This window comes from Lissotriton helveticus, chromosome 2_2 (assembly GCF_964261635.1).
Source record: "Lissotriton helveticus chromosome 2_2, aLisHel1.1, whole genome shotgun sequence".
NCBI lineage: Eukaryota > Metazoa > Chordata > Amphibia > Caudata > Salamandridae > Lissotriton > Lissotriton helveticus.
Genome location: NC_136060.1, coordinates 295,278,616 through 296,432,048, shown reverse-complemented (window position 1 = coordinate 296,432,048; position 1,153,433 = coordinate 295,278,616). Strand labels below are relative to the sequence as shown.

The following is a 1,153,433-nucleotide window of genomic DNA, read 5'->3' as shown; positions in this document are numbered from 1 at the left end:
CATGTACTCAGCCATCCTGGAGCGGAGACCAAGTACATAGTCCACAATATCTTGTTTAGGGGGGTTGAGAGGTAACTCCCATCCCTCTTTCACCAGACAAAGTGGTCCTCTGACAGGGTGCCCAAACAGAAGTTCTAATGGGCTGTAGCCAACCCCCTTCTGAAGAACCTCCCTGTATGCAAACAAAAGACAGGGTAGCAGTATGTCCCATCTCCACCTGAGCTTTTCTGAGAGACCCTTAATCATACCCTTTAAGGTTTTGTTGAACCTTCCAATTAAACCATTGCACTGTGGATGATAGGGTGTGGTGAACTTATAGTTTACTCCACATTCCTTCCACATTGCAGTCAAGTAGCTAGACATAAAGTGTGCACCTCTGTCAGATACTACCTCCTTAGGAAACCCCACTCTTGCAAACACTCCCAAGAGGGCTCTTGCGACAACAGGTGCTGTTGTGGTCCTAAGGGGAATAGCTTCGGGGTACCTAGTGGCATGATCCACAACCACTAGGATAAACCTGTGCCCAGATGCTGTCTGAGGATCCATTGGTCTAACAATGTCAATCCCCACTCTTTCAAAGGGAACCCCTATCACAGGTAGTGGTATCAAGGGGGCCTTTGTAGTGCCACCTGCCTTACCACTGGCTTGACAGTTTACACATGAGCGACAAAACTCCTTTGTGGCTTCAGACATGTGGGGCCAGTGACAGTGAGGGACAATTCTTTCCCAAGTCTTGCTCTGGCCTGGTTGTCCTGCTAGGGGAATATCATGGGCTAGTGTCAGTAGGAAGCCCCTGAATTTCAAAGGTATGACTAACCGCCTGGCTGCACCAGGCTTGGGGTCTCTACTCTCTGAATACAGGAGTCCATCATCCCAATAAATTGTATGGGTGCCACTAGCATTCCCAGCAGCCTCAGCAGCATCTTGCTGTCTGAGGGGTTCCGGAGAAGGGCAACTCAGCTGCTCCTGACTCAGATCTGCCCTGGCAGGGCCCCCTGTCCCCATGAACTCAACCTGATCAAGCTCAAGCTCCTCTGGGTCAGTTCCTTCTTCAGGCTCACAATCATCTTCCTCAAAAGACTGATCATCTCTCTCAGTCAAGGGGGAAGGCACTGCCTTAACCCTACTGCTCCTTTTCTTGGAAGGCACCTGGTCCATTATCCCAGGGCCTGTCCAGTGGTAGACTTTCTGACCTGTGACCTAGTCACAGCAAACACATGTGCAGGGATCCCCAGCATTGCTGCATGGGTCCTCAACTCCACTTCAGACCAGGCTGAAGTCTCTAAGTCGTTTCCAAGAAAGCATTCTACAGGGAGGTCTGCACTTATCACTACCTTCTTAAGGCCAATTACCCCTCCCCAGGAGAAATGATCAACTGCCAGGGCATGAGTGGTCCTGACATTGCTATCATTGATCACTTGGTAAGTCTCACCAAGAATGACTTGTCCAGGGTGCACACAGTCTAGTGTCACCATTGTGACACTTGCCCCTGTGTCCCTGTAGGCCTCTGCCCTTTTCCCATTTATCAAAGGCTGTAGTCTGTACTTGCCCCAGTTATTGGGACTCATAAAGGAGGTCATATCCCTGACCCCATCACAGACTAACACAGCCTGAGTTGGTTCTCTGACTAGGCCATATTTCATCTCAGTTCCCAGGGTTAACCCTACTACACCATCCTGCTGAAAACCGCCACTTGTAGCTGAACTATGGGGAACAATTGCCTTAGGTGCAATGGTGGCTGGAGTTGTCTCCTTTTTGGTGCAGGCACTGGTCCAGTGACTATTCTGCTTACAGACTTTGCACCATGGTTTTCTTTGACCTTCTTTCTTTTTGGAAGACTGGAAATTCCCACCATTAGAAGCTTTTTGGGGACCTTGTGAAGACTTCTGGTCTTTACCCTTCTCCCCACCTTTTTGATCTTGCTTCTTCTGGTCACCACCTTGGTTCTGTACCTTCTGCTTCACCCTGGTTCTGACCCATTTGTCTGCCTTCCTTCCCAATTCTTGGGGAGAGGTCAGATCAGAGTCTACCAGGTGCTGATGCATCAGCTGATTTTGACAGTTATTAAGGATCTGCTCCCTCATGATCAGATTATAGAATCCTGGGGTACCTTCTGTATTTTACAGGCCCTCTCCAGTGCAGTAATCCATTTGTGGATGTCATCCCCATTCTGATGGGGAGGGACAATCTTGTTAAGGTTTCTATGGTCATAAGACCTTTCCCTACCACTAGGGACATTGCTGCCACCATGGGGCTCTAACCCCATCTTTTTTCTTGCTCTTTCAAGCTCTAGAGTCTCCTTCTCTAAGGCTATTTCTTGTCTCCTTATTCTCAGTTGGGCTTCTTTCATCCTCACCTGATGCTCTCTCTTCTCCTGGGAGGTACACCTCCTATGAGAAGAGACAGAGGACCCTATAGACGTGTCAGAATGATTAGATTCCAGTGAAGGAGATCTTGGTCTTCTGGGCACAACACCAACTCTTCCTGGAAGGACAAAGATAGGCCATCTTGGCCCTCCCCATCTCCAGTAGGAGCTGGGTTCCCCAGGTCTAGGTCATTTTCACTTGCCTGGTTTTCATCAGAGTCAGAGTCCCGGCAGGGTAACCCACCAGGAGTCTCCTCCTCCGATGTATTCACCCCATTGCCTACCTTATCAGGATCTGATGCCTTTTTAAAGTAATCAAGCAATAACACCTCTATAAGGCGTTGGGTATTAGGATTCTGTCCTGGCTTCAATTTTCTCATGGCACACAGAGCCCTTAACTCTTGGAAAGGGAATGTGTCATACTTAGATGTCTGTACTTAACTGCCACCTGGAAGAGACCCACTAGGGCCTTCCCTTGAAGTCATGACTAGTGAGGTGTGGTGTGTGCACCTACCTACACTATTTGTTTCCTACTAAACCTCTCTTGAGTTGTAGAAAGGGTGTGCTAAGCCCTTGACACACAACTCTAAGTTCAGTAGTACTTACTCTATTATAAGCTTGTATTATATGTACCTATGGTACCTTTAGTGGTTTTTCAAATGATCAATATTCGAGATTATCTGGTAAAACAATGCAAGATGGAATCCCACACGCTGCACACCAATGTGAGAAGTTGGCCTGGCATATGATGTCCACTATTCTAGTGGTCACCTTGCACCAGTCCAAACGATCCTTATTGATGGTAGGTTTAAAGACAACCTTTATAGAATGCTATCCTAGTGGTAGCTGTGGAGAGCAGCCTTCAGGCTAAGTCTTGAAGGAATATAAAGCAGCTTGTATTACCAGTCTATAATCTCTCGAATGAACAATTGAAAGCAGAACCGCACCAGGTATATATATAAAATATATGTATTTATTCTAAACACGCACATCTAGCCTCTATGAGACTAGAGGCAAAAGTACAATACAATTACTTAAATAGCACAAGAAGATGCCAGCCGATGTTTGGTGATTTGAGGTGAAGCTTGACTCTTCAGCCACGAGATCCAGGAGGCGTCGACGACAACCAAGAGCTAGATTTGAGCTGTCCCACGTTGGATGTCAAGTGCTGCAGCGTCGGTATCCGTATTGGACCCAACAAGCCTTTGCAACAGCAACCCATGCAAGATGACAAGATTGGCTTCGGTGCAGACCAGCAAGGACTGATAGACTCACCCTTTGGAAGGGAGTCAGGGCACGTCTGGAGCAACCAGGGAAACCCAAAAACATAGAAGATTCCTTCGTGGGAACCCACCAGTTGCCGGACCAGGGATTGCAAAGGGGCTCGAGCAGAAATGCAGGAAGCGGGCCCACGGAACACTCATGGAGTGTAGGCCCACAAACTTCGGTGCAAAAGGTGGGAAAGCTCAGGAATTTGATACACTCGCAAATTTACTGAATGTCCAGGAGTTCCGATCCCACGTCTCTCGTGATGGCTGCAGGTCTCAGCTTTGCTAGGGACTCGTGTTGGCCTCGGAGATGTCAGGAAGTCTGTGTCCTGTGTCGCAGATTGTTCAGGATCCGGCGGGAGCCTCGAAAATGCAGACCGTCAAGATGCTTCTTTGGTGCCTGTTTCAACAGGGAGGTCACTCCTTGACCCCAAGGGAGATTTCTTCCATCTTCCAGTTGATATGGAATGTCGAAGGTCCAAGATTTATGTTACAGAGTTTCGTCCAATGTAATCTAAAGTCCTGGGGACTGGGGTCCTATACTTATATTACGTTTAGTTTTTTTTTTCTTGTTTATTTTACGTTTATTCGGACCGTTGGTCCAAAAACAATACATGTCGATAAAAGGTTCATCCAACAATAAAACAAAGCATTTCATTAACACACATAAAACCTCCTAAACATATTTAGTCTAAAAACCTACAATTATCTGATCTGAAAATTACTATTTATTAAAACTCGTTAAAAAGATATAAAACTGCCTTCACTTTTTGCATATATTTCCCCATAGCCACAGCAATATCTAAGTGGGCCATTTCTGTTATAAGTGTCACAGCCTGGGTCCTAGTTTAAATATCATATTTCATTAAAAAAATGGTTTTAAAAATGTCATACGTAAGTCCAAAATTTTCAGGCAATCAAATAAGATGTGCAGCATATCACATTTGGACCCCAAAGAGCAAAAGCAGATTCCCTCCTCATTGATCATAGCCCGCTTTACAGAATTGTTCATGTAACAAGGGTTTACCCCAATTCTTACCCTCCGAACCTCATTCCGTAATTTGCGGTCCGGTAACTTATCAGTGTAGGGGAAACATTTATCATTATTCCATGCGTTAATCATAAAACAGATCGAAGTTTTACTAGCGAGATAGTTTTTGTCCTGTGCATGCGATAGTTCTTTTCCCGCTGACCTAAGTAACTTTTTATCAATATTAGCCACGGCGACAGTAGGGCCTACATTAACATAACTTTGTTAATTTCCCCCTGAACTCTCTTGCCCACTTTAGTTCATTATCCTGAATTTCTCTTTTGCACCTTTGTGAAATTTTGGTAATTGCGCCTATTTCTAGTCGTTGCCAAAATCGCAAGAGAGCCATACCAACTTGCTTACCCCATGAAGTCAGGCCTAGTTCCAATCTTACTGCCTGAACCATTGCTGACCGGGGGAGCATAAATACCTTTTTTAGGTTTTTACCTTCTTCCACATCCCAATTTTCCTTACCACTTAGGAACAGCAATTCAGCACCATACAAAAATTGCGGAGGTACAATAGAAGCGTAAGCTTTTAGCACTGGATTGTCGGTCATAGCACCATAGGTTTTGTTAAACAATATCAGACCGCTAATCGAGGCAGAGGTTCTTAATTTAGCTGCCTCTAAGTGGGTATTCCATTTCAGATTCTGCTCGAACCATAACCCCAGGTATCTATACTCTGTTACTGATTCCACTTTTTGTGACATGATCCACCATGAGAACTCAGTTTTCCTCCGACCAAAGCTCAATGTTTTAGTCTTGTCCATATTTATCACAAGTTTTTTCCTTAAACAGTAGTCGTTAAATACATTTAGTTTCCTTTGCAAGCCAACCTCGGTCTGGTCCATAATCACCAGATCATCAGCATAGAGTAAACATGCTATCTGCTTGCCATTTTGTTTCGGGATTGCCCCAGTTGTATTTCCCAACATTAATGGTAGGTCAGCTAGGAACAGGGAGAACAACAGGGGAGCTAATACGCATCCCTGACGCAGGCCATTTTCAATTTCTATTTTCCCTGATAGACTACCATCCAAGTCCAAAATTATCTGTGCCCAGTTTTTAGTATGGAGCATTTGTAGCAGCCGCAGTATATCATTAGGAATTCTCTGACTAATTAAGGCCTCCCATAGCAGCTCCCGGTCCACTGGATCGAAAGCTGCACGGAAGTCAACAAAACAACAGAATAACCTACCCCGAGATTCCATTGACTTCCGTGCTATGGCCCAAAGGGCAAAGCAGTGATCGATTGTAGAGTGGCCGGATTTAAACCCACCCTGTTCCGGGGGAATGATTTGGTTTTCCTCTGCCCAATCTTTTCATAAGATTAATATTATTTTTGCAAAGACTTTTTCCCCAATATCCAGGAGGTTTATCAGCCTATAGTTTTTTGGTAATTTATGGCTGCCCTTTTTATGAATAGGCCTTATAATTGCGCCCTTCCAACTTTCTGGAATAATTCCTGTGTCCAGGATTACCAGAAACATCTTAGCAAAAAACTCTGCCCACCATTCTGGACTTGTTTTAATTATCACTGCCGGGAGGTTGTCTGGTCCTGCAGCGCGGGTAAGTTTCAAGCTAGCTATAATCTCCGTTATATATCTTGGGGTAAAGTAGTGCTTTATATCGTCCCTCACCCGTGACCAAGCTAAGGTTCTTGGTATTGATTGTGTCGGCCATCTTCCATAGATTTCTTCCAGATAGCCAACCCAATCATCTTCAGGGACCATACAGGCCATGGAACCAGATTTCCCGCCCACACTCTCTTGGACTAATTTCCGGAAACCTCTTGCATCCTTGGTTTCAATCACCTCCAACATTTTTTCCCAACATTTTTCTTCATACCTTCTTTTTTTGTTCCGAATTAATGTTTTATACTTTAACCTTAATTTCTGAAGTGTTTGGTATAGATCCACTTTGAACATGGCCCTTACTCTTCTCTCCTTCTGTCTTATCAGTGCCTTAGCAGCCCTGCATTCTTCGTCAAACCAGGGTTTCCTATTTGTATTATCAACAAAGCTACCCATTCCTGACTTTTTTTACTTGAATTCCTTCTTGAGGGAATTTGCCAGCTTACCTATGGTTAATTCAAACCATGGGATTCCTGCATTAGGATGAATACCTTCAGTTGGATTTGACCTTTGAATTTGCTTAAGCTTTTCTATCTGTTCATCTGATATGCAGGTTGTTAATCGTTTCGGGTAGTCCACATTGACCTGTAGGGCCCTATCTCTGCTTTTACGTTTCGGCATAAGTATTTCTAGCTTCAAAGGGAAGTGGTCGCTACCTGTCATATTCACCACCTCGAAATGTCTTATTTTGTCAAAACACCAGGCCTGACAAAACATGTAGTCAATTGGGCACAGTTGCTGGCCCCCCATAAAAGTTCTTCCCGCTGGCCGGTCTTGCTGAAATCTTCCATTTGCATATACCATGCCCAAGGACCCCATTAGCTGACTATATGACTCATCCTGCTGTGAGAGTTCCCCCCTTGGAAAGAGTGCTACTTCGATATTGTGGGCTTCTAACAGTTCTTTGTGCCAACTATCAATCTTTCTGGGGTCTAATCTATGGTTAAAATCGCCTACTACTAGTACTAAATCCTTCTGATACTTAACGCTAGTTTACTCCAGATCTTCTTTCAGTTTACCCAGATTCTCCTTATAATCATGAGCTTTTCCCTTCTGTATATACATATTTATAATGCATATTCCTTCATATCGGGGATCTACCTTCTGCAATAAGATTCTGCAACCTAGTGCCCACTCACAAAGTAAAGTTAGCATTTCAACCCGTCTGACTATCTGTGTCGAGATTAGCGTTAATTGACCCCCTGATGGCCTCCCCATATTATTTTTCTTTGCTGCTTTAGAATATTGGGCAAATCCTTCTGTAACTAAGGATTTTAGGGTATTGTCACACAGCCATGTCTCCTGAAGGCACACAATATCGTTATTCTTTATAATTTTGTCAAACTCTGTCTGTGCCGAAATTTTCTTATAACCATTTATGTTCCATGATAGGACTGAAAGGCTGTGTGACGACCCAGGCTCCTAATCGATTTCACTAAGGAATCCCTCCTTGTCATACTCCCTTGGATCTGGGGATGCTAGGGCTTCATATCTATTTCTACTTAATACACCTTCTCCATACCCTGCAGCTTCACAGTTGGTTACAGTAATTGCAATATCCTCCTTATTATTCCAGTTCGAGTTAATTAGCCTTATCTGCCGTACCCCTAAGTCAGCGTGGTTCATCAGGAAATACTGTCCCTGTATTTCCTCCTTCCTTACCAGTCTGACGCCCTCATTTAGTAGCTCATTTTTCGCTTTTTCCACCGCTTCTTTCACCCAAGTAGAGTGAAATAGGACCTTTGTCACCTCCCCTCCTGTACTACATTCAACAAACCCTACTTCTCTGAGGTCCTTTGTCCCAATACTCCTAAGACTTGCACATTTTCCCATTATAAATAAAAGTTGAGATCGATTTAATGGGTTTAGTTTCCTAGCTTTTTCCCCCCTTTGCCACCATTTTCGGGTTTTAGAAAAATCCATAGGTCATTAGTGGTTGTTTGCCTGGCCCCATATGTAACCCCCTTTGAGCTAGCTTCCCTGATCATTGATATTTGATCTCTCATGTCATCTTCCATCGCCCCCCTACTACACCTTGGTTTTCCTCGAAATCGCAATTTTTACCGAATTCCAAATAAATAGCGAATTCCTAACTGCATTTTCGCAATCCCCATTGATTCCTATGGGCCAAAAGGCCCATAGGAGTCAATGGGAAGGCATTTCAAAATTCGCAATTTGTTCATGCATTCCATGGGTGCAGGGGGGGGGGGTCCAAAGGACCCCCCCCTGCACCCCTGAAATGTATTTTTAAGTGGATGTTTCACACACACATGTCCTAAGGACATGTGTGTCTGTAACATGCAAATTTAAAAAATGCATTTTTTTGCTTTTTTAAACATTTTCGCAAATTAACACGAGGGTCAACCTCGTGTTAATTTTCACTTCCAATTTCCAAATTCGCAATTTTTAAAAAAATGATGCATGCATTTAAGGAATCGCACAAATGCGATTCCTTAAATGCATTCGCATTTTTTTAGAAATGCTAAAAAATGCGAATTGTGCACAAAAGTTTGATGCATCCCAAAAATGGTTTTTGCATTTGCAAACGGCCGATTTTTCCGATTCGCACCGTTTGTGAATGCAAAAACCAATGATGCATGTGCCCCTATGTATATATATATATGTTTATATTACCTACTGGCGGTCGCCAGTAGGTATATATAGTTAGGATTTTTTCTCTATGGGTTTTTTGAAAATTCTATGTCTAATAACTTTGGCGTTTGTGGACGGAATTGGCTGAAATTTTCAGGAAAATGGCACATTTTGTTTCTGAGCAGCCCTTGAAAATTTGGGGGGGGTTCGTCCAGTGGGGGCCGAGAAAAAAGGGGGGTCCCAAAACGTGTTTTTAACATTGAGTTTTCCATAGGGCGGTTGGCCTCACTTTTAGCCCGAACGGCTGAATGGATTTGCACAAAACTTGGCAAAATTGTAGGGACTGGTAGCCCGATGTGCCTTTTGTAGGTCTCAATATATGTGCTCCAGTGGATTTTGAGAAATTAACGTTTAAAAAAAGATATATATCTGTAACAGCGGACCGGTTAGCGCTCTGGTTCGCGGACTTTTCGCGCAACGGAGCTTTGTGAAGCGAAGCTGATTGGTTCTCCGGCGTCTGTCAACATTCCAAACAGTCCGTAGCGGCCGCCATCTTGTCTCTCGGTAGGATCGAGAGACAAGAGGAGGTCAAAACAAAGGGGGAAATAACTATAAGGGGGCATAGTAGATCCTCGCTGACCCCCTAGGTTTGATGTGGAGGTTTTAAAAGGGCCCCGCGGGGCAAAAAAAAATAATAAAAATAATAATTGAACGGCTGAATGGATTTGCACGAAACTTGGCAAAATATTAGGGACTGGTAGCCCGATGTGCCTTTGCTAGGTCTCAATATATGTGCTCCAGTGGATTTTGAGAAATTAACGTTCAAAAAAAGATATATATCTGTAACAGCGCTCCGCTTCGCGTAACGGAGGTTTGCGAAGCTGATTGGTCATTCTGTCACTGGGCTATAGTTGGGCTACATCTGGCTGATATTTGGGCTACATTTGTTTTTTTGTGTCTCTGGCGGCCATCTTTGGGCTACATTGGGCTACATTGGGCTTCATTGGAGTTAGGATTTTTTCTCTATGGGTTTTTTGAAAATTCTATGTCTAATAACTTTGGCGTTTGTGGACGGAATTGGCTGAAATTTTCAGGAAAATGGCACATTTTGTTTCTGAGCAGCCTTTGAAAATTTGGGGGGGGTTCGTCCAGTGGGGGCCGAGAAAAAAGGGGGGTCCCAAAACGTGTTTTTAACATTGAGTTTTCCATAGGGCGGTTGGCCTCACTTTTAGCCCGAACGGCTGAATGGATTTGCACGAAACTTGGCAAAATTGTAGGGACTGGTAGCCCGATGTGCCTTTTGTAGGTCTCAATATATGTGCTCCAGTGGATTTTGAGAAATTAACGTTTAAAAAAAGATATATATCTGTAACAGCGGACCGGTTAGCGCTCTGGTTCGCGGACTTTTCGCGCAACGGAGCTTTGTGAAGCGAAGCTGATTGGTTCTCCGGCGTCTGTCAACATTCCAAACAGTCCGTAGCGGCCGCCATCTTGTCTCTCGGTAGGATCGAGAGACAAGAGGAGGTCAAAACAAAGGGGGAAATAACTATAAGGGGGCATAGTAGATCCTCGCTGACCCCCTAGGTTTGATGTGGAGGTTTTAAAAGGGCCCCGCGGGGCAAAAAAAAATAATAAAAATAATAATTGAACGGCTGAATGGATTTGCACGAAACTTGGCAAAATATTAGGGACTGGTAGCCCGATGTGCCTTTGCTAGGTCTCAATATATGTGCTCCAGTGGATTTTGAGAAATTAACGTTCAAAAAAAGATATATATCTGTAACAGCGCTCCGCTTCGCGTAACGGAGGTTTGCGAAGCTGATTGGTCATTCTGTCACTGGGCTATAGTTGGGCTACATCTGGCTGATATTTGGGCTACATTTGTTTTTTTGTGTGTCTGGCGGCCATCTTTGGGCTACATTGGGCTACATTGGGCTTCATTGGGCTACATTCGGCTAATTAGCAAATAGCTCATCGCAAACTAGGAATGGTAAAGAATCGCTATTTATTCCTTAAAGTTCGCTATTTAGGAAATGCAAATAACTTTGATGATACATATGGCGGTTCATCTCTAACAAGATAAGAAGCATAGGGATAGATTTATGATGACTGGCGCATCACCAGGGATGTGATAGTCATTCTGTGCCGCTGTTCCGTCACCTATGGTGTGCTGCATTTACAATGCGGCGCATCATGGGGCAAAAACAGCACAGATGCGTGATGTATCTGTGCCGTAAAGGTGGCGCATTGCTGGAGTTGTATCGCAAGTGTGATGAAGCTCCAGCAAGGGTCGGGGGTGCCCCTGTCGCAGGGTTTCTGTTCTCACACAGAACTGTGGACAGAGGATTGGAACCTCGGCGAATTAGGGTGTCCCAAAACTCACGTTAGTAATCAAAAACTATTTAGCAAGCTAGGTACAGTGTCACATTGGATATAACAAACTCTCAATGTTTAGACAATCCAGAATATGAACTTATAGTACCTCAGGATACGTGGAACTCATGAACAGTCGGTCGTTATATATTTCTTAGAAACCAGAACATGGAGTTAAGAAGAACACATATGTATTTGAAATGTTTATTTACTAATGCCGTCTTCTCAGGCGTAGTACCTTAGATAATAAAAGTACACATATTATCAGTAGCAAAATTACCAGCATAGTTACTAGTACATAAAAAGTGAATGGTGATAGTATGTTAACATGCTGTAAATGAATAAGAGTTAGCAACACTTATAAGCAGCCGCGGGCCGTGGAGGGAGTTACGGTGAGGCAGGGAGGCGGGGAGGGGGAGAAGCAGGGTGGAGAATACAAGTACACATATTATCAGTAGCAAAATTACCAGCATAGTTACTAGTACATAAAAAGCGAATGGTGACAGTATGTTAACATGCTGTAAATGAATAAGAGTTAGCAACACTTATAAGCAGCCGCGGGCCGTGGAGGGAGTTACGGTGGGGCAGGGAGGCGGGGAGGGGGAGGGGCAAGGTAGAGAGGGCTCCACCCTGCTTCTCCCCCTCCCCGCCTCCCTGCCCCATCGTAACTCCCTCCACGGCCCGCGGCTGCTTATATCTCACCCTCCCTAATACACATATTATATTATTTGCTAAGAAGGTCTCTTTGTGTTGGTTTAGGGCGTGTCCATACTTTAGTGTCTTAGATTTGAAGGAATCACATCAGCATACACCAGCTCTCTCTTCATGTGAACCGCATCAACTGTTGTGTATGTGTGTTCGGCAAAGCAATATAAAACCCGCCTCATGCCCAGAATTGGCAGAAGTTGCACTTATGTTATGAGTATGAAGTCGTGGAGATCAGACCTCATAACAATTCTGTATCGTGTTGTTCTTGAAACTTTAGCACTCGCTGTACAGATATAGTTTAACAAGTAAAGCAGATAGTAGACCAATAACATATTATTCTCATGTAAACCACGATGAACTACTAGGTGAAAAGCTAAAGCAACAACTAAGTGTCGTGTGCAGAAGTTGCAAAAAAGGAAAAATGGCGTTTAAACCGGTAATGAGCCCATGCTAACTTAACACGGTGTAAAGATATCCAGGACCTAGATGACACCTCCTCATGATCCGGAAACGAACTGAATAAGATAATAGAAGTGCCATCTCATGAGAGCAGATTGCAAGTTTATATGTGGACGGTCCGCAAGGTAAAGCATTAAAAACTAGGAAAATTCAATGCTAAAGAAAAATAAAACAGCCAAGTACTTTATCGAGTCTTAAGCCAATAGGCAAGGTAAATAATAAAAACTTGACAAATAAGTCAATGAATTGTCAATGAAATGCTAGTACTCAGCATATCAAACATGAAAAAGGTCTATGACATAACTGTGTATGCAAAATAAGCTGCAACAGCCTCCAATAGGAAGTCACCGTCTTCATCCGAAAACAGTTCAGCCATCCAATTTAAAAGCGGAAAAGAACATACGTGCTCTCCCAGCACCGGATCCTCTATCACCATCAGAGGACAGCTCGGTGGGTTTTCAAGAAAGCTGTGTTCCAAGAAAGACTGTGCTGCCGCCAGTAAATTCCAGGGACCAAGTAGTCCATGCATCAATGCCACAGCCATAATCCTTTCGCCAGGACAAATCAACTCGTGAGTAATGATAGGAGTCATCAGCTGATTAAAGTCGACGTCAGGAGAAACCGGTCCGCAGAGACACAAATCAATGGCCCAATCGAAATCACAGGTCAGGCAGTGAAATACAGGCTGGACACAGGTGAAGTAGGAGAACCGAAAAGATAATCCATATGCCGTGCTTAATATCGCCAACGGCATTGTGCCATAATATTCTAGCATGCGATTGCGGAACAGTGTCAGCAGCTGCAGGGTCGGAGGTTGCATAGGAGGGACATCCATATTTAAAAATGTAAAAAAGCACAAGAGCGTCCGCTGGTAATGCAAGTAAAAATGCAATCCACGAACCAGAGTGGAGAAAATGGAATGAAAGGGAGCAGGGATGACTCCAAAGATTTTCTCAAATGAAGTCACGAGACCACTGGTAACAACTTTAAAAAAGTGTGCCAGGGATTTTGTGGAGGATGCGTTAAAGATAGTCGGAAACATGTTGCTGAAATTGAAAGGCAAACCTGTGTACGGGTGTTCGCTATGTGAAGTACGAAAGTTTCACGGGCCGAACTCAAGGCCACCTCTCTCTGAGACAAAAGAGCTCTTATTCTTGTCATGCCGTTGAAACGTGTCCCAAGGTTGGTATTTGTGGCCAGATTGAAAACTCCCTATGTTCATGTGTGGGAGGAAATAGAACATTTCTGCAGCAAATAACCCGTTCACTTACTGTTACGATAAAAGGAATACTTTTAATTAACTCAGAACAATCTTCATTATTGAGCATCAAATAACTACCATTTTCCAACAACTTGAACGTGGGGATGATAGCAGGAACTGGCGTGCCTTGCAACACGCAAGCCATATTTGGTCGGTGTTTGTTGCATGAATCGTGTAACTGTATGTGCCTACACATTAGTGAATGATCTGGCGTCTCAGTGCATTCCTCTCCATTCAGATAAACTTCTTGATCATCTTTGAAACATCTGTATGTGTATGGAAGCGACCAGACCTCATGAACAAAAGCACTACCTAAAGGTTCATAAAGACCTATTGGTATATATTTCATACAATTTGAAAACTTATATAAAGCAAAAGGCAGCGTTATTAAACCGTGGATAAGGCATGTTGCCAAAAAACCCGCAATCCTCTGCTGATGATGTCACTGAGCATGTCATGAATGATGTAATATGTGACATCATCAGTAGTGGATTATGGGTAATAGTATCTCTAGTTTACTCCCCTATAGCTGTCTTTCTTTTAACATAAGTGTGTGTTTCCTTCCCTTATACTTACTGTTTTTGGTTCGCTTCCAGTTCGCGTACCAGCGAGCGAACTAGGAAGCGAACTAAGAGAAATAGAGGTTGGCACAGTTCCAAATATTGTACCAATTTTTTAATAACGGGGAGGTAGTTCTGAAAAGAACTTTTTTTTTTATTTTTCTGAACATTTTTTTACTGTTTTTGAATTTTTCGGAACAGTTTTATATTTTTTTGGGTTTTTCTTGGAGGGGGCAATGAAAACAATTCATTGTAAAGGGCTCAACAGGAGCAACAAAACAAAAAAAAGAAGTATTTATTATTTTGGGCGTTTCGGACAAACTTGCATATGATAGTCAATAGCTCTGTTGATCAGAGTGATGCTTCTTTCTCCGTAGGAAATGAATCCATCGCAAAATACGCAGGTGTGTTTTACTTCACCAAATCTCATTTGTATATTTGGCACCATCTCCCTGCCCTCTGGTCCCGTTACTTCCGGTACAACAGATCTTCTGGCCATAATAGGGAGATTATCTAGGTCGTTCCGAAACTGTGCAGCACTGTAGTTGTTAGGATGCCACCTAGTCATATGGCGATGCATTGTGTAGTTTCCGAAACTGTATTTTTTGTCGGTCCCTCTGGACAGTCTATCTTGACATATAAGGCAAGTTACGTATCTTGCATTTACTTTTTTCTGACCTTTGGGAATTTTAAAAAATTGCCAAATGAAGTTTTCTTTCCGGTGAGACGTCTTGGGCTGCTCAGGCAAAAACTGCCTCTCTTCGTGCTCGTCCTCCTGTTCCTCTTCTTCTTCTTCTTGTTGAATTACAACTTGAGCAGGTGGTCCACTCTTCCTTGGATGTGGTGGAGGTGGTGGGGAAGCACCAGCTGAAGCTACTAAAGAAGCCATTGCTCAGTGATCACAAAGGGTCTTTCTCTCACAATGATGAAAGTCAGAGTGAGGAAAGAAGGAGGGATTTTCATCATTTGGGAAAAACAAGAGTTCTCAACCAATCAAAAGTGTTCATTTTAGATTATATGACCTAGTCTTACATCATTAGGAAACCAAAAGTGAAATGAACCAATGAAAAGTGTTATTACCAAGTCACATGACTTGCTGTGTTTACGTTAAGCGCTTTGCAGGGCCTCCCTGTTTGCTTCCAGAAACCTGCGCTTTGGCACTCGCTTCGCGTACCAGTTCGCTAACGTAGCACGTCATATGACGTATCAAGCGACAACGTGGAACGTCATGCGGACGGGAGGCGTCACGATGTTGTTTTCTAACGCGGCACTTGCGGTAAAGAAACGTTTACCGGCTCGCGGTCTATTTCGCGGCATCAAGGTCAGCTAACGGGAAGCTTCCCGATTCGCGAAGCGGGAACGAAGAAAAAAAAATATTTTAAAAAAAAATTATTCATAAACATATAAAATATATTTTTGGATTTAAAGAAGAATACATTTTACAGCTACAGATATTAGCTGTTAAAAAACCAATGAAATTCACAGAAAAAACCATAGGTTATAGACCATATATAGTTAGGAATTAGCATTTACAAAACCTTGAAAATTCACTGAAAAAACCATAGGTTATAGACCATATATAGTTAGGAAATAGCATTTAGAAAACCTTATTTTACTCACACAAAACCATTGAAATTCCATATATAGTTAGTTGCACTAACTATATATCGCGCACCTGCAATCCACTGCTGATGATGTCACATATTACATCATTCATGACATGGTCAGTGACATCACTGATGACATCACTGATGACATCTCAAATGACATCACTGATGACATCACTGATGACAACATCCAGTGACTGTATGCTTCTGTAAAGTTAAAATATGTCTTACATATTGAAGAATGAGTGGATGTACAAGTGTCTGGATGAAGGATTTAGTAGGTGCATGACTGACTGTATAAGTGAGTGATTAAATGTGTCTCACTGAGTGCATGGGTTAGTGACTAAACTGTTTTAAATTGTGCATCATTGTGTCTGTTGTTTTGTAATCTGATGCATGTGTTGATCATTAGCTATATGACTAACTATATGGGTTATTGATTAGTTGCCCAAGTATTTGTATGGGAGACTGAGTGTGTGTGTGGGTGTCTGGGAGGTGTATGACTCTGTGCATAGATGTGTGAGCAGTTGATTCACTAGATGTATGGGTTCAAAAGTGCATGTGGAAACATCTGTATGGGCGGTTGACTGTGTGCATGAGTGTATTGGTGAGTGAATGGATATCTCAGTGCTACATGTCAAAGTAAGTACATATGTAAAACACAGTACATGTGATAGTTGACATATATAAATAACTGTGCATAAGAGCCAGTGAATGTGTGAGTGGCTGTATGGATTATTGTGAACTTGTATCAGGGATTGTATAACAGAGTAAATATGTGTTATTATATGTTCCAATAAGTAAGGTGTGTATAACTATATAGTTGAGGAAATCGAGGTGTGATTGATTCTTTGCAAGACTGACTAGGTGTGTGAGTAACTCCATGGATGAGTGACAGTCTGTGAGTGTCTGTTTACACTGAGTGTATCTAAGGTTATATTAGAGTCTGAAGAGGTTCATTGTATCATCACATGAATGATGTCATCAGTGATGTGATCAGTAATGTCAAATGAGATGTCATCAGTGATGTCATCAGTGATGTCATTTGAGATGTCATCAGTGATGTCATCAGTGATGTCACTGACCATGTCATGAATGATGTAATATGTGACATCATCAGCAGTGGATTGCAGGTGCGCGATATATAGTTAGTGCAACTAACTATATATGGAATTTCAATGGTTTTGTGTGAGTAAAATAAGGTTTTCTAAATGCTATTTCCTAACTATATATGGTCTATAACCTATGGTTTTTTCAGTGAATATATATATAGGTATATCTACTATATCTAAGTAAAGGGTGCTTACACCGCTTTAGCCAGGCTGCAAGAGCAGACCTTTGGTGCTATTTTGGAAGGCTTCCCAAGGGTGACATAATATCTGCTTCAGCCCCTGGTAGGCCTCTAGGGTACCTATGCCCTTGGTACCTAAGGTACCATATACTATGGACTCACAAGGGTAAACCAGTAACCAATCTGGAGTGTACCTAATGTACATGCAATCAATTTAGAGAGGAAGCAGCTAGGCTGGGGTCCTGGTTAGCAGGGTCCCAGCCAGACTAAAGTCGCTAAATCAGTGAAACACCGCAAAAAGTGGTTGTAACCATAGTAAGCAGATCCTACTCTCCTACAGCATACATCTGAGTTTGTCGTTTTCATTGCATGAAGTGGTTGAGTCTATCCAGCGGGCTGTCAGTGAGAAGGCACCAGGGTCAGATGGAGTCCCTATAGACCTGCTAAAGTGCAAAAGTGATCCTTAGGCTTCGTTACTGACCAATGTCTTTAACAATTTTGCACGATCCTCTCCACCGAGTTCATAGTCTTCATTGGTCAGTGTCCCAATTTTTAAAAAAGGTAATTGATCCAAACCTAGCTGCTGTAGCCCTATCTCACTTATTGACACTGCTATAAAATATTAGGAAGGGCTATTCATAATTGAATTAAAGACATTGGTAAGAACCTGGCCACAGAAAAAAACTAACTTACATAGTTGTTAATATGGCTTTAGGAACCATTTGGGGATAATTGAACAATGTTTGAATTTAAATGTAATTATTGGGAAGCACACAAATGCTAGGCAATCGCAATTGTATCTTGCCATTATCGATCTCTGAACTGTGTTTGATTGCGTAAATCTTTTAGAGCTGTGAAAGTTCCTTTTTACTATGGGATTGGTTGAGATGCTTATGCAATTCAATTGAATTCATAAAGCTTTATTCGATGCATATAAAAATGACCATAAAAGCACATGAGAAACACATACATTAAGAAAATTGCAGAATGTAATGGAAAAATTCGTACATACAAGTTAAAACATCATACGTTTCCTGGCATTAATTGTTTTTTTTTTTTTTTGGTTCACCCTGCCACCCTCTGGTACAGCACTGTCACCCTCTGGTTCCCCACTGCCACCCTCTGGTTTACGACTGCCACTCTCTGGTTCATCACAGCACCTCTGGTTCTCCCATGCCACCCTCTGGTTCACCATTGCCACCCTCTGGTTCACCCCTGCCACCCCCTGGTTCACCACTGCCACCCTCTGGTTCATCACAGCACCCTCTGGTTCACCCTGGCATTAATGATTGGTTTAAAAAGGTAGCAGTAAAAAAACATATATCTACAGATTGCATATTAAAAATTAATTTAATTGCATCATTGATAGATCGTGTACCGTATTTAGGTTTTAAATAAGCAATACGAAAACTCATATAAAGTTTACTTGTCATAAGAAAGTGCAAGGTGCTCTGCTTAGATAGACCACCACATGGGCACGGTCCGGTTGGATAGTTTTTAAGGTGGGGAAATGCCGCCAGATGGTGTACCAACCCGAACCGAAGTCTGATGAGTACAAATCTACGAGATGGTCTGGTCACCTGGGATAAATATAGGGGATAACCTTCATTCACAATATGGCTTTTATAAAACAGGGAGGAAGACAATAACCCGTTCTTTATTAACCGTCTCCTCATTCTATGCAATAAGAATATTGACTTCAGTTCACTTTTGGGTATTGCGACAGCAGCACACGGGTCGGCCGTTATATTTATATCAAAAATTTCCAAAAAACAGTCGACAATATATTTGAACCAGGGAATTTTTAGGTAATTGTCTAAAGCAAGACAGTCCTCTATGACAGATCTATTAAAAGCTGTCTCCTCCTTTAACCAGATGGATCGCCAGACCATAAGGGGCCTTAGAGATAACAGATCTATCAAATAGTTAATCCCCAATTCTCTGTGGATCAACTCAGTTGGAGCAGAGGTAGGCAAACATAAAAGCTTTTTGAGGAAAGAATTTTCCTCCGTCTGCAAACTATTATCACAATGATACCCCCAAACTCACGCCCCGTATAGAGCAATTGACACACATCTGGCTTGGTAGATCTGGAGCATATCCCTGATACGTCTGTCTCCAATCTTAGCCGAAAATCTAAAAACCCCGTGAGCACTTTTGGCCATCTTATTGCGGACGTTTGTAAATTCATTAGACCATGTTCTATCTTTAGAAAAAGTTATTCCCAAATAACAGAATTTATCTACATGTAACACCTTTTGACCGTCTATAAAAAATGCATTAGGCAACTTCCTTTTAGTCCCACAGGTCATGGTATGAGTTTTCCCTTAGTTGATTACCAATTTCCTGTCCTTAATAAAGACAGAGAATCTGTCAATCAAACGTTGTAGACCAATGGGGGTTCTTGATAGTAGCACGCCTTCGTCTGCGTATAACAACACCGGCACTACAACCCCGTTAACCTGGGGGGCATCAGCTTTAATAGATTTTAAAACTACATCCATTTCATTAATAAACAAAGTAAAAATCAAGGGGGCAAGAACACAGCCTTGTCTGATGCCTCTACTTACACTAAATTTAGGGGTACACGCTCCTTTGACGCCATAGCGCACGCTTGTTTGTAGTTTTTCATAAAGCCTGGCCAAAAAGAAAATGATGCCCTCCCAGTGCCCCAAGAAGTAACTAGGTTGGCCAAAGTATGGAGAGGTCCACTAAATCAAAAGCGCTGCTTAGATCTGCAAAGCAGAGATAAAGTGAACCTTGTTTGGCCTGGGTATACTTCCCGATCAATAGATCTAAATTTACACATTGATCGAGTGTGCCCTGTCCTTTCCGAAAGCCATACTGGCTATTAGCCAAAATCCCTCTGGTCTCCAACCATTCTTCCAGCCTGGCCAACAAAACTCTACTCAAGATCTTAACTAAGGAGTCTAAAAGAGAGATAGGGCGGTAGTTTTTAGCATCTGACTTATCGCCCTTCTTATGTATCGGAATAATAATAGACTCCCCCAGATCATGGGGGCCTCGTTGCATACAGCTGCATTAAAAACGATTGCTAAAATGGGGCTCCACAACGCCGGAGCGGCTTTATAGACGTCAATAGGGACCCAATCTGGCCCCTGGGCCTTCCCCCCCTTTGCTGGCAAAAATGCCTAATTCCACCTTGGAAACAATAATGTCCAAAGGCACAGTAGGCCAATTACTGTGGTTGGTACCATAACAATTATCAGATTTAAAAATCATAGAAAAATGAGATACCCACCCCTCACTAGAAACATGCGAGTGAAGCTCAGTGATAGAATCCTCCTTAAGAAAAGGAGAATTGACCGTAGCCCAAAAGAGGGCACAATTAGATAATTCCGCGGCTTGGTTTAAATTATCCCAGGCCTGCTGTTGTATCTCTGTTTTCCTATGTTTCAGTGCGGTTTTGTAATCTAATCTCAACTTAATGATCGAATTTGTATCCCTGGGCCTTAGCGTCAATGCATGTTTTAATTCAGATAAGAGTGTGGTACAGGTATGATCGAACCAACCCTGCCTATGATTAGATTGCGTTCTATCAGGCCAAGTGAACATAGCATCTATGCGTTTGTTAATGCCATTAAAAATATCTAAAATGCGAACTGGGTCATTATTATTATTTAAGATAAGGGTAATTTCTACTGAACACCCTTTAACAATGAAGCTCAATAGTTCATCTGATTTTTCCCCTTTCGATCTCATTCTTACTCCATCAGGCCTATGTGGTTCAATATTCATGGCTATTCTCCCCGGGTGAACAGACCTGTCTCCCCAGATTGTAGTTTCTAGGATAATACAATTATGATCACTCAAAGAGGACATTTCTATCCTAGGAGCCAGGCAGTAGGGGACAATATTGGAGGAAAAAATTACATGATCTATAACAGAGCTGGTGTTCCGACTCTTGAACTTGGGGATAGACTGGCCATTTACATCTTTCGAATAGTTTAAAATTTCCAGGTCATGATCGCCCATACATTTATTAAGTATCTCTCCATAGATGTTATGACGGAAATGCATATCATCCAGACCAGCATTATTTTTGACCCCACAGTCCTTTTGGGTAGACATTTCACAGATCGGGATGTTAAAATCACCAACACAAATAAAATCAAAAAGGACATTTGATTCTGCAATCAGATTATCTATAACGACGGCCAATTCCTTTACAACTTGCCTCCGAGTATTTTCAAAGATATAATTATAAAAATTTAGAAGGAGTACATTGCGGCCATGTCTCTTGTGCAACCAAAGGATCTGTACATAAACACCCACTGTCAGGTGCCTTTTAACAATTATAGACTGACTAATAGAAACTAAAATCAAAAGGCCAGCTTTGGCTCTTCCAGACACAGAGCTCTGTGCTAATAAGTTATATGAAACAAAGTCCTCATAGTTAACAGAATCCGTGCACCACGTTTCTTGGAAACAAACTATGTCATGTGAATTGATTAAATTCATTCAGCCCAAGCTATCGCCCTTGGAATTCAGCCCGGCGATATTCCAGCTAACGACAGATATTACATTTTTACCACAGATCCCAGTCCTATCGGGGGAAGCACTTCTTGTTGAACAGCCTCTATATTATGTTCACCATTTTGCATATCCCTAACGGCTGCTTCCGTGTTTAAATTGGCCCTATATGGTGGTCCGGGTTCTACTGATTGTTCCCTTTCTTCATCAACCCGACAAGCTGAAATCACCTCGGGGTTGGTATAACAATCTAAATTGAGTCAGTCGTTAGCATCTCAGGTACTCAGGGCTTGATAACGATTTAACACTGGTACCTCAAACACAGGACATAAGTTAGTACGATTACTGGGGGCAGAAAGACCTCTTTTGTCTCTATCAATGGATTCATTAATAATGTGGCTATAAAAGAAACCAAGTGGGCGTAGACTTATACCTTTGTCAGAATATGGTAGCGAGGCCGCTCTTAACAGGGTGGTTGCAGCATGTTGAGGATATTTAAAATTAACAATGATACAGTCGCCTTCACTGCTATTTCGAGAGTTAACAATCCAATTAACCCTTCTGGTGCTAAGGATCTGATTGGAATAATTCATAGAGAACCCACATGGAGCCAGAACACTGTTTTATTTTTAAGAGAATCATGCGATTCCTGTTGGTTCGGGTTCGAAAGTTGTTTGAGGGGTGGCACAATTGTTATGACAACCACGTATGGGGCACAATCAGGAGGTAGATTAATAGTGTGGCTTCGCTTAACTTCATATAAACAAAATGGAATCCACCTAGAGAGTGGTAGTGATCCCTAAAGTGATGGGGAGCACACAGTGTTGGTTAAATGCCCCTCACACACCAACAGGCTGGTGTCATGCTTCATCATCGGGGCCTTCGCACCCCTCTACGGGATGCAGCGTGCTACGACTTCACGGATACGCAGGAGCACTTAGTAGTGACCTATGTGTACGTGTGTGAAGGAATGTGAGTGATAAGGTGAGGTGAAACGGTGAGAGATAAAAAAATACCTGGCTCGTAGGAGAAAGATATATTTATTGAATCCTCGGCTGGTATTATTAAAAAAGTGCAAAAGGTAAGGTTGATTAACATACGTATTAGGGTATGTCGAACTGTGAAAAGCTGCTTTGATGATGAAGCAGGACACCAAGGGGCCTGTTGGTGTATGAGGGGCATTTAACCAACACTGTGTGCTCCCCATCACTTTAGGGATCACTACCACTCTCTAGGTGGATTCCATTTTGTTTATACGAATTAGCAGGGGAGACTGAATCCACTATCTCTCCCTCCCCCCTCTTGTTATGTTTTTATTTGCTTAACTTCATTCAGCGTCGAGCCACTCTCATCTTCTACTACTGCCAGGTTCTTCTTTCCTCCTGTCGGCTGAGAATTGGGCTTACGTATAACTATCTTATTTATCTCCCCACTACGTTCGGCCGCAACGTTGGAGATACCTGGAGCAACGTTACTGACCCTATGTCCTTCCGCTTTGTCCCTAGGTCTTTCTACCAGTTCAATATAGGCAGATAATTGGTCTCCTAACCCAGAGACCTCTTTAGAAATACATTCAAGCTTTACTGTTAAAGGTTTAATTATATTTTCTATTTTGGCACCCATCATATTAACTAACTGCTCAAACTGACCAGAATTTAATGTAACTATACTAGGGTTATCCATTGACTCTTCTCCACCTTGTGTACCTGTTGGCGGTGTTTTAGCTCCCTTTTTGTTATTATTTCCTCCTCGTTTTGTTAGAGCTTTTCTACAGCCCCTTCTTGTTTTAGGGGCTGGAGACCTCTGAATAGAGGTATTAGAAATATCAACTAGTATAGTATGTGTTATTGGTATTTGGGCTAAGGCCTCTGGGGTTACACTAACTGAGTTATTTGGTTCCCTACTTACTGTGGGTGGGACTGCCGGTGGTTTCGAGGGTGTTGTTGGCAAACTACCCAAGCCCAGTGAAAGTCGCCGTTGTGTTTAATCTATTTCATTGTTTATTTTATTTACTGCTTTCACAAGGTAATTATCGAGCGTAGCACTAGCCAGCTCAAGGGGGGTCTTGTTACCTTTACGCTTCGACATACTTGCGTTAGATGACTATTTGTATGTTATTTACAATATGCAAAAGTTATTATGAATGAAATACTAAATAAACTCTACAATAAACTTCCTCATTGGATTAATGTTAAAAAGTGATAATAATAGTAAAAACACTACAGTAAGCTCATCGTCCCATTATATATCCATAGCTGGCACTTATGAGTCTTACTTCGTTGGTATCTGGAGTCCTGTTATTAAAAAACAATACCAAGAGGTTGGGCCAAAGCCCTGCCACGTCCAGCCATGTCCAGCCTCAGACGGTCCCGCCCTTGTCCCAGGCTTTTCCCGGCGCTGCCCGCGTGCGTCCCGTGATGCGGGGACTCTCGGTGATCTTTATGCGCCTCCGGGCGCGGGACAAGGCGTGCCGCGGCTTCCGGGCGCAGGGGATGATGGGAATTGAAGTCCCCCCCTCACTGCGGCCACGCCGTGGTTTGAAGAGGCTGCGGCGGCAGGGGGAGACCAGCGGCAAGGCGCGGTGCAAGGCGCCAACAGCAAGAAGCCAGGAGCCACCAGGAACCCCCGCGAGCACACAGGTCAGTTAGTTTAGGGCCCCGCTCCATCGGGACTCTCGGTGATCTTTATGCGCCTCCGGGCGCGGAACAAGGCGTGCGCGGCTTCCGGGAGGAGGTGATGATGGGAATTGAAGTCCCCCCCACACTGCCGCCACCCCGTGGTTTGAAGAGGCTGCGGCGGCAGGGGGAGACCAGCGACAAGGGTGCAGTGCCAGGCGCCAACAGCAAGAAGCCAGGAGCCACCAGGAACCCCTGCGAGCACACAGGTCAGTTAGTTTAGGGTCCCGCTCCACTGGGACTCTCGGTGATCCTTATGCGCCTGAGGGCGCGGGACAAGGCGTGAGCGGCTTCCGGGTGCAGGAGATGATGGGAATTGAAGTCCCCCCTCACTGCAGCCGGGCCGTGGTTTGAAGAGGCTGCGGCAGCAGGGGGAGACCAGCGGCAAGAGCGCGGTGCAAGGCGCAAACAGCAAGAAGCCAGGAGCCACCACGAACCCCCGCGAGCACACAGGTCAGTTAGTTTAGGGCCCCGCTCCACCGGGACTCTCGGTGATCTTTATGCGCCTCCGGGCGCGGGACAAGGCGTGCGCGGCTTCCGGTCGCAGGGGATGATGGGAATTGAAGTCCCCCCATCACTGAGGCCGCGCCGTGGTTTGAAGAGGCTGCGGCGGCAGGGGGAGACCAGCGACAAGGGGCGCGGTGCAAGGCGCCAACAGCAAGAAGCAAGGAGCCACCAGGAACCCCCACGAGCACACAGGTCAGTTAGTTTATGGCCCTGCTCCACCTGGACGCTCGGTGATCGTTATGCGCCTCTGGGCGCGGAACAAGGCGTGCGCGGCTTCCGGGCGCAGGGGATGATGGGAATTTAAGTCCCCCCCTCACTGCGGCCACGCCGTGGTTTGAAGAGGCTGCGGTGGCAGGGGGTGACCAGCGGCAAGGGCGCGGTGCAAGGCGCCAACAGCAAGAAGCCAGGAGCCACCAGGAACCCCCGCGAGCACACAAGTCAGTTAGTTTAGGGCCCAGGGTCAGTTCGTTTTTTAGCAACCCTGCATGAGAATGTAAGTGCTAGAATAAGATACAGGGTTAATGGCAAACTCTCATAGTGAGATTGAAATTCCCAGAGGCGTAAGGTGGGGTTGTGCCTTAACACTTCTACTTTTCATACTTTATATTATTCAGCTAATTCCTTAGTTATCCACTACCACCTCATGTTCCCAATCTGTATGGTGTACCAGTCCCCACACTGCTTTATGCTGATCACGCAGTGCTGATGGCCCACACCCCTAAACCCTTGGGTTTGTTGGTGGTTTCTTCTACCCAATTTATGAATGACTTAGATTTACTTACAAAATGTTCAAAGTCATATATTATGGTTTATGGCCCAAAACTAATTTGAGTTTCCACTCTCTTAGTCGGCACTAATCGCTTAGATAAAACAAACTTGTTCGTATCTTGGAATTGCTTTTGACTCCCCGAGGTTCATGGATAATTCTAAGGCTAAATCTATCTAGAGCAGTGGGCTCTCTTTTCAACCTTCCACCGCCTCCTAGCGGAGCGCACTTTTCCCGCTCCTGCAGATATATAAAGCTCAGTGGGGCATATTAACAAGGGCTTTATCTCTGCTTGTTTGGCTTTATAAGTTAAAAAAGCGGCGATAAAGCTATCGCCCTATTGGCAAGAGGGTGCTAACATGCATAATCGCATATCTGAAAGAAACAGGTTAGTATTAGATTCCTTACCTTAGAATATCCCCAGGCGTCAGTCTGGATCCGGAAACTTTTGCGTAGCAGTACCCCTGCGCGTCGGTAGGCGTCGTCTGCAGGCGTCCCCTGCGGCTCCGCGTCGTCGGCGTCGTGCGCCGTGATGACGTCGCTGGAGTATATAGACGCCGCCTCCGCGCGCTGACGTCAGTTCTTCTTTTTTCCGCGCCAGTTAGCGCAGATCCGAAGAGCAGTACTTCGGTCTTTGACCAAGTTTTTGTTATATCTAACTCTTCTTCAGGTGCCGGTAGGATGCCCGGTTTTAAAAGTTGCGACGGGTGCGACCGCCTGATGTCGGTCACCGACCACCATCGACTCTGCCTCCGGTGTCTGGGCCCGGACCCCGACGTGGAGTCCTGCGTCGACTGCCGGGCCTTGACGAGTAAGGCTAGGCGGGAGCGGTCCCGCAAGCTGCTCGAGCTCCGGGTGTCGGCCCCGCGTCGAGAGCGGTCCCGGTCCGGTCGGAGGTCGAGGGAGCGGTCGAAAGAACGATCGCGGAGCCGCCATGAGCGCTCCGGGAGTCGCCACCATTCCTCCGGTTCCTCAGGTAAGCGACACAAGAAGTCGGGGCGTCGTCATCGTACCCCCGACTCCCCCCGACGCCCGCGTGATGCGGCCGGGGGTTCGGGTGGCCCCACCCTCGCGGCCCCGCGTGGGTCGCCGACGCCGTCTGCCCCATACCCGTCGGTCCCTGGGGAAGGCGCGTTGCGCGAGGAGATTGAGGAGTTCCTCATGGCTATGAGGGCGATGTCTCCTCCGGCGGGGCCTACGGCGCCTGCGGGCCCGTCGGTCCCGTCTGGGGGCCCGAGCGGTTCGGGTGCTCCGGCCCCGACGCCGCCGGCGGCTCCGGCCCCGGCGCCGCTGGGCCCTTCAGGGTCGTCGCCGGCTGGTCAACCGGCCTCTCCGGCGCCGATTCCATCGGGGCAACCCGTGGTGCCGCCTCCGCGCGGCGCCGTGACTCCGCCGTCGGTTCCGGCCGGCGTCGGGGCTCCGGCGCCACGCGGCGCCACCCCCATTCCCTCTCTGACTCCTGACGCGGAGTCGGACCGGCATCGTCCGACGCCGAGTCCAGCGCCGTTGGGGCCCCTTGGCTCCGAGGAGCCGGTCTATATCGTTGACTCGAACTATGGCGATGATGACGATTATGGAGAGGGTTGGGAGGGGTCTGAGGACCCTTTGTCACGAGCATGCCAGTACGACGTGGACTGGGTAGGTGACTTAGGTGATGCCAGTGGTCTGGACGAGTCGCCTAACCCTGGGTTTGTCTCGCCTCCCACTGTGGCGTCGGAGGCTGGGGCTGCCTATTCGGTGGTACTGATGAGGGCTGCCAAGGCCTTGAGCCTTGAGCTCCCCGTCGCTAAGGTGAAGCCTAACATCCTCACCGAGGTATTCAAACCGCAGTCATGCCCACAGGAGCCTCTGCTGCTGTTTAATGACGCCCTGACGGATGTCATTTTGGGCACCTGGTCCGGCCCCGCTTCCGGTTCACCTGTTGACCGAAACGTTGCCAGGCGTCACCGTCCGTGTTCGGACGACCCTGCCTTCCTCTCCACCCATCCCTCCCCGGAGAGTCTGGTGATCCAAGCCTCCACTTCCCAGTCCGCATTCCCGACGGCCCCGCCCGATCGGGAATCTAAGCGATATGACCAATTTGGCAAGAAGGTCTTTTCGTCTTTGAGTGCAGGACTGCGGTCTTGCAATACCGCATGCCTCTTAGGCCGCTACACCCACTCTCTGTGGGATACGGTCGCGGAGTGTCTGCCGCAATGCCCACAGGAGGTGCGGGACAAGCTCAACCAGGCCTTGATTGAAGGCCGGAACGCGGCGAGGTATTCCATACGGTGTGGTCTTGACACGACCGACTCGCTGGGACGGGCTATGTCCACGACGGTGGCGATTCGTCGCCATGCTTGGCTGAGATCCGCCAACTTCTCGCCGGATGTCCAGAATGCCCTCATGGACATGCCTTTCGATGGCAGTCGCCTGTTCGGCGACAAAGCGGACAACGCGCTTGAGCGCTTCAAGGACTCCAGGGTCACGGCCAAGTCCTTGGGTCTTTCGACCCAGCGCCAGCAGGCGGGTTCGTTTCGCTCCTTTCGTGGCCACGGAAGGGGCGGTCCCACACGTGCTGCCAGCCACGCACCGCAGAACGCTCCTCAGCGCGGTGGCGGCCGTGGATTCCGCCGGGGTGGCGGTAGGGGACAGCGGCGAGGTCAGTCCACACCTCCCCCCGCAGCAGCCTCCAAATCTTCCTAGTCCAAGCTTTCGGGCCCATGTGACGCCAGTGGGTGGCAGGGTTCGCCATCACCACTCCCGCTGGCGCACGATCACGTCGGACAGGTGGGTGCTGCAGCTCGTCCGAAGGGGCTACTCCCTCCCCTTCGAGACCACTCCTCCAGCCATGCCACCGCAGAACCACCGTGTGTCGGGGGACCACATGACACTTCTGCAGGAGGAAGTTACGGCCCTCTTGGCCAAGGGGGCCATCGAGCGCGTTCCTGGGCCAGAAGTAGGGTGTGGTTGCTACTCCCACTACTTTCTGGTACCGAAGAAGGACAAAGGGGGCCTACGTCCTATCTTGGACCTACGGAACGTCAACGGCTTCCTCCGGAAGGAGAAGTTCAAGATGTTGACTTTGGCTCAGGTCTTGGCTGCTCTAGACCCACAAGACTGGATGGTAGCGTTGGACTTGCAGGATGCGTATTTTCACATCCCCGTCCTGCCGGCCCACCGGCGTTACCTGCGGTTCACGGTAGGCCACGAGCACTTTCAGTTTATCGTGCTCCCATTCGGCCTTACCAGCGCCCCACGGGTGTTCACGAAAGTGATGGCGGTGGTCGCAGCTCATCTGCGCCGGTTAGGGGTTTCAGTCTTCCCCTACCTCGACGACTGGTTGTTGAAGGCGGGCTCGCCCCAAACAGTCGTCCACCACCTTCAGATGACGGCAGACATCCTGCACGAGCTGGGGTTTTCCATCAATGTGCCGAAATCACACCTGTGTCCCTCTCAAAAGCTCCTTTTCATCGGAGCGGTTCTCGACTCGGCGCAGTTTCGGGTTTATCCTCCGGAACGGCGGGTCCGGGATATTCAGGCTCTGATTCCCATCTTTCAGCCGTTGTCCCGGGTTTCGGTCAGGTTGACGCTGCGGCTTCTGGGGCTGATGGCCTCCTGCATCCTTCTGGTGCATCACGCCAGATGGCGGATGCGGGCTCTGCAGTGGGACCTGAAGTTTCAGTGGGCCCAGCATCAGGGCAACCTGTCCGACCATGTCCTGATCTCGGAGGGCACTGCGGGACAGTTGCAGTGGTGGCTTACGGACCGCGATTGGGTCAGGGGCAGATCCCTCTCCCTTCCCCAACCGGAGCACGTAGTTGTGACGGACGCGTCCCTCCAGGGCTGGGGAGGCCACTTGGGAGAGGCGGAGATCAGAGGCATCTGGTCTCCGGCGGAGTCCCGGCTCCATATCAACATGTTGGAGCTGCGGGCGATTCGCCTAGCACTGAAGGCATTCCTCCCCTTTGTCAACGGGAGTGTAGTGCAGGTGTTCACGGACAACACCACCGCCATGTGGTACTGCAACAAACAGGGCGGTGTGGGGTCGTGGACCCTTTGCCAGGAGGCTCTGCGCCTCTGGCAATGGCTGGAACGTCAGGGCGTGACTCTGACGGTTCAACACCTGGCAGGTTCTCTGAACGCCAGGGCGGACGAACTCAGCCGTCGGTGCTCGGTGGATCACGAATGGCGTCTGAACTCGGACGTGGCGAACGGCCTCTTTCAGCAATGGGGAGAGCCTTGGTTAGATCTATTCGCCACAGAAGAGAACGCGCAATGTCATCAGTTCTGCGCGTTGGAGTTTCCAAGACGGCACTCGCTCGGCGACGCCTTTCGGCGCGAGTGGAGTTGCGGTCTGTTGTACGCCTTTCCGCCTATACCACTTCTGCCCAGAGTGCTGAAGAAGATCAGGCGCGACCGGGCCCAAGTTATCCTTGTGGCTCCGGACTGGGCTAGAAGATACTGGTATCCCGAGCTACTCAGCATGTCAGTCGGTCCCTCGATCCGCCTGCCCCTTCAGGAGGACCTTCTGTCGCAGCAGCAGGGGACGGTCCTCCACCCGAACCTGTCCAGCCTCCATCTCCATGCGTGGAGATTGAGCGGCGACAGTTGAGGCCATTCGACTTGCCTCCTGAAGTCTGTGATGTGATTCTGGCAGCCAGGCGTCCCTCCACAAAGTCGGTATACGCCTGCCGGTGGAACAGATTTGTGGCATGGTGCACAGCAAAGGCTGTGGATCCCCTTTCTGCCCCTCTTTCCGAGGTTCTCCTCTTCCTTCTTTCTCTTGCCCAGCAGGGCTCTGCTCTGGGCACTATCAAGGGCTACCTTTCTGCCCTTTCCGCCTTCTTAAGGCTTCCTGATCAGCCATCCTTATTCAAGTCCCCTATTGTACTGAGATTCTTGAAAGGCATCACGCACATGTATCGACCTGTTCCGTTCGTGATGCCTCAGTGGGACTTGAACCTGGTTCTGACATTCTTGATGTGTGCTCCCTTTGAGCCGCTTCATTCCTGTCCTCTCCGTCTTCTCACTTTAAAGACGGCCTTCCTGGTTGCCATCACCTCTGCCAGGAGAGTGAGTGAGCTCCAGGCTCTTTCTGTTAAACCTCCTTTCTTGTCCGTTCATCCTGACAAGGTGGTTCTTAGAACTAGACCTTCTTTCCTGCCCAAAGTAGTTTCTGCTTTTCACATCGGGCAGTCCATCACCTTACCCTCCTTCTTTCCGCCTCCGCATCCTTCAAAAGATGAAGAGCGGCTCCATCGTCTGGACCCAAAACGTGCGCTTTCATTTTATATGGATCGCACACGCCAGTTCCGGGTGGATGACCAACTGTTTGTTGGCTACGTGGGTGAGAAGAAGGGAAGGGCGGTACAGAAACGAACCATCTCTCGATGGGTCGTCCTGTGCATCAAAGCATGCTACTCTTTGGCTCGGAAGGAGCCTCCTGTTGGGCTGAGGGCCCATTCCACTCGGGCCACGGCGGCTACTACTGCCCTGGGCCGGGGAGTCCCTTTGCAGGACATTTGCCAGGCGGCTATGTGGGCCTCGCTGCACACCTTTGCGAGGCATTACTGCCTGGACAGTCAAGTCCGGAGGGACGGCTTCTTTGGCCGTTCGGTCCTCCAGGATTTTCTGGTGTAGGATTGTATTGGTTCGCAGACCCACCACCGGGGTTGGTATTGCTGGGGTATCTATTCTAAGGTAAGGAATCTAATACTAACCTGTTTCTTTCAGATGAACAAGTTACTTACCTTCAGTAAAGATATATCTGTAAGAAACGGTAGTTAGTATTAGATTCCTTACCGCCCCACCCATCCTCCCCGTTCTGCGAACTGATACCTAGGGTTAAGGACATCCCTTTCAGGGCCCTAGTTTCATATGGCACCAGTGTTAGTTCTCACATGGCTCTGCGTGTTCTGGCGCGGAAAAGCTGTGTGCAAAGAACTGACGTCAGCGCGCGGAGGCGGCGTCTATATACTCCAGCGACGTCATCACGGCGCACGACGCCGACGACGCGGAGCCGCAGGGGACGCCTGCAGACGACGCCTACCGACGCGCAGGGGTACTGCTACGCAAAAGTTTCCGGATCCAGACTGACGCCTGGGGATATTCTAAGGTAAGGAATCTAATACTAACTACCGTTTCTTACAGATATATCGTTACCGAAGGTTAGTAACTTGTTCGTTAGCACCCTATTTCCCTAAACCTCCCTTTGCATCTCTAATGAGATGCAAAGTGGGCGTTCCACACCGAAATAACGTGAGAAATGTCGCTAACCAACATTTCTCCAATTAACAAGCTGCACGCTAAACAGCATGGCGATAAGAAAAGTAGCGCTAACCTCGGTTATCGCTACTTTCATTATGCCTGCTTTCAGTCTGACTTAGCCATTATATCCAATGGAAGGTGGATATAATGGCGAAGTATGCCCTGCCCTATCATCAAGCTATCTATCACCAAACGTTGTGCGATTACAGCTGGATTTCCAGCGATAATCGCACTTTTGGCAGCTTGCGCTTGAAATTATATCGCTTTTGAGATAAGCATTGCTGATAGCACGTTATCTCAGCGATACAATCCAGCGTTAGCCGGCGATAATTATCCTTGCACTAGGAGTGCTGAGCGATAATTATCGTCAACCATTGCTGATATGCCCCAGAGTGTGCCCGTGGCAACCTATGGAGCTGAGATTGGGGCATCACTCATAGTGCAGATATTCAGGTGGAGGAAAACCGATTTTGCAGAAAGGTTCTGTCAGTCTCGCCATCCATCTCTCATTATATATGCCATGAGCAACTGAGTATGAGTTAGGAAGAGGATTGTTTTAGAGCTAGGCCCCTACTTTTGGAGTTGTCTGTATGGCAAACCAAGGAGGCAGCTTTGAATCAAGCTATTATTAAAGATTGTCTAGCATGTGACAAGAGCCTTAGAAACTCGTGGTTATCATGTGTGAAAAACACCTTTGCTTAGGTAGGGCTGTCTCAAATTTGCACTGAGCACTGTTCTAGCGGAGGATAGGAAAAAAGACAGTGAGCGCGTTGTTGCTAAATCATGTTCACTCACAAAAGTTAACAACAGAATGCAAAAAACCCTCAATCTTAGTTTATTATATTTGACCCTTCAAATGATCTGGGACAATATTCATTTAGTGCTCGATGTCGCTGGGAACGACCCCTACTATTCCGCTGTAGGGTTATGCTGTTATCTATTTACTTTTTTATTTAATGGGTTAGCAAATACATTTTAGTGCGTGTCTTTGTCCCTATGATGGAAGATCCTCCCAATCAATGCTGCACTTATTTTCTTATTGTAGTTTTCACAGAAAATACACCAAATTTTTTTTAACTCCACTTATTAAGTCACATAATTTTCGTCAGTGTAGGGCTATTTGACTGTATTTTGCAATGCTGCTGTGAACCTTGTCTCTGGCACACATTGCATAATATAATTAAGGCACCATCCGATCCTCTCCATTCTGGGCTCGCCACTGAGCAGTAAAAGTCCCCATTGAAGGGCTAATGATTGTTAGGAGGTGAGTGCTGAGCAGAACTCGTTTAATTACTGCTAACCCTTCCAGGCAGCATACCACAGGAATTAATGAAGTCGCCTTTGAACTATATTAAGCAATACCTTTACCTACAATAAACCTACAACAATAAACTAGGTGTTCTATAAATATTAGAACAGTACTTCAATAATCCTTGTAGCATTTTCCTAGCCTAACAGATGGAAAACGTAACTGTTAAAAAATAATTAAGCATTTCAATAGAAAAGGCTGCGGCGGCATTCACAGTGAATTAAATCTTCAGCAGTTAATACTTTTGCTTCCATAGAAGACAAAGAGGATGTCTACCTCTGCTTCAATGACGTTGTTCTTTTTCATTTGATGCCTGGTACTGTTTGGGACATGGTGTCCTCTTCCTTCTTGCTCAGACCCTATCAGTGCCGTTTCTGCATCTTCACTTTATGCCTGTTATGAATATTATGCACGTGTATTATGCACATCCGAGTGATGTTCAAGTGCTTTAATATATGTGTACATGTAACCTCTGCGAGGTTTAAGGTTACGTCATTGGCTTGTGGATAGTACTTAGCAGAGGTGAGACAGTGGTATTGAACATAGTATTATTGTTTTATCTGTGTCTAAGTGTATTTTCAGAGCTGATTGTACTTCTGTTGGAGAGGGTTCATCTTGAACTTCTGTTTGAGAGTAAACATTCTGGGGCAGATTTACAAGAAACTGGCACATCTGTGTAGATGAGTTAGTTTCCTTGTGCCAGCATCAAATGTCCTTGCACCACCATGGATTCACTGTATTTATAAAACAGTACTTCATGGCCCAATGATTAACAGTTGCATCAGAAATTCTGACGCATTTGTTGGCCTTAAAGTCACGCATTGCTGGAGCTGTGTCGCAAGCATGGCGCAACTCCAGCAATGTATTTTGACGCCTATACTTACTGTACTGCGTCACTCCTTACGCCTTCTTCAAGCAGGCGTAAGGTTTTGACGCAGCATAAACGTAAAAGTGACTCTGTGAAATCTTGTAGATTTCACTGCGTCACTTTTACAAGGCCTTCCTGCGTGGGAACACCCACCCATTATACATTATACCTGACGCAGGTATAATGTGACGCAGGACTTTACAATGTGATGCATCTCCCTAGATGTGTCATGTTATAAATAGGCCACCTGGGGTCGTGGTCTCGTGCTTCCAGAAGATGGCGGCTCGTCTTTAAGCTCCGCTCGACCGCGGAACTTATTTACTGCTGGGGCGTGGTCTCGCGCCGCAAGAAGATGGCGGCTCGTCTTTAAGCTCTGCTCGACCGCGGAACTTATTTACTGATTACAGCCTACTTTTTGCCTTCTGCAGGGATCAGAATGACGGAATCTGACGCATGAAGGGTCTGAGTGGCGATTGAAACTGCTCTGACCGCTTTTTCTGCATTCTCCGAACCAGCAGCTGCGGCGGTGTTATCTCCACAACGAAATGCGAGCGGCGGCCGCCATTTTGTATCGCCCGCTCGCCTCACACAACTTAAAGGTAAACCAGCGTTTCTTTCATTAATGCACGGCAATGTTTTTTTTCCTCTCTCTACATGGAATACTACCATAAGACTTTCAAATCTTCAGAAGCATTGTAAATGCTGACTATATTATGCCCTTTCAACGTACTGAACCAACTTGTGGTCATATGCATTTATTTCTTTTCACGCTAAATTTTAACACCCATATCTATCTCTATTTTTACAATGCATAGTTATTACTCAGAATGGTGCCGCTATCTGCATTTTTTGAACCTCTTACTTTTATGTTTACAAGTGCCTCCTTTAACCTTTTTACTACACTCTGGTCACACCTTCTAGCCTCTTGATAACTTGCCATTTGTCGTAATAAATGCTACTTCGTTTTCTCTTGTTTACCTGTTAACTAATATTAGAGTGCTGACGGAGGGTGATGCAATTTTTTTTTTGTTTCTCCGAAACACGTTCTCTTTTTGTTATCTTTTTTTCTGAAGCCTCATTGATTAGTGATGTGTCTTCTCTAGGCATATGGGCAGATTAAAATCTTTATTAAAAATCACTTGTCGCCATCCACATCATTTCAAGATGGCTAATGAAGCTCTAATTTCGGTCAGAGCCTCGTCTTCAGGTACCAAACCCAAGAGAGCCAAAAATGACCCTCCCTCACCCATCTTATCCTCTCAAAACCCTGTTCTTGACATCATTCTGGATGAGGTGAGGGGTATTAAGTCCTTTATGGCCACAACCAACAAGAAACTTCAGCAAATAGAGGATAGATGGATTAATATGGAAGCTAAGGGGTTAGAAATAGAGCAACGCATCAGTGATATATATGATGTATTTACTAAAATTCCTATTTTGGAACAGGAAATTCAGTGCCTCAAGCTTCACACTGAGGACCTTGAAAATCGCAATAGACACAACAACCTATGTCTTTATGGTTTGCCAGAAAATCTTGAAGGTCCAGATATGCTTGTCTTCCTAAAGAAATTCTTGTCAGAACTTTTAGACCTTCCACCAGAACCTTCATTAAATATTTAACGAGCACATCGACTTGGACGTCTTCAACCTCATGCTTCCAAACCTTGAGGAATCATTATGTTGTTTCTGGAATTTACTGATTTATTGTGAGTCCTTTCTGCAGTTAAAGCAAAACGTCATCTCGAATGGTCTGGTCACAATATCTTCTTATCACAAGATCTGTCTAACGCTACTAATGCAAGAAGAAAATAATTTTGCGCTGTTCAACCTCAAATGAGACAATTGAATATTTGATATGGTATCCTTCATCCTTGTCTGTGTAAAATTACTCACTATGGCTCCACCAGTTCTTTTGATGATCCTCCTAAACTGAGGTCTTTACTCCAGAACCTTTCTACAAATTCTGCAACTGGTTCTTCTTATCGTCCTTAATGTTCCTGCTTCTTTTCTCTATCTTATTCAATATGGCTGTTCATAACTCTACTATTTGTATCTCTCTCTCTTTCGTTTCATCTCTCATAAGTGGTGTTGCGCCCCTTGCATCAGTTATTGTTGCTTTCTCTGAGATCTGGATATCTTTCCTTGATCTATCTTCTCTCTCTTCTGTTCCTATTCCCTTTTTCTTTTTCCTCTTTTTCATTTTTTCTTTTTATCTGTTCCTTCTAGTTGATGATGTTCCATTGGTTGCATGTGTCCATTAGTGCTGTTTGTTGTTCCATAACATATTTCCTCTATTCATATGTGGTGTTTTTTTCTTTTTAGCTGTATCCCTGAAGTGTATCAACTCTTTACATGTATTACCCCCATCCCTCCATCATGTGTAATATTGTCACGTGGAATGATCGTGGTCTTGGAAACCCCATCAAAAGACAAAAGGTACTCTCTCATTTATCTAAATTAAATCCTCAGGTGTCTTTTATTCAAGAAACACATTGCAATGAAGCAGAGTCGCTAAAGTTAAACAGACCGTGGGTGGGTCAAGTTGTTTACTCTCCTTCCTCTAGTAAAAAAGGGGGTGTTGCTATATTGTTTCGTAAGTCATTGTCCGTACAAATGTTATCTACGCAAAACGATGCTGATGGACGATGGGTAATGGCCAAGGTTGTTATACAAAACAAAGAACTGGTTTTATTGAATATTTATGGCCCAGTCAAACCAGAGCCTGAATTTTGGAATGACATTAAGATTTTACTTTCCACCATTGAATGCCCTATTATTATTATTGCCGGTGATTTTAACCAATGGATAGACCCCTATTCTGACAGACAATGTAAGTGTAAATTTAATCCAGATAAATCCCAATCAGTCATTGCCTCTTGTTGATTATATGATGTTTGGAAGACTTGTAACACTGACTATCTCGAGTTTACTTTCAAACACGGTCCAGAATTGATTACATTTTGGTTAATAAATCCCAACTCCAATCTATTCAATCATCGGGGATTGGGTCTATTTTAATCTCCGACCACGCACCGGTCCTTACTGTTTTGGACCTTTCCTTAAGCTCTCCAAAATTCAGCCGCTGGAAGCTTAATAGCTTTTTATTATCGGATACTATTTTTATCACAGAAGCCACTGCTTTTATTATTGAGTTTTTCAAGTTCAATAATCCCTCAGACACTCTATTTCCAATAATTAGGATGCCTTTAAGGCCTCTTTCAGTGCCTTTACTATTTCATATGTTGCAAAAAAAAGAAACTTACTCAAAATAAGTATGCAGCTCTACTACAACAGCTTAAATTATTGAAACATAAGTATTTCACTTTCAAATTGTCTTCGGCCAAATCTGAACTTAACAAACTTGCGACAGTCGAAGCATGCAATATCCTCCATAAAATTAAATCTAAGTACGATGGAGGCCAAAATAAACCTGGTAAGATGTTAGCTAATTGCTTGAAAATTAAATCTGAACATAAAAATATTGGACCTATCTTAAATGAATCCACTTATAGCTTAGCGTCTTCAGATGAAGATATTGCTAATATATTTCATGAATATTATCAATCACTCTATTCTGATGACACAAATCCATCTAATAAAAATCTAGATACTTTCTTCACGGGCCTCCCCACACATCCTTCCCTGCCCGATGAATTTGACTCATTAGAGGGAGAGGTTACTGTCCAAGAGATGACTAATGCCATTAAATCTTTTAAAAAATCAAAAGCACAAGGGCCAGCTGGCCTCTCTGTTGAATTTTATTCTTATTTTTCATCCATTTTTCTTCACAAACTTTTGGCTCTTTTTAATTCCTTAATTGATGATGCTAAAGCCTCCGGGTTCTTTATGGATGCCTTAATAATTCTCATTCCTAAAACTGATAAAGACCATTCCCTTTGTAAAAACTACCACCCTATATAATTAATTAACTATGATTGTAAAATATTTGCTAAAGTTCTTGGTTCTTGTCTTGAAAGTATTATTCCATTCTTGGTTAAGACTGATCAAGTTGGATTTGTTAAGCAGATAATGCTCATAAATTAGCAAATATTATTTCTTATGGGAAAAATTCAGATCCCCTCTTGCAGAGCTGTCTCTTGACGCCGTAAAAGCTTTTGATCGTATTAATTGGCAATTTATGTTTAGAACTCTCCAATGGTTTGGTTTTCGTCCTACTTCCTATATTACATTTTTACATTCCTGCCCACGCGCCAGTATTTTTGTAAATATTCACTTCTCCAGATTTTTTTCTTTATCTAGAGGTACACGTCAGGGATGCCCCCTTTCTCCCTGTTCTTTGTTTTATGCCTCAAACCCTTCCTTGAACGCATCAGTGTTAATACTCATATTTCTGGTTTCACATAAAAATCCATAGAAACGAAAATATCAGCATATGCTGATGATATATTAATATATATGTCCAATCCTCACACTTCCCTTCCTCCAGTTTTGGATGAGGTTCGATTATATTCCAGTATTTCTGGATATAAGTTAAATCTCTCTAAAACAGAATTCTACCTCTGAACACTTTATGCTATCAATATATGTTTAATAACACTAATTTTACATGGTGCCCCACAAAAATTAAATACCTTGGTATTGGGTTTTCTGCTTTTTTGTCTACCACAATTAGATATATGTTCAATGCACTTATCACTAAAATTCAATCACTCCTTCTTACTTGGACCCGCCTTTATCTCTCCTGGTGGGGTAGGCTAGATACTATAAAAATGATGATTGTACCACATGTCCTTTATACACTATCTATGTTGCCTATTCGAATTCCCATTTCATATTTTTCACAAATTAATTCCATCTGTACAAAATTTTAATGGAATAGGAAGCACCCGCGAATTGCCCTTACAAAACCTAAATGCCCTTAATCTGAAGGTGGCGAGGTTTTCCCGATTTTAAAGCTTATCACTCTGCATTTTTGATAAAACAATCCTTTGCTTTATTTTATGAATTTGCTGATATCCCTAAACCCAGATGGATTGTTTTTGCACGCTCCTCATTAAAGGATTTTTCTTTTCATAATGAAATATATATGTCTAATTGTACTTTCATATCCAATAACCCTATTTTAAAATATTCCCAAAATGTACTGTATAATATATTCACCAATGGTCTAACTCCATTTCAATGTTTTTAAATCCTCTACTATCTGGTATAATACATTTCTCAAATATAAAGGTAAAATCATTCCATTACAAACACTGGAAGGAGAAGGGAATTATTTTTGTGCATCAATTCATTCACCAAAACTCTGTTATTCCCTTCCTTGAATTACAATCACGCTGTCATTTACCTAACACATCTCTTAATGAATACATGTTAATTTCAGTTGCTTTACAATCACAACCATGACCTTACCAATGTCATACTCTCTCTTACTTCACCAACACCATTATACAGTTTATTTCAGGTGCACAGACCTAAAGCCACTCTTGTCTGTAAACTATTGTCGTTACATGTTACTGAAAGACCTAAATCTCTTATTGAAATTGCATGGGAAACAGACTTGTCCTTTTCATTCTCTATCTCTGTTTGGGACAAATTTATAGTCTAAGTCAGTGTTTCCCAAACTGGGGTCCGCGGACCCCCAGGGGTCCGTGACAGATTCCCAGGGGGTCCATAGGCAACAGTTTTAAAAGCACAGAAAAGTTTCTTGTATAATTAGCAGCTTTCCAGCAACAATAAAAGTGTCAAGGTAATGCCAGTGATTAATGTACCTGCTGGAGTGAGAGGAGAGTTTTGATCAGTGGCAGCTTTGACTTTACTAGTGTAGCGCAGAGGGTTAATGTGCCTACTGCAAATAATATGTAACATGCATTGGAAAAAGCAGTATTTTATGTGCATAGGTTCTTGGTTACTGCTTTCGTCACAGAGATTCTTGCGTTACTGTGCACTTTATAAGTGACAATCAAAATGTAGCAGAGGGACCAATAAACTGTCATCAAAGAGCAGCTTGCAAACTGCATGGTACCAGTTAGTAATTTATGTTTTTTCCCAGTTATTCATTATCCTGATGCTGCTAAAGATTTATTTGGGTGGAAATACATTTTTGTTAAATTCAGTGCTAGCCACTGTGTTATGTTCGAATCCTGAGTTTGTGCTTTTCCAGACCAAATACTCTTTAAACATTTTATATACACACTGATTTACATGTATGATTCAATGTCTCTATATGTGTGTGATGTAAAGTGCTCTGACACCCTACAATGGTATGAGAGATGCTGTAAAACAAATGAAATACATGTGACAGAGGGGCTATTACTTCAATATAAAATACTAAGGGCCAGATGTACAATCCGTTTTTATATGCGCGAACGGGTTTGTGAACCCGTTTGTGCATGCAAAAACCTATTGAGCCATGTACATTGCCTATTTCGCGAGTCGCAATTTGTTTGCGACTCGCTAAATAGGTTTTGCAACTTGCTATTTGGAAGGGGCATTCTCTGGTCTCGGAGCACTAATCCATTCACAGCAACGGATAGTTCATCTCTTATGTGCTTGAACGCCCTCAGTTCTTGTCTCTCACTCGGGTCTCTTGGTTCATCTTCATCTGCATGCCACCAGGTGTTTGTTCGGATGCGATGTTTGACTTGCTGCAACACGGCATCTTGACCAGTGGCATCGCGAATAGCCTCCAGCGGGACGGCAGGTGGTCTGGCTTGGTCAACTACAAAATGAATGTATTCTTCAGCTATAGAGGGTCCTGATGAGATTGTGGCTTTAGGGTGTCTCGACATATAATCAGCAGGATTGGCAGCCTTCCCGGGTTTGTGTATGATGGTGTAAGTGTATTCTTGAAGGCGGAGGCCCTATCTTTCTATCCTAGGAGGCATCTTGGCTCGTGGATTGCCAAAGATGGTGACCAAGGCCTGGTGGTCCGTGACTAAAGGGAAGTGCTTACCATACACAAAAATGTGGAAATGTTCGCAGGCCCATACAACGGCTAGGCTCTCCTTCTCGGGCTGAGAATAAGCCCTTTCGGTGTCTGTGCGGCTCCTGCTGGCATACGCGGCGATGTGACGTTGATCAGTGTCATGATCAAACTGGGCCAAGATGGCTCCCAGACCCCTGGGGCTGGCATCCACAGTAATTTCTGTTTTCCTCTTAGGATGAAAGAATGCCATGTTGTCTGCCGACTCGACTGCCCTCTTGATCTCTTGAAAGACTTGGTCACATTGGGGTGTCCAATTGAATGGCTGTCCTTGTTTGGTGAGATTGCGCAGTGAGTAGCTGATGGTGGCATAATCTTTTATATACCTGGCACAATAGCTCGCCATTCCTAGGAAGGATCTCACATCTCCCACATCCTGAGGGTTCTTCGTGTTGTTCAAAGATGCTACTTTCTCAGGGTCTGGCTTCATCCCGGCTCCTGAGAATATATGTCCAAAGAATTTCAACGTGGACTTGTGAAATTCACACTTTTCTTTGTTCAGCGTGAGATTAGCATCCAAAAGGGCATGACAAACTCTATCTAGCGCCGTGTCATGTTCCTGCGCTGTCGCACCATAGACTAGAATGTCGTCGCTATAATTTAGGGCATTTGCAATGTGGCGGATTGTCTTCCTTATCGCTTCTTGAAAGATCTCCGCAGCCGACAAGACTCCAAAGCTGAGCCGTTTATATCTGAAAAGTCCAAGATGAGAAGCAAATGTAATGATGTATCGTAATCTTTCATGCAACTCAAGTTGGTGATATCCTTTGTTGAGGTCCAACTTGGAGAAGACTTGGGCTTCGTTGAGGGACACGATCATATCACTCAGGTGCGGCCCCGGATGTCGCTCACGCTCAATGGCGGTATTAGGTACCCTCATGTCAACACAGAGGCGCACTTTGTCTGGGGTGCCCTTTTTTTGCACAATCACAACCGGCCAAACCCATGGAGTGGGTCTATCAGTTCTCTCAATAATGTCAGCTTGTAATAACTCCTGTAGTTCCTCTTCCACAGCCTTTTGGAGGTGAAAAGGGACCCTTCGATGGTGCTGAGCTACGGGAGTCACTTGCTCGTTGATGTGTAAGCGTACTTGACAGCGAGCCATTTTCCCGAGCCCGTTGAACAGTTTGGGAAACTTGTGGATGATGTCTGCGTTGTCACTTACACAATAAAGGATCTCTACCAGCTGGAGTTGTTCAGCTGTGGGGAGGCTGAGGAGACAGTCTGCTTCCGGTCCTTTAATCACATGTATATGAGCGGGCACAGTGTGATCTTTGTGAGTGAGGGTAGTTGCAAATTTTCCTAAACATGGAAGGGGTTTCTTGGACATCCACGTGTAGACCCTTACGTGTGCTGGGCTTAATGGAGGAGTTGGATTCGTTCTACGATATTCGGTCACTGGAATGTAGTTCAGAGATGCGCCACAGTCAAGCACAAATTTGGCCGCGTGTTCATCCACACGGATGTGGAGACGTGGGTACTTCTTAAGCTGGTCAGGATCTGCCACAATGCAGATGTATTCATCACTATCCTGTGACACAGGCGATGGTGATCTTGATCCTTGAGATGGTGACCTCCTTGACCAGTACGATTTGTGTGACGCCCCACTTGATTGTGAGGAGCCAGTGGACGATCTTCGGCGATCTCGGACTGCCTTGGCGTGATGGCATGTAGTCGTTGGGCGAGATGACCTACCCTGGGCCCTCTGTTTGTCTTTTCGGTATTCTCCACAGACGTTTTCAAAATGATTGTCTCCTCCACATTTTCAGGATTTTTGCCCCAGGGCCGGGCATGCGTCTGCTGAGGAAAGTTGTACCCATATCGGTAAAATCTTGAGCTGGCGCACTCGGCTCTTGTCCGTTTTGCTTGGACTGGGACGTCTGTGTCCTATTTTATGGTGATGATTCTTTGGTCTAGACGATCTTGATTTGCTATGCGGGGACTTACGTATGGCGTGAGATTGAAGTCGGAAGGCTTATTCTCGCTTTTCCGTCTGTCCCGCCTCCATTTTCTTGGCATGTTCTTCCGCCTGATCATTAACTCTGGTCATTTCTTCTATCTCGTCTAGTGTGTAACTATTCTTTAGAAGACGCCTTCTTAGTGACTCCGACTGACATCCTTCTATAATGCGCAACCTCAGAGCGTCTTCAGTGGAGAATGCGTCAAATTCACAGTATCGAGCGAGCCGTCGAAGCCCTGTGATGATGGTGCTTATGGGCTCCTCTTTTTCTTGGGAGGCTAAGTTGAAAGTATACCTTTCCTAGTCAACGTTTCTCTTGTGTAGAAATTTCCTGTTCAGTGCGTCGCGCACTTTAGCATATGTCCCAGCATCTCCAGCGGGCAGTTCTTTTATGAATTGACCAACCTCATTTCCTATGAGATTGTGTAGGGTGATTAATTTCTGATCTTCTTCCGTCACGTGAGACCCTTGCATGAAGTCCTCAAAATCCTCGAGCGATTCTTACCACCGAGGACCCATATCTCCTCCAGCCACAAGGGCGAGTGGTTCGCGTGGACGTAGAAAGGACACGCCCATCATGACAGGTCGACTGGCATCAGCTGGAGCTTGAGCTCTATGTGATGGTGATCCCGACATCTTTGGAAAATAAATGTGCTGTGTGTAGGTATTCTCCAAATGCCACTTGCAGAGGACTCACTCTCTTCGACGCACTCACTTGCGAGCGTCGCCGTCCCTCGCACTGTATGTGGCCACTGGCCTGTGAAATGTCTATTTTCTGGATCCTTTGCGCACTCCCATAACCTGTGTGCGAACTCGTGGTGTCAAAATGCAATTTTCCAGCTTGCATTAGCCAGCGCTTGTTGGGGAGTCACGGCCGCCTGACCCCAAGATGGCCACCGGCTATCCCTGACAGGGGATAGGAGCAGATGCCTGACCTCAAGATGGCCGCCGCCATCAAAATCTCGTTTCCCACGAGATTTGACCGAATTCTCATACCCGGGGCCTCGACCTCCACATGCAGGCACTCACCGGGCAGGCGGTCTCGGAGAGCAACGCGGCAGTCCAGTGTGAGCTCCCGGCGTCACAACACCACCTTCTGGGCGCCAGGTAAGACCGGGGTGGGCTCCCGGCAGCAGGCAGCAGTCTCCGGCTTCAGTGCACGAGGCTGGGGTGGGTACCCAGACTTCGGAGCGCGTCCACGCTTACAGGCGCTGTTCCACTCCGCGTGTGGAACGGGTCACAGGGACACAGCAGGCACTTCTTGGTGCGGTCCGGTCAGCTGGGGAAGGCACCCCAGGGACCACGCTGGCAGCGACCGCAACGCTAGGCATTCAGCGCTATAGGGACAGGTCTGCAACATGTAGGTGGTGGCACGTTTAGTCCATGCGCTCGCATCCCACCCTCGTCGCCAGATGTAGAGTCATTATACCTAAATAAAACTCGTACTCAGTGGTTGTATTTAGAAGCTTTATTGCTGCGACCAATCCCTATCAGTCCCAGCTCTACTCTGCCACTTTCCTGTATTCCCGCTCCGCCCTTCCTGTCCCTCCCACATCTCCATCCCCGACTACTAGAATGTCAACAGGCTTCATTACAGAAGCTCAAGTTTATCATATTAGTATATATCAATGGAAATAACAAAGGCTAAGGATAAGTTAACGTTAGGAAAACGTTATTCTTTCTATGCAAACCCTACTCAAACTATACCAACACTAGCAGCCCGTCGCGACGTTGTCCAGGTATGAAATAGAATGTGTGTAATGTGTGTATTTGGCAAGGGCAATTTATTTTAAAATCTCGCGCTAGACAACATTTTTTGTTTCATTAGAATAGGGACGGAGAAGGCCCAGATGCAGCCCTGGTTGATGTTAGTAGGCGCGTGTAATTGGTGAAGTGATCCGCCGCCTGAGCCCGGCTACAGCCCTGGTTGATGTTAGCAGGCACATGTAATGTCGTTGAATGAGAGAGTTATCAGCCGTGGGTAAATCCGTTTAATGAGATAGTTGAGCGACAGCGAGTAGGAGAGGCTAATTGTCCCCGCAGACACGCTCATTTGCGTGTTCCCCCGCTTGAGGCCCAGATGCAGGCCTGTTTGATGTTAGCAGGCGCGTGTTCCCCCACTTGAGGCCCAGCTGCAGCCCTAGTTGATGTTATCAGGCGCGTGTAATTAGTGTATTGATCCGCCGCCTGAGCCCGGCGAGAGCCCTGGTTGATGGTAGTAGGCGCGTGTACTTTCGTTGAACGAGAGAGTTCAGTAACAGCGCGCAGGAGAGGCTGCAGTAACGTTACTTACCAGGCCTCCAGGTGAACGTGCTTGTCACGCCCCCAGCACACGGCCACAGCAGACGATCTTCTGATTAATGTACGACCCACATGGCATGAAGGGCGGAACATAGCACACGCCCTCAGCGTTTCTCACGCCCCAGCATGCCCCTTGATGCGGCGCAATTGCGTTCATATGGCATGAAGGCCGGACACAGGCCCCCAGAGTTTCTCACGCCCCCAGCATGTCACGCCCCCAGCGTGCCCCTTGATGTTGCGCAGCAACGTAATTGGCGCTTGTATGTACGGTGTACAGTCTTAATATCGAGTCATTTATTTCGAATGGACATAATATCGACTACAGAATATCGAGATGGCATTAATATCGAGGTAAGTAATATCGATGTAATTTTTATCGATTGTTATGTATGTAAAAAAATATCGATAGATAAAATATCGAGTAAGTAATATCGTTAGTAAAAAATATCGATTTGTTTATTAGTTTAAAAATATCGAAAGTTGTGTTATCGACTGTCATGATTTCGACTGTCATGATATCGACTCTTAATATGGATATATATAATATTTAATAGTTAAATGTACACTGTTTTAATGTTTAATAAAAACATTTTTTGTTAAAATATATTATTTTTATTTATTTATATAGAATTAATTTAAAAAATAATTAATAATTTAAAAAAATTATTAAATTACTATAATAATTTCTAGGAGCGGGTAGTGGGTTTTTAGGGGAATAGGGTGGGAAGTATTTTAAATATAATTAATTAAATATGTAAATATATTAATTGGTATTAATATTTAATTAATTGTTAAATTACAATGTAATTAAATATATAATATTTAATTGGTAAATATTTTAATTTAATAGATTATTTGATAATTATGCTTATTTAAATAATTTATGTCATGTAGCGGGTTGTGGGATTATAGGGGAATAGGGTGGGAAGTAATTTAATTATAAGTAATTAAATATGTTAATTAATTAATTGGTATTAATAATTAAATAATTGTTAATTAAATAAAATATGTTAATTATATAATTTAATTGGTAATTTATTTTAATAAATTGAATAATTGTTCATAATGTAAAATGTAATGTTTTATGTCATGTAGCGGGTTGTGGGTTTATAGGGGAATAGGGTGGGAAGTAATTTAATTATAAGTAATTAAATATGTTAATTAATTAATTGGTATTAATAATTAAATAATTGTTAATTAAATAAAATATGTTAATTATATATATATAATTATATATAATTAATATTATTATAATTATATATATAATTATATATATTATATATAATTATATAATTATATATATATATATAATTATATATATAATTATATATATAATTATATATATATATATATATATATATATATATATATATATATGTATATATTTGGGTAAAGGGGTCGTTTTAGTGTTCAGGGTTAGTTTTCAGTTTGGGTATTAAGGGGTATATGTTGTGTGCAGGGTCAGTTGTCAGTTTTTTGGTAAAGGGGTAATTTTAGGGTTCAGGGTCAGTTTTCAGTTTGTGGGTAAAGGGGTATTTTTATGGTTCAGGGTCAGTTTTCAGTTTGTGGGTAAAGGGGTATTTTTAGGTTTCAGGGTCAGTTTTCTGTTTGTGGGTAAAGGGGTATTTTTTGGGGTCAGGGTCAGTTTTCAGTATTTTGGTAAAGGGGTATTTTTTGGTTTCAGGGTCAGTTTTCAGTTTGTGGATAAAGGGTTATTTTTTGGGTTCAGGGTCAGTTTTCAGTTTTTGGGTAAAGGGGTAATTTTAGGGTTCAGGGTCAGTTTTCTGTTTGTGGGTAAAGGGGTATTTTTAGGGGTCAGGGTCAGTTTTCAGTTAGTGGGTAAAGGGGAATTTGTAGGTTTCAGGGTCAGTTTTGTGTTTGTGGGTAAAGGGGTATTTTTAGGGGTCAGGGTCAGTTTTCAGTTAGTGGGTAAATGGGTATTTGTAGGGTTCAGGGTCAGTTTTCAGTATTTGGGTAAAGGGCTATTTTTTTGGTTTCAGGGTCAGTTTTCAGTTTGTGGATAAAGGGGTATTTTTAGGGGTTAGGGTCAGTTTTCAGTTTTTGGGTAAAGGGGTATTTTTAGGGGTCAGGGTCAGTTTTTAGTTTGTGGGTAAAGGGGTATTTTTTGGGTTCAGGGTCAGTTTTCAGTTTTTGGGTAAAGGGGTATTTTTAGGTTTCAGGGTCAGTTTTCTGTTTGTGGGTAAAGGGGTATTTTTAGGGGTCAGGGTCAGTTTTCAGTTAGTGGGTAAAGGGGTATTTTTAGGGTTCAGGGTCAGTTTTCAGTATTTGGGTAAAGGGCTATTTTTTGGTTTCAGGGTCAGTTTTCAGTTTGTGGATAAAGGGGTATTTTTAGGGGTTAGGGTCAGTTTTCAGTTTTTGGGTAAAGGGGTATTTTTAGGGGTCAGGGTCAGTTTTCAGTTTGTGGGTAAAGGGGTATTTTTAGGGGTCTGGGTCAGTTTTCAGTTTGTCGTTAAAGGGGTAATTTTAGGGTTCAGGGTCAGTTTTGAGTTTGTGGCTAAAGGGGTATTTTGTGGGTTCTGGGTCAGTTTTCAGTTTGTGGGTAAAGGGGTGTTTTTAGGGTTCTGGGTCAGTTTGGGGTTTTAGGTTAGAGGGGTATAGGGTACAAATAAGGTAAATTTAAATGTCTATTAAATTAGTTAATTTTTAATACATTTTATATAAAATATTTCTATTAATATACATTAAACACAATATTATATAATTATAAATAGTTATGTTGTAATGTTATGCGTTGTAAAGGTATTTATTTTGTAAAAATATTTGTTGTAAATTAATGTGGTGTAATGGTATTTGCTTTGTTAAAGTTTCGTTGTAAAGGTACGCGTTGTAAAAGTATGTGTTAAAAGTTAATACATGTTTTATTTAATTGTATTAAATAGAAAAAAATTGAAAAATAATTTTTCAATTATCTCATAAATTATTGGTAATTAGTTGTAAATTATTATTAATAGGAAAGTAAGATAAATAATGATAGTTATTTAGTATTTTTAAAATATTAAGTATTATGTTAAATTTAATTGTTAATCATTTATTAAAAATATTATATATATATATGATTTTTTCATTAATTTATTAATATATGAAGTATTTACTTTCCCTACTCATGCACCCACTGGAGTGGGAATAGTAATTAGTATGGGTTCAGTGTCCGTAACCTTCCATGACTTTACAATTGGTGAAATGGGAATAGTAATTTGTATGGTTTTAATGTGTAGTATGGTTTTGTGAGTTTATAATTGGTGCAGTGGAAATAAGAAAACAATTTTTAAATAAATACTTATTATTGGTAGGATAATATAATAAAGTTTTTACATTACATAGAACTTTTATTTTCTCATTATAATTATTGTTATTGTAGTACTTAAAATATTAATACATTTTTAAAAATATTAAAATTTATAAGGCATTTTTAAATAGAATATTTCATATGCAATTAATATTTATATACAATAATAAAGAAGGAAACATACACAGGGTTAAATGCAATAAATGAAAAACTGTTTATTAACATATAAAAAAATAATTGTAAGTAGAGATTAATTTTTTATTTATATTGAAATTTTTTAATACACAGTTTTTATTATCCTAAAAAATATATGAAGTACATATATATGTTTTTAACACATAAATGATATTAACATAATTTTATGTTTTTTTACATATATTCACATTTAAATAGTTTAAGAAACAAATTGGTAATATGTACTTTTTATTTAATAACAAAAATTTTATTCAGATACACATTGAATATATTGTCATTGAAAAATATGTACATTTATTTTGTAACAGTAACATTTTTGTTTTTTTGTTTTTTACCAAGTCATGTTATATTTTTTTAAATTATTATTATGAATATTGAACATATTTATAATATTAATTTTTACATAGATAAACACCCCAAATTTTTTTTATATACATACATAATGTTTAAAATAATATTTCCAATTTTTAATAACAATTTATTTGTAACAAAGTTATATATGCAATTTTTTTTACATATACATTATTTGCTAAATGTATTTATAAATCATAAAATATTATTTAAAGTATCACATAACAGTTGAATAATTATTTCAAAGTAATGAATATTTATGAAATAATTTTATAAAATTTAAATAATTATTTACACTTAATATAATACTCTGTGTATTTTTTTAAGTGTTGGAATATAGAAATTAAAGAGGATTTTGCTGTATACAGGGACTACTTTTTAACCGCGTAATGTTACTTAGGCTTATTTGGTGCTACAACAGATCGCGGTTGGATGCTGCTTCGCGTTAGAGAGGGTAAGTTTGTTTTAATTGTTTTTTACAAGTTAATTAAGTTATTGTTAGTGTATGTGTGTTGTGTTTAGGTTTATGTAGGTAGAGTTACTAAGAGAAGATTGTGTGTTCGGTGTTAGGTAGAGTGTACGATATTTGATTTTTACCGCGTTTTTGTTGTAGGTGTGTGAGGTGAGGTAATATGTTTAAATGTTACTAAGATAATATGTTTGATGTACAAATATGTGTATTTATATATGTATGGGTGTTTTTGTGTGGGTGGGTGGGTATGTATTTTATTTTTTCTAGGTTATCGTCGCGTTTCGCTGTTTTGGAGGACTTCCTTCTTTTTTGATCAGAGCTGTGTGACGAGTATTATATACTCTTATTTTTGCACACAAATTTTTGGGATTTCAAGTTTTCCTGGAGCGTTTTTTTTTCTGCATTACTGTTTTTCGGGTTTTCTATCGTATCTCGTGTCTATTAAAGTGGAAAGGAGTCGCTATGGATTTGCTTGTATTTTTGCATTTTTTTTTGGGCTTCCATGGATTGTATGGGTTTTTGCAATGGTGTCGTATGGATTGCTTGGAATTGGATTACGTTTGAAGCTGCAACAGAAATGTAAGTATTTTCAGAACATTTAATGGGTGGGGAAACTGTTTTAAATTTTGCTTTACTTACGTTGTATGTAACATTTTGTAAATACATTATCTAAATACATTTTATATATGTTAATATTATGTATTTGATAATTTAATTGCAAATTGTTACATGTTATAATCAAGGATTTTAGGAAAAAAATGTTTAATTTGACGTGTATAGTTATGTAATGTTTTAAAGAATTGTTTTTGCTATCATTGATAGATATTCTAGTCCTTTGCTAGTTGGATAGAGGGTAACTTGACTTTGGAGTGTGTTATACATTTTTTTAGTTTCTTTGGTGAGTTTAGGTCCGATCAAAGTTACTGATTGCTCCATTCGGAGCTCCTGGTAACTCTGTTCTTTTTGTAAGGATTGTATTAATTTGTGAAGGGTAGGCGTTCCTCGGCCTGTAGTTGCTTGGAAGGCATTGTGCCATCCTTCAACTGCATTGTTTGTTTTTGCTTCCTTATTTAGTGTGCTAAGGTAGACATTCCACCAAGCTATTTGGTATTTGGGTTGTCTTCTATGGCCTGATCTGTGTAGCCTTCCTACCCATGTGTCTTCGAAGTAGTCAAGCATAGGGCTTAGTTTATCTTCGTTTCTTTTATAGTAGGGGCTGTCTATTAATAAGTTATAGTGCTCAGTTACATCTGTTAGTGGAACATAGGCTAGGGCGATGAGTTTTTTGATTTGATAAGCAAATGTGCTATCAGTGGCGTATTGGATACTCAAGGTTGATTTTTGTAGATGTCGCCAGATACATTGATTAAAGTGGTAATAGCAACCTTGTATTGCTGTGTGTGGGTATGTTTTAAGGATGCTGTTTATCATTGCTTTTTCAAAGTCAATGATAATTTTTTGTGGAAAATAGTTCTTAGTATGTTGAATGACTTCAGTTAGTATTTCTTGATAGGTAGCTTGCTGTTTGTTTGGTAGAAGGGCATAAAGGAATGGAATATTTGCATTTTGGAAATTACCATGGATGGTGTATAATTGATAAAAAGGTTTGGGGCATACAGAAAAAGTACCGTCCATCATCCAAGTTTGGCATTGGGTAAGTTTAGTCATGTTGTTTGCTGTGGCAAACAGTATAATTCTTTTATCTTTTGATTTGTTGTCATAGAGTATAACATTTTCTTTATTGTGAGTTACAGAGAGTTCAGTGGGAATTTGGACTTCTTCTAAAGTTTTTGGTGTGGGAGGAGTAGTGCATGTTGCTCTTTTTTGTCTAGCTACAGTTCTTTTAAGGGATTCGATAGATGGTAATTGGCTAGAAGCATTTTGGGGAAGTACACTTAAATGGTGTTTCAGAATAGCAGTTGTTGGTTGATCAGTTCTAGTACTAGCTTCTTTAAGGGAATCTAGCATTTGTCTAATCTCTATTTCTGTTACATTGGGTGGGTGATTATGTTCTTTAGTATAAGTAACAGTAGTTTCCTGAGTTATAGCTCTACCATAACATTTGTTGGCATAATATTTCGTACACTTCCAAAACACTTTCAAATCTTTTTGTTTCTCTTGAGTGTAGACATATCCCATGTAACAAAGAAGCATTTTCCCTTTTTGTGAATAAATGAATTTAGCTCCTTCAGTCATGATTGTATTGTAGTGCTAGGAGGTAATTAAAAGAGAATGTCATTACATTTATAGAAAAAATAATGTTCTAATCACATTATACAGTTTAATACATTTTTATTTTACCTGTAAATGTTTTGATGATTTCAAGTCGTTATTTCCAGGTGTTGATGTTCTTCAAACTGTTATTTTCTGTGTATATCTTTTTGTACCTGTGGCAGTTGAGAAAATGTGTACAAATATTTTATTACTATTTATGATATTTTGATAGACGTTTTTAGCTACTTTCTATTTAGTTACCTATCTATTAAATGTCGAATTTACATTTCTAATATATACTTACTTATTTATATGTAACTTTTGATGTCCAGGTGTTGTGTAGGTCTTCTGTTTTTTCTTTTTGTCTGTAGGATGAGTGGTAAAAAAAAATACATATATTTGAGGTATTTGGCTTTTAAACATAGGTGTGAGGTTTGAGAGTTACATTTTCGCTGACTAATAATGTAGTAGTACTTACTTTAGATATGTGTAGCTCTCTTTCTGTTGAAGTCAATCAGTTTTCTTTCTGAAATCCTGCAGAGTTTCGTCTTCCTTTAGTTAGGAGATGTATACTGCATTTTTAGTTTGCTGTGATCTCGTTTATATAGTATTAGTTTAATTGTTTCAGAAATAGGATTGGTTGTTTAAATTGATAGTCTGTTTTTATTTGTGGATTTGAATTTTTTTCTCTGTCATGCTAATTGCTTTCCTTATATGGGTGACGCCAATTAACGTTTATTGAATGTGTAAGGCCTTATTTAGTATAGGTAATGTTATCTTGATATTTGTAAAGTGGAGGAATATATATAATTAGCTGTAAGAAATGTGTAGTGGTTCGAAACATTGTTTATGTATTATAAAATGTATGTTTGTATTTATTGTGTGTTGTAAATGTTATGAAAATATATAATATATTTTATCTATTTATATTAACAATATCTGAATAATTATGATTAGTATGACTCAATTTATAAATAATAAAGTCATTTATTCTAGGATGTATTAATGGCGATATTTTTAAAAATCGATACATTTGCTATCTATATTTTTGTAATCGATATTTTGACTGTTTTTATATAAATATGTAATAATCGATGTTTTAGAAATCGATAATGTCAGTCGATATTGTTGTAGTCGTTGTTTTTAGTAGTCGATATTTTGGAAACGATATTTTTGAGGTTTGTTGTTTAAGTATAGTCAATCGATAATTTTGTTGTCGATAATTAGTCATCGATATTTTGTCCAGTCGATATTCGGTCTGTCGAGGTTATGTCAGTGATCCGTATGTACGACTCACATGGCATGAAGGGCGGACACATGCCCCCAGCGTTTGTCATGCCCCCAGCGTTTGTCACGCCCCCAGCACATGCCCACAGCCCACGATGTGATGGCCGTAACACACGCCCCCAGCGTTAGTCACGCCCCCTGCCCACACCCACAGCACAACGCAGACACGCCCACAAGGGACTACTTTGCTGGCACGGTTCTTTTACCTTTTAAATGTATAGAGGAGTTGGCCTAACGGCTAAGGCGCTCGACCTCGGACCTGGGGATCTGGGTTCGAGTCTTGGTAATGACGCCAAACATTCTGTGATTCTGGGCAAATCACGTAATCTCCTAGTGCCTAACAAAAATGAATGTGTGTCCTCATGTAACGTAACTGGTGCTATGTAAAGCGCTCTGATATCTGATTCAGTTCGGGTTAAGTTCACGCTATATAAAACTCTGCAAAAAAAATAATAATAAAAATATGGTGGCCGTCTGCATAGCCTATGTCCTGCTGCTGCAACTGCCCTTTCCAACGCTGTATTGGGTTTTGTGATTTGTGCTGTGGTTACTGAGATTACCTGCCTCAAAGGTTTGGGCTCTCTCTTTATAATATTAGTATGGATTAGTAATTCTAAAGTTATAGTTATAACTTAAATTTATAAAGTACGCAACACCAGTTATAACTTAAATTTATAATTTTCGAATAACCTTCAATTTACTATATACGTCGCATACCTCCTTACATAGTCTTGTCAACTCACTCGCCACACAACATTAACTATAACTCACCATTTCTCCATGCACTGGTTATACCTAGGCACATCATATGACTTATAGAATGTGAAATTTTAGCATTGAAATGAAATGAAATGAAATGAAATGAAATGAAAAATTGCATTTGTATAGCGCATAACTGCCCTAGGGCCTCGCAGCGCTTGAAGATAAAATGGTTTAGCGCAGGCTCGGGGCAGATCAGCAGGATTTAGCAAACAAATGCGTTTTCAAGGCCTTTCTGAATGAGAGGAGGTTGCTATTTCCTCGGATGGCAAAGGGGAGGGCATTCCAAAGTCTGGTCGCCGAATGGGAAAAAGAGCGGCCACCCCAACGGGCTTTGTTAATTTTAGAGGAGGTGGCCAGCTGCAAGGTACCAGACCGAAGGGGGCGTGCTGGGACATAAGGCGTGACCAAAGGGTGCAGAATCGCTGGGCCTACACGGTGAAAGGATTTGTGCATAATGCACAAAGCTTTAAACTGCACTCTGGCAGCCATTGGGAGCCAGTGGAGGTCTTTCAGAGCCTTCCTCGCCGACTGCCGACGGGAGAGATTGAACAGTAGGCGGGCCGCACTGTTTTGTGTGACCTGAAGCCTCTGCAGTACCGAAGCCGGTGCTCCTAGGTAGAGAGCATTCCCATAATCCAGGCGAGAGAGAATCAGGGCCTGGACCATGGTCCTCCTCGCCTGGAAAGGGAGCACCCGCCGGAGCATCCTCATTAGTCCAAAGCAAGTGGCGGCAGTCTTAGTAGCCTGGACCGAGAAATCAAGGGCGGTGTCAAGCCAGATCCCGAGGCTCTTTATCTGGGACTTGGGGGCAGGAGGAGCGCCAAGACATGGTGGCCAGACGGGTGCAAGAGCAGACGGGGAGGGATTTCCGAGTAGAATGATGTCTGTCTTCTCCCCGTTAAGCTTCAAACAGGAGGCTTGCATCCATCTGGCAACAGCCTCTAGACAGGGGCCTAAGGTGTCGGATGATCCATCTGCGTGGTCTAACGAGACCACAAGCTGCGTGTCATCCGCGTAGGTGACTATACGCACACCAAAGGGATGGACTATCCTGTCCAGAGGTTCCATGTAGGCGTTAAAGAGGGTCGGGCTCAGGGAGGAGCCCTGAGGGACCCCACACCTGAGAGGGTGTTTGGGAGAGACTATCTCACCCTCGAAGACCTGGAAAAAGCGCTCACTCAGAAAGGAGGCAAGCCAGTCTAGAGCCGCGCCCGACACGCCCATGCCCGCCAGTCGGTGTAATAGCGTGGCATGGTTCACCGTGTCGAACGCGGCGCTAAGGTCTAACAGGATAATGGCCACCTTTCCTCCCCGATCCAAAGTCGTTCTTGCTTCCTCTGTAACCGCTAACATAGCGGTTTCTGTGCCATGTTGAGGGCGAAAACCTGTCTGGGAGGCACGCAACAGACAGTTGGACTCCAAATAGTCTGTTAAGATATTGTTGGCGTGCCTCTCCAGCAGTTTACTCAGCCAGGGGAGCAACGAAATGGGGCGATAGTTGGACAAGTTGCTCTGGTCCAGGGAGGGCTTCTTGAGAAGCGCCCTCACCATGGCGCACTTCCAGGGGAGTGGGACCGACCTGGCCACGATGGAGGTGTTTAAGGCTTCCAGGATGACAGGACGAATAACGTCCAGTGCCTTGACAAGGATCCGGGGGGGTGCCGGGTCATTGGGAGACCCGGAAGAAACTTTAGAAATTAATCTATCCAGGCTGCCGGCATCAAGAAGCGGAATTATATCCAGTTTGCAGAGAGCCGGAGAATCAGCTGGCTTAGATGGGACGGAGGGGGCGTTGACCGTAGGATTACTAAAAGAAGAGTATATGGTCGAAATTTTCTTGGAGAAGAAGGCAGCTAGCTCATTACAGCGGTCTTGTGCCCCTTCAGCAGTAGGACGCTCAGCCGGGGGTGAAATAAGGGACTTGGCTATCCTAAAGATTTCCCTAGGCGCGTTGGCTGCAGCACTAATTTTCCCTTCGTAGAAGGAGGTTTGCGCCAATTTAATCTCTGATTTATAGAGCCTTATAGCATTCATAACAACATTCATGACATCTTAAATGACATAATTTCTAAGAACACAGTGCATGGTAGAAAATGTAGTGTGGTGAGTGAGGTGATAAGACTGTGTGTGACGTGGTAAATTGAAGGTGGTCCGAAAGTTATAATGTTACGCTATAACTGCTGGTGCATAAATTTAAGTTGTAGCTATAACTTTAGAATTTAGAAATATGTTTGTACAGTTTAAAATGGGTTTGTATATAAAGAATAAATAAAGTTTTCCTAACTATAAGTTATCCTTAACCTTTGTTTTTTTAATTGAATTTCAAATGTAATTTTATTTTTGATAAGCATGTGTTCCAAATTGTCATGGAGTGTCGTTATGTGGAGTGTCACACAGTACAGTGGAGGAGAGGGCCATGCAGTTGAGTGTCCTACAGCATAACGTCATACAATTGAGTTAGAGTGGGTTGGAGTACAGTGGTGTGCTATAGAGTGGAGTATTGTGAGGTAGAGTGGAGGAGTGTAGAGTGTAGAGTGTTGTTGAGTGGAGTGCAGTGTAGTAGAGCGGAATAGAGTGGAGTGATGTGTAGTGGAGTTAGGTAGAGTGGAGTGGCGTACATTGTAATAGCGTAGAGTGTAGCGGAATAAAGTTCGGGTACGTACAATGGAATAGCGTAAAGTGAAGTGGTGTACAGTGGTGTGCCATGTCATGGACTGTTGGACAGGCATAGTGTAGTAGACAGTTGTAGACTGTTGTGTCATAAAGTACAGTGTTGTAGCGTGTAGCTTAGTGTAGTGGTATAGAATGGTGTAGAATCGAATTGGCATACAGTGGCATACAGTGGAATTGCATAAAGTGGAGTAATGTAGAGTGTAGTGGTGTAGACAGGAGTGTCTTACAGTTGACAGGGGTGCAGTGTAATTGCTTAGAGTGGAATGGTGTAGAGTGGCGTGGCATAGAGTGGAATAGAGCAGAGTCAAGTGGCACATAGTGGAATAGCATAGAGTGGAGTGGCGTGCAGTGGAGTAGCATAGAGTGCAGTAGCGTACAGAGGAGTGGCGTACATTGGAGAAGCCTAGACTAGAGTGGCATACAGTGGAGTCGGTTAGAGTGGAATAGCATACTGGGGATTGTTGTAGAGTGGAGTAGCGTAGAGTGGATTGGTATACAGTTCAATAGCACAGAGTAGAGTGGCATGTGGTGGAATAGCGTAGAGTCGGATAGTGTACATTGAAGTGGCTTATAGTGGAGTGGCGTAGACTGTAGCCGGGTCTGGTGGCTCAGTGGACTAAAGCAGCCACTGCAGGGGCCTGTGATCGACCTTATAGTCACAGGTTCAAATCTCGGCGGGTCCACTCAGCCTTTCATCCATTTAAGGTCGATAAAATGAGTACCACTTGAGTTGGGTAACAATAAACATCTGTTATTCAGCACCAGGAGACCTTCGGGTAATCGTGAGCTTTACACATACACCTGTTATATTATATTCAGTGGAGCAGGGTTGATTGGAATAGCATAGGGTGGAGTGGCATAGAGTGGAGTTGCTTATAGTAGAATAGCAGAAAGTGGAGTAGTGTACAATGGAGTGGCGAACAGAGGAGTGACATACAGTGGAGTGACATACAGTGGAGTTGTGTATAGTGGAATAGTGTACAGTGGAGTAGCATAGAGCAGAGTATCATAGAGTGGAGTGGCATAGAGTGGAAAAGCAAAAAGTGGAGTGTCGTAGACTTGAGTGGCATACAGTGGAACAGCAGAGTGTAGTTGTATACAGTGGAGTGTCATAGAGCGGAATAGCTTAGAGTAGAGTAGCATAGAGTGTAGTGGCATACAATGGAATTGCGTCCAGTGGAGTGGCATAGAGTGGAATAGTCTATAATGGAGTAGCGTGGAGTGGTGTAAAATGTAGTCATGTACAGTGTAATGGTGTATAGTGGATTGTCGTAGAGTGGAGTGGGGTATAGTGGAGTGGCGTACAATGGAGTGGCATACAGTGGAATGGAGTACAGTGGAATAGCATACAGTGGAGTGGTGTACAGTGGATTGACACACACTGGAGTGTGGTACAGTTAGGTGGGATAGAATGGAATAGTGTAGAGTGTAGTGTTGTAGAGTTGAGTTTGGTACAGTGGAATAGAGTAGAGTGGAGTAACGTAGAGTGGAGGGGTCTAGACTAGAGTAGCATAAACTGGAGTGGCATAAAGTATTGTAGCATATAGTGGAATGGTGTAGAGTAGATTGGTTTACAGTGGAGTGGAGTGGAGTGACGTACAGTGGATTAGCGTAGAGTGGAGTGGCACATAGCGTAGTGACCCAGAATGGAGTGGTGTAGAGTGGAGTGTGGTACTTGAAACAGATGTAGCATGAACATGAGTGAAGGGATGTAGATGTAATGTGCCAGGAATATAGATTATGAGGTGAAAATGCTAGTTTTTGGTAGTAATTGTAAATAGTGTAAGTAGTATTAAAGTTAGTGTTAAGATACTTAGTAGTATATTGTGCTGCTGTATACCGCGGTAACTTCACAGTATACCGCAGTACATGCCAATAAGAAGGCAGCATCTGATTGGCTAATGGCTGTATTTAGAAAACATAATAGGCAGCCATGTAGTTTTCAGCACACCACTTTCATTGTGTTCTGTTATGGGGCCTCATATATAGGTAAGCATTAGGTTTTATATTTGTTGCCTACCTATTACCACTTTATAAAAGTGCTAATAGTTAGAGAACTGTATTTATAATTTTCTATATATTTTCCTGCAGTTATGGGAGATCTGCGCTTTTTAAAGAAAAATCTTTAAGTAGCCTGGTCATTTTTAGATATTACGACTTTTTTGTGACGATTTAAACATGATAAAAATGTAAAAGAAAATACACTGTTGTAAAATATATTTGTAAAATATAGTGTAGTACCGTGTATTTAGAATTTTTCGACATATTTATTTTTATAAATATTTTTTAAGCACCGCTGTACTCCTGAGGCATTACGACAGTACCCCGCATATTAAAAAAAATTATATATAATAACTTATAAATATTTTTCATTTACTATCACCACTTTCATAAAGTGGTAATAGGTAGAGGAAAAATATCAAACCTAATACTTGCCTATATCTAAGGGCAAAATGCAGAATACAGCCAAAGTGTTCCAAAAACATCATGACTGCCTTTAACTTCTGTAAAAGCATTTGCCAATCACATAATGCCTTTTCTTTGCTATGTACTGTGGCACAACAGCAGAATACCACAAAATTTCACACAAATACTCCAACAGAAATCACTAAGTTAAAATGGTTAATAACTTTGAAAATACCTACCCGTTGGATAAAAAAGATCATCTGCAAGCCTTTATGTGTAATCCTGCCAAAATTATATAGCAATCCAATGCTTAAGTATAAAGTCAATGGCAAAATAGATTGGTGCCTAAACGTGTTTTGATACCCCCTTTTATGTTAGCTCCTCCTAGACCAATCATACACACACACACACTTGGGACCTACCCAGAGTTCTCTGCTTCTTTTTTGCATGATTTATGCAGCACTCTAAGGGGTCCATTAGGATGTCGGGCGGTGGCACCACCGCGGCGATGGCGGGGCGGAAAAACAACTTTTTCCGCCCGCGAGCAGTGGAACTCACGTCCGCCACATTAGGATAGGTAAACACAGGTCATTTCCCGTCCGCCGCGGAGCGCCGCGCTCCGCCATCAAGGTGCGCCCGCCACCGCGGCGCATGCAGCCAATCGAGACCCGCGGCCGATGACGTCCGCCCCGCTCGACAAATTAGGATGGCCCAAACAAGCAGACGCACGGCAGCGGAGACACCGCACAGCGCTAGCAGGCATAAAGTCGACAGCGGAGCACGCACGCCGAGACCCGACATGAACCCCATGGACCCAGCCCTCCACATGCATCCGGTCATGTACCTGCAGCAACACTATCGCCAGATGGGCCGCCGCGGACGCCGTCGCAGGTACGCCACTACACATATGCACCACACATCTCACATGCTGACACAGGGCCCAAACAAAACACTGGCATCCTGCTGGGGGGCACAACACATCCACATGGGCACCCACACATCACCCACCTCACAACAAGGCACCCCACGGCATCCGGAACACACAACGTCAGCCAACCTGCAGCAACGTCACGGAAACGTCACCGCCGCGGTCAACACATGCGCACTATGCAGAAGGCAGGGCAACACCAAGGCATGGGCAGGTCCCAAACATCACAGTGACACACCACCCCGACCAACACTGCACCCCACCCAAGCTAGTCATAGGCCAGGTGCCTATCCGGTGCACCCCCATGCACATCAACAAGCACTGTAACAACAAGCACAATACACACACACTGCGACACACAACCAGGGACACAGGCACTGCAGGATTGGCTGACAACGAACAAACAACACCAGTGCACTCCCCACAGCCAACACAATTGCATACAATCATCCACACAGGGCAAGACAAAACAAACAACAGGCATACAACTCCTGGCTGACACATGTGTGTCTCACACCATACAGGGGCACACATACATACACTACAAACTAACGCCCTTCACACTGCATACCTCTGCCACACCCAACACCACACATGCCATGTAAGCCATGCCACCAGGACTAAGGGCCAACACAAGACGACCATATACATACACGCCTGGGCACACAGAAAGGAAAACACACACACCTCATCACATCATAGACATCGACTAAACCACAGCACAGCTGCACACCCTGTGCTGTCAGTGTCCCCCAAGGTGACCTGTGAACAGTGTATGCAGCAATAGCAATTCACCAACACGAAAACTGCATGGCCTGTAAAATAGCCATCACAGAGTACAACATCAGCAGGGCCTGAATGGACTGAAGACCCTGTCCCCCCTGTCTAAAAATCATATGGCCACATAGAGCCTTGCAATGGTGATGTACAAAATAGACCATGGAACTCAGTCAAGCATATGCAAACAAGAAAAGGACTTTAATCAGTATGGAGACAGAGAAAACACACCATAAGTTACTGTATTTATTCACATATTGCACAGATGTAGCTACACAACATTAGTAGACACCAGTAAGTCACAAAATCGTGTACAAATGGCACAGACTATGCACTGGTCAAACACAATAGGGAAGTGCAGAGTACTTGCCAGAGCAGGGGAGAACACATCAGACCAACAGGCCCAGAGTCCTTGGCAGGGCAGGGTACAGCACATCAGAGCAACAGGCCCAGAGTACTTGCCAGAGCAGGGGAGAGCACATCAGAGCAACAGGCCCAGAGTCCTTGGCAGGGCAGGGGAGAGCACATCAGAGCAACAGGCCCAGAGCCCTTGGCAGGGCAGGGTACAGTACATCAGAGCAACAGGCCCAGAGTCCTTGGCAGGGCAGGGTACAGCACATCAGAGCAACAGGCCCAGAGTCCTTGGCAGGGCAGGGTAGAGCACATCAGAGCAACAGGCCCAGAGTCCTTGGCAGGGCAGGGTACAGCACATCAGAGCAACAGGCCCAGAGCCCTTGGCAGGGCAGGGTACAGTACATCAGAGCAACAGGCCCAGAGTCCTTGGCAGGGCAGGGTACAGCACATAAGAGCAACAGGCCCAGAGTACTTGGCAGGGCAGGGTACAGCACATCAGAGCAACAGGCCCAGAGCCCTTGGCAGGGCAGGGTACAGTACATCAGAGCAACAGGCCCAGAGTCCTTTGCAGGGCAGGGTACAGCACATAAGAGCAACAGGCCCAGAGTCCTTGGCAGGGCAGGGTACAGTACATCAGAGCAACAGGCCCAGAGTCCTTGGCAGGGCAGGGTACAGTACATCAGAGCAACAGGCCCAGAATCCTTGGCAGGGCAGGGTACAGCACATCAGAGCAACAGGCCCAGAGTCCTTGGCAGGGCAGGGTACAGCACATCAGAGCAACAGGCCCAGAGTACTTGCCAGAGCAGGGGAGAGCACATCAGAGCAACAGGCCCAGAGTCCTTGGCAGGGCAGGGTACAGCACATCAGAGCAACAGGCCCAGAGTACTTGCCAGAGCAGGGGAGAGCACATCAGAGCAACAGGCCCAGAGTACTTGGCAGGGCAGGGTACAGCACATCAGAGCAACAGGCCCAGAGTCCTTGGCAGGGCAGGGTACAGCACATCAGAGCAACAGGCCCAGAGTACTTGCCAGAGCAGGGGAGAGCACATCAGAGCAACAGGCCCAGAGTCCTTGGCAGGGCAGGGGAGAGCACATCAGAGCAACAGGCCCAGAGTACTTGCCAGAGCAGGGGAGAGCACATCAGAGCAACAGGCCCAGAGTCCTTGGCAGGGCAGGGTACAGCACATCAGAGCAACAGGCCCAGAGTACTTGCCAGAGCAGGGGCGAGCACATCGGAGCAACAGGCCCAGAGTCCTTGGCAGGGCAGGGTACAGCACATCAGAGCAACAGGCCCAGAGTACTTGCCAGAGCAGGGAAGAGCACATCAGAGCAACAGGCCCAGAGTCCTTGGCAGGGCAGGGTACAGCACATCAGAGCAACAGGCCCAGAGTACTTGGCAGGGCAGGGTACAGCACATCAGAGCAACAGGCCCAGAGTACTTGCCAGAGCAGGGGAGAGCACATCATAGCAACAGGCCCAGAGTCCTTGGCAGGGCAGGGGAGAGCACATCAGAGCAACAGGCCCAGAGCCCTTGGCAGGGCAGGGTACAGTACATCAGAGCAACAGGCCCAGAGTCCTTGGCAGGGCAGGGTACAGCACATCAGAGCAACAGGCCGAGAGTCCTTGGCAGGGCAGGGTACAGCACATCAGAGCAACAGGCCCAGAGTACTTGGCAGGGCAGGGTACAGCACATCAGAGCAACAGGCCCAGAGTACTTGGCAGGGCAGGGTACAGCACATCAGAGCAACAGGCCCAGAGTACTTTGCCAGAGCACATCATAGCAACAGGCCCAGCGTCCTTGGCAGGGCAGAGTAGAGCACATCAGAGCAACAGGCCCAGAGCCCTTAGCAGGGCAGGGTACAGTACATCAGAGCAACAGGCCCAGAGCCCTTGGCAGGGCAGGGTACAGTACATCAGAGCAACAGGCCCAGAGTCCTTGGCAGGGCAGGGTACAGCACATCAGAGCAACAGGCCCAGAGTACTTGGCAGGGCAGGGTACAGCACATCAGAGCAACAGGCCCAGAGTACTTGCCAGAGCAGGGGAGAGCACTTCATAGCAACAGGCCCAGAGTCCTTGGCAGGGCAGGGTACAGTACATCAGAGCAACAGGCCCAGGGTCCTTGGCAGGTCAGGGTACAGCACATCAGAGCAACAGGCCCAGAGTCCTTGGCAGGGCAGGGTACAGCACATCAGAGCAACAGGGCCAGAGTCCTTGGCAGGGCAGGGTACAGTACATCAGAGCAACAGGCCCAGAGTCCTTGTCAGGGAAGGGTACAGCACATCAGAGCAACAGGCCCAGAGTCCGTGGCAGGGCAGGATAAAGCACATCAGAGCAACAGGCCCAGAGTACTTGCCAGAGCAGGGGAGAGCACATCAGAGCAACAGGGCCAGAGTCCTTGGCAGGGCAGGGTACAGCACATCAGAGCAACAGGCCCAGAGTACTTGGCAGGGAAGGGTACAGCACATCAGAGCAACAGGCCCAGAGTACTTGCCAGAGCAGGGGAGAGCACATCAGAGCAACAGGCCCAGAGTCCTTGGCAGGGCAGGGTACAGCACATCAGAGCAACAGGCCCAGAGTACTTGCCAGAGCAGGGGAGAGCACATCAGAGCAACAGGCCCAGAGTACTTGGCAGGGCAGGGTACAGCACATCAGAGCAACAGGCCCAGAGTCCTTGGCAGGGCAGGGTACAGCACATCAGAGCAACAGGCCCAAAGTACTTGCCAGAGCAGGGGAGAGCACATCAGAGCAACAGGCCCAGAGTCCTTGGCAGGGCAGGGGAGAGCACATCAGAGCAACAGGCCCAGAGTACTTGCCAGAGCAGGGGAGAGCACATCAGAGCAACAGGCCCAGAGTCCTTGGCAGGGCAGGGTACAGCACATCAGAGCAACAGGCCCAGAGTACTTGCCAGAGCAGGGGCGAGCACATCGGAGCAACAGGCCCAGAGTCCTTGGCAGGGCAGGGTACAGCACATCAGAGCAACAGGCCCAGAGTACTTGCCAGAGCAGGGAAGAGCACATCAGAGCAACAGGCCCAGAGTCCTTGGCAGGGGAGGGTACAGCACATCAGAGCAACAGGCCCAGAGTACTTGGCAGGGCAGGGTACAGCACATCAGAGCAACAGGCCCAGAGTACTTGCCAGAGCAGGGGAGAGCACATCATAGCAACAGGCCCAGAGTCCTTGGCAGGGCAGGGGAGAGCACATCAGAGCAACAGGCCCAGAGCCCTTGGCAGGGCAGGGTACAGTACATCAGAGCAACAGGCCCAGAGTCCTTGGCAGGGCAGGGTACAGCACATCAGAGCAACAGGCCCAGAGTCCTTGGCAGGGCAGGGTACAGCACATCAGAGCAACAGGCCCAGAGTACTTGGCAGGGCAGGGTACAGCACATCAGAGCAACAGGCCCAGAGTACTTGGCAGGGCAGGGTACAGCACATCAGAGCAACAGGCCCAGAGTACTTGCCAGAGCACATCATAGCAACAGGCCCAGCGTCCTTGGCAGGGCAGGGGAGAGCACATCAGAGCAACAGGCCCAGAGCCCTTGGCAGGGCAGGGTACAGTACATCAGAGCAACAGGCCCAGAGCCCTTGGCAGGGCAGGGTACAGTACATCAGAGCAACAGGCCCAGAGTCCTTGGCTGGGCAGGGTACAGCACATCAGAGCAACAGGCCCAGAGTCCTTGGCTGGGCAGGGTACAGCACATCAGAGCAACAGGCCCAGAGTACTTGGCAGGGCAGGGTACAGCACATCAGAGCAACAGGCCCAGAGTACTTGCCAGAGCAGGGGAGAGCACATCATAGCAACAGGCCCAGAGTCCTTGGCAGGGCAGGGTACAGTACATCAGAGCAACAGGCCCAGGGTCCTTGGCAGGGCAGGGTACAGCACATCAGAGCAACAGGCCCAGAGTCCTTGGCAGGGCAGGGTACAGCACATCAGAGCAACAGGGCCAGAGTCCTTGGCAGGGCAGGGTACAGTACATCAGAGCAACAGGCCCAGAGTCCTTGGCAGGGCAGGGTACAGCACATCAGAGCAACAGGCCCAGAGTCCTTGGCAGGGCAGGATACAGCACATCAGAGCAACAGGCCCAGAGTACTTGCCAGAGCAGGGGAGAGCACATCAGAGCAACAGGGCCAGAGTCCTTGGCAGGGCAGGGTACAGCACATCAGAGCAACAGGCCCAGAGTACTTGGCAGGGAAGGGTACAGCACATCAGAGCAACAGGCCCTGAGTACTTGGCAGGGCAGGGTACAGCACATCAGAGCAACAGGCCCAGAGTCCTTGGCAGGGCAGGGTACAGCACATCAGAGCAACAGGCCCAGAGTACTTGCCAGAGCAGGGGAGAGCACACCAGAGCAACAGGCCCAGAGTACTTGGCAGGGCATGGTACAGCACATCAGAGCAACAGGCCCAGAGCCCTTGGCAGGGCAGGGTATAGTACATCAGAGCAACAGGCCCTGAAGCCTTGGCAGGGCAGGGTACAGCACATCAGAGCAACAGGCCCCGAGTCCTTGGCAGGGCAGGGTACAGTACATCAGAGCAACAAGCCCAGAGTCCTTGGCAGGGCAGGGCAGGGTACAGTACATCAGAGCAACAGGCCCAGAGTCCTTGGCAGGGCAGGGTACAGCACATCAGAGCAACAGGCCCAGAGTCCTTGGCAGGGCAGGGTACAGCACATCAGAGCAACAAGCCCAGAGTGCTTGGCAGGGCAGGGTACAGCACATCAGAGCAACAAGCCCAGAGTGCTTGGCAGGGCAGGGTACAGCACATCAGAGCAACAGGCCCAGAGTACTTGCCAGAGCAGGGGAGAGCACATCAGAGCAACAGGCCCAGAGTCCTTGGCAGGGCAGGGGCGAGCACACCAGAGCAACAGGCCCAGAGCCCTTGGCAGGGCAGGGTACAGTACATCAGAGCAACAGGCCCAGAGTCCTTGGCAGGGTACAGCACATCAGAGCAACAGGCCCAGAGTCCTTGGCAGGGCAGGGTACAGTACATCAGAGCAACAGGCCCAGAGTCCTTGGCAGGGCAGGGTACAGCACATCAGAGCAACAAGCCCAGAGTGCTTGGCAGGGTACAGCACATCAGAGCAACAGGCCCAGAGTACTTGCCAGAGCAGGGGAGAGCACATCAGAGCAACAGGCCCAGAGTCCTTGGCAGGGCAGGGGCGAGCACACCAGAGCAATAGGCCCAGAGCCCTTGGCAGGGCAGGGTACAGTACATCAGAGCAACAGGCCCAGAGTCCTTGGCAGGGTACAGCACATCAGAGCAACAGGCCCAGAGTCCTTGGCAGGGCAGGGTACAGTACATCAGAGCAACAGGCCCAGAGTCCTTGGCAGGGCAGGGTACAGTACATCAGAGCAACAGGCCCAGAGTCCTTGGCCGGGCAGGGTACAGCACATCAGAGCACCAGGCCCAGAGTCCTTGGCAGGGTACAGTACATCAGAGCAACAGGCCCAGAGTCCTTGGCAGGGCAAGGTACAGCACCTCAGAGCAACAGGCCCAGCGTCCTTGGCAGGGCAGGGTACAGCACATCAGAGCAACAGGCCCAGAGTACTTGCCAGAGCAGGGGAGAGCACATCAGAGCAACAGGCCCAGAGTCCTTGGCAGGGCAGGGTACTGCACATCAGAGCAACAGGCCCAGAGTACTTGCCAGAGCAGGGGTGAGCACATCGGAGCAACAGGCCCAGAGTCCTTGGCAGGGCAGGGTACAGCACATCAGAGCAACAGGCCCAGAGTACTTGCCAGAGCAGGGAAGAGCACATCAGAGCAACAGGCCCAGAGTACTTGGCAGGGCAGGGTACAGCACATCAGAGCAACAGGCCCAGAGTACTTGGCAGGGCAGGGTACAGCACATCAGAGCAACAGGCCCAGAGTACTTGCCAGAGCAGGGGAGAGCACATCATAGCAACAGGCCCAGAGTCCTTGGCAGGGCAGGGGAGAGCACATCAGAGCAACAGGCCCAGAGCCCTTGGCAGGGCAGGGTACAGTACATCAGAGCAACAGGCCCAGAGTCCTTGGCAGGGCAGGGTACAGCACATCAGAGCAACAGGCCCAGAGCCCTTGGCAGGGCAGGGTACAGTACATCAGAGCAACAGGCCCAGAGCCCTTGGCAGGGCAGGGTACAGTACATCAGAGCAACAGGCCCAGAGTCCTTGTCAGGGCAGGGTACAGCACATCAGAGCAACAGGCCCAGAGTACTTGGCAGGGCAGGGTACAGCACATCAGAGCAACAGGCCCAGAGTACTTGCCAGAGCAGGGGAGAGCACATCATAGCAACAGGCCCAGAGTCCTTGGCAGGGCAGGGTACAGTACATCAGAGCAACAGGCCCAGAGTCCTTGGCAGGGCAGGGTACAGCACATCAGAGCAACAGGCCCAGAGTCCTTGGCAGGGCAGGGTACAGCACATCAGAGCAACAGGGCCAGAGTCCTTGGCAGGGCAGGGTACAGCACATCATAGCAACAGGGCCAGAGTCCTTGGCAGGGCAGGGGAGAGCACATCAGAGCAACAGGCCCAGAGCCCTTGGCAGGGCAGGATACAGTACATCAGAGCAACAGGCCCAGAGTCCTTGGCAGGGCAGGGTACAGCACATCAGAGCAACAGGCCCAGAGTCCTTGGCAGGGCAGGGTACAGCACATCAGAGCAACAGGCCCAGAGTACTTGGCAGGGCAGGGTACAGCACATCAGAGCAACAGGCCCAGAGTACTTGGCAGGGCAGGGTACAGCACATCAGAGCAACAGGCCCAGAGTACTTGCCAGAGCAGGGGGGAGCACATCATAGCAACAGGCCCAGCGTCCTTGGCAGGGCAGGGGAGAGCACTTCAGAGCAACAGGCCCAGAGCCCTTGGCAGGGCAGGGTACAGTACATCAGAGCAACAGGCCCAGAGCCCTTGGCAGGGCAGGGTACAGTACATCAGAGCAACAGGCCCAGAGTCCTTGTCAGGGCAGGGTACAGCACATCAGAGCAACAGGCTCAGAGTACTTGGCAGGGCAGGGTACAGCACACCAGAGCAACAGGCCCAGAGTACTTGCCAGAGCAGGGGACAGCACATCATAGCAACAGGCCCAGAGTCCTTGGCAGGGCAGGGTACAGTACATCAGAGCAACAGGCCCAGAGTCCTTGGCAGGGCAGGGTACAGCACATCAGAGCAACAGGCCCAGAGTACTTGCCAGAGCAGGGGAGAGCACATCAGAGCAACAGGGCCAGAGTCCTTGGCAGGGCAGGGTACAGTACATCAGAGCAACAGGCCCAGAGTCCTTGGCAGGGCAGGGTACAGCACATCAGAGCAACAGGGCCAGAGTCCTTGGCAGGGCAGGGTACAGCACATCAGAGCAACAGGGCCAGAGTCCTTGGCAGGGCAGGATACAGCACATCAGAGCAACAGGCCCAGAGTACTTGCCAGAGCAGGGGAGAGCACATCAGAGCAAGAGGGCCAGAGTCCTTGGCAGGGCAGGGTACAGCACATCAGAGCAACAGGCCCAGAGTACTTGGCAGGGCTTGGTACAGCACATCAGAGCAACAGGCCCAGAGTACTTGGCAGGGCAGGGTACAGCACATCAGAGCAACAGACCCAGAGTCCTTGGCAGGGCAGGGTACAGCACACCAGAGCAACAGGCCCAGAGTACTTGGCAGGGCAGGGTACAGCACATCAGAGCAACAGGCCCAGAGCCCTTGGCAGGGCAGGGTACAGTACATCAGAGCAACAGGCCCAGAGTCCTTGGCAGGGCAGGGTACAGCACATCAGAGCAACAGGCCCAGAGTCCTTGGCAGGGCAGGGTACAGTACATCAGAGCAACAGGCCCAGAGTCCGTGGCAGGGCAGGGCAGGGTACAGTACATCAGAGCAACAGGCCCAGAGTCCTTGGCAGGGCAGGGTACAGCACATCAGAGCAACAGGCCCAGAGTCCTTGGCAGGGCAGGGTACAGCACATCAGAGCAACAGGCCCAGAGTACTTGCCAGAGCAGGGGAGAGCACATCAGAGCAACAGGCCCAGAGACCTTAGCAGGGCAGGGTACAGCACATCAGAGCAACAGGCCCAGAGTACTTGCCAGAGCAGGGGAGAGCACATCAGAGCAATAGGCCCCGAGTCCTTGGCAGGGCAGGGTACAGCACATCAGAGCAACAGGCCCAGAGTACTTGGCAGGGCAGGGTACAGCACATCAGAGCAACAGGCCCAGAGTACTTGCCAGAGCAGGGGAGAGCACATCAGAGCAACAGGCCCAGAGTCCTTGGCAGGGCAGGGGAGAGCACATCATAGCAACAGGCCCAGAGCCCTTGGCAGGGCAGGGTACAGTACATCAGAGCAACAGGCCCAGAGTCCTTGGCAGGGTACAACACATCAGAGCAACAGGCCCAGAGTCCTTGGCAGGGCAGGGTACAGTACATCAGAGCAAGAGGCCCAGAGTCCTTGGCAGGGCAGGGTACAGTACATCAGAGCAACAGGCCCAGAGTCCTTGGCAGGGTAGGGTACAGCACATCAGAGCACCAGGCCCAGAGTCCTTGGCAGGGCAGGGTACAGTACATCAGAGCAACAGGCCCAGAGTCCTTGGCAGGGCAGGGTACAGCACCTCAGAGCAACAGGCCCAGAGTCCTTGGCAGGGCAGGGTACAGCACATCAGAGCAACAGGCCCAGAGTACTTGGCAGGGCAGGGTACAGCACATCAGAGCAACAGGCCCAGAGTACTTGCCAGAGCAGGGGAGAGCACATCAGAGCAACAGGCCCAGAGTCCTTGGCAGGGCAGGGCAGGGGAGAGCACATCAGAGTAACAGGCCCAGAGCCCTTGGCAGGGCAGGGTACAGTACATCAGAGCAACAGGCCCAGAGTCCTTGGCAGGGCAGGGTACAGCACATCAGAGCAACAGGCCCAGAGTCCTTGGCAGGGAAGGGGAGAGCACATCAGAGCAACAGGCCCAGAGCCCTTTGCAGGGCAGGGTACAGTACATCAGAGCAACAGGCCCAGAGTCCTTGGCAGGGCAGGGTACAGCACGTCAGAGCAACAGGCCCAGAGTCATTGGCAGGGCAGGGTACAGCACATCAGAGCAACAGGCCCAGAGTACTTGGCAGGGCAGGGTACAGCACATCAGAGCAACAGGCCCAGAGTACTTGCCAGAGCAGGGGAGAGCACATCAGAGCAACAGGCCCAGAGTCCTTGGCAGGGCAGGGCAGGGTACAGTACATCAGAGCAACAGGCCCAGAGTCCTTGGCAGGGCAGGGTACAGCACATCAGAGCAACAGGCCCAGAGTCCTTGGCAGGGCAGGGTACAGCACATCAGAGCAACAGGCCCAGAGTACTTGCCAGAGCAGGGGAGAGCACATCAGAGCAACAGGGCCAGAGTCCTTGGCAGGGCAGGGTACAGCACATCAGAGCAACAGGCCCAGAGTACTTGGCAGGGCAGGGTACAGCACATCAGAGCAACAGGCCCAGAGTACTTGCCAGAGCAGGGGAGAGCACATCATAGCAACAGGCCCAGAGTCCTTGGCAGGGCAGGGTACAGTACATCAGAGCAACAGGCCCAGGGTCCTTGGCAGGGCAGGGTACAGCACATCAGAGCAACAGGCCCAGAGTCCTTGGCAGGGCAGGGTACAGCACATCAGAGCAACAGGGCCAGAGTCCTTGGCAGGGCAGGGTACAGTACATCAGAGCAACAGGCCCAGAGTCCTTGGCAGGGCAGGGTACAGCACATCAGAGCAACAGGCCCAGAGTCCTTGGCAGGGCAGGATACAGCACATCAGAGCAACAGGCCCAGAGTACTTGCCAGAGCAGGGGAGAGCACATCAGAGCAACAGGGCCAGAGTCCTTGGCAGGGCAGGGTACAGCACATCAGAGCAACAGGCCCAGAGTACTTGGCAGGGAAGGGTACAGCACATCAGAGCAACAGGCCCTGAGTACTTGGCAGGGCAGGGTACAGCACATCAGAGCAACAGGCCCAGAGTCCTTGGCAGGGCAGGGTACAGCACATCAGAGCAACAGGCCCAGAGTACTTGCCAGAGCAGGGGAGAGCACACCAGAGCAACAGGCCCAGAGTGCTTGGCAGGGCATGGTACAGCACATCAGAGCAACAGGCCCAGAGCCCTTGGCAGGGCAGGGTATAATACATCAGAGCAACAGGCCCTGAAGCCTTGGCAGGGCAGGGTACAGCACATCAGACCAACAGGCCCCGAGTCCTTGGCAGGGCAGGGTACAGTACATCAGAGCAACAGGCCCAGAGTCCTTGGCAGGGCAGGGCAGGGTACAGTACATCAGAGCAACAGGCCTAGAGTCCTTGGCAGGGCAGGGTACAGCACATCAGAGCAACAGGCCCAGAGTCCTTGGCAGGGCAGGGTACAGCACATCAGAGCAACAAGCCCAGAGTGCTTGGCAGGGCAGGGTACAGCACATCAGAGCAACAAGCCCAGAGTGCTTGGCAGGGCAGGGTACAGCACATCAGAGCAACAGGCCCAGAGTACTTGCCAGAGCAGGGGAGAGCACATCAGAGCAACAGGCCCAGAGTCCTTGGCAGGGCAGGGGCGAGCACACCAGAGCAACAGGCCCAGAGCCCTTGGCAGGGCAGGGTACAGTACATCAGAGCAACAGGCCCAGAGTCCTTGGCAGGGTACAGCACATCAGAGCAACAAGCCCAGAGTCCTTGGCAGGGCAGGGTACAGTACATCAGAGCAACAGGCCCAGAGTCCTTGGCAGGGCAGGGTACAGCACATCAGAGCAACAAGCCCAGAGTGCTTGGCAGGGCAGGGTACAGCACATCAGAGCAACAGGCCCAGAGTACTTGCCAGAGCAGGGGAGAGCACATCAGAGCAACAGGCCCAGAGTCCTTGGCAGGGCAGGGGCGAGCACACCAGAGCAACAGGCCCAGAGCCCTTGGCAGGGTACAGTACATCAGAGCAACAGGCCCAGAGTCCTTGGCAGGGTACAGCACATCAGAGCAACAGGCCCAGAGTCCTTGGCAGGGCAGGGTACAGTACATCAGAGCAACAGGCCCAGAGTCCTTGGCAGGGCAGGGTACAGTACATCAGAGCAACAGGCCCAGAGTCCTTGGCCGGGCAGGGTACAGCACATCAGAGCACCAGGCCCAGAGTCCTTGGCAGGGTACAGTACATCAGAGCAACAGGCCCAGAGTCCTTGGCAGGGTACAGCACCTCAGAGCAACAGGCCCAGAGTCCTTGGCAGGGCAGGGTACAGCACATCAGAGCAACAGGCCCAGAGTACTTGCCAGAGCAGGGGAGAGCACATCAGAGCAACAGGCCCAGAGTCCTTGGCAGGGCAGGGTGCTGCACATCAGAGCAACAGGCCCAGAGTACTTGCCAGAGCAGGGGTGAGCACATCGGAGCAACAGGCCCAGAGTCCTTGGCAGGGCAGGGTACAGCACATCAGAGCAACAGGCCCAGAGTACTTGCCAGAGCAGGGAAGAGCACATCAGAGCAACAGGCCCAGAGTACTTGGCAGGGCAGGGTACAGCACATCAGAGCAACAGGCCCAGAGTACTTGGCAGGGCAGGGTACAGCACATCAGAGCAACAGGCCCAGAGTACTTGCCAGAGCAGGGGAGAGCACATCATAGCAACAGGCCCAGAGTCCTTGGCAGGGCAGGGGAGAGCACATCAGAGCAACAGGCCCAGAGCCCTTGGCAGGGCAGGGTACAGTACATCAGAGCAACAGGCCCAGAGTCCTTGGCAGGGCAGGGTACAGCACATCAGAGCAACAGGCCCAGAGTACTTGGCAGGGCAGGGTACAGCACATCAGAGCAACAGGCCCAGAGTACTTGGCAGGGCAGGGTACAGCACATCAGAGCAACAGGCCCAGAGTACTTGCCAGAGCAGGGGAGAGCACATCATAGCAACAGGCCCAGCGTCCTTGGCAGGGCAGGGGAGAGCACTTCAGAGCAACAGGCCCGGAGCCCTTGGCAGGGCAGGGTACAGTACATCAGAGCAACAGGCCCAGAGCCCTTGGCAGGGCAGGGTACAGTACATCGGAGCAACAGGCCCAGAGTCCTTGTCAGGGCAGGGTACAGCACATCAGAGCAACAGGCCCAGAGTACTTGGCAGGGCAGGGTACAGCACATCAGAGCAACAGGCCCAGAGTACTTGCCAGAGCAGGGGAGAGCACATCATAGCAACAGGCCCAGAGTCCTTGGCAGGGCAGGGTACAGTACATCAGAGCAACAGGCCCAGAGTCCTTGGCAGGGCAGGGTACAGCACATCAGAGCAACAGGCCCAGAGTCCTTGGCAGGGCAGGGTACAGCACATCAGAGCAACAGGGCCAGAGTCCTTGGCAGGGCAGGGTACAGTACATCAGAGCAACAGGCCCAGAGTCCTTGGCAGGGCAGGGTACAGCACATCAGAGCAACAGGCCCAGAGTCCTTGGCAGGGCAGGATACAGCACATCAGAGCAACAGGCCCAGAGTACTTGCCAGAGCAGGGGAGAGCACATCAGAGCAAGAGGGCCAGAGTCCTTGGCAGGGCAGGGTACAGCACATCAGAGCAACAGGCCCAGAGTACTTGGCAGGGCAGGGTACAGCACATCAGAGCAACAGGCCCAGAGTACTTGGCAGGGCAGGGTACAGCACATCAGAGCAACAGGCCCAGAGTCCTTGGCAGGGCAGGGTACAGCACACCAGAGCAACAGGCCCAGAGTACTTGGCAGGGCAGGGTACAGCACATCAGAGCAACAGGCCCAGAGCCCTTGGCAGGGCAGGGTACAGTACATCAGAGCAACAGGCCCAGAGTCCTTGGCAGGGCAGGGTACAGCACATCAGAGCAACAGGCCCAGAGTCCTTGGCAGGGCAGGGTACAGTACATCAGAGCAACAGGCCCAGAGTCCTTGGCAGGGCAGGGCAGGGTACAGTACATCAGAGCAACAGGCCCAGAGTCCTTGGCAGGGCAGGGTACAGCACATCAGAGCAACAGGCCCAGAGTCCTTGGCAGGGCAGGGTACAGCACATCAGAGCAACAGGCCCAGAGTACTTGCCAGAGCAGGGGAGAGCACATCAGAGCAACAGGCCCAGAGACCTTAGCAGGGCAGGGTACAGCACATCAGAGCAACAGGCCCAGAGTACTTGCCAGAGCAGGGGAGAGCGCATCAGAGCAATAGGCCCCGAGTCCTTGGCAGGGCAGGGTACAGCACATCAGAGCAACAGGCCCAGAGTACTTGGCAGGGCAGGGTACAGCACATCAGAGCAACAGGCCCAGAGTACTTGCCAGAGCAGGGGAGAGCACATCAGAGCAACAGGCCCAGAGTCCTTGGCAGGGCAGGGGAGAGCACATCATAGCAACAGGCCCAGAGCCCTTGGCAGGGCAGGGTACAGTACATCAGAGCAACAGGCCCAGAGTCCTTGGCAGGGTACAACACATCAGAGCAACAGGCCCAGAGTCCTTGGCAGGGCAGGGTACAGTACATCAGAGCAACAGGCCCAGAGTCCTTGGCAGGGCAGGGTACAGTACATCAGAGCAACAGGCCCAGAGTCCTTGGCAGGGCAGGGTACAGCACATCAGAGCACCAGGCCCAGAGTCCTTGGCAGGGCAGGGTACAGTACATCAGAGCAACAGGCCCAGAGTCCTTGGCAGGGCAGGGTACAGCACCTCAGAGCAACAGGCCCAGAGTCCTTGGCAGGGCAGGGTACAGCACATCAGAGCAACAGGCCCAGAGTACTTGGCAGGGCAGGGTACAGCACATCAGAGCAACAGGCCCAGAGTACTTGCCAGAGCAGGGGAGAGCACATCAGAGCAACAGGCCCAGAGTCCTTGGCAGGGCAGGGCAGGGGAGAGCACATCAGAGTAACAGGCCCAGAGCCCTTGGCAGGGCAGGGTACAGTACATCAGAGCAACAGGCCCAGAGTCCTTGGCAGGGCAGGGTACAGCACATCAGAGCAACAGGCCCAGAGTCCTTGGCAGGGCAGGGGAGAGCACATCAGAGCAACAGGCCCAGAGCCCTTGGCGGGGCAGGGTACAGTACATCAGAGCAACAGGCCCAGAGTCCTTGGCAGGGCAGGGTACAGCACATCAGAGCAACAGGCCCAGAGTCCTTGGCAGGGCAGGGTACAGCACATCAGAGCAACAGGCCCAGAGTACTTGGCAGGGCAGGGTACAGCACATCAGAGCAACAGGCCCAGAGTACTTGCCAGAGCAGGGGAGAGCACATCAGAGCAACAGGCCCAGAGTCCTTGGCAGGGCAGGGCAGGGTACAGTACATCAGAGCAACAGGCCCAGAGTCCTTGGCAGGGCAGGGTACAGCACATCAGAGCAACAGGCCCAGAGTCCTTGGCAGGGCAGGGTACAGCACATCAGAGCAACAGGCCCAGAGTACTTGCCAGAGCAGGGGAGAGCACATCAGAGCAACAGGCCCAGAGACCTTAGCAGGGCAGGGTACAGCACATCAGAGCAACAGGCCCAGAGTACTTGCCAGAGCAGGGGAGAGCACATCAGAGCAACAGGCCCAGAGCCCTTGGCAGGGCAGGGTACAGTACATCAGAGCAACAGGCCCAGAGCCCTTGGCAGGGCAGGGTACAGTACATCAGAGCAACAGGCCCAGAGTCCTTGTCAGGGCAGGGTACAGCACATCAGAGCAACAGGCCCAGAGTACTTGGCAGGGCAGGGTACAGCACATCAGAGCAACAGGCCCAGAGTACTTGCCAGAGCAGGGGAGAGCACATCATAGCAACAGGCCCAGAGTCCTTGGCAGGGCAGGGTACAGTACATCAGAGCAACAGGCCCAGAGTCCTTGGCAGGGCAGGGTACAGCACATCAGAGCAGCAGGCCCAGAGTCCATGGCAGGGCAGGGTACAGCACATCAGAGCAACAGGGCCAGAGTCCTTGGCAGGGCAGGGTACAGTACATCAGAGCAACAGGCCCAGAGTCCTTGGCAGGGCAGGGTACAGCACATCAGAGCAACAGGCCCAGAGTCCTTGGCAGGGCAGGATACAGCACATCAGAGCAACAGGCCCAGAGTACTTGCCAGAGCAGGGGAGAGCACATCAGAGCAAGAGGGCCAGAGTCCTTGGCAGGGCAGGGTACAGCACATCAGAGCAACAGGCCCAGAGTACTTGGCAGGGCAGGGTACAGCACATCAGAGCAACAGGCCCAGAGTACTTGGCAGGGCAGGGTACAGCACATCAGAGCAACAGGCCCAGAGTACTTGCCAGAGCAGGGGAGAGCACATCAGAGCAAGAGGGCCAGAGTCCTTGGCAGGGCAGGGTACAGCACATCAGAGCAACAGGCCCAGAGTCCTTGGCAGGGCAGGGTACAGCACATCAGAGCAACAGGCCCAGAGTACTTGCCAGAGCAGGGGAGAGCACATCAGAGCAACAGGGCCAGAGTCCTTGGCAGGGTAGGGTACAGCACATCAGAGCAACAGGCCCAGAGTACTTGGCAGGGCAGGGTACAGCACATCAGAGCAACAGGCCCAGAGTACTTGCCAGAGCAGGGGAGAGCACATCATAGCAACAGGCCCAGAGTCCTTGGCAGGGCAGGGTACAGTACATCAGAGCAACAGGCCCAGAGTCCTTGGCAGGGCAGGGTACAGCACATCAGAGCACCAACAGGCCCAGAGTCCTTGGCAGGGCAGGATACAGCACATCAGAGCAACAGGCCCAGAGTACTTGCCAGAGCAGGGGAGAGCACATCAGAGCAACAGGGCCAGAGTCCTTGGCAGGGCAGGGTACAGCACATCAGAGCAACAGGCCCAGAGTACTTGGCAGGGAAGGGTACAGCACATCAGAGCAACAGGCCCTGAGTACTTGGCAGGGCAGGGTACAGCACATCAGAGCAACAGGCCCAGAGTCCTTGGCAGGGCAGGGTACAGCACATCAGAGCAACAGGCCCAGAGTACTTGCCAGAGCAGGGGAGAGCACACCAGAGCAACAGGCCCAGAGTGCTTGGCAGGGCATGGTACAGCACATCAGAGCAACAGGCCCAGAGCCCTTGGCAGGGCAGGGTATAGTACATCAGAGCAACAGGCCCTGAAGCCTTGGCAGGGCAGGGTACAGCACATCAGACCAACAGGCCCCGAGTCCTTGGCAGGGCAGGGTACAGTACATCAGAGCAACAGGCCCAGAGTCCTTGGCAGGGCAGGGCAGGGTACAGTACATCAGAGCAACAGGCCCAGAGTCCTTGGCAGGGCAGGGTACAGCACATCAGAGCAACAGGCCCAGAGTCCTTGGCAGGGCAGGGTACAGCACATCAGAGCAACAAGCCCAGAGTGCTTGGCAGGGCAGGGTACAGCACATCAGAGCAACAAGCCCAGAGTGCTTGGCAGGGCAGGGTACAGCACATCAGAGCAACAGGCCCAGAGTACTTGCCAGAGCAGGGGAGAGCACATCAGAGCAACAGGCCCAGAGTCCTTGGCAGGGCAGGGGCGAGCACACCAGAGCAACAGGCCCAGAGCCCTTGGCAGGGCAGGGTACAGTACATCAGAGCAACAGGCCCAGAGTCCTTGGCAGGGTACAGCACATCAGAGCAACAGGCCCAGAGTCCTTGGCAGGGCAGGGTACAGTACATCAGAGCAACAGGCCCAGAGTCCTTGGCAGGGCAGGGTACAGCACATCAGAGCAACAAGCCCAGAGTGCTTGGCAGGGCAGGGTACAGCACATCAGAGCAACAGGCCCAGAGTACTTGCCAGAGCAGGGGAGAGCACATCAGAGCAACAGGCCCAGAGTCCTTGGCAGGGCAGGGGCGAGCACACCAGAGCAACAGGCCCAGAGCCCTTGGCAGGGCAGGGTACAGTACATCAGAGCAACAGGCCCAGAGTCCTTGGCAGGGTACAGCACATCAGAGCAACGGGCCCAGAGTCCTTGGCAGGGCAGGGTACAGTACATCAGAGCAACAGGCCCAAAGTCCTTGGCAGGGCAGGGTACAGTACATCAGAGCAACAGGCCCAGAGTCCTTGGCCGGGCAGGGTACAGCACATCAGAGCACCAGGCCCAGAGTCCTTGGCAGGGTACAGTACATCAGAGCAACAGGCCCAGAGTCCTTGGCAGGGTACAGCACCTCAGAGCAACAGGCCCAGAGTCCTTGGCAGGGCAGGGTACAGCACATCAGAGCAACAGGCCCAGAGTACTTGCCAGAGCAGGGGAGAGCACATCAGAGCAACAGGCCCAGAGTCCTTGGCAGGGCAGGGTACTGCACATCAGAGCAACAGGCCCAGAGTACTTGCCAGAGCAGGGGTGAGCACATCGGAGCAACAGGCCCAGAGTCCTTGGCAGGGCAGGGTACAGCACATCAGAGCAACAGGCCCAGAGTACTTGCCAGAGCAGGGAAGAGCACATCAGAGCAACAGGCCCAGAGTACTTGGCAGGGCAGGGTACAGCACATCAGAGCAACAGGCCCAGAGTACTTGGCAGGGCAGGGTACAGCACATCAGAGCAACAGGCCCAGAATACTTGCCAGAGCAGGGGAGAGCACATCATAGCAACAGGCCCAGAGTCCTTGGCAGGGCAGGGGAGAGCACATCAGAGCAACAGGCCCAGAGCCCTTGGCAGGGCAGGGTACAGTACATCAGAGCAACAGGCCCAGAGTCCTTGGCAGGGCAGGGTACAGCACATCAGAGCAACAGGCCCAGAGTACTTGGCAGGGCAGGGTACAGCACATCAGAGCAACAGGCCCAGAGTACTTGGCAGGGCAGGGTACAGCACATCAGAGCAACAGGCCCAGAGTACTTGCCAGAGCAGGGGAGAGCACATCATAGCAACAGGCCCAGCGTCCTTGGCAGGGCAGGGGAGAGCACTTCAGAGCAACAGGCCCAGAGCCCTTGGCAGGGCAGGGTACAGCACATCAGAGCAACAGGCCCAGAGTACTTGGCAGGGCAGGGTACAGTACATCAGAGCAACAGGCCCAGAGTCCTTGGCAGGGCAGGGTACAGTACATCAGAGCAACAGGCCCAGAGTCCTTGGCAGGGCAGGGTACAGCACATCAGAGCAACAGGCCCAGAGTCCTTGGCAGGGCAGGGTACAGCACATCAGAGCAACAGGCCCAGAGTACTTGCCAGAGCAGGGGAGAGCACATCAGAGCAACAGGCCCAGAGACCTTAGCAGGGCAGGGTACAGCACATCAGAGCAACAGGCCCAGAGTACTTGCCAGAGCAGGGGAGAGCACATCAGAGCAATAGGCCCCGAGTCCTTGGCAGGGCAGGGTACAGCACATCAGAGCAACAGGCCCAGAGTACTTGGCAGGGCAGGGTACAGCACATCAGAGCAACAGGCCCAGAGTACTTGCCAGAGCAGGGGAGAGCACATCAGAGCAACAGGCCCAGAGTCCTTGGCAGGGCAGGGGAGAGCACGTCATAGCAACAGGCCCAGAGCCCTTGGCAGGGCAGGGTACAGTACATCAGAGCAACAGGCCCAGAGTCCTTGGCAGGGTACAACACATCAGAGCAACAGGCCCAGAGTCCTTGGCAGGGCAGGGTACAGTACATCAGAGCAACAGGCCCAGAGTCCTTGGCAGGGCAGGGTACAGTATATCAGAGCAACAGGCCCAGAGTCCTTGGCAGGGCAGGGTACAGCACATCAGAGCACCAGGCCCAGAGTCCTTGGCAGGGCAGGGTACAGTACATCAGAGCAACAGGCCCAGAGTCCTTGGCAGGGCAGGGTACAGCACCTCAGAGCAACAGGCCCAGAGTCCTTGGCAGGGCAGGGTACAGCACATCAGAGCAACAGGCCCAGAGTACTTGGCAGGGCAGGGTACAGCACATCAGAGCAACAGGCCCAGAGTACTTGCCAGAGCAGGGGAGAGCACATCAGAGCAACAGGCCCAGAGTCCTTGGCAGGGCAGGGCAGGGGAGAGCACATCAGAGTAACAGGCCCAGAGCCCTTGGCAGGGTACAGTACATCAGAGCAACAGGCCCAGAGTCCTTGGCAGGGCAGGGTACAGCACATCAGAGCAACAGGCCCAGAGTCCTTGGCAGGGCAGGGGAGAGCACATCAGAGCAACAGGCCCAGAGCCCTTGGCAGGGCAGGGTACAGTACATCAGAGCAACAGGCCCAGAGTCCTTGGCAGGGCAGGGTACAGCACATCAGAGCAACAGGCCCAGAGTCCTTGGCAGGGCAGGGTACAGCACATCAGAGCAACAGGCCCAGAGTACTTGGCAGGGCAGGGTACAGCACATCAGAGCAACAGGCCCAGAGTACTTGCCAGAGCAGGGGAGAGCACATCAGAGCAACAGGCCCAGAGTCCTTGGCAGGGCAGGGCAGGGTACAGTACATCAGAGCAACAGGCCCAGAGTCCTTGGCAGGGCAGGGTACAGCACATCAGAGCAACAGGCCCAGAGTCCTTGGCAGGGCAGGGTACAGCACATCAGAGCAACAGGCCCAGAGTACTTGCCAGAGCAGGGGAGAGCACATCAGAGCAACAGGCCCAGAGACCTTAGCAGGGCAGGGTACAGCACATCAGAGCAACAGGCCCAGAGTACTTGCCAGAGCAGGGGAGAGCACATCAGAGCAACAGGCCCAGAGCCCTTGGCAGGGCAGGGTACAGTACATCAGAGCAACAGGCCCAGAGCCCTTGGCAGGGCAGGGTACAGTACATCAGAGCAACAGGCCCAGAGTCCTTGTCAGGGCAGGGTACAGCACATCAGAGCAACAGGCCCAGAGTACTTGGCAGGGCAGGGTACAGCACATCAGAGCAACAGGCCCAGAGTACTTGCCAGAGCAGGGGAGAGCACATCATAGCAACAGGCCCAGAGTCCTTGGCAGGGCAGGGTACAGTACATCAGAGCAACAGGCCCAGAGTCCTTGGCAGGGCAGGGTACAGCACATCAGAGCAACAGGCCCAGAGTCCTTGGCAGGGCAGGGTACAGCACATCAGAGCAACAGGGCCAGAGTCCTTGGCAGGGCAGGGTACAGTACATCAGAGCAACAGGCCCAGAGTCCTTGGCAGGGCAGGGTACAGCACATCAGAGCAACAGGCCCAGAGTACTTGGCAGGGCAGGATACAGCACATCAGAGCAACAGGCCCAGAGTACTTGCCAGAGCAGGGGAGAGCACATCAGAGCAAGAGGGCCAGAGTCCTTGGCAGGGCAGGGTACAGCACATCAGAGCAACAGGCCCAGAGTACTTGGCAGGGCAGGGTACAGCACATCAGAGCAACAGGCCCAGAGTACTTGGCAGGGCAGGGTACAGCACATCAGAGCAACAGGCCCAGAGTCCTTGGCAGGGCAGGGTACAGCACACCAGAGCAACAGGCCCAGAGTACTTGGCAGGGCAGGGTACAGCACATCAGAGCAACAGGCCCAGAGCCCTTGGCAGGGCAGGGTACAGTACATCAGAGCAACAGGCCCAGAGTCCTTGGCAGGGCAGGGTACAGCACATCAGAGCAACAGGCCCAGAGTCCTTGGCAGGGCAAGGTACAGTACATCAGAGCAACAGGCCCAGAGTCCTTGGCAGGGCAGGGCAGGGTACAGTACATCAGAGCAACAGGCCCAGAGTCCTTGGCAGGGCAGGGTACAGCACATCAGAGCAACAGGCCCAGAGTCCTTGGCAGGGCAGGGTACAGCACATCAGAGCAACAGGCCCAGAGTACTTGCCAGAGCAGGGGAGAGCACATCAGAGCAACAGGCCCAGAGACCTTAGCAGGGCAGGGTACAGCACATCAGAGCAACAGGCCCAGAGTACTTGCCAGAGCAGGGGAGAGCACATCAGAGCAATAGGCCCCGAGTCCTTGGCAGGGCAGGGTACAGCACATCAGAGCAACAGGCCCAGAGTACTTGGCAGGGCAGGGTACAGCACATCAGAGCAACAGGCCCAGAGTACTTGCCAGAGCAGGGGAGAGCACATCAGAGCAACAGGCCCAGAGTCCTTGGCAGGGCAGGGGAGAGCACATCATAGCAACAGGCCCAGAGCCCTTGGCAGGGCAGGGTACAGTACATCAGAGCAACAGGCCCAGAGTCCTTGGCAGGGTACAACACATCAGAGCAACAGGCCCAGAGTCCTTGGCAGGGCAGGGTACAGTACATCAGAGCAACAGGCCCAGAGTCCTTGGCAGGGCAGGGTACAGTACATCAGAGCAACAGGCCCAGAGTCCTTGGCAGGGCAGGGTACAGCACATCAGAGCACCAGGCCCAGAGTCCTTGGCAGGGCAGGGTACAGTACATCAGAGCAACAGGCCCAGAGTCCTTGGCAGGGCAGGGTACAGCACCTCAGAGCAACAGGCCCAGAGTCCTTGGCAGGGCAGGGCAGGGTACAGCACATCAGAGCAACAGGCCCAGAGTACTTGGCAGGGCAGGGTACAGCACATCAGAGCAACAGGCCCAGAGTACTTGCCAGAGCAGGGGAGAGCACATCAGAGCAACAGGCCCAGAGTCCTTGGCAGGGCAGGGCAGGGGAGAGCACAATAGAGTAACAGGCCCAGAGCCCTTGGCAGGGCAGGGTACAGTACATCAGAGCAACAGGCCCAGAGTCCTTGGCAGGGCAGGGTACAGCACATCAGAGCAACAGGCCCAGAGTCCTTGGCAGGGAAGGGGAGAGCACATCAGAGCAACAGGCCCAGAGCCCTTGGCAGGGCAGGGTACAGTACATCAGAGCAACAGGCCCAGAGTCCTTGGCAGGGCAGGGTACAGCACGTCAGAGCAACAGGCCCAGAGTCCTTGGCAGGGCAGGGTACAGCACATCAGAGCAACAGGCCCAGAGTACTTGGCAGGGCAGGGTACAGCACATCAGAGCAACAGGCCCAGAGTACTTGCCAGAGCAGGGGAGAGCACATCAGAGCAACAGGCCCAGAGTCCTTGGCAGGGCAGGGCAGGGTACAGTACATCAGAGCAACAGGCCCAGAGTCCTTGGCAGGGCAGGGTACAGCACATCAGAGCAACAGGCCCAGAGTCCTTGGCAGGGCAGGGTACAGCACATCAGAGCAACAGGCCCAGAGTACTTGCCAGAGCAGGGGAGAGCACATCAGAGCAACAGGGCCAGAGTCCTTGGCAGGGCAGGGTACAGCACATCAGAGCAACAGGCCCAGAGTACTTGGCAGGGCAGGGTACAGCACATCAGAGCAACAGGCCCAGAGTACTTGCCAGAGCAGGGGAGAGCACATCATAGCAACAGGCCCAGAGTCCTTGGCAGGGCAGGGTACAGTACATCAGAGCAACAGGCCCAGGGTCCTTGGCAGGGCAGGGTACAGCACATCAGAGCAACAGGCCCAGAGTCCTTGGCAGGGCAGGGTACAGCACATCAGAGCAACAGGGCCAGAGTCCTTGGCAGGGCAGGGTACAGTACATCAGAGCAACAGGCCCAGAGTCCTTGGCAGGGCAGGGTACAGCACATCAGAGCAACAGGCCCAGAGTCCTTGGCAGGGCAGGATACAGCACATCAGAGCAACAGGCCCAGAGTACTTGCCAGAGCAGGGGAGAGCACATCAGAGCAACAGGGCCAGAGTCCTTGGCAGGGCAGGGTACAGCACATCAGAGCAACAGGCCCAGAGTACATGGCAGGGAAGGGTACAGCACATCAGAGCAACAGGCCCTGAGTACTTGGCAGGGCAGGGTACAGCACATCAGAGCAACAGGCCCAGAGTCCTTGGCAGGGCAGGGTACAGCGCAACAGGCCCAGAGTACTTGCCAGAGCAGGGGAGAGCACACCAGAGCAACAGGCCCAGAGTGCTTGGCAGGGCATGGTACAGCACATCAGAGCAACAGGCCCAGAGCCCTTGGCAGGGCAGGGTATAGTACATCAGAGCAACAGGCCCTGAAGCCTTGGCAGGGCTGGGTACAGCACATCAGACCAACAGGCCCGAGTCCTTGGCAGGGCAGGGTACAGTACATCAGAGCAACAGGCCCAGAGTCCTTGGCAGGGCAGGGCAGGGTACAGTACATCAGAGCAACAGGCCCAGAGTCCTTGGCAGGGCAGGGTACAGCACATCAGAGCAACAGGCCCAGAGTCCTTGGCAGGGCAGGGTAGAGCACATCAGAGCAACAAGCCCAGAGTGCTTGGCAGGGCAGGGTACAGCACATCAGAGCAACAAGCCCAGAGTGCTTGGCAGGGCAGGGTACAGCACATCAGAGCAACAGGCCCAGAGTACTTGCCAGAGCAGGGGAGAGCACATCAGAGCAACAGGCCCAGAGTCCTTGGCAGGGCAGGGGCGAGCACACCAGAGCAACAGGCCCAGAGCCCTTGGCAGGGCAGGGTACAGTACATCAGAGCAACAGGCCCAGAGTCCTTGGCAGGGTACAGCACATCAGAGCAACAGGCCCAGAGTCCTTGGCAGGGCAGGGTACAGTACATCAGAGCAACAGGCCCAGAGTCCTTGGCAGGGCAGGGTACAGCACATCAGAGCAACAAGCCCAGAGTGCTTGGCAGGGCAGGGTACAGCACATCAGAGCAACAGGCCCAGAGTACTTGCCAGAGCAGGGGAGAGCACATCAGAGCAACAGGCCCAGAGTCCTTGGCAGGGCAGGGGCGAGCACACCAGAGCAACAGGCCCAGAGCCCTTGGCAGGGCAGGGTACAGTACATCAGAGCAACAGGCCCAGAGTCCTTGGCAGGGTACAGCACATCAGAGCAACAGGCCCAGAGTCCTTGGCAGGGCAGGGTACAGTACATCAGAGCAACAGGCCCAGAGTCCTTGGCAGGGCAGGGTACAGTACATCAGAGCAACAGGCCCAGAGTCCTTGGCCGGGCAGGGTACAGCACATCAGAGCACCAGGCCCAGAGTCCTTGGCAGGGTACAGTACATCAGAGCAACAGGCCCAGAGTCCTTGGCAGGGTACAGCACCTCAGAGCAACAGGCCCAGAGTCCTTGGCAGGGCAGGGTACAGCACATCAGAGCAACAGGCCCAGAGTACTTGCCAGAGCAGGGGAGAGCACATCAGAGCAACAGGCCCAGAGTCCTTGGCAGGGCAGGGTACTGCACATCAGAGCAACAGGCCCAGAGTACTTGCCAGAGCAGGGGTGAGCACATCGGAGCAACAGGCCCAGAGTCCTTGGCAGGGCAGGGTACAGCACATCAGAGCAACAGGCCCAGAGTACTTGCCAGAGCAGGGAAGAGCACATCAGAGCAACAGGCCCAGAGTACTTGGCAGGGCAGGGTACAGCACATCAGAGCAACAGGCCCAGAGTACTTGGCAGGGCAGGGTACAGCACATCAGAGCAACAGGCCCAGAGTACTTGCCAGAGCAGGGGAGAGCACATCATAGCAACAGGCCCAGAGTCCTTGGCAGGGCAGGGGAGAGCACATCAGAGCAACAGGCCCAGAGCCCTTGGCAGGGCAGGGTACAGTACATCAGAGCAACAGGCCCAGAGTCCTTGGCAGGGCAGGGTACAGCACATCAGAGCAACAGGCCCAGAGTCCTTGGCAGGGCAGGGTACAGCACATCAGAGCAACAGGCCCAGAGTACTTGGCAGGGCAGGGTACAGCACATCAGAGCAACAGGCCCAGAGTACTTGGCAGGGCAGGGTACAGCACATCAGAGCAACAGGCCCAGAGTACTTGCCAGAGCAGGGGAGAGCACATCATAGCAACAGGCCCAGCGTCCTTGGCAGGGCAGGGGAGAGCACTTCAGAGCAACAGGCCCAGAGCCCTTGGCAGGGCAGGGTACAGTACATCAGAGCAACAGGCCCAGAGCCCTTGACAGGGCAGGGTACAGTACATCAGAGCAACAGGCCCAGAGTCCTTGTCAGGGCAGGGTACAGCACATCAGAGCAACAGGCCCAGAGTACTTGGCAGGGCAGGGTACAGCACATCAGAGCACCAGGCCCAGAGTACTTGCCAGAGCAGGGGAGAGCACATCATAGCAACAGGCCCAGAGTCCTTGGCAGGGCAGGGTACAGTACATCAGAGCAACAGGCCCAGAGTCCTTGGCAGGGCAGGGTACAGCACATCAGAGCAACAGGCCCAGAGTCCTTGGCAGGGCAGGGTACAGCACATCAGAGCAACAGGGCCAGAGTCCTTGGCAGGGCAGGGTACAGTACATCAGAGCAACAGGCCCAGAGTCCTTGGCAGGGCAGGGTACAGCACATCAGAGCAACAGGCCCAGAGTCCTTGGCAGGGCAGGATACAGCACATCAGAGCAACAGGCCCAGAGTACTTGCCAGAGCAGGGGAGAGCACATCAGAGCAAGAGGGCCAGAGTCCTTGGCAGGGCAGGGTACAGCACATCAGAGCAACAGGCCCAGAGTACTTGGCAGGGCCGGGTACAGCACATCAGAGCAACAGGCCCAGAGTACTTGGCAGGGCAGGGTACAGCACATCAGAGCAACAGGCCCAGAGTCCTTGGCAGGGCAGGGTACAGCACACCAGAGCAACAGGCCCAGAGTCCTTGGCAGGGCAGGGTACAGCACCTCAGAGCAACAGGCCCAGAGTCCTTGGCAGGGCAGGGTACAGCACATCAGAGCAACAGGCCCAGAGTACTTGGCAGGGCAGGGTACAGCACATCAGAGCAACAGGCCCAGAGTACTTGCCAGAGCAGGGGAGAGCACATCAGAGCAACAGGCCCAGAGTCCTTGGCAGGGCAGGGCAGGGGAGAGCACATCAGAGTAACAGGCCCAGAGCCCTTGGCAGGGCAGGGTACAGTACATCAGAGCAACAGGCCCAGAGTCCTTGGCAGGGCAGGGTACAGCACATCAGAGCAACAGGCCCAGAGTCCTTGGCAGGGCAGGGGAGAGCACATCAGAGCAACAGGCCCAGAGCCCTTGGCAGGGCAGGGTACAGTACATCAGAGCAACAGGCCCAGAGTCCTTGGCAGGGCAGGGTACAGCACATCAGAGCAACAGGCCCAGAGTCCTTGGCAGGGCAGGGTACAGCGCATCAGAGCAACAGGCCCAGAGTACTTGGCAGGGCAGGGTACAGCACATCAGAGCAACAGGCCCAGAGTACTTGCCAGAGCAGGGGAGAGCACATCAGAGCAACAGGCCCAGAGTCCTTGGCAGGGCAGGGCAGGGTACAGTACATCAGAGCAACAGGCCCAGAGTCCTTGGCAGGGCAGGGTACAGCACATCAGAGCAACAGGCCCAGAGTCCTTGGCAGGGCAGGGTACAGCACATCAGAGCAACAGGCCCAGAGTACTTGCCAGAGCAGGGGAGAGCACATCAGAGCAACAGGCCCAGAGACCTTAGCAGGGCAGGGTACAGCACATCAGAGCAACAGGCCCAGAGTACTTGCCAGAGCAGGGGAGAGCACATCAGAGCAACAGGCCCAGAGCCCTTGGCAGGGCAGGGTACAGTACATCAGAGCAACAGGCCCAGAGCCCTTGGCAGGGCAGGGTACAGTACATCAGAGCAACAGGCCCAGAGTCCTTGTCAGGGCAGGGTACAGCACATCAGAGCAACAGGCCCAGAGTACTTGGCAGGGCAGGGTACAGCACATCAGAGCAACAGGCCCAGAGTACTTGCCAGAGCAGGGGAGAGCACATCATAGCAACAGGCCCAGAGTCCTTGGCAGGGCAGGGTACAGTACATCAGAGCAACAGGCCCAGAGTCCTTGGCAGGGCAGGGTACAGCACATCAGAGCAACAGGCCCAGAGTCCTTGGCAGGGCAGGGTACAGCACATCAGAGCAACAGGGCCAGAGTCCTTGGCAGGGCAGGGTACAGCACATCAGAGCAACAGGCCCAGAGTACTTGGCAGGGCAGGATACAGCACATCAGAGCAACAGGCCCAGAGTACTTGCCAGAGCAGGGGAGAGCACATCAGAGCAAGAGGGCCAGAGTCCTTGGCAGGGCAGGGTACAGCACATCAGAGCAACAGGCCCAGAGTACTTGGCAGGGCAGGGTACAGCACATCAGAGCAACAGGCCCAGAGTACTTGGCAGGGCAGGGTACAGCACATCAGAGCAACAGGCCCAGAGTCCTTGGCAGGGCAGGGTACAGCACACCAGAGCAACAGGCCCAGAGTACTTGGCAGGGCAGGGTACAGCACATCAGAGCAACAGGCCCAGAGCCCTTGGCAGGGCAGGGTACAGTACATCAGAGCAACAGGCCCAGAGTCCTTGGCAGGGCAGGGTACAGCACATCAGAGCAACAGGCCCAGAGTCCTTGGCAGGGCAAGGTACAGTACATCAGAGCAACAGGCCCAGAGTCCTTGGCAGGGCAGGGCAGGGTACAGTACATCAGAGCAACAGGCCCAGAGTCCTTGGCAGGGCAGGGTACAGCACATCAGAGCAACAGGCCCAGAGTCCTTGGCAGGGCAGGGTACAGCACATCAGAGCAACAGGCCCAGAGTCCTTGGCAGGGCAGGGTACAGCACATCAGAGCAACAGGCCCAGAGTCCTTGGCAGGGCAGGGTACAGCACATCAGAGCAACAGGCCCAGAGTACTTGGCAGGGCAGGATACAGCACATCAGAGCAACAGGCCCAGAGTACTTGCCAGAGGAGGGGAGAGCACATCAGAGCAAGAGGGCCAGAGTCCTTGGCAGGGCAGGGTACAGCACATCAGAGCAACAGGCCCAGAGTACTTGGCAGGGCAGGGTACAGCACATCAGAGCAACAGGCCCAGAGTACTTGGCAGGGCAGGGTACAGCACATCAGAGCAACAGGCCCAGAGTCCTTGGCAGGGCAGGGTACAGCACACCAGAGCAACAGGCCCAGAGTACTTGGCAGGGCAGGGTACAGCACATCAGAGCAACAGGCCCAGAGCCCTTGGCAGGGCAGGGTACAGTACATCAGAGCAACAGGGCCAGAGTCCTTGGCAGGGCAGGGTACAGCACATCAGAGCAACAGGCCCAGAGTCCTTGGCAGGGCAAGGTACAGTACATCAGAGCAACAGGCCCAGAGTCCTTGGCAGGGCAGGGCAGGGTACAGTACATCAGAGCAACAGGCCCAGAGTCCTTGGCAGGGCAGGGTACAGCACATCAGAGCAACAGGCCCAGAGTCCTTGGCAGGGCAGGGTACAGCACATCAGAGCAACAGGCCCAGAGTACTTGCCAGAGCAGGGGAGAGCACATCAGAGCAACAGGCCCAGAGACCTTAGCAGGGCAGGGTACAGCACATCAGAGCAACAGGCCCAGAGTACTTGCCAGAGCAGGGGAGAGCACATCAGAGCAATAGGCCCCGAGTCCTTGGCAGGGCAGGGTACAGCACATCAGAGCAACAGGCCCAGAGACCTTAGCAGGGCAGGGTACAGCACATCAGAGCAACAGGCCCAGAGTACTTGCCAGAGCAGGGGAGAGCACATCAGAGCAATAGGCCCCGAGTCCTTGGCAGGGCAGGGTACAGCACATCAGAGCAACAGGCCCAGAGTACTTGGCAGGGCAGGGTACAGCACATCAGAGCAACAGGCCCAGAGTACTTGCCAGAGCAGGGGAGAGCACATCAGAGCAACAGGCCCAGAGTCCTTGGCAGGGCAGGGGAGAGCACATCATAGCAACAGGCCCAGAGCCCTTGGCAGGGCAGGGTACAGTACATCAGAGCAACAGGCCCAGAGTCCTTGGCAGGGTACAACACATCAGAGCAACAGGCCCAGAGTCCTTGGCAGGGCAGGGTACAGTACATCAGAGCAACAGGCCCAGAGTCCTTGGCAGGGCAGGGTACAGTACATCAGAGCAACAGGCCCAGAGTCCTTGGCAGGGCAGGGTACAGCACATCAGAGCACCAGGCCCAGAGTCCTTGGCAGGGCAGGGTACAGTACATCAGAGCAACAGGCCCAGAGTCCTTGGCAGGGCAGGGTACAGCACCTCAGAGCAACAGGCCCAGAGTCCTTGGCAGGGCAGGGCAGGGTACAGCACATCAGAGCAACAGGCCCAGAGTACTTGGCAGGGCAGGGTACAGCACATCAGAGCAACAGGCCCAGAGTACTTGCCAGAGCAGGGGAGAGCACATCAGAGCAACAGGCCCAGAGTCCTTGGCAGGGCAGGGCAGGGGAGAGCACAATAGAGTAACAGGCCCAGAGCCCTTGGCAGGGCAGGGTACAGTACATCAGAGCAACAGGCCCAGAGTCCTTGGCAGGGCAGGGTACAGCACATCAGAGCAACAGGCCCAGAGTCCTTGGCAGGGAAGGGGAGAGCACATCAGAGCAACAGGCCCAGAGCCCTTGGCAGGGCAGGGTACAGTACATCAGAGCAACAGGCCCAGAGTCCTTGGCAGGGCAGGGTACAGCACGTCAGAGCAACAGGCCCAGAGTCCTTGGCAGGGCAGGGTACAGCACATCAGAGCAACAGGCCCAGAGTACTTGGCAGGGCAGGGTACAGCACATCAGAGCAACAGGCCCAGAGTACTTGCCAGAGCAGGGGAGAGCACATCAGAGCAACAGGCCCAGAGTCCTTGGCAGGGCAGGGCAGGGTACAGTACATCAGAGCAACAGGCCCAGAGTCCTTGGCAGGGCAGGGTACAGCACATCAGAGCAACAGGCCCAGAGTCCTTGGCAGGGCAGGGTACAGCACATCAGAGCAACAGGCCCAGAGTACTTGCCAGAGCAGGGGAGAGCACATCAGAGCAACAGGGCCAGAGTCCTTGGCAGGGCAGGGTACAGCACATCAGAGCAACAGGCCCAGAGTACTTGGCAGGGCAGGGTACAGCACATCAGAGCAACAGGCCCAGAGTACTTGCCAGAGCAGGGGAGAGCACATCATAGCAACAGGCCCAGAGTCCTTGGCAGGGCAGGGTACAGTACATCAGAGCAACAGGCCCAGGGTCCTTGGCAGGGCAGGGTACAGCACATCAGAGCAACAGGCCCAGAGTCCTTGGCAGGGCAGGGTACAGCACATCAGAGCAACAGGGCCAGAGTCCTTGGCAGGGCAGGGTACAGTACATCAGAGCAACAGGCCCAGAGTCCTTGGCAGGGCAGGGTACAGCACATCAGAGCAACAGGCCCAGAGTCCTTGGCAGGGCAGGATACAGCACATCAGAGCAACAGGCCCAGAGTACTTGCCAGAGCAGGGGAGAGCACATCAGAGCAACAGGGCCAGAGTCCTTGGCAGGGCAGGGTACAGCACATCAGAGCAACAGGCCCAGAGTACATGGCAGGGAAGGGTACAGCACATCAGAGCAACAGGCCCTGAGTACTTGGCAGGGCAGGGTACAGCACATCAGAGCAACAGGCCCAGAGTCCTTGGCAGGGCAGGGTACAGCGCAACAGGCCCAGAGTACTTGCCAGAGCAGGGGAGAGCACACCAGAGCAACAGGCCCAGAGTGCTTGGCAGGGCATGGTACAGCACATCAGAGCAACAGGCCCAGAGCCCTTGGCAGGGCAGGGTATAGTACATCAGAGCAACAGGCCCTGAAGCCTTGGCAGGGCTGGGTACAGCACATCAGACCAACAGGCCCGAGTCCTTGGCAGGGCAGGGTACAGTACATCAGAGCAACAGGCCCAGAGTCCTTGGCAGGGCAGGGCAGGGTACAGTACATCAGAGCAACAGGCCCAGAGTCCTTGGCAGGGCAGGGTACAGCACATCAGAGCAACAGGCCCAGAGTCCTTGGCAGGGCAGGGTAGAGCACATCAGAGCAACAAGCCCAGAGTGCTTGGCAGGGCAGGGTACAGCACATCAGAGCAACAAGCCCAGAGTGCTTGGCAGGGCAGGGTACAGCACATCAGAGCAACAGGCCCAGAGTACTTGCCAGAGCAGGGGAGAGCACATCAGAGCAACAGGCCCAGAGTCCTTGGCAGGGCAGGGGCGAGCACACCAGAGCAACAGGCCCAGAGCCCTTGGCAGGGCAGGGTACAGTACATCAGAGCAACAGGCCCAGAGTCCTTGGCAGGGTACAGCACATCAGAGCAACAGGCCCAGAGTCCTTGGCAGGGCAGGGTACAGTACATCAGAGCAACAGGCCCAGAGTCCTTGGCAGGGCAGGGTACAGCACATCAGAGCAACAAGCCCAGAGTGCTTGGCAGGGCAGGGTACAGCACATCAGAGCAACAGGCCCAGAGTACTTGCCAGAGCAGGGGAGAGCACATCAGAGCAACAGGCCCAGAGTCCTTGGCAGGGCAGGGGCGAGCACACCAGAGCAACAGGCCCAGAGCCCTTGGCAGGGCAGGGTACAGTACATCAGAGCAACAGGCCCAGAGTCCTTGGCAGGGTACAGCACATCAGAGCAACAGGCCCAGAGTCCTTGGCAGGGCAGGGTACAGTACATCAGAGCAACAGGCCCAGAGTCCTTGGCAGGGCAGGGTACAGTACATCAGAGCAACAGGCCCAGAGTCCTTGGCCGGGCAGGGTACAGCACATCAGAGCACCAGGCCCAGAGTCCTTGGCAGGGTACAGTACATCAGAGCAACAGGCCCAGAGTCCTTGGCAGGGTACAGCACCTCAGAGCAACAGGCCCAGAGTCCTTGGCAGGGCAGGGTACAGCACATCAGAGCAACAGGCCCAGAGTACTTGCCAGAGCAGGGGAGAGCACATCAGAGCAACAGGCCCAGAGTCCTTGGCAGGGCAGGGTACTGCACATCAGAGCAACAGGCCCAGAGTACTTGCCAGAGCAGGGGTGAGCACATCGGAGCAACAGGCCCAGAGTCCTTGGCAGGGCAGGGTACAGCACATCAGAGCAACAGGCCCAGAGTACTTGCCAGAGCAGGGAAGAGCACATCAGAGCAACAGGCCCAGAGTACTTGGCAGGGCAGGGTACAGCACATCAGAGCAACAGGCCCAGAGTACTTGGCAGGGCAGGGTACAGCACATCAGAGCAACAGGCCCAGAGTACTTGCCAGAGCAGGGGAGAGCACATCATAGCAACAGGCCCAGAGTCCTTGGCAGGGCAGGGGAGAGCACATCAGAGCAACAGGCCCAGAGCCCTTGGCAGGGCAGGGTACAGTACATCAGAGCAACAGGCCCAGAGTCCTTGGCAGGGCAGGGTACAGCACATCAGAGCAACAGGCCCAGAGTCCTTGGCAGGGCAGGGTACAGCACATCAGAGCAACAGGCCCAGAGTACTTGGCAGGGCAGGGTACAGCACATCAGAGCAACAGGCCCAGAGTACTTGGCAGGGCAGGGTACAGCACATCAGAGCAACAGGCCCAGAGTACTTGCCAGAGCAGGGGAGAGCACATCATAGCAACAGGCCCAGCGTCCTTGGCAGGGCAGGGGAGAGCACTTCAGAGCAACAGGCCCAGAGCCCTTGGCAGGGCAGGGTACAGTACATCAGAGCAACAGGCCCAGAGCCCTTGACAGGGCAGGGTACAGTACATCAGAGCAACAGGCCCAGAGTCCTTGTCAGGGCAGGGTACAGCACATCAGAGCAACAGGCCCAGAGTACTTGGCAGGGCAGGGTACAGCACATCAGAGCACCAGGCCCAGAGTACTTGCCAGAGCAGGGGAGAGCACATCATAGCAACAGGCCCAGAGTCCTTGGCAGGGCAGGGTACAGTACATCAGAGCAACAGGCCCAGAGTCCTTGGCAGGGCAGGGTACAGCACATCAGAGCAACAGGCCCAGAGTCCTTGGCAGGGCAGGGTACAGCACATCAGAGCAACAGGGCCAGAGTCCTTGGCAGGGCAGGGTACAGTACATCAGAGCAACAGGCCCAGAGTCCTTGGCAGGGCAGGGTACAGCACATCAGAGCAACAGGCCCAGAGTCCTTGGCAGGGCAGGATACAGCACATCAGAGCAACAGGCCCAGAGTACTTGCCAGAGCAGGGGAGAGCACATCAGAGCAAGAGGGCCAGAGTCCTTGGCAGGGCAGGGTACAGCACATCAGAGCAACAGGCCCAGAGTACTTGGCAGGGCCGGGTACAGCACATCAGAGCAACAGGCCCAGAGTACTTGGCAGGGCAGGGTACAGCACATCAGAGCAACAGGCCCAGAGTCCTTGGCAGGGCAGGGTACAGCACACCAGAGCAACAGGCCCAGAGTCCTTGGCAGGGCAGGGTACAGCACCTCAGAGCAACAGGCCCAGAGTCCTTGGCAGGGCAGGGTACAGCACATCAGAGCAACAGGCCCAGAGTACTTGGCAGGGCAGGGTACAGCACATCAGAGCAACAGGCCCAGAGTACTTGCCAGAGCAGGGGAGAGCACATCAGAGCAACAGGCCCAGAGTCCTTGGCAGGGCAGGGCAGGGGAGAGCACATCAGAGTAACAGGCCCAGAGCCCTTGGCAGGGCAGGGTACAGTACATCAGAGCAACAGGCCCAGAGTCCTTGGCAGGGCAGGGTACAGCACATCAGAGCAACAGGCCCAGAGTCCTTGGCAGGGCAGGGGAGAGCACATCAGAGCAACAGGCCCAGAGCCCTTGGCAGGGCAGGGTACAGTACATCAGAGCAACAGGCCCAGAGTCCTTGGCAGGGCAGGGTACAGCACATCAGAGCAACAGGCCCAGAGTCCTTGGCAGGGCAGGGTACAGCGCATCAGAGCAACAGGCCCAGAGTACTTGGCAGGGCAGGGTACAGCACATCAGAGCAACAGGCCCAGAGTACTTGCCAGAGCAGGGGAGAGCACATCAGAGCAACAGGCCCAGAGTCCTTGGCAGGGCAGGGCAGGGTACAGTACATCAGAGCAACAGGCCCAGAGTCCTTGGCAGGGCAGGGTACAGCACATCAGAGCAACAGGCCCAGAGTCCTTGGCAGGGCAGGGTACAGCACATCAGAGCAACAGGCCCAGAGTACTTGCCAGAGCAGGGGAGAGCACATCAGAGCAACAGGCCCAGAGACCTTAGCAGGGCAGGGTACAGCACATCAGAGCAACAGGCCCAGAGTACTTGCCAGAGCAGGGGAGAGCACATCAGAGCAACAGGCCCAGAGCCCTTGGCAGGGCAGGGTACAGTACATCAGAGCAACAGGCCCAGAGCCCTTGGCAGGGCAGGGTACAGTACATCAGAGCAACAGGCCCAGAGTCCTTGTCAGGGCAGGGTACAGCACATCAGAGCAACAGGCCCAGAGTACTTGGCAGGGCAGGGTACAGCACATCAGAGCAACAGGCCCAGAGTACTTGCCAGAGCAGGGGAGAGCACATCATAGCAACAGGCCCAGAGTCCTTGGCAGGGCAGGGTACAGTACATCAGAGCAACAGGCCCAGAGTCCTTGGCAGGGCAGGGTACAGCACATCAGAGCAACAGGCCCAGAGTCCTTGGCAGGGCAGGGTACAGCACATCAGAGCAACAGGGCCAGAGTCCTTGGCAGGGCAGGGTACAGCACATCAGAGCAACAGGCCCAGAGTACTTGGCAGGGCAGGATACAGCACATCAGAGCAACAGGCCCAGAGTACTTGCCAGAGCAGGGGAGAGCACATCAGAGCAAGAGGGCCAGAGTCCTTGGCAGGGCAGGGTACAGCACATCAGAGCAACAGGCCCAGAGTACTTGGCAGGGCAGGGTACAGCACATCAGAGCAACAGGCCCAGAGTACTTGGCAGGGCAGGGTACAGCACATCAGAGCAACAGGCCCAGAGTCCTTGGCAGGGCAGGGTACAGCACACCAGAGCAACAGGCCCAGAGTACTTGGCAGGGCAGGGTACAGCACATCAGAGCAACAGGCCCAGAGCCCTTGGCAGGGCAGGGTACAGTACATCAGAGCAACAGGCCCAGAGTCCTTGGCAGGGCAGGGTACAGCACATCAGAGCAACAGGCCCAGAGTCCTTGGCAGGGCAAGGTACAGTACATCAGAGCAACAGGCCCAGAGTCCTTGGCAGGGCAGGGCAGGGTACAGTACATCAGAGCAACAGGCCCAGAGTCCTTGGCAGGGCAGGGTACAGCACATCAGAGCAACAGGCCCAGAGTCCTTGGCAGGGCAGGGTACAGCACATCAGAGCAACAGGCCCAGAGTCCTTGGCAGGGCAGGGTACAGCACATCAGAGCAACAGGCCCAGAGTCCTTGGCAGGGCAGGGTACAGCACATCAGAGCAACAGGCCCAGAGTACTTGGCAGGGCAGGATACAGCACATCAGAGCAACAGGCCCAGAGTACTTGCCAGAGGAGGGGAGAGCACATCAGAGCAAGAGGGCCAGAGTCCTTGGCAGGGCAGGGTACAGCACATCAGAGCAACAGGCCCAGAGTACTTGGCAGGGCAGGGTACAGCACATCAGAGCAACAGGCCCAGAGTACTTGGCAGGGCAGGGTACAGCACATCAGAGCAACAGGCCCAGAGTCCTTGGCAGGGCAGGGTACAGCACACCAGAGCAACAGGCCCAGAGTACTTGGCAGGGCAGGGTACAGCACATCAGAGCAACAGGCCCAGAGCCCTTGGCAGGGCAGGGTACAGTACATCAGAGCAACAGGGCCAGAGTCCTTGGCAGGGCAGGGTACAGCACATCAGAGCAACAGGCCCAGAGTCCTTGGCAGGGCAAGGTACAGTACATCAGAGCAACAGGCCCAGAGTCCTTGGCAGGGCAGGGCAGGGTACAGTACATCAGAGCAACAGGCCCAGAGTCCTTGGCAGGGCAGGGTACAGCACATCAGAGCAACAGGCCCAGAGTCCTTGGCAGGGCAGGGTACAGCACATCAGAGCAACAGGCCCAGAGTACTTGCCAGAGCAGGGGAGAGCACATCAGAGCAACAGGCCCAGAGACCTTAGCAGGGCAGGGTACAGCACATCAGAGCAACAGGCCCAGAGTACTTGCCAGAGCAGGGGAGAGCACATCAGAGCAATAGGCCCCGAGTCCTTGGCAGGGCAGGGTACAGCACATCAGAGCAACAGGCCCAGAGTACTTGGCAGGGCAGGGTACAGCACATCAGAGCAACAGGCCCAGAGTACTTGCCAGAGCAGGGGAGAGCACATCAGAGCAACAGGCCCAGAGTCCTTGGCAGGGCAGGGGAGAGCACATCATAGCAACAGGCCCAGAGCCCTTGGCAGGGCAGGGTACAGTACATCAGAGCAACAGGCCCAGAGTCCTTGGCAGGGTACAACACATCAGAGCAACAGGCCCAGAGTCCTTGGCAGGGCAGGGTACAGTACATCAGAGCAACAGGCCCAGAGTCCTTGGCAGGGCAGGGTACAGTACATCAGAGCAACAGGCCCAGAGTCCTTGGCAGGGCAGGGTACAGCACATCAGAGCAACAGGCCCAGAGTACTTGGCAGGGCAGGGTACAGTACATCAGAGCAACAGGCCCAGAGCCCTTGGCAGGGCAGGGTACAGTACATCAGAGCAACAGGCCCAGAGTCCTTGTCAGGGCAGGGTACAGCACATCAGAGCAACAGGCCCAGAGTACTTGGCAGGGCAGGGTACAGCACATCAGAGCAACAGGCCCAGAGTACTTGCCAGAGCAGGGGAGAGCACATCATAGCAACAGGCCCAGAGTCCTTGGCAGGGCAGGGTACAGTACATCAGAGCAACAGGCCCAGAGTCCTTGGCAGGGCAGGGTACAGCACATCAGAGCAACAGGCCCAGAGTCCTTGGCAGGGCAGGGTACAGCACATCAGAGCAACAGGGCCAGAGTCCTTGGCAGGGCAGGGTACAGTACATCAGAGCAACAGGCCCAGAGTCCTTGGCAGGGCAGGGTACAGCACATCAGAGCAACAGGCCCAGAGTCCTTGGCAGGGCAGGATACAGCACATCAGAGCAACAGGCCCAGAGTACTTGCCAGAGCAGGGGAGAGCACATCAGAGCAAGAGGGCCAGAGTCCTTGGCAGGGCAGGGTACAGCACATCAGAGCAACAGGCCCAGAGTACTTGGCAGGGCCGGGTACAGCACATCAGAGCAACAGGCCCAGAGTACTTGGCAGGGCAGGGTACAGCACATCAGAGCAACAGGCCCAGAGTCCTTGGCAGGGCAGGGTACAGCACACCAGAGCAACAGGCCCAGAGTCCTTGGCAGGGCAGGGTACAGCACCTCAGAGCAACAGGCCCAGAGTCCTTGGCAGGGCAGGGTACAGCACATCAGAGCAACAGGCCCAGAGTACTTGGCAGGGCAGGGTACAGCACATCAGAGCAACAGGCCCAGAGTACTTGCCAGAGCAGGGGAGAGCACATCAGAGCAACAGGCCCAGAGTCCTTGGCAGGGCAGGGCAGGGGAGAGCACATCAGAGTAACAGGCCCAGAGCCCTTGGCAGGGCAGGGTACAGTACATCAGAGCAACAGGCCCAGAGTCCTTGGCAGGGCAGGGTACAGCACATCAGAGCAACAGGCCCAGAGTCCTTGGCAGGGCAGGGGAGAGCACATCAGAGCAACAGGCCCAGAGCCCTTGGCAGGGCAGGGTACAGTACATCAGAGCAACAGGCCCAGAGTCCTTGGCAGGGCAGGGTACAGCACATCAGAGCAACAGGCCCAGAGTCCTTGGCAGGGCAGGGTACAGCGCATCAGAGCAACAGGCCCAGAGTACTTGGCAGGGCAGGGTACAGCACATCAGAGCAACAGGCCCAGAGTACTTGCCAGAGCAGGGGAGAGCACATCAGAGCAACAGGCCCAGAGTCCTTGGCAGGGCAGGGCAGGGTACAGTACATCAGAGCAACAGGCCCAGAGTCCTTGGCAGGGCAGGGTACAGCACATCAGAGCAACAGGCCCAGAGTCCTTGGCAGGGCAGGGTACAGCACATCAGAGCAACAGGCCCAGAGTACTTGCCAGAGCAGGGGAGAGCACATCAGAGCAACAGGCCCAGAGACCTTAGCAGGGCAGGATACAGCACATCAGAGCAACAGGCCCAGAGTACTTGCCAGAGCAGGGGAGAGCACATCAGAGCAACAGGCCCAGAGCCCTTGGCAGGGCAGGGTACAGTACATCAGAGCAACAGGCCCAGAGCCCTTGGCAGGGCAGGGTACAGTACATCAGAGCAACAGGCCCAGAGTCCTTGTCAGGGCAGGGTACAGCACATCAGAGCAACAGGCCCAGAGTACTTGGCAGGGCAGGGTACAGCACATCAGAGCAACAGGCCCAGAGTACTTGCCAGAGCAGGGGAGAGCACATCATAGCAACAGGCCCAGAGTCCTTGGCAGGGCAGGGTACAGTACATCAGAGCAACAGGCCCAGAGTCCTTGGCAGGGCAGGGTACAGCACATCAGAGCAACAGGCCCAGAGTCCTTGGCAGGGCAGGGTACAGCACATCAGAGCAACAGGGCCAGAGTCCTTGGCAGGGCAGGGTACAGCACATCAGAGCAACAGGCCCAGAGTACTTGGCAGGGCAGGATACAGCACATCAGAGCAACAGGCCCAGAGTACTTGCCAGAGCAGGGGAGAGCACATCAGAGCAAGAGGGCCAGAGTCCTTGGCAGGGCAGGGTACAGCACATCAGAGCAACAGGCCCAGAGTACTTGGCAGGGCAGGGTACAGCACATCAGAGCAACAGGCCCAGAGTACTTGGCAGGGCAGGGTACAGCACATCAGAGCAACAGGCCCAGAGTCCTTGGCAGGGCAGGGTACAGCACACCAGAGCAACAGGCCCAGAGTACTTGGCAGGGCAGGGTACAGCACATCAGAGCAACAGGCCCAGAGCCCTTGGCAGGGCAGGGTACAGTACATCAGAGCAACAGGCCCAGAGTCCTTGGCAGGGCAGGGTACAGCACATCAGAGCAACAGGCCCAGAGTCCTTGGCAGGGCAAGGTACAGTACATCAGAGCAACAGGCCCAGAGTCCTTGGCAGGGCAGGGCAGGGTACAGTACATCAGAGCAACAGGCCCAGAGTCCTTGGCAGGGCAGGGTACAGCACATCAGAGCAACAGGCCCAGAGTCCTTGGCAGGGCAGGGTACAGCACATCAGAGCAACAGGCCCAGAGTCCTTGGCAGGGCAGGGTACAGCACATCAGAGCAACAGGCCCAGAGTCCTTGGCAGGGCAGGGTACAGCACATCAGAGCAACAGGCCCAGAGTACTTGGCAGGGCAGGATACAGCACATCAGAGCAACAGGCCCAGAGTACTTGCCAGAGCAGGGGAGAGCACATCAGAGCAAGAGGGCCAGAGTCCTTGGCAGGGCAGGGTACAGCACATCAGAGCAACAGGCCCAGAGTACTTGGCAGGGCAGGGTACAGCACATCAGAGCAACAGGCCCAGAGTACTTGGCAGGGCAGGGTACAGCACATCAGAGCAACAGGCCCAGAGTCCTTGGCAGGGCAGGGTACAGCACACCAGAGCAACAGGCCCAGAGTACTTGGCAGGGCAGGGTACAGCACATCAGAGCAACAGGCCCAGAGCCCTTGGCAGGGCAGGGTACAGTACATCAGAGCAACAGGCCCAGAGTCCTTGGCAGGGCAGGGTACAGCACATCAGAGCAACAGGCCCAGAGCCCTTGGCAGGGCAGGGTACAGTACATCAGAGCAACAGGCCCAGAGTCCTTGGCAGGGCAGGGTACAGCACATCAGAGCAACAGGCCCAGAGTCCTTGGCAGGGCAGGGCAGGGTACAGTACATCAGAGCAACAGGCCCAGAGTCCTTGGCAGGGCAGGGTACAGCACATCAGAGCAACAGGCCCAGAGTCCTTGGCAGGGCAGGGTACAGCACATCAGAGCAACAGGCCCAGAGTACTTGCCAGAGCAGGGGAGAGCACATCAGAGCAACAGGCCCAGAGACCTTAGCAGGGCAGGGTACAGCACATCAGAGCAACAGGCCCAGAGTACTTGCCAGAGCAGGGGAGAGCACATCAGAGCAATAGGCCCCGAGTCCTTGGCAGGGCAGGGTACAGCACATCAGAGCAACAGGCCCAGAGTACTTGGCAGGGCAGGGTACAGCACATCAGAGCAACAGGCCCAGAGTACTTGCCAGAGCAGGGGAGAGCACATCAGAGCAACAGGCCCAGAGTCCTTGGCAGGGCAGGGGAGAGCACATCATAGCAACAGGCCCAGAGCCCTTGGCAGGGCAGGGTACAGTACATCAGAGCAACAGGCCCAGAGTCCTTGGCAGGGTACAACACATCAGAGCAACAGGCCCAGAGTCCTTGGCAGGGCAGGGTACAGTACATCAGAGCAACAGGCCCAGAGTCCTTGGCAGGGCAGGGTACAGTACATCAGAGCAACAGGCCCAGAGTCCTTGGCAGGGCAGGGTACAGCACATCAGAGCACCAGGCCCAGAGTCCTTGGCAGGGCAGGGTACAGTACATCAGAGCAACAGGCCCAGAGTCCTTGGCAGGGCAGGGTACAGCACCTCAGAGCAACAGGCCCAGAGTCCTTGGCAGGGCAGGGCAGGGCACAGCACATCAGAGCAACAGGCCCAGAGTACTTGGCAGGGCAGGGTACAGCACATCAGAGCAACAGGCCCAGAGTACTTGCCAGAGCAGGGGAGAGCACATCAGAGCAACAGGCCCAGAGTCCTTGGCAGGGCAGGGCAGGGGAGAGCACATCAGAGTAACAGGCCCAGAGCCCTTGGCAGGGCAGGGTACAGTACATCAGAGCAACAGGCCCAGAGTCCTTGGCAGGGCAGGGTACAGCACATCAGAGCAACAGGCCCAGAGTCCTTGGCAGGGAAGGGGAGAGCACATCAGAGCAACAGGCCCAGAGCCCTTGGCAGGGCAGGGTACAGTACATCAGAGCAACAGGCCCAGAGTCCTTGGCAGGGCAGGGTACAGCACGTCAGAGCAACAGGCCCAGAGTCCTTGGCAGGGCAGGGTACAGCACATCAGAGCAACAGGCCCAGAGTACTTGGCAGGGCAGGGTACAGCACATCAGAGCAACAGGCCCAGAGTACTTGCCAGAGCAGGGGAGAGCACATCAGAGCAACAGGCCCAGAGTCCTTGGCAGGGCAGGGCAGGGTACAGTACATCAGAGCAACAGGCCCAGAGTCCTTGGCAGGGCAGGGTACAGCACATCAGAGCAACAGGCCCAGAGTCCTTGGCAGGGCAGGGTACAGCACATCAGAGCAACAGGCCCAGAGTACTTGCCAGAGCAGGGGAGAGCACATCAGAGCAACAGGGCCAGAGTCCTTGGCAGGGCAGGGTACAGCACATCAGAGCAACAGGCCCAGAGTACTTGGCAGGGCAGGGTACAGCACATCAGAGCAACAGGCCCAGAGTACTTGCCAGAGCAGGGGAGAGCACATCATAGCAACAGGCCCAGAGTCCTTGGCAGGGCAGGGTACAGTACATCAGAGCAACAGGCCCAGGGTCCTTGGCAGGGCAGGGTACAGCACATCAGAGCAACAGGCCCAGAGTCCTTGGCAGGGCAGGGTACAGTACATCAGAGCAACAGGCCCAGAGTCCTTGGCAGGGCAGGGCAGGGTACAGTACATCAGAGCAACAGGCCCAGAGTCCTTGGCAGGGCAGGGTACAGCACATCAGAGCAACAGGCCCAGAGTCCTTGGCAGGGCAGGGTACAGCACATCAGAGCAACAGGCCCAGAGTACTTGCCAGAGCAGGGGAGAGCACATCAGAGCAACAGGCCCAGAGTCCTTAGCAGGGCAAGGTACAGCACATCAGAGCAACAGGCCCAGAGTACTTGCCAGAGCAGGGGAGAGCACATCAGAGCAACAGGCCCCGAGCCCTTGGCAGGGCAGGGTACAGCACATCAGAGCAACAGGCCCAGAGTCCTTGGCAGGGCAGGGTACAGCACATCAGAGCAACAGGCCCAGAGTCCTTGGCAGGGAAGGGGAGAGCACATCAGAGCAACAGGCCCAGAGCCCTTGGCAGGGCAGGGTACAGCACATCAGAGCAACAGGGCCAGAGTCCTTGGCAGGGCAGGGTACAGCACATCAGAGCAACAGGGCCAGAGTCCTTGGCAGGGCAGGGTACAGTACATCAGAGCAACAGGCCCAGAGTCCTTGGCAGGGCAGGGTACAGCACATCAGAGCAACAGGCCCAGAGTCCTTGGCAGGGCAGGATACAGCACATCAGAGCAACAGGCCCAGAGTACTTGCCAGAGCAGGGGAGAGCACATCAGAGCAACAGGGCCAGAGTCCTTGGCAGGGCAGGGTACAGCACATCAGAGCAACAGGCCCAGAGTACATGGCAGGGAAGGGTACAGCACATCAGAGCAACAGGCCCTGAGTACTTGGCAGGGCAGGGTACAGCACATCAGAGCAACAGGCCCAGAGTCCTTGGCAGGGCAGGGTACAGCACATCAGAGCAACAGGCCCAGAGTACTTGCCAGAGCAGGGGAGAGCACACCAGAGCAACAGGCCCAGAGTGCTTGGCAGGGCATGGTACAGCACATCAGAGCAACAGGCCCAGAGCCCTTGGCAGGGCAGGGTATAGTACATCAGAGCAACAGGCCCTGAAGCCTTGGCAGGGCTGGGTACAGCACATCAGACCAACAGGCCCGAGTCCTTGGCAGGGCAGGGTACAGTACATCAGAGCAACAGGCCCAGAGTCCTTGGCAGGGCAGGGCAGGGTACAGTACATCAGAGCAACAGGCCCAGAGTCCTTGGCAGGGCAGGGTACAGCACATCAGAGCAACAGGCCCAGAGTCCTTGGCAGGGCAGGGTAGAGCACATCAGAGCAACAAGCCCAGAGTGCTTGGCAGGGCAGGGTACAGCACATCAGAGCAACAAGCCCAGAGTGCTTGGCAGGGCAGGGTACAGCACATCAGAGCAACAGGCCCAGAGTACTTGCCAGAGCAGGGGAGAGCACATCAGAGCAACAGGCCCAGAGTCCTTGGCAGGGCAGGGGCGAGCACACCAGAGCAACAGGCCCAGAGCCCTTGGCAGGGCAGGGTACAGTACATCAGAGCAACAGGCCCAGAGTCCTTGGCAGGGTACAGCACATCAGAGCAACAGGCCCAGAGTCCTTGGCAGGGCAGGGTACAGTACATCAGAGCAACAGGCCCAGAGTCCTTGGCAGGCCAGGGTACAGCACATCAGAGCAACAAGCCCAGAGTGCTTGGCAGGGCAGGGTACAGCACATCAGAGCAACAGGCCCAGAGTACTTGCCAGAGCAGGGGAGAGCACATCAGAGCAACAGGCCCAGAGTCCTTGGCAGGGCAGGGGCGAGCACACCAGAGCAACAGGCCCAGAGCCCTTGGCAGGGCAGGGTACAGTACATCAGAGCAACAGGCCCAGAGTCCTTGGCAGGGTACAGCACATCAGAGCAACAGGCCCAGAGTCCTTGGCAGGGCAGGGTACAGTACATCAGAGCAACAGGCCCAGAGTCCTTGGCAGGGCAGGGTACAGTACATCAGAGCAACAGGCCCAGAGTCCTTGGCCGGGCAGGGTACAGCACATCAGAGCACCAGGCCCAGAGTCCTTGGCAGGGTACAGTACATCAGAGCAACAGGCCCAGAGTCCTTGGCAGGGTACAGCACCTCAGAGCAACAGGCCCAGAGTCCTTGGCAGGGCAGGGTACAGCACATCAGAGCAACAGGCCCAGAGTACTTGCCAGAGCAGGGGAGAGCACATCAGAGCAACAGGCCCAGAGTCCTTGGCAGGGCAGGGTACTGCACATCGGAGCAACAGGCCCAGAGTACTTGCCAGAGCAGGGGTGAGCACATCGGAGCAACAGGCCCAGAGTCCTTGGCAGGGCAGGGTACAGCACATCAGAGCAACAGGCCCAGAGTACTTGCCAGAGCAGGGAAGAGCACATCAGAGCAACAGGCCCAGAGTACTTGGCAGGGCAGGGTACAGCACATCAGAGCAACAGGCCCAGAGTACTTGGCAGGGCAGGGTACAGCACATCAGAGCAACAGGCCCAGAGTACTTGCCAGAGCAGGGGAGAGCACATCATAGCAACAGGCCCAGAGTCCTTGGCAGGGCAGGGGAGAGCACATCAGAGCAACAGGCCCAGAGCCCTTGGCAGGGCAGGGTACAGTACATCAGAGCAACAGGCCCAGAGTCCTTGGCAGGGCAGGGTACAGCACATCAGAGCAACAGGCCCAGAGTCCTTGGCAGGGCAGGGTACAGCACATCAGAGCAACAGGCCCAGAGTACTTGGCAGGGCAGGGTACAGCACATCAGAGCAACAGGCCCAGAGTACTTGGCAGGGCAGGGTACAGCACATCAGAGCAACAGGCCCAGAGTACTTGCCAGAGCAGGGGAGAGCACATCATAGCAACAGGCCCAGCGTCCTTGGCAGGGCAGGGGAGAGCACTTCAGAGCAACAGGCCCAGAGCCCTTGGCAGGGCAGGGTACAGTACATCAGAGCAACAGGCCCAGAGCCCTTGGCAGGGCAGGGTACAGTACATCAGAGCAACAGGCCCAGAGTCCTTGTCAGGGCAGGGTACAGCACATCAGAGCAACAGGCCCAGAGTACTTGGCAGGGCAGGGTACAGCACATCAGAGCAACAGGCCCAGAGTACTTGCCAGAGCAGGGGAGAGCACATCATAGCAACAGGCCCAGAGTCCTTGGCAGGGCAGGGTACAGTACATCAGAGCAACAGGCCCAGAGTCCTTGGCAGGGCAGGGTACAGCACATCAGAGCAACAGGCCCAGAGTCCTTGGCAGGGCAGGGTACAGCACATCAGAGCAACAGGGCCAGAGTCCTTGGCAGGGCAGGGTACAGTACATCAGAGCAACAGGCCCAGAGTCCTTGGCAGGGCAGGGTACAGCACATCAGAGCAACAGGCCCAGAGTCCTTGGCAGGGCAGGATACAGCACATCAGAGCAACAGGCCCAGAGTACTTGCCAGAGCAGGGGCGAGCACATCAGAGCAAGAGGGCCAGAGTCCTTGGCAGGGCAGGGTACAGCACATCAGAGCAACAGGCCCAGAGTACTTGGCAGGGCCGGGTACAGCACATCAGAGCAACAGGCCCAGAGTACTTGGCAGGGCAGGGTACAGCACATCAGAGCAACAGGCCCAGAGTCCTTGGCAGGGCAGGGTACAGCACACCAGAGCAACAGGCCCAGAGTACTTGGCAGGGCAGGGTACAGCACATCAGAGCAACAGGCCCAGAGCCCTTGGCAGGGCAGGGTACAGTACATCAGAGCAACAGGCCCAGAGTCCTTGGCAGGGCAGGGTACAGCACATCAGAGCAACAGGCCCAGAGTCCTTGGCAGGGCAGGGTACAGTACATCAGAGCAACAGGCCCAGAGTCCTTGGCAGGGCAGGGCAGGGTACAGTACATCAGAGCAACAGGCCCAGAGTCCTTGGCAGGGCAGGGTACAGCACATCAGAGCAACAGGCCCAGAGTCCTTGGCAGGGCAGGGTACAGCACATCAGAGCAACAGGCCCAGAGTACTTGCCAGAGCAGGGGAGAGCACATCAGAGCAACAGGCCCAGAGACCTTAGCAGGGCAGGGTACAGCACATCAGAGCAACAGGCCCAGAGTACTTGCCAGAGCAGGGGAGAGCACATCAGAGCAATAGGCCCCGAGTCCTTGGCAGGGCAGGGTACAGCACATCAGAGCAACAGGCCCAGAGTACTTGGCAGGGCAGGGTACAGCACATCAGAGCAACAGGCCCAGAGTACTTGCCAGAGCAGGGGAGAGCACATCAGAGCAACAGGCCCAGAGTCCTTGGCAGGGCAGGGGAGAGCACATCATAGCAACAGGCCCAGAGCCCTTGGCAGGGCAGGGTACAGTACATCAGAGCAACAGGCCCAGAGTCCTTGGCAGGGTACAACACATCAGAGCAACAGGCCCAGAGTCCTTGGCAGGGCAGGGTACAGTACATCAGAGCAACAGGCCCAGAGTCCTTGGCAGGGCAGGGTACAGTACATCAGAGCAACAGGCCCAGAGTCCTTGGCAGGGCAGGGTACAGCACATCAGAGCACCAGGCCCAGAGTCCTTGGCAGGGCAGGGTACAGTACATCAGAGCAACAGGCCCAGAGTCCTTGGCAGGGCAGGGTACAGCACCTCAGAGCAACAGGCCCAGAGTCCTTGGCAGGGCAGGGTACAGCACATCAGAGCAACAGGCCCAGAGTACTTGGCAGGGCAGGGTACAGCACATCAGAGCAACAGGCCCAGAGTACTTGCCAGAGCAGGGGAGAGCACATCAGAGCAACAGGCCCAGAGTCCTTGGCAGGGCAGGGCAGGGGAGAGCACATCAGAGTAACAGGCCCAGAGCCCTTGGCAGGGCAGGGTACAGTACATCAGAGCAACAGGCCCAGAGTCCTTGGCAGGGCAGGGTACAGCACATCAGAGCAACAGGCCCAGAGTCCTTGGCAGGGCAGGGGAGAGCACATCAGAGCAACAGGCCCAGAGCCCTCGGCAGGGCAGGGTACAGTACATCAGAGCAACAGGCCCAGAGTCCTTGGCAGGGCAGGGTACAGCACATCAGAGCAACAGGCCCAGAGTCCTTGGCAGGGCAGGGTACAGCACATCAGAGCAACAGGCCCAGAGTACTTGGCAGGGCAGGGTACAGCACATCAGAGCAACAGGCCCAGAGTACTTGCCAGAGCAGGGGAGAGCACATCAGAGCAACAGGCCCAGAGTCCTTGGCAGGGCAGGGCAGGGTACAGTACATCAGAGCAACAGGCCCAGAGTCCTTGGCAGGGCAGGGTACAGCACATCAGAGCAACAGGCCCAGAGTCCTTGGCAGGGCAGGGTACAGCACATCAGAGCAACAGGCCCAGAGTACTTGCCAGAGCAGGGGAGAGCACATCAGAGCAACAGGCCCAGAGACCTTAGCAGGGCAGGGTACAGCACATCAGAGCAACTGGCCCAGAGTACTTGCCAGAGCAGGGGAGAGCACATCAGAGCAACAGGCCCAGAGTACTTGGCAGGGCAGGGTACAGCACATCAGAGCAAAAGGCCCAGAGTACTTGGCAGGGCAGGGTACAGCACATCAGAGCAACAGGCCCAGAGTACTTGCCAGAGCAGGGGAGAGCACATCATAGCAACAGGCCCAGCGTCCTTGGCAGGGCAGGGTACAGCACATCAGAGCAACAGGCCCAGAGTACTTGCCAGAGCAGGGGAGAGCACATCATAGCAACAGGCCCAGCGTCCTTAGCAGGGCAGGGTACAGCACATCAGAGCAACAGGCCCAGAGTACTTGCCAGAGCAGGGGAGAGCACATCAGAGCAACAGGCCCAGAGTCCTTGGCAGGGCAGGGGAGAGCACATCATAGCAACAGGCCCAGAGCCCTTGGCAGGGCAGGGTACAGTACATCAGAGCAACAGGCCCAGAGTCCTTGGCAGGGTACAACACATCAGAGCAACAGGCCCAGAGTCCTTGGCAGGGCAGGGTACAGTACATCAGAGCAACAGGCCCAGAGTCCTTGGCAGGGCAGGGTACAGTACATCAGAGCAACAGGCCCAGAGTCCTTGGCAGGGCAGGGTACAGCACATCAGAGCACCAGGCCCAGAGTCCTTGGCAGGGCAGGGTACAGTACATCAGAGCAACAGGCCCAGAGTCCTTGGCAGGGCAGGGTACAGCACCTCAGAGCAACAGGCCCAGAGTCCTTGGCAGGGCAGGGTACAGCACATCAGAGCAACAGTCCCAGAGTACTTGGCAGGGCAGGGTACAGCACATCGGAGCAACAGGCCCAGAGTTCTTGCCAGAGCAGGGGAGAGCACATCAGAGCAACAGGCCCAGAGTCCTTGGCAGGGCAGGGGAGAGCACATCAGAGCAACAGGCCCAGAGCCCTTGGCAGGGCAGGGTACAGTACATCAGAGCAACAGGCCCAGAGTCCTTGGCAGGGCAGGGTACAGCACATCAGAGCAACAGGCCCAGAGTCCTTGGCAGGGCAGGGGAGAGCACATCAGAGCAACAGGCCCAGAGCCCTTGGCAGGGCAGGGTACAGTACATCAGAGCAACAGGCCCAGAGTCCTTGGCAGGGCAGGGTACAGCACATCAGAGCAACAGGCCCAGAGTCCTTGGCAGGGCAGGGTACAGCACATCAGAGCAACAGGCCCAGAGTACTTGGCAGGGCAGGGTACAGCACATCAGAGCAAAAGGCCCAGAGTACTTGGCAGGGCAGGGTACAGCACATCAGAGCAACAGGCCCAGAGTACTTGCCAGAGCAGGGGAGAGCACATCATAGCAACAGGCCCAGCGTCCTTGGCAGGGCAGGGGAGAGCACATCAGAGCAACAGGCCCAGAGCCCTTGGCAGGGCAGGGTACAGTACATCAGAGCAACAGGCCCAGAGCCCTTGGCAGGGCAGGGTACAGTACATCAGAGCAACAGGCCCAGAGTCCTTGTCAGGGCAGGGTACAGCACATCAGAGCAACAGGCCCAGAGTACTTGGCAGGGCAGGGTACAGCACATCAGAGCAACAGGCCCAGAGTACTTGCCAGAGCAGGGGAGAGCACATCATAGCAACAGGCCCAGAGTCCTTGGCAGGGCAGGGTACAGTACATCAGAGCAACAGGCCCAGAGTCCTTGGCAGAGCAGGGTACAGCACATCAGAGCAACAGGCCCAGAGTCCTTGGCAGGGCAGGGTACAGCACATCAGAGCAACAGGGCCAGAGTCCTTGGCAGGGCAGGGTACAGTACATCAGAGCAACAGGCCCAGAGTCCTTGGCAGGGCAGGGTACAGCACATCAGAGCAACAGGCCCAGAGTCCTTGGCAGGGCAGGATACAGCACATCAGAGCAACAGGCCCAGAGTACTTGCCAGAGCAGGGGAGAGCACATCAGAGCAAGAGGGCCAGAGTCCTTGGCAGGGCAGGGTACAGCACATCAGAGCAACAGGCCCAGAGTACTTGGCAGGGCAGGGTACAGCACATCAGAGCAACAGGCCCAGAGTACTTGGCAGGGCAGGGTACAGCACATCAGAGCAACAGGCCCAGAGTACTTGCCAGAGCAGGGGAGAGCACATCAGAGCAACAGGCCCAGAGTTCTTGGCAGGGGAGGGCAGGGTACAGCACATCAGAGCAACAGGCCCAGAGTCCTTGGCAGGGCAGGGTACAGCACATCAGAGCAACAGGCCCAGAGTCCTTGGCAGGGCAGGGTACAGCACATCAGAGCAACAGGCCCAGAGTACTTGCCAGAGCAGGGGAGAGCACATCAGAGCAACAGGCCCAGAGACCTTAGCAGGGCAGGGTACAGCACATCAGAGCAACAGGCCCAGAGTACTTGCCAGAGCAGGGGAGAGCACATCAGAGCAACAGGCCCCGAGTCCTTGGCAGGGCAGGGTACAGCACATCAGAGCAACAGGCCCAGAGTACTTGGCAGGGCAGGGTAAAGCACATCAGAGCAACAGGCCCAGAGTACTTGCCAGAGCAGGGGAGAGCACATCAGAGCAACAGGCCCAGAGTCCTTGGCAGGGCAGGGGAGAGCACATCATAGCAACAGGCCCAGAGCCCTTGGCAGGGCAGGGTACAGTACATCAGAGCAACAGGCCCAGAGTCCTTGGCAGGGTACAACACATCAGAGCAACAGGCCCAGAGTCCTTGGCAGGGCAGGGTACAGTACATCAGAGCAACAGGCCCAGAGTCCTTGGCAGGGCAGGGTACAGTACATCAGAGCAACAGGCCCAGAGTCCTTGGCAGGGCAGGGTACAGCACATCAGAGCACCAGGCCCAGAGTCCTTGGCAGGGCAGGGTACAGTACATCAGAGCAACAGACCCAGAGTCCTTGGCAGGGCAGGGTACAGCACCTCAGAGCAACAGGCCCAGAGTCCTTGGCAGGGCAGGGTACAGCACATCAGAGCAACAGGCCCAGAGTACTTGGCAGGGCAGGGTACAGCACATCAGAGCAACAGGCCCAGAGTACTTGCCAGAGCAGGGGAGAGCACATCAGAGCAACAGGCCCAGAGTCCTTGGCAGGGCAGGGCAGGGGAGAGCACATCAGAGCAACAGGCCCAGAGCCCTTGGCAGGGCAGGGTACAGTACATCAGAGCAACAGGCCCAGAGTCCTTGGCAGGGCAGGGTACAGCACATCAGAGCAACAGGCCCAGAGTCCTTGGCAGGGCAGGGGAGAGCACATCAGAGCAACAGGCCCAGAGCCCTTGGCAGGGCAGGGTACAGTACATCAGAGCAACAGGCCCAGAGTCCTTGGCAGGGCAGGGTACAGCACATCAGAGCAACAGGGCCAGAGTCCTTGGCAGGGCAGGGTACAGCACATCAGAGCAACAGGCCCAGAGTACTTGGCAGGGCAGGATACAGCACATCAGAGCAACAGGCCCAGAGTACTTGCCAGAGCAGGGGAGAGCACATCAGAGCAAGAGGGCCAGAGTCCTTGGCAGGGCAGGGTACAGCACATCAGAGCAACAGGCCCAGAGTACTTGGCAGGGCAGGGTACAGCACATCAGAGCAACAGGCCCAGAGTACTTGGCAGGGCAGGGTACAGCACATCAGAGCAACAGGCCCAGAGTCCTTGGCAGGGCAGGGTACAGCACACCAGAGCAACAGGCCCAGAGTACTTGGCAGGGCAGGGTACAGCACATCAGAGCAACAGGCCCAGAGCCCTTGGCAGGGCAGGGTACAGTACATCAGAGCAACAGGCCCAGAGTCCTTGGCAGGGCAGGGTACAGCACATCAGAGCAACAGGCCCAGAGTCCTTGGCAGGGCAAGGTACAGTACATCAGAGCAACAGGCCCAGAGTCCTTGGCAGGGCAGGGCAGGGTACAGTACATCAGAGCAACAGGCCCAGAGTCCTTGGCAGGGCAGGGTACAGCACATCAGAGCAACAGGCCCAGAGTCCTTGGCAGGGCAGGGTACAGCACATCAGAGCAACAGGCCCAGAGTCCTTGGCAGGGCAGGGTACAGCACATCAGAGCAACAGGCCCAGAGTCCTTGGCAGGGCAGGGTACAGCACATCAGAGCAACAGGCCCAGAGTACTTGGCAGGGCAGGATACAGCACATCAGAGCAACAGGCCCAGAGTACTTGCCAGAGCAGGGGAGAGCACATCAGAGCAAGAGGGCCAGAGTCCTTGGCAGGGCAGGGTACAGCACATCAGAGCAACAGGCCCAGAGTACTTGGCAGGGCAGGGTACAGCACATCAGAGCAACAGGCCCAGAGTACTTGGCAGGGCAGGGTACAGCACATCAGAGCAACAGGCCCAGAGTCCTTGGCAGGGCAGGGTACAGCACACCAGAGCAACAGGCCCAGAGTACTTGGCAGGGCAGGGTACAGCACATCAGAGCAACAGGCCCAGAGCCCTTGGCAGGGCAGGGTACAGTACATCAGAGCAACAGGCCCAGAGTCCTTGGCAGGGCAGGGTACAGCACATCAGAGCAACAGGCCCAGAGTCCTTGGCAGGGCAAGGTACAGTACATCAGAGCAACAGGCCCAGAGTCCTTGGCAGGGCAGGGCAGGGTACAGTACATCAGAGCAACAGGCCCAGAGTCCTTGGCAGGGCAGGGTACAGCACATCAGAGCAACAGGCCCAGAGTCCTTGGCAGGGCAGGGTACAGCACATCAGAGCAACAGGCCCAGAGTACTTGCCAGAGCAGGGGAGAGCACATCAGAGCAACAGGCCCAGAGACCTTAGCAGGGCAGGGTACAGCACATCAGAGCAACAGGCCCAGAGTACTTGCCAGAGCAGGGGAGAGCACATCAGAGCAATAGGCCCCGAGTCCTTGGCAGGGCAGGGTACAGCACATCAGAGCAACAGGCCCAGAGTACTTGGCAGGGCAGGGTACAGCACATCAGAGCAACAGGCCCAGAGTACTTGCCAGAGCAGGGGAGAGCACATCAGAGCAACAGGCCCAGAGTCCTTGGCAGGGCAGGGGAGAGCACATCATAGCAACAGGCCCAGAGCCCTTGGCAGGGCAGGGTACAGTACATCAGAGCAACAGGCCCAGAGTCCTTGGCAGGGTACAACACATCAGAGCAACAGGCCCAGAGTCCTTGGCAGGGCAGGGTACAGTACATCAGAGCAACAGGCCCAGAGTCCTTGGCAGGGCAGGGTACAGTACATCAGAGCAACAGGCCCAGAGTCCTTGGCAGGGCAGGGTACAGCACATCAGAGCACCAGGCCCAGAGTCCTTGGCAGGGCAGGGTACAGTACATCAGAGCAACAGGCCCAGAGTCCTTGGCAGGGCAGGGTACAGCACCTCAGAGCAACAGGCCCAGAGTCCTTGGCAGGGCAGGGCAGGGCACAGCACATCAGAGCAACAGGCCCAGAGTACTTGGCAGGGCAGGGTACAGCACATCAGAGCAACAGGCCCAGAGTACTTGCCAGAGCAGGGGAGAGCACATCAGAGCAACAGGCCCAGAGTCCTTGGCAGGGCAGGGCAGGGGAGAGCACATCAGAGTAACAGGCCCAGAGCCCTTGGCAGGGCAGGGTACAGTACATCAGAGCAACAGGCCCAGAGTCCTTAGGCAGGGCAGGGTACAGCACATCAGAGCAACAGGCCCAGAGTCCTTGGCAGGGAAGGGGAGAGCACATCAGAGCAACAGGCCCAGAGCCCTTGGCAGGGCAGGGTACAGTACATCAGAGCAACAGGCCCAGAGTCCTTGGCAGGGCAGGGTACAGCACGTCAGAGCAACAGGCCCAGAGTCCTTGGCAGGGCAGGGTACAGCACATCAGAGCAACAGGCCCAGAGTACTTGGCAGGGCAGGGTACAGCACATCAGAGCAACAGGCCCAGAGTACTTGCCAGAGCAGGGGAGAGCACATCAGAGCAACAGGCCCAGAGTCCTTGGCAGGGCAGGGCAGGGTACAGTACATCAGAGCAACAGGCCCAGAGTCCTTGGCAGGGCAGGGTACAGCACATCAGAGCAACAGGCCCAGAGTCCTTGGCAGGGCAGGGTACAGCACATCAGAGCAACAGGCCCAGAGTACTTGCCAGAGCAGGGGAGAGCACATCAGAGCAACAGGGCCAGAGTCCTTGGCAGGGCAGGGTACAGCACATCAGAGCAACAGGCCCAGAGTACTTGGCAGGGCAGGGTACAGCACATCAGAGCAACAGGCCCAGAGTCCTTGGCAGGGCAGGGTACAGTACATCAGAGCAACAGGCCCAGGGTCCTTGGCAGGGCAGGGTACAGCACATCAGAGCAACAGGCCCAGAGTCCTTGGCAGGGCAGGGTACAGTACATCAGAGCAACAGGCCCAGAGTCCTTGGCAGGGCAGGGCAGGGTACAGTACATCAGAGCAACAGGCCCAGAGTCCTTGGCAGGGCAGGGTACAGCACATCAGAGCAACAGGCCCAGAGTCCTTGGCAGGGCAGGGTACAGCACATCAGAGCAACAGGCCCAGAGTACTTGCCAGAGCAGGGGAGAGCACATCAGAGCAACAGGCCCAGAGTCCTTAGCAGGGCAAGGTACAGCACATCAGAGCAACAGGCCCAGAGTACTTGCCAGAGCAGGGGAGAGCACGTCAGAGCAACAGGCCCCGAGCCCTTGGCAGGGCAGGGTACAGCACATCAGAGCAACAGGCCCAGAGTCCTTGGCAGGGCAGGGTACAGCACATCAGAGCAACAGGCCCAGAGTCCTTGGCAGGGAAGGGGAGAGCACATCAGAGCAACAGGCCCAGAGCCCTTGGCAGGGCAGGGTACAGCACATCAGAGCAACAGGGCCAGAGTCCTTGGCAGGGCAGGGTACAGCACATCAGAGCAACAGGGCCAGAGTCCTTGGCAGGGCAGGGTACAGTACATCAGAGCAACAGGCCCAGAGTCCTTGGCAGGGCAGGGTACAGCACATCAGAGCAACAGGCCCAGAGTCCTTGGCAGGGCAGGATACAGCACATCAGAGCAACAGGCCCAGAGTACTTGCCAGAGCAGGGGAGAGCACATCAGAGCAACAGGGCCAGAGTCCTTGGCAGGGCAGGGTACAGCACATCAGAGCAACAGGCCCAGAGTACATGGCAGGGAAGGGTACAGCACATCAGAGCAACAGGCCCTGAGTACTTGGCAGGGCAGGGTACAGCACATCAGAGCAACAGGCCCAGAGTCCTTGGCAGGGCAGGGTACAGCACATCAGAGCAACAGGCCCAGAGTACTTGCCAGAGCAGGGGAGAGCACACCAGAGCAACAGGCCCAGAGTGCTTGGCAGGGCATGGTACAGCACATCAGAGCAACAGGCCCAGAGCCCTTGGCAGGGCAGGGTATAGTACATCAGAGCAACAGGCCCTGAAGCCTTGGCAGGGCTGGGTACAGCACATCAGACCAACAGGCCCGAGTCCTTGGCAGGGCAGGGTACAGTACATCAGAGCAACAGGCCCAGAGTCCTTGGCAGGGCAGGGCAGGGTACAGTACATCAGAGCAACAGGCCCAGAGTCCTTGGCAGGGCAGGGTACAGCACATCAGAGCAACAGGCCCAGAGTCCTTGGCAGGGCAGGGTAGAGCACATCAGAGCAACAAGCCCAGAGTGCTTGGCAGGGCAGGGTACAGCACATCAGAGCAACAAGCCCAGAGTGCTTGGCAGGGCAGGGTACAGCACATCAGAGCAACAGGCCCAGAGTACTTGCCAGAGCAGGGGAGAGCACATCAGAGCAACAGGCCCAGAGTCCTTGGCAGGGCAGGGGCGAGCACACCAGAGCAACAGGCCCAGAGCCCTTGGCAGGGCAGGGTACAGTACATCAGAGCAACAGGCCCAGAGTCCTTGGCAGGGTACAGCACATCAGAGCAACAGGCCCAGAGTCCTTGGCAGGGCAGGGTACAGTACATCAGAGCAACAGGCCCAGAGTCCTTGGCAGGCCAGGGTACAGCACATCAGAGCAACAAGCCCAGAGTGCTTGGCAGGGCAGGGTACAGCACATCAGAGCAACAGGCCCAGAGTACTTGCCAGAGCAGGGGAGAGCACATCAGAGCAACAGGCCCAGAGTCCTTGGCAGGGCAGGGGCGAGCACACCAGAGCAACAGGCCCTGAGCCCTTGGCAGGGCAGGGTACAGTACATCAGAGCAACAGGCCCAGAGTCCTTGGCAGGGTACAGCACATCAGAGCAACAGGCCCAGAGTCCTTGGCAGGGCAGGGTACAGTACATCAGAGCAACAGGCCCAGAGTCCTTGGCAGGGCAGGGTACAGTACATCAGAGCAACAGGCCCAGAGTCCTTGGCCGGGCAGGGTACAGCACATCAGAGCACCAGGCCCAGAGTCCTTGGCAGGGTACAGTACATCAGAGCAACAGGCCCAGAGTCCTTGGCAGGGTACAGCACCTCAGAGCAACAGGCCCAGAGTCCTTGGCAGGGCAGGGTACAGCACATCAGAGCAACAGGCCCAGAGTACTTGCCAGAGCAGGGGAGAGCACATCAGAGCAACAGGCCCAGAGTCCTTGGCAGGGCAGGGTACTGCACATCGGAGCAACAGGCCCAGAGTACTTGCCAGAGCAGGGGTGAGCACATCGGAGCAACAGGCCCAGAGTCCTTGGCAGGGCAGGGTACAGCACATCAGAGCAACAGGCCCAGAGTACTTGCCAGAGCAGGGAAGAGCACATCAGAGCAACAGGCCCAGAGTACTTGGCAGGGCAGGGTACAGCACATCAGAGCAACAGGCCCAGAGTACTTGGCAGGGCAGGGTACAGCACATCAGAGCAACAGGCCCAGAGTACTTGCCAGAGCAGGGGAGAGCACATCATAGCAACAGGCCCAGAGTCCTTGGCAGGGCAGGGGAGAGCACATCAGAGCAACAGGCCCAGAGCCCTTGGCAGGGCAGGGTACAGTACATCAGAGCAACAGGCCCAGAGTCCTTGGCAGGGCAGGGTACAGCACATCAGAGCAACAGGCCCAGAGTCCTTGGCAGGGCAGGGTACAGCACATCAGAGCAACAGGCCCAGAGTACTTGGCAGGGCAGGGTACAGCACATCAGAGCAACAGGCCCAGAGTACTTGGCAGGGCAGGGTACAGCACATCAGAGCAACAGGCCCAGAGTACTTGCCAGAGCAGGGGAGAGCACATCATAGCAACAGGCCCAGCGTCCTTGGCAGGGCAGGGGAGAGCACTTCAGAGCAACAGGCCCAGAGCCCTTGGCAGGGCAGGGTACAGTACATCAGAGCAACAGGCCCAGAGCCCTTGGCAGGGCAGGGTACAGTACATCAGAGCAACAGGCCCAGAGTCCTTGTCAGGGCAGGGTACAGCACATCAGAGCAACAGGCCCAGAGTACTTGGCAGGGCAGGGTACAGCACATCAGAGCAACAGGCCCAGAGTACTTGCCAGAGCAGGGGAGAGCACATCATAGCAACAGGCCCAGAGTCCTTGGCAGGGCAGGGTACAGTACATCAGAGCAACAGGCCCAGAGTCCTTGGCAGGGCAGGGTACAGCACATCAGAGCAACAGGCCCAGAGTCCTTGGCAGGGCAGGGTACAGCACATCAGAGCAACAGGGCCAGAGTCCTTGGCAGGGCAGGGTACAGTACATCAGAGCAACAGGCCCAGAGTCCTTGGCAGGGCAGGGTACAGCACATCAGAGCAACAGGCCCAGAGTCCTTGGCAGGGCAGGATACAGCACATCAGAGCAACAGGCCCAGAGTACTTGCCAGAGCAGGGGCGAGCACATCAGAGCAAGAGGGCCAGAGTCCTTGGCAGGGCAGGGTACAGCACATCAGAGCAACAGGCCCAGAGTACTTGGCAGGGCCGGGTACAGCACATCAGAGCAACAGGCCCAGAGTACTTGGCAGGGCAGGGTACAGCACATCAGAGCAACAGGCCCAGAGTCCTTGGCAGGGCAGGGTACAGCACACCAGAGCAACAGGCCCAGAGTACTTGGCAGGGCAGGGTACAGCACATCAGAGCAACAGGCCCAGAGCCCTTGGCAGGGCAGGGTACAGTACATCAGAGCAACAGGCTCAGAGTCCTTGGCAGGGCAGGGTACAGCACATCAGAGCAACAGGCCCAGAGTCCTTGGCAGGGCAGGGTACAGTACATCAGAGCAACAGGCCCAGAGTCCTTGGCAGGGCAGGGCAGGGTACAGTACATCAGAGCAACAGGCCCAGAGTCCTTGGCAGGGCAGGGTACAGCACATCAGAGCAACAGGCCCAGAGTCCTTGGCAGGGCAGGGTACAGCACATCAGAGCAACAGGCCCAGAGTACTTGCCAGAGCAGGGGAGAGCACATCAGAGCAACAGGCCCAGAGACCTTAGCAGGGCAGGGTACAGCACATCAGAGCAACAGGCCCAGAGTACTTGCCAGAGCAGGGGAGAGCACATCAGAGCAATAGGCCCCGAGTCCTTGGCAGGGCAGGGTACAGCACATCAGAGCAACAGGCCCAGAGTACTTGGCAGGGCAGGGTACAGCACATCAGAGCAACAGGCCCAGAGTACTTGCCAGAGCAGGGGAGAGCACATCAGAGCAACAGGCCCAGAGTCCTTGGCAGGGCAGGGGAGAGCACATCATAGCAACAGGCCCAGAGCCCTTGGCAGGGCAGGGTACAGTACATCAGAGCAACAGGCCCAGAGTCCTTGGCAGGGTACAACACATCAGAGCAACAGGCCCAGAGTCCTTGGCAGGGCAGGGTACAGTACATCAGAGCAACAGGCCCAGAGTCCTTGGCAGGGCAGGGTACAGTACATCAGAGCAACAGGCCCAGAGTCCTTGGCAGGGCAGGGTACAGCACATCAGAGCACCAGGCCCAGAGTCCTTGGCAGGGTACAGTACATCAGAGCAACAGGCCCAGAGTCCTTGGCAGGGCAGGGTACAGCACCTCAGAGCAACAGGCCCAGAGTCCTTGGCAGGGCAGGGTACAGCACATCAGAGCAACAGGCCCAGAGTACTTGGCAGGGCAGGGTACAGCACATCAGAGCAACAGGCCCAGAGTACTTGCCAGAGCAGGGGAGAGCACATCAGAGCAACAGGCCCAGAGTCCTTGGCAGGGCAGGGCAGGGGAGAGCACATCAGAGTAACAGGCCCAGAGCCCTTGGCAGGGCAGGGTACAGTACATCAGAGCAACAGGCCCAGAGTCCTTGGCAGGGCAGGGTACAGCACATCAGAGCAACAGGCCCAGAGTCCTTGGCAGGGCAGGGGAGAGCACATCAGAGCAACAGGCCCAGAGCCCTTGGCAGGGCAGGGTACAGTACATCAGAGCAACAGGCCCAGAGTCCTTGGCAGGGCAGGGTACAGCACATCAGAGCAACAGGCCCAGAGTCCTTGGCAGGGCAGGGTACAGCACATCAGAGCAACAGGCCCAGAGTACTTGGCAGGGCAGGGTACAGCACATCAGAGCAACAGGCCCAGAGTACTTGCCAGAGCAGGGGAGAGCACATCAGAGCAACAGGCCCAGAGTCCTTGGCAGGGCAGGGCAGGGTACAGTACATCAGAGCAACAGGCCCAGAGTCCTTGGCAGGGCAGGGTACAGCACATCAGAGCAACAGGCCCAGAGTCCTTGGCAGGGCAGGGTACAGCACATCAGAGCAACAGGCCCGGAGTACTTGCCAGAGCAGGGGAGAGCACATCAGAGCAACAGGCCCAGAGACCTTAGCAGGGCAGGGTACAGCACATCAGAGCAACTGGCCCAGAGTACTTGCCAGAGCAGGGGAGAGCACATCAGAGCAACAGGCCCAGAGTACTTGGCAGGGCAGGGTACAGCACATCAGAGCAAAAGGCCCAGAGTACTTGGCAGGGCAGGGTACAGCACATCAGAGCAACAGGCCCAGAGTACTTGCCAGAGCAGGGGAGAGCACATCATAGCAACAGGCCCAGCGTCATTGGCAGGGCAGGGTACAGCACATCAGAGCAACAGGCCCAGAGTACTTGCCAGAGCAGGGGAGAGCACATCATAGCAACAGGCCCAGCGTCCTTAGCAGGGCAGGGTACAGCACATCAGAGCAACAGGCCCAGAGTACTTGCCAGAGCAGGGGAGAGCACATCAGAGCAACAGGCCCAGAGTCCTTGGCAGGGCAGGGGAGAGCACATCATAGCAACAGGCCCAGAGCCCTTGGCAGGGCAGGGTACAGTACATCAGAGCAACAGGCCCAGAGTCCTTGGCAGGGTACAACACATCAGAGCAACAGGCCCAGAGTCCTTGGCAGGGCAGGGTACAGTACATCAGAGCAACAGGCCCAGAGTCCTTGGCAGGGCAGGGTACAGTACATCAGAGCAACAGGCCCAGAGTCCTTGGCAGGGCAGGGTACAGCACATCAGAGCACCAGGCCCAGAGTCCTTGGCAGGGCAGGGTACAGTACATCAGAGCAACAGGCCCAGAGTCCTTGGCAGGGCAGGGTACAGCACCTCAGAGCAACAGGCCCAGAGTCCTTGGCAGGGCAGGGTACAGCACATCAGAGCAACAGTCCCAGAGTACTTGGCAGGGCAGGGTACAGCACATCGGAGCAACAGGCCCAGAGTTCTTGCCAGAGCAGGGGAGAGCACATCAGAGCAACAGGCCCAGAGTCCTTGGCAGGGCAGGGCAGGGGAGAGCACATCAGAGCAACAGGCCCAGAGCCCTTGGCAGGGCAGGGTACAGTACATCAGAGCAACAGGCCCAGAGTCCTTGGCAGGGCAGGGTACAGCACATCAGAGCAACAGGCCCAGAGTCCTTGGCAGGGCAGGGGAGAGCACATCAGAGCAACAGGCCCAGAGCCCTTGGCAGGGCAGGGTACAGTACATCAGAGCAACAGGCCCAGAGTCCTTGGCAGGGCAGGGTACAGCACATCAGAGCAACAGGCCCAGAGTCCTTGGCAGGGCAGGGTACAGCACATCAGAGCAACAGGCCCAGAGTACTTGGCAGGGCAGGGTACAGCACATCAGAGCAAAAGGCCCAGAGTACTTGGCAGGGCAGGGTACAGCACATCAGAGCAACAGGCCCAGAGTACTTGCCAGAGCAGGGGAGAGCACATCATAGCAACAGGCCCAGCGTCCTTGGCAGGGCAGGGGAGAGCACATCAGAGCAACAGGCCCAGAGCCCTTGGCAGGGCAGGGTACAGTACATCAGAGCAACAGGCCCAGAGCCCTTGGCAGGGCAGGGTACAGTACATCAGAGCAACAGGCCCAGAGTCCTTGTCAGGGCAGGGTACAGCACATCAGAGCAACAGGCCCAGAGTACTTGGCAGGGCAGGGTACAGCACATCAGAGCAACAGGCCCAGAGTACTTGCCAGAGCAGGGGAGAGCACATCATAGCAACAGGCCCAGAGTCCTTGGCAGGGCAGGGTACAGTACATCAGAGCAACAGGCCCAGAGTCCTTGGCAGAGCAGGGTACAGCACATCAGAGCAACAGGCCCAGAGTCCTTGGCAGGGCAGGGTACAGCACATCAGAGCAACAGGGCCAGAGTCCTTGGCAGGGCAGGGTACAGTACATCAGAGCAACAGGCCCAGAGTCCTTGGCAGGGCAGGGTACAGCACATCAGAGCAACAGGCCCAGAGTCCTTGGCAGGGCAGGATACAGCACATCAGAGCAACAGGCCCAGAGTACTTGCCAGAGCAGGGGAGAGCACATCAGAGCAAGAGGGCCAGAGTCCTTGGCAGGGCAGGGTACAGCACATCAGAGCAACAGGCCCAGAGTACTTGGCAGGGCAGGGTACAGCACATCAGAGCAACAGGCCCAGAGTACTTGGCAGGGCAGGGTACAGCACATCAGAGCAACAGGCCCAGAGTACTTGCCAGAGCAGGGGAGAGCACATCAGAGCAACAGGCCCAGAGTTCTTGGCAGGGGAGGGCAGGGTACAGTACATCAGAGCAACAGGCCCAGAGTCCTTGGCAGGGCAGGGTACAGCACATCAGAGCAACAGGCCCAGAGTCCTTGGCAGGGCAGGGTACAGCACATCAGAGCAACAGGCCCAGAGTACTTGCCAGAGCAGGGGAGAGCACATCAGAGCAACAGGCCCAGAGACCTTAGCAGGGCAGGGTACAGCACATCAGAGCAACAGGCCCAGAGTACTTGCCAGAGCAGGGGAGAGCACATCAGAGCAACAGGCCCCGAGTCCTTGGCAGGGCAGGGTACAGCACATCAGAGCAACAGGCCCAGAGTACTTGGCAGGGCAGGGTAAAGCACATCAGAGCAACAGGCCCAGAGTACTTGCCAGAGCAGGGGAGAGCACATCAGAGCAACAGGCCCAGAGTCCTTGGCAGGGCAGGGGAGAGCACATCATAGCAACAGGCCCAGAGCCCTTGGCAGGGCAGGGTACAGTACATCAGAGCAACAGGCCCAGAGTCCTTGGCAGGGTACAACACATCAGAGCAACAGGCCCAGAGTCCTTGGCAGGGCAGGGTACAGTACATCAGAGCAACAGGCCCAGAGTCCTTGGCAGGGCAGGGTACAGTACATCAGAGCAACAGGCCCAGAGTCCTTGGCAGGGCAGGGTACAGCACATCAGAGCACCAGGCCCAGAGTCCTTGGCAGGGCAGGGTACAGTACATCAGAGCAACAGACCCAGAGTCCTTGGCAGGGCAGGGTACAGCACCTCAGAGCAACAGGCCCAGAGTCCTTGGCAGGGCAGGGTACAGCACATCAGAGCAACAGGCCCAGAGTACTTGGCAGGGCAGGGTACAGCACATCAGAGCAACAGGCCCAGAGTACTTGCCAGAGCAGGGGAGAGCACATCAGAGCAACAGGCCCAGAGTCCTTGGCAGGGCAGGGCAGGGGAGAGCACATCAGAGCAACAGGCCCAGAGCCCTTGGCAGGGCAGGGTACAGTACATCAGAGCAACAGGCCCAGAGTCCTTGGCAGGGCAGGGTACAGCACATCAGAGCAACAGGCCCAGAGTCCTTGGCAGGGCAGGGGAGAGCACATCAGAGCAACAGGCCCAGAGCCCTTGGCAGGGCAGGGTACAGTACATCAGAGCAACAGGCCCAGAGTCCTTGGCAGGGCAGGGTACAGCACATCAGAGCAACAGGCCCAGAGTCCTTGGCAGGGCAGGGTACAGCACATCAGAGCAACAGGCCCAGAGTACTTGGCAGGGCAGGGTAAAGCACATCAGAGCAACAGGCCCAGAGTACTTGGCAGGGCAGGGTACAGCACATCAGAGCAACAGGCCCAGAGTACTTGCCAGAGCAGGGGAGAGCACATCATAGCAACAGGCCCAGCGTCCTTGGCAGGGCAGGGGAGAGCACATCAGAGCAACAGGCCCAGAGCCCTTGGCAGGGCAGGGTACAGTACATCAGAGCAACAGGCCCAGAGCCCTTGGCAGGGCAGGGTACAGTACATCAGAGTAACAGGCCCAGAGTCCTTGTCAGGGCAGGGTACAGCACATCAGAGCAACAGGCCCAGAGTACTTGGCAGGGCAGGGTACAGCACATCAGAGCAACAGGCCCAGAGTACTTGCCAGAGCAGGGGAGAGCACATCATAGCAACAGGCCCAGAGTCCTTGGCAGGGCAGGGTACAGTACATCAGAGCAACAGGCCCAGAGTCCTTGGCAGAGCAGGGTACAGCACATCAGAGCAACAGGCCCAGAGTCCTTGGCAGGGCAGGGTACAGCACATCAGAGCAACAGGGCCAGAGTCCTTGGCAGGGCAGGGTACAGTACATCAGAGCAACAGGCCCAGAGTCCTTGGCAGGGCAGGGTACAGCACATCAGAGCAACAGGCCCAGAGTCCTTGGCAGGGCAGGATACAGCACATCAGAGCAACAGGCCCAGAGTACTTGCCAGAGCAGGGGAGAGCACATCAGAGCAAGAGGGCCAGAGTCCTTGGCAGGGCAGGGTACAGCACATCAGAGCAACAGGCCCAGAGTACTTGGCAGGGCAGGGTACAGCACATCAGAGCAACAGGCCCAGAGTACTTGGCAGGGCAGGGTACAGCACATCAGAGCAACAGGCCCAGAGTCCTTGGCAGGGCAGGGTACAGCACACCAGAGCAACAGGCCCAGAGTACTTGGCAGGGCAGGGTACAGCACATCAGAGCAACAGGCCCAGAGCCCTTGGCAGGGCAGGGTACAGTACATCAGAGCAACAGGCCCAGAGTCCTTGGCAGGGCAGGGTACAGCACATCAGAGCAACAGGCCCAGAGTCCTTGGCAGGGCAGGGTACAGTACATCAGAGCAACAGGCCCAGAGTCCTTGGCAGGGCAGGGCAGGGTACAGTACATCAGAGCAACAGGCCCAGAGTCCTTGGCAGGGCAGGGTACAGCACATCAGAGCAACAGGCCCAGAGTCCTTGGCAGGGCAGGGTACAGCACATCAGAGCAACAGGCCCAGAGTACTTGCCAGAGCAGGGGAGAGCACATCAGAGCAACAGGCCCAGAGTCCTTAGCAGGGCAAGGTACAGCACATCAGAGCAACAGGCCCAGAGTACTTGCCAGAGCAGGGGAGAGCACATCAGAGCAACAGGCCCCGAGTCCTTGGCAGGGCACGGTACAGCACATCAGAGCAACAGGCCCAGAGTACTTGGCAGGGCAGGGTACAGCACATCAGAGCAACAGGCCCAGAGTACTTGCCAGAGCAGGGGAGAGCACATCAGAGCAACAGGCCCAGAGTCCTTGGCAGGGCAGGGGAGAGCACATCAGAGCAACAGGCCCAGAGCCCTTGGCAGGGCAGGGTACAGTACATCAGAGCAACAGGCCCAGAGTCCTTGGCAGGGTACAACACATCAGAGCAACAGGCCCAGAGTCCTTGGCAGGGCAGGGTACAGTACATCAGAGCAACAGTCCCAGAGTCCTTGGCAGGGCAGGGTACAGTACATCAGAGCAACAGGCCCAGTGTCCTTGGCAGGGCAGGGTACAGCACATCAGAGCAACAGGCCCAGAGTCCTTGGCAGGGCAGGGTACAGCACATCAGAGCAACAGGCCCAGAGTCCTTGGCAGGGCAGGGTACAGCACATCAGAGCAACAGGCCCAGAGTACTTGCCAGAGGAGGGGAGAGCACATCAGAGCAACAGGCCCAGAGTCCTTGGCAGGGCAGGGGAGAGCACATCAGAGCAACAGGCCCAGAGTAGTTGCCAGAGCAGGGGAGAGCACATCAGAGCAACAGGCCCAGAGTCCTTGGCAGGGCAGGGTACAGCACATCAGAGCAAGAGGCTCAGAGTACTTGCCAGAGCAGGGGAGAGCACATCAGAGCAAGAGGCCCAGAGTACTTGGCAGGGCAGGGTACAGCACATCAGAGCAACAGGCCCAGAGCCCTTGGCAGGGCAGGGTACAGTACATCAGAGCAACAGGCCCAGAGTCCTTGGCAGGGCAGGGTACAGCACATCAGAGCAACAGGCCCAGAGTCCTTGGCAGGGCAGGGTACAGCACATCAGAGCAACAGGCCCAGAGTCCTTGGCAGGGCAGGGTACAGCACATCAGAGCAACAGGCCCAGAGTACTTGCCAGAGCAGGGGAGAGCACATCAGAGCAACAGGCCCAGAGTCCTTGGCAGGGCAGGGTACAGCACATCAGAGCAACAGGCCCAGAGTACTTGCCAGAGCAGGGGAGAGCACATCAGAGCAACAGGCCCAGAGTCCTTGGCAGGGCAGGGTACAGCACATCAGAGCAACAGGCCCAGAGTACTTGGCAGGGCAGGGTACAGCACATCAGAGCAACAGGCCCAGAGTACTTGCCAGAGCAGGGGAGAGCACATCAGAGCAACAGGCCCAGAGCCCTTGGCAGGGCAGGGTACAGTACATCAGAGCAACAGGCCCAGAGTCCTTGGCAGGGCAGGGTACAGCACATCAGAGCAACAGGCCCAGAGTCCTTGGCAGGGCAGGGTACAGTACATCAGAGCAACAGGCCCAGAGTCCTTGGCAGGGCAGGGTACAGTACATCAGAGCAACAGGCCCAGAGTCCTTGGCAGGGCAGGGTACATCACATCAGAGCAACATGCCCAGAGTCCTTGGCAGGGCAGGGTACAGTACATCAGAGCAACAGGCCCAGAGTCCTTGGCAGGGCAGGGTACAGTACATCAGAGCAACAGGCCCAGAGTACTTGGCAGGGCAGGGTACAGCACATCAGAGCAACAGGCCCAGAGTACTTGGCAGGGCAGGGTACAGCACATCAGAGCAACAGGCCCAGAGTCCTTGGCAGGGCAGGTGAAAAAGGGTAGCTCTTGACCCTTTCGTTCAGTGGTCACCACCTCAGGTGTGGACACAAATCACCAACACAGCATTCCGCTGAGAGACAAGGAATAACGGATGTAAAATACCAGAATTTCAAGTTTGGAGTGGCACATTTTATTAATAGTTTACAAGCAGAAAGATAAACGTATATTAATTCTGGCTCTAAGGCAAGTTCCTACAAAGGATCCAGACTTCACTCCGTCTGGGGTAAATGCTAGATGACAAATGCTCAAAATATCTCAAGGCAAGACTGGAATAAAATGTATACAAATGAACATGAGCACAGCTGATCAAAGATCCTATGCTACTGAGCACATTGATGTAGATTTCTAGTGCATTCAGGCAAAATACTTAAGACAGATCTATACTTATTAGGTTAAACATTTCTATCAGGACCCCGAATGGATCAAGGCTAGGAAGGCACAATTTAGAATTAGCTCAGAATAGGACATTTTGCTATTAATTCAGAGTCAGGTGGTTTCTAGAAATGAGACCAGTCCCATAATGACTAGGAGAGAGAGAGATAGCTAAAAGGTTATATCAAAGATATAGAGGAGCAGAAGGGGTCTCTGCCCTGGGAGATCAACAACCTGAGAGAGAGGCGCCGGTGTCCCAGGTCAGAGAGTCGGCTAGCCGGAGGACAAAACCACGCTCAATGGCAGGCATCTGCAGGAAAGTCCTGTCTTAGAATTTGACAGTTGGGTCCGATATACCTGAAATTGAGGAACCAAGGTTCCATGGTGACGCACGGGCCAACGCCCATTCTGTGCAGGCAGTTTAACCACATGTGTCCTAGGACACCGGACGGATGTCTCTAAGGAACATCTTGTTACGGACATTTTGAAATAGAACAGGTTGTACATTTCTGAAAAAAGAACATCTTTGTCACGTACATTTATTATTGCGAGAGGTTGCTGTTTTTTCTTTGTGCAAGCTATGTTACAAAATATTACTCTAGCAAGGTTTTCAGGAAGCTGTACCAACGTGCACTGGTCTGTGTACGTGTGGGTGGGTGTTAGACTTTGTGGAAAATTACTACTCCACATTAAGCTAATTTGCCATGTTATTTTCAGTGCAGCAGAGAAATGTTTTATTAACATTTTTGTGGCCTATTGTATTTTGTTAGGCCAAGACAGGTCTTCTGGGCCTCAGCCTTGGGTCTATAACCCCAGGATTCAAGGAGTTAGCGGGATTAAATATGTTAATCATGCCTATCAAAAATTGAGGGTTTTTAAGCATATTTCAGGTTCTCTGTGGCAGGGCCCTAGGTGACATTTCGCTATTAAGACAGCTATGAGATGCTCTTCCTGGTGATCAGATGGTAGAACGTGATTTTAACCCTTCATCATCACTCCCGTCTTGTTCATTTATGAACACACTCTTTACTGAATATCTTGGCGACCCTACATCCAGTGGGGGTATCCAGGGCATGTCGTTAACATAACACTTAAAGCTACCTTGAACCTGATCTTCCTTCTTTGGTGTTTTTCCGTCTGACCTAAGGAGTATGTTGACATATTCTGTATCTCGGTCATTAAGCAGACGCTCATACTGGGCGGTTGTAGGGCTCTTGTTCAGGGTGTCCCTGCCTGGGGGAAGTGGGGGAGCAGTGGGTATGTCATAGTGGGTGCCAGGCTCTGTTATCTTGCCCATTTCTAATTGTACTCCCGTCCCATCCCCAGGAACCCTATCCATGGCTTCATACTTTGCTATCTGGTAGATCCCTGTGCTAGCATAATTCATCCCAACGGCCTTGGAACCTAATCTTTTAATGCAATGGCTCCCAATCTGAAAAGCGCAACACAGTATTATAAGAATCCCAACAATCGGTATCAGCAATTTTAAAATTCCTGTGAGCCATGAAGGCATCCAGTCAAAATGTAACCAGTCTGTTGGAATAACGCCCACGGGGGCACCTCCTTCATCGACCATTTCTTTTCCCAAGTTGGTCAATTCCTCAATGGCTCTTGCTATGGATCCGTTGTCCTCGTCATTTCCTGGTATGAACGTGCAGCAAGACTTCCCTATTTGGTGACACAAACCACCGTCTTTGGCAGTCAGCATGTCCAGGAAGTAGCGATGTTCCAGAACTATTAGTCTCAATGGGCGCAGTTCTTCCCTAATGGCATTTAGTCCGTCTCTGGTGCTGTTGATGGCTTTCATGACCTCATAGCGCCTCACTTCCAGCCAGCGAGCATTAGCCTGAGTTTGGAACATTGGGACTGCTCCTCCAAAGAAAAGTTGGGCGGAATTCTTCTGGAACTTTACCCAGAGCTTCGCCTGCAAAGTACTCCGCTGTTCGCCGGTGGCGGTGAAGGAATGTCACGTCGCCTGACATGGGGTGTGTCAGTATGTTAGAGGCATTTGATGCCGGCACAACCAGATGTACTTCATGCAAAGTCACCAGAGAGCACAGTCCAAGCCACTGAGGAGGTAGGTGGAGATAGAGGCGTTCTCCACAAGCCCAGTAGTAGTCCATTAATGCGGAGGTGCCAAACTGCATATCGAAGTTGAAGACCGTCTGTTACAGTCTGTGTTACGCCCAACAGAGGTGGAGCCATTGCCTAGAAAAAAAAGAGAAGGGTTTTTTAGTTTAAATGCTTTTTTACTTTCGGACATTCCTTCCCCATCCCAGGTGTATCTTTTCCCTTCCTTATTCCAAATATCCTCGCAGCCTTCCTCAACATCCCAGTCGATGTCTCCCACCCAGTCTGTTTTGCCAGCCCAAGGGGGGCCTAAGGAAACTGCCCTTCAGAGTAGAGTATGGACATGGACCCATTTATTTTTGACATAGAGCTGTGCTCGCATGTTCAGCACAGTTCTATTGTTGCACGGACAGGAACTTTCATCGTGTGGTACAGATGCATCGCACTCGGCTGGGGGTGCCGTCACTGCAGTAAACCCTTGTTTTCTAATTACTGACTCATGAAAGTGTGCGTTTCTGTGTTTTCTTCGATACAAGTTTTTTATCTCTTTAGTTAGGGGCGATGGTCCCGGTGATAACCTTGTATATGATGGGGGTGTAGTCCCATATTGTGGTATTTACAATGTCTGTATCTAGTTCTACCGTATTGACCTGTATCTGACCTTCTACGCGGCACAGATACAAGTGCAGAAGGCACATGGCGATGTGTGGGGGGACCTCTCTGGGAAATAGTAGTCTGTCAGCCCCTACTGCATGGGGAATGTATGAACATACATAACAGGACTCATTTGTAATCCCCTTCCCTACGGCTGTCATATCTCTGTACCAGGAGTTGTCTACCAGGGAAGAATGGACTGAATGATCTCTCACTGATAGCTGTAGGCCTAGTATGGGCCCTAAGCCCTCTTGTATTTCCACAAGATGATCGAATGTTTTGTGCCCTGCCTTCTGGTTATTTGCATTCTTGCGGGGGACGAGGGGTTTTGTTCTGTAAGGGGCAATAGCAAATCGGCGTGATCTGTGGTGATGGGAAAGGCGTTGGAGGGACACTGGTTGTCTTTCTGTGATGTTGGCAGACCTATCCCATGACCTATTTCTTTCCCCTGGGGTGAGGAGTGGGTATTCAGGATGCACACCGATGGGTGTGCTGCTGGCTGTACTATTTTCGGGGAGTTCGGGACCTATTGTGTGTTGTGTTGTTGTCTGCTGTTTGAGTGTGACCGTTGGCACAGTTGCTGGAACAGTGTATTGTAAGGCATTTCTATTACCTATCTCATTAAAGCTCTTTACAGCAAAGAAATAGACGCACCAATTAAAAGTTATTAGTGCCACTCCAACAATGATACAAAACATAAATGTGATAAGAGTACATAACTTCGCATCGTGGCTGCTGTATCCCTGGATCAGCACGGGTGTGCCTTCTTCTTCTTCTTGTTCTTCTTCTTCTTCTTCTTCGGCAGTGGACGGGAAACCGCTGTCCTCATTCAGGGGGACCATGGGCATGTCTCTTTCCTCTCTTAGTTCATTGTCTATTGCTGCGGAGGCACAGGAGCGAGCCGAACGTCTCGCCGGTGTATCCATGCTTTTCGTTCAGCTATCCGGACGGCAGTTGGAGATGAATCAGTCACTGCAAAGGGGCCGTCGAATTTGGGGTCTTTCCACTTCCTGACGTACCTCCGGATAAAGATCAAAGTCCCAGGACGGATAGGTGGGAGCTCAGGATCGATGGGGCCCTTCTCCTTCCTTCTGGATACCTGGACAGAGAGGAACTGCGCAGCGCGGGTTAGTGTGCACAAGAAGTCATAAAGCTCAGCCTTAACAATCTCAGAGGATGATTCAGTATCTGTTTTGGGCCTGCTGGGAGGGACCGCTACATTTATGGATCGTCCGGTGACAAGCTGGTGGGGCGTGAGGTGGTGATCCGAGCTTGGGGAATTTCTTAATGAGAAGAGGGCCAGCGGGAGACAGTAGAGCCACTTTTTGCCAATGGTGGCGTTAATTTTGCTTATTTTGTTTTTGAGCAGGCCATTGAGGCGCTCACAAATGCCATTGCTTTGAGGGTGGTAAGCGGATGTCAGCTTGTGTCTGATGCCTAGCATGGTGGTGAGAGAGGAGAAGATGGCCTTTGAAAAATGGCTTCCGTTGTCTGTTCTGATGGCGGAAGGAATTCCAAAGCGGGAGATGACCTCACGCAGGAGGAATGTGGCTGCTGCTTTTGCATCGCAGTGGACGCAGGGTCCAGCTTCGATCCAACGTGAGAATGGGCATACTACTACGATGAGATATCAGTAGTTTTGGCATCGATCAATCATATCGACATAGTCAAGGTGGAGTTCTTTGAATGGGCCAGAAGGTTTAGGAATAGTGGAGGCAACTGTTTTGAGAGTTGGGTTTGGTGAATACTGTTGGCAGATGAGGCATTTATTAACAAAGAGCTGTATTAGTTCATAAGCATTGGGAATGAACCAGTCTGCTTGCAGTGTGGTGGACATGTTATCTCGGGAGACATGTGCGGGAAGGTGAAGTTGGTCCAGTGCCACCTGCAGTAAGGCGTGTGGCATGACAGGTTTTCCTGACATTGTCTGTCTATAGATAAAATCAGCAGTGTCCTGCTGTACTCCCCTCTTCTTCCATAGCTCTTTCTCTTGTGGTGGTGCACTTTCTTGTACTTCCCTGAGATGTAGTTGGGCAATGTGATCGTATTGTTGTGTGTCATCGATAGTGCATAAACCAGGTGCGTCAGAATGGTCAGTATTTGTGTTGGAGTGCTGGGCTGGAGCTACACTATCGTCCTGCTTTTGTACTTGTTCCGTTAGTGTTATTGTTTGTTCTGTCTGTTCTGACGGAGCAATAGCCTTAGCAAGTAGGATAGGGTGATATGGTGCAGGTACGGGTAAGGGGCCCCTGGCCGCAGCTTTAGCTGCCCAATCTGCCAGGGCGTTTCCTCTGGAAACAAAGTCCTGTCCATTAGTGTGCGCTGCGCATTTAACAACGGCTACCTCAGTTGGAAGTGTGAGTGCTTCAATCAAGTCTTCCAGCAAATCTTTGTGGCACACGGGTGTTCCATCTGATTTGAGGAACCCGCGCCTTTTCCAGCGCAGGATGCTTGAGTGTGTCGTTGTTGTGACATATGCAGAGTCTGAGTAGACTGTGATGCGGTCATCGGCTCCACAGTTTAGAGCAGCAATTAGTGCCACTAATTCAGCAGCTTGAGCTGAGTAATGTGGTGGTAATGTAATGTGCCGTACAATGTCAAAGCAATCGGAGGACTCGTGCTGTTGGGCTCTAACCACTGCGGCTCCTGTGTACCTGATCCCTGTCTCCTGGCCAATGGTGGAGGAACCGTCAACAAAGTATACTGTGCTGTCAGTCAGGGGGTCCTCTTTTGCTGCTCCTGATTCATCTGGGGAGTATGTGGCACAGTCATGAGTGTCGTCATCTGATGCTACAATGGGATGGGCAAAGAAGGTGGCAGGATTGACTGTGTGACATTTGACAACCTTCAGGGAGGGCAGTGACAGGATGACTTCGTAACCGGACACTCTCTGTGTGGTCAATGTCGTTTTGGCTTTCTGAATTATAGCAAAGACAGCGTGCTCGATGTACAGTGTCAGCGAGGATCCCATGACAATGGGGGTGCTTTTCTCCACAGCAAAGGCTGCAGCAGCCAGGGCTTGTTCGCAGGGATAATGACCTTTCATGACTGAGTCTAGCATGCCGCTGAAGTAGGCAATGGGCTTATGGCCCATGGGGTATTTCTGAGTAAGGACTGCAGTCATGACCTGACCATTGCAGTGTGTGAACAGGTAAAATTCCTTTGTGTAATCAGGTGTGCCTAATACTGGTGCGTTTGTGATCTCATCTTTGAGTTTTCTGAAGGAAGCTGTCATTTCAGGTGTCCAATCTAGTTTATTTCGCCTGTCTTTTGCTGCTTTGACTGCCTTCAACAAAGGGGCAGTTATTGTGGAGAAGTCAAAGACCCACTGGCGGACATAGTTCACTAATCCTAGGAACTTCTGCATGTCTTTGACAGTTTGGGGCTCTGGTGTCATTTTTATGGCTTCGACTCTGTCTGGCGTGACTCGTCTCCCTGATGCTGAGAGTATCTGGCCCAGATATTGTACCTCTCTTTGACAGTACTGGAGTTTGTTTTTGTCCACTTTATAGCCTCTGTGGGCTAGCGTGGTGAGCAGGGAGACTGTATCAGTTCTGCACTCTTGTTCTGTAGTGCTGCAGAGCAAAATGTCATCGACATATTGCAGCAAGGTGCTGTGACATTGGAAGTTCGATAGATCCTCTTTGACGACTCTGTTAAAGACGCTGGGAGACTCGCAGTACCCTTGTGGGAGTCTTCTGTAAGTCTAATGCACCCCATTGAACGAAAAAGCCAATAGGTACTGACTGTCTGGGTGAAAGGGGACGCTGAAAAACGCATTTTTCAGGTCAATCACGGAAAAGTATTGCGCGTTCAGGGGAACGTTGGTGAGGATGACAGAAGGGTCTGGGACGATGGGAAACTCTGGTACCACTATGTTGTTGATGGAGCGCAAATCATGAACTAGGCGCCACTGATTGGTTTTGGCCTTACGCACAGGAAAAAGGCACGTGTTAACTGGGGATACACAGGGGTATATGACTCCTTGATCTAGCAGGGCTTGTATTGTTGGGGCAATGCCTTCCACTGCTTCCTTAGAAAGTGGGTACTGTTTAACTCTTGGTAGAATAGCGCCATTTTTCAGTGTTATTTTAAAAGGAGTGGCTGAACGGATGAGGCCTACATCATTTGGACCAGTGGTCCACAGATGTGGCGGGACTTGGGCCAAGTCTGCCTCACGCACTGAATCGAATTTTGGGGGGGCAGCGGGTGTTCTGTTTTCCACTGTCACTGAGAGAGGTACCTCGTATTGATATATTATCTCTGTTATGGGGTATTTGTCAGGATCACCAAAGAGCTGGTCGTCTGTAATGTCTCTTACTTGGTGTTCGGGTTCGATGAAAATTACACATGCCCAGGAGCGCATATCATCGTCTCCGGCTATGAATGCCCCGTAAGTAGGTGTAATGTGAAGAGCGAGTATGCCTATGATCATGCTTTTGTTTGATATTTGGTAGTGCGGGGACTGTGGGCGAAAGAGAAATTCCTTTGGGAGCTGGACAGTGCGCTGGTGTAATTCAGGGGTGTTAGCTATAACAATGTGCACCGCAGTGGAGAAAGTTTGTTCATCTACAGGGCGTGCCCTCATTTGATCTGACCGCCGTGAGTGCCATCATCCGTGCCAGGGGTGTACCTGGCATAGAACACACCATTGTACCGTTCTCATGGAAGTGAATTGTCATATTTAATTTTGCCATGAGATCTTTCCATAACAAGTTGACTGGAGAGTGTGGTGAATAATGCAGTCGTTACTCCAGCACCCGGTCTCCTATTTGTAGCGGTACTGGCTTTGTAAAGGGGACCCTTGCTATCGCCCCAGAGAATCCCTGTGTGTCCGCTACTTGATCAGAAATAGGCAGGTGTCCGCCTGTAATGCAGGAGTACGTGGCGCCTGTGTCAATGAGGAAGCTATATTTTTTGTTGTTTATCGTGACCAGGACGGTGGGGTCGGGGGGACGGTGGGGTCATCTTCACCGCTCATGATACATGATAAAACTGGGCACACAAGAGTTGTCTGTGGGCGGTCCTAGTGAGTGTATCCTCCAGCTTGGTACCGCTGGATTGTGCCCTGTGTGAAGGAGTTGTTGGGAGTCATCACCATTCCTCCTTGAGGTGTTGTATTTTGGGCTTGGGACATCATTTGGTACGTGGATACTTGCTGTTGCGGCTGTATGGGAGCTTGCATTTGCTGGGGCTGCATGGGGACTTGCATCTGCTGTGGCTGCATGGGGACTTGCATCTGCTGTGGGGCCGGCTGGGCATAAGCATACAACATCTGGGGCTGTTGTGAAAACGTCTGTTGTTGCTGTAATTGTGGAACTATTTGTTGGATGGGGACTTGGTGGATGGGGCCCATGAGTTGCTGACCTTGCTCTTGAAGCCTAGACCGGCAATCTCTTTGCATGTGGCCCACTTTGTGACAATAGAAGCAAGTGCGTGGGCCTGACTGTTGCTGGGCCCTTTGCTGTCCCATTCCATTGCCTCTTCCCTGCATCCCAGTGTTTCTATTGGTGTTGTAATACTGGTGTTGGCCATTACCGTAGGCGGGTTGTGGTGATACGTACTGCACCGGGGGCTGCTGTTGGATGTACTGCACTGTGGGCTGCTGTTGGGCTTGCACATACTGTACTGTAGGCTGTGGCGGGGCCTGCATGTACTGTATGGCGGGCTGTGGTTGCTGTTGTGTCTGTGCTTGCACATATTGCATGGCAGGCTGTATGGGCGGCTGCTGCACTTGTTGAGGGACTGGGCATTAACAGTAAGTGCATTTTGAGCGGCCTGTGGAAAGGTGGTAACTGCTGTCATTTGGCTGACAGGTGCAGCCAGCATGACTGTGTCTAGGGCGTCCTTCTTCTTAAGCTTCTGCTGCACCAGTTTGGCAGCTGCATTTTCTATAGCTAGCTGTCTAGCTTTCTCCTGTTCTATTTTCTTTTTACAGAAATGTATAATGTGGTCTTGTATTTCAGGCCAGGGTTTTCCTTCCATAGCTACTACTCCATCTAATCTCTCCTGCACGTCGTCTGGCAATCCTCTTTTGACCATGTGGTAAAAGAGTCTGCTATTTCCTCCAGTTGTATTCCAGGAGTCACCCAACTCCTGGTGCCACTTTTCCTTCATCCTGGAAATGAAGTTAATCGGGTCTTCATTTGTTTGCATTGTTATTGACATGAGAGACCCAATATCTGGAACATCAGGATATTTTAATCGCAATTTAGTCCAGACTGCTGCCCTAATTTTATCAAATGGTTCCCCATCGTATGTTGTGTCGTTCATAGTTATCAGTCCTCTACTGATACTTGTGAACATTTCTTCTGCTTCCCCTCCCATTAAGGAAATTAACAAGCTTTTCATATCGCCAACCCCTGGTTTGGTGCCTGTAGTATTTTTCTCTAGGGCCACTATCCATTTGCTGGCTCCCTCCGTGAGGGGCGGGAGGTTCTTTTTAATGGCTTCCTTCTCCGCATAAGACCAACAGTTATATATGGGGGGGCTTTTTGCTGTTTTGTATATTAGCGGCATCTGGCGGCTAATCCCTACACCTAGGAGCTTCGGTCTTGTGGTGTCATATCGTATAGCATTTTTCTGCCAAATTTTGAGACTGGCTTCCATATAATCATAGTCCCAATCTTCATCCCCTACACCCTGTTGTATACATTCCACTGCGGTGGCCATATGTTGAGGGTCGAAAGACCCTTCTCTTGGCCAGGGGATCATCTGTGGGGCCAGGGATTCTGTCCATCCTGCCAAATTGTCCGTGAAGGGAATGACCGCGTAATCTGAATTTTCCCCTATTTCCACTATCTCGTTGGGAGTTAAGTCCTTGTCCCGCAGGGCACATGGCTTGCTGAGGAACATGCCATAAGCTGGTCTAGTTCGAGTGTTCCGCATGGAGGCGGTGCCAGTGACCTGATAGTTAATGTGGGCGTCAGTTCCAGGGACATCGTATACGATGCCCTCAGGTCGGCCGTGTGTTCCCAATACTGTTAGTCTCTCTACCTCTGTTTTTCTCTTATTCTTCCTGTTCCCCCCCACAACCCCCGAGTTTTGGAATTCCTGGTGTTGGTAGAACGGGTTTGTTAATGTGTTAGTCCCATTGATGGCGTGTGGCTGGCCGGAGGAATTGGTCATAGCTGTGGCGGATGGTGGGGCAAACGGGTCTGTTACAGGTGCGGGGCGCCGTGGGGGTATACCTGGGGGTGTAGGCTGGAGCTGAGCTGTTCCAGCCGTCGTATGTGTGTTGTCTGGTGTAGCTGTCTGGCGGCAAGGGGAGGGGGACCTAGAGTACTGCACTTCCGGTCGTCCTTCATAATCTCTTATGTCCCGAGAGGGACCCGCTCTTGGCAAAGGTGTGGATGGAAAATGATCTGTTTGCTGTTTACTATTGCCTTGTTCCCCAGCCCCTCCCGTGCTTTCGAAGATGTCTGCCTGTTCGGTGGGTTGTCGCGATGTGTTCGTTGTTGCTTGGGTATTTGGTGCGTAAAAGTGGTCAAACTTGAGGGTGTCGGACAACCTTTCACTTATCTGTTCTAATTTTAATGAGGCGCGTCGGACTACCGTGGTTATATCGTCGCGTTCAGGGCTGTGTGGCCTTTCTCGGAGGAACATGTCAGGTCGTGCATTTCCATTGGGACTGCATTCTAAGCTTTTATTGAGTTCTGTAGCTGCTCTCCAGTTGTCATAATGGACTAGATATGGTGCTGGCGGGCCCTGTGCTTCTCTAGCCTTATCCTGTTGGACAGTGGCGAATGTGATCAGTGGTTCGCCCGTGTGTGGACCGCAGAATGGCATGTGATCTTGTGAGGTGGCCTCCTGCTCCGGAAGTTGTGGAGCATTGGTGCCACGGAGGCTGTTCAGATCGGGGTAGTGGGAGAGTGGTTGGCCAGGCGAGTCGGATGAGTGGTGAGATGACGTGTGTGAGTTGTTTGGTGAGGTGACGGACACATTGTTGGTCGCCTCCTCTCCCTCCTCAATAGGCAGGGCTGAGACAGAAGTGCGGTTCAGTTGTAGCGAAAACTGCGCATTTATTTGCCCTGGTAACACTGGCACCGTGGCGTGCAAAGTTGGACTGCCACTGGTTACAGGTGTACCAGGTAGGGGGCTAGCTGGGGCCGGAGCTGGCACTGTAACTGGTATTGCTGGGTTACTGCTAGTGCCGGGTTGTGTAAATGGGGCAGCACTATCGTCAGTGGCAGGTGGAGTATGTTCGAGTGTGTTTAGGAGATCACTTGGGAGTTTACTATACCCTATAGTTGCCATATCATTAGTTGTACACTGTAGGTCCAGTTCTTTATTTTCAGCGGATACTATTGCGGGGTACATGCCACTGGCTTGGTACGGTGGGGGCGCCGGAGGGGCCGTGGGCTGGGTGGCCGTGTGTTGTGGCGTATTGTCCTCTTTAAAAATACGCCAGAGAGCTAAGGTGTCCTTCCTTTTCTGTAATTTTGAGCCGGAGTATTTGGTGTTTAGGAAGGTGGTGGCGTGCTCAAGGATAGTTACGTCAAAACTCCCTTCTGAGGGCCATGGATAAGTCATATTTTTAGTTAACTTGTGAAGTTCTCTACAATGTTTGAGTATGCGTTGTTCCTGGCCACTAAACATTTTCAGGACATGTTGGAGTGGTGTTGCCATAATGAAATATTTGTGTGGAAGCAAATTAGGCTCTGCAATGGGGGCGATGCGGCCTGTGCGGTCCTAGAGGTCACGTATGAGTTCACCTGCTACTGCCTCAAGGATGCAGTCATATATGGTGCTTTGTAATTCAATATTCTGGAAGGGAGTGCACCCGGGGAAAAGAAGTTGGCCTCCAAAGCAAGCGTCAGCTATTTTAGATTGGTGTGGGTGTCTGGGGAAAACGCTAGATAGGATGGTCGGTCCTTCCCAACTTGCAAGGCGCAAAATAAAATATATATAATAGCCCGTGGGTGTCTTATACACAGTGGAATTCACTATCCTATTCATAAAATTACTCAATGCATGTGCTGATGCTGGGCACCACTGTGTGGGGTACAGGTGGAGGTTGGAACGGAGGGACAGTCAAATCCTGCCTGGGTGTTTTCAGGGCTACAGACGTGAGGATGCAGATCTCTGATAAGTTCCTCTCCTATTTCATTACAGACAATATTATAGAGTATGTATCTTAAATCTAATTCGTCTGGTCCTCTGTATCTCCCCTCTGGGGAGAAGTCAGGGAACTCAAGATTATGACGGGCAAAGGTATAGCGAACTTTGCTTTGCAGTGGGTTCCGTGGCCAGGAGGACTCGAATACTGTGGGTAGCTCTAAGCCTGGGGATAGTAGGCGTATCCGTATGTATATCCACTCTGGTGTTTTATGCACAGAAGTACCGAATATTCTCTTCTCATATACTGCCTGAAGAGCCTGCATGGGGCTTGTCTCCTGTGAGCGGCACGCGGGTGGTGCACGGGTGGGGTAAGAATTGTTATGAGGTCTTACTGTGGCCTAGGTGGGGCGTGAAAATTTCTGTGTGGGAGAGCCTTTACTGTAGGTTCTGCGGGGCGTGAAAATGCTGGTGCTAGAGATAGGGTGACTTGGCGGGGGTTGGCGTAGTCAATATTGAGTGCCTGAAATATTGTGAGAAGGACAGAACTCATAAGAGGGGTGACGTGGATGAAACAAGCTGGTTGGCCATCAGAAATGCCTACAACGTTATTGTTTATCAGGAATATCGTGATATGGTCAGTGGTATTATTACTCATTCCTTTATGTGAAGTTGGGATGATGGGATGGGTTCTGCAGGTGGGGCAGAGCGCAGGGCCCACAGTATGTTATGGGTACTCGGACAGTAGTGCTCTTAAAAGGGGTGATGTATCGTTTTGAAACTGTGGGTGATAGGAGTAGGAGTTAGAGACGGAGGCCGGGGGTAAATTTGGGCCTGTCCCTTCTGGCAGTGGGATGAACGCTACTTCAGATGTAGCACCTGACTGTATGGAATCTAGGGAAGACTCGTCGTCAGTGATGAGAATGGGTGTGTTAGCCGGGTGGTTTGGATAGCCTGGGTATTCAACGGGGAGAGAGTGGGGGGCAGACAGAGTTGACAAATCAGAGGCCTCTACTGTATACAGCTGCTGAGGGTCGATAGTGTCTGGAGATGGTGGGGTAAGAAATATGTCTGGGCAGATGTCAAGGGATTGGGTAGATATGGTAAGCTGGGTGCCTGGCGTAGGCGTAATTCCTAAGAGTGACCAGGCGTCTGTGAGTATTTTGCGGCGTTTGTCGTCAAGGGAAGTGAATACGTTGGTGGCGGTATTGTGAATTAATTCAGGCCTGTCGTGAAGGAACTGAATAGTGCAATGAAGAATACGTGGGGGGGTGGTGGTCATTACGGAAATAAGGAGGTGTAAGGCATTTGACGTGTAGGCGAGGGAGAGAGGGAGGCAGGGGAAGAGGGGTAATAGTTCCCCCCTTTGGCAATCAGTCGCTGAAGCGAATGATTGTCAACAAGTAAAAAGTGCAATGGGGAGGGGTGGGCGAAAAGTGAGCGCAATGGAGGGTGGTGGTTGAGCAAATTGTTTGGTACCAGGAATGTTGTACACTGAGGTGAGGGGCAAAAGCAGGCAGTCCGTATCGCAGAGGACCGCGGGGACAGGGGGCACTAGGAAGGGCACTTGGAAGGGATGGAACTTAGGGAGTGGAGACCTGGGGGAATCACAAAGCACAGCATCTGCTAGTGACACAAAGCAAGCACATGGATCCAAAAGCACAGCGGACATGGAGCAGGGCAAATAAATAAAACATAAAAATAGACAAGATGAATAATCAACACGTTCAATAATCAACAAAACAGAAAGATAGTACAAGAAATAATGACAAAATAAAGAGGATGCATCCTGGATGAAAAGGAAACGAGGATCTAGATATTAAAATCTCACTAATGCCAGAGCACAGATGTCACAAGTATGTAGGTATTAAAATTTCAGTAATGCAAAAACACAGATGTCAGATGTCACAACTATGTAGGTATAAAAATCTCAGAAATGCAAGAACACAGACTGTCAGATGTCACAACTATGTAGGTATATAAATCTCAGAAATGCAAGAACACAGAAGTCAGAAGGGCCATAGACGCTGAACAAAGGCATGGCGCACGCGAAATATCTGTACAGGTCGTCAGAGTCTGTAAGGGGAACGTCAGAAATCAGAGACAGAAGGACACAGTGGAAAGTACTGTCAGTAGTGAAAGGTAAGAGAAAAGCCAGACCCCAGAGACCAGTGAAAGGCACAAGAGAAAGCGAGAGAGAGAGAGGAAGGAAAGAGCAAGAGAGAGAGGGAGAGAGAGAGCCAGTGAAAGGCACAGAGAGAGAGAGAGAGACACCGAGAGAGAGAGGAAGGAAAGAGCAAGAGAGAGAGAGAGAGAGAGAGAGAGAGAGAGAGAGAGAGAGCCAGTGAAAGGCACAAGAGAAAGAGAGAGAGAGAGAGAGAAAGGAAAGAGCAAGAGAGAGAGAGAGAGAGGAAGGAAAGAGCAAGAGAGAGAGAGAGAGAGAGAGAGAGCCAGTGAAAGGCACAAGAGAAAGAGAGAGAGAGAGAGAAAGGAAAGAGCAAGAGAGAGAGAGAGAGAGACACAGAGACAGAGAGGAAGGAAAGAGCAAGAGAGAGAGAGAGAGAGAGAGAGAGAGAGAGAGGTAGAGAGAGAGAGAGCCAGTGAAAGGCACAAGAGAAAGAGAGAGAGAGAGAGAGAGAGGAAGGAAAGAGCAAGAGAGAGAGAGAGAGAGAGCCAGTGAAAGGCACAGAGAGAGAGAGAGAGACGCAGAGAGAGAGAGAGGAAGGAAAGATCAAGAGAGAGAGAGAGAGACAGTGAAAGGCACAAGAGAAAGTGAGAGAGAGAGAGAGGAAGGAAAGAGCAAGAGAGAGAGAGAGAGAGAGAGACACAGAGAGAGAGAGGAAGGAAAGAGCAAGAGAGAGAGAGAGAGAGAGAGAGGAAGTGGAAGGGACAGAGAGAGAGAGAGAGAGAGAGAGAGAGACACAGTGTAAGGTAAGTTAGAGAAGAGGGATGCAAGGGATGCAAGGAAGAGAGATAGAAAAAGCGTGTAGAAAAAGAGAGACTGTGTGCTCGGGCTGGGCAGAAGGCGGTGCTGTGGGGCCAGGCAGCGCTGCGGAGCCAGGGCACCGTGTGGAGTGAGAGTTGGAAGGAGGGGTGGGTGCTCGGGGGAGCTGATCTCCGCGGCGCCAGGGCAGGAAGTGGCCCGGTGATGCAGAGAAAGTGCCACAGATAGCACACAGCATTTCCTCTTTCTTCGTGCGCGGAAGGCAGCCTTTCAGAGGATTGTTCACTGTCAGAGTCTTTTTGCAGAAGGGATGTAAGAGTGGAATGGAGATGCATAGTAATACAATGAGACCATGGGCGAAGAGATCGTGCGAAAAATCGAGGGAAGAAGGGGCCTTCATTGGAGGTCAGGGCGGGGCTGGCTCACAGACCAGAGCAGTGGGGGGGATAGTTGGGCGGTTATTGAGATGAAGAGCCAGCACTTAGGAGCAGTACTGTGCAGAGCCAGCACCGAGGAGGAGTAATGTGCTTAAGCAGATGTAGTTAACGAGAAGTGGGTGGTGCACAACGATGATGTATGTCAATTTTTAACAAGGTTCCCTTAGTTTTGGGTGCTCTCGTGGGTGGAGTTTCCGTCAGAAAACGCCGCTTAATAAGAGGTAGGTCGTGTATGCATGGATATGCTAATACATCCCCACTGGAGGCACACCTTGAATGCTCATGAAAAGAGTTCAACAGGTATAATTCAAATTAGTTTTATTCTTATTTTTTGAAATCTTCACGTTGAATTATTTTTCCAATGATATTAATAGCATATCATTCCATGGTTTGGTAATTCATCAATATTACACTTATGAACGCGAACTCCTCCAATGCATTTCGGGCTGTGCCCTTTGTCAAGGAGCGCTGAAAGGAAGAAAGGTCTGCGTAAGGGTCGTTGAACAGTGAAATGCGTATTACTAACGAAGGACTGTGGAGTAGGGGTGAGGAGCGCCGTGGCGGCCATGTTGGAGTGGGAAACGGTCAGGGAGATCGTGTGTCATGCAAAGAAAACAACAATGTGGCAGACAAAAGTATGACATAACCTAAGGGTAAAACACAGTAAGAGGCAAAGCAGTGCATATTTACAAGTAACAACTGTACTCAATTCGATCATTGAGGCCATGTGGTTTGAGAGTCTGCAAAAGATAAATCCATTCCAACTCTCGCTTCAAGAGTAATTTGTGGTTGTCAGTTCCTTCTCTTTTGGTGATGGTTTCTAGCACTATAAACTGGAGTTGTGCAATGGTGTGGCGAGCTTCAGCAAAGTGCATGGCAATGTTAGATTTTTCTAGTTTCAACCGTATGTTGGATTTATGTTCATTGAGACGCGTCTTGATTTTGCGCTCAGTCTTGCCAACATATAATTTGCCACATGGGCATTTCAGGGCGTAAATTAAGTTCATGGAGTCACAAGTGGCATCTACGTGGAGTTTAATGGTGTTGCCTTTCATGGGGTGCTTGATGTTGTTGCCTTTGATTATGCAATTGCAATGATTGCAATTCCTGCATGGTAGGGTTCCTTTGTGTTGTTTCGGTGTGGGTGTGGGTTGTGAGAGAATTTCCTTGAGGTTTTTACTTCTGGTGTAGGCGAATAGGGGGGGATTCTGGAAAATTCCCTGAAAATCAGGTTTGAATTGTAGAATCGGCCAGTGTTTCATTATGATGGTTTTGTATGTAGAGCTTGCAGATGAAAACTTAGAAACTAATACTATGCGGTCTTTCGCCTGCTTGGGAATCTTAGATAGACTCTCCTTTCTGGTTATTTTGTCAACTCGGGTGATGGCTTGGTTAAGAACCTGTTGAGGATAACCTCTGTCCAGGAAGCGGTTATGCATTTCACTGATGCGTGTTTGATAGGTTTGTTCATCAGACACTATGCGTTTGACACGCAGCATCTGAGAATACGGTAGATGATTCTTCAATGATGATTGGTGAAAGCTGGCAAAGTGAAGGGTGTTATTCCTGTCGGTGCTTTTCCTGTGTAAATCAGTTGTGAATCCATATTGGGTTTGTTTGATCTTGACGTCCAGAAATGTGATTTCAGTGTCACTGATGGTCCAAGTAAGTTGAATACGTTGGTCTTTGGTGTTGAGTTCATTTAGTGCTAGGTTGAGGGACTCTTTTGTGTCTTTCCAGAGGAGGAACAAGTCGTCGATGTATCTGACGTACATTTTAATTTTGTTTTGAAAAGTGGGGTTCTGGTATATGTGTAGATTTTCGAAGTTCGCCATGTAGATATTCGCATACGTGGGAGCGGCACAGTTTCCCATAGCCATTCCAGATAGCTGAAGGTACCATTGATTATCTTGTTGGAAATAGCTATGATATAAAGTGTAGATCATTAGTTCCATGAGAAAGGATTGCATTGGTTCATCAATGTCACTGTTCAAGAGCGCCGATTCAATGGCTTCAATACCTCCTTGGTGGGGTATGGAGGTGTAGAGAGAGCTGACGTCAGCAGTACATAGTATGAGGAGGTCATTGTCATTGGTGGAGATACTAGTAAGCTTGTTTAAGAAGTCTGTGGTGTCTTTAATGTAAATGGTGGTGCCAGTAACCAAGGGCTGTAAGTATTTATTTATGAACTTGCCGGTGGGTTCATGTATGGATCCCTTGGTTGACACGATAGGTCGGAACGGAGGATCATGAAGATTTTTGTGTATTTTTGGGCACATGTGTATGGTTGGACTCCTAGGGTGTTCTTGCAGTAGGTATTTTTTAGTACGTTCCTCAATGATTCCTGTTTGTTGTGCTGTTGTGACGATGTTAGTTAAGATCTTTAGGAACTCTTTGGTTGGGTTGTTGTCAAGTAACATATAGATGTTAGAATCCTGAATATGTTCGAATAATCGTTGCATTTACATTGTAGTGTTGAGGATTACCAGGGCCCCTCCTTTGTCTGCTTTGATGCAACGAATTCTGGGATTGTTAGCCAAAGTTTTGAGAGTGTCTCGGTCTTTGATGGTGAGATTCTGTTGTTTTCGTTTGTTTTTGAAGTTGATTTTGGAAAGGTCATTGCGTACCAAGTTTTCGAATAGGTAAATGCACTTATGACTGCTTGGAGCCTGATATGTGCTGGAAGGTCGAAGACCTCGAAGTTCATCTGGTTTGTCTTTAATGGTTGGTGGTGCAATGTTCTCAAAAAAGTGACGCAGTCTTAATTTTCTTGTGAATTTGAAAGTATTGACTTCGAGTTCAAGTAAGTTACTATGTGCCACTGGAATGAATGATGTGCCTTTCTCGAATAGATTGATTTGATGTTGTGGAATGATGGTATCCGAAATATTAATAACTAGGTGTTCTTTCTTGGTTTGGGGTCCTTCCTGAGGACGGTGCTCCGTGTGTTCGGCGGGCCTATTTCTTTTTCTTTTGTGATAGCTCCTCCGGAGTCTTCGATGGTAGTTGGGCCTGATTCTAAAAAATGAACCGCAGCTGGTTGGTCTTGCACAGTGGAAGAAGTGCTGGCTTGATCAAGATTTTGAGAGGATGTAGAGGTGGGTGTTTTTCGTGGTGGTCGGTAAGTGGAGTCGCTCCCGGAGGATGAGGTGTCAGTTTGAGTATTAGGTGGTCTATTACGTCGTCTTTGGGCATAAATGTCTGCCCAGGAATAAACTTCATCCAGTTTGTAATCGAGCGTGTCCCGACGGAATTTCCTGATTTTTCGTTCATTGATTTCTTTTTGATGTTTATCAAGCATAGTTTTCAGATCTTCAAGGGTGTGGTTAAGTTCCTCGGCGGTTAGCATGTCCTTAAGTTCACGGTCAATTTCTTTAATTTCTGATTCAAGTTCTTTGAGAATTCCAGCTAATTCTTCAACGATGAGTAAAATCAGGTCTAGACTACATTTATTTAATATTCCGTTCCATTTGTCCTTGAATGATTTGGAGTTTTTACATAAAGAGGGTTTCAGGGCTATCCGTAACCCGCGAGGGATTCTGAGCGCTCGGTGGTACTTGAGCAGTGTGCTCGCATGGAGTTTCTGATTGATATGGCGTTTGGATAGGTACAGGAGTTGCTTGATACATTGCTCTTTGTTACGTGTGGTGGTGGTGGGACTGATATCTTCCTCTATCAGCGAGTAAATTCGTTGACGTTCATCCTCAGTATATGCTACGGTGTGTGCATGTGCTTCAGTACTTTTGGTAATTTCATCAAACTGCATTGTGTGGCGTGCAAATCACCTGTTGACGGATTGCAAATAATGAATTAACGAGATGTGGGTGGTGCACAACGATGATGTATGTCAATTTTTAACAAGGTTCCATTAGTTTTGGGTGCTCTCGTGGGTGGAGTTTCCGTCAGAAAATGCCGCTTAATAAGAGGTAGGTCGTGTATGCATGGATATGCTAATACATCCCCACTGGAGGCACACCTTGAATGCTCATGAAAAGAGTTCAACAGGTATAATTCAAATTCGTTTTATTCTTATTTTTTTAAATCTTCACGTTGAATTATTTTTCAACGTCGTTGAACAGTGAAATGCGTATTACTGTAAATTGACATACATCATCGTTGTGCACCACCCACTTCTCGTTAATTCATTATTTGCAATCCGTCAACGGGTGATTTGCACGCCACACAATGCAGTTTGATGAAATTACCAAAAGCGCTCCTCACCCCTACTCCACAGTCCTTCATTAGTTTCACCCACCCGCCCGTATTTACCCAACAGATACCACAGCTCACTCCATGGACGCCCGCGACACCGCTGTAGTAGCGAGCCCCGCTACCGTCGATATGAAGTAAGACTCCAGTGTACCTCCCACTTCCCTTCACCCCTTGGTATCCCCCGGTTACCTTTTTCTCCTCCACCCTCGAGGATCACTGCACTCGTTTTCACGTCAAACGTCCCCTATCTAGATTTTGATTTCACTGATCGAATGCACTCTGCCCCATAGGCACGGTTCATACCTGACAACCCCCCCCCCTAGTAATACGCATTTCACTGTTCAACGACCCTTACGCAGACCTTTCTTCCTTTCAGCGCTCCTTGACAAAGGGCACAGCCCGAAATGCATTGGAGAAGTTCGCGTTCATAAGTGTAATATTGATGAATTACCAAACCATGGAATGATATGCTATTAATATCATTGGAAAAATAATTCAACGTGAAGATTTCAAAAAATAAGAATAAAACGAATTTGAATTATACCTGTTGAACTCTTTTCATGAGCATTCAAGGTGTGCCTCCAGTGGGGATGTATTAGCATATCCATGCATACACAACCTACCTCTTAAGCAGATGTAGAGCAGGAGCATAGATGAAGTAAGGGCACTAGCAAGAAGACCGCAGTATGTGGTGGCAAGCAGCATCAAAGGAAAAGAAGCATGTGTCCAAGACAACACAATCACGTGTCAACCATACCCCAAAGCCGAAAACCTGGACACACCCAGGGAACACCCAGCACCCCAGACTCGAACTGGGGTAGGGATTGCGAACCTCCCCACAAAAAAGGAGGCTGGGACTTGAACCAGATTCCGGACCTGCCGGAATACACCCAGCTCACAGACTTGAACTGTCGAGAGGGATCATGAACCTAGGGGTAGTTGACACCACAGGAAACCACACCGCAACTCGCTCCCTTCGTGCTCAAACCAGCAGGAAGGCGACAAGCCACAAGCCACACGTGGAACTGTAGCAGGGCACCTGACAAGGAAGCGTTCAAAACGGGACCACTGAGATACACAGAGGGTTCGTGAATCGTGACCATAATCAATGCTGAGGGGGGGGGGTCGGAGTCCTACCCAGAGCTAGCCACAAGGGGACCGCACACAGCCAAGTAGCCAACACCACGGAAGCTCAAGGGAAAAATAAAATGTTCCTTGACTCACCAATGGTATGCACGAGACTGCGACGGGGACCCCTCAAGGCAGCTCGTGGAAAGTCACCAGATCCACTGCAGGAATAGGCCAGGCACGATGGATGGTTGGGCGCCAGCTGAAAAAGCGTAGCTCTTGACCCTTTCGTTCAGTGGTCACCACCTCAGGTGTGGACACAAATCACCAACACAGCATTCCGCTGAGAGACAAGGAATAAAGGATGTAAAATACCAGAATTTAAAGTTTGGAGTGGCACATTTTATTAATAGTTTACAAGCAGAAAGATAAACGCATATTAATTCTGGCTCTAAGGCAAGTTCCTACAAAGGATCCAGACTTCACTCCGTCTGGGGTAAATGCTAGATGACAAATGCTCAAAATATCTCAAGGCAAGACTGGAATAAAATGTATACAAATGAACATGAGCACAGCTGATCAAAGATCCTATGCTACTGAGCACATTGATGTAGATTTCTAGTGCATTCAGGCAAAATACTTAAGACAGATCTATACTTATTAGGTTAAACATTTCTATCAGGACCCCGAATGGATCAAGGCTAGGAAGGCACAATTTAGAATTAGCTCAGAATAGGACATTTTGCTATTAATTCAGAGTCAGGTGGTTTCTAGAAATGAGACCAGTCCCATAATGACTAGGAGAGAGAGAGATAGCTAAAAGGTTATATCAAAGATATAGAGGATGTGGTAAATAAATAAAGAATACCCTATTTTTGACTAGACATATATCATAACAGATAGCTCAATAAATAAGAGTCAAGATTCGAGGTAGTAGGAGTTTGCAGGTTTAATACAGCATAAGGACAGGAACAGGACAACCTGCATAGGAACAGGGGCCCAGCAGCTGCTGGGGCTGGGTCTGGGATGAGCGCGCTAACTTTTGATAACTATACACGAGCATATATACATAGCGCGAACACATAGCATTACATTGCAGTAGGCGTAGCAGTGGGTGGAACAGAAGGCGTGACGCGTAGCAGTCGCGAAAGATAACAGAAAAAAGAGGTGTAACTGGGCGTATACATAGACATGTGGTGCAGACGTGACAGAATATGTCATGAATGGGCGGAAACATAGGAGGGGGCTACCTAAGGAGCCGGGACCTCTAACCTGGTGGTGCGCGCAAACTGGCAATGACGTGTTACGAGGAGAAGCTGGGGGCTATGAACTCTGTGCTAGGAGCAGAGACTAAAGTCTGGAGGGTCGGAGCGACATGTACCTAAACCCTATCTAGTATCTGATGTTTAGGGAACATGTTGATATAAACTAGAAGTCAAAAGGGGAAAGGCTAACTGACTCTAAGACTGGACCATGCATTATTCTACATGTAGTGCGTGATGAAGAATATTAAATGACCATTAAATACAGTATTTCTCTAACATGGAGCCCTGAAGGCTAGACAATGACGGAAACTATTGATGCAGTTCAGTAGCTTAGGAATGCAGAGAAGGAGGACTAAACTGATATCTGGAATCATAACATACTCTTGGCAGACTCAGAGGCAGAGCCAAGCTGCACCGGGCACTGCGAGGCAGGAAGTAAGTGAAAGGTCGAGGATACAGGTGGGGGCTGTATCGCTCCTCAGCGAGGCTTCAGGAGACAGGAGCTGAATCTGATGTCCAGGCCCTTTTGAGGCCTAGAAACGAGGACTTTATAATGGAATAACGTGCACACTGAGAAACGTGGCAACGTAGCTTTACATAGGCCTGATATCCGTAGTATTCACGAGGACTGGAAAATGGCATACTAGAGGTGGACACAACTATAATTGCGTCATTAATCGGACATGGGGAATAACATATGCATATTGGTCATGCACACATAACATATGATGGATGACACCTAGGGACACAGAACATGGCAAAATTTACTTTTCCACATTGAGCAGAAGGGGTCTCTCCCCTGGGAGATCAACAACCTGAGAGAGAGGCGCCGGTGTCCAAGGTCAGAGAGTCGGCTAGCCGGAGGACAAAACCACGCTCAATGCCAGGCATCTGCAGGAAAGTCCTGTCTTAGAATTTGACAGTTGGGTCTGATATACCTGAAATTGAGGAACCAAGGTTCCATGGTGACGCACGGGCCAACGCCCATTCTGTGCAGGCAGTTTAACCACATGTGTCCTAGGACACCGGACGGATGTCTCTAAGGAACATCTTGTTACGGACATTTTGAAATAGAACAGGTTGTACATTTCTGAAAAAAGAACATCTTTGTCACGTACATTTATTATTGCGAGAGGTTGCTGTTTTTTCTTTGTGCAAGCTATGTTACAAAATATTACTCTAGCAAGATTTTCAGGAAGCTGTACCAACGTGCACTGGTCTGTGTACGTGTGGGTGGGTGTTAGACTTTGTGGAAAATTACTACTCCACATTAAGCTAATTTTGTGGCCTATTGTATTTTGTTAGGCCAAGACAGGTCTTCTGGGCCTCAGCCTTGGGTTTATAACCCCAGGATTCAAGGAGTTAGCGGGATTAAATATGTTAATCATGCCTAGCAAAAATTGAGGGTTTTTAAGCATATTTCAGGTTCTCTGTGGCAGGGCCCTAGGTGACATTTCGCTATTAAGACAGCTATGAGATGCTCTTCCTGGTGATCAGATGGTAGAACGTGATTTTAACCCTTCATCACAGGGTACAGCACATCAGAGCAACAGGCCCAGAGTACTTGCCAGAGCAGGGGAGAGCACATCCGAGCAACAGGCCCAGAGTCCTTGGCAGGGCAGGGGAGAGCACATCAGAGCAACAGGCCCAGAGTCCTTGGCAGGGCAGGGGAGAGCACATCAGAGCAACAGGCCCAGAGTACTTGCCAGAGCAGGGGAGAGCACATCAGAGCAACAGGCCCAGGAACACACCCACATCGCTAATAATGGTCTAGAGTAGCACACCTCTGTGTGGCACAGGCGTCTGAGGGTGTTGACAACTCACTCCTGGCTGTCATGTGGAGTGGGACCTGGCTGTGTGTCAGGGACGGCAGGTCCACTTGACTGGTGTGACAGAGGGACATGTGATGTGGCAATAACAGAGGGCCTGCAAGGTGGAGGGCTGTGCGGACCAGGTGGCACGTGGAGGTGGAGTCATGCACGCCCTTGACACAGTGTGGGTGGGAGAGGTTGGAGGGGTGCCCTTCCACTTCTTTGGAATATGAATTTGCTTCCCTGTCATGGGGTTGATGGGAAGTGGCATTGACACCACCGGCACACCCCCCAACTGTCCCACATCAGGGGCAGACACTGGCACTCCCTCTGGAGAAGTGCTTGATCCTGCAGTACGCTTGGGCTGGCTACGCCTCCGGACCACCTTACCCTCTCTGGAAGGTGTACCCCCCACAGTGACCACCTTCCCACTTACCCCAGGGGTGGTGTCTACAGTGCCCTCCTGTCCCTTCTTGCCAGGGATGGCCACAACACTGCCCTCCTTTGCCACAATGACTGGGCTGGTCACAACAGGGGTCTCCTCTGCCACAATGACTGGGCTGGTCACAACAGGGCTTCCCTCAACCTGCCTCGATGTACTTTGTTCTGGGGTTGATGTGGTAGGTGGTTGTGTCCCTGTGCTCTCCCCAGGTGTGGCCATGACATCCCACACATCCTCTGTGGGCATAGCTGAGTCCATTTCTGGTGATGCCTCTGCAGCATGTGAGCCTGGTGTCTGACACAATGCTCTTCTGGCCTTGCTCTTCTGTGACTTCACCTTGTCTGTGCATATTGGTGGGGCCCTGCTCTTCTTTGGGGATGGAGTCTGTGGACGGGATTGTTTGCTTTGGGTCTGACCTGTGCTCCTAGTGTTGTATCGTTTAGTTGATGTATGTCCCAAGTGCTCACTGTCATCTGATGTGGCCACTGACTGGGTGGACGTCACAGGCACCTGAGCTGCAAAGGGGGCATGTGCTTGTTGGAGGGCTGACGTCACTGTACCTGACAATGACAGGAGTGTACGATGTAGGCCACCCACGTCAGAGTGTATGCCCTCCATGAATGCCAGAACCTGGCCTAATTTGTTATCGTGTGCACTGAAGGCATTGAGCAGGGCGGTCTGGCCCACGCAAAGTTGCCGCAGGAGCTCTATGGACTCTGCACTGAGGGCAGCAGGGGGGACAGGTGCAGGTGCAGCGGTGTCATGTGTGAATGTCACACGTCCCCTCTTAGTGACACGGATACGGCCAGCCCCAGAGGAAGTGGATGGGAGGGTGGGCAGTGGCCGCTGGTAGTCACATGCAGCAGCAGACTCCCCATCTCCTGTGGCTGCTAACAGGGACGCATCCCCCCTGCCCTCAGATGAAGTGGTACACTGTGTCTCAGCCACAGATTCCTCATGCATGCTCCTGTCACCCTCATTAGCGCTGGTGTGGTCAGTGTCACTTGGCTCCGTCTCACTCTGCTCTGCTGCCGCTGTCGTGCTGGTCTCGCCACCATTTTCAGGATCATGTTCCGCCGTGGTGTCTTGCAAATCTGCATTAGTGACAGAAACATGGTTGTATAAGTGTCATTGTCTGGTCACACGATATCAGATCAATGCAGCACATGAGAGGCCTAGAGCTACATGGTAACCACCACACCCTCAAACCAATGTGCAGCTACACACTATATAGACCACAACAGTGCCTGTCATGCGGACAAACAGGCAGGAGTGGACCAATGTCGATGACACACAGCACTACACCCTACCCATGGATGGTGTTCCCCCAGCCCACATTGACCTGCCCCATGGACATGATGTAGCCACAACAAACATCACCACTTACAGACCCAAAAGGGATCCAGAGGGGAATACACACACCTGTATTGTCTACACATGCCACATTGTCAAATAGGCCATTACAATCACCATGTGCCAATCTGGGTTCACATTGTCGTCAGATGTGTGGGCCACTACCATGAAGGTGCATACAAAGTAGACAGACATGGTGTCACACTCATTAAGTGGACACAGCTGTACGGCATAATAGGGACTCCACCCACCATCACAAAGAAGAGTGACCATGTGGACAACAAAATATCTGTCAAGGACTGAAAACTGCAGGCAGGAGCTGCACAGTAAGGCCATGGTGGGCCAATGCCTCATACAGACACACATCACAGTTGCCACTCACATCACATATCACAGTATGGCAGCACACGCACATCACATGTGTCACCGCTGGCACAGGCACTCTACACATGCATCCACTCCCAGGAAAACTCTCCCTCCCCGGATACTCACCATCTCTGTCTTGCTTCTGAAGCCCCTTCAGACGTGCATCCTGGTCTGGATAGGTCACTGCCAGTATGCGTCCCATCAGCGGAGTCATGGTTCGCCGTGCCACACGCCCTGTGCGTGGTACCATCCCCAAGTTCATCTCTGCCACTTGCTTAGCCAGCCGGCTGATGTCGTCCCACCTCTTGTGACAGTGTGTGTGTCGTCTGTTTGATACCCCCAGGGCTCGCACCTTTGCTGCTATGGCCCTCCTGACAGCCTTACGTTGGTGTACTTTGAGCTGCAGGTATGAGAGTAAAGAAGGCCAAATGAACATTTACACAATGTCATATGTCAGCATCTATCAGTACAGCAGCCAGACACTGATTCGGGTCTCACAGTGACCTCCCTCCCTCCAGAACTGGGGGTACCCTCACAAGGCCACTCTGCATGGCATAAACATTAGTGAATGCATGCACACATTGAGGTTCGTAGTCTCCATGATAATCACACTAAAGAATGATGCTTCAACACAAATGCATCGACAGCACTGTGTAATTCAGAAATTGTACAGGGCATTGATGGGGCATATCCACTAATCAGTGTGAAGCAACTGTAGCATGTAAGTTGGCTGATGGACAAAGTTTGGCTGTGCAGCCACTGAACCTACTCTGTGGGGCACACTGACTATGACTACAGGGGCACCCTGAAATTACATCACAAGCGGACACTGTCCAGGCAGCTACAAGGCAAACAACCGTTGGTTATGTCTGCCCCAAAAAGTAGCAAACCCCACTCACACATACAAGTATAGGCCTAGGACAGAGTCACAATGCAAAACACACACTCACACCACCTGGAAACATCTTGTCTGTCAGTGTTTGTCTGCACCCCACATCCAAAAGCACATACTGCAGCATCATGAATACACGTCTGACACCACCCTGCCCTACTGCTCCCTTCATGGTGACTTACCACGACATTGGGGCCACCAAACAGGCGTGGGTACTGTGCCATCACCTCGTTCACAAGGACATCCAGCTCCTCACTCGTGAATGGACTGGCACGGATCTTATCTGTTCTTGACATCCCTGTGGATATGGCAGACCTGTGGCGGTAGTGAGTTGTGAGGTGTCCCAGGCAGCAGGCTCTGTGAGCAGCAGGATAGGGTCCCAGGCAGCAGCAGGAGAGGGTCCCAGGCAGCAGGCTCTGTGAGCAGCAGGAGAGGTCCCAGGCAGCAGCAGGAGAGGGTCCCAGGCAGCTGCAGGAGAGGGTCCCAGGCAGCAGCAGGAGAGGGTCCCAGGCAGCAGCAGGAGAGGGTCCCAGGCAGCAGGCTCTGTGAGCAGCAGGAGAGGGTCCCAGGCAGCAGCAGGAGAGGGTCCCAGGAGGCAGCAGGAGAGGGTCCCAGGCAGCAGCAGGAGAGGGTCCCAGGCAGCAGCAGGAGAGGGTCCCAGGCAGCAGGCTCTGCGAGCAGTGGGAATGTGTGGCTCACTCCCACAGATTTATAGCCCCCTGGGGTCGGTAGGAAGCTAATAAGCTGCTACAATTGGTTGTCTGGGTCTGCCTTATTCAAAAGCATCCAATGACCGCCTCCGCGGTGGCGGAGCACCGCTTCCGCAATTTTCAAATATGCATCATGCCACAGAGAGCACCTGTGGTAAATAAATAAATAATACCTCTATTTTTGAATGGATAAATGAATAACAGATAGCTCAATAAATAAGAGTCAAGATTCGAGGTAGTAGGAGTTTTTGCAGGTTTAATACAGCATAAGGACAGGAACAGGACAACCTGCATAGGAATAGGATGGCAGCGCTGCCGGGGGCAGGATCGGAATCGGCGTAACATTTAATAACAGTGCACGATCATATATACTAAAACAGTTGCATTACAATACATACGATAGGCGGAGCAGTGGGTGGAGCAAAGGGTGTGACGCGTAGCAGTCGCGAAAGATAAGGGTGAAAGTAGGTGTAACAGGGCGTATACATAGACATGTGATGCAAACGTAACAGAATATGTCATGAATGGGGCGGAAACATGGAGGGGGCTACCTAAGGAGCCGGGACCTCTAACCTGATGGTGCGCGCAAGCTGGCAATGACGTATTACTAGGAGAAGCTGGGGGCTACGAACTCTGTGCTAGGAGCAGAGACTGAAGTCTGGAGAGTCAGGGCGACATGTACCTAAACAGTATCTAGTATCTGATGTTTAGAGAACATGTTGATAGAATCCAAAAGTTATCGGGGTAAAGGCGAACAGACTCTAAGACTGGAGCATGCATTATTCTACATGTAGTGCGTGATGAAGAATATTAAATGACCATTAAATACAGTATTTCTCTTACATGGAGACGTAAAGGCTAGACTATGACGGAAACTATTGATGCAGTTCAGTAGCTTTAGGAATGCAGAGAAGGAGGGCTGGACTGATAACTAGAATCATAACATACTCTTGGCAGACTCAGAGGCAGAGCCAGGCTGAACCGGGCACTGCAAGGCAGGAAATAAGTGAAGGGTCAGGGATACAGGTGGGGGCTGTATCGCTCCTCAGCGAGGGCTTCAGGAGACAGGAGCTGAATCTGGTGTCCGGGCCCTTTTGAGGCCTAGAAACGGGGACTTTACAATGGAATAACGTGCACACTGAGAAACGTGGCAACGTAGCTTTACATAGGCCTAATATTCGTAGTATTCACGGGAACTGGAAATAGGCATACTAGAGATGGACACAACTGTAATTGCGTCATTAATCGAACATGGGGAATACATATGCATATTAATCATGCACAGATAACATATGATGGAGGACGCGTAGGGACACAGAACATGGCAAAATTTACTTTTCCACATTCCCTCCTTGTCACTACGTTTCCATCAGGAAACATCAATATTCATGATACCATCTATCATTTCATACAGTATCATTTGCTCGTCTCGAATTTTCTTGGAACGGGTTTTAGAACGGGGCTTGGGACTAGGAATACAAGAGGTAGCACAAATGCCGCAAATCGCAGGGCCACATTGTATACAGAGGCAGCAGCTGAATACGATCGCTACTGCAATACCTAAAAAGGACAAGACTTTCCATCCCCAGGCGGAAATTATATTCCAGAACCAACCGGACCATGTCCAGGTGCCTGGATCTTGGTGTAACAGATGGGCAATTTTATGGAGTCTGGTTATAGCTGAATAAACAGACGGCGCGTTATTTGGAATGAAAATGCAGCAACTAGATCTGATGACTCTACAGGCCCCGCCCCTATCGGCCAGTATGACGTCAAGGACGAGACGATTTTGCAAAACGACAAATCTCATAGCAGATTGCTCTTCAGTTAAGTTACCTAGAGCAGAGGCAGTCTCATTTACTACTGCTTCAAGGGTTCTTGTTAACCTACGGATTAGCTTACTATTCTGGATAGGTCCTATAAAGAAGAAGAAACCTCTATTGAAATCTGTATACTGTTCTAGAGCAGTTTCAGTATAATCGACAATTGGGGACTCGATCTCCCTTCTATGTCTAATGTGTACTAGATGTGTCTATGATAATCAGATGGGGCTAGGAAAACTGGTGGCAGTAGGAAGGCAATATAACAGGTTCCCTCCCAATCGAGGGGCAGACGAACATATGCGGTTTGGCCACAAATAAAATAAGAATGACGTGAAGCTTTGAAAATAGATTTCCCACTGTCACTATATTTGACAATAGTAGTACAATCACTATGTCCTACATGTACGGAACCATTATTTCGGACACATAATTCACCTTTGACTGGTAGTACTGAAATAGCAGGTAAGTCTGGAGTAGTATCAGACTGAACATTCAGGACCATGAAATTCGAAGAATAATTACCTAAATTATAAACTTCATTCTCTAGATCTAACCCTGTTCTGTGGGGAAGACCTTGCTTGTCTGGGAAACATGTACTGTTAAGAAAAGACATATCTGTTGAGGATGACGTTAACGTGGACCATGCTCCACACGAACCATTATGTGAAAATGGATAAGGAAAGAGTGGCAGAACTCCCTTCGGTGTCTGAAAAGGGGGGAGTCGACCACACACCCAACAATTAGTGGCATTGCTGGTCTGGTGTGAATAATGTAACATGCGGATAAAAGAATTATTACGCATAGCGAGGCGGTAAGAGAGTTCATGAGGAGGCAGATCACTAAACGTGTGCTCTACTGTAACATTAGAAGACTTATTTACATGAGAAACTGGAAAATACAGGTAAAATGCATAACTGGTGCAGGAAATCATAATGCTGAGAAATAATATGAAACTTAGAAAAACGATACATCGGATTGAGTTTTGACTAACTCTCTCACTATGGGGGTCTATTTTATACATGTCAGTAACCGGTCTAACCGTTTCACCTAGGGGAGGACTTAGACAATCAAACTGGCTGACTTATTTTACTAGACCTTAATTTGAGCTTATACTCCTGTTGCGGAGTTGTCTCTAACAGGGAGGGTGCAGTAACATTGTCTTTTGCGGGACAGTCCTTAAGAATGGTACTTTGGCAGTCCTTTAAATCCTGGGAAATGTTCTTTGAGACTGGCTTCAATCCATAAAACTTCTTGATGTGCGAAAGATGCACCCAGCCTTTGCGTCCCTCCAACTTCACGGCTGTACGGGTGGCGAGGAGGACCTGTCGGGGCTCCTTCCAGCGAGGCTCCAGCGGACTTGAGCGATCGAAATTTCGCACTAGGACCATGGATCCGGGAACGATTTCATGCGGTGCCACCTCGGTATTGTCTGGAAATGCGGCGGCAACCTGTGAACGACAAGAGTTGAGGGCAGACATCAAGGAAGCTAGGTAATCTGTCAGCATATTACTTGAAACATCGGTAATACTTCGAGGTCTAGGTGTACCCCACATGTTAGGGGGGCGGCCGAAAACGACCTCATACGGGGACAGACCTGATCTGGAATGTGCGACCATGCGCATATAGAACAAAGCGACTGGCAGAGCTATTAGCCAGTCCACACCTTTCTCTTGACAAACTTTTGCAATGCGGATTTTCAGGGTCTGGTTATGTCTCTCTACGAGACCGGCTGCTTCAGGATGGCGTACACAATGGAACTTCCACTGGTACCCTAACAACAGGGAAACATGCTTCATGAGTTCAGATGAGAATGGCTGGCCGTTGTCAGAATACACGACTCTAGGGAGTCCATAACGGGGGAAGAACTCACGAACCAACTGCTTGGCAGTAGTCGCGGCTGTGTAATCTGGAACTGGATATGCTTCTGTCCACCTGGACAAAGCGCATACAACTACAAGGACATACTTGAAACCTCGACATCGCTCCATCTGAATGTAATCCATCTGGAGGACTTCAAAAGGGTGGTCAGGGGGCTGGAATCCACCTTGTTCCACCGGGACACTTTTACCTGGATTAAACTGACAACATATCATACAGGTACGGACTTTCTGCTTGGCTGCAGCTCGTAAATGCTTGTTGAACCAAATATTCTGGATACTGTCTAACATAGCTTTTTCTCCTAAATGTGCTGGACTATGTGCGGTATTAACAATAACTTGAACCATAGAGTCGGGGAGAAACCATGTGGCTCTACCCTTCGTTACCCATCCCTGATCTGTCTGGACCCCTCCTTGTTCGGACCATTTCTTGACTTCATCGGGAGTAGCATGTAACTGGATATCTATGACATCTTGAGTAGGGTCCTTAACTGTCATACATGTAGTCGGATCTGGAGTAAGTGTCGGTGTCTTATTAACTGGAATGTCTGGTGTCTGTGCTGTAAGCTTGGCTGTGCGATCTGCCAGATCATTACCCTGGGAAATGATGTCAGTAACTTTCGTATGTGCTTTGCATTTCATGATGGCAATGGATGTCGGTAAATGTATAGCATCTAACCGAGCTTGAATAAGGAGACCATGCTGAATCTTGGTTCCATGAGAAGTCATGAAACCTCTCTCCTGCCAGAGCACTCCGAAGTCGTGTACGACTCCAAATGCGTAACGTGAATCTGTGTAAACATTAACTTTCAGGTTCTTAGCGTGTATGCAGGCTTGCGTCAGAGCAACTAGCTCTGCTGCTTGAGCAGACAGGGTGTCAATACGGTGTGTTTCAATAACTTCAGTGTCAGTAGTCACTGCATACGCAGCTACTAGTTCTCCTGTACTAGTTCTCATGCATGAACCATCCACATAAAGTGTCAGGTCGGGATCTGGTAATGGAATATCTGTCAGATCTTGTCTTGGCTTGGTCATGATGTTAACTACTTCCACACAATCGTGTGTGGCAGAATTCAAAGTAACTGATGGTAACAGTGTAGCAGGATTTAAAACGTTGCAGCGTCTGATTTCTATGTGTGGCTGAAACAGTGTCAATTCATAACCTGTTAAACGTGCAATTGTCAAGTGCTGAGTTTGTGTTCGGTTTAAAAGAACTTCCACGGAGTGTGGGACTTGTACTGTCAGGGAGTGTCCTAAGACTATGGAATCACTTTGTCTGATAGCTAGTGCTGTGGCTGCAACTGACTTGAGGCACGCAGGCAGAGCCTGGGCTACAGGATCTAATGTGCTCGAAAAATAAGCACAAGGCTTGTATTGTCCTGCTTGATCTTGTGTGAGAACAGATAATGCTGTACCTTCACGTTCAGTGACAAAAAGTGTAAAAGGCTTACTGTAGTTCGGTGTAGCTAGAACTGGAGCTTGGCATAGGGCTTTCTTTAACTCATTAAAACTAAGTGTATGTTCAGATGTCCAAGGGAGAACAGTCGATACGGCTGCCTCCTGTGTCGTTAACTGTATCAGTGGCTTGGCTAGAAATGCATACTGAGGAATCCATTGTCTGCAATAAGAAGTAAGGCCGATAAAAGCACGTACCTCCTTCTGGGTCTTGGGCTGAGGAAGACTCGCTATTAACTGGATACGGTCTGGTGTCAACTGCCTACCCCTCTTGGACAGTAAGTGTCCTAAGTAGACCACTTGCTGGACACAGAATTGAAGCTTCGAAGGGGACACCTTGTGCCCCATCTCGGCTAGGAAATACAAGACTGTAAGGGATGCTTGCTCGCAAGCACGTTCAGAACGGGCTGTGATCAGTAGATCATCGACATACTGGAGCAGGGCAGTGTCAGTTGGCATGTGAATATTGTCTAGTTGTCTCTTAAGTGCTTGACTGTAAATACTAGGACTTTCTGTGAAACCTTGAGGAGCGCGTGTGAACATATAGCTCCTTCCATTTAAACAAAATCCGAAAAGAAACTGGCTGTCTGGATGAATGGGGACACTGAAAAACGCGTTCTTGAGGTCTATGACAGTGAAAAATGTGGCTTCGGAATCAATGGCTGTCAATAGGGAAGAAATATCTGGGACAACTGGGTACTGGGGAATAATACATTTATTAAGTTCTCGGAGGTCAATCACTAATCGATATACTGGGGGTGCATTTGGATCAGTACGTTTCATGACTGGAATGATCGGAGAATTACATACATTGGAGTCAGTTTCTACCACTACTCCTTGAGCCATGAGCTCGTCAATAATTTTGGATAAGGCTGCTACAGCCTCAAGTGGCAATCTGTACTGTCTGATTCGTGGTAACACTACACCTGGCTTGAGAGTCACACGATGGGGTGTGATTTGCATAAAACCAACATCAGTTGGACCTTGCGCCCATAGATGCTGCGGGACATTAGACAATCTTGGATCAAAATCTCGTAATACATAGTGACCCTTGAAGTCACGAAGAAACAATCGTATTCCCTCTGGGGAACAGCATATGACTGCACCTAACTCTTTCAGTGTTTTAATGCCTAATACATTTTCTGGACATGACTTAGTAAGTAACAGATCAGTAGTGCGGGACAATGGACCTACTTCTAGAGTAACTGGCTTTGATATTTCATTTACGATAGGCTTTCCTGAAAATCCAAGGGGAACATTTCTAGAGCCTGAGAGCGGAGCCCCTGGAACTTCGGCGTGACTTATAGTGGTCCTACTTGCCCCTGTATCAATCAGAAACTTTCTGTCTTTCCCTAGTACTTGACTATGAACATAGGGACCTTCTTGATCTACAGGTATCTCGATGAGAGGCAAGCCTACCTCCCTCTCTAGGCTGTTTCATGAATATGGCTGATACTCTGGATACTCGGACTGTGCATACTGATACATCTGCTGTGTAACATGCTGTGTTGCAGCAATAGGCTGCGGTACAGTAACTGTCTGTTGTGCATTCTGTGGCTGAGAAGTCTGTGAAACTTGTTCTTGTCTAGGCGGACGTGGTCTTTCTTTAGTCTTACCGGTAGCTATGTTGTGTTTCAGAACTGCACACTCGTTTATAAAATGACCTGGCTGTTTACAATAATTGCAGTTCCCTTTAACGGGAGCTGCAGGATGACTGGCTTGATTCGGACCCCTCTTCTGACTGTCTTGTGGAACAGATTGTGCGACTAGTACTTTCATTTTCGTGTCTTTCATACGTTTTCTCTCATGATCTTGCTCTTCTCTGATTCTATTCTGGTGATATTGAAGCATCTGTAACATCTGGGACGGGGTATTAGCTTGCCAGGTACTTTCGACTTTCAAAACTCGATTCTTAACTTGTGGACTTGAATTCTCGACTAATTTAGTAACAAAAAGATGAGGGTATGACTCACTACTTGTCTTGAGGCCACTGTTTATGATAAAACATTTTTCAAATCTAGAATAAAAATCACTAGTGTCTTCGTCTTGTTTCTGTTTACAGGCTGAGATTGCATCCCAGTCTTCCTTTTTAGTTGCTAATAGTCTGGGCAAAACTTGTATTAATAGTTCAGGTAATTCTTTACATTTATCTCCAAGACCGGTACCTGGTACTCGTATCTTATCTTCAGCTTCTAGAACTGCCCAATCGATCTTTTTCTCTCCCACCTCCCATTCTTTTTCTTTGAGTTTCTCATATACCCCTGCGGGCAACAGGACCTTTAACATTTTAATAATATCTGGATACGTGTATTCTCCCATACGGAGCATGTCTTTTAATTCTCGGTGGAACCCTGCTGGATCTTTATCATGACAGGGAATTAACTTTTTCATCTCTAAGAGTTCCATCTTTGTGATAGGGGTGTAAACAAACACTCGTTGCATTTCACCACCCTCTGTCTTAACTGGATGCACTTCTCGTAACGGATTCTGTCTGTCTATGTAAAAGGGTTTACTTTCTGGGGGTGAGACATGAACAAAATGCGGGTTCAAAAACATACTATATTTGTGGCGCTGTTCTAGAATGACACTAATTAAATCGGTACCTAAACCTTTCCATTTGTACTGGAGTAACTCGTTCAGGACATCGTGTAACGGACCTGGATCAGAATGTTGACCCTCATACAATGTAATGAGGTGCTGAATCATATACATACCCGCCAGTCGTTGCTCGGCTGGGGGCAATTTCAGAAACATTTGTGCCACTATTTCGTCTGGAAAAGTGGTAGAATCAGTAGTCCATCGGACTGCTGATCGGACTAGTTCTTGTTCATGCATGGTACTTAATTCACTGTAACCGATTCGTGATTTCAGAATGTGATCGGTAGCTTGAAATACTTGTTCTAGAGAACCTTGTTCTGGTGCTGGATGGTGAAAAACTGGCTTGTGTTCTAGACGTAAATGGCGATCTGGAAATCTAGATTTTCCTACATACGCTATTCTGTCGGGATTCTCGTCCTCTACCTCTTCTGTAGAAGAGTCATTTTCTTTCTCGCTTACTTGTGCTGCTTTACGTTGATCGTGTAACCTTATTATTTCTTTACGAATTTTCTTGTACATACTCTCTATACTACCGATAGTCTTATGCTTACCCTCGGCTATATTATCACTCCACTTTGTCAGGACTTTCATTTCGGCTCGATCTTTGGTCGGATAATCTTGTTCTCGTATTAAACAATTAATCAGAAACTTTAATAGCATGAGCTGGACTTCAACTTTTCTTTGGCACATGACGTCACTAATACTTTCTGGATCATTCCCTGTACGGATGAAACGATATATTCTGTCTAGATCCTCTTTCATATCTGGTAGGGTGACTAGATACTCGGTCACCTTTCTCACGCGTAATGAATATAATACCATATTATCCTCGCCTGGGACTGGATCATAGCCACATTCGTTAAGGGCTTTTCTTATTTCTGCAACAGACTGATATCTGGGCGTACGCTGTGACGCTTGTACATGTAATTCGGCTAACGTTAAACGTTTGTGTGGCGGCGGGGTCTGCGGAGGACCTCCTCCTGCGGCCCCTAAACTAGAGTCATCTACTGATGCTCTTCGTCCTGGCAGAGTGGGAAATGGAAATGCAGGCTGGACTTGTATGGCGGGCTGGACCGGGGGTACCGTAACAGGTACTCCGGTGTCTGGAGGAGCGGGAAGTGCCTGATTTACAGGGACTGGCGGAGCGGGATTTGCATATTCTGGGACTGTGTCGTCCAAATAGGACGAAATGAAAATATCAGCTGCGGTCGGTTTGTGACGTAGCTTGGTCGGAACTAGTGGTGGCGGAAAGTTACGGGATGCCTCCGGGGTCGCTTTTGGCAAGCCCTCGGCAAGAAGAGGATACATACCCTTAATAAGGGCATTCCTCTGTCTGTCTGACTGTTCGGTTTTAACTCGTTCACCTATCTCGATTAATTCTTTTTCTTGTGCTCGTTCTAAGGATTCTCTACTTAGTTCAGACTTTCTGATTTCTTTTTCGGTTCTTTTATGAGATTCTTTGCGCCATAACTCGATGGCATCTTTCTGTGACTGTCTGGCTTTCTTTTTCCATAATGCTTCTTCTACTCACATGATGCACTCGGCATCCCATGTGCCTGATACGGGCCATCTATACTTTTCCTCTAACTGTTTGGTATACTCTACCCATAAATCTAGATATAATATGGCGCTTATGCCATGCTTCTGATACATAAAATGACCTGGACTGTCCCTAGGCGGGACAGGAACTGCTGCTTCTAGCAGACCTTTTCTAGTTTTTAATTGACGCAGTTTTGAAAAGAGCGGCATGACTGAACTATAATCTGGACACAATACAATACACAATAAACACGATAATTACTTCACACTCATACCACGACATTAAAGTACATGAAGAACATTTAAAATAACAGTTCGAACAGAATACTACCTGGAATACGGAACACAGAATACATGAATTTTCTCGAGAACAGAACTGACTGGAACAGAAACTAGATGCACTGCTGAAACAGTACGAAACTCACCGGTCTCATAAAGAGACACGTCAGGACCCACATCCACCGAAGTGGACACTTCGTTTTGTGGGTCTGTGTACCACCAACCCACGGACCAGAGTCAATTAGATTGACCCTGTCTAGATACTACCCCAGTAATGGTACTCACCGGGCAGCAAGAACGGAAGGCCTCAGACTGGACGGGACTGCTTCGACGCCGGACGGACGAACTTCGGACTTCTGTTACGGGTGGGCCTCCGGATACCTCGGACCTTGGACTCTCGGCTTGGGCTCTGGTCGGGACTCGCCGCGTTCCTCCACCGTCTCGTCTGGATGCTGGACCGCCTCCTCCGTCTCCTCCGTGGGCCTGAGGGATACTTGAAGCAGAAATATCTGCCGGTGCGCAGAAGAGTTCCGTCACGACTGCAGAGGGTCAGGGGGTCGGCGTGGCTTCACCGACGCGTGGGGAAAGGGCAAGTCCCTGTTCGGGCGCCATTATGTGGTAAATAAATAAATAATACCTCTATTTTTGAATGGATAAATGAATAACAGATAGCTCAATAAATAAGAGTCAAGATTCGAGGTAGTAGGAGTTTTTGCAGGTTTAATACAGCATAAGGACAGGAACAGGACAACCTGCATAGGAATAGGATGGCAGCGCTGCCGGGGGCAGGATCGGAATCGGCGTAACATTTAATAACAGTGCACGATCATATATACTAAAACAGTTGCATTACAATACATACGATAGGCGGAGCAGTGGGTGGAGCAAAGGGTGTGACGCGTAGCAGTCGCGAAAGATAAGGGTGAAAGTAGGTGTAACAGGGCGTATACATAGACATGTGATGCAAACGTAACAGAATATGTCATGAATGGGGCGGAAACATGGAGGGGGCTACCTAAGGAGCCGGGACCTCTAACCTGATGGTGCGCGCAAGCTGGCAATGACGTATTACTAGGAGAAGCTGGGGGCTACGAACTCTGTGCTAGGAGCAGAGACTGAAGTCTGGAGAGTCAGGGCGACATGTACCTAAACAGTATCTAGTATCTGATGTTTAGAGAACATGTTGATAGAATCCAAAAGTTATCGGGGTAAAGGCGAACAGACTCTAAGACTGGAGCATGCATTATTCTACATGTAGTGCGTGATGAAGAATATTAAATGACCATTAAATACAGTATTTCTCTTACATGGAGACGTAAAGGCTAGACTATGATGGAAACTATTGATGCAGTTCAGTAGCTTTAGGAATGCAGAGAAGGAGGGCTGGACTGATAACTAGAATCATAACATACTCTTGGCAGACTCAGAGGCAGAGCCAGGCTGAACCGGGCACTGCAAGGCAGGAAATAAGTGAAGGGTCAGGGATACAGGTGGGGGCTGTATCGCTCCTCAGCGAGGGCTTCAGGAGACAGGAGCTGAATCTGGTGTCCGGGCCCTTTTGAGGCCTAGAAACGGGGACTTTACAATGGAATAACGTGCACACTGAGAAACGTGGCAACGTAGCTTTACATAGGCCTAATATTCGTAGTATTCACGGGAACTGGAAATAGGCATACTAGAGATGGACACAACTGTAATTGCGTCATTAATCGAACATGGGGAATACATATGCATATTAATCATGCACAGATAACATATGATGGAGGACGCGTAGGGACACAGAACATGGCAAAATTTACTTTTCCACACACCCATGCCATTGGCTGTATGCAATGCTCCACGGCGGTGACGCACCGCGGGTGTCCGGGGTGTGCTATTGCGATGGTGCATCATTCAAAAGCATCCAATGACCGCCTCCGCGGCGGCGGAGCACCGCTTCCGCAATTTTCAAATATGCATCATGCCACAGAGAACACCCATGCCATTGGCTGTATGCAATGCTCCACGGCGGTGACGCACCGCGGGTGTCCGGGGTGCGCTACCGCGATGGTGCATCATTCAAAAGCATCCAATGACCGCCTCCGCGGCGGCGGAGCACCACTTCCGCAATTTTCAAATATGCATCATGCCACAGAGAACACCCATGCCATTGGCTGTATGCAATGCTCCACGGCGGTGACGCACCGCCGGGGACCGGCGGTAGGTACCGAGACTCATGCGGCGGAGCATAGCCAGCGGCATGTACACAAGTCCATGTGCCAATGGCTACCTTGGCTGGGTAGATGGTGGTGCTGGGGTGATGCACCGTCAGGGACCGGCGGTAGGTTCTGGCATTTTCGTACACATTGCTGTGTATGTCAATCCTGGACAATGTATAAGTACCATGCAGCTACATGGTGTAGGGCACATCATTGTACATACGATGCCACACAGCCATTGCATCCACAGGAGGACGCACCGGGCTGGTGGCACTGCATTGTATCGTACCTGACTTGTGCATTCACAACTGATCATGCACACAACCAGAAGTGTCCCTGCTATTGTGATGATTGTGTTAATGAATGGTTGCAGAATGTACATGATGCATTGAGGTGTGGTAGGTACGGCAGATGGGTATGACAGACATGTTAAGTCACATTAGATTTGTGGCTCTAGTAGCTCCATGTCTGCGCATGTCACAAGTTCAATCATTATATCCACTTTCACATTACCCAATGTGTTACTGTCACTTGGGTATTGTCACTGGAGAGGCCTGCCCTCTGTGTGTAGCTATTGGCCAGCCATGTAACCAGATGTGCCATGCATCTCTCTGGCCCTTGTTGTTTTCCCATTACATGTAAATGTAAATGTAATTGAGCTTATATAGCGCACAGCTACCCGCAGTGGGTTTCCCGGCGCTTGCTTAGGGAACCCGTCCTGGTATTCCCCTGTGAGATAGCAGGGTATCCACAAGGTGAAAGTCAGGCATCCCGCCGCGAGGGGCCGTTGTGGAGATTAAGCAAGCTATTGCCCAGAGTCGCAGAGTGTGAACCCGTGAGTCGAGGAGGCACCGGGGCGAGAATTATCGAGTCCGTGGAATTTTTAGCCCGAAGACCCGCCGAGGCGGGGAATTGAACCCTGGTCCAGGACCGATCTCAGCTTCCGGGTCTGCTTCCTCTAACCCCTGAGCCACACTTCTCTGTTCATTGATGCTTTGTGCTATGGCCATCTCATGATGCTTGTCATTGACCTATTATTTTTAATCCTAAACTAGAAGGAGGCCAAATCTCCTACGTCAGTTGATTGTGCTTGAGGACATGGAGAATGAGGCAATCATCAGGAAATTCAGGCTGGACAGACCGACATTGAAAATCATGTGTGATCTATTGGAGCCCCACCTGCAGCCTCGCCGTCACTATCCTACGGCATTTACACCCACCTACAAGGTAATGGCAGCACTACACTTCTTTGTGACTGGTTCCTTCCAGGAGACCGTGGCTAACGCTGGCGGGATGTCGCAGCCCATGTTCAGCATGGTGCTGAGGGATGTACTTGAGGCCATGATGATATATCGCAATCGCTACATACATTTCCCCAGGGGACGTGAATTGGCTGCCGTTAAGGGGGACTTCTATCCACTTGGCCGCATCCCACATGTAGTCGGTGCCATAGATTGCACCCATGTGGCTCTGGTGGCACCGCAGGCGACGGAGCACATTTATCGGAACCGCAAACACTACCACTCCATGAATGTGCAGGTGGTGTGCCTTGCGGACATGACAATTTCACATGTATCCCGGTTCGGCCCATGACTCTTTCATTATGAGGAACAGCATGGTGCCACAGAGGATGGAAAATCTGCATCCCGAACGTGCCTGGATTGTGGGTGAGTTACACTACTGCTATCACGTGCTATGTGTCACTGGCTTTACTGTGGCCGTACAACATTGCTATGGGTGTTTTTCATTCACAGGGGACTCTGCATATCCCAGTAGGCCATGGCTGTTGAGCTCACTCCGGAATCCCCAGACACCAGCAGACATCCGCTACAATGAGGCCCATGGCAGGACACGACGGGTAATTGAACGGACTTTTGGGCTGCTGAAGTCAAGGTTCCGGTGCCTTGACAGGACTGGAGGCGCACTCACATACTCGCCTGGGAAGGTGTGCAAGATCGTTGTGGCATGCTGTATGCTACACAACCTGGCCATCCACAAGGGGGTCCACCTGCTCCTGGACGATGGTGAGGAACCAAGGCCACAACCTGCTCAGGGACCTGAATCCAGTGATGAGGACAGTGGAGAGGAGGAAGGAGTTGACCAACGCCAGCAGCTAATCCAACGCTACTTCACTTGAAGGTGTGTGACGAGTTACAACGTCTACATAGTCTAGTGTGGTAGCTTTTGTTGTGAATGGATATGCGCAGATGTTCCCAATAGCCACATGTTCTGTCACCTATGTATGGTATTGTTGGAATGGACGATACGTATGGAGATGTATTCTGGACCGTATTTGTGCATATCAGCCTGACAATGTGTAGTGTACCTGTGATAATTTGGATATTTGTGGAGCAGTGATCTGTGTGTGTTGGCACGATGAGAGCAGTGACTGTAGTTCTGTTGTGTCTCCCTAGGTGCTCCAGAGTGTTCCCGCCCTGCATACTGTACATCATGTTTACACATCATGGACATTATCATCAATGTAAATACTGCACTAAAGAATTCAATACACAAAATCTGGAGTGTCAGGTATTTTATTTACGGGGTGGACATGTGAATTGTGCGGGAATATTTACAGGAAGGTGGGGAATGAGCAGTGAGTTGACAGTCATGGTCGCAGAGATGCAAGAGTAGACACCACATGGATGTGGTGACCCAGTCCAACAGACAGGTGCTATTGCCAAGGCAATGTGGGGAAAGACAGTCCAAACAGTGAATGCAGTTGGAGAGAGGGTTGTCTTCACGGCTGGCTCCGTGACTGGCGTGTGGCAGGTGCTTTGCTTCCAGAGACTCCCAGGCTCTTCTTCGGACGCCCCCTAGATCTTTTTGGCGGTGGGGGGCCTGCTGAATGGCCAGCGGCGTCAGAGGACTCGCCCTCTCTGTTGGCGCAGGGGAGGATGGTGGACTGTCATCCTGCTGCACAACAGGAGGGGACGGCGGTGATGGTTGGGACACAGGCCTGTCCCTCTGCAACGCCACTTGCTGGCCCATGAGGTCCACCATCTGTCCCAGGCGGTTATCGATGGACCTCATCAGCAGGATGAGCTCCCTTAATAGTTCATCCGACCGGCCACTTTGTCCCTGGACCTCTTGGTAGGCCTCCACAACTCTGGTGAAGTGGTCCAGGGATGGTGTCCACTCCTCCCGAGGTCTGGTGTTGACCCTGGCCCTCCCACCTGCTCTGCTGCCACGGACCTCTTCCCTCGCCACTGGTGCGCCACGCACTGGCTCCCTGCCCTCCACAGTTGTAGGTGTGGGCTGGTCATCCCTAGGGACAGGGAGGGTGCTGCAGGTGGTACTGGTGGTAGTGGTGGTGTTGGTGGCAGTGGCTGCGGTGGTGGTTGCGGTGGAGGCAGAGGCCGTGACAGCAGGGGTCTGCTGCGTTGTTGTTGCAGCAGAGGTGGTGGTGGGGAGGATGGGGGCCTGGGACCTCTGTGTCTGTGGAACACCAGATGGGCCGGCCTGGAGCTCATCATCCAAACTGTCCTGGGAGTCTGCATCTGTGAGTCCATGTGCCGGAGGTGGAGACTGGCTCTGCTGGTCGTTGGTGTTGTCCCCAGCAGTGAGTTCTTCATCACCTGTGGAGTATATGGGGTGTGGTCAGTGTTTGTGTTATCTGCGTACCATCAGCTGTCTGTACACTAGTGCAATTTGCTGTCATCAGTTGTACAAATCATGGCAACACTGTGTTATATTACATAGTGAAGAGTTACATCATGGAGTCATAAAGGTTGATTGTCTATGCATTGCGTACAATAGTTATTTGATTACTACACACACACACTTCATGAAGATATACGGTAGTCACATACCTGTAAGGTGAGTGTGCAGGGTACAATGGCTGACATTTGCTCCTGGGTGGGGGAGGCCTCCATGCTGCTGGGCTGTGGGACAGGGGGGCATGCTGGGAGTAGTGAGACAGGCCTCCCTCCCTCCCTCACACCCACAAACAGCCTCCAAGTGAAGATGGCTACCAACCTGTAAGTTTGTTTGTTACACAGTGCAATGGCTGACACTTGCTCCTGGGTGGGGGAGGCCTCCATGCAGCTGGGCTGTGGGCCAGGGGGCATTCTGGGAGTAGTGGTACAGGCCTCCCATCACACTCCCTCCCAGTGAAGATGGCTACCAACCTGTAGGTCTGTTTGTTAAATGGTGCAATGGCTGACACTTGCTCCTGGGTGGGGGAGGCCTCCATGCTGCTGGGCTGTGGGACAGGGGCTATGGTGGGAGTTGTTTTACTGACATTCCAGTCCCATACAGGCCTCCTCAGCAGAATGGATGGCTACATGTTAGTTAGGGATGGACAGTGTATTGGTGGTTGGGTATTGCAAGGAGGTAAAACTCAATGTGGTGTTAAACATGTGTCTGTACTTACCAGCCTCCGCTCCCCCGGCTACTCCTGTGAGACTCTCAGGTAGCAGGATAGCAAGCACCTTCTCCTCCCATGGTGTGAATGTCTTCAGTGGGATGGGAGGGCCACTGCCAGTCACGTTTGCCAGAGTCCAGTTCTTGCTCTTCTTCTCCTTGACAACCCTCTTGCGATCATGCCACCGCTTCATGATCTCCTTCTTGGATCTTGGGGTGGCCCCAACTGCTTTCACCCTTTGGACTATCCTTTCCCACATATGTGTCCTGGTGGCTAATGGTGTCTGTTGGACTAGGTTACCAAATAGTTGTGGTTCTACTCTCACAATCTCGTTGACCATGACTGTCAACTCACTCTCTGTGAATTTTGGCATTTTTTGTGATGTCATGGTGTGGGGGGGTTGAGGTGTTTGTGGGTGCAAGGGTGTGTGGGTGCAGGGGTGTGGTGATGAGGTGTGTTGTGTGCTGGGGGTTTGTTTGTGATGGTGTGATGGTGGTGGTGGTGGTGGTGGTGGGGTGGGTGTAGTGTGCTATTTTGCCTCTCCTCTCAGATGTGGTGTGTGGCCTTCTGTTCTGGAAAGATGCAAAGGATTGTGGTGAGTGGAGGGGGTGGCTTTGTACTCAGCTGTGTGGGTGTGTCCAATTGGATTGTGGTTGTCAGGTGTGTTGTGGGTGTGGTTATGTTGTATTGTATATTTGTTTGTCTTTTCTGTATCTGTGTGTGTGTGTTGTATCTATTGGGGGCAGGGCTACTTTGTTTATGCAGTATTTGGCATCACTGCGGTGCTTTGACTTCGGCCGCCATGTATTTCATGTTCGTCCGCTGCGGTGATTTTGCTGGTGCTTGTCCGCCATTTCTCCCATGCAATCCTGCCTTCGACCGCGGTGGTCGGTGCCTGCGGTTCCGCCCGCGCCACCCTCGGGGATATCGTAATTTCCCGTGCGGTGTCTCCGCTTTCCCTGTGGGCGGTTTTGTATTTTCCGCTGCTTTTCCGACCGCCGCGGTCTTGAGTGGTAAAAAAGTTTTACCATTTTACAGTTCGGCGTGGATGGCACTGTCTAATCCTATGCTTTAAAACTTTTCTATATTGGAGTCTCTCAGGTGTTGCAGAGTACTCTATATAAGACCAAACGTTCGATAGTTGACACAATTTTGGCGTTGTTGTAGTTCATTAATTCAAGAAGCTTTATTCGAAATGTAAAAACAATTCATAAAAGCATGAGCAATGCAATCACAGAAACAGAGAATAATACATTTCAATTTGAGAATTATAAAAAAAATCATTAAAAAAAATAATAATAATAACAATACATAAGTATACACAACTACATCAGTACATTTCATTTCAGTAGCGTGCGTTAAAATAAGATTAAATCAATAGGATAAATCAGCTAATCAATGAAGAGCGAGAGAGTAGATCAGATTAATTGAACGTGGAGATATATTGACCGCTCGATACAAGCCCAGTTATGCCCATCCAGTGGTTGTTCTGTTCTTTTTGGCAATGTGACGAGACATATAATGTTCTAGGGTAAAATTTAGTTAGACTCCAAGTAGATATAGGCCCATCTCCTGTTTGTGGCTCCCAAGATTGAAGGTATGGGACGACATGTTTATTCTTAAATTTAACAAGTACCAAATCGCCCGCGATCTGGTTTGGGAGAGGTCCTAGCCAACCCACCCTTCTAACGCTTAGTATGGTGCCATCAATATTGGGTGGGAGAGGTCTATTTTTAGTTAGCCAGAACACTACCTTGTTTCTTAGTTCCTGATGGCTTTCGTGTTTCCCCTTTGGGAGTTCTGGTACACCTGAGAGGACGCACACAATAGGAGCGGCCTCTGGTGGCAAATTAAGATGATTGGTTTTATTTGACATATTATGGTAATTAACCGCTAATCCCTTTTGAAATGACATTTCTTTGTTTGGCCCAACTCTAGGGTAGGAACTCCGTAAAGTTGTGGCGGCCTTCGGGAGGTTTTCACTATGCGGGGTTACTGATTGATTACGGGTGGTCTTACTTAGTATGGTGGTATTGGGCATTTCTGTAGGGGCTGGACGCTGGACGCTGTGGCTGAGAGGGTCCTGCCATAGTTTTTAGAAATAGAGAATTAGCCTTAATTGCTTCCTCGACTCCCGTGAGCCTATCCCCTAAGCTAGTCATTTTAGCAATTGACGGGGAAATTACTGACTTCATCATATTTTCAAGCGAGGCCAGTAAGGAGGCCTGGGTAGATACTTTCGATGTTGCAGTGCTGGGAGTGTTGGTCAGTGGGGAATTTGAATTTAGTTTTTGTTGCTTGGCCCGCCTCCCCGTTTGTTTGACCCCATCTCTCTTCCTTTTAACAGAGGACACCTGGTTGGCAACTGCGGATTGCGAGTTTACTATTGGTCGTGTTGCGAGGGGAGTACCCTGTAGGATTTGGTTAAGTTGAAGTGAACAACTCAAACTGGCACTGGTCGTTGCTAACGGGGAAATAGGAGCACTAGTTTGGAGGTCTCCTGGTTCCACAGGAGTGTACGTGGATTTACACATTTTATTTAGTTCTTCCAGTAATGATATAGCTGGGGCTGCATCAACAGCCTGTGGAGGAGAACACATACTGGAGGAGCTATCCATGGCTGGGGAACGTTCTACTCTCTCTAATTCACAGGCAATGGGGAGTAATGCACTCTTAATATAATAATCCATCGTTCCCCTAAGCGAATTACTCTGGGTGGAAGGTTTTCTAGTGCCCCCCTTGCAAGTCATAGCGTAATAGCTTTTAAAAGTGGACACTGAATCAGTATCAACTCCCCAACAACAACAAATTGTTCACCGATACTACTATGATGACGGTTGGGAGGGACCTGTATGGAAGTTGAGATAGTCAAAAGGTATCTGTACCTTAAAACCTTTCCAATATTTTCTTAGTTCAGATCCAAGGAGGGTGCCCCGTCCCGGCCTCCTCTGGCCTATGATAGCCTTAGATGGTCCCGCCCTTGTCCCGGGCTTCTCCCGTGTGTGGTCCCGCGACGCGGAAGGAGCAGCGTCCTCTTGTGCGCCTCCGTGCGCGAAAATCAGGTGGTGGGCGGTGTCTCGGTCTGGCAAAGACTACTGGAAGTTGGAGTCCTGCTCTCCCCGCTCGGCAGCCGCGATGACCAGAGTGGTGGCGGGGGAGAGCAGCGGAGACTGTAGGGCTCAGGCGGGTAGTGTGCTGCGTTATTCTAGCCCCCAGGTGACAACAAGGAGCTCCCGCTCCACCGAAGTTGTAGTTCTTTCTTTTATTTGATGCTGTTTTCAGATTTTCATGTAGTGGAAATCTCAAACTAGAGGCTTTATTTCCAAACATTCATACATATCTAATGAGAGCACAAACTTGTATTTCGTCTAATGGTTTTTCAAACAGCGACTTCATCAGGGCATGTCATTGTTATTATAGGTAAGTCTTCTAAACCGGTTGCTGTATATCCTTAGTCTCAAGTAACAGAAAGTATTTAATGACCACCATGTAAAGTTTGCACTGCTTAACCAGTATAATCCACGTGCGTACATACATTCAGTATAGATTCCAGGAGTCTCTCTCTGTATTTCATTCAAGCTGCAATAGCTGAGCCGTATTGGCAGGGGGGGGTCCCAAAACGCATTTCCCCAATGTTAATTCCCATAGGGTTTTTGAACACGACTACAGCCATCTTGGGTCCCACAAAAAATTTTCAAAATATAGAAAAGGTGGCAAGGTAGGAATAACCTTACCCCTCGATGTGTTGGTTGGGGACCTTGCTTGGGGTTTTAAATAATTTTTGTTTTCAATTTTTCTGTGAAATCCGTGTGAATCTGCAGATCTATGTCAAAATTTTTTAAAAAACAAGCGCCATCTCCCGAGCTTGTTTTGAAATGAGCCCCGGGTGGCCCAGGTCTCTGGGGTATTTTTTGTTTAAAGGAGGGGGGCACACAGGGTCCCACTCTTAAGGCTCTTAGAGTCCTTGGGACCACCACCTCCCCAAGGGCTTATTTACATAATGGAGGGGAGCTGTGCGGCCCCCCTTCTGGGCTTTCTTGGAGACCCTGGGACCACCGCCTCCCCAGGGCTTTCATTTTAATTATGGAGGGGGCCGCGCGGACCCCCCTCCTGGGTTTATTACAAGCCCCAGGGACCACCACCTCCCTGCGGCTAAATATAAAAGGAAAGGGGGGCTACGTGAACCCCCCTGGCCCTGGGGACCACCACCTACCTGGGTCACTTAGAAAACTGGAAGGGGAGCCCATACACCTCCCCTCCCTGGCCATGTACGGCCCCTGGTACCATCACTTTTCCAGGCTGGCCTGTGCAGATCAAAGGAAGGGGGTTGCGCAGCCCCCCTCCTGGAGCCAATTATGGTCCTGGGGACTACCACAACCAAGGGCTAGCTTCTGTTATGTCCCGGGGTGCCAATCCCGGGAAATAGCTGTTATCTCTTACTTGGCTGGAGCTTTGGCAACTTCCGCCAAGTCAAAGTAAACACGAACTCTGCTCTCAGCAGTCAAGAGCTGTGAAACCGCTCCCGCTTGCTGAATTTTTCTCTGTTTCCCTGCCAGCTGTCAAGTGGGAAACAGACGCAAGGATTGCTCTCACAGACAAGGAGCTGCAGGTTTAGCAGCTCCCTGTGTTAAAGTAAGGGGCCTTGAGGCTCCCCCACAGTCCCGTGGTAAAGGAAACAAATTAGACAAAATTAAGGTCAGAAACAAGCACAAAGATGCATAATAAAGGTCATAAATGAGCAGGAAGAGGCAGAATAATGGTCTGCATCGAGCAGAAAGAGACAAGATAAAGGTGAGAAATGAGCAGAACGAGGCAAAATAAAGGTGAGAAACAAGCAGAATGAGGCAGAATAAAGGTCTGCAACGAGCAGAAAGAAGCAAAACAATGCTGAGAAATTAGCAGAAAAAGTCAGACTGAAGGTCAGCAGTGAGCAGAAAGAGGCAAAATAAAAAGTGAGGAACAAGCAGAAAGAGGCTGAATAAAGATCAGCAGCGAGCAGAAACAGGCAAAATAAAGGTGAGAAATGAGCAGGAACAGGCAAATTAAAGGTGTGAAATGAGCAGAAAGAAGCAAAATGAAGGTAAGAAATGAGGAGAAAGGCAGACTGGAGGTCTGTAAGGAGCAGGAAGGGCATGAGAAATGTGAAAAACAAGAAGAAAGGCAGAATAGAGGGTAGAAACTGGCAGAAAGAGGCAGAATAGAGGTCAGAAATAAGCAGTAAAATGATAAATAGATATCAGAAATTAGCAAAAAGAGGCAAAATAAAGCTCAGAAATAAGTAGAAAGAGGTCAAATAATGGACAGAAGCAAACCGCAAGAGACAAAATCAAGATCAGAAACTAGCAAAAAGAGGTAATGTAAAGGTCAGAAACTAGCACCAAGAGTCAAAATAAAGGTCAGAAATTAGCAGAAAGTGGCAAAATAGAAATCAGAAACGAGCAGAAAGAGGCAAAATAGAGTTCAGAAACTAGCAGAATGAGGCAAAATAAAGGTTAGAAATAAGCAGAAAGAGGCAACATATTGGTCAGAAATAAGCAGAAAGAGTTAAAATAAAGTTCAGCAAAGAGAAGAAAGAGGCAAAATAAAGGTCAGAAGTGAGCAGAAAAGGCATAAAACAAGCACATCTCACTCAGGCACTCATGCACACACTCACAGAACAAATCAGATACTCTCATAGACCTTCAGAGACCCATTCACTCATGCTCCCACTCACAGATGAACTCAGACATGTGCACCTACTCACAGACACAGTCAGAGACTCATGCGCCCACTTACAGAATCACTCATACTCTCTCTCACCCACTACCAGATCCACTCAGCGACTCACACACTGACTGACACACCCTATCAGAGACTCACACCCACTCACAGACCTATTCAGACACTCATATACCCACTTACAGCCTCACATATACTCTCTCACACCCACTTACAAACCTACTCAGGCACTCATACTCCCACTCAGACACGCATGCACTCATTCACACACTCAGGGGCTTATTTACAAGCCCCTTGCGCCGCCGGTGCATCACATTTTTCATGGGAAAAAGTGACTAACCTGCAGCACATGGGGCTTGTAAAAAAGCCTCTCAGTGCCAAAGGTTAGTGGTTACAGTTAGGAAATACAATTTAAAAAACCTTACAAATTCTTAGAAATTCACATTAAAACCCAAAGGTTACAGCCATGCTATGGTTAGGAAATAGAATTTTACTTAAAACCTTAGAAATTCATCCCAAAAAACAAAGGTTATAGGGACGTTATAGTTAGGCTCAGATTTCACTTATACAAAATGAGGTACATTCAGCATTTATAGGTATCTGAGCTAACTATAACGTATGCCCCGCAATGCACTACTTAAAACCTCACATATTACATCACTCATGACGTGGTCAGTGACATCACTGATGACATCTATTAGGACATCACTGATGACATCATCGACAGAACCACTCAAACCTCCACACAACCCCCATAGAGCCTCTCATATACACCCTCCCACTCCCAAACAATCCCTCACATACCCATTCACACCCATACCAGTATTCATATAACCACTCATCCAGAGAACCACTCACACATTTAGTCAATCACACTGCCACTCACACACCCACTAACTCAACCAAACAGTGGCTCATGCTTTCACTCACCAAACCAGGCACTCACAGATCCAGTCATACAGACATACAGATATTCATACCCCCTCATACACCCTTACAGCCATTTACATACCCACTTAATCACACATACAAAAACTCACTCACTCATACAGGTACTCACCCACCCACCCACACACACACTCACCCACCCATACAGCCACTCACCCTGCCACTCACTCACCAAAACAGCTACTCATCCGCACTCACTTACCATGCAGCCACTGACAGTCACTCACTCACCCATACAAGTACTCACACACCCACAGAACCACTTACATACCCATTCACATATCCATACAACCACTCATGTACCTAATCACTCTTACAGCCAATAATACATACAGTCACTCTCCAATACACCCACATACACACACTCATTTACCTATACAGACACTAAAACCAAATACTTACTCACCCATACAGCCACTCACACACCCAATCCCTCACCCACACAGCCACTCATACACTAACTCACTCTCCAATGCAGCCACTCACACGGATACTCACTTACCCATACAGCTACTCACATACCCACAAACACATCCATACAGCCACTCACACACCCATACAGCCACTCAGACATCCACTCACACACTGATTCAGACAGTCACACAGCCGCTCAGATGAGATATCTTAAAAATTGTATGACTAATAGCTAGAACAGAAAGAATAGTAATTTAACTTAAGCTGTAGCTTAGTATATAATATTAAGTCTCCCAAATGTTTACGAAACACACCCACAGGATGATGCCATCAGTGATGTCATTTGAGATGTCATGAGTGATGTCACTGACCATGTCATGAGTGATGTAATATGTGAGGGCATAAGCAATGCTTTGCAGGTGGTGTAAGTTATAATTAGCTCACTATAACTGCTGATTTTCACTGTTTTTGTACGTGTGAAATCTGAGCTAACCATAACGACCCTATAACCTTTGTTTTTTTCAGTGAACCTTTGGTTTTTTTCAGTGAATTTCTATGATTATTTTAATTCTATTTCCTAACTATAATGTCCCTGTAACTTATGTTTTTAAAGTGTATATATATATATATTTTTTTTTCCATTCGTTCAATTTTATGATCTTGACTATTGTTTACATTGCTGCAACTTCCATCCTATAGCTAATTTGCTGCGAAGCTTCATGCACTTGATAAAAATCTAGATTTAGTATTAGAAAAATGCTTTTATTTGATATGAAATTAACTCTTAAAGTGAACACACATCAAGGAACATCTGAAAAGAGTACCCAAACGCTACTCAGGTCACAGAATGATGTTTAAGCAGTTGGATTTAGCACAGGATCAGAGAGCTAAGATATAGAAAGCTTTGAAGGCAGAGAAGCCCCTTAAATAAAGGGGCAATGAACGGAGCATTGTTTAATTTTAGCTTACAGTTTCAAATTCCTTCACGTTTAGCGCGTTTAAAACTTTCAGTGTCCATTTTTTCTATTTATATTGCACTATATTAATCTGCTGATATTATTTAATTTAATAAACAGTCACAGACACAGGTTAAGAACCACTGAAAAGTCATCACAGTTGCTCTTGCGAATTGCCTCAGATTGATTGTTCTTGCATGGATAATTGTTTGTTACACTGTTAGAACAAGCATTGACACAGCCAATAGGTCTGGTATTGGCCACCAGCATTTTGGCAATTTTTGTTTTGTTTTGTCATGATTTTTTGCAAAACTTTATTGTTCTGGAAGTGTCTAGGCTGTCAATAAGTCTGAAAAAACAAACAAATCAATGATTAAAGGCAGAAGTGCTTTTCTGGTCTCAAAAAAGTACTTATCACCATGGTACACCCCTCACTAGAGGAAACAACCTTGCATGTGGATGTGCCCCCTGTGAAAGGGCAGCATGCCGTAACTCATAATGAAGTCAGTCAATGGTTGAAGTGGGGGGGGGCTACGACTGCAATGGAGGCAGACGTGTCTGGGTAGAGCTCTGTCGGAGGCTCCCCTAAACAGACCCTGCTCTCCGAATGTAGTCACCCAGAAAGGCTCTTACCGAACGCAACCTTGCCCAGACAATAGCCCGGAGCTCCACTGCTGATTTCACCCTGCCCGGGCCCCACTTTGCGGACTTCGTCTGGGAGGGTCGCCCGGTGCAGGATCCCTGTGTGGCCAGCTCCAACTAAGCGAGCTCGGGCTTAGCTCCGCCCACAAGGCCACGAAAGATGACGCAGCTGCAATGAATCGGCGGGGTTGGACTGTGGCTGCTCACCCTGCCGGAACCTAGCTGAACACTTGCCGATGGGCGGCGGAGTGGGTTCGGAGCCCCTGCTGTGTTGCCTGCTGGCTGCTGCGGCGAGAGGAAGTGGATCATGTGCGGTAACACTGCCCAGACCGCCTGCATTGCTATTGCCCTCACGCCTCAATTGAGGTATGTAAGCCCAGACGACACCTGCGGCTGTTCACCCTACGGCCGAATACATGTACATCGATAGGCGGCGGGCTGAGGCTGTGGCCCCTGTTGGACCGTCTGCACATCTCCACACGCGCTGTACACCCTGGATTGGCTGCTAGCCACTGCGGTGCATGAAGGAGGGTAGTGGGTGAGGACGCCGCCTGGAATGCCTGCGCTGCCATTGCCCTCAGGCGGGAGTGCGGTGGGGGAGCCCCACAAGCGGAAAAGAACTGCGGCTGCTCACCCTGCCGCCCTCCCAATAACTATCCACCGATGGTTGGTGGGGTGTGGCTGGGGCTCCTGCTGTCCCGCCTGCATGTCGCCGCTGCGTGAGACCCCCAGCCCAATTGCTGGCCATTGCTGAGGAAAGAGGAGGACAGCGGGTGCAGACGCTGCCTGAATTGCCTGCAGCACCGTTGCCCTTACGGCACATTTGAATAGGGTGAGCCCCCGCTGCGAAGCTGCCTGCTGTGAACCGCAGGTCCGTTCTTGGGACATTAATGCCCCCTATGATGCCAATTAAGACAGTGCTAGCTGCGACTGAGACATGCTGGGATACAACTATGGCAGTGTGATGTAGAGGGGACTGCTGGCGCCTCTGTGGGAGCTGAGTGGCTATATATACAGGAGAGATTTGAACCTGCCCCGCCTGATGCCTAAGAACTACGGCACTGGTGATCCCTTGAGCTGATGCTGTACGGGCACCTAGACGCCATTTTGGTGCACGAACCCCCAAAGTCTATGGCAGCAAAGAGACACACACTGTTACTCTGGCAATTGCTGTACTGTTGGCGCAGGCGCATCTCTGCTCTGGCGTGCCACACCTGAACAACTCCGTGCAGGTTGCCTGGGTGGTGTCCAGAGGTGGGCCTTGCTGGCGCCTGCGGACACTTACACTACCGACGCAAAACGTATCTGGTCCCTTACTGAGGCGAGGATATGCACCACTGCCCGGCATGACCTGAATGACTGTGAGGTGTGGATGGTGGCCACGCTGTGGAGAAGATACCTGTGAGTGGCGGAGGTGTCCTGCCGCTAAAAGCCTTGAGCTGTGAAGCAGTTCCTGATCGTGACCCACTAGTGTCGACGCGGGCCACGCTGTGAAGCTCGCGCCCTGGAGACATCGTCTTGGGGTCCTGCCATACACGAAACGGCATAGGCGTGCAAACTCTACGACTCATGTTGGGTGGCACCGGAGCGCGGACCGGCACGGGAGGAACACAGGCCCTACCACTGCTGTCCAAGCCTAAATTAGACACTGGAAACCACGCTTGCTGACATCAAACCACAGGTGACCCAGACGGACAAACATGTGCAGGATGTACTTAACCAAGTGGAGTTCCTGGAGGACAAAGCCGAGGATGCTGAAGGGCGAACACGATGAAACAATGTGTGCATAGTGGTTGTGCCGGAATGATGGTAAGGAAGGGAGCCCACCTTGCACAGGGAAAATTAGCTCAGAGACCTACTGCCTGAGGGGACCCTCTAATCTCACTTTGTCATAGAACGTGCACATAGAGACCCACTCCCACAGGATCAAACCCAAGGCCCATACTCCTCTGACTCCTCAATTACCGAGACCGGGACTCCATCCTACAGGAAACCAGAAAGCTGCAAGATAATCACATCGACAATCATAAAATTAAGTTTTTTCTGGACTATACCATCCAAGTGCAGAGGCAGAGATTCTCATTCATGGTGGTGAAAAAATGCCTTTGGCAAAACAGCCTGAAATATTCTCTCCTCTTCTTGGCACGCTTGCGGGTAGTTGCAAGTGACAAAACACATTTCTTTGCCACATCGGAGGAGATAGAGGACTGGCTACACCTTCACTGCTGCGGGACCTCAAGACACTGCCGCAAGACGACCCTGCTGAAACTAAGGGGCCCCTTCCGCCGCCGCCAGAGAGAGTGAAGATCGTCGGAGACGCGAGACGCCCTGCAGGCGGTGGGGAGATCAGCGGCTCTTTGGTGACTGAGGACGCATCCAACTCCGGCCAGCGTGACCTATCCAGTGATGACGAGTGAATCTATCGCCTGCAGAAATCACAAGATTCAACTGATCAGCCAGATGTCACCCCACAGACGACTGACATAATAATATGAACATTGAGAGACCCTTTCATTGATTGGACTGCGACATGAAATATTGTGGTTTATATGTGGGGGCATGCAGTCGTTAACCGTATAGCCATATGTGATAGACGCTGCTGTGATTCAGAGTATCTACACTAGGTCAAGGGTGACTTCATGATATGGGGAGGGAGGGTGGGACTTAATCGCACACTTTGCTGCTGCCCCGTGGGCGCCAGTACACATTGTTCGCCTGGCAGGTGTTCTTGAGCGGGTGTGCACAGACTGCCTTCTTTATATTGTATTTTGCCTGAAGACGGGGAGCCTCTGAGATACTGGACACACCAATTGTAAGTTTCCTGTGTTTCACGCACAGCACACCCCCCAGGTTGTTTTTTTACTGTTATCTCTAATGAGAGTTTGGACGATTGCTGGTTGCACTATCGCCCTTTTGGAATTGCTCATGATTATGTTCTTGTTTTGGTTTTATTGTGAGATATCCTTTATTGTATGCCGATTCACACAGCACAATATGCCACGAGTCAGTATGCTAGGGAAGTTGTGTATTGTCGGGTCATCTGCACCGTATATGTTTGTTGGGCTGCTACAGACACATGGCAACTTAGTACATTGTAAGCACTATGTCTGCACTTAAAGTTGGTACATGAAATGTGAGGGCATGCATTCACCATCACGTAGGTATCAGATATATTTGTACCTTAAACAGCATCACATACAAATAGCTCTTCTGCAAGAGACTCACCTGGCCAAAACAGAAAGCCAACGCTTGCACAACCACTGGCGTGGTCAATTGCATGCCACGGGATATTCGGCACTTGCGTGAGGCACGCTAATATGGGTGCGGCCAGGGGTCCCACTTAAAATCACACATTCGTTGGTAGACACGGAGGGCAGGTATGTTGTAGTTAAGGGCACATTAGATGGCCGGCAGGTTGTAATTGCATCACTATACACTCCCAACAAAGAGCAGACTGTTTTTCTTTACAATATGTTGTGTGTCCTAGCGCCATGGCATGATATCCCTATGTTCTTGGGGGGAGACTACAATAGCGTACTAAACATATCACTGGACCGCTCTTTTCCACCTCTTCCGTGCACAAACATACACAATGTCATGAAGGCGTTAACTAACTGGGCAATGCAATGGTGCCTGCGAGACGTCTGGAGACATCGCTACGCCCATGATAGGGTATATTCCTACAACTCAGGTGCTTATGATTTGTATGTGCAGTTAGACCACTACATGCTTTCGGAGGAGCTTCTCTCACATATATCTGCAGTCTACTATTTAGGTAGGACACATTCAGACCACAACCCACATATATTGGAGGTGTTGTGGGAACACCCTTGACCGCGAATTCCAAACTGACAGTTGAAATCAGATATGCCATTGGATGCACCCTTCCGAAACCTACTAGCCACTAATATCACCCAATACTTTGAAGAAAATGCTAATACAGCCACGACGCCTCAGGTAGAATGGGATGCGTTTAAGGTAGTGGTCAGGGGTGATTGCCTCTGTGCACAGGCGGGTATGCAGAGACAGTTGGAGGCTGAACTAACACGCCTTGAAAATTAACTGCTCCGAAGGTTGAGAGAAGCACTAGAGGGCAACGACGGGTCCTTGGAGTGAGATAGAGAGAAAAACTCCAGATTGCTAGACCGGCTCTGCAATTTGAACTATGCAGCACACTCGGCGCGCACCCACCATATGAGAGACGAGCCGGGCAAGTTGCTGTTGTGGCTGATACGGCAGGATGCAGTCACCACACCCGTGACATCCATACGGAACACACGAGGCGACACGGTGCATGCCCAGAGTGATATACACAATGCCTTTGTGGAATACTATTCCACGATGTACATGTCTTGTTTGCTAGCTATGGACACGGTCATACGGGAATTTCCTTCTGCCCTGACACTGCAGCAACTGGCAGAGCATCAACAAGAGGAACTGGATGCTCCTCTGCTACCGGAGGAAATAAGGGATAGTATTTTTTCCCTCTCGAATGGCAAATCTCCGGGTCCGGACGGACTACCGGCTGAATTTTACAAAGCCTACTCGGACATATTGATACCAGAATTGTTGCAGGTATATGCTGCAGCTCTAGATGACTCAGCCCTCACACCCTTGCAAAATGAGGCAACGCTGATCTCCCTCTTAAAGCCTGGCAGTGACCCTGAAGTCCTAGGCTCCTACCGTCCACTGGCTCTGTTGAACACAGACTATAAAATACTATATATTTATATTTTAACATCAACACCTCCGATTGCCCGAGATGCCGTCTTCTAGGCGCTGACCTACTTCATATGCTGTGGTCTTGTCCCCTGCTTCTGTCCTACTGGCGCACGATGACGGAGACACTTACAAAGAGTACTAGCACCGAGGTACCCAACACATAGGAGGTCTGTATCCTGGGATTTTACAAACGAACTAAAGCTAACAAAGTAAGTTCTAGATTTTGTGATCAAGGCCTAATAACCGAGAAACGACTGATAACCAGGAGGTGGAAACACAGGGACCCTCCAGAGGTACCCCACTGGTTAAAATCCATGGAGGTCTGGGCGCAGGAGGAGAGCACTATTCTTCATAGGGGAGAAACAGCGGGGTTGCGAAAGTATCCCATCACACAAGCCTGGGATCATATCCTTAAAGCCCTTACACACACTAATGCCACATTGCATACACCCCCCATGCAACAAGTGGGAGATAATGCCCAACATGTTGCCTGGGTGAAACAGATAAGCTGCACTCACAGGACACCTCAGCCATAGCTGTCGGGTTAGGCAATGACCCCATATTCCTTAATCACATTTCATAGACACGACTTCAGACACAAGATGCCCTAGTATCCACGCAACCGTACATAGTACTGGAAAAGCAGCTCACATCCACTACGAACGCGCAAGCCTAGGCACGACTGAACTTGAACGGCACTCTATATACTAGATCCATAATCCTTTAAGTATCTCCTTTTCTTTTGATTTTATTTTGTTTTCATTAGTTGTGGTTAAAATGTTAAAAATGAAGATATCTCGCAATCACTTATGGCATTCACTTTTTATTGCCCATGAAACATTGTGTATTGAGATCCCAAAGTTGAGCTGCGTATGGGCCATGCACCTCTTTTAACATCAATATACTTGCATATTGATAACCATGGTTGAGGAGAGGCGCATATGGTAGACAGTATGTGTGGGCTGTTGATGCCAATGTTATTTTACAAATGCACGCCAAATCCTGCGGTGCAGATGCAAACTAAGCTATGATTGTAAGATGGGAATACCTTGATCTGTGTATACAGTGGCATAGCATCAACAATCTTGTTATAAGTGCGACATGTACCGATGCTTAGTTTATCTGCATCAGGAAAATGACAAAATGCAATAAAGATATTAAAAAAAAGAATAATAATAAATTAAGTCAGTCAATGGCTGAAGTGAGCATATTGCCCCTTCATGCATGCTGGAAAACCAATGTAAGTAACTATGTTATACATGTGTTGAGTAAAATCTTGGCTAACACAGACCAAAAAAAACATTGGTCTGGCATTGGCTGATAGCCTTGCCTTTGAGAAAGAAGGCAAGGAAGAACAAAAGAAAGTACGGAAGGAATGCAGACAAAAAGGAAAGAAGGCAGGCATAAAAAGGAAAGAAGAAAGACAAAAAAGAAGAGAAAATGGCAAAAGAGGAAGGAAAAGAAAGGAAGCAATTGAGGGAGGCAAGAATGGTAGAGGGAAAAAAAGAAACGAAAGAAAGAAAGGAGGGATAGCAAAAAAGAAAAAAGAAAGAAGGAAAAAAGACAAAAAGAAAAGAAGGAACGAAAGCAGGAGTAAGAAAGAAAGAAAGAAAGAAAGAAAGAAGGTAAAAATAAACAAGGCAAAAGGAAAAAAGAAGGAAAGAAAAAGGAAAGAAAGAAAGAAGAAAAGAAAGCTGAAAAGAGAGTAGCAAAGAAGATAAGAACGGAGGAAGGAAAGAAATAAAGAAAGAATGTAAAAAGAAAAGTTCAGAAGGAAAGAAAGTACAAAATAAGAAACGAATGAAAGACATAAGGCAAAAAGACAGGAAAAGAAGGAAAAGAAAGAAAGAAGAAAAAAATGAAATTAGGACAGGAAATAAAGATGCAAAAACGAAAGGGAAAGGAGAGAAAGAGGAATTAAGGCAAAAAAAGAAATGAAAGAAGAAAAGAAAAAGAGAAGTAGGCAAAAAAGAAGGATAAAAAGTATGAAAAAAAATAAAAAAGAATTATTGAAAAAAGGGAAAGGGGAAAAGCAAGAATAAAGAAGGTATGAAGGAAAGAAAAAAGGAAAAAAGAAGGAAAAGAAGGAAAAGAAAAATTTAAAGAAGGGAAAATAGAACGAAAGAAGGGAAAAAGAAGGCATTAAAGAAAGAAGGGATAAAAATGGAAAGAAAGGATCAAAGAAAGACAATGAAAGACAGAAGGAAGGAGTCTTCACAGTATAAACTACTGGATACTAAAACCCACAGTACACCCCACCTATGTTTAAATAAAACTGTTACAGGTGTGCTGCAAATTAAACACCATACAGTTTGATGTTCTTCCTGGGAAACTTTTATCAAAGAACTATTGGTGAAACCAAGTCCAGGAAACCAATATGGTATGCTGTGAAATAGCAGCAGTCCACTTCAAAAGGAATTTACAACAGCCTTGGAAAAAGATATGAACTGATAAAGCTAGGATGTGCCCTGTACTCACTTCAGATGTGTCCTACTATCTCATCAGGAAAACCTTGAACTAAAGGATACTCCTTGGATGTGGATGTGCATCTTGTGAAAGAAAAAATACAGTCACTCAAAGTGACGTTAGCCCAAGGCTTAAGTAGTCTGACCCATTGCCCCATGCCGTATGCTGTAATGGGCGGAAGCAAAATGGAAATGACACACCAACAGACCAATGGGTGAAAAGAGGTGGCTGAAAGCCCCCTTTTAGTCTTTAATGAAGTTTATTTATTATACATGTTATTTTAGTAATATTAAAAGATCTTGGCGAACACCAAACCTAAAAATAAACATATTAAATTAATAGTACACACATTTGGGGTGCACCCAGGCACATTTGTATTGTATGGCATAAGCTACTGTACAACTTGTTGTTATAAAAGTAAACTAATTAAACTACTATGTTATAACCTTGATGTCTAAATCCACAGATTTTAAAGCCCACAGCACCTCCACGTGGCGATTGTATAATAAGGCTTTGAACAAAATGAATTCCATGCAGATTAAAAAATGTGTTGAATCGGTTCAAAGGTGCAGTTGCAACTATGCATTTCATATTTACTTCACTTTGGGACAGTATTATTGAAGTGTTACTCTTTCCTTTTCAGCATTTGCTTGATAGTGACCTTTGTTTTAGGCATTCACTGTGCGAAGGCTTACTTGTTTCAGCTCGTGTTAAGACAAATGGCTCCAGATTTACTATTGAACGGAGTTGGTACTCCCACAAAACGCGTAGTCGTGCAAATAGCAGCATTAACCAACTTTACGGACACAATTATTTTGTACAGCAAGTTCAAATGAGCACAGTACCAAAAATACGTTGGGGTCCGGAATGCCAACTCTTTATGATATTATATACAGGGTTGGACTGGCCTAAAGGGCTCTCAGGCAGTACGTGCTCCATGGTCAGGCCGTTGTTTTTGGCTATTTGTGGTCCTGTTTTATTCTCTTGTAGGCAAGGTTTTACTGCTGTTGTTCCTGGTAGTGCAACAAACAATGATTGCAGCGAGCACAAATACATTTGTTCCGACATACCTTACAAAGCATCTTTATAGCCGCGTGTCTTTTACACATGTGGGCCACTTTTTGCGATATCTGATTTTTTTTCTAATGGGGGCACTTTTATTCTGATGCCGGTGCCCATTTCCCGTAGGGTGACCAACTGGTATCGGTGCAAATTCAGGACGGTGAGTGTAAAAATTCAGGACAAAGGGTCAAAATTCAGGACACAAATTCAGGACAGGAGGTCAAAATTCAGGACAAAACTTCAGGACAATTGGATACGTTTTACAGACACATCAGAGGTTACGCAATAGTATATAAGTAAGCCCAGCCATATCCAAACATATTCATCATGTATCCTTCCATCTATCATTTCACTCATTCATCCTTTCACTCATCCATCCATTATCCATCCACCCTTTCACCCTATCCATCTGTAAACTCATCCATCCACTCTTCTACCCATCCATCCATTCACTCATCATTTCTCTCATCCATTTATCCTTTCACTCCTTCACTCATCTATTCATCCTTTTGTCCATCTACCCTCTCTTTCACTCACTCATCCATCCTTACATCCACCCTTTCACTCATCCGTTCATGCATTCACTCTTGCACTTATCAATTCATCAATCCATCCACCATTTCACTCATCCATCCACCCACTCACTCATCATCCACCTTTTCACTCATCCATCCTTTCACTCATCCATCTACCCAGCTACCCTTCCACCCATACATCCAGCTATTTACCTTTTCTTTCTTCCATCCTTCCACTCACTCATCAATCCATCCATCCTCTCTCCTTATCCATCTATTCAATCTTTCATTCATCCATTCACCCTTTCACTAATTTATCCAGCCATCCACCCATCCCTTCACTTACTCACTCGCCCACCGTTTCACATTAATTTTGAGCTGAGCCTTTTTGAGAAGAGGCCTGTCAAGAAAAAAATATATGTTCCTGGATATTCCTCGCTGCAGAAGCCATTCCAGGACTGGGACAGAAGCCTCCCAAGGCAGGGACAGGATACACCACAGGGGGGGGGGACAGGAGCCATCACAGGCGGGGGGGGGACAGGAGCCATCACAGGCGCGTGGGGACAGGAGCCACCACATGGGGGGGGACAGGAGCCATCACTGGGGGGGTGGAGGGGCAGGAGCCATCACAGGAGGGGGAACTGGATCCACCAAGGTGGGCACAGGGGAGGGCATGCAGGATTTTAGTATCATCTTGGTCTCTTCCAGGGTGGGGTAGGGCTCCTCACCTCCTCCTGGACAAGACAACGAGAAGATAGTCTCTCTCTCCAAAATGTTAGTTTTGCCATCCCCTACTGGATTGTACAGTACTTACAGGAGATACTCCAAGAGAACTGATTGTCCTCCATACTTTGTTAATCAATGTGGGTGCGATTGTGCCATTTCTTTATTTTATTACATTATAGACTGCATGTTTGAAGAATCGAGGTTTGTTTACAATTTAGTGACAGTAATTAAGCTCTGTGAAGAGAACCACGTGCTGCCTTGGTGTAATCAGGGCCGGTTCTAGGATGTTTGGGGCCCTGAGAAGAGGCGCTGACCCCCCGCTGGTGCCCTAAAAAGAGGTGCTGACCCCTCGCTGGAACCCTAAGAAGAGGCGCTGACCTCCTGCTGGTACCCTGAGAAGAGGTGCTGACTCCCGCTGGTGCCCTGAGAAGAGGCTCTGACCCCTGCTAGTACCCTGAGAAGATGCGCTGACCTCCCGCTGGTACCCTGAGAAGAGGTGCTGACCCCCGCTGGTGCCCTGAGAAGAGGCTCTGACCCTCGCTGGTGCCCTGAGAGGAGGCTGACCCCCCGCTGGTACCCTGAGCCCCCCGTTGGTGCCCTGAGAAGATGCGCTGACCTCCCGCTGGTACCCTGAGAAGAGGTGCTGACCCCCCGCTGGTGCCCTGAGAATAGGCACTGACCCTGACCTCCCGCTGGTGCCCTGAGAAGAGGCGCTGACCCCCGCTGGTGCCCTGAGAAGAGGCTCTGACCCTCGCTAGTGCCCTGAGAGGAGGCTGACCCCCCGCTGGTACCCTGAGCCCCCCGTTGGTGCCCTGAGAAGATGTGCTGACCTCCCGCTGGTACCCTGAGAAGAGGTGCTGACCCCCCGCTGGTGCCCTGAGAAGAGGTTCTGACCCCCCACTGGTGCCCTGAGAAGAGGCTCTGACCCTGACCTCCCGCTGGTGCCCTGAGAAGAGGTGCTGACCCCCACGGTGCCATGAGAAGAGGCACTGACCCCCCTGCTACTACCCTGAGAAGAGGCGCTGACCCCCGCTAGTACCCTGAGAAGAGGCACTGAACCCCCCTCTGGTGCTCTGAGAAGAGGCGCTGACCCCCACTGGTACCCTGAGAAGAGGCGCTGACCCCTGCTGGTGCCCTGAGAAGAGGTGCTGACCCCCCTTTTAGTACCCTGAGAAGAGGCGCTGACCCCCCTTCTAGTACCCTGAGAAGAGGCGCTGACCCCTGCTGGTGCCCTGAGAAGAGGTGCTGACCCCCCTGCTAGTACCCTGAGAAGAGGCGCTGACCTCCCGCTAGTACCCTAAGAAGAGGCGCTGACCCCCGCTGGTGCTCTGAGAAGAGGCTCTGACCCTCGCTGGTGCCTTGAGAGGAGGCTGACCCCCTGCTGGTACCCTGCGAAGAGGCACTGAGCCCCCCGTTGGTGCCCTGAAAAGATGCGCTGACCTCCCACTGGTACCCTGAGCCCCCCGTTGGTGCCCTGAGAAGATGAGCTGACCTCCCGCTGGTACCCTGAGAAGAGGTGCTGACCCCCGCTGGTGCCCTGAGAAGAGGCTCTGACCCCCGCAGGTGCCCTGAGAAGAGGCACTGACCCTGACCTCCCGCTGGTGCCCTGAGAAGAGGTGCTGACCCCCGCTGGTGCCCTGAGAAGAGGCTCTGACCCCCGCTGGTGCCCTGAGAAGAGGCTCTGACCCTCGCTGGTGCCCTGAGAAGAGGCTCTGACCCTCGCTGGTGCCCTGAGAGGAGGCTGACCCCCCGCTGGTACCCTGAGAAGAGGCGCTGACCCCCCTGCTAGTACCCTGAGAAGAGGCGCTGACCCCCCTGCTAGTACCCTGAGAAGAGGCGCTGACCCCCCGCTAGTACCCTGAGAAGAGGCGCTGACCCCCCGCTAGTACCCTGAGAAGAGGCTCTGACCCCCGCTGGTGCCCTGAGAAGAGGCACTGACCCCCCGTTGGTGCTCTGAGAAGAGGCACTGACCTCCCGCTGGTGCCCTGAGAAGAGGCGCTGACCCCCGCTAGTGCAATGAGAAGAGGCGCTGAACCACCCTCTGGTGCCCTGAGAAGAGGCGCGGACCCCCGCTGGTGCCCTGAGAAGAGGCGCTGACGCCCCTGCTAGTACCCTGAGAAGAGGCGCTGACCCCCCTGCTAGTACCCTGAGAAGAGGCGCTGACCTCCGCTAGTACCCTGAGAAGAGGCACTGACCCCCCTGCTAGTACCCTGAGAAGAGGCACTGACCCCCCGCTAGTACCCTGAGAAGAGGCGCTGACCCCCCTTCTAGTACCCTGAGAAGAGGCGCTGACCCCTGCTGGTGCCCTGAGAAGAGGTGCTGACCCCCCTGCTAGTACCCTGAGAAGAGGCGCTGACCTCCCGCTAGTACCCTAAGAAGAGGCGCTGACCCCCGCTGGTGCTCTGAGAAGAGGCTCTGACCCTCGCTGGTGCCTTGAGAGGAGGCTGACGCCCCTGCTAGTACCCTGAGAAGAGGCGCTGACCCCCCTGCTAGTACCCTGAGAAGAGGCGCTGACCTCCGCTAGTACCCTGAGAAGAGGCACTGACCCCCCTGCTAGTACCCTGAGAAGAGGCACTGACCCCCCGCTAGTACCCTGAGAAGAGGCACTGACCCCCCTTCTAGTACCCTGAGAAGAGGCGCTGACCCCTGCTGGTGCCCTGAGAAGAGGTGCTGACCCCCCTGCTAGTACCCTGAGAAGAGGCGCTGACCTCCCGCTAGTACCCTAAGAAGAGGCGCTGACCCCCGCTGGTGCTCTGAGAAGAGGCTCTGACCCTCGCTGGTGCCTTGAGAGGAGGCTGACCCCCTGCTGGTACCCTGCGAAGAGGCACTGAGCCCCCCGTTGGTGCCCTGAGAAGATGAGCTGACCTCCCGCTGGTACCCTGAGAAGAGGTGCTGACCCCCGCTGGTGCCCTGAGAAGAGGCTCTGACCCCCGCAGGTGCCCTGAGAAGAGGCACTGACCCTGACCTCCCGCTGGTGCCCTGAGAAGAGGTGCTGACCCCCGCTGGTGCCCTGAGAAGAGGCTCTGACCCCCGCTGGTGCCCTGAGAAGAGGCTCTGACCCCCGCTGGTGCCCTGAGAAGAGGCTCTGACCCTCGCTGGTGCCCTGAGAGGAGGCTGACCCCCCGCTGGTACCCTGAGAAGAGGCGCTGACCCCCCTGCTAGTACCCTGAGAAGAGGCGCTGACCCCCCTGCTAGTACCCTGAGAAGAGGCGCTGACCCCCCGCTAGTACCCTGAGAAGAGGCGCTGACCCCCCGCTAGTACCCTGAGAAGAGGCTCTGACCCCCGCTGGTGCCCTGAGAAGAGGCACTGACCCCCCGTTGGTGCTCTGAGAAGAGGCACTGACCTCCCGCTGGTGCCCTGAGAAGAGGCGCTGACCCCCGCTAGTGCAATGAGAAGAGGCGCTGAACCACCCTCTGGTGCCCTGAGAAGAGGCGCGGACCCCCGCTGGTGCCCTGAGAAGAGGCGCTGACGCCCCTGCTAGTACCCTGAGAAGAGGCGCTGACCCCCCTGCTAGTACCCTGAGAAGAGGCGCTGACCTCCGCTAGTACCCTGAGAAGAGGCACTGACCCCCCTGCTAGTACCCTGAGAAGAGGCACTGACCCCCCGCTAGTACCCTGAGAAGAGGCGCTGACCCCCCCGCTAGTACCCTGAGAAGAGGCACTGACCCCCCTGCTAGTACCCTGAGAAGAGGCGCTGACCCCCCGCTAGTACCCTGAGAAGAGGCGCTGACCGCCCGCTAGTACCCTGAGAAGAGGCGCTGACCCCCCTGCTAGTACCCTGAGAAGAGGCGCTGACCCCACTGCTAGTACCCTGAGAAGAGGCGCTGACCCCCCGCATGTACCCTGAGAAGAGCGCTGACCCCCCGCTAGTACCCTGAGAAGAGGCGCTGACCCCCCCTGCTAGTACCCTGAGATGAGGCACTGACCCCCCTGCACAGAGGAGATACGAACTCTGAGCCCAGGCTGAGCTGCAGAGTGAAAAGTTTGACTTTGATGTTTCTTTCTGTGATTCCCGTTTTTTGTGTACATCTGTACAGCTCAGATCAGTGAACAAAAAGAAACAAGCATTGGCAGGTCTGGCCATTTTTGTCTCACACAAACTGCAGAGACATGAAGCATTCAGGGCTGTTTGCATCTGAAGCTGCAGCCCCTCCCACGCAGCCACCTTCAAGCACCTCTTAACACCTCATCAAGGGCTGGAGGTGTGAAGGTTGACATCCCGCTGTGCCTCTCCGATGCTGCGGGGTATAGGAGCTTTGGAACAGCCTCGGAGTCAAGAAGGGAGGTGGGTGGAAGCTGTGCAGGCGTTAGGGTGGTGCGACCGGTGGCAGATTAAAATTACGGACAAATGGCGTCCGTTAAACAATCCTTCACGGACAACGGACAGACGGCCGAAATTACGGACTGTCCGTTAAATTTACGGACGGTTGGTCACCCTAATTTCCCGTTCCAGTCCGAACCTAGGTATACACAAACGGGGCACACAACTTGGCGTAAACAGTACAAACACATGTTAGAATCCATGCGTAACCCACAACTAGCATTACCTGAGTGTGTAAAATCCTAGCCCCAAATAAAACTAGGAACAAGCATTGGCTTTAAATAATATGGGGGTTATATATGCATCACTGACATGTAATTTCTGAAAAACTACACACTTTATCCAACTTACCCTTTGCTGGTTTTCATCACGTAAAACTTTGTACTAAACGCAGGAATACTCAAAGTAGGCCCGGGGCCCGCATGCGTCCCGCCTGACCTTTTTATACGGCCCCCTCTGTTTACGTCACGGAGAACGAACATTCATTCAGAAAGCTACAAAATAGGCAAGCAAAAGATGCCAAGAAGATATCCTGAACGCCCTATCGCTAGGAACCTCTTAATCAATTTAGTACATCAGATGAAATCACCGATTTGAGAGCCATTTATTAGAAGTGATCATTTCCAAACATGAACCTAAGAACACTTTATGCCTCCCCTTCTGGACAGTAATACCACAAGTCAACCAAGAGGCAAGTCATTTATCGGGAAACATCCTGTACAACGCAACTTTTACCACGCAGTGCCTTTATGACGCAACTATTACAACGCATGTCATTACAACGCATTGTGCTGGGGGCGCTCTAGGATAGGGAATGGATTTAATTTACTATCCAACACCTTCCCTACTATCCACGGGGACTGGAGTTGGAATAGTAAATTAAACTATTCATTCTCCAGCACCCCAAAGCGCTATGCGTTGTAACAGCATGCGTTGTAAAAACTGTGATGTAAAGGCATGCGTGGTAAAAGCATGCGTTGTAATGTCATACATCCCATTTATCAGTTGCACCCTCCATGAACCCAAGGTTGTTGTTTTTATTGGAACATTATCTTTTAATAAATCAAATACAAGAGAAGTTTTGCACAGCACACATCCTGATTTTATGCATTTGATGATGCTCTCATATGTGCTAACGAACGAAAAAGAGGCAAAGTAAAATAAAACAATTGCCTAGAATCACACAGTTTGGTCATGTGGGGAAGATGGGATTGATCCCAGGTCTTCTGGTTTCACACCGAGAAATCCAGCCACAAGCAGAGTATTGCTTTCCCTCCCACGTTTTACATCAAAAGCTAGTTCTTTGTCTTTATTTCGTGGCACATGAGGTAACAGTGTGGGTGGAAGACAGAAGCTACGTAAAAGCTTTCTGTGTTGACCAAACCATGTGCATGTTTCGCGACCCCCTATTTCCACCTTAAGGCATCCCAAACCCTCATTATGCTGGCATCAATGCGGCCCTCTGTCGTGCCACAGACCATACTTTTTGGCACCTGAGGAAATGTTGGCGAGTACCCATGTACTAGAGGGTCTACCTCAAGACACCCGAGTCACCGTTGTGCCACTGTGCCATGATGCAAGGCTTAGGCCCTCATTACAGTGGCATGTACATTTCGATGAGCGCTGTAAATGTTGTTAGCAGGCCGATTGCAATTATACACATTTCACACAGAGACTTCGACTGGTAAAAATATGTCTCTACCCAAAACATGTAATTCCTCTTATTTTCCCACAGCCAGAATTACACACACCCTCGGTAATTGTAATTCAGGGACTGGAAAATAACCGGAATTTTACCAGACCACTTGTAATTAGGGCTTTATTATGCTGCTAAAACAGCATTTTTTGCAAGAGTGTGGCTTATGACATTACAGGCACGTGACTCTTTGGAAATATGGTACTATTTAATGTAACTTCAGTTTTAAGCTCTGAAGTGCCGGGGCTGACTGTTTATCAGTGATGATCGTCACAGAGTGGGGTGGGGTCGGTAGTCTCACTGACACCATCCACTATGTGACAAGGGTCTTCTTCTGCCTCTCATTGGTGGGCCCACCACAAGGTCAATCAAATAGAGGCGACAGTCGCAATACTCAAGGAACCACTGAAGCTCCCTTCTGCCATCCAAGATCATTGCTGCAGCAGGTAAGGTTTTGTTTTTACTGTTAGGTGCATGCTTGTGTGTATGTATGTGTATTTGTGTATGCAAGGGGTGAACGGATGTGTGGGTGTGCTTATGCTTGTGAATAGTGAGTGTATGTGGGCGTGCTTATGAATGTATGGGTGTGATTGAGTGTGCATGTAGATGAGTGAGTGTGAGTATGTGTGTGCATCTGTAGCCTGCCCTCCCCTCTTGAACTACTGGCTGCCGCTGTCTGTGCTGTTCAACTAGAGTCATGGAGTATATACCTACAGGGTGGAGCTGATGTTGTCTGCCTGCTAATCATTGAAACCAAAACTAATGTAAAAAAACATAATAGAACCCAGAAATATGTGACAAAGTTTTCGTCTGGTATTTTCTGCCACAATTGCCAACTGTAAGAAAGTAGGATTTGCTTTCATGTTTACCCCCACTTTTTTGCTTGATCTCAGTATGTTTTCACCTAGTCTGAATGGGTTCCTACTAATCAGGACCCTTTCTCCCTAAATTGACCACAGTAAGTACTGTGGTACATCCCCAATTGGCAACTGGTTTACCCTTGTAAGTCCCTAGTGCATGGTACTAAGGTACCCAGGGCATATGTCCATCATGGGTTTCCATGGGCTGCAGCATGTATTGTACCACCCATGGGAGTCCACTTAAACTGTGACTACAAGCCTTCTATTGCAGCCTTTGTGAGTTAGTGCTTGCACCTCTCACAACAAATATAAGTTCCCTTATAGCTGAGGTCACTGCACTTAAAACCTATAAGGCACCCCTATGGCAGTCTCATCAGTAATGAGGGCAGTATGCTTCGTTATGAGTGCGATGGTGCCCCTGTATGAGCAGGACACCCCTACAAACCCCAAGTTTATTCTCCAGGCTTTGTAAGTGTGGTCAGCCATTTTAATACATATAGTGGACATCGGTCATTATGAGATGTCTAACTATATAGTGGCTGAACCGAACCCGGTGTTGTAATCAAACCCTAACACCAGTTCCAGTGTTGGAAGTATGATCCCATGTACTGGGGGCTCCCTTGGGGTACCCCCTGTGCTACCGGTAACAGCCTCTCAGGATCTGACAGAAAGCAAGTGCTGCTGCCGACCGCAGACACAATTCTGTCCTCCTGCTGTGGAGCTGGGAAGGTAGAACAATAGGTTTCCTGTCACAAGGAGGTGTCACCACCTCCCGGACAGGAGTTGATGTATTGGGCTGGGGTGGGGGTGCTTGCCAGCAGCCCCAGACTGCTTTGAAGGGCACATTTGGTGCCCTACTTGCATACTCCAGATTGAGCCAGTTCAGCGATCCCTGGCTCTCCCTCTGGTGCGAAACTGGACAAAGGACAAGAGAGTATCCTCCTCTCTGTCCAGCCCCTCCTCTGGGAGGGACCCCTGAGTCGTTTCAACCCTTTTTCCTAGGGTACCTAAGGGCTTACCTGTGGGAGGTTCCTTAGATCCGTCGTAAGACAAGATTCAAGCCTGAAACCACGTCACTCTTCGACCGTCTGGACACTTGGACTTCGCTGGATTTTGCCAGCAACCGAGACTGCAACAAAGAAGACTACTGCTGCTCCTGTTCTCGCTGTTCTGCAAGTCTGTGCCTATGCTTCTTCCAGGATCTTCAAAAGACCTGTGGGCATCAAGGACACCCAAAGTAATTTCCCTTGGAGTGAATAAGTCATTAACCTGCATCTGGAGGTACCGCAACGAAGATGACCGGTCTGCTGCTCCTGACGTTCCACAGACTTACAAAGGCTCAGCAACACAGGTTGTGGTTCTGCAACTCCCTCTACGCCTGACCTGTTCTATCCTTTGTTGGAACTTCTGGGACCGAAATCCTGTGGACCATGTCGACTTGCCATTGCCAAGCAAGGCTTGTTGGCTCTGCACTCCAGAGATCTCGCTGTTCTGCAAGTCTGTGCCTGTGCTTCTTCCAGGATCTTCAACAGACCTGTGGGAATCTTCAGAAAGTAATCAATTTGAATAGATTCCACAAAATAGCTTTGATCAGTAACATAAAAAATGTGCTACCTTCCCTTTGAATGCACAAGGCTTGGGATTCCACTATGCCTGAGCTTATCTTTCTTCTATAAAAAATAAAAATGTAAATGTTCGTTTGTTCAAAATTGCAAATTTCAGAAATTTCTTCACCGATTGCTTTGAAATTTTGACACAACGTTGGATTCGATTAAGCGCGTGTTTATATATACACAATGTTGGATTCGAATACGCACATGTCCAATACGTGCATGTTTTTAAATCGAAAGGCCGAACAGACCCTATCTATTTGGTTGCTGCGCAACAACTACAAGGGACACATAGAGACAATAGTCTACATATATTAGGATGGATAGTTGGTGTCAGGATGGCAGACCGGGAAGTGGGTGGAGGTAGGGGGAGGAGTTGGTTCACTTTGCAACATTAAGAAAGGACGCATAGAGACAATAGTCTAAGTATATTAGGATGGACAGTTGGTGTCAGGAAGGCAGACCGGGAAGTGGGTGGAGGAATGGCGGAGGAGTTGGTTCACTTTGCAACATTTGCGCGTGTTTATATATACACAACCTTGAACTCGAATACGTGCGTGTTTTTAATCGAAAGGCCGAACAGACCCTATCGTTTTGCTTGCTGCGCAACAACTAGAAGGGACGCATAGAGACAATAGTCACAAAAACATATTGTATACCCACAAGCATTGTGAAATTAAACATATTAGAAACATGCGCTTACTCTTTTCTTTCTCTTCCATTTAACCAAACTGAGCCACAGCAACACGTGGCCGGGAACAACTAGTTCCCTCATGAAATCAAATGTAGAAATGCTATTGAGAATGGGTAGCGCAGAATGAGGTCAAAACTGCATCCAGAGGGTCACTGACAAATGGATCTGTAGATTTTAATTCCAGCTAGTACATGTGAACAATACCTGGACAATATTACTATCCCAACGGATAGGAAGATCTACATCCAATTCAGGATTGGTTCTCTGCCCCTCAAAGCATTCACATCCAAATGGTCTGCAAATCCAACCACATCGATGCTATGTCCATGCTGTAAAGCTGTCAATGAAAGCACAGACATGTTCTATTTGCCTATGCAGCATATTTATGCCCGCGATCCAAGTGGATTAAGCTGGCTTGCAGACACATGGTTTCACAAAATCATGGAATTGCTTTTAGAATATTAAGATCTGCTCCCAGCCCTTTATTGGGTTTCGGCTAGAAACGCGCAAAGCGCGTTCTCGCCAGAGAACCATAGTCGTCGGCTCAGCCGACAAGACCCGACAAGGAGTGGAGACAAGAGCTGGCCACGCGCACAGCATTGTCTATGGAGGATGCGGATTCAGACGTGCGCCTTGGGATTGGGTCGCGCGCGTGAGCTTGTAACGTAGACAGCCACGGGCGCGACCCAATCCCAAGGCGCGCGCGGAATGTCGGGCAGGCACGGAGCTCACAAGCGCAGGGTTCACGGGGAGGACAGAGGGATCCCGGCAGACTCTGAAATTCAAAGACTGCTTCGTAAGCAAGTAGTAAATTACAACTTTTATAATCTACAAATTTACAAATGGAATGTTTCTTTTCTGATCTTACTAACCCAACTCAGGTTGACCTAGATGCTCAAAGCGAACATAAAAGTCATACAAAAACGGATATGATCCTTACATATTGGAAATCACCTGATAGATCTTATTACTTCAAAAACCTTCACGAAAGAAAGAAGCATAAGAAAAAAAGTGAGACTGCCTACCGCTAAGTTGGATAATAGCGCAATTGTTATTTACAGCGCTACAAACAGCAAAACTACAAACGCTTTATAAAACAAGAAGCTAGCAGTAGTCCAGCATACTAGACGTAGTTATTATTCACACAGCTCTGATGATGCACCTCAGGCAGGGGCTCACAGCTGTTATTATTTACACAGCTCTGATGATGAACCTCAGGCACGGGGCTGACGCAGTTATTATTCACACAGCTCTGAGGATGCACCTCAGGCACGGGCTGACGCAGTTATTATTCACACAGGTCTGATGATGCACCTCAGGCAGGGGCTCACAGCTGTTATTATTCACACAGCTCCGATGATGCACCTCAGGCACGGGACTGACGCAGTTTTTCACACAGCTCTGATGATGCACCTCAGGCAGGTGCTCACAGCTGTTATTATTCACACAACTCTGATGATGCACCTCAGGCACGGGCTGACACAGTTATTATTCACACAGCTCTGATGATGCATCTCAGGCAGGGGCTCACAGCTGTTATTATTCACACAGCTCTGCTGATGCACCTCAGGCAAGGGCTCACAGCTGTTATCATTCACACAGCTCTGATGATGCACCTCAGCCAAGGGCTCACAGCTGTTATTATTCACACAGCTCTGATGATGCACCTCAGGCACGGGCTCACAGCTGTTATTATTCACACAGCTCAGATGCGCTCTCTAATATTCTTTACTAATAACTCTCTCCTACTCACTATCAACTTCTCACTCTACTACTTACTCTGTGTGTGGGTGCTAATGCAATAGGTCTCGCTTATGCAAGCGATGAAGCTATTGGCAATGTAAATGACAACGCCATTTATTTATGATTTTAAAAAAAAAATCATGAGCAATGCCAATAGCTCTACCTTTAATGCTGCCGAGAACATTGCATTGTAAATGCTTGTATGTTCCTGCTGTCACCAAATTCCTGGATAGGACGTGGAGTGTAGGGAGAAAGGCCATTATTACTCAGGTGGAAAGTTAATCCAGTCGAGATTCTCCATATGCTTACTGAGTATTAAAGCGGATTCTTACCTTAGCATTAGGTCTTATGCTATTTGAACCTTGCACTTTAAGGCAGATGTAATGCAACTCTTTTTAAATGTGTTCTGCAAATGTTTAGATTGTTTAATATCTTGATGCTAAGAGATCGATATTTTTATTAAAATCAACTTGAGGGGCTTTGGGCCTCTGGCCTGTATTATTGCATCTTGAACTCTATGTTGAAGTTCATATCTAGTACTTCAGAATTAACAATGCAAATATAATAATATTTGATATATAATGAATGATGTGAACCTCTGACTAGCTATATATGATATCTACAGACTTTCCCATATCGGACCCTACAACGACTGGTGAGACTTTGGATTGTTTAATATTAGGACTTTATTATTGTATGTACGTCACTGTATATTGAATAAGCACCCCCAGTAGCACTTTTGGTTTGAGCTCAAATCATGTTGTTATATTTTATGCTATTATGGGCAACCTTTATGCCGTTTAACTCTCTAATATTGAAAAGGAAATTCTGTAATGATGATTGATTATAGGTGGATTTCTTACCATATGTTTTATGTGTCTATTTTATATTATGTATTTATTGTATTGCTTGTGCAAAACTTTTATTGTACTGGTTGCCGAAATAAAGTTATTTAATTCCTACTAAACGTTTTAGCAGTCAAAGACCTTGCGATTCACTAAATTTGTGGGTTTGTAACTGCAAAAAAGTTTACTACCATGTACTAACTCCATTTTAGGAGTCAGTTAAGATTTAGAAATACATTATGAATCACAATTTGGAAGTAGTGTATTGTGGGTATCCCATCCAAACAGTGATTCCTATCAATATGTATCAATGGTTTATAATAATAATTCATAACAGTGGTTACAAAACATTGAAAAGTTTAGACCACTTCCCCTACCTGAATTAGTGCAACAGTTTCAGGGGGAAAAGGTAGCGGCCCAAAAACCCACTGCTTACCCTCTCTGAAACTTTAATAAAATCTTTTTTTTAAATAGCCCCCTACTTCTTTAAGGACATTGGACTGCTTTCATAAAAAAAAGGTTTTCTTTATTTAAGGTGGTCTTTTGACTTCTACCTAACAAATATCAATTAGGTAAGTTGGAGTGTGACCAACTCAGATTCCTTTTGCTAGTTGATCTGTACATAGGTCTGTTCGCAAAATACGTTTGTGGTCACAAAAAGTAAATACTCATACTGTGAGCACTTTTTGCAACCAGAAAGATAGCACATCTGGCCCTTAATTTTTTAATTTCTGATTGGGCCATTTAGGATTGCATACAAATGTTTAAAGTATTAACAATTTTCTCTGGTACACTCAATCTGAAAAATACACCCCCCTGAACAATGTCATGTTTCTAGATCTGGCTCGATAGCTCAGTTGTCTGTGACTATTGTTACCAATTAATTTAAAAAGTGAGGTCCACCCAGTGCAAGGTACGTCTCTCCTCTAGATTTGCAGTTTGCTTTAGGGACTGCATGGATTATTATGTTTTAGAGAGGAGTTGCCTCTTCCTCCTGTACACATTGTGTATAGTTGTTAGCCTGGGCGAACACTCCCCTACTGTTTGTGATTTATTGCGATATTAAGGTCTGAGTCTCATTAATAGCTATGGTACTGTTGGAAATGGCTCTAGGGTGCTTTCCCTCTACGTTTTGCTTTTCTCCTTCTCAGTTTTCTGCTAATCTGGATGCTAGCTTTAGGGCTTTGACTGCGTTTGACATGGTCATTCAGTGCCAAAGCACTGTGCTTGTCATATACATACTGGTGATTTGTGTATGCATAATTGGCTGAATTGAGTTAGCTGTAAATCCCTTGTCAAGGGGTGAAGCATATACCCAGGGCTGTATCTTAAATGCTCCACTGTGGGCCTGAGCACAGGTTGTGCCATCCACGGAGGTAGGTCATCGATTATGCCACAGGTTTACCCTGGTGGGGCCTGTGTGCACACGTTACTGTTACTCAACTTTTACTCAACTTGACATTTACAAATCTACATGCCAAGGTTCTGCATGTCTCATGCTATATCGAAGTTACCCCTGGTGACAGGGTGCGGTGTTGGGAAGAGGTAGGGCATGTGCGTGTGTGTGTTGCATGCAAGGGTCATGAAGGGCACCGGATGCTGTATTCGGTACAACAGGGTCTGCTTCTCCCATTGGATTAGCATGGGGGAAATGTAGGAAAAGGCTATTGAGCAGTATTTCCTACGGGCAGAATGGTAGCAGTATAGTGTTTAGCATTGATGAGCTCGTAATGATGAATCCTCTCCGATGGGTCCAGTGAATTCGACATAACGGTGGTAGAAATGTCACTTTGGGAAAGTGGGCATTTAGGAGCTTGTGGCTCTTTGTGCCTATCGGCCTGTCTCCAATTCACATCTGAGTGCTAGGGGGACACCTACATCTGTGCATTCCTGATAGAAGATCATAAACTAGGTGCTCAAGGAAACTGAAGGCCTCTGACGCTGAGGGGCCTATCTGGGATGGTTACATGGGGTAAAATTATTAGCCTCTCCCCTCCAAGGGGCAGGGTCTTGGCCCCACTAAAGACAGTGATCAAACCTCCCAGTGTAGGATGGCAGACAGGACAAAATTTAGAAAGGGCCTGTGCATTTCAAAGGCAGCCTTTTGAACTGATCGATTCTTCGAAGGCCAAAGTGGGTATAACTACTGGGGCTTGGACCTCCGAAAGTAGAGACGCTTTTGGATTTTGAACCATACTATGCTGGTTCAAAGCTGGAATATTGACACAAGGAATCATTAGGGCAGAAGGTACTGCAACTGGACAATCTATAGACGTGTGGTGGCCTTGAGCTTGTCCTGCTCCGGGAAGGGGACTATCACTTGGTGGATTTTGCCAGGGCATTGCTGGCGTGGAGCTAAATGTCAACTGTCATGGCCAGGGTCCCTATGTACTCTCCAGGGGCCGGTTGGCTGGCCTTCTGCCTAGGGGTCCCAGGGACAAAAAGGACCTCCCAGTTTCCACAAGATCGTAAGGACCACACAGTGTGAGGTGGAAAGGGGTGGAAGTGATCATGCTTGGGACAAGAACCATCCTAACGTACACCATCATCACACTGTTAAGAAGAGTGTGCTCATAAAGATCATCAGCCACCTGAGGTGCCGGTATATGAGAAGTTCGAGGACTGTGAAGGAAGCATGCAGAGCCTGAGGGACCTGTGCTTGAAACCAAGGGCACCTGTTCTAGCTTGCAATCTGGGAGCTGAGACTGTCTTCGACCTCCAGATCGGGAGGATGTCAGTACCTGACATCGCGGTCTCTGCCGAGGTTGCTGGGTCCTTCTCCCTGGACCCACACTACAAGGTACCTTGTTGTGGAGAACATCGTGACGAGGCCCAAGGGGTTTAGTGTGCCTTGTGGGCATCTACAGCTGACTGTCAAGGCTACGGCAGTTAATACCTCTGCTTGAGGGTAAAATATTTCTCCAGACTTAGAAGCATTCCAGCTTCCTGGGTCACAACCTTTTGTCTACGGTGGAGGGGATATCGATCCCTCACTCGTACAGGTGCCGCAGGGTGCTTGGAGGTTTAACCCGGATGGACAAAACTAAGCAACTGTTTGTCTCTGTGTTAGGTGGTTCTGACTGTCTAGTCTATAGGGCGCCAGCAAGGGCAATGTCTATCATTGGCTGGTATAGTTGAGGGATTGGGTCATGAGGCATAGTCAAAGACCTCTGTCTGCTTGACCTTTCAGCTAATGGGGAAGTTCGACAATTGCATATAACTGTAAAGTGTAAATACATTGTGTATCTTGTTTTGATTTCAGTGTGGGTAATACAAAGACAAGTTTTTTTATACATATGGTGTGGAGTCTTTTGGTTGCCTACACAGTGTGTTGCGAAGGTGGTGTTGTGGCAGTACTTTACAATCCGCTTATGTGCTGAATGAATATGAACTGTCAGCTTTGAAGGGGGGCGCTAGAGAGCGCCGAGCAAGATGGCCGCACGAATGTGAGGCTCTGCCGGATCGAAACAATATCCTGCATAAATCCTACTGATTCAGCCCCGGTGCAGTGCCTGGTGTTGCGGTCCAACATAGAGCATAATTGGGCTCCTGATCGGTGCCGACGAACTGGCTGTTTGTGCCGTTTCAGCGGGAGATAGCGGCGAGTGAGCTGCCGCCAGGAGGCCCGCCACAGTGCAGAGCGGGAGAGAAGACGTTCCCAGGAGCTCGTAGCCAGGAGAGTCCCGGACGATTGTGGCTGAGGCGGCGGTTGCTACCTGAATGCTGTGCTGCTTCGTCGGACTCTCGGAAGGGGCGCGCAGCCTATGGTGGTATCGAGGAACAGCGGGGCTACGTCCGGCTTCCGCCGGTTGCGGTGAGTGGGGTTGCGGCCTGGGAAAGCCCGAGGCTGCAGGGGTGGTGTTGGGCCGCGCGAGCCGGGACTGGTGGGGGTGGGGCGGGTCTGAATGGGCCAGCGGGGGCTGCATTTGCCTGTTCACGTACTTGCGGACACCACTGGGAAGAAGGGTTCAGACGGATACACCTCTGAGGCGCTACAGTTAAATTCACCGGGGCTGGGCTGTGAGTGACGACCACATTGCCGGCGCGGGACCACGAAGGTCGGGCGGGAACTGCGTGGGCAAATTGCTGTGCCTGAGCTGTTGGCTTTACAGCGTGCACGTTGAGGGAAACAAACAGGCCCTGCTCGCACTAGTACCATCCTGGAGGTGCAGTATCTGAGCCTTGAAGGTGGTGATTTGACCATACACGTCTCCTCCATTTTGACGCTGGGGTACCGTGGGACCACAGTGATATCCCTACGTTGTTAGCTGCTGAGTGAATTGCGACATGGGCAGGACGGAGAGGAATCAGCCTAAGTTAGTATTCGAGGCAAAGAAGGCCACCATGTCCGCAGTACAGGAGCCACCGGTCACTGATGCTGCTGGTGCGACGGGTGGTACGCCGAACTTGGAAGTGGTCCTGGTGGCTATGCAGAAGACGCTGCAGTCGATTGAGGGCACTATGGAGGCGGTTAACCACAGGTTGGATCACATGGCGACTCAGTTTGACAGACAAAATGAGCGGATGGGTGAGGTGGAACAGAGGGTGTCGGCCACGGAGGAAGGATTGACCATAGTGACCACGAAAGTCTTCAACATGGAGCGCGTCCTGGCAGTCATACAGGCCAAGAGCGAGGAGTTGGAAGGGAGGTCCAGGCGCAATAACATCCGCGTCACGGGCCTTCCTGAATCCACGAATGTTGGTCGCATGGAAGATTTCATGGAGCGGCTGATCACCGACATATTTGGGACGGAACAACTGTCTAAAGTGTTCATCGTTGAACGAGCCCACCGCTCCCTGGCTAAGAAACCTGTATCTGGGGCACCACCGAGGCCAGTTATTGCACGCATATTGAATTATAAGGACAGAGATGTGATCCTTCGGCTGGCGCGTGAAAAAGGCACTATAGACTGGCAAGGCAGTAGATTGGAGTTTTACCCCGACTTTACTGTGGCGGTGCAAACTGCGAGGAAAGAATTTCAGACTGTGAAACAACTTCTTAGGGCTGAAGACATCCCGTACGCAATGTTGTACCCCGCCAGGCTCCGGATAGGATCGCCATCGGATAATAAGGTCTTCACCTCGTCACGGGCAGCTATGGAATATGCAAAAAAGCAGAAGAAAAGAAAGAGAGACGCTAATGCTGCGGGAGGCGGGGATGGAGATCTTCGGGAAGATGCTGAGTGAACGGTGCATTCTGGAGGACATGGTCGATGCCTGCTGTCTACTATATTGGCATGGGTTGGAACGTTTGATCTGATGGTTGCGGGCAGTTCTAACTCTAGAATAAGAGGACACTGATGACTGTTTATACAATGCTGGAGGGTGTATGGTCATGCGTATATGACTCATGTGTTCGCTTACGCTACTTGATGGTGATTGTCGGCTGTACTGCAGCTGGAGTAGGCAATTATAACTTCTCTGATAGAGATGTGGTATAGGACACTGATCACTGTTGGATATAGCGATGTTATGTTACTTGTTGGATGACGTATGATGGCTTTTGGGGTTGCACCTGCCATTATGGTTTGGACCCGGCATAACTGATGACGGGCAGCGATGCTGGGTAAACTGGGGTGGAAGTTTGACTGTGTATTCGATCCCTTCTTCCTACACATGTAGGAGGTAGTAGAGCACCTCTGCGCCCCCACTTATGGGAGTTCCCCACGGTGTGTTGCTAATAGGGGATCTGGTTGGGAGTTGGGAGGGATGGGGACAGCTTTGGCAGGTTCGGGGTGCTGAAGTGGGTGGGGGGTGGATGGGGGTAGGTTTATGGTTTCACTTGAATACGAGCATAAATAGATGTGTGCGCGAAAGGGAGGACTATGATTTCGCATTGTGGGCTGATGAAACGTAATAACTGCTGGTTGAAGATTGCAATTCCCTACCTGATGTGTGACCATTTTTACGGAGAGGAGGTGAGATATATTTACTGGTTGTTGGGATGTGCAGTGGGTGGACCTGATGGCTGAAAATGGGAAACTCAGCTGGATATCGTGGAATGTGCGCGGACTAAACAGGCCGCAGAAGTCTAGACAGATGCTGTCATTTCTCTCTAGGCATGAGGCACACGTGGTCTTTCTTCAGGAGACACATCTCCGGGGGAAAGCTGTTGATGCTGTGGCTCGGCAGTGGGCTGGGGTGCGAGTTGCAACGCACGTGGGGTGATGATATTAATCAAGAAAAATGTGCAATTTGAACTGCTACACAAAGAGGTGGAAGTTTTTTTATACATATGGTGTGGAGTCTTTTGGTTGCCTACACAGTGTGTTGCGAAGGTGGTGTTGTGGCAGTACTTTACAATCCGCTTATGTGCTGAATGAATATGAACTGTCAGCTTTGAAGGGGGGCGCTAGAGAGCGCCGAGCAAGATGGCCGCACGAATGTGAGGCTCTGCCGGATCGAAACAATATCCTGCATAAATCCTACTGATTCAGCCCCGGTGCAGTGCCTGGTGTTGCGGTCCAACATAGAGCATAATTGGGCTCCTGATCGGTGCCGACGAAGAAGGCAGGTATGTTATTCTGCAGGGGAAATTATATGGCACGCTACTAACCATGGTGAATGTATATGGTCCAAATGTGGATGATCTCGATTTCTATATTGCTCTATGGAACAAGGTGTATGCTCTTCCGCCGTCGGCTATTTTGTGTGGGGGAGATTGGAATGTAACGTTGGATGCTGCGTTGGATAAAAAGGATGAGAGGTTAAATGTGCACAGGAAAGCTGCTGATGTGGTCCGGGACGGGATGCGAGACTTTGGCTTGGTGGATGTGTGGAGGCTGGGACACCCGGGTGTTAGAGAGGGCACTTGCTACACTTCCGCGCATGACACTTGGTCAAGATTAGATTATTGGCTGGTTACCCGGGATGTCAGTGGGTGGGTCAAGCGCAGCGCTCATCTACCTAGGACCCTATCGGACCATGCGCCGGTGCTCTTGGAGGTGGGCTGGCCATCGCACACTCCGGCACCATTCTCATGGCGCTTGACTCCAGGCATGTTACACGACCTAGTGCTGCGGGAGGACTTGCAAACTTGTATTGAGGACTTTTTTGTTAGGAATGTGGGGTCGGTTGAAAGCATGTGCACGGTTTGGGAAGCGTTTAAGGTTACAGTTCGAGGCGCTTGTATCGGTATGCAGTCTGGGGTGCTCAAATCGCTGAGGAACTCGATGAGCAAATTGGAGGAAGAGTTGGCGGCATTAGAAAGGCAGCAGGAACAAGAATCTACACCTGTTAGGCTGGCTGAGATCAGAAGGAAAGTTACTGAATATAATGAGCTGGCTGATCAAGAGATACATTTTTTATCTAAACGCACTAGGGCGCGGTATTATGGCGAGGGAGGGAGAGCGGGGCGAGGTCTGGCAGATAGGATTCGAGAGCCATGGGCGAAGCACTGCGGGGTTCAGGAGATACTGCGGGAGGGTGACACAGTAACAGATGCTGCGGGTATTCTAGACTGCTTTGCGCAGTACTATGAGCGGATGTACAGACATGTGGACACGGCGGATGAAATGGACTTGGCAAAATACTTGGATGACGTTGCATTCGTTTGGCTGTCTAAAGGGCAACAAGATTTCTTGATGCACCATATCACGGAAGGGGAGCTCCGAGATGCGATTTCGGCTCTACCTAATGGCAAAGCGGCAGGCACAGACGGTTTGCCGTCAGAATTTTATAAGGAGTACGCTGATTTGTTGGTACCCCGACTGGCGGCTGTACTCGAAGACGCCATGGACCAGGGGCAACTGCCAGCCACTATGAGAGAAGCACTATTGGTGGCTCTACCGAAGCCGGGCAAGCCCCCCGATCTATGCGAGTCATATAGACCGTTGTCACTGATAAACACGGATATTAAAATTATTGCTAAAGTACTAGCGACACGGCTCCGACTGGTTCTACCGGTTATGGTGCTGCCGGATCAGTCTGGTTTTGTTCCTCTACGGTCCACTACTCACAATCTGAGGGCCTTGTTCGCGGTCTTGCATCTTCTCAAACCAGAGCTCTCTGCGGTGGCGTTTCTGTTGGATGCTGCCAAAGCTTTCGATTCGGTGGCTTGGCGATACATGCTAGCGGTGCTGCATCGAATGGGGGTGCCATATTTTTTCACATCACTGATTACTTTGTTGTACACTAAACCAATGGCCAGGGTAAGGATCAATGGCCATGTGTCTTCATCGTTCTGTATTCAAAGAGGTACCCGGCAGGGGTGCCCTCTTTCACCCCTGCTCTTTGCTCTTGTATTAGAACCATTGGCCTGCATTTTACGGCAAAGATACGCTGATGCAGTGCTGCGCTTCCCACTTAGGTCCTTCGCAGTGTCTATGTATGCTGACGACATGGTACTATACATTAGAGACCCAGCCACGCATTTGGAGAGAGTATTGAGGGAGTTCATAAAATTTGGGCACTATTCTGGTCTCTCCATCAATTGGAACAAATCCATACTCTTGCCACTTACTGATGCCACCAAACCGTTTCTGCTAGAATTCCCATTGGAATGGGCGACGGAACCGGTGCGCTATCTGGGAATCTGGGTCCATAGGGACTGTACCGAAGTTCTGAGAGCCAATTCCGGAGTGGCGATATCGAAATTGGAAGACCAGGTGGAAAAATGGAGAAGGTTACCGCTATCGTTTGCTGATAGGATTTCCATCATCAAAATGGTGGTGCTACCTAAATTTTTGTATTACTATGTCAATGTGCCCATTCTCCTAACATCGCACTTTTTTGCACAACTCCAATCGTTGCTCATCACGCTGGCCTGGGCCGGTAAGAAAGCATGGGTGAGTTGGGATGTGTTGACGAAGCCATACGAGCTGGGGGGCTTTGCGGTACCGGATATGAAACTGTATTATCTATGCGCACAGGCACACTTCGCTGCCTACTGGATATCGGCACCGCCATACACACCACATGTTGCGCTCGAAGCTAGTGCAGTGACACCACGACCATTGAAGGCCATGATAGCCAATAGGTACTCTGTATTCGAGAGGGGGGAAGTGGATACGGTGCGTAGCACACATCATGCTTGGCAAGAATTAGGCAAAAGATCGGATAAATTACCGCTGTATGCCCCGGATATGCCACTCTTGTATCATGACAAGATCTCGGTATCTAATGAAATAGGTGCGCTGCAACTCCTCCAAGGTGCTGGCATACAAAACATGGGGCATGTGTTCCCTGCTGCCACTTTTCTTCAGCTGCAGACTCTCCTAGATAATACAAATAACCCCACTATGGCCACATTCCTCTATGCTAGGCTGCGCGCGGCGCTGCGGGACTTATATCCATCTTTCCCGGATGAACCCCCTGTGTTGAATGCCTTACAGTTACTTTACACATCAACGACTGGTGTGAAACTGATCTCACGACTGTACCGGGCTTCGCAAGAAGACGAAGGTGGGGGTGGCAAGTTGGCAAGAGCACGATGGGATGCAGGTCTGCCTGAGCCATTGTCGGACGAAGAATGGAGTGAATGCTGCACTGGGACGGGTGGCTTTGCAGCTAATGGGAATTTCCGTCTGATACACTATAAATATCTACAACAATGGTACTACACCCCTGCGCGACTGTTGAGATATGGGCTACACACGCACTCCAGGTGTGTGAGATGCAATGAGGACAATGCTGATTTCATACATTTGGCGTGGGGCTGTGCTAAGATATATGAGTTCTGGACTGTAGTAACGAGAGCGCTGTCTGAAATGACTTCCACGGTGGTGCCTGCGGAGCCATGGTTGTGCTTGTTGGGGATAGCTTCGGGTGTATCTGTAAGTTATCGACGTTTGATAGTGCTGGCGTTGCAAGTGGCTAAGCGCAGAGTGGCTATGATGTGGGGAGGGAGGCAGGCACCAACTGTCGCATTATGGTTGCGAGACATGGCATACTGCCGTGACCAACTCACCTGTTACTATGAAGAATTACCGGAAACCTCAAGGCCTAGGGATATCTGGGGACCATACACACTGTACATGTTATCGAGAGAAGTGGAGGAGGGCAGTCCATAGATCGCACTAGATGAGACTGATATAATCAGATGAATGTAATTAGCATGTGGGTGACCTCTCCATGAAAGGGATAAGGGTGGGGATAAAAGACTGTTTATTGTTTCATCAATGCCCGTGGAATGTTGGTTACACGCGACTCAGATAGTGATTTGGGTACCTCACTGGATGCGCAATTGCACTTGAATCGTGCCGGACTTGGACCTGAAACCTGCATTGTTGGTTGGGGGGTTGTTTATGGTTCAGTACGGTTAAGTTACCTATGTAACACAAAAAAAACAGAAAGACTGATTATTGTATACGTTTGAATACTTGTGAGACTCAGCTTCCGCTTTTTGGTTTTTTTGACTACTCTTAATGCTTTCTCATATGGAGGTGATGATATGACTTTTACATGTGTTGCATTGTGGGAATACTTAGCGGCCGGCCCATAATTGGGTTGTAGGCCTCAAGCTGTGTTCTTGTACTTTACCCAATAAAAGTCTTTACTCAAAAAAAAAACAAAAAAAAACTGTCAGCTTTGAACAAAGGTCTAGGTTTCTGCCCTGTTAATTGTGGTAATTTTCCTGATTTGCATGTGGACTTGTTTGAATTCATGCAAAATTAAAATGTGTTTTTTATATGAATGATTACAATAAACCACCAGCACAAAAATATGTCCACGCTGTCTGAATTATCTGTATCCCAAATCAAGGATATATCCTTGTTGCTTTCACTTGATGATGACAATGCTCGCACTATGGAGGAGGTTATTGAAGATTTGTGCATCTTATTGTCAAGATTATATGATTGACAGTGGTTTAAATTTGCTTAGCAAATTCATCCCACAATTGGGATATAAGTTGATTGCTCATGCAGGGTTTACGTCTGGGTCTAGGGGGGCGGGTATCCTGGTCCGAAAGACATTCCCCTTGGTGATAGATTCCACGTGGGCGGATGACAGGCGACGATATGTTGGGATCTCGGGTAGATGGGAGGGGCATATTTTAACCCTTTTATCGGTCTATGTCCCCCCGGGTCTGCAATCTACCACCTTCTGTGATCTGGGGAAACTCTTGCTCTAACTACCGGGGGGATTGTTGATTATAGGTGGTGATTTTAATGCTGTGGTTTCTGGAAGGTTAGATAGGTACCCCCAGCAAGATGTGAGGAGTGCCCAGAGGTGGTTGCCTGATTTTATGGAGGCGGTGGGCTTGGATGATAGTTGGAGACTAATTCACCCAGATAAGATGCAATACACTTTTCACTCGGGTGTGCATAGTAGCCTCTCCCGGTTAGACTATTGTCTGGTCCCTGTGGTTCAGGCATCTTACATCAAAGAGGCAGTTCATCTTGAGAGGGGCAATTCTGATCATTCCCCACTTTGGCTTCGGTTTTGTATCACAACACACTTATAGCGGGTAGAATTGCCCCTGTTAACCCATGGTATATCCGAAATCCTAAGATTCGCAGGGACCTTATAAAGGCTCTAGACGATTACTTTGTAAATAATGAAGGATCGGTGTCATCTGCAGTGTCACTTTGGGAGGAGTTCAAACCGGTTATTAGGGGTCAAGCTTTATCATTAACTAGCAGCCCGTCCCGATGTTGTCCGGGTATGAATTGCTGCCGGCCAGTAGTATATTGTTTTGTAGGATTTCGTTTTGATAGCATGACAGGCCTGTGAAACGCTCCGATTCACAGTGCACTGCTGATGCACTTAAGAGTGCGTGTTCAGTAGTGTGTGAACTCGAGTTTCCCTACTTTATTTTTCCTTGCAATATTATATAGCGGGAACTCGACAACATGGCATGAGCACTATTTACATTACAGAAGAACACATTCATTTGTGGTAGGCACAGGGAGACAAGGCAATTTGCCTGGAATCACAGGATATTGAGGTGATGCCGAGATTCGAACGTAGCTCCCCAGCTCTATAGTTTGCAATTCTAGAACTTGTGGCTGGAGGTGTGTCTAAAAGTGTATGTCGGTGCTGGCCATCAATGAGAGAGACCTGTGCATTTTTCAAATCGGTGGTGAAAAAATATGAGTATGTTGCTGGAGATGTGGGCCGCCGTGCCACCAATGTACTTACCGTTGGCGGGTAAACACCCATTATTCCGCAACTTTCTTTCCGCATACCATCATGCTTTCGTTGTAAATGCATGAATGGTAAAAGCATGTTTTTTTTAATGTTAGGATAAGGTAAGTATGGGTATAGGGGTATATGTTTTGGGGTACTGAGGTATATGTTTTGGGGTGTTTGGGTATTTTAAGGGTTCAGATATAGTTTTGGGTTATGGGGTACAGGGGTAGTTTTAGGGTTTAGGGATAGGTATGGGTTTTGGGGTACAAGGGTATTTTTAGGGTTCAGGGCTAGGTTTGGGTTTTGGGGTATAGGGGTATTTTTAGGATTCAGGGCTAGGTTTGGGTTGTGGGGTACAGGGGTATTTTAGGGTTTGTGGGTAGGTTTGGGTTTTGGGGTACAGGGTTATTTTATGGTTCAGGGCTAGGTTTGGGTTTTGGGTACAGGGGTATTTTTAGGGTTCAGGGGTAGGTTTTGGTTTTGGGGTACAGGGGTATTTTAAAGGCTCAGGGCTAGGTTTGGGTTTTGGGGTACAGGGGTATTTTAGGGTTCAGGGGTAGGTTTGAGTTTTGAGGTACAGGGGTATTTATAGGGTTCAGGGCTAGGTTTGGGGGTACAGGGGTATTTTTAGGGTTTAGGGATAGGTTTGGGTTTTGGGGTTCAGGGTATATTTATAGGGTTAAGCTGGGTTAGTGTTTGAGGGTGTTGGGGTATTTTAAGGAGTAAGGGTGGGTTATAATTATGGGGTGCGAGAGTATTTAAAGGGAGCACGGTGGACACCCGGAGCTGGAATGTACAGAACCTGGGAAGAAAAAACAATGAAATATTGGGCACAACGCTCGCTTTTTTTCCCTGTAATCCCGTGCCCCGCACACGCCCACGCCCCCAGCACACGCCCACAGCACATGATATGAGACATGGCATGAAGGGCGGAACGTACCACACACCCCCAGCGTTTGTCACGCCCCCAGAACACGCCCACAGAACAACGCAGACACGCCCAGAAGGGACTACTTTGCTGGCACGGTTCTTTTACCTTTTAAATGTTTATGGTGGGCGTCTGCATAGCCTATGTCCTTCTGCTGCAACTGCCCTTTCCAACGCTGCATTGGGTGTTGTGATTGGTGCTGTGGTTCCTGAGATTACCCGCTTCAAAGGTTTGGGCTCTCTCTTTATTATATTAGTATAGATAGCTGGAGCCAAAAAGGAAAAGAATAAAGAAATTGTTGAGGCGGAAACTGAGATTGGGAGACTGGAGGAGGAATTGGAGCAAGGGGTGACACGAGCTGGCCTGCATGTTTTGAGCCTAAAACAGCATTAATATAACTCACTGGTAACTGATAGGGCCAGAGCACTTGACAGAGAACAGAAAGGGATACTATATGATCTCGGAGACAAGGCAGGGAAGCTAATTGCGTGGCTGGACAAGAAAGAAAGTGCCGGTCGAGTTGTCCCAGAATTACTTACGGACGAAGGAGAGTCGCTCTCAGACCCTCATAAGATAGTAGATAGCTTTGCAAACTATTTCCAAACTGTTTAAGCCTCGGAATCAGATCGACCGGAGGAAGACACCCATTTATTACTTCGTGATATACGGCTTCCTTGTTTGTCTAAGGAGGATATTGATTTTATGGATAGTCCTCTAACTGCTGATGAGATAGCTCTGGCTGTCCACTCGTTGAACTCAGGTAAGGCGCTGGGTCCTAACGGACTCCCTATCTTACTTTATAAACTTAGACCAGAGAAATTAGCCCATTACCTCAAAGGTATGTTTGAGGAGGCACAGGAGAAGGGAATCCTGCCTAAGGACCAGAGAGTGGTGTCGATGGTGGGCATCCATAAGGAGGGTAAGCCCAAAAATAAGTGTACCTCATATAGACCTAATTCTTTGTTTAACGTGGAACCCAAAATATTGGCTAAGACCCTTTCAATCAGATTGATAAAAGTGATTAGTGAGTTGATTCACCCGGACCAATCAGGATTTATCCCTCATTGAAACACTGCCCTGAATTTAAGAAGGTTACATGGTGTGATAGCCAGACTTATACTCTACAGGAACCAGCTGTCATCGCTTCTTTTGATGCAACCATGGCCTTTGATACCGTTGAATGGTCCTATATATTGGCGGCCCAGGCAAAATTTGGATTCAGGTCTAAATTTATTGGCTAGGTGCGTTTATTATACACTGAGCCGCTCGCCCAGGTAGTGGTTAATGGACGAGTCTATGCACCCTTTCATTTAGGACAGGGCACGAGTCAGGGTTGCCCCCTCTCTCCTCTCCTTTTCTCCCTAGCTTTGGAACCCCTGGCGGGTTGGATCCGCTGAGAATCATCAATTCGGGGAATAAGATTGTCCCCTGAGTGGGAGGATCGAATTTCCCTGTATGCGGATGATATTCTGCTCTATTTGACCTCCCCTTGGAAATCCCTCATGGTGGTATGCGATGTCCTGCTTCCTTCGGTAAAAATTCTGGACTTTCCATTAATTGGGGGAAGTCTTTGCTGTATGCCCTCAGTGGAAAGACCCCGGTCCCCCCATGGAATTGTCCCATCCAGATCAATACGAGTGGATTTCAATATCTTGGTATTTTTATCTCTTTGGACCCGGCAACCAGATACGCTGAAAATCTTCTTCCCCCTCTGCAGAGGCTTAGGAGTGACTCCGCGCATTGGCGAAGGCTTCCGATCTCTTTGTTGGGACGCGCAGCCCTCTTCAAGATGATGTCCCTGCCGCGTTTCCTTTATGCCCTTCAAAATACTTTAGACGTAGTGCCCATGAGTTATTTCTGCGAAATAGAGGGGCTGCAGCATAGTTTGCTATGGGAGGGGAGGAACCGTGTGGCCTTGACCAAGCTAATGCTCCCGTGGTATGACGGTGGTATTGCCCTCCCAGATATTAGGCGATTTTACTGGGCCTTGATGAAGCGAGATAGAAAATAAAATTTTGTTTAAACTCGTGAAGTCATACTTCCATAATATAAATTAATAATATTAATGATTTGTGATGTGTTATGCTAACTCAACTTAGATTAAACTTTACACACAGGGATATTAACATGTGTGCTCATAAACGTGCATTATTGTTGCATCTTTTGTTCGTGCAAAAATAATACATTAATTTTGTCGTTTTCATTTTTGTCATTACTAACTGCAGCTGATTTAAAAGTGGCATGTGCTTATTTTGCTTTCCTTGTCTATGTGATGTCATTTCCACTATTATAGGTGCATATAAGATTTCATGGATTCTTGAAGACTGGTAGATATAAAATGCTGCTTTATTTGTTTGCTTCTTGCTAGGTAACACTAGACTAATAGGGTGGGTTAATCAATTAGTAAACGAAGGGTGGAAACAGAATAAAATAATATTTCTTTCATTAACACTTTCCTTGTGTTTGTTTTATACTAGAAAAATAAGTTGCCTGCTTTTGGGCCTAGTTTGCTCGAGTTTGCTAAAAGATGAATTTAATTTCTGCAAGAAGCACGAGATGTCCATTCTAAAGTTTTCCATGAAAGTTACATTCACTTAACAATGAAGAAGCGCTGTCATTATTTTGTCGGACGTGGCCAAGGTCAGGAACCGGCAGAGAGAACATTTGATAACTTGGCATCTGAGGAAGTGAAATGAAATCAGTGAGAACTCTTGTTCAAATTTGTTGCAAACTAAGGAAGCTTTGGAATACGTACAATAAAGACAATGGTCTCAAAGAATATGACGAAATGGAAGTTTTGAAATATGGGGTGACATGTCACTTGTCACTTTCGGACCAATGGGACATCGACTTTTGCAGAAAATTTTCCTTTACTTAGATTAGCTAGCGTAGAAAGGTATAAAAAACCCATGCCTTATGGATGGGTCTCGCTGCTGCTTTTCAACTTTCGGATGAGGGTGTCGTGCTGACGGACTTTGCTTGGAGCATGTAAGAACCCTTAAAGACTTTACTTTATTTCCATTTATTTAGCTTAGCTAAGGACTTAGGATTTTAGAAATGCTAAACTTATAATTTCTTGCTTAATCTGTAATTTTCTATGATGTCTTCAAACATGCTTACTATGATTCTAATAAAATTGCATTTATAAAATTATATTCTCAACAATCTAAAATTAGTTAATAAAATCTTACTTTTGGAAACAAGCTGGTCTTGGTTATTCAGAAGTGCAGGTTACTATTAGCTAGATGCCATCGCCATGGTGGTCATTTATATAGTTAGGATTTGTTCAAATGATGTCATCTTTTACCGCGGTTGTATATAATTTGTGAATAAGTTGTATATAAGTTTAATTTGGCCACCTGATTCAGTAGGTCAAAATATGTCATATTTGATTAATGGGTCCATGAGTTAGAGTAGTGTTTTATGAAGTAGGTTATAGAGTTAGGTAGCATTGCTTATGACATATTTCCTATAGGCCGCTGGATCTATTCTTCTGGTAGCAGAGATTGATGGTTGATAAAGGTAACCAATGTGTTATGGTATGGATATAGGATCGATGTTTAACACATGTTGAGTTCGTTTTCGTGCTATATGTGAGTTGTACCGGTACAGATTGTGTGATGAGAAGGTAGTCACACAGGGCATTTGATCTGTTTCAGAGTAGTGATATCGCCGTGTATCACAAGTGTTGTGGCCGTGCAACACATTTTAGGGCTAGGTGTGAATGTTGTATAGTGAGGATTATCTAAGAAATTTGAACAGCATGAGTATAGGGACTGAGAGCCTGTTATAAAACTCACTGTGATAAAAGTATTAGTATATATTCGAGCTTGAGTGAAGGGTAGGGTAACGTCGGTGCATGATTATCTATAAACAGGTGAGAGTCCTGTAAGGGTACATGTTTTATATCTATAAACAGGTGAGAGTCCTGTACAGATAACGTCGTTATTCTACTAACGGTGCATGATTTCTATAAACAGGTGAGAGTCCTGTACGGATTTCATGTGTGTTTGAATTTAGGGACTTTTTCCGTGTGAAAGTGCGAGTTTGTTTTGTAAATTATGTTCAAGTGGAACTTTTGAACAGTCACTTGGTTGTGCGTTCTGAGGGAAATTAGTTCATAATTACTTGTTTGAAGGGTAGAGTAAAAAGATTACTGTACTTGCAAATGTATATTCTATGAGAATAGCGCCGTCTATTCCGAGCAGAGAATACTTGAATGATTGAAATTCTGTCACTTATTAGAGAAACAGACAGATGAGTCTTTATTGTCGTTGTTAAAATTAATTTTCACTGAAAAAGCGTTTTCAAAATGGCGCTGTGAAAAGATTTTCTAAAGGAGGGGTGAGCACGCTAAGAGTGAGAAGTGAGAAACCGCAGCTGCTGTGTACGTCACAGAGCCGCGCTGTGATTGGGTGATATACGTCACAAACTGTGTTCTGATTGGTTCTCAAATTTCTGACGAACTGTAAGTCGATTGGTTTTTCAGAAAATCTCTATTTCCATTGGTTGAGTAAAAAGGTGAAGTAGCTCAACTCTCATTGGCTTGTTTGTGTGTTTCGCGCACGGATTGGCTGGCTTTGCGGAACATCCCGGAAATATTTTACGAACAAATTTGTTAATTGAATTTAACTTTTAAAAATGAGTTATCATTTTAAACACGTTGAGAAAAAGCCAACGTTGTTTCAGAAACTTAAAATTTTTATCTCACCTGACAAGAAAATTGAGACGCGAGGTGGTAAATTACTTCATAAGTACAAAACACCTGCAGCGTATATGGAAGGTGAATATGGTTATCATACTGTTTTGTGGTTTGATATTTGGAAACACTACACTAAGGATGATGGTGTTTTGACTTGGCCTGATGATGGTTCATTTAATGTAAAGATTTTGAGAAATTTGAGAGAGAAAATGAATGCTCTTATTCCAAAACCGAGACCTACTCAATTTGAAGCTTTAGTTGAATGGGAGGATGAGATGTTTCAATTACAAAGAGAAGCAAGTGGAATTAAAAGACCTCCTAAAATTCCAAGTTATAGAAGGGAGACACATGAAGACAGGATGCGAATGTGGAGACAGGGAAGCATGAGTGAGGTACTCTATTTAATTAGAGAAATGGTTTTAGGTTCTCCTGGTGAAAAAAGAACTGAAAAGAAAAATAATGCCCCTATAGAGAGTGAAACTGAGAATGCAGTTTTAGAAGAAATTTACACTTCCAATAAAAGGAATGAGCCTTTGAGACCTCCTAGGTCATGGTCTACTCCGATGGTTTCTACAGAAATCACACCGAGTGCACCTCCAGTTAATGAAACTTCTAAAATGTACCCAAATAATTCTGAATCTTATGAAACTCCAAGAAAATCGGAAACTGAGACAAATGCAGATGTCTGTATTGGAGGTAGACATTTTTCATTAATTCCAAGAGAAAGGGAAGCTCCAAAAAATTATACAAGAGAAGTCAGAAATGTGGAAGTTGAGAATTCTTCTGAGTATTTACGATCAAAAGAAGAATTAATTCGACAAATAACAAAAAGCATGGAAGCTGTGACAGTTCCAGTAACGATTGGTCCTGTTCAACCTGTTTTTGAACAAAGAGAAGTTAATAAGCTAGGTTTGACTGTTCCTTTAAATGGAGAAATTCAAAAGGTTGCTGAAAAAGTATACTCAGATATATCTGGAATCAATTCTTCAAAAACGAGAATGCCTGATCTGGCTTGTAATGAGGACTCATTTCAAAATTCACCGATGGGTGCAGAATCTGATGCTGAGTTTTCTGAAGTCAGAGTGTCAAAACCTAAACTTGATGTTGCAAAATTAAAAGCAAATTTGGAGGAATTAATAATTGGTACGATTGGTTCTGACAGCTTAAAATTTTATCGAGATGATGAACTTCTGTTCATTTGCAAGAGTATTCAGTGGAAAACAAAAAACAAATATGATCAGTTGGATGAACTGGCAGTAGAACTTGAAATTGATTTGAGCAGGCAAAAGAATTTTGCAAAACATTACAGACTAGACTTTTCAGAAGATGACATTGAGAACTTGAACTCAATGGGAAGAATAATGCACATAAAAGATTTGATTGTTTACATCAAAAAACTGGGAGAGTTGAGTAAGTGGAGAGTGAAATGGACAAGAAAGAAGGAAGATGAAAAATTGGAAAAATTGTCAAAACAATTTCCAATGAGAGAGATTGCAGGTGGAGGATATGTTCATGTGCCTTGGTCAAGGCAGGACATATTACTGTTTACAAATGATTTTCCAAGACTGAGAGAGAAGCCTGTTGAGTGGTACAGACAGGTAGACAGGTTCATCAAAGTCTCAAAAGTTCTGTGGATTGATCTGGATGGATTTTTTGACATTGTTGTCCCATCAGATCTTTGGACAGAATGCAAAATAGCCATAAGTTGGCAAAAGGTAGAACCTGAGCGAATTAAAGAAACAGGTGATCCTAATCCAATTGTAATGGATTTTTATGAAAAAGTGATTTACTGGTTGAAAGACAAAATTCCACCAAAAGAGGTTGATTGGGTTAAAATAGAAAGAACAAACCAAGAAACAAAAGAATCAGTTCATTCATTTTACGAAAGGTTACTGTTGATTTTTAAACAATACAGTGGCTATGAAAAACTAGACGAAAAAGATATGAGTCATTTCGTCTACAGATTCGTTTATGGTCTGAAGCCAGAAATTGCAGACATGATCAGGAACAGCATTGTCGGATGGCAAGCACTTTCTGTTGATGACATTTTGAGAAAAGCAAAATACTGCAGTGATGAGTTAGAAGTGAGACAGAAGAAGCTCAAGGAAAAAGCAATGTGGACTCAAGTAAAAGTGGCTGAGCAACAGATTGCTAATCTGGGAAATAAAAACACTAATTTTGTTCAGACTACAAATTCAAATCAAGGTCAAGGAAAATTTAAAGGCAATAATATTATCAGAAAATGTAATCCTAAAATTGAAGAGTTAAAACAGAAATTACCTTGTTTTAATTGTGGCGAGATTGGACACTGGAGGGACGAATGTAAGAAACCACCAAGAAATTTAAAGAATCCATTGTTAAATCCACAGATGCAGAATGATGTTGATCTGCAGCGACAGCTACAGTTGCAACAGAATTTAAATGAATTAAGTCTTCAGCGACAGCTGCAGCAACAGGTGAATCACCATCAGAATCAATTGCCACAGCCTCCTTTTCCTAATTGTGGGGGAACTCAAAAATATAATTCTGGTGTGGGATTTTAAGGAGATGAACAGGTAATAAAATCACAAAGGCAAATTGTGCAAAATGCTTCACAACAGTTTTTGTTAACAGAAGAACAGGGGAGTGACTCTGATGATTACTTCTGACGGTGCCCGAGAGAGGGGGAAGAGTGTGTTATTGGAGCCACTCTTGAGGTTGACCAGTCTGGTCCATTTGTAAACGGGAAAGTTAATGATGTAGACATCACTTTTCTAGTGGACACTGGTGCTACCCGTTCTACTGTTAGATCAGTGGAAATTGAAAACCTACCTCTCTCTGGGGAAACCATCCAAGTTGTCGGAGTAAGCAATCAACAGATCAGAACTGATTTAACTGACCCAGTACCAGTCGAAATTGGAAATTTTAAAGACAAACACAGGTTTGTGGTTTGTAACAGTAGTCCAGTAAATCTATTGGGCAGAGATATATTGTGCAAAATGAATTGCAGAATATATTGTTCTCCTGAAGGAGTTGAATTGCAAACAATGGAAGAAGATGGGTTGTACAGGATGACAATGATGCTGATGGAATCAGAGGAGACAAAATTGTTTCCTGCATTTGAAAAAGAAAATCTGCCAGAAGAACTAAAGGAAACAGTGAAATCTGAAATTTGGGATTTGACTGGAAATGAGATGGGTCTGATGAAACATGTCGATCCAGTCAAAATTACACTGAAACAGGGAATAGAATTTCCAAATATTCCTCAGTACAAGATGAAAGCAGAGACAATCGAGGGAGTTATACCTGTGATTGAAAAATTCATTAAACAAGGTGTTTTAAAAGAAATTGAGAGTAGTCCTTGTAATTCACCGATCATGGGAATTAAAAAATCGAATGGAACGTACAGGATCGTTCAAGATTTGAGAAAAGTCAATCAGATTGTTGTTCCATGTTGTCCTGTGGTTCCAAACCCAGCAGTCATTTTGTATCAGATTCCACATGATGCAGAATGGTACACTGTCATTGATCTTTGCAATGCATTCTTTACTGTTCCTTTGCATCCAGAGAGTCAGGAAATTTTCGCTTTCAGATTCCAGAGTAGGACCCTCGCATGGTGTAGAATTCCTCAGGGGTATACAGAGAGTCCATCAATCTTTAATGAGCTGTTAGAAAGATCTTTGGAAAATTTAGATTTACCTGGCAGGTCAACGTTGGTGCAGTATATCGACGACTTGTTGATTGCTGCTAAAACAAGAGAAAATTGTGTGACAGACACAATAATACTTTTGAACCATCTTGCAGATGAGGGACATAAAGTGTCTCCAGCAAAATTGCAGTTTTGTAAACAAGAAGTGAAATATCTTGGTCACAGAATTGCTAAAGGAAAAAGACAGGTGACAGTTGAGAGAATAAAAATGATTCAAGCAATGCAACCACCAAGAACACAGAGACAGGTCAGGATGTTTCTGGGGATGGTTGGCTACTGTCGACAATGGATAAGTGGATTTTCAGTAATTGCAAAACCACTACAGAGATTGACAAAATCTGATGTAAAAGATCCAATTATTCTTAATGAAGCTGAGTTGGAATCTTTTGAAAACCTGAAAAAGAGCTTATGTCAAGCTCCTGCCTTAGGCATGCCAAATTATGAGAAAGGTTTTGAACTGTATTGCAGTGAAAGAGAAGGATGTGCATTGTCTGTGTTAATTCAGAGACATGGGAATCTGAAGAAACCGATTGCATACTTCTCTGCAGTTCTTGATCCTGTTGCAAAAGCCTTACCAGGTTGTTTGAAAGCAGTTGCAGCTACAAGTGTAAGTCTTGAGCAAAGCGAAGGAATCATAATGGGATTTCCTGTTAAAGTTTTTGTGCCTCATTCAGTTGAAATACTACTGACGAGAGGTAAAACTCAACATTTAACCAGCAGCAGGTGGACGAAGTATGAGAAAATCATACTAGGAGCAGACAATGTTTCCATTTCGAGATGCTTGAATTTGAATCCTTCCACATTATTACCTGATTCTGAAATTGTTAATGAAAATGAAGTGGAACATGAGTGTCTGGATGTCATGGAATTTTGCACCAAACCAAGGCAGGACATTAAAGATGTACCTTTGCCTGAATCAGATGTTGTCTACTTTGTGGATGTCTCCTGTCTGAGGACAGAGGGAGGTGTTTTGAAAGCAGCGTACTCAGTCTGTACAGTTGCAGATGTTGAAGAAGCATCATGTCTTGAAGGAATTCGTTCAGCACAAGTGGCTGAATTGATTGCTTTAATTCGTGCTTGTGAAATATCAAAAGATTTGAGAGTTACCATCATTACTGATAGTCAGTATGGATATGGAGTTGTGCATGATTATGGACAGCTCTGGTCTCAGAGAGGCTATTTAACTTCAGCAGGGTCACCAATTAAAAATGCAGTTTTTATCAAAAGACTAATTGATGCTATACAATTGCCAAAAGAGATTGCAATTGTGAAATGTGCTGCACATACAAAAGGAGTAGGTTATATTTCAAAAGGCAATCCCTATGCAGACGAAACAGCAAAATACTGTGCGAAAAATTGTCGTGCATATAATCGGGAAAAGAGTAAAGAATGTGATTCAAATTCATTAATGTTAACAACAGCAATAGAGACATGGCAGGAAATTAGGGACTTACAAAACGAAGCAGATGATGAGGAGAAAGATTTGTGGTTAAGAGCAGATTGTAGGCCACGTGATGAGGATGGAGTGTGGACTTACAAAGATGGCAGAATAGTCTTACCAAATTGTTTGATTGCTGACATGGCCAGATTGTATCATGGTCCAGCTCATCTTGGAAGAGATTCCATGATCAGACTTTTCCGAGAGACTTGGTTTAATACGAAATTCAGAACGATTGCAGAGTCTCTTTGTCAAAGGTGTTTGTCATGCCAACAAATGAACCCCAATAGAAAATCAGTTGTAGGTACAGGGGTAATTGGTCGAGAGGGTGGCCCCTTTACCAGGTTGCAGATGGATTTCATTGAAATGCCCCTACACAATTGTTTGAAGTATGTTCTTGTGATTGTTTGTTTGTTTTCAAGATGGGTGGAAGCATTTCCTACAAGACATTGTGATTCAGTTACAGTAGCAAAACTGCTGCCAGAGAAATTATTCCGAGGTACGGTTTTCCAGTCACTATTGAGAGTGATGGAGGAAGCCATTTTGATAACAAACTTATGAAATTGATATGTGAGGCATTTAACATTGAGCAGAAAATACATTGTGCATACAGACCAGAGGCATCTGGGGTGGTTGAACAGATTAATGGGACAATAAAAAACAGGATTGGAAAAATGTGTCTAGAAACAGGTGTAAAGTGGACAGATGCTCTTCCACTTGTCTTGATGTCATTGAGAAGTACACCTGATAAAAAGACAGGTTTGAGCCCACATGAAATTCTTATGGGCAGAGTCATGAGGCAAGCTTTTGTACCTGTAGGCAAATTGTTAAGCATAAATGACAGTGCTATTTTGGATTACTGTAAGAGGTTATCTGATATAGTAACTTCTGTGTCTAATCAGGTGGGAACTGAAGCACAATCAGATGAGAAAGTTCAGACACATGATTTGAGACCTGGTGATTGGGTCAGACCAAAAGTACATCGAAGAAGAAATTGTCTGGTTCCTAGGTGGCAGAAGCCTAGACAAATAATTCTGGTCACTACAAATGCAGTGAAATGCAGAGGATTTAAAAGGTGGATCCATCCTAGTCATACTATTCCAGTGCCTACTCCTGAAAATTCTGATGAGGAGAGTGATTCTACAGAAGATTCTGATTCTGAAGTAGAAAGTGAGAGGAATCCAGATTCTGAAGATGGACAGAGAAGTCGACATCTGGAACCTGTGCCTGTGAATGGAGAGTTGACAAGAAAGGATTAGGAAATTATTGAAATAGATTCTGGAGATGAAGAGAATCTGTTAGAAAGAAAAACAACTGAAGATTCAGTTAAGAAGAAAAGTGGAGTAAATTCTATTGAAACTTTTGAAGACAGAGAAGCTGAATCAATTGAAATTTCTGACCAGGAGAGTATCGAAAAGCAGAAGTCAAGCTCTGAAATAAGGAACAGAAAACCTGAAACTGGGAAGTTGGAGGTAATTGAAGAAGAGGAGGAAGACGAATTGCCGAGTACCAGTGATGGAAGACAAAGTATAGTTCCTGACGGAGTCAAACTGCCGAATAGAAAAATTCCTGAGTCAATCATTGAAGTTTCAGACTGCGATTCTGAAGAAAGTGACGTGGATGGTGAAAGTGGAAGTGCGAAGAAAAGATCCTGGATGTCAGAAACGAATGTTTCTGAACCAAAAAGAAAATTCTTGAGAAAAACAGATTTTTGGCCAGGTGGAAGATTGAGAGTCAGGTTAATTAAAAAACCAAAGGAGCAGGTGGAAGAAATCAGTAGTCAAAAGGATTCTGAAAAGAAAGCTGAAATTGGAAGGAAAATTGAAGTAGTGACTAGAAAAACAGAGAATTATAAAGCCAAATCAAAAATATAAATCTCCTGAGTGGACTTATCTAGTAATTCCACCTGTTATTGATATTTACGGTAGCAGTCAAGAGGAAGAAGAAAGTGAAGAGATTAGTGACAATGATTGAAGTACAGAAATTTTAATTGGGATTTTTGGTTTTTAATTTTGGCAAGAGGCCGAAGAAATCTTGTTAGGTGACACAAGGTCGAAGAAAATTTGTTTAGCTGAGAAAAATTATTTGTGACATAAGGTCGAAGAAACACTGTTGGGGTAAAGAAAGAAAAAAAAAATATTTTAAAAGGGGGGTGTAAATAATTAATTAAATCATTTTTAAAGTAATTTTTGTTTTCTTTTGAGGCAAAGCTAACAAAAGATGCCTTACGTCAAGGAACAGAGTACTTCAAGGTGTTCCATTTTCAAGAGATGCTGTAAGATGACTCTGGTGTGTGTGCTCATTTTGATTCTGCTCTGGTTAGTTTTAGCTGTTATTATTCCATTTGAAATTAACAAGAATTTTCACAAAGCCAACATGACAAGCAAAGCTTCAGTTAGTCAAAACAAACATAGTGCAACAGGCAAATTTATTGATCATCGACCTAACATTCATCAGGACAAATCTATTAGTGATTTTTCAAGCAATACATTTACACGGCTTTTGAGCGAGTATGTCAAGGTAATGGATGCTAAAGATTGCTATGTTTGCGTTAAATTACCTGCTTCTGTTTCTGAGGGAGTGACATACAATATGCTTCCTCTTACATATGGTGTGACATGCAGTGTGTTAGCTAGCCTGTTCTATCAAACTGGACGCTTAGAATATTATTATTCAGATTTTGACGAAATTTTTGCAAATTTAAAAATTGAGGGTGCTTTGAATAAGCATAAAAAAGCTAAACAGATGAGGGAATTTTTCCTTGTCACTAATGAACTTACTTACGAGTACGCTTACAAGAACAATCTAACCTGCAAATTAAGTGCTGAAGGAAAGAAATTTTTTAACCTAGTAGAGGAGAGGAGAGCAATTTACAAGAGAAATGAATTAGTCAAGCAGACTAAGTCTAGGTTCTGGCAAAAAGAGGATGAGAAGTTAAATGGCAAAACGCTTGATAATGTTGCAATTCACATAGACAAACCAATTAGTGGTAAGCTCTGCATTAGAAGAGACAATACACTTTTTGATAATTATTTTGTGGGTGCAAGCAATTGTGAAGATACATATCAGATCATGGGAGGTGGGGAGGTGGGGGATTCAAAGGTGGAAAAGATCCAATTTTCCCTGGGATTTATTTTATTTGTGGTGACAAAGCTTACTACAACCTTCCTGACCACTGGTATGGGACTTGTTATGTTGGGATTGTTTTTCCTAAAATCTTTCATGTTGACAGAAATACAGAAGGATTGGGAGATATTTTTGAAGCAGTGATACCTTTAGTAGGTATAACCCTGAGTGCAGGAAGAATCAGAAAATTATCCACAATTGTTGACAGATTGTCAACAGATACAGCTGATGGTTTCCAATTACTGAATGTTGAGGTCATTGCAATCATATCCATGGTGATTCAAGATCGCCTTGCTTTAGACATACTCCTAGCAAAAGAGGGAGGAGTCTGCGGCATTTTACATGTGCAACATTGTTGCACCTATATTCCCGATGAAAGTAAGAACATTGAGATGTACATTAAGAACATCACAGAAATGCATTCAGAGATAATTCCATTAGAAGAAGAAGATTTTTCAGAAAAACTTTCAAAAAGATTCCAAACAATAAAAAATTGGTTCCATGACATTGGAAGTTCAGTTCTTGGCAAGATTTTGGCACCTTTGATTGTGATAATATTCATATTTGTTCTGAAAAAAATTGGTTGTTTGTTGCATAAGAGAAAGAAACAAATGAAGGAAAAGAGAAGAATTTATAAAATCAAAAAAGAAGAAGAAAGGGAGATTGAGTTACAAGAATTACACAGAGCACAATATGACAATTGCAAGGATTTTGCAGAAACAAATTTGTAGAAATACTAACTCAAATGAATTTGAATCATTTTCTAAGAAGTCTAAATTTTCCAAATTTTGGGTTGTGGTGTGGTGATTTGTTAATCACCAGATGAGGGAGTTGATGAAGCGAGATAGAAAATAAAATTTTGTTTAAACTCGTGAAGTCATACTTCCATAATATAAATTAATAATATTAATGATTTGTGATGTGTTATGCTAACTCAACTTAGATTAAACTTTACACACAGGGATATTAACATGTGTGCTCATAAACGTGCATTATTGTTGCATCTTTTGTTCGTGCAAAAATAATAAATTAATTTTGTCGTTTTCATTTTTGTCATTACTAACTGCAGCTGATTTAAAAGTGGCATGTGCTTATTTTGCTTTCCTTGTCTATGTGATGTCATTTCCACTATTATAAGTGCATATAAGATTTCATGGATTCTTGAAGACTGGTAGATATAAAATGCTGCTTTATTTGTTTGCTTCTTGCTAGGTAACACTAGACTAATAGGGTGGGTTAATCAATTAGTAAACGAAGGGTGGAAACAGAATAAAATAATATTTCTTTCATTAACACTTTCCTTGTGTTTGTTTTATACTAGAAAAATAAGTTGCCTGCTTTTGGGCCTAGTTTGCTCGAGTTTGCTAAAAGATGAATTTAATTTCTGCAAGAAGCACGAGATGTCCATTCTAAAGTTTTCCATGAAAGTTACATTCACTTAACAATGAAGAAGCGCTGTCATTATTTTGTCGGACGTGGCCAAGGTCAGGAACCGGCAGAGAGAACATTTGATAACTTGGCATCTGAGGAAGTGAAATGAAACCAGTGAGAACTCTTGTTCAAATTTGTTGCAAACTAAGGAAGCTTTGGAACATGTACAATAAAGACAATGGTCTCAAAGAATATGACGAAATGGAAGTTTTGAAATATGGGGTGACATGTCACTTGTCACTTTCGGACCAATGGGACATCGACTTTTGCAGAAAATTTTCCTTTACTTAGATTAGCTAGCGTAGAAAGGTATAAAAAACCCATGCCTTATGGATGGGTCTCGCTGCTGCTTTTCAACTTTCGGATGAGGGTGTCGTGCTGACGGACTTTGCTTGGAGCACGTAAGAACCCTTAAAGACTTTACTTTATTTCCATTTATTTAGCTTAGCTAAGGATTTAGGATTTTAGAAATGCTAAACTTATAATTTCTTGCTTAATCTGTAATTTTCTATGATGTCTTCAAACATGCTTACTATGATTCTAATAAAATTGCATTTATAAAATTATATTCTCAACAATCTAAAATTAGTTAATAAAATCTTACTTTTGGAAACAAGCTGGTCTTGGTTATTCAGAAGTGCAGGTTACTATTAGCTAGATGCCATCGCCATGGTGGTCATTTATATAGTTAGGATTTGTTCAAATGATGTCATCTTTTACCGCGGTTGTATATAATTTGTGAATAAGTTGTATATAAGTTTAATTTGGCCACCTGATTCAGTAGGTCAAAATATGTCATATTTGATTAATGGGTCCATGAGTTAGAGTAGTGTTTTATGAAGTAGGTTATAGAGTTAGGTAGCATTGCTTATGACATATTTCCTATAGGCCGCTGGATCTATTGTTCTGGTAGCAGAGATTGATGGTTGCTAAAGGTAACCAATGTGTTATGGTATGGATATAGGATCGATGTTTAACACATGTTGAGTTCGTTTTCGTGCTATATGTGAGTTGTACCGGTACAGATTGTGTGATGAGAAGGTAGTCACACAGGGCATTTGATCTGTTTCAGAGTAGTGATATCGCCGTGTATCACAAGTGTTGTGGCCGTGCAACACATTTTAGGGCTAGGTGTGAATGTTGTATAGTGAGGATTATCTAAGAAATTTGAACAGCATGAGTATAGGGACTGAGAGCCTGTTATAAAACTCACTGTGATAAAAGTATTAGTATATATTCGAGCTTGAGTGAAGGGTAGGGTAACGTCGGTGCATGATTATCTATAAACAGGTGAGAGTCCTGTAAGGGTACATGTTTTATATCTATAAACAGGTGAGAGTCCTGTACAGATAACGTCGTTATTCTACTAACGGTGCATGATTTCTATAAACAGGTGAGAGTCCTGTACGGATTTCATGTGTGTTTGAATTTAGGGACTTTTTCCGTGTGAAAGTGCGAGTTTGTTTTGTAAATTATGTTCAAGTGGAACTTTTGAACAGTCACTTGGTTGTGCGTTTTGAGGGAAATTAGTTCATAATTACTTGTTTGAAGGGTAGAGTAAAAAGATTACTGTACTTGCAAATGTATATTCTATGAGAATAGCGCCGTCTATTCTGAGCAGAGAATACTTGAATGATAGAAATTCTGTCACTTATTAGAGAAACAGACGGATGAGTCTTTATTGTCGTTGTTAAAATTAATTTTCACTGAAAAAGCGTTTTCAAAATGGCGCTGTGAAAAGATTTTCTAAAGGAGGGGTGAGCGCGCTAAGAGTGAGAAGTGAGAAACCGCAGCTGCTGTGTACGTCACAGAGCCGCGCTGTGATTGGGTGATATACGTCACAAACTGTGTTCTGATTGGTTCTCAAATTTCTGACGAACTGTAAGTCGATTGGTTTTTCAGAAAATCTCTATTTCCATTGGTTGAGTAAAAAGGTGACGTAGCTCAACTCTCATTGGCTTGTTTGTGTGTTTCGCGCACGGATTGGCTGGCTTTGCGGAACATCCCGGAAATATTTTACGAACAAATTTGTTAATTGAATTTAACTTTTAAAAATGAGTTATCATTTTAAACACGTTGAGAAAAAGCCAACGTTGTTTCAGAAACTTAAAATTTTTATCTCACCTGACAAGAAAATTGAGACGCGAGGTGGTAAATTACTTCATAAGTACAAAACACCTGCAGCGTATATGGAAGGTGAATATGGTTATCATACTGTTTTGTGGTTTGATATTTGGAAACACTACACTAAGGATGATGGTGTTTTGACTTGGCCTGATGATGGTTCATTTAATGTAAAGATTTTGAGAAATTTGAGAGAGAAAATGAATGCTCTTATTCCAAAACCGAGACCTACTCAATTTGAAGCTTTAGTTGAATGGGAGGATGAAATGTTTCAATTACAAAGAGAAGCAAGTGGAATTAAAAGACCTCCTAAAATTCCAAGTTATAGAAGGGAGACACATGAAGACAGGATGCGAATGTGGAGACAGGGAAGCATGAGTGAGGTACTCTATTTAATTAGAGAAATGGTTTTAGGTTCTCCTGGTGAAAAAAGAATTGAAAAGAAAAATAATGCCCCTATAGAGAGTGAAACTGAGGATGCAGTTTTAGAAGAAATTTACACTTCCAATAAAAGGAATGAGCCTTTGAGACCTCCTAGGTCATGGTCTACTCCGATGGTTTCTACAGAAATCACACCGAGTGCACCTCCAGTTAATGAAACTTCTAAAATGTACCCAAATAATTCTGAATCTTATGAAACTCCAAGAAAATCGGAAACTGAGACAAATGCAGATGTCTGTATTGGAGGTAGACATTTTTCATTAATTCCAAGAGAAAGGGAAGCTCCAAAAAATTATACAAGAGAAGTCAGAAATGTGGAAGTTGAGAATTCTTCTGAGTATTTACGATCAAAAGAAGAATTAATTCGACAAATAACAAAAAGCATGGAAGCTGTGACAGTTCCAGTAACGATTGGTCCTGTTCAACCTGTTTTTGAACAAAGAGAAGTTAATAAGCTAGGTTTGACTGTTCCTTTAAATGGAGAAATTCAAAAGGTTGCTGAAAAAGTATACTCAGATATATCTGGAATCAATTCTTCAAAAACGAGAATGCCTGATCTGACTTGTAATGAGGACTCATTTCAAAATTCACCGATGGGTGCAGAATCTGATGCTGAGTTTTCTGAAGTCAGAGTGTCAAAACCTAAACTTGATGTTGCAAAATTAAAAGCAAATTTGGAGGAATTAATAATTGGTACGATTGGTTCTGACAGCTTAAAATTTTATCGAGATGATGAACTTCTGTTCATTTGCAAGAGTATTCAGTGGAAAACAAAAAACAAATATGATCAGTTGGATGAACTGGCAGCAGAACTTGAAATTGATTTGAGCAGGCAAAAGAATTTTGCAAAACATTACAGACTAGACTTTTCAGAAGATGACATTGAGAACTTGAACTCAATGGGAAGAATAATGCACATAAAAGATTTGATTGTTTACATCAAAAAACTGGGAGAGTTGAGTAAGTGGAGAGTGAAAAGGACAAGAAAGAAGGAAGATGAAAAATTGGAAAAATTGTCAAAACAATTTCCAATGAGAGAGATTGCAGGTGGAGGATATGTTCATGTGCCTTGGTCAAGGCAGGACATATTACTGTTTACAAATGATTTTCCAAGACTGAGAGAGAAGCCTGTTGAGTGGTACAGACAGGTAGACAGGTTCATCAAAGTCTCAAAAGTTCTGTGGATTGATCTGGATGGATTTTTTGACATTGTTGTCCCATCAGATCTTTGGACAGAATGCAAAATAGCCATAAGTTGGCCAAAGGTAGAACCTGAGCGAATTAAAGAAACAGGTGATCCTAATCCAATTGTAATGGATTTTTATGAAAAAGTGATTTACTGGTTGAAAGACAAAATTCCACCAAAAGAGGTTGATTGGGTTAAAATAGAAAGAACAAACCAAGAAACAAAAGAATCAGTTCATTCATTTTACGAAAGGTTACTGTTGATTTTTAAACAATACAGTGGCTATGAAAAACTAGACGAAAAAGATATGAGTCATTTCGTCTACAGATTCGTTTATGGTCTGAAGCCAGAAATTGCAGACATGATCAGGAACAGCATTGTCGGATGGCAAGCACTTTCTGTTGATGACATTTTGAGAAAAGCAAAATACTGCAGTGATGAGTTAGAAGTGAGACAGAAGAAGCTCAATGAAAAAGCAATGTGGACTCAAGTAAAAGTGGCTGAGCAACAGATTGCTAATCTGGGAAATAAAAACACTAATTTTGTTCAGACTACAAATTCAAATCAAGGTCAAGGAAAATTTAAAGGTAATAATATTATCAGAAAATGTAATCCTAAAATTGAAGAGTTAAAACAGAAATTACCTTGTTTTAATTGTGGCGAGATTGGACACTGGAGGGACGAATGTAAGAAACCACCAAGAAATTTAAAGAATCCATTGTTAAATCCACAGATGCAGAATGATGTTGATCTGCAGCGACAGCTACAGTTGCAACAGAATTTAAATGAATTAAGTCTTCAGCGACAGCTGCAGCAACAGGTGAATCACCATCAGAATCAATTGCCACAGCCTCCTTTTCCTAATTGTGGGGGAACTCAAAAATATAATTCTGGTGTGGGATTTTAAGGAGATGAACAGGTAATAAAATCACAAAGGCAAATTGTGCAAAATGCTTCACAACAGTTTTTGTTAACAGAAGAACAGGGGAGTGACTCTGATGATTACTTCTGACGGTGCCCGAGAGAGGGGGAAGAGTGTGTTATTGGAGCCACTCTTGAGGTTGACCAGTCTGGTCCATTTGTAAACGGGAAAGTTAATGATGTAGACATCACTTTTCTAGTGGACACTGGTGCTACCCGTTCTACTGTTAGATCAGTGGAAATTGAAAACCTACCTCTCTCTGGGGAAACCATCCAAGTTGTCGGAGTAAGCAATCAACAGATCAGAACTGATTTAACTGACCCAGTACCAGTCGAAATTGGAAATTTTAAAGACAAACACAGGTTTGTGGTTTGTAACAGTAGTCCAGTAAATCTATTGGGCAGAGATATATTGTGCAAAATGAATTGCAGAATATATTGTTCTCCTGAAGGAGTTGAATTGCAAACAATGGAAGAAGATGGGTTGTACAGGATGACAATGATGCTGATGGAATCAGAGGAGACAAAATTGTTTCCTGCATTTGAAAAAGAAAATCTGCCAGAAGAGCTCAAGGAAACAGTGAAATCTGAAATTTGGGATTTGACTGGAAATGAGATGGGTCTGATGAAACATGTCGATCCAGTCAAAATTACACTGAAACAGGGAATAGAATTTCCAAATATTCCTCAGTACAAGATGAAAGCAGAGACAATCGAGGGAGTTATACCTGTGATTGAAAAATTCATTAAACAAGGTGTTTTAAAGGAAATTGAGAGTAGTCCTTGTAATTCACCGATCATGGGAATTAAAAAATCGAATGGAACGTACAGGATCGTTCAAGATTTGAGAAAAGTCAATCAGATTGTTGTTCCATGTTGTCCTGTGGTTCCAAACCCAGCAGTCATTTTGTATCAGATTCCACATGATGCAGAATGGTACACTGTCATTGATCTTTGCAATGCATTCTTTACTGTTCCTTTGCATCCATAGAGTCAGGAAATTTTCGCTTTCAGATTCCAGAGTAGGACCCTCGCATGGTGTAGAATTCCTCAGGGGTATACAGAGAGTCCATCAATCTTTAATGAGCTGTTAGAAAGATCTTTGGAAAATTTAGATTTACCTGGCAGGTCAACGTTGGTGCAGTATATCGACGACTTGTTGATTGCTGCTAAAACAAGAGAAAATTGTGTGACAGACACAATAATACTTTTGAACCATCTTGCAGATGAGGGACATAAAGTGTCTACAGCAAAATTGCAGTTTTGTAAACAAGAAGTGAAATATCTTGGTCACAGAATTGCTAAAGGAAAAAGACAGGTGACAGAGGAGAGAATAAAAATGATTCAAGCAATGCAACCACCAAGAACACAGAGACAGGTAAGGATGTTTCTGGGAATGGTTGGCTACTGTCGACAATGGATAAGTGGATTTTCAGTAATTGCAAAACCACTACAGAGATTGACAAAATCTGATGTAAAAGATCCAATTATTCTTAATGAAGCTGAGTTGGAATCTTTTGAAAACCTGAAAAAGAGCTTATGTCAAGCTCCTGCCTTAGGCATGCCAAATTATGAGAAAGGTTTTGAACTGTATTGCAGTGAAAGAGAAGGATGTGCATTGTCTGTGTTAATTCAGAGACATGGGAATCTGAAGAAACCGATTGCATACTTCTCTGCAGTTCTTGATCCTGTTGCAAAAGCCTTACCAGGTTGTTTGAAAGCAGTTGCAGCTACAAGTGTAAGTCTTGAGCAAAGCGAAGGAATCATAATGGGATTTCCTGTTAAAGTTTTTGTGCCTCATTCAGTTGAAATACTACTGACGAGAGGTAAAACTCAACATTTAACCAGCAGCAGGTTGACGAAGTATGAGAAAATCATACTAGGAGCAGACAATGTTTCCATTTCGAGATGCTTGAATTTGAATCCTTCCACATTATTACCTGATTCTGAAATTGTTAATGAAAATGAAGTGGAACATGAGTGTCTGGATGTCATGGAATTTTGCACCAAACCAAGGCAGGACATTAAAGATGTACCTTTGCCTGAATCAGATGTTGTCTACTTTGTGGATGGCTCCTGTCTGAGGACAGAGGGAGGTGTTTTGAAAGCAGCGTACTCAGTCTGTACAGTTGCAGATGTTGAAGAAGCATCATGTCTTGAAGGAATTCGTTCAGCACAAGTGGCTGAATTGATTGCTTTAATTCGTGCTTGTGAAATATCAAAAGATTTTAAAGTTACCATCATTACTGATAGTCAGTATGGATATGGAGTTGTGCATGATTATGGACAGCTCTGGTCTCAGAGAGGCTATTTAACTTCAGCAGGGTCACCAATTAAAAATGCAGTTTTTATCAAAAGACTAATTGATGCTATACAATTGCCAAAAGAGATTGCAATTGTGAAATGTGCTGCACATACAAAAGGAGTAGGTTATATTTCAAAAGGCAATCCCTATGCAGACGAAACAGCAAAATACTGTGCGAAAAATTGTCGTGCATATAATCGGGAAAAGAGTAAAGAATGTGATTCAAATTCATTAATGTTAACAACAGCAATAGAGACATGGCAGGAAATTAGGGACTTACAAAACGAAGCAGATGATGAGGAGAAAGATTTGTGGTTAAGAGCAGATTGTAGGCCACGTGATGAGGATGGAGTGTGGACTTACAAAGATGGCAGAATAGTCTTACCAAATTGTTTGATTGCTGACATGGCCAGATTGTATCATGGTCCAGCTCATCTTGGAAGAGATTCCATGATCAGACTTTTCCGAGAGACTTGGTTTAATACGAAATTCAGAACGATTGCAGAGTCTCTTTGTCAAAGGTGTTTGTCATGCCAACAAATGAACCCCAATAGAAAATCAGTTGTAGGTACAGGGGTAATTGGTCGAGAGGGTGGCCCCTTTACCAGGTTGCAGATGGATTTCATTGAAATGCCCCTACACAATTGTTTGAAGTATGTTCTTGTGATTGTTTGTTTGTTTTCAAGATGGGTGGAAGCATTTCCTACAAGACATTGTGATTCAGTTACAGTAGCAAAACTGCTGCTCAGAGAAATTATTCCGAGGTACGGTTTTCCAGTCACTATTGAGAGTGATGGAGGAAGCCATTTTGATAACAAACTTATGAAATTGATATGTGAGGCATTGAACATTGAGCAGAAAATACATTGTGCATACAGACCAGAGGCATCTGGGGTGGTTGAACAGATTAATGGGACAATAAAAAACAGGATTGGAAAAATGTGTCTAGAAACAGGTGTAAAGTGGACAGATGCTCTTCCACTTGTCTTGATGTCATTGAGAAGTACACCTGATAAAAAGACAGGTTTGAGCCCACATGAAATTCTTATGGGCAGAGTCATGAGGCAAGCTTTTGTACCTGTAGGCAAATTGTTAAGCATAAATGACAGTGCTATTTTGGATTACTGTAAGAGGTTATCTGATATAGTAACTTCTGTGTCTAATCAGGTGGGAACTGAAGCACAATCAGATGAGAAAGTTCAGACACATGATTTAAGACCTGGTGATTGGGTCAGACCAAAAGTACATCGAAGAAGAAATTGTCTGGTTCCTAGGTGGCAGAAGCCTAGACAAATAATTCTGGTCACTACAAATGCAGTGAAATGCAGAGGATTGAAAAGGTGGATCCATCCTAGTCATACTATTCCAGTGCCTACTCCTGAAAATTCTGATGAGGAGAGTGATTCTACAGAACATTCTGATTCTGAAGTAGAAAGTGAGAGGAATCCAGATTCTGAAGATCGACAGAGAAGTCGACATCTGGAACCTGTGCCTGTGAATGGAGAGTTGACAAGAAAGGATTTGGAAATTATTGAAATAGATTCTGGAGATGAAGAGAATCTGTTAGAAAGAAAAACAACTGAAGATTCAGTTAAGAAGAAAAGTGGAGTAAATTCTATTGAAAATTTTGAAGACAGAGAAGCTGAATCAATTGAAATTTCTGACCAGGAGAGTATCGAAAAGCAGAAGTCAAGCTCTGAAATAAGGAACAGAAAACCTGAAACTGGGAAGTTGGAGGTAATTGAAGAAGAGGAGGAAGACGAATTGCCGAGTACCAGTGATGGAAGACAAAGTATAGTTCCTGACGGAGTCAAACTGCCGAATAGAAAAATTCCTGAGTCAATCATTGAAGTTTCAGACTGCGATTCTGAAGAAAGTGACGTGGATGGTGAAAGTGGAAGTGCGAAGAAAAGATCCTGGATGTCAGAAACGAATGTTTCTGAACCAAAAAGAAAATTCTTGAGAAAAACAGATTTTTGGCCAGGTGGAAGATTGAGAGTCAGATTAATTAAAAAACAAAAGGAGCAGGTGGAAGAAATCAGTAGTCAAAAGGATTCTGAAAAGAAAGCTGAAATTGGAAGGAAAATTGAAGTAGTGACTAGAAAAACAAAGAGAATTATAAAGCCAAATCAAAAATATAAATCTCCTGAGTGGACTTATCTAGTAATTCCACCTGTTATTGATATTTACGGTAGCAGTCAAGAGGAAGAAGAAAGTGAAGAGATTAGTGACAATGATTGAAGTACAGAAATTTTAATTGGGATTTTTGGTTTTTAATTTTGGCAAGAGGCCGAAGAAATCTTGTTAGGTGACACAAGGTCGAAGAAAATTTGTTTAGCTGAGAAAAATTATTTGTGACATAAGGTCGAAGAAACACTGTTGGGGTAAAGAAAGAAAAAAACATTCTTTTAAAAGGGGGGTGTTAATAATTAATTAAATCATTTTTAAAGTAATTTTTGTTTTCTTTTGAGGCAAAGCTAACAAAAGATGCCTTACGTCAAGGAACAGAGTACTTCAAGGTGTTCCATTTTCAAGAGATGCTGTAAGATGACTCTGGTGTGTGTGCTCATTTTGATTCTGCTCTGGTTAGTTTTAGCTGTTATTATTCCATTTGAAATTAACAAGAATTTTCACAAAGCCAACATGACAAGCAAAGCTTCAGTTAGTCAAAACAAACATAGTGCAACAGGCAAAGTTATTGATCATCGACCTAACATTCATCAGGACAAATCTATTAGTGATTTTTCAAGCAATACATTTACAAGGCTTTTGAGCGAGTATGTCAAGGTAATGGATGCTAAAGATTGCTATGTTTGCGTTAAATTACCTGCTTCTGTTTCTGAGGGAGTGACATACAATATGCTTCCTCTTACATATGGTGTGACATGCAGTGTGTTAGCTAGCCTGTTCTATCAAACTGGACGCTTAGAATATTATTATTCAGATTTTGACGAAATTTTTGCAAATTTAAAAATTGAGGGTGCTTTGAATAAGCATAAAAAAGCTAAACAGATGAGGGAATTTTTCCTTGTCACTAATGAACTTACTTATGAGTACGCTTACAAGAACAATCTAACCTGCAAATTAAGTGCTGAAGGAAAGACATTTTTTAACCTAGTAGAGGAGAGGAGAGCAATTTACAAGAGAAATGAATTAGTCAAGCAGACTAAGTCTAGGTTCTGGCAAAAAGAGGATGAGAAGTTAAATGGCAAAACGCTTGATAATGTTGCAATTCACATAGACAAAACAATTAGTGGTAAGCTCTGCATTAGAAGAGACAATACACTTTTTGATAATTATTTTGTGGGTGCAAGCAATTGGGAAGATACATATCAGATCATGGGAGGTGGGGGATTCAAAGGTGGAAAAGATCCAATTTTCCCTGGGATTTATTTTATTTGTGGTGACAAAGCTTACTACAACCTTCCTGACCACTGGTATGGGACTTGTTATGTTGGGATTGTTTTTCCTAAAATCTTTCATGTTGACAGAAATACAGAAGGATTGGGAGATATTTTTGAAGCAGTGATACCTTTAGTAGGTATAACCCTGAGTGCAGGAAGAATCAGAAAAGTATCCACAATTGTTGACAGATTGTCAACAGATACAGCTGATGGTTTCCAATTACTGAATGTTGAGGTCATTGCAATCATATCCATGGTGATTCAAGATCGCCTTGCTTTAGACATACTCCTAGCAAAAGAGGGAGGAGTCTGCGGCATTTTACATGTGCAACATTGTTGCACCTATATTCCCGATGAAAGTAAGAACATTGAGATGTACATTAAGAACATCACAGAAATGCATTCAGAGATAATTCCATTAGAAGAAGAAGATTTTTCAGAAAAACATTCAAAAAGATTCCAAACAATAAAAAATTGGTTCCATGACATTGGAAGTTCAGTTCTTGGCAAGATTTTGGCACCTTTGATTGTGATAATATTCATATTTGTTCTGAAAAAAATTGGTTGTTTGTTGCATAAGAGAAAGAAACAAATGAAGGAAAAGAGAAGAATTTATAAAAATCAAAAAAGAAGAAGAAAGGGAGATTGAGTTACAAGATTACACAGAGCACAATATGACAATTGCAAGGATTTTGCAGAAACAAATTTCTAGAAATACTAACTCAAATGAATTTGAATCATTTTCCAAGAAGTCTAAATTTTCCAAATTTTGGGTTGTGGTGTGGTGATTTGTTAATCACCAGATGAGGGAGTTCATGAAGCGAGATAGAAAATAAAATTTTGTTTAAACTCGTGAAGTCATACTTCCATAATATAAATTAATAATATTAATGATTTGTGATGTGTTATGCTAACTCAACTTAGATTAAACTTTACACACAGGGATATTAACATGTGTACTCATAAACGTGCATTATTGTTGCATCTTTTGTTCGTGCAAAAATAATAAATTAATTTTGTCGTTTTCATTTTTGTCATTACTAACTGCAGCTGATTTAAAAGTGGCATGTGCTTATTTTGCTTTCCTTGTCTATGTGATGTCATTTCCACTATTATAGGTGCATATAAGATTTCATGGATTCTTGAAGACTGGTAGATATAAAATGCTGCTTTATTTGTTTGCTTCTTGCTAGGTAACACTAGACTAATAGGGTGGGTTAATCAATTAGTAAACGAAGGGTGGAAACAGAATAAAATAATATTTCTTTCATTAACACTTTCCTTGTGTTTGTTTTATACTAGAAAAATAAGTTGCCTGCTTTTGGGCCTAGTTTGCTCGAGTTTGCTAAAAGATGAATTTAATTTCTGCAAGAAGCACGAGATGTCCATTCTAAAGTTTTCCATGAAAGTTACATTCACTTAACAATGAAGAAGCGCTGTCATTATTTTGTCGGACGTGGCCAAGGTCAGGAACCGGCAGAGAGAACATTTGATAACTTGGCATCTGAGGAAGTGAAATGAAACCAGTGAGAACTCTTGTTCAAATTTGTTGCAAACTAAGGAAGCTTTGGAACACGTACAATAAAGACAATGGTCTCAAAGAATATGACGAAATGGAAGTTTTGAAATATGGGGTGACATGTCACTTGTCACTTTCGGACCAATGGGACATCGACTTTTGCAGAAAATATTCCTTTACTTAGATTAGCTAGCGTAGAAAGGTATAAAAAACCCATGCCTTATGGATGGGTCTCGCTGCTGCTTTTCAACTTTCGGATGAGGGTGTCGTGCTGACGGACTTTGCTTGGAGCACGTAAGAACCCTTAAAGACTTTACTTTATTTCCATTTATTTAGCTTAGCTAAGGACTTAGGATTTTAGAAATGCTAAACTTATAATTTCTTGCTTAATCTGTAATTTTCTATGATGTCTTCAAACATGCTTACTATGATTCTAATAAAATTGCATTTATAAAATTATATTCTCAACAATCTAAAATTAGTTAATAAAATCTTACTTTTGGAAACAAGCTGGTCTTGGTTATTCAGAAGTGCAGGTTACTATTAGCTAGATGCCATCGCCATGGTGGTCATTTATATAGTTAGGATTTGTTCAAATGATGTCATCTTTTACCGCGGTTGTATATAATTTGTGAATAAGTTGTATATAAGTTTAATTTGGCCACCTGATTCAGTAGGTCAAAATATGTCATATTTGATTAATGGGTCCATAAGTTAGAGTAGTGTTTTATGAAGTAGGTTATAGAGTTAGGTAGCATTGCTTATGACATATTTCCTATAGGCCGCTGGATCAGCCTCCCAACTAGCCGCTATCAATCATGGTACATATGAGCCAGTTGATGATCCCGGATATGCTATGGACAAACTGCTTTTCCCGGGTGGCAGTTATAGCAGGGCATTGTATTCTAAACAGGCGAAGCTCGGTCTCACGGGACCGACGAAGCATGCAGTAAAAATCTGGCATGATGCCACGAGTTCGTTGGGGTGGAAAGACAAATTAACATTGGCTACCCCACTTTTTAACTCGAAGAGATTAGGTACGCTATGGAACACTAAGGGATTTGATAAATGGGAGTTGATAGGGATCTCGACTATTAAGGACATGTGGGGCAAGGGGCGGGTAAAATCATTCAAAGAAATGCAAGTCGAGTTTGAGCTATCAGACTCTGAATATTTCCGCTATTTACAGGCTCAACACTCATTAACGGCTGATCTTCCTACAGAGGAGGAGCTGCCGGAGGCCTCCCCTCTTGAGGACAGAATCTTAGATGGTCATCTCCCTGACAAAACGATCTCCCTGATATATAAGAAACTTATCAATAATAGGGCGGACTTACTTAAGGAACTGAGGGTTAAATGGAAGCAGGATGGCTTAGAATTGGATGATGAAGATTGGCAATTAGCTGTGTCCTCTCCTAAAGTAGTCGCTATTCCCGCAAGATTGCGAATGGTACAGTTTAAAACACTGCATAGGGTCTATGTTGTGGGTCCCCGACTTGTACAGATGGGGTTGTCGGAAGATGGTTTGTGTAGACGTGGTTGTGGCTCAGTTGGTACCTTTTTACATATATTTTGGGAGTGCCGCTATATGACCGAGTATTGGGGTAGGATTCAAAATATTATTCAGTAGGTCACTGGTGTCTCCCTGTTGCCGGAGGTCCGAAGGTGCCTTCTCAATATATGGGAACCTACTGATCTTAATAATGCACAGACACAGTGGACCACACTGAGCTATATGATTACGAAAAGAAATATCACCCAACAATGGGGGGCTGAGCTTCCTCCTACATTCGAGAACTGGAAGAAGGATTTGGACTGGAGTATGTTCCGAGAAAAAACTGTGTATATTGCGAGAGGGCGTCCCCGGAAGTGGGCTTCAATTTGGAATCAAGTATAGAGGAGAGATTTGTATACCACCTAGAAATTCAGTGTTTGATGTCCCCCCCATCTGCGTGATGCCTTCAATAAGTATGTATTTTGGTTTGCTCCCCTCTCTTCTCACTATTGTGCTACTGATTATACTGTGATTCATCTGTAATGTGTCTTTTTCTGGTTGATGCCTTGATTTAATAAAAAGAATTATATAAAAAAATATATATTATCCCACAAGGTGTCCTCCTGAATAACATTGATGTTTTCCTCCAACTAGTGACCACAGCTCTTTATGAGTTGGAGAACAAATTAGTGGCCTCACAAAAAAAGGTTAATCAGGGATAATCTCACCAAGGAGGAAAGAGTCTCTTTGTCAAATTTGAGTAACAACGATGAAATAATTATAAGAGAAGCGGACAAAGGGGGCAATATTGTCCTGATGAACAGGAAGGACTATGACTTGGTGGTACAGAGACAACTTGGTAGTGCTGTTTGCTACAGGAAAATGGACTCCAATCCATACCCTGTCACAGCACGCACTATTAATGAAAAGCTTTCACATTGGAAGGAAGTATAACTCCTATCGGAAGTAGAGTATAGATTTTTTCGGGTAGACCATCCCAGGTACCCATGCCTATACCTTTTGCCAAAGATCCATAAGAAAGAAAAATTTCATTACTTAACCGTTGGCACAATTTGTGGACTCCTTCCTTAAACCTATGGTTAGTAATCTCCAATCCTTCATCAGGGATACCACTGACCTGCTTAACAAGCTTGACGACCTAATATGGGAAGAATCTAAGTGGCTCATCACATTGGATGTTAAATCTCTTTATACCTGTATTAAGGAGAAATATGGGTGTAGGGCAGTAGACTTCTTTTTATCAGTATGCAGGGCCAGTTACTATGACCATAACATGATGATACTGGATAAGATACGTTTGATTTTGAATAACAACTTTTTTCTCTATGACGACTCCGGTATCAGCAACTTCAAGGGACCACCTTGGGGTTCAAATCTGCCCCTTCCTACGCTAACCTGTTCATGGGGTGGGTAGAACATGTATGTGCTTGGGCCCCACCTGCTGTAATGTGGACCAAGGATATTCATTTTTGAGGACATTACATAGACAATATTTTTATCATTTGATCAGGAACTGAGGCTCCCTTTAACTCTTATTTTTCTTATCTTAATACTAATCCATTTACTTTGAGACTCACAATGACAATGTCCAAAACCAAGATTCAATTCCTAGATCTGCTCCTGTATATGCGCAATAACAGCTTGCATAGCACAATGTTTAGAAAGGACACAGCGGTTAACATTTTCAAAGTGAGCATCCACTATGCACCAAACGGGCGATCCCATATGGGGAACTCACCCGTATCAGAAGGAATTGTAGTCAAGAGGCGCAGTACAGAGATCACAGAGATCACACTACCCAGCTAGTACAGCACCTTAGGTGCAGGGGCTACGAAGAACCCATACTTCAACAAGCGGTAGCCTGAGTGAGCAAACTAAAACTAACTTAAAAACTCCTACCCAAGAACAGGGCTGCTAGAGAGCGTCTTAGGTTTATCACAACAAACTCAACCCTCAACCAGGAGGTATTCGAGATTTTGAAAAAATATTGGCATCTGTTGAAAGGGGTGCCAGGGGTTACTCACTTACTTGAACAAAACCCAAGCATTGTCTACAGAAGATGTAGGACCATTAGAGAACTGGTCTGCCCCAGCTATACACGGCTAAGTAAGAAAGAACAGGACACCTTGTTTTAACGCTCCCTATTGGTTTTCACCCATATGGTGGGTGCAACATTTGTCATTTGGGACAGAAAACTAAGAATTTTGAGTACAATGTGAAGAGAACTTATAGTATCAGACATTACATAAACGGTCAAACATATTTTGCCGTATATGTCATTATATGTGTGTGGTAAAATATATTTTGGCAGTACGGTTTGTCCTCTCGAAACACACATTCAGGAACATAGGACAGCGTGCTTGAATGGGGATATGTCTTATGCACTGGTTTCTCATAACTCCAGCTCAACAAACAACATATCTAATTTCAAATCCTATACTATTGATCTAGCCCTGTAGTGTAGTTCCTATATTCCCAATAGGCTCTGCGCATTGGAATAATATACACTATAGATATGACATAGGCCTGAGGTCAGTCTGTCTCTATCGAGTATAATAAACTTAATTGTGTGTGCCAGCTAACTCAGAGGTCACTAGAAACTTTCCCGAATAAACAAGAAGGTATTAGTCTCTAACAACCGCATAAACATGACAACTTTGTTTCCCCAAGAACCGGAACAATATCTTCAGAGTCGTGGAAACAATAGATAAATATTTCACTCAGTCAATCGTGCATGCTTCGTTTCTACAGAGTTGCATAGAAATAGAGAGACGAGCGTTTCAATAAAAAGGGTTTATTGAACAGTCTTATTTCTCATGCAAGAGATTTGAAATACTACAATCGTTAGACAGAATGCAAAGTATAATGCGTACAGCGTAAACAGTAATATAAAATAATACTGTAATAGCATTGTCTGTTGCTATGACATATATAAAAATACATACATAAATAACACAGGCTAAAACACTCAACAGGGGCTTCTAAAATACGCCTACCCCAATGTACCTAACCTAGGTCTCGTACGAGGGAAGTATTAGGTGCTGTTTTAGCTTAAGTTTAGTTTTGCCAAGAATCTGCCAAAGGTTTCTCCCGGTTCTAATCAGCTCCATACCTCAACACCCCGCTAGGGGAGTCAGAAACACTGGAGCTGTATTCTCGGCAGGATGACAGATTCTGGTCAGTGCATCAGCTGGAGAGTTGACTTCCTTCAGGACTTGCTGTGGCGAGCTGCGTCGTGCAAGTAGGTAGTCGAACTGCACCGAACCACACCGTGCTTTACCATAGCAAGTGAAAGTATATTTAAACCTTGAAGGTGTTTAGGAATGCCAGTATTGACATAAAGTCGGGCATATGAACATCATGAATGAACCCCTAAGGAATGGATGTTCATACAAAATAAATGAGTTCTTGGAGGAATCAATATCCAAGCAAAGGGAAGTCCCTAAGAACTTAAGAGTCTTAGAACTCGTTGTGACGTAGATGAACGGATGGAAGTAGCCATGCCTGTATTTGGGTAGTGGACTATGCCTAAATAAGGACTGGATATCTATGCATATATAAGGGCAATGTAAAATGTACCTATTTAAGGGCATGAATCGGGAAATGCATACGAAATCTAAATCGACATACAACAGCGCCTTACACACAATTGGGTGGTAATAGAAAGCTGTTCCTACGACAGAAGCAACATTGATTTGTAGATTGAGATCAGTAAGCAAAGTGCTCTATCTTGACACTGAGCTACACTACTTTCTCTGAGGTTTATCTGTGCGTGGAAAATATATTGTGGCTTTGTCAGGGGTATTATTTGGCTCAACTAAACATACATATGTCAACTTATTCCATAGACAATTGTGTCATGAATAACATGTATTTTAAAGGTGTGAAAGTAGGGTATAGATGGACCATTATGCTGGGAATGTGTTTTGTGAAATCAGTTTGACTACAACATAACCCCTCACTAGTAAAATGGTTGGCCTTACCATGGGTTGTAAAATGACTACTTGTTTGGCTCTTGGGTATCTCAAAGGATTTGCCTTAAGACCTTCCAATACATCATGTGTTGTTGACACTTCTTTTTTTAAGCCTAAATAATATGGCTCGTCGGTTTTCCCAACGAGTTGTACTATTACCTTTTGTGACATCAATGTATTGTTGACACCTCTACTTTATGGAGCTCATTGTTAAGTCTGAGTAGTCTGATATAACTACTAGCTTGTTTGTGTTTTACGTGAGACAGATCCAACCTGCTGATGTATATATTACACACTATTCAATTCAATGGTTACAGAACAGATGCATGCGCGCAATTTAGTTGGACTTGCGTGCTGTGTGGATGGTCCAGACTACATGCGCTTCCTATGTCCAAATAATGTATCCATTATTAAAAAAAAATTATTACAACCAGCACCTTTTTTTGTGCCAGTCAGAATTGTGCGCTGTGTCGACGGTTCGGGTGTTATATGCTTTATGTGTGGAAATAGTGTGTCCGTTATTGTTGGACAATATAACGACACGCGTATGTGTGCTATTTTGGTGCTTGAACATTATTGACTGAAGGGGTTCCAAAACATCTGCCACATTGTGGCCACTTGTGTATTTAGCTGTTAATGAGTGTTTGCAGTCCAGATCACGGAATAGAAGGCGATGACAAGAGCTCGTTTGTAAGTTTATTAAACTATTGATGAATGAAGTGCTGTGTGTTATGCTCATCTTGATGTCACATTCTTCCAAGGCTCAGTGTAGTATTTTTTAAATATGTAAGTTCACGCCTTGTACTTAAGGCCCCAGCATTAAGTATGGCGGCTTGAAGGAATAGGGCAGCAAGCAGAACTCTGAGCTTCCGCCATGGCCGTACACGGGTAAGTGGCTGAGCCGGTCTGAAAATATTGTCGACCTTTGTAGTTTAGCTTGTAAATTAGTGAGACACTCTATATGTTAGTTCAGACCACACTGTACCTTTACCTTGATCTGGTTGAGTGCTATAAGTGATATTACGGGCACCTTTGAGTGGAGTAGTGTGGCTCACTGGTTAGAGGCGGCAGGCCTGAGAGCAGAAGTCAGCCCGGGACCAGGGTTTAATTCCCGACGCGGCAGGGTCGTCGACCTTGGTCAGCGGACTCGATAATTCTCGCTTCGGTGCTTACTCTAATCAGGGGTTCCACTCGGCAACTCTGGGCATTAGCTTGCCTAATCTCCACAACGGCCCCACCAATTCCGGGGATGCCTGGCTCCACCTTGGGGACTCCCAGCAAGGGACCATCCCACAGGGAAAGCCAGGACGGGTTCCCCAGAGTTATACAGCGCCGGGACGCCCCGTTGCTGGGGCAGCTGTGCGCTTTACAAGTATACTACATTTACATTTTGAGGTTTTCACAGAATGTTTGATGGTCCGACAAAATCTATACTAATATAATAAAGACAGAGCCCAAACCTTTGAGGCGGGTAATCTCAGGAACCACAGCACCAATCACAAAACTCAATACAGCGTTGGAAAGGGCAGTTGCGGCAGAAGGCCATAGGCTATGCAGACGCCCAACATATACATTTAAAAGGTAAAAGAACCGTGCCAGCAAAGTAGTCCCTTGTGGGCGTGTCTGCGTTGTACTGTGGGTGTGTGCTGTGGGCGTGACAAACGCTGGGGGCGTGTGGTACGTTCCGCCCATCATGCCATGTCTCATATTGTGTGCTAATCCCACCCTGCTCCCTTTAAATACACCTGCACCCCATAATCATAACCCACCCTTACTCCTTAAAATACCCCAACACCCTTAAACACTAACCCATCTTAACCCTATAAATATACCCTGTACCCCAAAACCCAAACCTATCCCTAAACCCTATAAATACCCCTGTACCTCAAAACCCAAACCTACCCCTGAACCCTACAAATACACCTGTACCCCAAAACCCAAACCTAGCCCTGAACCCTAAAAATACCACTGTACCCCAAAACCACCCCTGAACCCTAAAATACCCCTGTACCCCAAAACCCAAACCTAGCCCTGAACCCTTAAAATACCCCTGTACCCCAAAACCACCCCTGAACCCTAAAATACCCCTGAACCCAAAAACCCAAACCTAGCCCTGAACCCTTAAAATACCCCTGTACCCCAAAAACCAAACCTACCCCTGAACCCTAAAATACCCCTGTACCCCAAAACCCAAACCTAGCCCTGAACCCTAAAATTACTCCTGTACCCCAAAACCCAAACTTTGCCCTGAACCCTTAAAATACCCCTGTACCCCAAAACCCAAACCTACCCCTGAACCCTAAAAATACCCATATACCCCAAAACCCAAACCTAGCCCTGAACCCTAAAAATACCCCTGTACCCCAAAACCCATACCTATCCCTAAACCCTAAAACTACCCCTGTACCCCATAACCCAAAACTATATCTGAGCCCTTAAAATACCCAAACACCCCAAAACATATACCTCAGTATCCCAAAACATATACCCCTATACCCATACTTACCGTATCCAAACATTAAAAAAACATGCTTTTACTATTCATGCATTTACAACGAATTTCGTTGTAAATGTATGCGTGGTAAAAGCATATAAAATGTAATGCCATGCGTTATAATGGCATTGCAGAGTCATGGTACTTTCGTAATGAAAGTATGCGGAGTGTTGGTATGCGGAAAGAAAGTTGCGGAATAATGGGTGTTTACCCTCCCCCGGTAAGTACATTGGTGGCGCCGCGGCCCACATCTCCAGCAACATACTCATATTTTTTCACCACCCATTTGAAAAATGCACAGGTCTCTCTCATTGATGGCCAGCACCGACATACACTTTTAGACACACCTCCTGCCACAAGTTCTAGAATTGCGAACTTTAGAGCTGGGGAGCTACGTTCGAATCTCAGCATCAGCTCAACATCCTGTGATTCCAGGCAAATCGCTTTGTCTCCCCGTACCTACCACAAATGAATGTGTTCTTCTGTAATGTAAATTGTGCTCATACCATGTTGTTGAGTTCGCGCTACATAATATTGCAAGGAAAAATAAAGTAGAGAAACTCGAGTTCACACACTACTGAACGCGCACTCTTAAGTGCATCAGCAGTGCACTGTGAATTGGAGCGTTTCGCAGGCCTGTCACAGATAAGAAATGCTATCAAAACGAAATCCTACAAAACAATATACTACAGGACGGGCTGCTAGTTTGAAATAAAATTTGAAATAAAATGCAGAGTTAACACGCTGTGACTACTGTTAACACGCTGTGACTACCCTTCCCTTGGGGGAATATTTGTGGTGTTTCAAGTACTGAGATCTTATGGACATGGTATGGAGACACTACCATGTTTTTGACTATTTTACTACACTACTACCGGGAAGTAATTATGGTGGACATACGCGCCAGACTGACTTGTATGAGCTTTCTGATACGTGGCATTCTACATGATTAAGTTAATAATTCTGCAACTAATCTGTGATAGCGCTAGTGTTTTGTGAATGGGGTTAAAAAATTGTTCTCTGTTTTATTTCAGCCTCAGATGCGAGGCATAACACATGTGCTTTTTTGAGCTGGACTACTGAGTGAAGCCTTTAGCACACGACGTATATAACTAGCTAAGGTACCAATAGGCTTAAATTATGGTGTCTGTTTACACAGGTACGTTGAAGATGTTTTCTACGCATTCATTGGATCTGTGGTGCGTAGCATCGGGATACGATTAGGCACCCAATGCATGGGCTCTTCTCACATGGTCATGTTTCCTGTTGCACTCACCGGGTGTTCACTTGCATATGTTTAGTCAGGTTTTTTTTTTTTTTTGCAGAGTTTTATATAGCGCGAACTAGACCCGAACCGAATCAGGTATCAGAGCGCTTTACATATTTTCCAGTTACGTTACATGAGGACACACTTTCATTTTAGGCACGGAGAGATTACGTGATTTGCCCAGAATCACAGGAGGTTTTGGCGTCGTTACCGAGACTCGAACCGAGATCCCCAGGTCCGAGGTTGAGCGCCCTAGCCGTTAGGCCAACTCCTCTCCCCAAGTTTGGTGGAATGTGTTAGCGATCTGTATGGTGACGTTCTCTGACACTTTTTTGGTTTGTATGCACTATGCTTATATTGCACTTCCAAAATTGTGCACTCTGTACACAACTAATGGAACACATTGAGACATTGATTTGTTTTGTTTGATTTTGCTTGCGATTTCGCTTTATACGTGGAGGCACTGTCCTTGATGAATCAATATGCATCATTTTGAGGTTTGAACCAACTCTTGTGCGGAACACATCACGGCAAAATAATTGACCATTTGAGGGGACTAGCCAGCCCTACCACTGTGGGTTATAGTTTCAAAATTATATAATTGACATTGGTTCCTGTGTGTGTTATCTCACTTGATCTGTACTTACTCCCTAAAATGGGTCGTGTTCTAGGGACACTCTCTAAATATGATGTAGCCAATCCATTTTGCATCTACTTTCAGGAGGTACAAATTTGGTAATTACCAAACACGGCTTGCTGATGTATTAACCGCATCCGCGCTAGCGGTTTTCGCGCTGTGCGCTGAAGTTTTGTAAATACCGCGTTACATGACGAGCTAAGCTCGAGCTAAGCTCGAGCTAAGCTCGTCATGAGCGTACGAGAGGTGTACCTCATGACGAGCTGAGCTCGTCATCAGCGTGGAAGGGGTTAATATACTTGATAAACCCTTAGGGTGTATGATGGCCTATGTCCCCGTTTGCCATCATTTTGCATATGAACTAGGGACATAATGAAATGTCTTTCTAATTACATATAGGTTCTTCCTGTTTGAGGTTTTCCCTCTGAGCAGAAAATCAATATTTGCCCCATATATGTATCATATACACTGTTGGTGTGCATAAATGTTTTTTTTTAAATCTTGTACAATTGTAATGATCATTATTTAGTGTGCATTGGAGAATGTGTAACAAGGATTCTTTCATGTATGCCTTTGACTATGTTCATATGTATTGTGACGTGTAGATAGCTTCTTTCTCTATGATAGCTATTGTACTTACATGCATATAGAGATTTGAGACTGTGACAACACTGTTTTTATGTGTGTACAACATTGTTTTTATGTGGGTATGTTATTTTTGTGTGTTTTGCTAAATATGTTGATAGTTGTGTTTGTCATGTTTACAGCCCTGAAGAAGCCCGAAGTGTGGGCGAAACGCATTGGCTGTATAGAAATGTTCATGTTTTTTGGCAAGAAATGAATAAAAGAAGTAAAGAATATAAAAAGAACAAAGGCCTGTTGCATCGTAATCACGTTGTTTACTGGAATATTCAAAGTGTGAACACTGATTGAATATCTCTTGTTATGTGCCTCTCTAATTCTTGTACATATGTTGTTATATGAAGGGCCAATAAGGGTGGCTGACCTTTGGAGGTTAAACAGAGATTAAACATACTTATTTCTTTCTACACTCATAACACACGTAGTGGTGCGGCACACGGTCTCCCATGCTGCCATTATCTGTATAGGCGATACCTCATTTGTTTACTGCTTAGGCGTGTCGATGATCAACTTGGCACCCAGGGATGATACGTTGTGCATGGGTGGTGATGCATCGCTTCCAGTGAGGTGTCGGTTCCAATGACGGTACTGTGTGGAGTATTGAAAGTCAAGCCTCGATGCATTGATTCCACAGCATTGATGAACTTGCTGAGTCGGAGTGGTGCGTCACAGACTTTAGTGAAGTGATGCCCGAGGCTCACGCAGCAGTGGATCTTCAGACGCACTGCAGCACAAAGTCGGGGCTTGGGTCGAAAGGTGTGCTCATTGCATGGAGCGAGGACCACACTTCGGTGCAGACAGCGATGATGTGCCGAGTTTTACAGAAATGAGCCAGTTCCGAAGCGACGCTTGGAGTCGATGCGTTGATTTATTTTTGTTAAGCAGAAAACTCACTTCCCCAGGAACTGGATTTAGGACCACTTGGCAGAGTAGGGCTCTCATTAGAGGAGTCCAGGTGCTGCAGGTGAAGTCTTTGATGTCCCTGAGACTTTCAAAAGGAAGCAAGCTCAACTCAAGCTCTTGGAGAAACTTTAGAAAGCAGGATGTAGAGAGCAAAGTCCAGTCCTCTAACTCCCAGAACAGAAGCAGCAGGCATCAAGCCAGCAAAGCAAACAGCAAAGTAGCAGTCCCTCCTGGCAGCACAGCCGCTCTTCTTCCTGGGCAAATGTCCTCAGTCCAGATGTGTTCTAAGTATATGGTGTCAGAGGTCCAGTAATTATACCCATTTGAGCCTTTGAAGTAGGGAGACTTCAAAGAAAGGTCTTTGTAGTGCAGAAGACCCTGGCCTTCCTGTCCTGGCTCAAGGCACACTACTGGGCGGGGGGTGGAGACTGCTTTGTGTGGAAACAGCCACAGCCCTATTCAGGTGACAAGTCAACTTCTCCCACCACGATAGCTCAGGAAAGCTCATCAGCCTGGTGATGGGCCAGCAGGATATGCAGGTCACATCTCAGCTCCATTTGGGTGTGACTGTCGTGAGGGAATTCATAAAGCCCAACTGTCATCCAACCCAGACGTGTATCCTAGGGACAGGCAGAGACATGGATTGGTTAAGCAAGAAAATGCCAACTTTCTAAAAGTGGCATTTTCAGAATTGCAATTTAAAAACCAACTTCACTAAAAGAGGTGTTTTTAAATTGTGAGTCCAGAGACACTAAACTCTAATTTTCTATCTGTTCCCAATTGGAAGATACACTTGTAAGATGTTACAAGGCAGCTCAATGCTAACGTATGGAAGAGATAGGCCTTGCTATAGTGATAAACAAATCTAGCAGTGTTTCACTACTAGAATATGTCAAACTCACAGGTACATGTCCTACCTCTTAATGACACTGCACCCTGCCCCTGGGCTACCTATGACCTATCTTAGGGGTGCCTTACTTGTAACAAAAGGGAAGGTTTGAGCCTGGCAAGTAGGTGAGCTTGCCAGGTGGAAATGGCACTTTAAAACTGCACACTCAAGCTCTGCAGTGGAAGCCCTGAGACATGTTTGCAGGGCACACATGTGGGTGGCACAGTAAGTGATGAAGATCCACTAGTATCATTTGACTTACAGGCCCTGGGCACACACAGTGCACTGTACTAGGGACTTACTAGTAGATCAAATATGCCAATTATGGAGAAACCAAATACCATTATTTTCTACACAGAGCCCCTACACTTTACACTGATCAGCAGTGGCAAAGTGCCCAGAGTCCTAAAACCAGCAAAAGAAAGTTCAGCACACAGCCAAAAAACAGTAAGTCAGACGCAAAAAGACAGGTGGAAAGAACCTGGAAAGACCATCAGAGTTGGCGTGTTCTGTTTCAGGATGGTGTTACACAGTAAAGTCCCTTCCCTGTAGGGAGATGGACCACTTCAACAGTTTAGGATTCTCACCCCTCATCTGCATTAACCATCTGAAGGGCCTGTCGTCTGTCTGGGTCTGGGGATGCCTAAGAAATAATGGTATCAATCTTTGGTTGCAAGGGCTGCACCCTTGCCATCCCCAACTTGGTGACCCAAGTAAACCACTGAACCCTGCCCTATCTGGCAATTACTGGCCTTGATAGTGAGGCCTGCACTCTGCAGGGCCTTCAGCACTTCCTGAAGGTGGTACAAATGGTCCTCCCAACTGGAGCTGAAGACTGCAATGTCCTCATGGTAGGTGGCACTGAAATTCTCCAACCAAGCCAGGACCTGTCTGACCAACCTCTGGAACGTGGAAGGGAGCGTTCTTCAACTCAAAAGGCATGACACAGAACTGGAAGTGCCCTTCTGATGCTAAAGACGCTGACCTCTCTTGTACCCCCTCGGTCAAGGTAGTCTGCCAGTACCCAGATGTGAAATCAAATGTGCTGAGGTACTTGGCAGCTCCAAGCCGATCAATGAGCTCATCAGCTCTGGGAATGGGGTGTGCTTCTGTCTTAGTGTGCTTTGAGCCTACGGTAGTCTACAGAGAACCAGAGTTCGGGTATGACACCAGGTGGAGCAGCCTTGGAGACCAGTACCACTGGACTGGGCCATGGATTGCTTGAGGGCTCAAAAACCCCAAACTCCAACATCTTAGAGACCTCTTCTTTGATGCTGGCCCCCACTCTGTTAGACAACTTGTAAGTTGTGTGCTTAATAGGCAGGCTATCCCCAGTATCACTCTCATGAGGGCACCAATGGGTGACTCCTGGTGTGAGTGAAAACAGCGGAGCTAACTGTCCCAGCATCTGACAACATTCTCTCTGCTGCTCTGGGGTCAGTGTGGGGGAGAGCATCACACCCTCAACAGACCCATCCTGCTCTTTGGAGTATAGGAGGTCGCGGAAAGGTTCACTCTCCTCTTCCTCCCCATCAACCATGACCAAGGGCATTGTCAAATCTGACCTCTCCAAATGTGGCTTGAGGAGGTTCACGTATAGGTTCCTCAGAGGGTTCCCAGGAGTCTGCAAGTCTACCAGGCAAGTGGCGTCACTCTTGCGCCCCTTTGCATAAAAAGGGCCAGATCAGCAGTCTTGTAGAACACAGGGCTCTACATGCACCATCATCCACACTTTTTGACCAGGCTGAAACTGTACTAGAGTTCTATTCTGGTCTAGCTTCCAGATTCTCCTGGGCAAGTTTCCGGAAGTGGGATGTCTGGTTGCAGAAGGCCAGCATGTACATCTTGGGGTGGCTTCCTGGGTGCTTGCTCCCATCCCTCCTTCACCAAACAGAGAGGTCCTCTCACAGGGTGCCCATACAGCAGTTCAAAAGGGCTGAAACAAACCCCCTTCTGCAATACCTCCCTGTAGGCGAAAAAAATGCATGGCCAGAGGATGTCCCACTTATGCCTCACGAGTTCTGAGAGACACGTAATCATTCCCTTGAGGGTAGGGTTGAACCTTTCAACCAATCCATTGGTTTGGTTGTGGTAAAGAGTGCAGAACTTGTAGCTAACTCCACATGCCTTCCACATGGCCATCATGTACAAGAACAGGAAGTTTGTATCACGGTCAGATACCACCTCCTTGGGGAAACCCATGAAGGTAAAGAGCCCCATCAGTGCCCAGGCCACGGTGGGTGCAGTCACCGTACTCAGAGGAATAGCTTCTGGGTACTGGGTGGCATGGTCCACCAGAGACCAGAACAAACCTGTTGGTCATGGCTATCTTGGGATCCAGAAGCCCCACAATGTCAATGCCCATCCACTCAAAAGGGATGCTCACGTCAGGAAAGGGTTGCAGAGGAACTTTGCATCTCCCCCCAGTTTTTCCATTTGCCTGGCAGGTAGGACAGGACCTGCAGAACATATCTCAGGCCGTCCTTATTTGAGGCCAATAAAAGTGGGCAACAAGCCTATCAAAGGGCTTCTATTGTTCCAAATGACCTGCCAGATGCAAATGAGCAAGACTCAGTAGCGCTGGGGTACCACTAGCACACAGGCTGCACCAGGCTCAGCAACCTAAGGCTCTTTATACAAAAGATCATTCTCGCAATAGATCAGGTAAGTTCCAGAGGCATCACCAGCTGCCTGGGCCTCGGCCTGCTTTCGAAGACCCACAGGAGTAAGGCACTATTTCTATGCCACGCAAAACGCGTCCCTGGACGGACATCCTTCCTGCTGCCACTGAAACAGCTCAGGCAGGTTCCTCAGTTCGGCCACATCTTCCCCTGTAGGTTCCGGGGCGTCCCCTTCAGGTTTATCCTCCTCCCGGACCGTGGGAATCTCAGGAGCTATTTTCCAGTGCCCCATGCCCTTCCCCTTCCTGGTAGAGACATGGGCCACTCTTTCAGGCTTCAGATTTTTCTGACTACCCTCACCTGCCTCCATGGACCGTGTGGTCAGGCATACCCACTCAGGAAATCCCCACATCTCCAAATGTGACCTGACCACCTCCTTCCAGGTGGTACGCTGCAAGTCACTGCCTAGCAGACAATCTACAGGCATGGATGGACTCACAGCTACCCTTAAGGAACGTGAGCCTCAAACCCCCCCAATTCATAGGGAACCTGAGCCACCAAGCATTAGCACTCACTGTTATCTACAGCAACTACTTGGTGGTCCACATTAGGGACTACATGTTCTGAAGACACTAGATGACACCTGACAGTGGCCATGCTGGCTCCTGTGTCTCTCAGAGCCTCTACCCTCTGCCCATTGATGGTCACCCCCTGCCAGTACTTCCTACTATTGCCAGGTTTGAGGGTTCCCTGGCCCATCTCGCTATTACTAAGGGACACTAGGGTCATCTCAGCTGGCTCTCCACCATGAACTCCTCCCTATGTGCTACACTCACATCCCCAGTGACTGTCCACCGCGGGGGGGATCAATGCCCACTTGGGACACTTGAGATCCCCCTTTAAGTACCCTTCCAGATTACATGCAAAACACTTCACATGTCCCTTCCTTTCAGGCTTTCCTGAAGGAAACCAGCTCTTCTTCTCAACAGGGTGTTGGGAATCATTACCCTGGGAACTAGTTTTAGACCCTTTAGAGAACTACGTATTTTTATTCTTGTGCCCCCCTATTTCTTCTGTTGAGGACTCTGCCACCCTTGGCGGAGTCTCGAACATACAACTTCTTTTGGACCCTGGTGCTGAGCCAGAGGTCCGCCTCCTTAGCAAGCTACCTGGGATCAGTCAGCTTACTATCAATCAAGTGCTGGCACAGCTCTGGAAAACAAAGGCTAAACATGTGCTCATATCCAATCAAATTATACAACACTTGATAGTCTGTTACCTCACTGCCCCTTCACCCAACCATCAAGTGCTCTGCAGAAAGACTCAACACACTGTACCCATGTCTGAGGACCAAGTTTCTCACTTGCCCTAAACGTCTGCCTGTATTTCTCTGGGCGATACAGAAAAGGGGGTGGTGATGAACAGAGTGTCTGAATTAAGCAGACCACTCTTACCCAGTCCAAAGATCAGGGCTTGATCCATCACCGTTATTTATCTCACTGCCCCATCCCAGCTCAGAACCTGGCTATATGCAAATTAGTCTGTCCCTGGCCCAGTGCATCATGGGAACAGGGCAGACCAAACTACCAAGCCAATTCTTCACCAGAAAGGAGACAAGCTACCGGGGACCGGTTTCTGGCATTTCAGCCTCTTCGGCCCGGCTTGCTTGAATCCTGATGGAGCAGTGAGAAAGGGACTCATGTCTGAGTATACCCTGCCACACCTATAGTGGCCAAAAACGATACAGAAAAGGGGGTGGTGATGAACAGAGTGTCTGAATTAAGCAGACCACTCTTACCCAGTCCAAAGATCAGGGCTTGATCCATCACCGTTATTTATCTCACTGCCCCATCCCAGCTCAGAACCTGGCTATATGCAAATTAGTCTGTCCCTGGCCCAGTGCATCATGGGAACAGGGCAGACCAAACTACCAAGCCAATTCTTCACCAGAAAGGAGACAAGCTACCGGGGACCGGTTTCTGGCATTTCAGCCTCTTCGGCCCGGCTTGCTTGAATCCTGATGGAGCAGTGAGAAAGGGACTCATGTCTGAGTATACCTGCCACACCTATAGTGGCCAAAAACGATACAGAAAAGGGGGTGGTGATGAACAGAGTGTCTGAATTAAGCAGACCACTCTTACCCAGTCCAAAGATCAGGGCTTGATCCATCACCGTTATTTATCTCACTGCCCCATCCCAGCTCAGAACCTGGCTATATGCAAATTAGTCTGTCCCTGGCCCAGTGCATCATGGGAACAGGGCAGACCAAACTACCAAGCCAATTCTTCACCAGAAAGGAGACAAGCTACCGGGGACCGGTTTCTGGCATTTCAGCCTCTTCGGCCCGGCTTGCTTGAATCCTGATGGAGCAGTGAGAAAGGGACTCATGTCTGAGTATACCCTGCCACACCGGTGTTGGATTTAGCCCTGATCTCTTGACTGGGTGAGAGTATTCTGCTTAATTCAGAGACTCTGTCCATCACCACCCCTTGTTGTAAATATTTTTGTCCACCCTAAGCGTGGAAGGGTATGCTCAGATGTGAGTCCCTTGCTCATTGCACCATCAGGATTCAAGCAAGCCGGGCCGAAGACAGCTGAAATGCCAGAAACCGGTCCCCGGAAGCTTGTTTCCTTCCCAGTGTAAGAATTGGCTTTTGTAGTCTGGTCTGCCCTGTTCCCATGATGCACTGGGCCAGGGACAGACTAATTTGCATACAGCCAGGTTCTGAAACTGGGATGGTGCAATGAGCTAAAAAACGGTGTTGGATTTAGCCCTGATCTCTTGACTGGGTGAGAGTATTCTGCTTAATTCAGAGACTCTGTCCATCACCACCCCTTGTTGTAAATATTTTTGTCCACCCTAAGCGTGGAAGGGTATGCTCAGATGTGAGTCCCTTGCTCATTGCACCATCAGGATTCAAGCAAGCCGGGCCGAAGACGGCTGAAATGCCAGAAACCGGTCCCCGGAAGCTTGTTTCCTTCCCAGTGTAAGAATTGGCTTTTGTAGTCTGGTCTGCCCTGTTCCCATGATGCACTGGGCCAGGGACAGACTAATTTGCATACAGCCAGGTTCTGAAACTGGGATGGTGCAATGAGCTAAAAAACGGTGTTGGATTTAGCCCTGATCTCTTGACTGGGTGAGAGTATTCTGCTTAATTCAGAGACTCTGTCCATCACCACCCCTTGTTGTAAATATATGTATTTCTCTGGGGTCAGATCATATCTCCTAACCAGGGCCTCCTTCATGGCAATGTACCTTGTCTTGTCCTCTTCTCCAAGGTCCAGCAAGGTGTCCCTCCCCTCCACTGAGAAATGGTTCCACAACCCTGCTACCCATTCTCTCTCAGGGATTCTGTGCATTTGTAAGGCCATCTCATAGCCCTCAAACCACCCATCTATGTCACCCCCACTCCATAATCAGGTACCAGTTTTTTGGTGTACTCCTTTCCCTCTGAGTGTACTGAAGAAACACTGCCACCATATGTGCTGGATTCAGCCCTCTTTGCTTTCAAATTCAGCTCCTTCAGGAACAGCTCCTTAGCCAGAAGCATCTTTTCCTCCTCCATTGTCAATTTATCTTTTTCCAAATCCACTTTGTTTAGCAAGCTCCATCTTCAGCTTCCTTTCTTTCCACCGGTCTTAAAACTCGGCTGCAGACAGGCTTTTAGATGAAACACTACTGCTAGCTCTGGAGGGGGCTCTTCCACCATTCAGGCTGCCCCCCCCCCCGCCCCACAGGCAATGCTGGATCCTCCACCCATTCCAGATGCAATCTTGGTTGCTCATCCATAACAACATTCTCATCTTCTGGGTGCACAGTTGCATCCCTGGCTGCAAACCAGGCACTCAGCCTTTTGTAGCTCCTCATTTTTAGCGAGGCCTTTAAAAGAACATTTGAGCTCCCTGCAGAAACCTATGAGCTGGGACACCGCATAGGTATACATCTTCTCCTGATTTGACTCCACTGTTGCTGTTACCACTGCTGGCTCCCCAAATTGATACATGGTTGATGCAAACACCCAAAGAGGTTGCAAAAAACCGAAAATGCAAAACAGTATGCTATTACGTAGTGGTCTCAGATATGAAAGTGGTGTACACCAATTAACCCTGGGCGTAGTGCGCGTAGCAGCACTACGCGTAGCTACGCGAAGTGCACTTTGCACTACGAGAGCTACGCGTTGCTACGCGAACTGCATAGTGCACTGTGCAAAATGCTGTTCGCACTGATTGCACAGTGCCGGATGCTTGTCCCCACTGTGCCCGGTCGTTTTCTGCCGCTCGAGTAGATTTCTACTCGAGCGGCAGCTTTCTCAACGCGGACTGGTAGTTTCTCATCGCGAGCGGTCGCGAGCATACGCGACCACTGGCAATTAGAAACCTGACCTCCCCGCGTTGAGAATCTCGCCGAGTGGTTTATTTTCCACGCTCCACGCTCGCGATCGGCAACTTGATGTTGAGGACTGCAAGCAAGCAAAAAATGACAGCTACGCTACGCGTGTTTGCACTGTGCTACATGCAATCTGCGTAGTGCAAACTTTGCAAACTACGCGAGCGTAGCGTAGTACTTGGCCCAGGGTTAACACCAATCACAGTATACAATGCACAAATATAAGTCCTATACTCACAGCTGATCACCAATGTTAGAAATTGGGTTTCTGGTTGGCAGAGTATGTACCCTGACCAAGCAAGAACCACAATCCTAGTCAGGGTAAGTGTAGTACACACTATACATTTAACTGTGCTCACCCTCTGGTAGCTTGGCACAGAGCAGTCAGGCTAAACTAAAGAGGCAATGTGTAAAGTATTTGTGCATACACATACAGAGTAACACAGTGAAAATGCCACAAATGTACTCCACACCAGTTTAGAAAAATAGCCAATATTTATCTGTGTAAAACAAAAGCAGAACGACAAAAATCCAACATACACAGTTCAAGATCTTAATTTTTCAATATTAAAGAAAGTTATAGGGCTTAGAAGACAATACCTCCGCTTTCTGGTTGCGCTTGACCAGGGCAAATCCACAAGATCAGTCTGACTGAGATGGAGCTTGGGCCCGCTACGGGAGTCACGCAGACCCTGGTACAGTACCTTGGATGTGTCAAAAATCAAAAACAATGGGTGAAGCAGGGGAGGTGAGGAGTAGCTAAAGCAAATGATGCATTGGTTCTTTACTGCTATGCAGGTCATTGGCACATTGGCACTCAGGAGCAGTGTGTTGCGCAAAGTTGGCGAGGCGTCACTACAACAAGTGATTTCCGGAGGTGATGCAGGGTCGTTGAGCTGCTAACGCCCGGAGACGATGTGAGGCACAGGGGAGGTGATGCGTTGATTGCAGGTGCGATAATTTATTTACTTACTGCTGTGCAGTGTCGATGATGAACTCAGTGCCCAGAGATTATATGCTGTGCACGGAAGGTGATGAGTCAATTCTGGCTAGGTGTTGGTTCCAATGTCAGTGCTGCATCGATGAAGCGTCGAAAATCAAGCCGCAATGTGTCAATTCCAGGGCATTGATGCATGCACTCCGGAGTTGGAGCAGTGCGCCATAGATTTCGGTGTAGCGGTGCTCGACACTCACGCATGAGTGGTTCTTCTGAGGCACTGTAGCACAAAGTCACAGCTTGCATTGATAGTTGCGGTCATTGTGTCAAGTGAGGACCACGCTTCAGTGCATTACCTTTATTAACTTCTTCTCCACTCCTAGTAGTTTCCCTCGTCATATTAGTTTCCCTTGTCAAATTAGTATTCTCATTGGCTACCTCATCATCTGCCCATCACTCACACTCTTCTTCCTTTTCCATTAAAATGTACATGTGCTTTTTTGCAAACAGACAAAGCACTCCAATGTCGTACTTTCCCGTTGCTCAAAAATGCAGCATTGCAAAACATTTTGATCACTCAATGTGGTCTCATAAACCTGTTTTGCCCACTTCTTAACACTCCTGCCCTCTTAACTCTCACCATATCTCCCACCTGTAAATTAACAGATTTACAACTATGTTTCATGTCATAATACTCCTTGGATACTTGTTTAGCTTTACGTTCTTTCACCACAGCTTCCCAATTCACTCTTCTAGTACTTGGCATCCCTCCTATGTTGTCTTTCGTTAAACTGCATCCCGTTGAGGCACACAGCGCAATTCTGAATGCCCATATGGTCCGAAATAATTCAACTTGGCATTCTAATCCATTATTTTTAGCTAGTTGTATTGCACCTTAATCACTCTATTAAATCGTTCCACAGCACCATTTCCAACTGGGTGATAAAGTGAAGTGGTACAATGCTTCACTCTGTTATGTTTCAAAAACTTCTCAAATGCGTCAGCCACAAAGTGTACACCAATGTCAGTGATCACCGACTTAGGTAATCCTTCCCTCTGGAAAATTCTATCTAAATATTTTATAACGGTGCCAGCAACCAGATGTTCTACAACTCCCACCATAAGCCATTTTGAAAAATGGTTGACCACAACCACAAGATACTTCTGCACCAGTCCATCCCAGTCTTTGCCAACACCACATCCTCCTAGTAGGCCTAACCCCATTCTTCTGACGGAATACCACTTGCTTCCTCTCCTAAGCATACCACACTAAACTGTTTAATGTCTTCCCCATGTACATCCGGCACCGGAAGTGGAAACCTGCTCAAGAAATTTGCCATTCTTATTACGTACAAGAGGCATGTATTGCACACTGTACTTAAAAAATCAAAGAGCTTTACAGATAACCGCGCCAACCTGGGGGTAGCATTATATAAACCCTTAACAACACTTGGCCACCTCAAATGAATGTCTTGTAATTTTATAAGCCCCACACTCACACCAACGCTTCACACTCTATTACCAAATTCTTCTCTTTGGTGGGTGTAAGAGAACGCGACCCAAAAGCTACCACACATTCTTCTTCCTCATTTCTTTGGGTGAGTACAGCACCAATGCCTTTCCCACTCACATTAGCCATGACAATAGACTTCAAAGTGGGTCAACATTCTTGAAAAGGCATTGCAGCACATATCTCTTGTTTAATAGAAGTACATTTCTCCTGACATTTAGTTGACCACTCAAATTTACACTTGTTTTTTAGGAGCTGCCATATATTATGTGTTTTACTTGAGAAATTTTCAATGCCTCCAGCAATTCCTTTTTAGGCTTGATACCTTTGAGTGACACTTCGTGACCTAAATACGTCACGCTCTGCCAAACAAATTACATTAGTTAAATTCCGCTGTAAGCCAATTATCCTTCAATACATCCATCACCTTTCTCACTGTGTAATCGTGGTCCTCTTAGTTTTCCCAATTACCAATACGTTGTCCTGAAAGAACATAACATGTTTTACCTCTTTAAATAATTCAAACATGATTTGCTGGAACATCACTGCAGCAGAAGTCATTTCAAAAGGTACTCTCATGAACCTAAAACACCAAAAAGGCGTTATGAATTTGGTTAGGCTCCTACTCTTCTTGGGTAGAAGAACCTGGTGGTAAGCAGCAATGAGGTTTATTGTAGTGAACCTCTTTACTCCCTAACCAAGAGCATTTCCCTTATTCTTGGCAATGGAAACTGGTCCACAATTATATTTCTGCTACTGCCCTCATATCCACGCATTAACCTGAGTTTCCAATTTGCTGTCCTGGCAATTACCAATGGTGAAACCCACTCTGCTGCATTTACCTTCTCTATCACACCTCCAGCACACAACTTTTTTATCTTCTCCCTCGAGGCTAAATGAATATTTCTTTCTATTTTTGGGCACATGTGGTAATGCACCTTGTTTAAGAACACTCTTATGCTGGAACCCCTTTTATTTACCAATATCGCCTTTGAAAACTTCTGGATAATCTCTAAGAATTTCCTTTTCCAGCCCAGAGTGGTATTGTACTACCAACACCGGTTCCTGACTGTTGGGGCCTAGTATGATCCCCAAGTCTCCCTGATCTCCCCAGCCTAGGAAAGACGGTCCTGCTGTAGCCACATACAGCTTACACTTAGCCTCCGTGTCTTTAAACTTAAACTCCTATTCTCTCAACCCCATCATTTGGATGCCCCCGTGAACATCTTAGCACAGACTTCTGTGTATCCAGAGCATCACCTAGGACCGGAACAAACTTTTCTGTCCAAGCCTTCTCATTAACTATCGTATAGGGCGAGCCTGAGTCAGCTGTAACTGTGATAAGTACCCCACCTATAACGGTGCCACACTTAAGTCTTTTCCTTTGTTGCTCACCCACTTTAAGTACACCTTCACCAACATTCAACACACACGTTAACATTGTCTTCCTCAGATTCCTCAGAATCTGTTGTAGAAACCTGCATGAGTAGATTCACTCCCCTCACGCCCCCTTTCTGTCTTCTGCACACCTTCTGGAAGTGTCCAATAATACAACATCCTGAACACTTTTGGTTCATTGCAGGACACCTCTTATAATTTGCTAAATGCCCTTTGTTTCCGTACATAAAACACTTGCCTTTAAATGTTGAACTATCAAACTGTTCACCAGCTTTTTCTTCTTTCACGACCTTCTTTGGTTCATATTTAAATGTATTCTTCACTTTATTCTTCATCTGTACCTTTACCACCACTACCCTCTTAATTTCCTCAGCTACTATATCTCAGTTTTTGTGAAATAATAGCTTTCGTGCACCTCCCTGCTTTCTTCACCAGATCCTCCTGGAGTGATGATTCCCCCATAGACCACAATTTATCTTGAATGTTGGATTTCGCATAATTTGATCCAGCATCAACTCATCGTGTCAATTAGTAAATGTACATGTCATTACCAAATATTCCAGGGCAGCCACGCAATCTTCCACCAATCCCTCTCTCTCGTGCTTTCTACGAAATAATCTATAACGATCTACAGATACCCACACTGTGGTGTTAAAGTACTTACCCAAGTATTCCAGTAGATGCTTGTACACATTTCCTTGCCCCTGCGGTCTGACCTTCTTTTGTATGTGATTGTATATTTTCAGATCACCTACACCTAAACAATGTAACACATTTTTCTTTATCCATTCAGGTGTCAAATCCTCATCCTCTTCGACAGTGGAAATATAATTCTCAGAATACTCCTTCCACTTATTCCATTTTAACACAGGTTCCCCTTTCCCTTCTAGAAACGCCTCTTCACAACCAACTTGGGCAGGGGTGCGCGTCATAAAGAAATGACGCGTGCACAGAAATCTACTCCTACCATGTACATCCTATTCGCAGCTGATATCTAAACGGGAGCACGTAACAAAGAACTCACGTGTATAACCTTCTCCGCCTCCCGCATGCTGCTGCCTCACCCTTCGCCTCGCGCTTGAGCTGCTGTAACCTTTCAAATTGTGCGCTAGCCAACTATCTCAGATGGTTAAAAGGTAAATCAATGTCAATATTTTACCTTGTATGAGGGCTATGGAGGCACAATGTGCACCACAATGGTTGGCTGTTCCTTTAATCTTCAACCTGCTGTGTCTGAACAAATCAAAGGGCATGGGCTTGAAAACTAATTCTCCACTTCAAAACAATTGCCCGTGCGTAGTGTAGTTTTGCTGTACCCTGACAGCTCCTTGTCATTGCCAAATTCTGGAAGGATGAGCTGTAGTCGGACGTGTCTGAAAGGTACTTTATTACTCTTGTCCTGGTACAAACACAGCAGGTGCCTGCACTCCCAACCGGTATCAAGTCCTGACCTCACAACATTCTCACAACCTCATCCGCTGCCTAGTCCATTTGTGCATTCCACCCATACATACATGCATTCCAAAGGTCAGGCTAGGATCACAACAGGTTGGTTTGTTTTAACTTGGTATGTAATCCACCATTAGATAAAGGTGGAAAAGGGGTATCCTCCATGGATGCCATCTCAAAAAAATTGAAAGAGAGTTTAAAGGAGATGGGGCTTCGGGATGAATGGCGTGAATCTCACCCCTCGACAGGGATTATTTCTTTTTTAGGTCTCGGCCTGCGATGGCTGTGCACATGCACAGTCTCGCTGATGAGATTTAATGAGATAGAGTACTTTCACTAGCGAGGTTAAGCCCGCCCCTCTTTTCCTTTGGCTGGCGTCACCGTTCATGCTAAACGGTGGCCATCCATTGGAATAGAGGACCTAGTGATGTACTCTTTTCTCTTTTGAAGCCGTCCCACCTGGACTAGCTCCCTTGACTTACTGATGTAGTACAAGCTTTCTTATCTTTATGGGTCCAAACAGATGGCCCCATAATGAAGATAAGAAACCTTTTGCCAGCAGCAAGTCAGGCTGAGGCCGTCGAAGTGGGACTTCTCCAAAAGAGAAAAGTCTCTTTCTATTGGCTGTGATGGTTGTCTTTCAACAACATTGTGCATTTCGGCCTTAGCCCCGCCCCAAAGCACTACGTCAGAGTAATGGCTGCCTGAGGAAGCGCTCCCCTCGGTACAAGACTTGTCTTGCTTTTGGTTTTGCCCAGTTCTACTCATGGATACTTTATTCTCGGCGTGGGTATATTTTAGGTGACGCGCGCTGCGGCATATCTTCCCTCGGGGTTTGACCAGCCCCCTCCATTGATGAAATGTGGGCTCTGGACTGTGCTTCCCCCTGCCGTCCAGTCCCACTCCTACGTGTCGAGAGCGCACGGGGGGAGTGGTGAAGCCCGGCTCGGTCAGACTGCCTTCTCTCCTGTGCGGGCACTCGTCCTCTGTCATGGCATGTGCGCGGCTGACAGGCTGACACCTGGGGATGGTAAACCCGTCTGGCTGCGCACCCACACAAGCGACGCCTGCACGTCGGCCCTAGCCCTCCTCAGTGCCCCCGGGACGCCTTTGGAGCCGTCCGCGCTCGACTGAGGCCATTAATACATCTTGGTCCTCATCTATCCCGTGTACACTGCGGGGCAATAGCGAAATATGTGAAAGGTAAGATCCATTCTGTTAGATCAGCTTCGTTTTATTGGTGTGATGGCAAGATAAACACGCTTGCGCACGCAACCCTATACAAGCTAATAGCATGGACAGAAACCGTTCCATAATGAGGACTCTGCTCTGACTCCGTGTTCATTCCAAGTGCTGCCTGGTAATTCCACAGTATGCCAGATGCAGCTCGCTGCAGTCCTTCCTGACTGAAGGACGAGCTCTTGGAAAGCGTGGAGCCGCTGTCTTGGTTCTCCTCGTAAGGAGGGCAGGGTGCTGATGCATCGCTGCTGAGCCCAGGTGTATACACTATAGAGCAGTTCCAAAAAGAAACAGAAGTATTATGCCAATCCCATGTAGAGTGCGCATCATCTCTTTATATAACAGCAAGGATTTAGTGTCATTAGTACATATCACAACAATCGGCCTGGTAAGTTTATTTACATTCATTTGCATCTACCATTACTATCTGAATGCAAAATGTTGCTTGTTTTTGGTGTGTGGGTGTGTGGCTCTGTGTGTGTGGCTCTGTGTGTGTGTGGCTGTGTGTGTGTGTGTGTGTGGCTCTGTGTGTGTGTGGCTCTGTGTGTGTGTGTGGCTCTCTGTGTGGGTGGGTGTGGCTGTAGCTGTGTGTGTGTGTGTGTGTGTGTGTGGCTCTGTGTGTGTGTGGCTGTGTGTGTGTGACTGTGTGTGTGTCTGTGTGTGTGTTTGTGTGTGTGTTTGTGTGGCTCTGTGTGTCTGGGTGTTTGGCTCTGAGTGTGTGTGTGTGGGGCTGTGTGTATGTGTGTGTGTGTGTGTGTGTGTGTATGTGGCTCTCTGTGTGGCTCAGTTTGCGTGGCCAATTATTTTCTTTTTCGTAGCCGTAGTATGTGATGGAGCGAGATAGAAAACAAAATTTTGTTTAAACTCGCGAAGTCACATTTCCATAACATGAATAAAAATATTAATGATTTGTGATATGTCGTGCTAATACAACTTAGATTAAACTTTACACGTGGGGGGACTAACATGTGTGCTCATAAACGTGCATAAATGTTGCATCTTTTTGTTCGTGCAAAATAATAAAATAATTTATTGTTTTCGTTTTTGTCATTACTAACTGCTGCAAACTTAAAAGAAGCATGTGCTTGTTTTGCTTTTCCTTATCTGTGTGATGTCATTTCTACTATTCTAGGTGCATATGGGTCTCATGGAATAACGGAGACTGGTAGATATAAACGCTGCTTTATTTGTTTGCAATGGCTAGGTAACATTTTGATTAATCGGGTGGGTTAATTAATTAGTGAACTAAGGGGTGGATACAGAATCTACATTATTTCTTACATTAATACTTTTCTTGTGTTTGTTTTATATTAGAAATCATAAGTTGCCTGCTTTTGGGCCTAATCACTTGAGCCGCAGAAAAGAGCTGACATGTAATTCTGCAGAAAGTCACGAGACGCCCATTCTGAAATAAAGCGTTTGTCAAAAGCTGCGTTCACAAAGCAAAAACTAATGCTGTCATCATTCTGTCGGACATGGCCAAGGTCGAAAGTGAACATTTTGTCAGTCCTTAACTTGGCATCCGCGGAAGTATAATGAAAGTCAATGGACGCTGCGAGAATGACTTTATACATTTGTTGCAATATGAGGAAGCTTCTGGCTTTACGTGGAAGGAACAATGGTCTCTATGAAATATGATTTAGTGGAACTTTTTGAAAACTGGGTGACATGTCACTTGTCACTCTCAGCCAATGGGACGTCGAAGATTTCTGAAAACTTTCCTTTGCGTAGTTTAGTTAGCATAGAAAGGTATAAAAAGTCATGCCCTTAGGAATGGGCTGGCTGCTGCTTTCTGACTTTCCGATGAGGGTGATGTGCTGTTGGACTTTGCGTGGAGCACGTAAGAATCCTCAAAGAACTTTACTTTAATTTCTATCTATTTAGCTCAGTTAGGGAATTAGATTTTAGAAATGCTAAACTTTAAATATTCACTTTGAATTTGATTCACTTGCTTAAATTGTATTTTTCTCATATTTCTTTACAATCATGCTTGCTTTATTGCAAATAAAATTCATTTATAAAACTATCAACTTATATACCATAATTTAGTAAATAAAATCTTACTTTTGACAAACAAGCTGGTCTTGGTTATTCAGAAGTGTAGGTTACTATTAGCTAGATCACGTCGCCAATGGTGGTCATTTAAATGGTATAGTTTTATTCTAATGACAACATTCCTTTCGCAGATGTATAAAATGTATATAGTTTGTAGATAATGTGTATATAGATTTAATTTGACCACCTGATTCAGTAGGCACAAAATATGTCAGGTTTATGAATGGGTCCATATTTAGTATAGAATTTTGTTTATAGGTTATGAAGTTGGGTAGTGTAGTTTGATATATTTTCTATAGGCCGCTGGATCAATTCTCTGGTAGCAGAAATTGATGGTTGCTAAGGGGTAACCAAGGTAATATGTTGGTTGCTAAGGGTTACTAAAGTGTTATGGTATGGAAATAGGATCGATGTTTTAACACATGTTGAGTTCGTTTTTCGTGCTATCTGTAAGCTATACCGGTATAGATTGTGTGGCGAGAAATTAGTCACGCAAGCCATCTGTTCTGTTTGTAGTGATATCGCCGAGTATCACAAGAGGTATCGCCGTGTACCATAGTGTTGTCGCCGAGCAGCACAGTTTTAGGGCTAGGTCTGAATCTTGTATAGTAAGGATTTTCTAAGAAATTAGAGCAGCATGAGAATAGGGACAAAGCGCCTTCCATAAAACTCACTGTGATAAGAGTATTAGTTATATCCGAGCTTGAGTGAAGGGTAAATTAGCGTCGGTACATGATTATCTATAAACAGGTTAGAGTCCTGTACGGGTACATGTTTCATATCTATAAACAGGTGAGAGTCCTGTACGGATAACGTCGTTATTTTGCTAACGGTGCGTGATTTCTATAAACAGGTGAGAGTCCTGTACGGATTTCATGTGTGTTTGAAATTAGGGAAATTTCAGTGTGAAAGTGCGAGTTTGAATTGTATTTTATGTTCAAGTGGAACTCTTAGAACTTTCACTTCGCGGTGGGTTCAGAGCAAAGCGAGTTCATAATTATACGTGTTAGAAGGGTGGGGTAAGGTTACTCTACTGACAATTGAATATTATCCTTAGTGTGAATAGCGCCGTCTATTCCGAAGTGTGGATACTTGAATGTATGTAAACTATCCTAAATAGTGAAACGAACAGATGTTGTCTTTATAGTCATTGTTAAGAATTAATTTACACTGAAAAGTGTTCTTAAAATGGCGCTGTGAAAAGATTTTGTGAAGGAGGGGTAAGCGCCAGGAGTGAGAAACGAGAAACCGCAGCTGCTGTGTACGTCACAGAGCCGCGCTGGGATTGGGTGACCTACGTCACAAACTATATTCTGATTGGCTCTTGAGTCTCTGACGGTCTGTGAGCTGATTGGTCCTTCGGAAAAACTCTAAATTTATTGGTTGAGCAGAAAAGTGACGTAGCTCAACTGTCATTGGCTTGTTGGTGTGTTTCGCGCACGGATTGGTTGTTTTGCGGAACATCCCGGAAATATTTTACGAACGATCTTGTGAATTAGATTTAACTCTTAAAAATGAGTTATCATTTTAAACATGTTGAGAAAAAGACAACATTATTTCAGAAATTCAAGAATTTATTTTCACCTGACAAGAAAATCGAAACGCGAGGTGGTAAACTACTTCATAAGTATAAAACACCTGCAGCGTATATGGAAGGTGAATATGGATATCATACTGTCTTATGGTTCGACAGTTGGAAACGTTATACTAAAAATGACGGTGTTTTAACTTGGCCTGATGAAGGTTCATTTAATGTAAGAGTTTTAAGAAATTTACGAGAGAAAATGAATGCTCTTGTTCCAAAACCGAGACCAACTCAATTTGAAGCTTTAGTTGAGTGGGAAGACGAGATGTATCAATTACAAAGAGAAGCTAGTGGAATTAAAAGACCTTCTAAAAATCCATCTTGGAAAAGAGAAACTCATGAAGATAGGTTAAGAATGTGGAGACAGGGAAACATGAGTGAAGGATTGTATTTAATTCATGAAATGGTAATGGGTACTCCTACAGGGAAATCTATGGAAAGTGAATCTGAGGATGCAGTTATGGAAGAAATATATACAACTGCTAGAAAGAATCAGCCTAATCAGCCTTTGAGACCTCCTAGATCATGGTCTACTCCGGTGGTTTCTACTGAAACTTCACCGAGTGCACCTCCAATTAATGAAGCTCCTAAACTTTATCCAAATAATTGTGAAATCAATGAAACTCCTAAAAGACCAGAATTCGAGAATGCTCGAAATGAAGGTAGATATTTTACAATGACTCCAAGAGCAAGGGAACCTCCAAAAGATTATACGAGAGAGGCAAGAAATGTTGAAGATGTTGATTATAATGAATATATAAGATCAAAGGAAGAACTAATAAAAAGAATGACAAAAGGCATAGAAGCTGTGACAGTTCCAGTAACAATTGGTCCTGTTCAGCCTGTATTTGACCAAAGGGAAACAAACAAAACTGGATTAACTATTCCTTTAAATACAGAAATTCAAAAGGCTGCTGAAAAATTTTATTCAGATTTATCTGAAACAAACACTTCTAAATCAAGAATGCCTGATTTAACCTTTAATGAGGATTTATCTCCAAAAACACCAATGGGTGCTATATCAGATATAGGGAGTCCTGAAGTCAGGGTAACCACAACAAAACTAGATGTGGCCAAATTAAAAGCGAATATCGAAGAATTAATAATTGGAACAATTGGTCCAGATAGTTTAAATTACTATCGGGATGATGAACTACTGTTCATTTGCAAAAGCATTCAGTGGAAAACGAAAAATAAATATGATCAACTAGAGGATCTAGCAGCAGAACTTGAAATCGATGTGAGTAAACAAAAGAATTTTGCAAAGCATTACAGATTAGACTTTTCAGAAAGTGACATTGAGAGTTTAAACTCAATGGGAAGAATAGTTCACATTAAAGATTTGATTGTCTATATCAAAAAGCTAGGAGAACTGAATAAATGGAGAGTAAAATGGACGAAAAAGAAGGAAGATGAAAGATTGGATAAATTGTCAAAACAATTTCCAATGAGAGAAATTGCAGGTGGAGGATATGTTCATGTCCCTTGGTCGAGACAGGACATTCTGTTATTTACAAATGACTTTCCAAAATTGAGGGAAAAACCAGTTGAGTGGTACAGGCAAGTTGATAGATTTATCAAAGTGTCAAAAGTTCTGTGGATTGATTTAGATGGATTTTTTGACATTGTCGTTCCATCTGATCTTTGGACAGAATGCAAAATATCGATTAGTTGGCCAAAAGCAGAACCTGAGCGAATTAAAGAAACAGGTGCTCCAAATCCACTTGTAATGGATTTTTATGAGAAAGTAATTGTTTGGATGAAAAACAAAATTCCACCCAAAGAAGTCGATTGGGTTAAAATAGAAAGAACAGAACAGGAAACAAAAGAATCAGTTCACTCTTTTTATGAAAGACTACTGTTAATTTTTAAACAATACAGTGGTTATGAAAAATTAGATGAAAAAGACATGAGTCATTTTGTCTATAGATTTGTTTATGGACTAAAACCTGAAATTGGAGAAATGATCAGAACTAGTATTGTCGGATGGCAATCACTATCTGTAGATGATATTCTAAGAAAAGCAAAGTATTGTAGCGACGAAATAGAAGTAAAACAGAAGAAGCTGAAGGAGAAAGCCATGTGGGCTCAGGTAAAGGTGGCTGAGCAACAGATTGCCAGCATGGGTAATAAGAACACTAATTTTGTTCAAACTGGAAATACAAACCAGATACAAGGAAAGTTTAAAGGTAATAATTTCCCAAAGAAATTTAGCCCAAAGATTGAGGAGCTGAAGCAAAGATTACCTTGTTTTAATTGTGGCGAAATTGGACATTGGAGGGACGAGTGTCCTCATCCTCCTAAAAACTTAAAGAATCCCTTATTGAATCCACAGATGCAGAATGGTGTTGACCTGCAGCGACAGCTACAGATGCAACAGGGGTTAAACTAATTTAATATTCAGCGACAGTTACAGCAACAGCAACAACAACAGGTGAATAATCGTCAAGACCAATTGCCACAACCACCTTTTCCGAATTGTGGGGGAGTTCAAAAATATAATCCAAATGTGGGATTTCAGGGAAGTGAACAGGTAATAAAACCACAAAAACAGCAAAAGCAGCAAAGGGTTCAAATGCAAAATGTTTCACAACAATTTTTATTAGCAGAAAGTCAAGACAGCGATTCTGATGATTATTGCTGACGGTGCCCGAGAGAGGAGGAAGAGTGTGTTGTTGGAGCCACTCTTGAGGTTGACCAGTCTGGTCCTTTTGTAAACGGGAAAGTTAATGATGTAGACATCACTTTTCTAGTGGACACTGGTGCTACCCGTTCTACTGTTAGATCAGTGGAAATTGAAAACCTACCTCTCTCTGGGGATACCATCCAAGTTGTCGGAGTAAGTAATCAGCAAATTAAAACTGACTTAACAGATCCAGTACCAGTTGAAATTGGAAATTACAGAGACAAACACAGATTTGTGGTTTGTAATAGTAGTCCAGTGAATCTATTAGGTAGAGACATCCTATGTAAAATGAATTGTAGAATATATTGTTCTCCTGATGGAGTTGAGTTACAAACAATGGAGGAAGATGGTTTATACAGAATGACAATGATGATGATAGAAGCAGAAGAAACAAAATTGTTTCCTGCATTTGAAGAAAAAGATCTACCTGAAGAACTCAAAGAAACAGTGAAATCTGAAATATGGGATTTTAGTGGAAATGAGATGGGTCTGATGAAAAACGTAGATCCAGTAAAAATTACATTGAAACAGGGAATAGAATTTCCAAACACTCCACAATATAAAATGAAAACAGAAACAATTGAAGGTATTACACCTATAATTGAAAAATTAATAAAGCAAGGTGTATTAAAGGAAATGAAGAGTAGCTCTTGTAATTCACCAATTATGGGAGTTAAAAAGTCTAACGGAACATTTAGAATCGTACAAGATTTGAGAAAGGTTAATCAAATTGTCGTTCCATGTTGTCCTGTGGTTCCAAATCCAGCAGTAATTCTATTTCAGATTCCACATGATGCTGAATGGTATAGTCATCGACCTTTGCAATGCATTCTTTACTGTTCCATTACATCCAGACAGTTATGAAATATTTGCTTTCAGATTCCAAGGTAAGACCCTCGGATGGTCAAGAATCCCACAGGGCTATACAGAAAGTCCTTCAATCTTTAACGAACTGTTAAAAAGATCATTAGAAGACCTAGACTTACCTGGTAGGTCTACACTAGTGCAGTATATTGATGATTTGTTAATAGCTGCAAAGACAAGAGAAAATTGTGTAACAGACACAATAATCCTGTTAAATCGCCTTGCAGAAGAAGGACATAAAGTGTCCCCAGCGAAACTACAGTTTTGCAAACAAGAAGTAAAATATCTTGGTCACAGAATTGCAAAGGGAAAAAGACAAGTAACAATAGAGAGAATAAAAATGATTCAAGCAATGTTACCACCAAGAACACAAAGACAGGTAAGAATGTTCTTGGGAATGGTAGGTTACTGTCGACAATGGATAAGTGGATTTTCAGTAATTGCAAAACCACTACAAAGACTGACAAAGTCAGATGTAAAAGATCCAATTATTCTCAATGATGCTGAGATGGAATCTTTTGAGAACCTGAAAAAGAGCTTATGCCAAGCTCCTGCTTTAGGTATGCCAAATTATGAGAAAGATTTTGAACTGTATTGCAGTGAGAGAGAAGGATGTGCATTATCTGTGTTAATTCAGAGACATGGAAATTTAAAGAAACCTATTGCATACTTCTCTGCAGTTCTTGATCCAATTGCAAAAGCATTACCAGGTTGTTTGAAGGCAGTTGCAGCTACAAGTATCAGCCTTGAACAAAGTGAAGGAATCATTATGGGATTTCCTGTGAAAGTTTTTGTGCCTCATTCAGTTGAAATATTACTGACAAGAGGTAAGACTCAACATTTAACAAGTAGCAGATTGACAAAGTATGAGAAAATCATACTGGGAGCAGATAATGTTTCGATTTCAAGATGTTTGAATCTGAATCCTTCTACATTACTACCTGATTCTGAAATTGTTGATGACATTGAAACAGAACATGAATGTTTAGATGTCATGGAATTCTGCACTAAACCAAGAAAAGACATCAAAGACAGACCTTTGTCTGAATCGGATTTTGTCTACTTTGTAGATGGCTCATGCTTAAGATCCGAAGGAGGTGTCTTGAAAGCTTCATACTCAGTTTGTACAGTCGTAGATGTTGAAGAAGCATCATGTCTTGAAGGAGTTCGTTCAGCACAAGTGGCTGAATTGATTGCTTTAATTCGTGCATGTGAAATATCAAAGGATATAAGAGTTACCATCATTACTGATAGTCAGTATGGGTACGGAGTTGTGCATGATTATGGACAACTCTGGTCACAGAGAGGATACATGACATCAACAGGATCACCAATTAAAAATGCAGTTTTCATAAGGAGATTAATTGAAGCAATACAATTGCCAAAAGAAATTGCCATTGTTAAATGTGCAGCGCACACTAGAGGAACTGATTATATTTCCAAAGGAAATGCCTTCGCAGATGAAACAGCTAAATACTGCGCAAGGAAAAATTATTCATACAATCGGGAGAGGAGTAAAGAAACTGATTCAAATTCATTAATGCTAACAACTGTTGTAGAAACATGGCATGAGATTAGAGATTTACAAAATGAAGCAGAAGATGAAAAAGACTTGTGGTTAAGATCAGATTGTAGACCACGTGAAGAAGATGGAGTGTGGGTTTACAAAGATGGCAGAGTAGTCTTACCAAATTGTTTGATTGCTGACATGGCTAGATTATATCATGGTCCAGCACATCTAGGAAGAGATTCTATGGTCAGACTTTTCAGAGAAACATGGTTCAATACCAAGTTTAGAACTATTGCTGAATCTTTTTGTCAAAGGTGTTTGTCATGCCAACAAATGAATCCAAACAGAAAATCAGTGGTGGGGACAGGAATAATTGGTCGAGAAGGTGGTCCCTTTACCAGGTTACAAATGGATTTCATTGAAATGCCCTTACACAATTGTTTGAAATATGTGCTTGTAATTGTATGCTTATTTTCGAGATGGGTAGAGGCTTTTCCTACACGACATTGTGATTCAATTACAGTAGCAAAACTAATGCTCAGAGAAATCATCCCAAGGTACGGTTTTCCAGTCACTATTGAGAGTGATGGAGGAAGCCATTTTGATAACAAACTGATGAAGTTAATTTGCGAAGCTTTGAGCATTGAGCAGAAAATACACTGTGCATACAGACCAGAGGCATCAGGAGTAGTTGAACAAATAAATGGAACAATCAAAAACAGAATTGGAAAAATGTGTCTTGAAACAGGTATAAAGTGGACTGATGCTCTTCCACTTGTTTTGATGTCATTAAGAAGTACACCAGATAAAAAGACAGGTTTGAGTCCTCATGAAATTTTAATGGGAAGAGTTATGAGACAAGCATTTGTACCTGTAGGTAAACTGTTGAGCATAAATGACAGTGCAATTTTGGATTACTGTAAAAGGTTATCTGATATGGTAACTTCTGTGTCTAATCAGGTGGGAACTGAAGCTCAATCAAATGAAAAAGTTTTGACTCATGATCTGAGACCTGGCGATTGGGTCAGAACGAAAGTACATCGGAGAAGGAATTGTCTAGCTCCTAGATGGCAGAAACCTAGGCAGATAATTTTGATCACTACTAATGCTGTAAAGTGCAGAGGATTGAAACGTTGGATACATCCTAGTCATACTATTCCAGTACCAACTCCTGAGAGTTCTGATATTGAAAGTGATACCACAGATGATTCTGATTCTGAAGCAGAAGGCAAAACAGAAGGTGAAGTAATTCCAGATTCTGAAGATCGACAAGAAAGTCGACATCTGGAAACTGTGCCAGTGAATGGAAATCTGACAAGAAAAGACTTGGAAATAATTGAAATAGATTCTGAAGGTGAAGAGAATCTGTTAAAATGAAAGATAACTGAGGATTCGGTTGTCTCTATTGAAGACAAAGAAGCTGAACAAAAAGAAGTTTCAGATCAGGAAAGTATCGAAAGGCAGAGAACAAACTCTGAAGTAAGGAACAAAAATCCGAAATCTGGGAAGTTGGAGGTAATTGAGGAAGAGGAGGAGAACGAATTACCAAGTACCAGTGATGGAAGACAAAGTGAAGTTCCTGAAGGAGTGAAATTGCCGAATAGAGAAGTTCCTGAGTCAATTGAAATTTCAGACTACGAAACTGAAGAAAGTGACGTGGAAGGTGAAAGTGAAAACGGAAAGAAAAGGACTTGGAAGTCAGAATCAAATAATTCTGAACCAAAGAAGAAGTACGTGAGAAAAGCAGACTACTGGCCAGGTGGAAGATTGAGAGTCAGATTGATCAAAAAGCCAATAGAACAAGTTGAAGAAATCAGTAGTCAAAAGAGTCCTGGAAAAGAAGTTGGAGTTGGAAGGAAAATTGAAGTGATATCGAGAAAAGGGAAGAGAATAATAAGACCAAACCAAAAATACAAGTCTCCTGAGTGGACTTACTTAGTAATTCCACCTGTTATTGACATATATGATAGTAGTGAAGAAGAAAACGAAATCCAAGAAATTAGTGACAATGATTAAAGTACAGAATTATTAAATTGGCAAAAGGCTGAAGAAAAATTGTTAGTTGACAAAAGGTCGAAGAAAAACTGTTTAGTTGAAGAAAACTTATGTATGACATAAGGTCGAAGAAATCTTGTTTAGGGTTATAAAAGAAAAATATATTTTAAAAGGGGGGTGTATATAAATTTTAAAATTTATTTTTATTTTTGAGGCTAAAACTAACCAAAAATGCCTTATGTTAAGGAGAGCACTTCAAAGTGTTCTGTTTTTAAAAGATGCTGTAAGATGACTCTGGTATGTCTGCTCATTTTAGTTCTGCTCTGGTTGGTTCTAGCTGTGATTATCCCTTTAGAAATGAATAGAGAATTACACAAAGTTAATTTAACAAGCAAAGCTCTGGTTAGCCAAACTAAACATAGTGCGTCTGCAAAAGTTATTGATCATCAGCCTAACATTCATCAAGATAAATCCATAGGTGATTTTTCAAGTAATACATTCACAAAACTATTGAGTGAATATGTTAAGGTAATGGATGCAAAAGACTGCTATGTCTGTGTTAAATTACCTGCTTCTGTTTCTGAGGGAGTAACATATAACATGCTTCCTCTCACTTATGCTGTAACATGTAGTGTATTAACTAGTTTATTTTATCAAACTGGACGTTTAGAATATTACTATTCAAATTATGATGAGATTTTTGCTAATATTAAGATTGATAACGCTTTAAATAAGCATAAGAAAGCAAAACAAATGAGAGAATTTTTCCTTGTTACTAATGAACTCACTTATGAGTATGCTTACAAGAATAATCTAACATGTAAATTAAGTGCTGAAGGAAAGAAATTTTTGAATATGGTTGAGGAGAGAAGAGCAATTTATAAAAGAAATGAATTAGTCAAGCAGACTAAGTCAGCCTTCTGGCAGAAAGAGGATGAGAAATTAAATGGCAAAATGCTTGAAAATATTGCAATTCACATAGACAAACCAGTTAGTGGAAAACTTTGCATTAGAAGAGATAATACACTTTTTGATAATTATTTTGTAGGTGCAAGTAACTGTGAAGATACTTATCAGATTTTGGGAGGTTGGGGATTTAAAGGTGGAAAAGATCCTATCTTTCCTGGGATTTATTTTGTTTGTGGTGACAAAGCCTACTACAACCTTCCAGACCATTGGTATGGAACTTGTTATGTGGGAATTGTTTTTCCTAAAGTGTTTCATGTTGACAGAGATTCAGAAGGATTGTTTAAAATTCATAATTATGTAAATAGAGCTAAAAGAGAAACTTTTACTGAAGTTCTGGGAGATATTTTTCAAGCTGTAATACCTTTTGTTGGTATAACCCTAAATGCAGGGAGAATCAGAAAATTGTCCACTATAGTTGATAGATTATCAACTGACACAGCTGATGGGTTTCAATTAGTGAATGTTGAAGTTATTGCAATTAGATCTATGGTAATTCAAGACCGTCTTGCTTTAGACATACTCCTAGCAAAAGAGGGAGGAGTCTGTGGCATTTTACATGTTCAACATTGCTGTACATATATACCTGATGAAAGTAAGAATATTGAAATGTATATTAAGAAAATTACACAAATGCATTCAGAGATAATTCCTTTAGAAGAAGAAGATTTTACAGGGAAACTTTCAAAAAGGTTTCAAGCAATTAAAAACTGGTTTCATAATATCGGAAGTTCAATTCTTGGCAAGATTCTGGCACCTTTGATTATAATAGTATTCATTTTTATTTTGACCAAATTAGGTTGTTTGTTACATAAAAGAAAGAAACAGTTGAAAGAAAAGAAAAGAATCTATAAACTCAGAAAAGAAGAAGAAAGGGAGATCGAATTACAGGAGTTACATAGAGAGCGTCATGTTAATTGCAAAGATTATGCAGAAACAGACTTTTAGGTTTACTGATACAAATGAATTTGAATCGATTTCTTATAAATTTAATTTACCAAAATTTTGAGTGCTGGTGTGGTGATTTGTTAATCACCAGATGAGGGAGTTGATGGAGCGAGATAGAAAACAAAATTTTGTTTAAACTCGCGAAGTCACATTTCCATAACATGAATAAAAATATTAATGATTTGTGATATGTCGTGCTAATACAACTTAGATTTAACTTTACACGTGGGGGGACTAACATGTGTGCTCATAAACGTGCATAAATGTTGCATCTTTTTGTTCGTGCAAAATAATAAAATAATTTATTGTTTTCGTTTTTGTCATTACTAACTGCTGCAAACTTAAAAGAAGCATGTGCTTGTTTTGCTTTTCCTTATCTGTGTGATGTCATTTCTACTATTCTAGGTGCATATGGGTCTCATGGAATAACGGAGACTGGTAGATATAAACGCTGCTTTATTTGTTTGCAATGGCTAGGTAACATTTTGATTAATCGGGTGGGTTAATTAATTAGTGAACTAAGGGGTGGATACAGAATCTACATTATTTCTTACATTAATACTTTTCTTGTGTTTGTTTTATATTAGAAATCATAAGTTGCCTGCTTTTGGGCCTAATCACTTGAGCCGCAGAAAAGAGCTGACATGTAATTCTGCAGAAAGTCACGAGACGCCCATTCTGAAATAAAGCGTTTGTCAAAAGCTGCGTTCACAAAGCAAAAACTAATGCTGTCATCATTCTGTCGGACATGGCCAAGGTCGAAAGTGAACATTTTGTCAGTCCTTAACTTGGCATCCGCGGAAGTATAATGAAAGTCAATGGACGCTGCGAGAATGACTTTATACATTTGTTGCAATATGAGGAAGCTTCTGGCTTTACGTGGAAGGAACAATGGTCTCTATGAAATATGATTTAGTGGAACTTTTTGAAAACTGGGTGACATGTCACTTGTCACTCTCAGCCAATGGGACGTCGAAGATTTCTGAAAACTTTCCTTTGCGTAGTTTAGTTAGCATAGAAAGGTATAAAAAGTCATGCCCTTAGGAATGGGCTGGCTGCTGCTTTCTGACTTTCCGATGAGGGTGATGTGCTGTTGGACTTTGCGTGGAGCACGTAAGAATCCTCAAAGAACTTTACTTTAATTTCTATCTATTTAGCTCAGTTAGGGAATTAGATTTTAGAAATGCTAAACTTTAAATATTCACTTTGAATTTGATTCACTTGCTTAAATTGTATTTTTCTCATATTTCTTTACAATCATGCTTGCTTTATTGCAAATAAAATTCATTTATAAAACTATCAACTTATATACCATAATTTAGTAAATAAAATCTTACTTTTGACAAACAAGCTGGTCTTGGTTATTCAGAAGTGTAGGTTACTATTAGCTAGATCACGTCGCCAATGGTGGTCATTTAAATGGTATAGTTTTATTCTAATGACAACATTCCTTTCGCAGATGTATAAAATGTATATAGTTTGTAGATAATGTGTATATAGATTTAATTTGACCACCTGATTCAGTAGGCACAAAATATGTCAGGTTTATGAATGGGTCCATATTTAGTATAGAATTTTGTTTATAGGTTATGAAGTTGGGTAGTGTAGTTTATGATATATTTTCTATAGGCCGCTGGATCATATGCAAATGTGAATCATGTGCAAAATCTCAGTTTTTGAATTATCCGCTTTCTGCCTGCAGCGGACTAGAAAATTAATGAATTGTACACTGCATTTTTGCAGTGATCCATTGACTGCCACACAGTTACTGCCCAGGCATGCCAACTTGCAGATACATTTCACAATGGGGGGGAGGGGACTTGGGGGGAGGATCTTATAGGAGATGTGTCTATAAAGGGACAAAATCATAAGCCAATTGCGTTTACGAGACATGAAGTCACAAGGTCATGAAGAGTGGTCGGGGCTTTGGGCTGAGATCTGACCCCCAACTTCCCTCCCCCCAAAACAAAAGCTTCTGAAGCTACCACTAATGCCCTGGGGAGTATGTAAAAAAAAAATACCCATGAAACGCAGCAGCGCCCACCCTCCAGATATGAGCTAGAAACCCACATTCCACATCCGACAACCCACACCTGCAGTGTGAGAGACAGCAGTGTGTATGAGAGACAGCAGTGTGAGACAGCATTGTGTGTAAGAAAGACAGCAGTGTGTGAGAAACAGCAGTGTGTGTGAGAGAGACAGCAGTGTGAGAGACAGCAGTGTTTGTGTTCTAGGGAGAGACAGCATGTGAGAGAGACAGCAGTGTGAGAGGGACAGCAGTGCGAGAGACCTTTTATTTATGTTTTGGTTTTTGAAACATAAATAAAACGCATTGTTATTTGCAATGTCAATAGCTCAAACTCGCGTAAATACGCGACCGATTGCATTGCAAATGCAATATGTCTCGCATTTGCGAGAGATTAAGCTATTGGTATTGTAAATTACAATGCCATTTATTTATCTGTTTTCAAAACCAACACATAAATAAAAAGTGTGTCATGTACAATGCCAATAGCTCTAACTTTTCCAAAGGCGAGACCGTTGCATTGTAAATGCTTGTTTCACATGTGCAACACACATACTCTCAGATTGACTTTACAGTGGTTAATAAACCCCGCCTTGCCCTCACAAAGGGCAGAACAACAGGCACATGTGATTTGTCAGACCATGCCTGGATACTGATCCATTTACTCGCGCTGCCTTGTGTAAACTTCCTTTCAGGATCCAACGGGGCTCTGTGAGAACAGATTGAAGAATTCTTTGAGCTTAATGACACAGAGGGGGTTGGCCCGTTGGATCTTTTGAGGAGAATTAAAAGCTGTGGTACAAGCAATTTTTTTATTTTACAACCAAATCATAATTTGGTGACTAGGGTAATTACTCCCTGGACCACGATTAATTCTATCTTTTATTGGGAGATTGTCTGGGCTAGAGAGAGTTGCAGACGGGACCCCATAATTTTAAGCAATGTGGTTGAAATAAAAAGAAAATGTAAGACTAGTGCCTACAGTGACAAATGCTTCGAAATGGAGGAAAGAAAGGTTAAAAAACAAAAAGAATATCCAAAAGGACACTCAAGATTCCCCTGTGTTTCACTCAATATAATTTTCAAAGTGATACAATTTTCAGCATTCTAAGAAAACATTGGCATATTTTTCATGGATCCATGTTATTACAAGGGATTATACCAAAGAAACTCAAAACAGTCTGCAGAGGAGTCACCACTTTTAGAAAAATGCTAATCCCCAGTTACATTAGGACATGTGATTCGAATAGCAAGTTTTTTTAGATGTGGATCGTGCAGCATGTGTAACTGTACAGTAAGCAGGATAAAGCATTTTAGCTAAAATTGTAAAAGAAAATAAAGAGTGAAGTGAGTCACACAATGTTTACCTACTCTCGACTAACATGGTGAGGAAATAACACAAACATACTCGCAGTGCACAGTCAATTCTCATAAACTCAGCCTAATTTCTCTTTATCACCTTCGCTGCGGCGGCTATTCCGCCGCAGCGCTAAGGGGGCGGGGGGCCAAGCGGCGCTCACACGCTGGTGACGGAACCGCTCCGTCACCAGCCTCAGATGAGCTGTGCTGATGACGGAGCGGTTCCGTCATGGCCCCGCCCGCTCAATAGAACGCGCCGCACAGGCGCGAAATCAGCACCGCGCAGGCGCGTCGGGGCGGGCCATGACGGAACCGCCCCGTCATCAGCACAGCGCCACCGCGGCTGATGACGGAACGGTTCCGTCATCAGCGTTGAAGAGGTTATTAATCAGCTTCCCAGTCATGATTTCCAGACACACAAGATATACATGAACACTACACAGCAGATCGCTGTGCAATCTGTCCTGTAACACAAATCTATGGCTTTTAGCCAATTCAGGACATTGTAGGCACTAAACAGAGAAGTAAGTCACTTCCTATGTGTGTGCAGTATAAAATACAGTCGATGTTTTCTTTCTCCCCGCTGGCAAAATCGCAGAGGTCACTATTGTTGTTGCCCCATCCCTACTCCATCTAGCAGTGTTTGCTTTTAAAAGGAGTCCACAGATGGAACTTGACGTTCAACAGGTGCTGTACCTCAGGATAGATATTGTCTAAATAGGGTTCAAACCTAGGATTAGCTTTGCATTTTAAGAAACAGTATAGCATGGATCCACTCCTGCCAGTATAACAGTTGTTTTATGTTTTGTACTACCACCCAATAGAGTGCCAAAGATAACAGTGATTTTTAAGAACTTGTACTCGATTTTCTGTATTATAGAAATGTCTATATAACCCCAGATGTCTGCATCATATCTTACTGCTGACATTGCCTTAGCTTCATATACATGCAACAATGTGCTTAGGGACTACCCCTTGGCCCCCAGCATTTGCCTACATCTACTGCTACCACTACGTGTTTTAGTATCACTGCTGCCTTTTCCCTGTGGTGGTTCCAAGTCAGCTTAGTTGTGTAGTGTTTTCACTGTATGTGAAGCAGACCCCCTAGTAGCATTTAATTTACAGACCGTGGGAACATGTATTACTAGGCACTATTGAATAAATAAAAAAATATGCTAACTGGGTATAAGCCAATGTTACCATGTTTTGAGCAGAGAGCACAACTACTTTAGCACTGGTTAGCAATGGTAAAGTGTGCAGCCCCCTAAGGTCAGCAAAAACAGAAGGTATAAAGGCAAAAGGTTAGGGGGAAACCACTTCAAGAATGCCAGGTCTAACACAGTAACAGAGAGAATGAGGTAAGCACAGTTACGGAATTGGTTGATTCAACCTGAAACAAAGGAAGCAGCAAATAGAGACAAGAATCAGTTTGAGAAGATGATCAGCAAGCTCTTTCCATGAAGGGGGGAATCTTGAATATGTATAGATTGGTGACTCAGACAGAACAATGGGCATGTAGAGAGAGATGGGACAGACAGCTGACCGCTCAGATTGAACAGAGGCAGTGGGACCTACTCTGGAAGGGATGTATGACGTTACAACGCATGCTATTACAATGCATGCCTTTACGACGCAAGTTTTACAACGCAAGTTGTTACAACGACTTGCGTTGGGGGGCGCTGGATAGTGAATAGTTTAATTTACTATTCCAACTCCAGTACCCGTAGATAGTAGGGAAGGTGTTGGATAGTAAATTAAAACTATTCCCCGTCCTAGAGCGCCCCCCAGCGCAAGTCTTTGTAAAAGTTGCATTGTAATGGTTGCGTCGTAAAGGTACTTCTTTGTAACAGTTGCGTTGTAAAGGATGTTTCCCCTCTGGAAGGATATACACAAAAGCTCCATTAGCTTGCAAACAAAGAGATACAATATAAGCTAATATATGATTGGCAATATACCTCAGAGAAGATACATAGAATGTACCCTACAGTCTCAAACCTCTACTGGTGCAGATGCAGTATGCTTGGTACCACGCTACATATATGGTGGGTGTAAGAAAAGGATTATTGGCTGAGGGGGGGAAGCCCCACTCAGGCAGCAACTACGATCCTTATCAGGGTGAAGAACAAAAGTCACAAAATTAACCTGTGCCTAACCCTCTGGTAGCTTGATACAAAGGCAGTCGGGCTTAACTTAGAGGAAATGTGTAAAGTGGTTCTGCAGTACACAAAGTATTAAAGTAAAAGCACAACAGAAGAAACATCCCAAACCAATTTAGAAGACTAGGGTACATTTTATTAAATGAAATAACACCTAAACTAATTCAATCCAATCAATTGAACCGAAGCTATGAATTTTAAAAAAATTCCAGTGAAATCTACAGCTTAAAAGATAAAAGCTCCAATCATGGGTATCTGGTTGCGCGATACCGGGAAAAAATTAAGGCTAACAGCAATGGAATGCTTTCCGGAAGAAAGGAGTGGATTGGGATCCATCTTGTCTTACCTTCAGAATTTCAAGAAAAAAGTTCTGTTGAAGGTAGAGGCTCAGCAGACCAATGCAGCACACTTTAGCCGACATAATGTCGTCAGCAATTGATAGCCGCTGGGCAAAGTCTTGTTAAAGCTATTGATGATGGCAGGAAAAACTTGGAGTGGGAAAAGCTGGATTTTCTGGTTGAGGAGTTTATTGTTGTTGAAGGGGTGCTGGTAGTCATTAAGCCTGGTGAAGATTTTTATGCCTTTGGTCTTAGAAGTTTTTCTGGAGCTCGTATTCCTCCAGTGGTACCAGGCTGTAGACGAAAAGGGCTCCACCAGGCTGGATCATGCCACGGAGGGTCGTGCTGAAGAGGATTTCCTGCTGTGGAGAACAACAGAGTGGGAGCTGCGGCAAGGTCAGTCCCACCAGTGATGCACCTACTGCGGATCGGCTTGCAGGTAGGTCCTGATCACCTCTCGTTTCTCAGAGCAGCTTTTGGTGAAAAATGTGTACTCACCAAATTTTGCATTCCGGTAGAAGGCCACTCCAACAGCACACCATGGGTTCTGGACCTGAGGGGCATCATCCGGGGAGTTTGGACCCACTCCTGCAGTTGCCAGCAGCAGGGGGTTGAGGCCTCAGTAGCTTATTATGTCCCTGTAGCTCACACAGGAGTCCAGAACAACAAGCCCTTTGAGTCACTCTGGTGGTCTTGGGTTCAAGGAGGAGGTCCAGTCCTCCTCTTCAAACAGTAAAGCAGCAAGGCAGTCCTTTCAGCATTATGGAAGTCCATAAGACAGCATGGCAGCAGGGCAGTCCTTCTGAATGTTCCACAGGTCTAGGACTGTAATGAAGAATGGTTCTGAGGGTCCAGTATTTATGCCTGGTGCAAGACTTTTTATGCGGCTGGATATCCTGTCATATCCCCACACCTGGTTCTGGGGAGTTCTTCCCTTTCTCTGTCAAGGATCCAAATTGTCTGGGATGGCAAAAGGCTGACGTCAAGTTCCTTTGTGTCTGCTGGAGGCATGCCCTTTGACGTGTAAGTAGTGAAGGGCACAGCTCCATCAGCAGCCATCCTGACAGGATGGCCCATCCTGTCCACAGGTAGTCCCTTTTGTGTCACTGTCTGGGAGGAATAAACAAACCGCAACAGCAGATCCATTCACAGTAATGTGACCCAGAGCACTTGCGCACTTGCAGGAGCCACAAATGGTTAGGACAAGAAAAGGCCAACTTTCTAAAAGTGGTATTTTTTGAACTGCGACTTAAAATCCAGCTTTAGCATTGAAGAGGATTTAAAGTTACAATTCATTTGAGTCTAACCAGCATATCTCCATATGCCCCAGATCCAAAATTAGTACTTATTAAATGTGATAAGGTAACTCAGTGTTAGCTAATGGAATGGGATGGCTTTACAAAAGTGAAAAACAACTTTAGACTTTTTTCACCACCAGGCCATGTAAATTAAATCCACATGCCCTACTTTTTTGAATACCATGCATTGTGCCCTTTGAGCCTTTAGGGCCTATCTTAGGGAGGGCTTATAAGTATTAAAAAGGAAGATATAGGCCTACCATTGGGATTTTTTGCCATGTTGTGATGGCAGTTTAAAACTGTATGTCTGTGATGGCAGGCCTCGGACATGTTTTAAAGTGCTACTTTAATGGCTACCACAATAAGTGCTGCAGGTCCACTAGTAGCATCTAATTTACAGGCCATGTGTACATGTAGTACCATATGTACTAGGGACTTACAAGTAAATTAAATTGCCAATCTGGTGTAGACCATTTCTACATTATTTTAGGGAGAGAACACAAACACTTTAGCACCGGTTAGCAGTGGTGAAGTAGCAAGAATCCTATAGCCAATAAAAACAAATTCAGCCAAGCAGGAGGGGTGAAGGCAAAATGATTGGGGCAATATCACGCCAAGCATGTCGGGTCTAACAGTGGGATTGTCCAAACCTTGTGCCTTTCTGGACCGGTGAACCGGTCGTAGGTTGCTTGTGTCCCAGTTCAGGGAAGACCTGGCCTGGCAGTTCGGGCTGGACTGTTCCCATTGGAGCAGGGTCAAGGCTGATTTGCATATGTCTGGGTCCATACTGAGGGGGCATGGAGTGCAGAATAACGATGGACTGTGATGTGGCCCCAACTAATTACCTGTGGCTGTGATTAATTCAAGCATTCCAGCGATCACTTTTTGTATACTTCAGTGTTTCTGGCAAGGATAGGCACACACTCTGAAAACTATCTTAGGCATCCTTTTGCACAACAAAATGCTGTTAGGCTTGAGACCAGGGGCCAGATGTAGGTAGCCAAATACCGGTCGGTAACGGCCGATTTCGGCCGTTACCGACCGGTATTTGGCTTTTGAGATGTAGGGGGATTGCAACAGGCCATTTCGGTAATTTTACCGATTCGGTAAATATACGGTATTTTTACAGAATCGGTAAAATTGAGATGTAGGTGGGACTCTTCTGAGTCCCACAAGCCCTACAAATTCGGTATTTTACCATCAAATTCAATTTGATGGTAAAATACCGATTCAGGTGTGCATGCACATGTGTGCATGCACACCTGTGCCATATGACAGGCAGACCTGCCCTTAGGGCAGGTATGCCTGCCACATGGCCCCCGAACCTTTTTTGGGGGTGCTAGAGGGTGTCAAAGTGACACCCCTGCACCCTTGTCAAAATCGGTATTTACCGATTCGGTAAATACCGACCGGTAATGCCCATTCATTCCTATGGGCTTCAAAGCCCATAGGAATGAATGGAGCATTACCGGTCGGTATTTACCAAATCGGTAAATACAGATATTTACCGATTCGGTAAATGGAACATCTGGATGTTCCTACATACCCCCCCTTTTAATTTACCGATTCTTAATTACCGAATCGGTAAAATTCGGTAATTAAGAATCGGTAAATAAGTTCTACCTACATCTGGCCCCAGATGACTACATGTGTATGGTTAAAGTAAAGTGGTGTGTTGTACTGTAATGCTTGGGAGCAGCTAAATTGGCTATTGCGCAATTCTAGATAAAAGGGAAACCCTCCCATGTGAGAAAGTGCCTCTTTTGACATGGCTAGCCCTCACTTTTTGCCTCGAAAATGATGTGGTTTCAATTGGGGTGCACAGGGTCCCTGCAAATCATATCCACTGTGCCAGTGCTTCTTCCCTAAAAACTATTCCACAAGTGACCATTCAGGCTTTCTTTAAGTCCCTAGTAAATGGTACCTGGGTACCAAGGGCATTAGGACTGAAGAGAATCCCCTAGGGACCCCTCACACTGCCAGTGTGCCATGCCAACTAAAACTGCCTAAGATATATATGTCACCCCTCTAGCAGGCCTTATCAGCCCTAAGGCAGGGTGCACTATATCGCACGTGTGGGCATATCTGCATGAGCAGATATGCCCCTACAATATTAGAGTATATTATTTAATATTGTACGTGCCAGGAAGGCCATAGAGATTACATGTGCTGGAAACTCGACAGCTCGAGTTCCACAACACCATGATGGCTTCACTGAATACAGGAGTGTTTGGTACTAAACTACTCCTCTCAATAAGCCCACACTTATGCCAGTGTTGGATTTATAGTAACATACCCAGAGGGCACCTCATAGGTGCCCCCTGAAAATCCACCAACCCTGGTGTGGTCACAGACTGGCTGTAGGCTGCCTGCCACCACGAGGCACGTTACTGGGCCCTTGGGTCGAGAGCCTCTGCTCTCTAGGACCAGAAACAATGCACATCCTGGGTGGAGGTGTCACACCTCCTCCCCCAGGATGGGCACAGTGCTTGAGAGGGAAGCTTCAAAGGCCTGTCACCTTTGTAATGCTACCACCAACCTCTGCTGCTAGCTGCAGATGGCAGCCCCGGGTTTACACCCCCACTTTGGGCAGGAAAACTTAGGAGAACAGAAGGTGTGTCCACCTCTGCCAACTCCACATCTAAGGTGGTGGAGGTGTGGTGAAGTACATCTTTCAGTCTTCGCCATCTTGAAGGTGGGGAGACCCCTCCAATCAGGGCTAGGTCCATGCTTCCTCCCACAGGAGGGTGGCATAATTGAGGGTATAGTCACCCCAGGTAAGGTGCCCATTGGTCTTACCTGCTACTCCCCTAAAAAGCCCCTAAATTCAGTATTCAGGTGGCTCCCCAGACCTGGAAACTAAATCCCTGCTGACCTAAGAAGAAGGACGAAAAAGACGTCATGCAGCGAAACCGGAAGACGACTACTGACTTCGCTCCAGCCCTACCGAAGAGTCTCCAGCTTCAAAGACCCTGCGAAAAAGAATATGCCTGTCCTGCAGCCAATGACTTCCAGAACACGAGAAAGACTTCCTGCCCTTTGACAAAGACCAGAGACTCCCAAGGACAGCGATAAACCTACACAAAGGACTCTGGTGCCATCCGGAACTGCAAATCCTCACCACTTTGCACCTGATGCCTATGGCCCATGTTCAGGTGGCCCTACAACCCAGAACAGTTTCCAAAGCGATCCTGACCTGAAGTCCAGTGTTGGCTGTCCCCTCCTGGACCCTATGACGACTCCTGCAGCTTGACTTCAGAGGCTCCCCCTTTCCATGACTGGCCCTGGGAAGGAAAAATTTATGTCCAAGGACACCCCTGCACCCGAAGCACCTGGGGCTTGGGGAGATGAACCAACAGTGCCCCTACAACCTACTACATCCCAACATACCTCTGATGTCACTTGTTTCCTCCGAAGAGCCTCTGGTTCAACGCCCGCAGCCTGTTTGTGGAAAGCAAAGTCTACATTGAAAACCATTCGGCGCCCAACTCTGAAATTGCACCCTGCTACCCATGTGCCGCTGGTGGTGAATGTTTGGTGCTGCTTGGTGGCATCCCCCTGTGCTTCGCTAACCCACAAAGCTTGGCCTCTGCAACTGATTTACCTACCAGCAAGCAGTGTGGGTTCGAGCACCCCCAGTCTCCAATGAAACGCATTGGGCCGAACTCTAATTTTGACCTCCGCACCCGGCCGCACCGGTGCCACGGGTGGTGCCGTTTTGGTATTCACTTGACCCTTGCTGACCTTTGTTCCCAAAGACTGGAACTTTAAGTTGGATATTTACCTATATAACCGCATTATTGTTTTCATCTGTAGGATAACATTGAACTGTTTGAAAATTGCATTATTGCACTAAGTGACGACTTTTAAAAGTGAAAAGTATTTTTCCTGAAAAACGTACTTACCTTATTGCGAAGATCTTGGTCTTAAAATAAAACTTGAACAAACCTTACTTTTATCAAATTAGTGTGATCATCTTTTTTAGTTGTGTGTCCCTTATTGGTCAATGGTGTGCAATAAATGTATTACACTCCTCTGTGTTAGGCCTAAGACTGCTCATTCACACTACCACAAATAGAGCACTTTGGGTTTACATTGCGGCCTGTACACTTCTGGAAGAATCTCTGGACTTGGTGCACGGTATAACCACCAAGTGGTATACCATATATAGAGCCAGCTTCCTACTTCGGAATGATGGTATCAGAGGCAAAGGAGTACTCTTGCTATGGAGAATCTCATTAGCAACCTAGAAAATACTCACCTACAGTTTGATGCACAGTGAGGCACATTGCTAAACCACCTATTAGTGAGTACCCACACACCACTGCTGCCTCTACAGTGGAGGGCCTGTTCTCCTGAATAAGGGAGGAGAGGGAGGAATGGTCTAGTGGACAGGAAACGGAACCATGGGGTGTTGGGCAAGGTAGGAATCGACTAGTGGAAACCTGAACTGGCCTGTTTTACATAACACTGCCATAACGCTTTAGGGGAGGGAGGAAAGGTGGTAAGGGTGAATAATCTTGCCTATAGATAGGAATTAATATGAATATGAGTGTATGTACTACAACCAGAGGGAATCACAGGATCTGTAGTAAACTGTTTTGCATCTGTAACATGTACTATGAAAATATGCTCTATTTTAGTTTTTATTGGACAGAGTTCTCTCTCATATTACAAAGACAAAAAACTATCCTTGTCATTTAGCAAGAATTTCGGATTCACAAATTTGGATAGTAGTACCTTCAAAGATGTTTGCTTTCAGTGCGGCACACCAGTAATATTTGTAGATGTTGTACCAGCCTAGCCACAGTTTCATTTTGTGAGCTATGTATCAAATGTTTACAATATAATCATGAGGTTGAGAATGAGCCATCCCTTTTAGCTGCTTCACCTTTCAGCTGCTTTGGATACCGTGGACCATAAACTCCTGATTATCCACCTTCAAGCAAATGCAGGTCTGTCATCTTCCTTTGGCTCAGGTTCCCTGCTGATTATGATCTGCTTCACTGTAGATGTTCATATTGCTCCTTATTGGTACCTCTCAAGGTAAAAATGTGCTGCTAAATTGTTTTGTGCAGTCACCAGTGCTGTAGCTTCTTCCTCCAAGTCACCTTTTAAACAAACCAAGGGGGGAAGGAGCACACTGCCAGCCAATCAGTACCACCTCTGGTTCTAGTGTTGACTTGCTGACAATGTGCACTCCCCCGCCAATTGTTAGACTCCTCTAGATGACATTTGGTTGACAAACCATAGGACTTGACTTGGAGTAGGAATTTACCTGATTTGGTACAGGCAGCGTGTCAAGCGCCCCCAAGTCTACATTTTACTCTCTGCTGAAGATGGGCAAAAATCCAGAAATATGTCCAAACATGTTGCCATCACTGATGGCAAACACGTTTCTACTTTTGACTAATTCAAAAACACTAACAGCTAACTACATCTACCAGAATTCAGTGGGAGAACTGCTTGCTCGCAGTGTGCTCCCTCCCCTACCTTTTTACCAAATCCTGGTACTCCCAGGCCCCTATGTGCAATTCATGGTTGCAGAGTACAGGTCTGCATGAGGAACCTTGCTGCAGGCACTCAAAGCACGTCGTTCTGCTTTTGAGGTATCCTGCCGAGCTGCTCGTGGCTTCCAAGAATGAACCTGGGGGGGACACTAAATATAAAAAACAACGGATTGCTCTTTTACTAACCTCACAGACGATTGTATCATTTGTGAGGCCCTTCCTGCACTTTTGCGCCGCGGGAACATAACTTTTTAGACATTCCGGTGGCACAATGTGCCCCTGGCATATTTATAAGGCCATGTAAAGCCACGCTACATGGCTTTTCATGGGCTTATAACTATGTGCCCCTTTCACGCAGAAAACTGTGTGATAGGGGCGTTCCATGCGTGTTGCTGGGGTGTTCCCAGCAACATCCATGTCTTTTTGACACTGCCCCATATTTACGAGAAATTGTAAGTCTGTGGCACTGCCAAAAACGTATGCTTTCCCAGGGAGTGCCATAGACTTACAATTTCTCGTAAATCTGGGGCAGAGTCAGGCCAGGTCGCCCCGCCTCCTGCCGCACAGCACCACCTGCGAGCTCTGCCTCCCCCATCGCTGCCGCTCGCATCAGGAGTCCGACCCTGCGGTGCTCCCCTGTTCGTACCGTTCATCAGCCGTTCCCTGCAGCCTTGCTAATTGTGTATAGTATTTGTGCCCAGTTGTGCCAGTTAGCTAATTGTGCCGTGTTCATTTCTGCCTCTATTTTCTGCTTGTGCGCTCTACTGTGTTAATCTCTTCTTCACTCACTTCCTGCCCTCCCGCCCTTGCGTCCGCTCGCCTCCCCACCCCCCCTCCTTCTCTTCTGTACCCTGCCCAGTTGTACCAGTTGTAATTTGTGCTGTGTTCACTTCTGCCACTGTTTTCTACTTGTGCGCTTACTGTGTCTATTTCGTCCTCTTGCTCACTTTCCCGCCCTTGCGTCCACTCGCCCCCCCACCCCCCATATTCTCTTCTGTACTCTCTCCCGCCACTGCTCCCCTGTGGCCCCGCCCCCTCACCATCCACTCGCCGCCCCACTCCCGCCTCCCAGCTGCTCCTCCCTCCCTCCCCGCCTTAAATGGCGGCCGCGCCAGAGGTAAGCCCGTCTGCGCCCGGACCGCGCCCGAACCTCTGGTCCCCACGAACGCCACAACGCCAGACTACGATACAACGCCAGCACCCTCAACGCTGGCCGAGACAACTCCTGCTTCCAGGCCGCCCTGAAACGCACCCACGGACCCTTCTCCAGCCGCACTTGCAGCCTCACCTGTGACAGAACCACCAAACCTCCTAGGACCAAAACCAACCACCTCCGCTACATCCTGCTCAACACCCGCTCCGCACGCAAACACGCCGTCGAGCTCTGGGACCTGCTAGACACCGCCGCCCCAGACGTTGCCTTCCTGACCCGAGACCTGGTGGAACGACTCCTCGGCGCCCGACATCGCCATAGCCATCCCGGACGGCTACAAGATCACCCGCAGGGACCGCACCAACGGAATCGGAGGAGGAATAGCAATCATCCACAAGTCCACCCTCAAGGTATCCACTCCACACCGATCCCAACACCACCCTCAGAGGAACACTCGTCAACAGACCCCCCGGATCCCCGGCACCGTTCAGTGACTCCATCGCCGACCTCGCTAGCACCCACGCACTCGCCTCCACGGACTACATCCTCCTCGGGGACCTGAACTTCCACCTCGAGAACAACGACAACGCCAACTCCGCCACCCTGATCGACAACCCCGCCAACCTCGACCACAAACAGCTCGTCACCGCACCCACCCCCGCCGCCGGCCACACGCTGGATCCCTCCTTCTCCGCAAGCACCCACGTTACCTTCAACAACATCACTGAACTCCACTGGACCGACCACCACTGCATCCATTTCACCCTCAAGAAACCAACCACGCCCCACCGCACCCAACAGCTGCCCCGTCGCCGCTCGAGCAAAGTCACCGAAGATCAGCTGACCACCACCCTCGCCCTGAACCCACCAACCGACTCCACCGACCCAAACATCGCTGCCCGCAACCTCAGACAGTGGATCGACCACTGCGGCAACACCCTCGATCCGCTCAAGAAACCCTCCACAAACAACACCAGCAGAAAAGCCACCTGGTTTACTGACGAGCTCCAGACCTCCAAGCGCGCCTGCCGGAAACTGGAAAAGAAATGGCTCCACGAACGCAAACCAGACAGCCACGCAGCCCACAAGGACACCACCCGCAGACATCACCACCTCATCAGACTAGCCCAGAGATCCTCCTTCAAAGACCGCCTGGATAACAACGCGCACGACAGAAAAGAGCTCTTCAGCATCGTGAAGGAACTCTCCAACCCCAGCGCCAACGGCAACGACGTCCCGCCCTCACAAGAACTGTGCGACTCACTGGCTACCTTCTTCCACAGGAAAAATGCTGACATCCGCGACAGCTTCAACACCCCGACCACCCCGATCCCGCCAGACCCCATGCCTGAAAACTCCACCCGGACCAACCACCTGTCCTCCTGGACCAACGTCAACGTCGACGAGACATGCAAGGTCATGAACTCCATCCACTCAGGATCACCATCAGACCCATGGCCACACCACGTATTCAACAAAGCCGGCACAACCATCGCACCCCAACTACCGAAGGTCATTAACACCTCGTTCAAAACAGCGACATTCCCGGAAAGCTGGAAGCACTCCAAAATCAACGCCCTCCTCAAGAAGCCCAAGGCAGTCCCCAATGACCTCAAGAACTTCCGACCCATCTCCCTGCTCCCGTTCCGAGCAAAGGTCATTGAGAAAATCGTCAACACGCAACTGGCCCGCCACTTCGAAGACAACAACATCTTGGACCCGTCCCAGTCGGGATTCAGACAAAACCACAGCACCGAGACAGCCCTCATCGCCGCCACCGACGACATCAGGCGCCAACTAGACAACGGCGAAACATCAGTACCTCATCCTCCTGGACTTGTCAGCCCCCTTCGCCACTGTCTGCCACCGCACTCTAAAAGCACGCCTCCAAGAAGCCTGAATCCAAGAGAAGGTCCTCGACTGGACCACGTCCTTCCTCTCCGACAGAACCCAGAGAGTCCGCCTCCCACCCTTCCGATCCGAAGCCACCAACATCATCTGCGGCGTCCCCCAGGGCTCATCCCTCAGCCCGATACTATTCAACATCTACATGGCCCCCCTCGCACAAGTGGCCTGCCAGCACGACCTCAACATCATCTCCTACGCCGACGACACCCAGCTCATCCTCTCCCTCACCAAGGACCTGCACACCGCCAAAACCAACCTCCATGAGGGAATGAAGGCCGTCGCCGACTGGATGAGGAGCAGCAGCCTGAAACTGAACTCGGACAAGACGGAGGTCCTCATTCTCGGACCTACCCCCTCTGCCTGGGACAACTCGTGGTGGCCGACCACGCTGGGAACAGCATCGACAGCGACCTACCACGCACGCAACCTAGGATTTGTCCTCGACTCCTCCCTCTCCATGTCGAAGCAGGTCAACGACGTCTCCTCCTCCTGCTACACCCGCCGCATGCTCCGCAGGATCTACAAGTGGATCCCGACCGAAACAAGGAAAACAGTGACACAGGCCCTCGTCAGCAGCAGGCTAGACTACGAAAATGCACTCAATGCAGGAATCCCAGCCAAACACCTGCGTCGACTACAACGCATCCAAAATGCCTCCGCCCGACTGATCTTCAACATGCCCCGCCGCAGCCACACCACCCTCCTCCTGAGAGACCTGCACTGGCTCCCCGTTGGCAAGAGAATCAGCTTCAAGCTCCTCACCCACGAGCACAAGGCACTACACAATGCCCGGCCAGTCTATCTCAACAGCAGACTCAGCTTCTACACCCCCACCCGCCAGCTCCGCTCCGCCAGCCTCACCCTCGCCGTTGTCCACCGCATCCAACGAAAGACCTCCGGCGGCAGATCCTTCTCCTACCTCGCCACCAAGGCCTGGAACACCCTCCCGACCCACCTACAGCAGACCCAAGACCTACTCAGCTTCAGAAGACTTCTGAAGACCTGGCTCTTCGAGCAGTAGCAGCACCCCTCTCCCCTCAGCGCCTACATGGGTGTGTAGCACGCTTTATAAGTTCTTTGATTGATTGATTGATTGAAAGCCATGGATGTTGCTCGGCGACAGTCCTCAGGTAGTAGATGGAGGAATTTTCGTAAGCTTTTCAGTTTGGCAAAACAGGTCGATGACACCTGCATGAACTGAGCTGAAAGCGAGAGGTTCATCTCCCATTTGACCCCCAAATTTTTTGCAGAGTTTGCCAGGGTGGGAGGGGGACCCATTTCCTGCGGCCACCGTAGGTCCGCGGGCGGCGCTAGAGTATTTCCAAAAAATAGTACCTCCGTTTTCTCTGCATTAAGCTTCAATTTGTTATTGGTCATCCATAGGGAGATATCTGTCAAGCAGCACTTAAAACTCTTAAAGGCATTGGCCGCTTGTTCTTTAAAAGAAAACACCAACTGGGTGTCATCGGCGTAAGATATCGCCTTCACACCCCAATTGACTATGAGCTAAAACAGTGGGGCCAGATAGATATTAAAGAGGAGCGGGAAGAGTGCTGATCCCTGAGGGACTCCACACCAGATCTGCTTGCATTTGGATTTATGTGCAGCACACATAGAAAGAGGAAAAAGCCTCTTGTGATTGTTTTTGTGCAGGAAGGTTTCCCTTCTTGGACAAAAATAATCATCTCCGCAACGCAAGCTCCCTTGCACCACGGTGCAATGGTGCCTGGGTTGGCATACAGCAGCCCATTGTGCACCGGCGCAGAGGAAAAGGGCAGGAATGCGCCATAGCTAATAGATACGATGCTTTCCTGCCCTTTTCTTTTGCCTTATGGCAGCGCAGTAGCAAGGCCTGTTGCACTGCCCTACGGCAAAAAACCCATAAATGAGGCCCTAAGCATTTTAACTTTTAGAAACGCTCCAATTCAATGTTTGCGAATTTCTAAAAAAGTTGACTTTTTTTTATTGACATCACAGTTATGGTGGTCTGCTGACCCCAGCAGGCTACCATACCTGTGGTGATATCCATTTATAGTCACAATTTATGACCTACCTCATTAATACTGATGTATTACGTCGGATTGCAAGCCACAAATTATGCGAACTGACACATTTGTATATAGATTGGTACGCAAAATTCCTTCCCATTGGCAAAAAGCTGGTGCTCAATTTGCAACCACTTTTTGCAAATGGAAATTGTGTACATCAGGCCCATAATTCAATTAGTGAATCATGCAAGAAGAGGAGGAGACTGCTTAAGGCTGTCTCCACCAACCACTGCCATCAATGCCATGCCTTTATCATCCTAGCATAATTCACGAGCTCTCATGGAAGACAGGAATGACGGTTCCTTGGCCTATCCGACCACTTACTTAAATCCTTATTTAACTCTGACTCTATTTAGACTCAGAAGTAGAACATCTTTGGAATATTCCAGCTAAGCAAGCAAGTCAAGTCAAGTCAAGTCAAAGAATTTATATAGCGCACTACATACCCAGAGGGTCTCAAGGCGCTTAGGAAGGGGAGGAGGATTACTTGTCAAATATCCATGTTTTAAGTTGCTTTCTGAATGCTAGGTGGTTCTGGGTAAGGCGAAGGTAAGTGAGGAGTGAGTTCCATGTTCTAGCAGCCAGGTATGAGAAGGATCTGCCTCCCATGGTGGTCTTGTTGATGCGAGGTACAGTGGCGAGGGCTTGGCTGGAAGAACGTAGTTGGCGGGAGGGGGTGTAGAAGGACAGTCGAGAGTTGAGGCATTCTGGTCCGATGTCGTAGAGTGATTTGTGTGCGTGGGTTAGTAGTCGGAAAGTGATTCTCTTATTGACGGGTAGCCAGTGGAGGTCTTTCAGGTGACCAGAGATGTGTTCGTTGCGTGGGATGTCTAATATGATCCTGGCTGAGGCGTTTTGGATTCGTTGGAGTTTCTTCTGGAGTTTAGCGGTAGTGCCTGCGTAGAGGGTGTTTCCGTAGTCCAGTCGGCTCGTGACCAGAGCATGGGTGACAGTTTTCCTGGTTTCGGTGGGGATCCAGCGGAATGTTTTTTTGAGCATGCGAAGAATGTTGAAGCAGGATGAGGATACGGCGCTGACTTGTCTGTTCATTGAGAGTGAAGAATCCAGGATGACACCTAGGTTCCGTGCGTGGTCTGTCGGGATGGGTGCTTTTCCAAGGGCTTCCGGCCACCAAGAGTCATCCCATGCAGAGGGGGATGTACCTAAGATGAGGACTTCTGTTTTATCTGAGTTCAGTTTCAGACGGCTGTGTTTCATCCATTCGGCAACTTCTTTCATTCCTTCGTGTAGGTTAGTTTTGGCGGTGCTGGGGTCATTGGTGAGAGAAAGGATTAGTTGAGTGTCATCCGCGTAAGAGATGATGTTGAGGTTGTGTTGGCGGGCGATGGCCGCGAGGGGGCTCATGTATACGTTGAAGAGGGTGGGGCTGAGTGAGGACCCTTGGGGTACGCCACAGATGACTTCAGTGGCCTCGGACTTGAATGGTGGAAGGCGGACTCTCTGGGTTCTTCCGGTGAGGAACGAGGTGATCCATTCAAGTGCTTTTCCTTGTATTCCGATGTTACTGAGGCGTTGTAAAAGGGTGCTGTGGCAGACTGTGTCGAATGCTGCAGAGAGGTCGAGGAGGATGAGGGCGACTGTGTCTCCATTGTCCAGTAGAGTTCGAATGTCGTCTGTTGCAGCGAGGAGGGCGGTCTCAGTGCTGTGTTTTGCTCGGAAGCCAGATTGTGAGGAGTCGAGGGATTTGTTGGCTTCGAGGAAGGCGGCGAATTGGTGGTTGACAGCTTTCTCGATGACTTTGGCCGGGAATGGAAGGAGCGAAATGGGGCGGTAATTTTTGAGTTCGGTGGGGTCCGCTGTGGGTTTTTTCAGAAGGGCGGTGAGTTCAGCGTGTTTCCAGTTTTCCGGGAAGGTGGCGGAGTTGAAGGAGCAGTTGATGACGTCTCGGAGGTGCGGTGCTATGACGGAGTCTGCTTTGTTGAAGATGTGGTGAGGACATGGGTCTGTGGGGGATCCTGAGTGGATGGAGTTCATCAGGCGGATGGTGTCCTCAGTGGAGATTGGGTTCCAGTCATTAAGGGTGTTCTCGGGGGGAGAGTGTTCAGCAAATGGTTGGGTGGGTTGGTCTCCGGGTTGGTTGTCGAAGCTGTTGTGGATGTCTGCAATCTTGTTGTGGAAGAATGAGGCTAGGGAGTCGCAGAGGGCTTGAGAGGGGGTGATGTCGTTGGAGTTGGCCGAGGGATTGGAAAATTCCTTGACGATGTTGAAAAGTTCTTTGCTGTTGTGGGCGTTGTTGTCAAGTCGATCCTTGAATGCTGTTTTCTTGGCCTTTCGGATAAGTTGGTGGTGAGTGCGGGTGGCGTTTTTGAAGGCGTCCTTGGTGCTAGTGGTTGGGTCTTTTTTCCAGGCCTTTTCAAGGGAGCGGCAGAGTTTCTTGGACTTCTTAAGATCATCGTTGAACCATGAGGCCTTCTTGTTGCCAGGTTTGTTTTGACGTTTTTTCAGTGGTGCTAAGGTGTCGGCGGTGTTGGATAACCATAGGGTGAAGTTGGCGGCGGCTTGGTCTGGGTTAGAAGAGTGGGCTGGGGTGTTTAGAAGGAGCGATGAGGAGATCTGGTCGGTGGTGATTTTGTTCCAGTTTCTTTGCAGAGTTGGTTGGAGGTGGTTGATGGGTTTTGGCTTGTTGTAGGTGAAGTGAACGCAACTGTGGTCAGTCCAGAGGAGATCAGTAGTGTGGCTGAAGGAGACATGATTGCTGGAGGTGAAGATGGGGTCGAGTGTGTGACCTGCGATGTGGGTGGGGGAAGTGACCAGTTGTTTAAGTCCGAGGTTGGCGAGGTTGTCCAAGAGGGTGGTGGTGTTGCGGTCGTTGATCTTTTCGAGGTGAAAGTTGAGGTCTCCCAGAAGGATGTAGTCTTTGGAGGGGAGCGCGTGAGGAGTGATGAAGTCCGTGATGTCTTCACTAAATTTTGCGTGGGGTCCTGGTGGTCTGTAGAGGAGGGTGCCTCTGAGTGTGGTCTTGGGGTCGATGTGGATCTGGAAGTGAAGGTGTTCGGAGTTGGCGAGGTTGGCGTCAGAGCTGGCTGAGATGCGGATTGATTTCTTATGGACGATAGCGATTCCTCCTCCTGTGTGGCCGGTACGGTCCTTGCGTGTTATCTTATAGTCTTCAGGGATGGCAATGGTGATGTCTGGGGCGGAGGAAGCGTTCATCCATGTTTCTGTTAGGAAGGCGACGTCCGGAGAGATGGTGTCTAGGAGATTCCATAGGTCAATGGCGTGTCTGTGGACCGAGCGGGTGTTGAGAAGGATGCATTGTAGGTGGTTGGGGTCGGGGATCTGTGGTGTGGTTGTAGCGGAGATGTTGTCGGTGCCGATGAATTTGCAGGAGTAGCAGGAGAAAGGTCCATGGGTGTGTCCAGGAGCGGCTTGGACGCAGTTGGGGGCGCGACCGGGGTTAAGGGCTAGGAGGGTGGCGGCATCGTAGGTAATGCGGGAGGGCTGGATAGCGCGAGGGGCAGGGGGACTGGCACTGGACGCGGACCAGGCGCGGACGGGCGTAGACGGGCTTACCTTTGGCGCACCTTCGGCGCGGATTGGGCGCGGTCGCTGCGCGTAAACGCTGCGCGCGGGAACTCCTGTCATATATGGATAGTGGAGGGGGAGGGGCGAGGGCGGCTCAGCTGGGAGGCGGGGCGGGCTCCAGGGATCACAATAACAACAAAATGGAGGCGGAGGGGGGAGCACAGCGTCGCGCTAGTGAAAACGCGCACAAACAGTGAAAGCGGCTGATAGAATAATTAAAGTGCAAATAGATCAACTCGGCAAGCAGGCACACAGCAGGCAATTGAAATTAGGCAATTCTAAAGAGCAAAAGCAGCACAACGATACCGAGTGTCACGAGGGGACACTGGGGAGCGACCACTCAGCCTGAGGGACAGGAGCGAGTCACGGCGCTCTCAGGTACTGGAGCGCTGATCTGGTCAGTGGGAGGGCGGCTCAGCTGGGAGGCGGGGCGGGCTCCAGGGATCACAATAACAACAAAATGGAGGCGGAGGGGGGAGCACAGCGTCACGCTAGTGAAAACGCGCACAAACAGTGAAAGCGGCTGATAGAATAATTAAAGTGCAAATAGATCAACTCGGCAAGCAGGCACACAGCAGGCAATTGAAATTAGGCAGTTCTAAAGAGCAAAAGCAGCACAACGATACCGAGTGTCACTGGGGAGCGACCACTCAGCCTGAGGGACAGGAGCGAGTCAGAAACCTCATATTAAACTGTTAGCCCCTCCACACCTCTGTGCAGCGCTTCCCAAAAAATCCACGTTGATAAACTAATAATCAGCAGATTAGGAGAGATTTGATAATACAAAAATGTGCGCCTTCATCGAATTATCAACCTGTGAAATAATCCACAAACTATGTTATGAGGCCTCTGGCTAAATATTCGCAAAGGACGCCTTAACCTTAAACTGACTTGGTTAAGTATCGAAAATGTGTGTTTTCTGTGCCTCTGTGGGCGTGTTGTGCACTTCGCCTTCAGGCCCTCCAGGGTTGCCTGACTGCGCCTTCTCGACACCTGCCAGGGAGCGCTACTCCTGCCTGTCAAACGTGGCATGTTCCTTGCTAGGGCGCGCATTCCTCTCTTCGGTGCCATACCACCCCGGGCCAGGCTCCTGTTTAGTTATGAACTCCGATGACAGGGCGGTCAGTCTCAGGAATGGAAAGTGTGTTTCCCCTCGGTGAACAAATGCGCATTCACTGCTCTGCATTTACCTTCCGACCGCTGAGGCGTTTTATGAGGTGAACGAGGAATTCCGACCGCAAATGGACACGTTTTTCGTTACCCTGAAGAAGGCGCATTCATGTACACAGTCAGTATGGCTTTCTGGCGCAGTAAGGCGGGTTTTATTTTTGCTGACTTTTCCTCAGTAGCGTTAACGCACCTTCTGCTGAGGCAACGTGTACAAACGCGCTTTGTAGCTCCTCTGCAAGGTGGAGCAGCCTGGATACAAAGACCGGCTGCTTTCACAGGCGCTAACTACCCATTTCCGGCCAATGAATCTTACAGGTTGACGGATAAGGGAAGAGATGTGTTTGGAGTGTGTAGGATGCTTGCTGCCATACCTTGTTCACTTCAGGTGAAACAATGGATCACTTGACTTGTTCTGGGTCGAATGTTTTAACATAATGGGCCTGATTCTCAAACGGTAATTTGTCATATGTTTTGTAGTACTATAAAGTGCAATTCACAAACTGCATGCAGAGTTTACGCCTCCGCGTTACTTATACTTATGTGTGCGGAGTTCTCTGCCTGACTACCGAGTGTCTGCACACATAAGAATAGGTTTTAGTATTAGGGGCCATCGGGCACATGCATCAACCTATTTAGGAAGTGCAAACGGTGCGAATCGGTAAATTCGGCCGTTTGCGCTTCCTAAATACGTTTTTGGGATGCATGAAACAATGTTTCAAAATTCGCTTTTTTTTGCATTTCTTAAAAATGCGAATGCATCTAAGGAATCGCATTTGTGCGATTCCTTAAATGCAATGCATCAATTTTTAAAAAAATGCGAATTTTGAAATAGGAAGTGCAAATTAACACGAGGTTGACCCTCGTGTTAATTTGCGAAAATCTTTAAAAAAGCAAAAAAATTCATTTTTTAAACTTTCATGTTACAGACACACATGTCCTTAGGACATGTGTGTGTGAAACATGCACTTTAAAATAAATTTCAGGGGTGCGGGGGAGGGGTCCTTTGGACCCCCCTCTGCACCCTTGCAATGAATCAACAAATTGCGAGTTCAAAAAAAAAAAAAGCAAAACGGCATTGATTCCTATGGGCCTCTAGACCCATAGGAATCAATGTAATGCCATTCCTTAATTGCGATTCGCAATTAAGGAATCGCAAATTCCGAAAATTAAGAAATCCTAAAAAAAATTAGGATTTCTTGATGCATAGGATTTTGCATTTCCTAAATTGCGATTCCTTAATTTTCGCAATTTAGGAAATGCAAAATCCTACAATGATGCATGTGGGGGCGAATTTCGGCCTTTGCGAATGCTAATTAGCTAAATGGTATGTATGTAACATGTTTGATGGAAAATAAGGAATCGCAAAATTTGCTATTCCTTATTTTGCGATTGCACTTAAGGAATCGCAAATTTTGCGATTCCCTAAATGCAATGTATCAAAGAAAAAATATTCAAAAAATGCCCATAAGGATTCGCAAATTACCACCAACTTCTAGTTGGTGGTAAGTTGCGAATTCTTTTAAAAAAGCTTTTTACAAAAAACACAAAGGTGCCATATGACGCTCATACATGCCCTTAGGGCATGTATGTGCGCCATATGCCCCCACATGTCATTTTCAGGGGTGCAGCAGGGTGTTCTTGAGACACCCCTGCACCCTTGAAAAAATTCCTAATTTGCGATTAGCAAATTGCTAATCGCAAATTCCCCCTTCATTCCCATGGGCCTCCTGGCCCATAGAAATGAATGGGGAATTTGCGATTAGCAATTTGCTAATCGCTAATTAGGAATGGTAAGGAATCGCTATAAAAAAGCGATTTTGTACATACATACCGTTTTGCGAATTCTAAATAGCGATTCCTTAAAAATCGCTATTTATAATTCACAAAACGGAACTATGATACATATGGCCCTAAATGCGGGAGGGACGGGAGGAAGTGGGGGGTACAGGGGGCAGACTTACTACAAAAGGGAATGGGATTAGGGAGAGGGCTCTAGAGAGGCTCAGAGAGGCTTTTAGGGAGAGATGTCACCCACCCTTACAAGAGTAAGCCAATAGATTTACACAGGAGGTAGATACATATAACTTACACTTTTGTAGGAAATTTACACTTGGAGTTTTTAAATACCTAAAAGTAGTAAATTTACATCACAGTGTCAATTACTCAATAGGGGAAAGTGATTCGGGCCTGGACAGTATGCCATTTTGCATCTTGGCTTTCATTCCCTAGCCTTTTGCAGTACCGCCTTCACCCCTCAGCTGGCTGCAAAAAACACTTCATCCATGTCCAGATCTACCCTTGCTCACTCTGACTTCGAACAGCACCATCTCTGTCTCGGTTAGTCCTATCACTGCTACCTGTTGAGATACAGGGGTATGAAAGTCTTGGGCCCCAGAGGCCTTTACCATTGTGTCCCCCCCCCCCCCCCCCCCCATGAGAGTGCCTAAGGACTCGGCCTGTGGACCTGATTCCATTAGACACCAGTCTGACCCACACAGCAGCACAGCGTTCTGTCTCTTGTCAGTAAATCTCCCTCCATCTCATTCACCCAAGAGGCGTTTTGGAAACCAAAAAGCATACAGCCATCTTGCAACAGCTTCTTTTCCAGTGCTTATGGAATTGGTGAACAAGTGCAGTCCCCAGCCTTCAAAATCTTCCTCTTGGGGTAATACCTTGTCAATGTTACACTGTTTGTTCTATAGCTCAACATCTTCACTGTCTCACTAAACTGTACGTCAACGCCATTACCATTGACTCAAACGAATTAAATCATGGAAAGTAAGGGACATGGCAAGGATATTTTTATAGAGGGGGTAAGGATAAAGATAAACGTTTAAGAGTTAGTGTTATGGTAAGGACAAGGCAAATTCTATTTTTAGGGTTAGGTTGAAGGAAAGGGTAAGGACTAGTCATAGGTTTAGGGTTAGTATTAGCGTTAGGTTTATGATTTGGCTTAAAGTTAGGGGAACTGCATGAAGTATCGGTAACAATGTCATGGTACCAAGTATTACTGGTGTAGCATACAAGTCAATAGCATGCACTACCGAAGCGACAAGTTCCTGAATGACAAGATAATGCCATAGAGGGCAGTGATATACGGCTTAACATATTTTTTGACTTGCAGCAAAATGTAAGGTTGTGTACTATTGTTGTGAATTTTTTGCTCCTAGAACAGCTCCACTTTGGAAGAAGATAAACTGTGACAGCAGTTGAGCTATGCCACGGTGATAGCAAGAAACTGTAATCATTCAATGTGTGATTCCTGCAGCTAGGCCCTCCAAGTGGGTATCCATGACTAGAAATCAATTTACAAATGCCCCCCACCACCCATGTGTTGGGAATGTATTGGCGCGTTGGGCGCATGCGTAAGCATTTGTGTCTGAGCCTGCCATGGTTTCACTGGTTGTTCTGGGCGGAAGGACTGCTGTGGGTTTGAGCTTGACACAACAGCTTTTAATTCTGAGACATTTTTGATACGGTCTGCCTTCCCTCACACTTCAAATGAGGCAAGAGAATGCCGCAGTGGACATATTGTATTATTTTGGCGCTGTCCGATTACCAAATACCTCAAAATCATCCGCACAGATACCTTCTAATACACAAACTGTTTTGGATTACCCAGTTAGAAGCACGTAAACTTTCTTATTTATATTTTTATTAAAATGATGTAATTGCAATAATATAAAAAATTGGGAGTACACAGGATACATGTCATTAACATCAGATTTGCAACATAATGTGAAATTACAGTACAGCAAAGCTGAATAATCAATATGCTTTTAATAACATGATCTATTTCAAAGTATTGGTATTTAAATATTTGTAGCTAAAAATTAAGCTTAATGTTGCATGCACAGTACATGTTGTAACCTGATACTCAACTGAGTTAATGGTGTAGACTGCTCGGAGTATAATTCAAGAAAGGATCTGCATGTTACCATATATCAACACGCATACATGTGACTAGGATGATCTTCACTACTTTGTTGTACATTTGTAGGGTTTTCAAACCATGTTCCTCGAGATCCGGATTCAAGTCAGATTTCCTTACCTCTATGTATGCTTAATTTACTTACATGGAATATAAATAGTAATCATTTACATAGCCATATGGAACACCTATTTAGATCCGGCCCTTGTGAACCAACTATGGGAATCCCTTTGTAAATATAGACTGATGACGATCTCTGTATTAAAATGAACAGGGCTCAATATTTAACCATGTAAAATAAAAAAATAGCCACATTCAGTGATAATATCCACTTATGGTAAGCATTTTGTACTTTCAGAATTTATGGGTAGCATCCCTGGTCGAGCATGGGGCTTCTTGAGTCTGACGTCTAGTTGGTGGGTACATGCATTAGATAAATGTTTTTGGTGCATAACATGTCAGTGCTAGAGCGGTAGTGTTATTCTGTGTGCAGTAAGACTCTTGACGGACAGGGCCTCCTTGGCCAGGATGTTTACTTTGCCCTCGTTCTACCATCCCAACTGTCTCTGCTTTAATATCATCTAATAACATGTGTCAGTTAATTTTGTTGGTGGGCTGCTTGTTTCAGTTAGCTGTTAGTCAGAAAGAAATTCCCTTTGGGCAGATTTGCTCCTAATTCACGCGTCTCTCTCAGAGGCTGCTAGCCGGGAAGACGAAGAGAAGTACGCAGGACGTCCTCGATCAAGACGCTTAAGGGCTTACAAAGAGGAATCTCCTCGTACAGTGGGTATCCTCGGACTACAACTCCTGGAACCCTTGATGTGGCTAATTTATGAAAAAGCTTGATTAAAAGAGGCCGAAGTCGGAACAGAACATATCACTACTGCGTGCTTACGAACTAGCTTTTTAACTGTTTCTTCCAGTCATTTAGCTGGAGATCATCATGACTTTGAAAGACGTATTTACGCCTTATACCATTGACTTTTAAATAGTGTTTGTACATATAGAGGAAAATAATTCGCTGGACGAATATCTTGACTTGATGATAAGGAGGCTGAATACCCCTTATAATACATTTTAGACTTATCCCTCGTTCGAGAAATTATTTGGGAAACGTTATGTATATACTGTCCTGATGAAGGCGGATTAAATTGAATGCACCGCCGAAACGCGTCGACGCCTAAGGAGCAAATCTGGGAATACAAATTAAGGAGAAATTCAAAATTATTGTCTTCTGTTTGAGTTTTATCCTTTCTCCCTGTACACTCCTTTTTTACTTGAATGTTGTTTTTACTGATTATTGTACCGTCCTCATGTGTTTCCCAATTTTTAGTTTTTATTTGATGTAATGTATCTTTAATAAATTGTTTTAACAATTTGAAATAATTTTAGAGTGTTTTCACATATACTGTAAGTTTCACCTGTTTACATTGCTTCCGTGTGATATGTGGGCTGTTTGGTAGTTATTTGTATGTCTGTGAGTACTTATGTACTATTGTGAACCTGCCCAAAGGGAATTTCTTTCTGACTAACGTCATTTGTGGAACCCTGTCCCTTTGGTTTTGGGGTCCCTCTCTCTTTTATTAGAGAGTGTTTCAGTTAGCTGTACTGGCCGAGCTCCTAGTGTTTTTGAGTCACGCGAGCGGCACCAGAGTAAAATGCAAAGTGCTTAATTTGAGCTGGTAGTTTCCGGAGGGGGTCCGACTCTTACTTTAACGCATCAGGCATCAACCAAGAGCAAAAGAGGGCAAAAAACACACACAGCATTGACGAGGGAGGAGAAAGAGAAACTGTCATAAAGGGGAATAGGGGAAAGAATGTGACGTAACAGCCAAACCTGCCGACTTTGGAACTGGGGAACCAGGTTTTTTTTTTTTTTTTTTTTTTTTTTTTTTTTTTTTAAGCGCACAATCACCCGTAAGGGTCTCTAGGCGCTGGGGGGCCGTCGGGAAGATTAAGCGAGCTATTGCCCAGAGTCACGTGGTGGTGGGCTGACCTGCCGCCGGAGCCGGGGATCGAACCGTGGTCCCCAGATTCCAGCGTCAGTCGCCCTGGCCGCGGCGCCAGCGCTGCAAGTCACCTTGCTGTGCTGCCCTACGTCAAAGTGAAAGGGCAGGAATGAGTACAGTGCATTCCTGTCCTTTCCCCCTGCTCTGGCACAGTTTTGGCAGCATAGCTCCAATGCAGGCAGCCTTGCACCATGTGGCACCCTTGCACCAGGGTGCAAGGGTGCCTGTGGAGGCAGCAGAATTGTTTTTGTGCAGAAAAGGGCACCTTCCTGCACAAAAACAATCTGTGAGGCTCTTCCCGCTTTCTATCTGTGCCGCAGAATGTAGCACACATGGAAAGAGGATGAAGCAGTGCCTCCCCTGGGGAGCGCTAAGGTTTTGGCACATCCCCAGATTTATAGAAGGTTCTGTAACTCTGGGGAAGTGTCAAAATCCATGGGTGTTGCCTGGGAACATCCACTGCAATGCCCATGAAACGCCTCCCTAGTGCAGAGTAAGATCATTCAGAAGTTTGCGCTGCCTATCCTTACTCCATATCTATGAGGCCATTCAAGTGGCTTTGCATGACCTTATAAATACGATTTTGTAGTTTGTGCCGCCAGAGCATCACAAAAAGTGATGCTACGGCAGCAGATGGGGCTCATAAATATGTCCCTTGATTTCCCCATGCCTGCCAAAAATGGATGCGTCTTTGTGTAATGTACTGGTGTTTATGTAAAGCATTCAGATCCCTTTGGGTCAAGTTTGCGCTATATAAAAACTGCACACAAAAAAGCAGAAGCCAGAAAAAGTGAGCTAAATAGGCTGGGGGTCTGGCAGTGGACTAAAGAGGCAACAGGGCCCTGATTTATGGGGATTTGGCATAGGGCAGCACAGCAAGTCATCTTGCTGCTCTGCCCTACGCCAAAGTGAAAGGGTAGAAATGCACCGTATTTATACAAATATGGTGCATTCCTGTCATTCCTACCTGTGCTGGTGCCTTTTCAAATGCCCAGCATCAACAAAGGCACCCTTACACCATAGTGCAATGTGCCGGTGTTGTCGGCAAGATTGTTTTTGAGCAGGAAGGGGCATCTTTCCGCACAAAAACTATCATAAGAGGCAGTTTCCCCTTTCTATGTAAGCTACAGAATGTAGCACACATAGAAAGAGGAAAAAACAAGGAGAAATAAGATATTCCTCCTTGTTATGCCTCACCTCGGGAGGCGCACGGATTTGGTGCTTTCCCCTGATCTTGTAAATATGGACCAGCCCAAAATCCATGGGTGTTGCATGGGAAAACCCACTGCAATGCCCCTGGAACTCCCCTGGAGCGCCTTACTCCACATCTATGAGGCCATCCAAAGCCACGCATAGTGGCTTTGCGTGACCTCATAGATATAATTTCTTAATCTGTGCCACCGGATCATCACAAAAAGTAACACTCCAGTGGTGCAGGGGGCTTTTAAATAAACCCATAGGTGTTTTAAGACTACACAGCCTTGGTATTCCAAGGGCCAAATTTTAAGTGCACAGGCCTCGGCCTTGTGAGCACCAGCACTCATTATTTTACAAATTAAGCACTCGTACCCCATCATATATTATAAGAACATTGCAAGTGACTGAGGAATTCTGTGGTTATAATGAGGCATAAGGTGAGTGTCTTTATATGATATAGGGAATATCAGTCATTACTGCAAGACTTTAACAACAAGGTACATTAACATTGCATATAATACAACACGTTGACCTTAAGAACACATTGTGAAAAACATCACTGTACTGTTACCATTAAAAAATGCTGAGTATATATATATATATATATATATATATATATATATATATATATCTTCTTTCCACCAATATTTTATCAGTTATGTATATTTTTCCTCCTCCTTAAATGGGTAACATCTTTCACCCCCTTATAACAAAAGAGATATTATATCATTATAAATATATGTATATATTAATGTAAACCCATCTTTTAACAGTAAAAAAAATACTTTACAATCCTTAGCCCACCTATCCCTAAACCTATAAAACCCTTACCCCATCCATCCCTCAAAACTAACAATGGCTGTTTTTTTAACTGCTATAAGTTGTCATATAAATATGTGTTTGAGTATACGTTTATATGTACACATAAACGAGTGCTCATGTCATTTAAAAAACATCTTACCTTTGTGTTAAAGCACCCTAGTTCTAAAGTACTTGAAAATGGGCATTGTGGTACTTACTTGTGTTGTAAAGACTGTGTGGTAAACATAATGTGGTAGTGGTAAAGGTAACATACTACCAGATGAGGGAACTCTCATGTGACTTGTAGTATTCTTAGAATGTACTTTTGGAGGTGCTATAGTATCTCTAATATATGGCCAGATGCCTCACTGGCTGTCCTCTATACTCATGCCTCCCACGCGTTTGCAAGTGCATCTGTTATGTTAGACAACTTCAACCAGTCCTTTCTTTGTAGTTAAAAGCAATTAGTATGATGGGATGTTTTCAATGATAAATCTAAACCACAAGGCTCATAATGCATCTTGTTGGCAAAAACCCAGGACTTGATTAAGAGGCCACATTTCAAGTGAGCTCTCTTGTCAACTACGGAAACCAGTTTCCAAACAAAAGAGAAGGTGCCTTGTCTAAAGTTCAAAACTTGGCAATTGGGGATTTTTTTATAACAGTAACACAATATAAAAATACTAGTTTGGGAATGGATCCAAATCTTTTTTTATGAAGAAGAAGAAACTGGTGCCCAGGAGGAGTAAAAGAGGGTTTATTCTTTGCAGTTGTGACTCAGCTCGGTGTCCTTCAGCTTCATGCTTTAATGTGAGGTAGAGCTGAAGACCCCTCAGCCTTGCCTCACATTAACAGAATGAAGCAGTTACTGTGTAGAATGAGGTGCCAGGCAGACACATCCTCTCCAGTCAGGATGTACGATAGAGACAGTGTGCAGACACTGCAGGTCTGTCCCTGTGGTTCAGTTAGGCAATTGCATTTTTTCTCCTTTGTTCCCACACACAGGGGCCTATTTATGAGATTCTGACGCAGCGCTGCGCAACAAGTCGCTGTGCTGCGCCAAGCTGCACGAGGGGGAAAGAGCATTAATGTGCCATATTTAAACAATACAGCTCATTTCTGCCCTTTCCCCCTGTGCTGGTGCCACTTCAGTAGCCTTGTGCCAATTCAGGCACCATTGCACCATGGCGCAAGGCTAACTGTGTCGTAGGCAGGATTGTTTTTGTGAAGGAAGGGGCATCTTCTTGCACAAAAACAATGCATAGAGGCGTTTTTCTCTTTCGATGTATGCTACAGAATGCAGCACATGCAGAAAGAGGAAAAACGAGGATAAATAAAGATATTTCTCCTCGTTACGCCTCACCTGGAGAGGCGTGAGATTTTAGGGTATTCCCAGGTTGACAAGTCCTTGTAAATCTAGGAATGTGTCAAAAACCATGGGAGTTGCGTGGGAACACCCACCGCAATGCCCATGGAACACATCCCTTGCACAGAGTAAGGCAACACAGCAATTTATGCTGCATTGTCTTACTGCAGATTTTAGGAGCCATTCAAATCCACACATTGTGGCTTTGTGCGGCTTCATAAATCTGACTTAGAGGCTTGAATCATGCATGTACCACTTTGTACATGCATGATTCAAAATATAAATATGCCCACAGTTTTTTCGGCTGGTGCAAACCTTCTTCTGTCACAGAATTTGGGAGGACATGGCTGCTGCTTTGTACTGCAATGAAGGACAGAGCTGTGCCATCAGAACACACTAGTATTAAGAAAATAAATAATAGGAGACTGTAAGCAAATAACTCGCTCCTATATATGACATGTAAGATAAATTACTCCCAAATGAGCATTGCAAAGATATTGCAGAAGACAATCCTTGACCATAAAGAGACACAAGGCCCGATAACACTTTTACATACATCTGAACTTTGCTTGGTTGGGATTCACTTCATATGTAGCGAATACCAGGTAGATGCAAAGGGAAACCCCAAAACCCAGCAAGCGGCAGAGTTTGGACAGAGGCAAGGTGATGCTACTAATCGCCTGTAATAAATGATTACTACAGATGTGTTTTTCCGCAACAGCCCTATAGTCACACATCAAAACCTGAGGAGATTGCTCTATAACAAAATACAGTATGCAACAAAGTTAGGCACCAGTCCAAGAACATAAATTACTTTTATATACAGATGTGACATTAACCCATTGAGTGTCATATTGATACATACGCCATTGGCACGACACACAAATGTCAAAGGATGTGCTCCTTCAGTGTTTGCGCAATGCCTAAACAAACACGTCTATGGCATATAAGAGACACCCCAGCATTTAAAGGTTTAAGGGCTGGATCCCGAAAACATTTTTGCCTTGCACCATTACACCTCATTTGTGGTAAATACACCAATGCTTTATCAACGTATCATTCAAGTAGATTTTCGTAGGTGGTAATTTGTGACAAGAATACTTGTACATAATCGTTGAGTTTCATTTTGTTGTGGTCATGTGTTGTTTTTTTTAGCTGTTGTGTTATCTTATTGCATTTTGCTGTTGTGGTGTACTGTGGGTGTTGTGTTGTGTTGTGTTCTCTTTTGACTGTTTTGTTGTGCTGTGCCCAGTTATATTATGAAGTATTGCCATTTTCCTTTGTGCTATACTAATATGTTGTGTTCAGTAATTACTTTAGATAATGATTGGTAGACAATTTCCAGCCCAAGTTAGCACTTCAGGTAAAGATCCATTGATAAACAAGCATTGACCACTAAGTTAAAAATACACAGCTTCTCTTCCTATTTAAGACAACAACCAGACCAACAGAGACCGTGCCTTAAATTGGCACTTCCGCTTCTCACTTTATGTGATATGTCCTTATGGCTGTCTACATAGGGAGAGTAAATGCATTGACAAGACTTCCAATAGTTAAAAAATGTCTACGGTACCAGACAAATCATATTGTTCCATTTCATTCTGTATTGCAGATTTTTTGGTATATGAACCTTTTCAGGGCCTGTCTGCATGGCATTTTGTAGGCACTACACTGCATCCTTGAAGAGTACTTGTGTCGAGGAAGCTGATGATGTAAAATTAGGGATCATAGTCACGAATGAGCATTTCCCACTCACAGGGCGCCGGGGCATTTGCCACACACAGGGGTATAAGCGAATTCCATTCTTAACTTTTCATTTGACGATTCTTGTTGGAGGTGGGTTATGACTTCTAACATATGTGTTCCCCCGTGGGTGCTCATGAGAAGGGAATCGTCAATATTTACACAGAAACCAAACCACAGGGAAGGGAAACGTTCCCAAAACGGAAGGTTTGGAAATGGCTGCAAGGTATAGTGCTGTTCGTCACACGTCAGGCGGAGACATTCTGCAAAACAGAAAAATGTGAATTTATTTGCTGGTTTACCACATGCACATATACAGTACTTCTGTGCCATACGTGTATGACATATTTTGAAAAAAGGTCAATGTGCAATTCCTTCTTTCCTCTGGGAATGGTAATTGTTAACTTGAGTGTGGTTCAACTGATTTGAGTATTTACTTGTCCAACAAGTGCCTTCTTCACGTATGGTGTTCCAGAATCAGAAACATTTGACATTTAAAGATTGAATTTACTTACCATGCTTGGAATCGACAAGTGTGTCAGATTTTCTGTGTTGGGAGGGACAGTCGGCGGCCACCTATATTGTCTCTTTTCGGGTATGTACAAACCTTTCCAATGGTTTCTCACACCCAGTTTATGCACAGAACGGCCAAATAGGCGGACAAAAGTTTGCAAATTATGTGTGAAAAATCCACAGATACTCCCATGTTTATGTGGATGAAGGCACAAAGATTTATGAACATGGAAAGATAAAAGAAAGGCAAAAACCCATGTGCAAATGAACATACATTATCACACTACTTTATTCGGCTACAATGAGCCATAAAAGCGCATAGAAAAACAATAAGAATATAGTTATATAACCAATGGCGGAACACAAACAAAACATATTAAATAATACAAGCAAAAGAAAAAAATATGATCATTATTACACAGACATGAGTAGCAGGAGCCACATATTCAATGTATCAATATCTCATTGTAGCCTACATGACTATTATTATAAAAACATTCATTATGGCATAACACACCTCTAGGCTCCCTAGATATGATAAATATTCAGAAATCTCAAAATACTTTGTTTCAGCAGATTTGCCTTAAAACATGAGTATAAAAGACACATTAAAATCTTAAAATTCAAAATAAATAAGATATAAAACAATTTAGGGTTCCAGGATTACTAGAGGTGTGGGCGTGGTTATTGAGCCAGGTAATTAAAGCAACCTACATCAAGGTGTGCTTCGCCATTACCTAATTACAAAACCTGGATTTTTGGACAGCTGGACAGACTGGGAGACCTGACCTTGGACACACTTTATGCCTTATTTCGACTTAAACAATAAGGACCTCACTTATGAGAAGTGACGCATTGCTGCGTGAAGCAGCGATGTGTCACTTCTCAGTGCGCCCTCCTTGCGACATGATGGATGCATCATATTTACTGTACGATGCATCATGTCACAAGGAGTTACAGAAACGTCAGTATTTCGGACGTATCTGTCGGCGCAAAAGTGACGCATTGCTGAAGTGTGACACAAAAGTGACGCAACTCCAGCAATGTGTCCTTTAACATGGGGCAAGTCCCATGTGAATGTGCCTGCGTCAGTCTTACGCCTGCTATGAGGCAGGCATAAGATATTGACGCATTTGCGTCCTAGAAGTGACGCAGTAAAATCTCATAGATTTCACTACGTCACTTCTACAAGGCTTCTACTTGCGTCAGAACGCCCACCATGCATACATTTTACCTGGCACAGGTATAATGTGCAGCAGGGGTTTAAAAAGTGACTCATCTACCTAGATGCGTCACTTTGTAAATATGACGCAACATGGCACATTTTTACCCTGCTGGTGCGTCACAAAAAGTTACGCACCTGCAGAACAAAAGTGATGCAAGGGCTCATAAATAAGCCCCTAAATTTCGAGACACAGCAAAAGCTGAACTCGGTTTAGTGTCTGATTTTGAACAAACATAGAGCTTCAGCAAATTTCCTCACCCCCCAAGGTTGTGGCAAGTCGGTACAAGCCATTTTCTTCTACCTGTCTGATAGGCAGGTCAGAAGGACAAAGCATGGCCTTCAGTTTTCTCTCTGTTTAAATGAACATACAATTTGCTGGAGCAAGTATACAGAGTAGGGAGTACTTTCCTTGAACCTTACCTACCATTGCCTACATTTCCAGGTGCAATCCTGACCATTGTAGAGTGCCCAAATATGCACAAATTGTAGGGTAACGGTGCAATTCATAGATTTACACGTGTTTTTGTAAATCAGACTAGAATGTGCTGGTTTCTTGATATGGCTAACCTCTGATTTTTAGCCATTAATGTCAGTTTAGTAGAATTAAAGCATTTCCAAAGCAAAGTCTACACTGCGAATAGTCAATTGTAGCTATTTATAAATGAATTGGATTTCACCCCAGAATCAAAGCTGATAATGTGCAAAGTCTCACTGTTGAAATTCCTCTTCGTACTGCTTTAGAGTCCAAGCTCATCCTTTGGACAATTTCATAAGCTAAGATGTCGGGCCTGAATCACCCAGTTGGAAATGGCCACTATGATTTTAGTCCCTTCTTGGACAGATTGAAAACCTCTACCAACTAGAGAACCAATTTTTAACACATTCATTTAACATACTTTTGAAATGTCTGCGTTGTGGCATCCCCCCACCCCTCCTCCAGAATTACTCCTGCAGAAAATTGAGAAACCTTCCCCATACATCTCTGAAATCTGGTGGTGTTCCATACCCTGTACCATCCTCTGAACATACTTCCTTCTCCCGTAGGAGAGTTTACATGTGATTATAGGGGGAGAATGGCATGCAAAATGTCTGGATTTTGGGGTGTCCAAGCTGCGGCAGATGTCATTCCTTCCACCAAGCCCTAATTTTTAACGTTCAATTATGGAATCGTCTTCCAAAGGCAAGTTACATTTGCGGTTGAAAAAAATATAAAACGTTTCATCTGTGAATCTGTTTTTTTTTTGTTTACCGGTCGGTAATTAAATATTTTGACTACCAAAGTGACACTTAGGTGTGTAACACGATTTGAGAATTGTGTGCTAGGTCACTTAAATTGCACTTTGCAATTGTCAAACCTATCTGAAAGATGTTAATCACAAACTTATGCTGTAGAATTTGGTGCTCAGGGCTGGACAAGTGAAACAAATTATGCAAAAAGAAGACATTGGAATGAGCACAGTTAAAGTCACATTTTTCATTAAAAGGTGCACGCCTCGAGACATTACTGGAGCCCAACAACTGATAAAAGAATCTTTTAGAGAAATCTGTCTTTCGCTGGAGTAAGGCATGTGTAAAGGGACAATGCCTTTATGTGGACCCTGAAGCTAAAAAAAAGGGGATGTCCAAGTGTTCCTGTTCCTTGATTGTGAGTTGAAATGCATTCACAGGGGGTGGAGGGATGGAGTGGAGGTTCATTGTTGTTTGTTTCTATACGGGCAATGTGTATATTGACCTTAGCATTTGAATGTGGCGTAATACAAAATGAGGCCCCCGCACAGAATGTGATGAGGGGCACCTGAGTTTCCCGATTCACACAATTATTCATTGACCTTTGGCTCAATGGAGCCCCCTTAAAAGGCTAGAGGGCTCCCCACTTCCACCCCTGCACTGCAGGAGCCTGTGTTATGCCCCTGAATGTAGGGCCTTTTCCATGTTATCCAAGGTGTAAAAGGCAAATTCCTTTCAGGACATTGGTCTATATCAGGCTTCTTCAACCAGTAGCTAGCTCGTGAGCTACTGGTAGCTTTTTAACTACCTGTGAGTAACTCTTCTGTGTACAGCCCAGCATACCAAATTAGAAACTTTTGCTTGGTTGAAATAATATATGTATGCCAAAATTGAAAAGTGTGCACTTGAGGCGAAAATGTGTGTATTTTCAGAACCCATAATTTCTAACATATATTTAAAGCTGATATTTGAATGATAACTCATGCAGCATCTGGAGACTTATTACTAAAATGATTCCCTTTGTGCTAGGGGGCATTGCGGCTGTGGCTGTTCCGTATTATCCTTGTAGAGGTATTCCAAAAATGACTAAGGGCTAGATGTAGGTAAATCATTTTTACTGATTCTAAAATACAGAATTTTACCGATTCGGTATTTTAGAATCGGTAAATCTGATGTAGGTAAATATTCGGTATTTTTTACTGCATCCGTAAGATTCGGTAATTACCGAATCGGTATTTACCGATTCGGTAATTGACATTTATTCCTATGGGCCTTGAGGCCCATAGGAATGAATGTCAATTACCGAATTGGTAAATACTGATTCGGTAATTACCGAAAAATTCAAGGGTGGCAGGGTGTCACTTTGACACCCTGTTGCACCCCTGATTAGTGCTTGTGTGCCATGTGGCACACATACATGCCCTTATGGCATGTATGTGCCCTAAGGGCATACATGCCCTTAGGGCATGTATGTGTGCCACATGGCACAGGTGTAAATGCACATATGTGCATTTACATTGGAATTCGTTATTTTCCACCAACTAATAGTTGGTGGTAAATAACGAATCCTGAAAGCACTGTAGCACTCATTGCAGATTCGGAAATTTTACCGAATCGGTAAATTTACCGATTCGGTAAAATTAACGATTCAGTAAAATACTGATTCGGTAAAATTACAGAATCTGCATTTTCTTATGCCCCTACATCTCAGTATCCAAATACCGGTCGGTAACTGCCGAAAATCTGTATTTTCGGCCGTTACCGACCGGTATTTGGATACCTACATCTGGCCCTAAGCCTTTTTTACATTACTGCTGGCAATCCTGTACAGAGGTGATCATGGCTGATAATCATACATACGCTGGCCACAAAGCTCAGGATGATTTTCGTGGAATTAAAGTAGCCCTCATTAGTAAAAAGGTTGGAGACCCCTGGTCCATATATACCTAGAGGGAGGGGAACAAATTCTCATTAGGTAAAATATCAGTTGAAACCAATATTCGCTTTCAGACAGGAATCACCAGCCCCGTGATTCCATTGAAATATTCTTTAAAGTAATCCAGTGGGGGACTAAAATCCTTTATGTCAGATTCTGGCTCCAGTAGAACCATATGCGGACTGGGGCGCTGGAAATTCCACCAGCGTTTACTTGTCACTGTTTTGGGGTGAGAAATAGAAATGCTTAACTGCACCCCCAATTTGTTAAGAAGCGAAACAGCTATTCTGTTTTACTCGTTCAGAGTGCCTCGTGGCTAGGTGCACTTCCTCTGAAAGGCTTACTTGTATATCTGTGTTCCAAGGCCTTTTCTGGCGAATATGACACCCACACCTCAGGTATGGTGCTGCAGTTATTTGCTTTGAATGAGTGATATATCGAGTTGATAAGTGCCTGAATGAATGAATGCATGAAGGAATAAATAAACATATCATGTGGATCTGCAAGCTCAACCCAGTTGCTTCATCAAGACTCATGAAGTTTTCTCCGGAATAATTTGTGCTCTGTATACTGGTATTTATTTAATTTTAGTCAGACGCAGTAAACAATCGTTACCCCTCCCTTTCTCAAGGTTAAATAAAAGTCACCATACCTGAAACGAAACTTATCTTGTGAAGAAGCCAATGACGTAGGAGCAGAAGCCGTGCAGCGACTCCCAGCAGTGCTCCTCTGCAAGCTTCATGGCCTTGGCGTCGCTTGATGTCTCAGTTGGCTTGGCGGTAGAAGCTGTGGTTGGCTTGGGCTTGGCAGGTTTTTTCCCCTTCCCTGGCGGCGGTGGCGTTTTCTGAGCAGGCTTTGGCTGCTTGGCAGCATCTGCTGGCTGAGGAGCACTTGGGCTGGCAGCCACCTGCTTCATTTCAGCATCAGCCGGCGCTTTTGGGCACATGCTGGGCTTCAGAACCTTCGGCTCACATGCATTGGCGACCTTCTTTAGCTCGAGGCTAATCTGGGTCCAATAAAGCTTCGGGTTGTTGTTGAAATTCCGGCAAAAAGATGGCTTCCCAGTGTACTCGCACCAGTAGGTCTTGCCTTGACCTTTGCACTCAACGCGCAGCTTCATTTCCCCGTGGCCACTGGGCAGCAAAGTGCACGAGTCCTTGGCTTTGGTCTGAAATGGAATCTGTCCTTCGGCATTGCTCCTTTTCTTGGGCTTCACCTTCTGCCCTTCAGCTCCCAGGTAGCAAGCAGCAACCACGAGAAGCAAGGCTGCAGCCCTCATGACGCAGCTCGGACTCAAAGACTGTTCTCGAACGCTGGAAACAGGACGAAGGCAGCCTGCACTTGGCTGCTCGCGGTTTATATGCCGCTGGACAAAGAAGCCCTTCTCTGGGATGATGGAGCTTGGTGTGTTTGGAGTACTGTGGCCGGTGCAAGAACGCTCCTGTGATTTATAGCTCAAAGCTGCATTGTATAACTCCTGTAACCTCACAGTGAGGAACAAGACGCGTCTTGCTCCCTGCAGCAGCACAGCTGTATAACTCAGAGCACATTGATGCTCCGTACACATACATGTCATGGATTCAGATTTCCTGATATGAAATATTTTTCATTTCCACTCTGTCCTGCAGCTGTCTTCGTGCCAGGTCTTGTACGGACAAACTGTACAACTTTTTAGAAATACAATTCGGAGCAGAATTCATAAATGTCAAGAGCTGCTCTTGTTCTTTTCAGTATTTCAGGTCACATGGCCAGGATACCTTAGGTGTCAGTCATACAAATTATAGCATGTGATAAATTGTGATAAGTAAATTATCACGTTGCTATTCTTCTTTCTTTCATTTGCTAGTTTAAAACATAGGCTCTTGGATGTAATGCACAACATAAAAACACAAAGATCTGATATAGACTTATAGCAGCAAATTCCTTGCCTTACCTACCGTAGAATATTCCCCAGGGGTCGACTGGATCCGTAAAATCTTGAGCAGTACCGCTGTGCACTGGTAGGTGGCACCGATTGGCTCAGCGTAGGCGTCGTCAGCACTGGATGTGATATGCACAGTGCCTCTATAGGTGCCACTCCACTGTGCTGACATCAGTCCTTTTTGTGCCATCAATCCATATCCGGAGGAGCTACCTCAGTCATTTTTGGCTGCTTTTTTCGACTTTTTGTCAAACTTCTTTCAAGCAAATCGCTCCCAGTGTGCCTTATGGATGCCCTCTAAGAAAACTTTTTTTAGAGCCTGTGGAGCCTGCCTGATGTCTGTGGCAGACCCCCAGCTAGTTTGTTTATGGCACTTGGAGCTGGCCCACAAATTCAAGGCGTGCCTTTACTGCCATACGATGAACCTCAAAAGGGCACAAAAGGGGGCGTTGAAACTCTAAGACGCTGGGCACCAGATGACGCCACATTGTTGTAGGTACCGGTCATGTAGAAAGTCCCGTTCCCGCTTTCGGGGTCTTTCCAGTCAGTCATCTTCAAGCTCAAAATCTTTGTAAGTCCCAAAAGAAGAAGACCAAGAAGTCGAAACGTTCTCTACCGTGCCCATCCAAGTAATCGGACAATGCACTGGAACAATGCCACAAGCCCCACACTTGTATCGTGGGGCGTGAGCTTGGATCTACTCTGGGCCTCCGAGAATTTCTCAGAGAAGGAGCAACCCCCACAATATTGAAGAAATTCTATGAGACTATGCACCTCATATTTGGGCAAGCCAACCACTCTGGGTCACCTTGGGGCCTCATGGGTTCAGAAGGTGCCTGACTCGATTTCCACGACATCTGTCAGGCCCTTTGGATCCATTCCTGGGTCTGGACTGGCTCCTGGTGTAAATCCAAGACTTTCACCGGAGTACGGTCAAGTGTTGCTGTTCCTGACCCTGCCGTTGGCAGCACTGATGCCATGGTCATTCCTGACTCCGATACAGATCCAGTGTCAACTCCGGCCCGAACGGACCAAGACCCTCCTTGTCAGAGTCAGTGCCTCCATTTTCTGACAGTCCTTGTTTGAAGTGGATCTGAGGATCCTTATGATTATCTTGACCCCCTTGGGAAATCCTTGGCAGAGAATAACTGATATGATGACTTGGCTGATGCTAGTGGTCTGATCGCCTCGCCAGACACGTTCCTGGTCTCTCCTCCTAGTGTGGCTAGGGAGGAAGGGGCTTCTTTTGCAACAGTAGTCCTGAGGTCCTGGACCTTCCGCTGCCCTCGGTGGACATCAAGACTAATGTCCTGGCGGAGGTGCTTTAATCCAGGCTATTCCCTATGGAACAGCTCATCCTCTTCGATGAAGCCCTGACTGATGCCCTGCTCAGGACCTGGGCCAAACCCATCACAGGCGCATCTGTGTACAGGACGTTCTACTGCCTCCACCTCCCTGCATCTGGGGATTCAGCTTTTCTCACCTAGCATGCTCTGGGCACAGTTCTTGGCTATCTTTAGGCCATATGAGCTTTTTTTGCAGTTGCCAGATTAACCCTCACTGTTTAAGTCACATGTTGTGACATGTTTCCTAAAAGGTCTTTGTTGGACCTGGCCCTCTCTGCAGCATCATCCTCAAACATTTTGCCTTTCACCCTCCACTATCTGCTGAATTCGTTTTTGGTGGCCTTAGGACACTGTGCACTTTACCGCTGCTAACAAGAGCTAAAGTGCTTGGGCTCCCTCCCCTAAACATGGTAAGATTGGAAATACCCAATTTGCATAGTTAATTTACTTATAAGTCCCTAGTAAAGTGGCACTAAATGTACCCTGGGCCTGTAAAGTAAGTGCTACTAGTGGGTCTGCAGCACGATTGTGCCACCCACTTAAGTATACTTTTAAACATCTCAGGCCTGGCATTGCAGCCTATCCATTTTAACCTTGCCAATTTAACACTTTTGCCAGACTCAAACCTTCCTTTTTAATGCATATGTCACCTCAAGAGTAGGCCCTGGACAGCCCACAAGGCAGGGTGCATTGTATTTAAAAAGTTGGACATATACTTTTAAATTTTTCATGTCCTGGTAGTGAAAAACTCATAAATTATGTTTTCACTTCTGCAAGGTCTACCTCTCTCATGGGATAACATTTGAGTTACCTCATTACATTTCATTAATGTAATTTCCAAATGGGAATAAGTGTTTGGTGTCTGTGTGAATCACAATTTAAATTCCTAACTTAGGGTGGAGTCAGATTTCAAATTGTAATTTTGTAAATGCCATGTTTAGAAATTTGGCATTTTCCTGCCCGTAGCCTTTTCTGCCTGCAACCTGCCTTGAGCCACAGGAAATGAAATGAAATGAAAAGAAAATGTATAAAGCGCAGTAGCTGCCCAGAGGTGTCCTAGTGCTGAAAAGAAAGGAAAAAGAGGGCTTTTTTGTTGAGGCTACTAGCCCGGAGAGTTTAGTAAAACTTCTTAAAAAGAAAGGTTTTTAATTGTTTACGAAAAGGAGTAGATTCGAGTCAGATCATAGGTGAAAGGGAAGGAAATTCCACAATTTGGTCGCATTTTAAGAAAATGAACGACCTCCAGATCTTGCTCTCTTGATTGTAGGAACTGTGGCAAGGAAAGAATGAGTAGAACGAAGCTGTGTAGTGGGGTGATAGGGAGTAATTAGGGAATGGTTAATGGCCGAGCCCGTTTTCCAGAAGGCTTGGTGGGAAATGCAAAGAGTTTTAAAGTTAATTCTTTCCTTCACCGGAAGCCAATGCAGGCTTCTCAGGCCAGGTTTTGCCGAGTGGCTACGGGGAAGCTGAAGCAGCTTTCGGGCAGCACAGTTTTGTATTATCTGGAGCTTCTGCAAAGTATATTCCGGGGCTCCCAGATAGAGGGCGTTCCCATAATCAAGGCGGGACTGGATCAAACCTTGGACCACGATTTGTCTGGCTTCAAAGGGTAAAAGGGAAAGAATCTTCAGAAGAAGTCTAAGAAGACCAAAGCAGGTGGCTGATAGCTTGGTTGCCTGACTGTCAAAGCTGAGAGATTTGTCCAGCCAGACGCCAAGGCTTTTTATAGTGTCTTTGGGCATTGGGGGAGGACCAAGACAAGGCGGCTAGATAGAGTTGATCGTGGGAGAGATGGAACTGCCGAGGAGCATCAACTCCGTTTTGTCTCCATTAAGTTTGAGACATGAGGCGGTCATCCAATTATTTACTGCTTCTAGGCAGCCTCTCAGATTGGCCTTTGCTAGTTGGCTGTCTAGCTGATTAAGGGATACCACTAGTTGAATGCCGTCAGCATATGTAATGATTTTTATACCATATGGACGAACAACCTCAGCCAGAGGGCTCATATATACATTAAATAACGTAGGGCTCAGGGATGAGCCCTGCGGTACCCCACAGCCCAAGGGTTTACTAAGAGAGACGGTGTCGCTTTCAAAAATCTGGAATGACCGGTCGCTCAAAAAAGATTTGAGCCAAGTTACTGCTCTCCCTGACACTCCCAAACTAAGGAGTCGATGCAGTAGAATTCGATGGTTAACCGTATCGAAAGCAGCACTTAGATAGACAATGCATCAGCCGAATGAAGGGTTCTGGAAGGATGATAATGGGTGGGTTGCTTGGATAGATATTCAGGGGCAGATTTACAAGCCCCTTGCAAAACTTCTGCGCTGGTGTTGCATGACTCAGCAGTGGCATAAATAATGAGGCCATTTTACAACGTGGCACATCTAGGGAGATGCGTCAAGTTTCAAAGACCTGCTTCCATTTATACCTGTGTCAGGTATAATGTATGCAGGGTGGGCATTCCCTTGTAGAAGTGACACAGTGAAATCTACAAGATTTCCCTGCGCCACTTCTAGGATGCCACTGCATCAAAGCCTTATGCCTGCTTGAAGCAGGCGTAAGGAGTGACGCAGTACAATGAGTATAGGCCTCCCCATGCATTGCTGGAGTTGTGTCATGCTTGTGATGCGACTCCTGCAATGCGTGACTTTTGGGCCAACAGATGTATCAGATTTTCTGATGAATCTGTCAATCCTTGCGCCATGGTGTGCTCTATTGTAAATACAGCTCATCCATAGTGGCGCAAGGGTATCGCAGGCTGGGGTCGGGTAACTGAAGAACAGTCCTACAGTTGTGTAAGTTTCTTGTAAATCTGCCCCTTAGGGTCTATACCATAGAAAGCTCTACGGGCAAGCACCAATACCTTAAACTTCACTCTCGCCCATGTGGGAAGCAATGTAACTCCTTTAGATGGAGCTGAACAGAATCGTTCCTAGGAATGTTGAGCAAGAGCCTAGCTGCAGCATTCTGCACTATGACTGAGCTCAAAGAGTTTTGCCTGGAGAGGAAGCTGCCCACCAAAAGGAACTCTAGAAGGCATTGAGGGCACAGACAAAGACCCATCAGTCACCAGCAGATGTTGAGGAGGGAGAGGATGATGAGGAGGGATCAGAGCAGGACCTGATAGGTGGGTCTTAGAATACAACCTGTTAAGGAGGCGGCTAACCTACTCCCAGGATTGAAAACCCTCCCTGTGTAGGGAGCAGTGTATCTTCCAGGGGCATGACCCCAGAGGAGTTGGATGAAAGGAAGCTCAAGCTAGACCTGACCAAATTAAAGCTGGAGAAGGAGAAGAGGGCTGAGGCTGAAAGGGCCTTAGCCAGAGTAAAAGCCTTGGTTGAGGAGAAGACGATGGAGAGTGACTTGGCTGAGAAAAATCTACTGTTGGGGCATGGAAAGGGCATGAGGGAGCTGGAGCTAAAAGCAATTAAAAGAACAACATACAAGTGGGAACATATACAACCTGTGAAAGAAAAAGAACTCAGGCAATTGTCAGTCGTGGCCAGTGAAAAACATTCATGGCAATGTAAATTACTTCAAGGTTCTCAGGCACAGCATATTAAATGGTATAGGTTTGTGTCAGAGTACGAGAAGTCAACAATGTTTCGATCCTTTTAGTGAAATTCTAGGATCATCTTCAGGACAAGACAAGTAATGCCTAAGCCAAATGCCTAATAGAGTCTGAGAAAGGAAAGAAAGGAGGGAAGAGGAGAGGGAAATGACAAAAAGATATGTTATTTAGAATGAGCGAAATCCAAGCATGTTTCTTACAACTGAATAAAAGTGGAACCTCATTGAGATTTATCTGAGTGCACAGAATACTTCTAGTGTTCAGCATGCATTAAGAATGAGGCATGAAGCATTATAGTATCCGGGGCTGTTGCCTGTTCCCGCGATGAGGAGTAAAGAGAGGGTCTGCTTGATCATGCTGATTTATTTGGTGGGAAAAGTAATAGTGAAGCATGTATAAGCACATGGTTAGGGCAAGTCTCTCATCTAAAAAAACAACGTACACACTCAATGACCTCTGGGGCCTTACCTCTCTAACTGGCCACTCCAAATGTGGCATCTATGTTGCATGTCAGTTCACTATTGAAAGCAAGGAGTTTTTATTTGAGACCATCAGTATTTCTCTACAACAATTTTCTAATTGTCATAATTCCAATGGGATTTATGCAATTTTGTGCCCCTGTAATATGATTTACATTGGTCAAACCACACAAAAGTTAAGGATTTGCATCTGTCAACATCAAAGCTGGCTCCTTTGCAAAGTGCCAAATGCTCCGCTCGTGGATCATTTGTCTCTAAAATGACACACAGAGGACGACATCCGCTGGCAAGTCATCAGTATGGTTAAACCACCACCGAGAGGAGGAGATATAAAAAAAATCCTCAATAAGGAGGAACTCAAATGGATTTTCTGCACTAAAAGCTTATATACAGGTCTAAACTGGATGGTGGACTGGACTACTCATTTACATAATTTGTGCATTCTATACTTTGACTCATAAGTACCACTAAACAAGAATCTTGATTACAACATAAGTCTACTTGATCTAGCAGACCACTGCTATCGTGGCTGTTTCCCCACAGCCAACTTTGTCAACATCATGTTCTACTGCTCTTAATGTGGCAACACCCTAACTATTGTTTTCCTCTAGTGCCACATTATGTTTTGTCACATGGCCCTTGTGGGCATTGTCGTTTTCCCTATGTTAGCATGAGCATGTTGCTGACTGTCCACCGCTTTGCGCACGTTACTTCACAAGTTTATTTTGCTTGTGCCACGCGGAAACTTTCTCATAAAACTAACTGTTGTTTTTGCACTTTGTTCGTTCCTTGGATTTCGTCTGAACATTTTGAACAAGGTCGAACAACAATGCCCCTTGTTATTCTGTTTGGTCAGGCCCTCGCACCTACACAAAACATGCAGATGCAGCTGTTGTTTAGAAACAAGCACTTTGGTCATAAGAGGATACACAAATAGGTAGTGCACACTTGGAGAGGGACCTTTCCAGGGAGAAGAGCATGACATCACCTGTGATGTAGATCCACCATCTATAGACTGAGGTATGAGGTCCACTGATAATGCCCAGAGATCTTCTAATATATAATCATCTTGCTTCTAGACAAGGGGAGATAGGTTAGGCCAAACTGTCATTCATTATGACAGCTCCTTTTATGATTTATGGACTATTTGCTATGCTGACCGTATTTGTGTTAGGCATTTTTCTGCTGATTGTGGCACGTATACTGCATACTAGAGCATGTTAGTTAAAATAAATATTTTAAACTTGTTTGTGCCTCTGTCAGATCTTATTGTGGATGAATGCAAGAGCGTGAGCGAAAGGGTGTGTCTTGCAACCACGATTCCTGAGAGAGTCGGTAGTGTTGTGTTCGGGGGTGTCTAATCACTTGTTCCTCTGAGAGTGAGAAGGAGGGCAAGTGAGACACTATAGCTAGTCGGTCCCGTGCTCATGGGCACTAAGGTAGTAGGATGACTGAGTTCCTACATACTAAGGCCCCACATTCCCACACATAGTTCTGTGTTTGCGCAGAATCCCTAGAACAGTTTCTCTATCGTTCAAGCATTGCTGAAGTGCCTGATTTGTATCCATCTACTCTGATTTGCCAAACGCTATTTATTGTAATTTTCATATTACATATTAATTGCTTAGCAGTATGTTCCATTTTATTTTTACTGGCCCAAATAATGATTAACTATCATAGGCTCTTCCCTATGCACATACACTCTTTTTGTCACATTTCCCCATTCCAATATGGCTAAACGTCTCCACCACGTTTCAGGCAAACCTACAGGAATGCGGCTCTTGCGTCATTATCACCTGAATGTTGTTGCTACAACTAAACTATCGCACTCCTGAGCTGGGGTACCCACAGCGGCCGCTCGTGATTATTCACCATCCTAGGTAAGACTCACCGTGCACGCCGGCTTACTTTACAGTTTGAATTCTACATGCAATTTGTAACGCCCTTCACCCTCCTTTCTTCACAGTGGGTTATCGAGTAACTGGGGCATCGGCTGCCTCTCTGGTATTACTGGACCTATCCTTTATCATCACTATTCACCCATCATGTCATCACATCCAGGGTATGTACCCGACCTGTTCTTCAGCACCTGCAACATTCTAATTTTGAGTTATTTGAGCGTATATCTCTTCCTTCTCCCCCAGAGGCGACCACCTTTCATTTTCTGGCTACCATTATCTGTAGCAACCACACGGATCATCCCATTAACCGCAACAGCATCTCTGCTCGTGCCTGCTAGCCACCCAATCTCTACTGCTTTTTGGACCTTTTCTCCTCATTGGAGATATGTCCTTCCTGTCTTGAACGCCACTACAGGTGCTGGTAAATATTGAACTGTATTCACTCCCTTGCTGCCAACATTATTTCCATCACCTGACTATTTATTTATTTGCGTGTGCATGTGCTTATACATGCCTCACTATTAGTGCTCCCACCAAATAAATCAGCATGCTTTACTCCTCATCACGGGAACATGCAATAGCCCCAGATACTCTAATGCTTCATGCCTGATTTTTAATGCATGTTTAACACTAGGATCATTCTGCACACTCAGATAAATGCCAATGAGGTTGTGCTTTTATTCAGTTCTAAGAAACATTTTTGGATTTCCCTCATTCTAAATAACATATCTTTTTTGTCATTTCCCTCCCCATACATTCCTTCTTTAATTTCTCAGACTCTAACAGGCATTTGTCTCAGGCATTACTTGTATTGTCCTGAAGATGATCCTAGAATTGCTCTAAAAGGATCGAAACTTTGTCGACTTCTCGTACTCTGATACAAACCTATACCATTTATTATGCTATGCCTGAGTACCTTAATGTAATTTATGTTGGCCTAACTGATGTATTTTTTTGGCTATGATTATTCAATTGCCTGAGTTCTTTTTTTCCACAGGTTGTATATGTTCCCACTGGTATGTTTTTCTTTTAACTTCTTACATTAAATTATTATGTCCAGTTTGGCAGCTGCATATAGATATCATTGTATGTCTATATAAAAACTCCTTTGCCATTTATTTTTCGATAGGGACCAGTGTTCATGTAAAATACTATGTACCCAAGGTCCCTCACCATTAATTGGGTTCCCTTGCTCTTGTAAAACACAGAGATAAAAGCAAGGCAGCCTACAGGACCCAACAATGATTGTAGCAGCATTCAACAGTGTCTGCAAGAGAGGTGAGAGTCTGCATACTCCAGGAGCTGGTGCCTAAGTATCTGGTGGGCAATTGCTTATACAGTTACACTCAGGGTACACAATGTTACAGAACAGTACTGGGGGGCTAGCTGTGGAAACACTTGCTCACTGTGGGGAGGGATACATTTCTCATAAGGCTCTGGGCCAAGATCCTTGGTTTTTCTCACATCAGTGCTCTTGTCAGGAAGCCATTGCAGCTTGCACCACACATTGCCCCTGCTGTGCTGCCAATGCAAGTAGCAACACAACTACTAACCATAACACTCTTACAAGTGTGACAGTTCGAACTATTTCAGGCCACCAAAGCTATAAGATTGGCTTGGGGGGGCACGTAATAGTCCTTTTAAATGTATATTTGATTAATAATTAACTGTTGTGGTAATATCTAGACGAGCCAGACATCGCCACCTTGTGGCACACTGTCAAGCTCCAGTGTTGACAATTAAGTGCCAGTGCCGAGCACAGGAAACCACTGGCTCAAATTAAGCACTAGCTCCAAAATCAACCTTTTAGGCTCTTTGCCACCATGAACTGGCCCGTTCACACTGAGACTGCGCCGCTTGCCCCGAAAATCAGTGTGAGCCGCTGCTAGCATGCATCTTCACACAGCAGCATTGACAGCCCACAGGGGACCGCAAATACGAAGCTCTAGACACCCATCTGGGACCCTTGACCTGCTCTTTGTGCCATGCTGTCAAGTGCCCGTGACACTCTCCTTGCTTCCCATGACCCTCTCCAATGCAAACGAGACTCTTGGCACAAAACGTCTGTAGGTAAACCTTCCGCAGGACTAATCTGATACTGTATCCAGCCTGTCCTCCATCGCAGTCGGCCTGAACTTTTGACTTTGACCCAGTCCAGTGCGACCAGATAAACGTGTTTTGAACATTCTGCATTCAGGAGCTATTTTACAGTTTACTGTTAAAAAATTCCTAACTCCGGTTTTACTGATTTGATTTTTGTGGTTTTGGTCTTGTATTTATATCATTTTGCTTTATTTTTCTAGCCTGGTGTGAAATATTTTTGTGTGGTGTTTTCACTGTTTTACTGTTTGAAGTGTTGCACAAATACTTTACACATTGCCTTTGAGTTAAGCCTGACTGCTCTGTGTCAAACAATCTAGCAGCGGGTTGAGCACATGTTAATTTGGGGCTTGCTTGTACCTTGCTTGTACCTTGTACAAGGACTGTGGTTGCTGCTTGAATAGGGCTCACACCCCAGTCAACAAGTAACCCAATTTCTAAAGGTCTTCAATTCATGTTCCCTCCGCAGCCTTTTGTTATTTCCCAGTGGGACCTTAATTTGGTGTTGACCCACCTGATGTATTTCCCTTTCGAACCGATGCATAGTTGTCCTCTCTGACTCCTAACACTCTTGATGGCCATAACATTGACCAGGCAGGTCAGTGAGTTACAGTCTCCAACTACCAGCTTCTTCCCAGATAATCTGGTCCTTTGCACCTGTGCCTTCTTTTTAACCCGTTGCGTGCTCGTGACGGAACCGTTCCGTCACGAGCCTCGGGTGGGCTGTGCTGGTGACGGAACGGTTCCATCACGGCCCGCTCGCCACGCCTGCGCGGCGCGAATTCCGCGCCTTCGCTGAGCGTTCTGAAGAGCGGGCGGGGCCATGATGGAACCGTTCCGTCACAAGCACAGCTCACCCGAGGGCTGTGACGGAGTGGTTCCGTCACGAGTACGGGAGCGCCGCGCGGCCCCGCCTCCTCCTTAGCGCTGCGTCAGAATACCCGCCGCCGCTAAGGGGTTAATGAAGATTGTGATGCCTTTCCATGTCAGCCAAAGTATCTGACTCCTGCCATTCTTTCCTCCACCTCATCCCACCAAAGAGGAACAGAGAGTCCACAGGCTGGATCCAAAAAGAGTGTTGTCCTTCTACTTAATCGTATCAAAGAACATCAGGTAGACAAATCAGTTTTGTGGAGTTCACTGGCGTGACAAAAGGGAAACCAGTGCAGAAGTGGGCCATCTCCAGATGGATTGTTCTCTGCATTAGGATCTGCTATGCACTGGCCATGAAGCAGCTTCCTAAGGGCTTGTGGGCTTATTCTACCCGAGCTGAAGCTGTGACTACTGCGCTAGCTCGCGGAGTCCCAATCCTGGACATCTGTCAGGCTACTATGTGGGCATCCTTACACACATTAATCAAACAGGACTACCCTGACAGGCAGGTCCATCGTGATGGGCACTTTTCCCGTTTGATCCTCTAGGACACTTTGGGCAAAGCCAGTTCGCAGACCCACCTCCGAAGAGCCACAACAAGGTATTGCTTTGGTATCTATTCTTTTTTTTTTGTGTTCAGTAAGTTTTTATTGAATTTTTAAGAAGGAAGTAGTACATAAAGACATACAAAAAAGCGAAGAAAATTCATTAAAATACAAAGAAGCGAAAAAGAATAATCATAAAAATACAGTCATCAATAAAATGTATCGCAACATAACAAAATTTGTCATTCAAAGAAAAACAGAAGAAGGGAAAAGGAGAGGAAGGGAGGGGAAGGGAGAAGGGAATGGAAATATACAATTCATAGCATAAATACTTAAATAAGTAGAGTTACAAATACTACATGAGCAATACAACAACAATAATTAAACCTGTACATATGAATCTACAGGAGACCAAAAAGATTGAAAAGTCGAAGAATTATGATGAACACCTTGTAATGACAATTGTGCACCTCTTCTTGTAAAGACAATCCAGGACCACCAAGCATGGACTGAAAGAGAGGAAGCATCCTTCCAACAAAAGGTGATGGATTTTAACGCAGCGGATACAAGAAAATTAAATAATTTTGCTTCGATATCATCAAGGGGTACACTCAGAGCAACAGATTTACATATAACTAAATTATAAGAGGGTAAATCAGAAACAGGCAAAATTTTCTGTATCACGTTCCATACTTCAGACCAAAATTTCAAAATAGTCGGACAATCAAATAACATATGACGTAAGGAACCAGGATGTAAATTACAATGCCAGCATATATTGGATGGTAATAAGTGAGCTTTAAATAAACGCAATGGTGTCCATAAGGAGTTAAATAAAATATAAGCATTAGTTTGATAAATAGAGACTGGTAAACATCCAGAAATAGAAAGGGACCATATTGAAGACCAGGAATCATTTGGCAATGATAGGGATAACTCATTGTTCCAGAAATTAGAAATGGTATCAACATTGGAACCTAAGGATACGGTAAGTTTTTTATAAAATACAGACACCGCTTTAGAGGATAAAGAAACAGTATTAACATAAAGCAGTAAATCAGTTGTCATTTTTAAAGGGATGCCACTGGGAAAGGAATCTAAAATAGAATTACAGAGGTATTGATATTTTGACAGCTCGGACAAAGGCAGATTATATTTCTTTTGGAGTTGTATAAATGGAATAAATTCATCATCCTTGAAAACATCTCCAAGGTAAAAAATACCTTTAGCAATCCAGGAAGACCAAAAGGAAATATTTCTATTTAATTTGAGCAAGGCACTATGCCACAAGGACAAGTGTACTGTAGAAAGTAAGGGGGATTCAAAATTGGAATCTATATCATTAAAAATTAATCTTGATGATTTAATTATGGCAGAAGAATGTACAATTTTAGATACGGGGGACATGGTTAATAGGGATAATAAAGGAAAAGGTTTGACAAGGGAAGTCTCAATATGAAACCAGATAGGGGTAGTAAGCATAGGAGATATATTAAACCATAACGAACTTTGTTTAAGAATAAACGCTTTATGATACAGAAGAAAATCAGGTAGTGCAAAACCAATATGACATTTGGGGATTTTTAATTTTTTATAAGCAATACGTGGAGGTTTATTATTCCATAAAAATTTCGATAAGAGCTTGTCAATATCTTTATAAAATTTGAGTGGAAATTGAGTCGGAATCATTGCAAGAGAATAAAATATTTTAGGGGCGATAGTCATTTTAATAGATTCCATTCGCCCCCACCAAGAAAGGTGAAGGGAGGACCATTTGGATGTTTTTTGTTTAACATATTCTAGAAGGAAATCAGAATTCAATTTTAAAGTAGCAGGAAGGGACGATGAAAATAATATTCCAAGGTATTTCAATTTGCTCTTTTGCCAAACTATATCCGGTGAGGGTAGCATATCAGGAGTATACAGCATATTTAGTGGAAAAAATTCAGTTTTAGTAACATTTAACTTATAACCAGATACAGTAGAATACTTAGAAATAATATCAAGTAAAAAAGGAACAGAAGAAACCGGATTACTAATAAATAATAACACATCATCAGCATATGCTAAAGTCTTAACAGTAATGTCATTGATAGTAATTCCTTGAATATTATCACATTTCCGAATGTAATTAAGAAATGGCTCTATACCAAGTAAAAATAAAAGAGGGGAGAGGGGACAACCCTGACGAGTTCCTCTGAAAAGGGAAAATTGGTTAGTAATCTGGCCATTAATAAATAATCTAGCTGTGGGAGCATAGTATAAGGCAGAAATCATACGAATAAAGGAGGGGCCAAAATTAAAAGACAACAAAGTTTTAAATAGAAATTGCCAATGGATTTTATCAAAAGCTTTTTCAGCATCTAATGCCATAACACCAGCAGGGCTAAGGATAGAGGGGCTTTGCTCAATAACATGTAATAACGTTCTCGTGTTGTTAGCAGAGTATCGATTTTTCATAAAACCAGACTGGTCTGGGTGGATAATTGAGTGAAGGATAGGTGCTAACCTAGAAGCAATAATTTTAGCATATAATTTACAATCTTGATTAATCAATGAAATGGGCCGATAATTAGCAACTAGGGTAGGGTCTTTGTCAGGTTTGGGAAGTACAACAATTAAGGCCTCAGAGAAGGAACCAGAAATGGTACCTGATGAGGAAAAATGAGAAAAAATCTGAGCCAAAAAAGGTAAAAGATGATGTTGAAACTCTTTATAAAATTCGGCAGGGATACCATCAGGACCAGGGGATTTTTTCTTGGGAAGTGATTTAATGGCCAAAAGAATTTCTTCAGTGTTAATGGGTAAATCTAACTTAGTTTTATCAGAGGATGAAATGTGAGGCAAATCAGAATATTGTAAGAAGGACTCAATTAAAGAATCATCACAATAATCTGGTTTATTATATAAAGTGGAATAGAAATTCAAAAATTCATTAGCAATCTCATTATGGGAAAAAGCAATGTTACCTTGAGGGCATTTAATGGAAGTGATTTGAGTTTTATCTCGTTTAATACGTAAATAATTGGCTAAAAGTCTACCAGACTTATTAGAGTTAAAACGAAATTTAGCATTAGATTTAGAGAGTTGTATCCCTGCTCTAGAGCTGAGAATAGCATTGAATTCATACCTCAGCTTTTGCAATTTTTCTTTATATTGGGGATCATGAGAAGTAATAAATAAACGTTCAAAATGAGCTATTTGTTTCTCTAAGGATTTAACCTGTGAGTTAAATTTCTTATTTTCATGAGCCATGATAGAAATGGTGGTACCTCTAATATAGGCTTTAAATGCATCCCATCGAGTGATGATAGATGTAGACCCTTCTGGATTGAAAGTGAAATAATCCTGAATTGCCTGGAGTATTTTGGGCTTATGAGTGTCATTAAGGACAATGTCAGAATTCATACGCCATCTGGACTGTTTAGTAAATGAAGAGGATACATTTAAAACAAAAGAAATCATAGCGTGGTCTGAAATGTCGATAGTACCAATGGAGGGGTCAGTAGCAAATTGAATAAGGGAAGGGGAAAGGAAAAAATAGTCTATTCTGGAATGGGAATTATGAGGATTGGAGAAAAAGGAAAATTCTTTACCAGTTGGGTGGTGCAAGCGCCAAATGTCAGCTAACTTGGTGGTTTGAAGAAAAGTCTTAAAGGCATAAAAAGTTTTGGATGGTCGAAATCTAGATGTGGACAGTCTATCCAATAAGGGGTCCACAAACATATTGAAATCACCCCCAAAAATCAACGGAGCATTTCCCAACTTTAAAACTTCCGACGTAACAGTGGACCAAAAAACAGGATCCTCTGACGTAGGGCCATAAACATTAATCAAAAAGAAGACCGAGTCATGAATTTTAACTTTAGCTATAATATATCTTCCATCAGAGTCTGAGATTTTATGCAATACCTGACAATGCAACTTTTTGGCAAAGAAAATAGCGACCCCATTCTTTTTACCTGCAGCAGGTGAAGAGACAATAGAGTCCACCCATTTTTTGTTCATGTAACTCAAAACTTTATCATCAACATGTGTCTCTTGGACAAAACAAATGTCTGCCTTAGAATTACCTAAATAATCTAAAATTTTTAAACGTTTTACTGGATGTCTTAAACCTTTGACATTAAGAGAAACAATTTTAATATTATGAACATTAGCCATTAGGATAGAATAGAAAGAAAAGAGAGAGATGAGAACAAGAAGAAGGTGAGTGAAGACAGGTTAAGAGAGTAACTCTGACTGAAAAATAGGAAAGGGAGAAATAAAAAGGGGAGAGTAAAGCACAAACATACAACATAAATAAAGACATGGAAACGCACACCCGTTCTTCAAGCATGGCCAGTTACCGTTGGAGCCCATAAGGAGAATTAGTTAGGAACCTGCAACAAAAGGTCAGCGAGAAGCAGTCAAGAAGTAGGGTCCTGTGTATCCATTGCTGGAGGAACCTGCTGTTCGAGGAAGAGACGAAGGTCTTCTGGGCGCTGAAAAGATTTAGAGACATTGTCTTTCCAGACTCGCATTGTAGAGGGATCAAATAGGCCATATTTGAAGCCAAGGCTTCTCAGTTGAGGACGAAGAGAAGAGAACTCTTTACGGATAGCCACAGTTTCTTTAGCAAAATCCTGATGGATGAAGATTTTGGTTCCATTCACCAATAATGACGGTATTTCACGAACAGCTTTCCGAATAAGAACCAGATGATGGTGACGTAGGACCTTAAATATCATCTGCCTTGGTTTTGAATGACGAGGATTACGATGTGACGGAACTCTATGAGCCTTATCAATTTCAAATTTTTCTGCAAACTTAATATTTAGGAGACCAGGCAAAAGAGATTCAAGATAAAGCCGACAATTGGTCCCTTCAATTTCTTCAGGCAAATTAAAGATGCGCAGATTGTATTGCCGATTGCGATTCTCCAAGTCCAGCAGCTGGGAATGCATTGGAATAATTCTGGCCATTAAAGGTGTAAAAGCATCCAATTTATTCTTATTATCTTGGATTTTGATGGTATTATCTGACACCTTCATGGACATAGAAGCCATATCTTTACGCACATTTTTAACTTCTGAGGCAATGGAGTCAGTATTTAAACGCAAGGCTTTAATTTCCTCCAAAATCAGAGCCAAAGAAGGTTCCAACGATTCCACCACTTTAGATTTTGTGGGAGGAGGGGAAACCTGCTGCTTCCTTTTATTTGTAGGAGCATTTTTCAAATCCATTCTGAGGAGAATAAATGCTCTTTATTATGAATAAAACAGATTAATGCAAAAATTCCTCAAAAAATTATGAAGAATTGTTGTGAATATGGACCAATGCAGTAAAAAGCATCAAAAAGCCCAGGTGCAGCAGCTAAACACAGCTGTAGGCGGAGCTAGGCCCCAAGCCAGCCTCTGTCTTAATGAACTCTCCGCCCCCAGGTTCACTATCTCGGCAGGAAGTTAATGAGCAGAGTGGAGCAGGAGCATGGGGCATGAGGAGAAAAGTTCAATCGAGCCAAATCGCTGGAAAAAAGACTCACAGGTGAGGGAAGGCTTCAGCAGGCTAGCGCTGGCAATTTCGCCGTGATTTGTGCAGGAAATCGTCGTTTAATTGAGCTCAAAGCTCCTGGAAATTACGGAGCTCCGGTGGCGGCGGCCATCTTGATTGACGCGCTCGCGCGTCTCCTTGCTTTGGTATCTATTCTAAGGTAAGGAATCTGCAGCAAGAAGTCTATCAGATGAAAAAGTTACTTAGCTTTGTAAATGCCTTATCTGATAGAGACTCTATCAAGCTGCAGATTCAACCTTCCCATTTCTGCGAACTGGCCTTTTTACCTAAAAAGATCCCTGTAGGCCCTTAGTTTCTGCACACTGGTCAAGCAGCCTTCTGACGTGGCTCAATGCTTTTTTTGTGAAAAGAGTCACATAAAGAAGCTGTTGTTACATGCTTGCATTACGCCTATATAGGCACTATGCACATCACATCTTTCATTGCTGATGCGGAGCCAATCAGCTCTATTTACCGGCACGCATAGGTACTGCTCAACCTTTTCCAGATTCAGTCTGACGCCTGGGAAATATTCTAAGGTAAAGAAAGGAATCTGCACCTAGATAGAGGCCCTTATTTATGAGGCCTTGCATCACTTTTACGCCGCTAGTGAGTCACTTTTTGTGGGCATTCTGACGGAAGAAAGGGTCATAGAAGTGACGCAGTGAAATCTATAAATCTCAGTGCACCACTTCTAGGACGCAAATGTGTTAATATCTTATGCCTGCATCATGGCAGGCGTAAGACTGACGCAGGTACATTTCACATGAGATCTGCCCATGTGTAATGACCCATTGCGAGAGCTGCATCACTTTCGTGACACACTCCAGCAATGCGTCATTTTTGCGCCTACAGATACGTCAGAAATACTGACGTATCTGTAACTCCTTGCGACATGATGCATCATACTGTAAATAGGACGCATAATTGGTATCTCAGGGAAGGTGCATTGAAAAGTGATGCATCACTGTTTTCTCGCAGCGATGCATCACTTTTCATAAATGAGGCCCAGAGTCTCTACCAGATAAGATATTACTAAAGGTAAGTAACTTGTTCAATGTAGAAGAGCATTAGAAAGGAGGTAACAATTGTCATTTCTTTTGATTCAGTGCATTCCATAGAAAAGTGTCAAATGATGAAAGTGTTGGGTTACACTACATTAGGCACTCTATGCACTTCCTAGGTTTCTAGGTGTTGATGTGATCTTGGACAGCTAGTGCTTAGAGTGATATACATTTGTAATGTTATGTTATCTTCTCTTAGCAGCATTTGCAAATTGCACATGTGGCCCCTCCGTGCTATTCTAGATGTAAGTGGCCACAAAACCAGTTAAAACTAGACACAACTCAAGAGCAGTTAAAACTGTTCTGTCAAAACTTTGCCTAAATAGCCAGGTCTGAAGCTGGTAGTCAAACTGAAATACAGAAGATTCAGACCGTAAGTTGTAAGGAAGAGAATTCCAAAGTTTAGCTGCATTGATGAAAAAATATCGCCCACCCTTCCATCTTTGGCTATTCTCCCTTTGACATGGTCTGACCACTGAGCAGGACTCAGGGAAATTAGGTCTCCCTAAAGACTATAAAAAATTCTGCAGTATTTAGCGCCTGGCATAAGGGTCAGGCCCTTGAAATGATGTCTATCTGAGCTAGTTCTCAGCCTTATAAATCGGAAAAATTAAATCAGATGTCAGGGTGCTATGCAGACTGGTTAGAAGCTGCGCTCAACACACTTGCCCCCGCCAAAATCAAAATGCACACTAGAACCAAGTCTTCACAACTGTGATTTAATGAGACACTTAGGGCTGCCAAACAAGGGTGCTACAGGCAGGAATGTAAGTGGAGGAAAGCATATGATCTGAGACAAAAATAAAAATATAAACAGTGCATTGTGGAGTACAAAAGGCTTGCTCTGGCCACCAAATCAGCCTACTACACGGTTCAAATTCAATCTGCCAGTAATTCTGATAAAGCCTTTTTCAAACAGGACTCATGTTGATATCTACCAGTAATTTAACTGCTTGTAGCCAGGACTTTTGTTATTCTATAGCAAACGTTTTTCAGGAAAAAGTGGAGGTGATCTTCAACAACTTCTCCACAAATTGCTCCTACCCTAAGGATATCGCAATGCTCCCAGTTGGAAATCTCAGTAAGCATAGCTTCAACAAATTAAGTTCTCTCACTGTCAAACACCTAAAGGCTGGGATCATCAATACAAAATCAGGATCTCCTCAAGATCCACGTCCCCCTAGGATTATTCAACTTGTGCCCAAAGTGGTGGCCAGCCATCTTGCTAAAATCTTCAGTACAATGTTCAACATAGGGTACTTTCCTAAACAGTGGAAGTCGGTGTCTGTTCTCATTATTAAAAAATCTCAATCTAAATGTACTGGATCCCAAAAACTACCGGCTTATTTCCAAGCTTCCCTTTCCAGCCGAGGTGGTAGAGAATGCTATGAGCATGCAGTTAGCTGCCTTCATTGAAGCCAACCACCTGCTGGATGATACCCAATTCGGGTTCAGACAAGGTCATAGCACTGAGTCGGCGCTAATAGTAGTAATGGAGGAAATCAGGGTTACCTTAGATAAGGGGGGCAATGAAACCCTTATCTTACTCGACCTGTCTGCAGCATTCAAAACGGTCAATCATGACCCTCTGATTGGCCATCTTCAAAGTCTAGGGATCCTGTATGCAGCGTTGGTTCTTCTGCATTTGTTTCACACTGATTGGGTTTAATCAGTGTCCCTTAAAGAATTTACCATGGAGCCCTTCTCTCTGCCATGTAGGGTTCCCCAGGGCTCATCGTTGGGCCCGTTTTGTTTAACCGTTATGTCACACCGCTGTCTACCCTGAGCAAGTCCTTTGGTCTATTGTTGGTATCCTCTGCCGACGATACACAGATCGTGGTATCTTTCTCCAAGAACTGCAATAATTGGAGCCATTCCTTCCGAAACTGTATGAGTGCAGTTAGCAAATGGATGGATTGTAATTATTTTAAACTAAATTCATCCAAAACCAATGTTATTCTCTTTGGGTCCCCTTCTTGGTGGCCTGATGATATGGGTATTCGTTCTGCGCCGGTGAGAAAGGTTTGGAACCCTGGTGTCATGATGGACGGAAAACTCAATTTCAAAGATCAAGTTAGCAAGGTGACCTCTTCCTCCTTCTTTGCCCTTCGAACAAACAAAACAATTGCTACATTTGCTTCATTTGACCTCCTGAAGACTGTTGGTATGGCATTAGGCCTATAAAAACTAGACTATTGCAATTGACTAAACCAAACTGCCAAAAGGTTCTTCAAACAGACTTCAAACTCTACAAATTGCAGCAGCCCACATGCTTTTGAATGCCTTCAGATTACATTCTGCATCCTCAGCCATTTGCAGGCTTCATTGGCTGTCTATGAAGCAGTGTATAGTATTTAAAGCTTTATGGATTGCCTACAAGGCTCTTCATGAACAAAGCCTGTCTTTTTGAAGGAGAGATTAATATGGTAAAAGACTGTCATTCCAGCTCCACCAGTAATCTGGTTGTTCCTTCCTTTAAACGTTCCCCGTGGGGAGGCAGGAGCTTCGAAACCAGCATGGCCATGAACTGGAATCAACTGCCTCGGGATCTCAAAGCCACTACTTCCCTTTCAGGTTTTAGAAAATCTTGAAATACCTGGCTATTTAAACAATAGATGTTTTCTTGGCCTCATTGATCCTGCCATTTTTTTGCACCAAGACACCTCCAGGTATTTGTTGCACTTACCAAGTTATTTCATTCATTCATTCATTGTGATTTCCGATTTGATTTCATGTGTATTGGCATGTATCTGTTTACTGGGGTGGCAACATGAGCTCCTCATCCACTGCGAAGAAGGACAGACCTTTAGTTAATGTATAGGTCTGGGGAATTTGCTGAGATTACCTGAAAAAGTGTTTGAACTGTTTGTAATGTCTTCGGCACACATTATCTGGAATTATGCCTCCAGACCAGTGCATTACAAAAATAAACATAAAGAACTAGAAGAACCTCAAAAACAACCAATGTAAACACAAACGTTAGTAAAATAAATGTAGACTAGCATTCTTAAACATCCCTTAAACCTCAAACAATTTTCTTAACACCCAGTTCACGGTGCTGTTGTAGAAAGAACATGGGTCATAATAAATCTAAAGCTCTAGCGAGGGACCTGCTATCTTGCAATGACCCTCAAATGGAACCTTAAATCCACTAGATAGGACATCCTTGAGGGCGAGGCGTAAGTAGGTTCTCTTATTGGTAGCAGAAACCCTTTCTTCACTGCATGTGTGCCTTAGTTTGGAAGTAAGGACCTCTATAACCTCTGTGAGGGTCCGCACAGTAGACCCCAGGGAAAGAAAGCTTCACTGGCCTAAGTATTTTTCCTGCTGTTTTTAGCAGTCTATTATTTCCCTATTGACTGTAATTGACTCCCAAACATCTCAACAGCATAACATGGGGGATTATTTTCCTGTGTCAAATAGAACACCTGGGCACTGATGAGACTGATTATGCTGCAGATATTTCTGGGAACTGCTTCAGGGCAGTCCTTCAAGAGCCTGTGAGCGACTATTCCCACCTACTCCTTCAGAGTCATGTCTCCAGTTCTAACCTCTTTCAGACTGTTTCCCTTATGTATCAGACTTATACAATCCCTTTGAAATGATGACCAGTCACTTCTTGTGATGAACACCTGGGGATGCCCAGGTGGCTATGCTATGGGACAGAATCCTCCATCATAGCAACAAAGGGCAATAACAAGTCCCAAATAGATAAAAATGGAGCTGAAATGGTGCATCACCCAAATCTCCTTTAATGTATTTAGCCTATTGGGATCCAAAGTAAGCCCTTATACACCATCTTCTCATTCCTTTTCAACAACACACAATACCTGGTGTGCAACCTACCTTACTGAGCAACAAAATGGTTGTGTACCACAGGGTTATATGGCACCTCCTCTACTGTTCAACATTTAACTTGAGACACTGCCATGCCTCACAAATCATCTGGCAGAGCCAGCTATCACTCTGCTGACTACACTCCGATCCTGTTGAAAATGGTGAGCTGCCAACTGATGTGTACTCAGATCCTGGCTGTCTGCCATTCCAAGTGGCTAGCCAAAACATTTGAAATTGAACCCAGAAAAGACAAGAATACTCACAAGTGGATCACTGACCCCTTTGATGGCCAGAATCTGGAGGCCAATAGAATTTAGCACTCCCTCTTTTCCAGCACCCATAGTGAGGGGCATATTTATCATTCTTGACGCACCGCTGCATTGTGCAGCATTGAGTCATAAATATTTGTGCTGTGTGTGACCTTTTCCTGTGTCATGGATACGCCGCATTTATAATACGGCATACCATAGAGCAGTGTCCTGAGATGCATCCAAAATCATGACACAAAAATGTTGAGAATGGCGCAAAGTGCAGTAACACAACTACCACCCATGTGACTCAAAGTTGATTTGCGTATCGTAAAATGCCATTGCATGCCGCAAATCAACAATGTGTCACGCAGGAGTGCATTGTTTTGGGGGATTGTTTGAAAAAATAAACAGAGTAAGGCAGTGTACAAAACCAATATCTCCCAATACATAGAGGCATGGAAGGAGCTTCAGGAGGGCAGCTACTCCACCTCTGAAGACCTACCAACATCCAAGGGAAAAAGAAAGAGAAAGTCTAAATTCTCACAGGAGGAGAATCACATAGTTATCAGTGAGCTGACAAAGAATGAGCACCTATTATTTGTTATATAAAGAAATGCCATTAGTAAAGAAGGATGTGGTCTGGCAATCCATAGTGTACAAGATTAAGTGCATTGGTCAAACAAGCACAGTACTGGAGTGTAAGAAGGAATGGCATGACTACAAATTTAGGACCAAAGAAAAACTGGCACGGAACCTAAAGGCAGCCATGAGGACCAGAGGAGGACCTGATGTCCAGGAGTAGTTGGACCCACTGGAGGAGCAGGTGGCATCCCTCATTCCAAAAGAGTTGGTAGATGGAGTGGAATGTTAGGCAAGGGCCCATATTTCCCAAACTTTCATACAGCGCAACTCACTGCGTGAAAGGGAAAGGGCAGGAATCATCCATAGGTAACCTCATCCTTCACATAACTGTCCTTTCCTAGCAATCTTCACAGCCCAGTGCCACTGCAGGCTCCCATGCACCATGACCCAAGTGTTGGTGCTAGGCAGCCAAAAGTGTAATGTGATATAATGTAATTTAATGTAATGTGGCTTTGTAGAGGGTCAGCTTGTCACCCCAGAGTGTATTCAGGCACTGAGTAAGGAGCATGCCCTGCAAATAGGATCAGTTGAAGAGCTAGGTGTACAGTTTCTTGTCCAAATCCATACCAGTTGCAGCCGTCCTGATATGCTGGAGGAGGTTGTTCCAGGTGTAGCCTGCCATGTAAAAGAACACCCTATCTCCTGTCTTGCTTCTGTGGATATGGGGGTTGTGGGTGAGTGCTAGTGATGCAAAACGGAGGTTCATGATTGGTTGGCAGAAGTGTAGAGGATGGGTGAGCTAGGTGGAACCCTGGTAGTGCAGTGTTGTGTAGGTGTGGGTGAACATCTTGAACTGGCAGTGTTTCTGAAGGGGGAGGCATTGCATTTTTCTAAGGTGAGGTGAGGTGTGATGTGCGAGCGGTGACAAAGGTTGAGTACTGGTCTGGAGGTGGTGTTTGGAGGGTTGGCATCTTGTGGAGCAGGTGTGTCAGGAAGCTGTTTTAGAAAGCTGTACTGTAATCCAGTCTCCATGAGATGAGGGCCTGGGTGATGGTCTTACAGAAGTCAGGAGGGAGACATATGAATAATATTTGAGCATGCAAAATATGTGAAAGCAGGTGGAGTTGAAGGTGGTGATTTGATGTTTCATTGTGAGGTTGGTGTCCAGGATGATGGACAGATTTATATGGTAGTTGGAGGGTGAGAGGGTTGGACCTAGTTATGTGGGTAACCATGTGGAGTCCTAGGGTGAGTTAATGTTGCAGAATATCATCACTTATGTATTGTCAGGTTAAGTATGAGCTATTTATCTCATATAGAGTTAGCCATGTTGGTTAATAACAGATTGGACAAAAGTTTGCTGGTGTTGGGGTCTCCTGAGAGGTTTAGAATATTCTAGGTGTAATCGGTGTAAGAGATGATGTAGAGTCCCTGGGTCTGAATGATGCTTGCTCTAGGGGTCATGTATACATTGAAGAGAATGGGGTGAAGAGCCTTTCAGGACTCCACAGATTATATCAAGGGGTTCTGAGGTGAACAGAGGGAGCTTGCCCAGTTGCATTCTTATGATTATGAAGGAGGCTATCTACTTGAGAGTTGGCCCTTGAATTCTGGTATTGTGGAGTCTGGTGATGACTGTGTACGTGCTGGAAAACTACAGGATTCCCCTGAAAAAATGTGAAAGATGGTATATACATGCCCTTCCTCTTTCATGCTGTGCAACAAGGTGGCTTGCTATGCAGTGTTGTGTGCATGTTTGTAAAATATGATTCCAGGACGCTGAAATGCACAAATGGCATGAAAGACAGTACAGCAAGGCAGCTTTGTGTGCTGTGCTGCGCTGCATGAACGATAGAGTGCAGTAATGTGTGAGGTATAACAATATGGGGTGTCTTACATCTCTTGGCTAGTGCTGGTGCACAAACTGATGCCTAGCCCAGCTGCTGGCCCGTCTTTGTTAGGTCCACAAAATCATAGTTTGAATCTGAATACCCAACAGTCCACGGCACGCAGTACTTTAGAAAGAAACTTATCAGGACTGAGTTACATGCAAAATTTCTAACAGATTGCTTGAGTAATAACATCATACCCATTGGACTACAAGTCCGGAATTATCCAGCTATTTTTGTAGATGACGAAGACTATAAGATTGGCTTTAGCTTCGTCTCAAACAAATGCTCTAGGAGCTGGATGGTCCTGAGTATAGAAACGGCACTAAAACATATTGAAAAACTAAAACTAGAGATTGCTGAGGTAGAGAAACAAATTCGAGAGGATACAACTGTCACGGATACGGATGATTTTCTAAAGAAATTAGATGCGATCATTACTGATTTCCAAAGAAACAATATCCTAAAGAAAACTGAAAAATTACAGAAAGATTAAAAAAATTACAGTAGAGAACGTACATACCCCTATTTAAAAAAAGATTTTTCCTGCAAACTGAGAACCAATCGAATTGGGTACCCAAACATACCACCTTCTCAGATACTGGGTCCTCCAGTTCTGAGGATAGCCAGGATCGTGGTAGTGGCTCCACCTACAGAGGAGGCAGAGGACACAATTCACCTTCCCCTTTTTTAGCCAGGGGCCAACAACAACAGAGAGGATGCTCTCGGAACACCAGGAGAGGATGGTTCAGAAACCAACATACCCGGGGGTTCCGACAGACACGGAACAACTACTACGAATGGTAGAGTCTAGGACTCAAGTGAATGAGGAAATTGATCTAAACCTGACAGTTGTACCAATTTTCAACTTATCATCACACACACTCAGCACTAAAGAAATGGAGCTACGGACTGTCCTTTGTCCCTACTAATAGAAATGATGCATTTATGACCTGTGTAGAACTGCACAAATTTTTCCGTACTATATGTTTGAAATATTTCTTTGCAAATACTCCGGTGCCCCACACAACATACATCGTGGTCTGAAATGTCCTGCCACCTTCTTTCCCCCAACAAATTTGATGCCTAAAGACCTGATTACTTTTGAAAATGTAGTCCTTAATGAAATACAACAACTTTTTCAAGAAAGAAAGTACGTCAAGTTTCATTTTTCAAAAGAAGACAAATTAGTTCTCTAAACTCTATCGAATCAGGATGATCTCATTGTGAAACCCGCAGATAAGGGGGGAGGAATTATCTTACAGAACAGAACGGACTATGACAGTGAGGTTCTACGACAACTAAATAATGCTAGTCATTACAAAAAATTAAGAGGCGACCTGACAGCTAGAATACGTAAGGATATTCTATTACTGACGAGCAGAGTCCTAGAAGGACAGTGGCTAAGCAAGAAAGAGTTTGACTATATGAACAAAAGTGATTATACTATTCCAGCGTTTTTTACGCTACCGACAATTCATAAGCATAGTCAGTGCCCCCCAGGGAGACCAATTGTGGCTGGTTGTCAATCTATTCTACAACCATTAGCTGAATATGTAGATTTTTTCTTGAAACCTTTCGTGCCCCTCACAAAAGCCTACACTCAGGGTAGCAGAGATGTTATTGTCAAACTAGAAGGTAAACCATTTGATCCACAGTTTGACATTCTAGTCACTATGGATATTGTAAATCTATACACAAGCATTCCGCAAAATGATGCCCTTGTAATAATCAATAATATCCTAGAAACACCGACACGTCCTCACCAAGTTCCCACAGATTTCATAGTTCAATGTGCTAAGATCGCTCTCAATGAGAATTTCTTTATCTTTGGAACAGAATTTTATGGCCAACTCCAAGGAGTGGCCATGGGCGCAATTTTTGCGCCGAACATAGCCAATCTTTATGTGGCCGCTTTTGAGGATAGAGTAATATATAACAACAACCCGTTTGTTGACAATCTACGACATTATCTGAGGTATATCGATGATGTCTGTCTGATTTGGAATGGCACTGATGAGGAACTGGATAGTTTCTTTGCTTGGCTGAATCAACAGGATGTGAATTTACATTTCAGACTTGAAAGCAACAAAAATGAGATTAGCTTTCTGGACTTGTCCATATATAATGACAATAACACCTTGTCGATGCGCCTGTACACTAAACCCACGGCAAGGAACACGCTTCTGAAATATGACAGCCATCATCCGCGAAGCTTGCGTGATAACCTCCCTTTTGGACAGTTCTTACGTCTTCGACGTAACTGTACCAAGAGGGAGGATTATTTCCGGGAAGCGAAAGTTTTACAGTCTAAACTTGTGATGCGTGCTTATCCATACAGATTGGTAAAAAAAGCCATGAAACGCGCATGGTATTACGATCGGGATGCTCTACTTACTAAGAAAATGAATCTAGACACAGATGGTACCAACATAAATCTTCTGACCTGTGTAATGACTTTTGGCTCAGAATCGAATCAGATTAGATCGATCATCAAAAACAACTGGCATCTGATCAAAAAGGTTGAACCGCATCTAGCACAACCCCGTTTTGCATTTAAGAGAGGAAGAAATTTAAGAGATCACTTGGTAAAAGCTTACAAAGAACCACCATTAACAACATTGCAGTCACAGTGGGGTTTAGCTCCGATCACCGGGCATTATCCATGCGGTAATTGTGCAGCGTGTGAAACAATGAAAGTAATGAAAAGTTGTCAATTGAATGGTAAGGAAATTAAAATGTTTCATCATTCGAATTGCAATACAAAAAATTTCATCTAATGTATAGAATGCCCTTGTTCATTGCTGCATATATGCAAAACTACCCAAGAGGTAAAGAAACGTGTTTTACAACACCAATCCCTAATCAGGTGCAATGTGACCACTGCCCCACTTGTCGAACATTATCATCAAAAAGCACATTTACCTAATGAAATGTGCTAGTTTGTTATTGATGTTATCAAGTGTACGAAATGTTATCATAATGTGGATCGTCTTCTCACCCTAAGGGAGAATAAATGGATTTGGACATGCAACACGGTTGAGAAGGGGTTAAACTCTTTAATTGAATGGCATACTTACTGTGGCTACATTGTAAATATCTGTCTACAAATCGGTATCTCAGGCCAGTAAAGACTGTGTAACTCCCTTACTCGTTCTGGAGGAGGAATGGTTTTTTGATGAATGGCCCATCTTGGCACTTGTTTAGGTGCGGATTGAATTGGAGTAGCTGGCGTGCCAATACCTTCCCAAACTTTATAACCTGTTCCAAGATGGCCGCCGGGTTGTATATGGACAATTCTTTTGACATTAGTTTGCATTAGTTTGGTCTGGGTTAAATAAGATTCAGTAGCCACGGAGAATTAGGTGGCCAGTTTTTCAAAAAAAAATTCAAAAAACAAAAAATAAATTTTTTTTTTATAATTGTGAAAGACCATTTCTGAGACGGAGAGACAGTGAGTGCGTCGTACGTCATTACGCCGCAAAGGTCAGGGGTTATGTATACGACCAACCGGGACCGGCATTCCCACACCATCGTGTCGAGAGGAAGTAGAACGCTGTACCTTTCTCTTTCAAAGTAAGTGGAAGCCACGTGTTTTTTAACTGTAATGTGACCAGTGCTGTGGCTTTCTGAGCTTTTTTCTATGTACTAGCCGTCACTAATAAGTTGTTTGGTTCCAGGTGATTGATACGCTCGTGATTGACTCTGGATGTGAGTAGTCTGTTTATACACACCATGGGTTCTTGTTCTGCTTTACAGAGTGTTTTGAACAGGAGAGTGCAGTTGATTAAGGGTCAATTTCTGTTATTATATATTTTTCGATACAGAAATAAGTATATCTTTTACAAAATAATTGGATGGATTGACTGCAGCAGTCTGTAAGTACTGATTTTGGCTGTTACATTTCATATACAGATCGATTCTTGCATTTGCGCTAGTCTGACGTCGGTGTTCACTCTGGTTTTTAGATTTTTGGACAATATTGTCCGTTCAGGCCTTAAGACCTCCGGCTGGAGGTTTTTGGTAAGACCTTCTTAATTTTAATACACATAGGTCTAAGACCATTACACTGCACGGGTTTGTGGACTTTGATTGTGGTGTTAATTGTTTTTACCTGGTACACATTATTAGTTACACTTGGGTTGCATGTCTTGTGTTTGCTTTCCCTTTTGGGTGATTAGACGATACCTAGTATGCAAGGAATTCTATATTGATTTTTATGTCTATTTGTAGATGTATATGTGCAACTTGTCCTGATGATGGTCCTATGGATTTTCTTTAACCGGTCCTATGCATGTCTTGTGTTTGCTTTCCCTTTTGGGTGATTAGACGATACCTAGTATGCAAGGAATTCTATATTGATTTTTATGTCTATTTGTAGATGTATATGTGCAACTTGTCCTGATGATGGTCCTATGGATTTTCTTTAACCAGTGCTGTGTCTTTCTGAGCTTCTTTCTATGTACTAGCCGTCACTAATAAGTTGTTTGGTTCCAGGTGATTGATACGCTCCTGATTGACTCTGGATGTGAGTACTCTGTTTATACACACTATGGGTTCTGTTCTGCTTTACAGAGTGTTTTGAACAGGAGAGTGCAGTTGATTAAGGGTCAATTTCTGTTATTATATATTTTTCGATACAGAAATAAGTATATCTTTTACGAAATAATTGGATGGATTGACTGCAGCAGTCTGTAAGTACTGATTTTGGCTGTTACATTTCATATACAGATCGATTTTTGCATTTGCGCTAGTCTGACGTCGGTGTTCACTCTGGTTTGTAGATTTGTGGACAATATTGTCCGTTCAGGCCTTAAGACCTCCGGCTTGAGGTTTTTGGTAAGACCTTCTTAATTTTAATACACATAGGTCTAAGCCCATTACACTGCACGGGTTTGTGCACTTTGATTGTGGTGTTAATTGTTTTTACCTGGTACACATTATTAGTTACACTTGGGTTGCATGTCTTGTGTTTGCTTTCCCTTTTGGGTGATTAGACGATACCTAGTATGCAAGGAATTCTATATTGATTTTTATGTCTATTTGTAGATGTATATGAGCTCCTTCTCGCCAGGCTGTCTGCTATTGGCATAGGTGGAGGTGCCCTGGCCTGGTTGTCCTCATTTCTATCTGATAGGACACAACAGGTCTGGATGCCGCCCCACGCCTCCGAACCCAAGCCACTCCTCACCGGGGTCCCACAAGGATCTACCCTTAGTCCCCTACTGTTCAATATCTACATCACTCCCCTGGTTTGTCTAGCGGAACAGTACGGGGCTAAGGTTATAGGGTATGCCGACGCTACACAGCTGCTGTTTACCTGGCCAGATGATCATCTGGATACTACAACAGTTCAGCTGTGTTTGTCCTCAGTCTTTCGCTGGTTAACTTTGGCCCAGCTGAAATGCAATGAGGACAAATCCGAGGTGCTTTTCTTTGGTTCTTTCTCCCCCAATTTCAGGAATTCGTTGTGGCCCGCGAACATTCCCAGCCCCAAGTTGATGGGTGGCCCCGCGAAAAATCTTGGCATCTGGTTCGGAGAGGACCTACGATTTGAGGACCACATAAAGAAGCTATCGGGGACATGCTTTGCCACGTTGAGAATGTTACGCAGATTCTTTCCTCTGCTTCCTAGAGAAGCGAGGAAGACGGTTGCTCGCGCACTCATCCTGGCAAGGCTGGATTATGCGAACGCCCTGTTTAGCGGTATCCCAGCTTATTTGGTTGAACGCCTGTAGGTCATTCAGAATGCCGCGGTCCGTCTCATATTCAACGTCCCGAGATGGAAGAGTGTTCGCTCACATATGTGCAATCTTCACTGGCTGCCAGTATCACAACGCATCCTGTTTAAATCCTTAGTGCTCTCGTTTAGAGCAGTCCACGATCAAGGACCAGCTTATTTGAAGAAGAGATTCTCCTTTTATGCCCCCACACGAGCTCTTAGATCATCCACTTCGTTTAAAATGATCCATCCTCGCTTTAAGCGAACTAGACTTGGGGGCCAGTCAATAGCTGTAGTTGCTGCCCATGCCTGGAATGTTCTTCCTCTTCACTTGCGTTCCATGCAAGGTGTTGCCCAGTTTAAGAAAAATTTGAAAACCCACCTGTTCAGGAGTGTGACAAATTGTTTTTCTCGTCTGTTCTCCTCTGCTTCTTCCCAATCGCGCCAGGATACTCCCAAGTAACAGAGCGCGTTACAAAACGGTTTATACATACATACATACATACTTGTCCTGATGATGGTCCTATGGATTTTTTTTAACCGACGAGGGACCGAAACGTCGCCGCGTGACACCGCTGTGTTTTCATTTGTACCATTTTTTGTGATGTTACAATGAATGTAATATATTGAGATAAATTCCTCTCCACATGGTAGTTTGATTTTCCATGTAAATAACAAAAGGTGTTGAATACTACTATAAACTAAATTTGTACATTGAGTAGTATTTCTGTTGCCATTTCGTATATTTTTGATAAAGAAAATAACTTATGTGAATAAATAACAGTAAAAGACTGTATCTTCCTTGCTTTCATGTGAATGAGAGATCACTGTTGTGAGTAATCGAGAATTGATGAAAAGTATTGAAATAACTCCTACGGGGACAATTTGTAATTCTGTTATTAGCCCAAATGCAGGCACCCTTGGTACATGGTACAAGAGTCCCTGCATTGGTGCTAGGCAGCACATTTTGCATCAGTACAGGCATGCACTGTATAATGCTAAATATGGCCCATTCCTGCCCTCTCTCTTTCAGGCAGGGCAGTGCAGCAAAATTCTTAGCTGTGTTGCATTGTGTGAAAATAACAGAAAAAGGCCCCCTAGTAAATATTGAGGTATTGCGATCAATGTACATGTATTGCCATGTAAAAAGTAACACTACTACAACATGGGCATATTCACTTTACAAACATATGTTCCACATATCCCTGTGTATTTGTAGTGAAGAAAAATACTGTTCGAATGTAACAAAATCTCTTATGTCACATCCAATCATGGAATCTGTGTAGCATATCTCTATTTGTTTCCAGATGAACACACATCTCCTGGAGATCTACCTGTCTGTGATGGACAACCTGTTGATGATATCATCCTACCCCCATGGATGAAGGCATCTTTCAACAGCTCTTGAACACTTTTGAAGCATCTCCTCTGGTTTTGGCAAGGGAAGACAACGTTGCTGTGTCTCCAGATGAACCAATCCAGACTAGACATGGAGCATCAACCTATCATAAAACAAGTGAGGACTCGGAGGACCCCCAAGTTACATTTGAGCAGCGAGTGGTAGGAGTCCAGCAGCGAATGGCTGATGAAGTCAAATTGGGGATGGAGAGTCTTGTAGGAGTATGTATGTGTCTTAGCTCCAATAAGGGGTTGACAAAGGCAATCAAGACACCCAATCTAGGCTCCATGGACTTGGACTCCCTAGCTGACATTGCTAGTGTCATGATACAGACAGAAAAACAACACCATGCTTCAACATCTGACACCAGTGATGTTGTCATGCAGCTGTGAGCCATCAATTCAGGGGCGGAGGAGCATCGCCCCACTGCTTTCTCGCAGTACGAGAAGCAGAACATAAAATGGTATAAATACCATTTTATGTTTCTGCTTCTCGCACTGCGAGAAAGCAGAAGAAGGGTTTGGTTGGGGGCAGGCGGGTCGGGAAGGAGTGACTAGCCCAATGTTATGGGCACTGACTGTTTGGTTGGCCCCAGGGCCGACAAAACCAGTCATGAGCACTCTCCCGTCTTCTCCATGTAGGCCGCTAAGTATTTGTGAATGCCCCTGGCCAGTTTTACGTTCTGTCCTGTGTAAGATATCATGCTACCTTTTTTGGAACCCACTAAAATACTCTTTGGGGCTCATTTATGAGCCACTTACTCCGCTGGTGCAACACTTTTTGTGACGCACCGGTGGCATAAAGTATGTGTTACTTCAATAATCTAAGCAGATGCGTCACTTTGTATACCCCTGTGCAACATTATACCTGCGTCAGGTATAATGTATTCAGGGTGGGCGTTCCCCCGCAAAAAGGGTTGTAGAAGTGGTGCATTGAAATCTATTATATTTCACTATGCCACTTCTAAGACGCTACTGCGTCAAATCCTTACACCTGCCTCACAGCAGGTGTAAGACTGATGCAGGCATCTGTATTCAGTCACACTCCAGCAATGCACCAATGTTGCGCATACAGAGACGTCACAAATACTGACATATCTGTGAATCCTTGCGACATGGAGTGCTGTACAGTAAATAAGGCGCATCCACGGTGTCGCATGGATATATAAACAAGTATTGGCATACCCAATAGGTCTCGCCTTCGGGACGTTATAAGTGTTTAGCCATGCAACAGTTGATGTTGCACCAAGGATATTGTGCTGCATAATTAAATACTTCAAATTCAAATTCAAAAAAGCTTTATTCGATTTTCAGAATTAAAATCATGAAAGCATACATTAAAAAGTGCCGTAAACATTGATTATACGTTGTGCAATTGTAACATTCGCCGAGATTAAAAATCTTATTATACAGTACCTATCATATGTGAGTTCGTATACATTTTTAAAAGCCTGTTGTTCCAATAAAAACAGGAAAATCTAAAAATAGGGTTAATTCTCATGGTTATTACATTGAATTCCGGAACTTAATTGCTAGTTTTAAAAAGCTAGATACAGCATAGATGACAGAATCATTTTCTAGCTGTTGTAGCCTAATAAATGCTAGTCTGCAAGTGCGACTCCCCCACGCCCTTAAAATTGGTTTCAGAAAAGCCCCTCTTGGTACCAGGTAAAATGTGCAAAATAATATACAATGGATATCGGATTGAACAGAAATATCATCGCATGGGCATATTAGGTTTTCCCTTGACCAGTTGTTACAATCTGGAAAGGTGGTCAAGCGGAAAAATGTACCAAGCCAAGAAACGGGTCAGTAGCATGCAAGCGTAGCAGCTTGGTTGACTTAGAAGATACAGTTGAGGCGCTTCAGAGATGGTAATTTGCTGGTATCCGATAACTGTGGTTTTGGCTTTTTCCAAGCCCCACCTCTTGTTAGCTAGATGGTCAAGGGCCATCTTTTTTAGTGACTTTCTGGCCACCACTTCCATACTTAATGGCCTCGTGAAGTATTCTGGATGTCCAATCTCAGTTAGCATATTCTTTACATAAGTGAGCCATTTGATATTACTTGCTCCATCAAGTTTTAGGCAATCGGTGATTAAGTCTCTATTTAGTGATGTCTCAGGGGTAACCCATACCTTGTGCCACAGTAGTATGGGCACGATTTTTATGACGTCTGAGATATATGGTAGGCCTAGTTCGATGTGTGCGATGTAAGTGGCTGTTGATTTGGGGGCCCCTAATAAGTATCGAAGGTACTGGTTTTCGCTTTGTTGGATCAGTTGTGCATTTTCAATCCCCCAAAGACCTGAGCCATATATAGCTGTGGAGATGCATTTCGCCTTATAGATTAGAATCAGTTCTTTCACAGGTCTGCCCCCTAATTTGGCTGCAAAGTTATTCAGAGCGCCTATTGCCCGGGAAAAGGCTAAATGTCTGGCGCTCAGTGCTGCATGCCAGTTACCATTCCTGTTGAAATTTATTCCTAGGTAGGAAAATCGATTCGTGGTCTCAATCCTCCTACCATCAAGGAAAATTGGGCAGGGTGCCCTCTTTGTCCCGGGATCACATGCCATAGTGTATGTTTTTGTGGTATTAACTTTTAGCCCTTTATCTCTCATAAAGTTAGTAAATTTCCGAACAGCCCTCTGTAGGCCGACCCTGGTTCGAGACATAATAGCGGCATCATCAGCGTATAAGAATAATGGCGCTGATGTTCCCATGATAGTTGGATAGTCATACTGTGACTCCCTAAGGTGTTGGCCGATGGAGTTTATGTATAGGGTGAAGAGAAGGGGTGCTAATATGCAGCCCTGTCTCACACCCCTCCTAATGGGAAACTTGCCTGAGCACTCACCCATTCTGCCATAGCGTACCCTGGCGCCGGCATCCCTATATAATTCTTTAATAAATAGGAGGATTTGGCCATCTATACCCATATCAGTTATACTGATATGGGTATAGACTTATAAGGTCCCAAAGGCGAGACCTATTGGCTATGCAAATGCTTGTTACTTTATTTGGGCGTGTTGGGGGGGGGGGTTGTCGAAAGTGAGCCCAGCAGGGTAGCAAGAGCCCATTACATAGAACTGGGGATTACGTGTAACAGCCCGACTTTAAATTGCCCTGGTCTCAGACCCAATTATAATTTTTTTAAATGCGGACATTGAAACTGGTCCATATCTGGTCCTATATTCAAGTCCTTAACTGCAACGCGAAAACATTGATCGATTTCTGTACAGTGAACGGAAAAATACATTAAGGGAACCTATGTCAGCAATGTAGTTCCTGATATATTTCACATTTTACATAATCTTGCATTCCCTAGGAGTGTTAGCTATTTCCAGGATGTTGTGATCCTGTTTTTTTTCTGTGTAGCCTATTGCTCTTGTATAGTGCATTCTTTGACCTGAGTCTCCTCCAGGTGTTTACAATGGGCCACAGTGGAGCGCTTTGGAGTTGAGGCTGAAGGCAGTGCAAGTTTCTCACAGTGCCTGCCAGTGGGTCCGAGTGTTCAGAATACATGATCATTCAGTCGTTGGCTGCTTACAAAAGGCACAGAGCAGTGGTCACGTAATCTAGTTGCAATTGTAATTCTGTACAAACGGATGTGAGGGGGGTACACAGTTATCAAAATATTGGCAAGGCGAAAGGAAAGTACAAGCAAATGCCTTGCGTAGAGGCAAGTGGAAATCATGGACATTTCGTTTACATTTTAGTCAGACACTTAATTACATAGGCCACTCCACTTTTAAAAACAGCTCACTTTTTTATACCACTTAAAACCGTGTGGTGGGATCCAGCTTATAGAAACGACGAGGGTACATTGCATAGGCATATTATATTCCTCCCGTTTTATAAGTACGACGATAACTTGTTATATAATGGGTTCCAGTGGTCGAAGTGGGGGGAAAAAAGTAGGGGAATTGTGGGTGGAGGATCAGTGAGCGGAGCCAAAGGTATGGCCAGAATGCGCAAACATCTCAATTTCTAGTATCTGTTTGGCATTTCACTGCCCAGTTTAATCAACCAATGGATACACATGATTATTTAAGGTTAAAATGAGTTATTTAAATTAAAATACATTCACAAAGTGGGATATGCTTCTAATCACAGAATGTCCCAAATACGATAAAATGTGGAAGCACAAGAAATTTGTCTCCGAGCCATGGAGTTTCTGTCATCAGCACTTCTCCCTTTTTCCCCAACAGCAGTTCAAACATGAATGGCAAAATATCCTAGCTTGCAAATGTTTTCTATATAATTATGGCTCTACCATATTTGACTCATAATGCAAGGTCAGCTGCATGATCTGACCATTTAAACTAATAAATTGTTTGCAGCTCAAACGTATCAAAAGTTAATATAAAAATGTGACGTGTTGCTGCGGAGTGGAAGGTTGACTGATCACCATTCTCACTGCTGCATTTTTAATAGGGCAACATCTTTCCAGAGACTGTTAGCATGTGTACACAAGTCAAAATAATAAAAGATCAGAAAATATACTGCATTACGCTGCAGCCCTTTTTTTAATGCATAATTTAGTCAACACTGCGGCATAATTCTGTCCTCCTTTGCTACATAATTAATTCCAGTGGCCCCACGGCAGGTAGCACATGTTAAAAGTGCTTGTGAATGAAGTGTGCGTGCAAATCCTGCAATGCCAAACCCTGGTGAGTTGCAGCTACTACTGCTGAAACAAGGCCAATGGAGGTACCTATGGCTGAGGCAGACTGGCCTCAAGGGCAGGGCTGGTCTCAGCACTGTTGGTGCCCTGTGCATTAATGTTTGTTAGTGCCCTCGAAGGACCACCTCTGCCATGGATTCCCTCACTACCACGCTTTAACAGGGCCCCTCAAGTCTCCATAACCACACTCTCTCTCAGATGCATTTAATTGGATTTACAGCACCACTCTTACCATTGTAGGGTGTCAGAACACTTTACATCACACACATTACACAGAGACAATCAATATGTGTGTAAATCACTGTATAGAAAATGTTACATAAGACTAAGGACTGCAAGGTGTAGGAGTCACATGACAACCATACTAGTAGGCCGTATAGTTTAATAGTGATTGGTCTGGAGAAAGGCAAACTCAGAATTTAAAAAGTAATACCATGGTTGGGGGTTATCTTTAATAATCAGAATTGATATCTGTCCAAAAGAACACTTTTTGCAACATTAGGATAATCAAAGACTGGGGGGGGGGAAACGTAAAGCACTAATTTATACCTTGCAGTTTGTATGCAGCTCTTAGAAGACAGTTAATAGCTCACTGTTCTATGTTAGGATTTTAACTTATGCACTGCAAGTAACAAAAGGATCTCTCTGACAAAAGCAGTAGCCCACTGACCTATTTACATTATGTGCACTTTGTGATCTGCATGGTACATGTTCTTTGCAGCAGGCACATTAACCCTCTGACAAAATTCTGATCTCTCTCTAGGAAGAACATTAATCACCAGAGTCATCATGACATTTTTATTGTTGCCGAAAATTGCTGGAGGGAAGGAAGGAGTCATCAAGCACTTTTAAACTCATAATATACCTGCAAACATAATGCCTCCACACAAAATCAGCACCTGGTGTCGTCACACTGGTTGCACCTCCCTAGAGTTGGCCCGTCTCAAGGGTCCTGTGACCTCAGTGACAGAGTCACTGTTGTTCTATGGTGTGCTGCTTCATAGGCCTGCCCGCAAGAAAGACTGGAGGTGAACTTCAGTATGGATTGTGGTGGACATGCCTTAAAGGTTAACCTGCACATGTCATGCTAGGGTCCACCTGCTGGTGCTAAGACACCAGGGCTTCTAAGGTCTTGCGAAGCCCCAAAGGAATTTTGGAATATTCCTTTATTTAATATGTTTCATCCTCTAACTGCTATGGATGTAAATGATTAACTGAATCCAACTCCCCTACAAAAAAGACCTGTTCGGGATAAGCTGTCTACATTTCCTTCTTTGGTCAAGGAGGTTATGCCTGCCCCGGTGTCCCATCATGATTGTACTCAGTGGGACGATCTGGAGACAAGAATTAATAATAATAATGATGTAGAGGACCTTTGGGCTAGCAATACACTCCAAAATCCTTCTGACCAACATATTAATTCTGTAGCCATTGATGGAGATAGAGATGATGATACCCACCTGAATACGGGATCTATGGGCAAAGTAAATTTTAACTCTGTCTTAGATCAGTGGTATGGAGAAAATCCCTGTATGTCTAGAGGTACAAATTCCCTCTATGCTGATGTAATAACTAAAGGTATAGACGCAAGAGTAGGTGGGTGTGACTTAGTTCACCCTAAAGAGAAACTATTACAGGGAAAAGAGGGTAATCGGGCAGAGGTCAGCTGTTTTCGTTTAATTTCTTGGAATATAGCCGGCCTTGGGCGGAGACTAGAGGATCCTGTTTGGCTAGATTATATTGAATCCTTTGATATTGATATTGCCTGCCTCCAGGAGACATGGTGTACTGTGGATCAGAGCTTGGATGGTTTCCAAATGTTTAATGTTCTCGCAACGCCATCGCAAGCGGGGAGAGCAAAGGGTGGGCTTGTGACAGCTCTCTCTGTAAAGCATAATTTAAGACATGTGGTTCGAGTGGTGGAATCACCTTGGTACCAATTACTTATGATCAAGGACTTATTTCCAGTAACCCTTCTTCTTATAAATTGGTATTATAATATATTTGATCCCCATGTAACCGTGGTTATTGAAAACCTACAGGAGGAAATTACTAAGGTCACAAACAGGGTCTTCCCTCTTTTTATTATATGGTTAGGTGATTTTAATTGTGAGCTATGTAAATTCAGTGGATCTAGAGTATGCGGTCTGATGGATTTAACTTATCAACCTATGGCTCATTTTATTCACTCAAAACAGGGGGAGGCTCTAAATAGTATTGTTTTGAACAATGATTTATGTATCTTGGATATGCCTAGTTTTTCTGGTGCATTGAATATACCCACTTTCCAAGGTACAGGGGGCAGAATGAGTACACTCGATTTTGCCATGATATCTAAGGGTTTCTCTCATTTTCTAAAAGATTTTAAAATTGAGGTGAACCCAGCTAGTGACCACAACCCCCTAATTCTGAGCTTTAACCTGGTTTTTGAGAAGACACAGACTACGGAACAATCAATTGTATATAGTCAAAATCAGGGTGTCACCTTAAGGTGGGATAAAGTAGATGTGAGGCAACTGGAGGCGGATATCTTTAAGGAAAATAAGGACAAGATAGAAACTTGTCTGATGCCTATATCTGACCCATATTGTATAATTAAGAATTTTGAATTATTACTGGGAAACGTTGCTTCACACCTTGTAAAGTCAGGGGGGAGGAAACAAGATAGGGGGCCTAAATGGTTTGACGAGGAATGTTCTTCTGCTCAAACACGTCTATCAAAGGCTTTACGCCAAGTCCCGCGTGATATGGATTTGGTTAGATCAGCTAGGAAAAGGTATAGAGATGCAGTCAGTAAAAGGAAAAATGATTTGCGGACTAAGGCATGGGAAGACCTGGAAAAAGCGGTTGATCTAAGGGATAATAAGCTTTTTTGGGAGGTAATAAACCGGCCCTTTTTAAAAACAGGAGAAGAGAATACCATTCGAGTGCACATACCTGAAGACTCCTGGGTAGCTCATTATAGCAAAATCTTTAATCCAAATGAGATATTGCTGACTGCTACCACGGGAGTAGGTGATCTTAATATGGCCTCAGCAAAATCACTTAGTGATTCCTTAACGCTTTCAGAGGTAAAGATAGCCCTGACCAAGGGGGCTGCTTTAAAGGCCCCTGGTCCTGATGCAATACCTTTGGATCTTTTTAAACATAATTTGGATGTTTGGTCCCCATTACTTTTGAATGTTTTTAAGGCAATAATGCTGGGGCCCATTCCGATTTCTTGGAAAGAGGCAGTGGTAGTACCCATTTTTAAGAAGGGTGATAAGTCTGACCCATGTTGCTACAGGCCAATATCACTAATAGATGCGTCATGCAAATTAATGGGTAGGGTGATATTGGCTCGCCTTGAAACATGGGCGGAGTCAGTGGGGGTTATTGTGGACTCCCAATATGCATTTAGAAGAGGGAAAGGAACCACTGAGCAGTGCCTAAATTTAGCACTAATTATGGGCAAGTACATGGGTGCCAAGAATAGCTCTATTCACTTGGCATTCATGGACTTGTCCAGTGCTTTTGACACTGTATGTAGGGGAAAGCTATGGCGGATGATGGAGTCTATGGGGTTTGAGGAGCCTTTGGTTACCTTGCTTCGCAGGCTCCACACCGCCACTATGGTGAGAATCAGATATGGCCCTGGTGGGGAAAAGACTAGACCTATATTATCTACTGAAGGTGTCCGTCAGGGATGTATTTTAGCTCCCTTTTTATTTCTGGTCTATACTAATGGATTAGAAAGTTTTCTGTTAGAAACCAGTGCTGATTTTCCACAGATTAATGGCAAAAGAATTCCAATGTTGTCGTATGCAGATTTATTTATTTATTTATTTATTTATTCAAAGTTTTATATAGCGCGAACAAGATCCTTACAGATATCAGAGCGCTTCACAAAGACAGGGTAGGGGCAGTAGGAATGAAACAGAGGTAATGGGAGCAGTATAAAAGTCACTAACATGGTAGGATAATAATAACATACATAAAACATATCAATATACAATCAGGTAAACAAGTAATATAAGACGGCACAAGTCATTGAACCCACTACAGAGGTGTTCAGGTACACCTTGGGTGTGTGGATGGCTTATACCAATGTTTTAGTATAGAGAGAACACTGAGTGGGGGCATCGGGAGAGTGAATCAGTAGACCAACGTGTATCATATATTGGTCGGTAGTAAGGGAGTAGCGTAGTAGTGTCCCCATCAAGTAGAAGTATAGTGCCAAAGGACAAGGTGAACAGTGCTACAAAGCAATGCAGAGTCTCTGATTCAGCACCTATAGGTTCAGGAGATCTTGGCCAGAAGGATGGTTTTCACCTCTTTCTTGAAGAGTGCAGTGGAGGAGATAAGCCTGGTTTCAGGAGGGAGCGCATTCCAGATCCTGGGTGCCATTCCTTAGAAGGAGCGCTTGTATGTTTTCTCTTTCCGGAATCTACGAGGTTTCAGGAGTAGATTTTTTGTACTTCTATTGGATCTCGAACCTCCTGATATAGACAGCTTTTGAGCGAGGTAGTTGGGTGCATTGTGGTGCACGGCCGCGTGTGTCATAACTGCAATTTTTAGCTGTATTCTGGCTTCAAAAGGCAGCCATTTTAGAGATTTTAAGTCTGGGGATATATGCGAATGTTTTCTTGAGCCAGTAATGAGTCTCGCGGCAGCGTTCAGGGAGGCTCTTAAGGGTGCTGTTGTGGATAGCGGGAGTCCGCTGAGGGCCACAATTCCGTAGTCTATTCGAGGGATGACTAAAGCTTGTACAGCAGTTTAGAAGTCTTCGGCAGGGAGGAAGGGTTTAATTTTCCTCAGTGTGTTGATTTGGAAATTAGCTGCTTTTGTGGCTTTGCTAACGTGCTGCTGCATGTTGAGCTTGGCGTCGAGTGTGATGCCTAGGGATTTCGCCGAATCCACGATGGTAGGTTGGACATTGAGTGCTGTTAGGTTATTGAGCCAGGTTTGGGTGGTGGAAATTTTCGCCGGGGGTGAGATGAGTAGGAACTCAGTTTTCAGAGCATTTAGTTTGAGGTGATTATCGGCCAGCCATGATTGAGTGTTAATAAGTGTGGAGTTCAGATGTTTGATATCTTCCGGGGATTGTAGCTTTAGGTAAAGTTGTGTGTCGTCGGCGTACATATGGAATTGGACATTGGAGGCTTGGAGCAAGGTGGCGAGCGGTTCCATGACGAGGTTGAACAGTGTGGGGGAGAGGGAGGATCCTTGTGGAACACCTAGATCTGCAGGCACAGGTGTAGATAGCACATTGTCGATCTTGAACTTCTGAGACCGGTTGTGAAGGAAGGACGAGAACCATTTGAGAACAGTTCCCGAAAGACCCATTCTAGTGCTTAGCAGCTCCAGCAAGTTCTCATGTTTGACCGTGTCAAAAGCTGACGAGAGGTCAAGAAGGATGAGGAGGCAGGACTCATTGCGATCAAGAATTTGGAGGGCGTCATCAATTATGTGAGTCATAGCTGTTTCCGTGCTATGTTTCGCTCGGAAGCCTGATTTATGAGGGTTGAGGAGGTCAAATTGGTCAATGTGTTTTGTTAGTAGGAGTTGGACACATTTCTCCAGCAGTTTGGCCAGAGTGGGGATATTGGTGATGGGCCGGTAATTGTTTAGGTCAGACGGATCAGCTGTAGGTTTCTTGAGTATAGGCTTGACTTGCCCCACCTTGAGGGAGTCTGGAATGAGGCCTTGTTGCAGGGAGCTGTTGATGATTTTGGTCCAGAGAGGGAGGAGCAAGGGGATGAAGTATTTTACAGCATTAGCAGGTAGAGGGCCTGTGAGGTGATTAGAGGGCTTCAAGGTGCAGAGCAGTTTGTGTACTGCTTCTTCCGAGTAGGTTTCGAAGTACAGCCAAGATGCCTTGTTTTTAGGTTGAGTGTTAGCCATTCTGGTGTGGTTGGGGAATCGGCTTACATCCATGATGAGGTCATTTCTTATGTTGTCAGTCTTTAGCTTAAAGAAAGCAGAGAAGGCTTCACAGTGTGGGGTGTCGCTTGTTGTGCTGTTTGATTGTAAGGGTTGTGTCTTTGTTTGGGTCTTGATTAGTTCGAACAGCTTTCTTGGCCTGTTTTTTGCTTGGTCCAACTGGCGGCTAAAGAAGTCTGACTTTGTGCGCTTTATTTTTCTGAAGTAGGCATTTCTCTTGTTCTTAAGCCTTTTGAGGTGCAGTGCTGAAGGGTCCGATCTCCAGGTGCGCTCTGCCATTCGCATAGTATGCCTGTCGTCATTGCCCCGTTCAATCTCCAGGCATGAAGGTGTAATGTCTGGAGGTGGGGGTGTAGAACCTGCCCCTCCATACTGTTTTAATGACCCTTACTCCCAATAGCATGCAGATTTGCTTGAACGCCTTTGATATGTTTATGGGAAACTTAGATCTTGGGGTCAATTTCACTAAATCATTTGCTATGACTTGCGGTGCGAAAAGTGTCAAAACCCGCAGGTATATAGTGAGGGATTCAATTATAGAGAAAGTTAATAACTTTAATTATTTGGGTAACCTTTTTAACAAAAAACTGAATTGGGAACCCTTGATATTAGTTCGGGTCCAAAAGGTTACACAATCAATTGAAGCTCTTTTTCGTTTAGCCAGTAAATTAGGACAACGGCGAATAGCAGAAATAATATCCTTGTATAAAGCTAAGTGTGTCTCTGTTATAACTTTTGGCGCTGGAGTTTGGGGGTCACAAAATTGTGAAAAGTTGCAGATTATGGAGAATAAATTTATAAAACGTCTCCTATCTGTCCCTTTGGGTACGTCAAACAGTTTTTGCCATGGGGAGGTTGGTATGGAGTTTGTGAGTGACATCATACACGTAGCTCCATTACTATTATGGTCTAAAGTCTGGCAATCGGAGGAATTGAAATTAACAAAAGATATCTTACAAGATTGCCTTAAACTTGATCATTATAGGGAGATTCCATGGCTTCGATATGTTAGGGATACCCTTCATAAGATTGGATTAGGTAACATGTTTGAAAACCCTCGCATGATCAACAAGGATGCTAAGTTAACTATTAGAAATGCTTATGGTTCTAAATTGGGTACCTTAAGGAACAGTGAACATCCTCTTTGTGTAAGGGCCACTTGGTCCGATCTTTTTATTTGTCATATATCATCAACACGCAATGGCGTTTCTATTTGACAAGGTTTCGACTTGGAACACTACACTTCCTTTTTGCTTTTCCAAAGCAAGGGGGGTGGTGTGAGAAACTACCTTTTTGCCCCTGTAATGGTAAGGTTTCGCAAAATACTCTGCACCTTTTTCTTATTTGTGCTCTGTACAAGGTCCCAAGAAACACTTTTATCAGACCATTACTACTATCCTTTGGATCATGCTATTATAATGAGGGATATGAATATTTATTATCTTTGTCAACCCCAAATATTTGTAACGCTGTGCTTAGTTTTATTAGATCAGCTCTTGTTATTAGAAACCGATACTGAATGTATTGAAATCTAGAAATATGTAAATATGTACTGTGGTTTTACTGCAACTTGTGTTTTTATATTGATGTATACTTTTATGATTCCTTTGTGGAATCGAAATAAAGTTATTTGAACGAACGAGCGAAGCCTTCTAAGGTCTAGGGTGGGATTATGCTCTCTCAGGAGAGTGGTCTGGTGGACTGGTTATTAAGGTTGAACCTGGTTCCCCAGTTCCAAATTAAGCAGCTCTGGCCATTGTGCCACATCCTCTTCCACACTGAACACCAAACTGCCCCACTGAGAAAAACTCACACTGCCTTTAACTTCAACCCAATTGTTGCTGGCTATAAACACCTGGATGCGACTCAATTTAAATTACGCACAAGGTAAGAGCAATATGCGGCCTACAAAAAAAAAGTAACAACATCCTGGAAAAAGCAAACAATCATAGGGAATGCGAAATTTAGCAAACCATGTGAAATGTAAGCAGGAACAACATGGTTACCTTAACGCTTTTACACTCACTATTCATAAATCAGTGAGTGCTTTTGCCTGAAAAGTTAAGGACATGACTACAGGCCCCTGACTGGACCCATTTCAATGTCCATTGCTTATATCCTTTCAAAATGTAAGCAGTATGGTAAAAAGACCACATCCCTGGACGCAGAGCCGCGGTATATATTTTGCTTTCCATTCCACACATTGCAGTACCCCCAGGATTGTGCACTAGTTACAAGCCCAGGGAAAACAAAGACAAGAAAACAAAATTATTGCTTCACTGGCAAACTCTGTAAAAGTGGCGCTAATGTGTTTGGGTGCAAATAAAATCAATCTGGCCAGTTTGCTACCACTCTGTCTTACTTTATTTAATTCATTTTTCATATTTTTAACCTTTTATTACCGATGCTGTACTTTGGAATTAAAATGTCTGAAAAATACGACATGTCCTGCAAAAGTGTTTTTCGTTTTTGGATCCATTTCACAGGGAAGCAAATAAAAGAAAGGAGAAGAGTGAGAACCCCTTGTTGAAGTCACGGTTTTCAGTAAGGGAAGAACTGCTAGACATAAAGAGGGGGAAGAAGGGGAGAAGGAAAGAGTTGGGGGCAGCTGAAGCGGCAGAGCGGAAGTGGACACTGTCTTTGTCTTCTCTGGGCAAGAATAAAAGACAGTGTCCTGTTACTTCTCTGCCGCCCAGCCATTGCGAATGCCAGGAGCGCCGAGCTTTATTTATAGGCCGATGGCGGTTTCTTGCGTCCTGGGGCGCATGTTCAAAATAAACAAGCATTTACAATGCAATTGGTCTCGCATTAGGAAAGTTTGAGCTATTGGTATTGTAAATGACAAGTTTTGTATTTATGTGTTGGTTTTGAAAATAGCTAAATTAATAACTTTGTCATTTACAATTCCAATAGTTTTAACTTTCACAAATGTGACACCTATAGCATTTGTAATGCAATATGTGTTGTATTTACGTGACTTAGATGTATTGATATTACAAATAACAATGGCTTTTAATTTTCTTAAATAATTAATACTTAAATAAAAGTTATTGCAATTTATAATGGCAATAGCTTAAACTGTTGTAAATAACTTTTGTGAAGATTATGTTCATTGTATTTTATTGTGACGAAAATCCAAGAACAGAAGTGAAATATTAACATCTTTTTGTGACATTTGTAATAAAGCTTGAAAGGTTGAGAGAACATATTTGAACCTGTTGTTGTTGAATGGTTGCACAGATTGATGCTGTGGTGGCGCTGAGTGATGTTGTGGTGGTGACGAGTGATGCTGTGGCGTTCAGTGATGCTGTGGTAGCGCATAGTGATGTTGTTGTGCCCATGAGTGTTGCTGTGGTGGTGCTGAGTGGTGCTGTGGTGATGCGATAGAGTGAGTGCGATAGATAGATAGAGGGAGGGTGATAGATAGAGGGAGGGCGATAGATAGATAGATAGAGTAAGGGAGGGTGATAGATAGATAGAGTGAGGGCGATAGATAGAGTGAGGGCGATAGAGTGAGTGAGGGTGATAGAGTGAGTGAGGGTGGTAGAGTGGCAGAGTGAGGGCGGTAGAGTGGTATAGTGAGGGCGGTAGAGTGGTAGAGTGAGGGCGGTAGAGTGAGGGTGGTAGAGTGGTAGAGTGAGGGCGGTAGAGTTGTAGAGTGACACTTTTGCAAAGTTTCAGAGGGGCTGGGGCCATGCAGTGGTGTTAAACAGAGCTCCGGTGGGGCAGGGCGATACATGTGAGGAGCGTAGAACTGGGGTGCTATGTCGGGCACCGGTTGAAGCTGAGCAGCAAAAGAGACGAAAAAAGAATGCATGTGCCACTCTAGGTTTTAGTAAGACGTATTGGAAACCATAGAATGGCAGAGGAAAGGCAGCGCTGGGAGGGGGGCTGGGCAACCATACCAGCATTCCGATTCACAAGCAGATGGTCCTGTTAATGACCTGCGGAGCGCGTGAAGTGGCTGGTGGCAAATGGAATCAGAGCCACCGTGGTCGCTTTGATATTCTTGTATTGTCTTGCTTTGTGGGAGGGGTAGGGGTAGCGGATTCCTGTGCACGCGCTTGGCTCACATGAACTGTACGCGATCCGCAGTTGGGTAGACTTTTCGAAAGCCCTACTATAAATCTCGCCGACCATCCCTACGGGATGGAATAGACGAGACCTAAAAAGTGTTAAAATAAAATAGCAGCAGCAATAAAACAACAACAATAATAAAAACAATTATGCATTTATGGATAGCTATACAGTTGAAAACTACCTGTTTGGTAACAGGGTGTTGTGTATCATGAGATTGTTGAGAGAAGGTAGTAGATCATGCATATCAAGTGCGCATTTTCACATTTTAATTACATTATGTTTACAATTGTATCACATTCCACACATTTCAATTTTTAGCACGGGAGAGTACGTGGTCTGTCCAGAATCCCAACAAAAATTGTAATATTGTTAATCCCATGTAACACTGATAACTGTGTCCTCTTAAAGTGTTTGAAAGGTTCAAGCAGAGGTGTTTTAAGGCATGAGCAAAGTAGCCTTTCAGGGCGCCCCCTGATAGAGCCAGCATTGCTTTTGCTCTCATTCTGAACAGATTTTTTTAAATACATATTCCTTTAATTTATTTTCAGTGTGGGTGATGTATTGGCAGAGACATTTTTATTTTTCAACACCATGGGACAGCCATAGAAACAGTTTCTTTTAGACCAAAACAGGATCCTAAATATCAGAAATCGCAGGAGGTCTCAAAGATTATTAGCAATAATGTTAGTGTGCTGCTGCTAAGCTATAATATTGAAAGCAAAGGTCACCATCAATGAATATTTGAGGTAAACACATTTAGAATTTTGATGTGTACCTGTGCAGTCAGTGACCTGGCCAAGGACGGCATGAAAGTGCTGAAATTGTTTCATACATTTTAAAAACTGTCACAAACGGGGCCTCCCAAAATACGTGTGGCCCAATGCCCTCGAAATGCTGAAGACGTCCCTGGGTGCAATCGAACGTACGAGGTCCTGCTCAACACTGCTGAAGGAAAGTCTAGGCCGGTACTCACTGGTTGGTTGTCCTGCACCTGCTGTTCCCCAGCCATGGCCGAGTCCAGAGACAGGCCCCTCTTAGCTCAATAGTGACTGAAGAACATTATCATGGCGGAGTGCATGGGGTCTCCATGCAGGCAGACATGGACGGGCTCTTAAAAGGACTAAGGGCCAGATGTAGGAGCCCTAATACCGGTCGGTAACGGTCGAATTCGGCCGTTACCGACCGGTATTTGGGTTTTGCAATGTAGGGGGCTTAAAATTACAGAATCGGTAAAATTACGGATTCGGTAAATTACCGAATCAGAAAATATACCGATTCTATAATTCTAGATGTAACTAGCACTTCAAAGAGTGCCACAGGCCCTTAAGAGTCGGTATTTTACCACACAATCCTATTGTGTGGTAAAATACCGAATTCAGGTGTACATGCACATCTGTGCATGCACACCTGTGCCATGTGACACACAGACATGCCCTTTGGGCATGCATGTGTGCCACATGTCACACAAGCCTGTACTTGGGGTGCTAGAGGGTGTCAAAGTGACACCCCCTGCACCCTTGCAGGATTCGGTATTTACCGATTCGGTAAATACCGAATCGGTATTGCCCATTGATTCCTATGGGCTTCAAGGCCCATGGGAATCAATGGGCAATACCGATTCGGTATTTACCGAATCGGTAAATACCGAATCTTACAGATTTGGTATTCCTGTAATCGGAATTACCTACATCTGCCCCCTTCCCATTTACAGACTCTTAAATACCGAATCGGTAAAATTCGGTATTTAAGAGTCTGTAAATGGGAATTACCTACACCTAGCCCCAGATGCTTTGCCGGCGCCGGGAGTGATGGGAAGCGCCTCTCCTCGGCCGATATTTACGCGTGAGTCTTGGCACTGATGGAGTGCAGATAAACTGCAGTCAGTTGAGACATCTGATGTCTCATACGGGATTAAACTCCAGGAATGCACGTGTTTTGTAATGATTCACTGTGAACGTTTCCTGTACAATTTACTCGTTCTCGGGTGACATGCAAAATAAAGAGAAAGAACAAACCGGTGGAAATAAGGCTGACAGCAGGGTAAGAGGAGGAGCGTGTCTCCAATTGTTACTTCAATTAAAAAAAACATTCAATACGGAGACAAAAAATTATTAGAAGTTGAGAAAACGGAGAGGAGGAGGGACTAGGGAGAGGGAGGGGCAAAGACAACACGGACGAGTAGCGCGCGAAGCAGATTAAGATACCCATAAACGGAAAGAGAGCGGCAGTGGGCAAGCAAGAAACGGCGGGCCATGCCAATAATGAATGAGTGCGCCGATCAAAGGATATATTTTAAACCGGATAGTAAGGGCACATGTAACAGGAACAGTGAGTGGCCCCCAAAGTGAAAACACGCCCAAAGGTGGGACAAACAGCAGCGTGTCACCAATATAAGGAAAGCGGTTTTGAAAGGCACACAAATGTGTAAATGAAAAGTGCTGGGTTTGGCTCTACCACACAGAGGGATTACTGCATTTCTGTAGACTCGACCTAAAACCTACAATGTCTTATTTTTAGAATGTGCTTTGGTGAACTCTGTCAGAACTGATGTACTGATGATTATGTTTAAACTTTGCCCTTTTCGACATAAAGGTGGAATGTTGAGTTAGTTATATGACATAAAATCAGCGAATGTCAGCTGCCAAGAATTGCAACAAAAGTTGGAGAAATTAGAATATAAAATTGGGAACAAGTCATTTACCATAATAAACAGTATAAGATGGCATGCGCGATGACTAGGTTCATGCCCGCAAAATATAAGTTATGAGACGATTGGTCCGATTAAAGAAATAAAATCTGCGCGACATAACATGGTCTTCTTTACGATCAGGTTTATGCCTGAAAATAGTAGGTGTAAGGGTATGGTGGTTTAACTTTCAACAGAATGGTTGTTTTCTGTTCTGTTACCAGCATTAACCAATAAAGTTTCATTGAAATCTACACAACACGGCATGTATTTAGGACTCGCCTCACAGTCATTGACGTGGACAAGAGAGGTAGTACCTTTTTGCCCGCCGTCTTTTTTCTGCTTTAGTCATAATTTGACATGGAGCAGTTGGCTTGGTTAAAGGGAATATTCGAAGCTGAGTGTAACAAAAAAAAACGTGAGTTGTGCAGCTGGATTGGTTAAAGGGAATATTCGAAGCCGAGTGAAGGCGGCATTTGGCATGAGCAGCTGGACTGCTATCACCACGGTCAGCGTCCTCTAGAACAAGCATTGGCCGCACGACAGGGCAGCGAAATAAAATAATTTAAAACATTTTAAAATGCGAGTTGTGCGCACGCACGCGCGCGCGACAAAAAAAGTGCTGTGCAAGTCGCGCGCGTGCTTGTGCGCGTGCAGGTAAGTTGGTCGCCGCTTTGGAAGCACTTCCAAAAGCAGGCTTACTAAATGTCTCGCTGACAGCGCATGCGCGCTGGATCAGCGAAACCTAAAAAACTGTTGCATCGCTGGTTTCCCCCAGCGATGCAATACTTTTCATAAATGAGACCCTATGTTTGTGCAGTAGTTGATCTTGTCTACCTGCTAATGGCAATTTGTTCCGCCACACTTTTCTCATGTAACACAGGTAAATGTAAAGTCATATTTCTAGTTACATGTATTTGGAAGCACTAAACATTGTAATTTGGAACTATGTGTTGATTGTTAAAAAATATACTTCTCACATGATAAATGTGAGGATCTGAACCTGGTTAATATAAAAAACAACATTAAAAACCCTTTGCCAGGGTTCTATGGACGAATCTCAAAAGTCTTCATACATAATATAAAACAAAAACGCAAAAAAATCTTTCTACAACCTGAAGAAGAGGGACTTAAAGTTAATAGTACATGCTCTCTTTGTATGTGCATCTACAACAATGTCATCCATTTCAATTTTATAATCATCAATGTTTAGTATCCGTGTAGAATGAGAGGAGAGTCCTTGGCTTAATTTGTGTTGCAATACTCTGGAGTGCCTCCTGGCAGTTCAAAAATACATAACTGTGTCTGTTTTGCTCCTTTGCTATCCTGTCCATCCGATCTAATCTTTTGACAAGTGCCAAGAACATCTTGATGAATGTAGCACCTCCTTGTTTTTTCAGTGCTGTAGCTTGTGGCGGCTGTCCACCTGTGGGTTCAGGGGTAGACTGAGACCTGCTTTGCAGCTGAGTTGCCTCCTTAGCTGATGTCACTGGGGTGTCTTCTTGGCCGGTGACCTGGTTGATTTTTCCCATATGCTTGCTACCTTCTCCTTATCATAGACACAACCCATCTTACGGAATGCATGTCCAATTTTGCAGAGGCACCCATATCATGCCCTTTTCAAGGCTACAGTTTTAGCCATGTCTGCTGACATGCGAGTTAGGGAGAAAATTGTATTTCATATTAGGCCATGCTTTGTATGTACATCATGTATTACAAAATCTAACTAACATTGTTATGAAATTCTAAGTGGCAGTCCATACATGCACCTAATATTGGTATAGGTAAATGTTCACTATACCTTCATTACAATGACATTTCCAATTATAATATGTCAATCTAACTAGATTAAGATCGGTGTAGGTGTACAAAATTATCTTTAGTCACAATATACAGCCGTGTATTTTACTCATACCAGTGATCCCCACTCATACTGATGTTTCAAGTGAAAGCAGTGATGCGCCACTTCTCAGTGCGCCCTCCTTGCGACACCAATGATGTGTCATATTTACAATATGACGCATCGTGTCGCAAGGAAAGACAGATACGTCAGTATAACTGACGTATCTGTCAGTGCAAAAAGTGGCGCCTTGCTGGAGTTGTGTCGGAAGTCTGACGCAACTCCAGCAATGTTCCTTTCACGTGGGGCAAGCCCCATGTGAAAGGGCCTGCGTCACCCTTACGCCTGCCATGAGGCAGATGTAAGGTTTTGACGCATTGGCATCCTAGAAGTAGCACAGCGAAATCTCATAGATTTTGCTGCACCACTCCTTTGACCCTTTCTTGCGGGGGTACGCCCACCCTGCATACATTATACCTGGCGCAGGTATAATGTAGTGCAGGGGTTAACGAATGACGCATCTACCTAGATGCGTCACTTCGTAAATATTGCACAAGGTGCATTTTGTACGCCACCAGTGCGTCACAAAAAGTGACGCACTGGTGGTGCAAAAGTGACGCAGGTGCTCATAAATGAGCCCCTTTTTTATCGGCTTCCATGCATCAAGTCCACAGGTGAACCTAAACCAGGCGTAAGAATCCAATTTTGCATTTTTATGACCTCATTCTTCCTGTGCTGCATTCTGCAGCACACAAATAAAGATTAAAATACGCCTCCCAGCAGTGTGTTTGAGCAGGCAGGTGTCCCTACCTGCCCAAAACCTATTTTTCCCCATAATGTAGGTCCCCTTGGATCACGATGCAAGGGTATCTGCTTTGCTGCTAAGCAGGCAAAAGTACATCACTACTAGGAAAGGACAGGAATGTGCTGTATAAAGGAATCACTGTGCATTCCTGCCCTTTCACACAGTGCAGCAAGGTGGCTTGCTGCGTAGCACTGCATGAAAGCGTGAGATAAATGCCACATAGGGTAGATACTGCCTATGAGGCTGGCATTGATTTGGCAATTTGTGGGAAATCTAGTGCATATGGGGAAACAGCCTTTACAACAAGGATTTTACCTCATGCCATTACCACGCATTTATTAGCACACATATTTTAACCGCGAATATGCATTTACAACACATGCCAATACCACGAATTTAAGGTAAGTTGGCGGGGTGGAGGGTGTCTCCCCACAAATACATTGTTTTTAAGGCATACGTTTTAAATGCATATTCGCTGTAAAGACATTTGCGCTGAAAAATGCGTGGCTAAGTCATAGAACTTAATTGTCTGCGTTGTACCGTCGTACAACCGTGCATATGTCCTGCTGTCCAAACTAAGACCAATGATTTTGTAACCATGCTGTGGGGCCTATTTGGAGCATCATAGGTTTTTCAAAAATGATATTGCCACAATATGCTCTATCAGATGCATTAATAACTGACCTATGCAGGCTGCCCTCCATGGTACACCTGCTAGGCCACAGCACAAGTTCCATGCCCTGTGGACATGTACCCTCACAATGTGCATAAGACTGGCTGAGAGGTATTGCTTTGAAGCAAACTTTGAATTGATACATTAGCTGTCCTACATCCATGCAGCCTCCAGGTCATTAGCTTAATATGGCCACTGTCACTTCATTCTGCATGGGTCTGACATGGATAGCTCTGATGGAGGGTCAGACACCCTGAGAGAGAATTACAACAGGTGTACCTCAGGTAAGTGATAATAATGAGGGAACGTTTGAATGATACAAGAAATGTCTCACACCCCTGCGGCAACACATGGTGAAATGTCAATTGTACTTTTTAGGTCAAGCGTCAACCTGTTGTGTATCTCTATGGGCTGTTAGCACACCTCACAATTGCTATTAGTCATTATGTGTGGCAGTTAAAAAAAATGCTGGCTTGCTATAGGTGAATCTTTGGAAATGTCCCTCCTTTCGGTTCTGAGTTCCCTCCCTGGTGATTTCACTAAGCCAACAAAAACGTTCTCTTAGGCAAATCGCCAGGGAGGGAACTCAGTACAGAAAGGAGGGACATTTCCACTTATTCACCAATAACAAGCCAGTATTTCAACTTGGCCATTACATTGTACAGGTTGTGATGGCCTCTCCTCCCTCCTCCCGTCTGGTGTATTTATAGCTGGCTCTTGCCTGCACTCAGCGCAGTTGCCTGCATTCCTGAAATAACAGCAGCAACTGGGATGTCTGGCGTATGCGAGCGCCCTGCTTGTGTTTTTGGTGACCATCTGTTTTTTTGGGGGTTTTTTAAGTTTCCTGCTCATCGCCAGTAGCTATTTCACTTTTTTTTCTGCTTGTTTAAAGTAAATATCATAAAGACACTGGGCGATACTTTAACACTCGATATGTTGTGTATAAGATATGATATAATAGTAACTAATCGTAAAAATCGAAACTTTCCAAGTCAAGTCTCTTTGTTAAGCTGCTGTGTTTGTTCCATGTGCTAGTGTTACAGCGCAGAGACCACATGTATTTACAGATGCACAGCACCCTACTGCTATGAACTCTCTGCTCGCCAGCTCAAACTTAACGCAAAAAAACCCACGTTTCTTCTTATATCCCCACCCAAAACCAATCCAGACATCCAAGAATGGATCAAGGCCATCACAGCGCTAAACTGCTCCCCTACCATTGTGGACTCTGCTAAATCCCTGGGAATAACTCTACGCGGCAGCTTGAAAATGCGTGGCCATATCAATTCGATGGCCAAAGCTGCCAGATTTCACCTGAGCTACCTAAGAAACTTGAAACCCTTCCTCGACCCTCCCGACCTAAAAATGGCAACCCAGGCACTAGTCATCTCTAGACTAGAATACGGTTGCTCTACTCTTGCAGGTCTACCTAAGAACTCTCTGGCCCCACTGAAAGCCTGCCTCAACGCCGCCGCCAGACTCCTAACCGGTTCAAGGAAATTCGACCACATCTCTCCCCACCTGAAAACCCTGAATTGGCTTCCTCTCGAGGCCAGAATCCAACTTAAGATGGCCTGCTCTATACTCTAATTCCCCTGCATTTCTTGCCCAGAAACTCATGATATCTGGAGGGGCCAGAAACTTCCGGGACTGCCAGAGACCTTCTGCTCCAACCAGCTCATTTCCGGAAAAAGAAAACCTACAATATTGCCTTCTCTGGGGCCGCTCCAAAGATATGGAACTCTCTCCCGCCAACCATCAGAAGGCTATCATCTTTTGCATGCTTCAAAAAGGAGACCAAAATGTTCCTTATGGGCAAACTCCTTGTCTAACGACCGCATTACAATCTCCTCTATGACCTTGTACCACCCGCCATGAAGGCATTATCCTTGACTTTCCCGGATGATACCTCCCGGCCCTCTGGGCTTCCCACCTGGGAGCTGAGACTACCTACTCTCTTGTATAACGACTCTACGTGTTTTCATCTCAAATTTATCCGGAACTTGAGACTGCCTGTTTTTCCTACATAATGTACATAACCCTTGTATTCCTTTGATATCCTCCCCTCCTATGCTCTTTGTATACCACCCCTCAATCCTGTAAAGCGCTCTGATACCCTTACGGGTCTGGTTCGCGCTCTATCAATCAATCAATCATGCCATTTGTATAGCGCACTACTCACCCGGGAGGGTCTCAAGGCGCTGGGGGGAGGGGTATGCTACTGCTCGAACAGCCAGGTCTTGAGTTGTTTCCTGAAGGCGAGATGGTCCTGGGTCAGCCGAAGGTGGATGGGGAGGGAGTTCCAAGTCTTGGCAGCCAGGTAAGAGAAGGATCTTCCTCCGGCGGTGGCTCTTCGGATGCGTGGTACGGCTGCGAGGGCGAGGCTGGTGGACCGTAGCTGGCGGGTGGGCGTGTAAGCTCAAAAGCTCAAAGCTCAAAGCTCAAAGCTCAAAGCTCACTTTATTCGATTAGATAAAAATCATAAAAGTATGCTATACAAATACATAAAAACATCATACAAAGCTTTAAAAATACTGTACATTTTAAAATTAATTAACAATACGTATAGAATGACCTAGCACACAAGAATTACACTGTTATCAGGAAATAATTCATATTCCTTTTTTTAAAAATATATGTAAATTGGAGCAAAGCTTAGAAATTAATTCATACTACCAGGTATAGGGCAAACATTTACATTAACTCCATCTAGACTCGTATGGGATCTCTTCCGTCTAGCACGGATAGATGCAATCAAAAAATTGGCTACACAGAACATCACCCGATGATTTTCCATTAATTGTAAGAACAACAATGCTGGTTTCAGCTGTAAAAACCCCATTTCCCTCAAAAGAGGCTTAATATACTTTGCCCTGCCTTCAGAGAAGAAGGGACAAAAAAAGATAAAATGTGTCAAATCCTGATCGGAAAAATTATCACATTCACATGGAGCATTTTCCATTGGCATACACCAATTTTCATAATTACCCAACAGAAAGTGTGCCTGATTGAATCTAAATTTGGTTAGCAACCAACGATGATAAGGACGTGTAACAACAGTCAGATAAGGTTGGATTGACATTGAATTAATCAACAAAAAATGTGATCTTACTGTTGGTTTAGAGATTTCAATCGACTCTCGATCCATTTCTCGGGACCTAATGAAATTCTGTTTTACCCAGTTAATATCATCTTTACTCAAATTTTCCGGATTTGAGTATAATTCCGGGCGACCCATGAGTGCAGTAGATGTTTTGATGTATGCCAACCATTTGATATCAGCCACTCTATCCCGCCCCAAACAATCCTTAATAATTTTATGATTCAGTGTAAGTTTGGGGTTAAGCCAAGTTCTGATCCATAATAAAAGCGGTGCCATGTTTAACATGTCCACAATGTAGCCCATACCCAGCTCTGCATGGACCGCAAAAGATGAAGTGGATTGGGGAAGGCCCAGGAGAGATCGTAAAAATTTGTTTTCCTCTCTCTGAATCAAAGTTAGATCTTTATAACCCCAGATTGCTGCCCCATACCTGGCTATGGCCATAGTTTTGGCTCTGTAAATCGCCAAAATGGCCTCAGGAGGTTTCCCACCCAATCTTTTTGCAAAGCCAAGTATTGCGGCCGATGACTTTTTCACTGCTACTCTTTTATTTGCCACTTGGGGTGCCCAGCTGCCCAGGTCATCAAACACCACACCCAGGTATGTGAAGATTCTTACTTTTGATATTACTGAGCCATTGCACAAGAGTGTCTTGGTATTATTCCTCCCTTTCCCCACAAACATCACGTGCGACTTCTCCACATTAATTACAAGTTCCAGGTTTTGCATAAAATTCCCAAAGGAGTTTAAGAGGCGTTGCAAGCCTATGGGAGTCCTGGACAGCAGCACTGTATCGTCCGCATATAGTAATACTGGTAATTTAGTACCCCCCATACATGGGACGTCTGCAGATGCCGCCGCCAAATTAGCACTTAACGCATTAATATATAAAGAAAATAACATTGGGGCCAAAATACACCCCTGTCGTACTCCCCTCCCGGATTTAAAATCAGCCGTACACTTCCCATCTTGTGACATGCGTATAGCCGCTTTCAGGTCCCTATGCAAATCGGCCATGAAGTACACCAATGCCTGGTCTAGGCCCATATCCAGGAGCATGGTCCACAGCTTTAACCTATTAACTAGGTCAAAAGCTGTGGACAGGTCCATAAACGCTAGATAGATTGACCCCCCTGCAGCCACAGTGTATTTGCTGACTATTAGTTGTAGGTTGAGGCACTGGTCCTCAGTACCTCTACCAGATCTGAAACCATACTGTGCATCACACAAGATGTCATTGTTGGTTTCCCACGTTGCAATCTTATTTAGGATCACCTTCCCTAATATTTTAAAAGACGAATCCAACAATGATATCGGCCTATAACATCTTGCGTCCCCCCTCTGGCCCTTTTTGAAAATAGGGACTATTATAGACCGTGACCAGGTCGTAGGCAATCTTCTTTTGTCAATGCTGGCTGTATTAAAAATATTTGCAAGGGCAATAGACCATATGGAAGGGTTAGATTTATACATATCTGCAGGTACCCCATCTGGGCCCGGGGCCTTATGAGCAGTTGTATCTTCAATAGCCTTAAGAACTTCCTTAATGGTGAACCGCAAAGGTGACCCTGGTTGTTCACTTAGTGTTGGTGCAAATGGGTCTATCTGAAGATTACTCCCATATATTTTTTTGAAATGGAGCAACCAATCTTTTTCCGATATATTTAGTTCCAGCGGGGAGTTTTCCTTCTCGCTGAACAAGGGTGTATTTATGATTTCCCAAAATTTGGAACTATCCTTCAGGGTGGCCCTGTCATAGAGTGAGTCCCAAGCATTATTCTTAATCTCTTTCTTACGTATCTCTACAACAGATTTATAATTTTTCCTTAATCTAGCCACTACTTCGGTATCCCGGGGTGACTTTTTTAATGCTGTCAATAAATCTCTGTGGGCCTTTGAGCATTTTGCATCAAACCACCCATGCAGTTTTTGCTCCTTGTGTTTCGTCTTAGATGTTAAAATCAAGCTTACTTGTTTACAAATAATATCAAAGGAGGTAATAATGTCACCTCCAAACCTAAGAGGGTCCAGACAGGTGTTGATTTCATCTCCCACCTTCTCGGTAAGTTCACAGAAAAAATCCTCTGGGATAATTTTACCCCACTTAAGCCGCCTCCCCTGGTCTTGCACAGATAAATCCGAAGGTGGGGCGGTCTTTGTAAATGTAGCTAGTATCGCTAAATTTTTGTTACTTAATTCCATAACTACTAGGTTATGGTCGCTAAAAGTAGTTTGTACAGCATTATAAAAAATAACATTTTGTAACAAACCTGGGGACACAAATATAAAGTCAATAACAGAGTTCGAATCTCTTGCGCTATAAGTAGCTACCCGTTCATTAGGGTCGATAAACTCTGGCTCAGATAAATCAATATCAGACAGTAGTTCTTCTAACGCAACCCCCTTTATAGAGTGTTCAAAATGAGATTGAGGGAGACAATCCATATCTGTGTACACCCTGTACTGACAATTTTGCTGACACAAATGTATATTAAAATCCCCAAGCAAAATTAAATGAACAAAAGTGGTTTGACTATCCTTGTATGTGGTTAAATATTTTGCTAAGACGTTAATGTTTTCGTTACAGTGCATACCATGAGGCGCATTATAGAAGTTCACATAAAGTATCTTAACATTATTGGGTAAGGTTATTTCACAGGCTAAGAGATTATGGGATGTGGTGCTTACGATCTGCACAGCTCCCCTGTGTTTAACGGAGATAAGAAACATGAGCCCACCTCGATTTCTTCCTGAGCTGGAACTTTGGGCAGCTTTAAAATAAGAAGTATAGCCATCCAGCCAGAAGTTACAATCTCTATCCCAGGTCTCCTGAAGAGCCACCACCTCATAGCCCCTTAGTTGTTCCAACCATATAGCGTCATCTCTCTTGGCACGGAGACCGGCAATATTCCAACTTGCGATCTTGACGGTCTCCCCACCTTCCCTTTCAATAGTGGTAACAGATTGAGTCTGGTCTGTGTCAGCAACACAACCAGACAGTCAATCGTTCTCATCTAGATGAGACAAGGCAGTAAATCTATTTGTTAGAGTTAAGGTAGCCCGGTTAGTAGGTCTGATGGAGTCAGTATGACTGGGATTAAAGTTAGGTGTTTGCAAAGCCCATGATGACAGGCCAGAACTCCCTCTACTAGTACCATGCTGCTTTTCCTTGCCTAGGGGTAGTTTGGGAATAGGTGGCGGGGGGTAAAAATAACCAAGTGGTACAGCTCGGATCCTTCCCACCGTAACATCCGTTGCATCCCAAAAAAGGCGAGCAGCCTCATGGGGGCTATTAAAATTAACAATGATGCAATCGCCTGGAAGGTTTTTTGCTGTATACCCCAACCAGTCAACCCGCCTTCCCATAGTGATATGGGTGGATATATCCCTTGCCCCTGTGCAGTTTTCGTCACACCATGCTTTTACATTTGCTATCAAAGAACGCTGGGGCTCCTCCTCCCCTGGGTTCAAGTGTGGGATGTTTACCAGGACCGCAACAAAGGGGGTCGCCTCTGGTGGTAAGTGAGTACGGGGTTTCCCCCGTGGTCTTCTTCCCACCTGTGACTGTTCATCTTGGCGAGCTAAGGGATTTCCAGCAACATTAATCATCTTATCCCCAACTTGGGTCCTCACCAGGTGAGCAGTCGTCCCAGCCAAATTGGCGGCGCGGTTTGGGTATGATGGCACAGGGAGAGGTGGAGGGAGAATTGGGACAATTGGGGTAACACTCCCTATCCCCTCCATTGAAGTTTCATGTTGGTCATTTAAGGCTGGTATAGCCGTGGGAGAGGGGTTTGGGCATGCAGGTGCTTTAGGACATAACAACATATTTAACCTTTCACATTTCCCCACAATTTCCGAGACACAGTCTTTTAAAGTCTCCACAATATCGTTAGCGATTTGAACAAGGGTACTCTCAATTTTATCAGTAAACATTTTTTCCACCATGTCCCTTATGCTTTTTCCGAATCTCCTAGCCATATAACGGGATGTGACAACATGCTGCTTAGAGTTCCATTTTGTTCTCTTTAAGCCCCTTTTGGTACGCTTAACGACAGAGGGTTCAGGATCTTGAGGACAGCTATGGTCAACAGCAGCGCCCAACAAGTTAGGTTCATCAGGGATTACAGCAGTACATAGGGGTAATGATGCCCGGTCTTTAGCAGTAATGATCTGAACAAAGGGCTCCAGAGGTATAAATTGGGTCCCAGACAGAGGGGGCACCTGGTGATCTAGAAGAGGTGTATCTAACCCCAGTTCACGTTCGGTAGCTGCAATCTCCTGGTTCAGTTTCCCTACAGCAGTAGTTAAATAGGACATAATGCTGGCAGACGATGGGCCATTCCGTGGGACTTTTGATTTGCCCGCACCAGCAGTAATGGATGTTTGAAGTTTCCGCTTACCCATATTGTAGGTAGGGCGTTAGGGGGGTGACCGTCCCGTCCCTCGTCGTCCCCGGACGGCCACAGACGGCCCGCCCTCTGCCCGGGCTCCGTCCGGCGTCGCCCGCGCGCGTCCCGCGACGCGGGAGGAAGGGCTCGCTTTTCACCGCCTCCCTACGGGAGCCCCAGCAGTCAGTCGGCGTCCCCGCCCAGCAGGGGACGCTGGGAGATGTAGTTTTGCTCAAACGCCCCACTCGGCGGCCGCGTGTGTCCTGCGGCGGCGGAGGCGCTGGGAAACCCTGGTAAGCTGCCGGTGAGTGTCTTGCTGCTGTCTTGCTGCCGGTATGGCCCTGATGCAATTTGGACCCCCGCTCCACCGGAGGAAGGGCTCGCTTTTCACCGCCTCCCTACGGGAGCCCCAGCAGTCAGTCGGCGTCCCCGCCCAGCAGGGGACGCTGGGAGATGTAGTTTTGCTCAAACGCCCCACTCGGCGGCCGCGTGTGTCCTGCGGCGGCGGAGGCGCTGGGAAACCCTGGTAAGCTGCCGGTGAGTGTCTTGCTGCTGTCTTGCTGCCGGTATGGCCCTGATGCAATTTGGACCCCCGCTCCACCGGAGGAAGGGCTCGCTTTTCACCGCCTCCCTACGGGAGCCCCAGCAGTCAGTCGGCGTCCCCGCCCAGCAGGGGACGCTGGGAGATGTAGTTTTGCTCAAACGCCCCACTCGGCGGCCGCGTGTGTCCTGCGGCGGCGGAGGCGCTGGGAAACCCTGGTAAGCTGCCGGTGAGTGTCTTGCTGCTGTCTTGCTGCCGGTATGGCCCTGATGCAATTTGGACCCCCGCTCCACCGGAGGAAGGGCTCGCTTTTCACCGCCTCCCTACGGGAGCCCCAGCAGTCAGTCGGCGTCCCCGCCCAGCAGGGGACGCTGGGAGATGTAGTTTTGCTCAAACGCCCCACTCGGCGGCCGCGTGTGTCCTGCGGCGGCGGAGGCGCTGGGAAACCCTGGTAAGCTGCCGGTGAGTGTCTTGCTGCTGTCTTGCTGCCGGTATGGCCCTGATGCAATTTGGACCCCCGCTCCACCGGAGGAAGGGCTCGCTTTTCACCGCCTCCCTACGGGAGCCCCAGCAGTCAGTCGGTGTCCCCGCCCAGCAGGGGACGCTGGGAGATGTAGTTTTGCTCAAACGCCCCACTCGGCGGCCGCGTGTGTCCTGCGGCGGCGGAGGCGCTGGGAAACCCTGGTAAGCTGCCGGTGAGTGTCTTGCTGCTGTCTTGCTGCCGGTATGGCCCTGATGCAATTTGGACCCCCGCTCCACCGGAGGAAGGGCTCGCTTTTCACCGCCTCCCTACGGGAGCCCCAGCAGTCAGTCGGCGTCCCCGCCCAGCAGGGGACGCTGGGAGATGTAGTTTTGCTCAAACGCCCCACTCGGCGGCCCCGTGTGTCCTGCGGCGGCGGAGGCGCTGGGAAACCCTGGTAAGCTGCCGGTGAGTGTCTTGCTGCTGTCTTGCTGCCGGTATGGCCCTGATGCAATTTGGACCCCCGCTCCACCGGAGGAAGGGCTCGCTTTTCACCGCCTCCCTACGGGAGCCCCAGCAGTCAGTCGGCGTCCCCGCCCAGCAGGGGACGCTGGGAGATGTAGTTTTGCTCAAACGCCCCACTCGGCGGCCGCGTGTGTCCTGCGGCGGCGGAGGCGCTGGGAAACCCTGGTAAGCTGCCGGTGAGTGTCTTGCTGCTGTCTTGCTGCCGGTATGGCCCTGATGCAATTTGGACCCCGTGTAGAAGGTCAGGCGGTCGTCGAGGTACTTGGGGCCCAGGTCATTGAGAGACTTGTGTGCGTGGGTGAGGAGCCGGAACGTGATCCTCTTGTCAACGGGGAGCCAGTCCAGGTTCCTCAGGTGGCTGGAGATGTGGCTGCGTCGGGGGACATCCAGGATGAGTCGGGCGGAGGCATTCTGGATGCGCTGGATTATTTTCTGTAGCTTGGCTGTGGTTCCGGCGTAGAGGGCGTTTCCGTAGTCCAGTCGGCTGGTGACGAGTGCCTGGGTGACAGTCTTCCTGGTCTCGGTCGGGATCCAGCGGAAGATCTTGCGAAGCATACGCAGGGTGTTGAAGCATGATGAGGAGACGGCGTTGACTTGTCTGGTCATCGAGAGGGAGGGGTCCAGGATGAAGCCCAGGTTGCGTGTGTGGTCGGTTGGCTTGGGTGCGGTGCCCAGGGCTGGGGGCCACCAGGAGTCGTCCCAGGCGGAGGGCGAAGATCCCAGGATGAGGACTTCCATCTTGTCCGAGTTCAGTTTCAGGCGGCTGTCCTTCATCCACTCGGCGACGTCTTTCATCCCTTCGTGTAGGCAGGTTCTGGCGGTGTCGGGGTCTCTGGTGAGGGAGAGGATCAGCTGGGTGTCGTCGGCGTAAGAGATGATGTTGAGGTTGTGCTGGCGTGCGATGGCTGCGAGAGGTTTCATGTAGATGTTGAAGAGGGTGGGGCTGAGTGAAGATCCTTGCGGGACGCCGCAGATGACTTCGGTGGCCTCGGAACGAAACGGGGGGAGGCGGACTCTTTGTGTTCTTCCGGCGAGGAACGAGATGATCCACTCCAGTGCCTTCTCTTGGATACCGATGTTGCTGAGGCGCTGGACTAGGGTGCGGTGGCAGACCGTGTCGAACGCAGCGGAGAGGTCCAGGAGGATGAGGGCCACTGTTTCCCCCTTGTCGAGCAGGGTCCGGATGTCATCGGTGGCTGCGATGAGGGCAGTCTCTGTGCTGTGGTTGGCTCTGAAGCCGGACTGCGAGGGGTCGAGGGATCCGTTCGTCTCGAGGAAGGCGGTCAGCTGTCTGTTGACGATCTTCTCGATGACTTTAGCAGGAAAAGGGAGGAGCGAGATGGGGCGAAAGTTTTTGAGATCGGTGGGGTCCGCTGTAGGTTTCTTCAGGAGGGCGCTGATCTCGGCGTGCTTCCAGCTCTCCGGGAAGGTGGCGGTGTTGAAGGAGGCGTTGATGATGTTCCGGAGTTGGGGTGCGATGGTGCAGTCAGCCTTGTTGAAGACGTGGTGTGGGCAGGGGTCGGTCGGTGATCCGGAGTGGATGGTGTTCATCGTGCGGGCTGTGTCTTCGGTGCTCACCGTGGTCCAGGTGCGAAGGGTGGCGGTGGGGGGCATTGGTTTGACGGTTGGGTGCGTGTGTGGGGCGCCGAAGCTGTTGTGGATGTCGGCGATCTTGCGGTGGAAGAACGAGGCGAGGGAGTCGCAGAGGTCTTGTGACGGAGTGATGTCGTTGGTGCCGGTGCTGGGGTTGGAGAACTCCTTGACGATAGTGAAGAGCTCTTTGCTGTCGTGGGCGTTGTTGTCCAGTCGTTCCTTCAGGGATTTCTTCTTGGTGGTGCGGATGAGCTGGTGGTGCTTGCGGGTAGCGTGTTTGAGGGCGGTCATGTTGTTGGTGGTCCGGTCGAGGAACCAGGCTTTCTCGAGGGTGCGGCAGGTCTTCTTGGAGTCCTTGAGGTCGTCGGTGGACCAGGATGCCTTCTTGCTTCTGGGTCTGCTGGGAGGGTTCTTTAGTGGCGCGAGGTCGTCGGCGCAGGCGGTCAGCCACTGTGTGATGTTGCGGGCTGCTTCGTTGGGGTCCGTTGTGTTGGCGGGTGGGCTCTGGCTGAGGGAGGTGGTGAGCTGGTCTGCGGTGATCTTGCTCCAATTCCTGTGAGGTACCTGTTGCGGGTGGTGGTGGGTCGTGGCTCTATAAAACCTTAAAATAAAATAAAATAAATTAATCATTCGCCAATCCTCCTACAGAGCACTCAATGGCTCCAACAACTCACCCAGCTAATCAGAGTGCGCAGCTGTGACTCTAGCAAATTGTATTTGAAGTGATCACTTACAGATGCATTTAAATTGCAGGTAGGTTTATTGCAAGAAGAAAACAGCTTAACAGCCACTCCCGTCGGATGTCGCCCACAGGTCGCAACCGCCTCAAGGGGAACTTCAGTGGCGGAGAATGCCAGAAGCATTCTGAGACCACGTAACAACAAGAACACTACACCCCTTCCCCCTTAAAAAAACTTTAAAAAAACACACAAAAAAAATCTTTCATTTCTTTGTGAGTTTCTGATACAAGAACCTTTCCTTTACTTAACTAATAATCAAAATCGAACAAAGTTCTTTCATTTTAACAGGTGAGTTTCTGATGCGTGAACTTTTCTTTAGTACAACCACTTGTTTGTTTGATCAGGTGTACATTCTACAGGAACATTGCCATGGTTCATAATAGGAACATGGCTAGGCCCAACACTGGCATAATTGGAACATAAATCATGAACATTGAAATTAGAATCAAAACAACCTAGTGTGTCTAAAAAATTTAGAAAATCCTCCTCCTCAACATTAGAACTTTTTTCCGAAATTTGTGGAACCATCTGTGATTTTCCCTCCATGTCCTTAGATCTGCATATAGATATACGTCTGAAATTCCAAATCTGACCACCTTCTATTCTCACTGCCTTCCTAAATACTTCAATCACTTTAACTGGATCTGTCCATCTGTACCATCTTCTGTTAGTGTATCCTCCAAACTTAACACGCACCAAATCTCCCACTCGGACTTTAGGGTTAAAAGACTGATGTTTGGAACCACTTTTCCTCATTTTCTCCTGGTATCTTAGAACACGCTCCCTAACTTGAGAAAACTCCAAAACAGAATCATACGAATTACTTACTTTTAACCACCAAGGCATGAGCTTTGAACCAGGTTTTCTGCCTCTTAACATTTCGAACAAACAGTAACTGAATTAGGAGATGTGCGATAAGTGAGTAAAGTAGCTCGTAAAGCCTTTCTCCATTCAATGCCATTCTTGACAGCTAGTTGGATGGACTCTCTTATAACCCTATTAAAGCGCTCAACTTGACCATTTGCCTGGGGATCATAATTAGACACCCTTTTATGCACAATGCCACATTTGCTTAGAAATAATTCCAGTTCTTTACTTACGAATTGCGGACCATTTTCTGAAATGAGCTCTGCAGGTAAACCTTCACGACAGAAAATATTATCCAAAAATTCAATTTCTTGGGCTGAAGTAATTTTTTCTACAATCTTCAATTCAGGCCACTTAGAAAAGTAGTCCACTAGAACTAAAGCAAATACCTCTTTTGCAGAAGAAAGACACAAAGGGCCTATAATGTCAATGTCAAGTTTCTTCCATGGTCCTTGAGTATACTCGATGGGAGTTACAGCTACAGAAAAAGGCTTAACTGACTTCTTGAGCATGGTACATATTCTCTAACCCACCTATCGGTCATGCTATCGATACTGGGCCACAAATAAAACTCCCTCAAACGTCTCTTAGTACTGGGCATGCCCATATAACCCTCATGGGCCATAGCTATTAGCTTTTCCCTAATCTTATGTGGAGGAACTATCTTATCTCCTCTAGTAATAATACCTTGTGAACACATAAGTTCATCTTTGATTTTAAAAAAATGAACCTAACTCTCCACTCAACTTCCTCTCTTCCGGCCAACCTTTACGTAGATATTTCAAAACAGAAGACAAATCACAATCTTCAGACATGGCTTCTTTCCAAGTGTCTTGGGAAATAATTTCAAAATCTGTGTCTACACCGTAGTTGACATCATCAATAGTGTAGGCTACATCACACTCCTCATCATTGTTCGATTCAGGTACATTTGGCAAAGGTAATCGTGACATGCAATCGGCATGTACATTCAAAAGCCCAGGAATAAATTATACACTACATTGAAATTCTTGCAGCTTTGCAGCCAGTCTTGCCAGACGAGCAGTTAGAGTTCTGCCGCCCCCTGCTGCCAACATATTAATTAGAGGCTTGTGATCTGTTCTTAGCTGAAACTTGGTACCCCACAAAAATTGACGGAAATGTTGAGCAGCCCAAGTGCAAGCTAGCAATTCTCTCTCAATGGTGGAGTAATTATATTCCGCACCACGGGGTGACCTGGAGGCATAAGATACTATATATTCATCTTCACAGTTCTTTCGCATTAATACAGCTCCTAGACCTGTGCTGCTAGCATCTACAGCCACAATACATTCCTTCCTAATAACAAAGGGGCAGATTTATGAAGGCCTTGCGCCGCCGGTGCATCACTTTTTCCCATGTTAAAAATGACGCACCGGCAGCGCAAGGCCTTCATAAATATGCCCCAAAAGGTCTTAAAAAAGGAGCAGAAATGATCTCTTTTTTCAATATCTCAAAAGCTTTTTCATGGTCATAAACCCAAGTAAATTTGACATTTTTCTTTAATAACATTCGTAAAGAAAATACTTTGGAAGAATAATTTTGTACAAACTTACTGTAAAATTCTGTTAAACCTAAGAAAGGGATTGTTGTGGGTGCAGGAGCATTGGAAATGCTAACAACATTATCAAGTTTAGGTTTAATACCTTCACTGGATATTTCATGACCCAAAAATTCAACTTTTTTGTCTGAATTTGCATTTTGAAAATTTAAGTGTCAAACCTTTCTTCTGTATACTATTTAACACTGCTTTTAAGTTGCAATCATGTTCCTCAATATCTTTTCCAAAAATCAGGATATCTTCTTGAAAAGCAATTGCCCCAGAACAACCCTCTTAAACCTCTTTCATGAGTCATTGAAATACTGACGCAGCACTTGCTAAACCGAATGCCTTACGTGAAAATTGGAACATGCCTTCAGTTAAACATGTAGATTCGTCATGTAACATTATCTGGTGATAAGCACTGGCCAGTTCTACCATAGAAAAAACACAAGCTCCAGAAAGAGTAGGAATTAGTTCATGTATGTTTGGTAACGGTTGCCTATCAATCCAAATTTCTTTGTTTAGGCTACGGAGATCAACACATAAACGAAGATCCCCATTACTTTTGAGTGAAAGAACTACCAGAGAAACCCACGGAGAGGATTCTATAGGTTCAATAATATTTCATGCAATTAAATCCGCCAACATATCCTTTGGTACATTGCATACTCTGTGTCTAACAGGAACTGCGGTGTCTTTAAGAATGATTTTGTGTTTAAAATCAGCATATTTTCCAAGATTTTCATCAAATACACCAGGATACATATTTTTGATACTTGCATCAAATTCCTCATTGTTTGAGGAGACAATGTATACAGGTGGCGAGGCATTGGGATCTAATTTTATACCCATCTCTTGCTGATGAGGCCAGCCTAAAATGGATACCGCCTTGGTAGCTATGTACACTTTACCCCTGGTTCTTCTGCCTTTGAAGTCCAAATCAGCCCATACAAATCCTTCTAAATCAATCTTGTGCCCAGAATAACCACCAGGATTGATATCTGGTGGTAGTAATTCCTTAGTTCCCCATAATACAGCATATACATTTTTTCCAATAATAGTGTACCAAGCACAAGAATCAGCCATCATAAATACTTCTACACACACACAATGGAAAACCTTTACAATTGCTGTTACAAACACATGAAATAGAGTTAAATTCATTAAATTCTGCAGAGATCTCTTCTTCTGCACAGGTGACATAGTTGACTTTCTGGGTGGATCTGCACATTTTTCCAAAATGGCCTGCTTCCTTGCATTTGACGCAAAATTTATCCCACACTGAACATTCTTTGTAGTTTCCTACATGATCAAAACCACCACACCTGTAACAAATTATTTGGTTGCTTCTGCTGCCAAATTTATTGTCTTTTACTCCAAAATCTTTCTTATGGGAAAATGGAACTCTTTTAGAGGTGAATTGGTTTCTTACTAGAGATACCTCCCATACAGCATCCTGTATTTTTACAGTTTGGCTTTGGGGTTGACCCCTAATCTCATGGACACATTTTTCTGATTGCTCAATACCTTTGGAAATATTAACCACCGCACTTAAAGAGGATTCTGTGCCTAACCATAGTCTCTTGTATCTTTTTACTCTTGGTTTTCATCATAATCTGGTCTTTGAGTTCTTGTTCATAGTTGATAGTGTCAAACGCACAAGAGCCAGCCAGTGAACGTAAAGCAGATACATAGTTTTCTATTGATTCATCTTCTTTATGAGCACGTGAATAACATGTAAACCTCTCCATTACTATATTGATTTTCTTTCCAAACCCGGTGCTCAATTGCTTAATAGCAATTTCAAAGACATTAGTTTCCTCAGAACCTTCAATAGGAGGTATGTTTGCAAATTCTTTGATGGCTTGACCGCCTAAACAATGTCTTAGCAAATCAAATTTTCTCTTAGGGGAGCAGCCATCCTCCTCTAAAACTTCAACATAAGCCAAAAACATGGTATACCATAGAACCCACTCCATTTTTGCTTCACCAGCCACAGGTAGGAAATGTGGTGGTGCTAAAATGTTAGACATTGCAATGTTTAATAAAAATGTCAGTTTTAATGAATAAAATAAAGGAATTTAAGATTTAAATTTGATTAACTCTTGAATGGTGAATTAATCGTCACAAACAAAACATGCTTACTTGAAATAAGGTGTGCCAGTCACTCATGATGAAATCGCACTTCAAATGTTGACGTTTGAAACATCAAGGTTGCGTAGAATAAGTCCTCACACAGACTGGATGAAAAACAACACAAATCGGAAAATAACCTCACTAAAGACGGCCGCCACCATGCGTGTGACGTCAGGACGCTGCCACAATGCTTAGCGGCATACAAGACGTCTTGAAACTACTCACGGAACATCAGGCACAGAAGAGAATCAGAGTGTGACACAATCTGAATGGCGAATGGAACAAAAGTAATGCGTGAATGTTATCCTTTGAAAATTTACGACAACCACTGCTTGACTTGAGAGGTGCAGTAGTTCTATTCACAATAACATTAAAAAAAATTCTTCGAAATATTCGAGGTGTAAATGTTCATCTGAGCTGCCGCTGGTGCAATCAGAGGACAAAGGCAGTACAATGCCAGCCGCGGGTGCTATCAAAACACTAAAAAATTACCCCTTGACATCAGAAATGTTTCACCGTCAGGAATATCAAACATATCATGAGCTGTAAATGTTACTTTTTGCGCTTTAGTTCCCCCGTGGGTGCAATCAAGAGCACATTAAAATGTACAACAGCCGCTGGTGCATTCACGCACAATGGAAATAAAATAAACTGGATATCTTCAGATTTCTGTTTTGAAGAGTGAACACTGTCTTCCTTAACTCCCTCTCGTCGCCAAACGTGAAGTGATCACATACAGACACGTTTATACTGCAGGTTGGTTTATTGCAAGAAGAAAACAGCTTAACAGCCACTCCCGTCGGATGTCGCCCACAGGTCGCAACCACCTCAAGTGGAACTTCAGTGGCGGAGAATGCCAGAAGCATTCCGAGACCACATAACAACGAGAACACTACAGTATTGTTTTTTGTTCCGACGATTAGAATGTGTTTTTTAAGATTTAGAAATTAGCAGACCTCTAAAAAAACACGCTTTGTCATTTCAATTTAGCGGCAACATAAATCGAGGAGAACACCAACCAATCACGATGCATGTCCCTCTTCTGTGTCTCTGTCTGTCAACGTCTTAACCGTCTTGGGTTTCCTATTGTAAAGGAAACTTCTCCTTGCTTAGTTCCCATTATTCTTGGTGTTCGCAAGGAATGCTCGGGATATCCATGTTGAAGGTGAGAAATAGGTTTTTGTTGAGGGGCAAGGGATACGTTCAAAGAAAGTCACTCATCTCCGAGCACTGAGTGGGCTTGGTTTAAGTCTGTGGAGGTCAGGCCCATGAATAGTTTAAAAGAGTATATTCTACAGTGGTAGTCGGGTTCGGTCAGTAAAGCAGTGCCCATATTGAAATCAGACAAAGAAATATTCTTCAAAAACAATGTGATTCGCGTCTGGTTTGTTTTTGCAACAATTGGGTTCAGGGGGGGGAACGTTTTACATACTCATTGCCACCACACAGCTAAAAGCTGAGAAAGCAAACACAAGTGACAAGCTGAGTGACACTCCAGGGTATTTTTTTGATCGCATGTTGGTGCCCTGACATATCCAGCTGTGTCTGGAAGCTGCCAGGAGAGTTTCAAGATTCCATAGTGTGTTGCTGTCAGTTCCTTCTGCTGTAGAGTCGAGCAAGGACAAGTTGCTCCTCTTTGAAAAGAAGCGACCCCGCTGCAATACGGCAGCCAGACCATTTGACACCAATTTTCAAGGCACGCAGAACACATTAAAAAGAAAAGTTAGTAGCTGAACTGCAGTAGACTTTTCACACTGGCTATATAGGCAAATGTTGGCTCAGTTACATGTCCTTAGTTTCTATTGTAAATCTGAGGAGCACGGACTCGAAAATAGAAAGAGAACCTCAAACAATGATTGGTCAGAGACTTCGACATGCTAGAGAAAGGCTGTTCATTTTAAAGATGATACTAGTTTTGCTATTTTCAAATATTTCATTTAAAAGGGACTAGGGTAATAACAAGTTGGCTGTGCATTTGTTCTATAATAACACACTACTGAAACAGAGTCATTAGTGACATGTTTTTAACAACGCACTCCATTCTTTCAGGGCTTCCTAGAGAAATGGAGTGAGCAGTACTCCGATTAATTGTTCGATTCAAGTACACGCTTTCCAGCATGTGGTATCTCATTACTCCTTCCCTATCTCTGCACACCATGCTGCCGGGCGAGTTCCTATTTCATCACATTATACCCTCCCGACTAGTGGTGTAAAGGCGGGTAAACTTCACCTTGACGCCCACCACTACACTAACGCTCTTTCGAATTGAAGCAGTTACTTGTATATAATTTAGTGGTACAATTGACATTCTGTTAGCCCTCTTTTTATTTCCATTAAGATCCTGTGCCTGCCCAACCCCAGCTACAGCAATTAGCTAGGTGTAATACGCATGTGTGATCTTTCCACACCAAATTCGCCCTTTCTAGTATTAGGTGTATGTACCTTAGGGCTTACCTACATTGAACTGAATATAAAGTAGTCCTGCCATTTATCAAAATAAAAGAAGAATAGGGACAATAATTTGCCATAAGACTATTCACTCTTTCACACCCAGAATCAGACCCAGTCTGCAGTAATTGTTTAGCTCTTCAATCCCTGGTGGCAAAGAAAAGCACCCAGGAAAATGTGCTGCTTGGCTAAACACTTAAAAGGTCCAAAAGACGAGACCTATTGGCTATGCCAATGCTTGTTTTAGACTGTACTCAAGATATACCTAAATTTGGAATGTTACTGGCACATTTCCAGGATCTATCTGCTGTGCAATTATCACAATGTGATGCCTTACCTGGTGACACTGTAATGAATGTCTATGCAAAGTATAGTTCGGTATGACACACAGGTACTGTCATAGGTATAACATCCCCAAATTTCAAGTGGGGTTCAGCAGAAATACTTACCAACACCTATATTGACACTTCATTCACATTAACCCTATAAGAGCGGGTGTCAGCCAAAGGCTGACACCCGCAAACCCCACTCGGTGTGTCTGTCAGCCATTGGCCGACACTGGGGAGAGCTTAAAAGGATACTCCGGTGCAAGCACCAGAGGCTTCTATTTTGTATTCTAAAGGGTGGGAGAGACATGGAATCACCTCTGTGTCTCTCCCCACTCCTTCCTGCCCATCTGCGAAATCAGCATGCCACGAGGTACACTGACATCACACATTCTCCACCGGCATCGGAGAAGATGGAGGTAAAACCTTCCTCCACCGTCCACTGGTGTTTTGGGGTGCTGCTGTGACTCCCCAGGTGTTAAGGTTGCATCATTGCAAAAGGGAGAATTTTCCAACTATGCCTTCCTGGCATGTTTTTCTGGCTGTGGATCATGGCCACGCCATGATCCAAAGCCAGAAAACACCAGTAGGCCACCAGGGAAGCAAGAAAGGAAGTCAATCCTTGTGGCTTCCCCCTTCCCAGTGTGACAATTTTCATATAACATTTTTTAGCTCTTTTCCCCCTCAGTGGGTGGTGATCACTCTCTCCATGGGGAATATAAAATAAAGAAATAAACCAATGAAATCTGTACTGAAATTGTCCGGGTAGGCCCTATGGGTCCCAATTTGGATTTGAAAAAAAAATGTGTGGTTCCCCTGGGGGCTGCGATCAGCCCCAGGGAAACACATTTAAGAAATGCAATGCTGGGGGTAAAATCTCTGTCTTTCTATCTAAATAAATAAATATATATATATATATATATATATATAACTATATATATAAATATATATAGTTATATATATATATATATATATATATATACACACACACACACACACATATATATATATATATATATATATATATATATATATTCACCATTAAGAGTTTCCCCCTGCTTGAGAACACGCCAAAGGAAACAGCAGGACTCCGCGTTAATGTTTGCATTATCCTTTATTCCGCTAATCTGCAGCCAGCATCTCGCTCCAATTGTTTGCCCAACGCGTTTCGGAACTTCTTGTTCCTTGATCACAGGCTACGTGCAGACAGGCAAACAGGGTGAAGGTAAAAGTCAGTCCGCTTATTTAACTTCCTCTCGTGTGAAGCCCTGTGGTGGGTGTGACCTCCTCTGGTGGAAAGCCCTCTTGCTAAGCATTTTGGACCTTGTAGTGCCTGCAGCCGTACAGTTCTGACCCTCCGGTGGGTGTTTGCCATGTTTGCATCTATTTCTGTGAGTTTCTCGCTCTCCAGTGAGTGGCAAGGTGTCAGCTGCGGATTAAATTATGCCAAACTGTTCCTTCTGCCTGTAGTGCTTCGAGCTCAGTCTCTTTGCACAAGGCAGTCCACGTTCCTCATTTTTCTTTTTGTAGCGTCCCAGTTATCACGACCGTAGTGGCCGTTAATTAATTCACCATTAAGAGTTTCCCCCTGCTTGAGAACGCGCCAAAGGAAACAGGAGGACTCTGCGTTAATGTTTGCATTATCCTTTATTCCGCTAATCTGCAGCCAGCATCTCGCTCCAATTGTTTGCCCAACGCGTTTCGGAACTTCTTGTTCCTTGATCACGGGCTACGTGCAGACAGGCAAACAGGGTGAAGGTAAAAGTCAGTCCGCTTATTTAACTTCCTCTCATGTGAAGCCCTCTGGTGGGTGTGACCTCATCTGGTGGAAAGCCCTCTCGATAAGCATTATGGACCTTGTAGTGCCTGCATCCGTACAGTTCTGACCCTCCGGTGGGTGTTTGCCAGGTTTGCATCTATTTCTGTGAGTTTCTCGCTCTCCAGTGAGCGGCAAGGTGTCAGCTGCGGATTAAATTATGCCAAACTGTTCCTTCTGCCTGTAGTGCTTCGAGCCCAGTCTCTTTGCACAAGGCAGTCCACGTTCCTCATTTTTCTTTTTGTGGCGTCGCAGTTCTCACGACCGGAGCGGACGTTAATTAATTCACCATTAAGAGTTTCCCCCTGCTTGAGAACGCGCCAAAGGAAACAGCAGGACTCCGCGTTAATGTTTGCATTATCCTTTATTCAGGCTAATCTGCAGCCAGCATCTCGCTCCAATCGTTTGCCCAACGCGTTTCGGAACTTCTTGTTCCTTGATCACGGGCTACGTGCAGACAGGCAAACAGGGTGAAGGTAAAAGTCAGTCCGCTTATTTAACTTCCTCTCGTGTGAAGCACTCTGGTGGGTGTGACCTCCTCTGATGGAAAGCCCTCTCGCTAAGCATTATGGACCTTGTAGTGCCTGCATCCGTACAGTTCTGACCCTCCGGTGGGTGTTTGCCATGTTTACATCTTTTTCTGTGAGTTTCTCGCTCTCCAGTGAGCGGCAAGGTGTCAGCTGCGGATTAAATTATGCCAAACTGTTCCTTCTGCCTGTAGTGCTTCGAGCCCAGTCTCTTTGCACAAGGCAGTCCACGTTCCTCATTTTTCTTTTTGTGGCGTCGCAGTTCTCACGACCGGAGCGGCCTATAATTAATTCACCATTAAGAGTTTCCCCCTGCTTGGGAATGCGCCAAAGGAAACAGCAGGACTCCGCGTTAATGTTTGCATTATCCTTTATTCTGCTAATCTGCAGCCAGCATCTCGCTCCAATTGTTTGCCCAACGCGTTTCGGAACTTCTTGTTCCTTGATCACGGGCTACGTGCAGACAGGCAAACAGGGTGAAGGTAAAAGTCAGTCCGCTTATTTAACTTCCTCTCATGTGAAGCCCTCTGGTGGGTGTGACCTCATCTGGTGGAAAGCCCTCTCGATAAGCATTATGGACCTTGTAGTGCCTGCATCCGTACAGTTCTGACCCTCCGGTGGGTGTTTGCCAGGTTTGCATCTATTTCTGTGAGTTTCTCGCTCTCCAGTGAGCGGCAAGGTGTCAGCTGCGGATTAAATTATGCCAAACTGTTCCTTCTGCCTGTAGTGCTTCGAGCCCAGTCTCTTTGCACAAGGCAGTCCACGTTCCTCATTTTTCTTTTTGTGGCGTCGCAGTTCTCACGACCGGAGCGGACGTTAATTAATTCACCATTAAGAGTTTCCCCCTGCTTGAGAACGCGCCAAAGGAAACAGCAGGACTCCGCGTTAATGTTTGCATTATCCTTTATTCAGGCTAATCTGCAGCCAGCATCTCGCTCCAATCGTTTGCCCAACGCGTTTCGGAACTTCTTGTTCCTTGATCACGGGCTGCGTGCAGACAGGCAAACAGGGTGAAGGTAAAAGTCAGTCCGCTTATTTAACTTCCTCTCGTGTGAAGCACTCTGGTGGGTGTGACCTCCTCTGATGGAAAGCCCTCTCGCTAAGCATTATGGACCTTGTAGTGCCTGCATCCGTACAGTTCTGACCCTCCGGTGGGTGTTTGCCATGTTTACATCTATTTCTGTGAGTTTCTCGCTCTCCAGTGAGCGGCAAGGTGTCAGCTGCGGATTAAATTATGCCAAACTGTTCCTTCTGCCTGTAGTGCTTCGAGCCCAGTCTCTTTGCACAAGGCAGTCCACGTTCCTCATTTTTCTTTTTGTGGCGTCGCAGTTCTCACGACCGGAGCGGCCTATAATTAATTCACCATTAAGAGTTTCCCCCTGCTTGAGAACACGCCAAAGGAAACAGCAGGACTCCGCGTTAATGTTTGCATTATCCTTTATTCCGCTAATCTGCAGCCAGCATCTCGCTCCAATTGTTTGCCCAACGCGTTTCGGAACTTCTTGTTCCTTGATCACGGGCTACGTGCAGACAGGCAAACAGGGTGAAGGTAAAAGTCAGTCCGCTTATTTAACTTCCTCTCGTGTGAAGCCCTGTGGTGGGTGTGACCTCCTCTGGTGGAAAGCCCTCTTGCTAAGCATTTTGGACCTTGTAGTGCCTGCAGCCGTACAGTTCTGACCCTCCGGTGGGTGTTTGCCATGTTTGCATCTATTTCTGTGAGTTTCTCGCTCTCCAGTGAGTGGCAAGGTGTCAGCTGCGGATTAAATTATGCCAAACTGTTCCTTCTGCCTGTAGTGCTTCGAGCCCAGTCTCCTTGCACAAGGCAGTCCACGTTCCTCATTTTTCTTTTTGTGGCGTCCCAGTTCTCACGACCGTAGTGGCCGTTAATTAATTCACCATTAAGAGTTTCCCCCTGCTTGAGAACGCGCCAAAGGAAACAGGAGGACGCTGCATTATTGTTTGCATTATCCTTTATTCCGCTAATCTGCAGCCAGCATCTCGCTCCAATTGTTTGCCCAACGCGTTTCGGAACTTCTTGTTCCTTGATCACGGGCTACGTGCAGACAGGAAAACAGGGTGAAGGTAAAAGTCAGTCCGCTTATTTAACTTCCTCTCATGTGAAGCCCTCTGGTGGGTGTGACCTCATCTGGTGGAAAGCCCTCTCGATAAGCATTATGGACCTTGTAGTGCCTGCATCCGTACAGTTCTGACCCTCCGGTGGGTGTTTGCCAGGTTTGCATCTATTTCTGTGAGTTTCTCGCTCTCCAGTGAGCGGCAAGGTGTCAGCTGCGGATTAAATTATGCCAAACTGTTCCTTCTGCCTGTAGTGCTTCGAGCCCAGTCTCTTTGCACAAGGCAGTCCAAGTTCCTCATTTTTCTTTTTGTGGCGTCGCAGTTCTCACGACCGGAGCGGACGTTAATTAATTCACCATTAAGAGTTTCCCCCTGCTTGAGAACGCGCCAAAGGAAACAGCAGGACTCCGCGTTAATGTTTGCATTATCCTTTATTCAGGCTAATCTGCAGCCAGCATCTCGCTCCAATCGTTTGCCAAACGCGTTTCGGAACTTCTTGTTCCTTGATCACGGGCTACGTGCAGACAGGCAAACAGGGTGAAGGTAAAAGTCAGTCCGCTTATTTAACTTCCTCTCGTGTGAAGCACTCTGGTGGGTGTGACCTCCTCTGATGGAAAGCCCTCTCGCTAAGCATTATGGACCTTGTAGTGCCTGCATCCGTACAGTTCTGACCCTCCGGTGGGTGTTTGCCATGTTTACATCTATTTCTGTGAGTTTCTCGCTCTCCAGTGAGCGGCAAGGTGTCAGCTGCGGATTAAATTATGCCAAACTGTTCCTTCTGCCTGTAGTGCTTCGAGCCCAGTCTCTTTGCACAAGGCAGTCCACGTTCCTCATTTTTCTTTTTGTGGCGTCGCAGTTCTCACGACCGGAGCGGCCTATAATTAATTCACCATTAAGAGTTTCCCCCTGCTTGGGAATGCGCCAAAGGAAACAGCAGGACTCCGCGTTAATGTTTGCATTATCCTTTATTCTGCTAATCTGCAGCCAGCATCTCGCTCCAATTGTTTGCCCAACGCGTTTCGGAACTTCTTGTTCCTTGATCACGGGCTACGTGCAGACAGGCAAACAGGGTGAAGGTAAAAGTCAGTCCGCTTATTTAACTTCCTCTCGTGTGAAGCCCTCTGGTGGGTGTGACCTCCTCTGGTGGAAAGCCCTCTCGCTAAGCATTATGAACCTTGTAGTGCCTGCATCGGTACAGTTCTGACCTTCCGGTGGGTGTTTGCCATGTTTGCATCTATTTCTGTGAGTTTCTCGCTTTCCAGTGAGCGGCAAGGTGTCAGCTGCGGACAGAAATAGATGCAAACATGGCAAACACCCACCGGAGGGTCAGAACTGTATGGATGCAGGCACTACAAGGTCCATAATGCTTAGCGAGAGGGCTTTCCACCAGAGGAGGTCACACCCCCCAGAGGGCTTCACACGAGAGGAAGTTAAATAAGCGGACTGACTTTTACCTTCACCCTGTTTGCCTGTCTGCACGTAGCCCGTGATCAAGGAACAAGAAGTTCCGAAACGCGTTGGGCAAACAATTGGAGTGAGATGCTGGCTGCAGATTTGCGTAATAAAGGCTAATGCAAACATTAACGCGGAGTCCTGCTGTTTCCTTTGGCGCGTTCTCAAGCGGGGGAAACTCTTTATGGTGAATATATATATATATATATGTATCCCCGCTTAAGGAATAGGGCTCTGCATTGTTTTTTTATAACAGGAAACTAAGGAGTATATTATTGAGGTGTGCGACCTCGCCGTGAGCCCGCCTCTATTTTGGGCAGGAGAATTCTCAAAATTGTTTGGATTTATATATATATAATATCAGTTTCTTTAACTCTGTTGGCTTGTCTCTTTATTCATTATTCATCATTCTCTCTTTTTGGTTTTCTGCAGATTTATTCTTCCTCTAGATGTCTCTCTGAATCTTCTTGCCGCATAGGGACACGTGTTCATTATATACACACTTCATCTTTTTATCATGCCCGGATAGCTCAGATTCTTTTCTCCTCCATCACGTTCTGAGTTTTGAATTTCCGTGCCTCCGTCTGAGGTAATTTTGTTTGGCCCGATCTGTTTATTTCTCTTTCAGTCTCCCCTTCTACTATCCCTAAAGTCCATCTTTCATACTTTGTTCCTATTTTCTCCACCAGGCTGCCGTTCTACCAGTTGGATGCTCTCTAATTAATTAGGCACCCTTGCCAGCTACTGCGGGTGATCTTTGGAGCCCAATTCAGCGATCTGGTATTTGTTTATCCCTATTTCTACTTATCACCATTCAAGCACTCTAGAGTTCTCAGCTGACCCACCGGCCTACATATTGGCACATTATCCTTCTCTATCACCCAAATAGTCTTGTACGCTTGGTATCTCTGGGTATATCATATGATCCTTGTCAATGTTAGCGGTACCCTGCATGTTCTGCGCTTTCACTCTCTACGCTGTGCGTCTGGGTCTCTATTGGGTTACTAGGTGAATCTATCATGGCACCTTGACGACTAACTTTTTCCAACCCCTTTCTTTGTTCAACTCTGGGCAAGGTTCTTTCCCCTCACTTTCGCAGCCCCAGTGTGCACCTCTCCTTATTTATGGCCCATTTTGTTATCTTTTGTTCACTTAGGCATTTTATGCATTATTTCTAGATCCCCAAGATGAAGGTTGCCCCCTCATCGCATCAGAATAGCGCCCTGAAGGTGTGACTCTGGATTTTGGGGCCGTCACCGAAACGTGCGTCAGCGCATTTTTCCCTACATGACTGGGGCAACTCTCCTTCTTGATTGGATGCCACTATGAGCCTGTGGTGTCGTTTTGAAAATACATGTTTATCAATCGTATTTTATAACTCAATCGAGACAACTATAGCTAATGCTGATATTTTTACAGCACTGTACGGAAACTGCTTATATATAGAATCCTTTGTATTATATGTTCAAGTATTTATGTATGTACATCCATTGGGCTTCTGTGGAGCTGACCAGTCTTGTCTCTTGATCCCGTCCTGTCTATGTGTTCGAATGAGTGATTGTTTGAATGTGGTTTACATTTAATCACATAACTCTGCGGGGGTTTATGCGATGATTGTTGTCAATATGTGTTCATATATATTTGTGTTGGTATCTGTTTTATTAGCTATTCATGACCAATGTATGCATTTTGTCATATTATCTATTTGCACAGTGAATTTAGGAAATATATCTAAATAAAATGAAATAATTCTTATCTCCTAGTCATATACTTATGCCCTTTTCTTTGCACTCTGTGTATGCTCCCGAGTGAGGAGGTTACGCACTCCCCTCTACTTTTTATCAAGACGTTGTTTCTTTTAGTTTATTAAGAAATTTCAGGCAGTTGTGTTTGGTTTGTTGGCCAAACTGTTTTTGCATGAGGAGATATGTTTATGTCATTAGACGAATGATTTGACACTTTCTTGGTTCTTAGAAGGAGAAGGTCAGGCGACATTTGTGATAGTGCCAGATATGATAATAATACTGCAATATAAGCAGGAATATGGTGAATCCCTATACCTAAGATGGGGTCTCGGTCTGCCCAAAATGGAGTCAGACCTTATGGGTTTTAAGACACTACACGGACCTGTTTTGTTCTCTACTCACAGCCAGCATCAAAACTCACCAGTATGCCGATGATACTCAACTTTACTCGAAAGTCTACCCTGGTTCAGACATACAAGACCTCAGATACTGGCTGCAAATCATCCAGCGTACATCACCAGTGTCAACCCAATCAAGATAAAGTACGTGTTTTTTGCTAAGAAGAAAAAACATGAAACAGTACAAACCTGGCTCAGTGACTTGAAACTCAACTGCTTTGAACACCAACTTTCACCAAATGCTGTCACTTGGATTCACCCTGGATGCCAACATTACCCTCAAGCAACACATTACCAAAAAACAAAGATGGTCAGGTAGCAGCTCTCTCTTCTAAAGAATCTTGCTGCTGGATGGAGGTAATGCTCTGCTCCATGCCCCCCTAGACTCCATACTGGCCCCCCTTAAGGGCATCTTTCACGCTGCAGCATGTCTCATCCAGGGCCTGAAGAAATATGATCACATCACCTCCATCTTAATGGAACTTCATCAGAGCCACTTGCCTGCCTGCACCATTGTCAAAAAGAACTGCATCATTTACAAAGCCACACAACCAGCACCCCTGCTTATCATGCAGACAAGCTTACCATCTATTTTGATTTTTGGCAAACCCGCATCCAGGACACCATCATACTGCCGACTAGGATGTGTAAAAAAGTAAAAAAAACAAGGCAGCAGGTGTTTTCCATCAAGGCACCCAAGATGGGGAACAACATTCCTGTATCCATCGGCACCGCCCCAAAGCTGCTCCAATTTAGAAAAGAATGTACGCGTTTTTAAAGAACGTTACATCATTATGCATTTACCACCCATAGTCCAGCTACCTCTCTTACTAATTGTTGAATATATACTTATCACAGACTCTGTACAGCCCTTATCTGCCTTTTGGCTAGATCCGCACTATAGAAATACGATATACATGTAGACATTTATTTACTGGAGTTATAGGGAAAGCTTTCTTCATGGGGAAAATGTTTTGCCTGTGGAGTAAAAAATGAACATTTGCGTAGAAGGCTCCAATCCCTCTGTGCAGAGTTCTATCTGGCATAGAACTATGCACCCTTTTGTACTGTTTATAAAACTCCTTTTTCAATAGGGACTAGTTGTAATTCAATGTATACAGTCGCAGTAAAGCAAGTCAGAGTTTGACTCCATATATATATAGTGGATAAGCTTTACATTTCTCAATATCTCAAACAGTTGTGACCTAAAGAATAACCTTTAGAAGCGTTGGCCAACCCTTGAAAACATAGAGGTGCCTAATTTAAATAGTTTTCACGAATCAGGTTTGAAAATTGCTAAGATTGTTGCAAAAGGAACTAAAAAAGGTAATTTTGGAGCTAACGGCATGGAGGAAAAAAATGGTGACTGAATTCTAAATCGACCAGAAAATGCGTCATTGATTCATAATAGTATCTTTGTAGCATATAACTCTACCCAAAAATGTTTGCGGATTGATATTTTCTCAAACAAGTCAAGTGTAAACCACGTTAAACAGTTAGCAAATGTTCTCTCTGGCTTACTACAGATCTGCTTTAATGCATTTCATAAGCAATTCGCTAGAGGTGGGACAGAATGACTCAGCTAGTCAAAGTGTGGTTTTCTTCTGCCCCTGATTTTCAATTTGACACCTTCGTGTTTTATCCACACAACCTAGTGACACATGTCATGGAAAAATAAAACAGAACAAACATTTTAATGAATCGTATTTAGTTAGTGAATGAAAGAAGTATGTGACAAGCAGTAGGGAACTCGTGGCCAATATGCATTTACTATGAAATGCTCCACGAGAGCTCAGATCTATTCTCAAGTATTCACCTTTTTTGTAAGTGTCTATCCTGTTCAGTTCTTCATATAGATTGCAAAAGGAAATGCACCCCTCCCAGCAGCCTGCACTATCTAGCACTAAGAGAGCTCAGCATGCTAAGCTTTATCTGCAGTGTAGGAGCTGCAGAGCTAAGGTTCATTTCTCAGTGATATGACTTTACTGAGGTCTGTAAAATGTTTACAATTGAATTTGGTAGAAGTAATATCTATGCCTTTTTCTACAGCATTACGAATTCAACATTGTTCTAACAATAATTATATCAATGATACATATTTTTAATCATTATATTTATAGTTATTATTATTAAATACATTAATTGACTCTATAACACTCAGGGGCTTATTTACAAGCCCCTTGTGCCACCAGTGTGTCACTTTTTCTGACGCACAGCTGGTGCAACCTCCTGCCCCATATTTACAAGGACAGGTAGAGCCACCCTTTGTGGCTTTTTCTGTCCTTGTATATATGGCCCCTTCTCATGCAACTCTTTGCGTGACAGGGGTGTGGCATGGGTGTTGCTGTGGGTGTTCCCACACAGCACCCATGTATTCTGCTGCATTTCCAGATTTACGAGAATTCATGAATTTGGAAATGCGTCAGAATGCTATGCCACCTGCTGCACCATATACTAGGGACTTATAGTTACAACAGCCAATGTTCTCAGTCAGATTTGCTGCAATGTTCCTCCTATATCCCAGAGTACTCAATCCACGGACCCCACACTTGATAATGCTTCTCAGGGCATCCCCTTGATTTATACACAAAGGGCTCTGCTGTGGCACATGAAACCATGCCCTGTGCCCATTCCTCTCTTGAAGGGGCTCATTCCGACCTCCAGTTCCATGTAATATCTCTTTTGGGGATTAGGAAGCCCATTTCTACTAGCAGACTAGTGCTCCTCCTGCCTCCCCATTCATCCACCATCCCCAACAGCACTAGTGTGGGTTCTGGTATGATCTTCTTCCCCACCACCTGTGTTGAAACAGTGAAAATGTTATGCCAGTAGATGTATATTATGGGGCATTCCCATACGGTACAGAGGAACGTACCCATGGATGATTTGCATCTTTCACAGTGAGGGTCAAGGCTCTGTTACATTTCACTCAGTTGTGTGGGGCTGTAGTAAACTATGTGGAGGTATTTTAGCTGCATAAGTCTTAGCCGCATGGAAATTATTAGCGCTCCAGGAGCCATTTTTGCCTCCGCCTCTAATGTGCCTACATCGAGTACCCACTGCTTCTTCAATGCCTTCATGGGGTCTAATGTGTTTACCAGTGTACGGTAATTATGTTCAATTCCTTTCAGCGCTATCCTGGCTTGGGTAACCTGCACTTCTACAGGGATCCTTTGTGGGAGGGTCTGTGCGGGAGGTAGAGACGCCCCCAGAGCATGGTGTAGCTGTAAATACAGAAAGAATTGTGTAATGCATCTTGAAGACATCATTTAGTGCTGAACTCAGCACTTGGTTTTCCCAAGCCCAGATATCTCCAAGTTTAGAGATGCCTATAGCGTCCCAGGACCGGAACACTTCTAGCTTATTTCCCATGTCCTGGTCCACAGAGTGTTTTCTGCCTAATTATTTATTTATTTTGAAAGTTTTATAGAGCGCGAACAAGACTCTTGCAGAGTTCAGAGCGCTTTACAGTTAATAGAGTTCTTTATACATCAATAAAATGCAAGTCAGAGCACATGTACATAACATCTTGTAAAAGCAAAGTAGTAAGGTACCACAAAAATTATCCCGGTGAGTCGGGTCAAGGGTATATAAGGTCTAGGATGGTTAGATGGTCCCTTGTCATAATAAGAGTTAGTGGGGAGGGTGCGTTTGATCTAGAAATTTCTATAGACCATGCTCAGGTGAATTTGGCCATAAGAATCGATTTTTCTTCCTTTTTGAAAGATGCCGTAGAGGAGTTAAGTCTGGTTTCTGGGGGTAAGGCATTCTAGATTCTGGGCGCCATCCCTGAAAAGGTGTAGTTATATGTTTTTTTCTTGTTGAATCTTTGCAGTTTCAGTAGTAGGTTGTCCGCACTTCTTGAAGATCTGATCCCACCCGAGATCGTCAGTTTCTGTGCCAGATAGCTGGGTGCCTTGTGATGCATGGCTTTACGAGTCATACATGCTATTTTCAAATGAATTCTGGCTTCCAGAGGTAGCCAATTCAAGGATTTTAGGTCCGGGGAGATGTGGGATCTTCTTTTAGAACCGGTGATGAGTCTCGCTGCATCATTGATTGAGGCTCTGAGAGGTGCCGTTGTAGCTTTGGGCAGGCCACAAAGAGATACAGTTCCGTACTCCACTCTAGGGATGACTAGAGCTTGTACTGCCTGCTTGAAGTCATTGACTGGCAGGAAGGGTTTCAGCTTCCTCAGTGTGTTTATCTGGAAGTTTGCTCCCTTTGTTGCGTTGCTGATGTGTTATTGCATATTGAGGTTACTATCAAGAGTTATTCCCAGTGATTTTGCTGAATCCACAATGGTTGGCTGAACGTTGAGTGCCGTAATATGTTTGATTCAGTCTTGCATTATGGGGACTTGGGCGGGTGGAGCTATTAGGAGAAATTCGGTTTTTAGGGCGTTCAATTTGAGATGGTTTTCTACCAGCCATGTTGGGTATTCCCAAGAGTTGTGTTAAGCAATTTGATGTCTTCTAAGGTCTGGATCTTAAGGTATAGTTATGTGTCATCAGCGTACATGTGATATTGTACGTTAGACACGTGTAGAATTTCGGTGAGTGGCTCCATGAAAAGATTAAACAATGTTGGGGATAGTGATGATCTTTGCGGGACTCCCAAAGTTACTGGGCCGGGTTTGGACAGGGAGTTGTTGATCTTGAATTGTTGTGTACGGTTTTGGAGAAATGAGGTAAACCATTTTAGCACGGACTCTGATAATCCCATTCTATGTTTCAGAAGATCAATCAGGTTCTCATGTTTGACCTTATCAAAGGCTGAGGAGAGGTCCAGCAGGATGAGTAGGCAAGTTCCAGTCTTATCAAGCATTTGTAGTGCATCGTCAATTATATGTGTCATGGCTGATTCAGTGCTGTGACCTGCTAGAAAACCTTATTGGTATTTGTTAAGAAGGTCAAAGTGATAAATATGCCTTGTCAGCTGGAGGTGTACACATGTTTCCAATAGTTTGGCCAAGGTAGGAATATAGGTCGATAGTTGTTCCGTGGGTTTCTTTAGAATGGGTGATATCTGTCCGGCTTTGAGGGTGTCCGGGATGCAACCTTGTTGTAGTGTTCTGTGTATGATCATGGTCCAGAGGGGCAGAAGCAGTGGAGTTAGGTCTTTAACAGCATTTGTGGTGAGAGGATTGGTGAAGTGATTGGCAGGATTCAAGGCACTAAGTATTTTGCATATATCTTCTTCAGTGTAAATAGCAAAGGATGACCATGCTGCATAATTTTTTAGGTCAAACTTTGATGGAATTTGGTGTGGCATAATTGAAGTTGATGGGGAGGTTTTCAAGTGAGGTCCAGTGTTGTAAACGTATCTAGGACCCTATTTAAATATTCCCGATTTATGTCCTTATGTGGTTATAACAAATCATATCCTTATAAAGGCATAAGAATCATATCCATATTTAGTCATAGCCAATGCAGTCCAAATACGGCAAGGCTACTCCCATAGACTCCTAGAAAGCACAGCGCGTTCTTAAACAAACCAAGCCTCCATCAGCCCGGGAATTCCCCCTGCTTCTGTATTGATTTGTCCTAGAACTCCTGGAGTCCTAAAAAGAACTGCAAGTTCTTAGTGACGTCTTATGTCCAACCTTACGTCAAACTCTGCACCTTCCAGGTATAAATATACCAGCAGCTGCCCTAACAAAACACACAGTGGTTTGGAGCAGATCAGCTATCTACTTGCCTGACGCCGAGCTGTGGCAAGTGCCGAAGGAAGCCAACCCTCCCATTGACGCACTGAGAGAGACGCTGTCTTTTCTCCTGCCGAGAAATCCAGCTCCAGTGTTTCCAGTCACCCTTGCGGGTTGCTGGGAGATCGAGTCCTGAGAAAGAGATACAAGACCTCCTTCATTCTATAACCAAGGTACGGAGCTGATTAGATCCTTAGAGAATTCTTGATTCAGATTCTTGGCAAAAACGATCTTAACTTAAACTGCAGCTCACTTACTCCTTCCCACGTACTAGGCTTAGGTTAGGTACACCGGGGTAGGCGTATCTTAGAAGCACCAGTTGAGTAAGTTTAGTCATGGTTTTATATATGTATATATTTTATCTATTTTAAACACCGTATGGCTTAGAAACCATACCATGCTTCTACAGTATTATTTCATAATACTCCTTTTACTGTACGCACTTTACTTTATGACAAGTATTGCAATTGTGGCATTTCACTTCTCTTGCATGAAAAAGAAGACTGTTCAATAAATAACCTCTTTTATTGAAAACGCCCGTCTCTCTGTTTCTCTGCACTTCTGGTGAAACTAAGCATGCACGATTGACTGAGTAAAATAGTTATCTATTGTTTCCGCGACTCTGGAGATATACTCCTTATTCTGAAGGGAGCAAAGTTGTCATGTTTATGCGGTTGTCAGGAACTAATCCCTTCTTGTCTATTCAGGAAAGTTAACACCTTCTTGTTTACTCGAGAAAGTTTCTAGTGACCTCTGAGCTAGCTGGCATTCATAATTAAGTCTAACATATTCAATAGAGACCTAGTCGACCTCAGTCCTACGTCTAAACTATCGTTTATGTTATTCCAATGCGCAGAGCCTATTGGGAATATAGGAACTACACTACAGTGTGTAAGATTAGATCATTGAGGAGGTCCTTCTTAATATTGTCAGTCTTCTGAGTAAAGAAGGCAGAAAATTCTTCACAGTTGCGGGCAAGCTATGTCTTGCAGACGTTGAGGTGCATCCTTAGATTGGGGTTTTTTGGGCGATTTTTTGCTTGGTCTAGTTGGTAGCTGAAGAAGTCTGCTTTAGTGCGCTTGATCTTTCTGTAATATGTATTTCTCTTTTTCCTTAGAATCTTAAGGTGATTGGCGGATGGAACTGATCTCTATGTGCGTTCAGAAGCTCTGAGAGAACGTCTGATGAGTATTCCATTGTACCAGGGCTTAGAATCTTTTATGGAGACTCTCTTTAGTTGAAGGGGGGTTACCTCATTTATTACCGAGTTCATGGAATGAGGTAGTGATTGGTGAGATCATGGACTTCGGAAGTACCTGCAGGGGGCAAAAGTAGGTAGTAGCTGGAAGATGGTAATATGTTAGGGTTGATTTTTTTGAGGTCTCTTTTCCATACTTTTGGTCTTGTGGATTGAACCGCGTTAAGTTTGACTATTTCCTTGATAAAGAAGGTGATAATATGATGGTCTGACCAATCAGAGGGTTGAATCGACTCTAGTTGAATGGAATCTCTTTTAGAGATTATTATATCCAGGATTAAACCTTTATCGTGTGTAAGGCTGTTACAAATTTGGATGAGGTCTAGGTCATTGAGAGAGTTTTTGAGACTATTGACCACAGCATCATTGTGGTCATTCCAGTGGAGATTGAAGTCTCCAAGGAATACTTGGGTATTCTGACGCCGATTGTTCGATGAGACCATATCCATGAGGTGTTCGGTGGGTGATAGATGGTGTGTAAAGAGCATAACGGTTTGCCAATACTGGTGATGTCGAGGCATATGTATTTGCAATAAGAGAATACAGGGGATATGGATCTGTTTACTGAGATATTGCTATGGTGTATACAGGCGATACCTCCCACAGTCTCATCACTTCTGTCCAGTCTGATGATGTCGTAGTTTGGGGGTACTAGTATGTCAATGATTGGTGTGGAGGATTCCTTTAGCCAAGTTTCGGTTAACATTATCAGGTCTGGTTCTTGTGTGAGAATGAGGTCAGCTATGTCCGCTGCGTGTCTTGAGGCCGATCTACAGTTTAGGAGTATGCATTTAAAACGGGGCGTGATGAGGGATGAAATAGGTTCCTGAATGAAGGAGACACTCTTAGGTTATTGTTAATGACGCTTCTAATGTTGTGTTTAGTGGTCCTGTGAGGGTTGGGGGGATAGTTGGGATAGTCATTGAGGTGGGAGTGAGAGGGTTCGTGAGAGAGGGTTCATATGAGTGGAGTAGAGAAAGTAGATCGCTCTCCGAAAGCGTATTGGTGCTACCGATTGGGCGGGATAATTTATTACGGGAGGGAACTGATTTCCAGCTGGGTAGAGTAAGTTTCGAGGTGACTGTTAGGTGGTTCTGGTGCCTGCTAGATTTAGACTGTCTTGTAGCTCTGGTGAACCACGGTAGTCTAGCTATCAACTCATTCAAAGCTTGACGTTCTTCTTTGATTTGATGTAATGAGATCATGATCTCATCAAGTCTGGGGTCTGGTGCGGTTATGAGTTGGGTTGGAGGTTGTGTTATGGATGTGGATAGCTGCGTTGTGGTCTGGTCAAGTCTGGGGTCTAGTGCAGGTATGGTATGAGTAGGGTTGGAGTCTGTGTTATGGATATGGATAGGTGTGTTGTGGTCTGTCAGTTCTGGGGTCTTCTGCAGGTATGAGTAGGGTTGGATGCTGTGTTATGGATGTGGATTGCTGCGTTGTGGTCTGGTCACGTCTGGGGTCTGGTGCAGGTATGAGTAGAGATGGAAGCTGTGTTATTGATGTGGATGTGGATGGCTGAGTTGTGGTTGTGGATGGTTGTGGGAAGTATGCTTGGGTCCAATGTGTGATCAAAGTGCGGCGTGTCTTCTATGTGGTAAGGGAGTATCCTATTATGCTCCATTATGGATGTGGATGGATGAGTTGTGGATGTGGATGGCTGAGTTGTGGATGTGGATGGCTGTATTGTGACTGTGGGAAGTGTACTTGGGTTCAATGTGTGATGAAAGGACGACGTGTCTTCTATGTGGTAATGGAGTGTCCTATAATGTTCCAACACCTGAACTGGGAGGGGGTGGGCTAGAATGGGGGAATGTATGTGCTAGGAGTATCAGGGTGCAGCAAGGATGAAGTAGCAGGAGTGTTAGTAATGGAAGGGATGATGTTAACAAGAGGGGAGCTGTGATCTTAAACGGAGGGGATTCAATATCTGTTGGGGGTGCGTATGCTGCCGCAGTCGTGCAGGATGATTGTATTATGTGTGGGTCCGGCGGCATGGTAGTGGCATGTGTCTCCAATGTGAATAATGGTTGGTTTAAAAGAGGAACGTGGTTGGTGGGATGGTTTGGTGAAGTGATGTGATGTGTGTTGGTGGAGGGGGTAGTTTCGGTGGGAGTAGTGTAGGATTCGGATGCAAGTACTGGTCGGAATAGTAGTGGGGTGAGGTTGTCAGCAGCGATTGGCGATGTGATATCTTGTGTAGTGGTGGTGGGAGTAGCCTGGGTGGCAGTTTGGTGTTTAGACACTTGTTCTTTAATAATGGGGAAGATGGTATCCAGGAGATTTAAACTGCGATCTGTGGATTGCATGAGGATGGTTCCGTTATTGTAGATGGTAATGGATGCTGTCGCTTGGAAGAGTTGGGAGGGGGAGATATAAATAACTAGAACATGCGCGGTTCTCCTAGTGGAGAAGATCACAAATAAGGCTAGGAATGCTTTCCTCCATTGCGCTCTTCGTTTCGTGCGGAAAATGATATCTGTGGTTGTATGCCTGTTGTGTAATGAGAAGTAGGGATCAGCGATGGGTGTTTCTGGGTGAAGTTTTATAAAATTGTGCTTGGATCGTTTGGCTGATTTTCTTGAGAGGTTGGGGGGGTTGATAATGGTGTAGATATGCGTGCCTGTGAGCTCCATGATAGGACAAGCGCAGTGGGTGAGACGTCAAGGGGCGCAAAGTGTGTATGGGGCTCGTATGGGGGTCCGTAGTATGCGTTGTGATGGTCTTGGAGAGGTGGGTGGGTATGGAAGGGGAAGGAGCAACTGTGGTGGTGGCTAGATTTTGGGCTGGGGAAAAGGGGGTTGGTTCTAGTACCCAACTCAATGCACCTTGGGCATCAAAGTCAGGGGTAAGATGTTGGGCAGGCTAGGTAAAAAATAAGACCAAGAGGGATTGATATAGATAAAATCGAAAGAAGTTTACTGTGAAATTCTGACCTGCAATAAGTATGTAGAGAGGACGGTGGCCGTAGACTATGGGCTGTATCCCTGTGGTGGAGTTAGTCTAAGATGGCAGCCTCCTTTGGAAAGAGCCTCATAGGCAACCATGAAGTCCTATGTCTTTTTCCATTGACTGTATAACCCGGTGTAGTCTTGTTTCCCTTTCTATGAGTCAGTTGACGATTTAGTCCTTTTTCAGGTATTATGTTTAGGTTCCATAGAGGTTGCTGTTTCTCTCTACTTAGAGTGACCATTGGCTGGAGGTGGACCTCTTGCACTTGTTGTTTATGTGGTCGGCCATTTTGTGAATTTGCGAACCAAAGTTGTTGCCAACCAAGCTAGGACGAAGTCATACAAAAAGATAAAAGTCAAAATAAGAAGTAAAAGTAAATAAAGGTACCATTAAAGCATCCCCGATGTCGCCGCTGCAGTCGTTGCTCACCCAGTCAGATCGAGCTGCGAGCTACGTCAGCGCCTCCCTTTGATGAGCAGGGGTTCTGCTACCATGGTATCATGGTAGCTGTTATCTTATTCCTTTATCCCATTACTTCCATAAAAGAGATCACATGGACGCGCTATTGGCGTTGTTATGCGCCGATCCAGAGGGGGGCGGGACCAAGTATCGATTTCGTCTGCAAAGCCGAGAGTTCTTGCACGCAACCTGGCCCCCAATCCCTCGATCCGTGAGGAGATCGAGACCGTGATGTCCGCAATGTTGTGTGGAGATCTCCCCGCGTTGGAGATAGAAATCCGCCCTGTCCGGGGGTTGCAAGGGCCCGCTCCGTGTGTTTCAGGATCGGCTGGCCCCCTCCTTCTTCGATCAAGGGGGCAGAGCTCTTTAGGCTGTAATCGGGTCCATCATCCTCCCACAGCCGCTGATCCTCTGCAGCAATCTGGAGCTTGAGCTGTGCGGACGGAGGCAGGCGAGCCCGAACCTGTACAGAACGGAGGCGGGCGGTGCTGAGCTCAGGAGAGTCCGGTCATCTCTCCGCCACGGCGACAAGCACCCAGTTTCACAGATGGCAGCCAGTCACTCGCCTATTCCAAAGTCTGTCTCAAGGTGAGCGATGTTATTTGGCCCCGATCCTTGCAAGATTAGCTTCATATGATGCGTGCAATAATCCTGTTTCGCTTGTAAGTTCTGTTCAATTCGTTGACTGCCACTGACAGGGATATTCCAAGTAAGAAATCCAAAGCGCTTGGAGCTCCTTCATAGACCTCTTACCAGTCGGCGATTTTGCTTTGCTGTTGGCACGCAATGCCTGGTGGGAGTATGACATGGAGGTGTGGGTTGCAGGGAGGGGAGGAGATCAATGTCCAACCCGGGACCACAGAGTAGCTGTAGTATACCGCATTGCTCCAAGGCAGGCATCTCCACGTCTATTGCTGGGTCATTGTGGTCCACATGAAGTCAGTCATTTATAGGTACTTATAGTATCGCTCTAGTGACGTAACTGAAGTGACCGGGAATATAACATCATGCCCCAAGTCTAGGGGTGTGTGTGTATCCCCGCGGGCAGAGTGTTGCTTTGGGTTGACCGCACTATGTCGTACGAAATAAATAACGGCTACCCCAGCCGGGCGTAGTTAGTGGAAGAACCCGGCTGGAGAAGTATGCACCATGCTACTGGCTCAGTGTAATTCTTTGGCAGGTTCTAGGGTTACTCCTCTGGTTGTGGCCGCAGGAATCCAATGTATGGCTGCAACACAACACTGGCGACGAGCGGGTGTCGTCACGCCGCTTCTGGCATCGTGTGGCAGTTGCACACATGCTTGTAGTGTACGTAGTGCTCGTGCCACGTGGCCGATGCAGCTTTGAAAACCCCAAGCGTGCATGTATTGATCCTCAGAGGCTACCCACTCTCCTTGCAATGCAGGCAAGGCCTCGGTGTTGAAGCTCATACGCACGGATCGGAGGTTGGTTCAGATGCAGAGTGAACAGTGAGGCGCTTCTTCCCCCCTGCTGTTACATCAGGCAAGTTGAAGATAAAAGAGAAAATAATTAAAAATAATACAGAACACCATAGGGGGATCAGAAGACCAGCAAAGACTAAACAGGTCTACACAGGGGATGCGATGGGGAGGAAGTCCTGTCCTGTGCACGTGATCTGCCCCTGTAGCAGGGCGTTAAACTAATGTGAATGAGAAGGCTGCCCCCCACGACTGGAGCTGGAGAGCTGGTGGTCATGTTCTCTCAAGAACAGGAAAAGGGCAGCATTTATTTGACAGTCCAAAGCACATACCATCCACCTCAGCACCATGTAGAACATTCCAGCGGTGGATCCATTCGTAGTGGAAAGAGCCCTGTCAGTACAAGCTCCCAAATCTCCAAATCCATCAATGAAGCAGCCTCCAAGACGCACCTCACCTTCATAGCAGCTCTTACTGTCCATTTCAAATCAATGGTGAACCAGGACTATGAAAGATTCGTGTTTTGTCAGACGAGACAGCAGGCTGATGAATCAATTGATGTATTTTACACCATCCTAAAGGAATGGGACAGCACATGCAGCTTTAATGATGAAATTAAGGAAATAAGAGGACAGATCAATTAGGGATGTGCCTCAGCAAAGCCTCGTGACCGAATACTTGAGGAGTCTAGTAAATCTCTAGTGGACATCCTAACATTGGGCAGGACCAAGGAACTCTCCAGAGCCCGAGCTGCTCACATAGAAGCTACATTACAGAGCCCAGTGAAGACCGAACCATTCAATGTCATAACATCCAGCCCCACTGCCAAAAAAGCAGGAGAGAAGCTACCAAACCGCAAACCTGTGGATACACTGTGGAGGAACCAGTCATCTCCCCTCTGAATATCCAGCAAGAGGAAAGAAATGCGCAGGATGTGGAAAAATCATCACTTCATGAGAGTCTATCGCCCAGGAAAGGAGCGAGGGCAGGGTACCACTGTCAACGCTCTCCAAGTGTAAAGGAGAGAAGCAGAGACATGGATGATGACGAAACCGAGGAACATACCATCCATTCTGTGTTCACCATTGGTACTGCCGTTCAAACCACACATCGCCTACTACAATGCCAGATACGGGTCAGAGATCATCTCATCACTGCTGTGTTCGATACTGGGGCGACCATCAGCATCATGTCCGCTGAGATTTATGATACCACCGAAGTTACACCTGCCGACGATCAAGGTATTCGGCTATGGCCAGAACAAACCGCTTGTGATGCAAGGAAAATTCAAGGCTGCCATAACGTATGGTTCCCACATGGTGGACTCATATATATATGTTGCAGAGGAAGGCCATGGTATTTTCCTGGGCTGTAGTGTGGCCAAAGATCTAGGCATCATAACCTTCGTTTTCGGAATACACCAAGAAGCCATCACTCAAATTCTCAGCTAATTTTCTACAGTCTTTGAAGGAATAGGATGCCTGAAAGGAAAAGAGCAAATGCAAAAACAACAGTTGATGGACATAATGCAGAACAATGTCATACATTCACCCCAGTACAGAGATCTGGGCCTAAATCCATCGTTGGTGGATTAAACCCAGATCTGTTGACTGGGTGTGAGTGTTTGATTGGTTCAGATGCTCCGTCCATCACCACCCCCTTTTGTACCGCTTTGTTCGCCATAAGTTGGCAGGGTATGCTCAGACGTGAGTCCCTTGCTCACTTTGCCACTGGATTTAAGCAAGCCGGGCTGAAGACGGCTGTAATGCCAGAAACCGGTCCTCGGAAGCTTGTTTCCGGTCCAGGGAAGGCATGGTTTGGCAGTTCGGGCTGGACTGTTCCCATGAGGCACAGGCACTGATTTGCATATGGCCATGTCTGAACTGGGGTGGCTGAGTGAGCTAAAGAATGGTGATGGATTAAACCCAGATCAGGTGACTGGGGGTGAGTGTTTGATTAGCTCAAGCGCTCCGTCCATCATCCCCTTTTGTATCGCTTTGTTCGCCCTAAGTTGGCAGGGTATGCTCAGACGTGAGTCCCTTGCTCACTTGGCCACTGGATTCAAGATAGCCTGGCTGATCAATCAATCAATCAATCATGGACATTTGTATAGCGCGCTACTCACCCGGAAGGGTCTCAAGGTGCTGGGGGGGAGGGGTCCGTTACTGCTCGAAGAGCCAGGTCTTGAGGAGCTTCCTGAAGGAAAGGTTATCCTGGGTCAGTCGAAGGTGGATGGGGAGGGAGTTCCATGTCTTGGCTGCCAGGTAGGAGAAGGATATTCCTCCGGCGGTGGCTTTGGGGATGCGCGGTACGGTGGCGAGGGCGAGGCTGGTTGATAGTAGCTGGCGGGTGGGCGCGTAGAAGGTCAGGCGGTTGTTGAGGTACTTGGGGCCCAGGTCGTGGCGGGCCTTGTGTGCGTGGGTGAGGAGCCTGAACGTGATCCTCTTGCTGACAGGGAGCCAGTGCAGGTCTCTCAGGTGGCCGGAGATGTGGCTGTGTCGGGGGACGTCCAGGAGGAGTCGTGCGGAGGCATTCTGGATGCGCTGGAGTCTTTTCTGAAGTTTGGCTGTGGTTCCGGCATAGAGGGTGTTTCCGTAGTCCAGTCAGCTCGTGACGAGTGCCTGGGTGACCGTCTTCCTGATTTCGGTGGGGATCCATCGGAAGATCTTACGGAGCATGCGCAGGGTGTTGAAGCATGATGATGAGACGGCGTTGACTTGTCTGGTCATCGAGAGGGAGAAGTCCAGGACGAAGCCCAGGTTGCGTGCGTGGTCCGTTGGTTTGGGAGTGGTGCCCAGGGCAGGGGGCCACCAGCAGTCGTCCCAGGCGGAGGGTGATGATCCCAGGATGAGGACTTCCGTCTTGTCTGAGTTCAGTTTCAGGTGGCTGTTCTTCATCCACTCGGCGACGTCTTTTATCCCTTCGTGCAGGCTGGTTCTGGCGGTGGCGGGGTCGTTGGTGAGGGAGAGGATCAGCTGGGTGTCGTCGGCGTAGGAGATGATGTTGAGGTTGTGTTTGCGTGTGATGGCTGCGAGAGGGCTCATGTAGACGTTGAAGAGGGTTGGGCTGAGTGATGATCCTTGTGGTACGCCGCAGATGACTAGGGTGTCCTTGGAACTGAACGGGGGGAGGCGGACTCTCTGGGTTCTTCCGGCGAGGAACGAGATGATCCACTCCAGGGCTTTCTCTTGGACTCCGATGTTGCTGAGGCGTGCACTAGGGTGCGGTGGCAGACAGTGTTGAACGCTGCGGAGAGGTCCAGGTGGATGAGGGCCGCTGTTTCCCCGTTGTCGAGCAGAGATCTGATGTCGTCAGTGGCTGCGATGAGGGCGGTCTCGGTGCTGTGGTTGGCTCGGAAACCGGACTGCGAGGGGTCGAGGGATCCATTCGTCTCGAGGAAGGCGGCCAGCTGTCTGTTGACGGTCTTCTCGATGACTTTGGCAGGAAAAGGGAGGAGCGAGATGGGGCGGTAGTTCTTGAGGTCGGTGGGGTCTGCAGTAGGTTTCTTCAGGAGGGCGCTGAGCTCGGCGTGCTTCCAGGTCTCCGGGAAGGTGGCGGTGTTGAAGGAGGTGTTGATGACGTCCCGGAGTTGGGGTGCGATGATGGAGTCGGCCTTGTTGAAAACGTGGTGGGGGCAGGGGTCGGTTGGTGATCCGGAGTAGATGGTGTTCATCGTGCGGGTGGTGTCTTCGGTGCTGACCGGGGTCCAGGCGCAGAGGGTGGTGGTGGGGGACGTTGGTTCCGGGATTGGGTGCGTGGTTGGTGCGCCGAAGCTGTTGTGTATATCGGCGATCTTGCGGTGGAAGAACGAGGTGAGTGTGTCGCAGAGGTCTTGCGAGGGGGTGATGTCGTTGTTTCCGGCGCTGGGGTTGGAGAACTCTTTGACGATGCTGAAGAGTTCTTTGCTGTTGTGGGCGTTGTTGTCCAGTCGTTCTGTGAGTGCTGTCTTCTTGGTGGTGCGGATCACCTGGTGGTGTTTGCAGGTGGCGTGCTTGAGGGCAGTCATGTTGTCTGTGGTCTGGTCGTGGTGCCAGGCTTTCTCGAGGGTGCGGCAGTTCTTCTTGGAGTTCTTGAGTTCGTCGGTGAACCAGGTGGCTTTCCTGCTGCCGGGTCTGCTGGGAGGGGTTCTTCAGTGGTGCGAGGTCATTTGCGCAGTTGGTGAGCCACTGTGTGAGGTTGCTGGCTGCTTCGTTGGGGTCCGTTGTGCTGGCGGGAGGGTTCTGGCGGAAGGAGGTGGTGAGCTGCTCGGTGGTGATTTTGTTCCAGCTTCTGCGAGGAATCTGTTGCGGGTGGTGGTGGGTCCTTGTTCTTCTGAAGCTGAAGTGGACGAAGATGTGGTCAGTCCAGTGGAGTCCGGTGGAGTGGCTGAAGGAGATGTACTTGCTGGAGGAGAAGATGGGGTCAAGCGTGCGGCCGGCGTAGTGGGTGGGGGTGTTCACCAGTTGCTTGAGTCCGAGGTTGGCGAGGTTGTCCAGTAGGGTGGTGGTGTTGCTGTCCTTGTTGTTCTCCAGGTGGAAGTTGAGGTCTCCTAGGAGGATGTAGTCAGCGGAGGGGAGTGCGTACGGGCTGATGAAGTCTGCGATGTCTTCGCTGAATTGTGTGCGTGGTCCCGGGGGTCTGTAGATGAGGGTGCCTCTGAGGGTGGTCTTGGGATCGGTGTGTATCTGGAAGTGGAGGTGTTCGGCGGCGGTGAAGGTGTCGTCGGGGTTGGTCGTTGTTGGACCCGGTCCTTTGGGCAGGTTCACCCCGTGACTTTTTGCTTTTTCCTAGCCTGTTTTTGGAACCTGGATTGGTGATTTTAGGCCTCTGCGCACTTTTTCACTGTGGTACAGTGTAAAGTGCGTGTGCTCTCTGTGTATGGATGGTGAGTGACCTGCCCTCCCATAGGAATGAATGGGGAATATGTATGCCCATGGTAGATTCCTGATGCATGGGGAGTGCAGGGTCGAGTTTGATATGTGTAAACTCGTGAGAATGAATGCTGCAGAATGGTATATGCGGCATGGCTGTGTCTAGTCTAGAAGCGCTACTTTTAGAAGTTGGCATAATTGTGTAGTGAGTCTGCTGGCGCGTGATTGGCTGATGGGCCTGGCCCAGGCATGCCTGGGCCTGCTGGTAGATGGACTGTCCGGTGAGTAGGACGGGGTCTGCAGGGCCCCGGAGCAGGGGGTCTGAGTCAGCCGTAGATGAAAGGCCCCCATCTGCTGTCACGGATGGGAGGGAAGAGCTCTGGGGGTGCCAGGCTGTGCCTGTCAGCCCACCCTGCTGCCTCTCCCTCCGGATGGCCCCCTGTCACCTCTGACCTGAGGCTGACAGGAGAGGGAAACCAGATACACCCAGGGCTTAGGGCTCGCTTACACAAAGACTTCAAAAGACTTCAAAGCCTTTTCTGTGTATAAGAAGGGGCTGTGTTCCCTTCCAATTTGTTCATGTTTTTCTGACTTGAATCTGCCAGGGGCGTGCTGTTGCTTGGGCTCAGGGGATTCCCTGAGTCCTGCCCAGCCCCTGGACTCCTGATGGACTTGCCTGGATTCCTGGGGGACCCCTCTGCCCTGCCTGGGCGAGTGGGGGGACTTGGCTTTGCCCCCTGGGAAACTCTGGGGCCTTGGCAGCATGGAGAAGCTGCATTTCCCTGGGGAAGAGCGCTGGAGCTGTATTCCTAGCGCCTGGAGGCGCTGTGCTTCCCCCTGAGCGCCTGGGAGCGCTCTGCCTGTTGTCTAGCGCTTTGGAGCGCTTCATTTTCCCCAAGCGCTTGAGAGCGCTTTATCTGGACTGTTCCTAGCGCTTAGGAGCGCTTTATGTCCGCTTATAGCGCTGGACGCGCTAAGGCATCTGGCCCGTAGAAGGAATCAGCCCCCGCCTGCGTGCCTAAGGATCGGGCCGCCGCGCTGCCCGCGGTGACCCGGAAGTGACTGACCGGCCGGCCAATCCTGTCGCGGCCGGCCGGAAGTCCCGCCCCCGCAGTCGGCGGGAAGAGGAAAGGAAGGCGGGGGAGATGGCGATGGTGCGCGGGGCTCCTCTCGGTGGAGGGAGCCCCGAGGAGAAGATGGCGGCCGTTGCGGGGCTCCCGTGGTCGAGAGGGAGCCCCGAGTGAGCAGAGCGGAGGGGGCGCGAGGCACATGGTCGGTGCCGGCCCCCACCGCAGGCGGCGAGAGTGAGCCGCCGCCCAGCAGAGAAGCCGCCGCCCGGAGGAGCCCGCCCAAGAAAGCCCGGTGAGTCGGAAGGGCTGGGGAGGGCTCCGTGCAGCGGCTGCTGGTGCCGGAGAGCGGCACCTGGGCGGGAGCGGAGGTAGGGCGGCCCCAGCTGACAGTGGGCCGCCCCCAGGTTTCAACGGAGCCTGAGGCTCCAAAGCCCATGTTCATTTTGAGAGCGCCGGGAGGCGCAGGGGGGCATGTCGTAATCCTGAGTCCCCCGAGTGGGACTCCAACGGAGTGGGGGACGCCCCTACGAGCCCTGAGAGGCTCCAACGCAGGCCATATTTGTTTAAGGAGTCTAGATGGCTCCTGGGACACCTCGGGGCATAGTGTCGATGCCCGTCCCCTCCTGGGCTTGTGTAGTTCTGGTGCCAGTGAAAGCACCATGGTTGTTGTAAGAACCTGGGTGGCTCCAGCGTGGCGCAGTTTGCGCCGGAGGGCCAGTGAGGGCCCTGGCGTAGTTTTGATGATTCTCCAGCTGCCCAGCAATTAGTGGGCAGCTGCACCGTTTAGGCGCAATTTCAGGAGAGAGTCCCTGTGTGGGACAGCGAGGGCACTGTGGTGCCAGGCCTTCCCAGCTGCGTAGCACTTAGTGCCAGCTGCAACGTTTAGGCCCTTGTGAGTGTTCCCAGGGGCCCAGCAAGTAGTGGGCCCCTGCATCGTTTAGGCCCCTGACATTGAGACTCAGGGCGTGCTAGCCCCAACAAGGCCAGTTGGCCTAGGGACTGCCACAGGTGGTGGCTTATGTAGGTTTTGCGCAATTGTATGGTTCTTGCACCTCTGAATGTGATTTCTTGCATCATGTCTTATTCCTGCACCTCTGAATGTTTTTAGACATCATGTGACTATTGCGCTACTGTATTATTCTGGTACCTCTGAATGTAATTTTATTGCATCATGTGCTTTATTCTTAACACCGCTGAATGTGTAGGTTTATGCATTATGTGTTTTTCTTGACTACTCCTCTGAATGTATATTTATGCATCATGGGTAATGTGTCCTTTCTTAGACCCCTAAAACGCTGTGTGCTACTTAGGTGGTTTTCCTTTACTCTTCCTCTGAATGTGTTTCATACATCATGGGTAATGTGTTCTTTCTTAGACCCCTAAATGCTGTGTGATACTTAGGGGGTTGTTCTTTTTAGTACAGGTGGTCCTAGTGAGGTCCTGGTCCCCTGCGTGACAGTCTCCTAAGGGGTTTAGGGTTGCGTAGGTGGTACTTACCTGTTCCCAGTAGTTACTGGATGTGATCTATAACTGTTACTTTGTGTTACAGTGAAGTTTATATACTTTTATTCTAATTACTGACAAGTATTTCTATATCTGCAAAGTGTTGATTCAGACAGTGGCCCATGTGGCCCTGTCTTGTAAATAATCCCTTGTGAATATTGCCGTGCCAGTTGGCACAATGTACATGTGTAATTTCTATCTGATATGTTTTGACAATACAAAAGTTATTTTAATATAACCTTGTGTGGAGTCTCTTTTGTGGTGTACATAGTATGTTGTTGCTGTTGTGCGCTGACGCAAATGCTTTACACATCGCCTCCGAGTTTAGCCTAGACTGCTCGTGCCAAGCTACCTAGAGGGTGAGCAGGGGTTATCTTTGCTTGTGACTTCCTTGCCCTGACTGGAATGGTGGTTTCGGCCTGGCTTTGGCGTCAGCCTTAGCCTACCCGAAATAGCCGGTTTCCAACATTGGTGGCAGCGGTAGGATTTGGACTTGTATTTGCACAGTGCCATAGCAACAACTGGCTACATTACAAAAACTCTGCGTTTTTCAGATAGTCACATATTTGGGATTATTGTTTTTGATTTTGTTTTTCCTCAAGAGTGTCATTTTCAGATGGTGTTCCTGCGCTTTATGTTTAGTGGCTGGTGAGAGAAAATGACAGGGCGGGACGCCAGTAGAGAGGGGAGGTTCCCATAGATTAGGAATCGCTTGCTGGGTCCAGTGTCCAACTCCTATTCCTGTCCCTGTGTGGGTAGATGGAAGAGAGGGAGGGTGGAGGAGAAATTGCTTGCTCAGGAGGGTGGTTATTCCCTGAGTGTAGTGTGTGTGTCTGGATTCCCCCGTATGGTAGGATCCAGTGGTGGCAGCTTAAATGTGTTCCGTGCGTGTAGTCCCATTCCCAGTTCCCAGAGTATGGTGCCTGGTGCTCAGTAAGAGGGTGACAGGTTGAGAGTCAGAGGCAGTGAGGAACTGTCTCACCAGTCTGGAGGGGGAATGTGTGGATGAGTGGTGTCTTGAACTGGAGGAGTTCGTGTGAGTTTTTTTTGTAAGGAGCTTGCACGTGAGGTGTACCTCTGGTGGTGTGCAGGACGTCCTGCAGAGGCATTGGACAAGAAGGTGGATGTCTGGCGGTGCGCTGGATGTCTTACAGAGACATTAGGGAGTGATTCTAACAGTAGCGGCTTGTGTATCTGATGATCCTGTGTAGGTGAAGAGGTTCATGTGTAGCCCGGCTAAGTCCCATTAGGATGGTAGGGGTGTAGGGGCTCACGTCCTGTCTCAGTGGAGGCGGAGTGAGTGTGGGACGGTGTGTCCCACGTTGGCCCGAAACCCTGTCTCAGGGCCTGGAGGGTTCCCTAAGGTAACGCCAGGTCAGGGGCCTAGGCTGTACTTATAAGTCATTTGAGGAGGATCTTCCTGTGTCTAGAGGACGGGGAGTGTCTGTAATCAGAACTCCGGCGGTCCTGGTGTTGGTAGTACCGCTCCTAAGTGGAGGGTGCAGAAGTCCTGGTTCGCTGGGCATTTGTCCGTCTAGAGTGCTTGACCATTTGTGGGGCCTCTGGAGGTCTTTCCCCGAGGAGGGGGGAGGCCAGGTTCAGGTTCAGCCTGACCTGGAGGGAAGGGCATCGGTAATCAGTGTCCTGACCGGTTGTAGGCTTCCAGGGGTACCGCTCCAAGGTGGGAGGGTGCAGAACTCTGGAGGGGGGTGCAGAGGGATGGTGTCCTTACTTCTGACCCCGGTGGGAGGAAAGTGTGTTGCTGATACGCCGCTGGCGTGTGCTCTGTCCAGCCTGGAACATACTGAGAATCACCCTGTGATAGGGAGTCCTGGAGGAGAGTGTGTCGCTGCTACGCCGCTGGCGTGTGCTCTGTCTAGCCTGAGACATACTGTGCCTGTGATCATAGAACTGGAAGGGGGTGCAGAAGGACGGTGTACTTCTGACCCCGGTGCAACTTGAGGGTTTAAATCCTATGTTGGGAGATTAGGAAGCTTCCAGGTCAAGAGGAATCTCTACCCAAGTAGATCAGCTGAAGAGACTGAGGGGGCTGCCCTTGCTGTGTGTTCTGGGGCCCACCTGCAGTTTGTTGTTTCCACTAAGGTAGAGGAAAGGGGGCTTTGCTGTGTGCTGTGTCCCCCCCACCTGCTTGAAGAGGGACTGTGCTGTGTGCTTTGTACCTCAGAAGTGAAATAGTTTCCAGGTAGGTCCTGATCTGGTAGGAGAGTTGTGTTCTGGTGAGTGCTTCCCTGTGAGGGTTATTCCTTCACCCTGACTAGAAGCAAGGGTCCCTACTTGGTCTAAGGTACTTACCGCTGCGAACTAGAGACCCCCAGTTCTAACATTGGTAGAATAGAAGTAGGGTGGGGCATTCTTGCCGTGACCTCTGGTCAACCTGAGGGTGTGGTCCCTAGGTTGAAGGATCAGTGGTAGTGTAGCTACACTGAGAGAGAGAGTGGAGATTGGCTATTGTGTGCCAGGGGCTTCTGCCCCCACTCTGTGGATTGGTTAGGACCTGTGATATTTGGATGGCCTAGGGCCTGGTCCTGGCTGTGGATGACTAGTGTGTACCAGTGGGGTATCCTAGTTGTGTCAGAGAGCTTTTGTTGAGGGAAATCCCTGTGGGTTCAGAGTGGCGAAAAACTGTAAGGTGGCCCTGCCCTGCAGGCCCGTCTCCGTGGTTTTGTCGCCCAAAGCATGGAAGACCATCAGTGTAGTGATTGGTCTACCCTGCGTTTTGGCTGGAAGGGGGATGTGTTGGATCCGGTCCTTTGGGCAGGTTCACCCCGTGACTTTTTGCTTTTTCCTAGCCTGTTTTTGGAACCTGGATTGGTGATTTTAGGCCTCTGCGCACTTTTTCACTGTGGTACAGTGTAAAGTGCGTGTGCTCTCTGTGTATGGATGGTGAGTGACCTGCCCTCCCATAGGAATGAATGGGGAATATGTATGCCCATGGTAGATTCCTGATGCATGGGGAGTGCAGGGTCGAGTTTGATATGTGTAAACTCGTGAGAATGAATGCTGCAGAATGGTATATGCGGCATGGCTGTGTCTAGTCTAGAAGCGCTACTTTTAGAAGTTGGCATAATTGTGTAGTGAGTCTGCTGGCGCGTGATTGGCTGATGGGCCTGGCCCAGGCATGCCTGGGCCTGCTGGTAGATGGACTGTCCGGTGAGTAGGACGGGGTCTGCAGGGCCCCGGAGCAGGGGGTCTGAGTCAGCCGTAGATGAAAGGCCCCCATCTGCTGTCACGGATGGGAGGGAAGAGCTCTGGGGGTGCCAGGCTGTGCCTGTCAGCCCACCCTGCTGCCTCTCCCTCCGGATGGCCCCCTGTCACCTCTGACCTGAGGCTGACAGGAGAGGGAAACCAGATACACCCAGGGCTTAGGGCTCGCTTACACAAAGACTTCAAAAGACTTCAAAGCCTTTTCTGGGTATAAGAAGGGGCTGTGTTCCCTTCCAATTTGTTCTTGTTTTTCTGACTTGAATCTGCCAGGGGCGTGCTGTTGCTTGGGCTCAGGGGATTCCCTGAGTCCTGCCCAGCCCCTGGACTCCTGATGGACTTGCCTGGATTCCTGGGGGACTCCTCTGCCCTGCCTGGGCGAGTGGGGGGACTTGGCTTTGCCCCCTGGGAAACTCTGGGGCCTTGGCAGCATGGAGAAGCTGCATTTCCCTGGGGAAGAGCGCTGGAGCTGTATTCCTAGCGCCTGGAGGCGCTGTGCTTCCCCCTGAGCGCCTGGGAGCGCTCTGCCTGTTGTCTAGCGCTTTGGAGCGCTTCATTTTCCCCAAGTGCTTGAGAGCGCTTTATCTGGACTTTTCCTAGCGCTTAGGAGCGCTTTATGTCCGCTTATAGCGCTGGACGCGCTAAGGCATCTGGCCCGTAGAAGGAATCAGCCCCCGCCTGCCTGCCTAAGGATCGGGCCGCCGCGCTGCCCGCGGTGACCCAGAAGTGACTGACCGGCCGGCCAATCCTGTCGCGGCCGGCCGGAAGTCCCGCCCCCGCAGTCGGCGGGAAGAGGAAAGGAAGGCGGGGGAGATGGCGACGGTGTGCGGGGCTCCTCTCGGTGGAGGGAGCCCCGAGGAGAAGATGGCGGCCGTTGCGGGGCTCCCGTGGTCGAGAGGGAGCCCCGAGTGAGCAGAGCGGAGGGGGCGCGAGGCACATGGTCGGTGCCGGCCCCCACCGCAGGCGGCAAGAGTGAGCCGCCGCCCAGCAGAGAAGCTGCCGCCCGGAGGAGCCCGCCCAAGAAAGCCCGGTGAGTCGGAAGGGCTGGGGAGGGCTCCGTGCAGCGGCTGCTGGTGCCGGAGAGCGGCACCTGGGCGGGAGCGGAGGTAGGGCGGCCCCAGCTGACAGTGGGCCGCCCCCAGGTTTCAACGGAGCCTGGGGCTCCAAAGCCCATGTTCATTTTGAGAGCGCCGGGAGGCGCAGGGGGGCATGTCGTAATCCTGAGTCCCCCGAGTGGGACTCCAACGGAGTGGGGGACGCCCCTACGAGCCCTGAGAGGCTCCAACGCAGGCCATATTTGTTTAAGGAGTCTAGATGGCTCCTGGGACACCTCGGGGCATAGTGTCGATGCCCGTCCCCTCCTGGGCTTGTATAGTTCTGGTGCCAGTGAAAGCACCATGGTTGTTGTAAGAGCCTGGGTGGCTCCAGCGTGGCGCAGTTTGCGCCGGAGGGCCAGTGAGGGCCCTGGCGTAGTTTTGATGATTCTCCAGCTGCCCAGCAATTAGTGGGCAGCTGCACCGTTTAGGCGCAATTTCAGGAGAGAGTCCCTGTGTGGGACAGCGAGGGCACCGTGGTGCCAGGCCTTCCCAGCTGCGTAGCACTTAGTGCCAGCTGCAACGTTTAGGCCCTTGTGAGTGTTCCCAGGGGCCCAGCAAGTAGTGGGCCCCTGCATCGTTTAGGCCCCTGACATTGAGACTCAGGGCGTGCTAGCCCCAACAAGGCCAGTTGGCCTAGGGACTGCCACAGGTGGTGGCTTATGTAGGTTTTGCGCAATTGTATGGTTCTTGCACCTCTGAATGTGATTTCTTGCATCATGTCTTATTCCTGCACCTCTGAATGTTTTTAGACATCATGTGACTATTGCGCTACTGTATTATTCTGGTACCTCTGAATGTAATTTTATTGCATCATGTGCTTTATTCTTAACACCGCTGAATGTGTAGGTTTATGCATTATGTGTTTTTCTTGACTACTCCTCTGAATGTATATTTATGCATCATGGGTAATGTGTCCTTTCTTAGACCCCTAAAACGCTGTGTGCTACTTAGGTGGTTTTCCTTTACTACTCCTCTGAATGTGTTTCATACATCATGGGTAATGTGTTCTTTCTTAGACCCCTAAATGCTGTGTGATACTTAGGGGGTTGTTCTTTTTAGTACAGGTGGTCCTAGTGAGGTCCTGGTCCCCTGCGTGACAGTCTCCTAAGGGGTTTAGGGTTGCGTAGGTGGTACTTACCTGTTCCCAGTAGTTACTGGATGTGATCTATAACTGTTACTTTGTGTTACAGTGAAGTTTATATACTTTTATTCTAATTACTGACAAGTATTTCTATATCTGCAAAGTGTTGATTCAGACAGTGGCCCATGTGGCCCTGTCTTGTAAATAATCCCTTGTGAATATTGCCGTGCCAGTTGGCACAATGTACATGTGTAATTTCTATCTGATATGTTTTGACAATACAAAAGTTATTTTAATATAACCTTGTGTGGAGTCTCTTTTGTGGTGTACCTAGTATGTTGTTGCTGTTGTGCGCTGACGCAAATGCTTTACACATCGCCTCCGAGTTTAGCCTAGACTGCTCGTGCCAAGCTACCTAGAGGGTGAGCAGGGGTTATCTTGGCGTGTGACTTCCTTGCCCTGACTGGAATGGTGGTTTCGGCCTGGCTTTGGTGTCAGCCTTAGCCTACCCGAAATAGCCGGTTTCCAACAGTCGTGATGTGGATGGTGTTCTTGTGTACGATGGCGATGCCTCCTCCAGTCTGGTTGACGCGGTCCTTCCGGGTGATCTTGTATCCGTCCGGGATGGCTATGGCGACATCAGGCGCTGAGGAGGCGTTCATCCAGGTTTCTGTAAGGAAGGCGACGTCTGGTGATGTTGTGTCGAGCAGGTTCCAGAGTTCGACGGCGTGTCTGTGGACGGAGCGGATGTTGAGCAGGATGCACTTGAGGTGGTTGCTGCTGGTGCTTGGCTTGTCGGTTGCGGTGCAGGTCCCGGATGCAGGTGAACTTGCAGGCTTGGCAGGTGAAGGGTCCGTGGGTGCGTTTCGGGGTGGCCCGGTAGCAGGCGGGGTTCCGGCCAGGTTTGAGTGCGGTGAGGGTAGCGGCGTCATAGGTCCGTCGTGTGGGCTGGCGTCCTCGGGTGCCAGGGGTCCTGGCGCTGGGCACGGTCCAGGCGCGGACGGGCGCAGACGGGCTTGCCTTTGGCGCGCCTTCGGTGCACAATCGGCGCACCTGCTGTGCACCTGCTGCGCACGTCCGCTGCGCTCCCGTGCGGCGACCTCCATAAATGGCGAAGTGGGAGGGAGGAGCAGCTGGGAGGCGGGAGCGGGGTGTCCAATGGGCGGGATACAAAATGAAAAGTGGGCGGGCCGCAGGGGAGCAGCGGCGGGAGCGGGGAGGGGGAGAAGTGGCGGGAAGAAACACGGAGACAGCGAAAACAGAACAGTAGATTGGCAGAAACAGGGGCACAGGCTATGGCACACAGAAATACAAAAAACAAAATACTTTACTAAACACAGGGGCGCAGGCTAAAGATACTGGCAGCAGCAATCCAGGCACACGGCTGTAGCGAGGCAGCAGCGGAGGGGTCACTCACGGGGGGGAGCCGCGCAGTGTGTGGAGCGACTGGCCCTGCAGTCAGGGACAGGTCACAGCTCACCACCGTGCGGCGACCTCCATAAATGGCCAAGTGGGAGGGAGGAGCAGCTGGGAGGCGGGAGCGGGGTGTCCAATGGGCGGGATACAAAAAGAAAAGTGGGCGGGGCCGCAGGGGAGCAGCGGCGGAGAGCGGGGAGGGGGAGAAGCAGCGGGAAGAAACACGGAGACGGCGAAAACAGAACAGTAGATTGGCAGAAACAGGGGCACAGGCTATGGCACACAGAAATACAAAAAGCAAAATACTTTACTAAACACAGGGGCACAGGCTAAGGCGCAGGCTAAAGATACTGGCAGCAGCACTCCAGGCACACGGCTGTAGCGAGGCAGCAGCGGAGGGGTCACTCACGGGGGGGAGCCGAACGGTGAGGATTATGAATCCGAAACCGGTCCCAGGATGCTTGTTTCCGGTCCAGGGAAGACATGGGCTTGGCAGTTCGGGCTGGACTGTTCCCTTGAGGGACAGGGTCGGACTGATTTGCATATGGCCATGTCTGAACTGGTGTGGCTGAGTGAGCTAAAGAATGGTGATGGAGTAAACCCAGATCAGTTGACTGGGGGTGAGTGTTTGATTAGCTCAAGCGCCCCGGCCATCATCCCCTTTTGTATCGCTTTGAAAGGAAAAGAGATCCACTTACATATTGACCCGTCAGTGAGGCCAGTAGAGCTCATTGGACAAGCTTAAGTCTGCGTGCATCATTGAATAAGTGACAGGACCGACTCTCTGGGTATCGCCGATCATTGTGACACGAAAACCCAAGCAGCCTTGTGAGGTGAGAATATGAATAGATATGTGCATACCCAATGTCACGATAAAGAGGGAAAGACATGTAACACCCACCATGATTGACGACCTGATTGGTGAACTCAGTGGAGCCTGTTGGTTCTCGAAACTGGATTTGCATTCAGTTTATCACCAACTAGTCCTGGGCGAGGAGTCCTGCTACATGACCACGTTCTCAACTCATGTAGGGCTGCGGTTCTATGAGCGTTTGAGTTTCGGCATATCCAGCACTGCCGAAGTGTTTCAAAATACTATTCAGGAACTTTTGGCTGACCTCCCAGGCGTCGTTAATGTAAGTGATGGCATTTTGATCTATGCAAAGACTGTGCCGGATCACAATGTGAGGTTGAAGCAAGTGCTCCAAAGGATTCAGGAGTCCAGTCTCACTCTACATCGCAACAAATGTGAATTCTTACAACAAAAAATACACTTCTTTGGATACGTGTTTTTATCAGAAGGAGCCACTCTGAACCTCAACAGGGTGTGAGACTTCAAGGAGGTGCCTGCTCCTGCCACAGTGACCAAAGTACACAGTTTCTTAGGCATGGTCAATTATTGTGGCCATTTCATCAGAGACCTCACGACCCTGATGCAACCTCTCCAAGAGCTCAAAAAGATGTCAGTTCCGTGGTCCTGGGGTACCGAGCAGAAGGCTGCTTTTCAGGCAGCTAAAGACGCCCTATCTTCCAACACCACATTAGTGTATTTGGACCCTTGGAAGGACACTAACGTAGGTGTGGACGCTGGCCCTAAAGGATTGGGGGCAGTACTGATGCAACAATCCACTGAAGATCAAAAATAGGTTCCTGTGGCCTTTCCCAGTCACTCTCTAACAGGCACTGAACAGAGATATTCTCAAATTGAGAAGGAGGCAAAAGCCAACCACTGGCAGTGTCGCCATATTCACCTTTTTGTCTAGGATAATCTGTTCACAGTGACCACGGATCACAAACAGTTATTACCTCTATTCAAAGGTACTGCTACAAAACCACCTCCGCGGTTTGAAAAGTAGATGCTCCAACTCCAGGACTATAATTGCACCGTGGAGTACCAACCTGGATCTCACAACATGGCAGACTATTTGTCACAGCACCCTTGGACGGCCAATCCGGAGGAAGAAGCAAATGCTGATTAAACGGGGGATTATGTACAATATGTAACTGATCAATCACGTCTCATTCCACTCTCGATGGAGGTCCTACGCCAAGCTACCATCCAAGATGAGTGTCTTCAAAAGGCTCTTGAGACAGTGAACAACAACCGATGGCACACCTTCAAGAAAAATTTGTTCTCTACTCACCCCGGAGGCCGTGCAAATCCTGGAAAGCCTATGTCACATTCGTCAGGAGTTGAGTACTGACCCAAATGGGTGCCTGATGAGAGGCCATCGCCGAGTTATACCCACCGCCCTCACGGACAGGGTCTTTTAACTTGTCCATGTTGGACACCAGGGTGTGATTAAGACCAAGAACTGACTGCGAACATGTGTGGTTTCCTTTGATGGATGAAAAGGTGGAGGAAGTGTTCTGCTTGTCTCCCTGGTGTCAAGTAACTGGGGATGCCAGCCCCCCACCTCCAGTGGTGACCGAAAAGGGGCCACAACATCCACAGGTGTGTGCCAGTCTTGACTTTGGGAGTCTCCCAGATGGGCGCCATACTCTTGTGATGATCGGTGTCTACTCCAAATATCCAGAGGTAGAAATTATCTCATCTCTAAGTGCCGGTGAAGTAGTGTCCAAATTGGAGAAGATTCTGGCCACCCATGGTTTGATCGAGGAACTGCGCACTGACAACTGCCGGCCCTTGCAAGGTTGAGAGATGGCGTCTTATCTCAACTCTTTAGGGATAACGCAAAAAAGGATTACCATGAAGGGGACCCAGGCAAACAGGGAGGCTGAAAGGTTTATCAGAAACCTGAACAAAAGTATTTAGATTGCCTCGACGAGACAACAGTCTCTGGAAATTGCAATGTATTCATTCCTGCGAGACTATATTCTGACTGCCCATTCTACCACAGGTCGGGCTCCTGGGCACCTTTCCATGGGTCGAGTAGTCTTGGACACAATTCCTCACCATCCGGAACAGTTGCCGGATCCAGTCAATGATCACGGTGTATATAATTGACTGAAGAAGTGAAGTGATCAAGTCAGCCGTAGTCGAAGAGCTAAGGTATCTGATCTACAAGTGGGGGATGAGGTAATAATTCAAGACCGCTGTCGGGCAGCAAGTTTTGTTTACATTTTGAGCGACATCCGTGGTCCATCGTCTCACTGCAGGGCACCCACATCACTGCTTGATGGGGACAAGAGATTATCATGAGTAACTTTTCAGCATTCAAGTGTTTTCATCGGCCCAGTGACTGTTCTCGCTGGAGTGGCAGGGAGGCCCGTGCACTGGAGGATCCTATCCAGAGTGGGTATCATCAGAATCCAGCCCCATGGACATGGGGTTACAAGTGTGCTGGTCGTCTCCCCACAGCAACCCCTGCTCAGGTTTCTGATCTGCACCCCAGCTGCCATACCTGGAACCGGTATGGTCTTCAAAGCAATCCTGTGCTATCAAGTAGACTGAGCGACAATCTGGTGTCAGAGGAGTTTGTTTGAAGGCTGAATTCAGATAACCTTCATTTTCAGGTATGTGACTTCATTTTGTGGGTGCTACCAGAGGTACCTTTAAGCTGTGGGACTTCCGATACAGTGTTAACTGTAAAGTTGTGATGTCCTAATGTTGTTTGATTATAAAATGTTCTCATGTTGTATTTTGGGGAGTCACTCCAGTGATGTAACTGGGGTGACCGGGAATGTAACATTATGCCCCAAGACTGGAGATATGTGTGTGTGTGCCCCTGCGGGCAGAGTGTTGCTTTGGTTTGTCCGTACCACGTGGCACAGAATAAATAAAGGCTACCCATGCCTCGTTAGTGGAAGCAAACAAAAGGAGATGATGGACGGAGCACTGAAACTTTTCAGACACTCACCCCCAGTCACAGATCTGGGTTGAATCCATCATCGTTCTTTAGCTCACTTCGCCACCCCAGTTCAGACACAGCTATATGCAAATCAGTCTTGACCCTGTGCCTCAGGGGAACAGCCCAGCCCGAACTGCCAAGCCAGTGGACCAGAAACAATCATCCTGGGACCGGTTCGGGCTAACATCCCTCATCAGCCAGGCTAGCTTGAATCCAGTGGCAAAGTCAGCAAGGGACCCACGTCTGGGCATACCCTGCCAACTTAGGGCGAACAAAGCAAACAGAAGGAGATGATGGACGGAGCACGGAAAGTTTTCAGACACTCACCCCCAGTCACAGTTCTGGGTTGAATCCATCATCGTTCTTTGCGTGGTTAGTGGAAGACCCGGGCCGGGGAAGTATGCACCATGCTACTTTCTCAGTATAAAACTTTGGCAGGCCGCTGGGCCTAAAAAATCAGTCTGGCGTTACTCCTCTGGTTGCAGCTTCAGGAATCCAATGGACAGCCGCACCACAACAGTACTGTCTGGAGCTTTATGTCCACAATTCCCAGACCCCTGTCGTAGGGACATTTGCGGTAGGTGATGCATGTTTGACTTCCGCCCTGAGGAATTGAAAGCAGTAAAGTGGTATGGGATGGGGTAATTGTGCAATGTATATAAACGTCTTGGCAGAAAGATCATCTTGAATAAAGCACCTCTGCCCACATATCTAAAGGAAGATCCACCCATGTATCTATGTCGCAACGTGTCTGGGCAATTAGCAGGGCAATATTCAGGTCCCATGCCTGATGGTTTTTCAGGGCTTTGTGCATGCCTAAGTACTTGAAGTAATTACAAAAAGGGGGTGGTGATGGACAGAGTATCTGAGTTAATCAGAACACTCCTACCCAGTCAACAGATCAGGGCTTGATCCATCACCGTTTTTTAGCTCACTGCACCATCCCAGTTCAGAACCTGGCTATATGCAAATTAGTCTGTCCCTGGCCCAGTGCAGCATGGGAACAGGGCAGACCAAACTACCAAGCCAATTCTTCACTGGAAAGGAAACAAGCTTCCGGGGACCGGTTTCTGGCATTGCAGCCGTCTTCGGCCCGGCTTGCTTGAATCCTGATGGTGCAATGAGCAATGGACCACCCCCCCTTTTTTAATCGTTTTGGCCACCACAAGTGTGGAAGGGTATGCTCAGATGTGAGTCCCTTGCTCACTGCACCATCAGGATTCAAGCAAGCCGGGCCGAAGACGGCTGTAATGCCAGAAACCGGTCCCCGGAAGCTTGTTTCCTTTCCAGTAAAGAATTGGCTTGGTAGTTTGTTCATCTGATGGTCCTGTCAGTTCCCCTTTGGCCTTGGCTTTGTCCCTTTCTAATGTAAGTATTTTGCTGTGCCTATGGGGCTTGATATAGTCTCTCCTCTGAGGACTGCATTCAATGCGTCCCATAAGATCGTCAGATTCATGATTGTGCCTTTAATAATATCCAGGTAGTCTTTAATGTGTTGTATGAGAATTATTATTTATGCCCTAATTGACACTTTTGGAGACATGACGGGTCTCAGGGTGAATTTGAGTAAGTCCTGTATTTTCCTGTAGCACTGGATTGAACTGAAACATCGCACTGCACCACTGGAGGGAGTCTCCCCCAGAGTTATGAGACCTTTCGATACTTGAGTGTGAATGTCTATCACACAGACAAGGACTGAGTTGATGGGAATTATGGTAAGACCCTGATAGCGCAATGCCTATCTCTCAATTTTTGGACTAGATTACATCTCTCACCCATGGGCACAGCCTCAATAGTAAAGATGCTTATCCTCCAAGGCTTTTATATTTTTTCACTGCTCTGCCGGTAGTTCCCCGAGATCCTTTTGTGCTGCTTTACATAGTTTAGAACAGAGGTCTTCAAACATTTTGTCGGCTGAGCCCCCCCCATCTAAAACATTTTACACGCTGAGCCCCCCCAACATCACCACCACCTGACAAAAATGTTCTGGAAGCTGGTACTCTGCATCATTGATGGCCCTTCCCTCCTGCAGAGCTCAGGTCGCATAGGGCAAATAATATTAAATAAATTAAGAGTGTTTAGTAAACTGAAGTCTGCTTGCTGGTAGATGTCTGGAGGACCCATAGGACATCTTGAGTTCCCTACAGAGGGCTGCCTTTAGGGGGTGCACTGACAGTGCTGCGCCACCTTTTGTAGCGTCCTGATGGCTTCTTCGCATTTTTTAGCCAAGTCCATTTTATGGCACAGGTGGAGAGGCAAAGAGATTCACCCCCTGCAAATGAGGAACTGTGGACTTGAGATAGCGCTGATGTTACGTGTTCACCAGTATTACAGATGGGGTTGCACAAGTGTCTCTGTAAAATATGAGTATTCTCATTGCAGAGATTCCACCCGAGTGAGGAGACCGCCCCACGACTGCAGGGCCTCTGCCACGAGGGTGGAGGCCCTTTGTGAATCAATCCCATTGTGTATATGTGTTAGGTAGAGATCTCCAAGCTGCATCATGATTTGAAATCAGACTTCGTTGAGACATTTATGACTTGATCCATTCTCCGCAAGAAATGTTACATTGTGGGAAATGGTGAAGATCTGCACATTTTACGTAACACAAAATTAATTAATTTTACAAGAATACACTTAGATATAAGAAGTTTCACACAGTCCCACCCAGGACGCAGAGAATTTGATTCACAGATAACAAATTAATTGTAGACACACAATCGACCCTACGTGTATTCAGACCTCATAAAGATGCCAAATAAATGCTGGACAGGACCTTGAAGTCAGCATGAGCAACATTTCAACATTCAGAAGACAGGTACACCTCAGGCAGTCAGACATTCAATTACAAGACTGGTCTCTGCTGAAGCTTGACTGAGCCCCATTTCTTCTTGGCTGTAGTTTGTTTCCTTTCAAAGCTATTGCTCACACAATCATCTAAGAGCTTCTTTAGATCCTCACTCATGTAAAATCCATTATTTACAAGTTGTGCTCTAGACTCTTTTTGAGCTACTTTTTGAGCTTCTTGCTCTCCTTTCTGCACTTTCTTCATCTGGGTCCAAGCCTTATGAGGAAACACCCCACCTTACCAACCTTTAAATAAATTAGTAGAACCCAAGACATTTATTAAACTACATTTACCACACATTCGCTCTCACAGGGACATTATTCCACATCGTCGTGGAGGGGCGGGTGGTACCCCACACCCAGGGGTTACACAAAACAGCAGCAGGACGCCTTTCTGTTAAGAAGCGTACAGCCATGGACTGTAGGTCACTGGAGAGGTCACTTCCTATGGATAAAAGGAGGAGCACTTTCGTGTTCCTGAACCTGACAGAGTCTGCCTCTGCGCAGGGGCACCTATCTGGAGTCTGCTTCAAAGACCATCAGGCGACCTCTACTACAGACAAGACACTGCAGAACGGCACATCCGTAAGTCAGAGCACTGGGCCCTTCTCTTTGCAGCCCATACATACAGTCCTATGAGATAGGAAAGGGCACGCAGCATAAAGCACACTCGGCACCCTGACTTTTGCTTGTGCACTGTTTTGGGTATAAAATGGATCAGATCGCTGTACTCCACGCAGCTGCCACTGCAGCATCACCTGTATCCCATTTCATTATTGAAGTTTGCAGACATCAGCTCGCTTTCCCAAATTCCTGGGCAACTTTCTTGTGCGGTCTTACTCTACAATGATTTGATATAAGGCCCGCATGATGACGTCATAGCTTACCATAACTTTTCCAATACATTTTATTTCGGGTGACTTTCACACAGATGCAGTGCATTTCATAGAAATGTAGCTACCTAAACCTCCCCAGCAGCCTCAATATTAACATAGAAATAAACTACTTAAAAATGCAGAAACAGTTATTGCATGCATGAGATGGTCTGATTATAAAGTATTTTTAAACCTGACCACTGTAATAGAAGGTCCTGTGAGCTTGTGGCTTGTTTTGATGGAATTACAGTGATATATCAGAGTTTGCAGTTGACATCACTGGGAGCTGCCATTAAATAAAAACATAATCCCTCGTATAATCTCTGTGCGAGAGGTCACCGCTCCTTCATGCTACAGAAATGTTCTGCATTTTGGGAAAATACTTGTCTCATTAATACATCCACCGGGACCCTTTATTTATCTAGGTGAGTAAATTAGAGCATCCCCAGTGCTGTCGTTTAATTTCCCTCCCTCTTGATTTTCCTTTGGCTCTAAAGCAGAGGCCAGCTGCACCCGAGTACTTCACAGGTCGTTAAAAGACCATTCACGTGTGAACGAGGCTTTGTTATCTTTTTTCTCCTCTTAGCGCCTCTGCATCTCCACTCTGACTATAGCTGAGACACACAACCGGCGCCTGGAGGCAACAATGGAAGATGAAGTGGTGGGGGGAGTGCGCGCCCCCCCAGGGGGGCGCGCCCCACAGTTTGAAGACCAATGGTTTAGAATCTGACCTTGTCTGGGGATAAACTTGGAAGCGACTTTTGCTTCAATGATCAGCAACTGATGCTCGAAGACGGGCTCAGGGTTCTAGATCTGAAACTTTATTTCACTGAAGCTCAGTTACAGTGGCCTATGCGCTGGCTAGCTGGTGTAGAAGCTGAGGGGGGTAGACTTACACAAGCAGATATAGGAGAATTGAATGTGCTAGATTGGTTGTTGTCTCCGGGAGGTCCCGATAGGGGACTGGGCATGCTCTCACGTGTAGCCAAGTTGGTCTGGATTTGTTACAAGTGTCCTCGCCGTACGCCGGTCCCTTAAGCACCGCAACTACTCCTATGGAGCGTGCCAGCTCTTAAGGCCTTACTTGCGGTACACAACCCTTACCCTTGGTGGGAGGTGGGGATTGCTCAGCTGGGTGAGTATAAGGAAGGAGCTTTGTTCCATCTTCCAGGGCCTGAGGGAATTCTATGGAATGGGGCCAGGCCCCTTTCTTGCTAATAATGGACTAGTGGCCGCGATTGGGACAATATGGCCAACTAGGCAGACTGAACCTCCAGTACATTCTGTATTACAATGCTTCTTGATGCACAGCCTGGGCTGCCGGCGGTTTCAGCCCTGTAGGCTGCACTACACGCAGGCCGCGCTGACCTTCAGTTCTGAGACAAACATGGTGGTATTCGTATTTGGAGAACGCTTTAACGGCCAAACAATGGACCATGGCCTTGGAACGGATGAAACGTATTTCGTGCAATGCCCGTCTGAAGTTTACTCAATTGAATGACCTACATCAGACATATCTTACACCACACCACCTACATGGAAGGTTCCCCAGGGCATCACCAACCTTTCCGCGTTGTGGCATATGGACGCCACATTTCTGTAAATGGTGTGCAAGTGCCCCCCGCTACATCAGGTACAGGTATGGACCCAGATGATGAAACAAGTATAACTGGTGGTTGATACACAGATACTGCCGGGCCCACTGATATGCCTGCTGGGGATCACGAAATGCCCCAAGCGCAATCGGCACTATCTCAGGCCGATGGACCTGGCACTGGTCCTTTTTAAGCTCTTAATTGCTATGGCTTAGAAGGCTCTACAGCCACCCATACTCAAATCCTGGCTTCAAGTGACTCATAAATGGGCTCGGGCTGAGGCAGACTCACTGGTCTCTGATTGCCGATTGCGGGTAGGTGGTGGTGCTGCACCTCCCCGCACATATGTTCTCAAAATGTTTGACAACTTACATGAGCCCCCTGACTAGGCGATGACCTCTACACTGACAAGGGGAGTTACCACAGGAGCTTTAGGTACCAAAGATCTGCTAGAGCATGCATGGGTGCAGGGTGGTGCTATGCCCCGTGTGGGCCCTTGGAGAGGTCCTTGTAGAAATGTACTTTGCACTATCCTGAGCCATGTGTATCGCTCCATGTTCTGCTGCCTCTTAATGGCACTAGCCGAAGGGTTGTTGTTGATTGTTGAATTGTTTTTCGTTTATAACAGGCAATTTGATCATTTCTCTGTCAGATTAGATGCAATATGTTGCCAGACATTTTTCCTGATTATCTGAAGTACCTAATTTTCATATTTTCCTTCTATGATATGCTTAGAAGCTACTATCTATTAAACACAATGGGCCATGTTTGAGTACTCTCTTCTAGATGATGCTTTTGGTTGCACTTGCTCTAGTGAATGATGTATCAATATAAATGGCAATAAAGATGTCTAAAAAAGGTGGTTTTATAGGATGGTCTGTCATCACTATGGAACTACGGACACGGACACAGCTATGGCAAGTCTCTTAGCTAAAAATTAACTGTAGCTTGAACGTGATTGGTTCCACCCTATAGTTCAAGTCCTGCTCTGGTTCTGAATTCTGGTTAGGTGGATCTCAACTGGCCCTGTTTGTGAATTTGAACTACCCCTGTAAAACACATATTCACGTTCACTTTTTACTTGATGCTGAAGCTTTGTGTACCAGGCAAAGAAAGAATTGAAGGAGAGCGAGGAAAAAAAAGCTTCTCTGGCTTTGGTAATGCTGTTTTTGATGGAAACTATAGTTGCAGGTTTCTCACCCTGTGAATTTCCCCGAGTACTAAACTGAAGCCATAAAATATTTCAAAAGCTCCTGCAGACCAACAGGTGGCACTATTGGCCTGTGTCACAGCGATATTCCGCCTCAGATATGACGCCATCTCATGAAGGTGCCACCTTTCTTCACTGACATCAGTTTAATCATTACAACGTTCCTGGCCCAAGGATGTGGAATCAAGCCAACAGAATTGAATTTTACTGACTGTGAGAAAGCTAGCTTGGAACCTTACTAATTCCAGCAAGTCCATGCCACAGAACAAGGAGGAGGGTGGTTAGTGAGGAATTTGCAGTAAAGTAGTGTACCCAGCAGAAAGAGTGTAACCAAAGGTAATAAAGTTATCCTTATGATGGATACATCTAACCGTGGTTTCCTCGCCTTGTGAATCAATACCAAAGCAATGCCCCCTCCCAGGAGTTGAATATGAGTAGTGGACTCTGCACCAAAGAAGTCCTGCAGACTTAAGCAGCAAAATGGCCCTAACTAGGGACCTGAAATTGATGCCGAAATGCCTGGTGAAAGTATGGAATAATGTCCAAGTGGCCTCTTATCAGATGTCCAAAGTGTGCCCGTCCCTGTCCAGGACAGTAGTAGGAGCCTCTGGTTTTGTGGAATGGGCCCTATGGCTTTCAGGCAGCTCCTTCTTTGCTAGGGCATTAAACAATTTGATACACAGGACAATCCATTGGGATAAGGTGTGTTTCTAAATTACCTTTCCTTTCTTTGCACCAGTGAATCCAACAAAAAGCTAATCACCTACCCAGTCATTCTTAATTCTATCAATATTGAAACTATTGGGACTTTTTAGGTCCAACTGCTGGAACCCCTTCTCTGATTTAGATAGACGCGGTGCAAAAAAGAAAATGTAGAGCATTATGCGCTGCTCACCATGGAAACAGGGCACCAGGTTTGGAAGAAAAGATGTAAAAGTATGGAGTACCAGCTTGTAAGGGATAAAAGGTAGTAAATGTAGGCTGAACCAACTTGCCTGTAGCTCTCTGACATGGTGTGAAGACAAGATTACAATGAGATATGTCGTTTTCAAGAAAATATCCCCAGAGTCCAACTGCGAAGAAGCTTAAAAGGAAAGTAGCATCCATCAGAAAAGTTAAGACAAAAATAAGGTTCCACTGCAACATGATGAAGGATGGCAGGCAAAGTATATATGTGAATTGATATAAGAAACACACCTCATTGGATGATTTTAATAATAGTTGATTAGCCAAACAAAGAAAGGCTTACAATTATTAAACATTTGTTAAGCGCAACTGCAACCTCAAGGGTATCCTGGCATTGCGGGCCATAAGCCTGACCATACTGAGGGGAAACTACTGCCGGTATAGCCACATTTTTTGAGTTTTCTACATGACAAAATCCTGTTTTTCACTGGCAAGCAGTGGAATTAGTCAAGGGCTGTAGAGGTGGAGGAACTCCATTTTAGTCCAAGCGCCAGTTTGGCAGCTTGATTGTGGGAGAGACACTTTATTGTCTTCACTGGTCCACCAATGAAAAGGTCATTACAAAAATCAATCAGCCTATGGATGGTGTAGGAGTGCCAGCTGGTCGGAAGACATGAGAGGATTTTAGGTACAGCTCTCATAAAAGCAAATAGATTTTGGATATCTTTTTTGCATGGTCTACTATCGAGAGGGTGTAATCTAGTTGTGCCCTGAGATCTCGTACGGAGACTGTCCATACAGGTATTGATTCATCTCCTGTCTGTCAAAAATCATTTAGATGACGGACGCCTGCTCTCCCCCCTGGCAACAAATGGGCTTATCTTGCTAGCTTTAAACTACAGCAAGTTGTTTCTAAGCCAGTCGACTATTCTCTTCATGCACTGGTGAAGAGTCAAAGGACCTCACAGAGCCTGGGTTGAACGAGACCGTCAGCTGCGTGTCATCTGCATAATTAATGCAGTTAATTCCCAACCCACTTAATCAGAGGCTGGATGTATACAGTAAATAAGGTGGGACTAAGAGAGGAGCCCTGCTGAACTCCTGGCTTTAGAGCAACAGAGCTGGAGCGAAAAGCAGGGAGTTGTACTGCCTGTTCGCGGTCAGATAGGAGTCGCCTCAGTTCAAGACTTTCCTCACTATACCAACTTTTTCCAACCTCTTGAGCAGGATGGAGTCATTCTCAATAGAGAGTGCTGCGGACAGGTCCAGAAGTACCAGAACTCCTGTCCACACCAATCCGGATATCGTCATTGACCCCGATTAGAGCTGTCTCTGTCCCATGACGAGGACAATTACTGACCTCAATATACGTCAATAAAAGTATTGGAAAGAAATATCAATACAATTATATTGAAAAAGGCAACAGAGAAATGGGCCTAAAGTTAGCAAAATCTTTAGGGCTTGTGGATGATTTCTTTAGTAAGGCCTTAACTAATGCATGCGTCCAGGCATAAGCCAGAAAAACAGCCAACCCTTTTGGTGGATGATTGAAACCTCCCAGCTCTTTTCACTCAGTGTCCATGAAAAGAGGTGTAGCTTGTGAAGATTTGGCTTTAATATTCTGCCCTTTTGTTGGAACAGCAGATTTTCCTGAAGGTGCAGTCAAAGTGGAGGTAATATGCTTACAATCCAGCTGTTGGAGTACCAGATTCTCCGAGACCAGTGTGGAGCTATCGGAATGAGCTATGTTCTGTTCCGTCTGACCTTCTTCAGGACCTGTGGGATCAGTGGCAGAGGTAGAAATATGTATGGATATCGGAGTCCCACCAAAAGGGCAATGCTTCTCCTAGAGGACCCTACAAGAAGGCTGGAAAATCAGTATTTTTGGAGGCAGTGAATAGATTGACAGTGGGAGACACTTCTCTAGATGAAGGTACCCTGAACCATCTCTGGATCCAGACATAACTTGCGGTCAGCAAGATGACCCTGCTGAGGTTTTCTGCTCTGACCTTGAGGGATCCCATCCCTTTAGGAATATCTTGTGAAATGCCAGCAGCTTCTAAAGCAGAACAGAGTTCCAGACAGCGATTCCACTGTATCCTCATTGTTGCTGTACCACATGGCATGCATGCTGTCCATAAACACCTGTATTGTCTTGCTACTGGTGGACAGCTGAAAGGCCTTTAGGATCAGTCTAGGTGAAAGGCCTTTAGGACCAGTCTAATGGCTCTCAGTTTTAGAATACTTATATGATGGTGCTGCTCTAGCTGAGAGGATATATATGTCTCCAAGGTATTCTCTGATGGGGACAAGTAAAACAGCCAGCAGCACGGAAGTTGCCTTCCAACATTCAGTTCCTGTGCCATCTCATCAGAGATGTGGATTCCGTCTAAAAGCCATCACCATTGGCGGGCATACCGCAGCTACAGATTTCACTGAAGGATCTGTTTATGCCAAATGGTGTGAGGCATCGGCAGGAGTCATGATCTCAAGAGCCTAAGAAGCTTCAAACACTGGGAAGTCTTTAAAGGTGACCATGTTTAAAATGCTCTACATAGTTTGGAAATAGAAGTGGTCTTGTTGAGCGAGTGCCCCAAGTTGGACAGTACAATTGTCTGTAGATGGTCAGAGACAAGAATAACTGTGATGAGTACCTATTCAGCAGCCATTTGTCAAAGTTCATAAATGAGTGCATCCCCAACCTGAGAAGGTATACCGCAACCATCAGCGTGACCTTTGTTAGAGACTAAATGGCCTGGTGTACAGCTGAAGGGTATTATGGTGAAATGGAAGTAGTCTCACTTCACCCCAAAGTGGAGATACTTAATGAGGGACTGCAGGACAGAAACATGAAAATAAACATCCAGCAGATGCAGGGACATCATCCAGTACTCAGGGTTGAAGGCTAGCAGATCCTGAGCAGTTGTCAACTTTCTGAATTTCTCCTTTTCAAAGAAGGAGTTCATTAGCCTGAGATCTAAATTTGGTCACAGTCTCCCCATCCTGGGATCCAGGAAGTATTAAGAGTAATATCCCTGTCCCCTCTCTGTCTCTTGTCTCAGTTCGATCACCCCTTTCGTGAGTAGCATCACTTCTTTTTGACAGAATATTTATATAATCTGCTGAGGTATGTGAGGAAGGAGGAGGAATGTGGCGTCCAGAACAGAAAGGGCATAATCAACATGGATAATGTGAAGAACTCATAAGTCTGACGTGATGGAACCCCAATAACACAGGCTGTCCTGGATTCTGCAACTCACAAGCTTTAAAGTGAGGTCGCAAGGCAAACTAAAGAGTTTCGTCACAGTGCCAGAGGAGGACTGGGAAAGCTACTGTCGTTGCTGAACTGGACCTTTGCCACCAGTCATGCCACTAAAGTATACAAACAAGTAGTGGATGAAACTCAGCCATTGGTAAGTACTCGGGCAGCATCCCAATTCATCATTATTTTGCACAGCGTGCCACCTCAGTTTGGACCCAGCTATATGCAAATCAATCTGCACTCTGCTCCAATGGGAACAATCCAGCCAGAACTGCCAGCCCAGGTCCTCTCTCCCAGAGTGGTGCATCAGGTGCATACACTACCTTCATTCTCATTCTCTTTGGGCTTTGCTTCCAGCAGTGCTATGTTGTTGCATCAACCCTGGGTAAGTAGCTTTTCAACACTGACTGGCTGGAAAACTGAAAATGCAATACTCTTCGAGATTTGGCTGCATACATACCCAAAGAGGCAGGTACTGAGTGATTTGTGAAGTAAAAACAGTCACCTCCCAGAAGCCTGTATTTCTGACAGAGGCTCTTTTCCTAGAAATCACTTATTGCATTTAAAAACCTTAGCTAAAGGGCAAAAAGAAGAACAAGGACACTTAGCATAGGACCCTTTATGCAGCATGCCAGTGACATTAACATCCACATACTGTGTCACTTAAGTACCATGATTTAGAATCTAAAAAGCTAACTTAAAGGGGTCACTATTTATTCACTAGGTGTTGCTACCATGGGCCAGAACTGCAAAGCATTACATCATCCACTGACATAAGTGGTGTCACTGGGTGCACTAGCTGCATAAAATGTTTTCCTGGAATTTCGAAGATAAAGTATCTGCAGCCGGAAAAGTATTAATAAGAATGCATATTTTTCAAATTGGTTAAAAAATGTTCGGATAAACCTTTTTCTTGGCACCCTGATATTAGAGTATCTTTTGAATAGAAATGGGGGAACGCTGCTCTCCATGCAAGGAGAAGGCTGAGATGCCCAACCATGGATGAAAGGTGGATAAAACTGCAAACTTGTGATCTCTGTGAATCATGGAAGAATAAGAGATACAATGACAAAAAGAGACTTCTGCGTATAGGTTAAGAGACTGAAAGCTGGAATTACTTTGGACCTCAGTTGAACATGATCAAGATCAAAGAGAGAAAACCCAAAGTACAGAGTATATCTACATCATAAGCTATATGCACAGTATTAGGACCATGGTGGTGAATTGAATATAACCATGTAACATTCATCAATTACACGCCGTGAAGCTACTGTTTCCTCGGAGAAACTGTCTGAAACAATAATAGCGTTTGAGGAAAAAAGTATCTTAAGAGTCTTCACTATGTCTCTTCTAGATTATGTTTACTTTGAGCAAGCACCATTTGACCTTAAAGTCCTTACTTTTTCTCTTTGTCTTCTGTCTTCAATTAGGCATTCTGTATTTTGGGGTTTTGCCTGAAGAGCACGCATGCTCTGACAGCAAAATCTACTTCTTTTTTTAAAAAGCTTAAAAAGGGTCCATCACTTACCATTGGTTGGATTCCACGTAACTCCCGTTTCCTTGCTTCTTTTCTCATCCTGCTTTCTTCCCGGGGCTTCTGCCCAGGCCATGAAGCATGGACCTATCATAGCTGTCTCTTTGTGGCAAATGTCCTACCCTTGGCACGCGCTGCTCCAGGTACTTTTTAAAATTAATGTTCTTATACTTTAGAAGAGTGCATGGCACAGTATGGTCTCCCCACCACACCATACTCCAGCAGTCCGTTGTTGTTTCTCTATCCCCGTCCCCTGCATCTCCCTCTTGTTGACCAACACCCTGCTCCCTCTGTTGCTGTCCCTACCTCCTCCCGTGCACCTCCCTGGTGTTGCTCCTCCCTCCACCTGCTGTCCATTGTTTGTGTGTCCTCCCTCCTCCCATCCCCTCCAGGTGCTTTTTTAGACATGTTGCACGGCAGCAAGGCTTAAAGGTCGAAAAGCCATGATGCGGTCAACACTGGCTACGTTTTAGCGTTTTTTCTTTACTTTAAGCCATGATGCACAGCAGCCTATGCCACAATTCTGATCTATTTTTTTATAAACGTTACAACCAAGGTATTAGGCCTCATTTATTTATAATGAAGCACATATCTTTTAAGAGTGGATTGTTACTGGATTGTGTTACGGCTAGAGACATGTACTACCTTTGTTGGCAAGGACTTTGGTGCTGATTACCTCTCTGACAAACCATTGGAGGTAGAAGATGTTCACTGCAAAAATTCTTCCTAGAATCTCCCTCGCTCCACTTGAGCATGGGGCAATGAGTCAGCCACTTAAGACATTGGCTCTATTGCCCTAAGAGTGATGGCATTTTTCTTATAATGGGCAGATCCACATGATTATGAGTGTGTGTCAATGCCGGGAAAGGTGGACCAGTCCTTCAATTTTCAATTTTTTCCTCCTATTTCATTGCATCTGATCTTTTCATTGTCGTTATTTCTAGAGCATGCTCCAGCTACCCAGACGGTACATACAGTTGCTTGCTTGCTGGTTATTTAATCTGCAGTGCCCCACATTCTAGACTAGGCCAGCATCATGGAATTGTATTCTCCATAATGTCACTGTTTTAGCATTCCAACACATTGTTCTAAACCAGCAGCGACCTGCTCAGTTAAGCGCGGTGGAACTGGGCAGGGCGCGGGAAGGGGGAAGGCGGCAGGCCACGGAATATCTATTATTTATTTATTTAATTATACCTATTCTGTCATCTATCAGCTTCCCCCCTCCTACTGCTCCCTACCCCCGCCCCATCGCCCCACTGTGCTTACCGGAGCTGGCCGCCGCAGTTCTAAATGTGGTGGCCACGCTGGAACTTTAAAGCAACATAACACCACATACAATACCATTGCAAGATGGCAACCTGCTGATATCTAACTTTATTTGTTACTGCAAGCCCATGCCCGCCTTGTTTAGGTAGCAGTATGTTTTCTTTCTCTACTTGTATTCTTTTAATTTATCTTGCATATATTTTTGAGTTTGTGTCGGAATTTATTGTATTGGATAAGTCCATGAATGTAAGAATGAGTCAATGGGTTTATAAATGCACCCATGAGTGCTAAAATGAGTGACCTAGTGCATGTATCATGACTTATTGAATGTCTAAACACGTCTTTGACGGAAGAGGCACATTTACAAGCCAGATCTATTCGCATTGTTAATACCTGTTTGACTTTACCATTACCGCCCTCCACCACCACATCATGTTCCTAATCTCATTCTGACTCAATACCATAATTGGAGAGCAATTTATTGTAACCAAATATTTTTATTGTGGAACTTGGTACATTTTCTCAGAACACAGTAAAAATAGAAACCTTTTTGTAAAAACTACGGCTCATAACAGTATATACAAATATGCTACATCATATTCCTAAAGTGACAGAGAAGTGAAAGCTCTACTTGTAGTTGTCCAAACAGAAGAATAAAGCGTCTTTCATACGCTAACAAACTTTGATTTGACAGAAAAATAAAGATATTGGCAGACTGTAGCTGATTGCTGTACAATTCAAGTTTCTCTAACAGTAAACTAACGTTTCAATACAAGTGTTTGGGTGTGTGCAGCCCTTTGTCATTAAGAATTGTGTTACCATGGTTCATAATTGTATTAAAACATTTGAAAAGAGATTACTGTAAGACTTGAAAAACAATTTACAAAAGCATCTTATCAAGAATAAAACGAGATGCACAATGTACAGACCCATAGCTTGACTTAGTAGGTTTCCTGAAAATGGAAACTATTCTTTTGTTAATCTTATATGTGCTCAGATGCTCTATATCTTGTGTTTGGTCTGCTGTTATATGACGCTCTGCTCATTACTGTAGCATCAATTCAATACTGTAGAAAATCTTATATGTGATATGATTTGACAATACTGAATGTTGAATACCCTACGTGAAATTAACTTACAGCACATTTTTTATTAGTGGCTCAGTTTTGCACTTCATTTGGTAGCAACTTTAAACATAGGAGCTTTTATTTTTGCATTATGAGCGGAGTACACTTCAAAAACAAAAAATTATAACAGAACGTCAAAAACATCTTAGGTGTCTTTCTAATTTATCAGTTAATTACAATTTCCATCTTGTGCTTATGTCAAACCCATCATTAGATGAGAGCGTTTAGGTGGGTGCATTTTATATGTTTAGTATCAAATACTAGATTGATATTAATAAGCCTCCATGTATTGTTTTTTTTAATTTGAAGGTATACTTCAGTGAATGGCAGCATATAATTATATCATAGATACTAAGCAGATTTTAATTTAGAATCATTATAGGCTAACCATTTTAATTTTGGATCGCAATGATTGACAAAAAATCAGCAAAAATTGGAAAGATCAAAATTTCCATTATGGTAATGACATGACAGGACTGAAAACAGTGTGTATTGTGTGCATTTGTGGAGAGTCATGTCTTGCCATTGAAAACTAATTCATTTTAAATACTGCTGTAACAAAATACATATATATACATCTTATAAAATTTTGTTCATACAAAATATCTACCATTTTTTAAAACACTTAAATATATAACATATCTTCCATTATAAGGTAATCATACAGATGAATGGGTTTTGATGTTCGAATACTTTCAGGTCTCCAAACACTAGGTAAATGTAGCATATGCCAGTGACAAAGTGTAGTCGCTATAGACGGTGAATGGCTTCTCAAAACAGATTTCTGAATCAAGACAATGCTTTGCTGTCCATTTGAAATGCATAGGAAATGGCTCAGATCATTAAAAACAAACTTGGTTTCTCAGAACCTGGTTGTTGACGCCAAACATTTGTTTCATACTGAAAATTGACCTCTGTGGTTACCCTAAAACAAGAATCACAAGGTGAATTTAGAAACAGGTATCAAGAATACTGAGTAAAAGTAGGAAATTGGGGTCACAGAGGAAACGAAATGATGGATATAACTTTTTCCAAAAATGGTCACAAGCAATTGTCTAGTGCACAGGACACAAGACTGTCAGCTAACATCGAAATACGAAAACTACCATCCCAGAAAGTGAGGAAAATTAAGCATTTTCATTGGTGTGACATGATTATAGATATTGAGATGAGAGGTTTTACAAAAGAATCATGTTGGTATATTAATGACAATAAAATACTGTGGGACAGCATGGTAGCATGTTACATGCGATTCAGGAATTCTTTTAGGGGAGAGGTAGCAGTATTGGATAGTACATGGCAGCAATATGAGAGGAGAAGAGCAAGTTATTCGCCACAGTTCTGGATATCTATACTACGCCTCCATCATCACCATCCCTCTTAAGCATGGGAACGGTCAAATAACCAGTGGTGTAAGGATAACATATACATTTTTTTATCCTCCAAAGTAGATTAGGCAATTAGTAGTGTGAAAGATCTAGGATCCATAATTTTCCCCATGATCTACCATTTGATGTTATCCACTTATCAGAGGCCCCATAAATACAATAGAAGCAGAGGAGACCTTTATTTAATTGTAATATTGAGACAAACCACATTTCATCTGAATCTCTTCATCAATCACTTCTCGGAGAGATTACAGGTAAAATCTCCCTCTCTGTAAGTCACTACAGAAAAGATCTCTAGCAAAGTACCCCCGTGGAGGACAGTTGGGCATTGCAGCACTAGCCCAATGAGGAGCACAGCCAGATGATGAAGCATGCATCCACTGGTGGGTGAGGGCTTGTGCTCCTAAGAGGAGCTAACCGCTGATGACATATTGGATCCAAACCCTTACTATAGATTTTGGATCTCTTCTAACGGAACAGTACATCAATATTGGTTAGGTAATTCAGAAAGGGAGGACATGTGCTGGACTGAAATCCCTCTCTGCCCTATTTTGTGGCAGTACAGTGGATCTACTGCACATTCTACAGAAGCTGGATAGTTTGTTTTGGAATCTCTGGAATTTGCCTCTAATAGTACTAATCTGTCTATAGTGACTCACAGTAATGATTTCTAAATTGCTTCTAATGCATCAGGTTTGAGATTTGGAAGGAGATAACAAACATTTAGAACATATACATTTTGTTACCATTACAGCAGAGGCTTTGATATTGTGTGTAAGGTCTGGTCGAGTATATGACCTCTTTGTTGAGAATCATGATGCAGTGAATGACAAGTTGGGATTGATTGTGCAGCAGTTGTCAGCCCTGAAATCGTGTGTCAGTTGGTCCTTTGAATGGCAAATGTGTTCTATCCAAACCATGTCTTTTAATAAGCCAACTATGAGGCAGATGATATTGCCTAACAGGTCTTGAGAGCATAGTGTATTTCTACACGAGTGGGTGTTGATGAATCTCAGATTTTATGTGAGCACTTGGCTTCACTCTAGGCTTAACTGCAGATTTGTGCCCTTCTCGCTCCCTATGAGCACATTAGACAGTATGGCGTGGTTGCAAAAGTGGCAAGAGGCAGTGCACATAGAAGTGAAAGGCTAATGTCTGCTAATGGGGAGGTACTCAATTAGGTATTCAGCAAGTTATGATATGAGGAAGGCTTTATTTCCAATGGACTGACATAGTATTGGCCTGATACTTTAACTTGCTAACCTTTGGTGTAAATTGCTGTGACGTAATAGTGAACAGGCTGTGGCATTTCTTGGCAATTTGTTGCTAGGCTGGAGTGGAATTACGGTTAGTGGAAAAGGTTTGGCCCTTTTTAAGTATGTAAAAGGTCCCTTCATAGTCAGACAGCTTTTTGTTAATGGCCTATATCGTGACTGTTCAATTAATTGTAACTTTACTGAGGCTGAGGAGTTGCTTACAATGTAATTATGTAGCCTTGTTGTAATTCTGATATTTTGGTGTTGCAAGGTTTTTTTGGAGAATGTTGTGCTTCATTAAGAAATAGGATTTTGCAAGACATTTTCCAAAAGGAGAAGAGTAAACTTCATGCATCCACTCCTTCCTGATGTCTGATGCGACAAGGATGGGGTATCAGGCTCCAGTGATATGTTTCTTCACTGTCACCTGAATTACAATGGAGAATCACGTCTACCACAGGACTCCTGAATATGGAAAAGGAGTAAAAGCTCCACCACCAAGAAAAGAGGTGTATAGGCTGCATACAACCCGTTCTGCTGCAGCACCAGGCCACCTTTTATGCCTTTTTTCTATTTATTTTTTTAAAACTTTGTCTGCTTCACAAGTAACAGACCTGAAAAACCTTTTATAAATAATGCATAGAATTATGAGCCAGTAGTGTTTGCTATTTCCCACAGACCTAGTAAACAACTACAATGAGGGACGATGGAGAAAGTTTTGTGCTAACATTATTTGATTTTGTTTTGGCTGATGCAGTCTTTGGAGGCACTTTCAATCCAACCCTGATGGATGGCTAAGTATTTAAAGGGCCCAAAACTGGTCATATTTACTGGATGATGTTGGTGGTGGAAAAAGCTATTGATGTCTAATGTTTTGGTGTACAATAAAATGTTGGTTAAATATCTGAAAAAGGTGCATAGTTCAAGAACACACTTTATCACCAAGACCCATATCAGAGTCCACAACACCTCTGCACTCAAAAGAGTGAAGTGTTGTATTTTAAGTTACATTTGAAAAACATACTCTAGCTCTTTATGCCCTGTGCAATCTGCATATGAAAAAGATCCCAATGATGTTTAAAGATGTATTAGCCTATCCTTCCATACTGATAATTGAAATCTAACATGTGGTGTTGATTTAAATATAGTTGCGTGCAAAATAAGCCATTACATTTGCAAAGGAACTGTTAGACTTGGCATCCTTGGCGTGGTCGCCCCCTAACATTTTGCCTTCAACCCTCCTACTTTGCTGACTTTATTTTTGCTGGCTTCTTGAATCTCTGCACTTTACCACTGCTAACCAGTACTGTGCTGCTTGTGCTCTCTCCTTAAAGCATGGTAGAAATGGCGTACATCAAATTGGCACATTTAATTTACTTGCAATTCTCTCATGAAGTGGTACTACATGTACCCAGGGCCTGTAAAATGTAATGCTTCGAGTGGGCCTGCAGCATTGATTGTGCCACTCACTTAAGTAGCCCTTTCAAACATGTCTCAGACCTGCCATTGCAGCCTGTATGTGCAGTTTTAATCTGTCATTTCGACCTGGAAAAATAAACCTTTTGCCGGGCCCAAAGCTTCCTTTTTAATACATGCGTCACATCTAGGGTGTAGTGTATTTAAAAAGTTGTACCTGTACTTTTATGTTGTACATGTCCTGGTAGAGGAAAACTATTACATTCATTTTTTACTACTGCAAGGCCTACCTCTCTCATAGAATAACATTGGAGTCACCTTACTATATTTAATAAACTGTGACTTCCAAAAGGGCCCAGGTAAAGTGTTTGTGTTTGGTGTCTTTGGAATTGTAATGAAAAAGCCTCTCTTATGGTAAAGTTGGATTTTAAATTCCAATGTTGAAAATGTCATGTTTATTTTTAAGTCGTGAGCGGTGTTGGACTACCCTTTGCTTCACTTCCTGGTTTGTTTTGCCTAAGTACATTTTTGAACAAGAGCTAATTATTCCGTAAACCACGTTCTTTGTTGTTCAATTGGAGAATTCATTATGTCTCCATTGCACCTCGCCGTCCATGTAAGTGGAACCTTCAATTGTGGAGCTGCAGACCGTGCAATTGCCACATTTGTGATGACCTTCTACAGGTTTCAAATTCATTAGTGACAGTGTTAAAGTGTCAATTGCTATTTCCGCTGTGTATAATTATTTTCAAACAAAGGACTAGTCTAAGAATGGTCACTAATTACTGATTTAGTTTGGAGAAAACATTTTTTTTAGTTACGTCAAAATACGATTTTTTTTTAGTTATGTTCACAATTTAACAGAATTGATATGTATGCTATAAAAAATTTTTTTTAAAGGGTTGCCCTTTAAAGGCAAGTAGTAATAAGTCTTAAAAGTATTTAAGTGAATCATGAAGAAAATGTGAAATTAATCACAAGGGCTAGTGAAAATTAGGTTATTGGTCCTTTTCTTGTTTAGTCAGTATAATAATTTAGCAACTAGACTTTGTTAGGTATTCAATGTAAAGAGGCCCATTCTAGTTTGCCATTAAGAGCCCAACCCCTTTATTATATATGTTTAGAAAAATTGCAATGTCCTGCCTTAGCCATTTTGTGCCTACAGCCTGTCTCTGGGTCACATGACTGGGTGTAGCTGACAGTTGGGCTTTGTGCATTCCTCCTAGACAGCCACACACAATAGAGAGCTTAGGTGTGCCTGGATAGGCCATCACTGGGAGGATGGGAAGGCGGTGCTGGACACAGCTCTGCTAACACTTGAATATATTGGGTCCTGCCTCCACACAAAGGGCTGCATATCTCCTGTAGTTAGTCTGGAGCCAGGACAGGGGAGGCAAGAAACCCGTGCACTTCAAGGACAAACCTCTAGAAGCTTCTCCAGTGCAAAGAAGGCACCAGGTATAAATATTGGACCTCAGACATGAACTATTTAGTACACATCTGGACCAGTGGAGAGACTGCCAGCAAGAAGGACTGCTGTGTCACTGAAAGGACTGCTGTTCCGTTGCACTGTTGACCTGCTGGACTACTGCCTTGCTTGATAGCTAACATGCTGCCCTTCCTGCCAGAGTCAAAGGGACTGAACCTGAGCCTGAACCCAGGACTCCCAGAGTGACTCCAAGGGTTAGTCTGCTGGGCTCCTGTTCAGAGCCACAGCTACATAAATGGCTTCCGACCACCTGAACCAGCAACTAAATTCACCTAGAGCAAGCCCCTGATCCCCAGGTGGGACCTTCAGGTTCTGGGCTCTTCATATGTCCTCAGAGTGGCTGAATAGAAGTTTTTGGGTTCTTTGTGACAACAAACAGGTCAGTTGGTTCTGAAACCATGTAATTCGCATAGCCTTCCAACGTGAAGTTTCGTCAACTCAGGTTTGTGCTACTGTATCAGCCGCTTACGGGAAGAGCCACTTTGAATCTCCGGCCTACCATCGCACGACGCCAACAGGATCTTCGCGCAACAGCAATGAGTGCCTGCAATGGCAAGACTGCTCTGCATGCTATATGAATGGCCGTCCACGCTTCTCTACTCATCATGACTCCCTTCATCATGAATTTGAGTCTTTGAGCTGGACTGAGAAGGTAATTTTTCAGCCCGACTAACCTGGTCCCTACAGCCGACCCGCATTTTATCACGGCCGGCCAGAACTAGTGATTTTCTGGCAATTTGGGCTTTTTGGCACAATTTTCATTTAAATCTTTAAAATTGCATAACCCCGGTTCTACTCATTGAATTATTATCATTTTGGTATTTTTCTCTATGTTTCTAAATTGGTGTGGGACTTATCTTGTGTTGTGTTTTCACTTTATTACTGTTTGAAGTGCTGCATAAATACTCTAGAAGTTGCTCTAAGTTAGGTCTGACTGCTCTGTGCCAAGCTACCAGAGTTATGAGCACAAATTAATTTGGGGTTTGCTTGTGCCTCACCCTGCCAAGGATTGTGGCTACTGATTGAGCAGGGTTTCACCCACTCTCAACCAGTAACCCAATTTCTCACATTCTTGATAAGTGATGAGGAGTAGGACTTGTGTTTGTGCTGTGACATATGGTGATTTTGTGTTACACTGAAAATCCCAGAAAAATAATCTGAGACCAATTCGAGTTTTAAATTCACCTTGATTGACCTTTTTGCTTTTTTTCAAATCCATCCTTATCCTACCTCACTGTTGTGCTTGGGTCTTCACCAGCATAAATGGAATTTGAGCTCTTCAATCTGGAGAGCTAGACAGTGGCTGAGCTCTAGGAGTTTTGTAAGGAGATGCTGCTGTCTGCCAAAATGAGCACCACTAAGGTGGAGCTCCAAAAGGGTCTGAGGGCATGGGCGGAGGCCAGTCACAACAGCTGCCTAGGATGGAGAGGATGAAGTGAAGAAGCCAGAGCAGGGTCTCAATACCAGCTCTGGGATACAGTAGTTGGCTGAGGAGGATGACTTGACCCCTGAGTTGGAACTCGCTGCCACAGCAGAGAGCAGTGTGTTCTCTCAAGGCCAGTCCCCAGAGGAGACGGCAGACAGGAAGGCAGAGAGGGGATTAGGCTACAGATGACCCAGTTGAAAATTGAATCAGAGCAAAATAACCTAGTCATGGAGGCTGAGAGGGCCATGGAGGGAAAGAAACAGGCCATGAGGGAAAAGGCCATGGCCACTGGCCATGGATGCAGAGGAGAGGAAAATGGCTCAAAAGAGGAGCCTCAGAGAGCTGTGCCTAAGGGCTAGGAAAGCAGAATCCAGAAATATTGGTGGCAGTGTACATACAGAACCCTCTGCAGACAAGATGATCCACATCCCTATGAGTCTGGTGCCTGACAAGTGATTTGAAACTTATGAGGTAGTTTTACGGATGTATAAGTTCCGTGAGAAGAATTGGGTGTACAGCCTAAGGTAGCATATCCCTAATCTGGGGAGGGGCACCCTACTGGCCCAAGAGAAGGGGAACATGATGAGGTATCCTCCATGAAGAAAACCCGTGTCAAGGAATATGGCCTCATCCCTCTGATGTTCAGGTAGAAGGTAAGAGACTGTCAAAAATTTGACCATCAGTCATTGTGGATTGTGTGGATTAGTTTTGCAAAGAACGGGATGGTTGGATGAAGAGCAGTGAAGTAAAGTATTACCAGGGGCTGCACAATTTGATTGCTAGAGAACCCATGTTCAGTCTTTGTTTTGCAGATATGCGCCAACACCTTATTGATTGTATGATTACTTACCCCAGGGAGCTTGCTAAGGTGGCGGACCACTGGATCAGCACCAGGGTCCATCAGAAGGTATCTGGGAGCGTTCACTACAAGTGTAGGCAGGGTTCCCACCAGAAGGAGGTGGGAATACAAACATAAAAACAAGGAGGTCTCTAAAGCTCCACAAACGAATTCTAAGGGTTAGGACTCCCAGTCCCCACTTGAGCAGAAAAAGAAGTGGTTCCATGATAATAAGCCCTCGGGTAAGGCATCCCCCTAAGTGCTTGGAGTGCCAGCAGGTTGGCCACTACAAGGAAGATGCCTAGTGTCCTAAGCGGGCAAAGCACTCCACTGGTGGGCAGACACTGGGGCTGGCTAGAGTAGCACTTGAGGAGGAGAGTACCTCAGATAGTGTAGGAGACAGTGCAGAGGTTACCCTAGTGTCCCTGGGTGACGGAGTGATGCAAAGAGTTCACATGCCTAGTAATACAGACAGTGCGCCACTATCAATGGGCAGTGGGTGGAGGCTCTGAGAGACACTGGAGTCAGCATGACAACTGTCAGATGTCATCTGGTGACCTCAGAGTAGGTCATCCCTCATGCATTCCACCAGGTTATTTTAGCTGTCAACCTTAAACGTCACTATCCACTATCCAATGGCCCTAGTTCCCTTTTGAGTGGGAGGGGTGTCTCAGGTTCCTTGAGGGTAGCTGTGAGTCCATCCATGCCTTGACCTAGAACACACCATCTGGAAAGAGGTAGAGCTCAGGTCCGATCTGGAGATTTTAGGGTTGAGTGAGTGGGTGTGCCTGACCATACGGTCCATGGCCGCCTAAGAGGCTAATCAGGAAGACCTGGAGGAATGACCCAGGTGCCTGATAAAAAGAAGAAGAGCAAGGGGCACTGAAACTACCACAGTCTGGGAGGATGCTGAGTCTTAGGGCAACTCCCCGCAGCCTACAAGGGAGGGGCCTGCCACCCTAGGAAACCTACATGAACTGACCAACTGGCAGAAATAAAGAGGTGCCACCAGGTTAGGCATTTCTGCAAGGCACAGATTGAGTGCCTACTCGGGACAGCCTAAATGGCAGGCTGAGGCCCTAGGAGCTGGCAACACCTCTTGTGATCACCTGATCTATTGGGAGAATGGTCTTCTATATAGCAAGCCTAAGGCTCCTGACTCTGGTGCAACCCGTGGGTTGGTGGTCCTCCAGTGCTCCAGGGCCTTCCTACTGCAGCTGGCTCAAGATGTTCCCCTGAAAGGTCATCTAGGGCAGGACAAGACCTTTGAAAGTCTTGTCATCCACTTTTATTTGCCCTGGATGAGAATGGCCTCAGATGCTTTCTGTGGGTCATGCCCTACCTGCCAGGCCAGTGGCAAGTCAGACGGGAAGCACAGGGCTCCCCTGCAGCTATTCCCTGTCATTGGCACCCCCTTTGAAAGAGTGGGCATCGAAATTGTTGGGCCTCTAGTCCCCAAGTCCGCCCTAGGCAAAATGTTTATCCTGGTCCTGGTGGACCATGCCACCCGGTACCCAGAGGCTGTACCTCTGAGGTCAGTGCCTGCATCCGCAGTGGCCAGGGCACTAATTGAGATCTTTACTCATGAGAGATTCCCCAAGGAGGTAATATCAGACAATGGTACCATCTTCATGTCTACATACATGAAGTTCAAGTGGAAGGAGTGTGGATTGGCCGATAAGTTCTACACTCCCTACCATTCCCAAACCAATGAGCTTGTTGAGAGGTTCGACAAGACCACTAAAGGGCGTGATCAGGGCCTATTGGAGTGCTTACGGCTAAAGTGAGACGTCTTATTGCCATGCCTGTGGTTTGCATACAGTGAGATACCGCAGAAGTGGCCAGGTTTCAGCCTTTTTGCACTTCAGTAAAGGCAACTTGTGACAGGATCTCTCAGCCTGTTGGAGGGTTGGCAGTAAACTTTCACGAAGGCCCGTTAGGATGTGGACAGCTACATGAAATCAGCCAGGCAGTCATGAAATGGTGGTATAACCAGAAGGCCACTCTGGTTGAGTATCAACCTAGCCATAAAGAGTAGGTGATGGAGCTTGTGGAGTTCAGATTCCTACAAGACGCTGGTCTCGTCACTATGAGGTAAAAGAGCGAAAGAGGTAACCATGCTCCCGACCACAGATGATGGAGTGGAACAGGAGAGTGAACCTCTCCCCAACTTCCTTACTTCCAAGCAGCATGATGGGTCAGCGGGTCAGTGGAGGGTGTTAACATCTCCCCTACCCTGACCCTAGAGCAACAGAGGAACTACTTCCAGTTGCTGGGGCAGTTTGCCTCTCTCTTCCCCTTATCCCAATGCTCACTAAATAGTGCACCCATTATATTGATAATGGGGACTGTTTGTGAAGAGTAAAATCTACAGGCTTTCTGATAAAGTGACAGCCAGCACAAGGGTGGAAGCCTCCAAAACTCTGGAGCTATGGTTAATTGAGCCCTTAAACAGTTCTTGATCCAGCCCAGTGGTGTTGGTCCCCAAGGCTGCCCTTCCAAGAACAACCCCAGAACATAGGTTCTGGGTGCATTACTGGGGGCTCAATACGGTCACCAAGACTGATGCACACACCATCCCCTAAGCGAATTTGTTCATAGATCGGTTGGGAGCTGCCAAGTGCCTCGGCACGTTTGCTTTAATATCTGGGTACCGGCAGATTGCCTTATCCGAGGGGGCCAACGAGAGGTCCATGTTCTGTACCCCAGAAGGATACTTCCAGATCCTGGTAATGCCTTTTGGATTGAAGAACACCTCTGCACCTACCAGAGGTTAGTCAATCGGGTCTTGGAAAACATCAGTGCCGCCTATTTAGACAACACTGGGGTCTTCAGTTCTTGCTGAGAGGAACAACAGTGCCACCTCATGCAAGGGTTTCAGGCTCTGCAGAGGACAGACCTGACTATCAAGGCCAGTAAGAGTCAGATGGGGCAGGCTTCAGTGGTCTAATTGGGACTCCAAGTGGGAGGAGGCAAGGTGCAGGCCCTCCAAGCCAAAATCCAAAACATTCTTGCTTGTTAACCCCCAAGACCCAGACAGAGGTGAGAGCCTTCCTAGGCCTCACCGGATATTACAGCAGATTCGTCAAGCGGTATGGCACCATTGTTGCTCCCTTGACAGAGCTGAGTCTCTAAAGGTTTTTCGCCTTAGTGATAAGAACTCCCAGGGATTGGGTGGTTCGGCACACTTTTAGCTTAGAGGAACACATGCTAGACCTGGCATCATTAGTGTGGTTCTCCCTCTAAGTTTTTGCCTTCAACACTCCTGTTTTGTTGTCTTCATTTTTGTTGGGTTTTGGATGCTGCACACTTTACTACTGCTAACCAGTGCTAAGGCGCTTGTGCTACCCCCTTAAACCATGGTAGAATTGGAATACTACAGGTACCCAGGGCTTGTAAATTAAATGCTACTAGTGGGTCTGAAGCACTGATTATGCCACTACTTAAGTAGTCCTTTCAAACATGTCTCAGGCCGCCTTTGAGTGCAGTTTTGAACTGCCATTTCGACCTTTCAAAACAAACTGTTTGTCAGGCCAGATCTTCCTTTTTATTACATATAATCACCTCTAGGTTAGGCCATGGGCAGGGTGCATTGTATTTAAAAAGTTGGACATGTACCTCTAATTTTATATGCCCTGGTAGGGGAAAACTCTTGCATTCGTTTTTCACTAATGCAAGGCCTACCTCTCCCATAGGATAACAATGCAGTCTCCTTATCACATTTAATAATGTGTAACTTCCAAATTTGAACAGGGAACCAGTTCATGTTTGGTGTCTTTGGAATTGTAATGAAAAAGCCTCCCTTATAGTAACATTTGTTTCATACTGAAAATTGACCTCTGTGGTTACCCTAAAACAAGAATCACAAGGTGAATTTAGAAACAGGTATCAAGAATACTGAGTAAAAGTAGGAAATTGGGGTCACAGAGGAAACGAAATGATGGATATAACTTTTTCCAAAAATGGTCACAAGCAATTGTCTAGTGCACAGGACACAAGACTGTCAGCTAACATCAAGACACAAAAACTACCATCCCAGAAAGTGAGGAAAATTAAGCATTTTCATTGGTGTGACATGATTATAGATATTGAGATGAGAGGTTTTACAAAAGAATCATGTTGGTATATTAATGACAATAAAATACTGTGGGACAGCATGGTAGCATGTTACATGCGATTCAGGAATTCTTTTAGGGGAGAGGTAGCAGTATTGGATAGTACATGGCAGCAATATGAGAGGAGAAGAGCAAGTTATTCGCCACAGTTCTGGATATTTATACTATGCCTACATCATCACCATTCCTCTTAAGCATGGGAACGGTCAAATAACCAGTGGTGTAAGGATAACATATACATTTTTTTATCCTCCAAAGTAGATTAGGCAATTAGTAGTGTGAAAGATCTAGGATCCATAATTTTCCCCATGATCTACCATTTGATGTTATCCACTTATCAGAGGCCCCATAAATACAATAGAAGCAGAGGAGACCTTTATTTAATTGTAATATTGAGACAAACCACATTTCATCTGAATCTCTTCATCAATCACTTCTCGGAGAGATTACAGGTAAAATCTCCCTCTCTGTAAGTCACTACAGAAAAGATCTCTAGCAAAGTACCCCCGTGGAGGACAGTTGGGCATTGCAGCACTAGCCCAATGAGGAGCACAGCCAGATGATGAAGCATGCATCCACTGGTGGGTGAGGGCTTGTGCTCCTAAGAGGAGCTAACCTCTGATGACTTATTGGATCCAAACCCTTACTATAGATTTTGGATCTCTTCTAACGGAACAGTACATTAATATTGGTTAGGTAATTCAGAAAGGGAGGACATGTGCTGGACTGAAATCCCTCTCTGCCCTCATTTTGTGGCAGTACAGTGGATCTACTGCACATTCTACAGAAGCTGGATAGTTTGTTTTGGAATATCTGGAATTTGCCTCTAATAGTACTAATCTGTCTATAGTGACTCACAGTAATGATTTCTAAATTGCTTCTAATGCATCAGGTTTGAGATTTGGAAGGAGATAACAAACATTTAGAACAGATACATTTTGTTACCATTACAGCAGAGGCTTTGATATTGTGTGTAAGGTCTGGTCGAGTATATGACCTTTTTGTTGAGAATCATGATGCAGTGAATGACAAGTTGGGATTGATTGTGCAGCAGTTGTCAGCCCTGAAATCGTGTGTCAGTTGGTCCTTTGAATGGCAAATGTGTTCTATCCAAACCACCCCAACGATTATCTCTAACCCCCTCATGCACCAAAAGGATAACAACAGAGGCGCCGTCCCCAACAACCTCACAAATGTACCCCTTACTATAGAACCTTCCTCCACCCTCTGCACCCCTAGCCTCAAATGCATACTTCTCAATTGCAGATCGGCCCAAAGACATTCCGCGGAGGTCGCCGATCTCATCATTTCTCTGGAACCGGATCTAACCATTCTGACTGAAACATGGTTATCTGATTCGTCTACACCTATCATGGATATCCTAGTCCCACCCAACTACTGTATCATTAGACTTGACAGGACCAAAAAGACAGGCGGTGGAATTGCCTGTATCTACAGAAGCAACCTCTCAGTCATTAAAGCGTCCGCCCCCTCTCTTACTTCCTGTGAATACCTCTGCCTTGATGTCATCAGCGAAAGCAAACCGGTATGTTCACTACACATCATATACCACCCACCTGGGGACAAGCTCTCCTTCTTCCAACAACTCATGGACACAATTTCAACCAACTCAGGACGGCAAAACACCCAAATTTTCCTTGGCGACTACAATCTCCATTGGAATGACAGCAGTGACACAGTGGTAAATAGCCTCAAAAGCTTCCTCAACGCCCTTGATCTCACCCAAATATGCAATAGCTCGACCCATGAGAAAGGTTCTATCCTCGACCTTATCATCTCCAAAGAGGACGCTATTCAACTTGAGTCAATCCAACCTTGCGACTGGTCAGATCATCATATTGTCTCCTTCCTTATCAATGAAAAAATTAAATTTAACCCAGTTCAACCCTCTAAGCCCAAAGTTTGGAAAAGAGACATGAAGAAACTGAACCCAAACTCCTTAGCGCCTAACAGCTGCAATCTCCTACTTCCCCCTTTCGGCGCTACGGACGTTCAACTCCTGACTGACCACTATCTCAATGCTATGTCCACAATAATCAATGAGGCAGCACCCATGCAACTGAAAAGAGTTTCATCCAAGATCTCCAACCCATGGTATGACGGGAGCCTCAATGATGATAGACAGGCCATGCGAATGGCAGAGCGCACCTGGAGGTCAGCCCCCTCTGCACTGCACCTAAAAACCCTGAAGAAACAGAGAAACGCCTACTTCAGGAAAATAAAACACTCAAAAAGAGATTTCTTCAGCCTCCAGCTCGCCCAAGCAAAAAACCGCCCAAGAAAATTGTTTGAGCTAATCAGAACACAATCCAAAGAACAACCCCAGACACTCAGCACCTTGGGCGTTACACCTTCTTGTGAAGACTTCTCTGCTTTCTTTAACCAAAAAACCGACAACATAAGAAGAGATCTCCTCAATGACGCAATCCTTTACTCCAACCCCCAACACACAGCAGCATCTGAACCAAAGAACAATGCTACATGGTCTTCCTTTGGCACCTACTCCGAAGAAGAAATTGGCAGATTGCTCAGCACTCTGAAACCATCCAATCACCTCACTGACCCCCTTCCTGCTAACGCTGTAAAAGACTTCACCCCTTTTCTCCTCTCACTCTGGACTAAGATTATCAATAGCTCTCTTCAACAAGGATCCATCCCTAACGCCCTCAAAGTCGGACAAGTCACACCGCTACTGAAAAAACCAACAGCAGACCCCTCTGATCTAAACAATTACCGCCCTATTACAAATATTCCCACTCTCGCTAAACTGTTGGAAAAATGCGTACAGCTACAACTGACTAAACACATAGATAAGTTTGATCTCCTCAACGCTCAGCAATCAGGCTTCCGAGCAGGGCACAGTACCGAAACTGCCATGACTCACATAGTTGACGACGCCCTCCAAATCCTAGACCAAAACAATACCTGCCTCCCCATCCTTCTTGATCTCTCCTCAGCATTCGACACAGTTAAACATGAGAACCTACTCGAACTATTAAACACAAGAATGGGCATATCTGGGACTGTTCTCAAGTGGTTCACCTCCTTTCTACACAACCACTCACAAAGATTCAAAAGCAACAACCTGATGTCCTCTCCAGTACCTGTATCGCTAGGCGTCCCTCAAGGATCCTCCCTCTCCCCAACACTGTTCAACCTAGTTATGGAACCTCTCACTACTTTGCTACAAACATCCAATGTTCACTTTCACATGTATGCCGACGACACCCAACTTTATCTCAAAATACAATCTCCCAAGGACATCATGCTTCTGAACACCACGATCAGAAACACCCAATCCTGGCTTGCCGAGAATCACCTCAAACTCAATGCGCTGAAGACTGAGTTCCTCCTGATCTCACCTCCCGGAAAAATCTCTACGGCTCAAACATGGCTTAAGCACTTAACGGCTCTAAATGTACAACCTACCATAGTAGACTCAGCAAAATCTTTAGGCATAACACTTAACGCCAATCTCAACATGCAGCAGCACATCAGCAAGGCAACCAAAGGAGCGAACTTCCAAATCAATACCTTGAGAAAACTTAAACCCTTCCTTCCAGCCAAAGACTTCCAAACTGCAGTACAATCTATAGTCATCCCGCACATAGAATACGGTAGCACCGCCCTCTGCGAGCTCCCCCTAACTACAACGGCACCCCTAAGAGCGTCCCTTAACGCTGCAGCGAGACTCATCACTGGCTCAAAAAAACACTCGCATATTTCCCCTGACTTTAAATCCCTGAACTGGCTACCTTTTGAAGCCAGAATACATCTGAAAATCGCCTGCTTGACGCACAAGGCTGTACACATGAACTCACCCGCCTACCTCACTCAAAAGCTGACAATTTCTGGTGGCTCTAGAACTACTAGAAGCACAAACAATCTTCTGCTGAAGCCTCGAAGATTTCGGAAGGAAAAAACCTATAAACGCTCCTTTTCAGGAATGGCACCCAGGATCTGGAACTCACTCCCTAGTGAAACCAGGCTCATCTCCTCCAACAAACTTTTTAAGAAAGAAGTAAAAGCGATCCTCATGGCTAAATACACATGATCTATTATTCTGTATTTCTCATGAATCCGCTCTGTACTACCTGCCTGACCCCTTGGTCTATTTGTATTACTTGTATTATCGACTTATTTGATTGTATACGTTCCCTCTTTGTATATTTCTATATTGTTTGACGCACCTGTTTGACTTTGCACACTCTACCTACACCACCTCAACTATCCCTACTCTTGTACTACTGATGCACCTGTGTGACTATACACCCTGCACACACCTACCTCAACTATGCTTTTATGCTATCTCCAAAAGCATTTTAAGCACGCTTAAACAAGTATATGCTCCTTATTTTTGTACTTTTATACTATTGGCGCAACTGTTTGACTATGCTCCTTGTACCGACACTACCTCACCTGTGACCTACCTCTTGTATTTTGACCTACCTATGTAACTATGCACCTTGTACCTAACTACCTCAACTACTACTCTATCACCCCCTTGTACTTGTAAAGCGCTCTGATATCTGCAAAGATCTTGTTCGCGCTATATAAAACTTTCAAAATAAATAAATAAAAATAAAAAAGCCAACTATGAGGCAGATGATATTGCCTAACAGGTCTTGAGAGCATAGTGTATTTCTACACGAGTGGGTGTTGATGAATCTCAGATTTTATGTGAGCACTTGGCTTCACTCTAGGCTTAACTGCAGATTTGTGCCCTTCTCGCTCCCTATGAGCACATTAGACAGTATGGCGTGGTTGCAAAAGTGGCAAGAGGCAGGGCACATAGAAGTGAAAGGCTAATGTCTGCTAATGGGGAGGTACTCAATTAGGTATTCAGCAAGTTATGATATGAGGAAGGCTTTATTTCCAATGGACTGACATAGTATTGGCCTGATACTTTAACTTGCTAACCTTTGGTGTAAATTGCTGTGACGTAATAGTGAACAGGCTGTGGCATTTCTTGGCAATTTGTTGCTAGGCTGGAGTGGAATTACGGTTAGTGGAAAAGGTTTGGCCCTTTTTAAGTATGTAACAGGTCCCTTCATAGTCAGACAGCTTTTTGTTAATGGCCTATATCGTGACTGTTCAATTAATTGTAACTTTACTGAGGCTGAGGAGTTGCTTACAATGTAATTATGTAGCCTTGTTGTAATTCTGATATTTTGGTGTTGCAAGTTCTTTTGGAGAATGTTGTGCTTCATTAAGAAATAGGATTTTGCAAGACATTTTCCAAAAGGAGAAGAGTAAACTTCATGCATCCACTCCTGCCTGATGTCTGATGCGACAAGGATGGGGTATCAGGCTCCAGTGATATGTTTCTTCACTGTCACCTGAATTACAATGGAGAATCACGTCTACCACAGGACTCCTGAATATGGAAAAGGAGTAAAAGATCCACCACCAAGAAAAGAGGTGTATAGGCTGCATACAACCCGTTCTGCTGCAGCACCAGGCCACCTTTTATGCCTTTTTTCTATTTATTTTTTTAAAACTTTGTCTGCTTCACAAGTAACAGACCTGAAAAACCTTTTATAAATAATGCTTAGAATTATGAGCCAGTAGTGTTTGCTATTTCCCACAGACCTAGTAAACAACTACAATGAGGGACGATGGAGAAAGTTTTGTGCTAACATTATTTGATTTTGTTTTGGCTGATGCAGTCTTTGGAGGCAATTTCAATCCAACCCTGATGGATGGCTAAGTATTTAAAGGGCCCAAAACTGGTCATATTTACTGGATGATGTTGGTGGTGGAAAAAGCCATTGATGTCTAATGTTTTGGTGTACAATAAAATGTTGGTTAACTATCTGAAAATGGTGCATAGTTCAAGAACACACTTTATCACCAAGACCCATATCAGAGTCCACAACACCTCTGCACTCAAAAGAGTGAAGTGTTGTATTTTAAGTTACATTTGAAAAACATACCATAGCTCTTTATGCCCTGCGCAATCTGCATATGAAAAAGATCCCAATGATGTTTAAAGATGTATTAGCCTATCCTTCCATACTGATAATTGAAATCTAACATGTGGTGTTGATTTAAATATAGTTGCGTGCAAAATAAGCCATTACATTTGCAAAGGAACGGTTAGACTTGGCATCCTTGGCGTGGTCGCCCCCTAACATTTTGCCTTCAACCCTCCTACTTTGATGACTTTATTTTTGCTGGCTTCTTGAATCTCTGCACTTTACCACTGCTAACCAGTACTGTGCTGCTTGTGCTCTCTCCTTAAATCATGGTAGAATTGGCGTACATCAAATTGGCACATTTAATTTACTTGCAATTCTCTCATGAAGTGGTACTACATGTACCCAGGGCCTGTAAAATGAAATGCTTCGAGTGGGCCTGCAGCATTGATGGTGCCACTCACTTAAGTAGCCCTTTCAAACATGTCTCAGACCTGCCATTGCAGCCTGTATGTGCAGTTTTAATCTGTAATTTCGACCTGGAAAAATAAACCTTTTGCCGGGCCTAAAGCTTCCTTTTTAATAAATGCATCACATCTAGGGTGTAGTGTATTTAAAAAGTTGTACCTGTACTTTTATGTTGTACATGTCCTGGTAGAGGAAAACTATTACATTCATTTTTCACCACTGCAAGGCCTACCTCTCTCATAGAATAACATTGGAGTCACCTTACTATATTTAATAAACTGTGACTTCCAAAAGGGCCCAGGTAAAGTGTTTGTGTTTGGTGTCTTTGGAATTGTAATGAAAAAGCCTCTCTTATGGTAAAGTTGGATTTTAAATTCCAATGTTGAAAATGTCATGTTTATTTTTAAGTCGTGAGCGGTGTTGGACTACCCTTTGCTTCACTTCCTGGTTTGTTTTGCTTAAGTAAATTTTTGAACAAGAGCTAATTATTCCGTAAACCACGTTCTTTGTTGTTCAATTGGAGAATTCATTATGTCTCCATTGCACCTCGCCGTCCATGTAAGTGGAACCTTCAATTGTGGAGCTGCAGACCGTGCAATTGCCACATTTGCGATGACCTTCTACAGGTTTCAAATTCATTAGTGACAGTGTTAAAGTGTCAATTGCTATTTCCGCTGTGTATAATTATTTTCAAACAAAGGACTAGTCTAAGAATGGTCACTCTCATTACTGATTTAGTTTGGAGAAAACATTTTTTTTAGTTACGTCAAAATACGATTTTTTTTAGTTATGTTCACAATTTAACAGAATTGATATGTATGCTATACATTTTTTTTTTTAAAGGGTTGCCCTTTAAAGGCATGTAGTAATAAGTCTTAAAAGTATTTAAGTGAATCATGAAGAAAATGTGAAATTAATCACAATGGCTAGTGAAAATTAGGTTATTGGTCCTTTTCTTGTTTAGTCAGTATAATAATTCAGCAACTAGACTTTGTTAGGTATTCATTGTAAAGAGGCCCATTCTAGTTTGCCATTAAGAGCCCAACCCCTTTATTATACATGTTTAGAAAAATTGCAATGTCCTGCCTTAGCCATTTTGTGCCTACAGCCTGTCTCTGGGTCACATGACTGGGTGTAGCTGACAGTTGGGCTTTGTGCATTCCTCCTAGACAGCCACACACAATAGAGAGCTTAGGTGTGCCTGGATAGGCCATCACTGGGAGGATGGGAAGGCGGTGCTGGACACAGCTCTGCTAACACTTGAATATATTGGGTCCTGCCTCCACACAAAGGGCTGCATATCTCCTGTAGTTAGTCTGGAGCCAGGACAGGGGAGGCAAGAAACCCGTGCACTTCAAGGACAAACCTCTAGAAGCTTCTCCAGTGCAAAGAAGGCACCAGGTATAAATATTGGACCTCAGACATGAACTATTTAGTACACATCTGGACCAGTGGAGAGACTGCCAGCAAGAAGGACTGCTGTGTCACTGAAAGGACTGCTGTTCCGTTGCACTGTTGACCTGCTGGACTACTGCCTTGCTTGATAGCTAACATGCTGCCCTTCCTGCCAGAGTCAAAGGGACTGAACCTGAGCCTGAACCCAGGACTCCCAGAGTGACTCCAAGGGTTAGTCTGCTGGGCTCCTGTTCAGAGCCACAGCTACATAAATGGCTTCCGACCACCTGAACCAGCAACTAAATTCACCTAGAGCAAGCCCCTGATCCCCAGGTGGGACCTTCAGGTTCTGGGCTCTTCATATGTCCTCAGAGTGGCTGAATAGAAGTTTTTGGGTTCTTTGTGACAACAAACAGGTCAGTTGGTTCTGAAACCATGTAATTCGCATAGCCTTCCAACGTGAAGTTTCGTCAACTCAGGTTTGTGCTACTGTATCAGCCGCTTACGGGAAGAGCCACTTTGAATCTCCGGCCTATCATCGCACGACGCCAACAGGATCTTCGCGCAACAGCAATGAGTGCCTGCAATGGCAAGACTGCTCTGCGTGCTATATGAATGGCCGTCCACGCTTCTCTACTCATCATGACCCCCTTCATCATGAATTTGAGTCTTTGAGCTGGACTGAGAAGGTAATTTTTCAGCCCGACTAACCTGGTCCCTACAGCCGACCCGCATTTTATCACGGCCGGCCAGAACTAGTGACTTTCTGGCAATTTGGGCTTTTTGGCACAATTTTCATTTAAATCTTTAAAATTGCATAACCCCGGTTCTACTCATTGAATTATTGTCATTTTGGTATTTTTCTCTATGTTTCTAAATTGGTGTGGGACTTATCTTGTGTTGTGTTTTCACTTTATTACTGTTTGAAGTGCTGCATAAATACTCTAGAAGTTGCTCTAAGTTAAGTCTGACTGCTCTGTGCCAAGCTACCAGAGTTATGAGCACAAATTAATTTGGGGTTTGCTTGTGCCTCACCCTGCCAAGGATTGTGGCTACTGATTGAGCAGGGTTTCACCCACTCTCAACCTGTAACCCAATTTCTCACATTCTTGATAAGTGATGAGGAGTAGGACTTGTGTTTGTGCTGTGACATATGGTGATTTTGTGTTACACTGAAAATCCCAGAAAAATAATCTGAGACCAATTCGAGTTTTAAATTCTCCTTGATTGACCTTTTTGCTTTTTTTCAAATCCATCCTTATCCTACCTCACTGTTGTGCTTGGGTCTTCACCTGCATAAATGGAATTTGAGCTCCTCAATCCGGAGAGCTAGACAGTGGCCGAGCTCTAGGAGTTTTGTAAGGAGATGCTGTTGTCTGCCAAAATGAGCACCACTAAGGTGGAGCTCCAAAAGGGTCTGAGGGCATGGGCGGAGGCCAGTCACAACAGCTGCCTAGGATGGAGAGGATGAAGTGAAGAAGCCAGAGCAGGGTCTCAATACCAGCTCTGGGATACAGTAGTTGGCTGAGGAGGATGACTTGACCCCTGAGTTGGAACTCGCTGCCACAGCAGAGAGCAGTGTGTTCTCTCAAGGCCAGTCCCCAGAGGAGACGGCAGACAGGAAGGCAGAGAGGGGATTAGGCTACAGATGACCCAGTTGAAAATTGAATCAGAGCAAAATAACCTAGTCATGGAGGCTGAGAGGGCCATGGAGGGAAAGAAACAGGCCATGAGGGAAAAGGCCATGGCCACTGGCCATGGATGCAGAGGAGAGGAAAATGGTTCAAAAGAGGAGCCTCAGAGAGCTGTGCCTAAGGGCTAGGAAAGCAGAATCCAGAAATATTGGTGGCAGTGTACATACAGAACCCTCTGCAGACAAGATGATCCACATCCCTATGAGTCTGGTGCCTGACTTTGTTGTGGGAGACGACATTGACAAGTGATTTGAAACTTATGAGGTAGTTTTACGGATGTATAAGTTCCGTGAGAAGAATTGGGTGTACAGCCTAAGGTAGCATATCCCTAATCTGGGGAGGGGCACCCTACTGGCCCAAGAGAAGGGGAACATGATGAGGTATCCTCCATGAAGGAAACACTTGTCAAGGAATATGGCCTCATCCCTCTGATGTTCAGGTAGAAGGTAAGAGACTGTCAAAAACTTGACCATCAGTCATTGTGGATTGTGTGGATTAGTTTTGCAAAGAACGGGATGGTTGGATGAAGAGCAGTGAAGTAAAGTATTACCAGGGGCTGCACAATTTGATTGCTAGAGAGCCCATGTTCAGTCTTTGTTTTGCAGATATGCGCCAACACCTTATTGATTGTATGCTTACTTACCCCAGGGAGCTTGCTAAGGTGGCGGACCACTGGCTCAGCACCAGGGTCCATCAGAAGGTATCTGGGAGCGTTCACTACAAGTGTAGGCAGGGTTCCCACCAGAAGGAGGTGGGAATACAAACATAAAAACAAGGAGGTCTCTAAAGCTCCACAAACGAATTCTAAGGGTTAGGACTCCCAGTCCCCACCTGAGCAGAAAAAGAAGTGGTTCCATGATAATAAGCCCTCAGGAAAGGCATCCCCCTAAGTGCTTGGAGTGCCAGCAGGTTGGCCACTACAAGGAAGATGCCTAGTGTCCTAAGCGGGCAAAGCACTCCACTGGTGGGCAGACACTGGGGCTGGCTAGAGTAGCACTTGAGGAGGAGAGTACCTCAGATAGTGTAGGAGACAGTGTAGAGGTTACCCTAGTGTCCCTGGGTGACGGAGTGATGCAAAGAGTTCACATGCCTAGTAATACAGACAGTGCGCCACTTTCAATGGGCAGTGGGTGGAGGCTCTGAGAGACACTGGAGTCAGCATGATAACTGTCAGATGTCATCTGGTGACCTCAGAGTAGGTCGTCCCTCATGCATTCCACCAGGTTATTTTAGCTGTCAACCTTAAACGTCACTATCCACTATCCAATGGCCCTAGTTCCCTGTTGAGTGGGAGGGGTGTCTCAGGTTCCTTGAGGGTGGCTGTGAGTCCATCCATGCCATGACCTAGAACACACCATCTGGAAAGAGGTAGAGCTCAGGTCCAATCTGGAGATTTTAGGGTTGAGTGAGTGGGTGTGTCTGACCATACGGTCCATGGCCGCCTAAGAGGCTAGTCAGGAAGACCTGGAGGAATGACCCAGGTGCCTGATAAAAAGAGGAAGAGCAAGGGGCACGGGAAATCCCCTCCTGAAACTACCACAGTCTGGGAGGAGGCTGAGTCTTAGGGCAACTCCCCGCAGCCTACAATGGAGGGCCCTGCCACCCTTGGAAACCTACATGAACTGACCAACTGGCAGAAATAAAGGGGTGCCACCAGGTTAGGCATTTCTGCAAGGCACAGATTGAGTGCCTACTCGGGAGAGCCTAAATGGCAGGCTGAGGCCCTAGGAGCTGGCAACACCTCTTGTGATCACCTGATCTATTGGGAGAATGGTCTTCTATATAGCAAGCCTAAGGCTCCTGACTCTGGTGCAACCCGTGGGTTGGTGGTCCTCCAGTGCTCCAGGGCCTTCCTACAGCAGCTGGCTCAAGATGTTCTCCTGGAAGGTCATCTAGGGCAAGACAAGACCTTTGAAAGTCTTGTCATCCACTTTTATTTGCCCTGGATGAGAATGGCCTCAGATGCTTTCTGTGGGTCATGCCCTACCTGCCAGGCCAGTGGCAAGTCAGAAGGGAAGCACAGGGCTCCCCTGCAGCTATTCCCTGTCATTGGCACCCCCTTTGAAAGAGTGGGCATCGAAATTGTTGGGCCTTGTGATGTATTCCTATAGGTTCTGTATCGATCCCCCTATTCCTGACCCTGTTCTGGTTAATAATTAACTAGCAGCCATCCCACGGTACAAAAAACCGTTATCTGATTAAGCCACACCACGGCACAGGAACGCGTTATCTGATTAGGTCATAACGCTTGCCATCTAATTAGGCAAGCACTATTCCTCCAGCCCCTGATAAGGCATACGGAGTTCTCAAAACAAATCAAACCTATGACAACCTGGGAAAATCCCTGCGGCCATTGTTTTGATTTCACCGAGAACTTCAGCAAAAGAATGTGCGAACGAGCCCGTTCATATGACATCCTTATTGACGTATCCATGTCCATCCTTACGTCAATCTCGGCACCTTTCAGGTATAAATATTACCGACATTGCCTTAAGCAAACACACGCGGTGGTGACGAGATCGGAGCAGCGAGACTTGCCGAAGAGGCCAGCACACAGCGAAGCCCACTGGCGCTGCCCCGCCTTCCTGACGCGCTGAGAACGAGACGCTGCTTTTCTCCTTCCGAGAAATCCAGCTCCGGCGCTTCCAAGCAGCCCTCGCAGGCAGCTGGAATATCAAGACCAGAGACGAGAGATACCAGCCCTCAACCATTCTAGATCTCAGGTACAGAACTGAATAACCCCATTGCAGAGAATTCTTGAGTCAGTCACTTGGCAAAACAAACTTAACTTAAACTGCTACTTATCTACTCCCGCCCACGTATTAGGCTTAGGTCAGGTACACTGGGGTAGGCGTGGTTAGAAGCACCAGTTGAGTACGATTAGTCAAATGTATATATGAATGTATCTATTTTATCAGTTTTAAATATCATATGGCTTAGAAACCATATCAATGCTTTTACAGTATTATTTTATACTTCTGTTTTTATTGTATGCACTTTACTTAACCATAAGTATTACAATAATATCGATTCATTTCTCTTGTACGAGAAAAGAGACTGATCAATAAATAACATCTTTTATTGAACACGCCCGTCTCTTCCTTTTCTCTACAATCTGGTGAAACTAAGAATGCACTGAACTGACTGAGTAAAATAAGTTGTCTTTTGTTTTCACACGACTCTAGAGATACACTCTTGATTAGGGGAGAGCAAAGTTGTCATGTTCTATGGTTGTCAGAAACTAAATCCCTTCTTGTCTATCCAGGGAGGTTAAACTCTTCCTTGCCTATTCGAGAAAGTTTCTAGTGAACTCTGAGCTAGCTGGCAAACCCAAAACTTTAAGTCTAATATCGTCAGTAGAAGACCTAGTTAACCTCCGTCCTAGGTCTATACTATTGAAGGTATTATTCCAATGCGCAGAGCCTATTGGGATAATAGGAACTACACTACATGGCGCCCAACGTTTGGATAGGCGATAAAACTAACGCAAGACATTAGAGTAACTCAGTCGTGCTTTTTCACACAGAACCCCTTTTTTCCCATAATACTCCAAAGACGTCTGGAGTGGGTGAAAGGTCATATCCGCCAAACCTCGCAGGAGGAGACTCCTATGTATGGTTCTTGGTTTATTCAACGTTGAAGGATACACTGTTCCAAAATATTGTGCATCTAATCTTTGTTTCATAGAAACCTGATCTGCAAACAAACAGAATAACCTTCTTGACAATAGTATGCCAGAAACTGAAGAAGAAAGGGAGACAGTTAGACTAGCAGCTGAACTCCTAGAAGCAGACAATACTCTGCTGGAAAATGACCCAAATGCAATACTCATCCCGGTCAACATAAGGAAATCTATAACCTTAAAACTTATAGAAAATGGACTGACACCAAGAGGTGGTACAGTCATATTCGTAATTGAGGCACACGAATATCGGCAGACAGAGGTATTCTATTCATGGATAAACTTTCCAGCAGCAAACGCTGTAACAAAGGACTTCCACTATTACAAAATAAAGGAACCTCCTAGTGAGTACACTCCTTTCGAGGAAGTGGAAATACCACTCAAATTCCAAGAGCACCTGCTCTTGTTTCATGGCGCCCTAAAACATAATAATCACAACACCAGGCTCGGTCCACTAGGTAGACCAGGAGCAACGTGGCCGGTCCTAGCCGGATATACACCACATCCAGACATTGAAGAAATGCCTGCAGCAGAGCTTTTAATACAGCTAAAACAACTAATCAAAATACATAGACAATTAGTCCAATATGTAATGCGGACTTCAACAGTCCAACCAGCAGTTAAAATTCCACAGCTGAACCCTCATCAGGGTAACACAAATAAAATTACACCACAGAACATACAGTCCTGTCTGGGTAAAGTACCCGCAAAACGGGAACAAATTCCTTTCTGGCTAGCACAAAAAATCACTCAAATAGAGGCGGTGTTTCCAGACACCACCCCAGTAGAAAAACACAGGATTCTGACTATCTGTCTTCCAATGGGAATCGCACCACACGGGGAAGACTGTGACACTTGGGGAACAGTCTTTGCTTCCATTTACACAAAAACACATGGTGTACCATCCATGTCAGTAATACCAGATGTGCTAAAACAGATTCAAGATGAATACGGTCCAGAACCCGCTTTAACTCTCGGTATGAAATTACTGAAAGACTTCAAGCATGTCTCGGCAATATTATTAGCCAACATAAAGGGAGAAGCAGCAAATGTGGCGATTCGCCAGAGGTTAAAAGAGACAAATATAGCAGACCAACCATCTGAAATTGCCAGAATCATAGAAAAATCCTATGAAGAACTAGGAAGAGATAGTTTGGGTGGAATACCAGTGAAACCCCAACTAGTTGAAAGTCCTGAAAAGGTATTTATAAAAAATAATTTAAACACTCAAAAAAAGAGCTGGGATGGAAACAAACAATCCAATCCTAAAGAAAAAAGATTCCAGTCCAGAGGAAGGTCTCCTCGGCGGAGAGAAAGATCTCCGAACCAAGGACGCAGGTCTCCCCAAAGTGAGCCCTCTGGGAAAAAATACAACCTTAGAAATAGGGATAATATAAAGAAACCTGATAGATATCAAGATATTGATACACGTCCCTCTCAATCTTTTCAGACTTCCTCGCAGAAATCGGAAAGAAGAGGACGATCAGAACACAGGGAAGAGCACGTCAAGTCCAAAGACAAGGAACCTGCTCATCCAAATAAAAAGTTACAATTTCCAAAAAAGAAGGTAGCCAGTATTAAAGTAATCAAAGATGCCGAGAATACTGAGAACACAGCTGAAAAACGGAGAATGGGCTCAGACAATGCTAGACAGCGCAGCAGAAGTGAGCATAGCTCGCAAAGTCCTTATGAATCATCTGGAGACAGTGGACATGAATGAATACATTCAGGTGGAAACTGCGGACACCAGAGTTAGCAAACCTCATAAAATATATGAAATTACATTGCGTATAGAGGGGGATAAGACTAGAAAAATAAGGGGACTATTTTTTAATCTGTCCAAGGGCTATGACATCCTTCTAGCTGAACGAGACTGGCCACCAGAGATTGTCAGGGAGTGTCCTCATGGCGAAGAAATAATTATGCCTGCCTTCTCAAATCACATTCCAATTCATAAAAAATATACACTTGCTAGAAAGTGGGCAGTAGCTCAAGCTCCTGCTTTATATAAAAATCATGTAGGATGGGATGAGGACTCTCCTACCCACAAAATCCAGTTAAAATCACAACCTACTGCACAGAGGCAGTACCCAATTAAGCAAGAAGCTAAAAAACAGGTAAAAGAGATCCTAGATCAACTTGAATACCAGGGGGTGATTGAAACTTGCACCTCACAAATGAACAATCCTTTGTTTCCTGTCTCCAAACCAGACAACTCATATCTTCTAGTTTTGGATTACAGACACCTTAACTCATGTTGCAAAACCTTTGCAGTGCAAAACTCGCATAGTGCTGCATTAATGAATAACATAGTGCGCAAAAAATACAAAACAACATTAGACATCTCTAATGGGTTCTTTTGTCAAAATATAGCACCAGAGAGCAGATATTTAACTGCGTTCTCGGTAAATGGCTCGCAAAAAAGCTTCTGCCGTTTACCCCAGGGGCACAAGAACAGCCCAGGATTATTCTCAAAGAGAGTAACAGAATTACTACAAACATACGATGACGAGGCATTATCATATGTCGACGACATTTACCTAACAGATGATGACTTGGATACTCACTTGAAGAGAGTGAACACCATAATACTTGGGTTCGCAGCAGAGGGTTACAAATTCAACTTTAAAAAATCAAGAATTGCCCATCTAACAGTCCTGTTTTTAGGATATGAATTATCAAGTGAAGGCAAAAGCCTGGCTGACAATTTCCTAGAGAAATGTGCGGTACTCCAAGCTCCTAGAACACTAAAAAACTTACAATCAATTCTAGGCTTCCTAAATTTCGGAAGAACATACATTGCAAATTACGCAGAAAGGATCAAACTCCTTTATGATCTAATAAAACCAGATTTTAAAAGAATCAATTGGACTCAAAAACACACAGAAATGTTGAGATCTTTACAAACAGACATGTTAATTAAAACAAAATTAGAAACACGTGACAACACACGCAATCTTGTGATTCGAGTCATCCCAGGAAGATGCGGATTCACATACCTGACCTCTAATGAGGGAGAAAAGGTACCAATTGCATACAAATCACACTTGTACACAAAGGCTGAAATGAAATTTAGTCCAACGGAAAAAATTCTGACCGTGGTACAGACTGCTGTAGCAAAGGAGCAGGCCCTAGCACAAGGTAAACTTATAATCATCGTGACACCGATACCAGCCCTGGAGGCGGTAACAAAGGCAAGCATTCCGAATGCTAAAGCACTCCATCCAAGGTGGATACAGTGGGCTAATTCTCTTGCTGCAACAGACGTGGTATACGAATTTGATCCCAACTTAAAAACACAAGAATTTCTCCAATACGAATTTGAATGTCCTCCGCCAATCGAAATTCTGCCTCTAGAACATTACGGCTGTATAATATATACAGACGGATCAGCACAACCCGCAGTAGGGGGTAAACAAGCTTACAGTGCTGCGTGCGTGATTGTTAAAGGTCGCTGGCACGAAGGGAAATTTAAACCAGCGGTCACTAAAACACAATCTCTAGGAGATTGTACAGCTCAGCGAGCTGAACTACTGGCATTCAAGATGGCGCTTGAAAATACCGATCGAGAATTCCCCACACTCATAGTGTGCGATTCGTATTATTGCGTTCAGTCTTACAATGAATACTTGCAGATCTGGCTTCAGAATGGTTTTAAGGATGCAAAAGGAGGCACAATCAAGCACAAAATGCTTTGGGAACAAGTAGTTCATTTGCAAAAGGAACTACCAAAGACTCACGTGATACATACACTGAGTCATCAACGTGATGGCGTTCACGTTGCAGGGAATTCATTGGCTGATGAGGCCGCGAAGGCAGCTGTGCAAACGGCTTCCGTAGCTGCCATCACCCAGTCAAAAACAAAAATAGACAGCGACATATTGCAAGCTGTCAGCGCTACAGAAAAAGATTCGATAGAAACACTCCCGAAAGGCTTTCCAGTGAAGTATTCATATATAACTGATACAAACAATGTTCCGTTTGCTCGAATCCCTGGAGTGGGGGATAGGGCAATTCCAAACATGGAACATAGGTTAGGACTAATCATAGCGGCACACGAAGGACTTGCTTCTGTACATGCTGGCGTCTCAGCCACAGTATCGTTATTAAAACAGAGATACTGGTGGCCACAAATGAGAAGACAAACACGGAACTATGTTCTAGAATGTGAAATATGTCAAAAAATGAAAGTATCAACAGTGAGACGACCAGCGCAGACGCCCCTTCTAATCTCGGATAAACTATTAGCCTGTGTTTACCTGGACCACTGTGGTCCCTTACAAAGGGATGGTAACTATAAATATATCTTGGTTGCAGTGGATTCATGCACGAGATTCATATGGATGTGGCCCCAGCGATCGGCTGACGCCAGAACTGTTATAAAAGATTTGTGAGTCTTTATCGGCACATACGCAATTGGCATGCTGCATTCTGACCAGGGTCCTGCTTTTAGCTCTAGAGCTTATAAGGAGGTTATGACCAGCATGGGCATTGCATTGCGGTACTCTTGTCCATTTCATCCCGAGGGAAACGGAATCGTAGAAAGAAAAAACCGTGACATAAAACAATCTATAACAGCGAAGGTATTAGGTTCGGGAGCTGGGTGGGTCAAACATCTAATAAGTGTCCAACATAGTCTAAATAACCTGCCAAGAAATTCTCTGAGGGGATTCAGTCCGTATGAATTATTGTTTGGAACTAGAATGATGGTCTTAGATCTTGACAGCCAGACTTCAGTGGTTATAGAAAAAAGCTTTGATATCAAAGATCGTTTGGCTATTTTGCAGGACTTAAACGAAACAAGGAAAGACCTGAGCAACATAAAGTTGAAACAACAGCCAACGACCACTGAAGAAAAACCACCTGTCCCAGCAAGAACTGTCTGGATTCCAAAAGTCGGGGATCTAGTCAGAGAAAAGATCGCGGTAAAGAAGGAATTTGGGCCTTCTTACAGAAAAGCAGTTCCTGTCTTGTCTATCAACGGGACAAGTTCAGTAGTACTACCGCCCCTTGCTGGTAAAAAGGAGAACAGAGTTGTATCAATCGACCTGATAAAACCACAATCATGTGGCCGATAACGAACAGTAGGCCGAGTGGACTCCCGATAAGTAGTAGAACACCAACGTTTGCTACAAACACAGAGGTTCAATCTAAGAGGCTACTCACATTTGAAATGCCAACAGAACAACAACAAGGACTATGCAACAATGCTATGGAACTTAAACCTCTAAAAACCCAAATAAAAACATTTAGCAGAGACACACCAATCTACAATGAAGTAACAAATGACTATGCTGCTGCAACAAAACACAATAATAAAGCAAACAGCAATCCTGAAACAATAGGAACAATAGACAGAACGGCATCGGGTTACTTCATCAACTTCAATGATTCATCTGAAAACCTGAGTGAATCAAAGGAACAAACATCAACAAAAACCTTTAAAGACAAAGCTAAGGAACTTTTTCAACATCTGAAAGAAACCTATCTGATTTCTCCGTGGATTGAATTCTGGGTGGCCTTAGGTGCACTTATCCTCATACTTTGGCTCATCATGGTACTATGTTTGGGACACTTCATTGAGGGAAAATATGCTAAAATGGACACAGCAAGCCAGAAAATCAACTTGGTCCTCAAACCACACACGTCTTCACACGTCGAGAAAAGAGAACTTTCTTCAGTCAACTTCACAGCCAATCCTATACCCGGTGGGGTAGCATGGGACAATACTGATTATGAAATCTATGGTCCGGTTGAAATCCTGAAGTATCCACATCAAATCAAGATCTCATTGAGTGACTTTGTAAAACCAAGCTCAGTTGCTGATGATTGGGACGTTGAAAGCATTAATAATATGATGTCTGACCTAGTGATGTCTGCTAAATTTACAAAACGTGATTATTTGCAGGGTTCGTCTAATTATGATAAAATGTTCTGCTATAATCACTATAGTAATCATTATCTGCATAAATCTGCACAACCTAGAAATGTTTTAAATTATAATCAATGGGAACACTGTGCAACCCCTCCAAAAGGTAGCTCAAGAACGTTTTATGACAAATGGAGGAGTGTGGAGGAGTGTGGCTCAATGGTAGAGCGGCAGACCCTGATGCAGAGTTCTGGCCAGGGACCAGGGTTCGATTCCCGCCTCGGCGGGTCTTGGGCTCAATTTCCTCGGACCTGATAATTCTCGCCTCGGTGCCTATTCTAATCACGGGCCCCACGCTGCAACTCTGGGCAATAGCTTGCTTAGCCTCCACACCGGCCCCAACAGCGCTAAGGATGCCTGGCTTCACCCTGGGGGTGCCCAGGAGTGGACACTTCACAGGGAAAGCCAGGAGGGGTTCCACAGCGGTATGAGTATCAGCGCCAGGAAACCGCATAGGCGACACCGCAAGGTGACCGTCTGGTGACAGTGCGCTCTATAAGTACCATGACATTTACATTTACATTTAAATATTCATATTTTTCAGGGTTCAACACAAGTAATGCAGAAACATTTTATTTCAAATAAGACAGGTACAAAGACCATGCTTACAAACACTAAATTGATATATTCAGACTCATTTTTTGAGCAAATGAGTACATTTGGTTTTGATTACTGGGACAAAAATGTTGAAGTAAAAAGTGTTTGGGGTACAAAGGAATGGCAAGTACAAGGTATAGAATCATTGTTTAGAGCCTGCATGATCCCAGAACAAATTATATTTTTGAATGACACTGTTCAACAAACTACCTGTCTTGGCCTAGCCAAAATCAAAGACTTAAACAAACCGTCTATTCCAAAGCCATCAATGAACGGTAATATATCTCTAGATGAGGAGATAGACGTAAACCATATATTAAGCCAAAACAGAACACATCCTGATTGGAAACAGTGGTTGATCTGGCCCACAGATACTAATAACTGTCAAGACAGATTCCTGAACAAAATCCAGGGGTTCAAATTGACAAGGCCAGACCCTAGATATTCCCAAAGACAACACCCAGGGATAATTACCACGTACAGTGTGGGCAAGCTCTGCCTTCAATGGCTACAAACATCCACACTGGCAGAAATTAAGCAACACCTGACTTTACTTACTGATGGTGCTGACTTGCGTGATTTCATTATGGGACCGCGCAAACAGCGTCAAAAACGCTTCATAGCAGCCTCTGTATATGCAGCTTATAACGAAGCCTGGAAAATAACTCAAATTGAAACGTCAGAGAGAATACGGGAAATTGACCGTATTAATTTGGAAAAATCACTTTCTGTAGTGGACAATGGGTTAATGACTCTGTCCTCCAGAATATACTCTTTGGACAGCATTGTGTCTTCAGCAATCGACATAATATCGCAAGACTTACTGTTGTTACAACACGGTCAGTCCCAATTGCGTTCTATTGTACAACTTGGCTGGACGTTACAAAATCTGCGTTCAGGCTATGTGCCTTGGCGTTTAATCAACACAACGTCACTATTCAATATCTTTAACCTTACTGATAAACAAATCAGTATGGCACAGAAGGGTGCTGATTATACAATCCTGAGCATTGAGAAACTCGAGAGATTACCATTGACAATGTCAGAACGACCTGTCAGTGAATGGATAATACATGGAATAATTAATATTCCAATATCTACTTTCAGGTTTCAATACTGCCAAAAATATATACAGGCTGGCATGTACGAAAAATTGGGTAAAGGGTACATTAAGTCAACATGGAACTTGCCCTATTCACATGCTTGTGTCAGTAATAAAGGCCGGAAAGTGTTTCTTAGTGGCAATAATTGTGCTATGTCACTAAGCGGTACACTTCTGTGTAATGGTATTAGTTTACACGGAGCCTGTGAAGGGTCCTCGAATAACCTTTCATGTCACCAGCTAGGCACACCTGCGACACAAATAGAACCATTCTTTAGGAGACTATCGAACGGGAGTTACATTATAATTGTAGACCGCAGATGTTGTAGCTTGGTGCCCGGAATACCTTATCTCATATGTACGACTGGGAAGGTCATGTGCTGTGAACGAGTATTGTTCCCCAGCGCAATGCCAGACAGGGAGGCAAGGTTATGGCCGAATTTGAAAATTGCTTCCATTCGAGTTGATACTTTAAGCAGAATGAAAACAGTGCTCCTTCAGACGCCGACCAGGCTCACGTCATCAAAAGAAACGTATGATCTCCAAGTTGCAAGGACAACGGCAGAGATTCATTCATTGTTATCAACTAATTCCCCCATACATTTCGCAGAAATCCTGAACGAAATCTTAAATATTTCTGATACCAGTGGAGTCTCAAATGTATTTAAGACAGTGTTTTCGGGGGCTTTAACACCATTTAAAGCCATTCTGGGTATTTTTCCGGACTTTGTCCATTCCATCTTTGGTGGACTTCCTCTCCTTTTGGGACTAGTGGCAGGAATCCTATTTTTGATTCTGTTATTTCGCTATGGCAAACCGTGTCACAGACAAAACACCTGCGACAAGGGAAGAAACAATCCTAGCCATTGGATACCGGGACCGGATATCTAAAATCCTTGGACTGTCCCGGCTTAGAGACCTGAACATGACTTGGTTTCTTTCATTTAGACCAATGTGGCAAAGCTGTGTTTTACCTGTATTAAGGTGCTTGCTATGCGGAGAAGAATGCGTGTTGGACACCTGTCTGACGCTACAATCGGACGCGCCAATGGATGCAGAAACTTTGTTGGGTCCGGTCACGGCTCATGCATTGTGCTGTCCCCAGCGGCTACCAATCCTGATGACGGCATTCGTGGAGACTTCACCACTACGATTGAGGGGTAGTGAGGTTCAAGATGAAAGCAGCATCGATCAGGTACGACCTTCTGTCAGCTATGCTGATCGAAACATCAATGAAGGCAATCATGCTCATGAATGCATGGTAACATCTTTTTCCGAGTTAATGGAACTTTCACAGGAAGCTGTTGACAGCTTTTTCGAGAGTCTAAATGATATGATGTTCTCACCAGAGCAGAAATAATGGCTTTTGAGCAAGCTAGCACACGGCGTTCCCAACACCCTGAATTTGGCCTTCAACTTTGATAATAAAGTATTGTGAACAATTTTTCTCCAGTTTACGGACAGCGGAACATAATTTTTTCAGCGGCCCCAAAATATGTTGCAATTTTTCGGGACACTTATCTTCTGCTTAAAGTAGAAACTATTCTTAAGAGAACTAAAATTCTATTTTAGGAACTTTAGAGACATTAGCTGCCCTCTGACATGTTCAAATATATTTTATTTTGTGATGAAATGGTCTCGCATTTTTTTCATCTATCTTAAGAGCCATTTCATGTGTAATTTTCATATTTTATTAATAATAATGTATGAATATGTGTAATTTATTTAGCATTGTTATACTGCTTGAGTGCATATAATGCATATATGTATCTTTTCGTATATTTCATGTTTTCAAAATGCATATGGATGTATTTTGGGGTGGTACGGTATACACGTGCTCTACTAGTATATTTACTATGCCTAGATCTTGTAAATATGGACATAGTCTGCGTGGAGTGGGTGTGATGTATTCCTATAGGTTCTGTATCGATCCCCCTATTCCTGACCCTGTTCTGGTTAATAATTAACTAGCAGCCATCCCACGGTACAAAAAACCGTTATCTGATTAAGCCACACCACGGCACAGGAACGCGTTATCTGATTAGGTCATAACGCTTGCCATCTAATTAGGCAAGCACTATTCCTCCAGCCCCTGATAAGGCATACGGAGTTCTCAAAACAAATCAAACCTATGACAACCTGGGAAAATCCCTGCGGCCATTGTTTTGATTTCACCGAGAACTTCAGCAAAAGAATGTGCGAACGAGCCCGTTCATATGACATCCTTATTGACGTATCCATGTCCATCCTTACGTCAATCTCGGCACCTTTCAGGTATAAATATTACCGACATTGCCTTAAGCAAACACACGCGGTGGTGACGAGATCGGAGCAGCGAGACTTGCCGAAGAGGCCAGCACACAGCGAAGCCCACTGGCGCTGCCCCGCCTTCCTGACGCGCTGAGAACGAGACGCTGCTTTTCTCCTGCCGAGAAATCCAGCTCCGGCGCTTCCAAGCAGCCCTCGCAGGCAGCTGGAATATCAAGACCAGAGACGAGAGATACCAGCCCTCAACCATTCTAGATCTCAGGTACAGAACTGAATAACCCCTTGCAGAGAATTCTTGAGTCAGTCACTTGGCAAAACAAACTTAACTTAAACTGCTACTTATCTACTCCCGCCCACGTATTAGGCTTAGGTCAGGTACACTGGGGTAGGCGTGGTTAGAAGCACCAGTTGAGTACGATTAGTCAAATGTATATATGAATGTATCTATTTTATCAGTTTTAAATATCATATGGCTTAGAAACCATATCAATGCTTTTACAGTATTATTTTATACTTCTGCTTTTATTGTATGCACTTTACTTAACCATAAGTATTACAATAATATCGATTCATTTCTCTTGTACGAGAAAAGAGACTGATCAATAAATAGCATCTTTTATTGAACACGCCCGTCTCTTCCTTTTCTCTACAATCTGGTGAAACTAAGAATGCACTGAACTGACTGAGTAAAATAAGTTGTCTTTTGTTTTCACACGACTCTAGAGATACACTCTTGATTAGGGGAGAGCAAAGTTGTCATGTTCTATGGTTGTCAGAAACTAAATCCCTTCTTGTCTATCCAGGGAGGTTAAACTCTTCCTTGCCTATTCGAGAAAGTTTCGAGTGAACTCTGAGCTAGCTGGCAAACCCAAAACTTTAAGTCTAATATCGTCAGTAGAAGACCTAGTTAACCTCCGTCCTAGGTCTATACTATTGAAGGTATTATTCCAATGCGCAGAGCCTATTGGGATAATAGGAACTACACTACAGCCTCTAGTCCCCAAGTCCGTCCTAGGCAAAATGTTTATCCTGGTCCTGGTGGACCATGCCACCCGGTACCCAGAGGCTGTACCTCTGAGGTCAGTGCCTGCATCCGCAGTGGCCAGGGCACTAATTGAGATCTTTACTCATGAGAGATTCCCCAAGGAGTCAATATCAGACAATGGTACCATCTTCATGTCTACGTACATGAAGTTCAAGTGGAAGAAGTGTGGATTGGCCTATAAGTTCTACACTCCCTACCATTCCCAAACCAATGAGCTTGTTGAGAGGTTCGACAAGACCACTAAAGGGCGTGATCAGGGCCTATTGGAGTGCTTACGGCTAAAGTGAGACGTCTTATTGCCATGCCTGTTGTTTGCATACAGTGAGATACCGCAGAAGTGGCCAGGTTTCAGCCTTTTTGCACTTCAGTAAAGGCTCCTTGTGACAGGATCTCTCAGCCTGTTGGAGGGTTGGCAGTAAACTTTCACGAAGGCCCGTTAGGATGTGGACAGCTACATGAAATCAGCCAGGCTGTCATGAAATGGTGGTATAACCAGAAGGCCACTCTGGTCGAGTATCAACCTAGCCATAAAGAGTAGGTGATGGAGCTTGTGGAGTTCAGATTCCTACAAGACGCTGGTCTCGTTACTATGAGGTAAAAGAGCGAAAGAGGTAACCATGCTCCCGGCCACAGATGATGGAGTGGAACAGGAGAGTGAACCTCTCCCCAACTTCCTTACTTCCAAGCAGCATGATGGGTCAGCGGGTCAGTGGAGGGTGTTAACATCTCCCCTACCCTGACCCTAGAGCAACAGAGGAACTACTTCCAGTTGCTGGGGCAGTTTGCCTCTCTCTTCTCCCTTATCCCAGTGCTCACTAAATAGTGCACCCATTATATTGATAATGGGGACTGTTTGTGAACAGTAAAATCTACAGGCTTTCTGATAAAGTGACAGCCAGCACAAGGGAGGAAGCCTCCAAAACTCTGGAGCTATGGTTAGTTGAGCCCTTAAACAGTTCTTGATCCAGCCCAGTGGTGTTGGTCCCCAAGGCTGCCCTTCCAAGAACAACCCCAGAACATAGGTTCTGGGTGCATTACTGGGGGCTCAATGCGGTCACCAAGACTGATGCACACACCATCCCCTAAGCGAATTTGTTCATAGATCGGTTGGGAGCTGCCAAGTGCCTCAGCACGTTTGCTTTAATATCTGGGTACCGGCAGATTGCCTTATCCGAGGGGGCCAACGAGAGGTCCATGTTCTGTACCCCAGAAGGATACTTCCAGATCCTGGTAATGCCTTTTGGATTGAAGAGCACCTCTGCACCTACCAGAGGTTAGTCAATCGGGTCTTGGAAAACATCAGTGCCGCCTATTTAGACGACACTGGGGTCTTCAGTTCTTGCTGAGAGGAACACCAGTGCCACCTCATGCAAGGGTTTCAGGCTCTTCAGAGGACAGACCTGACTATCAAGGCCAGTAAGAGTCATATGGGGCAGGCTTCAGTGGTCTAATTGGGACTCCAAGTGGGAGGAGGCAAGGTGCAGGCCCTCCAAGCCAAAATCCAAAACATTCTTGCTTGTTAACCCCCAAGACCCAGACAGAGGTGAGAGCCTTCCTAGGCCTCACCGGATATTACAGCAGATTCGTCAAGCGGTATGGCACCATTGTTGCTCCCTTGACAGAGCTGAGTCTCTAAAGGTTTTTCGCCTTAGTGATAAGAACTCCCAGGGATTGGGTGGTTCGGCACACTTTTAGCTTAGAGGAACACATGCTAGACCTCCCTCTAAGTTGTTGCCTTCAACACTCCTGTTTTGTTGTCTTCATTTTTGTTGGGTTTTGGATGCTGCACACTTTACTACTGCTAACCAGTGCTAAGGTGCTTGTGCTATCCCCTTAAACCATGGTAGAATTGGAATACTACAGGTACCCAGGGCTTGTAAATTAAATGCTACTAGTGGGTCTGAAGCACTGATTATGCCACCTACTTAAGTAGTCCTTTCAAACATGTCTCAGGCCGCCTTTGAGTGCAGTTTTGAACTGCCATTTCGACCTTGCAAAACAAACTGTTTGTCAGACCAGATATTCCTTTTTATTACATATAATCACCTCTAGGGTAGGCCATGGGCAGGGTGCATTGTATTTAAAAAGTTGGACATGTACCTCTAATTTTATATGCCCTGGTAGGGGAAAACTCTTGCATTCGTTTTTCACTAATGCAAGGCCTACCTCTCCCATAGGATAACAATGCAGTCTCCTTATCACATTTAATAATGTGTAACTTCCAAATTTGAACAGGGAACCAGTTCATGTTTGGTGTCTTTGGAATTGTAATGAAAAAGCCTCCCTTATAGTAAAGTTGAAATTTAAATTGCAATCTTGAAAATGTCACTTTTAGAAAGTTGCAATTTAGTTCATGCAGCTTGTCTCTGAGTCACATGACTGGGTATAAATGACAGTTAGGCTTTGTATATTCCTCCTAGACAGCCACATACAATAAAGAGCTTAGGTGTGCCAAAATATACCCCAATGGTGTCAAATCATTTAACTTAACCAAGGACACATACGTTATGTTATGTTAATTTTGTTTTCTATAGCGCACGGCTACTCCAACGGAGTGTCCCGGCGCTTTATAGTGGCAGCTCATAAAAAAATAACAAATAAAGATATACAAAGACAACAGGACAGCACAACTAAAGGGTAAAAAGCCAAGTTTTTAGGCCTTTCCTAAAAGACAGCAGATTAGAGGTGCAGCGTAAGGCCAATGGCAGAGTGTTCCAAAGCTGGGGCACCCTCAGACTAAAAGAGCGCCCCCCAATCCGGGTCTTCCTAACTCGGGGAACCACCGCAAGAGACAAAGAATTAGAGCGCAATGCTCTGGTAGGACGATAAAAAACAAGCCTGCGTTGGAGATATTTAGCTCCCAGACCGAAGAGCGCTTTATGGGCCAGGGTCAGTGCTTTGAAAATTATCCGCTTCTGGATAGGCAGCCAATGGAGTGACTGTAAAAGACCGGACACTCTGGCTCGCCTGCGAAGGCCAAAAATGGCACGCGCCGCGGAATTCTGCACGACCTGTAATCGCTGCACTAGATAATCCGGGAGACCCAGATAAAGCACGTTGGCATAATCCAATCTGGAGCCAATCAAAGCTTGCACCGATACAGATTTCTTTGGAACGTTTATGCCACGTCAAAGCCAGATATGCTCATTATCTGCAATGAATCTTTATGTGAGAGGAACCCTTTTGGCCTTGTCACACTATATGATTTGAAACATTATCCACCGAGTGATATTAGTGATAGAGGATGGCCATCCTCAATGATAAAAAAAAACTGTGACTGAGACCTAACTCACCGCAGTGGCTGATGCTAAATCCCAAAGCGGTTTCTCATGTTAGGATAATGGTCTCTTGATTTATAGTAAATGTTTAACAACATTACGAAGGAGGAATTAGTGACGACCCAGTACAATTTTCCATTTATTAAAGGTTGGCACAGATTAGTAACCAAAAAGTCCCACCGAGAGAGCAAGAAAGAGCCAAAAGTTTTTATAGTGGCTCTATTGGCAGATGAAGAAGGCAATCTTCCAAGTTAAAGACTATAAATCAAAGAAAGACATAAGCTCAAAGGGTGCTTTGACAAACCGGTAAAGTTAATATGAAGTTTTCACTATGAATGCAATGTTTATGCAAGAGGGATCATATGGGGAGTTCAATAAAGTTCTTTTTCATAGCTTGATTGGATACGGAAAATGTAATTCCGTGCCTCTGCAAAATAAACTCTATAGGAATTAACTTGAACGTCTGTTTTATCTCAATGTGTATATAAAACATACCACCAAAAGGTTCAATGAGGGAGTTCATCGTTGTCCGTTTAGCAGAATGAAAAAAACACAAAATTATCTATTCTTGCAGTAAGATTTTCTTTGCGATCCTGAAGATGTTTATACAGGAAAAGAACGTCCGTACACAACAAGTGATAATGTATTCTGTCACAAAGGTTGTTCCTCCATTATCTGGTGCTCCAACTAGGCAGTCAGTTTTGTCATGGTTGTATATCTGAAAGCAGTGGAACAATGCTCTATGTTTTTATCACATGAAATGCCATATAAAAGCGCCTCTAGAAGATCACTTTTTAGGCAATATATAGTTAGGAAATGTACTGTAAACTATGCCTTATCTTTTTAATGCTATCTGGAACAGAACTTGCCCATATGAAAGCCCCCATTGGAATATCTGCTCTCACCTTACTGAGGTAGTTTGGTTGAAATGAAATCAGTGCAGTTTTAGACACTCAAACATGTACTGTGTATGCAAAAAATAAATATAATAAACTGCAGGGCCCTTCCTCTTGTCTGCATTCCTCGACTTAGCCATTTTAAGACACTTAGTGATGGCACTTATGTCTATTGGCAGAGGAAATCAACATGCAGTGGGATTCTGTTATAATAAATTTCCACTTGGTGGATGATGGAGTCTGTTGAATTCTTATGTTTACAGGTTCGAAATTCCCAAAGAATTCGAAGGCACGGGGATTCAAACTCTCTGACTGATATAGCCGGCTGATAGGACAGGGCAAATGTATCAATAATCTTGCTTTAGTTTCACAGTGCAGCTTTACCTTACAGGGTAAACTGCAGTGGCTTCAGGGCCATGTTTCCATCAACCCGGAAAGAACATGCAAGATTTATATACAAAGGGCCCGATTCACAGAACTAACTTAAGACAAAATCCTAAACGTACTACTATTTTGGTATTCACAGAAGGCCCTTACTCATTTTGGTATTCACAGAAGGCACTTACTCATTGATGAGTAAGTGCCTTCTGTGAATGCCAAAATGAGTAACTTACTTATTTTGAGTAACTTACTCATTTTGGTACTCACAGAAGGCACTTACTCATTGATGAGTAAGTGCCTTCTGTGAATGCCAAAATGAGTAAATTACTTATTTTGAGTAACTTATTCTTTTTGGTATTCACAGAAGGCACTTACTCATTAATCAGTAAGTGCCTTCTGTGAATACCAAAATAAGTAAGTGCCTTCTGTGCATACTAAAATGAGTAAGTGCCTTCTGTGAATACCAAAATAAGTAAGTGCCTTCTGTGCATACTAAAATGAGTAAGTGCCTTCTGTGAATACCAAAATGGTAGTACGCTTAGGATTTTGTCTTAAGTTAGTTATGTGAATCGGGCCCAAAGTTTGCAGCATCACTGTCTACTCAAATGTGATAATTGGGGTTATAGGAAGGTTGATAATGGGGACGTAAAACTGAAAGCTTCTCAGGACGTTTTTAAACTAGGCTAAAAATCACTGCTGCCAGTGCCAAATGAAGATGCATTTCAGTGGACTATGGTGGGGTTTATTCGTTGTCATTCACTGGCCTGGCAGAAAAGCAGTTCTAGCATGCATGATTCCATAACCAACAGTCCATTCCGATAGAGGAAGCACGAATTTCTCTTTGGCCTCACAATGTGTAATGATGAATATATCCTTATATCTAGGGTCAGTGTCGGACCGCTCTGGTGAGACAGCAGAAAGGCTCCAGGGTGACATAGTGTTTGGAGTCAGGGAAAGTCTGAGGGTTCAGTAACTATCAGCATCAGCCAGCATTGTAACATGCCAGAATATACTCAGAGGCATGGTCAATTCCTTTTACATACCGAGGCAATGTGAAAATCACCTGCCATATCAAGATGGAAACTGACCCTAGTAAAGGCAGCTTTTCAAACTGGAGGTAATTTATTTTATATAGTAAACTTTATATGTAAGCACATCATACCACTGTCAGGCTGTCTCAGACCATTGAAGGATATGGGATAGCCAAAGTTACGCAGGATTAGGACACATTTTAGTACAAAGGCGGCAGAATACATGGGTGATTGGACCTGCCTAAAATCTGCAGTCACCTTGTCGAGAAAATCATGTGTTTGTTGATTTAGTTGGTCAGCTTGTTGATGAGAGACCATTGCATCTATCACTCAAGGTGGTGACACATACGTTCTTCAGGGTGTTGCTGTTCGAGGAAGATAAGGTAGATAGAACCTGAAGGAAGCAGATAGGAGGACCTGATCCTAATTAAAAGTCGAGAAGTGGTAGGCCTTCAGATTACCCAATATTTAGTGAGCCTGACATTTCTGAGGTGACATCTACATTATATGGAACTCCTATGTTAAATCTGATAGCAATTGCAATTAAGAAAACCGTAGAGTTCATGTGGAAGGAACAATGCACTTACTACATGAATAGCCCAAAAGTGGGCCCCATTAAGTCTGGAATATGGCTGTTAGTAACATGTTAGAATGATTCAGTTCAGAAAAGAGAAATGTGAGGAAAATGATTTTTGCATACAGTGGTATGGGAAATGGCACGTTTTGGAAAAGTGGAGTAAATTTAAAAAGCTAGAAAAAGTAAAATGCATGAATTATCGCTGAGCTTGTGGGTTACACTCCAGGCTGGATGAATGTCCAGTCAAAACACTGAGTTGTCTTAAGTTAGTTGGCACAGAATATGATCAGTTGTTCACTCGCTCCAAACTCAAATGTTCATGGGTTACCTCAAATATGTTCAGCATCCTTTACCACTGCTCCATGCCACTAAAGAGAAAATGTGAAACAGAAAAATAATTATAATATACTCTCTTATAAATATATATTTTGACTGGATGCTATCCATAACTCACTTCTCTATTACAAAATTGTGCTTACCTACAAAAGATCATCTTTGGGAAAGTAGTACAGAGTAATACATTGCTACCACAGATCATACTTGATAAAGTAAATTAAAGTTCGCCTAGAGTCACAGCAGCTGAGTCATTGTGTTTACAGATTTGCACCAAACAATTTAACTTGTCTTTACCGCATACAATTTATCCATATATGGTTATATACCGGTATTTTATTAAAAAACGATTTCTAAATTGTTTTTAGAAACATGCCCTGAATAACACCGATATAAACCCACAAAGATCGCCTGAGTTATGTGATCTGCTCTACTAAGTGCCCAATGCACAAAACTGAAAAAAATTGGTTTTAGAGTTACTCTATTTCAAGAAAATGTCCAACATCTTGGGCGTTCAAAAACAAGTCCCCCAATATATAACTATATCGACAAGTGGAAATGCAGTAACTACAAAAGTGCACATTATTATTCAAAGTTTTTTTTTGTTTCTTCACTGCATACATATTATTCTACTTTTATAAACATCTTACACCCTAGCCACATCAATGTATAGGTTGATCATTCCCTGTTCCATTCTGAAAACACATTTACAGGAGCAACTTTTTCAGCCTGGGAAACTACGAGCAAGTGCTTGTGAATACAGACAAACCATAACTGGAATGTCGATTTCGTTGTGAGAAAAACATTTCAAGGATAAAATAAGACCATTCCTGGTTGTGAGGCAGGGGTCGGATTTTATTCACGGAGATGTATTTATTTGGGAACTTTTATTAAGATTAGGTTATTCAACAGAACTTTGTGACTCGGGCCTTAGGACACAATGTTTAGTCTTCGAAAAAGCTGTACTTTGTGGACTTTTTTGTGTCTGTTACAAATGGACAGAAAGGATAAATTAATTTCATTCCCTTCCCTCTTTGGACACCTTTTATGGTCTTGTTAAGGAAAAATACGCCAGGATAAGGCACTCTGATGAAACAGATTAAATCTAGTTATTGTAAATGACTACTTTTCTCTCCACAAAAGTGCATGAAATTAAAATGCCCTGCCTGGCTTCATCATGGCAGAAAAGTGGTGGTCATGTCTGCATTGATTGGGAAGACAGAGAGGTCAAATTCATTTGGTTTCCCAATCTCTACTAGTAAATCCTATCAGTAGTTTTTATGAGGTAAAATAATTTCTTCATCTCCTTATCCATTGACTTCCAAACAACAACAACAACAACCAACAAACACACATTCTATTTTTAAACTTACAAACAATGGTAGATGCTGAATGAGTCTATTTCATAAGCACACCTTGCAAAAGTGTTAAAACGTAAACATACTCCGTTAAGGAACCCAAACCCAATTTCACTCCTCCCAGGTTTCCTCAGCCCTTTGTCATTCTAAGCCTCTTTTCTTTACTGTGAGACATGGCGCCTGGTTGATCATTCCATGGCAATTTCCTGCAATATTTCCCAATTTCCTATTCATAATTTTGTTCTCCTCAAGAGGAGATTTCTTAATCTTTTTATGTATTCATCTTATTGCATCGGTCCTGTTTCTCTTTTTGAGTCTCATGCAGGTCCTATTGGAAATTAATTTGGTTCTTATTTTAAATTAGTTTAGGTGCCCCAGAAAGTAGCCTTTGCAGCTTTAAAATTATAAAAAATTCCACTGCTGTGCTGACGTGAAAGCACTTGTGTATTTTCTGCTCAACCTGATTTTTGCTTATGCTCTGGACTGGCATGCGTTTTTTTCCTGTTTAGAAAAGGGCAACTAGTATCCAGGAGGAAGCCGACGTTACCCTTCCCCTGCGACGGCAAAGCACAAAAACACTGTTCTTTATTACGGCCAATAACATTGCGCAACTTTAAAATCAAAATACATAGATGAGAATCTTGACCAAGCAATTGGAGTCATTAGTGACACTCTGGATACACCTGGATTAATCCGGATTCATTTAAGACTTGCAGATCTTTGATAACATCCACAAGGCGTGGCATCTTATTGAGAAAGTGCAAGGGAAAGAATTCCTGCAATACTGATCAGCCTCAATGCTGACAAGGCCTTCATGAGGGTAGATTGGAACTTTCTCAGTAGGTTTTCACCCAGTACAGCCATAGAGGAAAACACACTGAAATACAATGGGGTAAACATATCCACAGGAAGGGTCCTGGTCATTGGTACAACACCAGAAAAAGTTACCCTTCAAATAGGTATCGGAGTCCCCATTTATGTCACTTCTATTCTCTGCCAGCTAAGTCCATTCCGACACAGATCAGAGACAATTAGTGGATTTGAGAGGTGGACGTTTTTGGAAGGAAGATCACAACTGTTAAAAAAAATAATCAAAGATCGCACCTAAGGATAGGTATGTTTGGGAAGGAGAACTAGAGAGGAATGCCTTTACTCTTCACTTTCAGTATCAAATCCATTGCATATCACAATTTGGGGTGGAGTTGCATAAACTATTTCTGTTAGCTGACAATGCTTTGGAAATCCTGGTTGACCCGGAGAGCTCTCCAACTACACTAGCTAAATGATTTAATGTACTTCTAGAAGTATCAGGTCAAATGAATGTGGGGACATTTTAAATATTAAACTTGACATGCCCTAAAGAGGTGGAGGCCTCCTTGCTACAGCAATATCCCAGACACTGCAATAATTACTTGGGTGTGAAGATAGTTTTCGCTGTAGCTGACTTATTCAAAGCTGACTATCCTGTATTTAATACGGTGATGGATCAAGCCCTGATCTTTGGACTGGGTAAGAGTGGTCTGCTTAATTCAGACACTCTGTTCATCACCACCCCCTTTTCTGAATCGTTTTTGGCCACTATAGGTGTGGCAGGGTATACTCAGACATGAGTCCCTTGCTCACTGCTCCATCAGGATTCAAGCAAGCCGGGCCGACGAGGCTGAAATGCTAGAAACCGGTCCCCGGTAGCTTGTCTCCTTTCTGGTGAAGAATTGGCTTGGTAGTTTGGTCTGCCCTGTTCCCATGATGCACTGGGCCAGGGACAGACTAATTTGCATATAGCCAGGTTCTGAGCTGGGATGGGGCAGTGAGCTAAATAACGGTGATGGATCAAGCCCTGATCTTTGGACTGGGTAAGAGTGGTCTGCTTAATTCAGACACTCTGTTCATCACCACCCCCTTTTCTGAATCGTTTTTGGCCACTATAGGTGTGGCAGGGTATACTCAGACATGAGTCCCTTGCTCACTGCTCCATAAGGATTCAAGCAAGCCGGGCCGACGAGGCTGAAATGCCAGAAACCGGTCCCCGGTAGCTTGTCTCCTTTCTGGTGAAGAATTGGCTTGGTAGTTTGGTCTGCCCTGTTCCCATGATGCACTGGGCCAGGGACAGACTAATTTGCATATAGCCAGGTTCTGAGCTGGGATGGGGCAGTGAGCTAAATAACGGTGATGGATCAAGCCCTGATCTTTGGACTGGGTAAGAATGGTCTGCTTAATTCAGACACTCTGTTCATCACCACCCCCTTTTCTGAATCGTTTTTGGCCACTATAGGTGTGGCAGGGTATACTCAGACATGAGTCCCTTGCTCACTGCTCCATCAGGATTCAAGCAAGCCGGGCGGACGAGGCTGAAATGCCAGAAACCGGTCCCCGGTAGCTTGTCTCCTTTCTGGTGAAGAATTGGCTTGGTAGTTTGGTCTGCCCTGTTCCCATGATGCACTGGGCCAGGGACAGACTAATTTGCATATAGCCAGGTTCTGAGCTGGGATGGGGCAGTGAGCTAAATAACGGTGATGGATCAAGCCCTGATCTTTGGACTGGGTTAGAGTGGTCTGCTTAATTCAGACACTCTGTTCATCACCACCCCCTTTTCTGAATCGTTTTTGGCCACTATAGGTGTGGCAGGGTATACTCAGACATGAGTCCCTTGCTCACTGCTCCATCAGGATTCAAGCAAGCCGGGCCGACGAGGCTGAAATGCCAGAAACCGGTCCCCGGTAGCTTGTCTCCTTTCTGGTGAAGAATTGGCTTGGTAGTTTGGTCTGCCCTGTTCCCATGATGCACTGGGCCAGGGACAGACTAATTTGCATATAGCCAGGTTCTGAGCTGGGATGGGGCAGTGAGCTAAATAACGGTGATGGATCAAGCCCTGATCTTTGGACTGGGTAAGAGTGGTCTGCTTAATTCAGACACTCTGTTCATCACCACCCCCTTTTCTGAATCGTTTTTGGCCACTATAGGTGTGGCAGGGTATACTCAGACATGAGTCCCTTGCTCACTGCTCCATCAGGATTCAAGCAAGCCGGGCCGACGAGGCTGAAATGCCAGAAACCGGTCCCCGGTAGCTTGTCTCCTTTCTGGTGAAGAATTGGCTTGGTAGTTTGGTCTGCCCTGTTCCCATGATGCACTGGGCCAGGGACAGACTAATTTGCATATAGCCAGGTTCTGAGCTGGGATGGGGCAGTGAGCTAAATAACGGTGATGGATCAAGCCCTGATCTTTGGACTGGGTAAGAGTGGTCTGCTTAATTCAGACACTCTGTTCATCACCACCCCCTTTTCTGAATCCTGTATTTAATACAGACATACGACTGGGCCCTTTGTCCCCTTTCTTTGTCTCCTGGATAGACAGGATCAATGCCTTAAATATGGTCATTTTACCTCACGTACTATTTCTGTTTCAGACTTTGTCATTTAAAGTTGAACCTACCTTTTTTTACTCTCTGTATAGAGCAGTATACCAGTTTATATGTCACTTACCTCAACTCAAGGTGGTCTTGAAAATTATGCAAAGTGATATGATGGAAAGGGGGCTGGCAGTCCCAGGATTTCTACTTTACGATTTGGCTGTGCAATGGAAGTTATTGATTGAATGGGCCAACGTTTAAACAGACAAAATCTGGGCCAATATGAAGAAGACTCTCATGGGGCGGTCCTCTTAGGCAACTGCTTATCTAAGCATGCTGGTGTGCACCAAACTACAAGCCTGGAACATCATTACCGTAAGTTGAAGGTAATGCCTTTCCCCTCACTGTTCACTTGGATGTACTTCAACCAGCACTCCCCCCAGCCCGTTTTTACCGTCCCTTTAACAGATGGAGGGAAGTTGGGTGTAAAACTAGTATGCATATATTTCTCAAGGGTCAAATTAAATCCTCATGCAATGTGAACTAGACTGTGGGGTGAATGAGACAGAGAACGTCTTCATCATCTTCAAATATGACACTGGGTGATACTGCCCCCACATAGGTAGGTGGCAATAAGAGATAAAAGTATGTTTGAAAAACTCTTCACTTCACTTATGACCGCCAAGGGAGTCATATTCAATCTTTACAAGGACTTACTGGGCTCAAGGCCCTCATGCCAGAGCTCCTAGCATTGCAAATGGGTTGAGAACCTCAACAGATACCTTGGCGAAGGGTAATGGGAGTTGCTTTGGAGTGATGTACATGAGAGCACAGTGGATGTAGCAGATAAAAAAGTACATTATAAAGTGATCTATTACTGGCAATGCACATGTAGGCGAATATACCACGTTTCCTAGAATTAGCTCAAGGGGATGAAGAGAGTGTGGTTAGATAGGCGCCGATCTGCCTGTATTTTTGTTATGCCTGGCTCTTAGCCACTTTAGTCTGATGTGCTCAGTAAAATGACACAGGTGATTTTGGTCCAGTAAAATGACGCAGGTGAATGGACTCCCATTGCCAGCACACCCTGAGGCAGTAATGTTGGGATTTTGATGCAAGGAAGTGAGGGAGGTTGACCAGAACATATCAGCTGTTGCCACTGGGCAGCACCCTTCAACTATCAGAGAGACGTGCCTTCAGCACGAATCAACCAGAATCCTTATAGCGGATTGTATCTAAAATACCTGCTTAAAATTATGGACTACAAGTCCTCTTGTGAATCTGCAAGTTTCAGCCTTCTCTCCCAATTATTCTGTGAGCAACTGGCTATTTTTACACTACAGAAAACATAACACCACTATTAGGAAAAATGTAGCTTAGGAGTTTTGACCTTACTCCACAACATCACCGACTTCTAATTTTGCTGAAAGATATTAACTCCCACGTAGACATCTTGAACTCTTCTTTATCTTTAGGTCGTATGCAGTCTCTTTTTAAGGCTGATACAGTTCTCCTTGCCCTAAAGAAACTTTCTTTGGATCCTTGAAATATTCTTAATTACAGATCCAATTCTCTTCTATCTACAAACTGCTAAAACTTTAAATTTTAGTAGCATTTATAGCTGGTCATCTCTACACACTTCTAGGATTCAATAATATACAGCATGAGGCTGAAACCAGCTTCAGTCCCAATAGGGGCACAGAATCAATTACACTTGTACTTCTGGAGGTTCTAAACCTTGCTGTGAATGTCATCATCTTTATTCTTAAAGATCTTTCAGTCACATTTGACAAGGTTGACCACACTCTTCTTCTAAATGAACTTTGTTCAGCTGGTACTGAATGGACTGGGTTAAAGAAGTGTTTTTCCTTTTTTCCTGTAAGGACCCAAGCGAGTTGCCTTTGGTGCTCCTCTGTCCCCAATTAATCAGAGAATTTGTGATGTGAGGCAGGACATAACTCTGTCACCTTATTTATTTATTCCTTTTCTCAGAACCCTGTCTACCCATTCATATGACTTTTAACCATTTAAGTGGTCATTCCTCCAATAACCTCCAATAATCTCTCCCTTCAGCACTGTCTTTTAGATGGCAAAATCTAGATAGACCACCACTGGCTGAAACTGGACACTGACTAAACAGAAATATTGTTTACTTGTGGTATTTTTAGCCTCTGGCATCCATCTCTCCGGCCTCTTGACTTCAGACTTTGCTATAAGACTTTTGAATCTGTGAAGAGTCTTTCGATTAAAACTGACTCTAGTCTTCAAATGGACTGTCAAGTTGCCACAGTTGATCCTTCCTGTACCAATTTTTATAGGATTAATTTGCCCTTTTCTCCCACACCTTTCTGAAGAGGATTGTCGAGCTACCTTCATGGCATTTATCCGATCAAGAATGGACTGTAATGGGGCCCCTACATGTGCATTTAATCTGGTGTAATTCAGCACCTGCAGCCCACATCAAGCTGCTCATACGGTAAGCCTGGCATGCCTTGCTTTAGTTGATCAACTCCTATTCTAAAATCCTTGCAATGGCTGCCTATAAAAGCGAGCATCTCTTTCTAAGTTCTAGGAATTCTGCACTGTTCCTTCTATAGCGTGTCTCTTTTTGTTTTTTTCTACCTGCTTGGTCTACCAGCCAGCAGATTATTCCAATCTGCTAATCCACTTTTACTACTGTAACGTAGATTGCAGAAAGCTCAACTAGGGTACTGTTCCTTTTTAGTACTGGCCCCATGCTATGGAACTCTCTTTTGCTGTGTGTCAGATCGATAAGGCTCAGATCCATTTCAGGAAAGAGATAAAACACCCTTGTATTCAATAAATATCTTCTTTTCAGACACTGCTAGCAGTATACTCTTACTTTCAGCACCAAGAGACCCACTGCTTTCTAAAAATCACTAATTTTATAAGATAATAATGCACCATAGGTCTCGTTTAACTGTATTCTGAGGTGTCTAAATTCATAAACATCTTTGGGTTTGGATTTTGAAAAGGAGGTTGGTCTTTTCCAATCAGCAGATTAGCTCTTGTTGGAAGTTGGGAACAATAAATTTTTGTCCTTCTGGGCATTTACCCCTGGGTAGCAATGATGTCCTATGTGAAGCATGATCACTCTCATGTAAAGTCATACCAACTGAACTACCATCAGGTCTGTGGCTCTTGAAAACTACCACACTGTAGTTGTTATATAGCTTTTTTAGTGTGGTGTTTTTTTCTGTAGCACTACCATCAATGTGAGAGCATGGAAAGAATTTCCTAGAGATGCATTTCTAGAGAACCATAAAAATTGAAGGATTAAATTCCAAAGGAGTTTGCCTACTTGACATACAGACTCAGCCTGGTGAATACAGATGTTGGAAGTCTCATCTTAAATAGTCCTCTACTTCCAGATAGACTAGATGATTTTTAAGTCCCAGATGGCACGCTACTGCAAATATCGCGAGGGTGCAGGGTTGAAATGACTGTGACAATTTTTTTCTGATTGTTTATTCCTCCCTATACAAACTATAGACACTTTCTGCATAACTCCAATGAAAGGTTACTTCCTGGATGGCTCCAATGTAAGTAAGCACTTTAAAAAACTATAGCACATAGCCAGCTCTCTCAACAAAGGAAGAAAGGATGGATGACACGTATACAAGATAACCTTGTTGACCTTGCAAGAGGAACATGGTAAATTAATACATGTAGTCCCAGGATTATCACCTTAAGAACTAATAGTTTTCTATCTCTTCAAGCCATGGGTTCAAAAGAACTGGAGTTGAGGATATGAAAACAGAGGGGAGCATTGATGTGAATCCTTGACCAACTGTCTATCCACTTTTTATCGATGAGTGAGGAGAACAGAGGAGAAAGTAAATGTAAATCCTTGACTAACTACACACTCCTAAAATAATTATTCAATGCCAATATGCAGATCAGATTAAAAGAGGAAAAAGGCTGAGCACAAGATGGGAAGAGGCTGAGCACAGGATGGGCTTCTTGATTTGCTTTTCAGAGCTATAGCTTTTGCTTTTGATTTCTTCTCATTGTGTGGGTGGACATCCCATGTATAAGACAAATAGGATCTCCAAGGACATATATGAATGGCTTTTATAAGTATGATCTCCAGCTTGCTCCCAATATTTCAGGCTACTAACAGCTAGCTTCATTAAGTGGCATGAAAGAGTCCCCCTCCCAGTTCACTTGAAAGATGCCATAATGCTTGCCAGTTTGTAAAATACTTTGGGCCAGGTAACTTTAAAAATATAGTTTGCACTTTTTTAGACATACAGAAGGATCTATACACTTTTATAGATGAGTGAAGAGGAAAGGCAAGATAAACGAGAGGACTGTATCCAGGTAAGTCTCCAGGGGCTACTCTACAAGTGTAAGAATGAATACTGTAGATCCAGCATCTTGCATGTTTGTAGATTCTTTATAATACCATCCCCAGTCAACAGGTGTAAATCAGACACATGAATCGCTTAACTGAGATGAAGGAGCCTGCAAAATAAGCTATGTTGCACAGATGCATTCATCATAGCAATGGCTTATGTAATAAGTGTGATTTTTAAAAGTAAATAATGTGGGGCAGAGGCCACTCAATATCTAGATCACAAATCCTCTGACAATGCTTCAATCACCAGGAAGGCTTGCATTGCTGCTTTGTGCAGTGGGGCTAGCACTATCCATGATGACAGGTTATCCAGCATGACAGAAAGACAACTCTTTCTTAAATTGAAGGAGAGAAGGTAGACGATTCCAATCTGAAAGGGCTGTTACTTTTACATTTAGAGCTAAAGAAGCAACTCACAGTAAATTTATGAAACCAATCACTGCTCAGGTAGTACACCTTTTCCTAACATTTTATGTTTAGCTACTTGTTGCTGGGCAGGCCATCATTATAGTACATACATATATAAGGGAAGCTATTTAGTACAGCCCAGGCATAGTCGTGGAAATCAACCTCTAACAGGAGCTCTTTTCTCTGGTTAGGAAAGAAAAATTTAGACTTCACCACTTCAAAGTTTAAGCTTTAAGTACTAGTTACGAAGAAATCGCATTTTTCTTTGAATTGGAAACAGAACAATTATCAGGTGTACATTTTTCTCTTAGTGCTTCTTCAGTTTTGCGATCAAGCTGTACATGCAACTAGTATATCTTAGTTCTAACCATCCAGGAGGACATAGGGGCAGATTCAAGATTGACATGCTTTGCGGGTAGACATAGCAGTTCGGTAACCACAAACGTTCAAGAAAAATAACAGGCAATGCTGCTACAAAAAACTCCAAATAGTATGAAACTTTGCATTGGGCACCTACAAATTCCTTGGACGTAACACACACCATGTCTTGGCAAGTCTAGGGATGAAAGGTGCCATTACTTCTCCTCGCGTGAAGTTTAGTTAATGATTTAAGGTATTTCTGATCTTTTCAGCATAGAAAATTTGACAAAAATTTACAAAACCTGAATCAGGTGCTGAAATGAGGGTGGCCACTTCACTCCATATCAACATAAACACCATGCTTAAAATTTCAAGTCTTTTGTGTGACAGCCATATAAATGTTGGGTGTTATAACGTTAGTTTGGTTCAAATTATATAATTAAACCCAATAGCAATAATTTGTTACTGAAAAGGCCAGGACTGATCAGCTAGTTTGTGCAATGACATGGAGTGAGGTGCCACCCTACCCGAATATTACACAAGATAGTGGGTTCTTGGAACGAAGATCTTATTATCTCTGAGAAAAATGCCTTTAAAGTCTATTTGCATTATACATTTCAACAGAATGATTCTAACTTTGAAAATGTCTTTCTATGAACATTCAATGTTGCTGCATTGTAACTTTCTACAATAATACAAGAATTGTTAACATGCACATGCACTTTTCATTCTTAAACAAATGATTCTGCTAGTGGACTTGAAATCTGTAAATCATAAAGCAAAAGACCTTCAGTTAGTTGAAAGTTTATTGTACTGCTATATGTATTATGAAGTTAGAGAAATAAATAATAGAGATGCCATGCAATGCTGAAGGGCAAAATGGAAAATTATTGAAAATTTGGCATGCAGAAAAATGAGATAATTATTGAGCTAATCGATCACTACTGATATATATACCAGGGCATGCAGGCTTAACTGTTCCTTTACCTTGTCATAACAGGATTGTGAATACCATATAAATGCTCATTATGATAACTATTATTACCATTTTCCATACTGTAAAAAAATAATTACATGTAAAAATAAATACAGTACGTATTGACAAGCGATGTCACATAAAAACCAACTGTAATTACAGTGTGATCACAAAAAACAGATGGATTTGTGACTGCGTGCGCAAATACATGAGAATAAGAGATGCAAAGAAATATCATGCATATATTCTCTGTAGTATGTGACAAAATGGCCTAATATTCAAGCAAATGCCTTTATAATTAATTTTAATTAATTTCTCTATATAGTTATTACCTAATCAGATCTACTACCTGCACTAAAGGAGTGTGGCTTGTATTTCTCATCTTGAAAATAAATATGACCACAAATATACCACTTGTTACCATGCATTTAATGGGTGCATTTGGGGACAAATTACTTTCGGACATTTATAATAATTTATTACAATGTTCATTTCAATGTTACCAGTCTGGGAGTAATTCATCAAAAGTAACCACACACTCACTATTAGACTATGTATAGTGCCCTATGTAGTCTAAAAGTCTCAGACTCTCAGAGGCTAGATAATTTGATGATAAAAGGTACATATATATATCTTCACATGATGAAAGAAAATAAATAACCTAAGGAGGAGTCTGCATGCTGATGCATTGTGTGTTTAGGCTGTGTGACCATGAGTGCTTCCCGAAAGAACTCAACACCAGAAGACAGGACAGTGAAAGGAGTGTGATCTACAGCAACTCATGCTGCAAGCATGATTTTATTAATAGAGAACATTTAGGAAGGATTTTTTAAAACACACTGTCTGTTTCTGAGATCTAAGAGTAGAAAAAGGTAATGTTGTGCATAAAAATATATTTTCAAAGTTGAAATAACCCAGGAACATAAATATGTGCAACTGCACAGAACAATAAATGAGTACTCTATAAGGTTTCTAACTTGAGAATCCAAACTATGAGTAAATCTACAAAAATCATAGGCAAAAGCCAAAAATATAGCCAAAACGCAACTGCCAGGCGAACAACAGATCTTGACTACACACTGAGTGGCTGTCTACAATAGTATATAACAGACAGAAGATTTCAAAAGGTGATCTACTGAATCATCAGACAGACAAAAATAAACAAATCAAATCAAATCTCCAAATGGAGCTGCCTGAAAACCTGAATGAGGAATTAAAATCCATCTAATTCCTCGGAAGATAGTGAACGTTACGTTCTGAACAAATATTTAAGTATTCTGTACGGACATAATTCACATGCAGTAGAGACAAGAAAGAAGACACAGCAGAGAGTCATTCATGGGGGCTACGTGTGAATTGGAGAATTGTGGGATACCTAAGAATGAAACATCCTGAATGTGGGTTAACAGCTATCGAAAAGTCAAATGTGATCATGGATGGCGAAACATCTTTCAGGCCATTCAGTATGTACTACCAATATTCCAAGAACTAATTGAAGTGATGTATGGGTTTTGGGGTATACTACTGCCAGAAACGTACAATTTTCCATGACTTCAGAGGGAGTAATAAATGTTGCGATGGTGAAATGAAAAAGAGATGGCACATTTCATCTAATACTGAGAAGATATGACAACATTCTCATCCTTCATCATGTTTATAAGGCAAAAGGTAACGAAGATCACAGACATGCACTATAAACACGCAATATTATGGAAATGAAAAAAGCTAAGACTCATCCACCATGAAGTTATACGTACATTATTTTAATGGAACATCAATATTCAGTTCTATACTGATAATACCAAAGGGGAACACATTTTCAACTGAGCAAAATGAATTTAGATTTTATAATGTGATCATTACCATATCGGTGCTAATTTAACACTCCCTGAGAAGGTCAAAACAGAACACAAGAAGGACACAGTGCCAGTCAGGAATATTTAATATGGTTCCCTCTCACATTGGGAGGTGCAGACATTATTGACCTGAAGAAAAGGGTATAGAGAACAAAAGTGATGACATGAAAACCTGGCCAATAATGGAAAATGATTCTGTGGCACAAGAAGACTATGGAAAAATAACCAAGTAACATGCACTGAATGTTAGGATACGCTTTGCGAGCATTTGAGAAACAGAAAAGTCTATAAGGCTCCAACACACCAGAGAATAAAAAAGAGCTCAAAATATGGTAGGAATTAGAAATGTTAACAAACCAAAAGACTCCACAGAGATGTGGAGAGCAATGGCAAGTGGAGTAAACAACCTTGTGTAAAATACTAAAGCTATAAGCAGAAAAAGAACTGATCATATTTCTCCAGGCAGTTTTGAAGCTAGTAGCTGGAGAAGAAGTTGATATATATGTACATACAGATTTCGTTAGGCGGTATGTTAACTGTTGTGGGTGAGACAACATACTTAGCTGCCAGGAAATTGTGCACAGCATTGTGTAACACATTACTCTTCATCCTACGCTATCTAAATGTTTGACTTGTAGACTTGTTCAAATGGCTTTGGAGGTAAAAGCAGCATGTGTGTACAATTAGCAGCTACAAGATATTTGGGAAACATGCACATGCGTACAAGAAATCCTACATCGAATTGACAAGTGTTTTCAATAGTGAACACAGTTTTTTCAGATTTGGACACAGATACAAATAAAGATGTTTGAGAAAACCTTACCATCTTCATTTGGCACTATATGGTACAAATGTTGCCCATTCTATTCTTTCCACCTCACTTTGTAACAGGGTTCAGTATGCATAGTCATTTTTGCACTGGTGCTTTTTGTGCCAGCACTAAGAACACTGGCACAGGAACCACTGCCACACAAATCACCTTACTCAGAACATGGTTTGCACTACTGAACAAATGATGGGAAACTTACTTTGAACTGGTTATTAGCTCTATCAAAGGGTTTCACATGACCCTGAATACCTTCTCTGAAGAGAATGAGAAGGGAAGTAACACATGAAGGGAATGGGAGAAAACTATTCTGTAATAATGCTTGAAAGTTTTAGCTAATTCTGGACATAAACCAGCCAGAATTAGCCTACTAGCCTGCCTTTTCCTCTTATTATTCATCACTGTGGCAATATTGTGAGCATAGGGGTAAACAGAAGCATTAATATATAGTCAACACTGTATGTAAGATTGGTTTCACAGAATATGGACTGTATACCCAAATAAGCCTTACTAAAGGGCTTGCAGTTTTGTAATTATATTTATTATTTGATATGGTGGCATTTGCAGGTAAAGCCCAAATAGAATATTTGCTATAGTTGAACCACTTATTGATAGACAACCTCTAAGTCTAGTAGCGGTAACAATGTGTTGCCAGAAAGTCTATTTAATTCTTTGTTATTTTCAAGATGAGAAAATGCATTTGAGAGAAAAAATTGCAAAAACAAATGTAAAGAAACGAAAGGAACTGCTTCTATATTTAAAAAAAATATTTATAACCCCAACACCCAAGCCATATGAAAGTCTATAAATTACAGTAAAAAAATCTTACTTTTTCATGGGTACAATTTCAACACTACAAAATATAAAAAAGGAAATGGTTAATTTAAAATACTTAGTGATGCAGGAACAAGGCTTGCATGTCATGATGTCTATTTCAATGTTCATACACATGGCATTTCTAAAATTTATTTCATAAATATGGGTCCCAAAGAAAGGATTTAACCACACAATGGCATGTGAAATGATAAACACTGAAAGTATGATGTGCAAATTCGTAAATAAAAATGGTAATGAAAGTCAAAACATAGATCAACAAAATATAGTAAAAATAGTTATCATATAGTGAAATGCCAGGTTCCCGAGACGGAGGAACTGTAAGTGAAAAATTAGAAATTAGATTAAATAAAGGCTCAAAAAAACACAATAGCCAAAAGTGAATACGTCAATACAGAATAGATCAATGTAGCACAACTGTCTAATCAAGCAACAGTGTAAAAGAGAATGCGAACATGCAACAATTACACTCTCATTGTGGTTTCTCATTGTGGTTTTTGGTAGTTCCTTACAGGATATGGATTTCTAAACTGTTCTATTTGTTTCAGGGGTTGTATTATATACATAACGCTTTGCCCCAGGTTTCACGGTGGCACACACTTAAGTCTATTCGCCAAGGGCAGACTGGGAAACTACACTGTATCACAAAAGCGCTGTTCTCAGTGTAGGCACAAACACAGGCCTGCCCTGTGAACAGCACATTACTGCAAGACAGGCAGGCTGATTAAAGCCACCCATCTGTCTTTCACTGTGCAGGGAGCAATGCATCGTGCATTTGAGAGAGAAAGAGAGATCGCCCTGTAGACGGGTTCAGTGAGTAACGGTATCCGCCTGCAGTTAGGTGTCTTAATGGTCCATTGGACCCCTTTTCCCCCTCAAGAGGTGCTCTAATGTGTGGCTGTTAGTGCACCAACTCAATAAGGCTAACAATCAGTGCTCCCCCTGACAGCTGCTTTGCCTCTGTACCCATGTTTTACTTACAGCGCGGGTTCTGGGGCAAAGTCTCCAGGGAAATAAAATCCCACTGAAATCACGCTGATGCTCATTTAGCACCGACTCAATCTGTATTACAGTAGAGGCTGTGTAAGAGTCTGTGATCCCATCTGTAATACCAAAGTGCACGAGGGGTGCAGAAAGCCTGTTGCACCGCTGGGACAATTATTGTAGTTTGTGAGTGTTTGCTTTCATCTTCCTAGGAACTGATTAACCTAACATTACAAACACTACACTATGTTATGGTGCAAGCCAGTTGGTGTTTTACGTCACACAACTTTACCATCATATGGAGTAAAAGGATAAATCAATATTTAATGCAAAAGACACATGCAATATATAAAATCTGCTATTGAGATATTGAAAAAAGTGAACGTTTTGTTTGTGATCCATTAGCATATCCTGCACTGCCCTGTCAACTATTTCACATCGCCTCAAAACTAATGCAGTTTCTTAGGTAAAACATGCTTGGTTTTCAAGTAGAAATTATTTTGTTAAAGTGACTTTTTAGGCTTGACTTATTGTCTTACTATAGGATACTTACTCGTCATACACGTCTTCTGTGTCCATTCTGCGGTAGAATTTGGCCAGTTTTACAGCGAAAATGATGGCAGGAATTAAAAACATTGTTGCACCTCCCAAGCCAAACCAAAATGCATTCTAAAAATAAAGTAAAATTAATGAAAATGCATCCACAATTTTAGATTGTAAACGTATATAAAACAATTTCTCCTGAAATTAAGAGAATGACCCTGGAAACATATATTCATGAGATTGCACATGTATCTAAAAATATTTTGCATAAAGGTTTTATAGTGTGCATGCGCATGTCTATTTACTTACTAATTTATTAATTGAAAAGGTAGTAGCTCAAGAACGCATTGGTTTATTCTTTTTCAATTAAAAATGTCCTTGGCAATTTTAGAAAACATAAAACTTTACAGTCTACAAATGACGTAGATAGGTTACAGACCTTGATTAACTATTATATCGTCAGGTGTCCAAAGTGTTTAGACGTCTGTCCCTTTCAGGTGGGGCCGCAATATTGATTCCAGCCTCCCCATATTTGATTGTGCTTTTGGGGGTATCGTCTGCTTACATATATGGTTGGTTGTTATAGTCTCTAGTTGTCCATGGTAGTTTTCGCCTTGCTAGTGTTTGGGTCTTCTGGTTGCCTCCTGTTCTGTGCTATGTCTCGCTTTACCCGGGCAATCTCCAGACCCAGGAATGCTCCCTCGTATCTAGTGAGGCTCAGGTTTTCTAAAATACGAAATTGTGCCACCTGTGGTGTGATAGGAATATGTCTGTCAGGCACCTTAACCAATGTACGTCTAATCTCTTCACAGAGGCTTTAATGATACCACAGTCCCATACTGTACGGTAGAAGTCTTCCTCACCTAAACTACACTGAAGGTATCTTGAAGAGCAGTCCCTGTTCATGCACCATAATATTCACCCGTTGAAGTACACTTGGACAATGCATTTGAACTGTATAAAATGGAACCTGTGGAGCTAGTAATTCCCCCTGCTTCATAAGTGCCTCTCACCACTCTGCATATTCTAGGCTTTCTAAGCTAACCACATAGATTTGTCTGAGGATGTGACAGGTATGGGTATGAATGATCAATGACCGTATAAAGTACCAAAGAGTTCATTTTTGCCTCTTGTGGGTTAGACTCCAGTAGTTCATCTACTTCGGCAAGGCAGGGAGAGAGTGCATGCCTTGTCCAGAAGTATCAGTAAAACTGGTTTTCAAAGACGCCAAACTCCTTGTGGAGTTCATTTACAGATTCTGTGCCATTTCAGATCACTTCAGCGAGCATGTCAATATCCCCAATCTATCACACCCTTAGAAACCCTGAAAAAGCGTTTATCTTAGAAAGCTGGGTTCTAACCCCCTTCAGAGTCAGCTTCCTGTGCAACTTCAAGTTTGCCAGTATGCCTTTCTAAAGCTTGAACCCAATCTTGGCGGAGGGGAATCCAGCTCAAGAGAGGTACTTCATATAGTAAGTGTAGCAGAGATTTATCTCCCAAAGCACATTGTTCAATCATGTGGGTAGGGTCTCAGTCTGGCCATTAGAGCCAATAAATAATTACAATAAGGTGCACTGCCTGATAGTAAAGGGTAAGATCTGCCAACCCCAAATTTCCATCAAATGGGGACTTGCAACGTTTGGTTAGTAATATTCTGGCTATTCCATTTGTCACAGTAATGACTGCAAAATGGTCTCAGAGTGCTTGGAAAGACCTTTTTTTACATGGACTGGAGGCGACAGTGGCGGTGGGCCCCTTCTACATGCAGTGCTACTAAAGCGATATCACCTTCTCACAGCGTGGGATGCTAGCGCCATTCCAAGAAGGAGACTACCTCTCCCACAGTGCTTTGATAACCATGTTTCACCTGGAGTGAGGGGGTGGAGGCAGTGGGTCCTTCCTCCATGCTTGCTGCAGCACTGCTAAAGCATCATTATTCCAATGCAGTCAATAGCAGGCCCATCTGTGCATGGAACCAACCCTATTAACATTTGAACTCTCTATCTCGTTGACTAGCATCAATCTACTTTCCTGAAAGTCAAGTAATGAGTAAGAGGAACACACAGGCTAATGGTAAAACATGCACCCAGAGTAACACTTTGGCAAGGTTCCTCACACGTGCAATAGTAGGCGTAATTAACAAAGAAATAAGCACAACTGAGGCAAAAACTGAAGCCTCTACCCAAACAGCAAAGTCCATAGATTGTGCTAGCAAATCATGTACTGAGGAAATAGTTTGGCAATCACCTTCAAGGGGCAAAAAGAAGACCTACAGTGAAGCCTTGTGTTTCTATGGACTCTCAATTAATTGCATCTTCGCCTCCTTCTTCTCCCTTAAATGACAATTTACTGCCAGTGAAGAAAAGGAAGAAAGGCAACAGGGTTCCAGGTATGCAAACCCATCCCCCATCAGCTATTAAACAGTCTGACATGATCCTTGCAGATGTAATGAGGAAAGACCACCCGAGTGCAGCTTTATGGTACTGCAGGATGTTATTTGTTGGAAAATGTCCCTCTCTGAAGGGCCAACACAAACTTTTGCCCTACCTTTTCCTCTTTTTCTGACCTTGCTTTGTTCGTTTTAAGGCTCTGAGCACTTTACCACTGTAAACCAGTGCTAAAGTGCATGTGCTCTCTCCTCTAAAGGTGGTAAAATTGCCTCACACTTAATTGACTTATTTAATTTACTTATAAGTCCCTAATAAAGTGCACTACATGTGCCCAGTGACTATAAATTCAATGCTACTAGTGGGCCTGCATCACTGATTGTGCCACCCACTCAAGTGGCCCTTGAACGTCCCAGGAGGCAACCTCTGGGCATTTTCTTGGAGGTAGGTTCTGTGAGGAGTGTCACAATGGATCCATACCCCTTCACAAACCTCCTGTAATACATACCGAGTCAAGCCAAAGAATGCCCTGCCTTGGATATGGGTTGTTGGAGCCTCCCAGTCCATAAGAGCCTGGATCTTGAGCTGTTTGGGTTGCGCTTGGTCTCCACCAACTAGGTGGCCCACGTATTGAACTGTGCCCTGCCCTATCTGGCATTTGGATGCCTTGATAGTTCGGTCTACAGTTTGCAGGGCCTGTAAACCCTTAACCTCCCCAGGTGGATCAAGTGATCCTGCCAGGTGGAGCTAAAGACAGCAATATCTTTAAGATATGCAGCACTAAAGGTCTCCAATCCAGCAAGGAATGGATTCACCAGCCTTTGGAAGGTGGCAGGGGCATTCTTTAAACCAAAGGGCATAACAGTAAACTGATAATGCCCATCAGGTGTTGGGAATTTTGTTTTTTCTTTAGCTCCTAGGGCTATGCCAATCTGTCAGTGCCCTGCAGTTAGGTCAAAGGAACTAAGGAATTTGGCTGCACCCAATTTGTCACGCCAAGGTTTTGCTGGAGCAGGTCGAGGTAGGGAAAGGCCGGAAGGGCTGGGGCCAAGTCATTTGGTGTCTTCCAGCACGGCTCTTCGGTTCTTCTTCTTGCTTGTCTGGGGAGCAAGGCTCGGGGTTTCCCCTAAATACGAAATTTAGGGGTGTTTCAGGTAGGTACAGGTTGGGACCAATGGTTCCCTTCCTTGGGGTGGGTACACCCCCTATTACGCCCCCCCCCCTCGATGGAGGGGGGCATATGTCTCACTCTGGTTGGCTGGGTCCCCCTATCTTCAAGATGGCATGGTCAGAGAGTTGTTCTGCGCCGAGCCTCCCCCAACTGAGGGGTGGGGTTGGCAAAGGTGGGCACACCTCTTCTCCTATCTTGATTATCTTGCCGATTCTCCTGCTCAAAGTGGGGTTAGAACTAGTGGGGTAAAGGTACTGGAGCAGCAAATAGCTGGGTCAGCTCACAAAGGTGGCAAGCCTTTGACACTTCCCCTTTGTGGACCCTGCCCATCCTGGGGGAGGAACCTTGGCACCTCTGCCCAGGATTTGCTTTGTTTTAGGACCCTGAGAGCAGGAGGACCACTGCCCAGGGGTCCAAAAACATGTCTGGGGGTGGCAGCTGGCGAGCAGCCAGTCAGCAAGGACACTACAGTTAGTTCATTTTTTCAGAGGGCGTCTCTAAGATACCCTCAGAGTGCATTTGGCATTAAATCCCACACTAGCATCAGTGTGGGTTTAATGTGCTCAGAAGTTTGATTTCAAACTTCCCAGATTTCCTTAAAGCCATTATGGTGCTGTGAAGTTCGTAATGACAAACTCCCAGACCATATACTCTTCATGGCCTTACTGCACTAACAATGTCTAAGAATGGACTTAGACAATATAAGGGTACAGAGCTCATGCACCTGTACCCTCACCAGTGGAATAGTGCACCCAGCTAGAGGGGTGTCTTACCTATGCTATAGGCAGTAGGTAGTAGGAATGGCACACAGGAATGTGTGCCATGTCGACTCTTCACTTTGTTCTGCACCAAAACAGGCAGCCTGTAAGGGCAGTGTGTGTATGTGTGTTAAGGTACAGGGCCTCTAAGGGTGGCACAATATGTGCTGCAGTCCTTAGAGGTCTTCCCTGGTCACGGTGCCCTTGGTACCCATGGTATCTTTTACAAGGGACTTACATGTGGCCAGGGAGTTTCCAATTGGGTTTGCAACAGTACAGTTTTAAGGAAGGAACATAGGCCCTGGTTACCTAGTTGGCAGGAACCCAGGGCACACTTAGTCAAAGAGCATCAACATCAGGCAAAAAGTGGGGGGCAATGATGCAAAAAGGGGCACTTTCCTACACCTACCCATCAGGGACAGTGGGAATAGTTCCACTGACCAAGCCTCTCTTCAAGCTCTTCAGCATGGGAGAGATATTTTCAGCCCAGACCCTCACCCCATCAATGGCAACACACAGGGTCAAGTGTTTAAAACTAGAGTTTTACTTTGATGGGTGTGTGCATGGCCCAACTTTCAACCTCTGTCACCTCAGAATGGTAAATTAATCAGTCACTCAAGACCTGTTCTGCTTTCCGCCTGGATTGCTCAGGATGGCTAAAGTAAACAAGCAGGTCATCCATATCAAAACCTTATCTTCAAAGGTCAGAGACCAATAGAGTCCTAGGACCTCACATATCAAGGTGAAGCCATACCGCCAACAACTGAATCACCAGGGCAGAGAACTATGGTTGCAGTGGGCAGCCCTGTAGGGTGCCACATAAGATATGAATCCGGCCTGAATGGAGAAACATCACAAGCATGTGGGCCATGTGTTTAGTATATGAAATTCAAGAGATGAAGCGTGGGTCTAAATGCAGCTTGAATCTTAAAAGGAAGTAAAAGTTCCAGCGGATACTGTTGAAAGATTTTTGAAGTTGACAAGGACAGCCAAGGCGCCCTCAAGCCAATGTGTCAGATCCACTGCATTGCACAACCGTTATTTATTACGACTGGTGGACAAAGCCATTTTGATAACATTAACCAGGTAATATATTAGTGTTACGATTCAATCTGCAAATGTCTTGCCCAGAAAGCCACTGGAAAGGCAAATGATCCAGTGTTGGTTGTGAGGCATTATGCTATCCTTTTCCTTAGGGTGTCCCTGAATTAACTACTTGTGAACCACAAAGTCTTTAGAAACTACATTCTGTTTCCAGTTTAGTATTCAAAAGAGGCACGGCCTGACAGGCCCCAGCCATGGATTTGTGTGCTAGGGACAGCCCCTAAGACTGTTTTGGGAACAAAGAAATAATCAGTTAAGGAGAGATTTATGTGCCCCCTAAGAAGAAGGAATGCGGTTGTCACACTGTGTGGCGATGTCACACAGTGAGAAACGTCTATCTAGCAGTCAATGAGGAACCAAATGTATTTATAGTATTATCCAATAATCCAACCAATTACCTGCAAGTCTACTAGGGCTCGAAAGAGAACAGATGCAATTAATTACAAGAAGGTTGTTGAAACCTGCTGAGGGGTGTATACCATCAATATTGTTACCACTCTGCCATGTAGCATTCCTGACACCACAACATATCTGCTAAGCCAGTCAAATAAGGTGTGAGACTCTGGAACGGGGGCGTGACAACTGAGCAGTAATTTCATGACTAGCGCTTTGGGCAAAACCTACACTGTAGTTTATGCCAAAGCCATATTAACATACAAATTTATAACAGTTCTTTAATAGTTGTGTCCCATGGAGGAGCATCCCTTCAGACACATTCAGTTTGGCCGCTTTCATCACTCCACCTCTTCTAATTTTATCTAGAAAGTTGTTGACATTCCAGAAGGGATACAGAAAGTGAAAAGGGTCATCAGTTGCCTGCCTGGCATCATTTATCTAGCATTGAAATTGTTGAGGAAGATGCAGAGGATATTCTATTCACCATACTGTAATCATCAACATTTGAACCATTCCCAAATGATCCCCTCCAATACACTACTTTAACCGAAGCATATGCTGAACAACTTTAGGAGGCATAACCATTCCCTGGTACACATAACAGCTAGCTGGATTTCAAAACATCGACACAGAACAAATACCTTATACTTCAAAGACGTTTGCACCCAAAAGGATGTTAAGTTCATGCAGTTCGGTGCTCATAGTGGCAGTACATACGATTGCCTCTTAGAAAGTGACCTTTTTTATAAGGCAGAGGCAGTGCACAGCCACTCTTGTGTCCACAGTCTATTACTTGGCCATGTGTGCCCCTAGGTTAGCCATTTGCTTATTGAACACAATAGCAATGTCCTGAGGAAATTATTAATGTGCAGGTAAGTCTCCCCTTTCTTGTCCCTCTATCTTTGATGGCTCCCTCAGAAGTGCCTGCATGTCAGTTGCCTGTTTAAGTGATTTGGTGCCATGAGGGCACTTTACCCATGGTATTGAGTCAATAAAACAAGCTCATGTGGAACATATGGAGCTCAATTGCCTTTAAGTGGCTTTGTTGCTATCAAGACACTTTAGAGACAAGGGCAGAAGGGTCTTAAAGTGATTTGGAAAACATTTTGTTGCAGGAACTCAAAAGCACTTTATAACTGGGTACATAACATAACCACGGATGAAGAACCGAAAATGTCTCTTACCACAGAGTCCACGACATAGCTGCAAAGAAATACATCCAACGCCGTGTCTACCAGGTTAGAAACGGGTTTGCATCCTGCTACTTCGTAGGAAAGCTTATGGGGAAAAAGATAACCAAAAATACAGATTAGCACGTGACTACACCGACGATCAGCATCTTCACATAAAGGCTCTATATTGTTCACTGTCGGGGCACTCATTCACCCATATATCCGGCTCCAATGTCTCTTATTAGTATCCTGTCTCTATGGTTGGAATGAATAAACTCTCAGTAGTATTCTCATGTGTCACATAAACTGTGAAGTAAAGGCCATGTAATGAACAAGGACAGATGGATTTTGCATGGAAAGGGATGTAACAAGATATATACCAGTTCAGCTATATATAGGTGGTGGATGCTAATGGGGTGCAAACACCTAAATAGATCAACTATGGGAAAATGTTGGTAGGATTTACAAAAAGTTGGAACTTAGTGCATGCTGCACTCACTTAAAAGCAAGCATACACAAGACTGTGCAGCAATGTAGTTTAAAATCAGAGGATGGGTGGAAAAAGACAAGAAGATGTAATCAGCACAAATGTGTTGTTGCCTTCTAAACCCACCAACATGCATTGATTGTAAAGATGTAGCACAGTCATCTCTTAAATTGATAATTGGGGTGGCACATCAGGGGCCCCCAATAAAACTGGTGGGGCTGTTCAGAAAAGTGTGTGGACGCATAATATATTATATTGCATATCTCTCTCTATATATATAATATACATATATATATATAGGTAGATAGATAGATAGATAGATAGATAGATAGATAGATAGATAGATAGATAGATAGATAGATAGATAGATAGATAGAGCCACACGGTTTATTGAAGATGTGCCTATAACTTTAACCCTGTGAATGGAATTGCACACAATTTGGCCCAGCAGATTAGGGCAATTTCCAAGTTTCATGTAGAGCCATGGAAAACAATTTTATGAAGGTTGAAAATAGATGAGTAGCTCCCACAGAGAGTTTTGCTATAGCCTTCAGCACAACCTGTTGGACGAATTACACTAACATGAACACGGAAAAATAACTTTACTCCGAAAGAGTGCTTTTGTAGGGTTGATGTAAATACATTAATTCATTTTTGTAATAAGCATTTAAAAAGTTGCTGCTTGAGCTTTAAAGGGTAAAAACATTTCTCTATATGTGCTTTTTTGACAAATGTGAGTAGCTGGAGAAGGACTGTGAAATTCTTTTTGTCCACTATCCAGAATATTACAGATCAATTCTGATTTGTGAAATTTTGTATTATGGAAGAAAGATTTCCACACGCGATTGGGGACCACACTTAGAGGTGTGAAACCCCGAGGCAGCGCTGAAGGGTACCCAGAAAAGTGGAAAATTCAATTCCAGCACGAGAAAAAACATAGAAAATGGAACGGAATTCACAATCAAAAGCCTACAAGCAATTGTTTTAAGTGCCAGATTTGACTGGCCTTTTTTGAATGATTCGTAAATCGATAACGATTCATGACTTTTGTGTGGTGGAATGTAAAACGAAGGTTAGAGGCATTAAAAGCACAGGATGTTTGCTCAAGGCCGAGTTCAGCAGGGGCTGGCCGACAGCAAAGAGCTGTACGCAAAGCATGGCCACAAGCCAGGCCCTGCGCCCGACCCCCTGCTTTGCACGGCCTAAGGCTGTCCGCTGTGGGGTTTGGCCACCTGCATGGGCCTTGTCACAGGCCAAACCTAGTGACCGACCCACACTGTGCACAGCTGAAGGTCAAGGGTTGGAAATTCGGTACATCGTAAAAAAACGATGGCATTCACTGAAAAACTACAATTAAAACTGAGGTATGGTTGTGGCTCAAATATGGTACACCACTGAGCACCAATTTACAAGTTACAGAAACAATACAAAGATAACCACAAGGTGGGCTATTTATGGTATTTGTTTGGTAACTGTGTTTTTTTCCAGTGAGAAGGTAAAACAAAGTGCACAAAATCACAAAAGTCTCAAGGGCATATTTTGAACAAAGTCACCTTGCTGCGCTGCATGATGGGGAAAGTGCAAGAATGCAGCGCACACAGATAGAGAAAAAACAAGCAGAAACAAACATATTTCTCCCCTGGGGAGGCGTAGCATATTGATGCACCGTTTTTTGTTATATTTGGGAATGCGTTAAAATCCATGGGTGGATTTGTGGGAACACACATACTCCAGCCATAAAACACCTCCCTGGGCCAGAGTAGCGCAACGAAGCGATGGGAAAAAGCCATTACATGGCATGCGTTGATTGCAACGTGGTTGTTACAACGACTGCGTTGTTACATCGCAGAACCATTACAACGCAAGTCGTTACAACAACTTGCTGTAGGGGGCACCCTAAGCTAGGAATAGTATAATTTACTATTCCAACACCTTCCCTACTGTTGCACAGACTGGAGTTGGAATAGTAAATTATACTATTCCAACATCCTGCGCCCCCTACAGCAAGTCGTTGTAACGACTTGCATTGTAATGGTACTGCGATGTAACAACGCGATCGTTGTAACAACCGCTTTGTAATTGCATGCGTTGTAGTGGTATATAGTCCGCAGCGATTTGCACTGCACCTCGTTGCTTTACTCTGCATTTATCAAGCCATGCAGGGCTATGCATGGTTGCCTTGTGCGGCTTGCTAAATCCAACTTAGGCTCTTTGTCACCCTTGCGCCCCCATGCGTGGTGCAAGGGAAATGCAAACCCAACATAAATATGCCCCTCTGTGTAACTATATGCCATCCGAATAAACTATGTTTGACAATTATATTTTTTTCCAAATTAAATCTCTAGAATACATATTAGTTACTTACTGAGTCTTTCACCCATTGAATATACTGTACAAAGTATCCAATAATTGAATCAGCAAACCTTTTGGATTCCTAAAACAGGTGTAGAAAAGAATACCTTGGGTTATAAAAAGCATATTCCCAATTAAAGGAAAAACTTCCAACAGTCCGAAGAGAGTAATGAAAACCTTTACCTTGATGATGACTGTTGAAGCATTGTTGTTTATTAGAAACTGAGCTGCGTCAATTGATGCAATTACACTCGAGATTTTTCCCTGAGAAAGAAAACATATTTTTTTAGTTTGTTACATAGAGAATTTAACTTATGTGAGGCCTGCACCAAACAAATGCAACAACACAACAAACTACATTCTTGTATTTCTTCGTTCATTTTTCAGTTTCAGTTGGCTGCAATAAAGACATGGAGTTACCCTAATAAACACTCACTTTTGAATTAAAAACCATCAAGGATATGTCATTTGTAAGTGGAAAGCCTGCCTGGATTGCGTGCTCATATATTTGGAAGATGGGGCTTAGGCCTAGATATATCAAGCCTTTTGCAAATCGCAAAGGCCATAATTCGCAGAATTTCAGCCTTTGCGAATCGCAAACGGTCTATTTGCATGTTTTGGCATGCATCAAAAAATCGCAAATTAAGGAATAGCAAAAATTTGTGATTCCTTATTTTGGCATAGCATTTAAGGAATTGCATTTTTGCGATTCCTTAAATGCTATGTATGTAGCATTTTTTAATTGGTAATTTTGGTTTAGAAATCGCAAATTACCACCAACTTGTAGTTGATGGTAATTTGCGAAATCTTTTAAAAAAAGCACAATTTGGCATTTTTGAAGGTGGCATGTGACGCACACACATGCCCAAAGGGCATGTATGTGCGCCATATACACACACATGTACATTTCAGGGGTGCAGCAGGGTGTCCTTGAGACACCCCTGCACCCTTGAAATTATTCTCAATTTGCGATTAGCAAATTGCAAATCGCAAATTGAGATTAATTTCACAATCATTCCTATGGGCCTCCTGGCCCATAGGAATGAATGGGAAATTATTCCTTAATTGCGAATTCGCAAATTGCGATTTCGCAAATAAGGAAGATTAAGAAATCGCTAAAAAATAGCGATTTTTTACATTCATCCCATTTTGCGATTTCTAAATAGCGATTCCTTAAAAATCGCTATTTAGAAATCTCAAATGGGTATGTTGATACATCTACCCCTTAATTTTTATTGGAACGTGACCAACGCAAATTCTTGTTATTCCCAAATTTTGTGGACATGAAATGATGGTTCGCAATTATGATGCCAGCAGAAATAGTTAAAGAAAATAGGGGGCTGCCCTTTAGTCACTGCCATTCTAGGGCTAACATAATGTCCACAGAGAATGGGGAGCGCAGGAACAACATTGAATCGTAAGTAAATATATGCCAAACAACCAATATTTGTTTGTGCAGCACAACAATAGATTGTGACAAACTGAGTTACATTAACTCACTGGAACCACAAACCTTATTTCCTCAACCTTTGAAGTATTTATATTTTCTTCATAATGCTTTTGAGGGTGTTTCAGGAATGAAAATTACTAACTGATTAGCAGTGATAATTGCACCGAGTCCTACGGATAAAAATTACAAATTCAGCAAAAAGGTTGGGGGTGACTCTGCAGAAAGGGCCAGTACCAACAGAAACATCTGACTTAAAAAAGGAGTGTTTGTTCCAAAGTGAGCATTTCAAATTCTCTTACGCTTCGATGAGGATCTTAGTACTAATTTTGTGATACAAAATGTAAAAGCTGGTATGTCACAATTAAAGGTTTTTGAAGATAATAACATAGTGCAAAATAAGGGCAAATATCACTGTGAACCATGTTGGTCAGAAAATAGATTCACCGTGGGTCAGGAATAACGTCTTGGGACAGAGGCAGCAGGGTGGCTGTTGGCAGTAATGTTTGACTGGACCAAGGAGTGTTCCGCAGGCTGTAGCTCAATGTTGGTTCAATAGTGGGTGTTTTAAACCTGCTTCCTGTTCAGTGTTGATGTTGGTACCGAATTGACGATTCAAAAGGTAAAACCTGGTTTACTAAAAATCAAGTTTGTTGAAGATCAGAAGTTGCACCAAAATAGATCCAAATATCACTGTGGACCATGATGGTCAGAAAACCTGTTCCACAAGAAATTTCTTAAGTGTCAGTGGCCCAAGAAACAGATTTTCGAAAAGGGACTAACATGCCCATAATGGGTAACCTTAAATCAATCTGCCAAAATTTGCCACAAAACCAGGCCCAACTTTTACTTCCAACCAAAGTTCTCAAATGAGAAAACAAAAGGGAATGTGGCAACACGGCAAGTAGATGGATTTGTTCAATGCCTCAAATATCAGGAAACAAGGCATGTCACTGTTAAATCTCAACATCAGAAAACATTCTAGATTGCAACAGTTAAATCTGAACCTAATGAAGATGGTTTGTAGGCACAGCAAAATGCCACTGTAAAGGTTAATATTCAGAGAATGGTCGATGTACTTAATTAAAGTACTCTATTATAGAAATAATGTGAAAGTACAAAGCACTGTGTAACCTAAAAATTATAAAATTGTCATTTTTTCCTCTTCAGGTATAACTTTCAATTATAGATGATGCTCAAGGCAATCTGAGAATGCAGGATGTGCAATTATAGATGCTCCCATCCAAACTCAGTCAGTGGCTTTTAGGTTGCAGACTGATTTTCTGAGAAGTACCACTAAGTTGTTGTACTCAGCACATCTTATGCCATGTATGAATAATAGAACACAAGAGTCTAAAAAGATTCAGCTGTGGCATGTCACATGCATAAACACATACAGTAACCTAGGTATAGACACAATTGATGATTAAAATGTGTTATTCCAGGGAGATAAATTGTAATCACTGAGATTTGGTTGGCTGAAGTTGGAGTTGTCCCTCAGTATCCCCGAATCAAATTGAAGCCCACTTATAGGGCTTAAATGTAACAAGAGAGAAACCAAAGGCATCATAAAAGTGGACTCTGTATTTTTGAGTATACCTTTTCGCCAGAGTAATAACTTTCACCAAAACATACATAATACTGCTTTTTCACACTGGAACTCACCAAATTCAAGCCTAGGGGACTGATTTCACGTTTGGGGGATGGGCTACTCCATCACAATTGTGAGGGAGTACCCTGTCTGTCAAACCCTTGGTCCCCCCCACTTTATTCTGAGTTGGGTGGACCATCATTAGTCCAATGGTGGTGCCCACTCTGGCATTGTTGTACGAAAACTTACTCCATCAGCCCTACAGAGTAGCCTTTTTTTTCTGTCCCTCACTACTAGGGAAAACCGGGCAGTCACAGCCAGAAAATAAATGGTTATCACTGCTTTTGGTTTTTTTAAACACAACTCCCGCTTTGGGAATTGCTTTCTAAAATACAAAAAGGTTCAGTGCAGGAAAGTTCAGTGCATGGCTGCCTAAAAGACAGCAGCAGCGCACTAAACTTTCAAGTCTTCACAGGAGCTGCCATGGCAACGGCTCCACTGTACGCATACAAGCGACCGCTGGGCTGACAATGACCTCTAAATATGGTGGTCTTCTGTCCATCAGAGTGGTAGACCTAATGCCCTCCTCTACAACGACCGAGTAGAGACACTAAATCAGGCCATTAGCACGTGATACACATCTTGAAGCACTGCCTTATATTTTTTCGGCATTCGACACTGCTATTTACCCAGAGTAAGTTTAGAACAATCTCTTGAACGCTGTTCGAAAACAGATTTTTTTATGAAGTGAAACCAGGGACTAGAGAGAAACCCTGAATAAAATTAGTTTAAAAACATTATGATTAGTAGCATGTTTTAGTTTGCACTATTTGCAACGGCTGTAGAAGCCTGGAGGTCAGATAAATCGAATAGGAAATTTAAGCAAATTTTATCAGTTTCTCTGAGATATTCTTAGGTTATCACTACATCTCTAAAATATGGTGTTTGATACAGCAGTTTGAATGAATAAATAATAATTAATTGCCACAAGTATTTAAGGTGTCCCTACCAAAGGGAGAGCCAAAGGGAAACATGACCGGTCTAACCCACAGTAACCCAGCTACATTAAAGGTTCCAAAGAGCATTTGAAGATGCTGAAATGTACAGCCCTATGGAATATGCTTCTCAGGAAATTTCTGCTCGGACTCAAAGCATGCAGAATTATCTTATCAATGAGAGTCTGTTTGCAAGGTGTAGGATAAATAATAGTATAGCAAAATAAAAAGTCAAACATACCGCAAGCTCCTCTGCTGATCTTTGGAGAACCCTAATGCTCTGGTTTAAGGTTGTCTGGTGAAGAAAAAGGAAATCGATTAACCTTTACAATGCAAAAAGACATTTAGAATTCAGAGCTTAAGACAAAGAAGGGTTCAGGTATTTCACTTTTACCACTCAGACACAATGTACTACAGGGGGTCTTTATTTATTGTTTGTATTTTGTTATATAGTGCTGATCAGAACCCCCCCTCCCCAACCCCCCTTGGGGAACCACAATGCTACATGAGTGTAAGACAAATGACCAATACGTATAGAGGTGGGCGTACAGTTGTCATAAAAACTTTGACATTAGAGTACATACAATCTTTTTTAGTTAAATCATGTAAAAGTATTTAAAAAGTATGGAAGTAAAGTAACAAGGTCCCGAAGATGCTCAGCTTGTTCTAGAAATGGGGGCTGTGAAAGGTGAAACATTTGTAGGGGGCAAGGATGAAGATAGCATCATCAGGAGCGGGGGAAAGAGGGATACAGACCAAGCCCGTTCTTTATAGAAGTTTTTTTCCCATCGGCAATGTTATTTTTTTAATTAAATGTATTACTGATGTCCATAATGGTGTGTTGATTTGCTTTGCCATGTTGTTTCATACAGCAGTTTGAATTGGGGAATCACCATTATTTACCAAAAATATTACAGGTATCCAAACCAAAGGGAGATCCAAAGAGAAACGTGAGAGGACTAGTGAACTGTTAATGTTTTGTGGCTCTGCGTCACCGTTGTCCGAATAAAGAGGTAAATGGTTGGGGAGTTAGCAGCAGAGTTACTATCTTCCTCTATTATAAGATTTGACTTCCATACATAAAATAATGATTAGGATTAGAACAATTGAGGCTATTCCCTTGAAAAGGACGATGCATTGCATCCTTTGCGTGTCTTGTTAGCAATACAGTGTGTGGTTAGCACTTAGCAGAACTAAGGCCTAATTTTCTAAAATCTATAAATAAATGTTGTCCAAACCAGCATGGGGCCTTCAAAAACAGGAGTGCCGGGTAGATAATGCCTCTGTGTCCTTGACCCTCCTCTCTGCTGGGCCTTCAGCTAAGCCATAGGATTTGAAGGCAGGAGAATAGGAAGGTGCAGGGAAAGATTCTAGGGTAAGCTTGCAAATCAGTCATGGGGATTGGGAAGAGGGCGTAGAAGAGCTTTAGTAGTTCAAGTACAACTTCGTATTGGTGATCCCACTAAGGAGCTATAAAGCAGATGGAAAAGGCGGCTTCCTGATGGTGGAGACGTTCTAGAGCACCTAAGTAGATCCTCAGATTGAGAAGAACAGGCCAGATGGTGAACAGTGTGGAATGCAGCGGGATGCCAAAATGCCCGTTGTAGTGGAGTGGTAGATTAAACTGAACATGTAGAATCACACAGGAGCTACTGCAGGTTGTACAGCTCATGACTTACTAATTTGTTGCTTTGTTGTTTCACTAACCTAACCACACATACTAACTCTTGTTTGAGTTCAACTTCTCCATTGTGAAAGCTGGTAATTCTTAACTAAGTTGATGATACTTTCGAAAATAAATCTTTTAGCTTCATCCTATGACATTACTAGTATAAACCATGTACACTGTATCAATTTAGAACCAGTCAATAACATTGAACTACTGCTAGTTATGTATTTCTCCATCCGACTAAGTGGGCGGGAGTAATGAATTCTCATTTTTCCCATTGATCTGCACAGGTGATTGGCAGGCCACTTGTGCCTGAAACTAAAGCTTACTGCTTACAATTCCAGACCACTGTCAGGTGGCCTTGGTGGTAAGTTTGGCAAAGTAGGAGGAAGCAGCACACCAGTCCAGGACTGACAGGACCTCCTCTCTTGCTGTTTCTTCCCCGGTTGTATATTTCCACAAGGGAACCACCCTATCTGAATACATATTTAGGTTTTGAGGAAATAAGTGGCACACTGTGCCCTACTTGCTCTAAGTAGCAACACCAGTGAAAGCCTTAATCTTTCTACTCTTGTCACACTTTCCTGCTAATTCAGTTATGGGCTTCGCATTGGAACAGCATCATGGGACTGAGACCATGTCCTATAGTGCACCAACCACCTTTTCCTAAATCAGACATTGGAATAGACTTGGATAGGAGTAGATGGTAGCCTATCACTGATTATGCCCAAATCAGTTTCCGATATCACAAAGATATTTGACTCAGCTTGAAGTGGCGCACTGTGAGGCAGCTGAACAGAAGCCTTCTTTTCTTGGTGTGTTTTCTCAAAAATATTAAGATATTGCTGGCCAATTTGGCAATTAGCATCTACAGAGGACTATGGGTGTAATATCAATGCTACAATAGAACAATGCATTTTAAAAGCAATTCGTGCTACTTGTAAAGACATTCACCCCAAGTTTCCAAAGCCTCACCCGACACTGGCCGCCCTCGAGTTGGTCTACACCTCTAGCTTCCCTAGTAAGTTAGTCACTAGGCTCTACAGTATCTTGCTTGTCACCTCCCCCGCTAGCACTGACAGAGATCGTGCCGCGTGGGGTGAGGACCTTGGCAGGGACCTCCCTCAAGAAGTTTGGCTATATTGCTGCAATCAAATCAAGCGCTTGTCACCTAATTACAGATTGCGGTAGTACATTTTAAATATATGAATAGGGTATATCGCACTCCTGCTTCATTGCATAGAATTGGGCTCCTAGCCTGCGATAGTTGTGCACACTGCTCCGCCCCCGCTGCTGACTTCTTGCACCTTGCTCGGCTGTGCCCCAAGCTCTCTGCCAACTGGCAGGCCATATGCGCGACCATTGGCGACATCACCTCTGAGAAAATCAATCCCGATCCATTGGTATGTCTCTGTGGCTATGTCAAACAGATCTCTAACGCTAACCGCCAACTCACTGCCATACTCCTGGTCCTTGCCAAACGCAGGGTGTTGCTCCACTGGGGGCGTAAGCCAACGCCCACAGTTGCTGGTTAGCTAAACGACGCTGCCCACTGTCAAACATTATTGGGTGCATTTGGGGACCTGATGCCTGCAGCTAGTCACCCCCCCTGATATCTGGGCCCCCTAGTTTCTTACTTACATCGAACAACCAACGAGGCTAGCCCCTTGCCTGGCTCCCCATGCACCAACACACTGGCCCCTACTGAAAGCACTGCTTCTGTTCCACTCCCGCCCCCCCATCACTCCTCTACTCCCTGAGTAATATGTTCGAACTTCTACCTGGTTCCTCGTGCCTGAAATGTGTCCATTTTTGTACATGCTTTCTCTCCTTCAGTTATATGGTGAAGAAATAATGTAATGCCCGTTACCGGTGCCATTGCTATTATATACTGTACTGTGCCACCTTCTGCCTAATTTTTCTTTTTTTGTACTGTTTCTTTTGAAAATTGATAAATAAAATAATTTTTTAAAAAAAACAATTATGAAATGGCTCCTCAGTGGCCCACATTTAAAAGACATAACACGACTCAAGTCTGTCCTCTCAAATGTCAGCTAACCATGCCCAAGTGCATCCTGTCAATTTTTCAGATCAAATAATTTGCATCTCTGTTGATATTGTAAAACGCTGGCACATCAGTAATGCATGCGCTATGGAGCAACTAGATGGGTTATATTGTTTAACCTCCGGTAAGAGTTGACCCGCCCTCCACTAGAAAAGTGATAAAGTCATTTATCAGTTATCAGAAGAAACACACCAAAAGGCCTGTAAGCAGAAACACTGTTGTGAAAGTATATGCTTACCCTCGCTTTCACATATTTCTTGAGAGCAAGAATGTAAAGGAAAGAGAAAAAAAAGTTGAAAATATCCAATTGTTAATTAGAAAGGAAGCAGAGCAAGACTTGACAAAAGTAGAGAACACAGTTAAATAGATCAGAACAGCTTTGTGAGTTCAATATTCATAGCAACCTGAGTTCAGATTACACTTCACAGGAAAAAACTAATAACTGCTAGTGAGCCGCAGACACTGACTGTACATCATCATAAATTAAGGTAGAACCACATAAATGCACAACATACACACGTCTCTTTCTCGCAAAAGACTTCACACTTATCTCCATTTTAAAAATGTTTGGTGGCTATAGTATTGATGTATACTAAAAATTAGGTAGGAAATTGAAAATGGACTTTAGCAATATTCATGTTAGGCTTTCCTTGGCAGTGTAGCAATCAGCAAAATGTATTGTTACTCATTTTTTAAACTATGCATCAATTATTACTCTCTAAGCTTCTGAGAGAGTGTGCTTGATGTATCAAGTAAAGAACTCATGGGCGTTTTGTATTGCAATGCAAGAGGGACTATTTGATATCTGAAAATACAACTCAATCATCACAAATTCAATTCTATATCTCGCAAATAAATTGTATATGGAAAGCAATCTTTTTTTTAATTTTCTTTTCTGCAGTTTGCTTGTTTAAATGTTTTTCAGGACTCGAAGGCAATGTTGATGATAATGAAGGCAGTTTTGGTTCCGAGAACTTCTCCTTCTGTTAGAACAACAACACATTCCACTCAGCCCAGTTCCAGGAATGCTCTTCAGGAACAATGGGCAGGAGATTAAACGGAGGAATGTTAACATTGAGAAAGTCGATGCCAATATGAAGAACGATAGGCATGCTCCGAGACCTAGGCCTGAGGTAATTGATTGACAGGTCACAGGTGGGGCAGCACGTAGCCGGCAGGCAGACAAACGCACGAACAGGAAATCCCAGGTCAATCCCACAGATAAGCTCTACAACACCACAATGGTCATGGGGCCCCAATAAAGCACATACGGCCAGAAAGCTACACATGCTCCCAAAACACCATAAAGTCAGATGCCACATAAGTATATATATTTTATTGTTTGATTAATTAAATCATTACAATCCGCATGTAGAAAATCGAAACGTAGAAAAACGTTGAAAGAATTTGTTCACTAAGTTCCACTTGTCATTCTCAATAGAAATAAAACAATAAAATAGTTGAAATAAAGTTTCTTCTAATACAAGGTAACCATCGCTTATGGGAAACCACGTGGTAGCATAGTATCAGTTAAAAACAACTAATACAAAAATAGAGGTTACTTCTAAAAGCTACAGATAAAGCACCAACTTGTAGAAAAGTGTCCCAAAGTAAAGTACAGCTCAGAGTGACAACAGTCAATAATCAATAGTCACTGACAGGTCATTGAGTTCGCGTTCCGTATTGTGGCGGGGGCAGAATACACAGATTTTGCTAGGGAACCGCTTCAAAGGTATAGCGTTATTTTAGCCACCTAAGCATGTTCCTTGGTTTTAACACAGGGCTTGGAATTTGCTGGTTAAGCTTGCGTTGTGCAAGGTGGATAAAGAGTGTGAAGCTTATGTTTAAAGCAGTATTCCCAGGGTTCAGTGCCGCAATGATAGCCTGCCTGCAAGACCGGACTCCCAATCTATTCCACTCTGGTTTTAGTTTGAGCAAAGCCAGCAATGCTGAGCAGAGGCATACTATGTGCTCCAAAGACTCCACTAAGTCCCGCAGCCCCAACACAGAAGCTCATCTGATGGGTGACGCCAAAGTGGTAAATGTTTTAGGAAGACCATTTCCCCAATCTGAGTGCCATAAACTGCAATTTTAAATACAAAGGGTATGTGCAGGACAGGTATGGTGGAAAAGAGGCCAACTGATAAGAGTTGATTACTGCACATGCATGCTTGCGTTTGGCGAGCAACACTTTATCAGTAGAATAGGACCACATTCGGATGCGCTTCTTAATAGTTGTTTTAAAAATTGTATTGCTAGGGTTGAGGTTCCAGAGGTCGCTTGCTGATAATTGCTGTACACATTCGTGAAGGAACCGACTGTATGACCCACCAGGATTACTAGAGCTGATGTCTGACCATAACAGTGACTTGAGGGAACCACCTCCGGCCAGCCTTAGCTTGTGGCACATTTTTAAATAAGCACCTGCGCTTAGCATTTCTTAATTTAGAAGGCCCAGTTCTTCATCGGATCTTTGCAGCGGATGCAGATTTTGGCAGCTGAAAGACCCTTTGATAAATCTTGCTCACATGTTGTACTGAGTTTGCCCAGGGAAATTTCGAAGCCGTATGACAACGAGGGGCCTATTTTGGCTCTCATGATGTCCAATATTGGTATTAAAATCGTACCTGTCACTTTTTTTTCAAGTTTTGAGAGATTCACTTGAAGACCCATGGATTTCCTTGTGATGTTGCTGCGATGCTACATAAGTTGGGAACATATAGCCAATCAGGACTCAGCAGACACAGTACACGCAGTGATCACTCGCTCCCCATGTCAGACATCTGGACACGTTACCCACTGGCCACATGGTGTCCACGCAAGGTCGAGGCCCACCTAGATGCCCTATCAAATACATTAATTTACAACTGCAAAGGTAGCAACTCACATTTCTTACCATACAAGGGTCGCCGGAACAGTTTATGGCATTCAATTAATTGTATATAAACACATCGCAGATTGATTGTAAGTTGAGACAGTCCTCAGACTCTATGCCTGCAACTGTGCTCCCAGCCGCATTGTTAATTAAACAAACTGTTCCTGTTTTGCTAAATGCCTCTTGTCTCTTGCTTTTTCAAGGAATTACATGTTCAAGCAACATTATCAACAATTCCAGCCATAGAAGAGATGCTGTAGAGTCAATTCAGACCATTACAAGAGCTGAGTAGTTGCCTGTGAAATTGGGGGCAACAGTTGTTGGTTTAGAACGTAGGCAAGTGATTTGAACTCACTGGCAGAAACCAAGATAGATAAGAAACGTTTAGCTAAAATTATTTTGCACATTGACTCCTAAACCGAAGTGGTAGTCAATCTGAAATGAGGGACACTGGTATGGATTTTGGGTGTCCCTATTCAGATGGAATCTGGACTTGATGGAAGATATTGAAACTGTCTTGGCCCACTATGTGAAGCCCATAGCCATGGGGGGTTTCCCTTAATATAAAGAGCCTATATGCTCTTCAGGAGCCAGAAAAGATACTAGAGGCATACTCATGGTGGTGTTATGATACTCTGACCTGAAGATGCAGATTCTATCAGTCAATCAAGTAAAATCTTCCAGTTTCTGGACCTGATTATAGAGGGAAATGAAATTCCCCCTATCAAAATAGAACAGTATATTATCAAAGTGAGAGACTCTCACATAGGACGTGAGGTTGAAGGTGAACATACCCACGCTACACCAGCACCCACCAAGCCAAACTCCAGCAGCACCCACTTGAAGTGCATCCTGCTCAACACCCGCTCCGTCCACAGACACGCCATCGAGCTCTGGAACCTGCTCGACACCACAGCCCCAGACGTCGCCTTCCTCACGGAAACCTGGATGAACGCCTCCTCAGCGCCCAACATCGCCATCGCCATCCCGGACGGCTACAAGATCATCCGGAGGGACCGCATCAACCAGATAGGAGGAGGCATCTCCATCATCCACAGGAACACCATCCGCATCACGACCGACACCGACGATACCCTCGCACCCACCGAACACCTGCACTTCCAGATCCACGTCAACCCCAAGACCACCCTCAGAGGCACCCTCATCTACAGACCCCCGGGACCACGCACACAATTCAGCGAAGACATCGCCGACTTCATCAGCCCACACGCCCTCCCCTCCGCCGACTACATCCTCCTCGGGGACCTCAACTTCCACCTGGAGAACAACAACGACCGCAACACCACCACCCTGCTGGACAACCTCTCCAACCTCGGACTCAAGCAACTGGTGACCACCCCCACCCACTACGCCGGACACACACTCGACCCGGTCTTCTCTTCCAGCAAGGACATCGCCTTCAGCCACGCCACGGGACTCCACTGGACGGACCACAGCTGCGTCCACTTCAGCTTCAGAAGGACCACGTTCCACCATCACCAGCAACAGGTTCCCCGCAGAAGCTGGAACAAGATCACTGCAGACCAGCTCGCCACTTCCCTGAGCAAGAACCCTCCCACCAGCACAACGAACCCCAGCCAAGCGGCCACCAACCTCACGAAATGGATCAGCGACTGCGCAGACGACCTCGCCCCTCTGAAGACCCCGCCAAGCAGACCCGGCAGCAAGAAAGCCCCATGGTTCAACGACGAACTCAAGAGCTCCAAGAAGAACTGCAGAGCACTCGAGAAAACCTGGCGCAGAGACCCAACACAGGACAACATGACTGCCCTCAAGCTCGCTACCCGAAAACACCACCAACTGATCCACGCCACCAAGAAAACTGCATTCAAGGAACGACTGGACAATAACGCACACAACAGCAAGGAACTCTTCAACATCGTGAAAGAGCTCTCCAACCCCAACGCCGGGAACAACGACATCACCCCTTCGCAAGACCTCTGCAACTCCCTCGCCTCCTACTTCCACAACAAGATCGCGGACATACACAACAGCTTCAACACTCAACAGACGCACGCCACGACCGAACCTCCGCCCCCCACAACCACCCTCCACGCCTGGACCCTGATCAGCACCGAAGACACCGTCCACACGATGAACTCCATCCACTCCGGATCTCCGACAGACCCCTGCCCTCACCACGTCTTCAACAAGGCTGACGCTGTCATCGCACCCCACCTGCGGGACATCATCAACACCTCCTTCGACACCGCCACTTTCCCGGAGAGCTGGAAGCACGCCGAACTCAGCGCTCTACTTAAGAAACCATCAGCCGACCCCACCGACCTCAAGAACTACCGCCCCATCTCGCTGCTCCCGTTTCCGGCAAAAGTCATCGAGAAGACCGTCAACAAGCAACTGGCCACCTTCCTCGAGACGAACGGCTGCCTCGACCTCTCGCAGTCTGGCTTCCGGGCCAACCACAGCACCGAGACCGCCCTGATCGCAGCTACCGATGACATCCGAGCCCTGCTCGACAACGGAGAAACAGCGGCCCTCATCCTCCTGGACCTCTCCGCGGCCTTCGACACTGTCTGCCACCGTACCCTAGTACAGCACCTCAGCAACGTCGGAATCCAGGAGAAGGCACTGGAGTGGATCATCTCCTTACTCGCCGGAAGGACACAGAGAGTCCGCCTCCCCCCGTTCAGATCGGAGGCCACCGAAGTCATCTGCGGCGTTCCTCAAGGCTCCTCGCTCAGCCCAACACTCTTCAACGTCTACATGAGCCCCCTCGCAGCCATCGCACGCCAGCACAACCTCAACATCATCTCCTACGCCGACGACACCCAGCTGATCCTCTCCCTCACCAACGACCCCGCCACCGCCAGAGCCAACCTGCACGAAGGGATGACAGACGTAGCCAAATGGATGTCGAGCAGCCGCCTGAAGCTGAACTCAGACAAGACGGAAGTCCTCATCCTGGGATCTTCACCCTCCGCCTGGGACGACTCCTGGTGGCCCCCCACCCAAACCAACAGACCACGCACGCAACCTGGGCTTCATCCTGGACTCCTCCCTCTCCATGACCAGACAAGTCAACGCCGTCTCCTCGTCGTGCTTCAACATCCTGCGCATGCTACGTAAGATCTTCCGATGGATCCCCACCGAGACCAGGAAGACGGTCACCCAAGCCCTCGTCACCAGCCGTCTGGACTACGGCAACTCCCTCTACGCCGGAACCACCGCCAAACTCCAGAAGAGACTCCAGCGGATCCAGAACACCTCAGCACGACTCATCCTGGACATCCCCCGCCGCAGCCACATCTCCGGACACCTGAGAGACCTGCACTGGCTCCCGGTCAACAAGAGAATCACCTTCCGGCTCCTCACCCACGCACACAAAGCCCTACACAACCAAGGCCCAGGATACCTCAACAGCCGCCTCAACTTCTACGCTCCCAAACGCCAGCTTCGATCAACCAGCCACGCCCTCGCCGCCGTCCCCCGCATCCGAAGAGCCACCACAGGAGGAAGGTCCTTCTCCTACCTGGCTGCCAAGACTTGGAACTCCCTTCCGACCCACCTCCGCCTGACCCAAGACCACCTCGCCTTCAGGAAGCAGCTCAAGACCTGGCTGTTCGAGCAGTAGCGGACCCCCTCCCCCCAGCGCCTTGAGACCCTCCGGGTGAGTAGTGCGCTATACAAATGATTTGATTGATTGATTGATTGAACATATGTGAGAAAGAATACTCATTTAAGCAGCTGATTTTGTTGGCAGAGTAAAAATGTTACCTGAAATTACATATATAGGTGTGTATACACATACAAAATGCTATGTATCGCAATTGTGGAGAGGGTCATAACTCACAAGACGCAAAGTCTCAAGTGGGTCAGGATGCCCCTTCCCTCATCAACAATAGTAATAAATAGCACATTACTCTCTGCATATATGGTGTGTGTCATGCAGTTATGTTTTCATGTACACAGAATTAGAGAATACAGGGTTTAATCTGTAAAATAAATAGAATCACCATAACTACGCATTTTGGCCCAAGTGGTTTTCTGTTAACTGTTTTGGGAATTGACTCTGAGGCATTACTCTGTTGTTTTCTCAAGTCAGTTATCAAGTATTTTGGCAATAATATAGCATTCAACCTTTGTGCTGCAGTGGTAAATGTATGAATATGTTTATTAACACCCTTGTTGAAATATTCTGTGTTATTGGGTCACATTTATTACCGCTGGCCTGGTGTGTGTGTGTGTACATATTTACCCATAAATTATCTTTATTTTCTTGCACTTTCTGTAACATATATGTGAAGTGCGTTCAATAAATTGGCCAGAAATATATTGTTCAGTAAGTCAATTTAATATCATAGATGTTGCTTCTGTCTTTGTACAAAGGTATGGCATTATGGGCTGCACCGCAACGGTATAATAATTCTAAAGACTTCTAATGTGCTGCAGATTAAGCAACATATTTCATAATGTTGTGTTTTTCAGGTTTCTTACGATTTCATATACAGTGTGGTGCTCTCAAAACAGCATTAATAATACAAAACGAGCGATAGGCAAAAATGAATAAGACATTTCTTCAGAGACTAAACCAATATCAAATGGCATATTACATTCTCACTAAACTAACAAGTTTCAGTTTGAAAAACAACATTTAAAATGCTACCATAATTCCAATGTTAATCAACACAGTAAGTTAGGTTTCAAAAAGCTCCATGATGCTGAAATGATTGTTCTAAAGACAACAATGATTTCAGAATCATAGCGCTGATACAGTTTTAGATGCATGCAAAATAAAATATGACTTGCTCTAGTCTGAACAATTGCGAAGGCAGGTACACATTTCAATAACCGACAAACTGAAAAATAGTGACTATTAAATTTTTCTTACTCGAAAATTTGCCAGCATATGTAAATAGTGAAGAAATCTTGTAAAAACACTACTAGTACTTTTGTAAATGTTTTACCATTGACTGTTCTAGTGGAACAACTTGCTGGAGATGTATCGTCCGAATGCTGTTTGCATGGCCTTTCAAGGCGTTTCCGAGTGCTCCTTTCGGCTGCAAATAATATTTAACAATTCAGATTTTTTTTTAATGCAATTTTCAACATTATCATCATCCTCATCAAAATCTTTATTCGGTCTAGCGAGTAAAAGACCATAAAAGTACATAAGAAATATTGCACATAACTGTCAACACAAGTTAAAATTTGGAATGAAACGAATGTAAAAATACTTAAAATACTGTTAAAGGACATACAGTGTGCGAAACAAGACACGAAATCGGTCCGTCAAGTGTCCAGGGTGACATAAAATTAAGACCATGCAATTACATAAAAATATTGCACACGAAATGCATCAGGCATCAGAAATTTAAAAAGAACCTAGGGTATAAAAAACATATTCTGAATAAAGTGCACTATTATGGACTAAGGGGTGAGAACGAGGTTATAGCACCAAGAGCCAAGAAGAGAGAATGGAGAGAGGGCAAAGACCTCAAAAGGGTCCACCATGCGCTACTTCTACCCCCCGTTAATGGGAAAACTCCACTCACCTACCGAGATCAGTGTACTTTACCAAGCTACCCAAAACAGATTCTGTCGGATTAATCCAGCATAGTTTGTCTGGTTCTGAGTGCAGCTTTCAAGAAGGCACAGACGTGGAAAACTATTTCGGAGGAACTGAGAGATTGTAAGTGAAGGAGTGCAGGACCGCAGTGATGAAGACCTAACCTCCGTAATAAGGAAATTAGAAAGTGTTGACATGCTAATCTGTGCAAATTGCCAAAAAAACATAAAATGGAACAAAGATTGGCCAAAGTTGTTGTCACATGGGCACAGAGAGACTTTACTTCCCTCTAAATCTAAATAATGTAGACCAGTAGATATATGAACATTACTTTTCAAAGGAATAGTATTGAAACAGTCCGTATAAATGTATGGCCACATCAGTGATCAATAGCCCGTCATATTTTACTACAATCTAGATAGCACGAGGACGAGTTGCGACAAAGTGAATTAATACACCACTGTGCTTGCTTGACTTCTTATGCTTCAAGCAATTCCCATCCAGATCACATTGGAAAAAAACGCATTCGCCTACACTGCGTGCTAAATACGTGCTGACACAAGCCAGCGTGCATTACATAACCGATCCACATATCATTATAAAAACTGGCAGAGAGCCGGTGTGGAACAGGGCGTGTGCCTTTGATTGACAACTTGTCAGTCACATGAGTACATATCTTCAGTCACATGAAAACATATCAGGACTATATAATAGGCTGTAATGTAGTACTCTGAATCAACTTCTGAACCTGCCGAAGTCCATGTTGATCAAACCAATATTAACCGCCTGGAGCACAGAAGAGTCCAATAAGCCACTTGTAGAAGAAGATAATTCAGGTGTAAATATCCAAAATGAATACTTGATGCATTTTGTTTTCCTGCATGCTCAACTAATCATTAACGTACATTTAAAGTAGGGACTACAATAGCACTGGCAAAGGCAACACATCTCGCATTATGTGCTAACACTTGCAAAGAGAACAGAGAAGTTTTAAATGCATATATTTGCATGTGGTAACACATTTACAGCCAAATAATCTGTCTGTGCCAATGCTTGTTTTCTGAACTCATCATTCTTCCAAGCACACACTGGGCATGTGTATTGCTGTGGATGAGGTACGCAAAGATATATTCTGTATCTCTCGATCTCTAACCAGAGACCACTGCATAGGCTTTGAACCAGCAACTGCGTAGGTCCACCATAGTCATGTGTATGCAAAAAAGGCGTTTAACTTCAAATGTGACTCTCCTGCAATATACAAGGTTGCACACATACGTGTCGAGAGCCCAAAGAGTGTTTGACAACGTCCCCTACCCAAACACGAGGAGTAATGTGGTATTTATACCGAAACATGGGCACGATTGAGGAGTCATTGGGGATCGCTCTGTTGAAACGAGCATGAGGACAACCCTGGTTTTAGGGGAGGTGTAGCGAATGCTAAGGGGTCATTTCTGTTTGTCTTTCAATGGGTTATGTTTGTGATACAATGAAAGAATGCTGCTGGCCCAACGTGTTGGTAGACGTTACTGTTCCCAGGTGGTGACTGATGTTTGCATCTCAGTGAGCACTGCCAGTCACACAAGTCTAACTATCACTGCTGAGCAGCTCATTCCTGCAGATGAGAGTAATTAATATGATGGTGAATATAAAGTAAAAGGAAAGCTGGTTGATGGAAGGAGAAAGTGAGCGTACACTAAAGTGGTGAATTTTACCTGATCCGTTGCTACAGCCAATACTATATGGCAGAGATCTTCTCCATCTGAAGGTGCTGGAGAGCCCTGGTACAGTACTGTACAGAGATTAGGGGAAAGAGAAGGTGTGGGAAGGATGTGTTTCTAGTGGTTATTTTATTCCTTCCATTTGGCATACACCACGTAGTAGCTTAAACGGAGCCATTCGTTGGGATATCTCAGTGCATAATGGCAAGTGAAGACCTGTCAGATGAGGAGAGAGAGCACTGACTTGCCAAGAGAATAATGCTAATAATGAGTAATGCAAAACAAGACCATGTACACTTAAGCGGTTGCAAACCCTGTAAATCGGAATATTACAGGGATTGCAACAGCGTGATGGTTTTTCCCTAAGTATTGAACTCCTTTTGCAATTTAGGAATAGGCTATCTGAATTGCAAACACATTTTGTGAAGCATTCAGAACTGCAAGTAGTAGCGATTCGCAAAGAAATGTAGCAGTGCTATGTGGCTGCATTTGGGGTTGCAAATCATTGAAATGTTATCAGCACGTCAAAAGAGGTGGAAACTTATTCACAAAGGAAACTGTGTCAGGCAGCTGTTGGGGAAGTAGGCAGTGATCCACAGGACCAGTGCCTTTTTTCCTCTATATGTTTCCAAAAGAAACACACTTCCATATAGTGCAAAAAGGTAGCACAACGTCGGTTTACAACTTCCAAAACCACTGTTAGCAACCAGCCTCTTACTACATCTAGTAGTACAGAACAAAGCAGGCCAAAATGAGGTGAAAAAGGAAATGTAAAATTAGGTTAAGCGCAGTTCCCAAAATAAAGACTGCCTAGAAAAAAGGACAGCATTTAAATGGCGGCAAAAATAAATGTCACTAGACATAAATAAAAAAATTGCACAATGGGAAAAGTTCAGCTTTTCAGAATGAACACCACCTCCAGATCTTGGTAGTGGTGAAAATGACATATTTTAGTAACATATTGAAAAAGCATCAATGGCACAACAAGAAAGAAAGAAAAGACAGCTGTGTTCATTAATAACTGCTGCAGTATCACAACCTCCAGTCTCAGACTCATATTCTAGAAGGCAGAAACTGAAACACACTTTGTCAATCAATCAATCAATCAATCAATCAGCATTTGTAAACTGTGACACTGTCACCCCCTAGGGGTATCTGTGTACTTTGTCTCTGTGGAAAAGCAAGGTTTTTAGTCTCTTTCTGAAGTCTGCCAGAGAGGGGGCTGTACAGAGCTGGAGGGGAAGTACGTTCCAGGTCTTGGTAGCGATGTACGAGAAGGAGCGGCCGCCGCTGTGGCTGCAACAGATGTGGGGGGGCGAGGGTGAGTGAGGAGGAATGTAAGTATCTAGAGGGTTGGTGGAAGTTCAGTTGATGGCTGATGTATGCATCTCTTCTGGATGGGGAGCAAGTGGAGGTGTCTCAGGTGGGGGGCAATGTGGGTTCATTTGAGGAGGTCCAAGAGGAGTCTGACTGACATGTTCTGTATGTTCTGGAGTCTTTTGAGAAGCTGGGTAGAGATGCCGGTTTAGAGAGTGTTGCCGTAGTTGAGGTGGCTGGTAACAATGGCATGAGAGACGGTCTTTCTGGTGTTGGTTGGGAGCCATCTGAAGATTCTGCAGAGCATGCGAAGTGTGTGGAAGCAGGAGGAGGCGACTGCGTTGACTAGTCATTTCATGGTCAGCTGGCTGTTGAGGATGATGCAGAGGTTGTGTGCATGGTCTGCCAGTGTGGGTGTAGATCTGAATTCTGCAGGCCCCCAGCTGTGGTCCCATGCGGAGGCGTTCTTCCCAAAGATCTGTACTTCAGTTTCGTCTGAGTTGAGATGGAGGTAGTTGTCTCTCATCCATTTGGCTATATTGGTCATGGCGTTGCAGAAGTCGGTTTTGTTGTTGGAGGGGTCCTTGGTGAGTGAGAGGCTCAGTTGAGTGTTGTCGGCTTAGATTATGTTGAGTTTGTATGATCTGACGACATCTGCGTGGGAGATCATGTAGATGTTGAACAGGATGGGGCAGAGGGATGATTCTTGTAGTACGCTGTATATGTCTTTGGGGACAGAGGTGAAGGGAGGCAGTCAGAAGCTCTGTGTGCATCCTGTAAGGAAGGAGGCGATCCACTTGAGGTTGTCTTGCTGTATGCCTATGTTGCAGAGTCTGTTGATGAGGGTGTTGTGTGAGATGGTGTTGAATGCTGCAGAGAGGTCGAGGAGGATAGGGGCCACAATTTCTCTGCAATCAAGGAGTGTTCTGATGTCATCTGTGGCAGTAATCAGTGCGGTTTCAGTGCTGTGGTTGGCACAGAATCCTAAATGTGAGGCATCCAGCAGATAGTTTTGTTCCAGGAATTCAGTGAGCAGCTCGTTGATGGTCTTCTCGAGTACTTTGGCCGGGAAGGGTAGCAGGGTGTTCAGGTGATAATTTTTAAGATCGCTGGGGTTGGTGGAGGGTTTCTCTAGGTAGAGTCTGATGCCTGCATGTTTTTATCTGCCTGGGAAGGTTGCTGTGGAGAAGGAGGTGTTGAGGATGCTGGTGAGTTGCATGCTGATTGGGTTATTTTGCACCGTTGTAGAGAAAGTGGAGGCAGGGGTCCATGGATGGAAGACATGATGGCTGAGGTGGTCAGGGGGCTGCACGGGGACCAGGTGGTAATGGTTCGGCTGATATTTGTTGGTTGGTTGAGGTCGTTGGGGTTGAGGGTGTTGTGTTAGAAGCTGAAATTATTGTAGATGTTGGTGATCTTGCTGTGGAAGTACTCAGAGAGGGTATCACAGAGTTCTTGGGAGGGGTGGATGGTGTTCCCAATGGCTCTTGGGTTGGAGAATTATTTGATTATTTTGGGGAGTTCCTTTGTGTGGTTGGCCATGTAGTTGATTCTTGTGGTGATGACTGCTTCCTTGGCTTCCTTGATTTGCCAGTGATATTTGCTGTGGGCGGTTTTGTGATCTGCTCTTTAAGTTGGGTTCTTAATGGTGCACCATCATTTCTCCAGTTGGTGGCAGTAGCAGCTGGTATGTTTGGAGGTTCTGTAGCATTTTGTAGGCTTAAGTGGGACAACTCTGTCGGTGCTGTCGGGAATTCAGACTATACAGTTCAGGATGGCCTGGTCAAGGTCTGTTGAGGCATTGGGTGGGAGGTGGTGAGGGCCTGTGACCACTGAGTTTCAATGACCTTGCTGTAGGTACGGCGGGGGGTGGGGTATCTGATGCCTGGTGAAGGTGATGGTGCACTGTGGGTAGGCGCACTGTAAAATGCATACCTCAAATTGATAAGCTGTTAAATTTGGTAAATCGCATTTGTCACAGATCTTTGTGAAGGTTCCTACAGATGCTAGATGAATACTTAGAAAGCTGATGAGCCTCATAGACTCTGTGGGAGGCAACACTCCATGAATGTATTGTAACTTGCAACTCTGGGGTAACCCAATGCACACCAAAAACAGCTACCTCTAGGCCAAGGAACAACATCAAAGAGCATACATGCCAACACATTGAAGAAGCAATGAGGAGGATTATAAAAAAAAATTAGTGGAAGTTATTTTCTCCATTGGCTTATATGGAAGCAGTGGCAATTTTAGGTGTGAGACAGCTAAAATAAAGCTGTTTTAAGCTTAAAATCAGGAGACTCCTATGTGAATCCAGTCTATTGGCATGTATGAAAGAAGCACTCACTGTTGCCCAAAAGGAAGGCAAAGGGTGTTATACCTGAGCCAAGCACATATTGTTGGCCTGCATGGTATGCCGCAAGTATGCTGTAGATGATAGCACACACTGTGCTGCCTGGAGGCTAAATTTCATGAAGCATAGCTCGAGCTTAAATAAGCAACATGCACATTTTTAGCATGAATCAAAAAAAGAAGAGAAACTCGCATTGGTGTTTTTATCCATGTGCACCATGTGCTCTCCACTTAAGCACCTTGATAACATATGTATCTATGTGTCTCCATTTACAGGTACCATTTATCAGTCGCTTAGGTGAGCATAATACTCCCATCTCATGCTAATTAGAATTGGATTCTGGAGTGAAAAAGATTTACAGGTCGTCAACGAGGAAGTGACAGCATTTGGAACCCGTCCTGGCAAATACCCTGGGCCATTTTTGGCCAGAGAGTATGGCAGAAATATGTTGACACAAAGAGGGTCATTGAAGCATTATATCCTTCATTGTCCCTCTATACTTATTTTATACTGTGCCGACCCAGCCCACTAATAAAGGGATACCTGGGTGTGGAGGAGACATTTTTATTATACTTAATTTCCCTAATATTAAAAGAGCTTCCTGGAATACGGTCAAGCCCATCTTAGCTTTTAGGGGCCTGAATGACCCCAATGATGAAGCAGGGTGAGAATTATGCATAAAAAGACTCTTCGTTCGCAAAGCTAGTGTATATTCGTGAGGTGCACTCTAGTTTTCTTTAGGCAGAGGGATACCCTAATTTGTTTTGTATTATCAGCTGCTGCACCTGTTAGAAGCCAAGCAAGAATGCAAGTATGGCCAGAATGAACTCGGTACCAATGTATATTTCAGATGCTACCATGGTGTTGAGCAGATTAAATGCTGCTCAAAAGCTGCCCTACAAGTGCAGGTGGCTTGTTGCTGTCTCATTCCCAAATTAATACTCATCGGAGTTTATAAAAGAAAATCTACACCCAGTGCAACAATATTTTTGTAAATTACATTTAGGACACAGTATTTATGTCAGACGATATTTCTGATAATAGTATTCTAATAAGCAAACATGTAGTACCTGTAGGCATTATTCTAATAGGATCCATTTTTTAATGCAGTTCTACTGAAGTATGTGGCAGGGCTTTTATGATGATATAAGCATGTTACATACAAACATGGCCCAACTGCATGGCAAACATGAGTGCACTAACTCCTTAAAGTGTGAATGTGTGTGTGAAAGTCATAATGCCTAAACAACAAATGCCTTAAATGGTGGTAATATCTATATAGTGTGTCAAATAACCATATTATTTTGCAAGTGGGTTGACATTAGTTAAGCTAACAAAAATAACAGATATACAATTTCTATTCTGATGTGCAGGAAGCTACATGTAGAGAGTAACATTACAAGGCAATCTGACCTGGTGCGGAGTTAATCTGGAAGAAAGTGAGTTTTGATAAATTTGTTGAGCTTTCGGACGTGTCTATAACTAAGGCGTTGTTATTGCAATAATGCAGATACAAGAAACTGCAGGGCAATTCCCTCTCCCCTCTCCATAGAGAACCTCTGGGGAGAAAGATATAACAAGACCTACCAATGTTTGAGGGGCACTCATGAAGGCTGATTGGTTGGGGAAAATGCCAGAGAGCCGTTACCCGATTGCATGCTTGGGAGCTTTCTAGAGGTATGCAGGGACTGTACCTTTCTTGGCATAAAGAAGTAAGAGAAAATACTAGTTACTCTGTCAATAATATAAACATGCGGCTGCTTATAATATAGATATAGGCGCTTGGTAGATTTAAGACCCATTATTATAGATAGTAGGAATGTGCAATATAACATGCTTTAGGTTTTTCTAATGTTCATCTTGTTTTATATTATATCTGCTGAAATTACTGTAATATTTTCGATCATTCTGATACACAAGGGTTGTTTGTTAATTGTATGTAATAAATAACTTATTATTTTTTTTAAAAACTATTTAGATCTACTTCTGTCAGGGTGAGAGTCTACGCATCTACAAATAACCCCAGCAGATAGGAGATTCTCTGGCAGGGGTGTCATAGAGAAGAGTATGACACCAATCTGTTTTCCTACACTCCAAAGGGAGTGTGGCTAAACAAAATCTCCTTGGGACTAAGAGAATCATTCCAGGTGTGCCCTTTGATTGAGGGGTTCATGACTCTACTTCCAAGGAAATAAAAAGAAACAATTAAATTCAGACAGATTACATTAATACATGTCTAGATGCTATCAGAGAGGTTGTAGTTGTTTTGATAAATGTCTAATTAAGGATTGGTTAACAGAAACGCTACTTAGGTGGCATCGTCGTTGTTGTGGATTCTGATCCCAGTGACAATAGAAACTGATCATTTCATTATTTCAGGTCTTGTAAGGAAGGACTGAAAGAAGTAAAAGTCGTATTGAAAGAAAGGATTGCAAAGCGCACAAACTAGAAGGATTATTTTATCAAATATAAATATTATTATTGAGGACTCCGGTTCATGGCTATTCTCTGTAAGGTTGCACTCAATATTCTGTGTTTAGTTGCGCTCTTAGAAAAGAAAAACCTTTCAGGAGGAGATGAGACAGACAGAGATTAAAAGCACTAAATTACAAACTCCAATACCACCATACACTCCAGTTAGTGTAATCAGAGAACAATCTAGCATGGTGGATTCACTCCCCTAGAAAGCAGTGCACTAGGATAGGTTAATATCACTCAGATTCAGTGCTAAGTAGTGTCTTTAGGCAGCAGTGCAGTGTGGTAGGTTACTGTGCTTAGGATTCAGCATTCAGTGAGTGTGTGTCACTTGGATGCAGTGTGGCAGCTTGGTGTCAATATGGGGCAGTGCAGCAAAAACAAGGCAACTGATAGATTGCTTGAATTAATCTCAGCTGCTGGCAATCACTTTGGCCACATACCAATACAACATGGTACAGTCTGCTGGATTAGAGTCTCTAGTATGGAATGCAATTTTGTGTCTTAGTGTTTCTAGGATGGAGTGCACTGTGAGGTGCTTGCATCTCTAGTGTGCGCCGTAGTTCTTTAGTATACCTAGAACCCAATTAATGTGAGGCCTACATTTGCTAAAGTTTAGTGTAGGTGTTTACACGGTGCAAAGCAGCGCAAACGCTAACATCTATTTACTTACCATTGTAACGGCCCATATATGCAGCGCAGAATTATGTTGCATTGTGAGACTACCCTTCAAAAACGTGGGCATTAGAGTCACTACAATGCAATGGAAAGGGGTTATTGCCTCTACAGTGCAATGTTAATGTGGCATAGATGCAGTGCAGTGGATTCTTGCCAATATTATGCAGTGGATTCAGGTGAGTTAGTGTCTCTAGGATGTAACTGAGTGTACAAAGTTAGTCTCTAGAATTAAGTGACATGGTTGCTTAGTGTGCCTACGCTGCAGTACAGTGTGGCAGGGTTGTTTTCTAGGATGCACACATTATGGCACCCAAATGTCTCTAGGATTCAATACAGTATTATCTGTACAATCCAGTAAAGTGTAACATACTAGTGAACATTTGACAGTACTGGAGTGTGATGGGTTAGTGCCACTTGGGTGCAGTGGAGTGCAGAATGTTAAGTCCATAGATTGTAGTTCAGTTGGCTAATGTCCTTGAGAAGCAGTGCAAGTTATTGAGTTAAGAGCCCCTGGTGTACAGTGCAGTGGGATTGTGACCTCAAAATATAGAGAACTTGAAGGGTTAGAGTCCCTCAATTCAATGCAATGTGGTACGTTATTGCCGCCTATATGCAGTGTGCTGGTTTACTGACCAGGTTGCAATAGGATGGGTAAATGTCTCCTAGAAGCAGCAGTTGGTTGTTTATTGTTTTTTTTTTAATTGATTTCATTATTTGCATAAGAGGGTCAAATAAAGAACAAATATACAAAAAAGGGAAAATAGCCTAGTGTCCTCAGTTCAGGAAAGAAGGAGGTGGATTAAGTCTAGTTACATTTACAGCTCATGAAGATTCAAAATGGTTAGACATAGCTACCCGAAGAAACAAAAACAATAACAATTGGTTTAACCATAATTTCCATAATATAGGAGAAAGATGAGGAAAGTCTATCAAAATATATAATCTATGAAATCAATACAGGGGAATCAGAGGAGGGAGAAAACAAGGGAAGTGAGGGAGTAGTCGCATAAGCAGACAAGAAAAGTGTTTATTAAGGATGAGATTTTCAAAAACCTAAGCATTAATGGGAGGGGGTATGGCCCACCTATTGTAAGGAGCATGTGCGTGTGTTGCTCATAGAGCCTCCCATGGTAGTTTGTGAAAAAGGGGATGATAGAGCCTCGCCACGTGCAGATACTGATAATAGAGGAGCGATGTGGATTCATGTTGTAAGGTGTGCAGGTATGTACGATATATGTGCCAAAAATCCTTGGGTCGGAAGGTGGAGGCTGTACGGTAGAATAAATCTCAGTCTGCATAGCGCAGCATGCCATGTTGCGTAGCCAGGCATCTTTTGTGGGGCGTTGCTGGGCCCCCCAATGTATTGCAATTTCCCTTTTGGCTAACAGTAGTGCTATCGCTATAAACCTGCAGTAGGCAGAGACGTTGGAGACAATACTCAGTAGGGCCATCTTGGGGGGGGTCCTAAAAGATGTGGAGGTCATTGTCGATAGCATCTGGATTACCGAAGTCCAGAAGGCGGATATGACAGGGCATGTCCAGGTCACATGGACAAAGTAAGCATCAAATAAGTGGCATTTGGGGCATTGAGAAGATATGGAGCTGTCATATTTTGCCAGGTCTACAGGTGTAATACAGCATCTATGAAAAAAGTGTAGTAGTTTATGTCTGTGATTGGGAAAGACCCTCTTAATTTACTGGTAGCTACAGGCCCATTCTTTAGCAGTGAGTGGTTGTCCCAGGTCCTCCTCCCAGTGTCGCCGCTCCCCTCTGTCTCGCACCCGTTTGAATGACATAAAAGCACGGTATAGACTGGTGACTAGATGTGATCCATCGTGGTCCGTTATCAAAAACGTGAGAGGCGTAAATTCATCCAGGGGGAAGGGGAAGGACGGGATTGTAGTGCGCAGGGCACCAAGTAGTCTAGTTATGATAAATCTGCTCATGTGGGACATCTCAGCATGCGCAGAAAGGTTGGCAAGTGTTGTAATGCACCCATCTGGGAAGAGATCCCCAAATGTGTGTTGATGCAGTTTTCATCAGGTGCGTTGGACTATTTTCTCGATCGTTAATGGTATCTATGGGTTTTGGGATATTGGGAGTTTAGGTGAAGACAGAGACTCAGAGCCTAGAAGCAGGCCAAGTTTCCACCAGGCCCAACATGTAGTGGACAAAGTTTGTATGTCGTTGGGTCCAGCCAAATACCCTGAGGAAATGTTGGAATTTAGTGGGGAAGGGTCGGATAAGTCTTGGTTGGGTTTACTAAAAGGAATGCCTGCATCGGGATGGAACCAATCATATGCATACTGGGCCTGTGCGACCAAGTAGTATAAGTTTACGCCAGGGACCGCAAACCCACCGCGCTCGAAGGGGAAAGTAAGTGTGTCCCAGGCGATTTGTGGCCTACTGTCAGCCCAGACCAACCAGATCAGTTGACCATGCAACTGTGAAAAGAATGCCTTAGTGAGAGGAATGGAAATGTTTACAAATAAATATAAAAAAACGGAGGAGAACATTCATTTTGATGAGGGCAATGCGGCCAGCCATGGACAGCGGCAGGCAAATCCAATGGTCTACCTATGTGGCCAGCCTTTCCAACGCAGGCCCATAGTTCAGGCAAATGATTTGTTCTTTGCTCCTATGGAACATGAATCCTAGATATTTGATAGTGTCCTTAGCTCACCTAAGGGGGAAGGTACCCCCAGCAGAGAATGCCGCTTCTGTAAGGGGAAAAAGTTAGGACTTGTCCCAATTGACGAGTACACGCGACATGTCACCAAAGCGGCAAATCTCATCAATAAGGGGATGCAGATTTTCAGCGGGGCTTCTGACAAAAAGCAGTATATCATCTGTATACATGGATTGGAGCAGTGGACCAGGGCGGAACCAAAGTCCTCAATGCATATGTTTCTCCTGCAAATGTTCGACTAAGGGGTCCATGGCAACTATAAAGAGTCACAGCAACAGCGGAAAAGCCCTGTCGAGTGCTGTGTGAAATTAGAAAATGGTCAGATAAAGACCTGTTTCCTCTGAGCCTAGCCATGGAAGATAAGTATAGAAGGGAGATCAGTGCAATGAAGTTGTTGGGCATACCCAGTTTACAGAGTGTTGCGAAGAGAAATGGCCATTCCAAAGATTCGAAGGCCTTCTCGGCCTCTAAGAGCGTGACCGCTGCAGGTGTGGTGGAGAGATCCTGTTTAATACCGAAAAGACGGTCCTGAGGTTCAGTGCGGTTGACCTATATGGAATAAAACCGGATTGTACCGGGGGGGGGGGGGGGATAAGGGGGAATCTGATCTATCAGGAGCGAAAGCCTGTTTACGAGCACTTTGGCCAGAATTTTGTTATCGAAGTTTATCAAGGATAATGGTAGGTATGAGGGGCACACAGTGTGGTCCTTACTGGGTTTCATCAAGAGAGAGACTGCTGCCTCTCGCATTGCAGGAGGGGGGACACCATTGTCCAAGGATCAGGCGTGGACCTCATGCAAGTGAGGTGTCAAAATCTGTTTAGACGTCTTTAGAAGGTTTTGACAGGCCATTTTGGCCTGGCACCTTTGAGCCATCAAGCGAGTCTATTTCTTGGCTGACCTCTTCAGAGGTAAAAGGTTTGCTAAGGAATTGCGCCTGGCCGGTGGTGGGCCAAACCACAGCCACCTCCTACAGGTAGGCAATATGGTGAGAGAAGTCGGCTGGGAATTTTGTGGTATATAGGGATTTGAAGTACGTTACCAATTCCGTTAATATGTCAGCATTATCCATTACCATGGTGTCATCAGCTCGTTGTAGGGATGTGATGTGTCCAGCCCCCGAGGGGGCACACCAGGCGGGCAAGTGTCCTACCGGGGCGCTTCCCCTCTCCATATCTACGCGCGCTTAGTATTTGCCTAGTAATGTGGCCTCTCTGTCAACGTAGTCATTAAATTCCAGTAGGAGAGATTCCTGTTTAAGAGAGGCATCTGGAGTGTCGTGAGGATTATCTAGTTTGGGCCAGCTCAGTCTTGAGTTGAGCAAGACTACACAGAATCAAACGCAGCACCCTGGCTTGTTTCGAAATACAGATGCCGTGAATATAAGCCTTGAAGGCATCCCACAGTACTGCATATTGCATCACTGAGCCCGTGTTAAGAGTAAAGTATTCAAGGATCGAGTCGTGTAACTCTGATTTGAAAGGTTCATCTAATAGAGGTGAGGCTGGGAATGTCCATCTATGTTCCCAGCTGGTGGAGTAAGGGATTACAAGATGTAGGTACACAGGCGCCTGGTCTGAAAGCACACTGGGCAGTGTTTCTACACTGCGTATCCATTAATAGGTAGGGGCGTCTACGAACCAGCAGTAAGTAAGTAAGTAAGTAAGTAATGTGTTTATTGTACAGTTAATTAAAACCTTTACAAAAATTGGCCATCTCTTATAAACAGTAAAACATCAATTTAAAAGGCTGATAGCCACAGTTAAGAACACACATTAAAATTACAGATAATATCCACTCCCCCGGCCTTGGTGACCCATAGTCCTGTTTCTTCATTTTTGTTTGGGCAGGGTAGTAGCAGTTCATGAGATAGAGTTACCCACCTTGTCAGAGTCTTGGCTACAGAATGAGGGCAGGCAAATAGGTGCAAGTTTAAAGTGCATAGTGCGGCATCAACATTAATTGCTTTGTACAAAAATGTCCGAGGGTTAGCCTGTAGATGCTTTTCCTTTGGGCTTGAGTGTGCAAAAGCGCTTAATGCTTTGTGTGCAAAGCGCTGTTACTGTTGTTACTCAAAGAGTTAACAGGCCGGCTCCATACCAGTTCCAGTGCAACTTCTCTGATGATCTGGCGGTATCCGTTTCAATCGGGAATCAGCAGCAGTTAAATTTTTTACCAGGCAGCAGCTTAGTTGAATATCTTCACCAGAGAAGCTTGCAAGCACCCCTTGTCTGCACGACCGTATCTGTTTCCTGTTAAAGATAGGTCTAAGTAGTGACCGGCGCTCCTGCATCAGTTCCCGGCATATGGTTATAATGTGTCCTCTCCTTCCCTGCAAAGACGGCAAATTGCTGGCTTCGGAGGGCGTAGCCATGGGGGCAGATGGTATGCAGATGGTAATAAACCTAACCGGAGTTTCAGAAACTTCTCTTTGGTGAACCAGCAATTAATATGTGTCCATGTCGAGTGCGGTGCCAAGTGGAATGTGTCTCCGGGGTGTTGTATGCGCCATGCGTCATTGAGAGCCAATGATGCCAGAAGATCCTGGAAGGCCCGCAATGCCTGGGGCTTAAAGCCCTCTCCAGTTCCAGATGAGTTGAAGCTGGGATCCAGCCAAAGATTCAAGTCATCGCCAAGGATTGTGTCTGGTTCGTGACTGTCACGTAGTGAGAGTAGTTCAGAAAAGAAACTGGGGTTGTCAGTGTTAGGAGCGTATATGTTGTTCCTGCCCAGCAATGTCCCCGTTACTAATACATATCACCCGTGTTTGTCAGCAATGGTGGTATGGTGTGTGGAAGGGAGGCTATGATGTATCAGTATGCATACTCCGCAGGAATATGTGCTCTATCTAGCGAAGAATCAGTGAGGTCCCCAAAAGGAGGCATAAGGAAGGCAAGCCTGTGGGGGCAGGTGAGTTTCCTGCAAAAGATGCTATCCTAATGTGGTGTCTATGAAGGTAAGATAAAACTAGCTTGCATTTTCGGGGATTGTTGAGGTCACGTATATTCCAGAAAAATAATTGTGCTTCAAATTTTGTGCCAGGAGCTACCGTCATGAAGGTGCTGGTGTGTGAGCATATTGAATATGCATGTGGAGTGCGCTGTATGCGAGAGGAACAGTGGAGCACATGGAAGGGAGAAGGGGGAACCTAAGAGAAGACAAATACTAAACAGATCCCAATTAACCCACGTCCCACCCACACCAAGAAAAAACGACCAGGCAAATTCCCTATATCCAATTCTAGAAAAACAACGTCCCAGCATCAAACCAGTCAGAATTATCCGAGGGGGGCGGGCAAAGCTTTGGAAGCCCAATGCCCGGTCTATAATAATTGTCAGTAAAGTGGAGAGCTATTTGTAAAGAATAGAGGACCCTAAGCCTTCAAAAGGCCAGGATACATGGAAGTGTACATAGTAATGAAAATCCATTTTACGCAAAACAGTATCTGGATAATCTGATAGTAGCAGAAGAGAAAATGGAGCCATCGCTATTCCGAAGAGAAAAGTTCAGCACTGATCTGTGTGCCCTTTCCACCAGGAATACTTTGAAGAAGTGTTTGGGCCCAAACTGATCGGTGAGCAATATCTCTACCAAGAGTTCAGGGCGTCCAAAGTTGGTTGACTCTGCTAGACCCAGAATCCATTTGTTATTCCTCCTAGATCTGGCCTCCAAATCTTCATTCTTGATTGCCACTGCCTTGAGCAATCGTTCCGTCTTTTCCAGGTGGCGCGTTGTGTACTTTGCTTGATCGTCGTGTGCAGATATGCGCTCCTCGACCTCATCCAGCCGTGTGTTATGCCTGTCTAGGTGCTCTACCATTTTGTCAAGCAGCGTAGCAAGAGTATCAAACCGGGCATCAATAGCGCAGAAACCAGATTTTAGTTCTACCATAATAGCCTCTGTATCATCAGGATAGGGGGACGGAGGATTGCGCCGCAGAATCAGCCTCATCATCCATGCCCAGGTCCTGCCCTGGGCTGTCCGGTGCACCAGGCTTATCGAACCTCAGCCTGCGCTGTTTAGGATCGCTGCAGCCGATTGTGTCAAGTGTAGGAAAGATGTGGGCTCCGCCGGTGCCATCAGGGGGCGATACAGCACGGGTCGTATGCCTCACTTCCCTGCAGAGGAGAGTTGGCAACATTTAATGGTGGAGTCGCTGTGTGGATGGTGGGAGCTGAGTGGAGACAACAAGTGCCCAGTGAGGCGATTTTTCGGGGGTCCCACCAGCGTGGGCCCTCCTGCACTGCAGTGCTCAATATTGGTTCCCCCAGTTGTAGGCCGTAGACACAGAGAAGGCCGCCCAGCAGTAGGATTAATCCGGGCAGGGCCATCCATCACTGGAGCAGCCAAGGCCCCAGATGGATTTCACGGGGGCTCAGGTCCAGGGGTGGGGCAAACGGCTACACACTCCCACCACAGGGCAGCAATGGTCCGCCGGGGGGGATACAATGATCTAGCCCTGTCCTCACCGCAGCGAACCATGCACTTAAAGTGATGGCGGGTCAGGTCCAGTTCGCCCCAGCAGCAGCAACAGGCCGCACAGCCTTCAATGGGGTAGACCGGGCGAGAGTCTGGAAACCCCGGCTAGGTTGGGAAGGTGAGCCAGAGCAGCAATGAAGTGCTGGAGACGGGCGGTGTAGAGGCCGCAAACGAGCCCAAACCTCCACTTTCACCCGTGCCGGCCCGCATATGAAAGAGAGCCACAGCGGCTGTCCCAGTCACGCACCACAGGCAGCGATGCAGCTCCCCCCGATCAGCTCTAGCCAGACACAGAAATCCCCAGGCCTCAGCGGCGTTGCGCAGATGTGTGTGGAGTGGAGCGGGGGGCAGGTCCGGCAGGACACTGCAGCCCCGGCCTCAGACTCGCACACGACCCCAGTTGTTGCTGGGCTTTCAAGGCAGACCGGGCCGCCTCTCACTCCAATAAGGTTCCTCAGCAGCTCGGCGGCCTGAAGCCGGGACCAGACAAGCCTTCAGGACCCCCGCATTGGTGCAGGAGGCAGGCTTGTTGTATTTTGTATGGGGAAATGTGATGGGAATATTAAATCATCCTCAGGATTCGGACCAAGGGTACTGGAGCTTCAATGCCGTGCGGCCATCTTGATCGCCGGCCAGGCCACGCCCCAGCATTTGGTTGTTTATTAGCATCCCCTGTGTTCCGGGTCATTGATTAGTGTCATAAAATACATACAATGTGGTATGACTGTGTCTATGAACATGCAGTGAGTTAATGATGCAGTGCAACTGGTAAGTGTCCACTGAATGCACAGAAGGGCTGTTAGTGATTGTGTCCTTAAGATGCAAAGGAGTGTGGTGAGTTGGTATTCCTGGGGTGCAAGTGAGACAGGTTAGTGTCCCAATGAAGTAGTGTAATGTAGTACACAAGTATGTACTTATGCGTGTATGTATGCATGAATGCATATGCGAAGTTCTTGTATAGTAGGAAACTAGCCAAAAGGCAGTGGAAAACTAAGAAGCAGTCAATGAGTGAATGGAGGAATTCTGAGATTGGAACTGAACTTAACTGTTACTGCATTGAAATGCTGTGTTTGTTAAAGAGGGGTTTCTTCAGAAACTTCCTAAATTGGAGCAGGATTAGGCGGTCCTCATACATGCAGAGATGTTATTCTATATCCTGAGAGCATAGATAATAAATCAATCAATCAAATGCGATTTTTAGAGCGCTGCTGAGGGGATCCAGCCACTGGGGGTTTCTACTTCTGGGTGGTATCAGTTGAACAGCCAAGTCTTCAGTTTATTTTGGAAGTCCTGCAGGTGTACTGGGAGGCTATCTAGGTCTTTGTGGCTAGGTAAGAGAAAGAGCGACCTCCACTCTTGCTTCGGTGGATGTGTGGTGTCTGGAAGTGGTGTCTAGAGGGCTGGTCGAAGTTTATATGGTGGCCGATGAAGGCTGGTCACTGATTATGCAACGCTTTTTAGGCATGGGTCAGGATCTTGAATTGACACCTCTTGTAGACTGGTAGCCGGTGGAGTTTCGTGAGGTGTGGGGTGATCAGGGCTCATCTGAGGAGATCGAGGACGAGTCTGGTGGCTGAGTTCTGTATGGTCTGTAGCCTATTCAGTAGGTGCAAAGTGATTCCTACGTAGAGTGTGTTGCCGTAACCAGGCAGCTGGTGACGAGGGGCTGGGTGACGGTGAATCTGGTGCTGGCTGGAAGTCACTTGAAGACTTTCCGGAGCATACAGAGAGTTAGGAAGCTGGCTGAGGATAATGCGTTGATTTGATTTTTAATGGTGAATTTGTTGTCAAGTATGATGCCGATGTTCCTGGCGTGTTCTGTAAGTTTGAATGAGGGTACCAGGACTGTGGGCCACCAGGAGTTTTTCCACTGGGGATGTGTCCTTCGTGAAAATTAGCACCTCAGTTTTGTCGGTGTTAAGTTTAAGGTAGTTGTTTTGCACCATGTGGGCCAAGTTGGTCATGCACAAGTGGAAATTGGCCTTGGTCGTGAAGAGGACTGCGGAGAGAGAGAGGATAAGCTGGGCGTCATCTGCATATGATATGATGTTCAGTTCATCGGTCCAGACAATGTTGGCCAAAGGAGTCATCCATGCATTAAACAAGGTACGGCTGAGGGAGGATCCTTGAGGGATGATACAAATGATGTTCTAGGGGTATGAGGGACAGGGTGGGAGGCAGACACGCTGGGTTCTTCCGATGAGGAAGGATACGATCCATTTAAGGGTGTCCCCTTGAATCCTGATCTGATGGAGCCTTTCTATGAGGGTGTAATGGTGCACAGTGAGACGTCAAGGATCAGGGTGAAAGTCTAGGAGAGTCCTGATGTTGTCGGGCGCCTGCAGTCTTCTTTTGTCTCTTCTTTGCCGTCACTTTTATCCAGTCTGTTGGTGTCTTGGCTGTAGGTTGCTGAGAGTTACTGGAGCTTGTCTACCATATAGGAGGGAGTGGTGGTTATAATGTCATTGTAGATGATGCAGTTGGTTTTAAAGTTGATGTGGGCTGGCAAGGGATGCAAGTGATTTCCATCAGGATGGGCTCAATGTAGTCATATTTCTTCTGGCCCTTCTTGAGGTGTTATGTGGAGTGTAAGATGCCATAAGGGGCTAATGTGGAGTCTGGCAGGCCTTGGAGCAGGGCGCTGCCAATGTATGGAAGCAAGAGTATAAGGCCAAGAACAGAAGTTCTAAATTCGATTTCTGTGTAGAAAGGTTTTACTTTCTTAAGTGGATAGAGCTTATCTTGGTTTTCTTGACAATGTGTTTTCTGAGTGTGAGGATAGTTTTCAGTGTGAATCTGCCCATATTTATGCTATTGAGCAAGGTTTGGACTAGTTGTTTATAGTTCTTGGCAAATAGCATGGTAGGGTGTGGGCATCCATGTCTGGATGTGGTTCAGGCAGGGTTGGAGGCACTAGATGACCGCAGTGGAGGAGACTTGTATCTCTTTGTCATATATGTGCATTTTGACAGTTATCGCTCGAAAGGTGACAAGGATCTTCTGGGAGCGGACCTAGAGGTGCTCATGTGAACGAAGTGGTGCTAGTTGGTTAGGTAGGAGGAGAGCCAGTGAAGGACATTGCCAGTGAATCCCATTCAAGATTTCATGGTGTGGATGATTATGGGATAGTTGATGGCTCTCAAGGTAACAGACCATTTCAGCAATATCAGGAGGCAGGAGTCATTTTTTCAGTGGTCAGGAGAGCCTTGTTCATAATTTTTAAGGTTGCTCTCTCCATGCGGCAGCATGTTCTGGAACTAGATTCGTAGTTGTGCAGATGTTTGGCATTGATGTGATCTTAGAGTTGTGTGTAGACTGCTTTTTTAGTGATCTTGCTGATAAAGGGTAGGCAAGTGTTGGGCCGGTAGAAGACAGCTCATCATGGTTGAGTGTGGGTTTCTCAAAATGTGGAAGGATATGGCCTGTTTCGAGCCTTGAGATCCTTTGAGTTAGTTAACAATGGAGAAAAGGAGAGAGAGTTTCTTTCTGGAGGGGTTTCAGGATGAAGGACTAGGGTAAAACATCATCTTCGTAGGAAGCGGTTTTGTTGGATCTTCTGTATTTTTTCAACGAAGAATAGACTAATGGCACTGCACTTGGCTGTGGAGTTTCGCAGAAGTAGGTGGTTCATGCGGTGCTTCAGTGTCTTAAAGAATGTTCTGCTTCTGTTGGTAGCTTCATTGATGGAGTTAGTATAGTACTTTGGCTGAAGTGATGAGTTGTCTGAATATTGAACAAAGGAACTTCAAAAGCTTGAGGTGGTCATGGCACCTGTTTTTCTCCCATTTTCTTTCCTGTCCTTTGACAGAGTATTTGGTATCACCCAGATCTTTGGACTACCAGGGTGCTAAAGGATGGTTCATCATACACCTTCGTGGCTCCTTAAGCCAGGGGGGAACTATCAGGATCCCTCAGCATGCCAACTCCTTACGATGACTAAGGCCTAGATGTATCAAGCCGTTTGCGAATTGCAAAGGCCGAAATTCGCAGAATTTCGGCCTTTGCGAATCGCAAACGGTCTATTTGCATGTTTTGGCATGCATCAAAAATTCGCAAAATAAGAAATTGCAAAAAATTGCGATTCCTTATTTTGCCATAGCATTTAAGAAATCGCAATTTTGTGATTCCTTAAATGCTATGTATGTAACATTTTTCAATTGCGAATTTTGGTTAAGAACTCTCAAATTAACACCAACTTGTAGTTGATGTTAATTTGCAACTTCTTTTAAAAATGCACTATTTGGCATTTTTTAAGGTGGCATGTGACGCACACTCATGCCCATAGGGCATGTATGTGCGCCATATGCACACACATGTAAATTTCAGGGGTGCAGCAGGGTGTCTTTGAGACACCCCTGCACCCTTGAAATTATTCTCAAATTGCGAATTCGCAAAATGCGATTCGCAAATTGAGAAATATTTCGCAATCATTCCTATGAGCCTCCTGGCCCATAGGAATGCATGGGAAATTATTCCTTATTTGCGAATTCGCAAATAAGGAAGACTAAGAAATTGCTAAAAAATAGTGATTTTTTACATACATTCCATTTTGCGAATTCTAAATAGCGATTCCTTAAAAATCGCTATTAAGAAATCGCAAAATGGAATTTTGATACATCTACCCCTAACTCAGATGTTAAAAAATTATGCAAAGTCCTAGCTGCTAGACTGGCCCCTCATATGACTCACTTGTTACATGAGGGTCAATGTAGGTTCATACCAACCCGTGATATGGGCATGAATATAAGGAGGTTATCCCACATCCTGCACAAAGTTCGACAAAGAGACAAGGACCTTGCCCTAGTTCCTATAGATTTGGAAAACGCCTTCGTCTCTGTGGGTTGGGGGTATTTGTTGAAGGTGCTTAGGGTGGCTGGATCTGGCCCGCGTTTTAGACGATGGGTGCAGATCCTATACACGGCACCCAGCACTAGAGTATGTAGGACACAGCTGGTCAGGCGAGTGGAGGTTGGAGGGGGAGATACGACAGGGCTGCCCCCTTTCCCCATTACTGTTCGCCCTGGCAATAGAGCTGCTGGTGATCTGGGTGCGCAGGGACCTGGCCTGTTGGGGTATCAATGTTGGTGGGACATCCCAGATAATATGACTGTATGCAGATGACGCATTATTCTATGTCTCCTCACCTCAGGAAGCAGTTCAGAGACAGCTACGGGTGCTGAAGGAGTTTCGCGGATGCTCCGGGTTGCGCCTAAATAGGTTACAATCTTTGGTAATTTCCCCTGGCTCATTTGACTGGCCGCTGCGTGAAGTCTCTCCCCCAAATGGGCCTGAAATGGGAGACTGGGCACTTTAGGTACCTGGGCATACAGGTGGCAGGTGAGGATTCAAAAGTATTACAGCTCAATATTTATAAAATGATGGATGCATTAAGGGGCTCAGTCAGCTTTTGGAACACTCTTCCACTCTCCTTAGTGGGCAGGTTAGCGATAGCTAAAATCGTTATACACCTTCATTGCCTCTAAACGCTACAGAATGCATTGAGCCCCATACCTAGATGAATATTTAGGGCCCTGGACTCCATATTGATAGACCTCTACTGGGTGGGACGGCACAGCAAGGTGGAGTTTCCTACACTAAATCGTACGCATGAGGGGGGTGGACTTGAGGCTTCCAGAGTGGAGCTCTACTAATACGCCACTCAACTGCAACACGCCGCTAAGTGGTTTGCTGAGGGGGACAACTGGGAGAAATGGCTCCTTCAGGATAGAGAACCAGTCACTGACCTGCCGGCTTTATTCGTGGGGGGCACGGGTGCCTCAGATGCAGCATCGTATGTGGCTAGGCAGACAGCATGCATGTGGGCAGTCAGTTGTGGAGCGAATCCTGAGACATGCCCTGTTTCATTGGGAATTGTCGGTATGGGATTTGGCACTGGTCCGGAGAGTGATGGCTAACATGTCATTTCGGACATGGCAGGAGGGAAGGAGTAAATATTTTAACCTCTTGCGTGCTGATGACAATCATTTCAGTACGGTGGCGCTGTGCTGATGATGAGCTGAGCTCGTCATGACCTCCGCGGAACACCCATGCGGGGTTAATTACCCTGCTGTGCTGGGCGTTCCATTGAGCGGGCGTGGCCATGACGAGCCATGACGAGCTCAGCTCGTCATCAGCACAGCGCCATCGTGCTGCATGACGAGCCGAGCTCGTCATCAGCACCGCGGCGCAGCGCTCGGCCCCCCTCCCCTCCCCGCGCCACGTGGGAATTAGCCCCGCGGCGATGGGGTTAACAGTTTAACTCCTAGTTACAGAGTTTGGAGTGGGGGGGCTGTGGATGGGCCGATGTCTTGAAACACTACCACTGTACTACATGTACATGTAATTCCTTTGCTGGCTACTGAGTGCACACTCATGGTTCTGTTCATGTAAAACTTTAAATAAAGTTTATTAAAAAAATTAAATTTAAAAAAATCATGAACCTTTGTGTTTCGTTGGACTATGGGTCTTTCATGGTTCTCTGCTCCTAGGATGCAGTATGATAGCAAGGGGTATAATGTCCTGATACAGTCCAGTCCAACAGGTGATTGCCCAACTAAATCGGGAATGCAGTGGAGAGGGTAATAGTCCCTAGTATGCAAAGCACTTACACTGCAGTGTGTTCGCATCTAGGGTGTGCATAGAAGTGTATCATGGTCACAGAGACCCAAAGCAGTGAGATGCTTTAATGTCTTCTGAAATGGTTCTGAAAAAATGCTAATTATTATTTGGGGTGGGCAAGTGTCCATTGCAAAGGTGAAGACCACCACATGCTAGATCACACACAAATTAAATATAATAAACCTGTGCTCAGTTACTGGTAACCTGACACAAAGCAGTAAGGTATAAATCAAAGGAAATGTATAAAGTATTAAAACAGTGCACACACAGTATAAAACGACCAATTTTGAAATAAAGAGAAAAATAACAAAAATCCAATAAGGGGAAGCAGAGGTATGATTTTTAATCCTGTGAGTCATGGGGTACTCTTATGGGTGATTTCTTTAACTTACTTTTACAATTGAAATAATTTCTTTAAAACTTATTTTAAATCCGGTTTACCTACTTCTTAAAGTGTGATGTTAAGTGGTCTGTGTAGTAAGGTGGAATCTGCTGCTGCCAGACTACACAGGATAGGATTGAAGCCATGTTTTTAATGCCACAGTAGTAGGTGGCACTGGCAGCCATCTCATGAACATAACTGACTCACCTATGTTAGGGAGTTTTGCATAGCACTTGTGTACCTGAAGGTGTCTTGGAGCTTTAAAAGGAAGATCCGAGAGGCGAGCTGTGTACAAACAAATGTGGCCTCTGTGTGTTAAAAGAGTCATGTTTTCAGTGTTTTCCTAAAGTGTAAAAGGGACTGGGAATTTTTTTGTTCGAAGGGAAGGGAGTTCCACAGTCTAGTCGTACAGGTAGCAAAGCTTTTGATGTCCTATCGAGCTAGTTTGAACATAGGCACTTCGACATTCTTAACTCCTGAAGAGCGTGATGGTCTGGAAGGAGTGCACCAGCAGAAATACTGTCTGAGAGCCATTGGGTCAGTATTGGGAAGTGCCTTAAAGGCAGTGCATGAGGCCTTGAATACAATCCTTTTTAGGTCGAGCCTAAGCCATCCCGTTAGGGATGCTTGGCGAGATATAAAGTAAGGGCTCTGAAAAATGCACCCAAAGGCGGATTGCCTACAGTGCATGTGAGCCGGGCACGTGCACATCGCACACCATCGGCATCAGACTTCAAAGGATGCCGCTCCCCGCCCCCGCCACGCAATGCCGCTCCCCCGCCCCCACCACTCAATGCCGAGAGCTTGTTGTTTACAAGCAACACCCCAGCTGCTGTACCACCCCCTCTCTTCCTGTTGGCATTCCCCCCTCCCTTCTCGCCCAGTCCTTGCTTCCCGTCGCATATTTCCAGAATTGTTTTGAAGTAGTGAGCCACACTTACACATACAAATCGTAAGGTAATTTTCTTTAAACTCTGGATTTTTGCCTTGAATTGATTGGACCACGAGTTCTCACAGGCTCCTCTCCGCCCCCCTTCCTTTAATGGCCCTCCCCCTCCCCCAGCACAGAGTGTGCAAAAACAGGTTTCTCTCTACCTTATTTGTTGGCCTACATTTCACTGCAAGCTGTGGCAGTAATCAGGCTCCTCTGATTGCCGTAACCCTTCCCTTTTCCCCCTCCGTTCTGGTCAGCCTCGCTCTCCCAAGCGCCTCGCTTAGGCACATACATATCTTAGACCCTCGTTGTGTCTGGTATCACTCAGGCAAACATGGTGCCGAATAATATTTAACCAAAACGATAGCCGTGTATTTAAAAGAATCCCCCCCTCCCGTCCACCTTACTGGATGACTTGTCTCTCCCTGCCCCATAGTGCTCTTTGCTCAATGCCCCGAGGAATGCTAACATCCCAGATCTGAGAGAGTTAATTTGGTCAAAATGCACTCTAGCAATGTTTATGTTTCAGATAAAGGACCTACAATGTCGCTGCTTGCCCTTTTGACCTCCATTTCCTTGTTCATGAGCTGCTTGGCGAAAGTGATACTCAATTGCAAATCTTGACTTTTCTGAGCATGCAGAGTGAAATAGGATTTCATTTTAGCATTATTTCGGCTATAAACATCCTGTTAACGTTCCCTACCTCGGAGACTTCTTTGAGAATTAGGCGTGACAGACACCAGCTTGTCCACTAGCACACTTACAACAGGACAGGACATTTCTTACTTTTTGAGGTGCTTTAGTTCTTGTGTTGTGTATATTTCTCGGGGAGTGAGCACGTTTAAACGACAACTTGAAAACAGGTTTCTTTTATTCAAGTAATAGCTTTAACAACCCACTGCTGTGCGTTTTAGAAACACTGCGTACATCTTTCGCAAAAAAGAATAAACACCGGTTAGGTTGGCAGTCCTAGTTAGTGCTTCTTGCAGGTGATCATGGATGGAAAGAATCAGAATCTGCCTCAGAATCTGCAGAGGCAAATAAGTGTTGCGTTTTTGTTGTTGCAAAAACAAGACACATCTCTATTAAAAAAAATGCTTGCGACTTGTAACAGATCTAGTCTGTGTGCTCACACATCAATTGTATTTGTGTTTACTTTGCAGGTTTCTTACAATGAACCAAGAAATGTCTATCAAAAATTGTTTTCCCATTCTTTTTTCAAATCAAAAAGAGTGCTGATGTTCAGGGCCAGAATAACTTGACATGAAAGGGGCTAACACGGAAGAGTGTTTAGTGGTAGAACCCTTTGCACTCACTGCCGGATTAAACGCTGTGGAGACGCAGACAATCACAACCACACACACACAACCACACACACACAAACACACATGCAACCACAACACCACACACACAACAACAACCACACATACAACCACACACACAACCACACGCACACACAGACAACCACACAGACAACCGCACAGACAACCACACACAACCACACAGACAACCACACACACAATCACACACACAACCACACACACAACCACATACAACCACAACCACAACCACACACAACCACACACAACCAAAAGCACACACACACACACTCAACCACAACCACACACCCAACCACACACACACACAACCACAAGCACACACACAACCACACACACGCACACAACCACATACAACCACAACCACACACACAACCACACACTGAGCCCTCACACTACTTTAGGACACACACTCTGCCCCCTCACACACTCTGCACCCTCACACACTCTGCACCCTCACACACTGCACCATCACACACTGCACCCATGTTTCTTTACCACACTCATTATTACTTCACTCATAGCCCTCGTTTTTTAAGCAATAGCAAATGACACACAATTGGAAACACCTCTCTGCATTTTTCACTATTATTTATCACTAAAATGTCCTGTATTTGTTAGGGACATAAAATAGAACTAATACACAATACAATCACCAAACAAAGAAACAAACTGCTACATTCCTTTTAAAACATCAAGAGCATTCAGGCATAAACATCTATTTAACTGTGCCACAACACACACACTGCACCCTCACACTACTTTAGGCCACACACACTGCACCCTCATACTCTGCACCCTCACACACTCTGCACCCTCACACACTCTGCACCCTCACACACTCTGCACCCTCACACACACTGCACCCTCACACACACTGCACCCCTGTTTGTTTTCTGCACTTATTATTACTTCACTCATGCATAGCTTAACAAGCATTTGCAATGCAATAGGTCTCGCGCAGCTGTTCTCCAAACTCTATTTCCAGTTCTGAACAAACGTCTGCCACACTCTTTTGTGACCCTTTTGATGCACGGAGTGGGTGGAAAACATGAGCTTTTTATTGTTATTTTCGCGTTGTACGTTTTAACAGACACACTTCGAGGCTGTTCTAGGCATGATGTCGGTGTGCTCTCCTTTCAGCTTTCAAAAGTTATTATTTGGTGACTTTGCAAGGGAAGTTATATTATGAAAGCAATCTACAAATATATGTAATACAAGAAGTGTGCAAACTCTTTTATTATCGCACACACCCTTTGTAAGCATTAGTTTAATGATCTTTAACAGAGTTATAAGTATGGGCTCAGCCCCCCAACCACCCAAGCTAACAATCACAGGAGGATATGAAGTATATTTATTTATTGAATAGTAGTTTGGTACACGCACACTGCGCACTCCTAGCACTAATGTTGGAACCTACGCAACTTAAAGTTAATACAAGAAGTCTGCAAAAAAATGTTTTATCGCCCACACCCTTTGTAAGCACTGCTTTAATGATCTTTAAAACTGCAAATAAAAAAAATTAAAAAACGCACACTCCTTGAAAGCACTGCTTTTAGGAGTTTTAAAACTGCACAAATATCACTGAACGCCAACGCCATTTGATGCAGGATTATGTTGACATGAGTACAACACCCAGTGGCAATGGCAGTATATTTGAACCATTGTCACAATGAAAGTTGAGCTTTAGAGTACTCACCCTACCTGCAAATGCCTTGCATTAATGGCTGACTCACTCTCACTGACTATCACACTCTCACTGACACTCTCACAGACTCTCAGTCTCTTACTGACACTCTCACAGACTCTCACTCTCTCACTGACACTCACACTAACTCTCACTCACACTGACGCACTCACACTGACTCTCACTCACACTGACTCTCACTCACACTGACTCTCTAACTCTCACTGACAGACTCTCACACTCTCACTCTCTCACTAACTGACTCTCCCACTCTCTCACTCACTAACTCACTGTCACTAACAGACTCTCACTGACTGACTCGCCCACTCTCTCTCACTCACTGACTGACTCTCTCACTCACTGGCTGACTCTCCCACTCACTGACTCACTCACTCACTATCCAGACTCTCACTGACCGACTCACCCACTCTCTCTCACTCACTCACTCTCAACACATATTGCATTACAAATGCAATAGGTGTCACATTTGCGAAAGTATAAGCTATTGGCATTGTAAATGACAATGCTATTAATGTATCTATTTTCAAAACCAACACATAAATAAAAGATTTGTAATTTACAATGCCAATAGCTCAAACTTTCCTAATGCGAGACCTATTGCATTGCAAATGCTTGTTTTTATAGGCAGCCAGTGTAAGTTGTTCAGTGCTGCGGATGCAGATTGCCATTTAAAGAGGTTGGAAACAAGGTGGGTTGCAGCATTTTAAAGGGTCTGGAGTTTGGATAGCATTTTTTGTTGTAGGCCAATATATAGTACGTTACAATAGTCTAGTTTGGAAAGAATTAATACAGACATGACAGATTTTTGTGAATTAGGGGGAATACAAGGTAGGATTTTTCTCAGAGTTTTTAGAAGAAAAAAACCCAAAGATTCAGTTTGGTTGATGTGGTTTTTAAAAGTGAGTTTTTTGTCAAAGAGGACACCCAGATTCTTAACCTTTTCCACTGGGGATGGATTAGGGCCCATTTCTGGTGGCCACCATGACAGGAACCAAAGATCTGTGTTTTTTCCAAAGAGTAATATCTTGGTCTTGCCAGAGTTTAATCTCAGCCAGTATTCTGACATTCAGGTTGTGATTTGTTCCATACAGAGGCGGAACGATTTATGTGTTATCCGCATAGAAAACAACAGAGAAACCAAAGATCTTGATGAGTTTCAACAAATAAGGTAGGATTTTTCTCAGAGTTTTTAGAAGAAAAAAACCCAAAGATTCAGTTTGGTTGATCTGTTTTTTAAAAGTGAGTTTTTTGTCAAAGAGGACACCCAGCTTCTTAACCTTTTCCACTGGGGATGGATTAGGGCCCATTTCTGGTGGCCACCATGACAGGAACCAAAGATCTGTGTTTTTTCCAAAGAGTAATATCTTGGTCTTGCCAGAGTTTAATCTCAGCCAGTATTCTGACATTCAGGTTGCGATTTGTTCCATACAGAGGCGGAACGATTTATGTGTTATCCGCATAGAAAACAACAGAGAAACCAAAGATCTTGATGAGTTTCAACAAAGGGCCAATATAAAGATTAGATAAAGTAGGGCTCAATGATGCCCTTGGAGGGACCCCACAGGGAAAATTCCAAGAGTTGGATGAGAAGTTTTCTTGGGTGATGTATTGTTCTCTATCCGCAAAGAAGGATGTTAATTTGGAGAGGTCTTTATCTCTAATGCCAAGCTCAAAAAGGCGATTTAGCAAAATGTCATGATTGACAGTGTCAAATGCCGCTGAGAGATCCAACAGTATCAATGCCTCGAATGAATAGTATTTGGATCAATAAAATAGATCGCTAAATTGTCTTTCATTTTTTAACTATTTTTTACATACCAGTTTGTCTGCACTTGCTTCCAGCTCATTCGCAAATGCTAAAAGGTCCACTTTCGTTATGCTTTTGCTAGTCTGAAAAAGAATAAGTTCACATTTAGGATTAGTGATCAATTTGTGAGCCTATAATAGGTTAAGCACAAGAAAGGGGTGAAGACGAGCCAATCTGCATGCTTAAGAACTGCAAATATTTGTGGAATTGAAATACAAACCTTATGCAGTTATACATTGTGTATTTTATCAGGAGATAACTTTACTGCCAAATATTCTGAAGTTCATCTGCACATGTGCTCAGCGTGCCCTATGAGAAGATTGCATACCTTTTCCCTCAAGGTAACCATTTGTGCTGACTCCCATACTAGGCGTCTGCTGGCCTTAATTATCTCTGGGCCATACATGGTGGATGCCTCTGCAGTGTGATATGAGATTGTTTTACCCTGTTTAAGGAAGAACATGTGGGTGTTGGATTCCATGGAACTCCATAAGTGTTTGCCCTACACCAAAGTCCTAACCCAAAGAAATACCCATGTCTGGCCATTGGTTGGGTGGAAAGACCACTGAGCACCAAGCCAGCTCTGTGCCTATGTGCTGTACCATCCCATCCCACTCAACCATCTGCAAATTGCCTTTCATCAAGCAGAACAGTTTCTCATTGCAGGGCCGGTTATATGAGTACCATATGCTTATCACATACACATCACCCGTGCGCTACTCATAGAGTATGTGGCCACATTGATTTGTAGACTTTACTCCTTTCTCAGGGGATGGTGCTAAAAAGGAATTCTTGATTGTTAAAAAAAAAATGTGGATCTGAGTATCTTCTTCATATTTGGGGGCAATATATACCCCTGTGCATTTTCCTGCCACATCCTTCCTAGAGTCAGGGCATACTCGTCATGCTCTTTTATACCCAATAAAGAATTTTTAAAAAATCACAAAGTTCTTTCAACATTATGATTTGCGTTTAACATATATCAAAAAATAAACAATCACATGTAATATCTATAGCATATTATCTTTCGAAATAAATGTAACATACCTCTGACAAAAATGCATCAAAATCTATTTCTTCTATTCCTGTTGATCCAAAATTCAGAAGAGCTTGTTTTCCCGTATCATCCAGTAAGATAATATTGTCAAAATGCAGATTTATGTTCTCAAATTTGCCTTCAATGTCATCTATGTACTGTGAAAAAACAGTTAGTGTTTACACACAGGAGATTATATATCATTCATGAAAAACACGTCAGGGAGTGAAGAAGGATATTAGCCAAATAGGAAAACATACAAGGCAACAGCCTATTTAGGACCGGTGAAATTCAATAGCTCACACGTGATTCCAGGAGCCATGTGTCACAAACATGCTACATTCTGCGGATATTTAGGATAAAGCAGAGGTTGATTCACTGAAATAACTTGGTCAGTTTAGTTTTTAGGTTTTTTTTTTAAGAAAAGTGCTTTTTAATAAGTAATTTATTTTTCAATCTTCAGTAATTATCAATATTGCCATTATAGAAGTCGCTGCAGGGTTCAGAGGCAGAAACAGTGATGATGTTGGGACGTTTCAGGACACAGGAAATAGAGGGTCACAATGTTATTGTCAAGCATGGGATACAATAACTAGTGCTTGTTAGACCTGGGATTACCAGACTACATAGGGTAGCTTGGCTCAGAGTAGGAAGGCCTAACCCACAGGCATATGTGTAAAGCATGCGTCTCACCCTTCAGTAACACAGCGTCCATCCATTCAAAAATGACACTACACCTTAATTTTTATAAAAGTAGAAAAGCTTGTCTTTTCCTCTTTAAGTTTATTCTCAAAGTGCGTTTTTCCTACTGATTCTACACCTCACATTCCATTTCTCTTAACTCCTGTGGAAGAACGCAGCCTCAAATCATGTGTTACTAATGAGTCTTAGTTGTCATATTATCACCCCATGAATGGGTTGCTGAACAGTTGCTATTCCAGTATTTACCTCATTCACATACAACTTTGATGAGAGTTAAGACTTGAGTTATCTAACAGTAAGTCACTTTTAGTAATAACCAAGCAGTTCCTAAATCCTTTAGTATGCTGATACCAGAATTCAAGTTAGAAGCTCATTTCCTTTTACAGAATACACTCTGATTTCATGTGTACAGTTCTTACAACTTGGTAGCTTAATCATAAATCAAAATAAGGATTGGTCACTGAGCATGCATTGACACAAAAGGTTTACAAACATTACCACAATGAATAAGCTGCTTAAAGTCGGTTATTCTTCAATAATTCCTGGGATTAGGTTTAATAAAAGCAGTTCTGTAGTTAACCTCGAGTTCGATGACTCTCTGTGCAGACTAATGAAATCTCTACTGTTTGTCCTGCCAATCACAGTTTTCCTGTAGAGCCACACACTTTTCTTTGTTAAACCTGGGCAAGAAGACTTATAAACACCTGACTCAGCCGAAGGAGGTTGTATACCAATTTTCCCTCCCTGTCCCTGCAGCCAAAATCCTTGCTTACTTGTCTCCCCAAGCGCTGCTGGATCTCAATCAGCCGAGGCCAGCAATCTGAATAAACCCGTCGTCGATCCGGGCAAGTTGGGGGTTAACTCTGACCTGGGTTGGGAAGTCGGCCACTCCTTCGTCACTAGACTCTGAGGCACTGAAGCGCTTCGTCGTTTCTGCTCGCTTCCCTCTTCCCGCCTCTCGGAGGTTCGACTCCTCCCTTCCTGATCTTTCTCAATCCTGCCCACCCCTTCCGGGTCTAATTTCTCATACGGTGCCGGGTCAGCTTCCACAACTCGCTTCCCCCCTGCCCGGCAGGCGTTGCACAGACAGAGAACAGGTCGCGCCTGCTCCACCTTTCAGCCTGCTCTCAGTTACCTTGGCTGTGGCTATGGCGGGGTGGCGCTGCCGTTCACAGCTCTTCAGCGCTGCACCCCCACCTCACAGGAGTCCTGACGGCTCGGCCGAGATGCGCTGCTCTGGCTGCAGGGAAACAGCCACCGCGGGAAACACAGGCCAGTTCTGGTAAGTTACTGCCGCAGTGAGACGAAGAAGGAGAGGGGGGAAAGGGCCAGACTCCGATTAGGCTTGCAGTAGGGAAGTCTCAGTTCCCTGCCACTAGGAACCACCAGGAAGGGGATCGATTTCACGGGCGTTCTCTTGCGATTGCCCCAATAATAAGGTAGTCCCAGCCACACTTATTTGTTACCTTCACTTTAGTCTCGACCAGCGTTCCTTGCTGGGGGGAGGAAGGACACTCCTCTCAGGTACCTCAAAGATAACGTGAGAACTCAGCTCCGCCGGCATAGATCTGAGGATGCGGGGTGTATCAGCCAATAAAGAGAAAGCAGCCCCCAGAGGCTATCAGATCTTCTTCTATTGCGCGCCCTCCTCCTCACTCCTCAGCCTGGACTCCAGCTCGCTCTTGTTCTCAATGTCACCTTCCTCAGTTCTTCTCACACCAACACCTACAACCACCACCAAATGGCTGACCAACATTCCGCCTTTTATAGGCTGACCCCAGAGTGTCCAGAGGAGTCCAGAAGGTTCTGGAAACCCTCATTCTGTCCTATGGCCTTAAACCCTGAGGTGACAGTTATGGCAGTTGGAAGCCACCATTTTGTGGATCCTGTGGTTTTATTCAGGAAGGCACCTAGGACAGAAAACCATAGAGCCAAGGAGTACCTAACCCCTAGGACAACACCTAAAAATTCCAGTGGACATAAAAATAAAAGGATTGAGGGGCAAAAAGGGGACAAAAATAAATAAATAATAGGAGCGACCACCCAAAGGGCTGACAGGTCTAACACGCGTCCCCCCCTGCTGAAAGTGGGGAGAGCTACCCAACCCCTTGGGAGTCCTCAGCACTAAGGCGGAAATATCTAGAGAGACCGTCTGCATTGGCGTGGTCCACTCCAGGCCGATGTTCCACCCGGAAGTCCATTCCCTGTAGGGAGATAGACCATCTCAACAGCTTGGGATTCTCCCCCTTCATTTGCATCAGCTAACGAAGGGGTCGATGGTCGGTCTGAACCAGGAAGTGCGAGCCAAACAGGTATGGCCACAACTTCTTCAGAGCCCATACCACCGCAAAGGCTTCCCGCTCAATTGCACTCCACTTTTGTTCCCGGGGAAGCAGTCTCCTAGACAGGAAGACTACAGGCTGATCCAGACCCTCTTCATTGAGTTGCGATAACACTGCCCCAATGCCATGCTGTGATGCGTCTGTCTGGACAATGAACTCCTTGGAGAAATCTGGGGCCCTCAGGACCAGTGCTGCACACATTGCTTGCTTCAGCTTCTCAAAGGCTTGCTGACAAGCCTCTGTCCAGACTACCCGTCGAGGTTGTTTCTTAGATGTGAGCTCAGTGAGGGGCGCTACAATAGTGCCATACCCCTTCACAAAGTGGGGGTAGTAACCTGTGAGGCCCAGGAAAGCTCGGACCTCAGTTTGGGTCTTGGGGGGCTCCCAGGCCATGATTGCCTCAATCTTTGCCAGGAGGGGCCGCACCGCTCCCCTGCCCACCAAGTGGCCCAGGTACACAACCGACCCCTGCCCGATCTGACATTTACTGGCCTTGATTGTCAAGCCAGCCTGTTTCATGGCCTGGAGAACAGATTGCAAGTGACACAAATGGTCCTCCCAACTGCTGCTGAAGACGGCAATGTCATCCAGATAAGCAGCGGAGAAAGCCTCCATTCCAGAGAGGACCTGGTTCACCAGCCGCTGAAAAGTGGCAGGGGCGTTCTTGAGCCCAAAGGGCATTACACAGAACTGGTAGTGGCCCCCAGGCGTGGAGAAGGCTGACCTTTCCTTGGCTCCATCTGTAAGGGAGATCTGCCAGTACCCTGAAGTAAGGTCAAAGGTACTTAGGTATTGGGCAGCTCCCAGCCGATCAATCAGTTCATCCGCCCTAGGGGTCGGATGTGCATCAGTCTTGGTCACTGAGTTCAGTCCCCGGTAATCCACACAGAACCTTAGTTCTGGAGTGGTGCCCGGTGGGGCAGCTTTTGGTACCAGAACCACCGGACTGGACCAGGGGCTACTAGAAGGTTCAATGACTCCTAGCTCCAGCATCTTTGTAACTTCACTGTGGATTCTGGCCTTCACCTTGTCTGACAGCCGGTAGGTCTTAGACTTCACTGGTGGGCTGTCTCCTGTGTCCACATCATGAGTACACAGGTGGGTCCTTCCCGGGACAAGGGAGAACAGCGAGGAGTACTGCTCCAAGATCTGGCGGCAGTCCTCTCGCTGCTCAGGAGTTAGGGATGGGGAGAGAATTACTCCCTCCACCGGCCCATCCTTTTCCTGAGACAAAAAGAGATCAGGGAGAGGCTCGCTTTCCGCTTCCTCTGCTCCATCAGTCACCATCATCAAAAGGACCTCGGGCCTCTCATGGTGGGGTTTGAGACGATTGGCATGCAGCACCCGTAGGGGCTGTCGAGGGGTCTTAAGATCCACCAGGTAGGTGGCCTTACCCTTCTTCTCCATCACCTCAAAGGGGCCTGTCCAGCGATCCTGGAGGGCACTTCGCTCTCCAGGTTCCATCACCCACACTTTCTGGCCAGGCTCCAACTCCACAGGGTGAGCGTTGTGGTCATACCACTCTTTCATCACTGCTTGGCTGGCTTCCAAGTTGTCAGAAGCCACAACTTAGCCATTTGGCTCCGGAAAGCCAGCATGTAGCTCACCACATCCTGGGGAAGCTTCCTGGGAGACTTTTCCCATCTTTCACTAGGCTGAGATGTCCACGCACAGGGTGCCCATACAGACGCTCGAAGGGGCTGAAGCCCACTCCCTTCTGTGGCACTTCCCTGTAGGAAAACAACAAACAGGGGAGGAGGACGTCCCATTTCCTCCGCAGGCTCTCAGGCAGACTTCTTATCATGCCTTTCAAGTTCTTGTTGAACCTTTCCACTAGACCATTGGTCTGTGGGTGATAAGGAGTGGTAAACCGGTAGGTCACTCCACACTCCTTCCACATAGCCCGCATATATGCTGACATGAAGTTGGTCCCCCTGTCGGACACAACTTCCTTGGGGAAACCCACTCGGGTAAAGATCCCCATCAGGGCCCTAGCCACTACAGGTGCAGTGACAGTCCTCAGAGGAATTGCCTCTGGGTACCGCGTGGCGTGATCCACCAGAACCAGGATAAACCTGTGACCAGCTGTAGTTGGTGGATCCAATGGCCCCACAATGTCGATGCCCACCCTTTCGAAGGGGGTGCTAACGACAGGAAGTGGTTTCCAGGGGAGCTTTCAGCTTCACCCCTGTCTTCCCACTGGCTTGGCAGGATACACACGTCCGACAGTATGTGTCGGATGCCACTTTCATCTGAGGCCAGTAAAAGTGGGGGACAAGCCGGGCAAAGGTCTTGTCCTGTCCTAAGTGTCCTGCCAAGGGAATTTCATGAGCCAGTTCCAAAAGAAAGGCTTGGTGACGTTGAGGGACTACCAAGGCCCGTGATGAACCGGGCAAAGGTGCCTTAGGTTCACTGTAGAGGAGTCCGTCCTCCCAGTAAATATGGTAGTTCCCAGCAACGTTCCCTGCTGCCTGGGCTTCGGCCTGTCGCCTCAGTCCCTCAAGGGTAGGGCACTCCCTCTGGCCCTTACAAAACTCCTCCCTGGTAGGCCCTCCTTCCACATGCCGCTCAGCAGGGATAGGTAAGTCCTCCAGGGAGACTACTTCCCCCTCCACGGACTCCTGGTCCACCACTGCGGGTGGCCGATCTGTCTCATGGGGCGTGGAAGCCGAAGCAGGCTTCTCCTGTCCTCGGTTCTTTCCCTTTTTGGCAGCGGGCTGGGCCATTGTTCCAGGCTCCAGCCCAGGCGAACTTCCCCTCGAGGTAGTAGCGGACCTTGTGCTAGCACAGGCCCAGTCAGGTGTACCCAACATCTCCGAATGAGTTCGGTATTCCACCTCCTTCCACGCATTGTGCTCCATGTCATTACCCAACAGACAATCGACTGGCACGGCAGGGCTTACGGCAACTCGAAGTGAACCTGCAACCCCTTCCCACTCAAAGGGAACCTCGGCCACAGGGTAGTGGCCCAATCTGCCGTCAGCCATCGCGGCGGGGTGGAGTACATGTGGAATCACCTGCTATGGAGACACCAGTTGACTCCTTACCATAGTCATACTGGCTCCTGTGTCTCTCAGAGCCTCCCCTCTTTGGCCATTGATGGTGACCCACTGCCCATACTTTACAGTATTTGAGGGCACCTGGATCTTAGGAACCATCTCCCGATCTCCCAGGGACACTAAGGTGACACCCGCCCACTCACCCCCCTTATCTAAGGGCAACTCCTCCCCGAGCACATCACTAGCTACTCCCGGGGCTTTTCCTCCGGTGGGAGGGGGTGGTCTCTTTGGGCATTTGACATCTCCCTTATAATGTCCAACACCACCACACTCAAAGCAGTGGACAACCCTTGGCTGCTGACTTTGGCCAGGATGAGGGGTGAATCCTGTTCCCTTTCCCTGGAAACTGTTTTGGGGCCTTTTGAGAACTCCCTCTTTTTATCTCCCCCCTCTTTCTTCTGGGGGCGCCCTGTCCGGCCCTTTGGGAATCCCCTCCAGTCCCCTTTGAGGACACCCGGGTACTTGCCCAGATGTCCGCCTCCTCTGCAAGCTTCTGGGGGTTGGTCAGCTTGCTGTCCACCAGGTGTTGACGCAGCTCGGGAAAGCATGTCTCGAGTAGGAGCTCCTTGAGTTTAAGGTCATACAACCCCTCATAGTCCCTCACCTCGCTGCCTTGTACCCAACCCTCTAATGCCTTCTTTGCGTAGTCCAAGAAATCCACCCAATTCTGTGTACCTAATTTGTGACTACCCCTGAACTTCTGCCGATACTTCTCTGGGGTCAGTCCAAACTTCTTGATCAGCGCCACTTTCATGGTGGGGTAGTGGGTCTGCTCTTCCTGCTCTAGGGCCAAAAGTGTATCGCTTCCTGCAGGAGGCATGTATTCGTACAAGCCACCCCCCCCAGTGTTTCTCCAATATCCCATGGGCTCTTAAGGAGACCTCATAGGCGGCCAGCCACTTGGTGATGTCATCCCCTGTACTGTAGCTGGCGACTACGTCCTTAGGTAGATAAGGTATGGGTTCCCTGGTCACATCCTTAGATTCACTGCCATCATTTGGAGAACTGGGAGTCCCTGCCTGTAGGGCCTTGAGATCTAACTCTCTGAGTTTCAACTCGTGAGCCATCCTCTGCTCCTCCCACTCCTTTTCTAACCTGGCTAACTCCCACTTTAGCTGTCTTTTTTCCCTCCTGTCCGCTAGTTCGGCTTCAGTCAAGCTTCTCGCGGAGACACTGCTGCCCTCTCTTGAGAGTGTTCTGGGACCTGTCAGTAAGTTCTCCCTCTCAGATTGGTACAATACATCTACCCCGATGACAGTATCCCTGTCTACCTCCTCCTCCTCCTTCCCATCTGGGTGAGCTGCCACCCACGCCCTCAAGTTGGTTTGAAGTTCCCCCTTTTTAGCACCACGCTTGAAGAACACTCCCATATTTTGACACAATTCTCGGAGTTGAGCCACAGTATAGGTTTCTAACTCCTCCAGAACGAATTCCATTTTTGCCAAAGAGAGTCAAGGACAGCCACCTGGAAGGGATTAATTTAGAGGGTATTTAAAAGCTACCTGCACCCACCACCAGGAGTAAATTTGGAAAAACAAAATTAGAATTAAGGAGTCCGCCAGGAGAAAACTCCAGGTGTAGGTCTATGGAGTACACTAGGTTACTATAGACGCAAGCACAGTTCTCATCCCACCGCTGGATACCAATTATGTTAGACCTGAAATTACCAGACTACATAGGGTAGCGTGGCTCAGAGTAGGAAGGCCTAACCCACAGGCATATGTGTAAAGCTTGCGTCTCACCCTTCAGTAACACAGCTTCAATCCATTCAAAAATGACACTACACCGTAATTTTTATAAAAGTAGAAAAGCTTGTCTTTTCCTCTTTAAGTTTATTCTCAAAGTGCGTTTTTCCTACTGATTCTACACCTCACATTCCATTTCTCTTAACTCCTGTGGAAGAACGCAGCCTCAAATCATGGGTTACTAATGAGTCTTAGTTGTCATATTATCACCCCATGAATGGGTTGCTGAACAGTTGCTATTCCAGTATGTACCTCATTCACATACAACTTTGATGAGAGTTAAGACTTGAGTTATCTAACAGTAAGTCACTTTTAGTAATAACGAAGCAGTTCCTAAATCCTTTAGTATGCTAATACCAGAATTCAAGTTAGAAGCTCATTTCCTTTTACAGAATACACTCTGATTTCATTTGTACAGTTCTTACAACTTGGTAGCTTAATCATAAATCAAAATAAGGATTGGTCACTGAGCATGCATCGACACAAAAGGTTTACAAACTTTACCACAATGAATAAGCTGCTTAAAGTCGGTTATTCTTCAATAATTACTGGGATTAGGTTTAATAAAAGCAGTTCTGTAGTTAATCTCGAGTTCGATGACTCTCTGTGCAGACTAATGAAGTCTCTACTGTTTGTCATGCCAATCACAGTTTTCCTGTAGAGCCACACACTTTTCTTTGTTAAACCTGGGCAAGAAGACTTGTAAACACCTGACTCAGCCGAAGGAGGTTGTATACCAATTTTCCCTCCCTGTCCCTGCATCCAAAATCCTTGCTTACTTGTCTCCCCAAGCGCTGCTGGATCTAAATCAGCCGAGGCCAGCAATCTGAATAAACTCGGCGTCGATCCGGGGAAGTTGGGGGTTAACTCTGACCTGGGTTGGGAAGTCGGCCACTCCTTCGTCACTAGACTCTGAGGCACTGAAGCGCTTCGTCGTTTCTGCTCGCTTCCCTCTTCCCTTCCTGATCTTTCTCACTCCTGCCCACCCCTTCCGGGTCTAATTTCTCATACGGTGCCGGGTCAGCTTCCACAACTCGCTTCCCCCCTGCCCGGCAGGCGTTTCACAGACAGAGAACAGGTCGCGCCTGCTCCACCTTTCAGCCTGCTCTCAGTTACCTTGGCTGTGGCTATGGCGGGGTGGCACTGCCGTTCACAGCTCTTCAGCGCCGCACCCCCACCTCACAGGAGCCCTATCGGCTCGGCCGAGATGTGCTGCTCTGGCTGCAGGGAAACGGCCACCGCTGGAAACACAGGCCAGTTCTGGTAAGTTACTGCCGCAGTGAGACGGAGAAGGAGAGGGGGGAAAGGGCCAGACTCCGACTAGGCTTGCAGTAGGGAAGTCTCAGTGCCCTGCCACTAGGAACAACCAGGAAGGGGATCGATTTCATGGGCGTTCTCTTGCGATTGCCCCAATAATAAGGTAGTCCCAGCCACACTTATTTGTTACCTTCACTTAAGTCTCGACCAGCGTTCCTTGCTGGGGGGAGGAAGGACACTCCTCTCAGGTACCTCAAAGATAACGTGAGAACTCAGCTCCGCCGGGATAGATCTGAGGATGTGGGGGGTATCAGCCAATGAAGAGAAAGCAGCCCCCAGAGGCTATCAGATCTTCTTCTATTGCGCGCCCTCCTCCTCACTCCTCAGCCTGGACTCCAGCTCGCTCTTGTTCTCAATGTCACCTTCCTCAGTTCTTCTCACACCAACACCTACAACCACCACCAAATGGCTGACCAACATTCCGCCTTTTATAGGCTGACCCCAGAGTGTCCAGAGGAGTCCAGAAGGTTCTGGAAACCCTCATTCTGTCCTATGGCCTTAAACCCTGAGGTGACAGTTATGGCAGTTGGAAGCCACCATTTTGTGGATCCTGTGATTTTAGTCAGGAAGGCACCTAGGACAGAAAACCATAGAGTCAAGGAGTACTTAACCCCTAGGACAACACCTAAAAATTCCAGTGGACATAAAAATAAAAGGATTGGAGGGGCAAAAAGGGGACAAAAATAAATAAATAATAGGAGGGACCACCCAAAGGGCTGACAGGTCTAACAGGGCTCAAATAAGGTTTTTAGTGGATTTCGGTTTGAGCAACAAGTTTTATGCAGCAAAGAAAAGACATGAAATTGCCGGTAGGCCATGTAAGAACATTAAACTGCTCTCAAATAAGTAATAATAAAGCATAAACTTCCTTAACTAGAGTTCCCGGCTCACTTTTAAAATGCATGGGATTCCGTTTGCAGCAAAATCACACTTCTCTGTTTCCACTTTGTAAGCAGAAATGTAGTGCAAAATGTCCGAACTGCCAGGCCAGGTCCTCCCTGAATCGGTAACAAACATCATGAGACCTGGTTCAGGGTTTCACCCCTCATCAGCAACGCTAACTTGAATCCAGTTGCACCACAAGAAAGGGACCTTTGTCCGGGATATCCTTGGCCACTTAGGATGAACATAGCAAACACAACAAGATGATGGACGGAGTGCTGAAACTTTTTATTCACTCACCCTGTCACAAATCTGGGTCTAATCCATTGTTCTTTTGCTCTCTATGCCACCCCAGTTTGGAACCAGTGAAACAAGCATTCTGGGACTGGTTTCGGGGTTGCACCCGTTATCAGCCAGGCTAGCTTGAATCCAGTGCCACAGCGAGCAAAAGAACAATGGATTAAACCCAAATCTTTTGACTAGGGATGAGTGATTGAAATGTTTTAGCACTACGTCCATCATCTTGTTGTGTTTGCTATGTTCGCCCTAATGGCCAAGGGTATACCCATACATGGGTCTCTTGCACACGTTGCCACTGGAATCAAGCTAGCCTGGCTGATGGTGGATGATACCCCAAAACCGGTCCCAGGATGCTTGTTTCCAGTCCAGGGAGGACCTGGCATAGCAATTCAGGCTGGACTGTTCCCATGAGGAGCAGGGTCAAGACTGATTTGCATATGGCAAATTTCCCGTGTCGAGGCGGCTGGCATTGGAGGCTCTGCCCTTGCCTGGATCAGCTCATTTTTGAGCGATCGGTCACAGGCAGTCCTTCTGGCGAACTTTTCCTCCAAGGCCCACAAAGTGCGATGTGGCGTCCCTCAGGGATCTTCTCTTTCCCCCCTTCTTTTTAATTTATACATCTCTCCGCTTATTTTTGCCCTACAAAGGATGGAGGTCACAGTGTTTAATTACGCCGATGACCTCCAGCTCATTTTCAATCTCTCTGACTCCCCTGACTCTATTAACAACTTTCAGTCGGTGATGGTCTTTGTCAGGGATTGGATGAGCTTTAACCATCTTAAACTCAACCCAGACAAGACCGAGCTTCTCCTCACTGGCAGTAAACTTAACCCTTGGTCCCCCAGTTTTTGGCCCCCCTCCTTTGGCTCCCCTCCCTCTCCCTCTTCCTCTGTCAAGACATTGGGGATTACCCTCAATCAACAACTCACCCTACACTCTCAAATCAGCACGGTGGTTTCCTTTTGTTTCTTCACCTTACGCACCATCCGAAAAATGTCACGTTTTTTTTCTTTTTCAGCCCTTAAACTGATCCTGATGGCCATGGTTCTCTCCAGGCTAGATTACGGGAATGTCCTGTACACCGGGGACCCAGCATACGCCATTCGGCGGCTCCAATTGGTGCAGAACCAAGCTGCCCGCCTGGTCTACGGTCTACCCAAATCTCACCACTGTCCTCCCCTTCTTAGATCCCTCCATTGGCTCCCCATCAGAGAAAGGGCCCTCTTTAAGATGGGTTGCATTGTGTTTCAGGCCCTTGCGGGAACAGCCCCATCTTTCATCACTTCCAAAATCAGACCCTATACCCCCAGCAGACATCTGAGGTCTTCCTCTCAATCCCTTCCTGGTGGTGCCCAGGTTCAAGAAGAGTATAACGGGAGGCACAACGTTCTCCGTCCTTGCTCCACAATTTTGGAATTCTCTATCTTTCCAATTGAGATCAACATCATCCTACCTGGAGTTCCGCAGTACACTGAAAACATATTTGTTTGTACAGGCTTTCAAACCCTAAAAACTACACCCTTCCTTCAGGATTCACTCTCCTCTACAGCGCCATGGAACCGTCTGGTGTACGAGCGCTCAACAAATACCTTTAAATTCAAATTTAAATTCAAATATGGCATGTTCCAAACTGGGGTGACATAGTGAGCAAAAGAACAATGGATTCAACTCAGATCTCTGGACTGGGGGTGAGCAGTTAAAAGTTTTCAGCACTCCATCCATCATCTTGTTGTGTTTGCTAGGTTCACCCAAAGAGGCCAAAGGAATGCCTGAGACGTGGGTCCGGTGCTCTTCATGTCACTGGAGTCAAGCTAGCCTGGGTGATAAGGGGTGAAACCCCAAAACATGTCCCATGATGCTTGTTTCCAGTTCAGGGAGTACCTAGCCTGGTAGTTCGGGCTGGACTGTTCCCATGGGGAGCAGGGTGAAGACGGATTTGCATATGGCTGGGTTTAAAGTGGAATGACATAGGTAGCAAAAACACGATGGATGTAGGCCCAGATCTCTGTATTGAGGGGAATGTTTGACATTGTTCAGCATTCTGTCCACCAATTGTTCTTTTTGCCTGTGAGTCTTTCAGCACAGGTTTCTGCAGCCTGCTGCTGCCCTGTGTGAAGTAAAAGGCATTTTCCTATTGTATCAAACAAATGGAGGGCCAGGGAGATATCCAGGAAGACAGTATTTGAAATCTGGAGATGCCTAAGGAATGGAGAGCACAGGCCGTCTATACAAAGGTGCAAACTCTGTGGAAAATACCACTGCACTTATAACATCAACTCAGTAAAATAGTTAACAAGGCTTAATGGCACGGTACTAGAAGAAACCCTAACTAGTGCGAGTCACCAAAGCCTTTGTTCGATTTCAAAGCAGAGGGCAGTGGGTTGGTCTATTTTCCCCAGAAGACCTGGAGCCAACCAGGACTCTGTTGGGAGCTTATCTGACCTTCACAAACAACTGTTATCAAGTTGGCAACAGGATCAAGAAGTAATGATTTAACTAAGGATTGAACAACTGCCATGAGAAATTTGGCTAAATCGTGATCAAACCAAAGTCAGTCAGGACCAGACTCTGTTTTGCATTTGCCAGCAACCATCCCATGTATTAAATAGATGACCAGGAACAGTTACGTCTTTCCGCAGTTCTAGGGCTAAATGAATGGTAACGCAGCAAGGTATCTAATCCGAGGCAATGGTTTTATGGGGTGGCTTGTGATAACTTTTTTTCGTAGAGTACGGGGTACTTTATTCCTTGTTATAATGGTTGCACCACTCTTTCAACCCTCCGATAGCTTCCCTTACAAATCACTATCTTCTTTTGATGAAAGAAATTCTATGTTTGTTGATATGTACAGGAAATGTATGCATAAATGCATACTGTCTTAAATGGTTGCAAGTCATCTAATAAGTGATCATAGCAGAGAAAAATGAAAGGGCGATAAAACAAACCTAGTGTTTCCATTAAGGCTCTTATCTACACCTGGGTGAGCCATTGCAACTAGCGGTTCTCACTTTTAATTTAAGGGTGGCTGGATCATGTGGAATAATAGCAGAGAACAGACATTGGCTTAGCAGTGCAGGACCCATCCAAGTCGATGTCCCTGTTGCACCAGGTGGCCCTGCAGGACTGCTTGGTGCATAGAATGTAGGAAGGACACTCCCAAGAACGACAGCAATTTATTTCCCCCCCTGAAACCTACTGTGCATGTGTTTTGGGTCCTTAGGCTGTCTCTGTGCTCTTGTGCTCTGTGGAGGAGAACATGGCGGTTACTGGCAGCACTAAGCTGGTGGTTGCCTCTGCTACCCCACTGCCATCCATCCTTGCCGGCTGGCAAAGTTAGAATCCAGCAGCAAGTACCACTAGAATCTGACAAGACAGACGTTTTTTGGGCAGCCGGAAGTGTAAAGATCAGATCTCATTTTCTGATTTATGGTGTATCGACCTCGGCACCATCTTTTAATGGGTGGGCGAGTAGTGGGATAATTTTGTGGAGGTAGGGTACTACACCGCTCGGCCAATATATCGTACTGGCCTAAGCATATGCGTGGCAGTTTGTGTTGTGCTCAGGAAGCTGCTTTTCACATTGCAGGCTCTATCAGTATGCTTTGATAAAGCTCATTGTTACTAAATTATTGCACTTGCAAAACGATGTTATTTTCCGACATTAAAAGAAGTGAAGTCATGAGCAGACTGTCATATGTAATAGCATGTTTTTATATGGGAAACACCCTTTAATACGAAGCCGGAATCACACTGAGCCTTAACAGCACCGGCCACAGAACAAATGCAACGTTACCACGCATTTGTATAGCACGCAAGCCATTGCAATGATTTGCTTTAGGGGAGCGCATTGGTGGAGTGGTGTTCGATTTAAAGTCCAACACCTTCCCAACTGTTGCGCAGACTGGAGCTGCAATAGTAAATGATACTAATCCAAAGTTCAGTCCAACCTAAGGCAAGTCGTTGTGACGAATTGCGTGCAAAAGGAACGTGTCATAAAGACGCGTTCATTCTAATGCATGCGTTGAAAAAGCATGCATGCAAAACATGCGTGATTCTGTCATACAATCCTGAGTTGTCGGCCCTCCTAAACATTAATAGTGCTATCTGAAAGCAGTGGATTAAATATGCAACTTACCTTGCTGATGTTTAGGAGCTCATTTAGATGAAAAATATTTTCTATCTGGAGCGCAGAATAAATCCCTTTGTTCTCTTTACATTCACTGTAAAATCAATAATTATGAAGAGATAAATATTATATTTTCTGTGCAGCACATTAATTTAAAAAACTGAATGAAGCAGTGCAAAGATACAGATGCTAGTGCTCTACAGAATATGGGACGGGCCCAGAAATTCAAGCCACACGTTTGTACTTAAAGGTAGTTTAGCGCTGTTTGTATTACTTTTTCATAGTTTATGGCTCAACATTTAATAAAATTCATGCCACGGTTTGTACTGAAAGGTAGTTTAGCGCTATTTGTATTATTTTTTCATGGTTTATGGCTCTACATATAATAAAATGCATGGCACGGTTTGTACTGAAAGGTAGTTTAGCGCTGTTTGTATTACTTTTTCATAGTTTATGGCTCAACATTTAAAAAAAATTCATGCTCGGTTTGTACTGAAAGGTAGTTTAGCGCTATTTGTATTATTTTTTCATGGTTTATGGCTCCACATATAATAACATTCATGGCACGGTTTGTACTGAAAGGTAGTATAGCGCTGTTTCTTTTAACTTTTCTTTTTTTATGGCTCAAAATATAATAACATTCATGCCACAGTTTGTACAGGACAGTAGTTTAGCGCTGCTTGTATTAACTTTTCCTATTTTATGGTTCAAAATATAATGATATTGTAATCTCTAGCCTCGAGTATTGTCAATAAACACTTTCATAGTCTGGCACTTGCTGTTTAAATCAATCTCTTTCAGCCAAAGGGTAAATACTTTTAAAGACATATTTTACTTTGAAGCCTTTGAAAGCAGAGAGCAATGCTTCGAAAGCAAGCTCCTTGACAGATCCAATCAACAACAGGCACGAGCGCACGTTATCAGAGTATATTTTGAAAGGTATCACATGAAACAGTTCCTAGCAATGCTCTAAAAATACCAGTTAAAAAACCAAACAGGTCGTTTACAGACGTTTGGGGGATTTGTCGTAATACCACTAATTATGTAGAACTGTAAGCGCCACTTGTAATCATTACGTTACCAAGACTGGAGAAATTAATTGGCCAAAACGTGGTATCACCACATTTCTAATGAAATAATACAACTTCTAATTAAATGTTAAAATTGCGTGGAATGCATGAAGATACATCCTCAACACAATTATCATCTTTTTCCCACCTCCTGCCCGTCTCCAAATGATGCCTGAAAACGGTATATTAAAGAACATTAAACTTACTAATAAGGTTTATCATTCAACAATAATGACCAGTTAACAAAACAAAAGCATTGAATTTTGAATAATGTCATAAAATGTTCCTAAATAACATGGATGATTCCATTCCACGCAACAGAGAAAATTTAAAAGGGAAAACAATTCTTGACACACAACCATGAAGAACAAGGTTTGAAAAATATTTTTAAATTTCAATTGCATTTATAAGGAGAAAACACCAAGAATCTGTGATATACATGTATCTATTGACTGATTATTTATTCATATTTTTCCACAACCACTGTTTTGTAATGTTGAATGCCTCGGATGGATTTGTACGGGAAGGAGGGGGCGCTCAATCAAAATACAGGTGTGCTGTGTTACTTGGACGTAGTACTCTGTTCTCAGGTACTACAGTCATTGGTCGGTCATTTGAATGATGGGCATGAGCTGGCGTGGGTATCTCTGGTGCCCACTGGAAAACATGCAGGTAAGTATTTGGTAAGGTTGGATACGAACAATGGTTGCTGCTGTGTATGTGAGAGAAATGGTGATGCAATTATACGGGTGTATTTCTTACTTTTAGTGGGGAGGAAGTGAAGAAACAATCCTGCATCACAACTGGTTGCCATTGTTAAGGATGACTTAATGTCTCCTTGCTTTATGTTGTTTGGGTGAGGTAGAAGACCTATAGGTGACATCATCCATTCGACAAACAATGGATTGTATTTTTGTACAGGGTGGTATGATACCCTACATAAAAACTAAACTGCAACTTTTACCAAACACTTTTTTTAATTGGTTCACGCACAGGGTTTGTCTCCTATGTGAACCCAAGAAGATATTACTATTACCAGTAATTGTATAAGAACAGCACAACAGAAATACCACCAATCTGGTGCGGGAATAATACTCGGAACCATCTTCTCGGAAGATATCTTTATTTAAGCGAACCCAATATAGCTGCTATTGCCAGATCTCAACTGTTCAAATGGCTGAATAAATATAAACGAGGGAAGTCGGGAAGGCAGGATGGTGCTCATCTCGCCAACGCCCCAGAGTGCTGCTCTGCATCTATATATTTTGCTAGTTACATCAGGTATGTTAAAAGGGCTTCAGCAAAATTATCATATGGTCAGAGGATACAAGGTAGCAGTTGTCTGTACAAAATGCTGCATTGCAAAAATGCGAAAAAAACATCTGAGCATAGACTTCAAAGATGATGAAGGATTTGACAACCATTGCCGTAGTTTCTCCAAAACACACAATCAACTATAAAAGTGCTGTCATGGCTTTTGTAAAATGTTATTCTTGTGTGAGCTGCAAGGCCTTAGTCAATATTTAAAAAAATGGTTACAAGTAAAAAAAATATATATATATCACAAAAAATACAGGTTTTCATAATAATCTCTTGTAGTGAAGCATGTGTGTTAATGTGCTCCTAGCGAAAACGCTGAATGTCATCACTCAAAGTGAAGTTAGCTAAAGGTTAAAAAGTGGGCTGACCCATTGCCCCATGTGTATGTGCGTAAAAACAACCACGCACCAATAGATGAAGAGAGCTGTCTGGAAGCCGTATAAGTAAATATGTTATATATATACTTTTAGAAAAAACAAGATTTCTGATGCCAGACCCGTAAAAAGTGGCAGCAGACGGATAATTTGGGTATAAGTATAAATGAAGGGGAACGGCATTTAAACCCATATTGATTATCCAAAAAGGCCAATGGCTTAATATTGCTTCTGCCTTAACTAGCAACCTTCACATCCCACTTATCAGGTCCTGCAACCAGGCATTCATAATTATGAAACATATTGATATCTAAGAGTCAAGATTTCATCGCAGCTATATTTTTACCTGTACACATTTTGAAATGTAAGATTCACATTAGGGTTCTGGAATAAAAAACCAGATAAGTAGTTTCTCCATTGAGAATTTAATAAGTAGGGCGTGTCCAAAACCTGATCAAAAAGAAAAACATATAAAAGTTATTGATGTATATCATACCTCAACAAGTAGGTAACTGTTATTTCACATAATGTTAAATTACAATAATGTTAAATTACAAAAATAAAACAGACAACCTTAAATAACAATTATTTTAAAAGTGAAATTAACAAAAAAGATAAATGCAGAACATTTTTATTTCAATGTTGTATGGGTTTTCGCAGACAACATCTTGCACAATAGAAATTCACCTCTTTTTATTGATTAAATTCCCATTGAATAAGGCTTTGCATAAGAGATTTGAGAATATATCCTCAAGGGCTCACTAAAACCATGTTAAAGTTTCAGTATACTGTTTGCGTGTGTAAGATGTAAAAACATCATAAATTGTGCTAAATCCGACTTTACTCGAGTTACTTGTTTGCAAGGAGTCCACAACACTAAAATGAAGTTACCACTGAGGTAGGAAAAGATGGAGCTCCTAGTGTGCGCAGATCATAATCACAATTGGATGGGAATAAAGATGAGCTTTCTACTAGGCGTGGTCCAACTGGGTTCAACAGGTACGGGGGCATAATATCCCAAGTTCTCTTTTTATCAAATGAATAAATGTAGCTTACAGCATTCCCAAGGTTACATCTTTTAAGGCTGTCCTCAGCAACAAACTCCTGGCACCCGTGGGCAATAAGCATATGTAAGTATTAGAGATGGCTGAATGCTTACTTTCTGTTTATGCAAGTGGGGTTGCATACAGAAGACTTGCGTGCAGGTCTTCCCCCCCACAGCATGATCAATTTCAGAATACAGGAGCTCAGTGTTATCTCACCCTCATCGTAAAACCATGGTATGCATTTTGCTCCTATTTGATTAGTGACCAGAGATACGTATATCAGCCCATGTATATGCTAGAAACAATTTACACAATGTCTTGTTTGAGCCTTGGAAAAGGTTACCACATGTGCATGCAATATCTCTAGCACAAGCATGACTAGCAAAAGCCATGCAACATCAACCAAACTTTCAAATATGGGCCTAAACAAATGGCATAATTTTAGAAGATTGGATTGCATCCAACGAGTTATTTTATATAATGGGATAAACAGAGAAATATGAATAGGTAATTGAGGTATTCAGAACAGATTTAAGTGGGTTTGAGCTGCTTCAGAAGGTGCTGGTTGAAATTTTTTTGAAAAGACGGGAAGAAGTTACGTGGAATTGCAGGAGGATTTCAAAAAGGATTAGTAAACAGTCAAGGCAGAAGATGGACACATATTGTTTATTGGACAGAAAGTTTAGGAGAGGGGATAAGCAAGAGAGGGGCCACTGGGTGTAGGTAAAGAAGGGATGAGTTGGTGGGAAAAAGTGGAGCGAAGATGAAAGAGGGAAGAAGATATTAAGAGATGCCCTGATAATATGGATCTTCTCTGAGCAGAAGGCTGTAACGTTGCCTATTGTGACAACGTGGAGGGTGCTAAGGGTACAGGGACAAAAGTGCATTGGAGAGATAGGCTGAGTGAATGATGAAGAAGAAATGGGGTCAATGGTCGTAGAAGTCAGAGACAGAGAGAGCCTGTCAATGTTAAAATAGTTATCAAGACAGCAGGTTTTCCATTCTTGCGGAGATTGTCATGCAATGGGATCTCCCCATTGGTATTGAAGGTGACCTAAAATGCTGGGAAGGTTAAAATGTGGGTCATTGCAGTGGATAATCTCGTGGTAGGTAGGTTGAGGCAGGCTTTGAACATATCAACTGAAGGATGCTGAAAAGTAACCGTAAGTGCTCGTAGAGACAGATGATTGTCTAAAACGTGTAGTAGAGGAAAAGGTCATTCACAGTAGGGAGTGCCTGTGGTCAGCACAAGTACTTCTACTTGCAAAAGTAAGCGAGCATTTAAACCCACACACCAGAAATGGGAATATTGACACACGAGTAGGGAATAGACGTAGGCAGTGTGAATACGTTGAAGAGTGTGGTTGAATGAGCTGATGGAGTTGGGGGTGGGTGAGGCTGGGATTGCAGAGCGTAACAGATGGACGAAGTGTACATAAAGGGGGAGGTGTCATGCACCAAATAAGAAATCTGCAGCTCCATGCGACAATAATGCATTCTTGTGATCAGCCTATTTAAACCAACATATGCAATCCAACTGTACCTTGAATAGACTTCTATCTTCAAAGGGTTCACAGACCAGCTTTTCAACATTTCCTCCAGCTATGAAAGTGATGACTACGACGAACATCAGTAAGGAGGAGAAGATGAAACTGAAACCCACGCCACTAGTGAAAGATTAAAGCATACAATATGCAAATGTGAACATGCTCTGCAGTAATCAATTGTGTGCATTTTTATTTAACAATACTCATTTACAACAGACTCATAGAGGAGAAAAACAAATGGTTGAAAACTTTAATTACACTTGCCTGTAATAGCGAAACTGTAACCTGCTCTTCCACGTTTTCTTGCTCAGGATAACACTGCCTACAATAAGTGTCCGTGTCTAACTTTAAGGTGCTTTGGGCCATATGTACAAACATATTTTTCCACAGACACAGACTGGGTAAAACCCTCTGATACATCTGGCCCTTTGTGTTTTGGCTGTTGAGGCATCAAAATAATGAAGTAGTTTCTCAGCCAAAAACAATTTACCCTTTTAGTTACAAGTTAAGGTTCTCATGAGCCCGTCTAGGCACCTTCTAGTATTCTTTCTGAGGATCAGGGGCAGCCGGCATGGCTCTGGGGTGGGGGTTAAGGGGGCACGGTAGGGGGGCACAGGCAGTATTTAAAAAATAATAAATAATAAGACTTAAATTGCCGTCGCCGGGTCCTGTGTCTTCTCTACTGCTCGCCTGTATCCGACTCCAGGTCGGAACTGGAAACAGACAGCCAGGCTGTCACCCTAAGCCAATTACAATGCTGCAATGCAACGTTGTGATTGGTCTGAGAGCTGTGAAACAACGCTCAGCCAAGGGCTGGAGGGGGTGGGCATGTTCTCCATGCACACTGTTATGCAGCCGGCTTGGAGAACAGGGAAGTGCATGACTGTTTTGGGCAGCCCAGGAGTGTTCTACCACTCCTTCCCTGATCTGCAGCCACGTCTTGCCCCTTACATACGGACACAATAAAAAGATAATAACATTCTGTTATCATAATTAATTTTTTTCCTTTCTTTTGCTGGCAGTGGGGGGAGCCGCCGCTGCTGAAAATTCCATCACATGACCGCTCTAGTACTAGAAAGTTCAAGATGTTCAGGTACAAACGTGAGTCTCATCTTTCCTCGTTGAACTTATCTCTTTTGATTTCAGGGGCATTGTCTGTGATTCACAAACTATTTCTCTTTTGTCAATAAAACCTCCAAGCCTCTGAACTCTGCTACCTATGAGATTTCTGTGACAAAACCAATCAACATCGGGTCAGCGGACATTGTAAAATCAAACACTGTAAAATCATGCTGGCAATACAAGTACTAAGTACTGTCGCTGTTTGAAAATCTAGAAATGGTTCACGGTTGAACTGTTTTAATAAATATTGTTAATGAAAAAAGATAAACTGCCATGGCCGCATTCTGAATTCACTCATGTTTAAATTGGGCCGAAAAGTGAAAAACAATTTTTAATCACAGGCTCACACAAGTTGTACTCATGTTTTTCCAAGTATAAATTCCTCGAAGGGAACACATGGAGGAATTTATGTGGCAAATTAGTGCATCACGGTGATTGGCACTTAGAAAGCGTGAAACATTTAAAGCTGCAAGGATCCAGGCCCATCGGGTACCCGAAGGATTGTTGGATGATTTCTTTTAGCCTTTGATTCATTTTTCAGCTCATGGAAGTGCTTCTCTTTCCCTGCAGTATCAACTGAAGAGGGTTCACTGTAGGAGATGATCTGTTTCTCCGTAACAGCGGGAATGGGTATCCGGGGAGCTGATATCTTTTTAACGTTATGCCTCAACTTTGAAAGATATTGGCGAAGGTTAAGAGCATTAAAGCTATTTCCTGGGATCCTCATGTTGTTAATGTGAGTTCTGATTGCAAGTGATTTTCATTTGCCAAGAATTCTCCAGATAATATATAATTTGATGTTTTATCTTGTAATGCTGGGATCTCTCCAAGTAGACTTATGTTTCTTCTGTTGAGAATTTCCTGTTGTCCTTGAGCTATGTAATTTGGCTTGAATATGAGTTTTTTGTTCTTAGCTTCCTTGCTGAGAGAATATTCCTGCGAACGAGGAGATCTAGTGCTGTCTTTTTCATTTAGTGGGCCACTATGATTGCTTGCGATGTCATAATTGTTTCTCCTTTTTGCTTGGCCTGCTGTACTTCCATGGTGGGAGGCGTCTTTTAAGGTGCTATGTTTGTTCATTAACTGTTCTGTGGACTTTAATGTGACGATTCGATCACTCCCATTACTTTCAATTGACATGATGGCAGGAATTGATCAGTTGAATAATAGGGTTTGTTACCAGTGTGACACAGGTTGGTGGCTGTTTTGTATATTGTACCCTTTTTTCTGTGTTCTTCAGCTAAATTAGCCCTACTTTCCTCTCCCCTGTCCAGCGGTGCATTTGCTGGAGTACAGATAGTCCATGTTTTTAAACCTTTTGGTTGTGTCAATTCATTACTATGATTACAAATATTTCTCAATTGAATTCCTTCATATCCGTTTACTTGGGTTTTATCATTTTCATTCAGCTGCGATATTATCTCTAGGGACTCGTGCATCAATTTCCCAAGTTCTTGTGGCATCCAGATGAGAGAAAGATGTGTTACTGAGGGCTATTCATGTCCCATCTAGGTTTGTTTGTCATAAATATAGAGTAAACACTTTTGGGAATTGCTTCTTTTGTCTATTGTTTTTGTATCTCTCCTCCCTTGCTCATTTCCGCTGCATTTTGATTGGTCTAGGGGATGGAGCGCTTTTGTCAATCACAGTATTTGATTGCACCAGGTTAGAAGGTGGTGACTGGGAATTCGTGTGGTCTGGTCTGTTCACAAACTTCAACCAATCAAGTGGGGCCTCAGATGCTTCTGATTCTACTCCTGCCATTGTTGGTTCCTATTTTGGGGTCCTAGTTGCGGTTCGGGTCATAATGTATGTATTGTGCACTTATAGAGCGCAGTCTGCCACCCAAAGGGTATCCTGGTGCTTCTGACTCCACTGAACCGTTTACGCAGACACGTTTTAGCCAACTCTGGGAAAAAGATGAGTTTTTAAATTTTTCTTGAAGGATGAAAGGTCCTCCAAGCTCCTCAAGGATAGTGGGAGGGAGTTCCAGAGCTTGGCAGCTGTGTATCCAAAGGATCGGCCCCCCCATTCGAATCCTATTAATCCTTGGAACCACTACCAGGTATAATGAAGATGATCATAGCGGCCTCACTGCGTGGTACCAAGAAAAGAGGTTCCGTAACATTACTGGGCCCTGGTCATGTAGAGCCTTAAAGACCAGGCAGGAAGATTTAAAAAGAATTCTCTGTTGGACTGGCAGCCAATGCAGATCTATAAGTGCAAGGGATGAGGAGGCAGCACGAGGTCTAGCAAGGGCTAGTTTTGCAGCCATGTTTTGAACACGTTGCAACTTGGAGATCAGGTTACCAGGGGCCCCCAGAGGCAATGCGTTGCAATAATCTATCCTACTAAGGATAATGCCACGCACCACCTCTGGTCTGACCTGGAGTGGCAGCAGGGGGAGAATTTTCCGCAACATACGGAGTAACATCATGCAGTTAGAAATGGTTTTATCAACAAAACCATTCAGCTGGAGATTGGAATCAAACATCACTCCAAGGTTACGGGCAGAGTCCACCGCCACCACCTTGCCCAGGGAGGAAGAAGGCCAAAGATCAGACGGCAGAGCACGTGGAACGCGGTCCGATGAACCATGGAGAACCTCGGTCTTGGAGCTATTAAATTGAAGAGAGTTGTTCCTCAGCCAATCGGCCGTGGCCGTCATACAGTAAGGGAAGGTATCCGTGGACACCGCATGTTCTCCCTCCAAGGAGAAGATGAGCTGGGTGTCAACAGCATAATTGATCACTGAGATGCCAAAAGATTTGATCAATTTAACTAGAGGACACAGATATAGATTGAACAATATAGGGCTGATCGCGGACCCTTGCGGAACGCCTTGTCCCACTCTCCTAATACCTGAGCGAAAAGGTGGTAATGCCACCACCTGATGCCTGTTCTGAAGGTACGAGATCAGCCAATCCCTTGCTAAACCAGCTATCCAGGCCTCCTCCAGCCTGTTGACAAGAATGGGATGGCTGACCGTGTCGAACGCGGCCGACAGGTCGAGCAGCACTAGAAAGGCTGCTCGACCATTATCGACCCTAGCTCGAAGTTGGTCCAACACGACCACCAGTGCCGACTCCGTACCATGAGCTGGCCGGAAGCCGAACTGGGCCATCTCCAAATGGTTGTTACTTTCCAAGATGCCGGAGAGAGACCGGGTGACAAGTTTTTCCATGATCTTAACTGGAAAAGGGAGCAAGGAAATTGGCCGATAGTTCGACAAACAGGTGGGGTCTAGCGTTGGCTTTTTTAGGAGAGGGGAGACCACCGCCAACTTCCAGCTATCAGGGACCATAGCCGAATTAAAGGACTGAAGACAGATGGAATGCAACGGAGAAAAAAGTTCATCCTGGAAAAGTTTCCAGTATCTATGAGGCAGTGGGTCCAAAGGAGAACCCGAGTTCACTCCGTTTGCTAGCATACAAAACTCATCAAATGAGGGAAGGGTAAAATACTCCAGCCGCTGATGAGATATATGCTCATCCCGTTCAGCAGGGGCAGGAAGGGATACAGAGGCATCCGCAGATTGGGGGACACAAGTGCCTGAGGTAACAAGGGCATTTAAGATGTTTGCAATTTTATCCTCAAACGCTCTTGCTAAAGAGTCGCAGAGCGATTGTGAAGCTGGGATGTTATTCGCCGCACACTCGGGCTTAGAGAGGTCATTTACTATTTTAAATAAAGATTGCGATTTATTCGTTGCCTGTGTCAACGTGACCTCGAAATATTTCGCCTTGGCACATTTAATTTGGGCTTTGTATTCAAGCAGTGCAGTTTTATATAAGGACTTAGCACTCTCACAATATGACCTCCTCCACACCCTTTCCGCCTGCTTACACCGCAGTTTCAGTTGGAATAGGTCAGAAGAAAACCAGGGCTTTGCGGGTTGACGTTTGGCCTTAGGGTTCCGTATTGGAACTAATATGTCCAAAGATTTGGTAATTTGCTGGCACAAGCTAGAGTAGCTTGCTTCAGCATTTTCCATCAGGTAGAAGGTCCCCGAAAGGAGGGGTGGGTGGTTCGAGTAATGTGAGAGCTTTGACCACTGTCTCTTCGCTGCAGAGTTCACTCCATTCTTTCTGAGAGACTCTACAGGAAGGTGGAGAGAGAAACAAACTAGTGCGTGGTCTGTCCAGCATTGAAAGATTATTTCCCCGATTACCACCCGAGAGGCTTCTGCGAAGATCAAGTCCAGAACATGACCCTTCATATGGGTCTGGGACAGCACCAGCTGTTGCATCTGAAGGTTGCCACAGGCCTGGCACAGTTCTCTATATGCTGTACCCAGAGGCCCATCAGGCCATAGATTGAAATCCCCCAAAATAAAAAGACTCGCATGCGAGTTAGAAAGGTCATAAATTAGGTCCACCAGGTCTGGTAGTTTAGACGGCGCGGAGCCCGGTGGTCTGTAACAGAGCAACCCGGACTGTACAACCCCTTTATGTCCTTTGAGCGAAAAGCCCAAGAGTTCAAACCCCTGGACCGCTTTGACCTCGAATAGGGAGAGGGCCAAGGAGTCTCTAAAGATGAGTCCAATTCCTCCTCCTCTACTCCCCACCCTCGGGCAGTGCATGATTTTATAGCCCGCTGGACAAGCTAGTCCAAGTTCCACATTGCTGTCTGCTCGTGTCCATGTCTCAGTTAAAAAAAGCACATCCAAATCATAGGAGTCTATGAGGAGTGCTATTTCAACGTGGTGTTTACAAAGTTAGCGAACATTGAGCAGACCACAGGACAGCACGTCAGATTTACCAGAGTTGGTATTCAGCACTTGGCTTACCTGGGGACGTAACTGTATTAGCTCAGACCTGGAGTATGTAACTGGAGATGAAAGGACACGGGCAGCGTGACTGGCACTGGGCGCGACCGGTACGCGAACGCGCCTATGGCGCGCCCGCTGCGCGCCAACGCTGCGCGCTTGAGGGTGGCACATCTTATATGGCCGTGAAGCGCGGGATTCCTGCGAGGCCGACCTCTAGCCCCACACCCAAGATGGCGCCCGTTATTCGGCACCTCCTGGCTATCCACACCCAAGATGGCGGCGCGAACACCGCGATGCGCTTCCAGGGGATCCTGAGTTCTAAGTCCCGCAAAGTGCAAGTGGTGGCACAATTATAATGCAGGTAAGACCTGAAAATAACCCCAGGCGATTCCCAGCGCGAAGGGACAACTGCGTTCTAAATCACGCAGCGCAATAGTGCAAGTGCACGTGAAGCAAAGTGATTTTAAAATAAGGCGTTTAAAATGAGGCAGCAAGGGAGCAGCAGCAGCAGCTACGCGAGCGTGCAGTATCAAGTAGAATCTACCTGAACTGAAGAGGTATCCGCTTAAATAAGCTCTTCAGAGCGCGGGATTCCTGCGAGGCCGACCTCTGGCCCCACACCCAAGATGGCGCCCGTTATTCGGCACCTCCTGGCTATCCACACCCAAGATGGCGGCGCGAACACCGCGATGCGCTTCCAGGGGATCCTGAGTTCTAAGTCCCGCAAAGTGCGAGTGGTGGCACAATTATAATGCAGGTAAGACCTGAAAATAACCCCAGGCGATTCCCAGCGCGAAGGGACAACTGCGTTCTAAATCGCGCAGCGCAATAGTGCAAGTGCACGTGAAGCAAAGTGATTTTAAAATAAGGCGTTTAAAATGAGGCAGCATGGTTAAAATTGCTGTATCGGATCCTAACACTGCTTTTTCCGCTGTCAGAAAGATCAATAAAACTTTAGGAAGAGTAGACAATTTGTCTATTATTGGGCCACATGTGCATTTTGTCGATGACAGTGTGTAGATTACTTGTACCCGTGATATTAAAGAAGTATATAATTCCAGTTTTGAGTTGATGCCAGAGACGTGGGTGGACAGCAAATTCCTTAAATTAATCTGCACATCTAGTTTGTCTGACTGGAAATTAAGAACTTCTGTTGACCTTTTGAAGTGTTGTTAGTAACGGGATCTGAACATTTTTCAGACCATTTGTAGTGTAATTTTCTTTACCTCCGAAGGGACAACTGCGTTCTAAATCACGCAGCGCAATAGTGCAAGTGCACGTGAAGCAAAGTGATTTTAAAATAAGGCGTTTAAAATGAGGCAGCAAGGGAGCAGCAGCAGCAGCTACGCGAGCGTGCAGTATCAAGTAGAATCTACCTGAACTGAAGAGGTATCCGCTTAAATAAGCTCTTCAGAGCGCGGGATTCCTGCGAGGCCAACCTCTGGCCCCACACCCAAGATGGCGCCCGTTATTCGGCACCTCCTGGCTATCCACACCCAAGATGGCGGCGCGAACACCGCGATGCGCTTCCAGGGGATCCTGAGTTCTAAGTCCCGCAAAGTGCGAGTGATGGCACAATTATAATGAAGATAAGACCTGAAAATAACCCCAGGCGATTCCCAGCGCGAAGGGACAACTGCGTTCTAAATCGCGCAGCGCAATAGTGCAAGTGCACGTGAAGCAAAGTGATTTTAAAATAAGGCGTTTAAAATGAGGCAGCAAGGGAGCAGCAGCAGCAGCTACGCGAGCGTGCAGTATCAAGTAGAATCTACCTGAACCGAAGAGGTATCCGCTTAAATAAGCTCTTCAGAGCGCGGGATTCCTGCGAGGCCGACCTCTGGCCCCACACCCAAGATGGCGCCCGTTATTCGGCACCTCCTGGCTATCCACACCCAAGATGGCGGCGCGAACACCGCGATGCGCTTCCAGGGGATCTTGAGTTCTAAGTCCCGCAAAGTGCGAGTGGTGGCACAATTATAATGCAGGTAAGACCTGAAAATAACCCCAGGCGATTCCCAGCGCGAAGGGACAACTGCGTTCTAAATCGCGCAGCGCAATAGTGCAAGTGCACGTGAAGCAAAGTGATTTTAAAATAAGGCGTTTAAAATGAGGCAGCATGGTTAAAATTGCTGTATTGGATCCTAACACTGCTTTTTCCGCTGTCAGAAAGATCAATAAAACTTTAGGAAGAGTAGACAATTTGTCTATTATTGGGCCACATGTGCATTTTGTCGATGACAGTGTGTAGATTACTTGTACCCGTGATATTAAAGAAGTATATAATTCCAGTTTTGAGTTGATGCCAGAGACGTGGGTGGACAGCAAATTCCTTAAATTAATCTGCACATCTAGTTAGTCTGACTGGAAATTAAGAACTTCTGTTGACCTTTTGAAGTGTTGTTAGTAACGGGATCTGAACATTTTTCAGACCATTTGTAGTGTAATTTTCTTTACCTCCATAGCTACCTTGAAATATCTTAGGGACTAAACTTGATTTTGAGTGAGGAGTTAATATATTGTCCAGTAGGAATTGGGCCCTGTAGTTTTAGACTCAATAAATGCTGCATTCACACTGACATTTTGAAAGTAGAAATGTTTGCGTTTTAGTCTCTCTTGTTATGCTTACCATTTGTTTTTGCTCTGCTCCCAGGATGTTAAATGCATCTGTGCCTTTGGTGTGGGCCGGGCTACGGTTGTCATCTAGACTTAAGGTTCTTAATTCCAGAGCTTGCATCAGGTCTGTGTTAATTAAGATTGAAATTGAGCGTGCCCATGACCCATCCAACCTGACATTGTCAGCACTGGTTCCTTGAATGATATTGGTCTCCCTTGATTGAGGAGAGAGGTCTACCTTGGCGATGCACTGAGTTGCTTGTTAGGTGTTTGAGGCATAAACCTGTACTACTACATGGAAGGTTTTTTGATTGAAATTTAACTCTGACATAGCAGGCTTGCTGATGGTATCAACTGTTGCGGGCATGCAGTTTTGCGATGAGCTTACATGCATTTCCGTCATTAAGGCCAATTCCTCTGGCGGTTGAGATAAATGTTTTCGGTTCCTTTGTCCGATTTTTGGGGACTTATGGGACAAGGCTGCCCGGACGCTTCCTCAGGTATTGCAAAGACTGAATTATAGAGCCCTTTAAAAATGAGAATTTTTGATTAAGCTTTATTTTCTCGCAATAGGATAATATTGAAACTGGAGCTGGCTCTACCAGCGAATTTTCCTCAAGAGATTTTGTTTGATTCTGTTTATTCTCGGCCCTGTGCGGTGAGCGCTTCCGAGATTTATGGATTGGTTGCTGGTGAGATTTTGCTGACCTCATAATAAGCTACATTCTTCCCAATGATCTAGCCCGGGGCTTTGTCCTATCCTCTTATGAGATTGTGTTTAGTTCTTTGATTTGCTTGTTTAATGATTTTCAAAAAAGAAGTTAAAATTTGATAGTTCTTGCTGATTTGTCTAACACCGCCTTCTCACTATCCTACCTCAGGCCCCAAGAGGGACTGGATAGGTTTTGCTGTGAGGGTAGGAGCACAGTTATTTCTTGAGTTTCCTTTCCTATCCTTATAGTCTTTACTTTACTTTATTTCGCTTTATTTTCAATGCATAAAAACGAAATGGCTACTTACCAGTAGGAGTAGCTTTGCAGCTTGAAGAGTTTTCCGGATTCACATGGTGTGCATTATTCCGCCTTCTAGTGGTTGGGTCGGAAATATTCTTTTTTTTTTGTTTTGTTTCTTGCTTGGGATGTCATCGACCACCATTTGGTTCTAGGTTCATCCCTTGTGTAACGTCAGAGGGCACCCCGGAAGTTCCTGTGTGTGGTAGCCATCTTCGGACTTTCCTCCCTTTTTTCTCTAGGGTATGTCATAAATCCTGCTGTCTTTAGATGGTAGTTCTTTGGTTTCAGTCATCTTTTGTCCCACCGGTTAGCATTCGTCCTCTGAGGGGAGGTGGGTGGGTCGCATGTGAATCCAGGAAACTCTTCAAGCTGCAAACCTACTCGTACTGATAAGTAACTATTTTGTTTTGTAGCATGAATTCTCTTCTGGATTCACATGCTGTGCATTAGATTATGCAACAGTTTCCCCCTGTTTGGGGTGGTTGTGGTAAGATGAGGAAGAATTTGCCCTTGTACCTTTTGTCCCACTTGAGCCTCCTTAGTCATCTTAAATTCCACACAGTGATGTTTGATGAAGGTGTGTGGGGATGCCCATGTTGCCGCAGAACATATGGCGTCTATTGGTACGTTGACCATGAAGGCCAGGGTTGCCCCTTTTTTCCTTGTTTTTCACTGTGTATTTAGAGTTTTTCCTGCTGAGGCGTGGCGTACTTGAATTGCCTGTGCAATCCAACATGCAATTGTCCCCTTTGTTACGGGTGCTCCCTTCTTGGACTTTGAGTGAGAGACAAACAAATGATTTCCTTTACGGAGTTGTTTTGTCTCTTGTGGATAGTATAGAAAAGCCCATCTTAGGTCCATGGTATACAGGCTTCTTTTAGTTGTGTATGCGGGTTTTGAAAGAAAACTGCTAGCTGTATGCTTTGGTTTACATGGTGTTTGCTTACTACCTTAGGTAGGAATTGAGGGTTTGTCCTTAGGATAACTTTGTCTTTGCATGTGTGGTTCCTCAATCGTTAACGCTTGTATTTCACTTACATGTCAAAGAGATGTTACCGCTATTAAGAAGGCAGCCTTTATGGGGATGTATCTGAGTTCAGCTTTGTGCATGAATTTGAGTAGTCCTTTCATTAGTTGTGTTAGGACTGTGTTTAAGCTTTGCATTGGGGTTGAAGCCTTTCCTGGGGGTGCAATCCTCTTGGACCCCTCAAGGAATCTTTTGATAACAGGTGCTGTGAAGAAACTTTTACATGAATTTCCCCTGCTCTACGCTATAATTTCTGCCAGGTGCACCTTGAGGCTTAAGTAGTTGATGTTACTGTCAATCAAGTGTGTAAGATATATGTTTCCTGTGTGGAAATTGAGTTTAGGGTATTGTTTGTGCACCATATGGTGTACCATTTCCACTTAGCTGCATAGCATTGTCTTGTGATCTTTTTTCTTGCCTCCTTTAGTATTTCCATTGTTCTTTGCTGTAAGTTTAAATGTCTGAACTCTATGTATTTAGGCACTAGGCGTCTAGGCTGAGCATCGCTGGTTTTGGGTGAAAGATGTGCTCCCTTTTGCATTGTGAGGCGGTCCTTGCCTGCCTTGAACTTGATCATTTGTACCTTGGACAGTTTGAGTAGTCTTGAGTACCAGGGTTGTCTTGCCCATTGAGGGGCTATGAGTATTAGGTTTGTTCCTAGTTGTCTGGCTTTCCCCAGAGCCCCTTGTAATAGAGGAATTGGAGGAAAAGCGTACGCAAATGTCCCTGACCAGTTTAGAGACAGGGCTTTCCCTCTTGATAGGTGGTTTTGAAACCTGGATTGGCATTTTTTTGTTCTCCATTGTTGCGCATAAGTCTATTTCTAGAGTGCCTGTTGCAGGCTCCTTTATTTTATCTCCCACTCGTGCGAGCTCCACTTCTGTCTGCTGAGATGATCCGCTTTGGGTTTGTCCTTTCCTGCCAGTGAATTGTCTGGAGGCTGCTTTTCTTTGAATTGGCCCATTTCCATATTTCCTGAGTTAGTTTGCTTAGGGTGAATGATTTAGTTCCTACTTGTTTGTTGAGGTAAAAGATTGTCGTGGTATTGTCCGTTTGGATCAAAGCGGTCTTCTTTCCAATGTGGACTTGGAATGCCTTTAGTGCCAGGAACACCCTCTTCATCTCTAAAAAATTAATGTGCTTTATCGAGTCTGCATTGTTCCATTTACCCGTACCCTGAGGTTTCCTGAACGTGCTTTTCAACCCTTGTCCAATGTATCTGTTGTGATGGTCAATGAGGGAGTTGGGGTTTTGAAAGGTGTGCCTAGTGTTATGTTCTTGTATGCCCACCATTGCATCTCTGCCTGAACCTTTTCTGTTACAACCACTAGGATCTTCCCAACTCCCTATGGTTTGTGACCAACTGCTGCACAGTCACTCTTGCAGAGGGCGCATGTGGAGGCTTGCATGAGTGATGAGGGGAATGCATGATGCTATCATACACATGAGTTTCTTGACAGTCATCACTGTCAGAGACTGACCCTTTTGGTAAAAGTGAATTACTTGTTTAATAGCTTGTATTCTCCTTTGGGTCAGGTATGCCTGTGAAACCTTGAAGTTTAATCTTGCTCCCAAAAAGGTTTTTTTCTTGCTCTGGCTTTGTTGATGATTTTTTAGGTTTATTGAAAACCCCAACTTTTGCAGTGTTGTGATCACCTGGAAGTGTGTGTAACATCTTTGCTTTGAATGTACCTTCACCAGTCAGTTATCTAGGCAGGGATAGACATGAATTCCCTTTCCTTCTTAGGGATCCAGCAACCACTGCTAGGCACTTTGTGAAGAGTCTTGGTGCCTATTTTACCCCGAAAGGCAGGTCTTGGTAGTGAGCATTTTCGAAGAAGAACCTGGGGTATTTCTTGTGAGCTTGGTTCATGGGGATATGTAGATAGGCATCATTTAGTTCCCCTTTTTGTACTTGTGGGATTACATCCTGTAGTGTTGACATCTTGAAATGCTGTGTGTGAATTCATTTGTTTATGAATCTGAGGTCTTATATGAGTCTTAGGAAGAGATCTTGCGTTGGTACCAAGAATTTAGGTGAATAGTTTCCTCTGAAGTGTTCCTTTTTTGGTACCTTCTCTATTGCTTGTTTTTGTAGAAGTTCCTTTATTTGTTGCCTTAATTATAAAAGTCCTTTCCTTGGAACCTCTTGTTTTTTGGTGGTTTTGGTGGGGGGTAGTTTGTTAGTTATATACGGAATACCACATTAAAAAAACAACTGTCTATGGAGATGTCTTTCCATTGAAGTAGGTTGTGTGCTATTCTGCCTTCACTGCTGTTGTGTGGGGTCTTTTGTTGTGGGCAAGTCATTTAGAGTTTGCTCCTCCCCCACTCGATGGTTGTCCCCTGGCTCTTCCTCTGCCCCGGATGGGCTGCCTTCGTTGCTCTTGCAAAGTTTGGAATCTGAGACACAATCAAAAAACGGAACCACGGTCTGATAAGTATACGGGCTCATTTAGAGTCCCAGATTTGTACAATCAGTCAGAGGCTCACTAGAACAACAATAATAATAACATCAAAAGGCCACAGTAATATTAGAAAAAAGATTTCATTTTTATTTTGTTTTTCACACTATCAATTCAAACATCAGGTTACGAAAATCATTATATCTACATAATAAATAATCACCACATTCTAACAACGTCCCACACATCCCTTCAAGCAATCATACTAAACCACACATACATCAACAAAATTCATTCATCCTTCTCACAACACAATCAGATTGCCAACTGATGTAGATGACTCAGGTCCCATGGGGTCTCATACACAGTTGAGACCAGGTGAGACAGATATGGGACTATCTTGGAACGCCAACGCGCGTTTCGTTGTTCGGCCTGGACTTGGGCCACACCTTCATCAGGGCACAGTAGAGAAGGGGGGGGGGCAGCAGCACAACTCTAGATATCCAGAACGGAGAGTGTATTTAGAACTGAAGGTATCTGTGACAACTTTCCTCGAACCATGAGCATACTTTGGTGCAGGGGTTGCTCAGAAAGCTATTTGTAAGGAGAGTTACTCCCAGTTGGTTTGACCGGGAATTGCACATAGGTTCCAACGTAGTTCGTATCGCCCACCTGGCCCTAATAGTTACCTAAATTGTGCTCTGGACCTTTGTCTCCCTCAAAGTAACTATTACCCATGGTCCTCTGCCACCCACTGGGTTCCCTTGTTCTTTAGAAATTGTCCTAATAGTTAAAAGGGCTGTGCGATCAGAGCCCTTATAAATGGATATAAACCGGCAATGTCGTCGAATCGGCGAGGTGCCTTTAAATGGTACCAGAGACAGTTCTGTTCTGTTCTGTTCTTAACAGCGTGTATGCGAATGCAATGCTGCCGGGGCCACACAGGATAGTGCGCAGGCTCGAGGCTGATTAAATGCAGTTCAATGGCATAAGGGGCAGCTTCCCGACGTCTGACAGGATGGAACCTCCTCCCCCACTCGATGGTTGTCCCCTGTCTCTTCCTCTGCCCCGGATGGGCTGCCTTGGTTGCTCTTGCAAAGTTTGGAATCTGGACTGCTGGTTTGATTGTTGTCCACTGCCTTGAGTTTTTTGTTGTTGCTGGCCTGTTGAGAAGACTCCCCTTCGTCTGTGTCTTCTGAGGTTAAAACCTCCACTTTTGAAGGTGCCCCTCTGTAGTAGGGCGCCCATAGCCCTGGCCATCCCATTGTCCTTTTTTATTTGTTTAAGTGATTCATCTAGCTCACTTCCAAGCAGGGCAGCTCCTGTAAAGGGTCTGTTAATTATTGAGGTTAGTACCTCTTGTTTGAAGCCTGATATTGAAGCCTGATATTCTGAGCCAGGCATGCCTTCTCAACTTTGTGCCTGTGCACATGATACTGCTGGCAGTATCGACTGGGTCTGGGGCTGATATCGGGCAGGTTTCTGCTATATTCTTTCCCTCCTGAATGATGGATGTTGCCCTCTTTTTATCCTGTTCTGGGAGTTTGTTCATCAGTTCTTCGATGTCATCCCATTGTTGGTGGCCATACCGGTTGAGGAGAGCATTGTAGTTTCCAATGCGCCATTGCGCCATTGCGTTGCTGCTGCTTTCTCCATCTTTCTCCCTTCCATGTATATTTTTTTGCTTTCTCTCTCTGGAGGTGGGCCAGTGGATGAGTGGGCATTGCTCCTGCTTCTTGCCGTGGTGACAATGATGGAGTAGGTATTGTGTTTCCCTGAATGTATTTAGGGTCATTTGTGGAAGGTTTATATTTTTTCTCCACCCTTGGGCTAACCCCTTTTGCTAAGGCAGGCTCCTTGAAAGCCCCCTTGCCCTGGTACAGGATGCTTGGTAGCCTATGTGGATGGTGCCAAAGTCTCTAAGAGGAAGCAGGAGTCTCCTCTCTCCTCCTCTAAGGGGACCCTGAAGGTATCAGCTGCTCTCTTGAAGAGGCTGTTGTAGACGGCTATGTCATCTGGTGACAAAGCCTTCGAGGGCAAGCTACAGACATCTTCTTCTGGGCTTTCTGTGTCACGGTCATTACATTCTTCATCTAAAGTCACAGAGAATTCCTCCTCCTCTTCTGGATCGTCAAGCTCCTCTTCGATATTCTTTTTGTGCTGTTCGGAGGTTGCTAGATCTTTGAGGATATCTTCCTCTTCTACAGCATTTTAGGCGACGGCGGCGAGTTTCACGAGAATTTGGAATTCCAATTCGGCATTTGAGGCCGGGAATATCCTCTTCTTGGGTGTGGTGGTTTCTGGCACGAAGGGTGTGGTCTTTCCCTTCGCGGCCTCTCGTTCAGCACTTGCCTTCGTCGATTTCGACGATCTTCCCTCGTCAGTACCCTGGGGTGGGATCAGTGGATTTCTTTTAGTCATGGCTGACCCTCTTTTATTGTTTTCTTCGATGCCTTAGCTGCGTTTTGCGCTTTTTTTTTCGTGGTCCTTGGTTTCCGGCGGTTGACGGTTTCTTACCTTGTGCTTCTTCTTCTCTGTATCCTTTGTCACCTTCACGGTACACCTCTTTTCTGCGTCCCCTTCGAGGATCTCAATTCTGTGAGCACTTCCTAGTCATTCTAGTGGCTTGAGAGACCTAAGTCCCTCAGCGATGGTTGTTTCTGGCTATAGCGCATGGCTGCATATGGTCCTCTCTCTGTTTTTGGGGTACCTTGAGCGTCTTCGAGCAGAACTCCGCGCAGGCCTCGCAGTCTTTTTCCTTGTGATATCTCGGCAGGCAGAGGTTATAAATGTTGTGTGGATTGCCCTGTGCAAACCTGTGGTGGCACTTTGGGCAGAATTTGAAAGGGGTATTTTCCATGGCCTCACCCTTCGTTGATCCATCCGCATCATTGCTCCATCGGAGTACCCCGACGTAAAGGTGTCCGGAGGTCTTTCTCCTTCTTCGGTGTCTTTTCAGTCAATGATCAATGGTGTTTTTCACTAAAATTCCCCGATTCTTTCGGGGATTTCATCCAAACCTTCGGAGTGTCTCCCTTTGCTTCCAGACCCAATGGCGGAAAAAAGAATCTGAAGATGGCTCCCATGCACAGGAACTTCCGGGGCACCGTCTGACGTCACACAAGGGATGCACCTAGCACCAAATGGTGGTCGACGACGCACCAAGCAAGAAAAACAAGCATTGGCATAGCCAATAGGTCTCGCCTTTGGGAACACATAAGTGTTTAGCCATAGATATTAACTTTACCTATGTCTTTAAGCTGTGCTGTACAGAAGTTTGCAGCATGCTGAAAAGTTATAATAAACAAGTGTCAGAAGCATTTTTGTTACCTTAGATATGACCAAAAAAGCATTATGTATAACTAAACAACCATATTAGAAAAGTATTAAACATAATGTCTTGAGGTTTTTTTGTCCTTTCAATGCTGGCAACTTGTATCTGCCTGTCACAATGGTTGCTTGTTCTGTTTTTTTTTTGTTATGGGGGCATAAATAACAGGAGGGTGAAGGTCAGTCAGTCAGTCAGGGAGAGTGAGGGAGAGTCAGTCAGTCAGTGAGAGTGAGAGAGTTAATCAGTGAGAGACTGAGAATCAGTGAGAGAGTGAGAGTCAGCCAGGGAGAGTGAATGAGAGTGAGAGAGTGTCAGTCAATGAGTAAAAGCGAGTGAGTCAATGAGATAGCCAGTCAGTGAGAGTGAGTCAGTCTTTAAGCGAGAGTCAATCTTTAAGCAATAGTCAGTCTTTTAGCGAGAGTCAGTCTTTCAGCGAGAGTCAGTCAGTGAGAGAGAGTGTCAGTCAGTGAGAGAGAGCCAGTCAGTGAGAGAGAGTCAGTCTGTGAGAGAGAGTCAGTCGGTGAGAGAGAGTCAGTCAGTTAGAGAGAGTCAGTCAGTGAGAGTCCGTGAGAGAGAGTTTGTGAGAAAGAGTCCATGAGAGAGAGTACGTGGGAGAGTACGTGAGAGAGAGAGAGTCCGTGAGAGAGTGAGTCAGTCAGTGTGTAAAAGAGAGTGAGTCAGTGAGATAGTCAGTCAGTGAGAGTGAGTCAGTCTTTAAGCGAGAGTCAATCTTTAAGCGATAGTCAGTCTTTTAGCGAGAGTCAGTCTTTTAGCGAGAGTCAGTCTTTCAGCGAGAGTCAATCAGTCAGTGAGAGAGAGTGTCAGTCAGTGAGAGAGAGTCAGTCAGTGAGAGAGAGCCAGTCAATGAGAGAGAGTCAGTCAGTGAGAGAGAGTGAGTCAGTCAGTCAGTGAGAGTGAGTCACTCAGTGAGAGAGAGTGGGAGAGTGAGTGTGAGAGTGAGTGAGAGAGAGTCTGAGAGAGAGTCTGAGGAGTCAGAGAGAGTCTGTGAGAGAGAGTCTGAGTCTGTGAGAGTGTCTGTGAGAGAGTGTCTGTGAGAGAGTGTCTGTGAGTGAGTGTCTGTGAGTCTGTGATAGTGTCTGTGAGAGAGTGTCTGTGAGAGTGTCTATGAGAGAGTTTCTGTGAGAGTCTGTGAGAGAATGTCTGAGAATGTCTGTGAGAGTCTGTGAGAGAGTGTCTGTAAAAGAGTATCTGTGAGAGTGTCTGTGAGAGAAGTCTGTGAGAGAGAGTATGTGAGAGAGTCTGTGAGAGAGAGTATGTGAGTGTCTGTGAGAGAGTGTCTGTGAGAGAGTTCTGTGAGTGTCTGAGGGAGTCTGTGAGAGAGAGTCTGTGAGAGAGAGTCTGTGAGAGTGTCTGTGAGAGTGTCTGTGAGAGAGTTCTCTGAGTGTCTGCGAGTGAGTGTCTGTGAGTGTCTGAGGGAGTCTGTGAGAGAGAGTCTGTGAGAGAGAGTCTATGAGAGAGTGTCTGTGAGAGTGTCTGTGAGAGTGTCTGTGAGTGTCTGTGAGTGTCTATGAGAGTGTCTGTGAGAGAGTGTCTGTGACAGTGTCTGTGAGAGAGTGTCTGTGAGAGAGTGTCTGTGAGAGAGTGTCTGTGAGAGTCTGTGAGAGAGTGTCTGTTTGAGAGTGTCTGTGACAGTGTCTGTGAGAGTCTGTGTGAGAGAGTCTGAGAGAGTGTCTGTGAGAGAGTGTCTGTGAGAGAGAGTCTGTGAGAGAGTGTGAGTCTGTGAGAGAGTGTCTTTGAGAGTCTGTGAGAGAGTGCCTGTGAGAGTCTGTGAGAGTGTTTGTGAGAGTCTGTGAGAGCCTCTGAGAGAGTGTCTGTGAAAGTCTGTGAAAGTGTCTGTGAGAGAGTGCCTGTGAGAGTGTCTGTGAGTGTCTATGAGTGTCTATGCGTGTCTGATTTGATTTGATTTGATTTGATTTTTCTATTTATATAGCGCGCGAATGCCCGAGGGCGTCTTGGCGCTGAGACGTACCACTGGCTCTTGAAGATGTTGACTAGAGCTGTGCAGAGAAAAGCCATGTTTTAACTTCCTTTCTGAAGGATTTCAAGGATGGGCTGGTTTTTATGTCTAGTGGTAGTTGGTTCCAGATTCTTGCTGCGTGTACCAGGAAGCTTCTTCTGCCCCAGTTAGTTCTCCTAAATCTAGGGACCTTGATGAGCTTCATTTGGCTAGATCTGAGAAGCCTATTTGGCTCATATTGTTGTAAATGCGTCTTTAGAAATTGTGATCCAGTTCAGTTTATTGCTTTGTTTGCCAGGCACGGTGATTTAAATTGTATCCTATTTACAATTGGTAGCCAGTGCAAGTTTTTTAGTTTGTGGCTGACTGTTTCGAACTTTGGTATTCCTAGTATCAGCCTGGCTGCTGCGTTCTGCAGGCGTTGTAGCTTGAGTAGGATTTTCTTCCTTGCTCCGGCATATAGGCCGTTTCCGTAGTCCAGTCTGGACAATGCTAGTGCTGTCACTACTGTCTTGCGTGAATCATACGGTAAGTAAGGTAGAATTTTTTTGATCATTTTTAGGATGTACCAGAGTGATGATGCCAGTTTACTGGCTTGGGCGTCAAATGAGAGATTAGTGTCTAACGTGATCCCTAGGTTTTTCATCTTTTCTGACGACTCGGGGCATCTTCCCAGATCTTTTGGCCACCATGAGGGGGACCATATGTTTGTGTCCCCTCCTAATATTATGACCTCACTCTTGTCACCGTTCAGTTATAGGCAGTTCATTCTCATCCATTGGCTGATTTGTGCCATGCAGAGTTGGAATTTTTCTGCTGTGTCCTGTACATCCTTACTTATTGACACCACAATTTGGGTGTCGTCGGCGTAGGATATTGGGGTGAAGCCACTGTTCCTTATTATTTGTGCGAGGGGAGCTACATATAGATTAAAAAGAGTGGGGCTCATCGAAGAGCCCTGCGGGACTCCGCATGGTAGGTTGAATAGGTTGGATTTCGCTTCTCCTGATTCTACTGAGAAGGTTCTATTCTCTAAGTAAGAGGCTATAAGGGCACAAGCTGAGTCATGAATATTTGCTGTTTTTAGGCGCGTTATAAGGATCTCGTGGCTGACTGTATCGAAGGCCGCCGATAGGTCGAGTAATATCAAGGCGGCCTTCGATCCGTTGTCCAGTATTTGCCTAAGTTCCTCCACTGCTGTAATCAGGGCCGTCTCTGTTCCATGTCCCACACGGAAACCGAACTGAGAATGATCCAGCCAGTTCCCGTCCATCAGATATTGAGACAACTGTTTGTTTAACAGTTTCTCCAAGACCTTTGCGGCAAAAGGGATCCTGGCTATGGGTCTGTAATTATTGGGAGTTTCGCAGTCTAAGTTAGATTTTTTTAGCAGCGGCCTGATTGATATCATTTTCCAATCATCCGGGAATATATTGGTATTGATGATTTTGGAGAATAATTTTTCTAGCACTAGGCTCAGTTGCTGGGAACAGATGTGCATTATTTTGGGTGGACAAGGGTCCATTGGGCTACCTGAGTTAATGGTGTGGATCTCTTTCTGGATCTGTTCAGCTGTAGGGGATGTGAAGATGAATGATGTGGTTTGGACTGGTTGTATTACTGGGTTTAGTAAGTGTGGAGTATCTTTTTCTACTGTCTCCATGCTCTGATTTTTAAAAGAGTCGTAGACTGATGATACTTTGCTGACAAAGAAATCCCCTAGTATGTTGCAGAAGTCTGATGACAGTGCTTCTGAGTTGTTGTTCTCAAATCTTGATAACTTCTTGACTGTGTCAAAAAGGGTTTTGCTGGAGTTTTTAGACTTATTGATTTTCTGAATGAAGTAATTACTCTTTTCTGTTATTATTAATTTCTTGTAGCTGGCTAAAGTAGCTTTGTATTCTTGTCTGAGGTGGATATCGTAGTTGGTTCTCCACTTTTTCTCTGCTCTTCTGCACGTCTGTTTTTGTGTTTTTAGTGCTTCTGAGAACCATGGTTGTGAGGGGGTTTTTCTCTTAAGAGTAGCCTTTTTTTGTGGGACTGTCAGATTGACTGCATTATCTAACCATTCATTGAATTGTTTGCAGGCTATATTACAATTTTCGTCGAATGTGGGATGGGATGGTTGGAGTGTTTCTAGAAATGCCTGGTTGTCAATTTTAGACCATTCGAGATAGGTTACTTGTTTGATAAGTTCCACAGGTCTTCCAGTGTCCTGTTTAACTTCCAGCGTGAATCGGACTAGTTTATGGTCTGACCATGGGATCGTAAGTGTCTATGAGTGTCTATGAGTGTCTATGAGAGTGTCTATGAGAGTGCCTATGAGTGTCTATGAGAGTGTCTGTGACAGTGTGAGAGTGCCTGTGAGAGTCTGTGAGAGAGTCTGTGAGAGAGTGTCTGTGAGTGTGAGAGAGTGTCTGTGAGAGAGTGTCTTTGTGAGAGTGTCTGTGAGAGAGAGTCTGTGAGAGAATGTCTGTAAGAGTGTCTGTGAGAGTGTCTGTGAGAGAGTCTGTGAGAGTCTTTGAGAGAGTGTCTGTGAGAGAGTGTCTGTGAGAGAGTGTCTGTGAGAGAGGGTCTTTGAGAGAGTGTCTGTGAGAAAGTGTCTGTGAGAGAGTCTGTGAGAGAGAGTCTCTGAGACTGTTTGTGAGAGAGTCTGTTAGAGAGAGTCCGTGACAGTGTGAGAGTGCCTGTGAGAGTCTGTGAGAGAGTCTGTGAGAGAGTGTCTGTGAGTGTGAGAGTGTCTGTGAGAGAGTATCTTTGTGAGAGTGTCTGTGAGAGAGAGTCTATGAGAGAGAGTCTATGAGAGAGAGTCTATGAGAGAGAGTCTGTGAGAGAGAGTCTGTGAGAGAATGTCTGTAAGAGTGTCTGTGAGAGTGTCTGTGAGAGAGTCTGTGAGAGTCTTTGAGAGAGTGTCTGTGAGAGAGTGTCTGTGAGAGAGAGTCTGTGAGAGAGTGTCTGTGAGAGTGTTTGTGAGAGAGTCTGTTAGAGAGAGTCCGTGAGAGAAAGTCTGTGAGAGTATGTGAGAGGCTCTTTAGTGGCGAGTAGGGTCAGGATTTAATTAACAGTAATAGATGGAAAACCTACCCAATCTCTATCCCTCAACAGTCAGCCAAGGAGGATGCTTAAGTCCTGGTCTACCATAGCAATTGGCCGAGGTTGGATTTCAGCTCCCGTTGTTTTCTATTGCCATTTATTGACATGTTCTTAAAAATTCGTAACTGCTGATTCTAGTAGTAAAACGATTTTAAAAGTCTGGGTATTTCCACTTTCTTATTGTTGAAGTTTATTGCACATAATCACAAATTATACCTCGAATTTGAGCCCTAAGACACTTTCTAATGAACACACTTAACAAAACAGCATAATTTTTTTATTTTCAGATTCAAAGAGTAAGTCCCTGTACCTTCAGCAATTTATTACAAGGATTGATTTATAATTTGTTTATGCAATTTTAGATTAAACTACATCAATAGACTTGCTCTATTAGCAATAAAAGTACATGGCTATCACTAACATGAAAGGTAAGTCGCCCATATACAAGTTAAGGTGGTTTCCCCTTCTTCGTTTTGCACATTTCGCAGTCAATTATAGGTAACACTGCATACCACTTAGTGGAAACACAACCCAGTGTCCTAAGGGTGAGATGCCTCCATTTACCTTTGTAAGTCCCACCAGCATTTGTCAGTAATTACTTTAGTGAGTTAAAGTAACAGCAACCAATACAGTGCACCTCAAGCACATCAGTGCTGACTGTAAATTTAAATGGAGGAAGTTCATTGTTCCTGTTCTGCTGGGCCAGTAACATTATGTTGCACATATTTACATATGGTGCCTGTTTCAAAATATGTTGTGTAGAAATCAAGAAATAGCCCTCCGGGAGGAGGAGCCTAGCTCGCGGCTGTAATGGTCGCCCTTTAGCTCGGCTCCCGCAGCCCTCCGTCCTGATTGCCTATCCTGTCTTCTATCCTGTCCGGGGACGACACATTTTTGGGGCATTGGAAACATAACGGCTTGTTTGTACTTACCATCCGACCCCGGGGTCTCGGTGTGCAGTGGCTCCGGAGTTGTGGCCTCTGAGAGATCGGGCCTCTGCGAGACTTGGACCGGGACCTGGCCGGTGGGATCCGACGGCTCTCGGCCCCGGCCGAGAGCGAGACCCAGTGTTGGGAGCCGATGTGCGAAGATCCCGGCAATCCTGACCCGGGCCTGCCCTGGTGGCCGCGCGGCCGAAGTGGGTGAGAGGCCCGGGGACCTGAGTCTGTGAAGGGGTCTCTCCCCGCCGCTGCTTTGTCCGGCGGCCCTGGTCCTCGGGGCCCGGACTCCGCTTGATTGGGGCACCGGTGCTGGTGCTGGCGGAGACCCGTTTTGGGCAGACATCCTTTTGGCATCGAGGCCGCCCTTGCTGGGACCCCCGGAGCTTGTAAAGTCCTACATTTGAGAACTGTTCTTTCCGGGGGTCTGGTGGGCGGCGATTGGGCTGATTCACGAAATGGCGGCCGACCCTCTGACACGAGAATCACCCTGTGGCGGCGGGCCCGTGTTGCCTATTGGTGTGGGGAGCGGATCTGGTGGACGTGAGCCGACGGTCAGAGATATCCTGGAAGCCCTGAGATCCCTACACGCTTCCCTGGCCCTGGGCGTCTCGGTGGGTACGCCACGATCTGCCGCCATTTTGGGCGGCCATTTCTTCTTGTCGCCCTCTTGTTTCGAAGACTTCATTGCCTCGCCCCCCTCGATTGACTTGAGTGTCTCCGCCACTGATCGAAGATCGTGTAGTGTGTCGGTGACTTTGGGGTGCCCTGCTTTTCAAGGTTCGGACCCCGGGGACTTGGATGCTGTACTGCGACCCTGTTCGACATTGTTGCCTGAAACTATTGGTGGACTGCCTCCTGTGCCTGCTTCGATGACTTTGCCTGTGTCTATAATTGGGGCCACCTCGCCCGCTCCAGTGGCGCAACTGAACTCCTGTTTTTCATTGCTCGTGGTGCGATATTTGATGCATCGATACTTTCTGTTTGGACTACTGCTCCCTTGTGGATCTATCTACCCCCCACGTAACTATGTTAGCCGCCATTCCACTCGATTATATGCTGATTTCGTATTTAGTATGTGGTTTTACATTGCCATGTGGTGGGTGGGGTTTGTCGCTCGAAAGGGTTGGGGGTGAAATGTACGACTTCCGTTTGATTCCCGGTATTCGATTTAGTAGCATAATTGTTTTTTAATCGTGGACAGGTGGGAGGTCCCCTTCTCCTAATGGTTTGTGGCGCGTGATGGGGTGTCGTCCTGGTCTGTTTTTGACTGTGCTTGTCTGGTTGGGCGGAGGGCTGCGGCCGCCCGTTCGGATTATGGTTATTCTGCTCCTCCCTCCTGTCTTCTTTTCTCCGCTTTTGTTGCCTTTTTGTTTCTTTCTTCTTTCTTACTTCTCGCTATATTTCGGGTTCTGGTTTAGGGCGACAGGCACGCTGTTTGAAGGGTGGGCCATAGCCTTCTACAGGGGTGCAGGGTGGGACGGGTGGGTTGGGCTCTATTTTTTGTTTGTCTTCTGGTTCTATGGCCCTTTTGTATCTCTTTTTCGTGAGGCCGCGTCTGTCCCGACCTCCTACGGTGTGTTTCGGGTGGGGGGTGTGGCGTCGTTAATCCTCCTGCTATGTTTTGGCTGTCTTTCTCCCCGATCGCCATACCCCCACTTGGGCCGCTACTCCTTTTGTCTCCTGTCTTCACGCCATGGGGGGCCTGTGTCGGCGTGTCTTCTTCCTTTCGTTTTTCATATTTTCTTAATTTCTTTTTATTGTTTTATTTTGTCTTCCCTCCATTTTCCTTTCCCTTCCTCTTCCCCTTCCCCACTTCGTCCCCCCCCCTTTTGTTTCCTTCCTGTGTCCCAGAGGTTATTATGACGGGCTGGTTTTGATGTATTGTTTTTCCGATCCCTCTGTTCTGACTTGGTAGTGTCTTGGGTGGCGGGCATGTTACGAGGATAATGCTCAGGGGCTGATTGTGTTTCACGTATCCAGATTTTATTAAATGCATTGTATTGTCCCCCCGATATTTTGCCCCCATGCCCCCTTATTAATGTTGAGGTTGGTCTGGGATATCGGATGCCTCCGTATTGAAAGTGAGCCTGTCATATGTCTTCTCCCCATATTATAAAATTAAGCCTTATTTACTCCTGTGTTTTAGCCCTTTGGTTTCTGTATTTCTTCTCCCCTTCTGCGATTGTACGGCCTCTGCTTTGTATTGATTGATTATGTAATATTTGCCTGGTGACTCCTGATTATTTTGCACATTGCGGCCGGCCGGCTTGGTTGTAGGCCTCGACTTGTCTCTCCTTTTGATGTCAATAAAGGTTTTCAAAAAAAAAAAAAAAAAAGAAATAGCCCTCCGCTGCCACCCATTCCGACATTTTCATGACCCGCTCTTTTAAGCAGGGTGGACTTGCGGATTTCCAAACCACGCATAGCCCAGGTCTACGGATCTGAATTCCATTTTGAGACCCGAGGCCAAGACATTCAGTAGGACAGCTTCCACGCTGTCACACCTGTGCGGACATCCCTCACTGCCGGGTATGTTCGCGATTTATAATAAGGATGACCTTTTAATCTCTTTTTCTGATTTTTAGGCTCTTGAAGGCATGGATATTCAAGGGTTCAGTCGCTATCAACCTGTTAGAACATGTTGAAATTGTAAAACGAGCAAATTATAAAATTTTATTTACTTCAACAACCCTGACAATCAGGAGCACGTCGAAAGTGCAAACATCGAAATCCTATTTCAGAGAGATGATCATATAAGTACTGAATAAACCACTATAAGTATGTGTATTTGTAATTCGAACTAGTTAACTTTAAATCAGATTTTTATATTAGTTTCCCCTGATTATAACTTGGGTGGCACGGAATTAAGGCCTGCTTTTGGGCCATCTGATTATAAACTGTTTGTTTTTTTAACCAGTTGGAAGCGTCATATAAGACTCTGGCTGCAGCGGCATTGTATCCTTCCACATTTTGAAATAAGTGGAAAAGCAGTGCTTTTGGGAAAAACTTTCCCTTCTCTCCACTACCTTTCGCCATTTGCTTCCCCGCTCCCCCCACGAATACAAACCTATGGAAGGGCGAGTTCCGTGTGGTTTCTACTCGGAAATATCGCTCTGCGGCGATTTCACCAGACGGAAAACTGTAAAATTGCAATTTTACTGCTTAGTGAAATCTTCCCAGTACCGTGCACTCCTCTGCACTTCATGTACCAATGATACAAGGCCGTAGGGCCTTAATGTACACTGTGCACATGCACAGGGTTGAGTTCAGAGTGGCAGCTGCATTGGGGAAATTGTACTTTTTCCATTTCGTGATATAAGTATGACCTTCATGATAGGAGGCTATCAGAAATCAACTTCTTTAATTTCTTATTTCACAAATAGGATCTCATATAACCCGTGGATAAAGAGAGTGCATTCCACTTAACTGTTACATAGCTAGCAGTATTAATCTTGCTCCAGCGCCACGTAGTGCTGCACAGACACGCCTTGGACAGCTTGTAATCAAGCCCTCTCTCATCTCTCAAAACATGCTGCAGATGAATGACAGAAAACCAGCCCTATTTGCACTTTTCAACACTGTTTGGGGCATTTAGAATTAAGGAACTGTGAAATTCTAAACAAAAGAGCACGAGAGAAGTCATTAGAGAAATACTTCAACTACCACCACCTTCTAATTCTTACTGGGAAGCCACACAGCGTCAGCACCCAAAAATTCGCACTTAATCCTAGGCTGTTTCAGAAATCTGTTGCCTTCTGCTTGAAGCGCGTGTAAAAGCCTTTTAACATTAATATACATACTCAACACTGCACCCTGGTTGACGGAGAACTGAATTTCACTGGCAGGAGGCTAAAGTCCATCTGGACTGGTATCACCGACACTTTGCACTTTTACAACTTCCCCTTCTATATTAAATGACTTCCTACATGTGGGTATGTGATGTTTATGCAGTGAAAATCAAGCCAAAATGCAGGGGAGGGCTGTACAGGGTCCAGGAAGAGATACAGTCAACGGGTGATTGGAAAGGATAGCTGGTTCTGAGAGTGGAAGTGAACTGTTACTTCATCGTGATGTAGAGTTCTCTAAAGCACAACATTATGTCTTCGGCTTATTCTCAAACTGGAGCAGGGCTGGCGCAGTCCTGATGGCTAAGAGGATGGTATTCCAAATCATGGGTGGATAGATGGAAAATGCATGTTGCTTTCCTTTTTTCGTGTTTGCACCTCTTTGTTGCCATTCTGATGGAGGCCTGCCTGAGAGTCTGTGCTGAGAGCCATCAGAGTTGGTGAGCAGCAGGAGCACCCCGTGCAGGTAAGAACGGTGGGGCGGGGTAAGCGGTGGGACTTGACAGACGACGAGGGGAAATTGAAGATTTATTTATTTTTCCCTCAGGTTCATCTGTTGAGTCCTCCCCACCCGCCCCACCACACCACCACTCTTATCTAAACAGGCCACTTATGGTGAGCAGGTCAGCCAGACAGGCAGAGTTGCTGGTTGTCATAGCTTTATAGATTATGAAGGTGGTTTTGAAGATTGTGCAGGTCGGCAAGAGCAGAAAGTCGAGTTTCCTCAGTGAGCGGATGTAGTCATATTTCTTCAGAGCCTTAATGAAGCATGCTCTAGTGTGTACTGTCTCTTCGACAGACCCCCTCCTTGATGGACTGGAACCTGCAAAAAAACCCTACCCCAGCGCCTTGAGACTCTAACAGGTGAGTAGTAGCGGTTAATAACCATGTGATTGATTGATTGATAGGGTACGGTTTAGAGTCTGGGAGCTTATGGAGCAGAGCATTGCTATGTCCAGATGCAAGGGATCAAGGGTTGAATGGCAATTCTGAAGTCGCTATATGGGTGAAACACCCAGTAGCAGGCCATCATGGTTTTCTTGAAGAAGTGTTCCTGCAGGGTGAGGCTAATGTTGAGATGGAATCTGTGTGACTTGGTACTGGGCAAAAGTTGGGGTTAGAATCCATCCAATTTCAAGTCGTTGAGCCAAGTTTGACTAGTAGCTTGTCGCTCTTGAGGAATCGCAGGGATTCTGTTTTCATGGAGTTAAACTTCTGGATGAGGTAAAAGCAATGCTTGAGACAACATATGTCTGAAGCAGGGGAGATTTACAGGTAGAGGTATATGTCATAAGAATATTTGTGATTACACTCTTTTGCCATACACTAGAGGGACTCCTCAATCGGACTCTCTAAATCACTGACCTGACAGGAGGCCCCTTCCCCAGACGCTATTCATGACCTACTTAACTCTGCCCTGGACTCGCTCCTTCCTCTCCCTCCCCCACTTTGATATCTCCCCCCCTCCCCATTCTTTCTTACTTCCCCAAGTTATGTTGTTTAGTCATCACCAAAGAAACATTATGGAGTAGTGTGGCTCACTGGTTAGAGGCAGCAGGCCTGAGAGCAGAAGTCAGCCCGGGACCAGGGTTCAATTCCCAACGCGGCAGGGTCGTGGACCTTGGTCAGCGGACTTGATAATTCTCGCTTCGGTGCTTACTCTAATCAGGGGTTCCACTCGGCAACTCTGGGCATTAGCTTGCCTAATCTCCACAACGGCCCCACCAATTCCGGGGATGCCTGGCTCCACCTTGGGGACTCCCAGCAAGGGACCATCCCACAGGGAAAGCCAGGACGGGTTCCCCAGAGTTATACAGCGCCGGGACGCCCCGTTGCTGGGGCAGCTGTGCGCTTTACAAGTATACTACATTTACCAAAGAAACATTATCATCTGCTGCGAGAAATACACTTGTACCACTGGTGTAATGTTGAGCTCTCCATTCAAATATGCTTCAAGATGTATGATATCTATATATTGCCTACGTCACAGCTATTGTGTGAAGCCTCCTCCCAACTCAAATGTACCTTATGATGTATGATATCTACACACTGCTCATGTTATAGCTATAGTATGAAGCACTATAATCGCACAATGCTACTCCAGTGTTTTACACTGTTTATAATGATGTCTGTTTCCTCTTAAAACTTTAATGAACAGATTTGAAAGAAAGAATATTTGTGAATTATGCTGCTAGTATCAGTGAGTAGAGTCCAAACGGGCTTCATGAAGGAGTCGAAGATGATGTGAGACAGTATGTGACTCTGAGGACTCGACAAGAGATAGGGATCTTCTGGGAAAGGGTTATGTTATGTTATGTTAATTGGGTTCTTCTATAGCGCAACGGCTACTCGCAATGGAGTGTCCCGGCGCTTTGGCGAAGAGGACCTTTAATGGAAAGGAAACATAACTGAGGTTAAAAGACTTCACAGTTCATAAGTAAAAAGCCAGGTTTTTAATGCCTTCCTGAAAGACATCAGGCTGGGGGCTTGTCTAAGGGCAAAAGGCAATCTGTTCCACGCCTGTGGGGCCAAGTAGTGAAAAGAGCGCCCCCCTTGTCTAGTTCGTTTGATGGAAGGAACGGACATTAGAAGCAAGGAGGCAGAACGAAGAGCTCTGCTCGGTTTGTACAAAGCAAGACGCTTTTTGATGTACCCAGGGCCTAAGTCATGAAGAGCCTTGTAAGTTAACGTCAAGCTCTTAAACAGCACCCTTTTGGCTATAGGGAGCCAGTGCAATTCCCTCAGCAAGTTAGAGGCACTAGCTCTTCTCGGGAGACCATAGATAGCCCGAGCGGCTGAGTTTTGCACAACCTGAAGTCTCCTTACTAAGTATTTGGGGAGACCCAGATAAAGGACGTTAACATAGTCCATACGTGATCCTACCAATGCTTGGATGATGACCCTGCGATGATTCACGGAAATCAGAGGGAGGAATTTCCTGAGCATCCTCAGGATGCCAAAGCATTTCCCAGCAAGACAGGCTATTTGGGATCCAAAAGTCAACTCATTGTCGACAATGATGCCCAAATTTTTGGCCTTGGTGCTAGCGTTGGCAGGGGGAAACAGATCCTGAGGCCACCAATTCTTCCAGTTAGGTTCAGAGACACACCCGAAAAAAAGCAGCTCCGATTTGTCGGAGTTGCATTTCAGGCCGTGTCTCTTGAACCAATCAAAGACTGCTTCTAGGCAGCCTCTGATGCGAATCCCATCAAACATCTCGTTCCTGTTCTGAGTGAACAAGAGCTGGGTGTCATCAGCGTAAGACACGATCTGAGCGCCAAACGACTCCGCAACCTCTGCAAGGGGGGCCATAAAGATGTTGAAAAGCAGGGGACTAAGAATAGACCCCTGAGGGACCCCCACTTCCAGGGCTGACATAGCTGCGGAGTGAGGTGGCGCCCAGATCGTTTGCCGACGGCTGGCTAGAAATGACTTAAGCCAGTTCCACACCGTCAAACGCCGCCGACAAGTCTAACATAACCAACATGGCCTTGCCACCCGAGTCTAAGACCTCTCTAATGGCGGTGGTGACTTCCAGCAATGCGGTCTCTGTGCTGTAATTCGCACGGAACCCAGATTGCGTACTGTGCAACAGGTTGTTATTCTCGATAAAATCCGAGATAGATCGGTGCACATGTTTTTCCGCCACCTTCGCCAGAGCGGGGAGGAGAGAAATAGGCCTATAGTTGGCGTGTATGATGGGATCGAGATTAGGTTTTTTAATTAATGGAAGAATAAGGGCACTCTTCCAGGCCTGTGGAACAATGCCAGACGATAATGAAGAATTCAAAATGGAGTTTATGGGTCCATTTAGCACAGAGGCTATTTTATTAAGACAGGAGATCGGGCAAGGATCTAAAGGGGAGCCCGATTTCAAGCCTGTCAGATAGTCTAATGAAGCGGCAGGGCTTAACTGCGGAAATTCCCCAAGAATGGGGTTAACAGAAAAAAGAGCATTAGGGTCAACAACCCGAGGCTGTTTAGAGTAAATGGCAAGGTCAGCTTGGATACTAGTTATTTTGTCAACAAAATAGTGTGCAAGTTCATCAAGCCAAGGCTTGGAATGGCTCTGAACAGGAATGGCCAAAGATGGCGACGTAAAGTCTCTAACAATTTTAAAAATCTCCTTACATGAATTGTCCGATTCATCTATCCGACGTTCGAGATAAACTTTTTTTTCGCTCCAAATCAATTTATGATAGGATCTTGTCAAATCTTTAAGTTTTACTCTCTCATGAGGGTGATAGTCTTTCCTCCAAATTCTTTCTGCTCTCTTACAATGTTGACAAGCTTCTTTAAGCTTGGATGAAAACCAGGGAGCAGAAGCACGTTTGTTTCTAGCTTCAACGGCTTTCTCGGGCACGAGATCCGCCAGTGTGGTTGTGAGCCATTCCGTATAAGTGGGTAGGTCAGTTTCCACATTACCGGACAAGGTGCAAGGTTAACGTACCAAAGCCTGAAGTAACGTTTCCCTAGATAACAAATGGAAAGGCCTAAATGTACGTTTAGCCGGAGTCACAGAATTCAATCTGGCAGGAGAGATACTAGAGAGACTAAAAGTAATTAGGAAATGATCCGACCATAATACGGGTTGGGGGGCAAGTACATTAATCATAACCGTGGAAAAAACTTGGTCCAAAATATGGCCCTTATTATGAGTGGGATCGTGAACGAATGGAGTAAATCCTAAAGTTGCAGTAACCTCCATCAATTTTATTGTGTCGGGATTCACGACCGCGTCCATGTGTATGTTCAAATCGCCTAACAATAGGCAATGTTTAGATTTGAGACATGGCACCGATAACGCAACCTGTAACTCGTCCATAAAAGAGCCTACAGGACCAGGAGCACGATATACCAGAATACCAGTACAAGCATACTGAGGAGACAAATGAAGAGTAAAGCCAAGTGCCTCCGTATTCTGAATATTATCAACCGGGAAGGTATTGCAGCGCAATTGGTTGTTAACAATAATAGCTACACCACCCCCACGCCCAGATGTTCTGTCTCTCCTAATAATGGAGTAATTCGGTGGAATGGCGTTCGCTAGGTCTGGTGCAGAGGAGTCACTCAGCCAAGTCTCAGTAAGAAAAAGACAAGATATAACAGAATTCTCAAGTAAATTCCATATATCTAGAGCATGGCATCCAAGAGAACGAGTGTTAAGAAGTAAACAGGTGAGAGTGGTCTCTGGATAGGGGTGACTCGGTTTGTTATATAAAGGGGCTCGCCAGCCACAGACCTGACAGCCTTTTCTTAGTGTCCGATGGGCCGGGAAGACAGAATGGCAACGCCCAAGCGGCGGGCGAAGATCAGAAAGGGTCTCGGACGAATACGAATAACACATTAAAACAACTAAAAGTACAATAATACCTGTAAAATGACCAGGTCTGCCAGCCGTCCTGCCCCGTCTGCTACCGGAACGCTGACGGGCGCAGACGGGCAGGACTCTGGCACGACTCAGGCGCAGGGAAGGCGCCACCTTGCGCGTCACCGCTGCGCGTTGAAAAAGTGGAGCTTTAAGTAGGCCGGCGGAAGTAATGAAGACCAGTCGCCACGACCCGCACCAATATGGCGGCGTCTGGCTTCACTGGTTACACCAGTATGGCGCTCCCTCACCACCCCAGAACCGGACCCGCCAAACAGCGGTGGAAGGGTAAGTTTTAACGTGCAAGTGAGGGGCAAATAAGCGCTAAGGCACACAAGAAATAATAATACTAAAATCCAAATTTCAAAGTAAAGAATGCTAATTAGAAAATGCACGCTGTGCAAGTAGTTTAAAAAGCAACGCGTTAGCGCCGAATCGCGCAGTCCTTAAGCGCAGAGTACACCGCCTAACCTTTCAGGCACCTATTGCCAGGGAAGGATCGTCGGGCAAGTTCCGCCTTAAGTAGGCCGGCGGAAGTAATGAAGACCAGTCGCCACGACCCGCACCAATATGGCGGCGTCTGGCTTCACTGGTTACACCAGTATGGCGCTCCCTCACCACCCCAGAACCGGACCCGCCAAACAGCGGTGGAAGGGTAGGTTTTAACGTGCAAGTGAGGGGCAAATAAGCGCTAAGGCACACAAGAAATAATAATACTAAAATCCAAATTTCAAAGTAAAGAATGCTAATTAGAAAATGCACGCTGTGCAAGTAGTTTAAAAAGCAACGCGTTAGCGCCGAATCGCGCAGTCCTTAAGCGCAGAGTACACCGCCTAACCTTTCAGGCACCTATTGCCAGGGAAGGATCGTCGGGCAAGTTCCGCCTTAAGTAGGCCGGCGGAAGTAATGAAGACCAGTCGGGTGGTGTAAATGTGAGTGAAATACTGTTGACTGGATAGGAAGGTGGAAATTCAGCAAAGGGCTATCCCACGGAATCCTATGTGAGACTTCAAGGTGTGGAGGAGTGTGGGATGATCAATGGTGTTGAAGGCGGTTGAGAGGTCCAGCAGTGTCATGATGTAGGGGTCAACTTTAACTACATCAAGACCACATCATCCGTTTACTATAATAGAGTGTGAATGCATTATGCTGAGTAATCTTAAGCTGGACTGCTAGTCATGCAGGAGATGATGAACAACGATGTCATCTTGGAGCAGTGCTTAGACTTCTTTTTTCAACATTTTTGCTTACAAAGGGTAAGTGAATGATGGGACGCTAGATGGTGAGGTCATAGGTATTTAGTATGAATTTCTTCAAGAGTGGAAGGATCTGACCTGTCTTGAGCGCTACTGGGAAGATGCTTTGAGCATAAAAGGCACTGATGATGAAAAACTGGAGTGAAACAGCTTCTCCCAATTGGGCTTTGATGAAGGAGGAGGGTAATACACCATCTTCATGTGAGGTGGCCAGTTGAAAGTAGAGAATGTCAGCCAGCTCTGCGAGAGACAGAGGTTTGAAGAATGACCACTGTGAGATGCAGCATGGAAGGGTGGGTATCAGAGGAAAACAGACCTGTTGTTGATAAGCAGTTGGATTAGCATTTTTTTGTTGAAGAAGAGATTGTTGGCATTGTACCTGCCAATGAAGAGAGGGTCAGGCAGGAGGGTGATGTAGTACTTAATGGACTTAAAAATATTTTGTTTTGATTAGCAGCTTTACTGATGGTGTTGGTCTGGTACTCTGCTTCGCTGATGTGGTGAGTTGTCGGAATGTTGTGCTGAGATACTTTAATTGTGTGAGCTCATGGGGGTCCTTATTGGTTTCCATTTTCCTTCTTCTCTGTGGAAAAAACGTTTGTTGTCTACTAGGTATTTGAAGCGCCACTGTGCATAAGGTTTTAGTTTACATTTGTGTGGTTTAATGAATGGTTTTGATATCAGATGTGATGATAGCAGGGTGAGAGATGAGTTTGAGATTTGGGTTGTCAATGGAGAAAAACCTTAGAACAATGCAAATGTATTCACCAATCACAAAGTCACTAGCCATGTTGGTCTCACCCTTCCATGTGAACTTCATTAAAACCCAAAATAAACTTGCATCAGCGGCGTATGAAATGAGAGAACTGCCATAATAACTTAGATTTGTCAAGTCACGTGTAGCAAGGAGTGCTACCTATGGAAACAATATTATCCAGTTATCCTATCACTGCATAAGCCTAAGGTAGGCATTGTGTACATTAGGTATCAGTGTGATAACGGAAATGGGCATAAATAGTCATTCTCCGTAAATATTGTGCGAATACATTTGTTTTGAAAAGCTGGGCTATTTGCATAAGCTCTTTCAATGTTGTCTACGGTAACATAATCTTCAGCAAAATACACAACTTAGAAAAGGTCAAAATATACAAATAAAAATAAATGTATTGAGACGTGAACTTCACATGGATTTCAATGGAATGTACATGAATAACCAAAAAGTTGTAAACTAAGCACTTGCACAAGTATAAATTGCACATTGCTCAATTTAAAAGAGCAAAATCATATTGCCCCCCCAAATATTTTCTGCCTGCCATGACTCCTTGCCAACCCATATAGCTGAAACCATAGCTTACATTGAGTTGTTTGTTCAAAGCTTATTTTCTAGACTAAAAGATAATTTTCACCCTCTAATGAGCTAATTTTGATCGCTGAGGGGAACTTCCCCTTAGCCATAAGCTCAATCTATTAGTGGATGAAGCAGAATTGCCTCTGGTGACAGAGGGTTTTGTTGACAAATAATGCCCTGGTAGTTTTAGTCTAATTGGCTTAGACTCCCTCTTTGGGCTTGTGTCAACCACTTTGGATGTAAAAAACACAACATAAGAATTCCAGTAAATGCTTACTTATCTAAGCCAAAACCGGTTCCCACCATCACAAGTAGTTGCTTTTTTTCGTCAAGATACAACGTAACCATGGTTTTTTATTTAAAAATAAAAAAACTTTTCCTAAAAATGTTTTTCAAATTTGGCATCCACCACATTTTGAAGCTTAGCACCTAACTACAGGAGAAGGGTTTGCATTGAGTAATCAGTATGACTTGCAGGGAGGTGGTGGACTGGGTGATCATGAAAATACATACATATCAAATGCATCAGCTTTTCAGAAAAGCTTTTAAGCACTTTGATAAGAAAGGCCATTGAAATGTCACTTACATGTCCTGTGAAAACAAAACATGTCTTCAGTTGAATACCTTTTACATTACTTTATTCTCACTTATTCATCAACTGCTGGATTTTCAATATCCATTACCACTTCATTTTAAAACGATTTTTAAACATATAAAATAAAAACTTACGCCATGAGGAAATTGCCTCCAGTGTTTGAGATACAGCCTCGGGTTGTCGGGGTTGCTTGTCGGTCATAGCCACAAGATCCACAGAGTAGTCCAAGGCAGAAAAAGAGTAGAATGAGGATAAGCATACAGCACAAAGCTAAGGAACCTAGCCATCTGTGGAAGAAGATATGCCAAACAACAGATCAACAACATGTAGAAAACACACAACATGTATAAAAACACGAAAAGTCTCTTCTGATTATGTGATGTGCTTTGACACGTTTGAGTTGTAAATTAAAGAAACAACGAATGTCATGAAGCCAAATAACAGCGGTCTAAATCATACCAGAGCACAGTAGGAACAAGTGAGTCGTAATTACTGAGTCTGAATATCATTCACCATGAAATGTTCTCTCTGTGAACCAAAATTCCATTTGCTGCCCGTTGCTGACAGGACCCAGTGACTTGTTACAAAACAGGGAAAAATTAAAAGAACGTGCTTCACTTGCATGTACTGTACTTTGTTGAAGACCGTTATACGCAGAAAGCGTTGGGGCTAAACAGAATCAGGTCTCTTTACAAGGCCAGAGACAAGGATGCAGTAGTGGCTACAGGTTACACAAAGGTCTTGAAACTCTTCTCTGATGAGTTAATCATCTTGAAATTGTATATATCTTTTGCAGAGTGACACTGATATGCTTATGAATAATTTCCATTGAAAAATACAAAGTATGCATTTTTGCTTCATTTTAAGAAGTTATTTGTCTCATTACATTTTGGGGTGTATCTTTAAATGGCTATTTCCATGCAGAGGATTCCATTTTGATGCATAGTATCTTCACCTACTTTGTACAGTGTAGTAGACTTTGCCAGGAGCATCTCTCTATATGTTGTTTAGATTAGGCATTTTTTTTATTTCATGATCTCATGATATCTCTGGCACCTGGTGAAGCTATAGTAGAGAGCGGAGGAACTGACGATTGTGTGGTCAATCACTGAAGACTATATCACACATTGTTATTAAATCCCTGCTAGTAATGAACGTTGGCCGGACCACATCACCCAGAACTTGGACTAACATGGACTACATCTTTAACTATGACTTTTTGCCTTTGAAGCAATGGCGAGCAATATTCCAAATGCCTTAGGTAAGTCAGATGTTTGTCTTGTAGGGCTAATGTAGGGATGTGTTTTGGGATAACCAAATGATTTTGAGATGATATCTTTCTTTTGTTGAACAAGAAGAACTTGCAATCTTGTGCAAGAAGTAAGTGCTATATTATGACTACATTTTTAGCGAGGTAATTGCTTTTAAACAATGTTGCTGATATGGAAGTTTATAAGCGAGTATATTTTACTGTGCTTATTCTTATTTGTATGAAGATGCAAACAGATGAAAGCATTTTTTGTATTTTTATTTAATACGTGTTTGCATGGTTTGCATAGTTTTATTTAAACAACTAAAACACATAAGCAAAATAAAATTGAACTTCGAAGTAGACTACACAATTACTATTTTAGTTTATCTGGGACATCAACAGGTAGTGTAGCAGAACCTCTTGTAAATCAAATCTAAGCCCCTGGAATATGTATCAAATAACAAATTAGAACCTCTGTTGTCAATAACGCCAGATACTAAAATGAACTTAGCTGGTGAGCAGATTAAAATATACAATGGTTGCACTACAAGCAGTAGATATTTTGAAGGAAACACCCATCAAAAACAATTCAGGGTATTCATAAATAAAAAATGCCAAGGCACAAGGTTATTGTGCTCATGTACAAACTTAGCTGTAGGTTGGAGCCATTCTGTTTATGGTGTTATGCATATGGCTTGCTAATTTAAACAAATGAATTGAGAACGTGTGCATATATTGTAAAGTGGAGATATGAGGTCAGTACTGAATCTCAGTAAATAGGGAATACTCAGAGGCATCTCATAACATTCCAAAGGCATAAACCTTTGATGTCACTAATACTCAAGCAATACTATTTAATGGGAAGAACAATCCCAGGTAGTTATTTACCACGGTGGAGTCAGAGGTCCCAGGGCAAAGATGAGAGCACTACTCACCCCAATCAATAACAACCGGAGAGTGCCTTCTCCTTTGGATAATATTAGCATTATAAACCAAATTGTTATTCACAAGATTGTTTGTTAAATGGAGTGTTTTCATGGGACTATTTAGGGGGAAAGTTACAAGAAGCATTCTTGTTGCATTTATTTTGTTGAAAAGACTGCCATTTTTGTCTGATAGAAATGCATTGTAGTGAATGGCTGGTTCGGAGGTTCACAAAAAGAAGCATAAAGGAAGCTTAGAAACATATTTGAGTCCCAATGTCAATAACTTTAGTTAGTATCATATTACTTTTAGGAATTGTGGTGATTTCTATAGTAATTTTCTCCTGGTAAAATGATTTTGATCCTCTGTTGGGATTAGATGAACCATGTTAGAATGAAAATTGTTCTTTCGGAAAATGTGCAAGGTACTCCATAAAGACACAGTTTATATTAATCCACACATATCTTCCTCAGCCACATGAGAAAAACTAAGACATGATAGGTAAATGTGCTTTTAACAGCAGCAGTTGACTGCCAGTGGGTACACGGAGGTCTACTGCAGTTCTAATGAGAAACTTCAGCTGTTACATTCTATAGTGATGGCAAAGTGAGGGACTACTGAATGCAATGTTACTGAAATATGAACTTTTACATTTTAAGCCTTTTCTCTGGAGCAGGGTGAAGTAGATGAGCATTGAGATGTTAATGCTGATATGAAACGGGCTGGGTTAAAGAGTCTGTGTTGGTAAATATGTGTTTTTAGTTATTTATGGCACAATAAATGTTTAAGGGGCTAAAATAGTTAGAAGAAGGAATACATTCCTAAGTCTATTTTTTACTTGGCACATCTGTTTATTTAAGCTACCCATACACTCTTATCCCTTAATACCACCTTAATTTTACAATAGTGACGGTTTCATAGAATCAAATGTTTTTAATTTTCCATTTAAATGCATCGGAGTTCATTTGTTTTTTGAGGCGCAGGAAGATATCTAAAGGCAGATTTCATATTTAAAAATAACGGACTTATGTAATGGGTTGTGAGACCCTAAGAATGTGATGCTGTTTGGACACTTAATTTATTTATTTTTACTATTTCTCACTTACTCTTGTGAATCTATCTGCATGAATGTGCACTGGCTTCAAAATATTTTTATTGTGTGTTAAATATGAAGAAATTATAAGATGTGGTTAAGTGCTTAAGAGTGGAGGACGACCGGTTCATGTAAAAGGGTTGTCTTTAAAGATCGGAAACACTTTCTGCGCAAGAGACCGGGACACAAGCCGTGAGGGCAATGGCGCTCCCTACCTGTATTGCGGCCAGAGAAGGTCCAGTCACGCCGTGGGTGGAACAGCAGTCTTCATACTACATATCCCAGCAGCCTTGGGGGCCGCACATTCCGCCCACGCCACCAACGCGCCCAGAGGCGCTTAAAGCAGGAAAAGCGCCTGGAGCCCCGGGGGTCAGCGCAAGAGACCGGGACACAGGCCGTGAGGGCAACGGTGCTCCCTACCTGTATTGCGGCCATAGAAGGTCCGGTCACGCCGTGAGGGGAATGGCAGTCTTCATACTACATATCCCAGCAGCCTTGGGGGCCGCGCATTCCGCCCACACCACCAACGCGCCCGGAGGCGCTTAAAGCAGGAAAAGCGCCTGGAGCCCCGGGGGTCAGCGCAAGAGACCGGGACACAAGCCGTGAGGGCAACGGCGCTCCCTACCTGTATTGTGGCCAGAGAAGGTCCGGTCACGCCGTGAGGGGAACGGCAGTCTTCATACTACATATCCCAGCAGCCTTGTGGGCCGTGCATTCCACCAACGCCACCAACGCGCCCGTAGGCGCTTAAAGCAGGAAGAGCACCACTCGCCCCGCGAGTTGCGCGCGGGAGTGTCCCGGGAGAAGCCCGGGACAAGGGCGGGACAGTCTGTGGCAGTCCGGGCAGACCGAGGCAGGGCAGGGCCACCCCCATTGGTTGTGCCTACTGAGAAGTAAGCTCCTTGAGACATAATGATTATTGTATTATCTATATCCTTCTCACTGATTAGTTGGGTGCTTTATTTGTTTTCACACACATATAACAGTAGCAACTATTGTAAGAGCAGTGGCCCTGATGAAAGCCAAGGGACGTTTTGCCCGGTAGGCAGAAACATGTTGGCCCTATTCGCGACAGTCATTTGTTCCATACTGTCGTTTGCGCTGTTCCTGTTTTTTAATTAGGGGATGTGCCTCGTTTCTAATAAAAAGTTGTTTAGACACATCACCCTATTTTATATTCACCACTTTTTCTGTATGTTGCACTGTGTTCCTATCACTTTTCACCAACCATCATAAACTGGCCAACAATTGGAGGTTCATTTCACTGTGGACCGCACCCAGTATTCACGATCTACTGTGTGGCGTGGGGTCTAGATGATCTAGGGACCCGCCAGGCCACGGTGTGGACGGCCAAATGATAGGACGGATCACTTGGTTTGTTTGATGGTTATCCACAAAGTTTCTGTACTGGATTTGGTTGACCAGTCTGTGATCGTTTTTCTAGACACTATTTTTCTAGAGATTACTTTTCTTGTCTCCCACACTTGTTTCTCTTGTTCTCCTTTGTTTGACCTTCAGAATTTAGTATATGGTGACTGTAGCACCAACTGACATAGTGGAAGATTTGTCAGTATGGCCAGTACAATGTATGGCTCATAGACCTCCTGGTTTCAAGTCCTGGAGCAGGCATCAAGGGTTCAAATGGTAAGCTCACATGTATCTCTTCATCCAGCTACAGATTGTGACTGCAAGCGCCCACAGGCTCCCACAGCACGGGGGCGGGTGAGGGGTGAAGCAGTCTCACCTTCAATGACAATATGGAGCCTCCTCCCTTTTTCCCAATATTGATGTGCAGCGGGTTTCCTTTTCTTGAGCAGCTGTCTGCAGTCTCTTTGCGTTCCGAAGCACAAATAGACCCTCAAGACTTGAAGCTACAGCGTGTTCTCCGCTGGGATGGAATGCTGCCTGATAAACTGAAGCCCAGCTTGCTCCATCAGACTGGCAAATTCCTTTCACCAGTAATCCGTCATAAAGAGACCTTCTCAAGTTCAAACCCTATCCCCGAATCTGAAAGGAGAATGGCAATCCAACCACGATATTCAACTCCTGAATCTCGGCTTCCTTAATGACCCCTTGTGGGGGCCTTGTAAGAAAAGAAGAACAGCCTTAAACAACCGACTGGCCGATGAGGCTAGGCTTTGATAATTTCCTGTTTGACAGGCTAATTCAATCAGGGAGTCTGCTACTCTTGCATCCTAGTTGCCCATCCAATGCCTGGGAATGTTTCCTACATGTTCACTGTGTGATCATTATGTGTGAGGAGTGCTCCCTCCCAGTCTCTTGGTACCTGTCTCACCTGTTCTCCAGAGAGGAATTTTAATTACCTCCAGACAAGGAGGTCCTGACCATCACCCAGCAGAAATGGAGGGAGTCATCCCAGCAGTGGGAATTTTAGCTAAATACAGATAAGAGCTGGTTCCTACCCAAACCCACCAAGCCCCTACAAGGAATAGTGAGGGGCACAGGGAGCAGCAATGTCCTGAAGAACAGATACACAATCACATCAAAAACGCCATCCTCACCTAGTGAACCCACTGACTCTCAAAGCCATCTCACCTATGGCAAAGGTACCAGATAACGGAGACTGCACAGACTTTACCAGGTGGGAGCTGGTAACCCACTCCATCAAAATGGTACAGGGGTACAGGCAGCACTGAGTATAGAGTAATGCTGCCACCACTGTTAGTCTACTGAAGCCTAGGTAGAGAGGGCAGTATCCACTCCTTTTAAAAGACGGGTGTACTATGCACGTCCCCTCGACCTCATAGCCGAGCTCTACGGCCTCAATCCATGTAAACAGGAAGACCCTCAGCGGACATGCTTGCCTGACATGTTAAATGAGGAAGAGAGCATGAAAACCTACAGTACTTTCAAGTGACTTGACAGGGGATCATCATAGGATAGGGAAGCAAGCTCTCCAGAGCCATTCAGAAGACTTTATTTATTTTATTTATTTATTTTTTATTTTGAAAGTTTTATATAACGCGGACAAGATCCTTGTGGATATCAGAGCGCTTTACAAAGAGGAGTACCTGGGGACGCATAGTCAGACAGATAAATCAATAGGTCACATAGTAAAAAATGGTACAAATAGGTGGCTACAAGCCAACCTATGTACAAAATAGTACAAATAAATGGCACACATAAATGGCTACAAAGTTAAACATGTGGGAATCAGTCAATTAATAAAAATGATTAAGGTTGAGTGAGAGAGTTCGACGGAAGGATGGAGGACCCGTTGGGCGGGGAGGTGTAGTTGTGTGAGGTGTTGCAGGGGCGACGAGGGGGACGAGGGTATTTGCTGCGTCTAAGAGCGGGGATTGACGCCCGGTTTGGGGCGTGTTGAGTGAGTGAGTCAGCCGGGTGGGTAGGGACTTCTCGCCCCAACAGCTGGGCACAATGGGACAGAAAACATTGTGGGATCCACGGAGGACAGAACACCATGGACTTCCCTGGGTGCCTAATTTTCAAACATTTCTCAGTTTGGTAGGTTCAGGGGAGCCCATGGCCTAACTCTAAGGCTGCCCACATTGAGAAAAATAGGGTCAGTTATGAGAGGAAAAAAACGTAATATGTCTATGCTGCGTATTGGGGCATTTCCTGTTGCAGGTTCTGGGCCCACTTTCACAACTGGAGTAGCATTTGGACAAGTGTGGGAACACAGGATAAGAGGACATTTGTGTATCCTTGCAGGTTTTGAAAGTGCTCTCAGAGATATATGACTAATTTTTGATTTTTGTCAAAGTTTGAGGTTTCAAGAGCATCGTGGGTTAGAAAAGGTAGGGGAAACCAAGAAAGCCAGACTATCCTTGACTCCCTTAGGTTTCAATTTTTCAGAAATATATGGGTTTGGCAGGTTTCCCTAGCTGGCAGCCATGCTCAGGCTCAAAATCCACAATAACCAACATTGCAAAAAAAGGGTAGTTTTGAGTGGAAACATGTGATCCGTCCACGTTATGTTTTTGAGGTCTTTCTGGCACTGAGCCCATCAACACAACTGAGGTAGCCTTTTCATTGGGACAAGATGCAATGTCAGGTGGTAGACAATTTGTACAACCCTGCAGCTCTTCAAACTTGAGGGGTTTGCAAGGCCTCATAGGTAATACAAATGCTGTGATATTTACACGAGTCATACCATCCTGGACTCCCCTGAGTATCTGGTTTTCGCACCATCCTGAACTACCCGTTGTATCTAGTTTTCACGAATGTCTGGGTTTGGTAGGTTTCACTAGGTGGCGTCTGAGCTACGCCCCAAATTCCACCACTATCCACATTGTAAAATAAAGTGTTGTTTTTGCTGTGTGGATTATGATGTCTCCTGGTCATGTTCAGTGGTGTTTTGTGTTGTAGGTTCTAGGTTCAGCCACACAACTGGGGTACTGTTTTAATCTGGAGATGTCTGAGAACAAAGAATGGTAGAACATAAGTTATCACCAATTGGACTGATCTGCCTTTTGGCTTTGAAATGCCAGCCAGTGAAAGAATACATTTTGCAAATAAAAATCTATTGTGTTGACAAGAAGACGTGCACTCCGATGTTGCAGTTACTGTGCAATTAATGTATTCAGACAAGCAAACTACCCTATGCGTTTTTCCATACTGCCCTGCATACTACTACATATACTAGTGGTTCAACAATAGACTTCACATTAAATAAACAGTGCGACAAACACAGATGACGGTCAACACAACCTCAAGTCTAACAGTACTACATGGGCGCATATTGGTATGTCTTAAGTGTCAATATGGGTCAAACAAGATATCATCAAAAGCAATTATAATCAGAATAATAGCTCATACAAAGGGAAAACATTTTCAAAATAATGAAATTGTAGATCAACAGAAAACATCAGTTAACGCAAGGCATACTCCTATATAGCTCCCTGCCAATCCCCACATAAAACAGTAGTTGTTAAAGATACTGTCACCATCATGCCTACTAAAACCAACATAGAATGTAGTCAATATAAATAGGTGAGTTATCCTGTAATGACCAACACAGGCCACATTTTCTTGTCCATAATTGTAATTTCCAGCTCCTGTGTTACATTGTAGTTGCATACATGTACGAGCCTGTGTAAGCATCTTAAACCACATGATAAAGCTCAAGGTGGCATAATGCCAAAACGATACCATGCACAGTCCAGTCACGACATGTGTGTCCTTAATTGTATATCATATTTGACCTACATATCTTTTATGATTGGCTGTAGATAATATATGATGTCTCAAAAATGTATCCATAGTTGACATAATACCTTTCCACAGCTTCATATATAATCTTAAAGTCCCTATTACCTCCACCCACCCTAAACCTTAACATCACCCTTATCCCCCTTTACCTTTACCCACCTCTAAACCTGAAAAGTATCTTTATCCCTTTACCTCTACACCCCACCTAACCCTAAAATCACCCTTGCTCTCCTTTACCTCTGCCCACCATTATACCTTAAATTCACCTTTACCCTCCTTTACCTTTAATCACGCCTCAACCCAAACAAAACACTTATTTGGGGAGTAAAGGCATGTAGAGTAAGGCACATGTGGAGTAAGGTACATGTGGAGTAAAGGCTGAGGAGTAAAGGCTATGCGGACTAAAATCTGCAAAGAAAAGGTTAAATTCCCAGATTCAGAGGTGTACATATAACCACTATTCCCAAATTCAGTATTTTGTGCGCATTTCAAAAATACATAGTGTTGGACTCAGCGGTTTCCAGTTGACTGGGACGCATCAAAGTCAGTCAGAATCCACCGCTCTAGATAGGATGAATACTATATGCGTGTCCGATAACCTGTGCTCACCCGTGGGTAGCTTGGCACCTAGCAGTCAGGCTTATCCTCAGGGCCCAATTGTAAACTGTTGGCACAAAACCACCCTCGCAACACACTGTGTTCACCACAAAAAAGACTATTATATGTATAAAACACTGATCTTTGTATTACACACACACTGAAACAAAAACAAGATACATACTGTATATAAACTTTACAGTTATATGCAATAGACAAACTTTCTCCTTTGGGGGAAGGTCAAGCAGTCACAGGTCTTTGACTATGTCACGTGACCCAGTTCCTCAGTCATTCAACTACACCAGCCAACGGTGCACTTTGACCCTGCGGGCGCCCGGTGGCTAGACAGTCGGAACCACCAAACACATAAAGAGACAATTATGGATTAGAGCGGCGGCACCTGCAACCCCCCCCCCTGCCCGTAGAAAAAAGGTTGTGACCCAGGAAGCTTGTGCGCTTTCAAATGTGGAGAAATGTTTCCCCTCAGGCAGAGGTGCGAGCTGCCATAGCTCCTAACAGCCAACCGTAGTTGCCCACAAGGCACGACAAAACTCCTCAGGCCATGTCATGGGGTTCTCCACAACAAAGTACCTAGTGGCGTGGGTCAAGGGAGAGGGAGCCAGCGGCCTTGGATGGAGGCTGCGATCTCAGGCACTGTCGTCCTCCCGATCTGGAGGTCGAAAATAGTCTCAGCTCCCAGCTCAGATCCCCCAGCACAACTTGGACACCGCTTGCTCCTGAGTGCAACTAGCACAAGAACCATTGGTTGCAAGCATGGGTTCCCCAGACTCTGCAAACTTCCCCTGCACTCCTCCAACTCCTCACGACTTAGCACCTCAGGTGGGTGCTAATCTTTATGAACACACTCCACTGCGCAGTGTGATAACAGTTTACGTCAGGACGGTTCTTGTCCCAAAACGACAATCACTTCCACACGTTTCCGCCGCACCCCAGTGCGGTCCTTGCGATCTGGTGGAAATGGTGAGATCCTTTGTGTCCCTGGGATCTCATGGACAGGAGGCCAGCTAACAGACCCTTGGAGGGTACTAATGGGTCCCGAACCACGACAGTTGGCACTTAGCTGCAGGCCAGCAACGTCCAGGCAAAATCCACTAAGGGATAGTTTCCTTCCTGGAGAACGACAAGCTCCAGGCGACTACAAGCTTGGAGGTAATCAAGCTGCAGTCCCTCCTGCCCAAATAATTACTTGTGTTGATGTCAAAGCATTGCACCAGAGTACTCTGGTTGCAAATCCGAAAGCATCACTACTTTCGGGAGTCAGAGCCCCAGTAGTTATACCCACCATGGCCTTTGAAGATACGATCAGTTTAAAAGGCCAACTTTGAAATGCACAGGCCCTCTCTAAATGTTGTCCTGTCTGCCATCTTACACCGGGAGGTTTGATCACTAACAAGACCCTACCCCTTGGAATGCGGGTGACAATTCCACCCCCATGTCACCATCCCAGAAAGGCCACTCAGAGTCAGTAGTCCGCAGTTTGCCTTGAGCCCCGAGTTTATGGCCTTCAATCAGGACTGCATAGATGTAGCTGTCCCCCCAGCACCCAGATGTGAATTGGAGACAGCCACGAGCATCGAAATGCCCACACATGTAATGTCAGATCCACTCGCACTACCGGAGAGGATTCGCTATTACGAACTCATCGATATCAAATATGATACTGCTACTATTCTGCCCATAGGAAATACTGCTCAATAGCCTTCCTCAACATTCCACCATGCAAATCTAATGCGAGAAGCAGGCCCCATCGTATATAACACACCACCAGGTGCCATTCTCGAGCCTTTCATGGAACCTGCACATGCTCTAACACCGCACCCTGTCACAAGGGAGCACTCATTTAGGTATGTACTGAAGAACTAACACTAACAAGTCATCCATCTAGACAACTAGACCTTTAAACAAATCTCAGGCCTGCTACAGTAGAGCCTGTATATGCAATTTCACGGCTAGGCAGGGTTGAGATTCAAAACATGTTGCTAGTTGAGTTACGTGCTCACTTGCAGATCCACATGTCCAGTTATAGACCAACTCTCCTACCCATTCTACAACGCACATACTTTGTTTGTTGATATTCTTGGTGTGGTACCAGTAGTACAACATTGAATGCTTGGTACACAATGAAAAAATCATCATAATCTGCAGCTCATGTGTTGGCATCGGGGATGGTGTGTTTTTAGAAAACCTACAAATCCAATATACCCTTGCGACCACATGAGCCTGACTGACCTTGGTAAATTGCTTTTGCTAATTGGCCATTGTGATAAAAAGTAAGATAGCACAGCCCGGGTGGGGGGGAAGAGGGTTTGATTGAAAACCGGAGATCTCCAAGACAGCCTGTTTTTATTCGTATTTATATGGGAACCATAAGATGGGTAGCATTATTAGGGGTTTGGGGTAGCGTAAAATCGGTAGGGGATACCCCGTTCACCTCCTTTAGAGAGCCATTGATATTAATCCATTTCTAATACAGCACATGAAATATCCACTGCTTTTTGATAGAGGCCCTGCTTCTGCCTACCTCTAAGTAAGGTCCATATGTGATCTATTTTATAGAAAGTAAAATATAGCAGTACTGAACCGGACATTCTGCATTTACTTGGTGAATGGCTGTTTCCTATTTTGTTTTAGCTTTATTTTGTAGGCCCATAAATGGAATGACACTCATACAGAACTACAAAAGAAGTTCTGCAAATCAGAGTACTCCTCAGCCTCTCAAGTTGGGAACTAGACAATTAATTTCTGGGTTCTGGGCAGTGGTTCTGTAAGTGGCAGGCACACAAAGAACATTTTTGGAGGGCACAAAAACAATGGGCAGTAATCAGGACTGATTGAGGGATTCTCTCCCATATAGCCCCGAAGGTAGCCTCGGTGGAGCATCACAGTTTCCTTAAGGGAACACACGATTCAAACCTCCCTGTCACATCTATTGGTCTTAAGCCAATAGATTTGGAAATTGTTCTGTAAATAATCTGTCTTCATTTTTAGGTCTGGAGAAATATTTAGCTGTCTTAGTAAGCTCAGGTAATCAAATAAATAATACATAAACATATATACATATATGATTTCATATAGAAAGTTGGAGTCTGCCCTCTTTATCCATTGGCCTGCTCAACTGTTATTCACATTGTTCTTCTTCTCGACAAAGCATACACTATGTGGCAAAAGGTCAGCCGACTTTAATTATTGGCTCTCTAGCACCAGGCATTTGGACTGATCACATATGCTGAAAAATAACTGCACTCAGCGTGAGGGCTAGTGGGCACATCATTTACTTTGTGAAATCGTTATTCTTTCCATTCTTTTTCCTTGTTTTTAAAAGGAGAAAGCATGTATTTTGTTTCTTGTTTTTGTTGCACATGCTCGCAGTAAAAAAAGTAAACACACATCTATCAAACCAGCTTTATGGGGCAAATTCTTTAGCCTCCAGCTGGACCAAGCAAAAAACAGGCCAAAAAAACTGTTCGAACTAATCAAAACTCAAACCAAGACACAACCCTTACAATCAAACAGCACAACAAGCGATACCCCACACTGCGAAGACTTTTCTACTTTCTTTAAGTTAAAGACCGACAACATAAGAAGTGACCTCATCAATGACGTAAGCCGATACCCCAGCCACACCAGAATGTCTAACACTCAACCTAAGAATAACGCATCATGGTTGTCCTTCGACACCTACTCTGAAGAAGCATTACACAAAGTGCTCGGCACCTTGAAGCCCTCTAATCACCTCATAGACCCCCTACCTGCCAATGCTGTAAAAGACTTCATCCCCTTGCTCCTCCCACTTTGGGCCAAAATCATCAACAGCTCCCTCCAACAAGGTCTCATCCCAGACTCCCTCAAGGTGGGGCAAGTCACGCCTATACTCAAGAAACCTACAGCTGACCCGTCTGACCTGAACAATTACCGCCCTATCACCAATATCCCCACCCTGGCCAAACTGCTGGAAAAAGGTGTACAACTCCAGCTAACAAAACACATTGACCAGTTCGATCTCCTCAACCCTCATCAATCAGGCTTCCGAGCGAAACATAGCACGGAAACGGCCATGACGCACATAATTGATGACGCCCTCCAAATCCTTGATTGCAATGATTCCTGCCTCCTCATCCTTCTTGATCTCTCCTCAGCATTTGACACGGTCAAACACGAGAACCTACTGGAGTTGCTAAACACTAGAATGGGTCTATCTGGAACTGTTCTCAAATGGTTTACGTCCTTCCTACATAACCGGTCTCAGAGGTTCAAGATCAACAATGTGCTGTCTTCACCTGTGCCAGTCGATCTAGGCGTCCCACAAGTATCTTCCCTTTCCCCCACACTGTTCAACCTCGTCATGGAACCTCTCGCCACCTTGCTCCAAGCATCCAATGTACAATTCCATATGTATGCTGATGACACACAACTTTACCTAAAGCTACAATCCCCGGAAGATATCAAACTTCTGAACTCCACACTTAGAAACACTCAATCTTGGCTGGCCGTTAATCACCTCAAACTAAATGCTCTGAAAACTGAGTTCCTACTGATTTCACCTCCTGCGAAAATGACTACCACCCAAATCTGGCTTAATCACCTTACAGCACTCAATGTCCAACCCACCATCGTGGATTCTGCGAAATCCTTAGGCATCACTCTTGACGCCAAGCTCAACATGCAGCAGCACGTTAGCAAAGCAACGAAAGGAGCTAACTTCCAAATCAACACATTGAGGAAACTTAAACCCTTCCTCCCGGCCAAGGACTTCCAAACTGCTGTACAAGCACTAGTCATCCCCCGCATAGACTATGGAATTGTGGCCCTCAGCGGACTCCCGCTATCAACGACCGCACCCCTAAGAGCCTCCCTGAACGCTGCCGCGAGACTCATTACTGGCTCAAGAAAACACTCGCATATATCCCCAGACTTAAAATCCCTGAAATGGCTGCCTTTTGAAGCCAGAATACAGCTAAAAATTGCCGTTATGACACACTCGGCCATACACCACAAGGCACCCAACTACCTCGCTCGAAAGCTGTATATATCAGGAGGCTCGAGATCCAACAGAAGTGCAAAAAGTCTACTCCTGAAACCTCGTAGATTCCGGAAGGAAAAAACATACAAACGCTCCTTCTCAGGAATGGCACCCAGGATCTGGAGTGCGCTCCCTCCTGAAACCAGGCTTATCTCCTCCACTGCATTCTTCAAGAAAGAGGTGAAAACCATCCTTATGGCCAAGTTCACCTGAACTTTAAGGTTGTTGGATCAGAGACTCTGCATCGCTTTTTATCATTGGTTACCTGACTGTATATTGGCATTATATCCTTACTTGATTGCGAGCCTTTTATGCTACTCTCCTACTACCGACCACTATATGGTACACACTAGTTTGTTTACTCACCCTCATGATGCCCCCACCCCTTGTTCTCTTTAATTCTAAGAAAATGGTATAAGCCATCCCTACAGCCAAAGTTTACCTGAACCCTATTGTAGCTGGATCAATGACTTTGCGCCGTCCTATATTACTGGCTACCAGATTGTTTATTGGTATCTTATCTGTACATGACTGCTATCCTAATATGCTTCTGATTATTATATTGTTCCCATTAGTCTGTTTAGTCACCCTCCTGTTGCCCCTACCTCTGTGAAGCGCTCTGATATCTGTAAAGATCTTGTTCGCGCTATATAAAACTTTGAATAAATAAATAAATAAGACCTATTGCCTTTGCCAATGCTTGTTACAGATACCTCTAGGGTAGAAAAAACCCACACGCTCCAATGAAGTATGAGAGAATCAATGTGTGCAACATGTGATAGGTGCTAAAACAATTCCAGGGCTAGTTTTAACTCTTAGTTCACAAGTAGTGCCGGCGGAACAATATATTATTTACCAGGATGAGAACAAACTGACGGGGTATGGTGCTCAAGCCAATCACTGACTCAGGTCGGTATTTGAATCTTTGAAGTTAGCCTTAAAGGATTGTATCCATGTAGTTAGAGATGAAGGCCTCTACCAATCGATGTAAAAGCAAAAAAAGCTTTTACAATCAGGGATTGAGTTACAGCCTCACTGAAGAACTAACCTACTAAGCAAGTAACGTTTACGATACTGTACGTTAGCAAAGCATTACAATGGAAATGTTTGCTATAACAGATTCTCCTATATAATAGGTGGTAAAATCCAACAAAATCTACAATTTGAGGACACAGATAATGTACGTGACTGTCTAGAGTTATTTAGAAAAACGGTTGACCTGTTCTAGAAATAAGCATTGGCAAAGTCAATAGGTTTCACTCGTGACACTTACTGGCTTTGCCAAAGCCTGTTTTTTTCCACAGACGGCTGCCATGTGTGTACATAACCGCACAGTAGCCATCTTGGATGGTTGTTTTGTTTTAAGGCAAATTCATTCAAACAAAGTGGACTGATGCAGCAGCTACAGAAGAACATTGAATAGTATAACTTACTTTACAATTGGGATTACGTCCAATCAGGGAATCAAAAACAGTACTGATCTCCACAAGGGAGGGCCTTCTCATCACTGTGAAAACAACCCCACAGCACGGATGCTTAATAAATTCTTTATCGCTGATGCAAGGATACTATTGCTGAATGTGTAAATCACATATACTTCTGGAACAAAAGAAAACTATGTCTGTCTAAATGGTGCTGAATCAACAGACACTATGATAGAGACTGGGAAAAAAGACGGATCTCTGCCTTTCAAATGACCGCCACACATCATGAGATACTGAAAGTCTCCCTATCCTCGCTGAGGAAATAAAGACCTACTGCTTATTGTTTGCATTAGAAATGCATGAATTGGTCAAAAATATACACTGAAACTCTTTAACCTCAAAAAGAATCTTCTATTAATCAAATACCCACCAAGTTTAACTATTGAAAGTTCTAGCAAGGTTGTATTATTGCAATTGCAGCCAATGGGTTACGAAACAGGAACCTCGCATGAGAATTAGAACAAAAAATATAACAATGATGCAACAATACTGATGATCAGAAATTGAAAAAAAAAAAAAAAACATTTATTTGCCCTGGACAAGTCCCAACTATAAGCGGACCAAACACGTTGGCTGGGTAATGTTGGATATTACAGTCCTTTTGTATTATTCTCAATGAAAGAAGAATGTACTCTTCTTATTAACCGTGCACACAGTACAGGTAGCATTACATTGTAAAATATATTCAATAGAGCTAATCATCACAATCCACAGAATCTGCACACAAATTATGCACAAGTCAGATTATCTGTTTAGTCAGATTTAGTTATAAAATATTTAGACTCTTTTCTCCTTAACCAGGATTTCCAAATGTAGCTGGTAGGGCAACAGTAAACATTGACTTCACATGAAGCTTGTACTGGATTAATCTCGGAGCCATTGTACTTATCTGATTGGCTTTCTGAATGGAGATTACCACCTCAGCCGAAGATCTAAACAAAACTGGCAGGTAAATGCAAATTGAACTCTTAATAGGATATGATATGTTTCCTGGCTATCAAAATGTTGCACTGGCTTGAAATTAGCTTCACTTGATTTGAAACACAATAGTAAAAAAGAAATACATAGTAGGGTGTTGATGTAGACCTGCGGCTCTAGGGACTATTCCCCATGGAGCAAAGCAACTGAACAACCAAGATGACAACAGATTAGTCACAACAGCATGTCTCCACCAAATGATCACTAAGTTAGAACTGGTGAAACCAAGGGTAAAATAATATTTAATATTTTGTCACAAATGTGAACATTTTCTGATCATATAGAATGAAAATATTGCCTACCGGTAGAAATCATACTGTTCAACCACAGGGAAATACTCTCGAACATATGCTTCGCTCTTTGTGACAAGGGTGGTTGCGCTGGAGAGAATATGCTCGACTGGGCTCACTCTGGAGAAGTTGGATAGATTTCCGCCAATTGAATCCAAAACAGTTTGGACATCTACAAAAGGAAGAGGCACAATGTTGACACAAACAGAATCGTAGACAACTGCAATTGTGTGTTTACCATGGACAGATGACTCAAACACTTACATTGTAGAGAGAATGTGGTGATGCATGGCAGTAACAGAATAGTACCGTAAAGACAACACAGGCACCACGGTGAGCCGATTACTTTCCACACAACAGAGAAGGTTTTTTCACAACATTCAGCTTTGACACACATTTGCCGCAATGGTAATGAGTGCAGATATAAAGTCAGACATTCCTTCTTCCATAGATTTTTTTTCATATGGATGATGACAGTTTTCATCATGCTTCAGCCCTCCAGCAGCACTTGGAATTTGTGGCATTCTGTCCTGATCTGCCGATTTTCAAGTTGGAACAAAATACTTAAACTGCTGGTAGGCAATTAGAAGCTTAGCAGCTTCCCGAAACCTACTGCAGCACGAAACCCCAGCTTACCTACATCCGGGTTTCTAAATCTTGCTTTTTTAATCTTGATTTTCTGATAAAAAGGTAGAAAGGTCGAGTATCAACAGGTCTAGTAAATTATGCATGTGTAACACAAGATATCCTGATCACCCAATGAAAGGTGCTGCTTTACATTCTACAGTACAAGAAATATCTGACTTTTCTGACGTCTGGGACAAATGAAAAAAACAATATGCAACGGCGGTGTTCTACACACTGCGTACACCTTTGACAAACTTACAAGGAAGGGCTGCTTAGAATTGCAGTAGAGGTCCACAGACAAGGATAAAAAACATATAAAAGAACATTAGTCAGCACAGGGGATACCATTTACCACAACCTCTTAATGACAGTTTATTGAACAAATGCATAGAAATATTTTATACGACCAGTTGAACCCCACTACTAAACTCGAGGAACACCTGCATTGTTTCTGTATTCAGGTACACAGCCTTGGTTTTCATTGCTCATGCTGTGTGGGACTATATTAGTGATGCATTGACAAAAACCCTAGGTAAAAGCCTGCCAGGTGTTGTCACTTCTAATGTGCTGTTGCTTAAATTATGTGCAGGTGAGAGTGTTTTTATGTTCCAATCTCTTTAATTCAAGCAATGATATGCATCATATCATGTTTCCCGAGTGAACACTAATTCCTAATATCGAGGCATTGATTAATATACACAGAAAAAGGAAACTTCCCCAACAACCCCACCCCCCGAACTGAGTTCACATGACTCTCGTAGGTGTAAGATGACAATCAACACAGTGCTAAATTGTGTCTAGTTAGGTGCTAGAGTTAATTTCTGAAAATCTCAGGAGACAAAGATACTTTGAGCATGTTTTAATTCCCTGAAATCGTGAGACATGAGTGACAGATAAGGGTGCCAACATTTTCCAAAGGTTGTGTCTTGGTTAGTGAGCGTCAGAGAAATTCTCTCCAGCCCAAGGATGTTCCATAACCAGTGTAACCAACCTGTGTGTGTGAGCACTTGCGTTGAGCCCCAGTGTGTTAGAATGTTCTCTATCGATGCTCCTAGAGCTAGGCTTATCCGTCTGCCACGTCTGAGCGTAACAAAATATAAGTTGGGGATCTGGGTATTTGCGTTTTAAGGTGGGTGTTGATCTCATCAACAACTTGTGTCCAGTGTGACTAGAGCCGAGGGCAGTCACACAGTGGGTGTACTAAGGTCCCTTGGGCTCCACAGCCCCTCCAACACAAGGCACAATGGTCTGGGTTCATTCTATATAATCGGACTGGTGTAAGGTACCAATATGAAGCGATTTTTAAGAATGTTTCGGTGAGAGAGGTGTTGCGAGCGGTGTGATCGCCCTATAGTGTATATCTCTCCATTCCCTGTCACTCAACTGCTGGACCAAGTCTTGCTCTCACCTGTGTTGTCTGGCCTTATAGGTATGTTTGATACGCTGGTTCAGAAATATATATATCTCCGAAATGAGCTGTTTCCCCGAAGAGCGGGTTATTAGCCATTTCTCATATGGCGTGAGGTACCTCTGAATGTTGGGTCTGTTGCTTGGATGTAACAGCCAATGACGGTGTTGTAGGTAATGTAGTCTTGTAGGGAAAAGTCTGTGCTTAGTTGTTAGAAGGGGCTCACCCGTTCTTCGTCTAGCATATGCCCCATTGAGCAGCACTCAGAACATCTCCATAACTTAAACGCTCCCGGGTCAAGACCAGGGGTAAAATCTGGATTATCAAACAATGGTGTTATACGAGAGGGGAAGAAAGTCAGTCCGCATCTGATACCTGTGTGGTCCCATGCTTCCATCTTCACCTGTGTGAAAGTGAGGAGAGATAGCTTTACCGGTCTGTGTGCTTTTTTAGAAGGCAGCCTGCCAGAGAAAGGTACCCACTATCATCCTAAAAAAGGCAGCCTTCCAGAGAAAGGTACCCACTACCATCCCATCTTGGAAGAGCCAATGTTTCTCAGACTCAGGTTGGTGCCATTCCACCAGGTATGAGAGGCCTTGTAGTACATGTGGAGATCTGGTATGCCAAGGCCCCCTACTCAGGTGGGAGGTAGCTTAGCTCTTTCCTCATGCAAAGTTCATTCCCCATCCAGATACATTGGAGTAACTCTGTAATTTAGTGAGCATTCACCTTCAGTGGGGCAAGCAGTAGTGTTTGAAATAGATATCTTGGGGAGGATGGTCATTTTGACTGCCCATATCCGGCCCAGCCAAGATATCTGGTGATGTCTCCAGCAAGCTAGCTCGCTTCTGGCCTGTCGGTAGTGGGATTGGTAGTTTATAGAGGCGGTCAACTGAAGAGTGGGCGTCAGTTTGAACCCCAGGTAAGGAGTGCAGTGGTCTTTCACTGAATTGGGTGTTGCGTACTTAGGTGGGATGCTAATGCCAACGGTATAGAAAGGCCTAACACTTGCGATTTCTCTGCTTTGACCAAGAAACCCCACGCCAGGTTGAACGCCTCCAGGCCCGCAAAAATGCTGGCAAGGCTGCGGCAGGTTTATTTAAAGTCACCAAAACATCATCGGCATACAGGCTTACTGTAGGTTGCTCCCCTCCAAAGACGGCTCCTGTGATCTGAGGGAAGTCTTTTACCCTCTGGGCTAGGGGCTCCATGTATAGAGCAAATAAAAGGGTAAACATCCATTTGTATGCGGTCATTACACCACGTACCATTACTATGGAAGCGTTACTAAGCATGCACTGTAATAACTTGTAGCCATTTCTACGCATGTCATTACATCGCATGCACTGTAACAACGCATGCGTTGTAATGCAAACCACATCATTGTGAGGAAACTGAGGTGTTTCCTCACAACGATGTGCAACGGTCACTGCCCCTCTGATGATGCAGGAAGCAGAACAGAGTACACGAGGAGAGAGAGGTAAGAGGGGCTGTTTTTAAAGGTTTAGGGTCGGGGGGGTCGTGCTGGGGGTAGTCTTTTAGGATTAAGGGTAGTGTTGTGTATGAGTAGTGTTTAGGGGTTTAGGGTAGTGTTGGGGGGTCGTGCAGGGGAGTGTTTGGGTGTAGGGACAGGACTGGGGGTCGGGGAGGGTTGTGCAGGGGGTAGTGTTTTAGGGTTTAGTGTAGTGTTGTGGTGTTTGTGTAGTGTAGGGTAGAGTTTTGGGGTTTAGGGTAGTGTTGGGGTGTCGTGCAGGGTAGTGGTGTAGTATAGGGAGTGGACTGGGGGTCGAGGTAGGGTTGTGCAGGGGGAAGTGTTTTAGGTTTAGGGTAGTGTTGTGGTGTTAGTGTAGGGTAGTGGTTTAGGGTAGCGTCGGGGTGACGTGCAGGTTAGTTTTTGGGTGTAGGGACAGGACTGGGGTTCGGGGGAGGGTTTTGCAGGGGGTAGTGTTTTAGGGTAGTGTTGTGGTGGTGTGTAGTGTACATGAGGCCCTTTCTGTTATTTGTGTATACATCCCTGCATGCATGTTTGTATGTGGTGTTTCTATAGCACAAACCCAGCCAGAGAAAGCAGAGCGCAGTATAGGGTCAAAGAGAAACAAAGTCAGTGAGTGACAGGAGAGGTAGCTGGGCTATGGGCAGTTGATGAACTGTGATATAGAATTCTTTAAATAAGTTCATCTTCAATTCTTTTCTAAATTGGAGCAGTTTTGGGGCATACCTGATGGATACAGGGATGTTTTTCAAGTGCTGGGTGCATGGATAGAAAAAGCCTGCCGCCTTGTTCGTTTTCTTATTTACACTTATCAGTCTCCAGTCTGATAGTGCCCTGGCTGCTGGTGTGCTAAGAGTCACCAGTAATGGTGATCTTGTCTGCAAGATAAGCAGGGGTTATGTTGGCAGCAGGTTGTACGGTTTCTGTAAATGGTGCAGCTGGTATTGAAGAAGGTGTGGGCTAGCCACGGAAGCCAGTGGAGTTACATGTCTTTGTTTATGTGAAAAAGGGTAACCCTTGATAACGGCTATTCTCTCAGAGAATTTTTATTTTGCACTGGTAGACATAACATGTCTTATTCCAGGTGGTACAATCAGGCAGTGAATGAGGTGGGAATAACTGCAGAGAGGCTCCTTACTCCTGGCCTTTAGCTCATATATTAAATGTTATGCGGACCTAGCTCCAAAGACGGGTTGTCAATTTGAGAAGCATGGTGGTAAACCTTCAGACACGTTTTCTGATGTTATATGAAGTCTAAATTGTACAGCATGTTTTTCTTTTAGAAAGATCAAATGCTGAACCAAGTGCCACAAAAGAACTGGGAACATTATTACTGTGCACTAGGTAGCATACACCTTTTTTGAGTAGTCCCAAAAACAGATGTAATTTGTAGCTATAAGATATCCCACATCGCAAATGTCCCACTGACCAAGACAGGGGGGTGGGGGGGCAATGAAGAGCCCAGGATACAGATGCTCAAGATATGTGGATGTTGTGATAGCGTGAGAGATAAAGATACTTTCTGCACCACACAAACTTGGTGTAAACTTGAATCTCTGCTATGTCTACTGGGATGGATGTTTATTTTGAACTGGGGTTAAAATCCTAAATTAAGGAGTATATCAATAACAGTGAAGCAAAATTTGGCCCACAGGAATGACAGAGAAGGGTAATTTTGCATATCATAAAGGTTTATTAACAAACCAATAAAGTTACAGTGTCAATTCAGATAAATTAAGCATAAATCAGTAGTCATCCTAATACAGCATGCAATTCAGGCACTTTAAATCGGCAAATGCTAATACACGTTATTAAAGTAAACATATGAAAAGTGAGATAAAGATCCATTTCCAGAAAGAGAAACTCCTTAAGTCTAAGCTAACATCGTAGAGAAGTCCAAAAAATCGAAGCAGCTGGTATAAGCAAATGTAGCATCAAAAGGAGAACTAAATGAAGGTTCCAAACAAGAAATGAAAACCTTTACTTACTCTAGAAAGTAAATCTATGTTATGTTAAACAGATTTGGAGAGTGCACTGTCATCCAGGAGAGTATCCTTGCTTTGAGCAGACGTGAGTCTAGGTACACCTAGAGCAACTAGTCGAAAAGCCAGGCCTTTGGCTTCTTGTGGAATTCAAGAAGTGAGAAGGAAGCTCTTTTGTCTAGCAGCAGGTCATTCCACTATTTAGGAACACTATGAAGGAGAAGGCTCGACCACCGGATCTGTTTTGTGGAAGTTGGAGACCGGATGAGCTGATGTGTCCGGAAGGTTTGTGAAAGCAGATGCACTTGCTGAAGTATGCTGGGCCAGCATTATGTACTGCCTTAAAAGTGTGGGTATAGGAGTCTGAATTGTGCTTGTTTGTGACTGGGGAGCCGGTGGTGCTCTTTCAGATGTGGCGTGATGTGAGTGCAGCGTCAGAGCCTGAGAGTGATTCTGGTTGCTCAGTTCTGAATGGTCTGCAGATTTCTGGTCAGTGTTTTGTTTGTCTTGGCATAGAGTGTGTTCTCGTAGTCCAGCTTACTTGTAACCAGGGCGTGTGTGGCATAGGAGGCATTTGAAAATCTTCTTCAGCATATTCAATGCATGGAAGCATATGGCTGTGACAGCACTGACTAGGGAGGTCATGCCGAGTTTACAGTCAATGATGATCCTGAGGTTCTTGGCAAGGGTGGTTGTGGTAGGTATTGGTCTTAGATCTGTTGGCCACCAGGCGGCTGGATCGTGATGTTCTATTCCCAACTATCATGATTGCAGTCTTGTCGGTGTTTAGATTTAGACAGCTGATCTTCATCCACAGAGCGATTTCAGTCATGCAGCCATTAAACTCGATCTGGGTACTGAGCATCTTGTGCGTGGGGGAGAGAACAAGTTGTTTGTCATCAGCTTAGGAGAGAACGTTGAAGTTTTGGGAGCAGAGCAGAAAGTGCTGGCTAGAGGAATCATGTACGCATTGAAGAGAGTCGGGCTCAGTGAGGAACCTTGCGGAACTCTGCAGATGAGATCACAGGTGTTAAAGGTGTACAATGCCAGGCTGAATGACTGACTGGGTCCTTCATATGAGTAGAAATATAAGGAGCATTGGGTCTCAAGGGAGAGAAATGGATGCCTGCCTGCAAAGGTGGATGAGGCAAGTCTTGCATGACAGATTCATACACTTAAACGATGCATTGTATAGGTTCCCAACGAGTAAGACATTGAACCAATCAAAAGTCAGTGTTCCCGCTGTACTTGGTGTTGGCCTCCTTCTTGTGAATAATACAATGTCAGCTTCTTCAATCATAGCGGCCTTCACAATATCTCACATACGAGTATTCACCTCCTCTGCTTCTCATGCAATGCGTGTGCTGAGAATCATCGTTCAACCAATAAATTGCAACAAAACATATTAAGCTAGCACAAAATACATTTTAATGAGAACACAGTGACTATGGTGCCTGACACAAAAAGAGAGGTATCCACAGCAAGCAGAAATGCCATGTCTTTAAGGTGGAATCGGACACCTGTGTCCACTCATTTGTCCACTCATGTCAATGCTAAGATGCACATATTCTAACTATAGTTAATAGAAAATATATAAATCACACGTTTCACCAAATGTAAGAGTAAAATAAAGTGTGGACACAAATAAATAACGGTTAAGAGAGTCGCAGGAGAACGTTTTATTAAGAGCAAATAAATGATGGTGACACTGTCATCAGTTGCCTGTCTACGTGGAGCTGATTGTTGCTGATGGCTAGTCTTAGCTGCTCCACTGGAGGTCTGGTTCAATCCTTTACCTTTCATTTTAAGGAGGCATGAGGTAGAAAGGAAGTAAAATGTGTTTCGGGGATTCTAGATTTTCCAATTTGATAAATGTCACCTGCATATGTTTCTGTACATAACCTCATTAGGCTTGGACTTCACATATACAAAGCAAGGCTGCATTAACTGTTTTCCAAAACAACAGAAAGTCTAGCTTGCTAGTGCTGAAATGTAAGCAGCTGTCTTGCATTTGGTTGCATTCTAATACTTGCCATTATTTTCTCTCCTACATCCAGTACTTAAAATGCCTAAAAGCTAACACAAAGGTTTGATCTTTGACTCACGTCAGGCCTAATACCATATACCATAGAAACCTTAAACTGACAGGCTATGCCGATTCTTGATTGTATTTTGGACACAATGGAACAGCATTTGTTTCCTTGCTACCACCATCTTTACTTTCATCTCTACCTCCCTTCTATGAGATCACTTTTAACTCCCCTCATTCCAGCTCCTTCCTGTCCCACTCTCCATCCAGAGTGGGACAGGAACTTGTACTTTTTCTTTATTTATTTTTGTACATTTTATTTATTTATTTTTACGAGGGCCTTGCAGATGCAAAGTGCTGCGAAGGCTACTAACTTCCTTTTGCTTTGAGATCACCCACTTTTTGTTATTTTAATTAGTCATTCTAACATGGCCACCCACCAAATTACAATGGTAAATTAAAAAAGGCTACCATGCAGCATGACATAGGCATGCACATGTCACAAGTCATGCACAGGATTATTGTCACAATACATGCATCACGAGCCACACATGGGCACGCAACACAATGCCCGTGTATGCTTCGGTGAACACCTTGGAATGGGGATTCCTTAATATGAAACCCCTGCAAGATTGCCAGCTAAGTGTATGCATGAATGTGTGTGTTTGTATGCGATTGGGAAAAAGCACTGGCAAAGTCAATACTCAAGACGTTTGGAGACAGACCTACTGGTTTGGCCAATGCTTGTTCCACGTAATGTCATTATACTCATGTGTTTTTTTTTCCAAGATTTCCTACTGTAGCCTCTCCAAGTTTCCTACCTTTGAGTTAAAGTGGCTAATCATTAGGAGTATCTCTCTGATCCCATTCCCTTTCATAGCTAAGAGTTTTTGATTGCTTCCCAAGTAGTGTTTTAAGCAGACAAGTCGCCCTGAGATTTACAAAAACATAGACAATGTGTCCTTTTTCCAGCCAATTGTGTCCACTAGGGCTTCGGATTTTGCAATATTCTGTTCAACTGCCTCCTTGCAGTAAAGATTTGGAGGGCGCTTGAGTATCTTATCACTTTGCTTGAGTTTAATTCTTTTGTGAAGTTCTATTCTTCTATTCTATAAAGCTCTATCACTGCAGTTTATAACTCTGCGGTTCCCATGCCTCTGGGTTCTACTTTTCTCGAGGAATTATAGTCAATAATTGGTTGCCACAGCGGTGACTGTCAATCCATGTAATTTTAGGACAAACACATAGTACTGATTTTAACCCATTTAGGGTGAAGCACCAGACACTGCTTCAGAACATTTAATATAATGAGATACCAAAGAAGGTGTCAATAGGCGCAGAATGCACAACTTTAAATCTTAAACTTGTTGTGCCTAAATTAAAATCAGGTAACTTGCTGTCTTCTGCACAGCAGTTAAAATGTGAACTGTGACCCAGAACTCGAAGGCTCTGCATCTCCTTCATGGAATAAACCTGGTAGGAGTTTGCAGTGTCTTAGGAAAATGTATTTGCTCTTAAACTATCTAAATCCTTTTTCTATGAGTAACAACACTGGGCAGAGATAAAGCAATATGTAGTAATAGGGATCCAGTGGCATCACTAGTAATGACACCTTAGCCCTCTGGTGGTAGTTGCCACAAATTGTAATCCATCAGAGAAGATGTTCTGATAGCACACTGGATACTCACACCTCTGGGCCCTGCTACGGTTCATGCTGTACTGCCATCACTATTTATTTATTTTTTTAGTTATTTTTGCCATTTGTAAAGAACGCAGCTACCCATGGGTTTCCCGGCGCTAAGCACTACTGTAGCATGACTGAAGACACTACCATTAAAAGAGCCACGTTTTAAAGAGTTTTACGGAAAAGTAGTAAGGAGGTGCTGTTGTGTGGCATTTTAGGCTCCGAGTGAATTTTCCCGATTCATGCCCTTATGTAGGTACAATTCACATTGCCCTAATATATATGTAAATGTAAATGTAAATTGATACTTGTATAGCGCACTACTCATCCGCAAGGGTCTCAAGGCGCTTGTACGAATACCGCTGTGGAACCCATCCTGGCTTTCCCTGTGAGGTGTCCACTCCTGGGCACCCCCAAGGTGGAGGCCAGGCATCCTTAGCGTTGTGGTGGCCGTTGTGGAGATTAAGCAAGCTATTGCCCAGAGTTGCAGAGTGGGACTCCATGATTGGAATAGGCACCGAGGCGAGAATTATCAGGTCCGTGGAATTCTTTTTGAGCCCAAGACCCCCCGAGACCGGGAATTGAACCCTGGTCCCGGGCCAGACCTCTGCATCAGGGTCTGCCGCTCTAACCATTGAGCCACACTTCTCCAGGCATAGAAAGCAAGCCCTTATTTAGACATAGCCCATGCAGACCAAATACAGGCATGGCTACTTCCACCCGTACCAAACGTCACAACAATTTCTTGGAAAATCAGCCTAAACAGTTAGGGAACTTCCCCTTCCTTGAATATTGATTTGTCCAAGAACTCATGTACTTTGCAAAGAACGACTATTCCCTAGGGGTTCTTTCCTGACGTTATTATGCCCGACTTTATGTCAAACTATGGCATTCCTAGACACCTTCAAGGTATAAATATACCTTCACTTGCTCTAGCAAGACACGGTGGTTCGGAGCAGTTCGACTATCTACTTGCCTGACGCAGCTCGCTACAGCAAGTGCCGAAGGAAGCTGACCCTCCAGCTGACCCACTGATCAAGAGGCTGCCTTTCTCGCGTCGAGAATCCAGCTCCTGTGTTTCCAAGCTCCCCTTGCGGGGTGTTGGGAAATTGAGTCCCGAGACAGAGATACTAGACCTCCTTCATTCTAACTAAGGTATGGAGCTGATTAGAACCTAGAGAAATCTTAGATAGATTCTTGGCAAAAACAACAACTAAACCTATGCTACACGATACTTACTTCTTCCCGCGTACTAGACTTAGGTTAGGTACATTGGGGTAGGCGTATTTAGAAGCACCAGTTGAGTATTTTTAGTCATTGTTATTTATGTATGTATTTTTATATGGCTTAGAAACTATACAATGCTCTCACAGTATTATTTTATAATATTGTTCTCGCTGTACGCATTATACTTTGCAGTCTGCATTACGATTGTAGCAGTTCACTTTTCTTGCATGAGAAGGAAGACTGTTCAATAAACCTTTTATTGAAAACGCCCGTCTCTCTGTTTCTCTGCAACTCTGTAGAAACAAAGAGTGCACAATTGACTTAGTTAAATACTTATCTATTGTTTCCGCGACTCTAGAGATATATTTCTTATTCTAGGGAAACAAAGTTGTCATGTTTATGCGGTTGTCAGAAACTAATCCCTTCTTGTGAATTCGAGAAAGTTTCTAGTGACCTCTGAGCTAGCTGGCACTCCCTATTACGTGTAATATATTCAATAGAGACCTAGTCGACCTCAGTCCTACGTCTAATCTATAGGATATGTTATTCCAATGCGCAGAGCCTATTCGGAATATAGGAACTACACTACAGTGCAGTTCCTCATATACTGAGATAAAGTATTCCATATTTTTGGACCCAGGTAGGACAAAGAGTGCCCACCTGACGTACCTGATGTATTCTAGGTACACAATATTGTTCCTGGTTTTTCAGATCTCAAATTATGTGAGGGAATATACAAGGAGACTAACTCTTGAATGTATTCAGGGCCTAGCCCAGCCTTCGCTTTTAACATATAGCAAAAGGTTTTAAAATGTATTCTTTTTTCGATCGTTAGCTATGGCTGCTTGGGGATGCATAGACAGATCTCCATCAAGCCAAACACCCAAGCTTTTTACTTTTCGAGAAGCGGTGGGAGCAGTGCCTATGGAAGCCCGCCAAAATTTAGGACCCCATAGTTGAGGATTTTTTCCCCTTTCAATTTGAGAAGATTTGTCGTCCATCTATGTGGCGATCTGCTTGAGGCAGTAATTGATTGACCCAGCGTAGTGTTTCTGATGGGAAGTTTGTGAGAAAACTATTTGGGTGTCATTGGCATATGAGTACAATGTGATACCACACCTCTCCACCACATCTGCCAATGGACGGACATACAGGTTAAATAAGAAGGGACTTAGAACCCTGGGGACTCCTGACATGAGGGTCTGCATCTCTGACTTTTACATTTACATTTCTGATAGCATATGGGTACAAAGGTTGATGTTGTACTGCCATCAGTAGTTGCCATTTATGTTTCTCATAGCATCCTGGGTAGTGTCACCTCCAGGACCTGCAAAGGCTGATGTTGTATCACCATTGGTATTTGTCATATATGTTTCTGATAGGACACTGGATATTATTACCTCCAGGCTCTGATGCAGACAGTTCAATACAAGCGTCATGTTATCCAGCTCTTAACATAAATTAGTTCATATTTACTGCAGGTAAATGAAATATGATAACCACCTTTTCAGGGGTGTTGCATATCTGAATATCTGAAATATTTCAGTGCCCAACAAAAAATAACCATTCCAAATTAAGTGCACTTCATAGTTTACCAAGACAATTATTGTTAATATACCACAGGAAATTAAAATGTATTTATTAGATATCAGCCAATAAAAATGTGGTGCTGTTCGGTTTAGAGGAAAACATTTGTATAATGTAATATTTGGGATCTTTGTTGCCTCTGAAGCTTTACAATAAAAGCATGCAAGCTCAAGACAGCCGTGAAAAACAGACATTTAAATAAACTATTTACAACAGTTTCCAAACCACCATAAATGTCAGGCTTACAGAATAGAAATGTAGAGAATGTTCCAAAGGCAAGGTAACAGAACCTAGTATTCCGAGGGGTATAGGGAAATGTAATTAGACCCCATTTTGTTAATCTGTGTATCAGAGCAATTTAACTCAAAAATATTTAATTTTCTTACCTGATTCAATATTCTTTGTTTGGTTTTGCACTAGTTCGGGAGTATTGTTAAATGCTGCATATCCCTAAAATAAAAAAGATGTTGAAATGTTCATTGTTTGAAAAACTTTTGTACTTTTAAGAGCTGAAACAGTTTCAATAATTAACAGTCATTTACTTTTCCTGCAGTCACACAGAACAAAGAGTGAAGTTTGTAAAACAAACAAATGATTTATCTTAAATGAATTATATTAACATTACAGTAATGTATAGGCACGCAATTTCTATTTGGCGAAGAAAAGTATGTTTCTTCATATTTAGACTGGCTATAGTTAATGTAGGCCTGAATTTAAAATGGCTAACACTGGTTTCCACCTTTGCTTTGTAACACGTGAACATTTTATTTCTAAGCAGGCTGGAGTGCTAATTGTCCAACACTATTTTCCTTTTCCTTCTTTTTAATGTGAAGAAATGTTTTTTGTGCGATATAAATGACATTTTTTAATTAATAGGGCATTCAATAAGACAACTTCAGTGGGCAGCCTCCAAGTACATTATGTTATTACATTTAATGCAAGTTTGAAGGGCACAGAGAGAAGTTTGTTAGTGAGAACCTGATTGGATAGTCTTATGAGTTATGAGAATTGCATGTATGTGTAAATTATTCGTATTTTTTGTTTAATATATTGCATAACTGAATTGAGATTTTCTGACTCAGACTTTTTCTTAGATGATGAACAGAGCAGAGTAGGAGATTTAGATTACTTTCTTTCTTTCAGGCAACCCTAAATTGATTCGTCCTCTGCTTTATATGATTTTGATTTAATTGAAATGCATATTAATCGAAAGATACACATTTTTATTATAGATTGATGTTTACCTGATTTTTGTCTTCTGTAAACTATTAACTTTTAATAAACCTTGATAGTTTGAAACTAAAATATTTTCGGTCCTTTATGTGGAGTCTAATGTGCTTCAACTACTACTGAATGTATTTGATTTGTTGACCAGACACATGTCTGGAATCTGATCCATCCGATAGCTCTTCATGATCCCGAAATCATGCTTATAAAATAGCTCTACGAAATACACTTGCACTCTTTGATTGACTGCTAGATCACAAAATAATGTTGGCTGAGGGTATTTAATGACCTTGGTGGTGAGTAATGGAAAACCACAATGGTTGCAGAAAGAAATTCTACAAAGACTATTAATCAAACAAAAAGAAAAACAGGTAACCACAAAAGGAATTTGTCAAAATAGTATGAATTATTACTAGATTTTCAAAAAAGCCAACACACTACAGTACAATGACAAACAGTTTGTCCTCATTTGTTACACTAGACAAACTTATAAATACAATACACAGTGTAAACAAAAATAGTCCCAATGGCAGAGGGTTTCCAATGGAAGTGAAGTTGCCCGCATTACAGCAGAGACAGAACACAGTCAATGCTTTATCCCAATTGGCTAATGGTGCGTCTATAGTGTTTCAACTTGGTGAATCAAAGACCAAATACTCACACAAATGACCATTGGACTGGCCACGAATGGCGTCTCAAGATATCAAAGGCTCATGGGTTCACCTATGTCAAATTAAAGGACAGTTACTATTGTGTGTCCTTAGTGTTGCATTCAATAGATCCACTATCCAAGTAAGGAATTAGAACCACCACCAATACCGTGATCTAATCACCCATGTAATAAGTTAGGGACTCAAAACTCATGGAGTCCACTGTTACTGCAATGATAAACGGAAGACAGGATTAATGCTATCCCAACATAAAGGAAGTCACTGAGTGATGATTAACTATTGAAAAACTCACCAAATGCCGTTCAAACTTCGGCACACATCAAATTAAGAATTGTCTACAAAATATAATAGGGGATTAGATTATAATTAACTCACATGTAAAAGACTTCTATATCCGTGCTTGGCCTCATATGTAGCAAACGGAGCACTGAAACTTTTTCAGACACTCACCCCAGTCAGAGATTTGGGTTGAATCCACCATCGTTCTTTAGCTCACTTCGTCACCCTAGTTCAGACCCAGCCATATGCAAATCAGTCTTGACCCTGTGCCTAAGGAGAATAGTCCAGACTGAACTACCAAGCCAGGTCTTCCCTGGACCAGAAACAAGTATCCTGGAACTGGTTTTGGGGTAACACCCCTCATCAGCAAAGCTTGCTTGAATCCTGCTGGTGTGATGACTTTTCTCCAGTTGTGCTTTTGGGCTGTACAACACTGAGGCAACAGAGGAGATCAAAGTCTATTGACAGCAAACACAGGTTTTGCAGAACTGACAAATATCTGGGTTCATCAATCTCTCAGATGCTGGCAGCTAGGTTATTCCAAAGGTTCCCTAAGTAAGGTTCCATAAGAGAACCGAAAAAACTCTGCTGCAGGTAGGTCCCCCCCCTAGCCACCACGCGGTCCTCCCCGTGCTGTGCGCTGTTGCGCTGTTGAGACGCTCTGTCCACTACTCGCTCTGACCACGACTGCTCCTCCTGGTAACTTGTGCCGTTCTGCCTTATTGTCTATTTGCCTTCTGTATCCATTATTGTAACTTGTGCCGTTTTCTGTTGTTTTTTCCCCTCATTTGCCTTGTGTACATCTGTGCCTGCTCTCCCCTTCGCCGTCTGTACCCTCGGTCTGGTTCCCATTGTGTCCCTTTGCCTTCTGTTACCCTGTTGACCCTGTGAGTGTTGCTCCCTCGCTCCCCCTTTTCCTTCTGTGCCCCCCCGCTTCCCGCTTCGCCCTTGCTTTCTGCCACTGCTCCCTGCGGCCCCACCCCCCCCCGCCGTTCCCATTCGCTCCCCTCTCCCGCCTCCTAGCTGCTCCTCCTCCTCAGCCCCTCATATGGAGGCCGCCCGGTGGTAAAGGTAGCGACCATTGACCCTGCCTGCAGGTAGGTCGCCCCACTAGCCACCACGCGGTCCTCCCCGTGCTGTGCGCTGTTGAGACGCTCTGTCCACTACTCGCTCTGACCACGACTGCTCCTCCTGGTAACTTGTGCCTTTCTGCCTTATTGTCTATTTCCCTGCATTTGCCTTCTGTATCCATTATTGTAACTTGTGCCGTTTTCTGTTGTATTTTTCCCCTCATTTGCCTTGTGTACATCTGTGCCTGCTCTCCCCTTCGCCGTCTGTACCCTCGGTCTGGTTCCCATTGTGTCTCTTTGCCTTCTGTTACCCTGGTGACCCTGTGATTGTTGCCCCCTCGCTCCCCCTTTTCCTTCTGTGCCTTCCCGCTTCGTCCTTGCTTCCCGCCGCTGCTCCCTGCGGCCCCACCCCCCCCTGCCGTTCCCATTCGCTCCCCTCTCCCGCCTCCCAGCTGCTCCTCCCTCCCTCAGCCCCTCATATGGAGGCGGCCCGGCGAACGCGCAGCAGGAGCGCCGATTGTGCGCCAAAGGCAAGCCCGTCTACGCCCATCCGCGCCTGGACCGCGCCCAGCGCCAGGACCCTTGGCCCCCGCCGATGCAAGACTACCCGACGGACCTACGACGCCGCCACCCTCAACGCACTCAATACCGGCCGGAACCCTGCCTGCTACCGAGCCACCCCGAGACGCACCCACGGACCCTTCGCCTGCCAAGCCTGCCGATTCACCTGCCTCCGGACCTGCACCACCACCGCCAAGTCGAGCACCAGCAGCAACCACCTGAAGTGCATCCTGCTCAACACTCGCTCCGTCCACAGGCACGCCGTGGAACTCTGGGACCTGCTCGACGCGACAGCACCGGACGTCGCCTTCCTCACCGAAACCTGGATGAACGCCTCCTCAGCGCCCGACATCGCCATAGCCATCCCGGACGGATACAAGATCACCCGGAAGGACCGCGTCAACCAGACGGGAGGAGGCATCGCCATCATACACAAGAACACCATCCGCATTTCGACTAACTCCGACAAAACCTTCACCGCCGCCGAACACCTGCACTTCCAGATACACACCGACCCCAAGACCACCCTCCGAGGCACCCTCATCTACAGACCCCCGGGACCACGCACACAATTCAGCGAAGACATCGCAGACTTCATCAGCCCGCACGCCCTTCCCTCCGCCGACTACATCCTCCTAGGAGACCTCAACTTCCACCTGGAGAACAACAACGACAGAAACACCACCGCCCTGCTGGACAACCTCGCCAACCTCGGACTCAAGCAACTGGTGAACACCCCCACCCACCACGCCGGCCACACACTTGACCCCGTCTTCTCATCCAGCAAACACATCTCCTTCAGCCACGCCACAGGACTCCACTGGACCGACCACAGCTGCGTCCACTTCAGCTTCAGAAGAACTACGACCCACCACCACCCGCAACAGGTTCCCCGCCGGAGCTGGAGCAGATCACCGCCTAGCAGCACACCGCCTCCCTCAGCCAGAACACTCCCACCAGCACAACGGACCCCAACGAAGCAGCCAGCAACCTCACCAAGTGGCTGACCGCCTGCGCCGATGATCTCGCACCACTAAAGAACCCTCCCTGCAGACCCGGCAGCAAGAAAACCCCCTGGTTCACCGACGAACTCAAGGATTCCAGGAAGAACTGCGGCACCCTCGAGAAAGCCTGGCGGCTCGACCAGACCACAGACAACAGGACCGCCCTCAAGCACGCCACCCGCAAACACCATCAGCTGATCCGCGCCACCAAGAAGTCGGCACTCAAAGAACGACTGGACAACAACGCCCACGACAGCAAGGAACTCTTCAGCATCGTAAAAGAGTTCTCCAACCCCAGCTCCGAAAACAATGACATCACTCGCTCGCAAGACCTCTGCAACTCGCTCGCCTTGTTCTTCCACCGCAAGATCGCCGACATACACAACAGCTTCGACGCACAGACCACGCACCCTACCACCGAACCAACGCCCGCACCACCACCCTCTGCAACTGGACCCCGATCAGCACCGAAGACACCACCCGCACGATGAACTCCATCCACTCCGGATCACCAACCGACACCTGCCCACACCACGTCTTCAACAAAGCCGACGCCATCATCGTACCCCATCTCCGGGACATCATCAACTCCTCCTTCCGCACCGCCACCTTCCCGGAGAGCTGGAAGCACGCCGAGCTGACCGCCCTCCTGAAGAAACCATCGGCGGACCCCACTGACCTCAAGAACTACCGTCCCATCTCGCTCCTTCCTTTCCCGGCCAAAGTCATCGAGAAGACCGTCAACAGACAGCTTGCCGCCTTCCTCGAGACAAACGCATCCCTCGACCCCTCGCAGTCCGGGTTTCGGGCCAACCACAGCACCGACACCGCCCTAATAGCAGCCACCGACGACATCAGAACCCTGATTGACAACGGAGAAACAGCGGCCCTCATCCTCCTGGACCTCTCTGCGGCGTTCGACACTGTCTGCCACCGCACCCTAGTGAAGCGCCTCAGCAACGTCGGAATCCAAGAGAAAGCACTGGAGTGGATCATCTCGTTCCTCGCCGGAAGAACCCAGAGAGTCCGCCTCCCCCGTTCAGATCTGAGGCGACTGAAGTCATCTGCGGAGTACCAAAAGGATCTTCACTAAGTCCAACCCTCTTCAACGTCTACATGAGGCCCCTCGCAGCCATCGCACAACAACACAACCTCAACATCATCTCCTACGCCGATGACACCCAGCTGATCCTCTCCCTCACCAACGACCCCACCACCGCCAGAGCCAACCTACACGAAGGGATGAAGGACGTCGCCGTCTGGATGAGGAACAGCCGCCTTAAACTGAACTCTGACAAGACGGAAGTCCTCATCCTGGGATCATCCCTCTCCGTCCTAGACGACTCCTGGTGGCCCCCGGCCCTGGGCACCGCTCCCAAGCCAACGGACCACGCACGCAACCTGGGCTTCATCCTGGACTCCTCCCTGTCAATGACCAGACAAGTCAACGCCGTCTCATCCTCGTGCTTCAACACCCAGCGCATGCTCCGCAAAATCTTCAGATGGATCCCCATTGAAACCAGGAAGACCGTCACCCAGGCACTCGTCACCAGCCGACTGGACTACGGGAACACCCTCTACGCCGGAACCACAGCCAAACTTCAAAAAAGAGTCCAACGCATCCAGAACGCCTCCGAACGACTCATCCTAGACATCCCCCGACACAGCCACATCACCGGACACCTGAGAGACCTGCACTGGCTCCCCGTCAGCAAGAGAATCACGTTCAGACTCCTCACCCACGCACACAAGGCTCTCCACGACCTGGGCCCCAAGTAACTCAACGACCGCGTGACCTTCTACACGCCCACCCGCCAACTATGATCAACCAGCCACGCCCTCGCCACCGTACCACGCATCCGCAGAGCCACCGCCGGAGGAAGATCCTTCTCCTACCTGACTTGGAACTCCCTCCCCACCCACCGCCGGCGAACCCAAGACCATCTCTCCTTCAGGAAGCAGCTCAAGACCTGGCTGTTCGAGCAGTAACATACCCCTCTCCCCCAGCGTCTTGAGACCCTCCCGGGTGAGTAGCGCGCTTTACAAATGCCGTGATTGATTGATTGATTGAATAGTGCACTTCTTTGGCAAGTGAGGAATTGCCACCATGGGTCCCAGCTTCGGTGGGACTAACACTCAAGCCCCAGAAATAAGAAAGCTGATGGGCTTATGAAAACCTGTACTCTGCTTGGGGAACAGAGGTTCCAGCAGTGAGGATTTTTTTATCTTATAAATTCAGAACATGTTCGTCAGACAGCACGATTAAAGTGGCTGGGGATTGTGAGTAGTGCTGTGGTATAGGGACCACAACCCATGGGGGCTCTCATTCTGATGTGTTAAGATTACCCATGAGCACTGGAATTCTAATACTAGCACTGAAATATGACTTCTGCCCTTTCACCAATGTACTGATTAACCTATGATTGATTCCAAGAATAAAGGCCAAAAATCACACACTTTTTACATAGCTGCCAAGTGGTGCATGTTCATTTGTAACGCCTTTAGCCGTGCCTGTCTTTTCAAGCACCAGCATACAGTGTAAGGTTTTTAAGTTTGTTAGTAGATGTAAACAATTCCAACATGCAAAGAGTTGCTGGATAAAAATACAGGACTTCCTCAAGTAGTCATAAAAAACATAAGGTTACTTGGCAGCAATAGTTTAACATTTTACAGCAGTCTATTCTATATACCATAAGTACTTCTTTGGCCTGGAAAACCAAATATACACCCTGCTCGCCTATTTTATAGAAGTGTTCTATTTAATTTTCATTGTGCAAGAAAACAAGAGTGTTTACAATGCCATATGACTTGACTTAGGTACAGTGTTTAGTCAACATATTTTCACTAAGTATAATTAATATGCAACCACAGACAACATCAGTGCTAACTTTTCTAACACAGCATACGTTATTGGTACAGGTGGCTAGGGCTGGGTGAAATTTTATTTTTCATGCTGCAATAAAGGGATTGTAGCACAAATCTATTTGTCACAGAAGAAAAATATGGAGAAAGACAGAAAACGAACTGAAAACTGCCTGTGATGGGGACAGTGCAGGCATTTTGGGTATTATATTCAGCTTTTTTGGTTCTCCTTCAAACATTTTTTGCTGGCTGGGTAGAATGACACACATTGAATAATCTGTCCGAAATGAGACCCTTTCTAAAGCCTGATTTTTCTTTACAAGCAGATTTGGGTAAAAAATGTGCCTGCGACCCTGGAATACTGGATGTTATTCTTGGCTGATGGAATAGGACACCTATAGTATATGGTGGTGTTACCCATGCTAAATTACAATGTTAGAATTGTGGTCTCTAGTAGTAGAGGTATGCACCCTGTATACGTTGGTACCACCACTCTAATCAGGGTAAGCTAGATAGTCCAAGAGTAAGCACAAGATCTTCAGTGGCTAAAGAGTGAAAACCCAGTCTTTCACCAAGCCCTTACTGCCAAACCTTTGGATATGTCTGTGGTCCCACCCAGTACCCCTCACTACTCTGGTGATGCAAACAAACTGAAGGGTTTCTTGATTGTGTTCTTCGCTCTTTCTCCAGGCCAGTTTTTTCATGATCATATTAAGGTGGCATATCTTATTAGTGCCTTATCTAGGACAGCACTCACATGGACGACCCCTTTAACAGACACCAATGTCCAGTGTTTGTTGAATAATTTCAATTTTTTTAACATCTTTATATGAATGTTCCAAAGACCCGGCCTCAAGTTCTCAGCTGAAGACAATCTCTGTGACATTCAGCAAGGTGATCCATATGTATTGACTTATATAACCCAGTTCTGTCAACTAACAGCTGAGACCACTTGGGTAAAATAAACATTGATTACTCTTTTTCACAGGGGCCTAAAAGAGAAGATAAAGAACAAACTGGTGCACTCGTCCCAGACAGCATATTTTTACATCGCTAGTAGATCAGGCCTTAGTAATTGAGCATAACCTACAACAATGTAGAATCGAGACATGAAAGAGCTGCTCATCTCGACTGGGAGTTCTTGAATTCCTGCCCAAAGGACTGAACCTTCTACAGAGTTTGTCCAGTGAAGAACCCATACAAATTGGTGTGCCCAGTGAATTCCTTTTTGAGGTGGAGAGTGAACATTGTTAGAAGCATGGGTTATGCATATATTGAGGGTCCCCAGGACATTTAATCTGAGCCTGGCCAATGCATTCACAGAAATTGTTGGGAAAAACCAAGTCCCATCCTCTGGGAAGGGAGAAAGTATGGGAATACTGCAAGTCCCATTCATTGGCATTTCTAGTGATAACCTCATTCCGCTTTTTCAATTACTAGTCTTAGTTGGATTTCCCTATGGGAAGGAGGAAAGGATTCTGGCACTTCTTGACTGGGAAGCAAGTGGTTTAAATTTGAACGAAAACTGGACGAGAGAAAGAAACATTCCCCGAATAACTAAGGAGTATGCAGAGCAGGTACAGACAGTGGACTGTACACACTTGAAATCGTGTGCAGTTAAAGAAATAACAGCTCCCTTAAAGATAATTCTTGCCAAAAACAAAGCTGCCATCTCCTCTGACCTCATTGTCTAGCCTAATCATACAGTCATATTTGATCTTCCGTGGTTAGCACGACAAAACCCTTATTTCAATTGGGCGACCAGAACTATTCCTATGTGATCTCAGTTCTGTCATAAGGATTATGTTACTTACCCTGTAAGCATCTGTTCTTTGCATGTAGAGCTGTAGAGTCACATTCTTTGCATACTCCTGCCATCTAGTGTTGGGTCCGGATGTTTGCAAGTTGTTTTTCGTCAATTGAGTCTTTCCCAGTCATGATAGTGCAGTGCGCATGGGCATCAACTCCATTTTCAGAGAAGTAAGTGTAGTACAGAGATTTCCATGCGTATGTAATGTGGATAATAAGAACTGTAACAACCACAGGTGTCCAGGTAGAAGGTAGGGCGCATGTGAATCTACAGCTCTACATACCAAGAACAGATGCCTACAGGGTAAGTAACATAAACCGTTCGAGGTATGTGTGCTGTAGATACACATGCTTTTCATAGATTGTATAGTAGTATTTTCCCAAACAATGGATAGCCAGTGGGTGTTGCAGTTGTTTGAAAAAGTGTTTTTAACAGTGCTTGTCCTACACTAGCTTTTTGACGTGCTAACACATCCAGACAATAATGTTTGGTAAATGTGTGTGGTGTAGACCATGTAGCTGCCTTACATATGTTAGCTAAGGGAATGTTACCTAAAAAGGTCATGGATGCTCATATTTTGTGAGAAGAATGTGCTCTAGGAGGTATAGTTAAAGTTTTTTATCTTTAACATAGCAAGTTTGAATACATTTAATAATACATCTAGAAATTCCAGATTTAGAGCTAGGATTCCCTTTTTGAGGTGGAGCACATGCAATAAAAAGATGTTTTGTTTTGCGAAAATCTTTTGTTCTATCAATGTAATATAATAGTGCTCTATTGTCATCAAGTGCGTGTAGAGTCCTTTCTGCTACTGAATCAGGTTGAAGGAAGAACACAGGTAGCTCAACTGATTGGCTAATATGAAAAGCAGAAACTACTTTTAGAAGGAATTTTGGGTTTGTACGAAGAACCATCTTTATGAAGTTGACAGTGGCGGCTCGCGGAGGGAGTGCTGCGGGCGGTGGGGTTTGGTGTGGGAGGGGCAGGGTGGGTGTTTAGTGGAGTCAGACGTACAGCTAGGAGTAAAGCAAATAAATAAATTAATAAACTATTCACCTTCAGCTCGCTGCATCGCCAAGAATTGTTGTAGTCTTCCCCTGACAGGTGTAAAATGGTCGGGGGAATTGTAGGCAAGTCACTGTTTGTTGGCATATGGAGAGGTACGTGTGCCCTTACCTCAGCCTTTGAAGTCGTTTCCTCTGTACCCGCCTTTATAGAAACCTCTTGATGGCAAGTGTTAGACCTGGCATCCTTGGCGTGGTTTCCCCTGACTTTTTGCCTCTACCTCCTGTGCTGGATTTCGTTTTTGCTGGTTTAGATGCTTTGGGCACTTTGCCACTGCTGATCAGTGTCAAAGTGCAAGTGCTCCCTAGGTAAATTGCTAGTGTGATTGGTTATCCATGATTGGCATATTTGTGTAACCAGGAAGTCCCTAGTAAAGTGCACTGAGTGTGCCAGGGATGGTGATTCAAATGCTACTAGTGGGCCTGCAGCACGGATTGTGCCACCCACATGAGTAGCCCTAAAATAGTGTCTCAGGCCTGCCACCGCAGTGCCTGTGTGCAGTTGCTAACTGCTATGCTGACCTGACCACTGGCCAGGCCTAACCCTTCCTTTCTGTACACATTGGATACCCCTATAGAAGGCCCTAGGTAACCCCCTGGGCAGGGTACAGTGTAGGTGAAAGATAAAGTATTTATGAATTACAGCCATTTTGTTCGTTTTTCACTATTGAAAGGCTATCTTCCCCGTAGGCTATAATGGGGAATGCTGTGTATAATGTTTACCTACATATCTTCCCATAGGAGCAAAATAGAAAATAAAAGTCTGGTAACCCTGAAGTCAGAATTTAATAACACATCTTTTAGGAAGGATGGTTTTTAAATCCTGAAAAGTGGCTGTTTTCTTGTCTGACCTTTCTGTGTGCCTTGGCCTGTATGTGAATTGACTGTCTAGTGTGTGAGTAACAGGGGCTGGGGTGGCTCCCAGAGGCTGAGTGAGTCATCTCTGTGCTGAATAGCTCCATCTGCATCTTGAGTGGTGGGAGGGGATAGCACCTGGGCCTGAATAGGGCTGCGCATGGCTCCACCTCCTGCTGGGCGGCTGACGACCCTGCCCCTCTCTCTCAAAGGAAAGAAGAAGTCAAGTAAACAAAGTGCTCCAGGACTGACCAGAACTGGTTCTGACTAAGCCAAGGCCTCAGAGAACAAAGAGAATATTGGTATAAAAAGGGCTACCCAGACTTCAGAAAATTAGATCATCCTCTAATCAAGAAGGAACCTCTGCCAAGGAGAAAGCTGAAAGACTGAAGAGGAAGGAAGGAATGTCCTGCTGTGTGTTTGTGGGCTGACCTGCAGTTGCTTTGCTGCCAAGGAGAGGGGAAGGACTTTGCTGTTGTTGTGTCCCCTTGCTTGAAGAGATCTCCAAGGGTCTAGGAGAGCTGGCCTCCTGTTAAGAAGTCCCAAGAACAAAAGGACTTCACCCCCTGCTTCCCCCCTGAACTCTGCTGAGCGAGTCCTGCGCTTCCTAGAGTGCTTGATCCAATTGTGGGGCCTCTGAAAGTTGTGCCTGCTGTTTGGGGAGCTGGACAAGAAGAAAAGAAGAAGATCTGCAATTTTCACGCATCACTCGCTTGCGGAGCGCATCGTCGACAGTGCGAGAAAATTCCTGTTGCCGCGAAGATCGTCGCAGCGCCTGTTGCTGCTGCAAGAACCAACGCATCGTTCGCTTGCGGAGCGCATCGCCGCAGTGCGGGAAGATTCCTGTTGCTGCGAGTATCGTCGCCGAGCCTGTCGTCGCTAAGTGAGATCTTCGCACCGCTTGCTTGCGGAACGCATCACTTCGCTGCGAACATCGTCGCAGAGCTATCGCATCGAGGGGCCGCGAGAGGAGAAGATTGACGCTGCTCCGCGCATCGCCGCCGCACCTGAGATCGTCGCTGTCCCGAAGATCGTCGCATCGTGTCTGTGCGAGATGCTTCCTACCGAACCTGCGCACCGGAATCCATACAAGGTATCTCATCCCTCCCCATACACACCGGATTCGTCGTAACACGTCCACTGCATCCGGCGGGGCTGTCGCATCGCCTCTTCAGGGTCTCAGGAGTGACGCATCGCTTGTTTTTCAATGCTGCAGCTTCTATTTGGAACTTTTGTTGCATCTACAGGTACTTTGGGCTAAAAGTGATGCAACTGTGGATTATTTTGACGCAAACCCTAGAACTCTTTTAAAGTTATATTCTTGAATTGTGTATGTTGGATTTTTGTCGTTTTGGTCTTGTGTAGTTTAGATAAAGATACTATATTTTTATAAAACTGGTGTGGAGTACATTTGTGGTGTTTTCACTGTGTTACTGTGAGTGTTGGTACAAATACTTTACATATTGCCTTTGATAAGTCTGTCTGCTCGTGCCAAGCTACCAAGGGGGTGAGCAGGGTTTATCTAAAGAGTGTATCCCCCTTTACCTGACTAGAAGCAAGGGTCCCTATTTGGACATTGGTACCTACCTCTGCCAACTAGAGACCCCCAGATCTAACAGCGAGGATTGTGTGTTTGACCTTCATGAGGACACATTGGGATCAGAGCAATTACCTTTGGATCCTTCTCTATAAAGTGAGCAGTGAAAGGAGCCTCTATTGGATGGTGACTGAAGTGCTCCCACTGATTTCGCCAATTCTGTGTCCTTCTTCATTTTCTCAAGTGACTCATCTACTTGAGGTCCAAATAGATTCAGTTTGTCAAAGGGAGAGTTAAGAATAGTTTGTTGAAGCTCCGGTTTGAACCCAGACATTTCCAGCCATGCATGTCTTCTAAGAAAAATGCTGGCATTACTACCCCCTGCTGCAGTATCAGAAACATCTAGTGCATATCTGATAGAAGAATTAGAAATACATTTTCTCTCCCCCACTAATTCTTGTCCTTTTTTCCGGTGTTCTTCTGGGAGATGTTGAAGTAACTGCTCCATTTCATCCCAGGGGACCCTGTCATATCTTGCTAGTAGGCTTTGTGTGGTGGCTATACGCCAGGGATATGCCAATGTATCCCTGATGCATCTATTAATTTAGACTCTGTGTTTGGTGGTGGTGCATCTGCTGAATATTGAGAATGTATTTACTCTTTTCTGAGCAATGGACACAACTAAACGGAATTTAAAGGCAACTGTCCTCTAATAAAAATTGGATCAGTGGGAGGAGGTTAGTATGTTTTGTCAACCCTGGGTGTTAAAATGCGAGTCTTTAAAAGTATCCTCAGCATGTTGTATCATGCCTTTTAACATAGGTAAAGATTGTGCCGTCTTCTGTGATGTTCCAAAAGTTTCAAATTAAGAATCCTCCTCTAAAGATTCCTTATGCAGTGTGACCCCATAGTATGATGCTGCTCTGGAAATTAACTCCTGGTATGCTGTCTTGTCATCAGGAGGTGATGGCTTTGTAGGGAATAGGTCAGGATCATTATCCATTGGAGGATCAATGTTATAATCATTCCAAGCATGTGTGTGCGCAGAACCCTGTGGTGTAAGGTCTGAAGGGTTTGGGTCTAGTGGTGGTGAAGATAGTATAGAAGTTTGAGGAACAAGTTGTATAGGGCTTGTAGCCATGTCATTTTTCTTCTTTTGAGGAATTTTGTAACTTATATCCTCTGAAGGAATGTCCCTTTTGGAAGGTGTGACATTTTTAGCTAGTATGTATCCAGCTTCTGGATTAATGTAGATTTCTTTCTGCTTAGGATCCAGCTTTTTCAGCATAATCACCAGGACTGGTTCCGGAGGCTTTTGATGAGCATCCAATGTTTTCGGTGCTGACATTTTCGATGCCAAGCTGGACCTGTCTTTTTTATCCTTCGGAGCCGAAGGTTTCAGTGCCGATGGTAGTTTTTCTCGACTCGGTCTCCAGCCGGAAGGCTTGACTGGTTGTTTCGGTGCCGAGCCCAAGGGCGGGGCATTGGAAGTACTCTCTCGGTGCCAACCATGGCCAGAAGGTAGGGTGGCCCAGAAGCCTTTTGTTTGATGGAAGAAAGTTTGAGAGGCAAAGGGGCTTTGTTACTCAGGGCACCCAGTCCCGCTGGAACATCTATGAACATAAGATTTTAGATCAGGGAGGATCGGCCGCTATAATCCTCCTTGTTTTTAATGCCGCATTCGACACTGTAAACCATAATATCTTACTTCAGCGGCTCTCCAGCATAGGGGTCTCAGGGAAAGCTATTGCCTGGAACTTTTCTCTCTGATCGCTCTTTTCAAGTGTTTGAGGGCGACATTACTTCTCTGAGCAAGCCCCTCGACTGTGGTGTGCCCCAGGTCTCTTCCCTGAGCCCTACGTTATTTAATATATATATGAGCCCCTTAGCTGAGATAGGCCGTCCGTTTGGAAAAAAATCATCACTTATGCTGATGACACTCAGCTAGTGGTGGCTCTTAATCAATCACACACTGCGCCCAACGATCTTAGGGACTGCCTAGAGGAGGTCATCAAATTGATGACTTTGTCATGCCTCAAACTCAATGGCGAAAAAACTGAGCTTATGCTCTTAGGTAATTCCCCCCTCGCGCACGATCAAGCCACTGTGGCCCACCTGTCACGGCCCTGCCCCCATACCAAAGAACAGAATCAAGAGCCTGGGTATTTGGCTGAATAAATCTCTTAACTTTAATTTCCAAGCAGCCAAATTGTCAGCTATCTGCTTCGGCCCACTTAGTCTTTTGCAGAAGATTCTTCCCCTACTGCCCTTCCAAGCCAGGCAGATTATGGTCCAGGGGCTTGTTCTATCCCGGTTGGATTTTGGGAATGCCTTGTATCTGGGGGCCCCCCAAACCACTCTGAACAAGCTTCAGATCATACAAAATTGTGCGGCATGAACACTACTTCAAATTCCCCGCCGACTCTCTGTTAAATCTGGTTTGAAGAGCCTTCACTGGCTCCCTGTCAGAGAAAGAATTGAATTTAAGACCCTTTGCATTACTCATCGAGCATATTGGAAAACTGGTGCTGTCATCAATCACTCATTGATCACTCCTTACAACCCTACCAGACAGCTTAGATTGTTATCCTCTCGCCTGGTGACTGTACCCAGGATCAAGAGAGTCAGATGTGGAGGTCGGTCGTTCTCATATAATGCCTCAATACTCTGGAATTCCCTTCCTTATCATTTACAATCAGGGTCTAATTTACTCTCCTTTCGCAAACAAGTAAAAACCCTGCTCTTTAATAAAAACTGATTAATCTCTTATACTGCTTCCTGCCCGCACAGTCTGCAGCGCTAGGACGCCTCAGGGTAGCTATCGCGCTTTATAAATGGTCTTTTCATTTCATTCATTTCAAACACCTGCAGTTGCAAGAAGATGACAGCTTGGAGCATTCAATTTTCTTTCCCACTTTTTGCCTGATTCCAAAAAGAATTATTCTGTCCTGGAAAGGGAACTTTGGCCATGAAACTGGCCTGCTCTGAATTGAGACACTTTTTGATGGGGGCTCCTTTGAAACCTGCACAGATCATTGTAACTTACAGTGCTTTTAAAATTTACAATGTAGAAATAGCCGACAAACCCATTGGGCTTTTTTCCAAACAATACGATTTCTTCATCACCTCCATTCAGTTACTAATGACTAGACAGAAGATTTTGATAAATCTCCAACTAAGAAAAGAATGAATGAATGAATATATATATGCTGATGCCCATCGTAATTGGGCCTCCGATTACAAAGTGGAAGACAAGATTTGGTTGCCCTTTACATTTCTGCCGTCCCATCTCCGCTTTACCAAATTCAACCCTCCCAGTATATGGGCCTTTTAAGATTTCCCAAATCATTAATACTGTTGCCTTTAAGATGCAGCTGCCCGCTGAACTGAAAGGTTCATCCCGTATTCCATTCCTCCCAGTTAAAACGTGTTGAGCAGATCCTTTTCAATGTCTTTTTACTATGCTTATACCTGTTTCCTGTGAACAATGAACTTGAATTTGAAGTACAAGAAATATTTAAATCTCATATTTTTATGGGTAGACTATAGTTTTTGATTCTTTGGAAGGGAAATTCAACCTATGAATGATCTTGAAAGGATGATTCCTGAGTCCATCCCCAGGTACTGGTACAGTGCTTGTTTAAACAGCTTCCACCCAAGTCTGAAGTGTCAGGAGTGGGGCATACAGTATCTCTCCTGCCTCGACTTGCATCCTGTCTGGGCCCTTTTCCCGAATCTTACTTAAACGAGCAGATGCATCTTCGGTGGCTGTGGGAGGAGCCGACAGGCCACCATAATCAAAATGTACCCTATCGCGGCCAGGCCCCTATTACAATGTTGGGGCACGTCACTCCCCTCCATGGGGGAATAGCCTGCAGAGATGTCAGCAGTGTCTCCATCATGGATCCACTTCTTCCTGTCCCAAGGCATTCTGGGACTTACTTGTTCGAAGATGCCCACCTTGTAATTCATTTCTATGGTACTTCTCCCAATCTAAGATGGCAGCATGGATTCTTGATGTAACTTTCTGTTTTTCCCCTATAAAAAGAGAAATTCTACCTGCTGTTTTCATTGCAGCATTTCAAGTAGTAAATCTCATTATGTCCCTCGCATCTTGCTCTTTTTCTGGTGTCTTTTTCATCATAAAATCTTGGCAGTTTCTTCCTTTCTTGTTCCTCCCTGTGCTGCATCTGTAACTTTCAGCCACCCTTGTCTTTAATTCTTGCCCTGCAGTGTGCAAAGCACCGGGCCCAGTTTGTCTCCTCTAAAGCACTTTTAGTTCCACAGTCAACATATTTCAAGCATCCAGAAGCTCGTCACCGCAAACTACAGGTATTTTTTTGCCTCCTTGGCTTTTTCCCCCTGGGTGCTCCTTCCTGAAAGCATTACCTGCTTGACATACGCTTGCCGGGGGCAATGTGGTTTCTGGAAGGGTTTGCCCTTACCTCAAGAACGCAAAGTTTGTGGAGATCAGACTGTCCAGAACTGAAGGCAGTAACAAGAATCCATTCAGATGTTGCCCGAGTGACATTTATAGTCAAAATTGGGTCATGTGTCCTAGGTCTGATAAATACGTTTTTTAATCTGGCTCCCGTGATTACTATCGGTGCATCTGAGACTAACAGAAAGATTCGAACCAGCTGGTACATGCTTTGTCATAAACTTGGGATCTTGGAGACATGTAAGCAGTGGCTGCCTTGTGGTACTCTCTCCATGGTTAGATGATACAGGGCTTTGAATATGCAAGTGTTTCTCCTGCTCATTTTTATTGATTAGCTGAGGAACTGATCTTTGATGAGAATGACCATCAGCCTGCATCCACTGCATCAATACTGTAGATGATTTGCAATACATGAATGAATGAATGAGGTAGCACTTGTTGAGCGCCCGGTTACCCGAAGGCATCCCAGCGCTGAAGGCAGTGCAGATACCTGATTCAAGACATTTCAGGGAAAAAGGAAGGTTTTTACTGCTTAGTTCATGTGATTTAGTTGTGAATGAATATGGAGGGGGGTGTGATTCCAAGTTTTGGCCACGTTATATGAAAAAAGGCGACCTCCACTTCTCATTTGTTTAATTTTTAGAACTGTCATCAAGTGTTTACTTTCTGATCTTAAAGCTCTTTTGGGCTGGTAGGGATAGATCATCGCCTGAATCATCGGGGTTCCTTTTCCAGAAAGTGCTTTATGTGCAATGCACATAGCCTTAAACTGAATCCTCTCCTGGATTGGAAGCAAACACAGAGAGGCCAGAGCAGGTTTGGCTGAGGGCCATTTGGGACATTTAGGAGCAACCGGGCTGCACAATTTGAACTGTCTGTAGTATTTTGGTTGTAGAAAGTGGGGCTCCTAGGTATAGAGCGTTAGCATAATCGAGTCATGACAGGATCAGTGCTTTTCCTAGCAGCCTTCTGGCCAAGAGAGGCAATAAGGGAAGAATTTTCCTGATCATCCTCAGAAGGCCATATCAGGTGGCCGCTACTCTCTGGGTTTGTTCCTTAAAATCTAGGTTAGAGTCAAGCACGACTCCTAGGCTTTTTATATGCTTTTTCGGGACCGGAGGGGGGCCCAGACAGTTAGGCCAGAGGAATCTACATTGAGGGAAGCAGAGTTGCCGAGAAGCATAATCTCAGTTTTTGTCCCATTAAGTTTCAAATATGAGGTGTCCAGCCATCTGGACATTTTTTCTAGGCAGGAGGTTAGGGCCAGTCCAGAGTTGTCATTTTTTTTCAGGGAGATGACTAACTGAGTGTCGGCAGCATAAGTGACAAACTGCACAATAAAACGGAATGACTATATGCGCCAGGGAGCTCATGTAGACATTAAATAAAGTGGGACTTAATGCAGATCCATGAGGAACTCCACATATGAGAGGCACTTGTTTAGATTGAATTTCAAAGACTGACAAGACTCTGTTTTCTAAAAAAGACTGTAACAATGTTAGTGCTGTTACTGTCACTCCTACATCTTTGAGTCAAGAGTGGGTGGTTGACTGTGTCAAAGGCTGCGCTCAGGTCTAATAAAATAATTGCTGCACAGCCTCAGCCGTCAATAAGTTTTCTAGTTTCCTCCACTACCGACAGGAGAGCGGTCTCTGTACCCTGCTGTGATCTGAAACCTGTCTGTGAGGGATGATGCAGGTTGTTATTTTCCAGGAATCCCGAGAGGGATGAGTTCACATGCTTCTCAGCAATTTTACTTATACCTGGCAGCAGAGATATGGGTCGGTAGTTTGCACAGTCTTCCGGATCCAGATTAGGTTTTTTTAACAGAGCCTTGACCATCACCTATTTCCATAGTGGAGGCACAGTTTCTGTGCGTAGGGAGGCATTAATCAGGTCTAATATGATTGGAGATATGGTCTTATTAACCTTATATAAAATGGTAGGTGGAGCAGGACCTGTTGTTGAGCCAGATTCAAAATGATTCAAGATCTTTTTTAAGGAAGTTTGGTCCAATGGAGGGGAATTCCTCCAACAGGTCCTGTTCCTTTATTAAATCAGTTGAAGGTACCAACAGTTGGTCTCTTTGCAAAGGGAAGGATGTGTAAATGGTTTGTATTTTAGCAGAAACAATTTGTGCTAACTGGTTACATCAGAGTTAAGGATTATCTACAGTCTGTAAGGGGGCCAGAGAGGTCAAGAGTGATTTTGCAATATGGAAAATATTACGCGGAGGATTTGCAGCTGATGTAATTCTGTCTTGATAGTAGCAGCTTTGCACAGATTTTATTTCTGACTTGTAGTGTTTTATTGCTTCTCTGTATTTAACTTTGTTGCCGAGTGAGAAGTCCTTTCTCCTCTTTCTTTCCAATATTTTGCACTTTTGTTTAAGTTTCCGGAGTCCGGGGAGTACCAAGAGTTTCTATTAATTCCTGTTTTTATAGGTATCTCTTTTTTGGGGAGAATGGTGTTAAGTGAGGACTATAACCAACTATTAAATATATCATTTGCAGTGATGGGATTTGTGACTTCCAAATAGGTTTCCCATGAATCCCACGGAAGTTTAGACCAGGTACGGATGAGCTTTTTAGTTTCTCTCGCACTGGCATCCTGTATCCAGTATCTGCTGCGATGTGGCAAAGGATGGCTGGTTGTAAGCAGTGCATGCAGTGGGCAGCTTTTCTGTTATAGAATGGCTGGGACTCTATATGGCACTTCCATTACTCTCTGTTTGAGTCCATGCATATGACCAATGTACCCTAGACCCTGGGTGGACACCATGGGGCTTAGTCTGGCTGCCTGTTATAAGGGGATACTTGAGCTGACAATGTGCAAATACCTGCAGGAGCGGCCTGTGCAGGTAAGAGTAGTGGGGCCAGGTGGGCGGGGGTTTTCAAGTGGATGACTAGGGAAAACTAAATAAATAATTAATTTTCCCTCGTCATTGTCTGTCGAACCCTCCCCCCCCCCAATCCGGCCCCATCCCTCTTACCTGCGGGCGCTCTAGTATGCCATTTTCGGTTATGCCCCACACCCTCCTTCCCCTTGGAACCTCTTCCCTCCCATCCTCCTCAAATTTCCCTTTACACTTGATGTGCCTTTTGGTCCCCCAAGCGGATGTCCCTGGAGGAGCTCAGTCTTTCCCTGTGTGGGAAATTAAGCCACCATACACCACTTGATGGGAGGTCCTTAGCCTTCTGTGTTACATGCATTTGAGTCATTGTGAATTCTACTTGTGCAGGACTGTCTGGATGAACACTTTAAAGATCTTTGTGCAGCCTGCCTGCATTTCTGCCAGGGTGCATTGCTCTATGTTTTGTGTTTATTTTACTGGAAATGTGTTGTTTAAATCTCAATAAATAAAAGTTGCAGAAAAAAAGATTGATGCTCCCCATTGCTCTTGGATGTACTCTAGAATTACTATCCATGACTGCTGTATATAGTGCATGCCTGGAGATCTCGCCTGTCACTCCAGGGATTAATTTGAGCTGCCACAATTACTGATATCCAGTGCATGGCATGTGCTGGTGTCCAGTCACTTCTGCATGGACTCTATTGAGACAAGTTCATTATACAAAAAAAAACAGCTTAAAATCCCTGAATTCTAGATCTCACTCTCTTTTTTACTTTTACATGTATGAGAGATGCTACCTAAGACAAGATATAGAGAATCGATCTTATGCGCAACACCAAAATGTTTCCCACACAGACCACATTGCAATTCTACACTCTCCAAGCAAGCACTCACCCACACAGTATTCTGCTAACCCTGCAGTTTGGCACCTTATCATGGACATGATTTGTTTTATAATTATATACAGGTAAAATAGAATAAATTTTTTGAGAAAAGAAACAGTAGGCTGGCTAATTCTGTAAGGCTCTTTGGACAATATGCACTGTTTCGAATTTAAACATTCTGCTCATTTGGAGCCAGAGGAGCGAATGTATGCTATTTTCTTTCAAATCACAGCATGAGACGTCCTACTGAGATTTGTTTATGTTATTTCTAATTATGAGGAGACCTGGGTACAAAATGCCAACTCTTGATGACAGAACTACATTGACCATGGCCAACCAGTATACAATGTAAGGAGCAATTAAATTTAGGTTTCTGAGTTCATCTGCCTCTTGATCGGTGTTGACTATCAACACTAGTAGATGAACAAAGCTTGTGGGGATAAAAAAGACAGCAGAGGCTGAATTATATGTGTTGTGGAAGCAAGGTACTGGTATAAAATATTGTTTTTGCAGTAGTGTTTGTGTTCTCATGATCCTCACTAGGAGGCACACCTATGGGTCTTTTCAGTGTTTGAGTAAGATGCCTGACACTATGCTAATTTCTGTACTGTCATCCAGCCTTTTGGATGATATTCATTACTGAACATTATTTTCGGATCCATCTCGGGCATTGTAATAGCCAGAATGCTCTTCCTCCCGAAGACTGTGGGGCCATTACGATGTTTCCACTAGTCGGAAGCTTTCCAATTGTGGTCAGAGGCTTTCCGGTGGACACGGTCGGTTTGCGGTCCGACTGCCAAATTACGATGTCAGGGGTCGGAGCGTGAACCGGCCAGTCATTCCAACGTGGTTCCGCATGGCTCTCAGAGTCTTCCGGATGATTGGAACCACACCATAATCCTCTATTGACGGCGTGTCCGCCGTGTCAGGATTACGATGTCAGTTTCCCACAGCCTTTCCATGCCAGCCTTTCCAACATAGAAAGGCTGTCAGAAAGCAACTTTTGGGGCCCTTAGCAGGGCCCCCTTGCCTCGCGGCCTAAGGATGTTGGCCGAGGGGGTGCCCCCATGTAAATCCATGCAAGGTGGTGCAGGGTTTTACACACACACATTTCTTTGTCAGAGCCTGTATTAAGGCAGGTTTACGGCCATAACACAAGCTACCATAGAGAAATGTGAGTATCTGACTGAACAGTGTTCAATTGCATCGTAATCAGGCAGTAGGAACCGCCGACAGGAGGTTGCTCCGTCCCGAGACAGTATCGGTCGGAGGCAACTCCGACCAACATCATAATAAGCCCCGGTGTGTCCCAGAAGCCCATGACCTTGTGGCATGTTCCAATACTGATTTCCAACTCCTTTCATCAAAGATCCATGCCCAGTTTTGTGGCAACCCCTATGCTTTTCCTTCCAAAGAATGCTTCTATTAGCACCCCCCGCAGGCCAAGTATGGTTGCGTCATTGGGACAGCTGTGGCTGGCATATGCTACCTTAATGACACCTGAGTCATATGGTCAATAGTGGCTTCTTTTAAAACCTATGTTTGCTTCATTCTGGCACTGGACACTATCTTTTTACCTGAACTTGCACTATTTAGCAGTGTCACTGTTTCAAGACTAGCACTGCCTTGCAGTGAATCCTTGTTTCCTGTATCTACACAGCTTTGCAGTGTACTTGTGGCTCCACATCTAGGATTCTTCAGCAGTATTTCCTTGCCCTGTATCTTGAGCTAGTATTATTTCAATGCAACCTTATTTCAGTTGGTTCTTCTCTCCTGATGGTTCTTTCCGTTCTTTTCTGTCCTGTTTTTGGTGCATTACTAGTGCCAGGATGCCCCAGGAAACCAGTTCTACAAATAAATAAATAACTAAATAGAATATCTCTTAAATGTCTAGTACTTTCAACAGTTATTCTTTCCCCAACCCTTGTCTTTTTGTCCCTGTTGCTTTGGTTCACAGTGTGCAGCTTCCTATTCCAGCTAAGTTTGTTCCTGCTTTTCTGGCATAATATGTTTGCTTACTTTCTGACATGTTTTACCTACGTTTTCCATTTCTTCCTGTTGAGCACTCGACAGACAAGCTCCCTGTCCTGTCTCTGCATTAAGTTACATCATTTCTTAGAACATCGCCGAAGTTATAAGCTCCACAGACCCTGCTCTTGCATGTATGGCCTACATGTGGAATTTTGGGGGAGACAACAGGCCTGATTTAGAACTTGTCGGAAGGGATTCTCTGTCAGAAAAGTGACGGATATCAGGCCTGCCGTATTACAAGTGCATTATATCCTATTAGTATCCCATCAGGCCCAATATCTCTAACAGAGAGAAACTTACTGAGTTTAACTTTTGCTGTGTGGAGCTGCCAAATGCTTTGCCCCACATCCCCTGTAGAATTAAAGCGGTTAGCCGTACCTTTAGTACATCCTAGAAGTTAGTTATTCTGAACTGCCTTTTGAGTACCTGTCACAAGCCCCTGGCAGACTTTGACAGTAATCTGATTCAATGCTCTGGACAATCAGTGCAACCATCAGGGCAAAATTGGATTCTCCCTTCAAGAAAATTGAGATACGGACTTAAAATAAAGCCACAAACGGATATAAAATGAAGTCCAATAGGACAAATTATTAAAATGAATTTACTTTTTTAGTTAGTCAAAAGAAATACATATAATTTAATGTGAAACACAATTCAAAATAAAACATATTTATAATCCAATTATAAAATATTTTAACAACTTTTTGGGCATTTATATATTAATGTAACATTGATTTAATAAAATAATTAAATTACTTTTAATTAATTCTATATATCACTTTAAATCCTTATTAACACATTGTAAAAAATAAATGTATTACTTTTGATGAAGATTTAATTTTTAATTTAGCCTTTAGAAAATTATTTGTTATTTAAAATAATACATTTAAAGACTTAATTAAAGATTAGGTTAATAGGGGGGCGTGGCTTACGCGCCGGTCGGAGAAGACGCTCTTCCCGTGAGCTCCGTGACGGACTTTTCTCCCGGATGTCGTGAGAGCGGTGTATGTTGTTCTTCGATCTTCTCACACACTCCCTTTGACGGCAGAAGGCACAGCGATCCTGATGTTGCCGTCGGAGCGGATTTTCGAGCAGGGAGGACTCTAGAATTGATGCGGTAAACTTTTCTTCAGACGCATCGCGGGCGGCCGCCATTTTGTGCGCTGAGCCCGTGGTGCCGTTTTTCACTCCTGCTGCATCTCTCTTCTGCATAATGGGCGTTTTTCTTCAGCGATGCCCATATTTTCTACCACCATGACGTCTTTTATGCTGGTCAAGATCATTTTGGATGCCTCCTGGGTATACCTTTGACTACCGCTGTCCTCTCCCTCAGGAGCCTGCTGCCGCCATTTTCCTCATAGCGCATTAGTCTTGACTCTCTTTCCTCTTTCTATTATGCTCCGAGCTCTGTCGTTTTGGCCACATTGCGTTGCTCTCCTCATGGTCTACGCATTTTTTATTGCTTTTTATGAGGATGGTTATCTTTTTTGACCTTTAATGCTGTATTTGGATGCCATTTCCTCCTGCCTCAGTTCTACCATTCTTTCAGTGTACTGCGATTTTCATCTACCTGGCTTAGGGTATACGCTCCTACTCCTTGGCATTTTCCTGCGGTGCAGTATTTTCCTTGCTATTCAGTGTTGGCCATACCTCCTTCATTATGGCCAACGACTCTAAGTTGTCTCAAACTGGTACAAAACCAAAAAGGCCTAAAAATGACCCGCCTTCGCCTATTAAGTCCTCCTCTAATCCTGTTCTGGACTCAATCCTGGAAGAGGTTCGTGGCCTTCAACCATTTATGAGTGCTACCAATGATAGACTCAAACAGATTGAAGATCGTTGGGTTCTTATGGAGGGCAAGGTATTGAATTTGGAGCAAAGGGTCAGTGATATTCAAGATGCCTCTAATAAAATCCCTCTCCTGGAGCAAGAAATCCACAAACTTAAGCTGCACACTGAGGATTTGGAAAATCGCAATCGGAGAAATAACCTCCGCGTTTATGGTGTTCCGGAAAATTTGGAAGGCTCTGATATGGTGTCTTTTTTGCAAAAATTTCTACGAGATCTGTTGGATCTCCAACCTACGTCACACCCTCTGAACATTCAAAGAGCTCACCGCCTTGGCCGTCTCACATCTGCTTCAAATAAACCTCGTGGCATTATCATGCTTTTTCTAGAATTTACAGAGCTGATGTCTGTTTTAAAAGCTGCCAGGCTGAAACGTCGCCTTCAGTGGTCCGGCCATAATATTTTCATTTCCCAGGACCTCTCGACTGCGACTAATGCCAGACGTAAAGAGTTCTTGAATCTACGGCCTATGATGCGACAACTTAACATTCAATATGGTATTCTTCACCCTTGTTTCTGCAAGATAACTCACAATGGCCGCACTCGTTCCTTTGATGATCCTCAAAAACTCCAGGCCTACCTCCAATGCTGAGTCTTCGTCGACGATGGATACTGTGCCTTAATCATTTTTGCTTCTTTTCTTTTCTCAGTGTCCTTGCAAATTCCTTCCTGTTTCTCTTTTTCTATTAATGTGGCCTTCTCTCCGTTGTTTCTGTATGTACCTTTTTACGTTTATGTTTCATATTTAGTGCTCACTTCTATTATCCTATCATTCGCTCTTACAATTCTGTTTTCATAGTTTTCTTATGTCCTATCTCTCGGTTGCTCATGGGGTTGTCTCCTCTACTGGCATATCCTCACCCCTGATGCTTTTGCTATTTGCTTTCTTTCCGATCAGGCATTCGTGCCTTGATCTGTTTACTTTCTTCTACCTTTTCTCTGATCTCTTTTCTACCTTTCCACGTCTTTCTTCTTTCTCCTCTCCATTTTCTTCTTTCCCTTTCCTCTTCTTCACTGTTCCATGTATTTCGTTACCCTGGCAGTCTCTTTTCCGATTATTTTCCTTTGTGATGTACTTTGTTCTTATGACCGGATTTTACGTTTCTGTTCTGAGTTTATTGAGAGCTTTCATTACTTGTTCTTTCTGTTTATGTCACTGTTATCTCCTTTTTTGTAGTGCATCCCGTATCATGCGTTCTCTTCACGTGTCGCCCATCACCCCTCTCCTCAATGGTGTGTAATTTTGTCTCGTGGAATGTGCGAGGTCTTGGTCACCCTGTCAAGCGTCAAAAGGTATTGTCTCATTTATCCAAAATTGGCTCTCAAGTTGTTTTTCTTCAAGAAACGCATTGTTCTGATGTTGAATCTATCAAATTGAAGAGACAGTGGGTGGGTCAGGTTGTATTTTCTCCAGCCTGTCTCAAAAAGGGAGGGGTTGCTATTTTATTTCATAAGGCTTTGAATGTGCAGATTATATCATCTCAACATGATGATGAAGGACGTTGGGCAATGGCTAAGGTTGTTATCCACAATAAGACAATGGTTTTGCTTAATATTTATGGCCCGGTACGTCCTGACCCTAAGTTTTGGACTGCTATTAAAACCCTGATTTCTTTTATAGATTGCCCTGACTTTATCGTTGCAGGTGATTTGAACCAATGGTTGGATCCTTTTTCTGACCGATTATCCTCCAGTAAATTTCAGCCTGACAAGACCCATAAAAGTTTTCAGTCTGCCATTGCCACACGTCCTTTATATGATTCTTGGAAGCTATGTAATCCAGATGTGTTAGAATATACATCACACCCGATCTAGAATTGATTACATTTTGATTAGTAAATCCCTATTACCCTGTATTCAAAAGTCTACCATAGGTTCCATTTTTATCTCTGATCATGCCCCTGTCTCTACCTCACTTGATTTGTCCCTTATATCCTCTAAATTTAGTCGATGGAAATTTAATACCTTTCTTTTATCTGATGCTGTTTTTATGAGGGAAAGTGCTGAATTTTTCACAGAATTTTTTACCTTTAACGATCCATCTGATACCTCCATTCCCAATAACTGGGATGCTTTTAAAGCTGCGTTCCGAGCATTTACCATATCCTATGTTGCTAAAAAAAAGAAATTGCATAGAGATAAGTATGATGCCCAACTCCGTAAGATTAAACACCTGGAGCATTTATATCTTTCCTCTAAATCCCCCTCCTCCCTTCATGATTTGATTCTGGCCAAATCAGATCTCAATAAGATTGTTACCAATGAGGCTTGTAACACCCTTCTCAAAATAAAATCCAAATTTCATGGTGGCCAAAATAAGGCGGGGAAAATGTTAGCAAACTATTTGAAAATTAAATCTGAATGTAAGAATATTGGCCCCATTTTCAATGATTCTCTAAACAAATTGGTTACAGCTGATGAGGATATAGCTGATGTATTCCATTCTTATTATCACTCCCTATATACTGATGACACCCATCCCTCTGATGTAAATCTTTCTTCCTTTTTTGAGAGCCTTCCCCCTCCCCCATCCCTTCCCGAGGAGCTTGCACTCCTGGAAGAGGAAGTTTCAATACAGGAGATAACTCGAGCCATTCAATCCCTCAAACGCTCAAAAGCCCCTGGTCCAGATGGCCTTCCTGTAGAATTTTATTCTTCCTTTCATGCCTTTTTTGCTCCTAAACTCCTCCAACTCTTCAACTCCTTTATCAGTAGTGCGAAGGCTTCTGGGTCATTTTTGGATGCACTAATTATCATCATTCCCAAACCTGATAAAGATCACACCCAGTGCAAAAATTATCGCCCTATTTCTCTAATAAATTATGATTGCAAAATTTTTGCTAAAATACTTGCCTCTCGCCTTGATTCCCTTATCCCCCGCCTTATTAAGACGGACCAGGTGGGTTTTGTGAAGGGGAGGCTTGCTGCGGACAATGCTCGGTTATTCTCTAATGTCATTGCTCACAGCAAACATCTTAAGGTTCCTTTAGCAGCACTGTCCTTAGATGCTGAGAAGGCTTTTGACCGCATCAATTGGCAATATCTCATGTGCACCCTACATTGGTTTGGGTTTGGTCCTTCCTTTATTTCCATGGTTAAACTCCTTTATTCCTCTCCCCGTGCCAATATTTTTGTCAATAACCAATTCTCCAAATCATTCTCCTTATCTAGAGGTACTCGTCAGGGATGTCCCCTTTCTCCCCTATTATTTATTCTTTGTCTTGAGCCCTTCTTAGAGAGAATTCGCTCTAATCCTACCATCACTGGTTTTAAATTGGCTTCTACAGAACTTAAATTATCCGCCTATGCAGATGATGTGCTGGTGTACATGTCTAATCCTGAGACCTCCCTCCCTCCTTTCCTGGATGAGGTCCGTTTATATTCCTCTGTTTCGGGATATAAATTGAATCTATCCAAAACTGAAGTTCTCCCGCTTAATTCTCTTTGCTACCAATACATGTTTAATAACACTGATTTTGCTTGGTGCCCCTCTGAAATTAAATACCTTGGCATTTGGTTCGCTCCCTCCTTGAAGGATACTCTTAAATTTACATTTGATTCTCTTATAAAGAAAATCTCCTCCCTTCTTCTACTCTGGTCCCCATTATTTCTTTCCTGGTGGGGTAGACTAGACACGATTAAAATGATGATTACTCCTCATGTTTTATATACGGTGTCTATGCTTCCCTTCAAAATTCCTATGTCCTATTTTTCCCGTATAACCTCTATTTGTACTAAATTTTTGTGGAATGATAAGCATCCCCGTATAGCACTACGTAAATTGACTCGTCCCAAATCTGAAGGTGGAGTTCGATTTCCCAATTTTAAATTGTACCATTCTGCTTTCATGATTAAACAATCCTTTTCTTCAGCATATAATTTTGATGATACTCCTGTACCTACCTGGGTCCTTCTGGAACGTTCTCTATTGAAGGACCTTTCCTTTCAGCATGTTGTATTTATGTCGAACTGTTCTTTTTTGACTAAATACCCTATCTTAAAATTTTCCCAAACAGTTTTACACAACGTCTTCTCTTCTAATCTTTCCCCGTTGCAAAGCTTTCTATTATCTGCTGTATGGTATAACAAACATCTTCGCTATAAAGGTAAATCATTTTATTTTAAGCACTGGAAAGATAAGAATGTCGTGTTTATTCATCAATTTTTTGATAATAATTCTATCATTCCTTTTTTTAAATTACAAAGTTTGTTTGATTTGCCTTCATCATTTTTCTCTGAGTACACCATTATTACGACTGCCATTCAGTCGTATTTAGCCTCTCTTACAATTCCAGATGTCTTTCCTTCTGTAGTCCCTACCTCTACCCTTTATCCTTTATTTTCCTCCCACCAACCTAAGGCTGCTCTCGTTTATACTCTGTTACTGTCACCTAGTTCAGAACGTTCTAAATCAGCTGTTGAGATTGCATGGGAAACGGACCTTACTATGTCTCTCTCTATTTTGATGTGGGATCGTGTATGGTCCAAATTGTTTAAAGTTTCTCCTGCTGCTCGTATTACTCAATCGTTGTTGTTCATTTATCATAGAGTCCTTATTACTCCTGTAACTGTTCATAAATTCTCCCCTGCTTCCTCTTTGCTGTGTTGGTCCTGTTCTAAAGAAACTGGGTCCCTTAAACATTTACTGTTTGAATGTTCTCACGTTCTGTCATTTTGGCACAAAGTTTGGAAAACATGTATGCGAGTATTTAAATGTTCTACCCAGTTCTCTGTACAAACTCTTTTCCTAGGATCATTGTCATCTGATATAGATATTATCTCTTCTTCTGCGAAATTGTTGGACCTGTTTATTTCTCTTGCTTTTAAAGTTATCTTGTCATGTTGGAAAGATAATTCCAAAATGTCCACTCACACTTGGTGGAACTTTGTTTGTGATGAACATAGGATTGCTATCGCTTCATCCTATTCTGTCCCCTTGAAGATCAAATCTGATCTCCTCTGGCTTCCCTTTACCACTTATCTTTCCTCCACATCTCTTCTTGATTGATTCTCAGTTCTCCCACTTCTCTTTCTCTATTCCTTCTTCTCTCTTCCTTCTCCTTCTCTTGCCTCTTTCTTTCCTTTTGTTCTTTCCTCTATTCTCTCTTCTTTTCCTCTTCTCTCTCCCCTTTCTCCTTTCTTTCTTCTTTCTCAGTTCCTTTCATTCTTTATTTTATTACTCATTGCATATGTTTTAGTACTTCTTTTTTGATATTATCTTATTTCACCTTTCGTATGACATATGTATTGTATTTCTTCTAAAATGCTAATAAAAATTTCTTAAACAAAAAAAAAAAAGATTAGGTTAATAGTGATGTAGCCTTTTTTAATGTGTTCTACATCTAAAATAAATATATAAAATTAATTTACATTTATTTTTAACATAAATACATTTTTAGTCAATTATTGTTAGGTTTAAAAGTCTTTTTTACAGTAGTTTTCCTATTCTTTTCCATAGGGAAATCTCCACTATTCATGTGAGTATCCAGTGGTAAACTAAAGGGAAAAGTAAAAAAAAAGTACACATAGTTCTATGTAAAATATTAATGAAGATAATTTGATATATTTATTTTTAATGTAGACCAAAATAGAAAATGCTATTGCCACAGCATTCAACTTTTGGAATTAAATATTTAATTAACTTAAATATATAAAATGAACTAGAACAATTACTCAAGTTTAAATTAAAAAATAGTTTCCTACATAAAGTACAAAACAATTACTATCCCATAATAATGATTAAAAGCGATGTATATAATTAATTAAAAGTAATTTGATCATAGTGTAATAAAAATGTGTTACAATAAAAAAGTTGTTAAAATGTTGCAAACATAAATAATCCTTTTTATTTTTCAATTATTAACATTAAATTATATTTATTTATATTTTTAACTTTTTTGAATATTTTAATTTAATTGAACATTATTTCAAATTAGCTTTAGTTTTAAGTCCCTTAGGCCTTTATTCTTTATGAGAGGTCGGCCTGTTCCAGTACTAGTGGTTGGCCATGTGTGTGCTGGACTTACGCTAGCTCTGAGTTAGAGTAATTAAGTACTGTTTTGTGTCTTTTTTTGGCCACAGTAATTTTAGAATAGCTGTTTGTGAATAGCAATGAGCTTACACTTTTGGTGTGGGGTGCATGTCCTTTCCTAAACACCTCCCTTTGCCTCTTTGAACCACTCCTTATTCCTCCCTAAACCGCTTACATGTGTGAGGATCTCCCCTTGGTAAAGATATAAGATATAATATAAGAGGTATAAAATATAGGAGCTGGAAGTGGAGATATAAACTCATAGGTCTGTGAATAGCACTTTGTAATACTTTTATAGCACTACTGTAAAAATACTAAGGGCCATATGCATCAAGCCCTTTTTGCCTTCTCAAACGGATGATTCGCAGAATCGGCCATTTGCGAATGCAAAAAATGCCTTTCTGATGCGGAAAATCCTATTTTGCGATTCGGTAAAATGGGTGTGAGATTCGCTATTAGGAAGGGGCGTGTTTAAGGTGTCCCTTCGTAATACCGAATCGCATTGGTATGCATGAATGTTTTGCGACCAATATGTGGTCACAAAACATTCGCATTTTACCACCTACTTCAAGTAGGTGGTAACCAAGTCGCAAATGGAATGGGGTCCCCAAGGGACCCCTTCCCCTTTGTGAATGTCTGCAAAGGCATTTTCTAAGAGCAGTAGGTGGTCCCACGGACCACTGCCGGCTCTTAGAAAATGAAAGGAAAAGTTTATATTTTCTCTTTTGTAAAGCATCCCGTTTTTCCTTAAGAAAAACAGGATGTTTTACAAAAAAAAAGATTGCTTAATTTAAAAGCAATCAGGGACATGGTGTTCTACTGACCCCAGAAGGCCACCATCCCCCGTGATTTTTGCCATTCCTAGGGGGTTGTAAATTACGACCTACCTCATTAAAATTCATGAGGTAGGTCATTTGCGATCCCCTAGGAATCGCAGATAGTGTTAGGCACACTTTCATGCATTCTATTTTGAGATTTTCTAGTTGCGAATCGCAAGAATTCGCAATTAGATCGCAAATTGGATTGTTGATGCATCTGGCCCTAAATATACTACAAAACCCAATTTGCGAATGGGCCCCTTAGTGTTTAAGTGTTCCGCTTAAAAAATTATATATGTTTTAGATATGAACAATTTGCAATAAACAATGTTTTTGTTTTGAATGGGGATCCTCTGGCAGTGTTTCTTTTTAATTGTGATCTTTGTAGGAATCTTTTATGGGGATTGTTAGGGCCTGTAATCTAAACCAATACACTTACACAGCACCACGTATGGGGAGGATCATAAAGCAGAAATCCTGCGCTCTTTCAATCAATAGGGGCACTGAGCATGTATTGCCACAGTTGAGGAGATAGTTTTTAAAAAGTCAAGCTTTTAGCTAATGACATAAAATATTTACTTCTGGTAACAAAAACAATTTGGTTATTCATTTGCCCAACTTGTCTTCTCAATAGAAGAAACATGTTTACCTTTTGAACCAGGCTTGTAAGGTCTGTTTTCCGTATATCCTTTAGACGGTCAAGCTGTTCTGTTACATCAGGCAACTAGGAAAAGAAACACCATCAAGGTTTAGTTACATTTCAGGAAAAAATAAGATATTGAGGATGCTGTCATAGATAACAGTCAAATACGTCACAAAGCAAACTTTATAAAAGTGTATACTCTGCAATATAACATGTTTAATGTAGTACAGAGTGGCGGGTATTTTTTTGATTTGATATTACTGTGCTTCCCGTGGATGGATTTGAATGAAATTTATCCGTCGACCAGGGTAGACAGCTAAGGTGGAGCATGTCAAATGTAGTGTACTTACATACAGGGGGAAAAAAGTAAACACTTTGATTCCCATGGAAAAAATGTCTCATTCCTACAGGGAAACTTGCAGTATGGATTTACACAAAACTTAGTTGTGTGAGAAATCGTCTTTTTTGCATGGTTAGCCCTCACTTTTTGCCTGGTTTTGATGTGGTTTCGATTGTAGAGTACAGGGTCCATGCCAACCCGGACCCCTGTGCCGGTGCTTCTTCCCTAAAAAAAAACCGATTGCTACTTCTACTCACTGTAAGTCCCTAATAAATGGTACCCTCAGATCCTAGGGCCACCCACACTGGGACCATGCCACTGCCCTTGCAGCCTGCATGCCCTTGTAAGTGAGAAAACGACAAAGTTGACATTGCACCCTGCTTGGATGTTATGCCAGCCAGCACTGCCTGAAGGCATAGGTAAGTCACCCCTTTAGCAGGGCTCACAGTTCTAAGGCAGGGTGCCCTACACCACAGGTTATTGGGGTCAATGCCTTAATTCTGTAAGTGCCAGGGAAGCCATTGAGAGTACAGAGCTGGGAACTCGATAACTCGAGTCCTACCGCACCATGATGGCTTCACTGAACACAGGAGTGTTTGGTACAAACTACAACTTTCAATAACTCCACACTGATGCCATTGTAGAATTTATTGTACCATGTACCTAGAGGGCATCTCATAGGTGTCCCTGAAAACCGACCAACTCTGGTGTGGTCTCTAGCCAGTTGGAGGCAGTTAGCCACCAACAGACATGTTTCTGGACCCCTGGGTAGAGAGCCCCTGCTCTCTGGGACCAGAAACAATGCATATCCTGTGTGGAGGTGTCTCACCTCCTTTCCCAGGATGGGCCAGTGGTCAAATAGGGAAGCTTCAAAGGCCTGCCACCTTTGTAATGTAACCCCCAGCCTCTAATGCTAGCAGAAGATGTCTGCCCCTGGTTTAAACCCCCACTTTGGGTGGGAAAACCAACAGGAAAACTCATATAGCATAGATGTGTGCCCACCTCTGCCAACTCCACCCCTAGGGTGGGGGAGGTGTGGTGAAGCACATCTTTCAGTCCCCGCCGTCTTGAAGATGGGGGCACCCCTTCAATCAGGGCTAGGTCTATGCCCATCCCACAAGAGGGCGGCATAATAGAGGGTGTGGTCACCCATTGGCCCTACCTGCTAACCCCATAAAAACACCACTAATTCTAGTATTTATGTGCCTTCCCCAAACCTAGAAACCAGATCTGCGATGAGCTAAGAACAAGAAGACGACCCAGCAAAGAAGACTGAAGACAACGACTGCCTTGGCCCCAGTCCTACCAGCTTGTCTCCAGCTTCCGCAAACCTGTGTACAGTCTTGCGGACAGCGACCTCTGAAAACGCTGGGAGGGCGGTTGCCTTTGAAAAAGACTCCAATCTCCTGTGGACAGCGGACATGTCTAAGAAGAAACAAGCTACCCAGATCCAGGCAGATCCACGTCTCCTGCCCACTGTACATCCGACGACCATGGGCCGAGTCTGAGTGATTCACCTGTGCATTGATGTATCCCCAGTGATCCTGACCTCATGCCCAGCATTTGCTGACCTCTCCTGATCTCCACGGCAGCGCCTGCAGTGTGAATCCTGAGGCTCCGGTGAGGACTCTGACGTTGAAAGGCATCCCTGCCCCCGAAGACCCTGGGCCTTGGTGAGTTGAACCGCTGTTGGTCTTCCTCCTGCAACCTCTGGTGCCATGCCTGTAGTCTCTTTGCCGAAAGAAGAAACCCCATTGAAAAGCATTGGGTGCCTGACGTCAAAGTTGCACCCAGGGCCCTGTGCCGCTGATGGTGTATGTTTGGTGCTGCTTTGTGGCCCCCCCCCCACTCTTAACCTTGCCTCCAAAACTTCGCCCCTGCAACTGATCTACTTACCTGGAAGAAGTGTGCCTCCAAGCACCCCTAGTCTCCATTAAAAAACATTGGGCCACACTCCGATTTTGACCTCTGCACCCGGTCGACCCGGTGCCGCTTTAGGCAGGCCGGGTAGAGCCTTGCATATTTGATATTTCCCGCAATTTCCATTTCAGGGGAGCAAATCTCTGTCTCGCCTCTTGTACCTTCAGGGTGAAGTCCGGATACAGGGATAACTTGGAGCCCTCATATCGGAGTGTGTGTAATTCCCTTGCTTTGCGTAACGCTGCATCTCTATCCCTGTAATTCAGTATTCAGGCTATGAATGGGCGAGGGGGCGCTCCTTGCAGTGGTCGTGTAGCCAATGAATGATGCGCGCGCTCCACAACAAACATTGTTGAAAAGGTGTCTTGGCCCAGCAGCATTGTTAGTCGGTTTCCACAAACAATTCCATATTCCCTATTGATGTGGATTCCGGAAGGCCCAAATTGCGTACATTGCTCGGTCTAGAACACGCTTCCAGGTTCTCAGCTTTGGATTACAATGTGTCCAGCAGTTTACCTATTTGCTTCTGAGCTTTTGTGGTTTCTACCTTTTGGTCCTCCGCATCCGAAACTCTGCACTTCACCATATCAATTCTTTCCGCATGTTTATCTAAGTGTTCTGTCATGGGATCCATGCAGAATGAAAGAGGATCAATTTTCCCATCAATTGTGGAGAGGCTTTGCTGCATAGACTCCAGGTTTATACACAAGTCGTCCCGCCCCCCAGCTCCGATCCCAAGGCGCCCCGCTCCTCCAAATCTGACTCTAGAGGATTTGCGCTGTTGAAACTGCAAGTTGGATTGTGTCTTATCCAACTTCCCGATTCTGTCCTTTTTGCTATGCCTTTAATATTCCAGAGAGAACACGGCCTGCACCAATATCTAATGTATACCAGTCAGTGCTTTATACTAAGGAGCAGTACCTTCCCCTCCATGTGTTTGCCAGTATCCGTGTCTGCAGCAGTGGTGTTGAGTAAGCAATCAGCTACAAGGCATCCCCCACCGCACAGCCTGGATCAACGCCGGAATTAACTTGTGTGAGCTATGTGACTCACCAATCCCAAATTACGGAACCTGCTGACCTCTGCAGTCAGCAGTTAGTGCCAACTATCAGATGTGGGGTATACCGGCATGTTGTATGCTCAGTCTATTGTGCGAACTGGCACAGGTAGAAAAGCAAGCCTCTGCTGGGCATCCGCTTGCTTCTGAAACAGTTGCTGCCGTGTATTTAACTACAGGATCACTTCGGGGGAGGGACCAGCACCTCTGGATCCGCCCGCACGGTATGCGTGTGAAGGCTTAGGTGATACTATGTTTTAATGGCCTGCAGGTTTCTCTTGAGCGCTGGTCTGGGATGAATTTAACCAGCCCACTGCTTCTGCGGGACACACTGCTTTTTAGGTCTCGGACTGACGGCTGGCTTGCCAGCCGGAAGTCGGAGAATTAATGTCTTTCAGTGTGTGCTTTAAACCCGCCTCCCTCTTCGTCTCTCCTCCATTGGCTGGCTTCCTAAACGGAGGCCAGCCATTGGAGGAGAGAGGCGTCCCTCGAAAGAAGCTCCGACTCTTTCGGATTCGGGGGCGTGTTGGTGCTGTTCTTTCCACTTTTAAGCTCCGCCCCTTTTGGGACAGCCAAACACGACCCCGAATCCAAAAAATTTCGGAAGCTTGCGGCCGCCATTGTTTCCTGGAACAGCCTCGCTGCCACTCCAGGTAAGTTTGTCAGGTCTTTCACCGCTCTCTTTTTAATCTTCCTCGTATCACTCAAATCTGCGTGCAGTGATTACTGGTGGACCTGTATGCTTGCTTGAGTGTGTGTTGTGATGTTCCTTGTTTGCCGCCGCCCGGAGCAGCCTCGCTCTTTTCATCACTGATCAGCTGATCAGAGAGGCCGGGCTCGGGGCCTCCCCACCGCCCGGTAATTACTGCGGCTCCGCGTGGAAGAAGAAGCATGGCGCTCGTCAGGTCTTTCACCGCTCTCTTTTTAATCTTCCTCGTATCACTCAAATCTGCGTGCAGTGATTACTGGTGGACCTGTATGCTTGCTTGAGTGTGTGTTGTGATGTTCCTTGTGTGAAAACAGTTTGTGAGAGGCCTAGTGATGTCATAGGCAACCTTTCAGTGCCAGAATGCATGTCAGTGCTCCAGCGATAAGTGAGCTTGAATAATGAGTTTGAGGCAGCATTTGTCCTACCTACCTGTTCAATGAATATTTGTATAGTGTGCTATCCAGTATCTTCAGGTGTGGCTCATTACGACGACTTGGAAGTATTTTACGGGTATTGGGTTAGAAGTGCATTTTCGCAGAAGGGTATAGTTGTTTGGCTTCATATTGTCTGTATTCCAAGACTATGCGCAAACCCTCTGTATGGGCTTGAGCGGTGCATGGTGATATTTTTGGTGACAAAATCCTCCATCTTTCTGAACATCTATCGCATCGAGCCTGCAGATGGCATGGAGCCCTCCCTTGTGGTGTGAGGGGCAGACCAACTATGGCAGTTCGTCCCCATTAGTCTTACTGTCGTTTGGCTGTAAGAACACATTTTTAGAAAAGTCTTTCTTTCGTCTTCTGTGCAGTATTATCCTGTAGTCTTACATAAATACGATTATCCATTAACACTGGGTGTAGTTGATGACTTGCATACAATTCTGTCAGAAAAAGACGCTGCAGAGATGTAATGCCTTTATTTGCAGTTTTTTGTAAACAAAACTCCACACGATTATTCAAAACTGCTCAGACCTCTGTAGGAAACCTGCAGCGTTATTTAATCAGTGTGCAGAATTCCCAGAGGGGTGTGCGCTTCCGGAATTCACCCTCTCTGGAAGGTGATGCAGTATGTGCAGAGGGCGTTAATCAGTTTTTTTCTCATTTGTCAAACGCCTGCTCCAAGTCTGTGTGTGACGGGAGCTGCGGTTCTGGTGGGCCGTAGATGCAATGTAAATTTAGGGGTGTCAAGTCCATTGCACCAAGAGCTGCTCGTATGATGGCTGCTTTGTCTTTCTGACTGCTTGCTAACTAAGTAGCGTTTATCAGCGAATATTTCAATGTAAGCATTTGGATTTCTTTTATCCTGTTTGGCTTATCAGTGAAACTTTTAATGTGAGCATTTGGATCTCTTATCCTGCATGGCTAACAAATGGACTGGTGTGGTCTGCGATTGTGCACTTTAAGCAGACTTGTATTTGGCAAATTGCAACCTAAAAGGCTGTTTGTCATTAGGGTAAGTTGTGGCCCTACATGGCCAGACTCGCAAGGAATGCGAATGTGCATTTTAAGCAGACGTGTTTTGGGGAGATTGCAACCCTAAATGGCTGTTTGTCGTGTGTTATAGTAGGCTGGGACCCTGCATGGCCAGCGCTGTTCTGTAAAGGGTTAAGATATTGCATGATTTCCTAAATTCTGCAGTGGCAGTCGATGTGCTATGACTGTTCACAACCAATAAGCAGAGAAAATATCCCCTCGAGATAGAATCAAATGTGCTCAAGACCTTTTTTCACACATGCAAAAGGCTCTATACCCTCCCTTTCAAAATACTCAATATTACTCATCCATAAAACACTGTTTACTGGCATAAAAATTAAACCCCAAACTGAAATGTAGTGCTCGCACAATGTTTATTTATAAAAATAGAGCAAAACATGCCTCAATCCATACACAAGTAAAAAACTTTAAAACTTTCTCAAATACTTAATAAATACGCATGAAATAGTACATACAAATTAAAAATAGAGTCTTGAGTACATTTGATTCTATCTCCAGGGGATTTTTTTTATCTGCTTATTGGTCTTAAGAGCTCAGTTCCCTGGGCCATCTCTCTTGTTGTTTACCTAACTGTTCACAACCATGCATGATGGGTGGGCCTTCCACGACTGGCAGATCTACTAGGAAGGTTGCGCTCCTTCAGCAACAAATCCTGCAGCAACAGCTGCTGGCCGTAGAAGATTGTGGTCCAGTTTGCCCTGTTGTCTGACATATCGTGGAAGACCGTACATTGCCATGAGGTATGGCATGAAAGGCTGTGGGCAACACCTCTTGTAGATTGGCCTTGGTGGGCTCCAACCTGCATGCCTAGGTGGCATGCAGTGTTTGGTTGTTGTAGCGCTGGGCCACGTCAAATTCATACAGGAGATGAATGGCAGGCGAAAGAATACTATGCGAGTTGTGTATGTTCTTGCGTGTGTGTTGCTAAAAGCTGTTATCAGACTTAAATGCATTCCTGGAAAAAGGAGCAAGAAGTATATTTATACATTGGCTATTTGTACAAGACATGGTTGGTTCAAAGTGCTGCTGGAGGTAAGAACGATCTCCGCATTTGATACTTTGCGTCTCAACTAAGCTCTCAAAGTATCCAAAACATCTGAATGCCTTTTCAGGTAGTGCTGCACTGATTGGGGCATCAAACGTACAAAAGGTGATGGGAGGAATGCTTATTATAAGTCTAAAGATGAGCAATTTCTCGGAATAGCCTTCCAATCCATTGTTCTGTTGCTCACCACACCACCCCAATTTGGTCGTAGCCACATTCAAATCAGCCATGGCCCTGATCCAATAGGAACAGTCCAGCCCGAACTTCCAGGCCTGCCAGCTGACAAACACTGGGGGAAGAAGATTCCATAGGGCTAATCCGTGTTGGGTTCTTTTTTGAGGAACTGTGTTTTTTGTCGCCTGTGATTTTGTATACAATTGTATTTTATGACTGATAGTGACGTGAAGAAAAATGTTCTCAGTTACAGTAGTCCTGAGTTGGTTATGACAATCAACTGATTATTAAGTTAGTAGGCCTCATTAGTTCACTGCGAACGTTATGTCCGGTGCCAAAGGTCTAATTTAAATATTATGGACAGTTATGACGGGTGGCAGACCAACTTATTTATTGTGAAAAGCATGCGTTTAACGCAATAGGCTTACAATAACACAGTATGGCGGATTGTTATTTTACTGTTCAAGCCTCTAAATAGGATTTTTTAAAGCAATCTCCCAGCTTACCGGTGTGAACATGAGCTCATTCGGGAGCTCATTCCGAGGGCGCCAAGAGCTTATACGTCTCAGCAACAAACTTAAGCGACTTTTGGGAGCAAGCTCTCGCTTTGTAAAAAAGCTTTCACATCACTGCCTCTGCGCTCAATTGATTTGCTTTTTTCCTCCAGCGGTGATATACCTGCGTCCTGCTTTGCCCGCCTTTGCGCCCCACCGTGCCGTCATGTGTGAGCTCCCCTGCACTGACCCCCAATTGTACTGACCCACGCGCATCCCACTGTACCGTCTCCTTGTGGCCCTCCTGCACGGTTCTGGCATCTCCGGTTCCCCCCGACCCCCGTCCCTCTTCTCCCAGAAAGCATACCCTGAGATCAACATGTTCCAGAGAATGAGAAGTTTCTCTGGGAATAGGCGCTTCGGAGGAGGTGGCTTCAAACGTGGCCGAGGAAAAACAGCCAAAGTGTGGGACGGAGACAAAGTAAGTACACTCTGTGCCTTCTCCGCGCCCATTTTTTTTTTTTTTACTTGATGTAACAGATGGGCACTGTTGAACAGCTGCTGCCCATTGCTGTCCATACGCTCAAGTCTCTATCTCAGTGTTTCCCAAACTGGGGTCCGCGGGGTCCGTGACACATTCCCAGGGGGTCCGTAGACAGCAGTTTTAAAAATACAGAAACGTTTCTTGTGTAATTAGCAGCTTTCCAGCAACAATAAAAGTGTCAAGATAATGCCAGTGATTAATGTACCTGCTGGAGAGAGTTTTGTTCAGTGGCAGCTTTGACTTAACTAGTGTAGCACAGAGGGTTAATGTGCCTAGTGCAAAGAACGTGTAACATGCATTTTAGAAAAGCAGTATTTTATGTTCATAGGTTCGTGGTTACTGCTTTTGTCACAGAGATTATTTTGTTACTGTGCACTTCATTATAAGTGACAATCGTAATCTAGCAGAGGGACCTATAACCTGTCAAAGAGCTGCTTGCAAACTGCATGGTACCAGTTAGTAACTTATGTTTTTTCCCAGTTATTCATTATCCTGATGCTGCTAAAAAGATTTGTTTGGGCGGAAATATATTTTTTATGTTACTAGCCACTGTGTTATGTTCTGAATCCTGAGTTTGTGCTTTTCCAGACCAAGCACTCTTTAAAAATGTCTACCAGTATGAATGACATGTGAAGCTTGTAGTCCCCTTTACCTTATGTAACATTTTATATACACACTGATTTACATGTATGATTCAATGTCTCTATATGTGTGTGATGTAAAGTGCTCTGACATCCTACAATGGTATGAGAGATGCTATAAAACAAATGAAATACATGTGACAGAGGGGCTGTTCTTCAATATAAAATACTAAGGGCCAGATGCATGATCCGTTTTTATATGCGCGAATGGGTTCGTGAACCCATTTGCGCATGCAAAAACCTATTGGGCCATGTACATAGCCTATTTCGCAAGTCTCAATTTGTTTGTGACTCGCTAAATAGGTTTTGCAACTTGCTATTTGGAAGGGGCATTCCCTTCCATATAGCGAGTCTCAAAACCATGTACAAATGTTTTTCGGTCGCAAAACACTTGCAATTACCACCTACTTCATGTAGATGGTAATGCATTCGCAAATTGGAAGGGGTTCCCAGGGGACCCATTCCCCTTTGCAAATGCATGCAAAATTATTTTTTAAGGGCAGGCAGAGGTCCCAGGGACCTCTGCCTGCCCTTAAAAAATGAAACTAAAACGTTTCATTTTCTTTTTTTAAAAAAAATGCATGGTAAACTGGCTGCATTTTTTTAAAAGCTGCTTTATTTAAAAGCAGTCCCAGACATGGTGGCTTGCTGAGCCCAGCAGGCCACCATCCCTGGGAGGGCTGACAGTCCCAATGGGCTCGCAAATTGCAAGACCCTCATTAATATTAATGAGCCCCACAATTTGAGACCCCATTGGAAATCCCAAACAGTGTTAAACACACTGTTGTACATTTCATTTAGCGACTCGCAATTTGCAACTCGCATTGTGTCGCCAATTGCGAGGCGCTAAATGAATGGTCGTACATCTGGCACCAAAATCCTTAGTACTTTGAGTATTTGTTTTGTGTGCAAACGTGTTTTTTTTTTAAATTACTGTTTCAATATTTGAAATTTAACTCATACAAATTGCTTGGGGGTCCCCGGCTTCCAGTGGTGACTCAATGGGGGTCCTCAGGAGTCATAAGTTTGGGAACCACTGCTCTATCTGAAGGGATACAACATGTAACTTTTGCCCAGCACAGTGTCAGAGCGCTTCACAATAGGACAGAACTGAAACATGAGAACATTACAACATTACTAGTGAACAAATTACAAAAGCAAAAGTTACATTACATGAGGCAAAAGCGACAATCGTGAGCAAACTGTGCATTACAGGACGATAAATTGGCAAGTGTGCAGGTTACAAAAGCGAACAAAGTACACGTAGAGGTATAATACTGCAATAAATGGAGGACACTCAAACACCAGAACAAATGTTACGTTGGCAATGGTGGCACTTGTGCAAGTATCGAAAGCAAACAAAATGTAAGAGGTAGCAAACAGTGTGTTACATGTTGTCGGTTGTGCTGGAACACGTAGGTCTAGTGACGCAACAATCGAGGGACTAATATGTCCCACTGAGCCATTTTCAAGAGATTACTTTGATAACATAACCGTTCGGGCTATATTACATGTCACTTCTTGCAACCATAGAACAGATTTAGTAGTAGTAGTGGGGGCAATCATGCATTCCCTGTGACAAAAACAACTGTTGTATCTGGGCATATCAGGCATCCCCATGTGCAATAAGGGAATGTGTTCTGTGTGTGTGTGTGTGTGTGTGGCTCTGTGTGGATAGCTTTTTAGGTCTCGCGACCTATCAATGCGCGCAAGCGCATTGAGCGGAGCGAGAATTCATGTCTCGAAAATCCTCGTCAAACCAAGGGCTTCGTTCCTGCGGTTTTCTTGAAGTTCACGTGAATCACGTGACCAAACAAGCACGCGCATTCCCGGCCGCACAGCACATCAAAGGGCTTCTCCTCCCCTAATTATTCATGGCCGGCCGCAGGCCGGCCGTACTTTCAGTTTCCCGGCCGCTCTGCATTCCCGGCCGCACAGCACATCAAAGGGCTTCTCCTCCCCTAATTATTCATGGCCGGCCACAGGCCGGCCGTACTTTCAGTTTCCCGGACGCTCTGCATTATCAGGTACGTGTTGTTTTTCACTTGTGTTGTTTTTCACTTTGTCTCCGTACAATCTCTCTGTGTCTACCTCTTCCCTCCCCTCTTGTTGTAATTTCTGTATCTTTCTTGCTGTTACTTGGTGTCTATAATTTGTTTAACAAGTATTGTTGCATTTGTTTTGCTTTGTACGTTTCTTCTAGTCCAACCCAACTAGTTTTATCACTGAGGGCATTTCCAGAACTTTAAAGAAGGAACACTCGCTGCTTCGATCCCGTGCCTCGCAGTGTCTGCTCGGACTTTGGGTCCCACTCAAAACCTCTTCAACGTCCTGACATCTGCCCTTTGACCACCGTCTCTTCCAGCCTTTCACCCTTTGTATTTGCCCCTTCCAACCACTTACACTCCAGTGTGACTCTCGTGCCTCAGGTCGTTCATTCTCCGGCACCCCTTTTAAAATCTGCCCCTTCCGTCTCGTGCTCTTTGTTACCTGCCCGTTTGTCACATACCCTCTCGTGTCTGCCCCTCCACGAACCCCGTCTGATACCTGTGCCCCCCGCTCTTTCTTTACTCACACCTCTAGGGTACCGCTCGGCCTCATTTCTCTCTTGCCCCTGATATAAATACACCCGCCCCGCAGCCTTCGGGAATGTCGCGAATTTGCCCCTTCCAACCACTTACACTCCAGTGTGACACTCGCTGCCATCTCGTGCCTTAGGTCGTTCATTCTCCGGCTTCCCTTTTAAAATCTGCCCCTTCCGTCTCGTGCTCTTTGTTACCTTCCCGTTTGTCACATACCCTCTCGTGTCTGCCCCTCCACGAACCCCGTCTGATACCTATGCCCCCCGCTCTTTCTTTACTCACACCTCTAGGGTACCGCTCGGCCTCATTTCTCTCTTGCCCCTGATATAAATACACCCGCCCCGCAGCCTTCGGGAATGTCGCGAATTTGCCCCTTCCAACCACTGTGCGCGCGCAGCTGACTTGTTTGCCAAATTTATTTGCATTCCTCTTCACACTCTTTAGCTCACAGAGGCACGCGGTAAAAATTCACAACAATATCGGATGCTATCCCATGATAAATCCCCCGATTCGGCATCCACTAATCATCGTTTTGTCCTCCTCCGGGCGTTGGGAATGCTGCTCGGTTCTTCACTTGTGCCAACGACTGCATTTTCATGTACTAATTACTTTCTGTTAAAAAGAGGTCCTTTGTGTATTCGTATTTTTAAATTTGATCGTTTTTGTAGCCTTACAAATGATTTACAAATACCCATTCAGAGGCGTGAGCACAAATCTGCAGAGAAAAATTAAACAAACAGGACACATTTTTAAGGATAGACTGACTGGTTGCCAGAAGAACAATATGTATGACGCCTTTACGTTCCGACCACAAGAGACAAAGTTAGTGCTGCACTGTATGTTGAATAAATATTCTGGGTTGGATGCTTGGGGGTTATTGCATATACTTGTTTCTTTTGTTCCAGTTTTAGAAGCATGTCCATCAATACATAAAGAAGGGCAAGGGAGTGTAAGCCTAAATAGGAGCATAATTGCAGTCTGCTTCTGTGTCAGCCCCACTTACTTTGCTGCATTTTTATTATTTTGAATACTTTGTTGCTCAGCCATATGTTGCGCACAGAATGAAAAACTGGGCCATAACCACAACAAGCACTGGCGTTGCCAATAGGTTTCGCATTTGGAAAGTTGGAGATATTGGTTTTGTATATGACATTTTATATTTATATATTGTTATTGACAATGCCAATAACGATATATAAATATAAAATGTCATTTACAAAACCAATAGCTCCAACTTTCCTACTGCGAGACCTATTGGCAACGCCAGTGCTTGTTTTGTAGGTGGCTCTATGTGTGGGTGGCTCTGTCTGTGTGAGGGTTGCTCTTTGTAAGGGTGTAGCTATTGGCATTGTAAATGACAATGCCATTTATTTAACGATTAAGCTATTGGCAATGTAAATGACAATGCCATTTGTTTGTGATTTAAAAAAAAAAAATGTCATGAGCAATGCCAATAGCTCTACCTTTAATGATGCCGAGACCATTACATTGTAAATGCTTGTTCAGCCTTCCGCTGCAGCGCCGCGACCCAACTAATCTCCGTTGCTTTTCCGGGGGGGGTCCTCGATCTAACAGGCGTCACCAGCTGGAAAGGCCGCAAGACTGTCAGCAGTGCATCACCACATCGGAGTACCGGAAGGCATGACATAGCAACTCTCGACTATACCTGACTTCAGGGCGACCCAAGGGCACACTCTCTTCCCTCGGGGGCACCCAGTCCTCACGCCAGTTCCATAGCTGCCAAGGTTTTAGATTGCCACGTATGACATTGTCATAATTTCAGTGGAAAAATGAGTGACATTTCAACGACTATGAGTGACACTTTCTCGCAAGCAAAATCAAGCACTGAAAATGAGGGAAACATAAATATCAGAAAATGCACCCCTTTGAGCAAGGAGAAAGTCTAAGTTAACTGCTGAAAAGCGTAAGAAATAATTGTTAAATGGCTTTTATTTATCAGACTCTAGCCAAAATTCCAGAAAATAGATAAAACGGTCTGGAAGACGTTCATAAATTAATTATAATCAGCTGAGTGACTTGCAACTTTACTGGACTACCCTGAGCAACATGAGACGTAAGCACGGCTACATTGGAAAGCTGAAAGTGGGAGACACTCATTTAGGTAACAGCTATGCAGGCTTAAAGAAAAAAAAATTGAGTTGGATTATGATTTGAAAAGGTCTGTGCCACCTCAAACTGTGCGGTGGTCACAATCACTGCTATCCCTGCCAATAGACCAGCCTGAGGCAGAAGACTCCAGCTTTGTTTTAACTGCTTCCCACTTCCCTGCTGCTGGCCCCAGGCCAGGACAGCCCCTCTCCAACACCCAGGCCTGGCCTGACGGACTGTACCGTAATGGTATGGCCCTGTTTATGGGGCTGAGTCGCCACTGTGCTCCCGACTGTCCCAGCCCCACCGGCCTTACACAGATCCAGGACACCAAGGCTTTGGAGAGGAGTGGAGCGGTGCTGGACTTGGTATCATCTTTGCGATGCCTCACCCCAGCCTTGGGTGCACAGCTTCTTGCCCCTCTGTCAAAGCTGCCATGTATGGAGGGGTGCAGCTTCAACTGAGACAGTGAGCCATGGCCAAGGGGGCAAGCGCTGTACAGTGACTGCTTCCGTTGCAGACCACAATTCTGCCTTCGACAGGGAGCAGGTGACCTGCACGAAAACTGGATTATTTGCGTGCAGTCTCCCCGCAGCGCCCGGTCATCTTGCGGTGCCTGTGATCATGCCGCCTCGCGACCACAATGCTGCCTGTGCTGACTGACCCTGTCTGTGACTGTCTCAGCAGGTGAGGTCGCTGTGCCGGTGCGTCCCGCCACGGCCGGGTTTTAATATAAATTATTGCCCCTCCTGCAGTGCATAGGCAGCAGCGCACTATTTCTGACAGTCTAAGGTAGTAAGACTTACTGAGGGACGCCGCGCGGACTGACAGGACACAGCAAACTCCTCCAGCCAAGTCCCCCATTTCTGGTCACCGACCTCTCCTGCTCTAGGAGGACGTGAGGTCACAGATCCCAATCACAGTGTAACTGACAGCCGTGCGCCACACCCTGCGCGGCAGCAGTCGGGATTTTCAGGCAGCAGGGCAGATATTGTTACATTGTAGCAAGCACTTAGTCTGAGAGGCGCCGCGCAGCCAGAGCAAATCTTTAACTGTTGAGCTGCTGCTGACGGCATTGACTGAAGTTGTCTGCTGCCGCCCGGCGAGCGCTAGCACTAAAGTGGGCAGCCATGCGGTCAGTGGCAAAATGCGCGACAATGAATTTAAGTGCAGTGATGCAGGAACACCACACTAAAATGCTTTAGCGTCACGCCTCATGCGTGATACTTGGCAGGCCTGCAGTTTGATGGGCAGGCGAGGCGATCACCGCCTTCAGCAGAATAGCGGTACGCAGCCTCCGTCACCAGGTAGGCCGCGCCGTGAGATCGTGTTCTCCGGCATAGATTCGGGTATCTTTCTGTTGCGTATGCCAAGCACCGTTCAATACGCCTCCGTTGTGCTCCGTTTTAGCAAAGGATTGTGAAAGATTCCTGTAGGATTGTATCGACTGTTTCGGGAGCCTATAGTGCGGCCATCTTGAGGCCAGGCCAGGCCCCCGATTTCATTGTGTTATTAGTACTGAGTTCTGAGTTTCAAACCCACTTCACCTCCCAAAGGGAGCCTGGGACTGCTCTGCCACTGCGACATTGAAAGTAAAGTGCTGAAGGGGTATGCATGATTTTTTGTTCTAATTTCAGGGCAGCAATATTACGGGGACCCCTGGACCCTGGTGGTAAAAGACCTCAATTGATAAAGTTGAGACCCTATTACTTCTCAATTCCATTGGGCTCCCAACCAGTCCTCACAGTTGACATTTGTGGTCTTTTACTCTGTGTGTAATGTTATGGGAGTGTTGGGATGCTCTATTGGTCGAAGGGTGTCTGTCACTAGAACCCCAGGGGAAGGTTACCCGGAGGTACATTCAGGATATGACATCTGCCCACTGAATAAAAAGCCTGTCTGGCTCCGAGGTGGGTCAGTTACACTCTAGCCCAAGTATTCTGGGTGCTGTTAATGCTGCCGCTGCACGCTGGGCCACGAGGCCCTGCCCACACTACAATGTTTAATCCAATCAAACAACTCTTTTGAAAGTAACAATAGGGAGACATAAAAATATGCACATGCATTAAAGAACAGAAACAACAAAAAATGCACAAGGAAATTAATGGGCTAAGCACTGCATATCAAATGCACAAATATAACATACCCTTTACCATACCCTTTACCTTTAATAGCCCTTTCCACGATCACTTCAAGCCACATACAGCGAAAATAAATTGATACACAGCAAAAATAAATTGATATGTAGCAAAAATACTGTGTTAAGTAAAAGTAGGCAGCAATGCTGTCAGGTTCACTGAAGCCTCGTTGGTCTAGCACCATACACCTTTAAATCAAAGGAATGCGATAAATCACATCAAATATTCTGCACGTCCAATAAGCAACACAGAAACATGTTCTTACCCCGCTGAAGTTGGCGTTGGTGTTCAAATTATTTAATGAGTTTTTGATAGCATTGCATGTTGGGGCGGCCTGCGCCTGTGAGCACGCGGGATCAGCGAGCGTGTTGCTCAGGTTGGCTTTTGTATCTGTTAAATTAGCCTGGAGCCGTTCTGTCCTCTCCTTCAACACCTCCACCGAGACGCTGACGTTCTCTAGAGCTTCCTTGGTTTCTCTGATTGCTGTTGAGACAATACTTTTTATCATGGACTGTTTAACCCAAATATGCTTCAAACTATTTCTAACCCACTTATTTACCCCCACGACGCTTTAGACAAATACTGTAAATGTATGTAAAGTTCAACTTTGCACAACCTTAATCAAGCTGCATTGTTACAGGAACCAATAATAATGAACTTATGGGACAGAATAGGATGAATCTATCACTGTAGATTTACCGTCATAATCCATGTTTTAATAGGCAAACATTGGTTTTAGGCACTAGCATAGAATATATTGTAAGTGCTAACAGCTCAGACCATTTATTTAAGCACTTGTGCTTATAAGGAGGAAGGAACTGGGTGCATCGGGCGATGCACCAGGATTTCAGCTCTATTTCAAAAACAGGGCTCACTTATTTTAAGAAACCCTTCCCAGGTATCTGATTGGAACATGTTGGGGTCATTTGCATTATTGAATCTTGCTCATGTCAAGAACTCTCCATAAATTAAAATAAATCCAAATTACCTCAATGTCAATCCCAAACCCCTCATAAACATCACCTCAAAAGGCGCAAGGAAAAATGGAAACACATATCTTTCTAATGGTTATGAGAGTCTGACTCTCTGCATGGCACCTGTGTGGCTACCTGTTGCTGCACTTCTTTATGGGATCTCTGGTTCGCATCAAGTTTACAGTGGTTCAAAGTGTGGCTCCTACAAACAATGGTGATCCTACCCAAGACTCTGCTTCCCGATGGTCAGAGAAGGAATTAATTCTGCTGGGAAAGGCAGGCTGGCAAGGGTACATGGCAACGCTTCTCTGGCTTGGAAGTTTGGGGATGTTGTTTGCAGTGGGGGACAGTCATCGGGCAGCACTTAAACTCTTTCTTTTTTTATCTTGGAGTTTAGTAAGGCAACAAGAACACAGGCACCTTCAGCATACAGGTAATTCTGAAATGGTGTCCAGTTCTTCACATTACATACAGCAGACCCAAACCTGAGGTAGAAATAACTGTGCTTCAGTTCTTGGTTACCTCAGAGACTAACTGAGTTGATCCAATGAAAGTCTGCCTCCTGCTTAAGACCAACCCTGACTACAAAAGAAACTGAAATGTGTGCCTGGCAACTATTCTACTAATAGCCTTGAATTGCACAAAGTAGTCAACTGCAGCAAGTGACAGACCCTCTTTTCATGGTGTGGCACAGGTCTCCGAAGCATTATTTTTCCACTGCAGCAAACCCCTATTTACAGAATACATTCCTGTGCCTATCAGTAAATGTTGCATACTTCCTCAGCGCTGCTTCAGGCCTGTATGGTGGAATGATCCATCAGGCCAACCAGAATGAAAGCAGCCAGAAAACCTACTGCCCATCAGAAATTTTTACAGTAAGGATCACATGCTGCATTATTGGGCTGTCCACAATTTGCTTTATCAGCAACATTCTGGGCTACAAAGGGACCATGCAGGAGACATGCAGGAAATCTGTAAAACAAATATGTACATTATTCTTAGTGATTACTTGTAAGAAAAAAAAAACATGCCAGGGAATGTACAGAAGAAGATCTTTAAGGCGGCATGCTCTGCGATCAATGATGCCACTTCTCCAAGGAATATTCTCTGTGACCTTGGAAAATATCTCACCCCCTCACTCATGGGCAAATCAAAGTGCCCTTTGCTCTGCACTCGGTTGAGTCCCCCTCACTTCTGAGCCCCCGGCAAGCGCACTCAGTTGCACCATAAAGTACGCAGTCTCTGGATGGTGTACATGGTAGGTCAAGACGTCCCTCAAAGATATGCGCCACCGTTTTCCGAGATCTATCTAGGTCTGGGAATCTGCAACGTACATTTTGAGCTTGCCTGAACATTTTAATGCATCATTTGCATTATCAATGTACACGCATTATGGTACTGTTTACCAACTTTGTAAGTGCAATCTCTGGTCTATCGCGTCCCAATATGAACACAACATTTCAAGGGGAAAAAACAATGTGCTGGAAACCTGACGCATTCCATTGCTTAGAATGTATGCTTAGTTATGTTTAATCCCATCAAAACACTCTTTTAAATGTCCATTCCGACCCCCACATTAAAAAGTAACAGTACAGAGACATTAAAATATGGCACATGCATTAATGTACAGAAACAACAACTAAAAATGCACGAGGGAAGTAATGGGCTAAGCACTGCACACCACACGCACAATTACAACACATCCTTTACCTTTGATAGCCCTTTCCACTTTGACTTCAAGCCACATACAGCAAAAAAGAATAATGGTGATCGAGGATGAGAAAAACGTCATGGTGATCATGCAAATGAAAATGTTAAAGTGCAAAGCATAAATATCAAATTTGGTAAAAATGATCTATTCCTAAAATCTTAAAAGAAGTTATTTGTTCCACACGTTTCCTGTAATGGTACAAATTAAATTGACATAGTCATCCCAGTTATGTGGGGACAGTATTTGTGGTGATCATATGTGTCGAGTGCAGGGAGTTAGAGTGTCTCTCCCAGGGTACTAAAGCCTACAGGTTGATTATGAGGTCTGATATGTCTTAAGACATAAGCCTGCTTTAGGAGTCACGCCCAGTGCAACAAGGATTCTGCCATACAGATCTGCTCCATAACGGACAGCAGGTAACGATACAAGCACCCTAAGATTGACATGGGGATTTCTTTCAGTAGTATCTAACCAATGCTGCGTACTGATGGCCTCCTCTAATTTTATAACAATGACATTCTGGATTGTGGCCACACACTGAGATGATCAAGCAGAGCAGACACATGCAACAACCATTGTTCTAGTAGCGATTATCAAAGTCTTCAAACTGCAAAGTGATAGCATTTTCAATGTAATAACCATGGACCACTGAATGAACAATGGCTGTCTTTCAAAACCATCCTTCATACTTTCTTGCTGAAACATTAATCTCTGACAAATCAGTAACAGGTAAAACATTTTTATACAGTAACTGTGCACCTAGGGAGTTATTCTGTGCACTAGGTTTCTCTTTGAAGATGTAATCTGTGGAGATTCAGATATACTAGTTTGCCAGTATGTTTCTTGTATTATCAAATTAATTTGGTGTGCAGTATGAGTGTGCCATTTAGCAATAGCAGTTAGCGTTCTAGTGCTCTGTGTGCAGGGTCCCACTGTCAAGCATTGCTTTAATCTTACCAGGTGGTCAGTCAGTCATTCTAGCAGATTGAGGCTGTCTGTATTTCTCTCACTTGAGCAAGGAGTTGATCAGGGTTAGAGCCAAGCTACGTTGAAGAAAGAGCAGATAATCTGAACAGTTCATGAGTCCTAGGCATTTTGCTGGTGAAGATGTTCCTAAGAGGCCTCCTAATGTCACATTTTGCAGCGGCCCTTCGTAAAGTAGTCCTAGTTGCTACACGTTGCTCATTACATCAAGTGTCTTTAATGAATGGTGCCTTTTGTTTATCGACACTGTTGAGATATTGATGCCCATGCATTGAGAGAAGGCTTAATTTCCAGTATCAATTTATAAATGTTAGAAGGTGGTTCTGACACTAGGGCCGCCCGGATTTTTCGCTTTTTGAGCACCTAATTATGGAGCTTTTACTGTGGGGGAGCCTCATAATCTGGGACTCATCCACAGTGAACTCATAATCAAGGAGACTGCATGGAGATTTTACTGGTGTCCGCCTGGCTTGACTAGGCCGCTGCGCAGCAGCTGGAGTATGGGACACCGTGCTGGTTACATGCAGACACGGGTGTACATGCATGTGCATACGTGTTGGAGCTGCGCAGGGGAGATTCCTAGCGTGCGCAGTCCAGGAGCAGCTACAGAGTGAATGGTGTGGCAGGACTTATGCAGAATTGGGTGGTGACATGGAATAGGCTTTATACCCTGGGAAGGAATATGCTAGGGAAAGTCAGTGCGTTTTACGGTGTTTTCACTTCATTATTCCCCTATGGGGATGTGGGGCCCATGGCTAAAATGACTTCCACAAAGCTTACAGATTCACGACATGCACTAAAGTCCATTGTAGAGTAGGTGAAAATAAGTATTCTGCAGAGTCCAAAGTCATATTTGTACTGCTTTTGGGTCATTCAGAACTGTCATATTTCTCTGAGCCAGCCATGACCAGACCCAGGCTGAGGGTTGACCTCAGCTGGATGGAATGATAACCTTTCTTCCACAAGCTAGGGCCTCCTCTCCACAAAGAAGACAATGGGTGGGGCTACAGGCTCATCCATTAGCAGCTGTCACTGGGTGCCAGGCACCAGGCTGCACCAAGAAGGAAAGAGTTGGGTTTCAGAGGCCATGTGGCCAGAGACACTGCACGACTCCATTTTTAACAAACCAAGAGACTGGACAAGAAGGAGGGAGCAGGGGAAGGGAAGTGATGTGTTGCTGTTTGATAGGACCCACAGAGACTTTCTGCCAGCCCCCTACTCAACTTTTAAAAAGTACTTGCACAGGAAGAGAAGCTCTCTCTGGGGTGTGGTCTGCTGAGGTGGAAGGTGCTGGAGCCTGGCAATGAGCAGTTGGAAGGAGAGACCCCCTGACTGTCACCCAGGCCCCTAACAGCACCAGAAGAAGCGCCCAGGATCGGTGCGCAGAAGCAGGGGCCTCTGCGCAGGGAGACGAGAGGCGCCGGAGGAGAGCCAGGCGAAAGGTTGGTGCAGGGAGCCAGTGCAGACCTCTCCCTGCAGAGTGCACCCTCTTGGAGACCTGGAGAGTGAAGGAGAGTGCTCCCAGTGGCTGGGGTCGCCGTCAGGAGCAGGAAGATGTAAAAATTGGGCAGATCGGACCTCCAGGGGCTGAGATATGGCCCCCAGAAGTTGAGAGACCTTGGACCTGTGGCCCCCTGACGGCGAACCACGTGAGGTTCCGCCTCTGGTCCAGAAAAGGTCCCCGGGGTGGGGCAGGTCCCGGGGACTGCCCTCCAACGTGGAGAGCCTGCGGGGGGTCCCGGCTGGGACCGGGGCCCTGGACAAGGAAGGAGGAGCCAGGGGCCCGGGTGGGACCGGGCCCCCAACCAAAGCACGGAGTGGCCGGGTGTGGGCTCCCCGCGTCGCATACCCTTACCCGGGGGTCCGGGCCCCCCACCGAGGCCCCAGAAAGCGGCATGAGCTTGAAGCGCCACATGATGCCTTGCAAGGCATGAGGAATGGATTGTTTTGGGCGTTTTGGTGGCCCCCAGAGGAGAGGGGTCACCCTTGAGTGTGAAAAGGTGCTGGGGGGAGCTGCTGGAGCAGCGCAGTCTTGCCCCCAGCACAAAGCTAAGTCCCACCCTAAGTTTCTTGAGGATTTAAAAAGAATAACTCCTCAACTTTCAGCGAAGATTGCATTACCTACTAGGCTGGAACATTTGTTCTACAGCTGGGAGTTCATTGAGAAGTGCATCAAAGATTGAAGGGCTGAGTTGGAGATGTCTCAAGAAGGGCATCCCCTGGAGGTGAAATGGCGTAATTGCACTGAAATGCATTTATTAATGGTTATTTCTTTTAGAGGGACTGATGTTCAATGTGAAGTACTGGTGTAAGGTGATGTCACAAGCAAAGTGGATTTAAGTGGCTAGACACTCCTGCTAGGGTGTCTGACGGTATTTACAACTTAATCCTGTGATCATCTGTGATGCCTTTAGGGGCTGTAATTGCAATGCATTTTTAATGATATCCAAATGTGCGGAGTACTGTCATTCTAAAGTGTGCATAAACATGTAGTCTTGCTGCTGCGCTTAGGTGAAGACCCCAGACTGTTAGCCCTTAAGATGTGGAGGTGTATACTTTAGGGTCAGTAGGAGATGCTTGGTCAGGGTAATGTGTCACCAAGTCAGGTGTATCCCTGTTTAATGCTTGTTGAGGTAATGGGAGGGGGGACGCCACTGGGATGGTGCCAGTGCGCAGGGTCCTCGCTCCAGGATAGGTTCAACTAATTGCATTGGGGCAAGATGATGTGCATACATGGGAGTGGTGGTACTAGACCCCACCCCCCCTGCGGGAGGGGTGGGGATGTTATGCAATGTCACAAGGTAATTCCAACAGCTTATGTATATTTGTAAATTGGTGTATAGTATTGAGTGGTGTGTGTGTTTAATAATGAATATGCTACTTACCAGTATGCATCTGTTCTTGGCATGTAGGGCTGCTGACATTCATATCTATAGCATAGATCGCCGCCTAGTGTTGGGTCCGGATGATTGCACATTGTTGTCCTGGAAGAGTCTTCGAAGTATCACGAGATAGGTGGCTCCTCCCCTGGACTACAGTGCGTATGGGCATCGACTCCATCCCCAGATTGTTTTTAGCCATTGTGGCAAAGATGGAGTGTAATAGTGTAAGCGATGGCCATGCTAAGAGTAAGTGTTAAAAAGTCTGCAGCCGCTACAGGCGCCGGGGAGGAGGGCGGGCGATATGAATGTCAGCAGCCCTATATGCCAAGAACAGATGCATACTGGTAAGTAGCATATTCAGTTCGAGGCATGTGGGCTGCTGAATTCATATCTATAGCATAGAATACATAGCAGTCCCTCCATTAACGGCGGCCGCCTGTGCCAGCTGCAGAAGTCTGAAAAAGCGTTTTAAGAACAGGCTGCCCTACAGCTGCCTGCTGCTTGGAGTGCACATCTACACAGTAATGTTTAGTAAATGTGTGTGGTGTAGACCATGTGGCTGCTCTACAAATATCTTCCAAAGGAATATTACCAAGGAAAGCCATAGAGGCCCCCAACTTTCGGGTGGAGTGGGCTCTTGGAGGGACCCTTAAAGTGCGCTTAGCCTTGTGATAGCAAATTTGAATGCACTTAACGATCCACCTGGCTATACCTGCTTTGGAAATGGGGTTGCCTTTGTGCTGGGCTGAGAAGGCAACAAAGAGTTGTTGTGTTTTCCTAAAGTCTTTGGTCCTATCGATGTAGTACATCAAGGCTCGTTTGACATCAAGAGTGTGGAGCATTCTTTCGGCAACTGTTTCTGGGTTTTGAAAGAATGCGGGCAGTTCAATGGTCTGATTGACATGGAACTGCGAAACCACTTTAGGAAGAAATTTAGGGTTAGTGAGCAGCACCACCCTGTTGGAGTGAATTTGAATGAATGGCTCTTGTACAGTGAGCGCCTGTAGCTCACTAACGTCGCAAAGACATAATGGCAATGAGAAAAGCCACTTTCCATGTTAAGAACTGAATCTCACATGAATGTAGAGGCTCAAAAGGTGGGCCCATCAACCTGGTGAGGACCACATTGAGGTTCCATACAGGAGCTGGCGGGGTCCTGGGAGGGATGACCCGCTTTAGGCCTTCTAGGAAGGCTTTAATGGCAGGCACTCTGAAGACGGAGAGATGCTGCCAGTTCTGGAGATAAGCCGCTATGGCGGATAAGTGTATCCTGATGGAAGCGTATGCTAGATTGCATTTGTAAAGATGTAACAAATAGCAGATGATGTTGGGAGTGGATGCATCTAGCGGGTTGATGTTGTGTGTAGCACAGTAAATGACAAACCGCTTCCATTTTGCTGCATAGCAGGCTCTGGTGGTGTGCTTTCTTGCCTCCGGTATGATATCCATGCATTCAGGAGGCAAGTCAAGGTAGCCAAACTCTAAGACCTCAGGAGCCAGATCGCCAGGTTGAGCTGTTGCGGATCTGGGTGCTGAATGTCGCCATGGCTCTGCGTCAAAAGCTTGGGCATGAGGTGTAGCCTTTGATGCGGTACCACGGAGAGTTCCAGAAACGTGGTGTACCATGGTTGGCGTGCCCACGTTGGAGCAACCAGGATGAGAGTCATCAAGTGTTGCTTTAGCTTTCTTGCCACCAGCGGTATGAGAGGTGCTGGGGGAAAAGCGTACGCAAATCTGCCTGAACAGTTTGTCCATATCGCATTGCCTTGCGACTGTGGGTGAGGGAACCTGGCGGCAAAGCTTTGGCATTTTGCGTTTTCCCTTGTGGCGAACAGGTCTATCTGTGGATGACCCTACTTCTGGAAGTACGGGCGGAGTACTGATGGATGTATCTCCCACCGGTGCATCTGGTGGCTGTACCTGCTGAGCAGGTCCGCCATCTGATTTTCCGTGCCTGGGAGGTGTTCCGCCATGAGGAAGATGTTCCTTTGAATGGCCCACTTCCACATGCTCTGAGCCAGATGAGACAACTGTGGAGAGTGTGTACCTCCCTGCTTCTGGATGTAGTACATGGCTGTCATGTTGTCCGTCCGGATCAACACGACCTTGTTGCACAGATGTACTTTGAATGCTTTCAGTGCCATGAAGATTGCCATCAGTTCTAGGTAGTTGATGTGCATCTTCTTTTGCTGTATTGTCCATAGTCCCTGCACTGTGTAATGGAGTACATGAGCTCCCCATCCTTGGAGCGACGCGTCCGCTGTCAGGATGATCTGTGGGACAGGCTCTTGGAACGGTCGGCCCTTGCAAAGGTTGTGTGGATTCCACCAATGCAGAGAGTTGTATGCCCGACCGGTGACCAACACTAGGTCTTTCAACTGTCCCTGAGCCTGATTCCACTGATGCGCTAAGCATTCCTGGAGCGGACGCATATGTAACCTGGCGTGCGGGACTATGAAAATGCAGGAGGCCATCATGCCTATCAACTGCATGAACACTCTCGCAGGAAGCGAGTGTTTCGGTTGGAACTGTTGGATTAGCGACTGGATGTTGTTGATCCGCGCTGAAGTTGGCTGAGCCGTGGCTGCCAGAGTATTGATCGTTGCACCGAGATATTACCGCACATGGGCTGGCTGAAGGTGCGACTTTGGATAGTTCAGGGAGAACCCCAGACTGTGAAGAAGGTGAATGGTATGGGACATGTCGGCGGCGCACTGCTGGGCCGACTTTGCCTGAACCAGCCAGTCGTCCAGATAAGGGTAGACATGGATGTGTTGTCTCCTGAGGTGCGCCGCTACTGTCGCCAGACATTTGGTGAACACTCTGGGGTCTGTGGTCACTCCGAAAGGAAGGACCTTGAATTGATAATGCCGATTTTGAATGGTGAATCTGAGGTATTTTTTGTGTGATGGATGGAGTGGAATGTGGAAGTAAGCATCCTTGAGGTCCAAGGTTGCGAGGAAGTCTCCCTGAGTGAGGAGCGGAAGAACCTGTTGCAGCGTTAGCATGTGGAAGTGTTCTGAGAGAATGTACTGGTTGAGGGGCCTGAGGTCTAGAATAGGCCTGAGGGACCCGTCCTTCTTCGGGATTAAGAAGTACAGGGAGTACACCCCTGTGCCTTCCTCCTCCACTGGCACGAGCTCTATAGCGCCCTTTTGCAGCATGACGAGAACCTCTTGCTGCAATAAGTGCAAATGCTCTGTGGACATAGGACGGTGTTTTGGTGGTATGTTGGGTGGAGTGGATGTGAGCTCCAAACAATAGCCGTACTGGATAAGTTTCCTGACCCACCTGTCTGTGGTGATGGTTTTCCAGACTGGCAGGAACCGCTGGAGCCTCCCCCCGACAGGCGTGGAATGGTCGGGGGGCAGTGACAGGGCGTCGCTGTTTGTTGGAGGCAGAGGAACGGGAGTTGTTGTTGCCCTTGCCTCTGCCCTTGGCGTTGTTGCCTCGATAACCGCCTCTATTCTGTTTGGGGTAAGAGGATTGCGCCCCACCTTTATTGAATTGTGTTTGCTGGGACATCTGGCCTCTGGAAACACCCCTATTGCCTGAGCGATGAAAAGTGCTCCCCCGAAACTGTTGGGATTGGAGAGCTCCCATGGACTTGGCAGTCTCGGTATCCTTTTTTATTTTTTCCAAGGTGGTATCCACCTCTGGACCAAATAATCTGTCAGGGTTAACTGGCTGGTTGAGGATGGTAGTTTGGATCTCAGGCTTAAATCCAGAGATTCTGAGCCATGCCTGTCGTCTTAACATCACACTGGTGTTAATTGCCCTGGCTGCAGTATCGGCAACGTCCAGTGCACACTTTATTGAAGCGTTAGAGATGAGCTTCCCTTCCTGGATAAGCATCTCTGCAGCCTCCTTATATTGGTCTGGGAGATGTTGCAACAGGGTCTCTAGTGTATCGTAGTGTGCCCTGTCGTAGCGTGCCAAGAGTGCCTGCGTGTTAGAGATACGCCATATATTGGCCGCCTGAGCTGCTACTCTCTTTCCCGATGCTTCTAACACTTTGGACTCTTTGTCCGGGGGAGGAGCTTCACCAGTGGTTTGCGAATTCGCCCTCTTGCGTGCATTAGAAACGACCAGAGAGTCCAATGGCAACTGGCCCTTGATGTAAGTGGGATCGCCAGGTGCTGGTCGGTATTTCTTTTCAATTCTAGGGTTGACCACCCTTGCTCGTGTGGGCTCCTTGAAAATGTCCGCAGCATGTTTGAGGACCCCTTTGAGCATTGGGAGGGTTTTCACAGTTTTTTCAGCTGCTGAAAAAGTGTCAAAGAGGAAGTCCACCTCCACAGGGTCAGCATGGAGTTCGACGTCGTGGTTCTTAGCTGCCCTTTCATTCAAGGCATTGAATGCCGCAGAATCCTCAGTGGGAGACGTTTTGATATTGAATATCTGAGGGTCGAGAGTGGGTTTGCTGATCCCCCTGGTCACCCTGGTCACCTGTGTCCACCCATGCTTCCTGTTGTGCATCAGGATCAGCGTGGGTGGGGAAGCTGTATTCCTCATCTTGATCCCCAGCATCCTCGGCATCGGAATAAGTTGGCGAGGGCGTGGCAATTCTTTGAGTCTGAGGAGTCAATGGTTCGACCAAGAGTGGTGCATCAGAAGCAGGCTTTTTACGCTTTAAAGGAATGGTATACGACTCCAAAGGCGTCGTCGCCGTAATTTTTCGCATGTAAAGCGTAAGCTTCCCAGTGTCGGCATCGATGAAACGTTCCGACTGTTCCTCCAGTAATGGTGGTCGATGCGTCAAGCCCCCAGCCGGGAGAGTAGGCGTCGACCCCACAGCACTGTGCGTTTTCGCTTCGGGCGCCGCCCGTGGTGCGAAGGCCTTCGGTGCCACCTTTGGCGGCAACGTGAAGAGGAGTGGTGTCGATGACTTGGAGGTGGGAACCGACTGTTTCGGCGCGGAAGGCGGTGTGGGGTCTACCGCCGAGGCCTTGTCCCTGATACGCTTGAGGGAGTCCGAGACCTGCTTCGTGAATGAAGCGGATGGTTTTGCCGATACGACGGACGACCTCGGTCCAGCAACGTGGGAAGACTCGATCGTCGACTACTTTGGCTGGTCGGTCCGAGGCGTGCCCGTGATGGTGTCCTGGGCAACCACTTTAGGGGCACCAACCTTCGGCTCGATGCCCTTGCTGGTCTTCGGCTCGACGCCCTTTGCGGCCTTTGGTGCCGCGCCCTTGCTCGGCTTCGGTTCGATGCCCGATCCGGACTTCGGCTTGACGCCCTTGCTTGACGGAGTCTGGACGGCCTTTTTGTGCTTCAGCTCAACGCCTTTAGTCTGCTTTGGCTGGACTGATTTCACAGACTTTGCCGGGTCGACAGGCTTCTTCAGCTTGGGCTGTCCCGACACCTCGGAGGACGAGGGTGTCGACGGTGGATCAGAAGGTTTTGGTTACGATTGTGCCTGAACCACTTTAGGTTGTTCGGACACCGAAGCTTTCACTTTCGGTTTCGATTTCTTTAATGGCGGCTCCGTCGAAGTGTCCGTAGCCGGGCCAGGAGGCGGGGCCGTGGATTTTGGTAGAAGGTCTTGGGTAAGGCCGATAGGCGATCCCTCGACCTGAGCCTTCGTAAGTGTTCGAACGGGGCATAGCTCTTCCTCTGAGCTATCTTCCATGGCCCCATAGGCCTCATCCTCGTCTCCTAACTCGTCGACGACTTCTTCTACGGGTAGGTCTTCGACATCCACTTGAGGGTCGTAGTCGACTTCTTCCGCTGGAGGCGAAATTTGCAGGTGAACATCGTGTTCGTCTGCTTCATCGCTGTCGAAGATGTCCACCGGTGCCGGGGCCGACTGCCGGGCCTCCATGCGCGCCACGCGCCGAAGCCGAATCGTCTTCTTCGAACGAAACCTGGAACAAGCCATACAGTTGGCTTCATCGTGGTCCGGCAACAGGCACTTGTTGCACACCGGGTGGACGTCGATGTGTGGGTACTTCGTTCCGCACACGGGACACTTCTTGAACGGGCTCCGTTCCATGTCGCGTCGTCGAGGGTCTTGCTGCGTCGACTGGGCCTCGAGCTCCAAAGAGTTACGCGACTCCTTGGATGTTGAACTCGGAAGCGAGTCCGAACAGAACCGGGCACCGAACGCAAACAATACCGACGATAAAGAGAGAAAAAGGCCTTTTGGCCTCGATAAGTATGTCGATTCCGAACTGAGAGAACGAAAGTACATCCGAACCCAATGGCGGAAAAAAACAATCTGGGGATGGAGTCGATGCCCATGCGCACTGTAGTCCAGGGGAGGAGCCACCTATCTCGTGATACTTCGAAGACTCTTCCAGGACAACAATGTGCAATCATCCGGACCCAACACTAGGCGGTGATCTATGCTATAGATATGAATTCAGCAGCCCACATGCCTCGAACATGTACCCTTACTTTTATAAAGCAAAGTACAGACTGGACAATCAATTATTGAGTGTTATTTTTGCGCACCTGCAAATGGCGATTACTAGCCCACACCACCTCCCTTGAGTAAGCCTCAGACTGCTCTGCAATGCTACCCTCTGAGAGTCAGGCGCTGCCCTAGGGTGTTTGGTTCCCAGTGAAGGACAAATGTGTCATGTTATTTGTGCAGGCCTCACAGATGCTGCCTCGTTTTCCAACAATAAAGAGTGACAATAATTGGTCAAACTGAAAAGCTGGTAAGAATAGAGAAATAGTCAGTGTTTGTGAGAGCACAAGTGGCTCCACACTCAGAGGTATTGGAGACACAGACATTCATATGTAGAGGATTTAGGGTTTCTTGAGTACATGAAAAAAAAAGAATTCCTGATAACTTGAGTAGAATCATTAAGCTGTATAGAGAGTAACAGCTTTACTAGTAGCCACTTCACATAGTCACCAAATCCACAGGTCATGTTGCTTCATGTTAGTTAGCCACTCCTTTGAAGGGAGCGCTGAACTAAACCATTTAAATGATATCTGGAGATTGGATAAATCACCCTTGCCATAATGAAAGAAATATGGTAAGTAAAATATAGGTCTACTCTGACCGAATGACGTAAACACATCATTCGGTCAGTGAAGACCTATATGTGGCACTGAATGAACTTCTCTTTCGAAGAAGATTTAAATGATAAAGTTAATTCCTGACAACAGAATAGAAATTCTGTCCATGAAAGAAACAGATAATTTCCTAAGAATGTTATATTATGTTACTAGGATTTGTATGGCACATATAATCACCCATGTATTCAGGCACATGAGCAAGCGAGTAGACGTAGGACTACGGTGTCAACCCAACTGAGTTGGTTGGTGGTTGGAGATTCAGGTCTCCAGCTTCTTGAGGCATTTAAGAACTGAGGAGGAGTCCCTGTTGTGTTGATGGAGATCCTTCAAGATTTTGGGTGTAATGTAAGAGAATAGTTGGCCTACCATTTGACTTTTGTAGATGCAGGGAGGGGGGTGCGACTGAGAGTGAAGCTGAGTGCAGGTGTCTGATTGGTTGATGAAAGTGAAAGTGGTTGTTCAAGTATTCTGGTCTAATGTGGTGAAGTGCCCTGTATGTGTGTGTGAAAAGTTTGAATTTGTGCCTTTGTAGATGGGGAGCCAGTGGAGCTCTCTGAGGTGTGGTGAGAAGTGGGTGTGTTGTAGGAGGTTAAGGATGAGACTCTCTGTGGTATTCTGGATGGTTTATAGTCTGTATATGATGTGGTTGGAAATCCCTGCGTAGACTACTCCGCTTGTGATGAGGGCTAATGTGATGTGCGTCTGGTGCTTAGGGGTATCTATTTGAAATTCTTGCAGAGAATGTGGAAGCAGACGGAGCTGACCTTGTTGACCAAAGCTGTCACAGTGAGCTTGTCCTCCAGGTTGCATTCCAGATTTCTGACATGGGGTGAGTGGGGGTCCAAGTTCTGCTGGCCGCTAGGTGGAGTCCCATAGGAAGTTCTTGCTCCCGAAGAACAGCACAGCACTTCCGTCTTGTCGGAGTTGAGTTTCAGGTAGTTAGATCCCATTCAGTGTGGTACATGCAGTTAGAGAAGTTGGTTCTGATGGTGTTGGACTTGTCGGTCAGTCCATAGAGGCACGGCATCGCACGCGACTCCGCTGACGTCACTGACACTACAATAGGCCCACGCCGGCGTGATGACGTCAGTTCCGCCCTTTTTTCCGTGCCTTCGAGTCACACGGACGGACCAATGACAGTAGATATATACACAGTATACACAGTACACAAATGTCAAGATAACACACACAGTGTGAAGCAAAAGCAGGAATGCAATTGAAATAAAACATTTCCTTGACAATAAAAATATATACAATACAATAAACTCTGGAATAGAAGAGTGGACAACGGGGAGGCGGATGGGTCAGTGAGGAATCCACAGGCAGATACTGTATCTACCAGAAAAAGCGTTACCGAAGGTAAGTAACTTGTTCTTCTGATAGATACATCTGCCAGTGGATTCCTCACCTTGTGAATAGAGTCCCACAGCAGTCCCCACTCCCGCAGGAGGGTTTCCACTCTCCTATACCAGAAAATCCTGGAGGACAGAGCGCGCAAAGTGGCCGTCCCTTCTCACCTCGGTATCCAAGCAGTAATGCTTTGCGAAAGTGTGGAGGGAGGCCCAAGTCGCGGCTCTGCAAATATCCTCGACAAGTACACCTCTAGACAAAGCAGTAGATGATGACTTAGCTCTAGAAGAGTGAGCTCTAATACCCTCTGGAGGTTCCTTACCGGCCAAAGAGTAGCAGATCTTTATACAGAGGATGATCCATCTTGAAAGAGTGCGCTTGTGCACCGCTCTTCCTTTCTTGCAGCTAGCAAAACCAATGAAGAGCTGGTCATCCACTCGATAGTCTCTAGTCCTATCAAGGTAAAAGCTCACCGCCCTCTTAGGGTCCATACGGTGTAGTCTCTCCTCCTCCTTGGAAGGGTGAGGGGGAGGATAAAAGGTAGGAAGGGTAATAGATTGTACTAGATGGAAGGGAGTTACCACCTTAGGGAGAAAAGCAGCCCTGGTCCTAAGAACCATTCGATCAGCATGAATGGTCAAGAATGGGGACTTGGAACTAAGAGCTTGAAGCTCACTTACCCTCCTTGCCGAGGTGATCGCAACGAGAAAGACAGTCTTAAAAGACAAAAGCCTCATGGGACACTTGTGTAAGGGTTCGAAGGGAGAACCCATCAAGAAGGTTAAAACAAGATTTAAATCCCATTGAGGCACAATAAAGGGAGTAGGAGGGAACTTATTTGTGAGGCCCTTCAAAAATCTTAAAACCACAGGAGACTTGAAAAGAGACGGCTGATCCAGCAAACAGATAAATGCCGACAATGCCGAAAGATAGCCCTTGATCGTGGCAACAGCAAAACCCTGCTGTGCCAAAGAAAGAGCAAATTGTAAAATATCGGACAAACGAGCCCTCAAAGGCTCAACAGATTTCTCCAGGCACCAAGAGACAAATTTAGACCATCTGTATGAATAAATGGATTTAGTGGAGTCACGCCTAGCCGAAAGAATGACATCCACCACATCGTGCGGGAGAGAAAAGGAGTTCAGGTTGCCCCGTTCAATCTCCAGGCATGAAGGTGTAATGACTGGAGGTGGGAGTGTAGAACCTGCCCCTCCATCAGGGAGGGGAGATCTGCCCTGAACGGGAGACGGAGCGGCGGGTGAGAGGAGAGGTGGAGAAGATCCGTGTACCACACCCTTCTTGGCCAATCCGGGGCGATCAGAATAACTCGGGCCCGGTCTTGGCGAATCTTCCTCAGAACTCGAGGAATTAAAGGTATGAGAGTAAACGCGTAAAGGAGTTGACTTCCCCAACTCAACTGAAACGTGTCCCCCAAGTCTCCTTGCATTGGATACTGGAGACTGCAGAATGACGGGCAGTGAGCATTCACGCGAGTGGCAAACAGGTCCACACGAGGAGTCCCCCACATCTGAAAGACGTGCCGGACCACCTCCGGGTGACGCCTCCACTCGTGGTCGGCCGGGAACTGCTGACTGAGACTGTCTGCACGCACGTGCAGAACTCCGGCCAGATGATTTGCCAACAGACAAATCTGGTGGTCCTGAACCCAGGACCAGAGGCGCAGAGCCTCTCTGCAGAGACACTGCGACCCCACTCCTCCCTGCTTGTTGACATACCACATCGCGGTGGTATTGTCCGTCAGGACTTGAACCGACCGATCGCGAAGGGAAGGGAGGAAGGCCTTGAGTGCCAAACGTATGGCCCGCAACTCTAAAAGGTTGATGTGAAGCAACCTTTCCTCTGGAGACCAAAGACCCTTGACCTCCAGATCCCCCAGATGAGCACCCCACCCTGGGGTGGATGCATCCGTTATCACTGTGGCAACCGATGGAGGTAGTTGAAAAGGCTTTCCTTGTGACAGATTGCCTTCCACGCTCCACCAAGACAGATCTGCTGCAGTTTCTCTCGAGATCCTCACTGACTCCCTGAGATCTCTGCTGTGCTGATACCACTGCCTGCGGAGGCACCACTGGAGCGCCCTCATGTGCCAGCGTGCATGGTTGACCAACAGAATGGAAGAAGCCATCAGACCGAGCAGGCGAAGGACCTTCAGGACTGGAACTACCGCTCCATTGTAAAATAAAGGAATAATTTCCTGTATGTCGCAAATCCTTTGTGGAGGAGGGAATGCACGAAATACAGTTGTGTCCAGTACAGCACCTATGAACAAGAAACGCTGGGAAGGCACCAGGTGAGACTTGGGTATATTTATCGAAAAACCCAACCGGAACAACAACTGAGTTGTCTCCTGCAGATGTTGGAGCACTTTCTCTGGCGACTCTGCCTTGATCAGCCAGTCATCCAAATAGGGGAATACTGGAACCCCCGACCTTCTGAGATGTGCAGCCACCACCACCATCACCTTGGTGAAGACTCGAGGCACAGTAGTAATTCCAAAAGGAAGGACCGCAAACTGATAATGTTGCGATCCCACCGTAAAACGGAGATACTTCCTGTGCGACTTCAGGATTGAGATGTGAAAATACGTATCCTGCAAGTCGAGCAACACCATCCAGTCTTCTTCCAGCAGCGCTTGAAGAACATGCGCAAGAGTGAGCATCTTGAACTTCTCTTGTTTCAGATAAAGATTCAAGATCCTGAGATCGAGGATTGGACGAAGTCTGCCATCCTTCTTGGGAATCAGGAAATACCGGGAGTAGCATCCCTGACCCCTTTCCTGCTCTGGAACCACCTCTATCACACCCTTTCTTAATAGTGTCTGTACTTCCTCCTGCAGAAGTAAGAGGTATTCCTCCGTGCAAAAACCTTGGCAAGGAGGGTAATTGGGAGGAAATTCCCAAAAGGGAAGAGCATACCCATTTTCTACGAGATTGAGAACCCAAAGATCTGACGAAACCGATGCCCAATCCCGTAGAAAGTAGGTAAGCCGACCCCTCACCGGACCCACATGATCCTGAATGGCGGATCTAGGGCTGCTTTTCTGAGGCTGGGGGGTTGGAAGAGGTGGAGGAGGAGGAGGCCTGACGACCTCTAGGGCGAGCTCTCTGCTTACCCCTGTACGACTTGTACAAGGGATTCTGCTGCTGCTGCACCTGCTGCTGCTGCTGCTGCTGCTGCTGACCTTGCCGAAAGGAGCGAAAGGAAGAGTGTCCGAAGGCTGTATCAGCTTTTTTACCAAAGAGTCCAGCTCCATCAAACGGCAGATCTAACAAAGCAGCCTGAACATCTGCTGAAAAATCCGAAGATTTCAGCCAAGCTGATCTTCTTGTGGCAACCGCAGTACCCATGATGCGTGCCACCGAATCCGCAGTGTCCAGCCCACTTTGTATCACCTGACGAGCTGCTGCCTGTGCATCCGTTAACACTTCTTCAAAATCCTTCCTGCTGTCATCAGGGATCTTAGGTGCCAGAAGACGCAGTGAATCCATGAGGGCATGTACATATCTCCCCATAAGGCAAGTGGCATTGGTTGACTTTAATGCCGTACTCGCAGAAGAAAAGGTCTTTTTAGCAACCTGATCTTGTTTCTTTGCATCCTTATCCCCAGCCACTTGAGGAAATACACTCACAGTCTTTTTGGAACAGACCGCCTGGATTACTAAACTTTCAGGTGATGGATGAGAAGTCAGAAAAGCAGGGTCCTCAGGAACGACCCTGTACCTTCTTGCCACACTCCTGGAAACTGCCGGTGCTGTAAGTGGCTTTTTCCAAACTTCCATAATAGGCTCCGTTAGAGCTTCATTAAAGGGGAGTAACAGTTCCACCACAGAACTGGGTGAATGCAGAACCTCAGTTAGTAGATTGGACTTAAATTCTACTGTAGGAAGAGACAAATTCAAACGTTCCGCAGCCTTGCTCATAACCATGTGATAAGGCTGGACGTCTTTCGAAGGGGCATCAGACACAGAAGGTAACTCCCACTCGGGAGAAAACTCCAGGCCACTAGCCTCCACCAGTTTTTCAAAACAGTCATCCTCAAGCTCACCTTCTTCCATTTCAGCTTGAGCTTATGTATACCTCTGCTCTTCTATGAGGCGCTGAGCCTCTCTCCTGGACCTTTCCTTCACACGCCACGCCGTCGGATCCACCAACGACTCCGACGTCGGTATCGAATCCGATGGCAAAGTGACTTTGTCTCGAGGTCGACTCGGAGCAGACGACGTCGGTATCGGCGTCGACGACCTCGGCGGAGCCGGGTATTGCCACGGCGGAGTCTGAGCCGGCATGAATGCCAAAAAAGGTGCCGGAGCATAGGAGTGCGGAACACCTAAATTGAAGGCTAATAGACCCATGGAACCCGAAGGCGCACCACAGGGGTACCATGCCCTTTAAAATACACCATACATAGCGTTCAAAACGCTGATGGGTCTTAACCCGGGGCCGGAAATGGTGGATGTAGTGCCTCGGGCTGACCTTGAGGTGGTTCCGAATGTGGCTCTTCCACAGGCGCAGAATTCTCACCCATCGGAACTTCTTCCTCATCCTCACGGGCCTGGGACGGCGCCAGAGATTGTACCGGAGACGGAGCCGGAACCTGCGACTCCGAAGGCGAAGCCTCACCTTCCGGATCCACTTCCTCCTCCGGAGGAACCACCTTCGAACGTACCTTCTTGGGTGACTTTGACCTCGAGTCCGAGTCCCTACCGGAGTGACGTCAGGACTCATGTCTTCTTTTCCTATGCTTCTTCCTTGACTTCGAAGCATGATCTGATGACGACTTCGAAGACGACTCCTCTCGAGGCCTTGATCTCGAAGCCGATCTCGACCTCGCCCTTCTCGAACGAGACTTCGTAGACTTTTTTCCCTTGTCATCTCTCAGCTTCGCCGCCAGAAGTTTGGTCGCCCTCTCTCGCAGAGCGTTTGGGTTCATCTTCCGACATGAAGAGCATTCTCCAACATCATGATCAGAACTTAGACACCAGATGCAATCTTCGTGTGGGTCCTTGATCGACATCATTTTTCCACATCTCTGCAAGGCTTGAAGCCGGTCTTCTTCGTCGACATCGTAAAGGAAACAAAGAAACAAAAATATGAAGAAAATAGCAACAAAGTTACTAAGAGGCTACAGAGATTCACAGAAACCGTTACCGTCGATGACGCGGAAAAAAGGGAACTGACGTCATCACGCCGGCGTGGGCCTATTGTAGTGTCAGTGATGTCAGCGGAGTCGCGTGTGATGCCGTGCCTCTATGACATCGTCCACGTCGGCGCAAAGCTACAAAAAGAATTTCCGAATGTTGCTGACGCAAGGGGATATTCACAAGGTGAGGAATCCACTGGCAGATGTATCTATCAGAATGCGTCATTAGGTCAATTAACTTCCTGGGGCAAGATCCGCGATTCACTTTCCAGTATATCACTGATAAGTCCTGTGTAACATGATGAAGGGTTGCGTCACTATCATCCCCGGTTTTTCATTTCTTGATGTATCAATAGTTCGCGGAGCCAGAATTTCCACTTTGTGTTCGTTCCTTCTTTGAGTCTTATCTATTGTCCCCAAGACTTGTTTATAGAATAGTTTTCTCATAGGCTAATTCAGTATCATGTGGAGGAAGTGACCCAAACTTTGCAGTTCTGCCAACTTGTACTGGCATTATGAGCGCACTGAAAACTGAAGGGGAATCAGTGTACCGCAAACATTTGGTAAGAGATGTGGTTCCTCCCCCCCCCACCCCCGTCACGGCCCCACCGCTGTTACCTGCACAGACCATGGCTGGCCACAGGTGATACATTTATAGCTGCATTCAGTCTCAGTAACTATGATCACATTATGTAGGGTTTAAAGACATATTTGGAGGAAGATATGGTGATTTTTTCTACCATGATATTTTTTTTAATTCAGGGAAAAATTATACATTTGTAAGCACACTGTAAACACAAAGTAAGCATAGTGTTAGTAACATTATTCAAAACGTTTGATTTAAAGAATACTTTACAGTAATTATCTAATGTTTTCCCAATATGATTGTTTTGCATTTGTTAGAGCGTTAGGCCATAACAGTGGTCAAAACTTTGCATCATTTGGGTTACTTTACAGAGAGGACAAAAACCACTCGGCTACTGGTGGCTGACATGAAAATTATGCAAATTATTGTCCATGTATGTGTGTGCATCTGCATTTATTTTCTTACAAAGTTGGCAAAAAGTACCAGTGATGGAAAAACAGAAAGACCGAAAAACGGTGCAGCCAACTTGAATGGTGGAAACAGGAAGAGATGTACATTTTCACCCACAGATGGAACTTATGACTATGGAAAATCAGCAAGTATGTTGGACTTTCCATGGCCACAAATTTCGTGCTAGGGGTGGCAACAGGTAGAGGGTATGAGCTGGTGATTAAAGCACCTCCCAAATCATTTGTGAATGTTCACAAATCTTTGCAATAGTTTAGCACAGCCAATGTGCTTACCTAGGACTAGTGCTAAAAAAAAAGGCTGGTCTAAGTGTACAAACAAGGGGCCAGATTTACCAAGTCATGCTAGGCCACCTTGCATGGCCTTGCGTTGCTCGGTAAATCTGTACTAACGCAAAGCAACTCAGGTTGCTGTCTTGTGCCGTTACATGGATGAAGAGTGGGTGTCCCCACATATCCATCCATGTATTTTGGCACCAAAACAGGCAAACCTGGGAATGCATCAGAATGCTAAGCCTTTTAGATATAGGTGCAACAAAGAGAAATATCTTTCTTTCTCCTCCTTTTTTTCATCTTTCTAAATGTGCTGCAAAATGCAACACACTCAAAAAGAGGAAAACACCTCTAACAATTTTGTTTGTGCAGGAAGGTGTCCAGTCCTTCACAAAAGCAATCCTGCCTGCACTGCAGGCACCCTTGCACCATGAAACTGGGGTGCCTGCTTTGGCGCTAAGCTGCATTGAGTGAACCAGCACCGAGAGAAAGCAAGAATGCGACATATGTTAGTAAATATGGCACATTCCCCTTCTCTCCATTTGACGCAGCAAGTTGCCTTGCTGCGGTGTGCGGCGTCAAATGATAATAAATATGTCCCTGGGTGTGCAAATCTTTGAAACACCCTCATATATACTGAGGGGTTAAAGGGGACTTAAGAAAGCAAATGGAAAGAAATGGACTAAGTTAGGTATACGCACAGAAAACTGTGATTTTCATTTGTGCATAAACCTACAGATTTATGGAAAACCCCCAAAAAGTAGTCATTTTTTAAAAATCAAATGTGCAAGACTACTACTCTTAAAGTTGCTACTTTCTTTGTGAAATTGATCGATTTGCGTCACCTCCAGTGAAAACAGTGCAGGCCAAGCTCGTCATTGTCCAGCAGCAGCAGTTTCCATTATTTCTACCCAAACGAAATTCTTTAATTAAAGGTTACTTTTATTAAGTTTGAGAGCATTTTGAAATCATTAATTGATGCGTTACACCTTTAAGAAAATAGAGGTAGAAAACCAAGCCAGAAAAAATTGCACTAAAATGCGGGTCGGTCCTTTAAATTGAGAGGCATGTCTCGGTATCATTGGCAGAACAGTCCTAGCATTCTTTGTGGGTGCTGCAGAGCATTTGATACACCCTTAAGAATGTATGCAAGTTCTCTGGTTAAGGGCAGAGCTGTGACATTGCTAATTATTGCTTAGAATGGATATTTCTCTTAATGTAATGCTCTTCACGAATGCCTCATGTGATGGAAATCCTTCTCTTTTTAAACGTCAGAAAATGTTTATCTTAATGGAGCTGGTTGACTAAACTCTGGGCTTTTAATTTAGGAGGTTACACACAGGACTTGCTTGACAAAGTGGTTTGCATTATAAAACTGCATTAGAAGCACTAGAGGATTTATGATTGCAAGATAATCACAAAAGTTGCCCTTGCAATGGTTTATACTTTCCCACCGCACTGAACATAATTAATTATTCCACTGGAGTAAATCCCACACAAAGGTGGAAGGTGGCCATTTCAAGGCATACTAAGGCTTGAAACTCTGTGAATGCCCACAACATTTAATCTGTGGCCATTCATAAACTCTTCCCCGCCCCTTTCTCATCTTCAAAATGTCCAGAAATGTACTCCTGGCAAGAGTACGGCAAATTGATTTCCACTAAGAAATATACTCCAAATTTGGCAGAGGTGCACGGAAGGGGGTTTCTGCAGAGAAGAAGGTAAATGTGCCACTGCACAAAGGTTTTGACATTTCAACAGGCATAGCTGTTACTATGGACAATTATGTCAGAGGAACTATACAAGTGCCAAGGCAGAAAAAGGACTGGCTTCTCTCCCCAGTAATACATTGGAAATTGTGAAAAGTTGTGAATTATCACTTAAGCAGATTTACACTATGCTGTGAATTTCGCAATTGGCACACAGTCATGCTTTGAATACATTTCTACCTTTCATAGAATTCACAAAGTATTTCAGGAGTGCTGCTGGGAATCTGCAACGCTTGTAAACAGGCGTAACTATGTACGCATATCTGTATTTACAGAAATGCATTTCCGTGTGTGAAATTGTACCGCTGACGTGCATTTTCACTGCAGACATAAAATCAGGTCCTAAGAAAAGACTCCTTACCATACACCCCCATTAATATTTAGAGTCTTCCCTTCCCTACCTGCTAAACTTGTGAGTTTTCTCACATTTGTGACGCTGCTAGAAATGTTCATAACCTTGCCCGTGTCAGTAAATGTGTGTAAATGGAAATTCTGCCATGCTGGCAAAATGTACGGGTCAGAAGATCACATTTACGTGGGCAAAACACTTTTGCTAAATGACGGTATCTGTGCAACTAGGTTTCACTGATGTGTGAAAATAAGTTTGTGAATCGGATCAGTCTCCACCTGGTGGAGAAATCCCGCAAGCTACAGTAAGTTACTACTGTAGTCAACTAATTGTTAGCCTCTAATGAATTACATATAATTTTAAAGTTCACGTTTATTGAAAATTACTAACTGTGCTTCTCGGTTTAGACAAACAAGAATTCCATTTATTGTTTTTCGACAACACAAGGATTATCATTGTTGCTTACAATTAAAATCCAGTGTTCATGGAGTGACACTCACGTCTAAAGTCATTTGCAGTATCCAGTAGGCCCCAGTTCCAAAACACTCGAATAACTAAAAAGGAACTGGCTACAATTCTAAAATGTGTGCCAGGATTCTTCTAGTTTGTCCAAAAACAATAGTGATCAAACCAAGACAAAAAGAGACGTGCTGTACAGTACCTCCTGCCATGTTCAGAACTGCATCGAGGGCTGGGCGGACCTCCCTTGCCAACTGCTCCTGCACTCTGCCTCCCAACAGTGGGCCAACATCTGAAAACACAAAGACAATGCAAATGAGACAGATGCAACATGCAGTACTAAACAGCAACTCTTCATGCACCAGGTGGGCTCAAAAACTCCCACAGAATTCCAGTGCATGTTGTGTTACAGGGTTTAGGCTAAAATCAGAGCATAACACATAGGGCACCACCTGCCGAGCACGACCCCCTGTGGTCCCGATCCTGGAGGGGACCCTCAAACTCCGGCCATCTTCTCTGTGAACGTCTGGTTGGGTGTGTGGGGGTTGCCCCACATACTTTGCAGGGGTTCTCCTTAGGCTTCGTTGAAGCCCCTGACAAGTACGCCTACCAGAACAGTGCTTCCAAACTCTGGTGACAGTGAACCCAGTTCAGAGGGGTGGCAGATTTTACTCCGGGTGGCTCAGTACCAACAGTGAAATGTAAAAGCTCACTTACTATTCAGGTCTGAGAGAGCCTTGTTCTTTGTGGTGTTGTACTGGTTCACCAAATAGTCAATTTGCTGAAAAGAAAACAAAGAATTAGCAAATAATCAAAACAAGGAAAACATACGGTGCAACAACATATAAATGCTGCAGTTCACACACTGAATATTTTGAAACCGGACATAAATCCCAATTCTAGTAAAATGTAAAGAATGGAGAAAACACTGGCATCTGCCACGGCTGAGCCATTTACTGTAAAAGAAAGACTAAGGGCCTGATTATGAGTCCGGCAGTGTGGGAGCGGGTGGCATGCCATTGCCCGCTCCAAAGATGCCAAACTCCACCGCCAACCGCCCACCGGATTACAGATTGTAATCCGGGTAGGCGGTCTTGCGGCGGCTGGCACACAGAGCTGCCTTTCAAAGGCTCTGGGGAGAGCCTTAAAAAGGCAGTGCTGTGGAACTGCCACATTGTGTTCCAGCACGGCATGGACCATAAAGTCCATGCATGCAGGAACTGAGGACGCAGAAAGACAGGGGGCACACCATGTGCCCCCATGCATCGAGGCAGCATGGGGCACTACAAGGCCCCTTTTGTTTCTTCACATCCACCTTTTCATGGCAGGCTCACCGCCATGAAAAGGACGACAGCGAGGAAACTCCATATTATGCTTGGCAATGCAGCAGCTGCACCGCCAGCATATTGTGGCCTCAGACTGCTGCAAGACGTCTAGGGATCGCGGATCCCTGGCAGTAGCAGCGGTCCTATGGCAGTCCGACCCTTTAAATCATAACACAGCAGTTGGACCACCGATGTGGCGGTTGGCGCGCCACCAATGTGGTGGATTGCTAAACTCATAATTAGGTCCTAAGGCTTTGGCCTAACAACTGCTGCAAGACCTCTAGGGATCGCGGATCCCTGGCAGTAGCAGCGGTCCTATGGCAGTCCGACCCTTTAAATCATAACACAGCAGTTGGACCACCGATGTGGCGGTTGGCGCGCCACCACTGTGGTGGATTGCAAAACCCATAATTAGGTCCTAAGGCTTTGGCCTAACATTTTGGATTAACGTTTAAAATAGCAGTGATTTCAATCTTTAGCCTGAAAGTTGCCTCATTGTGTGATGGTGTTCACATGAGTCATTGCCGTCTTGAACTCTTCCCCCATCCAAGAAAGGGGTTCACTAGCAGAATTCTAGAATATAATCAGGTCGTTCCACCCCACACTCCTCCTATTTCCAGCTCTCCGTGGGTCTGTGAGAGTCATGCCATAGTCAACAATAGTTTGAAGGTCTGAACACAACCTAAAAAATGTGACCCTTAACACCACGACATAAAAAGAAATAGGCTTGAAAATGTTCGATGATAATTCACAGAAACAACAGGGTTCAGGGATTCAGCATTACCTGTTCATGTTACATGCCCATCCATATCATACTATTGGCCAATCAGGTTTTAACTGACTTGTTTATATCAAGAGTTGTTACTAAGTAAGGGATGGAGGTGGTCCTCTTATTCAGCAATGGAGCAAAGGTTCACCAAGTTGTAGTGTAGTGTACTTCCATCTCGCCTGCATTTACACACCTTCCACTCACCAAAGACAGGGTATGTACAGTCGTACTCCTAGACACTTGGTACTTCTGAACACCCTCCGCCTCCGTAATCAATGTGAGGTATGAAAGGGCCCCCGCGCATATGTGCTACACTGGACGCGATCAAATGCAAGCAGAGCACACTACTGAGCTGCAGGGTGAGATGCAACTATCTGTATCCCAGCTATGACTGATAGCCCTAGGGTAGGGGCATCTTTGGTTTGCCAGACGCTGCACGGACAGATAGATGATACAAAGATATGATTAATGAATATGAGGGCTGGACGGCTTACAATGTAGCTGGCTTTTGTTCACTGAAACTAAAACCAACCCATTTAAGAGATTAATACATTTTTTTTAGATGCACACCTCTTTTGTTTCCGACAACAGTGTTAGTGACTGATTTGTCTGCGGCTCACCAGTAAAGGTTCTGAATGTAAACAGGTTTTCAATACAATTAATTATTTGCATCTTCCAGTGTTGGTGTGATGACAGTCAAAATTACAGGTCATGTATTGTTTGGCAACCCCCAAGCAATTTCAGCAGTCGACTTCAGTGGAAGCATTTGAGATTTAGGGATGCCATTTGCAGTTTTACACCCCAGCAAGGTGTCCCATGCCTGCTCATATTTGTTGGTATTAATGGTATTTTGATGCTAAGGTTCACCGACTGCAAAACAGACACTTTGTGGCCACTTCTGTTTTGTGAATCAACATAGAATTCAAGGCAGTACAATGAGGCATCACAAGCTAGACAACCTTATTTTGCCCCTGAAAGCATGAATTGGGGCTCCATTAGTAGGTAGTGGGGAAGGGGGTGTCACTACATAGGAGGCCACCACTATATCTAACCTCGGCCCTGTCAACACTAAATCTAGAATTACAGTCAGAAATTCAGAAATAGATTTTTATTGGGGTAGACACCTCAGAAAAACCAAAATGAGCACAAGCGTTAAAAGCCACCTTAAAACAAGTACTGCTGAAAAATTGGTTTATATAATACAATCTAATATAAAGTTTTCATTTTAAATGGTATATCTCATACAATCTAAAAAGTTTTATAACACAGAGGTAATCAAACGCCTAAAAGCAAGACATGTTAGTGATATATAAACGTATATATGTATTTTTACTTCCAACTGAATACACAAACTTTTCCTCAAGTTCACACTTAAGAAAAAATAATACATTGGAGAGAAACGCCATCTGCTAGTCCAGTAAGCAGATTTACCTGCTGTGGATGAAGGTGCTCTTAAGGACCTGCATACATGCTAAATAGTAAAGATAAACCATATCTCATATTTACTACTAAAGTGGAAAGAATCAACCTCATTAGAAGATAAGGTTGTCTCTTTTGGTACTCTTATAAATCTGGTCATTTGTTCTTGGGAACATGAAGGGGGGGGGCCACATATATAGGTCAAGTAAGCGTTTATTCACTATGTATTCCCACACTACATAGGGTTACATACATTTCCTCAGTCTGATAGGTTTCAATAGCAAGCCTTGTGAGTTCACCACCACATCTCCTGTTGAAACTTGAGCTTGAAGTACTTAAAACTAATGTTATTCTAGTTTCAGTTGTCGGCCTATGAAGACCCAATCTTAATATGTTGTGACAAGTTCCAGCGTCTGGACCTCGAACAACTACTTACAGTTTCTGGATATTGCTATTGCTTGGCTCTTTTGAATTCTTTTATGCATATTTGTGCACTTCGCAGTGTGAAACGTCCATGAACTTCAGCAATAGGATGGGCTGGAACCGTAACAATGAAATGTCTAGTCGCAAAAAACGAATTTATCAATAGGTAATGTAAAGTAGGCGCCAGTGCACAACCTTGCTTTTCAGTCATCGTTACCATGAGGGTCGTGGTCCATTCCCGCGTTTGCTGAAACCGACCTGGGCAACGAAGAAGCCCAAGAAAGACATCAACTGAATTTCCCTCAGGTTTTGTCAAAACTTCCTATGATGGACTTTGGTCCACAGATACAAATCATCTCGGTTAGATAAAGACCACCCTTATTCAGCTTCATAAATGTTCGGGAAATTGCATAAACTTGCATGCACTGGTTTGAAGAGCTCTACTGCTCTCTCAAACCTCCCTGCCCGACTGAGATCCTATCCTTATAATAAAATATATGCTCTAGGAGCGCTGCACAAACGATTTTGACTGCTACATCCAACGAAGAACTGCAGTTTTCTGGCTGCATGCAAATGGTTACTGTCACCTCACGTTGCTGATTGCTGTGTTACACTTGGCGTCCAAAAAAAGCCTCGACCATTAATAGCCAGAACAAAATCTTGTTATTCACTGTAGTGCCGTCACAACAGGGGGTAAAAGTGCTGGCGTGTCACTAGAGGAAGAGCTTGCCTCCTCTTTGTTCGTCCACCGTGCCCGAATCTCCAGTGGTGACCCAAGTGCAGTGGTGGAATGGTGGTTAGCAGTACACACACCTTCTACCTCCCTTCGCAAGTCTCAACAGACGCAAGGGTCGATTGGAGAATGGGGATAACACTGTGCCTGCACCAGCTGCCTTCTCCCCTGCCAGCATGGGCCTCAGCAGACCTGTGCTGATGAACGACTCTTACAGATCCCTGTCAGCACGGTACTTTGCACTCAGCTTTCAATGTAGAGTGGAGAGCGCGGCTTTGGGCAAGAAGGGGGTGGGATGACGCAGTGGTTGGTAGGGGTGGTTGAGAGGATGGCACATATTTTTATATATTTGGATTTGGGTGGTGGTGAGCAAATTTCAGATGGTGGGAGGGCAGATAGCAGAAGGCTGTTTTTAGGCCTAACCTACTAGCAGCGCGCTTGCGCTGCTAGCTCTGCGAGGAATGCTGTATTGAACTATGTACTGGAAGCTCCTCCCACTCTCCACCCATATTTGTCATTGGCTTGAGTCATTGTCCTTTGTAAACGCTGGCTTCTGATTCGTAAATAGGCTTGTTAGTCCCTCCTTGGTACTGCATTGTCTGCATTTGTTTCCTCTCATAACGACTGGACCTTTTACTTGGCTTGCTACATGGTCTGCTTTATAAGTGGGTGAGCACTATTTTGTTTATTCACTAATGGAGACAATGGCTGCTTTTTTTGTATTTGCAGCTCGCCCACACAGGACAAAGGGGGCTGCTTTTCGTATAGAGCGCTATGCCTCTCTAACTTTAAAAGTGGCTGGCCCCTACTCCTACAGCACTCACGGCACAATGAAGACGGTCTTTCAATTTTCTTAAAGAAATGTGCATGCTGAGCGTGGCACTCGCTTTAGGGACACCACGTTCTGTTTGATTTAATGGTGAGTACAGTGTCCTTATTGTTTTACTTTATTGCTTAGCGCAGCGCCCGTTTCACAGACACCATGCTCTACAATATGCCTCCCTCCCTCACAGCGCTCTCCTAGCATGCATCTGTTTCACCCCTCACCCCTCACCACCATGCCTGCCTCTACCCCTCCTTACCTTTCTAACCAGCCTAACTTTCTACCTTCCTGTTATTCCTGGTAGTAAACCTTTTACTTGCTTTTGCCAATGTTTGGCGTATTGGTATTGTAAATGACATCTACAATGGCAATAGCTGAACATCTCATAATACATGTTATAATAGGTATGGCTTCCCCATTACTTCTCCACTCCTGTGTATATGTTGGAGGCAGGCCCAGCTGGTTTGAAGAGTCCAATAATAATATAATATTCTAGATGGCTAAAATGTGAATGAATAATGAGTTGGTTTTTAACTCAGGGTTCTGATTGACATCACAGAGAACTCGTGCTTTTCTCTTGATGTCTATTTAATGTCCGTTGGAACCCCTCGGTGAAAAACATCATAGTTATTCACAGTTACCCATCCATATGTCTGTATATTAATAGCATGTGATTCTGAATGTGGTACTATTAGCTTGGCCAGGTGATTGGTTTCACGATAACTGCTTCACTGTTAGTCCAATCGGCTGACTCCTTTATGAGTAGCTTTCACTATGGTTCCTTTATTAATAGACTCCACAGCTGGGTAATTTACCGACAGTCTGCACTAGTGACAGTCATGGGCATCCGCAGAAATATTTTCAGGGGGCCTAACCTGGCAAATGAAGAGGCGTGGCTAATGTTAATCAATAGGGGCGGGGCTACAATGGCAGGCAATCAGGATCAGGTAATACTCAGGCCAGGCTGAGAAAAACAAGCATTGGCATAGCCAATAGGTCTCGCCTTTGGGATATTATAAGTATTTAGTTATGCAGCAGGTCCCAAAAGCGAGTCCTATTGGCTATGCCAATGCTTGTTGTTATATCTGGGCATGTTGAGAGCCTAGGGGACTGGGTCTCGGTGTCGGGTTGGGAGCACAGCAATGACCTTCTCAATTTGAATGCGTAGCTAATACAACCGGAGGCGTGAAATAAAAGGTTTACTACTAGGAATAACAGGAAGGTAGAAAGTTAGGCTGGTTAGAAAGGTAAGGAGGGGTAGAGGCAGGCATGGTGATGAGGGGTGAAACAGATGCATGCTAGGAGAGCGCTGTGAGGGAGGGAGGCGAAACGGGAAGAGGCACTGAAAGGTGGGTCGGATAAAGACCATAGTGAGGCAAACAAAAGGGTAGCAAGGGGTGAAGGATAGACAAAGAAGTGAGGTGTAGAAGAAAAAGATTTAGTGCAGAGACAGGTAAATCAAAGATGGAGAGGGGAGAATAAGGCAGCCGTAGAACGAGAGAGTGCCAGGTAGAGAGGGAGAGGTGTGTCAGTGACAGGTAGAGACAGCGGAGGAAGAGGGAATAATAAAGACTGAGGTAGACAGGTGGGGTAGAGGGGTGCATTGATATAAAGGAAGTGCAGAGCTGTGTCAGAGAGCTGTTTGTTACTGAAGAGAAAAAGAAGTAGAGGTATTGAGAAAAGAGTAAGGTACTAAAAGTAGTAAGGGGTGAACAGAGGTAGAACGAGTGGAAGGGGAGAGAACACGTAGAAGATAAATGTCAGGGTAAAGTGAGCGATCAGGCAGTGAGTGTGAGGAGTGGGATAGAGAGGGATATGTGGCAGTGAGCGCGAGGTGTGGGGTACAGAGGAATATGTGGCAGTGAGCGCGAGGTGTGGGATACAGAGGGATATAAGGCAGGGAGCGCGAGGTGTGGGGTACAGAGGGATATGTGGCAGTGAGCGCGAGGTGTGGGGTATTTGGGGATATGTGGCAGTGAGCACGGGGAGTAGGGTACAGAGGGATATGTGGCAGTGAGTGTGAGGTGTGGGGTACAGAGGGATATGTTGTGTCAGTGAGCTCGAGGTGTGTGGTACAGAGGGATATAAGGCAGTGAGCGCGAGGTGTGGGGTATAGAGGGATATGTGTCAGTGAGCGCGGGGAGTGGGGTACAGAGGGATATGTGGCAGTGAGTGTGAGGTGTGGGGTACAGAGGGATATGTGTCAGTGAGCGCGGGGAGTGGGGTACAGAGGGATATGTGGCAGTGAGTGTGAGGTGTGGGGTACAGAGGGATATGTTGTGGCAGTGAGCGTGAGGTGTGGAGTACAGAGGAATATAAGTCAGTGAGCGCAAGGTGTGGGGTACAGAGGGATATGTTGTGGCAGTGAGCGCAAGGTGTGGGGTACAGAGGGATATGAGGCAGTGAGCGCTAGGTGTGGGGTACAGAGGGATATAAGGCAGTGAGCACGGGGAGTGGGGTACAGGGGGATATGAGGCAGTGAGCACGAGGTGTGGGGTACAGAGGGATATGTTGTGGCAGTGAGCGTGAGGTGTGGGGTACAGAGGAATATGTTGTGGCTCTGAGAGTGAGGTGTGGGGTACAGAGGAATATAAGTCAGTGAGCGCAGGGTGTGGGGTACAGAGGGATATAAGGCAGTGAGCGCAAGGTGTGGGGTACAGAGGGATATGTTGTGGCAGTGAGTGCAAGGTGTTGGGTACAGAGGGATATAAGGCAGTGAGCGCAAGGTGTGGGGTACTGAGGGATATAAGGCAGTGAGCTCGAGGTGTGGGGATACAGAGGGATATAAGGCAGTGCGCACGGGGAGTGGGGTACAGGGGGATATAAGGCAGTGAGCGCAAGGTGTGGGGTACAGAGGGATATAAGGCAGTGAGCGCAAGGTTTGGGGTACAGAGGGATATAAGTCAGTGAGCGCAAGGTGTGGGGTATAGAGGGATATAAGGCAGTGAGCGCAAGGTGTGGGGTACAGAGGGATATGTTGTGGCAGTGAGCACAAGGTGTTGGGTACAGAGGGATATAAGACAGTGAGCGCAAGGTGTGGGGTACAGAGGGATATAAGGCAGTGAGCTCGAGGTGTGGGGGTACAGAGGGATATAAGGCAGTGCGCACGGGGAGTGGGGTACAGGGGGATATAAGGCAGTGAGCGCAAGGTGTGGGGTACAGAGGGATATAAGGCAGTGAGCGTGAGGTGTGCTGTACAGAGGGATATAAGGCAGTGAGCACGGGGAGTGGGGTACAGGGGATATGAGGCAGTGAAACACAGGGTCGGGACGTCCTGCCAGACATGACAGGGTCCTTACTGGCAGATAGATATGTTATTGACACAAGTCTGTGTACGTTTTAGTGGGATCTGAAATACGGGCTATGCTGCAACCTCAATTTTTGACTTGGGAGGATAATGCATCGACTCCCCCCAGAACTTCATTCAGAAGACCCTTTGCTCTCAAGCTACACAGTGTTAAAAGGAGGTCTTGGTGTCCAGACCTAACCACTCGTGCTTGTGGCATGCAGCTCAAACTGGCCATTGTCAGTCTGTTTGTGATAATCAGCCACAGACAGAATGACAATGGGTGGGAGGTGCTGCGCGGAGGAGTGTGAGGCTCCCCATCAGGGAGTTGAGGCCTCTGGCAGGGTACAGCTCTGCTCCCTGCAGGGCCCGGAATTACGCACAAAAGGCGTCCGTAAAAGCATGGGCGGCTGCAGGGGGGGCAAGGAGGGGCCTCCTTGCCCCCCTGCGGACGCCCATGGTGACAGTGATACCTTTTAATCTCTAGTCAAGGCATGCATTATTTATTATTGGAACTCCACTAACTTTCCAGTGGCAGACGGACAACACCGTAATTCAGATTTAGGATCATTTACTGATAGCCTCCTAGTCTCTACTGTACACTTTAATACGTTCTTGATATTCAACCTCATTAAAATTTCAAAGAATACTTTTCCAAATGTTACATACTTGTTTGATGAAAGCAAAAACATTTGCCATAATCAACTGCAGAATATTAATGGCAGTCTCTATATGTAACTCAAACCTCAATATCAAAAAATGCATCCTTACCCCTGGAGCGTTGTTAATTAGCATCTTCAAGTCTTTAAAGTTGCTGTTCACCAATTTTTTAGTTCCTCGAACTTGGTTTGTAAGATGCTGGTTTGCAAAATAAGCACTCATGACACAGATGCTGTAAGAGAAACAGAAAAGATATCCCTCTGTTAAATGGATAAGTCATTGAGTATATATTTATACAGTATTTCTATCATGTGAACCCAGCCAAATGGCAGCAGAGTGCGGTACATGGTCAAGGGCAAGGAACAAAATCAATAAATAAGAAGAGATGTAGCTGAATTGAGGATGTTAATGCATTGCAATGCAGTGAGGTGAGCCTTCTACTCTTTCCTAAAGTGGAGCAGTGTTGGAGTGGTCCTGATGGATATGGGGGTGGTGTTCCAGATCCTGAGTGCATTGATGGACATTTCTTGATCTGCAGTCTGAGGGTGTCATGGCTGCAAGTGTGCCGAGATCCACCAGAGATAGTGAGCTTGTGTGCAGGATAAACAGGGATGCTGGATGTGAATTTGAAGATACTTAAATCACCAACATGTATTGAAATATTTTGAAATGCCACTGCCCCCACTACATTGATTCTCATTCCGAGGATATAGAAGTAGTTCCAACTCAAACCTAATCTAGCTAAACCTACTTAGTAGTAACACTGCGCTAAAGTGTAATGCTAAGAATTTAACGACCTGTAACTGCAGTTCTACAGCACTGAATATTTCCTAGATTCACATGCTTGAGTCATTCCCTGTTTTCATGATGAGAGTCATCAGAATTTAAAAATAGCAATACACAGCGCTAAATTGGCCCTTGGCCCATAAACAGAGTTTGGCTGCAGTTCAGAGCATTTCAAATTAGATGAATGTGAAACTAAACCAACACTTTTGCAGGGACCAAAGTCCAATGTAACACTTGTTTTGCTATTTTAAAGTACCATTGATTCCCAGCCTGATGACGAGGAATGGTTCAAGCATGTGAAGTGCCCGGAATTTCACTTCTCGCTCACATCTCGGGCTATTCCAACCCTACCATATATTAAGACCTACATTATATATGGGACGGCTGCAAATAAAATGTGCAAAGTATGAAACATTGGTGGGGTAACAGAGAACGAGAATCAGAGTAGGGAAAACTGTTCCACTAGATTGAACCCTTAGATAGAGAACAATCCAGAGCAGAGGCTTTTTACACACCAGAAGACTTCAGGATGCTCTATGAGACAAGCTATATCCAAGTCCATCAAACAGGTTTCCTAGATTATGATTTTTCATGCTGGGAAATTACAGACGAGAGCCCGTGCATGGCAGATAGAGATATAACATTCTGCTAACAGAAATACAACACAGCAGGAAAAGGCCTCTCCACAGCCTAAACCTTGTTTAAGAAGGGTAATTGTTGTATTGGTTATAAAGTGCCCTATATCAAAGTATTGGTATCATTGCTTTATAAATCTCAATGTGTGAGTCAAAGACAAAACAATAGGTCGCATTCTATTCTGGCTTTTAGGCTCTCTATAGGCCTGTACTTTCCTATCCCTCCAACCTGATTACACCTTATCAGTCAACTAGTTTTACAACATCATCCACTTAAAACAGTCTCCCAGGCTACACAATGAGCGACAACAGTTGTGGTGTTAGAACTTTCCACATACAAGGCTCTATAAGCTGGAATTCTATCCCATTTCTATTCACTTTCTATATTTTAGAGGCACGAACACCATCAAGACCCGCTCAGCCTTTTATCATTCTCAAGTTGGTGTACTCAGTGTTTAAAAAAAAGTACATTGTTTTACACTGAATGTGACTCTATGAAAGATCCAATGCTGGGGAAGTCAGAGAGCCAGCACAAAATGTCACTTCTCATTCAGATGAAGGGTCTCGACCATCACGAGCCTACTGTAGATTAAACAAAGTATATATGGGAAGACTACAAATAAAGAGTAGGCAGTATTAAACATTGGTTTCATGACACAGCAGCCCCAGCCTGCCAGTTCGACTCACAGCTGCAGCTAAACCATGAAGCTGAGATTCAAACCAACATAAAATGCTTAAAATATTCCAAAAATGAACACTTATGATGCAAAGCTCCACAGATTCTACCAGGTGAGTAATATACCGTTGTTGCTCAGGGTAACTGCTGCATCTGTCACTAAACTGTTTAGAAGCAGGCTTCAATATTTGTGAAGAAAAACACATTGTAGTATTGAGTCGGTCAGCAGACTCGTTTGGATTAAATATGTCACAAATGCGGTGCAGTTTATGCTGTTTACTAGACTCCTGTGATTGTAATTCATGAGAACCTTACATTTATGTTCTTCCATTATGTCGTAAGGCATTTATTGCAAGTAATAAGTAGAATGATGTAAACAACAGAAACCTAGAGTTGTTTCATTTTCTATTGATTGAGTGGTGGTAGATCCCTACTCATTTGACACAAATGCATCAGTCCTATGGCTTGCTTGTTGCACTGATGAAGTCCTTTGTATATTTGCCTTTTTAAGTCATTCACAGTGAGCTGAGAAAGTGCCCATTGGCCAGCTGCTCCCTGGGCTTTCCTAAGCCCCTTCTCCTTTTCCCTACCGAGTCAAAACGATCTAAAGCAACCAACCTTCTCCCTGCAGATCAATATAAAGGACTTTGGAGAGGACATTTAGACCAAGTCTAAAGCAGCATGAAGAAGGTGTCCCTTCACCAAAACTGAGCCTGTGAGCACTTATCACGATGAGCTTGTGATTTGGTGTTTCTCAAGAGGTGCGCCCACTCCAAGTGCTCGGAGCCTGTGTGTACTTATCACGATGAGCTTGTGATTTGGTGTTTCTCTAGAGGTCCGCCCTCTCCAAGTGCTCGGAGCCTGTGTGCACTTATCACGATGAGCTTGTGATTTGGTGTTTCTCTAGAGGTCCGCCCTCTCCAAGTGCTCGGAGCCTGTGTGCACTTATCACGATGAGCTTGTGATTTGGTGTTTCTCTAGAGGTCCGCCCTCTCCAAGTGCTCGGAGCCTGTGTGTACTTGTCACGATGAGCTTGTGATTTGGTGTTTCTCAAGAGGTCCGCCCTCTCCAAGTGCTCGGAGCCTGTGTGCACTTATCACGATGAGCTTGTGATTTGGTGTTTCTCAAGAGGTGCGCCCACTCCAAGTGCTCGGAGCCTGTGTGCACTTATCACGATGAGCTTGTGATTTGGTGTTTCTCTAGAGGTCCGCCCTCTCCATGTGCTCGGAGCCTGTGTGCACTTATCACGATGAGCTTGTGATTTGGTCTTTCTCAAGAGGTGCGCCCACTCCAAGTGCTCGGAGCCTGTGTGCACTTATCACGATGAGCTTGTGATTTGGTGTTTCTCTAGAGGTCCGCCCTCTCCAAGTGCTCGGAGCCTGTGTGCACTTATCACGATGAGCTTGTGATTTGGTGTTTCTCAAGAGGTGCGCCCACTCCAAGTGCTCGGAGCCTGTGTGCACTTATCACGATGAGCTTGTGATTTGGTGTTTCTCAAGAGGTCCGCCAACTCCAAGTGCTTGGAGCCTGTGTGTACTTATCACGATGAGCTTGTGATTTGGTGTTTCTCAAGAGGTCCGCCCTCTCCAAGTGCTCGGAGCCTGGGAGTACTTATCACGATGAGCTTGTGATTTGGTGTTTCTCAAGAGGTCCGCCCTCTCCAAGTGCTCAGAGCCTGTGTGCACTTATCACGATGAGCTTGTGATTTGGTGTTTCTCAAGAGGTCCGCCCTCTCCAAGTGCTCGGAGCCTGGGAGTACTTATCACGATGAGCTTGTGATTTGGTGTTTCTCAAGAGGTGCGCCCTCTCCAAGTGCTCGGAGCCTGTGTGCACTTATCACGATGAGCTTGTGATTTGGTGTTTCTCAAGAAGTCCGCCCACTCCAAGTGCTTGGAGCCTGTGTGCACTTATCACAATGAGCTTGTGATTTGGTGTTTGTCAAGAGGTCCGCCCACTCCAAGTGCTTGGAGCCTGTGTGCACTTATCATTATGAGTTTGTGATTTGGTGTTTCTCAAGAAGTGCGCCCACTCCAAGACTCGGAGCCTGTGTGCACTTATCATTATGAGTTTGTGATTTGGTGTTGCTCAAGAGGTCTGCCCACTCCAAGCGCTTGGAGCCTGTGCGCACGTACTACAATGAGCTTGTGATTTGTTATTTCTCAAGAGGTCCGCCCACTCCAAGTGCTCTGAGTCTGTGTGCACTTATCACAATGAGCTTGGTATTTGACCACCCCTGAAAACTCCGCCCACATCAACCACTCTATACTTGTTAGCACTTTTCATGTCTGATCTTGTGAGTTCCCTGTACCTTAGCTTGTGAACCACCCCTTCCTGAGTCCGCAGGCCACAAATGCTCGAGCATGAATCACTATTGGTGGAGACAGTGAGGCATCTTGTCCTACCTCCTGGGGCTAAGCAGAACGTGATATCCTTCTGAGGCTGTGTCCTCATTAACCACTCACTTCTGCATTGCACTGATGCATATTTAAATTACACTAGTCTCTACCAGCCCCAGAAGAGAAGGGTATTTGTTTTAGTCCCTTGGCACTCTGAGACTTCACTGTCCATTTAATTAAGATTTACAATAACGCACAACTATTTTGTGTGTGGTTTTCTAACCTACTTGTCTCCCTTTGCATTTCCGAAATATAATGCAATCCTTCGCTCATTGGACTATGCCCAGGAATCTCACTACAAACTTATAGTCAGGGCTGGACTGACAACCAAAAGCAGCCCTGGCAAATTTTGTCAGACCAGCCTCTTTATGGTGCATAGTGAACAAGCACAGCCAGTGAATCAGACAACAAGGGGGGCTTGGGCGGGTTCTCCTCACAAGAACATTTTTCGGATTGGCCAAAATGATGCATTCTACCACACATTTTTCATTATCTTTTCAATTGTATTAGCTTTTAAAGCATAGTAAATAATGATCTTACAGTGTACCATGACACACCAATCTGCGGCTCTTCAATGACTCCCTCACTATCACCCTCCAACAGTGCCTCTCATCACGCCATAGCTCCTTTCTCATATGTGTGTTATTTGTTTGTAGCGCCTTTCATACCAGTGTAGGGTGTCGGAGCACTTTGCATTAATACACACATCGTGAGACAATGAATCATACATGTGAATTCAATGTATAGAAAATGTTAACGAAGACAAAGATAACTATAAGATGTAGGATTCACATGTGATCCATACTGGTAGGCATTTTTAAAGAGTGCTTGGTCTGGAGAAGCACAAACTCAGTACTCAGAATGTAACACAGTCGTTATGGTTGGCTTTACTAATTAGAATGAATTTCTACCCATTTTCGCAACATTAGGGTAAGGAGGGCCTGGGAAAAACATACATTTCTAACCTGTGCCATGCAGGTTTAATGCAGCTCCTTGATGGCAGTTCATAGCTCAATGTTTGTTTGTTTATAAAGTTTTATATAGTGCAAACAAGATCCCGAGTGATATCAGAGCGCTTTATAAAGGAAGGAAGGAAGGACATAAATCCAGTATTGACAACAAGTAAGAAAATACAACAGGAATAATCACATATATCCCAGACAAATAAACGCATAGTTTCCAGACAAATGAAACCAGGAGAATAGTACAATAAACAAGTATGTAACAGTATAAGAAAGGGGGTACATAATGCGGAAAAAAGAGCATAAATCCCGTATGGACATCAGGTATGAATACATAACAGGAATACTTGCATGTTTACCAGACTGGTGAATCACGGAGAGTAATATGATAAACCTGAATATAACAGGCAACGAAGGGGGACACAGAATGCAGTAAAGACGAGCATCATCACATGAGGGTACAATACTTAACGGAACAGTGATTTCGAACAAGTGATCCAAGCCCAAATTAAGGTAAAAATGTATTCATTAGGAATATTTTTGCTTCATGTTTGAAAGCAGTCGTTGAAGAGATTCTGCATACTTCCGGTAGAAGAGAGTTCCAAATCCTTGGAGCAGCACCGGAGAAGGCTCGAGAGCGGTTCTCTTTTTAAGGATGGGTGGTTTCAGGAAGAGAGTGATAGCGCTTCTTGATGCTCTCCCACCACAGAATAATTCAAGCTTTTGCGCAAGGTACCCAGGAGTTTTGAAATGCAGGGCTTTGTGCTCTAGAACGGCAATCTTCAACTGAATTCGAGCTTCATAAGGCAACCATTTAAGAGATTTTAGGATTGGGGATATGTGCTCACTTCATTTGGTACCTGTGACCAGTCTGGCAGCAGCGTTCAGTGATGCCCTCAGTGGTGCCCGGGTGTATTTGGGCAGGCAGCAGAGCGTCGTGCTGCCATAGTACAGCCTTAGCAGGACCAGAGCTTGTACCACCTGCTTGAAGTTGTTTTGTGGAATGAAGGGTTTAATGTTTCTGAGTGTCCTCATCAAGTGATTAGCTACCTTACACACTTTGCTAATATGATTTTTCATACTCAGGTGTTTGTCCAGGGTGATTCCAAAATATTTGGCTGAATCTATGATGAGCAGCGTGCAATTGAAGGCAGTAAGGTGATTCAGCTAAGGGACTAGTTTAGGGATGTGTTTCGGAGGAGAGATAAAAAGGAATTCAGTTTTGAGGTGTTAAGAAGTAGATGGTTCTCCGCTAGCCAGTTTCGCGTAGCGTTTAGGGTAGTGTTGAGTGAGATGATATTGTCCGGGGATGAGATTTTCAAATAAAGTTGTGTGTCATCCGCATACATGTGGAAGAGAATGTTCGTGGAATTTAGAGAATTATCTAGTGGCTCCAAGAAAAGGTTGAAGAGGATAGGAGATAGGGTGGACCCTTGGCCGACACCCAGGAGTACAAGAGAGGGCAGGGAGAGGGAGTGGTTTGCCTTGATTCTTTGTGATCTATGGTGAAGGAAGGACGAAAACCATTGCAACACTCGACCTGAGAAACCCATCCTGTTCTTGAGAATGGATAGGAGGTTGACGTTATTCACTGTGTCGAAAGTGGAAGGCAGGTCCAGGAGGATTAGGAGTCATGAGTCACTTTGATCAAGCATTTTTAAGATGTCATCCATCACGTGCGTGAGAGACGATTCGGGTGACTGTGCCCCTTCCGGTAGCCGGATTGATGCTGGTCTAGGAGTTGGAAATTCTCTATGTGAGCACAGAGTTGGGATTGTATGCATTTTTGAAGTAGTTTGGCTAATGTGGGAATGTTGGAGATAGGGCGGAACTTATTGAAGTCAGAGTTATCTGTGTTAGGTGTTTTTAGTATAGGTGACACCTGCACTGCTTTTAGGCAGTCAGGGATCGTGCCATGTGAAAGAGAAGCATTTACAATCCTTGTCCAGGTGGGGATGAGTGCATTCTTGATTTCTTTGAAAATGGCCGGAGGCAGCGGGTCACTGAAATGGTTAGATGGATAGATGTTCTGACGAATCTTGTTGATGTCTTTTTCACTGAAAGGGGTAAAGGTGTCCCAAGTCACATTATTCTTGGTATACAGGCTGTTAGGTTTGCTCTTTACTGAGAGGTCAAGGGGTGGTGCGATCCCTGGGGATGGTAGGAGCGCCTTCTTGGTAGCGAGATCAATGGGGATGAGCCTTGATTTCTCAGTGAAGAAAGCAGCAAGATCATCGCAAGACGGTGGGCTGACTCCAGAGTCAGAGTTGTTTGGCCCTACAGTTGATTGCTGTTTGACCAACTCAAATAGTTTCTTGGTCCGGTTTGCAGCTTGATCCAGTTGATGTCTGAAGTAGTCTGCCTTGGCACTCTTGATTTGTTTGCTGTAAAAACATCTAACCTCTCTAAGGAGTTTTAGTTGTTCCAAGGAGAGATTGGATCGTTCAGCTGCCCTAAGGTTGCAGCGTTCCGTGTTTAAATTGTAGTTTTACCAAGGTTTGGATATTTTTGTTGAGACATTTTTTGTTGGAGCGGTGCAATGTCGTCCAAGACGTTGGAGATGGTCGAGTTGTAGGAGTCAGTGAGTAACTGAACATCGATCAAGCCCGCTTGGGAAAGAGGGTAGCTTTACAGTGGGCTACTAGATCAACTGAGTTTATTGATCTGAGGTCCCTTTTCAAGACCTTTGATTTCATTGGCTGAGTCTTCCTCAATGTCACCTCCCTTTTTATATAAAAACATGATGAAGTGGTGATCGGACCAGTCGCAAGGGGTAATGGTGCCAATGTGATGGTCTGCCCTTTCGAGATAATGAGGTCTAGAGTTTCACCTTTGTTGTGAGCTGGCTGGTCACAGTGCTGAATCAGTTATTGATCATTCAAGAATGTTTTCAGGCAAGTTACCGCTTGGTAATTGGAGTTAGACCAGCCAAGGTTGAAATCAACAAGGAAATTTGGGACACGGCTGAATCGATATTGTCAGAGATGACTTCCACTAATTGCTTGATGAAGGGGAGATTGTCTCCTGGGGGGTGATAAAAAGTGTGAAGTTTGTAAACCAGTAGGTTATTACTAGAGACACTGAGGCAAAGGTATTCATAGGACGAGGGTGAAGAGGACTCTAAGTGAGAAATCGAGAGTATGAATACACGATAGGCCACCCTCCCCCCCCCCCCCAACTTCCAGGCTCTGTCTAGCTAACTATGCCGTGAGTAGGAGGTACTAGTAAGTCTAGGAAAGGGTTGGAGCTGGGATTTAGCCATGTTTCAGTTTGGATGATAATGTCTAACTTTTTGTGTTGGATGAGATCAAAGATGTCGGAGGCGGGTTTAGTGGCTGACCTGCAATTTAGTAGTACACATTTAAGTCGTGGGGGATGAGTGTGTGAAGGAGACTGATTGACATTCACTCTCTTGAGGTTGGTTTTATTGATGACTCTAGGATTGTAAGAAGGTTCTCTGTACGGGTTGGAATGGATGGATTGTATTTTGTTCGGCGGGATCATGTTGGATTGGGACCTAGTAGAGGAAGAGTTGTGCAGGTCATTGAGTTCAATGGGTGCCAAGTAACTCTCACATCTTCTGGGGCGGGATGGTGCGTTAGCTAAGGGAATGGTTTGCGAGACGGGGGGCTAAGAACTGGCCCAAGCACTCACTCACACTAGGGGGGTCTCTTAGCAGGTTCGTAGAGGTGAGGAGGGAGCTGAACACTGGGAAAAGATCATGTGAGAGAGCTTTCAGGTCATGTACTTCAGTAGTGAAGAGGTGCAGCTGGAGAGATATAGCCTCCAGGCATGTGCTGCAGTCAGAAAGGGGCAATGGGTCTGTTGGGACTGGGAGAGGAGAAAGAGGGCCTTGGTGTAAGCCCTTGGGGTCTAAGGTGATGGAGAGTGGCTCCTGGGGAGGGAGTTGATCCAGTGGGACTAGCGGAGATACTTGAACTTTAGATAACAAGGTAGGGGCATTAGCGAGGGCGATATGACCATTGAGCTGAGGGTCAGATACGGTCCTGACAGGAAAGAGTGGGTTTGAACAATCATGGCTGATGGTGGGCGCCACCATAGTGAGAGGCATGGGGAGAGGGATGAGGGAAAAGGGATCAGTCGTTGAAGGCAATGATAGTTGATCACATGGGGATCTCTCCGAGCGAAAAACAGATAAAGTCGGATTGGTTGGCTGAGCGACTGGTGAACCCGGTATGTCTCTCACATTCTGAGTCGGGAGTCTAGAGGGTAGGGACACGTCAACAGGGGACAACGTCGTTCTGTGATCATCTAGAGGCGATGAGTGATTTAAAGAGAGTGAGGGCAAACTCCAAGTGATGGGGGAAGGACTAGGAGTGACCTGAGTGATGGACAGGTGAGAGTGGGTGTCAGTGTGTTTTGCCGAAACCGCGTTTTTGAGCCCAGGGAAGATAATGGCTTATCTTAATTAGATTGACATTGGAGACTTGGATAATGATGATTCCATTGTTATAGAGGGTGATGGTGGCATTGGTGTTGAGCATGGAAGAAGGCGCTATAGTACGTTTGAGACCATGAGGTGTTTTTCTGGTACCTGATATTCGTAGCATCGAGTAGAGGACTTTTCGCCAACAAGCTCTTTTCCTGGTGTAGAAAATAAGGTCATTGACTGCCTTTGTTTGTGCAAAAGTAGACGTCCAAGATTAAGGTTTCGGGCCTAGCCCTAAGAATATGATGCTTGTGGGTTTTGGCAGCATTTTTCGATAGGTTCGGTGGGTAGTTGATGATGAATGCGTTGGATCCTGAAGGATCAGGACTTAATTCCATTTTGAGAGTGTGTCAGATGATCTTAATGATATATCCATAGGAGAAGGAAGGTGTTAGGAGGGGAGATCATTACCCAAGAGAGTGGGATAATGACAAAGGGTCTACTCCATGATGGCTACACCAAAGCAGAGAGTGGAACCACCCCTTTTCTCTTTCAATGCCCAGACCTGGTGTGTGTGATAGTGACAGCGAGCCCACTCCACTAGGGCTGTCACAAGCAGAATAGGGCCAACCCTTTTCACTTTCAGTGCCCAGCCGAGCAGGGACCAGGGAGGGGGGGGCAACACACCATAAACACCAGTGACTATGGGACAAAATGGGTGCCCAAGATCAACAACAATGATAAGCATGAACAAAATAGGCGTCACTCAAAGTCAACAAACACAGATAGGGGTGACGTGCAAAGCACCTCGATCTAGGATTAACAACCCCATGGGAACAGAGATCACACACTAATTGTAATACAGAGGGGGTGATCTACCTTATCAGGGGCCCGTGTAACCTACTATACGTAGGGAAGACCTCACGAAAAGTAAAAACCCGCATCTGTGAGCATAGGAGCACCATCAGAAGAGCTATTACAGCGACCAGGCTGACAGCCCACTATGTCAAAAAACATCATAAGGACACTGATATCCGATGGACTGTAATTGAAAAAGTGAAGATAACCAACAACTTACAGAAAACACTATTGGAGAAAGAACAACGATGGGTTTACCGGTTAAAGACTCATGAAGTTGGATTAAATGATTCCATACCTTGGGGCCAGATAAAAAAGATGATTGTATCATAACAGTGTTACAACACAATCTGCATGGCAGTCCTAGCCATCACCATGATCACTTTTTGATGATGACCCATGACATCACATGACCAGCGTCATTATCAATTCCTTCTCCCCCCTTTTTTCAACTTTTTCAAAAAAATGTTTCTCTTTTTTTCGGTTTTTTCGATTTCATTAAAAATAGAGACCAATTACATCAAACTGTAAATGTAATCATGAATGACTGCACATGAGATTAACAATCCGTTTCTGTCATCACACTTATGCATAAAGTTACATGGTTCTTCAACAGCGTGATTGTGGAACTACCTATCCCATGAATCTTCACTTCAGAACCGGAAACTCAGGGTCAAACTATCATCAAATGCGCCGACCACATCCGGTTCACGCACTCTGACAGCGTCACTCCCGGAAGTGAACACACCTAGCAAATAGAACTTTTAAGTCCGATCTCCCGGTCATTCGTTTCTCGAAGAGCCGGGGACCGGGATATCGCTAGATGCAGCAGACTGGTGAGCCCTCTATCTGAGTAAGTCATCGTAACAATCCTTTTTCCCCCTGACATGAGCAAGGTTTGCCGGATGCCTACACTCACTCTGGCTTTCCTGCTCTTCCAACGGATCACCGTTTTAGCAATCTGGGTATACGATTATCGGCAATCATCCCTTGTAATTATCAAACTCTTAGGACCACACTGCCCATCCCGGCCCATTGAGACGCACAAAGCCCCCAAAGTTTGGGTAAGTGCCAATAACAGCACTAAAGTATGCATGGCTGCATGAATGTATTACTGACAGCATAGTTAATATTCGAGCGTGCACGTGGCATGTATGTATGAGAGCCCTGGTGTAAGTATAGTATTTCCTATACGCTAATTACAATGAATGTGTCTTTTTTGCAATTGAGACTGCGACCACTGGTTTTAATTCACGGTTTATTCACAAATCTCCAATTGATAGATACGATGTTACAATAGAACACAGAATATAATTTAATGAAAACATCGTTTTATTTGGAGCCTGACACAATCATGTATGGGTGACTGGCACTGAGTGGGGTCCAGCACTCCACCTTCATGGCATGCACACAGAATGTAGCATGCTCATACATGGGTCACGCGCCTATTCACTATCACCATGTGCATACATAATTTGTACCTTTGTATATTTTTTTGCCCTACAGATGGAGCCTGGCAATACCAAGACATTTTAATATTCATGAGGAGAAGCTACTCTTCCCTCCTAACACGAATAGGATAGGGACTCCTATCCTGTATTTTCCCACACATAAAGGGGGATCTTGTCAATTGCCCTGAAGAAAGTCCTGGACCTTTACGGCCCCCGTGGACTGAAACATGTCGGCACTAGGGTCTTAGGACCAATAAAATCCAGAAAAGACCCGTTTTATTTATTTTTTAACAACCGGATCTGACCCAAGAATAAAGGAAAACCAGGGGTCAGCTCTAGGTATTTTATCTTTAAGTTCCCCGCCCTTCATCTATCTAAAGAGCTACCCAACACTGTGGTTGAGCCCACCTCGACTTTTAGGAATCGTGGTGACCCGATGATGAAGCATGACACCACTAGGGTGCGTGAGGGTAACTAATAAGAACTAGTTGTTTTCCCCCTTAACAAACACGGTCATGATTAGCATGATCCACATACCTTAGGTAGGAAAGGGCGTGATCCATACCACTACTTACATCCCTTTCTTTAGAGTACGCACTATTTAGAAACACGCTATATCATAGTGCAATTGGAGTATCTTTTGTGTAAATAAAGAGGCATGGTTGTTAAATAAGGATGTATGATGGTACGACGCATGGTTTTACCACGCGTACCGTTACAACGCGGTTTTTACAACGCAAGTCGTTACCACGACTTGCGTTGTAGGGGTGCGGACTTCGGAATTTTTTTATTTACTATTCCAACACCAGCCTACGTACAGTAGGGAAGGTGTTGGATAGTAAATTAAATTATTCCTTGTCCTGTTGCGTCCTCCAGCGCAAGTCGTGGTTACGACTTGCGTTCCAAAAACCGCGTTGTAACGGTATGCGGAGTAAAATCCACGTGGTAAAGGCTGTTCCCCGTTAAATAACCTACAAACAAAGGTATACAAAACGTCTCTAAAGCTTCCAAAATCAGCTTCACCAGCACAGGTTCGTCTAGAATTTGGCCTGCTGAACCAGAAGTTTCGCAGCATGGGCACCTTCGTGAAACTTTGTTATAAAATACGTCTGTCAGAGGAAGGCTCTCTGGACAGCCTGTGTTGGAAAGAAATTGAAAACCAGCAGAAACAATCCACGTTAGGCAGTTGGGGAGTTTTGTTGACGCAATCCCTGAGGGATTTAGAAATTCAATCATCATGGGATTTAAACACAGATAGATCCAGCTTTGATAAAACAACAAATAATGCTGTCAAGTGTAAATCCTTCCTGGAAGATAAATCAACAATCTCGAAGCGACGACACGGGTGGACAGTGATAAATTCATACTCTGGGATAAAGCCGCAGCCTTATTTAGAAAGTCACTTTAACGTGTCACTAAAACAGACATATATAGAACATCGGTTGGGCTTACAGCTTTCGAAAGACATGTTGCCATCCTGGAAAGGTAGTTATACGGACCTTTATTGTCACCTATGCGGCTACCGAAATGAAACATTACCTCACCTGCTATGCGTTTGTCCAGCTCTCTTGGACCTAAGGAGACGACTTTTAAAAAATATTTTTAATAAACTGAACATTCGTACATGCAGGCAAGCTGTAATTCAATGGTTGGAGGGAACGTCTCCCATGTTGGCTTGTAGGGGGATTAAATTCATGATAAAAGTACAATCCCTCCTACGACAAGCGGAACTTGGGGAGACAATAGAAGTTGAAAATGGTAAACCAAACGCTTGACAGACAAAGTTCAGCATGGCCATAACAACCCATCAAAGTGCAGAGAAAGGGACTGTTTTGAGCTGACCAGTAAAAAAAGAAGAATACAATAGAAAATAATTTTAAAAAAAATAAACAAACAAATAATTTTTTGGACCAGTCAAATCCAATATTGTATAAATTAAGCATATTTTTAATGAATGAATTTTTTAATGTATTTTTGTAATAATTTTTAATAATTGGAAACAATACACCTTTTTGACTTTGTCAGTCACTAGTTAAGATTATTTGCCTTTATATAGCATTAATTTCTCCAAGTCTGTGATAGTTGACATACAATACACCTTTGTTCCTTTGTTAAAAAGTTCGTGATAAACCGACATTATCAGCAGCGCTCAATTGAAATGCTTCTCTCTTTCTGTCTTTTTATTCTTATTTCAATATGCTTTCAAAATAGTTGGGTAGTGGGAAAAGCATCTTCATGTTTCTCTGATCGACTTTCTGTCCAGAATCCATATCGAACCATCCATTCCCTCAGACACCAATGGATTTGCTCTTGCTGTCAGTTCCACACAAAATCCACTAGGGGGCAGTAGAGAATTAGAAATGCTCACTGGTGCGTTTCCTCTGAAATAAATGAAACTGGTTTGGCTGGTACTTACTAAGCGCCCTTGGCCACATAATTCACCTCGTTCAAGGTTTGTACCTATAGAATAGTAGTAGAAATATTTGAACACGATTAAAAGCTTCAGTTATATAAGAAAACGCACGTGTTTGCTTATTCTTGTGTTGTTGTGACCTCATATGAACAAGAATAACACCCGTTACCGCATATTGATGCCTTCTCCTACCTCTACCGCCATGATCGACGATGAATCTACTTTGAGTGCGAGTTAAAGTTGCTTTTCTGCTGATGGAATGCAGTGATATTCCAACTCACCGCAGCGCCAGCAATCAAAAGTCCCCTGGCAGACTAGGGCCCTGTGGTACAGGAGGAGCCCAAGCCGCGGTCGGTAGGGGAGTACCTGCCGGGGCAGTGACGTGGTGAGGGGGAGGGGCAGGGTGGGGGTTAGTAATGTATGGATAATGGAGGTTTGCAGGTAAGTAAACATTTAAATAAATCAAACGAATTTCGTTGCGCGCACTGCATTGCATTTGGGGATGCAGTGCGCGCAACGGTGATCGTCAGTGACCGCACAGACTTCAAGTAATACACCTGTACGTCTGCCAGATGTACAGGAGTATTACTTTGCATTAGTGGGGCAACGCCCCAGCGCCCCAATGGACGCACCGCCGCTGGGGGAGCCCCGAGCTCACCCGTCACAAGGGGGACACTGCTAACCCGATGAGACCACTCTACGTGAAATTGTAAGGTCCCTTACTAGATCCAGAAACAGAAAGAAAGAAAACACATTCGTTTTCTATGGTTGTTTACTTAAGTCGCTTAATTTTAACGCCACATGGATCCCAGGGAGGGAGCAGTGCATGTAGTCAAACAATCATCAAGCATTGCTGCACACCATCGTTACCTATTGCGGCCTGTTACCAGGAATCCCGAAGATGTTTCTTTTTCTTTCGCACCATAGCGTGTGTGCACTTTTTTCACCCTTAGACTGTGGACCTCACCCCAGTCTTCTTCACAATATTTTTGATCCTGACGAAAGCCAGCTAATGGAATCTACTGGATGAAACATGTAGACCTTTTTATTGGATACATGAGTTACACCCAAACTTGCAATGTATCCACTTCAACTTATTTGTTAACCCTGCCATAGGGCGGCATTATAAAATGTACTCCTTTTTTAGGGGGACCCTATAAACGGTTTAAAATCACAAATCACTAAACTTCCTTCACCACCAAAAAACCCCGCTCCGCTGTAGTTCAGGCATCGTAGCACACACAAGGTGCACTTGCCTCCTTGGGTGGGAACCCAGTGATGAAGCATGCCACCAACTAGGTTGGTGGGAGAGAGTTCTTTTAAAAAACCTAATGGTTTTCTTTGGACACAAACTGCTCATTCCTTTAAATGTCAGTCCTTGTTGATACATTAAATCACACAACAAACATCACCTAAAATATGATAAAAATGCAAAAAAAATATTCCTTCAAAATGTGAAAGCGTTGTGTGAAAGTCCAATTCAAGTGAGCACATGAATGTAGAGTATTCCAAAATAGGCTGGTTTATTGGATTATCACAAGTAGGAAGAAACTCCAGCCCGACTGAGGCTATAACTCAACAAACTGACTTATCATTGTTCCTTTGAATAAACACATTCTAATACAGAACACAAGTAACAGAAGATACCATATGCCTAACCAGGGAGGGAATACACATCACATGGGTCAAACCAATACATATATAACAAAAGAAGGAACAAGATCCCACACATCACCTTTTCTGAAACAGCTAAAGATTTCTTCTTTACATTTGATCAGACAATCCAACCACCACAATTCTATTGAAGTTCCAAATCCGACCATCGTTTATTCTGGCAGCACTACAGAACACTATGGTCACCTAGTACGGTGTAGTGAAATGAGAAACATCTCGTCTCCTTCTAGGTAATTTCATCTTGACCCAGTCACCTACCCGGACTGTTTTGGGTTTTACCGCCTTGCGCCGATCATCATTTTCTTTCCTACGCAACAGCACTCTCTCTACTTCAACGTGACACCTACCTGATCACAAACATTCTCCAAATCATTGATGTACCATCTTACCCATGGAGGATTCATGTGAGTGTTGGGAATATGTTCATAAAACAAAAGAAATGGAGTAGCCCTTTGACGTTGTGAGAAGTGAATACATACTCCTCCACTCTCTGTTCCACTACTTGCAACCAATCTTAGCCATTGGAATTGGCTGCTATTTGAATAGTCTCTTTCAATGTCCTGTTAAATCTCTCTACCGTTCCATTACTCTTGGGATGGTAGAGAGAATACTTTTTGTGCCTGATGCCCCTTTCACCTAGAAACTTTTCCATTTCCCTGGAAGTTAGATGCAGTCCTTTATCTTATAGTATACTGATTAGATTACCTTCTCTACTAAATAACACAGACAAAATTTTAATCACAGCCGAGATATTTATTTCAGATGTTACCGCAATCACCCATAAAACATGTTGAAAGCAAGTAATAGGAACTTGTTGACACCTTCTTTACGAATAGGTCCAAGAATGTCAAGACCCATCTCCTGCCAAGCATCACTTGTGATGTCTCTGCAAGTCATGGGAACATTTCTCACTTTCATGGTCTTATCATTATTATTACATGCTCCACTATCTCTCATACACAGTTCTGTCATAATGTCCATTCCTGGCCACCAATATGTACACCTTAACCTCTCCTTCGTTTTACATATTATTTGATGACTTACGTGTGCTATGGACACCAAATGCCCATGCAATTTAGTGGGAGGTAATATTGTTCCTCACACTGGAGTGCAAGGCACTCAAAATCAATGTGAAGACGGGCTGAAAGTGTGCAGAGAGCGAGCTGTAGAGATGAAATTAAATACACAGTAGAGCTTGTGATGCAGAGCTTGTGAGGAATTGCTCGTGGTGAAACGCTCAAAGTGCAAGGCTCATGGTGTTGGGCACACGGTGCAGAACTTGCAGTGCAGGGCTTGCAATACAGGACTCGTTAGAAACAGTACTTAAATAAAAGTCCAGCCCCAACATTAATAAGTGGAAATAGGAAATCTGGCAATGCGTGTAGAACAAAAAGCATGTAGAGAGCAAGGTATCCCAAAACTGAAGCAGATTACATGTACAAGGCTAGCAGTGTTAGCGTTTCTTCCACAAGGTAGGAAGCCAGTTGTCGCCAAATGTAAAAGTCCAATTCAAGTGAGCACAGGAATGTAAAGTATTCCATGTTACGTTGGTTTATTGGTTTAACACAAGTAGGAAGAAGGTTAACCAAGGGGATGATTAGTATAGTCTAGTGAAAATGGGGCTTCCCTTGTTCCCGGTCTATTCGTTCTCTAAATAAAGTATGTTATGGTGCTTAGGGAGGAGGTCATCATCCACAACCTAATCAATCAGATCTCAGCATGAAATCCTATACAATTTTAACAATATCCTAGCACACATAGTCAGATTTCATCATGCTTATCACAAAATATATAATATAGCAACAATTGTTCTTCTTCATCGTTTCAGTCTTTATTCCAGTTGATCCCGCCAACACGTGTTTCGTCGCTTATTGGGTAGGTCACCCGCGACTTCATCAGGGCTGGAAAGACATATATATATCGTGATGTAACAACATCACACGTTTGTTCTCCACATTAGTCAAAAGCTCATTTGTTAAGAGAGACCCGCAGTCCCAATGTTAAGACAAAAGTCAAACACCCAAGGATTGTGGGGGGGTTTGAGACATAAACAAATATGCATTTGACTCCTGGCAAAGTCTTAAATGGGACTGTTCGTTTTATTCTAGGGACATGGAAACCTTAGCAAGTATCTCTCATATAGTTATGACAAATGTAATACTGCAATGTGCTCCAAGTGCTAAGTGCCTATACGATTTAATGTTTGTAAAGAGTGTGAGTATCAGTGTACAGAGCGTATGCCCCAATCCCTGGCATCCCTGTGTCACTGGCGTGAGAAGAATCTAGCCTGTTGGTTATAAGAATGCTATGAGTATTCGGGCAATGGGTCAGAGACGCAACATATAAATTCTTATACTCTTTTGGAGGCTGTAAAGGGTGCATACCTTCCAGCCGGTTGTACTTCCGTCCCGGCCAATGTAGCGGCCTGGGTGGAGAAAATTCTAATGTTCTATTCTGTCAAAATTCAGTAATCTGTAATTCAAAATAATCACAGGTTTGCATACACATCCCAAAGGTGTTAGGGTCAAAATATATCACGTGATGACTAGTGCTGTTCTTCTTGTTCTAAATAAAAAATTGTGAGAATATAAACTATTAGTCAGAGTGTTCCGAGACTTTCCCTCGCTGTACCTAACGGACACTTCAACTGTCTTAAGCTATTGTTATACAATGTATGAATCTGGATGCTCGAATAAACTATGAGAATGCCTGAAAACCCAATGTACTACTACCATAAAAGAAACTTCAAACATACTCTGTAGTACAATGTTTCCTTTTGCTCGCTCCCTATGGGTGTAATATCCTGATAACCATGTACTCATTTAGAATGTATGGATGTCTTTGTTAGAAGTCCTATAAAAGCATGTGTACATTTTTATGTACAGGAGACCTTATCCCGCACCCTTAGAACGCGAATCTATATTGGATTTCATTTAGAACTGTGAACAGTTCTCTGTACTTATGATTTTTATGCTTTGTTACTAAATGTACTGATGGCATGTTCTATGTAATTTGCCTATTAATCATTTAAATAAAGCATTGAAACAACAACCCTTGTCTTCCATTTTTACAACAACGTATATCACCTGCTACTGAGCCTGATCGATTAAACAGAAGTGATAGCTCCAGTTGGGGAGCACCAATGTCTATATCAATTGGGATTACACTGATCCCCGTCCTAGCCACTGGCGTGGCCCATGAGTGGGATTTAGGATAAATTTGGGCTCCGACAGATCTGGTAGCAGAGGTGATGGTTCCAGCTGGAGTCGGCCCATGATTGACAAACTATTTAGCTGTAGAAACGAGTACTGACCCTTCATGGTTCAGATGGTTTCCCCCGAGATATAAATTGAACCAGTCCCAACCCGATCTTGGTGCCGGAGAGACGAGGTGGATGGGGAAGAAACTACATGAATATCAATAGGGATTGCATGCAAAATGCTGGAAAAGTAGTTGTGGAACAGTGCATGTTGGGAGTTGTAGTAGGCGTATGGTAGTGGATGGGTTTTGAGAGTAGCCATTAGGTGGCTTTGATTACTAAACTTGTGGGAATGATCATTATCATAATTTTGATGACATTCTTAAACTGTTGACAGTGATGAATGTTGGAGTCGTTAAACAAATTGTATAGAGTTGAAAAGAGCTACCTCAAGTTAGAGCACTGAATTGTTGAAATTACCTGCTAGGTGAGGTGTGCTGTGAGGTGCTATCAGTTACACCAAGAAAGAAGAATAACTTTCTTGTATGAGTGTACGAATTGAACTCAGTGGCGGTTCGTTTCTTAGTGCACGGAAATGGCGGCGCTGAGTATAGTGACTTTCGCAGGTTGACGGTTCACTGTTGGATGAAAGGAGGTAGTATTCTTACTGCAATAGAAACCTCTGTGTAGTCGAAGGCAAATGGTGAAAAAGTTGTAAATCAGTTCAGAAGTGGCCTGGTGGCACTGGAGCATTAAATCATCAAGTTGCCGAGCAGGGATTGGCTGGTAGACACCACAGCCGCACTGTGATAGGATACCATTTAACAGACTTGCACTTTTATTGGTGGACGGATTGCAAGCTTTTCAGTGTGGAATAAGCGAAGGGGTATACACATGCATGTGGCTCAGTCAATGGCACAAATATACGTCCAAAGAAGGGGAACTCCAATTCCCACTGAATGGTACTCTCCACATCCATTGAATCGAGAATTTGAGGAGAATGTACAATTTAAAATCATAGCCTAGGCATGCACAATTTGAAGCCTTAAATCTTTGGAAGCAAATGTCAAGTGAAAAGAATAGAAATAAATTTGAATGAAAAATCCACAGTAGGGCTCATTCATGGAGAAGTGTATAGGACAAGGACATGCAAGGAAAGTGCAGAGAGTAAGTCATTGAGACTGTTGAAGCCTATTTCTTAAAAGAGAGTGAGGACAAGGGAAAGAGAAATTGAATACAGAAACTGATAAGGATAGAGAGGAGAACACCTATATAGACTAACTCCTCAGTGTAACACGACCCCCCATACAATGTGACAGCTCCTGCTCTGAGAGCCACAGCCTCTGCAGTAACTGAGGCAAGAACAGCTGAATCCTCCACAGCAGTCAGCGCACCCCGAGTTATACTGAAACACTTGTTAGTAACATCCGAGCTAACCTATCCCAAGTATACCTCAGGACTCAGCACTGAGGCCTGGAGGGACACCATTAGTACCCCAAAAAGGAGAGAGTCTCACAATGAATAAAACCCAAGCTGAAAACAGAATTTGAAGAAATTATAAAAGGAAATTTTGGGATGGATTACCTAGTGCACTATGGGGATAACAAGTTGCTTTACATGAGTAAAGAGGCAGCGAGAGTGGCAAGAGAGGTGCCTGCAAGGATGTAAAAAGTGGGGGATGAATGTGGAATGGATATAGCCAAGCGAAATAATTTGCGAAAGAACCCAAGGATGTCAACGGGTGATAAGGAGCTAAGAATGTTAAAATTTAAGAGGTTGAGAACACATGTGATGGAACTGAATGAAAACGTTAGGGAATGGAGTGATACTGAAAGGTTCAGAGTGCTGTGGAGCTGTGGTCCAAGAAAGAGAAAGTTATGGTGAAGCAGTAGATAGAGGGATTAAGGGAAGATGAGGAGGGAGCTTCAGCAGGAGTGGCAAGGGAATATCCCTTCCGGGAAGTGCAGGTAAGTGCACACTCACCTAAACATCCAATGGTGGCAATCTGACCTTTTTTTATTTCATGAGCACCCTTCCAAAACACAGAGAAAATGCTGGCAAGTGGTATGCCCAGATGGAACAGATTTTGACCATCTCCCAAGTTTTTCAGCAGATTTAGATGCATTATTTGAGTTGGCAGTCCCATAGGATCTGTTGGGTACAAAAGAGCAGTTGATTGGGCAACCAAGGAACTGCCCCGGGTGGCAGGGACGAATGCCCCTTCACCCATCGTTAAAACCAAATATGACGGGGTCATAAAACAACTAAAGACGAAGGTTCCCCAAAAGGAGATGAATTGTCCCAAGATGTTCAGAAAATCCCAAGATCCAAAAGAGGTGATGAACGCTTACTTAGAGAGTCTGATGCAAGTGTATAGGGAGGACCGTGGGATGAATGACCCACTAGTAGATAGGAGGATTTCTTGCGTCCTTTATGTATGGACTAAGGCCAGAGATTAATAATCATATCACCCATGGTGCCCGTTCTTGGCAGAGCTTGCCGGCATTTAGAGGCTTAATTACTTTAAGGCTTTTCATTGTATCTGTCCTGATGATGGACCCTGAGATTTACTAGGGGTCCGAAACGCCGTCGACTTTAAATGCACTGTAACTGAACTGTGATTACTACTGGATGTCAAGTGCATGGTTGTAATACTCTGTACAATTGTATGGTTGATAGAGTAACTTGTTTTCGCCTTACAAAGCCCTTCTTTGCTGTCTACATCAACCCTTTGTACTCGCTCTGTTGGTACTGGACACAGGCTTGTGGTCCACACTGGTTGATTGGTGGAAGGTATTTCCATGTGATTTGAATACATGAATTCTGAGTAAAATCTCTGAAAGACCACTGTCCGGCTGGACATGCCTTTCTAAAAATATAGATTGACTCTGTCTATATTGTATTGTTGTGCTGAAATTTCTCAATGTTGGGGACCAACATTACAAACATAACACATTAGTTAACTGAGCTGAAAGAGTAAGGTGCCTGGGAAGGGATAGGATCTATATTTGGATCCATCGGAAAAAGATTAACTAAGGTAGGGGAACAACTTGGTGGCTTAGATGAAGAAATTCTGAAATTGCTTCTAACCCCTCTTCTGCTTATATTGTTATAGGAATTGTGAGTATAAGAAGCTGTCAGCAGCAAGAAGAAGAAAAAGAAAGAGGCTTGATGTAAATAAAGGTTGAAAAAATGCAATGTGAACTTTATGACACCTTTAAGGATCTGGGAGAAACCAAAAATAAAACCCGGCGTTAATGAATGATGTTCTGTAATAAAGAATTGAAATGATGATTTAAAAATCATCAGAGGGGGATTGACGGAGTTATTTTTCTTTCTGCTTGTGTCACAATATATCACAATGACTATTGCTATTCCTCTTGTTCTAAATAAAGAATTGTGAGAATCACACAAATAACCAGAGAGTGTTCCTAGAGACTTTCCCTCATTGCTTGCACCCTATCAAGGACACTTCAAATGCCCCGGGCTATCGTTATACAATGTATCAATCTGGATGCTTGAATAAACTGTGAGAATGCCTGCAAACCCAATGTACTACTACCATGAGAGAAATTTCAAATGTATTCTGTAATAAAATGTTTCCTTTTGCTCGTTCCCTATTTGTATATATCCTGAGGACCATGTACTCATGTAGAATTTATGAATGTCTTTGTTAGAAGTCCTATAAAAGGATGTGTAGCTTTGTATGTACAGGAGACCTTATCCTGCACCCTTTGAAGGTGAATCAATGTCGAATTCAATTTAGAACTGTAAACAGTTCTGTGTACTTATGATTTGTATGATTTTCTAGTCAATTTACTGATACCATGTTCTATGTATTTTGCATATTAATACCTCATATAAAGCATTGTAATGACAACCCTTGTCTGTCATTTTTACAAGAATGTTTCATCACCAACTACTAAGCTCTGATCAATTAGACAGAAGTGACGGCTCCAGCCGGGGACCACCAAAGCCCGTATCGGGACTACACCGCTCCCAGTTCTAGCCATTGGCATGCTCCATGAGTTGGATTTAGGATAAGTTTGTGCGCCGACACCACCATGGCATTTACTTGTTCGGTGAAGGTAGATGGGTTATGATCTAAGGAAGCTGTCACCTCGCCCGTGGTCCTTAATGACGAAGAATGAAATCTTTAAATTGTTAATGATGGCAAAACCTCATATTACTAGTACATTTCTTACTCAATTCTTGAATTGTTTTCAATGATATGTTGACTTGTATATGAAGTCCTTTTTTCTCTTTTTTTAACAAAACGAACTGTAATCCTATATACACAGTTATATCTATAATTGTTATCATTTTAAAGATTTTCTGTATTACGGACCTCAATTCACGTTAACATGAGGGATGGCCTAAGTGGTTTCACACATTAGTTGAGAGCCAGCAGTGTCATCACGTCATGACGCTTTGATCCCCTACCCTATTGGTCCTTCATCATCCTCTTGCTTTTTTTTTGCTTTTTTTCTTCCATATTTTATATAGCACGAACTCGACCCGAAGGTATTGGAGCACTTTACATGAGTGTCCGGATTTACATTACACATCCAGGCACGGGGAGATTAAGTGATTTGCCCAGAATCACAGGATGTGGACGCGACCTTGAGGTTCGAACCCTGGTTTCCAGCACCAGTTCTGGAAAAGGGCTATGGAAAAGGCAAGGAATTAAAGTAACAGAAAATAAACATCATTCTTACGAGCACTGCTTACTTTCTGTTCCTGCAGCTTGCGTGCAGTACTCGCTCGAAGGCCAGAGGTTGCAGGGCACTGAGCGGGTACTAAAAGGCAAGGCAGCCATCCCACAGTGACGCCACTTGCTGCCACCGTCATCCGAGCATCTTAAATAAACACTGCTGTTGTTAGGCTGGCAACGCTGCGATGACTTGGACCGGTGGGCGCCATATGCAAATACGACATCACTCGTCTACAGAAACAGGCCTGCACGAACACATTCCTGAAAAGGTTGGCGCTTTTCTTTGAGGTATCCACCTCACGCAGACGCGTAAATGTGTTTACCAGTGGGTCCATTCTTTGAGTCAGTAGAACCGTGAAGCGTCTGTTGGCAGGCGAGCAGCTTAAGGCCGCTGCCCCCAGAGAGTCATTTAGCCGTGAGAAAAGGAAGTCGGCCTGCCAGCATTTGAATGCTCTTATTCCAGTATTTTTCAGAATACTTAAGATCGGAGCTGAACACTGTGACCAATAGCTCTAAAATTACCTTCTGCGCCGCCCGCCTGTAATTGTGGATGCACTGAGCTGTGCAAATGGAAGGGATTTTCCAAATTCCCAAACCTGCTGACTGCACTTCTTAGTATCTCTCTTCCAAACACAAATCTATTCTTTTTCCAGGAAGTTTTCTGAACGTGCAGCCTGTACACCAAACACGCAGTATAATTGCAATCTTTATCCACAATCTATTAGTGTGCTTGGCTTCAGAGAGTCACCTTTGAAGCACGTTGCAAATGAACATAAGCCAAGAGGTCAGACTTTAAGGTGCTAAAGCATGCAGCATGAACATCCTGAATTGCGGGCACATTGGAGTGTCTGGTCTTAGCAAAGTGAGGTCAGTGAGTGCTTGAGTTCCTGGGTGGGTGTCCACCAGGTGAGTGAAATTTAAAATTGTATTTGCTAAACTTTAATAGTAATAAATAAAGAGGGTGCCCACCAGAAGCCAGCATCATCCACACTACCTTTGCAGCAACAGAGGGCCAGATTTACGAAGGGCTTGCATTTCCCTTCTGTGATATAAGTCATCACAAGTCCTTTAGTGGGATTTACACCTCGCGTGGCTCTGCATTGTATAGTAAATCCAAAGTAACTCAACGCAGCATATAGCACTGCCTTGCGTTACCTCCCTGCAGGTGGGCATTCCATGGGTGGAGTTTGGGTGTTCCACGCATCCCCCAATGGATGTTGGGGCGTATCCCAGACCCAGGGGTAACCAAGAGAAATACTGGTATTTCTCTTTGTTACTTCCTTTTTCTATGTGTGTTGCTTTGAGCATCACATAGAAAAATGAAAATACCCCCAAGGATGATTTGTATGCAGGAATATCTCCCTTCCTGCACAAAAACAATCCTCACTGTAACGCACGTACCCTTGCACTATGTTGCCTGCACTGGAACTAGGTAGCACACAGTGTGCAAGCACAAGGGAGCAGCAGCAATGTGCTATACCTTTGTAAATATGGCGCCTTGCTGAGCTGTGTTCCATGAAATGTTACTAAATCTGGCCCAGAGTTTTTGTGAAATGTTAGGTAAATCTGCCCAGGGTTTCCTCGACGGCCATGCAAGAAACAAAAAGGTGCAATAATTTAAAATTGACATAAACACCCACCAAGGAGAGATCTTCCTTATATGATGCTTTACATGCTGAGTCGGCCCAGTCAGGGTTTATAGAAGAAAATGGCAGAACATGTTACTCAACATGTGCCATGGGTTCAGGTCACGTTAAGGTATCGTCTCAATCTGTCTCAGAGAATCAAAACTTTTAATGGTCTAAAAAAAAGGATGTATACTGGCTCTATGTTTATTTAATCTTTTTATGGCAGATTTGTGCCAGCTCTTGGATAAGATCAATGATCATCCACCTAAATGTGCATACTGTCATATAAAATATTTACAATATGCAAACAATACAATCCTACTTAGTCAGACCCCTATAGGTCTACAGCGACTCATAGGATCTTTTGAAGACAATACAGCTATGAATTGTCTTGAATTAAATATAAAGAAAGCCAAGATAATGTTGATAGGCCCATCGATCGCCAAGTCTAGACTATGGCATGCTGAAGGAATGTCAATGGATGTGGTTAAGAGCTGTAAGTACTTGGGAATCCTAATTGATGATACAGTCTCTTTTAAAGGACATTTTAATATTTTAGGAGCTAAGACATTGTCCTCTATTTATGCTTTTAAATTATTATGAGACAAACTTAGATGCCAATCGCATGACTCTTTAGTGACAATTATGAAAGCCAAGCTGATTCCACCCTTAGATTATGGTTCAGTTCTTTTTAAATGAAAGGGTGCCAAATTACTGGACTTACTTCAGATCAAAGCATGTATATCGTTTTTTGATTCCAAATGAAATTGGTCAAGCTGGAGTTCACCTAGAGTTTGGTATCCAAAGCCAAGTCTTAGTAAGGCAGGCAGTGTTTCTTAAATGTATGTATTCCCTATCTCTATTTGATAAGAAACTTTGGTGAACATGCGTTGGCAGGAAATAAATCACTCAACGCATGCTGGTGTATGGAGACTGTATTTATCCAACTGTCTCCAGCCTTTTGAGCTGCAGTCTAAGCCCCAGTAAATTACTAGAGCCTCTCTTAAATTCTTCCTGAACCAGAAAACAAAAGTACTCTCTTTTACAGCTGATAAGGATGCTCTGGCAGCAAAGTAGCATTCTTGGGCAGTTATAAATTCATTTGATAGACTGGAAATCCAGCCTCATATGTCTGCATATTTTCCGCCACGCATGAAGGATACCTTTTTAAAATTACATCTTGGCATATATCCAACCATGGATGGAATACCAAATTGGATACAACAATGGACAACCAATTGCTGCAGACTTTATGGTTATAGACAAGAAATTTTATCACACATTAATTGTCTGTCAATTTTGTCTTGAGGCACGTCGTATTGTTTTAAAAGCCATTGTTTTTAAAAGCAGGAGGGAGAACGTCGTCAAGCAATTAAGCTTTGTTTGTTGGGGAAAATGTGTTGGTTTGTTCCATTTTTGGCATTGGTGGAAAGAAACTTTAAATCTTTATCCTAAACCGTTAGCATTGATATAATTCTTCTTTTGCTAAGTTATATCGTTTTAAACACTGTGCTTATATAAAGTAATTTTTTTATGTCATATTAATATATAATGAATTGACAATGGATTGATAAACAGTAGGCTCCTATGCACTTTACAATTAATATGCACAAACTGTTTTAATATCTCGGTTTTGCTATTGTATTAATTCTGATATTCTATATTTGCACAAAGTCAATGTCCACTGGAAAAATCTGGTTATTTTTTATCTTGTCCTATTTTGTGATGATTTTCATTAATCAGACAATAAATATTACATTACATCTGTCAGCTTCCAAACGTCGTGGTACAAAAGGGGGTGGTGATGGACGGAGCATCTGAATCAATCAAACACTCACACCCAGTCAAAAGATCTGGGTTTAATCCATCATCGTTCTTTAGCCCACTCTGCCACCCCAGTTCAGACATGGCTATATGCAAATCAGTCTGACCCTGTGCCTCATGGGAACAGTCCAGCCCGAACTGCCAAGCCATGTCTTCCCTGGACCGTAAACAAGCTTCCGAGGACCGGTTTCTGGCATTCCAGCCGTCTTCAGCCCGGCTTGCTTGAATCCAGTGGCAAAGTGAGCAAGGGACTTACGTCTGAGCATACCCTGCCACACTTATGGCGGCCAAAAGCGGTACAAAAGGGGGTGGTGATGGACGGAGCATCTGAATCAATCAAACACTCACATCCAGTCAAAAGATCTGGGTTTAATCCATCACCGTTCTTTAGCCCACTCTGCCACCCCAGTTCAGACATGGCTATATGCAAATCAGTCTGACCCTGAGCCTCATGGGAACAGTCAAGCCCGAACTGCCAAGCCATGTCTTCCCTGGACCGGAAACAAGCTTCCGAGGGCCGGTTTCTGGCATTCCAGCCGTCTTCAGCCCGGCTTGCTTGAATCCAGTGGCAAAGTGAGCAAGGGACTCACGTCTGAGCATACCCTGCCACACTTATGGCGGCCAAAAGCGGTACAAAAGGGGGTGGTGATGGACGGAGCATCTGAATCAATCAAACACTCACACCCAGTCAAAAGATCTGGGTTTAATCCATCACCGTTCTTTAGCCCACTCTGCCACCCCAGTTCAGACATGGCTATATGCAAATCAGTCTGACCCTGTGCCTCAGGGGACAGTCCAGCCCGAACTGCCAAGCCATGTCTTCCCTGGACCGGAAACAAGCTTCCAAGGACCGATTTCTGGCATTCCAGCCGTCTTCAGCCCAGCTTGCTTGAATCCAGTGGCAAAGTGAGCAAGGGACTCACGTCTGAGCATACCCTGCCACACTTATGGCGGCCAAAAGCGGTACAAAAGGGGGTGGTGATGGACGGAGCATCTGAATCAACCAAAAACACTCACACCCAGTCAAAAGATCTGGGTTTAATCCATCACCGTTCTTTAGCCCACTCTGCCACCCCAGTTCAGACATGGCTATATGCAAATCAGTCTGACCCTGTGCCTCATGGGAACAGTCCAGCCCGAACTGCCAAGCCATATTGATGCATCGGCAGGAAAGGAAACCACCCGACTGATCCGGGTCCTTTTATTGTCTACAACGCGATCGTATCCTAATTGACGCGTCCCCTCCTGGCACCCGTATCTGGGCAGCCCGATTCACCATCCCGCACCCCTGCTCGTACTCACGAGATCGCCAGGGTTCCGCCCCTAGGCAATAGAGGCTTACAATTATTAGGCTATATTCAATGTCCTGATGATGATCCCCATGATTACGTAGTGGGGTCGATACGCCGTCGACCTTTTTGTGCACCCTATACAGAACGTATACTATGTCATGTATATGTAAAGGTGCTTCTTTGAATGTTCTGTTTCATTATATACCACAGAAATTCGCAGCTTTTGCCTAATAGCCCTGTTCTGTTCCTTGTTTCCTCACTGCACAAATCTGTATGTGCTTGGGTGCAGGCTTGTGCCCACTACGTTGAATTGTTGAAGGAATCCTTGTTTTTTCATCTTTGTTCTTTCATTCCTGATTAAGTAAAGATTGAGAGTTCTGTCCGGCTGGACATGTCAAACTAATATAGTTCCATTATGTCTACATTCATTGTGGTTAAATATTCTTCTGAATGGCTTCTATGACTTAGGTGACATTTAACAAATTAATAAAAATATTCACTGTTAAAAAAAGAAATGTTTAACAAAGGAAGACACTGCAAACGTAAATGAGGATAGTATGAGTTGACTAGGGGGCTAATATTGCTAATTAGTATTTCCACAATAACTGCTTTAAAATTAGATGGTGTTAACATTTTGTTTTTTTTCTACAGTCCGTATACTACTACTAAACCTTTTAAAGCCTCCCTACAAACACCAGGCCAGGGTCAGGTTTATCCTTGTCTTTTTGCTCTTCCAACCACGGGTAGGTACTTTTGTGATTGTTACTGGAGCCTGCCTGCAGCAATCATCGAGTGCCCCTTTTCTAGTCTTCTAGGATTCTCTCTTGAGCATCCCTACCCTAACTGCCTATCCACCCACAGTGACAGTCCAGCACCCGAAGTTGACTGTGCGTGGCAACTAGTTACTTCAACACAGGTGTAAGTCTCCCTGGCTAAGCCCTGACACCAGTTAGAAACTACTCTTTGTGCCCTTATGTTTGTCTGTATTCTAATTGAATAACCAAGGCAGAGAATCTAGAGAAAAGAGAGCCTAAGCCCACTCTTCGATCTTCTTCCTGGTGTACAAACCATAGAACGTCTCCACCGACCTCATCAACGTAAAGAACCTGGGAATTGTATTCAACACCAATTCTCTTCAACTCAATTACAACACGCAACAAAGGCTATGAATTTGCAGCTCTCCATTTAACAAAAAATCCACTAGTACAAAATGAACACAGATTTCATCTGACCAGAGCCCTCATTCTCTCGCATCTAGAAAAGAGTAACAAAACCAGCTCTGGTCTACCCAATAAACACAATCCCAGACTGAAGTCTGAGCTAAGCATAACTAGGATTGTCTAGGTACAAGGGTCATGCTAAAGAATTCCAGGGGCCATATTATGAATATGGCTCACTTTCCTTGTTTGCCCCACGGCTCACCTTTCAAAAGGTGCACTGTGTGCCAACAAGGACATTGCACCATATTACAAAGAATGCATTGCCCCTAGAGTAGCCGCAAACACGTGCTGCCACAGGAGCAACACGTTCAAGTGAAACATGGAGCAGAGCAGTTGTGTAACAGCTGCTCTGTGTTTCACAGGGAAGCCGGTTATCCACCTGTACTTTCAAGGGGATTAGATATCCCTTTGCAGGTGGGTGAAGTGAGTGACTGCACCCACCTGCAGGGGATGTCTGTGGGGTCCACGCCCCTTCTGGTATACCATTGTGCTCCGGGGGCACACAACGTGGCAATCTGGTGTACATTGGGCAAATGAACTAAAAGGTTAAGTCCAGAATCTTCCAGCATAAAAGCAGGATCCGCTGCAGAGCAACCATGGCACATTTGGTTGAACATTTCCTCCAAAAAGGTCACACAGAGAATGACTTCACGTGACAAATAATTGATGTACTGGGACCCCAACCCAGAAGAGAAAACAGCCAACAAATACGGGAACAACTTGAATGCAAATGGATTTTCAAATGTGACTCCGAATAGAAAGGACTCAACACACAGGAAGAATGGAACAGAATTCTGTAAACAAAATCGGGGTAAAACCCATTCTGCCACTTTTTCATGTTGATTTTTCAGTTCGGAGTATTTCCGCAAGCTCTGAAAATTACTCAGTTTATTTATTGAGCTTTGTTAGCCATCTTCTCAATTCTATGTAATATTTCATATGTATACAGTACATTAATTTTTAATCAACTAAGGGGTACACCACACTTGTCTCTATCATGCAATGACAGGGCAAGTCCTGGGCACTGCCACCAACTACTCGATTAATGTATTGAGGCTTGTCAGTCTCCTGCATCAATGATTTGCAAAGTTTTATGTGTAATGAGTAATATGCATAACCTTTAGGCTGATACATTTCACTACACAGTGTCCATCAACACACAGAGTTAACTCTATCGGATCGGCCTTTGAGCACGCCCCTTCATTACATCCTGTCACGTTAATATCAGGTCAGTGATGCTCTAGACACACTTAAGCAGTTAGCGGTCTAGTTTATTTTCCTTGATGTAGCGTCTTTGCTCACACGCAAGAACTTTCGGTTGTTTTAACCTTAAGGCTTCAGCCCGCACTGGGAATGCCAGGACTCACGCCGGATCCCGGATTTTACTTCATGGCTGCGGCAATATTGGCTTCCGCCACAGCCCCAATTCAAGGTGAGTTAAGCTCTGGCGGGAGACACCCATAATTTTTGGGCATGTCCCTTTAACTGTGTTTTTATATTTTATTAGCGACATGCCCAGATTGTAAAATTGCTCTCCGGCATCCCTATGCAGCAACAGCGTTGCTTCATTCTTGACCTCCTGTGGATTCCTGGATTCTTGCTGGCTCCCGTGCTCCCTTTTCCCTGTTGCAAGTCACCAATTTGGTCAAATTAATTAGGATCACATCCTCGAGGTGAGTTAAGTGACTTCCGCCACACCTTTACTCTGCCCCATTTCAGAGTAGTTGTTTTTTCTCCAAGTAATACGCTGCCATTCCGGCGCTACAAATGGTAACTAAAGTTCAGTTTAAATATTGATTAAGGCTTTTCTTCACTGGCCTTGTGTTTAGCTCCCATATTCTTTTCACTGGGATTCCCGAATTAATTTATTTCGTGTGAACTTGCTGGTGGCTGTTGCAGTCCACCTTCAATGGACCAACACACTTGAGTCATTCTTTTTCACCAGGCAAGCTCGGATTATTTATATTTTCTATACCGGTCACAATTGTTCCAGACATATTTTTACATAGACACTCTATGTTAACGTCCAGATACGGGTGCTCTCGCTCCTGTCCTGATGATGATCTCACAGTTATAGAGGTCGAAACCTCCATATAAGACTCCAATAATAATGAAATAATTGTACTGTTGGACAGGCCACATGAAGGGCTCGCGCCCTCCCCGCAGGACAGGGCCCGGGCCACCGTCAGCACCATTGCCCGGCCCAGCCGCCATCTTGGACACAGCACCACGCGGCCGCGCGGCCTCAGCCCGACCCCAACCCTGGGCCTGGCCAGGCCCCGACATCCCGGCACCATCCTCCACCCAGGAGGTGAACGGACCACTTGGCAGGTCAATGGGAGTAAGAAGTGTCGATGGCTCTCCCCCGCCAGGTGCCGAGCACCCCCAGCCTCCTCGGGCGCTGGCTCCACCCCCCTGCTGGGTGTCTGGACTCCCTCATCCCAGACCTCCCGACCTCCAAGAGCGAGGGTCCGGACATCAAAGGGCGCCAGACCTATAACTGAGGCCGCCCCAGGACAGGAAGGCAGTTGTATCCTGGAGTCGAGAGACACCGCAACGAACTCATCCTTGACGGACTGCTGGCGCTGCCACAGCCCTGCCTTGTGAACTATTGTCCTGCCTGCTGGCGCTGCCGCGGCCCTCTGCAACCTTCATCCTCGTGGGACCTGCTGGCGCTGCCGCGGCCCTCTGCAACCTTCATCCTCGTTGGGACCTGCTGGCGCTGCCGCGGCCCGTAGTAACCTCCATCCTCGTGGGACCTGCTGGCGCTGCCGCGGCCCGTTGCAACCTGCATTCTCGTGGGACCTGCTGGCGCTGCCGCGGCCCGTTGTAAACCTTCATCCTCGTTGGGACCTGCTGGCGCTGCCGCGGCCCGTTGCCACCTACGACCTCTTCGGGACCTGCCGGCGCTGCCGCGGTCTGACCCATCCGAACACCGAGCTCGAGGATTGTGAGCTATCACCGTTACACCTCCGTACCCGTGGGTACCAAGACTGTCCCGCTACCCCCTTCCCTTACTAGAGACTAGAATTGAGAGGATCATCGTGTCCTGATCGCCTTGTATCGTACCACTCTACTACCAGAAGTGCCAATAAAAGGTGTTACCCTGATCTTTGTGTGGTGTCCATCTGTGGGGGGGAAGTTACCTGTCTGTGCGATCACTGTGCTCGGCCGACCCTCCAGGTCCCCGTCTAACATTGGTGGCTAGCGGCGCGATCCGAACCAACGCGTACCGTACAGACAGTAACTCACCCTACGACTAAAACCACAATGACGACCAAAGAGAGCGGATCGGCGGAGAAGTTCCAGATGGAAAAGCTGGAGGAATACAACCACCGAGAGCTCAAACAATTTTGCATGGACTTAGGCATTGCTACCACCGGGCTAAGCACAAAAGAAGACTTCAAAAACGCCCTAGAGGCCTGGACAGAGACAAATACCGCAACCCCCCGGGACCCCGCAGCCCCGGAAGTCAACACCACCCGGACGGAGGAACGGAGAACAGGCCCGTCCCGTGAAGAGATCCAAGAGCGGGAAAAAAATAGATTACACGAGTTAGACTTGGCACGACTCAGATTAGACGGAGAATTAAAACTGGCGGAACAAAAAATAAACTTAGAACACTTACGGCTCAGAGAAGAGCGAGAGGAAAAACAGAGACAGAGAGACCTCGAAGAAAAAAGACTGGCATACGAGCACGAGTGCAAACTAGCGGAGATAGAAATACGCAAACTGAACAAAAACCTAGGGGTGCCCGAGCAACCGCACTCCCCGGGTCCTACCGAGCAGAAGGTCCACATCCCCAAGGATGTGGTCCGAGAATATCACCGGAACGACGACATACAGCAGTGGTTCAAGGCCTATGAGATTGCCATGACCGCCCACCGGGTCGCTCGAAGTGACTGGGGAGCCGGCCTATGGGGGAGATTCGTCAACGAGGGTCGTGATGCCCTGCTGCAGCTTCCGGACCATCAAATGACGTCCTATGACCACATGAAGGCCGCCCTCCTCAGTCGATATGGACTTACACCCGAAATGTACCGCCAGAGGTTCCGCAACTGCACCCGGATCCCAGGTACGACGTGGTTGGAATACGTGAACTATTTCAGCCGAGCCTTCGAGGGGTGGATCAAGGGTAACAACGTAACCACTTACGAACAACTCTTCAATCTCATTGTGTGGGAGCACCTCTCCAACAACTGCTTCGTCGAGCTCCGGCAGCACCTCCTCGACAGTAAATTGACTGAACCCCGGCAGCTCGCCACCGAGGCTGACCGGTGGGAGAGCACCCGAGTGGCCCGGAGTGGGCCGAATGAGCAGAACAGAACGAACCAAGGTCATCATCGTCCACGAGGAGGAGGAGGAGGCCCGGGCCGGGGCAGAGACGCCGTCCCGGCCGCACCCACTAACGCCACCCCGGCCCCAGCAGGCCGGGGCAACCCCCCGATGCGCCCGGGGTTCCGAGCTAACGTGACGTGTCATCGATGCCAGCGAGTCGGCCACTATGCCAGTGACCCGACCTGCCCGAAGAACCAGGTCCCCGGGCCCCGCCAGATGGCGGCCGCCGCCCTGGGAGAAGAACAAGTCTCCGAAGACACGGAGACCTATGAGTCGGAGCAGTTCGAGTGGGAACCCGCCGCCATGACCCTGGCATGCCTAGGAGGAAGAGACATGGTCCCGCGGACTCCCCTGCCCGCCAACACTCGGAAGTACAGCCAATGGGTGAGCATCAATGGGCGCAAGGCCGAGGCCCTGCGTGACACCGGGGCCAGTGTGACGGCCGTCCGCTGTCACCTGGTGACCCCAGAACAAATCCTACCAAACGTACTTTGCCCCGTCCGATCGGCAGATAACTCGGAGAGCCTGTGTCGGATGGCCTGCGTCCCCTTCGAATGGGGAGGAGTGTCCGGCATGCTGAAAGTAACTGTCCGTGACGATGCCCCCGTAGACTGCCTCCTGGGGAACGATCTCGAGAGCTCCCCGTGGGCCGCTGTGGAAAGAAGAGAGCATCTGGGGATGTTGGGTCTCCCGGACTGGGCGTGCGTAACAACCCGGTCCATGGCCACCCGCACCATCCCTAGACCAGAAGAACCAGAATGGGCAGCACCTCCGCCCTCGATCACTCCAGAAGACGACTTCCTCCAGACCGACCACCCGGACCCCGCCCCAGAGGGGTCCCCACAGCCCCCCGAGCTTCCCGACCTGGCTCAGTGGCGTCAAGAAGGGGGGCCCACCCAGGAACAATTCCGGCAGGCGCAAAAGACCTGCCCCTCCCTCGAGGGATTGCGACAGCAAGCGCTCACCCAGAGCCAAGGAGACACCACCGGGGCCCACTGGGTTTATTGGGACAATGATCTCTTGTACAGCGAACAGAAAATCGCAGAACTGGGGGCCGGGCGAGTGCTGGTGGTGCCCCTCCACTTCAGAGACTTCCTGTTGAACCTAGCCCATGATGTCCCCCTGGCCGGGCACCTGGGCCAAGACAAGACCTACCACCGCCTGGTGACTCACTTTTTTTGGCCCAAAATGAGAAATGACGTCTCCAACCATTGCCGGTCCTGCCCGACCTGCCAGGCCAGCGGGAAGAGCGGCCGCAAACTCAAGGCACCCCTACAACCCTTCCCCGTGGTGACCACCCCGTTCGAAAGGGTGGGAATAGACATTGTGGGGCCCCTGGACCCCCGAACAGCACAGGGGCATCGCTTCATCCTGGTCCTGGTGGACCACGCTACCCGATATCCTGAGGCGGTCCCCCTTCGTACGATAACAGCCCCAGTAGTGGGTCGAGCCTTGATGGGGATCTTCTCTCGAGTGGGCTTCCCCCGGGAAGTCGTCAGCGACAGGGGTACGAACTTTATTTCAAAGTATATGAAATCCCTCTGGCAGCAGTGCGGAGTCACTTACCGCTTCACCACCCCCTATCACCCCCAGGGGAACGGACTAGTCGAGCGGTTCAACCGCACCCTCAAGGGGATGATCATGGGGCTAGAAGAACCCCTACGCCGCCAGTGGGACGTGCTACTACCGTGTCTCCTCTTCGCCTACCGAGAAGTCCCCCAGAAGTCCCTCGGCTTCAGCCCCTTCGAACTCCTGTACGGACACCCCGTTCGCGGGCCTCTCAGCCTAGTGAAGGAGGAATGGGAAATGGCCCCCCTAAAGACCCCTCCGGACGTCTACAAATACCTCCTGACCCTCCGCAATCAGACCCGGAAATTCAGGGAGATCGCTAAAGCCAATCTGGAGGCCAGTCAAGAGGACATGAAGAAGTGGTACGACCAACATGCCTCCTCCATCGAGTTTGAACCGGGTCAGCAGGTATGGGTGATGTCCCCCATCGAACCGTGTGCCTTGCAAGACAAATGGACGGGGCCCTTCAAGGTGATCGAGCGCAGGAGTCCCGTCACCTATCTCATCGACCTGGAGTCCCCCCGGAACCCCCTCCGGGTCCTCCACGCCAACAGGCTCAAACCCCACTTCATGCGCTCAGAACTCAGCCTGCTGATGGCGACCGACAGTGGCACAGAAGGAGACTCCGAGCCCCTCCCTGACCTACTGAGGACTCGGGAAAGAGATGGCTCGGTGGACGGGGTCCGACTCTCCGAGGCCCTGACCCCAGAGCAGCGTCAAGATTGCCGGGCCCTCCTGCTGCCGTTCGCAAACCTGTTCTCCCTAGCACCCGGAGTCACCTCCTGGTGCCTGCACGACGTGGACACGGGGGACAGTCCTCCTGTCCGACACCGGGCGTACCGGGTACCGGATCGGGTACGTACATGCATCCAAGAAGAAGTCTCCAAGATGCTCGCCCTCGGGGTCATCGAGCCTTCGGACAGTCCCTGGGCCAGCCCGGTCGTCCTGGTCCCCAAGGCCGCGGCACCGGGCACCACGCCGGAGCTCCGATTCTGCATCGACTATCGGGGGCTGAACGCGGTCACCCGAACCGACGCTCACCCTATCCCCCGAGCAGATGAACTAGTCGACCGCATGGGGGCAGCCCGCTACCTAAGCATCTTTGACCTGACAGCGGGCTACTGGCAGATCGGCCTCACCCCCAGGGCCCAAGAACGTTCCGCTTTCTCCACCCCGGACGGACACTACCATTTCAGAGTGATGCCCTTCGGCATGAAGAACGCTCCAGCCACCTTTCAAAGACTGGTGAACCAGGTATTGGCGGGCCTCGAAGAATTCAGCGCCGCCTACCTGGACGACATCGCGGTATACAGCCGCCACTGGGCCGACCACCTCCACCACCTCAGAGCGGTCCTGCAGGCACTCCAACAGGCCGGCCTCACCATAAAGGCCAGCAAGTGCCAAATCGGCCAGGGGTCCGTGACCTACCTCGGACACCAAGTGGGGAGCGGTCTGGTGGCCCCCCTCCAACTCAAGGTAGCTGCCATCCAGTCCTGGCAACCCCCCGAAACACAAACAGAGGTCCGAGCCTTCCTGGGGCTCACCGGATACTACCGGCGATTTGTGAGGGACTATGGCAGCATTGTGGGGCCCCTCACGGAACTCACGTCTAAGAACAACCCAAAACGAGTCAACTGGACTCCCGACTGTCACGCGGCCTTCGAGACGCTGAAGGCCGCCATGTGCACCGCTCCGGTGCTCCAGGCCCCCGACTACAGCCGCGAGTTCATTGTGCAGACCGATGCCTCCGACCATGGTATTGGGGCCGTCCTCTCCCAACTGAACCCCGAAGGAGTGGACCAACCCGTGGCCTTCATCAGCAGACGCCTACTGCCCCGAGAACAGCGCTGAAGCACCATTGAGCGAGAGGCCTTCGCAGTGGTATGGGCCCTCAAGAAGCTCCGGCCGTACCTCTTCGGAACCCATTTCCGGGTACAGACAGATCATCGGCCCCTGCAATGGCTCATGCAGATGCGGGGGGAGAACCCCAAACTATTGCGATGGTCCATCTCCCTGCAGGGGATGGACTTCACTGTGGAGCATCGTCCTGGCCAAGACCACGCCAACGCGGATGGCCTGTCCCGCTTTTTCCGCCTCGACGAGGAAAGTCCCCAAGAAGATGGGTGACTCTCCCCGCCTTCAGCTGGGGGGGACGCATGTTGGACAGGCCACATGAAGGGCTCGCGCCCTCCCCGCAGGACAGGGCCCGGGCCACCGTCAGCACCATTGCCCGGCCCAGCCGCCATCTTGGACACAGCACCACGCGGCCGCGCGGCCTCAGCCCGACCCCAACCCTGGGCCTGGCCAGGCCCCGACATCCCGGCACCACCCTCCACCCAGGAGGTGAACGGACCACTTGGCAGGTCAATGGGAGTAAGAAGTGTCGATGGCTCTCCCCCGCCAGGTGCCGAGCACCCCCAGCCTCCTCGGGCGCTGGCTCCACCCCCCTGCTGGGTGTCTGGACTCCCTCATCCCAGACCTCCCGACCTCCAAGAGCGAGGGTCCGGACATCAAAGGGCGCCAGACCTATAACTGAGGCCGCCCCAGGACAGGAAGGCAGTTGTATCCTGGAGTCGAGAGACACCGCGACGAACTCATCCTTGACGGACTGCTGGCGCTGCCACAGCCCTGCCTTGTGAACTATTGTCCTGCCTGCTGGCGCTGCCGCGGCCCTCTGCAACCTTCATCCTCGTGGGACCTGCTGGCGCTGCCGCGGCCCTCTGCAACCTTCATCCTCGTTGGGACCTGCTGGCGCTGCCGCGGCCCGTAGTAACCTCCATCCTCGTGGGACCTGCTGGCGCTGCCGCGGCCCGTTGCAACCTGCATTCTCGTGGGACCTGCTGGCGCTGCCGCGGCCCGTTGTAAACCTTCATCCTCGTTGGGACCTGCTGGCGCTGCCGCGGCCCGTTGCCACCTACGACCTCTTCGGGACCTGCCGGCGCTGCCGCGGTCTGACCCATCCGAACACCGAGCTCGAGGATTGTGAGCTATCACCGTTACACCTCCGTACCCGTGGGTACCAAGACTGTCCCGCTACCCCCTTCCCTTACTAGAGACTAGAATTGAGAGGATCATCGTGTCCTGATCGCCTTGTATCGTACCACTCTACTACCAGAAGTGCCTATAAAAGGTGTTACCCTGATCTTTGTGTGGTGTCCATCTGTGGGGGGGAAGTTACCTGTCTGTGCGATCACTGTGCTCGGCCGACCCTCCAGGTCCCCGTCTAACATGTACAGTCAGGAGTCCTATGTTTTTTAATTGTGATGCACGTTGTTTTGTTTCATCTAGCACTTTGTACTTCACCTTCCATGTCACTTATAGCATGAGCACCTGATCTCTCGTTTTGATGATACATATAATGTTTATACAAGATGCAAAAAATAACGCAAGATATTTCCACTCTTTTTTGGCCTTTTAAGTATATGTCTTGGTAAAAGGTAGTTATTTTGTTTTGCAGTCTTCATAACCCGGAAGACACTTTCACTTTGTTAAAAAGATTTATATCCTAGTGATTCAATGTTCTCTTTAAGCGCCCCCGGGGAACAACGTGTAATATGTCCCCACACGTGGTTACACACCAAGCCTGATTGGACACAAAAGTCCCTTTCCAACAATCGAGCTTTGTTTCCTACCTGCCTGGAAGCCGAAATAACCAAAAGGCAACATGTTGTGCTATATCACACTCCTCGATAATTAAATGATATATGCATTACTCGTCAGTTTCCTGGGATTGAGTAGTAGTATATCTGGGTGCCTTTGCCATTTGACACATTACACTTGTAAATAGATTATACCTAGTATTTCATACTCAGTGGAAACTGGGTCATCTACTGCTATTAAATTGTATTTGAAAATCTGTTTAACACATACATCAAACGTTATTCTTTTACAGGTGCTACAGTAGCAAGCAAACTAAACAATGAAGAATGTATTTAGTTACTTCAAAAAATTCACAAACATGCTTACAATATGGGTGCTAGAAAAACAATATATTTGGCTTTTTTCCCCCAAAGATGCACTGAACTCTACAAGTGGGTGTCGGTGACAGTTTAACCACAGAGATATCTAATCACTTATCTGTGCAAACATAGAACCAAGGAGGACAGTATTGTGAACTTGAAACTAACCACAGAACAAAACAGCTTGTTGCAATTCCGGTTCTGATGAGCAATAAAGAATTATGTCATGATATGACAAATTCGGATAAGAAAAACCTTCAAAGAGTTGCTTACTCCAATTCAAACACCAATCAAATCCTGGAGCTCGAGGACCCCCACTTTAGAATCTTGAGTGGAGGTGAGTGCCACTGGGTAGTATATGTGTAGAATAAACCTTTAGAAAGTTGTCTATTGTTCCTTTTGTAGTGACCCAGAGTCACAGTCAACAGTCTAGTGTTTTGTATGCCAGCACACTGAACACCCACTGTAATAAGTGAGGCAGTCCACAGTCTTCTTGCTTGAAAGAAGAAGTTTATTTCAAAGTAGTTCACCCCACGAGCCAGGAACACTCACATACATTTGAAGGAACACAAGTCATAAAGAGCACCTGGGATAATAATCACGAGCCCATCACGAGCAACTAATTACATAACAATCTACTACACCCACCCACCACTGATGTCACCGGTCAGGTGACACAGCTTTAATAAAAGGGGCCGAGCCCATGTGCTCTGGGCCAGTTGTACCATGTAGCCCACTGTGTCTGCGTCAGTCCTTTCGAGCATGAGGGCCCAGGGCCCCCAACATTACATTGGCGACGAGGAGGGCGGACGCTAGACACGCGTGCCGCTGTTTAAAGAAAATCCCCGGAAAGAAGAAGGGAAGTGCCCATGTGCAGGGCACCCTACCGGGGAAGCGGCGCCGGCCGCCGAGAGGCCTGCAGGGCGTAAGCCGAGCCCCGGGCCTGCCTGCAGACAAGAAGGTGACTGGGAGCCTACCCCACACCCTTTGAGCCAAGCCTGCACGGCCCCCTGCGTGGGGTGAAGAGGAGCGGACCGACCGGAGCCCACCCGCGTCGGCCGCGACTGAGCCCCCTGCCTGGGGAGAAGAGAGAGCCGTGCAGAGCCCACCTGCATCGGCCGCCACCGAGCCGAAACTGGATGCCCCACAGACGCTGCAACCACGGTGAAACCTCCGCGGAGCCCACCCGCGTGGAGGAGGAAGGCCCGTCGGCCGAAGGTGAGCCCGGATGCATGTGCAAACCAAAAGCGGAGCCCACCCGCTATGAACCACGAACATTTACTGTGCCCCCAACAGTGCGAGCACGCCAGTTACTGCCCCCAGTGAAGCGAGGCCAGCGGAGTCCACCCGCGGCCTGCCTGCAGCGACACAGCGTCGGCCGCTACATCCCGTAGTAAAGCAAGGCTCGCGGAGCCCACCCGCGGCCTGCATACAGCCACCCCTGCCCCGCCGCGCAGCAGGTAACCGAAGCTGCAGCGGCGGTGAGGAAGGGACCCCGCAGCGTGTGGAGAGCTGCCGGGCCCTAATTGAGGAAAGCGGAGCCCACCCGCTGTCAAACACGAACACCCCCCACCCCCGCGAAGCGTGTGTCTGCAGCGGTGGGGGGGAGAAAGAGTGGAAAAACCAGCGCCCGGCTCGCAGCCGGTAAAGGAAGCGTCAAGCCCCCTGCGCAGACTGACTAACTTATCCCCGGCGCAGAGAAGGAACAGACTCCCCGAGACGGGGAAAAGCAGGCCTCCAGCACCAGCGCTGACTCTCCCCCGCCCAGTGCAGCGTGTTGACTGTGAGACTGCTGCGGGCGGGGAGAGTAGCGGAAAATCATACACACTCAGCATCTAATGATAAGCCCCGCAGCGTGTGCCAAGCTGCCGGGCGTAGATGCACCAAACAGGAGCCCGGTGTCTTTGCCTCAATCTTTTCCCCCGCACCCGTGCCCCTACACAGCAAACAGTCTCTGGCAGCAGAGCCAGCCCTCCTCCGCCCCGTGCAGCATGAGAAATGTGAAGCTGCTGCGGGCGGAAAGCTCGAGGAGAGTAACAAACGGGGAAGATCACAGTACGACTAGCGCTGACCCCAAATGAATCGGAGTTGAGCCAGCCCTCAAAAATAAATAAAGACCTCTCCACTTGCCTGCCTCCTTGCTCCGGAGCCTGCTCCTCGCCTCCCGGCTGGGACGAGTAAAACCAGCATCAATCAGAGAGCTGCCTGGCCTGCAGAGCCATCTAGTGGCCAAACTGCATCACTGCGCCCACTGTAAGAAAAGAGGAACCAAACAAGCCCAGGACAACCCAAAAGCATACTGCAGCTTTGCCCTAGCAGCCCCAAATGCGCCAGAAGACAGCAGACTTCCCGCAGAGGACACCTGACAGAGAATCAGTATATACAAGCCCGCAACAAACCAAGGGAACAATGTCAGCAGCAAAGAAAGACACTTACCTACAGACACCCAAGGAGACTGACCAATCGCAGGTACACCCCAGGAAGCGCAAGAAGTGTTCAGGAGTCAGCGCAGGAACGCGCCAGAACACTCAGGAACACACCAGGAGATAGCGTAGGAACGCGCCAAAACCTTCAGGAACGCGCCAGTAGACAGCGCAGGAACGCGCTGGAAACTCCAGGGACACGCAAGGAGACAGCGCCGGGACGCGCCAGAAGCGAAGCATTGGGCAGGACAGCGCAAGGGGTGAAGGAACCCCACACCCGCACGACAGGACCGCGCAGTACTGCGCCGAAACGTGCAAGGAGCGCCAGAAATCAGGAGCGCCAGAGTGACGCTGCACAGCGACACGCCAATGCCACAGAACAGCACTGCGCACGAACGCGCAAGGAGTGAAGGAACTCCACACCTCAGGACCTAAAAAACACTGCGCAGGAACGCGCAAGGAGTGAAGGAACTCCACACCTCAGGACCGAACAGCACTGCGCAGGAATGCGCACGGAGTGAAGGAACTCCACGCCACCACGACCGAGTAACGCAGTAGGTCACAGTGAAGATGACTTGCCAGAAAGTCACCGCCAGACGCGGACCAGTCAGATGGTCGCCCGAAAAGAAAGGAAGAAGCTGACCAGGCAGATGGTCGCCCGAAAGGAAAGAAGACGCGGACCAGTCAGTTGGTCGCCCGAAAGGAAAGGAAGAAGCTGACCAGGCAGATGGTCACCCGGAAAGAAAAGGAGAAGATGACCAGTCAGATGGTCACCCGGAAAGAAAAGGAGAAGATGACCAGTCAGATGGTCGCCCGGAAAGAAAAGGAGAAGATGACCAGTCAGATGGTCACCCGGAAAGAAAAGGAGAAGATGACCAGTCAGATGGTCACCCGGAAAGAAAAGGAGAAGATGACCTGCCAGAAGGTCACGACTGTGAAGACATGCCAGAAGGTCAAAGGTAAAGTAACTGAATATTATGACATGAAGACCGACGTGGAGTTCAAGAAGAGGTCCATGGACGGGACCCAGAAGAGGTCTGATAACACCGACCCGAAGTAAAGGAGGAGCGGCAGGAAGAAAGGTGCGATGCCTGGTTTGGTCAACGGAAGAAGAGAAAGCGTGTCCTAGGGGTAGGACGCAACCAGGGAGACTCGTGTGGAGTGCACGCCACACGGAGATGGCCTGGATGGCTTAAGACAGGAAAAGGGACCGACCACGTCATGAAAGGAATGGAGGAGAAGAAGGGTAGTGAGTGCCACGGTGCCACTAGAAGATCACAAGAAGAGAAGAGGTGTGACCAGTCAACACACACACCAGAAGAAGAAGATGGTGACCTGCACTAGAACACCAGAGTGCATTGAAGAACAAGGCCTGGCAAGAACACCGGCGGCACAAGTCAAAGATAATCTGCCTACGAGCCATCCATCCACGTGGCGAACGCAGAAGAGGGCAAGTTTGGACTGTTGACAACAACCTACCTTTGGGGTTGAGCGGAAGATTGGATGGCGAGAGTGCTCACACATCCGGCTGAGGAACTGACCACTCCACACCAACCCGTGGCAGCCCAAGAAGCAAAGGCCTCAAGGGACTCAGGTGGCAGCAAGTCCCACAAGAGAGACAGGTCCACAACGGTGCGTCTGCAACACCCACGGAGAGGAAAGCTTCACGTGCAAGAAAAGAGTCAACAGCGTAACCTTCAGGTGGAACTAGGACACAACGGTGAAGATCGTGGAGTGCCCCGCTCACGGCCTGAAGGCTATGGTGGAGCAACATGACCGAAAACACCAGTCCAGTGAAAACCTGGCAAAGAGGTCCTCCCGGACATCTTGTGAGAGAGGAATACCGGCGAGAGAGGCATCCTAGTGAGAGGGATGTATGCACCTACTCCTTTCATCTGCCCAGAAATACTTTGAAGCCTGCCCAGAGACATCACCAAGGACCAGGACTGAAGAGGAGAACCGAGAAGACAAACAATACTCAGATCATGTCACCCTTCTCTCTAACTACCAACTGTCAACAGTGGTGCCAAGCTAAGGCAAGACCGAGAACAACGTCCAGGCGGCGCAGACAGAAGATAGGACCCACCGAAAAACGGCAAACCATGCCACAGTGACTCATGAGTCCTGGATGCAGCAACTACACCATCTGCGACCTGCAATCCACCAAAGAGACTCACTTCAAATCATAGAGTCCAGTGTTATATTGTATGTACATTTTCTTTCCCACAGGTTGAACTTTGTCGTGGGGTTTGCGAACTGCACTTTTTCTCCCACAGGCTGGACTTTCTTTTGTTTTCATTTTCCCCCAAGTTTGGGAGGGATGTAGTGACCCAGAGTCGCAGTCAGCAGTCTAGTGTTTTGTATGCCAGCACACTGAACACCCACCCACCACTGATGTCACCGGTCAGGTGACACAGCTTTAATAATAGGGGCCGAGCCCATGTGCTCTAGGCCAGTTGTACCATGTAGCCCACTGTGTCTGCGTCAGTCCTTTCGAGCATGAGGGCCCAGGGCCCCCAACATTACACTTTTGACATGCATCACTCGGGCCGCTAAACAAACGTTCAGAGAAACCGCTGCAAGACAATAGCATAACGGAGAGGGGGGCATGCAACAAGAGAGCATGAAACGAAAGACCGAGTGGAAGCAAGTAGGGAGGGACGGAGAAAAGGGTGGACCGAAAGACGGATGGAAGAATGAGTAGATTGAGGGATGGTCGAGGGACAGAGGGAGAGAAGAGTGAATGCATGGCGCTCAGGGTGGACAGACAGGTTAATGGAGAGATAGGTGGCTGGAAGGAAAGGTGATATAAGGGTGGATGGATTGATGGAGAGAAGTAATGATGGATAAGAGAAGTAGCAAAGAAGTTGCTGGAAAGATAGTTGGAGGGAAGAATGGATAAATGGATGTGTGGGTGAATAGTAATTAGGAAGAATGGGTGAAGAGAAGGAAGGAAAGGATGATGTCCAAAGTCATTGAAAACTGAGGTGTAAAATTCGCCATTAGGCCACATGGTTTTCAGAATTCCCTCAGGACAGCAACCGAACAAGTGCCCAGCTCTTGCTACTCACTGAGTCAGTACCAGGTGCCATTCAGGATGTGGTTCAAAATTAAGGGTACTGCCTTTTTCTGGCTACTCTCTCTCAAATCAACTGCATCTCTGCATTCAACAGACCCTCACAATCATTTTATGATAGCCTCTCTTCCTTTTTCAAGGCTGAAAAGTGACCCCCACAAGAGACAGTATTACCATGTTCCCTAAATAATTACACTGCTCAAAAAGCTTTCCCCAGCCAATTGTACACAGTGACCATCACTAGACGTAGGTTGGATCGTGACCTCTTATGTCCCTCACAAGTACCGCTCACCTCATCAAAAAGTGTGCCCTCTTCCGGTTCTATGTCTTATCCGATTCTATGTCAGAATACTGCGAAAACAGCAAAAAGTTTGTTTTGTGCAGTGAAAAGCACCATACGAAATTTAGACTAGAGTTTGCTATGGAACAATTCAGTTACATTTCACCACAAATGGACCATGTGAATCTACAGAAATCTTTTCGATATTTTGTTTAGAATATCTAGATATTTACTTCAAATGTCCAATTTAACTGAGCTAATGTTGAATAAAGAAAAATATATTTTTTAAAAAAAAAAGAATAACTAGATAACATCTTGTTGGCAGTAGATTTAAAAGCTAATTTGGGCCCAGCTAATGGTGTGGATTTGTCTATTTAAGATCAGCTACTGGGGGCCCAATGATAAAACATTTTGATGCTAATACATGTCCTTTGGGGTAAGTAAAATAGTTCTTGGTGCAGACACCTTTTAAAAGCAGGCTTGTGCAAGTGGTAATGTATATTTGTTGTGTTGTATTTTGTCGAAGCGATAATGTGTATTTTTTTGTTCTCTTGCGTTTTTGTGCTGTTTTGTTATATTGTGTTATTGTCGCCTGGTACTTCCGCTGTGGGTAGCTTTATGATTTGACAGTTTAATTGCGTTGTGTCCTGTTTTGTTGTAATGTTAGTTTGCTTTGTTTTATGTTATTGTGTTGTCTACTTTTGTTCTCTATAGTTATGATAGTAATGGAAAAATGTGTTTACATTTACAGCCAAACAAAGCATTTTTTAGGGTGAGTCTGGGCAGTGCATGTGCTGCTCTGGAAGGCATGCTGTATTCAGGTATGTACTTGAAGCCTCGCCCACTCTCCGCCCATATTTTAGGTGTAGTTCTGTGTACGCTCAAACGTAAGTAATTATATAACATTGTCTCTCACGCCGCGCAGTGGATTTTTTGGACATACGGTATGCTACCCGCAGAAGTTTGGTCTATAATGTAGTTGTGTTTTGGCTATATCCTTTCTGCCGCCCTGGTATTTACCAGTCATGCTGCAGGCTAAATGGTTGCTATCAGAGAAGGAATGCTTCACAAGAACCATGGCCTCATTTTAGCAGCAACCTCCTGCAGGGTTGAACTAGTGTGATCATTTTTGTCAGGGTTAATTTTGGTTTCTAGCCATACACGGGTTTTGGGTTCCGTATTTTTAGTCTGATGGACTTGTGCAGAACTTGATATATCTTTGTAAATGAGGTACCCTCCCTCCGCCAAAGATTACAACATAAGGTACAAACATTCAGTGACCCAAAAAAATTTGAATTCATTATTCAGGTTACTAGGAATGTATCCTCCCCTCTCGGATTTCAGGGATTGTGGTGGGATCTTTGACGTCTCAATCTTTGATTGGAATGGAGGAGGGAGTGGCCTAGAGTTGCCATCGAGAGGTGTGGAAGCAGTTGGTCGAGCGTGTCAAAGGGGGGAAGGGGCCTGCCTTCCCTTGTCGGCAGTTCCCTGGAAGATTCGGTGTGATCAGCGGGCCGTGCATTCGGGATGGTGCCTGTAAGGTAGAAGGGTGGTTGGACGTCTGTGGGGTCGAGTGAGAGTGGCTGTTCTGGACCTGGCTGCCCCCAGCGCTTGCCCAGGTATTGCTTCACTGGTAGGTGGACTGGTTTCTGTCTGGCTGCATCCAAAACAGGAAGTTGGTTCCTTACGGGTGGTGTCTCAGCGGGGGAGTCGGTCCGAGAGCTGGAGACGTGGAGGGAGGATCTGTGTTGGAGTCTATCTCTGGGGGAGAGTGTGGGTTCGGTCGGGCGCTGGGCCCGTGTGTGTGCTTGCCTTTCCTGCAGCGCTGGGTGGACTGATAGGGCGGACGCCGAGCGCGGTGTGTTCGGGAGGTTGAGGTGCTCGCGAGGGCGTGTAACGTGATCGTTGTCTCTGGTGCGAAGTGGTGTAGTCTTTCTTCGCTTACGGGATGTTTGGGTGTGCAGAGGTGCACAGGAGGGATTTTTTGGCAGATAAGTGGAAAGACGGTGGTTGGTGATGACTCGGGAGGCCCGAGAGTCATATGTTGGAAGGGGGAGTAATGTGAATTAATGAATAATAAGAATGGGGAGAGGATGTGGTCTAATGGCTAGGGCGGTAAACTTCAAATCTGGAGAACAAGGTTTGAGTCTCAACAAGGACGCTCAACATCCTGTGATTCTGGGCAAATCACTTAATCTCCCCGTGCCTAACAAAAATGAATGTGTCCTTGTATAACGCAACTGGTGCTCATGTAAAGCGTTCTGATACCTTCGGGTCAAGTTTGCCCTATATAAAACTCCGGAACAACAAAAACAGGTTCAGCTTTAACGCTAGTGGAGCTTCTTTATTGGCCACCCCCTTCAAACCACCCACCCCACTAATTTCCTCACTTCCATTTTTTTTAGCGCTACTCAGACCAGCAGTAGGGTATTGAAGAACTTTATATCTCATACACAGAACAAATGAATTATACGTGTGTAAAATCAGTCTATAGGAAAGATTTCATAAAACAATGAGGATTACAGGGTGTAGGATTCATGTTTCACCAATCCTAGGAGGTAAGAAAATATTTCTATCCAGATAAACCTTTTTTACCGACATTAGGCTAATGAAACACTGGATGAAACATAATGTTCTAACCTGCACCATGCAGTATGCATGCAGCTCTTTGATGACAGTTCATAGCTCACTGTGTATTATTAGTGTTATAACGTATGAACTGCAAGTACCACAGGCATTTGCAATGCAATAGGTCTCGCATTTACGAGAGTTGACATTGTAAATAACCATGCCTTTTTTATATCTGTTTTAAAAACAACACATAAAAAAAGGCATTGCCATTTACAATGCCAATAGCTCAAACTCTCGTAAATGTGAGACCTATTGTATTGCAAATGCTTGTCTATAAAGTTCCAGTGACAATCAACCATTTACCACTGTCAAATATGTACATTACTACTGATGCAACACTTCAGCTGCTTAAGACAGCACATTCAATAGCATTTCAGCATGATAACAGTGCACCTAAGCCCTACTGAGCCACTCTTGGAGAATGTAAGGGGCATATTTACAAGAACTGACACATTGGCATTGATATGTCAGATTTCTTGAGCCTGAAGCAAATGCCCTAAAAATACTATGGATGTGCTGTATTTACAATACATTACTCCATGGCGCAAGGATTCATGGATGCGTAAAACATTCTGACTCATCATTTGGCGCTAAAGTGACGCATTGCTGGAGTTGGTCGTAAGACTGATGCAACTCCAACAAAGCATCAGAACACAGAGGCGAGTCCTGTGTTAAAAGCCCTGCATCAATCATTATACATGGTTTGAGAAGGCATAGGGATTTTGACGCAGTCAAGTCGTAGCGTGACACAGCGAAAATAAGTAAATTTCCCTGCGTCAGTTCTTAGTGGCTTTTTACATGGGATCATCTACCTTGCATATATTATACCTGCCTCAGGTATAATGTGACGCAGACCACTACAAACTGACGCGTTCGGCCCAATGCGCCAGTTTGTAAATATGTAGCAGTGTGGAGCACTCATTGCATTGCAGCTGAGTCAATAAAAATGATTCATATGCCCCAAAGTGTTTAGTTTCATTATAAACAATGTTGAGAATAGATTTTAACCACAATTTAGGCAACTGTAGGGGAACCTGAAGCTCCTACATGTCATTTGCTAATCCCAGGATTCTGCCTCTGTGACCTTGTGGGACTTGTTATGACACATATTAGAAGGCCATATCTGTCTCAATATTGTTTCTCAAATATGTTCTCTTGAGTGTGCCCCTTGCAAATGTGACTACACATGGGATTATAAATCAGAAAATACAGTATGCAAGCATTTTTTACTTCCCTCTAGATTCCTTGCATAATCATGTTAAACTGTGGGTGTATCTTTTGCAATGTTTAGCAAAGTGGAGAAAGTGTAAAGATGGACTCACCATCACTTGAACGGCACTGTCACTTTAATGTATTTATGCTACAGATATAATGAAAAAACAATTTCCCTTGGAAACAAGCTCTGGCAAAGCCAATGATTCTGGAGTTAGAAGCCCACCTTTTGGCTTTGCCAGTGCTAGTTTCTCATGCGTTTTGCCAAATTTATTGTTGGGAAAGCTGCCTTGCACTCATAAATCTAGAAAAAATGTGTCTGAACTATTTTGTGTGTGTATGTGCTCCTTGTGAATGGGTAGAATGCTGTCTCAGTGAAGCTAGACAGTGGCTGATGTGGGCTGATAAGTGACCCCATGCTGCAGAAGAAAAATGTAAATGGCAACAACAAACCCATGTATGAATAGGACTGGCAGACAGCATAATTAAGTATATTATACATATAATTTTTGTAAACTCAAAAGGTCTTGGCTAACGCCAGACCTAAACTCAAATCACCCAAACAGATAATAATAGTTTTTATCTTGGAAATTTGACAGTATTCCTGACGGCTTGTCTGCAAACAAAAAAGGCTTAAGTTGAAAATAACACAAAGGAGAAATAAGATTAGTAAGGCAAACAATAGAAGGTAACAAAAGACGATATCTAAACACGTCACAAGTTTAACATAATGGAAAACAGCAAAAGCGAAATAAAATACTTGCCTCATAATTAAAGAAGAAGCAAAAAGAAATGTTGCAAAGCAGCCTCTCTTACAGTCGTTATTTTTCTTCTGACGCTGATGCATTTCCCCGCCACAGTTGTCGCAGCAGCGGCACATGCAAAAGCACAGCCCCACCAGCGGCATGAGCAGGACGAATATCAGCCCTATTGCAGCAGCGACAATGAAGCCAACCTCATAGTGCAGCGTCTGCAAGTCAAACAAAGACAACTGTAACAACCATTCATGAAGGCAACACAAGCAAACCCTAGGCACAAGGAAGAAGTAAGGGGCTCATAACTCCATGAAAAACCTACAGGCACTGAACAAATCTCAATGAAAGAAGTTTGTGAGTTTTAATTCAATGTCTGAATGCTCTGGACATCTAAGCATCTCCAATGTGCCTTACAAGAAGCATTATTAAATGCAGCACATGAAACTGCATGCCAAAAAATACTTTCACTCTTTAGGTAGAGCCTGGGCAGCGCATGCACCGCTCTGTGAGACATGCTGTATTCGAGAATGGAGTTGAAGCTCCACCCACTCTCTGCCCATATTTTTCATTGGCTTCTGTCATTGTCCTTTGTAAATGCTGGCTTCTGATTCGTTAATAGGCTTGTTAGTTCCAAGTTAGTACCGCCTTGTATTTATTTGTAACCTCCTATGAGGACTGGCCTTCTTTTTTTATTAACCCCTTCCATTTATTAACCCCTTCCATGCTGATGACGAGCTCAGCTCGTCATCAGCGTTACCTACCGTGTGCTGATGACGAGCTGAGCTCGTCATGTAACGCGGTAAATTTAAAAATGCCGCATACAGCGGGAAAAACGGCCGCACGCATGCGGTTAATGAGTTCCTCCTACTGCAGGCAGACATGCTTTCCTGCAACATTCAGCTCGCCATGCGCGCTTTCACTTTCCAAGCAGCCCGGGACAATAGCGGCCGCTTCCTTGAAATGAAATAGGTCTTGCATTTACAAGAGTTTCAGCTCTTGGCATTGTAAATGACAATGCCTTTTATTTGTGTGTAAATTATCAAATCATATAAATAAAAGGTATTGTCATTTACAATGCCAATAGCTTAAACTCTCGCAAATGCAGGACCTACTGCATTGCAAACGCTTGTTTACATAAGTTTTTGATATATTTAATCTCAGTCCTCTCTTATATAGTGTTTAAGCTATTTACGCAGGCCACAAAATCTGACTGTTCTTACGTGATTTGTGACTTTTAAATATAACTAAATAGGTGCTAAATTTGGATTCAAGGTCCCTCCAAACGGATTCCACTTCATTGGTGATTTTGCTTTTTTTTAAATTGGGCTTTGTGAGACAATGGAGTAATCACAATATGCTGCTGTGCCGAGACAACAGTCATCAAGTAACGTGCACGTAAGTACTAGCTGAAGGTGACTTATGTTTTGTGTTCTAAAGGACCTTTCACCAGAGGAGATTAATATGAATTAATCGTAATCGATCTTGGCATAAGCCTTAAGAGGAAGAAAACCCTAACAGGTTCTAAAGACCAACAGCTGCACACTGTGCACATAGTACTCAAGCCAGTGAGGCATAAGGGCAGAAGCATCAGCTGCCAACGAAAATAGGGGCCATGGAGAACCACGCATATAACATGGCACTGTTTCCAGTAGATGTGGTCCCTTGTGTAGTTGTAGTTGGATTGGTCCCTCTAATCTGCAAGTGAGTATGAAAAGGGGCAATCGGGATTGCACAACCTACCATAAACCACTGAAACCGAGATTGAAAGAGGACATAAACCAAACTCTCTAACTGCAGGGTGTGCGGTCAACCACTGCTCCAAGGTCTTGGGCAAGGCTAGGCATCTGTAGAGGATACAAACATAAGGAAGAGATCCTTCTGCTTTCTATGGTCTAGCGGACAGTTTGAGCGAGGGACGTAGGAGAAAGGACAGCCTGCAACTCTAGTGTCAAGGCATTCGCAACATTTGGCACAGCCCCAGTGGGCTATCTGCTTTTACAAAGAAGAGCTCACTGGGTCAGGAGCATCATGGAACATTCAAAAGACCCCTTTAAAAGGTCATAAATGCTACCCAGTTCAAAGAAGTGTGTGTACCCCAAAGCTGTGGAGAAGGTCGATATGAACATAGATGTGAAGAGTTGGATTTACCCCTGCATTGGACAACAGTTATCTGGAACTACAGTGGTATTTGGATCACATGGCAGATAATTAACATTTTCTCCCTTGCAAATACCAAGTAAATGTTATTTGTACAGTTGACGCAGAACCAAAAAAAACAGTCTTTTTTAGATTATTAGATCGTCTCAGGAGGTTAGCTCAATTGGATGTCTATTCAGTTCTGATACACATTAGTTAAAACAACTGATGTGTATATTTAGGACAAAAGTATTTTAGACGTTTCTCAAGTTTTGGTTCTTCGAAGTTTCAGGGCCTGTTTGTGATTACTGCTTTGATTAGATGCAAGGGTGACTAATGTAAATTCGTCATAGAGTTTAAGATAAAAAACAGGCTAATACATATCTCACTTGTTTCATAAAAAGAATTGCCATGAGCCTAAATTTACTAAATTCCACAAAATTAAACTCTGCACAAAAATCAGCTGCATTGCATGGTGCAAAGTGCATAATGTTATGCTCTGGCATGCTTGCGCTGTGTGGCAGAAACTCCATTGCCTACACAGATGCTAAGAAAATTAAGAAGCTCAATAGTTTATAGATTGTAGAAAAGTACAGAAAATCCAAGAGTCCGCTTGAGTTGTGTTGGGAAGGTACTGGTGAGAGTGGAAATTCCATAGGACACCCCAACATTTCTAATCTATATGACTAGGAGCAAGAGGTCAGCGCAGGAGTGAACCAGGAATCCCAGAATACAATACTGAAGGAAGGACGAGAAAAATCTAATTCAATTTGCAGGAGGTAGAAATTATCATGACCAATTAACAATTGAAATATTGCCCATGTTGCTGCCTATCTGTAAGAGTCATTGAAATCAGGACATGTCTAAAAGTGTATTCATCTACATATTATGTGCATACTATAACAGCACTATACATGTCTAGTTGTTCACCTTATGGCTATATCCTGCCCCATAAGGTGTCGGATGATGTGCACAACGATCAGACTGGCTGTGGATGAAATGGCAAAGATAAGTGCACCTACAAGGTCTATTCATGTCACTCTCCAACAGCACAAATACTTGCCTATACAGATGACCAAATATGAAGTGAATGTCCGATGGATCTCTCCCTGGGATAGCTGATGTACTGGAGTTAAATGTTTTCAAGCAACCTACCATTGAGTCTCATGTAGGTGAGGCACAACTTTATTAATTTTAACATTATCTTCCTCAGTGAATGGGCAGGCCACAGTAGATAGGCGAGAGCTCTGTATCACAGTCTGCCCCATTAACTGTCACTGTTCATGCAGAATGTATGGGTAATGAAAGTGAGAATGATTCCCTCTCTCCATCGGTTCATCCTGTGAGCCTGTGTCAGGTTTGGGGCCTGTACTGGCAGTGTCCTCATGAGATTGGCCATTGCTGTCTGGATATTCTTCAAGTGGTGTTGCGTCTCACACACATAGGTTGTGCAACGTCGAACAAACAACAATCCCACCGCAGACAAATTTTGCGTGACTAACCTCAGACAGGTAGAGGCCCCTGAACATCGAGAATGCCAAGGCATTGCTCTGTAACACCACATATCCTCCTGTGCGTTGTGTTGATGGCTTCTTCTGCTGGGGTCGAATTTGCAAAGGGTGTCATCTTAATTCACTTAAGGACGGGTAGTGAAAACACATTTCGCATGTTGCCTATGATCTGTCATCTACTGATAGATTTTGATACCTACTATCATAGCTTAGCCGTACACACCAGTTTCAATGTGTTGATTGACAGTAGAGTGCCTCAATATGTATGAATCAAGTTTACAACCTAGGTAACTGGCAGTGACATCGTTCAAGTAATATTTGCCATATTGTTTGTACACTGAGTGTTTGTCTTTTAGATTTCAGAAGCAAGGACCAATGTCACATCCTACAGTCAAGGGCACCCAGGACACATGGTAAGTTGGCAATAGCATAGAAGTCTGTCTCAACTTCTTTCTAATTAGGGCCTGCTAGGGGAAGACTCTGGGTCTATGGTGTGATAGGGCAGGATTACTTTGATGTGATGGAAAGAATTGCTTCTTAAATACGTGGCAGGATTTGAGACAGTGTGTATTGTGACTTCCAAGTCTCTCCAGGATATAGGCTCTGCAAAAAGCCTAATGCTACGGATGAAGTACTGCAAGTGAATTTTACCTGTGCAGGTGTTGCATTTGCAAGCAACCTTCATGTAGTTGGGTCAAGGAAGAGCTAATTTTGTAATATGAGCCTCAATATGATGTCACTGATCATCTCCTCATATCTCCCAATCAGAGTCACCCTTACTTTAGAGCTTGTTTTCCCTCCACACGCTTCTCCTAGATCATTCCTTACTAGCTGAAGTAATTACAGTGTCTGTCTGCGTATTACGACCTTCATTGGCACTTTTCAGGGGTGGGTGATTTCTGGTGTATTTCATGTTGTTAGGAAATTGCTCAAAATGTTTTCTCTTGCATAATTTTAGCAAGTCGGATAACCTTATTATCTGTGCACTGTCACCTAGATCAAAATGGCCACTCAGCATGGGTGTTCTTGCTTTTCTTGCAAATAGTTTTCCTGCTGTGCTTTGGTCAAATTTCAGTGCAAAACAGCATTTGCACATAAACGTTGAACGTGGCCACCTTTTGCACCACTTTGCATACTAGCGCTCTCACACATGCTTAATAAATCTAGGACTTGGTGTGATGAAGCACGTCTAGGTATTACAAGGGGTCAATTCCACACTAGAGCATTAAATAACTTCTCAAGCTTATCAACGAGGGTGGGAAGAAATCCCGGGGTTTATTTGGTCCGAATGAATATTTCCAGGCTTTTCTGCCAGATCTCCATGCACCCACTGGCTGTCTATACGGGCAAGAGGATAGTTGCTAACACAAATATCAAAAGTCTGTAAATGAAGAGAATCCTCAGTGTAATGGCAGCCATCATTTATTAACAGGGCCCGGTGCAAGATATTTAACACTTGAGGGAGCTAATGCCACACAGATCCTGGTGCCCCATGCAGGGTTAACTAATTAAACTGTGCCATTACATTTTGTGCATACAGATTACAGCAGCTGCAGCGTCCTGTACAAACATCCCAGACAGGAAAGCTTAAGCAAGATATGTCCCAGGCCGGGCAATCTGCCTAAAAAACTAAATGAATCAGCATCAGTTTCTTTCCATCCCATTAAAAAATAAATTTAAAAAAAGAGACATTTCATTTACGTGGCAGAGAAGGCTTTCTTGGGTAGTGTCCATGCTGCAGCATCTTTGTGCACCTGTAGGTCACAGATGTACATCTCAGCCAAGCATTAATACTGAAGTGTGTGATAAAACCAGCAGCTGATCCATCCCTATCTAACTCCAAGGTTGGGATAAGCAAATGGCATATATAACTCGTGTTATACATGCCATTTTCTATTCAATATCTGTCAGTGGAATGCAGAATTCGCCAAACTGTTCTGCCTAAAAGTGGCATGAGACATTACGGAGAGATATTGCATCCCAGTTGTTCTGAGCAGTTCTGAGCCCTTGTTCTGGTGGTGTGGTTGCTTGTTGCTATTGCTTTTTGAAATGTCTTTCACAAGTGCTGTAGGCCGCACAGATGGATCAACTGTCACACCAAAGATGGCGGGCTGCAGGCGACCAGAGGGCGATGAAAGTGTATGTTTGATAATTGACAGAATCCGAGCCGGAGGAGCCATGTTCTGTCAGGAAGGAGGGCAGTGAGGGAAACAGAAACACGATGCCTGGGAGGGGAGAGCTCTGCCTTACATAGAGCTTTGTGGAAGCATGTGTGGGGTCATGGAAGGACCTTTTTTACGCTGTGCCTGAGATGGTTCATCTGTGAATGGGGGGCCCCCAAAACCTCTCCACCTAAATTACAGTACTGATAAATTAACTTCAGATTCAAGAGGTAACCAGCATCCATCACAGTTACTATCATCATATTTTCAATTTCTATCTGTAAGTTGGATTGTTTGATGTCTACATGATCATCTTAAACAGAACAGTAAGCAGGGTATTGTGATAGTTTAGGCTTCAATAGGCACTCCAGGTATGTCTGGTAGGTGGAAAGTTAAAGTTGTCAACAAGACAATTGTAATTGATGAAATTCAAGGGATGTATGACGTTACAACGCAGGCTATTTCAACGCCTGCCTTTACAATGCGGTTTTTACATCGCATACCATTACAACGCATAGCGCTTTTGGGTGTTGGATAGTGAATAGTTTAATTTACTATTCCAACTCCAGTCCCCGTGGACACTAGGGAAGGTTATTGGATAGTAAATTAACCTATTCCCTATCCTAGAGCGCCCCCCAGCGCAATGCGTTGTAATAGTTTGCGTTGTAATGACCGTGTTGTAATGGTAGTGCGTTGTAAAAGTTTCGTTGTAAGTGATGTTTACCAAATTCAAGTTGCTTGCATTTACACATGCATGTATTGTTCAGTCATGGTCATGGACACAGCCAAGTATTTCTGGTTGGCTTTATATTGGTACGTGGCTCAAAGTGCTGAAACGGCTGCACTGTCGTTTGAGGGACTCTTGGTGCGAGGATGTGGAAATATGTTCCCTTCAATAATTTATGGGACTAAAGTCACCCATACGACCAACCCTCTTACCACTCCCTACATTTTGCCAGAGAAGGAGCATTATTATATTTGTATTTGTTTATCAAGTATTTGTAAAGCCCATCAACTGCCTCCAAGCAGACTGAAAGATGGGTACAAGGTAGGTTTTGGTAAACACAGAGTCTCTGGGATGTATGACGTTACATCGCGAACTTTTACAACGCACACCGTTACAACGCAATTTTTACAACGCAGATACATTTACAACGAATGTTTTTACAACGCATGCCATTACATAGCAGATGCTATTACAACGCATGCCATTACAACGTAAGTATATTGTATTGTATTGTATTGTATTGTAATTGCATTTATATAGCGCTTACTACCCCTGATGAGGCGTCGAAGCGCTTTTTTGGCGGGTAGCACGCTACTCCGGGACCCATAGAGGATTAGTGTTGAATTAGTATAGTGAAACATGCAAGTACATTTTAAGTGGTGGATAGGTTAGTCAGTTATTTGGATTTGGAATAATAGCAGAAGGATAGAGTAGGACAAAGGTTTGTATTTATTTATCGCTCGCTTGTTGACGCATGCTATTCAGGGAGCCTATAAAGGATTATTGGTGAATTAATATGGTGAAATATGAGGTAATTTCAGTGGTGGATATTAGTCTGTTACTTGGAGTGAGAAGGATAGCGGATGGATAGAAGGGGAAGAAAGATTTGCAGTCATACAGTACTTGTTACCCCTGATGAGTGTTGAAGCGCTTTTCTGGCGAGTAGCACGCCACTCCGGAGCCCATAAAGGATTAGTGTTGAAAATTAGTATAGTATAAATATGAAGTAATTTGAGTAGTAGATATGTTATTCAGTTATTTGGGCAGTATATTAGTATAGTTGAATATGGAATATGGAATTTGAGAAGTGAACATGTTAGTCTGTTAATTTTGATTGAAAAAGGATAGTGGAGGGACAAAAGAGTGAAGGATTTTTTTTTTTAAGTCTTAGCAGTAGGAAGAGGCTTTTGGATGAGTAAAAAGGAGTTTTGGAGGGAAGGAGTCAGAGGGGAGAGTTTAGAAATGTATGTTTCATGCACCTGATTTGGTTGTGTAGTAGTGTTTGTGAGAGGAGGTTGTGACGTAGAGGGGGTGGTGATGTGTTTATGTGTAAAGTGTATGTTGTGTGTAGGAGGGAATGAAGTAGCGGTGAGAGTGTTTATCTTAGACTGGTTTGTTTCAAGAGTTACAAAGTGTGGTGGTGTGCAGTGTGTGTGTTGTGTGTTAGTGTTATTATGGTAGAAGGGATAGGAGGGTGTTTGTTGGATAACTGATGGAAGGATCATTATATATTTGTTAGTGATAAAAGGTGGACTGTTAGGTGTAATTACAGCAGGGAGAGTGTGTCTGAGTGGGATGTAGTTATGTATGGTTTCGATTGGCGTTGTGTTAGTAATGAGTGTATTGGTTAGTGGTATAGGATAGAGTTGTGTACTGTTTGTGGGTGATGGTGGATATGTGTGGTAGTTGGGATAGTAGGGTGTGTAGATGTGGTTTGGTTGGGTTGATGGTGCATGCTGGTACATTATTCTGTGCATAGTGTTGTGCCTGGTGTATATTTGGTGTGAGTGTGTTGCTCTGTTTGTGGTTGTGGATGGTGTGGGCTGGGTATTGTTAAATGAGAAAAGGGACGTATTTCTGGCCCTAGTACCGACCAGTCTCGAACAGGCTCAAACAGGCAACTACCCTTGTCCTCTCTGCCCTTAACAAGCTCAAACAGGCAAATACCCTTGTCCTCTCCGCCCTTAGCCTCGACGCCCTACCACTAGTCCCAACCCAAGTCCAAGCAACCAATGGTACAGGTAGCCCTAGTCCCTACTTCCAATAGAAAGCCTAACCCTACTCTTAGTCCCACAACTGGTCCAACAACCAATCACACCAGAAGCCCTAAATAGCTACTTCCAATTAAAGGTCTAACCCTAGCCCTAGTCCCACCCTACAACCAATAACATAGGAAGCCCTAGTCCCTACTTCCAATAGAAATCCTAACCCTAACCCTAGCCCTAGTCCCAACCCTGCAATGATTGAATCACAGACCGAGAAACCAATCAGAACCCTCAAATCCTCAACCAATGAGGACATTAACCCTAACCCAATAGAAACACCAGATACAACCACCTATCAGTGTACACATGTGCCAACCACTAGCACACCATATAAGGTCCCAGCAACCTCAGACAGGTTTGCTGGCCAGGGAGTTGGAAGCTGCTTGCTCCTGTTCAGAATCTCCTAGGAGACAGACAGGCTCAATCCACAACTTTGGACTTCTGCAGGTAAAGGCTTCACTAACTCGAAATCTAACAATACTGTTTGAATAAAGCTTTACTCACCCTGCTGGCCAAAAAAACAAAGTGCACATGCCCTAGTAAATACAGTTTAAACAGCTCACAGAAGCACCCTCTGATGTAGAAAATCCATGTTGCTGGGCGGGGGGAGGCAGGGGGGCTGGCCTCACTGGCTTGTGAACACAAAATGGTGGCTGGTACATCAGTTGCCATAAACAGAGAATCAGTGCCATCATATTCTTGGATAGAGCAGGTACTCATGTTACCCCTTGACGGGCTGCTATTCTGCCATCCCCAGCCCTCTATACCTTCTCCACGGCAACCACACCTTTTCCCATGTCTTAACACACACCCTACTTTTGTACACTGTCTCCTCGGCCCTCTGGCACTAATCGAGATCTAGTTTACACTCCTCCACCTGCAGGGGTGCTGGTGCCCCCCAGCTTCTGTCAATATTGCGTTTTGCCACCCCGCCGACAAGGCCAGCCATAGACCCACATATCTGGACCAGTCTGCATCGCCACAAATCATTAATAAAAGCCATTATGGTTCTAATGGAACAGGCTCTCCCACAACCTCTGACATGACTTACCTGACTTTCATATGTAAGTATATTATTTAAAAAAAAATGTAATTTATTAAAATTTATTTAATTTAATAAATTAAATTATTTTTTTATAATTAATTTGTAAATATATATACTTTAAAAAATAGTTTATTTAAAAAAAACAATTATTATTAAAGAACTAATATTAAAAAATAATAAAATTATTAAAATTAATTATTTAAATTATTTAAAATTATTTATTTAAAAAATGAACCCTAAAAATACCCGTTACCCTGAACCCTTAAAATACCCATGTACCCCATAACCCATACCTAGCCCTGAAACCTAAAAATACCCCTGTACCCCAAAACCCATACCTAGCCCTTAAACCTAAAAATACCCCTGTACCCCAAAACCCAAATGTAGCCCTGAAACCTAAAAATACCCCTGTACCCCAAAACCGAAATCTAGCCCTGAAACCTAAAAATACCCCTGTACCCCAAAACCCAAATCTAGCCCTGAAACCTAAAAATACCCCTGTACCCCAAAACCCAAACCTAGCCCTGAAACCTAAAAATACCCCTGTACCCCAAAACCCAAACCTAGCCCTGAAACCTAAAAATACCCCTGTACCCCAAAACCCAAACCTAGCCCTGAAACCTAAAAATACCCTGGTACCCCAAAACCCAAACCTAGCCCTGAAACCTAAAAATACCCCTGTACCCCTAAACCCAAACCTAGCCCTGAAACCTAAAAATACCCCGTACCCCAAAACCCAAACCTAGCCCTGAAACCTAAAAATACCCCTGTACCCCAAAACCCAAACCTAGCCTTGAAACCTAAAAATATCCCTGTACCCCAAAACCCAAACCTAGCCCTGAAACCTAAAAATACCCCTGTACCCCAAAACCCAAACCTAACCCTGAAACCTAAAAATACCCCTGTACCCCAAAATCTATACCTAGCCCTGAAACCTAAAAATACCCCTGTACCCCAAAACCCATACCTAACCCTGAAACCTAAAAATACCCCTGTACCCCAAAACCCATACCTAGCTCTGAAACCTAAAAATACCCCTGTACCCCAAAACCCATACCTAGCCCTGAAACCTAAAAATACCCTTGTACCCCATAATCCAAAATTAAATATATACTATTACTTAAATTAATTTATTTAATTTACATTTAAAAAAAATGATTAAAAAAAATAACATACTTACCAATACTTACGTTGTAATGGCATGCGTTGTAATAGCATCTGCTATGTAATGTCATGCGTTGTAAAGGCATGCGTTGTAACGGATCCTGCGTTGTAATAGTGTGCGTTGTAACGGTGTGCGTTGTAATAGTTGCGTTGTAAGGGTTGTTTCCCAGTCTGTGATATGATTCTCACATGAAATACAGCCGTAAAGATCACATCATTGAGTTCAAACTCGTATAAAGTTCAGATTGTGTCGGTAGAGACACAAGTCCGAGAGAAGCAAGAGTGTGCATCATGACGTCCAATCAGATGAGTTACATTAAAAGTAGGCTAAAGTGTCGGACAACACTGGACACAAGGGAGTCAGGAATGAGAGCTGGCGATGATATTTTTAACAGGAGGGTGATGGGCAGAATATGGATGAAGAACAAATTCAGAAAATACAAGAAAGAAAATAGTATGAAGACGTTTAGGACTGGAAAAACAGAAGTTGTGTGATCAGTTAACAATAGCCAATGATGTAAAGAGAGAGAATGCGTTTTTGCAGAAATATGTAAAAGAAAAAGAAACAGGAATTAAATGGGTTTATGCTTTCATTGATAACAAGTTATTCTAGTTTCTCAAGCCTTTCACTGATGTGAACATGTTTTCAGTTCATTACCCAGGCTTGCCAGTCTCATGATTTTGCCAACTGTGTTTCCAACATTACCACTATGGTTATGATGGCTTACAAGTGGTTGATCTGGTCACCCACGTTAATCTCAACACCTGTTTCTGCATACCTCACTGGGCCATCACTTGGGCAGAAAGTAGCTGCATTAGTGTTGCATGAAATAATATGCATCGAAAGAGGATGTCAAAGTATGATTTATTTATTTATTTATTTTTAAAGTTTTATATAGCGCGAACAAGATCTTTGCAGATATCAGAGCGCTTTACAGAAACAGTAGGTAGGATAAACAAGACTCTTAAATCAATATGAGATTCCGTAGACAGTGAGATGCAAAAAATAGGGTATCAGTCATACAAGAGTATACAGAGTAATAACAATCAGGAAACAATAAAATGGAAGCAGTACAATGTCTAAACGGATAAGATTATAGCACCCCAGAGGGTGAGTAAACACAATGTTGAGAGCAAAGAAGTAGTCAGTAGTGGGTGCGTTGCAGGTTATTGAGGCACTCAAGTCCTTGTGTACAATCCAATAGACAAGTTGGAAATCAATAGTATAGCATCCGTGCAATGAATTAGATCCAGAAGCAGACAAAAATGGACTGACATAGATAAATATTCATCCAGCCGATAATGTGGGGGCCAAATACTGTCATTGTTCCAGTATCAATAGTGTTCAGGTGTATTTAGCCATAAGGATGGCCTTCACCTCTTTCTTGAAGAGTATAGTGGACGGGATAAGCCTGGTTTCTGGTGGGAGTGCATTCCAGATCCTAGGTGCCATTCCAGAGAAGGAGCGTTTGTATGTTTTTTCCTTCCGGAATCTCCGTGGTTTCAGGAGGAGAGTGTTTGTGCTTCTGTTGGATCTTGAGCCTCCTGATATGGTCAGCTTATGAGAGAGGTAGTTGGGTGCCTTGTGGTGTACGGCCGAGTGTGTCATACAGGCAATTTTCAACTGAATTCTGGCTTCAATAGGCAGCCAGTTCAGGGTTTTTAAGTCAGGGGATATATGCGAGTGTTTTCTTGAGCCAGTGATGAGTCTCGCGGCCGCGTTCAGGGAGGCTCTTAGGGGAGCCGTTGTTGTCAGGGAGAGCCCGCTTAGAGCCACAATTCCGTAGTCTATGCGAGGAATGACTAAGGCTTGTACCACAGTTTGGAAGTCCTTGGGTGGTAGGAAGGGTTTGAGTTTTCTCAGCGTGTTGATTTGGAAGTTGGCTCCTTTAGTTGCTATGGTAATATGCTGCTGCATGTCGAGATTGCAGTCCAGTGTGATGCCAAGGGATTTCGCTGAGTCCACGATGGTGGGTTGGACATTGAGTGCGGTTAGATGATTGAGCCATGTTTGGGTGATGGCCTTTTTCGCAGGAGGAGAGATCAGAAGGAACTCAGTTTTCAGAGCATTTAGTTTGAGGTGATTGTCGGCCAGCCAAGCTTGGGTGTTTCTTAGTGTGGCATTCAACAGTTTGATGTCTTCAGGGGATTGAAGCTTGAGGTAGAGCTGAGTGTCATCGGCGTACATATGGAAATGTACCTTAGAAGATTGAAGCAAGGTGGTGAGTGGTTCCATGACGAGGTTGAACAATGTGGGGGATAGGGAGGAACCTTGCGGGACGCCCAGTGTTACTGGCACAGGCGAGGACAGTGCGTTGTTGATCTTGAACCTCTGCGAACGGTTGTGCAGAAAGGACGTGAACCATTTGAGAACCGTCCCGGATATGCCCATTCTGGTATTTAGGAGCTCCAGTAGATTCTCGTGTTTGACCGTATCAAATGCTGAAGAGAGGTCAAGAAGGATGAGGAGGCAAGACTCATTGTGATCAAGGATTTGGAGGGCATCATCTATTATGTGTGTCATGGCCGTTTCCGTGCTATGCTTTGCTCTGAATCCGGATTGGTGGGAGTTGAGGAGGTCAAACTGCTCAATGTGTTTTGTCAGTTGGAGTTGTACGCATTTTTCTAACAGTTTTGCTAGAGTGGTGATATTGGTGATAGGACGATAGTTGTTTAGGTCGGCCGGGTCAGCTGTGGGTTTCTTGAGTATAGGCGTGACTTGCCCAATCTTGAGGGAATCTGGGATGAGCCCTTGTTGCAGGGAACAGTTGATGATTTTAGTCCAGAGTGGGAGGAACAGGGGGGTGAGGACTTTAACAGCATTGGCAGGTAGGGGGTCTGTGTGATGATTGGCGGGTTTCAAGGTGACCAGCAGCTTGTGAATTGATTCTTCGGAATAGGTGTCGAAGGACGTCCATGAAGCGTTGTTTTTAGCATGAGTGTTAGTTATGCATATGGAGCCGGCGAATCGACTTACATCCTTGATGAGATCGCTTCTTATAGTGTTGTTCTTTTGCTTGAAGAAAGCCGAGAAGTCTTCGCAACTTGGGATAGCCTTTGTTAAGTTGTTGGGTGAGTCTTAGTTCAAATGCCTTGAGTGTGCATGTCATGGTCTGGTGGCAAGGTTAGTCTTAACAGAACAAAACTGGTATGGAGCCGACCATCTATCACCCTGACTAGAACTTCTGATTGGTTCTTTGACTAATCCAATTTTGTGGCAAGGTGCTATTTAAAAAACAAATGATGATCGGGAACTGTGCTCCAGCCTAGATGCAGACGAAAGTTCCCATGCTTCTACTGCTCTCAACAAAGCTCTTGATGCATGTGCTGCAACATCACCCATACCAGAAACCCAATGGAAGAGCTCTGAAGTAAGATCATTCTGTGTATACTGCAGCACACAGGCATATTCCGAATTTGCATACGACGTAATAGATATCAGAACATAATGAAACACAGTAAGATACCATTGAGTACCTGAGAGTATGCAAGACATGAAATAAAAGCAACATATAATAACAGTGGCAAATTTCACTAGAACGCATTCACTAAGTGTGCCCCACCCCCTTACCAACATCACTACGAATGTGGAAATGCCCCGATAAGATTACCCCATGTCTGCAGACCTGGTGCATGTTTACAAGGGCATTGCGCCATAGGAACGTCACTTTTAATGACGTTCCTGTTGCGCAATGCCCTGCTCCATTTGTACAAAATGGCGTTAAGCCACTTTTTGGGCGGCTTAACGATGCTTTGTAAATATAGCACCCTTTCATGCACGTATCCGAGTAAAAAGAATGTGCAAGGGGTGTTGCTGTGGACGTTCCACCGCAACACCCATTGCTTTTTGACGTTGCCCCCGATTGACAAGGATGTGTAAATCTGAGGCAGCGCCAAAAACGAACGCCGTGCAAGTGCAGGAGTCATAATGGCGATATGAGGAGAAATACTTTTATTTCGCCTCGTTTTTGATTTTTCTATGTGTGCTGAAGAATGCAGCACATGTACAGCAAAACCCCATGGTATATTGTTTATGTGCAGGAAGATATACCTTCCTACACTTAAACAATCATTAAATAATAATAATTTGCTCATTCTATGTGTGCTGCATCTGTGTGCTGCATTCTGCAGCACAATTAGAAGTAACAAATCGCCATTATTAATTGTTTATGTGCAGGAAGGGACACCTTCCTGCACACACAAATAATTCCCATGCAATGCAGACACAGGTAATTTGAGCGCCAGCTTTGGGGAAAAGGGTGCGCGTATCGTTGTATATACGGCTCATCCCTGTGTTTTGGAAATGTCGGAGCGTGGCGCTGCCAGAGTTGGCACAGCTCCACGGTCCGACATTTCCTTGTACATATGCCCCCATGTTTTTATTTCGGTCCTGTTTAACAAACCAGTGAAGATACAAGCTGTAGTATTCAGTTGTTTCAATGAAACAAAATAAATAATGCATCTGATTTTCACTGTAAAGCCTGGGACTTCGAAATAGGGTATCTTGTCATACACAGATCTAGCAGCCAAGCACATTAAATAAAACACTAACATAACAAAGCATATAATATTGCTATCAAATGTTACGACAAAACTTTACCTGAAGAGTGAGCACAACATTCTCTGGCTGTGGGAGTGAAGCAGATGAAGAATGCATACAGAGGTGAAGCAGCAGCGTGCACAAAAGACAAATAGTGTGAGTAACCAGCAAGAACAATGAAACATTGAAAATCACAAGAGAGAACTGAAGCCATAAAGAAACAGAGCAAGAAGACACCTTGCCCAGTCTGAGCAACAAGCCACCAAGCACCAGCATTCGAAAGGCACCTCTCAACAGAACCCCACTGATATACAGTCCATCAATCAGACAGATGGGCACATACAGAAGGGGGAGTTCACTCAGCAACATACGCCTAGAAGCAATTTAGGGCTGCAAGGTGCATTGCAAGCAAAATATTTACAAAAATAAACATGCCTCCAGAGCAGAGATGTATTTGGGAACATACATACCCACAGCATGCATGTGTGGGGGAGGGATATGGAAAAGCTGGTGGGTGGCGGGTGGAAGGGACTGAGGGAATAGGTTCAAGGAAGCAACCGTGGTATAGCTTTACATCCTTCCACAGAAGCAAATTAAAAAATTAATCAGCCCTAGTTGACAGAATGTCCATAGCTATCTCTAAGGAAAGGATTAGTTAGGCCAATTTGTAAATATAGTGTGGCACACTCCGTCAAAAGCTTAAACAGCCTGCATACATTGCATGATTCATCAATTATCATTATCCTTTACACATCATGGCCAGGGTTGTCTCTAGTTAGGGATCTAATACAGGAAATATTTGTATCCCTAAATAGATACAGTAGGAACATGGTCAGGCAAAGGCAAGGAAAATTATAAAAGCAACAAAAATTATAAAATGTAAGTATTCAAAAGGTGATGGTTTATTTAAAGATTCAGGTCACTTTTATTTAACGTTTTTGTCATTGCCGTATTACATTCCCTCTTCAAACATTAGTTTGTAGAAGAAGTATTATAAATATCACTTAAGAAACGTTTCATCCATAAAAACAAAACCAACATCTAGTATTAAATGGACATTAAAACACTAACATAACAAAATAGAAAACAGTAAATAACACCCTGAAAATTATTTAGAGCAGGTTTAAAATTAAATCTTACTTACTGATTGTAAGAAAGAATAAAGCTACTCTCTGTGATTCCACATGCCTAATGTACAAAAGCCATTTTGAAGTCACAAAAGCCTTTGAGTCCCAAAATTACAGCGTTTGCGATGGCAAAATGGCTTTTTGTATGTAATAAACCCATTTTCCTAAAGCTAAATTGTTTTAGAAAGCCATATTGAATAGCTATTTGGAAAGGGCGAGATTCATAAGCTTGAATCATTCCCCGTCGTCGAGGTGGAAGTCCCAATGTACTTTCTAAAGCAGTAGAAACAGTATACATAACTTATTAAGGAAAAAGACATTGACTTAATTGATTATCTACATCATTTATAAAAAACTAAACTCCAGCCACTCTGGCGATAGTACCCTCTAGAACACTCCCTGCAGAGACATCTTACCTCAAGATTTTCTACCACACATTGTGTGAAAGGGAGCCTTTCTGAGCTCTGTTTAGTTCTTCAACTGTAACACTGATTTTGGTCGTCCAAAGTCAATTCTGCTGTTTCATCTATCAGAGCCTGGCACAAACATGTCGGAACAAGCATTTGCAATGCAATAGGTCTCAGGTTAATTATGTTTGAGCTATTGGCATTGCTAAATATTGCAACACCAACTGTAATATTCCATGCAGCACAAGAGCAGTGATGAATGTGTGAACAGGTGGCCGTGTTTGCCCGTGCATGTGTGTGTGTGACACATTGTGCACGGATCCATGTGTGCGCGTTTGGATGTGTGTGTTGGCTTCAGAGCCTGTATGCCTCGTGTGTGGATGGATCCACGTGGCATATCTAAACAAACTTTTACATGTTTCTGTGTGGCATTGAGTGTGCGTTTTTATGTAGCCGAATGGAACCATGTGCAATTGTCTGGGCTGCGTGAGTGCCTATATATGTGTGTATGCATCTGTGGGCTTATATTTGTGTTTGCTTGTGTACTTGCATGGCAATATAGAAATGTGTTATTGTGTAGGTGCTTGCATGTGTGTGCGGTCTTATATGTGCCCTGGTGTATTTGCATGTCTGTGCTTTTATGTGCGTGTGTTTCGATGTGCGTGCTTATATGTGCCCTGGTGTATTTGTGTGCATGTATGTGCTTGTGCTTCGATGTGTGCGTGCTTATATGGGCCCTGGTGTATTTGCGTGTCTGTGCTTTTATGTGCGTGTGTTTCGATGTGCGTGCTTATATGTGCCCTGGTGTATTTGTGTGCATGTATGTGCTTGTGCTTCGATGCGTGCGTGCTTATATGTGCCCTGGTGTATTTGCGTGTCTGTGCTTTTATGTGCTTGTGCTTCGATGTGTGCATGTGTCTTCATGCTTATATGTGCCCTGGTGTATTTGCGTGTCTGCGCTTTTATATGCTTGTGTTTCGATGTGTGTTCATGCTTATATGTGCCCTGGTGTATTTGCGTGTCTGTGCTTTTATGTGCTTGTGTTTCGATGTGTGTTCATGTTTATATGTGCCCTGGTGTATTTGCGTGTCTGTGCTTTTATGTGCTTGTGTTTCGATGTGTGCATGTGTGTTCATGCTTATATGTGCCCTGCAACAATGGTTATTTAGTCAACACGGTGGCCCCTGCCTAAATACTAACGCAGACCAAAAAAAAAATCAGAATGTAATCGAAAAAAAAAATTGCAAGGAACAGCAACAGATGTAAGCAAAGATGAGAGAAAGGGGAGAGCTTCGTGGAGTGGCTGCTAGGCTGCGTTAGACGATCCCTCTAAGTGCTCCGACGAGTATTATCTGCCAGGGCCCCTCCAGGGATCCATTCAATTGAAATCATCTGGAGTCAATCAAATCAACTTGAATATAATTGGAGGTTTAAGCACTGCAGGTGAATATAGAGATTATCCGACTGCCGTGTAATCAACACTCCCCCCACGCCCTCCGCCAGAAGACAGACTTGGCAGCCATATGCTCCAATGATGGTCGTCGATTCGTGAGCAAGGACCGCGAGACGCCTTGCTCTCCCCTGAAGACGCTCGTGCTCCTTATCCGCGGATGGAAAGCGGCGCGTGCGAACAGATGAGCAGCTGGCACTGCAGAACCCCGACACGTCCTGCAATGACTTAATACTGCCTGGTCGCCTTCCAGGCTAACTTATGCTCACACGCGTCAGGAGGGGAGGGCTCGCCTTTCTTCTGCTCTTGCGACTTCGCATCCGTTCCACACTGTTGGACGGCATCGGATTGCCCAGATTACTTGACCATCCGTGAGTAACCAATAAGGATTTCTAAATGGATTCCTTCATTGAAAAATAGTCAAGCACATTTTAGTGCTTAATAACCTTTGTTGTTAGCGTTTCATTTTTACTCTTTAAGCGGCAATACTTGTTCTCTGCTCACTTAAAAAGGTATTTGAAGTATTAAATAAACACTTCAACACTTTAAGACTACACGGTACAACCAACGCCGCATCTCTGGGCTGCCAGTATTTATTTGTCCTAGCTTAGAATATGCACTCGGTCTTGATTTTATGCTGAAACTAAGATACAGGTAGCAAATTTAGTCTCTGCATACCCACGAGGCACAGATGTTTTCTTATTTATCCAGAAAAATCCCTGTCACATTCCCATTTCTTTCGTCAAGGGCTATAATAAAATGTTTTACCCTCTAAAAGGAGATTTAGAAGCTGACAGCACTATAAGGCCTTTAAGACTGATTTTAAAATGTTTTACCCTCTTAAAGGAGATTTAGAAGCTGACAGCTCTATAAAGCCTTTAAGACTGATTTTTTTTATCCACGTTTTTAAATGTTTGGTGACCACAAAGAAGATGAGATGGCAAGCCACGCGTCGAGGCAAGCTGGCCGAGCCACTGCTGCAACCAGAAGTAAACTAACGTCTGCATGCACTCTGTCCTATCCAACACCAAAGGCAGCCAAGGTCAGCTCCCTTAAAAGCACCCAGGCGGGTAGTTTGTCCAGGGCCTAAGCACTACCACGGATACCTTTTCCAGGTGTTAGTAAACAAACAGCAAGATGGCTAAAAGTTACATAATTGTACATAAGCAGCAACATTTCTTTAGAGTGCGTGAGAGCTGCAAAAATCCCACGGAGAGAGAGCCCAAAGGACCACGCACTGGTAAACTCACAGCCGGTGAAGCACCACTTTCCTAAACTGAGCTCAATTCACACCATAGCCAGTGCCTTACACAGCTTTGAAGAGCAATGCAGAGAATTGTCAACTACCACAACCGTGTAAAATTTAAAAGTGCTCGCATTTACATTGCGCAAACCGGACCTGATGGCATTAAAGCGTTTTCTCAGTGCCTGCCTGTTTATCAGCGCCGTGCGCCTCTCTGCAGGCTCCCCCTGCATTCCAGAGAGGAGCGCGACGCGATCCGGTCAGCCCTGGAATGCTGTGGAGACAAGACCTGGCCGCGCGCACAACGTTATCCTATGGGGAAACGCTGCGCGCGGCCAGGTCTTGTCTCACTTCGGTGTTCTCAGACTGCTGAGACGCCGACAATAGTTCTCTGGCGAGAACGCGCTTTTCAGCGCGTTATAGCCGAGACCTAAAAAGGACTTTAAAGACCCTCTGGGACCTGTGGAAAGAAGAGGCTACACTTTGCAGATCCGAACCAGGAGCGTTTTTACTGCCTTCATCCTGCCCACAGGGTAAAGGACTGTAAAATCTGTTGGACCTTTCCATCTAAAACTCTCAAAGAAAGAAAGGGGAGGCTTTTGTTATGGCTACAAAAGCAAACATTGAAAATATCTATTCTTTCTGAGGAAAAGGACAGTGAATATTCGGCTATCTCACAGAAAAGGTTAAAAAAAAAAGGTAGTGGTCACGCTAGGGGTCACCAGAGGTGCAATCAAAAAGCCACGAAAAAGACTCAAGGAGTGTTTCTCACAGATAGAAAAGGAAGACAATCATCTTAGAGGCCACAAGGTCAGAGCCTACCACTCCCTCTTCAATCCTGGCTTTACATCCTGGAAAATCCTCCTCAGAGCCATCTATGATGAAATCCAAAGTGATGGTGAAGGTCTCGACAAGGAGACCACCGTCAAAAATACCAGTGTCAACGGTAGTGACAACAATGATGATGACAACCATGTTGACTACTACACCCCCGTTGACGACGAGACTGTCGACAACAGCACAACCAATGGCGAAACCACCATCAACAACGATAAAACCACCAATAAAGAAGCCGCTGGTATTACAATTGATGCCTGACCTGATGACAACATCACTGTCGACAACAGACAAACCAATGCATGAATTCATATGCCAGAACACACTTTGTCTAGGAAGGTGTCCCCCCTGCTGCCCAGTCACCTGTTGGATGTGGAAGACTCAGATGATGATGGCCCATTTGGTACAGCTCATAGTCCCTCAGAACATAATGTTAAGTACCAAGAAGACGATGAAGGGGACTACTATGAGCCTGTCTATGAAAGGCAACAATACACAGAGAAGCCCAGGCAACGTGTAGTATTTTCAGTGTTTTGCTCCAACTCAAGAGGGCATGGTTCAGGTTCCTGTAGCTCCAGTACAAGACCTTCAGGGTATTTTATAGGAATATTACAAATGCTTCCCTGAACCCGCAAAGTCAACCTCTCTGATGTGTCCACCAGCTCCAACAGAGAGATCATCCGATCCCATAACACCACCTGCAACTCCAAGAATGACCCCTGTGTCAAATTTGCAATGCCTTCTAGGGAAGATCTGTCCTCCTCGGATGAAGATAGAGAGGAAGGAGAAATACCCGATAATCAGTCTGTTCCCCACAAAAAGGATGATTATCTCAATGCGACACCTTCACCTCCAGGGCCACAACCGGTGGACTCCCCACCGGATGATATCTGCGGTTTCCATACTCTTATGGAGAGAGCTGGCAAACGTTTCCAGCTTCCACTAACAAACAATCAGACTGTTTTTTACATGAATTCAAGGAATCCACTAGAAAGACTGTCAGAGCAATTCCAGCAGTTGATTATATCTGGGATAAAGGATTGAAAATAATAAAAATCCTGCCACAGTATCAGCTGTCCTACCAAGGATCGATGAAAAAATTAGGATTCACCAGCATGACTGGTTGGACACCTGAAATCAGATTCTGTTGTAACACAGGCGGCTTGGCACTGGTCAAAGAATCCTTCCACACTGATATCAACCACCCCTGACAAAGAAGGCAGACAGCTTAATATTTATAATTGGGAAGAGGTTCTCAACCATGTCAGCAACAACAGTTCGATCAGCAAATTTGCTTGCAATACTGGGTAAGTATTACCGGCAGATGTAGACAGACATCACCAAATATATTAATCTTCTGCTGGAGGAAAAAAGAGCGGAAGCAAAAAAGATCTTGCAGGAGGAAGAGAGATCCTCATCTAAAATTATGCATTGTTCTATGGATATAGCTTCAATAGGATTTTGGTAGCTTGGGGGGTAAGCAGTCCTTAGGCGCTAGGGTTGGCTGAAGGCCACAATATTCAAGCCTAAGGTACAAACCAAGATTTGGACATGCCCTATGATGGAGAAGCTTTGTTTGGCATGCACGTGAATGCCGCCTTGCAAACAATAAGGTCGGACACGGATACCTAAAGGTACTTAGGCATCTTTCAATTTCGGAAAGTGCCTTTTAGAGGTGTAGGCGGAAGAGGAGTTTGCTCATATCAGGGTATCAAAATGATCAGCCCTTTCAGCAGCCCTTTAGACCATCTTACCAAGATCAACAACCATACAGAACGCCACCAGTAGCAGCCTACTCCAAACAACCACCAAGGAGAAAGCAGGCATCTCAGGCAAGAGACACTGGCAGAAAGCAGTGATAATGTTGTAGTGCTGGTTACATCCTTTACAGAACAGCGTCACGTGGGAGCAAAAATGTCAAAATGTTTCCTATCAATGGCGAAAAAGAATTTGAGCAGATGGGTATTGGATCTCATCAGATATGGCCATACGTTAGAGTTCACCCAGATTCTGCCCACCATCACAAGCGTGCCCACATCATCTCCATCTACTTCAGAAGGAAGTGCTAGCCATGTTAAGCAAATATTCTATGAGGGAAGTCACACATTCTCAAAAAGGAATGGGCTTCTATTCTCGTTTCTTTCTCATAACGAAGAAATCAGGGAAATGGCGACCCGTTTTGGACCTCAGAAAACTGGACAAATACCTAAAAAGGCTATCTTTTCATATGATAACCGTCCAAGACATCCTACATCTCCTCAATCACAGAGATTACATGGCAAGCATAGATCTAAAGGATGCTTATTTTCATATCCCTATTCAGCCTAAGCATCACAAATTTCTCAGATTCCTGGTAGCCGGAACTAACTATCAATTCAAAGTCCTCCCTTTGGGTCTCAAGTCAGCTCCTCACATTTTTACAAAGTGTCTAGCCCCAGTAGTAGCCCACCTATGAAAAAGAGCTCTCCAGCTAATGCCGTACCTCGAGGATTAGCTCATAAAAGTGCCACCTGCCCACCAAGCGTTGAAGGCTACAACGGCCTGTCTACAGATGTTCCAAGCTTTAGGCTTTTTAGTCAATTATTAAAAGTCTCTCCTCTGTCCCTCAATGAGGATAATATTTCTGAGAGCAGTTCTAGATACAATCCAAAACATGGCATTCCTATCAGAAGAAAGACAGGAGAAACTCATAACGTTAGCACAAAACTTATCGAAAAGAAAGTCAGTTTCTGGTCACCATCTCAAATCACTTCTAAGCATGATGTCATCAGCCATTTTACTAGTGCCTTGTGCCTGTCTAAGCTTCAGACCTTTACAGGAGGAAAAGACAGACAATGGAGTCAGATGGAAGGCTCATTCGATTATATCATCAAGATCACATCAACTATGAAAAAGGCTCTCCCTTGGCGGACAACTTCAACAATCTATCATCGCCTCTAAAGTTCTTGTCCCAAATTCCTGAATATGTAACTACTAAAGATGCTTCCCTGGAAGGTTAGGGGGTCCATTTGCAAATCAGCGGAAAATGGTCCCTGTCTCAAATAAAGATGCAAATACATTTCCTAGAGCTCAGAGCAATCTCACTTGCACTCCAAGCTTTCTTGCCCAAAAATAAAAGGATCTTCAGAGTTGATACAAATAGACAACACAACCAGTATGCACTACATGAACAAGCAGGGAGGTACAAGATCTCGGATCCTATCGAAGGAGGTGCACGAAATATGGAAATGGGCTTTAGCACATCAATTAACATTATGAGAGGAACATCTGCCAGGTATGAGCAACAGTTTCGTGGACACTTTGAGACGGACAGAAACACTTCAGTGGGGTTTTTAGAAATTCAGATCTCTCAAGCGCACTGCCTAGGATATACGTTACAGAGTGTTAATTGACAGGTAGACATGTAGTGCGTGAAGAGCAGGCGGAAAAACACCCTTAACCGTCTAAAAAGTCAAGGGACTAAACAATTATATACAAGTGTGCTCTCGCTACTACAACAGAGTATCACAAACAGTGCAATGACTGATAAGTATTTAAGGAAACAGAAGCAGAATCTTTGGTGTGTTCTTGATACAGCAAGAAGATGATTTATTCTCTCCAGACTCAAGAGATGTTATGCAAAGCCGACACGTGTTTCGTCGTGTACAGTACGGGAGGGGATCCGTCTGATACTTGGCTGGCTAGAGACGAGTACGGTTGCCGTCTCTCTGTACCAAGAGTACAGAGAGACGGCAACCGGGAACCACAGGAGGAGGGATTCCAAAACAGAGCGCACCGCCTTTTTAGAGACGTACTCGTCTCTAGCCAGCCAAGTATCAGACGGATCCCCTCCCGGCTACCTCCTGACACACCAGGAGTCAGAGTGGACAAATACGAAGATTTTTGACATTCTTGAATGCAGATTGCCAATTTACAAGTACTTTCTACGTGACTATCATAAAGGGACAGACCGTTTCTATGTAGTCACATTTAGAATTGTGTCTCTCTCCGGCGAGTACCGTCCAGTACACGGATATTAGCCCAGACCTAATGCCAAATACCACGAACATACCATTCCTCAAGCCCTGAAGAGTCGTGTTGACTCAACTGTACACGACGAAACACGTGTCGGCTTTGCATAACATCTCTTGAGTCTGGAGAGAATAAATCATCTTCTTGCTGTATCAAGAACACACCAAAGATTCTGCTTCTGTTTCCTTAAATACTTATCAGTCATTGCACTGTTTGTGATACTCTGTTGTAGTAGCGAGAGCACACTTGTATACTTTGAGACGGACAATACACAGCAGCCACAAATAGGAACGAAATCAATCCATTCTGAACAAAATCTTCCAGCAATAGGGTAAACCAACACTAGATTTCTTTGTATCTCAGGAGAACCAGGCGTGCCAATTGTACGAATGCTGGTACCCTGAAGAAGGGTAATGGGGAATGCGTTTTCGATCAGATGGTCAGGGATCTTTGCATACGCTTTCCCCTATCCCTCCCATACCTAGACTCCTCAGAAAGATGAGGAGGGAGCTGTGTCGAATGATTTTAATTACTGCATGGTGGCCCAGACAATAATGGTTCACCGAACTTCTAATGTCAGAGGAGAATCACATTTAGCTGGAACCTCAGAGGGCTATGCTACCAATGAGCCGCAAACAGGTGCTTCATCCGAACCCGATCTTTCTGTACTTATCTGTCTGGCTCCTGAATACCATGAGCTTCAAGATAAAGAAATCCCACAAGACTGCAGAGATATCCTTCCGAGAGCCACAGCAAATAATATTAACAAGAAATACTGATTAAAATGGAAGTGTTTCTGTTTATGGGGCCAAATGTAAAAAAATCACCCTATCTTGGCACCTCCAGAATAAATCTTGCCTCACTTGCTCTTGTTGGCTAGATCAGGCCTAGTTCATTATTCGGTTAAAGTACACAAAGATGAAAATTTCAAAATACAGATGGACATCTGGATCACCTTAGTTATGGTCTAGAAGACTTATTAGACAGTTTCTTAAAGGTTTATTCAGAGTCTTCCCTCCAATAAAATATCCTCTAACTTGGCAACTTAACACAGTACTAGCACAGTTAATAAAGAACCCTTTCGAACCTACTCATAAGGCAGAGATCAAATCCCTAACATGGAAAGTAGCGTTACTTCTAGCTGTGACATTGCTGGGTGTTTATTCCATGGACATTGTCATTTTCCCTATGTTAGCCTAACTGTGCACAATGTAGGCCGCTTCTGCTTTCCACACGTTCCCAAAGTACAATCTTGTTTTTTATGCCACATTATATTTTCACATGTAGGTAGCACAGGTTTTTTGTCATTTTCCTGGTTTTCAGAGCGTGATTATGAGTTTGGCAGTGTGGCAGCGGGCCGCCATGCCAGCGTCCCACTGCCACACCGCCTGCCAGATTTAGAGTTGCCTCCTGGTTTGGTGGGTGGTGCCTTGGCCATCCCATGGCAGTACCATGCTAAGGCTCATATGTGATCCTTAGCAAGGAATTGCCGTGGGATCGCCAAAGCATGTTCCTACATGGCATGGACTGCACCATGTTGTGCAGTCCATGCTGTGTAGGAACAGGGGATGAATACTGACACGGGGGCACAACATGTGCCCCCTGCATGCACCCCTAGGCCCTGAGGCAACAGGGGGCCCTGCAGGACCCGCTCAGCCTTCTGACCACCTCAATTTTCATGGCGTGCTCACTGCCATGAAAAATGTGGTGGTGAGGAAACTCGTAACATGCTTGGTGGTGCTGCAGTGGCATTGCCTGCATATTGCGGCTTCAGACCACGGAGGGATCACGGATTCCCAGTGGTAGCAGCTGTCCTATGGGGGTTCAACTGCCAAACTCATAATAGTGCGGTCGGACTGCTGGTGAGGTGGTAGCTGCTCTTCCACCACAGGTTTTGAGGCCCATTGGACCGCCAAACTCGTAATTAGGCCCTTAGTCTTCACAGGATAGACAAGTTCAAACAACTCTGCTTTTGGTTATTCTCCATGGTTGGACACTAGCACCTAGACATAATAGAGACACTTAGCGGCTGTTTTTGATAATATATGTTTTGTCATATAATCCGGGACATGTTCTAAACACATGGAGAGAGGAGACTTGCAGACAGTGCAAAGATCCTGAGACAAGAGAGCTGTGTCAACTGAGATGTAAAACAACTATCTATGAATACTAAGGTATGTGGTCCGCTGCAAAGCCCAGAGATCTATAATCATTTCGTTTTTGTAGTGAGGGTGGGGTTAGGCAAATCTGTCAGGTAATATGATAGGACTTTTTAGAATATACAGTCTTATAGCTATGCTAATGACAACACTGACCTGTATTTGTTTGCTAGTTGTTGTGCAACTAATGCACATTAGAGCACAATAGTTTAAATAAACATTATAAACTTTTCTTGTATCTCTTTTCTATTTATTGTGGACAAGCATGAGTGAGAGAGCGAAAGGGGGTGACCTGCTAGCGTGATCCTGAGAGGGTCGGGAGTGTTGTGTTCTGGGGTGCCAAATCACTTGTCTCTGGAATGTTTAGGAGGGCAAGTGAGACATTATGAGCTAGTCTGATTCGGGTCCATAGGTGCTGATGGGGTACGGTGACTCAGTCCCTACAGTCTGATGTTCTGTGGTCCCAAGCATAGTTCTGCTCCTGAGCAGAATCACTACAACATCAGTCAGAAGAGTGAGTGAGAAACAGGCGTTCTCTATCAAGGAACCTTTCTTATAGTTTAAGGATGACGCTATGATTCTAAGGATTAATCACAGGTTCATTCCAAAAGTTCTGAACAAACCTATTGTGCTAAAACATTCTTCCTGAATCTGCCTACAGCTGTGGAAAAAACACTGCATATGCAGGATGTAAAGAGATGCTTAAAGTTTTATTTGCATCGCAAAGTACAATTAGGGACTACAGATCAACTGGTAGTTTCATATGGATACCATAACAAAGATGGTCTGGTTTCCAACCAAGCATAGCTAGATGGATAGCTGCGACTATTCAATTCTGCCACTCTAAGGCTGGTAGGCCCTTGTAGAAAAAAGGCTAAGGCACACTCCACTTGGGTGGTCTCAAAAACAACAGCCCTGTTAGTTGGAGTGCCTATTGAAAGCATATGCCGTGCAGCAAACTGGAAAAACAGGCATACTTCACACAGCTTTACTGCCTGGACTTATTGCAGTGTAGTGATGTAGCTGTGGTACAAGCAGTGTCTTGCCATCTTTTTCAATTAGGTGAGCTTTGTATGATAGTACATGTATATATATCCACCATCCACTATTGTGATAATTTAGCATGATATTATAGTTAATTATATACCATATCATAACACCCACCCTCCTCCCCATTGAGGTTCCCCTCCTTCCTACTAGTGCTTAAAAATCTGAGGGAAGATGCCTCAGCAGGGAGTGTTGTAGAGGGTGCTATTGTCTAATTGGCTGGAGCTAGATTCTTCATAAATGATGTAGATAAGCTATTAAAGTCAATGTCATTTGCTATTATGAGCTATGTATACTGTTTACATTGCTTTAGAAAGTACCATGGGACTCCCACCTCGACGACGCAGATGATTCAAGCATTTGAATCTATGAAAGACACCAATACTGGAGAACTACAGTTACAGGTAAGAAACACATTTTATACACTCAAGCAGCACTCACTGCGAACACCTTGCATGTTTAAGAATGTTCTGCTTTATGTCATAATTGTTCATCTGTAATAATATACAGTAAAGAGGAAGACACATCTTTTATGAATCAACCCTCTTCATGCGCATTGTTTAGCTACAAAAAGACGTTTGTGGCTGACGAAAAGAATATTGCATGAACATTTTTAGATATAATTACCTTCTGGTATTCTCCCTGGAATTCTGCAAACTTCTGTTGTGCTATCTTTCTGGCAAGATCTAAAACAAAAAAGTGATGTTTAGTAAATTTAGCTTTTTCCTCTTTCCGTATCTGTATAATGCATTTGATAAAGCAGCAGCAGGGGTACACGTTTCTTCGCCAGAAACAAAAAAATAGATCTAAACTGGAACAGCGGCTATAGCTATAGTTCACAACACATACTGAAATGCTTCCCTGCACTTGGACAAAAGGTGTTACTAACAAACTCCATTTAGCTAATGTATTGCATTTTGTGTGTGAAAGTCTAAAGCAGCCCTGACAGATTTCAGCTCACTTATTTATATTATGAACTTTAAACTCAAACCACATCTAAAACCATTAATCCAGCTATCCGTGATCCAATGGACTTAAATAGCACATTAAAGATAAACTCGTCTATCGGCAGACCAATGTAATTAAAAGACACATACAGAATCACCCACAGAAGTCAATAAGACAAGTAAGTTACAGATCAGCTGTGAGCCCTCTTGGGATATAGAAGGAATGGCACACCAGTGTTAGCACTGTAAAAGGTCGCCGACTTACATCATGGAGTATTGCATACAAAATATTTGGTTCCCCTTTATATATTTGCACACTTTTTCATTTGACTGCTAGGGTGTGACTCAGGAGAGGCCACCCTTTCAGTAAAAAAAACTGCTTCTGTAGAATTACCCCTATAATTCGGGGCACAATCTTTCAGGATTTCGCTACATGTCCAAAGTCAAAGATTTCAGGGAGCACTCACAGTCGCCAGGTGTAAATGTAAACAAATAATGCATTTGCACATTTAACTTTTATTTTCTCCTCCATTAGAAAATATTTTACTCTATGGTGATGTCCATTATATATGGGGTCTTTCCTGCTAGAGAGAGAGACTGAATTTGTATATAACATATATGGAGAATACATAGCTGGTGACTGTGCAACATGAAGGTGTCTGATGACCTATATAAACCGCAAGGCTGAATGCAGAGTGATTTATAAATGTAATCCTGAAGCCCGAGATGGCAATGTAGAACCATATTACGTAAAGTGTAGGAAGCTATTTACGTAGTGCACCTAAAGGGTACACTATGCAAATAGTCCAGACGACCCTTATTAGTTTACAGGGGCTTTCTTTAAAAATCCCAAAGGCTCTCTTTGTGGTAATGTGGTAGAGTAGTGTAAGCTTATTAAAGGGGTGTGTTATGCATTTGCTGCACAGACACTCAATAAGGAAATCCGAGATTTTTTTAATTTAGACACCAAGATCTTTGGGACCAGGTAAGTACTTTTCGAGTTAGCGATTTCAGAAACGCAAAAAATACAGCTGTGGATTGAGGCATGAGCCTCGAGCACAGTAATGTTATCCTATGGGAGAAACATACACTGCATAGGTATACTTGCAATCGAGTTACAGGGTTGTTCTTCTGGACTTAAGGTAAGTGGGGGCCAAGGTCCTTAGAACCACCAGCAGTTTCGGATTACCTGCCCTGATGTGTCCGAGTGCAGAGGAGCTGGCCGCAAAGGTAGCCTCGAATGCTATGACTGAAGTCAATGTTGACACCTGTAACAAGAAAAAGGCTGCAGGTGGGGACTGAGGCACCAGTCCAGCAAAACCCAAAGGTGGGCTCGGCTCTTGAGGGTCTCTGGAGTAAGGGTGCACCATCTGTAGGCTCGGACTCGGGCTGTGGGGTTCGGGTGCAGGGGTGTTTTGACCGGCGTGTCGCTGGAGGCTCACACTTTTTAGGTCGACCTGTAGATGGGGTCAAAATAGCACAATATGGTCACTCTCGATGATGGCATTTCTGATGTGGATGTCTCACATCGGTAAGTCTTTCTTGGCGGTGTTGGTGTCTAGGCTGGATACTGAACATTCATTGGCTGCTTCAAGGGCTCCAGTTCCCTGGGAAGTGATGCTGGAGGGCTTCTGGAAGGTCTGGCGGCTCGAAACTCACTGGAGAGATGGGGCTGACCTCAGGGAGCTTTAGGAACCTTCTCCTGGGCTGCTGCTGCATTGGTAGACCCGGTGGTCAGCAGATAGGTGAGCTGGACTTTGCGGGCGGTGCCTGCAGGCTGTAGGGAAGTGGGGGCTTCTGCATACAGTTCAAGGGAGATGCTGGCTGGTTGGCGAAGTGCTGGCAGCTGGCCAAGGCTCTGGTAGGATGTACAGCTGCAGGACAATTGTTCAGATGGGAGCAAGCAAGGTTTGGCGCCAAAGTCCACAGCTAGTTAACAGTTCTCACATTTTTGGCTCTTCTTTGTCCTTTTAAACAGACAAATCTGAGTTGTTGGTGTGAGGGGACCACCTAAATACTGACTTTTGATGGCATTAAAGAGAGTCAAGGGTAGTAGCCAATGGGATACTTACCTTTGGGGTCATTACACCCCTTATATGACCACTACCTGTGGGGAATGGGCATAACCCTGGCCCAGAGTTCCTATTTCCACCAAACTCAAAAAGGTGGAATTCTTCTTTCATAATGCACCTTAGGGGTGTGACTAGCTAGTATGTGCAACACACCTACAGCATAGATAATTCCCTGCCTGTCCTGGTGCCAAATGGGCCTCAGGGTAGAGGGTGGCATTCTCCAGATCTGGAGGAAGCAGGGGTTGCATATCAAAGGCAGTAGAGGCTTTGAAGCCTCTGGCTTTGGTATGCAGATTCATTAGCCATCATGCCAGAAGAGGTGATAACACTTTCTCTGGAGCAGACATTGTTTCCAGACCTTAGAGAGCAAAGGCTGTCACCTACAGGGGGTCATACACTCGTCTGTGGTGGCAGGCTGAATGATACTCAGCCAGAACACTAGAGGACTAGTAGGTTTCACGCCTCTAAAGTGCCCTCTGGGAGGATGCCTTAATAAATCCAATACTGGAATCAGTATGCAGTTATTAAGATGAGGTGTTTGATACCAAACACCATTGCTTTCAGTGAATCCATCATGTAGCTGGGTAACTCATAATGACCAGTGTTAGGATATATACTTATGATGGCTTCCCTGATCACTTGTAATATACCGCAGTGGAAGTAGACATTACAGGGGCATATCTGCTCACTTAGATATGTCCTCACATGTAATATAATGCACCCTGACTTAGGGCTGTAAGGCTTACTGTGTGGGTGACTTACATATATTGCATCCAGTGTCTGTGGGCATGGCTCACAGGGTATGTGCCAGTTCGTGTTTTAAAAAATGTTATTCTGCAATGGCAGTCTGCATGTGCTTGTGTGGGTCTCTTAGGATGGCACGATACATGCTGCAGCCCTTAGAGACCCTCTTAATTTCCTACCAGTTACTAGGGACTTACAAGGGTGCCAAGGTCCTTGCCAATTGGTGGACAATTGAACATTTACCTTGATTTTGGTAAAGAACACTGGCACTGGGGACCATGTTACCAGTGACCCAGTGCACCTTCAGCCAAAAATGAATCTGTACCAGGCAAAAAGTGGGGATGACCATGTCAAAAAGAAGCACTTTCCTACACATATTATTTGTCATGTATTTGTTTTATGTTATTTGAATTATTAGTTGCTTTCATTTCTTTTTAGGAAGATTTCAGCATTTAGTATTCATTTTGGGATGGCAGATATCTGTCAATGATTTAAGAAATGTGTTTTTGTTGGGGATTGTGTGCTAATAATTAAACGTGTTTTAAGCTTCAATATGTATTATTTTAAGTCAAATGTTAAATGCAAAACGCATTGTAAGTGTGAGAAATTGAGTTACTGGTTGAGGGGTTAAAATGCTACTTAAGCAACAACCACAATTCGTCTCATGGCGAAACACAAGCAAACCCCAAATTAACATGTGCTTAATCCTCTGGTAGCATGGCACAAACACATTGAGGCTTAACTTAGAGGCAATGTGTAAAGTATTTATGCAGTACACAAACAGTAATAACGTGAAAACAAAACACAAGAAACCTAAACTAAAAATTGAATACATTATTTGACACCAAAATAACCAAAATTCAGTCAGTAGAACCAGAGATATGCAATTTTAAAGATTTAGGAAAAGCAGTGCCGTAAAAGCACAAACCTCTAACTGTGGTTATCTGTTTGTGCCGAACCAGTGCAAAGTTACAAGTTAAGGCCAACTACAATGAAGCATGGACCCAATACAGGGAACAAGTTAGTCCCACTATGAAATGTACCTTAAACCTTGGTTGCCTGCGTCGGGGATGCATCATGCAGTAGTGGTTCCGATGCCGCAGCTGGGCCCCACTTCTAAGGGCCCAGGCCTGGAGGGTACCCTTTTGGGGGTGTTAGGACTTACAGCAGGTAGAGTTCAGGTGCAAGATTCAATATGAAAGAGTCTTTTCTATCCCTGAGGCTCTGATCAGGAGGCCAGCCAATTAGCCCTTGGAGTCACTCTAGTGGTCCTGGATTCACGATGCTGATCCAGTTCTTCTCACTCAGGCAGCAGGGCAGTCCTTCTTGCGGCAGAGCCGTACAGCAGTTCATTTTCTGAGTCTTCCACAGATCCAGAAGTGTACTGAAAAGTGGATCTGAGGGTCAAATATTGATACCCGTTACCTAAATTTAGGTGGAGAAAACGTCTAGAGTCCTCCCCTTCAAGACGTGTTTGGAATTTCCAGCCTCCTAGCCCTGGCCCCAGCTTGTCTGGGGGCACAAAAGACAAGTGTGAAACCCTTTGCGAGTGTGCTGAGGCAATGTTATTTTGATGTGCAAATGGGGTAGGTAACAGCTCCTCCTCCTCATCCTGATAGAGAAAACCCATCCTGCCAACAGCGATTCCCCCTTCATTTTACTGTCTGGAAGCAATACACAAAGACCAGCTGCCAACTACACCTAGTCATTTGTTCCAGGATTCAAATGGTTAGAACAAGAAAATTCCAAGTAAATGGTTTAAAATTACAAATTATTTAGACTCAACTATTATACCTGCTCCCAATTGAAAGTTATCACTTATTAAATGAAATAAGGTGACCCAATGTTATACTATGGGAGAGGCAGGCCTCACAGTAGAGAAAAACAAATGTAGTTGTTTTATACTACCATGACATGTAAAAGCTGAAAAGTACATGTCCAACATTTAAGATACACTGCACCCTGCTCTATAGGCTGTTTAGGGGCATCCGTAGGGGTGACTTAAAACCATTAAAAATGAAGATTTGGGCCAGGCAAAAGATTGATTTGTCCAGGTCAGAAGGACAGTTTAAAACTGCACACACATACTGCAATGGCAGGCCTGAGATAGGTTTAAAGGGTTGCCCAAGTAGTGGCACAATCAGTGTTGCAGGACCACTGGTAGCATTTAATTTACAGGCTCTGGGTATATGTAGTACCAGTTTACTAGTGGCTTACAAGTAAAATAGATATGCCAATTGATTGTAAGCCAATTTCACCAGGTGTAAAGAAGACAACATAAACAGTTTAGGACTGGTTAGCAGTTGTAAAGTATGCAGGGTCCTAAGGCCAACAAAATTAATTCAGCAAACATAGGAGGAGTAAGGCAAAATGTTTGGGGGACAACCACTCTAAGACTGACAGGTCTAACATGTCCACCCAGCTGAAAGTGGGAAGAACTAGGAGGTCTCAAAACTAAGGCGGAAGAACCTAGAGAGACCATCAGCATAGGAAATGCTGAACCAGGGCCGTGTGCCTCACAGGGAAGTCCATTTCCTGTAGGAAGATGGACTACCTTACCAGCTTGGGATTTTCACCCCTCATTTGCATGAGCCATGTGAGGGCAATGTGATCTGTATGTACCTGGAAGTGAGTCCCAAACAGGTATGGTAGTTATCTGCCACTATGAGAACAATAAAATAAACTAGTCACTCGTTGGATGATGTCATCAATGAAGTCCTAAATGATGTTATTTCAGATGTCATCAGTGATGTCATAAGTGAGGTCACAGAACATGTCATGAGTGATGTAATATGTAAGGTCATAAGGTTTCATTTAAGTAACGGCCCTGAGGGATGGAGTCCACAGGGCATATGAAGGCTCAGGGAATGGGCTGTGTGCCCCCCCTCCCCTTATTAAATGCTTTGAGACCCGGGGCCTACAGCAGCTCAGAGAGGGGGGATGTGTGCCCCCTCCCCTCATCAAATAAATGAGCCCTGAAGGGATGGGGACCCTGTGGCCGAAAAAGGCCCGGATGGGGTCCCTGGAGTTGAATACGGCTCAGGGGTGGCCACGTGCACCGCTCCCCTTAACAAATGCTTTGACCCCCCCAGAGATGTGGTCCTGGGGGCTGAAAACATCTCAGGTGAATTCCTCCTCCACTTATTAAATATATTAGGCCTCAGGTGTAGCGTGCCCAGGGCCAAAAACAACCCAGGGAAGGGGACTGTGTGCCCCCTCCTCCTTTACTATAGATTAATTCTTTGGACAAACACAGCTCAGGGGTGCACTCCCCTCCAATAACATATGCCTTAGGTGTTCAGAATGGGGTCCCTGAGACCGAAAACGGCCATAGGAAGGAGGCCACGCACGCCTTTAATTAAAGAATGCAGCTCCGGGCCACCATTTTATTTTTGGGGTGTTTTTATCCTGCAGGAGCCTCACAGGATGGCCATTGGCATTTTGTTCTTCAATTTTGGGCCCAGGGGTGGTCCCTCTAGTCCCCACCCAAGGGGGCCTAGGGGGGCAGGGTATCCCTACCTTGTCCCAGAGTCATGTAATGGATGCCAGCAAGATGTTTTTCATGTTGCAGGCTGCCAATAAGAGAGCTCCCTCCTTCAGGAGTCTGATTCCAGCAGAAGTGAAATGGTCCAGGGTAAGAAAAGCCACCTGGGCCAATCAAAGCACTCTATTTTTAAAAATTGGGTTGGAAGGAGTCTCGAGAGAGTCCCTCCAACCCAAACGTCCAGATATACAAATATTTTTAACCTTCATTTCTCAAAAACTGATTTACACCAGATCACAAAAAGTACAATCTGCGTTCCAAGATCTAGCTTCCTGCCAAATTTGGTGTACTTCCGTTCAGCTGTTTTTGCTGTAGCCCTGCCTAAAGAAGTTAATGGAAAATCCATTGGAATTTTGCATTTTGGACTCCTTTTTTTCTCAGCCCCCATTTGACAGATCACTCCAAAACTTTCCAAGAACACACTAGTCAAAAAAGAGCAATTTTTTAGAACGTTTCTGGAAGATTTGTTGAAGATTTGTCAAACAGCTCTAAGTTATTAGCAACACAAAAAACGCATTTCCTATATGGAAACAGTGACCTATCTATATCTACTACTACCCAGTGGCGACAGCACTGGGTAAATAAATAAATATATATATATATATATATATATATATATATATATATATATATATATATATATATATATATATATATATATATATATATATATATATATATATATATATTACCTACTGGCAGTTGCCAGTAGGTATATATAGTTAGGATTTTTTTGAATAGGGATTTCTGAAAATTCTATGTTGAATAACTTTGGCGTTGATGGACGGAATTGGCTGAAATTTTCAGGATAATGGCACATTTTGTTTCTGAGCGTCCCCTGAAAGTTTTGGGGGGGGGGGTTTCGTCAAGCGGGGGCCGAGAAAAAAGGGGGGTCCCAAAACGTGTTTTTAACATTGAGTTTTCCATAGGGCGGTTGGACTCACTTTTAGCTCGAAAGGCTGAATGGATTTCCACAAAACTTGGCAAAATTGTAGGGACTGGTAGCCCGATGTGCCTTTGCTATGTCTCAAGATATATGCTCCAGTGGTTTTTACGAAAATTAACTTTGAAAAATATATATTGGGCTACATTGGGCTATATATATGTTAGAGCCCAAATGTAGCCCAATGTAGCCCAATGTAGCCCAATGTAGCCCAAAGATGGCCACCAGAGACAAAAAAAAACAAATGTAGTCCAAATATCAGCCAGATGTAGCCCAACTATAGCCCAGTGACAGAATGTCCCAGAGGGTTCTAAAGAACAACTAGAGCGCTAACAGTCTTACTTATGACAAAAGTATGGCACACCTGAAGTCATCTTGATTGGAATAAAGTGTTAACACTTAAAACATTTAATTTGCAAAGGAACAAAATGAGGGGGTTCGTTTAGCCATAGAAATTATGATTAGTGCTGAAGAAAGAAAAATTGGGGCACATTTTGAGTGACTTCTCAAATCCTCTTATATTTCATTAAAATTTTTTTGATATGCAGTCTCCCAAGATGGCCACCAGAGACAAAAGAGCCCAAATGTAGCCCAAATATCAGCCAGATGTAGCCCAACTATAGCCCAATGACAGAATGTCCCAGAGTGTTCTAAAGAACAACTAGAACGCTAACAGTCTTACTCATGACAAAAGTATGGCACACCTGAAGGCATCTTGATTGGAATAAAGTGGTAACACTTAATACATTTAATTTGAAAAGGAACAAAATGAGGGGTTTCATTTTGCCATAGAAATGTTATATATATATATATATATATATATATATATATATATATATATATATATATATATACTACCTACTGGCGGTCGCCAGTAGGTATATATAGTTAGGATTTTTTTGAATAGGGATTTCTGAGAATTCTATGTTGAATAACTTAGGCGTTGATGGACGGAATTGGCTGAAAATGGCACACTTTGTTTCTGAGCATCCCCTGAAAGTTTTGGGGGATTTCGTCAAGCGGGGGCCGAGAAAAAAGGGGGGTCCCAAAACGTGTTTTTAACATTGAGTTTTCCATAGGGCGGTTGGACTCACTTTTAGCTCGAACGGCTGAATGGATTTCTATGAAACTTGGCAAAATTGTAGAGACTGTTTGCCCGATGTGCCTTTGCTAGGTCTCAAGATATGTGCTCCAGTGGATTTTGAGAAATTAACGTTCAAAAAAATATATATATTTGTGACAGCGTCCCGGTTAGCGCCCCGGTTCGCGTACCAGAAGCGTAACGGAACTTCGCGAGGAGAAGCGGATTGGCTCTCCGGTGACTGTCAACATTCTAAACAGTCCGGAGCGGCCGCCATCTTGTCTCTCGGTAGGATCGAGAGACAAGAGGTGGAAATAAACAAAGGGGGAAATGAATGAAAGGGGGCAAGGTAGACCCCTCATGACCCCCTAGGATTGATGCGGGGGCTATTAAAGGGCCCCGCGGGGCAAAAAAATAAAATAATTTTTTTTTCGATTTTTCGCGGTGGAAGCGCTACCCGGTACGCGAACCGGGTAGCTCACCGGTAGCGTAACGGGAGTCCGCCATCTTGTGTTTCGGACGAATTTAGTCACAAGATGGAGGATAAACAATGTTGGGAATGGGTATAAGGGGGCACGGGAGACATATCCTGACCCTCTAGGTTTTCTGAGGCTGGCTGAGGAGGCCCGGGTAGCGTTCCGGAAAGCGTAACAAGGGGAAAACCAAGGGAAATATTAAAATAATATTTTAGAGTGCTTTGAGGTAGGGTAGCTCTGAATAGAGCTGTTGTGTTGTGTGGGTGATGTAAGTACCAACATGTAGGTACCAATGAAGAGTCTAAAATTCAATGTACACCGTCTCCTCTGTAGATATTTTGTATGTTCTAATATGGGTTATTTAAATGTAAATGTGTGGAAAAGCACTTCATGCTTTAAAGCAATTGTATTTTTGAACTGATTGTTCTTTCCTCTTAGTCCTCCTCTTTGGGTTTTTTCCCCCACACTCTTCTTCAGCGTGATAGTTGATAAATTCGTTCCCTCAAAAAATGTATATGCATAAAAAATTTATATTAAATACATATAAAATATATTTTTCCTTTAAAAGAAGAATACATTTTACAGCTTTTGATATTTGCTATTAAAAAACAATTGAAATTCACTTAAAAAACCATAGGTTATAGACCATATATAGTTAGGAATTAGCATTTACAAAACCTTGAAAATTCACTGAAAAAACCATAGGTTATAGACCATATATAGTTAGGAATTAGCATTTACAAAACCTTATTTTACTCACACAAAACCATTGAAATTCACATATATAGTTAGTTGCACTAACTATATATCGCACACCCGCAATCCACTGCTGATCATATATATATATATATATATATATAGTGTGCAAAATATTCCTTGCAGTGTAGAGCATCACATTCCAGTCTGTAAAAAGAGCAGTGGCCCTCAAAGACACTAACATGGCCTTGAGGTAATATGCTAATGCAAGTGCACTAAGTAAATCCTAGAGGGCAGATGGAACTAGCTTGTGACAGCAGGCATAAAAGGCATTAAGGCAATTTGCGGTGTATGGTGAGCCATTCTCTTTATCCGCACTTACTACATGTACTCTACTCAAAACCAAGGATTATAATATAAACGTACACATAGAACCGGAGGCTCACTAGCCTACTCTACCACTATCAATTTCAATTTGAGTGTTAAGTCTAAAACAGAGCACTGCCAGCAGGCTCACCAGGGGGCACCTGCCTGTTTTTTATATTTTTTTATCTCATGACATTATCTAAGCCCTGAGGCAAGAACTTTCTGTAGTCGCATCTTTGAATGAACCACGCTGTGCTGAGGTTTCGCCCTACTATTAGAAATAGGAGTGACGCAGTCCAGGGTGGACATGTTTTCTGCACCTCTGGTTCCATGTTGACCAGGTAGGAATGAAAAATCATCTTTTGTTATTTACTTCCTTAAAATCCAGTGACACAATGAAAGGCACTTGAATGAAAATAAGCATTACAAAATCCGTGTCTCTTAATAAAAGGTTTCCTAAGTCATTGGCCATTTCTTCATGTGACGTCTTCATATTTAAAAGAAGCATTAACTGCTTCAACAGTGGACACGATTAACAGAGATAAGTTTGCATATGTAGATCTACTTCCATGTAGATCTACTCCTACACCTGGGTGTAAAATCTCAAATATTTTGGTATTCATCATTTCCACGTTTAGATTTACAATTAGATGGTGACTTAAGAGTCCCCACCACCACCTCTAACAAGGGGGTAGGGGCCCCTATAATTTAATTTATGAGTGTAAAGCTACCATTAATAACTTTCTACCTGTATGTGGAGATCTCTGCCACTGGCGCAGGAAAATATATGCACATTTAGTAAAGCTTATTATTTCTAAAATAAAAAAATACAATTAATTTCATGTAAATTAAAATAAAATTGTAAAACAATTTTAAGTAACTCATATTAATCAAAAGTAAGATGTAGAGTTACTTGTAGTGTATTGTACATTGTTTCCTATGGGCTGTTATAGGCTGCCTCCATTGGTCTCTATTAGGTATGGGTGGTAAACTCTGCTCTTCCGGCAGAGTTTGTAGGGTTTTTCGGCAAAAACTCAGTAAACTGCAGCATGGCAGAGTTCTTCTTACGCGCGACGCGCGACTCGCCAAGGACAAGTTGGGGGACAAGACAACACAAGCACTAGATTTCTCAATACGGACGGTTGCGGAAGGTCAGCAAACACAGAGAAAACGAGGTATGAGGCAATGGTGATTGCATCTATCATCCAGTGGGGTTATAGTCGGTCCTATTCTTAGGGTGCTAGAGATCTGGGGCTCAATATCCCTAAGCCTCCTAGGATATAATATCCTACAAATTATAAAAACAATATGATCCAGCACTCTAAACAATGTCCATTAAATATAATATTAAGTGAAAAGAAGTATCAAGTTCATTCATCAGGTCTTGTTTCAGTTTTCTTTATTTAATGACCAGTTTATTCCCATAAAAAACTTCAAAACTAAGCGTAAGTCATCTGCCCCCTGGTTTAACGGGAATTTAAACGTTTTTAAAAAGAACTGTAAACTGACAGAGAAGAAATGGAGGACAGGCTATGATACAGCTGATAAAGAAGCGTTGAAGGTCACTTTGAATAGCTATAAAAATTAAATCTCTAAAGCAAAGGCGGAGTTTTTCACCAATTCTATTCTAATAAAACCTGCAGGGTCTTTAAAATAGTCGAAGAACTATGCAAACCTAACTGCCTAAAAAATAAAACTGTTGCAACTCACAAACTTTGCAACAGCTTAGCTATTTTTTTTTAGGATAAAATGTCTAAGATAATAACTGGGTTGTCAGTAAGTCAGGATAATTCTTGTGATTCGGTCTCTGAGACTTACGCTCAGCCATCAGCAGGTCAGATAGATGAAGGGGCTTGCGAGTATAGACCTATAACTCTAAGCCAGTTTGCCTTACCTACAGAAGAAGAGTTCTACAAACTTGCTATGAGCAACAAATCTGAATCCCCAATGGACCCTCTCCCTCACAAGGTCTGGAAGGAGTATGGCAGACAATTAATACCAGAGCTCCATCAGATCTGCGGTCAATCCTTGAGCAGCGGAACAGTCCTTCCCTGCTGGAAACAGACTTTAGTGACACCCCAGCTGAAGAAACCTACCCTTGACCCTCTGTGCCCAAACAATGATCGCCATATCTCCCTTCTCCCTTACCCTGTAAAAGTTTTCAAACGCCTGGTATATTGTCTATCCCTGTAAGGCTCTTAGTGTTGGCCTATCGCAATTTGTGTTTAGCATGAAAGTCCTCCCATCGTGCGGTCCATTCGATTTGACTGCATTGATAGACAATATACGTTTGATCCTGAACATATAGGGAGTAGGATCATTACTGTAAATCCGCGAAAGCATACAAGATTATACAGGAGGCTGTTCTGAGAGGAAGCATCTATCTTCATGTACTAATTCTGATGAATACAAAGAAAGGCTCTCTATATTGCATTTGCCCTGAAGAAGTCCTTAGGGACTAAACGCACTGGCTATGGTCGTTTTAAAAAAAAAAAAGAAAGAAAGAAAACTGAAACAAGACCTGCTGAATGGAATTGATACTTCTTTTCACTTATTATTATATTTGATGGACATTGTTTCGAGTGCTGAATTATATTGTTTTGCTGGTGCGGCAGGTAACTCCTGCTTGCGTTGAGAAAGTTGCTGCTTGTGTTGTGAAAGCTGCAGCTCAAGTAGAAAACCTACTAGAGTGCCAGAAAGAAGCAGCAATCGCTGGCATGCCACGTGCTGCTGTTCGCACTGATTTTACTGCGCAGGACAAGATCCCGGAGCAAAAAATCAGGATGACGGACCGGAATTCCTGCGCTCGCTTGAACTCCGTGGAATATTGCTGAGATTTTAGGTAACTCTGTGGAATTCTGCAAACTCACTGAGTTCCGCCCACCCCTAATTTCTATGGATGTGTGTGTTAGAGTACCAGTGTTTGACCATGTGTGGTTCTTGACCTACTCCTTGGCTGAGCTGGAGGACATTTAAGCCTGTTTTGTAATTATTTGGGCTGTAATAGAATTAGAAGTCTATTTTGATTATTGTTTGTTAACTATTTACTCTTATGCAGGTGTATCTTTCCTATTAGCGTGGTCCTCCCAAAATCCTCCTTAAATTTCCTTCAATTCCTTTCCCATATTGTGGTAATTATTTCCCTTTTTCCCACGAATTCCCTGTGTCCTTCCCACATTTCTTAATAAACCCTATACTCATGAATGTGCAGATCACTTCCACCGGGGCGGAGATCTCCATACAGAAAAAGTAAGAGAGATGGAAGTGGAGATCTCCAGCTGTAGGTTGTGAATTAAATTTTGTAGTAAATCAAGTAATAATACTGGAATACTACTTTGAATACTCTAAAATGCCTTATGTGAATCAGGCTCACCGTTTTTTTCAACAAGCCTTTGTGTATGTTTTTATTAGATCTCACCTACAGACAGTTTTCAGCTGTCTGTAAATGAAAGACCAATTCTGAACAATACTAATACAGTAGGCTTTGGGTCAAACATTTTTTTTTTATCAGCGGTTGGCTTTCTCTTCTATCGGATTTGCTTATTTCTTATTTGATGGCTTTCCTTCCACCACTTGTGTTGTCCCTCCTCTGGAGCAAAGGTTATTTACCATTGTTTTCGAGTAGATGATTTGCATCCTTCCACTACTTACATTCCGGTACCTAACATTTTTTTCTTTTGCTTTCAAACACTTCATGTTGTCCTCTCGCATGTGTTCTCTTGCTCTCTCTCTTATAAGGACTGCTTCACCCTTAACCCGTTTGATGCATTCGTCGGCCAACGGCCGTCGCGAGCACTACCTCCGCAGTGCTGCGCACGTCCATTGGCCGACGCGGCCCCGCCCATTCCGCTAAACCGCCAGATCGCGGCGGAATTGCCGGTGAGGTTAAGGGGTTAAGTCCACCATGTACTTTCTGTGATGATTCCCATCTCACTCCCAGCTCATCCGTTACTTCTCCAATTGGTTGCAGCTTCCTCATTACGCATGCATGCACATGCATGGTGAGATGCACATGCCTATTGACACATACATGCTGGCACTGGCTATATAGTGAAAAATAAGATGTCTGCAGCATTATGAGTTATACATGCACAAAGTGTTGACATGTGTGTGTGTGTGTATATAGTAATCCTGCCAAGGCTAGCCTTTTTTGTTTTTTTATTTGATTTTGCATTTGTAATTGATCATTGGCAAAGCAAAAACGTTAGTGAATGCCTTTTAAAAGGCATTTATGTAGTGCTGTCAATTACAGCATGCGTCAGTGCTAGGATCAAAATAGGACCGACTAAAACATATCCCTGCCTACTTTGGAGCACAATCAAAGGCTTATCTATAACTCTTGTGTTAAAACAAACAGTTCAGGTCTGATTTAAAAAGCTCTGTTCGTGACAAGGTGAAATATAGTGGATCAAAGGAAAGCAAGTCCCTTTTGTGCATGCTATTAGCAAAAACCTCCAGCAGTCTGCTGTGGAGTGCTTAATTTGTGCCGTGGTTTCTGGTGCTCAGTACTGGCACTTAAATGTTAACTTAACACTGTACTTATGACAAACTGCCACATGGTGGTACTGTTTGTGCAGTTTAGAAATGAGCAGAGCAACAGTTGCCCATTAATTCAAAATACATTAAAAAAGACTAATATCTGCCTCCCAAGCCTTTCTTATAGCTTTGGGGGCCTGAAATGTTCTGAATTGTGACACTTGTAGGAGTGTGATGGTTAGTAGATATGTAACTACTGTTTTGGCAGCACTGCCAGGGGCAACAAGTGGTGTAATCTGCAGTTACCTCCTGATAAGGGCTCTGGCACTTATTTTTGTACAAATTAAGCACTGCTGCCGTGTAGCCACTTTGGTCCTTCCGGTGACCTTGAACGAGATTCACTCCATTACTGCTACTTTGTCCGAGTGTGCTGGATTAACTTGCGTTCCCACAACAGCAGACGCAGGCACCTGAGCTTCCATTGAGTCTACTCTAGAGGACTCGAAGGGATGTTTGCACATGCTCAGAAGTAGGCAGCCCAGTCACAACTGCAAAGCAACCTTATATGTAACTGTCTACGCAAACATGCTTTGTGGATGTGGTGCATCCCCAGCTGGTCTAAGAAGAGTATGAGACCTTAATACCATTGCAAAGCTTCTACATCTTCAATTTGTCTTCGTGTCTCTTTTTTGTTAAAATCTGTTTTTATTGTTTTTTCAGATATTATTGAGCTCATATACGATATATATAACTTTAGCAATGGCTTTGTTAGTTTTGATAACATCGCAAATCACATACATGTACATTGTGTTACCTACTTTACCACAGCACAGAGTTTAACAGTAGAGTGCTGGTACATATGCAATAATTGTCATTGGTGAACACTGATAAATTCTCCATTTTACAGCATGCTTCGATCACAGAGCTTAACAATGTTGCTACAAAGCAACATTATACAACATACACTTTATATATGACTGCCAATAAAAATCATAATTGTCCAAGCAGTCAGTCACATCTCTCTATCATGTGCAATGCACATGCGCATGTGGGTAAGGATAGGCTCCCCAAACGGTGGTCCCAACTAATGAGCTAATCTTCTGTGGGTAGTTGAGTGCAACTTGGAAAGGTGTGCAAGTAGGGCACAAGTCCTATAAAGAGAAGTGGGGGGACTGACCAAGTAAGACAATATGCAAATGACCTCATGACATCACGACGTAGCGCTATAAAAGAAATAAAATAGTGCTATTTAAATTATTTGTGTAAATACTGGCACCGACTAACCCATTTGACAGTCTTACAGTGTCTGCATTTTTATACAGGGACAGAACAAAGGCAAAAGCATGCCTCTCTTAAGTACCTGTGAAGAGAAGGCAAGCTGTGTGCCTTTATTTCCCTCTGTGGCATTTACATTTAAATGTAAGGTTCCAGGCCCCCAGTCAACATATACAAACAAAAGGAGGCTGCATGGCCCCTTAACTTCGGCCCAGCTGGAGGTGAGAAAAGGCTCCCTCGCTGCCAGCACGTTGTTGCTGGGAATGGAAAGCAAAACACACAAGATGATGGATGGAATGTTGCACAATGGCAAAACATTCACCCCCAGTCAAAGATCTGGGTTTTTATTTTGCTCACCAAGCCACCCCAGATCAGACATGGCCATATGCAAATCAGTTTTAACCCTGTGCCTCATGGGGATAGTCCAGCCCAAACTGCCAAGCCATGTCTTCCCTGGACTGGAATCAAGCATCCTAGGACCGGTTTCTGGCTATCAGCCGTCTTCAGCCAGGATAGCTTGACTCCAGTGGTTTAGTGAGCACGGGACCCACGTCTGGGCATACCCTTCCCACATAGGGTGAACACCAAAACAAACAAGATGATGGACGGAATGTTGCACAATGGCAAAACATTCACCCCCAGTCACAGATCTGGGTTTAATCCATCGTTACTTTGCTCACCAAGCCACCCCAGTTCAGACATGGCCATATGCAAATCAGTCTTAATCCTGTGCCTCATGGGAACAGTCCAGCCCGTACTGGAAAGCAGGCAACGTGCAGGTGCTGCTGAACGCGTCCCGTTGTCTGAAAATTACACCGGGTCAAGTTCAATATAATGTTGTGGGGCCCAACTTCTTGGCAGGGGGGACGGCGTCCACCCTGTGAAAAGAGTGGGGGGGACGCCGTGTACCTGCATGTATCCCCGACTCGAACCCTGTGTGCAAGTGTCCATATTATGTATCTGAGGCGGGTATCGGCACTTCTCTTCCAGCTGCCATCTGCTGAGAGCTTGGAAGGGATATCCCCTCCTTCAAGTGGTGCTTTCTTCGTGTCTCTTGGTGTTTTGCCTCTACTGCGTGAGGTACTCCCCAGTCTCAATACACACACCTGACCAATAGGATCACCTTAAAGAAGATGCTAGGGGGAAGGGAAGATACACAACATAAAATTGTAGATAGTAAGAAATAACAAAGAGCTGTTTTGTAACTTGGAATTCAAGTTGGTGCTGTAGTTAACTAATGCTTAACTAATTCTTTGCTCTCATTTTCTGCAACTACTTGGAACATATCAATGAAAAACATCTTTCTGTTGGCAATAGTTCAAAAGGTTAGTGATCCAGGCCCTTGTAAATTTCATTTGCAACAATTTCTATTATGCTAAGCTGTATTTAAACTATTTGACTACTTTTATTTATGCAGTCACCTGAGAAATTGGCAAACAATGCAATTTAGAATTAGGACCACAAACTAAAAAGCAATTACGTTAATTTTTGGTGATTGAGCAGCACTTTGTCTAGTAATGACAAGGATACAGACGCTTATTTGACACACATTTGAGAAATCACATTTCGTGATGGAGAAGAACCTCAAACACATGCACCACAAGGCAAAAGCATTTACCTCTGCGGACCATCCAGTAAGAGAAGTAGTTAAATGTATAGGTTGACAACAGTGCATACAGAATACCATGTGGACAAGGAGAGAAACAAACCTCGACTGTTACCGCAATTAGGAGATGTTGCAGAACAGACACAAATGAATACATTCTCTCCCGGCTGCACTTACGTCATCTTTTCACTTTTGGAACATGCACAGCCTCGAGCACCAAAAAGCTTAAACTAATCGAAACAAGTTTCTTACATTGAAGTAAGAACTGCTAATCCCTTCCAAGCCCTGAGCAGATGGCAGCCCGAGGAGTGTGCAGATACCCGCCTCAGACTCCTAATACTCCCGGGATTCATTCAAGGCCGCGCCGCGGATTAGCTCGTCAGGCCTCGAGTGTACACAACACAACAGAGCCGAGGCTCGCGCCGCTCGGAAATGGCTTTCCTACGGCGACATCTTCCTAACGTCTGTGTCCACATACATCATCGTCTGTCTGCAAGCACCAAGGCGAGATCAAGGAAGACATTAGGCAGAGCTGATGGCGCAAAGTAAATAGGACCAACTGGTGACTAAAAGCTATCCAGCAGGGAGCGCGGCATCTAAATATAACAGGACTATGGTTCCTTTGAGGACACTGAGCCATGTTTACCTAAAAGAGGTGTTGCTAGGGCCAGAGGGATGCTAGGGCCACCGTCAATGCACACTTTAGAAAACGGGTTTGCTCTCTGGGACCCAAGTAGTAGCAGTCATTTATTAACATTACTTAGGATTTAGTGACGGACATCTCCTCCTCCGAAATAGAAATTCCATTATATCCAGACTGAATAGCTGTCACCGTTGTGACAGAGTAACCCGTCACACCCAGATTGAAAACAGGCCCCTAGTCTTGTTTATTGCTTCATCAATTCTGCCTGCTTCACAAATGCACTTTGTAGTATGTTTTGTAATAGGACAAAATATGCTACAAAGTGCTATTCACAAACCGAGGAGCAGATTTATAATTATTTCACGCAAGTGCAATGCAGCCAGACAACTTGTTGAGCTGTGTGAAAGGACAGGGCACTAATGTGCGGTATTTACCATTATACAGTGCATTCCTGTCCTTTCCTAGCACTGGCGCACTTTTAGCTGACTAGTGCCAACGCAGGTACCCTTATGTCAGAGGGCAAGGGTGCCAGCATTGTAGGCAGGATTGTTTTGGTGCAGGAAGGGGCACCTTCCTGCACCAAAACAATCCTGAGAGGCATTTCCCTCTTTCAATAAGTGCTGCAGAATGCAGCATGTAGAAAGAGGGAAAACGAGGAGAAATAGATTTCTCCTTGTTACGCCTAACCTGGGAGGCGTAGCATTGTGACGAATCCCCAGCTATGCCATTAATGGCAAATCTTGGAATGCGCCAAAATCCATGAGTGGATGCATGGGAACATCGAAGCTCCACCAATGGAATGCCTCCCTGTTGCAGAGCAACGCAAGGCAGTGATTTGCGCTGCCTTGCGTTACTCTAGATTTATCAAGCCACGCTCACCCATGCAAGGTGGCCTTCAGTGGCTCGATAAATCTCACTTAGGTTTTGATTCACCCTTGCGCCCCCTTGCGTGGTGTAAGGGCGATGCAAAATCTTGATCACTGTGGGGCCAAGTGTGGAGCTTATGCCTCTGTAATTGGCCATACTTATGTGGTTATACAAAGGAGAAAGCAGGCAATAAGGTTACCAGACCGTCACACTAGTACTTTTCTGCATTTTTAGTAATGTGAATATAGACGCTCAACTGATTGTGATCCTACTGCCAAAGAGTCACCAAAAAAAGGCCTAGATAGAACAGGTACGTCTGTTATCTGACCATATGATATTCTCAAGAGAAAGTATCAGATCATCATTATCAAATCTTTTCCTTATCAAATATTTCCATCATTGATGACATCAAAACCTCAAAATTGGTAACCACAATATCTGTAATCAGTCCAACCCAAATCACGGGAGTTGTCATTAATCATGCACAGGAGTCATGTGGTTTATGTTGAAAAACTTCTTGATTTATCTGTATTCTTTTTGCAGATACACATGACGTGACTCCTGTGCATGTCACCATTAGGAACATCTCCTTCTTGAGGAACGAGTTGACGACACCCAACTTTACTATAGGATCAAACCCCATGCTGAAATCCTTCATCTGAATGATACCCGGACTAAGATCCAACTTTGGTTCCATCAAAATCACCTCAAAATTAACCCTAAAAAAACTGAAATGATTCTATTCTCTCCCAAAAACAACCCTCTGCCCATTCATCACTGTATCTCTGACATCAAAGCCCTTAACTGCCCTCTCGCCATCTCTAACTTTGTCAAATCTCTCGGCATCAGCTTTGATCAGAACCTCAGCCTCACCCCCCACATAAAAAATTCAGCCAAAGGTGCTCTCTTCGTACTCCAGCACCTCAAAAAAATCAAACCCTTCATTCCAACCGATGACTTTAAATCGGTCGTGCAGTACCTGGTCCTATCAAGAATTGACTACGGTAATGCCACCCTCATAGGGACTCTCAAAGTCCACCTTGCCCCTATCAAAGCTGTCTTCAAACTTGCTGCCAGGTTTATTACTGGCTGCAAATGATTCAACCGCATCTCCCCCATCCTCAAGGACCTCAAATGGCTTCTGATTGAAGGCAGATCCGCCTTCAAAATTGCCTGCATCACCCACAAAGCCCTCCACCTAAATACCCCTTCTTACCTCACTGAAAAACTTCACAAAGCGGGCTGCACCAGAACACTGAGGAGCACCAACGTTCTTTCCCTTGTCCCTCCTCTACTAAAAAAGAAAACTACACAATCTTGATCTTTCTCGGGAAGTGCACCCTCTGTCTGGAACTCTCTCCCTAAAGAACTACGCTGCAATCCCTCTACATCTGCTTCAAAAAAGAACTCAAACTGCTTCTTCTTAACAAATACTGGAACTCTTAAGTACCTGGTCACCCCTCACTCTGCCTATGCAGCTACATCCTTTCCTTCCTCTACCACTCTATCCTCAATGATCTGTTATTTAATCCTTGATCTTACATGTTTAGTTCCATTTAATTTATGCACCACATGTGCCAATTATGTTTATTTTTTATTTTTTATTTAAAGGGGTTTATAAAGCGCCTGGTGACGCCATCCCGGCGTGTCCCCGCGCTGTGGAGAGAGCAGCAGGAGAGAGTGAAGGACCTAGAGGGTATACAGGTGGGTTTTTAAAAGTTTCCTAAATATTGTTTCAGTCTCTGCTAGTCTGATGTTCATTGGGAGGGAGTTCCAGTTGTTGGCTGCCATCACGTTTTGTCTCATTTGTACCTATGCGTTAATTCAATCTGAATCTTTAATTTAATATTGTAAAGCGCTCTGATACTCCTGGGTCCAGCCAGCGGTATATAAAACCTTTTAAATAAATAAAATATTCTGAGGTCCTCAACCTTGCAGGCCAGAATGTATGTGTATTAGTGAAGCACTAGGCTAGCCGATGAAAACTTTCTTGCCATAGTGCATATTTTTCCGTCAGGTGGAGCAGTTGGAAAAGAGTTTGGTTTGTAAAGCCTGTGCTATGAAACTATCAAGAGTAGGACTGGGATTCTGCGTCAGGAAAGTTGGATCATCTGTTGCAGGCCTGTTATCTGGTAATAGGCTGGCTGACTGGTGGGACTGAGCAAGGTTTAGATGAAGTCAGTCGAGGCTTCGATTTCAGTCAAAATGTAGCCTTTGTTCCCTCTATATGACACGCCACTCCACTCTACGATACTCTCCTCCACTATACTCTACGACCCTCTACTTGACGATACCCCACTCTGTGACACTCAACTTCATCCTACTCCACTCTAAAACACTATTCTGCACTCTTTGACAGTCTACAACACCCTACTCAACTTGCTGTTCCATTCTACAATACTTGACTCCACTATATGAGACATCATGCCACAACACTATATAACACATTCCTACACTGTACAATATGTTACTACACTCTTCCCTACTCCACTCTATTCCAATCTACAATACTTCGCTCTATGACAATAGACTTTACAACAATCTGCTTCACTGTACTGTACGACACTCCACATAACAACTCTCCACTAGTGATAATAGACTCAACGATTTGAAACACATTTGTATTACAAAAAAAATATTTAAATGAGATGAAAAAGCTAAAGGTTAAAGCTTAGCTACAGTTCAGAAAATTTATTTTACCTATACAAACCAAGTTTTAAACTTGGTTTGTATAGGTAAAATAAAATTTTGGTTTAACCACACAAACTTTAAAAATTCTGAAGGTATAGTTAAAACTTTCATTTACAATTTATCCACCACCTTCAAGCTAATCCAAGTAGCCATCCTAGTTACACACTCTTTTCAGCTCGCTAACCAGACAACACTACTTTAAACTCAAAATAGATATATTGTATGTTTTGCGTGACATTAGTGTCAACGATATTTTTTCAATAATTTTGTACATTCCATTATAAGTATAGGAACACAATATTGTGGTAAACTATATATTTTGAGATAATATTTTTGTCAGCAATATATTGTTTACCACAATATTGTATCAGTGATCCATATATATGGCTTTGTCAAAAAGGTATCCTACTGGTGTTTGTTACAGTTAGGATGTAGTTTCCATAGGGACAGCGTTTTATTTTTGATTTGCCAATTACTTTGGCGTCGTCTGACAAATCCTTGCAAATTGTTCTAAACTATTTAGACGCTCACTTCAGCTTCTTTCTTGAAAATTTCGGGTTGATCTGTAAAGCAGGGGCCAAGAGAAAGAGGGGGTCCCAAAACATGTTTTCTCATGTTAATTTCCATAGGAACTTTAGACAAGGCTACAGTGCAAACTGCTGAACGGAATTACACTAAATTTGGCAGAAAGGTAGCTGTTGGTCCAGAAAGCGACCTTTTTGTGAAATTGTGTAAATTTGTACAGTAACTTTGGAGTTGTTTAAAGAAAGTTCCAGTTGCATACATAGGGACGCTGTGGATCTGCGACCCCTCCCGATCTCGTGCTGAGATCTGATTGGCTGCTAACATTCCAAAAGAGGAAGTGTTGGTACTCCTCTTAAACAAGCATTTGCAATGCAATGGGTCTCGCATTAGGAAAGTTTGAGCTATTGGTATTGTAAATGGCAAAGTTTTTATTTATGTTTTTTTTTTTTAAATAGCTAAATTAATAGCTTTGTCATTTACAATGCCAATAGTTCTAACTTTCGCAAATGTGATACCTATAGCATTTGTAATGCAATATGTTTTGTATTTACATAACTTACATGGCATCCCAGAAGCGCAACCGCGCAACGCCGCCAGCCTGCGACCAGGAAGTCAGTCAGGCTGGGCGGGACAACCGGAAACAGGAAGTAGGAGGGCGGGAGCCTACCCCGCCTCCCACGGAAGAGCCGCGATTGTTTGCAGCACCGGAGCAGGCAGGAGCCTACCCTGCGCCCCGGTGCCAAAGAAGGGAGGAAGAGTCCTGCTGCCGGTGAGTGGGGCTTCGCTTTGTGGCTGGCCTGCGAGGGCGGGGGGGGCATGTGTGGGCGCGCGCGCGGCGGCGGGCTGTGTATGTGTGTGAGCGTGCGTGCGTGTGTCTTGGAGTCTGTGTGTATGCGTGTGTGACTGTGGGGGAGGAGGAGGGGGTTGCCTGTCTGGGTGCCTACGTGTCTGTGTAAGTGTAAGTGCGTGTGCGCGTGTGTGTGTGTGTGTCTGTGTGCATGCATGCGCGTTAGGCTGGGAGTATGGGAGGGCGGCGCAGGACGGAACGTGCGCGTTCGCGCACACGAATCCAGGAAGAAAAGCTCGTACACCCTCTTGTCCTCCTTCCCCCCAGACTGATCACTATACGTCTCCAGCTGGACACATGCATCCTTGCGGATGCATTGCCAGCGAGACCCAAAAAGGATCTGGAAGGTGTAGATTTTTTTTCGGATGAGAGGGTGGGTAGTAAGAGTTTATTTCAGCATTTCAGTTTCACGGATCCTTTTTGGAACGAAGTTGATTTCTGAGATATTTTTTTTCAAAACCGTGTTTATTAAGAGTTCAATCAAGAGTCAGGACAGCCCTCCACAGTCAGGAGGAGACTGTCAACAACACAGACAGAGAAAGGCATGGTAATGAACTCAGAGTTTTATGGAAACAAAAGGGGCACGCCCCTAAACCCCCCCAGCCCACCCATTCCCAACAGCATCCCCCAACTCCCCTTCCGACTACCCACCCCTTATCCCACCCTAACCCAGTGCACGTGATCGCTAGTCAGCAACAGGAGACGGAAGCAATGTCAGAGTTGGCTAGTAGCCTAGGGCCCGGGGTCCGCATCAAGGGCCAGCACATCATCAATGTCAGCTGGGGGATCGAGGTCCAGATCCCTGTAGTCCGCCCACCGCTTCCAGATCTTATAGTGTTTCCGGGGGCACCCCCTGGCCTCAAACACGGGTAATTCTAAACCCATCAGGTAGTCCAACCCTGCCTTCCACGCACTCAGGGGGGGGGCACGTTCGCACTTCCATGCTTGGGCCAGGTCACGCTTAGCCACCACGAGCCCCAACAGCAGTAGGTGGCGCTTGTAAATGTTACCCCCAACATTTTCCAGAATATGAAGGAGACCCAGCCTAGGGGTACGGGGAACACCCCACCCCAGCACTTCCGACAGGCAGTCCCACACACCCGCCCAGAATCGGGTCAGCCTCTCACAGGACCACACGGTATGGAAAAGTGTCCCCCTCTCAGCACCACACCTCAGACATTCAGGGGTAGCTATGAGGCCCGCACGCCACAGCCGCTCCCTAGTATAATAGGCCCTATGGAGGTATTTAAATTGAATGAACCGAAGACGGACGGCTATAGCTGCACACCGAGGAGATTCGAGGGCCTCCCGCCAATCGTCCTCATCCAAGGGGCCAACATCACTCTCCCAGGAGGCCTTCAAGGTCGAAAGGGAGGGGGAGCAGCTGACGACCAGGGAGCGGTATATCTGAGAGACTTTCTTGTCGCCCAGGTCGCCCATAAACAATTTAGCCTCAATGGGACTAAAGTCGGGGAGCTGTTCCAACCCCACTAGGCTGGGGCCAAGGGCATGCCGGAACTGAAGATAGCGAAAGAATTGGGACCTGGACAAATTATACTCGGAGCTAAGGTCCTGAAAGGACTTAAGCGTGGTTCCGTTGAGGACATTACCGAGGGACGAAATCCCGATCGCGTCCCAGCCGCCGAACCCGGACAAGGAGGCCAGCTCTGGTAGTAGACCGTTATGCCACAGTGGCGTCTCGCCCGTCAGCCTGCCCCACCACCCCATGCGGCGCAGAGCCTGCCGCCAGATCGCGAAGACCACCTGAGTGACCCTTGGCAAGGCCCTCCTCCGCCTGGCCGAGTACAGCAGAGTGTGGAGAGTGGCACCGCCCATCAAGGAGTGTTCCAGTGCATAGGCCGGATCGCTACGATCCCCATACCACCACTCGTTGAGCACTAGAAGATGGGAGGCCTGGTAATACGATAGCAGATCAGCGGACGCCAAGCCGCCACAGTAGGTAGAGAGGAAGCAGGTACGCAGTGCCACCCTAGAGGCACCCCCGGCCCACAGAAATCTGCCCAGCACCGAGTTGACACCACGGAACCACTGCGGGTCTATTTTATACGGGTGATTCTGTAGTTGGTAGAGGAGCCGAGGCAGGGCCACCATTTTGAAAATAGCCGACCGGCCATAGATATTGAGGGGCATACGCGTCCAGGTCTTAACATCAACCTGGACCCTGTCCCACACCGGCTGGATGTTACGATCCCATGCCACAGCAGGCGAGGCCGAGAGGTGTACGCCCAGGTACTTCATGCCGTCGACCGCCACCTGAAGAGACGCAGCCCACTGGCAACTCACCGAGGCACCCCCCAGAATCCACAGGGTAGACTTGCGAGGGTTAAGAAAGAGCCCCGACGCCTGGCCGAACTCCCGCATTATGTCAAGAACACGGGGTCCTGTATGGTGTAAATCGGTCATGAAAAAGAGCACGTCGTCCGCATATAGAGCAATGCGGTCCGAGTGGCCCGACCCCCACACAAAGCCCCGGTAAAGCGCGTCCTGGCGCACTCGGGCGGCCATGGGTTCCATGGCCAGCGCGAAGAGGTACGGGGAGAGGGGGCACCCCTGACGAGTGCCCCTGGCCACGGGGAATCGCGCGGAAATTGCCCCAGAGACGCGCACAGAAGCGGTGATATCGGTATAGAGTAGCTTTACATAGGAGACGAAAACCGGACCCAGGTTCAGAAGTGGCAGGAGGGTAAGGAGGTAGGCCCAGCTGACCGAGTCAAAGGCACTATCTATGTCAGCCAACAACAGCGCCGCCTGGTCCCCAGTCGTCCCAATCGCGTCAATCGCCGCCTGCGCCCGCCGAATGTTGTGTCGCGTCGCCCGGTGCGGCATGAATCCCGCCTGATCTGGGTGGACAAGGGCCGATATGTGGGGAAGCAGGCGATTCGCAAGCGCCTTGGCCAGGAGTTTGGCTTCAAAATTAATAAGGGAGATGGGTCGGTAGGACTCGCGGCGCTCGGGGGGTCTGCCCGGCTTTTGAAACACCACAATCTCGGCGTGGCGCCAGTCCGGGGGGAGGCTACCCCGCTCCCGAGCCAGTTCCAGAGCCCGCCTGTAATGCGGCCCAAGCTGCAGGTGGAATTTCCGGTAAAATTCACTGGGGAACCCACTAGGCCCAGGTGCTTTACCCGTATTGAGTTGACCCAGCGCGTCACCCAATTCCTCAGCTGTCAGGGGGAGATCCAGGGCATCGCGGACCTCGTCAGGTACCGCCTGCGGGCGAACCGCCGCGAGGTAAGCCTCAATGCCATCGGGGGAGAGGCTCTCACGAGGGGCATACTGACGCTCGTAGTAGCGCGCGAAGCTCGCAGCAAGGATCGAGGGGTCTGTTATTGCCACCCCCGCGCCGTCGACCAGCCCCGGTAAAGTGATCGGCTGAAAAGTCTGCTGACACAACCGGTGGAGCATGGTGCAGGACTTGTCGCCCCACTGGTACACCCTACTACGCGTAGCCAGCCACGCTTGGCGGGCCTCGTCCAACAAGACCGAGGAGTAAGACCGTTGTGCTTGTAACAGCAGCCGCAACGTCATATCATCGGCCGCCTCCCTGTGTCGTGCCTCACGCCTTTCCACACTCTCCGCCGCAGTGGCGATACTTTCCTGTCGGGTCCGGCGGGCAGATGCGCACCAGGCAATATCGACAGCCCTCATGGCGGGTTTCATGGCTTCCCACACTGTCACTGCATCAACTTCCTCCGTCAGATTGTCCCGCCAGTAGTGGGCAATCGCGCCGCGCAAGTGCCGAGAGTAGCCCGGTTGCTGCAGGTGCCATGTAGACATCCGCCACCTGAATGGTTGGCGCGCCTTGCAAAGGTCAATTTGAACCGCCACCGGGGAGTGGTCGGACAGCCCGCGAGGTCGGATCGCCGCCCCCTTTACTCTATCAAGGAAAGTCCCCGGTACAAATACACAGTCTAAGCGTGAAAGGGAGCCATGCAGAGCAGACACATAGGTGTATTCTCGTCTCTCTGCATGAAGGTGTCTCCACACATCCACCCATCCAAGGCCATCAATCATTGCACTCAGCTTCGTAGGCGAGGCCGCAGCCGCGACCCCCTGCCTCCTCTGCCTGTCCAGAGCCACATCCAACACGTCGTTCCAGTCGCCACCAATTACCGCCAGAGAACGGGGAAGTTCGGCCCACAGGGTAAACAGTCTCTCCGCAAGGGCCCACTGCAGCGGGGGAGGGGCATACACACTACCAAGGATTACGGGCTCCACACCAATCTTCCCTTGCACAAACACAAACCGGCCCTGCGGATCAAGCCACTGACGCTCATGGGTATAAGCTAGTCTTTTATGAACCAGGATGGCTACCCCCCTCGAGCCCCTGGCAAACCCTGCATGAAACACCTGGTGGAAGCCAAACCTCTGTAGGCTCAGAGCCTTCGTACCCAGCATGTGCGTTTCCTGGAGGAGGAGCACGTCAGCCAGGTCCCTTTTTGCCCAGCGGAGCACAGCCCCCCGTTTGATCTTGTCCAGGAGCCCCCGGACATTCCAACTCAGTACACGCATGAGAGCAGTAGGTGGCACAAGTCGTGGGGCGTCAGCCATTGTCCCAATGGGTCCGTGTCCACAATCCCCGCAACCCAACCCAAACTCCCAGCCCACCAGCCGCCGACTGCATACGAAACACGTGCATCCCACAGAACACATTCCCAACCCCCGCTACCCCACTAGTCCCAACCCAACCCCCCAACAACCAAACACCCCAGAGCCCCCCTCCCCCACCCCAACACCTCAATAAACAATGAAGCATCTGTCGCGGTATACGGTACTTCAGACCCAAAACACAGCGTCTAAAGCCAGTCATACCAATGGATCCCAACTAGACTCCCTTTAAAACCCTAACCAGGCACACTCCCAGAACCACCCCCCAACCCCATCCGGAGGAGGCAGCCCATAAAGTGCACCCCGAACCCACTCCAGGGAAACAGCAACATCAGTAGTAAGGCACCACAAACCAAGGGGTGTCGGACCGCAAGCGTCCACACCCCCACCAGGAAAGGAGTCAATACTGCACCAGTCAACGGCTGCTCCATCGGCCAGAGTTCAGCAGCCACGGGGTAGAGACATCGACGAGAGGCCGCCAGCAGGTAGCCCTGGCCTGCGACAATCCTGAGTCTTCGCCAGGCTATTCTGTGTCAGGTTGTGTGTCCCCCAGCAAGGGATCCCGGGACAGGGACCTCCGTCGGGAGCGGGATTTGCGATGGCGTTTCCCCTTGGCAGGCGGGTCGCTCCGGTCCGTCGAGGAGCCACGTGGCGACCCGGAGTGCAACCCCGGCTGGACGTGCGGGCGAATCCTGACAGTTTCATCAGTCCAAGTGAAGACGGCCTCTGGTGTATCGAAGAAGAGAGTCATTGAGTTGAAGACCACCCTGAGGCGAGCCGGATATAGTAGCGAATACTGGATCTTGAGACCTCGCAACTTGGCCTTCGCCTCCAGAAAGGAATGCCTCTGCTGGTGGACCAGTTTGGTGTAATCAGGGAATATCATAATCTTGTGGTTGTCATAGAGCAGCGTGTCCTTGAGCCGCGCTTCCCGGAGGATGACATCCCTGTCGTGAAAGTTAAGGAGCCTTGCAATGATCGGGCGAGGTCGCTCCCCAACTGGCGGTTTCTGCGTCAAGGTGCGATGCGCGCGCTCCACCACAAAGCAGCTCGACAGGGCGTCCGGGGGCAGCCAGCTCTCCAGCCACCGAGACAGGAAGACATCCATGGGCCCTTTCTCACAGTCCTCCGGAAAGCCAACAAAGCGCAGGTTGTTCCGTCGCGCCCGCCCCTCGGCATCTTCCACCCGCAGTGCCAGGCCTCGTTGAGTCTGTTCCATGTCGGCAATCTTCTTCCTAAGGACGCCAACATCCCCCTCAACTGTCGTGACTCTGGTCTCCGTCTCCGTTATGCGAGCGACCGCGTTGCGGAGGTCCTGGCGCAGAAGCATCACATCGGTTCCCACCGCTCCAATTTTCGCATCTAACATATCACGGGACTGATTGATGGCTGTCAGCAGTGCCGCGTTGTCTGGTCCAGTACTCTGACCCCCACTAGCCGCTCCAGCACTTCCACCGGGGCCGGTAAATTTGTCGATTGGCCCAGACTTTGTGGCGGCCGTGCCCCTGGTCATGGCGGCAGCGGCAGAGGCGACCCACCAGTAGCACGCACCTGTAGGGGGGTCGCACCGCTCGAGGGTCCCCCACTCAGGCCCCAGCCGGGGCGGCCGAAGCACACCAGTCCACTCAGGATCTCGCCGTCGCCGAGCCGTCGGTCACAGGGAGGGACTCAAGTCGTGCAGCCTCGCCAGATCCCAGCGCATGGAAGCCTCTCCCCAGGTGTCCGACTCCTCCGATCTATGCCAGTGGGACCAGCGAGCCCCAATGTCCACAGGGGCACAATGTCCTGCACTTGCTCCCGTGCAGTTCGGCAGTCCCCACAGCGGGCCGGCGCCCGGGCCACACCGATCTCACCGGCACCCCCGGCTCGTCACGGGCACTGGCCGCCCCCGCCCGACTCGGTCCACGAGGGCGGAGGGTGCAGCGCGCACCGACGGCCCGGCACCGCGGTCGGCCGCCGTGAAGAGCGCCGTGTCCGCCGGCAGCAGAATGCGCCAAAGGATGCAGGGCGCTGCAGGCGCCAACAGCGGAGGGTCCCAGGATCAAAGGGTCCACGAGGCGCGGGGGTCGCCAAACTCGAGGCCCCGGCTCCGCCGAAGCAGGAAGGCCGCAGCTCCACCAGGGCACCCACAGAGGCACGGGCCCCCACCGCTGGCAGTGTGGGGGGAGATAGGGCACTCCTCAATGGGCCGCCGGTAGTGGGTAGCCCTGGAGCGCCTTCTGGAAGCAGCGCCGTCCGCCCCGGGTCCGGCCCGGGCACGCCAAAATTGAGGCCCCGGCCTGTCCGGCGGGCACCAGGCCGCTCGCTTCACCCACTCGCCTCTTCGCGCCAGATGGACTCCGCGCTTCGTGTCAGGCACCGGACGGTTCCCAGCGATGTCCGCTCAGGTCTCCTCGGTCGTGGCACACTCCGTAGGGTTCAGGGACCAGGATAATGCCAGGATAAGTGTCGGGCCGGCGGGAGCTCTAGCAAGCCACGTCCGCCATGATCGCCCGCTAAGCCACGCCCCCCCGATTTCTGAGATATTTAGGAATAAGGTGGAGGACTTTGAAGGATAGGTCAAGTGTTTTGAAAGAATGCAGATTTGAAAGGCAACGAGTATATATAAAACCAATGTATATAAAATGCTATCAATTTGGGAGGGTGTAAGGAAATCTGGCCGTGACAGCTGGAATTTGCCCATTCATTGCTTGGGTGAATGGGACTGATCTGGCAAAGCATCAGTTAGAAAGGAAATGGATGCATGCAGTTACATCAAGTTATGGGCAAATAATAAGGGCTGGACCTCCCAAAGGTCTCGTCTTTGGGGCTTTTCTCGAAGCATATTTACCTTTTGTAAGGAGGATAACAGTACACCGTTCTTGAACTAGATCGGTTGCAAAATCCTCAAAACAGACATTTGGTAATCAGAAAAGCACACTTTATAATGCAATGCTCAAATGTCAAAATACAGCATATGCCAAACCACTTCTTCTACCATAATTGCTAAGTATGAACATGGCTGTGTGGAGCGATGATGTAGAATCAAGTAAGAACTTGTATTTGTATTTGTATTTGTATTTGGTATTTGTAGAGCGCAACTGTCGCTCCGGAAGGAGCATCCTGGCGCTAACTGGAAAATGAGTGAGAGGTCGAATGTAAGCAGGATTAGATGGCATGCAGCACATACTCGTCAGATAGGCTGTAGATCCATGTTTTTAGTTGTTTCCTGAAGTGGATTTCCTTGGTAAGGAATCTCAAATGCTGGGGCATAGAGTTCCATGCTTTGGAGGATAGGTGGGTAAGTGTTTTACCCCCTTTAGTTTTTAAGTTGAAGTTAGCTACTTTTAGTAGGTTATTGTTGGATGATCTCAGAATCCTCTGGGGGTTGTAGTGGGGGTAGCGTCTGATTAGGTATTTGGGGCCAGTGTGGTTAAATGCCCGGAATGCAACAATTAGGATCTTAAAAAAGATTCTTTTGTGCAAGGGCAACCAGTGGAGGTTTCTCAGAGCGGTAGAGGCTGAAGACCTCCTGGGAAGTTTGAGCACCAGCCTGGCAGCCGCATGCTGAACGCTCTGCAGTTTTTTGAGTGAGGCTTTTTTCACACCAGCCATTAGACTGTTACAGTAGTCTATGCGCGAAAGGATTAGTGCCACAGCTACCGCCTTTCTAGCTTCCGTTGGTAGGAAGTCGAAATTTTTTTTGAGGGATTTAATGATTCCGAAACAGCTTCCTGCCATCTTCCTGATGTGCAGGTCGAAGGAAAGATCAGTATCGAAGGTGACTCCAAGGTTGCGTGCGGTTGTGACGGTCTGAGGGGGGGCTGTGGAATCCTCTGGCCACCATAGATGAGGACTGAAGTTGACATTTTTCCCCATGGGGAGGATTTCTGTCTTACTTGAGTTACACTTGAGGTGGTTTGTTTCCATCCACAGAAAGACATCTTTCAGGCAGTTTTTTAGATTTTGTTCGGCAGTCGTAGAGTTATCCTCTAGCGGGACTATGAGTTGGGTATCGTCGGCGTATGATGTAACAGTGATGCCGAATGATTCGATCAGGGAGATCAGGGGAATAAGGTAGATATTGAAAAGCAAGGGGCTAAGAATGGCTCCTTGTGGGACGCCCGATCGAATCTTTTTCTCTGCAGAACTGAAAGGTCCTAGTGTGATGGTTTGGGATCTTTCTGTTAGGAACGATGTTATCCAGTCCAATGCCAGGTCGGAGATGCCGATGTCCCTAAGTCTGTCCAGGAGTATAAGGTGGGAGATGGTGTCGAACGCTGCTGTGAGGTCCAACAAGATCAATACGGCGTTCTTTCTTTGGTCCTGTAACAGTTTTATGGAGTCAGTCAGTTCGATCAAGGCTGTTTCAGTCGAGTGCTGGGGGCGGAAGCCTGATTGTTGGGGGTGGAGGATGTTGTTCGTTTCCAGATGGTTTTTGAGCTCCCTATAGACCATTGACTTGACGCAAACAGATTCATGAATTTGAGCCAATATTAAGGGTCAATGAAAGATGTACAGAGTACACTTCAAAATCTAGTACGCAGAGTTTAAAGATATTTATTCAACTTGGGCAGAATAATCCTTACTTGTGAGGAACAGGTAAGAGGCCTGGCAACCATACACTGATTGACAGAAATTGGAGTTCACATACAACAGCAGCATATTTTGAGTTCTTCAATTCTCTCCGTACAATACCTGCACTAACAGCACACCAGAGGCCTGTGACTACTGGCACACCCTCATTCACAGGAACATTTTCCAGATGTAACACATCAATGGCAAAACTGAACTGCATTCTTCATTTAAAAAGAGGACCCTCTTAATATTTTGTGAAGCAGAGAAATAAAAAAGCAAATAATTTTAAGTGAATAAATCTTTAATGATACATATATTTAAAAACCATATAAAGGTCTTTGAAACATTGTAACTTGAAAATATACCCTAACGACTAAACTTGATGGAAAGGGAAAAGACTCCTTCAGTCTTTTATGTAAAATGCTTGTGCATTTCAGAGAAAAAAATGTTGTGTGTACAAATGACTGTGTAAAATAATCAGATCTAGTCACCAATATAGAGGCTGAGGACCAAACCCACCCTCACTTAGCTATGATTTTTGGAAACATATTTTATTGTTTGCATTACGTTGGCAGTGTAAAAATACTGTGCAGTCAACAGTTACATAAACATAACTCTCCGAATCAATTACTAATTCCACCCCACCATACAAGCTCACATGCTGTAAAACGATGTATCATTTCCTCAATACTCACTTAGCTATGATGTAACATTTTAACGCATCACTCATCAGAATCCTGATAGAACCTTCTCTCATGCAGAACACAACTAAGCCACACATTTCATCAGTCAGCCTAAAAGGTCATCATACACGTCATATATGTGCAACATTCACAATATCCTTAGATGTCACACCTACATACTGCAGGGTTCTTCCAGCCTAATTTTTTTCAAATTTGAAAATTTCTAAACCATCACAAAAATGTTGGATTTAAAAATTCCCTCAAATTGAGTTTACGCAAAGTTGGTTAACTTCACACATTTCTACTGATCACCCAACAATGCAAACGGCTACAAAAAGATACCAAAGGTAACCTTCTTTAATATCGATAAGTGTATAAGTACTTTTTACGAATATTAAGTGGTGTAAAGAAATGAAGCGAAGAGACGACATTTTAAAGACATCACATATCAACAAGAAAATTACCTAATTACGTTTTTTTGTGTGTGTTTACATGTGCCTGGCTGTAGGACAGGATTAAAAAATGTTGCCCGATGAAGTAGTTCAGCTGTGAGAATTATAGTATATAAAACCTGACTGGAAGTAGATTATTGAAAACACAGCTTGGAAAATACACTAATACAATATCTAACATACATAATTCCCTTACAAACATTTCGCCATGCACCTTTCCCCCAAATATGCCAGGACTGATGTTAGAACATGAACTCAACCGATCCTGCAACAGAAGTGATGTGTTTGTACGAATTCAAAACACAAATTTTTAAAGGAATTTATGTGCATAGTAGTAATGGTTGTAGAGCCAATGTTTTAGCAGTTTATATTTTTGAAACAGCGTTTTGGAACAAAAAGAATCCTGCAGTGAAGTATTTCAAATCAAGGCATATAGGAACAGTGATTAGAGCTTAGTCTGATGGGGGAACAGAAAATGAATATTTCTCCCAACGAACATGTGACTTAGGATGTGAAGAATATTAAAACGAGTCTAAACAAACTATGCCAACATTTTTACCTAAGTCCTGGGTGGTAGATATGTCGAGCTGTTTATTAGATTGCTTAAAAGTGGGATTTTGCAGCAGAGTATTATAACATAGAAACAGTAATGCTGTATACAATAATTTAAAAACAATGTTATCTGCAAACGGAATATTTAATAAAGAAAAAATGGCACATGCATCATAAAATGAAACAAACACACAATGAAATGAAAGACATGCGGTGCTGGCTTAAGAATAAGGAGCACCTGTATGGCTGCAGCACATTAAGAAACCAGAAGCTCAACCGCGCAACGCCGCCGGCCTGCGACCAGGAAGTCAGGCAGGCCGGGCGGGACAACTGGAAACAGGAAGTAGGAGGGCGGGAGCCTACCCCGCCTCCCCCGCCTCCCACGGAAGAGCCGGAAGAGCGGCGATTGTTTGCAGCACCGGAGCAGGCAGGAGCCTACCCTGTGCCCCGGTGCCGAAGAAGGGAGGAAGAGTCCTGCTGCCGGTGAGTGGGGCTTCGCTTTGTGGCTGGCCTGCGAGGGCGGGGGGGCATGTGTGTGTGCGCGCGCGCGGCGGCGGGCTGTGTATGTGTGTGAGCGTGCGTGCGTCTTGCAGTCTGTGTGTATGCGTGTGTGACTGTGGGGGAGGAGGAGGGGGTTGCCTGTCTGGGTGCCTGCGTGTCTGTGTAAGTGCGTCTGTGTGTGTGTCTGTCTGTGTGCATGTATGCGCGTTAGGCTGGGAGTATGGGAGGGCGGCGCAGGACGGAACGTGCGCGTTCGCGCACACGAATCCAGCCTGAAAAAGCTTGTGCACCCTCTTGTCCTCCTTCCCCCCAGACTGATCGCTATACGTCTCCAGCTGGACACATGCATCCTTGCGGATGCATTTTGCCAGCGAGACCCAAAAAGGGACGGCACCGCAAATGGGGTCCCCAGGGCCTGAAAAGACTTGGGATTGGCCCGCATTCCCTTGTTTTTCTTATATTGGGACCCGGGTGATGAGATCCCCAGGGCCTACAAAGGCTTTGGGATGGGGAGGCATGTGGCCCTCTCCCCTTATTTATAATGGTTGGCCTGTGGGATGGGGACCCCAGAGCCTATTAAGGCTCTGAGAGGGAGCAGAATGCTTCCCTAACCTTAGATTTTGGCCTGAGGATTGGTTCCCTGGGCCAAAAGAGTCGTAATGAGGCCGCGCAGCCCCATCCCCTTTTGGTCCCTGGGATGGGGTCCCCAGGGGCCTATTAAGGCTCGGAGATGGGGGACGGGTACCCCCTCCCCTTAGAATTTTGACCGAGGGGACAGGGTCCCCAGGGCCTAAAAATACCCCAGGCGCATGCTGCACCCCCGCCCCTGTTTAATTGTATTTCACCCTTAGGGATGTGGGACCTGTGGCCATCCTTCCGCTGCGCAGGGCAGAAGGCTGTGTGCAGTGTCTGGTTGGTTGCCTGCCAGGGGGTTAGCTGCAGGGCCTGGCCTGCGGCCGACCTTGCAGCATGTCGTTGGCTGCCTGCGGAGGGTTAGAAGCAGAATCTGGCCATAGTCATGCGAGGAAGGGCTTGGCTTAACGTATGATAACAAAATATAAAATTCACTAAAGACCCCAAAGGTTAAAGTAACAATATAATTAGGTGAAACGTTCAGAAACAACTTAGAGCTTTAAACTTCAAAAACCACTGAAATTCACCAGCTATAGTTATCTCCAGTAACTATAACACATGCCCTAAGGTAAATATAAATTGTGCCATGGCCATGCACTACTAACTACCACACATATTACATCACTCATGACAACTTTTATGATATCATTGATAATATCACTGCAACATTTGCAAGAAATTATTAATGGGAAAACTGCTCCTGGCGGGCCACAAGTTATAGTTACCTTAGGGCATGAGTTATAGTTACTTGAGATAACTATAACTGGTTAATTTCAGTGTTCTGTTAAGTTTAAAATACTATGTTGTTACTGAACATTTCACCTAACTATAATGTTACTTTAACCTTTGCTTTTTTAGTGAAAATATATTTTATATATATATATATTACCTACTGGCGGTCGCCAGTAGGTATATATAGTTAGGATTTTTTCTCTATGGGATTTTTGAAAATTCTATGTCTAATAACTTTGGCGTTTGTGGACGGAATTGGCTGAAATTTTCAGGAAAATGGAACATTTTGTTTCTGAGCAGCAACTGAAAATTTGGGGGTGGGGGGGTTTGTCAAGGGGGGGCTGAGAAAAAAGGGGGGTCCCAAAACGTGTTTTTCCCATGTTAATTTCCATAGGGCGGTTGGCCTCACTTTTAGCCCGAATGGCTGAATGGATTTCCACGAAACTTGGCAAAATTGTAGATATTGTTTGCCCGATGTGCCTTTGCTAGGTCTCAAGATATGTGCTCCTGTGAATTTTGAGTAAATTAGGTTTAAAAAAAGATATATATCTAGAGCCGCGCCCCGGTGCGCGTACCTGGGAGCGCTCCGGGCGCGCCACGCGACTTGCGCACGGCAAGCTGATTGGTTCTCGGGTGTCTGTAAACATTCGAAACAGTCCGCAGCGGCCGCCATCTTGTGTCTCGGTAGGATTGAGACACAAGAGGTGGCAAAAATCAAAGGGGGAAATGAGCAAAAGGGGGCAGGGTACACCCCCCTGACCCCCTAGTTTTGATGTGGGGGCCATAAAAGGGTCCCGCGGGTAAAAAAAAAAATTTTTTACAAAATCGATTTTCGCGGGGGGAGCGCCAGGTAGGCGCACCGGGGAGCGTACGGGGGAGCGTACCATGGAGATAAAAAATGACACTTTTTTTTTTAAAAAAAAGAGCATTTTTTTATAAATTGGAGGTAGTTCTGAAAATAACTTTTTTTTTGGATTTTTATATTTTTTTAGACTTTTTAAAACGATGTTATATTTTTTTGGGATTTTTGTCAGGGGAAAAGCAAAAACTGCTCAACAGGAGCAAAAAAATGTGAAAATTTAGGGACTGGCAGGGCAGCGATGTTGCTGTTTCTTCATGGCAATGAGTTCAACACTCTGCTCCCCATAGCAGAGCAGTTCGTCACACTCTGTGCACAGAAATTTGATGCCTGCAAACACCGGCTGAATGTTAGGGACCATTCTTCCACGGGGTGGTCCCGAAGGTGTTGCTCCACCAGTGGAGGTGCTGCCGCCATCTGTGGGTAAATTCCGTGCCAGCTCTCTGACACTCTCCCTGGCAAAGTTGTTAGGGTGTCTTCTTTTCACATGCCTGATTAAATTAGCATTTCCAAAATTATATTTTTTCAGAGGATTGCCTTTGGATAAAGTACTACCACATATTTTGCAGGTTACTTTTGGAGCGTTGACTTTTTTTTGTCCTTCAGGGATGTCATAGAATTTCCAGATTAAATGTTTTTTTTTCTTCTGCTGAGGAGGGTCCTCATCTAAAAATCCGTCGGAATCACTGCTGGATGACTCTCTTGCAGCCATTGCTGTAGATCAGAAAAGTAGGAGATGAACACAGTACACAGAACAGCTCTTGCTCTCTCCAAGTACAAAGCAATAGTGAGAGAAATGGGTGGGTTTCACACAATTTGGAAAAAAAAAAGTTATGAACCAATGAAAAGTGTTATTTTAAAGTCACATGGTTTGACGCGCTTACGCTACGCGCCCCGGGGCGCGTCCCGGGGCGTGTTTCGTAAGCGCATCAGGGCGTTTACGTTGCGCGATCGTATGCGCTTCCGGGTGCGCTTACGCGGTGCGTCATAAGACGCACCTCGCGGCTACGCGATACGCGCTTATGACGCAAGGCGTGGCGGCTACGCAATACGTCACGATGTTGTTTTCGTTCGCGGCATTAGCGCTATCGGGACGCTCATCAGTACGCGCCCCGGGGCGCGCCGCAAGATTGCGCTTACCCGTGCGTTCACTGGTCCGCGCCCCGGGAGCGCACCAAAAAGAATTAAAAAAAAATAAAATAACATAATTATACAATATAAAATTCGATTTAAAATTTATTATTTTTAAAAACTATAAAAATTTGCTATTAAAAAACCTATGAAATTCACTGAAAAAACCATAGGTTATAGACCATATATAGTTAGGAATTAGCATTTACAAAACCTTGAAAATTCACTGAAAAAACCATAGGTTATAGACCATATATAGTTAGGAATTAGCATTTACAAAACCTTATTTTACTCACACAAAACCATTGAAATTCCATATATAGTTAGTTGCACTAACTATATATCGCGCACCCGCAATCCACTGCTGATGATGTCACATATTACATCATTCATGACATGGTCATTGACATCACTGATGACATCACTGATGACATCTCAAATGACATCACTGATGACATCACTGATGACAACATCCAGTGACTGTATGTTTCTGTAAAGTTTAAATATGTCTTACATATTGAAGAATGAGTGGATGTATAAGTGTCTGGATGAAGGATTTAGTAGGTGCATGACTGACTGTATAAGTGAGTGATTAAATGTGTCTCACTGAGTGCATGGGTTAGTGAGTAAACTGTTTTAAATTGTGCATCATTGTGTCTGTTGTTCTGTAATCTGATGCATGTGTTGATCACTAGCTATATGACTAACTATATGGGTTATTGATTGGTTGCCCAAGTATTTGTATGGGAGACTGTGTGTGTGGGTGTCTGGGAGGTGTATGACTCTGTGCATAGATGTGTGAGCAGTTGATTCACTAGATGTATGGGTGCAAAAGTGCATGTGGAAACAGCTGTATGGGCGGTTGACTGTGTGCATGAGTGTATTGGTGAGTGAATGGATATCTCAGTGCTACATGTCAAAGTAAGTACATATGTAAAACACAGTACATGTGAGAGTTGACATATATAAATAACTGTGCATAAGAGCCAGTGAATGTGTGAGTGGCTGTATGGATCATTGTGAACTTGTATCAGGGATTGTATAACAGAGTAAATATGTGTTATTATATGTTTCAATAAGTAAGGTGTGTATAACTATATAGTTGATGAAATGGAGGTGTGATTGATTCTTTGCATGACTGACTAGGTGTGTGAGTAACTCCATGGATGAGTGACAGTCTGTGAGTGTCTGTTTACACTGAGTGTATCTAAGGTTATATTAGAGTCTGAAGAGGTTCATCGTATCATCACATGAATGATGTTATCAGTGATGTGATCAGTAATGTCAAATGAGATGTCATCAGTGATGTCATCAGTGATGTCATTTGAGATGTCATCAGTGATGTCATCAGTGATGTCACTGACCATGTCATGAATGATGTAATATGTGACATCATCAGCAGTGGATTGCGGGCGCGCGATATATAGTTAGTGCAACTAACTATATATGGAATTTCAATGGTTTTGTGTGAGTAAAATAAGGTTTTGTAAATGCTAATTCCTAACTATATATGGTCTATAACCTATGGTTTTTTCAGTGAATATATATATATATATATATATATATATATATATATATATATATATATATATATATATATATATATTCCTGTACGTCGCTTCTTTCTCTTCAGGAGAATCAAATGAGGCACACACAAGGAGGTGATTTCAATTATTTATTCTGCAAAACAAATAGCCCGACAGACGGGTTTCGGCTACACGCCTTTGTCAATGTCGGGGAGGTAGTGGTTCCACACATTTTTATATGCAAATAAAGTTCATTACGTGAAAAAAGCAGCTTTTTAGGGCTCTACCTCTGCCAATGCGCTTGCGCATTGCAGATGTCGAGACATATTGGGGCTTAACCAGAACTTAACCAAATGGGCGATTTGATGCTGTGCCCGTGAAAAAAGCGCGTGCACAAAGCCACCAGCCTCCCTCCCACAAGCTTCCCCCAGCGTGCGCTCTGGCATTTCTCCTCCCCTAATTATTCACTGCCCACGGCCGGCCGGCACATCAAAGGCTGCTGCTCCCCGTGCGTCTCGTCACCCTTACTCTCCCCTATTCTACCCTAAACTATTTCTGCTTCTGCACAAATGCATCCTCAAGCCTTTGCTTTCAGGACAAGCTCATTTTACCGAGCTTCACATATAATTTCGGCTCAAACGTCTTAATCGAGGGAGACCGCAGAAAACATTAATATTCTTTCACAGTCTCATCAATCCAGAACGGAAGTATTGTCAATACTATATGCCACAAAGCGAATATTGTTGCTTATTTATCTTATGCAACTAACAGCCCTTGACAAAGCCAATAACGCTAGCTTGTTGTAGGTAAACTTACTTTTTGTATTATAAATCTAGATGCAATCACAGAGGTAGCAAAATGCCAGTCAGGCGGCACTCTATGATCTGCACAGGTTTTTAGCTGGGGTGTTTTAAGCCACACTCTTAACTGCATCGGCCACGCCCCTTTGAGAGACACCCCCTCCCCCCAGGTCTGATGGGGAGGGGAGCCCCTGAACTATCACAGCTCCGCTGGTACATCTTACCATGAATGAATGTTATTCATTAGTAATGTGTTCATCGGACGAATCTCACACTAGTGCTCAAAGGTGAAGTGGAAAGGAGGAGGGGCGAGTGAAAAAGCACTGCTTGCACCAGCAGTGGCAATTCAGATCATCTACTCTAGCCCAGGCGGTGATACCCTCAGCTGGTGAGCCGTGCACGGTCACAGCGTGCGCAGTGCATATGGGGCTGGTGTATGACGCCATGGCCCCAAGCGGCCTTTCACTCTCAACCTCGTGACTTTCCTTGTATGGGAGGCTTGTTTTATTCGTGTATCCAACAGCTCGGGGACCCCTTTACAGCCCCCTGAAGGCACTGCATGATTAGAACTCAGACTATCAGCTTTCGGTCGAAGGTTCATTGAAAAGACAGGCAGAGGCTGCGGTTTATCCACAGCGCTCAGACTCGAGTCACCCCAGCTGCAAACGTGACATATCCATGCGGAGGTTCAAGTATCTTTAAAGGCCGCAAAATAAATGACACTGCAAGATTAAAGACGCGAGATGGGGAGGCACCTCAACTCATGACTTGTCCGAGCCTGTTACTCCCGATTAAAGATCTGATTCACATAGAAAGATGAAAATATATAACATAAGAAATAAGTCTAATATTCTTATTGAATTCCATTTGGGGACTTCTAAAATAATAACACACGAAATCGAAATTTCATAGTCATACTGTGGGGGCCATCTTGTAGTGTGTAGAGAGTGAGGGGAAATCCCATGTTACTCTACAGTACATCATTAATTGTAAATGCACATGCACTAGTAAAAGCAGCTTATTGCACCAAAACCAAATCCGTTGTAAGGTCTATACTGTTGGCGGCTCATCAAACATTTACCATTAGCAAAACATGTCATCAATTACGTGCATCATGTTGTAATCCTTGATTGCTTCTTCAAGCCCTGGATGGGCACATATCAAAGACTCTATGTAAGCATCAAGGTAACCTCAATATTCAGCGTGGCTAGCATATGTGTCTCTACTCTTATAGTCTTCCTGTGCCCTCACGTGTGTGCAAGACCCTTGTGTGTCCCTGATCCTCGGTGTGTGGCAGTATGTATTTCTAGGTCAAAACAATTATCCTACTGTCTGCTTGCGTAAGGGCTCCAATCCTGTCTCATCTTATGTGTGCCCACAGTTCTTCCTCATTGTTGAGTCCAGTAGGACTCTTTGACTGTATTTCTAATATATACCTGGACTCCAGTTGCCGTAGCTTTCTTAGTCTGTCACCCCCTCTCTCATCCTTTGGGATGCAGTCTACACAGAAATACCTCAAGAGTTTCGAATTGGATTTGTGAAATTCTTGAAAATGGCGTGCCACCGGATACACCATATCCCGGTTAGTTATAGCCCTCATGTGCTCGAGCACCCGTTTCTTAGCGGGATGGATCGTGCTCCCAATGTAATTGAGGCCGCATGGGCATGTGAGGCAGTAAACTGAAAAATCAGTATTGCAGTTCATCAGTTTGTTGATTTTACGTTTAGTTTTCCTGCCTGGAATGCTGAACTCTTTCACTTTATGGCCATTCCTGCATTCTTTGTAATTCATGCAAGGAAAGTATCCTGTGGCTATCTCTTTTCTTTTAGGATTTTTCGGAAAGTGGCTCCTCACTAGGTGAGTGCTGAGTGTGGGCCCTCTTCTATATGTCATCAGTGGTGCGTCTGGTAGATAGATCTCTTCCTATGATGTTGTCTAGTCTAAGGATTCTCCCGTTTTTACGGAAGATTTGGTGGATTTCAGCGGACTGGGCTGAAAAATCCGTGATCATTCTAATGACATCTTTGTCTTTGCCTTCCTTATTTTTGGCTTCTCCCATCACCAGATTCGTCCTTTCTAACTGTTCGCCTTTCAATTCAGCTGCTCTTAAAGTGCCTTCTCTGTACCCTCTCTTTCGTAATCTTTGGAACGATTCCTCTTTGGCTTTTTGAAATTCCCTTTCTACTGTGCAATTCCTTTTTATTCGCACAAGTTCGCCAAAGGGAATTCCCTTAATAACATTGTCTGGATGGAAGCTGGACGCATGTAGCGTACTATTTCCAGCTGTGGGTTTACGAAAGAGGGCTGTGTTAATCCTGCCTTCCTCTATGTATACTCTTAGGTCCAAGTATGCAACTTCTTCTTGACATATGCAGTCGGTAAATTTCAAGTTATAGTAAAAAAAGAAAATATATATATATATATATATATATATATATATATTCACTGAAAAAACCATAGGTTAGAGACCATATATAGTTAGGAATTAGCATTTAAAAAACCTTGAAAATTCACTGAAAAAACCATAGGTTATAGACCATATATAGTTAGGAATTAGCATTTAAAAAACCTTATTTTACTCACACAAAACCATTGAAATTCCATATATAGTTAGTTGCACTAACTATATATCGCGCACCCGCAATTCACTGCTGATGATGTCACATATTACATCATTCATGACATGGTCAGTGACATCACTGATGACATCACTGATGACATCTCAAATGACATCACTGATGACATCACTGATGACAACATCCAGTGACTGTATGTTTCTGTAAAGTTAAAATATGTCTTACACATTGAAGAATGAGTAGATGTATAAGTGTCTGGACGAAGGATTTAGTAGGTGCATGACTGAATGTATGAGTGAGTGATTAAATGTGTCTCACTGAGTGCATGGGTTAGTGACTAAACTGTCTTAATTTCTGCATCATTATGTCTTTTGTTCTGTAAACTGCTGCATGTGTTGATCAGTAGCTATATGAGTAACTATATGGGTTATTGATTGATTGCCCAAGTATTTGTATGGGAGACTGAGTGTGTGTGTGGCTGGCTGGGAGGTGTGTGACTCTGTGCAGATCAATGTGTACTTGTATCAATGATTGTATAAGAGAGTAAGTATGTGTTAGTATATGTTTGAAAATGTAAGGTGCTCTATGTTTAACTGTATAGATTAGAAAATGGAAGTGTGATTGATTCTTTACAGGACTGACTAGGTGTGTGAGTAACTCCGTGGATGAGTGGCAGAGTGTGAGTGTCTGTATAGGTGTATGAGTGCATATGATAGTGTTGTAAAGATGAGTGATTGTATGTATGAATGATTGTATGGGTGAATGAGTGAGTGTTTGTGTAAACATAGGAATCAGTGAGTGTGTATGTAGTAACTAGTATTGGTGTGTCAATGGTTTAAAAAATTATACTCTGTATTTAACACTGGGTGTAACAGAGGTTATATGAAAGTGTGAGGAGATGCATTGTATTGTCACATGAATGATATCATCAGTGATGTGACCAATGATGTCAAATGAGATGTCATCAGTGATGTCATCAGTGATGTCATTTGAGATGTCATCAGTGATGTCATTTGAGATGTTATCAGTGATGTCATTTGAGATGTCATCAGTGATGTAATCAGTGATGTCATTTGAGATGTCATCAGTGATGTCATCAGTGATGTCATTTGAGATGTCATCAGTGATGTCATCAGTGATGTCACTGACCATGTCATGAATAATGTAATATGTGACATCATCAGCAGTGAATTGCGGGTGCGCGATATATAGCTAGTGCAACTAACTATAAATGGAATTTCAATGGTTTTGTGTGAGTAAAATAAGGTTTTTTAAATGCTAATTCCTAACTATATATGGTCTATAACCTATGGTTTTTTCAGTGAATTTTCAAGGTTTTTTAAATGCTAATTCCTAACTATATATGGTCTCTAACCTATGGTTTTTTCAGTGAATTTCAATGGTTTTTTAATAGCAAATATCATAAGCTGTTGAATGTCAAGTACATGGTAAGTAAAAACATTTTCGTGTTTATGCACACTGATCTGCTTTGAATGCTGCCCCCCCCTCCCCCTCATTTCTATTAGGAGTACTCTCTCTTTGCAGATAGTGAAGGGTAGTTAACGCAGGCCTTTGCCCCCGTTGTAATCCGTCGTGCCTGCTTCTCTCTCCATTTGATTGATTGTTATCCAAGCATTTACTGTTTTAGAATTGGTTCTCTTTGGTTCATTCTCTATTTACAAACAAGCACAGAGTCGCAATACTCTGTTTAGTCTTTGCAGATAGTGAAAAATCGTGTAAAAAAACAAAAGGAATCGAGCAAAATCAGTAGGCCACTAATGGGATCTCTTTTTGACCTCGCTAAAATAGAAACATTAGGAACAACCCCTCATGAGAAATACGAAACTAGTGAGATGAACTGAGCTCCACACCATGATGGCTGCAAGACAGCTCGGCTCCGCCACCCACCCCGCCCAAAATAACGATAAACTCTATGCAAATATTACAAATATATACAACACACCAGCAAAGTAACAGGGTAAAACATTTTATTAAATAACTATTTACATAACTATTTTATACTTTTTGGTGCCCGATCCGGCTAGCTCAATCGATCGAGCATGAAACTCATGCACTCTGATAGTTCAAAGTTTTGAGGAGTGCTTGTAACACTGTCTGAAGCTTATTTGCACTTGCTACAGCTTCACTATTCTCAATGTAAGTGAGGGCTGTTTGAGGACGTGACTGCATTTGAAAACAATGTGATGCGGTGCCACCCTGAACCACTTGACGGAGGCCCCCGAGGGACGGTGTGATGGCGCGGACTCGGAGGGGGCGCTTGGCTCCGGCCCCCTCCCCAAGTCGTGTTGCCCTGGTGTGGCCTGAGATCGCCCCCGACATAGGTGGCCGGCTCCCGGGGTCAAGCGGAACTTTTTGCCTTTTGGTGACTCTTCCATTCTTGACCTTGTCCCACAATCCGTTTCACCTAAAGACACGCTGTAGTGGGGCGCCCCTTTACCGTTTCAGTTGACATTCCGCCCGCTTTTGCTACACTGTGCCTCTTCCGCTATTCAGCTGTTTACCGCCCGCTCTTTCGACTACAGCGTCTCGCTCACCATGTAGTTGAGTTGCTCCCGCTCTTGCGGTGCAGCGATAGGCGGCTGCCACAGGACTCTCAAAATGGCGGCCGGCTCTTCAGATTTGGGCGTGGTCCACTAAAATGGCCCTGCGACACCTTGGAACTCGGACGCTTGTCTGCTAGGGCTTGGGCTCCATTCTCGAAAGCGTCCCCTCAGCCTTGAAGATTCTACAAAAGTCTTGGGGGCCCCCGACTCCCGCAGGCTTCTGGTGGGGAGCGGCTGCCATGATTGCTCGTGGAATGGCCACGACGGAGCTACGAGATGGTGGTGCTCTCATGCTGACGCCAGCTTCAGTCTGAAACATCCAGAAACACTGTAGACTACCAATTCGATCAGTTCCGGTAGCGCCCCAACGTGACCCGGTAGAGAAGAACTTGCCCTCCCCTCTTTGACTGATGGTTCTTGTTGCCTGTCCCTTCTGTTGTCATTTAACAGAACTATTTAGCCTGCTGAAAGGGGTTGTGTTCCGACCGCTGGTTGGTGGAGACATTTTGACTATATTCTGGACCTGCGTTGTCGCGTAATGCGTCATATGACGCGCCGCGTTAGCGCATCCGGAAGTGCTCCGGTGCGCGAAGCGCAGCTTCCCGGAAGAGATCCGGGGCGCGGCGCGCAGCGCGTAACGTAAGCATAACAGGTCATGTGACTTGTTAATAAAACTTTTCACTGGTTCATTTACTTTTCTTATTCTAATGATGAAAGGCTTGGTCATATGACCTAAAAATTACGCTTTTTATTACTTTCGAACATTATTTTTTCTTAAACATATGTTATAATGTTCCAGGCTAATGTACTTTCCCGGAAAATTTACAACTGTTCTGCAAGTAAAATATATTCCTTTTTCGAGAAAAAGGGTGTTTCTTCGTCCCATGACGGAGCCGTTGAGCAAAAGAGGCTCGGCCTGCTGTCTTAGTCGCCGATACACCTGAATATCAGATTCTTATCGATCACTTTATGTTGCAGGAGTAGAAAACACAACAGCCCTTGACCATTTATCTTTACTGCGTTCCTGCGTATTATACCTTTTACCCTTCATGTAATTGGACTGCTTTATTTCACTTGCCTTTTACTGATTCTAAAACAGTGACTATTATTAAAAACTTTACCAATGTAAATACTACTACCATGTTTTCTTTTAAAAACCTTTATTGTGAAAATGTCAGTATACAAATACGGGCCTATAACCACGTGGGCCGGCCACGGAGCAAACTGTAATCGTATATGATGAGTAGACATTTACACTGTAGAGGAACGTAACGGGCGGGCCATTAGGTTGCAAGAACTAAGGTGTCTAACAGTTGAGGAATCGGTGGACGTACATTTTATAATTAAAATACGACAGGGCCAGTTACAATAAAATTATCTAGATATACATTTGCGGGCAAGTACCATGGGTGACGTTAATTCAAACTTTCAATAGTACAGTAATCAATAACACATCAGAACTTAATATCAATAGGGATGTCGAAATATTCAATCAATTCTCGTCCCCGCCCGCCATGTGCTTCAAAACTGCATACGTATCTCGTGATATCAAGGTTGTGCAACCAGTACACAACAAGGAGTTACGAGTCCCATTTATTCCGGCGCCATTTTGGGCGAGGACGGGCAGGTCCAGGATATAGTCAAAATGTCTCCACCAACCATCGACTATGATGATGTTCATATGCTGTATTTATTAGAGTAACACTCATCTGTCCACATGAAATTAATTTGCCACAATCTAAACATGTCATTTTAATCTTTCCAAAGTTCTTCTAAATATTTGGGACCGTTTCCCTTGCCTCTGATGCTGTCAGTGCCACTTCTTTGGTGAATGTACAGGCAGATCGGGGGTTCTCCTCCAAATCTCTCTTTTGTGCAGCACTATAATTAATCGGTGCCACCTCTCCATATGACGATGCATGGTATAATTACCATAACTATATTTTTTTTCGGTTCCTCTGGAGAGTACATCGTGGCAGATGAGGCAGGTAACGTACCGGGAATTTACCTTTTTTGCATGTAGAGGAAAGGAAAAAAAATTCGAGCGTCTGAGTTCTAAGGTGTCCCAGGGCCATTTTAGTGGACCAGGCCCAAATCCAAAGAACAGGCCGCCATTTTGAGAGTCCTGTTGCAGCCGCCTGTCGCTGTAGCATCAAGAGCGGCCGAAACTCAGCTGAATGGCAACTGAAACGGTAAAGGGGCGCCCCACTACAGCAGACGAGCCTCCACCTGGGGAGGCCCGTTCACGCCGCCTCCCCCCCCATTCGGGCACCCCACGCCGTTATTCGGAGCAGCATTGTAGGATGGCCACACCAGTGCGGCAACTTGCTAGACACCACCTCGGTGCCAACCGAATCTCAGCGCCTTGTGGTGTCTTCCATTCCGAAAATATTGTTGTGCTGCCTTCGGCCTATTCGCCGCAAGTGCGCACGCAACTCAGCTGCATAGCGAGTGAAACACCAAGGGGCGCCCCACTGCAGCCGAGGAACCTTCATCTTGGGGGCGACGCACAGCATCACATTGCTTTCCAATGCAGTCAGATCCTCAAACAGCCCCCACTGACTGACGCCGCCTCACAGGCCAACGGGGCGCCCCACGCCGACTTTCGGCGCAGCATTGTAGGATGGCCACACCAGTGCGGCAACTTGCTGGACCCCACCTCGGTGCCATCCGGATCTTGGCGCGTTGCGCTGCCTTTGGCCCTATTCGCACATCGGTCCGCTACTGACGCCACCTCACAGGCCAACGGGGTGCCCCACGCCGACTTTCGGCGCAGCATTGTAGGATGGCCACACCAGTGCGGCAACTTGCTGGACACCACTTCGGTGCCATCCGGATCTTGGCGCGTTGTGCTGCCTTCGGCCTATTCGCACATCGGTCCGCTACTGACGCCGCCTCACAGGCCAACGGGGCACCCCACGCCGACTTTCGGCGCAGCATTGTAGGATGGCCACACCAGTGCAGCAACTTGCTGGACCCCACCTCGGTGCCATCCGGATCTTGGCGCGTTGTGCTGCCTTCGGCCTATTCGCACATCGGTCCGCTACTGACGCGAACTCACAGGCCAACGGGGCGCCCCACGCCGACTTTCGGCGCAGCATTGTAGGATGGCCACACCAGTGCGGCAACTTGCTGGACCCCACCTCGGTGCCATCCGGATCTTGGCGCGTTGTGCTGCCTTCGGCCTATTCGCACATCGGTCCGCTACTGACGCCGCCTTCACAGGCCAACGGGGCAGCCCACGCCGACTTTTGGCGCAGCATTGTAGGATGGCCACACCAGTGCGGCAACTTGGTGGACACCACCTCGGTGCCATCCGGATCTTGGCGCGTTGTGCTGCCTTCGGCCTATTCGCACATCGGTCCGCTACTGACGCCGCCTCAAGTGCCAACGGATTTTCTACGCTTTTTATACCCTATGCCGCATAACAGGTCATGTGACTTGTTTATAAAACTTTTCATTGGTTCATTTTACTTTTGGTTTCCTAATGATGGAAGGCTTGATCATATGACCTAAAAATAACACTTTTCATTGGATGAAAAAAAAAAAAAATTTCCCAAACGATGAAAGCCCCACCTTGTTTCTGGATGTTTCAGACTGAAGCTGGCGTCAGCATGAAAGCACCACCATCTCGTGGCTCCGTCGTGGTCATTCCGCGAGCAATCATGGCAGCCGCTCCCCACCGGAAGCCTGCAGGAGTCGGGGGCCCCCAAGACTTTTGTAGACTCTTCAAGGCTGAGGGGACGCTTTCGAGAATGGGGTCCAAGACCTAGCAGACAAGCGTCCGATTTCCAAGGTGTCCCAGGGCCATTTCAGTGGACCAGGCCCAAAAAGGAAAGAGCCTGCCGCCATTTTGAGAGTCCTGTGGCAGCCGCCTATCGCTGCACCGCAAGAGTGGGCGCAACTCAGCCGAATGGCGGATTTTGGCACAGTGTACCAAAAGCGGGCGGAATGGCAACTGAAACGGTAAAGGGGCGCCCCACTACAGCAGACGAGCCTCCACCTGGGGAGGCCCGCTCACGCCGCCTCACCCCCCCCCCCCCCCCGGGGCGCCCCACGCCGTTATTCGGAGCAGCATTGTAGGATACCAAAACCAGTGCGGCAACTTACTGGACATCACCTGGGTGCCATCCACATCTCAGCGCGTTCTGCTGCCTTGGGACTATTCGCACAACAGACCGCTACTGACGAGGCCACCCCCCGGGACGCCCCACGCCGTTTTTCGGAGCTGCATTGTAGGATACCCAAAACCAGTGCGGCACCCAGGCAACATCACCTGGGTGCCGTCCAGAACTCAGCACGTTGTGCTGCCTTGGGACTATTCGCACAAAACACAGCTACTGACCATTGTTGCTTCTTTTTTCCTAAAAATGTTTAAATGTTTTTACTGTTTTTGTTGCGTTGTATATATTTATAAGTTATTAAAGTTTTATAATCCTACTACTTTGTTGGAGTGCTATATATTTTTAATGTGCCACATAATTGTAAAAACTTTGATGTACAAAGAGGCATCCCTCGAATCTTCCGCTTCAGGCTCGGTCCCCTCCCCAATCACAATACAGGATGGTTTTCAGATAGTAGGAACGCGTGTGGTGTGACGGATCTCATCGGGTGGGGGCCTTGATCTACTGTAACTCCTTTGAAGAGGGGTGATTCTTTACAGCTGGGGCCATAAACTACATCTGCAGGGCTAGGTGATAGCCTGGGACCGGCCTGGACAATCGGACACAGAGGAAGAGGAGTTTCAGAGGGTGCGGTAGTGAATAGGGCGAAAGGGAGGTGTCGGGCGGGCACAGGGTGTGATTCTCAGGGAAGAGCAGCGCAGATGGGGGGAGGTTTATTGCCCATGCATAAGACAGAGAGCGGGGGTGACCAGTGCCTGGGGGAGATGCTTGCGAGGGTGGGGAGCCATGCTAAGGATCGACAGCGTGCAGAGAGTGGGTCTGGTCAAGGCATCTAAAATGGCTGCCGTGCACGACAAAAGTGTGGCATTTGAAAAAAGGCAAGATGGAGCAGACAATGTTTATCAACACTTCCTGATTTCCTTCGAATCGAACGTTAACAGACGTTATCTCTCCCACACTACCGGTCCCCCTCGGCTTAAACGCCGAGATGGTAGGGACTGCATCCCGTGGAGATAGGCCGAGTCGTCACTCAGCAGAAAAAAAAGAAAAAAAAAGTCTATAAACATACAATAAGTTAAAAGTCAATCATTCTTGTTTCCTTGTAGTACGCTCCCCAGTCCGCTTCCCGTTACGCGAACCGGGCGCACCCCACGAAAAAAAAACGTTTTTTTTGTTTTTGGGGTTTTTTTTTTGCCCCGCGGAGCCCTTTTAAAGCCTCCACATCAAACCTAGGGGGTCAGGGAGGATCTACTATGCCCCCTTATGATCATTTGCCCCTTCGCTTTGGCCGCTCCGTACTGTTTGGAATGTTTACAGACACCGGAGAGCCAATCAGCTTTGCTTCGCAAAGCTCCGTAACGCGAAAAGTACGCAAAACGGAGCACTACCCGGGACGCTGTCACAGATATATATATTTTTTTGAACGTTAATTTCTCAAAATCCACTGGAGCACAGATATTGAGACCTAGCAAAGGCACATCGGGCTACCAGTCCCTACAATTTTGCCAAGTTTCGTGCAAATCCATTCAGCCGTTCGGGCTAAAAGTGAGACCAACCGCCCTATGGAAATTAACATGGGAAAAACGCGTTTTGGGACCCCCCCTTTTTTCTCGGCCCCCCCTTGACGAACCCCCCCCCAAATTTTCAGGGGCTGCTCAGAAACAAAATGTTCCATTTTCCTGAAAATTTCAGCCAATTCCGTCCACAAACGCCAGTTATTAGACATAGAATTTTCAAAAATCCCATAGAGAAAAAATCCTAACTATATATACCTACTGGCGACCGCCAGTAGGTATATATATATATATATATATATATATATATATATATATATATATATATATATATATATTCACTGAAAAAACCATAGGTTATAGACCATATATAGTTAGGAATTAGCATTTAAAAAACCTTATTTTACTCACACAAAACCATTGAAATTCCATATATAGTTAGTTGCACTAACTATATATCGCGCACCCGCAATCCACTGCTGATGATGTCACATATTACATCATTCATGACATGGTCAGTGACATCACTGATGACATCACTGATGACAACATCCAGTGATTATGTGTTTCTGTAAAGTTTAAATATGTTTTACATATTGAAGAATGAGTGGATGTATAAGTGTCTGAATGAAGGTTTTAGTAGGTGCGTGATTGACTGTATGAGTGAGTGATTAAATGCGTCTTACTGAATGCACGGGTTAGTGACTAAACTGTCTGAAAGTGTGCATCAGTATCTCTGTTGTTGTGCAAGCTGCTGCATGTGTTGATCAGTAGCTATATAAGTAGCTATATGGGTTATTGATTGGTTGCACAAGTATTTGTATGGGAGACTGAGTGTGTGTATGGCTGGCTGGGAGGTGTGTGACTCTGTGCAGATCAATGTGTACTTGTATCAGTGATTCTATAAGAGAGTAACTATGTGTTAGTATATGTTTCAAAAATGTAAGGTGTTCTGTGTTTAACTGTATAGATGAGAAAATGGAAGTGTGATTGATTCTTTTCAGGACTGACTAGGTGTGTGAGTAACTCCATGAATGAGTGGCAGAGTGTGAGTGTCTGTATAAGTGTATGAGTGCATATGATAGTGTTGTAAAGATGAGTGATTGTATGTATGAATGATTGTATAAGTGAATGTGTGTGTAGACATAGGAATCAGTGAGTGCGTATGTAGTAACTAGTATTGGTGTGTCAATGGTTTCAAAAATGATACTCTCTATTTAACACTGGGTGTAACGGAGGTTATATTACAGTGTGAGGAGATGCATTGTATTATCACATGAATGATATCATCAGTGATGTGATCATTGATGTCAAGTGTGATGTCATCAGTGATGTCATTTAAGATGTCATCAGTGATGTCATCAGTGATGTCACTGACCATGTCATGAATGATGTAATATGTGACATCATCAGCAGTGGATTGCGGGTGCGCGATATATAGTTAGTGCAACTAACTATATATGGAATTTCAATGGTTTTGTGTGAGTAAAATAAGGTTTTTTAAATGCTAATTCCTAACTATATATGGTCTATAACCTATGGTTTTTTCAGTGAATTTTCAAGGTTTTGTAAATGCTAATTCCTAACTATATATGGTCTATAACCTATGGTTTTTTCAGTGAATTTCAATGGTTTTTTAATAGCAAATATCATAAGCTGTCGAATGTCAAGTACGTGGTAAGTAAAAACATTTTCGTGTTTATGCACACTGATCTGCTTTGAATGCTGCCCCCCACCCCTCATTTCTATTAGGAGTACTCTCTCTTTGCAGATAGTGAAGGGTAGTTAACGCAGCCCTTTGCCCCCTTTGTAATCCGTCGTGCCTGCTTCTCTCTCCATTTGATTGATTGTTCTCTTTGGTTCATTCTCTATTTACAAACAAGCACAGAGTCAAAATACTCTGTTTAGTCTTTGCAGATAGCGAAAAACCGTGTAAAAAAACAAAAGGAATCGAGCAAAATCAGTAGGCCACTAATGGGATCTCTTTTTGACCTCGCTAAAATAGAAACATTAGGAACAACCTGTTGAAAATAGCAATGCGTATGTACATAAGCGGCGTTCATTTGTGTTCACAGTACCCCTTGTTGATTGTTTGAATCGAGCATTGAATTGTTCGAAGTTGGTTCTCTTAAGGATCTTCTCTGCCTGCAAACGAGGAAGAATAGGAATATTCTCTCTCCCTTTGCAGATAGTGAAGGGTAGGTAACGCAAGCCTTTAACACGTCGTACCTATTTCATTCCTCATTGATTGATTGATTGTCCGAACATTGACTGTTTGGGAATTAGTTCTTTTTGGAGGTATTCCCTGTTTGCAAATAAACGTAGGAAAATCTTTGCAAGTAGTGAAAGGGTACGTAATGCGGACCTTTCTCCCCCGTTGTAATCTGTCATGCCTATCTACTCCCCACTGATTGATGCACCTGTTTCACCCGGACCATTTACTAGACATACGTCATCTGGCCCGACCAGAGAGCACCCCTAGTGAAAAGGACATATGCAATAATAACGAAGTGATCACTGTATCCTGTTAACAGAAACTTTAGCATGAAACAACCTGGAAAGAAAAGAATAGGAAATCGAAAATCAGTAGGCCACTGATGAACATGAACTTTTATTAAACAACGAACAAAGAAACGATAACATAACGTAATGATAAAACCTATTAATGTCCTAGAAACAAGAAAACGTTCGAAATATGCCAGTGGTGAGAGACCAGAAAAACAGTAAGAGAAACCAAATCACCCCTCGCTGTCCCACCGCCTGCCACGCCAAAAAAATCGATAGACTAGGGAAAATGCAAGTCAGTAGAACATCCGCCCCCACTCTGGAAACTTCCAAGGTGGGGCAGGGTTCCGGCTACGCCCAGCCGGGAGCAGCCCATATAAGGCAGGTCCTGCTGCCACGCCTCGGCCAGGAGATCCTAACGTAGGGTGTAGCCGGAGGAGAGGCCGAGACCAGCGGGACCCGGCCAGGGGATTGCCTTTACAACGCTGAACAGTTGCAGGGGGGGGGGGAATGTCTCCTCGACCCTCCCCTCTCTCTCCCAGTCCGGCCGCGGTGGCCCTTGAGAGTTGCAGGTAGTCCCGCCACATGCTCTTCCGGTCCGGCCACCAACGGTCGGGGGGCCGAGGCCGACGGGATCCGGCTGCAGCCAATAAACCAAGAAACCCGTTCATGGGGCCAGAGCCAGGGGCGTCCGGCCGACATCTACCGGAAGCCCGGCCCGAAGACGGACGGGACACTTCTTCTTTCTTGTATAATTGCTGCAACAACCCTGGGGGGGGATGTCTTGCACATGCCTCCGACCCCCCCCCCCTCGTCCTCATCGCCTGGTCCGGCCATAACAAATCTCAAGCGAGACGCCGTGGGGTGCACTGGGAGGGAGAGACGGTGCGAACAGGCCTCTCCCGCCTCCCCAGGTGGAGGCTTCCCAGCTGCACCCTCAGCGCTCCAGGCACCCGGAAAAGGGTTCTTCCACTGTGGCCATGCTGCAACGTCTCGCCCGGCAGGGTGGAGCCCGTCCGCTCATTTGACCCCGCGATCGCCAGTAGCTACCGAACTCTCAAAATGGCGGTCGACCTGGCAAGAGCGGGCCCAGCATAAAGAAATGGCCCGGTCACTGGTTGACTCCACCACCGTAGTCCTCCACGACCTTGAAGATTCTAGAGGAGCCGCGGGAGTCTCCGACCCCCGATGGGGAATGACTGCCATGATCACCCGTGGAGTGACGAAACTGTATCCGCGGGACGTCGGCGCCAGCCTCACTTTGAATTACTAGAATCCTGCAGACCTCACTTCCCGTGAAAGCACAGTGTGACCCGGTAGGAAAAATTGTTGCACCCCCTCCCCTTTTTGACTGATAGTTCAAACCACCGATCCTTTCCTTTGCCCTTTTAACGGAACTTTGGACTGCCTCCCCCTCTTTTACATTTTCTAGAGAAAACAAAACATTTCCCTTTTCCCTCCTGAGGCTTGAGCCGGGAGGTCTACTATTTTAAATCGCTTCTTATTTTAAAAATCTTGTGACTGTTTGATTTTCCCTGTGTGTCCTCTCCCCCCCCATAGCGCTGAAGTAATAGACGCTATCCTGACATTGAGTCATTTTAAAATCTAATTTTTGTCACTCACTGCGCCCATATCTGTTTCAGTGGATCGGTGCATGAGACCTGGAGTCTCGCTCCACTTTTTCTCCCTGAGCAGACTACTTGTTCGGACTCTCTCGGTGGGTGTGGCCGATTTAGGAGCCATCATCTGCGGGGACTGGGGGAATACTACAGCGGCCATATTAGTGAGGGCTCGCTGGGAACGTCGCTCGGACGACGTCATAAATATAGGACAAACAATCAGAACGGGAGACTGATGCTTTTCCCTCCTGAGGCTTGAGCCGGGAGGTCTACTATTTTAAATCGCTTCTTATTTTAAAAATCTTGTGACTGTTTGATTTTCCCTGTGTGTCCTCTCCCCCCCCATAGCGCTGAAGTAATAGACGCTATCCTGACATTGAGTCATTTTAAAATCTAATTTTTGTCACTCACTGCGCCCATATCTGTTTCAGTGGATCGGTGCATGAGACCTGGAGTCTCGCTCCACTTTTTCTCCCTGAGCAGACTACTTGTTCGGACTCTCTCGGTGGGTGTGGCCGATTTAGGAGCCATCATCTGCGGGGACTGGGGGAATACTACAGCGGCCATATTAGTGAGGGCTCGCTGGGAACGTCGCTCGGACGACGTCATAAATATAGGACAAACAATCAGAACGGGAGACTGCTGCTTTTCCCTCCTGAGGCTTGAGCCGGGAGGTCTACTATTTTAAATCGCTTCTTATTTTAAAAATCTTGTGACTGTTTGATTTTCCCTGTGTGTCCTCTCCCCCCCCATAGCGCTGAAGTAATAGACGCTATCCTGACATTGAGTCATTTTAAAATCTAATTTTTGTCACTCACTGCGCCCATATCTGTTTCAGTGGATCGGTGCATGAGACCTGGAGTCTCGCTCCACTTTTTCTCCCTGAGCAGACTACTTGTTCGGACTCTCTCGGTGGGTGTGGCCGATTTAGGAGCCATCATCTGCGGGGACTGGGGGAATACTACAGCGGCCATATTAGTGAGGGCTCGCTGGGAACGTCGCTCGGACGACGTCATAAATACATACGTGCATGGCTCCGCGCAGCGGACGCGCATTGCGGGAGCGCCGATCGCGCGCCGGAGTCAAGCCAGAGTCCTGCCCGTCTGCGCCCGTCCGCGAACGGACGGGGCTCGGGGCAGGACTCTATAGACCCGGCTCCCAGTCATCTTTGGAGCCACATAACAATCAGAGTCCGTGCTATCAATATACTAAAGAAGACCTGCTGAAACTTGGTAAGCCACTATTATTCGACTGTTTACACGCTACAGATCCAATATCCATACCCGCACACTGCAACACTTGCCATCAATCACTTCCCAATACTATCTCCTTCTTGCACACCACGTCGGAACTTAATATGGCTTTACTTAATTGTAGGTCCATGCCTAAGCATAAAACTGAGATTTTTGACCTGCTTGCAAAGGGCGATCTGGATATCATGTTTCTTACTGAAACATGGTTAGAGGAAGCCTCATCCCCGGATGTTTTAGAGGCTATACCCAGTAACTATTGCCTTTTGAGAATAGATCGTCAGAAACAACGGGGAGGTGGACTAGCTATGATTAGCAAAAACGTACTGGAGTGCACTCTAATTGAACAAAAACTCATGGACAGTGAATGTGGAAGATTCACCATTAAGGTAGATACTAACAATACTATCATGGGACTATTAATATACAGACCCCCTGGAGCAGCACAATCCTTCAGCAGCCATCTTATTGAACTAACCACTCAGTTAGCCATTAGACACAAAAAACTGCTCATACTTGGCGACTTGAATATCCATCTAGAGGATAGCCACTCCAAGGAAGCACAGCTCCTTCTAAATGCCCTCGACGCAATCGATCTTAAACTTCTATCTACCCTGCCTACGCATCAACAAGGGCATCTACTAGATCCGATATTCTCGAACTGGGATGGGGTAAACACTTCCTCACCCATTCCATTAATATGGTCGGACCACAGTATGGTGCCATTCAAAATAACCACTAACAAGACTATTAAGTCACATGCAAATAACCCTCCCTACAAACGCCGTAACTTTAAAAAATGCACTCCTGAACTGCTGCTGCAGGAACTCACTGAACACCCCCCGGCAACTGGCCTATCCCTACAGGAGGTATGGGACAATTTTGAATCATGGCTAACTAAAGCATTAGATAAAATTGCGCCCTGGACGACCAAACCCCCAGCACGACAATCTAAAAACGCCCCCTGGTTTTCGGAAAAGTTGAAAATAGCTAAAGCCCTATGCAAATCCATCGAACGTAAGTGGAGGAAAAGCTACACTCCTGAACTCAAAGAAAACTATAAAACTGAGTTAAAAAAATATCAAAAGCTGGTACGATTAGAAAAGAGTATCTATTACAAGAGCAGAATTGTGCAAGCTAAAAACCCTACTAAGGAATTATTCGGTATCTACAAAGAAATTACCACACTTCCTCGCCTAGATACTAAAGATACCTACTCCACAGAGATCTGCGACCAGATAGCCGACTTCTTTGTGGAGAAGGTAGAAAAAATTCATGCTACATTTTCCTGTAGTACCAGATCAGATAAAAATAAGGTGGAGGCTCTAAATTCTTGCCCCCTTAAATCCCAGTTTACCAACTTCAGGACCCCCAATAAACAGGAACTTATGAAAATTATAAATTCTATCTGCTCTGGCTCCCCTATGGATGCCTGCCCACCGGAACAGTTCAAAGCGGTCATGGAAAGCCTATTATTGGATCATATAAGCAGCATGATCACAACCTCATTCCGGGAAGGCAACGTCCTGAAAAACTGGAAATCTGCTCTGGTACTCCCATTAAAAAAGAAACCGAATATTCCTATTACTCAGCTCCAAAACCTGCGGCCAATTTCCCTTCTCCCTTTCTGTGCCAAGATCATAGAGAAGGTAGCCAATCTCCAACTCATGGAGTATTTGGAGAAAGAAGCACTCCTCCACCCTTCCCAATCAGGATTTAGATCAGGCCATTCTACAGAATCAGCCGTTCTATATTCCACCGAACTGATTCGGAAACTGGTGGATGAGGGAGAGACAGCAGCGTTGGTCCTATTGGACCTAAGTGCAGCGTTTGACACCGTGCTGCACTCAACACTGCTGTCTCGGCTCTCAGACATAGGAGTAAAAGACTCTGCCCTCACCTGGTTTCAGTCATACCTCACCGAAAGAACCTTCCAACTTCATTGCCCACCCTTCAAATCTTCTCCTCGCGATGTTAGCCACGGGGTTCCACAGGGCTCTAGTTTGAGCCCTACCTTATTTAACATCTACATGGAACCCCTGGCATACATCGCGGAGGAATTTGGGGTGGGCATTGTCAGCTATGCTGACGACACCCAGTTGGTGTTCAAAATAACGCCAGACAGTAGAGACTTAGCTTCCAACTTCTCTAACTGCATGTTAAAAATAGCGACATGGATGAACGCCAACTGCCTCCGTTTAAACGGAGATAAAACAGAGGTACTAATAGTTGGGAAGGAGACCTCAGTCTGGTCGCAAGCATGGTGGCCTAGTGAGTTGGGAGAAGTGCCCATGCCTGTAGAGAAAGTGAAGAATCTCGGAGTCATGCTTGACACCGATCTCTCAGGCAGAACTCAGGTAAACAAAGTAACAGGCAAATGCTATAGTACTTTAAAAGTACTGCGTAAAGTATTAGACCTTCTCCCAACCGAAGCAAGAAAGACCATAGTCCATGCCTTAATATCCCCTCATTTGGACTATGGCAATGCTCTCCTACTTGGTCTTAATCAAAAGAGCCTACACCAGCTACAGTGCATTCAAAACTCTGCTGCACGACTGGTGCTTGGTCTCCCTAGGAGAGCATCCACTAAAAATGCACTTGCCAAGCTTCACTGGCTACCCATTAAAGAGAGGATCATATTCAAAACTCTCTGCTATGCACATCGCATTGCTCAAAATAAAGGTCCCAGCTATCTGAGAGGCCTTCTTACCATCCATAGGCCAGTTAGAGACCTCAGATCAGCAGGCATGATGCTATTTAAAATCCCTCGCATCACTAAAGCTAAAATGGGAGGAAAATCCTTCCGCTACTTAGCCACCAAGCTTTGGAATGCCCTACCGATACAGCTCCGGATGGAGCCATCGGAAACCAGGTTCAGAGCCAAACTCAAAACGCATCTATTTCCCACAGCTTAGCTCCTCTACCTGTTCTCTGGCCTCTGGATGGGTTGAACTTGCAGTCAGCGCGGGGACACACAGTTTTGTGCAGCCAGGCGCTCAATAAATGATTATTATTATTATTATTATTATTAACCACTACAATAACATAGCAGTTGACACCAGAACTGTTTTCAAATTGAAAACCAACAACATCTTCAACAGAATCCTTTTTGTTTCTGCTGTGACCCTGCTACAGCACAGGCATTGTCCCCAGCAGTAATTCTGCAATGCCGGTAAGAATAGCTGTGGTGCCTACTGGACTCACTCACCCCCGCGGCGCCCCACGCCGTTATTTGCTGGGCGGCAACTTGCTAGACATCACTTTCGTGCCATCTAGATTTCAGCGCGTTCTGCTGCCTTGGAACTATTCGCACAACAGACCGCTACTGACAAGAATATTTCATTATTGGTGCTGTCAATTTCAATAAATCTATTGGATAATTCAAAAGAAATTGCCACGGTCTCTTCGTTGTTTAAATGTTTTTACTGTTTTTGTTTTGTTGTATATATTTATATGTTATTAAAGTTTTATATTCCTACTACTTTGTTGGAGTGCTATATATTTTTAATGTGACACATAATTGTAAAAACTTTGATGTACAAAGAGTGATTCCTGGAATCTTCCGCTTCAGGCTCGGTCCCCTCCCCAATCACAATACAGGATGGTTTTCAGATAGTAGGAACACGTGTGGTGTGACGGATCTCATCGGGTGTGGGCCTTCATCTACTATAACTCCTTTGAAGAGGGGTGATTCTTTACAGCTGGGGCCATAAACTACATCTGCAGGGCTAGCTGATAGCCTGGACAATCGGACACAGAGGAAGAGGAGTGTCAGAGGGTGCGGTAGTGAATAGGGCGAAAGGGAGGTGTCGGGCGGGCACAGTGTGATTCTCAGGGAAGAGCAGCGCAGATGGGGGGAGGTTTATTGCCCATGCATAAGACAGAGAGCGGGGGTGACCAGTGCCTGGGGAAGATGCTTGCGAGGGTGAGGAGCCATGCTACGAATCGACAGCGTGCAGAGAGTGGGTCTGGTCAAGACATCTAAAATGGCTGCCGTGCACGACAAAAGTGTGGCATTTCAAAAAAGGCAAGATGGCGCAGACAATGTTTTTCAACACTTCCTCATTTTCTTCGAATCGAACGTTAACAGACGTTGGGGCATATTACCAAAGTTAAGCGATATTTATCGCTAACGATGCTTACCAACGAATTTTTTACCGCTAAGCATCATCAGAAATTATCGAAGATAAACCTTGCTATTATCAAGGTTTATCACAAATGCGATAATAAACGGCCGCAATGCATGAATATCGCTAAAAACTCAGCGATATTCATACATTACCGAGCTAATGCTCTTAGCCATGTTATCCACCTCCCATTGGATAACATGGCTAAGAACTGCTCAGGGCAGGTGTTACTTTTTGGAGATATTCGCGCTTAGCGCGAATATCTCCAAAAGTTGGTAATAGGAGAGAGATATCTTGCATGTTGTAATGCAAGTTATTGTGGTATATGGAACTCATACCATAATCTCTCAGGAAAGCAGAAACTGATCCTTTTGGGACCGCCTAAAAAGGCCTAGGGGGTGAGGAGTACTCTACTTTGCCCCCTTTTCACGTTCCGAACTATTTTATTTTACTCTCTTCTGTAATTACACAAAATAGCAGCGATAAGATGCATCGGAGACACACAGTGAGAGAAAGGAGGCCGGAGATGAAGAAGAGATGTCAAATACACATTGGAGATAATATAGTGGCAGAAGGGAAGTAAATATGAGTAAACTTACCATGTAACATAAAAATGTTGCACTCTATACTATAAGTCTCATTTTATACTACAATCACTTCGCTACAACCTCATAAATTAAAAATAAAAATGAATAATGTCTCAAACAATTTTTGATTTCTAAATATAAATTTATTCTTCAGAATTTTCTAAATTTGAAAGAACTAGTAACATGTCCTCATCAGCAATGTCCTCATGAAAAGTCTCCAATAATGATTCTTGTAACTCTATGGTCTCCAAACACTCGATAAATTCGCCATCAAGAGATTGATCAAAAAAATCATTCAAGTCATCTCCTCCTTCTGACAATATTTCATTATTGGTGCTGTCAATTTCAATCAATGTAGTGGAATCATTCAAGTCATCTCCTCGTGACAATATTTCATTATTGGTGCTCTCAATTTCAATCAATGTAGTGGAATCATTCAAGTCATCTCCTCCTTGTGACAATATTTCATTATTGGTGCTGTCCATTTCAATCAATCTAATGGAATCATACAAGTCATCTCCTCCTTGTGACAATATTTCATTATTGCTGCTCTCAATTTCAATCAACGTAGTGGAATCATTCAAGTCATCTCCTTGTGACAATATTTCATTCTTGGTGCTGTCCATTTCAATCAATCTAATGGAATCATACAAGTCATGTCCTCCTTGTGACAATGTTTCATTATTGGTGCTCTCAATTTCAATCAATGTAGTGGACGATTCAAAAGAAATTGCCACGGTCTCTTCATTGTGAGCCATTTTATTTTGAAATTGCTTGCTGTAAATTGCAGAAAAAAATAATCACTTTCATTTATCGTTTTTAGTAATACATAATATAAAACTAACTTTATCAAGTATTTAGTATAACAGAAGGACTGCAAATAAATAACAGAAAACATTTTTCAAATTATCTTCAAGTGTACAACATAGTTCCCCTTACAAATTAACAACTCACCTTTTCAAAAGTAGGAAAAGTGTTAGTACTGTGTAAATCAAACACCAGAAATTCACCACCAAAAATTCCTCACAAATGTACCTCAGACAGTAGTATCACAAAATGGCTGTGGTTTCCTCTCATTTGACATATATACATAACCAATTAACTTTCATCACACACAAATACAAAACCAAAGTAACATTTTAATTGGTTCTAAATTTCAACACTTTCAAATGTGTTTTCCCCATGCAATTTTCCATAGGACATTTACATACGTCTACAGCCTGAATGGCTGAACGGAATTACACCAAACTTGGCAAAATGGTACATCAAACCTAAGAGGTCAGGAAGGATCTACTATGCCCCCTTATGGTCATTTCCCCCTTCGCTTTGGCCTCCTCTTGTCTCTCAATCCTACCGAGAGACAAGATGGCGGCCGCTACGGACTGTTTGGAATGTTGACAGACGCCGGAGAACCAATCAGCTTCGCAAAGCTCCGTAACGCGAAAAGTACGCGAAGCGGAGCGCTGTTACAGATATATATCTTTTTTTGAACGTTAATTTCTCAAAATCCACTGGAGCACATATATTGAGACCTAGCAAAGGCACATCGGGCTACCAGTCCCTAATATTTTACCAAGTTTCGTGCAAATCCATTCAGCCGTTCGATTATTATTATTATTTTTTTTTTTGCCCCGCGGGGCCCTTTTAAAACCTCCACATCAAACCTAGGGGGTCAGCGAGGATCTACTATTCCCCCTTATGGTCATTTGCCCCTTCGCTTTCGCCTCCTCTTGTCTCTCGATCCTACCGAGAGACAAGATGGCGGCCGCTACGGACTGTTTGGAATGTTGACAGACGCCGGAGAACCAATCAGCTTCGCTTCACAAAGCTCCGTTGCGCGAAAAGTACGCGTAGCGGAGCGCTGCCCAGTCCGCGGTTACAGATATATATCTTTTTTTGAACCTTAATTTCTCAAAATCCACTGAAGCACATATATTGAGACCTACAAAAGGCACATCGGGCTACCAGTCCCTACAATTTTGCCAAGTTTCGTGCAAATCCATTCAGCCGTTCGGGCTAAAAGTGAGGCCAACCGCCCTATGGAAATTAACATGGGAAAAACGCGTTTTGGGACCCCCCTTTTTTCTCGGCCCCCCCTTGACGAACCCCCCCAAAATTTTCAGGGGCTGCTCAGAAACAAAATGTGCCATTTTCCTGAAAATTTCAGCCAATTCCGTCCACAAACGCCAAAGTTATTAGACCTAGAATTTTCAAAAAACCCATAGAGAAAAAATCCTAACTATATATACCTACTGGCGACCGCCAGTAGGTAATACACTATGCTTGGCCGTTAGAACACCATTTAAACTAATGGGGAAAATCAATAACCAGATCAATTTGCATTCATTTTAAGTAAATGCATTGCATTGTACACCCCAAAAAAGAGTTTTTCTTTTACACTCTTCAACCACATAATGCAGCCATCATACCAACCACAAGTGGCCCCCTCACTTGCGAGCTAAAGAGAAAAAGCACCAGCCTTACTAATATTTGACTTACTCGTAACACGTCTCCAGGGGTCATAATTGTAATATCCCAGGACACACAGTGAAGATTTTGTTGAAACATTTCTGGTTCCGCTGCTGCTCTACATGCAACCCCCCTCTCCCAAACACACTCCATTATTCGTTGGTGGTGCACCTGACCCTACTGAGGCACCACAAAACACCAAATGGCTGGTTCAGGCTCTGCCCCGGGTATTAAGGGGTGCTCCATCTAGGAGCAGTGAATATTTGAACAGCGGGTGCACCTTCTGTTCAATTTTCAATGAGGCTTTGTGCCACCCTTCCTTTTGCATTGTGGCGGCTCGCTGCCTTCTTTTTTTTTTGTTGTTTCTGTGGGTGCCCCAGTCCCACCTGGGTCAGATGCCAATGTTAGCTTTGCAGCACCCCCATTCTGCCCATTATACAAGGGTCTGGGTATGGGGGTCCCAGACCCCGATCAATACTGCCCCGGGCCCCAGGGAACAGGGTCTCCACGGCCAAAAGAGCCTCTTGGGGACGGGCACGCACACATCCTTCCTTATAATAATTACAATATTCTTTGCACCGACTGCTAGGCCCTGTCTCACCCTGTGGATATTTTCAAAGGAATCAGCATGTTTGTTTTGCGTTTTTGTAATTTTTAAAAGAGTAAATCTTCACTGCTGCATATCCCAGTCCCTGTTATGCCGATTATCTCCAACTTTGGCTCATTTTGCTCCTGGTGTTCAGGTATCCTACCTACCAGGAACCTAGTGGTCCTCTCCTGCTGGTGGGGGCATCTTACCCAGCCCCTCCACTACCAGCCATCACAGCATCCTTTTGTCCACACTCCTAGGCCCAACGGCTTCCAGGTCCTATTGCACAGCACCCTGGGGGCTATGGGGTCAAAGTCTTCCTCCAACTGGTCCTCGGTGGGCAAAAGGGGGTCAGCGCCACTGCCTTGGAGAGATGCATTCTAGTAGATGGTGACAAAGTCCTTAGAACATCTTGACAGGGCATCAGGTGGTTTCCTTTCCAGGTCATCCTTTTCGCTGTTGTCACCTACCAGATCCATGGTCTTCTGAACTGTCTCGCTTGTGCATGGGTTGGCAGGGGGTGGAAAGATCTAGATGCAAGGCACCCCTGGACAATCATAGGGTGCCACATTATCCCTCCACCTGTGTCCCACAATCCTCTGCAGGATTCTGGGGCAATCCATCACAGCAGTTTAAATCTTACCCTGGAAAGTGTTCTTCGTAGGGCCTCAGCCCTGCCCCTAGCTGACATTACTGCCTTATCCCTTCCTATCAAAACTCAAAAGTGGGCCCCTCCTGTATTGGCTCCAGAGGTCTGAGCTTCCTCCTTTGTTTTGCTGGGCCGTGACTGTCCTTGACTGGACCGGAAGTTCGGGCTGGACTGTTCCTATTGAAACAGGATCAGGACTGATTTCCATATGGCTAGTTCCAAACTTAGGTGGCATTGGGCGCAAAAGAACAATGGGTTGGAATGCTAACCCAAGCGATTGCTAGTTGTCAAGACTCATTTCAAGCATTCCTCTCATCACCTTTTGTGTTTTTGATGTACCCACCCCAGTGTGGAAAGCATATGCCCAGACATGGGTCCTGTGCTCACTGTGCAATTGCAAGCAAGCTACAGTTGACTGAAGCGCCCTAATGACGGCACAACTGGTTTTGGGCAGCTTGTTTTCCGGTTCAGGGAGGTCTTGGCCTGGCAGCTCACACTGGGCTGTTCCTATTAGAACAGAGTCAACACTAATTTTCATATGGCTAGGTCCAAACTGAGTTGGCATGGTGGGCAAAAGAATGATGGGTTGGAATAATACCCTGAGCGATTGTCAATGGTTAGGCTTATTGCCATCATTCCTCCCATCACCTTTTGTGTGCTTGATGTACCACCCTATGTGGCAAGGGTATGCCCAGACATGGGTCTTGTGCTCACTTATTTATTTATTTATGCATTTATAGAGCGCCTGGTTACACCAGCTGGTGTGTCCCCGCGCTATAAGACTGCTTCACATCCTTAGAAATCTGTATCTTCAGTTTAAGTGCTATTATGATTCTTGTGTGTACAACCATGTTTTTAATTTTTTCCGAAAGAGTTTCTCTGATGGTTCCTCCCTAAGGGTCTGGGGAGGGAGTTCCAGCTTTTTGCTACCAGATAGCCGAAGGATCGTGCTCCCATTCGTGCCCTACTAATCCTCAGTACTTTTACCAAATGTGTCTCTGTGGATCTCAGTTGTCTTCCTGTCTCATAAGGAGTCATCAAGTCATTGAGGTACAGTGGACACCTGCCATGCAAGATTCGATGTCCAGTGCTCAGGGCCTTAATTTTGATTCGTTTCTGGATCGGTCGCCAATGTAATGAATTTAGTTCATTCTTTGAGGATGCTCTCTTTGGCAGATTTAACACAAGACGGGCTGCCGCATTCTGGACAGATTGCAGCTTTTGGAGCCCTTTTTTGTTTGCTCCAAGGTACAGCAAGTTTCCATAATCTAGCCTGGAAGTGACTAGTGCATGGGTCAAGGTCTTTCTTGCCGCCAGAGATAAGATATCTAAGGTCTTCCTCAATATTCTCAGGATTCCAAAACATCTACCTGCAACCCTTTTGATTTGGGTCTCAAACGATAGTCTATGGTCTATCCATATCCCCAGGTTCTTCACCTCCGTCCTTGGGGTTGGAATCTGACCTAAGCTTGCTGGCCACCAAGCCGATGACCAGATAGAAGGAGTGTTTTCGACTATCAGAATTTCCATCTTGTTTCCGTTGAGCCTTAGACAGTTATCTGACATCCATCCAGCTAAATCTTTTAGGCAGCTTGCAAAGCTACTGGCTGCTAGAGCAGATTTTTGTGTTAAGGTGACCACAAGCTGTGTGTCATCTGCGTATGAGACTATTGTCACGCCATGTTTCTCCACTATTTCGGCCAAGGGGGCGAATATAAATTAAACAGCGTTGGGCTCAATATTGAACCCTGTGGAACACCTTGTGCCAGTTTGATGTGTTTGGAGGTGTGTGCGGCTTGTGACACCTGAAAGCTTCGCCCATGCAGGTAAGAAACCATCCATTTCAGGGCTGTCCCATCCACAACCCCCTTCTGAGTTGGTGTATTAACATTTCATGTGACACCGTGTCGAATGCTGCGTTGAGGTCTAGAAGAACCAGCACAGTTGTCAGACCTTCGTCCACCCTCTTCCGTACTGACTCAGTGGCATAAAGCAGTGCTGTCTCAGTTGAATAGGATGATCTGAAACCTGATTGTGTTGTATGCAGTAGGTCATGTGTCTTAACGTGAGCCCCTAACTGTATATTTACCACTTTTTCTGCTATTTTTGAGAATTAAGGGAGTAGTGAGACTGGACGCAGGTTTTCCAATATGTTCCCATCCGCTGTCTGCTTTTTTTATTGGGCGGACAATGGCATGTGTCCATAAGGCAGGTACCTTCCCTTCTTTGAAGGATATTTCTAATAGCTGCTGAATATGGGGTAGTATTTTACTTAGTCCAGCACAAACTACCTTAGGTGTAGCTGGATCGAGTGGTGATCCCGATTTTGTGCTCCGTGCTATCCTTTTGAGTTCTTCTAGGGAAGGAGGAGTAAACTGAGAGACAGTATTTCCCCCCCACTTCTTCATTTGTTCCTTATCGTTTGGATGTACGTTACGAGCGTTGTCTGGGAATGTGTCATAGGTTTTGGAGACTTTTTCTGCGAAGAATTCTGCGATTTTATTGCAAGATTCTTCTGAGCAAGGGGGCGGTGTTACAGTTCTATCTAATGAGGATAGTTCTTCGAAAATACCGAACAATTCCTTAGAAGAATTGTCTGCTGTTTCAATCTTTGTGTAATATGCTGCTCTTGTTTTCTTTATGAGTGCGTGGTACTGTCTCAGCTTTAGCTTATACATTGTTTTATCAGAGACTAAGAAGCCCTTCCTCCACTTCCGTTCTAGCTTTTTACATACCTGTCTTGCCATCCTTAGATCCTGATTGTACCAAGGTGCGCTCTTCGTGTTCCTGCGTGGGGTACTGGTTGTCCCTGGGGCCACCACATCCAGTGCACCTTTAATCCAGTTATCTACTTCCTGACTCTGCTTGTTAATATCAGTGTGTAGGAGGGGGGGATTTGCTGACAGGGCTCGCGAAAAACTGTTCCCCTCAAAATTCCTCCATTTCCTGTCTGTTGCTATATGCCGGCTCCTTTTTTTTAGATTACTGTATTAGCGGGATTGAAAAGGCCACCAGATAGTGGTCCGACCATGGGACCGCTGTTGGGCAGTCCACTGACAGCCCCAGGCAATTTGAAAAGATGGGATCTAATAGGTGTCCTAGTTGATGCGTTATCGGTGAGGATTTTAATTCTAGTTGGATGCCTGCTAAATCCTGGCTCAAGGCTTGTGCATCTCCGTATAATTTATTATCAAAATGTAGGTTTAGGTCCCTAGAACTAGCAGGTTGCTATAGTGTAGCGCTGGCTGGATTAAGCACTCCATAAGACTATCTCTAAAACCTGAGGCTGATCCTGGGGGTCTGTAAATAAAAAAAAACCTTTATTATCTGTCTGGCGTTTGCCTTAATTGTGAAGGAGGCCGCTTTGCAGTGGTCTATCTCTGCCTCTTGCATCAAGCAGTCTATGGATAGTTAATAAATCATAGCTATGCCCCTCCCTTTTTTACTGGGCGATCCACTCTACAGATCCCATATAATGGCGGAAGAGCTTGTAGGACGTCGGTAGCAGAAAATTCGTCCAGCCAGGTTTCTGTTAAGAATAGGATGCCTTGATTTGATTAACTTAGTGGGTATTTACATACGCTTACTTTTCTCATGCCTCCTTTCATCAGGCATGTCAGAAATGTCTGCGAAGCCCAGGTCAGCAAATTCATGTTAGATGCCACATATTTGTTAAATACAGTAGTCCTGCTTTGCAAACTATACTGCAGCACAGGTGCTGTACGCTAAAAAATCATAGCGCCTGGGGAATAATGACCACTATACTCATCTTTCTGATGGGCCTACCTTGCTCCTATGGACCTACCTTGCTCCTATAAACAAGGAATAAGTAATGAAAGTAATGTGGAAAATACATGCTACAACCTCACTTGTACAGGTGTGTCGGTGAAATTAAATACTTTAGATGCAAAATGTTTTGCATGTGAAGGGAAAAAAAATTGTGTCAAGGTTCACACAAACCTTAGCTCTAGGAATATGACAACAAGTGTACATTTCTATCTCTTTATGCAAAATCATGCAAAAAGCCATGAATCAACTTCACAAAGCTATTTGCGTCTGTAGGTTTAGCTTAGACATACAAATAGACTACTTCACTAGTGCGAAACAAATATTGGTATTACCAAAATTTGGTTTTGCACTGATATAAAAATTTACTCACAAAAAGAACTTGATTTGATTAAACTTGTGCGCAGGGAGTTAACGTTACTTGGCAGTAATGCACCGTAAGCTTGTCAATACCAACATACGCGAAGCTGCATTAAAATGGATTTCTGGGGGAAAGAATGCTTCCCCTCTTGAAAGTAAAATGATTTATGGGATATTTTCATAGAAAATAAACACATATATTTTCTAGGCGTACTTATGAAAACCTCTATTGATAGCCTACATACACAAATCTGTCCCAAGCTGTAATGTCCTATGTTGGACTGGACTTTCTTTTGTAGTTCGGGCAGGAGCATCTCTAATGAACAAAATGTTTATTATAGGGGAGTCAGCCGAGTACGAGAAATATGTAAATTGGCGCCGCATTATCCAGCGTTCCTTGGCTAGAATCCCTATAACGAAATATCCATGAAGAATGTATGTTCCATGTCTTATGTGTATGTTTTTAAGTGTATGTAAAAACAATAACAAAAACTGTTGAAATTAATTTTACTTTGATATAACATAGTTTCTTTTTCATAGCTGTATCCAACAAAAGAAAGCTAGGCTGGGACGCCTTTCAGAACTTTTACATAACGAGTGTTTTCGGGAAAAAGCTTTGCTAGCAGAAACGTCAACTGCCTTTTAATGCAGTTTTCCTTTACATAATTAAAGCATAAATGTACCAGTTCCCTGTTACCTTTCTGCAATTCCTTATTTCCTGATTTTAAAAAAAGCACACCCCTGAGATGTATGTCCTGTCGGAGTAAGAGTTTTATAGGTATTTTTTGATAACCATTTGATCATACATTTAAATGTCATTGCTCAGCACGACAGTTCTTTCAAAGCCAACTTGTAAAAATGCGAGATGCTCATTATTTGCTCTTTACATTGAAAATGTATATTTAAGCGAGAAGTATGTTTTTGCGGGGATTAGGTCAACACAATTCACTTCATCTGATGCCATTTCCTGGTATTAACCACATGGGACGCTTCTTCATTAATTAATGGAGAGGCCTTGCTTTAGAAGTTATAAATAAATGCTGGGGCACAGGCGTGAGGCCTTTAAAAAGCACGGGGCTTGGAGAATAATGACCCTTATAATGGGCCTGCCTCTACCTGTAGACTTACACCGAAATAAACCAGGATTAAGAGATGCAGGTGATGAGGGAAAACTGAAGCTACAGCCCCAATTTTACAGGTGTGGGTAGAATGAAAGACTTAAAATGCAGAAATTTTTGCATATGAATCAAAACATGTTTTGTCAACGTTTACAAATTCTGTAAGCTTTAGAATACAAGAAATGTTTCCATCTTGGTATGCAAAATCATTGCAAATTCAGGCAAAACAAAGTCAGAGGTCTAATTTGCATAGCTTTTGCTTCCATAAGGTTGGCTTAGTGATGCAAATAAACTGTTTTTAACTACTGCAAAACAAATTTTGGCACTCACAAAAATCACAGAAAGATTCTAATTTAAGTAAATCTTTGCTGTTATAGGGCGTTAATGCCCTGTTAGTTTGTCAACAGCAACAAACGTATACATGCGTGCCCATTCAAAAACTCATTTCACACAATTTGCCCGCCTGCAAAAGGTCATACATTTACTCATTAAACAGGCAGGATTAAAATCTTTTTAAATGTGGAAAGGAGATCTAAACACTGCAAACATTGGTAGACCTGTAGTAAAAATGGGTTTCTGACGGAGAAAAAGATTTCCTCTTTGAAAGAAGAAAAGTGTTTTCAGATGTATATCTTAAAATTAAATCATTGAATTCACATGAAAAGTTGCAATGCAGGAAAACACTGGTACCCTAAAAAGTAGTGGGTGTCTAAGCGTATTAATAAAAACCTTTATGAATACCACTTTCTTTTTCTATTCTGGCCCAAGTAGCTCTAGTAAACCAAATATTCAATGATTTTATTTTTGATCTGGAATAATTTAGTTTTAACGTCTATTCTCAACAAGAGAAAGCTCAGCCAGTGTTTGAGAAATGCTACATTCTTACTTACAGAAACTTCATCTGCCTTTTAATGCGGATTTGTATTAGGTAATTGATGCATAAACTGGGCATTACCTTGATACCTTTTCCTCTTTACTTCATAATGGTATATTTAAACAGTAACAAACACAGAAGATTTTTCTCCAACCAACCCCACACATCCCGCTCCAGAACTAACAAAAATAAGCTATGCCAACATTAGTCAAGCATCCCAAAATGGAAGTATAATTGCAAGGAAAAAAAACTTGCGTCAAGGAAACTCCACAGTTAGCCATCAACAAGAGCAAAGGTAGAAAAAAATCTCCATCCCAAAACCTAACTAAACAGTCATAAACCCAAATGCATGGTAAGATATTTAGATAAACAAAAAGTATTTGGGTCTCCTATAGGTGAAGACAGAGCTGGTTACAACCCTCCAAAGGTGACGACCAAAACACCACAAGCATTGGCATAGCCAATAGGTCTCACCTTTGGGACCTTATAAGTGTTTAGTCAGAGTTATTAGCTTTGCCAATGTCTTTAAGCTATGGTGTGGAGCAGTGTGGCTGCTGTGCAGAATGTTGAAAAGTTATAATTAAAAAAGTGTTATCAGCATTTTTGTTACTCTATATATAACCAAGAAGACATTATGTACAACCCTAATAAAAAAAAGAATTAACATAAAAATGGCTTCTAGTTATTTTTTTGTCCTTTGATGCTGGCAATAGGCAGTTCTAATGCTTGTTTGTTATAGGTTTTCTTTGATTGGGTGGACACAAACAACGGAAGGATGGAGGTTGGTAAATAGTATCGGAATTACAGCACGAGTGGGAGACGGACACTAGAGCAGAATCAACAGATGCTAGATTCCGAGGGCAGACTGCACTTGTGGCAATAGAGCACATTAAAAATGGTGTGGACAGAGTCTGAAATCAGTATAATATATATAGTAGCATTGAGGCCAGAGATAGATAATGAATCACTGAGGTAAGAGGGTGTTTGTGGAGGAAAGAAATAAACATGTGCGAAAGAAAGGCTGAGTTATTGAGAGAGGAGATCAATAGAATAGAAAGAATGATACGCACAGGAAGGACAAAGGTTGGGAAAGAAAGAGCAAGAAATTGGGTGTGTGTATGGGTTTGAGAGAGTGATAGAGGAAGCGAGTGAGAGAATTAATGAAACTATGTTATATCCTAGATGTATGACTAGGAACAAAGGAGAAGTTGTGCATGGTATTGAGGATGATTGAAGAGTCAAAGAAACAGTAAAATAAAACAAAAGAGTGGTTTCATAGTAACAATTCTGCAAAACTGACTTAGTGATTTAGTTGTGGGTAAAGTTCCATTAGCAAGGATGAAATGGTCTAAGTATACTGTTTTCAAACATGTGGAGAAGTTGTTCAGGAATGCTATTAAAACTAGTGATGGTCGTATTTAGAAAAGGAAAAGTGTATCTTTATTAAACAATTATGAAGATTTTGTGTTCGGTTTGTCATGGAAAAACAATAATACTAGTTCAATTGATCTGTCAATCTCTGAAGATAACGGTGACAGAGATAATTCTCCAATCGGCAAAGTATAAAAAAGAAATCCGCAAACCCAGCTATCTTAATGATTACATTCTACATTAAAGGAGGTCATAAACGTTAACTCGGTTTAGTTAATTGAAGAGACTAGTGGCTGGGATGTTTATTATACAAAAAACTACTTTTATGTATTCTAATGCGTGTTTATAACTCCAACATCAGTAACATGGAACTGGAAATTAATAGATTCTCTTTTAGTGTTATTTTGGCACTCACATTGTGCGTCTGACTCTTGATTACAGCATGAGCCTGGTAGGCAGTCCTTTTTGTTGCCGACGTGTGCTCCGGAAGTCATCGCTGAGTGACATGGCCCATTGCGCTTTTATGCCGCAGACCCCAAGCTCTCTCTCCCAGCAAATACAATAAGATCATGAGTTTCTAGGCACATCCCAGAGTTTTCAGAGGCTGTGGGCGGGATTGTGGCCACAGAATGTAAACGGCTAATGTTAAAAGACTTATCATGAGTATGTTGGCTGGTCATGTACATAGTAATAAACAATAATTTATGTTTCCATTCATCTGCACCGCGTGCTTTTTACAAAATGGTAATTAGGCGTACAGAAGTGAGATTCTTTACATTTTATACAGATATTTTAGAACATTATTAAAACCTGGAAATGCAGTGTAATGCTTACATGAAAGCTTTACATATATTTGATTTCTTAGAGCAATGATACACAAGAGCAATATACTGGAAGAAGCCATAAGGGGGCGCACAAGGAATAAGAATTAAAAGTTGAATTATGTGGCATTAAAACATCGAAACCAGGTTGGGTGCAATTCATAGTATGCTGATGTGAAGAAAGGGAGGATAGTGGACTTGTCCTTCTGAGGAAGACACCGCGAGGGGAGGTAGGAATGAACAGGATTGAGTGAGGGGGCAGGGAAAGGGAGCGATAAAAGGGTGGGATAAAGGAAAACAGGATCAAATCCCAAACGAGATAAAGGCATAATTAAAATCACAAGCAGAGGCGCAGGAAGGGTGGCAGAAATGAGGGAGGGAGGAGGCAATATATGGGCAGGGATGGCCAACAAAAAGGACCAATGAGCGAAATCACAGGTGCTTGGCGTATTGAAAGACCATAGATTAGTTACAGAATGGCTTGCAGACAGCGCATGCGCACAGCCTAGGCTCGACCTAAAAACGCCTAATTGCTGGTCTTTGCCTTTCTGCCATCAGAGTTTCAGGAGAAATAGAGCTCAAAGTTTACCACATTCATGCATGAGTGGCAGTTCTTCCAGACAGAGGTTTTGCTTTTCATTTTGAAACTTTTGGTCTCGTTTTATTACATTTTAAAATCAGGACTATAAATCCCAGAATACAAAGCAAAATCCAGGAATGGATGAGCTACCCACACGTGGACCGGAAAAACATGAGTAATCTGGGTGTCTTGGCCTGGAACTCAGGATCTAAAGGAGTTCTATCATAATTTCAGGGCTGGCGCTTCCTTAAGGTATCATGAAGCAGCAGCCTCGGGGAGCCATCTATTGGTCGTTATTACAAAAGGGCTAAAACTTTAGCTTTTTCAGTTTAGAGGTAGCACTTTCGCAGCCAACAATCTATTTTGCTGTGGGTGCTAAAAGTCCACGCACCAGAGTGCAATGCGCAGTTGTACCCAAATGCAGACAGGTTGATTGGGCTGTATTTTTTCATGAAATGTTTGCTGTGTGTTTGCTGCTGCAGCAAGCGTGGCTCGGAAAATAAAAGTGGCAACAAGTATTGGCAAAGCCAATACGTTTGAGCTTTAAAGGTCAAGCTATTGTAGTTTTCCAATGCAAACCCAGAGAGTTGAATTTTGCGGGTGGGCGGTAGGTTATATGTTAGGTATCCTTTTCTGTGAATCCAGCCTCAATAGTGTTCATGGGTGTTGTGGCCTGAATTATGTAATATTGAATACTCTTAGAAACAGGATTTTGAATAAAGCTAGCCTTTCTGTTTGTTGTTGTGATTTAAGTTTTAGTTAAATGACATATAAAAGTGATGCAGTTAACCTTCAAATTAATGAAGAATTTACAGAATTAAGGATTAATGTAAACGATTGAAGGTGACTTCTGAGTGTACTTGGGAAGGAATTGAAATCTATATATAAGAGTGGTTTGGACTTACCAATGCGGAAAAGAAGGCTTGTCCCCCTACTAGGCCAAAAATGGAGGCCAGTGGGGGCAACTGTTGACCGTGAACGCTGTCCCACCCGCCCACACCCACCTGGAAGCAGGTGTCGCACTACAACACGTGGAGATTAGAGGCATTTACCGGAGGCAGCACCCATAACCGGCATCAATAACACAGTAGGGCGGCCGGTAGGCCGTCGGATGAGAATAATTACCAGAGCAATGTCTTTGGGATGCCCCAAGACAGGGACACCGTGGGCAATGGAAGAGCCGAGAAGGGGGATAGCTGCAGAGTGGACGTGGCACTTGCTACCTGTCATGGCCAGAGAGTGACACTAATTTCACATCGGTAGTAAGGGAGCCTAGAAGCAGCAAAATGTAACCCCAGGAACCCTTCGCTTCCCCAGTACAGCCTTGAATTTAGCCGGAGAGTGCTGTCCAAGAAGATTATGGGGACAACCCACCTGTTTAAGACTGGGGATCAATGATTTCTGAGTGGACAAATTGGTGTATGGCCGATGTTATTTCGTGATTGTGTACATATGATTGATTATTTATTGATTATTGTCGTGATGATTTGTGGTGGCCAAGAGGCCAGGGGGAGACTGGGTCACCCATCTGGGGCAGATCAGTATATTGGAATCTATGTCAATGTGTAATAACACCAAAGAAAGTTCATTTTGACGAATGAATGTACATTCACAAAAGAAAATGTACATACAGACAATATCAATACACCTTCACATTTAAAGGAAGCAAATAGCAACTAAACAGTACCAAATGAATGAAACAAGCCATAATAATTCAGAAAAACAAAATATTGAATGCAGTTTACAAGAAGACCTTTACAATATGTTTCAGTACTGGTGAGACTTGGATTTTGTGGATTTTATTCTGCATTCGTTGTATGGTAAAACTTGTAATTTTCATTTAAAAAACATATGATTTTAGAGGGTTCATAGCTTTCTTTACAGCAAGATTTGCACTACTGTAAAAGACACGTGCTGTTTACTCTGATGTCTTTTTTACCGTTCGTGGATGCTGACAGGTTAAGGCATGCCTGCTGGAGTTTAAAACCACTGCAACTTACACATAAAGGACCACAAAGGGCATAGTAATAGCCCGTACACACACCTACATCTAGATGGATATCACGTGCATTACGCAAAATGTTTGATACAACATTCAGGCCCTTACCTACTACAGGGCTCTGTGGACACTTGTGCGTCACAAAACCCCATTACTCGGTGCAAGCGAGTCACAAAACCCCATTACTCGGTGCAAGCGAAAACGTCCATCAACTCTCCTGTACTAAAGAGTTTAGGACAGAAACTTGCCGTTCGCACAGCATCAAAATCGGTTTGCGCCACGAAGTGTCAACTTCCATTAATATATGCTTTCGGGAGTGTCTGGATTTGACGGGCATAAGCAACCCTTTGACACAAAACCGGATAAACTAAAATAAAAATAACCTGGCTTTGCATTGGATGCTTACACCAAGTGAAACTAGGCACACACAAGGTGGTATGCACTATATCCCATGATACACCTAAGTAGAACGTGAGTGCTTAATGCAAAATCACTTGTGTAACAAAGCGCACGTCTGCGGGTGTTGAACACTAGAATTTGTACTTGAATATCTAACTCGAGCAATGATTCCACGTTATAGGTCTCTGGCTCGCCCTTGCGCCATATCACTGGGACATGTGTCATGGCAAGCAGGCTTTTTTTTAGCATTTGCACCACCGGCAACATCACTGGCATCTGACAGTTTCAAAATCTGACATTTCGCAATTTTGTATCCTTTGCACAACGCAGTTCATCATTTTACCACACTGTTGTGTGATGCATGAAGCATAGTAAACCTAGGCCTCTTTTATTCCCCAGTCAAACTAATCATTTTGTTTAGTTTACATTCAAATAAAGCTGCACATTTAGAGAGGCCTTATAGTACTATGAAACTAAAACAAACCACTATAAATATGCATGTTTCTATGTAATCACTGGTCTAACTCTAGGGACTTTTTCTTTAGAATGCGAAATGCTATTGGCATAGCGCCACCTTGTGATGGTACTTATTTACTCTTTTTGTTGTTGTGAGAATGTTAAGGGGGTAGCTACCCTTCTGCTTATTAGTAGATGGGGTCAACATGAACAATGAAGTCAGTATTTATCCCGGCTTACTTAGCACCACTTCCCTTAGGCACTTTAAAAAGACATAGACACGTTTCTCTACAATGGAATTTAAACGATTTAGTAGAGGGGCATTAGCAATCACAGGCAGCAATGAACAACAGGCATTGGCAAAGTCCTTAGGTCAAAGTCCTACCGAAGAGCAATTGGCTTTCCACTAACTTTTAGCCATCTGTACACCAGTGTGGATGCTGTTCAGCATGGCTAAAAGTTAGTGGAGTGTCACAGAGTTAGTAGCAAATAGTGGAGTGAAGTATCGGAGAGGGGAGGGGAGTGGAGTGTCATGGAGTGAGGTGAAGTATAAGAGTAGAGTGGCGTATAGTGACAGAGTGGATGGGCGTACAGTGGAGGGGAGTAGAGTAGAGTAAAGTGACGCAGAGTGGAATGACGTAGAGTGACGTGACTTAGAGTGGAATGCGATACAATGTCGTAGAGTGGAGTGGCATACAGTGGAGTGGTGTATAGTGGAGTAGTGGAGTAGTGTGTTGAAAAGTGAAGTGGAGTGGAATAAAGTGGCATAGAGGAAGCTGAATAGAGTAGAGTGTTGTGTTGTGGAGTGGAGTGGAGTGGTGTAGAGTGGAGTAAAGTTAAAGTCTCGTAAAGTGGCATAGAGTGTTGCAGAGTGAAGTGTTGAAGCGTGGATAGGCATAGAGTAAAGTGTCATAGAGTGCAGTGACGTAGAGCAGAGTGGCGTGGAGTAAAGTGTTGTGGGGTGGGGGGGTGTGACGTAGAGTACGGTGGCATAGAGTTGTTTAAATTGTCAGAGTGGAGAGGTGTAGTGTGAAGGGGCATAGAGTGGCGGGGCGTAGAGTGGAGTAGCGTGACAGAGAAGAGTGACAGAGAAGAGTGGCAACAGCGAATTGGCACAGAGCAGCATACAGCGGAGTGGTTTACAGTGGACTAGTGAAATGGGGTGGACTGGATTGGAGTAGCATAGAGTGCAGTGGAGTAAAGTGTCGTGGAGTGGTGCAGAGTGGGGTGGAGTGGCATAGTGTTGAGTAGCATAGGGTGGAGTAGAGTGGAGTAGAGTGGAGTAGAGTGTCATAGAGTGGAGTGGCGTATGGTGGAATGGCATAAAGTGGAGTATGCATGGTGTGGTAGTACACTGTCATTATAGACAACACATTTACAATTGAAATGACCATTACATTTGCACATACAGTTTTACTTATAAATATACAACACACAAACGATAATGTGTGGAAATGGCATCATTTAGTGTGTTAGTTTGTTTTGATCGTATTAAAATAGTTACCACCACACTGCATAATTACAAAAAAATGTGCTTCCCTAATTATGATACATTCTGAAATATTTGCACAGTTCATTTAAAGGCATTTAAATTTTGTTGTGTGCTAGAAAAAAAAGCTCTCCTTTCTCACCCCCCATATCCAGCAAGATTGCCACATAAATGCTCTCACTTTGAAGTCAGAGAAAGGAATGTAAACACCAAGCTCCCTCGGAAGACAGAGTCTGACATTTGACATCGGTATTTGAATGCACAGCAAATATTACAATATAAGATCAAAATTTAAAAGTATGTTTACAGAAAGCCAGCACTCAAGGAAGAATACAAAGAGCGAGTCAGAGAGGTGGTGAACAGGCTATGCTCCATGGGAGGACAAAGATATGTTGGACTGCCTAAAGCAAGTAAATCCAGCAAAATGTGAGTTACATGGTAAGCAAAGGGCAAAATACATTCTCAGGGAAGCTTTCAGTATTGACCTATGAAATCGTGTTGCAACCAAACAGCTGTGCTATCTGGTACGCTTCAACCTAAAAAACTGTGCGCTTCAAGTGCAAGATGAATTGACACTTGTAGTTAATAAATTGCTCCTGAGGGGAAAGAGCCTAGTCATAGATAAAGCCTTAGTTCATGGTGTTCTTGATCTGGCTCATCAGGGACACAAAGGAATCATGAAAATTAAAATGAGAATATGCCAAAAAGGGTGGTTTCCTGAAATTGACTCTCTTGTAGAACAAATTGTGGCTTCCTGTCAGCCAGGTCAAGTCACTGGGCCACGTGAAGAACCCCCATCCAGATCATTTAAGAAGAGTCACTGGATGGTCCATTGCTCTGCATTAGAATAGATTCTGCTAGTTTGTATGATGGACATCCCGCATCATCCTACGTGAACCCCAAATGTTTTCTATGCAACTAGTGCCACGATCAGAAGGAACGAAGCAAACCGATGAGTAAGCCGCAGGAGGAGGGCAAAACGCGGAGACAAAAGAGTGGGGGACATAGTATTGGTAAGTGACAAGACACTGGGAAGCAATTTCGAGTCCCTGTTTGATCCCAGGCTGCGGGTAATAACCCAAAGTCAGAGGGACCATGCAGAGACTTTTTAAGGCATGGGTAAAGTGGGCTCTGGCCCAGGCTCCCACTTTTCAAGAAGCCCTTGGCCTGGGCCTGACCCCTCAGTAATATAGCTGAACAGTCAACCTGAAATAACGACCTCTACCTCTTTTAGTAATTGGATGTTGACAAGCATACCACAGACTCATACAGGGTGGCCCCATGGTCCACACCCATGCCAATCTGTTTGCTGTATGTGGATTAAAGCTGTCCAAGGGAACTCAAGCAAAGAAGGGATGTTCACTGATACGCGTGCTGATTTTAAATCAGCAATTGCCCATCACTTTTCTTCTTTCTTTTACTATTAGTTAATTTTTGGGGAATTATCAATGGGCGAGATTTAGCTGAAAATAGATCATAAATGCAAAGATGTTAGGAGCGGGCCCCCAAAAATAGATGTGGCCCAGGGCTCTCATAAACCTTCAGATGTTCCTGGGACCATGATGTCAGTGCCCCGAAGAGGTACTGCAATAGCTTGCAACGTGTCATGTTTTAAGAAGTTTCAAGGAAGCTCACCAATGGTTGATACTCCAACCCTAGAGCATTACGGTGACTAAGCAGTGTGCCATCTCAAGTAATCATTAAACCGATGAAAGGTAAACCACCACACCGGAAGATGCCTTACCTGAGTCTTCCTGTCACCCTTCAAGTAATATTTCGCAACCTACGAGACTCAAGCTAGGTTGGACAGTCACCGCTATGCGCTGAGGCCTGACCCTAACACCTACCTCAATCCTGAGGACTGTTTGGTTGCAAGATTGCATCTGATAATGGCTACATGGTTTAGTGCTGACATGTTTGCTCCTGGGACATGTTTGTTTTAAAGTTCTGGGGAATGTTCCAAATACAGAATAAGCCATTTGCAATAATGCACAACGAGGTGACCCTTGCACGTCCCTGTCCCATGGTAACGCCCCGTGGCGCGACTGCAAAGGTCATAAATAAAGTTGCGTCGAGGAAGCAATGCAGTTTCGTGCTCCTATGTTAACAAGAATCCAATGTGCGTCACGTGGCTATTCGCCATAAGTCATGACAGCCACTGACTTCCGGTATTTTATTTTCCGCTGATAGCTGCTGGCATTTGGGGGCTGTTGTGCAACTGAACATTTCCGTCCCTGGTCTCATTTTAAATTTGATGTATATTGCCATGTGGCAGCGGTTGGAGCCGCGCATGGGGCAAGGAAGGCATCTGCAAGATCGCCGTTGTGGTGAAATCACAGAGCATTTTCGGTAATCATCATTGAATGTGTAGCTTTGCTAGAATGGTCGATAATTATTAGACAATACAAGTAAATGTTTTTCACATAATTATGGCCTATTTACCGAAAATACTTTCTACACACGGAATGCGGAAACGCCAAGCAGATGTGGCGGATGCTGCCTACGTCACAGAGATTATCGGGTCGTTTCAATCCACCAACAAACTCGAACCATGTCAAAACTGCACTTCCGGTGGTAAATAACAAGGTGCACTGATGTCGCACCTCGAAGACACAACGGCTCTAACACAAGGAGAACTAGAGAGTATACGCATGCTCGGCTGGGGGGAAATTGAACATATTCAACAAGTAGACGGTGTAAACATCCACGAGCAAATAGAAAATCTGACTTCAAAATCGTCAGACCCTATTAAAAAGAATATAGAGACAAAAACATTTCCAGAGCGAAAGGGGATGGGCGTGAAAAAAGGGAATGGTGTCTGCTGCAAAACAGCCAGTGTAAAACAATACTGTACCTGCTGTGAGCAACAGCGAAACAGAAGAAAGACTCGAAGAGGCCGCAGCAGGACGCCTGCCACATTAGTACAGACAATCGTCCTACAAGGATGTGCTTTAGGAGCGCTAATTTAAGGACAGACAGCCTGAAGGACCAAAGCCAAACTGAGGAACAGATGGCCGGGTGGGGCGGCGCACGGGCGGGGCAGACAAACATTTAATGGCATCATCAACTGAGCAAAGGGTGGCTGTTGACGGGATATTGGTCTGGGCAGAGAAGGCTCAGAGGAGGCCACCCTGATAGTCTTTTGTGGTCTGGTATTTACGTCATCACCTTGGCAACAATGACTCGTGGGCTCTCCATCTGAATTTCTCAGTTTAGAAAAGGCTGACCACTTAGCAATGAATTTAGCTTCTTTTAGGATAATGCACGCACCCTTAAAAGAGAACACAATGCATTCATGGACAAAAAATCAGATAAAAAGGTAAACAGTGTTTTAGAGGTAAATAGAAATTCAAACAAATCTAAGACTATGGAAAATCTAAACAGGACGTCATGATATAGTGGAGAGCACCAAGGACAAGGGTCGCCCTAGTGATCTACCAATCCTGGGCCCGCTTCACAAAGCAAGTTTAAACAAGCACTGGCATAGCCAATAGGTCTCGTCTCTGGGACCTTATAAGGGTTTTGCTAGAGGTGTTTGGAAGTTTGGTAAGAGATGCAATTTAGCATAAAGGGATATGAAAAAGGAAACCAGGAAAGTGTGATGGGGCAAAGGAATGAGAGGGAGTGAGATAAAGAAAAAGCAAATGGCGAGAAGAAGCGAGTTGGGGATAAATATAAAATGGGTTTGGTAAATATAGAAGAACTTTTTGGTGGTCGCAAACACCTTCATAGATGAGGAAAATGTAAGGGAGAGGATCGATGTGGGGTTATATCAGAGCTGCTGACTTTGGTACTGGGGAACCAGGATCGAATCTTGGTGTCAGCTCAAAAGCCTGTGATTCTGGGCGAACCCCTTAATCTCTCAATGCCTAAAAATAAAAAGTGAATATGGCCTTGTGTAATGTAACCGGTACTCATGCAAAGTGCTCCAAAACATTCGGGTCGAGTTCGTGTTTTATAAAGCTACAAAAAACTAGCAAGCTTTAAAAATAAAAATAAAACGAACTTGTTAATGATTTCCTTCCTTGATTTCCTTCCTGTGACTCTTGCACATTTTCTTACATTGCTACGTTCGTGGAGCTTGTTAGCTCTGTTTCTTTACTGGTGTGAGTGCCTAATAGTGCTTACAAAGAACCACTTCGGTTAGACATGATCCGCGCAGGGGGTGGGAAGCCTCAGCCGCGAGGATCCCTGGAGAGCATCTTCTGAGAAGAGAAGGTGTTTGGGTCACAGTAATGTTTGCCACATGCACTAACATCAAACACGTCAACCCTGCAGACGTGCAGAGGGTGTGTAGGCATCACCTCTGAAAAACATTTTATAAATCACTGCCTATGCGATGCCTGGAAGCTCCCAAATTCCCGCCCTCCCCTTCGGATTCAGAAATTAGAACAAATTAAGCAAACACCGCGGTGCTTGGTGCAGGCCGAGAGAACACAGCAAAGGGGAAGTACCTGAACCATCTGCAGGCACCAGCGCCACCAAAAGCACCAGCGGGGCACGTGACTGGAGGGCCGGGGAGAGGCGGAGAGAGAGTCAGATGGAAGGGGGCGGGTAATAAAGAGTGTAAGAAAGAAGAGAAGAGGGGGAGAGAGAGTCAGACGCAAGAGAGCCAGAAATACAGTGTTAGAAAGTAGAGAAGAGAGAACGAGAGAACGAGAGAGGGAAAACATGCGAATGGTAGTGAAAGGATTAAAAGGGGCAAACGGACGCTGGATAGAGCAAATATGAAGCGAATGTAAAGGGGGAGAGAACCTCAGGAAATATCTATGATGGGTAAAAGATCTGAGGTGAGAGTAATGAAGTCAGAGAGGGGGGTGAACAGGGAAGTGAGGGAAATACTGATGTAATGGAGGAGAAAGGACTGAAAGAGGGGTCCTGGTGAGTGATGGAGAGAGGTGAATAAGAGTTAGAGGGGTGGGGGCGGGGTAAAGAGGAAGCAGAGGGTGAAAAGGAAACATTCGGGTGAGAAAACAGGCAGCTGAAAGGACGTTTTCAAACATTGAAAGCTCTAAAGTCTCAGATCTAACTACGTGGCCAAAGTTCATAGTACAAGGGTTACTGTTTCTAGGAAAGGTGTAAATACAACCATTCACACACAGCAAGATTAACCACCACAAAATAAAGCAGTTTGTGGGTACAGTCGAGGTCGGACCTCATCAAAACAAACAGAGTACATAAGGAACCTGGTCACACATCAGCAGCCCAGGATGAAAACCATAATCTACCCGCCCTTCAAACTTCTGACAAGTCTGAATGATTGAATTAATGCATCAACAATGCTGGCATTTGCGCGTAAAGCACCCTGGAGAAACAAACAGATTTTACACCACTTTCTCTTTCTTTATCCATGTATTGAAAATATTTGAGGAAGGTGAGGGGGCAAAATAAAGTAGGGTCACAAAAATAAAAATAAACGAAAAGCAGACAGCCGTAAAAATCAAGCGCAGGCACGCAGAGCGTAATTCACCGGCGAAAGAGTGGCCACTGCTGCACATGTGCAAGCGTTAATGGCCTACTAGACAAGCACTGAAAGACAAGCGTGGCGCCGCGGCCGCGAAAGTTAAAGTCCATCTACAGCGTTTCCCTTACGGACACGGGCACGATAATTGCAAATAGATGGCGCCGCTGCTCACTCCTGCAAGGTAAACTCCGTACATTCACGAGGACTCATTGGAAACAGTGCAGTACATGCACGAATTTCCAAAAAACGTACGGAATGATTCCAAAAGGTCACGCCAAAGCAGCTCTTGCGCGCTGCATAGGCGAGACCTAAAATAATCCTTCTTAGGGCTTATACGTTTAAGGTGCATTCCAATATTCTTGAAATTCTCAAATAATTTCAAGGATGCACTGGGAATACTCCACCTGCACAGCTTTTCAGAAGTCCTCTTATGCATAAGTATTTAATATAACATCAATATAATCGATGTACATTTAGGCATGCGTAAATGTTGTGAATTTTGGGTGCATTCATTTATCATTCCCACAGTATTGGGAATTTACCCACACTATTTACGGGAGTAAAACCTAGACCGCATCCAGGATAATAATATGTCTATCAAAGGTTGATGAATATCCACAAACTAGTGGTATGTGGGGGTCCACCAATTTAGGAAGACATCCATGCCAGAGTCAGCAAACAACCTACCCCCATGAGTGCATTCACTGAAACGTAAAATGGTACAGCCCTAAATTTTTATCTGTAAGAAAATAAATTGCTTTAGGAGTGTAAATTGTGATTAACAAATGTAACATACTTTCATAAATAAAGGTATGAGTACACTAATAGGAAATTAATTAAAAGGCACACATCCTTTGGAAAAGCAACTTATGTATGCTTTTTTTTAACTTTATTATAGCCTGCAAAACCAAAGGAAATGTTCAAATAAAAAAAAAACGTTGCTACTTTTACACAGACGGTAACAAAGGTAGATTGGTTGTATTTTTCAAACGCTATAGCGGCAGGGTCTGCCTGACAGGTTGAGAATGTACCTACTATGAAAAAATGAAAAAAGAAAATATCTGTAAGCTGTCTATTACTACCAACAACTCTAGAACAAGAATTGTAAAATTGTTTCATAATTTAAAAATTAATAAATTGTTCATCAAAAAAGCTAAGCCATATCACTAAATAAGCACTAGCTCAGCCAACAGGTCTGGCCTTGGCCATCTTGTGGGATGGCTATTTTAATATCTTGCACATACTTTATTTTTTAATTTATGTTCGAAAACGGCTACCTGCCCATCACATGCACGGAGACCATCATGAAATGATTTTTCCTTTGGTTTAAGAAAAGTAATTCAAAAGTGTCCACTATGCATGTATACAAATATATGGCAGTCATGATGGGATGACTTTTCTTAAAGCGTAAAAAAAAAAACATCCTAGATGGCTGCTGAGCATGCTTGCATATGCACAGTGCCATCTTGGAATTATTCCAAGGCGATCTCTGGTCAGAATGCTTGTACTTAAATGCAAGTATATGCGACAAAAAATAAAAAGAAACAAACATTGGTAAAGGGAATAGATCTAAATTTTATACGATCAACCTACTGGCTATGTCAATGCTTTTTGGCACTGGCATTCATACGCATAGCCGTCAATCTCAGAAGGGTTTTAAGTGAAATAAAACTCATTCCAAGATGGACACTGTAGAATATGCGTGTGTTGAGATGCATGTGTGCACACCTCATGACGTGTGCATGAATATGCTTCTTGAAAGTGCACGCAAGGCGGCAAAAACAAAGTGAGCAGCCTGGCAGCACTTAGCCTCTGCCAGGGGTTTACATGCACCTTAGGCAGGGAGAGAGCAAGGAAATACATGTAATCCCAAGCAGTGTTCAATGAAAAAGAAAAAGTAGCGAAAGGATACAACTCAGTCAATCGGAGCACAGTGAGACCGAAATGCTACCGGACAGGGAAAAGCACAAGAATAGGAAGGAAAGCCATCACATCAAGCAAACAAGCATTAGAAATGCAATCGGGCTCGGATTTATTTGAGTTTGAGCTAATGGCATTGTAAATGGTAATGTATTTTTGCTAAGTGTTATGGAGTGTGTTAATGTGGTGGTGGTGGTAGTGGTAGTACTGGTGGTGGTGGTACTGGTAGTACTGGCGGTGGTGGTAGTACTGTTGGTGGTGGTAGTGGTAGTACTGGTGGCTGTAGTAGTGGTATACTGGTGGCTGTAGTAGTGGTAGTACTGGTGGTGGTAGTACTGGTAGTACTGATGGTGGTAGTACTGGTAGTACTGGTGGTGGTGGTGGTACTGGTAGTGGTAGTACTGGTGGTGGTGGTACTGGTAGTACTGGTGGTGGTGGTACTGGTAGTGGTAGTAGTGGTAGTATTGGAGGTGGTGGTACTGGTAGTGGTAGTCCTGTTGGTGGTAGTACTAGTGGTGGTAGTACTGGTAGTGGTGGTACTGGTGGTGGTGGTACTGGTAGCGGGAGTACTGGTGGTGGTGGTACTGGTAGCAGTAGCATTGGTGGTGGTGGTACTGCTGCCCGTAATACTGGTAGTGGTAGTACTGGTGGTGGTGGTACTGGTGGTGGTAGTACTGGTGGTGGTAGTGGTACTGGTTATGGTAGTACTGGTACTGGTAGTACTGGTGGTGGTGGTAGTACTGTTGGTGGTGGTAGTGGTAGTACTGGTGGCTGTAGTAGTGGTAGTACTGGTGGCTGTAGTAGTGGTAGTACTGGTGGTGGTGGTACTGGTAGTACTGGTGGTGGTGGTACTGGTAGTGGTAGTAGTGGTAGTACTGGAGGTGGTGGTACTGGTAGTGGTAGTACTGTTGGTGGTAGTACTGGGGGTGGTAGTACTGGTAGTGGTGGTACTGGTGGTGGTGGTACTGGTAGCGGGAGTACTGGTGGTGGTGGTACTGGTAGTGGTAGTACTGGTGGTGGTACTGGTAGTACTGGTGGTGGTGGTACTGGTAGTGGTAGTAGTGGTAGTACTGGAAGTGGTGGTACTGGTAGTGGTAGTACTGTTGGTGGTAGTACTGGGGGTGGTAGTACTGGTAGTGGTGGTACTGGTGGTGGTGGTACTGGTAGCGGGAGTACTGGTGGTGGTGGTACTGGTAGCAGTAGCATTGGTGGTGGTGGTACTGCTGCCCGTAATACTGGTAGTGGTAGTACTGGTGGTGGTGGTACTGGTGGTGGTAGTACTGGTGGTGGTAGTGGTACTGATTATGGTAGTACTGGTACTGGTAGTACTGGTGTTGGTGGTAGTACTGTTGGTGGTGGTAGTGGTAGTACTGGTGGCTGTAGTAGTGGTAGTACTGGTGGCTGTAGCAGTGGTAGTACTGGTGGTGGTAGTACTGGTAGTACTGATGGTGGTAGTACTGGTGGTGGTGGTGGTACTGGTAGTGGTAGTACTGGTGGTGGTGGTACTGGTAGTGGTAGTACTGGTGGTGGTGGTACTGGTAGTACTGGTGGTGGTGGTACTGGTAGTGGTAGTAGTGGTAGTACTGGAGGTGGTGGTACTGGTAGTGGTAGTACTGTTGGTGGTAGTACTGGGGGTGGTAGTACTGGTAGTGGTGGTACTGGTGGTGGTGGTACTGGTAGCGGGAGTACTGGTGGTGGTGGTACTGGTAGCAGTAGCATTGGTGGTGGTGGTACTGCTGCCCGTAATACTGGTAGTGGTAGTACTGGTGGTGGTGGTACTGGTGGTGGTAGTGGTACTGGTTGTGGTAGTACTGGTACTGGTAGTACTGGTGGTGGTGGTAGTACTGTTGGTGGTGGTAGTGGTAGTACTGGTGGCTGTAGTAGTGGTAGTACTGGTGGCTGTAGTAGTGGTAGTACTGGTGGCTGAAGTAGTGGTAGTACTGGTGGTGGTAGTACTGGTAGTACTGATGGTGGTAGTACTGGTAGTACTGATGGTGGTGGTGGTACTGGTAGTGGTAGTACTGGTGGTGGTGGTACTGGTAGTACTGGTGGTGGTGGTACTGGTAGTGGTAGTAGTGGTAGTACTGGAGGTGGTGGTACTGGTAGTGGTAGTACTGTTGGTGGTAGTACTGGTGGTGGTAGTACTGGTAGTGGTGTTACTGGTGGTGGTGGTAGTGGTAGTACTGGTGGCTGTAGTAGTGGTAGTACTGGTGGCTGTAGTAGTGGTAGTACTGGTGGTGGTAGTACTGGTAGTACTGATGGTGGTAGTACTGGTAGTACTGGTGAAGGTGGTGGTACTGGTAGTGGTAGTACTGGTGGTGGTGGTACTGGTAGTGGTAGTACTGGTGGTGGTGGTACTGGTAGTACTGGTGGTGGTGGTACTGGTAGTGGTAGTAGTGGTAGTACTGGAGGTGGAGGTACTGGTAGTGGTAGTACTGTTGGTGGTAGTACTGGTGGTGGTAGTACTGGTAGTGGTGGTACTGGTGGTGGTGGTACTGGTAGCGGGAGTACTGGTGGTGGTGGTACTGGTAGCAGTAGCATTGGTGGTGGTGGTACTGCTGCCCGTAATACTGGTAGTGGTAGTACTGGTGGTGGTGGTACTGGTGGTGGTACTACTGGTAGTGGTAGTGGTACTGGTTGTGGTAGTACTGGTACTGGTAGTACTGGTGGTGGTGGTAGTACTGTTGGTGGTGGTAGTGGTAGTACTGGTGGCTGTAGTAGTAGTAGTACTGGTGGCTGTAGTAGTGGTAGTACTGGTGGTGGTAGTACTGGTAGTACTGATGGTGGTAGTACTGGTAGTACTGGTGGTGGTGGTGGTGGTGGTACTGGTAGTGGTAGTACTGGTGGTGGTGGTACTGGTAGTACTGGTGGTGGTGGTACTGGTAGTGGTAGTAGTGGTAGTACTGGAGGTGGTGGTACTGGTAGTGGTAGTACTGTTGGTGGTAGTACTGGTGGTGGTAGTACTGGTAGTACTAGTGATGGTGGTGGTACTGGTAGTGGTAGTACTGGTGGTGGTGGTACTGGTAGTGGTAGTACTGGTGGTGGTGGTACTGGTAGTACTGGTGGGGGTGGTACTGGTAGTGGTAGTAGTGGTAGTACTGGAGGTGGTGGTACTGGTAGTGGTAGTACTGTTGGTGGTAGTACTGGGGGTGGTAGTACTGGTAGTGGTGGTACTGGTGGTGGTGGTACTGGTAGCGGGAGTACTGGTGGTGATGGTACTGGTAGCAGTAGCATTGGTGGTGGTGGTACTGCTGCCCGTAATACTGGTAGTGGTAGTACTGGTGGTGGTGGTACTGGTGGTGGTAGTACTGGTGGTGGTAGTGGTACTGGTTGTGGTAGTACTGGTACTGGTAGTACTGGTGGTGGTGGTAGTACTGTTGGTGGTGGTAGTGGTAGTACTGGTGGCTGTAGTAGTGGTAGTACTGGTGGCTGTAGTAGTGGTAGTACTGGTGGTGGTAGTACTGGTAGTACTGACGGTGGTAGTACTGGTAGTACTGGTGGTGGTGGTGGTACTGGTAGTGGTAGTACTGGTGGTGGTGGTACTGGTAGTACTGGTGGTGGTGGTACTGGTAGTGGTAGTAGTGGTAGTACTGAAGGTGGTGGTACTGGTAGTGGTAGTACTGTTGGTGGTAGTACTGGTGGTGGTAGTACTGGTAGTGGTGGTACTGGTGGTGGTGGTACTGGTAGCGGGAGTACTGGTGGTGGTGGTACAGGTAGCAGTAGCATTGGTGGTGGTGGTACTGCTGCCCGTAATACTGGTAGTGGTAGTACTGGTGGTGGTGGTACTGGTGGTGTTAGTACTGGTGGTGGTAGTGGTACGGATTATGGTAGTACTGGTACTGGTAGTACTGGTGGTGGTGGTAGTACTGTTGGTGGTGGTAGTGGTAGTACTGGTGGCTGTAGTAGTGGTAGTACTGGTGGCTGTAGTAGTGGTAGTACTGGTGGTGGTAGTACTGGTAGTACTGATGGTGGTAGTACTGGTAGTACTGGTGATGGTGGTGGTACTGGTAGTGGTAGTGGTAGTACTGGTGGTGGTGGTACTGGTAGTGGTAGTACTGGTGGTGGTGGTGGTACTGGTAGTACTGTTGGTGGTGGTAGTGGTAGTAGTGGTAGTACTGGATGTGGTGGTACTGGTAGTGGTAGTACTGTTGGTGGTAGTACTGGTGGTGGTAGTACTGGTAGTGGTGGTACTGGTGGTGGTGGTACTGGTAGCGGGAGTACTGGTGGTGGTGGTACTGGTAGCAGTAGCATTGGTGGTGGTGGTACTGCTGCCTGTAATACTGGTAGTGGTAGTACTGGTGGTGGTGGTACTGGTGGTGGTAGTACTGGTGGTGGTACTGGTTGTGGTAGTACTGGTACTGGTAGTACTGGTGGTGGTGGTAGTACTGTTGGTGGTGGTAGTGGTAGTACTGGTGGCTGTAGTAGTGGTAGTACTGGTGGCTTTAGTAGTGGTAGTACTGTGGTGGTAGTACTGGTAGTACTGATGGTGGTAGTACTGGTAGTACTGGTGGTGGTGGTGGTAGTGGTAGTACTGGTGGTGGTGGTACTGGTAGTACTGGTGGTGGTGGTAGTGGTAGTGGTGGTAGTACTGGAGGTGGTGGTACTGGTAGTGGTAGTACTGTTGGTGGTAGTACTGGGGGTGGTAGTACTGGTAGTGGTGGTACTGGTGGTGGTGGTACTGGTAGCGGGAGTACTGGTGGTGGTGGTACTGATAGCAGTAGCATTGGTGGTGGTGGTACTGCTGCCCGTAATACTGGTAGTGGTAGTACTGGTGGTGGTGGTACTGGTGGTGGTAGTACTGGTGGGGGTAGTGGTACTGGCTATGGTAGTACTGGTACTGGTAGTACTGGTGGTGGTGGTAGTACTGTTGGTGGTGGTAGTGGTAGTACTGGTGGCTGTAGTAGTGGTAGTACTGGTGGCTGTAGTAGTGGTAGTACTGGTGGTGGTAGTACTGGTAGTACTGATGGTGGTAGTACTGGTAGTACTGGTGATGGTGGTGGTACTGGTAGAGGTAGTACTGGTGGTGGTGGTACTGGTAGTGGTAGTACTGGTGGTACTGGTAATACTGGTGGTGGTGGTAGTGGTAGTAGTGGTAGTACTGGAGGTGGTGGTAGTGGTAGTGGTAGTACTGGTGGTGGTAGTACTGGTAGTGGTGGTACTGGTGGTGGTGGTACTGGTAGCGGGAGTACTGGTGGTGGTGGTACTGGTAGCAGTAGCATTGGTGGTGGTGGTACTGCTGGCCGTAATAATGGTAGTGGTGGTACTGGTTATGGTAGTACTGGTAGTGGTAGTACCGGTGGTCGTGGTACTGGTAGTACAGGTGGTGGTGGTAGTGGTAGTACTGGTGTCTGTAGTACTGCTAGTACTGGTGGTGGTGGTGGTACTGAAAAGAATACGCTCTTAGGAACTGCTGGAGCTTTAGGACCCTATCCCTCTCCCACATTACCAAATGCCATCAGTTTAATTAAGCCAATAATACGATGCCACCCAATAGAAAAGAGCAACAGCAAAGCAATTAAAAAATGTAGCATAACAAACAGAACTGTCGCCATTAACAATGCTCGATTTACGGTAGCATCTTACCAGCATATGCTTCTAAGCATCAATTAAACTCCCCGTGCCTAATAAATGTAGCTTGGTTTAATTTAATATCATCTACTACCTTCAGATCGACTTCACGCTACATAAAACTGCAAACACCAAATATAGTCGGAAAAAAATTATTTTGACACTAAGACAGACCACGCACGCACCTACACTTCCCTGCTTCACAAATGACCTGGTTGTGCAATGACTCCAAAAAATTACACACCAAACGGGAAGCTGTGAAAACTACTCGCACTCGGCACAAGGCACGGAGCAAGAAACGTTCCCGTCTTAAGAATCTTCTTGTCTGCACCAGGCTGTGATGCACACCAGACAAATGTTATGCTTTGCATGGCGCGCACCCACCAAACGCACTGCAGAATGGTGAACGCGCCCACAGCATCTGGATTCCATCACAGCACCTCCCTGACAGCTCCTAATTGATATTTATGGAAGGCCGTGCGCATAACCGCACAGAATATGCCAACAATGGCGACCGGAAATAACATGTAGCCTATCGCGTCAAGGCTACTGAAAAGACAGCACAGCAAAGACGAATCACTATGCAGATGCCAAACAAAATGACTCAAAAAGCTCGCGCACTGAGGAATTTATCCAAAACAGAATACCCTTTACAATATGGCTCGCAGCTCCGCCCCACTTCTGACGAAGTGGTGACGTCGCCGAGCCCGTAAAAAAGAACACAGATAGACAACAAAGCCACCCAGTCTTTAGCAAAGCGATGACTCAAAGTCCACTCTAAGCATATGTTATGTATTGGAATTAATATGTCTTTTCAACAGTCAACTAAAGCTGCCTGTAGTCAAAAGCTAAAAAAGGAAACATGCTGCCAGCAACATGGCAGCCATATGCTTGCAATAACAATTTTAAATTTAAAACAAAATTTACTGTTGAATATAATTTTAATAGAACAGTACAGTTGATTCTAGCACCAACGTGTACATAGAAAGAGTATAGAGACTCTATTCAGGTTAATGCAAATCATGGGAAAATATAATTCATATTGGTGCAAAGAACAGGTCCCCTTGGCTTTGAATAATGTAGCCTGAAGACAAACTTTAAACACAGAAGGATGACTAAAAAATAAAACAAAATAAAAAACAGACAGAATATTTTATATGCAAATCTTTTTTTATTAAAGAATATTTTCGGGGGGCGTGGCCAAGGCGGCAAGCATGGCGGACGCAGCCTAAACGAGCTCCGTCCCGCCGGAGCAATATCCTGGCATCTATCCTGCGTTGCCCCGACCCAAAGACACCCAGGCTGAGTGGTTGACTGGCGGAGGCGGAGGCGGAGCCCCGGTGGCAATTTGGGCGCCCTCGGAGCACTAACTCTGACGATTTGAGCCCTGTGACGGTGAGGCCTGCGCTGCACGCCGAGGCCGGGACCTCGAGTTTGGTGGAGGCCGGACGGAAGTGCGGCGGCGCTGGGGACGGCGGCGTGCGGTGTGCCCGCATACAATCTCCGCCACAGACGACTGGGAGTCGAAGACCCCGGCCGACGACCGGCAAGCAGCGAGGGACTGCGGAGGGGCCCCGGCGCCCCACCTGGAGTCGACACATCTGCGATTGTGGGGTAAGCGGCCGTGGCTTGGCGAGCGGCCTTGAGGGGGAGGGGACGCTCCCTCTGAGGCGGGCCGTCTCCGATCGGCGGTTGTGTCGGACCGCGGGAGCCCTGCGGCCCGGGGGTCTTGGGGGGCCCCTGCCTTCCTCCTCCTCCCCCCCGCCCTCCATCCTGATCCCCCCCGGCAGGGGATTGAATATTGAGGCGAGGTGCAGTGCAGCTGCGGGTGGCGGCTTGGTGCGGGCCCGGTTCGGTCGGTGGACCACTGCATTATTCTTACAGGGGCCCTTGTCCCTCGTTCGGCGGGTGAGTCGGGCCGCGGAGTAAGACCCACTCCCCTTCGGACCTGAGCAACAAATAGCCGGCGGCTGTACTAGGGCAGTGACTCAGATGACAGCGCCGGGAATGATGGAGGAGTGATCAGATTGTCTCCTGCTTGGTCCCGAGGTGGGCGGTGTGGACCCCGCTGGGGAGCGCATAACACTTTGAACGGATACTGGCGCTTGACCGGAGGCTGGGTGTGTGTCCGACGCTGGGGAACCAGGTGGAGGCGCCACTGGTAGGGGATGTCGTTGCGGCGGAATGCGAAGTTGAACCACTGCGAATAGACACTCAGGCCCCCAAGGAAGCTCAAACGTGATCCCCCCCAGAACTTGAGGGAGCAGTGAAGATCCTGTCGGTGATCCCCACCAGGGGCGGGGGGGCGCCTGCCTGACATCCCCGCGGTCTGCTTGAACTGTACACCCGCGCCTGAGGTTCAGAATGACGAGGGGCGGCAACAGTGGCGGCACCACAAAATAGGGCCCTATGGACAAATTCGCAGGGCCGGGCGGTGGAGCGGGGGCCTCCGGAGGTCAACAGGGACCGGGACCGGATAATGCGGCCCTTATGGCGGCTATAACGCAATCTAGGGACATGCTGGATGCAAAAATTGGGGCTGTTGGGGCCGATGTCACCTTGCTCCGACAGGATTTGCGTAATGCTGTTGCCCGCATCACTGAAACTGAAACCAGAATCACGGGGGTGGAAGATGATGTGGCGATCCTCAAGAAGAAGGTGGCCTCCATGGAAGGGATTCAGAAGGGACTTGCGCTCCGGGTTGAGGATACGGAAGGGCGGGCCCGGAGGAACAACCTGCGGTTCGTGGGATTTCCGGAGGACAGTGAGAAAGGCAACATGGAGGCTTTCCTGACCCAGTGGCTGTAGGGGTGGCTCCCCCCGGAATCCCTCTTGCGCTGCTTTGTCATCGAACGAGCGCATCGTGCACTTCTCCCGAAGCCGCCAGTGGGTGCTCGCCCTCGACCGGTGATTGCCAAACTGCGTAATTATCATGACCGCGACACTATCTTACGACAAGCTCGTGCAAAGGAGCCCCTCATGTACGAGAATCACAAAATACTGATATTCCAGGACTATACTAAGCTGGTGCAGCAGCGACAGTCCTTTACTGCAGCTAAGGCACGACTACGAGAACTTAAAATCCAGTATGCCCTGCTCTATCCTGCCCGCCTACGGGTGGTGTTCCAGTCCCAGACCCAGTTCTTTAATTCTCCAGAGGAGGTCTTTGCATGGACAGATGAGACGGTTCGAATCAGAGTGCATACCCCTCCGGGTCGTGATTCTGACTCGTCATCCACGGCGGGACCCCCAAGGACTCCCCGACAGTCATGGAGCAGGAGCAACTGGAGATCGCGTTCCCAGAAACGCCCACCTCCCCGCGAGGTGGCGACGGTGGATACTGACCCTGCTGACTCTCAAATCCTGAAGCCCTGAGGCCCTATGCTACTCTGTGACTCTCTGGCGTAAGGCCCGGAATGGCCATTGATGGACCGTAACGATACCGGGGGCGAAGATGCTTCTAGAGACACACCACCAGAATTCTTGCTCAACAGTGAATGTATGGAGGTGGGACATGGGTCGGGAGACGCCAGAGAGAGGGCGGGTGTTCCCCCGAAGTTAGCTAAGTTAGTTGGGTAAGGGGTAGGCTAGGACTGGGTGGGTAGTTGGTGGGGATCCATTGGCGTAGTGGGTCTCTAGCCTCCCGTTGGAGGGTGGGGATCGCCTACACCGCGACAGGTACTTCAATGTTGATGAGGTATAGGGAGGGGGGTGGTGGGGGAGTTGTGGGCATGGTTTGGGGAGCGGGAAGGGTAGAAGGGTGGTCGGGGGGGAACGCGGGGGGAGAGGGGGTTGGAGGGGGAGTTGGGGGGTTGGGGTAGTTGACATTAGCACGGTGTCCATTCGAGTCCGGTTGAAATGTTATGTCTGTGTGTGGCCTCTGACACCTAGAGCCCTGTACCATTGGCCCATTGATGGCGGTTGACATTCACGAGACGGACCTTCCACGGGCGTCACTGCAGGTTATGAGTTGGAATGTGCGGGGGATGCTTGATAAAGTGAAGAGAGGCGCAGTCTTGCAGATGGGGAAGAGGGAAAAGGCGGATGTGCTACTCTTACAAGAGACGCACCTCCTGGGAACCAAAACCCTTAGCCTACAAAGGTATGGCTATCAGCAGGTACTTCATGCTGGCTTTGTGAGGGGGTCCTGGGGGGTTGCAGTACTGCTACATCGCAGGTTGTCCTATGTACATGAGACGCAATGGATAGATGCCCATGGCAGATTTGTTTCCATTAAGGGAATGGTGGGGGATGAACCCATGGTCTTCGGTAGTGTGTATGCCCCGCCCGCGCTGCAAGAGGCCCTTTTGGAAAAGCTGTTCAATACTTGGGCTGAAATCCCGAATGTGTTGGCTATAGTGGGCGGTGATTGGAATGATGTAATGAATGGGCGGATGGATCGCTGTAGACCCGGAGGGGGCCTGATGGCGGATGCTCACACTAAATTGAGCAGCATGGTACAGGGAATGGGTTGGATAGATACGTGGCGATACCAACATGCTCATAGCCGCGAATACACCTATGTCTCCGCAGTCCATAAATCCTTCTCCAGAATCGACTATCTGTTTATTCCCCAATCCTGGATAGGGAGGGTGACCTCTACATCCATTCTCCCGCGCGGCCTGTCAGATCACTCCCCAATAATGGTGGACTTGCTTCTGGATAGGAGGCGGCAGCCTTTTAGATGGCGCCTATCCACGTGGCATTTGCAGCAAGACAAATATCAGTCGCATATGAGGGAGGCCATAGCCCAGTACTGGGAGGACAACGATAGGCCCGAAACTGATGACACAACCCTGTGGGAGGCCCTAAAACCCGTGCTTCGTGGCGTGGATATTGCTTGGTGTGCTGCAGACCGTAAGAACCGCAGGGAGGCTATAGAGGGGGTGGCGAATCGGGTCTGAGACCTAGAGGCGGAGTGCAACACGGGGGGAGATGTGGATGCGGTAGGGCAACTGCTACAGTTGCAGCAATCATACAGCTCTCTACTGCTAGATGAGGCTTTTCAACTGTGGTAGGCTACACAAAGTAGAATATACCAATGGGGAGATAAATCCAGCACGATGCTCTATAGGCTCTGCCAGGAAGCCTTCCAGGCACAGTCCCTACCGGGACTTCGGGACGAGGCTGGGGATCCAGTGACGGCCCCAGAGGGCCTGGCTACTAGCTCTGCGCATTATTATGCGGCCCAATACACCTCCCGGGAGTCTCTTCCAGAGGCTGATGTCAATAAATTCCTTGCGGACCTTCCGCCCCGGGCGCTTTCAGTTGAAGGACGGACTCGGCTTGAACTCCCGCTGTCGGCTGAGGAGCTGGGCGCGGCACTAGGGGAACTGAACACTGGTAAGGCCCCCGGGCCCAATGGCTTCCCATGTGAATTCATGAAAACATTTCATCTCCAGCTGGGGATACGCTACAGGAGGGCACTAGAGGCGGCCAGAGAGTGTGGTCGCCTTCCGGCGGATTGGCGACACGCTGAGGTCGTGGTCTTCTGTAAACCTGGGAGGCCTCCTGAACGCCACGAATCGTATAGGCCGATATCGCTCCTCAATGTTGAGGCGAAAATTCTGGCGAAAGCCCTGGCCAATCGTCTCCTCCCATATATTTCTGACTTAGTTTACCCAGACCAGGCCGGGTTTATGCCCCACAGGGCGACGAGACACAATATCAGACGTGCGCAGTTGGTGGTGGAGGCGGCGCGGGCTGCCAAGATTCCGGCGGCACTTCTCCTAGCCGATATTGATAGAGCCTTTGATTCGCTGAGCTGGGTCTACCTCCGTGCGCTCCCGTCTCGCCTGAACCTTGGATCCCATTTCCTTTCGTACCTACACTGCTGTATACGGATCTGACGGCATCTGTGAGAGTGGCGGGAGCAATCTCCAGCCCCTTCCCTATAGGCCGAGGCACCCGACAGGGTTGCCCCCTTTCACCCTATTTATTTGCCCTGGCCATGGAGCCGCTGGCGGCATGGGTGCGGATGAATGCGCAGATGCGGGGCGTTGAGTGGGAGGCGGGGCCGTCTGACAGAATCGCGCTCTACGTCAATGGCGTCCTTTTCTTCCTCACTGACCTAAATAGATCAGGGCCCAGGGTCCTCGAAATAATGCGAATATTCGGCGAGGTGTCAGGTCTTCACTTAAACATACGGAAATCTACGCTGTGGGTGCTGGGTGAGCGAGGTGGCCTAGGAGCCTGGGCGTCAGCATTACAAGAGGCGGCTGGGGGCATTAAATACCTGGGCGTATTCCTGACGGATGTCCCTGGAGTCTCTTGGGCACGCAATGTGTTGCCTGTTTGGGACAGAGTGCGTTCAGATATGAAAACATGGTCCAGGATGCCTCTGAATATCTATGGCCGCTCGGCCATATTCAAGATGGTGGCTCTCCCGCGTCTCCTCTATCAACTGCAAAATCATCCGTATCCTATTTCGCCGCAGTGGTTTAGACAGGTGAACTCGGCGTTGAGCCAGTTCCTTTGGGCCGGTGGGGTGGCGAGAGTGGCGCTCCGTACTTGCTTCCTCTCCACTTACTGTGGGGGCTTGGCCACGTCGGACGTTCTGTCTTGCTACCAAGCGTCTCACCTCTTGGTCCTAAATGAATGGTGGTATGGGGACCGGGGTGACCCGGCCTATGCCCTTGAGAGATACCTGATGGACCCAGCCACGCTGCACATCATTCTGTATTCGGCGGCCATCAGAAAGAGGCTCCCGGTAGTTACCCAGGTGATCTTCCGGGTGTGGTGTGGAGCTCTACGCCGAATGGGGTGGTGGAACACATTGATGGGGGAAACCCCATTGTGGCACAATGGGAGGCTTCCGGCACTGGCGTACTTGCGGGGATTCAGCGGCTGGGACGCGATTGGAATATCGGCGTTAGGCCACGTCATGAAAGGCACGACCCTTAAATCGTTCCAAGCACTGAGAGAGGAATATGATATGCCCTGAGCCCAGTTCTTTAAATACCTGCAGTTCCGACATGCCTTGTTCCCCGCCCTAGTTGGTTTGGAATCCTTGCCTGAGTTCAGCCCCCTGGAAGCAAAGGTGTTCATGGGGGAATTGGAAAATAGGAAAATATCTAATATATACCAAACACTAGTCACACACTGTTCCTCTTCCCTAGATAAGTTACGGTTCATATGGGAGGGAGACGTAGGGGACTTGGAGGAGGAGGACTGGAGAGAAGCCCTGGAGGCCCCAAGGGGGGCGGCAGTTGCAGTGCGCCTGCGCTTTATCCAATTCAAGTACTTGCATAGGGCCTATTATATTAGGGACCGACTGTGGCGGGCTGGTCTGATTGCCTCCCCTGATTGCTTGCGGTGTGGCCGTGCAGTGGGCACCTTCGTGCACACGGTGTGGGCGTGCGATAAATTGTTGAGGTTCTGGACCGGTGTGTGGGATTGCCTGTCTGAAGTGTTGGGCTGGGACCTCCCCCGCTCACCGAAGCTGGGCCTTCTCCATGTTATGGAACAAGTGGGAGGGAATATCTATAAACGCCATCTGCTGCTCCTGGGACTTACAGCGGCTAAAAGAGATATAGCTCGGGCCTGGAAAGACCCCAGGGCCCCCTTGGTAGGGGTGTGGAAGAGGGGCTTAGACTTTTACATGGGGCTGGAGCGCCCGGTTTTCGAGGCCAGGGGTTGCCCCCGAAAACATTTTAAAATATGGAAAAAATGGGCGGACTACAGAGGACTGTGGTTGGAACCGCCAGCGCCACCGGATGCTGATGCAGAACACTTGCTTGTTGACTCTGGGTGAGATGACACACACATCGATGATGTTTTAATTATGTTCTTTACTTTTGGACCACTGTGCGAGGGTGGGGGTAGGTTCCGGGCGGGGGGATACAGGGGAGGGAGTTGGGGGGAAGGGAGTTCGGGGAAGGTTTTTGCATCAAAATGTTGAATGAATAACTGGTATGTGATGAATATTTATCTGCACACTGGCCCTCTGGCTTCTGGAGAGCAGTGCCTTCTTTGTAATTCTTCAACAACAAGAAAATCCAATAAAATTTTGTTCTGAAAAAAAAAAGAATATTTTCGATCACAGGAGACTGGTGAGTAAGCTAAAGCAGTCTCACTTTAAGTATTGGTATTTAACACAATAGATCTTGAGGACAAACAGCGAAAAGCTGCCGGTAGGTGAGATCTAAAAAGGATGGATGACTAGAGAGCCACATAACCATAAAGGTAACACAACTTTTCTGTCCACAAATTTCTTTTAGTTATGTGTTCTTTAGTTACCATGCTTACATGCTGGTGTCTGCAATTACCACTAGCTGCATGTTACATGCACTCCCTGACTCGCACATGAGATAAGTGCATACACTCCCTGACTCACACATGAGATGAGTGCATGCACTCCCTGACTCGCACATGAGATCAGTGCATACACTCCCTGACTCACACATGAGATGAGTGCATGCACTCCCTCAGGGCTTTAAGTGGGATGAAAAAACAGGGGGAGGGTCTCTCAAAGGGGCATGGCCTATGTAATTAAGGGTGTGGCTTGAAAACACCTAAGCTAAAAATCGGTGCTTAGCATAGTGTGCTGCCCGACTTGTAGTTTGCTGTTTCTGTCATTGCATCCAAATATATGGTACAACAAGTAACATCATACCTACAACAAGTCAGGGCTATTGGCTTTGTCAATGGTTGTTAGTTGCATAAGATAAATAAGCAGCAGCTATGGCTTGTCTATAATATTGAAAAAGCTTCCACTTAAAGCCCTGGTGACATCACGACAATGTTGCTGCCATGGCCGGACTGGGAACCAAAACCGGCCCGGCAAAGTGCTCGGCCGGCCCCAGGGGGAAGGTCTGTGCTCTTTGCCGGGGCCGGTTTTCGGCCGATTTTGTTGCAGGGCCGATTTTGCAGCTATGCTGCATAAACGGGCCTATAACAAAACCGGCCCCCAAGGGCCCAAACCGGCCCCCAGCCTTGCGGCGCACCGGGGGATTGCCCGCAACGGCCAGTCCGGGCCTGGTTGCTGCTCCTGAGTTTCAAAAAGAGAAGAGAAATCCAGATAGAAAATGACTCTCCAAAGGATTTCCCTTCTCCTACAACGCTCACCTGGCATGACGTCATGCTGTAACTTCTGCACTAGTGAGAAGTGAGCTGTGTGAGCACGCGCACATCGACGTGCCTGCAGTCCAGAAAAAAAACGGACTGCCTGTGCCAGGGCACAAAACAGAGCTCGATGGATACCCGTTTCGAGGCCCCCTTTAAAAAACTGCCAGTGCTCAGCACCAGTGAGACCCGGCCTACTTAAAGGCCTGCACTCCCTGACTCGCACATGAGATATGTGCATGCTGTTTCCACATGCTGCTTCTCTGTACCAACTGCTCGGTTCAGAGACAGACAACAGCAGCAAAGCCGGAGATCTCCTCAGCACATCACGCTGGTAAATGAATCCCAGATTATCAGCAGCTTCCATGGACTAACACCTGGTTTCCATGGGAACAAAGAGACGTTAACCAGTAGCAACCAGGGGATAACCGTGACCACGTACATCTTACACGAAGCTTCTGCTTACAAGCTGGCAAACAAAAGTTGAAGCTGGTTTACTGGCAGACTAAATAAACATTCTTACAGTCTGCGCCTCTTAGCTTCTGCAACTCCGCACATTAGTCATGGCTTCTGCACAAAAACAAAGGAAGACTGGCCATTTTGTTCCCTTTTTTGTTCACTTCTGCTCAACTGTTTGTCTGCTCATGCCGCGTATTTCGGAAGATTCAGTAAACACGAACATGAGAGCTTTGTGTATTTGTTTTTGAGTTTGGTATCCCTACTTAAAATTCGAATATATTCATTGTAATCACAAGCATTGCATTACTTATTTAATTTATTTCATTATAAAACGCCAACTAATACCCAAAGGCGTTTAGGCGCTGAAAAACCTAGGGTGAAAACCCAAAACTAGCTGCACTCAATCCTCGCGTTATGGAAGATGGACTAACGGGAGAAAAGCCAGTTCTTAAGGCCCTTCCTAAAAGAGAGCCAGTCAGAGGAGTTTTTTAACTGGAAGGAAGGCAGTTCCATGATCTAGCAGTGTTAATAACACAACTTTTAACAATGTAAACATTTTAGGAGGGGGCTACTGTGCTCCCTCGTAACATTTGGGCCATCATTTGGTGGTGCCCCTGCCCTTCCATGCGGCCACCACAAGCATCAAACAATTTGCAAAACAGCATCCGCAGGGCATTGTGGGGTACTCCTGACACAAAACAATGAATATTTTACCAGCGGCCTTGCCACAGACTCTTTTCTTCTGCAGCCTTTCTCTGTTAGCGTGGTTTTCTGGTTCCCTGTGCTGGCCTTCTCCTCCGCCTGGCTCCTGGTGCTCCTCTCCTACTGCGGGAGGCATCTTGCACAGCCCTTCCATTACCAGCCGTTCAAAAGGGGGTGGTGATGGACGGAGCATCTGAACCAATCAAACACTCACACACAGTTTCCGGTCCAGGGAAGGCATGGCTTGGCAGTTCGGGCTGGACTGTTCCCATGAGGCACAGGGTCAGACTGGTTTGCATATGGCCATGTCTGAACTGGGGTGGCAGAGTGGGCTAAAGAACGGTGATGGATTAAACCCAGATCTGTTGACTGGGTGTGAGTGTTTGATTGGTTCAGATACTCCGTCCATCACCACCCCCTTTTGTACCACTTCCACTACCAGCCAGCAGAACATCCTCTCGCTGCACTCCAAAGCCGCAGAGCCTCCTGGCTGTCTGCGAGAAATCATGGGGTGGCCATGGAGTGCAGATTTCCCCCCAACTGGTCCTCAGGGGTCATATGGGGCCCAGCGTGCCTGGCACTGCAGATACCCATCTAGCCCTGGAGGATCAGCTGAAAACAAAGTCCTTAGCCCATCTTGTAAGGCATTGGGTGGCACCGGCTTCTAGCTGTCCATTGCCTCTCAGGTCCAGGATCCTATTCCCTTGTGCAGGGGTTTATAAGTGGGACTAGAAAGTTTTAAATGCCAGGCACCCTAGCCAATCCTAGGATGCCACATCATCCTTACATCCCTGACCCAATCTTCAGCACAGCATTCTGAGATAATCCAAAATGTATGTTGTCAAGTTTTCTCTGTGAAAAGCTCCTTTGCGGGCCTCATGTGACACCTCTAGGTGACAACACAGACAGATCCCCTCCCACCAAAACATCAAAGGGGAGTTCCTCCTCTGTTCGGACCAGATGTCTGGGCTTCCTCCTTGGTTCAGTAGGCGTGGGCTGACCCAGCCCAGGTGCAGTGTGACAGCTAATTACCAGATGCAGATTTTTCTCCTGGCTTTTCAATAGGTCCACTTCCTGGGAGTAGAATAATATACTTAATGACCACTAGCATGAGGAGAGAGATATATACTCCTCTCAGTGAGACAAACTATGCATATCTTAAATAATTAAGAGCAATGTGTAGGGGGTAGCAATACTGTCAAGCAAGACCAAAAAATATATTGGGCGTGATTCACAAAGATTTTCCTGTAATCTTGTAGTAGATCTGCATTACTGCTGAATTCCAGGAGTACTACTACAAGAGAGTTCCGCCTACTCACAGCAAAACTATTGGGTATCAATCCCAATGAGAGTTATGAGAGGCGTAGTAAAGTCAGAGATCAAGTAAGTGGTCCACTGGTGGTGAGACATAAATTGCTGTTCTTCTAGGCACAGTGTGAACAAGTGAAGCAATCAAACCTGACTGACCCTTCCCACTGGACTCTGGGACTCAACCCAATAAAACAGTGAACAGTGAAGTGTGAACAGTGAATTGTTTTGATAATTGTGCTGTAAAATACACCAAATGGTGTATTTTACAGCACAATTATCAACACATTTCAGAGGTTTTAAAGGTACTTTTGAAAAATGCATTTACAAACTATTTCTATAATTAGACAATGTACCAGGTGAGAGTTTGATTACCCCAAATGAAAACTGTAAGGAAGTTGGGGCAAACCGCACTTTTCAGTGCCATTTTCGTGACAAACTGGATATAAATCTACAGGTTGTGCATGACGTTCCTCTAATCTGGCTATGCAGGATGTCACTAAAGTCACCCTTGACAGATGTGATCTAGTGTTCAAATACTGTGAGAAAGATCAGCCTCCTATCTTTCCATTGGTTGGTAATCTGACTATCATAAACTGGCTAATTATAGCAGCTGTTACTTACGGTGCTTACAAATGCCAGAAGTTCAATATTTAGTGAAAATATTTTCATTATTTTCTTCCTTTAATTTCCTTCTAATACTTCCTTTAATGTTTCCATCATGCCCTTCGAAGTCGTAAAGCAGTCATATAATTTGATCGACAATCTACTTTAAAGGGAAAGGATGAAAAAATTAAGAGCCATACATGTCTCACAACCTCAGGGTTTAGGCAACAAAGCTGTCCCTCAGGTTAAAGAGATCTTAAAGGTCCATATAGCAATATTAACTGTGAAGGTTAAAAATATATTTTGGGAGTGGATACGCAACATATGGCTTTGGCCATACCAAACATATAGGTTTAGGGCTCAAACACCATTTGTGAGGATAATGCCATACAAAACTATTCCCATAGTTAAATATTTTCCAGATGAGCAATGGTGAACATCTATAGAAGCAAGCACATTTTATCCATCTGGAAATAACACCGGCAATGTGTGTACCAAACTCTGCATGATTATCACTCAAATATCAATGATACATATATTTATGACATGCACACATTTTTCCTTAAGCACCAGTTTAGCATTTTCTGAAAATCGGCACGTGACCCAGAGATGCCATTTTTTCGTGTGTGGTATTTTCCATAAAACATCAGCTTGCTATTTTCTAGGGAAACAAACACTTTATATTGCTGAGTAACCTTTTTTCATTTATGTGCAGTATATTTGTTTGCTCCCAAAATATCAGCTTAATATTTTTCTGATGTATTCAAGATAACTAATGCGCTTATCAATGGCAGAAGCTGACATATTATGCAAATAAGGCCAGTCAATTATCAGGTATTCTGTATGTGTGTCACCATACGCAAGGGACATCTATCTTATTCCAAGGATGCTAACAGATGTGAGGCATGTCTACCTCATATGAAGGAGCTCCACATTATATTAAAGTGGTCACCAGATGCTAAGGATGCCCATTTTATACCAAGAATCTCCACCTCAAATGAAGGATCCTCACCCAGTTGCACGAATCGTCACCTTATGCCAATGGTAGCTAAAAGGTATCAGGGATATCATCTTATGACGTGGTTGGCTGCTATATGTCAGCGGTCAAGATTCTTCACCTTGCACCATGGATGTTCACCGAAGGTAAGATGTGGCAGGTTAATACCAAGGGAGGCTACGAGAAGCCAGACAAGCTCACCTAGAGACAGGAATTTCCTTCTCCTTCTGAGGATGGATTGCAGATATTTGGGATCGCGCCTTTTACTGGAGAGGCAAGGGTGGTTACAAGAAGCCAGACAAGCTCACCTAAAGACAGGAATTTCCACCTCCTTCTGAGGATGGGCTCCATATATTTGGGATCCCGCCTTTTAATGGAGAGGCTGACAGTTGCAGGTGATCCCCACAAAAACACAGACACACACACTTAGTCACACACATCCACTACCCCACGAGGGGGACCAAGAGCAGAGACAGGCAGGTTACTGCGCTCTGCCTCTTGAGCCAAGATAAGGCAGAGTGCCACCCACCAATCAAAGTGGGCCCTTAGCATAGGGCCCATGGGAAGGCCTGGGTGGGTCTGTAGTGGCATGGGCAAGGAGAAACAGCTGCTGTATGCTCATTATCCAGTAAAAGAGCCCACCTCATATCTTCAATGTCTGGGCCACTGTGAGGCTCATCCAATGAGGCAAGGAGGCACAGAACTGCAATTTAGATACTTTCTTGCAGAAGGGTGTACCGGCAAAACTGTAACCTCTTCCTCACTGTTGCTTCTCCCCCTTTTTGTCCCTTATGTCCCCTTTTCTGCCTCTCTGTTTCACACACCCACTGTCTCGCTTTCTCTTTCCCTTAGAAGTTCACAGGATATAGATATCAACATTCATTTTTTGGCTTCAAGAGGTTAACAATGTCTCGTAATATGCGCGAAAGCTGCAGAGAACTTGTAAATTGCTGACAGATAACTCACAAACCACCTTAGAAGGAACGCTTTAGGAAGGGGGCATTGAGGGTCCCAGAAACAATATGATCCTTTGAATATGAGGCCAAAGAAGAAAATATGTGTGACATATAGGTCTACCCCAGACTTTGCTGGAGGCGGATGAGGGCTTCACCACAATGGGTACAGTCAGCGGCCCTCATGGGAGGCCCAAAGCACACCCTGACTATACTTCACCAATGCCTCTAGATGAACCGAAGTAGGACTAAAAGCTACTACTGTTAGGAGACAATAGGGAATCTCTCAATATTTCCCCATGCCAACCTGTATTTATCTCAATACCCCAGTGCACACCCACATCTGGACTTAAGATATATGCAGGGATTAACCAGCCAAGAAACACTTGTTCAGCAAGTGAACAGTTAAGAGTTGTACTTTTTATAGGAATGGAGGATCAAATAATGCATCATGGCTGACTACATTATAGTACATTATTGTTAATGAAGTAAGAATATTTATAAGGCATATTAAATGGCTAACTGTTGTAATATTTCATCACACTGATACAAAAAGATTGAAATGTTATTAAACACATGTTGGTTTCTTAACAAACAAAGCTATACACACTAAGCAGATATCTCTCGCAAACATTTAATAATTTTGTCTAGCTTGGATGCACCAGAACATCTTTTAATAAACACTTATGTTTCTTTCTGTAGGAAAGGACTTCTGTTTGTATGATCACCCCCTCAAGTTTTATGACTGATGATCCTGGTTTTTCAACTCTGTAGTGCACTGGGCCCTACTTTTCAGGGTGCAGTTTATGGGCCGTGACCCCAAACTATGTGTAAAATTGGCCAATACCTAATTGGTTTATTTAACTTACTTAGAAGTCCCAAGCATATGATACAAGAAGAAACCAGTGCTAGTAAGTGGAAGTCACTAGAGGACAGCAGCCCTTAATTGTGCCACCACTACAGTCACAAGATGAAAATATAAATCTAGGCCTGCCACTGGAGCATAGTCGGGCAGCTTTAAACTTTCCATCTGAGATATGGCAAGATAAACCTATTTGCAAGGTCAAATCCTTCCTTTGTAATATTAATAAGCCACCCCTAGGGAAGGTCTTGGTAGTCAAGGAGGCAGGGTATTTAATATTAAAAAGAAGAGCATTTTTGTGTGTGCTTAACATGCTGTGACAGGGCGAGCCCCCTGTGTGATAAGGATGGTCCCATAACGGGGGATCAGACTCCGGACTGGTGGTCCGCCCCCAGGATTTCACGTACCTCTGTTCCCTCCCAACAGCAGCCTGGCCGTGAAGTAGCCGAGGAGTGGGAGACCGGAGATCCCGACTACTGGTGGCCAAAAGCGGAAGGAATGGAACCCTGTCACTTTAACGAGATGAAGCCGCGCCCCTTTGGAGCGTCATGCCAACGTCAAAAGGGGGCCGGAACCAGGAAGCGACGATCGTTTTTTCCCTGGAGGCGAGGAGAGAAGACAGCGAAGGAGTGTACCGAAATCGTGAGGAGAACGAGGCCATCGTGAAGACCGGAGCAGAGACGGGGAAGCCAGGAGGCCAACGTATTAACGCATCGCCCCGCCACGTTCCCACGGGAGGAGCGTTGCTCCAACAGGTACGGGGCAGAGTGGCAGGCTGGATGGGACACCGAGTCCAACCTACCTAGTAGACTGTAAATTTGTACAGCCCCTTGTAAAGCTCTCATCCCCTATTTCCCTGTACCTCACGAGCACTGCCCCACGGTCCTTACACTTTGGCACAGGTTTCCCTCACTCCCGGTCCTAACGTCAGAAGGTCCCAAAACCCGTTCCTAATACGTCCTTTGTCTCTTTCCTTCCATACGGCGACTCCTGACCCTGGGACGAGCTGACAAGATCCCCGAGGCAAGCTGGATCCCCCTCGCACGACGGTGTTTGATTCAGCAGCGTTTGACAGAGAAAGAATTACCAGCCGGAGGAGAAAGACTTATACCCAAATAAAACCTTCACTTAAAAGCCTATTTAAGCTCTCTGGCTCTGCTTCATTAGACTGTGCTTCCTGAGTCAGTCCTCCATTAGAATTGCCCGGCCCGATCCCTAAGTCTCACCTCACCCTGGGACAAGTGGCGTCAGAAGTGGGATCCTCAGAACAGACCATCTGTAACAGCGAGATGGACGCCCTGATACAACACATGATCAAGGGACAGGAAAAGCTCGAGTGGGCGGTGGAACGACAGCTGTCCTCTGCCCAGGCAGACCGGGAGTTATTCAAATCCATCATCACTGCACACATCGAGAGCCTGAAACATGTGTCGCCTCCACCTACATCCCCTCTCGGAGAAGCACGAGTACACACCCCGAACCCTTCAGGCATTGCTCTCCAAAAAATACCTACACGGTGAAGATCCGGATGCCTTTCTGATGAACTTCGAGAGGGCAGCCCGGGCTTTGGGGTGGCCCGAAGAAAAATGGCCCTTCTTCCTTGCCCCGTTACTCATGGGAGAGGCGCAATCAGCCTATCAGGCTGCGAATCCCTTGTGGAACACGCCATACGCCGTGATTAAAGAAGTCATCTTGGACCACTTGGGACTGGATCAAGAAGCCTACCGCATGAGATTCAGGAAGGAGAGAGGAGTACCCGGAGAGAATCCCAAAACCCTCTTCTTTCGTCTCAAAATGGCCGCGGGTAAATGGCTGAGGCCGGAATCTAGTAGTAAGGAGGAGATCTTATACAAGATCTATTTAGAACAATTCATGGAAGCTCTTCCCTATGCTTCCCAGAGATGGCTTCGCCAACATTCAGGATTGGGTATAGAACAAGCCATCGAAATGGCTGCAAATTATGCAAGAGCCCAACCCAAAAACACCTGTTGGGAAAGTCAGAAAGCTACCAAACATCCCTTACCTCTTAAGACTGATAGAAAACCCAAACCCAGCGTGGAACATCTGCGAACCAAACCTCCAGGAATGATCTCCCCAATGATAAAAGGGCCCCAGTGCTTCGACTGCGGGGAATGGGGCCATATTGCCCGGATGTGCCCCAGAAAACGAGGAGCCGATGGAAGTCGGATATCTTCCCAAGACTGTCTTATACTCTGCAGAAATGGGGGCCTCTTTTTATGTAAGTATGAGGATGAATGGCTGTAAGGTGAGGGCCCTCCTAGATTCAGGGTGTCAACAGTCCGTGGTGCAAGAACGCTTTGTCCTTCCCAGCCAGTACGTCCCAAAGGCAGTAGTGCACATACGATGCGTCCATGGGGACGTTAAGGTATACCCCCTGGCCTCAATCACCTTAATACCCAGGGGTAAGGGACCTTGTACAGTAAGAGTAGGGGTGGTGGATTCCTTACGCGAGGATGTCATTCTAGGGGTGGACAATCCTGACTTCCTTTCCCTCTTTATGAGAACTCTCACTCATCCCAAACAAAAAGGCGAAGATCCCATTCCTGCCTACATGTCCCCCGAGCTATGGACCGCAGGTCGCAGCTTTAGGTTCGCTCAGGCTGAAGATCGAACCTTGATTAACGCCTGGGAAAGTGCTCATGCCCAGCAGGGGACACAAAGGCCGCTCTATCCCAGATTCATCATACAGAATGAATTGCTATATAGGCAAACCCAGGAGGGAAGCAACCCCCAGTTACTAGTACCCCGATCCTTCAGGGAACAGGTGCTCTTCTTCGCCCATACCCATCTTACGGCAGGACACGCCGGTAAAGAGAAAACCACGGACAGCATCGTAAGACATTTCTTTTGGTCGGGTATATATAAAGATGTGCAAGATTACTGTCCCAAATGCGAGATTTGTCAGAGACGGAACACTTACCGCCCCAGCGCTGCCCCGTTACAACCGTTGCCCATCATCGGAGTCCCCTTTGAGCGTGTGGGCATGGATTTAATAGGCTCCCTGCCTAAGTCTTCCAAAGGACATATTTATGCTCTGGTGATCGTGGACTACGCCACTAAGTTCATCGAAGCATTTCCATTAAGAGCCCCCACGACCTCGGCCATTGCCGACCGATTCGTGGAATTATTTTCCCGAGTGGGGTTTCCCAAAGAAATGTTGACGGATCAAGGAACACCGTTTACCTCCAAACTGATGAAGGAAATCTGCAAGACTCTGGACATACGGCATCTGAAAACCTCGGTCTACCACCAACAGACAGATGGTCTGGTAGAAAGGTATAACCAGTCACTCAAAACTACCCTAAAGAAGATGCTGACGTCCGAAGGCCCTGACTGGGACCGGCTGTTCCCCTTGGCCCTTTACGTGCTGCGTGCCCAAAAACGAAGCAGTCTAGGATGCTCATCTTTTGAGCTTTTGTACGGACGCCTCCCTAAGTCCCTTTTGGAGATGACCAAAGACATGTGGGAATCTGAGGAGATTGAAGAACAGAAATCCGTGCTGGATTACACTTTTCACTTGAAGACCAAACTCGGTAAGTTGAGAAACCTCGCTTACTCCAATTTAGAACAGAAACAAGGACAACAAAAGAGGAACTACGACAAAGTGAAGAGATTGAGGCGCCTCTCTGTGGGGAAGTGGGCCCTTGTGCTGTTGCCCTCCATAAGCAGCAAGAGCAAGAACGAATAGCAGGGACCCTTCCAGATCATAGAAACGATAGGGGATACCACCTATAGATTGCGCCTGTCTTCAAGTAAAACCCAGTGCTACCACATCAATCTTCTAAAGGAATGGTTAGGACCAGCTCCTAGAGGAGTCCATGTGGCGACACCTTCTCCAACAAACCCTTCAACTTTGCAGAACCTAGTGATAAACCCAGAACTGTCCAGACAGAAGGAGGAAGCCCTACTCAACGTCCTCCTCCCCTTTGCAACCATCTTCTCTGATTTGCCTGGAAAGACCGATATAGTAGAACACCACATTGAAACCCCGTGTGGAAAGATTGTAAAACAGCGGCCCTACCGAATCCCAGCAGCCCGAAGGGAAGCCGTGAGGAAGGAGATCCGGGATATGCTGGCCCTGGGTGTAATCAGGCCCTCGAAAAGCAACTGGTCCTCACCAATCGTGATGATCCCAAAACCCGATGGATCCAAAAGGTTTTGTATGGATTTCCGGGCTCTGAATGCGATCTCCAACTTTGACACGTACTCTATCCCTAGGGTAGATGAACTAATAGAGAAAATAGGAGACGCTATGTACATTACCACCCTGGACCTCACGAAGGGGTATTGGCAGGTGCCCCTTCGGGAGGAAGACCGGAAGAAAACGGCCTTTGTCACCGAAGAAGGCCTATACGAATTTACAGTACTACCCTTTGGCCTCCATGGGGCGCCCGCAACTTTCCAGCACCTCATGAACAATGTCTTGCAGCCATATCTGTCCGTCAGTTCAGCTTACCTGGATGACATTGTCATATTCAGCCGGAGTTGGGAGGAACACCTACACCACATACGGATCATACTGACCGCCCTAAGACAAGCAGGGCTACACATCAATGCCAAAAAGTCTAGAGCAGCTTTTCCAAGAGTCAACTACCTGGGGTACGTTCTAGGGGATGGACACATCGCTCCACAGACAAAAAAAGTGAAGGCAATCGAAGAGGTCCCCTTTCCGTCTAATAAAAGGGATTTGAGAGCCTTCTTAGGCATCATAGGCTATTACAGACGCTTTATTCCCAGATTCGCGGAAGTAGCCTCTCCCCTTACAGACCTGTTGCGCAAAGAAGTAAAACCCAGAGAACTGAGCCATCCCTCCCCTGACGCTCTGACTGCCTTCAAAGAACTCAAAAACACCATGACCACCGCCTCCGTTCTAGTCTCACCGGATTTTGACAAGCCCTTTTTTCTGGCCACTGAGGCTTCTAATGTGGGAGTAGGGGCTGTCCTGTCCCAGAAGGGTACCGATGGGCTGGAACACCCAGTGCTGTATATAAGCCGGAAATTATTTCCCAGGGAGACTAGGTATTCCACCATAGAGCAGGAGTGTTTGGCCATTAAATGGGCGATAGAGAAATTGCAATATTATTTGGAGGGAAGGCCATTCATCCTCCATACTGATCATGCCTCATTAAGATAGATGCACCAAAATAGCAGTCATAATCCCCGGATCCTCCGCTGGTTCCTCTCTCTACAACCATACTCCTTTTCAGTACTGCACAAAAAAGGCAAGGAAAATGGGAATGCGGATTTCCTATCCCGGGTGTTTCCTCTCCCCGATCGGGAGAGTCCAGGGGGGGAGGTGTGTGACAGGGCGGGCCCCCTGTGTGATAAGGAGGGTCCCATAACGGGGGATCAGACTCCGGACTGGTGGTCCGCCCCCAGGATTTCACGTACCTCCGTTCCCTTCCAACAGCAGCCTGGTCGTGAAGTAGCCGAGGAGTGGGAGACCGGAGATCCCGACTACTGGTGGCTAAAAGCGGAAGGGATGGAATCCTGTCACTTTAACGAGAGGGATCCCGCAGATGAAGCCCCGCCCCTTTGGAGAGTCACGCCAACGTCAAAAGGGGGCCGGAACCAGGAAGCGACGAACGGCGTTTCCCTGGAGGCGAGGAGAGAAGACAGAGAAGGAGTGTACCGAAATCGTGAGGAGAACGAGGCCATCGTGAAGACCGGAGCAGAGACGGGGAAGCCAGGAGGCCAACGTATTAACGCATCGCCCCACCACGTTCCCACGGGAGGAGCGTGGCTCCAACAGGTACGGGGCAGAGTGGCGGGCTGGAGGGGACACCGAGTCCAACCTACCGAGTAGACTGTAAATTTGTACAGCCCCTTGTAAAGCTCTCATCCCCTATTTCCCTGTACCTCACGAGCACTGCCCCACGGTCCTTACTTGTATATGTTCACTTTGGCACATGTTTCCCTCACTCACGGTCCTAAAGTCAGAAGGTCCCAAAACCCGTTCCTAATACGTCCTTTGCCTCTTTCCTTCCATACGGCGACTCCTGACCCTGGGACGAGCTGACAAGATCCCCGAGGCAAGCTGGATCCCCCTCGCACGACGGTGTTTGATTCAGCAGCGTTTGACAGAGAAAGAATTACCAGCCGGAGGAGAAAGACTTATACCCAAATAAAACCTTCACTTAAAAGCCTATTTAAGCTCTCTGGCTCTGCTTCATTAGACCCTGCTTCCCGAGTCAGTCCTCCATTAGAATTGCCCGGCCCGATCCCTAAGTCTCATCTCACCCTGGGACACATGCCCTGACAGTGAAAACACGAACATGCTGTTTTTCACTGTAGCAAGGCCAGTGGCCCCATTGGCTACCACGGAGTTCCACTAGCCATCGCACATTTGCCTCAGTTGATTCCGATTTAGAATTAAGAACATCAGAATCTTAAACTAGAGATGCAACATGTTTGGGAGTCATCTAAACTACCAGTGATGTACTCCAATAAATTCAGTTATGGAAAATACATATTGTGTAAACATGAGTGGAGTGTGAAAAGAGAAAAGAAAACATTTTCATGACAAAGGTACAGAGAGCGTGTGACAGGAGATATATATATATATATATATATAAAACTATGATTGATGCACAATTAATTTTAATTGTCTCATACACAGGGGTTACAAGGGAGTGAGTCTTTCGTCTATTTCTTCTGGATTGCGGGAAGTAAAAAGCGAGTAACAACATGTACGTGTCATGTGACCAAGGCCGTTTTCAGCGGCTGAAACGCGTTATGGCTGACTGAATTAAAAAAGAACTTGAAATCCGCGTTTGAGTCGGCTCCATTTTTTTTCAGTGATTGCAAATGTGAAGTTGATATTTGCAGGGAGACTGTACCCTCGAGTGGACCACCCACATTTGGACCAGCAGCATCCAGTTAACTTAGGGTGCACCGCGGCGTGACGCGGTGTCTTTGGAGGTGAAGTGTAAAGCAGCCGCAGGCCCCCTGTATGGAAAATCCAGGACTGGATTAAACTGAGCTGGAGGATCATAAGTGTGCATCGGACCGGAGAGTAGGCTGACGTACTGAGAAGACCCCAAGCGAGCGGAAAACAGTTCAGGTGTGGGGGCAGAAGACAAGGGTCATAGAAGCATTTCAGCCATCGACAGTTGCCACATTCAAGATAAAGCTATATGTCAGCCAACATGTACGTGAAAGAGAAGAGGAGGCTGAACAGATGCTCAGCGAACCGAGTACGCAAGGAACAAAGAAAGATCAGTCGAGAGACGGAGTGCATGCCCAAACCAACAGATCTTCAAAAGATGTTGAAGACATTGGGAAAATTAAACCGCAAGGAAATCACAAAATGGTGGGAGGTGAAAGCTCTGACAAAATATCTGGAGGTGGGCCAGATCCCCTTCGTGGTCTAAGAATACTCACTGCGCCGAGTTTTGAGAACCCTGACGAGCTTAAAGTGTGGGCAGCCAGTAACTTGGAGGCATCAGCAAGATTACTACAAATCTTGATCAAATACACCGACAAAGACAGGCAGAGGATTTTGCAAGAAATTGAACTGCTGGAAACTGACCTCAACACTAGATCTGAGAATGATGTAATAGTGAAGTTCAAAACAGATATGCAAACCGGTCTGAAAAAGCATGAGGACACTATCAAAAAAAAAGTAAGGTGCAAAAGTTCACTATAGATTGAATTTACTACGAGAGTGGGCAAATGTTCACATTTGCCAATAGATTTGACCCCCTGAGAAAACAGCGGCAGGAGGAAGGGAACAGAATACAACAGGAGAGAAGACTAACGGATACTGAGACAGAGTTGAGCTCTGAAATAGAAACTGACAATGAAGATTTGAGCAAAGGCCATGATCAAAGCAGAGCTACGCCAGCTAGAAAGATAACAAGTTCAGATGAATTAGATTTTTCACGTTTAGACCGGCGCTTAACGCTCAGACCACAGATACCAAGGGCTCAAAAGCAACCAGAAGAAGGTACCGGCAGAACAAACAGTGGCAAAAACTCAGTCAGGCGAAACAGAAACACCAAAAGATCATGGAAACAAAAGTAATAGGCACAGAAACCAGCAGAGGGGGATCAATTGTGAATCTCACTGACTTGACACTAACCAAAGCGGAGGAAGAAATGTTATTGTTGGGACTATCATATTGCCCAAGGAATACAATAGATTATCCCCAAACAAGAATAGATACCTTCAAATTCATAAGGTAACTCAACTTATTGAAAGTAAGATAACCCAGATAACCCATCTGATCTCGCCCACCATACAAGACCTGCTCAACTCATCCCTCCAGACTGGTACTGTTCCACCTCCATGGAAAAGGGCAATGGTTAGAGCTCTATTAAAAAAGCCCAATCTGGATCAATCCAACCCCGCTAACTATAGACCTATATCCCTTCTGCCATGGCTTAGCAAACTTCTCGAGAAGCATGTAAACATCATTCTCACTGACTTCCTGGAAGCCAACAACATACTAGACCTCTCTCAGACCGGCTTCAGGCCCCGTCATGGTACGGAGACTGCACTTATTGCAGTGACGGAGGAGGCACGGAGGATCTTGGACGATGGCGGGTCCACAGCCATCGTCCTACTCGACCTAAGTGCCGCCTTCGACACTGTCAATCATAACATCCTACTTCACCAGCTTAACAAAATAGGAGTGTCAGGCACAGCACTCATTTGGCTGAGGTCTTTCCTTACGGATAGATCCTTCCAGGTCTTTGAAAGGGACTTCACCTCAGCCAGTAAACCCCTCACTTGTGGAGTGCCTCAGGGCTCCTCCCTGAGCCCTACCCTTTTTAATGTCTACCTACGCCCCCTAGCTGATGTCGTCCGCCCATTCGGGGTGAAAATTGTCACCTACGCGGACGACACGCAGCTAGTGGTAGCACTGGACCCCCCCCTGAACTCTCATCACAGATTACATATCTGCCTTGAAGCCGTCGCTGCTTGGATGTCTAGCTCTTGTCTCAAACTTAACGGGTACAAAACAGAGATAATGCTCCTTGGAAATAACATCTCGAAATCCATCAATCCCATCTGGCCTCTCTGCTTAGGAAGCCCCCCGCAACCCAAGGAGCAAATCAAGAGCTTAGGCATCTGGCTCGACCACACTCTAACCTTCAACTACCAAGCCACCAAGCTTGCTGCCACCTGCTTCGGGCTGATGAGACTTCTCCGCAAAATTCTCCCCCTCCTTCCGTTCCATTCAAGACGGATTATGGTTCAAGGCCTGATCCTCTCCCGTCTCGATTGTGGAAACGCCCTATATCTGGGGGCCCCACAATCTACACTTAACAGACTCCAGGTCATTCAAAACTGTGCGGCAAGAATCCTCCTGGATATCCCCCGCCGAACTTCAGTCAGAGCCAGATTGAAGGATCTTCACTGGCTCCCGGTGAGATCCAGAATTGAATTTAAGAGCATGTGCATCGCACACCGATCCTACTGGGGTACAGGCCCTCTATTAACTCCCCCCTGATGAAAGCCTATCTACCCTCCCGCCCACTCAGGTCTACGACCTCCCACCTCGCCTCAGTACCACGCATTAGGAAGGCCAGATGTGGAGGCCGCTCGCTTTCTTACAACCTGGCTAGGATCTGGAACTCCCTTCCCCTCCCTATCAGATCAGAACCTAACCTTCTCACCTTCCGTAAACTATTAAAAACTTGGCTCTTCAGCAAAATTCCAATCTAACTTTTCACTCAGCTTCTCTTACTCCAGCCTCTCCAGCCCAACTCACTCTTTTCTATAGCGCTGGGACGCCCCTGGGTAGCCAACGCGCTTTACAAATTATCAATACAATACAATACAATACAATACATACACTAAGTAAAAGTCCCACCTATACAACTAAAGTAGTGGGGAGCACGTTAAGGGCACCAACGGAGAGTGCCACTGTTGAGGATCTTTCATTATTGCAAGCACTAAGGCAGCTAGAAACTGGAAGTGTGGACTCCAACATGGAGGTTACTAGTCAGGACATTATTCAAGAACACAGTATAGAGGTGGGAGAAGCGGCATCTACACCATCACTGTAAAGGACAACATAGATACTTTTCATGAGCTGATCACTGAAAGCCTAAAAAAGATTTTAGGGAGACCAATGAAGGCAGAATAAATTTAACAGCCAATGAATGGAAATTCTATTGATTAGTGGCCAAATTAAGAAAGCACAAAAATTTAGTGGAACGGACCACCGACAAAGGAGGTAATGTCATGCTATGCCTCTCAACATTTATTTTCAGGAAGCCCAGGTCCAACTAGGACAAAGAGACACCTACAGGAAAAGTAAACAGATGACATTAACCAAGGCTTATTCTGAATACACACAAGAGTTGGAACAGTGGATGAACAACGGCCTGCTGTCCCATGATGAATATCTGTACCTGAGAAATGACACTCCCAAAACACCTATCTTTTATCTAATTCCGAAGGTGCATAAAAATGCTTGCTGCCCCCCCTGGACCTCTGATCATCTCTGCAATTGGAAGAATTGTTAAGAACACATCCAAATGCATAGATTTCTTTTTGCAAAATGATGTGAAAAATGTACCATCCTATATAAGGGATAGTGGTGATTTCCTGAAAATTATCTACGACACACCCACTGAACAGGACTATGTGCTGATGGCACTAGACAACTCTCTACATGAGCATAGCACACACGGTTTGCTTAAGAGCCATGCAACATTTCCTACGAGATAGACCAGTAGGTCTTTACAATCGTACCCAAATGTTGAGTACCATGGCAAAGAGATCCCTGGAAAGTAACTTTTCTAGTTTGGGAAGAGTTGAACCGCCAACAGCGTGCAACTGTGATGGACACCTGTTTCGCCCCCAGTTATGTATGTTTACATGTAGGCTGGCGGGAGGAACAGGTGCTCCGCAGAGAACATGCACAAATTAGGGATGAACACATAGTGTTGTGGGCAAGATATATAGATGATCTCTTTGTGGTTTGAAGGGGCTCGATTAATTCTGCAGAACAGTTTGTGAAGCTCCTTAACAATAATGAATTGAATTTAAAGTTTTCATATGATATCAGTAAGACCAGTGTAACATTTCTAGATATAGAAGTGTATGTCCAGGAGGGTAAACTGAAAATGAGGCTTCATAGAAAAAAGACAGCAAGGAATACAACCCTCCATGCTTCCAGCTTTCACCCCGACCAGACCAAACTGAACATTCCCTATGACGAGATGCTACGGGCGAAGAGAAATTGTAGCACTGAGGCCAAACTAAACAAGCATTTACAATGCAACGGTCTCGGCATTGCAAAAGTTAGAACTATTAGCATTGTAAATGAATGCGAGTTTAAGGTCTTGACATTGTAAATGACAAGGTCTTTTATTTATGTTTTAAAAACCAAAACATAAATAAAAGTCATTGTCATTTACAATGCCAATAGCTCAAAGTCGTGTAATGTGTATGCCAAACTACATTAGCCTCCTGACGAGTGCCCTTTCACTTAATTTTTTACAAATGAAAGCTCTGGCATTTTTTTTAAACAAATTAAGCACTGGTGATGTCCGTGTGTGCATGGCAGTGGTGGTGTCCGTGTGTGCATGGCAGTGGTGGTGTCCGTGTGTGCATGGCAGTGGTGGTGTCCGTTTGTGTATGGCAGTGGTGGTGTCCGTGTGTGCATGGCAGTGGTGGTGTCCGTGTGTGCATGGCAGTGGTGGTGTGCGTGTCTGCATGGCAGTGGTGGTGTCCGTGTGTGTATGCCAGTGGTGGTATCCGTGTGTGAATGGCAGTGGTGGTGTCCGTGTGTGCATGGCAGTGGTGGTATCCGTGTGTGTATGCCAGTGGTGGTATCCGTGTGTGTATGGCAGTGGTGGTGTCCGTGTGTGCATGGCAGTGGTGGTGTCCGTGTGTGCATGGCAGTGGTGGTGTCCATGTGTGCATGGGAGTGGTGGTGTGCGTGTGTGCACGGCAGTGGTGGTGTCCGTGTGTGCATGGCAGTGATGGTATCCGTGTGTGTATGCCAGTGGTGGTATCCGTGTGTGTATGGCAGTGGTGGTGTCCGTGTGTGCATGGCAGTGGTGGTGTCCGTGTGTGCATGGCAGTGGTGGTGTGCGTGTCTGCATGGCAGTGGTGGTATCCGTGTGTGCATGGGAGTGGTGGTGTCCATGTGTGTATGGCAGTGGTGGTGTGCGTGTGTGCACGGCAGTGGTGGTGTCCGTGTGTGCATGGCAGTGGTGGTATCTGTGTGTGTATGCCAGTGGTGGTATCCGTGTGTGTATGGCAGTGGTGGTGTCCGTGTGTGCATGGCAATGGTGGTGTCCTTGTGTGTATGGCAGTGGCGGTGTCCGTGTGTGCATGGCAGTGGTGGTGTCCGTGTGTGCATGGCAGTGGTGGTGTGCGTGTCTGCACGGCAGTGGTGGTGTCCGTGTGTGCATGGCAGTGGTGGTATCCGTGTGTGTATGCCAGTGGTGGTATCCGTGTGTGTATGGCAGTGGTGGTGTCCGTGTGTGCATGGCAGTGGTGGTGTCCGTGTGTGCATGGCAGTGGTGGTGTCCATGTGTGCATGGGAGTGGTGGTGTGCGTGTGTGCACGGCGGTGGTGGTGTCCGTGTGTGCATGGCAGTGATGGTATCCGTGTGTGTATGCCAGTGGTGGTATCCGTGTGTGTATGGCAGTGGTGGTGTCCGTGTGTGCATGGCAGTGGTGGTGTCCGTGTGTGCATGGCAGTGGTGGTGTGCGTGTCTGCATGGCAGTGGTGGTATCCGTGTGTGCATGGGAGTGGTGGTGTCCATGTGTGTATGGCAGTGGTGGTGTGCGTGTGTGCACGGCAGTGGTGGTGTCCGTGTGTGCATGGCAGTGGTGGTATCTGTGTGTGTATGCCAGTGGTGGTATCCGTGTGTGTATGGCAGTGGTGGTGTCCGTGTGTGCATGGCAATGGTGGTGTCCTTGTGTGTATGGCAGTGGCGGTGTCCGTGTGTGCATGGCAGTGGTGGTGTCCGTGTGTGCATGGCAGTGGTGGTGTGCGTATCTGCATGGCAGTGGTGGTATACGTGTGTGCATGGGAGTGGTGGTGTGCGTGTGTGCACGGCAGTGGTGGTGTCCGTGTGTGCATGGCAGTGGTGGTATCCGTGTGTGTATAGCAGTGGTGGTGTCCGTGTGTGCATGGCAGTGGTGGTGTCCGTGTGTGCATGGCAGTGGTGGTGTCCGTGTGTGCATGGGAGTGGTGGTGTGTGTGTGTGCACGGCAGTGGTGGTGTCCGTGTGTGCATGGCAGTGGTGGTATCCGTGTGTGTATGCCAGTGGTGGTATCCGTGTGTGTATGGCAGTGGTGGTGTCCGTGTGTGCATGGCAGTGGTGGTATCCGTGTGTGCATGGCAGTGGTGGTGTCCGTGTGAGCATGGGAGTGGTGGTGTGCGTGTGTGCATGGGAGTGGTGGTGTCCGTGTGTGCATGGGAGTGGTGGTGTGCGTGTGTGCACGGCAGTGGTGGTGTCCGTGTGTGCATGGCAGTGGTGGTGTCCGTGTGTGTATGCCAGTGGTGGTGTCCGTGTGTGTATGGCAGTGGTGGTGTCCGTGTGTGCATGGCAGTGGTGGTGTCCGTGTGTGCATGCCAGTGGTGGTATCCGTGTGTGCATGGCAGTGGTGGTGTGCGTGTCTGCATGGCAGTGGTGGTATCCGTGTGTGCATGGGAGTGGTGGTGTCTGTGTGTGCATGGCAGTGGTGGTGTGCGTGTGTGCACGGCAGTGGTGGTGTCCGTGTGTGCATGGCAGTGGTGGTATCTGTGTGTGTATGCCAGTGGTGGTATCCGTGTGTGTATGGCAGTGGTGGAGTCCGTGTGTGCATGGCAATGGTGGTGTCCTTGTGTGCATGGCAGTGGCGGTGTCCGTGTGTGCATGGCAGAGGTGGTGTCTGTGTGTGCATGGCAGTGGTGGTGTGCGTGTCTGCATGGCAGTGGTGGTATACGTGTGTGCATGGGAGTGATGGTGTGCGTGTGGGGACGGCAGTGGTGGTGTCCGTGTGTGCATGGCAGTGGTGGTATCCGTGTGTGTATGGCAGTGGTGGTGTCCGTGTGTGCATGGCAGTGGTGGTGTCCGTGTGTGCATGGCAGTGGTGGTGTCCGTGTGTGCATGGGAGTGGTGGTGTGCGTGTGTGCACGGCAGTGGTGGTGTCCGTGTGTGCATGGCAGTGGTGGTATCCGTGTGTGTATGCCAGTGGTGGTATCCGTGTGTGAATGGCAGTGGTGGTGTCCGTGTGTGCATGGCAGTGGTGGTATCCGTGTGTGCATGGCAGTGGTGGTGTCCGTGTGTGCATGGGAGTGGTGGTGTGCGTGTGTACATGGCAGTGGTGGTGTCCGTGTGTGCATGGGAGTGGTGGTGTGCGTGTGTGCACGGCAGTGGTGGTGTCCGTTTGTGCATGGCAGTGGTGGTATCCGTGTGTGTATGCCAGTGGTGGTATCCGTGTGTGTATGGCAGTGGTGGTGTCCGTGTGTGCATGGCAGTGGTGGTGTCCGTGTGTGCATGGCAGTGGTGGTGTCCGTGTGTGCATGGCAGTGGTGGTGTCCGTGTGTGCATGGCAGTGGTGGTGTCCGTGTGTGCATGGCAGTGGTGGTGTCCGTGTGTGCATGGGAGTGGTGGTGTCCGTGTGTGTATGGCAGTGGTGTTGTCTGTGTGTGCATGGCAGTGGTACATGCATCATCAAAATTATTAATTCATATAAATAAGGTCACCATAAATTACACATTTAAAAAGCTTTGACCGTAGCTCACAGAACAAGGTGAATTCTCACATGGAGTATGGGAGTGTAGCGCAATTCCTAGCTTTTGTGGCAAGTAGGTCAGGGATCTGATGTTGTGGAAGGCAGTTCACCCGGACCCAAAGAACTGCATTATTAGGCCTCCTGGAAAAAAGTTTTACGCATTTGGGGCTGTTTATTGCTAAGAGGTGCACTGCGCTGAACAGGTGTATAAAGGACGCTCCTGAGGTAGCGCTTAGACCCATATGCAGCAAGAGAGGTATATTATTTTGCAAACTTCATTTTGTCAGGCCGTTGCTTGCTTAAATAAGAAATGTGTGTGGCTTGTGGATGTCTAACATTATCATGCATGAGCGACTTCTATGCTTAGTTTTACCTGCTTTCATTCATGTGGTCATCCATGGTAAACCCAAGTTATACTATACTGTACCCACCACTCGATCGTTTTGGCATAGTGATGGTGCACGTGCTATTTCTTCATGTTGAACATCTAGTTTTGGAAATGCCAATAAAGCTGTTTATTAAAAGAAATAATAAAATGAACAGTGCCCCTGTTAGGGCAAGGCAATGGAGCCAGTAAGCAGCGGCCATCTCATCCCCCAGATGCCCGGCATGTTGTGGCAGTCACTGTCACGTACATCACACATGTATATGCGCTGACAGTTGTGATTCTTAAAGGTCCCATTTTACGGTTCCAAACAAGAGCTGAATCTCAGAGATGACCTCACTCAACGAGCTACATTCTTTACGAGTTAGCGTTCACATCAATAAGACTAGGTGTAAGGAACACTGAACACACAACACCAAAATCAAAATGTAAGGCAGGCCATTAATTCAGTCTTAGGCTTCGAATGGGACCTAGCAATGTTCTTGACTGGCAGGACTCTTGCGCCACTTTGTCTCCTCTTGCAGGACCACGTTAACACCTCATCCACAAACACAGATTGACAAGAAATGCACATTAAAGCAGGAGTGATGCAATTGCCTGGGAACTGAGAATGGCATAATGTTTTGATTCCAGATGACGCGAGGGAGAAAAAAAGGCAGAATCAGACTCCTGTCGCCGTTCAAACGTGGAACCAGCTGTTGACTGTGGCACAAAATGTGATTATATTCCAATTCATGAACGTATGCTTTGCGAGGTCGTGCCTCGAGTGAGTAGCAGTGATTAAAAATCAAATTTAGCAATGTGGAAACAGCGTACTGAATGTTTTTGGTACGTGGGGCAACCTAGAACAGCACATACTTGACACAAGACAACTAATTATCTAACTGCAAAGTCAACCGATCGTCGGCGGATGAAGAAAAGAAGCCTGCTTGAAGGGGCAGCCATGTGTGTGTTATCAGCGCCGCGCGCTGGTATGCAGACTCCCCTTGCATACCAGTAGGCGCGCGACGCGATTCGGGCTGCATTCGCATGCTCTGGATACAAGACCTGGCCGCGCGCACAACGTTGTCCTATGGGGAAACGCTGCGCGCGGCCAGGTCTTGTCTCACTTCGGCGTCTCAGACTGCTGAGACGCCGACAATAGTTCTCTGGCGAGAACGCGCTTTCAGCGCGTTATAGCCGAGCCCTAAAAAGTGCCAGGATGAAATGACTCATAGATTTCTTGAAAGAGGCTATAAAAAACAGTAATTGATAAGGCCCGTCAAGTGGCTAACAAAAAGAAAAGAGAAGCGGTTCTATTCTCTAAAATAAATTCAAGAGAAGGAGAAAGTCAAACACTACTGAGATTTTTAATCACTTACAATACACAGGATAAAGCACTCAGGGACTTATTGAACAAGCATTTACAATGCAATGGTTTCGCCTTTTGAAAAGTTAGAGCTATTGGCATTGTAAATGACAAAATTTGTATTTATGTGTTGGTTTTGAAAACAGATAAATAAATGGCATTGTCATTTACAATGCCAATAGTTTAATCTCTGGCAAATGCCACTCATCGAGCTGAAACACTCCGCTGCAGTCACAACTGTGGTTTGGAAAAGACACGGACACGCTGGAAGTAAATATAGTGTTACTGGAAATCACAGCACGCATTAGTCAATTTCCTGGAAGAACCTCGATTCTATTAACTACCAGCAGGGTACACGCTGTTTTTGACCGAGCTGACATTTTTGGCCACATTCATAAGTGATGACATTTGTAGTGGTGGCCTCGGGCAAATTATTTGGCTTTGCAAGCGAAAAATGAAAACTGGCCCCAAACACCAAGTGTTCATCACATGGTGATAATGCACAGAACATACCATTAAGCTATAGCTCCGTGGTAAGTAACGCAACCAAGGGAGGAAGATCCACACCTTTAACAGTACTCTCATGTAACGTAACTGGTTCAATTGAACAGTGCTCTGACACCTTCGGGTAAAGTCAGCGCATTATAAGAATGCATTAAAGAAACAAATAAATAAAGTAGAAGAGCAACGCACAAAAAGCACAACTGACCGCACCAGGATACAGAAAGGTACCAGCAGGTAAAAACCATAAAGACAGTGCGCCAGACCTGAAATATGCAGAAAGCCAAACCACTAAAAATAAGGAGAGGAGTAGACCAAAAGCACAGGAAGAAGAGCGGCGAAGCCGAGACACGAACCGGCAACCCCAGCCACAGGGACGAGTACATTAGCCACTAGGCTATCTTCCAGCTCTCTCACACGCATGCATAGTGCACAGAAGTATGCAGGAACAAAGGGGAAACCAATACCCGCAGAGCGTGAAAAATAACCCCAGGACAGGAGAAAGGCGTACACAGACTCATGGCCGGAACCTGAGTCCGAAACCCCTAAAAGGAGAGTATGTGGAATCCGACACACAGCAATGGGACACCAGTGCCCAGCTTAGAGAAAATGTCATATGTAACAAAACAAACGGGAAGCATTCATTAGAAACGAGAGCCCCTTTCAACAGCACTCGCCCACTCCCCTGACAAAAGTAAACCAGACACGCAGCTAAAGCAGTGCAAAAAAAAAAAAAATACCCCAAGTCGAGGGGGTGGGGGGTGGAAAGCATACAGCAGCCCCGGGGAAGGCAGTGAGCGGCTTGCAACACAAAGCGGCAAAAATGATCACGAGGCAGGAGCCAAAGCAATCGGCGGGCAAAAGCGGCCCACGCACGACAAGCGCAGGCAGCCACTGGAGCGACATAAAGGGAGCCCTCACAAATACGAGGCACAATGCCCACAACCTCCCGCAGTGTGTACAACGTAGCACTGAGGTACAGCAGCCGTCGCAACGCCAGCACCGGGCCGAGAGGGTGGACTGGAGCGGAATGCAAGAAACCCCATAACAAAGCCTGTAGCCCTCCCGGGGGCCGAAGGGACCCCGACAGAGAATGTATCCACAGTGCGGTCCAATAACCGAGAGGTGGGGAGGGACTCCCAGGGCTATGTGGAGCAGTGAGGCAGCCGAGCCGAACCACAGAGCCCGCTAAAGCAGGGCAAACGGCCCCAGAAGCTGAAGGAAACGCACAGCTCACCACAGCAACGGGCACACGGACAGCGGGAGGGGGGACGGCACACGGACAGCGGGAGGGGGGACGGCACACAGACAGCGGGAGGGGGGACGGCACACGGACAGCGGGAGGGGGGACGGGCACACGGACAGCGGGAGGGGGGACAGAGGAAGGCAGGACAGCAGCAAGCACTCACCAGAGGTCGGGGCAAATGACAAAATAAAAGGCGGCCAAAAAAAAAAAAAGTAAACGCCCACCGCTGCATGACGTAGGCAAAAGCCTAAAAATCTCGGGAACGCCCACGAATCTGCTCCGGCTATGATGGACAGATCTCTGTTCCAATGGCTAGCCTCCATTTATGGAGCTAGCCAATGGAACAGAGGGGCGGGACTACAGACACACACTGCACACAAAGGTTTCACCTGCGCGAAACGCTGCATGCGCAGCTTTCGACAGGCGAAACCTAATAATAACTGGCACATACTGAAATCAGACCCAGTCATAGGTATGACACTTCCGAGACACACCCCCATAGCATATTGGAGAGAACCATCTTTAATAGATTCAATATAACGTAGTCCTGAGATGGACCATGAACAAAGTTGCCTAAGACCATCCCATGTAGCACGACACTGTGAGATGTTACATCAGAGGAATCCAAACCGATTCGGTCGGAATGCATTCCGAACGGAATTGTTATCGGCCCCTTAGTATTGTGAGCAGCTTTTATTTATTAGACAGAATCTTTTCAGCATGGCCAATTCTATGAAACATAGAAGACTGTGTGCACCAGGTTTTGAACTATGTATGCGTGCTTCATTTGCTTCAGAAGGTGGGCTATCTATAACATTTTCCACACCGTTAAGGCTGTAGGTAGTATGATCTTTAGCAACCTCCGACCTTGGTTATTTTAAGCAAATAGAGTCTTTTTGCCAAGTGTTGCATAGAGTGTACACTGTTCTTGGTAGATACTATTTAATACTCTGCAGTGTATTTCTCATGAGAGTTTTACTGTCTGCAAACTGTGTGGTACAGAGTAAACTTTCTCCATAGAGTGAACACTCTTTACAGTACCCACTTTTCTATTCATATCAACTTAATTTCTCAGTGTAGGTTCGGTGTCTGTGAGGGGTTTGATACTGATAAAAGCTGTCCTTAGTAGGGCATTCATTTTGGAACAGATGTTGAGTATTTTGAGAAACTTGGCTTTCTCTGAACCTTTGTATACATATTGTGTGCATTGAGGGTTTCTCATATATCTGTGGTCGATTGTTAATGTGAACTAGGCTACCTGTGAAGTGTATGGTATAGGGTCAATGTTGCACATAACACATGCTTACCTCACTAAGGGAGTTTTATCTGTAATGGCATTAATGAGGCTTCATGTTACTCTGAGCGATTCTGCTGTTACATTTATAGCAATAATGTTATACCTGTTAACCCCTTCGCTGCTGGCCCGTTTCCGCCGCTATGCGGTAAACAAACGAACAGGGCGGGGCCGTGCCGAACCCCAGCCGTAATCAGCACACGAGCACCGCGGAGCGTGACGGCTGGGGTTCGTCACCAGCATGCAAGGGGTTAATAGAGCAATGTGTGCACAAGAAGTTTGGATGATTTCATCAATGATGACATTAACAATACCATAAATTATGTCATAGAACATGTCATAGTGATATAATGTATGAGGTTATAAGCAGTGCATGGCAGAGGGCGCAAGTTATAGTTATCTCTACTAACTATAACTGGTGAATTTCTGTGTGTTTATTTTAGTTCAAAATGTTAATGTTATCACTGATATACACCTAACTATAACGTTACTTTAAACTTTGGCTTTTTTCAGTAAATTTCTAGTTTTTTTTTTTTACAAATGCAGTTCTGTTTATCAGACCTAACTATAACATTATTTTAACCTTTGGGGGATCTCAGTGAATTCCTAGGGTTTGTTTTCAACATAATGTAATATTTTATTACAATACATAAACCCAACCCCCGTAGCACACAGCCTTTGCCCATTTGTCACTGGGGGTTGGGCACAGGGCCTGGCCGGTGCCAGGTCCTGCTGCAAACCTCCCCACTGGCAGCCAACCCCATGTTGCACACAGCCTTTCGTCATACGCAGAGTGGGGTTGGCTGCAGGGCCTGGCTTGCAGTCAAGCCCAGTGTCCAACTCCACGCAGACAGTAACTGGGAGGCAACCAACTGCATGCCATGCACAGCCTTGGTTGTGCGTGGCATTAGCTGCAGGACCTGTCTTGCAGCCAGGAGCTGCTGCCAACTCCCTGGTAGCAGCTAACCACACGCTGCACACTATTGGCCCTGCACAGTAGCGTATTTTCGCAACAGAGTTTGGCCTGCCGCCAATACCTGTGACCAAAGTCACAGCAGGCTACCAACACTACACAGCACCCAGCCTTTGGCGTGTGCAGCATAGGACTGACCTTCAGGCCCCGGGGACCCCATTCCCTGAGGCAAAACATATATATTATGGGGAGGGAGGCAGCCCACAATGACAAAATCTAAGGGGCGCGGGCGTGCAGCCCCATTCCTCGAGCCTTATTAGGCCAGGGGATCCAAACCCCTGGTGCCATACCACTAGAAAAGGGGAAGAGGGGTCATGTGGCCCCTTGCCCAAGCCTCATTTGGCCCTGGGCACTTGCATCAGTGCGGGCAAGGAAACAAATCAAAAGTCTGCTCCCAGCTGGCGGGAGCATTTTCAAAGCTCCAACCTGCTGGGAGCAGGCAGTGTTTGCTCCAGCATGGCAGGAGTTTTGAAATGCTCCCACAAGCCAATATAAGTTGCGGGCAGGGAAACCGCTGTGCCCGGGGGAATGGACTTCTCGGGACACTGCAAGGGAGCCATACCCAGTGGATGAGGTCCTCGGGGCCAATAATGGCTCGGGAGGGGGCTGCATGGACATCCTCCCTTTTTCTAAAGTTAGCAGCCCTTGGGGCTGAGGTCCCCAGGGCCTTTTCAAGGCTCAGGGAGGTAGGGAGGCTTGCCACCTTCTCATTTTTGGCATATTTTGACCCAGTGGGTGGGCTACTCAGGACCCAACCCTGAGCCCACTGTACATAAGGGGAGGGGGCTAGCAGCCCTCTCCTTAATTTGTTAGATTGTACCCTGGGGCAGGTGCCCAAGAGGCCTTGGGAGGAGGACTGTGCGCCCCTCCCATAAAAATATACTTCATGCTCCGGGGCTTAAAACGTCCTGGAGAGGCGGGCTCACGTGCTCCCCTTCCCTTATGTAGTGTGGCCTCGGGGTGGGCTCCCCGGTGCCTTTAAAGGCTCTGGGAGTACAGCTGCACCAATCCCCTCCCCTTAAATAAACAATGCGACCCCGTGGTGGGTTTCCTGATGCCTATCATTGAAGATTGTAGCTGTTGGACCTGGCCGTTTTTGCAGGTTCATCCCCAAACTTTTTGTAGGCTTTATTACTCTGGGCACTTCACCAGTGCTAAAGTGCATATGCTCTCTGTGTACATTTTGATTCTGATTGGCTGTCCATGATTGGCATATTTGATTTAAAGGTAAGTTCCTAGTAAAGTGCACCTTGTTTGCCCAGGGCCTATAAATCAAATGATACTAGTAGGCGTGCAGCACTGGTTGTGCCACCCACAGGAGTAGCCCTGTAAACTTGTCTCAGGTCTGCCATTGCAGTGCCTGTGAGTGCAGTTTGAAACTGCCATGTCAACCTGGTAAGTGCACCCACTTGCTAGGCTCTAACCTTCCATTTTTCTACATGTAAGACACCCCTAGGGCAGGCCCTAGGTATCCCTATGGGCAGGGTGCAGTGTATGTGAAAGGTAAGACATGTACTGGTGTGTTTTACATGTCCTGATAGTGAAATACAGCCAATTTTGTTTTTTACTATTGGAAGGACAAGCTCTCCCATAGTCATTGGAGCTGACTTGTAACATTTTACAAGAGTAACTTTCAATTGGGAACAGCTAGAGATTTGCAGTTTGGGATCTCGGAGCTCTGAATTTACAAACACATCTTTTAGTAAAGGTGGCTTTTAAATTGTGTATTTGAGAGAGGCACTTTTAGAAAATGGGAACTTTCTTGCTTTGCCATCCTGTGCCTCTGCCTGCTTGTGGAATCAACTTCTGGTTTAAACGGACATGGGCCTGTTTTGTGCATTCACTCTAGAAAGTCACACAAAGGGGTTTGAGGTGTCCCCTGCATATCCTGATGGCCCATCACCAGCCTGATAGGCCTTTCTGATCTAGAGTGGTGGGAGGAGATGGCACCCACACCTGAAAGGGCAGTGCCTGGCTTCTCACAACGCTGTCTCCACCTCCCCCTAGAGTCTGTCTGGAGCAGGAGCAGGCAAGACAAGAACTTTTGCTCTACAAAGGCAATCCTCTGTAGAATGCCTAATTCAAAGGCCAACAGGGGTATAAGTATTGGACCTAAAACCCCAGACTTTTAGAACACTTCTGGAACAAGAGGAGACTCTGCCAAAGAGAAGAGCTGAAAAAGGATGAGTACAGCCCATTTGCTGTTTGTTGCTTAGCTGCATTGACCTGAAGTTGCTGCTTCTGCTGTGGAGAGGAGAAGGACTGGACTTTGCTGTGTATCCTGCTTGTGAAGTTTCTCCAAGGCCTTGTGTGTGCTTGCCTCCTGTTGGAAGTCTCAGGGTAATCAAATACTTCACATACAGCACCTGGACTCCATTGTCGGGTGTTCTGGATCTGCCAAATGGTGCCAATTCCCGTTCTGGGCCACTAGCTGGGCTGTAACTTCAAAAAAAGGATTCCCAACGCTCTCTCCAATACTGCAGCCTGCACCGATGCCATGGTCACCACTATCTGGATGAATGCAACACCAACCTCAACGTTACTGCAGCCCTGGTCTCACAGACGCAGCTGCATCAAGTGGTCGTGGATACCGACCTCGACAAAACTGCAGCCCTGATCTCACCAATGATGACAGTTCGCACCATCGCCGACTCCACTGCCTGCACCGAACCTGCGGTTACCGCCTTCGACAACAACGCAGCCTCAGTCTACTGATGACAGCATATCGACTCGGACATCGTCACCCGACACCCCTGACTACACCGAAGCCACGGTCACCACCTTGTGAAGAGCACGAGACATTAACTACAACGACATCAAAGCCCCGGCTCTGGCAACGTCAGTGCTCCTAACTTCAACTTTATGGAGTTCGATCTGCAACACTTGAGACTTCAGGGACTCACTGACGTCTGTACTAATGTGCATCACCGACGCCTTGTGACTCCAGCGACGCCTCACCGCCACACTTTCCTGCAGGCCTCTTCAACTCAAAGGAACTGTTTGTGGGTCTTCCCTAACACCATAGCCGCCCCCCGAGTCCATCGAGGTCGGACTGAACTGTTGGATTTGTTCGTCGTGACCCAGCGATAGCCCCTGCTGGCACTATCGACTTAAGGAACTGTATTTTTGCTTTATTCTTAAGAAATGTATCTCTTTGCTTGTGCATGTTGGATATTTGTTGTTTTGGTCTTGTTTTGATTAGATAAATCTTGGCTATTTTCTAAACTGGTGTGGTGTCCATTTGGGAGTGTTTTCAACGTGTTACTGAGTGCATTCTGTATAAATACTTTACCTGTTGCCTCTGAGATAAGCCTGACTGCTCATGCCAGTCTACCAAGGGGGTGAGCAGAGGTCATATTGGGTGGGTAATCCCCTTACCCTGACTAGCAGGAAGGGTCCCTACTTGTACAGGAGATATACAACTACCTACCAGAGACCCCAATTTCTAACAGTAGCCCTGGCTGCCATTTAGTTTTTTGCTTGTTTTCCAATCCAGTGGATGTCCCACAGAATCACTGCAAAATTTCCAGTTGTTTTTGTACTTTGGCCTGGGGGGGTCCCTCCGCGTTCCATTAAACCTAAGGGGGGTAGGGTATTCCTACTCTGGTCCCTTATATTACTTGTAATTTTTTTTCCAATCTATTTTATTACAAATACAAAGCAAAACAATACAACCCTCAGAATTACTTTTTATGTTTAACTTCAGTACAGGGGACTTAGGGACTGATTAAAAGTTTGGTGGTGTGGGAGCGGGGCAGCATGCCACTGCCCCGCTCCCGCACTGCCAGACACAAACGTAAAAGCAAGTTCATGGACTAGTAAGTCCTTGCTGTGCAGGAATTGGACATGCATGCAGACAGTGGGGCACACCATGTTCCTCCCTGAATGTATCAACATAGCTATAAGCAACAGGGGGCCCTGTAGGCCTCCCTCTGTTTTCTCACCACCTGCAGTTTCATGGTGTGAACATCGCCATGAGACCATTGGCTGTGAGGAAACTCGCAATATCCTTAGCGAAACATATTGCGACCTCACACCATTGCACCACCGCTAGGGATCACGGATCCCTGGTGGTTGCGGCAGACTTAAAAAAGCCCGACTGCCGTACTTGTAATACAGTGGTTGGACCACTGGCATGGCGATCCCCAACTGCCACCACACCTCCATCATGGATTTGGCGGTCCAACTTGTAATCAGGTCCTAAGTCTCCGAGTCCTATAATGGCTTCCAGCAACATTTTTCTCATGTTGCTGTTAATCGTTCAGAGTGCTCACTCCCGCTGGAGTCGGACTTCTGCAGAAGCGAATTGGCCCAAGGGAAAAAAAGCTCTCTGGGCCAATAAGAATGCTCCATTTTTAAATTGATTCTCACAGACCCAACTGTCCAGATATTCAAATATTTTTGTCCATTAATTTCTAAAAAGCTTACTGAACGGATTTACATCAAATCACAAAAGGCACAGCCTGCGGACCAAGATCCAGCTTTCTGACAAATTTGGTATGATTACGTTTAGCAGGTTTTGGTGTACCCCTGCCTAAAGAAGTCTATGGAAAATGCATGGGGTTTTTGCATTTTGTGACACCCCTTTTTTCACCAGCCCAATCACCTCGAACCATTCCATTCACAAACTAGGGAAAAAAGAGCACTTTTCTTGAAAGTTTTGTCAAACAGTGCCAAAGTTATTAGCAAGACAAAAAATGCATTTTCTGTGGAAAAGTTGACCTAACTATAACTAACCACAATTCTAGCAGTGCTATAAAAGGAACGGTCATGACTCCGCGCAGCGGACCCGTACTGCGGACGCGCCGGACCTGCGCCGGAGTCGTGCCAGAGTCCTGCCCGTTTGCGCCCGTTCGCGCCCAGGCGGGCCCACGGTCCCGGATCCCTGAAACATCAGCCCCACTTCCACTAACATATTCACGCTTGGCACTCCTTACTTTAAAAGGGGTACTTCCATCTCCCTGTAGCCACTCTGTGGACCTTGCGCTTGGATGCCTCTCTTGCAAATACTGTTCCTTTAGGGCAACTGAGGCTACCATTAAAACAACACAGGGTCCTAGAAAAAGTAAAGCTGAGGTCATTTTAAAAATGGCATTGGTTAACTGCCGCTCTCTACCAAAACATGCCACTGAAATCTCCTTACTAATCGAAGACCTGGACGTGGACATTCTTTTTCTAACAGAAACGTGGCTTGGATCGACTTCCGGCCCCGACATTGTCCGAGCACTACCCTCCGGTTATCTGATCCAACACAGGGATAGAGGACTGAAGGTTGGTGGAGGGATCGCTATTCTATATAGGGAACACCTAATTTGTCGCTTGACTGACAGTGCCATCCCAGACTTTGAGAATACACAATTCTCCATTACACTATCTTCAGAACTGTCACTCTCTGGTCTCCTAATTTACCGTCCACCTGGCCCGATAGGTCAATTTGTAGAAGGGCTAATTGAAACCACTCTGGAGCTAGCCAGTACGGTCTCTAACTTTATAGTGTTAGGAGACCTGAACCTCCATTTTAACAATCCTTCGGATACCATTGCACTGGAATTAACGAAACATTTAGCTGCCTGCGAACTACACTTGATTGTCCGGCATCCTACCCACTCCAAAGGGAATCTCTTAGACCCCATATTTTCCAACGTCGCAGAATTGACCACAGCTGAACCATATCCAATTCCTTGGTCAGACCATATGGTAATCCCTTTTTTATGGAAAACAAATAGACCCAGCTCCATTAAACCCTCCCATAAAGTCTTAGGTAGGCGCTGGACGAAATTAGAATTCAATGATTGGATAGAATCATTAAAGCAGAACGAACCTCTGGCCAATCAGAACATCGATAAGGCGAACACAGACTTCAACCGATGGATCGAGCAATCACTGGATAGTGTGCTCCCAAAAAAATGTATTACAAACAAAAAAGGTCCTAATAAACAGCCCTGGTTTAATTCAGACCTAAGGTCCCTCAAACAGGAATGCAAACGGGAGGAAAGGCAGTGGCGAAAACACTTCGACGAGGAGAAGAAAAATAAATACAGATCTACCATAAAGAAATTTAAATCTGCCCTCAATATAGCCAAATCTACCTTTTATGCTGAAAAAATTGAGAAATCTGCTAATGCCCCTAGAGAGATGTTCAAGATAGTAAAAACTCTGGTAAAAGCACCTGATCCGCCATCATCTGAACTATCACCTGAGGAATCTGGTGTTCGCCGCAATAAACTAGCAAGTTTTTTTGCCACGAAAATCCAAAATATCATTTTCTCTCTTCCTCCCCTACCGGTGGTCGAATCAAACCCTTCTCAGATAGGTGATATTGATTCTATCTCACCTTGTCTCTCATTTTTCTCTCCACTTAGTGCCGAACTTTTACCCCCTCTGTTCAACTCTATAAAAAGCGGTTCCCCACTTGACCCTGCTCCCATGACCATACTGAGACTGGCTTTACCCCATGTCAGCAAGCACATTACTAACCTAGTTAACACCTCGCTGGAATCTGGTATAGTACCACAAGACTGGAAGCTAGCCATGGTAAAAGCCCTGTTGAAAAAAACGAATCTTAATCCTGATGATTTTTCCAACTACCGCCCCATTTCCCTTCTTCCCGGCATCAGTAAGCTTACCGAAAAATGGGTGAATAAACAGCTAGCATCTTATTTGGAGACCTATGATTTGCTGCACCCCACTCAAACAGGATTCCGGAAGGGACAGGGAACCGAAACAGCTCTGCTGAGGGTGGTTGAGGTCTCCAGGAGGATTTTGGACGCAGGTGGCAGCGCGGCCATCGTCCTCCTGGACCTCAGCGCCGCCTTCGACACGGTTAATCACCGTGTCCTTCTGACTCGCCTGGAGAGGATCGGAGTCACGGGCAAGGCCCTTAAGTGGCTCGGGTCTTTTCTCAGCGACAGAGCTTTTAAGGTTTTCTCAGAAACCAGCTGCTCCCTCTCAGTGCCATTACAGTGTGGGGTACCACAGGGTTCTTCCCTTAGCCCCACACTGTTCAATGTGTACATGGCACCCTTAACAGAGGTAGTAGCCCCCTTTGGCATCCAGTTGGTAAGCTACGCTGATGATACTCAGCTAGTGGTCTCCTTAAATCAGGTGGAACCCCTTCCAGCCAATCTTTGCAGCTGCCTGGAGGAGGTTGCGAAGTGGATGGATGCGTCCCATCTGAAGTTGAATGGGGGGAAAACCGAGCTGATGCTACTTGGGAAAAGAGCCACTTTTAATAACTCAACCTTGTGGCCCTCCTGCATGGGGCTCGGGCCCACCTCAAAGTCCGAGATAAAAAGCCTCTGCTTCTGGCTTGATACGGAACTGTCTTTTAAAACCCAGGCAAGAAAGACAGTGGCTACCTGTTTTGGCCTACTGAAGACAATTCGTAAAATCCTTCCCCAGTTACCCGAAGCCGCCAAGAAAACCATAGTCCAGTCCCTTATTCTATCAAGGCCGGACTATGGGAATGCGCTTTATCTAGGAGCCCCCACTTCAGTCACTCGACAACTCCAGATTGCCCAGAACTCCGCAGCAAGGTTACTTACTGGTACCAGCCGCCGCGCATCAGCTGCACCTTCGTTAAGGACCCTGCATTGGCTTCCACTACAGGAGCGGGTCCACTTCAAGACCCTTTGTCTGGTCCATAAAACTCTTTATGGGAAGGGCCCTCCCAGTCTAAATGACATGGTCAGACCATATAAACCATCTAGGGATCTTCGTTCAAACCAGCAAAACCTTTTAATAATCCCCAGGACCAACAGGGCCCGAACAGGGGGCCGTCTCTTTTCGCGAAATGCGGCTAAGATGTGGAATGCTCTTCCCTTACCACTCCGTCAAGAGCCCAACCTGCTCGCATTTCGCAAAAAGTTAAAAACAGCGCTGTTCCCTAAGATTTAGATAAGTAGGTCCTCTCTATTTTAGGCTCCTGATCTCCTTTCCTCTGTTTAATATGAAGCGCTGGGATGCTTCCGAGTAGCCATGCGCTATAGAAAAACCTTTACAATTACACAATTACAATTACAATTACAGTCACAAATAAATAAAGGAATAACTACCTGGAAATTTGGGTCTGTGTCTTTGGATGTAGGAAATGCAGAGTGTGTTGATATATAATCTATATATATATATAAGCGAATGTATGTCTGTCTGTTTGTCCTTTATGCATTACTACACCATTCATCCGATCGCCATGAAACTTTGGGAAGTTGTTGAGTACACTCCCGCGAAGGTTTCTGGCATAAATTTGTTTTTTAAATATCGGTCCCCCCAGGACCCTCATAATCTTTCGAATACTGATGTACGCACCAGACGGAAAAACAACAAATCGTGTATCCACAAGCACTCGAATAAATAAATAGAATTAAAACGACACTTTGAAATGTTTCCCATATTAAAATGAATAAGTTTCAATAAAAATGTCACAATGTAAATTGAATGTTATCATAACGAGTTTCCTTTCTTCAGAGATCGCAGCAACGCGCGATGAGTAAGCTAGTATATATGTATATATATATATATATATTGCACGATTTACATCACGTCAACGCGTTTCGATGCTTACAAGTACCCCAAGGTGCTTGTGTGCATCGACACGCGTTCACGTGACTGTTTTTGCCAATGAGTAGGCATATAATTGTTACTTTATTAACTTGCACTGGAGTGCCGTGGAGTCCTTAAAAAAGAAGGAAACCATATATATATATATATATATCCCAATTTCCTCCTGTCCCAAAGCTGGGCTCCCTGCTTTCCAGTGCTGCTCTTGCAGGCTCTCTGAGAGCCCAGCCAGAGCACACTGAATTTCTTTATGACACAGGCAAAGTTCTGTTACCCACTGCTGACTGACATACTCTTTTGCATATTGTCTCCCTAGGTTTTCAAAGAACTCTACTGGAGTGACCTGAAGTAGTGTTCCTATGGTAGTTAGCGATTAGATGCACCATTTAGTGTAGATATTTTCCACCTTTCACATAATAGGTCCTGAATAATTGCCACGGTATTTAGCAACCTGCAGGCAAGAAACATGTTGACCCTAAGAGATGAGAATAGTTTCAAATGACCCCCTTCCATAGGGAAATTGCCACTCTACGCGTTTTTAACGAGGTGGATTACCAACCAGAATAAAGCATTATTTGGAAAATCTAACGTCTTTTAACACACTCACTGCACTTCAGCATATCTACACCTTAACGGGCCACACCCCCCCCACTTCATCATACGGTAAAGGAACAAAAGATCTCCGATAAAGAGCCGCTTCGCGGGTGCCCGTTGGGTTGCAGCGCCGACCCAGCGTCGACCCAACGAGGAGCAGGTCCAGATGATGAAGCATGACACCTAGCTCGCAGTGTGTGTGAGGATCCTAGTTCCGCAAGAGCGGGATCCCCATATACCTCTTCCTCCTAGTATTACCCCTCCAACACCACTCACTTGTTGGCGGCTGGTTCACGTACCTAAGTTAACTAGGCACCACCGTTAGAGGAACAGCATCCATTCTTGCTTAAAGGATCTGACTGGGCACTTATGCTGGACCTCTTTAAAAAGCCCCACTGTCCCCATTTTTGATATAGACCCACTGCTGTTATGTCATAGCAGTGGATCATTGGATTTAGAATTCATTTGCTTTGGCTAATACAATTTTAAGCTCACGTTTTGTACTAGGGATTGAGGTCACTGAAAAGATTAACAATTCACGCCGAAACAGCCCCTTCATCTTAACTAGGATTTTATTAAATCAGCCTTTATCTATGGTAAATGGGCAGCTATTCTATTTGAAAGGTATTTACCTTGGACATCTTCACTTACTGCACACACAGCAGCTTTATAAAGCAGCTTTATAAAGCATCAGAACCCTCTGTTACCCATATGTAACATTCCAACCTGATCACAATAATGTTAAAAGCCTTTTCATCAAACATATCAAAATGCTTGCAGACCAAATTTGGGGATTTACTGATACAACTATAAGGCACACAAATGATAATGTGTGGAAAATGGGATTCTGTGAATATTTATAATTTGTGAATCACCACATAAAAGTCTTGATTTGATCCTATTAAAATCTCTGTTTCCAACACACTTCAGAATTACAAAAAAAGTGGTTCCTTTTTGCTTTCCCAATTGCTGGGTGCATATAGTTCATTTACAGGTATTTACATTTTGTTGAGTATTGCAAAAAACAACATCCTACATTGTCACATAGTTCACTTTAAAAACTCCTCTCACTTCCCAGTCGGTGAAAGAAAATTAAACACCAATCTGCATGTTGAAAGAATAGAGCAGCCTGACATTTGACCGCGGTCTTTGAATCACAGCAAGTGTGACAAGTTAGCTACAGGATTTAAAGGCATCTTTATTTTTGCTCTGATTTTTGTGACCCACCAAAAACCAACTTGCAGCCCACCAGTGGATTGCGACACTCAATTTGGGAAACAATGATCTATGGAATGATATGCCATGATGAAAAATTCCAAGCTTGATCATTCAAGAAGGGAGTTCAGCCAAAAAGAAAGAAAATACCAAAGGTGGTAGTACATGTTTTTGCCTTAATTTAGGATCAATGGGGAATTAATGGCTCATTGATGCAAAGTGTGCATTTCTAACATGGCTCCAACTTTCTTTATAAACTAGCAAAGTTGTTCTTGGTCTTCGCATATCCACAATCGAGCAGTGTGTAACTATAAACAACTTAGATAAATATAAGTTGTTTACAGTTACACACCGATTAAACCTAAGGGCACAGCTGGCACTTGATTTTTATTGTTGGCCTAGGAAGTCAATGGAGTTATAATATGTTTGTAAACCTCTTACCTGCAAAATCAAGCTGGATCCTTTCTGATCTTATTTTTGGGTCGAGGCTAGCATAAAGATTTAGCTGTATGTCAGCGAAAGCTTCTTGTTGAACAATACCAAAAATATACAGTGGACTAAGAGCCAACCCATTGCTTACCATTGGTTGGCTTTATTGTCACTCTCCTTTGCTTCCTTCTTATTCAATGGCTTGATTCTTGTGTTTGTCCCTCCCCTGGAGCACAGCCTCTTTATCATCTTTAGGTTGATTGACTTGTAGTCTTCAACTGCTCATACTTAGGGAACTATTTGTTTTTTCTCATTCAGCACTCCATAAGACTGCATGCGTTTTTTGCATTCTGTACTGTGTGCTGCTTCCCCCCTCAAAATTCCCACCTCAGCACTTGTGTTACTCCCCACACCTCCCCCCTTGTATGTAAAGGTACAGCACATTGCTTCCATTGTACGACTAATTAGCAATCTTTAAGGGTTGTTTTAGTTTTATCTTCAGCGTTCCAGATATTGCATAAAAGCTCTCTTTACCACTACCCACCCCTAAACCCTAAAATGGCCCTTACCTACCTTTACCGGGTCTAGTGGCTTAGTGGACTAATGGAGCCACTACAGGGGCCTGTAATTGACCTAATGGTCACAGATTCAAATTCCGGCGGGTTCACTCAGCCTTTCATCCTCCTTCGGGCAATAAAATGAGTACCATTGAGTTGGGTAGCAATAAACATCTTTTATTCAGCTCCAAGATGCCCACGGGTGAACGTGTGCTTTACAAATACACATTATATGTTATGTTACCACAGCCCATCCCTAAACCCTAAAATTATCATTACCCCCTTTACTACGTTACCACTGTAAAGGAAGCAACTTCCTGAAAAGATCCAGATATGTTAGGAATGTCACCCTCTGAGGCCAGTAGCATGTTGGAGGTCCAGGAAAAAGCCAGCATCTGTGTGATAGGAGGCAGAAGGTTGCCATTCTCCGAAATGTCTTCCTCTATGCGCCCCTAATTTCTAGGCTCCACTGACTCTGAGCTAGGGAGGGGGGAAGGGAAAGGCTTCGGTGTGCCCTGAAGCACAGCATTTGCCTTTCTCGTTCCCCTGCCCACTCCAAGTATTTTAGAGAGGCTGGGGAAAGAGAAAGGCAGAGACTGTTATTAGTCCATTGAAATGTTGTGAGCAGCGGGCCTATACCAGTTCATATGGGCCGCTGCTGCTTCATTGTCTTCAATGGAGCTCTCAACATTCCAATGTTCTGATATTTATTTATTTATTTTATTTATTTATTTAAACTCATAATGCGCACAGCTACCGAGTGGGTTTCCCGGCGCTCAGGGACAGACTAGAGAAGAACAACTTGTATGCTGGTTTTGCTGAGGAGAGGCTACAAATTACTGTTGAAAGAGCCAAGTTTTAAGTCCCTTGCGAAAACGCAAAAGATTGGTTTCTGTTTTTAGGGTCACAGGAAGAGTATTCCAAAATTTGGGACCCAGATGGGCAAAAGAGCGGCCTCCCATTTTTGCTAGCCTAAATCTGGGAACGGTGAAATCACCATTCCCTGATGATCTCAGAGTTCGGCTAGGCTTATAAGCCTGGATAAGGCCCTGAAGGTATTTAGGAGCTGATGTTTGCTTGATATTAAAACATGACAAAGGGTTTTAAATTTAATTCTGTTCGGAATTTTGAGCCAGTGAAGGTCACAAAGTGCTAGAGAGGCAGATGTTCTCCTGGGAACGTTGCGGAGCAGCCGAGCGGCAGAGTTCTGAACAACCTGAAGTTTTTTTATGGTTGTTAAGTCGGCTCTAAGATATAGAATGTTGCCGTAGTCCAGGCGGGAAACAACCAACGCCTGGACGACCGTTCTTTGTGTCGAAGGGGGCAGCATCCACAGGATTTTTTGAAGCCATCTCAGGGTGGCAAAACAAATAGAGGCCACCTTCACGGCCTGCTGTCTCATTGTAAGGTTCTCATCAATGAGAAACCCGAGATTGCGTACTACAGTTGCAGGCTGTGGGGTAGGTCCCATGTCTTTGGGCCAATGGTGGGGGCCCCAGAGGTCCTTACCCCTGCCTAGTATTACAACCTCGGTCTTATCACCGTTAAGTTTCAGGAAATTACTCTCCATCCACTTAGAAACACAAATCAGACCCTCCTTCAAAGCAGAGGTATCATTACACTCTTTATTGGAAAGAGAGAAAATTATTTGTGTATCATCGGCGTAAGAGTACAAGGTGAGTCCAGCTTCCTCCACAATAGTAGCCAAAGGTCTTACGTAGATATTAAATAGTAAGGGGCTAAGTATAGACCCTTGGGGAACGCCGTGAGCCGATGGGCAAATTATAGAGGCGGCAGAGGCAGAGAAAACCTGAAAAGTACGGACTCTTAAGAAGGAGGCTATCCAGGCTAAGGCGGCACCCTCTACACCCAGGGACCGAAGAGTCGCAAGAAGAATGGAATGAGACACAGTGTCGAACGCCGCGCTCAGATCGAGAAGAATAAGGGCGGATGTTTCTCCGCGATCGAGACTGTGTCGCAGACTCTCGGTGACTCCTAGAAGTGTGGTTTCGGTCGAATGGTGCGCTCTAAAGCCTGACTGAGACGGATGTAAAAATCCCGAGCTCTCCACAAGATTGGTTAATTGTGTGTTGATGTGCCTTTCCAGGATCTTTGATAGAATGGGCAGCAATGAAATAGGTCTGAAATTCGACAAGTTGGCAAGTTGACAAGTTGACAAGTTATAGCCTTATAGCCCCCTGTAGCAGGCTACACTCCAGCGTTAAAGGCCCAATCCGAAGGTGAGGACCTTTAACAAGGGAGCGGGACTTTAATGACCGGTTTAGCCCAGCTACGAAGGGCTATAAGGCTATTAGAACATTCTGTCACTAGAGGGCAGAATGTTCTAACATATAAAACAAAGACGTCAGGAGCCCAAGGGGATTGAAATCCCCTGTGCTCCGAGAGGCCTTTGGTCAAACAACATTGCAATGTTGCTCTGCTGGCCTTTACCGGCCCGTAGAAGCACAGAGTACTCCATTGTATTTAATGGAGTGCTCCACATTCCAATGTTTTAATTTCTGTTGAGCATGGCCATGGCATCAAGATTTGCAGCTGAAGATTTTCTCTAGGTAAGCACATCTCTGTGCACTGGAGGGAGCATCCACAAGGGCCTGGGACTTGAAGGAGGCTCAAATTGTTCCTCTAGCTACTTGAATAATGTCCACTGACTTCAAGGGCTAGGGTGGAGCTGAAGGCAGCTCCAAGGACAGCGGTTCTGTAGGCATGATCGTGCCAAAGGCAAATGGGTCAGCACCCATTTAGGCTAGGGGAAGCGGTGTTGAGGCACTAGCATATAGTGGTGTGCAGTTGGGCGGCCTCCGGAATCAGCAATGTTACAGGTTCAGAGCTACCCCTGGACTGACCCACAAATATGCAACATGGCCTGCGGAAATGCATCTACGTGAAAGGATTCAGTGTTAGGCTCATCGAACTTTGGTTTCTTCTTTTTAAGAACTGGGGTCAGTTCTGAAGACGAGGAAGAGACCAGCCTTGGGGAGCAGTGTCACTGATGTACAGAAGATTCCCAGGAGTGGGAACGTTTCCAGTGGGGACATATCTGAAGGAGGGGTGATGGGACCTTGTCAAAAAAATTGCTTCCTTTCCTTGATGGCTTTTAGGCGCACTGGCCTGCCGAAATTTAATGAATGCTTCGATTTTTATCGCACCTCGGAGTTAGCAAGACTGATAAATATCACACCACGTGTAATTGCGAAACTTGCGCCAAACTTGTTTGTGAAGAGATCACAAGTCAATGCCACTTGTAATCAGACCCATAGTGTATTGCATAACCAGTACGCAGGATATGGCAGCTTTAGAGACATCTTGAAGCATTGGACTGCAGATCTTTACGGGTAAGGGAAACTTACAGGTAGAGCAGCAGTGTTTGCTGGGTCGTTTACTTACTGTTTAACGTATTGCATCCGACCTCATGTAAAGAGATATTATCGTAAATTAACTCATATCAATGTTTCATGGTCACTGTGTTCTCCTTTCTTTGTGCCAGTGGAGAGGTGGGCACCGTCGGTGATAGATTTGGATCTGTACACCCAGTACGAGTTATATACTCAGTACAGCAGTCCATGGTAACATAATAGACAAATGCAGCCCATTGTAATGGTGTTTGTTGCAGACTAGGTATGAGGTCACAATGCCTCACAAAGGACAAGAAGAGGAAGTGGCTTACCTGAGGTAACGCATTATCTGGTAGAAACAATATCTAGCTGCACTGACTCCTTACCTTTTCTTTCCTGATCCAGCCTGACGCCTGGTTAGAACTCAGCAGCTAGAAGACTCTATCAGATAGAACTAGCTCACAGGTGACCGAACCAGCAGTATCCCCTGCCCATCTTTGGCAGCTTCTATCCGTCTCCTCCAACCTTTGCATTCTGTACTGAGCTTAAATCACCCCAGAACTTACAGCACAGGAGCTAGTAGGAACAATATAACCGCAAACTAATTGCTAGAAATTGAAACTTTGCAGGAGGTGCTGAGAAAGGACAGCCACTGGAACTGCTTTTTAAAATGAAGGATGGCTGGCGAAAGTGAAGCCAGTAAAAATTAGACAGGAAATGTGGCAATGATTTATTATACCGGGCAAGATGGAACTGTGTTGCTCCAATGGAGGTGATTTCGGATAGGAGCTGGTGTTGGAATGCAGGCCACTGAGGCATTAATCGAATCCGGATATTGATTTGTTTTTGCTGTTGCAATGTTAACTGTGAAGCCTCTATTATTGGACTCAACCTGGTCATTTTACATTTTTATTGATTTTTGGGAGAAATCTGTTGCAATCTCTTTTTTTTTATTTTATTAAAATGTTCGACGCAGCAGTGTGAGAAAAACTTTTGGGTTCCAGTGCTTTTTCTTTACAAAATATTTTTTACAAAAAATCTAAAATGAATGTACCTGTCCACCCACGCTAAACAATCTCCTTACCATCAAACACAGCTTCCTGTGCTGAGGCAGGCTCTTCGGGGTCTCTGTAGTCGGTTAAGCTGATGAAACACAGTGCAGACAAGGGAAGGGCGGAAGCTGATGAATTGCAGACATAAAAGGGCGGCCTGCAGGAAGGTGTTACAGTCAATTCTACTCGCGGCCTACAGCTTGCCACTGTACAAGTTTCAGCCATGAGAACTGGATTATTCTCGGTTGTTTGGTTTTGAGCTTGGAAGTTCGGACATCTTCCAAGTCTTACTGTTGTAATACATATGGATATGGTCATTTATTTTCATTTTGCTTTTAAGCTATTAGATTTTCCATCGTGGGGCGGCTCTTTTACTTATTCGCAGCAGTGTGAGTGCAGGGGCGGAGCTGAATCCTGCGACTGCAGGATTACAGCTGCCCCTGCAGTGCACATGTCAGATTGGCCAGCTGGTTTGCTACGGCCAGCCTGACATACACACTGTAGACCCAGCAATCCCATGTTGTGAAGCAACCAGGGGATTGCTGGCACAGGCCCCCAGCCTCAAAATGAGTGCTGGGTTAGCGTGCTCCCACCAATCCTGGAGCTGCTCTTGTACTGAGAGCAGCTTCATTATTGGTTGTTGGTGTTCCACTGAGCAGGAAGGAAGGCCTTCTCTTTCCTGATTGAGGACGCAGATCGGGGAGAGAAGTGCTACACCCGGGGGAGCAATATCTGTGGTGAGTTTGGCACCATTGCGCTTCACCATATTTTTATAGTTCTAGCCGCCACTGCATTTCTCAGTAACAAAAGGTCAGCTGTGAAGCAGCATACAATCATCATCATTATATTTATTCAGAGCACATTCACTGCAGCATCTTGCCACTAGGAGCAGAACTAAAAAAAATAAGATACAAAAGCAGAATGTAACAAGCATTGGCCAATAGTTCTCGGCTATGCAAGAACTATTAGTTTTGCCAATATGTTTTAGCCATGTTATACACCAGCATGGCTGCTGTTCAGCATGGCTAAACGTTAGTGGCATAGGGGAGAGTGGCAAAGAGTGGATTAGCGTAGAGTGGAGTAGAGTGGCAAAGATGGAAGTGGAGAGTCGTGGAGTGTCGTTTCGTGAAGTGGAGTGGAGCTGAGTGGAGGAGCATAGAGTCAAATAAAGTGTTGTAGAGTGGAGTGTCATACAGTGGCATAGAGTGTTGTGGAATGGTGCAGAGTAGAGTAGAGTCATGGAGTAGCCTAGAGTGGAGTGGAGTAGCCTAGAGTGGAGTGGCGTGGCCTAGAGTTAACTGGCGTAGAGTGAAGTAGGAGAGTGTCATAGAGTGGAGTGGAGCAGAGTGGAGTAGAGTGCCAAAGAGTGGAGTGGTGTAGAGTGGAGTGGTGTAGAGTGTAGTAGAGTAGAGTGGCATAAGGTGGAATAGAGTGAAGGAAAGTAGAGTATCTAAGAGTGTCATAGAGTGGAGATATTGTGGGGGGTGTTGAGCTGAGGGCCGTAGAGTGAAGTAAAGCATCACAGAGTGGCGTAGCATAGAGTGGAGTAAAGTGTCAAAGAGTGAAGTAGAGTGGCGTCAAGTGGCATGGAGTGTTATTGAGTGGAGTGTTGTAGAGTGGAGTGGTGTGTATTGTCACAAAGTGGAGTGTCGTAGAGTGGAGCTGAGTGAAGTGGCATAGAGAGGAGTATACAGTGGAGGTGGAGTATGGTGGATAAGAGTGTTGTCACATAAATCCTCTAACTTTGAAGTCAAGAGAAAGAAGTAAGTAAACATCCATCTCCCTTGGAAGACAGAACCTGACATTTGCCCTCTTGCTTTGAACGCACAGCAAATGTGACAAGATAAGAACGCAATCTAAAGGCCTGTTTACAGAAAACAAGGACCCATGGAAGAATACAAGGAACAATGGTGAACAAGGTTTGGTCCTCAGGAGCCAGGAAGATATGTTGGACAGCCTAAAACAAATAAACCCAGCAAATACAAATCCAGAAAATTAGAGTTACAAATCGCAAAGCCAATGGTAAGCACTGGGCAGAATACATTTCCAGGGAAACTTTCTGACTGTACACAATATGTCTTTTCGCAACAGGACAGCTGCACTGTCTGGTATGCTTAGACCTAAAAAAGGGTTCGCCAACATAGAACAAAAGGATATAGACTGTATGTTCAAAACTAAGAGGGAGGACATTTTAGTCTACGGCCTGAACAGTGGCAGGGACAGCTTTCTTGAAAAAACTGAAGTTTTGATGAGATCTAGAGTCGGTGAAATATTCAGCTGAATTTCAAAGCACGAGAAATTCAGTTTTTATCCCACTTATGGAGCAGACTCCGGGTTGCTCAGCTGCACAAAGTTGGGGATGAAACTCACACAGTTGCTTTTCATAGCACTACGTGGGGCTGGGCAAAGTATTTGCCTTAATGATAGTTTTATTAAGCTAAATGCATTGCTCAAACACTTGGCAGTGCTCTTCAAAGCAACTTTCCTAACAGTGAAGTTTGTGTGTGTGGCTCTCTGCAGGGTCTCCTTGCACTAGTCTGTACAGGGCAGGTGTCACATACAGGCTGCCCTACTAAGGAACTTGCGTTGATGTCGAGATCCACACAGTATAATTAACTTAATGCAATTACCATTTAGGGAATTACAATGTTCAGGCCCTGACAGTGCTTTGTGAATTGTGACACAAGAAATTCGCATTCTGTGCATTCCTCACTGTGCGGAAGGAGGAATTCTTGTGCTCCGGGCATTTTGCACCTTTATTTTAATTCAGGTCAAGTGAATGAAAAACCAATAGATATAAACAGAAGTGGCCTGAGTTTCATATCTGTGTGCTACTAATCAGAAATAAGGGATTTTGCCCACCCTCAATGAGAGATAGTAAAGAGGCACAAAACATGTAAAAATGAAATAAACAAAAGAGAATCTGTAGGTGGTTAGCAGAAATTAGTCAGTGTGGCAATTACAAATTTGAGGTCATGCAAACCATAAAGAAAGTACAAGAAGGATCATTGGCAGGCCTTTCTTTGGCTTGCTAGATTTAATTACTGCCCGTGAGTAAATAAGCCAACTTCACGGTGTTCAGTTACTTCTTAGCAAAAGGAGCCATTTTTCCTCACAGGTCTATTACAGTAAGTATACCCATGGGAACAGGCGACAGCAGACAATGACACACATATGCATTCTGTTTAACGATGGAAGCTTGCACAAGAATATGCTTTGCAGATCCCTGGTACATGATGCACGTGAGTGAAACTCTTTCACTGTTGTCTTGTACTCTGCCCAAGGCATTTACTAAAGAAGACCCATAGTCCTGTCACTTTGGGTCACTGTCATTCAGTCTGACCTATGATGTCCTCACACCGAGAGGATCAGTTTACAGGCATTGAAGTTGCTGATTGTCAGTTTTGGCTCAGTCTAACATGGCCTGCAACCCCCCTCCCATCTGCTACAGCGTGGGGACACGCCAGCTGGTGTAACCATGCGCTTTATAAATCTAAACTAACTAACTAACAAACTTGGTTAACTTGACAAACCCAAGAGCCTATCTACTGAAAGAACCATGCTGGCTGACATGTACAGTCATTGGGTTAAGGGCATCATGTCAGTGCCCTGGACAACAGTTTAGGACGAGTCCCTGGAGCAGGTACGTAGACTGTGCTTCTTCTCCATCAGTCCAAGCAAGCAAAGAACTTTCTGTCTCAACGTTCCTGTTGTGCTTAACTTATGTTTTTCTAACTCACATTCAATGAAGAGTAAAGCGGCACCCTTGAGTCTGCGCGTCAGTATGTTTTTCCTTCTTCTAGTAGAATCCAGGAATACAAAGTAAATGTTGCTGTCATTTTGTAGCACAGACAAGGTCTGAAAACAGGCAATGTGCTAGAAAACATTTTATCCAATCATACTGCCAGATGGCTAAATCCACTGACCAAAGCCTTTATGGGTTGGTTTGCTTGAAGCTGTCACCCATGGCTACTCGGCATGTTTCGGTCCATGGTGTGCTGTTATTTAATAAGCTTCCTACCGCACAGAGTTCAGATCTATGCTCAAAACTAATCTGTTTTAGAAGGTGTGTTTTGTTATTCATCTGCACACAACAGGTTGATCAGAGCCTTCAGACGGCCTGGTCGTAAATGCAGACTATGCTACACTTCAGTTCTTCAGATGGTAAGTCAGAAGAGCAGCCCAATGCATTTGAGCTGGTGTTTCCCAAACATAAAGACTGAAGCTCGTGAACCGGGTTACAGCTTTAGAATGGAATGCAATATTCCACTGTATGAATGAAGAATTATGCTCATCACAACCAAGTGCAAAGAAATTAATTTAAATCATAACTGCCCTGCATTACAATAAATGATACAAGATGCATGCTTACACAGAGTGGCTAAACAATCTTACAGGGTAATGGGTAGAGCAAGAGGACCATTGTGCTGCAAAAGTAGATTGAGCTAACAGAACAAGGAACTATGCATTACAACTGTACATGTTAATATTGAACATTGTGGTTCTGTAGTCCATATCTTCAAAAGAATATCCAACAGATTGGAAGCATGATGGAGAAGATCTACCAAGTAGCGAATGGTGGGGAGGCTTAAAAAGTGTCCAATATTTAAGAAAGGAGTACACGAGAGCCATTCACCTTCTCCACGTGATAAAAGGATAAGCATTTTTTCAGAGAAAAAGGTATTCCAACATTATAGGGAACAGCGTTAGTATGATTAGGGCACCATATTGGAAACAATGATTTCACTTAAAAATTAATCAGTCTTTGAAGCAAAAGTTCTGACAAGAGTGTCACAAAAACAATAAACGTGTAAAGATTGTTCTGGGGCACGCTCAACAGCCTAACAGTACTGAGCAGGCACGGACAACCAGGAGAAGAGGGCTCTTTACAACAGAACATTTCTACTAATGAGTAAATTGTCGTTATTTGGTGCAGCGAAGACAGTAATTGCCATAACACAGGCTGAACCCCACTCAAGATGTCTGAATTATAGTTGGCACAATCAACATCCTGTGGACCTCAGTGGGACCCCATCACCCCATTGTTCCTTGCTAACAACTGTCTGCAACCCACAAAGACCCATGCCAGGGAGTCTGCACTGCCTCAATGGAAATCTTAATTTTTCTAGACCAGTCACTACCTGCCCCCCTTTTTGTGTGAAAGTCTGGAAAGAAAGCCCTTAAACATGCTCTGGACTTTGTTTGGCTAGCACTGTGATATTCATACATGGCAACCCTGGTTTTTGGTACAAACAGGCACTTTGAGATACTTTGCTGCACGAGCCAAGACAGATGTCTGACAAAAGCCAGGGCTCCTGAAGACACCCTTTTTAGGTTTTGCCTGGCGAAAAGATGCGCTCTGCGCATCTTTTTCGCGCAGGCGAAATCCTGATGAGATCTGTAGTGTGGCTTTGGGTCGGCCCTCGTCATTCATTGGCTGGCTCCATAAATGGAGCCTAGCCATTGGACGAGGGGCCTGTCCGTCAATGCCGGACCAGATTCAGGGGCGTTCCCGACATTCTTTGGCTTTTGCCGACGTCACGCGACGCCGGGAACGCCCCCGATTCTGTTCCGGCATTGCTGGCACCTCCCTTGCTCCCCCTCCCGCTTGTTTCCTGGTGCCCGCCTTCGTGCTCCGGCCGGCCGTCGTCAGCGTCTCTCCTCCCCCTTTCCCGCCCCCTCCCGCTTGTTTTGGTGCCCGTCTTCTGCTCCGGCCGGCCGTCGTCAGCTCTCTCCTCCCCCTTTCCCGCCCCCTCCCGCTTCTCTCTGATGCCCGCCTTCCGGTGAGACACTGTGATGAATGCCACTGAAAGCCCTGGATGGACTGGGCTGGGTCCGGGTCAGTCTGCTCGGTAGTGGGCTGACTAGTGACTGTCAATGACCTCCTGCAGCGCGAAGTGCTGTTCGAAACTCGGAAGCCACCGCCTCTTAACACTAGTGAGTACGAGGAAAGCACGGGCGGCCATGCGTTGCTTTGTTAATATGCTTGTTTATTCTGAAAGCATGACCAGTGTACCGCACAGATGAGCCGCACAGGGTATAATGTGTCTATGATTGCTGAACGTGACTGACAGATCGGCGTGGGCTGCAAAATGTTGTTGAACCTACCTTACGATTATGCCTCCACGTTGAACCTTCTTGGCATCTGTGAACCTAAAATCTCAAATTCGTCCCTTTCTAAGTGTTGGAAAATAACTGCACACATTAGCAGCACATTACCAGCACTCAGTTTATCGACCTCAGAAGATTGAACAGCCGTGTCGGCCCAGTCCGGATATGAAATAACGACCTGTGCAAACAAAAAATGTTAGCAGCGACTATTTTGGTTACTTGAGTCTTCCAGACAGCTCAGTTATTTCGTGGAGAGCACAGACGGGGCTGCTCTGCCACATTCAATAAACAGAAGCGCCACTGGCAATTGATGATCACTGTGACACTCCCCCATATTGAGCGCTGAAAAGTCCAGGTCAAGAAAAGATGCCTTAGTACTTGATTAACTGTGTAGTCAGAAACCTTCGAATAGCACGGCTATTTGCAAATGAAGGGTTGGCCTCTAAATGATGGATTTATGACTAGCTGAGGACTGCCGGTCAATCAAAATCGACTGACTCAAAAAACATAGTGCTTACCGACTTATCAAGGACACTGTGTAACGACTGTTATGTTCAGCCAGAGTGGAGCTTCAGAGTGGAGCTTCAGAGTGCAGAGTGGAGCTTCAGAGTGCAGAGTGGAGCTTCAGAGTGGAGCTTCAGAGTGCAGAGTGGAGCTTCAGAGTGGAGCTTCAGAGTGGAGCTTCAGAGTGGAGCTTCAGAGTGGAGCTTCAGAGTGGAGCTTCAGAGTGCAGAGTGGAGCTTCAGAGTGCAGAGTGGAGCTTCAGAGTGCAGAGTGGAGCTTCAGAGTGCAGAGTGGAGCTTCAGAGTGCAGAGTGGAGCTTCAGAGTGGAGCTTCAGAGTGCAGAGTGGAGCTTCAGAGTGGAGCTTCAGAGTGCAGAGTGGGGCTTCAGAGTGGAGCTTCAGAGTGCAGAGTGGAGCTTCAGAGTGGAGCTTCAGAGTGCAGAGTGGAGCTTCAGAGTGGAGCTTCAGAGTGCAGAGTGGAGCTTCAGAGTGCAGAGTGGAGCTTCAGAGTGCAGAGTGGAGCTTCAGAGTGCAGAGTGGAGCTTCAGAGTGCAGAGTGGAGCTTCAGAGTGGAGCTTCAGAGTGGAGCTTCAGAGTGGAGCTTCAGAGTGGAGCTTCAGAGTGGAGCTTCAGAGTGGAGCTTCAGAGTGGAGCTTCAGAGTGCAGAGTGGAGCTGCAGATTCAGAGTGGAGCTGCAGATTCAGAGTGGAGCTGCAGATTCAGAGTGGAGCTGCAGATTCAGAGTGGAGCTTCAGAGTGGAGCTTCAGAGTGGAGCTTCAGAGTGGAGCTTCAGAGTGGAGCTTCAGAGTGGAGCTTCAGAGTGGCGCTTCAGAGTGGAGCTTCAGAGTGCAGAGTGGAGCTTCAGAGTGCAGAGTGGAGCTTCAGAGTGCAGAGTGGAGCTTCAGAGTGCAGAGTGGAGCTTCAGAGTGCAGAGTGGAGCTTCAGAGTGCAGAGTGGAGAGTGGAGCTTCAGAGTGGAGCTTCAGAGTGGAGCTTCAGAGTGGAGCTTCAGAGTGGAGCTTCAGAGTGGAGCTTCAGAGTGCAGATTCAGAGTGGAGCTTCAGAGTGCAGAGTGGAGCTTCAGAGTGCAGATTCAGAGTGGAGCTTCAGAGTGCAGAGTGGAGCTTCAGAGTGCAGAGTGGAGCTTCAGAGTGCAGATTCAGAGTGGAGCTTCAGAGTGCAGATTCAGAGTGGAGCTTCAGAGTGCAGATTCAGAGTGGAGCTTCAGAGTGCAGATTCAGAGTGGAGCTTCAGAGTGCAGATTCAGAGTGGAGATTCAGAGTGCAGATTCAGAGTGGAGATTCAGAGTGGAGCTTCAGAGTGCAGAGTGGAGCTTCAGAGTGCAGATTCAGAGTGCAGAGTGGAGCTTCAGAGTGCAGATTCAGAGTGGAGCATCAGAGTGCAGATTCAGAGTGGAGCTTCAGAGTGCAGAGTGGAGCTTCAGAGTGCAGATTCAGAGTGGAGCTTCAGAGTGCAGAGTAGAGCTTCAGAGTGCAGATTCAGAGTGGAGCTTCAGAGTGCAGAGTGGAGCTTCAGAGTGCAGATTCAGAGTGGAGCTTCAGAGTGCAGAGTGGAGCTTCAGAGTGCAGATTCAGAGTGGAGCTTCAGAGTGCAGAGTGGAGCTTCAGAGTGGAGCTTCTAAGTGCAGAGTGGAGCTTCAGAGTGCAGAGTGGAGCTTCAGAGTGGAGCTTCAGAGTGGAGCTTCAGAGTGGAGCTTCAGAGTGGAGCATCAGAGTGGAGCATCAGAGTGGAGCATCAGAGTGGAGCATCAGAGTGGAGCTTCAGAGTGGAGCTTCAGAGTGGAGCTTCAGAGTGGAGCTTCAGAGTGGAGCTTCAGAGTGCAGCTTCAGAGTGGAGCTTCAGAGTGGAGCTTCAGAGTGCAGATTCAGAGTGGAGCTTCAGAGTGCAGAGTGGAGCTTCAGAGTGCAGATTCAGAGTGGAGCTTCAGAGTGCAGAGTGGAGCTTCAGAGTGCAGATTCAGAGTGGAGCTTCAGAGTGCAGAGTGGAGCTTCAGAGTGCAGATTCAGAGTGCAGAGTGGAGCTTCAGAGTGCAGAGTGGAGCTTCAGAGTGGAGCTTCAGAGTGGAGCTTCAGAGTGGAGCTTCAGAGTGGAGCTTCAGAGTGCAGCTTCAGAGTGCAGAGTGGAGCTTCAGAGTGCAGCTTCAGAGTGCAGAGTGGAGCTTCAGAGTGCAGAGTGGAGCTTCAGAGTGGAGCTTCAGAGTGGAGCTTCAGAGTGGAGCTTCAGAGTGGAGCTTCAGAGTGGAGCTTCAGAGTGGAGCTTCAGAGTGGAGCTTCAGAGTGTCAAGAGCAATGCCAATAGCTCTAACTTTAACAAAGGCAAAACCATTGCATTGTAAATGCTTGTTCAATATTCTAGTAACAATCCATGGATTCTGGAGAAAGTCGTGCTGCCTTGATCTGGTACACAAGAAGGGCTGTGCTATTTGGTTTGCAGACACGAGGTAACACCAGACCAGGAGAATACGGTGAGGACCGAAGTCTACATGAAGGACATCTCAAGGAAAAGGAACGAAAGACCTACAGGAGTCATCCCAGGACTAAGTTTGGTAAGCTGTTGCATTAATGTCTTGTGTCCATCACTGACGTACTGGGAGCTTGTTTTTAAGCTGAAGAGGGGCACAAGAGGTTGTCCCATTCAACCTGGGCCTAATATTAGTCTCCTATTTTCACAGACTTGGCACCATGAGTCTGAAATACTTTCTCTAGCTCATATGGTCCCAGAGATATACCACCTTAATGATGCAACTAGAGTCAAACCCAGCGTCCATGTCCCCCATTCCCCCCGGAAACTGGCAAATAATTCCCAGGTCCCTTTCTGCCAAAGGTCCTAAAGAAGTTGACTATCGGCTAGCCTATCTTCAGGTGAATATAGGCAAGGACAGGTATTAATCCAGTTTCAGGCATCCAAAATGGGGAATTAGCCTTTTCTAGCATGAGAGAAAAGCCAATCCACTCCGGGTTACCAACTACATTCACAGATTTTCCAACTGCATCTTGAGCCCTGGAGCATGCAGTGCGTGTTTGATGGGTACTGGATGCACCAAGAAAGTGAACAGACACTTCCTGGAGGGTCACAGATTTGTAACAAGCAGCAGCAGCTGTTATGTAGGTGCAGTGTGGCCTGACTTTTGGAGCGTCAAAAGAACCGCTTCCGTTCTGCTTACATTCACTTTTTTCGCCCTTTTTACACCCTCATTAAAACACTCTCATACAAAACCTGCCTTAACAAAATCCTTCTGCAGCATATGAATATGCAGACAGTGAGCTTCAGTTATCTAGTATTCTAGTGCAATATAATGTTCTCAAGTGTTGTAGTCTTCACACTTGTCTCTTAATGTCATTGAGAATCTCTCTAGCCTACCAACATGGTCATCTCTAAAATCCAAACTTCAATCTTAAACCATTCTTCCACTTCCAGGTTTTTCATTTCTTACCCACAGATCATGTTTTTACCAGGCGTTGGAGGGAATATTAAAAAGTTTTGATTTATGAGAGAACTTGAGGGCGTTGATTAGACAGAAAACTGTGCTTGAAGTAAGTGAGTTTTTTGGCTGAAAGATGCTATAAAAAAAGTTGTCATAAAAATTACAATTTCATCTGGGTTGCATGATTTTGGATATATGTATTATGGTTAAAAATAGGCCATTTCTTACTTTCTGAACTCGGTTTCTAAACTGGCAGGAGTATCTGAGCAATGATCTGAAAGTACTGAGTGTCAGTCAGCTCACCAACATGCTGGTTTTAAGATCCTGGCTGTCCCTCTCTCATGAGGCAGTGTAAGCCATCTACCAGAAGCTAAAGAAGCTAAACCCAACCAAGACAGGTCCTATTATTTTTCAACAACAATAAGCTACAGAACAGACTCAATGACATGAACCTTGATAGCTTTGAACCCCACCTTTAACCATCACTTGGACACACCCTGGACACCCACCTCACCCTCAAGAAAAACATCGCCAAAAAACAAAGGCCTGGTACCAGCTCTTTCTTTTCTAGAGAAAGACTAAGAGTTTCCTCCAGAAAGCGACTTCAGAACTGCTGTTCCAGCCCTCATTCTCTCGCATCTGGATGGTCGTACAGCCTTACTCCTTTGCTACGTGCCACACTGGCATCCATTAGGGCCCACCTACATGCTGCAGCACATCTCATTCAGGGCCTGAAGAAATATTATCACAGCACATGCATCCTGAAGGAACCCCCTCGGTTTTTCATGCATGCCCACACCATCGCCAAAAGCAGCTGCATCATTTACAAAGCTGTCACAACCGGCACCCCTGCTTATCTTGAAGACAAGCTCTTTATCTCTGGTGGATCTCAGCCCACCTGCAGCCAGGACATGATCAGACTGCAGACCAAAAAGTGTAAAAAAAAAAAAAAGACAAAACAAGACAGAAGGCCTTTTCCATCAATGCACCCAGGGTCAGGAACAGCATCCCATTATACATTATGAATGCCCCAACACTGCTTCAATTTAGGAAAGAGTTGAAGACTCATCTTTTTACAGAACACTACTTGAAAATTAAGGCTCCCGGTTTTATGGTATTTATTTTTCTAACATGTCCATCTGTATTTATCCATATTTATTTTTTTACCATCTTGTCATTATTTATCCTTTTTTGTGTTCTCTAAATAAATTAATCTGTAATATTGATTATTTCAAAATGTATTTAACATATATAAATATTTGCTCATACTTTGATGTGTGTCATATTTTAGCAAAGTAAGCAGTCAAACATTACATAACAATACACCCACAGGTAAATATCAGCATTACACTAAAAAGTGATGTTTTCATATGTTGTTATTTAATTAAACCTCATCCTGTTTATAACTTGCTATGCCATCTATATGTTCAGCAGTTAGGCTGGAATTATTGAAAGACGGTATGGAAGGGCACTTAAAAGGAGCCCAATTTCCTTTATTTTTCCCTTTTTGAAAATAAATGCACAACAGGAAGCGCATTGTTTTCTGTCTATATTTATCTGTAATGATCAGTAAAAAAGAAAACTGGGAGCCATAATCAGAATGCATTTCCCATCCTCAACCCAGCTCTGGCTCCAGCTCCTCTTACTCGTTGACTTTATGCTTGTCTTTGAGCACCTATGGTACCCTGCTGCCTTTTGGCTAGGTCTCCCCTACAGAAATATCATACACATACATACCTATACATGTATCCCCCGTTCTGGTATCTGCTCAAAATACACTTGACAGTCATTGAACACTGCTTAACAGTGTGCTTCTAAGTTTAGAGGTTTGTCATTGGGTGGGTGTCTGAGTGGAGCCAACACTTACTTGTGAAATGTATTCCCTCAATGACTGCTGAAAGATAATCTATTACTTTTTTAATGTTTATCTGAAAGCTGAGTTGCTCAGACTTACAGCTGACTTTCAATGGCATCAAATGCAAAAGCAAATTATCAAATCAGGCATCTCATCTACATAAATTAAACTAATCAAAATACTTTTATGGCAATGCCCAGCAGAATGAAAAGGACCAGAATAAGGCCAATGTGCTTGTGTATGAAGTATAGGTGACTATAAAGTGATAGTTACAGGAGCACGTTTAAGCCATCAAAGAGGAAGGATCAAATTAGGGTACATTGACAAACTAGGGGTGTTTACTCCAATTTAATATGAATTCACTAATATTATAAACACATTGTTAAAGGTAGATAATAATAGAAGCCGTCTGAAATCTAGCCTTAAAGAAAATGTAGAATGACTGTTAGTAAACTAGAAAACATATAAGAAATAAACTGCAGAACAAATGTTGTTGTGGAAGAAGTTGATGTACAGAATATAGTGAAAAGGGGGGTGGGGGCAGCCAGGCATAAAAGAGATGTAAGTAATCTGAAGGAAACTGTCCCATAGGTGTACATGGAGGTGAAATGAGAGGAAGTGAGGGGGAAATGTGTTTAGTTAAAAAGGGTTACAGTGATGATTTCAATAAAACACACACCACCTCAGCCTCGCCCCTGGACCTTGCCAAAGAAAAAATGGCTCCTAATGGTACTAGCAGCAACCCTTTCAACATCCAATTGAAAAACAACGCAAATTGGTCGGTCTTCCAACTCATGACCGAACTTGAGGTTTTCAATATCATTGCAAAACTAAAACCCACTTCTCACACCATGGATCCCCTTCCTGCTAAAATAGTGCACAACCTTAACCACATTATCGCCCTGTGTTGGACAAAAATCATTAACTCTTCTCTAGCCTCGGGCTGTGTACCAAATTCCCTTCAACTAGGTCAAATCACGCCCATTCCCAAAAATCCCAGGGCTGACCTGAATGATCTCAACAACTTCAGACCTATCTCCAGCCTCCCATTTCTAGCCAAAACTATGGAAAAATGCGTCTTACAACAACTCAGCCGACATATCGAGGTTTCCAACCTTCTTGACTCCTTCCATTCTGGTTTCAGGAAAAGATGTAGCACTGAAACTGCCATGCTTAATATCACTGATGACATACATAGATCCTTAGATGATGGTGATGCATGCATACTTATCCTTCTTGACTTATCAGCGGCCTTTGACACTGTGAACCACACAGCCTTACTGGAATCCTTGAGGATCCGCGCCGGTATTAATGGCATTGTCTAAAAATGGTTCACTTCTTACCTTCAACACTGTTTACAACAAATCAGAATCAAGTCTTGCCTCTCGAAACCCACACCAGTCTCTCTAGGAGTCCCTCAGGGCTCAATCCTCTCCGTGTCACTGTTCAATCTCTTCCTGGAGCCCCTTTCTATCATCCTGAAGAAAGCTGGAATCAAATTCCACCTCTATGCAGATGGCACACAACTCTATTAAAAAATAAAATCCCCCAGTGACATCCATCATCTCAATGTCACACTGCGAAATATCCAATTGTGGTTTAACTCTAAGCATCTAAAATTAAATCCCACCAAAACAGAAATTATTCTGTTCTCCCCCAAAAGTAACCACCTTCCTATTAAAGACTGGATCAACAACCTGACGGCTCTAAACTGTACTCTCACTCTTTCAAATTCGGCTAAATCCTTCGGATTTACCCTGGATAAAGACTAGTTGATGAAGGAACACATCAGAAACTCAGCCAAAGGAGCGATGTATACACTTAAAACACCTTAAAATAAAAAAAAACGTTCATTCCCTCGGATGACTTCAAATGGGTCGTTTAATCTCTGGTCCTCTCCAAACTTGACTACGGGAATGCTATCATCACAGGGACCCCGAAATTGCACCTCGCTCCCCTCAGATCTGTACTAAACATGGCAGACAGGCTCATAACAGATATTAAACGATTTGAGCACATCACGCCTGCACTCAAGACCCTTAAATGGCTTCCTATAGAAGGAAGATGCAATTTCAAGACACCCTGTATCACCCCCAAAGCCATTCACTCACACACCCCTGAATACTTAGACAACAAACTCATTAAATCAGGAAGAATCAGAGCACTGAGAAGCTCCGGCATACTTCTTCTTGTTCCTCCCAAACTAAAAAAGAAATCTATCCAGTCTCGCTCGTTCTCGGGTAACGCCACCAGCATATGGAACTCTCTACCGAAGGAGTTACGATGCAACCCTTCCTTCACTGGCTTCCAAAGAGACCTTAAACACCTTCTCTTCAAGAAATACTGGAACCCTTGAACAATTCTTAACCTTGGTTCTATCAGTCTCTCTATCTGACCCGTTAAACAGATGGCTGTTTACTACTGTTTTGCCTCTTTTTACCTTGAATGTTCGTTCTCTTACTGGACTTTTAAGTGGCGTCTTGCCATTAAGCATTAACCACAATCAGGGCCTTGCAGCTGTCTATGTACATAGTGTATTCCCCCGCATTGCTTAATTTTTCCAAGTGTCTTTATTGCTGTTTGAACATTAGTCTATGATTGTTTGTATGCCAGTTACTAAGTATCTTGATTATTGCCTGGCTCCTCATTATGTAAGGCGCACTGATACCCCTGGGTCTAGCTAGTGCTATATAAAACTTTTGATAAATAAAAAATAAAAAAAAACAAGCATTTACAATGCAATGGTCTCAGCTTTGTTAAAGTTAGAGCTATTGGCATTGCAAATGGCATTTTTTTTAAAAACATAAACAAATTGTATTGTCATTTACAATGGCAATAGGTGAGCATTAGAGACTAGTAGAGAGTATTAGCGGACACAGAGCCACACACAGAAAGTCACACACACACAGAGAGCCACACACACACACACAGGCAACCACACACACACACACAGCCACACACACACACACACACACACACACACAGAGACACACACACACACACACACACACACAGAGCCACACACACAGAGTCCCACACACACACAGAGTCCCCCACACACACAGAGCCCCACACACAAACACAGAGCCACACACACACAGAGCCACACACACAGAGCCACACACACACACACAGCCCCACACATACACAGAGACACACACACACAGACAGAGCCCCACACACACAGACAGAGCCCCACACACACAGACAGAGACACACACACACACAGAGCCACACACACACACAGAGCCACACACACACAGACAGAGCCCCACACACACAGACAGAGCCCCACACACACAGACAGAGCCCCACACACACAAACAGAGCCACACACACACACAGAGCCACACACACACAGACATCTGTCAGTCTAGGTCAGCCACACGTCCATCTCTGCCCTGTAACGCCCCAGGGAACAGAGGCAAGCAGGGAACTATCAGAAGCAGGGAACAGAAGCACGAAAAACGAACAGTAGCAGGGAACAGAGGCAAGAAAAAAAATCTCAAGCCAATGAAGTCATACTCCACAGAATCCACGACCACGGTGTGTCCAGCGTTGTTACCTCCCTGATAAAAACACAAAGGGGGCGTTTACTGTAAAATGTCAAATTAGTTCACTTCCTGCCAAAACACATAGGTGGCACAGTTAGTGCCAGACTCCACTTGCTACACAACATCCTTGCCACTCAGTTGATGCCCATGCAGCTCAAGGGCGTGCCTGGCTGTCACTACTGTCCTCGAGCGTAGCTTTTATTTCTGTAGCAGGCGCAGTGGCGCCGTGCCCATAGGGGCCCACTGAACCTTCAGTATGACTATTTCAGAGTTCAAACAGCGGGAGGAAAGGGAGGGTGGTAATACAGGGCACACAAAACACCTGTTATGCCACTGCCACTGCCTTGTCTTACAGCACACCTGATCTAATAGGTGCATTCTTTCATTTGGTAACGTAGTGTCTGAAGAAATATTTTCCACTGAAATGCCCTACTGGGCAATGTCGACACATCGTCCAAGAATAAGGATGCAGCATTTAATCAGTTGCGAAATTTTGACGATGCATTGTGGGTAGATCATAGCGTATTCGTCGTGTGAGATATGTATTATAGGCTAACATGGCAAAAGATAACTTCCGACCTGAAAATGGCTATCCTTTCACCGCAGTCGCCCATTAAAATGTACATTTCAATAAAGTGGACTGTCCTTCAAATTGACTAATTGACCTTCACATCTACCCCTCAATCGATAAACTCCCACCTCTGTGATGGGCGGTGCTTCCCGTCTCCTCTAAGCGAGCTCTTACCTGACAACTGCACACCAGGTCCGCGTCCATGGCAAGCAGGTCGACTACCTTCCCTTTGCCCTCGTTGCCCAGCACTACAGTCACCCGGTTGCCCCCGTCGCCACCCTCCAGCGTCCTGTTTGTAATGCCGCTCAGAGCTGCCATGCTGCAATTAGAGAGCAGGAAAGGGCGCCAAGAACCGCTTCCGCCCTCACCAACATGACGGAGATCCCCGACTTCCCCATTAAATATGGTGGAGGGTCGTTTTGCTCACCGTTGCAACATGATGCCACAGAGACTCACATCCGGTTTCGGCACGTTGCAGAATACTATTGCGTTCCCGCTGTGTTTTACTATAGAACCTACATTGTGTTTACGCAACAGCAGTGATATGGTAACACAATTAGGCTGCTACATTCTACAATTGGATTCGTAGTATGTTTGTTGTATGCTTCAGTCTGCAGAAACGTAGTAAAATTAGTTTTGTACGTAGGCAGTGTGTGAAGAGACAGGGCGGCGCTCATAAAAGCAACAGACCCAGGGGGCAAGGGCAGGAGAGCAAGCACAACAAACGAGGGGGCAGGGGAGCAAGCACAGCGAAGGGGCAGGGGAGCAAGCACTCACCGGAGGACTCAGCAGCTTCTCTACTTCTTTGCGGTCGGGCAGAAATGGCTTCAGAAAAGCGCCAACATTTTCAGATTCGGGGGCGTGGTTATCGTTCTCTCCTCTTCCCATTGGCTTAAAGGTAAAATTCCAGCCAATGGGAAGAGGAGAGAAAGAAAACAAGAAAGAAGCGGAAAAAAAACGCCCCCGAATCTGAAAAAGACGGGGCTTAAAGGGAGTGATGCCCCTCTCCTCCAATGGCTGGCCTCAGTTTAGGAAGCCAGCCAATGGAGAAGAGGGGCGGGTTAATGCCCCCATACTAAGAAACATTAAATCTCGGAGCGAGACTGTACAAGCCCAGCCTACGGTCCTCAACCTAAAAAGGAGAACCATATGATGATTACAGATATCACCCGGAATATCTGTATAGAATTCTCACGGTTGTGAGTCAGACCCCTGCAAATGAGGAGTACATTTGCAGATCTGGATTTACTGGGCAGAATTCTGCACAGTATTCCCGTCCCGAGAGGTTTGACGAAGATATTTAGCACCTGCTCTGAGGGGGCTTTGGGGGAGGGGTCAGGGTGATAGAGAGAATGATGCTGCCTGGCCCTCCTCCCGGTAGCCAGCGTGGAAAGTCAGGCAGGAGTCAAGGGTCAGGGCCAGAGCCACTGATAATTGTGCAGAGCGGAACTGCACAAGGAATTCTGCTCAGCAGAACCCAAGAAATGGGGAAAGAAATAACAGGATACAATTAATAATGTTGGCATTCTAAGGAGAATTTGGCATTCACTTACGGCCTAAACGCACACCTATTTAACGCGCTACATAACGAGCATTCAAAAATAGTGTAGTTGGGGGGAGGAGCCAAGCTCGCGTCCGAGATGGCCGCGCTTTAGCTCGGCTCCGTCAACTTTCCTGTTCGAAACATAAATCCTGCCTTTATCCTGCCCCGGGAAGACAATTTCTGCTACGCTGTGGATCTACGGCGATTTATAGACACTTACCGTCTGTTCCGGTTGTCTCTGGGTGCCGTGGTTCCGGAACTGTGCCTTCGCTCGCTTCGGGACCTCCGGAGCGGACTGGCCTGAATCTCCCTGGCGGCGCCCGGACGGGGCGCTACGCTATGGCCGGCCCTTGATGGCGCAGTGGACTCGGCAGACGAGGCGGTTGTGCAGAGAGGCCGGTCGCGGCTTTCTGGTTTGATCAGGCGGTCCCGCGGCCTGGGGTGGAGGCGCTGCCTTCTGTTGACGGGACTGACCGTAATTGTGGCTTGTCCCCCCCTTTGTTCCCCGGTCCGGCCATTTTGAGTGCCTCCGCCCGGACTCGGAGAACGGGGCCGGCGGCATTGGGGGGCCGGCGATCCTCCTTCTTCTGGTGGCCCCCCTTCCTGCTCTGGACGTGCCTCTGCTGGTGGTCGACTGAGTTCCGTTTGCCTTGCTGTGGCCCGGTCGGGGGTCGGGGATCGCTGCGACCCCGCCGGGCTTCCAAGATGGCGGCCGACCCTGTATATCTCAGCCGGGCCGAGATGGGCGGCGGTGGTCCACGATGTGGCACAGAAACCGGATACTGTAAAGGTGTTCCTACACTTAAGGACATCCTCGCCGCCCTGCGCTCCTGGGATACTCCTGTGGCCGCACCCGCTGTTACCCTAGAGGAGGCTCGTTTCGCGGGCCGTTTGAGCCCCCCCTGGCGTGTGCGGCTACGTCGCTGCTAGGTGCGGCTAGTTCTATCCTGGAAATTATGGACCCTGTGGCTGCCGTTTCTGCTGATGTGCAGAGTTCCGCTGCCCTCCATCGTGATGTGTCCTCTCCTGTGCTGTGGGTCGGTGGGCCGGGTCCTGTCCGGGCCGGCCTTGGTGGTTCTTCCTGTTCTTCATCTCCTCAAATGGCCGATCGTAGATCCTGTGCTGACTCCGCTGGGTCGACTTTCCTCAGATCATCTTCGGAACTGTGCCTGCCTTGTGTACAATGGTTTCTGACTGCTCCGGATCATTCGAGTGGTGCACGGAACATCTTATGCGGTTTGAAGTTTGACCTCCCTGTTCTCTGCCTCCTGTTCCTTGTGGTCTGGTTCTTCGTGAGGCGGACTGCTACAGATTTGGAAAGAAAAGGACAGGGATGAGACGATCTTGCCTTTGTGGACTGTTGTCTTGCAATGGTTGGATGATCGATTAGTACGGTATGACCATGTCGGACTTTTGTCGTATTCCTGTTCTGTATCCTTCAATTCTTCGTCTTCCCGTGGACACTGATGTTTCGGACGGGAGGGTGGGAGCCGTTGATTCTGTTATATGGCCCTCTCCCGTGTTCCTTTCTCCCTTATTCCTTCTTTTCCCCCCCTTTTTTTGTCTTTATGGTTCTATCTTGCTTTAGCTCTTCTATATTTCGGGTTCTGATTAGGGCGACAGGCACGCTGCTGGGGGGTGGGCCATAGCCTTCTGCAGGGGTGCAGGGTGGGCTTGCGGGGTGGGGGGGAGGGTCTGTCCTTTCTTTGGGGGGGGGTTTTCCCCTCCTTTTTCTTATTTTTTGGTTCTTTGGCTCTTGTGTGTCCTCTTTTTCGGGACGCGGTCTCAGCATGTGTCCCCCTGGGTGGGTTGTTCTTGATGCGCTGGCCTTTGGGTCTTACTGTGACTTTGGCTCACTATTTAATTTTGCTCTGGTTACTACCGGTTCTGTATACCGATTTGTGGTTTCCGGCCTCGTTTGCCATGGGGCACATGCTTGAGGTGGCGTTCTTCCTTTCGCTTTTTGTCCCTTTTCCCTCTTTTTCCTCCCTTCCTCCCCCCTCTCGTGGGGGGGGGGTTTCCTTATTCCCTGGGTTGTGTGACGGAGGGCTTTATTTGATAAGCTTTTTTCGACTCTGTTTGATGTGATATGTCCTTATTGTGGTGGGTGGCGTTGAACGGCAGTGGCCACTGTTTTTCTGGTGCGACTCATATTCTGCCCTTACCGATAGGTATTTGTCATTATTGAGTTATCCTGTATCTTTTACCATGACTGTTCGCGGCCCACCACGGCCCTCCGAGACTTCCTACCTGTTTATTATCCTGTTGTACCCGTTTCTATATATTAGAAAATCAACCTTCTCGTATCCTGTCCCTGCTGGTTGCTATATGGCTTTTAGCCCTTATTTCCTGTATGATTCGTTGTGATATTCTGTATGCGTTTCTGTATTGTTGATTATGCTCCTTATCTGTGGTGGCCGGCCCGCTGGGTTGTAGGCCCGTATTTGTGAGCCTTCCCTGTACAATAAAGGTTTTTAAAAAAAAATAGTGTAGTTAAGGGGGGGGGGGGGGTAAGGGTGATACAGCGAGGTACGTCTTATGAGGTCACATGAGGGTCCTCGCTTAGGATTATAGTGGAAGTCCAAGGACCTCTGCACAGGCAAGCGTTGGCACAACCAGTCCAAAATGATGCTCAAAAGTAACTTGTTCGGGTATGAGTTTGAATAGGAACCGTGATCTCACTGTCAGGCAATATATGCAGTGCTGTGTTCTTCTGCAAAAACACCGTGCAGAGAAAGCTTTGCACTCGCGGTGGTTATTAAGTTTTCTTTTTCTGTCTTCTATCTGTAGCTTCCTGTCCCAGTTACAGATGGATTGCCCTGATTCAGTTTCTACATCTATGCTAAAGGTCAACATCATGTCCTGTAGATTTACTTGGTTTATAGAAGACACCGTGCTCCTTGGCTTCAACCAAGGTGGGATAAAAGAATGACTGCCTTCTGGAAACTTCTGCACCGCTTCTAAGTTGTCCAGTGTCTAATGGGCGCACTTGGCTCAGGGAAGCAAATCCTGAGACAGGTGCAGTGACACCGGGGCATCGGAGTCTAGGGGCCCTACTGCACCCCAAATATCACTGCCTATTACTACTAGAGTGGCGGGTAGTGGGGCCCATTTTCCTTGCTTGCTTTGGGAGCCGTGGCACCTTTGATCCACCATCGACTTCACCCTGTTCTTGTTATTTTCAGAGTGCATTGTTTGTGACACTTGTTGTTTGTTTCCCTTCGAGAAGGAGGTTTTATAGTTACAGAAGGCAAAGAAATAAATGGGAAAGGAAAAATTATTCACACCAATTATAGTTGCAAATGGGAAGTGGAAAAAAATCCTCACTAGAACCCAGCCCTTAGCAATTTTAGTCACACAGGACAACCCACCCCCTTTCCCCCAGTGTCACCTTGAAGTGAAATAAAATAACACAGTCTCGAGGCACGCCACTGTTTCCTTTACCCAGAGATGACTCTGGGGTCTTGGAAGGTGACCAGGGTGAGCACTTTGCAAGACACCATCGCCAGGAGAATAAACACGCCACATATACACACAGCTGTCAGTGACCCTAGCCTAGGCCACATCTGACTTCCGATTAGTTTTAAGAGGATGAACATGTCAAAAGTTCAAGTCCGAGTCCATAGTAATTCACAGACAAAAAAATTCTGCCCTCGCAATCTGATGACTGGTGTCCCAGGTTTCTTTGCCGCGCACTCAGGGGGGTAGCTGGCAATAGTGCAGCAGGTGCAGTGGTGCCAGAGCCCAGCGGTGTGCAGGGCCCTGTGAACTTCAGTTATGACTGTCTTTTACTAAGAGAACATGGAGGAGCGGCCAATTCCCTTTTCTACTCAAAGGACACGGGCACACTTACTACTCCACCCTGCATGCAATGGTGTGTGTGGGTTTGTGGGTCTACACGACACTGTGGGAAGACTGTGGCACATGCTTGGCACTGCGGATAGAAGCAAGACTGGCAAGCGCTGCAGAGGGGAATTTCTTCGATGCTCTCGAATGGAAGAGCGGAGGCTGAAAGAAAAGATTTGAAGACTTGCTTTCTGGAGTGTTCCCTGTAATGTGTTAATATGGAAATCGATGCATTCATCGATGAAAAGGAAATCTCGTCCGTATTACCAGAATCTCCGGTTGTAATCTCCACTTCAACCGTGACCCACAACTATGTAGTCAAGCAGGCCATGGGACCACAGCCCGGGCTAGATGATTGATAGATCACAGGAAGGGGGGTGGGGTGCTTAGCTGGTAGACAAACGTTCGGGCAGGAAACTCTTGATTAATCCCACGGATAGGCACAGCAACATTACACTGGTCAAGGGAGATTGCCCCAATAAAGCACACAAGGCCGGCGGGGGTATGCTCGCTTTTAAAACACCATAAAAAGTCAGATGACACATGAGTTAGGAGCCCATAGCCAATCAGGACCTAGCACAAGCAGCCGGACATCTGGACGTCATATCTACTGGCCACATTTTGTTCACAAGAGGTTACGTCTCACCTGTGGTCCCATAAGACAATTAATGTATGATTACAAAGGCAGCAATCAATCAATCCATCAATCATAGCATTTGTAAAGCGCACTACATACCCGTGAGGATCTCAAGGCGCTGGGGGCGGGTTGGGGGGTGTTCTGCTATGTTCGAAGAGCCAGGTCCTGAAGGTTAGAAGGTCTTCAGTCTGCCATAGGCGGATGGGGAGGGTGTTCCACGTCTTGGCGGCGATGTGGGAGAATGATCTGCTGCCGGCAGTCACTCTTCGGATGCGGACGGTGGCGTGGGCGTGGTCTGCAGAGCGGAGCTGGCGGGCGGGGGTGTAGAGGCTGAGTCGTCTCTTGAGGTACGCTGGTCCGGTGTCGTGGAATGCCTTGTGTGCGTGGGTGAGGAGCTTGAAGGTTATCCTCTTGTTGATGGGGAGCCAGTGCAGGTCTTTCAGGTGGGGTGTGATGTGGCTGTGGTGGGGGATGTCGGGGATCAGGCGTGCGGAGGCATTCTGGATGCGTTGGAGTCGTTTCAGGAGTTTGGCCGGGGCTCCTGCGTAGAGTGCATTGCCGTAGTCCAGTCTGCTGCTGACAAGGGCCTGGGTGACCGTCCTTCTAGTTTCGGTGGGGATCCACTTGAAGATCCTGCGAAGCATGCGGAGGGTGTTGAAGCAGGAGGAGGAGACAGCGTTCAGCTGCTTTGTCATGGAGCGTGTGGAGTCGAGGATGATCCCTAGGTTTCGTGCATGGTTGGTGGGTGTAGGGGGTGCTCCTAGTGCCGTCGGCCACCAGGAATCATCCCAGGCCGAGGGGGTGGACCAGAAGATGAGGACCTCCGCCTTGTCCGAGTTCAGCTTCAGTCGGCTGTTCCTCATCCAGTCGGCGATGGCCTTCATTCCTTCGTGGAGGTTAGTTTTGGCGATGTGGGGGTTCTTGGTGAGCGAGAGGATTAGCTGGGTGCCGGAGGCGTAGGAGATGATGTTTAGGATGTGCTGTCGGGCGACGTGGGCGAGTGGTACCATGTAGACGTTGAACAATGTTGGGCTGAGAGATGAGCCTTGGGGTACGCCGCAGATGATCTCGGTGGCTTCGGAGCGGAAGGGGGGGAGGCGGACGCTCTGGGTTCTCCCAGAGAGGAAGGAGGTGGTCCAGTCCAGGGCCTTCTCTTGGATTCTGGCATCGTGGAGGCGTGTTCTGAGTGTGCGGTGGCAGACTGTGTTGAAAGCGGCTGACAGGTCCAGGAGTATGAGGGCCACGGTTTCTGCGTTGTCGAGCATGTTCCTGATGTCTTCGGTGGCAGCGATGAGGGCAGTTTCGGTGCTGTGGTTACTGCGGAACCCCAACTGGGATGGGTCCAGGATGTTGTTCTCTTCGAGGAAGCTGGTCAGTTGTTTGTTGAAGGCCTTTTCGATGACCTTTGCCGGTAACAGGGAGCAGGGAGATGGGTCGGAAGTTCTTGAGGTCCTTGGGATCCGCCTTGGGTTTCTTTAGTAAGGCGTTGATCTCTGCGTGCTTCCAGCTCTCCGGGAAGGTCGCTGTCTCGAAGGAGATGTTGATGGTTTTCCGGAGGTGGGGTGCAATGGTGCTGCTGGCTTTTTTGTAGATGTGGTGTGGGCAGGGGTCTTCCGGGGAACCGGAGTGGACGGTGTTCATGATCTTGATGGTTTCATTGTCATTGATGTTGGTCCAGGCGCGCAGACGGTTGGTGCGGGTGGTGGTCATGGGAGTGGGGGTGTGGGCTGTTGCCAGGGTGGTGACGGCTGTGAAGGTGTCGTGGATGTCTGTGGTCTTGTGATGGAAGAAGGTGGCCAGCGAGTCGCACAGGTCTTGTGACGGTGGGATGTCGTTGGTGTTGGTGCTGGGGTTGGAGAGTTCCTTCACGATGCTGAAGAGCTCTTTGCTGTTGTGTGCGTTGTTGTCTAGGCGGTCTTTGAAGGCGGTCCTTTTGGCAGATCTGATGAGTTGGTGGTGTCAGCTTGTAGCGTTCCTGTGGGCTGTGAAGCTTTCCGGTGTTCTTTTGCGGGTCCAGTTTTTTTCTAGTTTTCGGCAGGTTCGCTTGGAGGCCTTCGGTGAACCAGCTGGCTCTCTTGCTGGTGTGGGTGTTTGGGGGTTTCTTGAGCGGGGCGAGGGTGTTGGCGCAGTCGTTGATCCATTGTCTGAGGCTGCGAACTGCGGTGTCTGGGTCAGTTGGGTCTGCGGGTGAGTTCTGGGCGAGGGCAGCGGTTAGCCAACCCAACCAACATTCCTCACCATATGTGGTACGCCGGGAACTTTTATAACCCATCATGTTTTGTACAAAAGAAGGAAACATACTGATTGTCCTCAGACCTTGTACCTGTAACTGTTATCCCGGCCTTAATTTTTAATTAAACAAACTGTTCCTGTTTGTCAAACGCCTCTTGTCATCTGTTAATTAAGGGGTTTTGAACTCAAGCAATATTTTGGTGAGCCAGGTAGGAGCTGACTGGGAACTCAAACCCGACTGCAGATGAATGAAGGAGACCTGGCCCGGACGAATACACGATTGCGCAACAAGAAAGGTGGGCAGACACAGCAATTGATTGGAAGTTCTGCTGAATCCCTGAGGAAGGGGTCTGTCCTGAAGCAGCCGTAACAGAGGTAAGAGACAACATTAGAACCACAAACATAGTCTAAAGCATTTGGTATTTGGCAAACTAGGGAGAACTGTAAAAAGCTAACCTAAGTGCTTTGGCCACTGACAGGGCTTGGCATATTACCTACTTTGTATGTCCTAACAGAATCAGTCGTAAGGTGGCCTAGGAGACCTTCCCGCAGAAGTCACCTTTTTCTATAGCTGGGTATGCTAGCTAAGGTGAAAATAGCCCTCGAGTTGATACCTTAGTCTCATAGATTTTTAGTTAAACAATTTCATAATGCTAGATTTCTTAACACCTTTAGTATCTGAGTGTGGGAGGTGCTTCTAGCTTGGACTCTGGGCATTTAACAGGGTGGAATTCGGACATAGGGAAAAGTTTGGACCCAGGAAACTGGGCGTAATTTGTGTGTGGCCAAGAGGGGCCGGTGATTCCTGAGTTATTACGATATTGTTTCTACGATTACCACCACTGTTTAGGAGCGAATATTGGCAGACTATCCAGCTCACTTAGGAGAGTGTTCCATGACGGTCTTCTCTTTTTAGAGGATAACACGTACTGAAAGTGTACTAAATTTTTGACAAAGTTATTTATTCAGTCAACCAGTATTGAACTGTATTATGTATGTGCTGATGTTGAGTTGATTTTTGATTGCAAACTGAATTGTGTGAAAAAACTGACATTGTACAGATGCTATTCTAACATATTGCATATTCGCCCTATGTTGAAATCCTATACGTGCATTTTTATTTAAAAGCTCAGTCAAAATGTTTGATGCAAATATTGTAAAAGCACTAAGCTCCTAGTACAGAATATGTAAGAGTGCACCATGTACGATTGCCCCTACAATTAGACAAACAAAACTACAAGACGTAATTCAGTTGTATTTATGCATATTACTAAAATTGCCATGGCATCCCCATTTAAGCATATGGAAACTAGGTTCCCCAAACAGATAAAGAGAATTAATACATTTTGCCAAGAATGGCATTTACAAACGCAGGCAAACACATTTTCTTGCTCTAAGGAGGGGACATTTAACACAAATATAATTGAACATACAAAAACACATATGAAGACTAAATATGCTGGATAAAAGAGAGTAAATGTTAGAATTATTGGCCATCTTTGAAGAAGCTAAACCCGATAGCGATAGCGAGCAAGGTGTCAGCACCTCCCCCACCATATGCAGGCTGGATGTACTCACAGCAGTTTCCCCTTATCAGGATATTCAAATCCAACAATAGTAGAAGCTGATGAGCCCCCAGCCGAAAAAAGGACAGTTAGGTCTAAACCAGAGAAAACCAAAAGGAAGTGAGCCCAGACACCTCCGGCGCAGCCCAGGTTCCTATGGAAGATCTCCAAAAGCTCAACTCCCCGTCCACAATGCTCAACACGTGACACCTCAAAGGCAAGTAAAACACACACTCCCACTAGTTCAGGTGAGCGTAAACAAGGTTCAGGAAACTTTGTGGCAGTTCTAAACAGAGTTTCAGCAAGCTCAAGAGAGGAAGGGAGCTCAATCCCCCGAGAACCGATGATAAGGGCAGGGCTACAGGGATTGCCCAGGTAGCCAAGGAGAAAACAAGAGTGAATTACAAGGTTAAGCCAGGCCAACAAAAGTAGCATAGAGGCAGCTTTCCTGGTTCATCCTCCTCAGGCAGCGAGTTCTTCTTGGTTCAAAAGCAGGATCTCATGTTTAGGAGCAGGGCTCCTACTTTTATACACAGTTTCTTTTGTCTTTGCAGGCCAGTGGGCCTGAGCCTGGTTCAGCCCAGTTTTGGAGCACTTTGTTTTGGAGACTCTTGCTGTTTCTTTCAGGGTGCAGGGCAGCGACATCAGACGCTCCGCAGGAGGTGGAGCCAGCATTGTGGTGGCAGAGCACAGCCCTATTCAGAGTCAAGGGGCACTCCTCCCACCTATCCTGGGGGTAATCCCTCTATTCACCACCTGGCAGCCCAGACTGCCTCCTGGAATCCCCCAGCCCTGTCACTCACAGAAACCAGACAGCAGATACACATCCTAGCAAAGGCGGGTTGAAATGGTCAGGCAAGCAAATGCTAACTTTCTAAAAGTGGCATTTGCAAACACAGGATATTAAAATAAACTTTACTAAAAGAAGTATTTTATTATTCTGAGTTCAGGCATACTAAACTTGACTTTCTACCATGTTCCCTGAGCCTGCTGGGATTATAGAGTGTAATAATCCCAGCAGCCCATTCTGGCCAATGAGAACAGGTAGCCTTACAATAGTGAAAAACGAAAATGGCTGTAATTCACTATTAGGACACGCCACACACATCAGGGCTTGTCCTACCTCATGCTTACAATGCACCCTGCCCTTGGGCCTACCTTAGGGGTGACTCACATGAAGTAAAGGGAAGGTTTAGGGGCTGGCAAGTGGGTGCACTTGCCCAGCCAGCATGACAGTACCAGACAGCACGCAGGTTCTGCAATGGCAGACCTTAGACACATTTTACTAGGCTGCTTCTATGGGAGGCACAACCAGTGCTGCAGGCCCACCAGCATCATTTGTATTTACAAGCCCTGGCACTCCTGGTGCACTGTACTGGGGACTGACAGTAAACCAAATAAGCCAATCATGGAAACCAATCAATGTATACACTTTTCATAGGGAGAGCATATGCACTTTAGCACTGGTCAGTAGTGGTAAAGTGCCCAGAGTCATTAAACCAACAAAAACAGGTCAGAGAGAATATTGGAGGAAGGCAAAAAGTTCAGGGAAGACCATGCAGAAAGGGTCCAACACAACCCCCTTCCAGCCAAAACGCAGGGTAGGCCAATCACTACCGTGATGGGCTTCCCTGCTTAGGGCGATAGAACATGGACCTGGCCCGCAACAGCAGGGGCATATTCTAGTTCTACGCCAATCTGAACCTGCTTCAAATCCTCTGTTCATACTCTCAGGGTCCACCAAGCCAATCCATGGGGAACCCTTCTCTTCACCAGTGGACACCACCTGTGCAGCATCTAACCTTAACTTGCTCACAGGTGTGTCCCAACAGAGAGACAGCAAGTTACAGTGGCCACTGACAGTAGTCAGGGATGAGACCCAGGCCTCATGCCTCTCAGGGCTCTCAAACCTCTGTGGCCTCAGAGAGCGGGGGGCAGTAGCCCCAGGTGTTTGACACCCTTTGCTGACTCTCCCTCCTGTCAGGTCAGATATGACATCATGGCACTGACCCACCAGCCCCAGGCCTGTACCCGGTGGCTGGACCAAAGACTGGGGGGGGCTCTCCCACACCCGGTCCTCTTCCTTGGGGCTCTGTACCCTCCCACTTGGAGTGGTACCCCTTCCAGAATTGTCAGGGCACCTGTGGCAGGTGATCTGCCCAATTCGCCCACCAGTTCAGGGGGGACACCCTGCACCTGGCCCTCTAACCTTGGGTCTAAACCCTCAAGCTGCACCAGGGTCAGAGGCGAGGACTCCCTCCCTCCGCACCCTCTTCCAGAGCACTGCACACCCCCAACTGGAGCGGTATACCAAAAAGACAGACTGGTAGGGACACTGATTACAGATGTCCCTTCCTCCAGGTCAGGCAATCCCTGTACCTGGCTTCCCAACTCAGGGACCCAACCCTGCAGTTGAACACTTGCCTGGTGCACCAGGACTTCCTTGGGAGCACGCATGCCCCCCCTGAGGGTAACACATAACTCCTGTGTTGTGTGACAGTCTGCCTGGCGCAGATCTCCAGTCCCCTGTCCATCTGGCAGTGCGCGAAGATCCCCTGGGACAGAAGTTTGTTTGTTTTTTTGTTTTTTGTTTTTTTAAGGTTTTATAGAGCGCGAACTTGACCCGTAAGGGTATCAGAGCGCTTTACATAGTCAACGGTAGTATAGAGCGTAGTATATCATAGGACCTGTACATCGAAGAGCTTACAGCAATTGAGGGGTCATAAGGTAGGCAGGAGCATCCAACAATACTATACATTTAGGGAAGGAGAGATTGTACAACGGGGCATTTTACAGAGAGCAAGAGACATACAATTGGCCGGAGGTCACACAAGTACTGTACAATGTCGCAGGATGAGGCAATAGTCTCTAGGGTAGCTGAGGAGCAGGTTTAGCCAAGGAATTTACCCATGAGGAAGGATTTGGTCTCTTTTTTGAAGCGTGCAAGGGAGCCATGGTCATTCCCTGGGGACGAAGCCCTTCTGGCTGGCCTCTGACGCACTGGTTCTTCCACTGGGGACTCTTTCCCCCTCCCACCCCTCCATCTGGACTTCTGTACCCTCCCAACTGGAGCGGTACTGCCAGATACCAGAACTACTGGAGCTCTGCTTACAGAGTCTCCACGGTCTCTAGATACTGGGAGATCCTCCTCAAATGGCCTACAAGTACAGCCTAGGCCCTCGACCTGGTGTTCCCTTAAGAAACCATCCAGGCCCTGAGACTGGGTTTCGGGTACCCTGGGACAGATCCCACACTCACTCCTCCTCCTCTGAGACAGGACGTGATCCCCTACACCCTTCCCACTACACTGAGGCCTAGCTGGGCTACACTGAACCCCTTCCATCACACAGGACTGGAAGTTACCTGAGCCACTCTTGTTGAAATCACTCCCCAATGCTGCTTCAGACCCTCTGGAATCCACCAAAGGGTCAGCCTCCAATGTGAGCTCCCTGGGGTCAGAGAACTCACTCTCAAACAGGTGTTGGCATAGCTCTGGAAAACAGGGACTTAAAATATGCTCTCCCAGAATTGGATCACACAGCCCCCTACAAGGGTCAACCAAACTATCCTTCACTTCACCATCCAGTGCTTCACACCCATACTCCACATCACTCTCTTGAGACTGGCAAGATAGTATCTGACTGTCTCTGTCCCACAACCCAAACTCTTCTGGGCGGTCTCCATACTCACATTCCAGGACTTCAACTATGGGGGAATCCCTCCCACCACTAGGACTGTGAACCCCTGCGCCAGTCACCCTATTCCCTTCAGAGACGCTGCGCACTACTGGAGCTACCTCATGCCCTTGAACCTCCTGGTGTATGTCCAAGTCAGGTGCCACATCTCTGGGTGTGTGTACTACTCTCTCAGCACTAGATACCTGGATGTTGCTGCCACCATCTGTGCTGGACTCCACCTCCAACTCAGCAAAGCTCACTTCCTGAGCTGCACACTTTTACTTTTTAGCTAAGGCTCGCTCAATTTCCTTGCACTCTCGGTCTAGCTGCCTCAGCCTCCGGTCACGAACACGAATCCGATTCCTTTCTTCACGAGCCAACATTTCCCAAAATCTTTCCTCCTCAGGCTGGGGATTCTCCTCCTCAGATTCCTCCTCAGAGTCATCTGTTAGTGTTACTTCCCAGCGCAGCATTCCATAGCGATACAGGACTGCCTCAAGATCCTTCCTGGTAGATCCCTTCTCCACAGGCAGCCCCCTCTCCTTGCAAAATACTTTTAGCTCCCCTAGCTTGTAGATGTACAGGTGAAAAAAGTTGACTTCCATTTTGACAAGGCCCAACAGGTGCAACAACTAACCAGAGTTCCAAAAACCAAATTCCAAAGGGAAACAGGGAAAAATAGTACTTGGTTGCGTTATGGTCTGAACTCACTACGTGGTGATCAATAATTACTATACATAAACCATAAATGCACATTCAAAATCCTTTCCGCTGCCACCAATGTTAGATTTGGGGGTCTCTGATTGGCACAGGTATGCACTTATGACAAACAGGGACCCTCTCCTCTAGTCAGGGTAACGGACTTACTCCTTAAAAAATAACCCCTGCTCACCCTCTAGGTAGTGTGGCGCGAGCAGACCAGGCTAATCTTCAGGGCGTTAGTTGAGTTAAGCATTTATGACCATATACAGTAATAAGAATCACCCACCACAAATGGACACCAGGCTGTGCTTTATAAAAATATGTATGCTATATATAAATATAGGTAACTCTTATGCAGACATATGACAAGACCATAAATAACGTGTAGTCTCTGATGCACACAATACTGTAATATTAAAACAAGTTTTCTTGTAGGTAAGCTTAAGTTCAGGGTTGCGTAACTCCCAGGTACTGGGATGGCCCTCTGCTGGTGAAAAAGGACTGGAGAGCATTTATCAAACAAATGGACTCTCTGGTCCCCGATGGGCACCCGTGGGTGCGATGCACAACAGTACCTGGTTGCTTGGGGGGCAAGTGCGGGCAAAAGGAGATGTTCCTCTGCAGTTTCCGTAGGGATGTCCGGCTGTAGAGAGGCGCCGCGGTGCGGGGTGTCCTAGCGGGACTTCGTGAGGCACTGTGGAGGGTGCGACTCGTAGGCGATCCTTGGTAACAAGCCCAGATCCTCGGAGGCGACAATGCGGCACGATGCGTGCAGCGCGGCCTCGGGGGGTGTCACTCAGTACGGGGCAGTGCGCTGTGAGATGTATGCACCAAACCCTCGTGGAGGAAGCACCAAGGCTGGAGTTTACATAGGCGGCTTACGCGCCGTATCTCTTCTTGCGGGCGGAATCCCCGGGGCGGCAGTACGGCACATAGCGGCCCTGTACAGACCGTACCGGGCGGCTTCACTCGTGCGGCGCGGCCCCGGGTGGCGGAGACACAGTGCGATGGAGTACGCTTCAAGCGTACGCGTCGTACCTCTGTTCCCTGAAGCGGCGGTCGGCACGTTAGCAGAGATTATGTGACGTACTCGGTATCTTCACCTGCGGTGCGGCTTCGGGGGCTGGAGAGTGCAGTGCGGTTTGGTACGCTACAGCGTACAGGCCGTACCTTGCGGGGCACAAGCTGGCTGGTTCGTGGCGGCTTGGAGGCGGTGGCAATGCGGCTCATACAGGGGTCAGAGAGAGCACAGTGCGGTGCGGCCAAGTCAGGCTATGGTGCGGACTCCGGCTCGAGGAGCAGCGGGGCCACACGGAGTCAGGCTGCACAGCACGGGATTTTAGAAGGGCAGGGTTTCGAGGCGCATTCAGCGACGGCTCCACCGGCAGGGACACAGGCAGTCCAGCAACTCTCAACAAAGGCGGGGGAAGAGCCCAATGGTCCTGGGGCTCAGGTTAGGGGGCCAGCTCACTTCCAGGCCCTTGGAGATCGCTGGTTTTGCAACACAAGTCTTTGTAGAGAATAGCAGATCTTTCAAAAGTAGCAAGTCTTTGTAGGTTTTTCCTCCTCTCCTTTAGCAGCAAGGCAACCACTGCAGGCCAGTCCCTCAGGCTAGGGACAGTCTTCCTCCTTCAGCTTTCCTGGTTCATCCTCCTCGGGCAGCGAGTTCTTCTTGGTTCAAAAGCAGGATCTCATGTTTAGGAGCAGGGCTCCTACTTTTATACACAGTTTCTTTTGTCTTTGCAGGCCAGTGGGCCTGAGCCTGGTTCAGCCAGTTTTGGAGCACTTTGTTTTGGAGACTCTTGCTGTTTCTTTCAGGGTGCAGGGCAGCGACATCAGACGCTCCGCAGGAGGTGGAGCCAGCATTGTGGTGGCAGAGCACAGCCCTATTCAGAGTCAAGGGGCACTCCTCCCACCTATCCTGGGGGTAATCCCTCTATTCACCACCTGGCAGCCCAGACTGCCTCCTGGAATCCCCCAGCCCTGTCACTCACAGAAACCAGACAGCAGATACACATCCTAGCAAAGGCGGGTTGAAATGGTCAGGCAAGCAAATGCTAACTTTCTAAAAGTGGCATGTGCAAACACAGGATATTAAAATAAACTTTACTAAAAGAAGTATTTTATTATTCTGAGTTCAGGCATACTAAACTTGACTTTCTACCATGTTCCCTGAGCCTGCTGGGATTATAGAGTGTAATAATCCCAGCAGCCCATTCTGGCCTATGAGAACAGGTAGCCTTACAATAGTGAAAAACAAAAATGGCTGTAATTCACTATTAGGCAGACCCCCCAGGATATAGCGGCATGGAGTAGCAAATTTAGCGGCCCAAAAATGGAAATTTAGCGGCACAAATGTGGAAATTTAGCGGCAATTTTGCGGCATTTTATTTGCCCATTTTTCCTATAACAAACACAGATATCTTCGTTTTTTTTGTTATTTAACAACATGAAGCTATGTATGTATACTAATGTAAGCATTCCTCCATAGAAACACTCTTGATTATAGTTAGGGACAGCGAAAATGACATCACATGCTCCTTGACCTTGATGCCATCTCAGAAAGGGGCACTGAATGACCTTAGGCCACAATTGATTTTTTGAAACCTCGAGGCTGCGGCGTCTTAATAAACAGTGTCTATAACAAATACAGATAACCAGCTACCGAATCGAACAAAAGCCAAAGGTATGCGGACTTTTAAATCACCAACAGCCAGGCTGATAAAATCACAGTAGTTGCACGCAGCAACATAGGTGCATGGTAGTGTATTGTAATTGGATAAATATAGCGCTTACTACCAAAACGAGGCGTCGAAGCGTCTAGGCAGCAATTATCACCTCTTGTAATGTCTAATTGGCGGCCTCGTCTTGCATGACAAGAATCCAGCACATTTGCATAGCAGGAAATGCACAGAGGTGCTTGCCACACTTCGGGCAGTGACCTCATGTCTACGGTGCAGCCAGAGGTATGTTTCTTATGATAGGCCAGCACCCTGGCTTCGTGCAGAGTTGTGCATATGTGTTAATGTGAGCAGTTTAGGGAAAGTGTTAGCCTTTCGCATGACTGCACATAACACCGGGGGGGCTGATTTACAGCCGCTTCTTGGGTCGGTCCGCGGCCCTCGGCTCCCGGTGGGCTCTCTGGTGAGCCATGCTGATTTAATGCCATGCTTCACAGTACCACCTGCTGGGTCCCATTTCAGCTGTCATTGAGAAGTCCAGGGCTTCATTAAAGTACGGCAAATTACCAGGGGGGAGGCTTGCATCTCCGACGGAAAAGAAGCGTCTTTCAATTTAAGTCACTTCTTATAGATGCTCAGTTGTTTTTATAAGTGAAACAGGATCACCTACGGTTTGCCTCCGCCTCCTGACCTCCTCCCCGCCTCGTCGTCTCGTGCAGTTGGGATTCTGGCGATGAAGTTTCGAGGGGTTTGGGGGCTGCCCCAGGCTTGGATGAAGTACATTCATCCGCTTACGTAGTGCGATGTGATTTTCCTCTGGAATAACTCACGAAGGGTGAAGCGTATTGTGCTGAAGCGGGGATGTCTTTCCTGCTCTCGGACCGAGCCTCCATGCCTTGTGCAGTGGGGTGCACAGCCCTGGAGCTGGGCGTGCAGTGCTCGCCTCCCGGCGCAGATGTTTGCAGAATGTGGCTCTAGTTATTGAGTTGTTTGAGTGGGCTGAGGCCAGCAGATTCCTGTGAAGTGCGTGCCCCGTACATGTATTTGGTTGGGCTCGCGAGCCACCACACCCTTTAAGTAGTATCCGTTGGCAGCAAGTGTTTTGCACATAAGCAAGAAACACTTTCAATTTCACACGCTCTATTTATGTGCGTTCTTCAGGTAATTTGTGACTTTCTGAGATGCCATTGACTTGTAAGGCCGCGCCCCAACTTGTCGTCTTGTAGCCGCTTCATAGTGCTTCGAAGCCAGTACCACACCCAGACAACAATGCTAATAGAAGGAAGTTAGTTGTATACCCTAAATGTGGCCTAACAAATTAATGTTATATATAGACTGAGCCACATATATCGTATTAAATCAAGCTCATGTATATTTTTTGTTTTGTTTGTATTTCGTATGTCTAGAGCTCATATATTTGAAGGATCTCTCCTATATGATGGTGAAGGAAAAGGAGGCTTGGTGAAAACATTTGACAAGGATCACACAATTTGCACGGAATGGAAAGAAGAAGGTTAATGCGGAAGGTCAACGTATGCCCGAGTCAGCCGCGGCTTTTGTAAAAATGGCCGCGATTTCTACAAAAAGTGCCGATTTCGCGGGCACCTTTGTAAAAATCGCGGCATTTTTAGAAAAGTGCCGATTTCGCGGCAAATCGCGAAATCGCGATATCCTGGAGGGTCTGATTAGGACACACCACACACATCAGGGCTTGTCCTACCTCATGCTTACAATGCACCCTGCCCTTGGGCCTACCTTAAGGGTGACTCACATGAAGTAAAGGGAAGATATAGGGGCTGGCAAGTGGATGCACTTGCCCAGCCAGCATGACAGTACCAGACAGCACGCAGGTTCTGCAATGGCAGACCTTAGACACATTTTACTAGGCCGCTTCTATGGGAGGCACAACCAGTGCTGCAGGCCCACCAGCAGCATTTGTATTTACAAGCCCTGGCACTCCTGGTGCACTTTACTGGGGACTGACAGTAAACCAAATAAGCCAATCATGGAAACCAATCAATGTATACACTTTTCATAGGGAGAGCATATGCACTTTAGCACTGGTCAGTAGTGGTAAAGTGCCCAGAGTCATTAAACCAACAAAAACAGGTCAGAGAGAATATTGGAGGAAGGCAAAAAGTTCTGGGATGACCCTGCAGAAAGGGCCAAGTCCAACATGCACACACATAAAAACGTGTTCCAGGGGTACGCTGCAAACATCAGCAACATCAACGGCAACACGTCCCGCTTCCCACATTTCCACGCACATGTAGAGAACATACAAAGACTGAAAAACACAACTCACAGCAAGCACAACTGGGAGTAATATCAAAACAGGCAGCCCCCAGCAGGGAAATTTCTCTGGAAGGGGCCACACAGCAATCGCGCTCTTATGCATGCACCCGACGAGACATTTTGGGAAATCTAGTTACACCCATACAGCCCCTGCTAAAGCCACAGTACCTCCCTGCACTCATGGGACCATTCCACAACATACTTAATACTGATCTGATCACCCAGAGCCAAAATGTCAGAAAAGGTCAGAAAACACCCTAGTAGGATAAGGGGGAGGGGGCCTCAACGGCTGATAAAAATCAGATCTGTCTCATTAATAATGTTTATAGTAATCACCCTTACTCCCCTAATCACTGAAAGACATACCCAACGAGGGTCACTTCCCGATACCTCACCAGAACGCGACTAGTAGGTTGATGGGATCACACCCCTGCAGTAAAATACAGGTTCTCCAAAACCACTGAAAATGGAGTTTATGTAACTAAGTTGAATGAACAGTCAACAAAGTTCTTATTCAAAAACAGCGAGCCGCAAGGACAACACAGTGCACCAATGGCGACTTGTCATCAACCCCCACGGCCAGAGGAAAAAGGAACATTACTGAACTCATGCAAATGAAACACACGGGCACTCAGTGAGGGGTCTGCATAACACCAACAGCCCTCAAAGAGGAGGTGAAAAGTGCGTACGTGCGCCATTCCAGTATGTGGTCGGGGCCATCCATGGCGACATCCCCCTAGAACTAAAATTCTGAACTTTCATGAACTGGTCAGAAGAAACACAGCCAACGGAGTAGTGCAGACGACTCCCAGGTGACCCATACCTAGAGCTGCAGTGTTGCAACAAAAGCTATGTATATTAATATGGATATGTACTATCTGCCTACTAAGGATAGTCCCACACTTGAGTGCTACTGAGGAACTGCAGAGTAAAAAGAAGGTTACTAAAAGGGAACTACAGTACCTGCATAGGGATCCCTCATTCATTATCTAAAATTACAATAAACAAAAACACCAGCATCCCACATGCACTGCACAGCACCCTTTTGCATAACATAATGTTAGAAATGGGGGTCTCTAGTTGGCAAGGGTTTGCACCTTTGTCCAAATAGGGACCCTTGCTTCTTGTAAGGGAAAGGGGGATACACTTCTAAAATAACCCCTGCTCACTCCCTTGGTAGCTTGGCACGAGAAGACAGGCTTATCATAGAGGCAGTGTGTAAAGCATTTGTGGACACATACAGTAATACAGTGAAAACATCACAAATGGACACCACACCAGTTTAGAAAAATAAGTAATCTTTACTAGACTTAACACAAGGCCAAACGACAAAAATCCACAATCTATATATATAAAAACGAATGTATGTCTGTCTGTCTGTCTGTTTGTCCTTTATGCATTACTACACCATTCATCCGATCGCCATGAAACTTTGGGAAGTTGTTGAGTACACTCCCGCGAAGGTTTCTGGCATAAATGTTTTGTAAATATCGGCCCCCCAGGGCCCTCATAATCTTTCGAATACTGATGTACGCACAAGACGGAAAAACAAAAAATCGTGTATCCACAAGCACTCGAATAAATAAATAGAATTAAAACAGCATTCATCCAATCGCTAGGAAACTTTGGGAAGTTGTTAAGTACACTCCCGCGAAGGTTTCTGTCATAACATTTTTTTAAATATCGGCCCCCCAGGGCCTTCATAATCTTTCGAATACTGATGTACGCACAAGACGGAAAAACAAAAAATCGTGTATCCACAAGCACTCGAATAAATAAATAGAATTAAAACGACACTTTGAAATGTTTTCCATATTAAAATGAATATGTTTCAATAAAAATGACACAATGTAAATTGAATGTTATCATAAGGAGTTTCCTTGAATTTCCTTTCTTCGGAGATCGCAGAAACGCACGACGAGTAAGCTAGTACTGTAATAGAAAATAAGACTTTAAAATGATAGAAAATAGATTAGTTCAATGTAGATGGTAAATGCGACACTTTACTCTCAAAGTACCTTGTATGCTTCATGCATTACAAGCAAAAGGGTCGCAGGGAAGGTGATGTGTTGGTTCCTTTCTCCGGGGGAGGTGATGCGTCGTTTCCTCACCGCAGCGCAGGGGAGGTGATGCGTCGGTTCCTTACCGGCGAGGAGGTGATGCGTCGGTTACTTACTGGTTCCGGTTACGATGCAACTAGATGGCGCATCGATGCAATGCGACAATCCGGTACGATGCAACAAAATGGGGTCTTTGATGCGATGCGACAATTTGGATGCGGTGGGTGCACGCCCGACGGTCGTGTGGCGAAATCGATGAACTTTGGAGCCACGAAAGGCCCTGCGACATCCTTCTCCGGTGATACGGCAGCGACCTCTGCGGCAGCGGCACTCTTCTCTGGTGATGTGACAAGCTTCGTCTGCGATGCGACGGCGAACAGCTGCGGCAAGCTTCTTCGGCGGTGCGGCGCAACTGCTGCGGTGGCGATGCGCTTCTTCCTCGTTGCGTCGCGCTTCCAGCTTTCAATGACACGCAGTCTCCAGAGGGCCCAAAACCACAGCAGGCAACTCACTACAGGTAGAATTCCCAGCAAGGGAATTTAGGGGAGCTGGTGGTGAAGTCTTTGTGTCCCTGAGACTTTAGAACAGGAGGCAAGTTCAACGTCAAGCCCTTGGAGATCTTCCTCAAGATAGTAAAGGTACATTCAAAGTTCCTTTTCTCCTTTCCTTGGCAATAAGTAACCACTAGAGGCCAACCCCAAACAGCACAGGGGCAGTCTCCTCCTTCAGCTTCCTTGGTTTCTCTCCTTGACAAAGGGTTTGTCTTGATTCCCAGAAGTGATCTAAAGTTCTGGGGTCTGGGCCCCAATATTTATACTGCAAAATCCTTTGTTCTCTGAAGGCAGAGAGTGTCTATACCTATTCAAAGCCAGTTCTGTCCTCCTTGGTACAGCTTCCTGGCAGGAGGTGGAGACCGCATTCTTGAAAGCAGACCTAGCCCAGGTGGCTGAAAGGAAAACTCCTCCCCCTACTCTCTATTCTAGGAAGGCTCAGGCAAGTGAAAGGAAATCTCCTCCCCCTACTCTCTATTCAATGCAGGGCCTATTCAGTCCAGCCCTGACCCATCAGACTGCTGAAGCCAAGACCGTCTCTAGCCCCCTGTCACTCACAAACCAGACATGGAATACACAAACCTAGCAGAGGCATACTGGATGGTTAGGCAAGAAAATATCTACTTTCTACAAGCACAGAATGTAAAAATCATCCTCACTAAAAGATGCATTTTAACATTCTGAGTTTAGGCATACTAAACTCTAATTTCTACCTTGTTCCATGGGTCAGTTAGGATTATAAGATGTTATAATCAAACTGCCCATTCTGGTCTATGGGAACAGGTAGCCCTGCAATAGTGAAACACGAAATTGACTGTAATTCAACATCAGTACATGCCACACACATAAGGGCATCTCCTACCTTTCACATGCAATGCACCCTGCCCATAGGGGTGACTAACATGTAGAAAATGGAAGGTTTAGGAACTGGCAAGTGGGTGCACTTGCCAAGTCGACATGGCAGTCCCAGACTGCACACAGGCTCTGCAATGGCAGGCCTGAGAAATATTTTACAAGCTGCTTTTGTGGGTGGCACAATGAGTGCTGCAAGCCCACCAGCAGCATTTGATCTACAGGCCCTGGGCACACATGGTGCCCTGTACTAGGGTCTGACAAGTAAATTAAATAAGCCAATCATGGAGCCACTAATCCATTCCAACAATTTACAGTAGGGAGCATATGCATTTTAGCACTGATCAGCAGTGGTAAAGTGCCCAGAGACATAAAACCATCAACAACAGGTCAGAAAAAATACAGAAGGAAGGCAAAAAGTTCAGGGATGACCCTTCAAAAAGGGCCAAGTCCAACACACATGATACCAGCACATGACCACAGTCAGCTCCCAAGCATTAGCCAGGTCATGTTATGTCTTTTTTATTAATCTCACATGCAGTAGGCGCAGACAGGCTTTACTTGTCCCAAGTAGTAGACCCCAAGAAAGCAAAAGGCCTTATGCTCCTCTACCTATGTAGAATAAGGGCCAAGATTTAACCCAACAAGATAGAACCGCACAGGGTAGTTGTAAACATAACCCAATATGACACCAACCCAACAGCTCTATGTATCCTAACTTTACCCACTGATATTCAAACTAAGCTGGACAGGATGCGTAGAAGGGCCAAATATTGGAAAATAGCACATGGCCCCGAAATTTCCCAGAGAAAAGATTTTGGGAATTGGCAAAACCCCTAACTCAGTGCACAAACACATCCGCTCCAGCGCCCATCCATCTGTGGACCGAGAGTGGCTCTCAGTGTAACAGGGGTAGTCTTCTTAAACAACAAATGGTCTCCTGACATGCAATTCCTATGTAGGGCTGTCTAACTCGGGGATAAAAAGGGAATGGGTTGCATGGGAAAGGGCTGAATGAAAGTATGCCCACTCCATGTCAGGAAATATGAGACACTGAGGTGGGTGGATACACTTGGTTAGAAGGGAAAAGATAACCCCCGATTGTACAGAAACTAACACTGAATTCCTTCTGTTTCAGAGGAAAAGGAATGCTTCCAACGGGCATGAATGCTAACTGCTGAGTGATATTATATATTACAGATATGCAATGGGGCACCTCCATGCTGATGTGCTACTACTGGCAGTGTGGTGAGTACGCCTACACTCAGCTTGTTCCGAAATGGAGGGGACTGTGTTCCCTGGTCACCATGCACACCTCGACCCTCGTCATTTCTGGAGAAGAGATATCAGACTTGCACCAGAACCCATTAAGGAAAAAGACAAACTTGCTGCACCAAGCTCACGAAAGGAGAGCTGCAGACTATTTTGGCTGGGCACAATTCAAAGACATTCCAGAAGAATTTAGACTGTTCACAGAAGCACAGCTGGGGGCGAGGGGGCGATACTCTTCTTCACCCTGCAAACAAAAGCTAATGCCTGCTGCTTACAAATAACTCGGTGGGCGATACTCAAAATTATGAACAGCACTGAGCTCAACCTCAATTCTATCAAAGAAGAAATGCAAGCAACCCGCCTCATGGTAATGCCTCACTGATATGTACCGGACTTAGTGACCGCAATGAAGGGAGGGATCGGTGCCAACATCGGAGCAGCTTGCAATATGTTCATCCCAGAGAATGGCATTGACAATGGGACACTGACACTTGCCATTCAAGCACTGCACAATCTACAAAGAAACATGCGTGAAGAGGGAGGTGCCCTTGAGCAGAGGTGGTTTTTAAATTGGTTCTTCTAGCTACCATGATGGATATCTGGTCCATGTAAATCACTGTTGCCAGTTATCATTAACTGGCAACAGTGATTTTGGTATATGGGGTTATACAATTGAGGGTTATACCATTGAGGATCACTTGCTGTAAAACCGCAGTCCTCAAACTGGGAAGAATGCAGGTAAATAGGAAGGTGGTTGTTGTCAAAAGCGAGCATAAAGAACAACAGGCCCCACATAAAGTAACTGTCAAAACGCATCAGATAGGTAGTGTAATTGAAGAATCAACTAGAGGGGAAAAAGTTAATATGGAAATCGATGCATTCTTTGATGAAAATGTTATGTTATGAGATTTGTAGAACGCATGGCTGTCCCGGCAAAAGGACGTCCCAGCGCTAGCAGCTGAGAGAGCAAGATAGGAAAGGAAACAAGGTCAGCGAAAGAGCCAGGTCTTGGCCGCCCTTCTGAAAGTCAGATGGTTGGGGATGCTTCTGATGGACAACGGCAAGGAGTTCCAGAGGGCCAATGCTAGCACCTTAAAAGAACACCCTCCGGCTCTGGACTGGGAAACTGGGAACTCCTACCAGATAAAGGCTGGCCGATCGTAAATCACACATCGGGGTGTAGGGAAGACATAGCTCACTCAGAATTGCAGGACCCAGTGCTGAGCTCGTAAGAATCTTGTGAGGAAAACAGAGCACTCTGAATTGAATTCTTTGCTCTATGGGAAGCCAGTGAAGACGGAGTCGAAGGCTGGGGGGCAAATAGTGCACAAGTTGCTGTGTTCTGAGTGTGCTGCAGCCTTTTCATCACTGACTCGTTGGATCCAAGGAGCAGCACATTGCAGCAGTCCAGCTTGGCTAGGGCGGTGGCTTGGACAATCAGCTGGCGAGTGTGAGGGTCGAACAGAACCTGGATGGATTTTAGGCCGTGCAGCAGGCCGAAGCAGATTCCTGTAACAGATTTGGCATGCTCTTCAAAAGTGAGAGCATTATCGACCCAAATGCCTATGTTTTTTACTGCCGTTTTCAGCCAATGGGGTGAGCCAAGCTTTTGAGACCGCCAATTGCTGCCCCATAGATGGGAATCTCTGCCTAATACGAGGATCTCAGATTTCGTGGAGTTCAATTGGAGACAGTTATCATCCATCCAGGCAGAGATGGCAGTCCGGTCCTCCTGAAATTTGGCGGCATCATGATTGGGGTGATTGGTAAAGGAGAGCGCCATCCGCGTGTCACTAGCCAACAAGGCCAGCGGCTGAATGTACACATTGAACAGAGTTGGACTCAATGCTGAACCCTGGGGGATGCCGCAATGCAGAGAATGGGTATGGGAGTGAAAAGGGGGAGCAATAACTTGGAAGGTCCTGTTGTCTAGAAAAGAAGAGAGCCAAGGGAGGGCTTTATCAGTGATACCAATCTCATGCAACCGAAAAAGCAATTTGTTGTGGGACACTGTATCGAAGGCTGCACTGAGATCCAACAGGATCAGTGCCAAAGTTCTTCCCTCATCTAAGGCGCCTCTAAGTTGCTCAGTAACCACCAGTAGAGCAGACTCTGTACTATACCGGGGTCTGAAGCGATTTTGCGAGGGGTCTAAAATGAAGTTGGATTCCAGGTACTAAGTAAGGATGGTGTTCACATGGGAAGCAGAGAGATCGGGTGGCAATTCTCTGGTCTAAAGGCATCTAAAGACATTTTTTTAAAAGAGGGATGACTTTTGCATGTTTCCCAGATTGCAGAATCTCAGCTGAGGATAGGGAAAGATTGATAAGTTCTCGGCAGCTGGGTAAAAGACAGTCTTGGAACTTAATAAAGAGATCGGGTTTTAGAGGGTCATCTGGGGATCCAAATTTAAACTTGGTGAGCGTGGCCTGAAGACCTTCAATGGTCATCATAGGAAAGGCTGAGAGGGAATGAGACTCAGTGCCACTGGAGAAACTTTCCAGAGAGTTCCACACTGTCATCTTAGGACAGAAGCTATCATAAATACCCCCAACCTTATTAATAAATTAGGTGGTCAGTGCCTCACACTGATCATTAGACATTATAGTATTTTCTGTGGACAGCGGGGATTTCATCATGTCCTTTAAAAGAGAAAAAATTGTTTTAGAGGGTTTATTGCTAGTATTGATTTTGTTGGCAAAGTACGTGGCGCGAGACTTCTGGACCATTTTATGGTATGTTTTAATGACTGTTATATATTATAGTTAAGCGTTGGAATCATATGAGCTCCAGGCTCGTTCCAGAGCCTTACAGTTCTTCCTGGCTGCTATAAGTGATTCGTCAAACCAGATGTTAGCCCTAGTTTTCTTAGGGTATGTCTGTTCGACTGGGATATATATCTAATGTCTAATCCCTGGTTGACCCACCTCCCGAAACAGTCATTGGCCAGCTCGATATTGGCAAGCAGTGCTGGTTTTAATGTGCCAAGAGTGTCTTGGAAGGTAGTGTGCACTAGTTTATGCCATGGATGTTTGTTTAGAGGGTTCCTGTAAGGCTTAGTGTTAGAAATGGGATTTCTGGTTGGCTGAGGCTTGCGCCAAAGCCATGCAGACACCACCACTCTAGTAAGGGCAAGAGAGTTACACGCCAAGAATAATCCCTGCTCACCCCCTTGGCAACGTGACACGAGCAGTAAGGCTTATCCAGGAGGCAATGTGTAAAGCATTTGCGCACGCACCCACCAGCAACAACATACCAGGCCCCCCACAAAAGGAACTCCACACAAGGTTATATCAAAAATAGCCTTTGTATTCTCAAAACACATCAGATAGTAATCACACAATATACATTGTGCCAACTGGCACGGGCAATATTGACAAGGGATTATTTACAGCTGACAGTGCCACGTGGGCCACTGTCAGAATCAGCACTTGGTAAAGAAATGGTATCAGAATATAAATGAACTTAGAACACAGCCAGTAATCACTGGCAGACACTATACTCAGCGTCAACCTGTAATATAACTCATAACAGGCACAATATCCCACAAGTCTAAATACATTAGATCCTCACCACCTAAGTAAAAATTACACTAGGGGCGTAAATTACACAGGGAAGTATAATCTCCCTAACACAAACCTAAACAGGTAAATAAGTAGTCCCGAAAGCGTAAAGTTATCTGTTAAGGCAATTTTAAAAATAGCACTTTCACAGTCTGGAAGAGTTTCCTGAATAAGACTGCATGTGTAAATAGTCTTATAAATGACTGCAATGCCCCCGCCTCTCCCTGTCCCTCTATTCGTATTTCTCATAGTGTATTCTGAAGGCATAGTCAGGGCTGGGACAGCGGCAGAATCCTGTAAGAGCCAAGTCTCAGTCAGGAATAAGACATCAGTTAGAAGGTGAAACACTTCAGCATAGTGCTTAACAAAAGAGCGGCAGTTAAGACTGGCAATTTTATACTCCTTCATACAGGAGAGGAGGTGTGGACAGGAGTCAAATTTATCAATAATCCCACATGTGACTGAAGGAGTACTTTGTATACAATGAGAACACTACATCAAATGTTTCCCCACCTGGGATACTCAAAGAAACGACCTGGGGATCTGGGTTCGAGTCTCGGTAACGATGCCAAAACCTCCTGTGATTCTGGGCAAATCACTTAATCTCCCCGTGCCTAAAATGAATGTGTGTCCTCATGTAACCTAACTGGTGCTATGTAAAGCGCTCTGATACCCGATTCGGTTCGGGTCTAGTTCGCGCTATATAAAACTCTGCAAAAAAAAAACATTCTCATCCCTGTAATGTTGTGGCTTGTACTGTGGTGCTCCCTTGTTCCCACAACATAGTTTGAAAAAGAAACAAAATAGTGCTGCAAGAGTGGTACTACACCCCAATCCAAGGAAACACATGACACTAGTGCCTGGACTTCATACAGGCGGCCCATAGCTAGATGATATGCCTTGTGGGCATTGTGCATCACCCAAAAAGCCATACATTTCCTTGAAGCTAAATTTGAATAATTTCCACAGAAAATAAAACTTCACTTAAATCAAGCTCCTTGTCTTATCATTCCTTCGCATAAGAAGTAGACCATTGGGAAAACAGCCTTGTCAGCACAGGCAGCTTAACTGGAACACTTTACCAGCCAAGATACGAAGCATATAAAACCACCCGAAGTACAGGAAAGAAGTTAAGACTTGGCTGTTCCAGAGAATAGGATGACGAACCAGTTTAGAGTCCTGCCACCGCAAAACTGAACAATCAAGGTCCAAGAGTACTCCAAAATAAAAGGAACACCCACTATAGACTCTACCTCGATCGACTTTTATCAGTATAGGCCTTGGACAATGCCTAAATATCTCTTGGCTGTTCTGACAAATTATTCAACCCTGGCTCCTGTAACTAGAGCAGACTGGAATCTGCATTTATAACCCATGTTTTGGAACCCGTTTAAGAATCGGAACGAGACAACTTTCAACCAAAAATGCTTACAGGCACGCCTGTACTTGCAGACCACCACAATCAACCTACCTACACCAAGCCACTCAATATTAACGAGGATATGCCCATATGCACGGAGATCTGACACACGGTGAGCAGACAAAATGACTCCATTATAGTTAATCCCTGCAGATCCCACGCACATCTTTCACCAGTGTCAAGTCTGAGCGCTCTATAGCATTATAATTGTATTTACCATTAAGATCAACTTCCTAAAGTTAACTGTTAAACAGACCATCCAGGTGAAAAGATATCTGTCCTCTCTCCTTACTAAAACTAGTGACCTGAAGAGAACGTGAGTTAAAGGCTTAGTAATCACCAAAAACTCCATAAGGGACCAGTAGAATAACTCATAGCAGTTGTCTAAGGCAAACTGCTTGCACTCTATTGCTCAATAGTCTTTTATCCATCACATTGTTAAGCACTGCTACCCAAAACAGCATGAACTAATCCATGACACCAAAGCATCTGCCACATAGGTTTCATCAACAAGTACAATGTGCTTCCAGTCCAGCACTCTTCACGGAAAAGCATGCTACCCATCCAATAATAAGCTTTGGCATCTCCACGGAGAAGAATGCTACTTGTCCAATAATACGTTTTGGCTCCTCCACGGAGAAGCATGCTACCCGTCCAATAATAAGCTTTGGCATCTCCACGGAAAAGAATGCTACTTGTCCAATAATAAGTTTTGGCTCCTCCACGGAGAAGCATGCTACCCGTCCAATAAGTTGCGGCATCTCCATGAAGTAGCATGCTACCCGTCCAATAAGCTTCAGCGCCTCCAAAGAGAAGAATGCTCACCGTCCAACAATAAGTTTTAGCATCTCCACGGAGAAGCATGCTCCCCGTCCAATAATAAGCTCCGTCACCTCCACAGAGAAGCATGCTATCCGTCCAATAAGCTTCGGCACCTCCACGGAGAAGCATGCTACCCGTCCAACAATAAGCTTCAGCATCTCCACAGAGAAGCATGCTACCTGTCCAATAATAAGCTCTGGCACCGCCACACAGAGAAGCATGCTACCCTTCTAATAATAAGCTTTGGCACTTCCACACTGAAGCATGCTACCTGTCCAATAAGCTACGGCACCTCCACGGAGAAACATGTTACCCGTCCAATAATAAGCTCTGGCACCTCTCCAGAGAAGCATGCTACCCGTCCAATAAGCTCTGGCACCTCCACAGAGAAGCATGCTACCCATCTAATAACAAGCTTCGGAATCTCCACAGAGGAGCATGCTACCCATCCAATAAGCTCAAGGCACCTCCACGGAGAAGCATACTACCCGTCCAATAATGAGTTCTGGCACCTCCACAGAGAAGCACGCTTCCCGTCCAATAATAGAGAAGTGTGGCTCAATGGTTAGAGCGCAGACCCTGATGCAGAGGTCTGGCCCGGGACCAGGGTTCAATTCCCGCCTCGGCGGGTCTTGGGCTCAATTTCCTCGGTCCTGATAATTCTCGCCTCAGTGCCTATTCTAATCATGGGTCCCACTCTGCAACTCTGGGCAATAGCTTGCTTAATCTCCACTACGGCCCAACAGCGCTGGGATGCCTGGCTTCACCTTGGGGGTGCTCAGGAGTTATGTTATGTTATGTTAATAACTTTTATTAGGCGCACAGCTGCCCCAGCGAAGGGGCGTCCTGGCGCCTGATCAAGTGCCATAACACAACAGATCGATGCTGGGAAGACAGGGGATCAGTCAGTAGTAACGAACAGATGAGTTTTTATGGCGCGTCTGAAAAGAGTCAGGCTGTTCAGGGCACGAATATGGACAGGAAGAGAATTCCACAATCCTGCCACCAGAACTCGAAAAGAGCGACCACCCATCCTACTCAGTCTGAACCTGGTCTTAGTCGCCAGATATAGAGATTCCGACCTGAGAGCCCGCGTGGGAGCATAGGGAGAAACAAGACCCACAAGGGCTGGAGGAGAGGAGAATTTCAAGATCTTAAATGTTAAACAGAGGGCCTTGAATTTAATTCTCTGTCTAACCGGCAGCCAGTGAAGAGAGGTCAAGACTGCGGAGACAGAACAACGTCTCGGAAGGCCAACAATGGCCCGCGCCGCGGCATTCTGCACCCTTTGCAGCCTCGTAGCCTCCGCCTGATTCACTCCAAGCAGCAGCGCACTCCCATAGTCCAGCCGAGAAAGAATGGAGGCTTGGACCACCAGTTGCCGAGTAGGGGGGGCGAAGAATTTGAGGACTGGTCTCATTCCTCGCAGAATACCATAGCAGGTAGCTGCAATCTTCTTTGTGTGGCTGGTAAAGGAGAGTGTCGGATCCAGCCAAACCCCCAAGTTCTTAACTTCGGCAGCTGGGATGGGAGTCACCCCCAATTCTGGAGGCCACCACTGAGTGGGCATTTCACAGGGAAAAAAAGCCAGGAAGGGTTCCACAGCGGTATGCGTACAACGCCAAGACACCTCAGGGTATAAGTGCGCTATACAAGTGCGAATTCATTTCATTTCATTTCATAATAAACTCCAGCACCTTCACAGTGAAGCATACTACCCGTCCAATAATAAGCTCCGACACCTCCACAGAGAAGCACGCTTCCCGTCCAATAATAAACTCCAGCACCTTCACAGTGAAGCATGCTACCCATCCAATAAGCTTCAGCACCTCTACGGAGAAGCCTGCTCCCCATCCAATAATAAGCTCCGACACCTCCACGGAGAAGCATGCTACCTGTCCAATGAGCTTCGGCTCCTCCACAGAGAAACATGCTACCTGTCCAATAACAAGCTTCGGCAGACCACACTGGGGTATGAAACGCGATAGAAATGCATTAGCAGTCCAACAAATACAAGAGTTTGTCACTTGTAACGACAACACAATTGTGTATGCTACAAACTATAAATACAACTGTGAAAACATTTTAGAAAATATAAAGACAAGGCAGTTTTACTCGTGTCAAACTCACTAAAGCGTTTGGAGGAATGCTAGTGAAAACGACATCGCTCACACAAACAAATTAGAATGGGAAACAAATTAGTAAAGAAATCACAAAGAAAAAGAAAAAATACGTCCTCAGCTTGGCAAAGTTGAATAGCGGGAAACAAAATAACAAAGGGCCATGCGATATTTCAGAAGGAAAAATAAGAAATAACACCAGGTGCACAGTGGTTCCAAGGGAGGAAGACGGACTCTGTATGAGGCGACAATGAAAGGAAAAAGATCTGATGGGAGAGAGAGACAAGAAAGGTCAGAGGGCAGGTCAAAATGAGAACAGTGTGCTTTGTGTGCTGCTACAGATCTCTTGAACAGGATGTCAGGCACATACTGTTTTACCAGGAAAGCATTTGTTAGACTGCAACAGCTCAAAAACGTCTTGAGCTGTAATGTGCCTTTTGCAGAGGAATGCACCGAGGAGAAATCACTGAAAATAAAAAGTAACAATGCAACAATCTTTGGAGATCCCACATAAATAAGAGTTCGAAGATTGAAGTAGCTGCATTGTGCATCTTATTATTCGCCAAACAAAGGGAGAAAGTTGGTACTCAGAACAATAGTAATAATGCTATAGGCAGCATTGAGATCATACATTGAGGGTACTGTGTATTTTTGTGTACGACTTAAAACCACAAAGGTGCAGTTACATGTTATTGTGGACAATGCACATCATTGATTTGATCAAGGACCTGGCAACACATTTTCCTTGCTAAAGGAAAGCAGTCTACAGCATGTTTTTGACTTCGCTGCATGGCTTAATTTGTGCAGGGGTTACATTAATCTTTGGTCCACAGCAAGAGAGACTGTAAAAAAAGGGAGTAAGAAGGAATATGAGATATGAAAAGAGACACAAAGTGAGAGAATAGGGATAAAAAAGAATGTGCAAGAGAGAAATAGAGAGAGAAAGAGACAGGAAGTAAAGGGTGGTGGAAACAAAAGACATGAGGGTTAATCACGACTAGACAGCCTCGGTATTCAGCACCCAAGGTAGAACAAGCCAAAAGTGTTGGGACAACACATCTGCACCAAAACTTAACATGTTATCATTTTTTTACTTAAATTATTGGAAATTATTTTGTTATAATATTTAATGTATTAAAATGTTAATGTATCTTATGGTATAGTATCATTTGTTTAAAAAAGAATCTATACACAATGTTATATTAAAATATTGCTACGTATATTAAAAAAATAACTTTAAAAAATGATTTATTATTGCAATTAGCATTAATTGAAATGATGTTTAATTAAAATGTTATTTAATTTCTTTTATAAGTTTCCCTATGTGTTATGTTATCACCTGTTTCCATTGATTTTTGCGTGAGTGTGTTGCAGTATCAGTGGTTGGCCATAAGTGGTGCTTAAATTACTAAGATTGGGTTGGAGTACAGTTTACTCTGTTTTGTCAGTAGTAAATTGCAATTGTCTTACTTTTATGTGGGTGTGTGTTTTGTACTAGAATGACCCTTTGCTCAATTGCAACCTAATCCGGTCCATTTCGTAGTAAGTATTCCCCCCTTTCCACCCACTCCCCACTTTCACAACTAAATTCTATACTTAAATATGCGTAGATCTCCAGCCCAGGGTGGAGAGCTCCTTCCAAAAATAGAGGCGAGGTGGAGAACTCCAGACAGAGTTTTGGGAATTACATTTTGTAGTACGTAGTACGGGGTACGTAAAGTAGTACTACTTTACGTACCCCAAAATGCCTTTTGTAAATAGGCCCCATAAATGGCTAAATAGAGCACAAGCCCATAAAATGATCAGTTTAAAGGGAAGATAGAAACGTTCACCAAAACCGACCGACGTTAAGCATTTCATTTTTTTGCTTAAGTGGATGAGGGGCAGAATGACCTACAGATGATATTATATATTCTGGACAGAGCATCCCTTTACCAAGCAAGGTTTTAAGAGTGCTATGTTATGTTATGTTACTTTAATGTATTACGCGCTCAAATCACCCCCAGAGGAGGGTATCTCGGGGCGGGGCCAAGACATACGAAAACAGGCTGAAAGCGCACTTAAAATAGGTAGTATAGAGTAGGTCGAGTCATTTTTCTAACACATTAAAACGATTCTGCAGTAGGAGCTGAACTCAGCACCAACATGTGATAGGAGGGTTTCATAAAGAACCTGCGCATGCGTGAAGCGGTGAAAGCTGCATGCGCTCGTCAACCAAGCCTGATCTTCAGCAGCGTTAGTCATGGTGGATAATAGCAGATTGGTAGAGAACTACTTTACTTTGCTTCCAAGTGGATTAGCGCAGATAAGCTGGCGTCATGCACTTATATAAATGTGCTGTGCTGTTTGCATCAGTGCTTCGGGATAAAATGCCTAAAATTGCTTTCACCATCCCCGTGTGATAAATAAGAATCACTCTTTAATCCTAATTATTAGCTTTTTGGACCATATTGGCTGCTGTACTCTCTAGCTGTGGCCGTCTAACCTCGGTGCATTTTTTTAAATGAGGACAAAGGCAGCATTGATCATAAGAATCATTACTATTATCTACAATTTCTCACCTGGGGTGCTTAATTTGTAAAAGAAAGGGGACCGGTGCCCAGAGCTTTGCTCAGAAGCCTGCCGCAAGTGCTATCAAATGCCAGTGTGCGGAATACCAAAGATGCATAGTCTTGTACCTAAACCAGGTGTCATTGATCCACTGCGAAACAATTTTTGCCCCTTTATCTCACTCTAGCAGTTTACTGCTTTCTCAGTTTGTGATGTTTTTCCCGTCTTTCTCTGCCTACTTCTTTTCCTTTTGTGTGTTTTTCCTGCTCTCTGGAAATGTCTGAAGAGAAAAATTAAGTGCCGGTACCCCAAAATGAGTGCCGTTGGCCCCCACTAGCAACCTCTGGCTAAAATTAAGCACCAGATGCTTAAACAGAATCAGAGGCAGATCTTCCCCTGCCAGAGCCGAAAAATAAAACGCTAATAAACCCAGCGTTTGCTATAATTCTATTTTGTTTCCCAGTCGAGTCTTTGGACGTGGGGGCCAGGGGGGATGACAGGCCCTGAGGGGGGTGGTTGCACACACTGCCTTCAGTGCACAAGTGGGTTTGGCCGGCTGTCTCAGGACAGCCAACCCGACATGCGCAATGAAGCGGTCTCCAACCCAAGCTGTGTGGCTGGGTTAGCGACAACAGGCACAGGCTCCCACTCTCCCTGGGAGCACAAATTGAGGGCGCTAGGGCCAACCCTGATGCTGTTCTCATGCTAGCAGCATGAGTGCAGCGTCAGGATTGGCTGCAGGGGAGTCTGGGAGCCTGTGCCTGCAGTGGACAGGAGCCAGAGAAGAGCAGAAGACCGGCGATGCGGCGGGTACGTTTTTAAAGTTTTTTTTGTTTGTCCATCGACCCCAGTCCCTCCTGCCCCACCACTTTGCCCGGACACCAGCGGCTACTGCATTGACTGCTTCTAAAACTGTAGTATGCTGAGCAGAAAGCAAAAATGTGTTAGCGGGAATGGCCTCAATATCAACCCTCAAGCTCTAACTGACACTTGCGTACCAAGAGAATCTTTTATAAGAATCAGCTGGTCACTAGCCCTTGCTGTGGATTTAGTCCCCTCCCCTCCCACAGGGATCCTTTCCCTGAGATCATTATAATCATGAAATCAAATGAGCACATGCGTAAAGTTTTGTAAACTAGGCTAGGAGTGTGCAACACGTCTGATATGTTATGTAATGTTATACATTTTTTAAGCGCACAGTTGCTCCCAACGGAGCGTCCCGTGCTAGGATTGCTCTAACCACCATAGGGGTGATGGGGGGAAAGGAGAACCCGAACCTGACCAGACTTTGGAGACTTTTTGAACTGGAATAAATGCATTTCAAGGCTTTTGAGTTGGACTATTAATTGAAGAACGAAGTGGATGATCATATTATGGACTTTATATAAAATTGATTGTTGATTTACTATATATGTTGATGTGATTTACTCAATGCATTGACTGATAGTAAGAACTATTTAGCTGTATCTATGAGGACATCGAATATGTTTGAAACGATTTAGAGTCTACAGTGACATATACAATTAGAGTGCTCAGGGAGGAGTGTATTATTATTGTTTAAGTGCTCACTTCGTGAGTACGTGTGGGGTTGTCTGCTAGCCGACCTCTTTTCCTACCCTTTGGATGCACCATTTATAGATACGTGTACCCATTATTACTTCACCCTTACTGAAGGTTGTGCGCCCATTCTAGACCTGGTTACCAGGAACTTATATTCTTTAACATTTTGTTTCCACCCACCAAAGCACAGAGCACGGGGCAATGGGGGTCAGCTCACTTTACCCATTGGCTAGTTCACTTTGAGTGACTGCACAAAGACCGTGTATATGGTTCTCATCTACCCAAAAATAGTCCCTTTCCCTTCTCTTCAGTGACAAAGATGCTTTAAAATTCTCTTTTTATGTTATGTTTTTCTATATTAACCTTAAACCGTTCGATGCGTCGGACGGCACCGGCCGGCCGACGTCACACGCCACGCCCACTCATTATTTCTCACGCACCGCGGCAGAATTCGCACCACAGTCAACGGGTTAAATACTACTATTTGTTTTGTCTGCACTTTGGGTACCCAGTTAGATGCTGATTTATTTTCCATCTCCTTTCTAAAGATATAAAGTGACTAAGTAACATTGCGCCTGCCTGCAAATTGTATGCTTGGTTGTGTAGTGATTTATTCTTATGTCCTTCACAAACAACAATCATTTTATTATTAATAATAATAATAATAATAATAATAATAATAATAATAATAATAATAACAGGCATAGCAAAAGTGAAAGGTTGGTTATTTAAAAAACATCACTAGTGAAACAGCAATATCAGTGAAGGTTTTTCAATAAAAAAATGTAATGTTGGAGTCACATTTAGGGTTTCTATTTCTTAATAATTTGTGGCACAATCTTGCACTAGAAAAAGAAAAAAAAAGCATTGCTTGTCAAGGCCAGACTCACTCTCTTTGCCAATGCTTGTTATTATTTTGTCTTAGTATGTATCAGTTGAGCCCAAATATGGGTCATGTCGCTTAATTTTCCAGTCTTTTATCATCTTTCTGGGAAGAGGGGATGCCTGGACTCCTGGATAGTTCCTGCAGGTTGTTGGCCACCAGGAAACACAGAGTCTGAAGTGAGTCAAGAATGAATAGATAAGTGCAGGTATTGAAGGGGTTATGATACCCGGGGAAGCTGGTGCCCGTGAGATGCATCTACAGAGCCTAGCGCTACAAAAGTCAAACCCTGAAGCCAGCTCTTAGCTGCCTTTGTTCTCCTCAGCATTTCCAATGAACAAGAAGAAAGGTGGGGAGTCTGGAGTACTATCCACCGCTTCAGCGCCACCAGCTTTTTATGGAAAGAGGAATTCAGCTGGAACCTGCCTCATCTCATGCCCCTTGGCATTTCCCTGGTACATTCCAAGCGTTTCATCTCCCACAGGGGAGTTTGACCCCTTTGGCCTTCTTAATCGGTTAAGGATTCTGGCACACCTTGTCCATCTCCATCAGTATTCTGTTTGTGGGGAATGTTCTATAAATGTCTTCTGTGTTTAATGAGCTCCACTACGAGTCTGGGGGTTTTGCCCTGGTCTAGGTCCCAACTATGGTGTGGCGGAAGCGCATCTCCCCTCGGATTCGCAAAGGTCACAAACGCCTGTAGCAGTTTTGTCAAATTTTTTCAAGCCCCTGCATGAGTAGCTCATCCAAAGCAGGAGCTTGATTTACATTCTTGGACTTGTATCCTTATTATCCCGTTGTAATACCAGAACTACCATTACCAGAATGCGAAGGAAAGGCCCCGATAGCAGGAGCCACGCGTGTCTAGACCTAGGAATCTCGAAAGATCTACTACAGACTGGCCTTCATGCACCCGCTGTGCGGGATATACCAGATTTCATACGAGACATGGAACAGTACGCTACTATGCAGCATGAGATGTACCAGATTTCAGATGAGATATACCAGATTTCATACCAGATTTGATATGAGATATAACACTGCTATGCAGGATGTACTGGGCTTCAAATGAAACATGGAACAGAACACTACTATGCAGGATGTACTGGGTTTCAAATGAACTGTGGAGCAGAACACGTCTATGCAGGATGGACAGCAGTGAAGGTACATTTTGGCTGGTATGGCTGGGCTTGGCCACATTTTGAAAACCTGGCCTGCTCTTTACCAAATGCGGCCGGTCATACAAAGAGACCTAGTATGAGCATCAACCACCCATGACTGGCTGTTATGGTCTTTGAGGCTGTGTTGCCTCTCCCTGCTGTTCAATAGCACATAAAACTGGCAGCGGATCCCATGCAGGACTGTGTTTTGCTAACATTAAATACACAGTAGCGCTCAACCAGATTATGTCTTGTATAAAGAATCGCAATTGATACATCCTAATCTCAAAATGACAAACTGGCAATACACCCCTCTTGCCTGGGGGTTCTCTTTGATGTAAGTGTTTTCTTCTGTATTTTTAGGTTGAGTCAGGGCAGCGCATGCATGCTCTGCTGCATTGAAGTATGGACTTGAAACCCCGCCCACTCTCCACCCATATTTGTCATTGGCTTGTGTTATTGTCCTTCGTAAATGCTGACTTCTGATTCGTTAATAGGCTTGTTAGTCCCGCCTTAGTAATGCCTTGTCTTCATTTGCAACCTCCCATGAGAACAGACCCTTCTACTTCTGTTGTACACCTTATATAGTCTGAAAGCACTATTTTCTTGTATACGTTTCTCCTACTGCATGTACGACAAGCTCTCCAGCAACATTCAGCCCGCCATGCTGCTTTCTCTTTCCGAGCAGCCAGGACAATGGCGGCCCCTTCTTTGAATAGATCTCGCATTTACAAGAGTTTGAGCTATTGCCATGTAAATGACAATGCCTTTTATTTATGTTTTAATTATCAAAACAGATAAATAAAAGGCATTGTCATTTACAATGCAATAGCTTAAACTCTCGCAAATGCGACACCTATTGAATTGAAAATGCTTGTTGCTATAGCTGCAACTGAACCGTTCGTTTTATTTAAACAGCAAGTTTGTAGTCAATGTACTTCAACGTCCAAATTAAGGCTCTTTAAAAGCTTAAATCAGTTTTTTTCTGGATATCTCGTCTGTCCGCCCATCCATGGCACTAAAATACCAATATGCAAGACTGCAGCAAGATCTACAGGTGCAACACAGAGCAGGTAGTATCCAAGACATGGAAAGGTCATAGAAGTGTGGAATTTGTAAAAAAAAAAAATAAGTATTGATCTTTCCTGGGGCCGATAGTTTTTTATAAGAATGCTGCGGCTCCCGAATACCATGGGGGCCTAGGTGAATCCACCTCATGCCTCCTTACTCCACCACTCTATACGTTAGTCTCTGTACCACACTCTTCTATCTTTCTATCCTTTGTTGCCGATTTACTATATTTTCACGCTGCTTTCTTTTTAAAATTTCGTCTTTTCGGTCTCTTACTCTGGGTCAAAGTCTAATGGCACAAAATAATTCCCAGTCCAATAAAAATAAGTGCCACTGCCCGCCACCTGCAACTACCAGAGCAAATTAAACATTGGTCACATCAAACAGCAGAGACGTGGGAGACCTGCTGTGATATTGCGATATAAAAAACTTCATTCCTTGCATCATCATGGTCCGACACCAATTAGAAAATGGGATTATTTGGAGCTCCAGAGCAGACGCAGCTGCATTTGGCTAATATTGGCTGGAATAGGACTTCAGCTCCAACATTCAAGTTAGTCTTTCTGTTTCTCCTTGTGTAATACAGCACATTCTGCACTCAGATGGTGAAATCTTCTAATAGTGTAATATCCCTCTGCTTTGGCTACAACTGATCCTCTGCCACTCTACTGTATTCAGTAGAGCAGAGGTGATATGTCATTAGGTTGAGCTTGAAAAAGCACATGCGCTGCATGTGCTCTCGCTTGTGAGACGTATTATTTACAATAAAGGGCTTGGATCCTGTACATTGCTTACCATTTGTTGTTAGCTTCAGTGTCACTCTTCTTTGCTACCTTTAAATTGGCCAGTGCAGGCCAAGTATCACTTCCTTTCCTTTCTGTGGAGCATGGATCAAGCACAGATTGATTGAACTTAATTGGTGCCAGTCCTCTGCTTGTGCTGTGATTGAAGTACTATTTCTTCTTTCCTCTCCCACACATCCCTCCTTTGTGTTGTTGCCCCCATCTGGTGCTCCCTCTCTCCTCCCCTGCACCTCCCTCGTGCTGTTTTTCCCCTCTTCCGTTGTTGGTGCACCCACCCTTCTCTCCGCACATCCCTTGTGTTGCTTCCCGCTCACGCTTTTTTCAACATACTGCACAGCAGCACAGGCTGCTGTGTAACATGGCTTTAGAAAAAGCCCTATTACACAGTCAATACCGCCCACATAATAGCGCTTTTTTTCATGACTTCAAGACAGGCTGCCCTGCAGCTTTTGCTGCTGTGCAAAATGTCTACAAAACACTGACAAAGCCAATAGAGCTCACATAGGTGAGGCCTATTGACTTTGCCAATGCTTGCCTTTTTTTAGTGTTGGAGATAAACATTGCAGCAGCATGAAAACAGCTATAAGTAGGACAGTCTGCTTTTTGGAAGACCACTGAGGATGGCACAATAGTCATGTTAGGGGTTATCATGGTCTCAATTCAAGTTTCATACCTTGAAGGCAAAAGAATATGTTTTAATGATTCGAGTTTTTGAAGATAGAGCCTGGCTGTTTGACTCATCTGGGGCCCTATTACAGATAGGGCGCACTTTTCCTATTTGCGCTATGGCGCATCTATTATGAAAAATGAACTGTCCTCAGGGCGGCTGCAAGCTTGTACTGCCCTGGGGGCAGCGCATTTAAGTGAAATATGGAGTGGCTGCTTCAAAGCTGCTCCGTGTTTCACAGTGCAGGGGGCCACCCGCCTGCACTTTCAAGAGGGGACAGATATCCCCTCGCATGAGGGTGCAGTGATTGTCTGCATCGCCTGCAAGGGGATGTCTGGGATTCCATAGCATCCCATTGACCCCCTGCAGAGCGGCTGCCGTCAGGGTCGCACTGACAGTGCACCACTTTTTTTGTGGCGCACTTACAGTGTACTTCTGACAGCGTCTTTGTGTCCGCTTTCATAATACGGTGCAGGCGCAGAGGTGAAGAGATTGTGCAAGGGCCACACCCCTATGCAAATGAGGAAACGCCCACTTGAGATCGCGCTAGTGCACATATAGTGCCAGCACTATCTGTATTAGAGAAGAGGCCGCACAAACGTCTGCGGCCACTTCTGTACTACCAAAGTGCCTACGGAGCGCACACAGCGGGTGCACATGCCCGTGTCATATTGTGATGCATTCTAGTAGTTGGGAGTGGGCGGAGCTAGGGGGCCAGAGGAAGAGGAGGAGCGGAGACAGGAAAGAGTTAGTTAGAATAGGGACAGGGACCAAGTAAGAAGCAGCTAATAAAGCTCCCTGATACACATATCTAGTGTCCGTCATTATTTCAATCAGGACACTACAGCTGGCGACGAGGATGGGATGTGCAGCCGGCCATCCCTGAACCCTGAAAGGAAGCGTCCTGTCCCTGGGCACCACGAGAAAGAAATTCGCCATCGTGACACGCGTGCCCCATTGGAACCGCCGCCGAAGACCTAAGGCCAGCGGTAATTGCCCCAGCTCCGCGAGTGCCAGTCGCGTAGAGCTCTGTCGGATCAGCGTGGTCGAGCGCTGAAGAAGATTGCAAGGGAAGCGCTGCTTAGCGCCAAAAAGAACCGGGAGCCTACCCCGAGTACGTGTGCCCAGCAGTGTGCATGGGAGGCAGAGATCGGGAGCTTACCCCGATCTTACCCTGCTGCTCCGGTCGTCGAGGAGCGTGTGAGGCATTGCTGAAGCCTCGTAGAAGTGCTGGTGACAGAGCGCCGGTGCGCGCTAAAGTAAAGACTCACCCCTGAAGCGTGAAAAACGGCACGCGATCATTGCGCGCTAAAAGTGAAGGAAAACTCACCCCAAAGCGTGTAAAACGGCACGCGACTAAAAGAAACGGAGTCGGGAGCACACCCGACCCTACCTGGATATTCTGGTAGCCCAGGAGTGTGTGAGGCGTCGAGGCGATATCGCTGCCTGGAAGGGACCGGCTATCGGTGAGTGCCGAATGAATCCCTGTGAGCTTGCAGACTGAATGAAGTCAAATCTCGTGAGGAATGAGATTTCCTAACTGGCGGCCATCTTGGGGTCAGGCAGCTGTGAGAGACGTCCCCTGTGTGATTCATGAGCGGCCATTTTGGAGTCAGGCAGAGCTGAATTCAACAAGCACTGACTAAGTCAAGAGGGATAATGCAACAAGCATTGGCGAAGACAAGAGATAAGCAAACAAGCATTGGTAGATGCAAAAGAAGCATTTGCAAAAGCAAGCAAGCAAACATTGGCAAAGACCAAACAAGCATTGGCGAAGACAAGAGACAAACAAACAAGCATTGGTAAATTCAAAACAAGCATTGGCAAAAGCAAGCAGCAAGCAAACAAGCATTGGCAAAGACCAAACAAGCATTGGCGAAGACAAGCAAACAAGCATTGGTAAATGCAAAGCAAGCATTGGCAAAGACCAAACAAGCATTGGCAAACAAAACAAGAGGCAAGCGAACAAGCCTAAGCAAATGCAAGAAGTGAATCAAACAAGTAAACAAGCACATGCAAATGCAAGTGGTGCAAGAAAACAAGCACTGGCCAATATAAGAAGTGTGATGAAACAAGCATAAGCAAATGCCAAAGACAAATAAAGACAACGGTGAGCACAAACTGAAGAGAGCAGAATTGCAGAAGACCCCGAAGAGGGTAGAATTGCAGAAGACCCAGAAGAAGGCAGTCCTGCAGAAGACCCAGAAGAAGGCAGTCCTGCAGAAGACCCCGAAAAGGGCATAACGGCAGAAGACAGTACCAGAATCAAGCGAAGATCGCACTGAATGTAAACAAGCACGAGTACAAGCAACATGAAGTGAAAGGAGTAAAGGGCCAATAAACACAGCAAACACTGGCAAGTGTAAGGGATGCACTGAAAACAAGCACCATCCCGCACAAACCTCAAATGCGACAAATAAAAGCAAAGACAAGTACCAAAGTAGACTTTCAAAATCACGCGAAGAGAAATGATCAATAGTAAGAGAAGCCAAGAAATTAAAGTGATCCACAAGCCTGAGTAAACGAAGATCAAGGAAGCCTTATCCCATCACTTAAGTGACTAGATGACCTGCGCTAGGCCGAAAAGAAACGCATGAACAAGATGTCTAATGTGCCATGCATCCTCGCGGAAGAGCCACAAATCACCTGCAGCCTGCATGCGACTCTAAAGGAAGTGAGCCACGAGTCACGCATAGTGTAGCTATGTGGTGGCCATTCGGAACTCAAGAAATCCAAGTTTAATTCACTGGCGCATACCGATATAGTTGCGAAGCTTACCAACCCTAAAGGAAACGGCCAGACCAAAGATCTCGGCGGAAGAGAGTCAGCAAAGAAGACGGGAAGCTAAGTGAACAGTCCTGTGATTGTAGCGGATCAGAATCTTCCTCCCTCATGGCGGGGGGAAAAGCAACACGACGGTTCAATCCCTGCATTGAAGTGCCGCCCCCATTGACGCAGACTGACAGTCAGAGTTTGGATCTTAAATGGACCCGGTGGCTGGAATCACTGGACGATTTTCTGGACGCAATCGATGAACCAAGAGATGAAAAATGTCTGATACTACTCCTCCAGCTAGTAGGTCATGAGGGCCGACGCTTAGTCAGAACATTTCCTGAAAAGGACACAGAGACCTATGAAAGACTACAAGAAAAGCTACGTGCCCATTTCCACGCACAGGCAGACGTGGATCACGATCGCATCGCCTTCAACACAGCACGGCAGGAACCAGGAGAACCATTGTCAAAATTCATTAACCAGTTGCAAAGTCTGGTACAATGTTGCCATTTCAACACACTTACAAATGAGGAAGCAGTTCGGCTCCGGATAATCGAAGGCTGTTCAAGTTCTAACACGAAGCACAAGATCCTTCGAGGTCATTGGTCACTAAATGAAATCATCAGGAAGGCCGAATTTGGAGTGCGGCTCAAAGCAAGAGCCAGATCGAAGGAACTGCAGCCGAATGCAAGACACCAAGATACCCGGAAAGAGACATCCCTCATGTCCGGGAATAAAGCTCAAGAAACAAACAAAACCAAAAAGAGGGAGAGTGAAGGCAGACTAGAGATAAGACAGCGGGAGAGACAAAGTGACATGGAATACTCCGAGTCAACAATACGAAAGACAACCTCAAGGAGCTGTTCACCCTCAAGGAGTCATTCAAAGTATGACACAAACTATTCTGAAGAGGATGAAGCGTCAAGTGGGACAGATCGCACCCATGGACAAGATGACAGCCTGCACAACAAGCGGGTAAGAAAGACAGACTATAGAAGATTGGACCAATCATGTCAACCCTGGAATTCTGTGCATGAACACCCCCGAGCATCTCACTATTCGCCAAATTCTGTAGATGAGTCCGAGGAAGCATCAAGCAGTGGGACGCATCACCCCCATGGCATGGATGCCAGGGCACCAAACAAACGAGAAGAAGAAGCAAACCACATAAGGCGGAGTGATTCACTCAGACACCAGAGAGGCAGAGACGAGGTACCCTGGGATCAAACAGCAGAAACAAACATGTGGTTATCAAACAACCTCTCCAGTGAGATGGCATCGAAGCCATTTCAAGAAAGGTACCCAGAGAAATATCCCAAAGAAACCTCCGACTCTAGGAGCCGCCCGTCACGGCCTACCTGTGTCAGAAATCTACCATTCAAGACACACCCAAAGGAACGTTCTCGAAGTAAATCAGCAAAAGACTCCTCCGATTCAGAAAGCATGTCTGTTCGATCCCTCGGGTCGACCGAGTCATGGTTTCGACAACGTCCATGGCATCAATCACCCGAACACATCATCGAACCAAAGGACATTCTTCCCATCAAGAGCAAACTATCGCACACCAATGTCTCTGAAGACCCAATCACACCACAAGACAACCTGTCATGTCAGTCGCAGGTATGTCGAGACATAAAGAATATACTGTCACCCCTGATGGGGTCAGCGAGGCTGACTCAAAGGACCTACCTAATGAAAACAGATATAAGGGACATTACAAACCGGATGAGAAAGGACTATACAGTCACTCCGCAAGGAAAACCTGACGTGTTGACAGAGACAAATCATCATCAGAGGAGAGGGAAACATGCACATGCTCAGACCAGTCCCAAACGCGAGTGGGAGTGGGTGAGACAACCAGTGGCAGCAAATGAGTCCCCGAACCAAACTAGGATGATCTTTTTGAACGGTGTATCACTGTCTGGTAGGCATGACGTTGAACAGGAGGACAGTGCTGCCCTCGACTGGACAAGACAAAAGGAAGTAAAATTATATGCCGGTGCTCGGAAGAGAATCAGAACAACATCCTCTCAGGAAGGAGATCAAGCGTCAATCGAACAAGAGCCCCAAAGGAAGACAGACTGCCGCCATCACGCTGAGCCCTTCATGGTCACCTCACGAGGAGCAATCATGATCGCCTCGGAGACTGAAGACGAGTGGATAACCCAGAAACCTATCGGAAACTGCCATGAATCTGGGAACAAGAAGATCACACGAGACATTTCGCAATTTCAAAGATGCACTCCTGTAGCCATGGAGACTTTTGTCAAGGCAAGAGGAAGCCACACCATGGAACTGGATATGAGTCTTCATAGCTTAAACGGGCGGCCTGCAGACCCGTGTGGCTGATCCAGGAACTATAAAGATGTTGGACGCTAAGTTCATTTCGTTAACAAGGGGGGAGATGTAATATTGTGATGCATTCTAGTAGTTGGGAGTGGGCGGAGCTAGGGGGCCAGAGGAAGAGGAGGAGAGGAGACAGGAAAGAGTTAGTTAGAATAGGGACAGGAACCAAGTAAGAAGCAGCTAATAAAGCTCCCTGATACACATATCTAGTGTCCGTCATTATTTCAATCAGGACACTACAGCCCGTTGCGCCCCCAGGGCACTTTCTAAAATATGCCTTAAAGTTTCTAATGCCACTGGCTGAGGGAAACCGCATCTGCATTCACTGTTCTAAGGGGGAGATTTGATTTTCTCTTTTCCCTTCCATTCCACTAGTTTCCTCTTTAAAGATTGCTAATAAGTGGGAGGACAGAGAGACCGTATAAAATTAAACAGGGAGTTTTAGTGGAAGGAGGTGCTTATGTACAGTTCTGGGATTTCCTGCTACATATCAATGTTATCTAAGGTTGTCAGGTGACTTTTCTAGCCCTGGAATTTCCCTTCCCAATCATTGGTTTCAGGTGTATTACCTCAATTGAGTCAATTGCGCGGAACCACGTTTACAGCTAGAAGAATGCAGCGGTTTCTTACAGTGAGTCCCAGGACAGGAACAAGGTGCACCTGGTTCGTCAAGCTTATTGTTATGAGATGCAATAGACTGCTCGTTCGGTGAAAGCAAGCCAAGTCTGTAATGTAAGGTTAGCAAATTTCAGCTCGTGGATAGCAACTTCATAACTCCCAAGTTTCCTGATTCTATGCACGAGTGACTCCCGTGATCCAGATTTTTCTTTGCATTGTGGCAGCTGTAGATCTGGTCTCCCCACAATAAATGTATACCAGCATGCAGTGTGATTTCACAGATGGACCTCTCAGACATGGACATGAAATATGGTGTCCTGCCTACATGGAGCCTGCCGTGCATGGATACGGTTACCAGGTGAGACCAGACTAGAACACCATGTTCTAGTCCTGGCCCTTCGGTTAACCCAATGACTTTGTAGTACTGACGTCCTTATAAACCTCAGCTGAACCAACAGGACTAAAGTTCTAGTTGACAACTGTCTGCAAAAGAAAAAAGTGGACTGGAGTATGGCAGACCTGGTGACATGGAACCATGTTGTAACCATACCCTTGAAGCCTTAGTTTAGTTCTACTCAACTAATTTGAATAGCTCAACTCATAAAAGTGAGTTGTAAAAGGCAAGCTCAGGAGTGGAAAAGTAGTGTTGTGGTGATATGGAGTCATGTGGCAACCCTACTCACCCCCACATGACATTACCAGGTGAATCCATGTCTCTAATGATACGAGGCACTAGTTATTATTTTTTCTTACAAATTATTTCCAGATGTCTTAGAACAACTTGATCAAAGGAAGTGAGCAAAGACCACAAACCCCAGAAAACATAGGGCTGTTAAACGAAAATTTAGGACTGCAGCACTGTTTTGTTTGTTACAAGGAGTGCTCCGGAATCCTTAGCTTCAACAAAATCTGCAACCAGAAAAGAAACATCAACCGGTCCTTAACCAAGTAAACTTCAGTCTTAGAAAGGGAGGCCACCCATCTCCATGTCACCATAGACATTGTTTCCTGCCCAAAGTTTTATTGTGAAAATCTTATGCATTCTGGGTGTGGTAGTCGTGTACTATACAATTAGTTAGACTCGCCCGCCAGAGATCAATGATATTTAAGTTTAAAGACGAGGACTGAAAACAGTGCTCGTGATGATAGTGTGGTGGCCAACCCACAGCATTTCCTAAGAATGAAGACTACCCTTCTCTACCAAACCGAGTCAACCGTGATCAAGGTGTGCCTTTTCCTCGATTTTAATATATATTGCAACACTGCATGAGTTGACAATCATTTTTGGTTCCCGTGTGCCACTAAATGACACAAACTCATTTCATAGGCAACCAATAACACAAAGTCCTAACAATACCACAAACCAATGTTGTCCGAGAGTGGAGGGGGGAGATGGTTGAAATTTGTTTGAGTAAGTTAGAGGAGGGCATCACAAATAAATGAAACATAGAGAACAAGATAGTTCTTAACAACTGCAACAACTTTACTCTATAGCTTAGTGGGACATAAAAGAACTGATATTATGGAACAATTCTGTTTATTAAAGCCGGATAAGGACATTACACACTGTGCACCTACAACCAAAGGCCGACAGTGGTCAGTAAAACACATAGTGCTCAAAACACAGCTTTCCACCTACAACTCTCAGGCTGGAAGCGTAAATCAGGCAATTTTAAAGAAACAAAAACAACCCAACAAACTAACCCTGCCCCCCACTTCTTTGTGGTGCAGCAGTTAGATGGTCTGTAAGGTTGGCCTCCCCCGTTACCGCAGTGGAGCAGGGGGAATGTAGCAGAATACCTGATATTGCCTAATTGTTAGCGCAGTCTCATGCGGGATCGAGCAGAGCAGCCTCAAAACTCAGAGGAGAGAATTTGAAAAAAGGGTGCCCTAGCTATCACGGTAAGACGAGCGACTTGGGTCCGCCAACAAGGACAGAGTCTCCATCCCCAGGACAAACTACAGTTTGTGTAGCCAGGAGATGTGATTGGGAGTCCTATCGGTACCCCAAAGTGATAGAATCACCTGGTGAGCAGCTCCAAAGAGCTAGGGTCACTTGCCTCCCCGGGGTGGAGAGTACAGGATAGGTCGGGTTTGGAAGTCCAACAATAGTGTATGCTAGGAACCTTGGAATGGAAGTGTTAAAGGCTGAGTCCATGCCGGTTAGGACGTGGTCCCACTAACGGGTGAGTTTTGGACAATGCCACAGAAGGTGAAGTAGTGTCCCAGTGTCCCCGCATCCCCGCCAGCATTCCTTTGTGCGCCCAGTGGTCGATGCATGGAGTCAAGCTGGGGTCAGATACCAATAAGAGACCATTTTATAGGCAGTTTTAGTACTGGCCATGTTATGTGCCCTGTGAAGGAACTTTGTTTATGACTCCATGAGTAAACTTTTTTTTATTTTATTTTTTTATACCAGCGACCTAAGGATTCCCTGGGTAACCTTTAATTTATAAGGCGTTGTCCTTAAAAGTTCCTGGTAAAAAAAAGAATAAACTTTAAAACCAAATGGACATTTTGAGTCTCTTATGTTAATGTGTGAATTTCACTTTTAAGACTTTCTTGCAATAGTTGGGATGGGGGTCGGGGTGAGAATCAATACGTTTCTGACTCACTAGACACAGAAAAGCAAAAAAATATATAAAACATATAAATAAAAGCATTTTAACGACGTATATAAAACGCTTTCATGTCATTTGCCATTAAGTCTAACTGAGGTTGGAGTAAGAGCGCCGTATAACACACCTTTTAGTATTTTAAGTCCCCAAGTAGGGAGTCATCAAGCTGTCTTGGAGGGGGAGACTATTGAAATGAATGGAGATTCAATATTTTCGGTGCCAAATCTGTACTCCAGCAATAATCCAGTAAAACAATTCTTAAAATACATTGGGAAAATGTATCTAATTGGCAACACTAAAAAGAAGTGTATTGTGCGTAACAGCGCATACATACTTTAAAAAAAAAAACATTTTAAAGGAAGGCGCTTTAACTAAAAAAAATATAATAAAAATATACATTCTTTACAGAATTCGAAATAAATCAGTTTTAATTGGAAAAATGAATGAATGATTTAAAAAGATACAATTTGAAATGAAGGTGCTTTGAGTGGAATCTTCCACCCCGCTGCAGGTGTGTGATGGTGCTATGTATCCTCGTGTATCTGCGACTCTGTCCCCGGAAGTAGCCCTCGTATGCTGGATTGTGGCTACACTTTCTTTCGCCCGAGCTGCAGCCTCCCTGGTGGGAGAATACAAGGAAACCAGCTGGAATGCGGGTTTTTGCGCCCCAGTGCCTGGATGTTTGGAGCACAATGGACAATGACGTGTTCTTTCGGGGGCGTGAGGTGCCCCCCCCCCCCTTCTGAGCAGCCTGAGGTCAGACAGGTGGCTGCTTTTAAGGGCTGCAGGACAATGGTGAACTGGACACGCCCAGAGGGAGCCTTTAAGAATTCACCAAGAAAGAATGCGCCTGCCGCCACCAGGAAACAGGCGATTTGTTCCTCTTTTTTTAAGAGTGCGTGTTTTAATACTGAACTCTGTATGGACCGTTTGTAGGTCCATGCGCTTTAATACCTGCCCATTACCACTAGACGCCGTATTTTATAATAGCCCTTCATTCTTTTCTTCTGCTGACACTGTTTCACCCGGGGCCTGATGGCCTGCTAAGTTGAGGTCTACCCCTCGTCTTAAAAAAATTACTTGGTTTACGTTTAAGTCATGAATTAGACAAATATTTATGTATATATTTGTGGGACTATTAATACATGTTTCAGCGACACACCATTGGTCAATGGTACCAATACAAGACTACAAGTCCCAGAATGCACTTATATGGTGACTGAACACCAAGAACCGGAAAGAACGTGAGCTCTTGTACCATACAGTAAAAGGCAAGATTCTCCCACACATCAATGTTTGTTGGACGTGCTGCTGCAAGAAATAAATTAAATTCATGTAATTTCACGACGCCCAATTCAGTACTCTGAAGCTGTTGGAACTATCGAAAACTTTACTCTGATAAACTATATTATTTAGCATTCGTTATGGTCTATCTTTAGGAGAATGAACTGAAGCCAAGATCAGTCTGATAAATTGGCCAATAGAAATTCCGATTACTCTATTAAACCGCCTCTCGAATGAATACATTTAGTACTCAAGTCGCAACATGAAAAGTGACTATTTAATTCAGCAGGTTTAAGAGCCGAGGTAGATCTTCAGAGAACATACTTCAATACCTAAATCATGTACACTGTTACTAGTCCTTGGCTTTCTTTTGACAACGCAATGTATTCTGGGTGTTCTGCTCCGTTGTGCTTCCAGCTCAATAATTAGATTGAAACACTGGACAGAAGCGATTTATATATCAAAAGCCCGGGATTGGAAGCTGTGTGTGTGATGACATGGAGCGAGGTGCAACGCCAGGTGTGAACAGCACACTCCAGTGCATTGGGTATTAAACGGTCGTAAAACAGTTCCCGATCCGTTCCACTCCCATCACACTTCTAAATTGCGCCCATTTATATTGACTGTATTAGGGTGGTAGATTTGTTCCAGGAATGTTTTCTCTGCTATATAGATTCGTATCTAGCAGCATTTGTACTGCTCATTGTGCGGATGTGATGAGGGGGGGGCACAGGGGCACCATGCAAGACAGTAGTCTAGTTTGTCACCATTTTAGTTCATGGGGATTGAGGAGCTGGGGAATCTGCTATGGAGCGAGACGGTGCCCTTGATTTGGAGTCTGGGTCCTTTAGGCAGTCTACTAGCGCCTCCCAAGTGCAGGCAGGTTGTATTGATCAAGCCACACCCCTCCTAGCCAGGGCTCGAGTCGAGGTACCACGCGGGTGGACGGCGTCCCCCACTTATTTTTGGTCAGGGGGGACGCCGTCCCCCCTGCCCAAAAGTGCCATGAAGTATTCAAGAAGTACGCAACACTTTTACTTTCAGGGTACGGCAATAACAACCAAGTGTTCCATTTACATTTTGCACTTGACTTGATGTCTGCCACCATATTGCGATGCGAAGTTGCTAGCCGCCAGGTTATATCAGGTGCCAAGTGCAGCGGAACTCCCTGTAAAAACAGGGGACTACTTTCGTGACATCACTTTCTGTCGTGACGTCACTTCCTATGACACCACCCCCCCACTTCTTTTTTTTAGGACTTGTGCCCTACTCCTAGCTTCTCCCAGTAGTACCTCCACTTCATAACCAGCCCATTACTCTAGTTCCTACCGCCAAGTGGTCACCCGGGGTCCCCTGGACATTTCCAGAGTCTGGTCATTTCCTTCTTCGCTACTATGAATTCTAGATCTTGGAACCTGCTTGTGACTTTTGTTTCGGATGTATGTGGGAACCAGCCCTGCAAGCAATAAGGCACTTCCCTTTCCACAACCTCTTCAGTGATTTTCATTATATTGTCCCAATAATACTGTAAGGTAGAACAGTGCCAACACATGCGCATGAGGTCAGCACCTAACTCCCCACACTTCGGGCATTTAGCATCTTCCACACCAAAAATATCTATTAATGCAGGCGGCATAAGATAGGCCCTAGACAAAAAATAAAAAATTATCCATTTGAACCTAGCACTCCTGGATATTTTGGGTATTCGGTCTAGTATTTTGGCCCAGTCACCCTCAGACAAGGAATCTCTAGGTCTCTCTCCCATTTGGTGCGTAGAGTGTTCAATGGTAAGAGTATATCTGCTCATTCGCCCCATAGAGTAGTGTCACCGCTTTAAGAAGTCACCATACATTGGCAGGTCTGATGAGGTGGTGGCTCTGCAGGCCGCGTGATCCAGTGTATACAAAACATTGTCGTCACTGCTCTATGAAGCAGGAAGTGGTCCTGTGGCAGGTCAAATTCGGTCCTAAAATCTTCAAAAGGGAGGAGATCCCCGTTGCGAAACAGATCTCCCACTGTCATGGCCACAGCAGTCTCCCATTCCATTAACCCTCCCCAATTTCCCCCATGGGGTAACGTGTGAGCATTGTGATGGGTAAGTCAGGGGAGTAAGGGATTTTCCTACATGTTTTCTGGAGGCAGTGGGTCCAACATTGGCGCATCACATGGAACTCGTAGGTATCAGCCTTGTGAGGACGTCCTGTGTTCAACAATTCATTATTAATTGTTTATGATTTAGTAAATAATAATTATGTATTTGATATAATATTTATTTTTCTTATATTTAAGTTGCTGGCTGCAAGGTTAGTAGGAGTCTAGGATGGTAAGTTAATTAAGAAATAACAATTTAATGATAATTTGTAATTAATTATTTAATTGTGTAAAATATGGCATACTGATTTATTTTAGGGATATTTTATTTGCAGGATGCTAGGTTTGTACGGGCATAGGGTGGGAAGTTAATGAGGTAATAATTATGAATTGTTAATTTATTGTTAAATTGGTTGTAATTATGTAATTTATGTAATATTTTTTAGTTGCAGGCTGCTAGGCTTCAATATTAAGTAATATTTAATAAACAATAAATTACTAATTGTTAATTATTTATTTAATTGCTTTTACATATGTAAATTGTGGAATACTTTTATAAAGTTATATTTTAGGTGTGGGCTGCTAGGTTTGTAGGGTTGTAGGGTGGAAAGCTAATTAATTAATGAATGAATAACAATTCTTTAATAATTGGTGTTGGACCTAGGGGACACCCAAGTCACATAGGGTAGCTTGGCACTAAGTGGGCAGGCCTAACTCCAAAGAACATGTGTTAACTTTGCGTCACACCCGTCAATAACATCACCTCCATCCACTCAAAAAGGAAACTACACCAAAATTTTGTAGGAAATTACGTTCTGGTTTATAAAAATAATACTTTGCTCTCCTTCCACGTTATCCTTAGTCAGTACAGAAACAGACATTTAAACATTGTTGCTACCAGCTACTAAATGTTAGAGATAAGACATCACCACTCAATTTACAAGCAAAAGAGGTAAAAACAAGGGCTCACGGAAAGCACCGGCTGTCCACTATGTGAGTTCAGGTAACCTTTGATTTCCAAGTGAGGATGCCACTGCTTATTTCTCCCACTGCACCATGGAACAATGGCTCATACCCCACGATTGACTTTTAGAAGGGGTTCTCTCCACTACTCCTGTAACAAAAGCGTTAGAACCCAGTACAACCTCAGGAAACCTTCATAAGCGTTTGTGATGTAAAGAGCCACTCGGGGAAGTCTTAAAGGCTTCTTGAATCAATTAACCACTTTCTAATTTGAACAGTAAAGAGGAACCAATCCTCAGGACCCCTGGTCGGCAGGTCTCCGATCCTTAGTTTCCCCCAACACACACTCCTTACTTTCAATGAAGGGCCCTCAGTGGCCACAGTCTCGGATCGCTGGGGGGAAGGAGGACATCACCAGTGAACTCTGCAGGAATCTGATCGCCACTCAGCCTCATCCGCCAGACCAGCCACTCGCTCACAGAGCTGGCGTCGGGTGGAAAGACTTCGCAGGCTGAGGAGAGCCGATGCTCGCCTCCCGCCCGTTTCCTCTTCGTGTCCTGTCTCCGCCTCTCTCAAGGAAAAGCAGCCTGACTGAGCATGCGCGAGGGATCAGTGGCTCCACGACCGAGTCCGCTCAGCTCCGATGGTTCCTCCTTTCTTCGCTCCGCCCCACTCTAGGTTCAGCGTCCGCTCTGCCGAGTCCGCGCAGATCAGGGAAATGCTTTTTCTACCCAAAAGCCTCCGGTCACTTTTCGCCGGCCCAGGAAGGAATGAGGTTGCTTCCTCCACACGACCATACTACGTGCGGCCCCTGCCCCGATCACTCGGACCCTGTCTTCCCCTCCTGATGAGCCACTATTCTTAATCTGGCAATCTGTCACCACAGGTACGGGGGGTTCCTGTTGGAATGTCGGGGGGGCAATTAGATCCTCAGTTCACTTGGAGAGCCGATAAGGGAGGTCACAAGAATCAATTTCTCAGCTTCAACCCTTCTTTCTTCCTGGTAACACGCTACCAGAGTCTTAATGAGGTCTTTTCTACTGGGCAATGGACTGAGCTCCTCACTAGTTCAGTCTCCCTCAACCACTCCTAACCATTTCTTCTAGGCTTGGGATCGGTCAGGCACCCAGGGTCTCCAGGAATACCTCGTAGCAGGGTCAAGTCAGTAACTACAAGGGGAGAGGGGTGGTGAAGCAGTAAGGAAGCGTCCCTACACTGGAAGAACAACCCTCTGGATATCCTACCCCCGCCTTATGCTACAGCCTGTACTCCAGCTGACTCTCTCTGGTAAGACAAAATGGCTGCACTGCAGCTGACCTTTTATAGGTTGGCCTCAAAAGGTCCAGAAGGAACCAGAAGGTTCTGGAAGGTCCCCATTCTACTCTATGGGTCCTGTCTAGAGGTGACCGTTATGGCAGTTAATGGTGACCATTTTGTGAGTCCCCTACTTTCTAGTCAGAAAAGGCACCTAGGCCTCAGGTAAAAAAAGGACTATGGGGGCCAAAGAGCATCTAACCCCTAGTCAACACCACAAAACATCCGGTAGACACAAAATGATAAAATGGGTTTGAGGGGCAAAAAGGGGACACAAATAAATAATTAAATAGGAGGGACTACCAAAAGGCTGACAGGTCTAACACACGTCCCCCCAGCTGAAAGTGGGGAGAGCTACCCAACCCCTTGGGAGTCCTCATCACTAAGGCGGAAATACCTAGAGAGACCGTCTGCATTGGCGTGGTCCACTCCAGGCCGATGTTCCACCCGGAAGTCCATTCCCTGTAGGGAGACGGACCATCTCAACAACTTGGGATTTTCCCCCTTCATTTGCATCAGCCAACGAAGGGGTCGGTGGTCAGTCTGAACCAGGAAGTGCGAGCCAAACAGGTATGGCCGCAGCTTCTTCAGAGCCCACACCACCGCAAAAGCTTCCCGCTCAATTGCACTCCACTTCTGTTCCCGGGGAAGCAGTCTCCTGGACAGGAAGACTACAGGCTGATCCAGACCCTCTTCATTGAGTTGCGATAACACTGCCACAATGCCATGTTCTGATGCGTCTGTCTGGACAATGAACTCCTTGGAGAAGTCTGGGGCCCTCAGGACCGGTGCTGCACACATTGCCTGTTTCAATTTCTCAAAGGCTTGCTGACAAGCCCCTGTCCAGACTACCCGTCGAGTTTGTTTCTTGGATGTGAGCTCTGTGAGGGGCGCTACAATAGTGCCATACCCCTTCACAAAGCGACGGTAGTAACCTGTGAGGCCCAGGAAAGCTCGGACCTCAGTCTGGGTCTTGGGGGGTTCCCAGGCCATGATTGCCTCAATGTTTGCCTAGGGATCGGATGAGCATCAGTCTTGGTGACTGAGTTCAGTCCCCGGTAATCCACACAGAACCTCAGTTCTGGAGTGGTGCCTGGTGGAGCTGCTTTTGGCACTAGAACCACCGGACTGGACCAGGGGCTACTGGAAGGTTCAATAACTCCTAGCTCCAGCATCTTGGTAACCTCACCGTGGATGCTGGCCTTCACCTTGTCTGACAGCCGGTAGGTCTTTGACTTCACTGGTGGGCTGTCTCCTGTGTCCACATCATGGGTACACAGGTGGGTCCTTCCCGGGACAAGGGAGAACAACGAAGAGTACTGCTCCAATATCTGGTGGCAGTCCTCCCGTTGTTCCGGAGTTAGGGATGGGGAGAGAATCACTCCCTCCACCGACCCATCCTTTTCCTGAGAACAAGTCCGGGAGAGGCTCGCTTTCCGCTTCCTCTCCCCCATCAGTCACCATCATCAAGATGACCTCGGGCCTCTCATGGTGGGGTTTGAGGCGGTTAGCATGCAGCACCCGTAGGGGCTGTCGAGGGGTCTTAAGGTCCACCAGGTATGTGGCCTTACCCTTCTTCTGTAACACCTCAAAGGGGCCTGTCCAACGATCCTGGAGCGCACTTAGCTCTCCAGGCTCCATCACCCACACTTTCTGGCCAGGCTCCAACTCCACTGGGTGAGCGTTGTGGTCATACCACTCCTTCATTACTGCTTGGCTGGCCTCCAAGTTGTCAGAAGCTTGCTTCCACAACTTTGCCATTTGGCTCCTGAAGGCCAGCATGTAGCTCACCACATCCTGGGGAGGCTTCCTGGGAGACTTTTCCCATCCATCCTTCACCAGGCTGAGAGGTCCACGCACAGGGTGCCCATACAGAAGCTCAAAGGGGCTGAAGCCCACTCCCTTCTGTGGCACTTCCCTGTAGGAGAATAGCAGACAGGGTAGGAGGACGTCCCATTTCCTCCGCAGGCTCTCAGGCAGACTTCTGATCATGCCTTTCAAGGTCTTGTTGAACCTTTCTACCAGTCCATTTGACTGGGGTTGGTAGGGAGTGGTGAACCGGTAGGTCACTCCACACTCCTTCCACATTTGCCCGCATGTATGCTGACATGAAGTTGGTCCCCCTGTCGGACACAACTTCCTTGGGGAAATCCACTCGGGTAAAGATCCCCATCAGGGCCTTAGCCACAACAGGTGCAGTGACAGTCCTCAGAGGAATTGCCTCTGGGTACCACGTGGCGTGATCCACCAGAACCAGGATAAACCTGTGACCAGCTGTAGTCGGTGGATCCAATGGCCCCACAATGTCGATGCCCACCCTTTCAAAGGGGGTGCTAACGACAGGTAGTGGTTCCAGGGGAGCTTTCAGCTTCACCCCGGTCTTCCCACTGGCTTGACAGGATACACATGTCCGACAGTAGGTGTCAGACGCCACTTTCATCTGAGGCCAGTAAAAGTGGGGGACAAGCCGGGCAAAGGTCTTGTCCTGACCTAAGTGTCCTGCCAAGGGTATTTCATGAGCCAATTCTAACAGAAAGGCTCGGTATCGTTGAGGGACTACCAAGGCCCTTGATGAACCGGGTAAAGGTACTTTGGGTTCACTGTAGAGGAGTCCGTCCTCCAAGTAAATGTGGTAGTGCCCTGCAACGTTCCCTGCTGCCTGGGCTTCGGCCTGTCGCCTCAGTCCCTCAAGGGTAGGGCACTCCTTCTGGCCCTTACAGAACTCCTCCCTGGTAGGCCCTCCCTCCACATGCCACTCAGCAGGGATGGGTAGGTCCTCCAGGGAGACTACTTCCCCCTCCACGGACTCCTGGCCCACCACCGCAGGTGGCCGATCTGTCTCATGGGGTGTGGAAACCGAAGCAGGTTTTTCCTGTCTTCGGGTCTGTCCCTTTCCGGCAGCGGGCTGGGCCATTGTTCCAGGCTCCAGCCCAGGCGAACTCCCTCTCCGGGTAGTCGCAGACCTGGTGCTTGCACAGGCCCAGTCAGGTGTACCCAGCATCTCTGAATGAGTCCGGTATTCCACCTCTCTCCAAGCGTTGTGCTCCATGTCATTCCCCAGCAGACAATCAACTGGCACCGCAGGGCTTACGGCAACTCGAAGTGAACCTGCAACCCCTTCCCACTCAAATGGAACCTCGGCCACAGGATAGTAGCCCAATCTGCCATCAGCCATCGCGGCGGGGACGAGTACATGGGGAATCACCTGCTCTGGAGACACCAGTTGACTTCTTACCATAGTCATACTGGCTCCTATGTCTCTCAGAGCCTCCCGTCTCTGGCCATTGATGGTGATCCATTGCCCATACTTGGTAGTATTTGGGGGCACCTGGATCTTAGGAACCATCTCCCGATCTCCCAGGGACACTAAGGTGACACCCGCCCACTCACCCCCCTTATCTAAGGGTAACTCCTCCCCGAGCGCTACACTAGCTACTCCCGGGGCTTTTCCTCCGGTGGGAGGGGGTGGTCTCTTTGGGCATTTAACATCTCCCTTATAATGTCCAACACCACCACACTCAAAGCAGTGGACAACCCTTGGCTGCTGGCTTTGGCCAGGATGAGGGTTTCTGGGCGGGTTAGCCTTAGGGGTGAAACCTGTTCCCTTTCCCTGGAAACTGTTTTGGGGACCTTTTGAGAACTCCCGTTTTTTATCTCCCCCCTCCTTCTTCTGAGGGGCGCCCTGTCCGGCCCTTTGGGAATCCCCTCCAGTCCCCTTTGAGGTCACCCGGGTACTTGCCCAGATGTCCGCCTCCTCTGCAAGCTTCCGGGGGTTGGTCAGCTTGCTGTCCACCAGGTGTTGGCGCAGCTCGGGAAAACATTTCTCGAGTAGATGCTCCTTAAGAAAAAGGTCATATAACCCCTCATAGTCCTTCACCTCGCTGCCCTGTATCCAGCCCTCCAATGCCTTCCTTGCATAGTCCAGGAAATCCACCCAGTTTTGGGTGCTGAATTTGTGACTCCCCCTGAACTTTTGGCGATACTTCTCCGGGGTCAGTCCAAACTTTTTAATTAACGCCACTTTCATGGTGGGGTAGTGGGTCTGCTCTTTCTGTTCCAGGGCCAATAATGTGTCCCGACCAGTAGGAGGCATATACTTGTATAAACCACCCCCCCCCCAGTGTTTTTCCTGGATCCCATGGGCTCTTAAGGAGACCTCATAGGCAGCCAACCACTTGGCTATGTCATCCCCTTGGCTGTAGCTGGCAACTATGTCTTTAGGTAGGTAGGGTCTGGATTCCCTGGTTAATTCTTTGATTTCGCTGCCACCATTCGGAGTGATGTTAAGGGCTTTGAGGTCGAGCTCTCGTAGCTTGAGCTCGTGTTCCATCCTCCTCCCTTCCATCTCCAGTTTGACCATCTCCCACCTTAACTGTCTTTCCTCTCTCCTGTCGGCTAACTCGGTCTCTGACAACCCTCTCGATGACACACTGCTGCCCTCCCGTGAGACTACCTTGGGGCTGATTGACATTTCACCCATCCCCGGGGGACATTCTGCAGGCCTCTCGATGACAGTACTTCTGTCTGACTCCTCCTCCTCTACCGTTCCCTCTGTGTGCGCTTCCACCCAGGCTCGCAGACTAGTACGGAGCTCCTCTCTTTTGGCCCCTCGCCTAACGAACACTCCCCTTTCCTGACAGAAATCCTTGAGCTGTGCCACAGTATAGGTCTCCAGCTCTGACATTTCGAATTCCATCTTGTCAGTGAAAAGTGTGGACAACCACCCCGAAGTAGGTTACAAGGATAGGAAACTCTGAGGGTCACCTCCACCCACCACCAGAAATAAATTTAGAAAAAGCAAAAGTAGTAATTGGGAAGTCCGCCAGGAGAAAACTCCAGGTGTAGGCCTGTGGGGGATGCTTTGTTACTTCAGAGTAGACGCAAACACAGTTCGTATCCCACCGCTGGCCACCAATTATGTTGGACCTAGGGGACACCCAAGTCACATAGGGTAGCTTGGCACTAAGTGGGCAGGCCTAACTCCAAAGAACATGTGTTAAGTTTGCGTCACACCCGACAATAACATCACCTCCATCCACTCAAAAAGGACACTACACCAAAATTTTGTAGGAAAATACGTTCTGGTTTATAAAAATAATACTTTGCTCTCCTTCCACGTTATCCATAGTCAGTACAGAAACACACATTTAAACATTGTTGCTACCAGCTACTAAATGTTAGAGATAAGACATCACCACTCAATTTACAAGCAAAAGAGGTCAAAACAAGGGCTCACGGAAAGCACCGGCTGTCCACTATGTGAGTTCAGGTAACCTTTGATTTCCAAGTGAGGATGCCACTGCTTATTTCTCCCACTGCACCATGGAACAATGGCTCATACCCCACGATTGACTTTTAGAAGGGGTTCTCTCCACTACTCCTGTAACAAAAGCGTTAGAACCCAGTACAACCTCAGGAAACCTTCATAAGCGTTTGTGATGTAAAGAGCCACTCGGGGAAGTCTTAAAGGCTTCTTGAATCAATTAAACACTTTCTAATTTGAACAGTAAAGAGGAACCAATCCTCAGGACCCCTGGTCGGCAGGTCGCAGATCCTTAGTTTCCCCCAACACACACTCCTTACTTTCAATGAAGGGCCCTCAGTGGCCACAGTCTCGGATCGCTGGGGGGAAGGAGGACATCACCAGTGAACTCTGCAGGAATCTGATCGCCACTCAGCCTCACCCGCCAGACCAGCCCCTCGCTCACAGAGCTGGCGTCGGGTGGAAAGACTTCGCAGGCTAAGGAGAGCCGATGCTCGCCTCCCGCCCGTTTCCTCTTTGTGTGCTGTCTCCGCCTCTCTCAAGGAAAAGCAGCCTGACTGAGCATGCGCGAGGGATCAGTGGCTCCACGACCGAGTCCGCTCAGCTCCGACGGTTCCTCCTTTCTTCGCTCCGCCCCACTCCAGATCAGGGAAATGCTTTCTCTACCCAAAAGCCTCCGGTCACTTTTCGCCGGCCCAGGAAGGAATGAGGTTGCTTCCTCCACACGACCACACTATGTGCGGCCCCTGCCCCGATCACTCGGACCCTGTCTTCCCCTCCTGACGAGCCACTATTCTTAATCTGGCAATCTGTCACCACAGGTACGGGGGGGGGGTTCCTGTTGGAATGTCGGGGGGGCAATTAGATCCTCAGTTCACTTGGAGAGCCGATAAGGGAGGTCACAAGAATCAATTTCTCAGCTTCAACCCTTCTTTCTTCCTGATAACACGCTACCAGAGTCTTAATGAGGTCTTTTCTACTGGGCAATGGGCTGAGCTCCTCACTAGTTCAGTCTCCCTCAACCACTCCTAACCCTTTCTTCAAGGCTTGGGATCGGTCAGGCACCCAGGGTCTCCAGGAATACCTTGTAGCAGGGTCAAGTCAGTAACTACAAGGGGAGAGGGGTGGTGAAGCAGTAAGGAAGCGTCCCTACACTGGAAGAACAACCCTCTGGATATCCTACCCCCGCCTTATGCTACAGCCTGTACTCCAGCTGACTCTCTCTGGTAAGACAAAATGGCTGCACTGCAGCTGACCTTTTATAGGTTGGCCTCAAAAGGTCCAGAAGGAACCAGAAGGTTCTGGAAGGTCCCCATTCTACTCTATGGGTCCTGTCTAGAGGTGACCGTTATGCCAGTTAATGGCGACCATTTTGTGAGTCCCCTACTTTCTAGTCAGAAAAGGCACCTAGGCCTCAGGTAAAAAAAGGACTATGGGGGCCAAAGAGCATCTAACCCCTAGTCAACACCACAAAACATCCGGTAGACACAAAAAGATAAAATGGGTTTGAGGAGCAAAAAGGGGACAAAAATAAATAATTAAATAGGAGGGACTACCAAAAGGCTGACAGGTCTAACAATTGGTAATTATTTTATTGAATTGTAATTATGTCAATTGATTGTTTTTTAAAAAACATTTTTTTATCATAATAATTTTTATATTAGCAGTTCAATTTTCTAAATTCACAGTATTACTTGTATATGTAATGTGTTTGAAGTGAAGTACTTTCCCTACTCTTGCTTAAACTGCAGTAGAAAAGTAAAATTAACCTTTTTCCAGTTAAACTTTTTCCCTAGGGTGGCGCTGTTTGGAGTGGGAATAGTAAATCTCACCCCTCGGAAATCCAATGCTTTCCCTGCTGTTTCACAGACTAGCATGAGAATAGTAAATATTGCAGTTCTGAAGTCCAACGCTTTCCCTACTGTTGGAGAGACTGTAATCGGAATAGAAAGATTCACACGTCCAAAATCCAACACTATCCCTACTGTTGCACAGACTGGGGTGGGAATAGTACATAATACCCCTCTGAAATCTTAAGCTTTCCCTACTTTTACACTGTTGGGGTGGGAGCAGTAACTTTTACCCCTCCGAAATCCAATGCTTTCCCTACTTTTGCCCTGTTTGGTGTGAGAATATTAAATATAACCCCTCCGAAGTTCAACACTTTCTCTACTGTTGTTTTGTTCAGAGTGGGAATAGTTAATGTCACCCCTCTGAAGTCCAACGCTTTCCCTACTATTGCACAGATTGGAGTGAGAATAGTAATTTTTACCTCTCCTAGGTCCAACACTTTCCCTACTTCTGCGCTGTTAGGAGTAGGAATAGTACATTTTACTCCACCGAAGTCCAACACCTTCCCTGTTGTTCCATACATGCGCCTGGAAATAGTATAATTACATTTTTTTTAGACTTCAATAGTTTTCATATTGTTGGTTAAATAGTTTATATCATTAATTGTTGTATTTTTTATTTTATAATGTTTGTTTTTACTTTTACATTTACCTACATTTGTATTTACATTATATTAATTTTGTGTGTGTGTATATATGTTTATATAGATATACACACACACATAGTAACATTATTAATACAAATATTTATTTACATTGTATTATTTTTTTATATTTACAATTTAGGAAAATATATATCTATATATGCCAACAAATGCATTTGAAATATTGTTAAAATTAATATAATGTAAGATACATATTTGTATTCTTTATGTTACACTATACATATACATATATATGTATGTGTGTACATATATACACACATATTACCAAACATATATTGGTATGTGCGTTTATATATGTAAATATTTATATATATAGTATTAAATGTTAGTGGAGTATATTTAATTTACATTGTAATAAAGTTATATATTAAAATATTTATCATTTACTACTCTATTTCTTGTAATCAATATTTTTGTTTATTTTTGGATGAGGTTAGTGTCAACGATATTTGTGTCTGATATTTTTCTATTTACACTTATAAGTAAAGGATCACAAAATTGTGGTCAACGATATTTTTGAAACAACATTTTTATCAACAATATTGTTTACCAAGATACTGTGTCAGTGATCCACTATATTTAAAAGTAAATATACCAATGGGCCTCTCAGTCAACAAAAGATGAAGGAGCGTTTGGGGACCTTGGGAAATTAAGAAGCAAATATGGGGGACTACTAATGTTAGAGATTCTGAGTTTTCTGAGGCCACTGACATAAATGCAGGTCTTTCAACCCCTAGGTCATCACAATTCGGGAACTTTTCTCAGCTCTCTCAGAGAAGACTTTCTACCAGGACCACCAAATGAATAAACCTATTAGATGGAATAATAACATATTGCCAGCTAAAGTTTAACCATTAGCACTTTCTAATGTCCCTAGTCCGTCATATGTAGAAGCTGTATGGCTTATTTTAGTTAAGCTGTACTTTTTGTAAATCTTAATCGATTAAAATCTTTTTTTCTAAAAATTCACCATATCTTTTTTAACAGTAAAAGAGGGCAAAAAACTGCTTTTCATCCTTATGGTGCCATCTACTCAGGTCACAGCGAAAGGAGCACCGACACCACCATCCCGTTATTAGATGCACATGGAGTGGGGAAATATTACAATTTATTTTGTTGTGGGTATTTTTGTAATGCTGACTTGGCCCCAAGTGGCAATTAAGTGCTTAAGAACTGACTCATGAACGCATTTACAGAGATCAGACGTACACAAATCATAATACTATTGAGAAGGACTAGAAGCAAGAGTGATGATGAATGTGATGGCAGAGGTTGGGATAGTGCAAACACAAGGAGAGGATGGATGGAGCGCTGAAACTTTTCACACACTCACCCCCAGTCACAGATCTGGGTTGAATCCATCATCGTTCTTTAGCTTACTTCGCCACCCCAGTTCAAACCCAGCTATATGCAAATCAATCTTGACCCTGTGCCTCATGGGAACAGTTCAGCCCAACCTGCCAAGCCAGGTCTTTCCTGGACCGGAAACAAGCATCTCGGACCGGTTTTGGGGTAATACCCCTCATCAGCCAGGCTAGCTTATATCCAGTGGCAAAGTGAGAAAGGGACCCACATCTGGGCATACCCTGCCAACTTAGGGAGAACAAAGCAAACACAAGGAGATGATGGACAGAGTGCTGAAACTTTTCAGACACTCAACCTCAGTCACAGATCAGGGTAGAATCCATCATCGTTCTTTAGCTCACTTTGCCACCCCAGTTCAGACCCAGCTATATGCAAATCAGTCTTGACCCTGTGCCTTAAGGGAATAGTTCAGCCTGAACTTTCAAGCCAGGTCAATTTGCTGATGGTAACTCCCTTGTTTACGCTCTTAAATTTAAGAGCGTAAACGAGGGAGGTCTGTCTTCGAGTTTGTTATACATAGGCATGAATGCTGTTTTTAGCACAATACTAACTGGAGCGCAACAGAGCCCTGAACATTGAGCAAGAACACTGAGGTATGATTTGTAATTGTTTACAAACCAGCAACATTATAGGGGCGTATAGGTTCTTGAAATGTGGGGCAGCAGTGTTCTTTATAGACATGTCTTCAGTTCATTTCTGAACTGCTGGAGGGAAGGAGCAGTTCTTATATTGAGGGGTGAGTGTGTTGTTCCAGATCCTGTGTGCCTTTGTTCTTTTTTAGGCTTTTGGGGTCTCCAGAATTAAGAGGGAAGTTCTGCATATGATGCAACAACAACCAGAGATTACTAATTTTCTGTAAAGTAGACAACATTTTTGATGGTCTTATTTTGATCATTGTACAATAGGAATTAAATTGATGACAATGATGTTGTATCAGGATGGGCATAATATGGTGCCATTTCCTTTGATTGCCCATTAAACATATTGCTTGAAGTGGTACAGGCAGGGTGAGTGAGCAATGTGTTACCTCTGTCGATGTCATTGGAGAAGGAGGTTTGGTGGATAGAGCAGAAGTAGCGGTAGAGATCAACATAGTTATACAGATAAACCAAACCTTTGAAAACGCTTGCATTACTTACCTGTAAACTTCATTACTCCAAGTCCATGTCTTCCTCCTCACAGAAGTCACCGGGTGAGCATTTGCCTCTTGCCCGCAGAGTACTTCCTGTGTCACGCTACTTTTTGGAAGGGTGAAGGGGAAACACTACATGCAATAACTGAGCTAAAGGACCATTCAAACTAAAAGGTAATGTTATCCCCAAACAAACTGAGAGGGTGGGTGGTAGCAATTACTGTGAGGAAGAAGAAATTACTCGGAGTATTGAAACTTTCCAGAAAGTAATCCGAGCATTACCTCCTCAGCATGCTTTCTCCTCACTACAGCAAAAAGAACAATTTATGGACAGAATGCAGAACAATGTCATACATTCACCCCAGTACAGAGATCTAGGCCTAAATCCATTGTTGTTTTGCTCACCATGCCATTCCAGTTTGGACCCAGCCATATGCAAATCAGTCTTGACCCTGCAAGAGGGGTGAAACTCCGAAACCGGTCCAAGGATGCTTGTTTCCGGTCCAGGGTGGACCTGGCTTGGCAGTTCGGGCTGGACTGTTCCCATGAGGCACAGGGTCAAGACTGATTTGCATATGGCCAGGTCTAAACTGGGGTGGCATGGTGATCAAATGAATGATGGATTTAACCCAGATCTCTTGACAGGGGGTGAATGTTTTGATTTGTTCTGCATTCTGTCCATCAATTGTGGGTCTTTTGCCTCCTCCTCCTCACAACAGTCACTTGGTGACTGTATACCAATGGTGGATAAAATTGCTCAATATAAAGAGAAAGAATACAACCAGGACAGGTTTGAACTGCTACACCCAGTGTATTTATTTGCATAACAAAAATTAAGTGATGGTCACCATAACAAGAAGAACAAAATGCTCCCAACCGCAACCTATAGTGGGATATGACGGTATTGGGCGAGGCCCATGTTGCTGCTGCACAGACATCCTTCAACAAGGCTCCTTTAAGGGCAGACCCAGTTGAAAACTTGCTTCTGGTGTATCCACACTGTGCCACAGATGGACCCCATCCTTTGAATGTGAACGAGAAAGAGCTGCTTTAACCCATCGACTAAAGTGAGATGTTGTAGGTTTATGACCCCTTCCTACCGGACAATCTCTAGGGGTTTAAAGGAGCTTTCCAGCAAGAATTGTAAGACTAACAGAAGATCCCAAGTTGGCACTGGACAGTGACACACTGGCCTTCTAAGAGCAAAACTCCTTAGGAGACAATGGTCCGCACTGTCCACAGGACCCAACTCCGAACCCTATCGGCTTTCACAGCAGACCATTAGCTTTGAAGGATGGAAACAGAAAAAATCAATACCAAATTTCCCTCACAGGATGACGCTATCAGATTTCTCAACAGACACCCGGAGTTAACATTTCTCTGATGCATCTTGTAAAGTCAGAGTTGTAGATCTTCTGCAATTCTAGATTGAAACAGCAATGTCATGCGAACAACCTAGGGCCCTTAGCCTTTCTTTTCACTATCCAAGCCACCAAAGCCAGGTGGCTGGACGCTCTACTAACAGCAGAGGAGATGAGAAGGTTGGAAAAATCAGAGGCGGTATGAGCGACAGTTGTAGAAGGAGAGGACACCAAGTTTGAAGATTGGTGAGACCAGTTGGGGGTCACTACAATTACTTCCGCCTGAGCTGATATGATTTTTCTCAGAATTCTGCTGAGCATGAACATCGGGGAAAAAGCATATAAGAGCCCCTTCGGCCAATGAGCGTTCATTACATCCACCGCAAATATTCCTGGGGACTGGAGGCGGGAGCAGTAATTTTGAAGTAGAGTATTCTCCTGGGAGGCAAAAAGGTCCAGCCTTGGAGCACCCTGGGTCACCGGCAGGGATTGAAAAGTTTGGGGAAACAGGGGCATCTCAATTGAGGATGAAAGATCTAGCTCAGACTGTCGGCAGGCTCATTCTCACCACCAAGAAGACAGACTGCAGAAAGAGACTGGAGATTGACCTCTCCCCAACCCTTAACTCCTCTGGTTAAAGAACCACAAGAAATCACTAGTTCACAAAAAAAGAAATCAACAAAAATGCTTACCTGTAGCCGGGTCCCCGCCACTACGCAGAAAAACATAACAGAAATGCTTCCCCTTCGCCCCTCCTAAAAGTAGCTTAATACAGGAAAGCACTTGTGTAGGGCATGCTAACCAGGTGACCTCAGAGTAAACTTACTATCCGGAATAGGAATTGGCACCAACTACAAGGAATTCTCTAATGATGCCCAGTGAGGCTGTAATGCTCCAGGCCGACATCCGCCTGGACCTGCTTGCACTGCCCTGCCCAGCATCGGACTGTCCTTACAGGCTGGACTGCTGTAATTAGGGCAGGGACAGGAGTAAGTTGCATATAGTGCCTGACAGCACTGTTAAAAGGACAGACACGTTTAAAAAGGATGACATTCTGACCACAGTAATTCCAGGAGTTTAAGAAGACTCAGCTAAACCATTTCCATCCATCACTTGTGTTTCCTGCTTTTCAGCTTTTGTAAAAATAATAATAATAAAAGACGGTTAGGATGCACAAATACAATTTACATGGGCAGGTTCTGTCCAGTACCGAGTGCCTGCGCTTCTTCAATTTAAAAGGTAGAGCACCTGCACTTCTCGGCACTGCTGCGATGTATTTTAATGCGAGAGTACCGGCACTTCTCAGGAGCCTGCACTTCTAGTTTCCATTTAAAGCACTCGCTTTAATTAAGTGATTATGAGTAATGACATCTCTTGGAGGGCTGACAGCTGGTAGCGGGGGTGGCTTCGCCCGGCCAGGGGACGAGCAGTTACTGGAGAGGTGAGACACGCCTTCCCACCTCGTGTAATCCCTAGTTCCTGATCCGCACTGTGCCCTGCGCACTTTACGTAAGGGCTGAAATCTCCACCTAGGGACAGGAGGGCCTGGCCGAGCAGTCACCTAAATGTGCCCCCCTGCACGAGACTCAGCAGTAGCGGATATTCACAGTTCGGGATATTCACAGTTCGGGATATTCACAGTTCGGGGTATTCACAGTTCGGGGTGGGCTTTCATTTGTACGGTTCAGTTTTCCGCGCACAAGTCGAGTGCCTGACATGAAGAGTCTGGCAGGATGGCATGTTACAAGCAGCGACATATGGTAAACGGGATTAAGGGATTTGACTAATTAAGTGGTATCGCTTGAAGCTCAGCGTGATCCCCGGATTCCGTGTCCAACTGCAATGGCAGAAATCCCAGGGCCAGCCGGAGGGGCCTTCAATGCAACCACTGCGAACTCGCAAAACAACATTCTATAAAACACACAATGTATGTGTCTGCAATTTGCGTGTGGTAATTGCTAGCTCGGTAGCACAAATGAAACATTTGGCGCTCACGTGAAGAGACAATTACAGGCCACGTTGGTAATTGCAGAATACTGTAATTAGCAGCGCGTTCACTATGGTACAATTAACATTGTGCACAGAAACACACTGATATAATACATATTCGCTAGGAGTTTGAAGTGCCAATTTTGCTCTAACATTTGCACCGATCGAACCGGGCAAAAAATACATTTTCCACGAAAGTGACCGGTGGAAAAACAGCAGAGCGCACGCACTGTCGCTCGACTCAACGTTACACAACGTCCGTGTAATTCGGTAAATCTGGACGCTGCCACCCCCACAAATCCCGCCCACTTGCAAATTGGCTGCATTAGGGGGGCCTGCGGGGCCCTGCTTTTTTGGGCAGGAGAAAGTGCCAGGACTTAAAAATAAAGTTTGTGTTCACCCGTGGGCTCTTCAAAGCTGACCTACTTTTGTTCCCTTTCTTTGAATGGAAACGCTGTGAATTATTTATGAAAACAGATTCCCGAGCCTTTTTCAAACCCATCCCTAAACATGCTTACCCCTGGGACCTCTGAGAACCTTAGATGTCCTTTGCCACCCCCTCTTTCCGGTGATTAAAATAGAAATCAAGTGCGCAGTTAAAGTGTACAAGCAAAAGCCAGCCAATGAGAACGCACTTCTGGGTTCCAATGTTGTATTGCTGGCATGCATATGTAGCGCACCAGATTCCGTTAGCATGGCTTCGCAGCGCTGCCAGTTCTCTAGGTTGCCCATCTTTACGATTTCAGGGTTTTGGGAGCAAGTTAGTGAACACATATTTACAGGGCTTTAAATGGTATGAACAAACTGGGTGATCTTTCAAAGAAGCGTGGCCAGTGTCATTAAGGGTGCGGCTTAAAAAAACACGTAAGCTAAAAATCGCTGCTTTGCATAGTGTGCCACTGTACTGACTTGTATTTCCTCCACTTTACCCTTATCGTGAGGTGGTCAGGGCTGCTGGGGGGTAGGGGGTGGGGGTCAAAAACCCCTTCAGTGAGGTCACTTTCAGGGCGGGCGTTCCCCTTTACATACAGCCCTGCTCCAATGGTCATCCTCTTTTTGGCGACGTGGTACAGCAAAACCCACCCCCTTATGGACATGTCTATAGTTACTCATGTCATGGCTTTAAGTGGGATGAAAGCAAAAGACAAACATATGATGGACGGAATGCAGAGCAAATCAAACATTCACCCCCAGGCACAGATCTGGGATCCATCATTCTTTAGCTCACTCCACCACCCCACTTTAGACCCGGCCATATGCAAATCAGTCTTGACCCTGTGCCTCATGGGAACAGTCAAGCCCGAACTGCCAAGCCATGGCTTCCCTGGACCAGAAACAAGGGACCGGTTTCGGGATATCACCGCTCATCAGCCAGGCTATCTTGAATCAAGTGTCACAGTGAGCCCAAGACCCACATCAGGGCATACCCAGTGCACTTAGGGCGAGAAAGCAAAAAACACACATAGATTTAGGCCCAGATCTCGGCACTGGGATGAATGTATGGCATTGTTCTGCTTTCTGTCCATCAATTGTTCTTTTTGCATTTAAGTGGAATGAACACACTAGGGGCTCTCTCAAAGGGGTGTGGCCAATGTAATTAAGGGTGTGGCTTAAAAATACCAAGGTAAAAATCTGTGCTTAGCATAGTGTGCCGCCCAAATGGTATTTTGCTGCTTCTGTCACTGCACACAGATATATAATACCCAAAGTAACATTACACCTACAACAAGTCAAGGCTACTAGCTTTGCCAATGGTTGTTAGTTGTGTAAGATAAATAAGCAATGACTATGGATCCGATGTAAAGAATACTGAAAAATGCTTCAGTTCTGAAATGATTAGTGTGTGGAAGAACTGTAGCGAGTCTCTTTGAGGTTACCTCAAAAGCAGTAAAGGGTGGAACTGCTGCAGAGTTAAGATTTTTGTTTTCACCCTGAGGGCAAAAATGGAGAGCCTGATAGAGCCCCAGAGGAAAGAACGCACAGGGGCTTTATGCCATTACTCAGTGAGTCCTCACTGCAGGGCCTCTGGATGGAAGTGAGGGCGCCCGTTAATCCCATGGGCTGTAGTAAGTACGCCTGGGCAACTGGGGGTTGCCTAGTAACGAAGCGCCTCTGCTGAGTTCTTTTCCTGGACAATGGGATACAGATGAGGGGTGAACTCCCCCAAAGTTTCAGCACCAGGTGTTTTGTATTCCTGGCCCTCATTGGCTAATCGGGGTGTTAGTCAGCTTAGGTCGTATGTCACTGGCTGCCATTCGATCACCGTAAATTAACCCATTACCTTATCAAATAAACCTGCAACATCACTTCCTCCAAACACAACTGGTGTGGTTTCAGTTGTTCACCTGTAGACCTTTCCTTTGCATGCAGTTATTTGTGTGTGTGTCTGTCTGTCTGTGGAGCACCCGCACTATGTTAACCGTGGGTGGTTGCACTGCTGCTCTCAGCTGTCTGGTCCGTGCCAGCCAGACCCCTTTCCCTCGGCTGGCCGCCTGCTGGTAACTATGGTAAAGGCTGCGGGGGCAGCCCAGATAGCACAAACACGCCTCGATTATTTATTACTTCTGAAGAATGCAGAATGGCGCTTGGCGCGCAGGGCGGGAGGCAGCTTGCGAGTCGCGCCCTGAAGTACCAGCCTCGAGGTGCTGCGAAGAAGACGGTATCCTAGTGTGCTGTGTACGGAGTGTGAGGGCGGTGACTGATGTACCATGCCTAAACCTGTTGCATAGTATAACGAGTATGCGTAAAGCGCACCAGAAGATTTTCTCGACGCGGACTGACAGGCGTTTATTCTTACCCAAACCAATGGTCATTTTGTATCGACCTCGGGAGAATGGAAGGCTGAGAACGCCCGGCGGGATTTCACTCTATGACCATCTTAGTCCTCCGAGCTATCAGAGCTGGCATGCCGCGGTTATGATGAGCGTTCTCAGCTATGAACATGAGCCAGTCCGAACTTTTGACCTAAAAGCAACTCGCGCGCGCGAACCTGCTGGGTTTATAGGAAATGTTTTTAAAAAAATGCGGGGCGGGCAGCCTGATTAGAGGACTGTGACTACACATAGCAAGAACGCTTCAAGAAGATGAGAGTGTGGAGAAACGTGGAACACACAAAGTACAAGAGCACAATCAGTGTGACGTGAGATGGAAAAGACATGTATGTTATCCAGTGCTCAGAGACCAAGCAGTGCACTCTATGCTATAGTGTTCAGTGTTTGCTCAGATTCACAATGCGCGCCAAGATTTGATTTATTTTTGTCAGTGCGCTCCTGCGCCAACAAAGGCATCTAGGCGCTGTGGAACAGTAGGGCAATACACATCATAGCAAGACAGGTTCTGTGCCGAGAGGTCCAGGATGTGGTGAGACATGAAGTGTGTAATATGACTGTGTGTAGTATGGTGAGACATGAAGTGTGTAATATGACTGTGTGTAGCAAAAAGCCAAGTCTGTTTGAGACATGCAGTGTGTGGTGAGACAATCTGTGGCACGCAAGCAGTGTGTGCTGCTATATGCATTGTGTGACTAGTGATAAGATAGCGTGTGGTGGAACATGCGGCACTGGTGAGACATACAGCACTAAACAGCTGTGATGAGACAGGCAGTATGCGCTGATGCGTTGTTACTATGCAGCTGTGGTGAGAGTCTGATAGCTGACACGCGCCGCATGTATGAGAGATGCGATGTGTGTTGACACCTGCAGAGGTGAGACAGGCAGCGGTGCTCGCGCTGCCTGCAGGGAGCAGTTACTCTATTTAAAGCCCCATCCGCCGCCCCCCGCAGCGCTCCGCTCAGACTCACCCTGTGGGAAGGGGTTGGGCTGCACCACGTACAGGAACGCCTTGACGACCTGGAAGAGCGCCCCGATGGCCCCGGGCTCGTAGTGCGGGCTGGTGTCATAGGTCCCCGCAGGGACGAAGCCAAAATCCAAAGTTGCGGCAGCGGCGACGGCCGGAGACGAGGTCCGGTGCCCGGGCTGCATGGCACACACAGTCCTCCCGGCCCAGAGCAGCAGCAGGCAGGGCCCCGCAGCCATGGCTAGCGTCCTCCTGGGGGCATGGGGGGCGGGCGAGCGTCCCGGGGGCTCCTCCGGAGCGGTGGTGGCTGCCTCCTCGATCCGCGCCTGGATGCAGCTCTGTCCTCACAGACCGCCGTGCTGCTCACTGCTGCCCCCACAGGCCGGCCGCGCACTGCGCCCCCTCTGTTGGAAACACAAAGCAGCTGTTAGAGGCAGCACAGGGCAGGCTGCGGCCGCCCACCCCAGCCCCACGGACAGTAGAGGATGTCACCACGCTACACTGCCCCAGGAGACCGCTGCCGGGGACAGGCATTCACCAACCCCCATCGCACTTTCAGGGGATGCTGCGAGCCCCCAGCATGCCAGTGCCCAGCAGCTAGCTCAGTGGGAGCCAGTGCCCAGCCTGCTGACCATGTGCCAGGCATGCACGAGTGCCATCCAACACCTCTATGAGCAGGGCAGACTGCTATGTAAGTCTAACCATCAGGGTACCTTTAAAAAAAAAAATGGGAGTTTTATCTAGCTCGAACTCGACCTGCAGGTATCAGAGCGCTCTACATGAGCAGCAGTTGCGTTACAGACGCACACATCCATTTTGGTATTTAAGTGATTCGTCCAGAATCACAGGGTCTTGAGCGTCCTAGCTGAGATTCGAACCCGGTCCCCGAGCTTCATGGGCGACCACTCTAGCAGTTAGGCCATATCCATGAGTGCACATCATCACAGTAGTTCCATCACCAGGCTAGGTGTCTTCCCCCCCCCCCCCATCACTGCTCTAACATCACTATATCCTGGACCGTGGAGGCATCTTACCATCCCCCAATGTACCCTCCATGTACCAAGGTCCCCTGCAGCTCCGTATCAAGGATGGGCAGCTTTACCTTTCTCTATTAGGTTGCTCATGATAGATACTTTCTCCTACTGTTCTGTGCCCTAGGTGGGCACCAGCAACTCTCCATTAATGTACATTGCTTACCATGCACCAGTGACCAGTGTCACCAGGGCTCTGTACCAATGTAGGCTACTCACTGTCCACCAGTGACCAGGGCCGTAACTTAGTAGGTGAAGTTCAGGGGGAGGGGGGAATCTCAAACGTCCCAAACTAAACAAACATTTGCAATGCAATAGGTCTCGCATTTACGCAAGTTTAAGCTACTGGCATTGTAAAAATGTGTTTTATTTATGTTTCAAAAACAAAAACATAAATAAAAGGCATTGTCATTTACAATGCCAACAGCACAAACTCGCGTAAATACGAGACCTGTTGCATTGCAAATGCTTGTCTATGTTTGTTATGACTCTTGCTACATTTTAGTACCACCTAATACCAGAAGCCACCTGAACACCTGCACCAGTGCTTCGCAAAAATACTCCGAGGCCCAGATTTGTGACTTTTCCATGCAACGTAATGCAGCAAGACACCTTGTTGTGCTGCACTGAATGAAAGGGAGAGGGCAGGAATGCTCCATATCTATTGAGTTACGGAGGATTACTGTCCTCCACGTGCGCTGGTGCCCACAGTGCAGCCTATCGTCAACTCAGGCGCACGCACACAGTGGTGCAAGGGTACCTGCTTTAAAAGGCAGGATTGTTTTCATGCAGGAAGTGATACCTTCCTGCATGAAAACTATTTTTATAGGCGTTTTCCTGTTTCGAAGTGTGCTGCAGAATGCCTATGGGCTAAAGTGCTGTTGTCAACTTTTCCCTTTTAGAAAGTCATGGAGGCCCCCTAAGTAACTGTGCTTGTTTGGGTGTGTTTGTGAACATGTCAGCAGTGCTGTCATCAATGATGTCATTTGAGATGCTAAAAGTGATATCATTGAACATGTCATGAATAATGTGATATGTGAGTTCATAAGCAGTGCATGCTGGGGGCACAAGTTATGTTCGCTCAGTAAATGATAACTGGTGAACTGACTGGGTCCTAAGCTCACTCTGGACCACCAAATGAATAAGATTGCGCTTTGGTCTACTCAAATGTTTGAGGGAAATGATCTGACGCCTACCTTACTCAACTCAAAGAGTCACTGTGCAGTCTTTGAACATCACTAGGCTAGACTATGGGATTGTGCTGTTATATTTGGGTGCCAACAAAAAGTTAGTGAACAGGCTTCAGATTGTGAAAAAGCGGCCTTTCCCATGCAATAGGCGTACTTGCACATATGGGGCACCATTTTTTATCAGAAGTTTGGGAACGCAGAATAATAGGACATTTGTTATCTACCACATTTATTTACATTTTTCTTCCAAATGCAAGTCAGCATGCAAGAAAGAAGGTGGTTTTGTAAAATGACCTCAGAAACACCTGTTATTATGGACACCCTAACTTTAGAGTGGTGTTAATAACACCTATTTGTAAACTCAGAATATTGGTCATATTTAAAAAATGCATAGCTTTCCTTCACACCCATCATTTAGTCATTAGATTTTACCTTATGATTTGACGCATGTTCGAAACACAATTGAAACAATCACTATAAGCTGTAGCTTGGTTAATAGCTCTGGGTATTGTGTGTTTATGGCCAACCAAAAATCACTACGTTTCTGTGCAACCAGAAGAGTTTGATGGTTGTAATTGTTATCTCACTTTTGTAGAACGGTTTTAGGTGCATACATTAATTTCCCTATTTTTTATTTCAACGATTAGTTTCTATGGGAAAACTATGAGCAAGCAACACAAATGACCCCAGGCTGAACTCAGAATTGTGTCTACTTTTCAGAAATTTTGAGCTTTCCAAGTTAACTTATGGTTTTCACAAGTCTTTCACCCACAAACTGTCACTAGGTACAAACAGCAGAAGGAGAAAATGCAGACCATCATTAAGGAAAAACTGTGGTGGAAAAAAATGTTCAGACTCTTGATTGCACTACATGTATTGTCTAGAGTAGGGCGAGCCCTTGAAGCCTCGAGCTTAGCTTATGCACCTGTTAGCCTGGCTCTGGATCAGCTTGGAGTCCTCTTGGGCCCTCAAGCACAAAACAAGCTGAAGTTAACGATCCTAGTAGTGGTAAGTTAACAGAGTTACAAAATAATAAAACAAAGAAAGAATTTCACAATTCCAGAACTAATGTAAAGAAGAACAGTTTTCATGGAGTGTAAAATGCATACTGCTTGAAACGCACCTGGCAGGGCTCGGGGACCTGATTCTAACAGGGGTGGAAGCAGCTAACGAAGGGGAGCCTGTAATGTGGGAATTAAGACAGCCGTGACCTATGACACAGCCCAGTGGTGAGGGTGTAGGCCACAGAGCGCGAACACATGCTTAACAAGTGGGGGTCGTGAGCAGCAGACAGACAGCGGGCGGATGATGCACAAGCAATGGTGCAAGAGACGCCCCAGGGAGTGTGAGAAGGTAAAAGGGTGGGCTCGGGGTGCCGAGCAGCAAGAGAACGGGTGGGCCCGTATATCACGAGTAACCAGTAAACACTGAGCGCATGGAGACCCAGGGAACACCAGCAGCAGATAAACCGATTGGTCCAGGAGATCGAACAGCAAGTAAATCAGGGGTCCAAGGCTTAGTGGGACAAGAACAGGTGAATGATAAGTCCACGTGGAGCAAACGCAGTAAGTTAATTCGGGGTGTAGACAGCAACAGCCACAGGTGAAACAAATGGGCCTGAAAGACCGTGGAGCAGGTGCACGACCTGGAAACGTTATGATGAAAGGATGTATTTGGGGACGGCCAGAGATCTAGTAAATGAAAGTTCCAGACCTCCGCCCATCCCCTCCAACCCCATCCCCACCCCACCAGGAAAAGGACCTGGCCAGTATGGAGCTTGCCATTAATATGCATATGTGTAAATGTGCATACTGCAGGAATGAGGAAGGCGACGAGTCAGGTGAGGTGCTGGGTGTACAGGGTCGACAGCACGCTTCTGTCAGGAGCACCATGTGACGTCATTGTGTGTGGTGCTTCAAGTGAGGCACTTCTGTGAAGAACTCAAGGTGAGGCTCTTCTTGGCAGAGCTCAATAGGAGGCACTTGTGGGAGGAGCACAGCGTGAGGCCATGGTGTGCGCAGCTCTAAATGAGGCACTTTGCTCTTAAATGAGGAGCTAAAGGTGAGGCACGTCTGTGAGGTGGTACTTAACACATTGTGGGCGCAGCTCTAACGGATTGAACAACTCATGGTGAGTCGCTTCTGTGAGTAGTTCAAAGTGGGGCACATCATGAGGAGTTTGAGGTGAGGCTCATCGGCGGTGCCGCTCATCGATGAGGTATATCTGTGACAAGTGTAGTGTGAGGCACATCAGGGAGCAGAGAGGAGCAAGAGACACGCGCTCGTCCATACACATAAGAAAAGGGCTGCAGCCAAACAGGGTGCTGCTGTTGGACTAGACTTTCTCAAAAACGTAAACAAGCCCAGGAGTTGTGTGCGCGCATGCGCTCTAAAAGAACATTTCAAAAAGCATGCGAGCGGTTCGCGCGCGCGAGCGGCGACTCTACTCGCAAAAGCAGCTGCAGCGTCACATCTGGCGAGTGGTGTGCGCGCACCATGAATGAATGGATGAATGAATAGGGCTTTTATAAAGCGCATGGCTACCAAAGGCCTCCATGACAAGAGAGGAAAGCCAGATGGCGCCTCTGCTCGCAATTGTGCGCGTAACCGCACGATCTATGCCAGACAAAAAGCTGTAGTCGGCTTTTTAAAGCCCACACACTCAACGTCTCGCAGAGCAGCGCATGCGCTGGATCAGGCGAGACCTAAAAAGCAATGGGCTGCAGGGTGAAGGGATGGACTATTTCCATGAGCAACACAGTCACTACTGATTTGTACTAGGTTGCCGTTGTCTAAAGCGGCACAGTGGGTGAAAAACAGTGGATTGGAACGCTACCTTGAGGTATTTCCAATGGGTAGACTATTTGCAAGCATTCATCCCATCACATTTGTGCAGTCTTGATGGTGTTGTCTGTCTGTCTGCTACTGTATGAGACACTGCAAATCGATCAATCCTGAACCCTCCTTATCAGTGACATTGTCCCTAATACAAGAAGAGACAGACACTGGCAAAGCCAACAGGTCTGGCATTGGTCTCCTGCCTTTTGGCAATTATTGTTTTGTATTTTCATGGATTTGTAAAACTTTATTTTTCAAGAAGCTGCCAGGCCCTCATTAATAACAAGCATTTCCAATGCAATAGGTCTTGCATTTACGCGAGTTTGAGCTATTTACATTGGAAATAACAATGCCTTTTATTTTCGTTTTAAAAACATAAATAAAAGGCATTGTCATTTACAATGCCAATAGCTTAAACTCGCGTAAATGCGAGACCTATTGCATTGCAAATGCTTGTTTGTTTTGGGTCTAGTCTAGAAATAGTATTAACAGTCTAGCAAGCCTCATGGTTAAAAAAAAAAGTAATAGAAATACAAACATTTATGTATATATAGAGTGCCTTTCGGACAGCCCTATTTGTTCATTGGTCAGTTCATGTGCCATCACATTTTGCTTCTGCCCACCACAGCCTACAGCATATGGTGACATGTCAGCCCACTTCAGCCATTTGCTCTCTTCACGGTGACAGCATTTTGCTCTAGCATATGTGCGGACAATGTAGTCCACTTCTTTACAGAGCTGATAGGCCCATTTCTGCTTTTATTTCAAATTTTAAAATTCATTCTTCCTACAGTTCACTTTATACTTTCTTTTCCAGGAAACATACATGCCACCATCAGATGGTAATATTTTTACTTTTTATTACTTTAGCATTTTTAATGCCTATTTAAATATGTTTGTAAAATTAGATTTAAAAAAAGAGACAGGACTATCAAGGACTGGCCTATTGACTTTATATTGAGTTACAGCATAAATCATGCATACCAACTCAAATAATAATTATCTTTTATGTAGCACGCCATGTCACTGTTTCTAAGTGCTGGTAAGAACATATGTTAATATTACTAGACCATAGCTACTCACATTAGATACATAGGAAGAATGAAAGACCACTTGCCTTTGATGGAAAATAAATTGTAACCTGCAGGTCATTTATCCAGAGGGGACATACACTTCCATATCGGAAAGCGTTAACCGTTTCCCATCTTTTCAACCTACTGAAGCATGTTCCTGCAAAAACATACCCTTCCTATGGATTACCAACTGCTGAGACTCTTGCCTGCTTCCCCCAATCAAATTGCAAGAAGAGCATAAGAGTGGGCATAAGAGTGGGACTGTTCCGGAGAAGTCCGTTCCGTCCGGAGAGGAGTGTGATCGTCAAAGTCTTTGAGGAAAACGAGGCTCGGACTTGGGAAAACCCCACCCATGCCGGGAATAAGTGGAAAAGGACAACGCCAGCCGAGGTACCAGCCGCGCCGAGGCCAGGCCGCATTTATCAAACAGAGCGCCGAATGGGCCGAGCCGAGCGCGGGCACTATCCGCTCACAAAGGCGGGGCGAACCGAACGCGCCCTTTCCTTAGCGGCGCTAGAGCACGGAGGGAGGCGCACACGGGCGTATGAGTCATGACGACGGGTCCAGAACGCTGGAAAGAACACACGGTGACGTCCCAAATGCTGCAAAATGGCCACGTCTTCTTAGTTCAACTGGACACTTTAGATTTGATTAGGTAACCGTGAGATCCCCCCAAAATCAGAAAAATGAAGATCATTAAAATACACCAGGTTTTCCTGTCTAGTCTGGGGTAATGAAGCGTGGGCGGACGGAACTCATTATGTAGAAAACTGCTATACTCTGCATTATGGAGACTGTGTTCTTTGAAAAATAGCACTCCGTGATATAATACCAGCGGTACCTTTGGTATGAATTTATCTCAAGCCTGGACCACTTTCTGATAATCTTCATAATCCATCACATGCTGCATAATTTGAAGATTTTAACAAAAACATTTTGTTTGTAGGGCAAATGGCCCAAAAGTTACTAAAAACGCAGCAATATGTGTTGGTGCACAGTGATAGGTCCTTAACAAACAAGCATTGGAAATGCAATAGGTCTCGCAATAGAAGAGTTTGACATTTTTCGTTTTGCAAATGGATGAGTGGCGTTGCGTGGATGAGTGGCGTTGCGTGCATGAGTGGCGTTGCGTGGATGAGTGGCGTGTGTGAGTGGCGTTGCGTGTGTGAGTGGCGTTGTGTGTGTGAGTGGCGTTGCGTGTGTGAGTGGCGTTGCGTGTGTGAGTGGCGTTGCGTGGATGAGTGGGGTTGGAATGCAATAGGTCTCGCATTAGAAAAGTTGTAGTTATTGGTCTTGTAAATGACATATTTTATTTATTTTTTCGTTGTTAAAATTGCTAAATTGATGGCTTTGTCATTTACAATCTCAATAGTTATAACTTTCGCGAATGTGACACCGATAGCATTTGGAATGCAACATGTTTTGTATTTACGTGACTTATATGGCAGCTCTCGTCGTTATGCTACATCTCTAGAGAGCAGGAGAGTGCAGCAGGGGAGAGAAGCACAGCAATGCAATATGTCTCGTATTAGGAAAGTTTGAGCTATTGGTATTGTAAAGGACACATTTTTTATGTATGTGCTTGTTTTTAAAATAGCGAAATAATAGCTTTGTTATTTACAATGCCAATAGTTTTATCTTTCGCAAATGTGACACCTATTGTAACACAATATGTGTTGTGAGGGTGAGTGAGGGTGAGGGGTTGAGGGTGAGGGGTTGAGGGTGAGGCGTTGAGGGTGAGTGAGGGTGAGGGTGAGTGAGGGTGAGGGGGTGAGGGGTTGAGGGTGAGTGAGGGTGAGGGGGTGAGGAGTTGAGGGTGAGTGAGGGTGAGGGGTTGAGGGTGAGTGAGGGTGAGGTGTTGAGGGTGAGTGAGGGTGAGGGTGAGTGAGGGTGAGGGTGAGTGAGGGTGAGGGTGAGTGAGGGTGAGGTGTTGAGGGTGGGTGAGGGTGAGTGAGGGTGAGTGGTTGAGGGTGAGTGAGGGTGAGGGTGAATGAGGGTGAGGCTGAGGGGTTGAGGGTGAGTGAGGGTGAGTGAGAGTGAGGGTGAGTGAGGGGTTGAGGGTGAAGGGTTGAGGGTGAGTGAGGGTGAGGGGTTGAGGGTGAGGGGTTGAGGGTGAGTGAGGGTGAGGGGTTGAGGGTGAGTGAGGGTGAGGGGTTGAGGGTGAGTGAGGGTGAGGGTGAGTGAGGGTGAGGTGTTGAGGGTGAGTGAGGGTGAGGGTGAGGGTGAGTGAGGGTGAGGGGTTGAGGGTGAGTGAGGGTGAGGGTGAGGGTGAATGAGGCTGAGGGGTTGAGGGTGAGTGAGGGTGAGTGAGGGGTTGAGGGTGAAGGGTTGAGGGTGAGTGAGGGTGAGGGGTTGAGGGTGAGTGAGGGTGAGGGGTTGAGGGTGAGTGAGGGTGAGTGTGGGTGAGGGTGAGGGTGAGTGAGGGTGAGTGAGGGTGAGGGTGAGTGAGGGTGAGTGAGGGTGAGGGTGAGTGAGGGTGAGGGTGAGTGAGTGTGAGGTGTTGAGGGTGAGTGAGGGTGAGGGTGAGGGTGAGTGAGGGTGAGGGTGAGGGTGAGTGAGGGTGAGGCTGAGGTGTTGAGGGTGAGTGAGGGTGAATGAGAGTGAGGGTGAGTGAGGGGTTGAGGGTGAAGGGTTGAGGGTGTGAGGGTGAGGGTGAGGGGTTGAGGGTGAGTGAGGGTGAGGGTGAGGGGTTGAGGGTGAGTGAGGGTGAGGTGTTGAGGGTGAGTGAGGGTGAGTGTGGGTGAGTGTGGGTGAGTGTGGGTGAGGGTGGGTGAGTGAGGGTGAGTGAGGGTGAGGGTGAGTGAGGGTAGGTGAGGGGTTGAGGGTGAGTGAGGGTGAGGGTGAGTGAGGGTGAGGCTGAGGGGTTGAGGGTGAGTGAGAGTGAGGGTGAGTGAGGGGTTGAGGGTGAAGGGTTGAGGGTGAGTGAGGGTGAGGGGTTGAGGGTGAGTGAGGGTGAGGGTGAGGAGTTGAGGGTGAGTGAGGGTGAGGCGTTGAGGGTGAGTGAGGGTGAGGGTAAGTGTGGGTGAGGGTGAGTGAGGGTGAGGGTGAGGGTGAGTGAGGGTGAGTGAGGGTGAGGGTGAGTGAGGGTGAGGCTGAGGGGTTGAGGGTGAGTGAGGGTGAGTGAGAGTGAGGGTGAGTGAGGGGTTGAGGGTGAAGGGTTGAGGGTGAGTGAGGGTGAGGGGTTGAGGGTGAGTGAGGGTGAGGGTGAGGCGTTGAGGGTGAGTGAGGGTTAGTGTGGGTGAGGAAGAGTGAGGGTGAGGGTGAGGGTGAGGGTGAGGGTGAGTGAGGGTGAGGGTGAGTGAGGGTGAGGGGTTGAGGGTGAGTGAGGGTGAGGGGTTGAGGGTGAGTGAGGGTGAGGGTGAGGCTGAATGAGGGTGAGGCTGAAGGGTTGAGGGTGAGTGACAGTGAGGGTGAGTGACAGTGAGGGTGAGTGAGGGGTTGAGGGTTGAGGGTGAGTGAGGGTGAGGGGTTGAGGGTGAGTGAGGGTGAGGTGTTGAGGGTGAGTGAGGGTGAGTGTGGGTGAGGGTGAGTGAGGGTGAGGGTGAGGGTGAGTGAGGGTGAGTGAGGGTGAGGGTGAGTGAGGGTGAGGGGTTGAGGGTGAGTGAGGGTGAGGGTGAGGGTGAGTGAGGGTGAGGGTGAGTGAGGGTGGGCGAGGGTGAGGGTGTGAGGCTTATTGAGAATGTGTGTGGGTGTGTGAGGATGTGTGAGAGTGTGTGAGGGCGGGTGTGTGTGAGGGTGGGGGTGTGTGAGGGTGGGGGCATGTGAGGGTGTGTGGTTGAGGTCATGAGGGTGAATGAGGGTGTGTGAGGGTGTGAGGGTGAGTGAGGATGTGTGAGGTTGAGGGTGTGAAGGTGTGTGAGTGAGGGTGGTGGTGGGTGAGGGTGTGTGAGTGTGAGGGTGTGTGAGGGTGTGTGTGTGAGGGTTAGTGAGGGTGAGTGTGTTGTAAGGGTGGGGGGGTGAGGGTGGGTGTGAGTGAGGGTGTGTGAGGGTGTTTGTGTGTTGTGTATTTGTGTGATTGTGGTGTGTGTGCTTGTGTGACTGTCCCATAATTATATTAACGTATTTAAGTTATAGCGTTCTAGTTTTTATTTGGAATCCCGTACTATTTTGATTGACGTCCGTGTCAGCCAATGAGATTTCAAAATCCTCTCACGTTGCGTAACAATTTACTCGCGTCTAATTGGAAATCCCCATATTGTTGAAAGCGGGTCCCGTGTAAGGAGTGTTGGCTTCGTTGTCTGTTCCGTGCATCGTTCGACAGGTAAGTTGTTATTTGTTGTTTGTTTTGTGTGTGTATAGTGTTATGAATTATTCGATTTGTTGTTTCCTATTAGTTTTATTGGCATAGTAGTGTCTTTGTTTTGCAGGGATGTTTATTTTGAATTGTCGGCTCTTTATGTATGTAATGCATTGTATCCTATTGTTCAGATCTAATTTTTAAAATGGTTGTTTTTGGTTAGTAGTTGTGTTAATAATTAGAGAAGTTTTTTTTTTGTGTGTAATTATGTAGTATGTTGTATATCTGCGTGAATAATTTATATTGTTTCATCTTTTCCTTTATGTTATTTCAGTTATTATTAAATGTATGTGTCCCGCTTGGGCCGGGACGTGGGGTTGTTCCCTCGGTACTGGGGACTTTACACTGGTAAGCGGTTCAAATAGAAAGACAGGTGCCTTCAATAAAGGGTTGAGAGAAGGCTTTATTGGTATGTACGTCTTCTTCATATAAACCAAAGTAAACGAGTAATCAAAACACAGAAGTCTTCTTCATGGGGTCCTCGGGGAGAACAGTTGTCCTGGGATGCGGTCTTGCTCCGGGCGTGGTCTTTCGGGTTCCGCTCCGGTACCGGCAATAAAAGGAAACGTGTGTCAGGTCACATATACTGCGTAAACCAGTAAAAGGGGTCAGGGAGTGAGGGATGAACAGAACGTGCACTTTAGTCTACCCAGGGCTGTGGGGAAGTGCTCGTGCATCGACTTTACGGGGGGAGTCTATGCGGCTAGGTGAGACAGGGGATCGGTCACTGGTGTTTCCTCCTCCCGACCCAGCCCGCTACCCGGCCCCGTACCTCTTGTAGCCACGCTCCTCCCACGGGAACGTGGCAGGGCGGCTCGTGGGAACGTTGGCCTCCTGGCTTGTCGATATCAGGGATCTCGGCTCTCCTCTCCTGTTCTGCGGCTTCCTCCCGGTTCTCGGCTCTGCTCACCACGCCCTCCATCTCCGTTCCAGGTGTGCCTGTTTTTGACGCCCTGGCGTACTCAGTGGGCGGGGCCTCGGCCCCGGAGTCGAGGATCTTAAAGGAGCCGTCGTCCTGGCGTTCTGGAAACCAAACCGATGTATCCTCTTCTGTCCATACTGCCGCTGGCTGCTGTGGGGACAAGGAGCAAGGTAAAAGGGGTGTGGCCACCCACCAATCATCCGTAGTCAGAGGGTCTTGCTCCCCTGCCCCGTCACACACCTCCCCCCCTGGCTTCTCCCGTTCGGGGAGAGGGAAGGTCCTAGACAGAAAGTCCGCATTACCATTGTCCTTCCCCTTACGGTGATGCACGGTGAAGGCATAGGTCTGGAGAGACAGGAACCACCGCAGCACCCGGGGATTAGTACTACTGTTCTGATGTATCCACCTCAGGGGCGCATGATCCGTATGAAGGATGAATGGTTTACCCTCGAGATAATATCTCAACTTTTCTACAGCCCACTTTATCGCCAAAGCCTCTCTCTCTATAGTGGAATACTTGCACTCCCTAGGAAACAACTTCCTGCTCACATACAAGACAGGATGTTCCACCCCATCACTCCCGATTTGAGACAGAACGGCTCCTATTCCCACATTGGAGGCGTCCGTTGCTAAGAGAAAGGGTTTCGTATGCTCAGGGGAAGCCAGCAGAGGGGCTGTGGTCATGATGGTTTTCAGGGTCTGAAAAGCCTGCAGCGTCTCAGGCGGGGGCTGTCTAAAGTCGTGGGGCCTTGCATTGTTTTTCAGGAGGTCTGTTAGGGGGGCTGCTGTCATCGCAAATTGGGGTATAAATCTACGGTAATACCCTACCAGACCTAGAAACGCCCGCATCTCTTTTTTGTTGGACGGAAAGGGCACTGCTGTGATTGCACGTACCTTCTCGCTTTGGGGAGCGATGGCACCGTTACCCAGGACGTACCCTAGGTAGTTCACAGTCTTAAAGGCAGCGCGGGATTTCTTTGCATTGATATGCAGACCCGCTTGTTCCAAGGCCGTCAGAATGGTAGTCAAGTGTGTGAGATGTTCCTTCCAGTCCCTACTGTAAATCACTATATCGTCTAAATACGCCGAGCTGAAGGACGTATAGGGTTGCAGTACTAGATTCATTAATCGTTGAAAAGTGGCCGGCGCCCCATGTAACCCAAAGGGAAGAACCGTAAATTCGTAGGCCCCTTCGTCTGTTACAAAGGCCGTTTTTTTTCGGTCCTCTTCACGAAGAGGCACCTGCCAATACCCCTTCGTGAGGTCTATAGTGGTGATGTAATTGGCGTCCCCGATTTTTTCTATTAAGTCGTCCACCCTTGGGATGGGGTAAGTATCAAAGTGGGACACTGCGTTAAGCGCGCGGAAGTCCATACAGAAGCGTTTGGACCCATCGGGCTTAGGGATCATCACGATGGGGGACGACCAAGGACTTTGTGAAGGCCGTATAACCCCCAGTCGTAGCATGTCTTGCACCTCCTTGCGCACCATTTCTTTGCGAGCAGCGGGAATGCGGTAGGGTTTTTGTTTCACCACTTGACCCGGTAGGGTGTCTATGCGGTGTTCTGCTATATTAGTCCTTCCGGGTAGGTCAGAGAATAAGCGGGAAAAGGGTCTCAGTGTGTCCGCTAACTCTGCCTTTTCCCGTGGGCTGAGCTCTTGATTTACTACTAGCTGCTCCATAGTGGATGTAGGGTCCGGACCTGCCCTTGCCACTAAGGGTGCTTCCCCCGGTACGGGTCCTAGCCATTCCTTGAGCATGTTAATGTGGAAAATCTGGGTTTTCGTGGGAGACATTCGTAGTCGGTAAGTCGTAAGACCAAGGGTGTCGATTATCTGGAATGGTCCCTGCCAGCCCTGTTTCTGTTTGGTCATTCCCGAGGGAAAAAGCACCAAAGCCCAGCTCCCTCTGGTAAGGGTCCTCAACCTCTTCCCTTTGTCGTAGGATACCTTTTGTTTGTTCTGGCTCCTTTCTAGATTGGAGTACGCTAACTCTCTTAGTTTACCCAATTTGGAGCGTAAGTGACAGGTGTAGTCCAACAGGGACTTTTGTTCCTCGAGTTCCTCGTTTTCCCACATATCTCGGGTTATCTCCAACAAGGACCGTGGCACTCTTCCATACAGGAGTTCGAAGGAGGAGCACCCTAGGCTGCTTTGTTTTTGTGCCCGAATGACGTACAGGGCGAGGGGTAGTAGCCTGTCCCATGAAGGGCCCTCAGCTGATAACATTTTTTTCAGAGTGGTTTTTAGGGTTTGGTTATACCTCTCCACCAAACCGTCGGTCTGGGGATGGTACACCGACGTCTTCAGGTGTTTCATATCCAGGGAGGCGCATACCTCCTTCATTAACTTTGACGTGAATGGCGTTCCCTGGTCTGTTAGTACTTCCCGAGGAAACCCCACTCTAGAAAACAATTCAACGAACTTTTCAGCTATGTTGGCTGTGGTGGGGGTTTTGAGAGGAAAGGCCTCGATGAACCTGGTGGCATAGTCCACTATGACTAGGGCATATAGATGTCCTCGACTGGATTTCGGCAGAGGGCCTATAAGGTCCATACCGACCCTTTCGAAAGGGACACCGATGATCGGCATCTTTTGCAATGGGGCCATGGTGGGTCGGCGAGAGTTTTGTCTTTGACATACTTCGCATTTGGCACAATAGTCCTGCACCTCTTTATGTATGCCTGGCCAGAAGAAATAGCGGACTATGGTGTCTGTGGTTTTTTCTTTGCCTGCATGTCCTGCCGTCAGGTGGGCATGAGCAAAAAAAAGGACCTGCTCTCTAAACGACTGGGGTACCAGTAATTGGTCTACTCCGTCCTCTCGACTTTGCCTGTACAGTAGGTGGTTTTTTATCACAAAGCGTGGATACGAAAAAGGGGGTTGGTCACTTGCCCCCTGGGCGGCTTCCCATGCGTTTGTTAAAGTCTTGTCTTCTGTCTGGGCAAAACGGAAACTACGATCAATAACCCAGGGTTCGGGGGTCAGATAGGCAGGAAGGGTGTTATCAGGGGGGGCACCAGAGAGGTGTTCTTTGAATAGGGATAGAAATTCAGGATTGTCTGTTCCCAGGATCATATCTTCAGGAAGGGAGTCCACCACCCCAACCCACACCCGGCAGGGTTCCCTATTAGGAAGCAGTATTTTGATAGAAGCAACAGGGTACGGTTTAACATCCCCATGGACACATCTAATATACACCGGCCCCATGGGATTCACCTGTTCGGGTTGCACAAATCTGGTTTGGATCACTGACTGCCTGCATCCCGAATCTAGTAGTGCCTTAACCGTATAACCATTCATCCTCATACTCACATAGAACGTGCTACCCATTTCGGCTGAATACAGCACAGTCCTTGGCATATAACCAACTTCCATTGGCTCCTCTGGTGGTTTTCGTTTGGGGCACATTCGGGCTATATGTCCCCAGTCCCCGCAATCAAAGCATTGGGGTCCTCTGGTGATGGGATGGGAAACCATGCTCGGTGGACGCAGAGGTCTTGGCGCTCCTCCTCCAATTTTGAACTTTCCATCAGGTTTAGGAGGAGGTATGTTTTTCTGCGTTTTGTCGGTTTCCCACGCGAGGGACTTGGGTTGCGCTCTCGCATACTGTGACGCCATTTCAATGGCGTGTTCCACGGTGAGCCCGACGTGCTGACGCAACCAGCGTTGGGTGGCATAAGGCAGGGCCTCCATAAACTGTTCTAGGTATATTTTCTTCAATATATCTTCTTTGTTACAAATGTCCGGGCGCAGCCACTTATCGGCGGACATTTGCAAACGGTAAAAGAGAGTTTTTGGGTTTTCTCCTGGTATACCCCGTTCCTTCCGGAACCGCACCCTATAGGCTTCCTGGTCCAACCCCAGGTGGTCTAGTATAACCATTTTAATGGTAGCGTACGGGGTGGTTCCAAGGGGATTAGCCGCCTGATAGGCCGACTGGGCTTCTCCTGTTAGGAGGGGGGCTAAGAAGAAGGGCCATTTTTCTTCGGGCCAACTCAAAGCACGTGCGGCTCGTTCAAAGTTTATCAGGAAGGCGTCTGGGTCATCCCCAGACACATACTTCTGGAGTGACACCCCAGGTGGATGGGGCGTGTGCGCTCTCGCCTCGCCATGAGCGACTATAGGTGCGGGAGCAATGTTTTTGAGGGTTTCCAGCTGAGCCGTTATCGTATGGGTGAACAAGTCCCTATCGGCTTGGGCGGTTGTGATTTGACTCTCCACAGCCTTTTCCAGTTTATCCTGTCCTTTGATCAGGTGGTCAATGAGGGCCTCCATCTTGTGCGTACAGACGGATGTGGATCCCACTTCTGACACCAGTTGTCCCGCTTGGGCCGGGACGTGGGGTTGTTCCCTCGGTACTGGGGACTTTACACTGGTAAGCGGTTCAAATAGAAAGACAGGTGCCTTCAATAAAGGGTTGAGAGAAGGCTTTATTGGTATGTACGTCTTCTTCATATAAACCAAAGTAAACGAGTAATCAAAACACAGAAGTCTTCTTCATGGGGTCCTCGGGGAGAACAGTTGTCCTGGGATGCGGTCTTGCTCCGGGCGTGGTCTTTCGGGTTCCGCTCCGGTACCGGCAATAAAAGGAAACGTGTGTCAGGTCACATATACTGCGTAAACCAGTAAAAGGGGTCAGGGAGTGAGGGATGAACAGAACGTGCACTTTAGTCTACCCAGGGCTGTGGGGAAGTGCTCGTGCATCGACTTTACGGGGGGAGTCTATGCGGCTAGGTGAGACAGGGGATCGGTCACTGGTGTTTCCTCCTCCCGACCCAGCCCGCAACCCGGCCCCGTACCTCTTGTAGCCACGCTCCTCCCACGGGAACGTGGCAGGGCGGCTCGTGGGAACGTTGGCCTCCTGGCTTGTCGATATCAGGGATCTCGGCTCTCCTCTCCTGTTCTGCGGCTTCCTCCCGGTTCTCGGCTCTGCTCACCACGCCCTCCATCTCCGTTCCAGGTGTGCCTGTTTTTGACGCCCTGGCGTACTCAGTGGGCGGGGCCTCGGCCCCGGAGTCGAGGATCTTAAAGGAGCCGTCGTCCTGGCGTTCTGGAAACCAAACCGATGTATCCTCTTCTGTCCATACTGCCGCTGGCTGCTGTGGGGACAAGGAGCAAGGTAAAAGGGGTGTGGCCACCCACCAATCATCCGTAGTCAGAGGGTCTTGCTCCCCTGCCCCGTCACAGTATGTTTGTATAGCTTTTTATTTTGATGTGTATGTAAATTTCGTGCTGTGGTTTGTGATACTTCCTCTTCTTTAATAATTAATGCAATGTCTCCGCTTTGTGTTACGATGTATTTTTAAAGCAATATTGTCTTGTTATATATGCTTTCTCCATGTTGCTATCAGAATTTTGACTTATGTCCACATTACTGTAGAGTAGGGAATTTTTTTTTTTGGTATATTGGATGTAATTTCGTGTGAATAAATGCTCGTGTTATATGCGTACGGCTTTTTGTGTAACTCTTGACAATTGTGTTTAATCCGTCCCATTCCCCTGGTGAATAATGCTTATTTATTCCCCAAATAAAAAATAGGCTGTTTCACATTTGTGTTTGTACATCCTCGTCCTCGCTTCCTGCCAGATATTTCTTCGTTGTTTTGTTGGTGTTATATTGTCCGAATAATTTTTGTTTTGTGACCTGAAGCCTGATAAACATCATTGCATGCTGTAGCTCACATTTGTTTTGTGAAGCTAAGAGACCTATGTAATGTTTATTGATGCTGTTAGCGCTGAATTCAAGTTGCGTAATATGTTTCTTATATTTGATGTAATTCCGTGTGAATAACTGCTATTGTTATATGCGTACGGCTTTTTGTGTAACTCTTGACCATTGTGTTTAATCCGTCCCATTCCCCGGATGAATAGTGCTTGTTTATTGCCCCAATCAAAAGTTGGCTGTTTCACTTTTGTGTTTGTACATCCTCGTCCTCGCTTCCTGCCACATATTTTTCTTTGTTTTGTTGGTGTAATATTGTACGAATGATTTTTGCTTTTTGGCCTGAAGCCTGATCAACATCCTTGCATGCTGTAGCTCACTTTTGGGAAGTATATTTTGTGTGTAACGTATCTGATGCACTACTCCGTAGACCCCCTTTTTTTTTCCGTCCTAAAAGTTGTTTATGTCTCTGAAAATGGCATAACATTCATCAATTTGCAGAGTGGCTGAATGATGCAGAGTGGGTGAATGATGCAGAGTGGGTGAATGATGCAGAGTGGGTGACTGAAGCAGAGTGGGTGACTGAAGCAGAGTGGGTGACTGAAGCAGAGTGGGTGACTGAAGCAGAGTGGGTGACTGAAGCAGAGTGGGTGACTGAAGCAGAGTGGGTGAAAGATGCAGAGGGGGTGAAAGATGCAGAGTGGGTGAAAGATGCAGATTGGGTGAAAGATGCAGATTGGGTGAAAGATGCAGAGTGGGTGAAAGATGCTGAGTGGGTGAAAGATGCAGAGTGGGCTAAAGATGCAGAGTGGGCTAAAGATGCAGAGTGGGTGAAAGATGCTTAGTGGGTGAAAGATGCTTAGTGGGCGAAAGATGCTTAGTGGGCGAAAGATGCAGAGTGGGCGAAAGATGCAGAGTGGGCGAAAGATGCAGAGTGGGCGAAAGATGCAGAGTGGGTGAAAGATGCAGAGTGGGTGAAAGATGCAGAGTGGTTGACTGAAGCAGAGTGGTTGACTGAAGCAGAGTGGTTGACTGAAGCAGAGTGGGTGACTGAAGCAGAGTGGGTGACTGAAGCAGAGTGGGTGACTGAAGCAGAGTGGGTGACTGAAGCAGAGTCTGTTCAATTAGCCATTAGAAATGTAAATTACTTTACTGTGTTAAGGTTTTATATTTTAATGGATGCATTTCTTTAACTTATTAAAATAAAAAGTTGATAAGTAAACACACTTGAGCTTCATATTGTTTCGAAATTTACCCCCATGGATTTTCAAAATCTGAAATAATTATGTCGACACATGGTATTCATCCATCTCCAAGATGCCCTCTGAATTAAATACATTTCAAGAACAAGAAAATAATTGACACGTCATCAACCCTAAATTAAACACTTGTATAGTTTCACTACCAACTATAAAGCTCTTAATATGTTTAGAACAGATAGGGACACACATTGCTATATTTTTTATTCTTTGGATTGGGCCTGGCATAATGATGGGTTGTTTGACTTTGGAAAGATAACATGTCGGAGGACGTCTCCACACAAAGAGTATAGTGCAGGCACACAATATAGACCCCATCAGATTTGGAACCACATGGCTTACTGCTTAAATCAAGGTCAATCATTGATCTGCTGTTGGTTGTTGGGTTGTGAGTGAGCCTATTAAAGACCATATTTTGCAGGTGCTTGAAGGAAGAAGAGGTTGTTGTTGGAGGCGGTGAAAGGGTAAACACATGTTGTTTTAGTACGAGTATAATAGTTTGATGAAGCAGAGGGACCTGAAAGCCACCAGCATCCAATCCGAACCTGTCCATACAGCCTTCCACTTATCCTTCCATTCAGCTCTATCTTTCTGAATACCTACCGTACCACCTGCGTGTCTGTCTGTCTGTCTATCTATCTATCTATCTATCTATCTATATATATGTATATATTTATTTATCTGTCTGTCCATCCTATGTGAAGTGGCTCATCGAATTATAGCTGGCATGTTTACTCTATTGCAACAGATTGAAACCTAACATCTTTAAATGCTGATTTAACACGTCAGCTGCACTTGCTGCTTAATCATCCTTGGCAGCGTTTCATTGCCTCTGAAATACCCATTCAGCAGACATCATTGCTTAATTGCTGTATAAAGACATTATCTGACATCAACGTACTGTTCCGGGACTGGATCTTCGAGTGATGAATTACTAAATTAATAGCTGTGTTCCTACTTGAAGTGAAGCTACAATGCTCAGCGATTATCCACACTTGTAGTGTGAATGTTCATCAATATACATGGAGAAAATTATATTAGCAGGGAAATTGACTTTTAGAAAATGCAATAGGTCTCGCAATAGAAGAGTTTGACATTTTTCGTTTTGCAAATGGATGAGTGGCGTTGCGTGGATGAGTGGCGTTGCGTGGATGAGTGGCGTTGCGTGGATGAGTGGCGTTGCGTGGATGAGTGGCGTTGCGTGGATGAGTGGCATGTGTGAGTGGCGTTGCGTGTGTGAGTGGCGTTGCGTGTGTGAGTGGCGTTGCGTGTGTGAGTGGCGTTGCGTGTGTGAGTGGCGTTGCGTGGATGAGTGGGGTTGGAATGCAATAGGTCTCGCATTAGAAAAGTTGTAGTTATTGGTCTTGTAAATGACATATTTTATTTATTTTTTCGTTGTTAAAATTGCTAAATTGATGGCTTTGTCATTTACAATGCCAATAGTTATAACTTTCGCGAATGTGACACCTATAGCATTTGGAATGCAACATGTTTTGTATGTACGTGACTTATATGGCACCTCTGGTCATTATGCTACATCTCTAGAGAGCAGGAGAGTGCAGCAGGGGAGAGAAGCACAGCAATGCAATATGTCTCGCATTAGGAAAGTTTGAGCTATTGGTATTGTAAAGGACACATTTTTTATGTATGTGCTTGTTTTTAAAATTACGAATTAATAGCTTTGTTATTTACAATGCCAATAGTTTTATCTTTCGCAAATGTGACACCTATTGTAACACAATATGTGTTGTGAGGGTGAGTGAGGGTGAGTGAGGGTGAGGGGTTGAGGGTGAGGTGTTGAGGGTGAGGTGTTGAGGGTGAGGTGTTGAGGGTGAGGGGTTGAGGGTGAGTGAGGGTGAGGGTGAGGTGTTGAGGGTGAGTGAGGGTGAGGTGTTGAGGGTGAGTGAGGGTGAGGTGTTGAGGGTGAGTGAGGGTGAGGGTGAGGAGTTGAGGGTGAGTGAGGGTGAGGGTGAGGGTGAGTGAGGGTGAGGCTGAGGGGTTGAGGGTGAGTGAGGGTGAGTGAGAGTGAGGGTGAGTGAGAGTGAGGGTGAGTGAGGGTGAGTGAGAGTGAGGGTGAGGGTGAAGGGTTGAGGGTGAGTGAGGGTGAGGGTGAGGGGTTGAGTGTGAGTGAGGGTGAGGGTGAGGGGTTGAGGGTGAGTGAGGGTGGGTGAGGGTGAGTGAGGGTGAGTGAGGGTGAGTGAGGGTGAGGGTGAGTGAGGGTGAGTGAGGGTGAGTGAGTGTGAGTGAGGGTGAGTGAAGCTGAGGGTGTGTGACGGTGTGTGAGGGTGTGTGAGCGTCAGTGAGTGTGTTTGCTGCATGTCTGATGCTTGTGGATGTCTGTTGCTTGTGGATGTCTGTTGCTTGTGTATGTCTGCAGCTTGTGATGCTTGTGGATGTATGACGCTTGTGGATGCCTGATGCTTGTGGATGTCTGATGCTTGTGATGCTTGTGGATGTCTGATGCTTGTAGATGTCTTATGCTTGTGATGCTTGTGGATGTCTGACGCTTGTGGATGTCTGTTGCTTGTGTATGTCTGATGCTTGTGGATGTCTGCTGCTTGTGATGCTTGTGGATGTCTGATGCTTGTGGATGTCTGTTGCTTGTGTATGTCTGATGCTTGTGGATGTCTGCTGCTTGTGATGCTTGTGGATGTCTGATGCTTGTGATGCTTGTGGATGTTTGTTGCTTGTGGATGTCTGTTGCTTGTGGATGTCTGTTGCTTGTGGATGTCTGTTGCTTGTGGATGTCTGTTGCTTGTGGATGTCTGTTGCTTGTGGATGTCTGCTGCTTGTGATGCTTGTGGATGTCTGACGCTTGTGGATGGGTGAGTGGGTGAAAGGTACAGAGTGGGTGAAAGTTACAGAGTGGGTGAAAGGAACGGAGTGGGTGAAAGGTACAGAGTGGGTGAAAGGTGCAGAGTGGGTGAAAGGTACAGAGTGGGTGAAAGGTAGAGAGTGGGTGAAAAGTGCAGAGTGGGTGAAAGGTACAGAGTGGGTGAAAGGTACAGAGTGGGTGAAAGGTACAGAGTGGGTGAAAGATGCAGAGTGGGTGAAAGATGCAGAGTGGGTGAAAGGTGCAGAGTGGGTGAAAGGTGCAGAGTGGGTGAAAGGTGCAGAGTGGGTGAAAGGTACAGAGTGGGTGAAAGGTACAGAGTGGGTGAAAGGTACAGAGTGGGTGAAAGGTACAGAGTGGGTGAAAGGTACAGAGTGGGTGAAAGGTACAGAGTGGGTGAAAGGTACAGAGTGGGTGAAAGGTACAGAGTGGGTGAAAGATGCAGAGTGGGTGAAAGATGCAGAGTGGGTGAAAGATGCAGAGTGGGTGAAAAATGCAGAGTGGGTGAAAAATGCAGAGTGGGTGAAAGGTGCAGAGTGGGTGAAAGGTACAGAGTGGGTGAAAGGTACAGAGTGGGTGAAAGGTACAGAGTGGGTGAAAGGTACAGAGTGGGTGAAAGGTACAGAGTGGGTGAAAGGTACAGAGTGGGTGAAAGGTACAGAGTGGGTGAAAGGTACAGAGTGGGTAAAAGGTAAAGAGTGGGTGAAAGGTACAGAGTGGGTGAAAGGTACAGAGTGGGTGAAAGGTACAGAGTGGGTGAAAGGTGCAGAGTGGGTGAAAGGTGCAGAGTGGGTGAAAGGTGCAGAGTGGGTGAAAGGTACAGAGTGGGTGAAAGGTACAGAGTGGGTGAAAGATTTAGAGTGGGTGAAAGATTTAGAGTGGGTGAAAGATTTAGAGTGGGTGAAAGATTTAGAGTGGGTGAACGATTTAGAGTGGGTGAAAGATTTAGATTGGAAGAAAGATTTATAGTGGGTGACTGAAGCAGAGTGGGTGACTGAAGCAGAGTGGGTGACTGAAGCAGAGTGGGTGACTGAAGCAGAGTGGGTGACTGAAGCAGAGTGGGTGACTGAAGCAGAGTGGGCGACTGAAGCAGAGTGGGCGAATGAAGCAGAGTGGGCGAATGAAGCAGAGTGGGCGAATGAAGCAGAGTGGGCGAAAGATGCAGAGTGGGTGAAAGATGCCGAGTGGGTGAAAGATACAGAGTGGGTGAAAGATACAGAGTGGGTGAAAGATGCAGAGTGGTTGAAAGATGCAGAGTGGGTGAAAGGTACAGAGTGGGTGAAAGGTACAGAGTGGGTGAAAGGTACAGAGTGGGTGAAAGGTGCAGAGTGGGCGAAAGGTACAGAGTGGGTGAAAGGTACAGAGTGGGTGAAAGGTACAGAGTGGGTGAAAGGTGCAGAGTGGGCGAAAGGTGCAGAGTGGGTGAAAGGTACAGAGTGGGTTAAAGGTACAGAGTGGGTGAAAGGTACAGAGTGGTTGAAAGATGCAGAGTGGGTGAAAGGTACAGAGTGGGTGAAAGGTACAGAGTGGGTGAAAGGTAAAGAGTGGGTGAAAGGTACAGAGTGGGTAAAAGGTAAAGAGTGGGTGAAAGGTACAGAGTGGGTGAAAGGTACAGAGTGGGTGAAAGGTACAGAGTGGGTGAAAGGTGCAGAGTGGGTGAAAGGTGCAGAGTGGGTGAAAGGTGCAGAGTGGGTGAAAGGTACAGAGTGGGTGAAAGGTACAGAGTGGGTGAAAGATTTAGAGTGGGTGAAAGATTTAGAGTGGGTGAAAGATTTAGAGTGGGTGAACGATTTAGAGTGGGTGAAAGATTTAGATTGGAAGAAAGATTTATAGTGGGTGACTGAAGCAGAGTGGGTGACTGAAGCAGAGTGGGTGACTGAAGCAGAGTGGGTGACTGAAGCAGAGTGGGTGACTGAAGCAGAGTGGGCGACTGAAGCAGAGTGGGCGAATGAAGCAGAGTGGGCGAATGAAGCAGAGTGGGCGAATGAAGCAGAGTGGGCGAAAGATGCAGAGTGGGTGAAAGATGCCGAGTGGGTGAAAGATACAGAGTGGGTGAAAGATACAGAGTGGGTGAAAGATGCAGAGTGGTTGAAAGATGCAGAGTGGGTGAAAGGTACAGAGTGGGTGAAAGGTACAGAGTGGGTGAAAGGTACAGAGTGGGTGAAAGGTGCAGAGTGGGCGAAAGGTACAGAGTGGGTGAAAGGTACAGAGTGGGTGAAAGGTACAGAGTGGGTGAAAGGTGCAGAGTGGGCGAAAGGTGCAGAGTGGGTGAAAGGTACAGAGTGGGTTAAAGGTACAGAGTGGGTGAAAGGTACAGAGTGGTTGAAAGATGCAGAGTGGGTGAAAGGTACAGAGTGGGTGAAAGGTACAGAGTGGGTGAAAGGTACAGAGTGGGTGAAAGGTACAGAGTGGGTGAAAGGTACAGAGTGGGTGAAAGGTACAGAGTGGGTGAAAGGTACAGAGTGGGTGAAAGGTACAGAGTGTGCGAAAGGTACAGATTGTGCGAAAGGTACAGAGTGTGCGAAAGGTACAGAGTGGGTGAAAGGTACAGAGTGGGTGAAAGGTACAGAGTGGGTGAAAGGTACAGAGTGGGTGAAAGGTACAGAGTGGGTGAAAGGTGCAGAGTGGCCGAAAGGTACAGAGTGGGTGAAAGGTACAGAGTGGGTGAAAGGTACAGAGTGGGTGAAAGGTACAGAGTGGGTGAAAGGTACAGAGTGGGTGAAAGGTGCAGAGTGGGCGAAAGGTGCAGAGTGGGTGAGCACACACTCAACGTCTCGCAGAGCAGCGCATGCGCTGGATCAGGCGAGACCTAAAAAGCAATGGGCTGCAGGGTGAAGGGATGGACTATTTCCATGAGCAACACAGTCACTACTGATTTGTACTAGGTTGCCGTTGTCTAAAGCGGCACAGTGGGTGAAAAACAGTGGATTGGAACGCTACCTTGAGGTATTTCCAATGGGTAGACTATTTGCAAGCATTCATCCCATCACATTTGTGCAGTCTTGATGGTGTTGTCTGTCTGTCTGCTACTGTATGAGACACTGCAAATCGATCAATCCTGAACCCTCCTTATCAGTGACATTGTCCCTAATACAAGAAGAGACAGACACTGGCAAAGCCAACAGGTCTGGCATTGGTCTCCTGCCTTTTGGCAATTATTGTTTTGTATTTTCATGGATTTGTAAAACTTTATTTTTCAAGAAGCTGCCAGGCCCTCATTAATAACAAGCATTTCCAATGCAATAGGTCTTGCATTTACGCGAGTTTGAGCTATTTACATTGGAAATAACAATGCCTTTTATTTTCGTTTTAAAAACATAAATAAAAGGCATTGTCATTTACAATGCCAATAGCTTAAACTCGCGTAAATGCGAGACCTATTGCATTGCAAATGCTTGTTTGTTTTGGGTCTAGTCTAGAAATAGTATTAACAGTCTAGCAAGCCTCATGGTTAAAAAAAAAAGTAATAGAAATACAAACATTTATGTATATATAGAGTGCCTTTCGGACAGCCCTATTTGTTCATTGGTCAGTTCATGTGCCATCACATTTTGCTTCTGCCCACCACAGCCTACAGCATATGGTGACATGTCAGCCCACTTCAGCCATTTGCTCTCTTCACGGTGACAGCATTTTGCTCTAGCATATGTGCGGACAATGTAGTCCACTTCTTTACAGAGCTGATAGGCCCATTTCTGCTTTTATTTCAAATTTTAAAATTCATTCTTCCTACAGTTCACTTTATACTTTCTTTTCCGGCAAACATACATGCCACCATCAGATGGTAATATTTTTACTTTTTATTACTTTAGCATTTTTAAAGCCTATTTAAATATGTTTGTAAAATTAGATTTAAAAAAAGAGACAGGACTATCAAGGACTGGCCTATTGACTTTATATTGAGTTACAGCATAAATCATGCATACCAACTCAAATAATAATTATCTTTTATGTAGCACGCCATGTCACTGTTTCTAAGTGCTGGTAAGAACATATGTTAATATTACTAGACCATAGCTACTCACATTAGATACATAGGAAGAATGAAAGACCACTTGCCTTTGATGGAAAATAAATTGTAACCTGCAGGTCATTTATCCAGAGGGGACATACACTTCCATATCGGAAAGCGTTAACCGTTTCCCATCTTTTCAACCTACTGAAGCATGTTCCTGCAAAAACATACCCTTCCTATGGATTACCAACTGCTGAGACTCTTGCCTGCTTCCCCCAATCAAATTGCAAGAAGAGCATAAGAGTGGGACTGTTCCGGAGAAGTCCGTTCCGTCCGGAGAGGAGTGTGATCGTCAAAGTCTTTGAGGAAAACGAGGCTCGGACTTGGGAAAACCCCACCCATGCCGGGAATAAGTGGAAAAGGACAACGCCAGCCGAGGTACCAGCCGCGCCGAGGCCAGGCCGCATTTATCAAACAGAGCGCCGAATGGGCCGAGCCGAGCGCGGGCACTATCCGCTCACAAAGGCGGGGCGAACCGAACGCGCCCTTTCCTTAGCGGCGCTAGAGCACGGAGGGAGGCGCACACGGGCGTATGAGTCATGACGACGGGTCCAGAACGCTGGAAAGAACACACGGTGACGTCCCAAATGCTGCAAAATGGCCACGTCTTCTTAGTTCAACTGGACACTTTAGATTTGATTAGGTAACCGTGAGATCCCCCCAAAATCAGAAAAATAAAGATCATTAAAATACACCAGGTTTTCCTGTCTAGTCTGGGGTAATGAAGCGTGGGCGGACGGAACTCATTATGTAGCAAACTGCTATACTCTGCATTATGGAGACTGTGTTCTTTGAAAAATAGCACTCCGTGATATAATACCAGCGGTACCTTGGGTATGAATTTATCTCAAGCCTGGACCACTTTCTGATAATCTTCATAATCCATCACATGCTGCATAATTTGAAGATTTTAACAAAAACATTTTGTTTGTAGGGCAAATGGCCCAAAAGTTACTAAAAACGCAGCAATATGTGTTGGTGCACAGTGATAGGTCCTTAACAAACAAGCATTGGAAATGCAATAGGTATCGCAATAGAAGAGTTTGACATTTTTCGTTTTGCAAATGGATGAGTGGCGTTGCGTGGATGAGTGGCGTTGCGTGCATGAGTGGCGTTGCGTGGATGAGTGGCGTGTGTGAGTGGCGTTGCGTGTGTGAGTGGCGTTGCGTGTGTGAGTGGCGTTGCGTGTGTGAGTGGCGTTGCGTGTGTGAGTGGCGTTGCGTGGATGAGTGGGGTTGGAATGCAATAGGTCTCGCATTAGAAAAGTTGTAGTTATTGGTCTTGTAAATGACATATTTTATTTATTTTTTCGTTGTTAAAATTGCTAAATTGATGGCTTTGTCATTTACAATCTCAATAGTTATAACTTTCGCGAATGTGACACCGATAGCATTTGGAATGCAACATGTTTTGTATTTACGTGACTTATATGGCAGCTCTCGTCGTTATGCTACATCTCTAGAGAGCAGGAGAGTGCAGCAGGGGAGAGAAGCACAGCAATGCAATATGTCTCGTATTAGGAAAGTTTGAGCTATTGGTATTGTAAAGGACACATTTTTTATGTATGTGCTTGTTTTTAAAATAGCGAAATAATAGCTTTGTTATTTACAATGCCAATAGTTTTATCTTTCGCAAATGTGACACCTATTGTAACACAATATGTGTTGTGAGGGTGAGTGAGGGTGAGGGGTTGAGGGTGAGGGGTTGAGGGTGAGGCGTTGAGGGTGAGTGAGGGTGAGGGTGAGTGAGGGTGAGGGGGTGAGGGGTTGAGGGTGAGTGAGGGTGAGGGGGTGAGGAGTTGAGGGTGAGTGAGGGTGAGGGGTTGAGGGTGAGTGAGGGTGAGGTGTTGAGGGTGAGTGAGGGTGAGGGTGAGTGAGGGTGAGGGTGAGTGAGGGTGAGGTGTTGAGGGTGAGTGAGGGTGAGGGTGAGTGAGGGTGAGTGGTTGAGGGTGAGTGAGGGTGAGGGTGAATGAGGGTGAGGCTGAGGGGTTGAGGGTGAGTGAGGGTGAGTGAGAGTGAGGGTGAGTGAGGGGTTGAGGGTGAAGGGTTGAGGGTGAGTGAGGGTGAGGGGTTGAGGGTGAGGGGTTGAGGGTGAGTGAGGGTGAGGGGTTGAGGGTGAGTGAGGGTGAGGGGTTGAGGGTGAGTGAGGGTGAGGGTGAGTGAGGGTGAGGTGTTGAGGGTGAGTGAGGGTGAGGGTGAGTGAGGGTGAGGGGTTGAGGGTGAGTGAGGGTGAGGGTGAGGGTGAATGAGGCTGAGGGGTTGAGGGTGAGTGAGAGTGAGGGTGAGTGAGGGGTTGAGGGTGAAGGGTTGAGGGTGAGTGAGGGTGAGGGGTTGAGGGTGAGTGAGGGTGAGTGTGGGTGAGGGTGAGGGTGAGTGAGGGTGAGTGAGGGTGAGGGTGAGTGAGGGTGAGGGGTTGAGGGTGAGTGAGGGTGAGGGTGAGTGAGTGTGAGGTGTTGAGGGTGAGTGAGGGTGAGGGTGAGTGAGGGTGAGGGTGAGGGTGAGTGAGGGTGAGGCTGAGGTGTTGAGGGTGAGTGAGGGTGAATGAGAGTGAGGGTGAGTGAGGGGTTGAGGGTGAAGGGTTGAGGGTGTGAGGGTGAGGGTGAGGGGTTGAGGGTGAGTGAGGGTGAGGGGTTGAGGGTGAGTGAGGGTGAGGTGTTGAGGGTGAGTGAGGGTGAGTGTGGGTGAGTGTGGGTGAGGGTGGGTGAGTGAGGGTGAGTGAGGGTGAGGGTGAGTGAGGGTAGGTGAGGGGTTGAGGGTGAGTGAGGGTGAGGGTGAGTGAGGGTGAGGCTGAGGGGTTGAGGGTGAGTGAGAGTGAGGGTGAGTGAGGGGTTGAGGGTGAAGGGTTGAGGGTGAGTGAGGGTGAGGGTGAGGGGTTGAGGGTGAGTGAGGGTGAGGAGTTGAGGGTGAGTGAGGGTGAGGCGTTGAGGGTGAGTGAGGGTGAGGGTAAGTGTGGGTGAGGGTGAGTGAGGGTGAGGGTGAGGGTGAGTGAGGGTGAGTGAGGGTGAGGGTGAGTGAGGGTGAGGCTGAGGGGTTGAGGGTGAGTGAGGGTGAGTGAGAGTGAGGGTGAGTGAGGGGTTGAGGGTGAAGGGTTGAGGGTGAGTGAGGGTGAGGGGTTGAGGGTGAGTGAGGGTGAGGGTGAGGCGTTGAGGGTGAGTGAGGGTTAGTGTGGGTGAGGGTGAGTGAGGGTGAGGGTGAGGGTGGGTGAGGGTGAGTGAGGGTGAGGGGTTGAGGGTGAGTGAGGGTGAGGGGTTGAGGGTGAGTGAGGGTGAGGGTGAGGCTGAATGAGGGTGAGGCTGAAGGGTTGAGGGTGAGAGGGTGAGTGAGAGTGAGGGTGAGTGAGGGGTTGAGGGTGAGTGAGGGTGAGGGGTTGAGGGTGAGTGAGGGTGAGGTGTTGAGGGTGAGTGAGGGTGAGTGTGGGTGAGGGTGAGTGAGGGTGAGGGTGAGTGAGGGTGAGTGAGGGTGAGGGTGAGTGAGGGTGAGGGGTTGAGGGTGAGTGAGAGTGAAGGTGAGTGAGTGTGAGGGGTTGAGGGTGAGTGAGGGTGAGGGTGAGTGAGGGTGAGGCTGAGGTGTTGAGGGTGAGTGAGGGTGAGTGAGAGTGAGGGTGAGTGAGGGGTTGAGGGTGAAGGGTTGAGGGTGTGAGGGTGAGGGTGAGGGGTTGAGGGTGAGTGAGGGTGAGGGGTTGAGGGTGAGTGAGGGTGAGGCGTTGAGGGTGAGTGAGGGTGAGGGTGAGTGTGGGTGAGGGTGAGTGAGGGTGAGGGTGAGTGAGGGTGAGGGGTTGAGGGTGAGGGGTTGAGGGTGAGTGAGGGTGAGGTGTTGAGGGTGAGTGAGGGTGAGGGGTTGAGGGTGAGTGAGGGTGAGGGGTTGAGGGTGAGTGAGGGTGAGGGTAGGTGAGGGGTTGAGGGTGAGTGAGGGTGAGGGTGAGTGAGGGTGAGGCTGAGGGGTTGAGGGTGAGTGAGGGTGAGTGAGAGTGAGGGTGAGTGAGGGGTTGAGGGTGAAGGGTTGAGGGTGAGTGAGGGTGAGTGTGAGGGGTTGAGGGTGAGTGAGGGTGAGGGTGAGGGGTTGAGGGTGAGTGAGGGTGAGGGTGAGTGTGGGTGAGGGTGAGTGAGGGTAAGGGTGAGTGAGGGTGAGTGAGGGTGAGGGTGAGTGAGGGTGAGGGTGAGTGAGGGTGAGTGAGTGTGAGTGAGGGTGAGTGAGGGTGAGTGAGGGTGAGGTGTTGAGGGTGAGTGAGGGTGAGGGGTTGAGGGTGAGTGAGGGTGAGGGTTTGAGGGTGAGTGAGGGTGAGGGTGAGTGAGGGTGAGGGTGAGGGGTTGAGGGTGAGTGAGGGTGAGGGTGAGGGTGAGTGAGGGTGAGGGTGAGTGAGGGTGGGCGAGGGTGAGGGTGTGAGGCTTATTGAGAATGTGTGTGGGTGTGTGAGGATGTGTGAGAGTGTGTGAGGGCGGGTGTGTGTGAGGGTGGGGGTGTGTGAGGGTGGGGGCATGTGAGGGTGTGTGGTTGAGGTCATGAGGGTGAATGAGGGTGTGTGAGGGTGTGAGGGTGAGTGAGGATGTGTGAGGTTGAGGGTGTGAAGGTGTGTGAGAGGGTGGTGGTGGGTGAGGGTGGGGAGTGTGAGGGTGTGTGAGGGTGTGTGTGTGAGGGTTAGTGAGGGTGAGTGTGTTGTAAGGGTGGGGGGGTGAGGGTGGGTGTGAGTGAGGGTGTGTGAGGGTGTGTGAGGGTGTTTGTGTGTTGTGTATTTGTGTGATTGTGGTGTGTGTGCTTGTGTGACTGTCCCATAATTATATTAACGTATTTAAGTTATAGCGTTCTAGTTTTTATTTGGAATCCCGTACTATTTTGATTGACGTCCGTGTCAGCCAATGAGATTTCAAAATCCTCTCACGTTGCGTAACAATTTACTCGCGTCTAATTGGAAATCCCCATATTGTTGAAAGCGGGTCCCGTGTAAGGAGTGTTGGCTTCGTTGTCTGTTCCGTGCATCGTTCGACAGGTAAGTTGTTATTTGTTGTTTGTTTTGTGTGTGTATAGTGTTATGAATTATTCGATTTGTTGTTTCCTATTAGTTTTATTGGCATAGTAGTGTCTTTGTTTTGCAGGGATGTTTATTTTGAATTGTCGGCTCTTTATGTATGTAATGCATTGTATCCTATTGTTCAGATCTAATTTTTAAAATGGTTGTTTTTGGTTAGTAGTTGTGTTAATAATTAGAGAAGTTTTTTTTTTGTGTGTAATTATGTAGTATGTTGTATATCTGCGTGAATAATTTATATTGTTTCATCTTTTCCTTTATGTTATTTCAGTTATTATTAAATGTATGTTTGTATAGCTTTTTATTTTGATGTGTATGTAAATTTCGTGCTGTGGTTTGTGATACTTCCTCTTCTTTAATAATTAATGCAATGTCTCCGCTTTGTGTTACGATGTATTTTTAAAGCAATATTGTCTTGTTATATATGCTTTCTCCATGTTGCTATCAGAATTTTGACTTATGTCCACATTACTGTAGAGTAGGGAATTTTTTTTTTTGGTATATTGGATGTAATTTCGTGTGAATAAATGCTCGTGTTATATGCGTACGGCTTTTTGTGTAACTCTTGACAATTGTGTTTAATCCGTCCCATTCCCCTGGTGAATAATGCTTATTTATTCCCCAAATAAAAAATAGGCTGTTTCACATTTGTGTTTGTACATCCTCGTCCTCGCTTCCTGCCAGATATTTCTTCGTTGTTTTGTTGGTGTTATATTGTCCGAATAATTTTTGTTTTGTGACCTGAAGCCTGATAAACATCATTGCATGCTGTAGCTCACATTTGTTTTGTGAAGCTAAGAGACCTATGTAATGTTTATTGATGCTGTTAGCGCTGAATTCAAGTTGCGTAATATGTTTCTTATATTTGATGTAATTCCGTGTGAATAACTGCTATTGTTATATGCGTACGGCTTTTTGTGTAACTCTTGACCATTGTGTTTAATCCGTCCCATTCCCCGGATGAATAGTGCTTGTTTATTGCCCCAATCAAAAGTTGGCTGTTTCACTTTTGTGTTTGTACATCCTCGTCCTCGCTTCCTGCCACATATTTTTCTTTGTTTTGTTGGTGTAATATTGTACGAATGATTTTTGCTTTTTAGCCTGAAGCCTGATCAACATCCTTGCATGCTGTAGCTCACTTTTGGGAAGTATATTTTGTGTGTAACGTATCTGATGCACTACTCCGTAGACCCCCTTTTTTTTTTCCGTCCTAAAAGATGTTTATGTCTCTGAAAATGGCATAACATTCATCAATTTGCAGAGTGGCTGAATGATGCAGAGTGGGTGAATGATGCAGAGTGGGTGAATGATGCAGAGTGGGTGACTGAAGCAGAGTGGGTGACTGAAGCAGAGTGGGTGACTGAAGCAGAGTGGGTGACTGAAGCAGAGTGGGTGAAAGATGCAGAGTGGGTGAAAGATGCAGAGGGGGTGAAAGATGCAGAGTGGGTGAAAGATGCAGATTGGGTGAAAGATGCAGATTGGGTGAAAGATGCTGAGTGGGTGAAAGATGCAGAGTGGGCTAAAGATGCAGAGTGGGCTAAAGATGCAGAGTGGGCTAAAGATGCAGAGTGGGTGAAAGATGCTTAGTGGGCGAAAGATGCTTAGTGGGCGAAAGATGCAGAGTGGGCGAAAGATGCAGAGTGGGCGAAAGATGCAGAGTGGGCGAAAGATGCAGAGTGGGCGAAAGATGCAGAGTGGGTGAAAGATGCAGAGTGGGTGAAAGATGCAGAGTGGTTGACTGAAGCAGAGTGGTTGACTGAAGCAGAGTGGTTGACTGAAGCAGAGTGGGTGACTGAAGCAGAGTGGGTGACTGAAGCAGAGTGGGTGACTGAAGCAGAGTGGGTGACTGAAGCAGAGTGGGTGACTGAAGCAGAGTTTGTTCAATTAGCCATTAGAAATGTAAATGACTTTACTGTGTTAAGGTTTTATATTTTAATGGATGCATTTCTTTAACTTATTAAAATAAAAAGTTGATAAGTAAACACACTTGAGCTTCATATTGTTTCGAAATTTACCCCCATGGATTTTCAAAATCTGAAATAATTATGTCGACACATGGTATTCATCCATCTCCAAGATGCCCTCTGAATTAAATACATTTCAAGAACAAGAAAATAATTGACACGTCATCAACCCTAAATTAAACACTTGTATAGTTTCACTACCAACTATAAAGCTCTTAATATGTTTAGAACAGATAGGGACACACATTGCTATATTTTTTATTCTTTGGTTTGGGCCTGGCATAATGATGGGTTGTTTGACTTTGGAAAGATAACATGTCGGAGGACGTCTCCACACAAAGAGTATAGTGCAGGCACACAATATAGACCCCATCAGATTTGGAACCACATGGCTTACTGCTTAAATCAAGGTCAATCATTGATCTGCTGTTGGTTGTTGGGTTGTGAGTGAGCCTATTAAAGACCATATTTTGCAGGTGCTTGAAGGAAGAAGAGGTTGTTGTTGGAGGCGGTGAAAGGGTAAACATATGTTGTTTTAGTACGAGTATAATAGTTTGATGAAGCAGAGGGACCTGAAAGCCACCAGCATCCAATCCGAACCTGTCCATACAGCCTTCCACTTATCCTTCCATTCAGCTCTATCTTTCTGAATACCTACCGTACCACCTGCGTGTCTGTCTGTCTGTCTATCTATCTATCTATCTATCTATCTATCTATCTATCTATCTATATATATGTATATATTTATTTATCTGTCTGTCCATCCTATGTGAAGTGGCTCATCGAATTATAGCTGGCATGTTTACTCTATTGCAACAGATTGAAACCTAACATCTTTAAATGCTGATTTAACACGTCAGCTGCACTTGCTGCTTAATCATCCTTGGCAGCGTTTCATTGCCTCTGAAATACCCATTCAGCAGACATCATTGCTTAATTGCTGTATAAAGACATTATCTGACATCAACGTACTGTTCCGGGACTGGATCTTCGAGTGATGAATTACTAAATTAATAGCTGTGTTCCTACTTGAAGTGAAGCTACAATGCTCAGCGATTATCCACACATGTAGTGTGAATGTTCATCAATATACATGGAGAAAATTATATTAGCAGGGAAATTGACTTTTAGAAAATGCAATAGGTCTCGCAATAGAAGAGTTTGACATTTTTCGTTTTGCAAATGGATGAGTGGCGTTGCGTGGATGAGTGGCGTTGCGTGGATGAGTGGCGTTGCGTGGATGAGTGGCGTTGCGTGGATGAGTGGCGTTGCGTGGATGAGTGGCATGTGTGAGTGGCGTTGCGTGTGTGAGTGGCGTTGCGTGTGTGAGTGGCGTTGCGTGTGTGAGTGGCGTTGCGTGTGTGAGTGGCGTTGCGTGTGTGAGTGGCGTTGCGTGGATGAGTGGGGTTGGAATGCAATAGGTCTCGCATTAGAAAAGTTGTAGTTATTGGTCTTGTAAATGACATATTTTATTTATTTTTTCGTTGTTAAAATTGCTAAATTGATGGCTTTGTCATTTACAATGCCAATAGTTATAACTTTCGCGAATGTGACACCTATAGCATTTGGAATGCAACATGTTTTGTATGTACGTGACTTATATGGCACCTCTGGTCATTATGCTACATCTCTAGAGAGCAGGAGAGTGCAGCAGGGGAGATAAGCACAGCAATGCAATATGTCTCGCATTAGGAAAGTTTGAGCTATTGGTATTGTAAAGGACACATTTTTTATGTATGTGCTTGTTTTTAAAATTACGAATTAATAGCTTTGTTATTTACAATGCCAATAGTTTTATCTTTCGCAAATGTGACACCTATTGTAACACAATATGTGTTGTGAGGGTGAGTGAGGGTGAGTGAGGGTGAGGGGTTGAGGGTGAGGTGTTGAGGGTGAGTGAGGGTGAGGTGTTGAGGGTGAGGGGTTGAGGGTGAGTGAGGGTGAGGGTGAGGTGTTGAGGGTGAGTGAGGGTGAGGTGTTGAGGGTGAGTGAGGGTGAGGTGTTGAGGGTGAGTGAGGGTGAGGGTGAGTGAGGGTGAGTGAGGGTGAGGCTGAGGGGTTGAGGGTGAGTGAGGGTGAGTGAGAGTGAGGGTGAGTGAGAGTGAGGGTGAGTGAGGGTGAGTGAGAGTGAGGGTGAGGGTGAAGGGTTGAGGGTGAGTGAGGGTGAGGGTGAGGGGTTGAGTGTGGGTGAGGGGTTGAGGGTGAGTGAGGGTGAGGCGTTGAGGGTGAGTGAGGGTGAGGGTGAGGTGTGGGTGAGGGTGGGTGAGGGTGGGTGAGGGTGAGTGAGGGTGAGTGAGGGTGAGGGTGAGTGAGGGTGAGTGAGTGTGAGTGAAGGTGAGTGAAGCTGAGGGTGTGTGACGGTGTGTGAGGGTGTGTGAGCGTCAGTGAGTGTGTTTGCTGCATGTCTGATGCTTGTGGATGTCTGTTGCTTGTGGATGTCTGTTGCTTGTGTATGTCTGCAGCTTGTGATGCTTGTGGATGTATGACGCTTGTGGATGCCTGATGCTTGTGGATGTCTGATGCTTGTGATGCTTGTGGATGTCTGATGCTTGTAGATGTCTTATGCTTGTGATGCTTGTGGATGTCTGACGCTTGTGGATGTCTGTTGCTTGTGTATGTCTGATGCTTGTGGATGTCTGCTGCTTGTGATGCTTGTGGATGTCTGATGCTTGTGGATGTCTGTTGCTTGTGTATGTCTGATGCTTGTGGATGTCTGCTGCTTGTGATGCTTGTGGATGTCTGATGCTTGTGATGCTTGTGGATGTTTGTTGCTTGTGGATGTCTGTTGCTTGTGGATGTCTGTTGCTTGTGGATGTCTGTTGCTTGTGGATGTCTGTTGCTTGTGGATGTCTGTTGCTTGTGGATGTCTGCTGCTTGTGATGCTTGTGGATGTCTGACGCTTGTGGATGGGTGAGTGGGTGAAAGGTACAGAGTGGGTGAAAGGTACAGAGTGGGTGAAAGGAACGGAGTGGGTGAAAGGTACAGAGTGGGTGAAAGGTGCAGAGTGGGTGAAAGGTACAGAGTGGGTGAAAGGTAGAGAGTGGGTGAAAAGTGCAGAGTGGGTGAAAGGTACAGAGTGGGTGAAAGGTACAGAGTGGGTGAAAGATGCAGAGTGGGTGAAAGGTGCAGAGTGGGTGAAAGGTGCAGAGTGGGTGAAAGGTGCAGAGTGGGTGAAAGGTACAGAGTGGGTGAAAGGTACAGAGTGGGTGAAAGGTACAGAGTGGGTGAAAGGTACAGAGTGGGTGAAAGGTACAGAGTGGGTGAAAGGTACAGAGTGGGTGAAAGGTACAGAGTGGGTGAAAGGTACAGAGTGGGTGAAAGGTACAGAGTGGGTGAAAGGTACAGAGTGGGTGAAAGATGCAGAGTGGGTGAAAGATGCAGAGTGGGTGAAAGATGCAGAGTGGGTGAAAAATGCAGAGTGGGTGAAAAATGCAGAGTGGGTGAAAGGTGCAGAGTGGGCGAAAGGTGCAGAGTGGGTGAAAGGTACAGAGTGGGTGAAAGGTACAGAGTGGGTGAAAGGTACAGAGTGGGTGAAAGGTACAGAGTGGGTGAAAGGTACAGAGTGGGTGAAAGGTACAGAGTGGGTGAAAGGTACAGAGTGGGTGAAAGGTACAGAGTGGGTGAAAGGTACAGAGTGGGTGAAAGGTACAGAGTGGGTGAAAGGTAAAGAGTGGGTGAAAGGTACAGAGTGGGTGAAAGGTACAGAGTGGGTGAAAGGTACAGAGTGGGTGAAAGGTGCAGAGTGGGTGAAAGGTGCAGAGTGGGTGAAAGGTACAGAGTGGGTGAAAGGTACAGAGTGGGTGAAAGATTTAGAGTGGGTGAAAGATTTAGAGTGGGTGAAAGATTTAGAGTGGGTGAAAGATTTAGAGTGGGTGAAAGATTTAGAGTGGGTGAACGATTTAGAGTGGGTGAAAGATTTAGATTGGAAGAAAGATTTATAGTGGGTGACTGAAGCAGAGTGGGTGACTGAAGCAGAGTGGGTGACTGAAGCAGAGTGGGTGACTGAAGCAGAGTGGGTGACTGAAGCAGAGTGGGTGACTGAAGCAGAGTGGGTGACTGAAGCAGAGTGGGTGACTGAAGCAGAGTGGGTGACTGAAGCAGAGTGGGCGACTGAAGCAGAGTGGGCGAATGAAGCAGAGTGGGCGAATGAAGCAGAGTGGGCGAATGAAGCAGAGTGGGCGAATGAAGCAGAGTGGGCGAAAGATGCAGAGTGGGTGAAAGATGCCGAGTGGGTGAAAGATACAGAGTGGGTGAAAGATGCAGAGTGGTTGAAAGATGCAGAGTGGGTGAAAGGTACAGAGTGGGTGAAAGGTACAGAGTGGGTGAAAGGTACAGAGTGGGTGAAAGGTGCAGAGTGGGCGAAAGGTACAGAGTGGGTGAAAGGTACAGAGTGGGTGAAAGGTACAGAGTGGGTGAAAGGTGCAGAGTGGGCGAAAGGTGCAGAGTGGGCGAAAGGTACAGAGTGGGTGAAAGGTACAGAGTGGGTGAAAGGTACAGAGTGGTTGAAAGATGCAGAGTGGGTGAAAGGTACAGAGTGGGTGAAAGGTACAGAGTGTGTGAAAGGTACAGAGTGGGTGAAAGGTACAGAGTGGGTGAAAGGTACAGAGTGGGTGAAAGGTACAGAGTGTGCGAAAGGTACAGAGTGTGCGAAAGGTACAGAGTGTGCGAAAGGTACAGAGTGGGTGAAAGGTACAGAGTGGGTGAAAGGTACAGAGTGGGTGAAAGGTACAGAGTGGGTGAAAGGTGCAGAGTGGCCGAAAGGTACAGAGTGGGTGAAAGGTACAGAGTGGGTGAAAGGTACAGAGTGGGTGAAAGGTACAGAGTGGGTGAAAGGTACAGAGTGGGTGAAAGGTACAGAGTGGGTGAAAGGTGCAGAGTGGGCGAAAGGTGCAGAGTGGGTGAAAGGTACAGAGTGGGTTAAAGGTACAGAGTGGGTGAAAGGTACAGAGTGGTTGAAAGATGCAGAGTGGGTGAAAGGTACAGAGTGGGTGAAAGGTACAGAGTGTGTGAAAGGTACAGAGTGTGTGAAAGGTACAGAGTGGGTGAAAGGTACAGAGTGGGTGAAAGGTACAGAGTGGGTGAAAGGTACAGAGTGGGTGAAAGGTACAGAGTGGGTGAAAGGTAAAGAGTGGGTGAAAGGTACAGAGTGGGTGAAAGGTACAGAGTGGGTGAAAGGTACAGAGTGGGTGAAAGGTGCAGAGTGGGTGAAAGGTGCAGAGTGGGTGAAAGGTGCAGAGTGGGTGAAAAGTACAGAGTGGGTGAAAGGTACAGAGTGGGTGAAAGATTTAGAGTGGGTGAAAGATTTAGAGTGGGTGAAAGATTTAGAGTGGGTGAAAGATTTATAGTGGGTGACTGAAGCAGAGTGGGTGACTGAAGCAGAGTGGGTGACTGAAGCAGAGTGGGTGAATGAAGCAGAGTGGGTGAATGAAGCAGAGTGGGTGACTGAAGCAGAGTGGGTGACTGAAGCAGAGTGGGTGACTGAAGCAGAGTGGGTGACTGAAGCAGAGTGGGTGACTGAAGCAGAGTGGGTGACTGAAGCAGAGTGGGTGACTGAAGCAGAGTGGGTGACTGAAGCAGAGTGGGTGACTGAAGCAGAGTGGGTGAATGAAGCAGAGTGGGTGAATGAAGCAGAGTGGGTGACTGAAGCAGAGTGGGTGACTGAAGCAGAGTGGGTGACTGAAGCAGAGTGGGTGACTGAAGCAGAGTGGGTGACTGAAGCAGAGTGGGTGAATATATATGTCTGATGCTTGTGGATGTCTGATGCTTGCATGTCTGCTGGGGTGACAGCGTCAGTACAAGTCAAGCTCTAAGTTGGTGTGTGTCAGAACTGGTTGCCTCGGGGAAAAATACAAGTTCTCCCTGTAAATAAAGAAAGAGGAGGTGAGAAAGGAGGGTCCGGCTTGGAGCTGGGAAAGAGGCTGAAAGGGAGGGGAGAATGCATAGAGCGCATTCCAATGAAGTCTGTTGCGAGGCGTGGGGGGCAGCCTTTGATGTGCGAGAGAGCTGCCGTGAAAGAAGTAAACAGCAGGCATGTAATTAGGGGGGAGGAGAAGTCCCGCTGGGGTGAATACCTGAGGCCAAGCTGCCAGCGGGAGGGAGGCTGATGGCTGTGATGTGGACGCGCGTCGTGAACTAGCCTCTTGTTGCCTGTGGGAGGGAAGACGGAGGGAAGGCAGAGAAGGGGAGGGGGGATGAATGTGACACGGCGGGCAGGGGAGGGGGCGGAGCGGGGAGAGCGGCATGAGGGTGTGAAAGCAGCAGGGGCCTGGAGTGCGGCTAAGGGAACTGAAGAAATGCGACACGGCAGGCAGGGGAGGGGGCGGAGCGGGGGTGTGGGAGGAGTGCGGCTGAGGGAAAATACATGCAAACAGGCGGCTGGGGGCATGTGCACGCGCTTTTAAGCTCAATGCACATGCGCATTAAGCTTGAATTTCACGGGCACTGCAAGGAATCGCCACGATTCCTTGCAAGTTGGTTAAAGACTGTTTAAGCCCCTATAGTCTCGCAAGCTCGATGCGCATGCGCATCGACAGGCGAGACCTAAAAACTATTATTCACCTTTCAGTAGCTTATAGCTCTATTTGAATGCTAATGTGGTACTTATCAGATGAAGCCTTTGCTAAGACAGTGTTAATATGGGTAACAAGCATTGGCAAAGCCAATAGGTCAGAGCAAAGAGAGAGCAATTGGCATTGTCAGTGTATTTTAACCATGTGTTATGGAGTGATGTGCATGTATATGGTGTGGAGTTGACATTTGTGTAGTGTAAATATGTAGCATGGTGTGGATTGGAATTATGTGAAGTATAATTAAGTTGCATGGTGTGGAGTGGCATTGTGTGGCGTGGAGTGGAATTATATGGCATGATGTTAAATTATATTGTGTGTATTGCAATTATGTGGTGTTGAGTGGAATTATGCGGGTTGGAGTGGAATTTTGTGGCATTGAATTGTGTGGCTTTGAACTGTGTGGCACTGGAGTCACATGTCATGGAATTATGTGTCATGGTGTGCAATGAAATGTGGATAGTAATTATGTGGTATTGCGTGTAGTGGAATTATGTGGAGTGGGATTATGTGACATGGAGTGCAATTATGTGGAGTGGTATTGTGTGCTGTGGAGTGGCGTGCAGTGGAATTATGTGATGTAGATTAGATGTATGTGGCTTGTAGTGGAATATGTGTTGTGGAGTGGCATTAGGTGGGTTAGTGTGGAATTGTGTGGAGTTGAATTCTGTTGCATGGAAGTGTATGGCATCGAGTGTAATTAATTTGAGTAGAATTATGTGGCATGATGTGGAGTGTATTGTATTTGGCATTGAGTGGATTTATGTGGAGTATGACTATGTGTATGGAGTGGAGTCTAATTATGTGCAGTTGAAATATGTGGTGTGTGGTGGAATTATGTGGAGTGTGCTTATGTTGCGTAGTGTTGAATTGTGTGGCGATTGTGTGGCATGGGTTTGGGTGGCATTGTGTGAAATTATTTTGCATAGTGTGGAGTGAAATCATGTAGCAAGGTGCAGAGTTTTATGTGGCAAGGTGCCGAGTTGAACTTTGTGGAGTGTAATTACATGTTTTGGAGCTGAGTGGATATATGTGGAGAGTAATTATGTGGCGTGAAGTATAATTATGTAGCTTGGAGTGAAATTGTTGTAGAATTATCTGGAGTTAAATTGTATTGCGTGGAGTGTAATTATGTGGATTAGAGTACAGTGGAATTATGTTGTGTGGAGTGGTAATATATGAAGACGACTTATGTGGTATGGAGTGGAAATATGTAGAGTTAAATTTGTTGGATTGTAATTATGTGGCATGGAGTGGAATGATGTGGAGTTGAATTGTGCTGCATGGAATTGTGAGATTTTGTAATGTGCTATGTCTCGTAGAAATATGCGGTGTGTATTTGCGTGTTGTCTAATTGCATGGCACTTAATTGTGTGGCATTGTGTTGAACTATGTGAAATTGAAATATGTGGAATGTGAGTGTGGTATGGAGTAGGGTTGGATAATGTGTTTTGGCATTGTGTGGCATAGAGTGGAATTATCTGGAGTGGGCAGGGACGTTATAGCAGGTGGGAGAAGAAGAAAGACAGGTGGCGCAAGGGGGGCAGGATTCAAATGCAAGCTTTCCAGTGCTAAAAAGAAATGCCATCAGCAATATAAACATGTTTATCTGCCATCTGATATCTGCAAGCAAACCAGGGAAGAGGATGAGGTATAACAGCCAAAGCTGCTGACTTTGGAGCTGGGGAACCTGGTTCAAGTCTCGGCGCCAGCTCAACATCCTGTGACTCTGGGCAAATCACATAATCTTGCCTTGCAACCACAAAATGAATGTGTCCTTACGGAAAGCCCTACAACACCTTTGGTTGAGTTCACGCTATATAAAAGCTGCAACAAAAACAAAAGTCAGAGGACGGAAAAAAGGCTTCTGGCCTCCCAGTTCATCTATTGTGCTCAGAGGGGGCACGGCAATGGCAGGGAGGGGGAACAACCAAATACGGACAGCGCAGACGACAGAACCAGCTACGAAAGGTGCACTCTGTAGAGTGGCTCAACAAAAATTTAAAAAGTGCTTCCAAAAGTGCAAGGAGTTTAAGGACGCAAGTAGTAGGGCCATGCTCCAGTAGAGGCTTACATGCAAGAAGAGGGAAGAGGCCACCGCAGAGCTGATCAGCAGGAAGCAAGCAATTGAGAGTGGCTTTGAAGCCATCCAATTGTAAGTAATGGGCGGCCTCTAAGCCTATGAACAGTAAACAACATGTCTCGAAGAGACATCACATGCTCGGTCTAGTTGAGAACTAATAATGACAAAATAATGAAGTAATACAAAATGTGTCACATTACACAGCATAATTTACCTTTTCTTACTGCATATTTTAGCCAAATCCACCACATAATTTGGTCATCTTCTGCCGCTTAATTCCAGGGGATTTGCCTATAGTCTTTGGTCATTAAGGGAATAGGACTTCAAAACCACACACTTTAATGCATCTCTCAAGATGGGGAAAATAAGTAATCAAAGAAGTTAAGCTGAAGTACCCTTGGACAAGATACCAGCACCAAACACTAACTCAGATGCACAAGCCAAATCCAAACTGCAGTAGCAAGCAAATGTAGAGTGAATGACCTATGGGGCTCACATGCAAATGTCAGTTTAAGAATATTTGAACAGGACACACATCTTCTTTCTCAGCCTCTGAAGAGCGAGTAGGAAAAAAGAAGAAATCACCACCTACTGGTCATGGTGAAGAGTTGAGATAACCTAGGAGAGATATCCGAGTACTTTATGATCAGGGCCACTGGAATTATGCCATTGTGTGGCAGCTGCGCCTTTCGCATAAGTATAGATTTGCCGCATTTGTCATGTAATCCATCTACGGTTGCGTAATCTGCAAATTTTAACAACAAAAAATTGAGATTGGCACAGGGGGCCTATTTTAAACTAGGCTGACATGCAAGAATTCACAGATTGATTTTAACCTCTCTCTGGACTGTGTAGGGATACCAACTTTTCCAGACCCAAAAGAAAGACCTCTTCACTTGATGAATAGCCTTGTCAACTTCCCAAAAACACAAAGGGATTGGATTGTGGTTAAACTCAGCCTAATCTATGAGTGCCACTGGATGGTTGATGTCATATCCCGTTTGGGGGATCGGGGGGAAGGCACACAGGGCAAGCAAGAGCTACTGGGCCTCAGGTTTATGGGGCGGGAGTTGTTTTCCTCTCCTGTCCCATGGTCGGTACTACTATTGTTCTATAAAAATGTGCCATGTAGAGCCCCTTCAGCACTTGACTGTCAGTGGTAGCAATGATGAGCTGTCACCGGATTCTCGTGGAGGCAGAGTAGGGAGTGCAACTCAGAACTTAACAAACAAAGAGTAGCAATTGCAGAGAGGGGTAGGTCTTCGTCAGTTGACCACGCATGGCACCTTAAACCGCACAATGTGCAGCTTTGTCCTGCAATACCTAAGGGGCAGTGGTGCCCTATCTCCACCTGCTACCAACAGTCACACTGAACAGTGATCGTAAAAGAGACAGAAGGACCCTTCTCAATCTGAACAACAGAGACTTCAGTCCCAGCCTTCACCCTCACCATCTACTACATGGCAGTTTACAGGAAGACTAATCAGCAAAACCTCTCAGTAAAAATACCTAATTAATTCTGAAAGGGAAACCTATCTTCTCTTTCCCCGCTGTTGGGGTCTCCTCCTTCCAGATTCAGGAATATCAGTAATACTCTTCCACTCTTTTGGTAAACAATCTCACCTCCATTTTAATGCCAGAGACAGGCCAGGGGCTTCCAAAATGGAACCCACAGGCTTGGATTGCTCAGGCACAATCATCATGCACCACACAGGCCACAATGCATTACATGCACTTAGGATGTTTGCATCAGGATCTGATTTAGTGCATACAATCTGAACCTTACATGAGTGTGCCAGTAAGCATCCACTCCAGTGACACTGATAAAAAGATCTGGTCACAATTATGGATTCCCAAGCAGAGTACACTGCCACCATTGCTCTGCTCTACATGATAAACCCATGAAAAGGATAGTACTCCACTGTCAGACAAATTAGGGCATGCTTTGTGTGCCACACCAAGCCACATGATGGGTCTAAAACCTCACTCTGGTCAAGGGACAGCCCAAGGCCTCTGCACACATAACAGATTACTGTGTGGCTAGGGCAAAAATAAACAAGCATTGGAATAGCCAATAGGTCTCGCCTTTGGGACCTTATAAGTGTTTAGTTATCCAGCACAGTATCCTTGATGCAACAACATCAAGTGTTGCATGGCTAAAAAAATATAAGGACCCAAAGGCGAGACCTATTGGCTATGCCAATCATTGTTTTAAGTGAGTGGCTTGTGCAGGTATGCTACTGTGAGATAGAGATGCTGCGAGTAATTTTACAGGAGCCCCTGTGACATTGCACCTCTTCAAAATGTATCTTGGGTCTGGTGTAATACAGCTAGCCCCTAGTCCTGCACCCAATGCATCCTTAAATGTCCCATGTACAGCCGGGGTTGACACTCCAATTACCCCTGCCCTCCAGTGACATTACCCGTCACAGGAGGTGGTGGTGGACGTGGTGGTGGTGGATGTGGTGGTGGTGGACGTGGTGGTGATGGATGTGGTGGTGGTGGATGTGGTGGTGGTGGTGGACGTGGTGGTGGTGGTGGACGTGGTGGTGGTGATGGACATGGTGGTGGTGGACGTGGTGGTTGTGGTGGACGTGGTGGTTGTGGTGGACGTGGTGGTGGTGGACATGGTGGTGGACATGGTGGTGGTAGACATGGTGGTGGACGTGGTAGTGGATGTGGTTGACGTGGTGGTGGTGGTAGACATGGTGGTGGACGTGGTGGTTTTGGACGTGGTCGTGGTGGACGTCGATCGGGTGGATGTGGTGGATATGGTGGTGGACATGGTAGTGGTGGCTGACATGGTGGTGGACGTGGTGGTGGATGTGGTGGTGGACATGGTGGGGACGTGGTGGTGGTGGTGGACATGGTGGTGGACGTGGTGGTGGACGTGGACATGGTGGGGGTGGATGTGGTGGACGTGGTGGTGGACGTAGTGGTGGTGGACATGGTGGTGGATGTGGTGGTGGTGGACATGATAGTGGACGTGGTGGTGGATGTGGTGGTGGACATGATGGTGGTCGATGAGGTGGTGGTGGTGGATGTGGACGTGGTGGATGTGGACGTGGTGGTGGTGGATGTGTTGGTGGTACACGTGGTGGTGGATGTGGTGGATGTGCTGATGGTGGACGTGGTGGTGGTGGTGGTCGTGGTGATGGTGGTGGATGTGGTGGTGGTGGCTGACATGGTGGTGGTGGTGGACATCGTGGTGTATGTGGTGGTGGTGGACGTGTGGTGGTGGTAGTTGACGTGGTGGTGGACATGGTGGTGGTGGACGTGGTGGTGGTGGACGTGGTGGAGGACGTGGTGGAGGTGGATGTGGTGGTGGACATGGTGGTGGTGGACATGGTGGTGGTGGACGTGGTGGTGGTGGACGTGGTGGTGGATATGGTGGTGGTGGATGTGGTGGTGGTGGACGTGGTGGTGGTGGTGGACATATTGGTGGAAGTGGTGGTGGATGTTGACATGGTGGTGGTGGCTGACATGGTGGTGGACATGGTAGTGGTGGTGGACATGGTGGTGGATGTGGTGGTGGTGGTGGACATGATGGTGGCCGTGGTGGTGGATGTGGTGGTGGACATGATGGTGGTCGAGGAGGTGGTGGTGGTGGATGTGGACGTGGTGGATGTGGACGTGGTGGACGTGGTGGACGTGGTGGTGGTGGATGTGTTGGTGGTAGACGTGGTGGTAGACGTGGTGGTGGATGTGCTGATGGTGGACGTGGTGGTGGTGGAGGATGTGGTGGTGGATGTGGTGGTAGTGGTGGACGTGGTGATGGTGGTGGATGTGGTGGTGGTGGCTGACATGGTGGTGGTGGTGGACATCGTGGTGTATGTGGTGGTGGTGGACGTGTGGTGGTGGTAGTTGACGTGGTGGTGAAAGTGGTGGTGGTGGACGTGGTGGTGGTGGACGTGGTGGAGGACGTGGTGGAGGTGGATGTGGTGGTGGACATGGTGGTGGTGGACGTGGTGGTGGTGGACGTGGTGGTGGTGGACTTGGTGGTGGATATGGTGGTGGTGGATGTGGTGGTGGTGGACGTGGTGGTGGTGGTTGACATATTGGTGGAAGTGGTGGTGGATGTGGACATGGTGGTGGTGGCTGACATGGTGGTGGACATGGTAGTGGTGGTGGACATGGTGGTGGATGTGGTGGTGGTGGTGGACATGATGGTGGCCGTGGTGGTGGATGTGGTGGTGGACATGATGGTGATGGATGAGGTGGTGGTGGACATGGTGGACATGGTGGTGTAGGACATGGTGGTGGATGTGGTGGACACGGTGGTGGATGTGGTGGACATGGTGGTGGTGGTGGACATAGTGGACGTGGTGGAGTGCCTACGCCGTCTGTCAGACACTACAAGCTATCAGACACATCGGAATGACTCTACAACACGGATCATTAACAAAATTGGAAGCCGGTCAGTGAAGGTATGACCAACGACTGGATCACCAAACATGAGGCAGAGTTCCTTATAAACACCGAACCGAGAACACCTAGGTTCTACACCCTTCCCAAAATCCACAAAAACAGGACACCACTCCCGAGAAGGCCTATAGTGTTGGGCATTGGCTCAACACTAGAACCTCTGTCGCAATTTTGCGATTGGTTTTTAAGACCCATCGTGCAAAAGTCCCAGTCAGATCTCAAGGACACGGAAGATGTTTTATGCCATCTGAGGGATCTGGAGATCAACATTAATGAGGACGTGTTCATAACCATGGACATCGAAGCGCTCTACACGAGCAACCCCCAAAGACGCACCCTGGAAGTGGTGGAACAAATCCTTCTGAATCCAGATTGGATCTACATAACACCGAGACATTTCATTATAGAATGTGCGGAGAAGGCCCTCACCAACATTTCTTTTGAGTTCTAACATAGCTATGTATGTGGCTTTGAAATGGGGAACTTAAACGGGTACACTCCGTGAATATCTTGGAATTGCATACCTAAACCACACTCCTCATCTTAATATTCCCAACATTTAAACCTGGGCAGACTCAGAATGCACACCAAGTATGCATGGCCTATATAAAAAAAAAACCTTGGATAAGATCACAGGAAGGAGAAGTGCCCACCCACATCACACGCGGCATAACCCCATCTGGGTAATACTGGGTGTTTGTACCGCTAAGATACATTTACATCATGCACCCCCACATGGTGACGAGACACATCAAACATTATGTTAGAATAATGTGTGGCTAACTTTTCTAAGAATTTGTATAAATGATGAAACATGGCGCCCACACTGAGATCAGCAACACCTCTAATATCCTCTGTTACATTACACTGCCATAGAAACATGGACTACGTTGGGCTTACATTTATTTTTAAATGTGTCAAGTGGGATGCCTACAACTTTTTAGCATTTGATTTGCCTTTATCAGAATGCAGGCACCGGCAGATGTGTTTTACAAGTCCAGGCAATGCCTGACTTTAAACAGTGGACACAACGCGCATGCGCGTTATACACAGGCGCATCCAATGCGTGCGCGTTAGTTATTCTGCACGTGCACTACACCCACAAGCGGGGAGGAGAGCTGAAGACACACACACTCTCCACCCACAGGTCGCGGTCGTTCCCTCCTGAACCACGCCCATTGATCGGGGATGTAGTGAGTGTCTCATAGCAGCACACGCTATAGAAACCTCACTTCCTTAGAAACACCCTTTACCAGGCAACCAGGGACGTTCCCACAACACCGGACCTTGCCCAGGTGTCACCGATTGATTACTAATTAACAACAATCACGTATTCAGGGGAACTATAAAAGACCGCTCCCTTCCCACCGCCATTCATCCGTGGGGAGGCGAAGCGGACAGCTGTAGGATACACGGTGGAAGGCGCTGAAAAAGACAGTAAGAGTGTGTATGCTGTGTGTATGGATGCAAGAGCGTGCTTAAACATGATGGTGCTGGTTAAAACACTTTACCACCCCTGGAAGGCACCATTTTTAACGTGTACCTGCTTGTTTTTAACTTCATATTGTGGACCTGATTTACCAACACCAGGCTGTGATTTTGTGTTTCTCTTTCCAGAATGTCAAAGTAGGGCCTTCCCCACTCGACCTCCCATGGAGTAAGTAGGATAGTCACCGAGGGTAAGCAAAGAGAGTCAATTTCTCTCCTTCACAAGTGTTAACACATATGAATGACACGTGTTTTTCACTTAGAAACCACCACGCTCGCTTTAAAGTGTGGTGATGAAAGCTATTACGCGTTACAAACAGAAATCTACATATTCTGTGTGTGTTTGTTTTTCTTTTTTCTACAGGCATTTATTTGGAGTACTATACCGACAGGGATAGTGATATTTACACCCTCCCCTTTAGTTGTTGATCTTTATTTATTCACCTTCCATATAAAGAGGAGCCCTTTAAATACACGGTCCTGACGAATGCTATGTACTCTCTGGGGACCCTTAGCAGAAACATGTTGACCACATCTAGCACGGTGAAGGGATAATCAGTTCCCAAATCACCGCTCACTTCTTTTAATACCATACAGTTGCCCAATTAATTAAAAGTAGGTCTTTGCGACAACTGCAATGGTTTTTAAATCACTTTCACTACTCACGGGCCCCCACTTAGTTTAGAAGTGCATCACTGTCTTCAAGTGTATGCCCGCCCTCTATCAAACCGAGTTTTTAGAGGGCGAGGACGGACTATGATGAAGCATGACACCAGGTGGTGTGTGAGGCCGGTCCTTCACTTTTTGTGAGATGCCCCCACTTAACGTGCATCTCTGAAAGTCCTGTAGTAATCCCAACTAGGGGCAGCCCCATTTATGTTTACAAATTGGAAACAACCCAACCAGCAAACTACTTTCGATAGGCAGGTGAGCTAAAAAGGCTAACCTATAATTCACTAAGGTATTATTTAGTTATGTAATTTCATATATAACATTTCTGTCTCATACTAATACTAATAACATAATACTCCGCGGTCTGCAGCCAACTTCAATTTACACTTCTGAATTTCACTTAGGACATAAGCACATATATATATAGTAATGAAAGTGCAGACACGCCAACCTGCTCAAGGTTACTATTTTGTTTCACTTCACAGGACTACGTTGACCAGAAGTCCCGGTGTTGCCAAACTCCACCCACTCAGGGAGGACAACGCCAGCTGCTCAAACTAAGACGCGTATGACTAGCGTGAAGAGAACATGGTGTTGAACTGCGCACAGTCCATGAGGAAGGGGCGTTTGTGGCCCCGAAACGCGTCGGACCCAATTTTAACTCAGGGGAATCTGTGAACATTGCAGAGGAGCCAAATACAGACCGGAGGGTCGGATGAAGCGGTGAGCCCTCCCGAAGCGCTTGCGCAATTTGCTCTAATATATATATATATATATATATATATATATATATATATATATATATATATATATATATAGGTTGTCATAGGGTGGTATGATCCACCAGGTCAAATGCGCTACTTAAATCCGCAAAGCAGAGATAAAGAGAACCTTGTTTGGCATGGGTGTATTTCCTGATTAACAAATCTAGGTTTATGCACTGATTGAGCGTTCCACGCCCTTTCCTAAAGCCATACTGAGTACTGGCTAAAATTCCATTAGCCTCTGCCCATTCTTCCAGCCTGACTAACAGTATCCTACTCATTATTTTAACAGAGGAGTCTAGTAGGGAGATAGGACGGTAGTTTTTAGCATCCGATTTGTCCCCCTTCTTATGTCTAGGAATAATAATAGATTCTCCCCATGTAGGTGGGACACCGTTACTTACAGCTGCGTTAAACATTTTTTTAGTAGGGGGCCCCATAACAACGGGACAGCTTTATAAACATCGATAGGGACCCCGTCAGGCCCATGGGCCTTTCCCCCTTACTTGCTCTTATGCCTTGTTCTACCTCGTCTATAGTAAAATTCAGTGGCGGTGCGTCCATTGGGGCGTTGGGGCGTTGCCCCACTAGCCACCACGCACTGCCAACATGAATTAGAAAAGGATTTTTAAATAATCTGAGCGCGCACTGACAGGCACCCGCACTGCGCGCTACCGGCCCCTGGACAAGCCCGACAGAATCAGGCATCGCATAAGGAAGTGGGCCGTGGGGGGCGGGGCTGCGGCAGAGAGTGACAGGCAGCGCACAGGCAGCCAGAGCAGAATAGCGAGGGTGACACTGCGCATGTAAAATCCAGGAGTGCTCAATATTTTGACTGGCCCGCGCATGCGTACTGTAGACCTTCCCTCCCATAGCACTCAGAGACACCGGCAGGGACCCGGGGCCCCGGTCTCATTATGGGCAGATTAGTATCCTGCTCGTAGCCAATCCTGGCGCATTGGCGCTGGTAACGCTGCGCCAGGATTGGCTGCTGCAGCAGGATGGTGCGGCGCGTGGGTGTTGTCTGGCTGTTTGCTCTTCTGCTGAGGGCCGCACTATGTGGCCAATCACATATGGCTATATCCAGCCATGTCGAGGTGATTGGCCATTTCCCCAATGCTGTCGGGACGTCACCGCGCGCCACACCACCGCGGGAGTCGGGACGGGACCCATCCAGAAGCTGGCGCAGGGCGGTAAGTTTTATTTGATTATTTTTTTCATTAAACCCCTCCCGCCTCCCCCCCCCCGCGACGAGTCGGTTACCCCATTTCCACCCCCACCCACCCGAGACAGAGAGAACATGCCCCAGATTCTGCCAGGGGAAAACATAGCACGAGCTTAGGTAGCGAGGGACCCAAAGACGTATAGCTAACAGTAGTTCTCAGAAACTGCTGAAACCCTGAATGAAGCCGCAGTTAGGGTCTTAAGGGCATGTAAGGACCAAAAACCACCGTATAATTGTGGCGAACTTTGCGTGCCCTGGTGCAGCTTTGTACCCGTGACACCGCGAGCAACTCAGCAATATTCATCTTCATAAAGATGCTAAGGACGGGACCCCCCAAGCCTCGAGTTCCCTTGGACGTACTCACCGTGACCCCCGACTCCGAATGAAACCATTGTGTAATCCTTCATTTCGGTGGACACCAACATTCATATTTTTATAACGTAGCTCTGCCTCGTACTTTATTTTAGATCACGCCTTTGAAGTTGAATCACAATTTATAGCTGATGCGCACAGACAGGCGTGTAGTGGGACTTCAGTGCCTAAGTGCCACCATTGCCTACGTTTTGTTCTTGTGTTGGAGTGTCCGCCGTTTATTGTAGTATTATACCTCTACTTGTACTTTGCACGCTTTTGTAACCTGCACACGTGTCACTTTTTCCTCCTGTAATGCACCGTTTGCTCCTCTTGTATTTTGTTTGCTCACGATTGTCACTTTTGCCTCATGTAATGTAACTTTTGCTTTTGTAATTTGTTCACTTGTAATGTTCTCTTGTATCCGTTCTGCTCCTATTGTGAAGTGCTCTGACACCTTCGGGTAAAGTCCGCGCGAGAGAAAAACCGCATAAATAAATAAATACAGTAATGAGGGACATCAAAGGTCTGAGCGTAGGAGAAACTTGCAGAAGGTTAGGCAGCAGAGGAAACGTGGGATGACCCGAGTGATGACTGTATGCAATTCGTACTTGCAGAAACCCAAATGAACAGGAAAGTGTCTAAAATTGACATAACTCAAAATAAAACAAACGCGCCAGAAACATGTGACAAATGAACTGAGAACATAAAGAGGCCAGTGTGTATATAAGACGTTTCCCCCAATACTTAACACAGATTGAGCGGTCGCTGTTGAATTTATCTTTTTCCGAAGGCTTATATGATTGAAAAATGTGAATATTATGGCTACTGTGAGAAAGCTGGGTTAGAGACTCTTTGGAATTCAGAAGTTATGGGGCCTCAATTCTAACAACTGGGAATGTGTTCTCTTGTTATCTGGCCGTGACCCGGTTATTATTATGGTGAGCGAGACTCTGGGGATGTTCTTTGATTGAGGTAAAGTCACAAAGTGGTGGAGGGGAGCCCGATTCCATGATAGTCCGGGCATTGTGTGCCTGTCACATCCTTGTTACTGGGGCAGTGTTTGAGAGTTGTGGGTCCCGTGTTTCTGCCGTGACTGCTCTATCCTTATTATTGGGACAGGGGGTGTGCGGTGCGATGTACAAGTCATTCTTGATTGTGTGCCAGCTCTATCCTTAATACAAGCACCGCCTCTTTAAGGTTGTAATGCCCAGTGGCAGTATATATCCAGTGCCCATTTTGCCCTTGTTAATGGATGGAGCGGTATTTGTGAGGTTGTGATGTCCTGGGTTTTTGTTCCTTCAGTGCCCACTCTGCCCATGTTATTGGCGCAGTGTGCAGTTGTGAAAATGCGATGCTCAGGCCCTTCTTCCTCCAGTGCCCACTGTGCTTCTTTATTGGGGTAGTGTTTCTAAGGTTGTGATGCCGAGAGCTTGTCTTCCTCCAGTGCCCGCTGTGCCTTTGTTATTGGGGCAGTGTTTCTAAGGTTGTGATGCCCAAAGCTTGTCTTCCTCCAATGCCCGCTGTGCCTTTGTTATTTGGACAGTGTTTGACCCACAGTCTACGTGCCGGATACACTCTCTATTCCTACAAACATTGTACCTCCATCACCCATCTGTCTCTTCCTGTTCTAATCAATGACACGAGATCTGTACATCACTTACCTACCTGCCTGGTCACATTGTCGGTTCATCACCCCTGCGTCTACCTGTGTTCATCACACTGTTTCTTCAGTCCCTATTTGTAGATCTCTGTCCTGACACATTACCTGTCCATCGCTTGCAGGACTCACCCTGATCCCTTCTCTTTATCTCATTTTTGTTTCCGTTATTTTCATCACCAATTCAGTCTGTTCTTCTCATTATTGCTTGAAAATGCACTCTTTGCCCACTCTTTTTTCTAAATTTTCTCAGAGGGAACCCCACCGGACCCCCCCATAGGTAGTTCAGGCTTACAAGCAACATTCGCTCGCCACAGTGAACTACGACAATTGTTTTATGCCACACCACTTTCAAATGTCACCAGCCGCCACTGGTAAAATTTAGAGGTACTATAGGCCAAGATTTAGAATGAACACTTAAAGAGCAATTAGCTTTAAATATAGCAGAGAAATGGGTTACCCAGGCCTCACTACTAACATGGGACATGAGCTCTGGGACCGATTAATCTTTTAGGAAAGGGGAGTTAACTGTTGCCCAAAACAAATGGAAGTTTGATGTCTCTGCCGCCTGTGCTAAATTATCCCAGGCCTCTTGTTGCAGCTCTCTTTTCCTCCGCTGAAGTGCTAATTTATACTCAGTTCTTAGTTGGGCAACCAGCGTCTGATCCCTGGGTCTGTTTGTTAATACCTGCTTAAGTTGTGAAAGTAGTAAAGTACAGGTATGATCAAACCATCCCTTTTTGCAAATAGTTTTCCTGTTACCAAACCTAGTCAAATTGAAATTTATAAAATTATTGATTCTGTTAAAGTTCCCTAAGGTCAGTTCTGAGTCATTAATAATAGTCAAAATGTCATTAATCTCCTCAATACGGTGCACAGTCTAAATATCGAGGTTTTTTTTATTGACCTACAGAAATATCGAGTTTTTAATATCGAAGGTACAGAATATCGAGGTCAAGAATATCGTTGGACAGAATATCGACCCTAAGGTAAGTAATATTGATTTTTTTAATATCGTACTCAGTAATATCGATATCAAATATATCGATGTTACGAATCTCGATGTTACTAATATCGATTTTTGTATTTTTGTTATGTATTTTAGTATGTATTTAATATGTATGTGTTATTTGTTAAGTATTTTACTTGTTTTAAATTATATGTGTACTATTTTTATATATTAATAATGTTATTTTAAGTAGATTTTATGTTTTAGTACCGGAGCGGGTTGTGGGTTTATAGGGGAATAAGTTGGGAAGTAATTCAATAATAGTAAATTAATTATTAATTATTAGGAGTTATTAATTAATTAAAATTAATTTTTGCATGTAAGTTCTGTAGCGGGTAGTGGGTTTATAGGGGAATTGGGTGGGAAGTATTTTAATTGTAATGAAATAATGATTTATTTTAAATTTTTGGTATTCATAATTAAATTATTTTCAATTAATTATTAATTGGCAATTACATTTTGTAATTGTTAATTAACTTTTTTAATTGGTAATTAATGTTTGAAATTGGTAATTAATTTTGTTAATTGGTAATTAATGTTTGTAATTGGTAATTAATGTTTGTAATTGGTCATTAATTTTTTAATTGGTAATTAATTTTTAATTTGTAACTATTATTTTTTATTTGGAAATTATGTTTTATTAATTGTTAATTAATGTTTTATAAAAAGTACATTTTGGTATAAAAATATTTTTTTTGTTTAATTTTTTTAAATTGTTAATCAATTTTTATTCATTGTAATCTTTTATTTTTTAATATTTATTATTTTGTAACTAATATTTATTAATTAATATTTATTGGTATTTATTGTTAATTTATTGCTAATTAATTATTCAATTGTAATTATGTTTTTTATAATTATTTATGGGTATTTGTAAATGATGTTGAGTTGTTTGAAATTTAAATTATTATTTATTTTAAATACAAAAATTATTTATAAGTATGTTATATTTAATTTCTATGCTATCCAACGCTTTCCCTACTGTTGCACTCACTGTTGTGGGAATAGTAATTTTTACCCACCCGCTATCCAACACTTTCCCTATTGTTGCACTTATTGGAGTGGGAATAGTAATTTTTACCCCTACGCTATCCAACGCTTTCCCTACTGTTGCACTCTCTGGAGTGGAAATAGTAATTTTTACCCTTACGCTATTCAACGCTTTCTCTACTGTTGCACTGTCTGGAGTGGGAATAGTAATTTATACCCCTACGCTATCCAACGTTTTCCCTACTGTTTCAATCTCTGGAGTTGGAATAGTAGTTTTTACTCACCCGCTATCCAACGCTTTCCCTACTGTTGCACTCACTGGAGTGGGAATAGTAATTTCTACCCCTATGCTATCCAATGCTTTCTCTACTGTTGCACTCACTGTAGTGGGAATAGTAATTTTTACCCACCCGCTATCCAATGGTTTCCCTCTTGTTGCACTCACTGGAGTGGGAATAGTAATTTTACCCCTACGCTATCCAACGCTTTCCCTACTGTTGCACTCACTGGAGTGGGAATAGTAATTTTTACCCCTACGCTATCCAACGCTTTACCTACTGTTGCACTCCCTGGAGTGGGAATATTAATTTTTAACCACCTGCTATCCAGCGCTTTCCCTACTGTTGCACTCTCTGGAGTGGAAATAGTAATTTTTACCCTTACGCTATCCAATGCTTTCTCTACTGTTGCACTGTCTGGAGTGGGAATAGTAATTTATACCCCTTCGCTATCCAACGTTTTCCCTACCGTTTCACTCTCTGGAATTGGAATAGTAGTTTTTACTCACCCGCTATCCAACGCTTTCCCTACTGTTGCACTCACTGAAGTGGGAATAGTAATTTTTACCCCTATGCTATCCAATGCTTTCTCTACTGTTGCACTCACTGTAGTGGGAATAGTAGTTTTTACCCACCCGGTATCCAACGTTTTCTATACTGTTGCACTCTCTGGAGTGGAAATAGTAATTTTTACCCCTATGCTATCCAACGCTTTCCCTACTGTTACACTCTCTGGAGTGGGAATAGTATTTTTTACCCTTACGCTATCCAACGCTTTCCCTACTGTTGCACTCTCTGGAGTTGGAATAGTATTTTTTACCCTTACGCTATCCAACTTTTTTTCTATTGTTGCACTCTCTGGAGTGGGAACAGTAATTTTTACCCCTATGCTATTTAACGCTTTCCCTACTGTTGAATTTTCTGGAGTGGGAATAGTAATTTTATGTTCTACGCTATCCAATGTTTTCATTACTGTAGTTTTTTTTGGACTTTAAATAGTAGTTTTATTCATTTATGTATTTAATATTTTTTGTATTTTTTTAGATAACGTTTTAGTAAATTAACTTTAAAAATATTGAAATATATTTAATTTTATTAATTTATTCAATATAATTATTTATTTTTATTTATATTTTATCTTATGTGTGTAGATGTGTTTGTAATTTACAGTATTTTTTAATAATTTATAAGTAATTAAAATAATTATTAAAAATTATTATTTAGTAAGTATATATTATATATTGTATGTATATTTTTATTAAAGTTTTATTATTAAATATGTATTAATTACTAATTTTAAACATTATTAAATATGTTTAAATATGTTTATTTTATTATTTACTTTATTTTAAAAAAATTACAGAAAAAAAACCTTACGATATTTTTAACATCGATATTATTTTTCTCGATATTTTTGTTCTTACAATGTTGTAGATAGGGTGTCGATATTTTTGTCTTCGATATTCCAGCGTCGATATTTGTGTTGCTCGATATTGTTTCAGTGATCCCCTCAATACAACCTGTTACAATAGTTTTTAACACTTTGTCCGTATGTACCCCTTTCCACCTTAATCTGCTACCATTAGGTCTGTGCGGTTCAATATTCTCCACAGTTTTTGTAGTGATAACAGGCCTAGGTTCCCATATAAAAGTTATTAGAATAATACAGTTATGGTCACTTAGTGGAGACTCTTCAATCCTAGGGGCCATACATAAAGGGGTGATATCAGAGGATACCACGACATGGTCAATAATTGAGTTTGAATTCCTGCCGGTGAAAGTGGGAATCGTATTACCACATTCATCTTTTGCATATTGCAGGAGTTCCAAATCAAATCCGCCATGAGTTTATTTAGTGACTCACCATAAGTACTGTGGGGGAAGTGTATATCATCATCTCCTATATCACTCCGCACCCCACAGACCCCTGATGTAGACATAGGACATGTTGGGATATTAAAATCACCCACCCAGATAAAATCAAAAATGAACTTTTCCTCTATGGTCAACTTCTCAATGGCGGTCTCTAAGTCCTTAATGACTCTAGACAAATATATTATTATAGAAATTAATTAAAAGGACATCATGAGCAAGTAAAGCTCAATGTAAAGCCTTAGCATCCTTCTTTATACAGAAAGTGGACAAAATCCATCAAGGGATAGCGACAGCCAAGAATTGTGAGACATATCCAGAGGATTCATACCCACCTCCTTCGGGTCAAGCGGGCAGAAAGGACGTGGAGATGTCTCAGAACCAGGGAAACATCTTGGATAATTGGCCTCAACTGAGCACAGAAACCTTAATCAAATTGCTCAGTTCCATCAAGTCAGGATCACCAAAGGATCCTCTACCATGTAAAATACTTAAAAAGCTCTCAACACAGTCTCTTGATATCGTTACGAACCTACTTAATACCTCCCTGCAAGAAAATACAGTTCCTTCTGAGTGGAAGCATGCTATGATTCACCCCTTACTGAAGAAGGCAGGAACAGATCCAAACCAGCCTTCGAATTTTCGACCGATCTCGTTACTACCTATTTTTTCTAAAATTTTAGAAAAACATGTGAATCATACTCTAACTGAATTTGTTACCACTCATGACTTATTACCTTCTTGTCAATCTGGGTTTAGAGCTGGTTTCTCGATGGAAACCACGCTACTAGGTGTTACGGAAAATATCCGGTGTCTGTTGGATAAAGGAGCGACGGTGGCTCTTGTATTACTAGACCTAAGCGCCGCTTTTGACTCTGTATCCCACACGGTTCTAATTTCCACACTGCGATCGTTAGGTATCTGTGGTCCAGCATTGGAGTGGCTCACGTCCTTCCTGGGGGGAAGGACGTTTCAGGTCTTCTCCCAAACTGCTTGCTCGGACATCCATGGTTTTGAACATGGCGTACCCCAAGGATCGATCCTAAGTCCCCTATTATTTAACTTGTATATGAGCCCGTTGGCCAGGATTGTAGAAGAAACAGGATTAGTAATGTATTCATATGCAGATGACTCTCACCTTGTTTTCTCTCTGACATCTGAGACTAGGAATGATGAGTCTATCCTTAAAAGCGGCCTAAAGATAATAGCAGGCTGGATGCAGGACAATTTTCTCCAACTTAATGGGGACAAAACAGAAGTTATCATCTTAGGGAACAACAAAAACCTGTGGGGCCCCCACCACTGGCCAACGGAGATGGGTAGGCTTCCGGTCCCAGTTCCGCAAGCACGTAATCTAGGGGTCATCATTGATGATACACTGAAGATGCATAAACAGGTGGAAAAAACTGAACTGCAGGAACATACTTCACCATCTTAAAAAAGATATGCTGGATACTACCGGAGCAAACCAGGAAAACGGTGGTGAATGCCCTGATCACCTCACGTATAGACTATGGGAATGTTTTGTATTTAGGCTCAAACATAGCAACAATTCGCAAGCTCCAGGTAGTTCAAAATTCCGCGGCCAGGTTAATATGTAGCATCCCAAGATATACCTCGACCACTCAATATCTCCGTGATCTTCATTGGTTGAAGGTGGAAAACCGGATTAAATTTAAGGCCCTCTGCTTTATGCATAAAATTAACTCTGCCAAAGCCCCGAAATATCTGCTGTCACTGGTCTTTCCTTACCATCCAACTCGCTCATTGCGTTCCTCGACACAAAGGAAATTTACCATTCCTAAATTCAAGCTATCCCGTGTGGGAGGCAAATCTTTTCGCTATCTAGGACCCATGTTGTGGAATTCAATGCCCATTGCAGTTCGTAGGGAAGACAACTATGGCAGATTTCGCAAAAGCCTAAAAACCTGGCTATTTAACATCTAGACCTCTTTACCATCAGACTCTTGATAATCTTTACAAATTTTGCGCCGGGAAACCCTTTGTGGGTAGCTGTCGCGCATAAGAAATGCAACAATAATAATAATAATGTTTCTCATGCAGCCAGAGGATCTAGATATTTGCCCCGATGTTCAGGTGCCTTTTCACCTTTAGTGACAAACTTATTGTAACCAAGGTCAAAAGGCCCCCCTTTGCTCTACCAGATACCGAACCCTGTGCTTGTAAATTATACGAAACAAAGCCATCATAGCTAACCAGTTCTGTGCACCAGGTTTCTTGGAAACAGAGGATGTTGTGCGATCTAATAAAATCCGACCATCCAACATCCCCCCTTCGAAGCCAACCCAGCTATATTCCAGCTAGCTATAGAAATCCCTTTGTTGTTACAGATAGCATCCTGCTCTACTATAGGGGGTGCCTCCTCCTTTGTGTTGGTGATATATTCTCCCCCTAAATCTGTGGCATTTCTTAGAGTATCCGCGGGTGTGGTTCCCTGACCATCTAAGTTTTCACCCTCTGTAACATCAGGTCTGGATTTAACCACCGCAACAACTATAGAGTGGTCCAGAACCTGTCAACCGTTTACATCTAGGGTACTAAATGCTTGGAACCGGTTGGATGCAGGCCCCTCAAATACAGAGTGTGTGATAGGAGACCTGCTATTTGAGTGATGATCCTGGCTTATCCTGTCATTAGTTTGATAAGTTAAGTGGCTATAAAAAAAGCCAAGTGGGCGTAATGTAATACCCTGTTGGTTATATGGTAACGATGCTGCTCTTATCAAAGAGGTAGTGGCATGATGGGGATTTTCGAAGTTAATAATAACACAGTCGCCCCGGACACTCTTTTTTGAATTTCCTATCCAATTGACCCTTCTTGTTGTAAGAATCTGGTTGGAATGATTCACAGGAAACCCACAATGGTGATTGAGCCAATGCACCATTTTATTCTTAAGTGATTCATGGGTTTCCATTTGGGTTTGGTCCAGAAGTGGGACATTCATTAAAACTGCCACATACGGGGCCCAATCTGGCGGTAAGTTTATTGTGTTACTACGTTTTACCTCCTTGGTTACCCTCTCTCCCCTGGTATCTAAATCCTCGGGGTTCATCCTGCTACAAATAGCTTGTTTACTTTGTTCCACTGTAGTGGCCTTCACACGCCCATCGCAGCCTAATGCCCTGTCATAGATGTTTCTACTGATACGTTACTGGTATTTTTTGGACGCTCCACCGGTACATCCTTTAAAGTCTTAAGTAACTCATTTTGAAGAGATATTTCCCCACCTAACTTGATGACCTCTCTATTCAATTGATCTAATTTTTCAGTCAGTGGTTTAATGTAGTTGTCGATTTTGGCAGCCAATACATTTATAATCAAATCTACCTGTGTGCCGTTTATAACCCCTGTATTAATGTTAGCTAATTGCTCATCTGTGCTAGATGCAGGGATAGATTTAAAGCCCTTACTAGTACTAATTGGCCTCCGTTTAGTTTGGGGCTTCCTGCATCCCCTTTTTGCTCTAGGAGCAGGCAACCTCCGGGTGGATAAATTAAGGGCGTCATCCTGCTCTTCTGGTGATAATAATATAGCCTCCGGTGTCATAACACCTAAATTGCTAGGATCCCTACAATCAGCAGGGGGTTCAGTCAATGGTATATGGGGCGTCGCTGGTAGGCTACCCATACCCAGCAAGAGTCGAAGTTCTGCCCTAACAATCTCATCATTAAGTACACTTACTGCTTTGACAAGATAGGTATCAATGGTTGCTCCAGCATGCTCATCAGGGGTTTTATTCCCCTTACGCTTTGACATTTTATAAAATCACAATTAAACTATGAAATCATATGAACCAAAAACACAAAGCTTATATATTCAAAGTTATATTACTCATACAAAAAGTCAATCCGAGTCCATAAAGTGGTTTTAGGGAACCTTACCCACAGGTGATGCATAGTTATCTTAAACTTATCATATATGAGTCCTCGGAAATAAAAAACCAAGGGCGATGGCCCAGCCTAGGATAGTCTGGGACGGGCTCAGACGGGCCCGCCCTTGGTCCGGGTTTCGCCCGGAACACGCCCGCCCGCGTCCTGCGTAGCAGGGCATAAGGACTGCTAAGTACAAATAAGGGGAGGGGCCAATCAAGCCTCAAATGTGCTCCGTTGCGGTGCTGCTGGGACTCGTAGTCCTGTGGCTCCAACACAACCTCACTGCAGGCGGGGGGACGGGGAGCAGGGTGTCAATCTCCCTCCGCTGTGCCCCCAGCCAAGATCTCGCCGCAGTCGTCCCGTTGACAGCACTCCTCAGCAAAAGCAAAAGCCCCTCCAGGCAGTCTCCTCTACGAAGTGGCCATCACTAAATGAACAGCCTTGGAGTAAATGAAAAGGTCTGTCACACTTTGGGTCAATCAGAGGACTTTAATCTAGTTCACAACTGCAGGTTCCAAATATCTATACACTATCGCTGCTTTTTTGCATCTCAGAATGACACTCAAATATGGGATGATAGTAACAATGCACATCCCAGCAAATCTTGCCACTTCTCTCTCCTTCCAACTATGGGAGATCAGGCTCACACTATACACACATTTCTGATTGTACAATGTAGTGGAGTAACCAGCTAAGCAATTATAATCATAAGAAATTCCACTAAGGGATATGCAGACTTGGGTCAACTCTGCCAGCGTACTGAAAAACCCCAAATTAGGCGTTTGTGTATTTTACACCACATAATTCACCTCCGTGGTATGAGCTGCATTCCATAACATGCATGATAGCTGCACCTTTGTGATCATCTAGCACAACATGGAAACATTTCCCACATAAAATCAAGAAAACAAAGACAACAACCTTCCAACCACACTCCACTCTATATGGCGTAGCTTGCTGCCCATGTACACAAGCGCTTTAGTGCCACGCACTGCAGCAGTAAGTGCTATAGAAATGCTGCATTACGTGTCAAATGCAATGTTTATCATTTGTGCTTCATCAAGCTTTTTTTGTTCCTATTAAAATCTTTTATTTCCATCACACTTCAGAATTACAAAACAAAATGTGATTCATTTGTGCTTTCATACGTGCTGAAATATCTGTACTATTCATATACAGGTATTTACATGTTTTTGTGTATGAAATTGTCATCCTACAGTCTTTCTTTTCACACTCCCTGTAAATTGGGCTACTGGAATTATGCGATTCTGCAGTGTTTTCCAAATAATTATGAATTTGCTGCATTTGCCACATAATCCATCATCTTCTGCATAATCTGCAGGTTTTAACCCAATGGCCGACGGGAGCACTACCTCCCTAGTTTGGCCGACGGAGCAACGCCCACCCTTTAGAATGTCCGCACCGCGGCGGAAAAAACACCGCGGTTAATGCGTTAACCAAAAAATGTCTCTAGCTCATACTGATCAAACATTATTAAAAATGCTGCAACATGCAACATTGCAAAGGTTGCCATCCCTCTGTTACTTATACCCGTATTTGAGTGTGGAACTGACACTAATGACTTGAAACCATTGCCTAGACAGTGTTAACGTGTAAAAAGTACAAAATAATGAAGTAATACCATCATAAATTGTGCTGCATTAACCAGTTTGCTGCTTCTAACGTTCCGCACCAGTGCAGAGTGTTCCATTGAGCAGGCTGGGCCCCGTCGGCCAACGGACGTTCACAGCACTACATAGGTAGTGCTCGCGACGGCCGTTGGTCGACACCCGCAGCAAACGGGTTAAGCTTCAGCATTTGTGTTTTGTTGCCGCATAATTTAGTCAACCGTGCCACATAATTTGAGCCTCTCTGCTGCATAATTCCAGTGGCCCTGCTTGTATAGTAGTAACATAGTTCACTTTACAAAATCTTCCCACTTTGCAGAAAGTAAAAGAAAAATAAACAGCATCTTCACTTAAAAGAATAAGCAGCAATTTTTCCTAACAGATAGCCTGACATTTAAGCTCTGTCTTTTAACATGTAGCAAAAGTAACAAGATAAAAAAGGCATTTTTATTGTTCATTCACAAGCAGAACATCTGCATTTTTCTTTAAAATCAGGGTGTATACATTCAAATGTGAATGCAGTTTCCTTGGGTAAAGTGAATTTAAACTGAGATTTTCCTAAATAAGGTTCCAGATCCTCTGTCATTTGGGGGGGGGGGCAAATTATTAAATGGGCTGTTCCAGACCCTCAAATGCCCACCGTGGCTTACGGCCCTGGTTAGTTGGATGATGGGAGGGGTGGCCGCCGAGGCCTTCAGTATATGTTGTTTGGGAAAGATGGCTTTTAAAGTGGCACCAATTCTTATCTCACTTCCTGATTTCTGCGAGGAGGGTCGTAAATAGCTCGGTCAGCCTACTCACACCTCTTTGTGCTTCTGTGGTGGGCACTCCACCTAGAGACTGTCCTGCTGGGCAAAGAATCCTTGCAGACAAAGACCAGGTCTGGAAGGGAATCTGGCCAGGACACATGAAAGGGGAACCAACCCAAAGCAGTTCCAAGGAATCAGACCTGGAATTCACATCCTTTGTCAGCAAAATCAATATAAAGATAGGAGCCCAAATGCATTGGTTCTTGTTGTTGTGTCTTCTGTACCCAGGAGGGGTTACTCTGCAGAATACTCATGTACTGCTAAGCAGCCAAGGGTTGATGTTGCAGTCTGAAAGAAAACTTCCAAGAGGTGAGTAAAAATCCCCTAGGGTCTGATCTGAAGGAGGAATTACTGGACTGTCCTGGGTGCCAAGACATCCTGCCTGTGAGCGAGAGAAGGAAATTCCAATCCTGCATGGGAAGCAGATGATGGAAGGGACTGGAGCAGGAATTGACCTTGGCATAAAATCTATCTGACAGAGACTCGCTAAGCAGCTGTGCAGAAGGGATCTCTGTACTGCCGGATGGCGCAGCTCGATCTTCATCATTTATCTCCTTTGTAGCTACCGAAGCACGTGGAGCTGTGTACCCAAGTGGTAGGCCCAATTGAAGCTAGGATAAGCTCCTGTTTGTGATTGTATGCCCCACAGTGGACAGCATGACCACAGCACTGCTACAGTGTGCCATTAGGTCGGACCAGTCCTGAGATCAAGTGATCTGAGCAGTTCCCCAGGGTGCCTCGTGAGGAATCAAGGTCATCACCTCAAGGCACTGAGTGCTAAATATAGTGCCTGACGACTGCAGCACCACTTGTGGGCATGTTGTTGTCGTCCCCAAGAAGAAGCTTCAAGTGCTCACCGGAGTGTCAAAGTGAGGTGGGCCATGAGTAGAGATCTACCACCAGCCACCTAGAAGAGGGCCACTGACAGAAGCTGCAATTCTCCAAGCAGCGTGCTGCATGGCCATCTGCCACTCAGCTCCCTTCTAGACTGCTGTGTGCCTCCTATAAGCTACCTGGTACCTGTGACGTCCCGATTCTGCAGGAAGGCCAAATGTGACCCATCACTGCTCCTGTAAACTATGTGAGAGACTAAAAGGGCTTAGGGCCAAGAGACTGACTGCTAAGACCAAAGGGGGAAGGGGATTGGGAGAGACAAGTTGAATCTGTAGGCAGTACATCAAACTCTGGACGGGGGGGGGGGGTAAAAGAAGGCAGGGGCCAATGAGGGACAAGTGGAGAGGTAGACAAACTAGCTGTAAATGGTCTATGGAAGCATAACGGCTCACACCTGCAAATCGGGTATCCAAGCAGCACCTCCCCTATGGCGGAGGAGTTTTTACGCCACCAGCGATAAAATAAAAAATGATAATAAATCTGAGTTTATTATCATTTAGTTTGTTTACAGGCCTAGTCTAGGGCTCATGCGGGGCCTGGGGGATGACAGGCACTGATGGGGAGTAGTATGTCTAAGAAAGGGGCTCTGTATATACTGGACCAAAATAAGGTACAGTGTGCACAGAGTCCACAGTCCCCAGAGGTATGGCAGAGGCCAAAGTTAGATATAGAGGGTAAATATGAGAGGTGCCCCTTAACTGGAGTCAAGGGAAATAGGGTTGTCTAACCAATGAACTAGAAGTATTCCCTACAGTGAGAATGATGAGGAGAAGCCGAAAGGGTCAGGGAGAAACAATAACACAATACAAGTATATATAAAGAATTCTTACAATTTATTGGAATATACAAATGTTAAAAGGAGAGTGTTCCAAAATGGAGCCCACTCAGCATGAATAAAACAATAAAAAAGTTTCAATTTTGGCCAGCAAGATTGAATCACAAAGACAGAAAAAAACAGTAAGACATAAAATTTGTGCAATACTTATTGTATATTCGGACTCTATTGTGAGCACCTAAGCTATATATACTATAATACAATATGTCAGCGAAGATGTCGAGATCCTGAATTATACTGGGTGAAGCGTCGACGCGTTTCGGTGGTTTTCCAAATTATTGTCCACCTTTATCAAGACACCTTTTGGTTTCTGTCGTGGTGTTGGGGTCTATATAATTGCCCTAGAGGAGTGAACATACAATAAGGTTTGATGAGTGCATAATCATTTACATTTATCATGCATAACACGATTAGATGCTTGGCCTTTAACAATTGGTACATAGCTATACATATAAATAATAGACTGTTCTAGTAGCTTTTATGTAAACTAGTTAGTTATTCAAGGTGCAATATTTTTAGCTGAAAGAACACGGGTGCATACACTGTACAGGACTTTTGCAAATGCTCTTGCCGTATTTTGACCAATGGATCAACAGTTCTAATACATACATATAAAGAGATCAACTTAGTTCACGATTCCTTACAAGATGGCTAATCACATTTTTTGACAGTTTACTTTGTTCTAAATCCCTCTGTTTTCCCAGACCATATGTAAGGGGATTGATTATGTTCTAGGGTCCTCGGGGAAGGATGACCTGGTGTTTAATAGTTTGTGGCTTCTTTAGCCGGCTGTCTATAAGGAGGAGCTGTTCTGCTTGGCCACTGAACTAAATAGTTCACTACCTCGATATAGGTTGTTAGGGAGTGGAAAGAAAAGGTTGTCGTGAATTAATAGTTAATAGTATATACCAGATTGACGAGTCTTGAACACTCGGGTCTATTATGTCACTTTTATGTGGCTAGGAAGAATCAATTACCTTGGAGTCCGTATGTTTGAGTTGAATTTCTATATTATTCCATTTTTGGATGCCAATTATTTGAGACTGTATCTCTGGATTGTGTATCCGATATGGTACTCCTGTAAATCACAAGTTTGTAGAAAGCTTTACACTAATATAAGTCGTGGTTTTCAATCTCGTTTTGTCAAAGACTATATAGGCATTGTTAACAAAGGCTGGACATACCTGTTGATATAGGTACCTAGGCATACAATCAGTTCAGAATTGTTGTGCCTAAAATATATTGCTGGTCTTCTTTACATAGTTAAAATCCAGAGGCGCCTAAGTCTTGTCCTTGCAGGGTTAGATTCCGTTTCTCTAAACATAATGTATAAAAATCAAGTGTGGGTCAGTTGTGGACAGTGTTATTAGCGAGTTGCTGGTCTGTATAGTCATCGAGTTACATGCGCTTACCTAGTTATCCGCAAAGGACTGCTCACTTCTCTGGTTGTAATTAATCTTTAAATTTTAGAACCAGAGGCATTAACATCATGTCCTCGTGTTATGTGGTTCTAGTCCTAGGAATCAAAAAGAAAAGAAGGGTCTGACGAAGCCACGAGATTAGCATACTCAGGCTTGTGTTGTTGTATCCCTATTGGTGGGTGATCCACCTTTCTGATAGATTGCCCTAATCCAATCGGAAAACACCTCATAGAAACCCACCAATAGGGATACAACAACACAAGCCTGAGTATGCTAATCTCGTGGCTTCGTCTAGGATCAACCCGATTGGGTAGATCTCGGACGAATTACACGCCAGATTGAGCATTTAAAGACGGCGCTCTCTGTCCTCGGGCATTCCCCACAGAACCAGAGAAGCAGGCAGTCCGTCGTGAAACAACAGGTAAGCACCACCATTAGGTTAGGATGAGAGGTTATAACGGTAATTGAACCAAACAGAGTGGGTTTTTTAACCGTCAGACCCTTCTTTTCTTTTTGATTCCTAGGACTAGAACCACATAACACGAGGACATGATGTTAATGCCTCTGGTTCTATAATTTAAAGATTAATTACAACCAGAGAAGTGAGCAGTCCTTTGCAGATTACTAGGTAAGCGCATGTAACTCGATGACTATACAGACCAGCAACTCGCAAATAACACTGTCCACAACTGACCCACACTTGATTTTTATACATTATGTTTAGAGAAACGGAATCTAACCCTGCAAGGACAAGACTTAGGCGCCTCTGGATTTTAACTATGTAAAGAAGACCAGCAATATATTTTAGGCACAACAATTCTGAACTGATTGTATGCCTAGGTACCTATATCAACAGGTATGTCCAGCCTTTGTTAACAATGCCTATATAGTCTTTGACAAAACGAGATTGAAAACCACGACTTATATTAGTGTAAAGCTTTCTACAAACTTGTGATTTACAGGAGTACCATATCGGATACGCAATGCAGAGATACAGTCTCAAATAATTGGCATCCAAAAATGGAATAATATAGAAATTCAACCCAAACATACGGACTCCAAGGTAATTGCTTCTTCCTAGCCACATAAAAGTGACATAATAGACCCGAGTGTTCAAGACTCGTCAATCTGGTATATACTATTAACTATTAATTCACGACAACCTTTTCTTTCCACTCCCTAACAACCTATATTGAGGTAGTGAACTATTTAGTTCAGTGGCCAAGCAGAACAGCTCCTCCTTATAGACAGCCGGCTAAAGAAACCACAAACTATTAAACACCAGGTCATCCTTCCCCGAGGACCCTAGAACATAATCAATCCCCTTACATATGGTCTGGGAAAACAGAGGGATTTAGAACAAAGTAAACTGTCAAAAAAAGTGATTAGCCATCTTGTAAGGAATCGTGAACTAAGTTGATCTCTTTATATGTATGTATTAGAACTGTTGATCCATTGGTCAAAATACGTCAAGAGCATTTGCAAAAGTCTTGTACAGTGTATGCACCCGTGTTCTTTCAGCTAAAAATATTGCACCTTGAATAACTAACTAGTTTACATAAAAGCTACTAGAACAGTCTATTATTTATATGTATAGCTATGTGCCAATTGTTAAAGGCCAAGCATCTAATCATGTTATGCATGATAAATGTAAATGATTATGCACTCATCAAACCTTATTGTATGTTCACTCCTCTAGGGCAATTATATAGACCCCAACACCACGACAGAAACCAAAAGGTGTCTTGATAAAGGTGGACAATAATTTGGAAAACCACCGAAACGCGTCGACGCTTCACCCAGTATAATTCAGGATCTCGACATCTTCGCTGACATATTGTATTATAGTACATATAGCTTAGGTGTTCACAATAGAGTCCGAATATACAATAAGTATTGCACAAATTTTATGTCTTACTGTTTTTTTCTGTCTTTGTGATTCAATCTTGCTGGCCAAAATTGAAACTTTTTTATTGTTTTATTCATGCTGAGTGGGCTCCATTTTGGACCACTCTCCTTTTAACATTTGTATATTCCAATAAATTGTAAGAATTCTTGATATATACTTGTATTGTGTTATTGTTTCTCCCTGACCCTTTTGGCTTCTCCTCATCATTCTCACTCAAGGGAATACTTCTAGTTCAAAGTTAGATATAACCTTACTCTCCAAAGTGGTAGCTTGGTCGAGCAGTAAGGCAGTATCAGAGGACAGTGCAAAGCATTTGTTGTACACACTCAGTCAGCAAATGGTCTCACACACTCAAGAACTGAACTCTAGGCCAATTGTTTTGTATCAAAATATATAGTTATTTTATGTTAGAACCAACAAGGTATCAAAATATACTTTCTCAGAATGAATTACTTTAGTTAAATACTTTTCAAATAGGCAATAGAGTTTTTGATTACAATAGTTACAGTTTGTTGCAATAGGCAACACAATTTCAAACGCAATGCAACATTGAGCTCAATGGGAATTTCTAGTTAAATGCAATTAGTTACTTTGTAGATTACTTTTCTAACCACATGACTGGATCCTAGATTCAGTCCTGGGACATGTGCTGTAAACAGTTAAGTAAAAGCGTTTTGGTTACAGTGGTGATTTTTAAGGAATAATATTGTATTTTAAAAGTTGACAATTCAAAACTTTTCCAGGTGAAATTATCAATGTTATCCTATGGAAGGAAATTCAGTTTGCAAGTAAAGTATGATTGTGTTACTTTTGTAATCCAATGCTGGGTTCCTAGGTTCAGCACTGGGACATCTATCTAAAAACAGGCAAGTAATTACGTTTTTATCGTTGGCACGATTTTTAAAGAATATCTGTAAGTTACAAAAATCAACAATTAGAAACTTTTTCAGCAAAAAGCAGGCAATGATATCCTATGGGAGAAAATTCAAGTTACTGGTAAGTGGTCCTTAAGCAAACACACAGAGAACCGGATCATCACCCTTGTGGCAATCTACTAATTGCCTGCGCACGCGTCCCCGTTTTTCATCCATTACATAATACCCTCGTGCACGCTGACGCAGCGTCATTGCACCACGGCACACGGACACCGCTGCCGAGACGTACACACAGATTCTTCGTGTTTTGGGACTTATCTAACCAGGTAAGACTTAGGCCTGGAACAGCAAGCTGCTCTTCACATTTATGAGATTACATTCACATAGGTAACCAGTCCGGTTCTTTTCCTTCGTTTTTCAGATTAATTCTGGGAACTTTAAAGCGGATACTCTCTACACTAATTGATCCGCTTTCCCCACCAGAAACGATTGGTTGCTTCCAAAACTCCGGTAAGCAGATGAACTTCTCAGATCCATTCGTCAGACCTGTCATCTGACTTTATACTCACTATCACTACCCCTCTTATAGGACTCTACATGAGACCTGGACCTACACCTCGCTCCCTCATCTTGACCGCCAGTGTAAAACTTACACACAGGAGTAAGTGTCCATCATACTCTCAACACGCCACTACCCCTTGAGCAAATTGCGGTAGAATACTCCCTAACCACCATTTTCCTCCTCCTATCTTTCCCTATCCTACAGAACCCGGCTGGGTCTCCCTGTAAGTATTTTCTCCTTACTTTTCACGGTTGGCACCCCTTTTCACGCATACTGTGCGGTTTACTATCCAGGTAAAATAAATATCTTAGTTACTACTAGGTTATCCCCACATGGTCCCCATACTACCTCTTACCTGTGTTTTATTCTTCCTCCTAGATGTCCCCAGTACCATAGGTCCTGATGAGATCCCACATCCTAGAGCGGGTCGAAACGCCGTCGACACTATTTTGAAAGCGAACCACTATTTCAGCACTTATTATTGTGTAAAGTTGCTGTTGCAATCCTGAGAAATACAATTTGGTCGCTTTTTTCTTATGTACATGAAACCTTCTAAATACTGTCACGTCATGTCACTAAACTGTTTGGTTCATGCCTCACTTGGGACAGATTTTCACAACCCTGATTTATCTTTTTTGCTTTAAAACGGTTATATAATTCTGATATATATATATTGTGTAAATAATACAAACCTTTGTGTACATAACCAAGAGCGTGTCTGGCTCCTCTTTCTATGACATCACTGAAATCCTTCACATCGCGATTGCGCACTACTACGGGCGCGACGGAGGCGCGCCGGAGTTGCGCCTGAGTTAAGCCCATCTGCGCCCGTCCGCGGCCGGACGGGGCTAGGGGCATGTCATTCTGCCCCTTTTATTACCTATTCCTCGGCTACTTTGAAACTCCTACAAGGTAAGTGGCCGCTTCCACCGGCCATTAGTAGTAATATCTCTGCCCTCGGCCTCGCCCCTTCTACTCCGGTGCCTTGCCCTCCCCTTCCCTCCCCCCCCCTCCTCCCTGTCCTTTATTTTATTAAACACTAGGTCAGCGGTGAAACATCACCAGGACCTATTTATCTTGCTTGATTCCCAGAAGCCAGATATATTGTGTTTAACGGAGACGTGGTTTGGCGATTCGTCATTGCCCGCTCTCTTGGCGGCTCTTCCTCTTACCTACGCAGCCCTTCGAGTCGACCGCCCTGCAGGGAAAAAAGGAGGCGGTGTGGCGCTCATCGCCAAAGCCGAGTACAATTTCCAGATTCTTCCATCTGCCTTTATTGACTCTGTCGAGTATCTTGTAGCTCGCTCTGACACTTTTTTACCTCCTCTTATTTGCTTACTTACATATCGCCCCCCCCCAGAACACTCCTCACTTTACTACAGCTTTTCAGGACCTAGTGGCCACGCTGACGGTCAATCATGCCTCCATCCTTATATTGGGGGACTTTAACTATTGGCCCAACGATCCGTCTGAATGCCAGGCTTCGAAACAATTTACCGATCTGCTCCAGTCGTTAAATTTTGTCTCACGTATTCATGCTCCCACGCACACTGGTGGACATGTGCTCGACCAAGTTTGGTCCCTTAACTACCTTATCTCCTCTGTATCAGTGTCCCCTTGTCCATGGTCCGACCACGCCTTCATTTTCTTCACTCTTCATCTTACTCTACCAGCCAGGATCTCGCGGGAAAAAAACATCTGGGCCCGGAATTGGAACCGGGTCGATCTGATCTCGCTGTCATCTTCCCTCCTAGCCTCTACGCCTGACTTAGCTGGCTTATCATCGTCAGCACAAGCCATTGGGATTGACACCTGGCTTGCGGAAGGCTGCGATTCAGCGGCCCCCCTACGCCGGATTTCAATTAAAAGACCTAAGGAGGCGAACCGATGGTTTGATACTAATTTAAAGGAAAAGAAACTGTCCCTCCGGCGTGCCGAAAGACTTTGGAGAAGGGAATACTGCCCCCATCTGAAAACCTGCTATTTAACATTACGGCAGGAATATAAAAAAGCTATCGTAGAAACTAAAACCACCTATTTCTCATCAAAAATCTTAACAGCAGACAACCAACCGCGAGAATTTTTTTCCGATAGTTAACGAGTTCGCTTTTTCAGATAGGAGTGTATCTAAATCCCCTCCCACTCAAACCCTCTGTGACTCGTTAAATTCCTATTTTATTGATAAAGTCATTAATATCAAGAACAACATTCCCCCTCCCTCTGCTTCTTATGTTGAGCCCTGCCCACCAACTCTGCCGCCTAGTTTAACATCTATTCCTCCTATCACGGAAACAGGGTTCCGGGAAATCTTACTCAAAGTTAAGTCAGGTTCGCCTGCTGACATTTGCCCGGCACGTATCTTACAGCAAATTTATTCAGTTTGCACACAGTCCCCGATCGCCTTTCTTAATAGCTCCCTCTCACAAGGAATTGTGACCCCGGCCCTTAAAGTAGCTACCATTGTGCCCATTTTGAAAAAACCAGGGGCCGATCCAGTTATTTCAACTAACTATCGGCCTATCTCTTTATTGCCATACTTGGGTAAGGTGCTTGAGCGCCATGTTGCCGCGTTGCTTAGTACCCATGTTGAGGCTACGGGAGGCCTGGCATCCTGCCAGGCTGGCTTCCGCCCCAAACACTCCACTGAGTCTGTGGTGGTGTCGGTCCTAAACACCCTCAGGGAGGGCCTGGACCAAAATAAACATCAAGCTCTGGTACTCCTCGATCTTTCCGCCGCTTTCAATACGGTGGATCATTCCATCTTGCTTTCACGTATCGGAGCGGCGGGAATCGGGGGTTCAGCACTAGTGTGGCTCTCGTCCTTCCTGCGGGATCGAACACAGGCGGTTCGGCTGGGAGAGTTCATGGCAGCCCCTTTGAAGATCACTTGTGGTGTCCCCCAAGGTTCCTCTCTATCTCCCTTATTGTTTAATCTCTATATCTATCCTCTTATCTTTGCACTTCAGCAGCTGGAGGTCGCTGTGTATAACTATGCGGATGACCTCCAGCTGGTCTTTGACCTCTCTTCTTCCCCTCACGCTATTTCTAATTTTCAATCTATTATGATTTTTATCAGGGACTGGATGAGCCACAACCATTTGAAGCTTAACCCAGATAAAACCGAATTGGTGCTTACTGGTGGCTCCTCCAGTCCCTGGAACTCTTCTTTTTGCCCCCCCCACCCTTGGTTCCCCTCCCCTTCCCTCTTCTACGGTTAAGACTCTAGGTATAAAAATTAACAACCAGCTCACTCTTCATTCACAGGTCGGTTCTGTTGTTTCTTCTTGTTTTCTGATGCTCCGAACTATCCGCACTGTCTCCCGGTTTTTTTCCCCTTTGGCACTTAAACTTATTATGTCTGCCTTGGTTATCTCCCGGCTAGACTATGCCAATGCCCTGTACAACGGCATTCCAGCATATAGTCTACGCAAACTCCAGCTTGTGCAGAACCAAGCAGCCCGGCTGGTGTATGGCCTTCCCCGTTTCCATCATTCTACACCATTGTTGAAGGCACTGCACTGGTTGCCTGTCCGGCAACTATCTCTTCTCAAGATTGGGTGCATGGTTTTTCAGGCACGGCAGGGAACGGCCCCTGCTTTTATTTCTTCCCTTTTAACTAATTATGTTCCCGTTAGACACCTTCGTTCGTCCGATCGGTCCCTTTTGCAGGTCCCTCGTTTTACTAGGAAAAAATGGGGAGGCTCCAACTTCTCCATCCTGGCTCCTGTATTCTGGAACTCCCTGCCTGACCATCTCCGAGCGATAAAACAATACTCCCTCTTTCGCAAGGGCCTGAAAACCTTTCTGTTTGCTCAGGCCTTTCCACACTAATGATCCTCTCCTCGTCTGCTCTGCATGCCGCCAAAAGCGCCAAGAAACCGTTATGGTGTATGATGCGCTATATAAGCTTTTTAAATTCAAATTCAAATTCAATACTATATATACTTATTTGTATACCATTCCACAGGAACCATTGTTCTCCTTGTTATATATTAACTACCCTGTTTCCGTTGTGAGTAGGGTTCCCTTGTTTTTCCCTTCAGGCTCCTAGGTTCAGCACAGAGACATCTATCTAAAACAGGCAAGTAATGACATTTTTATCGTTGGCACGATTTTTAAAGAATATCTGTAAGTTTCAAAAATCCACTTAGAAGAATTTTCAAGTGAAACCAGTCAATGCTAGCCTATGGAAGAAAAGTGAGTTATCAGCTTTTAGGTAAGTACTCGACTGGCAGAGTTAAGGTGCTGGGCATAGACTCAGGGGTCTCCCAGGGTCAGGTAGGTACAGTTGGTACACCCTCAGCGGTACATGGGCAGCCGGGTGCAGAGGTAGTATACCCAATGTTATCCAATGAGAGGCGGGGGGCCTTCGGTGGGTTGCTGCTGGCAAGCAGGCGACGTGGCTGTGGGAGCTGGGTTCCTGGTCACTTGCTCAGGGCAAATGGGGAAATAGATTAGGACAAAGGTTGCACTGCCAGGGGCACACGGGGGGCTGGGTGCAGGGTGCTTTTGAGCCGTCTGGCGCTCAATGTTATTCAAAGGAGAACTTGGAAAGTGAAGAAAGGCTGCAGGCTTGGGGACGGAGGATCTTCAGGAGTGACCAACACTTTGAGGGGTAAGTTGGGATCTTGGAGGATAGGTAGGCACCCCAGAGTTGGGCACAGGGGGCCGGAGGGCGCCGGGTGCAGGGGTGTCTTTTAACGTCGGGAAATCTTACCCTCTGCTGGTCGCGGTTGGAGGTGTGCCTGGTTCTGAGGCTGCAGGCGTCGTCTGGGTCATTGAGGAGGGTCCTTGGGCACTGGATTCCAGGTCAGAAACGCCCGGGGGACATCCTCAGGGTCTTTGTTCACTCAGGCACAGGCTGGGCTCGGCGGGTGCAGGGTTTGTGGTTCCTGGCTGGCACCAGGGGTATTGCTGTTTGAGCAGAGTCACTGCTCATGGGAGGCCCAGTCTCTAAGAGGGTCAAGGCAGGCAGGTCCTCCGGGGTTCTCGAGGTTGCTGTCCGCAGGAAACGCTGGGATTTAGCAGGAGCAGGTTCAAGAATCAACAGGCCTGTAGGGCTGGGGACAAGTCAGTTGGTGTCATCCTCTTGTTAGCAGCTGCACGCCAGGCCTTCTTCTTGGTCTTCTTTCTTGTTTCAAAATCGGGATCTGAGGAAGGAATGTTCAGGGTGCCCCTAAATACTAAATTTATGGGTGTTACAGGTAGGGGAAGGGCAGGGACCAATAGGTCCCTGTCCTGGGGTGAGTACACCCCCTATCCTGCTCCTCTCCTGTGGGAGGGGGGCAGGAGACTATCTCTGATTGGGCAATGCTTCCCATCCTCAAGATGGTCGGAGCCCGGAGTTGTGCTTCACCTCACCTCTTCCACCTGAGGGGTGGAGTTGGCACAGGCTGGCACACCCCTTTCCTCACGTAGGGTTTCCCGCCAGTCTTCCCGCCAGAGTGGGGGTCAGAACCGGTGGGGGCCAGTTGCTGAGTACAGCAAGTGGCCTGGAGAAGCTCACAAAGGTGGCATGCCTTTGAAGCTTCCCCCTGCCCATCCTGGGGGAGGAGATCTAGCACCTCGCCCAGGATGTGCATTGTTGCAGGTCCAGGAGAGCGGGGAGCTCTCCACTCAGGGGTCCAGCACCATGTCTGCTGTGTGGCAGCCTAGGCAGCCTCTCAGACAAGACGTAGATTGTAGGTTAGGTTTCAGGGTGCATCTCAAAGATGCCCTCTGTAGTGGATTTTACATTAAATCCCACACTGGCATCAGTGTGGGTTTAATGTGCTGAGATGTTTGATATCAAACTTGTCAGTCTTCAGTGTAGCCATTATGGTGCTGTGAAGTTTGTAATGACAACCTCCCAGCACCATATACTCTTAAGGGCATCACTGCACTTACTGTGCCCACACCACTGGCATAGGGCACCCAGCTAGAGGGGTGACTGATATATGCCAGGGCAGTGTGGTTGTGGGCATGGCACACAGGGATGCGTGCCATGTCGACTATTTGTTTAGTTCTGCACCAGGACACTCGGACTGCAAAGGCAGAGTGTGGGTGTCAGGGTGCATGGCCCCTAAGGGTGGCACAATAAGTGCTGCAGCCCTTAGGGTCTTCCTGGTCACAATGCCTTGGGTACCTAGGGTACCATTTACCAGGGGCTGACATGTGGCCAGAGATGCCAATTGGGTTTTAGCTTCAATACAGTTTTAGAGAAGGAACACAGGCCCTGGGCACCTGATTGGCAGGAGCCCAGGGCACACTCAGTCAAAGCACATCAGCAATTCAGCAAAAAGTGGGGGCATACCATGCAAGAAAGATGGCACTTTCTCACAATATGTACTGCTATCAGTGTGCATGTCAGTTTGGCCGGCTATCTCAGGCTAGCCAAACCAACATGTGCAGTAAAGCTGCCTCCAACCTGAGCTATGTTGCCTGGTTTGAGACCCGAAGCACAGGCTCCCAGCCTCCCTGGGAGCACAAATCTAGAGCACTCAGGCCAATCCTGAAGCGGCTCTCATGCATGGCCTACGGGATGTCTGTGAGCCTCTGCCTGCAGGGGAGCCACGAGAGGAGCAGAAGACCGAAGATGCGGCGGGCGCCAGCTAAGTTTTTTTCCCCCTTTTTAGGGCTCGGACTCCTCCCCACTGAAAGTGGGAGGAGTTTCGAGATCCTAATGTTAAAGAAGAGAAAAAAGAAGTATCTCCTAGGGCTTTGGCGAGAAAAATTCCACACATTCTTTAGTGTGTTCTGTCATCTGGCCAGTGATTCGTCTTCGTAGTGTTGTCGTTTTAATAGGCTTGAAGTGATAGGGTAAATGTAGTTTTGTTCCGCCATTTTGGGCATTTTTCGTTCGTGTTCGCGCAAAGAAGTACATTAATTATAATTAGGAGCTGTCAGGGTGCCTCCGTAAGTGAATCCAGATTGCCGGGCGCGTTCACCATTCAGCAGCGCTGCACTAGGGAGCGCGCAGAGGATGCTGTGATAGAGAGCGCATGGAGGATGCTGTCTGTGTGCACACACCCGCACAGGAGCTGAGAATACTAGTGTGCACACAGGCGCACAGGGGATGCTGTGGTTGTATGATCACGGAGGATACTCAATGTGCACACGTGGGGCTCATGCAAAGATACTGTGCACCTTTAGGAATACTAGTTGTGTACAAACAGAAATCTGGTAGTTTGTACACGGAACGTTGTGTATGCACACATTGATGTACTGCAGTTGTGTGCTCTCCAAGTTCTACTACTGTGTACTCTATGTCTGTGTGCACAGAAGATACTGGTTTTAAACACATTCGATGCTGGTACGCACACATGGGTGAGGGTGCCGTTTTTGTTATGGGACAGATGGTGCTACAAGTTTACACACAACGGTGATCTCTGACGGTGTAGTATGGCTGGTGGTGCCTGGATGCGCGCTCAAGAAATCCTGTAGTTTTGTGCACATAGATGTTGTTGCATGTGTCTCTGGAGAATGGCTTAAGATCCGCTTGTGTGCATACCAGAAGTGACATGTTTGAACACAGCAGTCACTCTGCGTGTGCACAAGGTGGTGCACGTGTCCACGGAGGTATTGCCGGCTGGTATTTGAGGTGCACGTGTTGCCTGAGTACAGATGAAAGGGATGGGACCTATGTGCACATAGACGGATGTGTCTTTTTATAACGCTGATGACGGGGCGTAGGGGTGTGCGGATGTGTGCACATCGATGTCTGTGAAGGTTTGTGCACAGAGCACAGGTGGGAGCTCAGCCGATGCTGATTGTGTGCACACTGAGTTAACTGTGTTGGGTACAGGTGGGAGACCGGTTCCCTAAATCCACACGTGTGGGTGTGGGAATGTTTGCTTTAGTGCAGACAGTAGATCCACCCGCCTCTAGGCGCTGTTCTAAGGCACTATGAGGACAAAAAGCAGATCATATCCAAGCAGATCGAATCGATTGCCTCTTGGTAGACTGGGGTGCGGGCGGGGTGCTTGAACCCAATAATGTAATGCCTGCGCACATGGAAGGGGCCGGTGTGCAAACATACACTCGTGCATACACGACGCTGCCCGGGTCAGTTCGATAACTTTCTATGTGCACACAGGAAAGGAAATGCCTATTCGTACTTGCGAGTCTTCTATCAAACAGCTCACGGTCTGGTGCCTGCAAGCCCTGGAAGGCTGCCTGCTCCATGCACACCTCGAGAAGGCTGCCTGCTCCATGCACACCTCGGGAGGGCTGCCTGCTCCATGCACACCTCGGGAAGGCTGCCTGCTCCATTCACACCCCGGGGAGGCTGCCTGCTCCATGCACACCCCGGGGAGGCTGCCTGCTCCATGCACACCTCGGGAAGGCTGCCTGCTCCATGCACACCCCGGGGAGGCTGCCTGCTCCATGCACACCTCGGGAAGGCTGCCTGCTTCATGCACACCTCGGGGAGGCTGCCTGCTCCACGCACACCCCGGGGAGGCTGCCTGCTCCATTCACACCCCGGGGAGGCTGCCTGCTCCATGCACACCTCAGGAAGTCTGCCTGCTCCATGCACACCTCGGGAAGTCTGCCTGCTTCATGCATACACAGGGGAGCAGCCTGTTCCATGCACACCTCGTGGAGGCTGCCTGCTTCATTCACACCCCGGGTACGCTGCCTATTCCGTGCATACCCCGGGGAGAGTGCCATTCACCCCTCGGGGGCTGCCTGTTCCATGCAGACCCTGGGGAGGCTGATAACAGGCCCTGTAGAGGCCTGGCAGCAACCAGGTCTGTCCGGGAGCTCACCCTTAGTCCCTTAGGTTTCAAAGCATGTAAATCAATTTCCACATAAATAGTCCCAAATCATTATACAAGATACCTTACATTATTCCATACATTTCATCATGTGTTTCAAAAATTTATTTTCTATTTGTTCAGTACTAGTTATTCAAGCTGTACTCAATATGCAAACCAAGAGGCAAAAAGTGGTAATTTCCGCACTGTACATAACATTGAAACAATAAGATAATTTACAAAGAAAATTCCCAATGCATTTCGGGTCACTTTGACCCTTCTTCAGGGGTATATAACTTAATCTTGAAAATAATATTCATTCCGATGACATGTGCTGATAACAGACCTGAAGAGACTGACTGTTCCATGCATACACAGGGGAGCTGCCTGTTCGTTCCACGCAGACACAGGGAAGGATGCCTTTTCCATGGACACCTCTATGAGGGTGCATGTGGCTGTCCCATGCAGACACAGGGGAGGTGCTTGTTCCATGCAGACCCCGGGGAGGGTGCCTGCTTCATGTACACCCCGGGCAGGGTACCTGTTCAATGCAGACACAGGGGACGCTGCCTGTTCCATGCAGACCCCGGGGAAGGGGGGGGGTGCTGTCAGTTCTAGTCAGACCCAGGAAATCTGTCTATCCCATGGGGACCCAGGGGGCTCCTGTTTAAAGCAGACCCTGGGAGCTGCCTGCTCCGTGCAGTATCCGGGGAGGCTGCCTGCGCAATGTAGTAACTGGGGAGGCTGCCTGCTCCATGCAGTAACTGGGTCGGCTGCCTGCTCCATGCAGTATCTTGGGAGGCTGCCTGCTCCATGCAGTATCCGGGCAGGCTGCCTGCTCCCATCAGTTTCTGGGGAGGCTGCTTGCTCCATACAGACCCCGGGGGCTGCCTGTGCCACACAGTCTCGGAGGTCGTCGCCTGCAACCACACCCCTGTGTGCACACAGGGGACGTCGTAGATATTGGCAGGAGACTGTGAAAAAGTCAACTGGAAGGCGGAAGCCAGATTACGAGAAGTTAAATATTGGGGTTCACACGTATGGCACCCTCAATTGGTAAACTACCCTTTCGGAACAGACAAGAAGAGTGCAGGATATTAAACGCTCACACGGGCTGCTCGAGGATCAGGGAGCCCCTTCTTTAGGGAGAAGAGGTATTAAGACGGCCCCCACCCACCTCCCCCAACTTGAAAGGTCGCCCTCTTCTTGGTCTGCAGCTGGGTCATGTGAGGTACCCCAGATGTAGCGCTGCAGGGGCAGACCTTTTAAAACATGATCTAGCTCCTGCTGTTTAAAATAGCGCCGATCAATGAAGGAAACATGTTTCCAGCCGCTCTTAATTCATAAATCAACCTAGGCATTGGGCTGGACGTGATTTGCCCAGGATCACACAGTTTTGGTCAAAAGGGAAATGAGTCATTAGAATTGACATTTCCTGGTGTATCCGTCAATAATCTACCTACTGACTCCCCGGCCCTGTCTTCTCGCGCGTGAGCCCGTGCCACGCACTGCCCTGCCGAGAATGCTCTGACTGCACACAGAGGGTGATGCTTGTATGCACACATGCGAGCAGGGCGCTTCTGTGCACATATAGAATGCTCTCAGTGAGCACACATGAGAGCACAGGGACCGGCTTGTTTGCGCCCCGCATTCCCTTTATATTTCCGGGGTTTTGATGGGCTTGGTGGCCGTGCGAGAGCATTAACCGAGAGTAACTGCCCTGTCAGCTCGTCGACTGCACGGAGTGCGGCCGCGTTCACCACGTCACTGCTTTGCGAGCCCTCGGAAAGTTCTCAAGCGCTCAAAGGGTGTTTGTTTCCCCGTGAATTTGCCATTATAAGATTGTCTAAACAAAAAAACGCGCATTGTCTTTGCTAGTTTCCTTAACGGCGACTTAAACTTTAGGTGAGGCTGATACAATTCAAGACAGACCGCAAGCTTGGGAGGGTGTTTAATATCTCGGGAATATACGGGGCGCCCCTTCGAGACGCTTCCCAGAGGCCTTCCGTGTCACTGCACTGACTGCTCTGTACTCCTGAGATTCCTGCCCGATCTAGCGCCTGGTTGCTAATGTGTAAATGAGATGCCCTCGCGCGCCGTTTATGAGACTTTATTCCCTGTTCCCATTCTGCAAATATCTTCAGAGTTCAGACCGCAGTGATGTCTCATTTGGTTTTTCCTTTCACTAAGAATGCCCAAGGGCTTGAACGCTGCGGCCATCTGAGTTCCGACTGGATTAAAGCCATTTTAGTGAATTGTGTCCCCTCTGCTTTCTCCGTCCACCTCTCCGAGTCGTATTTGTCCTCTTCGCTCGCCTGTTCATCCTGGGTGATCGCGAAAATCTCTGATTATTCTTACTTTTAATTGGACTTTAGAAATCCTTTTAAAATAGCTGCATCTGCACACTTTCTACAGCTTTAATTCACGTTTGCTGCACAGTAAAGACAAAAGTGGACCGAGAAAACATATTGTGTTCGTTTACAATGTGTGCCATGCCTTTTTGTGAAGATTAGACGGCATTAGTGCCTTTACGTTTAGGTGCCTTTGCGTGCGCTCGCGTGAGTGTGCACGTGCCTGCCCCGTCCCAGTGCGTGCACGACTGACCAGGTCGGGAGAGTCCATTTATCAGTGGGCAGGGAGGGGAGCGTTTTCAATAGCGTGTCGAATTGTTCAAGAGTGCGGCACAGTGAGTGCAGAGTGACAGTGAGTGCAGAGTGACAGTGAGTGCAGAGTGACAGTGAGTGCAGAGTGACAGTGAGTGCAGAGTGACAGTAGAGTGCAGAGTGACTGTAGAGTGCAGAGTGACTGTAGAGTGCAGAGTGACAGTGAGTGCAGAGTGACAGTGAGTGCAGAGTGACAGTGAGTGCAGAGTGACAGTGAGTGCAGAGTGACAGTGAGTGCAGAGTGACAGTGAGTGCAGAGTGACAGTGAGTGCAGAGTGAGTGCAGAGTGACAGTGAGTGCAGAGTGACAGTGAGTGCAGAGTGACAGTGAGTGCAGAGTGACAGCAGAGTGACAGTGAGTGCAGAGTGACAGTGAGTGCAGAGTGACAGTGAGTGACAGTGAGTGCAGAGTGACAGTGAGTGCAGAGTGACAGTGAGTGCAGAGTGACAGTGAGTGCAGAGTGACTGCAGAGACAGTGTGTCAGGGTGCACATTGTGTGAGTGTGCAGAATGAGTGTGCAGGGTAAACAGTGTGTGACTATGCAGGGTGACATTGGGAGTGTGCGGGTGAGCAGTGTGTGAATGTGTAGGGGCAGTGTGTGAGTGTGCAGAAAACACCACACACACATACACCACACACACATAACGCACACACAAACCACACACCTCAGTCTCTCAACACCACACACTTGTCACCACTCAACACAACACACTCACCACCACACTCACTCCCCAGGCTCACCCCCACAGACTCACCACCACACACTCACCAGCACACAGAAAACAACACACACAACAACACACCCCCAGCCGTCAATGAATGCTTTCACCATGCACAAACACCAACAACCATCATCCATCTGTGCACGCTTTTACCAAGCACACACCCACCAGCCGTCAGTGCACCCTTCCACCAGGCACACACACCTCCAGCCGGCAGTGCACTTTTCCACCAAGCAATCGCAGTATGGTACACTTTACTTTTAAACATATTCATATAAAGCACAGCATGCCACCATTGGTAAAATTACAATTCAACCAAGATACTTCCACTACACACCACATGCACACACTCCATAACACATGGCAAAAAGACATTGGCATTTACAATGCCATTAGCTCAAACTCAAATAAATCCGAGCCCGATTGCATTTCTAATGCTTGTTTTTCGTTGTCATCATTATCTCCTCCCTCACCCCGCCATTCTCCTTTGACACCGGGCGCTTCTATATCCTTGCACTATGGCACGTGTAGTAGAATTCTAAGTTTTCTTTTCTGTTTAATAAAGTCGTTTTCTTTGATACAAAGAGGAGCACTGGGCAAGACATTGATCTCATTGGGCTGCTGTGGCGGTGGTGTTGATTACTGAGCCTGAGAACCTCCACTATAACCTCCCGGAGAAGCCTGCGACTGCTCGATTCTCGCTACCACTCGAGGGCGGAGAGGGTTGTACTTGGCCCAGTTTGCAGAGGCATACTAGGGCGGGCCCTGGGACTGCAGTTCTGAAAGACCTCAAACCCCACGGCTGTGGCCCAGTAGCACTTACCTGCCCTGTGGCCTACTACACGGAGTCTGAGAGACAGAAGAAATATTGGTAACATTTCACTAACACTACCAAAGATGATTTGCTTCATGGGGAACAGTTGAGTCCAGTACAAGTGGGCATCGTGGAAAGTAGGTCAGTTTTAAACTCAGACACTGACTGAAGTAAAGGTCAAAAGTCTAAATTCACTCGTTACCCTACAAGAGGCTTTATACCATAACACTAACACCCAAGGACAGACGATTCTGGGGTATTCCTTGCAGCAAAAAAAAAAACTCACTTCAATCGGGCTGATTTATTTTTCTATACAAACTGATGACAATTTTCCAATTTACGTTTATTGATGGCTTATTTCTGACACATCATAGCAAAATTAACGCAAACACGGCTGTTGTATTTCTTGTTTTGTAATCCTTCGTTTTAAGATTAAAATCGGATGTTCCAGGTGTCATCTGAGTTGGTTGTAATAAAACTTTCAATTTTACTCTGTCTGCAACTGTAGTCTGAAAATCACGAATTTGTATTTTGTTTTTTAATGTGTCAAAACTATAAATACACTAAAAACGACAGTTTCGAAATAAAGCAGGGGAAGCACAGGAAAGGTTTTGCAAAACAATAATTTGGTTCAACTCTGTGGCTGATTTTATTTAATTTCATTAAAACCCTATTCTTTGCTTGACTGATATTAGGAATGAGTGAAATCGAGTTATCTGGACAGACAAGAATGCCCGTATATAAAAGATATGCTGATAGCATTAAATACGTATAGGGCTGGTACATCATGGGAGTGTTCCTATATCTTGCTGAAGGCTCATCTCAATACAAGAGGAGTGTCTTGCCCATTTTACAAGCCCTTTCGAGTGACCTAAAGGGAAACTTTGTGTAAAAACTTTAAGTAAAGATGGATAAAGGGATATACGCAGCCGGTGACGTTTTTGTATGAAATGGGGCAAACTAACTGCTGAAACGCGCGGGGAGGTCACGTTTCGTTGAAGCGCTTCGGGAGGCACGATGAGCGTGTTTACGTCAATTAGTGCGTGCCGGAGTGCAGAGTGCACGGCCATCAGATTCCAAGGCCTCTTTGTTGTGGTAGCAGCCCGGCTTGTATCACTCCCACTCCAAGTGCTGCTTTCTTAGGGGCCCGAGATAACATCTTGGGCTGCCCCTCGTTAAGATTTACTGGGGGAGGAGGAAGGCGTTGAGGCTAAAGGTCGTGCTGCCTCTTTCTTTTTAACATTTTTTTTTTAAATGCACCCTTGGTCATCATTTAGGAACAACAAAGGAATAAAATACCAACCTTTCTGACAAGGGGAGGGCGGGGGCGCAGAAGCATCTGCTCCATATCATTAGTTTATCTGATGTGTCTCTTTTATCTGTGTGTTCTGTCTGGTTTGTAAAGGTAGCCTCTGAGCGCGTGCATCCCAAACGGAGTTTTGGAGCATCATTGAAAGTGCATATTTTCTGTAAAATGTATGCATGCGGTACTGCTTTTCTGTGTTATAGGCAGCGGTGGAAGTGCATTAAAAACAACTATTTGCAATACACTAGGTCTTGCATTTGCGAGAGTTTAAGCTTTTGGCATTTTAAATGACAGTGCCTTTTATGTATGTGTTTTGCAAATAACACATATTAGGGTGACCAGAATTTTAAAGCTAAAAACCTGGACATTTCACTAAAATAGAAGGACTACAACGTTACTTCAAGTGAGGACACAGAATGACAGCGCTCCTTAGCAGAGAATTACAGAACAGGCAGTAAAAACATACATAAAATGCAAAAAATTTTAAACCCAGTAGCTTGCCTGTTAATTAAACGGCTTTCTAGAAACAACTGCTAACTATCCCTTCTTTGTGAAACATAAAAAAGCAACTTCCGCCATTTTCAGTTGACCCTCTTTAAAAACCGGGACATGAGCTAAATTTCTTGAAATCTACCAGGACAGCTGGTGAAAAACAGGGACCGTCCTGGCAAATCTGGGACGCCTGGTCCCCCTAACACATATATAAAAGGCATTGCCATTTCTAATGTCAATAGCTCAATGTCTCATAAAGCGAGACCACTGTAATAGTGGCCGCACCCCTTTGTTTAGACGCTGCTCGTCATAGTCAGGTTACAGCGAGCCATGTCTAAAGAAAAAAGTGCGGCCACCAGTAATGTAAAGCACAGCTTGGGATTCTTTAAAAAAAAAAAAAAATTGTAAAGTTCACAAATGTTTTTTTTTGTAAAAGCGCCCCATGCCATGCTTTTGGTTTAACGGCGGCAGCGCCTCTTTGTTTAGACACGGTGTGCTGTAACCTGAATACAGCGAACAGTGTCTAAAGAAAGGGTTGTGGCCACTATTGAAGTCAAAGCAAGTTATGGGTCGCTTTCGCAGAAAGAAAAAAAAGAGGTTTCGTAGCGCGGCCGCTAAAGTTAAAGCGGATCACGTTGCCAAAGTAAATAACCCCTTCCGTGCTCATGACGAGCTCAGCTCGTCATGAGGCACGGTGCTTGTGTGCTCATGACGAGCTGAGCTCGTCATGACCACACCCATTAACATTATGGTCCAGCACAGGAGGGGAAGTCCAAGAGCAGCCAAGGTGTTAAATAAAGAAGTGCGGACGCTATACTTAAAGCAGATCACGCTGCCAAAGTAAATAAATAAAGAAGCGCGGGTGCAATAGTTAAAGCGAACCGCAATTATTAATTAAAATATAAAAGCAGTCGGCATGTTGCCTTGTAGGAAAGCACGTCATGGGTGGAATAGGGGAAAATCATTATAGAAAATAGTAATAGATAAAGTAGACCATTTAGGTGGGACTACTAAGCGTATTCATGATTCAAATGCAATGATTTAGAAAGGACAGTAACAGGAGCCAATTGAAAAGATGGACGGGAAATGGGCAGAGCTTCAAGTCCCTACCTGAATACAGTATGCCTCGCAGAGCAGCGCATGCACTGCCCAGGCTCAACTTAAAAAGTAAGAGAACTGTGATGCTAGGCACAATGGGGGCAGGGTGAGTAAGCATGAGCGCGGGTTCGAAGGGGTGTCTAAAAAAAACAAAGTATTCTGTAACTTTTTCCGGTCTTTCACCTTCATGTAGGTACATATAAAATAACACATTGCTTAAATGTTAAACAAATACAAGTTAAGTTAATCTGTTGGAAATTCACTGTAGTAGCTTTTGAAAACTTTTTTAGAGGTCTGTGTCTGTAACCAGAGAGCCACAGAATTGAATCCTGGTTGATGTAGTGGAGAATAGTTAGGGGCGTAACACCGGCTCCAGCAGCCCCTTCAATGCAGGGGCTGTGTTACGGGCCTTTAAAAAGCACACATTTCACAGCTCAGCTGATAACTTCTTTCCAATAGCACTCAAAAAAAAAAAATCTGTGTCATCAGGAAGTCTAAAGTGATTCCAAAAATGAAAGCCAATGCCAGCATCCCAGAGTCCTTTGCATTTGCAGATTGACCAGTTGTGCACATTTACACTTCTTTCAGGTAAGCAGACACCCTGGCAAGAAGGCTTGTTTAGCTATCTGCCTGCCTTTGGTTTCACAGCGCTGGAGACTCACACCTCCTTACACTGCAGCTGAAGCATTTCAGCTCTCGGAATTAACCGTTCCGGTTATGTTTTCTTAGAAAGTAGGGGAACTGTTTTCCTTAAATTAAAAAAGTATGGGCAGGTCGTGAGCCTCCGATCCCGCCCACTTTGACCACTGGTTATAGGGAGCTGAGAGGATTGGTTATTGTTCAGCCTTGGATAGGGTGCCGGCAAAGCGCTTTGCAGGCCTTAGGCCCACTAGCCCGGTAGGACACTCATGCGTGAGGGCCAATTCACAACGGCATTTTTGAGTATGGGAAATAATATTACTACCAGTGTGCACAAACGCTATTCACTATCTCTGGCTTAAATCTCTGCCTCCACCTCTCCTACCACTTATGTACAGAGACGTATAGCATCAGTCAATAGATCGCTGGGCATAGAGTTATACATTTTTGTAGTAAATGTGCGAGGGACATGGGAAGAGTGAGAGGGACATGGGGGGTGGCTGGAACACAAGAATAGTTACTTATAAATGTGGGTGGGGTTTAGGGAGAGACATGCAAATAATAAAACACACTGCCAAAATAGAAAAGCAATTTCTAGGCACAAAAGTTACACCTAAATGTACTGCAGTGTTACTACCGACAAACCAGGCTTGTACAGGTACTGCAACATACTTTCATAGAAATCAGTGGAGGCAAGGAATAAGATTATCACCACACAGGTAAAAATAGGAAAATAAATGTAAAACATTTTTGCATGTAATTTTAAAGAAAATTAATTATATTCTATGTGTATTTAGAAGATGAGCAATAAAAAAACACATTACGTTTAACTACCAGTATTTAAAACACATATGTCAACAAGGTTGGTTACACATAGAACATAACTGCTACTTCAAGAGAGGGAAGGAGTGAACATACAATAATTCACCTCACACATCCACAAGTTAAGCTCATTACAACATCAAGAAATCGGACAAAGCCTGCCTTCATAAGAAAGCAAGACTCGGACAAAAAACTTGTTTCGCCATGTCAATGAATATCTTTTTTGCATGCCCCTGATTTTGAGGAATACTTTTTGAGGAAGAGAGAGAGGTTAGAGAGGAGAGTGAAGGATTGTTGCTAAGTTTAATGTGTTGTTAGATAGATATATGTGTGTGGTATGTTTGCTTAGCTGCAAAGCAAGGCCGGACTAGGAACACGACACAGCCCAGGCAAATTTTGTTAGACCAGCCACCATGCGGTGCATAGCGAGCAAGCCTTATCACTACAAGGAGGCTTGAGGGGTTCTCCTCCCAAGAAAATTTGGGAAAAAATGGCAATAAAGGTTCATTCTACAACACATTTTTCATGATATATTCAACTGTATTAGTTTTTAAAGCCTAGTAAATGATGACCTTACAGTGCACCAGGATAAGGTAATTTTTATTGGGGCTCTTCAATGATTCCCTCACTATCTCCCTTCAACAGTGCCTCTCATCTCTCCATAGGCCCTCTCTCACATGTATTTCATTTGTTTTACAGCACTTCTCATAACAGTTTAGGGTGTTAGAGCATTTTACATCACACACACATAAGGCAACAATGAATCATACATGTGTAAATCAGTGTATAGAAAATGTTACACAAGACAAAAGGGACTACAATGTGTAGGACCCACATGCCATCCATACCGGTAGGCATTTTCTAACCGTGCTTGGTCTGGGGAAGTACAAATTCAGGTTTCAAAACGTAACATAGTGGTTAGATTTGACTGAACTAATAAGAATTTATTTCTACCCAAAAATACTTTTTAGCCACATTGGGATAATGAAAGACAAAAAAAACATAACTTTCTAACCTAGATTACGATTGTAACTTATGAACTGCACAGTAACAAAAGGATCTCTGTGTTCAAAGGGGTAACAAACTAAGTCATGCACATAAAATACTGTTCTGTGATCTGCATAGTACATGCTCTTTTCAGCAGGCATATTAACCCGCTGCACTACCATAGACGAGTCAAAACTGCCACTGGAAAAAACTCCAATCTCTCTCCAGCAGGTACATTAATCACCGGAGTTAACTTGGCATTTTTATTGTTGCCTGAAAACTGTTGGATATACAGAGAACTCAGCAGTGCTTATTAAACTGATACAAAAGTGGCCCCCAGTAATAACAGCTGCCCCCCACCCTTCCAGCCTCCCTGGGAAATGCCCTGTGCCCGGTACGGCCAGTGTGGCCTTGCTATGAAGTTTAGGGAAGGACTGAGTGTCATGAGTGTTGGTACAAGAACTGTTTATGAGAGAGGGGTGTTGAGTTCTTACCTGCCATTATGTAGGGGCTCCCTGCCACAGGGAGGCCGTTCAGGAGGTCAGGAAGCATGGAAGTGAGGACAAACTCTTTGAGGGGGAGGAGACGGAAACGGGACCGAGGTCTGCCTCCAGGAAGAGCTTTTGCCACCTGTACCCTGCAGAACTTCTCTTGCACCTGCTTCCTCTCCTCCTGCTACTTTCTCTTGAGGCTCCTCATGGCTCGTGCCTCGACCATCAGTGAACTGACATACTCTATCAACTCCTACCACATGGTTGCCTTCTCTGCTCCACTGAGGGTGTATGGAGGCAAACCATGCAGATCCGTATAAAAATGAATTACAAAGGTAACTGCAATGGCCTGTCTCCCATTCAGTCATGTTCCTCTCCTCTCGAGTGGGCCTTCTTGCATCTTGATTTCTCTAGGAGTTGTCTGGTCTCCTCTTAGTTAGGCAGCCCAAGAGGGAGAGAGCAAACCCTAGGGTATGTGCAGTCTCTATGTGTTTTGAATGTTAATGTGTGGCAGGTGCTTGAGATTTGGCTTATGTGTATGGTGTTTCTGTATTCCATTTTATTAAGTTATCCACCCCGGTGGACAGGCTCTCAGCCCTGGAAATGGAGATCTAAACCTCCAAGGTGGAGAACTCTTCAAACAGGTGCAGAGTAGAAATCCAACTGTAAATTGTTAACATGGGATGGAGACTTGTAAATCTTAGTACTAAGTGGGGGTTTCAGATGGACATCTCCATGTGAGATCTCCTGAATGAAATTCAACTTTCTGAAAAGGCCATATTGTGTTGTCTGTTGTGGATGGACACTCACAGGAACCCAATCTCTTTTTATTGCACCACTGCCCAGCCATGCATGGCTGCTGGGGTTGTGCTATATACAGTGGTTCTCCATGTCTTATATCACATGTTAGCGTGCAGTATGGTGCATAATACCCCTCTCAAAACTGTGTACAAATGACAAAATATGTTTTTCGATGTCTTTAAAGGTGTCAATATTCTTCAAAGTCAAAGAGTCTTCGGCAGTGGCATAGACGATGAAGAAATAAGTAAATCCCTTGTGCTCCGCACCAGTTACTCACTTCTCATTCAGAAGTCAGTGGCCTTAGTGCAAAAAACAAAGTATGGGAACTGTGATGTAGGACATAAAGTCTTGGAGGTTGAGAGTGTGATGACAATGGGGAGGGGTCAGTGTATATGTCGTGGCTAGAAAGAGCCATAAGCCTAAGGTATCACATTACTTAAAAAGACTACATGTTCCAGTGCGCATGCTGCAAGCAAAACATCGAGACCTGGATAAAGGAGTTATGCATACCATGGGGCAGTAAACATTTATTTTGCATGTGAAAAAAGCAGTCACAGTTTTCGAAAGAGAGAGACTATATTCTTGAAGGCCGTCAAATGTGATTTCGAAATTGTGATCCAAATGGCAGAGATGGTGTTAGAAATGGGGGTCTCTAGTTGGCAGCTACTTGCACCCTGTCCAAGTAAGGACCCTTCCTTCTAGTCAGTGGGAAGGGGATTACACAGTTAAGATAACCTCTGCTCACCACCTCGGTAGCTTAACACAAGCAGTCAGGCTTATCTCAGAGGCAATGTGTGAAGCATTTGTACACACACAGTGAAAACACTACAAATGGACAGCACACCAGTTTGGTAAATTAACCAATCTTTCTCTAAACCAAACAAGACCAAAACGACAAAAATATAACATACACAGATCAAGATATCACTTTAAAAAGGTTTAAAAAAGTTAAGATCATATAAAACTTTGAATGCGTCACTTTTAGCACAAAGACCTGGGGTGCATCAGAATCAAAGACGAAAACAGGCACTGGGGAGGTGAGGCGTTGGAAAAGCAAGCGATGCGTCAGTTCTTTACTCGCAGGAAAGGTGAAGTGTCAATCTCTTGTTTCCAGGGGAGCTAGTGCGTCAGTTTCTTACTGCTATGCAGGGAAGGTGATGAGTCGGTTACTTACTATGAAAGGAGGTGATGCATCGCTTTTGCACTGCGAGGGTAGATGAGGCGTTGTTTCTCAGGACATGCGGCCTCGGTTTCTTACTGAAGCCCAACATCGATGTAGACTTGGCGCACTGGTGCAATGCGTGGAAAACCGGGACGCAGTGGGGCGATGTGGCGGAGAAACAGCGCTTCATTGATTCTGCAAGCCGGTAGCTGGTGATGCGTTGATTCTTTCAGCTGCACAGCAGTGCCTGGGTCGGAGTTGGAGCGGGGTTTCGGACGTCAGAGATACGGTGATCTGGACTCAAGCTGAAGTGGTTCTCTCAGCTGTGGACAGGTGCTGCATCAATCTTTTCAGCCACACCACGTTGATGTGTTGGGTTTTTAATTGCACGGCCAGCTTGTGGCAGGAAAAATGGCACTGAAGGGGCGATGCATGGAGTTTCAGCTCTTCCTGAAGCACAAACCACCTCCAAGGGCCCAGACCTGGAACTGGCACCACTTAGCAGTACAGAACTCCCAGCAGAGCAGTTCAGGGGGTGCAGGTGAAGTCTTTGATGACCCCGACCACACACAAGCCCTTGAAGAATCTTCTCAAGCAGGATACCAAAGCAAAAGTCCAGTCCATAGTCTCTCCAAGACAGAAGCAGCAACTATAAGCCAACCCAGCAAAGCAAACCAAACAAAGGGGTAGTATTCCTCCTGACAGCTCTCCAGTTCTTCCTCTCGGAAGAGTCTCCTCTTGATCCAGAAATTTCCTAAAAATGTGGGGTTATAGGTCCAATACATATACCCCTTTGACCTTTGAAGTAGGCATGCTTCAAAGCAAAAGTCTTTGTTGTCCAGAGGATCCTGCCTTAGCTCCAGACACCCTACAGGGGTGCGGAGATAGCACTGTGAGAGGTCAGACACAGCCCTATTCAGGCTTTAGTGACAACTCCTCCCACCACTGTAGCTCAGGAAGAGCCATCTGCCTGACGGTGGGCCATCAGGATATGCAGGGCAACCTCAATTCCATTTGTGTGACTGTCTAGAGTGAATGCAAAATCAAGCCCCTGTTAGTCTAAACCAGACGTAGACTCCACAGGCAGGCAGAGACACGGATTGGTAAAGCAAGAAAATGCCCACTTTCTAAAAGTACCACCTACAACAGGGGTTGGGCCCTTTGTGTCAGCAAGGCTGAGCCACTGAAAATTCAAAACACCAAAACAATGCCAATACTGACTGTCCTTTTACACATACTCAGTTTCTTTCATGACCACTATATTCAATAGCAATGATCACCATTTATTTTTACATACACAGAAGCACAATATGAACATATCATAAATTAACAATGCATTAAACCCACCCGACATACATATTCAACCAAGACATTAGACACAAATACCAATTTACAAACAATGGGAAAAACAATATGTCAGTTCTGAATTAGGATTACTCACGCAGGAGCCAAGTATTTACTTTCACACACAACTACAATTAATTTATACACTCCTTATTCAATGGGCACTGCAACCTAACAATGCTACGCTACTGAAACCAGGAATATTATGGCCTCATTTTTCAATCCCTTCCACCCTGATTTCCAGTGCCACTTTGTAATGCTCGTTGGTTGCACAGATGTCAAGGCATTAGACACAAATGCCAATTTACAAACATTGGAAAAAACAAATATGTCAGTTCTGATTGATTACCCAAGCAGGAGGTATTAATTACTTTCACACACAACTACAATTCATTTATACACTCCTTGCTCAAGTTACAGGTTCGAAACATGTTGACATCTGTGCAACCAACGAGCATCACATAGTGGCCCTGGAAATCAGGGTGAAAAGGATTAAAAAAATTAGGTCATAATACTCCTGGTTTCAGTAGCGCAGCATTGTTAGGTTGCAGTGCCCTTTGAATAAGGATTGTATAAATGAATTTTAGTTGTGCGTGAAAGTAATTAATACCTCCTGCTTGGGTAATCATAATTCGGAACTGAAATATTATTTTTTTCTAATGTTTGTAAATTGGTATTTGCGTAAGATATGTAAATGTAGCAAAACATACCAGCACTGTTATTACTGCTGATGTCCTGCCTGCGATGTAAAGGTACAACAAACAACACAGTGATGGAACAAATACTTGAATTAATCTCAGCCACTTGTGATCGTTCAGGGCCACATTCCAGACCATTGTTTTTCAGATCGGGCTGGATTGTTTCTATTGGAGTAGGACCAAGGTGAATTGCATATGGCAGGTCTCTGTCTAAAGTGGGATAGTGGGTATAAAATGGTGAACTGGTATGCGACCCAAGCAACCACCAGTGGATGACCTTAATTCCAGCATTCCTTGCATCACTTTGCCGTTTGTTGCGGTAAACACTTTGGGGCATATTTATGAGAAGCTTGCATCACGCAAAGTGGTACATGCATGACACAAACCTCTAAGTCATATTTATGAAGCATCACAAAGCCCAATTTTTGTAATAGCTTCATAAATCCGATTAAGGCCACACAGCACAAATCGATGTGTTGAATTACTCTGCACAAGGGAGGCATTCTATGGGCATTGCGGTGGGTGCTCCTATGCAAATTCCATGGTTTTTGGTGCATTTCCAGATTTAGCAAACCTGGGAATGTCCCAAAAAGATATGCCTCCCCAAGTGAGTCGTAACAAGAAGTATTTTTTTTCTCCTCGTTTTTTCCTCTTTCTATGTGTGCTGCATTTTACAGCACACATAGAAAGAGGAAATGCCTCTATGGATTGTTTTTGTGCAGGAATGTGCCCCTTCCTGCATGAGCCCCTTCTACAACACAGGGACCCTTGCACCATGTGCAAGGGTGCCTGCATTGGCTCTAGGCTTTCGAAACGGTGCTAACGGCAGGGACAAAGGACAGGAATGTGCCATATTGCTTAAATATGGCACTTTCTTGCCCTTTTCCAGTGACGCAGTGCAGCAAGGTGACTTCTACACAGCCTAGTGACAGTTTCATCTGCTATGCCATTCCTGCGTGTTCCCCTGTGAACTGGGGGAATTCATTTTTGTAAATAGTGGCCATGCAGGGGTTTCAGAGCAAAAAGGATGAGCCTTGGAGAAGTCTTGGGTAACCGGGGAGAGGATGTGTACAGAAGAGAGGATGTGTCCTAACTGCTAGTGCGGTCGACCTTGGAGCTGGGGAAAGCAGGTTCGAGTCTCGACAGGGATGCTCAACATCCTGTGATTCTCTGCAAATCACTTAATCGCCTTGTGCCAAACAATAACAAAAAAATTAATGGGCCCGTCTGGTGCTTATATAAAGCACTCTGATACCTTCGGGTCTAGTTCGCACCATAACCACCCCCCCCACAAATGCTCACCTCAGTATGTCATGGAGTGAGGGAAATATTCATTAGGAATATAGATGAGAGGGCCATGGAGTCAGTAAGAACCTTTTCCATCCTGATTTTATGGGGGTTTCCTTTAAAGAAGAAGCAGCCACTGGAGGTACTGCATTTCAGAGATGAAGACTGGACTACGGAAACGCCCTCTACGCAGGAGCCTCGGCCAAACTCCTGAAACAGCTTTACGCATCCAGAACGCCTCTGCACGCCTGATCCTCGACATTCCCCGCCGCAGCCACATCGCACTCTACCTGAGAGACCTGCACTGACTCCACGTCAACAAAAAGACAGCCTTCAAGCTCCTCACAGACACACACAAGGCACTCCACAACACCGGACCACCATAACTCAACAGACGACCCACCTTCTACACCCCCACCGGCCAGCTCCGCCCCGCCAAACTCGCCCTCGCCATAGTCCCCCGCATCCGAAGAACGACCTCCGGCAGCAGATCGTTCTCCCACCTCACCGCCAAGACATGGAACACCCTAGCCATCCACCTACGGCAGACTGAAGACCTGCTGACCCTCAGAAGACTCCTCAAGACCTGGCTTTTCAAGCAGTAGAAGCACTCCCCACCCCCCAGCGCCTTGAGACCCTCACGGGTACGTAGTGCGCTTTACAAGTACTATGATTGATTGATTGAGACAGTTGTGAATTACAAGATTATGAATCTGTGTACCACTTTGAAGAGTTGGCAGGAATTGTGTATTGTGTGTATTTTCCAAAACAATCTTGTGCAGTTGATAGTTCCAGTTCAAGTTCAAGTTTAACATTTGTATAGCGCACTACTCACCCAGAGGGTCTCAAGGCGCTTGAGGGAGAGGGGTATCGAATATCCAAGTTTATAGTTGTTTTCTGAAGGAGAGGTGGTTCTGTGTAAGGCGGAGGTGGGTGGGGAGAGAATTCCAGGTTTTGGCAGCTAAGTAAGAGAAGGATCTTCCCCCATGGTGGATCTATGGATGTGTGGAATTGCGGCGAGGGCTTGATTGGACGATCGTAGTTGGCGGGTGGGGGTGTAAAAGGACAGGCGCGTGTTCAGGCATTCGGGTCCTAGGTCGTAGAGGGCTTTGTGTGCGTGGGTGAGGAGACGGAACGTTATTCTCTTGTTGACGGGGAGCCAGAGGAGGTCTTTAAAGTGACCGGAAATGTGAGCTTGGCGGGGGATGTCTAGTATGAGTCTGGCTGAGGCGTTTTGGATGCGTTGGAGTTTTTTCTGTAGTTTGGCTGTGGTTCCGGCGTAAAGGGTGTTTCCGTAGTCCAGTCGGCTTGTGACCAGTGCGTGGGTGACCGTCTTTCTTGTTTCGGTGGGGATCCAACGGAAGATTTTTTTGAGCATACGTAGGATGTTGAAGCATGATGATGAGACCGCGTTGACTTGTCTGGTCATCGAGAGGGAGGAGTCCAGGATGAAGCCCAGGTTACGTGCGTGGTCCGTAGGTATGGGTGCGTTTCCCAGGGCCGGTGGCCACCATGAGTCGTCCCAGGCAGAGGGGGATGAACCTAAGATGAGGACTTCTGTTTTGTCCGAGTTCAGTTTTAAACGGCTGTTCTTCATCCACTCAGCTACTTCTTTCATCCCTTCGTGTAGGTTGGTTTTGGCGGTGTTTGGGTCTTTGGTGAGGGAGAGGATTAGCTGGGTGTCGTCGGCGTAGGAGATGATGTTGAGGTTGTGTTGGCGCGCGATGGATGCGAGGGGACTCATGTATACGTTGAAGAGGGTGGGACTGAGTGATGATCCTTGTGGTACGCCGCAGATGACTTCGGTGGCCTCTGATTTAAAAGGGGGAGGCGGACTCTCTGGGTTCTTCCGGTGAGGAACGAGATGATCCAGTCCAATGCTTTTCCTTGTACTCCGACGTTGCTGAGGCGTTGTATAAGGGTGCTATGACAGACTGTGTCAAAGGCTGCGGAGAGGTCAAGTAGGATGAGGGCAGCTGTTTCTCCGTTGTCCAGTAGAGTTCGAATGTCGTCTGTTGTTGCGATGAGGGCGGCCTCGGTGCTGTGTTTGGCTCGGAAGCCGGACTGTGAAGGGTCGAGGGATTTGTTGGATTCGAGGAAGGCGGCGAGCTGACTGTTGACGGCTTTCTCAATGACTTTGGCAGGGAATGGGAGGAGCGAGATGGGGCGGTAGTTCTTAAGTTCAGTGAGGTCTGCTGTGGGTTTTTTCAGAAGGGCGCTGAGTTCGGCATGTTTCCAGCTTTCCGGGAAGGTAGCGGAGTTGAGGGAGCAGTTGATGACGTCTCGGAGATGGGGTGCGATAATGGAGTCTGCTTTGTTGAAAATGTGGTGGGGACATGGGTCGGTTGGCGATCCTGAGTGGATGGAGTTCATCAGGCGGATGGTGTCTTCATTGGTGATTGGGTTCCAGGCGCAAAGGTTGTTGGAGGAGGGGTTTAGTTCGGAGGTGGGTGGGATGGACTGGTCTTCGGACTGGTTTTCAAAGCTGTTATGTATGTTAGCGATTTTGTTGTGGAAGAATGAGGCTAGGGAGTCACAGAGGTCTTGGGAGGGGGTGATGTCGTTGGTGCCGGCGGTGGGGTTGGTAAATTCTTTGACGATGTTGAATAGTTCCTTGCTGTTGTGGGCGTTGTTGTCGAGTCGATCCTTGAATGCTGATTTCTTGGTGGATCGGATCAGTTGGTGGTGTTTGCGGGTGGCGTTCTTGAAGGTGGTCATGTTGTCAGTGGTTGGGTTTTTTCTCCAGACTTTCTCGTGGGTGCGACAGAACTTTTTGGATTTCTTAAGGTCATCGTTGAACCAGGGGGATTTTTTGCTACTTTGCTTGGTTTGATGTTTTTTCAAGGGTGCTAATTCGTCAGCGCTGTGGGTGATCCATTGTGTGAGGTTGATGGCTGCAAGGTTTGGGTCCGATGATTTTGCAGGGAGGGTTTTGGTGAAGCGATGTGAAGAGTTGGTCGGTGGTAATTTTGTTCCAGTTTCTGCGGGGGATTGGTTGTGGGTGGTTGTGGGTCGTAGTCTTTTTGTAGTTGAAGTGAACGCAGCTGTGGTCTGTCCAATGGAGAGCTGTGGTGTGATTGAAGGAGATGTGCTTGCTGGAGGTGAAGATTGGGTCGAGCGTGTGCCCGGCATAGTGGGTGGGGGTGTCAACAAGTTGTTTGAGTCCGAGATTGGGGAGGTTGTCCAGAAGGGTGGTGGTGTTGCTGTCGTTATTCTTTTCCAGGTGGAAGTTGAGGTCTCCCAGTAGAATGTAGTCCTCTGAGGGGAGGGCGTGTGGGCTGATGAAGTCAGTGATGTCTTCGCTGAATTGTGTGCGGGGTCCTGGTGGCCTGTAGATGAGGGTGCCTCTGAGTGTGGTCTTGGGGTCGATGTGAATCTGGAAGTGAAGGTGTTCGGTAGCTGCGAGTGTGTCGTTAGAACTGGTCGTGATGCAGATGGTGTTCTTAAGAACAATGGCGATGCCTCCTCCTGTTTGGTTGATGCGGTCCTTTCGGATGATCTTGTAGCCGTCCGGGATGGCTATGGCGATGTCGGCGTTGATGGGGCGTTCATCCAGGTTTCTGTAAGAAAGGCGACGACCGGCGAGGTGGTGTCGAGTAGGTTCCAGAGTTCAATGGCGTGTCTGTGGACCGATCGGGTGTTGAGCAGGAAGCATCTCAGGTGGTTAGTGTCGGAGCTCTGTTTGGAGTTTGTGGATTTGGTGTGGGTCTTGATGCAGTCGAACTTGCAGGAGAGGCAGGTGAAGGGTCCATGGGTGTGTCCTGGGACGGCTTGGTAGCAGTTTGGTGGTCAGCCGGGGTTAAGGGCTGAGAGGGTTGCGGCGTCGTACATAAGGCGGGTGGAGTGGTTTTTGCGGGGGCCAGGGGGTTGGGCGCTGGTCGCGGTCCAGGCGCAGACGGGCGTAGACGGGCTTACCTTTGGCGCGCCTTCGGCGCGCATGGGGCGCGTCCGCTGCGCGTGAACGCTGCGCGTAAGTGCAGCTGTCATAAGTGGAGAGTGGAGGGGCGGAGCGAGGGAGGAGCAGCTGGGAGGCGGGAGCGGGGTGGCGAGTGGGGAGGGGATCTATGGAAGGTGCTGTAGGGAGCGGGGGGTGGGGCCCAGGGGAGCAGCGGCTGGGAGTGGGGAGGAGAGAGGGCTTGAACAACAAGATGGCAGCAAACAACAACAAGGTGATGCAGGGAGAGATCGGGCCACAGACACAGAATCAGGCAGCACAAATGTTAAGCACAAGCTGGCACACAAATAATAATAATGGCAGCAAATACGTCCAGCAGCAACAACGCTATGCAAACAAATGAAGCTATGCACACAAATGCGCTATGCACCCAGATGAATAAATAGCAAATACGTCCCGCAGCCAAAACGCTATGACAAGTGCAGTGAGAGAAATCGGAGTTGTGGCCCAGGCTGGCTTTGTCACAGAGTGCCACACTTTAAAAAAATGATTTGTAAGGTGTTGGGGAATTAGGATCATGCAGAGTTCTATTTTTGCCTTTATGGAAAAAGGAACAGGTATCTACACACAATGTATTCAGTGTGATGGGGGAAGAGGATTGAGCGTTGCCTTGAGGGAGGCCTTTGCTACTGTGACATTTCCTGTTCATCTGGTGGAAGATGGATTTGTGCTTTTAGGTCGAAGCCTACCAGAAAATGCAGTTGTGTGGTTTGCTAACAACTTTTTGTGGGCATTCTAAAAGCTTCCTTGGGAATGGATTCCGCCCAGTGCTTACCATTAGCTTTGTGGTTTGTAACTTACAGTTGCATGCTTTTTACTTGCTAGCTTTATTTGTTTTAGGCTGTCCAACTTGAGTTCATTCCTTCTTTGAAGCCTTGACTGTTTACTGTATTCTTCCAAGTGCTCACTTTCTGTAAACAGGCATTGAAATCTTGTTTTTATGCTGTCACATTTGCTGGGCATTCAAAGACAGAGGTTAAAGGTCAGGCTTTGACTTCCAAGGCAGCTCCACTCCACCCCACCCCACTCCAATCTACCCCACTTCATTCCAATCTAACAATCTATCCTGCTCCAATCTAACCCATTCAATCCAACTCCAATCCCCCAAGTATATCCCTGTCTACTACACTCCAATCTATCCCACTCTATTCCATTCTACCCCAATATACCTCACCGGCTCGACTCCAATCTACACCAATCCACCCCAAACTACTACACCCCACACTATTACAGTCTATTCCACTCCACTCTCATCTATCACACTCTACCCCACTCCACCCCACCCCAATTTACCCACTCCACTCTCCACTCTAATCTACCACACTTTACTCCAATATAACAATCTACCCTGCTCCAATTCTATCTATCCCATTCAACCCACCAAATATATCGAAGTCTACTCCATTCTACCCCAATATACCCCACCAGCTGGACTCCTATCTACCCCAATCCACCCCCATCTACCCCACTCAATACCACTCCAATCTACCCCATCCCACTCTACCCCATCCCACTCTACCCCACTCCACTCTATCCCAAGCTACCCTAATCCACACAGATCTACCTCATTGTACCCCACTCGACTCCAATCTACACCACTCCACTCAATCTCCCCCACTCCTCTCCTATCTACCCCAATCACAAAGGTGAGAACTATTGGCGTTGTCAATGCTTGTTTGCATCTTGCTGCTGTGGTGAGGCGTTGGGAACATGTTGGTGAATGAAGGACTCTGGAATCAGCAAGCTAGTGTTTTGTAGTTTATGTTGTGATATGCCTGTGACAGTACTATAGTTTAACAGGTGTTGCTGTTGGAGTAGAAGAAGGCTGTATGTGCTGACTAGTTTAGTGCATCAGAGCTGGCCCTCTTGACTGTTTGTCTGCTGGGATTGCAGATATTATGGAGCCTTATGTGTCGAAAGGTTTGATCCTATGCATTATCGGAATGCAATCCCCTGTAGCGCCTGCTGTGCAGGGGGGCATTTTTCTGGGGTTCCCCATTCACCCAAAGGTTTAATAAATCTGTAGGATATGAGGGTCCCATGGGACCCTCACCACACGCTGCGAGGGGGTGCAGGCAGGGTGGGGGTCATCATTTTGCGTTATGTCACCGCCTGCCTTTCAACAAAGTCTAACTCACAAGTACAGGATTGTCACCTGTGATGAGGTCATGCACGCCAAGGCAGATCTAGCCGTAAAAAAACTTCTTCTTGCGGGATTGCTTGAATCCTAGACTTTACATGTAACTTCATGCAAGCTAGAATAACCGAACAGTATACAATCATTATTTTTCCACTTCTGCACAGTTTTGGAGAACATTTCATCCGCACGCCTGCCAGGACCGAGTCCGATGCAAAGCCCCGGCAAGAATAAAGGCCAGCCTTTGTTTCACATCCTGTGTGTGGTGCCAAGTAACACAAGTAAAGAACCAGTGACATCTTTCAGGCTGTTTACTGGAACCAGTAGCTCTCTTTGCCAATGTAAGACTTTAACCTCATACTCCGCTGTGAAACACATTATTCTGTGCACCATCAACGTGCAAGAGCCAGGAACTGAACCATTCAACACGGAGCAAGGCTCAGGTGCTTCCTGCAGAGTACATCACCTCACATCTGTTTGCAGTAACAATGACATTTATTTCAGGAGATGCGAGCATAGGAAGAACAGCTACGTGTGGATGCACACCACAGAATCAAATAACGGGCGGCAACGTTTAGCAAAGCTCTGTTTAAACGTTATACTATGGCAAACAGAATAAAGCTTGCAAACATATGGTACGGTAGCACTTTCTCCAGCTAGGAAGAGGCGTGAAGGGCAGGTCCTCGCTGACTGCCAACGCGAAGCTCCAGTGAACCCAACTCTTCACTCTAAAGCAACCACCAGCAACGATCGGCAATGCAAGATCTGACCTGCGCACTACAGCATTGACAGCCCGCATTGACCGTCAACCCAAAACTCCAGCAACGACCGTCTGTGACGCCCAACAGGATCTTTGCACTACAGTGATGACCATCCATGACACGCGGCCTGCTTTTAGCACCATAGCAACGACCATCCGCGACACTCCCCCTGCTCCTCACGTCCACTTCCACTGTGAACAGAAATCTTTGCACTGGACTTTAGAAGGCATCTTTTTCAGTGGGACTAACCTGGTCCCTGTATCCGCACGCACTTCATCGTGATCGGCCGGAACATGTTACTTTCACCTGGTTTTGCACAACCAGATAACTGCAAGTGGCACTTTCTGCATTAGGCACTATATTTACCTTAAATCTTTGAAATTGCATGCGTCCAGTTCTACTGATTTAATTTTTGTAGTTTTGGTGTCAAATAATGTAATACATTTTACTCGGTTTCTAAATTGATGTGGGAGTTTTCTTGTGTGGTGGTTTCACTTTATTGCTGTTTGAGTACTGCATAAATACTTGACACATTACCTCTAAGTTAAGCTTGACTGTTCTTGTGCCAGGCTACCTGAGGGTTAAGCACAGTTTAAACTTTTTTTTGTGATTGAATGGATTATCAGTGAACAACAATAATACTGCATATGAAAACAGAGTAATTCAATTAGATTCACATTACGTCGAGGTCCCATAAACTTGAATAGTCCTATATAAAGCATAAATATGAAAACAGGAAATAGAGTGGGAAGGGATAGGGGGGCGGAGGAGTAGTGATGCATCAGTGGCATAAGGGGAGGCAACGACTACAGGCAGTGACAATGTAATAGATCGTCTTACAAGTGGGGGCGGGGCATATGATGGAGGGGAACATCCGTGAATCAGCCAGTGGCAGTGTCAGCAGTATGAGAGTCTACCATCAGTATGTGGTAGTGTCCACTACCATGGACATTAACATAAAATGCTCTTATTGTAATGCCACAATTCCCTTGCATACTTATACTAGCCCTATTAAAACACCTAGAAATGTCTGCGAAAAGCAAGTCGCTATGGCCCTTATCAATGCACGATCTCTGGGCAAACACTGCCAAGAGATAGCAGATCTCATCATCGATCATAATCTGGATGTCCTCTACATTACCGAAACATGGACGGATGAGGCATCCGCACCTGACTACGTTACGGCAGTTCCCCTAGGCTACAACGCCTATCGGCAGGATAGGGCTAGGAAAAGAGGCGGAGGACTGGCCATTATAGCAAGAGACCAATTCGAGGTCCGCATCTCTCCTATCCCTGCCACATCATGTGAAGCAACACATTTTAATATAAAATTTACACCTCTGTTCAGCTTCAAGGGAGTGCTGCTTTACCGACCTCCTGGGACTAGAGCAGCCTTTCTCACCAACTTAACTGACATACTAGAATCTATAGCTATTGAAGAGTCTACCACAGTAATGGGCAATTTTAATTTTCACTTAGAACAAATAAATGACAAAGACACTATCGCCCTCACATCAGACCTAGAAATTGTAGGCCTTAGGCAACTGGTTATGGCTCCTACCCACCAGGCAGGACATACGCTGGACGGTATCTTTACCAACGTTGAAGATTTAAATATAACTGAAATTCTTCCCATGACCTGGACAGATCATGCGGCCATATTTTGCAGCCTTGCCTTCAAAGGATCATCAAGGAAGATGACCTCTTACCCGAAACCAGGCACGTTTAAAGCGTGGAAGGACATAAATTATAATGACCTTAACACACTTCTGAACAACACCAGTCCTGACCTATCTAATAATCCGAGCATTGCGACCCACCAATTCCATGAATGGTTGGGCGATGCCATGACCCAGTTGATACCTACTAAATCTTACTCAAAAAACAGGAGCCTGCCGACTGCTCAGTGGTACACAGAAGAGCTTAAAACTCAAAAACAACTAACTAGGAATAGGGAAAGGCACTGGCGACGAACGTACGATAACAAAAATAAGATTAAATATAAAGAATCTCTCATCACCTACAAAACTATGATAACGGCAGCAAAAAAGCACTTTTTCTCGCTACACATAGAAAATGCAAAAAATTCCAGCAAGCAACTGTATAACATTGCCAAAACCCTATCCGGTAATACACCGGACCTTAATCCACCCCCATCGCAATTATTTTGCGACGCCTTGTCTGAGTTTTTCTTCTCAAAGGTTAACAATATATACCAAGCTTTCTCCTCAGAATCTAATATTTGTAGGGCTTTCACCCCCCCGACCATGCCAGTAAATACCATGACAAGTTTTAAACACCTAACGATTGATCAAACAAAGATCATAGTGAGATCTATCAAATCAGGGTCAGCTCTAGATCCCTGTCCAACTTCGGTACTAGGCATGTTATCAGACACTACTATCCCAGTCATCACCAAGGTCTGCAACACGATATTGAGCTCTGGGATTTACCCCGACTCATTGAAAAATACATTGATCAAACCCCTGCTGAAAAAATCAAATCTCGATAAACAGGAATTGAAAAATTACAGGCCTATAGCAAGTCTCCCTTTTCTAGCTAAAGTGATCGAAAAGGCCATGAATCAGCAGCTAGTGGAGCATATTGAAAGAAATAACCTGCTTGATGACACTCAGTTTGGTTTCCGTAAAAATCATGGTACGGAAACCGCGCTCATCAAAGCAGCGGATGACATCAGACTCATCCGTGATCAGGGAGGAACAGCACTATTGGTACTCCTAGATCTCTCAGCTGCATTCGACACGGTCGACCACAAGACCTTGGTCGACCGTGTCGGAAAGATGGGCATTCAGTCCACTGCGAGAGACTTGCTTGCTTCCTTCCTGGCCACGCAATTGGTACTGGCTATAAGGGATGATGGGCTGAAGGTGGCCGAACGGTTCCAAAAGGGAATGACTGCTATTGGTGAGTGGATGGCAGGAAACTGCCTGAAGCTCAACTCTGATAAAACAGAGGTGGTCGTCTTTGGTACTCTCTCGCCAGCCTGGTCTGCAACGTGGTGGCCATCAGCCTTTGGCACTCCACCGTGCCCTACCACCAAGGTCAGAAACTTGGGAGTTATCTTTGATGACAAGCTTAACTTCATGGCACATGCTAATAAAGTGGCGTCCACGGCCCATTTTAAACTCAGGATGATAAGAAAAATCATTCCTTTTCTGCCGGACACTGCCGCAAAGACCCTGGTCACCTCATTAGTCTTAACTTCTTTAGACTACTGCAATGGACTCTTCCTGAATGCACAAACAAGAGTCACCAAAAAGCTTCAGACAGTACAAAATGCGGCTGCATGCCTGCTGTCTAAAAAGCCTAAATTTGCGCCCATTTCAGATACCTTGAGGACCTACCACTGGCTGACCATCCAAAACAGGATAAAATTTAAATCACTGTGCACAGTCTACAAAGTGATGCAGGGTCAAGGGCCTCGCTTTCTTAAATAAACAATTAACACCCTACAAACCGGTTAGAAAGCTCCGATCCACATCACTTAACCAACTGGTGGTGCCACGTAGCAAAACAGTCTCCTGGGGCGATCGCCGCTTTCTAGTTGCGGCTCCCAAAATCTGGAACACCTTGCCACATCACATAAAAACCAGTCCCTCTCTTTTACAGTTTCGGAAAAAGCTGAAGACGTGGTTATTCAACCAATAACATTGCACACCAGTCAACATGAACTTCACCTTTAGGGAGGGACATTATTACAGTCTAGCGCCGAGACGCCTACGGGTATTCGTTCGCGCTTTATAAATGTAAAATAAATAAATAAATAAATAAATAAATATGTAGGTGCGAAGTGGTGCCCAGATGTCCCTTGGCCTAGAAGAGGGTGGTTGCAGGGATGCATGTATTTCACTAGTAGTAGCACAGTAAATCATGTCCTTCAGACAATCAGCTGTGGTAGGCAATGTCTTACTGCCCCATAGAAGGGGGGAGCACAGGTTAGTTTAGTGACTTTTTTGTGGTACACCCGACAAGGATTGTGGCTGTTGCTTGAGTAGGGTTTCACCGCCCTGAATAAACAACCGAATTTCTCACAAACTGCAAATGAACTACTGAAATGGCAGGGTGAAGTGACATATCGATGATGTCATAATGGTAGCTGAGTGAGTTAAACACTCACTGTCACCAAATACTGTTTCATGAAAGTGATGAGAATGAATTCTACCAAAACTCATTCAACTTTTCATACTTTTGAGTTTGGTAAATTCTATACCAGTATGCATTTACTCCAAAACACCCAATTTAGATGGCAGTCTCCTAGGCACAGATTTACTAACATTTCAAGCAATGGAATGCTGCAAGGCAACTTTGCTGTGCTGCTTTACATGAAAGGGAGAGAGCAAAACTGCACCATTTTCTACTATAATTTGGCGCATTTGTGCCCTCTGGTTGAACTGGCTTACTTCAAGCAGCATAGCGCCAATGCAGGAAATTGCATATTGGTGCAAGGGTGACTGCGTTACAGGCAGGATTGTTTTTGTGACGGAAAGGGATGCCCCCGCTCTAACAAAAACAATCCTCAGAGGCATATTTCTCATTCTATGTGTGTTGCAGCACACACAGAAAGAGGAAGTAACAAGGAGAAATAATGACATTTCTCCTTGTTATGCCTCTTTTAGGTAGGTGCACCATTTTATTTTATTTTTTGTCCTCATTTACCGCCAATCTCACTTTGAAAGCACACTCAAGCAGTCCATGCCCACACTCAGCAAGCTGAGAGGCGTAGGCGGCTAAGGATTGAGATCGCCCACCTACCGGCACTAAGACTTGCTAATGTGTACACCAAAGCACCACCTGAGAACTCTATTTTGCGAGATTCCAGAGCTAGATGGTCTTTTGTCTAAGGACCCCCTCCCCATGCTCGGGGGGGGGGGGGGGGTTCCCGACCGGGCCCTTAGAGTATTCAGGCAGCATAATCATAGGACCCGGGAAAGAGGAAAAAAACAAAAAACCTACCCCCTCAACTCAGGGTCCCATCTTATTTTCAATATATTCCAGAATTATCTCTTCTTTTTGCTGCCAGTTTCGTGCAAACCCAGGTTTGCTATCTTTAATAAATCTCAGTTTGCATCAATATACTTGGGTGGATGTATGGGAAAGCCATGCCCCACCCATGTAAGCCTACCAGATGCAGTGTAACACAACTCAGTGTAAGACACTACGTTTCATTACTTTTTTTTTTAATTTTTATTATTTTTTTACAAAGTCATGCAAGATGACACAAAGTCGCTATTGTGTGGGTTTGTAAATCTCGACTGGTATTTTGGGTCTTGGCTGTGCCAAAAAGTGGGCCAGCCACAAAGAAAAATATTAGCAAATCTGGACCCAGGTCTGTTAAGCTAAAAACATTGCTTTATTTTAGCTTTCACCCATCTACAGATGCCGTAAATGTAATTATGCTTACACTTAGTGTAGTAGTAACAGCAAAGCATTGGTCACTCCTATCGAGGGGGGTGGTGTCTCAGGTCGCTCACATTCTTTAAAGGTACAAAGATCCAACCATGGCGGAAAATGAATAGTTCTGAGCTAAACAACTTGCTAAATAATCACGGTCCTGAGTTATATAATGATATTGATGTGGCAACGACTAACTTAACTAATTGTATAGATGCTTCTGCCACGAGGGTTGCTCAGAAAAAACTCTAAAGGCACACAGAAAAGGCCATTCTGCTCCTTGGTATACTCCAGAGCTAAAAATATCCTAAAGAAATGCACAGCTCAGGAACGGAGATGGAGAAAAGATCACAATGTTGATGAAAAAAAAGAAATATAAACTAGCTATAGAGGAGTATAAACCACTGATTAAACCAGAAAAATCGAAATATATATCGAAAAAATGTGTGCGGCAAATACTCTACAAGAGCACTTTTTAAAACAGTCACTAGTCCTGCAGACTGTTACACCTCACACATTTTCACTCCTCAATCTTTTTGTAATGAATTGGTTGAGTTTTTTCAAGCAAAGGTAATTAAGATCTATGAAGAATTTTCGTCTATTTTAAAGGCCACTCTTCTAGGCATTACCTCTTGCCCTCGTTCTTTATCCTTGGAGTCATGGGAGGAGGTTAGAGTTGACACGAATATCCTGGCTATCTTTACTCCCCTTACTGAGGACATAGGAACTAGACTTTTGGAGACCGCTAAATCAGGCTCTTCTCCGGACCCCTGTCCTCCTTATGTGTTGCAGATGTTGTCCAGTATGATTTCTAGCCATCTTACCACATGCCTTAAAAAGGTTTTGATCTCAGGTTAAATCCATCAAACTGTAAAAGAGAGTCAGTATGCCCTCTTTTGAAAAAACTTTCTCTGGTCCAGGTGTTACCAAAAATCAACAACCCATATCTAGGTTACCTCAACCTCTTAAAATATTGGAAAAGGCACCAAATGAGGATCTGATGTCTTTTCTCGATGTCCATAACATACTGGAGGCCTCACAATATGGATATATACCTCAACACTGTACGGAATCTGTTGTAGCAGTTGCTACCGAAGAGATTAAAAAACAGGTGGATATGCGAGGTAGGGCCGCGCTGATCCTTCTCAATATCTCTTCCGCGTTTGATATTGTGAATTACTCTCTGCTTATCAACTGGCTCGAGGGTATTGGGATCAGAGATGCAACCCTTACCATCCTTAGATCCTTTCTCTCTGATAGAGAACAAGTGTTGCCTGCGGGGAATTTACCTCATATCCCTTCTCTTTACCCGTTGGGGTGCCTCAGCGCTTGTCACTGTCTCCTACGCTTTTCAACATCTATGTCACCCCCTTGGCTAAAAGGATACATTCATGTGGCTTTGCAGCAGTTTCCTATTCCAATGACACAAAAATAGTGGTGTGTATATCATCAGATGGCGACTAGGTTGGCAGTAAATTTAGAAACTGCATTGCAAATATCGTCACCTGGATGCAGGACAACTGCCCTAAACTAAACTCAGAGAAGATGGAAGTAATTCTTTTTGGCAATAACAATTCCTTCTGGAATACGTCCTGGTGGCCCGAAATGTTCAGCCCCCTTCCTTGACCTGTACAGAAAGTGAAAAACCTGGGGGTTATCTTTGATGGACATCCATGTTTCTTCAACCCAATCAATCAAGTCACATGTTCTCGATTCCATCTTCTTAGGGTGTTAAGGAAAAAAATGTCCATTTATTCCTTTAGAAATGCAAAAAATTATCAGTGTGGCACTAGTTCTACCTAGGATAGACTATTACAATGCATTATATTTGGGAGTCCAAACACGCTTGCATTGAAGCTGCAAACTGTGGTGGCTCGTCTACTCTTAAAGATACCAAAATTCAACTCCATTTCAAAGAGCATTTGTGACCTTCACTGGCTGCCTGTCGGTGAGAGTTAAATTCAAGGCACTCTGTTCCACAAGGCCTTGGATGGGGGATTCCCCCTATCTTCAGAGGACTTTCTTTTGGTATGCACCAAATCATAGCTTGAGATCTGGCTCTGCCAAAATGGGGAGGGAGACGTTTCTCCTTCCTAGCGTGTAAGCACTGAAATACTATGCCTCTTGCTCTGAGATTCCAATCAAATAGATCATCTTTTAGAAAAATTCTAAAAACCTGGCTTTTTACCATTCAACCAAGTAGACAGTCTAGTTAACTCGTGGAACACTAGCTTCAAGACGCCTCGGCATTCGCGCGCTTTAGAAGACTTTTACTTACTTAAAACTGCCTCCACTTCAAAGCAAGTCAATACAGAAAAAACTCTTCCAACTGACTTTTCAAAAAATTCTCCCCCAATTTTTCTTCTAAATTTTAGCATGTATGAGTATGTGGCATGTCCGTAGCCGTGTTAACATATGTGGATTCCACCGTTCTATTGGCTAGAACACCCAATGGGCTTACAACCCTGCTGGATGGCTACATCAACGTTATGACCACACTGAATTTGGAAGTTAACCCCACCAAAACGTGTGTTATGGTTTGTGGACCGTGGAACACCAAAATTAGATCCTTGACCATCTAGGGCAAACCGGTTGTGAGTAACCAATGAGTTCTCCTATCTCTGAGTTACTTTTGGTTTGGCGATTACTTGGTTACCGTGTACTAAAAAGGCCAGGATACGCTTTTCAAACTCCATGGGTTTTGTGCTCAACCTGGGTTCGACCATAGGTAAGAAGCTAATTGTGCCTCTTCTAGACGTGTATAGGAGAAACTGTTTACCTGTGATAACCTACAGGGTAGGTCTTTGCGTGTTACAAACGCTCAGTGGCTGCAGTCTAAGGAGAATAGCGCCTGCAGACAATTCCTTGGTCTTCCTCCATCTCGCCCACCTTTGCTATCCATGAGGAGCTTGGTTTAGATTATGTGGAAGAGCAGATTAATCTGAGAACTTTACTACTGTGATGTTTAATTTAGTGTGACTCCCAAGCTTCATTAATCAGGGAGGTGACCAAGGACTGTTTGTCCTGCGAGATGAGTCAGTATTCCTTGGGTGGACTACATAAAGCAAATGTATCTAACTCTGGTGAGACCAACCATTTTCTCTAAGCCACACAAGTTATCCAAAAGGGATAAGATATGTATCAAAAGATCTTATTTGGACTGGAGGCAGCGGGAAAGGGAGACGGTGGAGTTGGTCAAGATCCAGAATCAGGAATATGTTTTAATTCATACCACCTTACGCCTAGAGCCATATTTGGATTTTGTGACTAGCACATGGGTCAGGACTCCCTGAACGAGATCCCGGATGGGAATTATTAGTTGTTATCTTTGTTTCCTCCTGCGGTAGAATTATTATTCAACCATACTCATTTGCCCATGTGGTGAAAGATCCTCCTTCAGTTTAACTTTTTCGATATGTTTTACCGTCATTTTACCTTGACGTTTCTATATCCCTGTCCTGAGGCGCTGGGGTTGGCCCAGGTGCAGACCAGCGCTATTGTATTTGCAGTTGTTGACACACCTGCAATTTGGCTTGGCATATGTTTCAAGGAACTCCATGCTTTTCTGTATGAGGGAGGCAGGGTCCTCTTTTAATGTAAAGGTTTATCTTTTATTAAGATCCTTTTTAACTATCAAGCTGAACTTTGTTTTTTGCCTTTTAATGATGGCATGATTAGATTTTTATTATGTACTCTGGTAAAACATGGATTGTACTTGCTCGCGTGAACATTATTTAATGCTTGTATGACGGTATTTAGCTTGGGAGTATGTGGTATATGAAAAACAAGTCATTACTACATCCGTAAGTAAAAAAAGAAAACATCTAAAGTTTTGTTTCTTTCTGACCCGTATCAGTTTAGCTTCCCTCAATGGAGTACTTTTCATTCAGTAAAATGCATTCCAGTAATGCATATCACTCCTTCGTGGGAGTGTGGTAATTCCAAGGGAGTGTGCAGTCATAGGGGCTTCAGATAATATCCAAGAACAAGCAATATTAAAAAAAGTTTGACAGAGTAACTCTAAATGAAGGAAGATACATGATTAAATAATCTAAAACTTCTATGAAGTAGACGTGAGTGTTTTCTTGCACAAAAAACATGATTCTTGGAAATCTTCATTATTTAATATTTTGTATTCTGCTCTAATGCATTTCGGAGAAGCCTTTCACCCCTCACACAACTAATTGCCTCCACTAGGTGGCCCTCTTGTTGCTCCCGGGGTGACTCCTGAGTTGACTCCTGGTTTGACTCCATATGATTCTCCCTTGATGGCTTACCAGTACCACAAATGGTAGGCCTCTCCGTCCCTCGAGCATGGATTCCAAATAACACTCCCTTGGGGTCTTAACAGCTCATCCAATGGGTGGTCCCTCTGTCACTCCTGGGTGGACTCCTAAAACACTTTAATGTTGGCTTAACAGCATCGCCAATGGTGTTCATGCCTCTATCCCTCCTGGGCAGTCTCTATACAACACTCACTTGGTAGTTTTAACAGCACCTTAAAATGGATGGGCATTCTGACGCTCCTGGGCGAAGTCCATAAGGGGCTACATTAGTGGTTTAACAGTATCTCCAATAGGCTAGATCGTTTGATGCTAATGAGATGATTTCATATACACAGGGGTCTCGTCCTTTCCTTTAATAGAAGCTACTTATGTTCAATGAAAATCATCCTAAGCTACTAATAGCATAAATGGGGTAATAGGGACCACATCATACACAATTAAATTAGTGACCACCCTATGCAGAATTACCAGCATTGATCATCTCAGTGCATGAGGCAGGGTTGTCAGCAGTAAAAAATGTTTATCAATGTGGACTGCATTTACATGGTTAATACATTATTGCATGTTGCAGGGATTCTGTGCAGTCACAGAACTTTGCTTGGATCATAGAACCTTAGTAGGCAGGGACTGAGTCATCCTTCCAACTAAGTACCCATGAGCCCGGCACTGACTAGCTATAGTGTCTCACTTGCCCTCCTACTCACTCACAGAGTCACAAGTGAACAATCCCGACCCTCTGAGGAATCACAGTTGCAGGACACACTCTTTCGCTCTCACACTCGTACTGGTCCACAATTACATTTGATTGAGACATGAGGAAAGCTTTTAACTATTGTGCTCTAATATGCAGTATACGTGCCACAATAAGTAAGTAAACGCCTTACACAAATACGGTCAGCATAGTAAGAAGTCCATCAATCAAAAAAGGAGCTGTCATTGTATAAGACAGGATAGCCCAACCTCCCTCGCCTTTCTACAGAAGCAAAGTTATTATATATCAGAAGATCTCTGGGTGTTGGCAGCAGACACCATACCTTAGCATATACATATGAAAGTTCTACATCTCAAGTGCTGTCACGATATTTTCCCTGTAAGGATCCCTCTCCAAGTGTGTTGTTACCTATTTGTGCATACCTATATAACAAAGTATGTGCTCCCAAACAACAGCTGCATATGCATATTTTGTCTATGTGCTAGGGCCTGACCAGAACAGAATAACAAGGGGCATTGTTGTTTGACCTTGTCTACAGTGTTCAGACTAAATCCCAGGAAAGAACAGAATGTACAAACAACAGCAGTTTATGTGTGAAAGTACAGTGTGGCACAAAGCAAGATACATTTCTATAGTAACGTGCGCATAGCAGAGGACAGTCTACAACTTACTCATGCTAACATACGGAAAACAACAATTGGTCTGCAGGGGAGATATGACAAAATAACTGCCACAGTTGCAAAGCCTCTGACGTCAAGCTAATATTAGAAGTAAGTCTACCTAACAATGCATAATTCGCCACTAAAATATCAGCTTTAGATATATTTTCAAAATTCAACAATTGTTCTCCAAACGTCAGCGTATGAGTTCTGAAAATACATCAATTTTCATCTTGAGTACACAATTTTGGTAAATCTATATTAATTTAACCAAGCAAAAGCTTCTAGTTAAGTAGACTGCTTACCCTGAAGAGCTACTCACAAAGTAGCTGGAGAGGTACCAGTGGCTCGAGAGCTACACGTTGGAGAATTCTGCACTAGCGGACCTACGAGATCCATATCAATGGCAGGTTCTGTATTTGATACTGTACACCTCAAGTTTGTAAACACCTGCATGTGTGACGGTGTTTATTCTCACACTGTCTGCAACACTCTGTACGTATGCACAGCAACTTTATGTGCAATGTGCTTCGACCACTTCATTCAAACCTCATGCACCTTACACAACATGTCCCATATAGGACAAACTACAAATAAGACTCTTTCTACCATGCATGCTAAAGGGTGGGCAGGAACCAGATACAAATCACAGCACTTCATGACATCGCCAGTGATGGTGCACTGTGCCTTAAAACGTAATCTCTTGGTCAAGTCATTAAAGATTTTTCCACATTGGCCTTATGGGCTTTTTTTTTTTAGCTAACATGAAGCATCGAAAGGGAGAAAACATCAACAATACATTTCGGACTTGTGAAGCCAATGTGACTCCACCATAAGGACCACAAAATGCTGAATATGATGAAAGGGTTTTATTTCAGTCTGCCAATCAATCCAGTATATATGTTACCCAAGATCAAGTTCAATAAATGCAGCAATATAATAAGGGGCATATGTACAAGCCCCTATCACCACCACAACGTCACTTTTCAGGACGTTGTGGTGGCGATAGGGGCTTCGCCTTATTTACAAGTCAGCGTTAAGTCACTTAACATGGCTTAACGCTGCCTTGTAAATAAGGCACCCTTGCACGCTACAATTAGCGTGAAAGGGGAGCGAAATGGGTGTTGCTCTGGGCGTTCCACCACAACACCCATTGATTTTGACGCTGCCCCATATTTACAAGGGCAGCGTAAATATGTGGCAGCGCCATAATTAAGACCAGTGAAAACTTAGGGGCATATATACAAGTTAAGTGGCGAAGCATGTTGTTAAGCCAAGAAGGCTAACAACACACTCCGTCACTTCAGAAATGAAGGGCAGCACCATATTTACAAGAATATGGTGCAGCCCAACGTTTACCCCCGTGCTGGTGCTAAATTTAGCTGCCTATCGCCAACGCAGGCACCGATGCACCGTAGTGCAAGTGTGTCTGCGTTGCAGGAGAAGATTATTTATGTGCCGAAAAGTGTCCCTTTCTGCACATAAACAATCTTTAAATCTTTAAATGGCGTTTTGTAACTTCTAAGTATGCTGCTTAATGCAGCACATATAGAAGTTGCAAAACGTCATTTTCTAAAAAGGATTGTTTATGCGCAGGAAGGGACACCTTCCTGCACATAAACAATCATTGGCGTTCTGCTGTTTCCATGTGTGCAGCACAACATAGCACACATGGAAAAAGCAAAAACAAGGAGAAAATAAGCATTTCTCCTCATTTCACCAGGGTAAGACCAGGTTTCTCCTGGTCTTAATTTTGGCATTGCACCATATTTACAATGGGTATGCGGTGGAACGCCCACAGCAACACCCATTGCCCTTCCCTTTCACGCTAAGTGTAGCGTGAAAGAGTGCCTTATTTACAAGGCAGCGATAAGCCACATTAAGTGGCTTAACACTGTCTTGTAAATAAGGCAGAGCCCCTATCTACCACCACAACGTTCTGAAAAGTGACGTTCTGTGGCAATATGGGCTTGTAAATATGTGCCCTGGTGTTACCCTGTTCTCCTCGTTTTCGCTGTTTCCATGTGAGCTGTGTTGTGCAGCACACATGAAAACAGCAAAACGCCAATGATTGTTTATGTGCAGGAAGGTATGCCATCCTGCACATAAAAATTCAGCACACCTAGAAGTTACAAAAAAGGGACACCTTCCGGCATATAAACAATCTTTCCCTGCCACACAGATACTCTTGCACTATGGTGCGAGGGGGCTTGCGTTGGCACTAGGCAGCTAAATTTAGCTCCAGCACAGGGAGAAATGCAGAGCTGCACCATATTCTTGTAAATGAGCAGCCCTGCGTTTCTGAAGTGACGGAGCGTATCATTAGCCTTCTTGGCTTAACAACACACTCCACCACTTACCTTGTAAAATGTGCCCCAAAGCAAACTGAAATATCTCAGTAGGTTAAGGCGCAAAAGAATAGTCATATTAGAGGGATAAGGCATGAAATCATGGACTACGTGTTTTGTACTGTACGTTAATTATTGATACAAATTGTGAAACTCTTTTTAATTCTATGTATTTATTTGGTTTTATCTACTGTTATGCATTGAATTTTTTTTTATGCACCAGCTCTTAGTGAGGTGCGGAAATGTTGTAACTTTTATGGTTTTTATCAAAAAACCGTATAAAGATGTTTTTGATTTGATTTTTGAATTACGATAGTAACAATTGTATAAACACAAATTAATGCAAACAGGTGTTCCATAAAGAAACTTCCCTTCTAAACATAGGTCAAATGTAGGGTTATTTATAAAGGGTCTCTAATTTGCATAAAGGCAGAAGGAGTCAGCATGATCAGACTCCAGTAGAAGTCTGGAGAAAAAGGAAATAAGGGCCAGATGTACAAAGCTTTTTTCAGCTTGCAAAGGGCCAGATTCACAGAATTGAGCTGTTTGCGACCTGAAAAAAGCATCTTTAAATATAAAAAGCCCCATTTGCGATTTGGTAAGTTATTAGGAAGGAGCGTGCCATGGGCGTCCCTTCCTAAGCGAGTCGCACTAGTATGTAGGAATGGTTTGCGACCGGAAATGCGGTTGCAAATCATTCTCAGTTACCACCAACTTCAGGTTGGTAGTAACCCATTTGCAAATTGGAAGGGGTCTACAAGGGATTCATTCCCCTTTGTGAATGTGGGCGCCAACGATTTATTTTTATAACCAACTTTATTGAAGTTTTGAGTCAAGACACATAGCATCACATTTCACAAGAGCACAGAGTCCACTCTCAACAGTACAGCAAGGTCAGCCATCATCATGGCAAAACAATTCAGGGTCAAATCGACACTCCGTAAAGGCTACACCATTTCCTCCATATTCAGCCGTGCTTTTGGGGACAGCCACGAGCCTCAATAATCGGTTTCTCCTGGTGCGTGCACCAGTCCATCCCCATGCGCCAACACCTGACAGCCAGTATTTTTTGCTGTTTCCAAGTACAAGCCACATCTCGATTAGTGACCAAACACGCCACCATCAAAAAGATTTGATCAGCTCAGGGCCCCCCAATCTCCTCCACCAACCCAAACAGCACCCTACGGGGTGTGAACTCCAGGATAAAGAGGAAAGTACATGACCCACCCCCTCTCAAAAGGGCCTCAACACCGGACACTCCCATGCAGTGTGCATCACATACATACTGCCTGAGTGTCAGGGAGCAAATACTGCCAGGCGCTGCAGGGTAAAGTACGTCACATGTAGGTAATTAAATTGAAATATACGCAGCCGTGATGAAATCGCCAACTTTTCGGGCGCCATACAGACCTCCCTCCATACTGCTTCATCTAGTTCTTCCACCCATGCCACCCACCCCTGCCTAGTCCGCTCAAGGCCGCCAGGGGCATGGATTACCAGTGAGCAATAGATCATAGAAACTGCTTCTTTACCCAAACGCCTAAAGAAAACCTTTGCCTCAAGTGGACTAAACTTGGGTGGCGTAGCTGGGGGCAACAAAAGAACTGTGCATTGGCCAGGGTATATCTGGCCTTTAAGTCCTGAAATGTCAAAAGGCTACCTCCCCTGTAGACATCCCCCAGATAGGAAATCCCAATTCGGTCCCAGGGAAAGAAGTCCTCCAGAGGGAAGAACTGATTAAGTCAAGTTCCGCACCATAAAGAGGTCATCTCAATGAGATAGGGGTACCAGCCAATGAGCATGAGAGCCGCTCTCCAGCAGGTAAGGGACACCCGTGTGCAAAAAAGTAGTGTGGTGGGCAGCCGCGCCCCGTACAGAAGATCAAGCAGACCATTCAGACTCCTCGAGTGAATCTCTAGACGGTATGCTGGGTCATCCCAACCACCCGTGAACCAGTTGTCAATCAGTATCAAGTGGACTGCGTGGTAGTATATGTAAATGTATAATAGACCCAAGCCACCATCAAAGGGGAATCTGCGCAGCGACTGAAAAGCTACCTTGTACCTGCCACCCACCCACACAAAATTAATAATCATGGCGATCGAGGAATGAAACCATTTACGGGGGATGTAGTAGGGATTGTTGCCCAGAGTATACAAGTAGCACGACTGTCACACCATCTTAAAGAGGTCAGTACGTCCCCTAGGGTTCAATGGCAGGGATGCCCAGGGGCCCAGGTCACGTTCAAGCATAAGGCCCAGTCCCTGGAAGTTAAGGGCCACAAGCCATATCCAGGAGGGGGGACATTTGGATCCCTTGATACTTAAAGGAATTGTGCCGGTTGGGAATGTTGGGGCACCAAACCGCACTCGGGCATCTCCCTTCACCTATACTAGGCAGGACATGCCTTTGTTAATTTGGAGACCGGACGCTCGCCATATAGCTGAAGAAGTGACAGACCTCGGGGGCTGGAACACTGCTGATCTTTTTAGAAACAGAAGGATATTGCCCACATTTAACACTATGCGGTCCTCAAAGCCACTTCCCCACTGCAAACCTGGGTGTCACAGTGTATAAGTCGCGCCAGGGGCTCTATCACCACAGCAAATAGCAATGGGGACAGCAGACACCCCTGGGGATGAAGAAGACAGTTTGTACGACTGAACCCCTCTTTCTTTCCTACCCACTGGAGGACTTTATCCATAAAATCCATGACATTGTGTCAAAGACCTTGGTAAAATTAACTAACAAAAGGGCCAGGGTACTATTTAGGTCCTGCACCCGAGATAGCACTGCATGGACCTCCCCCCCCCTCCTAAAACAATGATGCATGCTGCTACCCAGCATAAATCCACCTCGATCTGGATGGATCAGGTGTAGTAAAGCCCGACCCAACCGTGTCGATAGAACTTTCTCTTAAATCTTAAAGTGAACCTTAATGAGGGAAATCAGGCGGAAAGTTGAACATTGGTCTCTAGAAAGACCCTCCTTGGGCAGGACTACAATTGTGGCACAATCTAAGTTGGGTGGGAAGGACCCCTGCTGCAACGCAGCTGCATAGAAGTTCAGAAGATTGGGACATATGATGTCATGGGAGTGCTTGTAGTATTCAACAGGGCCGGCTGTCTTCCCAGCTTGTAATCTCAACACCACGAAGTCTACTTGCTCCAGTGTGAGGTCTTTGTTTAATTCTCGAGCCAGAGCACTGGGTATTGATGGCAGCGGTCCAAAAAAGGGTTTGCGACCGCTATGGATGGTGGGGGATGTCATAAGTACAACTCCCTTTAGAAATCAGCAAAAGTCTGAGAAATAGCTGGAAACTCCTCAAGGAGGCATCCCGGGGAATTCTACATCACTGGACCACCCAGTCGGAGATACCACGAGTCGCCAACCAATACAGTAGTTTACCCGACTTATTACTGGTTGCATACACCCTCTGCATTGAGGCCATCCAGCAGTGCTTGGCTTCCTCAGGGGAGACCTGTCGCAGCTCTGTATGGGCTCTGGCCAAGAGACGACAAGTGCTTTCAGTGCCATGACAACGTAAGGTAGCCATTGCAAAAAACAACAAGTGATGGACTGAATGTGGATCAATGTCACACACTCCCCCAGTCAAAAGATCTGGGCCCAAATCCATCGTTTATTTGCACTCCACACCACCCTGGGTCAGATAATGGCTTTATGCAAATCAGCTCTGACCCTGTTGCCCCATGGGAACAGTCCAGTCCGAACTACAACAGCCATATCTTTCCCAGACCGGAATCAAGCATCCGAGGACCGGACCGGTTTCGAGGTAACACCTCTCTTCAGCCCGGCTAGCTTGACTCCAAGTGGTGTGGAGTGCCTGGGACCCACGTCTGGGCATCCCCAGCGCACTTCGGGCGGCAATTGCAAAAAACAACAAGTGATGGACTGAATGTGGATCAATGTCACACACTCCCCCAGTCAAAAGATCTGGGCCCAAATCCATCGTTTTTTTGCACTCCACACCACCCTGGGTCAGATAATGGCTTTATGCAAATCAGCTCTGACCCTGTTGCCCCATGGGAACAGTCCAGTCCGAACTACAACAGCCATATCTTTCCCAGACCGGAATCAAGCATCCGAGGACCGGACCGGTTTCGAGGTAACACCTCTCTTCAGCCCGGCTAGCTTGACTCCAAGTGGTGTGGAGTGCCTGGGACCCACGTCTGGGCATCCCCAGCGCACTTAGGGCGGCAATTGCAAAAAACAACAAGTGATGGACTGAATGTGGATCAATGTCACACACTCCCCCAGTCAAAAGATCTGGGCCCAAATCCATCGTTTTTTTGCACTCCACACCACCCTGGGTCAGATAATGGCTTTATGCAAATCAGCTCTGACCCTGTTGCCCCATGGGAACAGTCCAGTCCGAACTACAACAGCCATATCTTTCCCAGACCGGAATCAAGCATCCGAGGACCGGACCGGTTTCGAGGTAACACCTCTCTTCAGCCCGGCTAGCTTGACTCCAAGTGGTGTGGAGTGCCTGGGACCCACGTCTGGGCATCCCCAGCGCACTTAGGGCGGCAATTGCAAAAAACAACAAGTGATGGACTGAATGTGGATCAATGTCACACACTCCCCCAGTCAAAAGATCTGGGCCCAAATCCATCGTTTTTTTGCACTCCACACCACCCTGGGTCAGATAATGGCTTTATGCAAATCAGCTCTGACCCTGTTGCCCCATGGGAACAGTCCAGTCCGAACTACAACAGCCATATCTTTCCCAGACCGGAATCAAGCATCCGAGGACCGGACCGGTTTCGAGGTAACACCTCTCTTCAGCCCGGCTAGCTTGACTCCAAGTGGTGTGGAGTGCCTGGGACCCACGTCTGGGCATCCCCAGCGCACTTAGGGCGGCAATTGCAAAAAACAACAAGTGATGGACTGAATGTGGATCAATGTCACACACTCCCCCAGTCAAAAGATCTGGGCCCAAATCCATCGTTTTTTTGCACTCCACACCACCCTGGGTCAGATAATGGCTTTATGCAAATCAGCTCTGACCCTGTTGCCCCATGGGAACAGTCCAGTCCGAACTACAACAGCCATATCTTTCCCAGACCGGAATCAAGCATCCGAGGACCGGACCGGTTTCGAGGTAACACCTCTCTTCAGCCCGGCTAGCTTGACTCCAAGTGGTGTGGAGTGCCTGGGACCCACGTCTGGGCATCCCCAGCGCACTTAGGGCGGCAATTGCAAAAAACAACAAGTGATGGACTGAATGTGGATCAATGTCACACACTCCCCCAGTCAAAAGATCTGGGCCCAAATCCATCGTTTTTTTGCACTCCACACCACCCTGGGTCAGATAATGGCTTTATGCAAATCAGCTCTGACCCTGTTGCCCCATGGGAACAGTCCAGTCCGAACTACAACAGCCATATCTTTCCCAGACCGGAATCAAGCATCCGAGGACCGGACCGGTTTCGAGGTAACACCTCTCTTCAGCCCGGCTAGCTTGACTCCAAGTGGTGTGGAGTGCCTGGGACCCACGTCTGGGCATCCCCAGCGCACTAAGGGCGGCAATTGCAAAAAACAACAAGTGATGGACTGAATGTGGATCAATGTCACACACTCCCCCAGTCAAAAGATCTGGGCCCAAATCCATCGTTTTTTTGCACTCCACACCACCCTGGGTCAGATAATGGCTTTATGCAAATCAGCTCTGACCCTGTTGCCCCATGGGAACAGTCCAGTCCGAACTACAACAGCCATATCTTTCCCAGACCGGAATCAAGCATCCGAGGACCGGACCGGTTTCGAGGTAACACCTCTCTTCAGCCCGGCTAGCTTGACTCCAAGTGGTGTGGAGTGCCTGGGACCCACGTCTGGGCATCCCCAGCGCACTAAGGGCGGCAATTGCAAAAAACAACAAGTGATGGACTGAATGTGGATCAATGTCACACACTCCCCCAGTCAAAAGATCTGGGCCCAAATCCATCGTTTTTTTGCACTCCACACCACCCTGGGTCAGATAATGGCTTTATGCAAATCAGCTCTGACCCTGTTGCCCCATGGGAACAGTCCAGTCCGAACTACAACAGCCATATCTTTCCCAGACCGGAATCAAGCATCCGAGGACCGGACCGGTTTCGAGGTAACACCTCTCTTCAGCCCGGCTAGCTTGACTCCAAGTGGTGTGGAGTGCCTGGGACCCACGTCTGGGCATCCCCAGCACACTTAGGGCGGCAATTGCAATGCCAGAAACCGGTCCTGGGAAGCTTGATTCCGGTCCAGGGAAGACATGGCTTGGCAGTTCGGGCTGGACTGTTCCCATGAGGCACAGGGTCAGACTGATTTGCATATGGCCATGTCTGAACTGGGGTGGCGGAGTGAGCTAAAGAACGGTGATGGATTAAACCCAGATCAGTTGACTGGGGGTGAGTGTTTGTATTGTCAATGCTCCGTCCATCACCACCTTTGGTTTTTCTTTGTTCGCCCTAAGTTGGCAGGGTATGCTCAGACGTGAGTCCCTTGCTCACTTTGCCACTGGAGTCAAGCAAGCCCGGCTGAAGACGGCTGTAATGCCAGAAACCGGTCCTGGGAAGCTTGATTCCGGTCCAGGGAAGACATGGCTTGGCAGTTCGGGCTGGACTGTTCCCATGAGGCACAGGGTCAGACTGATTTGCATATGGCCATGTCTGAACTGGGGTGGCGGAGTGAGCTAAAGAACGGTGATGGATTAAACCCAGATCAGTTGACTGGGGGTGAGTGTTTGTATTGTCAATGCTCCGTCCATCACCACCTTTGGTTTTTCTTTGTTCGCCCTAAGTTGGCAGGGTATGCTCAGACGTGAGTCCCTTGCTCACTTTGCCACTGGAGTCAAGCAAGCACGGCTGAAGACGGCTGTAATGCCAGAAACCGGTCCTGGGAAGCTTGATTCCGGTCCAGGGAAGACATGGCTTGGCAGTTCGGGCTGGACTGTTCCCATGAGGCACAGGGTCAGACTGATTTGCATATGGCCATGTCTGAACTGGGGTGGCGGAGTGAGCTAAAGAACGGTGATGGATTAAACCCAGATCAGTTGACTGGGGGTGAGTGTTTGTATTGTCAATGCTCCGTCCATCACCACCTTTGGTTTTTCAACGTAAGGTAGCCTCCAGGTGCCCGGCATTGAGGAAAATGGGCTTAATTTCAAAATAAAAAGCTGCTTTATTTCAAAAGCAAAAAGAACAATTGATGGACAGAATGCAATGCAGAATAATGTCACACATTTAACCCAGTACAGAGATCTGGGCCTTAAATCAATTGTTTGTCTGCTCCCCATGCCATTCTAGTTTGAACCAGCTGTATGCAAATCAGTCTTGACCCTGTACCCAATGGGAACAGTCCAGCCCAAACTACCGAGCCAGGTCCTTCCTGGATTGGAAACAAACATCTTAGGACCGGTTTCGGGGTTTCACCCCTTATCAGCCAGGATAGCTTGACTCCAGTGGCATGGAGAGCACGGGACCCACTTCTGGGCATACCTGTCCCACTTGGGGTGACAAATGCAATAATAACAATTGATGGTCAGAATGCAGAACAATGTCATACATTCTCCCCAGTACAGAGATCTGGGCCTAAATCCATCGTTTTTGTGCTCCCCATGCCGTTCCAGTTTGAACCCAGCTGTATGCAAATCAGTCTTGACCCTGCGCCCAATGGGAACAGTACAACCCGAACTGCCAAGCCAGGTCTTCCCTGGACTGGAAACAAGCATCCTATGACCAGTTTCCGGGTTTCACCCCTTATCAGCCAGGATAGCTTGACTCCAGTGGCATTGAGAGCACAGGACCTACGTCTGGACATACCCGTCCCACTCGGGGTGACAAATGCAAAAAGAAAAAATGGACAGAATGCAGAACAATATCATAAATTCACTGCAGTACAGAGAACCAGGCCTACATCCATCGTTTTGTTTGTTCCCCTTGCCATTCCAGTTTGAACACAGCTATATATGCAAATCAGTCTTGACCCTGCGCCCATTGGGAACAGTCCGCACAAACGGCCAAACCAGGTCCTCCCTGGACTGGAAACAAGAATCCTAGCACCGGTTTCAAGGTTTTACTCCTCATCAGCTAGGATAGCTTGACTCCAGTGGCATGAAGAGCATGGGGCCCACGTCTGGGTATACCCGTCCCACTGTGGGTGACAAATGCAAAAAGAACAATTGATGGACAAAATTCATATTTGACCCATATCTCTTGACTGGGGGTGAATGTTTGACTTGCTCTGCATTCCGTCCATCATCTGTGTATCTTTTGCTTTCTCATCCTAAGTGCGCTGGGTATGCCCAGACGTGGGTCCCGAGCTCACTGTGCTACAGGATTCAAGCTAGCCTGGCTGATGAGGGGTGATGCCCTGAAACCGGTCCCTGGATGCTGGTTTCCGGGCCAGGGAGGACCTGGCTTGGCAGTACGGGCTGGACTGATGGTCACCGGGGAAGAGCTGCAGGGTGAAGTACCAGTTCCTGGATCACGAAATGTGTAAATCCGGACCGGTTCAGCCCAGCAGCACACCCCCCCCCGTACGAGATAGATTACTGTCGCACTTACCGGACTTTCCAGCATGCAGGTTTTGGAGCATCAACGAGTTCCCGGTTGCCTGACCTTAAAATGGCAGCGTGAAGACCTAGACACCTCTGCTTTCTTTACCGGAGGGCCTCGAACTCACCTTGGTTCCTTAACGGTTGAAAACAGATATAACCGGATCCTTACGCTGTTCCGACCAACCATTGGCAAAGCCTGGACCAGAACCCCTGATCTACACCGTGCAATACAAGCAAGAAGACGTCCCCTGACTGGGTAATGGCAGCCAGTCTCGGACTTACAGAGGGTCCCAAATAGCTCTAGGACCTTAATTGAGGGTCTAGATTCTCCAAGTTCCTCCCCATGGATGCACAATAGAGCCAGGTCAACCCGGGGTACGAGGCAAATGACCTATGTTGAGGGAGAAGCCCAGCAAGTCTTCCATTTAGAAGTCGCCAGATGCCTGTTCCGATGCCACCCTCACTGCCCTTCCCATCTTCAGGTGATTTGACGTTATAGACCCTAGCGCGAGGAGATCAGAACGGTATCGACCCTAATACCCTAGCCCTAAGGAACTCTCCCTCGTATACCCCCCTCTCACGGCTCCCTCCCTACCCCTCCTAGAGCCAGCTCCCCTCTCTCCCCCATCGCACTCCCTCCTGACCTGTCAACACTCTCGCCACCGCATGACACCCCTCCCTACTACCCTTCGGAGAGTCCCCACCTCCCGCTCACCCAACGACATAATGACATCGGTCAAGCAACTAATTGCCACCCCGCAATCAACTAATTACTTGACTCCCCATGGATTGAACTCTTACTCAATAGCTTTCCCCCCCAACCTCTAAAGTAAAGCGAAGAAAAACTTCAAACTTAGACTGAGTAGACAACACCAGGAGACACTCTTCATAGACACTTGCCATTGCACCTCTAGAGGACAGATAGAAATGGACCTCATCTTCCACACTGATAGACCGGACAATTGGTTCAGCATCCTAAACACACATCTCTCCATCTCCAAAGCTACCATCACCCCCTATAGTCGCAAATTGACGACTTCTCTCTCGAACCTAGTAACAAGGAGCAGCACCATCTCCATAAACATCTACGCCAATGGCACTGTCCTGATTCAAGCCAAGAGCATTAACCTTGAGGTCTTCGACTCCCTCTTCCTCTACCTAAAAAATACCCCCATGAGCTCCAAGCTAACTGGAGAGACACCACTCTTCCCCCCGATGAGCCTTCCTAGTCCTCCGCATCGATACCCCCCTCCTCACCACCCAGCGACACCCATTGCACTTCTTCAACAGTGAACAACGTTCATACTCACTCATGGAGTCAATGCACCCCTCCTACCCCCACCACTCCCTCCCTGAAATCTGGGTCAGAACACTGCTCGCAAGCACAGCCTCCACCCAGCCAGGCGCCGCTCCCCCACCACATGAGACATCGTCCGACAGGAGCAGGCACTAAGCCGGCCCACAAGCCCTCCCTCTATCATTATTGACAACTCCTCCCTCATTAAACATCAGGACCGGGTCTCTCTCGCCTCCCCCAACAACGGCCACGACTGGAAACCCCCATAGCCCCCCTGGGCAACGCGGCCCTAGCCCCACCCTCAGCCCCCAAGAGCAATGCTGCCCCTGACTCCCTCCCTCTCCTCTGCGACTCGCCCTCCTCCCCCAAGGGCAATGCTGCCCCAGATACTATCCCACTCTCCCCGGATTACACGTCACAAAGCCTCTTCCACCTAGTTACACAGCTGGAATCCCTGATCCGAGGCCTGAATGAAACCCTAGCAATCCTGACCAGGACGCAAAAGCCCTCCATGACTCCCATCGTGCAATTTTCTACCTCCCAGTACATGTATGAAAAGGTTCCACTCACCCTCGAACCTCTCATCCCTCCCAGATCCCAGTTCCCAGAACCTCGGTCCATAAAGAAGGTGATTAACAAGTGCTCATAAAAAGACACAAAAGAGAAAACATCCCCACTTTCTGCTCAGGAAGTGACACACCTAGTCACATCCTACAACCCCTGTGCAAATTCCTCCCCCAAATCCAAGATAGAGGTAATCACAGGATTTAGAATTAACCACCCTCTCCCGAAAATACCCAGACCCCCAGCTCACCTAGCCAGCTTTCCGAGAGCACATCCCACGGAGAACATGATCAAAGAAGGGCCCCCCATCAACTGCATGCCCCTTAATTGCAGATCTGCCATCAAATATGCAACAGAACTCGCAGAAACCTTCCTCTCCCATCATATTGACATTGCCTTCTTCACAGAGACTTGGCTCAACAATCTCTTACCCCAGTTTCGACATGTTGGTGCCTCCTGGTTTCTCATTGATCAATAAAGACAGAATAGGGAGGCGAGGGTATAGCAATAGCAATAATAATAATAATAATAATAATAATAATACAGAGTTTTCTAAAGCGCGAACAGCTACCTCAACCAGGTGGTGTCCCGGCGCTACAGAAGCACATTTAGACCGTGAGGACTAAGAAGGATAAGCAATTAGCGTGGTTGGGTGAAAAGCCATGTTTTCAACATGCGCTTGAAGCAAGGCTCGAGGGGCCTGCTGAAGAGCAGGTGGCAGGGAGTTCCAAAGTGTTGCCACGTTAGCTGAGAACGTCCGTCCTCCTAGCCAAGCTCTTTTTGCTCGAGGCACAACAATCTGAGCACGGCTGTTGGATCGGAGGGAGCGGGCTTGAGTGTATCTCGGTAGTCGGGCTTTCAGGTAGTTTGGGCAAGTGCCATACAGAGATCTGTAAGCCAGTGTTAGTGCCTTAAACTTGATTCGGCTAGCTACCGGAAGCCAGTGAAGTGATAGGAGATGCGGAGAGACCGAATGCTTGAAAGGAATCCGCATTAACAGTCTCGCAGCCGCATTTTGGACCATTTGTAGTCGCTGTACCAGGTATTTAGGTAAGCCCAGGTACAAGCCGTTAGCGTAATCCAACCTTGATGTTACTGTGGCATGGATTACAGTTTTTCGGCAGTTTACCGGTAAGAGTCTCAGAATCCTACGTAGATTCCTCAGCTTACATAGGCAGTTGCCAGCTGTTTGCTGGATGTGAGATGCAAAGGATAGATTGTCATCCCACCGCACTCCTAGGTTTTTTGCCGCATGGCTGGGCGAAGGAGCTTCTCCCATCTCCGTCGGCCACCAAAGATCAGAAGGAGGGGGAGGGCCTTTGCCAAAAAAAATCACTTCTGTCTTGTTAGCGTTGAGTTTCAATTTATTTGTGTTCATCCAGTAGGCTATATCTTGAAGACAACCTTTGAAGCTCAAAAAGGACGCTTCCGACACCTCTGAGTACGGGAACACCAGTTGGGTGTCGTCAGCGTATGAGATTGCTTTGACTCCCCAATTGGCAATCAGCGTAAACAGTGCAGCTAGATATATATTGAATAACAGTGGGCTCAGAGCCGACCCCTGAGGGACGCCACAGCTAAGGGGCTTAGGTGTTGAGGAAGATGTCCCCAGCCCCACCTTCTGTGTTCTCTGGGTCAGATACGATTGAAACCAGCCCAGAGCCTGATCCTGGATGCCTATCTCAGCCAGGCATGACAGCAATCTATCGTGGTCGACCGTGTCGAAAGCGGCCGACAGATCCAGGAGCACAAGCATTGCTGAGTCTCCTGAATCCAGCGACCACCTCACCGACTCTGCCACCTCGATTAGTGCTGGCTCTGTACTGAAACCGGGCCTAAAGCCTGATTGTGTTTCATGCAGTATTTAATTCTCTTCAATAAAGTTGTTCAGTTGGCGCTGGATTACTTTCTCAAGCATTTTACCTGGAGCTGCCAACAGAGAGATCGGACGAAGATTGCTAAGGTCAAGGGGGTCCCCATTTGGTTTTTTCTTTAATGGGAGGAGAGTAGCATGTTTCCAGACATTCGGGAACACCCCGGAAGAAATGGACATATTCCATATTTGCTGGATTGTGGGGGCTACAAAATCAGCTATGGTGTTCCATATTTTTGGCGGGCAGGGGTCGTCCGGTGAACCTGATTTACAGCGGTTTAATTCTTGCATGACTGTATCCAGGGCTATAGGCTGAAATTGTGTCAAGGTCGGATAGTCCGACATTATTTCAGTTAGATCCGTTTTTTGAGTTTTCTTATCTGGGCCAAAGGACTCGTAGACTAGTTTGATTTTTGAGTCAAAAAAGTCTGAGATATTGTTACACATCAAGGTTGACGGGTGTATCTCCCTCTCGACACAGCGAGGTTTGAGGAAGGACTGTACTATTTTAAAGGTTCTTTGCTTGAGTGTTCTGCTTGCAGAATAGAGTCAGCGTAGAACTGTTTTTTTGCCTTTCTGATAGCTTTATGCAATTTTTTGGAGGCTTCCTTATATCTGGCTTTATCTAGGGGACCGTAGTTTAGCCTCCAAAGCCTCTCCAACCTTTTGCAGTCGGACTTCTGAGCTCGAAGGTCCTGAGAGAACCAGGGAGTCGAGGGAGAGTTACGTTTAGATATGGCAAGTACTGCTGGTTCAATTGAGGACACCATATTCCCAACCCAGTCATTAGTATCCGTGCATCAGTGTCGGCATTAAAGGTAAGGGTGGGAGTGTTCTGGGCCAAAACTGGTCCCATAGAAGCAGGGGTTAGTCTCTTCCACTGTCTCTTCATAAAAGAGCGTTTACTTGTCCCAGGTCTGTCCGCCGCTAGCTTTAATTGAAATGGTATCAGAGAGTGGTCTGACCATATCAGTGGTAGCGGAGGGTCTGCCACGGCATTGTCGATATTAGAAAATATTAGGTCAAGCGTGTGGCCTGCTCTGTGCGTGGGGCCTGCGTTTAAAAGTCTCAAATTGGCTATATTTAGTGTTGACCTCAATATATCAGCAGGGACACAGTCCTCCCTATCCATATGTATATTGAAGTCTCCAA

General features: G+C 46.1%; 2 protein-coding genes across 13 annotated transcripts; both read right to left on the bottom strand.

The window, feature by feature from the left end:
• Positions 1-309,271: 309,271 nt before the first annotated feature.
• On the bottom strand, positions 309,272-316,550 carry FGFBP2 (fibroblast growth factor binding protein 2). Its single transcript, XM_078678447.1, has 2 exons — positions 315,767-316,550; positions 309,272-310,476 (listed from the first exon to the last, which is right to left on the bottom strand). Exon 1 carries the CDS (start codon positions 316,391-316,393, stop codon positions 315,779-315,781), a length of 615 nt encoding a protein of 204 aa, XP_078534573.1. The 5' UTR covers positions 316,394-316,550; the 3' UTR covers positions 309,272-310,476; positions 315,767-315,778.
• A 122,813-nt stretch (positions 316,551-439,363) lies between these two features.
• On the bottom strand, positions 439,364-1,027,696 carry PROM1 (prominin 1). 12 transcript variants are annotated; one of them, XM_078678433.1, is made up of 29 exons: positions 1,027,348-1,027,696; positions 797,174-797,232; positions 784,326-784,352; positions 768,945-769,150; positions 718,686-718,806; positions 709,854-709,917; positions 709,339-709,428; positions 687,821-687,844; positions 685,402-685,619; positions 669,897-669,971; positions 637,787-637,850; positions 625,377-625,536; positions 608,647-608,799; positions 573,803-573,926; positions 571,560-571,663; positions 568,459-568,543; positions 553,988-554,134; positions 552,952-553,023; positions 523,844-523,936; positions 516,261-516,278; positions 512,530-512,583; positions 508,439-508,519; positions 508,269-508,337; positions 505,429-505,521; positions 498,439-498,554; positions 496,897-496,920; positions 493,397-493,465; positions 482,552-482,591; positions 440,803-440,938 (listed from the first exon to the last, which is right to left on the bottom strand). In XM_078678433.1, exons 1-28 carry the CDS (start codon positions 1,027,580-1,027,582, stop codon positions 482,573-482,575), a joined length of 2,664 nt encoding a protein of 887 aa, XP_078534559.1. In that variant the 5' UTR covers positions 1,027,583-1,027,696; the 3' UTR covers positions 440,803-440,938; positions 482,552-482,572. The 12 variants fall into 12 exon arrangements, with proteins under 12 accessions (XP_078534565.1, XP_078534567.1, XP_078534570.1 ...); XM_078678435.1 differs by lacking the exon at positions 440,803-440,938 and adding an exon at positions 451,640-451,676; XM_078678438.1 differs by lacking the exon at positions 784,326-784,352.
• Positions 1,027,697-1,153,433: the final 125,737 nt, after the last annotated feature.

Bases quoted from the DNA above. Each gene is read 5' to 3' on its own strand.
- FGFBP2 (XM_078678447.1), bottom strand. From the start codon at position 316,393: ATGAGGGCTGCAGCCTTGCTTCTCGTGGTTGCTGCTTGCTACCTGGGA.
- PROM1 (XM_078678433.1), bottom strand. From the start codon at position 1,027,582: ATGGCTGCGGGGCCCTGCCTGCTGCTGCTCTGGGCCGGGAGGACTGTG. The intron at 508,338-508,438 runs GTAAAGGTTTTC...CACCTGTTTTAG, and splicing joins CTTCAACAGTCATCATCAAG to GAATCCAAAAGGTTTGCTGA. The intron at 505,522-508,268 runs GTAAGTAACTAA...TTTCCCCATAAG, and splicing joins TTCAATGGGTGAAAGACTCA to CTTTCCTACGAAGTAGCAGG.